Below are 1,123,761 nucleotides of genomic sequence, written 5' to 3' on the forward strand. Positions count from 1 at the left end.
CGTCCAGAGCAGGAGGTGCAGGCGACTCCAGAGCCGGGCACCGATTGCCTCATCTGCATGGAGCCTGTGGAGGATAGAAAGACCTTTGAAACCATGGTGTGCCCAACGTGTAAAAGAGCCTGGTTCCACAGGGACTGCATCCAGGTCGGATCCCTCCCCTCAGTCCTGGGGCACAGCAGGTGCTCAGCAGCACCAGGGCCTGGCTCACACTGCATGTGTTTGCCCTGCAGGGACAGGCCATGCGCGCTGGTGCTTTATTCTTCCAGTGCCCCCTCTGCAGAGACAGCGGGGAATTCGCTGTTGAAATGTTCTTCATGGGGATCAGAGTCCCCTTCAGGTTGGTGTCCTTCTGCCTGGCTCACAAGACAGGAGGCTGCAAATGCTGTGTTGTGCCAGGCCGTGCCCCAGCAGTCCTGGCCCTGCCCTGTCCCATGACTCTGGGCTTCAGCTTCACACACAACTTGGAAAAGCGCTGGAGGAAAAGCAGGGACACCCTGGACCTCCATGAGGAGAGGGCAGCAGAAACTCATCAGGTTTTCCTTTCTGCATCAGACAGCCAACATGGGAGGACAACGATGCCTTTGCTTATCTAGGAGAGAGGCACAGCATGTGCAATGCCAGGGAATGCCTTTACCCTGGAGGCAGGGAGGAGGCAGAGCATGAGGGGTAAGTTGGGAAGCTGCACCCGGGGCTCTGCAGGGAAACCATATCTCGGCAAGGGCTCAAAGAGGCAAGAACTTGCAAGAGCTTAGCCAGACAACCACATGCTGGGACACTTTGTCCTCAGTGCCATAAGCCTCTTTGCCTCCCCAGGCCCTGGCAATTGCTCCTGTGCTCCTCCTGTGCTGCTGAGGGCACCCACAGGCGCTGCTCTGGCCTGAGAAAAAAGACATACATATGGGAGTGTGACAGCTGTGCTGGTCTTGGAACGTGTATGAGTCAAAGCCCCCGGTGTCCCTGGGCTGGGGGCAGTGCCCAGGCTGGCCTTGGCAGAGCCCATGTGCTCCTGAAGGCATAGGGGTACTGCTCTGGCCTGGCCTGCCTTGGGCCTGGGGGGCCTTTGACATTCCTGCTTGCCCTTACAGCCTCCAGGGATGAGCCAGAGCTCAGTGGCCCCAGCCTGGCCAGACAGTCAGGACAGGAATCTGCTCATGGCTCCTCAGAATCCCAGGACATCAGGCCCAGCTCCGGCACGCCGGTGCCATCGGGGCTGGCTTCCCCGTCTCCATCTCCAGAGACCAGCAGCCAAAACAGCCAGCAACAGCCAGCATCACAGCAGTCACTGCCATCTTCCTTGCTGGACACCAGCAGCCCCAGCAGATCAAGGCCAACATACAGCAGCTCCCCGGACCCTGAGGACAGGCTCCATTCCAGACGTGCTGGGCCTGACCACAGGCGAAACAGCTCTGGCCCGCAAGGTCAGGACCCAAATCAGCCCGTCCGATCGAGGAGTCGCTGTGACAGGAGCAGCAGGACAACATCAAGGGCTGAGAGGCCGCGGCAAAGGGCGACACCTCCACAGACATCCTCCAGACACAGCCACTCCCAGCAGCAAGTGGGAGCTCAGAGTCCACGTGTCCGGTCCAGGAGTCGGCGTGACAGCAGCAGCAGCAGGACACGGCTGAGGGGTGAGAGACCCAGGCAAAAGGTGACTCTTCCACAGACATCCCCCAGACACAGCCACTGCCGGCAGCAGGGTCGGGCCCAGAGTCCACGTGTCCGGTCCAGGCGTGACAGCAGCAGCAGCAGGATAGGAGCGAGAGCTGAGAGATCCGGGCTAAGGGAGATGGCTCCACGGACATCTCCCAGACGCCGCCGCTCCCGGAAGCAGGGTCGGGCCCAGAGTCAACGTGTCCGGTCCAGTTGTCGGCGTGACAGCAGCAGCAGGACAGGGCCGAGGGCTGAGAGGCCCAGGCAAAGGGAGGCATTGTCAGGGATGTCCCCCAGACACCGCCGCTCCCGCCTGCAGCGCCGGGCCTCAGATCCACCTGTGCAGTCCAGGAGTGGCCAGGACAGCAGCAGGAGGACAGCAGCGCGTGCTGAGAGTCCAAGGCGCAGGGGGACACCGTCGGGGACGTCCCGCAGGAGCAGCCGCTCCCGCCATCGACATCGGGCCTCAAGTGGCACCTCCTACAGCAGCACGTAGCGCCATCTTTTCTTTCTAGTCCATGGGTTCGCTGCCGGAAGTGAAGGTGAGAACGGTCAGCACAGGGCCCCTGAGATTTGCAGGTCTGTGAGAAAACCCTGTTAGCTCTTGACATTTCTACCGGCAGGAAAGAGGTCTGTGCTAAATACCTTGATTTCTGTGTAACCCTGTATTCAGTGACAAGTCCCTTAACGATGTGGCTAATGGAAAAGGACTCTTGCTCCTGCCTTTAGACTCCAGCCTCAGATGTTTCCCCACTGCTTAGCCTTGAAAGTGAACCACTCCTTAATGGGCTTGGATCCGGTTAGGGAGACGTTCAGAGCAAGGAGGCTCTTGCAGAAGCTGTCTTTGGAAAGGACATGTGCTGGGTTGCAAGATTTGAGCAATCTCCTTTCAGGAAGACCAAAAGAAAGAAGAAAGAAGAGAGTGAGACACTGTCTCAAGTGTCTGAAGAAAACAATTCCAATGTTGCTGCTGATTTGAAAGACTTGATTAGACTTTCAAAGAACAAAGCAGAAAAGAGTGTGGAAATACCCTGGGACAAAGAGGACACACAGGACTCTGGCCCAGATGACCATTTGGGACCTTTGCCTGAGAAGGACGCAGCTCAGGAGTGGAGGGCTTTCAAGTTTTCCTTCTCTGGAGTCACAGACGAGTTGGGCATCAAAGAAGGTAAGAGCAGAACCCTTTGAACAGTGCCATTGCTAAGGAACAGCTTCTGGCAGGCACTGTAGGGCAATAGAGTGTAATGAAGGTCAGGATCCAGGGGATTTTCAGCAGCAGAAGTCAGGAATTAGGCAGCAGCATTTTGAGCTTCATTTCAGCTTGCCAAGGCTGAGGCAGATTCATGAGAGGTACCTGATGCTTGTGTTTCAGGAATTCAGGAAGGCATGCTTTGAGAAGGCATTGGGTACTTTGCAGAGTGGTAGAAAAGCTTGTTGTCATGCCCTGAATTCCTCAAAGAGGGAAAATGGTAACATACCAGTCATATTAAGTTTCCTAGAACCTGACAAGATTTTAAAGGAAATGTGTGTTAATGTAGAGGGAGGAGCACAATCCTGGAGCTGACTTCAAGGACCATGAGCATTCTGTTTGTTACTGAATTCTATTCTTGGACCTTTAGAAAAGGGAAAGTGAAGGACACATCATCATTGGGGTGTCCCAATCCTAGATAAAATGAGGCTTTATGAAATGAAGATGTAACAACATTAAATCGAGTCCCACTCGTGCAGGAGAGAAAGAAATGTTGTGAACTTACCCAAAATCCTAAAAAACACAATGCAACAGCACAAAGCAAGAAGCCCTCCACACTTGTACTGAATTCAGAAGGTATTCAGTGTCTTCTGAATGCAATGATAAATGTTGAAAAATACATAAGGGATGCCGAGAACTAAGTGGAAAATCCTGAAGCACAGATACAGCTCACAAACTCTGGCAGGAGACGATTCTGTCCTTCTGAAATCTGTCTTTTCCAGTGTATTTCTCTTGAAAGGAGGAATCTTTCCTGCCCAGCAGAGGAATAATCTGGTTTTGGCTTTTTTTCTCTATTGCTGCTGTTATCGCAGAGCCTTACGTACTTGGAACAACAAAACCGGTACAAGTCACGTGGCAAGAGGATCGACGTGTCCAAGACAGCAGTTCTGAGGGTGAAGAGGAGCCCCAGATGTCAGAAATTGAAAAGGACTGAGAAATGCAAGTTCCATTGCTCTTTGTTGTCTCCTTGGCGGTAGTAGCTGAATGCTGTGGCAATATTAACAGCAGCCCTCAGCAAGTGGGAAACTGACATTGCACGCCCCTGAAAGCCATCTTGGAAAACCATTTGTGCTGCACAGAGTCAAAACGCCCAGCAGCCTGTTTGCTGTGAAGTTGAATGTGGAAAAGGAGAAGTAGAGCACAAGAAATTTTCCGGGTCATTTGGGTTTGACCAACTCCAAACGGAGTTTGGCCAAAAGCCAAAGACACAGTCAGTTTTCACTTTCAAAGTGGCTTTTGTAAAATCAAAAGCTCTATTTGGGTACTAGGGAATAAAGTTTTTCAATGTATACAATGTCTCTGAAGCACTACAGTTTCAAGTCATGCGCATGGAATTTCAAAGTACAATTTAGGATGCTAAAATCCCTTTGTACTTGTCTGGGTTTCTTTCTTTACCACACACAGAAAGTGCTAGAGTTTGCTTCTTCTCCGACGATCATGAACGCCTTAGAGGTAGGACAGAATTTCTTCACCCCCTTTTGGATTTCTTTCCCTTCTGAACCTTTCCTGGACTAGTTATGAATGTTTTCAAGCAAAATTTGCCACCCTTACTTGTGGCCAAAATAGTGGTAGAATCCCATGAGCAAGTCCTGGTAAAATAGAGGTCAAGCAGATTTCTGGCTTACTTTTCTTTCAGATATTTGGCTAATAGGAATCTGGACTTTTAGAGCTTATCAAAAACTTAGTCACTTGACAGGTTACCTAGACAGTTTGGATCCTTTCAGGTACGTGTAGCATCTTGAACTTTTTCCTGCCTTTCTTTCGGGTGTTACCATCCGGAATGTTGAGTTTGGCTTGTATGTGCCTGTGGTTCTTGGTCCTCAAGAATCTGGGGCTTTCTCTTCTGAATCCAGTGAATTTGTTATTTAGAAACAAAGCAAACAACAACAAAAGGGAAAACACACAGTCCCCAAAACCTGCACAGGCCTCCAGAACAATTGCTTGTTATATTTTGTAGAATATATAGTCTTAAGACAGGCTCAAAGGCTGTGCCTTTCTTGAGACTGATTAGGTAACTCTGATGCAAGGTACTGCTGTGTTCATGCAGTTACCGGCCTGCAATCTCCCCGCCTGTCTGATTTACAGGGTGTGTTGAAACGGAGAGCTCAGTCCTCAGCAGGCCTCAGTGCTGGGGGAGGATGCAGTGTCCTAGTGCTGAGTGGTGGCCCTTGTCAGCCAGGACTTCAGCAAGCCTTTGTCCCTGCCTCCCTTGTGGCACTCCTGAGGCAGCTCAGGGACAGTGGGGTAGAGAAGTGCGCAGTGGAGCTGCAAACTCAGGTAGCTGTGAGCTCAGGGGGCCGTGCTGGGGCCAGCCTTGTTTGCCTTATTCCCCAGTGACCTGGCAGAAGGTACGGAGCGCTCCCTCAGCACGTTTGCTGATGGGACAGAATCGGGAGCAGGGGCTGATGCTCCACAAGGCTGTGCTGCCCTTCCGTGAGAGCTGGACAGGCTCGAGAGTTGAGCAGAGAGGGACCTCATGAAGTTGCACCAGGGAAAGCCTCTAGAAGAGCTTGAGGCTTTGTAATTACCAGGCAACAGAAATGTTTCAGCATAGTGGAGTGTATAACGTCATCTTGTGATGTCCAGTCAGGGAAAGCACCGCCTCTCCTTATGGTACAGGACCCGTTCTTCGTGTGTATGCAAAGGAAGTCTTTGCGACAAACAGTGAATTTAGGAAATTCCCCTACTATTATGTTGGATTTTCATGATTTTCTGGAATGCCAGGTGAAGTGTAAGGATTCCAAAAGGAAAGTGAAAACAAACCAATAAATCTTCTTTTAGAAATCAGAAATGTTTCCTGTTTGTTGCTTGAAGAAGTTGCCAAACAACAAAACTTTTGAAATCCTTTCAAAGATCTAGCAGGAAAAAGCATTGGCCTAAAGCGTTAGCCGGTGTTTCTGAGGAGGAACACGGTTCTAGAGTCAATTCAAGGTTTGCACCAGGGTTTGGGGGTTTTTGCCTGTATGCTTTGAATGTGAGCTGCTTCTCTGCAGGACTTTTAATAATTAGATCGTGTACTGAAGACAACGTGTTACTGTGTCCTGGAGTCCAGTACTGAAGAGGGTTGAGACAGAGCAGGCAGCTCTGTGTCTGTGTGTAACTCGCAGGAGCTGCACCGGAGCAGTGCCCAGGGCCTAGAGAAGCCAACAGGTTCCTGGCGCTGAGGACAAAGTGCCCATGGCTCGGGATTGTCCGGCCAAGCTCTTCTGGCTCCTTCTACTTGGAGCCCTTGCCAGGGTCCCTGCAGAGCCCTGGATGCAGCTTCCCAACTCTACCCTCTGCCTCCTCCCTCCCTCCTGGGTGTCAGGATCCGCTGGAGCGAGTGGGGGGTCGTGATGGTTCATTAACTGATCTCAGAGTGCAAAAACAACACGGAGGGGATTTCACTATTGGTCAAAACAAATTCACCTTTTATTGAATGACCACAGCAAATGCAATATAGGGATTAGAAAAGAGATAAAAGATAAAGAGAGAGAGAGGGACAGAGAAAGGAGGTATAACAACCAAAAGTAGAGACAAAAGCCTGGTGGTGCAGTCAATGGGAAATTTGCCTTTTCCGGTCAGGGATTTATTATAGTCCTTTGCCTAGGGGGAGAAACAGGTCTTGAAATTGCCGAGGAGAAACAGATACAATAAAGCCTAAGTCTATTGAAATCGTTGAGGGAGAACGGGTACTGAGAACGGGTGCAGACAGTCCATGTTCTCAGCAGTGAGCGAGAGCCGTTGTTTTCTTGGTCCAGCAACCACACCTGGGCAAGCATCTTGCTTTGACCAGGCCAGCCCCTCCCGCCACATTTAGGATAATAGGGGTGTCAGTCTCAGTCCTTGGGAGGGGGCTTCAATCTCCCTTTGTCACAGTGATAGTGAAACAGATGAAAGGTTTTCCAGGGGGGCCACCAAAGTTACCCCTGAAAGTTCATGTGGCCGACAGGTGGGGAAATTCATGGGCCATTGCTGCCAAGCAGGCGCAAGCATAGGGGGCGAGTCGCTCCTTGGCAGGCCCTGCTGGAAGCAGGAAACCATGGCTGCAGTGCAGACCCAGCTGCAAACAATCCCTTGGCAAGCATCAACCTCGGCCAGGCCAGACCTCCAGTCAGGGTCTTCAGCAGTCCCGGTCTCCGTTCTGGCGACGGTCGTGAGGCAAAATGAGGGAAACTTTGGAGCGTCTCTTTCACTGGCTAAAGGCATTCCCTGGCATTGCACCGGCTCTGCCTCCCTCCTAGATCACTGAAGGCATTGCCTTCCACCCAAGGTGGCTCTCCCATGGAGACAGGAAAGTGCATGAACTCCTGCTGCCCCAGCATCAGGCAGGTGCAGGGTGTCCCTGCTTGCCAGCCCTTGCCCTGTTTCCCCAGGATGCCGCTGATTGTTCTAGAAGTCACGGACCTGGATTTCCAGGAGCATGTTTGCAGAGACATGAATGAGAAAAATCGACAAGAATTGTTTGTGCTTCTCTTCTTGATTTTTTAAAAATATTTTTGCTAGTAGGAAAGCATGGACCAAACTGGGAGAGTTCCTTTCCTGGGGGAAAAGCATGCTCCTTCATTTGACTTCCGAGTCGAGGACTGTTGCAAGCTCTCCTGTCAGATGTGCACTGAAAATTCTCATGGAGTTTTCTCTGTTTCCACTGAGCCAGTATAAACACTGACGCTTCTCAAGAAGTTAATGCTAACTTTTCCATTTATAAGCAATGTCAAAGTTGTTAATTGATGGATGACAGGATAAGTGAGCTATGGAGGCAGCTGTGGTAGTCTCCAGGTTTATCTCCTGTTCCCAGTGGTGATCAGCAGCAGCATCAAGTCATGTTCATCTTGATCTTCTCCAGACAGGTGCAGGAAAAAGTTGGATCACCTAGAAGAGGGTTTGAATCTCTGCAGTGCAGGAGACTCTGCACCGGATCTCTGGGCAACCGACTGCCAGGGGCAGGAGCAGACATTTCCCATGGCCAGGACCAGAGCCCTGCAGTGGCAGTGCCTGAACAGCAGCTTCCTGCCTACAGTCCCACCCTCGATGGCTGCCCCAGGGCCTGGCATTTGACCCTGCACTTGCTGCAGGAGTCCCTGCCCTGGTTCCCTGCTGACCAAAGGCTCGGAGCCATCTCAGAGCCTCGGTTCCCAAGGGGGCTGCCACAAGTGGTTGCCAGGGACCTGAGGCCATGGCTGCTCCAATTGTGGGTGCACGATGCTGATGTCAGAGTGGCCATTGTGACCCGTGCCAGCATGGCTCCAAAAGGGAAGGCTGCGCTCAGGCTGTGTGTCAGTGCGACCTGACAACGGCAGGAGAAGGTAGGGCATGGACGTGGCTGCCCAGGAACCACAGGGGCCCCACTGAAGGAGTGTAGGAGAATTCCCCCTAATGACAGAGTGGCAAACTAGCCTTTGTCCCCCAAAAAAGGAAAGAAGCCCAGAAGTTTCTCCCAACAATCAGGTGAAAAGCCACCTTATAGGACCCCAGAGACTTCACTAAAACCTTGGGGTCACCTAATTGGATAGAAGCTAAAAAGTCCCGCCTGGGCCATAAGGTAGAAAATGAGAGAACAAAAGAACCACGAGGCTTTTGTGAATGTGTTTTCCAGAAGGAACAGACCTCTGTACCTGGCTCGGATTTTCTGTTTATTATTTTGCCTTTTATTAAACCTTTTTGTTTCAAACACTGCAGCAGAAGCCATCCTGCTCATTCTTCGCCTCCAAAGGTAATAGCTAAGCTATCCTTGGGTGTATTAGGTTCCCTTTTAAAGGCTCATAAAACCCTGGCCCGACAAAACAGAACCTAATACATGGCGCCCGGACAGAATTTCTTATATTGAGGAAGATGGTCTAGGGATTTTTTGATTACCTCAATCAAAATAGGACATTTTTCCTTGGTATTTGCGTTTTTGGGGAAGCAGGCCTGCACCTGAGTTTTTTGTTGTGTTAAAAGAGAAAAGTCAGAAGAAGAGATTTGAGATTGAGAGGGAATCTCAAATCAAAGCCTCATACCGGTGAAGAAGAGGCTATAATCCAGACGGGACTGGAGCACACAGCACGCACCTTCAGAGGACTCTGCGTATCAGCCAAGCTGACACTTTGTTGCGGCCCAGGACCCAGGGAAAAGTTCATACCAAGAAGGACAGCTGGAAAACTCGGCGAGTTTCACCATCGGGAATCGGCTGTCAATAGCTGAGCAGGAATTTTTTTCGTATTTTAATTATAAGTTAGAAATCCAAGATATTCTGTTTGACAAAAACCAGCTTAAAAAACTTGTAAAATGTGTCTTAACAGAGTTCCCAAACTCAGATATGTCTCAGAAACTCGATCCAGACTTCTGGGATTCAGTTGGACTGAAATTATGTAACATGGAACAGAATAAGAAGTCCAACTTAAAGCTGCGTCCAATATTCAGGACGGTGTTAAAATTTGTAACAATGGAAAGTGAAAAGCAAGCAAAGAATGCACAAAATCAAGCAAAGATCAGGGACAGGGAAGAATGCAGGCAGCAAGACAGAGAAGACAGGAGAAAGCGAAGTTCTGAGGGGACCCAAAAGCCTTCCTTTATCCCAGGCGAGAAACCCCAGTGGAGGGGCTGGGAGGTAGCCAGGCCAGCTACCCCCCCCACCCACCCCGCCTTCCCCATCCTGAGACAGAGGGGAGAAGGCGAGCCCTGGCCAGGTTTGTCTGCAAAACCCGTCTTCCAGAAACCCTACCATAGCAAAGTCCTCTATATCTCCTCTCAAAACCTTGCTTCGGCGTTCAAAATCGGTGAATTTTGACAGTAAAATCGAAAAAAGCCGAGCTGATTGTATCCATTCCGAGAACAATGGAGCACATGGTAGACGCCATGATGACCCCGGCCCAGCTCCGCCCTTCGTGGGCGTGGCTCACCATCCTCCTCGGGCTCCCAGCAGTCCCTGGGTGGCTCCTCCCTGAGCTCCTGCCCATCAGAGCAGGGACACGCCCCTTTTGTGGGCGGAGGCTGGTCAGTTTCTCTGCCCCTGCTCCCCGCCCACAGCCCGGGAGGGCACGCCCCCTCCCTGCCGAGCGTGGGAACTGGATGTGATGCCCCGGAAGTGACCCTGTCCAAAATGGCGGCGCCCAGCTCCGAGGGCTTGCCGGAACAAAAAACAAATTATTCCTATGCTCCACAATGTAATTTCAAACAATCTAAGGAAGAGTTTAACACACAAGGAGTCACAGATACCTGGCAGAGGATAAGAAAGGATGCAGTTCAGGAGGGAGAGTGGGAAATTGCATTGAAATTGAAGGTTTTTCCTGTGAGGTATACAGCAGGTCCAGCCCCGAGAGGGACCTGGCAGCAAATCAATTTTGCTGAGTTAAAAGAAATTTGCAAAGCCTCTCGTTTGTGTGGTAGAGATTCTGCCTATTTCAGAAATCTTTTACAGGCTACCTTCACAGCAAATATATTCACCCCACATGATTTAAAACAGCTGTGCACATCTTTGCTGTCCCCAACAGAATTTTCTCTGTGGGAACTAGCATAGAAACGTTTGTTAAACGACCTTTTAAGAGGTTATGCAGGAACTCCAGCCACTGCAAATTTGACTATAGATCAGCTCTCAGGTGAAGGAGCTAATACAGATCCTCAAGCACAAGCCCGAACTCTCAGTAAACAAGTATTACAGGATATCAAAGAAGCAGCAAAAACAGCTTTGTTACAGGTTCCTGATGGCAACAAACCAGAATTAGATTTCACCGTTTGAAAATGGCATTAGAAAAGCAGATTCCAATAGACCGAGCCAGACAAGAGTTATTAAAACGGCTTGCAATTTCTAATGCAAACCCAACGTGCAAAAAGGCATTATGTACATTACCACAGGATCCTGAGCCCACCCTGACACAGCTCGTGGATGCTTGCAACCGCCTTGGTACCCCTGAGCATGCAGCAGCCATGCAGGCAGAGGTACTGGCCAGTGCCATCACAACAGCTCAGGGAAACACCCTAAAGCAGCAGGAAAAGGCAGTAGAAATGCAAACACAAACCCTAGCAGAAGCTTTAATAGCATTCAAAGGTGCAATTGAAAACCAACAAATTCCAAGGGACACGTGCCATTCGTGTGGTCAGAGAGGTCATTTTAAAGGGGATGTCCTGGGGCCCGCAGAAGGCCACTGCCCAGAAACAGTGGATGCAGAGGTTTCTGTCACGTGCTAACAGCTGTCACCCAGCACAGGGCTGTCCGTGCCATCTGCCGGGAAACGTGCAGCCCGGCACGGGGCAGTGGCTGCCATGACACAGGAACCCTGCACCAGAGGCAGAGAGCACCACAGGCCACCAAGGTCAGAGCTGCAGCACATCTGTGCAGGACTGCCGACCACAATGTCCCCAGGTACCAGACTGGAGCTGTCCACAGCCCAGCCAGTGGTGCTAACCAATGCCATTGCTCACACAGTGCCCACAGGACAGCCGGGGCCTGAACCACAACCACGTCAGTTCCTCATAATGGGAGTGAACAGATCCCATGCAGAAGGTTTTTATGTCATTCCAACTGTGCTATCCGTCACCTGTTCACAGGAAATTACAGTGTTGGCTTTGTGTCCAGACCCTCCATGTTTTTTACCCAAAGGACTAACCACAGCACAAGCTTTTCTCCTACCAGAGTCACAGAACAGCACAGCTGTCATGGCCTGGACCAGGCACATCAGCCACGGGCGGCCTCAGCTCACCTGTGTGCTGCAGCCCCTCGGGCAGCCATCACCCTCACTGGCCTGACAGATCCCGGAGCAGACGGCATCTGGCACCGGAATGGCCACAGGACTGGGCCACGGTGCCTGCGCTGCATCAGCTGGCAGCTATTGGTGGTCACTGTGAGAGCTTTCGAAGCTCGCACTCAGGCACATTTGAGGGGCCTGAGGTCGTGTTGCCACCACAAGACCATTCATTGTAGGAGCTGATATTGTTCTTTGGGGACGGGACATTTTATCACAATGGCATCTGAGGTTAGAAAGTGGATTTTAACAAAAGCTGTTGATGAACATAACACTTTAAAACTGACATGGACATCTAATACACCCATCTGGGTCAGCCAGTGGCCCTTACCTGTTGCCATGATATTTTAGTGAAAAAGCCTCTGCTAGGATTTTTCCTGTCCTGAGGAGCTGAGAGCCTCAGGAAACAAATGTAAACAATAACTATCTGCTGCTGTGGAATGCCACAGGTGCATCTTCCATTGGTCCATGTGGATTGTTTTCAATCAGTGACCAATCACAGCCACCTGTGCCAAGGCTGTGAGCAGTCACAAGATTTTTGTTATTCATTCCTATTCTATTCTTGTCTTTGTAACCTTCTAATCTTCTTCTCTCTGTTCTTTTAGTATAGTTGTAATGTAGTATTTTAGTATAATATATAACATAATAAATCAGCCTTCTGATGAAAATGGAGTCAAGCCTCGTGTCCTCACACAAGGAGTTCTTACCGAAACAAGACTTACCCGAAGAGAAACTTGCTGCTTTAGAGCAGTTAGTACAGGAACAATTAAACAAAGGTCACTTAACTCCAACTACTAGTCCCTGGAACACTCCAGTTTTTGTAATCAAATAGCCAAACAGTGGGAAATGGAGGTTGTTGCAGGATCTCAGAAAAATTAACGAAGTAATTCAAGAAATGGGTTCTTTACAACCAGGTTTACCTTCTCCTGTTATGATTCCAAAAGATTGGAAGTTAACTGTTATTGATTTAAAAGACTGTTTTTTCAGTATTCCTTTGCATCCAGATGATGCACCAATATTTGCATTTTCCATCCCATCCATAAATCAGCAAGCACCTTTGAAAAGATATCATTGGCTCGTTCTTCCACAAGGCATGCATAACTCGCCAAGTATATGTCAGTGGTATGTTGCAAAAATACTTTTCTCAGTTCGTGCACAATATCCAAATTCTCTCATATTACATTACATGGATGATATTTTAGTAGCAGCAAAGGACCAAGCATCAATGCAGGAGACAACAGATCAGGTCATCTCAGCAGTGGAGAAAGCAGGACTCACTGTAGCAAAAGAAAAAATACAGACACTTCCTCCCTGGAAATATTTGGGATACAGGATCACAGAACAAACGGTAACTCCGCAGCCACTCCAGCTAAGGACAAATCCAAAGACATTGAATGAAGTGCAGCAACTTGTAGGGACTCTGAATTGGCTTCGTCCACTACTAGGCCTTTCAAATCAGGACTTGGCTCCTCTGGCAGATTTGTTAAGAGGAGACACAGCCTTAAACTCACCACAAGAATTCAACAAAGAAGCTCAAAATGCTTTAGATAAAGTGATGAGAGCCATCCAGTCACGTCAGGCTCATCGGTATAATCCCAACCCGTCTTTTTTGTTTGCAGTTTTAGGGGAGAGTCCACAGCTTCATGGTTTGATATTCCAGTGGGATCTAGAGAAGAAGGATCATCTGATAATCTTAGAGTGGGTTTTCCTATCACGTCAATTGGGTAAAACTATAACAACTTGCCCTGAAATTATTTCACAATTGCTTATCAAGGCTAGATCTCTTGGTTTGAAAAGACAGGAGTCTGTGAAGGAAGGCAAAAGCCTCCTGTGAAATGGAAAAAGTAAACCCCCTCCTTCCGAATTATCACAATTTCAGAATTAAAAGGGTTCTCAGGCAAAGATATGGGAATGGGAATAACAGTTTTTTACTAGGAAGAAAAAAACTAAATAACAATGTAATTTAGCACAAGCAAAAAACCACTGGCAGAGTGAGAAAAACCTGACACCCTGAGAAGTCAGGGTGTTGATAGTAGTCCAGCCAGATGGTGGCTGCTCCTCCTGGAGCGGCGATCTGCAGAAGGGTGTAGATCCTTTCTGAAGATGCGGCGAAGGAGCAGCTGGGCCTTGGTTCCTGATTCCTCTGGGAAATCCAGTGAAGAAGGCTGTCTGTGGTCTCAGAAATGCTTGTTTTATGGTGGCAGGGATGCTTGGCTCCTCCCTCTGGGCGGAGCATCTCCCAATGGGATGATGTAACTAATCTTACCAGCCACAGTGAGTAATTCAATAGCCCATTAGCCGAGATTATCTTCCTGGCAGTGTCATTGTTCTTGAAAGAGATAAGAAAAACTGCCTAACCCCCAACAGATGGCAAAAATAGAATACATGCTTATTTTACAAGCCAGGACAATCTCGAATGCTTTCCCTTGCAGGAAAAGATTTTGCAGAAATCTTTCTGCCTGTCACAACCATCTACTTAGAATGGTTAATTCAAAATTCAGAAGTTATGCAATTTGCTTTGGAAAATTTTGCAGGAAAAATTTCAGTCAATTGTCCCAAACATGAGCTATTAAGTTAATCTTTAAAATTAATTCATAAGCCTTTAAGAAGTAATGCACCCCTCGAGGCAATCACATTTTTTACAGACGGTTCTGGGAAGTCTAAAAGATCTGTGATTGTTTGGCAAAATTCAGAGACAAAAAAATGGGAATCAGATATTGAGGAAGTAGATGGTTCTGCACAGATTACTGAGTTAGCAGCAGTTGTACGGGTTTTTTCAAAATTCACATTTCCTTTTAATTTAGTAACAGATTCAATTTACGTTGCAGGTGTGGTGGAAAGAGCAGAAGGATCTCTGCTGAAAGAAGTTGCTAATGATCAGTTATATGGTTTGCTCAAACAGTTAATCCTGCTTCTTTCCATTCGACAAGAACCTTACTTTGTAATGCACATTCCCTCACATTCTTCTCTTCCAGGTTTCTTAGCAGAGGGAAATGCCATGGCTGATTTGTTAGCCATGCCAATCCAGCACACACTTCCTAATGTTACTGAACAAGCCAGAATGAGCCATGCTTTCTATCACCAAAATGCACCTGCTTTAGTAAGAATGTTTAACATCTCTCAGAATCAAGCAAAAGCAATTGTTCAATCATGTCCAGATTGCCAGAAATTAGCTATACCAGCAATAGCAACAGGAGTTAACCCTCGAGGCTGCAGATATGGCAAACGGACATCACTCAATATCAGTCATTTGCAAGGTTCAAACATATACATGTATCAATAGGTACCTTCTCAGGAGCAATTTTTGCTTCTGCACATCAAAGAGAAAAAAGTAAAGATGTGATTAAGCATTTCTTACAAGCATTTGCATCCCTAGGTATTCCTCAAGAAGTCAAAACTGACAACAGACCAGCCTACATTTCTAATAAATTGCAGGAGTTTTTCAAAACTTGGCGTATCAAACATACCACAGGTATTCCACATTCTTCCACGGCCAGTCTATTGTAGAAGGAGCACAAAGGTCATTGAAAATGATACTGGAAAGACAGAAGGGGGGGACAGAAGTGCTTTCCACAACAGAGAGGCTGAATAAAGCTGTATATGCTTTTAACTTCTTAAATAATTCTTTTATGGAGCAGGTACCATCAATTTTCAGACATTTCAGCAATACCAGTCAGGCAAAGCTCAAGGAAAGACCACCAGTCTTCATCAAGGATCCAGAAACAGGACAGATTTTGGGACCCCATCCTCTTGTAACTTGGGGCCGGGGGTTTGCATGCATTTCTACAAACACAGGTCTTCGATGGATCCCTGCAAAGAATGTCAAGCCACAGGTGCAGCCGATCCGAGAGCAGCAGACAGCACCAGAAGAAGAATGCACAAACAACTGAGCCACGGATAGAAGCAAAGACTGTTTTTTAAGTTTGCATTAGTTAAAATTGTTTACAAGAAAGTTTTGCACTGAAAAGGTTCTGTAGTTATTGTTGAGATTAAAAAGTTGTTAAACCTACCTCTATGTAAAAGTTATATATAGCCAGAAACTTGAAGCCTACCCGGAGAAACACTTCACCAAAGTTAAGATAGAAGATTGGCAACAAAATTTAAAAAGTATTGGCATTCTAATCTATACTCCTTTCTCCTCTTTCCCTCTACATGTATAGTAAAGAGTGAGTTGAAGGAGTGTAGGAGAATGCCACCTAATGACAGAGTGGCAAACTAGCCTTTGTCCCCCAAAAAAGGAAAGAAACCCAGAAGTTTCTCCCAACAATCAGGTGAAAAGCCACCTTATAGGACCCCAGAGACTTCACTAAAACCTTGGGGTCACCTAATTGGATAGAAGCCAAAAAGTCCCGCCTGGGCCATAAGGTAGAAAAGGAGAGAACAAAAGAACCACGAGGCTTTTGTGAATGTGTTTTCTAGAAGGAACAGACCTCTGTACCTGGCTCGGATTTTCTGTTTATTATTTTGCCTTTTATCAAACCTTTTTGTTTCAAACACTGCAGCAGAAGCCATCCTGCTCATTCTTCACTTCCAAAGGTAATAGCTAAGCTATCCTTGGGTGTATTAGGTTCCCTTTTAATAGCTCATAAAACCCTGGCCCGACAAAACAGAACCTAATACCCCACACCTCGGGGCTCTGGGCCTGTGCTACAGGCTCACCTGCCCCTCCCTACCGAGAATCAGTGGAGGAATATCCAGAGGAGACTGGGTTGTTCCTCGACGTGACAGACCATAAGATAAGGCAGACAGGAGCAGGGCTCACGCAGGGCTGAGCAGGGAGTAGTGCCCTCGTGGCTCTGGGCCTGTTCTGCCAGTTCCCCCACACTCTGCTTTCTCCAGCAGAGAGAGAGAGGACAAACACCTGGAGGAGTCTGTTGAATTCCTGGCTGACAAGTGCCATGTCTGACATGAAGCAGGAGGGCCCTGGTGCCAGGGAGCCAGGTGATGGCAAAGCAGGCCTGGCACAGCCTGGCCCAGGGGCTCTTGTGGCAGGCAGTGTGGGGCCCAGAGCAGAGGCAGGGGGAGGCAGGAGCTGCTCAGCCATGCCGGGGCTGGGAGCCTCCCTCCTCCCCATGTGGGGCCCAGCTGGGCCAGGGGGCAGCTCCTGGGAGAGCCGTGCCCGCAATGGCCCCTGCTCTGCAAGGCCTCCAGCCCTGCCCCTCAGGCAGGCAGGCAGGCAGGCAGGCAGGGACAGAGCAGCCCTCGGGGCCGATGCTGCTGCAGGCTAAGAGCCCCGCAGAGGTGCTCATGCCCGCTGCCACTGGCTCTGTCCCCTGCAGCATGCATGCTGTGTCGCCTTGTGGAGGCTGAGCCCTGTGCTTCCCCAGGCCCTGGCAACTGCTCCTGTGCCGCTCCGGCCCTGCCCAGGGCACCCACGGGTGCTGCTCTGGCCTCACAGCTGCCAGAACCAGCTGGGGCTGTGTCAGCTTTGCTGCTCTGGGCACAGCTCTGGGGCAAAGCACCCGCCTGTCCCTGGGTTGGGGGCAGTGCCCAGGCTGGCCTTGGCAGAGCCCATCCGCCCCTGGAGGGCTGGGGGCACCGCTCTGCTCTGGCCCGGCCCGGGCCTGGGCCACTCTTGACATTCCTGCTTGCCCTTACAGCCACCAGGCCTGAGCCCGAGCTCAATGGCCCCAGCCTGGCCAGTCAGAACTGGAGCCTCCCTGATGTCCCCAGGCCTCGAGAGCCTCAGCCCCAGCTCCAAAACACTGCCTAACAGGGACTGTCAACACGTTCTCTTGTTAGACCATTGAAAGGATTTTGAAAGTCCCATTGCTTGGCAACTCCTTCAAGGAACAAACATGACCCGCTTCCAATCAGTAAAAGGTTTATTGGTTTGCTTGCACTTTCTATTTGGTATCCTTATGCTTCCTTCGGCGTTCCAGAATATAATGAAAATCTAACAAAGTCTTCGGAGAAGTTTCCTATTCCACTATTAAGAGAAGTCTCTAAATTCTCTCTATCTCTTAAATACATTCCTTACAGATAGTTAAGGTGCTGCTCCTGTAAAATACAGAGATGCCGTGCTTTACATTACTGGACAATACAACAGGGCGTTATACACAGCGGTAGACTACAAAGCTTTTGTTTCCTGGTCAATAAAAAGTTTCAAGCTCTTCTTGAGGTCCCAAATTAATTTGGCATGCACATTCATACCTGCATTCCCTCCCCATGCTCAGCTTTCGCCTAGAGCTACCAGGGAACAGACATTCCATACTCACCTCTAGCAATAATCTAAGTCTGTCTTCCTAACCCTCTTTCTCTTCACTGAGCTCTAGTAATCTACAAAATAACTTTGGCTCCTGTGCACAAAACAAACAACCAATTAATAGGGTTAAACACTTCTGATTGTGCTGCTGCTTCTAACAATCATGAACAGGGCAGTAAGAAAGTCAGAAATCAATTCTCCTCATCCTTCCTGTTCTCCTGCCCCCCACCACACGTTGGCTCCAACAGAAATGTTCCCTGCTGCAGCCTGGTGTACTAAGAACAATGAAAGGCAGCAGCAGTTCTCCTCAACATGCTGCAATCTAAATTGCAGAGAAATAGCAGCCGTTCCCTTAGAAGCTCAGCACCAGGACCCTGCATCTTCCCCAGCATTGAGGCCTGCTGAGGACTGAGCTCTCCGTTTCAACACACCCTGTAAATCAGACAGGCGGGGAGATTGCAGGCCAGTAACTGCATGAACACAGCAGTACCTTGCATCAGAGTTACCTAATCAGTCTCAAGAAAGGCACAGCCTTTGAGCCTGTCTTAAGACTATATATTCTACAAAATATAACAAGCAATTGTTCTGGAGGCCTGTGCAGGTTTTGGGGACTGTGTGTTTTCCCTTTTGTTGTTGTTTGCTTTGTTTCTAAACACCAAATTCACTGGATTCAGAAGAGAAAGCCCCAGATTCATGAGGACAAAGAACCACAGGCACATACAAGCCAAACTCAACATTCCTGATGGTAACACCCGAAAGAAAGGCAGGAAAAAGTTCAAGATGCTACACATACCTGAAGGGATCCAAACTGTCTAGGTAACCTGTCAAGTGACTAAGTTTTTGATAAGCTCTAAAAGTCCAGGTTCCTATTAGCCAAATATCTGAAAGAAAAGTAAGCCAGAAATCTGCTTGACCTCTATTTTACCAGGACGTGCTCATGGGATTCCACCACTATTTTGGCCACAAGTAAGGGTGGCAAATTTTGCTAGAAAACATTCATAACTAGTCCAGGAAAGGTTCAGAAGGGAAAGAAATCCAAAAGGGGATGAAGAAATTCCGTCCTACCTCTTAGGCGTTCATCATCGTCGGAGAAGCAAACTCTAGCACTTTCTGTGTGTGGTAAAGAAAGAAACCTAGACAAGTACAAAGGGATTTTAGCATCCTAAATTGTACTATCAAATTCCATGCGCATGACTTGAAACTGTAGTGCTTCAGAGAAATTGTATACATTGAAAAACTTTATTCCCTAGTACCCAAATAGAGCTTTTGATTTTACAAAAGCCACTTTGAAAGAGAAAACTGACTGTGTCTTTGGCTTTTGGCCAAACTCCATTTGGAGTTGGTCAAACCCAAATGACCCGGAAAATTTCTTGTGCTCTACTTCTCTTTTTCCACATTCAACTTCACAGCAAACGGCCTGCTGGGCGTTTTGACTCTGTGCAGCACAAATGGTTTTCCAAGATGGCTTTCAGGGGCGTGCAATGTCAGTTTCCCACTTGCTGAGTGCTGCTGTTAATATTGCCACAGCATCCAGCTACTACCGCCAAGGAGACAACAAAGAGCAATGGAACTTGCATTTCTCAGTCCTTTTCAATTTCTGACATCTGGGGCTCCTCTTCACCCTCAGAACTGCAGTCTTGGACACGTCGATCCTCTTGCCACGTGACTTGTACCGGTTTTGTTGTTCCAAGTACGTAAGGCTCTGCGATAACAGCAGCAATAGAGAAAAAAAGCCAAAACCAGATTATTCCTCTGCTGGGCAGGAAAGATTCCTCCTTTCAAGAGAAATACACTGGAAAAGACAGATTTCAGAAGGACAGAATCGTCTCCTGCCAGATTTTCTGAGCTGTATCTGTGCTTCAGGATTTTCCACTTAGTTCTAGGCATCCCTTATGTATTTTTCAACATTTATCATTGCATTCAGAAGACACTGAATACCTTCTGAATTCAGTACAAGTGTGGAGGGCTTCTTGCTTTGTGCTGTTGCATTGTGTTTTTTAGGATTTTGGGTAAGTTCACAACATTTCTTTCTCTCCTGCACGACTGGGAATTGATTTAATGTTGTTTCATCTTCATTTCATATGGCCTCATTTTATCTAAGATTAGGACACCCCAATATTCATGTGCCATTCAGTTTCCTTTTTCTAAAGGTCCAAGAATAGAATTCAGTAACAAACAGAATGCTCATGGACCTTGGGTTCAGTTCCAGGATTTTGTTTTTCCCTCTACATTAACACACATTTCCTTTAAAATCTTGTCAGGTTCTATGAAACTTGATATGACTGGTATGTTACCTTTTTCCCTCTTTGAGGAATTCAGGGCATGACAACAAGCTTTTCCACCATTTTGCAAAGTACCCAATGCCTTCTCAAAGCATGCCTTCCCGAATTCCTGAAACACAAGCATCAGGTACCTCTCATGAATCTGCCTCAGCCTCGGCAAGCTGAAATGAAGATCAAAATGCTGCTGCCTAATTCCTGACTTCTGCTGCTGAAAATCCCCTGGATCCTGACCTTCTTTACACCCTACTGCTCTGCAGTGCCTGCCAGAAGCTCTTCCTTAGCAATGGCACTGTTCGAAGGGTTCTGCTCTTACCTTCTTTGATGCCCAACTGCTCTGTGTCTCCAAAGAAGGAAAACTTGAAAGCACTCCACTCCTGAGCTGCGTCCTTCTCAGTCAAAGGTCCCAAATGGTCATCTGGGCCAGAGTCCTGTGCGTCCTCTTTGTCCCAGGGTATTTCCACACTCTTTACTGCTTTGTTCTTTGAAGGTCCAATCAAGTCTTTCAAATCAGCAGCAACATTGGAATTGTTTTCTTCAGACACTTGAGACAGTGTCTCACTCTCTTCTTTCTTCTTCCTTTTGGCTTTCCTGAAGGGAGATTGCTCAAGGATAGCAACACAGCACACGTCCTTTCCAAAGACAGCTTCCTCAGGAGCCACCTTGCTCTGAACGTCTCCCTAACCGGACCCAAGCCCATTAAGGAGTGGTTCACTTTCAAGGCTAAGCAGTGGGGAAACATCTGAGGCTGGAGTCTAAAGGCAGGAGCAAGAGTCCTTTTCCATTAGCCACATCCTTAAGGGACTTGTCACTGAATACAGGGTTACACAGAAATCAAGGTATTTAGCACAGACCTCTTTCCTGCCGGTAGAAATGTCAAGAGCTAACAGGGTTTTCTCACAGACCTGCAAATCTCAGGGGCCCTGTGCTGACCGTTCTCACCTTCACTTCCGGCAGCGAACCCATGGACTAGAAAGAAAAGATGGCGCTACGTGCTGCTGTTGGAGGTGCCACTTGAGGCCCGACGTCGCTGGCGGGAGCGGCTGCTCCTGCGGGACGTCCCCGACGGTGTCCCCCTGCGCCTTGGACTCTCAGCATGCGCTGCTGTCCTCCTGCTGCTGTCCTGGCCACTCCTGGACTGCACAGGTGGATCCGAGGCGCGGCGCTGCAGGCGGGACCGGCTGCGTCTGGGGGACGTCCCTGACCATGTCTCCCCCGGCCTGGGCCCCTCAGCCCTCAGCCCTGTCCTGCTGCTGCTGCTGTCACGCCGACTCCTGGACCGGACACGTTGACTCTGGGCCCAACCCTGCTGCCGGGAGCGGCGGTGTCTGGGAGATGTCCTTGGAGGTGTCTCCCTTTGCCTGGGTCTCTCAGCCCTCACTCCTGTCCTGCTGCTGCTGTCACGCCTGGACCGGACAGGTGGACTCTGGGCCCAACTCTGCTGCCGGGAGCGGCTGTGCCTGGGGGATGTCTGTGGAGGTGTCTCCCTTTGCCTGGGCCCCTCAGCCCTCGGCCCTGTCCTGCTGCTGCTGCTGTCACGCCGACTCCTGGACCGGACACGTGGACTCTGGGCCCGACCTTGCTGCCGGGAGCGGCTGTGTCTGGGGGATGTCTGTGGAGGTGTCTCCCTTTGCCTGGGTCTCTTAGCCCTCGGCCCTCTCCTGCTGCTCCTGTCACAGCGACTCCTCGATCGGACGGGCTGATTTGGGTCCTGACCTTGCGGGCCAGAGCTGTTTCGCCTGCGGTCAGGCCCAGCACGTCTGGAATGGAGCCTGTCCTCAGGGTCCGGGGAGCTGCTGTATGTTGGCCTTGATCTGCTGGGGCTGCTGGTGTCCAGCGAGGAAGATGGCAGTGACTGCTGTGATGCTGGCTGTTGCTGGCTGTTTTGGCTGCTGGTCTCTGGAGATGGAGACGGAGGAGCCAGCCCCGATGGCACCGGCGTGCCGGAGCTGGGCCTGATGTCCTGGGATTCTGAGGAGCCATGAGCAGATTCCTGTCCTGACTGTCTGGCCAGGCTGGGGCCACTGAGCTCTGGCTCATCCCTGGAGGCTGTAAGGGCAAGCAGGAATGTCAAAGGCCCCCCAGGCCCAAGGCAGGCCAGGCCAGAGCAGTACCCCCATGCCTTCAGGAGCACACGGGCTCTGCCAAGGCCAGCCTGGGCACTGCCCCCAGCCCAGGGACACCGGGGGCTTTGACTCATACACGTTCCGAGACCAGCACAGCTGTCACAGTCCCATCTGTATATCTTGTTTCTCAGGCCAGAGCAGCGCCTGTGGGTGCCCTCAGCAGCACAGGAGGAGCACAGGAGCAGTTGCCAGGGCCTGGGGAGGCAAAGAGACTTATGGCACTGAGGACAAAGTGTCCCAGCACGTGGTTGTCTGGCCAAGCTCTTGCAAGTTCTTGCCTCTTTCAGCCCTTGCTGAGATATGGTTTCCCTTTCAGAGCCCCAGGTGCAGCTCCCCAACTTACCCCTCTTGTTCTGCCTCCTCCCTGCCTCCAGGGTAAAGGCATTCCCTGGCATTGCACATGCTGTGCCTCTCTCCGAGATCAGCAAAGGCATCGTTGTCCTCCCATGTTGGCTCTCTGATGCAGAAAGGAAAACCTGATGAGTTTCTGCTGCCCTCCCCTCATGGAGCTCCAGGGTGTCCCTGCTTTTCCTCCAGCGCTTTTCCAAGTTGTGCGTGAAGCTGAAGCCCAGAGTCATGGGACAGGGCAGGGCCAGGACTGCTGAGGCAGGGCCTGGAACAGCACAGCACGTGCACCCTCCTGTCTTTTGTGCCAGGCAGAAGGACACCAACCTGAAGGGGACTCTGATCCCCAAGATGAGCATTTCGGCAACGAAACCCACATCATCTCTGCACAGGGGGCAGTGGAGGCACGCAAAACCAGCGCGCATGGCCTGTCCCTGCAGGGCAAACACATGCAGTGTGAGCCAGGCCCGGGTGCTGCTGAGCACCTGCTGTGCCCCAGGACTGAGGGGAGGGATCCGACCTGGATGCAGTCCCTGTGGAACCAGGCTCTTTTACACGTTGGGCACACCATGGTTTCAAAGGTCTTTCTATCCTCCACAGGCTCCATGCAGATGGAGCAATCGGTGCCCGGCTCTGGAGTCGCCTGCACCTCCTGCTCTGGACGGTGCTCGGGGCGGTAGGAGCTGGGGGAAAAATAGATGAGCACAGTGAGAATTGCTGGATCCCTGGCCAGTGGTGGCCAGAAGCGGAGAGGAGGTACCTGTATGGAGGAATGTACTGATTGACACAGCCGCCCTCCTTGGCACAGGGCAGGTGGAACCATCTCTCGCAGTCCTCCTTGCAGCACGTGATGGTTGCCCCGCTCTGGCCACAGACGCAGCAGCGCTGGAAAGAGCCAAGCAGCCCCATCAGCAGCAGCCTCGGGGCCTCCCCTGGCAGCCCCGCGGCTCCGGGCAGGGCGCAGGATGCGGCCACTGCTGGGTCCCAGCCCACAGAGCCGCCTGGGGGAGGAGGGAGGAGGCTCCTGTGCCAGAGCCTCTGTGCCAGAGCTGCTGGGAGCCAGACTTTGTCCCAGAGCTGGCTGTTGGGCCAGCCTTCCTTTGGTGCAGCCTGGGCTAAGCTCTGGCAAACCTCGCCTGGCACAAATCTCCCTGCTCTTGTCAGGCTCTCACCTTCTGTGCCGCCCGCCACACTGCAATTTGGATATCTCGAGGCAGAAAGCCCATGAGTCCAACACGATGCTCCTCTTGGCGAAAAAGCAGAGTGGCGAAAAACTGCAGCAAAAGGGAGGAGCTGATGAGGAGAGAGTGGCAGGAACTGCCCATTGCAATGGCGGAGGGAGCACCCGCAGCCACGCACCAGGCAAAAGACGTGGGCACAGAGCCCGCCCTTCTCCACTTTGTCACCGCAGGTGTCCGGGTCAGCCTCCACACGGCGACACAGCATGCATGCTGCAGGGGACAGAGCCAGTGGCAGCGGGCATGAGCACCTCTGCAGCAGCATCGGCCCCGAGGGCTGCTCTGTCCCTGCCTGCCTGCCTGCCTGCCTGAGGGGCAGGGCTGGAGGCCGTGCAGAGCAGGGGCCATTGCGGGCACGGCTCTCCCAGGAGCTGCCCCCTGGCCCAGCTGGGCCCCACACGGGGAGGAGGGAGGCTCCCAGCCCCGGCATGGCTGAGCAGCTCCTGCCTCCCCCTGCCTCTGCTCTGGGCCCCACACTGCCTGCCACAAGAGCCCCTGGGCCAGGCTGTGCCAGGCCTGCTTTGCCCTCACCTGGCTGCCTGGCACCAGGGCCCTCCTGCTTCCTGTTGCCCATGGCAGCTGTCAGCTGTGAGTTGCTGACAAGGAATACCATGGTCTGCTCCAGGTGTTGTTCCTCTCTCTCTGCTGGAGAAAGCAGAGTGTGGGGGAGTTGACAGAACAGGCCCAGAGCCACGAGGGCACTACTCCCTGCTCAGCCCTGCGTGAGCCCTGCTCCTGTCCGCCTTCTCCTCCCGTCGGTCGCGTCCAGGAACAACCCAGTCTCCTCTGGATGTTCCTCCGCTGATTCTGGGAAAGGAGAGGCAGGTGAGCCTGCAGCACAGGCTCAGAGCCTCGAGGTGTGGGGCCCCTGTGGTTCCTGGGCAGCCACGTCCATGCCCTACCTTCTCCTGCCGTTGTCAGGTCGCACTGACACACAGCCTGAGTGCAGCCTTCCCTTTTGGGGCCGTGCTCACACAGGTCATAATGGCCACTCTGACATCAGCATCGTGCACCCATAATTGGGGCAGCCATGGCCTCAGGTCCCTGGCAACCACTTGTGGCAGCCCCCTTGGGAACCGAGGCTCTGAGATGGCTCCGAGCCTTTGGTCAGCAGGGAACCAGGGCAGGGACTCCTGCAGCAAGTGCAGGGTCAAATGCCAGGCCCTGGGGCAGCCATCGAGGGTGGGACTGTAGGCAGGAAGCTGCTGTTCAGGCACTGCCACTGCAGGACTCTGGCCCTGGCCATGGAAAATCTCTGCTCCTGCCCCTGGCAGTCGGTTGCCCAGAGAGCTGGTGCAGAGTCTCCTGCACTGCAGAGATTCAAACCCTCCTCTAGGTGATCCAACTTTTTCCTGCACCTGTCTGGAGAAGACTAAGATGAACATGATTTGATGCTGCTGCGGATCACCACTGGGAACAGGAGATATACCTGGAGACCACCACAGCTGCCTCCACACCTCACTTATCCTGTCATCCATCAATTAACAACTTTGACATTGCTTATAAATGGAAAAGTTAGCGTTAACCTCTTTAGAAGCGTCATCGTTTATACTGGCTCAGTGGAAACACAGAAAACTCCATGAGAATTTTCAGTGTACATCTGACAGGAGAGCTTGCAACAGTCCTCGACTCAGAAGTCAAATGCAGGAGGATGCTTTTCCCCCAGGAAAGGAACTCTCCCAGTTTGGTCCATGCTTTCCTCCTAGGAAAAATAGTTTTTAAAAATCAAGAAGAGAAGCACAAACAATTCTTGTCGATTTTTCTCATTCATGTCTCTGCAAACATGCTCCTGGAAATCCAGGTCCGTGACTTCTAGAACAATCAGCGGCATCCTGGGGAAACAGGGCAAGGGCTGGCAAGCAGGGACACCCTGCACCTGCCTGATGCTGGGGCAGCAGGAGTTCATGCACTTTCCTGTCTCCATGGGAGAGCCACCTTGGGTGGAAGGCGATGCCTTCACTGATCTAGGAGGGAGGCAGAGCCGGTGCAATGCCAGGGAATGCCTTTAGCCAGTGAAAGAGACGCTCCAAAGTTTCCCTCATTTTGCCTCACGACCGTCGCCAGAACAGAGACCGGGACCACTGAAGACCCTGACTGGAGGTCTGGCCTGGCTGAGGTGGATGCTTGCCAAGGGATTGTTTGCAGCTGGGTCTGCACTGCAGCCACGGTTTACTGCTTCCAGCAGGGCCTGCCAAGGAGCGACTCGCCCCCTATGCTTGCGCCTGCTTGGCAGCAATGGCCCATGAATTTCCCCACCTGTCGGCCAAATGAACTTTCAGGGGTAACTTTGGTGGTCCCCCATGGAAAACCTTTCATCTGTTTCACTATCACTGTGACAAAGGGAGATTGAAGCCCCCTCCCAAGGACTGAGACTGACACCCCTATAATCCTACATGTGGCGGGGGGGCTGGCCTGGTCAAAGCAAATGCTTGCCCAGGTGTGGTTGCTGGACCAAGAAAACAACGGCTCTCGCTCACTGTTGAGAACATGGACTGTCTGCACCCGTTCTCAGTACCTGTTCTCCCTCAACTATTTCCATAAACTTAGTCTTTATGGTATCTGTTTCTCCTCGGCAATTTCAAGACCTGTTTCTCCCCCTTGGCAAAGGACTATAATAGATCCCTGAGTTAACCAGGACTTTGAGATCCTTCCTGACTGGACAAGGAGAATTTCCCATTGACTGCACCACCAGGCTTTTGTCTCTACATTTGGTAGTTGTACACCCTTTCTCTCTCTCTCTCTTTATTTTTTATCTCTATTCTAATCCCTATATTGCATTTGCTGTGGTCATTCAATAAAAGGTGAATTTGTTTTGACCAATACTGAAATCCCCTCCGTGTTCTTTTTGCACTCTGAGATCAGTTAATGAACCATCACGACCCCCCACTCGCTCCAGCGGATCCTGACACCCAGGAGGGAGGGAGGAGGCAGAGGAAGAGGCTTGACTTGGGAAGCTGCACCCGGGGCTCTGCAGGGAACCCGGCAAGGGCTCCAAGCAGAAAGAACCAGAAGAGCTTGGCCGGACAATCCCGTGCCGTGGACTTTGTGTCCTCCGTGCCAGGAACCCGTCGGCTTCTCCAAGCCCTGGGCACTGCTCTGGTGCAGCTCCTGCGAGTTACACACAGACACAGAGCTACCTGCTCTGTCTCAACCCTCTTCAGCACTGGACAGCAGGACACAGTAACATGTTGTCTTCAGTACACGATCTAATTATTAAAAGTCCTGCAGAGAAGCAGCTCATATTCAAAGCATACTGGCAAAAAACCCCAAACCCTGGTGCAAACCTTGAATTGACTCTAGAACCGTGTTCCTCCTCAGAAATACCGGCTAACGCTTTAGGCCAATGCTTTTTCCTGCTAGATCTTTGAAAGGATTTCAAAAGTTTTGTTGTTTGGCAACTTCTTCAAGCAACAAACAGGAAACATTTCTGATCTCTAAAAGAAGATTTATTGGTTTGTTTTCACTTTCCTTTTGGAATGCTTACACTTCACCTGGCATTCCAGAAAATCATGAAAATCCAACACAATAGTAGGGGAAGTTCCTGAATTCACTGTTTGTCGCAAAGCCTTCCTTTGCATACACACGAGGAACTGGTCCTGTACCATAAGGAGACGCAGTGTTTTCCCTGACTGGACATCACAAGATGACGTTATACACTCCACTGTGCTGAAACACTTCTGTTGCCAGGTAATTACAAAGCCTCAAGCTCTTCTAGAGGCTTTCCCTGGTGCAACTTCATGAGGTCCCTCTCTGCTCAACTCTCGAGCCTGTCCAGCTCTCACGCAAGAGCAGCACAGCCTTGTGGAGCATCAGCCCCTGCTCCCGGTTCTGTCCAATCAGCAAACGTGCTGAGGGAGCGCTCCGTCCCTTCTGCCAGGTCACTGGGGAATAAGGCAAACAAGGCTGGCCCCAGCACGGCCCCCTGAGCTCACAGCTACCTGAGTTTGCAGCTCCACTGTGCACTTCTCTACCCCACTGTCCCTGAGCTACCTCAGGAGCGCCACAAGGGAGGCAGGGACAAAGGCTTGCTGAAGTCCCGGCTGACAAGGGCCACCGCTCTGCCCTCACAAACCCAGCCAGTCACTGCAGCAGCAGAGGCGGCTATCAGATTGGTCAAGCATGGTTTCCATTTCCTGTTATCCCACAGGCTTAGAGATGACATCCAAGAGGAGCTGTTCTCGTCACCTTTCTGAAAATGGAGCTGAGGCTGATGGGCCTGCAGTTTCCTGGCTGCGTCTTGGTGTCCTTTTGGAAGACTGCAGTGATGTTGGCTTTCCTCCACTGCTCGTGCCTGTCTCTGGGGGTATCACCTTCCCTGATCTGCTGGCAGAGCGCCCTGCGCCAGAGGCAGGAGCAGAGATTTCCCTTGGCCCCAAAAGGGAAGGCCGCGCTCAGGCCGTGTGTCAGTGCGACCTGACAACGGCAGGAGAAGGTAGGGCAGGGACGTGGCTGCCCAGGGACCACAGGGGCCCCGCATCTCGGGGCTCTGGGCCTGTGCTGCAGGCTCACCTGCCTCTCCTTTCCCAGAATCAGCGGAGGAATATTCAGAGGAGACTGCGGTGTTCCTCGACGTGACCGATGGGAGGATAAGGCAGACAGGAGCAGGGCTCACACAGGGCTGAGCAGGGAGTAGTGCCCTCGTGGCTCTGGGCCTGTTCTGCCAACTCCTCACACACTCTGCTTTCTCCCACAGACAGAGAGAGGACAAACACCTGGAGGAGACTGTTGTATTCCTGGCTGAAAAGTGCCATGTCTGACATGAAGCAGGAGGGCCCTGGTGCCAGGGAGCCAGGTGAGGGCAAAGCAGGCCTGGCACAGCCTTGCCCAGTGGCTCTTGTGGCAGGCAGTGTGGGGCCCAGAGCAGAGGCAGGGGGAGGCAGGAGCTGCTCAGCCATGCCGGGGCTGGGAGCCTCCCTCCTCCCCGTGTGAGGCCCAGCTGGGCCAGGGGGCAGCTCCTGGGACAGCCGTGCCCACAATGGCCCCTGCTCTGCAAGGCCTCCAGCCCTGCCCCTCAGGCAGGCAGGCAGGCAGGCAGGGACAGAGCAGCCCTCGGGGCCGATGCTGCTGCAGGCTAAGAGCCCCGCAGAGGTGCTCATGCCCGCTGCCACTGGCTCTGTCCCCTGCAGCATGCATGCTGTGTCGCCTTGTGGAGGCTGAGCCCTGTGCTTCCCCAGGCCCTGGCAACTGCTCCTGTGCCGCTCCGGCCCTGCCCAGGGCACCCACGGGTGCTGCTCTGGCCTCACAGCTGCCAGAACCAGCTGGGGCTGTGTCAGCTTTGCTGCTCTGGGCACAGCTCTGGGGCAAAGCACCCGCCTGTCCCTGGGTTGGGGGCAGTGCCCAGGCTGGCCTTGGCAGAGCCCATCCGCCCCTGGAGGGCTGGGGGCACCGCTCTGCTCTGGCCCGGCCCGGGCCTGGGCCACTCTTGACATTCCTGCTTGCCCTTACAGCCACCAGGCCTGAGCCCGAGCTCAATGGCCCCAGCCTGGCCAGTCAGAACTGGAGCCTCCCTGATGTCCCCAGGCCTCGAGAGCCTCAGCCCCAGCTCCAAAACACTGCCTAACAGGGACTGTCAACACGTTCTCTTGTTAGACCATTGAAAGGATTTTGAAAGTCCCATTGCTTGGCAACTCCTTCAAGGAACAAACATGACCCGCTTCCAATCAGTAAAAGGTTTATTGGTTTGCTTGCACTTTCTATTTGGTATCCTTATGCTTCCTTCGGCGTTCCAGAATATAATGAAAATCTAACAAAGTCTTCGGAGAAGTTTCCTATTCCACTATTAAGAGAAGTCTCTAAATTCTCTCTATCTCTTAAATACATTCCTTACAGATAGTTAAGGTGCTGCTCCTGTAAAATACAGAGATGCCGTGCTTTACATTACTGGACAATACAACAGGGCGTTATACACAGCGGTAGACTACAAAGCTTTTGTTTCCTGGTCAATAAAAAGTTTCAAGCTCTTCTTGAGGTCCCAAATTAATTTGGCATGCACATTCATACCTGCATTCCCTCCCCATGCTCAGCTTTCGCCTAGAGCTACCAGGGAACAGACGTTCCATACTCACCTCTAGCAATAATCTAAGTCTGTCTTCCTAACCCTCTTTCTCTTCACTGAGCTCTAGTAATCTACAAAATAACTTTGGCTCCTGTGCACAAAACAAACAACCAATTAATAGGGTTAAACACTTCTGATTGTGCTGCTGCTTCTAACAATCATGAACAGGGCAGTAAGAAAGTCAGAAATCAATTCTCCTCATCCTTCCTGTTCTCCTGCCCCCCACCACACGTTGGCTCCAACAGAAATGCTCCCTGCTGCAGCCTGGTGTACTAAGAACAATGAAAGGCAGCAGCAGTTCTCCTCAACATGCTGCAATCTAAATTGCAGAGAAATAGCAGCCGTTCCCTTAGAAGCTCAGCACCAGGACCCTGCATCCTCCCCAGCACTGAGGCCTGCTGAGGACTGAGCTCTCCGTTTCAACACACCCTGTAAATCAGACAGGCGGGGAGATTGCAGGCCGGTAACTGCATGAACACAGCAGTACCTTGCATCAGAGTTACCTAATCAGTCTCAAGAAAGGCACAGCCTTTGAGCCTGTCTTAAGACTATATATTCTACAAAATATAACAAGCAATTGTTCTGGAGGCCTGTGCAGGTTTTGGGGACTGTGTGTTTTCCCTTTTGTTGTTGTTTGCTTTGTTTCTAAACACCAAATTCACTGGATTCAGAAGAGAAAGCCCCAGATTCATGAGGACAAAGAACCACAGGCACATACAAGCCAAACTCAACATTCCTGATGGTAACACCCGAAAGAAAGGCAGGAAAAAGTTCAAGATGCTACACATACCTGAAGGGATCCAAACTGTCTAGGTAACCTGTCAAGTGACTAAGTTTTTGATAAGCTCTAAAAGTCCAGGTTCCTATTAGCCAAATATCTGAAAGAAAAGTAAGCCAGAAATCTGCTTGACCTCTATTTTACCAGGACGTGCTCATGGGATTCCACCACTATTTTGGCCACAAGTAAGGGTGGCAAATTTTGCTAGAAAACATTCATAACTAGTCCAGGAAAGGTTCAGAAGGGAAAGAAATCCAAAAGGGGATGAAGAAATTCCGTCCTACCTCTTAGGCGTTCATCATCGTCGGAGAAGCAAACTCTAGCACTTTCTGTGTGTGGTAAAGAAAGAAACCTAGACAAGTACAAAGGGATTTTAGCATCCTAAATTGTACTATCAAATTCCATGCGCATGACTTGAAACTGTAGTGCTTCAGAGAAATTGTATACATTGAAAAACTTTATTCCCTAGTACCCAAATAGAGCTTTTGATTTTACAAAAGCCACTTTGAAAGAGAAAACTGACTGTGTCTTTGGCTTTTGGCCAAACTCCATTTGGAGTTGGTCAAACCCAAATGACCCGGAAAATTTCTTGTGCTCTACTTCTCTTTTTCCACATTCAACTTCACAGCAAACGGCCTGCTGGGCGTTTTGACTCTGTGCAGCACAAATGGTTTTCCAAGATGGCTTTCAGGGGCGTGCAATGTCAGTTTCCCACTTGCTGAGTGCTGCTGTTAATATTGCCACAGCATCCAGCTACTACCGCCAAGGAGACAACAAAGAGCAATGGAACTTGCATTTCTCAGTCCTTTTCAATTTCTGACATCTGGGGCTCCTCTTCACCCTCAGAACTGCTGTCTTGGACACGTCGATCCTCTTGCCACGTGACTTGTACCGGTTTTGTTGTTCCAAGTACGTAAGGCTCTGCGATAACAGCAGCAATAGAGAAAAAAAGCCAAAACCAGATTATTCCTCTGCTGGGCAGGAAAGATTCCTCCTTTCAAGAGAAATACACTGGAAAAGACAGATTTCAGAAGGACAGAATCGTCTCCTGCCAGATTTTCTGAGCTGTATCTGTGCTTCAGGATTTTCCACTTAGTTCTAGGCATCCCTTATGTATTTTTCAACATTTATCATTGCATTCAGAAGACACTGAATACCTTCTGAATTCAGTACAAGTGTGGAGGGCTTCTTGCTTTGTGCTGTTGCATTGTGTTTTTTAGGATTTTGGGTAAGTTCACAACATTTCTTTCTCTCCTGCACGACTGGGAATTGATTTAATGTTGTTTCATCTTCATTTCATATGGCCTCATTTTATCTAAGATTAGGACACCCCAATATTCATGTGCCATTCAGTTTCCTTTTTCTAAAGGTCCAAGAATAGAATTCAGTAACAAACAGAATGCTCATGGACCTTGGGTTCAGTTCCAGGATTTTGTTTTTCCCTCTACATTAACACACATTTCCTTTAAAATCTTGTCAGGTTCTATGAAACTTGATATGACTGGTATGTTACCTTTTTCCCTCTTTGAGGAATTCAGGGCATGACAACAAGCTTTTCCACCATTTTGCAAAGTACCCAATGCCTTCTCAAAGCATGCCTTCCCGAATTCCTGAAACACAAGCATCAGGTACCTCTCATGAATCTGCCTCAGCCTTGGCAAGCTGAAATGAAGATCAAAATGCTGCTGCCTAATTCCTGACTTCTGCTGCTGAAAATCCCCTGGATCCTGACCTTCTTTACACCCTACTGCTCTGCAGTGCCTGCCAGAAGCTCTTCCTTAGCAATGGCACTGTTCGAAGGGTTCTGCTCTTACCTTCTTTGATGCCCAACTGCTCTGTGTCTCCAAAGAAGGAAAACTTGAAAGCACTCCACTCCTGAGCTGCGTCCTTCTCAGTCAAAGGTCCCAAATGGTCATCTGGGCCAGAGTCCTGTGCGTCCTCTTTGTCCCAGGGTATTTCCACACTCTTTACTGCTTTGTTCTTTGAAGGTCCAATCAAGTCTTTCAAATCAGCAGCAACATTGGAATTGTTTTCTTCAGACACTTGAGACAGTGTCTCACTCTCTTCTTTCTTCTTCCTTTTGGCTTTCCTGAAGGGAGATTGCTCAAGGATAGCAACACAGCACACGTCCTTTCCAAAGACAGCTTCCTCAGGAGCCACCTTGCTCTGAACGTCTCCCTAACCGGACCCAAGCCCATTAAGGAGTGGTTCACTTTCAAGGCTAAGCAGTGGGGAAACATCTGAGGCTGGAGTCTAAAGGCAGGAGCAAGAGTCCTTTTCCATTAGCCACATCCTTAAGGGACTTGTCACTGAATACAGGGTTACACAGAAATCAAGGTATTTAGCACAGACCTCTTTCCTGCCGGTAGAAATGTCAAGAGCTAACAGGGTTTTCTCACAGACCTGCAAATCTCAGGGGCCCTGTGCTGACCGTTCTCACCTTCACTTCCGGCAGCGAACCCATGGACTAGAAAGAAAAGATGGCGCTACGTGCTGCTGTTGGAGGTGCCACTTGAGGCCCGACGTCGCTGGCGGGAGCGGCTGCTCCTGCGGGACGTCCCCGACGGTGTCCCCCTGCGCCTTGGACTCTCAGCATGCGCTGCTGTCCTCCTGCTGCTGTCCTGGCCACTCCTGGACTGCACAGGTGGATCCGAGGCGCGGCGCTGCAGGCGGGACCGGCTGCGTCTGGGGGACGTCCCTGACCATGTCTCCCCCGGCCTGGGCCCCTCAGCCCTCAGCCCTGTCCTGCTGCTGCTGCTGTCACGCCGACTCCTGGACCGGACACGTTGACTCTGGGCCCAACCCTGCTGCCGGGAGCGGCGGTGTCTGGGAGATGTCCTTGGAGGTGTCTCCCTTTGCCTGGGTCTCTCAGCCCTCACTCCTGTCCTGCTGCTGCTGTCACGCCTGGACCGGACAGGTGGACTCTGGGCCCAACTCTGCTGCCGGGAGCGGCTGTGCCTGGGGGATGTCTGTGGAGGTGTCTCCCTTTGCCTGGGCCCCTCAGCCCTCGGCCCTGTCCTGCTGCTGCTGCTGTCACGCCGACTCCTGGACCGGACACGTGGACTCTGGGCCCGACCTTGCTGCCGGGAGCGGCTGTGTCTGGGGGATGTCTGTGGAGGTGTCTCCCTTTGCCTGGGTCTCTTAGCCCTCGGCCCTCTCCTGCTGCTCCTGTCACAGCGACTCCTCGATCGGACGGGCTGATTTGGGTCCTGACCTTGCGGGCCAGAGCTGTTTCGCCTGCGGTCAGGCCCAGCACGTCTGGAATGGAGCCTGTCCTCAGGGTCCGGGGAGCTGCTGTATGTTGGCCTTGATCTGCTGGGGCTGCTGGTGTCCAGCGAGGAAGATGGCAGTGACTGCTGTGATGCTGGCTGTTGCTGGCTGTTTTGGCTGCTGGTCTCTGGAGATGGAGACGGGGAAGCCAGCCCCGATGGCACCGGCGTGCCGGAGCTGGGCCTGATGTCCTGGGATTCTGAGGAGCCATGAGCAGATTCCTGTCCTGACTGTCTGGCCAGGCTGGGGCCACTGAGCTCTGGCTCATCCCTGGAGGCTGTAAGGGCAAGCAGGAATGTCAAAGGCCCCCCAGGCCCAAGGCAGGCCAGGCCAGAGCAGTACCCCCATGCCTTCAGGAGCACACGGGCTCTGCCAAGGCCAGCCTGGGCACTGCCCCCAGCCCAGGGACACCGGGGGCTTTGACTCATACACGTTCCGAGACCAGCACAGCTGTCACAGTCCCATCTGTATATCTTGTTTCTCAGGCCAGAGCAGCGCCTGTGGGTGCCCTCAGCAGCACAGGAGGAGCACAGGAGCAGTTGCCAGGGCCTGGGGAGGCAAAGAGACTTATGGCACTGAGGACAAAGTGTCCCAGCACGTGGTTGTCTGGCCAAGCTCTTGCAAGTTCTTGCCTCTTTCAGCCCTTGCTGAGATATGGTTTCCCTTTCAGAGCCCCAGGTGCAGCTCCCCAACTTACCCCTCTTGTTCTGCCTCCTCCCTGCCTCCAGGGTAAAGGCATTCCCTGGCATTGCACATGCTGTGCCTCTCTCCGAGATCAGCAAAGGCATCGTTGTCCTCCCATGTTGGCTCTCTGATGCAGAAAGGAAAACCTGATGAGTTTCTGCTGCCCTCCCCTCATGGAGCTCCAGGGTGTCCCTGCTTTTCCTCCAGCGCTTTTCCAAGTTGTGCGTGAAGCTGAAGCCCAGAGTCATGGGACAGGGCAGGGCCAGGACTGCTGAGGCAGGGCCTGGAACAGCACAGCACGTGCACCCTCCTGTCTTTTGTGCCAGGCAGAAGGACACCAACCTGAAGGGGACTCTGATCCCCAAGATGAGCATTTCGGCAACGAAACCCACATCATCTCTGCACAGGGGGCAGTGGAGGCACGCAAAACCAGCGCGCATGGCCTGTCCCTGCAGGGCAAACACATGCAGTGTGAGCCAGGCCCGGGTGCTGCTGAGCACCTGCTGTGCCCCAGGACTGAGGGGAGGGATCCGACCTGGATGCAGTCCCTGTGGAACCAGGCTCTTTTGCACGTTGGGCACACCATGGTTTCAAAGGTCTTTCTATCCTCCACAGGCTCCATGCAGATGGGGCAATCGGTGCCCGGCTCTGGAGTCGCCTGCACCTCCTGCTCTGGACAGTGCTCGGGGCAGTAGGAGCTGGGGGAAAATAGATGAGCACAGTGAGAATTGCTGGATCCCTGGCCAGTGGTGGCCAGAAGCGGAGAGGAGGTACCTGTATGGAGGAATGTACTGATTGACACAGCCGACCTCCTTGGCACAGGGCAGGTGGAACCATCTCTCGCAGTCCTCCTGGCAGCACATGATGGTTGCCCCGCTCTGGCCACAGACGCAGCAGCGCTGGAAAGAGCCAAGCAGCCCCATCAGCAGCAGCCTCGGGGCCTCCCCTGGCAGCCCCGCGGCTCCGGGCAGGGCGCAGGATGCGGCCACTGCTGGGTCCCAGCCCACAGAGCCGCCTGGGGGAGGAGGGAGGAGGCTCCTGTGCCAGAGCCTCTGTGCCAGAGCTGCTGGGAGCCAGACTTTGTCCCAGAGCTGGCTGTTGGGCCAGCCTTCCTTTGGTGCAGCCTGGGCTAAGCTCTGGCAAACCTCGCCTGGCACAAATCTCCCTGCTCTTGTCAGGCTCTCACCTTCTGTGCCGCCCGCCACACTGCAATTTGGATATCTCGAGGCAGAAAGCCCATGAGTCCAACACGATGCTCCACTTGGCGAAAAAGCAGAGTGGCGAAAAACTGCAGCAAAAGGGAGGAGCTGATGAGGAGAGAGTGGCAGGAACTGCCCATTGCAATGGCGGAGGGAGCACCCGCAGCCACGCACCAGGCAAAAGACGTGGGCACAGAGCCCGCCCTTCTCCACTTTGTCACCGCAGGTGTCCGGGTCAGCCTCCACACGGCGACACAGCATGCATGCTGCAGGGGACAGAGCCAGTGGCAGCGGACATGAGCACCTCTGCAGCAGCATCGGCCCCGAGGGCTGCTCTGTCCCTGCCTGCCTGCCTGCCTGCCTGCCTGAGGGGCAGGGCTGGAGGCCTTGCAGAGCAGGGGCCATTGCGGGCACGGCTCTCCCAGGAGCTGCCCCCTGGCCCAGCTGGGCCCCACACGGGGAGGAGGGAGGCTCCCAGCCCCGGCATGGCTGAGCAGCTCCTGCCTCCCCCTGCCTCTGCTCTGGGCCCCACACTGCCTGCCACAAGAGCCCCTGGGCCAGGCTGTGCCAGGCCTGCTTTGCCCTCACCTGGCTGCCTGGCACCAGGGCCCTCCTGCTTCCTGTTGCCCATGGCAGCTGTCAGCTGTGAGTTGCTGACAAGGAATACCATGGTCTGCTCCAGGTGTTGTTCCTCTCTCTCTGCTGGAGAAAGCAGAGTGTGGGGGAGTTGACAGAACAGGCCCAGAGCCACGAGGGCACTACTCCCTGCTCAGCCCTGCGTGAGCCCTGCTCCTGTCCGCCTTCTCCTCCCGTCGGTCGCGTCCAGGAACAACCCAGTCTCCTCTGGATGTTCCTCCGCTGATTCTGGGAAAGGAGAGGCAGGTGAGCCTGCAGCACAGGCTCAGAGCCTCGAGGTGTGGGGCCCCTGTGGTTCCTGGGCAGCCACGTCCATGCCCTACCTTCTCCTGCCGTTGTCAGGTCGCACTGACACACAGCCTGAGTGCAGCCTTCCCTTTTGGGGCCGTGCTCACACAGGTCATAATGGCCACTCTGACATCAGCATCGTGCACCCATAATTGGGGCAGCCATGGCCTCAGGTCCCTGGCAACCACTTGTGGCGGCCCCCTTGGGAACCGAGGCTCTGAGATGGCTCCGAGCCTTTGGTCAGCAGGGAACCAGGGCAGGGACTCCTGCAGCAAGTGCAGGGTCAAATGCCAGGCCCTGGGGCAGCCATCGAGGGTGGGACTGTAGGCAGGAAGCTGCTGTTCAGGCACTGCCACTGCAGGACTCTGGCCCTGGCCATGGAAAATCTCCGCTCCTGCCCCTGGCAGTCGGTTGCCCAGAGAGCTGGTGCAGAGTCTCCTGCACTGCAGAGATTCAAACCCTCCTCTAGGTGATCCAACTTTTTCCTGCACCTGTCTGGAGAAGACTAAGATGAACATGATTTGATGCTGCTGCGGATCACCACTGGGAACAGGAGATATACCTGGAGACCACCACAGCTGCCTCCACACCTCACTTATCCTGTCATCCATCAATTAACAACTTTGACATTGCTTATAAATGGAAAAGTTAGCGTTAACCTCTTTAGAAGCGTCATCGTTTATACTGGCTCAGTGGAAACACAGAAAACTCCATGAGAATTTTCAGTGTACATCTGACAGGAGAGCTTGCAACAGTCCTCGACTCAGAAGTCAAATGCAGGAGGATGCTTTTCCCCCAGGAAAGGAACTCTCCCAGTTTGGTCCATGCTTTCCTCCTAGGAAAAATAGTTTTTAAAAATCAAGAAGAGAAGCACAAACAATTCTTGTCGATTTTTCTCATTCATGTCTCTGCAAACATGCTCCTGGAAATCCAGGTCCGTGACTTCTAGAACAATCAGCGGCATCCTGAGGAAACAGGGCAAGGGCTGGCAAGCAGGGACACCCTGCACCTGCCTGATGCTGGGGCAGCAGAAGTTCATGCACTTTCCTGTCTCCATGGGAGAGCCACCTTGGGCGGAAGGCGATGCCTTCACTGATCTAGGAGGGAGGCAGAGCCGGTGCAATGCCAGGGAATGCCTTTAGCCAGTGAAAGAGACGCTCCAAAGTTTCCCTCATTTTGCCTCACGACCGTCGCCAGAACAGAGACCGGGACCACTGAAGACCCTGACTGGAGGTCTGGCCTGGCTGAGGTGGATGCTTGCCAAGGGATTGTTTGCAGCTGGGTCTGCACTGCAGCCACGGTTTACTGCTTCCAGCAGGGCCTGCCAAGGAGCGACTCGCCCCCTATGCTTGCGCCTGCTTGGCAGCAATGGCCCATGAATTTCCCCACCTGTCGGCCAAATGAACTTTCAGGGGTTATTTGATGGTCCCCCATGGAAAACCTTTCATCTGTTTCACTATCACTGCGACAAAGGGAGATTGAAGCCCCCTCCCAAGGACTGAGACTGACACCCCTATAATCCTACATGTGGCGGGGGGGCTGGCCTGGTCAAAGCAAATGCTTGCCCAGGTGTGGTTGCTGGACCAAGAAAACAACGGCTCTCGCTCACTGTTGAGAACATGGACTGTCTGCACCCGTTCTCAGTACCTGTTCTCCCTCAACTATTTCCATAAACTTAGTCTTTATGGTATCTGTTTCCCCTCAGCAATTTCAAGACCTGTTTCTCCCCCTTGGCAAAGGACTATAATAGATCCCTGAGTTAACCAGGACTTTGAGGTCCTCCCTGACCAGACAAGGCAAATTTCCCATTGACTGCACCACCAGGGTTTTGTCTCTACATTTGGTAGCTATACACCCATTCTCTCTCTCTCTCTTTATTTTTTATCTCTATTCTAATCCCTATATTGCATTTGCTGTGGTCATTCAATAAAAGGTGAATTTGTTTTGACCAATACTGAAATCCCCTCCGTGTTCTTTTTGCACTCTGAGATCAGTTAATGAACCATCACGACCCCCCACTCGCTCCAGCGGATCCTGACACCCAGGAGGGAGGGAGGAGGCAGAGGAAGAGGCTTGACTTGGGAAGCTGCACCCGGGGCTCTGCAGGGAACCCGGCAAGGGCTCCAAGCAGAAAGAACCAGAAGAGCTTGGCCGGACAATCCCGTGCCGTGGACTTTGTGTCCTCCGTGCCAGGAACCCGTCGGCTTCTCCAAGCCCTGGGCACTGCTCTGGTGCAGCTCCTGCGAGTTACACACAGACACAGAGCTACCTGCTCTGTCTCAACCCTCTTCAGCACTGGACAGCAGGACACAGTAACATGTTGTCTTCAGTACACGATCTAATTATTAAAAGTCCTGCAGAGAAGCAGCTCATATTCAAAGCATACTGGCAAAAAACCCCAAACCCTGGTGCAAACCTTGAATTGACTCTAGAACCGTGTTCCTCCTCAGAAATACCGGCTAACGCTTTAGGCCAATGCTTTTTCCTGCTAGATCTTTGAAAGGATTTCAAAAGTTTTGTTGTTTGGCAACTTCTTCAAGCAACAAACAGGAAACATTTCTGATCTCTAAAAGAAGATTTATTGGTTTGTTTTCACTTTCCTTTTGGAATGCTTACACTTCACCTGGCATTCCAGAAAATCATGAAAATCCAACACAATAGTAGGGGAAGTTCCTGAATTCACTGTTTGTCGCAAAGCCTTCCTTTGCATACACACGAGGAACTGGTCCTGTACCATAAGGAGACGCAGTGTTTTCCCTGACTGGACATCACAAGATGACGTTATACACTCCACTGTGCTGAAACACTTCTGTTGCCAGGTAATTACAAAGCCTCAAGCTCTTCTAGAGGCTTTCCCTGGTGCAACTTCATGAGCTCCCTCTCTGCTCAACTCTCGAGCCTGTCCAGCTCTCACGCAAGAGCAGCACAGCCTTGTGGAGCATCAGCCCCTGCTCCCGGTTCTGTCCAATCAGCAAACGTGCTGAGGGAGCGCTCCGTCCCTTCTGCCAGGTCACTGGGGAATAAGGCAAACAAGGCTGGCCCCAGCACGGCCCCCTGAGCTCACAGCTACCTGAGTTTGCAGCTCCACTGTGCACTTCTCTACCCCACTGTCCCTGAGCTACCTCAGGAGCGCCACAAGGGAGGCAGGGACAAAGGCTTGCTGAAGTCCCGGCTGACAAGGGCCACCGCTCTGCCCTCACAAACCCAGCCAGTCACTGCAGCAGCAGAGGCGGCTATCAGATTGGTCAAGCATGGTTTCCATTTCCTGTTATCCCACAGGCTTAGAGATGACATCCAAGAGGAGCTGTTCTCGTCACCTTTCTGAAAATGGAGCTGAGGCTGATGGGCCTGCAGTTTCCTGGCTGCGTCTTGGTGTCCTTTTGGAAGACTGCAGTGATGTCGGCTTTCCTCCACTGCTCGTGCCTGTCTCTGGGGGTATCACCTTCCCTGATCTGCTGGCAGAGCGCCCTGCGCCAGAGGCAGGAGCAGAGATTTCCCTTGGCCCCAAAAGGGAAGGCCGCGCTCAGGCCGTGTGTCAGTGCGACCTGACAACGGCAGGAGAAGGTAGGGCAGGGACGTGGCTGCCCAGGGACCACAGGGGCCCCGCATCTCGGGGCTCTGGGCCTGTGCTGCAGGCTCACCTGCCTCTCCTTTCCCAGAATCAGCGGAGGAATATTCAGAGGAGACTGCGGTGTTCCTCGACGTGACCGATGGGAGGATAAGGCAGACAGGAGCAGGGCTCACACAGGGCTGAGCAGGGAGTAGTGCCCTCGTGGCTCTGGGCCTGTTCTGCCAACTCCTCACACACTCTGCTTTCTCCCACAGACAGAGAGAGGACAAACACCTGGAGGAGACTGTTGTATTCCTGGCTGAAAAGTGCCATGTCTGACATGAAGCAGGAGGGCCCTGGTGCCAGGGAGCCAGGTGAGGGCAAAGCAGGCCTGGCACAGCCTTGCCCAGTGGCTCTTGTGGCAGGCAGTGTGGGGCCCAGAGCAGAGGCAGGGGGAGGCAGGAGCTGCTCAGCCATGCCGGGGCTGGGAGCCTCCCTCCTCCCCGTGTGAGGCCCAGCTGGGCCAGGGGGCAGCTCCTGGGACAGCCGTGCCCGCAATGGCCCCTGCTCTGCAAGGCCTCCAGCCCTGCCCCTCAGGCAGGCAGGCAGGCAGGCAGGGACAGAGCAGCCCTCGGGGCCGATGCTGCTGCAGGCTAAGATTCCCGCAGAGGTGCTCATGCCCGCTGCCACTGGCTCTGTCCCCTGCAGCATGCATGCTGTGTCGCCTTGTGGAGGCTGAGCCCTGTGCTTCCCCAGGCCCTGGCAACTGCTCCTGTGCCGCTCCGGCCCTGCCCAGGGCACCCACGGGTGCTGCTCTGGCCTCACAGCTGCCAGAACCAGCTGGGGCTGTGTCAGCTTTGCTGCTCTGGGCACAGCTCTGGGGCAAAGCACCCGCCTGTCCCTGGGTTGGGGGCAGTGCCCAGGCTGGCCTTGGCAGAGCCCATCCGCCCCTGGAGGGCTGGGGGCACCGCTCTGCTCTGGCCCGGCCCGGGCCTGGGCCACTCTTGACATTCCTGCTTGCCCTTACAGCCACCAGGCCTGAGCCCGAGCTCAATGGCCCCAGCCTGGCCAGTCAGAACTGGAGCCTCCCTGATGTCCCCAGGCCTCGAGAGCCTCAGCCCCAGCTCCAAAACACTGCCTAACAGGGACTGTCAACACGTTCTCTTGTTAGACCATTGAAAGGATTTTGAAAGTCCCATTGCTTGGCAACTCCTTCAAGGAACAAACATGACCCGCTTCCAATCAGTAAAAGGTTTATTGGTTTGCTTGCACTTTCTATTTGGTATCCTTATGCTTCCTTCGGCGTTCCAGAATATAATGAAAATCTAACAAAGTCTTCGGAGAAGTTTCCTATTCCACTATTAAGAGAAGTCTCTAAATTCTCTCTATCTCTTAAATACATTCCTTACAGATAGTTAAGGTGCTGCTCCTGTAAAATACAGAGATGCCGTGCTTTACATTACTGGACAATACAACAGGGCGTTATACACAGCGGTAGACTACAAAGCTTTTGTTTCCTGGTCAATAAAAAGTTTCAAGCTCTTCTTGAGGTCCCAAATTAATTTGGCATGCACATTCATACCTGCATTCCCTCCCCATGCTCAGCTTTCGCCTAGAGCTACCAGGGAACAGACGTTCCATACTCACCTCTAGCAATAATCTAAGTCTGTCTTCCTAACCCTCTTTCTCTTCACTGAGCTCTAGTAATCTACAAAATAACTTTGGCTCCTGTGCACAAAACAAACAACCAATTAATAGGGTTAAACACTTCTGATTGTGCTGCTGCTTCTAACAATCATGAACAGGGCAGTAAGAAAGTCAGAAATCAATTCTCCTCATCCTTCCTGTTCTCCTGCCCCCCACCACACGTTGGCTCCAACAGAAATGCTCCCTGCTGCAGCCTGGTGTACTAAGAACAATGAAAGGCAGCAGCAGTTCTCCTCAACATGCTGCAATCTAAATTGCAGAGAAATAGCAGCCGTTCCCTTAGAAGCTCAGCACCAGGACCCTGCATCCTCCCCAGCACTGAGGCCTGCTGAGGACTGAGCTCTCCGTTTCAACACACCCTGTAAATCAGACAGGCGGGGAGATTGCAGGCCGGTAACTGCATGAACACAGCAGTACCTTGCCTCAGAGTTACCTAATCAGTCTCAAGAAAGGCACAGCCTTTGAGCCTGTCTTAAGACTATATATTCTACAAAATATAACAAGCAATTGTTCTGGAGGCCTGTGCAGGTTTTGGGGACTGTGTGTTTTCCCTTTTGTTGTTGTTTGCTTTGTTTCTAAACACCAAATTCACTGGATTCAGAAGAGAAAGCCCCAGATTCATGAGGACAAAGAACCACAGGCACATACAAGCCAAACTCAACATTCCTGATGGTAACACCCGAAAGAAAGGCAGGAAAAAGTTCAAGATGCTACACATACCTGAAGGGATCCAAACTGTCTAGGTAACCTGTCAAGTGACTAAGTTTTTGATAAGCTCTAAAAGTCCAGGTTCCTATTAGCCAAATATCTGAAAGAAAAGTAAGCCAGAAATCTGCTTGACCTCTATTTTACCAGGACGTGCTCATGGGATTCCACCACTATTTTGGCCACAAGTAAGGGTGGCAAATTTTGCTAGAAAACATTCATAACTAGTCCAGGAAAGGTTCAGAAGGGAAAGAAATCCAAAAGGGGATGAAGAAATTCCGTCCTACCTCTTAGGCGTTCATCATCGTCGGAGAAGCAAACTCTAGCACTTTCTGTGTGTGGTAAAGAAAGAAACCTAGACAAGTACAAAGGGATTTTAGCATCCTAAATTGTACTATCAAATTCCATGCGCATGACTTGAAACTGTAGTGCTTCAGAGAAATTGTATACATTGAAAAACTTTATTCCCTAGTACCCAAATAGAGCTTTTGATTTTACAAAAGCCACTTTGAAAGAGAAAACTGACTGTGTCTTTGGCTTTTGGCCAAACTCCATTTGGAGTTGGTCAAACCCAAATGACCCGGAAAATTTCTTGTGCTCTACTTCTCTTTTTCCACATTCAACTTCACAGCAAACGGCCTGCTGGGCGTTTTGACTCTGTGCAGCACAAATGGTTTTCCAAGATGGCTTTCAGGGGCGTGCAATGTCAGTTTCCCACTTGCTGAGTGCTGCTGTTAATATTGCCACAGCATCCAGCTACTACCGCCAAGGAGACAACAAAGAGCAATGGAACTTGCATTTCTCAGTCCTTTTCAATTTCTGACATCTGGGGCTCCTCTTCACCCTCAGAACTGCAGTCTTGGACACGTCGATCCTCTTGCCACGTGACTTGTACCGGTTTTGTTGTTCCAAGTACGTAAGGCTCTGCGATAACAGCAGCAATAGAGAAAAAAAGCCAAAACCAGATTATTCCTCTGCTGGGCAGGAAAGATTCCTCCTTTCAAGAGAAATACACTGGAAAAGACAGATTTCAGAAGGACAGAATCGTCTCCTGCCAGATTTTCTGAGCTGTATCTGTGCTTCAGGATTTTCCACTTAGTTCTAGGCATCCCTTATGTATTTTTCAACATTTATCATTGCATTCAGAAGACACTGAATACCTTCTGAATTCAGTACAAGTGTGGAGGGCTTCTTGCTTTGTGCTGTTGCATTGTGTTTTTTAGGATTTTGGGTAAGTTCACAACATTTCTTTCTCTCCTGCACGACTGGGAATTGATTTAATGTTGTTTCATCTTCATTTCATATGGCCTCATTTTATCTAAGATTAGGACACCCCAATATTCATGTGCCATTCAGTTTCCTTTTTCTAAAGGTCCAAGAATAGAATTCAGTAACAAACAGAATGCTCGTGGACCTTGGGTTCAGTTCCAGGATTTTGTTTTTCCCTCTACATTAACACACATTTCCTTTAAAATCTTGTCAGGTTCTATGAAACTTGATATGACTGGTATGTTACCTTTTTCCCTCTTTGAGGAATTCAGGGCATGACAACAAGCTTTTCCACCATTTTGCAAAGTACCCAGTGCCTTCTCGAAGCATGCCTTCCCGAATTCCTGAAACACAAGCATCAGGTACCTCTCATGAATCTGCCTCAGCCTTGGCAAGCTGAAATGAAGATCAAAATGCTGCTGCCTAATTCCTGACTTCTGCTGCTGAAAATCCCCTGGATCCTGACCTTCATTACACTCTATTGCCCTACAGTGCCTGCCAGAAGCTCTTCCTTAGCAATGGCACTGTTCGAAGGGTTCTGCTCTTACCTTCTTTGATGCCCAACTGCTCTGTGTCTCCAAAGAAGGAAAACTTGAAAGCACTCCACTCCTGAGCTGCGTCCTTCTCAGTCAAAGGTCCCAAATGGTCATCTGGGCCAGAGTCCTGTGCGTCCTCTTTGTCCCAGGGTATTTCCACACTCTTTACTGCTTTGTTCTTTGAAGGTCCAATCAAGTCTTTCAAATCAGCAGCAACATTGGAATTGTTTTCTTCAGACACTTGAGACAGTGTCTCACTCTCTTCTTTCTTCTTCCTTTTGGCTTTCCTGAAGGGAGATTGCTCAAGGATAGCAACACAGCACACGTCCTTTCCAAAGACAGCTTCCTCAGGAGCCACCTTGCTCTGAACGTCTCCCTAACCGGACCCAAGCCCATTAAGGAGTGGTTCACTTTCAAGGCTAAGCAGTGGGGAAACATCTGAGGCTGGAGTCTAAAGGCAGGAGCAAGAGTCCTTTTCCATTAGCCACATCCTTAAGGGACTTGTCACTGAATACAGGGTTACACAGAAATCAAGGTATTTAGCACAGACCTCTTTCCTGCCGGTAGAAATGTCAAGAGCTAACAGGGTTTTCTCACAGACCTGCAAATCTCAGGGGCCCTGTGCTGACCGTTCTCACCTTCACTTCCGGCAGCGAACCCATGGACTAGAAAGAAAAGATGGCGCTACGTGCTGCTGTTGGAGGTGCCACTTGAGGCCCGACGTCGCTGGCGGGAGCGGCTGCTCCTGCGGGACGTCCCCGACGGTGTCCCCCTGCGCCTTGGACTCTCAGCATGCGCTGCTGTCCTCCTGCTGCTGTCCTGGCCACTCCTGGACTGCACAGGTGGATCCGAGGCGCGGCGCTGCAGGCGGGACCGGCTGCGTCTGGGGGACGTCCCTGACCATGTCTCCCCCGGCCTGGGCCCCTCAGCCCTCAGCCCTGTCCTGCTGCTGCTGCTGTCACGCCGACTCCTGGACCGGACACGTTGACTCTGGGCCCAACCCTGCTGCCGGGAGCGGCGGTGTCTGGGAGATGTCCTTGGAGGTGTCTCCCTTTGCCTGGGTCTCTCAGCCCTCACTCCTGTCCTGCTGCTGCTGTCACGCCTGGACCGGACAGGTGGACTCTGGGCCCAACTCTGCTGCCGGGAGCGGCTGTGCCTGGGGGATGTCTGTGGAGGTGTCTCCCTTTGCCTGGGCCCCTCAGCCCTCGGCCCTGTCCTGCTGCTGCTGCTGTCACGCCGACTCCTGGACCGGACACGTGGACTCTGGGCCCGACCTTGCTGCCGGGAGCGGCTGTGTCTGGGGGATGTCTGTGGAGGTGTCTCCCTTTGCCTGGGTCTCTTAGCCCTCGGCCCTCTCCTGCTGCTCCTGTCACAGCGACTCCTCGATCGGACGGGCTGATTTGGGTCCTGACCTTGCGGGCCAGAGCTGTTTCGCCTGCGGTCAGGCCCAGCACGTCTGGAATGGAGCCTGTCCTCAGGGTCCGGGGAGCTGCTGTATGTTGGCCTTGATCTGCTGGGGCTGCTGGTGTCCAGCGAGGAAGATGGCAGTGACTGCTGTGATGCTGGCTGTTGCTGGCTGTTTTGGCTGCTGGTCTCTGGAGATGGAGACGGAGGAGCCAGCCCCGATGGCACCGGCGTGCCGGAGCTGGGCCTGATGTCCTGGGATTCTGAGGAGCCATGAGCAGATTCCTGTCCTGACTGTCTGGCCAGGCTGGGGCCACTGAGCTCTGGCTCATCCCTGGAGGCTGTAAGGGCAAGCAGGAATGTCAAAGGCCCCCCAGGCCCAAGGCAGGCCAGGCCAGAGCAGTACCCCCATGCCTTCAGGAGCACACGGGCTCTGCCAAGGCCAGCCTGGGCACTGCCCCCAGCCCAGGGACACCGGGGGCTTTGACTCATACACGTTCCGAGACCAGCACAGCTGTCACAGTCCCATCTGTATATCTTGTTTCTCAGGCCAGAGCAGCGCCTGTGGGTGCCCTCAGCAGCACAGGAGGAGCACAGGAGCAGTTGCCAGGGCCTGGGGAGGCAAAGAGACTTATGGCACTGAGGACAAAGTGTCCCAGCACGTGGTTGTCTGGCCAAGCTCTTGCAAGTTCTTGCCTCTTTCAGCCCTTGCTGAGATATGGTTTCCCTTTCAGAGCCCCAGGTGCAGCTCCCCAACTTACCCCTCTTGTTCTGCCTCCTCCCTGCCTCCAGGGTAAAGGCATTCCCTGGCATTGCACATGCTGTGCCTCTCTCCGAGATCAGCAAAGGCATCGTTGTCCTCCCATGTTGGCTCTCTGATGCAGAAAGGAAAACCTGATGAGTTTCTGCTGCCCTCCCCTCATGGAGCTCCAGGGTGTCCCTGCTTTTCCTCCAGCGCTTTTCCAAGTTGTGCGTGAAGCTGAAGCCCAGAGTCATGGGACAGGGCAGGGCCAGGACTGCTGAGGCAGGGCCTGGAACAGCACAGCACGTGCACCCTCCTGTCTTTTGTGCCAGGCAGAAGGACACCAACCTGAAGGGGACTCTGATCCCCAAGATGAGCATTTCGGCAACGAAACCCACATCATCTCTGCACAGGGGGCAGTGGAGGCACGCAAAACCAGCGCGCATGGCCTGTCCCTGCAGGGCAAACACATGCAGTGTGAGCCAGGCCCGGGTGCTGCTGAGCACCTGCTGTGCCCCAGGACTGAGGGGAGGGATCCGACCTGGATGCAGTCCCTGTGGAACCAGGCTCTTTTGCACGTTGGGCACACCATGGTTTCAAAGGTCTTTCTATCCTCCACAGGCTCCATGCAGATGGGGCAATCGGTGCCCGGCTCTGGAGTCGCCTGCACCTCCTGCTCTGGACAGTGCTCGGGGCAGTAGGAGCTGGGGGAAAATAGATGAGCACAGTGAGAATTGCTGGATCCCTGGCCAGTGGTGGCCAGAAGCGGAGAGGAGGTACCTGTATGGAGGAATGTACTGATTGACACAGCCGACCTCCTTGGCACAGGGCAGGTGGAACCATCTCTCGCAGTCCTCCTGGCAGCACATGATGGTTGCCCCGCTCTGGCCACAGACGCAGCAGCGCTGGAAAGAGCCAAGCAGCCCCATCAGCAGCAGCCTCGGGGCCTCCCCTGGCAGCCCCGCGGCTCCGGGCAGGGCGCAGGATGCGGCCACTGCTGGGTCCCAGCCCACAGAGCCGCCTGGGGGAGGAGGGAGGAGGCTCCTGTGCCAGAGCCTCTGTGCCAGAGCTGCTGGGAGCCAGACTTTGTCCCAGAGCTGGCTGTTGGGCCAGCCTTCCTTTGGTGCAGCCTGGGCTAAGCTCTGGCAAACCTCGCCTGGCACAAATCTCCCTGCTCTTGTCAGGCTCTCACCTTCTGTGCCGCCCGCCACACTGCAATTTGGATATCTCGAGGCAGAAAGCCCATGAGTCCAACACGATGCTCCACTTGGCGAAAAAGCAGAGTGGCGAAAAACTGCAGCAAAAGGGAGGAGCTGATGAGGAGAGAGTGGCAGGAACTGCCCATTGCAATGGCGGAGGGAGCACCCGCAGCCACGCACCAGGCAAAAGACGTGGGCACAGAGCCCGCCCTTCTCCACTTTGTCACCGCAGGTGTCCGGGTCAGCCTCCACACGGCGACACAGCATGCATGCTGCAGGGGACAGAGCCAGTGGCAGCGGACATGAGCACCTCTGCAGCAGCATCGGCCCCGAGGGCTGCTCTGTCCCTGCCTGCCTGCCTGCCTGCCTGCCTGAGGGGCAGGGCTGGAGGCCTTGCAGAGCAGGGGCCATTGCGGGCACGGCTCTCCCAGGAGCTGCCCCCTGGCCCAGCTGGGCCCCACACGGGGAGGAGGGAGGCTCCCAGCCCCGGCATGGCTGAGCAGCTCCTGCCTCCCCCTGCCTCTGCTCTGGGCCCCACACTGCCTGCCACAAGAGCCCCTGGGCCAGGCTGTGCCAGGCCTGCTTTGCCCTCACCTGGCTGCCTGGCACCAGGGCCCTCCTGCTTCCTGTTGCCCATGGCAGCTGTCAGCTGTGAGTTGCTGACAAGGAATACCATGGTCTGCTCCAGGTGTTGTTCCTCTCTCTCTGCTGGAGAAAGCAGAGTGTGGGGGAGTTGACAGAACAGGCCCAGAGCCACGAGGGCACTACTCCCTGCTCAGCCCTGCGTGAGCCCTGCTCCTGTCCGCCTTCTCCTCCCGTCGGTCGCGTCCAGGAACAACCCAGTCTCCTCTGGATGTTCCTCCGCTGATTCTGGGAAAGGAGAGGCAGGTGAGCCTGCAGCACAGGCTCAGAGCCTCGAGGTGTGGGGCCCCTGTGGTTCCTGGGCAGCCACGTCCATGCCCTACCTTCTCCTGCCGTTGTCAGGTCGCACTGACACACAGCCTGAGTGCAGCCTTCCCTTTTGGGGCCGTGCTCACACAGGTCATAATGGCCACTCTGACATCAGCATCGTGCACCCATAATTGGGGCAGCCATGGCCTCAGGTCCCTGGCAACCACTTGTGGCGGCCCCCTTGGGAACCGAGGCTCTGAGATGGCTCCGAGCCTTTGGTCAGCAGGGAACCAGGGCAGGGACTCCTGCAGCAAGTGCAGGGTCAAATGCCAGGCCCTGGGGCAGCCATCGAGGGTGGGACTGTAGGCAGGAAGCTGCTGTTCAGGCACTGCCACTGCAGGACTCTGGCCCTGGCCATGGAAAATCTCTGCTCCTGCCCCTGGCAGTCGGTTGCCCAGAGAGCTGGTGCAGAGTCTCCTGCACTGCAGAGATTCAAACCCTCCTCTAGGTGATCCAACTTTTTCCTGCACCTGTCTGGAGAAGACTAAGATGAACATGATTTGATGCTGCTGCGGATCACCACTGGGAACAGGAGATATACCTGGAGACCACCACAGCTGCCTCCACACCTCACTTATCCTGTCATCCATCAATTAACAACTTTGACATTGCTTATAAATGGAAAAGTTAGCGTTAACCTCTTTAGAAGCGTCATCGTTTATACTGGCTCAGTGGAAACACAGAAAACTCCATGAGAATTTTCAGTGTACATCTGACAGGAGAGCTTGCAACAGTCCTCGACTCAGAAGTCAAATGCAGGAGGATGCTTTTCCCCCAGGAAAGGAACTCTCCCAGTTTGGTCCATGCTTTCCTCCTAGGAAAAATAGTTTTTAAAAATCAAGAAGAGAAGCACAAACAATTCTTGTCGATTTTTCTCATTCATGTCTCTGCAAACATGCTCCTGGAAATCCAGGTCCGTGACTTCTAGAACAATCAGCGGCATCCTGGGGAAACAGGGCAAGGGCTGGCAAGCAGGGACACCCTGCACCTGCCTGATGCTGGGGCAGCAGAAGTTCATGCACTTTCCTGTCTCCATGGGAGAGCCACCTTGGGCGGAAGGCGATGCCTTCACTGATCTAGGAGGGAGGCAGAGCCGGTGCAATGCCAGGGAATGCCTTTAGCCAGTGAAAGAGACGCTCCAAAGTTTCCCTCATTTTGCCTCACGACCGTCGCCAGAACAGAGACCGGGACCACTGAAGACCCTGACTGGAGGTCTGGCCTGGCTGAGGTGGATGCTTGCCAAGGGATTGTTTGCAGCTGGGTCTGCACTGCAGCCACGGTTTACTGCTTCCAGCAGGGCCTGCCAAGGAGCGACTCGCCCCCTATGCTTGCGCCTGCTTGGCAGCAATGGCCCATGAATTTCCCCACCTGTCGGCCAAATGAACTTTCAGGGGTTATTTGATGGTCCCCCATGGAAAACCTTTCATCTGTTTCACTATCACTGCGACAAAGGGAGATTGAAGCCCCCTCCCAAGGACTGAGACTGACACCCCTATAATCCTACATGTGGCGGGGGGGCTGGCCTGGTCAAAGCAAATGCTTGCCCAGGTGTGGTTGCTGGACCAAGAAAACAACGGCTCTCGCTCACTGTTGAGAACATGGACTGTCTGCACCCGTTCTCAGTACCTGTTCTCCCTCAACTATTTCCATAAACTTAGTCTTTATGGTATCTGTTTCCCCTCAGCAATTTCAAGACCTGTTTCTCCCCCTTGGCAAAGGACTATAATAGATCCCTGAGTTAACCAGGACTTTGAGGTCCTCCCTGACCAGACAAGGCAAATTTCCCATTGACTGCACCACCAGGGTTTTGTCTCTACATTTGGTAGCTATACACCCATTCTCTCTCTCTCTCTTTATTTTTTATCTCTATTCTAATCCCTATATTGCATTTGCTGTGGTCATTCAATAAAAGGTGAATTTGTTTTGACCAATACTGAAATCCCCTCCGTGTTCTTTTTGCACTCTGAGATCAGTTAATGAACCATCACGACCCCCCACTCGCTCCAGCGGATCCTGACACCCAGGAGGGAGGGAGGAGGCAGAGGAAGAGGCTTGACTTGGGAAGCTGCACCCGGGGCTCTGCAGGGAACCCGGCAAGGGCTCCAAGCAGAAAGAACCAGAAGAGCTTGGCCGGACAATCCCGTGCCGTGGACTTTGTGTCCTCCGTGCCAGGAACCCGTCGGCTTCTCCAAGCCCTGGGCACTGCTCTGGTGCAGCTCCTGCGAGTTACACACAGACACAGAGCTACCTGCTCTGTCTCAACCCTCTTCAGCACTGGACAGCAGGACACAGTAACATGTTGTCTTCAGTACACGATCTAATTATTAAAAGTCCTGCAGAGAAGCAGCTCATATTCAAAGCATACTGGCAAAAAACCCCAAACCCTGGTGCAAACCTTGAATTGACTCTAGAACCGTGTTCCTCCTCAGAAATACCGGCTAACGCTTTAGGCCAATGCTTTTTCCTGCTAGATCTTTGAAAGGATTTCAAAAGTTTTGTTGTTTGGCAACTTCTTCAAGCAACAAACAGGAAACATTTCTGATCTCTAAAAGAAGATTTATTGGTTTGTTTTCACTTTCCTTTTGGAATCCTTACACTTCACCTGGCATTCCAGAAAATCATGAAAATCCAACACAATAGTAGGGGAAGTTCCTGAATTCACTGTTTGTCACAAAGACTTCCTTTGCATACACACGAGGAACTGGTCCTGTACCATAAGGAGACGCAGTGTTTTCCCTGACTGGACATCACAAGATGACGTTATACACTCCACTGTGCTGAAACACTTCTGTTGCCAGGTAATTACAAAGCCTCAAGCTCTTCTAGAGGCTTTCCCTGGTGCAACTTCATGAGCTCCCTCTCTGCTCAACTCTCGAGCCTGTCCAGCTCTCACGCAAGAGCAGCACAGCCTTGTGGAGCATCAGCCCCTGCTCCCGGTTCTGTCCAATCAGCAAACGTGCTGAGGGAGCGCTCCGTCCCTTCTGCCAGGTCACTGGGGAATAAGGCAAACAAGGCTGGCCCCAGCACGGCCCCCTGAGCTCACAGCTACCTGAGTTTGCAGCTCCACTGTGCACTTCTCTACCCCACTGTCCCTGAGCTACCTCAGGAGCGCCACAAGGGAGGCAGGGACAAAGGCTTGCTGAAGTCCCGGCTGACAAGGGCCACCGCTCTGCCCTCACAAACCCAGCCAGTCACTGCAGCAGCAGAGGCGGCTATCAGATTGGTCAAGCATGGTTTCCATTTCCTGTTATCCCACAGGCTTAGAGATGACATCCAAGAGGAGCTGTTCTCGTCACCTTTCTGAAAATGGAGCTGAGGCTGATGGGCCTGCAGTTTCCTGGCTGCGTCTTGGTGTCCTTTTGGAAGACTGCAGTGATGTCGGCTTTCCTCCACTGCTCGTGCCTGTCTCTGGGGGTATCACCTTCCCTGATCTGCTGGCAGAGCGCCCTGCGCCAGAGGCAGGAGCAGAGATTTCCCTTGGCCCCAAAAGGGAAGGCCGCGCTCAGGCCGTGTGTCAGTGCGACCTGACAACGGCAGGAGAAGGTAGGGCAGGGACGTGGCTGCCCAGGGACCACAGGGGCCCCGCATCTCGGGGCTCTGGGCCTGTGCTGCAGGCTCACCTGCCTCTCCTTTCCCAGAATCAGCGGAGGAATATTCAGAGGAGACTGCGGTGTTCCTCGACGTGACCGATGGGAGGATAAGGCAGACAGGAGCAGGGCTCACACAGGGCTGAGCAGGGAGTAGTGCCCTCGTGGCTCTGGGCCTGTTCTGCCAACTCCTCACACACTCTGCTTTCTCCCACAGACAGAGAGAGGACAAACACCTGGAGGAGACTGTTGTATTCCTGGCTGAAAAGTGCCATGTCTGACATGAAGCAGGAGGGCCCTGGTGCCAGGGAGCCAGGTGAGGGCAAAGCAGGCCTGGCACAGCCTTGCCCAGTGGCTCTTGTGGCAGGCAGTGTGGGGCCCAGAGCAGAGGCAGGGGGAGGCAGGAGCTGCTCAGCCATGCCGGGGCTGGGAGCCTCCCTCCTCCCCGTGTGAGGCCCAGCTGGGCCAGGGGGCAGCTCCTGGGACAGCCGTGCCCGCAATGGCCCCTGCTCTGCAAGGCCTCCAGCCCTGCCCCTCAGGCAGGCAGGCAGGCAGGCAGGGACAGAGCAGCCCTCGGGGCCGATGCTGCTGCAGGCTAAGATTCCCGCAGAGGTGCTCATGCCCGCTGCCACTGGCTCTGTCCCCTGCAGCATGCATGCTGTGTCGCCTTGTGGAGGCTGAGCCCTGTGCTTCCCCAGGCCCTGGCAACTGCTCCTGTGCCGCTCCGGCCCTGCCCAGGGCACCCACGGGTGCTGCTCTGGCCTCACAGCTGCCAGAACCAGCTGGGGCTGTGTCAGCTTTGCTGCTCTGGGCACAGCTCTGGGGCAAAGCACCCGCCTGTCCCTGGGTTGGGGGCAGTGCCCAGGCTGGCCTTGGCAGAGCCCATCCGCCCCTGGAGGGCTGGGGGCACCGCTCTGCTCTGGCCCGGCCCGGGCCTGGGCCACTCTTGACATTCCTGCTTGCCCTTACAGCCACCAGGCCTGAGCCCGAGCTCAATGGCCCCAGCCTGGCCAGTCAGAACTGGAGCCTCCCTGATGTCCCCAGGCCTCGAGAGCCTCAGCCCCAGCTCCAAAACACTGCCTAACAGGGACTGTCAACACGTTCTCTTGTTAGACCATTGAAAGGATTTTGAAAGTCCCATTGCTTGGCAACTCCTTCAAGGAACAAACATGACCCGCTTCCAATCAGTAAAAGGTTTATTGGTTTGCTTGCACTTTCTATTTGGTATCCTTATGCTTCCTTCGGCGTTCCAGAATATAATGAAAATCTAACAAAGTCTTCGGAGAAGTTTCCTATTCCACTATTAAGAGAAGTCTCTAAATTCTCTCTATCTCTTAAATACATTCCTTACAGATAGTTAAGGTGCTGCTCCTGTAAAATACAGAGATGCCGTGCTTTACATTACTGGACAATACAACAGGGCGTTATACACAGCGGTAGACTACAAAGCTTTTGTTTCCTGGTCAATAAAAAGTTTCAAGCTCTTCTTGAGGTCCCAAATTAATTTGGCATGCACATTCATACCTGCATTCCCTCCCCATGCTCAGCTTTCGCCTAGAGCTACCAGGGAACAGACGTTCCATACTCACCTCTAGCAATAATCTAAGTCTGTCTTCCTAACCCTCTTTCTCTTCACTGAGCTCTAGTAATCTACAAAATAACTTTGGCTCCTGTGCACAAAACAAACAACCAATTAATAGGGTTAAACACTTCTGATTGTGCTGCTGCTTCTAACAATCATGAACAGGGCAGTAAGAAAGTCAGAAATCAATTCTCCTCATCCTTCCTGTTCTCCTGCCCCCCACCACACGTTGGCTCCAACAGAAATGCTCCCTGCTGCAGCCTGGTGTACTAAGAACAATGAAAGGCAGCAGCAGTTCTCCTCAACATGCTGCAATCTAAATTGCAGAGAAATAGCAGCCGTTCCCTTAGAAGCTCAGCACCAGGACCCTGCATCCTCCCCAGCACTGAGGCCTGCTGAGGACTGAGCTCTCCGTTTCAACACACCCTGTAAATCAGACAGGCGGGGAGATTGCAGGCCGGTAACTGCATGAACACAGCAGTACCTTGCCTCAGAGTTACCTAATCAGTCTCAAGAAAGGCACAGCCTTTGAGCCTGTCTTAAGACTATATATTCTACAAAATATAACAAGCAATTGTTCTGGAGGCCTGTGCAGGTTTTGGGGACTGTGTGTTTTCCCTTTTGTTGTTGTTTGCTTTGTTTCTAAACACCAAATTCACTGGATTCAGAAGAGAAAGCCCCAGATTCATGAGGACAAAGAACCACAGGCACATACAAGCCAAACTCAACATTCCTGATGGTAACACCCGAAAGAAAGGCAGGAAAAAGTTCAAGATGCTACACATACCTGAAGGGATCCAAACTGTCTAGGTAACCTGTCAAGTGACTAAGTTTTTGATAAGCTCTAAAAGTCCAGGTTCCTATTAGCCAAATATCTGAAAGAAAAGTAAGCCAGAAATCTGCTTGACCTCTATTTTACCAGGACGTGCTCATGGGATTCCACCACTATTTTGGCCACAAGTAAGGGTGGCAAATTTTGCTAGAAAACATTCATAACTAGTCCAGGAAAGGTTCAGAAGGGAAAGAAATCCAAAAGGGGATGAAGAAATTCCGTCCTACCTCTTAGGCGTTCATCATCGTCGGAGAAGCAAACTCTAGCACTTTCTGTGTGTGGTAAAGAAAGAAACCTAGACAAGTACAAAGGGATTTTAGCATCCTAAATTGTACTATCAAATTCCATGCGCATGACTTGAAACTGTAGTGCTTCAGAGAAATTGTATACATTGAAAAACTTTATTCCCTAGTACCCAAATAGAGCTTTTGATTTTACAAAAGCCACTTTGAAAGAGAAAACTGACTGTGTCTTTGGCTTTTGGCCAAACTCCATTTGGAGTTGGTCAAACCCAAATGACCCGGAAAATTTCTTGTGCTCTACTTCTCTTTTTCCACATTCAACTTCACAGCAAACGGCCTGCTGGGCGTTTTGACTCTGTGCAGCACAAATGGTTTTCCAAGATGGCTTTCAGGGGCGTGCAATGTCAGTTTCCCACTTGCTGAGTGCTGCTGTTAATATTGCCACAGCATCCAGCTACTACCGCCAAGGAGACAACAAAGAGCAATGGAACTTGCATTTCTCAGTCCTTTTCAATTTCTGACATCTGGGGCTCCTCTTCACCCTCAGAACTGCAGTCTTGGACACGTCGATCCTCTTGCCACGTGACTTGTACCGGTTTTGTTGTTCCAAGTACGTAAGGCTCTGCGATAACAGCAGCAATAGAGAAAAAAAGCCAAAACCAGATTATTCCTCTGCTGGGCAGGAAAGATTCCTCCTTTCAAGAGAAATACACTGGAAAAGACAGATTTCAGAAGGACAGAATCGTCTCCTGCCAGATTTTCTGAGCTGTATCTGTGCTTCAGGATTTTCCACTTAGTTCTAGGCATCCCTTATGTATTTTTCAACATTTATCATTGCATTCAGAAGACACTGAATACCTTCTGAATTCAGTACAAGTGTGGAGGGCTTCTTGCTTTGTGCTGTTGCATTGTGTTTTTTAGGATTTTGGGTAAGTTCACAACATTTCTTTCTCTCCTGCACGACTGGGAATTGATTTAATGTTGTTTCATCTTCATTTCATATGGCCTCATTTTATCTAAGATTAGGACACCCCAATATTCATGTGCCATTCAGTTTCCTTTTTCTAAAGGTCCAAGAATAGAATTCAGTAACAAACAGAATGCTCGTGGACCTTGGGTTCAGTTCCAGGATTTTGTTTTTCCCTCTACATTAACACACATTTCCTTTAAAATCTTGTCAGGTTCTATGAAACTTGATATGACTGGTATGTTACCTTTTTCCCTCTTTGAGGAATTCAGGGCATGACAACAAGCTTTTCCACCATTTTGCAAAGTACCCAGTGCCTTCTCGAAGCATGCCTTCCCGAATTCCTGAAACACAAGCATCAGGTACCTCTCATGAATCTGCCTCAGCCTTGGCAAGCTGAAATGAAGATCAAAATGCTGCTGCCTAATTCCTGACTTCTGCTGCTGAAAATCCCCTGGATCCTGACCTTCATTACACTCTATTGCCCTACAGTGCCTGCCAGAAGCTCTTCCTTAGCAATGGCACTGTTCGAAGGGTTCTGCTCTTACCTTCTTTGATGCCCAACTGCTCTGTGTCTCCAAAGAAGGAAAACTTGAAAGCACTCCACTCCTGAGCTGCGTCCTTCTCAGTCAAAGGTCCCAAATGGTCATCTGGGCCAGAGTCCTGTGCGTCCTCTTTGTCCCAGGGTATTTCCACACTCTTTACTGCTTTGTTCTTTGAAGGTCCAATCAAGTCTTTCAAATCAGCAGCAACATTGGAATTGTTTTCTTCAGACACTTGAGACAGTGTCTCACTCTCTTCTTTCTTCTTCCTTTTGGCTTTCCTGAAGGGAGATTGCTCAAGGATAGCAACACAGCACACGTCCTTTCCAAAGACAGCTTCCTCAGGAGCCACCTTGCTCTGAACGTCTCCCTAACCGGACCCAAGCCCATTAAGGAGTGGTTCACTTTCAAGGCTAAGCAGTGGGGAAACATCTGAGGCTGGAGTCTAAAGGCAGGAGCAAGAGTCCTTTTCCATTAGCCACATCCTTAAGGGACTTGTCACTGAATACAGGGTTACACAGAAATCAAGGTATTTAGCACAGACCTCTTTCCTGCCGGTAGAAATGTCAAGAGCTAACAGGGTTTTCTCACAGACCTGCAAATCTCAGGGGCCCTGTGCTGACCGTTCTCACCTTCACTTCCGGCAGCGAACCCATGGACTAGAAAGAAAAGATGGCGCTACGTGCTGCTGTTGGAGGTGCCACTTGAGGCCCGACGTCGCTGGCGGGAGCGGCTGCTCCTGCGGGACGTCCCCGACGGTGTCCCCCTGCGCCTTGGACTCTCAGCATGCGCTGCTGTCCTCCTGCTGCTGTCCTGGCCACTCCTGGACTGCACAGGTGGATCCGAGGCGCGGCGCTGCAGGCGGGACCGGCTGCGTCTGGGGGACGTCCCTGACCATGTCTCCCCCGGCCTGGGCCCCTCAGCCCTCAGCCCTGTCCTGCTGCTGCTGCTGTCACGCCGACTCCTGGACCGGACACGTTGACTCTGGGCCCAACCCTGCTGCCGGGAGCGGCGGTGTCTGGGAGATGTCCTTGGAGGTGTCTCCCTTTGCCTGGGTCTCTCAGCCCTCACTCCTGTCCTGCTGCTGCTGTCACGCCTGGACCGGACAGGTGGACTCTGGGCCCAACTCTGCTGCCGGGAGCGGCTGTGCCTGGGGGATGTCTGTGGAGGTGTCTCCCTTTGCCTGGGCCCCTCAGCCCTCGGCCCTGTCCTGCTGCTGCTGCTGTCACGCCGACTCCTGGACCGGACACGTGGACTCTGGGCCCGACCTTGCTGCCGGGAGCGGCTGTGTCTGGGGGATGTCTGTGGAGGTGTCTCCCTTTGCCTGGGTCTCTTAGCCCTCGGCCCTCTCCTGCTGCTCCTGTCACAGCGACTCCTCGATCGGACGGGCTGATTTGGGTCCTGACCTTGCGGGCCAGAGCTGTTTCGCCTGCGGTCAGGCCCAGCACGTCTGGAATGGAGCCTGTCCTCAGGGTCCGGGGAGCTGCTGTATGTTGGCCTTGATCTGCTGGGGCTGCTGGTGTCCAGCGAGGAAGATGGCAGTGACTGCTGTGATGCTGGCTGTTGCTGGCTGTTTTGGCTGCTGGTCTCTGGAGATGGAGACGGAGGAGCCAGCCCCGATGGCACCGGCGTGCCGGAGCTGGGCCTGATGTCCTGGGATTCTGAGGAGCCATGAGCAGATTCCTGTCCTGACTGTCTGGCCAGGCTGGGGCCACTGAGCTCTGGCTCATCCCTGGAGGCTGTAAGGGCAAGCAGGAATGTCAAAGGCCCCCCAGGCCCAAGGCAGGCCAGGCCAGAGCAGTACCCCCATGCCTTCAGGAGCACACGGGCTCTGCCAAGGCCAGCCTGGGCACTGCCCCCAGCCCAGGGACACCGGGGGCTTTGACTCATACACGTTCCGAGACCAGCACAGCTGTCACAGTCCCATCTGTATATCTTGTTTCTCAGGCCAGAGCAGCGCCTGTGGGTGCCCTCAGCAGCACAGGAGGAGCACAGGAGCAGTTGCCAGGGCCTGGGGAGGCAAAGAGACTTATGGCACTGAGGACAAAGTGTCCCAGCACGTGGTTGTCTGGCCAAGCTCTTGCAAGTTCTTGCCTCTTTCAGCCCTTGCTGAGATATGGTTTCCCTTTCAGAGCCCCAGGTGCAGCTCCCCAACTTACCCCTCTTGTTCTGCCTCCTCCCTGCCTCCAGGGTAAAGGCATTCCCTGGCATTGCACATGCTGTGCCTCTCTCCGAGATCAGCAAAGGCATCGTTGTCCTCCCATGTTGGCTCTCTGATGCAGAAAGGAAAACCTGATGAGTTTCTGCTGCCCTCCCCTCATGGAGCTCCAGGGTGTCCCTGCTTTTCCTCCAGCGCTTTTCCAAGTTGTGCGTGAAGCTGAAGCCCAGAGTCATGGGACAGGGCAGGGCCAGGACTGCTGAGGCAGGGCCTGGAACAGCACAGCACGTGCACCCTCCTGTCTTTTGTGCCAGGCAGAAGGACACCAACCTGAAGGGGACTCTGATCCCCAAGATGAGCATTTCGGCAACGAAACCCACATCATCTCTGCACAGGGGGCAGTGGAGGCACGCAAAACCAGCGCGCATGGCCTGTCCCTGCAGGGCAAACACATGCAGTGTGAGCCAGGCCCGGGTGCTGCTGAGCACCTGCTGTGCCCCAGGACTGAGGGGAGGGATCCGACCTGGATGCAGTCCCTGTGGAACCAGGCTCTTTTGCACGTTGGGCACACCATGGTTTCAAAGGTCTTTCTATCCTCCACAGGCTCCATGCAGATGGGGCAATCGGTGCCCGGCTCTGGAGTCGCCTGCACCTCCTGCTCTGGACAGTGCTCGGGGCAGTAGGAGCTGGGGGAAAATAGATGAGCACAGTGAGAATTGCTGGATCCCTGGCCAGTGGTGGCCAGAAGCGGAGAGGAGGTACCTGTATGGAGGAATGTACTGATTGACACAGCCGACCTCCTTGGCACAGGGCAGGTGGAACCATCTCTCGCAGTCCTCCTGGCAGCACATGATGGTTGCCCCGCTCTGGCCACAGACGCAGCAGCGCTGGAAAGAGCCAAGCAGCCCCATCAGCAGCAGCCTCGGGGCCTCCCCTGGCAGCCCTGCGGCTCCGGGCAGGGCGCAGGATGCGGCCACTGCTGGGTCCCAGCCCACAGAGCCGCCTGGGGGAGGAGGGAGGAGGCTCCTGTGCCAGAGCCTCTGTGCCAGAGCTGCTGGGAGCCAGACTTTGTCCCAGAGCTGGCTGTTGGGCCAGCCTTCCTTTGGTGCAGCCTGGGCTAAGCTCTGGCAAACCTCGCCTGGCACAAATCTCCCTGCTCTTGTCAGGCTCTCACCTTCTGTGCCGCCCGCCACACTGCAATTTGGATATCTCGAGGCAGAAAGCCCATGAGTCCAACACGATGCTCCACTTGGCGAAAAAGCAGAGTGGCGAAAAACTGCAGCAAAAGGGAGGAGCTGATGAGGAGAGAGTGGCAGGAACTGCCCATTGCAATGGCGGAGGGAGCACCCGCAGCCACGCACCAGGCAAAAGACGTGGGCACAGAGCCCGCCCTTCTCCACTTTGTCACCGCAGGTGTCCGGGTCAGCCTCCACACGGCGACACAGCATGCATGCTGCAGGGGACAGAGCCAGTGGCAGCGGGCATGAGCACCTCTGCAGCAGCATCGGCCCCGAGGGCTGCTCTGTCCCTGCCTGCCTGCCTGCCTGCCTGAGGGGCAGGGCTGGAGGCCTTGCAGAGCAGGGGCCATTGCGGGCACGGCTCTCCCAGGAGCTGCCCCCTGGCCCAGCTGGGCCCCACACGGGGAGGAGGGAGGCTCCCAGCCCCGGCATGGCTGAGCAGCTCCTGCCTCCCCCTGCCTCTGCTCTGGGCCCCACACTGCCTGCCACAAGAGCCCCTGGGCCAGGCTGTGCCAGGCCTGCTTTGCCCTCACCTGGCTGCCTGGCACCAGGGCCCTCCTGCTTCCTGTTGCCCATGGCAGCTGTCAGCTGTGAGTTGCTGACAAGGAATACCATGGTCTGCTCCAGGTGTTGTTCCTCTCTCTCTGCTGGAGAAAGCAGAGTGTGGGGGAGTTGACAGAACAGGCCCAGAGCCACGAGGGCACTACTCCCTGCTCAGCCCTGCGTGAGCCCTGCTCCTGTCCGCCTTCTCCTCCCGTCGGTCGCGTCCAGGAACAACCCAGTCTCCTCTGGATGTTCCTCCGCTGATTCTGGGAAAGGAGAGGCAGGTGAGCCTGCAGCACAGGCTCAGAGCCTCGAGGTGTGGGGCCCCTGTGGTTCCTGGGCAGCCACGTCCATGCCCTACCTTCTCCTGCCGTTGTCAGGTCGCACTGACACACAGCCTGAGTGCAGCCTTCCCTTTTGGGGCCGTGCTCACACAGGTCATAATGGCCACTCTGACATCAGCATCGTGCACCCATAATTGGGGCAGCCATGGCCTCAGGTCCCTGGCAACCACTTGTGGCGGCCCCCTTGGGAACCGAGGCTCTGAGATGGCTCCGAGCCTTTGGTCAGCAGGGAACCAGGGCAGGGACTCCTGCAGCAAGTGCAGGGTCAAATGCCAGGCCCTGGGGCAGCCATCGAGGGTGGGACTGTAGGCAGGAAGCTGCTGTTCAGGCACTGCCACTGCAGGACTCTGGCCCTGGCCATGGAAAATCTCTGCTCCTGCCCCTGGCAGTCGGTTGCCCAGAGAGCTGGTGCAGAGTCTCCTGCACTGCAGAGATTCAAACCCTCCTCTAGGTGATCCAACTTTTTCCTGCACCTGTCTGGAGAAGACTAAGATGAACATGATTTGATGCTGCTGCGGATCACCACTGGGAACAGGAGATATACCTGGAGACCACCACAGCTGCCTCCACACCTCACTTATCCTGTCATCCATCAATTAACAACTTTGACATTGCTTATAAATGGAAAAGTTAGCGTTAACCTCTTTAGAAGCGTCATCGTTTATACTGGCTCAGTGGAAACACAGAAAACTCCATGAGAATTTTCAGTGTACATCTGACAGGAGAGCTTGCAACAGTCCTCGACTCAGAAGTCAAATGCAGGAGGATGCTTTTCCCCCAGGAAAGGAACTCTCCCAGTTTGGTCCATGCTTTCCTCCTAGGAAAAATAGTTTTTAAAAATCAAGAAGAGAAGCACAAACAATTCTTGTCGATTTTTCTCATTCATGTCTCTGCAAACATGCTCCTGGAAATCCAGGTCCGTGACTTCTAGAACAATCAGCGGCATCCTGAGGAAACAGGGCAAGGGCTGGCAAGCAGGGACACCCTGCACCTGCCTGATGCTGGGGCAGCAGAAGTTCATGCACTTTCCTGTCTCCATGGGAGAGCCACCTTGGGCGGAAGGCGATGCCTTCACTGATCTAGGAGGGAGGCAGAGCCGGTGCAATGCCAGGGAATGCCTTTAGCCAGTGAAAGAGACGCTCCAAAGTTTCCCTCATTTTGCCTCACGACCGTCGCCAGAACAGAGACCGGGACCACTGAAGACCCTGACTGGAGGTCTGGCCTGGCTGAGGTGGATGCTTGCCAAGGGATTGTTTGCAGCTGGGTCTGCACTGCAGCCACGGTTTACTGCTTCCAGCAGGGCCTGCCAAGGAGCGACTCGCCCCCTATGCTTGCGCCTGCTTGGCAGCAATGGCCCATGAATTTCCCCACCTGTCGGCCAAATGAACTTTCAGGGGTTATTTGATGGTCCCCCATGGAAAACCTTTCATCTGTTTCACTATCACTGCGACAAAGGGAGATTGAAGCCCCCTCCCAAGGACTGAGACTGACACCCCTATAATCCTACATGTGGCGGGGGGGCTGGCCTGGTCAAAGCAAATGCTTGCCCAGGTGTGGTTGCTGGACCAAGAAAACAACGGCTCTCGCTCACTGTTGAGAACATGGACTGTCTGCACCCGTTCTCAGTACCTGTTCTCCCTCAACTATTTCCATAAACTTAGTCTTTATGGTATCTGTTTCCCCTCAGCAATTTCAAGACCTGTTTCTCCCCCTTGGCAAAGGACTATAATAGATCCCTGAGTTAACCAGGACTTTGAGGTCCTCCCTGACCAGACAAGGCAAATTTCCCATTGACTGCACCACCAGGGTTTTGTCTCTACATTTGGTAGCTATACACCCATTCTCTCTCTCTCTCTTTATTTTTTATCTCTATTCTAATCCCTATATTGCATTTGCTGTGGTCATTCAATAAAAGGTGAATTTGTTTTGACCAATACTGAAATCCCCTCCGTGTTCTTTTTGCACTCTGAGATCAGTTAATGAACCATAAGGAGCCCCCACTCGCTCCAGCGGATCCTGACACCCAGGAGGGAGGGAGGAGGCAGAGGAAGAGGCTTGACTTGGGAAGCTGCACCCGGGGCTCTGCAGGGAACCCGGCAAGGGCTCCAAGCAGAAAGAACCAGAAGAGCTTGGCCGGACAATCCCGTGCCGTGGACTTTGTGTCCTCCGTGCCAGGAACCCGTCGGCTTCTCCAAGCCCTGGGCACTGCTCTGGTGCAGCTCCTGCGAGTTACACACAGACACAGAGCTACCTGCTCTGTCTCAACCCTCTTCAGCACTGGACAGCAGGACACAGTAACATGTTGTCTTCAGTACACGATCTAATTATTAAAAGTCCTGCAGAGAAGCAGCTCATATTCAAAGCATACTGGCAAAAAACCCCAAACCCTGGTGCAAACCTTGAATTGACTCTAGAACCGTGTTCCTCCTCAGAAATACCGGCTAACGCTTTAGGCCAATGCTTTTTCCTGCTAGATCTTTGAAAGGATTTCAAAAGTTTTGTTGTTTGGCAACTTCTTCAAGCAACAAACAGGAAACATTTCTGATCTCTAAAAGAAGATTTATTGGTTTGTTTTCACTTTCCTTTTGGAATGCTTACACTTCACCTGGCATTCCAGAAAATCATGAAAATCCAACACAATAGTAGGGGAAGTTCCTGAATTCACTGTTTGTCGCAAAGCCTTCCTTTGCATACACACGAGGAACTGGTCCTGTACCATAAGGAGACGCAGTGTTTTCCCTGACTGGACATCACAAGATGACGTTATACACTCCACTGTGCTGAAACACTTCTGTTGCCAGGTAATTACAAAGCCTCAAGCTCTTCTAGAGGCTTTCCCTGGTGCAACTTCATGAGCTCCCTCTCTGCTCAACTCTCGAGCCTGTCCAGCTCTCACGCAAGAGCAGCACAGCCTTGTGGAGCATCAGCCCCTGCTCCCGGTTCTGTCCAATCAGCAAACGTGCTGAGGGAGCGCTCCGTCCCTTCTGCCAGGTCACTGGGGAATAAGGCAAACAAGGCTGGCCCCAGCACGGCCCCCTGAGCTCACAGCTACCTGAGTTTGCAGCTCCACTGTGCACTTCTCTACCCCACTGTCCCTGAGCTACCTCAGGAGCGCCACAAGGGAGGCAGGGACAAAGGCTTGCTGAAGTCCCGGCTGACAAGGGCCACCGCTCTGCCCTCACAAACCCAGCCAGTCACTGCAGCAGCAGAGGCGGCTATCAGATTGGTCAAGCATGGTTTCCATTTCCTGTTATCCCACAGGCTTAGAGATGACATCCAAGAGGAGCTGTTCTCGTCACCTTTCTGAAAATGGAGCTGAGGCTGATGGGCCTGCAGTTTCCTGGCTGCGTCTTGGTGTCCTTTTGGAAGACTGCAGTGATGTCGGCTTTCCTCCACTGCTCGTGCCTGTCTCTGGGGGTATCACCTTCCCTGATCTGCTGGCAGAGCGCCCTGCGCCAGAGGCAGGAGCAGAGATTTCCCTTGGCCCCAAAAGGGAAGGCCGCGCTCAGGCCGTGTGTCAGTGCGACCTGACAACGGCAGGAGAAGGTAGGGCAGGGACGTGGCTGCCCAGGGACCACAGGGGCCCCGCATCTCGGGGCTCTGGGCCTGTGCTGCAGGCTCACCTGCCTCTCCTTTCCCAGAATCAGCGGAGGAATATTCAGAGGAGACTGCGGTGTTCCTCGACGTGACCGATGGGAGGATAAGGCAGACAGGAGCAGGGCTCACACAGGGCTGAGCAGGGAGTAGTGCCCTCGTGGCTCTGGGCCTGTTCTGCCAACTCCTCACACACTCTGCTTTCTCCCACAGACAGAGAGAGGACAAACACCTGGAGGAGACTGTTGTATTCCTGGCTGAAAAGTGCCATGTCTGACATGAAGCAGGAGGGCCCTGGTGCCAGGGAGCCAGGTGAGGGCAAAGCAGGCCTGGCACAGCCTTGCCCAGTGGCTCTTGTGGCAGGCAGTGTGGGGCCCAGAGCAGAGGCAGGGGGAGGCAGGAGCTGCTCAGCCATGCCGGGGCTGGGAGCCTCCCTCCTCCCCGTGTGAGGCCCAGCTGGGCCAGGGGGCAGCTCCTGGGACAGCCGTGCCCGCAATGGCCCCTGCTCTGCAAGGCCTCCAGCCCTGCCCCTCAGGCAGGCAGGCAGGCAGGCAGGCAGGGACAGAGCAGCCCTCGGGGCCGATGCTGCTGCAGGCTAAGAGCCCCGCAGAGGTGCTCATGCCCGCTGCCACTGGCTCTGTCCCCTGCAGCATGCATGCTGTGTCGCCTTGTGGAGGCTGAGCCCTGTGCTTCCCCAGGCCCTGGCAACTGCTCCTGTGCCGCTCCGGCCCTGCCCAGGGCACCCACGGGTGCTGCTCTGGCCTCACAGCTGCCAGAACCAGCTGGGGCTGTGTCAGCTTTGCTGCTCTGGGCACAGCTCTGGGGCAAAGCACCCGCCTGTCCCTGGGTTGGGGGCAGTGCCCAGGCTGGCCTTGGCAGAGCCCATCCGCCCCTGGAGGGCTGGGGGCACCGCTCTGCTCTGGCCCGGCCCGGGCCTGGGCCACTCTTGACATTCCTGCTTGCCCTTACAGCCACCAGGCCTGAGCCCGAGCTCAATGGCCCCAGCCTGGCCAGTCAGAACTGGAGCCTCCCTGATGTCCCCAGGCCTCGAGAGCCTCAGCCCCAGCTCCAAAACACTGCCTAACAGGGACTGTCAACACGTTCTCTTGTTAGACCATTGAAAGGATTTTGAAAGTCCCATTGCTTGGCAACTCCTTCAAGGAACAAACATGACCCGCTTCCAATCAGTAAAAGGTTTATTGGTTTGCTTGCACTTTCTATTTGGTATCCTTATGCTTCCTTCGGCGTTCCAGAATATAATGAAAATCTAACAAAGTCTTCGGAGAAGTTTCCTATTCCACTATTAAGAGAAGTCTCTAAATTCTCTCTATCTCTTAAATACATTCCTTACAGATAGTTAAGGTGCTGCTCCTGTAAAATACAGAGATGCCGTGCTTTACATTACTGGACAATACAACAGGGCGTTATACACAGCGGTAGACTACAAAGCTTTTGTTTCCTGGTCAATAAAAAGTTTCAAGCTCTTCTTGAGGTCCCAAATTAATTTGGCATGCACATTCATACCTGCATTCCCTCCCCATGCTCAGCTTTCGCCTAGAGCTACCAGGGAACAGACGTTCCATACTCACCTCTAGCAATAATCTAAGTCTCTCTTCCTAACCCTCTTTCTCTTCACTGAGCTCTAGTAATCTACAAAATAACTTTGGCTCCTGTGCACAAAACAAACAACCAATTAATAGGGTTAAACACTTCTGATTGTGCTGCTGCTTCTAACAATCATGAACAGGGCAGTAAGAAAGTCAGAAATCAATTCTCCTCATCCTTCCTGTTCTCCTGCCCCCCACCACACGTTGGCTCCAACAGAAATGCTCCCTGCTGCAGCCTGGTGTACTAAGAACAATGAAAGGCAGCAGCAGTTCTCCTCAACATGCTGCAATCTAAATTGCAGAGAAATAGCAGCCGTTCCCTTAGAAGCTCAGCACCAGGACCCTGCATCCTCCCCAGCACTGAGGCCTGCTGAGGACTGAGCTCTCCGTTTCAACACACCCTGTAAATCAGACAGGCGGGGAGATTGCAGGCCGGTAACTGCATGAACACAGCAGTACCTTGCCTCAGAGTTACCTAATCAGTCTCAAGAAAGGCACAGCCTTTGAGCCTGTCTTAAGACTATATATTCTACAAAATATAACAAGCAATTGTTCTGGAGGCCTGTGCAGGTTTTGGGGACTGTGTGTTTTCCCTTTTGTTGTTGTTTGCTTTGTTTCTAAACACCAAATTCACTGGATTCAGAAGAGAAAGCCCCAGATTCATGAGGACAAAGAACCACAGGCACATACAAGCCAAACTCAACATTCCTGATGGTAACACCCGAAAGAAAGGCAGGAAAAAGTTCAAGATGCTACACATACCTGAAGGGATCCAAACTGTCTAGGTAACCTGTCAAGTGACTAAGTTTTTGATAAGCTCTAAAAGTCCAGGTTCCTATTAGCCAAATATCTGAAAGAAAAGTAAGCCAGAAATCTGCTTGACCTCTATTTTACCAGGACGTGCTCATGGGATTCCACCACTATTTTGGCCACAAGTAAGGGTGGCAAATTTTGCTAGAAAACATTCATAACTAGTCCAGGAAAGGTTCAGAAGGGAAAGAAATCCAAAAGGGGATGAAGAAATTCCGTCCTACCTCTTAGGCGTTCATCATCGTCGGAGAAGCAAACTCTAGCACTTTCTGTGTGTGGTAAAGAAAGAAACCTAGACAAGTACAAAGGGATTTTAGCATCCTAAATTGTACTATCAAATTCCATGCGCATGACTTGAAATTGTAGTGCTTCAGAGAAATTGTATACATTGAAAAACTTTATTCCCTAGTACCCAAATAGAGCTTTTGATTTTACAAAAGCCACTTTGAAAGAGAAAACTGACTGTGTCTTTGGCTTTTGGCCAAACTCCATTTGGAGTTGGTCAAACCCAAATGACCCGGAAAATTTCTTGTGCTCTACTTCTCTTTTTCCACATTCAACTTCACAGCAAACGGCCTGCTGGGCGTTTTGACTCTGTGCAGCACAAATGGTTTTCCAAGATGGCTTTCAGGGGCGTGCAATGTCAGTTTCCCACTTGCTGAGTGCTGCTGTTAATATTGCCACAGCATCCAGCTACTACCGCCAAGGAGACAACAAAGAGCAATGGAACTTGCATTTCTCAGTCCTTTTCAATTTCTGACATCTGGGGCTCCTCTTCACCCTCAGAACTGCAGTCTTGGACACGTCGATCCTCTTGCCACGTGACTTGTACCGGTTTTGTTGTTCCAAGTACGTAAGGCTCTGCGATAACAGCAGCAATAGAGAAAAAAAGCCAAAACCAGATTATTCCTCTGCTGGGCAGGAAAGATTCCTCCTTTCAAGAGAAATACACTGGAAAAGACAGATTTCAGAAGGACAGAATCGTCTCCTGCCAGATTTTCTGAGCTGTATCTGTGCTTCAGGATTTTCCACTTAGTTCTAGGCATCCCTTATGTATTTTTCAACATTTATCATTGCATTCAGAAGACACTGAATACCTTCTGAATTCAGTACAAGTGTGGAGGGCTTCTTGCTTTGTGCTGTTGCATTGTGTTTTTTAGGATTTTGGGTAAGTTCACAACATTTCTTTCTCTCCTGCACGACTGGGAATTGATTTAATGTTGTTTCATCTTCATTTCATATGGCCTCATTTTATCTAAGATTAGGACACCCCAATATTCATGTGCCATTCAGTTTCCTTTTTCTAAAGGTCCAAGAATAGAATTCAGTAACAAACAGAATGCTCATGGACCTTGGGTTCAGTTCCAGGATTTTGTTTTTCCCTCTACATTAACACACATTTCCTTTAAAATCTTGTCAGGTTCTATGAAACTTGATATGACTGGTATGTTACCTTTTTCCCTCTTTGAGGAATTCAGGGCATGACAACAAGCTTTTCCACCATTTTGCAAAGTACCCAATGCCTTCTCAAAGCATGCCTTCCCGAATTCCTGAAACACAAGCATCAGGTACCTCTCATGAATCTGCCTCAGCCTTGGCAAGCTGAAATGAAGATCAAAATGCTGCTGCCTAATTCCTGACTTCTGCTGCTGAAAATCCCCTGGATCCTGACCTTCTTTACACCCTACTGCTCTGCAGTGCCTGCCAGAAGCTCTTCCTTAGCAATGGCACTGTTCGAAGGGTTCTGCTCTTACCTTCTTTGATGCCCAACTGCTCTGTGTCTCCAAAGAAGGAAAACTTGAAAGCACTCCACTCCTGAGCTGCGTCCTTCTCAGTCAAAGGTCCCAAATGGTCATCTGGGCCAGAGTCCTGTGCGTCCTCTTTGTCCCAGGGTATTTCCACACTCTTTACTGCTTTGTTCTTTGAAGGTCCAATCAAGTCTTTCAAATCAGCAGCAACATTGGAATTGTTTTCTTCAGACACTTGAGACAGTGTCTCACTCTCTTCTTTCTTCTTCCTTTTGGCTTTCCTGAAGGGAGATTGCTCAAGGATAGCAACACAGCACACGTCCTTTCCAAAGACAGCTTCCTCAGGAGCCACCTTGCTCTGAACGTCTCCCTAACCGGACCCAAGCCCATTAAGGAGTGGTTCACTTTCAAGGCTAAGCAGTGGGGAAACATCTGAGGCTGGAGTCTAAAGGCAGGAGCAAGAGTCCTTTTCCATTAGCCACATCCTTAAGGGACTTGTCACTGAATACAGGGTTACACAGAAATCAAGGTATTTAGCACAGACCTCTTTCCTGCCGGTAGAAATGTCAAGAGCTAACAGGGTTTTCTCACAGACCTGCAAATCTCAGGGGCCCTGTGCTGACCGTTCTCACCTTCACTTCCGGCAGCGAACCCATGGACTAGAAAGAAAAGATGGCGCTACGTGCTGCTGTTGGAGGTGCCACTTGAGGCCCGACGTCGCTGGCGGGAGCGGCTGCTCCTGCGGGACGTCCCCGACGGTGTCCCCCTGCGCCTTGGACTCTCAGCATGCGCTGCTGTCCTCCTGCTGCTGTCCTGGCCACTCCTGGACTGCACAGGTGGATCCGAGGCGCGGCGCTGCAGGCGGGACCGGCTGCGTCTGGGGGACGTCCCTGACCATGTCTCCCCCGGCCTGGGCCCCTCAGCCCTCAGCCCTGTCCTGCTGCTGCTGCTGTCACGCCGACTCCTGGACCGGACACGTTGACTCTGGGCCCAACCCTGCTGCCGGGAGCGGCGGTGTCTGGGAGATGTCCTTGGAGGTGTCTCCCTTTGCCTGGGTCTCTCAGCCCTCACTCCTGTCCTGCTGCTGCTGTCACGCCTGGACCGGACAGGTGGACTCTGGGCCCAACTCTGCTGCCGGGAGCGGCTGTGCCTGGGGGATGTCTGTGGAGGTGTCTCCCTTTGCCTGGGCCCCTCAGCCCTCGGCCCTGTCCTGCTGCTGCTGCTGTCACGCCGACTCCTGGACCGGACACGTGGACTCTGGGCCCGACCTTGCTGCCGGGAGCGGCTGTGTCTGGGGGATGTCTGTGGAGGTGTCTCCCTTTGCCTGGGTCTCTTAGCCCTCGGCCCTCTCCTGCTGCTCCTGTCACAGCGACTCCTCGATCGGACGGGCTGATTTGGGTCCTGACCTTGCGGGCCAGAGCTGTTTCGCCTGCGGTCAGGCCCAGCACGTCTGGAATGGAGCCTGTCCTCAGGGTCCGGGGAGCTGCTGTATGTTGGCCTTGATCTGCTGGGGCTGCTGGTGTCCAGCGAGGAAGATGGCAGTGACTGCTGTGATGCTGGCTGTTGCTGGCTGTTTTGGCTGCTGGTCTCTGGAGATGGAGACGGAGGAGCCAGCCCCGATGGCACCGGCGTGCCGGAGCTGGGCCTGATGTCCTGGGATTCTGAGGAGCCATGAGCAGATTCCTGTCCTGACTGTCTGGCCAGGCTGGGGCCACTGAGCTCTGGCTCATCCCTGGAGGCTGTAAGGGCAAGCAGGAATGTCAAAGGCCCCCCAGGCCCAAGGCAGGCCAGGCCAGAGCAGTACCCCCATGCCTTCAGGAGCACACGGGCTCTGCCAAGGCCAGCCTGGGCACTGCCCCCAGCCCAGGGACACCGGGGGCTTTGACTCATACACGTTCCGAGACCAGCACAGCTGTCACAGTCCCATCTGTATATCTTGTTTCTCAGGCCAGAGCAGCGCCTGTGGGTGCCCTCAGCAGCACAGGAGGAGCACAGGAGCAGTTGCCAGGGCCTGGGGAGGCAAAGAGACTTATGGCACTGAGGACAAAGTGTCCCAGCACGTGGTTGTCTGGCCAAGCTCTTGCAAGTTCTTGCCTCTTTCAGCCCTTGCTGAGATATGGTTTCCCTTTCAGAGCCCCAGGTGCAGCTCCCCAACTTACCCCTCTTGTTCTGCCTCCTCCCTGCCTCCAGGGTAAAGGCATTCCCTGGCATTGCACATGCTGTGCCTCTCTCCGAGATCAGCAAAGGCATCGTTGTCCTCCCATGTTGGCTCTCTGAGGCAGAAAGGAAAACCTGATGAGTTTCTGCTGCCCTCCCCTCATGGAGCTCCAGGGTGTCCCTGCTTTTCCTCCAGCGCTTTTCCAAGTTGTGCGTGAAGCTGAAGCCCAGAGTCATGGGACAGGGCAGGGCCAGGACTGCTGAGGCAGGGCCTGGAACAGCACAGCACGTGCACCCTCCTGTCTTTTGTGCCAGGCAGAAGGACACCAACCTGAAGGGGACTCTGATCCCCAAGATGAGCATTTCGGCAACGAAACCCACATCATCTCTGCACAGGGGGCAGTGGAGGCACGCAAAACCAGCGCGCATGGCCTGTCCCTGCAGGGCAAACACATGCAGTGTGAGCCAGGCCCGGGTGCTGCTGAGCACCTGCTGTGCCCCAGGACTGAGGGGAGGGATCCGACCTGGATGCAGTCCCTGTGGAACCAGGCTCTTTTGCACGTTGGGCACACCATGGTTTCAAAGGTCTTTCTATCCTCCACAGGCTCCATGCAGATGGGGCAATCGGTGCCCGGCTCTGGAGTCGCCTGCACCTCCTGCTCTGGACAGTGCTCGGGGCAGTAGGAGCTGGGGGAAAATAGATGAGCACAGTGAGAATTGCTGGATCCCTGGCCAGTGGTGGCCAGAAGCGGAGAGGAGGTACCTGTATGGAGGAATGTACTGATTGACACAGCCGACCTCCTTGGCACAGGGCAGGTGGAACCATCTCTCGCAGTCCTCCTGGCAGCACATGATGGTTGCCCCGCTCTGGCCACAGACGCAGCAGCGCTGGAAAGAGCCAAGCAGCCCCATCAGCAGCAGCCTCGGGGCCTCCCCTGGCAGCCCCGCGGCTCCGGGCAGGGCGCAGGATGCGGCCACTGCTGGGTCCCAGCCCACAGAGCCGCCTGGGGGAGGAGGGAGGAGGCTCCTGTGCCAGAGCCTCTGTGCCAGAGCTGCTGGGAGCCAGACTTTGTCCCAGAGCTGGCTGTTGGGCCAGCCTTCCTTTGGTGCAGCCTGGGCTAAGCTCTGGCAAACCTCGCCTGGCACAAATCTCCCTGCTCTTGTCAGGCTCTCACCTTCTGTGCCGCCCGCCACACTGCAATTTGGATATCTCGAGGCAGAAAGCCCATGAGTCCAACACGATGCTCCACTTGGCGAAAAAGCAGAGTGGCGAAAAACTGCAGCAAAAGGGAGGAGCTGATGAGGAGAGAGTGGCAGGAACTGCCCATTGCAATGGCGGAGGGAGCACCCGCAGCCACGCACCAGGCAAAAGACGTGGGCACAGAGCCCGCCCTTCTCCACTTTGTCACCGCAGGTGTCCGGGTCAGCCTCCACACGGCGACACAGCATGCATGCTGCAGGGGACAGAGCCAGTGGCAGCGGACATGAGCACCTCTGCAGCAGCATCGGCCCCGAGGGCTGCTCTGTCCCTGCCTGCCTGCCTGCCTGCCTGCCTGAGGGGCAGGGCTGGAGGCCTTGCAGAGCAGGGGCCATTGCGGGCACGGCTCTCCCAGGAGCTGCCCCCTGGCCCAGCTGGGCCCCACACGGGGAGGAGGGAGGCTCCCAGCCCCGGCATGGCTGAGCAGCTCCTGCCTCCCCCTGCCTCTGCTCTGGGCCCCACACTGCCTGCCACAAGAGCCCCTGGGCCAGGCTGTGCCAGGCCTGCTTTGCCCTCACCTGGCTGCCTGGCACCAGGGCCCTCCTGCTTCCTGTTGCCCATGGCAGCTGTCAGCTGTGAGTTGCTGACAAGGAATACCATGGTCTGCTCCAGGTGTTGTTCCTCTCTCTCTGCTGGAGAAAGCAGAGTGTGGGGGAGTTGACAGAACAGGCCCAGAGCCACGAGGGCACTACTCCCTGCTCAGCCCTGCGTGAGCCCTGCTCCTGTCCGCCTTCTCCTCCCGTCGGTCGCGTCCAGGAACAACCCAGTCTCCTCTGGATGTTCCTCCGCTGATTCTGGGAAAGGAGAGGCAGGTGAGCCTGCAGCACAGGCTCAGAGCCTCGAGGTGTGGGGCCCCTGTGGTTCCTGGGCAGCCACGTCCATGCCCTACCTTCTCCTGCCGTTGTCAGGTCGCACTGACACACAGCCTGAGTGCAGCCTTCCCTTTTGGGGCCGTGCTCACACAGGTCATAATGGCCACTCTGACATCAGCATCGTGCACCCATAATTGGGGCAGCCATGGCCTCAGGTCCCTGGCAACCACTTGTGGCGGCCCCCTTGGGAACCGAGGCTCTGAGATGGCTCCGAGCCTTTGGTCAGCAGGGAACCAGGGCAGGGACTCCTGCAGCAAGTGCAGGGTCAAATGCCAGGCCCTGGGGCAGCCATCGAGGGTGGGACTGTAGGCAGGAAGCTGCTGTTCAGGCACTGCCACTGCAGGACTCTGGCCCTGGCCATGGAAAATCTCTGCTCCTGCCCCTGGCAGTCGGTTGCCCAGAGAGCTGGTGCAGAGTCTCCTGCACTGCAGAGATTCAAACCCTCCTCTAGGTGATCCAACTTTTTCCTGCACCTGTCTGGAGAAGACTAAGATGAACATGATTTGATGCTGCTGCGGATCACCACTGGGAACAGGAGATATACCTGGAGACCACCACAGCTGCCTCCACACCTCACTTATCCTGTCATCCATCAATTAACAACTTTGACATTGCTTATAAATGGAAAAGTTAGCGTTAACCTCTTTAGAAGCGTCATCGTTTATACTGGCTCAGTGGAAACACAGAAAACTCCATGAGAATTTTCAGTGTACATCTGACAGGAGAGCTTGCAACAGTCCTCGACTCAGAAGTCAAATGCAGGAGGATGCTTTTCCCCCAGGAAAGGAACTCTCCCAGTTTGGTCCATGCTTTCCTCCTAGGAAAAATAGTTTTTAAAAATCAAGAAGAGAAGCACAAACAATTCTTGTCGATTTTTCTCATTCATGTCTCTGCAAACATGCTCCTGGAAATCCAGGTCCGTGACTTCTAGAACAATCAGCGGCATCCTGGGGAAACAGGGCAAGGGCTGGCAAGCAGGGACACCCTGCACCTGCCTGATGCTGGGGCAGCAGGAGTTCATGCACTTTCCTGTCTCCATGGGAGAGCCACCTTGGGTGGAAGGCGATGCCTTCACTGATCTAGGAGGGAGGCAGAGCCGGTGCAATGCCAGGGAATGCCTTTAGCCAGTGAAAGAGACGCTCCAAAGTTTCCCTCATTTTGCCTCACGACCGTCGCCAGAACAGAGACCGGGACCACTGAAGACCCTGACTGGAGGTCTGGCCTGGCTGAGGTGGATGCTTGCCAAGGGATTGTTTGCAGCTGGGTCTGCACTGCAGCCACGGTTTACTGCTTCCAGCAGGGCCTGCCAAGGAGCGACTCGCCCCTTATGCTTGCGCCTGCTTGGCAGCAATGGCCCATGAATTTCCCCACCTGTCGGCCAAATGAACTTTCAGGGGTAACTTTGGTGGTCCCCCATGGAAAACCTTTCATCTGTTTCACTATCACTGTGACAAAGGGAGATTGAAGCCCCCTCCCAAGGACTGAGACTGACACCCCTATAATCCTACATGTGGCGGGGGGGCTGGCCTGGTCAAAGCAAATGCTTGCCCAGGTGTGGTTGCTGGACCAAGAAAACAACGGCTCTCGCTCACTGTTGAGAACATGGACTGTCTGCACCCGTTCTCAGTACCTGTTCTCCCTCAACTATTTCCATAAACTTAGTCTTTATGGTATCTGTTTCTCCTCGGCAATTTCAAGACCTGTTTCTCCCCCTTGGCAAAGGACTATAATAGATCCCTGAGTTAACCAGGACTTTGAGATCCTTCCTGACTGGACAAGGAGAATTTCCCATTGACTGCACCACCAGGCTTTTGTCTCTACATTTGGTAGTTGTACACCCTTTCTCTCTCTCTCTCTCTTTATTTTTTATCTCTATTCTAATCCCTATATTGCATTTGCTGTGGTCATTCAATAAAAGGTGAATTTGTTTTGACCAATAGTGAAATCCCCTCCGTGTTGTTTTTGCACTCTGAGATCAGTTAATGAACCATAAGGAGCCCCCACTCGCTCCAGCGGATCCTGACACCCAGGAGGGAGGGAGGAGGCAGAGGAAGAAGCTTGACTTGGGAAGCTGCACCCGGGGCTCTGCAGGGAACCCGGCAAGAGCTCCAAGCAGAAAGAACCAGAAGAGCTTGGCCGGACAATCCCGTGCCGTGGACTTTGTGTCCTCCGTGCCAGGAACCCGTTGGCTTCTCCAAGCCCTGGGCACTGCTCTGGTGCAGCTCCTGCGAGTTACACACAGACACAGAGCTACCTGCTCTGTCTCAACCCTCTTCAGCACTGGACAGCAGGACACAGTAACATGTTGTCTTCAGTACACGATCTAATTATTAAAAGTCCTGCAGAGAAGCAGCTCACATTCAAAGCATACTGGCAAAAAACCCCAAACCCTGGTGCAAACCTTGAATTGACTCTAGAACCGTGTTCCTCCTCAGAAACACCGGCTAACGCTTTAGGCCAATGCTTTTTCCTGCTAGATCTTTGAAAGGATTTCAAAAGTTTTGTTGTTTGGCAACTTCTTCAAGCAACAAACAGGAAACATTTCTGATCTCTAAAAGAAGATTTATTGGTTTGTTTTCACTTTCCTTTTGGAATCCTTACACTTCACCTGGCATTCCAGAAAATCATGAAAATCCAACACAATAGTAGGGGAAGTTCCTGAATTCACTGTTTGTCACAAAGACTTCCTTTGCATACACACGAGGTGTTGCTTTGACTTGGACCCCTGGTGCGAGGACACGAGGCTTGACTCCATGTTGATCAGAAGGCTGTTTTATTATGATATATATTATACTAAATACTACATTACAGCTATACTAAAAGAACAGAGAGAAGAAGATCAGAAGGCTACAAAGACAAGAATAGAACAGGAATGAATAACAAAAATCCTGTGACTGCTCACAGCCTTGGCACAGGTGGCTGTGATTGGTCACTGATTGAAAACAATCCACATGGACCAATGGAAGATTCACCTGTGGCACTCCACAGCGGCAGACATTTATTGTTTACATTTCTTTCCTGGGGCCCTCAGCTCCTCAGGACAGGAAAAATCCTAGCAGAGGCTTTTTCACTAAAAATCCTGGCAACAACGAGGAACTGGTCCTGTACCAGAAGGAGAGGTGGTGGTTTCCCTAACTGGACATCACAAGATGACGTTATACACTCCACTGTGCTGAAACACTTCTGTTGCCTGGTAATTACAAAGCCTCAAGCTCTTCTAGAGGCTTTCCCTGGTGCAACTTCATGAGCTCCCTCTCTGCTCAACTCTCGAGCCTGTCCAGCTCTCACGCAAGAGCAGCACAGCCTTGTGGAGCATCAGCCCCTGCTCCCGGTTCTGTCCCATCAGCAAAAGTGCTGTGGGAGCGCTCAATCCCTTCTGCCAGGTCACTGGGGAATAAGGCAAACAAGGCTGGCCCCAGCACGGCCCCCTGAGCTCACAGCTACCTGAGTTTGCAGCTCCACTGTGCACTTCTCTACCCCACTGTCCCTGAGCTACCTCAGGAGCGCCACAAGGGAGGCAGGGACAAAGGCTTGCTGAAGTCCCGGCTGACAAGGGCCACCGCTCTGCCCTCACAAACCCAGCCAGTCACTGCAGCAGCAGAGGCGGCTATCAGATTGGTCAAGCATGGTTTCCATTTCCTGTTATCCCACAGGCTTAGAGATGACATCCAAGAGGAGCTGTTCTCGTCACCTTTCTGAAAATGGAGCTGAGGCTGATGGGCCTGCAGTTTCCTGGCTGCGTCTTGGTGTCCTTTTGGAAGACTGCAGTGATGTCGGCTTTCCTCCACTGCTCGTGCCTGTCTCTGGGGGTATCACCTTCCCTGATCTGCTGGCAGAGCGCCCTGCGCCAGAGGCAGGAGCAGAGATTTCCCTTGGCCCCAAAAGGGAAGGCCGCGCTCAGGCCGTGTGTCAGTGCGACCTGACAACGGCAGGAGAAGGTAGGGCAGGGACGTGGCTGCCCAGGGACCACAGGGGCCCCGCATCTCGGGGCTCTGGGCCTGTGCTGCAGGCTCACCTGCCTCTCCTTTCCCAGAATCAGCGGAGGAATATTCAGAGGAGACTGCGGTGTTCCTCGACGTGACCGATGGGAGGATAAGGCAGACAGGAGCAGGGCTCACACAGGGCTGAGCAGGGAGTAGTGCCCTCGTGGCTCTGGGCCTGTTCTGCCAACTCCTCACACACTCTGCTTTCTCCCACAGACAGAGAGAGGACAAACACCTGGAGGAGACTGTTGTATTCCTGGCTGAAAAGTGCCATGTCTGACATGAAGCAGGAGGGCCCTGGTGCCAGGGAGCCAGGTGAGGGCAAAGCAGGCCTGGCACAGCCTTGCCCAGTGGCTCTTGTGGCAGGCAGTGTGGGGCCCAGAGCAGAGGCAGGGGGAGGCAGGAGCTGCTCAGCCATGCTGGGGCTGGGAGCCTCCCTCCTCCCCGTGTGAGGCCCAGCTGGGCCAGGGGGCAGCTCCTGGGACAGCCGTGCCCGCAATGGCCCCTGCTCTGCAAGGCCTCCAGCCCTGCCCCTCAGGCAGGCAGGCAGGCAGGCAGGCAGGGACAGAGCAGCCCTCGGGGCCGATGCTGCTGCAGGCTAAGAGCCCCGCAGAGGTGCTCATGCCCGCTGCCACTGGCTCTGTCCCCTGCAGCATGCATGCTGTGTCGCCTTGTGGAGGCTGAGCCCTGTGCTTCCCCAGGCCCTGGCAACTGCTCCTGTGCCGCTCCGGCCCTGCCCAGGGCACCCACGGGTGCTGCTCTGGCCTCACAGCTGCCAGAACCAGCTGGGGCTGTGTCAGCTTTGCTGCTCTGGGCACAGCTCTGGGGCAAAGCACCCGCCTGTCCCTGGGTTGGGGGCAGTGCCCAGGCTGGCCTTGGCAGAGCCCATCCGCCCCTGGAGGGCTGGGGGCACCGCTCTGCTCTGGCCCGGCCCGGGCCTGGGCCACTCTTGACATTCCTGCTTGCCCTTACAGCCACCAGGCCTGAACCTGAACTCAATGGCCCCAGCCTGGCCAGTCAGAACTGGAGCCTCCCTGATGTCCCCAGGCCTCGAGAGCCTCAGCCCCAGCTCCAAAACACTGCCTAACAGGGACTGTCAACACGTTCTCTTGTTAGACCATTGAAAGGATTTTGAAAGTCCCATTGCTTGGCAACTCCTTCAAGGAACAAACATGACCCGCTTCCAATCAGTAAAAGGTTTATTGGTTTGCTTGCACTTTCTATTTGGTATCCTTATGCTTCCTTCGGCGTTCCAGAATATAATGAAAATCTAACAAAGTCTTCGGAGAAGTTTCCTATTCCACTATTAAGAGAAGTCTCTAAATTCTCTCTATCTCTTAAATACATTCCTTACAGATAGTTAAGGTGCTGCTCCTGTAAAATACAGAGATGCCGTGCTTTACATTACTGGACAATACAACAGGGCGTTATACACAGCGGTAGACTACAAAGCTTTTGTTTCCTGGTCAATAAAAAGTTTCAAGCTCTTCTTGAGGTCCCAAATTAATTTGGCATGCACATTCATACCTGCATTCCCTCCCCATGCTCAGCTTTCGCCTAGAGCTACCAGGGAACAGACGTTCCATACTCACCTCTAGCAATAATCTAAGTCTCTCTTCCTAACCCTCTTTCTCTTCACTGAGCTCTAGTAATCTACAAAATAACTTTGGCTCCTGTGCACAAAACAAACAACCAATTAATAGGGTTAAACACTTCTGATTGTGCTGCTGCTTCTAACAATCATGAACAGGGCAGTAAGAAAGTCAGAAATCAATTCTCCTCATCCTTCCTGTTCTCCTGCCCCCCACCACACGTTGGCTCCAACAGAAATGCTCCCTGCTGCAGCCTGGTGTACTAAGAACAATGAAAGGCAGCAGCAGTTCTCCTCAACATGCTGCAATCTAAATTGCAGAGAAATAGCAGCCGTTCCCTTAGAAGCTCAGCACCAGGACCCTGCATCCTCCCCAGCACTGAGGCCTGCTGAGGACTGAGCTCTCCGTTTCAACACACCCTGTAAATCAGACAGGCGGGGAGATTGCAGGCCGGTAACTGCATGAACACAGCAGTACCTTGCCTCAGAGTTACCTAATCAGTCTCAAGAAAGGCACAGCCTTTGAGCCTGTCTTAAGACTATATATTCTACAAAATATAACAAGCAATTGTTCTGGAGGCCTGTGCAGGTTTTGGGGACTGTGTGTTTTCCCTTTTGTTGTTGTTTGCTTTGTTTCTAAACACCAAATTCACTGGATTCAGAAGAGAAAGCCCCAGATTCATGAGGACAAAGAACCACAGGCACATACAAGCCAAACTCAACATTCCTGATGGTAACACCCGAAAGAAAGGCAGGAAAAAGTTCAAGATGCTACACATACCTGAAGGGATCCAAACTGTCTAGGTAACCTGTCAAGTGACTAAGTTTTTGATAAGCTCTAAAAGTCCAGGTTCCTATTAGCCAAATATCTGAAAGAAAAGTAAGCCAGAAATCTGCTTGACCTCTATTTTACCAGGACGTGCTCATGGGATTCCACCACTATTTTGGCCACAAGTAAGGGTGGCAAATTTTGCTAGAAAACATTCATAACTAGTCCAGGAAAGGTTCAGAAGGGAAAGAAATCCAAAAGGGGATGAAGAAATTCCGTCCTACCTCTTAGGCGTTCATCATCGTCGGAGAAGCAAACTCTAGCACTTTCTGTGTGTGGTAAAGAAAGAAACCTAGACAAGTACAAAGGGATTTTAGCATCCTAAATTGTACTATCAAATTCCATGCGCATGACTTGAAACTGTAGTGCTTCAGAGAAATTGTATACATTGAAAAACTTTATTCCCTAGTACCCAAATAGAGCTTTTGATTTTACAAAAGCCACTTTGAAAGAGAAAACTGACTGTGTCTTTGGCTTTTGGCCAAACTCCATTTGGAGTTGGTCAAACCCAAATGACCCGGAAAATTTCTTGTGCTCTACTTCTCTTTTTCCACATTCAACTTCACAGCAAACGGCCTGCTGGGCGTTTTGACTCTGTGCAGCACAAATGGTTTTCCAAGATGGCTTTCAGGGGCGTGCAATGTCAGTTTCCCACTTGCTGAGTGCTGCTGTTAATATTGACACAGCATCCAGCTACTACCGCCAAGGAGACAACAAAGAGCAATGGAACTTGCATTTCTCAGTCCTTTTCAATTTCTGACATCTGGGGCTCCTCTTCACCCTCAGAACTGCAGTCTTGGACACGTCGATCCTCTTGCCACGTGACTTGTACCGGTTTTGTTGTTCCAAGTACGTAAGGCTCTGCGATAACAGCAGCAATAGAGAAAAAAAGCCAAAACCAGATTATTCCTCTGCTGGGCAGGAAAGATTCCTCCTTTCAAGAGAAATACACTGGAAAAGACAGATTTCAGAAGGACAGAATCGTCTCCTGCCAGATTTTCTGAGCTGTATCTGTGCTTCAGGATTTTCCACTTAGTTCTAGGCATCCCTTATGTATTTTTCAACATTTATCATTGCATTCAGAAGACACTGAATACCTTCTGAATTCAGTACAAGTGTGGAGGGCTTCTTGCTTTGTGCTGTTGCATTGTGTTTTTTAGGATTTTGGGTAAGTTCACAACATTTCTTTCTCTCCTGCACGACTGGGAATTGATTTAATGTTGTTTCATCTTCATTTCATATGGCCTCATTTTATCTAAGATTAGGACACCCCAATATTCATGTGCCATTCAGTTTCCTTTTTCTAAAGGTCCAAGAATAGAATTCAGTAACAAACAGAATGCTCGTGGACCTTGGGTTCAGTTCCAGGATTTTGTTTTTCCCTCTACATTAACACACATTTCCTTTAAAATCTTGTCAGGTTCTATGAAACTTGATATGACTGGTATGTTACCTTTTTCCCTCTTTGAGGAATTCAGGGCATGACAACAAGCTTTTCCACCATTTTGCAAAGTACCCAGTGCCTTCTCGAAGCATGCCTTCCCGAATTCCTGAAACACAAGCATCAGGTACCTCTCATGAATCTGCCTCAGCCTTGGCAAGCTGAAATGAAGATCAAAATGCTGCTGCCTAATTCCTGACTTCTGCTGCTGAAAATCCCCTGGATCCTGACCTTCATTACACTCTATTGCCCTACAGTGCCTGCCAGAAGCTCTTCCTTAGCAATGGCACTGTTCGAAGGGTTCTGCTCTTACCTTCTTTGATGCCCAACTGCTCTGTGTCTCCAAAGAAGGAAAACTTGAAAGCACTCCACTCCTGAGCTGCGTCCTTCTCAGTCAAAGGTCCCAAATGGTCATCTGGGCCAGAGTCCTGTGCGTCCTCTTTGTCCCAGGGTATTTCCACACTCTTTACTGCTTTGTTCTTTGAAGGTCCAATCAAGTCTTTCAAATCAGCAGCAACATTGGAATTGTTTTCTTCAGACACTTGAGACAGTGTCTCACTCTCTTCTTTCTTCTTCCTTTTGGCTTTCCTGAAGGGAGATTGCTCAAGGATAGCAACACAGCACACGTCCTTTCCAAAGACAGCTTCCTCAGGAGCCACCTTGCTCTGAACGTCTCCCTAACCGGACCCAAGCCCATTAAGGAGTGGTTCACTTTCAAGGCTAAGCAGTGGGGAAACATCTGAGGCTGGAGTCTAAAGGCAGGAGCAAGAGTCCTTTTCCATTAGCCACATCCTTAAGGGACTTGTCACTGAATACAGGGTTACACAGAAATCAAGGTATTTAGCACAGACCTCTTTCCTGCCGGTAGAAATGTCAAGAGCTAACAGGGTTTTCTCACAGACCTGCAAATCTCAGGGGCCCTGTGCTGACCGTTCTCACCTTCACTTCCGGCAGCGAACCCATGGACTAGAAAGAAAAGATGGCGCTACGTGCTGCTGTTGGAGGTGCCACTTGAGGCCCGACGTCGCTGGCGGGAGCGGCTGCTCCTGCGGGACGTCCCCGACGGTGTCCCCCTGCGCCTTGGACTCTCAGCATGCGCTGCTGTCCTCCTGCTGCTGTCCTGGCCACTCCTGGACTGCACAGGTGGATCCGAGGCGCGGCGCTGCAGGCGGGACCGGCTGCGTCTGGGGGACGTCCCTGACCATGTCTCCCCCGGCCTGGGCCCCTCAGCCCTCAGCCCTGTCCTGCTGCTGCTGCTGTCACGCCGACTCCTGGACCGGACACGTTGACTCTGGGCCCAACCCTGCTGCCGGGAGCGGCGGTGTCTGGGAGATGTCCTTGGAGGTGTCTCCCTTTGCCTGGGTCTCTCAGCCCTCACTCCTGTCCTGCTGCTGCTGTCACGCCTGGACCGGACAGGTGGACTCTGGGCCCAACTCTGCTGCCGGGAGCGGCTGTGCCTGGGGGATGTCTGTGGAGGTGTCTCCCTTTGCCTGGGCCCCTCAGCCCTCGGCCCTGTCCTGCTGCTGCTGCTGTCACGCCGACTCCTGGACCGGACACGTGGACTCTGGGCCCGACCTTGCTGCCGGGAGCGGCTGTGTCTGGGGGATGTCTGTGGAGGTGTCTCCCTTTGCCTGGGTCTCTTAGCCCTCGGCCCTCTCCTGCTGCTCCTGTCACAGCGACTCCTCGATCGGACGGGCTGATTTGGGTCCTGACCTTGCGGGCCAGAGCTGTTTCGCCTGCGGTCAGGCCCAGCACGTCTGGAATGGAGCCTGTCCTCAGGGTCCGGGGAGCTGCTGTATGTTGGCCTTGATCTGCTGGGGCTGCTGGTGTCCAGCGAGGAAGATGGCAGTGACTGCTGTGATGCTGGCTGTTGCTGGCTGTTTTGGCTGCTGGTCTCTGGAGATGGAGACGGAGGAGCCAGCCCCGATGGCACCGGCGTGCCGGAGCTGGGCCTGATGTCCTGGGATTCTGAGGAGCCATGAGCAGATTCCTGTCCTGACTGTCTGGCCAGGCTGGGGCCACTGAGCTCTGGCTCATCCCTGGAGGCTGTAAGGGCAAGCAGGAATGTCAAAGGCCCCCCAGGCCCAAGGCAGGCCAGGCCAGAGCAGTACCCCCATGCCTTCAGGAGCACACGGGCTCTGCCAAGGCCAGCCTGGGCACTGCCCCCAGCCCAGGGACACCGGGGGCTTTGACTCATACACGTTCCGAGACCAGCACAGCTGTCACAGTCCCATCTGTATATCTTGTTTCTCAGGCCAGAGCAGCGCCTGTGGGTGCCCTCAGCAGCACAGGAGGAGCACAGGAGCAGTTGCCAGGGCCTGGGGAGGCAAAGAGACTTATGGCACTGAGGACAAAGTGTCCCAGCACGTGGTTGTCTGGCCAAGCTCTTGCAAGTTCTTGCCTCTTTCAGCCCTTGCTGAGATATGGTTTCCCTTTCAGAGCCCCAGGTGCAGCTCCCCAACTTACCCCTCTTGTTCTGCCTCCTCCCTGCCTCCAGGGTAAAGGCATTCCCTGGCATTGCACATGCTGTGCCTCTCTCCGAGATCAGCAAAGGCATCGTTGTCCTCCCATGTTGGCTCTCTGATGCAGAAAGGAAAACCTGATGAGTTTCTGCTGCCCTCCCCTCATGGAGCTCCAGGGTGTCCCTGCTTTTCCTCCAGCGCTTTTCCAAGTTGTGCGTGAAGCTGAAGCCCAGAGTCATGGGACAGGGCAGGGCCAGGACTGCTGAGGCAGGGCCTGGAACAGCACAGCACGTGCACCCTCCTGTCTTTTGTGCCAGGCAGAAGGACACCAACCTGAAGGGGACTCTGATCCCCAAGATGAGCATTTCGGCAACGAAACCCACATCATCTCTGCACAGGGGGCAGTGGAGGCACGCAAAACCAGCGCGCATGGCCTGTCCCTGCAGGGCAAACACATGCAGTGTGAGCCAGGCCCGGGTGCTGCTGAGCACCTGCTGTGCCCCAGGACTGAGGGGAGGGATCCGACCTGGATGCAGTCCCTGTGGAACCAGGCTCTTTTGCACGTTGGGCACACCATGGTTTCAAAGGTCTTTCTATCCTCCACAGGCTCCATGCAGATGGGGCAATCGGTGCCCGGCTCTGGAGTCGCCTGCACCTCCTGCTCTGGACAGTGCTCGGGGCAGTAGGAGCTGGGGGAAAATAGATGAGCACAGTGAGAATTGCTGGATCCCTGGCCAGTGGTGGCCAGAAGCGGAGAGGAGGTACCTGTATGGAGGAATGTACTGATTGACACAGCCGACCTCCTTGGCACAGGGCAGGTGGAACCATCTCTCGCAGTCCTCCTGGCAGCACATGATGGTTGCCCCGCTCTGGCCACAGACGCAGCAGCGCTGGAAAGAGCCAAGCAGCCCCATCAGCAGCAGCCTCGGGGCCTCCCCTGGCAGCCCCGCGGCTCCGGGCAGGGCGCAGGATGCGGCCACTGCTGGGTCCCAGCCCACAGAGCCGCCTGGGGGAGGAGGGAGGAGGCTCCTGTGCCAGAGCCTCTGTGCCAGAGCTGCTGGGAGCCAGACTTTGTCCCAGAGCTGGCTGTTGGGCCAGCCTTCCTTTGGTGCAGCCTGGGCTAAGCTCTGGCAAACCTCGCCTGGCACAAATCTCCCTGCTCTTGTCAGGCTCTCACCTTCTGTGCCGCCCGCCACACTGCAATTTGGATATCTCGAGGCAGAAAGCCCATGAGTCCAACACGATGCTCCACTTGGCGAAAAAGCAGAGTGGCGAAAAACTGCAGCAAAAGGGAGGAGCTGATGAGGAGAGAGTGGCAGGAACTGCCCATTGCAATGGCGGAGGGAGCACCCGCAGCCACGCACCAGGCAAAAGACGTGGGCACAGAGCCCGCCCTTCTCCACTTTGTCACCGCAGGTGTCCGGGTCAGCCTCCACACAGCGACACAGCATGCATGCTGCAGGGGACAGAGCCAGTGGCAGCGGACATGAGCACCTCTGCAGCAGCATCGGCCCCGAGGGCTGCTCTGTCCCTGCCTGCCTGCCTGCCTGCCTGCCTGAGGGGCAGGGCTGGAGGCCTTGCAGAGCAGGGGCCATTGCGGGCACGGCTCTCCCAGGAGCTGCCCCCTGGCCCAGCTGGGCCCCACACGGGGAGGAGGGAGGCTCCCAGCCCCGGCATGGCTGAGCAGCTCCTGCCTCCCCCTGCCTCTGCTCTGGGCCCCACACTGCCTGCCACAAGAGCCCCTGGGCCAGGCTGTGCCAGGCCTGCTTTGCCCTCACCTGGCTGCCTGGCACCAGGGCCCTCCTGCTTCCTGTTGCCCATGGCAGCTGTCAGCTGTGAGTTGCTGACAAGGAATACCATGGTCTGCTCCAGGTGTTGTTCCTCTCTCTCTGCTGGAGAAAGCAGAGTGTGGGGGAGTTGACAGAACAGGCCCAGAGCCACGAGGGCACTACTCCCTGCTCAGCCCTGCGTGAGCCCTGCTCCTGTCCGCCTTCTCCTCCCGTCGGTCGCGTCCAGGAACAACCCAGTCTCCTCTGGATGTTCCTCCGCTGATTCTGGGAAAGGAGAGGCAGGTGAGCCTGCAGCACAGGCTCAGAGCCTCGAGGTGTGGGGCCCCTGTGGTTCCTGGGCAGCCACGTCCATGCCCTACCTTCTCCTGCCGTTGTCAGGTCGCACTGACACACAGCCTGAGTGCAGCCTTCCCTTTTGGGGCCGTGCTCACACAGGTCATAATGGCCACTCTGACATCAGCATCGTGCACCCATAATTGGGGCAGCCATGGCCTCAGGTCCCTGGCAACCACTTGTGGCGGCCCCCTTGGGAACCGAGGCTCTGAGATGGCTCCGAGCCTTTGGTCAGCAGGGAACCAGGGCAGGGACTCCTGCAGCAAGTGCAGGGTCAAATGCCAGGCCCTGGGGCAGCCATCGAGGGTGGGACTGTAGGCAGGAAGCTGCTGTTCAGGCACTGCCACTGCAGGACTCTGGCCCTGGCCATGGAAAATCTCTGCTCCTGCCCCTGGCAGTCGGTTGCCCAGAGAGCTGGTGCAGAGTCTCCTGCACTGCAGAGATTCAAACCCTCCTCTAGGTGATCCAACTTTTTCCTGCACCTGTCTGGAGAAGACTAAGATGAACATGATTTGATGCTGCTGCGGATCACCACTGGGAACAGGAGATATACCTGGAGACCACCACAGCTGCCTCCACACCTCACTTATCCTGTCATCCATCAATTAACAACTTTGACATTGCTTATAAATGGAAAAGTTAGCGTTAACCTCTTTAGAAGCGTCATCGTTTATACTGGCTCAGTGGAAACACAGAAAACTCCATGAGAATTTTCAGTGTACATCTGACAGGAGAGCTTGCAACAGTCCTCGACTCAGAAGTCAAATGCAGGAGGATGCTTTTCCCCCAGGAAAGGAACTCTCCCAGTTTGGTCCATGCTTTCCTCCTAGGAAAAATAGTTTTTAAAAATCAAGAAGAGAAGCACAAACAATTCTTGTCGATTTTTCTCATTCATGTCTCTGCAAACATGCTCCTGGAAATCCAGGTCCGTGACTTCTAGAACAATCAGCGGCATCCTGGGGAAACAGGGCAAGGGCTGGCAAGCAGGGACACCCTGCACCTGCCTGATGCTGGGGCAGCAGGAGTTCATGCACTTTCCTGTCTCCATGGGAGAGCCACCTTGGGTGGAAGGCGATGCCTTCACTGATCTAGGAGGGAGGCAGAGCCGGTGCAATGCCAGGGAATGCCTTTAGCCAGTGAAAGAGACGCTCCAAAGTTTCCCTCATTTTGCCTCACGACCGTCGCCAGAACAGAGACCGGGACCACTGAAGACCCTGACTGGAGGTCTGGCCTGGCTGAGGTGGATGCTTGCCAAGGGATTGTTTGCAGCTGGGTCTGCACTGCAGCCACGGTTTACTGCTTCCAGCAGGGCCTGCCAAGGAGCGACTCGCCCCTTATGCTTGCGCCTGCTTGGCAGCAATGGCCCATGAATTTCCCCACCTGTCGGCCAAATGAACTTTCAGGGGTAACTTTGGTGGTCCCCCATGGAAAACCTTTCATCTGTTTCACTATCACTGTGACAAAGGGAGATTGAAGCCCCCTCCCAAGGACTGAGACTGACACCCCTATAATCCTACATGTGGCGGGGGGGCTGGCCTGGTCAAAGCAAATGCTTGCCCAGGTGTGGTTGCTGGACCAAGAAAACAACGGCTCTCGCTCACTGTTGAGAACATGGACTGTCTGCACCCGTTCTCAGTACCTGTTCTCCCTCAACTATTTCCATAAACTTAGTCTTTATGGTATCTGTTTCTCCTCGGCAATTTCAAGACCTGTTTCTCCCCCTTGGCAAAGGACTATAATAGATCCCTGAGTTAACCAGGACTTTGAGATCCTTCCTGACTGGACAAGGAGAATTTCCCATTGACTGCACCACCAGGCTTTTGTCTCTACATTTGGTAGTTGTACACCCTTTCTCTCTCTCTCTCTCTTTATTTTTTATCTCTATTCTAATCCCTATATTGCATTTGCTGTGGTCATTCAATAAAAGGTGAATTTGTTTTGACCAATAGTGAAATCCCCTCCGTGTTGTTTTTGCACTCTGAGATCAGTTAATGAACCATAAGGAGCCCCCACTCGCTCCAGCGGATCCTGACACCCAGGAGGGAGGGAGGAGGCAGAGGAAGAAGCTTGACTTGGGAAGCTGCACCCGGGGCTCTGCAGGGAACCCGGCAAGAGCTCCAAGCAGAAAGAACCAGAAGAGCTTGGCCGGACAATCCCGTGCCGTGGACTTTGTGTCCTCCGTGCCAGGAACCCGTTGGCTTCTCCAAGCCCTGGGCACTGCTCTGGTGCAGCTCCTGCGAGTTACACACAGACACAGAGCTACCTGCTCTGTCTCAACCCTCTTCAGCACTGGACAGCAGGACACAGTAACATGTTGTCTTCAGTACACGATCTAATTATTAAAAGTCCTGCAGAGAAGCAGCTCACATTCAAAGCATACTGGCAAAAAACCCCAAACCCTGGTGCAAACCTTGAATTGACTCTAGAACCGTGTTCCTCCTCAGAAACACCGGCTAACGCTTTAGGCCAATGCTTTTTCCTGCTAGATCTTTGAAAGGATTTCAAAAGTTTTGTTGTTTGGCAACTTCTTCAAGCAACAAACAGGAAACATTTCTGATCTCTAAAAGAAGATTTATTGGTTTGTTTTCACTTTCCTTTTGGAATCCTTACACTTCACCTGGCATTCCAGAAAATCATGAAAATCCAACACAATAGTAGGGGAAGTTCCTGAATTCACTGTTTGTCACAAAGACTTCCTTTGCATACACACGAGGTGTTGCTTTGACTTGGACCCCTGGTGCGAGGACACGAGGCTTGACTCCATGTTGATCAGAAGGCTGTTTTATTATGATATATATTATACTAAATACTACATTACAGCTATACTAAAAGAACAGAGAGAAGAAGATCAGAAGGCTACAAAGACAAGAATAGAACAGGAATGAATAACAAAAATCCTGTGACTGCTCACAGCCTTGGCACAGGTGGCTGTGATTGGTCACTGATTGAAAACAATCCACATGGACCAATGGAAGATTCACCTGTGGCACTCCACAGCAGCAGACAGTTATTGTTTACATTTCTTTCCTGGGGCCCTCAGCTCCTCAGGACAGGAAAAATCCTAGCAGAGGCTTTTTCACTAAAAATCCTGGCAACAACGAGGAACTGGTCCTGTACCAGAAGGAGAGGTGGTGGTTTCCCTAACTGGACATCACAAGATGACGTTATACACTCCACTGTGCTGAAACACTTCTGTTGCCTGGTAATTACAAAGCCTCAAGCTCTTCTAGAGGCTTTCCCTGGTGCAACTTCATGAGCTCCCTCTCTGCTCAACTCTCGAGCCTGTCCAGCTCTCACGCAAGAGCAGCACAGCCTTGTGGAGCATCAGCCCCTGCTCCCGGTTCTGTCCCATCAGCAAACGTGCTGTGGGAGCTCTCCGTCCCTTCTGCCAGGTCACTGGGGAATAAGGCAAACAAGGCTGGCCCCAGCACGGCCCCCTGAGCTCACAGCTACCTGAGTTTGCAGCTCCACTGTGCACTTCTCTACCCCACTGTCCCTGAGCTACCTCAGGAGCGCCACAAGGGAGGCAGGGACAAAGGCTTGCTGAAGTCCCGGCTGACAAGGGCCACCGCTCTGCCCTCACAAACCCAGCCAGTCACTGCAGCAGCAGAGGCGGCTATCAGATTGGTCAAGCATGGTTTCCATTTCCTGTTATCCCACAGGCTTAGAGATGACATCCAAGAGGAGCTGTTCTCGTCACCTTTCTGAAAATGGAGCTGAGGCTGATGGGCCTGCAGTTTCCTGGCTGCGTCTTGGTGTCCTTTTGGAAGACTGCAGTGATGTCGGCTTTCCTCCACTGCTCGTGCCTGTCTCTGGGGGTATCACCTTCCCTGATCTGCTGGCAGAGCGCCCTGCGCCAGAGGCAGGAGCAGAGATTTCCCTTGGCCCCAAAAGGGAAGGCCGCGCTCAGGCCGTGTGTCAGTGCGACCTGACAACGGCAGGAGAAGGTAGGGCAGGGACGTGGCTGCCCAGGGACCACAGGGGCCCCGCATCTCGGGGCTCTGGGCCTGTGCTGCAGGCTCACCTGCCTCTCCTTTCCCAGAATCAGCGGAGGAATATTCAGAGGAGACTGCGGTGTTCCTCGACGTGACCGATGGGAGGATAAGGCAGACAGGAGCAGGGCTCACACAGGGCTGAGCAGGGAGTAGTGCCCTCGTGGCTCTGGGCCTGTTCTGCCAACTCCTCACACACTCTGCTTTCTCCCACAGACAGAGAGAGGACAAACACCTGGAGGAGACTGTTGTATTCCTGGCTGAAAAGTGCCATGTCTGACATGAAGCAGGAGGGCCCTGGTGCCAGGGAGCCAGGTGAGGGCAAAGCAGGCCTGGCACAGCCTTGCCCAGTGGCTCTTGTGGCAGGCAGTGTGGGGCCCAGAGCAGAGGCAGGGGGAGGCAGGAGCTGCTCAGCCATGCTGGGGCTGGGAGCCTCCCTCCTCCCCGTGTGAGGCCCAGCTGGGCCAGGGGGCAGCTCCTGGGACAGCCGTGCCCGCAATGGCCCCTGCTCTGCAAGGCCTCCAGCCCTGCCCCTCAGGCAGGCAGGCAGGCAGGCAGGCAGGGACAGAGCAGCCCTCGGGGCCGATGCTGCTGCAGGCTAAGAGCCCCGCAGAGGTGCTCATGCCCGCTGCCACTGGCTCTGTCCCCTGCAGCATGCATGCTGTGTCGCCTTGTGGAGGCTGAGCCCTGTGCTTCCCCAGGCCCTGGCAACTGCTCCTGTGCCGCTCCGGCCCTGCCCAGGGCACCCACGGGTGCTGCTCTGGCCTCACAGCTGCCAGAACCAGCTGGGGCTGTGTCAGCTTTGCTGCTCTGGGCACAGCTCTGGGGCAAAGCACCCGCCTGTCCCTGGGTTGGGGGCAGTGCCCAGGCTGGCCTTGGCAGAGCCCATCCGCCCCTGGAGGGCTGGGGGCACCGCTCTGCTCTGGCCCGGCCCGGGCCTGGGCCACTCTTGACATTCCTGCTTGCCCTTACAGCCACCAGGCCTGAACCTGAACTCAATGGCCCCAGCCTGGCCAGTCAGAACTGGAGCCTCCCTGATGTCCCCAGGCCTCGAGAGCCTCAGCCCCAGCTCCAAAACACTGCCTAACAGGGACTGTCAACACGTTCTCTTGTTAGACCATTGAAAGGATTTTGAAAGTCCCATTGCTTGGCAACTCCTTCAAGGAACAAACATGACCCGCTTCCAATCAGTAAAAGGTTTATTGGTTTGCTTGCACTTTCTATTTGGTATCCTTATGCTTCCTTCGGCGTTCCAGAATATAATGAAAATCTAACAAAGTCTTCGGAGAAGTTTCCTATTCCACTATTAAGAGAAGTCTCTAAATTCTCTCTATCTCTTAAATACATTCCTTACAGATAGTTAAGGTGCTGCTCCTGTAAAATACAGAGATGCCGTGCTTTACATTACTGGACAATACAACAGGGCGTTATACACAGCGGTAGACTACAAAGCTTTTGTTTCCTGGTCAATAAAAAGTTTCAAGCTCTTCTTGAGGTCCCAAATTAATTTGGCATGCACATTCATACCTGCATTCCCTCCCCATGCTCAGCTTTCGCCTAGAGCTACCAGGGAACAGACGTTCCATACTCACCTCTAGCAATAATCTAAGTCTCTCTTCCTAACCCTCTTTCTCTTCACTGAGCTCTAGTAATCTACAAAATAACTTTGGCTCCTGTGCACAAAACAAACAACCAATTAATAGGGTTAAACACTTCTGATTGTGCTGCTGCTTCTAACAATCATGAACAGGGCAGTAAGAAAGTCAGAAATCAATTCTCCTCATCCTTCCTGTTCTCCTGCCCCCCACCACACGTTGGCTCCAACAGAAATGCTCCCTGCTGCAGCCTGGTGTACTAAGAACAATGAAAGGCAGCAGCAGTTCTCCTCAACATGCTGCAATCTAAATTGCAGAGAAATAGCAGCCGTTCCCTTAGAAGCTCAGCACCAGGACCCTGCATCCTCCCCAGCACTGAGGCCTGCTGAGGACTGAGCTCTCCGTTTCAACACACCCTGTAAATCAGACAGGCGGGGAGATTGCAGGCCGGTAACTGCATGAACACAGCAGTACCTTGCCTCAGAGTTACCTAATCAGTCTCAAGAAAGGCACAGCCTTTGAGCCTGTCTTAAGACTATATATTCTACAAAATATAACAAGCAATTGTTCTGGAGGCCTGTGCAGGTTTTGGGGACTGTGTGTTTTCCCTTTTGTTGTTGTTTGCTTTGTTTCTAAACACCAAATTCACTGGATTCAGAAGAGAAAGCCCCAGATTCATGAGGACAAAGAACCACAGGCACATACAAGCCAAACTCAACATTCCTGATGGTAACACCCGAAAGAAAGGCAGGAAAAAGTTCAAGATGCTACACATACCTGAAGGGATCCAAACTGTCTAGGTAACCTGTCAAGTGACTAAGTTTTTGATAAGCTCTAAAAGTCCAGGTTCCTATTAGCCAAATATCTGAAAGAAAAGTAAGCCAGAAATCTGCTTGACCTCTATTTTACCAGGACGTGCTCATGGGATTCCACCACTATTTTGGCCACAAGTAAGGGTGGCAAATTTTGCTAGAAAACATTCATAACTAGTCCAGGAAAGGTTCAGAAGGGAAAGAAATCCAAAAGGGGATGAAGAAATTCCGTCCTACCTCTTAGGCGTTCATCATCGTCGGAGAAGCAAACTCTAGCACTTTCTGTGTGTGGTAAAGAAAGAAACCTAGACAAGTACAAAGGGATTTTAGCATCCTAAATTGTACTATCAAATTCCATGCGCATGACTTGAAACTGTAGTGCTTCAGAGAAATTGTATACATTGAAAAACTTTATTCCCTAGTACCCAAATAGAGCTTTTGATTTTACAAAAGCCACTTTGAAAGAGAAAACTGACTGTGTCTTTGGCTTTTGGCCAAACTCCATTTGGAGTTGGTCAAACCCAAATGACCCGGAAAATTTCTTGTGCTCTACTTCTCTTTTTCCACATTCAACTTCACAGCAAACGGCCTGCTGGGCGTTTTGACTCTGTGCAGCACAAATGGTTTTCCAAGATGGCTTTCAGGGGCGTGCAATGTCAGTTTCCCACTTGCTGAGTGCTGCTGTTAATATTGCCACAGCATCCAGCTACTACCGCCAAGGAGACAACAAAGAGCAATGGAACTTGCATTTCTCAGTCCTTTTCAATTTCTGACATCTGGGGCTCCTCTTCACCCTCAGAACTGCAGTCTTGGACACGTCGATCCTCTTGCCACGTGACTTGTACCGGTTTTGTTGTTCCAAGTACGTAAGGCTCTGCGATAACAGCAGCAATAGAGAAAAAAAGCCAAAACCAGATTATTCCTCTGCTGGGCAGGAAAGATTCCTCCTTTCAAGAGAAATACACTGGAAAAGACAGATTTCAGAAGGACAGAATCGTCTCCTGCCAGATTTTCTGAGCTGTATCTGTGCTTCAGGATTTTCCACTTAGTTCTAGGCATCCCTTATGTATTTTTCAACATTTATCATTGCATTCAGAAGACACTGAATACCTTCTGAATTCAGTACAAGTGTGGAGGGCTTCTTGCTTTGTGCTGTTGCATTGTGTTTTTTAGGATTTTGGGTAAGTTCACAACATTTCTTTCTCTCCTGCACGACTGGGAATTGATTTAATGTTGTTTCATCTTCATTTCATATGGCCTCATTTTATCTAAGATTAGGACACCCCAATATTCATGTGCCATTCAGTTTCCTTTTTCTAAAGGTCCAAGAATAGAATTCAGTAACAAACAGAATGCTCATGGACCTTGGGTTCAGTTCCAGGATTTTGTTTTTCCCTCTACATTAACACACATTTCCTTTAAAATCTTGTCAGGTTCTATGAAACTTGATATGACTGGTATGTTACCTTTTTCCCTCTTTGAGGAATTCAGGGCATGACAACAAGCTTTTCCACCATTTTGCAAAGTACCCAATGCCTTCTCAAAGCATGCCTTCCCGAATTCCTGAAACACAAGCATCAGGTACCTCTCATGAATCTGCCTCAGCCTCGGCAAGCTGAAATGAAGATCAAAATGCTGCTGCCTAATTCCTGACTTCTGCTGCTGAAAATCCCCTGGATCCTGACCTTCTTTACACCCTACTGCTCTGCAGTGCCTGCCAGAAGCTCTTCCTTAGCAATGGCACTGTTCGAAGGGTTCTGCTCTTACCTTCTTTGATGCCCAACTGCTCTGTGTCTCCAAAGAAGGAAAACTTGAAAGCACTCCACTCCTGAGCTGCGTCCTTCTCAGTCAAAGGTCCCAAATGGTCATCTGGGCCAGAGTCCTGTGCGTCCTCTTTGTCCCAGGGTATTTCCACACTCTTTACTGCTTTGTTCTTTGAAGGTCCAATCAAGTCTTTCAAATCAGCAGCAACATTGGAATTGTTTTCTTCAGACACTTGAGACAGTGTCTCACTCTCTTCTTTCTTCTTCCTTTTGGCTTTCCTGAAGGGAGATTGCTCAAGGATAGCAACACAGCACACGTCCTTTCCAAAGACAGCTTCCTCAGGAGCCACCTTGCTCTGAACGTCTCCCTAACCGGACCCAAGCCCATTAAGGAGTGGTTCACTTTCAAGGCTAAGCAGTGGGGAAACATCTGAGGCTGGAGTCTAAAGGCAGGAGCAAGAGTCCTTTTCCATTAGCCACATCCTTAAGGGACTTGTCACTGAATACAGGGTTACACAGAAATCAAGGTATTTAGCACAGACCTCTTTCCTGCCGGTAGAAATGTCAAGAGCTAACAGGGTTTTCTCACAGACCTGCAAATCTCAGGGGCCCTGTGCTGACCGTTCTCACCTTCACTTCCGGCAGCGAACCCATGGACTAGAAAGAAAAGATGGCGCTACGTGCTGCTGTTGGAGGTGCCACTTGAGGCCCGACGTCGCTGGCGGGAGCGGCTGCTCCTGCGGGACGTCCCCGACGGTGTCCCCCTGCGCCTTGGACTCTCAGCATGCGCTGCTGTCCTCCTGCTGCTGTCCTGGCCACTCCTGGACTGCACAGGTGGATCCGAGGCGCGGCGCTGCAGGCGGGACCGGCTGCGTCTGGGGGACGTCCCTGACCATGTCTCCCCCGGCCTGGGCCCCTCAGCCCTCAGCCCTGTCCTGCTGCTGCTGCTGTCACGCCGACTCCTGGACCGGACACGTTGACTCTGGGCCCAACCCTGCTGCCGGGAGCGGCGGTGTCTGGGAGATGTCCTTGGAGGTGTCTCCCTTTGCCTGGGTCTCTCAGCCCTCACTCCTGTCCTGCTGCTGCTGTCACGCCTGGACCGGACAGGTGGACTCTGGGCCCAACTCTGCTGCCGGGAGCGGCTGTGCCTGGGGGATGTCTGTGGAGGTGTCTCCCTTTGCCTGGGCCCCTCAGCCCTCGGCCCTGTCCTGCTGCTGCTGCTGTCACGCCGACTCCTGGACCGGACACGTGGACTCTGGGCCCGACCTTGCTGCCGGGAGCGGCTGTGTCTGGGGGATGTCTGTGGAGGTGTCTCCCTTTGCCTGGGTCTCTTAGCCCTCGGCCCTCTCCTGCTGCTCCTGTCACAGCGACTCCTCGATCGGACGGGCTGATTTGGGTCCTGACCTTGCGGGCCAGAGCTGTTTCGCCTGCGGTCAGGCCCAGCACGTCTGGAATGGAGCCTGTCCTCAGGGTCCGGGGAGCTGCTGTATGTTGGCCTTGATCTGCTGGGGCTGCTGGTGTCCAGCGAGGAAGATGGCAGTGACTGCTGTGATGCTGGCTGTTGCTGGCTGTTTTGGCTGCTGGTCTCTGGAGATGGAGACGGAGGAGCCAGCCCCGATGGCACCGGCGTGCCGGAGCTGGGCCTGATGTCCTGGGATTCTGAGGAGCCATGAGCAGATTCCTGTCCTGACTGTCTGGCCAGGCTGGGGCCACTGAGCTCTGGCTCATCCCTGGAGGCTGTAAGGGCAAGCAGGAATGTCAAAGGCCCCCCAGGCCCAAGGCAGGCCAGGCCAGAGCAGTACCCCCATGCCTTCAGGAGCACACGGGCTCTGCCAAGGCCAGCCTGGGCACTGCCCCCAGCCCAGGGACACCGGGGGCTTTGACTCATACACGTTCCGAGACCAGCACAGCTGTCACAGTCCCATCTGTATATCTTGTTTCTCAGGCCAGAGCAGCGCCTGTGGGTGCCCTCAGCAGCACAGGAGGAGCACAGGAGCAGTTGCCAGGGCCTGGGGAGGCAAAGAGACTTATGGCACTGAGGACAAAGTGTCCCAGCACGTGGTTGTCTGGCCAAGCTCTTGCAAGTTCTTGCCTCTTTCAGCCCTTGCTGAGATATGGTTTCCCTTTCAGAGCCCCAGGTGCAGCTCCCCAACTTACCCCTCTTGTTCTGCCTCCTCCCTGCCTCCAGGGTAAAGGCATTCCCTGGCATTGCACATGCTGTGCCTCTCTCCGAGATCAGCAAAGGCATCGTTGTCCTCCCATGTTGGCTCTCTGAGGCAGAAAGGAAAACCTGATGAGTTTCTGCTGCCCTCCCCTCATGGAGCTCCAGGGTGTCCCTGCTTTTCCTCCAGCGCTTTTCCAAGTTGTGCGTGAAGCTGAAGCCCAGAGTCATGGGACAGGGCAGGGCCAGGACTGCTGAGGCAAGGCCTGGAACAGCACAGCACGTGCAGCCTCCTGTCTTGTGAGCCAGGCAGAAGGACACCAACCTGAAGGGGACTCTGATCCCCAAGATGAGCATTTCGGCAACGAAACCCACATCATCTCTGCACAGGGGGCAGTGGAGGCACGCAAAACCAGCGCGCATGGCCTGTCCCTGCAGGGCAAACACATGCAGTGTGAGCCAGGCCCGGGTGCTGCTGAGCACCTGCTGTGCCCCAGGACTGAGGGGAGGGATCCGACCTGGATGCAGTCCCTGTGGAACCAGGCTCTTTTGCACGTTGGGCACACCATGGTTTCAAAGGTCTTTCTATCCTCCACAGGCTCCATGCAGATGGGGCAATCGGTGCCCGGCTCTGGAGTCGCCTGCACCTCCTGCTCTGGACAGTGCTCGGGGCAGTAGGAGCTGGGGGAAAATAGATGAGCACAGTGAGAATTGCTGGATCCCTGGCCAGTGGTGGCCAGAAGCGGAGAGGAGGTACCTGTATGGAGGAATGTACTGATTGACACAGCCGACCTCCTTGGCACAGGGCAGGTGGAACCATCTCTCACAGTCCTCCTGGCAGCACATGATGGTTGCCCCGCTCTGGCCACAGACGCAGCAGCGCTGGAAAGAGCCAAGCAGCCCCATCAGCAGCAGCCTCGGGGCCTCCCCTGGCAGCCCCGCGGCTCCGGGCAGGGCGCAGGATGCGGCCACTGCTGGGTCCCAGCCCACAGAGCCGCCTGGGGGAGGAGGGAGGAGGCTCCTGTGCCAGAGCCTCTGTGCCAGAGCTGCTGGGAGCCAGACTTTGTCCCCGATCCAGCTGTTGGGCCAGCCTTCCTTTGGTGCAGCCTGGGCTAAGCTCTGGCAAACCTCGCCTGGCACAAATCTCCCTGCTCTTGTCAGGCTCTCACCTTCTGTGCCGCCCGCCACACTGCAATTTGGATATCTCGAGGCAGAAAGCCCATGAGTCCAACACGATGCTCCACTTGGCGAAAAAGCAGAGTGGCGAAAAACTGCAGCAAAAGGGAGGAGCTGATGAGGAGAGAGTGGCAGGAACTGCCCATTGCAATGGCGGAGGGAGCACCCGCAGCCACGCACCAGGCAAAAGACGTGGGCACAGAGCCCGCCCTTCTCCACTTTGTCACCGCAGGTGTCCGGGTCAGCCTCCACACGGCGACACAGCATGCATGCTGCAGGGGACAGAGCCAGTGGCAGCGGGCATGAGCACCTCTGCAGCAGCATCGGCCCCGAGGGCTGCTCTGTCCCTGCCTGCCTGCCTGCCTGCCTGAGGGGCAGGGCTGGAGGCCTTGCAGAGCAGGGGCCATTGCGGGCACGGCTGTCCCAGGAGCTGCCCCCTGGCCCAGCTGGGCCTCACACGGGGAGGAGGGAGGCTCCCAGCCCCGGCATGGCTGAGCAGCTCCTGCCTCCCCCTGCCTCTGCTCTGGGCCCCACACTGCCTGCCACAAGAGCCCCTGGGCCAGGCTGTGCCAGGCCTGCTTTGCCCTCACCTGGCTGCCTGGCACCAGGGCCCTCCTGCTTCCTGTTGCCCATGGCAGCTGTCAGCTGTGAGTTGCTGACAAGGAATACCATGGTCTGCTCCAGGTGTTGTTCCTCTCTCTCTGCTGGAGAAAGCAGAGTGTGGGGGAGTTGACAGAACAGGCCCAGAGCCACGAGGGCACTACTCCCTGCTCAGCCCTGCGTGAGCCCTGCTCCTGTCCGCCTTCTCCTCCCGTCGGTCGCGTCCAGGAACAACCCAGTCTCCTCTGGATGTTCCTCCGCTGATTCTGGGAAAGGAGAGGCAGGTGAGCCTGCAGCACAGGCTCAGAGCCTCGAGGTGTGGGGCCCCTGTGGTTCCTGGGCAGCCACGTCCATGCCCTACCTTCTCCTGCCGTTGTCAGGTCGCACTGACACACAGCCTGAGTGCAGCCTTCCCTTTTGGGGCCATGCTCACACAGGTCATAATGGCCACTCTGACATCAGCATCGTGCACCCATAATTGGGGCAGCCATGGCCTCAGGTCCCTGGCAACCACTTGTGGCGGCCCCCTTGGGAACCGAGGCTCTGAGATGGCTCCGAGCCTTTGGTCAGCAGGGAACCAGGGCAGGGACTCCTGCAGCAAGTGCAGGGTCAAATGCCAGGCCCTGGGGCAGCCATCGAGGGTGGGACTGTAGGCAGGAAGCTGCTGTTCAGGCACTGCCACTGCAGGACTCTGGCCCTGGCCATGGAAAATCTCTGCTCCTGCCCCTGGCAGTCGGTTGCCCAGAGAGCTGGTGCAGAGTCTCCTGCACTGCAGAGATTCAAACCCTCCTCTAGGTGATCCAACTTTTTCCTGCACCTGTCTGGAGAAGACTAAGATGAACATGATTTGATGCTGCTGCGGATCACCACTGGGAACAGGAGATATACCTGGAGACCACCACAGCTGCCTCCACACCTCACTTATCCTGTCATCCATCAATTAACAACTTTGACATTGCTTATAAATGGAAAAGTTAGCGTTAACCTCTTTAGAAGCGTCATCGTTTATACTGGCTCAGTGGAAACACAGAAAACTCCATGAGAATTTTCAGTGTACATCTGACAGGAGAGCTTGCAACAGTCCTCGACTCAGAAGTCAAATGCAGGAGGATGCTTTTCCCCCAGGAAAGGAACTCTCCCAGTTTGGTCCATGCTTTCCTCCTAGGAAAAATAGTTTTTAAAAATCAAGAAGAGAAGCACAAACAATTCTTGTCGATTTTTCTCATTCATGTCTCTGCAAACATGCTCCTGGAAATCCAGGTCCGTGACTTCTAGAACAATCAGCGGCATCCTGGGGAAACAGGGCAAGGGCTGGCAAGCAGGGACACCCTGCACCTGCCTGATGCTGGGGCAGCAGGAGTTCATGCACTTTCCTGTCTCCATGGGAGAGCCACCTTGGGTGGAAGGCGATGCCTTCACTGATCTAGGAGGGAGGCAGAGCCGGTGCAATGCCAGGGAATGCCTTTAGCCAGTGAAAGAGACGCTCCAAAGTTTCCCTCATTTTGCCTCACGACCGTCGCCAGAACAGAGACCGGGACCACTGAAGACCCTGACTGGAGGTCTGGCCTGGCTGAGGTGGATGCTTGCCAAGGGATTGTTTGCAGCTGGGTCTGCACTGCAGCCACGGTTTACTGCTTCCAGCAGGGCCTGCCAAGGAGCGACTCGCCCCCTATGCTTGCGCCTGCTTGGCAGCAATGGCCCATGAATTTCCCCACCTGTCGGCCAAATGAACTTTCAGGGGTAACTTTGGTGGTCCCCCATGGAAAACCTTTCATCTGTTTCACTATCACTGTGACAAAGGGAGATTGAAGCCCCCTCCCAAGGACTGAGACTGACACCCCTATAATCCTACATGTGGCGGGGGGGCTGGCCTGGTCAAAGCAAATGCTTGCCCAGGTGTGGTTGCTGGACCAAGAAAACAACGGCTCTCGCTCACTGTTGAGAACATGGACTGTCTGCACCCGTTCTCAGTACCTGTTCTCCCTCAACTATTTCCATAAACTTAGTCTTTATGGTATCTGTTTCTCCTCGGCAATTTCAAGACCTGTTTCTCCCCCTTGGCAAAGGACTATAATAGATCCCTGAGTTAACCAGGACTTTGAGATCCTTCCTGACTGGACAAGGAGAATTTCCCATTGACTGCACCACCAGGCTTTTGTCTCTACATTTGGTAGTTGTACACCCTTTCTCTCTCTCTCTCTCTTTATTTTTTATCTCTATTCTAATCCCTATATTGCATTTGCTGTGGTCATTCAATAAAAGGTGAATTTGTTTTGACCAATAGTGAAATCCCCTCCGTGTTGTTTTTGCACTCTGAGATCAGTTAATGAACCATAAGGAGCCCCCACTCGCTCCAGCGGATCCTGACACCCAGGAGGGAGGGAGGAGGCAGAGGAAGAAGCTTGACTTGGGAAGCTGCACCCGGGGCTCTGCAGGGAACCCGGCAAGAGCTCCAAGCAGAAAGAACCAGAAGAGCTTGGCCGGACAATCCCGTGCCGTGGACTTTGTGTCCTCCGTGCCAGGAACCCGTTGGCTTCTCCAAGCCCTGGGCACTGCTCTGGTGCAGCTCCTGCGAGTTACACACAGACACAGAGCTACCTGCTCTGTCTCAACCCTCTTCAGCACTGGACAGCAGGACACAGTAACATGTTGTCTTCAGTACACGATCTAATTATTAAAAGTCCTGCAGAGAAGCAGCTCACATTCAAAGCATACTGGCAAAAAACCCCAAACCCTGGTGCAAACCTTGAATTGACTCTAGAACCGTGTTCCTCCTCAGAAACACCGGCTAACGCTTTAGGCCAATGCTTTTTCCTGCTAGATCTTTGAAAGGATTTCAAAAGTTTTGTTGTTTGGCAACTTCTTCAAGCAACAAACAGGAAACATTTCTGATCTCTAAAAGAAGATTTATTGGTTTGTTTTCACTTTCCTTTTGGAATCCTTACACTTCACCTGGCATTCCAGAAAATCATGAAAATCCAACACAATAGTAGGGGAAGTTCCTGAATTCACTGTTTGTCACAAAGACTTCCTTTGCATACACACGAGGTGTTGCTTTGACTTGGACCCCTGGTGCGAGGACACGAGGCTTGACTCCATGTTGATCAGAAGGCTGTTTTATTATGATATATATTATACTAAATACTACATTACAGCTATACTAAAAGAACAGAGAGAAGAAGATCAGAAGGCTACAAAGACAAGAATAGAACAGGAATGAATAACAAAAATCCTGTGACTGCTCACAGCCTTGGCACAGGTGGCTGTGATTGGTCACTGATTGAAAACAATCCACATGGACCAATGGAAGATTCACCTGTGGCACTCCACAGCAGCAGACAGTTATTGTTTACATTTCTTTCCTGGGGCCCTCAGCTCCTCAGGACAGGAAAAATCCTAGCAGAGGCTTTTTCACTAAAAATCCTGGCAACAACGAGGAACTGGTCCTGTACCAGAAGGAGAGGTGGTGGTTTCCCTAACTGGACATCACAAGATGACGTTATACACTCCACTGTGCTGAAACACTTCTGTTGCCTGGTAATTACAAAGCCTCAAGCTCTTCTAGAGGCTTTCCCTGGTGCAACTTCATGAGCTCCCTCTCTGCTCAACTCTCGAGCCTGTCCAGCTCTCACGCAAGAGCAGCACAGCCTTGTGGAGCATCAGCCCCTGCTCCCGGTTCTGTCCCATCAGCAAACGTGCTGTGGGAGCTCTCCGTCCCTTCTGCCAGGTCACTGGGGAATAAGGCAAACAAGGCTGGCCCCAGCACGGCCCCCTGAGCTCACAGCTACCTGAGTTTGCAGCTCCACTGTGCACTTCTCTACCCCACTGTCCCTGAGCTACCTCAGGAGCGCCACAAGGGAGGCAGGGACAAAGGCTTGCTGAAGTCCCGGCTGACAAGGGCCACCGCTCTGCCCTCACAAACCCAGCCAGTCACTGCAGCAGCAGAGGCGGCTATCAGATTGGTCAAGCATGGTTTCCATTTCCTGTTATCCCACAGGCTTAGAGATGACATCCAAGAGGAGCTGTTCTCGTCACCTTTCTGAAAATGGAGCTGAGGCTGATGGGCCTGCAGTTTCCTGGCTGCGTCTTGGTGTCCTTTTGGAAGACTGCAGTGATGTCGGCTTTCCTCCACTGCTCGTGCCTGTCTCTGGGGGTATCACCTTCCCTGATCTGCTGGCAGAGCGCCCTGCGCCAGAGGCAGGAGCAGAGATTTCCCTTGGCCCCAAAAGGGAAGGCCGCGCTCAGGCCGTGTGTCAGTGCGACCTGACAACGGCAGGAGAAGGTAGGGCAGGGACGTGGCTGCCCAGGGACCACAGGGGCCCCGCATCTCGGGGCTCTGGGCCTGTGCTGCAGGCTCACCTGCCTCTCCTTTCCCAGAATCAGCGGAGGAATATTCAGAGGAGACTGCGGTGTTCCTCGACGTGACCGATGGGAGGATAAGGCAGACAGGAGCAGGGCTCACACAGGGCTGAGCAGGGAGTAGTGCCCTCGTGGCTCTGGGCCTGTTCTGCCAACTCCTCACACACTCTGCTTTCTCCCACAGACAGAGAGAGGACAAACACCTGGAGGAGACTGTTGTATTCCTGGCTGAAAAGTGCCATGTCTGACATGAAGCAGGAGGGCCCTGGTGCCAGGGAGCCAGGTGAGGGCAAAGCAGGCCTGGCACAGCCTTGCCCAGTGGCTCTTGTGGCAGGCAGTGTGGGGCCCAGAGCAGAGGCAGGGGGAGGCAGGAGCTGCTCAGCCATGCTGGGGCTGGGAGCCTCCCTCCTCCCCGTGTGAGGCCCAGCTGGGCCAGGGGGCAGCTCCTGGGACAGCCGTGCCCGCAATGGCCCCTGCTCTGCAAGGCCTCCAGCCCTGCCCCTCAGGCAGGCAGGCAGGCAGGCAGGCAGGGACAGAGCAGCCCTCGGGGCCGATGCTGCTGCAGGCTAAGAGCCCCGCAGAGGTGCTCATGCCCGCTGCCACTGGCTCTGTCCCCTGCAGCATGCATGCTGTGTCGCCTTGTGGAGGCTGAGCCCTGTGCTTCCCCAGGCCCTGGCAACTGCTCCTGTGCCGCTCCGGCCCTGCCCAGGGCACCCACGGGTGCTGCTCTGGCCTCACAGCTGCCAGAACCAGCTGGGGCTGTGTCAGCTTTGCTGCTCTGGGCACAGCTCTGGGGCAAAGCACCCGCCTGTCCCTGGGTTGGGGGCAGTGCCCAGGCTGGCCTTGGCAGAGCCCATCCGCCCCTGGAGGGCTGGGGGCACCGCTCTGCTCTGGCCCGGCCCGGGCCTGGGCCACTCTTGACATTCCTGCTTGCCCTTACAGCCACCAGGCCTGAACCTGAACTCAATGGCCCCAGCCTGGCCAGTCAGAACTGGAGCCTCCCTGATGTCCCCAGGCCTCGAGAGCCTCAGCCCCAGCTCCAAAACACTGCCTAACAGGGACTGTCAACACGTTCTCTTGTTAGACCATTGAAAGGATTTTGAAAGTCCCATTGCTTGGCAACTCCTTCAAGGAACAAACATGACCCGCTTCCAATCAGTAAAAGGTTTATTGGTTTGCTTGCACTTTCTATTTGGTATCCTTATGCTTCCTTCGGCGTTCCAGAATATAATGAAAATCTAACAAAGTCTTCGGAGAAGTTTCCTATTCCACTATTAAGAGAAGTCTCTAAATTCTCTCTATCTCTTAAATACATTCCTTACAGATAGTTAAGGTGCTGCTCCTGTAAAATACAGAGATGCCGTGCTTTACATTACTGGACAATACAACAGGGCGTTATACACAGCGGTAGACTACAAAGCTTTTGTTTCCTGGTCAATAAAAAGTTTCAAGCTCTTCTTGAGGTCCCAAATTAATTTGGCATGCACATTCATACCTGCATTCCCTCCCCATGCTCAGCTTTCGCCTAGAGCTACCAGGGAACAGACGTTCCATACTCACCTCTAGCAATAATCTAAGTCTGTCTTCCTAACCCTCTTTCTCTTCACTGAGCTCTAGTAATCTACAAAATAACTTTGGCTCCTGTGCACAAAACAAACAACCAATTAATAGGGTTAAACACTTCTGATTGTGCTGCTGCTTCTAACAATCATGAACAGGGCAGTAAGAAAGTCAGAAATCAATTCTCCTCATCCTTCCTGTTCTCCTGCCCCCCACCACACGTTGGCTCCAACAGAAATGCTCCCTGCTGCAGCCTGGTGTACTAAGAACAATGAAAGGCAGCAGCAGTTCTCCTCAACATGCTGCAATCTAAATTGCAGAGAAATAGCAGCCGTTCCCTTAGAAGCTCAGCACCAGGACCCTGCATCCTCCCCAGCACTGAGGCCTGCTGAGGACTGAGCTCTCCGTTTCAACACACCCTGTAAATCAGACAGGCGGGGAGATTGCAGGCCGGTAACTGCATGAACACAGCAGTACCTTGCCTCAGAGTTACCTAATCAGTCTCAAGAAAGGCACAGCCTTTGAGCCTGTCTTAAGACTATATATTCTACAAAATATAACAAGCAATTGTTCTGGAGGCCTGTGCAGGTTTTGGGGACTGTGTGTTTTCCCTTTTGTTGTTGTTTGCTTTGTTTCTAAACACCAAATTCACTGGATTCAGAAGAGAAAGCCCCAGATTCATGAGGACAAAGAACCACAGGCACATACAAGCCAAACTCAACATTCCTGATGGTAACACCCGAAAGAAAGGCAGGAAAAAGTTCAAGATGCTACACATACCTGAAGGGATCCAAACTGTCTAGGTAACCTGTCAAGTGACTAAGTTTTTGATAAGCTCTAAAAGTCCAGGTTCCTATTAGCCAAATATCTGAAAGAAAAGTAAGCCAGAAATCTGCTTGACCTCTATTTTACCAGGACGTGCTCATGGGATTCCACCACTATTTTGGCCACAAGTAAGGGTGGCAAATTTTGCTAGAAAACATTCATAACTAGTCCAGGAAAGGTTCAGAAGGGAAAGAAATCCAAAAGGGGATGAAGAAATTCCGTCCTACCTCTTAGGCGTTCATCATCGTCGGAGAAGCAAACTCTAGCACTTTCTGTGTGTGGTAAAGAAAGAAACCTAGACAAGTACAAAGGGATTTTAGCATCCTAAATTGTACTATCAAATTCCATGCGCATGACTTGAAACTGTAGTGCTTCAGAGAAATTGTATACATTGAAAAACTTTATTCCCTAGTACCCAAATAGAGCTTTTGATTTTACAAAAGCCACTTTGAAAGAGAAAACTGACTGTGTCTTTGGCTTTTGGCCAAACTCCATTTGGAGTTGGTCAAACCCAAATGACCCGGAAAATTTCTTGTGCTCTACTTCTCTTTTTCCACATTCAACTTCACAGCAAACGGCCTGCTGGGCGTTTTGACTCTGTGCAGCACAAATGGTTTTCCAAGATGGCTTTCAGGGGCGTGCAATGTCAGTTTCCCACTTGCTGAGTGCTGCTGTTAATATTGACACAGCATCCAGCTACTACCGCCAAGGAGACAACAAAGAGCAATGGAACTTGCATTTCTCAGTCCTTTTCAATTTCTGACATCTGGGGCTCCTCTTCACCCTCAGAACTGCAGTCTTGGACACGTCGATCCTCTTGCCACGTGACTTGTACCGGTTTTGTTGTTCCAAGTACGTAAGGCTCTGCGATAACAGCAGCAATAGAGAAAAAAAGCCAAAACCAGATTATTCCTCTGCTGGGCAGGAAAGATTCCTCCTTTCAAGAGAAATACACTGGAAAAGACAGATTTCAGAAGGACAGAATCGTCTCCTGCCAGATTTTCTGAGCTGTATCTGTGCTTCAGGATTTTCCACTTAGTTCTAGGCATCCCTTATGTATTTTTCAACATTTATCATTGCATTCAGAAGACACTGAATACCTTCTGAATTCAGTACAAGTGTGGAGGGCTTCTTGCTTTGTGCTGTTGCATTGTGTTTTTTAGGATTTTGGGTAAGTTCACAACATTTCTTTCTCTCCTGCACGACTGGGAATTGATTTAATGTTGTTTCATCTTCATTTCATATGGCCTCATTTTATCTAAGATTAGGACACCCCAATATTCATGTGCCATTCAGTTTCCTTTTTCTAAAGGTCCAAGAATAGAATTCAGTAACAAACAGAATGCTCGTGGACCTTGGGTTCAGTTCCAGGATTTTGTTTTTCCCTCTACATTAACACACATTTCCTTTAAAATCTTGTCAGGTTCTATGAAACTTGATATGACTGGTATGTTACCTTTTTCCCTCTTTGAGGAATTCAGGGCATGACAACAAGCTTTTCCACCATTTTGCAAAGTACCCAATGCCTTCTCAAAGCATGCCTTCCCGAATTCCTGAAACACAAGCATCAGGTACCTCTCATGAATCTGCCTCAGCCTTGGCAAGCTGAAATGAAGATCAAAATGCTGCTGCCTAATTCCTGACTTCTGCTGCTGAAAATCCCCTGGATCCTGACCTTCTTTACACCCTACTGCTCTGCAGTGCCTGCCAGAAGCTCTTCCTTAGCAATGGCACTGTTCGAAGGGTTCTGCTCTTACCTTCTTTGATGCCCAACTGCTCTGTGTCTCCAAAGAAGGAAAACTTGAAAGCACTCCACTCCTGAGCTGCGTCCTTCTCAGTCAAAGGTCCCAAATGGTCATCTGGGCCAGAGTCCTGTGCGTCCTCTTTGTCCCAGGGTATTTCCACACTCTTTACTGCTTTGTTCTTTGAAGGTCCAATCAAGTCTTTCAAATCAGCAGCAACATTGGAATTGTTTTCTTCAGACACTTGAGACAGTGTCTCACTCTCTTCTTTCTTCTTCCTTTTGGCTTTCCTGAAGGGAGATTGCTCAAGGATAGCAACACAGCACACGTCCTTTCCAAAGACAGCTTCCTCAGGAGCCACCTTGCTCTGAACGTCTCCCTAACCGGACCCAAGCCCATTAAGGAGTGGTTCACTTTCAAGGCTAAGCAGTGGGGAAACATCTGAGGCTGGAGTCTAAAGGCAGGAGCAAGAGTCCTTTTCCATTAGCCACATCCTTAAGGGACTTGTCACTGAATACAGGGTTACACAGAAATCAAGGTATTTAGCACAGACCTCTTTCCTGCCGGTAGAAATGTCAAGAGCTAACAGGGTTTTCTCACAGACCTGCAAATCTCAGGGGCCCTGTGCTGACCGTTCTCACCTTCACTTCCGGCAGCGAACCCATGGACTAGAAAGAAAAGATGGCGCTACGTGCTGCTGTTGGAGGTGCCACTTGAGGCCTGACGTCGCTGGCGGGAGCGGCTGCTCCTGCGGGACGTCCCCGACGGTGTCCCCCTGCGCCTTGGACTCTCAGCATGCGCTGCTGTCCTCCTGCTGCTGTCCTGGCCACTCCTGGACTGCACAGGTGGATCCGAGGCGCGGCGCTGCAGGCGGGACCGGCTGCGTCTGGGGGACGTCCCTGACCATGTCTCCCCCGGCCTGGGCCCCTCAGCCCTCAGCCCTGTCCTGCTGCTGCTGCTGTCACGCCGACTCCTGGACCGGACACGTTGACTCTGGGCCCAACCCTGCTGCCGGGAGCGGCGGTGTCTGGGAGATGTCCTTGGAGGTGTCTCCCTTTGCCTGGGTCTCTCAGCCCTCACTCCTGTCCTGCTGCTGCTGTCACGCCTGGACCGGACAGGTGGACTCTGGGCCCAACTCTGCTGCTGGGAGCGGCTGTGCCTGGGGGATGTCTGTGGAGGTGTCTCCCTTTGCCTGGGCCCCTCAGCCCTCGGCCCTGTCCTGCTGCTGCTGCTGTCACGCCGACTCCTGGACCGGACACGTGGACTCTGGGCCCGACCTTGCTGCCGGGAGCGGCTGTGTCTGGGGGATGTCTGTGGAGGTGTCTCCCTTTGCCTGGGTCTCTTAGCCCTCGGCCCTCTCCTGCTGCTCCTGTCACAGCGACTCCTCGATCGGACGGGCTGATTTGGGTCCTGACCTTGCAGGCCAGAGCTGTTTCGCCTGCGGTCAGGCCCAGCACGTCTGGAATGGAGCCTGTCCTCAGGGTCCGGGGAGCTGCTGTATGTTGGCCTTGATCTGCTGGGGCTGCTGGTGTCCAGCGAGGAAGATGGCAGTGACTGCTGTGATGCTGGCTGTTGCTGGCTGTTTTGGCTGCTGGTCTCTGGAGATGGAGACGGAGGAGCCAGCCCCGATGGCACCGGCGTGCCGGAGCTGGGCCTGATGTCCTGGGATTCTGAGGAGCCATGAGCAGATTCCTGTCCTGACTGTCTGGCCAGGCTGGGGCCACTGAGCTCTGGCTCATCCCTGGAGGCTGTAAGGGCAAGCAGGAATGTCAAAGGCCCCCCAGGCCCAAGGCAGGCCAGGCCAGAGCAGTACCCCCATGCCTTCAGGAGCACACGGGCTCTGCCAAGGCCAGCCTGGGCACTGCCCCCAGCCCAGGGACACCGGGGGCTTTGACTCATACACGTTCCGAGACCAGCACAGCTGTCACAGTCCCATCTGTATATCTTGTTTCTCAGGCCAGAGCAGTGCCTGTGGGTGCCCTCAGCAGCACAGGAGGAGCACAGGAGCAGTTGCCAGGGCCTGGGGAGGCAAAGAGACTTATGGCACTGAGGACAAAGTGTCCCAGCACGTGGTTGTCTGGCCAAGCTCTTGCAAGTTCTTGCCTCTTTCAGCCCTTGCTGAGATATGGTTTCCCTTTCAGAGCCCCAGGTGCAGCTCCCCAACTTACCCCTCTTGTTCTGCCTCCTCCCTGCCTCCAGGGTAAAGGCATTCCCTGGCATTGCACATGCTGTGCCTCTCTCCGAGATCAGCAAAGGCATCGTTGTCCTCCCATGTTGGCTCTCTGAGGCAGAAAGGAAAACCTGATGAGTTTCTGCTGCCCTCCCCTCATGGAGCTCCAGGGTGTCCCTGCTTTTCCTCCAGCGCTTTTCCAAGTTGTGCGTGAAGCTGAAGCCCAGAGTCATGGGACAGGGCAGGGCCAGGACTGCTGAGGCAGGGCCTGGAACAGCACAGCACGTGCACCCTCCTGTCTTTTGTGCCAGGCAGAAGGACACCAACCTGAAGGGGACTCTGATCCCCAAGATGAGCATTTCGGCAACGAAACCCACATCATCTCTGCACAGGGGGCAGTGGAGGCACGCAAAACCAGCGCGCATGGCCTGTCCCTGCAGGGCAAACACATGCAGTGTGAGCCAGGCCCGGGTGCTGCTGAGCACCTGCTGTGCCCCAGGACTGAGGGGAGGGATCCGACCTGGATGCAGTCCCTGTGGAACCAGGCTCTTTTGCACGTTGGGCACACCATGGTTTCAAAGGTCTTTCTATCCTCCACAGGCTCCATGCAGATGGGGCAATCGGTGCCCGGCTCTGGAGTTGCCTGCACCTCCTGCTCTGGATGGTGCTCGGGGCAGTAGGAGCTGGGGGAAAATAGATGAGCACAGTGAGAATTGCTGGATCCCTGGCCAGTGGTGGCCAGAAGCGGAGAGGAGGTACCTGTATGGAGGAATGTACTGATTGACACAGCCGACCTCCTTGGCACAGGGCAGGTGGAACCATCTCTCGCAGTCCTCCTGGCAGCACGTGATGGTTGCCCCGCTCTGGCCACAGACGCAGCAGCGCTGGAAAGAGCCAAGCAGCCCCATCAGCAGCAGCCTCGGGGCCTCCCCTGGCAGCCCCGCGGCTCCGGGCAGGGCGCAGGATGCGGCCACTGCTGGGTCCCAGCCCACAGAGCCGCCTGGGGGAGGAGGGAGGAGGCTCCTGTGCCAGAGCCTCTGTGCCAGAGCTGCTGGGAGCCAGACTTTGTCCCAGAGCTGGCTGTTGGGCCAGCCTTCCTTTGGTGCAGCCTGGGCTAAGCTCTGGCAAACCTCGCCTGGCACAAATCTCCCTGCTCTTGTCAGGCTCTCACCTTCTGTGCCGCCCGCCACACTGCAATTTGGATATCTCGAGGCAGAAAGCCCATGAGTCCAACACGATGCTCCACTTGGCGAAAAAGCAGAGTGGCGAAAAACTGCAGCAAAAGGGAGGAGCTGATGAGGAGAGAGTGGCAGGAACTGCCCATTGCAATGGCGGAGGGAGCACCCGCAGCCACGCACCAGGCAAAAGACGTGGGCACAGAGCCCGCCCTTCTCCACTTTGTCACCGCAGGTGTCCGGGTCAGCCTCCACACGGCGACACAGCATGCATGCTGCAGGGGACAGAGCCAGTGGCAGCGGGCATGAGCACCTCTGCAGCAGCATCGGCCCCGAGGGCTGCTCTGTCCCTGCCTGCCTGCCTGCCTGCCTGCCTGAGGGGCAGGGCTGGAGGCCTTGCAGAGCAGGGGCCATTGCGGGCACGGCTCTCCCAGGAGCTGCCCCCTGGCCCAGCTGGGCCCCACACGGGGAGGAGGGAGGCTCCCAGCCCCGGCATGGCTGAGCAGCTCCTGCCTCCCCCTGCCTCTGCTCTGGGCCCCACACTGCCTGCCACAAGAGCCCCTGGGCCAGGCTGTGCCAGGCCTGCTTTGCCCTCACCTGGCTCCCTGGCACCAGGGCCCTCCTGCTTTCTGTCAGACATGGCACGTGTCAGCTCTGAGGACATGGCAGCTGTCAGCTGTGAGTTGCTGTCCAGCAATGCCACGGTCTGCTCCAGTTGTTTGTTCTCCCTCTAGCTGTGGGCAAAAGAAGAGTGTGTGGGAGTGGGCAGAACAGGCCCAGAGCCACAAGGGCACTACTCCCTGCTCAGCCCTGTGTGAGCCCTGCTCCTGTCCGCCTTCTCCTCCCGTCGGTTGCTTCCAGGAACAACCCAGTCTCCTCTGGATATTCCTCCGCTGATTCTGGGAAAGGAGAGGCAGGTGAGCCTGCAGCACAGGCCCAGAGTCTCGAGGTGTGGGGCCCCTGTGGTCCCTGGGCAGCCACGTCCATGCCCTACCTTCTCCTGCCGTTGTCAGGTCGCACTGACACACGGCCTGAGCGCGGCCTTCCCTTTTGGGGCCGTGCTCGCACGGGTCACAATGGCCACTCTGACATCAGCATCGTGCACCCACAATTGGGGCAGCCATGGCCTCAGGTCCCTGGCAACCACTTGAGGCAGCCCCCTTGGGAACCGAGGCTCTGAGATGGCTCCGAGCCTTTGATCAGCGGGGAACCAGGGCAGGGACTGCTGCAGCAAGTGCAGGGTCAAATGCCAGGCCCTGGGGCAGCCATCGAGGGTGGGACTGTAGGCAGGAAGCTGCTGTTCAGGCACTGCCACTGCAGGACTCTGGCCCTGGCCATGGAAAATCTCTGCTCCTGCCCCTGGCAGTCGGTTGCCCAGAGATCCGGTGCAGAGTCTCCTGCACTGCAGAGATTCAAACCCTCCTCTAGGCGATCCAACTTTTTCCTGCACCTGTCTGGAGAAGACTAAGATGAACATGACTTGATGCCAGTGCTGATCACCACTGGGAACAGGAGCTAAACCTGGAGACCACCACAGCTGCCTCCACACCTCACTTATCCTGTCATCCATCAATTAACAACTTTGACATTGCTTATAAATGGAAAAGTTAGCATTAACCTCTTTAGAAGCGTCATCCTTTATACTGGCTCAGTGGAAACACAGAAAACTCCATGAGAATTTTCAGTGTCCATCTGACAGGAGAGCTTGCAACAGTCCTCGACTCAGAAGTCAAATGCAGGAGGATGCTTTTCCCCCAGGAAAGGAACTCTCCCAGTTTGGTCCATGCTTTCCTCCTAGCAAAAATAATTTTTAAAAATCAAGAAGAGAAGCACAAACAATTCTTGTCGATTTTTCTCATTCATGTCTCTGCAAACATGCTCCTGGAAATCCAGGTCCGTGACTTCTAGAACAATCAGCGGCATCCTGGGGAAACAGGGCAAGGGCTGACAAGCAGGGACACCCTGCACCTGCCTGATGCTGGGGCAGCAGGAGTTCATGCACTTTCCTGTCTCCATGGGAGAGCCACCTTGGGTGGAAGGCGATGCCTTCACTGATCTAGGAGGGAGGCAGAGCCGGTGCAATGCCAGGGAATGCCTTTAGCCAGTGAAAGAGACGCTCCAAAGTTTCCCTCATTTTGCCTCACGACTGTTGCCAGAACAGAGACCGGGACCACTGAAGACCCTGACTGGAGGTCTGGCCTGGCTGATGTGGATGCTTGCCAAGGGATTGTTTGCAGCTGGGTCTGCACTGCAGCCATGGTTTACTGCTTCCAGCAGGGCCTGCCAAGGAGCGACTTGCCCCCTATGCTTGCGCCTGCTTGGCAGCAATGGCCCATGAATTTCCCCACCTGTCGGCCAAAGGAACTTTCAGGGGTAACTTTGGTGGTCCCCCATGGAAAACCTTTCATCTGTTTCACTATCACTGCGACAAAGGGAGATTGAAGCCCCCTCCCAAGGACTGAGACTGACACCCCTATAATCCTACATGTGGCGGGGGGGCTGGCCTGGTCAAAGCAAATGCTTGCCCAGGTGTGGTTGCTGGACCAAGAAAACAACGGCTCTCGCTCACTGCTGAGAACATGGACTGTCTGCACCCGTTCTCAGTACCCGTTCTCCCTCAACTATTTCCATAAACTTAGTCTTTATGGTATCTGTTTCTCCTCGGCAATTTCAAGACCTGTTTCTCCCCCTTGGCAAAGGACTATAATAGATCCCTGAGTTAACCAGGACTTTGAGATCCCCCCTGACCAGACAAGGCAAATTTCCCATTGACTGCACCACCAGGCTTTTGTCTCTACATTTGGTAGTTATACAGCCTTTCTCTCTCTCTCTCTATTTTTTATCTCTATTCTAATCCCTATATTGCATTTGCTGTGGTCATTCAATAAAAGGTGAATTTGTTTTGACCAATACTGAAATCCCCTCCGTGTTGTTTTTGCACTCTGAGATCAGTTAATGAACCATCACGACCCCCCACTCGCTCCAGCAGATCCTGACACCCAGGAGGGAGGGAGGAGGCAGAGGAAGAGGCTTGACTTGGGAAGCTGCACCCGGGGCTCTGCAGGGAACCCAGCAAGGGCTCCAAGCAGAAAGAACCAGAAGAGCTTGGCCGGACAATCCCGTGCCGTGGACTTTGTGTCCTCCGTGCCAGGAACCCGTTGGCTTCTCCAAGCCCTGGGCACTGCTCTGGTGCAGCTCCTGCAAGTTACACACAGACACAGAGCTACCTGCTCTGTCTCAACCCTCTTCAGCACTGGACAGCAGGACACAGTAACACGTTGTCTTCAGCACATGATCTAATTATTAAAAGTCCTGCAGAGAAGCAGCTCACATTCAAAGCATGCAGGCAAAAAACCCCAAACCCTGATGCAAACTTTGAATTGACTCTAGAACCGTGTTCCTCCTCAGAAACAACGGCTAACGCTTTAGGCCAATGCTTTTTCCTGCTAGATCTTTGAAAGGATTTCAAAAGTTTTGTTGTTTGGCAACTTCTTCAAGCAACAAACAGGAAACATTTCTGATCTCTAAAAGAAGATTTATTGGCTTGTTTTCACTTTCCTTTTGGAATCCTTACGCTTCACCTGGCATTCCAGAAAATCATGAAAATCCAACATAATAGTAGGGGAAGTTCCTGAATTCACTGTTTGTCGCAAAGCCTTCCTTTGCATACACACGAGGAACTGGTCCTGTACCAGAAGGAGAGGCAGTGGTTTCCCTGACTGGACATCACAAGATGACGTTATACACTCCACTGTGCTGAAACACTTCTGTTGCCTGGTAATTACAAAGCCTCAAGCTCTTCTAGAGGCTTTCCCTGGTGCAACTTCATGAGCTCCCTCTCTGCTCAACTCTCGAGCCTGTCCAGCTCTCACGCAAGAGCAGCACAGCCTTGTGGAGCATCAGCCCCTGCTCCCGGTTCTGTCCCACCAGCAAACGGGCTGTGGGAGCGCTCCGTCCCTTCTGCCAGGTCACTGGGGAATAAGGCCAACAAGGCTGGCCCCAGCACGGCCCCCTGAGCTCACAGCTACCTGAGTTTGCAGCTCCACTGTGCACTTCTCTACCCCACTGTCCCTGAGCTGCCTCAGGAGCGACACAAGGGAGGCAGGGACAAAGGCTTGCTGAAGTCCCGGCTGACAAGGGCCACCGCTCTGCCCTCACAAACCCAGCCAGTCACTGCAGCAGCAGAGGTGGCTACCAGATTGGTCAAGCATGGTTTCCATTTCCTGTTATCCCACAGGCTTAGAGATGACATCCAAGAGGAGCTGTTCTCGTCACCTTTCTGAAAATGGAGCTGAGGCTGATGGGCCTGCAGTTTCCTGGCTGCGTCTTGGTGTCCTTTTGGAAGACTGCAGTGATGACGGCTTTCCTCCACTGCTCACGCCTCTCTCTGGGGGTATCACCTTCCCTGATCTGCTGACAGAGTGCCCTGCGCCAGAGGCAGGAGCAGAGATTTCCCTTGGCCCCAAAAGGGAAGGCTGGGCTCAGGCCGTGTGTCAGTCCAAACTGAAATCAGCAGGAGAAGGTAGGGCAGGGACGTGGCTGCCCAGGGACCACAGGGGCCCCACATCTCGGGGCTCTGGGCCTGTGCTGCAGGCTCACCTGCCTCTCCTTTCCCAGAATCAGTGGAGGAACATCCAGAGGAGACTGGGTTGTTCCTTGACGTGATCGACGGGAGGAGAAGGCAGGCAGGAGAAGGGCTAACGCAGGGCTGAGCAGGGCTGAGCAGGGAATAGTGCCCTCGTGGCTCAGGGCCTGTTCTGCCAACTCCCACACACTTTTCTTGTGCCCACAGTGAGACTGAGATAAAACAAATGGAGCAGACCATGGCATTCCTGGACAGCAGCTCACAACTGACAGCTGCCATGGGCTCAGAGCTGACAGCTGCCATGGGCAACAGGAAGCAGGAGGGCCCTGGTGCCAGGGAGCCAGGTGAGGGCAAAGCAGGCCTGGCACAGCCTGGCCCAGGGGCTCTTGTGGCAGGCAGAGTGGGGCCCAGAGCAGAGGCAGGGGGAGGCAGGAGCTGCTCAGCCATGCCGGGGCTGGGAGCCTCCCTCCTCCCCGTGTGAGGCCCAGCTGGGCCATGGGGCAGCTCCTGGGACATCCGTGCCCGCAATGGCCCCTGCTCTGCAAGGCCTCCAGCCCTGCCCCTCAGGCAGGCAGGCAGGCAGGCAGGGGCAGAGCAGCCCTCGGGGCCGATGCTGCTTCAGGCTAAGAGCCCCGCAGAGGTGCTCATGCCCGCTGCCACTGGCTCTGTCCCCTGCAGCATGCATGCTGTGTCACCGTGTGGAGGCTGAGCCCTGTGCTTCCCCAGGCCCTGGCAACTGCTCCTGTGCCACTCCGGCCCTGCCCAGGGCACCCATGGGCGCTGCTCGGGCCTCACAGCTGCCAGAACCAGCTGGGGCTGTGACAGCTCTGCTGCTCTGGGGCAAAGCACCCGCCTGTCCCTGGGCTGGGGGCAGTGCCCAGGCTGGCCTTGGCAGAGCCCATCCGCCCCTGGAGGGCTGGGGGCACCGCTCTGCTCTGGCCCGGCCCGGGCCTGGGCCACTCTTGACATTCCTGCTTGCCCTTACAGCCACCAGGCCTGAGCCCGAGCTCAATGGCCCCAGCCTGGCCAGTCACAACTGGAGCCTCCCTGATGTCCCCAGGCCTCGAGAGCCTCAGCCCCAGCTCCAAAACACTGCCTAGCAGGGACTGTTAGAGGTTTTCCCTGTTAGGTCTTTGAAAGGATTTTGAAAGTAACCTTGTTTGGCAGCTCCATGAAGGAAGAAAAAAGAAAAGCTTCTGAGCTTTGAGTGGAACTTTATTGTTTTGCTTTTACTTTTCTTCTGGCATCCTTGTGCTTCTTTCTGCATTCCTGAAAACAGTGAATATCCAACACAGTATTAGGGAAAGTTTCTAAATTCTCTCTATCTCTTAAATACATTCTTTACAGATAGTTAAGGTGCTGCTCCTGTAACATACAGAGATGCAGTGCTTTACATTACTGGACAATACAACAGGTTGTTATACAAAAGAGTATACAAAAAACCATTTGTTACATGGTATTTGCAAAGATGCAAATTCTTCTTGAGGTCCCAAATTAATTTGGCATGCACATTCATACCTGCATTCCCTCCCCATGCTCAGCTTTCGCCTAGAGCTACCAGGGAACAGATGTTCCATACTCACCTCAAGCAATAATCTGCGTCTGTCTTCCCAACCCTCTTTCTCTTCACTGAGCTCCAGTGATCTACAAAATAATCTTGGGCCCTCTGCACAAAACAAACAACCAATTAATAGGGTTAAACACTTCTGACTGTGCTGCTGCTTCTAACAATCATGAACAGGGCAGTAAGAAAGTCAGAAATCAATTCTCCGCATCCTTCTTGTTCTCCTGCCCCCCACCACACCTTGGCTCCATCAGAAACGCTCCCTGCTGCAGCCTGGTGTACTAAGAACAATGAAAGGCAGCAGCAGTTCTCCTCAACATGCTGCAATCTAAATTGCAGGAAAATGGCAGCCGTTCCCTTAGAAGCTCAGCACCAGGACCCTGCATCCTCCCCAGCATTGAGGCCTGCTGAGGACTGAGCTCTCCGTTTTAAAACACCCTGTAAATCAGACAGGTTGTAAGATTGCCATTCACTAAGATATGTGTGCAAGGATCCAAAATGTCTAGGTAACCTGTCAAGTGACTAATTGTTTTTCACACACTCTATAAGTCCAGATTCCTATTAGCCAAATATCTGAAAGAAAAGAAAGCCAGAAATCTGCTTGACATTTATTTTACCAGGACTTGCTCATGGGATTCCACCACTATTTTGGCCACAAGTAAGGGTGGCAAATTTTGCTAGAAAATATTCATAACTAGTCCCGGAAAGGTTCAGAAGGGAAAGAAGTACAAAAGGGGGTGAAGAAATTCTGTCCTACCTCTTAGGCGTTCATCATCGTTGGAGAAGAAGAAAACTCCAGCCCTTTCTGTGCGTGGTAAAGAAAGAAACCTAGACAAGTACAAAGGGATTTTAGCATCCTAAATTGTACTATCAAATTCCATGCGCATGACTTGAAACTGTAGTGCTTCAGAGAAATTGTATACATTGAAAAACTTTATTCCCTAGTACCCAAATAGAGCTTTTGATTTTACAAAAGCCACTTTGAAAGAGAAAACTGACTGTGTCTTTGGCTTTTGGCCAAACTCCATTTGGAGTTGGTCAAACCCAAATGACCCGGAAAATTTCTTGTGCTCTACTTCTCTTTTCCACATTCAACCTGACAGCAAACGGGCTGCTGGGAGTTTTGACTCTGTGCAGCACAAATGGTTTTCCAAGATGGCTTTCAGGGGCGTGCAATGTCAGTTTCCCACTTGCTGAGTGCTGCTGTTAATATTGACACAGCATCCAGCTACTACCGCCAAGGAGACAACAAAGAGCAATGGAACTTGCATTTCTCGGTCCTTTTCAATTTCTGACATCTCGGGCTCATCATCACCCTCAGAACTGCTGTCTTGGAAACGTGGATCCTCTTGCCACGTGACTTTTACCGGTTTTGTTGTTCCAAGTACGTAAGGCTCTGCGATAACAGCAGCAATAGAGAAAAAAAGCCAAAACCAGATTATTTCTATACTTGCCAGGAAAAATTAATAATTGAAGTGAAATACTTACTGTTGAAAAGACAGATTTTGGAAGGACAGAATGTTTCCTCCTAGATTTTCTGAGCTGTATCTCTGCTCCAGTATTTTCCACTTTTTTCTAGGGATCTCTTACACATTCTGCCATTACCTTTTTTGATGCCCAACTCCTCTGTGTCTCCAAAGAAGGAAAACTTGAAAGCACTCCACTCCTGAGCTGTGTCCTTCTCAGGCAAGGGTCCCAAATGGTCATCTGGGCCAGAGTCCTGTGCGTCCTCTTTGTCCCAGGGTATTTCCACAGTCTTTTCTGGTTTGCTCATTGAATGTCCAAACAAGTCTTTCAAATCAGCAGCAATATCATAATAGATTTCTTCAGACACTTGAGGCAGTGTCTCACTCTCTTCTTTCTTCTTCCTTGTGGCTTTCCTGAAAGGAGATTGCTCAAGGATAGCAACACAGCACACATCCTTTCCAAAGACAGCTTCCCCAAGAGCCACCTTGCTCTGAACGTCTCCCTAACCGGATCCAAGCCCATTAAGGAGTGGTTCACTTTCAAGGCTAAGCAGTGGGGAAACATCTGAGGTTGGAGTCTAAAGGCAGGAACAAGAGTCCTTTTCCATTAGCCACATCCTTAAGGGACTTGTCACTGAATAGATGGTTACACAGAAATCAAGGTATTTAGCACAGATTTCTTAATCTGATCAATCTTTACACAGATTTCTTAAGCTTTTCTCACAGTCCTGCAAATCTTCAAGTCCCTGAATTGACCTTTCTGACCTTCAGTGAGAACAGAAAATGGAATCCCGAAAACAGATGGACTAGAAAAAAGATGACAGTACATGTTGGTTTTGGTGGTCAGAATTCCTATTATATCTTGATTTTAGCTACCGGTGAGAGAACTAAATTATAATCAGGTCAATCTACATAGTTTCAAACTCCGTTGTTGCTATAACCATTTTTCAATGGGAAGAAACACAATTTTAGTTAGCAAGCTGTAATACTACCTCTCCTTTTCTGTAGCACTTGGTTTCCTTTCAAAAACTGCATGGTCCTCTCTTGTTGGATCATAACGGAGGGCATTAATATCTCTATAAAAGAGAAAGGCAAAGAAACACCAGTGTACAATCTAAACGCCAATATGAAAGCTACCTTAAAATTTTACATTCAGAGCAAGATTCACATTAGTTCCGTTACCAAACAACACCTAAATCGATCCAAAATGTAACTGGCTGTTAGAAAGCACCCTCTAGTCAGTGTCTGGGTCAGGAAACATAACGAGAAGTGGATTTAATCAAATTGTGATCTTTCTGATAAAACATAGCCGTCACTTGTGTGTTATGCTGTGAATTTATACCTTCACCTGATAATCTCTTGAGGAGCTACATAAATACAGCTATCCATACAGATGTGGATAGATTTCTTCTAGTACCAAACACTGCATAAATTCAAATAGTCTAAAGGAGCAAAAAACCAAAAACAACACACAAGAACCCTTTATGCCCATCTTCCAAAATTCAAAGATTTCAGGGTCTTTCAGCCTCCCTTCCTAAGCCTCCTTTACTGACAGCGGATGATTCATACTTGAATTTCTTCACACTTGTGACTGTTTTATTTGGCTTGGGCTGCTCCAAATTGATATTCAGGAGGCTTCCCAGTATTTGCAGATTTTTCTTTTTCTCCGCAGCAAGCTCCATTTCTTCACCTGCCTTCAGGCTGCTTGCCTCTGCTAAGAGAAAAATAAATACATTCGATTTACTCTGCTAAGCCTGTAATGTGGGATGCATAACATTTACGACAGTATTAGAAGAGCTCACATCTATGAACACATCACTTCCTTTTATCTTGAAGCTACTTGAAGGTTTTCTGCCTTGCACTGTAGAAAACCCTTCATTAGAAATGTCACAGGCATCTTTTTCATGGCAAAGTCAGAGCACTTATTTAACCCATTCCCTGATTATATCACACAACTGTGCAACCCCCCTGCCACTGACAGATGCTCTACACAAGATCCCAGTAAACAAGAAAGGCTGTTGGAAGGCTCTATGGCCACCAGTAACCAGGAAATGTGATCAGCTTTACCTTCTTCCTCACTATCACTCTCAAGGAATCGAGCATCCATGCGGAACCTTTCATCAGTGCCAAAGCGAGATTGCAGCTGCAGGAGCTGAACAAATGAAACAGATGCTATTAAGCACTGGAGAAGAAAATAATAATTCAGTAACTTTTTTTTTTTTACTATAACAATGGCAACATACTCTTTATGTTTAGCTTTTGATGCCTTTTCCAGCAATTTCTTTGTATATGAAGATGACAGTATCAGAGAAACTCCTCCCACTCCCCACCACACATTATGCCCTTCCTTTAAGGGAATTCTGTTGTAAGTTTATAAAAATCATATTCAGCAAAAATGAAAAGACACGGGTTATATTCTTCTGAAGCAGTGCTATGGAGATCTAGAGGAAAAACTAAATTACAGTAATGGCTTCACTCACTTTTTCACCAGCTTTGCCTTCAAACTGGGGCTTAATTTTGAATCGCTCATCATCCGTATCCTCTTGCTCATCCTCACTGCTCTCAAACAGTCTGCTCGAAGATTTGGCAGCTGACTTATCCTTTGTTACACAAACAGAGAAGAGAAAAGTAGCTGTTCACATAAGTTTGAGGATGTAAATCAGTACCAACTTTGTTCATGTGCTCTCCAGTTTAGCTGATAAAGCAGATTTCTTGCACAACCAGTTCCCTTCCTGACCCATGTGCTTCAAATCTTACCTTGTCCACACACCTTGTACAATTCTGCTTTACAGTTACGACTATTCAGTTTTCCCACAGGCAAAATACCCATGCAAAAGAAAACTCAGGCATTACAATATGAGATAGTTCGGTATAAAAATTCAACTTTCTGATTATGTCATACTGATTTTTTCCCAGTAACACTTACTTCTCCATGCCCATTTCTCAAACTTGCATCCTTTTCCAACATCTCATCCACTTCAGCTTCGTCTTCCACATCGGAATCAAATATGATGTGTTTGTGCTGTCCTGCTGGCTGCCTGTCCTAGAGAAGAGTCAAATGTCAAGCCAAAGACCCGCTGCACTCAGACACAACTATCTGAAAGATGTTTTCATGACACAAAAAGAGGAACCTGCTACTCCTCTTGAAACTCTACAGAAATTCCAGGGAGGAGGTATGCAGCATTTTGTATACTCTCAAAAGAAAACTGGCAATGTCATTAGAAATTCCAAATTATGATTTTATAACATTTTACTCCATATGTATTAATTACCCTCTTCCTTGTATTGTGTACTATTCAACCAGAAGTTGTAATTACCAGATTTGAAAGGGCTCCTTGAATAAGTTTCTTCTGTAATTCCCTCTCTCTCTGTCTCTCTTCCAGAGCTGCCAGCCTCCTCTGGTTGTCCTGGAGCTGTTTCTCTATTGTACTGGGCTCCTTTGAGGCAGCAGCTTGAAGACAAGGCTCCTTATCTTCTAGAAGTCCTGTGTTCCCATTCCCACCTTTATTACCTTCACATTCTGGGGTTTTTTTGCTCGTATTCCTCTTTAAAGTTTTGGAAAGCAGTTTTGGACTCTTCAGCTGCTGTTTAACGTGCTCCTGGGCCCCTGCAGCATCACTGTCCATGCCACTGCTCCCATCACCATGATCAGTACTAGCAGCAGCAGGTCTGTGCTCCGAATTTTGGTCTTGTAGAGAACTCACACCTTTGTTCTTCCCTTGCAAATGAGGCCTGGAACCAGGCTGAAGTCTCTGACCTGCTGAGGAGGCAGCAGCTGACAGTTCTTCATGCTGCTCAAAAGGCACTTTGTGTCTCTTTTTGTTGCTGACTTCAAGTGAAGACAAAGGATGGTTCTTTGGCTGATTTTTAGATGACTCCTCCCCAAAATAAGATGTACAAGCTTCAACTCCCAAACTTTCTACAGACTTCTTCTTTAAGCCAGTGCTGTCCTTACTTAACTCTTTTACACAAAGGGACCCTATTCCTCTGAAGGGCTGATATTTCAAATGTGAATTATTCTGTCCCTTGGAGCTTTCCTTAACAGTGTCCTCCTCCCCTGCTAAAATATCAGCCAGCACATCTCCAGGACAGATGGGGTTTTTTTTAACTGCAGGGTAAAATTTAGAAGGTTTTGGTTTATTTACAGTATTATCCTTGGGATTATCTTCAACGCTGGACTGACAAGGACTCTGTTCACTGCCTGACCACTCTGCAGGTGTCCCAGTGTTTTCTGTAGCCAATGCCTTTAAGTCATCCAAGGTAAGGTCTAAGCGGTAACAGTTTTGCATCATAGACTCATAATCAGAGCTGATTTCAGACTCCCCTTTCTCAGACTCTGAACAAGAGCTGCCACTATCACATGTCTCTGTTGTACTGCTGGCTGCTGTATTCTGCAAGGCAGCCATTCTGGATTTCTTGATTTTCTCTTTTCTTTCAATGCATTCTTCTTTTAAACTGCGAGGTTTCAGTGAGGAGCCATTTACCAAACCACTTTGTTTTTTAGCTAATATTTCTTTATTTTCCACCCTCCCCTGTTTAGAATCTTCTGGAGTTTTACTTTCAGCAATGATTTCATCTGTATCTGCTGAATCATAACCATTATCACATTCCACAGTCTCTTTCTCTTTGTTACTTCCTTTGATAGCTTTCTTCATGGCATCCAAATTGCTTAAGGACCAGTGGCTACTGTATTTTAACTCAAAATTATCCCCAACAATTTCCAAGTGCTCACTTTCAGTCTCAGCATTTTCAGCTTTCTGTCTTTCTGCCTCTTTCTTTACCATTGCCCTGATCTCCTCTTCAGAATCAATGTCACTATCAGAAACACTGGTATTATTTTTGGCTGTAACTCCATTAGCATTTTTAGATATTTTCCCATCCAGTCTCTTTGCAAGAGGCAATTCCGACTCCTCACCAGGTTTGGGTTTTGCTCTGTGGCCGAGCTGGGGTGAGTCTGTGTGTTTGGGACGTGGTGGGCACTCAGAGGACAGAGCTGCTCCATTCAGGGCCTCTCTGCCCAGCCGCCTTCGTTTCTCCGGTGGTTTCCTCGTGCCAGGGAATTCCCCTGGCCGCTTCCTGGGCACGCTGTCATCTCCCCCTTCCAGGCTCCAGGTGAGCTGGGATACAGGAGCTGCATGGGCCAGCTCTGGCTCCAGCTTCCTCAGGTTGTGGCAATACTTTGAGGGGTCGTACTTCACCAGGTTAGTCTGAGTTAAGGATCTGAAAGCCCCCAGTTCTTTCAGCAGACTCAGGGCTTTATGAACAGGCTGAATCCTGCAGGAAAGGATTCTTTGCCATCCTTTCTCATCCTGTGACCACAAGCCTTTAAGCAACTGAGTGCAGTGTAAAACAACTGCTCGAGTCACACAAACTTACTGCAGGATTTACTTGGGGGATTCAGTAAATTAAGCTTGACAGAGGAGTAAAAATTAGGACTGTCAAGCAACTGTTTTTCTATATGACAAAAGAAGGAAGGGAATTGTGTTCAAGGCCAAACTATCAGAAAAGGATATTTTATTTTTTTGTTGATTCCTGAGGTGCAGGATAGGCAAGACTCTGCCAAATTTTCCAACAACCCATTTCTGAAAGACAAGAAAAATAATCAGTGTTAAAAAAAAAAAAAGAGAGTAGAAGTAACTCTGGAATAAGATGAATTTTTATTAGTGAATAACAAAAACACTAAAAAAGACCACATGTGATTAATTCTTTTTTCTTTATTCTCTCTAGTGAGCCCTACCATGCAACTTGGCCAGCCTCCTTCTCAAAAACAAAACAAACCAAAGTCAACCAAAAAAATAAATTTCTACAACCTACAAATAAAAGAGTCATAATGAAGAACCACATTTCTTTACAAGTCCTATTTTTAGCACAGGTTTTCTGGTTTATGAATTAACAGTGGTACCTACAAAGACAGGATCACTATTATTTTGCTCTTTTCCCCCTTCTCACAAAAAAAATTTAAAAATCCCTCCAAAACCATTCTGTGCTCAGCAAACAGTTTTGATAAGTTTGTAGTAAATATAAATTTTGTTGCCTAAGTTTGCACGTCAGGTGACTTTATTCTTTCTTTTGTAATTATGGGCAGACCCTGATCCTGTGCTGAAGCCCAACCCAGCCACCAAAAGTTATGTGGTGCATAGAAATAAGTCCCTTTACAAGCTTTTAAGGGTGACACAACCAAATTCCCAGTACAAATGAGGAACAGGGCATTTCCTCATTTCACATGGCAAGAGTGGACAGTATGATCATGATTATTTCATTGCAGAGAATGACAGGAGCCCTGTCCATGTCTACACAAGGCATTTCCTCAGAGTACTTTCCACAGCTTGGACTGTCACTCTTAATAATGTAGTTTCTTTACATAAAGCATAAATTTTGCATGAATTTAGATGCAATGAGCTTGCTTTTTGTTGTTGTTTTATTTCTCTTATATGTAGGCATGATGTTTTATGAAAAATCCTTTGCTAGGCTTTTTGTCCTATTCTAGCTGAAGAGCTTCAGGAAAGAAATGTAAACAAAAACTGTCTGCTGCTGTGGAATGCAACAGGTGCAGCTGTGATTGGTGCATGTTGGTTGTTTCTAATTAATGGCCCATCACAGTCAGCTGGCTCACACTCTCTGAGAGTCAGGAGCTTTTGTTTTTTGTTATTCATTCCTCTCCTGTTCTTTCTAGCCTTCAGACAAATCTTTTCTCTCTATTCTTCTAGTGTATTTTAATATAACATTTTGATATAATATATATCATAATAGAATAAAACATTTATACATCTACCCCACCATACCTTATGATCTGGCACCTCTGTACCTGGTACTGCTCTCATGTGGAAGTCCACAACCCCCTTTTTTTTCAGTGATTCCAACAGAGACATTTGGTCATTTCTCTGTGGTTTTTCTTTCTGCAGCTTTGCTTCCTCCCTCTCCGTGGCCAGCCTGTACCAGAGAGTACATGAGACATGGAGAAAGGTGCAGAATTGGAGCTGGCAGTGATCCCCTCCCACGGAACAGCAGCCACTCACTGCTCAGGGAATTAGCACCCACCACCTCCCAGGGAATAATGATGCAAAATGTGTTAGAGCATCAAAGCTAAACCAGCAGCCCAGAGAGTCTATCAAAACTGAAACAATAGGAGTGTACAGGATGAAAGTACAGCCATAATATTGTCAGATAAGCAGAAAAACAGGCAGTTTTAGCAACAACATACATTTGAAAAGATGGATTTCTACCTGTGCAAAAAGCTTTCTTTGGCCAACTCAATTTTCAGTGTCCCCCCTTTCCATTTTGTTTTATTTAAAACTGACATGCCTGCAAAACAAAGATGGGAAATGAATATTTTCTACATTAAAAAAAAAAAAAAAAACAACTTCACTAGGCTGCCTTGTATGACAGCCTGAGGGTGCCTCAGCATGACCTTACACCTGACTGCTCACTTGGGTTAGGGCTGTATCTGAAAGGGCCAATACCCAAACCTTAAACCAGCAGGTTTACACCCAAAACTGAAGTTCTCCCTTCGAAACTGCCTAATGGCAGCATTCCCCAGACCCAGGGGCACGTTGCAAAAGCAGCTTTACATCAGCTCTCCTCCTGGGTGTCCTCTCACAGAAATCAATTTCAGCATTTTATAGATCTGATGAAAGCACAAGAAGCACAAAAGGCTTAGAACAAACAAACCAACAGGGTTCCCAGAGCAGCTGTGGCTGCCCCATCCCTGGAAGTGTCCCAGGCCAGGATGGACAGGGCTTGGAGCCCCTGTCATGGCAGGGGTGCAGTGAGATGATCATTAAGGTCCCTTCCAAGGCAGACCATCCTCTGAGTCTCTGAAACTCACAAATCACCTACTTCAGTCACAAGGAATCTTTTCAACCTGCTCACAGCAATTTCTGAAAACTTCAGCAAAGCAGCTTCCACAAAACTGCAGCTTAAAGAAAATAAGATCAACCTGACAAGAAAATGAAAGAGGCTCTACCATGACCACAGCTGGATGTGACAACATGAGATGAGCTATCAGCAATGCAACTTGGCTCAAAAACATAACTAAGCAAAAAAAACCACAAAAAAAACCCACCACCAAAAAAGTACTTACACTTTTTCAGATCTGCATCAGAAATGTTGACACTGATGTAAGCAAATGTTTTCATAGGATTCCCTGGTCAATGACAAACGTTAAGTTAATTTTATATTGTTTCAGCATTTCCTTTAAAACTGAAGTGTCTCTAAAGCAAAAATTCCATTTCACACTCCAAAGAGAAAAGTAAATAACTTTTAAAACATGAAAGAAAACCATTACCCTGATCATCTTTCCTGGTAATAATCTCTGTGTCCAATACGCTCCCAAACTTGCCAAATCTTTCTTCCAGCTCAGCTTTGGAAACCGTATGGCCAAGCCCTCCAACATAGAGACGTTTGGAAACCTGTTCCTCCTGCATGCTGCCAAGCCAAGGTGTCACACCAGGACACACACTCTGCTCCCCTGCAAGGAGACAAAACAGCTCAGTGACACTCACGGAAAGCAACGTGATCGCAATAACGAATCACGGACAAATCAGCGCATTAAAAACCCACGAAGCACCTCATGAGCAGAGCGCTCCTTTGAGCTGCAGCGGGCAACACGCTCCGCTCCAGAGCGGCGACAGCAAACCTCGCGCTGCTACACGAAACCAGAGTTCAGGGCTTTTTTAAAACTCTGAACCATGTACGCGCAAAAGGCTCTTTACAACATAACCCAAGGGTTCTCTGTGGCGGGAGCACGGAGGACAGGACAGGAGATGCCGAGGGACCCGCCGCCCCCGGCCCGGCCTCACCGCCGCCATGTGCGAGCCCCGCAGAGCCCCGGCCTTACCTTCCCCCCGCAACTCTTCCCAGCCCTCGCTCGAAAAAAGAGTTCCGCCTCCTGCTGCCGCTGCATCCTGATCGGCTGCTCGCCTCTGCTGGGTTCCTGTTTCCGGCCGGTCAGGTGTGGCGGGAACACGGGGGCTGGGTCCTGTGACGGCGGACGCTTTGAAAGTGACTAACGAGGAAGAGAAGCGGGGGTGTTTTCCGAACCCGTGAGCAAAAATCAACGCGAACAAGGGAACAGCCGACAAAGCGAGGCTTTTTTGCTTTCATTTATGATAAGGAGCTAGGGAGCTACCCCCCAGCAGCTCTATTGTTCGACAAGGAGGGGAAGGAAGGCGCGGCCGGCGCCACCCGCTCGGGCGGCAGCTGTGGTAGCGCCCAGGCGCGCGGGTTGGCGCGCGGTTCGAAAAGTGCGGGGCGCGCGCGCCGGGTCCGAGCGCTCCCTTCCCCTCAGCGCCCTGAGGCTCCGTCCGCTGGCCGCCCTGCCCCGAGCGCCGGTTCTGTCCGCTCGCCGCCCTGCTCTGAGCGCCGGCTGCGTCCGGTCGCCGCCCTGCCCCAGGTGTCCGTAGTGCCGGGGCTCCCCGGGCTCCCGACTGCGCTGCTCGGACCCCCGTTCCGCCCCTGCGGCACCTGTGTCACCTGCGAGCCTGGGCGCGGCTCAGCCCCGGCTCCTCGGACGAGTGGCGGTTTCAGCGGCGCCCTGCCAAGGGCTGAAGGCGCGCAGGGAAGCGGCGGACGCGGAACGGTTCGGTTCGCACAAACGCTGCAAGGCGCTTCCCAGCTCCTCCTGGGGCAGCATAGAGTCAAATACTCGGAGCTGTAAACAGGCAGGTACGTAGAAATGGGGAATATGTGCTGTTATGCAAAATATTTATAAATATACACACGTATGATATATCAGAGGAGAGCTGTTTGTAAGAGTTTTGCTTTACTTGGTTCAAGACTAGGCATTTTGTTCTAGATATAAAATATTTGAATTAGCCTTTGAGTCTTCTGCCGCCTGGTGAAGTCTTTGAGTTTAAGTAGCTGTAAGTAATTTATGTCTCCTGTTACTGCTATTAAAATAGGGATCAGCTGACCTGGGGTAACGTTCCGGCTGTGGTAATGTTTTTCTTTTACACGTTATACTCTTTATTGTGACCATGACTTTACTTTCTTCACTATATCCAGTCCAAAAAAAATCTGGTGAGGACTGGGTGATTATTTAATTGCACATAGTTCCTTTAGCCACTAAGCAAGTTTTTAATGCAAAGTGTGCTTTTCATGTTGTTTTCTTATGTGTGTTATAAAGGCACTGCTTCCTAGGAAATAAACTAATAAAATCCAATTTCCCCCTCGTCCCCTTTGAGTGAATGATGTTAGTGTGGAACTTGCACACCACATAGAGTAGGGGTGGGCTAAAATATTTTAAACACCCCTCATTTTAAACCACCCTACATAGAGTAAGGGTGATTTAAAAACACACAAAATAAATGTTGGGTTTTTCCTGGTCAAAAGTATTAGCACATTAGTTTTGACCTGCATATATCTTTCACATTCTTCTGTATGTGTTGTAGCTAGGCTGAATGTCAGATTATTATTTTTCCTGAAAACTGAGGTTTATTTTTTAAATTATTGGTGAAACATGTTTGCAATTCGTGTCTCTGTTGCTGTTTACTCTGAAGGCAGATTGTGTTAGGAGCAGCTGTGCCTCGTCTGCCCAGGTGAGTCGTTAGGTCAATTGGTCAATTGTATCTGATTGCAGTTGGTTTTTACCTGTGGAGCAGCTTGTTGTTCTATTACAGCAAATGTAAAACAGCTCAGTGCACTCCTGGATCAGTTAATGACTAATTTAAAAGGTTCTTAAAGCCTTTGACTCCATTAGATCCCTGATTTAACTTCTGTGTCTGGAGATTGGTAGTGCTCTGTATCTTGAAACAATTGCCTAATGTTATATTTGTGTTTTAAAAAAAGTGATTTCTTCTTTGCTCCTGAGAAAAATCCTTATTTTGTTTTATGCAGTGGTTCTGAGAAATGGACGAGGGCGTTTTTCAAGCTTATGAAGATGAAATCCAGGCACTGGAAGAAGAAATTAGGCTGTTGACAGAAGAGTATGAGGATATGCGACAAGAATCCGCCTTCTTTTCTGATGAGGAGATACTGAAGTCAATGTATGCCTTTTTTTCATTTGTTAGGTTAATAGAATTTCTTTGTCAAAATTGTTTGGGATAACCTTTTGCCTCTATGTTAGGACTTTCCTTATGTTAGTAAATGTGAAACTCCATGGATAAAATGAGTCATTTATATGAGTAAAGGCATCTGAGCTCCCTTTCCTTGCATGTTTTTGCACATTTCTCAAAATGGACTCTTGCACCTCCAGACTTGGAATAAAAGTTGTGTCTACCTGGCAGTGAATGGACAAAGTTTATGTAAGTTAGAATAGTTTACTGTTTTCAGCAATGTGATCCAACTGAATCTTAACTCCCTGGAAACTGATTTGCGTCTGAAAACCATCAGATCCCATTACTAATGCCTTTTATTTAATGATATTGCTGTACTGATGTGTTATGTCTGGGTATTTTGCCCTCTTGATTTTATTTTTTTTTTCTATTCTAGAAAATTGTTCCAAAGAGAAGCTCAGGAAAAAACCAAGGGACATGAATCTCCATCAGACCTGAAAGCTCAGCTTGAAAGTCTAGAAGCAGATCTCTCATTTTTAACGGAATTTACTGGGTTTCATTTCACAAGTCATTCCAAGAAAACAGTGGAAAAAAGTAAGCAGTTTTGTGCTCTTCACTGAGCATACTGGTTGCAGTTCATCTGCAAATCTCTGTTCTAATTCACTGTTGGCAGAAAGACAGTTACTTTGAAATACAATAAGATTTAGTTCATTGACAAAATGGTTTCTGAGTAAATATTGTACTTTTCTTCATGGGAAAGCAACAGACTGCTATTGTGCTTTGCATAGGGGAAAAGTGGAGTTAGTTGTTGGTGTTTTTTAGCATGTTAAACTTCTTTATATGAGGAATGGTAACAGTTGGTACTTGAAATATGACTAAGGGAAGAAATGCAGTAGTTATTGAATAGAAGTGTAATTGATTATTTTTTTAACTTGATTTTATAACAGCTCAAAACAGGACAGTGCAGAAGCACAGATTATCAGGGAGGTGTCACTCCCTGCCTTTTCAACTGGAATTCCAGCTTCTTGAAATGCAGGTAAGGGTCAATGTATTCTTTAAATAAAAAACAACTACCAAACAAACTTCAAATGGACAAATGTCACTGCTGATTTTTCCAGCTGAAACCTTCAACTGTTTCATCTAAGTTTCAGTGTGTTCCTTTGGCTTTTTAACATCTGGACCCAACTTAGGAATTCCGTGTGCATCTGAGCAAGATAGTTGCTAGTAGATAGGTCAGGTTTAGTCTTTAGTCATGAAGTGGTTACCATAGAATTATTTACGTTGGAAAAGACCTTCAAGATCAAGTCCAGCCATTAACCCAGTACTGCCAGGTCTTTATCACCTTTCCTTCCCAAAAAGTGCTCTCTGCAGGATGCTCTTGCAGACTGACACTGAGGTAAAGCCCTGGGAACACTTGGTGTCCTTCAGCTCTGCCAAGTGCCCACTAGGCCCTGACCCAGCACAGGTTTCATCCCACACAGCACATTCTGGAGTCACATATCTTATTCTGGAAATTGGAAGATGCCAAATGTTACCCTCTGGAAGAAACTGAGGAAAAGCTGAAACACTACAAACTTGAGCAGCTCTCTGTGTTGGTTTGGGTTTGTTTTTTTTTTCTTTGGTTATATTTGTGTGTGCTTGGTTAATGTGAGTAGTCATTGCAGCACTGCCACAAGTTGCACCAATGACTGCAGATTTTCTGGAATGCAGCTCTTTCATAAGACTCTATTCTTAGCACAGAATTAAAGATGCCAAGCAAATGAAAACAGTTTTTACCCCAATTTGTAATAGCATTTTTTCTAACACTGTTGTACTTTGTAATGGTATTTCTAACATCACAAAGACTTGATTTTTCAACTCAGCTTAAAAAGTTAAGTTTTTTTTTAATTTAATGAGATGGGACTGAGAGTGAGCAGTAAAGATGTCCTTCCTATTCTTTAGAAAAGCCATATTATGGATTTGGGAATTGAATATTTAGGTAGCCACACGTGGATTTTATCCTTTGGAACTGCCAGAGTTCAGCTGAAAGAGCAACATCTGAAATCCATTTGTGACTTAAAACTTGTGGTCTTCATGATGCCTCTTTACATTTGCATGTGTAAAACTGCACTTAGAATGTTTTTCAGCTGCATCTCCTGCAGCATGATGACATCTTTTGGTGTCAGTGGGGCTCAGAGGGGTTACTGGGTGTTCAATTTACTGCCGATGGTTTTGGTGCCTAAAGCCATTGCACCACTGAGCGGCAGCATTTGGCTGCCTAACATCTAAAATTTGGGCTGCTTTGAATGCTGATGAGATAGGGAATACCAGGTATATATATATACTTAAAACCCCTCAGTTCAGCTGTAAAAGTATAATTTTGAGCTGATTTTTGCATGAATTTTTTTTTTTTTGTTTGCTAGAAGTACATTGTATTCAAAGTAACCTGTCCTGACATTAGCATGGACAAGGTTTTGCAGTTATTATAACCAGTTTCACCTGTCCTGAGGAGTAAAAGCTGGTTTTGGGAAGTGCCCAGCAGGTAACAGATCTGTTGGTATGCAGCAGAAGATGAGGAATGTTTTTTTCACACTGTTAAATGTAGCTATTTACTCTAGTAGTGAAGTCACAATAGAGTTAACTCAGTATTAGGAGAGGACATGAGCTTGAAAATCAGCCAAAACAAGTCTAAGCCTTTTGGGAAAACAATCATTTAAAAAGAGTTTCTTTCTTGCACAGAGATTTCCTTTTAAATCTTTTTATTTGGCCCCACAATGGCATTTTAGCATGTTAGTAACCCCCCACATTGGCAAACCAGTCCCTTCAGAAGGTGGCATGTTAGCTTGTGACTGCTGGCAGCTTCTCCACAGCTCCATCCCCCTGCTGAACCTTGTGCTCTAAGCCCAAAATGATTTTTCCTGATGTTATTTAGTACATCCACTAATCTCTGTAGTGCCTTGCTGTGCTTTTCCCATCTTTAGTGATGGCAGGGTCAGCAGGGCTTCTGTCCAAGCAGTACAGGGACTGCTGAGATGTGTGTGTAGTCCTCTCCTGCCATTCCCATTTGCTTGTAGTGACTTGGTATAAGAAGTTTAAAGTGAGGCATTTCCTGTGGTCTTCAAACCATGATTTTAAGCTTTTTCATTCACTATTACTTTAGTGTGCTCAAGAATGCATAGAAAAGAGAATTAACATATTTTGTGGCTTCATTTCTACTCTGACCACCTTTTCTCATTTTTAACAGCTTATTAATTAACTTTGAATAATTTAATTATCCCACACATATTTCTGAGTAACAGCGATTGTAAAAAAGGACAATATTTTGAGACAAATGATAGGGTTTAAAATTCAAAAAAACAGCCCAAAACTAACAGATAAAACCTTATATGTGCATTTTCTGGTATATGTGGCAGCTCAAGGTTGTGTTGGATTATGAGAAGAATCCTAAAGAAGTGGGATTGATGTGAAAAGAAGTAATGAACCTTCCTTTATATATATTTTTTTTTTGTATGCTGACAAACTCAGGTGTTAATCCAAAAGCATTGTGTGGATAATGGTGCTACTCTTGAAGTGAAAGAAACTGTTCACACACACAAACTAAATAACTATTAAAAAAGTAGTTTTTAAAATACTATTTTAAGGTTTATAGTGGTTAGCATTAATACCTACTTTTTTCTATATTTTTTCTTTATTTTTATATGCAAATAGACACATTTTTTTCCTCACCAGAGCAATTTCTAAAATATTTCATTGTTACTTCTCCAATCTAGAACAATGAGAAAGTGTCTGCTGTTGTTAGTGATCTCAGCATTATCATGGAATCCAGAGAAGATTCAAATGTGAGCAAGTTTGTGTCACGGTAAGATGGAATTTTTTGCTCAAGGCAGGTTATTGTATGGAATATAGGATACTAAATGCAGTACTGAGTTTTCATGTAAATTGCTGGCAGCCTGTGTCTTTATGGGATGTGTCCTTAGCCCAACCTAAACACTTCCCATCCCTTAGCTGTATCCTGGAGAGAAGATGAAAGGCATGTGATTTTTAAGATCTAGAAGGACCATTACAAATTCATGTTAAACAGGGCCAGGTTTTGGATTATAGTGTGTTTTAGCTGTTTGAAGAGAAAAGAAACATGAAAATCTGAGCTATTTCATTTTAATTAATATAATTGTTCTTCAGATGTGTATGTGTGCTGCAGTGTGGGTGATGCCTAAAGTGCACATCCAGAACCCCTCTCCAGTATTTGCCTCTTTCTGATTCTCAGCTCTCAATTCTATTTTTCTTATTGGCAACAGGATTTATTTCACTGATATCTTAAAAAAATACAATTTAAAAACATGGAGTAGTGAATTTCTTAAGCAGTGGCTTAAGAAAATTAACATACTAAAACTTAAATGTATGAATTAATGTTGTTTTTAATTATTGTCTGAAGTATGCCAACTTCTTGTGGTAACATGATGAGTAAATGATCAAATTATTTGCAGTATTCTACTGAATTCTGTTAGCAAGCTGTTCTGAGAACAAATCCATTATTTGAGTCATTGATTTAATTTTTTTGTTTTCTATTATTTTTAGGTGGGGGAGGGAGGGAAAGGGCCAACATGTGGGTGAAGAGAGGGGGCTATTGAGTTACCTCAGGCTTCAGTATTCTACTGAAAACTATTTTACTTAAAGGTTTTGGGATTTCCATATAAATCCACTAAAGCTTGTGGTGAAACTGGGAAGAACAGCTGACTGCTCTCAAGAAGTGGGATTTACAAGAGGAAATTGCCCTGTTTTAGTCATGAGTATTTTATGACAGCAGTGTGACTATTAAGTTCCAATACACTTCTGCTGTCATAAAATACTCAACGTGTTGAAGTAGTGGCAGACTTTATTTCATCCTGGCTGGAGCACTGCTCTCTTGTCCTTTTTCACCTTGTGCCAGTACTCACAAATAAGCACAAGTTTTCCTGAATGACAGAAGATGTCAACAAAGCAGGCAGTGTTTTCTCCTGAGCCTCCCTTTGCAGGTGCCACCTGTTGGCCTGGTGTCTGTAGAAACCCTTGCAGCCACATGGCCAATAGGATCAATGGGATCAATAGGCTGAAAAATACTTTTGGCAGTGGGGAACAACCCAAACTTTTTCCCCCATAACACCTTCAAATTTCACTTTTCCTGTGTGCTTTGTCCTGGCCACAGTGTGTGCAGCCAGTGTGAGGCAGTGAGTCCATGGCTGATGCTGGCAGTGCCTGTTTGAGAGCACGCCCTGTTCCATTGAGTCTGTGATCTCCCTTCAGGGCCTGTTTTCTCAATCCCCTTGTTGGGCTACTCCTCGTTTCTTTTTCCAAGTTGCAATCCCCTCATGTCCACTTTCAGACTTTTCCCAACTTGCCCTTTGTTCTTTAATCTGCTCCTAAAATTCCTACCTCTTCCCTTCTTTTCCCTCCATTCCTGACCAGCTGAATCTGGTTTCCTGCTGTTTTGTTCATTTTCAGCCTCCCTACCAGTTTGTTTTCTTCTCTTGCTTCCTTGGTCCAGTCTTGCCAAATCCATTGTCTAGTTCTATTCTGTTTTGTCTCCTGGCTGGGATTTTTTTTCCTCCCCAGTTTTCTAATTTTTTTTTGGCTATGTTTTTTTTTTCATAATACATGTCAGAAAATGGTCTTTAAGAACAGCAGAGTTAAAACCTGGCATTCAGTTCCTGCTTTGGAAGAAAATAGGGGAATGCTGGAACAACTGAACAATATATTTTTTAATGAAGCAAAATTCAGCAGTCTGCAGGTACTGCTGTAATATATAAATGGTACATCTCTATATAAGAATTGTACATTTATTACAAGTGGACATATTTTTATATAAATTTTTAATTATTTTGTGACAATAACAGATGAATGCAAATGGAATCACAATATTTTGTCTTTTTTTGGATTTCATGTGTGTCCCCTTTGGACCACTTATCACTTATGTTATACTTTACTGGTGTTGAGAACCACAACAGCTAAAAAAACTCTTGTCAGTCCTTTTTCCTTGTTTAGATTTGATACCCCATTAATTGTTGGCAGAGTTCACCTTTGCATGGGTTACTTAGGCAGAAGAGATTTTAAGCAATATGAAAATTGCTCTTACTTTTTATTAACTAGTTGGAATCTATAAGTCAGAGTGCAGGATTTAGGAAATATGCATTATATTAAATGCTGCATGGACAAAGTCCCTTGGAAATGAAGGGCAGCAGGAATTCTCCCCCCAGCTTTGAGTCATGCTTTGGTTTTCTATGCTGATGTAGGAAGTCTTGCATTCTGCAGTGAGTTAAAATAGATTTTCTCCCTTAAAATACATAAAGGAGCACATTAAAGGAGGCTTAGTTACTCTTACAACAGTTAAATTTCCTAAATTCCCAACAACACTTCTGTGTTTTGTTGCTATTTTGTGCAAGTGAAAGGGTGTTTGGATGAAAAGCCCATGATTTTAACGTGACAGTTACTCTGCCTGAATAGCCTTTTAGCTGGTTTTGGATGACTTCTCTGTAACATGGATGCTGGCATTGGAGACAGGTGTTTTCTGCTCCAAGTGGGTTTTTGTAATGCTAAATTCTTTCAAAATAAAAAAAAATACGTGAATTTTATCATCCGCTCACTACCTTGTTATTTTATACCATGTTTCCTTAGTATTTTATCATTTGCTGTAGTTGACTTCAGCAGGAGGAACTAGGCTGATTTGCACTAATTAGGAATTAGTGTTTATGTATAGATTTGATGCTGTGAGAGTTCATGAACTGGTGCTCTTATGCTGTCTCTTAAATTTTGCCAATATGGATTTACTTACAGCTGTTTTTGCCAACATGTTCCCCCTTTCTAAACACTGAGTTCAGTTTTCTATCTTGTATTTAGCTAGTGCCATGTGAGAAAAGTACATCCTCAGATATATTGATTGACTAACTCCTACATTTGAAACTGCTTCTTTGAGCTTCTACCCAAAACTTTTTCTTTCTGTTGATGATCTAGCCTTGAAATTTTTTCTGCTGCATCACCTAAAAACGGTTTTGAGGTAAAAAAAGAAATAAACTAAAAACCACGCTAAAACCAGGTCACAGTGTTTGTGATAGTATCTTAAATAGCATAAACTTGGATATTTGTAAAAATTGCCAAGTTCTTCAAAAAGAATTTCAAGTGTGTAGTTTGGTAGCAAATCTTTGTGTTGTCCGGTTCCACAAGTGGAGATTGAAAAAGCCCAGTGCAGTTTGTGTGGAATCTGTTCTCCAGGCATGGATGTGGGCAGTTGTTACCAAGGGTCCACAGTTCCTATTGAATGGGTAGACTTTGACATGTACAATTCAGATTTGTGGTTAAAAGCAGCTCCCAGACCAGGGCTAATGAGCTATTGTAAATCAATGTCTGTGTCCTTCCAGGGACTCACTTTTCCCAGTGCTGCCAGCATTTTTTTCATCTTGGGCTGATTTTGTTGGCAGCTGTGACTACTGTGGTAACTTCCTTTAATGATGCTGTTCTTTCCAGGCTGGGATAAAACTTGTTTGGCTTTTCTTTCACATTTTCAATATCTGATGAGTTACCTTAATGTATTTTTTCCAGTTTCTTTGTGTAACTGGTTAAGGTTTGCTGTTCTGTATATTAAATAAAGCAGGATTGAAAGCACAGTTCTCCCTGGGAATGCTGAACTGACTTGGTAATCCACTGTTGCAGCCATTCTGTGAATGCCTCAAGTTCTACTCTCAGCTGTTCTGAAAATCCAAAAAGAATAGCTAATCTCAGAATGGATGTTAGAAGTAAAACTTACATCAGAATTTAAATACTCTAACTTCCTGAAATATTCTCAAACATCAGTCAGGTTTTGTAAACTTGTAAAATCCTATATTGGTAGCCAAAATAAATATTTGTACTTCCAAAACAGTGCTTGCCAGGTGTGTGTTGATGATGGCTAATAGTCTGTGACTTCATATCAACAATGACAAAGCCTTTCACCCTTATGTTTAAATAATCTTGTTACTTCAGATATTCTGACGTGGTTTTTGTGGAGTTCTGCATCCTTTCATTCTGGCTGCATTTGTTCAGTGAAAACTGCACACCCTTTATGAGTTTTTTTTTTCTCTCTTTTCCCCATGTGTGATTTGCTGCCTAAGTTTGTCACCTTATATTGTCTCTTTTCCTTTCTTCATCCTGATTCTCACTAGAAATTCAAAAAAATAAACATTTATATCTATCTTTCCCTCCCACTCCCCCCCAGCATAAGAAGGAACATGGTTGGAGCAGGTCCAGAGGAGAGTGAGGAAGATGTTCAGAGGGCTGAAGCACCTCTGCTCTGGAGACAAGATCACTTAAAGATTTAAGTGTCTGACAAAAGTTTGGTTGAGATGTCATCAGGCCTCCTTTCCTAGTGAAGCTGCAAGGTTAATCTTGAGAAGCTGAATGTCATGTGGGCAGAGGCAGGTAACATGAAATGCAGAGTTAGTTGGCTAAGACAAAGATTTTTGGGAATATTTGAAGGTTAGTGATGCAGTTTGGGAAATCTTACCATTTTGCAGGTTTGGGTTTTACTATGCAACATCTTAGAATGTATTTAGAAAACAAGTTGAACAAGAATAAAATCAAACTAATATTTTGCAGGTGACTATTTTGTTCCCGCATTTTACGTATAAGACAAACACTGGAAACACTGGTTTAGGAATGTATTCTTCAACCTCTTTTTCAATCATTACACTACAGCTATTTTTTTCAGCTTTGTAATTCTTATTTTGGGTGATTTCTACTTCATATTTTAACAATACTAATGAATTTTTTTTAAGTGTGAATTTTAGGCCATCTAATTGATACATCTGATTATGACTAGGTTAAACAATATGTTTTTGTTTTATAGCACTGAAGAACATGCAGATCTTCTAACATTTTTCAGAAGCTTTTCAACCTATGCTGAGTGGCATGAACATCGTAGACACACCTTCCACCATTTCAAGGTAGTGTCTATCAAGCCTTTATTTATTAGTACAATATTTATTGTTTTAAGAAGTCTAGTATGACAGAGCATTGGAAGTGAAACTGGCTGTCTTTAGCATAATACAGGATCTTACTTTTGTATGTGCTGGTGAAGAGAATATGAGCTAAAATTTGTGCTGTATTTGAGGGGCAATTGAGCAGCAATTGCTGTGTTCCTCATGAGTGGAGGAAAATAAGACTGTGCCTTTCTGTGAAGGAGTAAGACAGTTTGCTTTGGTATTATATTTTATTTTGATTTAAAAAAAGAAAAAGAAGAAATTAAAAGAAAATAACACTTGTAGTCTTTGGCATATAAATGTTGGTTTTGAAGGATTAGATCTGTTTCTCTTGAAGATGTGTCAGCATGTGTTTGGATGACAGCACTTTCAGTTCTGGAGTGTTTTACTTGTGTGGGAAATAAACTGTTGCTCCCTCCTAACTGGAAATGTAGTATTTGAGCTTAGTTTTAAATTACCAGTATTTGGCTTGTTTGTTTTGGCTTTGTGCTGGTTTTAAGATAAGCAACTAATTCCTTAGAGTAAAAATACTACAGTCTTACAGACACAAAACATCTTGCATGATGCTTTATGTTTGAGAAGGATGTTTAGCTGCTTAATTGTTTGTGGTTTCTTGGCTGAGTTTTACATGCATCAAGAATTTACTGTCATTAAACTTGACACCATCTTTACTTTTCAGATGTAGTATCAAGTGGGAACTGCATCATTTCCTATTTTTTCAGTCTTTTAGGCCTTTGAGTTCTGTGCCAAATTAATCAATTTCTATTATCCAGTCAACCAGAACGGAAAAAAGAGTTCTATTTTCTGATAGCACTAAAAAAAATTCCAGTCCTTAGCTGAGCAATGAACTGGCATTGCCTAATCCTGCTGGCTTTTGTCTAAGGGCTCTTCTCTAATTCCTCCACAGAAAAGGTAGAGCACCAAAAGCTTTAGGGCTCTGCAATTGTTTTTTGCAGGTTCCCTTGATGCTTTCTGATCCTTAGCTCAGTAGTGGCTGTAGTTTCTGGGACAGTGACTTGGTGAACTGCTGTAAATATTTCTCATTTTAAAAGATAATAAAAATGAAAAAAATAAGAGAGTTTTGGAGACAATTTTCAACTTGCTGTTATATAAGCAGTTTTTAAAAGTATTTGTTCAGATGTTGACCATAAACAATGAAATTATCTGCTAATTGCTAAAAGATGTGTAAAGATAATTCATTACAAGTTTCTCAGTATTACAGATGTTCTTTCTAAAGGTAGTTTTATTTCCATGGTTAAAGATAAAGTTGAAAGACAAACCAGTTTGGCAGAGTATTTACCAAATAAGACTGACTGTGTGCATACAGTTATTTTTCTTAGCATTGCTAATGATTTAATTTCAAAACAGAAGACTTTCTCTGTAAAGAGAATATAAAAGAATTAATAAAAGGACCAAAGATCAAATCTGACCATTCAAATAACTAGATTGCTAAGGAGAATGTATATTTGTAATTTAATGTTTTAGTAATTTGTGGAAAAGCAATTAGACATATCTTGTTAATATATGCATGAAACCAACTCAAGAGTCTATCCTGTTAATATTCACACTTGCACAAAACTAAAAATGAGTCTGTAATATTTGTATTTCTTTTCCCCCCCACTTGCTCTCTAGACTCCCCTGTTTTGGAGAGAAAACTGTTGGGGGGATGTCTTGGGTTTATAGCTTTTCTATTAGCATGGGGTTTTTTAAAAATAAAATTGCCAAGGCTTCTATGTAAAAATAGTTTCTGATACTTTCCCCGGAGTGTAGTGTAAAAACACCAAAGGTAATTTATTTTTTCTTTCCTGTTTTGGTACTTGAGAAGAAAGGGATAATGTAGAAGTGGATGAGTACGTCAAGTAATATTGGGTGTTTTGAGATTAATGGCAATTCAAGGTCAATTCAACTTAGGTTTTGAAAGAGCAAGTGGAGTGTTCACAAACTATTCTGTATGGCAGGTCTTGCTATTGTCACAATAAATATGTCTGGAAAATGAATTTACATCTGCAGATAACCTTCTAATCTTAGTCTGCTGTGAGGCTGAACGACTGAAACATCTTGACAAGGCTGGAAGAGCAGGTTGTTGAAGCTGATACTGATAAACAAGAAAAAAATTCAAGTTTTATTGGAAATGCAGAACATAAATCAGTGATAGGAAAAAATAAAATGGTTTACATTCAGCTTGATATTAGTACTGGTCACAGAAATAGGAGGTGGAAATCCTCCCTACTGAAGCTTTTCTCACTTCATGTTTTGATTAACTTGATGTGAATGGGAAAAATGAAGTAAAACACATCAGAGAACTTGGTGCCTGCATGAGATATTCAGAAGGTACTACTTGTCTACTTTGGTTTGCTCACAAAGTGTTAATAGCATTAATTAGTGTTACTGATGATAATTAGCACATTTCAAAAACATATACAACATTTTAATGTAAAATAAATTGTGTGGTAGTAGGTAGGTCTTAGAATGTTTACATGTGTGTGTATACTACAAAAATATGCATTTATTTGTATATACAGGTTTTTGGTGATATTTACTGGTATTTTTTTATTTATGGTGATTTACTGAAAAGAGTTTTAGTAGCAATAATTTGTGATGAGAATAAGATCAGAGGCTGCTGCTTATGCAACATTATTACACTTACAGCTGTGTTTTTTCCATCTTAGGCATTTATCACAAGAGATGTAAGAGAATTGATGGGTTTAATTTTTTCCAAATAGAAATTTGGCTTGAGATTGGAATGTTTTTTTTACATGCTTTGAAGTTGTTTTTTATGTTTTGCTAAAAAGCTGGGAACATCAAAGTTTTGTGATTTATGTGGAAAAATGAAAACCAAGTATTGCTGCCGGACTTGGTTTTGTTCTCAGTTAAGACAATGGAATTTCCTTCTTGGTACACTAAATAAAATTAAAATGGAAAATATTGGGGGTTGCTCTTTTTCTTGGGTAACGGGTTCAGAGCAAAAAATATATGTTCAGAATTAAGTGGGCATCAATTCCCCGTAACACAAGCACTAACAAATCAAGGCTTAGCTAAATAAGATAAATAAAACTAATACAAAATATCTTGTAAAATCAATATTTTAGATGTAGTGATACATCATCATGCATTTGATGCTTAACTATTTCTACTAATTAGGAATCCATACTAGCTTCAAAATTAGTACAAAGTGGATGTGATAATAGTAACTAGCACACCTTTGGCATTCATTTGTCTGGAGGCTTTACACCTGTGGTAGTTATTGGAAGGGAGAAACTGAATGTCAGAAATGGACAGTTGTGGAATTAAAAACATTGTGCCCTTTATCGGTGATGGCCAGTTTTAGATTGTGTCAAGGCCTGCACCTGTCAATTTGTGTTTTTAATACCCTGCCTAGGTTCAAGTCGTTGAGTGAAATGGTTGAAGTTACCTCTGATTTCAGATTAATGATGGAATCAACTTTTCTTTGTAACTTCCAAGTCTGATTTAATTTTTCCCTAATAATCAGAAGTAGTGCTACAGAAGGGTAATTCTCTTTCTTTGACATCTAGAGGAAATCATACTTATTTACAGGTAAACACATGAATTCAGCTTTGCTTTCAACTGTATTGTCACGTTTCCTGTCAGGACAAGCTGTGGAACCAAGGTTTGGTCTACATCATTAGTTAGTAACAAAGGTATTTGAGTCTGTTATGCTGTATGTAGACCATTGTTTTAAAATAGGAAGCTGGTGTTGCAAAAACAGCTCTTGTGAGAACAGCTCAGCAAAACATATATATTTCACTTAAAAATATATTGTGTAAAAATAAAACACGTTATTTTCAAAGCAGAATAGTAGAAGGAAATCTAAAACATCTTTGCAATGTTCCAGTTGCTATGTTGCTCGCTGTACTAAACCTAGGTAGGAGTTATTCTCATTTACCAGAAATCAAGTTTATAAGGAAATGTTAATGGCTTTAAGCTGTGAGGAGTTCTGTCTCTAAAAATAACTTTCTCTCATCTGCATCTTCATCCAATACACTTTGAAAGGTCAAATATTTCACTCCAGATTAAAAGAGTGGGATTAGAATTCAGAAGTATTTTTCCTCTTTGGTTTGCTCAAAGAAAATCTTGCGTTTATCTGAAAGTAAAATGTGGTGGTTGTTCTGAGCGCTGGTAAAGAATGAGAATAAGCAGTTTTGTGTGGTTTTATCTAAAGAGTATGTGGTGAAATAAAAGTTGAGATAATTTGTATGTATGTATATATATTTTTACACTTTCGTTAACAGAAGAGATTGTGAAAGCATGAGGGACACCATAGCTACTAAAGTGACTGGTTTGAAATGGTTATTTCAGAGGAGAATGGTGCAACATAGCAAAAGGTCCTGGGTGTGCAGGGAAAAGAGCATTAGTAAGGGAGAGGATATGAACTTGTAAACAGAGGGAGAAGTGATCCTTGTTGGCGTGCCAAGGTGTGGCATGTGGGGTGGCACGTGCTAGTAGTAGGTTCCTACGGGCAGCATCCTCAGGCAGGAGAAGGCATTGACGTGCTTGGCCAGGACAATGGGGTTGCCCTCCATCCTGATCTCGTCCATCCGCGTGCGGATGTAGCGCGTGTTGTTGGACTTGCAGAACGTGTCATCTGTGATGGTGGTGATGTTGTTGTACTGCAAACCAAAACATTGTCATAAATAAATGCATACCTGCATTGTTGATAAAAGATTAGAGCTTCTTTTTGCCACTTCCTATCCCTGATGTACAGAAACCAATAATAAATCCTTTCATGGGAACTAGCAGCTTCTGAGCTTCTGGATGGTCGTGGCCATACACATTGGTATGGTAAATTGTTTTATGCAGAGGTGCAGTGGAAAACTGTAGTGGGAACTGTTTTAAACTAGAATGAGTTTGATTGAAGTATGTAACTCCTGGGGTGTTTCCTAAGAGAATGCTAAGGGAATCCTTTGGGAATACCTGAAGGTGAAGAATGCGCAGACTCTCCGGTAAGTTCAGGGGGACAGATTCCAGTGCGTTGTGTCCTAAGTAGAGGTAGGCCAAATTTGTGAGCTTCTGTTAAACAGAAAGAGAGGTTACTGATGCTGGTATTACTTGAGGTTAAGTAACTCATGCATGTTACAAGACATCAGTTAATTTTTTTTCTGATCACGTAGCCTGTAAACTGATGTATCAAAAGCCATTATTTTGCTGTGAATGTTGAATTCTATTATATCAAGAAATGCATAGAACAGACCTTCTATGTTTGGGAAATTTCAGTGTCAGCATGTTGGTTATCAAAGTTGAGACCACTATAAAGTACTATACATATATTGTTTACTAGTATTTATGTAGTCTTTAGAACTCTAATTGAGCCATTGATTTCTGAATGTTTTTTCTTTACATGTTAGAGAGAAAGCAGGTGAGATATTTCATAGAAAATTCTTTTCTACATGGAGGACATGAGAGAGTGAGTGCACAAATGACTAATATTCCAGAGTGCCTTAAAAGCAAAGCAAAAGCTGGAAAGCTGCTTCATCATAGTTTGTTTCTTAGATTACAAAAAATACAGAAAAATAATTTGGTGGCATAGTCTGAATGTCTAAATAGTCTGGTTACTAGTTTTGGTTACTTTGTTTACCTAGATTATTGGGTTTTTCCTTACCTTGAAAGCATTTGCTTTGATTCCTCTGCTCTTGATTCTGTTTTGGTTTGCATTAAATGTTGTCAGTTTGGGAGGTAGAACAGGAAGTTTTACAAGTCGATTTTCAGCAAGAGAAAGTTCTTCCAACAGCAGAAGCTTTGAAAAGGCTCCATCTTCTATTTCTTCTATTCTATTTCCACTAAAATCAATTCTTCTCAAGGTAGCTTTATACAAAAGAAGTTAAAATGTAAGTATTGACTTTATAATTACATGGCATGTGAAATGTTTGTGGCTGTATATGCTAAATGTTATACTGTTGGCTGCAGCATCTAAATTGTGATCTACAAATGCAAATACTATTAAAACTGACATTTTGATTTTTTCCTGGTCTTAAATTGAAAAAATTAAAAAGGGAAATACTCTGGGTCCTTCTATTTGTCTTAGAGATAACATGATTTCAGCTATTCATAGAATTTCTCATGCCATGGCGTGAGATAGCTGGCAGAGCTTTCCCTGGAGCATTTGAGGGAAAAATAATGCCTGCTCATTTAAGACTGTCTGGGATGCAGAGCTGAATTTTATTTTTAGTAATCTGCTCTTTGCCTGATTGTTTGGGAGTATTAAGATGTTTTCAGGGTCCAAAATGCACATCCATTGTGCCTTTCCATTTTGTATTCTATAACAGAAATTGAGGTGTCACTTACTAATGTCGGCGAAGTCGGAGGCTGCAATCCTTTTGATCTTGTTGAAGCGAGCGTAGAGATAAGCGGTTTCCTTGGGCAGGGGGGGCACGGCCTCGATGTCGATCTCCTCGCAGTACACGGAGCCGCTCAGGCACACGCACAGCAAACATGTGGGCAGGTCTGCCAGCAGGGCACAGCACACAGTTACAGCTTACTCAAAAAAGAGTTTTCTCTAGTGTCTTTTGAGATTTCCCATCATTAGGTTTTCAAAAAATTCTGTTTGCATCAAGTTCTGAGATTTAAAGTTCTCAACTGTTTTGGGGTTTTTGTTCTTTTTATTGTGCGTGATTTCCGTGTGTGTAATCTCTGTTCTTACCTGAGCATGTGAAATGCCATTAATCAGCCTGAATTCAGTTTATTTAGTTGGAGAAGAGTATGGTGAATGTAACAACTGCAAGTTTGTGACCATGTTAAATATCATATTTGGAACCAAACCCCAAGGGGAGACACCTGTCAGTGCATGTGTTTAGTACTGTGAGTGCATTGGAGCATTTCTGGCAGGTCACACAATATCCTGTGTTATTCCTAGCTACTACTCTGTCTAAACCTTTTCATAAAAACTCCAGCAATTATGTTTATGTATCATACATGATTTAGGTTGGAAGGGACATTAAAGATCATCTCATTCCTACCCTCTGCCACAGACCAGGGGACCTTCCACTAGACCAGGTTGCTCAGAGCCCTGTGCACACAGTCTCTATCAGTTTTATACTGAGATTTTTCACAGCTGTTGTTTTAAGTAGAGAGATAAACTTTTTGTAATGTAGTTTGAGACCTTTGAGGCTTGTCCTGGTCCTCATGGACAGTAGTAAAGTATCAGTAACTTCGGCTTTGCTCTAATCTTTTCTGTCAGCAATATTCAAATACATATAATGAATGTGACTTTGAATCCTGTTTCATCACCACTGCTGTGTCTTGTGCTGTGTTTTCTATATTTTGGGAGTTCTGGTTGGCTTCCACCCTGGAGTGAATGCAGTGCAGACAGCGGGGTCATTCCATAGGGTACTTGTCACCACACAGCAAAACAGGACCTTCTACAACCAGTGAGGTGTTACAAAAGCAGCTGGTCAGTACTGGGAAGCCAGGACATAACAGTAATTCTTTTTCTTACAGCAGCACTGCAGAGACTAGAATGATTTTGAGGTTTAGCTTTGTGAATATCATCTTTTTTAGGCTGCAGAGTTCTGCCCTATTTGGTGGTTTAGGGATTTTTTTTACTTAGTGGCTTGTTTTCATGTTTGTGTAGGAAATGGAAAATGTCAAACAACGTTGTCACTGTTAAAAAGGCAATAGTTTTTATGCTTGTCTGTCTAGAAGCTCTGATGTTCTTGGAGACTTGCTCAGCTTTTGATGGGGGCTTGTTGACAGGTGCTGTTTGGCAATAATTTACCTTGCATTAGCACTTCGGTAGACACTGACAGCCCACTGGTCTTGCTGAATCATCAGTTGTTTTTGGAAGTTTATATCACAGACACACAAAATAAGTGTCTCTTTTTCTCACTGCTCTGTTTGGCAGAAAAACTTTGTCCTTTTCATGTGCAGGGAGCACTCGGGCTTGTTAGGAGAAATCTGGACAATGTACCCATGGCCTGTAGGAAGCTTTGGCAAGTGAAGAATGTTCCTGATGTATTTTAAATATTGACCTCCCTGATCATCAGATGTTAACTTTGAGAATAACCAATTGTTCAAATAAATCTGTTGAAATCATTTCAGCACATAATATTTCATCATCACTTGGTTAAACTGTGGAACTTACTAGGGGATGTATTTTGAGGTTTTTTTTGTTGTCTTGTCTAACTTATTTAACTTGGGTGCATCTCAATGGCACATATGACTAGGCAAGTCTGTGGAGATGCTTACAAACTGTGCTTTGTGTATTCAGAATTTACCTGAGGATCATTTAAATTTTTCAGCCTGCTTCATCAGAAGTTAGATTTTCCACAGGAGATATGAAAGATATTCATAAACAAAAAGATTAATTCTGTAGCCTTTGTTATCCTTTGCACTTTAGATTTGTATGTTAAAATATATTCTTTTGGAAATCTTAGACATCACACAATATTCATATCAGTTAACTTACTTGTGTCCTTTGTTGGTGGGACATCGAGTTGGCTGTCATCGCTTTGCAGTATTAGGGAAGTGTCAAGAGAAACGTTTGTTCCATCCTTTGTGAGAGAACAATTGTTGTTTTAAAACACAAACCGCAGACAAAAAGCCACAGAGCATTACAAGGATTTGAAATAACATCCTTTAAAGTGAGCTTCCTACAATATACCTATTTATGGCACTTAATTTTTAAAATACTTTTACTGGTTGGCTGAGTAATGTGATGTATTGTTACTTTTACGCATGAGTTATTCATTTTAAAAGGCAAAAAGGGACGGTGCTGCCAGTGCTCTTTAGAAAATTCAAGTTCTTCAGGAAAGGACAGTAGACACAAAATAGAAAATATAGTCTATATGGTGGAAAGGAATAAGTGGCAGGTATTTCAAACAGTAGAGTTTTGAAGATCAAGATCAAGTCCAGCCCTAACACCTCAACTGGACCCTGGCACCCAGTGCCACATCCAGTCTTTTTTAAACACACCCAGGGATGGTGACTCCACCCCTCCCTGGGCAGCCATTCCAGAACTTTATCACCCTTTCTGTAAAAAACTTTTTCCTAATATCCAACCTGTATTTCCCTTAGCTCAGCTTAAGACTGTGTCCTCTGGTTCTGTCAGTGCTGCCTGGAGAAAGAGACCAACTCCACTGGACCACAGCCACCTTGCAGAAGCTGTGGAGTGATAAGGTCACCCCTGAGTCTCCTTTTCTCCAGGGTAAACACCCCCAGCTCCCTCAGTTGTTCCTCACAGGGTTTGTGCTCCCAGCCCCTCACCAGCCTCTTTGCCCCCTCTGGATGTGCTCGAGCGACTCAATGTCCTTCCCAAACTGATGGTCCCGAACTGGACACAGCACTCGAGGTGCGGCCTCGCCAGTGCCCAGTACAGGGACAGAATGACCTCCCTGCTCCTGCTGGCCACGCTCTTCCTGACACAGGCCAGGAGCCATTGGCCTCCTTGGCCACCAGGGCTCACTGCTGGCTCATGTTCAGCTGGCTGTGACCAGTGTCCCCAGGTCCCTTTCTGCCTGGGCACTGTCCAGCCACACTACCCAGCCTAGAACACTGCAGGGACTTATTGTGGCCTCTTGTGATGCAGGAAGCAGCAGTCAGGTTTTCATTGGGTACTGGAGGAATTTTAGAGAATTACCTATTATTACTGTATTTACAGTATAGATACAGTGGCTTCTACTGTGATTTGCATGCAGTAATGTTAAGGGGATTTCAGTTTGACTGTGGTAGTTGGTTTTGGCTTGCATCATTTGCCTGTTGTTTATTTTTTTTTAATGGGCAATATTTGTAGGACAGAACAAGCCGATATGTTTTTTGGTGTGTGTGGCTGTTGGAAACACATGCAGGAAAAAACACTGTGAGATGTGGAAGATGTTTTGCTTTAAACATGCTTAAGGATCAGACCCTGGCAGGAATGCTCTGTGGAAGAGTTACTTGCACGCTGGGAGTGCTGACAAACGAACCCCTTTTAGTTTTCTTAATCCCCCCACTCTCCTCTCCTTCAGGCACACAAGTGGTTCATCTGCAAGTGCAATGTGCAGCTAAGAGCTTTCAGGCTCCTTCTGATATTGTGTTTTATTTGGTATTTAGTTGCTTGTGTGTACTTTACTGTGGGAAATTTTTTATACTGCAAAACAAACCCCTCAGGCTGGACTTAAAGCCTGAGAAACAAATATCTTGGCCAGCCTCTGTCATTTTGACCCCTTTTTAGCCTGTGAATCATCCGTCCCTTGGCTCTTCCCTGTGTCTGCCTCTCCAGGCTCTGGCTCTGGTTTGGGCTAGCTTGGTTTGTCCTAGTGAAGTTTTTGGGTTCTCTGTTGGAAAGTTTAAGGTTCTCAGTAGGATTCTGGCAGCAGTTTGGCCAGAATGCTGGGTGGAGGGAAGCTGGGGCTGTCAGCTTACCAGCTACACTCCAGCAAACACCAAATCTCCCAGCAGCTTTCTGCAGGAGTTAGCTCACAAAGATGACTTGATTAGGTACATGAAGACGTGGACCTTGAGTATCTGTGCCAGTAGAGACTTCTGAGTGCATAGACTGCTCATGGAACAAGTGGACTTGTATGGCTGCAGCTGGTTTGGCTCCTGAGGGACATTTAATAATATTTGCTGGCACAGCTTATCTGTCCCAGGTGAAGATTTCTAGCACAGTCTCCTACTTGAGGCATCAAAGTAGTCTTTTGTGGGACTTCTTAGCATAATGCAATGTACTGCTAGTCTCTGCCAGTGTAATGTCATTACAATTAAAACTGGTAATTTGCAGAATACCATTCAATTCCTAAAATTAAAAAATATTTGCTGATCAGCCATAAAAATTCCTCACAATAGATTATCGGTGAAGATTGTTTGAATTATAACCACAAGTTCATTACTTATTACTTGCCTATGTAAGGAATGCACTGAAGGATTATTGGCCTACTCACATACTTAAATTCCACCTGCCTCTTCCACTTTACTGCACAGACACATTAGCACTTTACATCTAAATACTCCAACCATCTTCAAATTTCTGCCAAATAATTTATTCATCTTACAACACAAAGGTCTGGTAGTTTATATTCAGTGAAATGAGTTAGTCCAGATGTGAGACAGCATCTATTTGAGTGGTTCTGTTCTCTTGTCGAAATTAAGATTTTGTGTTTTAAATTGCTCAAATTTTAATCAAGACTGGTGTGGCTGTGGTTTCAAATAATCATAGTAATTAATTTCTTCTGATGTTTTCAGTAAAAGCCTTTTTTCTAATGGTGTGTTCAAGCATACAGTAAGGAGTTAAATTTGTATGCAAGGCAGATTTCTGACTGGGCATGCTTGAGGAAACATTTGGCATGCATTTCAGTTCCAGTTAACACTTGGAATATTTGGGGAGTAAAATCGGTGTAATAAATGAAGATCTGTTTGTGCACCCCATGATGTAAACTGGGAACACTGGCACTTGTGTCAACGTAGTTGTTGCACATAAGGAACTCATTTATTATTTTGCAATGAAAACATGTCAATAGAGACCTGGCCTGATGGAAATAATGACTGACTACATTCCTTAGAATTATCCTAAGCAGAACTGTTGGCCTTCAGAAGACCTCCAGCTTATAGCACTGCCAGGAGGACTTTGATTTGTCTGTGGCACATCTCTTGGCACCACTTCCATGTAGGTATACTCCTTGTTCCTTTACTGAAGCAGCAACTTATTGATCAGTGTCATCTGATGCTGGTTAAAGTTAACAGGTTTAGTATTTTTTAAAGACTTCCTTCTGAGTGGATAGTCACCAATTAGTTAAGAGTCATTTATATAGTCCTTTTTTCATGGGTTTATGAAAACATGTTACTTCATCACTGTGGCCGATGTCAGATTCAAAAATACCTTAGACATTTATTTGCCATAAATATGTAGCTGGTTGTTTTAATCAACAGTGGAGAGCTGTAATTTAAGTAGATGTGGGAAATATTAAAAAGGTATACAAAAGGTATTTTTCTGTATTTGGACTGCAATTTTTTACTTACTATCTTTTGCTGTTTTATTTTTCTTGCTTATCAGGCTAAGTTATTGTAACAAGTACAGTTAATATTAATGAAAACCTCCTTGAGCTTTTAATACTGAGCTCTTACCACTTGGTTTGGATCTGTGGTATTTTCCTTGGCAACTATTATTGGGACAATTGCTGGTGTTTTTTCTCCCTGATCAGTGTTGTATCTCCTTCTCTCTTGGTGTGTACTGGTTATGTTTGAAATTGCTGCTGCTTTTTCTCCCTGATCAGTGTTGTATCTCCTTCTCTCTTGGTGTGTACTGGTTAGGTTTGAAAGGGGGTGTGACATTTGTAACTGTCCCCAGCAGCTGAGGTTGTGGCACTTCACTTAATTCTCCCCTGGCTTTGTATTGAAATTCAGAGGTGGGAATGTGGAGCACCCAACAAAAACATTCTGTCGGGAGATGCTGGTGAGTGCCCTGAGATGTAGGGGATATTCTCTTTATCAAGACCCTCAAAATGTTAATGTGTAAGTGACTCCTCCAGCACTGGGCATCCTATAGAAGTTTTGGACTGCTGAACTGTTGAGGTGTAAAAAAACCAAACCACCCACCCCTGAAAAACTGAGGCAAGAAACTTGATAGTTTGGCAGGTCAAAAGAGGAACTGTGGTTTATACTGGCAGATTATGTTCCATAAAAAGGGGGTTCCAATTTTTACTTCGGTAGTTAAAAAAAGAAAAAATCACCTTCCTTGCTCTTAAACAAAATCACTCAGTTAATACAACATTGTTAAAACTGTTGAGCTAGTAATTAGTTTCCTGTTCTTCAAACTCTTATGATTGCAGGCACACAAGAACAGCAGAGTGAAAATGATGCTTTAGCCTTATTTGTGCAAGCCTGCCTTCTGTGGTTTACTCAGACTGTAGCAAGGATTTTTTTTTTTTTTGGGTTTTTTTTTTTTTTTTTTTTTTTTTTTTTTTTTTTTTTTTTTTTTTTTTTTTTTGTGGTTTTCGTTTGAGTGGCTTTCCCTATGCCTGAACTCATTTATGTTTCCCTGTCTATTTTAGGACTTCTCCATAAAACTCACATGCATGCACATAACACCTTTCTCATATAATGCTTATTTTAGTTAAAAGTATTAAAAAGAAAATATAAATAAAATACCTTTCTTATATCCTCGGATTGCATTTCATAATCGTGTTGGATCTGGCTTTCCATGGGAGCATCTGTAGCATAGTCATAGAACTGGAGTGATTCTTGCTGTAGAGATGGTGCTGGATTTACCAAAGGTACAAACACAAACAAAAAAAAAGTAGCCTGCAAAGTCTCCATTGTTGCCCAGAACGATGTATATGGCTTTCAGTGAGCTGGTGAAAATCTGCTCGTGCCTGGACTCTGGAGAACACTTTCTTTGGGACTGGAAATGAAAATGCAATCCGTCAAAACAATATTTAAAGCCTAGAGTACTTGTTGGCAGTGGTTTCTCACACATAAGGAACATGGAACAACTTTTAACTCTTGGTATCCTTTAATTAGACTCTAACTTTATAAAACCTGTTCTTAACATTACTAGAAACTGGGAAATAATAAACATTTTATAACAAATAAGGAAAATATTCTCTTAGTTGCACTTGTTTGTTTCCCAGTTTATTTTTGTTAAAAGTGAGATGATTTTGTTAATATTAAATATTTGGCATGCATGTAGATTAACTAATTGAAATATGTGAGGTTCAAATGCATTTTTCTTTATTGTCAGAATAAGGGTTTTTAAACCTAAATGCTCTATATCAAAACCCTGTCATTGTCTTTTATTTTACATGTCAGACTAAACAAGAGAAGATAACTTAATACCCTCTGAATATTATACAGGTTGGGCACTTTTCAGACAAGAAAGGGAAAGAGGCTGCAAACATTATCTTTGAAAAATTACAAACATGCATGCAATATTTTAGAAAATAAATCATTGCACAGCATTTTTCTCCTCTTAACTGTATTTTTATTTAAGCTCTAAGTTAATCTACTTTTAGAAAAAAAGTCCACCTACCTTTTTAGCAGATTCCAAGCTCTTCAATGAAAAACCAGATATCCTTATCTATACTTATCCCTTTGTCAATGTACTTTAGATTCAAGTTGTGCATTACATCCAAATTCTTGAACTGAATTCTCTCTCAAAGTTTGACAGTCTGGAAAGTGCTTTCCATGGGGTAAAAACGCTTTGGCAGCATTCTCTCCCAGGGTGAGAGGTAATATCCTGGAGCAGGGGGTTGTACTTTGCATAACATTTGCAAAAGTCTGTGTAGCTCATCCTACTTTTGGTGTTCCTTGTTAAAATGGCAGCTTTCTGCTTTGTGGTGATTTGCTCTTTATATTTGCTGAGGCTTTTTCTGTAAATGAAATATTAATTGTGCAAACTGGAGGTCTCTAATAAGGCATGTGTTATCCATTTTGTGAAATGCTTCAGCCTAGAGACAAAGCAGCTGCTTTCTGAGACAGAGGTAGAGCCAAAACACACGTCTGTTGTATTAGTCACATTTTGTGAATAGTAAAATGTTTTATTACAAGTTGTATATGTTTAGAGAAGTTTTACCTATCTATGAAATGGAAACTTTTCAGTCTGAGTTCTGGAAAAACATTCTTTGGAATTTCTTTGTGTTGAGATTTTTAGACAATCAGGGTCTAAATCCTTCATTAACTGACTTATTAGACAGTTTATTGAAAAATTATTTTCATAAAAAAATACTTGCTTTGAATAAAGTTCTGCTTCAGTTTTACAGATAACTCAGTGAACACTGTCCAGGTGTAGAATTTCCATCTGAACTATGAGCAGCAGCTTTCTGGATTTGTAATGCATTTCTTCCTCCCCCATCCTTTTCCTCATTATGAATTTTGGCAGTCAGCACAAATGGAAGACAGATGACCAACTTTGAAAGTTTATAGAGTAGCTTTCTCAAGTCTTTAAAAAGTATGTAGCAATAAAATCTAGTGGGAATATATCCAGATTTACATTTCTCTTTTATTGTCATACCTTTTTTCTTTTTTTTTTTTTCCTAGAATAATACTGGTGATAAACTGTGGACCTTTTGGTTAAGTTTTCTTTTAAATGCTGCCTTGTTTAGCAGCCAAATATATGTAGAAAACTGCAGTGTGACTACAGCCAGTTGCTGTCTAAAATCTTTTTGAGTTTATAATACCACCAGTTTCTGAACTCATTGGATTTTATACAAATGTTTGTAGCTTAGTTCATATGCAAGTTTAACAATGTGATAGTTTGGAAGCTTGCTCTAGGATAATGCTGTGATGATCAAATGGAGATGTGAAGGGAAGAGGCTCAGTAAGAATGGAAATTGGGCCCTGAATCCCATTGGATGCTCCTCTGCTGGAACCATGACACCAGGAGTTTGGAAGTGGTTAAATTGCAGTGTCAGTACCATCTTAGCATCCTCCTGCCTGTCTGGGAAGTAATGACACAGCTCTGCTTTGTACTTACCCTTTCCAGCTGCCACCCAGCTGCCAAACATCCACATTAGGATTCCCTCTGTCTCTGGAAAATCCAAATGTTTCCAGTGCTTAAATGTAATCAAAGGATAACTATTCTAAGGAGAAAAAAAACTACTAAGTATTGAAGCTGAAAGCAAGATATAAAATATTAAATATATTTGTTATAGTTTTGTGATAATTTATTTTGTAAGTACGGAAATCCTAGATTTCACAGCTACACAGAATATCTTAGGAATATCTTTATCTTTTCCTTACATATAACAATTTTAAGAAATGAGGGAAAACCTCTAGATAAATGAGGCCTTGAAAATGTAGGAAGTCTTCATTCAAGGAAACGTGTTTATTTTGATCTGCAAGAGAAGAGGCTCTGAATTTTTAGACAACTTCAGGAACAGCTTCTGCACAAAACATGAAGAGTCTTTGTTCATCTGGGTCACAAGATTTCAGTTGTGTGCTTATCACAGGGAGGTTGTCGTGTGTGTACTCTCTGCAATGGAGGCACCTCTCAGAAGCTCATGACTGCTTCCTTACAAATGCATTCAAAGAGGGACACGTTAAGTAGTTCATTTGGCATGATGCCATCAAGGAGTAGCTCACAGTGCCAAATAAAGTTGTAACCTTGTCCCATAGTTTGTCAGTATTGTCATGAAAGAAGAAAATATATCAGCAGATAATGTCAGATAAAACCAATTGTTATCTGAACGTGTACCAGATGCTCAGATCAGCACAAGGATGGGGGTGGTACGGGTGTCTGCAAACAAGGAAGAGGAGTATTGCTTCCTTCAACTGCTTTTTTCCTGCTCAGAGTGAACAGAAATAACCAAAATATCCAAATCACGTGAGACGAAATATGTGGTTCATATGCATTGGCAGTAGGGGAGCTCACAGGAAACACCCTGGCAAGCAGGGAATGCTTTCTAGGCACTGTTATTGCTTGGAAATTGGATGTATAAGTGTCTTTTGCTTGGACTCTGGTTACAGGGATCAATGTACTTGGAAGGTGGTTTCTTTTCTGGAAACATAAGCCTGCAAGTTGAGTGTTGTTAACTCATTGAGCTCCAGTTTTTGAAGAGGGTCTTGATAACGTGTCTGTGGTGTGTTTTTTTATTTCCCTATGACGTCTCATTTGCACTGACTGATTTCCCCACAAAATACTTTCAGCTGTACTGACTGTTAATAATTTTAAAAGGTTATTTTTCCTAATTTTGTTGACATAGAATTGTGACTTGAATTGGAACAGTAGTCATTTCCCTGACATTTTGTAAGGACATAAAGTGTAGCTGAAGGTGTAAATGAACCACAAGACTTCTTGTAGTGGATAGAACCCAAACCAGATTAATGGGATTGGATTCTGGTCTCTGGATTCTGCTGTCAGGAAAACTTAGTTTTAGGTGAAAAGTGTTGCATACAGATTAGGTGTAAAATTTGTTCCCCAAGGTTTTCTTCTGTTGCTAGACAACAAAGAATCAGAGAGAAAAAGTGAAAAGCTGGATGGGTGTGGATGGCAGAAGTAGGAAAAACATAGCAGAGCAAGACAGAAATGAGGGTAACTATCCTGACTATACATGTTGCTGGCTAAATCTTCAGAATCTGGGAAAGAATCTAGTATTTAGTTTATAAATGTGTCGATAGAGACGGGTAGATTTGCTCTGTGCAAGACAATTTGGAAATGACTTCTCCAAGGTTCCTGTAGGAATTACATGGGGGCAGGGCTGGCACTGCCTCTATAAGAACTTGTAGTTTTGCAGTGGGAGACAGAGCACTGGAAAAAGAAAAATGGGGAGGAAAAACACAGGGCCTTACCTCTGGGGTGCAGGGGTTAATGAGGCTGTAAGGCAGTGCTAGGGAGAGTCCCATAAAGTTGCTATCAAGATATTCCTTATGAAATAGACCAAAGCTGAGATTCTTTTTAATCACTCAAGTTTCTTCTGTGTGTAGACAGAGGAAGTGTATTTTAGCTGCTTAAAGACCTTGGCTTTCATCTTGTATCACAGTCTCTAAAGGATGATATTGGCAATTTCTGCCATTTCTGAGTTTTACTGTTTATAAGTGTTCTTGAAAAAAAGTACTGTGGGTTATTGCTCAGCTGACCTGTGCTTAAGGTGGGTGCTGGGAACCCCTTACACAGAATGCTCCAAGTCAGTGTCTTCTCTTGGCCAGACATCTGTGTAGGAAAGAATGAGATGAGGACCAATTAGGAAAGCTCTTAAAGATTCTTGGGTATTTATAGACCTGGGCACAATGCTGGATTTTCTTTTGTGTGTGATATTTCTGCTTCATGTGGAAGGTAACATGTTGGAGGTTCCTCGGCATAACTTGTGTAGAGTGTGATTTAAACACTTCACAATGTTGACCAGCTTCTCTGGATTGGAGTAATTATAATAGAAAAAAATTTATGGAGGAAAAGACACTTATTGCACCAACCTGATAACATGTACATAATAATCTGCAAGCAGTGAGAGATTGGCTGTTAAAGAGGGCAAAAACATTAAGTGATGTTAGAACTGAACTCGATGGTTCTATTTTTATTTTCTCCTTTTGTAACCTAAAATAAATAACTTTCTGGAATGGTTCTCTACACCAGTTTTATCTTCTAAAACACAAGTCTTTTCTTTTGATATTTATGTGGGCTTAATTCTACTTTCTAAAACTACTTTTAACTCTTTGCTGCTCCATAAATGTATGATATGAAACTTCTCAGACTCTTTCATTCCCTTTTGCTTTTTAAGATCCTGATAGAGGATGTAAAAATAGCTTTTAAGCCAGTTTAATGCCAGTAATGATGATGGAGTTGCATTTATTCTGGGAACTAAAAGTATCCCAGAGGGAGGAGGAAGCAATCTCCTGGTTTCTTCACTGGTTTAAAAACTGAAGGTGGTGCTGTAGAAGAGTAGTTGTGTAAAGCAAAGTCAATTCCAACTCAGCATCCTTGAGGGATGGAGGAGAGTTCAGAGATAATATTATATGTAAAATAAATGTCATGTCCTAGAGAGAAAATGTAGAACATTCTTCAAGATTCAGAATCAATAAAGAAGTACCTGAAATGAAATAGTTATGCATAAACACCTCCAGATTTTTATGAAAAGTTGCAACTATTTCCAAGGCTCAGTGAATTAAATCAGTTTAGGTCACTGTTAGGGCCACCAGCTGCAAAATGAAGAGAGCTGAAAAACGACCTAGTGATTGTATGAACATCCTTCCATATGTTTCTGATTTATAATCAGAATTGTTTAAGGCTGAAGACATTACCTTTATTTCTTGCATTTCTGGAAAATAAAAACTTCTATCAGTTACTGTATTATAAATAAATAAAGCACATTGCAAAAATCGTGCATAATATTAAACAGAAATCAAACTATGGTTAACAAATACAAATGATAACCAGAGTAACAGTGCTGTCTATTTACCCAGACCTCTCTGTTGGACACATGTTCTCCTGAGCTTTTCTATGTGACATCAGTTACATCCTGAAACAAAAGCCAACCTACTGTAATTTATTACAATTTCTTAGAATTCCTTCCAGAATTGGCATTACTTCCTTATGGCAAGATCATCATTTGTTGAGAGCTGTTACTATGTCCACAGGGACATTTGAGTCAGGGCTCCAAGAATCATTGGCCTTATCCATATTTTACTTCAGTGTTCCAGGCATCTGTTCCTTATGTTATTCATAGCATCTGCTTTACTGTGTTCATGGCTCATCTTCACATTCATCTGTTTTCCTTGCATTGTACTTGTATAATAGGGAAAGGTTGGTTTGGGTTTTTTTTTTTCTCTCTGTCAATAATGAATTAATGCAATGAATTACAAGGTTGTGTTTCTGTTTATTTTCCTTTTAAATTAATTAGGTAGCTAGAAATATAAATTTTGGGCAAAACAGTTAAAACATTAAAAATGTTTGTATTTGTGGAATTCCATAAGATGCAATAGTGTATACACAAATTGGATTATAGCTGAATAGTTCATACTCTTGCAGCAGTACTGGAAAATTATAGTGAAATCTCTTCAATTGTACTTTTTTGTTAAAAATATAGTATATTCCCCTTTCCTGGTTTTCAGATAGAAAATGCCTGTGCTTATAGCTCACAATGATCAAGTTGGGCAACAAAGAAGGAAATGGTTTGTATTGTAAAAGTGGAATGTGAATATGTTAAACTAAGTCAGGAAACGTGAACTGTAAAATGTCTGTTTTCTATAAAGGAGCTTTTGTCCTCATCCACGTAACCTTTATTATCAGAGTACTGAAGCAAAGCGTAAAAAATATTTATCAGGAAAAAGCAAAACCTATTTCTACTTTTTTGGGGCTAAAGAAAGAAATATAAAGAGTTGGATTAAACTACTTTTATTTCCTTTTCTTTTGATTTTTATAATAACTTCTGGTGATTGGCACTCTACCTGAATTGCTCATGGAGATGCAGAGTTAAAACTCAGAACAAGCTTTTTTTCTGTATTGTCTGACTGTGCTGTAAACAAACTCATTAGGCTATTTCCTTGTTAGGTTTTGCTGTTACTGATGAAATAAATAGCATGTTTAGTTCTTAGTTTACGAACCTATTTTCTGCTTTAAAAACACTGTATAGTTTGTAAGTAAGTACCAGAGCAAACATGAAGCAAGTATGTTTTACACTGTCTCAAGGCAGTGGTGGTGAAGAGCAGAACCAGCACGTTACCATGGTTCAGGATAGTGACAACATAGAACTGGTGTGGAATTAATAAAGATTAGTGTACAATGTCCTGTGTCCAGCAATGCCCATGATCAGATGCTTTGGGAAGACAGAGACTAGAACAATGATGTATGATCCTTGTCTCTATCCTGTCTTCAAGTGTTCTTCCATTCTCCTATGGAGCTATTTTCAGCTCAGCACTTTTGTCCCTACTGTGTTTCATTTAGCAACCTTTAATGGATCTCTTCCAAGGAACACAATTACTGTGTCTTTTCTTAACACCATGTCTAAAGTTGCTGCTGCATCCACTGTGTCCTCGGGTACATGGGACATACAAGCTTCATTTGATGGCTCCTTCCCTTGTACTGGAGCAGATCCCCAGACCCTTGCTGTCAATGCAACTCATAATTTTGTGGGTATCTTCTGTATCCCACTCAGACATCTCTTTGCTGAGCCCTAGTTCATTCCATGTTGTTGATGTAGAAGCCAATCCTTACCTTGGGTGACCTTGCTCTAATCCTTTTCCAATCATGCCCTGTGTAATTACACCTGAGGCTTTGGAAATCAATACTGCATTTAATGTCTGGGTGAGCCACAGATTTATGGCAGTGTCTTGTTTTCCATTTGTCTGTAGTTACTCTCTACATTTGAGTTTCCTTTTTGTGACTCCTGGGTGCTGAGCCAGTTTTCACTGGACACTTATTGCTACTAAAGCACTTCTGAGTCTTGCTCCCTGAGTGATGTTGGTGAGGTCATCCTTCATTAGTTTTAATGTGGAACTAAGATCATCATTTCCATGGACATCACTTCTCATTTAACTGTGATGAGCTCCACTGGCTGCTTTAGCATCCTGAGGACTTTTGCAGCCTTTCTCCAGCAACATTTAGCACTTATTGTTGGCATCTCACTTCTCAGCCTGGTTTATCTATCTCTTGCTAGCATTTTAAATGGAATAAATTCCAGCACAGGCCCTCTGCAAAATTCCCATCAGTGGGTTCCCCCCACAGCAAGAACTGACCATTTATTCTTAGGCTGTTTCTCATACTTTATTTTATTTTTGTTTGTGATGTTGCCTTTTAATCTGTGGCAATTTAATTTCCTTAAAAACCTTTACAAATTTTTGTAGGCTGTTTGGACCAGGATCTCCCTTTTCCGTATCCTTCATGATTCCCAGAGAACTCCAAGATATTTGGAAGGCAAAAACATCATGACTTTTACAGACAGTATCCCCTGTGTTACCAGAGCAAATTTCACCCAGCTAGATATCCATTAATCCAGTACTTTATTATAATTCTCATTCCTCTAAGGCTACCAAGTCTTTAGTTCTCTGTCCACTGTAAAAGCCTTTCTGGAGTAAGTGTCCTCTGTGCTACAGATTATATGATAATATTAATTGAAAGAAAAGTGAGTTATAATAGTTCTGCTTGTAATACAAATTTCATGTTCCGCCTAAATGAGTCAAGTGTAATAAGGCAGCTCTGAAGTTTTCAATAATTTCCAGTTTGACTTTGAGAAGTGTATATAACATCAATGTTTTGACTTCTACTTTAAAGCTAAGCTTTGTTTCATAGATGTCTTTAAAAAGCAGAAAGTTTGTGATAAAAGATGTAATATTCATACTATAGCAGGATAGTGTTCTTTTATTTTTAAAGCTGAGCAAGCCTTTCAAAAAAGCCTCTTATTTTAGATTTGCATTTTGTGCACCATTCACTTAAAATCTGAAATAGTTGAAAGGTTAATATACTACATGTATTAATAAAGCAATAAAGTTATAGATATATCTAAATTATTGTATATAGTGTACATAAATGATATTGAGTACTTAAGGAATGAATACATGCATGTGTTCTTTTATCAGAAACCCAGAGGTGTTTGAGTGTGAGAAATGTTAATAATTTTATTTTTTTTTTAAAGCAGACATTCTGTAGCATGTGTGAATTTGTGTAGCACTGTGAATTTGTGAGGTGACCATAAAATAGCTTGCTATGAATACTGAATCTGGTTAGAATGCAGATAAGAAAAACAGGAAGGAGAGAGGAGCAGATTTCTTGAGTTAGTTGGCTGAAAATCCGCACATTAATAACAATAGAATAAATTTTGTACACAAATTCTTACAACCAGTTGTCCTTAAAAGGACTAAAAGTCCTTAAAGTCTAAATATATATATTCTTGAAGTTTTATATTCATAGCTTTACAATAAATCTTTCTCTCAAAAAGAAATAATTAAGTATTTTAATTTTCTTAATATTTCAGTTGATACATCAGAAACCATAAATATGAATATGGGCCTAAAAAAATAACCAAAATTCTAAGATAAAAAATGAAACCTGCCTAGCTTCTTAAATCCTAATAGAAATCTGATTACATTGTACTTTAAGCATTGGACAACTGAAAAGACTACATAAAATTATGCAAAGTTGGTAGTATGGTATATGGATCTATCACTTCATTTTGCTGTTGAAAACAGAGATTTTTTTTCCCTCACAGATAGTAAAGCTCTATCAAGGAAAAAGTGCTGAAAAATAAAGTGATTTAAAAAGACAATAAAGTGCTCTATAGTGTTATCTTCTCCTGTAGTTATCTGGATCTGTTTCTAGGCATAAGCTATAAAAAAAATTTGCATAGCTCAGAGTTTTCTTCAGGTTACTTAAAGCAATGTTGATTGTACTTTGAAGCAGAATACAGCTAATTTGTATTAGCTGTGCAGAGGGATAAATTAGTAGTTAAATTAATAGTTTAAAAAGCCTGCAATGCTTTTCTTTGTACCTGTCCTACTTGATGAATAATTCTAAATTCAAAGATTACATTATATTTCTATGCGTGTTCTACAATAACATGGGCTGAAGCAAAGGAAAAATATAAATGCTAATGGTTCAGTTGTGTTAATGTACATGCTGCTCCCTAGATCCCAGCAGCTTGGTGAAAGATTGTTTATTGCCTGTGTTAGTAATAAGCTGAAATCTCCTTTGAAAGACCTTGATAGTTAAAGGACATCCAGTGAATATTATAATACAGCTTGTCAGGACACTTGAAACATAATATGGAAAGGTTTGAAGCTCTGTGTTTGTGATGTCCTCGTTCAGTTAGAGATTAGAAGAAGAAATATCTGTATTTCTGGAGGAACCTTGTGGAGATATTTTGCAATCTCAATCTCTTGTCCTTTTCTCTAGTGCATCTCTCCTACTGCTGTCAGCAGTAGGATGTAGAGCTGGATGCATTTTTTGCCTTAATCACTTGTTCCTATTGAATTGTGGCACTGATTTAAATTTTAATCATTTTGCAATTAGATCACTTTAGAACAGAATTTCAAGTCTTTTTTTTTTTTCTTTGGCTGCTCGCTCAAAGGTGAGCCCATCATCAACCCAGGTTATGTGTCAGACCTTTATCTAATGCTCAGATGAGTGGTTTTTGTTCCTAATGCTGTTTTTTACAACACCAATAATAGGACATTTACCTACTTTAAACTCCTATCTCCACTTTATAAATGCATCTTGAATATCCCAAACTGCCCAGTTGCTCTAGGACAGATATGAATGACCCAGACTAATGAGAGGTTTCCACATATACTTATTAACAATTATTACTTCAGTGATAGTAAGGATGAAAATAGCTGTCTTCTGTTTCATGACCTTCTTCGGTTTCTTGATTGAGCGTTTCATGATTGTCTTCTGCTTCCTGGAATTCCTCTGGTGTTAGAAAGCGCCGGAACACCGGTGTTCTGAGCTGGCTTGGCCTGCTGACAGTGACATTTTGCTCTCCATAATAAATGGTTCTGATGAGAGGGAAGCAGAAGAAGGCGTAGGTGCTGATGGGGCTTGTGAGCTTGTTCTGGTCCACGCGTATGTAGGTTAACTGCTTGATGTTCAGTGGGTCCAGAGTTGGACACATCACAGTAACATTGATGTCTGGAAGAGAGTGAAAAATATGAATTAAAATGCAGAAAGCGGTTATGTTTTAGACCTATTGCAAAAGTGAAACTTACATTTTGAAATCTAAAATAGAAAATGTTTTTGTGGCGTGCAGTAATATAACCCTTCTCTTTGTTTTAAATCGGTTTTGTAACTGACAATGGTACCAGTTTGGGGGCTTGAAAAATATCAGGTTGTGAGGTAAGCTATTTGTAATTACTGTTTTATGAGAACAAAATATTTTCATGATTCCTTTTCTCTGTATGTTTTTATCAGTTGCTAAATAAGAAGGAATTTTCAAAAAAAAATTTAGCTGTTACATGAAAAACTGGTATTAACTTTTACAAAGCACTGTGGTTAAAGGAAAGCTTCAAAAATTAAATCCTCTCTAATTTCAAATTCATCTGAAATGACTGAGGATTTGTTTATGTTGTATTCCAAAGAATATAAGATGATATTCTCCCCGCACTCCTCCCATGACCAATGCCAAAATCCACTAAGTTTATTGCTTTTTACAAAGTTTAACTATCCACCTACTTTCAATTTCATTGTCTTCAATGTACAAATGCTGCAGACTTCTTGGAATGTAGAATACTTGTTTCAATTTGTTATGTCCAAGATTAAGTTCTAAAAGGTTGGGTAGATTAAAGGTGTTGGGTGAAATGTCCTGCAGGTTATTGTGGGACATTCTTAGAGCAATGATATGGGGAAGTCTGTGGAAATAGTTTTCTGGAATATGAGAAATGGAGTTATTTTCAAGAGAAAGATGCCGAAGTGATGGTGGCAGGTCAGGAGGCATTGTCTGTAATTTGTTGTTGCATAAGTTGAGCTGCATTAAATTTTTCATGTTTGAGAAGGGTTTTTCTTTGAATACTGAGTCGTCAAGTAAGTTATTGCAAAGGTCAAGCGTGGTCATGTTGGGCAATCCTTCCAGTGCATTTGCAGGTAACCGGGAAATTTTGTTAAAACCAAGGAGGAGTCTCTCTAGAGAGCTGGGCAGAGGGAATGGAAATTCTTCTAATTCATTATGTTGTAAATGAAGTTGCACTAAGTGTGAAAGTTTGGCAAAAACACCGTGGTCAATCATATGGAATTTAATGTTGTTGTAGCTGAGGTTAATTTCCCTTATGAAGGTAACATTAGTGAATGGTCCTGCAGGCACAGCTTCAATGTTGTTGTTTTGCAGATAAAGTTGTTGGACATGGCTGGGGATGTTTGGGATTGTCTTGAGTTTCCGGTGATCGCAGTACATGGATAAGGGAAAAGCTGGTGGACAAAAGCATTCTTTGGCACACTCAACTGGAAAAGGAAAACGAGGAACTTCTGCTTGGGCGTTTGGGTTAAAGTAATATGGAAGTTGAGGATCTGGCTCCCCACCATATTCATCCTCAAAATCATAGTCTTCATATTGAGAAAAGACCAAAGCAATGCAGAGTATGTGGAGGATCAGTAAGTTGCTCAGAATCCCCATGTTTAAATTGATATGTTGTGACCTGTTGATGAGAAGAAACATTAACTTTTAGATAGTTATAAAGTAAATAGCACAGAAGTTTTAAGTAGCAGCAATATCTAATGAAGTAAGTAGATCAATCCCTTTTTTTGGCAACATTGTCTGTGACATTACTAGGAAACCCAAGTTCTGATCTGTACCTTCCACCTAAAAACTTAAACAAATCTCTTCTTGAAGTAAACAGAGGTTTTGTGGTCTGACTTCAGGCAAGGAACAGTTTTCCATCTGTGCTGTGCTTGGTACTGAAGGATACCATAACAGGATTGTTTAAAAAAAAAACCAACAACAATGAAATAGATTACTTGGAAATATTGTGCATTATGTAAAATAGAAATTTACGTGGCTTTGCAAATTGTATGTTCTGTGTCATTTTGTGGTGTTTTTCTATTTTCCACAAAACATGACTGACTTAGTACTGTGTTCATATAATGTGATTTTTCTGTTCCCATCATTTATTTAAAGCCAGTGCAATTCAACCATCATGCACATGGTATAAAATCTTTAGTGGGTAAGTTTTCTTTGTAGTCTTCTTCTGCTTCTGTAATCATGTGTTCTTTATAGATGTCAACTAATTTACCTTCCAAATGCCCTTCTGAGGTGAAATCCTGATGTTGTGAAAGGCAATCATTTTGCAGGTCAAATTTCTGATGCTCAAAGTCAGTCTAACCTTTTAGAGTACTTTATGCAGTCAAAGGAACCATGTTATTTGGCAGAATGAGAGTTGTGAATCAACAGTCAAGCTGTTCAATTTAAGCAATAGTGAGTCAAAATGTTACATTGCAGGTCAAACCACAGAAGTCATGGAAAAATTTTAAGAGACTTTGCTCAGTATACCCTGAAGCAGAGAGAGAAAAGCAATCATTCTCTTATTTTTTATGTATGTTTCATACCCAAGGGACTCTTTTGTCAATATTTGTTTACTGGACACTGTAACAAAGGAGATGAGACAAGTAGTCATTTCTGGTGATTCCTAGTGGTGATTACCTAATGGGTGATGTAGTCTATGAACTGAACAGCAAAGAGAGAATTCTAAGAAGAAAAGCAGTAACAAACTATTGGAATTTGCTGCATCCTTGCAGTAGTGCTGTGTGCCACAGCCTGTGTGTGCCAGGGGCTGGATGTCACCGTGGGGCATTGCCTAACCTGCATATCTGACTTTGCATTTGAATGCATTTCATAACTGATGAAAACCTTAAAACCAGGTTTGACTGGAGTCAGGAACTCCTCTCCAGGTAGGTCCTTTGCAAAGCCAGGGGCTCCATATCCCTGCAGCATTGTGGGATGTCCGAGCTAATTAAGCAATTAGCAGAGACACAGAGCAGCCTTACACCACAGTGCTGCATAATTGCACTGTGCTGGGTTGAGAAGGAATTCTGTGCTTCAGGAGGAATTCACTGGGTTTCACATTTCAGGCAGTGTATATCAGAATATCTCCTAATCAGTCCAGTTGGTGTCTATCTAAAATCTGTTTCTAACTCCCATGACTGCCTTCTGGTTTTGTGGAACAGATCCCAGTCTGTCCCACTTGCCTATTTCATGCTCTTTGTTCCCTTTTGATGCCTCCCTCTTCAGTTGCAGTCCAGAACTTGAGCTTCACCTTCTGGTTCGGTTCTCTCAGCACTTCTACTCCATGTCACAAAACTTCCAATTAATATTTTTTGTTCTTGGTGCCACAATTGTCCTTAGAAACCAGGGGGGGCAACTCAGGTAAGTCTTCTCACTTTGAGGAATAAGGCCATTCTAGGATTGATCTACTTGTCACATGGATAATGTGAGGAGAGGTCTCATCATGTCAGTTGAAATGATACATAAGAAGTAATATGTACCAAAGTCTCCCATTTCTCCAGGTTTAATGGAAAGGGAGGAGCTGGTTTTGGGGAGACATTTCGATACTTTGGCTGTAGCTGGGTATCTTACTAGCAGAATAGGAACTGTCCTGCCAGGCTTGCAGGTTGTGTCTCAGAGCACTGAGACACTGACACCTCCTCATGAAAAAATTCTAAGAATTTAACTAGCTTTAAAACACTCACGTCAGGTGAAACTTGACAGCAGGAAATACAGGTCAGATGCACACAAGGTGATAAAACACAAAATTACAAAGTTGAAAAACCAATAGAAAATCTTAGAAGCTTGATTCTTTACCATCTGTAATCAAGTCAGAGCTCAGTAATTGTATTTGCAAGCAGATTACTTGCTGAAAGCTAAATATTATATAACATGCATTAATCACTCTTCACTGAAAAATAACACAATCAGTTCATTTTATTCCTGCTTACCAAGAAAACTTACTTTTTGGACTGCTGAGAAGTTCAGGTTGTAGAGGGCAGCAAGTTCTGTGCTGGTGAAATCATCTAAGACATAGCCTAAACCAGCTGGAGGAACAAAAGGTTTGTCTAAGCCATATTTTGTGGTAAGGAGCCTTGTGGGAAGGCAACACAAAATAACAGCCTTGTGGCCCCTCTTCTGATTTGCCAGTAAAATTTAAAAAACTGCTTTGTGCCACATCATCACTTGCCGTAGATGCTGTGTCATAAGGCTGTTAAGCAATTTCTCCTTTTGTTCAAATCCCTTCAATATAATTGGCAGGATTATTTCAGTTACCAACTCCCATTAAAAAAAAAAAAAAGAGAATAAGTCTTCAAAAATGATTACAGAGGTTATTAGTTCATTGTGCGGGTTCAGCTGCAGTGATTCACTTCTGTAAAGAGTTTGTCCTCTGAGGATGAAGTTAAGAAAGAGTAAAAAAATTAACCTTACCAAAATCAAGGGGAAGCATGTGCTGTAAATAAGCTTTTATAAACATCTTCCTTATTTTCCTCCCGCAATGTCTATGTCCTGTCTCCTTCCTGCAAAAGATTTGTTCTATACAGTGCTGTCGGTGTGGTGGTGTTAAAAACTTGAGCATTCACAGTAACTTTGGACAGTAACTTTCCAACATCTTTTTTGCTAAGTTGCATAGAAAGAGCATAAATCTTGTGCAAAGGGTAATTATGACATGAAACATAAACCATTTTACTCAATAAAAATATTTCTCTTAGATTTTAAGAGGAATTAAAGAAAGAAGGTACAGTTATCTGCTTTTGCTGCTATATGATACTTAAATACCTGTGATATATGCAAAAAATTGAGAAAATTGAATTTTTTTGTGAAGTGGTTTAAGTGTATGATTTATCCAAAGCATTTAATTATGCTTTTGGCTTTGTAAAATAATTACTTTTTCTCAAAATCTGTTCACAAGGAAGAATCTTGTTCTTAAAAATTCTTCTTAAAAAGTACCTTAGAAGTATCATAATTTCTTTTAAAATGTAGTAGTAAGTTTATGGTTTTGGTGTTTGAGCTTCATGAGGCTGATTATTTGCTCAGCCTTTTCAAGTTTCTTCTCAAATATTGAGGACAAGAATTAGTTTAAGAAGATAATTCATATGTAATTCTAACATTCAGAGTACAAAAAAAAGCACCAGAAGTCATTACCAAAGTGATATTGTAGGAGTTGGCAATACTAGAAATAAACTAAAGCAATCATGTATTTGTGTAGGGAATGCAGAATATAAGGGAGAGGTTGAAAGAGAGAAATTAAAACTCCATAGTCCTTGATTAATGGTGCCACAAATAGTTGAATAGCTACATTGTACCACTGAATCAAAAGCAGTAATTATTTTTTTCTTAAGTCATTAATAGAATACATACACAGTGAGAGATGAAAAAAGCCCCACCAAGTTTTTTATGACCAGTTAGTAAAATATTATGGCTGCTACAAAGTTTTAGTGTTTTTTAAGCACAAGACAAAGAACATGGCACATATTTTTGGAAGCTTTGCTCTAGTAACAGTTTTAAGTAAAACATACATAAAACTATTTTATCCAAAGATAAAAATCGGAGTTCCAATTCCATACCTGATATTTTTGTATTGTTTTCTACTACTGATTGTGTTCCAAAGTCTCTTAAGCTCTTAGAAGATGTAAAATCTCATGGTGAATTTTAAAATCCATGATGGCAGGACAGAAGAGTCTGTCCTTTGAAAAATTGTGGTAAAGCTCTTGATTTGAAGCATATTGAGCTTCAGAGGCTGGTGGCTTTAGCCATGGAATATATTAAGACTCAGTTCCTGTTTTGTTGCAAGAGCAAAGTTTGGAGACAAACAAGTCTATACTTTGTGATCTTGGTCAAATTGTGTGGTTTCATCTTCATTTTCATTTGTGGTGTGGCAGGAATTTCCTTACAAGGCAGATAATGAGGGGATTAAATTTAGCATCCTTTATGTAAGACTTCTTGTTTCAAAGGCTGTAAAAATTTATTGAATTTTCAGCATATTTTGTTTTTTAGTTTTAAGAATGCTTTGGAATGAATTATTTTTAATGTTGATTTGTAATTTTTTTTTGTCATTTTATTTATGCAGTTTTGATGTGAAGTGACATGTATGGCGAGCTAGAAATCTGAGCTGGCTTCAAGCTGATTTATTTTCTTTAGCTAAACTTGCATGGATCCTTTTCATCAATTAAAATCTTTGGAATTTCACCATCTCCATTAACTGTATTCCACTTATTAGACTTGTCAGCTTTTCCAGTTTTGTTTCTGAGCTGAAGACACAAGAAAGGCTGTTCTATTATTTTATTAATTTAGGGGGTTTTAGCTAGTTGAGTATGGTCTGCTGAACACATTTAAAATTTCCAAATTTTAGTCAAAATGTTCTTGGGATAAAGTAGAAAAGATCACCAGTGGCCTTGAGGTGGATGGCCCTGATAATAAGAACGTATAAATTATTTTCAATTATTGGGCTTTTTCCATATATTCACTGTCTGACTGTAAAAGACTCTGAGGTTTCTTTGTGTTTGGTGGGTTTTCCTTGCTAAGTTCTTTTTTCCTTTCTCTCCAAAATGTACAATGGTCCTTATGAACTATAAAGGAAAAAAAAGTGCATTTTGTTTATAGAGGATTTAGGGAACTCAAATGAAGCCTGGCTGGGGAAGTTAGACCTGAGGACTGTGTTGCAAACATAATCTTAATAGAATTGCAAAAGTCCGGCCCTGCTATCAGATGTCTGAAAAGGCCCCAAGCTCAAAATTTAAAAATCCTCAGCTGACAACTTTGAAGGAATTCTGTGGTTTAGATAAGAATTGGTGATGTTTGTTCCTGTGAGTGAGGGCACAGTGAAAAAGGGAGTGCATAGTCAGATGTAACAAGGAACTGTGAAGGCTGTAATTTGGTTCCTTGTAAAGCCTGTGGGTAGGAAACAGCTGCAGCCAGTGTCACTGGGGCTGGGCTGCACTTCAAAGTCACACTGGAGGCACAGAAGCTCTTGGCATCCCAATTTTCAGGCCTTAAGTGGCAGGCCAGCACTGTCAGCAGCCACCTGCAGCCTCTGGGAATTCCATAGATCATCTGCCGAGGTCCTTCTTACCTGTGCTTGCCTTCGGCACAGCTGACTGAACACTGGGGCAGTAGTGGCTGCTGGATTTGTTTATTCTGTGCCAGAACTCCTCTGAAAAGTCACTGACTGCAGTGTAGAGCTCAGCAAATTGAGATGCTGAAGGTTTTGCTCTTGCAGAGCCTCCAGCCCAGCCCAAGCCCTCACTGCCTTTGGTGGTGTTATGCTCTTCATGGAATGAAAAGTAATTCCAGGAGAGTGTCCCTGTGGACACGTGTGTTATTAAAGGTTATGGAAAAGGGGCCATCAAATCATATCAACAGAGCTGAGACAAGGCCTAATCTGTTTAAAAAATCAAAGGAGGGAAAGCCCTGTGTGCGGCTTTCTGTTGCCTCTGACCTGAACCTTGTTGTGTGGTCCCTATTTATTTCCCATTTAGTAGGTGGTATTATGAGATCAAAACTCTGGCAATCCACATCTTGTGCAGCCTGTTTTCAGTGTTTTGCTTTGTTTTGCTAAGAGCTCCTGGGAAGAACATGTTGAGCAACTGAAAACAGTTGAGTTTATTGACCTTGTAGCATGGGAATTAATTACAATCTCATAGGAAATTATTGAGTAACTTCTACTAAAGAAGAGTGATACACTGAATTTTTGGGGCTGAATTCACTAGAAGCATCATTGCATCTAGAAGTAACACATTAGGAAGCTCTGCTCTCATTAGATGATTGGTTACACTTGTGCATGTGCAAGGAACAGTTGGTACTGCAAAAGCAAATTATCAAGTTTCCTGGCATATTCAAATTTATATGTGAGGTTTTTTGTATGGCAATATCAATTTATGGTAGTGGATAATTGACTTTGAAGGACTAACAGAAGAAGAGGGATGTAACATTTTTTTCAAATATATTGCTGGGTTAGAAATCTAAGAAGGATTTAATAGTATATTGGGAGAGGTTAAGGTTTTTTTAAAGAGATGGATTTTACTTTGGACAGTAGAGGTATATAAATAGGGTTGTAGTGTACTCATCATGTTGTGTTTCTACTAACACAGTAACAAGTAGTCATAAACAATTTACACTGGAATAATAAAACAAGTTGAAAATGGATGTAAGCAATATTATCTGTAGCAAATAGTGTCTGATTACTTTAAAATACCCTGAACTGTATGAAATTATAAATCTCTGCAGAGGAGAGTCACTGTTGTCAGCTGACACTTGTGTTTTTAGTAATTTAGTAGCTTGTTTAATAAATATGCTTTGTGTTATGCTCTGTATTTTTATACAGCCTGCTTTGGTTGTTCCAAGATGACTTTGGGCTGTGTTTTCCTCCCATGTGGAGTTCTGGGAATAGTTGTCTGGTTTTGCAACCACTGTTTACTGGTGCAGGTATATTCATTTTCTTGAGGCAGTAGTAAGCAGTCGGACCTCAAACTTTAACAGATTCTTTCGTTTGCCTGTTTTGTGTCTGATATAAAATTATATAAATTATCCCAGTATATGACAGGTGTCTTGCACTCACTAATAAACATTGTAAATAAAAGAACACAGTGTTCTGGAAGGGAGGAAGGTGAGGAAGGTAATGGAGCTGAGTCTCTATTCCAAAGCAGGCACTTATTTATTTTGAGCAGAACTGCTGACTTAGAGCCCTAAACTGGTAGATGCTTAAAAGAGATCATGTGAATTCTACCATAATAATTTATATTAATACCTTATTCATTAGCTTGCTTCATTCATTTATAGCTAAGGACTTCCTGCAATTTTGGTTAAAGAGTTAGAAAATGTGCTTGCAACTTCAGATTGTTCTCAGGTTTGTATCCACTGTGAAAACCATATGTTTATAAGCTTTTTTAGGCACTTCCAGGCAAGGATAAAGGGTAGTTGTCTAAGTTATTTGCCAAAGCATTCCTGAATGATCATGAGTAGGAAAATGTTTTGCATTAGCAGAAATTTTCCCCTTGTACGTGATGGAAAGTGCTTCCTATTTACTCTTCGGAGTGTGTTTAAGAGTGATGGTCTTTGATTTTACAATGACTACAGAATGTGTTTGTTTTCTTAAATACCTGTTGCTCTAGAAAAATTCAAACAAATACAACTATCCAGCCTGGTAGTGCAGGGGATTCTGCCAGGCAGCTGCTCAGCTCTCTCCTATAGTCTGGAAACTGAACATCAGCCTTAAAATGGTTCTTAATTTTTATTACCCCTTCTTTCTTAAAGAGAATAAATCCTCCCCTTTTAGCACAAACCTTGGCGTGCTGTTATGAGATTGCCTATATGGCCTGCAGTGCAGTTCTTATGCAGCCAGAATCTGTGACTTGGAAGCTTTCACAGAAACACCAGGTGTTATTACACATCATTCTGTACCCTGGCATAGTCTCATAAGGAAAAATATAATCTTCTACCCTTGATTTCCTTTGGTTACTCTCCATTTTGATCTCCATTTTGTTTGGACTTTCTTTAATATTAATGGTCCTTTGGAAGTGATGCTTGTGCTTGACATATAAAATAAATATGTCTTTTGATTTATGGGAGTTAATGAAATCAAAAGGGCTTCTCTGTGGTTTGAATAATTTGTGAGTCACAGCTCCTCCTTGTCAGAGCTCTGGAGGGGTCTTATTTTGATCCAATCACTCTGGCTGGAAGTTGTTTCTTCTATTACCTGTTGTGGGATCCTTAAAAGGCCATATTGTGAAAACTTGAGCAAGGCTCACACTTAAACCAGCACTCAGAGAATCACAGAATGATGAAAGCTCATCCAGTTCCAGCCCCTGCCATGGGCAGGGACCACCCACTACCCCAGGTTGATTCAAGCCAAGCCTTGTTCAACCTGGCCTTGGGTACTGCCAGGGATGGGGCAGCCACAGCTGCTCTTTCCATTTAATTAAGGAGGAAAAATTGATCTGGGCATTGCAGACCTTCCATAGTAATCTGGCAAGTGTGTCCTTGTTCTGTCTTGCTTCCAACACCTTCTCTTGCCTTGTCCTATTGCTTTTTGAAGAGTGGAGTAAATGCCTAAAGCTGTTTGTAGCCGAAATATGAACATTCATAGTGTTTTTGTTCTAAAAAAATCAATTATTAAAAAAAATATATTAACTGGGTCTTAATAAGGGAATGGCAAGAAATCAGTGCTTTGAGTGATTAAACTTTAACAGAACTGAGCAAATAGTAGTAGCTCCCTTTAAAAATGTCAGTTTTAATGCAAGGCAGCTGTCCAGATCTCCCTTCACATCTTTGCCAAACACTTGGCTTAATGCTGAAACTTCTAAATAAGTCTGTGTGTTGTGAAAGCAGCCCCAGAATGGGGACTGGGGTAGTTGTTTCAAACTGCTAATGACTGAACTAGATGCTGGGTTTAGCCATGGTGAGATGTTTGAGATCTTTAGAAAGACATAGCAGTGCCTTTACGAAGCAGTTGCACATCTGACAGATGTGTTTTCCATGCTCACATTTTCTCCTCTTCTCAGGTTCCTGTGCATTCTGATTTTGGGAGGGAACTATTCAAGTGGGAAGCATACATTACCCTTTCTGTCCTAGGCACAAGGCACTTGAAGCAGTATGAATCCATAAAACACAGTGTTGCTAAAGCAAAGCATTCCTGAAACAGGAGTAATGAAATATTGCCTTACACATGTGTGCTCCAATGGAACGCGCTCAAGGAAAACAGCACCAAGAGTTGTAGTTAGTTTATGGTAAGAAACATTTTATATTTTTAAAATACTCACTTTGTTTCTGACTTTATCATAAATAATGATAAAGGGCTTTTATAAAGGGTGACTACTTTTTTTCTTCCATCTATTAGAGGGAAACAATAAGAAGGATATTGAAGATTGGGTTTAGATCAGACTTAGTTTCTGCTTTTCTGAAATAAAAGATTGTGGGTTTATAAATGATAATTATTAACTGTGGTCCTGATAGGGAAAACAAGAGATATCTTGGCATGTTGGTTAAGTGCTTTTGGGGTCTGGGAGTGATGATGGTGGTGCGAGGTTTGAAGTGTTTTCTTCCGTGTGGCAGATTTTATCTTCATATCAAATATCTCAAATTTACAGGCCACTGCACAGGAGCATAGTTTGTCAGAAAGATCATTGACTGCCCAGGTGATTGCATGGAAAATAGCTGCTAAAAGCACCCTGATTCTTTCATCTCAAAATTCATCCTATTACATGATGATCCTGATGGTTCCTATTAAAGGACAGCAGTATGCAGTCAGGGACTATGGGGGTAAAATATTCTACTTTTGTACTGACATTTAATTTTGCTGTTTTTCTGAAAGTTATCTGGCTTTCTTTTTCTATATTAGTATTTTTTTTAATGGAGTTAAGTCAAAAGTCTTTTTCCTTGTAAATCTAATATCTGAGGAAACATAAGACACCAGTAATATTAATTTACAGGAGGGTAACATCTAAATAGAAACTGAATGCATTAGCTTAAACTATAAGTGAAAAATATGCATTCCAAAAAGCCAAGTAAGCTTTCCTGGAGTTATTAATTTCTAGGTATTAATCACTAAATTTTTCTTAAGCAAGTAATAATTAAGCTGCATCACAGTATTGCTGTTGGAGAAATGAGTATAGACAGTTGCTTTTATATTCTTGCAGAATACTAGATTATTCTGTCACTTTCTGAATCTGGACATCTTCTCATGAGGGTAATACAAAAGTGGTTTCTTCATGCTAAAAATTAGGCCCTTTTTACAGACTTGTGACTCCCTCATTCAGTCTGTTCCTTGTTTTGCACTGGAGAATACAAAGAAAATAAGATAGAGCTGACAGAAGGATAATAATGGTGACTGGATGTTCTTGGTGGCCTAAATAAGATATAAATTTTGATAAAATACTGTCTTCTGGGATGACAGGCCAGGTTATTTTTTTCCACAAAGGAGTTAAAGTGTTTCTGGAAGAAAAATATTTTCATTGGTCTTTATGTTTAAACAGCTTTTGGAAATAACACCAGCTGAAGAATTAAGAGGCAAGTCCATGCTTGTATCTGTGACTTGCTCCCTCTCTGTCCCTCTGGAAATTTTCCATCCTCTGGCAGCCTGACAGATTGAGATTTTTTCCATTCTTAACAGAGACTGAACACTGTAATAGTTCCTGCAAATGTAATTGTGAGGAGAAACTGTTGATTTCAGAGTTTCTGCCTGATTCTGATGGAAAGCTTTGTGCAGGTGATGGGTAGCACACATGGAATGAACCAGGCGTGTGAATCACTTCTCCAGGGGCTCTCTGTATGTGTGGTTAGTCTGGTGCATCCAGGCTTGTTAAATTCCCTGCTGCTGCACAGGGAGTTTGGGGCAAGGCTTGGCTGCCTGTGGAAATGTGTGAGGTTCTCATCAAAACTGAGTCCCCAGTGCTGCTGTGCCAGAAGTCTCACCATTGTCACATTTCCCCTGGACAGGGATTTGGGGCAGGAAAGTGTTCATGCATAGGAAAACCTGGCTGTGTGGGCTTCCCACTGCAACCACAGCAGCACAGTGGTTAAATCCAGAGCCTGGCTGTTCACTTGGGCAGGAATGCTCATATTTTATATGAAAAACTGCAGCAAGGCAGCATGTTCCATTGCGCCAATCTTTTACTGGCTCACATGGGCTTTGAGAAACATCCCAACTTTCTTCAAAATATTGATTAGTTTTGGAAGTCTCTTAAATATCATGCAAGTCTGGTTTTGTTTATTTCATACATAACCTTGTCTTCTGTCTCATGTGACTCACTGAGTATGGAGGGTAAATCTTGCACTTATCTTAGCAGATAATTTAGACCGTGGTATGTGATACGTGGCATTTGGAATTCAAGTCAGATTTTCATTTACTCCAGAACTTTTCCATATGTTTCCTATTAGCAGCTTTGTTCTCAAATCTCTAGTCTCCCCAGAAAGGAGGGAAAAAGTCCCAACACAAGCTCAAGAAACAATGTTAAATTCTAAACATAAAGAATGAGAAAAAAAAAAGAGCCTTCAGAACACAATTTCATTGTTTTTAGTTTAGTACTGCTTTTATTGTCATGCTGCAGTTAAATTCTGATCAAAATGAAAAGAAAATATTAGTGTTTATTTTGTCTGTTGCAGTGTACCAGTGTATCCAGTGTACCAATGTATCCAGTGTTTTCTGGATAAATAGTACAATATTTTAACTGGCAATTGAATGAATATGGAATGAGTATCTTCAAGAGATAACAGCAATTTCTTTTTAGGATATGGGTAAATGCTTTTTGAGATTACATTAAATTATTCTAAAATTGCTTGACAGCGAAGTCATATCAGATTTTCTATGCACAACCTGGTTTAGGGAACTGAGATATTTTGCTGCTTTAGCAAACAGATATAAAGGGTTAAAAATTGCACTTCTTAGTTTGTTTTTCAACTGCTCTGCTCTGAGTCATTTCACTCACTTTTGGGAAATGCAGGTGCAGGAATTCCTAATGGGACACTCATGAAACTTCCATTATGTTTAAAATAGCCAAACTTTCCCTTCTTGATTTTTTAAAAGAAAATAACCTTTTATCTTTGTCACTTATTTCATTTAGTATCTTTTAATCCTTATTACCAATTATAACCAATTTTCACACAGGATACAGAGAAATATTTATGTGCTTGTTATTAACTTGTGGAAGATAGCAGCTGGGCAGGGGAAAGTGCTCCAGAGAGGTCTTTCAGCTGGGAAGGGACAGTTCCAAATCCTGCCTAGGAGCAGATGGAAGGCAGGAGAGGACAGAGCTGTGAGTGACCCCTTGGCACACGGCTGCCTCGGGCCTTTGGCAGCAGAGAGGTGCTGTGCTGTGAGGTGGAGAGCAGCTGCAGGGACCTGAGCCTTGCACGACTCACATCCTTAGGAATCCAGACTTCTGGAGCTTCTTAGCTCTTGGAATAATAACTTAGTGACAGCAGCACTGGGAATGAAGAGCTGTCCTCATCCCTTTAAGGCAGCCCAGGATACTGTGAGCCATCCTTCCACATTGCTGGCTCGTGTCCAGTTTGTGAACCGGGACCCACAGATCCTTTCCTGCAAAGCTGCTTTCCAGGTCAGCCATCAGCCACCAGTGCATGGGGTTATCCCTCACTAGGGAAAACATTTTGGGCTTCCCTAAGATGAACTGCATGAGCTCCTGCTGGCCATTTCTCCAGCATCATAACCCCAGAGAGTCACATGTCAGTCACCAGTGACCTTGTGAGGGTGATCTGCCCTGTCATCCAGATGGATAATGAAGCTGGGAGCAGAGCTGGAGCCAGCACTGACCCTGGGGTGCCCTGGCACTTCCTGACCTCCAGCTGGAATTCACCACGTGGCCTCTCTGCACTCACTGCCTCCCACCCATTTTCAGCCCACTTCGCTGCCTGCTCATCCAGCCCAAACTTCACTATGCTTTAGGAATTTGCAATTCTTTGTTCTTAAGATCAGGCAGTGATATTCAAAAGCTGTGCTCCTTCTCTGTCCATCTGTCCTCTTTTCCTTCTAGCCAGCTTGTCTAATACACTGAATTCCTGCAGGTTTCATCCTGGGCAGAGCAGGAAGACACTATTAATACTAGAAAAAGGAAATAAAATAAACACTTCTTCATCTTCTTTAACTCAGTCTAACAGCAGGAGAAAGCACCTAGATCATGCGAATGAAAATGTGTTTTATTAAAGGTATGTTTTGATTTGCATTGTGTATATTTGCCACAGCTGATGGTGGAAGTTGAAATAATCATTTAGTAGTATCTTTTATTCTTTAAACTTTTTCTATCTTATTAATTTTGCTTCTCTTTGTCTACTAATGCTGCAACATTCTTTGTATTGCTGTGTTTGAAGTGCTGCATTAAGTGGATTGATATTGGGAAAAGGGGTGGGGAGCAGACTTGGAAAAATGAGACTATTTCATCCCTTGGTAATTTAATGGTGTAGAGTAGGGTTTAGCAGCACTCCAGTAGTACTGTGGTACTCAAACAGGCCCCTCTGCTTAATCAGTGTTTGTGACGTTTACTGAGCTCTTCCAGTAAAGCTCTGGCAAGTCTTTGTGATTTATTCTTTAGAATGACTTTTCCTTCTATTTGTAGAAACAGGCTGCCACCCTCTGGTGAAATTTAACTGTTGTGTAGGGACCTGGCAGATTTTCAGAAGAGAGAAGCCTTTTAAAGTTTGAAAATCTTATATGGAATCAATATTATTTTTTTTATTAGACAAATGTAGGTACTTGTACAAGGAATAAGTAATGAGAACACTCTTCAAAGGATTTATATCAAGTTTCTCTTACTCCCTCTTTCCTTTCCCTGTAACATTTTTAAAGAATGTAAAGGTGGAGTTGACCTCTTGACAGATTTTCTTCCTATCTGTAAATACTGAAATGCCTTGTTCTGTGGGAAGATCACTGAACACCAGTGCGTTATCATCAGTTAATTACTGTTCTCTTAATTACATTACTGTCCATGTTGAGAAAAAATTGCTGAAACTGCATAAGATGCATTTTATATCATAATGTTTGTGTGCCACTGACACACCCACCTGAGTCTATGTTAAAGCATGCCAAAGATGTAAGGTGTGGGAATTATTAATTATTATTACCACAAATGCCAGCTCAAGAATCGTATCTGAAAATAGTGGCAGGTCATTGAGCTTAGTTTTTTTTTTTCTCTTAAGTGACAGACATCCTATCAATTTGAAGTGATCTAGGAAGTTACTGCTTTTCTCTAAATATAAAATCTACAGGAAATGGTTAAAATGAACAATTTGATGCTTCCCTGCTGTAATGAAAATTTGTGAGTGTAGTTTAAGTCACAGATGAAGTTTTTTTAAACTTCTAAGGTGGCTGAATTTGCCTTAAGGATGGTGCAAAACTAAGCATTTGATAAGATTGTTTGGAGATTATTTATTAAGAGTGAGAATAGAGGTAGTTTCTTTTGTGAATGTTCTATGCATCCATGGGTGCTGACTGGAAAAAGATTTTCTCAGTCTGGATGCACAGCTACAGGAAAGAGTGTGAAGGCAAGAGAGTTTTTAAGGCTCTGGAAGAATAAGATCAAGACTATATGGTTTTATACCTCTTAGGACTTTACTATATTTTTACAAAGCTTTCTCATTATAGCAGGACTTCAATAGCAGACTTAAATTTGGTAAAACTCTTACACAGGTACCTGTATAGAATTCATAGGCTTAGAGAGCACAATGATGCAGTTCCTGTTGTCCATTGCATTAACCCAAATTAGATAAAGAATTATTTGCATTCTCTGTCTTTCCTTGTAAATCTTACCAGTGAATTGTGTAGAATAATGTACTACACAACATTGTGAGTTTGTTCTTTCAGTTAAGCTACAGAATTGGAATCAGCTTTTCTGCTGGTGTTGGCATTGCTGAAATGATGTAACTGGTATAACAGGATATAAAACAGTGATTCATAGAAATGTAATGATTTTTCTGTTATCTATTGTATTGTTAACATTGCATTGGGTTATGAGTTGTTTATGATACTCTAAGGCAGAGGAGTCTGTCCTTAAGGGAATGTTGGTATTTGCTAGGAAATGCACTCCTTAGAAACATCTCCAGAAGCCAGGAATAGGAAGATGCTTGGTCATCAGCAGATTTCAGGTTTTGTGTTGTTTAGTCTTTTGTTTTTATTCTGCTTTGAAGTGTGTTACAGAATTTCCATTTGCAAATATTGTTCTTCAGTAAAGGCCTCCCCTGGTCTGCTCTGCCTTCTCTCTTCACATAGTTTTGTGTTTCAGCAGCAGAGTGATACTAACAAAATATTAACTACCAGGAGACCAAGCAGATTAAAAGAATTCAGATATTAGACTTGATGCTGATTGCATCGTGTACTTAGGAGGGTGGTAGGAGAGATGAGATATTGGGAATTGAGTTCTTTGTAGTATTTTCTTCTATGAGTCTGTGCCATTTCCCAAAGTCTTGGATTTTGAACTTTGTGCAAACCAGCAGTGATAAATGACCTGTAAGCTCTGTAGATTAGGAAAAAGGAGCACTAGAGGAAGTGTCTAGAGAAGAGTCACAAAGGTGCTTGGTTATAATCTCAGAACATGTTGATGTGAGCAACTATGTAATAAAGTATACACATGTAGGTATTCTGTACGTTTATTTAATTTATTTTGAATCCCAATAGCAAATATACACTAAATAGATATCTAAAATATCCATTTTATACAGTACTGTCAGTATTGAGAGTTCTGTGTGCCACCCTGCACAGGAAGGCAGGGCAGGCGAGTTCCAGCTGCTTGTTTTTGGCAATTGTAAGGTACTTCCATTAAGGAGGGATCCTTAACCCGTGTGATGTCACAATATAAAGAGGAAAAGAATAAAGTGAAAAACATGATTACAGTTATTGTAGATAAAAGAAAAATGTTTGTGCTGGCCTAAAGGGAGTTTAATAGTCATTCCTATTAAGCTTGAAGCATATGATAAATCTTGAATCCTACTTTTAATGTTCAGACTGCATCCAATTGTATCAATAGCAAAACACTGAAGGACATTTTCTTCTTAAGGTTGAAAGGAAAGATTACAAACAACTTTTAAAGACTTTTTGTCTGTTCTTGATACTAAACTTGTCTTTATCTCACTTAAAAGATTGTAAGAATATATTCTAGCTTAGAGAAAACTACCTGACAATATCATAGCTTTTTATTGCATCTTTGCTCGTTATCAAAAACGGCACAAGGAATTGCCCTTGAAGTCTGGTAATTTTTGGTTTTGCAACTTTTCTTATAATACTTTCTGGGAGAGAGCCTAGGTCTCTTTTTCCTAACTGTGGAAAAAGTCACTTCCATATGATTTTTAGGATTTATTTGAAAGAAAGAATATGTCCAAACAATGTGATTTAAGGAAGGCATTTAACATCTATAGTAGGAAACATCAAATGCAGTTTCCAGTTCCACTTCTAAGAGTCCTTCTGTAAGCTATAAAGACTTTTGTTTAAATTATTCAAATGTAGGTTGAACATTGTCAAATACTACAATGGATCCTACTTAACGTATTGTTTCTAATTAATTACCTCCAAAATAGCAAATACTTTGTAAACGGTTAAATAGCGTTAAATCAGCATTTTTCTGCAAATTTCAAGTATTGTAAAACTGATTTGGACAAGTTGCTTTTTGAAACAACCAACTTGGGTCTCACTTGAGGAAGTTGCCAAGTTGAACACTGTTCCTGGCTAAAATACAGCGGAAGGTTGAAGGCTGGACCTCCCAGTACTTGACAGGGTTGTTGAAGAGGCTGATGCCACTGTACAGGGCTTTCTTCTTCCTTCGTCCTGTGGGGCAGAAATCGTTCACTCCCAGCTTGGCAATGTGGTTGGAATGAAGGAAGACCACCTGCAGCAACAGGAGCAGAAAAATACAGGAGTTGAATGAAAATGGGGAAATATTCCTTAGCATGTAGGTGACTGAGGTTTGCTAAAACATCCGTTCCATGCAGACTTTGAGAGTTACAACACTTGTATTAAATCTTTAACAAAAAAGTCTTCCTTCTGCCCCAGTCTCTCCCACACAGAAAAGTCGTATGGCATTTTGTCAGTGTGTTTTTAGAATAATTGGACTCTATTCTAAGTGAACTTGGTTCTAAAATGTAATTTTATATTCTCTTGTAGTAAAAATTATAATGATGCGGTATTATAATCTCATTTCTGGAAACATTTTTTGAGTGTAGGAGTTTCTTGTCCTTTTTTTCCTTTCCTAGGAAGTGTTCCTGCAGTTTGATTTTCTTTATTTCTTTAATAAGCTTTTATGATTTCAGGCTCTCCTAGTAGGAGAGTCATGGCAAAACATATGTGTCAGTTAATTATGCTTTTTGGTTGTGATCTAATCAGTGTGACAGTGGGAAAGTCAAACAACTCAGAACTCCCAGAGCTGCCTGCTACGTTCAGTGTATGACCTGCAGGTATTTCAGTTCGGGTAATCCAGGAGGAACCTTCTTCAGCTTGTTTTTTTCCAGGTGGATTTCACGTATACTTGGGATGTTGGCAAAACTTCCATTTTCCACTTCTTTGATTTTATTATTGCCAAGGCCCAGCCTAAAAATAGTACAAGAAACATTTAATTAAAGACTTATTGAGATTCACAACAGCATTGAAGAGCTTTTTTTTTTTTTTTAATCTAAGATTGAAATACACAGGGGGACAAACTGGGAGAAGATGATGAAATCTTACATTTGACAGGAAAAAAATCACCATTGACCTAACATAATTTAAACTCCACCTAAAGATATCCTCACAGCTGTTTTCAGTTATCTGATGTAAGCAATTGTTCTGCTTTGCCTGCAGTTTTTGTAATTATAGTGGCAAGTGTTTAAATTATAAACATCAAGCTGCTTGTGAGATTAATCATGTCATTTTACCAAGTAGTACAGCTGCAAAGTGTAGTCACTGTAATAAGTTCTAATGAATAGCAAGTCTTGTCTAGAAAGGTGTTTTTCATGTATAGCTTATTTTTTAAATAGAAAGGTTTTTTACTAAGCAGGACTACCTTGTTTCCTGTTTCCAGCTTTTCCTTATATTTTTTTGCTCTAAGGCTTCAGCCTGCTTTGCTCAGAAGGGGATTCAGAAGCTGGAGCCTCAGGTCATTCAGAATTGCTCTTTCTGCCCATCCTGCCAGCCCGTTTTCTCTATTCTTTCCTGACTGCTTCAGAAACTGAATTTGGTATCCAAAGGCAGTTCCGTAATTTCTGTTACCAAATCCTGTCCTGCTCAGCCATATTTTCAGAGCTCTTAACTGAGCTTTTTACAGAGAGAATTTCCTTCTCTCCTATTTCAGTGATACATTCTTCAGAAACACAGATTTTTTTTTTAAACCTCATTGCATTTGAAAGCTGTTTCTTTCACCATCTGCTGTATTTACAAGAATAATTTTTTAAGAATTAGAGGAACTTAGGATAGTTATATTTTGTTCTTATGCTACTTTTCTGTTGCAGACTGTTGGCAAAACATGTAATAGCAAGACTAATGTGGGGGTTTAGGGGTGTGGTTTGGTTTTAAAGCTGGGTCTCAGAGCAATTCTCAATAAAACACCTATAATTTTTTTTTTCCTCTCATTAACAAGAGAAGTATCAAATATGCGATCTTGTTGGGCATGACATTTTAACAAGTAAAGGGATTCAGCCTGGGAATTTTACCTTTGTAGGTCTTTGTAACGGTTAAAATCCTCAACTTCAATTCCTGTGATCTTGTTGTCATCTAAGTGAAGCTCCAGGAGACTGGAGGGCAAATCTGATGAAAAAAAAACACACAGTGTGAAAAAACCAAGTCAACTTATTTTTTGTTGGAACATTTATTATGTTCCAAAAAGCTTCTTTCCTTTGTGCTTAGAATTGGGTTAGAAGAATCCAGTTGAAGAATCTTGGGGAGGTTGTGTGCATCAAAGAAATCGGTATTACATATAATGGAGTATATGTACTTCAATTGCATTACATATATATATATATAAAAAATGTGTATGTGTAATATATATGAATATATGTAATATCTATTATATATATTACATATATATAATATATATGTAATATCTATATATAAATTTATATATAGTGTAATTATATTACATGTAAGTATGTTAATTAAGAAAATCACCAATATAATTTCATTTAAAATAATAACTTTAAAAATTAAGCTGCTGAAAGACATATGCTAATTAAGAGATATAAGACTTCCACAATTTGGTACTTTTTCTGGCTTTCTTTATAACAACTGTCATGGTTACTTTGTCAAAGATCTTGATCCTGTGTTCTGTGCATTTACCTCAGAATCTGTAGTCAAAGCCTGTGGAACCAGGGACAGTTTTTTGAAGATCTGTAATTTTTTTCTACATGATGTAGCAGTTATGCTGCCACAGCTGCTAGGATGTGACTGGAAGGAAAGGTTTTGAAGTACTCTAAGCAGAATTGTGGTATTTGATAGCTCTTTCCCATGCTAGAATATTTGCTCTTGCATCTCCAAAAATTCCAAATCCAGACTGGTGAATGGACCAGGAGGTGGCGAATCTTTCCACAGCATCCTCTTAGGGCAAGGGAAGCTCATCCCAGCCTGGAGCTGTGTGCTGGTGCTGGCTCAGTTCCCAACCTCTGTGTGGATGCTCCGCACGGAGCGGCTCCCACTGCCCTCTGGGGCTGGCAGAGCGCTGCTCCGGCTCTGCAGGGATGTGGCTGCTTCCCAGCCTGCCTTTATTCCACTCACAGGCAAGTTTGTTTGTTTGGGCTCTGTTCCAGTTGGTGTTCCAGCTCGCAGTTCCGGGTGCCTGACTGACAATATCCAGAGAGAAGGCCACCCACCTGTCCCCTGCACATTTTTAGTACCTTTTATAAGCTTTGTCTTTTAAAGCTTTGTGCCACTGCAGCATTTGCAGAGAGAAGCATCTACAAATTCAGTTTGATTTGTGGTGAAGGAGTTCACCATGAAATCCTTTTGGTTTGGTTTGTTTATGTATCTGACACCACGTTTTGGACCTCATGCTGTGTGTCTTTATAGGAGATTTCTCTATAACAAAGACAAAATTGGAATCATTTTACGTTGGGATTTTTTTTTGTGCTAAGTGGCAGGAGCTGATACTAGATTTTTTTATGTTGGGATTTTTTTTTTTTTTTTTGTGCTAAGTGGCAGGAGCTGATACTAGATTGTTTTGGGTTGGTTTTTTGGTTTTTTTTGTTTGGTTGGGGTTTTTTTGTTACACAGACAGAGGCTTTCTGATTCTAAAGTTACCTAAACAGTTGGAGTGAGTTGGTTTTCATTATTGTTGAGAGGTTTTTTTGGTGTTCTCTTCTTCTCTTCTGTATATGTACACATAGATATATGTCCATACAGAAAAAGATTAATAAGAAACTAGTTCTTTATCTGACTGATCAGAAATAAATACAGGGGCCAACATTGTTTCCCTGTGAGTTAGAGCATAGAACACAGTGTTTTGCTTTGTTTCCTTCCTTTTTCTCTTAGCTGGTAGTTTTGAGTGGTTGGAAATCATGAGCGTTTGGTTCAATATCACGCTGACCTACAGAAAAAGGTGGAGTACTGAACTCTTTTATTCTACATTTGTGTGTGTGGAGGTCAGTGATTTGTCAAATTAGTGTTTTAATTTACTTTTACTCCCAAATTACAAGGTTGGGGATTTTTAACATGAAAAAGTGATTTGATTTTGTATTGCGTTCTGGTGAATTTAATTAAATATTAAAATTAAGTTTTATTTAGCAAAACTATATTGAACATTGTATTTGAGGTGCAGTGTGATGTGAAATATTAAAAATGAAATTTAGACATTTTGGAGTTACATTTTAAATCCCTAAAGGAAGTGGGAATTTTGCATCCCTTATATCCCTGACCAAATATTGGGAGTTTATCCTTTCTCTGTAAGGATTTTTGAGAGGCTGACATGTGAAAGATGTGAAGTGACATCAAATTAGGAATTTCTTTGTATTGTTGTTCCTGATACAAGTGTCTGGACATTCTGTGAGAGGAGTGGATGTGCTGACAGAGAAGGTGGGAGAGGGTGTGCACTGTTTGTGCTGTTTGTGCATGAACTCTTCTGGGATGGGCAATTGGATATAAAGTTCAAAAAGAAAAGGTAAGAGGTGGTCTGGTACTAATGAGAATAAAAAACAATTTATGAATTTAATAATCTTTCAGATGTTAAAGCATTTTGTTAAGGAGTATGCTGGTATAAGTAAATTAGAAAAGGGAAAGCAGACCTACCTTTAGGAATTGAAGTTAACTTGGCCTCTGCGATTCGTATGTGGTAGATATTTACCCCTTCGAAAGCCCCTGGCTCTATTCCATCATTGTTAAGAGGATTTGCACTCATTTCTGCCCGAGGGGGAAAAAAGAAAAGCATTAATGGCATAGGAATTTTGTGTAGGTTAAACTAAGTTATGAAGAGCTGATTTAAATTTATTTATGAATTCTTATATTCCAAGCACTCACTAATGTTTAGCTTTGATTGCCTGTTCTGAGGGGTGTCACAACCCTCAGGGAATTAAGGCTGTGTTCCTTGGCTTGCAGGATTATCCAAAACTTGACCTTTGCAGCAACTTCACATAGACACTAAATTGTGGAGGGTATTCCCACAGCATGGATATCTCTTTAAGAGGAAACTGCCTTGGGAAAATGTTTGAATGGAAATGATGTATAATATGTTCCATCTTTGGTAAAGAAATTTTCTGTTCTACTTAATCAGGCTTACCTAAAACATGTAGAGACTTCATTCCTTTAAATACATCCTTGGGGATTTTCTTAACCTTATTAGCATGAATTCTGAGCTCTGTCAGAGTTCTGGGTAGATTTGTTGGAATCTCTGTCAGTTGATTGTGGGACAAATACAGTCGTCGTAGCCTCTTAGTTGGTTGAAAGGCTTTGGGATGGATCTTGTATATTTTATTGTTGTTCAAAGCCAGGGCCTATGAGAGATGGAAAGAGCAATTAGAAAGCTTTCTTTATCCAGGACTGCTATGACTATGAAGTCATGGATTTGATATGTAATTCAGCAATTAAGTATTTAAAATATTTTATTTTTCCATCTTGCCAAACTTAAGCACTTTGTAGGTGCTTTGGGCATTTCAGTTGATGATGGAAAACAAAGAAGAACCTGAAAGCTGGAGCATTAACCAGAAGGCAGAGCTAACAAGGTGCCAATGGATCATGAGAATTGGCAAAACAATATGTTTGTATTCAGATATTTTATGGATTGTATGGGGGTTGTATACTTCATTGCTATTGTTCTTTAATGCAGACAAATTCTCAAAACTCAGAATCTCATCTTTTATTTTAACATAATGCTGCAAAATAAAAGTGAAGCTTTTAATCAGAGTTTCTTAGATGTTAGTATCTGTATGTGACACATTAATTTGTTTTATGTGGTATTTCCAGCTCCTGTGAACTTCAGTTTCTCTCTTCTGTACAGTACATGAGTCTTTTGGGGGCAGCTTCTTCCTCATTGCTATGTGTTATCAGAGAGCTTGTAATGAGTTACTACAGACAGCTAAATACACACTATCTGAAATGATTTTGCATGTCAAATCACATCTCTGCATTTCCATACTTAAGCCATTCATTTCTGTTCCTTTTTTATTTCTTGGAGTCATCTCTTCTTAGGAATTGTGCGGGGGAAAAAAGTAGAACAAGCAAGAATTATTTTTTCCCAGAAAAAAATTAGGTTAGCTCAAGGAAATAAACAGGAAATGCTCCTTCCTAATCCAAGTTGCCATCTGTGCCTTTGCTAAGCAGACTCCAGGGCTGAGCCAAGTTGTACAAAGTAAACTTTGCTCTCAGTGAAAATGTTGTTCAGCCTTGCCACAAATGAACCGAGGAGAAAAAGCAAAGCAGCTGAGTGTGCTCAGCTATCACATAATTAAGTGGTGACTCTGGTTTTTAATGTGATTGCTGATGGATTCCAGTGGCTTTCTCAGTCGTTGGAGATAAGAGACTCTTAGATCTTTTACACAGAATGTAAACCACAATTTGTGCAGTTACCTTTGGCTTGCTGCTAAGACCATTCTGCACAGAGACAAGAGAATAGGAAATGCTTCATTGCCAACTCTGAATTTATATAGTTCCTGTTTTTTCTGTCCTGTCCTAGGCCATAATAATTAACAAGCTCATTCATAAACACATAGATCTGGTAAATTTTCAGATCTTACTAAGAAGCCAAAAATGACTGAAAGGATTTGTTTTATAGAATCGTGAATTATTTTGGGTTGGCAGGGACCTTAAATACCATCCAGTGCCACCCCCTGCCATGGGCAGGGACACCTGCCACTATCCCAGGCTGCTCCAAGCCCCACCCAGCCTGGCCTTGGACACTTGCAGGGATCCAGGGGCAGGCACAGCTGCTCTGGGCACCCTGTGCCAGGGCCTCACCTCCCTCACAGGGGTGAATTTCTTCCTAATGTGTTACGAATGGTTGTTATGTTAGTTTGTGTGTCTCGTGTCTTTCTGATGGAGAATAGAATGTAGTTAATTTGCTATCAGTTATGGAACAGATTTGTGTTTTATAGAGAATTTTTAAATGCTCCGTATTTGTTAGTGGAACTAGATCTGCATTCTGGATCTACAGTGACATCCAATAGAAACAAATATTCTAAAGCAGAATTAATCTACTTCCCAGCCCTCTGGGACTCTCATTTCCTTTCATCATAAAAGGGATTATTGCATACTGTAAACATCTAGATTTATCAGTTGCCAGTGATATTTGTTTCAAAGCCTGTCACTACGTGCATAATTGAGCATGGTAACAAATTAGGAGTAAAGCCCCTGACTTTTCCAGTAATTCAGTGTTTCTCTGTTTTCTGTTCAGGGCAGCTGGATTTGTAGCATTGGTTTCAGTGCTGTATGTGTTAGCTGTATGTTCTGTTCTTTCAAAAATACCCTCAGAAAAGGTGATTGAAGTTTGTGAGGTTAAATTCTTTCTGCTATTTTCCATCTAAGCAGATAAAAAGGAGGCCTTGCAGCCTTTAAAATGTAGAGAATGTTTCTGTGCACACTAAGAACTGAAAAATCTTTTTTTTGTTAGATCTATATGGTACATTTTCTGGGTATTGTAGAAAGTAGTTCTTACAGCTTAAAGGTATTTGCTTCTTACTATGTGGAAGCACTCAAACATGCAGGCATTAGACTATTTTTATCTATATTATTGGAGAAGGACATACTATTTTTATTTTTAAAGTATCTAAATATTTCAGATTGCTAACTAACTGGGAAACTTGGGAAATAGCAAGCTTACATAAAGTGATGTGAGTCCTTGGAGATCATTTTCCTTGACCTCTTTGATTTTGTTGTTTTGAAGATCAATCATACGAGTATCTGGCGGGATGTTGCGAGGAATTGATGTCAAACCTACATAAGTATGTGACATAAACAGAAACATTATGTGCTGTATATAAGTCTAAAGAAATTAACTGCCAAACATCAAAACACAGTAAGATTGTTAATGAATATGGTGTGGAAGAAAATATGAACAGCCATACAGCAAAGGATAGAAGGGAATTTTTGATAGTGGGAAAAACTAATGGTGTAAGAATGTATCACAACATGTGCATAGTTTTGGGAGGAATTGGTTCTGCACCGACCATGAAAGCTTAATGGGGACTGCTCACTGTGGACTCTTGGCATCTGTGGCATTAACACAAATCAGTACCAATACCAGAAGTCATTAACATAACTCATTACAAGTACCATAGATCATTAACAGAAATCAGTACCAGAAGTCATTAACGTAAATCAGTACCAGTAGCATTATTCTCCCAACCCAGTTTGCTGTTCAGTCACAAACCCACTGCAGTTCAGGCCATCTGAGATCCTGAATCAGCAGAAAAGACTCAACAGGGACAGTAACTTTCTTTTGAACGGAAATGCTGATGCATTAAATGCTAAATGCTGTCCAATTTATTAACAATTATACTATAATTAATAGTTTGCAGTTATCTAAAGCTGAAGTCTATTAATGTGGGATTTTTCTATGTGTGAACTCCTGTAAAGTGGTTTGAAATCTGTAGACCAAATACATTAACCACAATTTGCTGCTGTCAGCAAAAGTTTTTGACTCCTTAATAATAACAACACATTTTTAAAACCCCAGCAATTTATGTATGGACAATGTTTCTAATACACAAGGAGTCCAGGATGAAGTTCAGGAAGGTGGCAGAGCTGTGATGAAAGCAAATGTCATTATGACTGTGCTAGTGGTGGGAGAACAGTCCTTTGGTTGCCTTGAATGATAGGAAAACTTCAGTGAGCACTAATTGAAAGTGGCACAATTAATAATGAATTCACTTTTAGGGACTGGGATGTACCTGCAGCACTGACAGGAGCACATTTGCCTTTGGCTAAACGGTTACCAGGGGTGCTCACTTTGCTGGAAACTAAGCTGAGGGAATACTTTGCATCTCATTTATGTGCCTGCATAATAATATAAAAGAAAAATCCTACAAAGGAGAATCCAGTGGAGAACAAACACATAAATTCATTCTTACCTAGGTCAGAGCAATGGACAACTCTCATATAGCACTGGCATCCAAAGGGGCATGTTGGGAACAGATCAAAAGGAATTAGTGGTAGAATGGGTTCAGTGGTTGGAAATAGAGAATTGTCATCATCATCATCGTCGTCGTCTTCCATATCCTGGAGCATCATATTCTTCAGTGTAAAATATGAAGGACCAGTGAGAGATTTGGCAGAGCACAAAGCCAAGAAGAGAAGGAGTGTGTATTCTTTCATGTCTTCTTAGTCAGGATAACCAACCTTGGAAAGTGAACAAACAAACAAAAAAATAAACACCAGAATCAGTGAATAAGGAACAGCAAATGAAGCTATTGAACTGTTTACTTCACTCAGTGCCGCACCATCTAGTCCTGAAAAAGAGCCTGTTGTGAATATTGAGGTTTAATTAGTATATGAAGGATATAAAAATAATCTTTTAAATATAAATTAATACTATAAAATTACACATAGTATTAACTTAAATTCCTTAGGCATTAATGTAATATGAAAGCATTTTAATTTAGTTTACAAGCAATATCATTTGCTTCATGTTTTGAAGTGGAATTTTTGTAGTAAACTTTACCAGAACTTGGAATATTATTTATTTTATTTGTTCTCAATGAAAAAATACTTTTAGTGGGATACATTGGCATATGTGCATTGCTTATAAAATTGGGAAGTACTTGATTAGCAGTGCATAAAATGCACTCAGCGGGATACTTCCTAAACACTCGGTATTAAACTCCCTAAACAGTTTAATTAAACTCTTCCTAGTCTAATCTGAAGTTTTCAGTCCTGAGCCTTTCCCACGTTCCAGTCATTTGTTTGTTATTGCCATTGATAGAAGTTCACCTCTGCCTGCAAACACATCTCACAGAGCTGTAGAATCCCAGAACATTTTAGTTTGGAAGAGACCTTAAAGATCATCTCATTCCACCCCTGCCATGGCAGGGACACCTGCCACCATCCCAGGCTGCTCCAAGCCCCATCCAGCCTGGCCTTGGACACTGCCAGGAATCCAGGGGCACTCACAGCTTCTCTGGGCACCCTGTGCCAGGGCCTGCCCACCCTCACTCTTTTCTTCCCAATAGCCTAAACCTATTCCCTGCCAGTGTGAAGCCATTCCCTTTGTCTTGTCACTCCAGGCTCTTGTAAAAAGTCTCTGTCTGTCTTTCTTGTTGGCTCCTTCAGGCACTGGAAGGTCACAAATCGGTCACCCCAAAACTTCTCTTTCCCAGGCTGAACAAACCCAATTCTCTCTTGACTTCTGTTTGAGGGGGATCTTTTCTCTGAGAAGGACTTGCCTGTTAGAAATCCATGTCAGTGGAAATCAGTGACTTAATTTACATCCAAAAGAAAAGGTATCTGATAGTTTTGTGTGTGAATTTTTCAACATAGATTGGGGCTTTTCTGTTTGTTGGTTTTTTGTTCCTTGCTCCTAGGTGCAGAGGAGAGTGGAGATAGTAAGAATTGCCACAGATGCAACAAACTCTGAGAAAATGTTGTAGATTCATCCCTCAGCTTGATGGTGTTTCCCTTCAAAAGCCAATTCCAGAAGTCATTTGGAAATGAAAAATGTACTCCATAAACCAAGAGGGGCTGCAGGAAATTTTATTGTGCATGTCCTGTTTATAAAAATGTTTCTATTTAGACTATTATAGGCCTCTTTAAGGAAATACTAAAAGGGTGTCAATTCTTGTTTGATCATCTAATTAAGTCCTTGCTGATCTGTTTGGAGATGAAAAATGCCTTTATGTAGGCATTTTGTCATTGGTCCTCCACTGCAGGAAAAGGAGTGTTCTGCTGTGTACCAAGGTTTGACTTGGCTTATCCAAAATGAGATTTTTTTTATACCACTTTTTTCTCTGCAGAGTCATTTTGATGTAGTCATTTTGATGTTTATTTTAGGGGGTTCATAACAGCAAATATCTTGCATACCTTGCTGCTCCTGTGTCTGTTTCGGGGAGTTTAAAAAGAAGAAAGCTAACAGTGTTCAGATAACATAAAAAGAATGCAGTGACTTCTTTCCCCCAAATACATGCCTGAAATCAGAATCACAAAGTACTTTGTATCTTGTAGTTAAACAACATACAGCTAAATTTACTATTTCCCATAATATTTCAGTTGCATGCCCATTCAGGTAGGCCATGTACCTTTACTGATGGTAAAAGATTCTTTCTCTTGAAAGAATCTTTACATGTATTTTTCCCATATATTTTCCGTTGTGTTCATAATAATGTTCTCTTGCAATGCTCCTAGAAAGAATCTTGTGGATGTTCTTGCAATCCCTTACAATTTCTGTCCTTGAAAGACTCTTTGAATATAAACAGTGCTGGGAAGAATGTGTGGAACCTCTGTTTGTTTTTTTTGACAGAATTGTTGTCATCTCTGCCTGTGCACCTTTGGAATATTTGGCCTTTTCAGCCTTGTATTTCAGCTTCAGGAAGAAGCTAAAATCTTCACTTCTTTAGTCGTACCATCAGTTAGGAGATGAGGAGTTGGAAGCCTTTCAGACTTCCAAGTTCTCCCTGTTCTTGGACCAGTGGTTTAATGGCTGGGCTGCCACACACGAGCTCTCAGGCTCTCTGTTCTTGCCTGGCAGTTTAGGTCCTAAGTGCCAAAATGCCCTGTGGTCTATCAGTGATGAGACACCATTTCCATACACAGGATATCAAGTGTGATGATGTCTTGGGACATGGACTTTCCAAGTCCCTGCTGACTTCAATTTGTGAAGTGAATGTGAGAGGCACTGGCTGTGTAGTTTTACTGGATCTAAAACATAAACTTGCATGCATGTTCCTAAAATGTTCTTTTGGATCTGGTGTGAGGAAGTTCTCTTATGAAACAACCTAAAAATCTGCTCCCACACTTGCATCTGTAGCAAATGGATTACATATTTCCTTTCAAATAGCCAAAAATTAGGATTTCAAAGCATTAAAAGATTGAGGCTGCAATTGGAGTAGTGGCCAATTTGAGCTCTTGAAAAACATGTGTTGCTCACAAAGTCCTAGAAAAGTAGTGTTAAAATGTGTCACTGGGGACATATATTGGTTCTATGAGTTAAATCTCCTGAAAACTAGTCCCTTTATGTACGGAAACCTGAGTTGTGATATTTTTCATTTTAAAGAAAAAAGTCCTTGCTTCATCTTTGCATCTTGCCCTTAAGAAATCATTATTGGCTTAGTAGTTAGGAATGATCATCAAGCTTGACTCCAGGTTTGCATAGGCCAAAGATATGCCAAGGAATGGATCCTAAAAACTGAATTTTATGAAGGTGAGGGGATAGTTATTTCCTGCCTGAGGTTTTGAGCTTCCCAGTAAATAGATGCTGATATGACTCTGTAAAAATGCTCTGACTCTGCAGTGGTTCTCAAAGAACTTATTCCAACTTTCTACATGCTTAAACTTCAAGAATAAGATAATTAAAAGAAAGCCTAAAATCTGAGATCCTAGTGATTTTTCTGAAAATATTGTCATGAAGATTTTATTAAATACCCTTTCAGAAGGTATAGGTACAGCTGTGTAATGGTCCCCCGCTGCTACTTGAGCCTGGCTGTGCTCCCAGGTGCTCTCTGCCAGCTCTCTGGTACCAGCTCTGTCTTTCAGGCTGTTCACTGAGCTGGCTGAACTCACTACACCAGCACAGAACTAATGTGAACAACAAAAGACCCCATCATATTTTTTTTCAAGTGAAGAAACTGAGTCAGTTTGGAGTACCAGAACCAGCACAAAAGTATGGGTGGAACAGCCTGGTTGAGAGGGCTGGAACATTAAATGGAGAGAGACAGAAGGAGGAGCAATGGGGGAGCCGTTCCTGACATATTCAAGCTGTTAGGCTTAAGTGTTCTGTTAAATAATCCCCTGAGCAGCTGGTTGTCACTTGGACAAAGCCTGGCTTTGTCCATTCTTGTTTTAAGAGACCAGAACATTGAGAATGAGTTTGACAAAGATTGTGGTGGATTCAAGCTCCATTGTACCTTCTCTGTGTCAATCCTTCTTATCCTTGAGCACAAAAAGCTTTTGAGCACCTTCTCCCTGGAACGTGTGCCACGCCAAGGTGAAGTGACTGAATATGGAGAATGCACTTCACATGGAGAGATGCTCTAAGGTGCTTTCCTGAGGTGTGTAACTGTCCAAAGATCACTGCACTGGTTGTTTGGGAGACACTTATCCTCACTAACGTGGTCATCTATACCCAAACTCATATTGCCAAACTACACATGGATCACAGGCACCTTTTATGCTATTAGTTATAAATCATTAAATACAGGTGATGTCACAGTATAATTTAAGATTATTAAAACCATTAATATTTTATGTGGAAAATTCCCATACTTCTGTGATGTGACAAGTCTAAACATGAGTTATGAGAAGAAAATGCCTTTCAGTGAGAACAGAAGTTGAGTTGTTAGCGTGGGAAGAGTACGTAAAGAGACCCAAAAACAAATAACTCTGAATTGCATGGCAGCTGCAAACCAGTCCAGCAACGTGGACTTTGCTGTCTTATCAGTTATGATACTGAAGGAGTTAATACATGAAGTTTTAAAAAGACTCTAAATTATATTTAGAAATCACTCCTGTAACTGTTGTACAAATTTCCCATGGCATTATTTCTGAAAAGGAAATGTTTAAATGACCCAGTGGTGGTCTTTGCAGAGGCAAAGAAAAGTCCCTGTGTTCATTAATAACACAAACCATTGCTCTGTGCACAGATTTTGTCCAAAGAAAGGCAAGACCATAACTGTTTTGAAATCCATATTTAAAAATAGTTCTGGTTCTATTAGTCATTGTCCCAGTCCAGAAATAAAAGGAGTTTAACTCTTTATCTACTCCATTGATTTACTTAAATTACTGAAGAAAAACTGGAGGAAGGGTTTTTGTTAGTAAGATTACTGTAGAAATGTCTGTTGACAGAAATAGTCCAATATTGAAGTTGAGCAGTAATAATTAAGAGGATGTTTACAAAATAAGTTGTGTTTACAGAGTATTTGCTTTTTATGGAGAGCTGCTTGACTCTTGTTATTGAGTGATCTATGAGGATTTTTAGGTTGTAGTTCATCTACAGTTCATTCTTTCCTGGGTTGTTTTTAATTACTTTGCTTAAATGTACTTGAAAACCCCCACCAACCTGAATACCAAATTACAGAAAGTTAACACTGAGTTGTTACTGTAAGAGCTGCTATTGTTGTAGAGGAGATTTTCATAGATGGTTATAACTGAGAAAAAGTGTTATGGTCAACTGTAACATTTGTAATCTGACAAGTCTTTGATAGTTAAATAATTCACAATTGCTCTATTTGTTTTTCAGCTCACATGTAGTAAATACAGAAGTATTTCAGCTGCAAGTAAATTTTCAAATGTTCCATTTAAAAAGTGATATTTCTAATTCTAAATTATCTGATATTACTAATCTGCACACAGTGACAGATAACCTTAACTCTTTCTGCTGTTTATATAGAATAGGTATTCAAACTGGACATACCTTGCAGGTTTGGAAGTTCTTCCAGAAGCACTGGGATAATCCACCTAAGGTCCTTATGTCCAGTTATTTCATATTACCAAAAAATAGGGAAAAAGGAAGTTAGAGTGAGTTCTGTGAAATGAAAAGCATATATAAAGAAAAAGTCCACTTGCAAGCTTCTTGATCCTTCTGGCACCGTGGGTGATACCAGAGTAAAGTGCTGCTTCAGATTAGCCCATCTTAGTACTGAAGAATGATATTAAGGCGACTTGTTACCACTCATATGTTTTTCATCACTGCCTGTATTAGAGCCAAAACTTCTGGCTTAACTCTAGACGTCTAGTGGAAGACTTTATAAAACCTGTAGTTTAATAATAGTTGACATCAGGCCATTGGAAGTACAGTGAGGTCCATTTCAGGTCATTCCTGCTGTGGAATCCCACTTATTTATGATTTCACTAGCCATTATTCTTTTAAAAGTGTGACTTGAATAGAACTATAAAACTTCAGCCAGTGGCAGTGTAAACCAGTAGCCTGCAGTGACCTGCAGGCTGCCAAACCTTTCTAAAGTTAGAAAATTAGGACTTTATTGTGCAGCTATGTATAAATTTTAGCTCTGCTTTCATGAGGCAGCAATCTGGCTGGGGACAGTGGTTCAAGAATGTAAACTGTAGATCAGATTTTTATCAATATAACTAATTTCTGTGTCTTGTGTGTGGGAAATAAAACATATCTATTAATGAAAATAGAAACAATATTTGCAGTATTCTGTGATTTGAGAGTTTAAAATCAAGTCTTTGAGAATGTGCCCTGTTACAAAGTTAGTACTGACAGGCACATCACAATATTTAGAAACTGGATTATTCTTTGTTTACCTTTCATAGGCCTTTGTTTATGTAAACTTGAAAAATGTTTAATTAATGGAGTTTACCTAAAGCAAGTTTCATAGTCAGGGAAGCACTTTGTGTCTTTGAATTTCCAGTACATTATACCCAGTTCTATGCACATTTGACTTCATCTGTTTCTTTAATTAGCTGCTTTCTGTGTTAAAAGTCTGGTCTTGCTTTGGAAAAAAAAAAAGCCTGGAAATTTTACTTGGGATATTTTTTTTTTTTATACATGTAATGTGCTGTTTGCAAAATGCCTGTATGTTGCATAATAGCTATTTTGTCTACTTTAGTTTCTTAAGGGAAAAAAAGATTCTATGCCAAAACTTAAAACTTTAGGGCTGTGATATCAACCAAGACAAGACTTGTGTTACCTGCAGCATTGCTTTTGATGTGTTCCAGTTCCAGTAGCACAGATGGATCATGATAAAGAGTCTCCCTATCACTTTTCCCAAGGAGTAAAATTACAGTTTCAAAAGCAATCATGTTCCCACAGAAAAATCTGAAGGGTGATCTTAAGCTTTTTTGAAATCTCAAATTGCATATATCTGCATTCTCTTGCCTGCTTGTAGAAACCAAAGCTTCCTAAGCAAACACTCCCCTGTGTTTTGGATAGCTTGGTTTGGATGGGTTTACTTGAGGAAATTAGTATTAAATTGCTGTTTTAAAAAACCCTCCAACATTTTCTTGGCTGTTCAATAGAAGGGAGCAGGGCCTGAGGGTTGTGATATAAATGTACTGGTTTCTTTTTTCACTTCATTCAGTAGCAAAGTGTTGAATCAGCAGTTTCAGCTCACCCTGGTTTTGCAGCAAACTATTTTTGAGGTTTAGTAACATCTCAATTTTGGATGGATACTCTGGGGTTTTATTATTATTTTCTCTTTTTAGTTGCTTCTGGTGGTAGGAACACATTCCTCTGTGTATAAAGTTTGTCATAGCAAATTACATAATGAAGGTGCTACACAAAGTGGTAGTATCTGGAAAAAAAATATAACAATCTTACCTTTAACTGGATTATCCATCAATTTTGTCCTGTATATAGTATTAGTAGGGCAGAAGTAAATATAGCTCATATGCTGTTCTTGTAATGCAACTGTTTAATATCTCAAGACATGGATCCACTATTTTGGTGTGAATATAATTGCAATCTAGGATAAAATGCCCAGAAATCACCTCAGGTCTCTTGACTACTCAGTTCTCAACTTCAGATGTTACTCTTGACAGCAGTACTTAAAACTTAACCAGTGCTTCTCAATCTAATTTATTAGCCTGTTCATTTAAACATTTAAACATTTGCAGCGCATTTTCGATGTCTCAAGTTTTTAATGCATGTTATTGAGGTTTTAATGAAGAGAGATACTTAAAATAGTAGTCTGAAGGTATTTTCTTTGCAAGCAAATGTTGGTGTGTTTTCCAAACAAAGATTAAATAACTAATAAATTATATCAGGTCAGACTGTTTGCTCAGAACTTTTCAGTGATTTCTGTTTCCACCAATGAGACAATTGGTTGAAAGTTAGAATTCTGTCTTGCCTTAAAATACTTATGTAACATTTATGAGTAATGGAGATTGATTTTTGAGCAAAGAATAGAAGTATATCCAACACATATGTGGTTCAGAATACTGTCTCACTATGGTGAACTATGCAGATGAAAAAGAATTTGGATGGTGTTTTCTATTTGAAATTATCTCATCAGTGATACAAACTGCTACCTTTCATTTCTTTTTGAAAATGACTGTATTTTGCATCACTTGATATGTCTGAGAGAGCAAACATATGCTGCCATATGTGTTTAATGCTACCATTGCAATCTCTGTTTTAAGCCTTGTCTTGTATACGTTTGTTATTCTAGAGCAAACTAAGTACTTTTTCATTTACTAGCACTGTTTATAAATGTGGTTTACATAATGTGAAGAATCTAACATCAACTGCACAAAGCTGCCTTGGAGCCTGCCCATCACATTTTAATAACATGACATATTCATTTCGTGCTCGCAACCGGTCCATGTGCGGTGTGGTCACATATTTTGGTTTTAGCTAAATTTTGGCTCCTCTCAGGCTGGACTACACCATTTACCCAGCTGCGTATACAAAATCTGCCCTTCAGCTTCTTGTAGTTCAGTTTGATTCTTCAGTATCTATACATAAATATATTAATTTTTTTTTTAATCATCACACATGAATCAACTTTTAGTAGTTAATAGTTTTTTGTATGTTTTTGGCAGCTGACTTAAAAACTGCATCAAAATACAGTTTCCTTTGCAGTAAAAGTCCTCAGTCCCTAATGTTTGTTAGCAACACAGCAATATTGCAGGGTGGGTCATAACTTGCAATATTGAGAGCCTGTGTACAAAAAGAGCCATAAAGTCAAGTGTAAATGTCTGTACATCCATGGGGATTCTAGGCTCATCATGGCTTTTAGGGATGCAAGGATGTGCTGACCTGGAATGACTGGAGAGGAAAAACATCAGCTGAAGGGTTTTTCACCCTTGCAGACAGTTTCTGTTGCCTCTGGAACATCACTTAACTTTGTTCTGTCTCAGGCTACAGATTAATACAAATTCCTCAGTGTGGGAATGCCAATTTCAGAAGCTTCCACCTTGCTTATTCCCACCTTGATGCTCTTCTTGGTCCTGTGGAAAGGTTTGTGCACCAAACTGGGTTAGGAAGCTGCATTGCCTGGTCACTGAAGGTCTTGAAATTAGTTTGGGTGTCAGTACATGTCAATTGTTGGTCGTGCTTGTGATGCTGCTCACAGGTTTGGATAATGTGACATGGCATTTTTATGCAATATGGGTATTTATCTGCCTTAGAGACATTGAAAACACTAACATTCTTTCACGGAAAATCAAACAGTAGTTAAAATCAAAAACTCTGCAACCAGTGCCAAACTACTGAATCACTCCAACAATAAGTTCTAAAGGAAAATTTTCTGTTCCAGAGTACAAGCTGGACTGAGAACAACATTTCCTCCTAGGGTATCAAGCATTTACTCTGCTAAAGTTCAACAATGCCTTAAAAAACCCCAAATCTTGATCACCTGCAAATGCTGAATTTCCCCCATTTTCCCTTAGGTTTTACCAATGAGGAGGGACAATATGGAATGTAAATGATTTCATGTTCTTAGACAGCCTTTGGGTAGATTCCTATTGTTCAGAACAGAAAGACAACGTTTAAAGTGAGGACTGTCATCAAGTTCCAGTGAGTTGTTAGTTTTAAGAAAAAAGAAATGTGGCCATCTAGTCCAGAAAAAAATATTTAAAGCATGTTAGAGTGAAAAGAGAATATAATTTAATTTTGAATTAATTTTTCCAAACTTTACTTATCAACAAAATTAATTTATATTAATTAAAAATTCAAAGGCCCAAAAGAAGATGACTTCAACTCAGTTTGTGATTGACTGCTAGAAGTGGAAACAGTGAATATCACATTCCTGAGACAGTAATTAACTACAATTTTCACTTCTTTGTCTAATGAAGAACCCGGATCTGTAATGTTTGCATGTACTTTGAGCACATCTGTTTTGTAGATGGAAAGAGTAACAAGGTCTCTAGGAAGGTCTCCAAACTCAATTTGTTTGCAAGTTTTGAAGCACACAATTTTTCACTTTGGAATAGTAGAAATGAAATAATTTATTTCATTACTAATCATTGGTATCATTACTAATAACAAGGAAGGTATACTCTGATTCAAGTAGTGAGTTCCCCGTCATATTAATTAACTCAGCCTGTGTTCAGATGAGTGTTTTTGTCCGTGGGAATTTTCTGGGAGGGCTTCATTTGTTTCTCATCAACACAAAAGCAGTAAATCTGTCAGGCAGGGCTAGATCTAGTTCTAAATACTCCCAAGAAACTGAAAGCCTTCTGAAAAAGTCTGATTTACTTTTAGCTAACGACTACTGCTACAGTTTTAGTATTACTTTTTCATAATTATGCTAATTTTAAATTGTAGGTAATATGTAATCTATATTATGTTCCAGTGGGCATTTTTTAAAAGGCAATTAAATTTGCTTTAATCATTTCTATACCATAAAGTGTTTTGTTGATTTTTAGCATTCATTTTTTTCCCCTTTCAGCTGTAGGGGAAAATCACAAATAAGTCCTATCACTATTTTTTTTTTAACTGAAAAATGAAAAAAATAGGAAGATAAAGACTCCTAAATGAAGTCAAAAGATCATGTAGAAACTAGCAGAGAAGGGTTGTCAGACCAATGTCCTAATACACTATTTCCAAAGGTATTTGTTTGCAAATACAGGAGTGTGTTAGTTAAGAAGCTTGGTTCCCTGGGTGGTTTGCACTGCTTTTTGTCAGAGACAGAAATCCACTGGATGACAGAAGCTCCTTTTACCACTCAGTGGAAATATTTATGTAAATTGAAAGAAAACATATGTCATAATTGCATATTAACTTGTGGTATGGAAAAAGAGGTCTTTTTTGTAGAGCAATTTGTAAAGTAGACTATATTATTTTCTTCTTGAACACTTGTGTTCTACAAAGAATGATTTCTATTTGGTTTTACCACAGCAGAACAAAGGAGCCTTGACTTTAGAAAGTAAATTACTAACGAATAACTTTTATTTTGTTCAATAAGCAATTTCATAGAATGGTTTGGGCTTAAAAGGATCATCCAGTTCCAACCCCCTGCCATGGGTATTTCTCAGCATTTAATTCATACTGTGACTATACTTTTGCTTCATGGTTATTAGAATTTCTATTTTTTCCAATTCATGCATAAGATATACATCTCCTCACATAAAACCAGAGGATGTTCTTTGCTCAGGTTGGAAAGAAATTCAGCTAAAATGGGAATTAATCACTCTTTCTGTCATTTAAGGTTTTACTCAAAATAGCCTTCAAAATAAATACAGAATACAGGCAATGCAGATTAATTTGAACCTGTATGTTGTCAAGAAAGAGAGTAATTCTTTTGATGTTTCCAATGCTAAAAGTAGACCAACACTAAAGAAACCTATGGGTGGCAAGTTCAAAACAGAAGGAAATACTTCATGAAACATTTATAGTTCAGCTGAAATGTGCAAGAAAGTGAAGTAGATTTTAATGTTTCATATAGACCCAAAAAGTAATTGGTCTAATTGAAAGAGGAAAACTCTTGCTTCCTGAGTTCTTTGTAATGAGAGCCAAAGTGAGCTGGAAAAAAGGAGAGTTTTCCCTGGAAGACTTGTAGTGAATAACCTGAGTAAGTCCAGAGCCATCCTGCATTATAAGGAAGCCATAGATGTTTATATGGAACTGTCAGTGAAAAGGGGATGAGAACCACAAAATGTTCCCAAGGGCTGCCATTCCCTGTCAGTTTTTAAGGAACAGAATTTGTGAGGCCAGAGGATGAGAAGTATGCAAAGCCAAATTTCAGGGGTTTGGAGAAATTGCTGTGACAAAAATAAGTATGTTTTAATCCTTTTTCCTAATTTTAATCCTTTAAAAATACCATTACATAACTCACTTAGAAGATTCTTGTCTTTGTTGATAGTGTTGTTGAAGATCTAATATTTCCACAGCTGTGTTCAGTATTGCTCCTTTGAGAAAAATATCTGTCTTGTGGAAAAAATAAGTCAGCTTTTATGCATTACTATCATATGAAAAATTCTCACAGAGAAACATAGATTTGTTTCAGTAATATTGCATGGAAAACCTACAGATTTCTGTGTATGTGTTCATAATACTGCACACTTGAAATGAAAGATCTTTTCACTGAATTAACAGAATTGCTTCAAAGTACTTTGTAAGAAACAATGCTGGTCTGAATAACTCACTTTATCAAAGTTACATTAATATAAATAACAGTCTTAAATAGAAGTAATAAATCAGAAGTTTGCATTCAATAACTGTGTGGAAATCTGCATCCTGCACAAAGAACTAAAAACCAAACAAATGGAAATTCTACCAAACTGCAGTAATTGTTTACTCAGTGGCTGTAGGAAGTTCCTTACATAACAGACTATTAGAGAAGAAATTACAAGGTAAATGGTTTTTAAGATGAACCTTTTAAATAATCCAACTCTGAATGCTTTAATTTGCTTTAATCCTTAAATCCTTGGGGAAAAAAAGACTATTTATTGAATGGAGCCAGGATGGCTCAAGCAGACTGGAAGATTATTGCTGGGGGGATTCTCTCAACTCTTGAGTGTTTTGTTCACTTGTAGAGACTACAGGCAATGTTTGTGTGGCTGCAAAGCCACAGGAATGGACATGGAGCCCTGGGCAGGGACATCACTGGCCTTTATGGGAGAGTGAATAGCACAGTCTCTGTACCTCCCAAACACCAGGTGATTTTTTTAAGTCCAGCCTAAGTTTGTTGGACCTTATCATAAATAATCAGGCATGTCCCCCAACTGCCTTGCTCCTAATAGCCAGAATAGTTTTGTATGCTAAAAGAAAACAGCTATCAGAACTAGGAAACAGAATGTTAACGTTTTTCTACCAAAAATTTGTGCTTTTACTGAAAGAAATCGATGAACTTTAAAGCTCTTTCAAGTCAGAGCTTTATAAACAGTTACATCACTGCAAGAAAATAAACAGTTTATCATTTGTGTCATGTGGTAATACCACCGTTAACTGGTGGAAACTCTCCTGAGAAAACATTTTCTCATTTAAGTACTATGTTTATATTCCAATTTATACAATTTTCAGACAAGTCTACAGACAGAAAAATAGTAAAATTACGAGTAAATACTACCAAAATAATTTTACACAATATCCCTGATAACTTTCTGCATGAAGCAGTTTGCAGAGAATAAGTCTGCCAAATGTAGGTTTGCAGACCAATACAATTTCTGGTGTTCCGGAAGGTTCCTCAGGAAGCCTCAAAATCTCTCCTCAGTTGGAAGTGTAACCCCAAGGACTTCAACCAACCAGCGTCAAAACAACAAAGACCTTGAGGTACCAACATCTGATACAACTTCTACACCACCTCTCCTCCCTGAAGTAACAGATCAGGTTTTGGAAGACCAAACTTCAGGTCAAGTCAGTGCTCTAAGGGGTCAGAACCACACCATGTCCACCTTGTAGAACATCCCAACCACAGAGGTGAAGCCAACCATTTGGAAAGAGTGAATGTTTTTAAAGAGATTTCCTTTAAAGCTGGTTTTGGCTGCAGGAAGCATTTAAAGGCTTAGTGAACTGTGTAACCAACCCTCATCTGGAAGAGGCCCTGCATAACAGACTCACTGTCTTCTTGTAAAGTGAAAAAGGTACAAACATCCATGTAAAAAGATTTATAATAATATGTTGGACTCGCTCAGGAGACACACATTTCTGTTTCCTAATGAACAAAAGAGATCCCTGCTTTTATTTCATCTTTAGTAACATGACCCCTCTCTTACAGTTAGCTACCCAAACTCTATTTCAAGGCTTTAATTTTACTTCTCTTGGCACACTGAAGACCATTTTAAATGGGGAAAAAACAGCAGACATGTGAAATAAGAGCTCTGATTTAAAGATGTCAACAACTGCTGTTCAGTCTCAAGGCCCCAAAGTATTGTGGAAAAATGTTGGAAAGCTTTTTCCATCTAAAAGTAGTGAAGACGTCACTTAAAACCTCTAAAATGTATTAAACAGATCTCCTTTTCCACATTAAGAAACAATCATATGATCAAAATGAATCTAGCTTTTTATTTTCCCAATAAATTAACATCCCACTCCTAAGTTTTGTACCAATTCAGGTACCAAGAAGCTATGTTCAAATGCCTGCAAGTATAATTTGAACAATTTTGTTACATCTGCTATAATGAAATTCAATGGAAATATAGTGTTTAATGTTCCCAATAACCAGGTTACGAACTCTCATTACAGATGCAATGTTCCTTGCTAACAGACACCCTGTTCTACATTAAAATTCCATCAGGAGAGACCCATAAAGACACAGCACTGTTCTTTTATTTTCAATTTAAGAAGTGAAGAGAGAACATCAAGCAGAGCTCTTCGTAAAAATCTTCCAGTCTACATAATGCAAGAGTTACTGGGTCTCTAAATTACCTTTAAGAACACATTCTGCACCATTGTGTGTCTCTGAAAGAATGTACATACTTGAGTACAGCATAGGACATTTTGACCACCCTAGAAACCAATTAACAGTAAATTATCATCCCTTTTATGATACTGAAATACTCTAGTTAGTAAAGCAAAAGTAAACCAATAGATTCATTATCTCTATGGTGTGAATTTTTTCACACAGTAAATGTGCTCCTCTAAAATGGATAATGTTTGATCAGTCTTAAAAGGATCCCAGAATATTCGGAGTTGGAAGGGATCCATGGGGATCATTGATCCAATCCCTGGACCTGCACAGACACCCCAACAATCCCACCCTGTGCCTGGGAGTGTTTTCCAAACATTTCTGGAGCTCTGGCAGCCTTGGGGCAGTGACCTTTCCCTGGGGAGCCTGGGCAGTGCCCAGCACCCACCTTCCTGATACCAGCCTAAACATTCCCTGACACAGCTCCAGCCACTCCCTTTTCTGCAATGGCAGAAAAAAGCCAAGCTACCTCAGGGTGAATCTCAAAGCTAAATGAAACATCTGTCCCAAAACCACAGCTTTACTTTGCTTCAAGGAAAATGGAAGCGAAGGAAGCCCAGAAACAGCAATGTCTTTTCTCTGTAGAAATGCCACTGTCAAAGCTGGGGAACTGGCCTAGCTGGGCTCTGATCTGGGCCAGGACAGTTCTGTGTGTGCATTTCCCATGGAGCCCAGCCTCATCCTTCCTCATCCTGCCTAACTGCTGCTGGACAGAATCCTCCACATTTCCAGAAGTATTCACTGACTTTATCAGCCTGTGAACAGTTCATAAAGTTTCCCAACACACGATCTGGTCATTGCTCTGGAGTTCCTTGGAGCAGCACACGACTGCCTCTGCTCTGCAGTCACGTCTGGTAAATATTCCCACAGTGGGGTGTCACAGGATAATACAGGATAATAATGAGAATAATAATAATATAGGATACAAAGAGGAATTTCATTTGAACAGAGAGACAGATGGGCTGGAGGCTGAGGGCAGCTTCACCCCTTGCCACGGCCCAGTAGCTGAACACTGCTGAATGAGCCCACAAAGCTCACATGATCCATCCCATTTCAGGCCTTCACTAAAACCAGCAGCAGAGTTTGAGCTGTATTTCCTACAGGTCTGTCCTTCATTGATGCTTCTCTGTGGGAATCCAGAGGGCTACACCCAAAATCAACTGTCCTGATGATTAAAACCAGCAATTTTCACTTATTTGTATTTGGGAGTTCTATGGTAATAAGGTTTATCTGGGGCATTGACTTCAAAGCTCTATATTCAGAAACTGCAATTGTTTCAGCTTGGGAAATGTTGTGCATTACAATTAATTTGAAGACCATATTAACGTCAAGAAAAAGGAACAATGTCTCTTCCCCAGACTGCAGCTTCCTTCGTAAACATTTCTTTTTTCTTTTTTTTCTACAAGAGCATAAATTATGCAAAACTGTTCTGGCTATTATGAGCAAGGCAGTTGGAGGAAATGTCTGATTATTTATGATAAGGTCCAACAAACTTAGGCTGAACTCAAAATGTAAGCATGGTGGATATTTCAGATATTTCAGAATTGAAATTCAGAAATTACATCAACCACTCTTTGTAGTGTTACTGTAAGAGTGAATTCACTGAGTGAAATTCACTTTGTCACAGGTAAATAGAAAGCAAGTGGTCACACAGCAACTCCTTTTCGAGGCAAAGTTGAGTGATTTATAGCTTTGTCGTGGAGGGATCTCTATTCAATTGAAATGGAAAGAGGAGAAGGATAGGTAATGTGAACTCAACATTTTTGGGGTCTCAGAGACTCAAATAGCCTCAACATATGGGCATTAATAATGAAAATTTCATTTTGGGATGTATTTGATGCCTTTATTTTTCTGAGGGTTTTGTGTAGTTTTTATTGAGTTTTTTCCCTAAGCTCTTTTACCTTGCTTAGAGAAAATATTGCCTCTAATTGTTCCTTCAAATTCAGAAAGCTACCCAAGCTTCCATGGAAGCAACATTATTTTTTTGGAGACTTCCACAGTTTTTATCATACCAGAAGTGCCTGTCCCTGGCTCAGGCAAATCCTCCAAGTTCCATCAGCGTTTACTCAGGAAAAACAACATCTTCTATACCTTTTTGTATTAATTTGGTTATAACCACAGAATGTCTTCTGCACCATTTCAATTTATAATGAGATTTAGCAAGTCTTGTCAAAATTATGATGTGGATATTTGAGCCAACAATGCAGGTCAGAAATTGGAAATCTAACAGAGATTCTAAACCCCCCAAAATCCTCTTATACCACAAAGCATTGTGGTTTTGGAATTGCTGTGGCTATTGAATCCTAACCTCTCCTATTCTGGTCTCTTATTTACTGTAAAATATCTTTCCCTCTTGTAGTTTCAACATTCACACCTTCTATTCAGATCTGTTTACCTTGCATTTGTCTCTGGCTGGGTTACTGAACATGTCATATTCAGGGTTTTGCTGTACTGTAAGCAGTTTCCTCTCTGAAATGTTTTTAAAATTCTGATGGGACATCTCTGCAGTCTTAGAAAGTTGCAGCAGGTTCACTCTTGAATGTATCTGTGAATAGAAGTCAGCTGCATCTGTGTGTGGAGAACAGGAGAATTGAGAATGCTGCTGTGCATGTCTCAGATCCCATTGTCTGGCAGAAATGTTACAGGATTGGCTTAACAGGATCTCCCTCATAGCAATTCTCATCAGGGTCTTGCCTTGAAGGCTCTCCCAGTATTTTAATTTTTATGTATTTATGTTTATATATACACACACAATAATTCATAAGACTTCTGAGTCTGATAACACCTAGCAAAACTATTATTCCACTCTCAATCCAATGGCCTTTTTCAAAGTATTTTAATTTCCAATGTAAGCCTCCAAAAATTAATTATTTGCACAAATATATTTAGAGAATAAACTAACTACAGTGGTTTTATGTTGAGCTATCCTTGTATATTTTTATCATGCTGATGGCCAAAGATTCCAAACTTGTTCCCATGTTTTCCTTGATCAAGAATTCTCAGGTCACTGTGTCCTAGAGTCACAAGCTGTACAATTGTGACAATCCCATTTACTTTGTTTATAAAATTCTTTCAAGCTCACTGTTTAGAAGTGATGAGAGTTTTATAGTAAAGCCCATTCCATTCCAATATAATTGGTAATTTTGAAGAGTGGATTTGAGCTGCTTCCATCTGACATACAGAAATGTTGTGCATTTAATTGCCGTGTATTTCTGAAGTGAGCAAGCACTCCCCGTTTGCTGTGTCCTTCATCCCTTGGCTTCTTTCTCCTGCTTGGTCTCCTGCCTCTGCTGCTCTTGGGCTCCATCTCGAGAACGTTTTTCCTTCATTCTCTGTCTCACTACTGGGGCTTTACTTGGAGTTGTAACTTCACTTTAGGTCATGTTCCACTGCTGAGGGCGTCTCATAGGAACAACTTCCACAGTGTGATATCAGAAAAGCTTGATACTCATTAGACTAAACCCCCAAAGGAATCATCTTGGTCAAATCACTTGCACAAAGTTCACTTTTATGGTATCTTAATAATGAAAAAGCACACCTTGGAGAAAAAAAATATGTTAATGGTCACAAGAAATCTTGATTAATCTGTGTTTTAGTGGTGTTATCCCATGCATATCCAGTGGAGAATTTATTTTGGGTCTTAGGAGTCTGAATGTTTGAGAAGAGAAGAATTCTACTTGAATGAAAATACTTGCAGCAATATGTGGTGCTTTGCTTAAATTTATTATAAGACTACATATCCTGTAGAGTATAAAAATCTAATAAACTTTGGTTTATTAGATTATGGCACAAATGAATGGAACCTATTACTGTGACTTTAAAAATAATTTTAAAAAATTAAAATATGCTTTGTTTTAAAAAAAAGCATCCAGATTGCTCATTCCTCTAGGACATCAGAATCTGTTTGAATACAGGAAGTTTTAGGGTCATCTAAAACAAATAATTTAACTTTTTTTCTTAAAATTTCACTTGGAAGAGAACTTAACACTGCAAAATGTTTGGTAGAAAATCCAGTCCTGTGTGTGTTTTAAGAAATTTGATTCCTGCATTGTGGTTAGATAAAAGGTAGGAGAATAGAGACAGTGGTGAAGGTAATCTGGCCCCTAAGGAGTTACAGCTGTGCTAATTATCAAGCATTAAGAACAAGCCTGCTCTTAATAGGCCACAGCTGGATCCAGTTAAGAGGGGTATTATAAAAGAGCAGGTTGGCTGGTGGAGAGGAGATGATGGAGTTTGTTGCCTGTGCTGAGAAGAAGGAGTCAGTGCTGTGAGGAGCTGCCCCCGAGAAACCACCGAGAAGGTATGGAACCTTTCCAATAGGATAACAACACTGCATTGCTAGAATGGTCATAGCTCAAGGATTTTTATCTTTTATGTACAATTTTTACAGTTGATGGTACCACTTAAAATGTTTTAAATTCAGTTAAATAAGATAGGACCAAGCTGAGGATTTAGTTATATTCATAAATCCTAAAATCTGATCTTACAGAGGGTGTGCCTGGGGGCACAGTTTGACCTGTGGTGTTTAAGTAGAATAGTGTTACTGGAAATGAAAATAGATGTCATAACCTTAAGCTTCAAATTTTTACATTTAATGGTTTTATAATGAAACAATATGAAGAAACACACTGGTACCTTACTTCAGTACATAATATACAGTATCATATTTATGGTAGTAGGAAATGTTTAAATCAGAAATAAGAAGACCAGTGAGTAGAGAGAATAAATAAAACTGCATTTCTAGAGATGGGGGTTGCAATGCAGATTTGGGGCATTTATTTGGTCTTCTGTGGTTTAAGCACAACACTGCAATAGGATCTTATGCATGGAAATGAATGTGGGGAGAGCTTCCTTGTGTTGATGTAGTTGTTTTCAAGGTGAACATGTTCCAGGTGGGAATCCTCATGGTCCTCCTCACTGTGGTCATGCTCATCCTCGTGGTGGCTCTGAGTCCTGCAGATGCGTTCTGGGGGCACTGTCCTGTGACACAGGGGAGGAATCATGTTCTGATCATGTTCTAATCATTCCAGATAACTCTTAACTTCATCACTTATTTTAGAGTTGCTGTCTATTTAGATATTTGAAAATGTTAACTTCATGAGTACATTAAATTTTCTCAATTACATATTTACTGAGGACTTTCAAAAGCCATTTTTTGGAACATTCTCTCCTTGCATTGTTTTCTCGTTTATATCATATACTGAGTTTTCCTGAGGAAAGTATTGCCATGTGTTGCTGAATGAAAACTTTGTCTGACACATGGGAATTCTCTCTTAGTTATTCCTTTTTTTTAACAAACAGCACAGAGAGCCTGGATTGAGCACGTGGCCCCACAGCTGGGGTTGATGGAACCTGCTCACCAGGTGACTCCAGCTGCTGACTCCTCCCATTATTTTATTATCACTTTGGGTTCTGCTCCAGGAGCAGAAAAGCTGGTGATGAGCAACTTAACTTCAGTAACTCCCTTCTATCATATCAAGAAATACTGCAGAAGAAAACTCAGGATTCAGCTCCTCCTTCAGATTTTTTTTTAACAAATATTTACTTTAAAATAACGAATTCCTAAAGCAAAGCATGTCTTATTTATTTTAATGTCATTAATGTAACAAAGAGCTTGGAAATTACCTTATTTTGTTATTGTTCAGTCTTAGAAAACGTAGTTTTCTCATTTCATCAATCCCAAAGGGTACAGCCTTCAATTCATTGTGGTCCAAAAAGAGCTCCCTCAGGGAGTGGTAAGCTCCAAAAAATGACACTGGGTCAATGCCATCATCAGTGAGCTTGTTAAAGGACAGGTAGAGATACTCCAGCCCGGGCTTCATGTGGCCAAACACATAGCCTGGAATTCTCTCAATCTGATTTCCTATGAGTACCAGATGGAGTAAAGATTTTGGCAGGTAGGAGGGAACATGATACAACTTATTATAAGAGAGATCGATTGACTCCAAGTTCCTGCATTAAAGAACAAAAGAAAAAAAGGCTGAAACCCCTCTGAGCTCCTGCCCTGGCAGTGCTGTGCTCTGTGCAAGGCTCTGCTTCACAACATTACCAGGGAATGACATTTCCAAGGGAAATTTGTTTCTGTCAGTGGGGCAGAATGCGTTTTATGGAACATGGTCATGCATAATTACTCTGGGAATAGAAATAATTAAGTCACGAGTTACCAATCAAGCACAGTGATTTTGTTGATGGGAAGACATCTCCAGTAATGAGGATGGGGGGGCTGGGGGACAGAACAGGGGAATCCCAAGGGACTAATTTGGGATTGCTGCAATAATGAGTTACACTGAAGAACTGGAATAACATTGGGATTTCAGTCATTATCCCATTAACAGGGAGTTCTAAGCTTTGTTCTGAAGCCCATTTGAAATGGAATTGTGTGAATGAATCAGTCCCATGTGCTTCACTTCCAGGCATGAGAGATGCTGTCAGTAGTACCAGCATGGTTGTTTTCAGCTTAAGGAATTTACAAGTTCAGGAATCAAGGGATAGGGCTGCAGCTGCCAGTGATGGCCAGGTACCCTGCTCAGCTTGGCAAATTATTTAACAGGAAAATCAAAAAGCGCCATCATCTTTTACTACTTACATTCTCATTGCTCACTCTGCTTATATTCTGCTCTGAGACAATGCAGCTGCACAATCTTGCCTTCATCTTATTGACTTTTATAATTTTTAATCCAATGGGAAATAAGGCTAGGATAGTATTAAATTAATTTTAAATTACCTGTAAGATAATTATGTATCAATACTAAATTACTATATAATTGTATATAGTATAATTTATAATTAATGTTCATTTTTGTATGGATGGTCAGAAAAAAATATTGACTTTTATGTTAATATGGTACAGATTTGAGGTAAAAGATCTTCCTATTTGACAGCTGACCGAGTATCTTCTAGATTATACAATTAGGCAAAGGAAATTTAGAAAAATTAGCAAAGGAAAACAAATCAAAGCATAATTAAAACTATAAGTTAAAATAATGAAGTGCAAATATTTATTTATTTGACTCACTAAAAAGAGAGAAAAATGAAGTAAATGTATTTTAAATGTCTGTACTTACTCTTGGTTTATCCAAGCCAAAGGTGCTATCCTGTGCTCTTCTAATTTGTTATGCTTTAGCCCAATGATGTTGATGTTTCTGGTGTGGTTAAAGCAAATTTCTGACACTTCTTCAATTTGATTATGTTCAAGATATAACTCCTGTAAGTGCATTTGGGAAGAAAATTTGTAAGATCAGAATAGGCTGGGTTTTCCCATTGCAAATTCCAAGTGCATCAGTTACCTGTCCCCTGTATTCCCTGGTCTGTTTGTTAATTCTCAATCTGAACCAGGGTCAGTTTGTAGCTGGAGTGGGACCTTCAGAAACACAATTTTTCAAAGCAATTATTTTGTTTTCTCATTTGTGAGAATACACATTGCTTTGAAAGAGCAAACAGAAGGAACTGCATCTCTTTGGGTGTTTATGGGGGGTTGTTGTTGTTAGTATTTATTTTGGTTGGTTTGAGTTTTTTTACCTCAAGAGTGGCAGGAAGACCTTGTGGTATAATTCTAAATTTATTTCGTCCCAGTCGCAAATAAGAAAGACTTTTCAAAGGATAAAAGGCCAAGGGACTGACATTTGCTTCACTAAGTTTATTTCCTTCTAATTCCAGAGTGACCAAGTTCTTTAAATCTAAGGAGAAAAAAAAAATTAATTTCAGTCAATTAATGCCATCTTATATCTTGTTAAAATACATATTCATAATTTACCAGTCTTAAACATTACCCAGAAGATCACTTCATAGCAATGAAAATTAAAAATGAACTGATGTTATTATCTCATAATCATGGAATTGATCATAAGTTTGTAGAGCTTTAGAGATTGACCACAGCTTTATTTATATTTTCCTCTCCCAGTCCAAATGGAAAGGGCAGCAGCTGATCCAGTTTAGATGGAACCCTTTTAGCAGGAGAGAAAGCAAAAAAGTCCATCCAATTCTGCCATGGATGGTACCCTTTCTTTTTTCTTTCTCTTTTTTTCTATCAACCTGTGTTTAAGCTGGCTTCAAATGATCGTGGTTGACTCCAATTATATTCTCCTTTATTTTTTATGGACATCAAATTCTGTTCCCTTCCACGCAATTTAAAAACAACTGCAATGGTTCCAGCACACATAAAGCCATCAGGTTAAAGGTGGGGATAGTAGGTGTCTTCAGCATGCTTCAAATTCACCTCCACTTAGTGACTTTAAATATAAACTGCTTAGGGAGAGGAGCAGTTGCATAAGGGAAATAGTATTTTAAAATACTTTCTCATGCATGTCTTTCAGGCTATGTTGACTTTTAAAGACATGGCACTTTAAAACTAGCAGTTATTTTTCTATGTCAAACCAGGTTCAACATTCAGCTTTTCAAATTTAATTTTGACTTTTCATATGATTGATATTTATTTTTTAAAATACCTTTTAAGCCGTCTTCATCAATGGCATGAAGTTGGTTGTCATTTATTTTTATTTCTTCTAAAGTTGATGGCAATTCAGAGGGAATAACTACCAGCATATTTCCATCCAAATACAAACGTTTCAGCTTTTTCAGGATCTTATCACATGGATGAAGAGCATTTATATTATTAAGGTGCAAAATATGCAGTTAAATATTAAGATTTTCTTAAACACATACTCTGTAAGGTTTTTCAGCAACAGTGCAGTAGTATCCAGTGTTTTGAATTAACAACTTTTTTCCTTTCAGTTTAATTATTGGGTTACTTTCTGCTAAATATTAACAAAAGTGCCAGTTAATGTTGCATGTAACTTAAAGAGCTTCCCCACATCCCTGCTGCAATTCCCCAGGATCATTGTTTGCGTTCCTGCTGCTCTCTGTGAATTGTGGAAGTATTGCCTCACTACACTGGGCAGCATTTAGTACTTCAAAGTACATACATTTAGAAATTACGTGCTCATCCTCTTGATCTGTGAGCAAACTGATGATTTTCTGTCAGTCAGCAAATTTACTCAGGCAGAATGACAGCAGCTTTCAGTACATGAGGGTTATTATGCTTAAGCCAAATTAAAAAATTGATATGAAAAGTTGTGATATCTTAATTTTAATTCTTGATTGTGGTGAGAGATTTCTCAAAGTAGCTATTTAATTATTCTATGCTTACTTATACAAGGTGCAGAGTGGTTTAGATCCATAAACTGAAAAGCAAAAAACATTATTTTAAGTAGCAATTACTGAGAGCATAGCAGAGGGGTTAGGCTTTCTTACTTTGAACGCTTTGGGACCTATGCCAGGAGAGGTAATGTTATTTTTACTCAGATCAATCCATTCCAAATTAGGGATCCCATTGAAAGCTTCATCTGAGATAGTAGTGATGCTATTTCCTGGGACAGAAGGCAAGAGAAAAGTTTGACTTATGAAATACAGTCTGCACCTGAGGTGTGTAATATTGCATCTAGAAAATATATCACAAAAATAGCATTATGGACAGTAATTTTGTGTAGAAGTATTCATCTTAGTATTTAAACACTGGCATGAAAATCTGATGTTTTTCATTTCTTGTTTTAAAAGCTTAGCTGTAAAATTAGTTCTAAAATTTTTCTATATTAAGGAATGACGAAGCATTAACAGTGCTGTTGGCTGCATTTGAAGGTGGATGATGTTACAAAAGTCATGCAAAGTAGACCCATTAATTACCTGTTAGGTCTAAACTCGTTAGGTCTGGATCTGAGATGGGAGGTATTTGTGTAAGTTTGGCATTAATGCAGCTTACTGTGGTGTCCGAGGTGGAACATCCAGATGGCAAAGGAGGAGCTTCTATGGGTGGAACAGGGATTGGGAAATTAGATGGAATTCTGAAAGGACCATCATCTTCATCACTCTCATACTGCACATCTCCTGCAGTTCCTGTTCTGGGGACAGGCAGCTTCTCTCTGCGACGCCCTTTGTGCCTCTGGCGATTCTTTCTGCCTTTCCTTTTTCTTTTCTTCTCCCCTTTTTTGCGACCCTCCTTGTCTCTAACCTCTATCACTTCTGTGGGAAGCAGCTCCTCCTTTTCCATTGGAGTTCCTGCTGATGGCAGAACACTGGTGGTGTCGAGGTCCTTGGGGTCTGGGGAGTCACCAGACAACTCACTGACATCATCCAGTGAAATTATGCTGGAGTCCAGTGAGGAGGCTACCGAGGGAAAAAACAACAAAACACAGAAGAGTCGGATGAAACTAAAATATTAGTAAGCACTGTTTCCCACATACAGTAGAAAATTATGACTATAGATTATTCCTCTTAGGATACGATTCAAAGAATAAAAATGTGTTGTTAAATTGCTGCTTGAGAAAAGAGACACTTGACTGAGAAATTATGGAGGCAACCACACAGAACAGTTTGTACACAGCTGCAATTCCTGAGAACTCTAGGCAAAAAAGTGGAAAAATTAATATAGCTTTCATTATCTTCCTTTTTGACTGACTATTAATTATGGGGTTTGTGTTGATGGAGGTGTCTAAAGAGGAAAAATAATGTGTCTAGGAGTGGGAGCTAATTTGGAAAAAATTCACAAAGGTCAAGGCTTGTTCTCCTCCAAAAGGGATTGTCAGGGGAGGAGTTGGCTGCAGGTGGGGATCTCACCAGGGAAATGCATTAACTCCATTACCAAAATGCAGTCTTTACTTCCATAATAGGACAATTCTAATAAAAGGAGTTCAAATGTCTCAGTCAACATGACTTTTGCAGTTTTACAATGAATTCCTCTGTCTCATCTCAGAGTGTCACATGCATATACACATGAGGATAAATATTTCTTACAGTAGGAGGAGATTGAGTTCAGTACTTTGCAGATATAAAATATTGGGAGTGTGGGAAGGAAAGGAAGGAAATCACATCCTATGTTTATCTCCTCCATTCCTTTTCTTACTAAAGGTACCAGTTTTATTTAAATTATTGTGAAATACCAAGATTGAAGTTCTGGGGCTTCTCTTGTGAATTGACTGTCTTCACTTGATTTACATCAAATTGCTGCATGTTTCTGCACTCCTAACAAAGATTTACCACTCTGTATGTCTAATACATCAATAATGGCCAGTAGTTGTTGATTGATCCTTTGTAAATGGAAGTGGGATAGAAAATATAAATAGATGTTATTTCTTCATACATTTACAAAGTTCTGTAAAGGTTGGGGGGAAGTAAAAAAAGAAATACAATTATCTTTACTATTACATACTTAGTATCATCTTTTCTTTAAATGTTGCATCAAACTCATCTAACAGAGTACTCAGAGAAACCAAGGTCAACTTGAGTAGAAACTCTGAAGAGCTGCTTTTATCATGGAATTCAGGATAATGTGTACCTTGTAACTCTCGGGATCATTAAATGCAGTGTTTATGTAAGGTTTTAAGAATCTGTGGTGTCCCATACCAGTCTCAGAACACACTGGGCAGCACTCTCCTGCAGGAATGATGGTCTGGGGACATTTCAGAGGGTGGCACATGGCTGTGTCACAGATCACCTCTCCCTGGGAGCACAGACAGGTGACGCAGGGCTGGGGAGACCACACGGCTTTGTCGAACATGATCATCCCATTAGCTGTGCACTGCCCCTTCTTCCCTAGGAACAGAAAATGGGAAATGCGAGTTAAGCAGCTTAAAGTAAACCAGCAGTGCTCATTTAAAACTTTGGAAAGAAGCACTACTATTTTGTGCTCATTTTGAAAATATGTAAAATACACCCTATTCAAAGGATCTTATCATTATTCCTTACTTTTCATAGCTGTATTTTCTTCAGCTTATTAGTAATCTCCACTTATGGAAAATATGAATATTTGTTTCCAGACCTCCTTCTATTCCTCTCTTGTGCACTACAGATCTTTTCTAATATCTTGCACATTAAGTGAGAAAATTTTATTAAGGCCCTGCAGAACTGGGAGGGTAACAATAGTACCAGTTGAAATTTTCATAAAGGAATGTAATTTTGTACCTTCTAGTCAGATATTCTGTGGGCAAGTGATCTGGAGAGCACAGAGACTTGGGAAGGAAACCAATCCCAGTCTGTCTTTCCTTCCAGTGGTGGAGTTCACCTCAGCAGAATCTTCCCTGGGCAGTTCTCACCCAGACCCCAAGATAAACATTGCACTTTAGCACGTTGCTTTTTCATTTTTGGTGTTTTGAGAGAAGGAAAACCAGGGCTGGTTTTCTTCATCCCATGCAAATATTCCTGGTTTTGTGTGCACCTCTAAATCTTGTTGAGAAGCTGAATTCCCTCACACCTTCCTTTTCCTCTTTCTAATCGATCTAAGAATGCATTGCTGAAGTGTTATTTTGAGAGGACAACCCATTTCCAAATTAACTTTGCGCTTCCCTGCATATAAAGAAAAATAAATTTCCTGTTTTCCTATTCAGTTTGACTTCCTCCTTCAGATGAAAATTAATACATTGGAAAAATCTTTTCTCACCTGAATCTGCATGCCAGGAGACTTTCACTTGTGGTGCACAAATTGTCTTTGAAGGGGTTCTTCGCAGGATTTCTTTTCCCACACTCTGCCCTGCTCCATGCCTGGGTGTTTAGTTCTAATAAGAGTGTTCAGGATAACCTCTAAATAACTTTGTAAGATTATTGTAAATATTTTGTTTGAAATGTCTCTGGGATTAATATTTGTCTCAAAATGTGGCATTTTGCAGAGTCTTTCAAAATAGTCCTACTTCATAACAAAGGTTCTTCCTTTGTCCTTCTACTCAAAGACCAATAGATATCAATCTGTTTCCTACAATAAAAATTGTCAGAATGATCCAGTTTGGATGATCCTCCATATTCCATATATTTTTTTTAATGCTTTAATTTAAACTGCTCTTAGGACAGAAAAGGCAAGAAATTGAAGTTTTGAGTAGTTGCATCTTGTTTATTCAAAGGGCTGGGACATCACTGCCTCATTTCAGCTGCATAAAGTTGTGCTCTAAGCAACTCCAACCATGTCAACTGGAGGAGGAGAGGAATTAGCCCAGGCCAAGTGTTAGTTGGCTTTAAGTCCCTTGTCATTCCACCCAGGTATCTGCAATCCAGCTGTTTGCTGGATCCTGACTTTGGGGTTTATGTGCTTGCCAGTACACCACAATACTTCTTTTAAATAACCTCCAAAAGAAACACAAGAAGAATCCTGCACTTTCTCATGTTAAACAATAAAACAATAACTGTTCCAGAAGAGCATAATCTGGCCTGAGAAGGAAATTCTTCTGTGCTTCCTAAAATTCTTTCCTTTGTTTTAGCTACCAGAGTGTATCAGAAGTCAGTGCAGATCTTGTCTGAATAAGCGTAAAGATCTGAGCTATCAGGCTTGGCCTCTGCAGGCTTCTTTAACAAATGATCCTTTTTTTTTCCTGTGTACATTAGAGTTGCACAAAAGGCAGGAGCAGTGTGTGCTCAAAGACAAAGGTTTTACCCTTTGGGTGCATTGCAGAGCTGCTGTCTGGCGCTGTTGGGATTCCCAGAACCCCTGTGAGACACAAAAAGGCTGTGCTGAGACACTCCTCACATTGCCTGACCACTGAGTCACTTCAGCTTGGTGCTGTGAGCAGGGAGAAGTGGGGGGTGAGAGGGATCAGAGATGGTGCAGCAGTGAGCATCCTACTCTGCTCTACCTAATGGACAACTGCAAATTACCTCATGTTGTGGCCAGCTGTTTGATTTAATTTAAAGGTTCACATGGTTCTAATCCAGAGGAATTAGATATGTCTGTTATTGTTAAACCTCCATTTAGCTGATAATTTTCATCCTGCATATATCTGTAAATTTGGGTGGGTTTGGTTTTTTTTTTTTTAATCTACTAAGAGCAAAACAAGTAGCTAAGAGAATGGAAATTAATGTTTGGATTGTATTTTCTTCTCTTCTGAAGCATGATTAATAATAGTGTTCTATTATTTAATAGGCTCTGTTTTTTCCAAATCTGACATTAACTTGAAAAAATTTTGAACTTTAAAAGCTAGACTAAAAAATACCTTGTGGTTCCAGTCTTTGGCAGATGAGCATAGGACTTTTAACCTTCGGAAATATGGTGTAAATTCAGCATGGAGTTCCAAATAAAATGAGTTCAGTGGTTTTAGCTCAGCTTTTGGATGCAAGAAAGAAACAAGCGGGGCGGGGAGGGGGAAGAGCTGTGCATTATTTCAGCATGACTGATGATCCTGACAGAAACTCTGGAATATCTTACATGAAGTGTATGCTACTTACATGGTATTTTCCTCTCTTTAATTTTAAAAATATTTTTAAATTAGATGTTTGACATTAGTAATATGTATAATATTGTAATACACACTGAAAATGCCAAAGTCCAGAGCTTTGCTAGTGTTCCTGTTCAAACCCCTTACTTTCAAATATTTGGTTTGAAATGGTTCAGCCTTTCTGAAGTAAGAACTCACAACAAACAGTAATTGTGGAGAAAATGTGGATGATATATGGCCATTTGAGACCTCTTAACCCAGTGGTCATGTCTGTTGTGTGACACACTGAAAGGCTTCAATTCTTGCTTATAAAAATATATATTGTTATTATTATATATAGAATATGGGAATCAGGGCATTTTCTTTTGATTTTTTTTCCCATAAAATTCATTAAACTGCATATGTGTGATCACATTAGTGTGTGATCTCTTGATGGAGGAATGGAAATATCTGTATCCATAAAATACATATTACTACAGAGGTGAAAATCTCTGGATCACCAAAAAGGCAGGTTTTATATAAATCATACTACTGAATTTCTATTAAATAAATCTGGGTTGTCAATATAGATGGAGCATAAGAGTGGTCTTGTGTTGAATGAGTAGGATTTTTTTCTCTTTTAACTCAGTTTTCTATCATAAGGGTTTCGTTTATAGTGTAACTTCCATATTGCAGCCACTATCAAGTGTTATTAAGTTATTTACAAAATCAATAATTACTCCCGAAGGTTTGCATATACAATTTGATTTTCAAAAATGCAACCTGTAAAGTAAAAATAAAAATGAATCTATTTTAATTAACACTGTTGTTACTGGTGTTGAGGCCTCGGTGAAATGTTAATTGACTTAGGAGATATATTGTGCAATCAATTCTTCAAAATGGCCTTCAAACTTGGAACACAAGTTTGAATCACGTTGGAAGTTATGAAAATACCCCAACAAATTTATTGTTGGTTAAGATCAAAAAATAATGCAGAAACCTTGCAGGAAATATTGCTGTTACCTGGCAAAGCAGTGTTTGATAAAAAGCCTCATAATGCCAACCACAAAATCACCGCAGAAGGCAGCAGGAAGGTATGGAAGTAGAGCTAAAATGAGTTTATCTGTCTGGAATGAGCAGTGAGCCCCCAGGGAGCAGAGGGGCTGTGTTCTCACCTGGCAAGACGCTGTAGGAGCTCTCGTGTTGCCCCAGCCCCACCAGGGAGTCAAAGACGCCCACAACGCTGCCATCGATGGTGATGAGCGGGATCCCGGCTGCCCTGGGGCTCCTGTGCCCTGCCCAGGGGCTCCTCCCCAGCCCCCTCCTCCTCTGCCTCCTGCCAGTGCCGCCTTCAGCTGGGCACAAATCCCTGCACAGCCAGAGCAGCAGGAAAGAACACAGCAGTGATGCTGCCTGCATTGTCTATGGGTCCCACAGAGTGCCCTGGAATGGGAAAAAAGAGGGAAATCAGGGACCTGGAAAGCTTTTAGGACCATGTCAGTCACAAGCAGCACTTTTCAAGGCAGGTGAACTAAGAAATTGTAAGTCAATATAACCAAGGTTTCCCTTGGAAAGAAACTGCCCAGAGAGCTCCAGTGACAAATTTGATTCTCAACAGTCACCATCAAACAGGTGCTGGTTTGTGTTTGGGGTTGCACTTGAAGAGGTGATTCAGATTTGCAGTGCCAAAGGCATTGGCTGTTCAGTAATTGTTGCTGCTCCCAGCAAGGAACTTCTTGAGAGTTCTGTAAAGTGTGTCTTCCTTTTTTTATTTCTTCCAGAGTGTTGTTACTTCTGAGTGTGGGAATGGAAAAGTAACAGAAAAATGCCCAGTTCATTTGTGATGTGCTGCCCCGAATGCTTTCGGGTCGGCATTTCTGTGCAAGGTGTTTTTTCACTGTAAATGAAGAGATGAGATGTTCCTTTTCCATCTATCTCTGGCCATCCTCTTCTCTAACAGGATCTGCTTGGTTCTGCAGAGGAGACCTTCAGGAAGTTTGTGCTATTTGTGACATCCCACAACTGCTTTTCCAGTGGAAGTTTTTATGAAGTGATGAAGTGTAGGCTCTGCTATGGTCAGTCTAGAATGGGTTGTGTTCTGTATTTACTTACTAAAAAATTCAAAATAATTGCACCTTTTTATGCTCGTGACAGAAAATTTACATTTACTGTCACCAATAGATGGCATTCCAAAGCAGAGCAGTCAGGATTCAGGAGCACACACAAGGAAGGATATCCAGCAGTGGATTGCTGTACCACTGTGGAAATAAGAGTCTGTACATCCAGGGTTATTAATGATCTGTCAGAGCTGTGTTGCATAATTCTTTCAAAAAGAAAATGCTGCTGTCCCATGGCCTATTTTAACTGAGACAGCAAAGACAGGAGATATTTGTGTTCTTGGGAGAGTGAAAATTAGTGAAGGACTTGGAGCTCTTGGGCTTTGTGGCCAAGACAAGGCTTAGAGCATGGCCATGGTTTTTCTCTGAGGAAGTTCTGAGGGGATTAAAAAATGCTTTTTCTTAATGTTCATCAGTCTGGCTTTGCATGTCATCTTTCACTTTGGAGTTAATCTTATTATAATTATATTGTGTAAATATTGGACAGTATTATTTCAGGAACTTGAACTGTGGTTTTGCCAGAATTAGATTTTGTTTAAAAGCTAGTTCATCTTGGTATTTTCTGATTTATAGAACAGGTCAGATTTTTAGTACAAGTTGTCTAACTGTTCTTTAATACAAGGCATGTGTTTGATTCCATGTTTTCCATGCTTTCCACATCATAATTCTAATATATATTTTTTAATTTGCATGTTTTAAAATGGGAAGTGGCCAGTAAATAAGATTAAGAGTATGCATTTTACTTCTTTTTAATATTGTCGTTTCTGTGTTCAATTATTTTAAAATTAAAGTGTTATTGCAAATTTAGAAATTAATTTGTAGGACTTGAAGTTAATATTTTTATTTCTGTATGAAGGGAATTTGAGATGCAAGTATCTCACAGAAATCCTCACGGCATCTCCTGGAATGGCAGGTTTTGAAATGACTCCAAACTTTAGTTTGCTGCTTTTTGCCCCTCAGAAGTCACTTATTCCAAAATGCTGTATAGACTCTCTGGCTTTTTATTTACAGCAATTGCTGTTAGTTAACATCTCTGATAGATGCAGAAGCTTGCCCTCTGCACTGAAAATGCCTGATCTTGTTGAGAAAGTGCTCATTTCTGAGTGCCTCGGGAGAAATGAGCCAAAGCCTTTGGTGTCTGCCTTGCGTGGTAATGAGTGGCTGTAAAATGACACAGGAAACTTCTGTTCCACAGGCTGGGCTGAAACACTCTGAGAGCCCTCGGGGAAAACTGATGTACAAAGGAAAGCCTTGGCCATGTGTGTTCCTTCCTTCAAGTTTCTGACATCTTAATTATGGTTCCATTTTTCTGGGATACTCCATAATAACACCAGAGCTGTGCAGTTACAATGCTGCTACATTGCACTTGGGCTTTTTTAACATTTAACCATTTCTTCCTGTGACCAGAGGCACATAATGGCATGACTGAAATGACTTTTCCATTCTCCATTTCTTTTTAAAAGGCAGGAATAATACAGAGTGAATTATATTACATTAACTGTACAGATGTTAATGTACATTAAAAATGTTTGCTAAGAACTAAAAAAGTAAAATTCTATAGAAAAGCAAATTATTATAAAGTGAAACTTGGTTTCATAAAATACTTTATAAATGCACATTTTTAAAAATCAGAAACAAAACAACAGAAAACACACCACACACTCCCAAAAAAAGTCTTTATAAATTAATCTTGTTCACATATGTGCATTTATATGCTAATTTTTTACACCAATTTAACTCTTCGGCACTGAAAGCTTAATATTGCTACTTTCAACCAAATTATGTTCTTTGCATGCAAAACACTGGGCTACTGAGTTCCTTTCCTCGGCTGAGTTAGTAAGTGCTGCCTAACATTTTAAGGCCCAAATTGTGAAAGGCCTTGGGTGCTTTGGGCCTTTCCTGCCCATGTCTGGGATCCTCAAATTATCTCTCAGGATATATTTTGTATAGGGCCAGCCAGCTTTTAATTTGGGGAAAATTCAGCCTGTTCGATTTATGACTTTTATAATAAAACATTGCATAGTAAAATAAAATTACAGATTGTCAGTGTAATGAAATCATTAACCGTTTGTGTTCCAGATAGTCTCAACGTGGCTGCATTGCTGTACCTTTTTCATTTTACCCATAAATATTTAGGTCAGGGACAGTATGTGAAAGCATCTTTATTACCTTTACTTTTACTTTGTAACACATTCAGTAATTTGTATCTTTATCTTCAGTACCTGTCAGTTTCCTATTATGTTAACAGAAATAGTTAATTTTTAAAGGAGAGACCCTTTAGAAATACTAGAATATCAGAATTTATTAAATAATCTATCTTCATCCATTAAGTCACAATTGAAACACATTTCTAAGATGTCAGTGTCATTTCTCATGACACACAGGGGTTAAAGTGCTTTACCAAGATTTTTCACTCACTCTTTTTTAAATGCATTGCACAGAAAGCAGTTACATTTATCCATAGCAGCCAGACCAGTTGCACTTAATGTTAGTTTAAGTTGGATTTGCATGGCAAACATTCAGACAGAACAAAAAGCAGCTCAACGGGTATTGCACACTATCTAAAAAGGCATTTCATTCTGTTCAGTATTGCTAAATATAGCCCACGTTATTTCATTTCAAATATTACATATTTGCAAAGTTAACATGAAGTTTAAGCCATTCAACACCATGCTTTAAGCAGTAATTTAAAATGTAAAACATTTTACCTTGTAATCTAACCTAACAGCAGATTCTGCTTGCTGCCATTTAGTCTCCCGTTGCAAATGAAACAAAATCTCAGTGATATCTTTAAAACAAACAGAGAAACTGTAGGGATTGTTGAAACATGTGAGATGATTCCTTAGTTAAGCCTGGAATAGCTTCTTCCCCTGGGGAGCCGGGGCTGAGCTCTGTGTGCAGAGCCTCAGCTCGTGCTGGTGCTCGGGCAAATGAGCAGCAGCACAATGCCTCTGGTCCCCAGGCTGACAGGGCACAGCTGGAAATCCTTTTCCAGTACTTACACTCACATAAGGAACAAGGAAATGGAGTGTTTGCAAAAGGAACAAAAAATGTGTATTTTAGTTGGTGCTGGTTTCTCTATTTAGAAGTTTAGTTTCCAGGTAGCATGACTTTAATGTAGATTTATGTAAAATAATAAGATCTAATACACTTTGGCAGATGTAGCCTTAACATAAAAACATTTATTAAATTTAGAACTTTTTTTTTCAGTTCATGTTTCCCTAATCCCCTCCTGCATTTAAAGCCTGTCGTCTATCAGCAGCAAGCCTTTTTGTGCAAGTTTTAGCATGGAAAGTTTTTCTTTTGTCCATTTAGAGCAATGATTTCACTGCAAGTTGTAGCTTATGCATGGAAAATAAAACTACCAAAGCACTTTCCCTTCATTTTTTTCTCTTTGTAAGGCTAATTACATCCTGAAACATGATCCTGAAGCTCAGTTCTGCAGAAGCTGCAGGGAAGTTGGTGATCCAGAGAGGAGAAGGGAGGGAATTAAGGGTACATTACCACAAGTCCTGTGCGTGCCAGCAGAGCCTTTTCCTGCATCCCCAGGTTGCTCCAAGTGTCCAGGGGGTGTGGGATGGGTCTGCTGAGCTTCAAAATGACAAATTCACCTGGGGCACCAAGTTTTCTGAGTTCTGCTGACATTAAAAATCTGGAGTTTCCTTGAACTCACAGTCTGAGGAATATTTAGACAGATAGTCGTGGAATGGTGTAACCATTAAGTTAACCATAATTGTTAACTGGTGTGTGGTGGAAAGATACTGGGAGAGCACATTGTCTCTTAAAATAGGCATCCAGTTCCTACTGTGCTCTGCTTTGCAAAGGCAAAAGAAGAAATATTAAACTTTGTCAATTTATCTGGAGCTGTTTGAAAGGAAAGAGGACAGCCACATAAAAAATGGAGTGAAAATCTGGATGGAAGGAACCTAAAAGTTTATCCCATTCTTCTGTTCTCCCAGGCTGCTCCAAACCCCACTGTCCAGCCTGGCCTTGGACACTTCCAGGGGTCCAGGGGCAGCCACAGCATCTCTGGGCACCCTGTGCCAGGGCCTGCCCACCCTTACAGGGAAGAATTTCTTCCCAATCTCATCTAACCCTGCCCTCCTCCAGCTTAAGGCCTTTCCCCCGTGTCCTGTCACTCCAGGTCCTTGTCCCAAGCCCCTCTCCAGCTCTCTGGGAGCCCCTTTAGGCACTGGAAGGGGCTCTGAGGTGTTCCCAAAGCCTTCTCTTCTCCATGCTGAACAGCCCCAAGTCTCTCAACCTGTCTTCATTAGTGAGATGTAGGTTCAGACACACCTTAAGAGATCCTTCAGTCAGTTTAGGGGATTAGAACTTTCACTGTATGTCTGAGAGGCCCTTGCTTGTATTCTCAACTTTTATTAAGGAAGGAGTAAAAACAGCCTGAGGGATCTGCAAAAACACACAAAATGCCTCTTCATGAAAATGGCATTGCACCTTCCTGCAACAAGCAGTAACACTGGGAAATTGTAGGGGTTGTTAAAGAGTGACCTGTGGCTGCCTGGTATCAAGAACGTTTAGGATTTTTAATTGGAAAAAAATGTGTATGAGAATGGGCATCATCTTCTGCCTTTCAATAAGATTTAAATCTGTGTAAGATTAGTAGTTATATTTGCTTTAATATTGTTATTTACATTAAAACTTTCCACATAAACTTGCCTGTCATAGTAACTAAAGAAAAAATGCTGTATATTCTACTAAAAGTTCAGACTAGGATGGCAAATTTTTTCATACATGTGTGAGTGCAAACACTGCTGTGTCCTCAGGGATCTGATATTGACTGGTTTTATGGGAATGGCTCATCCAAGAGTGCAGAGAAAGCTGCCAATCTCTGCTTCATCTGCAAGTCATGTTATGCCTGTCCATCCCATGGCCAGCCATTGGAATGAGTTGTGCAATGGGAATGTTTTGGTCTCTTGAGATGCCTCAATGTAGAATTGTGTCCTTTGAGGAGAGAAGAGGCAGACTAAACAGCAGTGAATAATAATTAGAATAACTTTTTATGATTTTATATCTTAGGGCAAACTGCCACTGTTGGTTTGTGTCTTGAGCAAGAGCCATAGGATGTGAGAAATGGCTGTGGAAGGCTGGAGCCTCTGGCATGGATTCTTCCCTTTTCCTCTCACAACATGAACTATTAGTCAGTGTACAATAATACTGTTGTTGTTTTCCTTTTTTATCAATTTTTCTTCTTTCTTTAGGTGGCAACAGAGGAAGGAAAAACATTCACTACTGTGCCCCTGTTCTAAACCTCAGAGGAGGTCAAATTAATGTATAAGTTAACAGAATCTGTGATGCTGAGAAGAGCTTATAGATTTTCATCTTCTGTTTGAAAGGCCACTTAAATACATGGAGAATGGTGAAACAGGAGGAATAGCTTCTGTTTCCCAAAAGCCTTCAGGGTGCCTGCAGTATAATATGTGTGTCATCAAAGAAAGCCAGCAGCTGAAGGAATAGAAGGAGGATACCTTGAAAATAAAAATCATTAGGCCAACTTAAGTATAGAAAGTATGAAGAGTCCAGAGTACTCTGTATGTATGAAGAGTACAGAGAAAGAAGAGTTGAAATGACTGCTTATAGTCACAGCATACAGAGACCATGAAACTCAGTTCTCTATCATACCTTTCAGAAATGGAATCTTTTATCTGCAGAATGGCCAGACCAAGTGGGATGGGAGCAGGAATAGCCTTCACTGAGGCAGTGGGTGACAGGTGTGGCCTGGCTGGGCAGAGCAGAGGAAATCAAGATTCACTTCAGCCAGCCCTGACCATTTCAGTGTTTCTGTGTTCTCCTCCCCACCTTTCGTGTGCCTGCACTCAGGGGCTCGGGCAGTGAGCTCCAGCCAGCTGCTGGGAGCAGGGCAGGTGGCCAGAGCAGGGCTTTGTCCTGCTGGTCTGGAAGGCAGCAAGGACAGAGGCAGCTCCTCTTGCATGCCCAGGTGTCATGATTTGCTTTACCTTCTATTCCTTTATTCCCTTTCATCCTCACAAGTTCTTTTCTCAGCCATTTTAAAATATTCAGCCAAGGTTTACAGCTTCCCTACTGACTCCATTTTGCAGACTTATACCTTTATTTAATAATTGCAATCTGGTTGTCCTATTCTCATTTTTCTTGAGCATCAATGGAAAACTGGTACTCCCCATCCTTCCTTTTTAGCTCTGCAATATTCTGCCTTTGCATGTTACAGCCTGCTATGGGGCACTGCAGAGCAGTGGCCACCTGATATACAGGATTTTCCTTTTCTCATCTCTGTCCTGAAGCCCTTTGTGATATCTCCCTCGTGGTGCCACAGGTGAGCAGTAGCCATATGCAGACCTCTGATAATTTTACATGCTTGCAAAATATCCATTTCCTTGGGGGGAACCCCAGACCTTGGTACCTGTTACCATGTCTCACCTGGCACCAAGAGTACATTCTGTAGATTTAAATGTTCCACAGTCATCCTTAATTTTAACAGCTTTCTCTCACATTATATCATGAGTAGATATTTTACTTATGCCTCCTGGCTTTCTGTGTTATTTACAGAAGGGCTGTGTTGAAGTTGGATATGTTATTTAATTAAAACATCGATCAAAATATCATTTCCATGAGTCCAAAAAACACATCCATCTTCAGGAATGTGAGGTTATTTCTGCTTTGTTCAAGAATTGGAATAAAAAGAGACAACTGAAAATTACAGCAGCAGTTTTTTAACCTTCCAGTGAAATATAAGAACGGAATGACATTTTTAAATTGCTTTACTCTTAGTTGTCATGCTGAATCCATGCAGCTGCTGACTGGTTTTGATCAGAGACAAAGACCGAATTCTAAACTTTGCAGTTACTTATGTGGTTTACTTTTTTTAACATCAAACACACAAGTTTATAGTTGGAAAAAAGTAGCAATGGGGAAAAAATTTATAACTGTTAAAGTCAGCACAAAACATCAGATGGGGAATTTGGGATTGGCAGTACAGTGCATTTCTGAAACCTGTACCAGTTACTGCAGTCCTTCTGTAATCAGTGGTCACAAATATCCTTATGGAAAGAAATATAGGAAAATATGAAATACTGCTGGTAAACCTTGAGATATTAAACACAGGTTTTCCTCACATATTTAAAAATATTAACAATACATTGCAAAAAGCATGGGGTACGTTGTTAGGTGGGAATAAACCTAAAATTGCAATGGGAGATGTGTGTGGCTGGGATCAATTTACATTTTAAAAGGCTTAATTTTCAAGTGTAACTGCATCCTAATTCCAGTTCTTTACTGCAGTGAACAGAATATTAATATTCATTAGTACAACTTTCTGAGGACACTAATTATTGCCACAACTCGTTGTCTCTTGGCTAGGTTTCTTTTCAATCCCACAGCATCAGTTTTAATTTGTGGTATGTTTTTCTCACATTATATCTGAAATGCCAGTGACCAGACAGATGAAGTAATTTGTAAAGCCTTTCTTCAGAGCTACCTGAAATTTAAGCTTTTACAGATTGCCTCTATGTGCATCAGTGAAGAAATGTAGTGGAATCTTTATTACAGCATTACCTGGAGCTGTTCCCTGTGCTGCTCCAAAGCAAGGTGCCCACCTACCTTGAATAAATATAGCTTTAAACTCCTGGCCATTGTAAGGAAACATGGAAGATTTTCCCTGTCCTCCTGCCTTTCTGCCAAATAATATCACTTCTTTTTTGGGGTTCAAATGGTGTCACTTCCCTGTGTTCTATTTCAGCTATTTGCTGACTCATGTTTTTCCAAAATACTCAACTCAGCACATCTGTGTGTCTGAAAGAGCTCAGCCTGGGCCTTGGTTCCCTCCTGTGCCAGTGGTGAGCATTGTTACTCATCAATAGAACTTGGAGATTTCCAACTTTTTTCTGAAATAATTGTGTTTTGCAGCAGTTGTTCAGTTTCCAGCATGAGCCATAAGCCTCCTGTAGGTTTTCATTGATGTCATTGCTTCTCATACCCAATTCCATTTCTTCAAAAGGCAGCTACATCCTACCAGAGCAAAGGGACAGTGTTCCTCTTAAATAAAGATTGGACTGTAGTGAACAGATAGAAAATTCTGTTTTAAATTACTATATCTGGAAATGTCATTTATATATAGGAAATACTGAAAAAGATTAAATATAGAAAATTCTGCATTTAAAATAGATTAATTACAGAAAATAAGAGTATGTAATTGTTCTAGTGGTCTTTCTCTATTTGTTTGCCCTTCTCATCTGGTTTCCATTTTCTTGCTCATGCTTGGTTGTACTTTCCATTTCCATGTAAAACACTATGTACTTCCCTAAAAAGTGAATGCATCTTTTTTTTAAGCTTCTCCTGTGTGCTATGTCCATCTTAGACTGTATCGGAACTGGCATGTGAAAATTGAGCTTGATCTTACAGGTAGAAGTGGTTTTTGAAATGTCAACAGGGAGATGGGTTTGGGTTCCTGTGACTTGCTGCTGATATCCCTGTTGTTTGGGGCCTCAGATGTTTTCCCCTTGGTTTTAAATTTAAGCAGGAATTAGTAACAGGATGCCTGTCCACTGAGAGACTGTCTCAGGAAGGAGATGTAAACTGAGGACACAAATATTTTGAAGCATTTTAGTCAAAGGATTTGTTGGCAGCTGGGACAAGAAGACACTTTGAGGACAATAACAAAAAGTTTGCTTGTGGTTTCCTTTTAGATTTAAAAATTAGTTGTCTTGGCCTGTTGATTCATGTTTTTCCCATTACAAACAGTAGCATCAAATGGTTTGTTTGGGTGAATTAGTGGACAATGACAAAAATTATTTGTGCAGCCGTTCTGCAGCTACCAGTGAGAGTCTGAAGGGGCAGAATGGCAGGATAAATATGTGTGTGTGTGTGTGTACAGATATCTAATTTATTTAATTTAACTATTAATACTGTACTGATATTTCTCATTACCACCTTTCTTGTGATTTATAATTCCAGAGTGCACAAAATTCAGAATTGACTGTGAGTTGAAAACACCCATTAAGTGATTAATTATGTTTGCTTTATGATCTGATGGGCATTTGTGGCCAAACTTTGGCAACTTCAAACAAACAGGAGTTGTGTATCTACTGACACTCCAGCACAGTTCCCCCTGTGTCATCTTCCAGGAGGGAAATGTTAAAAACAAACAAAAAAGACCTCTGAGCAGGTTGTGTTTTTCTGAATGGCTCTGTGTATGGTTTATAAACATGTCTTGTTGAAGGAGAACATTGGCGTGGTTTGGTTTTTTCCCAGGATCAGACAGACTTTGCCAATCATTTTTATTATGGTTTCTCTGTTCTTCACATTAAATGCTGTGTGTTCCCTTTCCTTTGAGAACTGGAGGAATCATCAGATGGCTGGAGAACAAATAGAGTTATTTCTGAAACCCTGAGTTTTGTTTTCATAACACAGGATGAGAAGTTTGGGGCTGAGGACAGAGATGGGTTCCCTCTTAATTCCTGTTGTACAACACATCCATGTGCTAGACAATCCCAGCTTCCCTCTTGGACTATCCCTGTGCAAATGCTTGCACAGGCCTTGATATCAATGATCCCTGTGGGTCCCTTCCAGCTCTGGATATTGTATTTTTCTGTGATTTATTTGCTACTTTTTCTGTATTTCATGGCCTTTACTTCTGTTACACAACGTGAATTGTCCAAGGTGGAATAAACTGATTTTGTTTCAGCAAGTTGGGACATTTTATAAGGTCCATTCACAGCGAGTACTTGGGGAACTGAATGTTATGGTGGTTTTGTCTCATGGGAATTAGCAGGAAAGATCCTGTGAGTTAATAAGGATTGAACAGTTAGGCAATAATTCTGAATTCGTAGGGGTATGCTAGAGATCAGAAAAGTGATTTTGGAGGTCTAGGAGCTGTACAACTACAATTGGAATTATTTTAAGAGGTTTTAGGAGGCACAAATATGTGCATAGTCTAGACAGTGCTACTCCTGCACTGGCAGGGGCAGCTGCAAGAAATGCCAGTGCAGGAGCTGAGTCCAAAACAGGGAGGGGGGGAAAATAGGAAAAGCCAAAGGTGAAGAATATGCTGGAGGCCTCAGATGTTAGAGCTCAGTGTGCTTGGGAAGAGTCAGCCAGAGGTCTTTCTACAGAGGAAAAATGAATATTGGAGTAATCCAGAACTCCATTTTAAATGTTATGGTGCTTGCCTTTCTTCTCAAGTTTTCCATGGGATTGTCTGGATAACCCTTACAGTTTGTGCTGTGGGACTCAGCCTGGGTTTGGGAATGGAGACTGAGTGTTACAGCCTTGTTTTTTATATGAGCTGAGGGTAACTCCATGTTTAAATTAAATGGAAATCTTCCTTCTGTCTGTTGCTTTAATTTCCTTTTTCTTGAACTATTTTTACTCGAGAGGGTTGAGGGCTCCTTCCTCAGATCTATCTGTGTGAAAGGCTGGGAAAGGTTGGTGCTCCAGGATCCAGGCTGCAGCAGGCATTATTCCACAGCTTTTGGGACAAATCTCCTGCTTTGTACACAAGGAAAACTTTAAACATTCACCACGTTTGCACACTGGAATGTTTGGGTCACTTTACTTCCTTTGAGCTTTAAAAACACAAGAGAACTGAACGGATTGCTTGGGAAATTGAAGAACAAAAAAGAGAAAGTTTTAATATTAACTACTTTCCTTTCAACTGGGCTTCTACCAGAACAAAACATATTGTTACCAACAGTTTTGAAATGTTTCTGCAAGGCCAGCAACTGAAATTCAAATTATGAAATGCCTGAAGTTTGCATTGAGAGTGAATGAAATGCGCTGGCAGCTGCACTGGTATTGTCAGTGAGTGCTCTTTGTGTTGTTCAGTACCTAAGCAATGAAACAAATATTTATCCACATGCATCACACAGCATTCCTGGGCAGTGCAGCTTTGGCCTTTATAAACCAAATAAGGTGGAGCATAAGGAGATGTTTTTGCCTGGCAGCTGCCTGTGATTTCTCCTCCTGGATACACTAAAGAATTCTCCCTGCTGCCCTAAATTCTTTTTTACTCACCAGTACACAGATATTTGAGTCAAAATCCAATTTGTTGTGAGATTTGGTCAAAAGTGTAACAAAGTTTGCACCCATATAGTGCTACAGGTTTTCGGTGTTCCTTATTTTTGTTTCTGTTTTGGTTTTTTTGGGGAGGTTTTGCAGTTTTCTTGTGGAAGTCGTTGAGCAGATCAAAGTTGACCAATTATGCAAGCCTGTTATTTACCAGTGGATTGACAACTTTACTCTCTCACACATACAATAATTATAAATTGGTGAATCTCTTCTTGCAGATGTTTGTGTCTTCTCGAGAATATTTCCTGTGTCCCTCTTGTTTGTGGTAAGGATGTGTTTGGAAATCTGAAATGTCGTGTTGTTGACAGCCAGATCTGAAGGACTGTATTTGGGTATGACATGAAAAGAATTCAGTGGGCTCCAAGCTTTCAAGGGCTTTTCAGCTGGACCCATTCCTGCTCTTGTTGATAGCAACAGGCACTTCAGCACTGCATGTTAATATTTATTTTCACATAAGCAGCTGATAATTGTAAATAACCAGACAAATGAAAGCTACTGGGTGGCAAATTTCTGTGGAGTCTGTCCAAAATGTAATGCTTTGTACAACCATTAAAAGAGGATGGAGATCTTGTGGGAAAGATTTCAGTGTATCTGCAGCATATGTTTTATAGAAAATATAGGTCTATTAATGCAGGTGTTAAACCTTTTTGTAAAGCTCAGGAAGAATAATAGAAATGCTGCAGAGGTATTTGTGAAAGGAGGATGCACATGGACATAGCTGTGTATGTTAAAGGAAAAATATGATTTTCTGGTGGGTGATTATTGTGCACGTTCAGGAGGAGCTGTGCTGTGGACTCTGCTGTTCCTCACTGATATCAAATCCAGGTGGAGCTAAAGCTGGATCACAGCTTTATTGAGTGCCAGTCCCACAGGAGGGTTTGGGGCTGATTGGTGCCAGCCCAGGTTCCTCCTGTGTGACTGCTGTGCAGGGAAGGGCAGGGCACAGCTGCTCCTCAGACACCAGGACAGCACGGGCAGAGTTTGGCCAAACCCACTCTGCTCTGGGACAGTTTGCTCTAAGTGACAGATTGACCTCTCAATCAATTTAGAGAAATGGAAATGGTATTTTGGATGTTCCAGGTGGGTCTGTGGACGTATTTCTCTTTACCAGGTAAGATAAATTTGCCCATATAGAAGCAAATAACTCTTCAGACCTTCAAGAAAGATTAAAAAAACACAGCAGTAAATGATGAACATAAGATAAGTACCTTGTCTAAAAACTTTCTTTAATCACACTTCTTAAAAAGTAAATGTCTAACCTTGAGCTAATTTAGATGAGCTAGATGTTCTTCATTGTGTCCTATGGTTTATTTCTTAAATTAATCTGCCTACTTGGGAAAAAACTAACACAGTGTTAGAGCCAAGTAATTAACTAAATTCAGATGCTTTTATTTAGATGATGTTTAAATTGTGCTGTCTGGATGAGCTTGATAATGTAAACTACAAAAGCGAGTTGGGCCACATTTGATAATCAACTTTTGTGTGGTATTTCAAATCCAAGTTGCTTTATGCAATTCTGGATCTTTTTATTGAAACATCAAAAAGGCTTAGAGAGAATCATGCAGCAACTTTTTTTGCAGAAAAAAATAAAGATCTATGAGGTATCTTGCTTCTGTTGTAATGGAAGAAAGCACAAACTTGGCTTAATTTCTCTCCTAAAAATGCCTTTTCTGCAGTCTACTTCCTTCAGATTATTGAAAATTTGGCTCACAATTCTTTCTTCACAAATTGTTGATGCTTCATGCTGCTCTGCAATATGACATCTTTTTTCCTTCCATAATTTTTCATCTCTGTATTGTCCTTGGCTGTTCATTATCTCTTGCTAAATTAGATATCTCTGCTGACTTCCACACAGTGCCGTTCGTAAAGTTTATCCTCAAGAAATATTTAATTATACCTCACTGCAGAGGGAGGGCAGGGGACTCAAAATACAACAGAAGGAAAACTAATATGTCAGTAATGCTGTGGGGGAAGAACAGAGCTGCTGAGCTCTGCTGGTTTTCTGGGTATTTCCCCCAAAATAAATGCCATGGGGCAGTGTCAGTGCTCTCCCACCACACCCCAAGGAGTTCCTGTGCCCTGGGCTTGGAGCTGGCCCAGGGGATGGCTCCACTGCCAGCTCAGTGTTAAGACAGTGTATTTTAAAATTGGAATAAAATTCCAAAAAAGCCCAGGAATTTTAAGCTAGAAAAATAATAGAGCTTAAAAGATTCATAAACTAGTAGACAATTTTAAAGAGAAATTCTGGAGAGAAGATGTGTCTCCTGCCCAGCAAGAAAAAAGTGAAGAGAAAGCATCTGTGCTTTTCAGCCTGTGTTCCCTGTTTCAGCCTCTGTGTTCCCTGTTTATTATCTACCCCTTCCTGTTCTTCCTGGGGTTTCGTGTTCATTTAATTCTATTTCTCCTTACAAAAATAAACCTCCAGTATGTATTTTAATTTATTCCCAGTCTGCTGTAATTTAGTTGCAGATAAACACATGGTTGCCATATGACAAAGTGATATTGAAAGGAAATGAGACACAGAATTTTGTGTACTCAGGCCCTGGTTATGCTGCGTTGGCTCTTCTGTAGACCTACAGCCTAGTTCCAATTAGGAAAAATACAAAAATTATGGAAAATTATTGGTCACATTGTGAGCATAGTGACAAACTGAATCATGTAAACTCTTGGGGAGTCAAGCACGAAAAATAATAATGTTATGGAAATATGGAAGGAGGAAAATAAGTGGCAATGGAAATAGAACTGGGGCCAAAAAAGAGAAGCTGTAATCAAGGGAAGAGAAAAGGAAAGAACAAAGCAGAGGGATTTCACTGGCAATGGGCACAGGCCCCTGGATTTGGGGCTGGTGGTCAGTGGTTTCAGGTACATGTGCAGGGCACTGGCTGATCTGTGAGAGGCAGCTGCAAGATTGGATCTTGGCAAAGGGATCAGTGACTCAGGTCACAGGTCTGGGCTGCTAAAAAGGGCAGGTCTGAAACCAGGTGGGTGCAGAGCACTTCTTATCCAAGGAACCAACCAGCTGTGCCTGAGCTGCAGGAGGGAACCAGGCACGTCCTGAGCTTGGGAGAGATTCTGGTAAATGTTTGTAAAGATTTGCCCTGTTCAGGGTGACATTCCAACTGTTATTTATAGAATCCCAGGATGGCTCGGGTTGGAAGGGACCTTTAAAGATCCTCTCATCCCACTGCCCCAGGCTGCTCCAAGCCCTGTCCAGCCTGGCCTTGGACACTTCCAGGGACCCAGAGACAGCCACAGCTGCTCTGGGCACCCTGTGCCAGGACTTCCCCACCCTCACAGGGAACAATTCCTGCCCAATATCCCATCTATCCCTGCCCTCTGGCAGTGGGAAGCCTTTCCCTGCTCTCCTGTCACTACTTGCCATTGTCAGACTTTCCTATAGGCCCTCAAATCTGCTCCTAAAATTCTCCTTTCCTCTTCTCGTAAGTGAGACTTGCATGCTGGTTGTGTCCCTTGTGATTTTAGTTTTAAAGGCAGAGGACTGAGCCTGGCTGAGCAGGGGGGGGTGGGCTGGGACTGCCACGGGGACAAAGCCACTTTATCATTTTGGACAAAACCACTTTGACCTTGTGCTCTTCTCGTCCTTGGTTCCGCCGGCGCCGGAGGTTTGGGTGATTGGCATCACAGGGATCACCAGCAGGACTGGTTTGCTTGAGCAGCTTTCCCTCAAGATGGGAAGATGGGAGCTGCATTTATTCTGAGACTTAATTACGAGTGGTGAAGCTTCATAAATCCATTCTGAAAATACAGTGTTTCTGTGGGGTGTAATTTAGTTGAAGGGTTCTTGGTTACAGTTCCTTTAGTTGCACAAAGTGAGAAACTTCCACTTTCTAAATGTGCCTTTGTTGCTTTAGTGAAATTCATTTTAAAAATCACTGGTGTTATGGCCATGTTGGGATTTGAGGTCTTGATGCTCCCAGCCGTGTGTGATTTCAGTGGGTGATAACGTGGCCTTAGCTCAGCAAACCATACAGAGAAATCACCCAAATCAGAACCTCCTGGGCAGGTTTTGAAATTGCTTCTCTCTATAGAGGAGCTTGTGGTACCATAACTCTTTATACACATCCTTCTTCCAGAACAGCAAGTTCAGAATTAGCAGTAAAAGGGAGCTGTTGTTCCAGCTGGGAGCAGTCGTGTGTTTTCTTGCTAAGTGGGACAGAATCAAATTTATCAGCTTTTATGTGGCATCTCTTTTGCCAATTTTGCTTTGTATTTGTAGCTACAGCTTTTAAGCTGAACACATTCATAACGTTTTCCTTAGCAGAGATTTCGTGTGCAGAAAATTGCAGTGCAGCTGCAGAATAATAGAAATAGCTGCTACAAGTGTATGCCCTGGGATGGCTCCGTGTGTGTGTAAAATCTGTCATGGGAGCAGAGCAAAGCTGTGCATTCCATCACCACGGCCCCTTTGTGGTTTGAGACTAATCCTGTTTGAGACAAAAGTTCCCATAAGATTCCCTGCTTGGACTCCTGAAGGAGCTGGAAAAGCAATTTCCGTCTAGGAGTAATAATAGCTTGGACTTTTGGTTTTGATCATAAGCTGACATTTAAAAGTCATCTGAGGAAAGATATTTCTTGATGAAAGTCAGGTTTTGCTTGATGCAGTTGAGGCTGATCCTTCCCATCTGCTATCACGTCCTTGATGGGATCTCTTTCCCTGGCCTCGGGTCTGGTTTACGAGATCCCTCAGGAGCTCCTGACTTTCCCAAGAGACCTTTCAGTGGCTCAGCTCGTTCTGTTACTCCGGTTTTATTGCTCAGCTTTTCTTCTCCTCAAGGGAAATTTGGAAAGTTGCTCAGCAGAGAAGATGAGGTGGTAATGTGGTACCCACAGAGTGTTTGGAATTGGGGATCTGCCCATGCTCGCCCTGTGCCTGGCTGTTCAGTCACCTGCCAGATCCCCACAATTTTAACTGTGGCATTCAGGATTTTCTGTGTGGAATTTGAGGCAGATTGCGTGACTGCATTTCCCAGAGTTCATTCCTGGAACTGTCAGTGTTTAAGGATGCTGCTTGATCCTGGGTGTGGTAGCAGGGTGTTGGTGGAAGGTGGGAATGGCAGCTGGGATCCTCGCACGGATCTGGGCTGGGGCTGCCTCAAACCACTGCCAGGGCTTGGGTTATAGCAAACAGGGATGTAGGTATTTGTGGTTTGGCTTTTTGTGTGTTTTGTGGATAGCTAAAATATGACCTTTCCCACTGAAAAGCTGGATTTTATCCCAAATCCTGTGAATTTCACACAGGATTGGATTCTCACAGCGTTCAGGTTGGTTGCCAGAACGCCAGCACTGAGGGAAGGCACAGCATGGCCCTCGCTGTGTGCAGAACTCACTGGAGCTCCCTCTCCCAAGTACAGGGAAGCTTTTCCACAGAAAATCATACACTGGGCTTTCCTTGAGTTGGCTCTGGCTTCCATAGAACATAAATACCACCTCCCACCCAAGCTTGGGGGGAACGTGTCAGTCACAGCAGCTGCACAGGAACTCCTCAGACAGTCCTGGGAGCATTTCATTTTGTTTTGGCAATTGTAACTCTTATCTGGTTCCTCTGATCTGTTTTGTCTGGTGATTCCCAGTGTCTGGGTGTGGGTGGATGAAGTGTGGCTCGGTGTTCAGCTATGGGATACTCGGGGTCCCTTGTAAAGGAGGGATGCACAGTCTGAGTTCCAGGTAGAAGCTAACCCTGCATTCCCAGTATCTACACCTGGAACTAAAGGATCCCTGGATCCTCCCAGGCCTCTGACACCAGGCAAGGAGAGGCTCATGATGGAAGTCAGGCATGGGTTATTGAGAAGGAAAGCCTGGAAAATTTGTTTTGTTATCAGAGGGGCATAATTCCACGGGGATTAAAGCTGGAAGAGAATCCATGCTCTGCTGGATGGGTGACCTTTGATCAGCCACGCTTCTACCACTGCAACTGCCCTGCTCAGCGTCCTCCCTTCTGTGTCTGTGTTCCCAGGACACATCATGTTGTTATCCTCACAGTAAATACAGTACTGGACACTGGGTAGAAATTAAAATGAGCAAATTCCATGTGCTGTATGTCATTTGGCATCCTGCACAGCCCCCCTTCAGTTTGTCAGAAATTTCTAAAACAGAGCAAGGTCACATCTGGTAGCAATTTTGCTCTGCCAGATGAGGCGTAATCCCAAAAAACCAAACTCATTTTCTCCAGTGCTGCTCGAAGCCGAGCTCTCCTGCTCCTTTTCCATAAGACCTGCTGCTTCAACTGGGAGCTGTGCAATGATTCAGGCTGGGAGACTTTTCACACTTTATGAACTGCAAGGTTTGGAACACAGCTTTGTGTCCAGCACACGAGGCAGGACAAGCAGCACTGCCCTGGACTCTGTGGCTCCGTTCTGTTTCCTTTTCCAGCAGCAGGTCCCTGTAGGTTGCTGTTCCTTGGTGCTGGGTGTCTGTGCATGCCCTCATTCTCTGGGTAACCTGGCACCTGCAGCATCCACAAGAGCTAGGAGTGCTTTTAAAAGAGCTCTAAAGTTCTGAGGCTTTCACGAGACACGTCCAACACATCAGATGGACTAACAAAGTAATGGAGCAACCACCAACCTTTGCACATTGTAGTAACTGAAAATAATTCTCAGAAACATGGAATTTTAATAGGAGCCAGTATTTTTATGTTTGATCTTGTTGCTGTTGTCCCATATGTTGCTAACATTGGTTATTTTGGTATTTCATTTGCTTAATTCCTCTTTCAAAGTCTTGTGTGGAGCTTGGTGTCCATCTCAAACCAGTGTACCAGTCACCTGTCATCACTCACAGAGGCAGGGGGGTGACATGATGATGTATTTATTATAAGATGTTATTAAATCCAATTAACAAACTTAGTTAAAATAAAAATTTTCTTTCAAGGTTTCCTGGGTTTTATGTAAAGATCTCTTAAAAATGAAACCAACAGGTCAGAATTTCAGAGAGAGTATTGTTACTCTTAACTTAGTGCAATCCACCACGGCTGGGTAGGAACCACCTTATCTGCTGTGATTTTTGTGAACCAATTGTACTTTTTTGTTCACAGGCCAAGTATCCTGACATCGTGACCCTTCCAGAAGGATTGCTGGGAGATTTTATAATTCTGAGGAACCCCAAAGTTTCTGGGTAAGCCAATAAATGCATTTCTGTATTTACACAAGTGAGGGATTGCACAGGCAGGGCAGCAGCCTTGTGCTGCAGCTCTGGGCTCCTTCTGTGGAGGAGGTGCAGGGATCCCAGTCCCATCCCAGCAAAGCCCAGTTCCTTGCCATTAAAGAACAGAAAGAAAAGGGAATTTACTGTGCAATGGCAGCAAAGCAGCTGTGGCTCTACTCTTCCATTGTTTTAGAAGGAAATTAGTAGGATGAAGGAATTATTATCTACCAGGCACATGGGATTTGTTTGGCCTCCCCATGAGAGCTGTTCCAGTACATTTGGGATTTTCAGCAGGGGAAAAAAAAATCCTTACAGTTAAATGTAAGATGGTGCAAATATCACTGTCAGGAATTCTGTAAGGGCCACGAAAAGCAACTATTTTGTGACAGGATCAGACCATTCCCTTCTCCTGTCACACCTTGCTTTAACATGGTTTCATTTACATGGAAATAAGGCACAGCTCCCTTCATTATGTTTGTGTGTAGAACTGCAAACAAACCCTAAGAGATGATGCTGCTTCATTCAGCCAAACTTGCCCTTTAAAACTAAATGCATTAACTTGGGGGTGCAGGAATGAATTGTTCTGAAACTATCCCAGATAGGGTAGAACTTGCTTTATTTTACAGTTTCTCCCCTGGTGCCAGTTGCCAATCCCATTACCCTCATTCCCTCTCACCCACAGTCTGAAACACAGGAATATAAAAGTCATTTCAGTGGCTTGGTAGAAAACAGACTGGCATAGAAATTTGTTTGCAAAATCCCAGAACAAGCTGTGCACAAATTCCCAAAGGATTTGTAAAAATGAAGTGGCAAAAGGCTGACAAACCACATTGGAAGGTAACTCTTCAGAGTCATGATGGGTTGAACAGCACTGAGAAAGGGACCTTTCTCCTCACAGTGACTCACTGTGCAGAGCAGCTTTGGATTAGGAAAGCCTTACCTCCAGTAAGGGAGCTGAGGGTTGGAGGGAACAAAGGGAGCTGTAGAACAGCAGCTCTGCTGTGGGTGGTGTTCTGGACCCAGCCCCTGCCTCACCATTCCCTTGGGATGGTGCAGTGATCCCATCCCAGTGTGAAAGCTGGGAATCATGACTGGCCTTGCACAACCAGCAGTGTTCCTGAAGAAGTAACGATGTTGTTCGGCTTTATTTTTTTTTAATTAAAAGCAAAGAACTGCAGGAATGTAGGCCTCGGACCAGCCATTAGTGTAAAAAGGCCATGAATAGCAGGGTAGCCCTTGCTCCAAACCCAGCACATCACCATTTCTGCAAACACTCCTGAAACAAGTTTCCTGTTCTCAGCACCTGATCCCGAGCGTAGATATGACCTGAGGGGTAGAGCCAGGGGACACTCAGTGCTCTCTCTCCTTTGCTTTCCTCTCACTTTTACTGCACTGTGCAAACCTGGATGGAGCCAGAACCTTTCCTTGTCATTGCATTGATGTCTTCCTGCTTCCTGAATCCAGAGATGGTTCGTTGCATTATGTGAAGTGAATGTTGTTGCAGACCACGAGGTTGAACCTCATGACTGCTGCACTTTTGGCTTTGAAGGAACCTCAAAGCCAGCACCTGGTTAAGCTGAACTGCCTTTCCTGTGCACTTGATACAGGTTTGAACTGATGATTGTCTGGAAGATCCATCTTGATGAAGAAGGGACCACTACACCTGTCCTGGACCTGCTGCCCAAAGTGCCAGAGCAAGGTAATCTCAGTCACTGCAGGGACTGTTCCTGAACTGCAGGCCCCAGTTTTGGCCATGGAATTCCAGCTCCCAAAGCCCAACCACACAAACCCACCCCAATTCAGCAGCAGCTGCACTTCACCTCCTGTGCAATCTCCAGGGGCTCCCAAACCCTGCCTGCCTGCAGGCATCCTGCTTTATTTTACCCAGCTGCTGTCAGCCCTGCTGAAGCTCTTGGAACATAACCTGCACTGCTGTTTCTCCTGCAGTCCTGGAGCAGAGGATGAGGAGTGTGGAGAGCATCCCTGGCAGCTTCCGGAGCGCGCTGCGGCTCTTGGGCATCGAGGCAGCCATCGAGAACCTGATCAAAGTGCTGGGCTCAGAAAAATGAATGCCAGCATTACTTACACCAGGTAGCAATTTCAAAAGTAGTTTTAATTAAGATATTGTGTTACACAGTCTGTAATTTTATTGAATATAAACATTAAGTTATTTTCCATTTAGAAACCATACTCATAAAACATGCTATCTGTACAATTATGGCACGTTATATATAAATTGTCATGACATGAAAATAAATACAGCCATTTAAATACAAAAATGCCAAATAAAATAGTTACATGTACAGAGTGATTTCATTATAAATTTATCTTTCTGAATCATTAATGTACCAGAGTGGTTTATCTTCTTAACATTTTCTAGATACCTGGAAATTGTTAAAAGATCATGCACTGTCAAAATCAAGTCCATAAAAATCCAATTCATTTCACAGCTCTGTAAAAGTACAGTGATTTTAAAATGACAAAAGAACAGTAAGAGACTCTAGAACAAAGAGTTAAACAGCTTTCTCATTAAATTAGGGTAGAAGAAGACAATTTGAAGATTTCAAAGACATACAATGCTAAAAAAGCCAAAGGTAACTGTATGAAGTAACTTTGTTCCACAATGTGTGTTGAGACAGCGTTAAGCTAACCCAGGGAGGCCCATGACACCCCTGGGAACAGGAGAGCCAGTCCCCTCCTGCCCACTGCAGCACTTCCTTTGCATTTCTGACTTCCAGGAGGAAATCCTGGCAACACATGAGCAAAGTATCACCGTTCACACATTCATCCCTGAAGAAATAAAACAGATCAGACAAATGTCTTGCCTCTCCCTTCACTTCCATCAGATGTGCCATAAGCCCACTGGGGAATTCTCAGTGTTTCCAGGAGTTCCTGCTCTGCACTAGCACAGCACCCCAAGCAAACTGATGTGACTGAATGTCAGGTACTGCTCAGGTGGGGAGTAACAGTTCTGGGACCAGGAGCCCAAACCCACCAGCTCTGGGCTCTCCTGGGGCAGGAGGAGCCCTTCTTTCCAAGGCCAGAGCTGCTGCAGCCCCTGGCAGCACAACCACCCACTCCATGCAGCAGTGGGAAAGAGGTGAAGTCTGAACGAAAGCAACATCCCATAAAGGTAATAATCCACTATTTCATCACTGAAATTGTCTCCCACCGTTCTGGTAGGTTAGGAAAAACTGACAGACCAGAGCCTGGTTTCTGCCAGACTCTGAGCAACACCAGAGATTGGGTTTTGATGAATGGCAGCTCTATCTTGTTAGATGAGGCAGGCTCATTTCAAGCTTGGAATCCAGTACACAGGCAAAATTCCTTCCTACTTGTCCACTGACATGGAACTGGTTGAGCCAGTTTTGTGTAACCTTCAATTAATCTTTAGCCTCCTCCTCCTTGCCTTAAAATTAAACTGTTTGCTCAGCACAGACACTGCTGTTTGCATATGAAATGTGTGTAAAGTTACAGCATAAAAACCTGGAACCTTCCCAACTGTGCAGGGTCCTTCCTTCCTCCTCTTTCTAATAGCTGGAGGGTTTCTGGATTTATAAGGAGCTCTCCTTCTCCAGGTTTTCTTTGGGAAGAAGGGGTTATTCCTGCTGTCAGCTGTCACCTCATTGCACTGTTGTAGTCTCACAGCTCAGGCCTGCCCCAGAAGGGCTCCTGGCACTGGGTGCCATCACTGCCAGTTCAGGTCTCTGGCACAGGGACAGTGGTGGCTCTGTGCTTCACATTTCTTCCTTCAGTTGTGCCAAGATACAGGGGGTCCTAGTTTTGAATTTCAGGTAAAGTGGAACAATTTAAAGGTTACACTGAGGTCCCAATATAAACCTGTCCCTACACCCTGAACACCATTGCTGGTAGGCACAGGCTGTATCCAGGTAAGAGCTGTTCACTGGGGCTGAAGGAGTAGCTCTGCACCATTCAGGGGCTGTAAGCCTTGAGGGGAACAGAGCTGCAGATTTTATCATTCACCCTCAGGTTTGGACATGCCCTTCAGGTCCAGCTCAGGATCTTCCCCAAGGATGGCTTTGCTGCAGCACCTCCCCAGCCTTCAGCTTCAGCACTGGCACAAGCTCACCCTGGCACAAGCCTGACCCACTGCAGCTGCAGGGAAGAAAATGGGGTTCTGTCACCTCTTTCCTGTGTCATTTACAGCAAAAGAGCCTGAAAGCAGCTGCTCATGCTATGCAGTGTGTGGGGCATCAGTGTAATAGTGCCAATGTTTGACACATCCTGAAAGACCTGAAATGACCTGTAAAACTCAGAGCATATTCTTCTTATAGCTCCATTTAAATCAGGCAAGAGCAAGCTGTGGTTTCACCTCCAATAGCAGCATATAGTGTACAGAGACAATAAAAACCAGCATGGCAGGTGAGTTAAGCCCAACTATCATGTAAAACTCAAGGTTGCTTACCTTAACCCTTTGCACTTTGTTTCAGAAGCTTTAGGCAGATACAAGGTGATCACACAACTTCTGGAGGCAGCCTGGTGTTCCTAGTCCATGCATTAGTACTTAAATGTTCTGCAGTGCCAGGGCAGTCCCACAGAGCAGCCACTGCATGGTTGAATTTCCAGTGGATTAATGCTAAAGTGTTGTACAGGATTTGCCAGAGCATTCCCTCCCTTAGTAGGGATGAGGGAGACTCAAAGCACAGGGTCCAAGGTAAATCTCTTGTTAGTAATTAGGCTTTCTATGTTAGTGCAATACTTCAGGAAACCTTTAATTCTGTGCTCTTTCAATTCTAAGGATTTTCAAATTAATTTGATCTGTCCTCTAGTTCCAAGGTATGGCACATTACCTGTTCTGTCACATTAAATACATTCATTAAGGTTATCTAGCAAACATGTGGCTTAGTGCTATCCCAGGTCTCTGAGAAGGCATTACCCATTAGAAATCATTTCATAAAGCAAAAACATTCACAGCTGAAAAATGCACTGAACACAATAGAAAAGAAAAAAAAATCACCATAACTGTATTCCAATAATCTTTCACTTTCTCGTGTGTTTGAATAAAAATAACCTTAAGGGAATGGTTACACTTTATGGAGAACTAATGTGCAGTCTTCATTCTCCTTGAAGAGGTTGGACATAACTGGGTCCTCTTTGGCCTGTACATTTTTCAGGTAATAGTTGACTATTTCACCATCGAGTTTGTACTGGTGGGGGATGCTTTCATAGGGCTTCAGGTCCAGGTCCAGCACAGAAACAGAGAAGGTGAATCTGGACTTGGATGTCAGTACCACAGGTCTTTGCTCAGAGCTGGAAAATAAAACCACATTGCACATCTGAGTCGCTGAAACCAGTAGTTGTAATTTATGTGTCCCTTTGCAGAAGTGATTCTAATGTTTATCTTAGAACTTTTGTGGGAGCTAAAGAAAATAAACTGCAGCTAATGTAGCACTTGGGAAACTATAGCTCCAGCTTTACCAGTCCTGATGGGACCTTGCTGGCACCTCTTCTTTTCATTTTCCTTTCAGCTTCCACACAAGGAAAGCTGAAAGGCAAACATTACTCTCATTTGCTCTATTTAGTAAATCTAAGCTGTTTCTAGGTGGTGCATACAAAGCAACAGCCTTATTAACAGCAAAAGCAGAAAAGGGACTGCAACTCCTACTTAGGCTCAAGGTAATAAAACTTTTAGTACACTGTCCAAGCATGCTAAGGGATGGAGGAATTCTGAAGTCAGCCATTGCACAAGTCATGTCCATCACTAACACTTCACTGGAGAACTGCAGGACAAATGCAGAAAACAGCATTCTCTAAAAATAAAAGGGCTCTGGTGAAGCAAAGCCCCCTGCAGAAGAACAGATTAGCACTGCTGACACAAACCAAAAGGGATAATATTGTGGCAAAGCCTCCTGCCTGACAGCCAAAGCTGTCACCTCTTGATTATTGCCTTGGTTTTATTCTAACTGGGCCATTAAAGGCAACTCAGCTTGAAAAGTTTCTCCTATGAGAACACCAAGGCAGAAAAACTGTGCCTAGTTAAAACCATCCAGAGCTACTATGAACAGTCAATTCTAAGTTGAAAAAGGGAATAAATATAAAACTTTTATCCTTTTGATCAACTTAAAACTCGTTAGAAAGAGGCATTGGTCATAAATGTCTTAAACCACAACTATACTAAAATGCTCACAGCCAAATATTTGGACACACCACCCCCCAACACACATCCCACACTTTTTCAAAGTGATTTAATTGCCTGAACAGTACAAACATCCCAATTTCTAAACAAGTGGAGCCATTCCAAAGCAGGTACAGGCAGCTCTTACCATTCATCTTGCAGGCAGGGGGAAAGGGCAATCATGATGGAACAGTCCTTAGCAGTCATTGCTATTCTGTACTGCTGCACCTGTACAACAGAAAATTACACACATTTTCTCTTAGATTGGTGTTTACCTGAGTAAAGCATCCTGTTCCTTACAAAAAGCAGCACTGCACTCCCTGTATTGGTATGCTGGCACTTTAAGAGCTGGAAGTTCTCTCTGGAACAGAAGGTTGGCAGGAGCAGGTGCTTTTGCAGCATCCTGTCTAAGTCACGTTCATTTCCTACAGATCATATTCCTAAAGGCCAAACAGCACCAGTTCCTGCAAATGCTTCCTCAGTGTAGAAAGCAAATAAACAGTTGTATTTTTCTCTCAGGAACTGGTGCTGCAAGCTTGTTTTTAACTGCTTCTGCTATAAGGATGCACCCTGACACAATGAAGCACTTTAACTGCACAGACCCTGACAAACCAGCAGTGCTGCCTCCATCCTTTACCCAGCCCCTCCAGTGAGACAGAGCTTAATTAACACTGACAAACCTCAAGGAGCTGAGCAGTACCTTTGTTAATGCAAACGCCACTGTCCCATCATCTTCCAGGGAAAGGTCCAGCAGCTTCTCATAAAACACTTCATTGTAAGGTCCATCTATCTGTAATGTACTTCTAAATAAATGTTAAAAGAAGATTTACAGACAGCCAGAATGATCTGCTGGTTTTCAGTGTGATCTTTCCTCAGCAGCCCAGACACTCAGATTAGAACAGCCCAACAATAACACTGATAAACATATCCCAGTATTAACCCACTGCCAACCACCATCACTACAGTCCCTCTTATTCTCAAATCACTCGAGACTGGCTGCTGCTTAGGATCTGGGTTGTGTGGGGGTTTATAGACATGAATCATTCTTAATCCACTGCCATCTCTGTATCACTGCAAAATTATGGGGTTTTGCAAAAATATGGGTAAGTTTCAAAATTTGTAGCAGTCTGCAGGAGCTCCAGAAGCCTTGCTGAAAATACATATATAAGAAATATATAATAATATCTTGATATCTGCTTTTATATGTATATTATTTTGTACATAAAAAGTATCAACTGGGGGCAAAGGCATATCTGACAGGGCCCTGCTCCAGCACCATGTGCTAATGGGGGGGTGTCCTGGGCTCCTTCTTCCCCCTTTGAACAGCTGAGCCCCTGCTGAGAAAACTCCCAGGGGAGTTTGTCCCACACAAACCCCCACAGATCAAAGAACACATTTTGCAGTGCTCTGCACAAGCAGCAGCAGCTCCTGAGTGAAGCCAGAGTGCCCTCGTGTGAGCACATGAGAGGAACAGCACCCAGTGGAGGCTGCTTGGAGCAATTATAATTACACCAATAAGCCTTATTTGAGGGAAAAAGCCACAGCAGCTTGCATTCATCATTGCAGAACATCATTACCCCTGCAGACATTCCCAGCTCTGCAGGTACTGGGGACTGGAGAAACCACCCCTTTCACTGTACCCTTCTGCAAATACACAACCCCCAGTTCTAAGAGACTGTTCTCCTCTCTTAGCCTGTAGTGAAAATTCCACAGTCACTACTTTAAAATTCAGGCCAAAGTGACCAACATCAGCTGGAAGTTCAGTTGGAGATCAGAACGTGCAGTGCCATGGAGGAAGGCTGTACCACAGCACAGTGTGTGCACAGAGCCACTCCTGCCTGCAGTCCTGGCTGCTCAGGATGGGAAAGAAGAGCCACCAAATCTTACCTCTCTTCAGGAAATTCCTCCAAGTACTGTTCAACTCTACTGTACAGAGGATAGAGTCCTTCAATATCCAGCATGTCAAGCATCTGAGCCTGAAGGGTTTTATAAAGGAGACAACCCCTCGGTAAACCAGAGCTTTCCAACTTATGTTTACCTAGAAGAAAATGCATTTTAAAATAAGGCAGACACAAGTCTTAGTTTCAATTTGCCATTACATGTGCTTGTTCAAAAGTCCAAATACTTTTAGTCCAGTCACAGGTAGGGGGAAACCTCAAAACACTTCAGTTTCCAAACAAAAGTGCAAGGTACTGACCTGCACAGTTAGACAGCTCATCCTGGACTGCAGAATAAAACACCTGGTATTCAATTCTACAAACTACCTAAACACACCCACATCCACTGCAATCTACTCATTTTGAGTCCACAGGAGAAATTTCTCATCTGAGTTTGAAGCCACCACAAATTCACTTTGAACAGTATCAGCTGCTGACAGTAATTTAGCATTTCAGCTCTGGAGTCTTTTTTATACAGTATCAAGAATTGTATTTGCTATAATTTCTCAAGGACAACTCTTTCTTCTTTCTCCAGCACTATAACAAACCATGGCAGTGAAAAAGGTCTTCCTCAAAAGCAGAGTAAGAAATGTGCTGTTTGTGTAATTAGGGTAACTGGCAGCATCTTGAATAATTAGAGCTTTACAGAACTTATGCACTGAGGAATTAACATAATTTACAATTTTCCTACTCTCACTTCCCATTCCTCTTCCCTCTGGTATTCAGACCTCTCTTCACCAGAAGAGCAGCTGAAGAAAAGGACATGAGCTGTGCCCTGGTGAGGGTTGACAGGAGGAGCAGAGAAAGGCAAAATACAGGTGTAATAAACCAAAAGCAGCCCAACTTCATCACAAACAACATAAAAAATCCCCACTCATTTGGAATATCTATGATTGCTCTCAGCTCAAACTGCTATTTTCTTCCATTTTTCCTGTACCACCTCCTGAATTTATTTTTATTTATTTATTAGATACAGTGCTGTAAGTGCTCACTACAATGTCACGTTATATTAACAACAATTATCTGGCAGCTACGCAGCTCAGAACTCATTTTTTAACTGCCACCAGAATTCCCCTGTTTCCATTCTCATATCAGTATTTATAACCAAGAGACAAAGATCTGAATTGTTACCTCAGGCAAGGCTGTGAGAAACCTGCTCTGGTGGGAAGTGTTCCTGCCCATGGCAGGGGGCTGGACTGCGTGGCCTGTGAAGTTCCTTCCAACCCACACCACTCTGGGATTCCACAAACAGTAAATTAGGGACAGTTTTTACAAAATTATCCCTTACCATTTCTCACGAGCTCCTTGTTAAAAGCACTTGCTTCACAGTAGCTTCTCCCTTGTGAAATGGGAACTGTCTTCATGTGGCCTGCCCTGCAGGAGTCGGTGCTGCTCAGCAGCGCCATGGTGATCACGTGGATCAGCTCCTTAACAATTGTCCTTGTGCAGTGGGGGCCGCTCACCAGCCCGTTGGAGGGGAAAAAGAAAGGCTTCAAGTGACGAGCAAGGTCATTCCAGTCAGAGACACAGTCCTGGTCATCCTTGCAGCCATAAATTAGTTCCCCGTTCTGCAACAAGGAGAAAAAGAAGTTTTTAGGCACATCAGAAGTCAAGTTATTCATACTGAACTATTCAGAGCATCAGGTCTAATATTTTAAGCATAGAAAAGTGTTATTACCTTAACAATACAGACACCCAACATTCCCAATCTCTTAAAGATTTGTCCTCTTAAGTCTAATCAGAACCTGCAGGTAACAACCTCTGAATGAAAACCAAAACCACTGTTTAAATCAAGTTACTTTCCCAACTTAATGGCCTGTAAGGAATCAGAACAATACAGGTGCATGATACTTGGCACATTTTCCTATCACTTCTTTCTGAATAATGGCAGGAGTGAAAAAGCACTGTTTGAAACACCCTTTTTTACCAGCCCAGACTGGCAAAGGGAAGGCTGTGAAAGGGGACAGAAAAGGTGTGACAGCTACTTACTAGCACAAAAAGAGGGCTGCTCATAGAAGTTTAAGTAATTGAAATAGTTGACTGAATATTGGAAATAAATTGAAATAATCTTGTTTCCTAGAATTCATCTGAAAATCTCCACAAATCATCAGTTACTGCTTCATATTTTTCCTACATGAGTGTCATGGAATGCCACTTTTTCCTTCCTCAGTGAGGCCTGCCATGCCCTGGGCCTGCATCAATGCTCTAACAGGAATCTGAAACAAAGTACTTGCAGCAATATGCCAAGTTCTCCATTTTCTTCTTCCTGAAGTGACACAAAGTTTTAAAACTTTGGTCATCTTAAGAGTCCTTTTCTGTTAATTGCTCCTCAGTGATTCCTTCCCACTAATTCATTCCCCAGGGAATGGTCACAGCCCCAAGGCTGCCAGAGCTTCAGGAGCATTTGGAAAATGCTCTCAGCCACAGGGTGGGAGTGCTGGGGTGCCAGTGCAGGGCCAGGAGTTGGACTTTGACAATCCCCATGGGTCCTTCTAACTCAGGATATCCTGAGTCTGGGTAATTATTACTTCTCTGTCCTCATCTGAAATCTAAGAACTTCCCCATTTCCTTCTCTTGATAGGGTCCGACAGTGATGGTCTGGTTAGGTAGGTTTGAAAGAACTTGACTGTTGAGATGCTCAAGTCAAATTGTTTAAAATCCAAGCCAAAAATAGCAAGCAAAGATTTAACTTTACCTTAAATATTTTCAAGTTGTTCTGTGCCTCCTGTAATAAGCTCTTCAAAGCAAAGTGCATTCTTTGTTTATTTCTAGGGGAAAAAAAGCCAAGAATGTTTCATCACAGCCTTTGGATGTTCACACCTGGCATGAGCACATGCACTGAGCACATAACTCACACTGAGGTCATGGCAAAGGCAAAGTGAACTTCAGATCTGAGTACACTAAACAGCTCTTGGGTGCAATGCTATGCTGCAAAAGGCAGCTCTGATTGCTGAGATAGGTGTAAAGGGGGAAATAGCAGATTATATAAGCACTGTAAAGGTCCAGACAAGCTAGCATTGATCTTCCATAATACCTCAGTGAAAGGCAGAGTAATCCAAGCAAGAAATCTGTAATGCAGATTTCTTTTTGTGAGGACAGGGGTAAAAAAACCACAGAATGCTTACCCTGAGAAGAGATCCAATGGGCAATATTTACTTGGTCGCTTCCATTTTCCATTGGCTACCTGTGGGAAACCCAGAGCACTGCTGTTACCCTCCCTACCTGGAACAGCTGCTCCCCCATTTTAACAGCCAGGTCTGTGGCACTGACATCCTGCCTTCAGAGGTCAGGATATTTAAACCACTTTGAACACAAAATTCATGACCACTGTGGGTGTTTCGCAGTCATTTTTAACTCAAGCCACTCAAACTGCGTTCACAAGGGAGAAAGGTCCCATTAAATCCCAGGGAGTCACAGTCACACCATTCCAGAGTCACAGCAGGCAGGAGTCCATGAACTCCGTGCCTGTTACGTGCTGTTTGTTCTCAGTCACAGAATGCACTTGGTGAGCTGATCTGGGAAGGAAGTTCCACATCAGAGCTGACCCAATCACAGCGTTCATAGTCCCCAAAGGCTGATATTGTATTTGTTTGCTTCCAGCTTCCCACAGAACTTGTTCCATCTCTCACTAAACAAATTCACACCCAGCAACTCAGCTGTGTATCCTCCTACCAGCTTTAGTCATATCAGAGATTTGAGCAAGTTTCAACAGGAAAGCAAGCCTGGAACAGCAAACAGAGCACAGTACAGCCAAAGGAAAGCAGGGTGACTTAATTATTACCTTTAGATGCTGATGCATACAGTAACGACACACCTTGTGCTTTATCTCCTGTGAAACATGGCTGGAAAAAGGAATGAAGCCACACTTTGGCTAAAACAAACAAACAAAATAAGATCGTAAATACAAATGTCTCTCTCTATAGAAATATAAAGGCATACATGATACAAATCTTTACAGTTAAAGGAAAACTTTAAAAAATTATAAAAAATTCCAGCATTTAAAAGCTGAATTACTCCCTATTATTTTAAAAAAATAACGACACACCAAACTGCTGTGGCCTACAGGAAATCCCATAACACCTGGGAAATTCCCAAGTTTCAAAAGATGGGGAATTGGAAGAGAGAGGGAGCTGTTTCCTCCTACGGGTCACAGTGAAAGCAGTGAGCTCTGCCTTCCCCCACTGCGGCACCCCTTGGAAACTGCAGGGACCAGAGTGTAGTTCAGGAGCACAAACAAGCCCTGTGCCCTGCGGCTGTGTCCCCGCACACCTTGATCTCGATGCAGAGGATGGGCCGGTGCTCGGCGAAGCGGAAGGGCTGCAGCCGCGTCAGGTTGGGAAGGCACATCGCGTAACCGCTCAGCGTGTCCATGTCCTTGTCACAGCGACACTCTGCGACAGCAGGGGACAAACAACACCGACAGGGAGATTAGCTCTGGGCTGTTTGCTCGCTCTGGAGCGGCCTCGTTCACCAGGTGGGGCGTGGGAACAAGCGTGGAAGGACAGGACATGCAGTTTGTCAGCTTCAGCCAATTATGCATTTGCACAAAGTTGCCCTCCCCATTATCAACGCCTGGTTTCAGTTTCCTCAAAACTGTCCCAAGAGCTGCTGCTAATGGCCAGCTCCCAGCTCATCCCAAGAAAGGTGAGGCCTCAAACAGCAAGGAATTGGATTGGCCAACAACAGGTAAAGTGACTCATTCATGTTCTTATTCAAAGATGTGATCTCCCCTTTGCTTACTATGCACAACCTACCATCCCCCAGCTGAGTCAAAAGGATCTGAAAACTGGCAGGAATATCGTAAACTTAAAAGGCATTCTGCATAAAAATCCTGTGAATAACCTCTCTCCACGTGCATCCTTTGGGACACAGAAAGCTCTGTGAGACTGTAGTTCAAAGTTAAGAAGAGCACACACCCCCAGATTTTCAAGTACCTGTTACTAAACAGACACGCAGAACACACGCTCCTGTTACAGATTCCACTGTAAGAAAAATGCCCACTCTGAAAAATATATTGCAATAGAAAAAATAAATCTGAGAATCCAAAGCCTCAGGCACCAGCCTGTCATGCCATGCTGCTTCACCAGGATGAGCAAGAAGCCTTCTGTCTCCAACAAAATGTTGACATTTGTTTTCTTTTTCTAAATTTAAGCAAAGTACATCCTTCACACCTTCACAGCTGAAAGCCACTTGCCAAATCAGAAAGGCACAGAAATCTGAAGTATTAGAGAAGCTCTTTTGTATGTTACACAGGCTTATGTGAAGAATAACATTGAAAAAAAAAATCCTTGAGGTTTAAAAAAAAATTCCTGCTAAAAATGGACAGTGAGATTTACTGTTGTGAAGCACCTGAACACTTCCCCACAACCACTCTGCAATCCCCAGCAGCTGTGGGGAAAGAAAAGTAAAACTAAATGCTAGAATTCAATTCCACCAGAGTATCATTGGGTTTTTTAACTTTTATTAGACACTATTAACTTTCCTCACTGGCTCCTGGCACTGTGGACTTGTGCTCACTATATGTAAATTGTGTGCTCACTATATGTAAATTAATTCCTTTTTTTTTTTCCTGGATGAAAGGCATCAAAGCACTTGGCTACAGTACTTTGATTTAACACTGTGTTTATCTTCAAGGAGTTTTGCTAAAGCAGGAGTTTCTGGCCATTCTCAGGAACTTTTGGGGGCCAATCTCTTTGCCTATTTTAGAGCTGTCACATACTACTTTTAATTCCAGAACAGAATCCATTTTTTCCACAACAAATTTTCAACTTATCATTGTCTAAATATTAAAAAAAGTTTCTTTATATTCTGTAGTGTGATGCTTTTTTTTACTTTAGAAGAAAGGGAAATGCTTTACAGCTTGAGGAAGCCCCTTTCTAATCCCACCCCTGGCACTTACCTGGCCTCTCTGGCTGGATTTTCAAACAGAGCTGTCTTACAAAGTCTAAAGGCAGTTGAATAATTTCCTATTGGGGAACAAAAAAAGAAAACATTTTAATGCAAAAACTAATACCCAGTTTGGGAGTCTTGAAATGGAACAGCAAAGTTCAGTGGGTTACACAAAGTACACTGAAGTGTGCAGTCAGCAGCTTCTCCCTCTGATTCACTGTCTGTGAACACCTACAATCACATGCAGCACCTGCTCCTCTATAAAAACCAGGGACTAATTTAAATAAATGCACAACAAAGAGCATTTTCAGTGCCAGTTTAATGTGTGTGAAGGAACCTGCATCACTTTGTCCTTTCCACAAATGAAAAAGTCCCATGTCTCACATCCCACCCTTCCAAGCAGAACTGTGTAACTCAAGTTCCAGGTGAAGCTGTATCTTTTTCACTTATCTGATGTCCAGTGAACAAGATCTGGCTGCCCTGAAGAACAGAGCAAGGGAAAAAGGTGACCTCTGACTGCACAGAAACCTCAACAATTTATACAAACCAGGTTTCTCCCCTTGTTTTGCAGTTAAAAATCTCTCACACACACCCCCCTTTTGCCTTAGGCAGAGCAAAGAAATGACCACACTTTTCATCAGTAGCTTGAAATAGCCAAGCCCCTGAGTACAATCCAATCACCTCATCAGCACAGAGCAGGCTCCCTGTTTGCATCCAAATGCTTCCTGTGTGCAAACCCTGTTAGTTCCTTTCACTGGCACTCAGTGTTCCCCCAAACACTTCAGTGTTTACAATGCCTAAGCCATTTATTTTAAAAACAAATCATTTACCCCATGGTGAACGTAGTTCTCCCCAAAGAACTGCTTCATCACATGTTTTCCAAAGTCTACGATGTTTTGCAGATGGTGTAGTATTTCCTCTGGAGTCTGGAAGACAGAAACGTAGTAACTGAACTCCAAAATAATGAAAACAACACTCCAGAACACACACACATCCTGGTCAGTGATTTAACAAATAACTTAATTGCTGAGCTTGGCAGGTCAGTGCACACTGAAGTGAAACAGACACATCAAACGTGCTGAATTTGTTTCCCTGCTGCTGCCTCAGGGCTGGGACACAGAAAAATGGTCAGAAAAGATGATTCTTCTTCGGTTTTAGGAGACAAAGGAGAGAGAAAGTGACAAAGGTGGAACAAGGGGAGACTGCTCAAGACCTACTCTGACCATTATCCTTAGAACAGCTCAGAGAACTCCAGCAGCCCAAAGAGGTGCCCCACAGCTGCAGAGCAGAAGAGCCTTGGGGTGTTACAAAATACATCATGGAGATTGGGAAGAGAACAGCTGCAAAGACTGAGCCATATTCCAAACCTTGGCAAGAACAGGTACAGAACTTGCCATCTGTCCCAAATCCTGCCCCAGCCAGTGAAAAATCTTACTCTAATGTGATATTCTGTAATTTCATGAAGAAAGGTTTTCTCTGAGACAAGAAGCCAAAAGCTAGAAAGGAAGCTCCATGAGTACTGGAAGCAGGACAGGGACAACTGCACAGACAGACCTGGACAGACTCCCACTGGTTGAGGAGGGAGCAAAGGAGCTGTACAGCAACATTATCCCATTCCCAGCACTGCAGCACACTCTGCTTCTCTGCAAGGTGTTTTGTTGTCACAATAGAGAACCTCAAAGCTACTCTGTCCTTTTTTTAACACACACACACAAAACCCTCTTAAAACCTCACAATAAGATTAAGTGCAGGAAAAGAAAGTGCAACACTTGGGAACATGTTTAGCAAATCAAAGAGGAAAAACAAGAGCAGGAGAAAAAATATATAAACAGCTGAGTAAGAGGAAATAAAATACTAGAGGGCAACACCCAGACACTGACATAGCCTAGAGAAAGGAGAAAAGACCACATCCAGCACTAATCACAAATGACAAAAACCCCTTCTTTAACTTGCACAAATCCTGAATGGTGACAAGGAACATTACATCATCTCACCAGGAACAGAAATCTCAGCTAATTCCCATCTACAGATGGCTCTGACCTGGTTTGCTGACGTACACAGCTGCTGTTTGTGTATATTCAAACACAGGTTTGTGTTTGGTTGGGGTTAACACACACACACAGACTCTCAGACTGAGAAATAAGCATTTCATTAAAATTTACTGCTGGCACTTTTACTGCATGGAAAGACTCACCAGTTAAAAAGATCAATACAACCATAAAATTATAAATCAAGCTTAAAATGTATTTTAAGAGCAAGTACATTTGATATATCTAAATGAAACAAAAAACAACTAACAGGCTACTTGAGCATCACCTTTTAACATCAAAAACCACTAAGATGAAAAGTTTTTGAAGGACCCATCATTACTGCCAGCTCACTCACCAAAACTCAAATAGGCTTTATATAACTTTTTTTTTAATTCTTTCATGAAGACCATATACTAAAATAGCAATATGCAATTAAAAGCACTCCATGAGGCTGTCATCTGACTTTCTAATCAAGCAATGCAGGCCCTGCAGTTACATTATGGAGTATTTTTCAATCATAATAATAAGGCTACAATGCACAATAATACCCTCAACTACTGGGTTATCTAATCCCAAATTCATAACTAAACAGATAATTAAATGTACAAAGCAGCATCCAGACTTCTTTACCTTTCCCAAAAGAGTTAAGCAGAAGACACTGAGACCTATTTGCTCACATCTGAATTTCAGTGTGTGTTTTACTAGAAAATATTTTGCTTGAACTGCTTCCTTCAGCATTGTTTTCCTTGGATGACCTGTGATGTCATGCACAGACACAGAACACCTCAGAACCTAACTCATTTTGCTTAAGTCAGGAATACAGAATATTCCTAAAAAAATAAAACAAAACATTTTCCCTGTCATTCTTGCTATGCACAAGTTCATCCCAAAACTGATTCTCCAGGCTTTGTTTACTGATCTGATAATAAAATATTTATTCTGTTCTGCTCCAAGAAAAAATGGTCCTTTAAAAAAATCAATCACCAGAATAAGTAAATATATTCAAATTACAAACCCTTCTATTTAGAGGGAAGTGTGTATCACAAAGCCCACACACTGCCAATGCAAGGCAAATGCAGAACTGGAGCAGGCTCTCCTCAAAATGCAGCACTGGAATGTGAATGCCCAGCCTCAGTGCTGTGGTGGGTAACTGAAAAGTCACTTCCTGCCTTCCTTTGTGACTCTCTCATACTTTGTCAATTTGTTAAAAACAATTACTGTGCCACAATCTTTTTGAACTTAAAATTTAAAAATTGAAAAACTAGAAAGGAAAAGGGACAGGCATTCAATGTTGTGTTTTATTAAATAAACTGCAACAGACTGGCTTTTTACGTCAAGCTGTGGTCTAGTCCTCTCCTGCTGTACTAAACATTGAGATAAGCACTGTTTCCTTTCTTGTGGTGCTCTGGACTCATCACTGCTCTTGTTAACACTAAACATTATTATCTTGGGCTACTACCAAAGCACAAGATACATTTCTGAAATCCTGCCAATAAAAGCAGCTTAAAAATCTACTTGAATCATACTTTGGTTTTACCAGACCTTTTTTTCAAGTTAAATAGTAGCAGAAAGATCATCAAATAATCATACATATGCTGTGTTCACTAATTTTCCCTTCCTCTGCTTTAGCAACTTGTCCCTTGTACATTTCACATTCATCTTCCTGATTTAAAGGAATAAAATGTCCTTTCTAGATGTTTACTTTACATTCATCCTTGTTTTTTTTTTCCTAAAACTGGGCACACACACCAGTTCTCAGTGGAGCCCCAATGCTTTTTGTGTTCCCCTCATCAGAACAATGTGTCACTGTGCCTCACAAAGCCGTGGTTCAGGGGCTGCTGTAACTCAAGCCATTCCCTCTATCTCTCAGGTAACACACCCTAAAGACTCCTCTCAAGGCTGAGGAAATGAAAGAATTTGAACCTTGTGCTCTCTTTTCCTATTTTTCTTCCTTGGAACACTATGTTTATGCTCCACCTTTGGTTTTTGATCATTTTTTATCCCTGTTAAAAGAAATCTCAAGTAACTCACTTCAGCTTCTTCTCAAGCAGGAAAACCTTATTGTACCATGGAAGAAACTGGGAGATTGTGTCCTGCACGTTCTTTTTGTAACAGCTAGGACACTCAATCACTCACTGACAAAGGGTATTTGTGAACATTTCATGTGTTTGTTCAAGTCCCATGGCTTTTTAGCTACTGAACAGGTGGTCAACAGCAGACCTTGACCATGACCCCAGCTCTGTGCAGCTCCTGTTCTGTCTCACCTGGCTGTACAGCCAGGAAAGCTCCTCTCTTGCTCAGCATCCCTGTGCCCCCACAGGTGATATGGCACACTGCCACTGTGCCACAGCTGAGAGCTCTGCCCTCTGACACACAGCAGCCCCACACACAGCTCCTGGGATCAGCACTCACATCACCCCCGTTACACAAGACAACCTCAGGTTTCCTCCTGTTGCCAAACCCCCTGAAACACGAGCACATTTCAAAACAGCCAGTTGTTCTTACTCCTGCCAGCCACAGCTCTTTCACAGGTTTCTTGTTTCTCCTCACACTGGCTATTAGTTTACCCAAGGGCATTCAGCAACAGGACAGGTTTAAATCTTACCTTATTCTGGTTGGGGGGGGACTTCAGAAACCGTAGCACCACACAGCGCTGGGGGAAAATAGGAAAGAATAGGGATTCATTAGCATTTATAAACACCACAATTGTCTGATTCCCCAATGCACCTCTCTGAGAAATTAAGGGGGAAAAAAACCAAACAGAAAAGCACATTTTAGATGGTTATTTCACTCAAATTGAAATCAAATACACCAGCTGAAATCAAAGACAGCAATGTCTGCTGCCAGCTCTGCCATCAGTTTAACGAGGCAGCCACTCTGCATTTCCAGTCACCAAGCACACCAGGGAAATGCTCCCTTAGCTTACAGCACTGCTCTGAAAATCTGGGAAAGCTCACATGGAACCACAAACACCCCCACCCTGGCATTTGTGCACCAGAACTCCCCAAAAGAGACACAAGGCCCATCTCACTTACAGTATCAGCAGAGCATTACAAATTATTAAGGAGACACTTAACAGTTACCAGCTGAACTTAACACTAAACTAAACCCTGCTGCTTGTAAACTTCTGTGGAGTAAGTACATAACACAGGAACAAATACAGCAGGTTTTCAAATATTTTACCCTAAAATCATAGGAAAACTCACTAATTTTTGTAATTTTTACAATTTTTATCAGCTTTGTAACAATTTTCAAAGCTCGAAGCTTTACATATTAAAATCAAAGTCTGACATGGTGTTAAGGAACCTGCAGCCTTAAAAGGCAACACACAGCCCTGCCTCTGGTCTGCCTCAATATCTGATACTAGAGATACTTACTTCCACTGATGTAAGTACAGGTACAATGGGCTACCAACAACTGGGCACCACAGAAGGCAGAGACAAGCAGCTCTTTTCCAGAGTTATCTCTTAGCCAGTCTGTCCCCTTTTGGGCCTTCCCAAGACACACCAAAAAGGATTACATCCATTTAAAGCACTACCACACAAGCACATTCAGATTTGCTAACAAAGACAAGGCAGACAAAATGTCCCAGTTGCACTTTGGTTTTACGGAATCCAAGCTTTTTCCCTTCCAAATTATTTGCCATTAAAAAACTTCACATAGCATGACAGCACCAGATTTATTCCATGTTTCAGAGCTGAAAGCTCTTTCTGCACACGCTGAGGGAGAGAGCTGCAGATATCTTTAATTGCTAACATGGAGAGAAAGAGGAAACAAGAAAAACTAATGAGAATGTGCCATCCAAAACAAAAACAAAACTAGGTTCAGGTCCAGACATTACCACTGAAAGCCAGACAAGGCCCCTTCCACTCCTATAAAGTCTCACACCACCATAAATCTCAATGTTCACCCACATCTGGAAAACACTCCCACATAAAAGGACACTTTGCTGTGAATTTGATTTGACCTGCAAGAGCAAAGGAGATACCAGCAGAGTGGTAATTACAGTCACCTGGATTTGCCAAGAGGCTTGGTGGCATTTCCTCCCTCTCTCATTAAGCCCTACACATGGGTAACAGAGCCCAGGCCTGAGGAGCCTGTGCAGTGTGTTATTCTTACAGTGCTTCAACCATTTGGGTCTCCTGCTTTAATTATTCATTAGTAAGTGGATCAGTGATGGAGTGATCTGATTATCAGTTCTAATCCATTGAGAAACATGATTCTGTAATCTTTCAAAGCTGGTGTAGATATTTATCTTTTAATCAGTTCCCAGCCAAGATTCCAACCAGTGCTCTGGAAAACTTGATTTGCTCTCACAGGACTCAGGATAGTATTTGTTCATCAGCAAGTAATTTCTGATTTGGCAAAATGACCAAAATTATATATGGCAAAAGAAGAACATGTTGCTGGCCTAAAGATGTCAAAAGGAAACACAGCACTGTTCAAACAGAGCTTCACAGATGCATTTAAACCAAACTACATTCTAGTAAGACTATTAGATTATTAGAGGAAACAAAATCATCACCAAACAAACAAAAAACCCACCCCAAAAAACAAACCTCAAAAAAACCCTCAAAACACTTCTTTCCTATTTTGAGGCAAGTTTCCAGCTAGAGACATCCCTTTGTGCATTTCAATACCAGTTCCACAGCACCAGGGTTAATCCATCAGATGTCACAGAAGCCAACTGCTTCAGAAGTATCACCACCAAAAATATTGGCCCACATTTTTCATGTTATTGCATTTCTGATTCACTTGGCCGATTCTTTACTTGGAAATATTGTGGGTGGTTGTTGCCATGAGGTTTTTTGTCAGTTATCTTAAAATGCCCTCAGTTTTTTATATTTACAGATTGAACACCAAATATGTGCCATACTTATCTGCACGCACGAGAATGGCCCAAATTCCAAAGGGAATGGATCTCTGAAGAGGCTGTCACTACTCCTCAGCACTTTGAGAATCAGCTCAGCTAGATCCTAATGCTCCCTACACTTCCTTCTCCACAACCAGTGGAAGGGCTCACAGAGACACCCAGCACCACTTCCATCAAGGCTCTGGCACCATCAGAGTGTTTAGTTAGCTGGATAACAGTTCCAGAGAGATAAAAAGATGAAAAAGGCAGGCTGCAAACAGAAGGGGAGAAAAAAAAACAGTGCAGGGATGTAGGAAAATGTAACACATAAACATTAAAAGGCTTCATATCTTTTGATGTAAGATAAGTTAGAAAAATAATTAATTCAAAGGAAGAATTCTCTACTTTTTTTTTAATCCCTGCATATGTTCAGTCTCCATTTAGTGACAAAAGACTAAAAATAACAACCCATCAGAACATCACACATTACTGCTCTTACTCTCAAATAAGGAATTTAAGGACAGCTCTCACATGAGAGCAGAGCAGCTTGATGGCAGATAACAATGTTCTTAGTGGCTCCAGGCCCATACTAGGACTACAACAACAACCATTTCCAATTGTTATGGAAAACTGAAAACAAACACTAGCAACAAGGATACCAAAACTGAAAACACACCCACCAGCGCTGGGCCGGAGATGATGGAACCAGAGGTGGTCGGGGCAGCTCGATCCCAAGCGTTTGGAGCCCGCAGTTTACAGCCCCACCAAGAAAGGCAAACACTTCTTTAGCACCCCATCACCAAACAATTGTTAGGGTTAGAGCACCACGAAGTTAAGGACTGCCAATAAGGAGAGAAGGAGCTGTGAAAATACTCAGAATCGGTGGCATCACAGACCAGCAGGATGTGTACACACAGCTCTTGTGTCCTGGGAAAAAACAGTGTCCTGTTCCCAAAAGCTTACCTGTAAGAATTTTTATTTCCAGAGCAGTTACTGCAGCTATTATATTAATCTTACTCAATCAAATCCAAAAAATAAAGTAATCTTTGGTAGCTCAGCCAAAATATGGCTGGAATCAGTCCAGGTACTTTGGATTAGGCAGTAGAATTATGAAACCAGGATAAAAGCCTACATTTGTTTCTTTACAGCTTGGTGTTTGATAATGACCTTATTCTGTGACCTCACTGTCATAAAATGCAGGCCTCCTGAACTGGAGAGTTTTTAAAAGTTAAACACAACTGGGGCAAATCTATAATCTTGATATTCCCCTTCAGGGAACAACCTCTTTTGCATCATGGAGATTTTTTTCAGGTCTCTTGCTACATTAGTAATAAAAATCTAGATAAGAGTTGGTTGCAGTGAAAGAAATAGGAAAAATTAAAATCAGCTCAACTGCTGGTCAAATTGCTTAGATATACAGAAAGCTGTGTGTTTTCCCTCTGCTTTTACCACCTCTGCTCACTCACGTTTAAAATAAGTTTCTGTACAAAAATACAAAGAATTAGCCTGTCCAAACACAAAGCCTGGGAAACATCAGCCTCTCCTTTTCCAAATAAGCAGGTTCACGTCATTTGTTATTACTCTATTATTATTCTAAGCAGCACACATTAACTGCTTTTGTCTGGAGGCAAAGCACCGCTCTGACATCTTCCACAACTGGAAAAGATTCTCATCTCCTTGGGCTCACATATGCAAGACCGACTGGTAAAGAACAAGACTGAGAAGCAACTTCTCAAGTCCCAAAAGGAACTCCACCCCCCTTCCCACACCCATCATCTCCCTCACTCCACAACACCTCATAAATTCTGGTATCTAAAAACTCACCAGTATTTTTGCAGGCACTATTTGCAATTTTACATGACAAAGCTACTTATCTGTTGCTTAAAAAGGCACTCAATACAGAAACAGAGTAACTAAGCCCATCTTTCTTTTAAAGTTCTGTATGTTAAAGTCACAAGTTTCCAATTATAAACACGAGGTGAAACACTCTCAAAGACTGGTAACAAATCTTCTCTATAATTCTTCTCTGCTATTTTTTGCAACTAATTTCACACACCACCAGCAGCCACTGCCAAAGGAGATGAAGATACAAAGTCAAATACTTTTGGAGAAAATAGCGTCTGTAAAGGTTCTGAATTTCTTTGTAACTGGTAACTTAATTCCCTGTTTTGCTGACCCTGAAGAGCTACCAAGAACTTATCAAACTCCAAGGATGCCAGACCTGCCACTGTGATTATTCAGTGCTACCTAATCATTGTGGGTTTACAACAACCTACAGCAATGGCACCTACAGAAAGTACATTCTCATTTTCAGTCCAAGGGAGGGAGGCAAACTGAACACAGTGATATGCAAATACTGATTATTTATAATTTGCAGTTATACTGCAAATACTAAACCACAGTTCCAAGGTACTCAACACGAACTATGGAATTGTTTAGCTGATATTAAGCTATTCCTGCAGTAGCACACTGCAGCTGCATGTAGTATTTGCCAACTGAAAAAATTATTCTGACTTTTTTATTCCAAATCTACATCCCACAACTCCTTCAATTCCAATTCTAGTTTTAGGGGTTTGAACAGAAAACAATGGTTTTCTAGTCAGAAAATGCAATTTCTGGGAAGGAGAGAAATGGACAAAGAAGTGTTATCTTCACATCTCAGAAAAGACAGTGACAGGGAGAGTTTGTCATTCTGAGAAATGGTGGAACTCAGTGCAAACATGCCCACCATACTGCCCAGGCACTTCAGCCAAAGCTTACCTTCATGGTACTCAACACAAGACATTTTTAAAGGTTTCCTCATCCAGGGTCAGTGTGCTGTGCAATGTGAAGGGCTATGAGAGATGGAAACAAACTGAGTACTAGAAAATTTTGCAGCTTTTGAATGAATACACTGGTAATTTCATACACAATTGTTTTCCAACTCAGTTTTGTTCTACATAAGGTGGATAAGATCACACAAAACAAAGTGAGGAAAGCTACATTTCCTGCCAGTATGGAGGAAGTTTAGCAATTGCTCACACATAATGCAAAGAAGCATTCAGAAATAGGAACAATACTCTTTTATTTAGCACAGGAGTCCTTGAAGAACAATGGTTTTATTTCTTAACATGAATAAAGGATTTCTGGCATGGCATGTGGCTTTATACCATTCAATATGGCAAACCCTTATTTGAAAGCAAACCCCCCATGACACTTGTTTTATTTAGCACAGAGCTCAGAGCTTGCATCAGCCTTCAGGTGCTCATTACAATTTTTTTTTCTGCTTGGTTATGATCTTGATTCCCGTGAGAGTCAAGCACTACCTCAGGTTTCACTTTATAGCTAAGCTTCTATAACCTTGCAATGCACAGATGGTACCAATTCCGAGAGAATTTAATGATTGCACTGTGCAAGAGTGAGAAGGAAATGTCGGCCCTTCAGCCAAAGCAGCTAATCAGAGCACCTGAAATGATATCAAGTGATACACCCACTGGTATGAGGTGGAAACACATACCAGAGAGAGAAGAGGATGAATAAACCCATTGATGCCTGGCCCTCAGTGTGCATTAGCACTGCCTGGCTAGCACAGCACACGGCCCTGACGTCCTTGCTGTGAAACAAGGAAAAATGGTCCTTAACATTTAAAAGCATTTCAAATACCTCATCCATCTGTCAAACAGGTGAGTTGTACCAATCAGAACATAAAAACACATCCTAAGCTTCCTCCCTTCAACAGCTTAAAGCCCCCTCTATCAGCAACACACACTTCCCAGCATGAAGCTGCCAAGTCATCTGATGTTATGCTGGGGAAACCAGGCGTTCCAGGAAATTATTAATGGGGGCAGGAAATACAGAGTCAAAACAGTAAGAGGGATTAGAATGAAGTTAAATAATTAAATGGAGAGTTAGAACAAGTGAGTAATTCTCAGCATCCAGAACAAGCCAACCAGAAGGCACCTAAGCAAGCCTTGTGCTCATGTAGAACCCAGTGAGTCTGCTCCTTCCCAGTAAAAGCAGGTCAGGGAGGACACTTCAAGGAGGCCAGAACACCTCCTTGACACTTTATTCCATGTCACACACAAATCCACTGAGACAAAAGGAACAGCCACTGAAAAGCTGGGAGGGAGGAAGAACCAAAAGAGTGACTAAAGTAGGCTCTTAGACTGAGCACTCCTACACAGCTTTGGGTCACCCAAAGCAAGCAACCCATGGCCGCTGTCAGCTGAGGGCAGATACAGAAAAGGCACAGAAACTCCATCACTGCATTACAAGCACTTGTAACAGACACAAAAGAAATATTTTTGAGATAACAACTTGATCTCAAATGCAAAAGGAACTCGTTGAAGTTTGAGCCGGCACTGAACCAAACCAGAAAAAAAAAGGATAATTTTTAATCAAGGCTAATGACCTCCTCAGCTTGACTGCAAAACTGGGATTTGTTTTACATTTTCACTGGATATAGCCTTCAGCATTCCCAAAAGTTCCACAAAAAAAAAATACCCAAAGTAGAGTCTGAATTTCTAAAGAAGGTCACCAAAAGACAAGTGTGGTCCAACACTCATTATGAGCAAAAGATAGCTTCTCTGAAATAAGTATTCTGCAGGGAGGAGAGAGCTGCTGCTGCTGCTGCTGCTGCAGTTAAATGATCACTGTCATATGGGATTGATGTTACACCACAGAGCTTCTGTCTCCCATCTCCATCCACACACATGCTGTGTTTCCCCATCTGCATCTACAAAACTTAAGGCACTCGTATAAGAAAAGTTTTAATTGCTGCCTTTTGCTCTCTCTCCTCTCTACATTCAGCCCTGCTACCCAGTGCCACCTTCTCTTTCACTTCATGGAAGACTCTAAACCACTTTGCATTCAGAGCATCCTTTCAGTGGAGAAACTTGAAGAAAACAAGAAAATTTTAAATTTAACTACTGGTACAATATTGAATTGAAATCCTGATATGGAATTAAAATTCCTTGATGTTGACTCAACCTAACAACTTGGGGGAAGTGTGTGTCAATAAAAAGCTTCACAGCTAATTCACAGAACTGGAAGTACTTTCAACTTTTAATTCTTTGTTTATAGTATTATAGTAAAACCTTTGTAGATTGTACTGAAGTAGAGTTGGGTCAATTAGTTATGGTACCAGTCACATTGTACCTGTTTAGCCAAAGAACTAAAAACAAGCAAATACAAAACTGTCTTTTTCTTCATCCACTGACCATAGATGTGTATCTAAATATCAATTAGCCAAGGTCAATGCAAGGATCCTACAGTTTAATACAGGTGTCACAAAGGTTCCCAAATTCCATCTCAAACTGGTGACTGCCCTCTGTTCATAAAAACTTCATTGCTGTTCCCAGCAAGACAGGCATCTCTTCCTTTCTTTTCACTGACGACACGCCCTGATTACATTCTTGGCTTTTTCAGCTGGTTTTCATAGCTGCTTCAGTCAATTTGGGCAGAAGCTCCTCCACTTGTTTGCAATAAGTAAATAAAATGCTAAAAAATGAAAAGCAATGACAAGTAAGAAAGAAGGACTATTACCTTTAGCCATCAAGCTGTCCTCCTGTCCTTTTGTCTAAGTAGGCAAAAGGTGTGCAGGTGTGGGGGTTTTGTTAAACTCTGTTTTGTTAGACACTGCTGAGATATGCACACACCAAAAAAAAAAAAAAAACAATGCTGGAGAATCCAGGTCAAAGAAATGCCCTATGAAATTAAAAAGAAAACACTAAAGAGAAGAGGCAGAAACTCTACACAATCAGATGCAGAACTCCTCCCTACATTACATGATTGCCAAATCCATCAGAAGGAGGAATTTGGAATGTAAATATCAGAATCTCATCAAGGAGACAAAAATGTTTAAGTTCAAGTCTTACCATAACTATGCCTTTCCAATTAGTCAAATTAAAATTCAATAAATACAAGTTGCATTTTGCTTTTTCTGGTAATATCTTTTGTGAAAGAACCAAGAGACCAGAATGTGGCCATATTTAATCAGAGCAACAATCAGAGGAGGCCATTAAATACTATTGTATTTATAACCACAGGAACAGCAACATTTCCTTAATTGAAGCTTCTTTAATACAACCTATTCTATATTTCCACAAAATCAAGACATTTATAGATATTAATGAAAATTTAAAAAAATACTAACACAACTGAACAGAAAACAGAACACAACTGAAGAAAAAATTTTCTTTATAGTCAGGGATCTGGAATTTTTCAGGAACAACTCAGAAGTTTCGGGGGCATCAGTGCTTACACAGACTTCAGTAGCACAAAACAGATTCAGGCAACTCCACACAGAAAACAACAGAAGAAACAGGCCACACAAGTTCTGTGACTTGTACAAAATGACATCATCAGAAAAAGCACCTTAAGAAGATTCTCTCAACAAGACAGCAACTGATGATCAGCATCATCCCTTTCTGCCAAACAAGACCAGAGGAAAGCTGCAGATAATTAAGTCATTCCAACCAGAAGCTTTCTACTCTTTCAGCAACACCCTTCTGTCTAAACATACAACCCTGTCCTCTCTTCAAGTAAGTTTATTGCAACAGAACTGAACTTGTCATTATTCTTATAAACAAAACAACAAACAGCCACAGGAAAACTCTTTCATAATGCAAAGGCACTATGAGGAACAATTATCTACCCTGATTTGACACAAATCCCTTTCTCATAGACATATTTCAAAGCCCCAAACCAAATCCCTCTCCCCTCTATGCAGAAAGTGACTTCCTGCAGATGCTTTGCAGCCATCATAATGCAGGGGCCAGCAGAAGCAGCTACAGACACAGTGAAAGCAGAGATTGCTGCTGAAGCACCAGACCCCCTTCTCTCCCTGCATCTCTGCTCACTACAGTCCCTTGTGCAGCCACCACAAGGATTGGGAAAGATGCTTCTAAAGCAGCACTGGACATCCTCCATCTTTACCACAGGTCCTGAAGGGAAAAGAAATATCACAGAGAAGAGACATATTATTTGTTTACTACAGGCACCAGTTTTGAGAATCTTCTGCAAGCTTCATTACCTGGCTTGACTCCCTCATCCAGGCTCCTCAGCTGCTTCCCTTACCTTCCCCATCTCCCCTCCTTTCCCTTTTCCTACTTGTAAGCTCACAGATGCTCTGGAGATGCTTTATGCATTTCCTAATTAAGTCCTTACCAAAACCCAAAGATATCTGCTGGGGCTGCAAACATTCCAAGACACGAAGTAGATGAACACTAACAATCCAGGCATCTGAAGCCATAAACCACAACCTTTTGCAACAACACAACAAGGTTGTTCTAGACCATCTCACTGAATAAAATCCAAGCTGGGGGGAAAAGCCTCCTATTTTCCACTTCCTCATACTCACCCTGAAATACAAGTTTAATGCTCAAATGCATTTCAAAATTGGGCTTTTGGTTACCACAATATCCCAACACACAAGAAGTAAAACCGAGGCCAGGGGTAATGTACATACTTCATGTCATAAAGCAGCTACTGCAGAGTAGCAGCACATGTTTCAACAGCACAAGGAAATCCAAGTTATTATTCCTAGAGCTGCTTACACTACTTTCTACAAACATCTACTGAAGCCTTTTGAAATGAGGTGTTAAGTGTCCCATAAGAGCAAACAACTGACTGACTAAAGTGCAAAACTCCAAAGGAGGATTTCCAGCTCACTTCTGATGTGTGCTGCAGAAAGACACAACAGCTAACCAGGAGATAACTGCTCTGCAGCAGTGCCTCCGAGCCCTCTCCACCCTCAGGCGTAGGGACAAGGAGGGAAAGCACTTGCTTAGCTCTCTTTCTAAATCTGAAGCCAAATTTGAAGCAGAAGGAGCAACTCTCCATTAAAAACTCTGTGAAAACGAAACCTCCTTTCTAAACTACCTGGATGGCTGTGATGGTGCTTGGTTGGGGGTTTGTGGAGCCGTATCTGTATCTGTCCTGCAGCCCAGATGTCTCACCAACACCTCAGAGTTACCAGCTGTATTTCACACTAGAATCATAAGGTAGCAAAGTTGTCTGATCATTCTAGCACTTCAGCAGACTGCAAGACTACACAAAGGCCTTTCGACCACAATTCAGTTTCAGTTTGAATTAATTCATTCTCAGCTTCAATAAAAACCAAAAGGAAAAGCTTGACCACCAGAGGCATTTGTACCACAGTTCTGTACATCTTCTGGAACTTCAGATTCTCCAGAACTGAAACTTTAAAAATTAATGAAAGCAGAAGCTTAGAGTGCTCATCAAGCAAGCAAGCACAGAGTTCCAGTGATAACAAATGGGAACTGGAAATGCTCGGTAGGCATTCCATCTTTATTCACCAGATCACTGTCTAAATGCTGCCAAACTAATTAAAGTAACTCTGTGAAACGACCACTGTAGGAACAGATGTGTTGAGTAGCCATGCCGTGCCTCAGGATCCTTACCCTGCACTGGAGGGACAGAGATGCACTTGCAGTGATTTCAGCACACAGTGAGACTCCTGTCACTGCTGCATCCTGCAGGATTAATAACCAGCAAGAGGAAAAAGCTCAGCAAGCACTGACAGCACTTTCATGGAACCAACAGAGCAGGTTCCATAGGATGCCAGCATCCCCCTGGCAGACCCAGCTTTGTCAGGACGCACTGGAAAAGCGGCTGCGTGCCGCCTGCGTCCAGGCCTTATCAGCTCCCTGCCAGCAGAGCTGTTTGTGGGGCATGTGACTTTTCCATGACCAACTTTTTAATTTGGTACTGGACTGGACTAACAATGCGTTACATTCATGTCTTAAAGGGCAACCTACAGGGAATGGAGCAGCCCCAGGAATCGAGCAGAGCCTTAAACAGGGGAGAGCACCCTGTGAGGACATGGCCTCGTGGCCCTCTCTGTCCATCCCCAAGCAGCTTCAGCCCCCACAGGCAGGACGGGAGTGCCCAGCCAGGCTGCCCACCCCAGCCCACACACCCTGCACGGGACACATGACCTTGCCCAGGGCTGTTATCAGCGCTCCAAGGAGCGGTGCAGAGAGCAGGAGTTCAAACACAACACCCCAGACCTCGTCTCGGGGCAGGCAAAGCAGCTCATGCCCTCCTCTCCAAAAGGACGGGGATTCACTTTTTTATTGAAGTTCAAAAAACAAAGCTTCTCAGATTTTCCAAAAGCAAGGAAGAGAGGCTTAGACACAGAGAGGTAGGGAGCAGCTTTCTCTCCACATTTCAGAACACCACTACACATCAGAACATGGAAACCACAAGCACTGTTCCAATCTGGCCTCTCACTTGTGTCTGAGCATCCATTCACGTCTCTCCCACCACCACCAAATCCCTATCCCTCCCTCTTGCACTGATACACAAAAAACATGAACTGGGAAGCTACAGAATGAAGTGAGGACAGTCAAAATGCCTCAGCTGTGCTGCTGATCCCTCCACACAAACCTGAGAATAACTCAACCCCAGATCACAAGAAGGATGATTAATGGTGCAAGCACATCCTGTTCCTAAGAGACACAAAGTTACAATTAACATCTAAATAGTATTTATAGGCTTCAAGTTCACCAGACTTTGTCATCAGTAGACACAAAGATCCAAAATGTAAGCTTTACTGTTTCAAAGTTGTCTACAAAGGAAAAATTGTATCTATTTCACTTTCACTCTAACTTTACAAAGTTTTAGTGTCTTGTTAAAAAGAGAACTGGCAGGCTCAGCAGCTATTCTGAATCACTGGCTGACTTCCTCACTTTCCACATCTTTAAAGACAATCACAATTACATCACTAATAATCCATTATTTATCCTGATTCCCGTCATCCAGTGACTGAGAAGTTTCTACATCCAGTGACTGCCTTTTTCAAAGTTAAATGTGACAGGAAACAAAATTATACATGTTCTTCCACCAAAAACTGCTTTTAAATGGTATTTGATATAAATCAAAAAGAGGGAAAAATGCCAGAGCCACAGAAGTGCTCCTCCTAAAGTTTGGAGAGCACCACAAGATTTCTAGCATTTTCTCAGGCTTGGTATTTGTTAATATTTGACATCTAATTCATAGCTATAACACAGAAAAGAGACATTAAAATAATCTGGTCTTTTCAGTCATTCGTTTAGACATAATTTTTAAAAATTATTCTCAAGATTCAAATCTTATTATAGATTTTTTTTTTCTACAAAAATCCTACATTTCAACATTCTGGCTTTGCTGAGTTTTGATCTATGAATCATCAAGAACATTCTGTGGCAAATCCGTACCAGCTTTTAAACTAAAATACAAATATATCTTTAAAGCACAAACACGGCCACAGGCACTTTTTAGAAAAGGAATAAACTTCTTCAATGAATACATATCCCAATACATTAAGTAAATAATGCACATGCAAGGGGGGCATGAATACACTGTCAGCATAAACTGACACAGAGTCTGCTTGATTGGATTCAGCTTTGTTTATCCATTACTGCTTCAAGTGCTGAATCTATTTTACTGGTATTTTTTAATAAAATACACCTCCGTCCCCCATGCCCCCCTCCCACCCAAAAAAAACCCAGACAAACAAAAAGCGGGGAAAACCCCAACAAAACAAAAAACCAGCCCAACAGGTACATGGGGGAGTGGGGATGAGGTGAGCGGCGGGGTCACCCCCCAGCAGCTCCCTGGCAAAGCCAAAATCCTCAATGGGAGCCGGGAGCCCGGCCCAGCGCTGCAGCGAGCGCTCAAACTCCTCACCGAGCCCCAGTCGGTGACAAAGGGAAAAACACGCCTTCACCAGCTCGCTTTCTCCTGTCACATCACGCACGCCCGGGAATGAAGATGGAAAAGGCGAATTTTTAGCACTTTTCCCCACAGCTCCCATCTCCAGGCGGCAGCTGCCCGGCCGGCGGCTGCTCTCCCTCCCATCCGTGACGGAGGACCCGGGGAAACGCCCGCTCATCTTCCCCACGAGACGGGCCCGATCTCCCCGGGACAGAAAACTCCTCCGGGAAAGAAAGCAGCGAGGGCGGGCGCCGGGGCCGAGCGGCCGCTCCCGCCGGGCCGCCCCCCTCACGCGGGCCCGGCTTGCGGCTCCCCCGTACCTGGCAGTGCGAGACGACGAGGCTCTGGTTGCCTTCCCCGTGGTACTTCCATTCATTCTCATCCATCTTCTCCACTTCCATGCCCGGCCCGGGCCGCGCGGAGGGCAGGAGCAGCCGCCAGCCCCGCCGCCTCACGCCGCCACCATCGCGGCTGCGCCGCCCGCCCTCAGCCGCGGGAAGTCCCGCCCGCCGCGGGCGCCATCTTGGAGCCGGGCAGCGCCGCCGCTGCCGCCATGGCGGGGCCGGGCAGCGCCGCCGGGGCAGCGGGAGCCCTCAGGCGCCGCCCGGGCAGAACCGGCGGCGGAAAAGCGTGTTCTACCTCCGGGAACGGCCGGTCAGAGGAGGGGATGGTCCCGCTCTGCTCTGCAGTGCTCTCACCTTCAGTCCTGTGTGTAGTTCTGGGCACCACACTGTAGAAAAAGGGACTAAGCTGTTAGAGAGCATCCAGAGGAGGCCGTAGGGATGCAGAAAGCCCGGGAGGGAAAGGCTTGTGAGGGGCAGCTGAGGGCACTTGGTTTGTTCAGCCTGGAGAGAAGGAGATTGGGACAGACCTCATCTTTATCGGGAACCCACCCAGAGTGGGGTCGGGCCCTGAACAGGCTCCCCTGGCTCACAGAGCTCACGGAGAGTTTGGACAATGCTCTCAGGGACACGGTGGGACTTGGGCTGTCCCAAAGCTGGACTCCGATCCCGATGGGTCCCTCCTAGCTCCGTGTGTTCCGCGGTGTGGGGTGCCCCTATAACCTGCTCCCTGTGTGGAAGGTGAGCTCGCAGTGGAGGACCTGCACACAGTCCAACACCCAAAACAGGGCAGGTTTTGACCCCTGTGGGATTGCGTTTCACAGAATCACAGAATCACAGAATCAATTCGGCTGGAAAAGGCCTCCAAGATCATCAACTTGCCACGAGTCACCACCTTCAAACCCGGCCCCAAGTGCTACATCCAGTCTTTCCTCAAACACCTCCAGTCGCTCCCAGTGACTCCACCATCCCCCTGGGCAGGCCCTTCCAATGTCTTTGCAGCTACAGTTTCCAGTTCCGCTGGTTTGAGTTTTACAGATGTTTTCTCTTGCAGTCAAGTGTCTGTTTAATTAGCCTTGTGTTCCAATATACCAAGTCGTTCAAATAGCCAGTGTCAGAATCAGAAAGATGAACATCTGTGTAACTTTCTTTAAAAATTAAACAGTAAGCTGTTTTCCCAAGTATGAATATACACATACATGGTTTACAATAAATAGAAAACAGTCTAAAGATCCAAACTCCCTATCACAAACACAGCATCAAATTCTAGAACCCTTAATCCAGTAATTTTTATGACTATGAGTTTTGACCAGAAGCAGTGAAACTTACCCTTCAATGACCATTTTAAAACAATCCCTAAGGGCTCTCTGAAATTCCCCCTTTTCTTTCCTGCTTCCTCACAAGGCTCTTCATGACAGGGGCCAGGCTGGCACAAAGGAGGTAATTAACACTCAGAAGCTTTCCTCTGTATAATGAACATTTGTATAATTTGGATAGTACCCAAACCTGACTCTCTATTGCAGCTTTTCAAAAGAAAGTCAAAGCAAAGTAAATGGTGCCTTTTTTTACAGAGAGAGAAGATGCAACTAGAAGGCTGAAAATAAAACTTGCATAAATCTGCAATGAGTCACTGATCTTTTTTTTAAATATGTGTGGTGTAACTTAAACACATAATCTAATTTCACTAAACATAAAAAATCGGTTAAACAAAATATGTGCTAAAATACTAACTGATAATCATGTTTCCTTTTATAGCATACTCTACATGCCTCCATGAAAAAGGAGTTTTTGCTCCTTTGACCATTTGATAAAGATGAAAATAATGATAGTGATTTCTTTAAAGTAGGTTTCTATCATCTGTGTTTGCAAAGTTTCTCTATGTGTGTTACTAGAAATGCATATCTAAAATACAAGAATTAACCATACTATTCTGACTTTTAAGAGTGTTATAAAGAAGTTTCACTCAGGACTGTAAGACTGTGGTATTTATGATACTATCATTAAAAAATAACTGTACTTCAGGAAAACAGTATTTGAACACTCTTTAGGCTTACACTGAGAAATATATAGGGAAATAATCCCAATGTATTGTCTTGCAATGGCAAAACAAATAGGTCTCATTTTTAAAAGGAACTCTAGCACAGCACATTCTTTCATAGTTCTGAAAAATGCACACCTACAGAGTTAAAAATAAAGTGGAGGTTTGAGTGCACGGGTAAACAGCACTGAGGACACCAAGTTTTAACATATTCTTTCTCTCCAGCAAGGCACTTCCCTCAGCTCCTTTTCCTGCAGCATGCCCAGGTGCAGAACTACCACTTGGGCAATTTGAGGCAGTGCTCTGAAAATAGGCTGGTGAAACTTAAACCTGGAGGGACAAAAGCCTATTTAACATATGTTATTTCTCCCTGCATTATCAGGTCTTATTACTCATTCCAGGTATTATCTACAACGTGCTTGGACTGAACTATCAGAAGCCTTGGTGCCATTAAATGCCATTCAGGTACTGCCTAACTGGAATTCCCCTGTCAGGTGGTGTAAGTACAGCTGGTGTGGACATACCTGCATGGGTTTTAATGAGGTGCCTTGAGGTCTGCGAGCACAGAGCTCAGTGACCTGCAAAATCCACCCAGGGGTCTCAGCAGATGGCCAGGTAACCTGTGGTTTTTCAGTGTGTAAATAAATGAGTTTAAAAGTGCAGCAGGAATGCATAATGTACCTTCAGTTCTCCAGCCCCCACTTCATCCCCTCAGCAGATCTTTTTTTGGTGTTTGAAGGAGTCAGAAGAGCACCACAGGCCTGAAATCTCTTTTCCTCAGAGAGCTGTAACTGCATTGTGCTTTATGGCACAATCCCCTTTTCTTGGGATACTTTGGTATTGGGAAGCCATCAACACTGGACTCTCTCATTTGCCATCTTTTGCAATTTGTAAGTTCATCAGGGAATGAAAATGAAATTGTAAGAACAGTCCACAGTCCACATATTCACTTTGAGGAGGAAAAAAAGTATCAGGCAAATAGTTAATGTTGACATTCTTTGCTATAAAAAGTTCATTAAATCCAAATCTGAGGGGAAAAAAATATCATTACCTGAGACTCATGATAAAATTGAGTGCCAATAATACAAAGGTCTTGTAAGCTCATGAGAAGCATTTCTGTACAATAGGTACATCTTAGTTCTCCTGGTTCCTAAAATGAAAGAGGCTTCTGTATAAAGGAAAGGATATTTTGTTCTTTATGAAAAGAGTAATCGTGACACAAAAGATCCTATCCTGTGACCTAGAAACATCTGCCTGGAGAAATCAGTTGTAAAAATCACAAATTCAAGGCAATGAGTCCAAAAATATTAAATGGACTTGATAATACAACAGTGAAATTGTGTTACAAAATACCATTACTATTTGTTTTAAACTACTACACCATTTTCAGTTTCAAAAGATAGAATTCTGTTTAAATAGGAATGAGTTTTATACTTTTATTATACTCAGACCAGCAGAAATAGAATATACTTATGTAACTCAGATCATTCAAATGTTCAAGCTTTGTCTTTTTTCTCATATCAGGCTGCACCATGCCACTGTTATTTCTTGAATCCCTGTTTTTTCTACATAATTTCACACACATACTGGAAGTGCAGGAAATTTCATGCTCCAACTGTCATTTCACCATCTCACACTGACTAAGAATCACTGACCCTACAAAGAAAAAAAGATTACAATAGGACTGGAGTGTGTCATTTGGTTGTTTTTTGGGTTTTTTTTAGAAAGCATATGTGGTGCTTTAAACCACAGTAAAATATTGTAGAAATAAAGGAAGTCATGGCTTCAGGAATAAGGCTGTAGGTAACAGGAAAGGTGACTTTATGTGAATAAAGATAAAGCCACGTCTATGTTGTTAGCAGATAAGAGCTTGCACAAACTTACCACAGATATGGATAAACAGACATTATAACTACCAAGAACTTTAATTGCTACATACAGTCTGAGAGAGTTACAGATTTATAGACACAGCTTAAAGAAGAACCCTGTACTGTATATCTAACTCCAAAGAATTTCCAGGACAGACAATATTTTTTACATGTAGACAAGACAATTAAAAAACACTTCCTGTACGTTTATTGAAAAGAAAAACAACTATTTATCAATGGGACATGATCCAAAACACAAACAAATGAAAAACAGTGTTGTGATTTTTTTTTTGACTGGTGAGAGAAAATATATGGAAAAGATGTACTGTAGGAGGTCATTAAAGCAAAAAACTATGGTGAAATCCTAGTAGCTTTGACAGGGTATTAAGGCAGAAAGGAACAAGACCAACCCCATCTAAGCACCTCCTTAAAGTCTTTTTACAGCCTCTCATCTGCAGGCAAGGAAGGAAAGATGAAGGGATAAAGAGCTTTTTAGGTGTTGCCTTGTATTAATGGACATACCAGCAACTGAAAAGCAAAACACTCTTTCCATAAAGATGTGAATGCAGAGCAGTTCTGTAGCCACAGGACCTGTGGTGCTTTCAGGCCAGGCCAACACTCCTCAGTGCAGGTATTCCCTGTTGATGCTGCACTGTTTGCTCACCATCAAACGCCTCTCCCAACTGCTCCTGTGAAAACACTTTATTGTGTCCTATCACAAATATTCCCCAGCCTTGTGCCCAGCCCTTGGACCTGTTAATGGTTAAAGGACAGCATTCAACTTCTTTCTGAAGCTGTGTGAGCCTCTTTAAACAGGGAAGAGGATGTGTAGATTAACCTGGTTTTCAGCTAAATCGCCATCGTTTGGCAACACTTCTGTAGGAAACCTTGAAACCTTCCCCATGAGAACTTTCAGTTCACTGAGTACAAGGTCTCCTGAAGATAAATTACTAATTTATGTGTAAATTGGTGACATGTTAACATTTCAGTTTATACCCAGAAACGCCAATCTATAATAGATAGAAAACACCAAACAGCAATATATATACAGTGGTACAGACACATTGGGCATCAGTTTCTTTTGTACTTACTGAGAAATTCAGATTTATGTTCCTTGGCGCAGCTATCAAGTACTTTTAGAGATCCTTCAATCCATATGTACTACATTGTTTTTATTTTGTTATTTTTATTAGCACTGTATTGTTAATGATTTTGGAGTGATCTCATTATGCAAGTGGCATCATAAAATTCAGTGTTCCCCCCAACCAGCTCCCTTGAAGAACCCAATTTACTGGAATTGTCATGATTGATACCAATAAGCAGAACTGATAAACAGCCAAGAGACACCTTCTAAAATTCTAAGCCTCACATTATCTGTCATCTCCAGTACATAAACACAGATGTGATGCAGTTCCCAAGCAGAGGCACCAATATTAACATTGTGGAATCTCAAAAGAGTGATCTGTTCTCCACTCCAAATCTGGCCATGCATTCCTGTGTCTCTCTCACATCACCCTTGACACATGGACACCCATGAGTCACCTCATTCGATTATTCATCAACTGAATGGTTGAGTTTTCTCTGGTGGGATTTTTCCCAAAAACTTCTTTCGTTGACTCAGCAAAGCAGCGTGACACACGGCACGGCCACTCAAGTGCTCCAGCCGTCACTGGAGGAGGAGTGGGGACACATCCCACATCCCACATCCCAGGGTTTGCCGCTCTGCCGCCAGCTCCCTCTCCGAGCACAGCAGGCTGGTTATGAAACTGCACTTTGAGCAGCTGCAGAACCTCCTGGCACGGCAAACACACGGGGCCCTTCCAAGGAAAGGAGACAACGCAGAAGGAGCAGATAGCTCTGGGTGTGCTCTGACAAAGCAGCAGAGCTAGAGAAATGTTTTGGGAGAGAGAATTATGGCTCATTCAGCATGCAGGAGCTGTTGCTGGCTGGGGTTTGGGTTGGTTTTTTTTCCTTTCTCCCCCAGAAAAACACATGAATTTGAGTTCTCCCATGGCCTCACTGCTCCATCTACCCAGGTTATAAAAGAGAATTGAAGGGAACTGCACAATCAGAGGATCGGTGATAACACATTCCACTGAACTTTATTGATTTAAAGCAGCTATTTCAAAGGTGACAATCTACAATTCCCTTGATTAAGGTGGAACGAAGTCAATACTTAACAAGTGATTATGAGATCTGACTGATCATCTGCCAAAACCAAGAGCAATATCCTTTGCAATTAAAATCTTTATGATGATGTCTCACTTGAATACTCATTACTCATATTTATGCTTTTGTTTCATGTCAGTGGGAATATATATATATAAATGCACACACAGAGATCTCTCAGGTCAAGCTTTAATTCCTTTTTAGCAAGGAATTAAATTTAAGATAATCGAGTGAGCATAAATTCTGGATCAAATTCTATACTTACTAAAACAGAATCAGGCCCAAAAGCAGTAAAGCTCCTTCTCACCCAAAGCCTGGCACCTTGGAAAGTACAAATCCATCTGGCATGAATTTATAGATTAAAAAGTTATACCTTGATGATCCACTTGATAGCTGGTTCTGAACCTGCCTAAGAACCTGTGACACTGTGTTACAGTGAGAAAAAAAAAAGGCAGGGGGAGGCATTTCCATTTCCAAATCATCCCTGGAGACAGGCATTTAATTGCAATTGCAGGTTTCCAGGGGTTTACAGCCTTGCAAAACAGATAAAATAGGAAACAGCCTCATCTGCTGGTTTAAGGAGACACTATCAGGTGCATTACTTTATTTTTCCTCTCCATGTACATCTCCCTGATGTCATAGAATAAAATCTATAGGATTGAAATTTGGGGTTTTTTGTTTGTTTTTCAGTAGCAAAGCTATTTGCACACATCCTCATATGATTGCAAATCCCAGGTCATTCAGTGAAAGAAGCAGCTCTGAATCTCCTTTCTGGCCCCTGGTTGCTAATACAAACAGACACATCTAAAGAGATTGCTCAAAAGCTTCCCATGATTTAAGTTTCATGTAATTTTACTGAAGCTCCACAGTGTTCCTAAATCAGCTATTCCATGGCACTATTTGTTTCAAACAGAAGTGTTTGATGGACATTTTTGCTGTTGAGTTTTTTCTTGTTTGTTTAAAAAGTTAATTTTAAAAAACCATCTTAAATGAAATTATTGAAAAATATGCCAACTTCTCTTACTAAACTTTTTATTAAAAAGCTTAAGCAATGAAGAAATTAGTGGGAAACAATATGGAATAGCAGTCACCCTGAGCTTAAGGATGGGGTTTTTTTGCTGTCTTTTTAGTCTCAATGCATCAGAAGAGGCTAAAAGTCAATGGAAAATAATAAAAGGAAAAACTTAAAATAGGAGGTGAGGATTACAGATGTAAAGCTGCAGTCAAAAAGTAGAAGAAATTAAGACAAAAGCAAATAATACAAGTTAAAGTGCAGAATATCAGAGGTCCTAAGCCTGAACTGGTTGGGGGGGTTTTTTTGAGCAAATACCATTTCAGAGTTTAGTCCTAGAACATAACTTATCACTATGTGAAAATCATACCATAACTATTCTTTATCATAACTTGATTCTTTATCAAGGACACAGCACTAAACCAAAATTGCATAAATTGCTTTGGAGGAGATTAGATTCACATAGACTCAAAGGGACAAAATGCCATTTCAGAGTAACCCATGTTATCTGCCAAAATCTGCCTCACCAGAAATTGCTCACAGAAATTACTGAAAAAAGGAGCCTAACCTGTTCTCTGTACAGTTATACATATATTAACCTTCCTGGACAACTCAGTGCCCCTGAGAGGTGGAAAAAATATTTATAAGAAGATCCTTGTACAAGGATCACTCTATGATCATTCAGAGTAAGGGACAAACATACAGATTTTATCCTTTTAGCCTTCCCCCAAATGCATTTTCTTCCACTCTGTGAACATTTCCCAAGGGCCCTTCTGAATTTTGAGAAAAGCCTGAATTTCCCTTTTATTTCCCATCACGTCCATCTCACTCCCCTCACCTGCCCACAGGCATCATTTCACCACTCTGGGCTCTTCCCACAGTGGGTATTTTGCAGGATGTTTTGGTGGAATGCCCAATAATCCTGCTCATGCATTATCTCTTTACTGAGACAAGACAGCATCGGAACACTGGGACAGAGCAGAGACCTCACTGGAAAAAAAGAAAAAAACCCACACATTAAGAGCTTGATCTATCAGGAATTTCCCTTTACTAGCAGTAGATTTGGGAAGTGAGGCTTTATTTCATAACCAGAGATGCTGCACTTTATTTCTATAAATAAGAGCTACAATTTCCTTCCTGCTGGAGCATTCTTGCTGTACTGTGTCCTACCAGGACAGTTGTAGCTTAGAGGTTTTTGGTTATCCCTGTACACAGATAAGCTGTACAAGATCTTGATGATATTCCCAAAATCTTCAAAATAGGCACATGTTAGGAATAAAGTGGAATGGTAGCAAACTTTCACAAGCATCACACTGTCCTTTTGAATCATAGTGCATGATTAAAGGGAATTGTTCTTTATTGCTACCGAAGTTTCAGGCCCACTCCTTCACATTACTGCCAACTTGAAATACCCATTTGATTCCACATGTATTTTAGTTTTTAGTTCTTGCAGAAGTAAACTAGAATATTTGGCTCTAACAAATATTTACCTTTAGCAAAAGTAGCCACTCCTGACACCAATTTACTAAATCAATAATTCCAAATAAGATGTCTAAAGTAAAGGAAGTGTTACTGGTAAGTAATTTTAATTAAAACAAATGCACAGGAACCCTTTTATATGAATGGGGAGTTTAGATAATGCATGAGAGAAAGAACACTGACCTACTGCTTTATTTGGATTTATATGGAGATGGCCACAAAGGCACCAAGTGGACATAAAAATATAAAAAATAGTCTATTTTCCAAAAAGTTTAAACAAAGATTCAAATAGCAGGTCCATAAATAAACCACAAGATTGAAAAAAAATTCTAAGACTCTTAATCATTAAAAAGGTCAGCCTTGTCATTTTATAAAGGGGGCAACTACCTTTAGATTTGGCATACAAGCTTGTCTGTTCCTCTGTTTTTCCCCAGCACAGTGAAAGGTTTGTTAGAATGCAGGACTACAGCCTGTGAATGGTAACCTGCCTTTCACAGTGTCTCTTGGGTGACAAGTGTCACCCTCTGAAAGAGGGAAAACACTCAACAACAACTGGGAAATGTTGGTGGAATGAGGTGAGAGCCATCACTGACGTGGCACACACAGGAAAGAAGAATATTGGAAAAAACTGGAGAACAGTTTGGCTGCATCCACATGAATCCCACTGTGAAAACAGTTCTTGCAAATTTAGGGGGAACAGAAGGAAGAAAAAACACTCAGTGATTTTCAAACAAAAATAAACAAATGCCAATTAAAGACATCAGCATGCACTCGGGCAAAAGGGTTAGAAATTGCAAATGAGGCATGAAAGAGGAGACAACAGTATAAATGAAGAATGCCTGCTGGTGTCACAGTTTAACAATATATTTCAGGGCTACTATTTCACTGGCAGCTTTAAACAAGAATAAAACTAGCTGTAAATAGGTATAAAGATGAGATGCTGAAAATGGAACTCCTGCTTTGATTTGTCTTATTATGTGCCTGAAGCAGTGGAAATAATTCACCACAGCCACATGTGAAATATTTAGTTTACAAGCAGTTACCCACATTTGGAGATAGGTTACAAAAAGAACAATAAACCAGCACTGTCTTCCCCAAAAAAATCCCATCTTTAGAAATATTGAAGTAACCACCAAAAGAAAAACCAGCTAAAATTGGAAGCATTCTAAAACTGATTAGCAGAGGGTATATATAATAAAAAAATGCAAGTAGTATTTAAGATCCTGTCTGATATGCTGAATATGCTACAGGTGAGTTTCTCCAAAAGCATGATTGTTTGCCCCCACATAGATAACACAGCTGACACCAGATTTCAATATTCCCAACCACATTCCCTGTGCAGCCATAGTGGAACAGATAATTCTCTTTGCAAAAGGAGCTCCCAGGCCATTTAAAATACTGGTGCCAGGTAGAACAGAGCACAAAAGGCTCATTGCAATATAGTGTTACACTGGCCATTCTGGTGCAAAACCAGGAGCTGTAATAAGGCTGGAAAGAAATGGAAACACTGCATTCACCTTCTCTTTTTATCCAGTGCTGGTTACTGGACCAATTCATTGTCAAGGTGTGGTGTCTGCCTATAAACAAACATTAATTTCTCTTCATTTCATGTTGATCCAAATGTTTAACAATTTAATGAGGAAAGATGATGTGAAAGATTCTGAAAGGGAAGCAGGGAAGGGGAAAGGACAACAAGCCCTGGTATGTGCTTTTCTGGTGATTTCTAGTCACAAACTGAGACAGCCTGCTCTGGATCACAGCTAAAATGAAGCCCTTTGGAGATGTTCAATGTGCAGTGGTTTAGAAATTTAGAAAAAGAATCAGTATTAAAGGTTTGTGGAAAGAAAAGGAAATATTTTAGAAGTCACAAACACAGCTTCCCTGAATACACCATCAAGCCACATGGTGCACACGTACGGTTGTGACACAACACAGATAAATTATTTTCCTTTCTGCTGAGGTGACTCACAGAACAGCTCAGGTTTCAGCTACAATAAAATCTTCATTTGATCCTTCAGCAATTGGAAGCAGCTCCGTGAATCTAACGCAGGGCTCAATTAAACAGTGCAAGTGCCTCAAGTGCTCATCCAGCCCTGAGCCAAAAGGCTTTTAATGCTAAACACAGGAGGAATTCCACTGACTCCTACAGAAGCAACAACTTAAAAAGCATAGCACTGAGTCATTGAAACAGGCCTGTCAGAGACATTAGATAAACATCAGGGAAAAGACTAATGACAAAATCAAGTGCTGCATAAATATCACAGTTCATGACTCTGAATTAATTTTGTTCAGCAAAACCTCCATCCATCAAAATACCTAATTCCACATCAAATGTTCAGCACTTCTACTAAATTCAAGGACATATTTAATTACTCTTAACTGATGACTTAGCATGCACAAGTCAATTCAAAAATTAGTTCACAAGCCACATCAAAATATCTAATGGTTTCAGTATCAGCCTATCACAATGTGAGGCAAAAAGAACAAAACAACCCTCTCCCAGAACATTTATGCATCTTTTTCCTATGCACAGGAAAAATTCATTTCCAAAACATTTGCATCATCCCTTAACATGCAGTCAGGAGAGATGTGACCTCTGGTATATACAGATAAAACCCAGCACACTTCCCAGAAGAGAGGATTTGTATGAGTAATACATTATTTTGAGCCCTAAATAAAACATTATCTCATCATACACATTATCAGAGTTCTGTTCCCATTTATTCTTAATAATCCAAACTCACAGAGTGAGATAAGACAAGTCCAAGGGGTCAGCTTTTGTAGTAATCCATTCCAAGAATATATAAAAGCCAAAGCACTGTAGTAGCTTATGCTCTTTTCCATCACTCCTACATGTGTCTTTATGCAAATTTAACCCTCAGGCTGCACATTTGCAACAGAAACATTCACAGAAGGCTGTTTTGATGCTAATGATGCTGCATAAATAATATGTAGGGGACTAGTGCAAAGTGTTGGCTGCATATTCGCATCAAAGATAGGTACAGTTATTAAAGTAGAATTTCACCTAAAAATGCAGAACACTAGGAATTCTCATTAGCATTTTAATCACCTATATGCAGCATGCAAAATACAAAGTTTAGGTCTTGTAGGCTATGTAATTTCTAAGTATTTGTAAATAACAGGCAAGTTCCTTTCCCTCCTCAGAGTCCCAGTGGAGGAAAGCAAGTTCCCAGGTGGCACTTGGTGTAAAATGAAGTTCAGTCGTTTGAGGATACAATTTTGCTTCTATGCAGCATCCTCTTCTGAGTGCCAGAAGTGCTGCAGCAATCAGGGCCCACACAGATCATGAAGTATTTTCTTTTTCCTCAGTTTCTTGTGGGTTTGTTCATTTTATCACTAATTTAGCAGAAAATCCCGGTAGCTACACAAGTAAGATCAGTCATCTGAGGCCAAAGTCACTAATTGATCATTGTAATGATCAATTTAAGCCCAGTTTGCATGACTGGGCTCTTGCCTCATCCCAAACATCATCCTGCAGGCACAAGAGCTCTACAGTAAAAACTGCTTTATCAAGTTCACCGTACTCACTACTACTCAACTACAAATAAAACTGATAAGAATTTATCCTCTAAAAAGTTCATATTGAAATGTGCTGCATCATAGCATCTACAAAGACTGAAATTACTTTTATATATGCATTTTTCTTTTAAAAATAGGTTTTGTTTCAGAGATGAACTGTCAGACTTGGCACATCTCCAGGATTACAAACATATTTCTCCACGATGGGTATTTATTTAGCACTAGAGGTTTGCATGAAACATTATCAAACATTTTGATGATTTAATATTTCTCCTTCCTTCTCTGTTTTGAAGTTATTTTATCAAGAGAGACTTGCAGCTTTGTCTTTCAGTGACTTAAGACTGATTTGCTGTTTAGTTTAGCTGAACAGACATTTATTGTCTTTTACATCTTTGGACTTTTAAGAAGTATTGTGAAAAATAACTCATTCTACATAACCTCTAACGAGGCTATACAAATATTACCATCAATAATCCAGAGCCCAGTAGTTTAAAGCAATGACAATACCAAAGTTTTCCCAAATCACAATTTAATTTGCCCTCTCATTGCCTCCTGACACTTTCTAGACACTGATTGTCCTGCTGATTGCAAAGAAGGAGCAATTGAATCTTCAAGCAGGTGAAAGATCCTTCCATGCAATTCCATCTCAAAATACATTGCCCACCAAAGTTACCCAAATTACAAGCTAAAATCAGCAGTTTACTTCTTAATGAAAATTTTACATAGCCTTCTAACAGAAAGCAAAATATCACTTGTTTTTACTGGAATAAATCCACTCCCCAGCAAGAAAACCATGAAAATAAATAAATCTATTACTCCTATAGCTTATATATTACTGAGAGTGACTCTGGAACCATGAGAAAAATAATTTATAAAAAGTATCAACCTTAGTAGTCACCCACAAATCTTTCCACTCTGCCATGGCAATGTGGATCAGCCTGGACAATCACACACAGCCAAAGTGATGGCTGAGTGCTGCTACATGAGGCAGAAGTTAAAATTAAATCCAAATTCTGAGACATAATTAAAGAAAACCAAGGTGAAACAGAAAAAATTGACATATGAAAATTATTGTGAAGTTAAAAACATATCTGAAGGAAGCTAAAAACATGAGGGGAAAATCCATGGTTCAAAGAGCTAAGAAAAGCAGTTATGCAAAATAAAGACCTTTTAAGATAAACCAGCACTTAAATGAATTCTAGTTCTGAAAAGAGGAAGATGGTAAAATTACTGAAGTGATCAGCAAAAAGCTGGGAGTGGTCAGTAAACATTGCCTAGCTGTATTTGGTAATGTGGATAACTCTGTACTGCACGAGGATAATGAAATAACAGAAATATACTTATGACTAGACAATATAAAAATAATAAGTTTTAGGGTTCCATAAGAAAAAACATAACCACAAAGTCTAGAAACTGCCCAAGAGAACTGCCTTAGGATATCAGTGGGACCCCAATGTCTATTTCCAGTGTATGTGGGAACAGATAGAAAATTGCTCTAGAGTAAGTGTCCCAATGTAAAAAAATTAACAACTAATAATTGCAGGAGAGTTACAAGACCTTTAATCATGGATTAAAAGTAAAAAGGAGGTTAATTTATCAGGTATTAATTCACTTCATCATAAGTGTAGAATTCAAAGGAGAACAATTTCATTAATGCAAATCAACCCAGCTGTACAGAAAGCTACTAAACAAACCTGGGATTTGTCCCTTGTGTGAGCAATCACAAACTCATTATTTAGTTTTTTTTACCAGGCACTTCACCTGAAACGTGGCATTCTAGACAAAATAAAGAAGAACACATTACAGGAATTAAAATGAGTTAAGTAAAGAGCATTGCTGTCAGTGGAGGGAAGCTCACAGCACTCGTGGTGGGAGCAGAGTGATCCAGATCAGTTGGTTCACTGCACTCATTCCCTGGGAACACATTCTCAGGCACATGTTAAAAATGGAACAACTGTTGGGAGAAAGCATGGATGTAAATCCCAGTTAAGAGAAAATCCTTTATGCTCAAACTTTAAAAGCTTGATCTTTTTAATCCTTTAAATATGAAAAACAGGCTTAATTTGATGGCAGTTTAAAGTGCTACACGCTGAAAAATCCTTTCATCGTGAGGATAAGGAAGCAAGGACCAGTGGTTAGAAACTAAACCTAAACATCCAAAATTCCATATTTTAATTTACCTAGCTCTAAAGGTAATAGAGCCTGAAACAAGTACAGACAATCCCCTTATCTCCTGAAGTTCTCATAGCAAAACCATTCAACCCTGTGCTCTTAGGTGCAGCTATCGAGTCAGGGGGTGATACACATAACTGCAGTACAGAAATGGTCAGGCTGCATAAACCAGCAGGACTTTCTGTCTCAAGTGGATTTTACCACTCAGACAATGTTACGTAATTAATTTGGCAGCAAGGCAACATTTTGGAGAAACAGGCAAAGGCACAGTTCCCCCCCACCATTTCAGCTTTAGTTATCCAACAGTTAACCCCTCCTCATCCAAAGGAGCATGGAAATGCTCCATGTATTTTTACTGCTTCAAGGAGGCCAGCATGCACTAATCCCTCCTGCAGAATCCAAACCAGTCTGTTCTAAGTCATGACCAATGAGACATGGTCAGTCTTATGTGACAAGTACATGATTTTAAAGATCTTAAGATTTTGGCCTTGTTTGTTGCAACAGCAGAACACAAAACTGATCACTTTTCAGGGAAAACACAAAGTTGATTTTCTTTCCCTCCTCCAAATAACTGCCTCCCTGGCTTACTACCAAGCAGTCTATTCCCTCAGAACAGCTTTTGTGCTGTCAGTACATCTTTGACGTTTTTTAAAGCAATGGAATGCAGTTCTAGATGGCACAGATATCACAGGGTATTTACTTGCAGCTCATGTGTTTTCTTTGCTTCAGTGGGTTTTGTTTAACTCCCACGTGTCCCCCACCTGTTTGTCTGCAGAGTGACTTCAACTCTATGCCAGTAGCTGAAATACAAGAAACCTAACTTGCATTAAAGTGCCCATTCAATGACAGACATCAAACCTACAGAGAGCACAGGACACTGGAGATGTGGAATTTCGTAACACCTGAAACATCCCATTGCTTAGGGAAGGATTAATAAAAGTAGCAGAATGCATCATGGCTGGATTAACCCAGGCTCTTCTCTGCTTTTCCATGGACACCAGGCAAGCACAGAACACTGAAGAACCTGCTGTATCCTCCTTCACCTCAAACCACATCCAGCAGCTGGAAATCAAATCCTGACTCCCAAGTCATCTTCAATTCCACTTCAAGTGTTTCCTGCTATGGAAAACCTCCTGTTAAGCTAAAGACTTCATACCTATCTTTTCCAGTGGGCTGTCAACATAATGTGCAGCAAGGCCAATTACCTTTCAAATGAATTTTAATCAAAGAAGGCACCTCACCCTTAGCAGATTTAAGTTATTCTGTTCAATTACTGACAAATGTGTCAAATACACCCCTTAGAGGTCCCAAGGAAATAGGATTACCCACACTGAATATTCATCAGAGAGGAAAAGGAAAGTGTTACTGCCTCAAGAGAACAAAACAACGTCATGAAAACCGATTTCCAATCTTATCTAATAAAAAGGCAATTTGCCACCAGACCTTTAACACTCATTCGTTAAAGCAACCCAGAAACTTATTTATTGGAGTGATAGACTAGAAACATGCAATCAATTTTTACAGAGTTTTAATTACTAAGAAAATGGCACTATACATTTCCCCCAGATTAAACAAATACCACTAGACAAGCCTGCCTCCAAGATAATAAGCAAACAGCAAAGAAGCCAGCCACAGCTTTTTCTAAGGCAAACAAAGAAAAAAGCTCTTTGTGAGCTGGAGTTCTGCCCTTTCCAGTTTGCCCAGACTTGCCCCTTCCCTCGCTCTGTGTTCTACCCTGGTATTGACATAGCCCAAGGAGGGGTTTTTTGCTGACATACTCACACCAGACAAAGCTCCCTTTCATCAAGTGTTCAGTCGTGCCCCAACACCAGGCTACAGAAATCAGCAATGCCAGGCAGCCTTCTAAGGCTGAGTTAGAAACCACTGCTTCTCAGAACAGGAATCACAATACCTGTAAATTAAATCCTTTACTGGGCTACCAGCACTAAGAGTTAGCCACATAAACCAGCAACACAAAACTCTGTTATTACATCAAATCGACTATATTTGTACCCTCATTAAAACTTGTACCCAACTAGTATTAGAGACCCTGACAAAAATAAGGAACTCAAAGCCAGAAACAGCAGGATTTACCTTCCAGAAAAGCCAAGGTAGTTACAGCATTGATGATAATTTTCACTTGAGCTTCCTACATGGTGCAAGTTGCAGTTTTAAACCCAAACTCCATTTCCTTATAAACCCAAGCTTTTTTTTTTTCTGCAATAGATAAAATATTAGAAGAGTACTTTTGCTTCTGTTCAGTACCAAAAAACCCACCCAGCTCTCCGTAGATTATTCAGCTGAAGACAGGTAGCCCAAAGCTGAGTGTTTTGTTGTGATCTGAAATAAAGATGGACGTTCACTGCTACACCTCTTCAACTACAAAGCTTTCTGCAATTATTAGAAATAGACAGAATAAGCTTTAAGAGCAACGCTAAAAGCCTGGGGGAGGGAAAAAAACCACCCCAAACAAACAAAAGCACACCACCAAAACAAGTTAGAAGCATTTTAAGCAAGTCTTTATTTTTCTACTCTCATAACTAGAAATAAGACAACCAATTCCCCGCTTCTTTTTGCTAAAATATTGGGGTGTGATGGAACCCAGCCCTCAAATAAAGGTATGCTTTGTAAAAGGAAAAATAAAGAGTTATTTCTGTGATTTGTGCCTTACAGTCTAACTTGAATGACCCTGAGAGAAGTCTGTGCAGACAAATCACTGGAAGGATTTATGTGCAGTTTTTTATCTGTTTCCCACCCCCCTTTGTGTTATTGCTCTGCAAATTGCAGATTTTTTTTAGCAAGTACTTATTTTGACTAAAACCCATCATAAAGAGTGCTACAATATTGCTTTTTATTACAAATACGCAAAACTTTTTTGAAAATATAAATGTGTAAAACAATCCACCATCTGTACAGTGCATTTACAGGACACAACCCAGACAGGAACAGGCACTGTAAAGAACTGGTTTATACATTTAGCCCTTGGCCACAAAGAACTTGGCAGTACTACCACGACTTTAATGACTATAGGGTGAAAAAAATAATTAAAAACAAAAAAAGCTCAGTTACATCTGACTTTACCATGAGGCTGGGATACATACAACATCGTACAGGGAAGAGTTGTTTTTAACTAGAAACCGTCATCATGTTGTAACTCTTGGAAGGGCTGGATCTGCCAATCCTCCACTCCTCCTTGCAGCTGGTCCTGCTCTCCAGCTGTTTGGCCGCCTTTCCCCCAGGCTGGGGGCTTTCGTACAGCACACAGATAGACCCATCCTCACCTATGCGATAGGACACTTCGAAGGGGTCGACCCACAGCGTTAATTCGCTGGGTAAGAGCTGGAAGAGCCTCTCGTGGCTCAGTCCGATCATCCCCGCCGCCTTTCCTATCAAGGGGTCCATCTTATGGTTGATCCTGATGCAGCGGTAGCCGGAGCCCTTGGAGGGCACCAGGGGGAACCAGTGGTGCCTGTAGTGCTCTGCGGGAGGGAACAAAGAGGAGCTTCTGCGCGGGGCTGCGCTCCGCCGGACCCCGCGGGGCGCGGGAGGGATGCAGGGGAGGGACGGACGGACGGACGGAGGGGACGGACGGAGGGGCTGCCCCCGGCACTCACCGCGCATCGCCTCCTGCAGGCACTCGCGGAAGCACCGCAGCTGCTCCTCGCCGACCCCGCCGGCGGCCCGCAGGAGGCGGGTCACGAACGCGGCCGCCGTGGAGATCTCGGTCCTCATGTCCGCCCCGAGCCCGCTGCCAGCGCCGCCCGGCCCGGCCCGGCCCGGGGGCGGCTCCGCGCAACAGCCGCACGGGCGGGCGGGACGGGGCGGGTTTGTTGTGGCGGCCGTGGGGCGGGTCCGGCGCGGACAGCCCGGCAGACGGACGGCCCGACAGACGGGCAGCGCTCGGCGGCTGCGGCCGGCGCGGCCCCGGCGCTCGTTCGCCCAACGGCATTAACGGGCGGCGCGCGCGGCCCGGGCGGCGGCGGCTCCGCTCCGCGCTCCGTCACCGGCCCCGCTCAGCCCTCCGCGCTCCGCCACCGGCCCCGCTCAGCGCTCCGCGCTCCGTCACTGGCCCTGCTCCGCTCCGCGCTCCGCCACCGGCCCTGCTCCGCTCAGCGCTCCGTGCTCCGCCACCGGCCCCGCTCAGCGCTCCGCGCTCCGTCACTGGCCCTGCTCCGCTCCGCGCTCCGCCACCGGCCCTGCTCCGCTCAGCGCTCCGCGCTCCGCCACCGGCCCCGCTCAGCCCTCCGCGCTCCGCCACCGGCCCCGCTCAGCGCTCCGCGCTCCGTCACTGGCCCTGCTCCGCTCCGCGCTCCGCCACCGGCCCTGCTCCGCTCAGCGCTCCGTGCTCCGCCACCGGCCCCGCTCAGCGCTCCGCGCTCCGTCACTGGCCCTGCTCCGCTCCGCGCTCCGCCACCGGCCCTGCTCCGCTCAGCGCTCCGTGCTCCGCCACCGGCCCCGCTCAGCCCTCCGCGCTCCGCCACCGGCCCTGCTCCGCCACCGGCCCCGGCCCCGCTCAGCGCTCCGCGCTCCGGCGCCGGCCCTGCTCCGCTCCGCGCTCCCCTGTTCCCTCTCCTTTCTCAGGACGCAATGCAAGCACAGACTAAATCCCACCTCAGAGCACAGCTCTGTGCCGCTCTGTGCCTCGACGTGCGGGGCTTCCTCCCCCCCTACCAGCAAATGACAAAACTCTTGATATTTACCCCCAAAACCCAGACCACTCCTCTCCTAACCAGCTCTCTCTCTGTTTTGTTAGAACAAGTTTTCACCGAAGTCCCATTTACATTTCAGTACCCCAAACTTTAGGAAATAAGGTAAAAAAAAAAAATCTCTGCTGGTACCTGGACTGATTCAGTCATCCACTTCAGTTTTGAGAATCAAAACACAAAACACATTCACATCCACCTTCATTAAAATAATGGACAAAGAAACAACGCTTGTATTGGAATTACAGAACTCTTGCTAACATTTTGAATAAACATGCCATTAGCAGCACCAGGAACTGTCCAAGTTCACACATAAGTTATTAAACTGAATGCTTAATTATGCTAAAGAGCTCCCCCCTTCCATAATGTGTGCACCCAAATGAATAAATGCACAAATTCCCTGTTATCCCAGTGATTTTACTCTTAAGTCAGTAAAACAAGATACTGCTAAAGCCAGGACAGACATTAAGGGCCCTGGTTTTAACTTGCTTGTGAGAAACTAAAGTAATGGCAAGAGCAGAAAGCAAATGAATCAAGCAAATGAAAAGTAGCTAAAAGTCCTGCAAGAGTCAAATGGTAATGCTAAAACTGCCCACATGGATTGAGGTCTGACTCCTGGATTCATTAGTCCTTAGTGGAATATTCAAATGCAACAAGAAACTCTGGCTATAAAAAGTCAAAAGAAGCCACAGTTGTCAAGCAGTGCTAAAGTCACGCTTTGATTTCTTGTGTACTCCTCAGGGAGTTTCACATTTAAGACTCAATGTAAGCAAGGCACAGAAAAATGAGAAATCAGCAGATACATAACTGTGTTACTTTCATTCCCCTGCCCAAAAATGGTTCCATGAGCAGCTGTATTTAAAGCAAATTCTACATCTCTGACTTACTTTGTTGTTATTCTAATCCTCTGCAAGTCATTGTCTCTTTAGCAGGAACACCTGGAGTAGAGGACAACAAAGTCAGTATCTTGGTTTATCTTGTTAAAAATAAATTCTGTGCATGTGTTCTTCCATTCTATTTTTCCTCAACTTCAGCTAGAGGAAGAGGAGAAAATAAAACTGAAGTTATACCACTCAAACAATACACTATTATTTTAAAGCAGCAATAATAAAAAATAGTAATACTACCACAATCCTATTAATTTATTAAACAACAACAAAAATCCCAAACAAAAAACAACAACAAAAAAAACCACAAACAAAACCCACCCATAATTAAGAACAAGTAATGTCTAAATCCAGTTCCTTTTAGATTTCTTAAATGAAGCTCTTCATACATGTCTCTACAAACAGAGCACTAGAAATTGCCAGATGTTTTAAACCAAACAAGAAATTTTGGTTTTACTCAATCTCCTTAAAGCATCTCTCTCTAAACATAAAGAGATAAACCATTCTTAAAAGCAAGAAGAAACTTTTCTTTATGGCAAGACTACAAAGACAAACATTATGTTACCACTCCCACTAGAGAGAGAAAATCAATAATTCCAAGCATAAATAAAGGTACCTTCAGTGCTTAGAGCATCAAACCCATCCACAATTTCCCCAGTCCAGCACATAACTGATAAAACAACTTCTTGAAGAAACAAAAATAAAACCTTTAAGCAGCACCACAAAACTGAAGTGTTACAAGTGCAGTTTCCATGTGAGTGCCCTTTTGTGTGCACCTGAGTGAGCAGTGCAGCTGCTCCCAGCTGATTCCCACTGGGATCAGCAGCTGCCCCTTCAGCAGAAACCTTCAGGGCTTTCTTTGGGCCCACGGCTCCTCACAGGCTGCTCAGGCACTGCAGGGATAAAGAGAATTACCCTTTTAGTGATAATCTCATTTCACTGCATGTAATGGGCAATAGCGAAATGAACAAGAGAAATCAGAATTCTCGAACGGAATTGGCAATATGTCACACTGACACAGTGGTTTTCACTTCAAAGACCATCGAGGGATTTGTAAACTGGTTTGTAGAAATGGAAATGTTTTGTAACCCTGTTTTTAAAATGTGCTGCAAGGCTATGGTCTAGCCTCCTCTTTAAAGGTTTATCAACATAAACCCACACCCACCTGAGTTACGCAGAGCTGGAAACTCTGCTGTTCAGTCCATGTAAAAACGGGCCAAACACGATTACCAAGGAGTGCAAGGGGGGGTTTAGCACGGGCCCTCTGCCGACACCGCTCGGCCCTGACGCTTCCACAGGCCCCGGCTCACCCAGGGCAGCGCCGCGGCCGCGCAGGACGGGTCAGAGCCGCCCCGCAGCTGCGGTGTGACGCCATCGCGCCCGGGAGGAAGCCAGGAGTGACATCAGCCGACAGACCTCACCGTGACGTCACCGCTCAGTCTGACGTCACCGCTCGAAAGCCTGACGTCAGCGCCTCCCCTCACGCCGCTGAGGGGACGATCCTTCCCGCCTCCCCGCCTCCCTCCCAATCAGCGAGGCGCTTGCGTGCCGGCTGCCCGCGGCCAATCACGAGGGCGCTTACAGCCGGCTCTGAAGCCGCCGCCACTCCATTGGCTGTGCGGGAAGCGCTGCCCGGCGGTGATTGGCGGGCGGCGCGGCGCGCGCCGGGGGCGTGGCCGCGGCAGCCCCGCGGCGTGTGGGCCCGCGGGTCGCGGTGCCGCCATGGCGGCGCTGCCCGGGCCGCGCAAGCGGAGCGGCCCCGCGCTCTGCGGGGACAGCGGCCCCGCGGCCGCCCCGCCCGCGCTCCGCAACGTCCTTCCCCCGCACAAGCGCCCCAAGAGCGCCGTGACCGGGATCGTGGACTTCGGGGACAGCGATGACTTCACGGCGGACGACCTGGAGCAGATCGACATCCTGGCCTCGCAGGCGCTGTCGCAGGACCCGCCCGCGGGACGCGCGTGGGGAGCCGCGGAGCTGCCCCGGGGCCCGCGGCAAGGTCGGTGTCCCGGCGGCTGCGGAAGGTTTGGTGTCCCTTTAGGAAGCGCAGAACGGCCTGGGTTGGCAGGGAGCTCCAAGCGCATCCAGTGCCACCGCTGCCATGGCGGGGTCACTCCCACTGTCCCAGGGGCTCCCAGCCCCGTCCAGCCTGGCCTTGGGCACTGCCAGGGATCCAGGGCAGCCACAGCCGCTCTGGGCACCCTGTGCCAGGGCCTCACCTCCCTCACAGGGAGTAATTTCTAATACTTAGCCTAAATCTCCGTCACCGTGAAGCCCCTCCACCTCGTCCTGTCTCTTGTAAACAGACTTGCTCCATCTCTCTTGCAAGTTCCCTTAAGGGAATTGCTGCTGCCTGCTCCCCTGGCCACCCGCACCCCCCGGTGTCAGAGGGATGGTCGGGATTCGGAGGAATAACGAGAATAACAATCCCAGCAGGAACACTGCACTGATCTCACAGCACCAGGAGCCTGTGCCGGGGGTGTGTGCATATTAAATGTGCCAAATAAAAAACCCGAGTTTCCCAAACTTTCAGCATGCTGTAGGTATCATAGTCTAGTAGCATGTTGGCTTTCAGATTCTTTTCCCCTCTTAATTCTCACTAATAAATGCCTTGTGTTAACACCTGACTTTCAAGCTTACTTTGAAAGAAATGAAGCCTGGGCTTTCTTCATAATGAACCTTAGAGAGCCGGAATAATCTAAGTATGTTTTAGCAACCCTGACATCTGTCACCTCTCCAGGAGATTAAGTTTTCAGTGAACACTTCTTTGTGCATTAACTGAAGTTATCTCAGAAGAAATGCTTGCTTTTGCTGTGGTTCACCTTGCTGGTTTAAGATATGAGATTATCTTTAAGGTCCCTTTCAGCCCAAACCATTCTGTGATTAGAAATTTGAAGGGACAGGGGTTCTTCTGTTATAAGAATTGATGCACAAGCACTAGCACTGTTCCTGGGGTGGCTGGATGAGGCACTTTACCTGTTTGTAATGACAGCAAAATACTAAGATAATCAGATGTGTGCAATGACAAATAACAAAGCCTTGGTGTTGAGTCACCAGTGATGCACATTCATCATCTGTGCTTCAGATTTTGCTTTTCCCTGCAGCAGGAAGCAGAGCAGAAGATGGCCTGATGAGAGATGCATTCCAGTTTGAAGTGCTGCAGACACAGCATGAAGAAGTCAAACAGAAGGTTGGCAATATCCTCCCTTCTCCTCTAAATATCACATTTTTTTTAGGAATAACTGAAATGTGGGGTAAATCCAGTCCCAGGCATTTAATTCTAATCAAGGAGATCTAATCTTTGTAATCCAGGGGTGTGTTAAAATCATTGTACTAGAAACAAGTCTAGTAATAGTAAAGAGAGCAGTATTTTATTTCTTGATCATTTCAGATTAGCAAATGCTAATTTTTCAGTTTTATTTGTTCCCTAACAAATAATTTCTCTGCCCTGTCAGCCAGAGTTGTTTTGTTCAACTGGAAAGGTTTGAGAAAGTGACATGACTTTGGAGTGACTTTTTGTTACTTTACCTTCGGGTGGTCATTTAGGGAAAGATACTCTGTTTCCCTCTCTCCATTCTCTGTATCTTTCCCAGCTCTGTGATATCCACCTTTATCAGGGACTCTCCTACCTGTATACCATATTAAATCCTAATTTCATAGTTGTAGAGAAGTGTCTTTCTGATCTTTTCTTCTTGTTTTTCTGAGTAACTTCTTTATTGTCTCCCCAAAGTTTTGTCTCTGAGTGGTACTGGCTGCTCAGGAAGTTTGAGAGACTCAATGTCATGAAGATTCTGAGGGTGGTACCTTGTGTTAGAGTGCTTGTTGGCTGTGCTGATGGATGTAGTACTGTAATGAACAAATTATCACTCCTATCATCCAAACAATGAATGAATTATTGATGTGTGTGAGTAGAACACTTAAAAAAAAAAAAAACAAAACCAAAACATAATTGCAGAGAAGGGGAAAGAGAAGGATGATCCTATCATTTTTAATTATGTTCAAGAAAACAGTAGCTGAGCCTGATTTAATCAGAGAAAGATTAGAAGCAGTGTGTAGAATTTCCATGCTGGGTCACCAAGAGTGTTTTTCTCCCTAGAAATTACAAATACACCTAATTTTCAAGCACATACTGATGCAAATGCATACTTTTGTCTATATCCATCCTATAATGTAACTCCTCTGTTTGCAGCTGAAAGAAATGCAGGATGAAATTCTCACTAAAAATGGAGAAATTAAAATTCTGCGTGACTCAATGCAGCAGATGGAGCATGCTATGGAAGAACAGAAAAAATCATACCTGCTACTGGAACAGCAAAAATCTCAGATTTTGAGTGAAAAAGAAAAAGAGTTCTCCAAAAAGGTTTGTTAATGTCAGTTACCTGCAGATCACATGCAGATGCTGATTTATGACTTAATGTCACAGACCATTTTGACAAATGTTCTTCAAAGGAAGAAAATTTGTGTGAAATTTGTGTGAAATTTCCACAATGCTTGCTTTTATTTCCTTACCTAGAAGAAAATATTTGAAAGAACTTTTTGAGGGTTTTCCCCTGCCAAAATAAAGGAGTAAAATTGAGGTGGTAGAGGTTTTCATTTACTTATTGCTTTTTTGAAGCCATCCCGAGAACCTTGCACTTGGAATGTATGTTAGAGTGGGAAAAAGTGACAGCAGATGCTTGGTGGCTCTGATCAGATTGCTGTTCTTGTTGCAGTCATCTCTGTGCTCCCTGAAGAGGACAGTGGCTGCTTTTGCCCAGTTGGCTCTGCAGCCTCACTGGAGCCATGCTCTGCGTGGCACTTGCTCTGTCTTAGCCACTCACAAAAGCTTCTTGCCTGAACTCCTGGCACTTGGCTCTCAGGGTTAACTGACTGACGTTCCTAAAAATGGAGATCTTGTTGATTTGGAGTCTCTGGTAACTCAGTTGCTCTGCAGTTGCAGCACTTCTGAGCTGGTAACAGTAAAACTGCCCTGCACTCCTCTTTCAGCTACAGTCGCTGCACTCGGAGCTGCAGTTCAAGGATGCAGAAATGAATGAATTGAGAACACGACTTCAGAACTGTGAAAGAAACAAACACCTTTCTCAGGCAGTTCCAGCAACGAGGTAGGGGGGTTGGAAAAGGAATTTGTGTTCATTTTTGCAATACATGTGCGTAAACTATTTTTTTCTTTCTTCATGTGACTCTTAGCTCTGTTGTTGTTTAAAAAAATACAACAAAAAAATTTGATGACATCTATGGAATTTGCTCAAAAAAGAGCCTAGTACCTATGACAGAAATTCAAAGAGTTCATAGTGAAGTATCTCTAAAACATCAAACAGTTACAAGAAAATATATTGTTGTTTAATAAAATAATTACAAAATAAATACTGATTTGTCTCTCTATCTTAGCCCTAAAAAGAATCTTGTGGTTCAAGGGAAATCAGAAGGATGTTCTCCACAGCCAGAAAGAAGATCTTTTCCTACAAAGGAATCCTTCAATGCTGAAATGTCCACTAGGCCATCGTGTTCTTCAGGAAATTTGATGTCCCTGGCTACTTCAATCAAAGAAGGTAAACTCATGTACAGCTTGCAACATTTTTAGCTACATGTGAACTTTGTACATTAGTGAAGATATTTCATGACTGAACAGTTGCAGTCAGTTTACAGTTATTTATTTTGGTTTTGGTTAGGTTTTTTCCACTTTATACCAACTGGAGTTAAATAGCCATGACTGAAATTTGCATGAAGATCATTTTAATTGATACCTTAGTACCAGATGCCAAGGTGTCAATGATGAAGTGGCCAGTGGCTGCAATAAAAAACTTTATTGTGTGATGAACTAAAACACCCAAATTGTTGATCTCTCTTTTCTCATTGCATAAAGAATAGGAAATAATTTGCCTGTTTCTTGGTCTGCTAGTCAGGTAATGCATCTTTTGTATTCTTGTTCTAGTTTTGGGGATTGGATTTTAAAGGGTATATATTTAGCCATATTTAAAGAAGGAACTGAAACAATGTACTCATTTCCTCTTTTATATGTAGGGCAGTAATTTTCACAAATTTCTGTCTTGAAATTCATTGATTAAACCTTAGGAAATTAATGTCTGCATATATTTGAAGATTGCTATAATATGAAACAAAAGTAGTGGGGTTTTTTTATAGCAATGGGAAATAATAAATGGAAGAAATGTGAATATCATCAACTAATCCTTACTTGAAGAGTCATGAAAAATCTGAGATGTTCCTGTCAGTTACAATGTTCATTCTAAAAATATGGGCAGTAGGAACTCCAGCAAAAAGAAAAAATTGCAGTAGCCTGAAAGCATTAGTACTCCTCTTGTTTGTTATGGTAACAGCAGTTAATATGACTATTTGTTTGAAAAAATACATTTGTTTACTTTTTTTCTGAACTCTGCAAGGCTTTTGGCCTTGGTTTGCTTGGTAATTGTGACATATAGAGATGATTGAAATATTATCTAACACTGTGGCTATGTGTAGAGGAGGGGTGCAGATCTGTGTTCTCCCAATCCCTGTTTGTTTCAGACAGGAAGATAACCCATCCTGAAGTTTCATCCCTGAAGCAGCACAAAGCAACAGGAAAAAATGGTTCCTACAACCCTGTCCCCAAACGAAAAACACAAGGTAATATCATTCTGGTAATGCAGAAATAAAGCCAGGGGAAATGTACCTTAAAAAAACCAAAAAACAACACTAAAAAGCATTTTGAACAGTCAGCTCCAAGAATTCTTTAGGGTACTGTCTTAGTTACAGTTGGCAGTGGAATTGCATCACATAATTTCAATGGCTGGAGTGGAAAATGGAGGGCAAGTCACCAGAACAGCTGGGATATGTGATCACCTGGCTCAAGCTATTTTGCTAATAGGGGATCATAATTAAAATACCTCTAAATATAACTTGGTTTATATTTTTATATATAAAATTTATTTTTCTGAAAATCATCCTCCTGTTAAGAAAGAAGATTGATCATGACAAAACCAAACTAAATTTGAGGTTGCGAGCACTCTCACAATAAGACTTATCTTCTGAAATACTGATTTTTTTTTGTTGATGATGGCAAAACTTCTCCAAAGAAAATTCTGTATCCTCCCAGGTTCTATCTTGCTGAATGCACTGATGAAGCAGCCCACAGTCCCTGGGTCACTTCTAGGTTTCTGCCACCTTCTCAGTAGCGACCCTGAGCCTCTCCCTGGAGCTGTGTTGCCACCCAACTCTTTGGATATGTAAGTTTTATTTGCTTTGTTAAATTGTATCTGCCATGTTCAGCACAGTGCCATTCTCTGTACTAAGAAACACTTGGTCATGCAGGACAGCTCATGCCCTGTGGTAAATCATGCTCTGCTTAGGCCATTTAGTGCAAAATTTGGAACATCATTCTGTATCTTTGACTATCATAGATACTAAACATTGGAACATCACTAAAACATAATTAGGTTAATTATCAGTTAGGGGAAGGCACAGAACTAAACTTAAAAAAAGCTGTAAGCAGCTTGTATTGCAATGAGGGAAGCACAGAAACATGATAATGAGTTAAGGGGGAAGAAAATGCTGAAGATGTGATCAAAAAGTTGGTTTTATATCTTCAAAATGTAAACTGTGTTCAAATTGTAATGTACAGTTGGTGTGCAACTTTCCAAGATATATTTGTATTTCCTGGTAAAGCATTTTAAATATGAAGATTGGATATGAAGTATAATGGTTTTTTACCTTACAGAATTAGACTGTAGCTTCTGAAATACCTTTGCTTTTCAGATAGGTTATTTTATTAGTAATGAAACCTAGAGTGCTTTGAAATGGCTCTTCTATGCAGCCATCAAGGACTATGTCTTTCCCCCTTTATTTCCTATATTGGAAACAGACATCTCTTAGTACTCTGGCCTTTCTATTATTCAATTCATAATATGGATAACTCGGATTTCAAGTCTGTTCTCTGCCTTTCCTTGTGAAACATTTCCCTTTTTCTTTTATTTGGACAGGAAGCCCACACAACTCCCCAGCAGCAGGACAACTCAAGAAGGAGTCACTCCTCTCGTATCCCTGCAAGAAGCTCAAAAATTGGCAATAACAGGACTGAACTTGATTGCTCTGGATGAAGGATTACCTGAGGGAAGCCCAGCAGAAGGCCATGGGGGGCTCCTGCCCCTCACACAGAGCAGGATCCAAGGTGCTGTGCACCTCCTGCCCTTGGTGGAGCACCACGTTGGTGCCTTCTGCCGAGCGCAGCAACTCGGGGACGCGCCAGGGAACGGAGCTTGTGGGACCCACCCAACTGCTGCTTCCAGAGCCAGCACAAACTCGGGCTCAGGCAAGGAGGACTTCAGGCTGTCCCTTGAAGAAACTACTCTCGTGTCACTGGGGATCCTTTATTATCTGGTGTTCTACAGCTGGGATGTTGTCCAGACATTGCTGTCTGCTGAAATGGGAAACAGTTCTGCTGCTGCAGATGAACACGTTTCCAAGATGGACAAAAAGGTGTTGTGTGACAATCAGTGTGACAATAAAGAAGAGAGCAGGACACAAGGAGGGCTGCCTCCACAGGATCCTCCCAATACTGATGGAGCTCAACATTCTTTGTTTAAAAAGCTGCTTCAGATTTTAACTTTTTCTGCTGCAAGGGGTTCCCAGACTGACAATATCCTGAGCCAAAGCCTTAAGGTTTTGGTAAAATTAGCTGAAAATTCAACTATGGACTTGTTAATAAAGTAAGTCAATAATAGCTTTAAAATTATTTCAGAGTCTGCTGTTTAGCAGTTTTCATTCTGTTAAAACTCATCTGGGCAGCTTCCACTAGAAGTTGTACTATGTATGAGAGGAATCACATCTCAGATCATGTTTGAGAAGCAGCTGAGGATCTTTCTACTGCCTTTACTGTTAACGAGTATAATAATCATCCCTGATCAGTAACGTGATGATGTTCAAATGAAGCAGATCCCGTTGCCTCATTGAAAGTGAAGAAGCTTTGTAACATTAATTTTTGGGGGTTTTATGATTGCTGGGAGGTGCATAAGGAAGGAAAGCACAGGATCTCATCTGGCAGGTAAAACTGCCAGTGTGAACTGTAGAGTAACAATGTTTTCCAGCATACTTTGTATTTATGACAGATAATTTGAGATCGGGTATGTTCTGAATAGCTTAAAAGGCACAAATTATGATACTGTCTACAAAAAATACATTTTTAACTTGTAACTGCACTTGCCTTTTCTAACCCGGTTTTGTTTTGAAGTTTCCAGCACTTGCTGAGTAGCCAGGTGCTGCAGCGCTGTCTGCGGCCCGACACACCCGTGCCTGCCGTGCTTCTGACTGTCAGACTCCTGTGTGCTCTTGCTCAGCACCACCTGCTGGTTGCTCAGCTCTGTTCTCATTCAGGTAAAGACTGCAGGAGACAGAGAACTGTTACCATCACTAACAGTAATGGAAACAGGCCTTGCTCTGAGGTGCTGAGACCCCAGAAAGCAAAAAGTCTGCTCTGTTACCTGAAAACTTGTTTTCTTCTTATGATTTGGAGAGTATTTGTCCTGTGGTATCTGTCTACAAGCAGTGCTTTTGATAGCCATTTTAAAATCACTTTCTAGATTGTGTATTTAAGGTTGATTAGGAAAAAGGGGCTTTGGAGGAGTTTTGAAGTTAAATTTATCTGCGCTCATGGCACTGCTCAGAGATTCCAGTACTCTGCATGACAAATTATCTCTGTTCAGTTCCTTATGAATAAACCAGGAGAGGATTACCACAAAGGCAAATATAAAGTTTAGAGATACCAATTTCCTCAGCACTGCTGAAGATGTGGGAAGTAAAACAAGAAGCTGAGCCTGTACCATGAGCCCTAGGATAGAACTCAAAATGTTTTCTCACCTGATGGAATTAATTTTTGTCATGAACAAGTGGCTGATTGGAAAAAAGAACAAAGTTCTCTCTGTTTCAGACACCTGCCTTCTCCTTGCACTCTACATGTACATAACATCAAGGCCAGATAAATCAGCATCTGAAATGCTTTGGCTTCAGCTGGAGCAAGAGGTAACCACGGCTGAGTGTCCATGTGCTCTTTCCTCCTCCTTCCAGTTGGGGGAGTGGGAGGAGCAGAATAGTGCACAAATTGTCCCAAAACAAGTTCTTTCTCTAGCTGAAATACAAAACTGCAAGTATGGGCTTGCAGTAAGGGATTACATTGATTTTTGAAAGGACCTGCTTGAAACTGAATCAGTAACTATCCTTGAAGAGACCATTGGTCATAATAGCTTTTCAAGTCACTGAAAAAACCAAGGGAGATCCTAGGATGGCTGCACTGTTCAGCACTAAGCTTTATTTTGTTTTTAGAGCATTAGAAGAGTAAAAAGAAGCAAGACTTGCATTTCATTTAAGAGGCACCCGGTAGTGATTTAGGATTTATATTCCTGGCATTCAATGGAAATGCTACCTTGCTGTTTAAGTCGTGGTTATATACAGAAAGAATAGCCTTTAAACCTAATTTGTGTTGCTTGTACAGACAGAAGTGACAACTGACTTGTTTGAGGTTCTATTTGCTCTACTTCCCTCATTTTAAAGAATTTTGAACCCTTTCCATTACACTTTTAATATAACAGTGCAGGTGGGGGTAAACACATTATTTGTATGCAGTGAATTAAAGGCCACTGACCTTGTCAGCCTCACTCATCAGAAAGTTGTGAAGATTTCTGTGCAAGGCAAATTCTGTCTATAAAGTGTTAGAGGGGAAAAAAAAACTTGTACAACTTTGAGGGTAAAAGACATCAGGTGTTAGGAGAAAAAAATACCCCAAGACTATGTGAAACTAGCAATGAATTATCATAACTTGGCTCTCACTCTAACACAGCCTGTGTTTGTAACAGACAGTGAGGCTCCTGACACGCTGCATGTGGTGCTCCAGGCCAGCAGTTTTATTTCCTGGCACAGACTGTCAGTGCTACCTCGAGGTATGTTCACCACACTCCCCCAGTTTAACCTGCTGACAAGTTCCAAGTACTCAATGCTGAAATTGCTTTTTGCCCCTTTTATTTTTTCTACTGTAGAGAAAGAAAAGTGTTCTGTACTTTGATGACACCTTCTAGGAAGCTTGCTTTGGCTTGCTAGAAAAGATCCTGAAATTTGAAAGTTTGAAGAGATGAAGCATATTGAAATAAGCTTTCTGCTCCTATATGTTTGCTTTGTGTATTGAGGCACTGTTTTTCCTCTTGCAGGTGGTTAAGGCACTAATTGTGATGTTGCACAGACAGTGGATGAAGATTAGATCTGAGAGCAGCTTGTGTGCACACAGGGAACGAGTTATTCAGTTTTTACGGGATGCTGTTTTACTCTTGCACAGCCTGTCTCAGAAAGATAAACTGTTCCATGAACACTGTTTGGAAGTTCTCCATCAATACGACCAAGCCATGCCAGGAATAAGAGCCATTCTCAAAAAGACTCAAAAACTGAGTGCCTCTGAAGGTAAAAATTAGTCAAATGTTAGCTTTTCTCCATGTTGCAGAAATAAAAATTTCACTTCTGTCACTTTTCTCTTTTGACAAGTACCACAGCTGGTTGTTGCTCAGACTTCTGGAAGCAGTTTAGAGTGGATATTAGGAATAAATTCTTCCCTGTGAGGGTGGGGAGGCCCTGGCACAGGGTGCCCAGAGGAGCTGTGGCTGTCCCTGGATCCCTGGAAGTGTCCAAAGCCAGGCTGGGTGGTGCTTGGAGCAATCTGGGATAGCAGAATGTGTCCCTAAAAAAAGGCATTAAAGAAAAGAAGGGGAGAAGTTTGCGTGATAAAACACAAATCTAAAGCCCTTTTTGCATGGAACCTTCAAAAACTTTATTTGCTGTAGTCTTCTACCATCAGTATGTTCAGCTACAATTATACTGTATAATTATAATTATAATTTTTTTCCTGAAGCAGGAAAAAAAAATCTCTGAAAGATTATTATTTTTTATTGCAGAGCTGATTTTGGATGAATTGTATCCTCCTGAGCCAGAAGAGCAAGGAACAGACTCCAGCTAGCCAACAATAAAGATCTCTGTCCTTCCTCATCTGAATCATCACTGCCAATGTAAATGTGAACTTTGAATCATCCTTTTAAGTGATAATCTTGGGTTGCACTCAAACACGGCACAACTAGGACACATTTCTCTGTTGTAATTATTTCACTGCTATCTAAATGTAGCTGAAAGCAAAGGAATTTTGATGAGAGTGATACTGCTGTGCAAACTCATGACTGCTTATGACTGGTTCTGGTTATGAATTCCATCCTGTATGAAACCACTGTGAATGGAAAGGAAATTTCTCTCTATTCTCCATTTTACTGTGGCTACAGCTGAATTGATGGTGCTGAATGTGCTGAGGTGTTTGGCATCACTGCATTCATATGAAAGCCTTTTGAACACACTTGTGTCTTTTGTAGCTGTACCACTTCCTTGTGTGACTTCCAGAATTACCATATTGTTAATATTAGTAAACAGTTTATGGTGATTTTAAAAATCCTTCTAGAAATAACTTAATTGGCAGTTCACTACAGGGCTTCGAATTTCTTGCTGAGGATTGGTCATCTGAGCTCAATTTCATCAATCTCCTGAAAGAGTAATTACTGAGATGCCAAAACAAACAATACTAGAACTTACATTTTACAATTCCCCTTAAAAGAGTAAGATGGTACTGTTGAGGATTGCATCCTAGGCAATAGAAGGATTTTTAAGTGTGTGCAGAATGACTGGGATTTTTGGTCATGATGAAGATGAAGGAGCCTCTCATTGCTTGGATTCAGCACCAAAGGTTGGAGGAAGAGCTGCTGCCCCACTCTTTGAAGTGTGCATGGTCCTCACTCACTGTCACACTGGGCTGCAGAGGTCATCAGCTGAGGGGAGTTATTAAAATGAGCCCTCAGGTGTGTGTGTGTTTAGATGGGAGATCTCTTTTCCATTTTCAACAGACACTTGGTTAAGAACAAGCCTGAATCCAGGAACCAGGAGGACAAGAGACTTAATGAGAGTGGGAAGGAAGCCTTTGGAAAATTCTGTTCTCTGGTCATGCCCAAAATGCTGTGACCTTTCCTGCAAAGAGCCCACTCCAGTGGGCTCAGCAAGCTCCTGGCCTGGCTCTTGCTTTGGAAGAGAACTTTCCTAGAAATGCCTATGCAGGAAGAATTGGGAAAATAATCCAGCACCTCCAGAGGGCCAAAGCTGTTTCTTCCCCCCAGCCTGGGCTCAGCCTCCTCCTCTCTGAGCAGCAGCTGCACCAGGCAGGGCCAGGTCAATCCTGTGAAACACAAGCTGCCAACTGCTCCTCTCAGTAACAGGTTTCAAGTCCCTTGTAGCATCTGGAAAACTGCCATGTTCCTGCTGAAATGCACCAAGGAAGGATGCACAGGCACAGAGCAGCAAAGCCTTCCAAGTCTGTGTGTGCTTGCATGGCCACAACCCTGTAACTGTCACCAGGTCCTGGACAGGACAAGCTGTAGATATCAGTGTGACAAAAAACATTTGACTTGTCTGTGTAAAATAAATAAATAACCAAATAAACAAAACAACCCCCCCCCCCCAAAAAAAAAAAAAAGAGAGAGAGAAAAACAACCACCAAACAACGTTTCCTGGTCTTCAGGATTCCAAGATTAGAGAGAAGACCTGGAAAGTGCATGTATAAGCCCTTTCCCTCCTCAAAACCAAAATAAACATTAAGATGATTCCTTAAGAACAACCCAATGAGCAGGAGCTGTGGTAAAGCAGTATCTGGCCATGAGCCTGCTGTGAGAGGCAAGCTTAGAGCTGTCCTAACAAACATATGACAGTCACAGTACCTCAGATATCCCAAAATGCAGTGATCATCAGTTTTCAACCACTCACCACTTAATTTCTCTAAACAATTTAAGTTTCTAGAGATAAGAGACATTTAACCCATCTGGGTGAACAAACCAAATGAACTGTTAAGAATTTGGACAAAAAACAGTTCCCTAAGGAATGCCAAAATGCTGGAGCAATCCAGTTATAAAAAGTTGTTTAAAAAAATTCCTGGCTTCCTCTGAAGGGTGTGTGTATGGCAACTTGGAAAAAGGGAGAAGTGGATTATTGCTAAACTTTATATAAACAGAAGAGTTATCTCTGGAAAAAACTGGTAGGAAGACTCCTAACTGTTCCCTCCTGGCTCTGCATCCCTTCCCATCCACTCCTTCTAACAAAACAACTCCCAAACCATGTACATTTACATTCTCAGTTTCTCCCAACTCTGGACTTTAAAGTAGTACAACCCAGGCTCCATACACCAAACAGACCCAATCCCCTACACTTTGACTGGCAGGAATGACAGTAACATCATGTTATTGTGAAATTAAACCACAGCTTTTAAGACTGAAGGCATTGTCTGTTCACATTCCTAAGGAAAAATGAGGCTGTACTCCCCTAAAGAGAAAAGGCAGAAAATAAATATATTTGCAGAACCACCATAATTATTTAAGACACTTACAGTGATCAGCCTTGTCAGGAATATTTTAAGATTGTGCCGACCTTCAGCAATTCTTCCCTTTTTACTTTTTCCTGGAATTTTTCTCAGGATTAAAAAGAACCAATTGTGTATGCAACAGCTCATCATCCCTGATCATCAGTTCTTCACTTCCTGAAGAATTCCCACCACAGCAGCTTTTCATTTCCACACCATGTTACAGATAAGCTGTGCCTCTGTATTAACTGAGAAAAGCAATTTACTCTGGCATCAAGCACAGGCACAAGACTGAACAATGAAGTACTGAGCAAAGGAAAGCCACCAGGCATGTCCTACACACAATTATCACATTCCTCAGCAGCAGCCACCCATCTGCTTCCTTGCCCCTGGGGATGGCAACCAGGGTTTCCCCTTGGCTGAAAGCTGAGCTCACCAGAGCTGCTTTTTCCTGCTCAATGAAACCTTGCTCAATTCTACACCTTGCAGATCATTGCCTTGGTGAGGGTGGAAGGGGCCTCTGCAGCTCATCCAGCCCCCAGCTGAAACAAGAGAAGCCAAACAACTGTTTTGTGTCATGTCAGGCCTCAAAACCCCATCTTTTTAAACCAAAAATACAAAATACCTCATCTTGTAGCACACAACATCCCTGACCTCAGTTGGGTTTATTCATATTAATCCCACGAGTCAGTTACTGCTTAAAAGCCTGTGCTAAACAATTAGAACAAAGTCATCCTAACCACTGAATGTTTTTGTTACAGTATGCAATATCATTTATGGGTATAATGGCCAAATGGTTACAGTTAGAGCAAAATGCAGCACAGACTGTGTTATCTGCTGTGAATGTAACAGCAAATACAAACTTCCAGTGTAAATTGTTAAAAAATGTACATTGTTGATTGTAATTGCTTTAGCAGACTGATAAGAAAAGGTGATCTGTGATCTCTGCAAAGACCTACAAACCCACTGTGGCTGAAGTTTAGCAAAGTGCTTCCAAGAGCAAGGGCCAACACCTTCACACCTGAAGTGTGACTGCCAGCACTGCTGAGCCTGGACTAATTTGAAAACTTAGTCCTAAAGCTTGTTAGTGCAATAGTTGCTTCAAGGCTAATCTGCTTTTGAAAATATCCAGAGGAAATGGCCACTTTTATTTTCACACATGGTCAGAATGTAATAACCAGTGCCTGTAGAGTGTCCTAACAGAGGTAACACAAATCTCTGTGTTTTAATCTATGCATTAATCATGTTGTAGGCTGGTGTTTTGCGAATGAATGATTTGTTTTGCTAAAGAACCTCATAGCACAGCTGAGCTGCAACCCCTGTCCAACAGTCTGAGAATGACATCCTTCCTGATTCCAGGGGCAAGGGACCACCAGAGAGTGAACCAAAAATGCCATTGCAGGAACAAGAAGTGTTAGAATGAAAGGCTGCAGTAGCTGGTTTGAGTGCAGTAAGAGAAATGGGATATCAGAGGTTATTTTATAATGGCTAGCTGGCCCTGAGGTAGGGGCTGCCTTTGCAGAGGACACAACTCCATCAGTGCAGAAGCCTGAGCCCTTGAAAGGATAAAGTAACATTTTCTGCAGCTTTCTCTCACCTTTCAGGTTTGACTCATGCACTTTTCCCCCTCCTATATGGCTCACTGAAAAGCTGTAAATCTGACCAGGTTCCTGTGGTACAGGCTGCAAAAACAACTAGATATGGTCAAATAATAACTAGAGAAAAAAAAACAGGCCCCAATCTACTGGCTAAAGCAAATCTGGTGAGTTATTGCAAGTGCTGAGATATGATACCGAGTTTCCATACTTGGAAAAAATAAAACAGGCAAGAATTGCTTGTTTGGCAATAATTGAAGTTTTTCCCCTCCTGTGTGTCCAGCTCTTCCCACACAACCCCGCCATGAGTTTTAAATGCATGCCAAGTTTAGTACTGGAAAAATTCACACTACCATAGACAACTGCTGACTAAACATTATGAAAACATAACCAGCCATATTCCTCACCTAACCCTGGGCTCCCAACTTCTCAGTTCAGCCATTTGCCCTCCTATACAACCCTTAGCTGCAAAAATAAAGGGTGAAGGTACCTTTGAAACCCCATGTGTTCCTTAAGGGAATCTGCAGGTTTTAATCAAAACTCAGGTTCTGCTCCTCAGCCCTGTGTGCACAGAGAGAGGCACACAGCTTTCCTCTGAGCACTTCTCAAACTCAGCCACAGGTGCACCTGCTAAAATTCATGGGAAAAGAGAAATAGATAAACTAAAAAGCAGTGCCAACAAAATCTTCACAAATAACTGGTGTCATTTCTATCATAAACATTAATTATATGTTTTCTAGATTTAGGCTTTTAGGAGCATGCATTTTGTCTGCTTCCCCCAGTCAAGTAAGACAAAATGTGAAATAGAACTGGAAGTGAAATTATTTATATTGCACTTCCAACACATTATCAGCCTGCAGCTGAGACTCCAACAAAATCAAAGAGTAACACTACAAAACTACCCAATTATTATGGGGTTTTGATTGGGTGTTAGTGGTTTTTTTTAATTTCTGTGTTTCTCCATTTGTTTTTCTTTTCAATGCTACATTAGAATGTAGCTGGCAATTCAAGGCAATAATGCTGATACACTAAACAATTCACTGCTGTGTGCTGTCATATGAAGAATACTCTTAACCTGCTCAAAGAAAACATTTTCAAGTGAAAGACTAATAAGTCAGGGGTGTGAATACAACCTAAAACATTTTTATCAAAACTATAAAATACACAAACACTTTAGCAAAAACATTTTCAGACAGAGCAGAAAGCATCACTTACCTCATGCTGAATTGGTCAATTTGATGAATGAGGCACAATACTTAACACACAAGTTTAAACAGGTTGAGAAGGTATTTTTAATGGAATTACAGACTTCCTTAGAATCAATCCTTTGGAGCTGCTTGGCAGCAGTCTGTCAGAGGATCATTTACCAGCATACACTGTCCCTGCTTTATGCTGTGATCTGTAATTTTGGCTAGGCTTCAGTCTCCACCACCAGAAGTGATATTCATGACGCAAGGTGACCCAAAGGACGCTCAGTAACACGAGCTGTCAAACACATGAAGGAAAATGGAGCTTTGCAGACACACCCCTAAATAATACTCAAAATGAGGCTAAGAAAACCAAGTTGACAGAATGTACTTCAAACACTGAATTTATTACAAAGGTGCATAGAGTTTATGCCATTTGGTTTGAATACTTATGTTTAACCTACAAACAACATACAAAGCGAGGTTACAGTATGTAACAAAAGCAACAATGATTATCTAGTAAATTCAATATTCTACTGTCTTTAATTTCACAAAACATTTCTGAAACAAAGGCACTTACAGAATTAAAAAAAAAAAAGATATATCAACATTTAAAGTCTTAGCTCCTTTCCTCCTCCCTACAGCACTGTGGAGAACAAGTGTGACATGAAGGCAACAGCTACTGGGACTGACACACCAGCAGTGCTTCAACTAAAAACTTCTGGATCATCTCCATCTTTTCTGTAACCATCCCATTCTCTTCAGTATTTGAAAACAAACTTCAACAAGGCTGCAGGGCAAGAACCAAATAAAATTTGGTCCTACACCTCATTGTTAATGATGATTAATGCACTAACAGTAAGAAATTAATCATAATCTGAATTATTTTGAACTGGACCATTTTCTCTTCTTTCAGTAAGTTTTGTAACTGAATTAGTAACGGTATTGCTAAGGCAGTTCCTTGTACATGAATGACTGATCTCTTCACTTGTACATAGCCATCATTTGCACATGTCCACTGATGAAAGGTGTCAATTTTCAGCTCCTTAACCCTACCCCTCATCTCCCACCACCCCACACTGAGCAGTGGCAATTCAGGGCCATCTGTTTGGTCTGTACAACTTCCCCCAAAAACCTTGTATTTGGGAATGTCTCTTACTGCTGCCTCCTTACTTTCCTCCCATCTCCTCGGGGGTGATGACTGAGCCATCCTGCCATGAAACTGCAGATTTCCCTCTCACAACCCAAACATGACACTGTGACTGCCACGAGCTGCTCCCTTTGTCACACCAGGTGGGGGACAGGAAGAGCAGGGCACAGTGACCACCTGAGGAAGCCCCACACTGGATACCTGTGCTCTCCCTGGCCTGGCAGCACACAGACTAACAAAGGTGCTGGGACAGTCTCTGTCCTCCTTCTCCATCAATAAGCACCACGGGTAGGATCTGTAACACAGGATTTATTTCTGCTCAGTGCCCTCCTACAGAAACATTCCAGATTTCTAAGGCAATACTTCCTCCTCCATACAGGAAACACCATCCTTTTTTGGTTGGTCCATGTAACATCTGACAGTGTAATGAAGTTTTGCCCAATTCCTCAGCTGACACAGCAGGAAAGAGGAACACAGACACAGGATACACAGATAAATGCTCTGTAAGTGCCTCTTGGCACCATTTAATGCTATTGACTTCAACACTCAGAGAGGTGTAACAGAGGGGCACAGGTTGTCATGAACCCCAGTGTAAAAACTTTAAACAAGTTTCTTCTGAAATGCCCTGAAAACTTTCTTTAAAAAAAAATCTGAATAATGCAGAAATAGACTCAAAAAATCGGAAAGGGGAACAAGGCTGCCTTTGACAACAGCAACTTCCACCCACTCTGTGAGGTAAAACAATGCCACCAAACAATAATACACCCAAATGTAGAATGACAGGACAAATGGCTCAATGGCCTTTCTAAAAAAGTAAAATCAGTGTAAAAGATATGTTAAAATTATTTCAGTGATTATGTCACAGTGATACATGCAAATAACTACATAGTTCTGTGAGGATTAACAACAAATTGCATTTCAACATTGGAAAAGACAGAATTGTTGAGGACAGTGAAAAAACCCCCACCTTATTTGTTTGAGCAATGAAAGACTGATAAAGCCTAAAGCCTAAGCAGTGTTAACAGTCACGAGGATGTCTCAAGATGTTTCATGACTCAAAGCATTACCTTCTTAAAAATACATTACCTGCCTGTGACCAAATCCTTCCTTTCCCTGACTTCTCATTCTCTGCTCAGCTTTATGGGAATACAAAAGACAAAAGGGAGGCTAATGCTCACTGTGGCCCCTCACCCAGCACACTGCTACTCCAATGCAGGATTTATTAAGGTCTGTAATTCTTAGGTTCCTGCCACCTACAGGTCCCACTAGAGACAGTGGAAAAAACCTGAGCAATTGAAAATCCCAATCTTCTGGTGACATTCCATCCCTCCTGTAAAGGAATTCCTTCTCTGGGATGAGGCAGGACTGAATGCTGCCAAGGTACCTCTGTTAACGTGTGATTAAGGGGCTGATTTTAATTCCAAACTCATCAACAACACATGACTGAAGTAAGCTTATCCAATACTACCAGAACAAGAAATACTCATCCAACAATTTTTATGGAGAATTTTCAGGGTTTCAGCATTTGATCTATTTGGTCCTTTAAGTGGCAGAGAGTCTGTTGATTTTTAGCTATAACACCCAATGGAGGCACAGTTTATAAACCTTAAAATTGGGACAGAAAACAAGGAAATAACCAACTCATGCTATTTAGAACTAGTTCAAAGGCAATTAAACATGGTTTACTACCTCTTACCAAAGGTAAAGGTGTTGCAAAAAAAGGAAAATTCCCTTTTGAATGATAAATGAAATGTATTAAATGGTAGCTTACCTAACAATAGTAGCTTCAAAACAGGCAGAACTTACATAACATGTATCAGGTAGTTTCTTAGAGTTAAGATTTTACATTTGAATACTGTGCAAAAGATTGCTACAGCTTTGGGTATCTGACGATGCTCATATTAGACCATTCCTCTCAAAATTATTGCACAGCAAATGGTATTGTGGTTCTGTATTTCTGAAATACTCATTCTTCTCATTACTCTCATTGTATCTAGAGCAAAATCTCTTTTTGTATTTGCTTGAGGTATAAATTAACTTCTGCAAGAAAAATACTCCTTCCTTGGAGCATTAAAAAGAAGAAGATAATGAACTGATTTTCACTCTACTTTAACAAAAGATTGTTGTCTTCCAGAAAAATATAGTACAGGTGAATGGTGTAAACAGAACAAATTATATTTTTAAAAGTTTTGTATGCAGAAGCACAGTAGAAGCTTTTCAATAGGTGGGCTTCTGAGGATCCATGTAAGCAGGGTTGTAAGGGGGCTGGGTGGGGTAAGGGGCTCCAGCACCAGCTGCAAAAGCAAAACAAAAGAAAAAAAAGATTTGTAAAATGTACATTCTGAACTCCACACATAAAACAGCAATTTCTGTTTTGAGCACACAGTTAAGAGGTTCAACTTAGCCAGTATCTTAATTGGATTTGAAAACAGCTTGTCATAAAACATCTGCATTTCAGAAGCAAGAGCACAAAAACTTTTGTTCTTGTTGGCTTTGGGGCTTTTTTGATTCTGAGTGTAGATGAGCAGCCTTTAGGGGAGAATCTAGTCTAAAAAAAAAGGAACAGATCTAGCTCAAAAAAAGAGCCAGTGGAAGTAAGGGGTGCACATACAAGAGGATATACATGACAGTGTGCTGAGAAAAAAAAAAGAAAGGTCTAGAGAAATCATATTAGGATTCCTTCAGGGAAAATGCTTTCCTGTGAAGTGTCAAAAAATTAATTAAGGAAGTAAAATAAATGAGAAAAAATATCCCACCACTACTGAGCACATAAAAGTGTTTGACTTATATACCAGATGTGCATCCCTTGGAATGTATCCTCATTTTCTACTGCTCTGAGAAAAGCTGCTCTCAAGGGGCACCTCCATTTTCAGCTCTGTCAAACAGCACAAGTTTGTTCAAGTAGCACCTGATCAGATCCCTGGAAAGTGCAAGTGTGGTTATCTTCTGCTGATCTTGTAAAGTGAGTGGGGTTGGCTCCTGTGTGGCAGAGCAGGTATTCTCCCCTGGCACGTGACCTCATTAACAGCCTGCTCCTTGCTTAACAGGCAGGAGAAATGAAGGAAAGAACTCTCACTGTGAGGCATTTTCAGCTGCCAACATGGAAAGTGCTTTGGTATGTTCCCAGAAAAAAAAAAACAAAAAAAAACCAAAAAACCCAAAACAACTGTTTTAAAATTAACAAACCAGCAACAGCCTGAGAAACCAGAGGCAGGAGAAGTGAAATGACGAATTTCTTGGCTCCCTCATATGAAAAAGATGAAACCAAAACACTTTGGCATAATCCTGTAAAACCCACAGCTTCTTTGACATTTATAACAGAAAAATAGAGTCAACAGTCCTGTCAAGTCAGTGTTTTCACATGTGGGGCTGGTTTGCACATTATTAATGTACAATTTCTAACTGTTTATAAATCTTTCACACCATGAAAAGCCATCTTATATCCCAGTTGTCCTGGAAGTACTTTCTAAGGGCATTATCTACTAGTCAGGACTACACTTTGTTACTTAAAAGGATGACAAGAGAGGTTTGTAAGAGAACTTTAAGATCCTACAGGTAACAGCCTAGTTTTGGCCCCTCTGAGCAGTCTGGAGCCAATTGTTCAGAGAACAGCTATTACCAGCAGAAGTGGAAATTAGTCATTTCAACAATAAGGCTGCATGAAAACAATGCTGTGAAAGAAGGAAAGCTGAAGAAAAAAGATTCTGATAATTCTAACTGCAAGTTGTTAACAGACTTTTTCCAATCCCTTTGTCATGGGCAGGGACACTTTCCATGAGACCAGGCTGTTCAAGACTCCATCCAAAATGGCCTTGAACACTTCTAGAGATGTGTCCATAGCTTCCCTGGTCAATCTGTGCCAGGGCCTCACAAACCCCACGGTACACAATTTTTTCCTAATAACTAATCGAATAACTAGATTTTATATATGTATGTATATAGACTGATAGATACTTATAAATATATATAATTATATATTATTACCTATAAATATATATATTATATATTTATTATTATTATATGTATATATTTGCTGTCCTTTAGTTTGAATCTTGCTGTCCTTTAGTTTGAATCTATTCCCTAAACCTAAACTTGCTGTCCTTTAGTTTGAATCTATTCCCTAAACCTAAACTTGCTGTCCTTTAGTTTGAATCTTGCTGTCCTTTAGTTTGAATCTATTCCCTAAACCTAAACTTGCTGTCCTTTAGTTTGAATCTTGCTGTCCTTTAGTTTGAATCTATTCCCTAAACCTAAACTTGCTGTCCTTTAGTTTGAATCTATTCCCCCTTGTCCTGTCACTACATGCTCTTATAGAATAGAGCTCGCAGATATTAGATTAGAAAGGGAATGTGGAAACATCCAACTCATGTATATGTATATATGTATGTATGTATGTTAATTGACTTTGATTTTAATATTAAATGTCAGCTGAATTAGTAAAACGTTCTACTGGATCTGCTGACAGTCCCACACATTGCCAAACTTTGCCACACAGCTCCAGCTCACACCTCCTCTGGCAGTGCTTGACACAGAAACAGTGAGAGGGAAATTTCCACCAGGGTGAGTAACAGCATCCAGCACAACCTGAGTTTTACAAAACTTGTTTCCACTTGTATTAACACAGCCAACAGACAACAATAACTGTAAATAACATAAGATTTTCTCCAGAGCAGGTGTCTCTTAGCTGCTCAGGAGATGAAGAAGCACTTGGTGCTGCCTTACCTGCCATGGTCTCATGGTAAGCTGGGGGTCCTGCTGGCTGCGTGGGGTACGGGGGAGGGTACTGGGCAGGGTAGGGAGCCACTGGCATCCCCGGCTGGGGCTGCACAGCCACGGGCTGGTAGCCTTGGTATGGAGCTGCTGGGTAGCTGGGTGGCATTGCTGGCTGCTGGGGATAGGCAGAGTGAACCACCGTCGTGGTGGCAGTGGTCACCACAGCTACAGCAAGGAAAAGGAACATGGTTAGTGCTGCTGGTACGTAAAGAAAACCCCCACCAATTCCCAGACTCCCCACGTGGTGGGGTGGAAGAGAACTTCTAAATGCTCAGAAAATACTCCAAAACATCTCTCTCCAACTTCACATTCTGAAGCTGCTTAAATGCTTGTTTTTAATATTTAGGTACTGCAACTTCTGAGCAGAGTATTTTCACCTCTTACAGGAATACAATTTTGCAGGAGGGATAAAAAAAAAATCCTCTTCAAAGATGTGAAAAAGAAAATAAATCAAGAGCTACTTACGGCGTGGTCTTCGACATGCTTTGTACAGACAGCAACAGGAACAGGTGAGGCACAGAATAATAGTAACGACAATCACTGCAAAAACAGTAACTCCAATGGCAATGAGGGTTCCAAAACTGCAAGACAGAGACCACCACAACTGGTAAGAGTCACTCCTTAACCAAACCTGCAGCAAACACATTGCTCCACCTCCAATCTCTCAGTACTTATTGGACTAAGAAACAACTGTGCAAGGCAGTGCTGCAGGAGGTCAGGTCTGCTAAGGCAGGGGAAGCTGAACCACCCCTTACAAGGGGTCTTTGGACCCTCTCATTTCAGTCTGACTGTGACTGTTGTTGTTGTAGTGTGAACACACAGGCTCAGAGCAAGCCCACAATGAAGCACCCCACCTTTCAGGGTGACAGCAAGTTCTTCCCACATTCCCTAAGACCTCCCAGTCCCAAACTCAAGACAATCTCAGCCCTGAACAGGTTCCTTGGCCTCTGTAAACAGGTATTTTAGAACCAACGTTACAGGAAGAACTGAAATCTTGACTTTTTTGCAACAGTAAGTATGCCAGGCTACATTATGGGATACAGAAACACTGCCTAAAACTCCCAAATTTGTTATGGGAAGACCAGACATTACAACAGCTTTGACTTCTGTGATGAGCATCAAATGATGGAGGCAGACAAAACCAGTTACTTCTCAAAGCTTTACAAGTTCTATTTACCACAGGGGAGAAAAGATATCACAGCAAAAACAGTGACAATTCCCTTTAAAATGCTAAATGAAATGATCTGTTTACTACTGTCTGAAATCAATAAAGCCCATCTTCCATGGAAGCCAAAGTCTCCAGCATTCTTATTTCTTAGAAAACACACCATGCATCAGTTTGGGGAACAATTGCAGGAAGTCAGTTTTAAAGAACAATTAGCCCAAAAGTAAAGACTAGAGAGGCCATTTTCACATCCATCCTGTTTTTGTTTGTTGGTAGATTTTGGCTACAGAGTTCTTTGGGTTTTTTTCCCCTGCTCAGTTTCCTGTTAACAGCTTTAACCAAAAAAAACCATCACCACAGCATCCAGCAATTTTCACTTGGCTACCACAACTGCATTTGAGTATCAGTGACCCTGGAAGGTTAAATCACTGACAAAAAGAAGAGCAAGATGCTTTACCCTAGCCCAAATTTAAAAGACCTCACCTCAGTGTCTTCTAGAGCAACTTAACCCTTAGTAAGCTGAGCACTGACAAATAAAAAAGGCTCAATTTAAAATGCATTTTTTCCCCTTAAGAAAGGTTGCATTAATTTTATTCTGTTTCTGCAAAAGCTAGAAGAAAAAGCTTAAGTCAAATCTCTTTCAAAACAATGATTTTGTGAAATTGAAACTGTATCTGACTTAAGCACTGATTTTGTGAAGCACTAAATACAGTGCTATGTACACTATGGATACAACCACGAAGTACTGAATGGGATACAGGAAGCAGGAAATGCTGCAGCCTCCTGAAGTCACAGGAACCATGTCAGAAACACTGCCAGGAAAATAAATGGATTACTGCAACATAACCACAGGATGCAAAGGTGAAAATAATGTGTTGAGGAACACACGCATGTTTTGCCCCATTTATTTGCACAGAACATTTCTGAGATGCTGACCTAAACACCCAGCTTTTAAGTGCCCTCTCATCCTCATGAGCATTATCTTCACCTCAGCACAGAAAGTTTACAGTCAGCTCATCACCATCCAAAAAATCCCATTTCTTTCAAGCCTGGTGTAAAAAGCAAAATACAAATGTGATTTCAAGAGAAGAAAAGAGAGAGAACTGCACTCAATGGATTCATACACTGAATTATGATCCTGATTCCAATGTTCTCAATGAACAGCAACAACTCCTGTGACAAACCACAGACACCTCCAGAAACTGCAGGACAAGAAATGTCAGCTGCAATTTCTGATACTTGTGGAGCAGCCAAGAGCTTTTTCTTTTCTCTTGTTTCCACTTCTGGACCAACCCTGAAAGAGCTCTCTTACTAGGGAAGCTGCCATTTCTTCCATTATACACAGCTAATCTCTAGCAACAGCAGCAGAAACAAAGTAAAGAAATTTTCTAGGTTCTTCCTTGGGTTTCTTCTCCCGTAAAGGAAAAACACCTTTTTTGTGGTGAACTATGCTAAGGAAAGAAATTCTTGTGTCAAGGAAAGAGATTAGGACTGACAAAGACAACTAAAATTCTTCACTTGTACAATGAACTTCTCAGAACTTTAGCAAAGGCTTGGCAGAATCAAAGATACCAGAAAAATTGAGATAAAGTGAAGAAATATTTACTCATCGCAAATTATCGAGCACAGCAGGAAACTGGTACAGCCCCCTTATCTTTCACAACTAAATTAGTTTCTGATACAAGGAGAGGAAACAGCACAAGGTCATCTGCAGCCAAGCTGAGGGCCATCTACAGATAAAAACACTGACCATGGGCTCCATTTGTTTGTTTTTAATAAAGTTTTCTGCTCAATGAAGCAGATATCTCCTATTTGCTACCTCTAATAAGGAACACAACAAAAGCAAAGCTAAAAATCCAACACACAATGTCCTCATCTTCACCAAGTTTTCAGAGACACCCTGTGCACTTGGATCACTCATGTCCTTGGCAAAATGACACAACCATGACACAAGGACATTCTGCACCCAAATTCAGAAGAGTTAAATGGAGACACATGTTCGAGGTGCAGGTGTGTCAGGTGTACACATTGGAGTTCTGTGTTTGTGTGTGCAAACACTGACCCACTCCTACCCACTGAAACACTGTCTGATTGCTGCAGACCAAAGTTATTTGACAGCCCTGCAAGTAATGTAAATATAATATTAAAAAATAGTAGTTAGCTTTATTTCCAGTAGGTCTTTGTGAATAAAATTGAAGTTTATTATTTTGGGCTTAAAGTAATCCACATCAGCTCTTCTCACAGTTCTTTAAGGAGTGCAACAACTGATTACTGGAAGGCATTTTTATCACCTCCTTCACAGCAGATAATTTTCCTGCCAGTGCTTGGGCTCATGCAGGCTAATGCCTTAGAACAGCACAAAGTAGGGAGACATTTACAGAAAAAACAGTAAGTGCTGTGAACTTGTAATTCATGTCATCAACACTTTCTTTCAACACTGGAGTTTTTCAAAAATAATTTTTTTCTTAAGTATTTTTATTGACAGCCAAAACTAGCAATACTCTTTCGGAATTTCTGCATGGTCAGTCACTACCTTACTGTAATAATGTCTTTTTTACTGCCCAAGGAGTACTGGTCTCAGCACTTTCCTGAGCATTTAAGTGATATCCCACTACTGAAAAAGGTGCAGGAGGGCTGCCACTAACAGATGATGGTCAAGTGAAGTCAGAATGGTGCTCAACATATATTACTCAGTGAACCTTCTAACCTTCAGGAGACAAGATATGCCAGTAGGTATAAAGATTCTCTTGCAGTGTGCTAACACCCTTTCTTACACAAAAATTGCTTCATTTGATTGCTTTCACCTGATGTATCAGCCTAAAGGGCTCTAAAATATTTGGGAAAAAAAATATTCACATTAAATGATAATTTAATTACTGTTAGCATTGTAAATAAATGAAAAAGAACAAATGTGTGGGATTGTTGTTTACAGATTCTTCCCCTGAATGGTTAACCATGAGAAAACAAAAGCCAACCAAAACCAAAAGCACACCTGACCCCTGCATTCTGCAAACAAACGTCAGAGTGGAGAAATCAGGGTGGCCACAGCAGCAGCTCAGTGCTCTGCTGGCGTCAGTCTCAATTCAGTTTCCAGACTCCCACATTATATATACCATAGTCTAAATAAAGCACAGTTATAAACAGCTTGAGCTCATTCACTGACATTTCCTGCTTCTTCCTCTTCACAGAAAAACAAACTTTTGCCAATGATTTCATAAAAAATAAAATCAAAGTTAACAGCAGTTTTACTGCAGCGATGACAAACCGCAATTTTTCATAAAATATATAGAAAAGAAAATATGGAGAGATTTATTCCATTTAGTAAAAATGGAGAGATAACATCCTGCCCTTTTCTGCCACCACCTCTCTCCTGCCTTGCCCTACCTCCACTTCTACCCTATCCTCTCACCTTTGGAAGGCACTGTGTAATGAGAATGTCTCTCAGACTCACCCTTAAAGCTGTGTAATTATTCAAAGTGTCTATCAGTTCACATAAAGGGAGTTACTTGCCTATTCTACCCCATTCAGGACTAAATGAGACATATTAAAATGTGAGAACCAAGACCAGGATCTAAGTAACACTTTGTAGAAGTTAATTCTCAAGGCAGCTGTTCATGTTGGAGATCGTGATCTTGAACAGTCAAATGAAAAAAAAAAAGTAGAGTTTATTTAAAGCATTTTCAAATATCAAAGCTTTGATTCCAGCAATGTATTTTTAACTCTTAATAGTTTGAATCACTTAAGTCAGTGACATTTTGTAAGCTGATACAAAAGAAGTTTTTACGTATCTTCATGTGAGATGGGCACACTAAAAATTTTGTCTTAAAACAGAAAAAAAATATCCAAATTAACAATGAGACCACCTAATTATGAAAAAAATAGTTTAAGCAGCCTTTTTATTGTGCAAGTTTTAACCTATTCCAAGATTTCTTCCATACTTTGAGAAACACATTGGCAAGGCTCTCTTCAAAAGCACTGCTGCTTTTAAAAACAAACATTTACAAATAGTGAGTTTTGACTGTAACACGGGGTGGTCTGGAAAGACTTCAAAAGATAATTTAGGCCATTCCTAAAAGTAAAATAAAAAAATTGAGTATATGCATGTCATTCCTTACTGCTCCAGAAAAGGATCCAGTTCCCAGAAATGTGATGGAATGGTAAATATCCACGTCTGCCCTGACTCAGGTGTAAGGCATGTCCAAACAAGTCCCCAGAGGGAGATGCTTAACTAAATTTTAGTCACAGCTATACAGTGCCACATACTGCCTGTGAAGTTTAGCAGGAAAATAATGCCTTTTTTTTTTTTTTAAGAGCAATATGCATTCCCAAGAGCCTTTCACAGGGATTAGGTTCTACAACTTTACCAGCAACACACTTCCTCAGTTTAATGTCTTAGCATAAAAATTCAAAAAACTTTCCTAAAGATTAAATGAAAATAATTTACTATTACTCAGAAAGCAAACTCACAGGAAAACATTAGCCTGATTTTACCACTTGCAAGAGGGAGCAGCCTAATTTAGCACAGCCAGGAGCTTCAGCACAGACAGACAATGAGAAAGAATATACACCCTGGTCCAGGTGCCACCACAGTAATTGCTGGTGCAGCCTTGGCCACCTCCCCAGAAGAGGATCCCGACATGATCAGGAAGTTTCCAAGTGATTCTTGTGGTAGGCAACAGGCAGCCTAAGACTCAGACTGAGCAGCATGGTTTCAATTTTACAAAATCTTGGCTGTTTCATCAGACTGACAGGTTTGAGAAACTGCAAAGTCATTTTAGGAGCTCTGCAATGCAGTGAAGTGTGGATTGGAATTGTGGTGTCTGGTGTTTCAGACAAATGTTGACTCAATTAGCACTTCAGAGTGTCTTTCCTGGGGTTCTGCCCCCATGTAGTGAAAAGGGTTTCCCTTTATGTTGACTAACCCCTCAGAGCAACACCAGCTCAAGCCATCATTAACTGCAAACTACTCCAGCAGGGACACAGACTGAATGAAAACCCCTAAAACTCAGCACTACCTTCCATCATTCTTCCTGGGTACTCCCAAAAGGAGAGTTTGCAACCCAGCAAAGCAACCCCTTTGTTTACCTGCAGTATAAACAGGGCTGAGCTGCATCCCCCAGAGCCCACAGCTGAGCACAGCCCAGGGACCCAGCTCTGGCTCTGGCGTGAGAAACAAGCTAAAAAAACAATAATGCCACAGGAAGGAAGAAACTCTGCAACTGCCAGAGTGCTATAGAAAAAGAGAAGGCAAGAGTCTTAGGGGAAGAAGTTGGCTAAATATGTGCTGAATGGAGCCTTTACCTGTCTGTGCAAATAGGAATCTGATGTGGATTACTTTAAGCCCAAAATAATAAACTTCAATTTTGTACACAAAGACCCACTGGAAATAAAGCTAACTACTATTTTTTAATATTATATTTACATTACTTTTTTTAATTCTCCATTTTTTAAAATAACATGTTTAGCACAACGTCTTCTTAAGCAGCCTTTATGAGAAAGTGGCAGGGAGGGAACTTCCTGGAGTTTGTGGTCTTATTCAGACATCTGACACCCTGATCCAACAGGTTATTATGGAATATGTATATAAGCATCTCTTCTTGGTCCTTAAAGAGTGCACTTGTACTAAATATGTCTATATATATATATACAAACCCCTTTGTAATACATACTAAAAATACAATTTTCCAATGAAGTTTGCCAGGAAATCTATTATTGTACACTTCATAGAAAACATAGTTAACTGCTGTAAGCAACTAATACATTAAAATATGCACATGACAAGGGGAAAAGTCAAGGCTGCATTCAGAGGGACTGAAGTCTTTCATCAGCAGTGCAAGAATTAACACTGAAGCTTCATACTGGCCCCCAGATAATTTTCAGTGCACTGGACCCTCAGCATACAAACTGTCCTTAAACATAATTAAAGGCATTTGCTTCTGCAGGTGGTAAATAAATTTTAAACATCCCTTTAGTGGCAAAAAGAGAATGTAGAATTACAGATATTTAAGGCAAACAACATGAGTCAGTTCCCTTCCTCCCACCCACTTCAAGGACACAGGATGTTACCCCCACACCCAAATTCAAATCTGGCAATGGCAAGGATTTTTCCTACATGGTTAACTGAATTAACAGAACAAGTTTAACTGAAAAAAAAAACCCAAACAAAACAAAAAACAACTAAGTGCTACACAAAAAATTTCCCCACAAAACCTGCAATATTATCAATTTGCTACTGCCAATACTATACTAATTCTAGAAGCACATTTAAACAACAGATTAGAAACTAACTTGGCCAAAGGGTTAAAGTTGTTTTTTTTTTTCCTGGCAAATTGAAACCTGGCGTATGACTTGCAAAACACACTGGAACTGCAGTAAAAGGAAGTTTGGACTAGGTTACACCCACCTGCTTTGCCTGCCTCATAACCCAGCTTTTATAGGAAACACACCTTTTTCTTCACCCACATGACTCATGTATCATCACATATATAAAATTTCCAAATACTGTGTTTGGGCAGAAGCAAAGTTTGAATTACATTAATTAATTATTCATACTACTATGAACAGACATCCTCCCCCACATTCCCCTTCTCTCCTTCTCTTCTGGAATATTAGTCACCCAGCACAAGGATCATCAAGGAAAATCCAACACTGTACAAACAAGAACACACCACTGCAGCAGAGGTCACATCTGGCCAACCACCACTTCTTTTAAATAGCACTGATTATTAACAAGATCTTCACCAAAAGAGTCACAAAAGTGACTTTGATGACTAGTGCCTTTCACACCCTAAAAAAAAAAATAAGAAAGAAGGAGGTTTTTAAGTTTACCCCTCAGTGGAATAGAGAGCCAGAGATCATGCTAATAAAACAGACATGTATCACATCAAAAATGAATGGTATGAAGTGTTTTGAATACAAAGATTTTGACAAAAGGTCAATCTCCACACAACTGAACATTTCCTGAAATTAAACCAATTTGTTAATTTCACAGAAGACACCACAGCTGCAGTTTTAAAAGGCTGGGCAATTTGAGGGTTTTCTCCTCCTCCCATAATACATCTACAAACACAATCTGTGGCAAATATATCCAGCTACACCTCAGGCCATGGCTTTTTTATGGCAGTAGATGAAAAAGCAGAGTTGATGCTCAAAATGTTCCAATTTTTACAGATCCTAATAAATAACCATAATGGCCTTTTAAACATGTTTTTAAAGGATTCTCTGTTTCTTGGGCTATAGGATCCTTCTCTGAGGGCTACCCTACCTGCAACCTCTTCCACAAGCTCTCTCCAGAGTCAGCTGGTATGTTAAAAATTTACTGTTTTCAGAGTTGCACAGAGGCACAGGAAAACCCACAGCCAGAGGGAACACTCTACCCTGGCAGGTAGCTATGTTCAATAAAGCACACAGCCACAGGAAAATGAACTGCTGAACAAAACCCAAGTGATCAATCTTGCTGTGTCGTTGTGTGCTCAGGTTGGTTGTTGCTGTCACACAGCCCTCTGTGGTCAGCAGGGCACACTAACCCAGCCATGCACATCTGCCTCTTGCACCCAGGCAGCATTTTTCAACCTCTCCTTCCTGCCTGGTTTCTGAGGAAACGAAACCTCAGTGCCTACAGCAGCAGAGACACAAGTGAACTCTCTGCCACCTTCAAGCAGCTTCTTCACCAAGAACACAGCGAGCACAAAACCAAATGAAATGTAAGTTACCACTGCTAATTGTGCAAGCTGATGTTTACTCTTCAGGGTAGTAAAAAGCATAAAACATTTCTTGAAGTAGCTTCAAATCCAAGTCTCAGTTGTTTCCAGGCAAGGAGCTTACATTCCTTGGTGAGATTAGCTTGTGCTCGAACATGAGCCTCACAGAACAGGCTATATGCAGTTTAACTCATTTATTACAGAAAATATCAAGGACCAGCACTGGAAAAGAAATCCTCTGCTCATTAAACAGAGACTGCTTACATTTCTACCAGCTTTTTTTTTTCCAATTTTCATGGAGTCTTCCCTCCAGAAACATTCCACACCCACCTGGACACATTCCTGTGTAACATGCTCCAGGTGACACTGCCTTGGAGGGGGGTTGGACTAGATGATCTCCAGAGGTTCCTTCCAACCCTAGCAATTCTGTGATTCTGTAATTACCTTCATTATTTACTTTCTTATCACTGGCAACCTATTACAGATCCTGGAGTATCCAAATATACCAGAAAGTGTAAACTGAAGTCCCCAGCAGTAATAGCAGGGGAGAAGAAACAGGGCATAGTTCAATATAATTTTTGATCTTGTCTGTGGAGAAAACATGGGCTTGAAAATATCTAAACCAGACAAAGAAAATCAGGATAATCATATCTTTCACTGTTAAAAATATGCTGGTTTTGCCAGGTTAGCCTGTAGCAGCCTATTGTAGATGCCACATTTCAACCAGGCATGGATTTTCTCTGTATCACAAAAGGACAAGGAAGCCACAAGACAATACATGGCTCAAACCCCAAATGAGCACATCCCCATCCAAAAAGGCTGGTCTGTCTTCTGCTGGCCAAAGCTTCCCAGGAAGATGGACATTCTGTCTGCCCCTTCTCATAAGGAGGAGCAGCCTTGCCTCAGGCATTACTGTACCTGCTACACAATCTGCTGTAACCTACAGGCAAAAATTAATTCAGAAACAGCCAAATTAACTGTGTACACAGACAATGTGAAGCTTTGTTTCCAATTAGAAAGCCCAGTATCAGCTGCCCAACTACATTATTTTGTCCTGTAACTCTTGATACAGATGTTCTGAATTGCTCCACCTCCTTAAACACTCAAATACTTCACAATTAGTTGAATTGTGGATATGAGTCATCTAATTTCCTTTTCCAGTAAGGGTCACTATTGGAAAATTGGCATACCAAGGCTAAGTAATCACATTACCAATGAAAATAATAACAAGTTCTGTCCTGGTGAATCAGTGCTCTGCTTTTTGCACAGTTTCTTAAAATAAGAATACTACATACAGCAAATGAAAAGGGGAAACCAACTAAATTAACCTCACTACTCACAATCCATCTTTGAAACCAGAGTAAAGCAGGGGAAAACTCAGTAATTCAATCAAATTGGGGGGGGAGAAATCCTGAAACACCTTCCAGTAGTAAACTGTGCCACAACACATTCACTGGCAGCAGAAATTGGAGAAATCACTTATGGTCAAGGAAAAATGGTGACAAATTTATCAAGTTCAGCAGTATGAAACTTAGAAGTGCATTATTAACACACTCCAATTGAGTGCAATTTATTGTCTTTAAAATGTCCAAAGATTACAGAGTATGGACCACTTGCAATGTGAAATACACTTAACAGGTTGCCCAAAATGCACACCTGCATCAACAGCCCCTGATACTGAAACACATTAGTATCAAAGGATGATACTAAAAAGAAACCTGCTGAAAACTGGTGCTTTGCTTGCACTTCTGCAGAAAACCTTGGAATAAACGCAGCAAAAGAGCAAAAGTATAAGCAAACTAGAAATTGCTCAGCCAGGCGAGACAACAAAGAACAAACATTCCACCAGTAGCCCTTCCCTAACCCTGGCCTTAGAATTATGGTGTAATTGTGGCAGGATTTCCAAGCAGGGAGAAGAAACACCCAGACCACAGAGTCCAGTGGCAAGTCCACAGGTAGTCTGTAACTTGCCCTCAGAATGGGGAAGTTCTCTTAAAAAGACAGAATTTGTGAGCAGTGTGCCAGGGTGGTAACTCTATCTAGAAATCAGCCTGATGCAAAAATGGAGAAGTAAACACTTTCTGACCCATAATGCCAGGAAATCATCACCTTCTTCTCAAAGGCAGTGTCAAAGGTAGTATGTGCAACTCCTAAGAAAGAACAGGGCACTAAAGGAAGTTGCCCTTTTTGCTTCCTGTCATGTTACAAAATGTTCAAAGAGAATGATCATCTTATTGGAGATACAAAGAAATATTCTGACATCAGCCCTTCTCTCTACACAGTGAAGAATTAACCTAACACAGTCATCAAGAAACAAGGCAAAACCTGCCTTTTAAAAGAAACTGGCACAGAGAGAGAGGGTGGAGTATACCTTGCAGGCAAGGAAGCAGGACAATTCTTCCAGAAGGAATTCAGCTTACTACTTGGTTAAAAAAGCATAGAAACCTCAACACACACAACACAAAACTCCAGGCACTGTCTGTAACTAAACAAAAACCTACTTGGTGTCCCACTGGCTGCAGTCACAGACAGTGCCACTCACTGCAATTCCCAGTATTGAAACACCCTAAATGGGACAGCTCAGTCGTAAGTCATTCTGGAAAGATCTGAGATGTGGTTTTTCTCCAGAGTCCCATCCAGGTGGCTTTTCAAGGACAGTATTCCTGTGAGTAATTAACACCTTTCTAATAAAATGCCTAACAAGAAGGTAAGTTTGATGCCAAGTCTAGGCCTTTGCACAACACTAATTTTTCAAAGCTGCAATGTAATTGAAAGGGAAAAGAGAAGAAAAGAAAAGATCTTCTCAAGCTGAGACATCCACAGTTCTCTTTTTAAACATTCCATAGCTGAAAACAAAGATAATTAAAACAATTTAACTGCTCCTTCCTAAACGCTTTTTTCTGTCACTTACAAAGAGCAAGCCCTGACTTCAAGATAAGGCTCGTGCCTGCTGTACTGGAACCACACATCTGAAGACTGAGAAGGGGCATCCCTCCTCCAAAACATTGGTTACATTAAATCCTCCTCCTGGAAGAGACACCGCCAAAGAGACCACGGCTCCAAGACATCCAAGCACCCTTTCCACACCACCACGGCAGTGCCTCTGGCCTTTAGCGCGGCTCCTTCCAGCCGGCAGGTGAGGATGCGCCGGGACTTACAGAGCTCAGCGCGGCCGCGACCCCCGCCCGCCGCTCCCGGGGCGACGCGGCTCGCACGGCCCCGCTCGCAGCCGGCACTGAACCCGCTCCGCCGGAGGGCCCGGGAAGGCCGGGCGGGTTCCCCCCGCAGCTGTCGGGGTCCCCCCGGGGCTGTCGGGTCCCCTCCCGCAGCCCCGCTTACCCCATGCTCGCCGCCGCCGCCGCTCGCCCGCCGCCCGGCCCCGCGCACGTCACGGCGCCCGCACCGCCCCTTAAAGGGGAGCCCCGGCGCTGCCGAGCGCCCGAACCCGGCACAGACATCCCTCAGCCACACACAGCACAGGAAGGACAGGGAAGGGCTGGAGAGAGCCCAGGGCTGTTGGTAAGATGTGCACGATGTTGATAAGAGGGCTGCAGCAGCTCCCCTAAGGAGACAGGCTGGGAGAGCTGGGGCTGCTCAGCCTGGAGAAGAGAAGCCTGTGTGAACACTCCCCAGCACTTCCCAGTGTCCAAAGGAGCTACAGGGAACCGGAGAGGGGCTCTTTGTCAGGAACGGGAGTGACAGAATCACAGAATTTCTAGGTTGGAAGGGACCTTTAAGATCACTTAGTCCAACCAACAGGACAGGGAGTAAATGGGTATAAACTGAGAGTAAATTTAGGTTGGCTTTTAGGAAGAAAGGTTTTACTATGAGGGTGGTGATGCACTAGAACAGGTTTCCAATGGAAGCTGTCCCAGTCCTGGCTGTGTTCAAGGCCAGGCTGGATGAGCCTTCAGTAAGTGGGACCTGTGTCCCTGGCCAGGGCAGAGAAAGGCTGGGAATAGATCATCCTTAATGTGCATTCCAACCCTGTAACATTCTGTGATTAATCCCTGTCCTCTGTTCATCATCTTCTGCACTGTGAAAAACTGACACTTTTTTACAGCAGGACTCCTGTCATCACCAATATAGGCTTAAAGGAATTCTTTCCAAGACTGAAAGAGATGGAGAAAATTGATAGAAACTAACTGCAAAAGATGCTAGAACACCAAGGACCTACTTCAAACAAAAGCAGATTTTCTTCCAGAGCCACTATGGATTTTCTAAGAGCACAAAGCACAGAGAAATGGCCATAAACTGAAACAGAGGATGTTCCACCTCATCGTGAGGAAGAACTTCTTTATGTTAAGAATGGCAGAGCACTGGAAGAGGCTCCCCACAGAGTGAGTGGGGTCTCCCCTCTGGAGACATTCAAGTCACACCTGTGTCAGCTGCTCCAGGTGACCCTGCCTTGGCAGGAGGGTTGGGCTGGATCCCCAGAGGTCCCTTCCAACCCCAACTGTTCTGTGACTCTGTGCTAATGCTTCAAACTCCTGTTCAGCAGGGAGGATGCAGATTATTATACAGAGAGACCGTTCAGGTCTACATAGCAACACACAGCTTCTTCCTCATGTCTCTCCTTCTTCCAACACACACAGATCTTGAGTGTTCCAAACTCTTAACACACAAATTAGTATTTCTATTTTTGTATTCTAGCAGCACAGAATCATGGAATTGTTAGGCTGGAAAAGATCTTTAAGATCACAGAGTTCAACTGTTAACCCAGCACTGCCATGTCCTGATTACACAATGAAGAACCTCTATACAAATCCCATTTTAAAAGCTTGCATGGCTTACCTGGGGCCAGAAAAGTCTAAATCAGGATCCTGAAAAATGTCCGAGTCAGAGATCCTGTAACAAGAGAATTAAACTCAAAAAAAATGGAATTTATTACTTATTAAAGTTACCTAACCAAGTTTCAAGTGCTTAAGCAAGGTAATGTACACTAAAAGGAGAGATTCTTTTGGTTGCCTGTGGTGCTAGAAATATGGACTTGACAATAGCCTGACAGCACTGTTCCAAGGCAGTTTCGCAAAATCCAAAAACAAATAGACCATAGATACAGAGCAGCTGTGGATAAATGCACTTACTGCATTAGCCCTAAGTAAATAAAGTTAGTCAGTGATTAACAACAAAAATCAACAAATACAGCTTTTTACTAAGCTCACCTTCACCATTAACCAAGTTTAGTTTCACCCAGGTATGCTCTGACAGGCATCCCTGCTTTGGGGAGGAGACGAGCAAGTACAGCAATTTGTCCACCAAGTGGGGCCATATTCTCATCCTCCACACAGAAAAAAACAAACACCAATTTTATTAGGGTTTCTGTTACCTTCAGTCAAACTGAACCAAAGGCAGAACAGAAGTGTGACACTTCAATGTCACTCCCTCCTCCACCTGGCTAAGGATCTCTGACAGTCTTTGCTCCACACTACCACTGCACATCATCGTGGCCTCCAAGGAGCAGATCTGCACTTTGAACAAGTCCTCTTATGCCTGGGTAAAGGGGAGTGATGCTCACTTTCCCTGCAGGGAGGTGGCTGCTCTTCTGTGCTTCACAGAGACAACATCGAGCTCAGGCCAGTGCTTCACCCCAGACATCCTCCAGTGGTTAAGCCCTGCCTGAGCCAGGTGCAAGACAAGCAAGTGGCTCAAGTTTGCACTCAACCAGCCTCATTTATTCTCCACAGCAAGCCTGGCAATTTTTTTTCCACATTTTCCACTCTGTGACTACAGTAATAACTCCACAATAGGTGGTTTTAGAGCGTGTCCTCTCTGCTCCTTTGGGATGCCTTCCCCTTGGTAACATTCTCCATCTGGAGCAGGTACCAGTGGTACCTATCTGGTGTCCTTGAGCATCCTAAAATGTGAAGTTAAGCTTTCAATAACAAGGACTTTCCACATGACATAGCAATACTGACAGTGACAACCATTTTAACAAGCATCAATGCATATTGTATCAGGCCTTGAAGCCCACCCACAAAGGTAAAAAAAACCATATCCCAACCAGTTGGTGGATGCAAGTTTCCTCATTTTCTCGGCGATCTTCTTTACAGTTTCCAGAGGGTCTTCAGCATCAGGAGACCTTCAGAAAAATTAAACAGAGTGTAAGTATTGGAAAATTATTAAGACAACACAAATCAGTTCATGCATTAATTTATCCAACTCATTGTTCCCTTTCTACAAGTAACAAGCATTAATGCTGACCCCTGATAGAGATCTAGAAGAGAAAGGTCTTTTAGGAAGATTTAACCATTAAACAGTGTGGTTTTGTCATTTGATGACAGAATTGTAATGTGTTGTACACACTCAGTTTGCCTTATTAAGCTGATTGCACTGGAATTTTTGTTCATCAAATTTTAGGAATACATTAAAGCAACAGTATCAATCCAGACAAGATCCACAGCAGAAATCAGGACAGGATTGTGCAAGCTGCACCTCATCAAAATAACCAGTATATGCCTGACAATCCTCACCCAGAACTGAGAAGAGTTACAGACCAATAGTTAGTCAGTAAAGAAATAATCATACAAAGTCTTTTTCTCATCCTGATAAGATCACCTAAGTTAACATTTAAAAATGCTGAAAGTACTTGGTACTTTTGGTATACCGAAATACTTTGTGAAATTACACAGGAAGGCAACCAACAAAAGGTCTTACAAACCAAGTATTTCCTTCTTACACAGAGAGTAGCTCATCTTCATTAAGCACCTCTAGCCAAATGTTCACACAGACATAAGCACTAAACTGCATGAAAATATGAGATGCTGGTATTACTTTCTTCACTATATCTGATAGTAGCTACCAAATTACTGTAAAGACTCAAAAGAGCAACATGAGTTGCCAAAAAGTTTAAAAATACCAAAAGGCCCTAAAATCAGTTAGAATAAAATGTTGAATTTTCCTAGAGATTTGCCTTGATGGAAAAGATGCAACACCACTGCATTCACTGTAGGTCTGGATTTCCCTGCGACTTGGTTGTTTGTACCTGTTGCTTTGCTTACTTCACAGAAAATCCTAATCCTGATAATCCACTGCAGAAAACAGAGATGTCATAGAACAGATTCTTAGAACTAAAATCAGTCCAGCAGCATTCCCACTGCAAGCATCACCTGGTGCAGCCCTAGTGGTAATCAATGGGGATGTTCAGGGACCAGGATGGCTCCCTTAGGGAACATCCCACACTTTCCAGAACTGCATTGGGCTGACACATTCCTTATGATACTGGCTGTTTTCTCTGTCCTTGCCCTCCCAAGCCTGAGTAACTGCACCATAAGAATAGCATATTAAAAGCTTTTAACTGCCACCAAAAAAAAACCTTCTCAAAGGTTAAGCAAAATCATTTCCCAAGAAGGGTATCACTTCATTTTTCAGTGACAAATCCTGCAGTCAGCTCGTTTCTATTCATCATTCTCCTTCCTATCACATGAATAAGACATACCCTGGTATCTTGCTCCTAAACCACACTCCATCCAAAAAAGCTCAAATTCCTTCAGGTGTAGTTGTTCAGAGAAAGAAAAAAAAAAAAAAAAGTGGCAAAGACAGTATTTAAACTGACTTTAACATCTGAAAATTCAGTCTTCACTCTCTGGCATCACGAAATACCTGAATACTGTTGCCTGGAATAAATCACAAAACTTTTCCAAACAGTGTTAAAATGATAATATGAATGCAAGTCTTTAATTGACAGCCTTAATGGTGCACAATACAGCGATATGCACACACAATACAGTATTTTTACATTTTTTTCTAAGGTTGATTAGAATACCTATCAAGTATTGTCCAGTAAGAAGAGCAGTTGGTTAAGTCATTTCCCCCTGGGTTCTGCCCCATTGGAGCCCTCCCCAATCTTTTTTAGCCTACACTTTACTGTGTCTACAATACAAGCTGCAAAACGAAGTGTCCTTGCTAGACTAAAGGCAAGACTAAACAGAATTTCAAGAATGTAGTAGTAAGGGTTTGGTAAACTATGAAGGAGGACAGGAAAAGTACTAGAAGTGAGAACTTTGTATTAACAGCCTACAACGTTACAAATACATGAAAAATATATAAAAGCTAAAAATATTTAGGCATCAGAGACAACAATAAAAAGAAAAACAAAAATCTTTTAAGGGCTTAAATATGGAGGTTCATTAAATAGAAACAAAGAGGAACTTCTGTACCCATAGCACAGTACTTTTTACAGCTCTACATGTGCTTACACGTGGTCAATCAAATTTTTCTTCTGCAGACACCTAACACCACCCGACTCCTCCCTTCCTCCTCTATCCCTAACAAGGAAATGACAGGTAGCTAAACCAATACCGAAATACTTTGTGAAATTACACAGGAAGGCAACCAACAAAATTCCTCCCTTCATCTCACAATTGTACTACTGCAGCACAATAAAATAACAAGGAAAACCAAAAGCCCAGGCCAGTTCTCAGGTGGCTGAGCTGAGCCAACAAGGGCCCCAGCAGCACACGAAAGAAGAATTTGGTGCCTCTGCTTTGTTCCTCTCTTCCTCCATCAGCTGTGGCATCCATGAGACCCTTTCTCAAGTGACTGAATTCTCCAGCCCATCAACTGATGGCACTTTTTTCCCCCCAGCCAGATGGTTTAATTATTTGAATCACCTGAGAACCGCTACACCCAACCCAACACAATCCAGTTACTGAGGGGCTCCTCCTATCCTCCAGGGCATCAGCATGATGATTTCACACCATCAGTACCACACAAAACCTTTAAAGACTGACCAAGTCCCATCTCAAGAGCAGAGCTGCCAAACTCTTCCCACCCAGTCCCCAGTCACTGCAATAAGTACTAACTTCTCCCCCTATTTATTCAAGAGCAACTTGCATACTGTTACAGCTATAGCACCTTTGTGGTGAGTCACCTTAAAGACTCCTTTTTCTGGAGTACCTTGAAGTACTTACAGATAAAACTCTGACCATGTCAGCCACACTCATTTCAGCTCAGCCCCCCAACAGAACAAACTGTGATCCTGGATTACTCTGACCAAGTCAAATGTCTTTGTGCATATCACAAGCAACTTTTCTGCACAGGTTTGTGCAGAACTGGATCTCCCTGACCAAGTGATACCACTAATATAAAATATAAAGAGTGCTTCTCCTTCTCTGAGACCTCACCAGCTAAGTTCTGTGATCACATCCACTTTTTCTAACGACGAAGTTGGGGAAGACCACATGGTACATCCTCTAAGCACAATAACAAATTAGCAACAGATAGGGCTTGTAAAAAAAAACACCAATTATCAATAATAGCATTTGATGTATGAACTCAATCATCAAACAAGCTTACGTAAGTATGCTGTTCATGTGATATCATCACTGAACACCTCAGTGTTTCTATTGTCTTCCAGTAAAAGTGCAGAATTTACTGAGTCGGGGTGAAAAGGTGAAGGTTTTTGATTGGATGCTTCAAGAATAACCCGCAGCCACTTTAGTACATCATTACCTTACCTTAGTTACCAGCAGCCCCTATCATCACGTCCCTGCTGGCCGACACCACGGCTCAACACAAACTCACCGAACTTCAGCAGGACTTTTCCCTCAGCAGGACTTTTCCCAAATTCCGCGCCAAAACAACTGTGGGCACCTCCCGCCGCGACCGCGTGCCCCCAAAACCACGGCTCCAACGTGTCCCTAAAACCAGGGTTCTACAGCCCCCAAAACCACGGCTCCAACATGTCCCTAAAACCACGGCTCCACAGGCCCCAACACCACGGCTCCAACGTGTCCCTAAAACCAGGGTTCTATAGCCCCCAAAACCACGGTTCCACGTGTCCCCAAAACCACGCGCTCCTCAGTCCCCGCCCCGGCACGGGCGGCAGAGCTGAGGGGGCTGAGCTCGCAGCCTGGGGCTCCTGACGCGGGGGGCTTCGGCCGGGCCTCGCCGGGGGATGTGATCACCGCCTCCGAAAGCGACGCGGAGCCCCCCAACCCCCCCGAGCACCGGGGCCCCGCCGCTCCCCGCTCCCGCACCTTCCCGCGCTCACCGGCCGCCGACAGCAGGAGGACGAGGAGGAGGCAGAGGCCGAGCACGCCCCGACACAGCGGCGGGAGAGCGGCCGCGCCCCGGGGTGCGCAGGCAGGGGGCGGCCCGCGGGAAGCGGCCGAGGCTCCGGGCGGGACGGGGCGGGGCGGCCCCGGCTCGGGAGGGCCCTGAGGCGGTCCCCGGGCCCCGATCTCAGTTCCCCATTCCCCACTAGCCGATCCCTGTGCCCCGTTCCCCAACGCGGCTGCGGCAGTGCCAACTGAAGGCTTCTTTCTCCCTGAGGGGACGCCTCACCGCAGTATCACGGAGTCATTTAGCTTGGAAAGGAACTCTGAAGAGCATCGAGTGCAACCTGTGACTGATCACCACCATGTCAATCACACTGTCAAAAATAGGTTAGAAACTGTTGTAAAATAGTTGATAATTGTTAAGCACGTACTGTTAAAAAGTTTGGTTATCATATTGTTACAGGGTAGTTATAAGAAATACGGTACTCAGCGTACCGTATTACACCTAAGTAAAGTGCACTCACCCCCAAGCAAAGCCAGCCACCCTGGACAGAACTGTAAGGGACAATCAAGCGCCTTAACCATAATGCAAATGAAGGATCCCAACAGAAACCAATCCAAAGGAACAAAAAAATGTATAAAAAGGGAGCATCCAAGCCAGTGGGATCGTATGCCGCTCCACCTGGAACATCAGGAACATCTCTGCCCAAGAAAGGAAGAAGATCCAGCGCTGGCTCTGCAGCATCCTCACTTCTCAGGAACGCTCCTGCTGGACCTGCAGGCTCTCCAAGCTCTAGGCCTTATAATAAAAGGTGGGATCACTTGAGCTCCAGGAGCGTGTCCCCGTTTATAACAAGACCATGGCACCAAGTGCCACATCCAAGCTTGCCAAGGTGCTTGTTCCCTGAATGAATCACTTCTGTCAGCATCTAGTTAATGGAGTTATGTCATGCCCTAGCCTTGGAAGGCCAAGCAAAATACAGAAAGGCTGGTGACAAAATCCCAAGCACCAGAGTTTGGCTTGGAAGGTGGTTGGTAAAAGAGGATCTGGGAACACTAAAGGCAGGAGCTGAAAGAAACAGTCACTCCCAGCAGTGTCACACACCTAATATTTTAGGACTTCTGGGAAGTTCAGGTTTCTATCCTGGTCCTGAACTGCATTTCAGACCTGAATTCTTCAAGGCTGGATTTCACATTCTTTTTCCCTATTCTGGTTGTACCTGACCCATTGTCTGGTTGTTGTCCAGGCAGGTTCCTTAGTGGACTCTGATGCTGAGGAAATGTTCTGGCTGCCTGGGCACTCCACCTGAGCCCATAGCCTGGTCTGCCTTCCCCTAGGGACTGCTCCTGCCTCTGGATCAAAACCTGTGCTGCAGCACTGTTGCTAAAGAACACCAGGATTGATGAAGCAGCCCCCTTCTCAGTAAGTTTCTGAGGGTAAATGGCCTCTGCTCTATGCTTCCCTCTGGTTGCCTTTTTTCCTTCACAAGACATCCTCACAGGCCTTCCAGAAGGTGTCTCAAGGAAAGGGTTCAGTCTCCCCTACCCTGCCTGCTTCCCAGCACATTGCAGAATCTCTCACTCACAGGAGAGGAAGCTCAGGTGTGTTAGATGACTTGGGAGCACTGGCAGAGGTAAATGGTCAGCAATCCAGAGGCTGGTGCAGGCCTCTTCCACACAGAATCCCGTGTTTATTAAAGGTAAATTCTTCAGTCTGTTTAGATCCAGTTGAAGAGCCAGGACAGTTTCTTGACCATATCTTAGGTAACAGGTGTTGTGTATGCCAAAGTCTTGGGTAGGTTCAGACTCGTGGCTAGGAGGAAGATCTGCCAAGTTCAAGAAGTGGTTTATAGGAAAAGGCTATTTCTTGAGCTCCACCAATGCTATAACCAAATACCTGTGTGAATTGTGGATTGTTTTCCGTACCTGACTTGAAGGCTGTATGTGAGTTCAAGAACTGTATCAAGTACATTGTTGTCATATTTGCACACAAGTAAATATTGACAGAAGTGGAGAAATTCTGTTGCTTTCCAGAAGTGAATTGGTCAGTGAGTCTACATCACCACTGTGCCCCACTGTCTGGTGTTAAGATGGAAAAAATGACTGAACTGTGTGGTGTTGTGATTTCCCCATACCTTAGGAGAGTGAAAGACTGCAAAGTTATTGTTTCTCGGGCAGAAACCTTTACATTTCAATGAGTCTCCTGTAAGAGGCCTGGGTTTAATAGCAAGGAGAAGCTGCACAAGATCAAACTTCAAGACACAGAGCATTTTGTCCCCAGTGGCTCAGTGTAATGGTCCTGTGGCCAGATACTTTTGTCAGGCCTGAGAGAGCCTCCCAGTGCACTTTATTGTGCTGGTAAGTGGGGTCAGGGCCAGAACTGGGGCACGGTGCATGGCAGGTCTGCAGCAGCATCTGGGCTGCCTGTGGGGATTCTGGGCCCAACGCTGCAGGCTGGAGCAGTCCTGGATCCACACAGGCCCAGGGGTGCTGGAGCCTCTGACATTTTCTGGATCTGGGGAGACACAAGAGGACCCTGATGGTAGCTGGCTGGTGGTGCTGGGGCTGCTGGAGTTGGGTGCCAGCGAGCTCTGTGGGTGGTGAGGCCCTGGCACAAGTTACCCGGAGAAGCCATGACTGCTCCATCCCTGCAAGTGTTCAAGGCCAGACTGGAAGTGGTTTGGAGCACCTGGTCTAGTGGGAGCTGTCCCTGCCCATAGCAGGGAGGTGGAATTAGATTATTTTTCAGGTTCCTTACAACCCAAATCATTTTGTGAATCTATCTTGAAAGTGTTAGAAGCTCCAGTCCATGCTCCCTGGGCCCTTGTGGATCCAAGACTGCTGCCATTTGCAGAGCCGGACCCAGAATCCCCACAGCCAGCCTGAATGCCACCACAGGACCTGTTGTGGACCGTCCCCCAGTCCTGGCCCTGATCCCGCTCCACAGGCACAATAAAGCGCACTGAGAGGCCCCACGCTCATGTGTCAGCTTCCTCCTCCTCCTCTCTGTCCAAGGGCAGCGTGCAGGGTCTGGCCCAGAGGGTCGCTGTCTCCCCGGGTGTCAGCAGCACCTGCCCTGGCCTCCTCCGCGTCCACGGCCGAGAGTTTCGCGTCTCGGTGTCCCCGACCTTCCTCGGGTTCCTCCAGGGAAGTCCACACAAGCAGCGGGGGGTCTCTGCCCCCGGTCCTTGCCCGGAGCAGCGCACCGCGGCCCGGCCCTGCCCGAGCGCGCAGAGAGTCCCTGCCGTCTCCCGGCAACGCGTCCCGCCCGCCCGCCATGGCCCTCGCGGGTCGCCGTAGCGGCGGCGGCGGCGGCGCGGCCGGGCCGGCGGTGAGTGCGGCGGCCGCGGGCCCGGTCCCGGTGCCGGCGGCGCGGGGCCCCCCGGGGCCGCGGGGGCGCTCGGGGCACGGCCGGCTCGGGGAGCGTCGTCCGGCTGTGCGAGAGGCGCCCGATCGAGGGGTGGCTGCCGCGCCTCACGGGCTGTAGGCAGGTGTGGGGGGTTCTGGGCTTTGGGGTGCTCGTGGGCATGGAGAGTCCTTCCGGGTCTGGGGTGTCTGTGGCTGCAGGGAGCGCCGCCCGGCCCGGGGGCTGGCTCGGGCTTGTGGGGCGCCGCTGGGTGAGTCCGGCTTTGGGGCAGGCTCCTGTGTGGGCACGGCAGTGCTGCCCGGTGGCTGTGGGCTGGGGGTGCCGGCAGGTTGGGGTGCCGCGGGTCCCTCGCCTGGGCTGAGGGCAGGGCAGTTCTGTGATCCGTGTCGGGCTGTGCTGTTTCCCCTTGCCTGCTGCGAGGCTCGGGGCTTGGCCGGCAGCTGCCACACAAAGTTGTGTTGGCCGGCCTGCCTTCTCGGCCTCCTCGCCTGCCTCCAGCCGCCTCCACTTCAGCTCTGGCTGCTCCTGTCTTGTGTGTCCTGCCCTGCTGCTGCAAGCTGCTGGCTTTTGCCGAGAGAAGGGAGTTCAGCCCGGGGCCAGGCTCTGAGCAGGGCGCCTTGGCTTCTGTGAATCGCACAGGGGCAGATGTGTGTCGCGCTGCCCTTTCTCAGACCTGTTGAAAGCAACATCTGCTCCAGCCGAGCAAACACCCTGGCACTGCAGCGGTGCCAGCCCTGCATCTCACATGGTGCCAGTGTGGCAGTGCTGTGTGCTCTGCCTTGGGCATTCAGGCTGTTTCAGCAGCGCTGGTTACCAGAGTGGCTGGCTGTAGGAGAGCCATGGGCACTCCTGACTGCCCTCGGGTGTTTTAAACTTCTTCTGACAGAGGTGAAATCATGTCATGTGTCGAGTACTTTTAGGATAGTACACACTGTGCTGTCTGCTCTGCTTTGGTAGTAAACGATGAGTTTCTCGTGATTGTTTTATCTCTTGTTTTGAGTTCCTGACGCATCATTCAGGGCCTTTGATCCAGGCTGGTTTTTGCTTTGTTCCCGCTGTTTTGCTCAGCAGTGCTGCAGGAGGGAGGCCAGGCAGTGTTGCTCCATTGCTGAGTGCTGGGGTGGTCCTGAGGAAAGGGGTTTTAGGAAATCCTTTCCCATGTATAGCTGAAGCTCATGTGATTTTGTGTCGCTGTGGCACTTGCGTCACTTGGCACTCCTTTTCTGGAGTCACTAACTTTTCTTGGGTTCACCTTAGTTTCTGCTCTGCATGAGATTGCCAACAAGCATTTAATTCCTGCAGCCTTTGCTCCTGTTGCATCTTCCTGGTGCTCTGTGTGTCATAAAGTGCTTTGACAGATGGATGTCCAGGGAGAGTCTTCGAGTGAGGGTTGGCTATTGGGGCAGCTGGAAGCAGGAGAGGGGTATAGCCTAACATTTGGAAGCTGGAAGGAACCAGCCACTTGAATGTATTCTTTTTGTCCTGGCACGTCAGCTCTGATAGCATTCTAGTGATACCAGGAAGGTTCCTGAATGTGTAGTCTCGTGGTGGATTTTCACTTGTAAACACTATTGTGTATTACCTGTGTCTGCTTTTGTCCCTGTGACTCTGACAGCTGGGTCTTTCGCTTTGTAGTCAGTGATATTCTATTGTAGTCCAGTCCATCTGCATTTGTCTCATTCCTTTTTCCTCTCTCTTTGCTTTGGGTGGTGGAATAATCTAAACACCTGCTAAACAGAAGACTAACCAGGCACAAGTTGCTGTCCTAAAGAATACAGGGCAGGAGAGAAGGGCAGAAGTGTTTGTCAGGACGTGAGCAGCAGTGCGGCGCGGTTCCCAGTCTCAGCAGAGTCTGGCAGTGGTGGTGGCCCTGTGCTGGCCCAGTGCTTCTGGCCCAGGCTTGCTGTGAAGGTTTCTGGCTCGGTTGTGCCTGTGCCTTTGTTTGGAGTGGGGTTTGTGTGGCTGTCTGGGGTGTGGCTTAATGGTTTGTCTGCTTTGGGAAGGTTTTGGACAACAGTGGGACTGAGAGCAGGGTCTGCAGTTAGTTGGTTTGGGGCTCTTGTGTAATGTCATTAGGACATACAAGGACTGTGGCTATTTTTTGGCTTATCCCTGTTGTTTAATTCAGGTAAACCAACCTCCAAGAAAGGGAGAAGTCTAAAGGCAGCATCCTCCCCAGAAGGTTTTGTTCTAGGCATCTGCCCATCTTATGTCTGCTCTGGAAGTGGTGCCTGTGAAGAATGACGTCGAGAGGTGCTGGGACTGCTTTCTCAAGGAAGAATTACAGGCTGAGCACTGAGCCAGAGAAGTCCAAGGTCACAGGTAGGGTCCTGTACATGCCTTGTGAAAACAGGAGCACTGTGGATCCAGGGAGCATCCCTTGCCTTGCTTGAGATCAGCTGCCTTCCAATTGCAGTCACCTTGGCAGTGTGAGTTGTAGGGGGGCTGAAACTGAGTAAATCCTCAAAGTGAGATGAGATTTTGGATGGGACATTCCTGCAGTACTAATGACTCCAGAAACTCAGGTCACAGAGCCTTTTCTTCAGCACACAGCCCTGTTTCATAAGGCTGGAGAATGTTTTGTTGCCTGCCTGCCATCTGATTTGAGACTCATCTGATTTAGGGAGTTCCCCTTCCAGGATGAACAGCTTGTCAAATTCTCAAATGAATCCTTTTCTGGGAAATTCTGCTACCTGCCAGGCAGTCTGATTTTTTTCTTGGCATCACCAATCCAGCACAAGTGTGCTTATGAGACCACAAATCTGGCATTTGAGGGCACTGTTGCACTCAGAAGCAAGGAATGCTGCATCAGTGTGACACTAAGGGTTGTTTAGTGAAGGTGAGGCACACATCATTAAAGAGGGTTCTGGGTTACATGAGGTGAGCTGCTCCTGCAGCCTTTCCATCTCAGCATCTTTTATGTGGTTAAAAGACATCCTGAATATGAATAGGACATCAGGAATTGCAGTAGTGTTAAGATTTTTTTTTAAATGAAATTGGATTCCTACTTTCAGCTTTTGGAGTTACTTTAGCACAGCAGGAAGTAGCACAGCAGGATTCCTGAAGATGCACTTCCACCTGTGTGTAGAGATTTGTAGGCTCCCAGTTGCTATGGCAGAGCAGCTCAAATTGGAAAGAGTTTTTTTTTGGGGGATGCACCCAATAATGCTGGACTCTGGTTCTGCTAGTGAGGACAGTAAGGTGATGAATGACTGCTGAAGCTGCATTTTCCATTGTGTTGATCAGCAAACATGAACATAATTTATCCATAGTTATGAGCTTCTTGCTTGTGTATGAAATTCATGTTTGAGTTTACCCCAGACTCTCTGAGCTTATTTCCTTTCTGTTTCTCCCAAGGGATTGTGAACAGCAGGCTGCTGAATGATTATCTGCATCGAGTCTTTACCAGTGCTGATGGGAACCAGCCTGCAGCTGCTTACAGGTATCAGACTTCTCACTGCCCAGGTGGCAAGCGATGCCACCTCCAGATAAACAGCACTGTGTGAAAGGAAAGATCTTTTAGTGCCACACAGTGATCTTTGTTGAAAACACAGCAGCTCCATGTTACAGAAACAACTCTGAGGTCTTTTAGCAGCTTTTTCAAACTGCAGGGCTTGTGAGGAAGGACTCTTTTTTTGCATGAAAAATCCCATATACCAGCACACTAGGCAACATTTTTGAAATAAGTAGGCATTCACCTGATTGTTCCTGTTCCCCCTTTGCTTGTAAGGAAGTGCAAAATGAACATGTGTCAGGTGCAGGAATTAAAAATAGTGTCCTGTAACATAAAGGCAATACTGTTACTGATCCATGCAATACCATACATTTTCCAGGCTGTGGAACTGCTGGTACTTTTATTAGGAGTCACCAAAGGAAGAGAAACACAAAATTCCTCTTTAGTGACTGCTTTTTTCCTATTTATTTTCAGTTCTCCTTCACCTTTTAATTCCAGAAACTTGTAGTGTTGGATGAAAAGAATTCCTCTTGCATCTCTTTTGCCAGAGGCAAGTCAGACAGGTTGAGGGCAGGTAGGAGTGTGGCAGAGTGAGGCAGGGCTGTGGCTCCTGCTGGTTGGCAGTGCTGCAGCATGGCTGGGGTCACATTCCACGGGCTATACTTAGGACTGCCAGCTCCAACGTGAGCTCAGAGCTGCTATAAATAGTTCTTGGCCCTCTGGCTCTTGGTGAGCTGGGGTGATGGTGCGGGGGAGGCAAAGTGGGTCATGTTACTTTACCACAAGCTCTGCTGCCAGAAAGCCTTGGAACACTCCATCCGCCTGAGCTTTTTGGGTTTCAATATTTCTGATTCCTTTGTCTGGTGATTAATGACTTGAATGCACAGAACTGATAGTTTCTTGGACTGGTCTCTCTTTTTTCCTGCCTTCCACCCTTTTTCCCTGGTTGTGGCTACTTGGTAGAAAGCCCAATAGCAATCAAAGAGGTCTTGGAAATAGCATTTGCCATATGAGAACAACTTTTATGGTATGACATCTTGCCTTCAGAGGCCTGAATTCTTTATAGAGGAGCTCACTGCAGACATCTCTCTGCCTGTCTCATGCTCTTCCACTCTACTTCCACAATTCCTCCTTCATGCCAGTGCTGATTAAGCAGCTTAGCTGAAGCCTCCCTTCTCATGCCAACCAAAGCTGATTCTTTGATTTCACTTCTGTGCATCTTCACATCCATCAGGCTTTCACAGTGCCTCTCACCATTAGGGTGAGAGGGAAATCCCTAGTCCTGGAGAAGTGAGAAGTTGTTTCCCAGATGGCTTTGGAAGTGGGAAGCAAGGATAGGAACAACTAGTGGTTCTCACAATAAAAGGAGGCTCTTGTGCAAGGATCAGCTAAGTAAACTATCCTTGAAAGGAGAGAACCAAGGAAGGGGCAATAAGTTCTCTAGAATAGTGGCCCAAAGGGGATGCATGAGAGAATTTTCAGTAGGAAAACAAAATGGTTTTAGCTGTTTTCACAGAGAGAGGATACTGGACTAGCCTGACCTTTGTCTGAACTGCTACAGCTGCTGCTGTGGTCCTCTCTCTTCTTTTGTATTACAAAATACTTTGGGGAAAAAACGAATCCTGACTTAGGCCATGTTTGTATGATGCTGACTGCAGCAAAGTCGTGTCCATAGTTATTGGTAGTACAGCTGGTTTCTTGCTGCCTTGTACCATGTTTTCTTACTGCCACAAAGCACTCCTGAGCAGACTGAAGACTATAAGATTCTTTCTTAACTACTTGGCTTGTTTGTGCTGTGTTTGGTCCTTCCTTCATTCATTGTCCCAACACAATGGGCAACAAATTCCTTAGATTCATGACATGAAAAAGATCAACAGAACTTCATGTCTCACGTCTCTCTCTTGAAATATTGAAGACAAAGTTTTTTGTAAGAGGTCCTGTGTGTTTATTCCCTAGGAAGCACCTGACGTTCCAGAACCTGCAGGAGCACCTTGAGCGATTGCTGGCAGAGGAGAATGGCTCTGAAGAGAGCAGAGGTAGGAGATACTGCCTGTCCAATTTGTGCTTCTTGCTTGTGCTGCTTAATTGGGAAGGACAAGCTGTATCATGAAAGGCATTTCCCTGAGTGAGTGCTGTTGTGCCTCCCTGTGCTATAATTTATTGTGCTTTTAAATCCTGCCTGTGAGGGGCTCAGCAGCCAGCCTTGCAGCAGGTTTGTTTGCAGATGAAGGCAGATTTCCGGGCTAAAATGTCTGGAAAAGCAGTTTTGGGGGTATTTTACTGATAATGATATGCAGAGCCATTGCTTTGACCAGGAGTGTGCAGTGCTATTATCAGTAAGAGATGCAGAAGCTTGTTGACAATTACTACATGCTGGTTTCCACTGCAGGTATTCACTTTGGGCCTGGGGCTGTACCCTGTGTTCTTTTCTCTGAATTAATCAGGATGTGGCAAGATACAACCTTGCTCCCCTCCTAGAAAGCCGAATTTTTCTTGCTGGCTGCAATCGAAGTGTGACATGTTAGCTAAACATTTGGCACAGAATTTAGCCTTTGAATTTTGTCAAAGTAAAATTTTCAGACGATGTGGAAAACTTAATGTGGCCTGAGTCGCTGTGAAGACTTTATTTTAAATCTCTCTTCTTTTCTGAATTTCTCAGGGTCTAACATAGGCAACACTATCACAATCTTCCTCCCTTGTAGCAGAATCCAGGTGCTGTTGCAGTCTGGCTAGAGGTACCCAGAGGGTGAACTGTTAAATCCTGCACAGCTCTCCCCAACAGGTTTTCTGCAACTCTTGTTTCAGATCAGGTGGCAGAGGGCCGGCTCGGTCCCTCCACTGTGGTTTTGGACCACACGAGCGGCTTTGAGGGGCTCCTGCTGGTCGATGATGACTTACTTGGGGTGAGTGTGTTGCTGGACACAGCAGAACATGGTTTTGTGGGACTAAAAGCACTTGGGGCTTCTTGGTTTGTTCTTTGTAGTGGATCCCTGTCAGTGGCTTTGTAGCGTGTGTAAATGGAGTTTGCCCTGAAAGCTGCAGGATCCTGGAGGAAATGAGCTCTCCTGGGAAAAAGTCTAGCAGTGTCTGAGTGTCAGCAAGGTCTGAGTGGGGCTGTGAGGAAGTGAAAGGACTATCCTGGCCCTGGGGCTCACTTGACTAAGCAGCCAGCTTTCCTGTCCCTCCCTCCAGCAGGCTGCCTCTTCCTTCCTTCTGGTCTTCTTAAAAGGCTAGAAAGAGGCTGAAGCTGAGGTTTTCCTTTCTCCTTTGTTTCCACTAATTAGCTGCTTGCTCCTTAGCTGAGTTCCCCTGATGTTCAGTCAGCTGAAAAAAATCCACTGGAATTTAACTCTTTCCTACTTCTGTAATTTCTGCACTCCTTTCACCCCTTCACTGAGCAAGCACATCCCCTGCTCTTGAGCTGCTTCCCTCCTTAATCTATGCCTGCTTTTTAGCCTCTAACAAATCAGACTGCCCTGGTCTCCCCTTTCCCTTTAACTACCTGCTGTAGATTACTTTGGCTGTACCTAGAATTGACCCACAGAGTGGATTGGACTGGCTTGTCTGTGAATTCCTTGTTCCTACTTTCATTTCCTCTTCATGGTCTGTCCCAAGATAGCAAGAGTCAGGATTTAACATGGCTCAATTTCTAGGCAGCATGTTACCTGCCAATCCTAGCTTTTGGTCTGAACACCTTGGATCTGTAGTTTTGTTCTAACTTGTCCAGCATTCATTTATCTTTCCCATATCATAACCACTTTTGTATACACTTCTGTGCCAATTCACTGGGAACCTGTCTGTCAACATGTTGTCCTTGTACTGCTGCCATGCTGGGTGCTTCACTGGGGTTTATCAAGTGCAGATGAGCTGTGGGAAGGACCTGAATGATTCCCGGGGGCCAGTTGGCTCCAAGTATAGCTGCTGGGGTGGGGAAGATGTCCCTTCTTGTCCCTATACTGTCCTTGTGAATAGCACTCCATCTTGGTTTGGTTTTGAGCGCTAGGACAGAGGGAGTGGGAAGGACTGAACAAGCCTCTCTTTTTGCCTGACATTAAAATATCTTTTGTTTGTTGGTCCAGGTGATTGGCCACAGTAACTTTGGGTCCATCAGGGCCACAACATGTGTATATAAAGGTAAGGAGATAAACCAGTGCTGCTTTGAGAAAAGACCCTGGGAGGGGTATATGGGGTGTTAGACAGCTGGATAGCTCAGGAAATCTTGAATATGTTCCAGATCTTGAGCACCCTCTTCCCCAGTTCATTCACTGAACTTTTCCAGGGAATGAGAAGGATGGGGGATTGTGTGATGCCAGAGTGAAGGGGTAGGAGGGGAATCCTGGGGATGTCCTGAGCCTCCTTTGTGTGCCACATCTATTTCTGTGGGAGCAGTGTCAGGTTCAGCTTCTCTAACAACAAGCCAGGGGACAAGAATTCACTGTGTGGCACCTCTTTCTCTTTTTCTTTCAGGGAAATGGATTTATGAGGTGCTCATCTCCTCCCAGGGACTCATGCAGATTGGCTGGTGCACTCTCAACTGCAGATTTAATCAGGAGGTAGTATAGCTATGCTGGGGGATGCTCCTCCACTGCTTTTTTGGTCGGTGTAGAGCATTGCATTGCTGCTGGCATTCACACCAGAAATGCCATACACACACATAAAATGCCAGACCTGCTATTTTAAGAGTCTTTACGAGACTCTCTGGTCTGTGTCCACAGAATGGTGCTCAGTGAGAAAGGCTGTGCTGGGTGTGTTGATGTGCTCTTGCTGCACGTAGAACTTCTACATATTGACTTTCAGCTGGTATCTTCCCCAGAAAGTGTGTGTGTCTGCTGTGCTGGCAGCCTGTCCCTTGGGATGGGCCTCAGCACCTGGTGCTACAGGGCTTTTTTTGCCCAGGGGAGGGTGAGATGTTGTTTCGTCTGGGTGGGATGTTTGGTGCTGGAAAGGGATGTCAGCTGCAGAATTTCACTAACTTGTCACTCTGCAGTATGTGAGAGGGGAAGTGATGGACATCCCAGGGGGCTGCTTTGATAGAAATGAGAAGTGTTGCATGCCAGTACTCCTCTTCTGACCCAAAAATTAGCAGGGAGTGGTGCATTTCTCTGAACCAAAGATCACAGGCCACTGGATTCATTCCTAGAGTGAGGATTTTTCCCAGTCAGAGCATGTGTGCTGTCAGCTGCTCTCCCTGTCTACTGGTCTGCCCCTTAAAGGTTCTCTTGCAATGAGAGGAATCCTCTATGCCTGGCCTGGTCTGAGTGTCCTCTTTCATGCTTTGGTGCAGGAGGGCGTTGGGGACACGCCAGATTCGTATGCCTATGATGGAAACAGGGTGCGCAAGTGGAACGTGACCACTACAAACTATGGCAAAGTGAGTAGCTGTCCCCCAGGAGTGGGATGGAGAGGAAGGAGCAGAAAGCAGGTGACTCCTGCTCACTGAATTCTACTGGGCCTTGTGAAGTGCCCTCAAGCCTTTCTCCCTGCTTCAGTCTGTGTGCCAGCACTTGTCTGTGCTTTAGGGGTGCTGGACATGCTGTCTCAGTGCTTTGTTTAGCAGCCCCAGCAGAATGATTCCCAGCCTAGTGCTGCTGTTGATCCCTGGAAGGCTCTGCTTCCCTGTAGTACATCAGAGCATGGTGCACTCTTGGGATAAATGTACATTCCTAGTGCCAGAGGGGAAAAAAGATCCCAATCGGGCTTTAGAAGTGCCTGAAAATGATGTGAGCTGCTGGGAGAAGGAACTCTCTCTTCTTAACCCTGAATCACAAGGGATTGGTTGGGTTGCAGTCTTTCTTGTGATGTGAGAAAACCCTGGAAATATATGTTTAACCTCTTGTCTTCCTTTCCTGCAGTCCTGGGCAGCAGGAGACATCGTCAGCTGTCTGATAGACCTTGATGAAGGCACCATTGCTTTCTGCTTGTAAGCATCTTTGCCCCATTCCCTGCTCTGTTTATGTCTGTATGTGTATAACAGAAAGGTTACCTCACTGCTCAGCAGATTGCTGAGCCCCATTTCTGCTTTCTCCCCTTTATGTTCCTTGGTAGTTCTGGCCTTTGGTTTTCTGTCTTGTGTTCAGAAACCATCTGAATGGGTTGTTGGGTCTCAGTTCAGTTCAGTTGAAAACATTTGGCAGGAAGATGTTCAAGCTACAAAATCTTTGTGAAGTTTGCCAGGATTTTAGAGGGAAAGGCATCTCTTGTGGTACTTAATGCCACACTTGGCTTTAATTAATTTCTTTTGTAGTCACTGTAGACCTTGCCTGTCCTAAATTCACAAGGAGCTGTGAAAAGGTTGATAAATCTCCAGTTTCCAGCTCCCATGCACAATGAGAATTGTTCTCTAGCCCTGGCCTGCAACAAGTCAGTTGCAATTAAGAACTGTTAGATGATTGGTATCATCTTTTATGAAGGAGTAGATTGAAAGCATTATCCTTGATTGCCACCAACACCAAATAGATGAGCCCAAAAAATAATATGCTTTAAAATGTCCTGCTGCTTTAGTTATCTCACAGATTTGGGTTGCCCTTGAAGCTGAGTGGGCTGTGCATGTTGTGTAGATCCCAGTGCCTTCCCAGGCTCATATGAAAATGGGAGTGACCCTGTGCTTCCCGTGGCTGTCACTCAGCAGAGCTGTGACATTTGCATGTGTGCCAGGTTAAGAATGACAGGAGGCATGACTGACTGGCATGTCCATGTTGGCAAGGTGATATCTGTATTGCCCAGCCTCCTGCTGTGACTAAAACCTTGTGGGTTTTCCTTCTTTCAGGAATGGCATATCTCTGGGAACTGCCTTTGATAACATCACAAGGGGTGCTGGAATGGCTTATTTCCCTGCCATCAGCCTCTCCTTCAAAGAGTCTGTTGCTTTTAACTTCGGAAGCCGTCCACTCCGATATCCTTTAGGTGTGGGGAGAGGAGGTCTGAAGGGGGAAGAGCCTATCCTGACACCATCTTTGGAGGCTGTAGAATATACACACCTGACTGCAGTTCACTTTCTGCTGTCAGCACTTGTGTGCAGAGCTGAGTCAGGGACAGAAGAGCCAAATACCTCCTCAGCTGAAGCAGAACGCCAGGACACAAACAAAAGTTTCTGAAATGAGAGTTGTTTTCAGCTCTGCTGCTACAACTGGGGGCTGCCTGCTCCCAGACACTCAGATCCTGCAAAATTCTCACTCGGCAGTTTTGGAAACCCTAATGCTGATGTGCTGCTGAGCCTTTTGGTCACCCATCTCTTTTACCTCCCAGCCATATGGGACTTCTGACATAGTATTAGTGTTGCCTGTTGATGTGTGAATGCTGAAGCCTGGAGCTCCTGTCAGAGCAGTCCTGGCTGTGCCTGTTGATGGCTGTAGTGGGAGCTCCAGTAGGTCTTTTTGATGAAAAAAGTATTTCACACCAAGCAGAAGTGAAAGACTTTCTGCTTGCAGTATGGAGGAAGTGGAGATAAGAGCTTGTGGCTTATCATCTCTGTAGAAGGCACTATGGTTTGAACTGGAGCTGGGTACCAAGTAAAGCAGTCAGAGTCTTTTCTTCAGACAAAAGAAGCCCCAAAAGGATCAAATTGCATTTTCCCTTAACACTTCCCTACTTATCCAGTGGAAGGTTACCGGCCCTTGCAAGATCCTCCTGTGGCAGACCTGGTGAAGGCTCGGAAGCTGCTGGGCTACTTGAAGAATGTGATCCATATTGGAATAGATGTGACGGTAGGCTGGCATCACAGGGTGGATTGAGGGGCACCATGCTGGGAAATGTGGTTCTGCTCTGCCTGGCACATGCTGCCAGCTCAGATGTTTCCATACACCCGAGAGTCTAAATGCTTGCATGGGGCATGTGTGTGTCCCTAGAGCTCTCTGGCTTGCAAAATGGCCTTCCTGGTAGTTCCAGGACTTAATTTAAGTCATACTGGGCTTTGTTGTTCTCAATCCTGTGAAGTTTCCTTGCCAGTATTCAAAAAGTGATATTTGTCAGGCTCACAACTGCATTTGATTTTGCATCCTTGAAATTAGTTTGTTCATATCCTAAGCTTTTTACTGGTGTCCTGTTCAGAAATGTGATGAAATTCTATCAGGTCTGCCTTGAGGATTGTTTTGGCTGTGGCACTGTTTGCTGGAAACACTGTTTTCCACTAGGATGAGGGATGATCTGTTTATGCCCAAAGCATAGGGAATGCCATATGCTATGGTCTTGAATGAAGGCCTGCTTTGCTAGTTCTCCTCCTCTGTAGGTGTTCCCATTTACAAATTATCAGGTAAACTAGAGCCTTTTTTTAGAAGAACATTGACAAAGTGCCTGCATGTGGTTGATAGTGACATTTGGGCTGCACTACAGCTTTCCAAAGGAATAGGCCTGGCTTCTTTGGCATTCTGAATTCCCATGATCAAGGTTTTTGGTACAGTCAGGCATGGGACAGCAGCAGTGGCTGCTCCAGGCATGTGGTTCATTCAGTTGCTGGTCTACAGGTGGATTGGGCTGGATCCAAGCCATGTGTCTTTCTGGGTTTGTCATTGCAGGAGGGGAAGCTGGTGGAGAAAGACACATCCATGTGGCAGCTTCAGGGAGAACCCACAGTGCTGATTACATTAGCTCACATCTTCAATTATTTCTCCCCTCTTATGGTGAGTTTTGCCTGCCCATTGCCAGGTTCTGTAGTTCTTGTTACTGCTCTTGCAAGGCAAAATAATGTCCAGCTTTTAACTGGGAAGTGACTGTGCCGTGGTGGAGCGTTGACCTGCCTCTCTGCCTGCAGTGCAAGGTGTACCTGGTGGAAGATGTGCTCATGACCTTCCTGCTGAGCATCCTTGAGCGAGGAGGGGCAGTGGAGGCCCATCCCCTTATTCAGCAGCTGCTGGATCTCATGTGGCTTCTTATGGAGGTGAGTTGCTAGGGTGCAGGTTCCTCCCTGGGGATCCCGGGGAGACTCTGGGAGGTGCTGAGGACAGGAGCCTTCCTTACAAAATGCTGGCAGTGTTCAGTGTCTTTCTCTTCTTTTTTCTTTGTGGTAGACCACCCTCTCAATTAGCTCATCTGGCTGCTGCTGCACACCCAGGCACTGAGGGTTGAATGCAGACACTGGCAATGAGTTAACCAGGCATTTCTAAGCTTCTCCTACTGCTAAAGGAACTGATGATGGTGAATAACTTCCTGTTTCTGGAAACATCAAGTTTATCAATAAGAATAGTCTTCTGATTGTTTTTAATGTGTATTTGACTGTGGAGGTCTTAAGTGCTGCCATGTGCTGAAGAGATTGCTCAGAGTGTGCAAGACTAGGGTACAAGTGTGCAGTGCACTCTCACCATCTCCAGCACTGCTGGGGAAGAGCCTCCTCCAACCTCCCTTCCTATCCATGCTGGATGAGCTTACTCCTCGCTGGGACACATGTTTGAGGCAGCTGGGAAGCTGCTGCTGCTGCTGGAGTGCTTGGGTGGTTACACAGAGCCAGTCACTGCCAGAGATCTGCTTGGAGACAGCACGTCTGCCCTTTGGGGTAACAGTTAACAGATGTGGGCATTGGCCCAGGCAGCTGCCATGAGAAGTTTAATAGAAAAATGTCATGACTCCTTCAGGCCCACCATCTCAGCAGTGAAACTGGACCCTCTGGTGGGGCTTCTGTGTTGTGGAAGATTTGGCTCTCATCCTGCTGTTGGCTATGAGTTGAATTCAAACAGACAGCTCTTCTCTCATTACATTTACCCAAGACTGACTTCTTTCTCTTCTGGTTAGTTCTACCAACACTGTGTCTTGGGTAGAGTCAGGGAATAAGAAGACTGGTGACTGCCCAACAAATAGGGCCTGGGACTTTGGCTTTTTATAGGTGACTTTTGGGTTGGACTTCCTGCAGAAGCTTGTTTCCCTGTACCAAAGCAGTGTCACTAACTTCTGCTTGGACTCTCTCCTGTTCAGTCAGAGGGACACTGTGGGTTCAGAGCACCTGCTTTTTCAGTTCAGAAGTGAATGCTTCCTTCCAAGATCTCAGTCTGGGAGCTATTGCTGTTCCTGACTCCTTGCTGTTGTTCTTAAATGTGTTTCTTATTTTCTCAGGAGTATGAAGTGCATGAGTGCCTCAAGCAGCTACTGATGTCCCTGCTGCGGGCTTACAGGTTCTCCCCCATCATCCCAGACCTGGGATTACAAGTGAGTTTGCATTTCTGAAACCCCAGGAATCTGTGACTAGACAGCTTCTGTTATGTCCCCATGTCCAAAGGTACATGATGTTTTGGATCCTGTAGTTGTTTGAGCCAAAGATGGCAGTTTTGTCTCACTGTAGCCATTGGAGAGTTGTATATTCTGCAGATGGAGTCACTTTTGCTTCTCCTGTTTTCCTAGATCCACTACCTCCGGCTCACCATTGCAGTCTTGAAGCATGAGAAATCTAGGAAATACCTACTCAGCAATGTTCTGTATCCTTTGTGTCTGCTCCTGTCTCAGTTTTCCCTTCCCTCAAAAATGCAGCCAAGGACACTTCAAGGACCTGTAGGTCCAGAGAGGCAGACACCACCCTGTCTTGAGAAGTCATTACTCAGGTCTCCTCTGCCTGACACCATTTCCTATGAATGCTTTGAGGGGAGGGAGTATGTTGTATAGTTCACATCCTAGTAACACACAGGAGCTCATTTCTACCTGACTGACCTCCAATATCCCTAGAGCAAAACCACTTTCAGAGCAGTCCATCTGTGTGGTAGCATTTGGGTAGCTGCTGTGATAGCTGTGTGGGGCTTCTCCAGAGGCCTCTGGATCTTGCAGTGGTAGTTTGGAAAGGAGTCTGTCACTACAGCTCTGGGGACATGCCCTGTCCCTTCTCCCAGTGTAGCTTCTGTGCTTGCTTTAACTCCAGCCCAGCTTCGACGTGCTCCGTTCCGTTGTGTTCTTCTACATCAAGAGCCCTCTGCGAGTGGAGGAGGCAGGTTTGCAGGAGCTCATTCCCACCACGTGGTGGCCAAACCGCTTCACCAAGGAGGTGAGTACAGGCACTTCCACCCAGGAGGCTGAGGAAATGTTGTTGCCTGCCATTTGCATCTTCTTCTGGCTGAGGAAGTTGGATGGTCTCTGGTGGGTCCTACAGTTTGGGAGCTGGAGCTCTTCCATTCCCCTGTCATCTTTTTTGTCCCCTTAGAGAGTATGTTTGAGGTGTGATGCTCAGACAGCAGAGGGGGGACAGTTTTCTGTGGCAACGGATTTGGAAGGGAACTTCACAGTATTTAAGGAATTGACTGGGGTGTCCTCAAAAGATCTCCTGCCATTACTCATTACAGGGCTGGAGGAGACCTGTTTAGGTGTCCTGCCAGCTGCAGTCACACACTGGCACATTGTTTCAGGGAGTTTCTGCTCTCCATTTTGCATTGTTCAAGGGAATTTCTGGCAAGACATTTTCCCTGTTCAGTGCTCTCCTACTAATCAGTGTCTGTCCCCCCACCAGGGTAAGGAGAGTAAGGAGGTGAAGGAGGAGAGTGCTGAGGAGAGATTGAGGCGTCGGGCGTATGAAAGAGGCTGCCAGCGGCTCAAGAAACGCATTGAAGGTTTGTGAGGAAGGAGGGAAGTTGCCAAGTTTCCACACCTTTTGTGTAGCCAGGGGATTTCTAAATCCTATTCATTATGTGAAGTACAGCTGTGTTCCTGCCAGGAACAGGCTGTGGTGCAGAGGTGGGGGCCAGCCATGCTCTGTTCTGATGGCATGTTAGGAGTGCTGGGACCCCACTGCACATACCTGCAGCCCCCCATGATGGGACAGGAGCAAACCTATGCATTGTTATTTAGCTATGGATTAATTTTTTGCTAGGTAGTGGAGGAAAAAATTCTCAGTGGTGGGATTATCTTTCTGCTGTCACTGGTTCTTCCTGGGCCCCCTGTGCTGAGGAGGAAGCCTTTCTCCCCAGGACAGGGTACTGCAGTTGGGGTTAAGAGGGGTAGTTGCTCTCCAGTGCTGGTTTTCTGATGGCAGATGTGTGTCCCCCTTTTAGTGGTGGAAGGTCTCCAGGTTCAGATTCTGAAGTTGCTGCTGAACAACAAGGACAGAGGAGGGGTAAGCACTCTGTGGGTCTTTTGTGTTATGAACCATATGTTCATGTGGTGTGCTTTGTAAATCCTAGATTTACCACCTGTTTTTTCTTCTGCCAGGGGGAAGCCTCCAGATACATCTTCCTAAACAAATTCCGCAAGTTTCTTCAGGAAAACGCCAGCAACAGAGGGGTGAGTCAGAGGGCCAGCCTTCCTGCAAGTCTGAGGGCTTTCTGCACCTCCAGGCTGGGAACTCTGCCCTTCTGGCCATGCTGCTTCCAGTAGTTGATCCACTGAGGTCTAGATATGACAGGGAATGAGGAGGGGGAGATCTGAGGCTAGCAACCAGGCAAGTTAGTCCTGTGCAGTGATTTATAGGAAAGTGGTCCTTGAGAAGTCTTAGGTGGGAGATGAATATCCTCCTATAGCCCCTCAGGGGGTGTGGGTGTGGAGTGCTCTGCCACAGTGGGGCTGCTGGCTTTGGCATCTTCCTCACTGCCTGGGTGAGGATTGTTCCTCTGGCCCTGGGTCAGGCTGTTGGCCTGAGGCTTTGGGAGGCAGACATCCACTGTGTAGGAAATCCTTTCTTCACCTGCATCTCTGTGTTCATCCTCATCTTTCATGATGGAGTGTGTGTTATCCCTCATGCTTTGTCAGACCAGTGACAGAGGTGTCCCAGGACTTCCTGGAGGTGGAAACTGCTGCCTACCATCAGGTCTGGGCTCTGTGCCAGACCTGTAGGCTAGAAATGCTAGCAAGGCTGAGAACACAAAAGTTTCTGCCTGCTCCATGTAGCCCTTTGGCCAGAGATGCACTTTCACACCTGCCCTGATGCTGGACTCTCATTCTTGCCCTAGAACTTGGCTGTGTTGTGCCCACCAGAGTACATGGTGTGCTTCCTGCACCGGCTCATCGCTGCCCTGCGCTACTTCTGGGATGGCCACAAAGCCAAGACCCCAGCTTCCCTGAGCAGTGAAGGTGAGGCCTGGGGGAGAGGCTGTGCAGGCTTTTCTGTGGTTAGGACAAGGTTTGCCTCTTGGCAGTACTTTCAGGATGTTGGAAATGTTGTGTCTCTAATGAGTGCTTGAGCCTTATCTCACCTTGGGAAGTTCCTGTGCAGATCTATTGCAGTCAACATCCAGATCTGAGACTTGCAAAAGGACACTTTACTGTTTGCTGTTCCCCTATCTGCTCTGGAGCAGGGTCCACTATTGACTGTGGGTCTGTGGAAGGGCAGCTCAGTGATCCATTAGTCAGAGTTTTGGGGAATATATTCTCCTGATTTTGGAGTTCCCAAACTGTGGAAGTAAGGGGAAAATAAATCAGTGCTGGTTGCTTTCCCACTCTTAGACCCCACTGGTATTCCCTCTTTTTACTTCAGGCTGACCTTTTCTCTAGACTCAGTAAGTGCCTTACTATCCCTGTGGGACTAAGTGGCAGAGCTGGAGTGGCCAGGTGGAGAGCTGCCAAGTTATCTGATGATCCAGTTTACCCCTGGGACTGTGACTGGAGGGAGGAAGTGCTGGCAGTCTCGTTGATGGCCATTGTTTGCTCCTCTTTCTGCATGGATCTAATACTTGCTCCACTGTGGAAATCACCTCTGCCTTAATGGCCTGTGCTTTTATTACAACAAAAGTTGCCCCTATGTGTTAGTCCTAAATGTGGGTCCTGGGTTCTGCTCTAGGAGCCCTTACATGACTTTGTACGTCCTGTGCATGAGACTTGTGGAAAAAAAACCAAATCTCCTCCTTTGTTTTAGAGGCCTATGTCCCTCCTCAACTCTTCTATAATGGGAAGGTGGATTATTTTGACCTTCAGCGACTTGGAGGTCTTTTGTCTCATCTTAAGAAGACTCTGAAAGGTAAGTGCTCTCATTGCCAATACCTGAATCCAGGTCTTGGATGGAATTCATGCAAGACATGCCAGGGAGGGAGCTGTGGGTAATGAATTTTGATTAAATTCAGGGAGAGCAAACTTGAGTTTTAATGAGATTCAAATTAATTTGAAGAAGACACCACACCTCTTAGGTGGAGTGTCCTTTAAGTTAACAGTTTACTGTTTGTATCCCTGAATTGGGCATGTGGCAGTTGGAGGAAGGGAATAGTCTGGGAATATCCTCTGGTGTGGTGCTCTTGCTGCACCACAGCCAAGGGCTGGGAGCTGTCAAAGCACTGACCATCAGCTGGGCTCTGCTGGGCGTGAAGGATGCCCAGGATTTACTTGGTGCATTACTCTGGGCAGGGAGGAGCAGCCCTGTGTATGTTCTGCAGCTGTGTGTTTGTGTGCAGCACTGTCCTCTGGCACTAGGCTTCCAAAGCCTGCCTTGTGCAAGGGTTAGAAACCCTTTGGCATTCCCTTGGACTTGGTTTGTCTCACCTTTGAGCCAAAGGTGCTAGCCTTTGGCTCAGATGTCCCTTCTCCTTCCCTGGTGTGTTTGCAAGATGAGGACCATTTTCTCTGTCTCGTGTTGATCCTTGGCTATTCAAGATTAGGTTACTCAGCTTGAGAACCACGTTATCTCCTCTGGTTTCTTACCAAGGTATCCCGGCCATTTGTAAAGAAAGAGCTGTGGATAAAGAACACATTCTTCAGGCTTTGTACAGTGTAGCCATCAGCACAGGCTTCCTGTGGGTGTGAGTCTCAGTCCTGGTGACTTAGGGACACATCATGGGACAGCATTGGAGAGCTGGATGCTTGAATGGATGCAGATGGTCTCAGGCAGAGAGCTGCCATTCCTGCACTAGTCCAGTTTGGCCCTGGTGGTTGTCTCCTGGTTGCTCAGTTATCCTATTTGTAGGTGGTAGGAACAGGAGCAGCAATGGATCCTGGGAGGGCAGCACCTGCTGCTCTCTGTTCTTTTTGTAAGGGCAGATCTGTTCCTTGTAAGGCAGCTTGGGACAGGTGAGCTTGTTCTGATAGAGCATCCAACTTTTCTGGCTGCTTCTCTACTGCTCAGAAGCAGGAAAGAGGATGAGTCTTCCTCATGGTAAGTGAGGAGTGACTCCTGAATTCATCACTGCTTTGGTGTGCTCTGTGCAGATGACCTGGCTGCTAAAGCCAACATCCTGATCGACCCTGCAGAGCTGCAGGCAGTGACTATGGATGATCTGGATGAAGATGAGGAATCAGCAACATCAGCAGCACAGGTGAGTTGGGTTATTCACCTACAGGGTCCCTGATGCTGGGGCAGCAAGCTGGGCCTCTGGTTAGAAAGGCTTTGCTTTACAGCAAGGCAGGGTTGGATCAGGACTGTAACCAGTCCGTGAGCAACCAGATAAACAGCTGCACTTGGATGAGAGTCACTGGAGATCAGTGAGGTCCTGGCTGCACCAAGTTTGAGCAGCAAAATTTTCTATACCCTGCTCTCTCACTACCCACTGATCTGAATGTGCTGCCTCCCCTCCATGGCAGCTCTTGGTGCTTGCATTTGGGAAGGTGCAAGGCAGCTGTAGACAGAGCAGCTTCTTGCTGTGCAGGTCTGCTGTTTGTGCCTGGCATGTGCCCTTGGAGGAAGGACTTACCCATTTGCTACCCTGCCTGCTCATCCTCCAGTGGCCACTGTGCATCTATACCAACATCCTTGCAGGGTCCAGGGAGGAACAGCAGGCAGCCCAACACAGCTGGAACTGTTTCTCCCTTCGTTTCCTTCCAGTCCCAGCGCCCCTCTGCCGCCCTGGCCATTGGTGGAGCTCTTGCCAGGCCTGCCTGGCTCAGCTCCCCCACCCTGGGCCGGGCCAACCGGTTCCTGAGCACGGCCGCCGTCAGCCTGATGAACCCGCGGCGGCCCCTTGGAGCCCTGGAGAAGATCAAAGTGCTGACGCTGCGCGCGGAGCAGCGCACCCGGGAGGACAGTGAGTACTGCTGCCGTGCTGCCATGGCACAGCTGGGCCCTGGCAGAATGGCATCCTCCAGCTGCCCAGAGGAATGCAATCTGTACTGCCAGCATTGCTCCTTCCTGTTTCCACGTGTGCTGACACCCAAAAGACCCCTTTGTCATCCTGAACATGACACTGGTGATGTTTCCACCCTCTGTGTCTAAGGAGATGCTGCCTTGGTACCTCCCAATTCAGTGAGACTTTGCACGATGGCAGTTCAGAGGCAGCTGTAGCCACGCTTGCTCTGAAGACAGGCCAGCCAGAGGATGATGTGTGCAGCAGCAGCACTGTTGCTGTTTGGGTGGACCAGGCAGGCCTTTGAAGCACATACAGGACTTGAGGAAGTGGAATTTGCATGACTTGGGTCAGTCTGAATAGATGTGACAGGTCAGCCTGATGGAGGCAGCAAGATGAGAATGGTGTGGTAGTGTGGTATCTAGTGAATCCCATGGGCTGGGAAGAAGCTCCATGTTACAGAGGCACAGCAGGGCTTTGGCTTCAGACAGGAGCAGACAGAAGCTGAGGTGCCAAAATGCCTTGCTAAGAACTTCTTTCTTGTCTTGGGAATGCATTGCAGTTGAAGGCACCCATGGAAACGATGGTCTCTTACTGGGCAGACCCCCAGAAGAGCCAGACCAGCCCATCACTGAGAACTCCCTCCTCGAAGTCCTGGATGGGATAGTGATGATGTACAACCTCAGTGTCCACCAGCAGCTTGGGAAGGTAAGTGGTACATGCTGTGCAGGATTCCATTTCCCCAATGTCCATGTTTCTACACCAACTCTGTTTTCTGCTTATTTAGTGACTGTGTGTGCCCTGTCCTTCTGCCAACCTCCACTGGGGTTCTGGTTGCATGTTTGTATGTTTAGGGGGAAAAAACCCCTTATTTACTGCTGCAATCTGCTGTTTTTCAGATGGTTGGTGTGTCAGATGATGTGAATGAATATGCCATGGCACTGAAAGACACAGAGGAAAAAATCAGCCGCTGCCCAAAGAGGGTAAGTGTCTCTGGATTCCCAGCTCTTACCAGATCCCCAGCTTCCTTCTCTGGCAGAGCCTCACTATCTGGCAGGGTGAAGTCCTGCTGCCCAGCTGTACCAGCATCTGCATCAGGCCTTTTGGGCTTCAGCTGAGACTGATAAGTGCTTTTTATAGCACTGATTCCCACTCCCTCCACAGGAAGGCTGCTGACCCCTTTCCCCCTGCCAGTACTCCCCAGCTAGCCCCAAGGTGGTATATGCTTTTGCATTGTTTGTTCAGCACTGAAAAAGAATGCTATAAATGGCAGTGACATCTGCCCTCACATCTCTGCACTCTTTTCAGAGGAGAGACATCCATGAGGAACTGCTGAAGAGCCAAAAGGTCTTCTCTGAGAAGCTCAACCACCTGAGCCGGCGCCTCGCTTGGATAAATGTCACCATTTATTCAAAGGTGGGCAGGAGCATAACATGAGCAGCTGAAAGGAGACCAGTGAGCCTCTGCATCTCTGCTGCTTGGCTCACATGTTACAGGTGTCATTTTCCTGGTGTTGAAGCAATGTCAATGATCTCTGGGGCTGCTTTTTCCCTTGTTGTGTATCAGAGCCTCCTTTCTAGGCTTAGCCCCTCTCCTGTTCCCCAGTGTCCCATAGTGATCAGCCCAGTCTGATCTGAGCTGTGCGTGGTGCTGTAGCCTTTCCCTTAGGGCACTGCAGACAAAAGGGTGCAGATCAAAGGGAGATTCAGCTCTCAAGACATGTCAGAGGATAGAGGCTACTGTGAATCATTTCCCTGAGCTATGCTGTGTCAGAGGGGGATCTCACTACTGCAGCTCTTCCTGGAATCTGTGGGATCCAAGTCAAGGGGGTTCTTGTTCAGGTGTTCACCCCTTTTTCACTTGGTTCCCATGGAGAGAGTGTATTCCACATTTACTAATGCAGTGGCTATTTGCACAGGTTGTCCCTTTTCCCCCAAGTTCACCATTTTCCAGGATAAAAGCTCTGGTCTGCTTTCCCACGAGCAGTTCTGCTGATTTTTTCCTGACTTCCATTGCCTTGCCCTATCTCTCTTTGTGGCTTTTGTGTGTCCCCGGATGTAAACAGGGAGGGGAAGAAGAGTTCTTATGAACACATCTGGCAGAAGTGCAGTGGCTGATCCTGACTCATGAGCTCTTTGCTCATCTCTTCCTTCCCTCCCAAGCAGGATTGCAAGGCAAAAGCTCTCCAGCTGCATTAGCATGGCTTATGCTTGCCAGAAAATAATAATAATCCTTTCTTCCTGGACTGCTGTGGAAAGGCTGAGGGGTGTCACCAGGGTGCACTGCAGGTATCATTGTGCTGGCCCATGCAGAAACACTATTAATGTCTCTAGATGATCCTTTGTCATACTAAACCAGGACTGCAGTGTCACCTTTCCTGATGAATCAGCAGCATCTGGGGCTGAAGGTTACAGCCTTCCCTGTGTGTGGCTTGTGCTGCTGTCCTGGCCTTCATGGCCCACAGGGAGAGCAGGAATGTGCCCCAGGGGCCCAGTGAGCTTGCAGAATGTGGCTGCACTGTGCCTGTGCCTTCAGGGCTCCATCTCACAGTCATCTCAAGTCCCTGCTCTTTCCCAGTGGAGACATCCATCCAGCAGCTCCTGTTTCTCTGGGAATTGTGTGTGCTGGAGGATCTTATCTGTGTGATCACAGCTGCTGCTGTTGGAGAGAAGGAGCCTGGTTCTGTCTAGGGGCAAAGTCCTGCTCTGTGCTGGGGTGTCAGAGCATGGCAGAGGCTGCTCCTTCCTTGAGGGGATTAGCTACTGGTTGATTCTGGGGAATTCAAAGTTAGACAAAAGGGAGTGCTACTGCTTAAAGACACTCGTAGTTTTATAGCACATAATTCTGCCTTCAAAATGTCTCTGTAGGAATTACAGCTTACTTTATTACAGCTTGTTTTATTACAACACTGTATTTATCTCACTGGCTAATTACGTCTTTGTATCCTCTTGGTGTAGACTTTCTTCTAGCTTGGCAATACCTGAAATGACATTTGAGGTTATCAAGTCTTAAAGCCAAATGCAGCTTTTTCAAATTTAATGTTGTTCTGCACAGTGGCTTTTTATCTTGAAAGTAACACTGTGGCTGAGATGTGGGTCAGTGTTGAGAAGAAGATGTGTGTTAGTCAGTTTAGTTGATGTGTACTAGATCAGCCTAATTTACAGAATACACCCATGAAAATCTCCCAAAGATGGTAATAACATACTTTAGAAAAGCCATTAAGCAAATGAAATGCCTTATCTGCACCTCTGATTTTAATTATTTTTTAAATTAGAAGTGTAACCCATCTCCATCTATTTTTATGCAAGTAGCTATTGCTTATGCTATTTCTTGGCATTGCAGGATATGAAATAATATTTCCTCTTTTTATGGCTTTGGTGGCGCCCATTTTTATAGTTTGAAGTTATGTAGATGACCTTAAATTTCCTGTTTTTAATTTAGGACCCTCTGATTTTTGTTTAGAGAGGCAAGAGGCTGATGTTCCTCAGCACAGTAAATCTGGTTGAATGGCTGGCACAGAACCTGAAGGGCTGTGGCTGCCTATTGCAAAGATCTGAGTTGGTGTGAGCTTTTCAGCCTGTTCCCATTTAATCCCTACAATAGACCAGCTTTCTTTCCAGTGGATTTCTGGAAAGTGCTAGTGCCTGCTTTCCTTCAGCAGTGTCCTTGGAGTCCAAACTCACATGTTTGTTTGCCAGGCCTGTGTGGTTGCACATGCCCTGGTAAGGAGTAGTGCTTGGAGGGTCGCAAGGCTAGGTGAGACAAAGCCATCACATTGGTGAGAGTGATGCTCTGTGCTGGAGGTTTGGTGTAGAGATCTCTGATTGTTTCTTCCAGCTGCCACTTCTGTGGCTTTATGGAAAGACCAAATAGTCCATCTCTGAACTTAGAGCAGTAAGAAGTCTGAGCAAGATAGATCTCCAATATGCGGATGTTTCTGAAGTCTGAGTGTGATGCTGGTGGTTGTTTCTCCCAAGAGAAGCTGTCAGCTGACTGGGAATTGTGTTCTTTTGGGCAGGAGAAGATGCAGGATATCTACTGGCTGCTGCGCGTGTGCATCCGCACCATCGAGCACGGCGACAGGACGGGCTCGCTTTTCGCTTTCATGCCAGAATTCTACCTCAGCGTGGCTATGAACAGCTACAGTGCACTCAAAAACTACTTCAGCCCTGTCAACAGCATGGAGGAACTTCCAGGTGAGGGGATGGGGACAGCTTCCTGATTCTGGCCTGATAAGATCTAAAGCAAGCTATGTCCTTGTGGTGAAGTGGTAGTTGGGCATATTCCTCTCTGTGTCTGTTCCTGGTTGTGATGTGCTGCACCAGTGTGTTGTCTGAGCTGTGGGGCAGGTGGTGAGCTGTGGTCACTGTGCTCAGGTAGGGAGCCCATGCCTTGTCTGAAGCTGTCACAGGGCTGGCTGTGGTGAAAATCACTGGCAACTATGGATAGTGTTTCAAAGGAGGTATCAGGAATGGGCTGGGGTGCTGTAAGGTGTGATTGCCTCAGTAATTTCTACTACAGCCTTCTGTTTTCTGGGTGGGAGAGGATGTTCCATGAGTGCAGAAATTGGGACTGCTTTTGAATTCCCCTGGGATTTGAAGATGTTCCTATGGAGATGACCACCCACTTGATGCCAAGAGTCTGTGTTTAGCTGCATTCCATCTGGGCACACTCTGTGCTTTCCTGGCTAAATGACCTCTCTGAGCTCTTAGCAAATAGTTCTGTGCTTTCCAGAGCCCGTGAAGGTAAGAAAAGCTTCTGTTCCCACCAACAGGACATAGCTGGAGTGCTCTTGTTTGGGCAAGAGCAGACTTGAGTAGTAGCAATTTCTACTGTGCATGCAGGCTGAACATGGCTTTTCTGCATAGACCTAGGGTGCTCTTTGTGTTGCTCAGCCTCTTCTGCACCAGACATTTCTCCCTTGCCATCCAACTCCATTGCATGGTTTTATCTTTCCCTGAATAGCCATTTCAGTCTCTGCTCTTCTGGAAGTGAATGTCTTCCCAAGTCTCTGTTTTGACAACTGGACACACAACTAAGCTGCAGTTAGCTGTAGCAGCAACTCATTCCATGGCCTGTGCCATGTCCACGGGAGCACTGGGACCACAGGGATGCTCCTCAGGCTGTTGCTGTGACCCTGCTCCCTCCTTCTCTTGCAGGCTATGAAGAGACCCTTATGCGCCTTGCTGCCATCCTGGCCAAGCATTTTGCTGACTCAAGGATTGTGGGCACAGGTGAGGCTGCATTCCTGTGCTTTTGGGGTCATAATGTCACAGGTCTGGCCAGTGCCACTGCCAGTGGCTGACCAGGCTTCTGCTGGGATCTGTCTGCTGAATCTGTTCAGTGCTTATGCCTCCACATTCAAAATGAGGCTGGGTACTGTCCTTACCCTGCTTATTGCAGGGTAGATACATGGCCTAGGACACCCTTTTGAGAGCAGGACTCATGTCCCAGCTGCCTGCGTATCCAGACTGGGCTTACTGCTTAGCTGCTTGAGCCTAAGCATGCTCTCCATGCCAGCAGGGGCAACGTGCCTCTACATGAGGGCCATTGCCTCCCAGCCAGTGGCATTCAGGTGCTCCCTGGTGTGCTGTGTGTCCTTGGGTGCCTGGCCTAGTCCCTTGTCATTCCTCCCCAGACATCCGGGACTCGCTGATGCAGGCGTTGGCCAGCTACGTCTGCTACCCCCACTCGCTGCGTGCTGTAGAGAGGATCCCAGAAGAGCAGTAAGTGCTGCCCTGCCTGTTCCTGGGGAGCTGGGGCAGGGCTGGGGTGGTGGCAGGGCTGGGTGAGCGAACAGGAGGGCTGCCAAGCACCTCTGGGGGTCTATGAGTTGCCAGCAGGGGGGTGGAGTTGATTTGGGAGCCTTCTCTCACCCTTTTACCAGTGGCTTTGCTCTGCCCCAGCTTCATGGGTCCTACTGTGTGTCCTGTTCAATCTCCTGTCCCCAAACCCTGTGGGCTGACCTGTGTCCCTGTCTGGCAGGCGGATCTGCATGATGAAGAACCTCCTGGCTCCCTATGAGCAGCGACCCTGGGCACAGACCAACTGGATCCTTGTCAGGCTGTGGCGGGTGAGCATCCTGCATCCCTGCCCCTCCCAGCCCCTGGGGCTGCTGGGACACTGAACGTTTCACTGTCCAGTAGCAGCAAAACTGTTTTTCAGCCTCTAAGATCTCTCCTAACCTCTTTTGCCAGGGCTGTGGCTTTGGGTACAGATACACACGGCTCCCACACCTGCTGAAAACCAAGCCTGAGGATGCCAGCCTCCCCAGCCTGCAGAGTGAGTGGGGCAGGGATTGGCACTCAGGGCTGTGATGGGTGCTGAGGGAGGACCAGCCTTTTCCTTAGCAGCTTTCCCTGTGGGCCAGGCCAGCTCTTGGGATAGCTGCCAAAGTAGGGTGTTCCTGGCCAAATATCCAGGCCTGGTTTTTACAGCCTGGCCATCCCCAGCCTCTCTACTGGTAATTTGGGCATGCCAAATGATGAGTTACATCCATCATAAGTAGGGGTTCTGCCCTCCAAAGGAGAGGAGAGAGGCCCAGGACTGCATCCTTACCTGAGTTTTAGCCTGAGAGAAAGCTCTGCCATGTGCACAGTGAGCAGCTGCTGTGGGGAAGACCTGTCAGTTGTGCCAAGCAGCAGGTGCCCTGTGAGAGGGAGTGGGTGCCCAAGGAGACAGGGCACTGTGGAAGTTTGCAGTCAGGGAGTGTTTTATCCTGGCATCTCTCAAAGCCTGGCAGAGCTGGTCCTGCCTTGGGCACTGCAGTTTGCTCCTCAGCACTGTCACTGAGCTGAGGGGTTTCTCAGCTCTTTCGTGGCTGAGAAAGATGTGGGGAGAAGTTGCCTTTCTTGAGCTGAAGAACGTGTCCCCAGCTTTATCTTCATGGGTTCTGAGTTTGTGTGGATACATTCCTGATGCCCCTCTGCTGTGGAAAAGGCTTTGTGCCACACTTTGTTCCTGGAGAGCTGCTCAGGAATGGGGGACAGAAGGACAGGTGGCACATGGAGGTGGATGCTGAGCCCTGTCCAGGGAGCTGCCTGTCTGTTCTAACAGCACTCTTGTTCTCTTTTCTTTCTTCTGCCCATGGTGCCCAGGGGATCTCTCTGTTGCTAGTTTCCAGAGTAAGTTTGTTGTGTGACCTTCTCTTGTCTGGTGAAGTAGCTTTAGAGAGCTCCCTGCTTCCCCTCTTCTGCCTAGAGAGACCCTTCTTTGTAGGCAGAGAGCTTCACAAGTGATTGTTTCCCTCAGTTCCATCCCTGGGAGCAGCCAGGGGGTCTGTGCCATGTGTCAGTCTCTGAGGCTGCATCATGGACCTGCTCTTGCACCAGTTTTACCAGGGTTACTTCTGGGGTCAGAGCCCTGCTGGAGGGGTTCCTCTCATCCTTAGGTGAGATGGAGAAGCCCTGGCACACATGCAGGAGGGATGTCATGGCTGTCCCCTCACTCTCCTACTGCACCAAGGCACTGAGTGGCTGTCACCAGTCCTGTGGGGTGGTGACTGAGCTCAGCCCATCCTGGGGAGCTCTGGGGCAGCAGCAGAACTGCTCAGCTGCCGAGGCCTTGCTCCACACATCTGTGGCTCCATGCAGTCTGAGCCTGAGCCCAGAGTGGTCCTGCTGGCTACTGGGGACTTACTCTTGGGAGGGCTATTTTAAGGCTCAACCAAATCAATAATGAATGCTGGTTTAATTGAAGAGGGACAGGGGACTCGGAGGTGTCCTTGAGATGCTGCCCAGGGAAGGGAGGACAAGATGACCCTCCCTCCCCTTCACACCCATCAGTCTTCACCTTGTTGCAATTTGAGCACTGGCAGATTTAATGGGACAAACTGCTGAGCTAAGGAAATCCCTGTTTGTCTGGGTCTGCTGCTGCAGGCCAGTCTGAAGAGAGTATGGGCAAATACCTCTTCTCTGGTGCTCCAGCCTTGTCCTGCTTTTGGGATGCTTCCTTGGAAGACTGCACAGGTGGGGGAGGTTTGCCCAGGCTGCCTCACAACGTCCATGGAACACCCAGAGCACAGACTGCCTGGTCTCCTCCACTGCCTCTTGCCTGTGCTCACTGAGGGCGGGCAGTGGATGCTGTCTGGCTTAGCCCAAGGGGGCAGAGGCTCAGAAAGGCCATCTGTGTCCCTGCTTGTTCCTGGAGTTATTGCTCAGCTCTGCTGACACTGAACAGCTCTCATGCAAGCAGAGCTCTGCCTCAGTTTGGCTCCTGAGAGCAGATGGGGCTGTTCAGAGCTGGGGTACTTGTGCTCAGTGGTGCTGCAGGGACTGGTTTTGCTTTCACCATGACTTGTAGGCAAGGCCAGGTGCTGTCCTGGCACGCACAGCGGGAGCAGCAGCGGTGGCTCCCTGCTGGGCCCAGCCTGGCCTGGAAAAGCAAGAGCTGCAGGGTGGCTTCAGGTTGTATCACAGGGCTGCTCTGCCCCAGGCCTTCTGCCCACACACCCCTCAGGTGGAGGGAAGGTGGGTGGGACCATGAGATCATCGAGCTGAGATGTTGTGCAATATGGGCCAAGAGTTCACTCATGTCCCCTCCCCAAGTCCAGCAAATGCCTAAGCTGAAGAGGACTTTCAGGAGGAGATCCCACCTTAATCTGATAACACCAAAAGCATCAGCTGGTAGTAGTTGAACTGTCCAAGCCATTCTGATGGTGGTTGGTCACCCTTAGAAATAAATCCATGGCTTATGATTCCTGATGGGAGTCATAGAATGGTTTGGATTGGAAGGACCCTTAAAGCTCATTCTTGTTCCAAGAATGAGCAGGGACACTCTCCACTACACCAGGTTGCTCCAAGCCCTGTCCAACCTTCTCTAAACATTTCCAGGGATGAGGTGTCATAACTTCTTGGGGCAACTTGTGCCAGGGCCTCACCCTCACACAGTAAAGAATGTTTTCCTGATATCTAATCTATACCTGCTTTCTCTCAGTTTGAAGCCATTTCCCCTACCTAACCTCACCTTCTGTCTTCCACTGCTGCTGCCCTGCCTTTCTCTGCTTTACAACATTTTATTCTTCAGAAGCACTTGTGTACCAGGGTAAATTCATTTCTTGGTCCTTTTCAGTGGGGAAAAATGCATGGCCTCTCTTTCTTACTCAGGAAGGGGTTTTGCTTTTCTGTGAGCCCTGTGGGGTGTTCACCCTTGCCATGTTTTTAGCAGCCCCAGAGGTTTTGGTGCCGTGCAGGTGGGAACCTTCCCTGATGTGCTGGTCATGCATCAGCTGGTTTACCAGGGCTTTGCTTTGGAGGCACACACAGATCCCAGGAGCTCTGGGCCATCCTGATGCCTCACACTCAGCCTCATGGATATCTCATCCCCCAGGTGCTGCCTGCTTTCCTTTGCCTGGCCCTGCAGCCTCCCCTTTGCTCCTCTCTAAATGCATCTCTGAACAAGTGCACTGACATGGGCTCACAGATACATCTGGAGCCTTTCCAAATCTCACATTGGTGTTGGGTGGAGCTGCTTTGCTTCTGAATCTGGTCCATTTGGGGCTTTCCCCTTCTGTGCTTAAGCTCTACTGTAAATGCTACTGTGTCCAGGGACCCCCTTGGGCTGCTAACCAAGAGGTCTCACAATTAGCCCTGTTAGAAATCCTGCTGGGTCATTAGCAAACTATAAAAGTACATAATTACCTTCCTGTGATGAAAGTACGTGACTGCTTCTTCACCATTATCTAGTAGGAGCACTTATTGAAGGCTTCCACTTCGCCTGCTTTATTAATTTTTAACTGTCTATAATAATGGGCTTCTGCTACTGTTAGACTTTCTGCCATTACTACTTCTATTAAATAATTCTGCTATATTTTTTTTTCCTATAGTTGAAAAAACTTTGCATTACCATGGTCAGTCAAGGATGTTTTTTATATCTTCTCCATCTATTACCCCTTTTCTCCTTGCCTACCATCTCCTATGTTTGATTATGTTCACTTTACCTCCTATGTTTTAACTTATGTCTGTGCTTCATCGTGCTCTCAGTGACCCCTTTTAACCCAGGTGATTGCTAGAGCACTGGGGTTTCTGGCTCCCTTATAATCTTCTTAAAGAACTCTGTGTTTTAATTCACCATTTCCCCTACCTTGGTTTTCTTTTCCTCTGTTCTGTTTATGTTTTTGCAGGGAAGTTTCTGTTGTGGAAACATCAGATTTATCTACAACCCCTTGGTGCCACGCTCTGTTGCCCACATTAAATGTATTGAGGTCAAAATTTCTGGCCTTGAAAAACTGCTAATTTCTGTTCCAATGACTGATGTTTATCTGTCATAACAAAGGCTAAGCCATGATTTAGTGGGTTTTGTATTAGGGAGGTACAAACTTTGAAGCATTGACGACTTACTAGTGCCAGGATCAAGATAGCTTCCCCATCTCTGGGTATCCACAGGCTCCCTGTGAAATGACACCCCTGCCTGCAGTGGCACATAAGGGAAGTGGCATTGCCCAGGAGGGCAGTGCTAACTCAGGTGGGTGGGAATGTCCCAGCAAAAGTGAACATATTGCAAATGAAGATGGACACAGCACCAGGACTGGGTTTTGGATACCAGTAACAATTACCTCATCTGGGAAATTGTGCAAGGAATGAAGCTGTTTGTGCTGTATTCCAGGGTGTGTTCCTTACGTTGCTTTCAAAGAGTAGCAGTGATCTTAGCATCTTTAGATTCAGAATCCCCTTGGGATCAACAAAAGCCAAGGAAATAATTGTTTCCTGGTGTTAGGTTTTAAACCTTCAATAAACCTATTTACCTGTGGAGAGGTTTGACAAAAGGCACCAGTTTTCAATGCTCTTATAGTCTGACACAGTCTGCCAACACCAGAGAAAGCATTTAAGAACCCAGAATTGCAGAATCACACCACTCATTGAAAAAAGACTGTGAGGAAATACTCATTGACTAAAAATCAGGATAAAGCAAGTTATTACAAGCATAGGAGCATCCTTCAAAAAACCAAAGCTGCCCTTCTAATGAGGTAGACTTTGTCTGGACAGTTCATCCTGGGATTTGTCCTGACTTGCAATGTTAGTACGAGGGGCTTTGGCAGCAGACCAGCAGGACAACACGCAGAGTTCTTCCACGAGGAGTGGTGATCTCTGTCTAGAACTGCTTTGGTACTTGAAGGCTGGAAAGGGACTAATATGTCAGCAGTTTTAACAAAGAGCAGTTTTTACATGCTGAAGGGAGGCTGGGGAAAAGAAAGCAGTAAGAACTTAACCCTGTAAGAAGACCTTTCAATTCTGAATGACTGGGAGAGAAAACATGGATAGAATTCAGCATCACCCAATGTAGGGTGATGGAGTAAGAGTGTGCTGTGCCCCTTCACCCATCACTGGCAGAGAAGACAAGGTATGCCCCAGCATTGACTCCTGGGCTTGTCTTGTGCCTCAGGACCAGTTCCTGAGGGTTATCCTTCAACTGGCAATCTATTGTAATCTTTTAGAGAAGAGCAGCTTGAATATGGTCAAAGGATAAATTACCCAACAGGAATTATGAGGAAAGCAAAGCAGAACAAAACCAAAACCACATTATGCCTTTGTGCAAATCTGCCACGTGCTTGTGGTTTGGATGCTGCATGTGCTTCTGATTCCACCTCTCCAAAGAAAACCTGGGAGAGGTGTTGGGCTTCAGGGAGGTGTGGCAAAGGGGACAAAGATGGGACAGTTTCAGTGGGAGAGACTGCACTGGCTAGGGCTGATCCTGTTTAAAAGACTGTCATGAAGATCTGGAATCACAGCCAGCTGGAGGAAGTGCTGGAGAGGAACATCTTGCTGTCTCTACCACCAGAAGGAAGGGGTTACAGAGAATAAATATTAACAAATAAAGCGAGTAGGAGCCAAGCTCCAATCCGAATTCCTCCTGCTACACACAACTGAGCTGTGGAATGTTGCTCTGGGACATATTTAATGCTAAAGGCTTACACAGTTTCAGAGGACTCTGGGCAAGAAATCCCCAGAGGGCCAATAAATATGTGAAAAGGATGTCTGACTTGGCCAGTCCCTGAGCCACGTGTAGCCAAAGGCTGGGAAAGTACATGTGGGTGGGAGTAGGACATCAAAGACAGTTGTTGTGATGAAATCCCTCCCAAAAATGAGCTTTTAGGCAGGATCAAAGCTGGGCCACTGGCCTGCTTGAGGTGATTATGCACTGTGAGATTCAGTGAGTGTCCTCCAAAATAACAGAAGTTCATTGCACTTGCCAGTGGGTATTCACAGAATAATTTGTCCTGTTTCCACTTCAGATGGCAGTCTCCTGTCATCCCTTCCTGGCTTTGCTAATCCCAGCTAGCAATCTGCTTGTAGTTATGCCTTGCTTCTTGATCCTTCTGGGTGTGATGGAAGTTGTCCTGTGTTTGCTTTGCCACACTGGCCCTTCGAATAGGCTGCAACCCCAGAGAGCTTTTGCAGTCACAGCACAGCTTGTTCTTCTGGGCATGGCAGTTCTGGTGCTGCCAGGGTTTCCACCTGCTGTTTCTAATAGCTTCTAGTGGAGGAAGATGTAGTTAGATAGGGGTTTTTCCCTATTATCAACTGTTATCCCTATAGTTGGTAAGTCTGCTGGTTTCTCTTTCCAAGCCCTGAGTTTTGTTTCCAATACCCTTCCCTTGTACTGAATGTTCTGTGAGCCTCTTGCTGACAGTGGGTCCTTCTGCTGGTGAGAAGCATCTGTCCCATTTGTGCCCTCTTCTTTTCCCTGCCCATCCATGGGGGCTGGTGTCCCTCACAGCTCTGACTGTGCTTCCCAGCTGCTGGGCTTGACCTCATCTGTGGTCTCAATAGTGAGGAAGTCCAGAAATGAGGTGCCACAAAACCAAGAGGATGTGTCTGTGCTTGGGCTGATCCTGGCTGGGGAGTGTGGGCAGCTCTGCCTGACCCTGCTAAGGGCAGAACCAGCCTCAGCTGCATACAGAAGCCTCTCAGGAGTGGGATTTACTGGATGCCTTCCTCCCCAGTCACAGGCAGACAGGCACAGCCATGTGAGGCCAGGGTGGCTGTGCTGGCTCCAGGCAGGTGCTGCCACACTGGTATCAGGAGGAATTAATGCTGAGCTGACCGTGTGCCTCTGCAGAGCTGAGCAAGAGGGATGCTGAGCTGCAGGGCAGTGCTCCTGTGCATGTGGGCAGCAGCCAGCACAGAGGGCTCTTCCCTGGCTAATTCAGGCTGGCATTGGAAAGAGGTGCTGGGAGGCCCAACAGGCACGATCACTGCTCAGAACAGTCCTTGTGCCAGCTCCCAGTGTCCTGCCATCTCTGCTTACTGTAAGGCACAAGCCAACAAGTCCCAAGCCCAGGACTGCTCTCTCAGCCTGCCCTTGCCCCTCACTCGTGGCTGCCCTGGGAGCAGGCCACTGAAGCTGTCTCTGCCTGTTTCAGAGCCGTGTCCCTCCACCCTGCTGCAGCGGCACATGGCAGAGCTGCTCCGCAGCGACCGCGACCTGGCCCCCAGCTTCCTCAACAGCGTCCTGAACCAGCTCAACTGGGCCTTCTCCGAGTTCATTGGCATGATCCAGGAGGTGGGTGTGCACCAGGGCTGTGGGGTGCAGCACTCCATGGCTGCTGTGTCCTGCACACAGAGGGAGTCAAGGCACAGCTCACTGGGCTGGGGGTCGCAGCCCTCCTTTTGGGAAGGGGCTGCTTTCTAAGCCGTCTCCATTGCTTGGCAGATCCAGCAGGCAGCAGAGCGCCTGGAGAGGAACTTTGTGGACAGCCGCCAGCTGAAGGTGTGTGCCACCTGCTTTGACCTGTCTGTGAGCCTGCTCAGGGTGCTGGAAATGACTGTCACACTGGCACCAGAGATCTTCCTCGACTGGAACCGCCCGTCGTCCGAGCTGCTGCTTCGGAGGCTCGCCCAGGTACCATCTCGTGTGAAGAGGCAGCATCTGGAGGGGCATGGGGAGCCCTCTGCCCTCTCTGTGCATGTGTGGTGAACCAGGGGCTCCTGTTGCAAGTGCTGTAGTACTTGGAGCTGGTGCTGAATGGGTGGTGCTCCCTAAAATCTACATATCAACTGCTCCCCTCCTTTGCAACTGCTCTGGTCACAGCTGATTTCTGCCTCTACTGGGAGGGAGGGTGACAGCTGCTTAAATCTTCTTATGAGGGGCCACTAAATGCTGAATTCTCCTGTGACAAGTAGTGCCATGAAATCTGGAGAGAAGGTGTGATATTTCTGGGTGAGGAGCTGTGGAGAGTGTGGCTGGTTTCACAGGGCACGCACTCCAGTGTTTGGGCAGGCATCTTGGTCCTTTATCCCTCAGTCCTAGAATTTGGTACTAAATGTCTCCACTTTCTTGCCACAGTGACTGGGACAGCCCCATTCCAACTCACAACACCCTTTAGGTCCAGTAAATTTGTTTCTTTTCTAAAGCATGAGCAATCCTGAAAGCCCTGAGGACAGACTGCCCTTGTATGCTGGATTGGTGGAGAGCAGTCAGATGCACCTTAGCAGTACCACAAAGGTTCATACTTTGGGCTCAGGGCTCTGAGCAGATGAAACAGAGTGAGAGGTAGCAGGGTCTGGTACCATAATCATGAGGGAAGTGCTTAGCTGAGTGAGGAGGAAAGTGAGGGGCCCTTAGCAGGTGGCTTAGGCAAGCTGGGGAGTGTGCAGCAGAGAGTGGGGTGCTGCAGCTTCCTCCTTGCTACCTGCTGCTGTTATGAAGCCATGCCCCACCACTGACCAGGCCCACAGAGGGGTGCAGTGTGCTGCTGTTGTGCACTGGGGCAGCAGGAAGAGGGATTTTGCATTTGAGAGATGGGGCTGAGCTTGCAGCAGTTGTATCAAGCCTGGAGCAGTCCCTACTTGTCCCACTGGGGGTTTGGGTGAGAGCTAATGGTGGCTAATTAAGTGTGGTCACAGCAGATTCCATCTCTGCAGATTGCTCTCTGCACTCACCCTGTGCTTCAGAGCTGGTGGGTCCATCCTGGTGCCAGCTCCAGGCAGGGCAGGACCTGCACTGGACTTCACCCTGCTGACACTGCTTTGGCCCATGGCTGCCAGCTCACCCTTCACAGGTTCTGGCTGTCCTGGGGACTGGAGCTTCTGTTTGCCAGGAGCTTTTCTCTGCAGAAGTAGCTTGGCTTCTGCAGGTGGGAATTCAGATTTAGGTGGGAGGTGCTGACGTTCAGGTATCTTGACCACAGACTGACTCTTCCCTGGGAGGTTTTGGTTTGGTACAGCCGCTGTGATGTGGTACCACTCCTCCCATTGCCAGGGCCAAGCTAGGTGTGTGCTGTGAGCCCCCTTCTGTGCATCCACCAGCTCTCAGGCACTGAGTCCAAACTCTAAGGACATGCTGCCCCAAGCTCTTTGGGTGCTGCTCACAGGAAGGCCCATCCAGAAAATGCAAACCCTCTCTGCTTTTCCCTACACAGCTCTTGAACCAGGTGCTGAACCGTGTGACAGCTGAAAGGAACTTGTTTGACAGAGTGGTCAACCTCCGTCTGCCAGGTCAGTGTCCCCGTCCTCTCCGAGGGAACCCTGCTGGCAGTGTGCCCTTGGGAAGGGAGGGTGCCTGGCACTGAGGGCTAGTGCAGGGCTGGGTGGGGTCAGACCTCAGACCTGCCCTGCTCTGCCTGTCACACGGTGGCAGAAGCTCTTACCTTTCCCTTTTGCTTCCACAGGGCTGGAGAGCGTGGACCATTACCCCATCCTTGTGGCTGTGACAGGGATCCTGGTCCGGCTGCTGGTGGACACTGATGTTCAGGGGTGAGTGGCTTTTGCCTTCCAGAGCACAGGGTCTCTGTGTGTGGCACTGCTCTGGGTGCTGCAGTGGGGCATGGGAGGTGTTGCAGGAGCAACATGGGGTGTGGAGACTAAAATGAGGTGAAGCTGATGAATGTAGAGCAGGCAGAAACCAAGGAGCCACGTTCCCTGTAGCAGCTGCATCCCAGTGCTACTGCTGGGTGCAAAGCCCCTTCCTGTGGTGGTGGAAAACCTTTGTGAGAGGTGGGTGTGATGGAGAACCCTTGTGAGAGGTGGCTGTGAGATGCTGTACTGACAGCATGTGTGCACCTTCCTCCTTGGGATGGGGCCTGGCACTGTGTGACAGGACAGCTGCTGCTGGAAGATGTGGGTGCTGCATGTGACAGAGCTGTGCTGGTGTGGTGACACATCAAAGTGCTGCAGCACACAGTGATGGCTGGGAGGCAGCTCACTGGAGCTCCTTCACCCTGGAGCCCTCTAAGCAAGGCATCAGAATGTGTGCTGAGCTCTCTGGATGCCCAGATGTGTGCCACAAAAGTGAGACAGGTCTTTTCCAGGCACTTGGGTGATGCTGATGTTAAGATGAAACAAATCTTGTCTTTACAGCAGCCAGTTATTCAGAGAGGCAGCACTAGGGGGGTGTTGTGGCTGGACCAAGCCATAGCTGACCTGATCATTTATGTGTCTGTCTGCTTGTACTGAGTCCTGCAAATAGGCTTGTTCAGACACTCTGCAGCCCTGCCTTTGCTGTCTCCCAGTGTCATTTGCAGGTGTCTTGCCTGGTCACTGTTTGCTGTAGGCTGCTGTAGGAGATGGGGCTCTTCTGTCTGTGCTGCACATCCTGCTTGTTTTCATGTTTGGAGAGCACAATAGTGTCTGGCTTTGCAGAGAGCAGAGTCCCATCTGGCCAAGTGGCTCAGCCCTGCAGCCAGTCTTTCAGCTTCTTCTCTCAAGGACTCAAAGATGTACACAAATATATCTAATTATAACCTGCCTCCCGTGGCTGCTGCACCAGTCTTACAGCCCCAAGTGTGACAGTGCCAGGACCTGGGCACAAGGTCATTGATCAGTGGCCTTTCTGGACTGTGAGCAGAGGTGGATTTTGCTTGCCCTCAGAACCTTGCTCTGTGGAAAGGGCAAACATCATGAATTTGCTGCCACAACTAGACACTTCTTCCTGAAGGGAAGGGGGAGTTGATAAAACAGTTCCCTGCATGCCAGGATGAGAAGTCCTTCCCTGCTTGTCTCTCCACTGAACATGTCCCAGGTCAGGTCACTTGTCAGGTCAAAATGGGGAAGGGGAAGGGTTGTCCCTCAGTTTATCAAACTCCAGAGAGCACTGGGAAATGGTAGTGGGATATCAGTCACATCCTTCCTAGCCTGCAGGAGTCCTGGAGAGACAGAAAGCATCCAGACTCTATTCTTTCCCTGAAAAGCCTGTTGTGCTTTGGGTTTGTGAATTCCAGCAGCCAGTGTCATCACCAAGTGGCACTGTCCCCTGTGTGCCAACAGCATCCTTCATGCCTTGGGCTGCCCCATCACAAACCAGAGACACTGTGCTCGAGGGAACTGGCAAGTCTCTGATGTTCAAGGGCTTTGTAGTCACTTCCCTGAGCACTGGAAAGGAGAAATAAATGCAAAATAGTGGAATGATGTGTGAAAAGCATCGTGTCCTTAAGGTGGACCTGACTGATTGGGAAAGCAGAAGGTGGAACAGGAGGAAGCCCAGGGAAAAATATCCATAAAGCAAAATTCTTCTATGTGATTTTGCAAAGCCATGCACTAAACCTGAGGTTTGGTACGTCAGTGATCTATAAAAGGCAAGCAAAAGTTGCAGGGGAGCCACTGAGGTCAATCAAGACAAAAGAACCAAGGCAGGCAGTGTGGAGACCCTCTACTGCTGCCTGAGCAGAGGGGAAGGCAGAAATCAAAGGCAGAGTGTCATGGGGAAGGGAGCACTGAGCCCCCATGCTCTTGGCAGCACTCTGAATTGAGGACTGGGTGTTGCTCCCCACTTACAGGGCTGTTCTGCTCTGTGCAGCCACACTGGGAAATGGCAGCAGGGATGGGATGGAGAAAACAAAAAACTGATGCTTTTCTGCTGCCTTTGTATTCCTCGAGGGCTCAGCCCTGGTTTCATCCTCTGTCCCAGGCACCATCACCACGGGGTGCTGCAACCTGAGAGGTGCAGCTGGGGTAACAATCACCCAAACCCCAAGGAGATGGTCCATGATGGCTGGCCCAGGGCACAGCAAGGGGAAGTATCTGTATCCAGGTGCCTGAGTAAGAGGAATGGAACAGGAGAATTCAAACCTTCCCCTTTACCCTCTCATGGGTAATGATTGCATGGCTGAAGTGATTTAAAGGGTCCTGCACGTAACCAGGCTCTCCAGAGTAGACCCATTTCATGAACTCATCTGTTGACAGCTTTCCTTTTTCCTTTCTCTCTGTCAGTGCAGCAAGCAGGATAATAGGGCAGGCTTTTGTCCTTTCCCAGAAGCACTCTGCCTGGGCAGTGCTGAAAGCTGGTAGAAATCTCTTCCAGGTCCCGTTTGGTAACTCACATATTGAGAGAAATCATTAACAAAGAGATTTTCCAACCCACGTTTGCATGTAGGAATGTCCCTGTGGGAATTACCAGGGACAGGGTGACCCTGCCTGGTTCCCTGTGAGGAGGCTGTGCCCCAGAGAACGAGGGCAGGCACAGGACCTTGGGGGACTTCCTTGGCTTGGCTGTGTATTTTCTGGTTGCCTCTAACCCAGTAAGCAGACACTGTGCCAGGCACTTGGTTGGAAGGTGCTGCAAACATCTGGGACACAGGGAATGGGCTCATCTGGTACCAAAGGAACAAAGCCCCGTTTGTGGGATGAGAACATTGCAGTGGGGAAGTTAAGTAAGAGCTGCCAACTCATCCAGTTGTGTTCTCAGCTGCAATCAGATGCCTCAGCTGCTCCTTTCCCAGCACAGGACGCTCATCCAGGCATTGAGTCCTCTTGCTGTGGACTCCTGGCATCAGGCAGAGCCATTAAGCACCAGGAAAGGGAGCACTGCCTGGGCTGGGCTGTGAGGAGATAGCTGATCCATCATTCACCCTGGTCCCTGGATGGAGCAGGCTGTGCTTTTGGGAGAGCAGAGCTTCATTTCCTTGCTGGGTCAGGCAGGATGGGCTGGTGAGTGCCTCCTCCCAGCCCTCAGCACTGGGGAGTGTCAGGGGCTGGCAGGGCCAAGGGAGGGATGTCCTTTTGCTCCCTCTGCAGCCTTAATGACTGAGCAGGGTGGAAAGGAAATCTGCCAGGCTGAGCCAGGAGCTGGGCTGAATCCACACCACAGACCCTGGCTGTATCATCCCTCCGTTTGTCTGCTTGCTAAATAATTGAGCAGATTCTCTATTAAGCCTCTTTCAGAGTGAGCTAATGGAGCAGTGTTGGCCAGAGCTGGTGTCAGGATGCTGGCGAGAGCGAGTGGCAGGGGAAGGGGTGAGGCCCAGAGGTGAGGCTGTGGTCCCCTGTGTGTGAGGGCATGCTGTAATTAGGACTGGCTTTGTGGGAAGTGAGTGGCCATCCCAGAGTGGAAATGAGCTGTGGTTGTGTCAGGGCAGGGCCACTGCTCTGCTCCTCATGCTTCCCCCATGCTCCCTCCATCCCCTCAGAGGCAGGGAGGTGATGCTGCCAGGATGAGGAGAGGGCTGGGACAATGCAAGGAGCCAGGGAACCAGTCTGTACAGGACAAGTGCTAAAGAGCCTTCAAGGTGCATCTCCCAGGGACTTCTGCATGAAGGATGGAGAAGACAGAAGGAAAAGCACTGTGCTCACCTGGATCATGGTGGTACTGGCTGTCAGAGCACAGGACAGGGATCCTGGACCACAAACAAGCATGCTGAGCCAGTGGGATGCTGAGCAGGAGCCAGTGGGACCTGCCAGAAGCAGCACGGGGCTGGTGTGGTGTCGGGATATTTCTGTCTGGGTCTCTGCACTCTTCTCCTTTGCAAACTAGGGGTGAGTGCAGAGAGATGGGCTGAGAGGAGACAAAGGAGTTCCTGGGGCAGAAGCAACACACTGGTGAGCAGAAAGGAAGGAGGCACAAGACTGGGTGGGAGAGGAAGGCTGAAAAAGACTGCTCAGTTGCTAAATTGTTTGGGGATCACCTCTACTGGAAAGCTCAGAAGATCCCAGCCTGCAGCTTCCCAAACACCCTGGCCACCCACCTGTGTGCTCAAGTGCTGCTGGGGCCCTTGGGGCTTGCCTGGACCCATGGACATGGCAGTTTTCTGCTTAGTTCCCATGAGACTTTGCAATTACTCATCCCTTAAACACTAATGCTCCCTCGACTGTGTTGGTGAGCAAGTTGTGGTGGAAGGAGGGACAGGAGTAGACATTTCATGGACCATACAATCTAAAGGAGTCCTTTGTACCTTGCCCTAAAAGGTAAAGCTAAAAAACTCAGAAAATGGGTGGTACTGCAGTTTTGCAGTGTGTAACATAGGGGTGAGCATGAGCCAGAGCATGGAGGAATTATTAGCTCTGGCCTAGGTTTCATGGTTAAAAAAGGAGTGTGGTCAGTGCTTTTACAAGCTGCCAACTCCAAGTGCTACATCCTGAGTGATGGCACTGCTAGAGCTGGGCTCTCCCAGCCCCTTGGGGCTGTCAGGCACATGCCAGGAGGCAGGAGCAGGCCTTGTGTTGGCCAGCACCAGGCTTTGCTGATTTGAGCTCTCTGGAAAGCTGTGAGCATCATAAGGGAAGGATCCAGGCCCTGCCGTGTCCATCCTTGGTGGCAGGAGGACAGGATGGGGCTGGCATTCAGTGCACCCCATTGTCCTGGCTGAGGTGTGAGGTGCCAGAGGAGACAGGAGTCAGTGTTGGACACTGGTCCCCAAAGCTACTCCTTATCCCAAAGGTATTCCTTATCCCAAAGCTAGTCCTTGTCCCCACAGATACTGGCACCAGTCCCTGTGTGCCAGGGCCAGTCAGCTTTGTGCTGACCCATTACTTTGCCCGGCAGAGTCAAGGAGCAGGAGGGAGGTTTGGCAGGGAGTCAGGGGTGTAATGGTGGAGATGGCTGCCAGGAGAGGACAGTGTATTCCTTGGGGAACATCCATTAGGTTTCCCAGCTCCTGCCCATCAGAGAGGCTTTGCTCCTGGCTGTTTTTCCTTGCTGAGATGTTCTGCCTTTCAGGCTGCTTAATGAACTGCTTCAGCAGTTCAAACCACCTCCCAGTGCTCATTGGATCAGCAGTGTGGTGGTGTGGGATCCTTTCTGAGCATCAGGAATGTGTGGAAAGCAGCAGCAGGACTTTCCTGGGTAGAGGCAGAGGGATCCCTTGAGAGCAGCATGGATACAAATCTCAGAGCAAGGCCCTTGAGAGCAAGCCTCAGCTTTCCTGCAGGGATGGGAGAATTACAGCCAGCCTAGGAGAGCTCTCCTGTGCTTTCTCAGGCTGATGTGTCCCTGGAAAGGCCCCTGGGAGCTTTTCTTATGCTCCCTGAGCTTTCCCCAGTCTTCAGTCATTATCCTCAGCTGAGGATGCAGGTTTGCAGGAACACTAATGCCTGGGAAGCTGGTGTTGGCAGTGGGGAAGGGGAAGATTCCTGGGGAGACAGACAGAAATGGTGATAAAGGGTGGGTAACACCCATTCCAGTGCTGGGGCCCAGAGCAGCACTTCATCTTTCCTTCTGGAGCAAGGTGTGCTTAGACGTGGCACATGCTCTGGCACGGGCTTGGCACTGTCTCAGCAGGTGCAGCCACGCTCGGGTCAGTACCCTTGTGTGGCTGGTGCAGTCAGCTGGGTCTCCTCTTCCCCAGACATTCCCAGGTGAAATTCAAACCTTCCTTCCCATGGGATCCCTGCCTGGGTGCAAAGCCAGGGTGATGGCAGCAGCTCAGCTCACCCTCAAGGTGCCGCTCACCTCTGTGTCCGACACCGAGGCACCTCGTTAGCCCCTGGCAGCCCCCGGCGTGGCTGGCACGGCGTGTGGCCCCGTCAGGACACTGTGCTAACGCGAGGTGACAGGGCCAGCAGGGGCACAGCCAGCGGGGGCTGTCGCTGTGCATCCGTCACCTCCGCCCGCCGCGGGGCACGGCCCCACGGAGCTGCACAAAGTCACTGTCAGCAGCAGCACTGGGAGGCCAGGCTGCCTCAGGGAGCTGCTCTCCCAAGCACTCACCCCTCCTTGCATGGGGAGGAGGTATTGACAATTTATTTGGGCACAAAGTTGAGTTTTTGCTGGGAAAAAAGCTGCTTGTTTCCTAGCCAGAGAAGCTGAAAGGATGTGTTGCTAGTGTGGTCCTGATGCCACAGGGTTCTTCCCCTCCTGCCAGTCACAGGGATGCCAGCAGCTCTTGGGACCAGGGCGCTCAGCTGTGGGAGGGGGCTGCAGGTCTCTGAAGGGTTCTGGTCCCCATGATGTGTGAGCTGTGCTCCTGCCCACAGCTGGTAGCCCCAGCCTCCCCTGTGCTGCGTGTGATGGCCACATGCTCCTGCTCCAGCTGTGGATGGGATACTGGTGACTGGCAGATGGGTAGGATACCCTTATCCCTCTGTGGGATCAGACTGGCATTCTGGGGTGGGGGCAGAACCACTCCCTGTTTCAGGAAGAGGGAAGGATGGGTGCCAGGGAAGGCAGCACAGGTGAAATGAGGGGGGGGCTCCATCTGCAGGGAACACCAGGGCTTTGCCAGAGGCAGCGCCAGTCCCATCCCTAGTGGTATCTTCACCCTGCATCTAAACCTTGCTTATTCCTTTTGGGGTCTGGATGTGCCCTTGTGTCAGTCAGTGCTGCTCCTTCCCCAGCTCCCAGGCATCATTTAGGGGACCTGCCTTCCCAAGGACAAACCGCTGGATGCTTCTGTCTCACCAGCATCACATTTAACCCCCTTGCCAAGGCCACCTGAAGGCCACTTGATGGGAACAGAGGCTGCCAGTCCAGTGCAGATTGCCTGGCTCCATGTGCCAGGCCTGCAGGAATTCAGGGCTCCCTCAAACCTCAGCCTCCCACCGCTGTGCCCGTGAGCTGCACACTGCTGCAAGGGCAAGGACACACTCAGCCCAGCGTGAGCTTAAAAAAATAGGCATTTTTATTCCAATGGAACTAGAGAATTACGACCCAGGAGAGGGGAGGATTACTCACATTTATCGATAGGCTGATTAGGTTACTGCCTAAATAGCTGTGCTTGAGCAGTGCGCGTCCGCCTCAAGGAGAAGCAGCGAAGGAGCGCGTGGTGCATCGGAGACCTCAGTGTCCTTGTGGCACGGCGAGCTCTGAGCAATGCGGGCAGGGGCGCTGTGACTCGTCACCTCGTCCTGCCTTGACGAGTTACAGCTTCTCGGGAAGCAAAAGCTTGTGAGGTTTGCTTGGCTGCGTGGCTGGTTAGGCGCTGAGCTCCATTCCTCCAAATTTGGGGAGGGGTGTGGGGGTGTGTACTCCCCGTTTGTGACAGGGTCACAGTCCCCTGCTCCCAGCCATGGCATGCTGATGGCAACCGGCCTGTGCTGGGAGAGGGCGGTGGCATTGCCATTCCTCAGGACCTTGACATGAGCCAGGACAGTGTCCCACTTGTCACAGTTAATCCTTGGCCTGGAGGGTCTGTGGCAGTGGTGTCAGATTTGGCATCTCATGCCTGGGGACGTGCCAGACCCCCAGGCCTGGTGTCACATTAGGGAGGGTGGGTGCCTGAATGAGGGGGTGTTTCTCCAGCATGCTGGGTTCATCAGCGTTACCCGTGTGCTAACAAGGCCATTGCCAGCAGATTATGCAAGGTGCTCTTGCTGGGCACCAACGTGCCCGTGGCCCAAAACCCACGAGGAGCCCGTGGCTGAAGCAGCTGTGAGTGATGTCAATCATTCCCATGGGTCGTGGTCAAGCCAGTATCGGGATGCCCAATAATCCTGATCCAGCAGCGATGGAGGAGACCAGCTCTTGGGAGGTCTCGGCTCCGCTCCCAGCTTTGTCCCACTAAGACACAATGGGGGTATCAGAAAAGACAGAGCTGATGGACTCCGAGTCCGACTTGAGCTGCAGGACCTTGGGGTGCTTGGGGTCGGGGAAGTCCTCGCCAAGGGCCAGGCGGATCTTGCCGTTCTGTGTCTCCCTGATGGGCTCGAGGAAGACGACGTGTTTGTTGGCGCTGGCCTTGCGGTTTGGCCCGTCGGTGGCAGGGGGAGTGGTGCTGAGGATGGAGGACTGGGCGCTGCACTCCTGCGGGGGGCTCAGCGGGGCCGGCTTCTTGCAGCAGCCCAGGCAGCGGCACGGCGTGAGGTACAAGTAGATGATCACCAGCACCAGGCTCACAATGCAGCCCAGCAGGGTCGTGAGGCCGGTGCTGAAGGTCTCCCCAGGTGCCTTGGGGTAGAGGACGGTCACGTTGAACTCGCACATCCTGCTGTAGTTGTAGGGGCTGTTCATGGCCAAGCCTACGTAGACCCCCGAGAGCCAGGGCTTGGCTGCGGCGATCCTCAGGCTGCCGTTGCGATAGAGCTCCAGGGAGCGGTTGCTGTTCCCTGGGTGTTTGATGGGCTCGTGGTGAGGGGTGATCCACATGTAGGTGGTGGCAGCGTGCGGCAGGCTGGTGTTACTGGTGTTGCAGGTGAGCAGGACGGGCTGGCCCACCACCACCTCCAAGTGCGAGAGGTGCACGTCTTCGGTGCTCGCCGAGCAGTTCTCAAACATGTCTCTGTGTTTGAGGAACTTGATCAGGGACCGGGGCGCGTTGTCAGACACCTTGCAGGTGTGCTCCTCAAAGAAATCTTTCACGGAGCTGAAACCTCGCTGATTCCAGCGCTGAAGCATCAGGTAGAGCGGGCAGCTGCACCTGATGGGGTTGTTGTGCAGGTACAAGCCATTGCCGATGTTTTCAGGCAGAGCTGCCAGCACCTCCACGGGGATGCTGCTCAGGCTGTTGGAGGAGAGGTCCAGCGTGCGGAGCTTGTGGATTCCCAGCCCCTGCACAGCATGGAAGGGGAAGGTGGTCAGGTTATTCCAGCTCAGGTAGACTTTCCGCAGATCACTCAGCTTGGCAAAGGCGTTTTCGTCCACCCGCTTGATGTGGTTGTCGTAGAGCAGCAGCTCCTCCAGGCTGACCAGCGCCTCGAAGTAGTGCCTCTCCACAGCTTGCAGGTGGTTGGAGGACATGTCCAGGTGCCGCAGGAAGGAGGCATTGTGGAAAGCCCGCGGGGAAAGGTCCCGAATCTGGTTGTGGCTGATGTGAAGGGCCTCGAGGTGCGGGAGGGCGGCCAGCCAGTGGTCGTGGAGCTGGGCGAGGGCATTGTGGCTGAGGTCCAGCGTGGTGGTGGTGGGCGGCAGTGCCCGGGGCACCCGCTGCAGCATCCGCCGGCTGCAGCTCAGCAGGTCGGAGGTGCAGATGCAGGCGTCGGGGCAGCGCTGGGGCTGCGGGGAGGCTCGGGGGGCGCACGGCAGGAGCAGCAGCAGGAGCAGCTTTGCCACCCGCGGCCAGACCGTGTCCACGGTCGCCGGCGAGGACATTGTGGCAGGCAGGAGCCTCTGTACAGCCAGGCTCGGTGAGACGCGAGAAAAAATCTGCCGCCGTCTCTCGTCTCTCCCCCAGTGCTGGCTTGGATCTACCAAGCATCCACAGGCACCCCTTTGCACCCCGCGAAAGAGGATCCCGGTTCCAGCCGTGGGGCTTGAGAAGACCTCAAGGGCGGCATCGCCGTGCCCGGCTCTGCCGCGGCTCACCCGAGGCTGCCTCGTACCTGCGCTGCCGGGGGCTGCCGGGGGCCGGGTGGGCGCCGGCGATCGGCATCAGCGGGCTGGGGCGCTGGGGCGCTGCGGGGCTGTGTGTCGGGCTGGGCTGGCGCCTCGCTGCCTCCTGGAGCTGCTCATCCCCGGAGCGCGAAGTTTCTCCGGGCTCAGCGCCGCCGGGGCACATCCGCACGCTGCGAGCTCCGCGGAGCCTCGTCCGGCTCCTTGCCGGGCGGCATCTCCGGGAGCCGGGCGCGCTCCGGGAGCGCGGTCCCGCTCTGCCCCTATTTACGGGCGGGCGGTGCGCGGCCGGGGGGCCGGGCGGGATCCCATTGGCCCCGGCGCGGGGAGTGGTGGCCCTGGCCCGGTCCCTGTCCCCGTCCCTGGCCGTGGCCCTCCCTGCGGGCGGGCAGAGCGATGCGCAGCCAGCACCGACCCTGCGTGGTGGTCGCTCGTCCCCAGGGGAGCTGAGGATCACCTCGGCCGTGCCGGTGTGCAGCCGCCGGGGAGCCGCGACCGGCTGTAATCCATAGCGCGGCTGCTCCGCCGCTGCCCAGCCTCTGGCGGAATGCTGGAATAAACCCGCCACCTCTGGGAGCCCCTCGTGTCACATCCTGCACCCAGGCTGGCAGTGGGGATGGCGGTCACCCCCCGGTGCTGCTTCTCTCCCAAACGCGGTCCTTCCTGCTGCCCTAATCCTCATCACCCCACGAGCTGGGGACTCCCCAGCACCCCCGGCCCTGGGGGGAGCAGCGGGGCTGAGCCCGGTGGGGTCCCCACGGCAGAGGGGGTGCCGCGGGCTGCGACGGAGAAGGAGTGGCCATAGGGTGAAGGACACGCAGGAATGTCATTATCCAGAGCTCAGGCGGTTTAGTGGGAAGAGGAGAGCTGGGGAATTGTTTTCCATTAGGGCAGCAAAAAGCTAATTTGGCGGCTGCGGCTGCTGCGAGTCAAGGGCCTGTTAACCCCCTGCGCCCTGGCTCAGCCTGTGCTGACTGGCTGCTCCCTTGCCCCTCCTGCCGCTGGGACAGCTCTGCTTGCCCCTGGGCTGGCCACGGAGCCAGCTCTGCTCCTTGCCAGGGACTGTTACCAGGCACTGGTGCCCGAGGGAGGCACTCATTAAGGCGACCTTCATCCGTCCTGGCTGTGCCCACTGAAGCCAGGGAGGGCCACGACTCCTCCCTCCTGCCTTTGGGGAAGACCCGCTTGCCCTGAGCACACCCTGAGCTGTCCTGTTGGTGCAGGAGGGCAGCTCCTGGCGTGAGGCTCTGCAGAGCATCTCCCCTGAGGTGCCGTGACCAAGGGCAGCACTGGATGCTTCAGCTGCCCTGCAGCAACCCCAGGCTCAGGGGCTGCAGCCTCAGCAAGTGCTGAAGCAGCACATCGATCCCCGGAGCCTCTGAGTCGGGGTGGCAGAGGAGGAGGAGGAGGGTGGCTGCTGCTCTTTGGCTGCATTTGAGCATGTTCCCCTGGACGGGGGGGACACCGGCTGGGGATGTGGTGTGGGGGCTCAGGGTGGGTTGTCTGAGGCCTGTGTTCCTCGGCAGGACTGGGGGCACACCGGCTGGGGATGTGGTGTGGGGGCTCAGGGTGGGTTGTCTGAGCTCTGTGTTCCTTGGCAGGACCGAGCGCGCGACCGCGGTGCTGCTGGCAGATCCCTGCTTCCAGCTGCGCTCCATCCAGTACCTGCTGGGCCACGCCGAGCCCTCGGCCCTGGCAGCAGCCGCCCCGGCCTCGGACAAGCGCCACTTCTCCCTGCACACCTGTAAGTGTTGGCACTGCACTGGGAGCTGGGCTCTGCTCACCACCCACCCACAGCTGCGGAGGGAGGAATGGGGCTGCTGCTGTCTGTGAACCCTGCAACATCCCAGCCCTTTTAGTCCTGGGGACAGGTATCTATGTCCTCCTCCACCACACCATGAGCAGCACTTTGGATGGGGATGTATCCAGTGCCAGCCAGTAGTTCTGCCCTTCTCAGTGCCCAGTGCTCCCTGTCCTGGCTGGTCCCCAAGGGCAGCTGTAGCCCTTGTGCATCACTCAGCAGCCTCAGGACAGCCTGAGGGTCCCATTCACCCCACACACACCCTGTTTGCTCCCCAGACACAGAGTACATCAGTACTGAGGAGCTGGCAAAGGTGGAAAAGATGCTGAACCATCTGAGTGAGGAGTCTAAGCAGGCAGCTGCAGCCACACTGGTGAGTCCTCCCCCTGCCCCGGCCCTGTCCCAGCCCTCGACAGCAGGCCTGGCACACAGGACTTTGGATGGCACTGCTAACTCCTGGTAACCCCCACAGCCCACCAGCGAGGAAGACCTGTGCCCCATCTGCTACGCACACCCCATCTCGGCCATCTTCAGGCCCTGCTCCCACAAGTCATGCAAGTGAGTAGCTCCCATATCTGACCCCACCTGGATGACTGCCAGCCCCTGGCCCTGCCCTGTGCTGTGTGGGTGGGGGCTGATGCTCTTTCCTCCTCTGTCCCAGAGCCTGCATCAACCAGCACCTGATGAACAACAAGGACTGCTTCTTCTGTAAGGCCACCATCACAGGGGTGGACGACTTCACCAAGCCAGCCAGCTCGTAGAGCCCAGCCCCACAGCACAGGCTCCCCCAGCGGAGCGGGGCAGCCCCCCCGCCTCACACTGCCTTGTCCCCAAACGCTTGCCCTGCTCGGGGCTGTGGGACCCTCAGCCAGAGGGTCAGGACCCAGCACGGGGCAGCAGCGTGAGGCGGGAGGGCTGCAGGGTGGGGAAGGCAGGTGCCCAGCAGCCTCTCTGCCCCACGGGCCGTTCTCAGGGAGGGGAGCCCAAGGCCTTGGCTCTGCTGCAGTGCTGGGAACACACAGCAGCCTCGGGGCCAGGGCAGGGGGGCTGAGCTGGGCATTTGGGCTGTTAACTTGCCCCTGGCTGGGGGCTGACTCATGAAAAGCAGCATTAAATTATTCTTCCTTATGTGGTGCCCTGAAAGATGGGAAAGGGAAGGCCCCGGTGTTGGGGCTGCACTCAGGTGATGCTTAACAGTAAATGGAAATATAAATATTTAATCCAAGGAGAGCTGGGAGCGCGGGGCCTGCTGGGGGCTGCTACATGATGATGCGTGGCTCTGGCACAGACTCGGCGATGGATTTGTGTGGCAGCACATTGGCCCCGTTGAGGTAGAGCTCGTCGTTGACGATGACATCCTCGCCCAGCACAGTCACGTTCTCCATGCGCACCTGCCCCAGAGAGGCCCTGTCACATCCCTGGGCTCGGGGCTCCTGCTCCTGCCTGCAGGGACCACATCCCTGCAGCCACAGCCCGAGGAGGTGGGAGGGCAAGAGCTGAGTCCCCATGCCCTGCAGGGACACCCGTGTCCTCACCCACTGCCCCACGGAGCAGCTCCAGCCCACGATGCAGGACTCCAGCCAGGAGTGGGAGCGGATGCGGGCCCCTTCCAGCACAGTGCAGCGTTTGATGCGCACCCCGTCCTCCACCACCACGCCGGCCCCGATCGTCACGTTGGGGCCGATGACACAGTTTGCCCCAATCTTGGCACTGGGGTCCTGGAAGGAAGAGGGCCCATGCCAGGGTTGGGAGGGCAAACAGCTCTTGGCACAGCCCATGCCACTTGGCCAGCCAGGGAAGAGGAGGGCACAGCTGGAGGATGGCAGCAAGGACAGTGGTGGGACAATGCAGAGAGCTTGTGACGTGCCCAGGGCTGGTGTGCTGGGGGCTGGCACTTACCACCAGCACATTCCCTACGACACCGGGCCCCGAGTGCAGCTTCTCGGGGTGCTGAGCCCGCAGCGCCTGCAGGTACATGCACATGCCCGTAAGGAAATCCTTTGGCTGCCCAATGTCCATCCAGAAGCCTGTGGGGACAAAGCCACAGTGACAGCACCCAGTGTGAGGGTGGCAGTGCAGGCAAGACCCCTGATGCTGCCTGCACTGTGCACAGGGCCTCACCCTGTAGCTCCATGGCGTAGAGCTGCCCATCCTGTGCCATGGCTGGGAAGATCTCCTTCTCGATGGAGGTGGGGCGCAGCTGCGAGGACGGGGCACAGGGCTGAGCAGGGGGCACGGCCCCTCAGCCTGGCCCAGCCAGGCACCCCGCCTCATACCTGGATGCGTTGCAAGATGCCAGGGTTAAATATGTAGAGCCCAGCGTTGATCTTGTTGGACACAAAGACGCGCGGCTTCTCCACGAAGCGGCAGATGCGGCCGGTGTCGGCGTCGCACACCACCACGCCGTACTTGGCCGGCTCCTCCACGCGGGTCACCACCAGGGAGCCCTCGCCGCCGTGCTGCCGGTGGAAGCGGGCCAGCGCCGCGAAGGGGAACTCGCAGATCACGTCGCTGTTGAGGACAAAGAAGGGCTCCCCGTCCTCGGCCAGCAGGTCCCGCGCCAGCGCCAGCGGCCCCGCTGCGCGGCCGTGAGTGACGCCGCAGGGACGTGGTGAGCCCGGGTCCTGCTGGGCTCTGTCCATCCCAGCATCCCGGCCAAGTCCCCAGTCCCTCTGGATCCTCTCCCGGCCCGCTGTCCCTGGTCCTGCCATGTCCATCCTGGCATACCCCTCCTGATTGCCCTGCTCCTGTCGGCCCTACCCACCCACAGTCACGGTGTCCCACTCCCGGTGTCCCCCCGCCCTACCCATCCATAGCCACCCTAATGCCCACGGTGCCCTCTCCCAGCGTCTCTAGCCGTATCCATGCCGGTGTCCCCCCCTAGCACCCACCCTGCTGTCCCTGGACTTCCATCCCGCCTGCGCCCGCCCTCCAGCCCCAAGCTCCTGCCCGAATCCTACCTGTGCCCAGCGGCTCCTTCTCGTGGGACATGGAGATGCGGATGCCGAGCTGCGGGGATAGGGGTGAGCGGCGGGACAGGCCGGGTAACGGGGGGAGGCGGGAGGAGACGGAAGGGCCCTTACCCGTTGTTCCTGCTCCCGCATAGCGGCCTCCAGCGCTTCCGACATGTAGCTCACGGCCAGCACCACATGGCTGACGCCCGCCTGCGGGAGCGCGGGTCAGCCGGCGGCGCGGCGCTCCCCGCGCCCCCCGCGCCCCGCGCCCCCACCTGCCGAAGAGCTTCAAGCTGGTGGAGCAGCACCGCCTTGTTGCAGAACTCCACCAGCGGCTTCGGCCGGCTCAGGGTCAGCGGCCGCAGCCGCGTCCCGAAGCCGCCGACCAGGATCAGCGCCCGCATCCCCCGCGTCCCGCGTCTCACGCCAGCGCCCGCACCGACACGTCAGCGCCAGGCGCGCCGGGCGCGTCAGCGCCGCGCGGCACCGCCCGCCCGCCGGGCCCTGCCTTCCTCCGCCGGGCCCTGCCTCCCTCGGCCTCCGCCGGGCCCTGCCTCCGCCCCCGTAACACCGCCCACCCGGGTCTTACCGCCCGCCCCCGTAACGCCGCCCGCCTGGGTCCTACGGCCCGCCCCCGTAACGCCGCCTCCCCGCCCGGCTCCTACCGTCCGCCCCCACACACCGCCCGCCCCCACACACTCCCCCGCGCAGCCGGGGCTTCAGGCCCGCCCGGGTTCAATGGCCGTAGGGCCGGGTCGTTGCTGCAGCCACCGCAGCCCGCCCGGGGCGCCCTCGGGCCGCAGCAGCGCGGGGAGAGCCCGCTGGGAGGAGAGCAGCGGCCACGGCCGCAGCGGGCGGGACGTTCACCCAAACCCCCCAACCCCGGCCCCAAGAGACGGCGGGAGAGGCAGGCACGGCACGCCGCGGACAAAAACAGATCCTTTAATGGTTTTTGGTTCTCTGTGAAGCACAAACAGGGTGGTTATTCATGTAAAAACAAACGGGGCCAAGGCTATGTACAAGCTGTGGAGTCCCACCGCGGTGGTCCGAAGGGAGGGGGGCGGCTCCCACTGAGCACGGGCAGCGTGGCCCAGCGAGGCGGGGAAAGGCAGGAATGAGCGCGGGGGACAGCAAGGGGCTCTCCCGGTGGAGCGGCCTGACTCACCCGAGCACAGCCCGCGGGGACAAGGACATGCAGAGGTGGGCGGCGATGGGCCACGCTAGGGCAGGGCCAGGGAATAATGCGGCTGTTGTGGGTACCTACACCCCTGCACTCACCCAGCCTCGCTGCCTCCTGCAAACCCGCTCCCTGAAAATCCTGCAGGTCCTGGCAAGGTAGGGACCCGCAGGAGCAATGAAGTAACCTAGTGCAGGGCAGCATGCCACGGCTAAAGGTCCTTCTCTGGAGGACGGAGGGGGAGCATGGCTTGGGCAGGCTTTGAGGAGCTGGGAGACTGGCAGAGAAATTTGGCAGCTCTCTTGCCCCCTTCCACACCAGTGCCACAGAGCTGTGCCTGAGATGTGGCAGCCGTGCTTTCCGAGCGGCCTCTGCGCACATGGAGTTGGCACACATGCGACATGCGAGTATTCCCCAAACAAGCATCCCTGAAGTAATTAAAAAAACCCCAACCCTGGCCTTGTAGGTACACAGGGTAATGGTAATGCCATGGAACAAGTCAGTGAGAGCAGGAGGGAGCAGCCAGGGCCCCAGCACAGAAACAGGAGCTGAGGTGGAGCAGGGTTCGGTCTGGTACCACCAGGCCACAGTATCAAATATTAATTCCTCATCAAAGGAGGCTGGGAACATTTATTTTGGGAGACACTGACTGCGTGAAGCAAAGCTGAACAGTCAGGCAGTGGTACTGAACAGTCAAGACAGTGGCTCTCACTGCTCAGCTAGGTCACCCCTCACCTGGCGTCTAGAGACCCTCAGGGAGGAGATGGGGATCAGCCCTAAGCCTCAGCCTCCCCTTCCACCACCTCCAGACCTGTTGGAATAGCAGGGCCTGGGGGCAGAGGGTCCCCGGGGGAAGAGGGCACCTTTGTGCTGGAGGGACATACTCTGTACTTTACAGGAGGGGAAGGGTTGAAATGGTCCGAAATGCCCCACTGCACAGCTGGGGTCATGTTAACTGCTACAGATACTATTGCTAGCCCACGAGCTGAGCACTTTCAAGTCAGTGGTCCAGGGCAGAGTGGCTCCTGCGGAGCCCTGTGCCTGCCCATGCCATGCCATGCCATCAGGGAGGGAGCAGACCCTAGGCTGAAGCACAGCTCCACCTGTGTGGCATTCCCTCTGGGCCACAGCTCTGCCAGGGATTGCATTTGGTCATTTCATTTCCGTGTTTGGGGTAGCTACTCACAGTGCCCAAACAGCAGAAAAAGGCAGCATCAAAAGCAAAGCCCCATTGGCAACACCCAGGGCAGAGCCAGCAACACCAAACACAGGGACTGGCACCTGACTTCTCACTGGTGGCCTCACAGATGCTGCCAACCGTCAGGCAAGCGCCCTTTCCAAACAACTCAGGAGAAATTCAAAGGGGAAGCTCCTGAGGCAGGAGGCTCCTCATAGCAGAGCTCCAGCCTCGTCAAGAGCCCTGGGCTCTCCTGCTTTCTCTTCCCTGTGTCCAGGTCCTCCCTCCAGAACGCACATATGATCAGCGAAGAACCGGGACACCTGACACCCAGCAGGCATCTACAGAGCCTCCTGCAGAAGGCAGAGCAAGTGCGGTCAGAACCATCCGGTCGGCACGAGAGTTCTTCCATCCTGCCTCACCTCAGCTCTTCTATCCAAGTACATTTAAAAACAACAGAGCGATACAGTTGTTTAAAACCAAATTTGTCTGTGGTAGTGGGTGGTCTTGTCTGCTCCTGCCACCAGGACAAGAATAAGAGGCCACAGCCCAGAGCTACTGGTTTTCCTCGCGCATCTGTTCCATGATGTTGATGAGGCTTTCCAGCCCGAACACGTAGCCCATGTCGGGCCCGTCGTGCACGGTGGGGTCGTCGCGGAAGCCCTTGAACGTGCTGTGTGCGAAGTCAATCATGCGCACGTCCACCTTGGGCTGGCCCGAGGAGCCGGGCTCCGAGCCGCCGCCGTCCTGGAGGCCCTCGGGCACGGAGCCCTTGAGGCGCGCCTCGGGCCGGCGCTCCAGCAAGGCCCCCGCACGGCTCTCCTTGCCGTCGTAGATGATGAGCAGGGAGCTGGAGTAGAAGCGGTAGGAGGCCTGTCTCTCCAGAACCGCCTTCAGGCTGCGCAGTTTGGCCAGGACGGGCTCAAAGAGGTCCTTGCGCAGCTCGATGCCGTTGTGGAGGTACTGGTAGAGGGCGTTGCGGAAGCCTTCGATGGAAAGGCCGCGCCCATAGTATTTATTCCTGCATAAGTAATGCCCTGTGTCCAGCTGATAGACCTGGAACACCAAAGGAAATGCACATCAAGTAGGAGCAACGGGCTAAGGCCACGCAGAGAGCCCTGAGCTGTCCTGCACTGACAGGGCAGAGGGAACTCATCCCCATTATGACTGAGTGGGAGCAGGACACAGCTCTGCCCGTTCCCTGCATCCCAGAGCAGCTCACGGGTGCTGCCCAGGGGCATACTCAGGATGCCTGAGCACTAGTTCTCTTCCAGGATGCCCAAAAGGGGCTCACGAGTCCTAGTCCCCTAAAAAGGCATGACACAACTGACCCCAGGAGTTAAAAAGCCAAGTCTTACAGCAACTCAGACAATTCTCTGGCAGCAGGAGCTGCTGACACCTACTGCCATTACATGGCAAGTGATTAATGAGGAGCCCTCATTGCTTCAGAGTCTGTGGGCAGAGATTTGGGTTTACAAGATCTGGTTCCTTCAGGAGGTGGGGAAAGGAGCGATTATTGCACAACAGCAAACCCTTGTGCACAGGTCCAGGCACAGCAGAGCAACTTCTTAACAATCAGTGCAGTATAGAAGGAAATGTCAGACACTTCCATCTCCAGGCATTGTGATTCTGGCTGAACACTAAGCCACAAAACTAATTGTATTAGAAAATTCCCTAACTGTGAATAAGGGAGCTCTGGACAAAGGAGGCCATCTCAGGGAAGGCAGGTTCATTTGTTTTAGGCTTAGAAATGAAGACAAAAATAGCACAAATGCTGCTGTACCTACCTGCAGTGGGAGGCTCAAATTCAGTGCTTAGCAGGAACACTAACTGGGAGGCTTAATGCAGCTGTGAAAAGGAAGGTAGAGCATCTGCAGCCTGGGGGATCCCTACCTGCATCCCACACACACGCACTCCCAAGGTGGCAGAAGTGCTCTGCTCACACTTCTTCATCTGCCGAGCAGCCTTCTCCTCAGAGGCATCATCTCCGTGCTGCCTGGTCCCCATCTTCAGATCAAGCACGCAGGGAAGCTTGAAGTGATGCACCACGTTCTCCAGCAACAGGAACTCTGGGATATGTGTCAAGGAGAGCTCACCCACCACAGACACCCGAGGGCCACCACAGATATAGGGATGGACAACAAACACATAGGAATCAAAGAACACACAAGACAAACAGCTTGGTGAGTTGAAGAAAAGGACAAAACCCAAACACTGAACGCAGACTTTGACAGCTGGTAAGAAGGAAACAGCCTAGAAAGTGGAACAGCCAACGGCAGGAAGGTCACATGCAGTTGTACTGGAAATTCAGAGGGGAAATTGAAAAGCAAAACACTGGTGTCAGGAAGGACATGGTATGCCAGTAGGAACTGCTGATCCATTAAGAGAGAGCTTCAAGTCTAATCAAATTAGCCATTTGACCATATGGATAAACAATACAAAGCCCATGGACTGAAAACTCAAGGGTCAAGTAATGGCAGGGTTGGCCTGTCCAGAACAGCAGCACTGCCCAACACACAGAGGGGAGCTGGGGAGGTGACAAAGACAGGAAATACAACAGTAACAGGAGCCCTGTGTCAGCAGTGGGCACACAATGCCCCTGCACTGGGGCACAGCACTGACAACACACCCCAGGCACTCTGTACTGCAACTTGCTCCAAAAGGGAAAAAAAAAACCCAAAAGTTTGCCCTAAGGAGTCCCACAGGGCACAAATCAACATGTAAAATCTGAAATGGCAACCAGAGCACAGCTGGATTAAATGTGCAAGAGAGGAACTGTGTTTGGTTTAGAAACAGGAACTTCATAAAAATAAGGAAGTGTGCTTAAAAAGGAGAGGGCAGCCAAAGAGAATGACTTCTCTGTGAGTGATGCAAGCTATTTAAAAATAAAATCTGGAGTCTCCAAGCTCACACTTGAGAATCGGAGAAGGAAGCCCAGGCAGTTAAAATTATGAACACTGCTATTAAAAGTAAGTTTGTTTCTATGTGAGGAAAGCAGAATCCAGGTGAAACAAAATAACCCTGCAAGCTGACAAGTTCAAAGCAGGAGGAGTCATTTGTGAAGGCACAGAAAACAAACCCATCTTCAACCATATGAAGAAGTCAGTCAGACTGCCTGGAGATGGACCGAGACCTTTAGGGCCCCTTCCAACCCAAACCATTCTATCATCCATTAGTGTCACAGTATGGGAGGCAGGAAGGAACAGCTAAAAGGAACACGTAACTCAAGTGTGGCTGAGGACAGAAATGCCAAGGGAAATGCAGGCCTGGCTGCCCCAGGCACAAAGGGTAAGGCAGGGCAGCAGCAGCCTGACCCACCCAGCTGTGCCTCCCAAAGGATACTGTACAGCTTCCGGTCCTTGGACTCGGACCGCATGCGGCTCAGCTGCTGCTTGTGGCAGCGCAGGCTCCAGGGGTTATAGCTGATCTTCTCAGAGCTCAGGCCGCTGTTCCCATCCAACATCTGAAATGGAACATCTGAGTGGATGTGCAAGTCCACCCTGGGACTCTTCATTTCCTGGATGCTGCTGGTGTAAAGACAGAACAAACCTGCCTGTTAGAATGCGTCAGTTCTTCACACTCTTTACGACTGTCACATCCCGCCCTGGCACACAACCATCTCCTATTCCTTCTCCTGCTGCACACAATGCAAATCTTCTAACAGCAAATCCTCACCAATACCCTGGGCTGCGGACACAGGCTCCAGGATCTGGTCTATTTAATATCTCTGCTAATAGAGCAAACAGGAACACTTGCTCCTCTGGAAGCTGGGGTAAGGAGGTAGAGGACCCATATTCAAAATACCCTGGGAAGAAACCCCTGGGTTAATAACCAGGTGGACTGAAGAGTGTTCAAATCTGCTCTGTATGCTTTGGTTGCACATCTGATACACTGCCAACACTTACCCTGTATCAGAAGCATTTCATATGGATGAATTGGTCCTGAACCCAGGAAAACTCCTGGCACAGTCTGCAGTGTCAAAATCTGCTGGGCTAGCAAGTGCACAACAGCCTGGCCACCTTAAGGAGTTGCAGAACATCCTCAACCAAAGGAGTAAGGAAGAAAGATCTCCAATATTTGTGCTGTCACTGGTCCTCCAAGTTTTACCTTTCAGTGCTGTCACTGGCCAGGCCAGGCTTCTCCTCCTTGTGCTCGGTGCCGCTGCTTGACCTGTGAAGGCTCCGGCGCGAGTGCTTGCGCCGCGGCTGGTCCCTCTCTGGCAGATCATCCTGCCCCACAGCCTCGTTCTCCACATAGGGATAGGCCACCAGGTTAATGTAGCCATCACTGTCTCCCTCAAAACAGACAGACACCACACCTGCCAGGGAGAAGTTACAGTCAGTTCTCCTGGAAGAGGGAATACACAACTATTATCAACAAAATGTTCTGCAGGAGAGAGGAAAATGTAGCTCACAGAGAAGCAAAGCAAGCCCAGAGCAATGAAAGAGGGAGAAGAGCTCTGCCACTGCAGGAAATAAGGACAAAAGTACAGCTGGTAGGCTGAGGGTGTGATTTATTTCCTTCCTTCAGTCTTGCAGCAAATGTCAAACTGGAGAGAGTCAAGTACAGTCTACCAAGACGCTGAGGGGAGCAAAGCAGGTAAAGTAATATCTGATTTGTTTGGATAAGTACCTACGTCCTGCAGAAGCATTCCTGCTGTTCAGAGGGACATCACCAGCCAAGCAGGACTGTGCTTTCTCTGCTAAAGGAGCTTTCCAGCATCAGAGCAATGAAGTACAGAGCCCTACGGCTGAGGTGACAACTGTCACTCTTATCACAACTCAGCCAGTCTCACAAAAAAGGAATCTGCAAGGGCCCAGGCCTTTCTAGCAATAAAAACAAGGGGCCCTGGAAGCAAAACCACCTCTGCCAAGTGCAGGCAAGCAGGACCATGTATCCTTGCCAGTTTCACCGTCTGAAGGCTCCTGGAAAGCACCATAGTGCAAGGGAAGTCATAGATCTTCCACAGCACAGACTCAGAATATATCTGTCCAGCCACAGAGCAGGACTGCTGACACTTCCAGTTAGGGCTGACATCTTAATTTCTGGGACTACTGCTCCAGCCCTGAAAATGAGGCCATCAGCCCATCTCCTGATGTGCAATGACAAAATGTTTCATTAGCTTGTCACTAGTATTGACTAGCTGCCAGGAGTTTCAAATGACAGATGCACTCAATCAAATTTATGATGTACTGAATCAAATATATCAATTTATTTCCTCACAAACATGAGGAAACCTTGCCCTCCCCAGATGATGCAGGCCATCCTGTTCCCGTCCTTCTTTTCTCCTTATCTGCACAGGACAATGTGAACAAGGTTCAGGTGGCTGAAACACGACTCCAGAATGTCAGTACATAAGTGCTACTCCAAGTGCTGCCTGGATGTGCTCAAGATACCTCTGTGAAGTCTTACAGTAACACCCAAGTGCTCAGACAGAAAATATCATACCATACCATGTTCCTCTCCCCCAGATCAGAAGGAAAGATTTCTAGGACTATGAGGAAACTGCACAGGGAGGGACATGCACAGCCCATGCCATCAGGGTACCAGGAAGTACCTGACCTCAAGAAGACAAGAGTCCACCTGGACTATCAGCTTCATCGGTTTTAAACACACCTCCCCAAGAAAAACTCACATCATATGGACTCTAGGAACTACACAGGCTTCAGTGGGATTTCTGATGGGACACTAGAGCACTGTGTGTCCCCAGCATGGCCAGAGGGTTAAGAGAGAATCCATCTGTTGCACACTGCACCCCTCACTCACGACAACCTGTGTGCAGCCACGGGGAGGGAAGCTGACACTGCTTTGAGACAGTCAGGCTGCAGCCAGAGGCAAAGGCAAGACCCTGAACAGATGGTGGTCCCAGCTGTCTATAAAGCACCACCTTCCCAGTGCCACATGGAGACAAAGCAGCAGAGGGAACAGGAACACTGAGCCCCCCAGAAGTCTACCTGACCACATCGCCATCCTGAACACAAACACACAAGGCTGGAAGCCTATCGAGCTTCCCAAAGACACAGCTGAGCTGCCAACCTCCTACAATGACACAGGCACTGGAAAATTCCACTCCTTCAAAGCAGCTGGGGACAAGGTTGCATCTCAGCACTGGGAAAGCCATACTTCCTGCTTCAGCAGCTTGCTGCTATAGGTCCATAAAAGAGATGGGATGAGGAAGCAATAAATTACAGAACTGGAATGTGCAAATGCTCATTCTGTGATCTGGCTTCATTAGCTCAAGGTCAAGGCTGTAATTGACAATAACTTGGTAATAAAACTGCTTCAGTTACACATCCATAACCTTAAACTTTGGACTACAACTGTCACACTGCATATTCTCCATCTAAAAAAGGAGCACATTCAACACAGTGTGCCTACCAAAAAAAAACCTTCCTCCTTTCCAAGTGTCGCTATCAAATTGCCAGCCCGCAAAGGGGAGTTTAATAAAAGCAATATGACCCCAAAAGACAGCAAGACAGCAGCAGCTGCAGGAAAATGGAAGGACAGGTTCTTAAGGGCTGCCTCACCTTTGTACTCAGGTGTGAACTCCTTCATTTCTGGGGGCAGGGACTCGTAGAAGCGCTGCTCCCGGGTGATGAGGGGCTTGCAGACAGTGTGGTCGTCGTAGCGCATCATGCTGCTGTGCCCGCCCACCTGGTGGATGAAAGGCTCCAGCAGGACCCCCCGGTCTCCAGATCGAGTGGCATTCTTGCCATACTTGCCCACTTCCATGGTTTGACAAACACACATTGCGTTGGGCACCCGTTGCACTCTTGGAGCATGGGGAGAGCCACATGGGCTGGGAGGGGTAGCTCAGCAGCAGTCAGGCAGCCACAGGGGGGAAATCCTGGTAATTTGCTTCCTTGCAATGATCTGAAAAGGCAAAAGATTCCTGTTAAAGGACCACTTACACTCAACTCCTTGTTCATTTGGAGAAGTTTATGGTATTTATTTATATCCATATCCTCTCGTTTTTTGTTTACATGCTTGTTCCAGCATGCTCCTCACTACCTCTTTAATCCTGCAGGTAAACACACACTAATTCAGAGGCAGTCCCATCCACAGCTCCTCCAATAGGATTGACAGCATACAGGCAAAGGAGGAAATACAGCTATTTTAAGCCTCCCATCTTTATAAAATATTACTTCCTTCCCTGTTCATTTTATTAGTAAGGCAATGGAGCAGACTGTGAGCCCACACCCACCTATCAGTATTGGTGACTGACACAGGCAGTACAAACATTTCCAGAATCTGAAATCCCCTCCTCATGCCTCTGCATTTTTAACATCTAAGTAATTCCTGTTCACCTGCTACTGTCACACTGTTTCCTCTTTTAGTGCTCACTTCTCTTCAGGCACTGACATGAAAGACGCAGAGTAAGAGTGACAGTCATTCTGTCACTGTGTGTGTGCTGGAACTGAATGGATTCTGCTCAGATTCCCTCCTTTATCACTCTCAGCCTTTCAGGACAATTTTCTAATGCTTTCAGAGCACCTATATGCACAACAAGGCCCTAATCTCTAGAGGTAAGCAAGATATACCACTAAATCCAAATGAGATTACAAGTGCTTTAGAGAAGCAGATGGTCTTTTAGTGTTTGCAGAATACCTGGTACAGCCACAGGATGATAGAAAAGTAAAGCTGCCCAAATTCTCTCCAGATGATTTGCCCTTTTTCCAGCTTAGATCACAGCTGCCCCTGAGGCTGCTGGGGAAAATGTCACAGGATTTCCTCACAACGATGAGTTATCCAAATGTTGGTACAAGAACCAGGTGGCGACTAGAGTTTCCGAATGCATTGAATTTCCAGTTTCTTCACACAGGAACAGCCAAGGGCAGTAATTTAAGAACTGAGGGATCCTGGAGGCCTGAACAAGGGACACGGCTCAGGCTGTTCCTCATCCGGCCACGGGATGTCTCTGCAGCTACACAGCAGCGCCAGGCTGGGGGAATTTTGGATGAACACCAGCTCATCTCCCCCGCTCCAGTTCAGCCATGTCAGAGATGGAGCTCCAGAGATTCAAAAGGAGGGATGACACTTCATAAAGTGTTTAACCCAATCTAACCCAAATTCCTCACAGCAGGACAAAGCTGCTCTCTCCTTGTTTGCTCGCTCCTGCTTGCTCCCTCACAAGGTTTTTGGGATAGTATGAGTGTACGTACATTTGAGTTGAATCATCTCGCTGATCCCGTGGAAAACATTTCCTTTTGTGGTTACATGACCACACTGCCACATTCAGTGCAAGGGGAATAATTTGAATATTTAGCTGGCTTTTAAGGCAGGGGCCAGGAAATAGGAGGGAAAAAAACCCACAACACAGATAGTGCCTCTCTGTAGTAACTCATGTCTAAGTCTGTTGAACTCATGTCAAAGTCTCCCAAAGTCATTCAGAGCCTAAGCTGAATCACAAACAAACACATGCTGGAGATTTCTCTTCTCCCTCTTATTTGTTTTATCAACAAGAAGAAATTTCAGCAGCAGACACTCATAGATGTTTTAGCTGGGTTTAACACAGTTAATATCCAAGAACAAGCGAGGTACCACCATTTGCAAGAGGTCAGCACTTCACAGATTCCAGACAAATGTTTCACAGACTAAAGTCTCCCCTTCCTGATGTAGCTCTGTCTTGGATTCAACTTCTTCTATTTTGCCAATGACTAAAGCAGAGCTTTCAGCTATTCCAAACAATATAGAGGACAAACTTAACTTCACACCTTCCTGTAGTTTAAACTTCACAGGACAAGAGAAATCCAAGATCTATCTGTGTGACAGTTTTTGTTACACTCAGGAGACATGCACATGATGCTCAGGACTGCAGTCATCCACGGGCTGCTGGGAAATGGCTGTGGCCACCAAGTGTCCTGGGCTCACAGCCAAGTACCCCAGCACCCCCAAGAAACCCCAACGTGACAAATTGTGGGTGTGCAGGCTGCCTGGGAGGAAGTGAAAGCCTTAAAACCAAAACATTCTGAGGCTGTGACACAAGAGCAGGAGCTGGGCAGCAGGTGGGGAGAGTCCAAAGCCAGACACAACTGCTCTACACAGGCATCCACACACTCTAGAGAAACAGTGATACAGGCACTATTTTCCCATGTTCAAGTGAATGTCAGAAAAAAATTTTGTGGCAAGCAGCATTTTGGAGGCAGTATTTGTAAAGAGGAAGATTTCCACAGGGCTTGAAAAGGGACACTTTATAGCTCAGATACAGCTTAGTGTTTTTCATCAAACTAACTCAAAGTAGAGGGTTACTACTAAACAAGGACACTATCCACAAACAAAGACAGAAGAATCCCAGCAGTTTCAAACAAATATAAAGCAGAAAACTATTTAAAGTCCTAAATATTACTCATCCTTTGTCTGTTAAACAAAGGCATGAGTTCAACTATTTTAGCTGGCTTATAAAATTTAAAGTCCTTCCAATCAAACTGCAAAACACAGTGCACAGCCTAAGAAAAAGCTTGAGGGAGACCAGTTCATTTAAGCAGATCCTTTGGTATCTTCCACCACCACCACTGCAGCTCCAGCAGCAGTGAAACACCCAGGCCAGTTTAGCACCCCCTTCCAACAGAAGGATCTCTCCTTAAAAAGACAAAGTCCCCCCTGAGTTGGACTCAGGAAAGGTGGGGGGTGGGCTTTAGGAGCACAGTTATCTGTGACTACAGACATGCCACCCCCCATCTTTCATTATCCTCCCCCATAACAGACTCATGCACTGGAACAGAATTTGCTCTACAATATTTACGTCTAGACATCTCTTTGTCAGTGTATCTGCTCCAAGTCTGATCTGCATACCTCACTGCTCAAACACTTCCTGGCAATAAGATGTGTTTTCTTGTAGTAACACATTTCCAAACAAAATCCAGTAAGACATCCAAGACAACACTGCTCTTCCTAACCCACTAAGTGGGGTAAACCCTGTCCTCAAAACCAAACATCACCCTCCAGCAGGGAACTTATCCCTTCATAAAAACAGTGCTGTGCTCTTGAAGACCCAGCCAGAGACCTCTTAAACATTACTGAACCCTGACTGAAGACTACAGGTGTCTTACCAGACCAGCATCAGACCCAAGGAGATGCTCCTGCCAGTTCACAGCGCCAGAGAACAAGAACAGCAACATCTCCTCTGAGGGTGTAACTTAAAGGAGACAGAAAAATGAGCCTTGGAGGTCACCACATGACAAGAGGTGAGGGCAGGGAGCTGCAGTGCCATGGATGTGAGAATGACTGCTGAGCACCCCACGATGCTGGTGTCCCTGCTCTCTATAAACCATCTTGTACAGGAACACTGGCAATGCTTCACGACTCACTGGTAAAGCTACTTCCCTAAATATAAAGGAGAAGAAATGCTTTAAATTGTGATGAATCACAGAGCAAGAACACTGACTGCCCTCAGCAGCTCGCAGATCTGTTTCCAGCACTGCAGCCCCAGGCCCTGCTGTAACCAGGGCTAAGGCAGATGGCCACTGACGACTCTGGAGACAGGCCACAGGCCAGGGATAAATACAGACCCCAACGTCACCATGACACAAGCTGGACTTTCCCTGAACAGCCCCAGAGCTCTCAGGAGGAAAGCACAAGAATAGAAAATACCAGTATAGCAAACAAGAGAACTACAGCATTTGGTCAATTGGTTCCTGGTGAGCAAAGACTCATTAGCAAAGACTCATTAGCAAAGAAAAGCAGAAGCATCTGTGCTGAAAAGCAGGGTTGTTTCTACTCGTGCTGGATTGGATGAGGTATGAGAAGAAAATCCAGTCTAAGGAAGTTAAAAAAAAAAAAAGTGTTTCCCACTGTGCCATGAGATCAACTTCCCAGCACAAAAGCTGACTCCCCCACAAGTCTGAAACATGTCTGTCTAGTCAGCAGTAAATGGAGATGAGCCCTGGGACCTGGGCAGAGAACACAACTCTCCAGGAACCTGCAGCAACATTTAGGAGGTAACCAGAAACATTTGGCCTTGGTGACATCCAGGAAGCTACAGATTTTCCTAGCTTACTTAAGCACATAGCTTTGAATCCTGAGCCTTCTCATGCATCTTGTCCAACACTTGAACTACTACCAAATACTCCTTTTTGGACAGGCTGCTCTCACTGTGACAAGTGTGGCTCGTCAGACTGAGGCCAGGAAGTAGAATACAATCGATATACATGCATCCAAAGTGGAACAGAAGTCTTAGGAAAAGCTGCTCAAGAATGCCAGCTGAGAAGGAGAATGGCAGCAGTGAGGCTTGGGGAGGAAGTGCAGTGAACAAGGGCCTGGAGAGGACAATAGCCACTACCACACATGCTCCACCCCATGCCATGAGCTGAGCTTCCTTCACCAATCCTCTTTCTTCCTCACCAACAGGGCACATGTGCACCAACTGCTAAGTGTTCACAAGGAAAGAGCCTGATCTTCTTAAGACAGAGCTTGTCTGAACCAAGAGAAAGGGAAATAAAATTAAGCTTATAGTATAAATCCTTAGAGATTACATGTTTCTGGCTCCTGAAGATCTGAAGGAAGACTCTGCTGGTTTTAGGTGGGAGAGTTAACTTTCTTCCTTACAACTTGCATGGGGCTGTGGTTTGGATTTGTGCTGAAAACAATGTTGATAATAGAGATGCTTTTGTTATTGGTGAGTAGGGCTAACTTCATGAATCAAGAATTTTTCTGCTTCTGACACTGCTCCACCAGCAAGGAAGCTGGGGGTGCACAAGAAGCTGGGAGGCAACACCTCAACTGGCCCCAGGGATATCCCAGACCACATGGTGTCAAGTGTAGCATAGAGAGCTGGGGAAAGTAAAAGGAAAGGGGGATGTTCAGAGTGATGGTTGTCTTTTCCAAGTCACTGCTGCTGTGATGGAGCCCTGCTTTCTTGGGGACAGCTGAACACTTGCCTGCCCATTGGAGGTGGGGAATAAGTTCCTTGTTTTAGCTCCCTTGTGCATGCAGTTTTTGCTTTACCTGTTAAACTGCCTTTATCCCAACCCAAGAGTTTTCTCACTTTTACCCTTCCAATTCTCTCCCTCGTCCCAGGAGGGAGTGAGTGAGTGGCTGTGTGGGGCTGAGTTGCTAGCTGAGGTTAAACCACGACAGACTACTTGTGCCATACTTCTATCACACTGATCACTATTCAGCACTCCTGCCAGCAGCCTGCGAGACCAAGAATTTTCTCCTCTTCTTTTCCTAAGAAAGGAGCGGAAGCCAAGCCTTTTCAGCTCTTTCTGAAGAAAGAGAGGCTGAGCCATGTATTTTAACTCTGGCTGGACTGCTGAAACCACTCGCTAAAACAAGTGCTTAGATCTGGGCTTAAACAAGGCTTTTTCTTCTTAGAGGCCAGATTAGCAAGAATTGCAATGGCCCTTCTGCTGTCACCTACACACAAAGCATGGCAAGCTTTCCGGGAGGGATGAGGTACTGGGAGTCCCTGTTAGGGATTCAGACCCAAGACACAGACAATACCCCTTTTCTCACACTGGCACGCTACAGTGGGAGCCTCTCTCTCTGTTTTTATCTTTTTTTTTTTTAGCCAACTCTTAGCACACAGCCGTTAACAGGGAAGGTCTGTCACATTCAGCAACATATGGAGCAGGTACTCTGCAACATTTTGTGAACACCTGTCATGCAGCTGTCTGTAGACAGGGGTAACCCAAGCTGGGGCTCAAATGGCCTCTTCCACCTTGTATTCCTGTCTGGCCTGATGGTGGACAAGCTGGCACTACTGTGATAAGATCATGCTGGGGAGCAGCAGAGGACTGTACGTAACAGGGATGATATGATTTAATTCCCCTGCTGCTCTTTTCTCGAGGCTCCCCCTTTGGGAGAGAAATGCACCACACTGGAGGAGGGCACAGGCTGTCTGGGCACCTGCCAGTCCCTGTCACTGCTATCAGTGTCACTGCAAAGGCTGCAAGAAGGGCCAGCCCTGGTCTGGTCATCACCACTCTTTCCTCTCCAGTAGGAGCTGGGGGATGAGCAAGAGGGAGCTGAGCTGCTGAATCCTCCTGCTGCACCTTGCCACAAACACACCCTGCCTTGGTAGAAAAGGGCACCTTCCTTCTCTGTTCCAAAGCACTGGCTGCAGTCCAAGCCTGAGTGTTTCCACAGCAGCAAGACCTGACAGAATATGTACAACAAAAGGTTGCTTTATCAGTACCAGCCCAGAAGACTTTTTTCCAAGCCTGTGCCTACAAGAGCAGGGTCATCCAATATCGGCTTTGCATTTTATAGGAGAAATGAGATTATGACACATGAAGGGCTTAGGGAAGATCAATGCTTGTGAGGCCTCATTGCTCAGCTTTCTGTGAGCTAATTTCTGGCTTCACATTATTAACAAAGAGGAAGAAGTCTCCACAGGTTACTTTTAAATTATTCCAATGCAAAAGCTGGCTGTTCAGCACAGCTTTCCAATCGAATGGTCAGAGACAGTCAGAAAGGAACAGACTTTCAACAGCCAAAAGCCACAATGAATCAACCTAACCCACCAAGAAAAGACATTTTTTTAAAAATTTACATTAGTGCAGGGGCTCAGAAACTCATCAACAGGCAGAAAATTGTTCCTGCACTGCCAGCACGGCAGGGAGAAGGGAAAAAGATTGATGCCGTTCCCATTGAAGAAGCCTGGTTCAAAGACTAACTCAGAATTTGTAACTCAACTTATGGACTGAATAGGCAGAGGGAACAATTTTACCTCCTGTCTCAAAAAAAATCTTATGTTTAAAATTTTAATCTGAAATAAAGTATACCTACTTTTTATGCACAGACCTTGGCCTCTTCCCTGACAGTGAGGCTTAAATAAGGCAGCTACAACCCTAAGAAAGTCCTGCACAGTCATCCAAGTAACCACCCACATGCCTCCCCAGCAGGAAGATGATGGAATGACTGTGCTGAGTTCAGCATGAGGAAGAGTCCATTCAGAAACTGCACTTTCATGTCAGCTGTGGGTACCAAATTCCACAATCTCAACAGCATCAGCAGGCAGGATGGATGAGCAGGTAAATGCAGCACAGCTGCTGACAGCAAGAGGATGAGTCAGAGCTGGGCATGGCTGTGCTGAACCAGGGGACAAATGCATTGCACAGGAGCACTGCTGGCAGGAGGACAGAGATGTGAGATTTCGTAGGAGCATGGACACAGCTCAGCCAGATGGGTGGCACAGGAAGGGCTGCTCAGCACTGGGGAGCTGCCCCACAAAACCAAGGAGAATCCACTGCAGTCAGGCAAGCAGGTCTCAGGTTTGTGTTACAACAGGGGTCAAGAGAACAACTGGCACTGCCTAAGTTCCCTCACTTCATCTTCTCTGGTCTTAAAATGCCCCAGAAGACCTTGAAGGCATCACACCAGAGCCAAGGAAAACAATTCAGCCTAATCTCCTGCAGAGTAACTGCTGGCCTCTGAGCTGAAAGGTGCTGTCACCACCCACAAGTGCAAACTCCTCTGGAGCCTGAGCTCCCACTCCCACCTCCACACAGACTGGACAAGGAGAAATGGCTGTGCACCTCAGCCTTGTGTCCCTCAGACTCCTAGCTAGTACAGACACCTGGAAAGCAGGTGGAAAGATGGGACAAGATCCTTCTAGCTTCTGTAGAGAGGAAACAAGATGAAACTTCAGCAAAAGCACCAAAATCCCAGAAAAAGGAAGTACTAGTGCAGCAATGACAGCAGTTTTTTCAGGCTTCAGAAGGTGGTTGACAGGAACTGAAAGGAACAATCAGTGTGCTGCACCTTTCACTTGTCACCCAGAGCAAGCAAAGCAGAGGTGCCAAAGTGAGGATTCTGCAACAGGAAAAACAGTCAACTCCCCAACTCAACAGCAAGGGCACACACAGTTTCAGACCATACATAAGCAATGAAAAAAGAGAAAAAAGGTGTGTTTTCTGGCTCTTTGCCTTCCACAATCTTATTAAAAAATAATGGATGATAACAGAAAACACAAAAGAGATTTTATAGTTTGGGTTTTTTGCTATTTGAAGATAAAAGTCAAGAAAAAAATTTTAATCTCTTTCTCTTCTGCTTTCAGAATGTGTAAAACCAGTAAATTAAGGAATAAACCCAGGTGAACACCTAGGACTCCAGATCTCTGCCTGGGAAATGACAGTGGAAACACATACATCAAAAGTTTGGCCTGCACAAGAAAAAAATGCACATTGATACTTCATTCATCCACCATGTTCTCTTTAGGCTGGTAAAACAGGGAAGTTTTGGGGTTGAAAAAAGCTTGCTTGTCTTGCTTGCTCTATAAAACGATCCTCCACAATGGAACCAATGCCACCCAAATGCCTGGCTTTAAAAAAGCACCCAATATTATGCTGAGATTCCTTCTGGCACTGATTGGGCCAAATCATTGTCTAACTCCTCCTTCTGTTATTTCTTCAGACCAGGTTGCACAGGCAATCCTTTGACATCTGGAACAGCATTAACAACACCCTCCCACTCAACCCTGCTGCACTGGTACAACTGTTTGCAGCCTCACCATGAATGAAACTAGGGAACTGATCACAGTTAAAAATAAACCAGCACTTTGTTTTGTTTTTTTTAAGGATTACTTTTCAACCAGGTCAGATCCCCAATCTATTGTGCAGCTGTACAAACAGTTGTATCAGCACAAGGTGCCTGAATTGCTGATGGTTATCCTGGTGCCTGAAGCCAGTGTTTGCATTCCCAGCTCACCTCGTTGCATGGCTGCTGTAGAACAGGATCACTGACCAAACAACACGTGGGGGACTTGACTGCCACTGCTTGCAACCATGGAGGGCCTCTCCAGTGAGAGTGACAAAATGAGGTCACACTGATGTCTATCCTACAGCTAAGGCATGGCTACTGAGCTCCCTCAAGCTGTTGCTTGTCCAAAATTATATGTCATTTTTGCAGCCTGCACGCTGAAATAAACATAAAAACATTACTAACCAAGTCACTAATGAGAATGAACAGCTTTGGGCCAAGTTCTGAAGCAAAACTCTCCCAGAAATTGCATAACCACTAACTGTCTTGGTGATCTTCCATTCAAAAAACAAGCCTACGTGATGTGCAGATTCCCACTAATTTGAAGACTGTGACATTCAAAGAGTGAACAGGGAGCCTATCTTCAGTTTTGGCAACTCTTCAAATTGCAGCTGAATTTTTATTTGAACATGGAAATACAAACAGAAATACTGACAATCAGAATAAGCACTAAGCAATGATGCCATGCTAGCACACTTTAGAAACAACTACAAGAGAAACAGACTGAAGGTATTCCCAAATTACCAGCTCAAACACTGTTTGAAACAAAAGCAACTGAAAATACCTCCTTTTTTAATGGCTGCCTGAGAACCCATTGGGAAATACTTGGTTCTCTGTTTTCAGCTGGTGACAGGTACCTGCATCAGACACACACCATTGTGAGAGATCTTCTCATTGAAAACAAGGCACAGAAGACTGAATAACCATAAAGATCTGACTTGTAGCATAGGGCAGGAGGCACATTAATGAAATAGCTTCAGAAAATCAGCTTTCTACAGTTTCTGTTGTGTCTGCTCTAGAAGGCAAAAAAATGTGTCTCTAAGCTGCTCAGCAGCCCTTTTTTGTGGGTGTCACCACTTCAATCTATGAAGACACAAAACTGAAAAAACTGCTAACTGGCAAACCTTACCCTTTGTTCCTTAGCATGCATCTCAGGCTATAGTTCCATGACAGCTTAAGTAAATCTAAGTCAGCATTCTTCAAACCCATCCTCTCCCCTGAGTCAGCACTGGCACTCACTGATCCTGCTCAGAAACCAGCCTGGCAAACAAGTTAACCCGGAAAAAAAGAGAAGTTGTTTTCGCCAGTGTGGCTTCCTGAACTGGTTTACTGCCAGTGCCCAAGGAAAGTAAAAGGGACAATCACTGAGCAGGGCAAGGGCAGGCACAAGAGGAGCAGAGGCAGCTCCACTCAGCTCCAGCTGCCCTGCAAACACACGCTCAGAGAACAGTCTTGCCCCCTGACTTTAAAGAGACGTGAGCTGTCACTTGCAGCAGAAGCATCATTTGACTTTTTCACCTCTGCTGACATCTTCTTTACACCAGCATCAGCACCCCTGCAGACAGCTACATTAAGTACCCAATCTGGTAGGAAAACAAAGCAGCAATATATAAAACAAAACAAAAAGCCTTCAGTTTTCAGTTGGATCAGGTCCCTAATACATCTGGCCAACAATCCCCCAGCATCAAAACATGGGAGAAAGTGGGAACCAAGGCACAGCAAAACTCCATCTCCAAGCAACTGTGAAGCTGCTCTCTTACTCAACATAGATAAAATATCACAACATAACTACCTAATAGTTATACAAAACCACTTTGGTTCAAAATATTTAAACAGTACATTAAAAAATCTGCAATCTAATTCATGTTTTCATCTTCCACAACACACTATTAATATTTAAAATGCCCTATTTCCTCAAAAATAAATCTTTAACTTATTTGATACCAGCCTTATTTTCAGAGCAAAAGAGCTGCTAAAATATATAGAGGAGAGTGAGGAACAGCCTGTTGTGATTAAATAGGGCATGACAAACAGCAGCAGCATGCACAAGCAGTACTGGGGAGCAAAGCCAGGGGGAACAGTGAAAACAACATTATACAAACAACACCGATTCATGAACAACAAAGAATTCTTAGAAACTGCTGCCTGGGTTACATCCAAGGTTCTCTTTACCTTGGTTAAACTATTAAGAAAGTCACTTCAGAAAGCTGACCACTTCTGCACAACGAAGCTTTTTAGGAAGGAAGACTTGATCCATCTGAAGGGCTCTGTGTAGGAAACCACTGCAGCAGTTCCTGTGAAGCAATGGAGTTGCAACAACACTGAAGGTGACACGAAGCTGGAACGAGTCATTTGTCCCCTGTCCCACCATGAAAGGGCTCTTGTGCCAACACAGGTCCAAAAAGCTGTGTCTGTGTATGTACCCTCAACTGCAGGGGAGCAGACATGTCACTCCTGGCTGTGCACAGCAATTCCTCAGTGACAGGGACATCTTGGGGTCTCCTCAGAATTTCAGTAAGGTGTGTTTCATGGCTTTAGCCTCACACCCATTTCCTCAGGATTAACATCTGCTGGAGCAAGCTCTCACCACTGCTTTTAACACCTAATCTGGACATTGCATTCCTCAAACTAGGCATTCCTGGAAGGCCCAGCTTTGCTTCAGAGATGCAGGAAATTCAGTTTTTACTTGCCATCTTGCTGCCATGTGGAGGAAAGCACACTTACAGAACAGTCTGGGCCACTGACATGCAGAATTCACTCCTCCGAAGTTCAGAGATTAAGTTGTGGCTGCTGCTTGAACAAGTAGCAAGTTTCCATTGCATTTACACAATCTTGCAAAAAAAGTAGGTCTTTAAAAGAAAACACTAAGTTAATGAGCAACTGCTACATCTCTGTCCCAACACATCACTAAAATATCATAAATCAAAACTGAGAAGTTAATAAATTTTTGGCTGCTGACAGGCACTAACACTGGAAGTACTGCACATTAAACATCAAATACACATATTACAGGGAAACATTTTAAACGTTAAGGAAATTTAGTAAAGCTGTCATTTAGGACTGCATTTAGACTTCTGAATTTCTCACAACTCTCCAACACAAGCAAATACAGGTGCAACAAACTAAGGCAAAGGTAAAACTGTGGTGAACCTCCAAAGCACTAAGCAGAAGCACATGGCTGTCCCCTTTAGATCAAAGTGTCTCATGGGGAACAGACCACTATCTCTACAAAGTGAGACTTCATAACCCTGTCACACAAGATTATCAACCCATATACACACAGCTGTCTTTTGGCAGGTAGTCAAACCTGAGGCAGTAGTAGTTTTACAGGGGTCAAGACTTGCAGGATTCATCTAGATCTATTTTCTGCTGCTGTGAGATGAAATATGAAAATGGGAGAGGAATTCATCACAGAGGCAACAGAGCTTTGCACAGGGAATGTTTCCTACCCAGCAAAAGGTGACCTTCCAATGCCTCTGATTCTCCTCTCCTTTAAGAGGATTATGAATCCTACCCTTGGGAGACTTCTGCTCAGCTACCAGCCCACTGCTATTACACATTAACACTAGGCTGGTAGAAAAGAGGGCACAAGACAGAGAGATATCAGAAAAATTTATAAGATGACTGCTCAAAGAGCAGAGTTCTAATGGAATCTCTAATGCAAGGAGGGAAAGCCACAGCCAGTGGTGTTTGGAGGGGACTCTTCTTTGTGCTGTCACACACCCAGCTGCAGATCTGCTTAGTGCCTCCCTGCTCAAATCCCAATTCAGCTTATCTGCACATGCAGGCTGCTGACTACCCTGGAAGCAGACATTTCATCAAGGAAAGACTGAAAAGCAGAGATCACTGTATGCTAAAAAATGAGGGCAAGTGTGAATGCAGTTCACAGCTCCTCCGCTCATGTACCGAAGCAGAGCCTCAGCAGGCACCAAGCCCAGGTGGGCTGACAGGAAGTGAGAGCAGCAATGTCCTGCAAGAACATGCTGGCACCTCAGAGGGAAAGCCAAGGAGCAGAATGCAGCACAGTCAGTTACATAAATCCTTCTTTTTCACAGACATCAGACACCAAGAATTTGAGGACAACTTTCCCCCTGTTCTTCTGAGTTTTTTTCACTTTTCAACAAGGCACCATTTGGACACTTCTGAATGGAGTCTACAAAGCAAATCCTGAGTCTTCTTTCCTAGACAACATGGCAAGGAATTATTCCTCTTGCCACTTAAGAGTGCACAGATGCAAAGCAATCCATGTTGCCATAGAGGCAACCATATACATTTTTTATGAATAAGGTAATTAAAGTTACAATGCATTATAAATTCCTCAATGAGAAAAAAAATGTGGGGCTAGACAGGAAGAGAAACCTCAACAGGAAGGAACACACTTCCAGCATCTCTGTGAATGGAGATTTAGGATGAGATTAGACACACATACAAGCTAAATCTAATGGCCACAGTTCCCATTTGGGACAAATGGCAAAGTGTTCTCAGAAGGAAAAAAAAACGTCCTGGCTAACACAACAGAAGATCTCAGCTGCATCTGTAAGGACACTCCCTGGTTTTGGCTGTTTCAAACTACAATGCAATAGCAAAGTGCAGCCAAGAGTTAAAGAGTTTTAACCAGTAACTACACAGAGAAGCTACAGGGTTAACCACAGACACACAAAAGCCACAAGGAGCTGAACCCATGAAGAATAACTACAAAAGCCATAAACGCAGAGGAGCTAAAATTACATTCCTTAGGCAGTTCTGATAAAATAAGGATGATCTACAGCTTTCCAAGAGACCACTAACTGAAAGACAAACGTAAGCAGCTTGTGGTGGTGAACTCGCATTTTTAATACTGTTCTCAAGTTTTAAATTATGATGCTTTTAAAACAGAAAAAACAGCCTTGATTAGAAAGTCAGTTGCTGCAGATAATTGATCCCCACAGAAAAATACACAACTAGGACAAAAAATGAACTCCTAATTGCTATTTTTGATCCTGCAGTGGCAAAAAACCTCAAGACCAGCATTATGTAAGACCATTAACCTCTTTGCTCATAACTGGCACCTTAATTTAGCACACTACCACACTAGAAAGCTTAAACTGAATTCTTAATTCCAACCCATAGCACTGGCTGCAGCAACGCATTAACAGCAGTACTGGAAAGGAAAAAAATAAATCCCAAAGCAAACACCACACACTGAATTTTGCAATTACAGTTCCTTGAGCATAAATATATATACCTTAGCCTGACCAGATCTAATGACACAGTATTCTTTTCAGACTGGCAATCCTTAAAAGATTATCAGATGCTCCGCAGTATGTTAGGAACACTGAAGAGAATTCCAAGTACATATTAGATAAAGAAAACCTCCAGATCACCTTTTATAGCAGCAAGTTTATCAAATCCAAAGAAGCTGTAACCCGTTGAAAACAAAATTACTTTGTTTTGACTGATTGTTTTTCTTCTTCTCAAACTAACCTCGCAGCATTCCAAACACATCCTCCTTAGGTATGACTGAAATCCCCAAAACTACCATGCATTGTATTTAACTATAGTTCAGTGGCAATCACAAATACACATGATGACTGAATGAAAAACAAAACAAGGTAATCTTGAAGAACATTCATGTGAACCTCCCCACTTCTTCCCAAGAAAACAGATTAATCTTCTACACTGATAATGAGCCAGACTGATGAATTTCAACCAGACAGCCTCTTAAATACTGCCTTCCATCCACTCTTATCACGTTGTGGCAAAGGATGACATTCAGGAGGAAAAAAAAAGACTGATTAAGAGCCTACTTTCAGAAGCTAACGTCCTGTGTGGAAAGAGCTCTATGAATCACTCGTTCATCTGCCTCTGACTCCATTTACTCTTCAGAATTCCCTGATGTGCCTGAATTCATACTCCACCCATCCAGTCTGTAATGTCCCAACTTGCATACAAGAATACTGTGGGAGAGTGTCAAAACACCCAGTAAACTTAAGCTAAATGGCCCCTGGTGCTCTTCCTCACCCACAAATCCGATTATTTTATCACAGAAGACAATGAGGTGCGTCAGGCACAACTTAGAGGCAGTAAATCCATACTAACTGTTCCCAGTCACATTCCTGCACATGTCTCACACAGGAAAGGTGTACCAAAAGGACTTGAGCCATGACTGTCCCCAGGACTCAAGTGAGACTGACCATCCTGGATTATCCTTTGGGCCTAGTTTGACAATAAGTGATCAGAGATTTGTCAGCACCTCTGTGACTTTTCCAAGCTGACCAAGACTGGCACCACAGCACCACGGGTCCCATGGGCTCCCATGGCTCCAGTTCTCTCTGTCTCATTTGCTTCTGACTGCTGGTTCCTCTTCCAGCCTTGTCTCTAGACACAAGAGCCAGGAGACCTTGAAACTGAAGACTCACTCAGGCATAAAAACCACCAAATACCTCAAGGAAGTCTGTGCATCACTCATCCAGCCCCCTTATTCAGCAGAGCCTTTGTTTACCCTTTCATTGCCAGTGTAGAGGTAGACCTTACATCAAAATTATCAGGAATGTTGCAAAAAAGACTTCCTGTGAGAAAGTAGCTGCTTCCCCCATTCAAAGACAGAAATGCAGACTAACATGGCCAAGTTTGTTCTGTCTGTATTCCAGGCTGTCAAAGAAATCCCAGGTCACTTTGCAGACATAAAACAAACTTGCTGGAGTTGCATGACCCCATTTCTAAAACATTTGGCAAAACAACCTCCTTCTCACTGTTGGCCAGGCTGCATTTAGCAAATGGAAGTTAGGTCTGTAAAGAACAAACCTAGACTCCCCTGAAAATCCCAAAGAAAGCTGCATAGAGAAGCTTCTTTCCAGCTTTAATTAAAAATAAAAATCTGGATGACAGAATAAGGAACTAAGATTTTCACACACTTAGATGCCAGCTGTCCAGATTGCTCTTGGTATAGAAATGGGGATGTTTTATGATGACTCCATTCTCTCACGGCTTTAACACACACACCATTTCAGTGTATCAGATGAGAGGGAACTGCAGGAGACAACTCTCAGCTGTTGCACTGCTCCCCAAGAGAAAGGAGAGCCAAGGCAGGGAAGGCTGGCAGGCCAGGGTCCCTGCTGCAGGCTCCTGGCACAGAGCTGGCTCTCCTTGTGCCACGCTCCCGCTGCCAGGGCGGCGGCAGTGCCTGCTGTGCCTGAAAGGCAGCACGGAAGTGTCACAAAACCTAACAAAAGTACTTTTTATCAAACTCCACAACTCACAAGTCTCCCCTGCCCCCTTCTGGGAACAACATGGATTTGAAAAACTTCACTATCTTCTTCCAATGATAAAATTGTTTACTTGGGCAAACAACAAAAAAAAAAAAAAAAACCAAAAAAACAGAAAGAGCTTTTGCCTCGAGCATGAGTCCCTTCAGCAAAGACATGGATGGTATTAAATGCATCTTCTGAAGCAGCAGAGGCAGACTCTAACTGGATTTTCCTCACCCGTACACTGAAGCCACTGTCAGGAACTCTTGCCTGCCAGAAAATGGCCGGACAACTCACTACAGCTCAACTCTTAGGACTGAGCTGATTCACTCCCCAGGTCATGATGCAGATGCGCAATGCAGCCTCCCTGTCCTCTCTACCCCAATAACTCAGCTATTTACTTCCCCAAAATAAAAAAAAAAATAAAATAAGAAAGCACAGAAAAAATAGCAACTGCAGCAAAACTTGCATGATACACATTAACTGCTCAAAAACCTTCTCCACAAGTTATAGAAACCACATTCTATTAAGCTGCTGACTGTGACCTGACTCAAGCAAAAATCCCTTTGCAGTGACTTATTTATGTTGAGACTTTAAATGCTAAAGACAAACAGACCTCATTAGGGCCAGAGGCAAAAAGTTCTCCCACCTGTCTGTTCCTACCACTGCTAACAAGAAAAACATCACTCTGCTGTTTATATGTGCAGTTTTCCATTTCACAGTGCTTAAGAGAAAAGTGGCTCTTTCCTCTTTACCTTCAGAGTACAGTCCTGCAATACTCTGCTACTCAGAAAACTTACACAGATATTCAAACACTTCTGCTTTGTCTTTACTTTGCATGTAGACTACAGAGGAAAGCTAAGCCAAGACCCCACATCCCATTCCCACCTGGGACAAGGAGAAGGGAATTTTCAAAGCATAGCTACTGGTAAGCAGCCATTTAAGCCTGTGAAGGGAAATGTTTCTCATCTTGAAGAGACTGACCTCACAGTCAAGATCCAGACGCTCCATCCAAAGAGCACATTGTGAACAACAACACGTCCTGTGCAAAGGGAGGGGAGAGCAAAGCCAGCTGGTAAGGAGCAGAAGCTGGCTCCAGTACTCAGGAAGCAGCGTAAATGTTTTGTTTCCTTAGGAATTAGGACAACATATAGATTAAAACCCATCAAGTCTAAGAGCTATGCATCAAAACCAAACACAGACTTGCCACGAAGAACCATCACAAGCCAGCTAATCTCACCCTTAGGGCCTCTGGAAACCAGTGCTTGATTTGGTTCCCTTCAAGCTCAATGTAAAGCAGCTTTACAATTCCTGTCATACACTGTGGGCTGTGACTCCACTCTGATCCATCTCCTCCTCAGATCTATACATTGCCCTTTTTCTGAGCTGCCTGAGAATTAATTATGTGGAAATGAACAGTGTTAGATAAGGGCATTCCAAGCAACTAGCCCTCTTAGAAGAGCTGGGGACTGCAGGATCTCTGCCTTCAGAAAATCTGTGGCAATGCCCATTCAGTACAATTCCTGTTGTTAGAGAACGAGTTTAAGACCCAAACAAGCAAACACTGGTACTACACTCATCTTCTCACTTATGTGGCAAGAAACAAACATCTGCTCAGCCATGGCTTGGGCTCCACCTCTGCCTCTTGTCACCACCAGATCAGCATCCTGACTGAGGACACTCTGCCAAAATTGTAGGGGATGTACAAACAACAGCCCTGAACAAAAAGATTAACACTCTGACTTTTAATATGTAGTCTGCATAAGCTCCACCTACCCCTCCACGGAATGCAAGGCACTAACAGCTTCACAGCCTCATGTGAGCTGGAATTTCAGTACCCAAGAGGACTTTAATCTCACATATGCAGACAGAGATACAGCAGGGCATTTTGGCAGTTACAACAGCATTTGAGATGACTGGAGGGGCACACACATCAGAATTTTCTCTAACTGTGAAGATAAAGCTAAACAAACATTTTGCCTCAGCTACACTCGTCTTTTTCTATGCAGGGAAGCAGAAAACACTTACATTTGGCAGGTCCTTAATGGCATCCTGCAGTTTTATCAGACAGCACAACTTCTGTCTGAACACTGCTAACACACTCAAAGCCAGGGGAAATGCAGCAATTCTTACATCTCTCTGCTGATGCTTAACAGGTCAGCAAAGCACCCAGTTGATTTGGTTAACAGATTCTTTAGATATCTTTTAGATAACCATAATCTACCTGAGATTACCCAAATGAAAAGGAAAGTACCAGGAATAGGCCACTGGTTTTGGTCATTTCGCTGAGTATTTCCATGATCTTGGTAGAACCATTCAATTGTACTTCAGCCAGCAGAAAACCAGCTCCTCAGAAAGGAACAACTTACTTGACTATCTTGCTACTTTTAAACCATATTTTAAAGCCAGAAGTCTGGCAAGCATTTCACTTTTCATGATCCCCTTGCACTTCATTTCAACTTAGTCTTGCCTGCTAATTAAAATTCTCAAAATCTAAAGAATCTGTGTCCCAGTACATGAACAACTGAATTGGTTTTGTTAATACAGACTCAAATTAGGGCATCTCTTTTGAATGAATGTGGTGCTGCTTGGACAAAAATCCAAATCCTTGAGCAACTTTTCTGTTTATATGGCAGAAACAGAAAGACAATCTAGGAGCACATCAGTCCAACTGAAAGACTTAAGGGAATAAAAGCAAGATTATCCAAACAAGCTCACTTCACCCTGGTAAACAAATTCTTGTGCCAAAAGCACAAGGAGAAGTTGTTATCTAGTGGTTTGTTCTGCTACTGTAATTCTGAGACATCGATACTAAACAAAATTTGGGGCTTTCTTAAACATCTAAAAAAGCTCAGAGAAATGCAAGGCAGTCAGTTATACAGTACTCCAGGTTATACCAATGCTCAGACAACACTTAATTTACTGAATGAGAAAATGAACTGCCCTGTAATTTGCCCTGTAATTTCAAGTAGACACCCATGCTACAATAATAATTTGTATAGCTAGGTAAAATTTTCTATGCCCAACTGAGATGCCCTCCTCTCTCACTACAATCCCTTCTAAATTCACACTGCCAATGAAAAAATTAATTCAGCTGGAAAAGGGATATTTTGGGCCCCCACTTTTTAAATCTGATTTTTTTCCTTGAAAAAAGTGCTATTCACAATGGCAAATAAAGCATTCCTCACTCTTTACCTTCTCAACACCTCCAGCAAAACAAGCTTTACCTTAGAAGTGTCATTTTATCACTATCAGTGCATCCACATTAAGGGATTCCACTGGCAGAGCTTCTCTAGGTAAGGATGAACATGCTGATTAATGCAGCTGTCCCAAGCATTTGTGGCAGAATCAACGTTATAAGCACGTCCATAGGCAATTAAAGCCACATAATCACGTTGCAAATCCATGCCCCCTACTTGATACCAGTTTATAATTTCCCTAAGCAGGTGACCCTTGAGGGTCACAGGCAAGAAAACATGAGTTATAATTTCTCAGCTGAACACTTTGCTGTGATTTTTTTCTCCATGAGTAATACCAAAGGAAGGTACATTCTCATATACAGTATATTCTCTTGTACTGTCAACCCACTAAAAAAAAACCCAAACAAACTAAAAACACTGAAAAGGAAAGAAAAAACTGAGCTCTGCATTAGGGGAAAAAAAATCTCAATACAAGTGCTACAAGAAAGTAAAAAATGCCATGGAAAATTCAAGGACAAAGGGCAACATTTCATTTTTGAGGTTTAGAGTGGGAAATAATGAGGTCTGTCATGGCAAATATACTTTAGACAAAGACAGGGCACTACACCTGGTACTTGATTTAAGTATAATATATGACACATCTGATGGGACTGAAAGCTAAGGTAGTCATTTAATTTGAAAGCAGATATAACTCTAAACACAATTTCATACAAGGATACTCGGATCCCTTCAGCATGGTAGAACACACATGACACAACCCAAGTTCATGGAGGGGATTTTGATCTGGGCCTGTTGTTATCCTGTAACTCTCCTGAGGATCAGCATAATCTGCAAGGCTTTCAATCACTCGTACGGAAAATCTTAAAGCTGCTAAAATACCTTGGAGTTGTTTTGTGGCTTGCAGCATGTTCTGGAAGGTAAAGGACAAAGAATTAACAGGAGGCCCAGCCAGCTGAGTGGAAATGAAAGGGAATCTGAACCTGAAGTTGTCCTCTCAGGAGACACATGCATCAGTCAGACAATCACAACTGCAAGCTTGGCAAGGTGATACATTTTTTGAAGGACAAAACCTGGCATTAAAAATGTCTGCAAGATTATTTTACCAAATCAGGAGCCAGTACAATCATCCTTTGGTACATTCTAGCAAACCTCCCACTTCTAAGGTATCCAATGCAACTTGACCTTGCAGAAGGAAATATCCAAGAAGGGAGCTCAGAACACAGTTCACTCCACTGTATTTCTCAAGCACCTTCCAAAGGGACCTTTAATATTGCAAATCTTCATTATTACTCTCCTATACACTAACCTGGGCCACAGGCCCCTTGAAATGCTTTGCCACACCAACCAGCTCTGTTTGAGGGCTTGAGACAAGAAACTTCTCCTTTTCATTTGAAGTGAAGAATCAGACAAACAAAGCCTATATTTAACTTCCTGTTCACTGAAGCAGTCGTAAACAAGTCCCTGTAAACACTCTACAGGTCACAAATGCCCAACATCTTATCTAAATGTTAAGCTGCTGAAGTGGATCTCAAAGCTCCTTCCAACAGGCTTTCTAGTGTGCCACTTACAACTGGGGCCACTGGTTATGTAAGAGATGTAAAGCCAAAGCAAAAAGAAAGCATGTTAAACCTGATATGCCAAATTGTTTTGCAGATGATTAGATGCAGCACCTGCATATACATAAACAAATCTTCTGTCCCATACACTAAAAAAGCACAGCACACTCATCTGGAAGTCACACAAATTGGGCAAGTTTGTTTTTAACAGCAAAACCTCTCTCAAGTGACCTAACAGCTACCTTGGTTTTTCACACCAAGTTGTTCTAAAGACAAGGCCATGCTGCAGGCTGGTTTGGGTTGGGTTTTTTCCTACAAAATAACAGTCTGCTAAATCACATGTGTTCTCACAGCCACAATACATCATAGGCTGTATATAGCTAGGGAAAGATAATTTCCCTTTCATTTTCTCTTCCAGATCAATACAGTGTGATAACATGTGCCAAAAGCACATCATCTCAGGCTGAAAAACACAAAATAACAAGCATAATGGGTGGAAAATAACACAGAGCTCTCTTCCTTGAGTATCATAAAAAACCTGCAAATGACAGGAAACCTGAAACAAAGTGCTTTGCACTCATACAAGTCAACCTGGCAAGCTCACTACCATGGGACACTGATCTTAAAGGTTTTCAGTTTTCTTCTGGCTGTCATGTCACAATGGGATGTACTCCAAAAAACAAAGTCTCAAACACTTAACCATCTAACCTGTGATCTTTAACTGCCAGGTTTTAGGAAGGTATTTTAACTGCAGTGAATAAAAACCTTGGGTCACTTTTGGCTGGTGAATGATACACAACCATTAACTATTTTAACTAAGAATATTTGAGTCAAGCTGCATTCACAAATCAGAACTAATTTTTAAGACAACTGTTTTTTGTCATTAGGTGAACCAAATTGTCAACAGGTTTAGTTTTCTAAGCTGCTGAAATTCATTGGAAGTGTCAGTGTTAAGCATGCTACAAAACTAACACACAGACCACAGGAATGGAAATTTCTGTGATCGTACTTAACTAAAGCTAAGAATAATTAGGGAGAAAAACAGAAACCCCCAAGTGTTGTTATCACACACACAAAAAAAAAAAAAAACAAAACAAAAAAAAACCAGCATGCAGAGCACCTGAAGAAAAGTGAAAACTATTCAACTCTGCGTGATGCACAACAGTGATATCTATTCAGTCTGACTAAAATAGTCAGAGGCTTTTCCTCAGTTCCATAAAAATAAAAGATGCATAAAGCATGCTTGATAATGCTTATTGGTTCACATTTAGCTTACTGTCAAATTTTAAAAAGTGTATTCAGGTCAACACTTGTGGTAAGAACTGTGAAGTATTAAGACCTCAATTACATAAAGAAGATTTATGCCCAAGTAAAGGAAATGCCACTTGCACAAAATAAGAAAACACTCTTACGATATCTGCTTCTAATGGAAAATAAAGTAAACCTCTCCATTATTTGCAAAAGTAAAGGGATCCATAAACATTTTATACAGTGTAACACTTAATCTAAGTAAAATCCACATCTTTGAGACAAACATGATGTGGGTTTTATTACAGGAAGCGTGGGAGTGTTTAAGAAACTATCTAAAAAAATCCTGCATATGTATTGTTTCAACACAAATTATGCTTCAGACTGCTTCAACAATTCTTTTGGGACAGACTCAAAAGACTGAAGTTAAAAGTTCTTTTTATTTCCGTATTTGTGGTAGGAGAATTCAACAGGTCTATTCCTCAGACGTGTCACACAGCTTTACACAAAGACCACAGCTTGGAAAAGTGCAATAAACTTCTCAGCAGTGTTTCTTCCAAAGCTCCAGGACTTCACCATGTTTTTAACCAACAAACAATGCAAGAACAGCACATCTCATCTCCTGCAAGAGCTCCAGTTACTCGATGGTTTGATTCATGGCAGTTTCATGGCAGTTACTCGATGGTTTGATTCAGACACTGAGTAAGACATGGGACTATGTAGCCCCCAGGCTTCTCTCCCAAATCCTTCCTGCTTTAAATAACTCACTGACATCTGCACTCAGTGGTGCACTGATTTTGGTGCTCAAAGCTGCTTATCACCTATAGTTAGCAGTAATGAGATCATGACTGCTCCCCACACGTGCTTAAGCTGCTCAGACAGTACTGTCAAAGGACACTGAACAAACAGCCAGCCCTATCTTCTTGTGCCCTTTTTAAGATTTCTAAACTCACTTTTGGAAGTGCTTGACAATACTTTGATACCAGCAATGGAATAACATTAATTAGAATTGAAGATCACATAATATTTTGCATTAACATACTCTGGAAGTTTAAAAAATTGGGGAAAATGCAGCTCAAAATAGAACTATGGTGGAGGGGAAAAAAAGAGAAATGTCAGAACAGAATATATAAGCTATACAGTAGTTTAGCTTTAGATCAGCACTTAAGTCAGCACTGACAGACACAGGAGCATGCCTGAAGAGAAGGCACCACGTGTCTCCTCTCCCTACCCCAGGAAGGTACTTGTGGAACTCAACCTTCTGCATTTCAAACTAGGACCATCACCCACCAGGTCAGGGGCTTCCCCACCAGGAAACTGAACTGTGTGACAACCACTACTTAAGCACACCATGTCTAAAGAAAACAAGGTCATGTGAGTCTGTTTATACCACAGATATACTGAGTCATGTCTTTATTGATAAAGAGCTGGGGAAAAAAAATATTATTGACTTTCTTGCAAATTCAGGACAGCACGTAAGTAACGTCTTTGAAACTGAAAGACTATCAGATCAGCCTTATCAACTTTCAGCAAACTAACCTCAGGACAGAAAGAAAAGAGCACACAATGATAAGAATTCTGAAATCATCATAAGGTGATTCAGCTGCAAATCAGGCACCTGAATGGCCAGAATTACTAGAGCATGAGTGAGCATCCAATTCTTGCAATTTTAATTCTTATTACAAAGAACTGACATCAATTTGGTGAATGAACAGGACTGAATTTTTCACTCTGTGCTACTGCACTTACCTGGGTGTTCCTGCAGTTCCTTCAAAAATAAGAGCAAAACTCCCACAAACTGTATCTACGTATCCTTACTTGAAGGGTAAAATTCCAAAGGGAGATGTAAAAAGCAAGCAGTTTCTTTCTCTTTGCATCTCTAAGATGGCTGCATATGTATTCTGAACAAAACAGAAAAAAGTTACCTTGGAGATGTCACCCAAGCTCCTTTGGCTGAGCAGTCACTGGAATATGGAGCCAACTTCTCACAATCAAGAGGGAGCAGGACCCCAGAAGCAAGTCAGCCTGTGAAATGATGTATGGAAACGAGTTAGCAAGTCCTAAATTAGCTTTTATTTAGATCTTTACTTGCTTGTCAATTCAGAATGTTTGAGAGCATGTCTCCCCTAGAGAATGGGACTGGAATTCACAAGTTCCTTTCAGGAAGCAAATGCTTTCACTCATTCCTGTGGGCTCTGACAGATGCTCTTTACCAAAGGCACCAGTTGGGCTGAGGAGATACACTGTCCCCAGTTGCCTTAGCCACCCTTAGGTGAAAATTCCCAACCAGGATGGAGCAGAGCAGGATCTCTGATGACCGTTCCTCACCAGGCAGGGATGGGCACTAGGGAAGAAAGGCTGAAGCAGAGTGTATTAAACCCCAGCAGCTGAACAGGCCTGGTTGTAGCCCCCAACACAGGGAAGGTAGCTTTTGGCAAAGCAGCAGGACAGCTGGTGAAGAAGATAACCTTTCTAACTACAAAAGATAAATCAGAGACAGCTTATCTACTGCAGCTCCCAAGCACGTGTAGTGACGTCCTGCCACGACAGACACATCCACATCATAACCTCTTTCACTGCTTTTATCAGATTTGGATGATGGATCGCCTACTAATACAATTATGGCAGCTATGTCCACGTGATTTTTAACAAAACAACTGCACCCATTTTAACTACTGTGGACACATTATACAGCTAGAGAGACACCCTGTAATAGCAAAGCTTATTCCTCTACTCCCAAAGAAGGGGTTCAAATATTAATGACACCACATGCTGATGGGGTGATGCAAAATAAATGCAAACTTAAGAAGCTTGTCTTTTACACACAGTTAATGCCACTCAAAATGCATACAGAGGAGCCTGTGGAAATAAATAAAGGCAAAGGACTTGCACCTCAGTACCATCTGCAGAGTGGCTCACACCAGCATGGACTACACAGGAAGCACAGGCAGCCCAACACACTGATTAAGAGGATTGCATCTATTAGGAAGCACATCTACCCGAAGAGCACACTGGGAACACCAAAAATAACAGCTGCTGCCACATCAGAACAGCACAACGCTGCGCACAGGCGATGCCTGCAAAACAGAAACCGAGCAGCCACGCACACACACTTCCTCTTCCTCCCCCCACCTCCCTACGACAGCAGCAACAAACCTGATATTAAACACTGGCCAGCATCCTGCTCTGCATTCCTGTCACATCAGGAATAGAAATGAGGGAGACTGCTAGCTGCTCCTCCATATAGCTGAAGGGCTCCTTCAGTTTACAGCACGTAACACAAATGCTTGACATGACTCTTGCAGAGGGTTCTGTCGCATTTTCTTTTGCTCCTTTTCTCGAGCTCACTAGGGACCCTCTGTACTTACTAACTTGTTTTTGATACATCCCCTCTCAAAGACTGAGAGGTCAGAAATAAAACCAGTTGTTCCTAGGCATGTCACAGTATACAAACAAATAAGCAGAGAGCCACACACAAACTCTGCAAGTCAAGTTCAATGCTAAACCCTGCCCAGCACCAATGAGACACAGGCAAATGCAAGAGCAAACAAATCAGGCTGCAGCTTTTTGTCAATACTAAGTTCTGAGACTACAAATACAGCATTAACACTCCATTGAAATGCTCACATCTCCAACACGTTATGAGCTAATCCCTGATGGACAGACTGGGGGAATCTACTGACAGTGAGTGAAAGTGCCTGGGTTACACTGCAATAATCAAGGCCTCTGTCAGATTTTCCATGGCTTCAGTATCTGCATTTCAACCACAGATGGAAGAAACACACCTCCTGTAGAGCATGGGGTCTGGATATCCACTTCAAACTTAGCACCTTCATTTCTTATCTTAATGAAAGGCACAGTGAGTGCCATCCTGCACCCAGCACGCCAGCCAGAATCCACCAGACCCACAAAAACCTTGAGGCACGGAGAAACTAACTAAACACTGAAACCTGAAAAGTGATCAAACATTTTTACAAACATTTGGTGAACCACTGGACCAAAGAGACTGTGCCCTGTAAGCAGATGGCCAACAAACAGCCCCGAGCTTGTACAGGGCTCCTCATCTCCCACCAGCCAAGCTCAACAAGGTCACATTTCAGAGTTTGATCACTTTACCCAAAAGGAATCAGCTCTGCATTTGTGGGAGAAAAGGAAAGAAACAAACCAGGCAGCTCAGATGGGATGAGCAGAGCGCACGACTGCAGGATTAAGAAGAAATCATAACACTTGTTTAAAAGGCCAATTAGCTGATTAAGGGCACAGGTACAACTCCAGCCTGGCCACTTTTCTGACCTCTGAGTGCTTGCTACTCTAACCTTGACTTTTCACTACGTGCAATGCAAGACAGAATAACTTCCAAGTCAGTTGACCTGCACAATCTGCCAAGAGAGGGGATCTCAAAGCACATCTAGCTTTTCCTTCTATAATATTTTTATAAGAAGGACATGTCCAGTGCTGTCTACCTGATGATGAGGCACACGATGATTCACAGAAGTAGAAGAGAAGCATGGGCACTACTGTTTCATTTAATTTTTGAATATATGTAAAAATATGGTTTAAACTTATATGCAAGAAAATAGATCATGTAAAAATACATTGTTGCATTTGTACCTCCTGTGGGTTGCAGTCTGTACTTACATGAGCTCAAGTACCTGTGAAACCACACATGGAACTGGTGATCAGAAGCAGATCTTAAAAACTGTCCCCTTTCTCATCTCAACAGATAATTGTGTTCATTTGCTCTTCTTCTATGCAAGAAACATGCAAAACTGCCACAAAGTGCCTAATGAAAAACCAGAGGGTCCAGGAGAGGGTCCCACTAGCATATCCTACTCTTTCCATCAAAGATTCTTATGCTAATAAGCTTGCATACATCAGCTTCCCCCTCCAGGAGCTAAGGATCACCTCCCCTGTTCTCTCAAGTCCTTACTAGACAGGAAGCAAAGGCAAGGCTGTGAAAAAGGACAGTTCACATCAGCCTAACAGCACAGGTTGTTCACCCATGCACCTGGAAATGGTTGTGCTGAAAAAGCTGAGAGGGTATGAAAGACCCTCTAAGAAAGGAAAAGAAAAATTAGCATTAGGACAATTCAATACATGGACACAACAAGGATTTGATGCAGTTGAAAAAGCAATCCAATGTTATCTTGGTTTTTAGAACTCACAACTAAATCTTTTCACAACCTACGACTTTCCTTCCAGCTCCAAAACAAAGAACTTACCTTAGGTCAGAGCTAAACTAACCCAGAAAAATACTTCACAATCAAAATAATAAGAAATTGTTACACGGGACTAGGAGAGACCTATTTAGGATTACAGTGACAACATGCAATAACTGGTACACTTAATTCTAAAACACTTTGAAGCTCACAACAGAATTTCTATATAAAGGAAGCCAGACTCTTAATTCAGTGATAAGCAACAAGAATACCATTATTTTTCTCCATCAAAAGCCTGACCACTCACACAAGTGTTAGCATATCAGCTGCATTTGACAGTTCACTATAATGGGACTTTCACAACACATTACTTCATATTATTTTGTGAGACAAGCTACTAACTATGTTTACATGATAGCCCTAACAATCACAGAAACATTACACTAAGGATGAAAAACCCAAGCCCCCACCATTCCTGCACCAATCAGTGTTTCCTTAGCAAAGGCCAATTATTGGAATCCAGCTTTGGAAGCTCTGAACACCAAGTCAAGCCAGGTGAACCTGAAGGGAGGAAAAGCAGATGGAGCAAAAAAAGAGCAAGACATGTTGAAATGACAAAAGCAGCACATACTAAAGGATATGGACCCAGTACCACCTCCCCTAACTCAACCCGCCCTGGAAAGCCCCGGGGAAGGCTGGTCCGGCTCGAGGTCTGCAGACCCACGAGCACTGCCCCGGGGACTGCCAGGCTCTCCGGGTGTCCCCAGCGGGGCAGGCAGCGCTCCCGGGGCCACCCACCCACCCCTCCCTGCCGGGGGGCAGCGCGGACGGGCCCCGGGCCCCAGCAGCCTCCTCACCATGTTGGTTTCATGTTACCGCCGCGGCTCCCGAGCTCCTTCCTGCGCGCAGCTCCTGCGGAAGGGAAGGAAGGGCACAAAGGGAGGGGACGCTGGCTGTGCCCGCTGGGCACGGCCCTGCCCGGCCCCGCGCTGCCCAGCCCGGGAGCCCCGCCCCGGCCGTGCCCCGGGCCGGCCCGCGGGGAGCGCGCCCGGTGTCACACGGGGACGTGCCGCCTCCCCCCAGCCCCGCCTCACGGGGCCGCGCACGGACCCCGCCACTCCAGGCCCATCCCGGTGCTCGCTGCCCCCTCACCCCGGCGGCTCACGGCGCCGTGCCCGTGTATCCCCTCTCCCCTCACGGGGCCGCACCCGGGTCTCCCCTCACGGCAGCGCGCTCGGCTCAGCCCCCCGCCCGGCAGCCTGGCCAGTCCCCGCCCGCCCGGCTCACCGGGGCCGGCGCTGCCTGCCCGGCCGGGACACGGAACGCGGAGCCCCAGCGCCGCCGCTCCCCGCCGCCCGAATCAACAACAAGATGGCGGCGCCCGGGCGGGCGGGGCCGGCGCTGGCCGTCATAGCAACCGCGCCGTCCAAGGCCCGCCCCGTGGCCCGGCGCGCCAGTCCGCACCCGAGTCCCGCCCCGCGGGGGCCCTTCGGGGCGCTGATAGGTCAAACTCGGTGTCGCTCAAGCGCAGCGCCGCCCCGCCCTTTCCCGAGTGCGGACGGCAGCGCACGTTAGGCACACGTGACGCCCGCCAGAGCCCCGCCCCCTCGCGGGCAGCGCCTCCTCATTGGCTGCCCGCGGGGAAGGGGGGGCGCTCGGCCAATGGGCGCGGCCCGCGCGTGCTGGGCGCGCCCCGCCGGGCCGCGGCTCCGCGCTGCGAACCGCGCTCCGAGCCCGCTCCGAACCGCGCTCCGCTCCGCGCTCCGAGCCCGCTGCCGCCGCTCTACTCCCCGCGCTCCCCGGCACAAACTCACACCCCGCAGTCCCACACTCAGAGCTCCCCGCCCCGAGCCCCCGGGGCCGCTCCGCATCCCGCTCCGTCTCGCCAACGGGACGCGCTCACGCACCACTCCGGTGCCACAAAGGGTTAAATTCCCGGACGGTCACGGTTCCTGTGGGTTCGGGGCAAAAGGGACCCTCAGGCTAAGTCACACAGGCGACCCTTCTCACTGTGAAATTTCACGGCTGGCCCCTGCTCCCCTTCCCTCCCCTTAGTCACCTACTCCCCAAATTAGTCTCTTCCCTCTTATCCCGGCAGCCCTTCATTTCCCCGGGAGCTGCCGGGGAGGCGTCCCGTGGCGCGCTCCTTTGAACTTCAAATAACCGGTTTCCCACCTCCCGCTGACTGACGCCTTCAAAGCCTCCCGCCGCTCCCAGCCCCTCCTGCGGCGTCCCGCTCACCTGCACCCACGCTAATTCACTTTTCCTCCCAATTATCAACCCATCCCGTCTGCCGACCAGCTGCTCATCCCACCCGTTTGCCCCTGCAAGCAGAGCTTGAGGGGGACGCGGAACTCGGGGCAAAAGTTGGTCAAAATTACCCGTGGCTGAGTTTTCTAGCCCCAGATAACCTCCCTGTGCAGGGCTGCCCCGGCTGGGTCACATCCAGAGGCTACAGAGATGCTTCTGTGACGGAAGCAGACTTGGCCGAAGCTCTGGTAACCTTTTTTGCAGTGCCAAGCCCGCTGCCAGTGCTTGTCCCGGGTCACGCCGCTCACACGGCTGACGAGACAGTGCTAATGACCCCACAGCAGGACAGCCACTGCCCGGCAGCGGGACTGCCTACGGCAATCCCAGCCGTGTGTGCAATCTCGGACAGCGTTTATTAGGTCTGCGCTGGCTGAGGCGGCTCAGGGTGTGACTGCACCCCGAGTGCAGCAGGTTTGGCCACAAAGGATGGGTCTCCTCCTCGGGGGCCGCAGCAGCTGCCTGCCAGTGTCCCCTGCTCTGCCCGGCACAGCCCACACGGGGCTGCGGGTCACCAGGAGCCCCCCGGCAAGTCAAGCCCTTCAGATCCAGCGCCGAGCCCCGGCCACGCTGCTGAAGAGACAGTCCCTGCCGGCGCCTGGGATGGAGGCAGCACTCAGTCACTGGTCCCCATCTCGCCCGTCCCCAGACCCCTCTGCCCTGGAGGACACAACCTGAGGCTGCTGGGGCTGTGGGACAGGGCACTCACGTGGGTCCTGAGCATGGCCGTGGAACTGCCCCTGTGCGGAGGAGACAGGGGGGGCTGCTGAGGGCCACAGGGCTCCTCTGCCTCCCTGGCAGGGCACGACCCTCGCTGCCACACACTTACTGGGCTGCTGGCATGTGGGTGCCCCTGCTCCTCCTTTCCCCTGCTGTTCTCCACCACATCCCAGGAGCTGCAGAAGGAAGAGGGGAAGGGAGGGAATGCTGCCAGTCATGAGCTGCCAGCCTCAACCCCACGAGATGCTGCTGGGAGCGACTTGCCAGCCAGGTTTCACCCTGCCAGCTGCACCCTGTTAAGCCCATCATCCACCTACCTGATTGTGCCCTGGCACAGGAGGGAACTGTGACAGGGCTGTGCTCCCCCAAGCACCACCACCTTTCACCAGTGCCTGAGCAGCGAGCAGGTCTGCCGCCCCATCCACTTGTTTCCCCGTGTGCTGGCATGCATCACTCTCGTGCTTGGAGGATGCTGTGCTGGGGGAGCTGCCAGGGCCACCCACGGGGCTGACCCTGGGTCTTTTCCCTTGCATGGTCACCACAGTCCCAGTGTCACCAAGCACTGTGGCCCCAGCCTTGCCAATGAACGTGGATCCAGCTGTGCATCACCTCGGGGCAGTTATGCCACTGCAGGTGACTTGTCCTGCCATGAACTTGTGTGTCTCCTCCTTGCTGTGCAGACACTTGGCACAGGCTGGTCTAGCATCTGCCCAGGCTCTCTCCTCTGTTACCTGTCACCATCACTGATCTTCCAGGGGTTGTGCAGCCTGCTCAGCTCTTCCCTGGGAGCTTTCCTTGACAAATGGGGCTCACCCCTGCCAAACAGGGGCTCCCCTGGTGAGCTGCAGTGGCCTCAGCCCTGGTGCCAGGACCCAGCCTTGCAGTAGGCATTGGCACCAGCACTGTGCCATGCCACCCTGTCCACTGCAGAGTTTGTGCCCCAGCCTGGCCACCGACATCACGGTATGCTGGCCAAATTGCTCTCTCTGCTTCCACAGCCCCCATCAGGGCTGCACCCTGCCCTGGGCAGAGACAGCTCCCTGGCACAGCAAGCCGTGGTCAAATGCAGAGAACATTAAACATACCCCGTGTGCTGTGTCTCCCTGGCTACCTGCAAGGACAACACAACTGCCAGTATGACCACCCTGGTCATACAGCACTCACCTCTTGGCCAGGAACTGCTTGCCAGGGGCCCGGTTGCTGCGGGAGGAGCAGAAGGCAGCCGTGAACCCTTAGCCTTGCTCACCGAGCCGTGCCGAGAGGCGGGCTGGGCTCACCTGCACAGCAGGCTCCGGGCCAGGCAGCCCAGGGTGGCCAGCAGCAGGACACCAGAGATGGTCAGCACGGCCACAAACCAGGCTGGCGGGTGCCACACTGCCTCTGTCTGCGTGACAACCAGCGGCTCCTTCTGCAGCGTCTGTGGGACAGGGGGGTGAGGGGCCACGGGAGGTTCAAGGACCCTGGAGCACCTCCCGGCCAGCGGGCTCTGCTCACCGTGTGCTGGGTGCTGGTGCTGGGGGGCACCGGGGTGCTCCGGGGGGTGACGTGCACCACCAGTGCCACCACGCTGCTGCGGCGGCGGCCACCAGAGCCGCCTGCCACCTCCACCAGCAGGACAAAGGGCTGGGGCTCGGCTCGGTCACTGGGCAGGTAGACGAGGGTGCTCCCTTCCAGCCGAAAGCGCCCATCTTCATTGCCTGGACGAGAGGGTCTGCTCAGTGTCACAGCACGGCGAGGGCCGCTTTGTGCCGTGCCTCGGCCGCTCCTCACCTCCAACAATGCTGTAAGTCAGCCCGGCGCTGTCGGGGCCGCCGTGGCACGCCAGGCGGGTGACGGGCTGGCGGCTGCCCGGGGGCCCAGCCGTGACCCGCAGCTCCTGCACCTCGGGGATGCACACCGGCAGCTGGTCCGGCACAGCCTGCCAGGAGCGGGGGGAGGCGGTAGGGCAGGCACCCCCAGACCCCGCACCCACCCCAGCCCACCCGGGGCTGCCCTCGCACCTGCAGGCGCACAGACACGTCGCACAGACGGCTCTGCCTCTTCCCGGGGTCCAGGTCATTGTGGCTGTCCGTCAGCCGCACCAGCAGCCTGTAGCTCTTGTGCTGCTGCGAGTCCAGCGGTCCCACCACGCGGATCTCGCCTGCGGGGAGGCGGGAGCTGCGGGAACCGGTGGGTGCCGTGGGGCGTGGCGGGGGCCGGGGAAGGGCCGGGCGCTCACCAGTGCGCCTGTCGATGGAGAAGGGCTGTGCGGGGCCGGGCCCCCCCTCCAGGCTGTACTCGAGGCTGTCCGGGGGGTAGTCACGGTCAGTGCCAGCCACACGCCCCACCACGCTGCCAAAAGCTGCCGTCTCTGGCACGGTGAAGGTGGCACTGCTGGGGCACGCCGGTCTGAATTCGTTGACAGGTGTCACCGTCACAAGCACAGGCACACGGGCTGTGTGGCACAAAGCTGCTCAGCCATGCTGGCACCACCCCACGGCCTCTGCTGAGCTGGGTGACATGGGGACAGAGGCACCACCCCTGGGGTGGGCATCTCTGGGGCAGCAGGGAAGGAATGTTTCCTCTGTGATCTGCTGGTTTGGGCATTGGGAAAGGTCTTTTCCCACCCTAGGGACATGGACACTCACTGCTCTGTAGGGGCTGTCCTCCCACTGTCACCACAATGGTGGCCGTGAACTGGAAGCCCAGAGCAGCCATGGCCTCCGAGTCATAGTCCAGGGTGGAGTTGACCTGCCAAGCCAGGAGGGGAGGGTCAGGCAGAGCTGAGGTGCCCTGCAAAGCTCAGATGCTCTGCAAAGCCTGAGTATCCCACAAAGCCAGGGTGTCCCACAAAGCTGCGATGCCAGGGGAGAAGGAGGGACAAGTGAGGAGAATGAGCAGGCCTTGGGGAGCAGGGAGCCGTGACCCAGAACCTGACATGGCAGCACATGTTACAGGGTCCACTGGGCTCCGGTCTGGGCTTGCTGCCCACCTGGGCACTGCCCTGCTCACCTTCAGCTGCGGCCCCTCCATGCAGAGGTGGGAGCGGGAGGAGGGAGGCCCCTCGAGAGCATAGTGCAGACACCCGTCACTGCTGGTGGGGGTGCACCTCAGCGTCACCAAGGTGCTGCCGGGCGACTCGGTTTCGGCCACCTGGGACCTGTGGCGGGGCAGCCAGCAGCTCAGCCTCTCTCCCCAGTCCTGGGACATGTGAGAGAGCAGAATTCCATGCACCCCACTCCCCCCGGAACCATACACGAAGATGGCTGGGTGACATCTTGGCGCCTGGCGGTCTGTCCCCTGCACAGTGACATTGACCGTGGCGGTGGCGTGGTCGTCGGGGTGCAGCGCGTTGTAAGCCCGGATGAGGAGGTGGGCATGGATCTTCTCCAGCCGGCGGGTGCTGCGGATCTCACCTGTCACTGCAGGAGGAGCCGTGGCCTCGCACGGGGCACAGGGACAGGCACAGGGCGTCCCTGGGGATCCCCACTGCCCTGCTCACCCTCATCAATGGTGAAGAGCGTGGGAGTCACAGAAGCAAGGATGGCATAGCGGACATTGTCCCCTCTGGCATGGACCTGAGTGACCACTTCCAAGGGGCCAATGGCTTCTGTCACTGTCACAGCCCGGTGTGGCTCACTGCAGGCGAGGCGGGCATTGTGGCACAGCCTGGCGCCACCAGCACCCCCCTCCTGGCCCAACCCCACTCACGGGAAGGTGACGCGGGGACGGCGTGATGGCAGCACCTCCACCCTTACAGCCCTGCTGCAGTTGTGCCCGTGACGATCCATCACCTCAATCTCCAGCTGGAACGTCTGTGGGCCAGAACAAGGGCAGCTCTGGGACAGCCCTCAGTGGCACCAACAGTGGGGATGGGGACGGGGATGGGAATAGTGATGGGATGGGGACAGAAACAGGAACAGAAACAAAGGAGAGGGGCCAAGAGATGAGAATGGGGCTTGGAGTAGGAACAGAGATGGGAAGAGGTGTGGAGATGGAGATGAGTATGAGCTGGAGACTAGAATGGGCAGGAATATAGACAGGGATGAGGATATGGACACAACTTGAGATGCAGAAGGGGATGGGGACAGGGATAGAGCACTTGTGGGTCCACGGGGCCTAATGGGCAGAGCAGGATGTGGAGAGCTGAGGCCAGGGAGAGGCTAAGCCCCAGTGGACTGAGAGGTGGCTGTGACCAGCCTGGGGCTGCTGGTGCCCACCTGGGTGTCCTTGCTGGGATCAAAACCATTGTCAGGTGCCAGCACCAGGCCCCAGCGGGTAAGCGTGAGTGGTGTGTTGTGGTTTCGGAGCCTGAACTGCAGAAAGGAGGGTGATGGGAACCCCTGTCCCACTGCTCCATACCTGGGGTTCTGCTGTCTCCAAGGCTGCTCCCTTCTGTGGGGGTGTGGCCCCCCAGGGAGCTGCCACTCACCGTCAGCCCGCCAAGTGGCTGTGGCAGCACCGCGTACAGGGGTGTCCGAGGTGCCACATCTGCCAGCACCTGCACCACACCACCTTCTGGAGCACAGCACAGCTGTGGGGGCTTGGTGCTGGCTGGCACGCACAGCCCCCACTGCCCTGTGCCCCCTGTTCCTACCTGCGCTGGCAAAGGAGGTGTCACAGTGCAGCACATGCCCTGCTGTCACCCGGACAAAGAGCCGCTCTTCCACCTCGTCCTCACCAGGACAAGCAGCCCGCAGGATCAGTGTGTACTGGTTCACCCGGCGGGCATCGAGCTCTGCACCAGCACGCAGTGTCACCTGCCACGGGGACACAGTCACTCAGCAGGGCGCCTGCCAGCTCCTGCCCCACTCCCTGTTCCCCAGCCACACCTCTGCCCGGAACGTGGTGGCATCCGTGGGGTCAGAGCTGATGGCGATGGAGTTGAATGGGTGGTCGGGCTCGATGCTGGCCAGGGTGACATTGGGACTGCTGCTTGAGTTGCTGCAGGACACGGTCACCTCAGCGATGCGAGTGCCTGGAACTGTGTCCTCACTCAGGGCCACCACGCGTGGCAGGTCAGGCAGGGCTGGTGGAAGACCCCAGGGGCCACTGATGGCTCATCCAGCTGTGCTTAGGGAGCTCTGCTCCTGCACCTAGGCACCAATGCAGGCACAGGTTCCCCTGCCAGACACAGCTGGGTCCAAAGCACCCCACTCTTACCTGTCGCTCTGACGAATGTCCCTGCAAAGAGGAGAGAGTGTCACCACAGCCTGCCAGGTGTGTCCTGGCAATGCCCTGGGGAGGCCCCAGAATTCCCTCTGTGAGATGCCCTGACGAAACCCCAGAGGTGTCTGGATATGCCACAGTGATGCCAAAAGAAGCCCCAGCAAGATCCTGACAATGCTGAGGACACTCGGACAATGCCCAGAGCAACCTCGTGTGCCCCTCCCTGCCTCAACCCAGCCAGAGAGCTGCCAATCCCTCTGCCCACCCTGGGGTCAGCCCCAGGACTGTGGGAGCAACCGAGGAGAGCCTCATCCCTGTTGCCTTCCTCTCAGTCATCCACCCACGATCTGGCAAAGGGTGCCCCAAACGCTGTGACCTTGAAGCACCTACCCGGGGCATAGAGGCTGAGGAGGAGGAAGGTGAGGTGTCCGTGCATGCCCATGGCTCGCTGGCTGTTTGGGACAAGCTGCAGCCGGTTGCCAGGGCCGCTGGGCACCACCCCGGCCCGGCGTCACGCCGTCCATCCCCACCCGTGGCGGCCGTCCCGGCCAGGGGAGGGGCAGGGCACGGCCCCCGTGCCCCCCGCTCCGCACGCTGCTGCTCCAAGCCCCTCGCCACCCGCAGCTCCGTGGGGTTTGGCTGCCACCCCTCGCTGCTTCACCACGCGGCACGCTCGGGAACCGAGAAAATTAGCTGGGAGCTAATTTTTGGCCGTGTTCTCGTTCATTTGCAAACCAGTGCCGCTTCTCCCGGGATCCCCATTAAGCGCTATTAGTTCCCAATTAACGGGCACCGCGGCCCGGGTCACTCTTCCCTTCCCTCCTGCAGCTCCCAGCCCGGCTCTGGCAGCCCGGTGGCGGGGGCGCCGACGGGGGATGCCTCCGCCGGGGCTCTGCACCGGGGCTGCCCTCCTTCCCGGCGGGGCACACCGAGCTGCGGGACCCCCGGTGCCGGAGGTGCTGCCGGCCGGGACGCGGATCCCGCCCGGCCCGGCGGTGCCCGGGTGGTGCCCGGCGCGGGGCCCCGGGGCGGCGGGGAGGGGTCCGTGGGCGGGGCGGGGCCCCGGGGCGGCGGTGCCGGTGCGGCCCGGGCTCACGTTACGGCGGCCCCATTGGCCGGGGCGGGGCGGGGCGGGGCCGCCGGGCAGCGCCGGGAGGCGGCGGGCACGGCCGGGCGCTCCGTCCGCTGTCGCTGCTGCCGCCGCTCCGCCACCGGCACCGGCGGCTGTGCGAGCGGGGCCGGGAGCGGCGCCGGGGGAGCAGGACCGGGCATGCACAGCGCCCGCCCAGACGAGCTCGGCGCCGAGCGGGTGAGTGCCGCCGCGGGCACCGGGAGGGAGCGGGACGGGACGGGACGGGACGGGACCACCGCTCCCCGGCGCCCCGGGACTGCGGGGCTGCCGTGACGTCCGGGCGCTGCCGGTGACATCAAGCCCGTGACATGAACGCGAGACCAAAGGCGGCACGGGGGACGTGTGCGCCCGGTGGGACCCTGGCGGTGTGGGGGCACGGTGTCCAGCGGCCACGGTGTCCAGCTGTCAAGCTGCCAGCGGCACCGTCCCCCCGCAGCTGCCACCCTGCCACCCACCCGGGCTGCCCCGAGGGACGGCGGTGACAGGGTGGCCCTTCGGCTCTCCTGGGCCTGCCACATGCTTACCCAGCACCTCACAACCGGCTGCCCCAGTGTTCCCGGCCAGCGGCAGGACTGGGCGGCTCGGAGTGGTGGCACATTGCCACTAGGGCTGGATGAGAGGGTCCCAGGCAGCGGGGAGGGGGACAGGGATTTGGACGGGGACGTGGAGAGGGACAAGGACAGTCCTGCCAGCAGCTGTGTCAGGGTCAGCCAGAGAGGACAGAATTATCGGTCCTGGAAGCAATCCCTCCTGCACACTCAGCTTCCCGCGACTCCAGCGCGGAAAGGAAAGCGGACGTAACACCCTGCTTTTGGGTTCAGACAATAGGAATTCAAGAGCGAGGAGCGGCCCGGCTGCGGGAGCCAGCAGTCCCTTCCAGCGCCCGCCCGGCCGTGCTCCGTTCGGCCCCGGCTGCCTCGGTCCCCTGCATTTCCCGGCCTTTGGGGGGTCCCGGGCCTTGGGCGCGGGGCTGGCTGCACCCTGACGTCACCCGGGGTGTCCCCAGCTGGAGGGCACAGGGTGGGTGGGTGGCCCTGCCGACGCGCGGGGGCACAACCCCACCCCAGCACCCGCGGGTGCCCTGGGGCTGCCGCTGGCCCCGTGCCACCGAGTGGGACTCTGCCGGAGGGCTGTCCCGGCCGCCTCCCTGCCGCGAACGGGGCACTCGAGGGGCTGTCGGGGGCGCAGCGGAGCGCCCGCTGCTACGTGCCGTGGCCCTCTGTCATTTCCCGCAGGCACGGCCGGGGCTGGGTGCCTGCTTGCTCACCCGACAAGCCGCTGCACGCCGGCCGGCTCCGCGCAGGAGCCGCAGGAAAGCGGGGCCCGGGGCTGGAGGCAAGCCGGGACCTGCGGCCCGCTCTCCGCACCCTGCTGCACGCCCATTGCGCCAGCGAAGCCCCCACCAGCCGGGGCGGGGGGGAGCGCGGGGTGCCGGGGAGGGTGGGATGGGCACCGCGGGGCTGCCGGGGGGCAGCGGCGACAACCGTGCTGACGATGTGCCCTTTCCCTGCAGTGGTGCCGGCGGGACGCGGGCCCGACGCTGCGGGCGCACATGCACGGCACGCGGCAGACAGCGCAGCAGCCCGGCAGGGCGGCGGGGCCGGCTCCCCGTGCCCCGCGCCCCGCCTCGGCGGCGGACTCGGCCTGCAGCCTGGACCCCGGTGGCGAGGAGGAGGAGGGGGGGAGCCCGGCCGCCCGCTCCCCCCCGGCCAGCGAGCGCAGCCTGGAGTTCGACTCGGGGTACTCGGAGGCGTCGGGCGGCACGTGGAGGGAAGAGGAGGCGCCCGTGCGGCGCCGGCACCTGCTGCCCTGCCAACGGGCACACCGGCTCTCGGCCGGCCCCGCCGCCCCGCCGCCCGCCCCCGCCCGCCGTGTCCGCCCCAAATCCACCTCGGACGCCTGCCTGGAGCAGTGGCGGGCCCTGGAGCCCGCCGACACGCAGGACTGGACCGTAGCGCTGCTGTCGCAGAGCCGGAACCGGCAGCCGCTGGTGCTGGGCGACAACTGCTTCGCTGACCTGGTGGAGAACTGGATGGACCTGCCCGAGGTGGGCGCCGAGCCGCGTCGCCGGGCCGCCGCCGAGCCCTCCCGCCGGCTGGCCAAGCCCCCCGCCTTCCTGCTCAGCCTCTCGGGCAACGTGCGCCGCAAGCTGGCCAGCATGGCCCGGCCCCGGGGCGCCGAGGGCGCCCGGCCCGCCGGCCGCGATGCCACCAAGCGTTTCTCCTGCCCGCTGGGGCTGGGGGGACAGCCCAAGGGCGCCTGCTTCCACCAGTCCCACAGCAACATCGCCCAGCTGGCCACGGACTTCCACCGCTTCACGGCCCTGATGAACAGCCGCAGCCGCCAGCCCATCATCTGCAACGACGTTATCGGCTACATTTAGCCCCGCTGCTGCGGCCCGCACCCCCACCCTGTAAATAAACCCCCGTTTTATACGGTCTGGGCGCCGCAGCGTTTATCAAAGGGAGTGCCTGTGCCCGGCTCCAGGCAGGGGCAAGCAGGGGGTTTTTGCAAGGAGGGCCATTGCAGCCTGCAGCTTTTATTGCATTGGGCAGGAGGTGCTGGCCCCTTGCTCAAGGTAGGGAGCACAAGAGAGGGGGACGGGTATCTTCAGCCTCAGCATCCTCGCCCTCGCAGATATACAGCAGCTCCAGGTCCTGCTGCTGCGGCATCCTGGCATCCTCCAAGCTCTCGGATAACCTGTAGCAGGGAAAGGGGGTGCTGGGGGCACTGTCTTGTCCTGCAAGGCCGGCTGAGTGCTCTGGGGGAGCCTCGGGCCCCTCAGGGGTGTCCGGCCAGGCTGGTGGGATGCAGGGGCCGCAGCAAGGGGCCGGGCAGGGGTCCCGCCACGGGAAGTGCTGCCGGCAGGATGTTTATCCAGCAGCTGGCTGGGAGCTGCACTGCAGCTGGAGTAGCTCAGAATTGAGGCAGTGGGGGCTGGAAGCCCCCCCCTCCGGGGCAGGATTGGGCCCTGGAGCCATGGACCTACCTCTGTGCCTGCTGCCGGGCCCGTGTCTCTGCATCTGCCTTGCTGTCATAGAGCACGCTGTCGCCACACAGGAGCATGGTCGCGGTCCAGCCGTGTGTCCTCTACAAGAGGTGGCTGTCAGGATCTGGCCCTGCATCCCCCAGGGTGACCTGAGTGAGTACTGACAGCTCTGGGCTCACCTGCAGCCACTCCAGCACCTCCTGCACCGTCATGGCCTGCCCATCTGCGCCGACTGCCCGCAGCTCCAGCCGGTCCCAGCAGCTCCACTCCCGCCCGCCGTACTGCCAGGGGGGAGCAGCCAGCACTGGCACCCCAGATCCTGGCTGGCCAGACCCCTGGGGCAGGGACTGGTGCAGCACAAGGGCTGGGGGACAGCAGGGCAGGCAAAGGGGCAGGGTGATGGGGGCACCATGGTGTTGCAGGGGCGGTGGGGGACACAACTATCCCCCCAGCACTGCTGGGGTCCACTTAAGGGTCAGTGTCAGTGTGGGGCCGGCACTGCCCCTAGCCCCGGGCCAGGACAGGCGCACAAAAGGCCATTGAAGCGTTGCCCAGCCCCACACAATCATCTCTTCTCATGCCTGTGGCCCCACGACCCCTGCTCCGGCCCAAGGAGGCCAATGTGGTGCCAAGCCCGGGGCCAAGCGCCGTCTGGCAGGGCTGCACAGCCATCTGCCCTCGCTGCAGGCAGCACTGCCCGCCTGGCCCCTGCCCGCTCGGGAGGGTGTTCACACCTGGTCACTCTCCCTCCTGCTTTCTGCTGCCTTCTCACCTCCGCCTTCTGCTGCCTGCACTTATCCCACTGGTGGAGAGAAGGGCTTAACCCCATCCTCGCCGGGCAGCAACAGCTCGGCACAAAGGGAAAGGCATGGCCTGGCCCTCTGCCACCAAAGTACATCGCTCTGGCCCTGGGAAGCATATTCCTCTGGACAAGGCTGGCCCCCAGCGTGGGCTCCCCAGGTCCCCATGGGGACATAGGTCACACCAAGCAGGCCTTGGGGACATGTGTTCCCACCATAGCCAAGCAGCTGGGTGTGAAATGTCACACCGGGAGTCCTCGCCCTGGGACATGGAGGTGTTGGGTGCTGCTGCAGAGACCTGAGGGCATGGTCAGACCCAGCAGCATCCTCCATCCAGGGATGACGCCAACCCAGGGACTCTACGGCCAGGATGGCACAGGGCTGGGCATGGCGTTTGAGGGGGCCGTGGGGCAGCCGTCAGCCCGAAGTGGTGCTGGAGCCGGCGCAAGGCAGTGGAGTCGCCTCCCTCCCCCTCTTCCTGCCCCCGGCCCTGGGCCCCCCGGGCCAATCTGGTTCCAATCGGCGCTTCCTGCCGTGCCGGAAGGGCTGCCTCGCACGCCATAAACCCCCAGACAAAGGGGCCTCTATAGCCTAGACGGTCCCAATCTGGGCCTGCCCCCACCCCCGCCCTCCCTCCCTGGCTCCCCACCGCCGGGACCCCCGGCCCCGCTCCCCCGGGCGGCCCTTCCCGGCCCGGTGCCAGCTGCTCTCTGGCTGCCGCAGCTGGTTTCCATAAGCCAGATGAGCGCGGCTGCAGCGGCCTCCCGCCCCGGCTGTGGGGCTCAGCGTGGGGCCTGCCGTGGGGCGGCGGGGCTGCCTCAGCCCCATGGGCACCCCAGAGCATCACAGCTCGGGGGCAGCCAGGTGAAGGAGCTGGTTGCTCACTGCCTGGCAGCATTCCCAACCCACGGCAGCACCCAGATCCATTTCTAGAGTGCCATGGCCAGGGCTGCCCTCGCTGCTTGGCCAGCTGGTTCCCCCCGACATTGTCCCACAGCAGATGCCGCTGGCCCCTGGGTGTCCCCCGCCTGCCCTTTCCCAGGGAAGAGGGTCCTACCCAGTAGGTGGGGGCTGGCGGGGGCTGCACTCGGAGCAGCAGGCAGGTAGACAGGCTGATGTTGCTGTTGCGGTAGCAGCTGAGGTCCTGGCAGCCCCACACCAGCTTGTAGACCTCCAGGCAGGCCAGCCCGGCCACGGCCGCTGTGGTGGTGATGATGGCGGGCACGATCTGCCCAGCAATTCGCTTGCTCTGAGGACAGGAGGGTGTCACCAGCTGCCCCACACGGGACAGGGACTCCTGACCCCACAGGCTGCCCCTCTCACCGTCAGCCAGCTGGCAGGGGAGATGCCATAGTTCTCTGCACGCAGGTTGGACGCTGCTGTGATAAAGTCTATGTGGACATCGTTGTCCTGTGGGGAAGAGTGGGGGGATATCTGCATCCCGTGGGGACATCAACCCCCCCAGGCTGAGCAGGGCCACCTGCCTGGCTCCGCTACCTTCTCAAAGTGGATGGGCACCATCAAGGGTGCTTGTGTGTCCTCATTCCCCACCAGCTCCTTTCTCCACTGCACCAGGTCCTGGGTAAGCTCTGTCAGCTGCCTGTGATCTGGGGGCACAAGGATGCCTGGCATGATACTCCTGCACTGTGGCACTGGCTGGGGTGTCTCCACCTTTGTCTGGGTCATCTTGGCTGCTGAAGCAGGGACAAGAAGCCACAGCCCCACCACCACCAGGCTGGACCCAGGAACATACCTGGGAACCTCACCTGTGGGAACCTGTGCCTCTGTGGATTCCTCTGTGAGGGCGATCTGGAGCCCTTCCTGGGGTGCAAAGGGTGGCAGGACCACATCACGGAGGATGGCCTGGATGGCCGCCCGGTCCCTGCATGGTGGCACCCTGTGCACTTGGGCAAAGAGGTGGGCAGCAGCCAGGACATAATCCAGGTGGGTGTCCTGCAAGGTAGAACAGGGGGGCTATGGGGTGCCTTGCGGGGGTGGTCCCACATAGCCAAGAGCTGCCAGCACTGCCCTGAGCTGGTAGAACTGCCCCTGCAGTGCCCTCCCTGACTGGGGGACAGGGACTGACCCAGCCCAGGGCCTGGCAGCCCTGCACAGGCTGTGGCAGACGTAGCACAACTACAGTTTAGTATTCCCAGTATGCCCAGCACAGGCTTGGCTCTCCCTCTGCCCATACCGTTCCCACGTGAGACCCCACAGCTCTCCCTCCCTGCACTCACATTGTCAGGGTTGAATGTCAGTGGATGGGGACAGCTCCTGTCCCCTGCCCAGAAGGGGACACCCGGGCTGGTTTCCTGGCACAGGGAGAGAAGAGTCAGGCCCAGGAGCGTGTGCCCCTGGCTGCAGTGAGGCGGCAGTGGGGGGACGGGCGTGCAGGGGGTGCCAGCCCCGTGGTGCTGGGCTCACATGCTCCGGGGGGTAGGTGTGCAGCAGCTGGGCGATGGCATCGTGGTAGCAGCTCTGCCAGCGCCGGCGTGCCCAGCGCACACAGTCCCGCCAGTCCCGCGGCCGCTCCCGCAGCCTCTCCCACACCTGCTCCACGACCTTCCCTGGCGGCTGCTGCTCCAGGAAAGCTGGGTCCCTGCAAAGGCAGGCAACTGCTGATGCTGGCCCAAGAGCAATCCTGTGAGACACCTGAGTCTGGCACCCTCTCCCCATTCCCAGCAGTGCCCTGGCAGAGCTGGAAGCTCCTCTCCCAGTGTCACTACCCCCAAAGCCCACTCACTCCATGAACTGGTTGACTTGTTCTGCAGGTAGCTGGAAAAGCCCCTCAAACTCATCACGGGCCCACTGTGGAAGAGAAACGAGTGTTGAGCACTGGAACCTCCCCTTTGTGCCCCCAAGCCCAGGGGGAGGGGGAGGCTCTGGCAGGGCCAGCAGCAGCACTCAGGCTGCCAGCAGGAAGCAGCTGGGGCCATATCCTGCTCATGGCTCACCACTGGAGGGGACAAGGGGAAGGAAGACAAAGGTCCCGGTGCCTCCTCGCTGGGCGCTGTGGCAGCTCAGCCTACCTGCAGCGTGTGCTGGATGGTGCGGGGGAAGTGCCGCAGGGTACACGTGGGGAAGGTGCCATCCCTGGGGGCGCTGGCTGGCCGCAGAGGCTCGGTCAGGGACGGTACCATGGCCAGCACATTCCCCCGTGTCCCCTCCGTGCCCGAGTCCAGCAGTGGCGTGCGACAGCGCAGACAGCGTCTCTCCAAATAGGTGCCTGCAGGGAGCCAGGAGTGCTGGGGACCCAGGGAGCAGGCCCAGGGGCTTGGGCCCCATGCCCTTCCTGACACTCACGGGCCTCTATCGTATCCAGGGCGCTGGCAACGCCATCCAGGTGCTGGAAGAAGTTATCATTGTAGAGCATCTCGGTAGCAGGTCCCACCTGGTTCTGGTGAGCTGTCACTCTGACATCAGGGTTCATGCGCTGCACGGCCGCTGCAGCCACCACTGACTTTGGCTCCTGCCAGGGCAGAGAAGGGGTGGACAGCCTTAGAGAGCCCCTGGGCCAGCCAGGATGCCCTTTGTGGGGAGCTCAGCCCCTGCCTCGTGCTGCCTCACTGATATATCTGCTGAGCGATAGAGAAGCTGCCGATGGAGGTTGGAGAGGGCAACAGTGTCCATGTCAGTGACGATGAGCTCCCCATCCGGCCCCGCTGCCAGCCCCATCATGGCAAAGTTCTTCAGCAGCTCGCAGCCGATGGCACCAGCTCCCACCTGTTAGGACAGAGATGCTGCAGCTCCCCACGTGCCAGCTGGATGCTCCACAGCCTCCCAGTGCCATGGCCCTCCCCACTCACCACCAGGTACTTCTGGTGGCCCAGCCTCTCCTGGAAATTGGCCCCGAAGACGGCAATCTGGCCATCGTAGCGAGAGCCTCTCTGCCGGGACAAGGAGCTGTGTGAGCACAGCAGCCACGGCACCGCGGGCAGCCGGGACACGGGGTCTCACCGGGGCACAGTCCGTCTCTGTCAGCTGCGCAGCCCCCGCCAGCGCCAGGCACTCCAGGGCGTCGAAGTACAGCCACTGCTCCAGGGGCAGGAACTTCCCGGTGATGGCCTGGGGCGAGCAGCCCGTGGGCAGGCGGCCAGCGGGGCGCTCCCCCCAGCCCGCCCCAGCCCTGCTGCCGGACCCGGCGTCCCCAGGCGGGCAGCAAGTGCCCCCTCGTGGCCACCAAACGCCACCGGACGGCCACGGCCGGCGGGACCCGGCCCCGCTCACCTTCAGCACCTCCTGGGCCGCCAGCGCCCCGAGCACGGCGGCCACGGGGCACAGGTCGCCGGCGCTGGCGCTGGCGAAGGCGCGCACCGTGTCCTCGTCCAGGGGACCCTGCCGTGCTGCCAGGCCCCGCGCCAGCTCCAGCACCCGCTCGGCATCCGCCTGCGGGCAGAGGGGAGAGGGCAGCGCCCGGCACGGGGTGCGGGTGGGCAGGAGCAGGACACACGGACTTACGGGCGCCCTGGGCCGCGGCAGGCGGCCCTGCTCCCTGCGGAAAGCGTGGAGGGCCTGGAAGGCGGCGTGCAGGCTGCGGCTGCGTGGCAGATCCTCGGGACTTGCCACCTGGATTTGGGGCTCCTCCAGCGCCTGGCGCAGGGGCTTCTGCCAGCACAGCACCAGGGATTGGTGAGCGCTTTCCTGGGGCCCGGCATGGCACAGCAGCACCCCAGCCCGGGGGCAGCACCCTGGGGCCCAGAAGGACTTACGTGGGAACACTCCTGGGGCTGCTGCACCTGTGAAACCAGACCCCCGCAGCGGTACGGCGAGAAGGAGCTGGTGTCACTGATCTCCAGCCTGAAGGCATCTGGGGACAAGAGGAGCACACATGTCACACCACGGTCACTGCCAAGGACCCGGTGAGTTCCTCAATCAGCCAGGATCCCCCTGGAGGTCTCACCGAGCACATGCACAGGGACGGGCTCCTGGCCGTTCAGCTCTGTCATCCCCTGCACGCCAGAAAATGTCACCAGGTCACCGTCGCAGAAGAGGTGGCCATGGCTGTTCTCCGTCCCCATGTATGTCACCACTCCTGGGTTGCCCTGAGGAGGGGAAGGCTACATAAGAGTGGGGCACTGGACTAGGGTGGCATACAGCCAGTGGAGGAGGCAGCAACATTTTGGGGGACCTGCAGGGGCTGCCCTCCCTCCTACCTGGGAGATGTGCTCCACAGGAGCAGACACTGGATCCCCTTCTGCTGGGTCATGAACGACAAAGCGCTCCCCGAAGTCACAGAACAGCTGCCTGGAGAGGACAGACGGGGTTTTGGCAGAGGAAGTGCCCCACCAAGCTGCCCCAGCACTGCCACGTCCTGCCCAGGCCGAGCAGCCCTGCCAGTGGGCTACTGGGGACATGGGCTGCAGCGCAGGGCTGGGGGCTCTGGGGACAAGGTGACCCACAGCCAGTGCAGGACCCCATGAGACCCCTTACCCTGCCAGCCCCTTGGCGTCAGCCACGATGAAGCAGATGCCCCGGGCATGGCAGAAGTCCCCGAGGCGGAGCTGCTCCTCCAGCGGGGACTCAGTCAGCACCACCACCTGTGCCAGGTCTGTCAGCGAGCGCTGCCACCACGGGGGGCCCCCCGGTGCTGGCATGCAGGCTCACCTGGAAGGGGGCAAGGAAGGCCTCCGACAGCTCCCCGGTGTGAGCCTCGACCACCACATGGGGGTTCAGCTCAGCCAGGGCCCGCTGGGATGCCTTGGCACGGTTCTGGCCTAGATCGCTCTCTTCCAGGAGGAACTGCAGAATGGACACATGGCGGGGCACCCTATGGGCCTGGGGTGCAGCTCACCACTGTGGGGTGCGCCACAGGCCCTGTCTGCACTGGTGAGGGGGCTCTGTCACCTTACCTGTGACAATGAAGGGCACCCTGTGCCTCACCAGCCTCCCCAGCCTGTGCCGGTTATTGGAAGCCCCTCACCCCAAACCCATCCCTGCAAACAGGGATTCTCCCAGCTGCACCTGCACCTATTACTGTGACATCTAGCCACATCCGTGCCTGTTCCTGGGACTCCCACCTGAGTCCGCCCCTGTACCAAGACCCTTGCATGTACCTGTATATGTCATGGGGCCTTCCCATCCATACCTGTACCTGTTACTGGGATTGCGGTCTGTACCCAATATGGGGATTCCCATCCACACTCGTACCTGGTACTGGGACCCCCACATGAGTCTGTACCTATTACCAGGACCTTTATCAATGCCTACACACATTATGGGGCCCCTCATCCATACCTGTACTCTGGGGCCTGTGCCCATACCCACACTCATTATTGTTGGGACACCCGCCTGTACCTCTGTCTGTTACTGGGACCCCTGACCGTACCTATTGTTGGGATCCCCACCCACACCTGCACCCACTACCGGCATTCTCACTGTTATGAGATCCCCACCCGTACCTGTTACAGCGAACTTCACCCGTACCTTTCCCGGGAGCCCCGCCCGGCCCCGCCGGTACCTGGTGGGTGCGGTCGGCGGTGCAGGCGGCACCGCAGTCGTGCAGGACGACGCGCCCGGTCCCCGCCAGCACCAGCGCCGTCGCCACCTGCGCTCCGGTCCCGCGCAGCCCCGACACCAGCACCGCCGACCCGGGCAGCCGCCGCGCGCCGCCGCCCAGCACATACCTGCGGGTACCGGCGGCGGCCGTCAGCGGGGGCCGGCACCGCTGCACCGCGCCCTGCCGCGACCCTGCGGCGCTCCGGCCCCCGGTGCCGCTCCCCGGTGCCGGCCCCGGTGCCGTTCCCGCACTCACAGCTGCCGCGAGTACCGCGGCTCCTCCTCGCTTCCCGCCATGATGGCCCCGCCCCCCGACCGGCCACACCCCGGCCCCGCCCCAGGGAGGAGCCAACCTGTAAGGCCCCGCCCCGACCGCGCAGGATGGCGGCGGGGACGGGCAGGCCCCGCCCCCAAACCGGCGCTCCGAGGCCCCGCCCCTGAGACCCCGCCCCACAGCGCAGGCGGCGCGGAGGCCCCGCCCCCGGGCCGCGGGCAGAGGCGCCGCCCCGCGGCAGGCTCGCCCGGCAGCCGCGGCCATGGCGGCGGTGGCGGCGGGCTGGCTGCCGCCGTGGCGGGCGCTGGCCGCGCTGGGCCGGGAGCTGGCGGCCGAGTGGGCGGCACAGGACGTGCGGGCCGCGCTGTGCCAGCTGCTGCTGCTCTGGCTGGGCATCAGCCTGCTGGGCGTCCGCCTGGCCTGGCGCGCCTACGGCGGGGCGGTGGCCGCGCTCTGCTACCGGACCGGCCCCGCCGGCCGCCGCTCCCCGGGCACCGCTCCCGGGGCCTCGCCCTCCCGGCCCCGCGCGCACTCCCTGTCCCCCGCGGGCCCGGCGGGACGCAACGGCGCCGCCGAGCGGCACTGCCCGCCCCGGTGAGTCCCGACCGCTACCGGGCCCAAAAACGCTGATTCCCCCGCGGGCCTGCCCGGCTTCCCTCCCCCGCGCCCGGCCGGCGCTCCCGGAGCGCTGCCCGGTGAGCGACCCCCGCCCAGTGCCGCCCGGTGAGCGTCCCCCCGCCGCACCCCTGCACCGGTACAGCCCGGACAGCAGGGTCCGGACCGGCGCCTCTGGGACACGGGCCCCGTTAGCCCCCGAGCTGCGGGTTCTGACAAGTGCCGCCCAGGCTGTGCCCCCCGGGCTGTGCCCCCGACTTCTGAGCCCCCCACCCCGCCCAACTGCACCCCAGCCCAGGGTGCCCCAGTGAGGGCCCCCAGCCGCACACGGACACGGTGTCCTGCTCACACTGCCTGTCTCTTGCAGGGATGGCCCCACGGCAGAGCCCATGAAGACACACCGGGAGTGAGCAGCACCAGGACTGCCGGCTGGGTACTGCCAACACCATTAAAGTGCTGTGCCCACCTGCTGCTCCTTGTTTTGGCATTGCCACCATAACCAGAGAGGAGGCCAGGGAAATGGAACAGGGTGTTTATTGGAGCCGGGGCACTGTGCCCACAGCATGCGCTGGCCTCACTTGGCCATGTAGTACTGGGTGGGCACGAAGGGCATCTTGGTGATGACGGCAGGGTGCTGCTTCTTGCGCACCTCGACGGTGAGCTTGGTGCCAGCCCGGCTGTGCGGTGCCTCCACGTAGCCCATGGCGATATTCTTGCCCAGGCAGGGCGAGGGACATCCACTGGTCACTGTGCCTGGGACGTGAGGATATGGGGAGGTGAACGGGGCCTGGCCAGCCCCTGTCAGTGCCATGGCCACAGCTCAGGGTCGTGCCCGTGCCAGCCCCACTGCCCCCACCTACCCACAGGCCTGCCTTCAGGGCCCAGGATGGCCATGTGGGGCCGGATGGCGGGTCCCACCGACGTCAGCCCCACACGCCTGCGCCTCGGCTTCTCTTTCAGTTGTGCCATGATGACAGCAGCACCAGGGAAGTCCATGGCCATACGCCGGCGCCTCCCTGCAGGGCAGAGATGGGTGAGGGTTGGTGATGCCTGACTGGTCCCCTTGTACCCACTGGAGACACCTTGCTGCTCTGCCTGCCCCAAGGAGGAGGTGGACCTACCCAGAGTCCACATCAGCCCGGCCTCGGCAGGGGTGACAGTCTCATCGATGTCATTGCCGTAGAGGCAGAGCCCGGCCTCCAGGCGCAGGCTGTCCCTGGCTGCCAGCCCTGCTAGCCACACATCAGGGACACCCAGGAGCTGCTCGGCCAGCTCCACCGCCCGTGCCGCGGGCACCGAGATCTGCGGCGGGACACGGGCAGGGTCAGTGGGGCACGGCCTTCCCCTGCCTGGTACCGCACTGGGGACACTGGCACAGCTCCCTGGGTACCTCCACGCCGTCCTCGCCGGTGTAACCGCAGCGCGTGACCCGGCAGCCCGGCACACCGAACACGGTCGTGGTGATGCTGTTCATGAAGGAGAGCTTGGCCAGGTCATCTGACAGCCCTTCCTGCAGAACCCGTGCCATGGAGGGACCTGGGGAGGCAGGTGGCTGGAAGGCAGCAGTGCCCGGGGAAGCGGGGGGAGGTGGGGAGGGCGGTGACATCCACCGGGAGAGAACCCGGGAGAGGGTAGGCCCATGTGGGGGCCCCAATACCTTGCAGAGCCAGCAGGGCATTGTCTGACACCTCCAGGTGTATGTCACTGCCGGTGGCCTGCAGCTGCGCCGCTCTGTCCTGCCAGGGTGACAGGGGGCTGCTAGCACGGGGGCCAGGCCAGTGCCAGCCCCACACGTGGCCATGGCCACCTCACCCTGCGCAACACCGGTGTCACCAAAAGGCAGAGAGACTCCTTCCCACGCGTGTCCCCCCCTCCCGCGGGGCTCAGGCAGCCCCATACCCTCAGGATGGCCAAGTCCTTGTCAGCACAGGCGGCGTTGGACACCACGTAGAGGTGATCTTCTGACGTGTTTGTGACGATGAGGTCGTCCGTGATGCCGCCCTTCTCGTTGGTGAGCAGCGTCAGGGTGCCCTGCGGGACACGGCCCGCGGCAGCATTGGCAGGCTGCCCGGACCGTCCCAGGGCATCCCGGGCACCTCCGGCCCCGCTGGATGCCTGCTGCCTGCCCAGTGCCCCCTACCTGTCCTGGCTTCAGCTCGGCGATGTCCCCCACCACCAGGCTCTCCATGAACCTGACGCGGTCCCGGCCGTACACCAGGGTCTGCAAGGGGCCGGCGAGGCTGTGAGGTGCTGCGGCCGCCCCCCTGCTCCAGCCCCCGCATCCCGACCCCGCTACCTGCATCATGTGGGAGACGTCGAAGAGGGAGCAGTGGCGGCGGGTGTGCAGGTGTGACTGCAGGTGGCCCTGCCCGTAGTGCAGCGGAAGGGTCCAGCCGGCGAACGGCACCATCCGCCCGCCGCGGGCCCGATGCAGGGCATCCAGCGGCGTCTGCTTCAGCCGCTCGTCCCCGGCCCCGCTGCCCCCGGCCCCTCTCCGCGGCGCCGAGCCCGGGGGCCGGCGGGACAGCGCGGCGCGGCAGCCCGCCCGCAGCATCTTCCTCTTCCTCCTCCCTCCCGGCACGGCTCGGACCGGCCCCGGGGCGCCTGGGACATGGAGTCCGCCCGGCCCTGGCCCCGGCCCCCGCCCCCGGCCCGGCCCGCCCTCGGCACCGCCTCCCCGGGGCTGCCGGCACGGCCACCCCCATCCCCCAGAGACAGGCGGGCACAGGCAGGGCCAACGTAGCAGCTTTTAGTGGTGACCCCTCCGGCACCCCCGCACCCCTCGGTCCCCCCGCACCCCCTCGCAGTGTCCGGGCTCTGCCCACGGGACGTGCCCAGGAGAGGCTCCCAGGGGTCTCTGGAGTGGCAGCGCTGCCCCTCGCTGCTGGGCAGTGCAGAGGGAGTCAGGGAAGGGGCACAGGGAGGGCTTGGGACCCCGCGGGGTCAGTGGCCGAGGCGGGAATGCAGGAGTCTGCGCAGGCCCCGGGAGCATGGAAGGGACACTTCTCCCCGGCTGGCACCAGCACCAGCAGGCTCAGGTGTAGGAAAGCAGGTTGACATCGTAGCAGCCATCCACCTGGGGAAGAGAGCGACTGTCACTGTCTGCACAGCACTGCTGGGCTGCTCCAGCCCCTCTGGGAGGGCTCCTGAGCCATGTGGCAAGGCCAGGGTCCCTGTCAGCAGGGTGGTGGGACTCACGTCGAAGCGCCCGATGCGGGCAGCTGCCTGGCGAGCCCGGATCACCTCTGTCAGCACCCACATTTGCTGGACCTCCGTCGACACCTTCTCCGGATCAGGGAGCTCCTGGAAAGAAGTGGGCACAATTCTGTGGAGCAGGGATGGCCCGGATGGGCTGGATGACCCTGGGTTTGGGCAGTGGTGTGGATGGATGGCTTTGCCTCCCAGGGAGTCAGGCACGTGATGGTGCCCACATTCCCGACCTGGACCTGCCGGTAGTTTCCCAACATGAGGTGGGCAGGGCCTCTCTCCAGGAAAACAAACTACTGAGGACGTGGGTGACCCTGATCCCTGGGTGCTGCGGTGCCAACAAAGCCCACCTCTGCTGGCAGGTGGCCAGGATGAGGACAGAAAGGTGATTGCTGGCTAATCATTAAAACCCTAATCACGCAGTCCAGAGTTTCCCAACAGCCTCACTTAGTGACGTGCCTGGGCTTGGGTGCAGAATCCTGGGCACACATGCTGGTTCACCCCAGGGACCTTTAGCCAGGTGGGATGTGTGGACTCATCAGCAGCTCTCCTGGCTGGGGCACAACTCTCACGGGGACACAGCTCTGTTGCACTGGGCTGAGGGGTGCCTCGTGGTGATGTTGGGAAAAGCCAGTCTCAGAGCAACCTCTGGCATCTGCCTGGATACTCCTTGCCAAGGGGAATGTGATCCAAGCAATCAGCAAGGGACGGGAGTGCCCTCCCCAAACTGTCACACAGCTGGGCAAAGATTGGGAACAGCAGCCTCACTGCTGGTGCAGTGTGAGCACCGTAGCGTGGAAGCCCAGCAGCAGAACTGCCCCGGCAGGTGTGGGCTGTGCCACCCTCCTGCAGGCAGGACCTCCTGTTGATTCAGCAGGTTCTCATGGGCGAGCCAGCTCCCACCCTGGCCCTGCTCTGCCTGGACTTTGCCCACCAAAGGCCACCATCTGCCAGGCAGATGTGGTGGCAATCTGTAAACATGTGCTGTGGCAGTGATGCCCCTCTGCCCACATGCTGTCCTGGCTGGGCAATGTGTTCCCCAGAGCACACCCTCTGCAAAGCACTGGGAACCAGCCCTGTCCCCACATGTCTCACCCACCCTGAGCGAGGCCGTGCACCCACTGCTCCCGCAGTGATGTCCCTGTCCCTGTTCCCACACATCCCACCTGCCACTGAACCATGCTGTGCACCCACTGCTCCCGTGGGGATGTTCTTGTTCCTGTCCCATCCCACTGCATCCCGCCTGTCGGCTGAGTGGCACTGTGCACCCGCTTCTCCTTGGTGATGTTCCTGTCCCCAGACTAGAGGCCAAATAGACTTAAATGTCACCTCAGATAGCACATCCCCGTGGAGATATTTTTCTTCTTAGCACTGCAAACTACTTCCAGCACAAGGCGGGTTATTTCAGGGCTCCACAGCTATTCCTGGTGAAAGCCTGGAGCCAACAAGGCAGGCATGGCCCTGGCGGCCTCCTGATGGATGCTCATGGCTGGCACCCCACAGAGGTCCCTCCTTCCCCCAGCACCTCAGCAGGGATTACTCACCCCATGCAGGCTGGCTGGCTGCTCCGGAGGGGTCAGCTGGGAGAGCCAGGAGGGAAAATCCTTCTGAGGACTCTGAAACAGATCCAGAGGGTCACACAGCGTGTTCCCAACCTTATCTCTATCCTTTACACCAGGCAGTGTGCTGGGGCTTAGAGCCTATCCCTAGTGATCCTGCTATGGAAGTGTCACTTTACTATCCTTAAAGATAATTTTGTAGGGAATTCTGTGTTTTGAGTGGCTGTTGGAGCAGTCCCTTCCCCAGCACCACTGGAGCACAACTGCCCCAGCAAAGGCCAAGGACTTGGAGCCACATCCAGAGCTGTGTGCTCCCCAGAGCTGTAGGGGGAAATGCCAGGTATAGGGCTGGGGACAGTGGCTTGTCCTGGCCCCCTGCCCATGCCTGGCAGTGGGGTAGCTCCGGCACCTGCTCACCTTCTGTCCAGGGGGGAAAATCTGCAGGTCCTCAATGGTGAAGTGGAGCCAGACTGGGGAGGGCTGTCGCAGGATGAACCGCATTGCTGTCACCTGGTCCACATCACACAGCATCTGCAGGGCAGGGGCCAGGCAGTGTAACCACAGGGGCTGGCACTGACTGGGGGCAGCTTTTGGGGTATCCTCCCAAAACCCCCAACCCAGCCCAGATGGAAGAAGCCCAAGGAAGCATCGTCCCCTGAGGGCTGGCTGGGCTGAGCGGGGCACAGGGACTCTCGCAGCCATGGGGGTCAGTGGGACACGGGCACCAGACCCCTGGAGCGGGAGCCACCCTGGGCTGTGGGCAAAGAGGGGTGAGCCCCGCGGGGGTGATGCCACGGTCCCATCCAGACCTGGTGCTGACCTGGTGCCGGTGGAGGCAGAAGTAGTCCTGGGAGCCCTCCTCGGTGTGCGGGCACGGCATCAGGCACAGGTCCCGCAGGCAGGTCACCCAGCGCCGGGACCCGCCGGGGCCGGGCCGCTGCACCCGCACGCTCAGGAACGCCGTGTAGAAGTTCCTGAACACGATCTCCTGCACCTGCGGGACCGCCGACCTCAGCCCCACAACAGCATCCCTCCACAGCTGCACCGGCACTCCCCGGTACCGACACCGGCATCACCCCCCGGTACTGGGACGGGCACCGGCAACCCCCCTCCCACAGCGGGATCGGCACGGCCCCGTACCCGCACCAGCAGAGCCCCATACCGGGACCTGCACGGGCACCCCCGACCCTACTGGGACGGGCGCGGCATCCCCAGCATCCCGCCCAGCACCGGTAAGGGAGGTACCCCAGCACCGGCATCCACCCGTTACCGGCATCCCCTCCGCCCCGGGACCTCCCCTCACATCTTCCCCATACCGCCCACGGCATCCCTTCCGCCCTGGGACCGCCCCCGGCTTCTCCCCACACCGGCACCGGCATCCCCACCCACCCCGCCCCGCTGCCGCCCCCGGCATCCCCGGTCCTGCCCCGGGACCGACACCACACCCGGCCCTGCACCGTGCCTGGCAGGGGCCCTGTCTTCCTCCGGGACCACCCGGTACCCCCCCGCCGGTACCGCCCCGGCATCCCCCCGTGACTCCACGGGACCACCCCGGTCCCCCCCTCCGGTACCGCGGCGGAGCGGCCGCACTCACGTCGGCGGCGGCGCCGCGGGGGAAGCGGAGGTCGATGACGGCGACGCCGGGCCGTGCGGGCTCGGCGCCCCCGGCCAGCTGGAGCGGGGCGGCGGGGCGGGGGGCGCAGGGCAGCGGGGAGCGGCCCGGCCCGGCGGGCGGACCCGGCCCCGCCGCTCCCGACATGGCGGCGCCGCGCGGCCGCCGCTCCGGGGCGGGGCCGGGCCGGGCCGGGCGGCACCGCCCGCGGGCACCGGCAGGGGGCGCCCCCGCCGCGGCGGGAACGGGAACGGGAATGGGAACGGGAATGGGAACGGGGGCGGGCCGGGGCCGCGCTGGCTCCGGGCATCCCCCGCACCGGGGCCACCCCGCCGCCTCCCAGACCGGCACCGCCACCCCCGGGCGGGTTTGCTGTTTTCGCGGCCCCGAGACCGGAGCTGGGGGTTGAGCACCGCCCCCGCCCCCCCTTCCCGGGGCCACGCCGGTGCCCGGGCAGCGCACGGTGAAGCGGCGGGTCCGCCCCGGTGTGCGGGGTCAGCCCTCCTCCCGGGGCGCACACGGGCAAATCCCGGCTGGGGATGCCGGGGCTCGGAGCAGAGGGGATGGGGACGGTACCGGCACCGTGGCGGGTCCCCCGGGGCCGGCCCGAGGGGGCTGAGCCCGTACAAACTGCTGGCAGCCGCACACCGGTTTTTAAGTCTTTTTTTTTTTAATAAAACAATCGGAGTCTGTATCAAAAATTTAGTAAAAAATTAGATTTGAGAGTTCACCGATTTTTCTTTTAACTATTAACTATTCCTGGCGCTCTTTTTTCTTTTCCTTTTCTTTTTATTTTTTTTTTTTTTTTTACTTTTTTATATTTTCCAACAGTGTCCAGGCTGGAGTGCCAGCGTGAGGCCAGCGAGGCCATTCCTGCAGAGTCCCAAGGAGCAGCCGGGACAGAGAACACACCCCACTCTCGTCAAAACACCCCACGGGGAGGGGGTTTTGCTTCCAATCGACCCCCCCAGCCCTGGTGGTGCTCGCTGGGAAGCAGAGAAATTCGTCGTGGCACAGGGCTCAGCTCATCCTTCCGTGAGCATTCCCTGGCACAGCGATGCACCCCCTGCTCAGCCACGGGCACCCCAGGCCAGGCTGACCCAACTCATGACTATTTTATGATGCGTGAGAAAGATAGGATTTCTTTGATTAAAAATAAAATAAAAACGATAGAAGAATCAAACCCCAAACCAAGAAGCTGATCCACCCCAAGAGGAGGAGGAGGAGGCTGGCTGGCCCCGCTGACCAGCCCGTGGAGCTCGCCTGCAGCACAGCACTGCCCTCCCCCTCGCCAAAAACTACACATCCCAGTTTAGGTAAACAGCAGATTAAATGTAAAAACTTAAACCATCGACTTCAGAAAGTCCCTTGAATTTAATTATTTTTAGGCTACCTTTCATGTTACGTCCTGTAGCTAGACACACGTGAATAGAAAAAACAGTACAGTTAGTGTTAAAGGCAAACAGCGGAGACCCAGAGTGCCACCCCAGTGCTGCCTGCTCCTCCCGACCCGGCCCGACCCGTCCCGACCCCCCTCCCTGCCCACCGCCCCGGCCCCGGCCGAAGCACAGCCGCCGGGAAGGCGTCTTTGAGCCGAGAATTTTTTTTTTTTTCTATGAATAAAATAAAACCAAAGCTTGTTAGGCAAAAATAAAACAAGTGTCCCCCCGAGTCCCGCGAGCGCGGCGGTGCGGCGGGCGCAGCCGGGGAGAGCCTGCTGGGGAGCGGGCTGGGCTTTCGTGTTCCCGGCTGGTGAGGGGGCTGCCGGCCCACAGACAGCACCGGTGTGGAGCTGGAGGCCCCTTCTCCCCCGAGAGCCTCCCGTTTGTTAAGGGGGCACGTAGGGCGGTGGGGACCTGTACGGGGTCATGTTCTTCGGGCGGGAGCCTTTCCCCTCCATGGGCGCGGTGAAGGGGGGGGGAGGCTGGTAGGGCGGCGCGTTGGGGTCCTCGTCCCGCAGCGGAGTGTACTCCCCGATGGTGTCCTGGTTGAGCGGCGTGGTCTCCGGCATGCTCTGGTTGGGGTACTCTGGAGGGGGCAGTGGGGCTTTCTCCTCCTGGAGGATGAGGGGCATGCTGGAGGACGGTGGGGGCTTGGAGTCGTCCAGCTCGTCGGCGAAGATGATGGGCACGCCTTTCTTGATGAAGGTGGCCTGGTCTTCGATGGTCAGCTTGCCTTTCCTCTTCTTGCGGTAGCAGATCATGGCGATGATGCCAGCCACGAGGAGGATGGCGGCCACCACCACGGCAGGGATGACCGTGTGCAGGTACACGTCGTCCTCGCTGCTCTTCTCGGGGTCTTTGCCTGCTGCCACCGTTGGCGTGGCCTCTGAGATCACCCTGCCATCCTTGGTCACGGGGACAAACTGGATGTGCCTGCAGCTGCCGGAACCAACCACAGACACGTTCAAAGGCTTGAACTCAGGCTGCAGGACACTGGAGAAAGCTGGGCTCGGCCTGCCGGAGTCATCTGCAATTTTTTTGCTCAAAGTCCGGATCTGCTCCCGAGGGCAAGGCTCCAGGGGCAGTGTGTTGTTGGTCCACTCCACTACAATGGAGCCTTTGGCGATGTCCTGCACCGTGATTGTGCTGCTGTTCCTGTCACCGAATGCCAGAGCCAGCTTCTTCACCAGCATGATCTTCTTATGGATGTCATTCACCACTGCATTGTGGTCCCCTTCCAGCCTGGCCTTGAACTTCACCGGAGACTTGTCCCCATGCGGGCGTTTGTGGACATGGATTTCAAAAGCATCCACGGCAAAAAGCCCGCCCTTGTCGGTGGCATACATGAAGTACTCGTGCTTCCCAATGTGGTTGTGGTCTGGCATGCCATACATGAGCTGGCTGGTGCTGTTGAACTGCACCCATGAATTCTCCTCGATCATCTGCTGCTCCTTCAGCTTCAAGGTGAGCTGCAGCTTGTCAGTGGTGGTGTCCTCCTTGTCGTAGAAGGTATCTGATGGTATCTTAACCTCGAAGTACGTGCCCTCCCAGGCATCAACCCTGTCGATGTGGTTTGTCAGCTTGGGCGGCTCGTTGGGCTCCCAGGGCCGGGGCAGCCCGCTGGCCGTGGTGCGCACGCGGGACGGCGGAGAGGCCGTCGTCAGCTTGGAGATGGGCGACCTGGTGGTGCTGGGAGGCTTTGTTGGACGGGGCGTTTTGGGCCTTCGAGTGGGCCTTCGTGTTATTGCCGTGGAGGAATCTGTCGTGGACGGTGTGGCTGGCTTCAGGGTGGAGACTCTCGGTTTCTTGGTGGTAGTTGAGGGCGGTGTGATCACTGCTGTGGGCTCTACGTACCCAGGCATCGTGGGGCGGATCGGCACGGAGGCCGTGCCCGTGCCTTCTGCTACCCTGGTTGGCTGGATTGGCCCCAGCGTGGGCGTCTGGACAATGGGGCCTCTGGTTCTGATGGTGACTGTCGGCTTCCTCGGCAGTGGAATGGGCTCCCGGACAGGGGGTGCCGTAGTCTCTGTGGGAGGCGCGATGGCGGGCGACGTTGGCGTGGGGACAATCCTGGTGGGTGGCTCTTGTGCGGCAGTGGTGGGCGGCCCGATGGCAGTCAAAGGCGTAGGGGTGGCGTTGATCTGCCGCCGCATCCGCTTTGGGAGGTGAGGCTTCTTGTTAGCAATGTGCCAGCCAACAACCGGGTAGCCAAGGCGGGCAGACATGGTTCCTTCCTTAGCTGGAGCCTCCACCTTGCTGATGTTGGGGACGCTGTTTTGGCTCAGGGAACATCCCAGTTTCCACGAGAGTAAGGCCCCGTTTTCCACCACCTTCTTTGCATTTCCTGGTCCAGCCATGAAGGCCGACATGTCAAAGAGTCTGTTATTTACAACAGGAACCAACTTCATGTTGTGAAGTTCCACCTCTGAAAAGCTTCTCATTCTGTTTAAGAGTTCAATCCTCTGCTTTGGTGTCATTTTTGTTAAGTCGGCATCCAAAATGACAGTCAGGATAGTGACTGGCTCTTCCGAGCCGCACACAAAGGGCGCTGTGTCACTCATGTCTTGGACGGCCACTCGCACCGACTGAGGCTCGCTGTGGTCCTCTTGGTGGACCTCAACAGAGAAGACGTTTGTGGTCTGTGGGACATAGCTCCCATTCGGGAAGGGCTGCAGAGTGGTCACTGAGATGTAGTGGACACCCTTGTCCGTGTCCAGGGGCAGTCCTTCCAGGGAGCTGCTCTCTGCGTTCCAGTGCAACCAAGAAGGCAAGGAGTCCTTCCCAGCTTCGGAGATCTACCAAACAAATAAACAAACAGAAAAAGGCTTTTAGAAGTACAGCATGATGACAGGTTCTATCTGCAGTAACGCCTCATTTCAAGGATTAAAGAAAAAAATCTGAAGTGTAACAACTGGGGAAGGAACATCCTGGCCAGAGCACAGCAGCCGTTGCCTCCTCCTCCACATGTTGGCAAGGATGAGCTCTGCAGGGTGCACCGGACCCAAAGGGCTTAAGGAGCCACAAGAGGCCATAAAGACCCACGGGGCCCCCTTGCCTGCAAGTGCTCCAACACTTGCTGGTCAACTGCCAAGCACAAGTGGTTCATTTCTCTGAGGGCAGACGGGGAGTTTACGTCATGGGGACAGTGACAAAGCTGAGGGTGAAGTTATGCTGTACAGCAGAGCTAATCTAACAACTGCCCTCTTCCCACTCCTTCCTCTCCCAGCTTGGCCATCTTGCTCCTTTTCTCAACCCCATCACATCCTGCCCACATCAAGCTCAGCAGAACATGTATTTTCTCCACTTATTTTCAGTCTGTCCCACTCTCCCCAGAGCCAGGATGACCCAGAGGGGCCGGCAGCTGGCCAGCTATGGTTCTGAGTCCCTGGCCTGGCTGGAGCACACCAGCTCCCAACAAGCAGCAGGAAACCCTGAGAGCTACCTGATGTGGTTGTGCTCTGCCAGAGGAACAGCAGCCAAGGATAAAGGAAAGGAGCAGACCCAATGTAACGGCCAGTGTGGGCAGGCAGGGATGTGGCACACAGCTGAGGAATTGCTGGACATGACACAGGACAGCATGCCAGCCTGGCTTCAGCCCCAGGCTAGCTAAAAATGAAGGACTTCACTTTCACATAATAACTTGCTGCTGCAAGGGAAGGCTTTGTCTCAGAACACAGGCACCTCAGGACTCCAACATACTCTTCACTACCCCTTTCAGCCCGTGGGACTCTGTCTCCTGCCCTGGCTTGTAGCTGAGGGTGGGTGCAACCCCCAAGCCCCCCCAGTTCCAGCAGCTGACATCCTTCTGCTCGGCAGCCGCTCGCGGATCACGCGCGCAGCGGAGCTGCTCCTGGAAGGGGTGAGGCTGCCAGCTCGGTGGGCTGTGACATTTCCCGGGGCTGTAGGTACTCCAGAGTGAGTAACCTGAGCTTCACCACCTCCCAGGCCCGGAGGCGTTTGGCAAGTGAGCTGGCTGGGCTTTCCAGAAATCCAGGAGGCATCTCCCCCTGACACGCAGAGCAAACAGGATGCTTTGGGGTTCATGGAAACACATTTAGCAGCCTGGTCCATGGTCTGGGCTCACTGCAGTCCAGCACAGAGCCAGGCTCTAGCTCTCTTCCTGAAAGGGTGCTTTGGTTCTCTGCAGTTCTGTAAAGCTTATACATATTTCATAATTTACCCAAATGCAAAGCTGGAAGAGGAGCTTTGCAAGGAAAGCTGCCTGGCAGGAGCATTCCTGCATCCAGCAGCAGGTGCAGAGCTGGGGCTGGACTGCCACGCTGCAGGTCCTGCTGGGAAAGCCCCTGGATGCACAAGGAAGGATGGTGATGCTGCAGGGCTGGGCACACTGTGAGTCCTGGGTGCCACTCCCAATGCCCTGGCTGCAGCCCCCTGGGGCTCACCCCCACACTGTGGGTTTCAACACACTGAAGGGTCTGGATGCACAGCTCTGCCAGCATAACGCAGGACCCAAAAGTCTTTTGGCAAGAGCAGCACAAAAAAGCTTTTGTGCAAGAGCTGCAGAGGGTTTCAGCCAGCCTGGACAAGCTGGAGAGTACATCATGAGCCACACGCTGGGTACAGCTTATAGAGCAGAGTTATAGAGCAGAGTTTAAAGCTCTCAGCACAGCTGTAGTTAACTCCTCACCAGCAATATCCCAGAGCACAGAATTCAGATTCCTGCTTAAAACAGCTGGAGGAAGCTGTCCCAAGGGCCCTGTACCTCAATATAGGCCACCATGCACCAACATGTGAGCATCCTTCCCCTGGCCTTGCTGTGTACCCACGTTTCTGGCAGAGGACAGGGGGTTTGGCAGGGCTGTGGCTGCATTCACTCCTCCTCCACTGCAGGAACAGGAGCTGCTTTTAGCCCAGACATCCCAAAGGAAAGGCAGCCCTTCACCTGAGCTGGGCACAGGGAGCCAAGCCTCGCTCCTGCAGGAACAAAGGAACGAATTGTCCTTCCTTGGCATTTCTTCTGCCAAAAGAGAACAAAGGCAGGGTCTGCTCCTGCCCAGCCAGAAGCACTGACCTGCCCCCATCTTCCTTTAAAAAAGTGTCATTTCATCACACCCTCTAAAAACTGAGATGCCAGGACAATGCTCAGTGCAATAAAGCATTTACAGTAGCAGGAGCTGGTTCCACTCTTTATCCTCTTGTGCCAAAATTAGCCACTAACCTGCCCACTGTGGAGGAGGGCTGGGCTGGGCACACACAAGGAACAGAAACACAGGGAGCCAGGACAAAGCCACAGCATTATTGAGGCTTACACAATCAAGAAGAATAAAAACTTTAATAGCGACTGGTTAAATTCACTCTGAGTGTGTAATTTTAGGCTACATTTGGAACAAATCTTCCCCTTCTGTGCACTCTGCAAAAGCCCTTAATTACAGGATCACACACTCCACACAGCTTTCCTGAGAATTGGAGTTTTCTGCTGCTGCCTCCTCCCTGGGCACTGCCATGACTTGAGGAGAAGACCTATAAGCAGCAGTATTTTACCCAGTCTCATGTCACAAGGTGATTCTTCCTTCAGTCTTCCTACTTCTGACAGCCAAACTCACTTCAGAAAGGTGGCTGACCCACACCCAGAAATGATGGTGAGGGAGGCACAGGCCAGTCTGAATATTCCTGCTTGGAAAACCATTTCTAACCTACAGTTTACATGTGGGGCCCATGCTAGAAAAGGAAACTGCAGCCAGACAGATCCACACCAAAAACTAGGCTCTCCTGAAAAACAAAAACAGGCCAAGCAATCACTGACTGGGATGACTTGTTCTAGCAGGGATGTGACACTTGCAAAACATTTATAAACCCACTTAAACTTGATTTAAAAAGAGCTGAGCTAGTTCAGCTGTATTCAGCCTGTGAGGAGATGTGGACTGTTTCTAAAGGCTCTGCAAGAGATGATTAAGAAAATCAAATTTATGTGGATTACTCCTATGAAACCTGTGCTTCCCCGGGGAAATCTCTGAGAAGGCAACAAGTCACAAGCATTTGATGTCTCTGCACTGCTTTAAACACAACAACTGACCTGATAGCACAAATCATCCATGTTCATGGGACAAAGGGAGAGCCCAGAAAGATTAGAGCAGATAAATAAAGTTGTTAGCATGATGGATAAAAATACTTGCTCCTAAACAAATGCTGACCAGTGGAGCCCTTGGCATGGGTCTGTCCTGTCCACGTCACTGCTGTTTGCAGTGGTGCAAGCTGCAAGAGAGAGACCTGGACTCTGATCTAGCAATGTTTCCTTCAAATATTGCTTCAAAGGGTATTTGTTAAGGCTACACATAGTTAATGATTAGGGATCTGTGGTTTTCATGTTAAAAGTTTTCCACTTTTCTATGTATGCAATATCAGCCTTAAGCCCTGCCATTTCCCTCAAGGGGTCTGGTTTCATAATAACTCTTCCATTGCCCAAGTTTGGCTTTTTTCTTTTTTTTTTTTTTTTTAAAGGCTGTCTTTGTTTTCCCATTATTTGAGATAACTGTAAATGCTTATTGGCTAAAGATTACACAAGCCTGGCAGTGTATTGAAGGCCATTAAAAAATAAGCCATGATTGTGATTTAAAATACATACAGTGAGTGGTCTGGTGGTTTTGAAGACTTTGTTCACAAAATCCTTTCAGATAGACATGGCCTGTTATTTTTAGGCCAGCCAAGAGCAGTCAGCTCATGAAAGAAGATAGCTCAGTTTGACTTGTTTTTTTAAACTTGGATCTTAAAGCCCTGTAGCCAACAAGACAAAGATAAGCAAAGGAGCAGTGAGCAAAACTGCTGCCTCAGGGGAATTCAGGCAAAAACTGCATTCTTGCTTACAAGAGTGCCCTTTAATCCTCCAGGTATTTAGTCCTCCTCTTTCTGATGAATCCCCTGAAAATGAGGCAGTGAGCCCTTTGCCAGGAGACAGGTACCATAGGATCCTGCCACAGGTCTCCACTATGGCACACCACTAGGAAATCTTCCCAGTCCTGGATGTACCCAGTGGGATCTCCCCTGTCTGTGCTGATCTTCACACGGGCAGCAGCAGCTGGGAGTCGGCTCCTTTCAAATCAGCCCTAAAAACCCCCTGATGACTGCTTTTGGGCAGAGTCAGCATGGACAGTCCTGCAGCTCTGCCAGCTCTCCCACTGCCCCCTTCCCCTCCCTGCGTCCAGCAGCTGCTGAGAGACAGACCCCGTGCCAGGGCTTTATCTGGGGTGCAATTACTGATGGCAGTAGCCAGCCTCCTTCAGCATCACCCCAGCACACATGGCCAGCGATGAGGAATATCCCAGCTGGGCCCTCCAGAAGGTGAGCTGAGCTGAGCTGAGCCCAGCTGAGCTGAGCTGTGCCCAACTGACTGACCCAGCCAGTGTCACTCCAAGTCTGCAGGCTCAGGCTCCTGCAAGCAATTAACCAGCAGGCAGGGGGAGAAAATGGAAATTCAAATGCAATTCAAATGCAAATTTAACTGCAGAGAAAGAGTCAAGCCTAAGCTGTTTGCCTAAACCCAAGCTTCATCTTAAACCCCTTGCTAATGCTGCAGCATGGGCAGTGTTGGCAGCAGAAGCAAGAGGCAGCCTTAGTCCCGAATGAGATCCATGGGTGGGCAGATTCCCACTGAATTGTCCCACACAAGCTGGGGGAGGGACACTGGCTTCAGATCCACCCAGTGTGCTGGAGCTGTGGGCACTGCAGTGAGCACAGCCTGAGTCAGGAGCAGTGATGGGCACGGGGCCTGCAGGCTCCAGCTCCGAGGACAGAGTCCTTGTTTTGGGAGACAGGCCCTGCCTGTGGATCCACCAGGTGCATCCTCACCTGGCACAAAGGCTGCACCGTGCCTGCAGACCGAGCTGTCCAGGAACCACAGCCCCAGGCAGGTCCCAGAGGCTGCTGCACTGGGTCATGGATGTGATGGTGCAAGAGAGGAGCTGGACAGACCTCAGCCCTCAGCTGCCAGAGCCTGCCAGAGTTCAAGTGTTTGGACAATGCTTCCAGACACATGGCAATTTTCCCTGTTGGGCCAGGGCTTGACTTGATGGTCCTTGTGGGTCCCTTCCAACTCCGAATATCCTATGATCCTATGAAGCTGTGGGCCTTTGGCCCCAAGGAACGGCCCCACCAGGGAGGTTGGCCTGTGTGCATCCAGGAGAGGTCGTGTGAAGGGGATTCCAACATTACTTGCCACCTCCTTTTCTCAAACACAACAGAACTGCAAACTAGGACATCAGACAGGCCATGCCTAGAAACACAAGGCCCAGAAAACAGTGGTGCAAGGAGGATGGGCACCTCTCAGAGCCTCCTGCTCACTGGGCACTGCTGCTGCAGTGCTGTGCTATGGGAAAGCTCAGGCTGGAGACAGGACAGGAAAGTTGTGCTTGGCAAAGCAAGCAGGAAGGACTTGCAACACAGATCCTTCCCTGTGGAAGGGACTGTGATACCTGCCAGGGTTTTTGGGTATCCTCAGCAGACACTGCTCCTCTGGGCTGCTCTGCACCTTGCACAAAAGGCCCAAGAACTCATGGACAAAACAAGCTGCTCCAGGACATCTCATGCAGATGCCTGTGCCCCTGAAGTCTAAAAACAGCCCAGAGACTCGACTGGCTTTCAGAAGTACGTCAGCCTTGGTGACCCGAGCCTTCATTACCAGCAGGAGCTCACCTTCTCTGCTCAGAGACCAAAAGCTACACAAGAACAGCCAGTAATTGGTGCTTCCTTTGTGCACAGGTAGGTCAGGGTGGTTGAGCTAACCCCACATTCTGGCTGGTCCCAGCCAAAGCCCTGCAAAGCCCTTCCTGTATGTCTCCATGCACTGAAGCTGTTGCTTTAGAAAAACAAATCAAACCCAGCCCAGAAAGCTGAGCTAAGGAGGAATAAGGCTTGCAAAGACCATCACTGGTCCTGGCCTTCATCTTCAAAGTTCAGCCTCTGAAGGACCAGGTAGGAAAGCTACTCAAAGTAGCTGCTCTGCTTTTACGTGCTCATGACAACCTGAATGAGAAGTTGATGTGCCTCCTGCTAATCTGCATTTCCCAGCCATTCAAGGAGCGAGTGAAGCCTCACGCACAGAAAGGAGCCCCCCTCCCCTGTGGATGTGGGTGTAGGGCTGTGCTGTGGGCTCAGCCTGCCTTCCACACGAGCTGGGCTTTGCCTGACCAGCTTCTTCACCACCAGTAAAACAGCTCTGCAAAGGTGCAGGCTGAGTGGCTACACCCAGCCCCTGCCACCCTCGCATACTCCTGCCATGACGGCTTCTTTTCCAGCTGCGCCTCTGTGCTGCCTATAAGGACACCATTCAGCGTCCCACTCTGCCTGGGCAAGGGAACACAACAGCTGTTTCACTGGGAGGTCACTACAAAACATTGAGTGTCCCAAGAAATCCTCCTTTCATCGGGCCGTGCAAGCAGCTTGGAAGGATTTGTTTAGCCTTATTGTTGGAGCGGGAAGGCGCAGCCCGCCCGCGCCAGGGCTGGGGTCAGCACGGGCTGCCCACACCCCGCTTTGTCCCTTGTCCGGGGGGCGAGCACGGGGCAGGAAAAGCCTCAAACAGCTTTAAAAAAAAGTTTGGTCGGGCTCTTCTTTCAGCGTGACTTTTTATAAGCGAAAGGCCAAAGGGAAGCAAAAATACCACAAAGCAGGGATGCCAAGTGCTGGGGGTTTAGTGCTGCCACCGCACAGCTAACCAGCCCTGGCAATTTATTCCTCCCATCAGCAGATTGCTGGAAAGCTGGCTTTCAAGAGCATGGCAAGGAAAGGCAGACCAGATCTTGCAGCCTCAGGTCTGCTCCTTCGCAGGATTCTCGTTATTGTCACATTCCTCTGTCTCCCTGGATGCTCAAAGCAACAACCTGTAACAGCAGGACAAAACAAGGAACTTCCCATTCCCAGCCCGTCTGAAAAGCCGGTTTATAATTAGATGGAGTCACATTTTCCACTCCTCCAAATTCAGAGTTTGTTACTAAGCGTGCACTGAAAATGCCAAATTCTCTGACTCGGTCTCACTGCAGGAAAAAGATAAGCCCCCTCGGCCTCCCTGCAGGAATCTTATCAGCTCATCTTATCACTCAGATTGCAGCGTGGCAACCAGGCAAAACCCTGCCCAAGTCTTCCTCTGCCTGGACCTGCTCCAGGCACTGCCATTTATCCCCGTGTGCTCTCCTGTAAATAGCGGCTGTTGCTGCACCTCCCAGTCAGTCCGAGAAAACCAGGGACCCCAGGGAGGAGGTGAAGCTCAAATGCCTTGACACAGAGAGCCTTTTAAGATACCCAGCTTGATGGCACAGCCCCTCGGGAGTGCTCTTTGCTTCTCTTCTTCCTTTGAGAAATGCCACTTTAATAAATTTCACGTTCAGTTAAAATGCTTTGAAATAAAGATCATTGCAAGAAGAAAAAAAAAAAAAAGTCAGTATTTTGTGGTTTTCTTCCCTGAAAGCAAGTGTGTCCTGGCACTGCAGGCTGGCTCTCAACATCCAGCCCGTGGCTTTGGGGTTGGAGCAGGACTGAGGTGAGCAGCACAGCCCTGACAGTAGATACCCGTGTCAGGACCCCTGCAACCCAGTCTCTGTGGATCCTGTTTATAAATCAAGGTCCCTGACATCTGATGAGAGCAAAGCTGTTCAATAAAAGCTGCTTCAGCAGATGGCAAACAGTACAACCATTGGAAACTCAGCCTCCTGCTTGGAAAGTTTAGTGGTGGACTTGGCAGTGCTGGGTTAATGGTTGGGCTGGATAATCTAAAAGGTATTTTCCAACCTAAACAACTCTGTGATTCTATGAAAGCAAGACTCCCTTTTTCCCTGATGGATATCCAGTCTCTGATAACCTCCAAACCCGCTCCATAGCTGCACTGTGTAATTCATCTGAGTGAATTCTGTTCCAACCACTTTCCCACCAGCTATGTTTGCTTACAGAGACAGCTTCTCAGGGCCTCTGCTATGTGTTTTACCTGTCTTCCCAACAAAGCCCCACGGAAACCGTGCACTCAAACCTAAAAATAATGAGGGGCTAAGACACAGCTGGAATGCTCACCTGAGCTCCTTAGCATTGGCTACAAACCCATGGAGATCTGCTCTGTGGGATCCATCCCACACTGAACACTACCAGCACTGAAGGCATGACCTTCCAGGAAGACACAGCAAATCTCCTGCTCTGGCAGGGATGTGCCTTGGGAAGCAGTACACACCAGGAGTTTCTCTCCTTCCAGCATGCTTTATAGAGCCATCTTTAAATAAAAGTTATTTAATAGTGTATCTATGTATTGTGAGTACATATATTTAGAATATCAGGATGTGCAAGGGCTCAGTTCCTTGTGGGTGTTGTATCCTTGTGGGGATAGCACACCTTGGCTGGTGGGATGAGTGCAGGGTCATGGCTGGCTACAGCCACCACACCAAATCATGCACCTCACCTTTTGTCCTCTTCTGGGACTCAACAACTGGAAGCAGCAAAAACTACAGACCTGGATATTTCAGCTGATAGGAAGATGTCCAAACCAAAGCAAAGCAGACATGGAAAAGCAAACGATTGTAGGATATATCAAACAAGGTTATTTATAGAAGAGAAAAGGAAGTTTGATGCTTTTATAAAAGGTTCTGGTAAAATTTCATCTGGAATGTTTTGTAACACTGTGGTCATGCAAACATAAGAAAAATAAACTCAAGCTGGAGGAGGTGCAGAAGACAGCTGCAAAGCTTAGGGGAAGGAAAGAAAACTTATTTTATGAGAAAGACTAAAGAGGTTGGCTTGTTTAACCTAATAAAATCAAGATGGGGAATATGCCTGTCACCTATAAATACATAAGGGAAGTAAATATTATGAAGGTAGAATTGATTTAGGCTAAAGGGCAGCACATATAAATATTTCTAGCCATCTCTAAATTTAGGCTAGAAGCTGCATTTTTAATCAGAGCAGCCAAATTTTGGAGCAGCTTCAAATGGAAGTGGCAGGAACAGGAAATCCAACTGGTCTTTGACCGGAGCATGATTTGTTCTCTGACAGGACACAGCTGAGAGGTAACAGGTCAGACTGCACACAGCCCTCAGGGGAAATGGGGTTAAGGGGATGATGACTGGTGAAGGTACCAGCACTAATGCCCATGTTTACTCTGTCCTAGCCAGCATCTGCCAGGAGCCAGTGGGAGCCAGTGGCAACCCACCCACACATTGTCTGTATGGCAAGGGAGCTGTATGATATAGGGAAATTGGGTGTTTTAACCAAAACCTTGAAAAATACCAATGTTTTGGTGTCACATGTGACAGAAAGGGCTGCAAGATGCCTTTTAGGAAGCCACAGCAAGGAATTTTAATTCCCAGCCACCTCCAGACAGCAGGAGAGCAGTCTTACAGCCAGAAGCCCTGCTGTAGTGAGGAAGCCAGAGGACAGCATCTGGACTGACCTGCTGCCAAATCCAACAGCTGGAATACCTGCAAGCTCCAGCTGCTTTCCAGAGGACATGATACTGCCTGACCAAGGCACTTGCTTGGGAACACAAGGCACAGGGAAGGGTGTTACCACGGCCCCAACGCCTTGCAGGCAGCTGGCTCTGAGCAACGTGGAAACAGACTGAAATTAAGACACGTGGTATTTTCTACTTCTTTTCTCTGCAGCTTGAGCACATTCAAATAAACCTGCTTGTGTCCTTAGCCATAGAACTCTCACCTGTTGTTCAGCAGCTTTGGGGGTGGCAGGGGAAGGCTGGGGACTGCTCCCAGGAGCACATACCTGACTGTGCAGGAGTGCGCGCCTGCGGGGCACTCCTCCGCCACGCTGCACATGCCTGGCGTTGTTTCCATCCCACAACCCAGCTTGCAGATAAAAGTATTTTGTCTACAGCTGGCTGGAATCTGCTAACAAGCAGGGAGAGGATCTGAGAAGGAGCTTCAAGGCGATCCCCACCACAATCCTAGAAATAATCAGTGGGAATCATCAAGAAATTAAGCAATCACACTTTCTCCAGGCTCCAGTGGGAGTCTGGGGAGAGGAACTGTCAGCAATTTTTTTAAATAAAAAAATTGTAGACAATTTCTTGGAAATTTAAGAGGAAAAAATATTGGTAACCATATCTCACTGTAAACTTTGCTCCATCTCAGAATGCACAGAAGTCCTTATTCTTTCTTAGCAGGGTTTAAGTACACCAGAGACTAAGATTCACAAGTATTATGCTTTTACTGCTCCAGCTGAGAAATGCCAGGCAGCCTGAGAAAAAGACCAGAGCAATCTGCCCTGAAACTTACCATTACAACAAAAATGCATCCTAGCACCCAAAGTTGCCTACGCAGTTCTCACTAGCCAGGAATCAAATCCCCACAGCAAAGGTCAGCTGTGCTCAGCAGCCAACATGCATTCTCTGCAAGGAGAGCCCTTCCAGAGACACCAGCCAAGTGAGAGCCTGCTGCACTTTTTAAATCAATTTCAAGGTGAACAGATGCAACATGCACTCGGGTAAACCCAGGGAGAAGCATGAAAATCATTCCCAGAGTTTGCTGAACTACACACAGCCAGCAGCTGCTGGGTCCTGCTGCAGCCCAGGCCCTGCAGGCATGCTGGTGTTGGTCAACACACCTCACACCTACATGGCAGAGGCATAATTTGAAGCCATCAGGTGGGGTGGAAATAATTCATCAGTATTTTCCTGCAGCTATTTGAGCTATCACAGATGACTTTTGTGCCAGGAAAAGATGACAGAGGAAGCTGTGGTGTTATATAAACACTGACACTTACTCTTGTCATCAAAGCAGCTATTAGACAACACCAGAACAAGCCACTTGGATGCAAAATCCCAAGCCAAAGTTATCATTGCTGTAACGTGAGACCTGGGGCTCACCACAGGCTCTGGCAGCCTGGTGCTGTACAGGTGCCCTGTGCTCTGAGCACAGGCTGTGGTGAGGTGGGCAGAGACCTTGGCCAGGATGAGCCCAGAGTCACTGACAGCAGCCTGGCCCCTTCCCCAGCTCCTCTGGCCAGGGGCTCACTCGCTGCCCTCCTCCCCCTGTCTGACCCTCTGTCCTTAACAGCTGCATTCTTCAGATTCTCTGCCCACCCTGGCACACTGTGGTCTGGCACCCTTGCTGGAGCCAGCAGGATCACATATCAGGATTGGGATAACTGTGGGACTGTACACAGAGCTAAACCAAGCCTGCCTTCAAGGAGAAACTGAGATGTCAAACCTGCTCCTGACTTGCTCTCCATCTCCCTCTGATCTTCTGAGACACACTAGAAGCTTGTCTTTTTCTAATGCTTTATAATGCTCTTTGAAAAGAAATCCTGAGACTGGAAGGCAGTTCTGTTTTTTAAGAAGAGAATTTTCTGAATTCCATGTGATCCAAGAGAACCCTTCCAGGAAAGGACTAACAATGAGCACACCTGTGTTTGGCCACATCCCTACCTTCCTCTGGGCTATTCTACCCCTCTCCTGCACTCAGGACTGATTCCAAAACCCATTTTTCAGGTCCTTGCATTGCCTTGTATGAGTTTAAGTCAAATAAGGGGAAAGGCTACCATCTTTCCCAAGGAGACTTGGGGCCAAGGTCAGGAGAGACAGTGTCACAGGCAGCCCAAAGCCCTGCTGGCAGGACAGGGTCTGTGTGTCTGGCAGTGTTTTGTTACCACAGTGAAGCAAACTCCCCGAGCCTGAGCAGCAGTCCCAGGGAATCTGTGGTTCCCCAGATCCCACGGCAGGATCTCCTCATGAATGTGCCCATCATACCAGGGGCAGAGCATCTCACAGCTTAAATACAGCCAACAAACTCTCTTAGTCATCCCTGAGAAGTCTCTGTTACAGAAGAGAGAAACTTTGCAATGAGATGAGACTAATTTTTTATAAAAATCCATCTCCTGTAGTCCTACAAAACCGTAAGGCTGCTTTCCAGCCACCCTCGTGACCCAGCCCACTGTGGGGTGACTCGCTCAATCCTGCATGAATATAACTAAAAACAATCCATGGGGAATGGTGTTTCTCACCTGGACAACTTCTCCATTGGAAGCAATTAAATCCGTGGGGATGGAGACCCTGAAGTAGCGTCCCACCACGGCAGAGCTGTCGGGAATGCCCACCACAGCCGGCACAGCCTCCCGCAGCTCCGAGAGCACCGAGTGCATGGAGGCCTCCAGCTGGTTCTCCCAGTCCCGAACCACCTCTGCCGGCTCGCTGGGCCAGTGGCAGTGAGCAGAGGCTGCCAGCAGCAGCACAGGGAGCCAAGTCCTCCCCAGGACAGGGGCTTGCAGTAGGCATCCAACAGTCATTCTTCCCAGCAGCCTTGGTAACGGCGCTCCAGCTGGAAAGGGATTGCAGGCAATCTGCAGGCACCACAGCACAGGCAGGGGATCCACCAGTCCTTCACAGCAGCCTCATCCTAGGAGTCCTGGGAACCTGGTTAGACACAGGAAATCCAATCAGCACATTCATTCAGACACCCAAGCCAGCCAGTCAACTCACAGTGACCTTGCAACGGGCAGAGAGCTACTGGCCATGTTACTCTCTGTGCCCAGCTTTTGATTTAACTGCAAGTTACCACAACCATTAGAGAGAAAACAGCTTCTCAGCTCCTCTTCTGACATACAGCACCTCCCAAGAAACAAGATCCTCCTGCTTTTCCATGTACACAGCCATGTTTCTGCTGCTCTGGAGACACAGCATCCTGAGATAGTCACAGGTAGGGAGACAGGGGACATACAACCAAAGCTGAGACTGAGCACAACACCAACAATTGACCTTTCAAGGCGAGCTGAAGCCAGGCTGGAGTATCAGTGGATTTAAATGCCAGTTACCCAGTAGGAAAGATACCAAGAAACACTTGGAAGTCCAAAGCTGCCATCCTAATGTCTTTGACACATGACAGATGCTTCTGCTCCTCTGACCAACAAGCATGGTTTTCAAGCCAGGTCTCCTCTCAGGTCCAGCTTTTTGTATTAGTGTGCTCAGAGTTGATCTGGGGGCCCACAACGTGCAGCCCCAAATCAGACTGGAGTGAGCTATGCACACACAGTGGTTTATGATGCCACCCAGCTTTCTCCTGCTTGCACAGCTCACCTGTGCCCACACTCTGCCAAAACACATCTCCAGCTCTCCCTCACTTTGTTGTTTTGTTCTTTCACTTCATTCTCATCATTACCACCTCCCTGCTTCCCTGGATCTCCTTTCTCTTTGTTCCTTTGGCCATCATTTCCTTGCTTCCCCAGCTACTTCTCCCTCCAGACTGCATTCAGCCACGGCAGTCACACATCTGTGCCACCATGTTCCTCTTCACAGACTGCTTGCAGGAGACCAGTGGATTGCTGGAATAGGACAGACATTTGGGACCCCAGGGAAGTCGTACTGCCCACTCTGGTATGGCAGTCTGCAGCCAGCACAGCCCCTGGTAACTAATCTGCACTAATGACTGGAATGGTGGGTTACACAGGATGGCAGGACAGACACACAAACCAAGCAGACGTTGTTCAATGCCAGGAGCACACAAGACTGGGTTCCCTAATGCCTTGAACCAACTCCTTTTTCCCAGGCTGAGAGAGAAGTGGCTCCAAATTCCCAGAGCAAACCAGCACAGCTTCTAACCACTGGCTCCCAGTCTGGTTTATTTTAGCCTGTTCTGTCTGCACCATGTGATGCACATCAGGCTGTCCCAAGAGACCCTGGAGCCAGTCTGTGTGGGAAGGGAAATCCCACTGCTTCTTGCCCTTGCAGAGCTCCCGGAGCAGCAGGAAGGGCTCAGCTGCCTGCTGTGCTGTGGCCAGGCAGGGTGCATTGCCCACCAGAGGCCTGCAGAAGCAGGCAGAGGTCTGCCCAAGCCCAAGGCTACCACAGCAGGCTCTAGGAATAACAGCAAAGATAAGGTTTGGTGGCTCACCCTAAAGCCTGAGCTCTAGGGAAGCTGAGGCAGCGTGTAAGGACCTGCGCAGCTGCACTCCTTGATGGCCCTTTCTCAATAAACCCCACACAGAGAAGGGCTGGTACCTCCCACCCCAAGGTAACAGGCCCAGGGCACAGCACAGAGGGCTGTGGGTAGTAGGAATTAGGAGCTGAATGCAATAACCTCTGGCTACAGGATCCACGAGGCAGATACCTGATCTGCCCGCTGCTCTGTGGAGAACCTGCCTCAAGTGAAAGGCAGAAGAGACAGCAGAGGCAGGATAACATTGCTGGAACAAGACAGATGGGAGGATGGCTGCTAAGAAGGTCAGCGCTGCAAAAAAGCCCACTCCCTGCTGCTCTTGTGCTTCCAACTGTCTGAGCTGACTGGGAGGGGAATATACCAGATGAAACAACACAGAAGGCAAAGCCAGGCTCTTCCCAAAGGCAAAGGAACACAGACCCACAGACTGCTGAATTAGAAGGGGCCCATCATGATGATCAATTCTAAGTCCTGGAGCTGCACAAGACAGCCCAAGAATCCCACCATGTGCTGAAGAGCTTTGCTCACATGCATCTTGAGCTCTGTCAGCCTTGGGGCTGTGACCCCACCACCCTCTGGGTGAAAAACCACCAGCACAGGATGGTCTTCACCCAGAGAGAGGTGCCTGAGCTGCTTCTGCACAGTTTATCCTCAGGAAGTGGCTGCTGGGTAAGGACAAGTCACAATCCCTGTAGGGCCCATCTCCCCTACCAGCTCCCTGTGTGGTCAGAGGAGGATCTATCTAACACTCTGCAATTGATTTCAGATGAGCAGAGTTATCTCAGCAGGTAAATGAGTATCACAGTAGATGTCTGGTGGAGAATATCCAACAGGCCACGTGAATGAGCTCCAGAGATGATGCAGACACCTGCAAGAGGTCCTGAGGAAGTCACTGCCCATCACAGTGGGAAATCAGGGGACTCTGTCCCTGCCCTGTGCCTTACAAAGCTGAAAGAACTACCTTCACACTCCATGGAGCCTGGAGCATGGCAACTGCAGTGATGACACCTTGTCCATGAGCAACTTCTCCTGAAACCTGCTCCTTGGAAAGTCCTGATGCATATGGCAAGCACAGGCAGGATCAGAGACCTGTAGCTAGGGGAGGAATGAGGCCGAGATGCTGTCAAGGAAAGGTGGCTGCCTCTCACTGCTGCACTGAGAACCCACACCTGAGCAGAGGACAGACACCCCAGACAGCCAGACACACAGTGCACAACTGCACGAGGCTGTAAGAACACCTGGAGAGGCACTCCAGGCCAGTCCCTGCCCTGTCACACTGCAGTGCAGCTCGTGCATGAGCGTGGTACAGCCCTGTGTTGCTCAGCCAAATGACGTGATCCAGCCTGGGGCGTTTTTGTTGGATGGAGAGGAGCATTTGGGCAGAAAGGAGCTGGTTCTTGATATCTGTGGTGAGCAGGAGAGGAAGATGAAGTCATCACCTATTTCAGAAATACTTATCAAAGCAGTCAACAAACACTGCCCCATATGTGCCCCTCAGCCCAGCAACTGGCCATTATGTGCTCATGTGACACTTGCAGGTTGCAAATTCAGAGTTTCATTTTAAGGAAAATACAGAAGAACAGGCTCAGCATATAGGAGGGGAACACACAGGAGGTATAGGAGGAATTCAGTAGCTGATAACAAAGAACAAACAGAAGAGCTGAGAACAAACTTGCGCCACCAAAAAAAAAACCTCTTAACACAGCTCCACCTCACCACACAATGGACAGAAGCTGAAACACTGCCAGCCTCTCACAGTGTGTGAAGGAGGAAAAGCAGGGTGGTTCCAGCTATCAGCAGAGCTGTACAAGGCATTGTCCTGCAGTGCTGCAGTCCACATGGACTATCAATGCGAGGTGGAATACTTTTTGGGATAGGAGATCCCCTGCCTAAAGCCAGCAGTGCTGCTCTGCAAGCCTACTGGCCACCAGCACTGTGGATGCAGCTGCAGAAGAGTGAATGTTACCTGCAGCAAGGCTGGAACAAATGCCTGGTGCCTCTGGTTTGAGAGCACACACCACCTCTCATGGCACTACCATGGGCACAACTCTGACTCAACTGAGAAACCATCCCAGCTGCATTTGGAAAAAGTCCATGTTCTGGGTCATTCTCCATGACTGGTGAGTGGCACAGAACTGGAGCCCTCCAGGAGCAAAAACCTCAACACTTCACACAGTTTCCCACAAATTCAAACCAGGGCCAAAACCTAAACACAGATGGAATTCTGCAGGCGGTTTTCTGCTGATCTCTGGGAAGCATCAAGCCACAGAGCTGACTGACTTAGGCAGCACTTCCCAGTTATGAGGAAGGCTAGACCACCCCAGCTTCTCTACATGGCACTGTGCTCCTCCTTCCAGCAGGATCTGCACTGCCCAGTCTCGCAGAACAAACACAAAGGTTCAGGTTAGTCCTGAATTTCAGGATGTTTCGTTCTGTCTGATCTTCTCAAAGAACTGACTTTCTCTTTATTCTCGTGCTTCTCTGAGAGCTCTTTTGGTCTCAAGTTCAAGCCTTCAGAGTGTTGGATGAAACATCAAAGTCAGTATCAACATCTGCTTCAGTCCTAGTGCTTGCTGCATGTGCCAAGGTTGATTCCTGATCTCCAGTGCCAAACCCCTCGCAGAGCCACGGAACTGGGCCTGCTTGGTGAAGTTATGATGCTGCATTTGATATGATGCTGACTTGTCAAGGCAGTGCTGGAATTTGCTCCTTCTCCATGCAGCTATGAGACCCACTGACACGGTAAGGACACGCTGTACCTTTGGTATCCAGGAATGCTGAACAGTGCACGCAGAAGATGGGATTGAAACAAAAGACTGAGAGCAGGACAAAGTAGCTACTCCCAGCCATGTATTTTCCCAGAGACCTTTCCTTCTGCCCATCACAGAGCCAGGTGTGGAGCCAGGGGAAGCATCCCAGCCAGAGGAGGGTGGCTGTCCTAGAAATGACTCTTCCTCTGTGGCCGATTACGACAGCACTTCAGCAAGAACCAGTGAAAGTGAAGTCTCTGTCCAGCTGCATCTAATCCAATTGCTCAAGCACACAATCACATCACTGGGCTGCGGTAATTAATCACCACCAGCATATTAATGCCACTGAGCCGAGCGTGCAGAAAGCTCAAGTAACTGCCCTACAGTCTTGACTCTGGTTAAGAAGATATTTAGGAGTTAGGAGGAATCCCACTTACCTGATTGCTTATTTACCAATATCCTCATTAAAGAAAGCATTAATCAAGTGGCCTTCCTCCAAAGAAGCAAACTCAGCTAAAAAGACTTGGTGCAACTTTGCAGAGCAGAGCTATTGTCTCTGCAGAGATCTCCCGTGCGTGTTCCCACAGGAGGATCTCTGGGCAAGTCCCGTCAGCTATGGCGCGCCTGCGAGTCAAGGCAGAGGCAGCAGGAGTGATGAAATCCAGCGTCCCCGGGCAGGCACACACAGATGGCACTCTGCCGGCCGTGCTGCCCGCTCCCAACACGGCAGCAGGCACCACTGCCAGCCTGGCGGCGCGGCCGGTGCTGAAGGAGCCCAGGATGGGGGCAGGAGGGACAAACAGCCACGGGCAGCCCATCACCAAGTCATGAACTAACAGCCTCCTCAAGCCCAAGAGCGTGCCAGCCTGCAAGCATGACGTGTAGAACGTACAAAGAACACCCTGGAGCGTGAAATTTAGGAAAGGGTCAGAATTTCTGTGCCTGCTCTGCTCTGGACGTACCCCAAAACAAAGGCAGCAGCCCTTCCAAAAGATGATGTTAAAGGCTATGGGAAGTGCAGCAAACGCCTCTGGGGGTTATTTCCAACCTCAATGGCTTCTGCCATGCACATTCACAGAAGAGCCAAGCTCCAGACGCTGCTGCACACGGGATGAGTTACTGACAGGGATGTACAGCAGAACACACACACAGACACACTGGTGACACACAGACCCAGGGCATGAGGGAACAGGCCAGGAAGGGAACAGAACATGCACCACCAGATGTAGCTCCCACTCCACACCGCTCAGTGACAGCATCCTGTCCTGCACAACACTAACCAGGCACCTCTAGGGATGGTGGCCTTACATGGAGGACAAGCTCTTGCAATTTCTGGCTCAATGCTGCACTCACAGCTGCCTGCTCAAAGCCACGTGTGCACCAAAACCAAAGCAGCAGCAGCTCATGATCAGAGATCAGACCCTGAGAGACCTGCCTGAGTGGGAAGCCCCAGATCAGGGCTCCTGAGGCCCTGGGGCCCCTTCCACCCTCTCCCCTCACAGCCATCAATAGCTGGTCACCCCAGACACCATCAGCCCATGAGGTACCAACCAAGCTGTACTCAATTCTTCACCCTAAAACTTCATTTCAACATGGTGTGCCCACTGTGTATTGTCACCACATCAAATGTAGTGAAGGTGCCCAGAAGTGACACCCAGCCCAAAGAACATAGGCACAAAAAGCAGTGCTTTTTTTCATCCTCCTCATCTTGTATTTCTGTGCTGCTCGTCTCCAGCACATCTGGTGTCAGTAACAGGAAACCCTGACGCCGAAAAACAATCTAGGGGAAAAAAAACCAAACTCAAACCCGAAACAGCAGTGCTAAAAATGTGTGCTGGGCAGGGAAATAAGCAGCACCCTCCTGCTGATGGTGAACTCGCCTGCACGCTGTCACCAACTTGCTGCTTTCAAGTTCCAGAGGCCACAGGCATTTTCGTGACACTTGTGCAGGAAGTGGTCACCGCCATCAACACCTTGCAGCAGTTTTTATTCTGCTAGAGCAAGCACCGAGATATTTAACTTTCCTGTCACTGAAAGGAAGCTTTCTGCTACCTTCATTACCACTCTGTGAGAGTGACAAAAGATGCAAAGAGCCTAGTTTTCCTTTTTGCCTCATCTGTTTGTCCAGAAGCTGGGTTACTACACTGCCCGCCCCAACTGGGGACTCCATTCCCAAAAAAACTTCTTCTCCTGGAAGAGGTAAGCACTGAGGATATGCACCAGTAAGCACTTCAGCAAGTGCTGTGCAGGGGAGGAAGCAGCCTGGCAGTCCCAAAAACCCCCAGCCAGGGCACTCCTGCTGAGGTACGTGCAAGGGGCACGGCAGAGCAGCAGCACAAGCACAAAGGACACCAGATGCCTTTTGGCAGCTGGAGTATGTTTTTTCTTCCCTGCAGAGCACATTTCCTCTGCAAGATGCTGTGGCAAGACTTGTTCTGGAGGCAGCACCTTCCCCAGCCTCCAGCAGGAGGGATGAGTGTGGTACCCATGGGTGCCTCTCGACTACGCACCTCCACACTGACCTGACAGACTTGCTGGAAAACCACCTGCATGTCCCCCTGCTCATCCACCCTGCTGGACTGTCCCCTTGCAGGCTCTGTGTGCTACCAGCAGTGACCAGCAGCTGCAGATTTTGGCTAGGCAACACTCCTGACTCTTTGATGAAAGTTTCAGCAACCACAATCAATCCCTTCCTCCACTTTGTTATTCCCAGACAGCCAACTCAGATTGTATCTTCAAGTGCATTCAGTTGAAAGGAAACTCAGATATTATCTTCCCAAGTATTTAGAAGGCCTCAGAAATATTTTTTCCCCTGTAATTACAAACACTGCAGCCAAGTAGAACTGCCATTTGCTTGCTGCTAGCAGCCAGGAAAAATTAGGATATAAACATCCACCAACAAGCCAAAGCAGAGGGACAGCTTCAACAATGCCACCCCACACCTCTTGCATCCTGTGAGCCAGGCCCATCTCAAGGGAAAGCTGGCAGAGAAAAGTGATGAGAATCAAAGGTATAAATGAGCTATCTGGAGGAAGCTCAAAGAGAACAAAGTGGGATGCACTGGGGCACAAGGGAGATGGGAAACAAGAGCCCACGCTCAACTCTAATAAAAGGCCCAGAAGCCAAACTAACTCAAACAAAATGGGTTTTCTTAAGGATCCAGTAGGGTCATGAACAGGAATCCTTAAACTTCACGTGGGTTTTAAAAAAAAAAAAAAAAAAGGGTGGGGCAGACAATTTTATAGAAGGCAGAGTTACCAAGGCAGTGTTCCTGGCTCCAGCATCACTTGATCCCGGGACGGCATTCAGGGAAATGATGACTCGCATTCCTCTCCAGGCATCTTCTCCTGGCTCTTATTGGAAAGGGCATATAGGCTAAATATACAGCTGCAGCAGGGCAGAGCAAGGGTCTGTTTGCCACAGGGCATGCACTGTAATGTGGCTTTGGCTTCACTTGTGTTTCCAGCACACAGCCAGCCACAGCAAGTCCCTACAAACTCTGCTTCTAACTGCTGGTTTTGTCTGAAAACAGAGCAACAGTGTAAAAAACCTAATATTTAATTCTGTGTTTAAGGGAATGTAAGCTAAGGGTAGTGCTAAAATCCACAGGAAATTAAACTAGAAAAGTTTGTGGAAAAAAAAAAGATGGGACTAAGATTTCCTTCCATACAAATGCCATAAAAATGCATATTTTGAAGATAAACACAACAGATGTGTGTATATATATATCTATATATACATGCACACACACACGCACAAATGTTTTATAAGTTCCCAAGGTTTAATAAAAACCAGAAAGCACCAAGGCACCAAGATAAAACAGGGAGTTTTGACTCCAACTTTCTCTTAAATAAGGAAAGTTTTGTATCATGCTGAACTTGTCACTCATTCTGCAATGAAGACCTTGGCAACACAGAAAAGCATTTTAGCAGAAGCAGTCCCATCCTGCAGGAGAGCTGGGACAGAGGACACCAGGCTGGCAGCTGGGGCACCTGGAGACAAGGCAAGAAAGCACATGGACACAAGAGGTAAAACAAAAGATGTAATTTTTTAAATGTGAGGACTACGAGGTATCAGAGCCTGACCTTGTGTTCCTGAGCAGGCAGGTTGTTCCCCAGCCAGTGCCAAAGGACATGTGCAGGAGCAGCTGCTGTGACAGTCACCACTGTGTGTCCTGGCCCCCGCTATCACTCACCATCCACCAGCTGTTCTGAGTCTAATTCACACCCGTTAATGACCTTTGATAGAAGTCACCGAGCTGGAAAGTGGGTTTCTATCAAAGAGGAGGTTTCTGCTGCTTCAGAAGCAGGTTTAAACCAAGCCACCATCACCGACAGGTGACAGCAGCCTTTCCTCTGCCCTTGCTCCAAAGGGACAAAATCATCCACAAAGCTCCAGCAGCACTTGAAATCTCAGCCTGGAAAAACACTCCCTCCCTTAAGCTGCTCAGATGTACCATGCAGGAGATATTCTTTACAGCTGTAGTCATGAGCACCAAAACCAATGAGGCTAAAAAGATTTACATCTCTTGCTTGATTTCTTAATTGAATTAAAGGCCGAACAAAACCCCTTATGAGGCTTCAGAGAATCCACATGGAAAAGAAACAACGAATATCCTAATTGGAGAGGAAGCTTTCACTGGACATTCTGTCTTAACAACTACTAAAGAGTCCTTACAAAAAGAGAAAGACCCTGAGGGATAAACTCCTAGGCTGAGCAAGGCACGAAATCCAGAGTTTTGGAGTACAATATACTTTGGATGGGTCACACAGAGGAGGGAGGTGAGCTTCAGTGTCTTTTCAGCCAAAATTCTTCCACCTACCAGTTGTCTATTTTTTATTTATTTAATTTATATAAATAAGGCACAAAACCCCTTCTGCCAAATTAGCAAGCAGAAGCTACCAGAGGAGTGAAAGACACACTGACAAGAGAGGGCAGTTCTGTAAATCACCTTCCTAGGAAACTTGATCAAACTTTGAAATCCTGTTCTGAAGGAAACCCTTCTGAGGCTGCACGTCTGGTCTTACACTCCAGTCAGAAGGCTCATGGCAGAGCCCTCCCCTGTGCTTTGACACATTCTTTTCATCCCTAGCACAGCTCTTGGGCCCCCCAGGACACGCTGGCACTGCGGCCACCAGGCAAGACTGGCTTTGTTAATGGCACTGAGCAGGAGCACCCGGGCGTGGGCAGCTTGGGCAGGGGATCCTCCAGTGCCAGGAACACACAGCCTGAGGGCTGCAGGCACCAAACCCACATCTGAAAAGAAGGAAGGGTCAGTGGAGGTTTCAGAGTCACCTCAAAATGCTGTTTGGCTGGAGTGCTTTGTGGAGACACGGCCACATTCCAAGGGTTTATAATCACCTTCTGGGTATTCCACAAAATTCCTCAGATAATGAAATATTTCTAGCAGGTCCTTGAAAGTGCTCAAGCACTATAATTTCCTACAGGTTGGTGTCACAGTGCCAGGACTGAGGCACTAAGCAGAGGAATGGAGGCAAACTTTGGATATCTCCCCTACCTGCTGCTGCTACCAAGGGGAGGGAAAGACAGCTGACATTAAGCGGAGACAGGAACCAAGGAAAGCAACACCAACAAAAAGCCATTTTCAGCACTTCAGCTGTGTACGCAGCAGTATTTATGTTCTTCGTGGCAGTGTAACTAAGGGCAGGCACATTCTGTTTAGAAACATCCCACCATTCCATCAGCTTCACCACCCCACCCTGCAACTCCAAGCCAAGGCATTAAGATTCAGCTTCATGGAGTTTCTCAGCCCTGATTTATTACTCAGCTAGCAAGACTGCCACAGCTCTTCATTTAAATATATCTACCCCCAGTGACTAATGCAGAGCAGCCAGGGCATCAGCTGTGGACCTCCAACTTTTAATGTTTCTCATGAAAACTGTTCTAAATGCTTCTTGGCAGAAGGATATAGAAATGTTCCAACTTTAACCATCAACCATAAAATGGGAAAGCTGCGAAATGAAGCAACATTGCTCCCAAGTCACAGAGGCAGAGAAAGCTTCTGGAGGAAGAATTAACTCCCTGAAGATCAGCAGCTTCCAACACACTGGGCAACACACTCCCTTAAACAGGCAGAAATTCAGGAGTCACTAAAAGCCATCAATGAATAACCCCTTCCTGCAGGTGCACATTTTTGTAGATGCCTTCTTTTCCTGGAGCCCAGGACTGAAGGGCTGGACTCCTTCAGTGACACTCTGCTCCTCACAGTCACCTCTGGCCCAAGCTGGCCACCCTTTCCTTCAAAGGGCAAGTCCAAAAGCAAGAGATCTTGCAAGCATACCAAGGCAGCAGGACAGTGCATGGATTTACAGGTCCATCTCCTTCCCAGATACTCTGGTGCAGGAAGACTGATTAAAATTACAAAGCAAAGATGAGCACCTTAAAAGACCAGACACTAACAGAGCCTGCATTGCATTCCTGCTGCATTAATGTCACTAAATTATATTTGAATGAAATTATGTTGTTTAACTGCACTGTGTAATTATAAAATAACCCTCATCTGGTTTTGACCATGGCCTCAATGGCTTCAGCCAGGAGCAGGGAAAACTGGAGCTGCTCATCACAGGTCCACTGGCACAGGGATAGCTCCAGCTTTTCTCCCCACCCTGCTCTGGAATTGAGAAATCAAGAGACAAGTTCAATTATTTCAAGGCGAGACCAGACTTATTTACTGCAGTATCAGTGAGATTTAGGCTTTTTTAAAAACACTGACATTCTGCCCCATCCACCCAGATCACAGGACACATTCAGCCATAGCTCAAGCTCATTCCTTAAACCAGGGATCATGCATTCAGGATCTGGGCAAGAAGGGCCAGAGAAACAACCCTGACAGCACAAAGCCAGGTTAACTAAATACTGGGCAGGGTAACCTGCTTCTCTCTCACAAAGCAATTTCAAGGGCTGCTCCGAGCAATACCAAAATAAACATCCTGCCATTCCCCGATCCCAAATTCCACAGACAAAAAAGTCCAAAGGACTTAAAAATAGGATCAAACTGTCCTGCTCAGACACCAGACAAGTTATTCAAAACTGGGACCCAAGGACAAACAGGGTAAAGAGCATTCACAGGAAAAGGGGAGGCAGAAGACTGCAAGGACAAGGCAAGGTAAACTTCTGTTTTCCTTCTGTAAGCAGCCACAGAGCCTGTGCAGTGTAACACATTTGCAATAGTTAACTAGCTGGCATGGTATCTGGAATCAGACCTCAAAAAAAGGCCCTGAGGTTTAGCCACAGCAGAAAAAAATCCAGTATTTTTTCCCTCCCCCATCTTGTACAGGTCAGAGATGTTGAAAGCAACATCTCAGTGTCTATGAGGAAAAAACCCCTAAATTACAGTGTATTTCAAATAGTGTGAGCACAGGCTGCATCCCTCTATTTTGGCTTGCAATGCAATTTTTACACAGGAGACCAAAGCTGCAGGCCCAGCTCACTGACACAGTGTCCCACAGCTTCCTAGGTGACAATGTGGATGGCTGTGAGGGGACAGCAGCACAGACTCACAGCCACACACTGACATGCAAGGTGGCAGCAGCTGCGGCAACTGAAGTGGGCAGATCAAAATATGAATTTAAGTTATAAAGAGAAAAAATGGAGTAAGATGGGGCAGAGCCTGTGCTGACTTCTTTCCCAGTGCAAAGAAACACTGTGGAGCATGGGATGACTCCTTCTGCAAGAATCCCAAGAATGGGGGCAAATTCATCAGAGCTCCAATGTATGCCCCAGGAAAACAGAGTCGGATGCCATTCTGAGGCAACAAGGAAAATTAAACCACACTCAGCTGGGTTTTCTAATAGTTTGATCCCCTCTGAGCCAAGCATCACCTTTCTTGTCTGGACACCCAAAGACCACTCTCCCCTTCACTCTTAGCCAAGTTAGATGTACTCTGTGTAACTCTTTTGTAACAGCAGTGCCTCTACGCCCCTTTTTGCACTACTTGGAGCTCTGCTCCCACAGAGCCACCCTTTCTGCCTCGGGGCACCCAGAACAGAGCAGAGCCCAGCCCCAGGCACAGTCTGTGCTGATGACCTCGGGAGGGAAATGACAGCAGCCCCAGTTCCCAGCCAACAGCCACCCACATCAGCCCTAAGTGTTCCCGAAGCTGTGTGACAGCAGACAAACGCATTTGTCCTCAATCACTTCTGAATCCACCCCCAAGTCACTCTCACTTTGATTTCGGCTCAGCACTCGCCTGACCTTCATCGCTAATGCGATGTCCAAACCCAGTAATCAGTGCAAGAGGGCATCCTGTTACTCAGCCCCCACTGGACTATCCTTGCTGCTCTCCCAGTCACATTCCTATGGCTGCACCTATATCCCAGTAAAGCCTGAAACACTTCCCAGAAAAACCCGAGGGCTCACTGCTATCAAACGGCACAGGAGAACATAAACAGTTTAGCAAGAGCATATGGGCTCTATGGAGAGAGATGCACAAGAACAGCAGGAAAAAAGGCAGTCCTGGAGTTGCAGGGAGGCTGTGGAGCTCTGAAGGTGTGCTCAGCCTGCCTTTGCTTCGCAGAGCTGCTGCAGATGTGGGGAGACAATTAAACTGCTTATGACAGTACATCCCATTCAGGTTCCAGAGAGCAATTCCAATCCCCAGGTGGCAAGCACAGCAATTAGGTACCCAACAGCACGCACCAGAGCTCTGCTTTGCTTCTAACTCCAGTGGTTATACAGCATTTCCTTGGCTCACTGTCTTTAACAGACTGTTGGTTCAGAGATGAGATCAGGTCAGTCCTGCAGGACCTTCCTGCACCTTGTAGAGCATTCGGAGGATGCAGAATGCTCCACATGTAGGCAGAGAACTTAAAAGTAATTCAGCTGAGCCAGCTACAAAGGCTGGTCACAGCCCCTATTCCCTCACCTGGAGAGGCTGGGCTTAGAGCTCAAAAATAACCTAATTACACCACAGCCAGGATCTCTACAACAGCCCACATTTGAAGAGCAGCTCTGGATTGGCCTCTTCTGAACTTCATAATGGGTTGTAGGGGGGAAATATGGTTTTAGCAGCTCAGTCCATCCCTTACAAAGCAGAGACTAAGCCAAAAATAACCTGGCTTACTAGTTACAGTCACCAAGCACTCACTTAGCAGCTCTTTGATCAGGGACCACACTGTCCACACCGCGGCATCACCAGAGTCAACTGTTCAGAGCAAACAAATCCAGGTTACAGATCTGAGACACCTTCCACACACAGTCAAAAAACACTTTCAAAGGTAATGATGATGCCTCCTACTGCAGGCAGCAGCCAGACTGCCTCTCACTTATTCCTCAAGACCTTATGTCAGCCAGGAGCTTTGCTCACTGCTGTAGACTGAGCCTAAATCCCCCTCTCCCAACAGAATATGATGCTGCTCTAGGTAATAAAGGCAACGTCTAAAACCTCAAGGCTGCAAACAATGAGTTCAAAAGTCAGAAATACCTGAGAATTAAGGTTGTCCGTGAGCTGGTCCCAGCAAGTACCACAATTTACTGCTTTTCTCCACCTCTATTCCAGCTTCTGCCTTTGAGACAGGTGAGCCCATCACCCACCCATGCTGTCAGCAAGCAGCCCAGGAGAGACTGGCTCCTGCTCCCAGCACTGGGACAGAGGCAGAGGCTGCACCTCCCTCCCACTCTCACTCAGTCCCTCTGGCCCCGGGCTGGAGGAGGTCCTGGATGGACAGGATCCATGAAAACCAGTCTACAAAGCACTGGTGAACTGGGAGCCTTGCAGGCGCCTGTAACCCGATAAGATCCATAAGATAGAGGGCATTTTGCTGGGAGGGGACATGGCACCCGTACTGCAACCAGAGCCTGGGGCTGCCAACCTTCCACGCAGCCCTTGTGCCACCCAAGCACCTCTCAATGCAAGCAGTTACGGGCTGTTTGGTTTTTAAATACCGACAAAATAAAACTTTTTAAAAAATCTTTTAACTCTTGGAAATGGCTGAACTGCTTCTGCTGAAAAGCTGAAACAAGGCCTGAGGCAGGGACACAGCATGGAAATTCGGCATGGGAAATTCGGCATGGGAAATTCCAGTGGAGCAGTTAAGTTAGAGTCAAGACTCCAAACAGTGTCTGTGGCAGGCAGTGTGACCAGTGTCACCCAGACACCGCTGCTCCACGGAGCTGCCCTGCGGAGGCAAAACTGCCCCAGCAGCCACCCCACACCCGGAGCCTGGATCCGCTCCAAATGGGAGCCCATTTGGGAAAATCCTGCACAAGGGAGCTGTGGCCAAACGGCTGCAGGTGGGAGGCAGCCCCAGGGAAGGAGCATCCAGGGCAGGGCAGGGCCCACGGGACAAGGTGATGCCGGCAGGATGCAGTCAGGCAGCACCGGGAATGCGACCGGAATTGTTCCTTCAGCTGCTGCTAAGCTGCTCTAAAACCTGAAGGCAGCACCTCCCTACACAAGCCTCCTCCCTTAGCCAAGGTGGTGCCCCGGGAGCAGAATTTGAAAAGAGCATTTTGCTGCTGGAAGAAGGGATGTTTCTGAGATCTTTATTCCCTGCCTGCTCCCTTATTCTCATGTGCTTATTCCTTGGAAAAGCTATTTCTTTCTTCCACTGCTCTTTCACAAAACCAAGCAACAATCTGGAGAAAAACTGATAAGGCGGCTTGGGGCAGATGTGCCTTCATTTTTCTTTAAGATAACTATCAACATCAGCAACGCCCCTACAAAGGCAAATCACTGCAGACAACAGCAAGATCCACACCAGGCGAAGTAGCCAGGGAAAATACCTGCAAGCCATTGAAGGAGAGGTCTAATCACAGCACCTGCAAGCCTGTGGCTTATCCCGGGCTTTGCACCAGTGCACAGAAACGGAGTGCATCCGAAGCACTGGGACAACACATGAATTCTGACACAAGCACAGCAGCCAGAATGAAAGCTTGGAGGGAAAAGCATCCATAATGTCGTTTGTGATGGCAGGTTTGCTCTGCTTGTAACATACACTGCCAACACTCTGGGAAAGCTGCTTAGAGATCAACAGATAAAGGCTTTTCGCCATTTAGCCTGTTATTTCATGCAAATCGGGTTGCCCTGCTACAAAGGGGCATTTCCATATGAAGTGAAAGGTGCTCAAAGAATCAGGAGCAGCCACATCAAACCATGGCTCAGTCCCTCTGAGGACCAGAGGATCCTGCTCCCCTTTTCACAGGTCCAGATCTGCAATCCAGAGTGTCAGTCTTCTCACTCAAAAATGCAAGTGATCTCAAAGACCACCTCCTTAATATAGGGTTTTGTCCACTGAAATGACTCCAGACTCCTCCGAGATATGAAGTCATGTTTTGAAAAGCAACAGTGCAGAAAATTCAATTAACTAATCGAGTCTGTCTTCTGCTTGGGCACCACGGAAGCAAAACTTCCCAAATCCCGTCCCTGAGATGTGGCACGTTATTGATGAGGTCTGCTGCTGCAACCCTTCCAGTGTGATTTACAGGGTCTGCCTCCATCCCTCCCCTTCATCTGGTTTCTGGAGCAGGGAGTCCTGCACCAAGCATGGCATGCTCCACAGAGCTAGGAAATCTACCCTGCTCTTCACTTGAACCTTGGTAGAGGCTGGAGGGAGTTGGAGAGGACAGGAGTAAACCAAGCTGGAGGCAAACAGTAGCTCTTTAGAGGAATAAACCTCTCGTCAGCCTGTCGTGATTGATAAGTACATCTGCCAGTCCCCACCTGCTGTTCACATTCCTGGCATTTCTTTCTGCAGCATTTTTTCCCCCAACTGCTGCAGAGGAGATTTAAAGGAAGGGAAACAGGCCCCAGCTTAAACAAAATGAAGAGTTATCAGGCCAGTTTTCTTGCATCACATTGGGCAATCTGCTGAAGGGGTTTATTGCTGGAGCCCTCGCAGGTTCAGAAACTTCTAATGGGTGTTACGTGCTCACCTTTGCTCTTTCCTGCTATCATACCTCTATTAAATTCCTGGCAGATAAAGCAGGGGGCTCCAAAAAGGTCTCTGCAGCCTCCAACCACACAGCCAACGTAATTTTCTGCACTGGTCAAACACTCCCTAGAACACAAGGGAGATAAGGGTGAAAACACACCAACTTCTCCAAAACACAGAGGGCTCTGCTGCCTTCCCTGCAGCTGATGAGCACAGGCAGCAGGGACAGCAGGCAGGACAGCTGTTGGGAGCAGCAGCAGATACTGCTGGGAGGGCAGGAGCAGAGCTTTTAGCTCTGGTTTTCAGTCCTGCATGTGGGCTAGGAGTTTCTCCTTTTCATCACTAGTTTTAACACGGTGAGAAGGTGATGGAAAATAAACCGGTACAATTATAGCAGAGGGTGGAACATGAGCCTGCTTGTTGTCAGAGTAGGAAAAAGCAGCTCTGAGGAGCTCTTAAGAGATTCAGTGTCTAAGCTCCCAACCTCTCTGTCAAACTAGATCAAAATTAGCTATTAGGATCAAGTTTATTAGAGCACATACCCATACTGAAATCCTATCGGGCTGGTTGCTGCAGGGAGCCAAGGCAAAGCTGCATTTCTGGAGCTCGGGTGCCCCAGCACCCATCTAAAGCGATTTCCTTTCACCGAAAGCTCAACTTGGACACAACTGCAAACAAATCTATGAGGTTTTACTTATCTGCAGTCTTTGGGGAAGGAGGGAGGAGGCAGCAGGAAACAATCACAGCTTTCCCCACGCTTGGAAGAGGAGCAAAATGTGAACAAAGTTTTTATTTCAGCCCAGGGTGGATATTTCCATGGCAGCACCACTCCTTAGGGCAGAGAGCACAGCAGAGTCTTTATAAATCAGGGAGAGTGCAATACAAAACCTGACCTTGGACGCTCCTGGGAACAGCACAGTCCCAGGGGCTCAGAAAGGACACCCCAAACCCTGCGAGCACCAGCCACTCCTCTGCAGGCCGTTTTTGGGTGTATTTCCCAAAGCTGCCACCCTCACTCGCGTGAAGGAACCCGAAGTTAGTGGTGGTGAGAAGGGGAGGGCAAGCCAGGGGTGAGCAGTGTTTGATTAGCCAGCTAATGCGTGCAGCTGTCCTCCGGTTTTACGGCCTTGGAGGAAATTTAAACAGGAACTTTCTATAAATTAACTGCCCATAAAATGAGCATGTTTTCTCAGCGCACCAGAAGGTCAGGAAAGGTCTGCTCAGCCCCCCATTCCCAGGACACGGCCAGCAGCCTCCACAGTTGCTGTTTCTCCTCCTGAAGCACAGGAACGTGAATTCCGCCCGTGCAGCAGGGAGCTGGCAAAGGCACGCTCGCAGAGCAATCAGAGTCATTCTCCATTCACAGCAAACTAATAATTTATCTTTCCCCTAAAATCTCCAATGCAATCCAGATGTCTAAGTAGTCTTTATCCCAAAAAACAAACTATACCATGGCCTCCAAGTCCTCGCAAGGCTGTTTGCTCTGTGGGAGCAACGCACACATCGATTTCAACTCCTGCCAGGTCTCGAGGCTGCAAGCCATAACGTGGTTACAGACACTCTACCCCAACCCTTCTGGCTTCCTCCTCATCGACAGGATTATTCAAAAGCTGCCCTTAGGGATATTCTGTTGAAGAAATGCACCTGACATGTTCCCAGTTTTGAGGAAATCAGGAGGATGGGAAAAGCCAAGGTGAAGCCAGTGCAGCAAACAAGGGAAATAAAAGAAATAACGCAATTTGCTCAAGGGTGCATGAGGAGGACAAGTGTGGGTGGTCACCCTGAGCCACAGGAGGAGAGGCCCTGTCACCGAGGACCCTGGGAAGGGCTGTTTCAGCAGGGCACAGGCTGGATCATCCCAGGAAAGGAAGAATGAGGCATTTGGCAGAAGGGCTGAATTCCTCTGGCAACAAAGGTTAAGCACACAGCTGCACCTGTCCTGAGGAAAGGGACCCATGCCAGGTGGGGAAGGAGGTCACAGCCCCCCCAGCATCCTGCTCTGGGACTGCTGGGAAAGAGCAGCAAGTTTCCCATGGTGGGGGCTCAGCACAGAGCCCTTCTGTCACACTGGCTCTCCCAATCTGCTGGCAGCAGCCACGGGCTGCAGCACGCCAGGGAAAAGCTGTCCAAAACACCTATGGAAACGTTTGGAAGAGCTGAAAATAGAGTTTGGAAAACAAATGCTGACCGGCCACACAACTCTTCCAGGAACATATTAAGTGTTAGAGTAGTTGCATTCCAGTCCCTGGGTACATTTTCTATAAATAAATATTTTAAACCACTTTGTTTCAAAATTTATTATATTATTCAAATGCTGTGCAATGCTTCACATTTTAGATCTGCAGGCTGCCAGGCAAAATTGCTGCTGATTTTTAAAACTCTGTTGTGCTGCCTAGGATATCACTTTTAGGTTTTTTTCAGGTACTTTTCTACAAACACATTTATTCTGCATTATAACATCAGGTCTCTACCAATACACCAAATCCTGTTTTAATCGTGGATTAAAACATCTTTTTTCACAAACCAACAACAATAGGTTTATTTGCAAATCTATCTTCCCCCCCCCCCGCAATTTTTACAGTCCAATAAGCAAAAGAAAATACACCAGTAACTCTGTATGCAAAGTAACTCTCCCAAGAACTAGGTATTTTTGTCATTGACAAAGCCACAGTGCGTTGCACTGGCAGCAGTCTCTGGGAGCTCCATTTGAGCAGTGAGCAGGGCTGCCAGGACACAAATGCTGCACGTAACAAGCCAGCTACACTGCAGACATGCCAGAGCTCCCGAAGGCCCTGCTGCTCTACACACAGCAAAGAAGAATGCTCAGGGAAAATGGATCACCCTGTGTGCTAACCTGTCTGCACACAGACTCAATCCCTGCCCCTCAACCCAAACACACTGCATCCACAGGGATACTGAACCCTCCTGCAGAAGGGAAAACCCAGGCACAGCAGTTGTGCTTCTGGGAGGTGCAAAGCACAGCACACAGCAGAGAATGGCAGATGCTGCTCCCCAGCACCCATCCCATCATGGACACAGGTCCCTGAGCACCAACACCAACTAAACACAGCTTAACCTTCAGAGCACAGACTTCCACTGGCGCTGTACAGTACACAAATATTAATATTGACAAATAAATTCAGGCCTGCTTAATCCAAAACACACAGCGCTGTCGCCAAGCTTGTGTTTTGTTTGGAGAACAGACCAGACACTCCGAGCCTGGCTGCCTTACCTATTTCTGAAAGCCAGACTTAACAGAACAGATAACAACCAAGCTGAAAGCCCAAGCCTCACCACAAACCCCTCCTGCTCATCAAGCTCTTGAAACTGAGAGGGGGAAAACAGCCCCAGGGTACTGCAGTTATCTCCATCAGTGCAGCGGGGAGCTGGGGAGAACACATGCCTGCCAGGCCAGGTACCTGGGGCAGGTAAGTGCCTGCCAGTGCTCCTCACCACTATCAGCTAAATCGGCTTAGAGGAGCTCTGTGACTGCTCAGCAGAACAGGGCTACATGACCCCTCTATCTCCTTTTCCATCCTTACAGCTTAGGCTGTAAATTCTTCAGGGACAGCTATGGAGCACTGCTGGCCATGGCTAGCTGGGACCTCTGCAGGGATCTGTGGCAGCAGTGCAAACAGCCCCTGGGTAAGGATGATGGGTAAGCCTAAAAACTGTGAAAAATGTTAATTTCCTGCACTGGTATGCAGACTGCACCTAAGAAACTGCTTAATTGGACACGGGGAGAGGAATCGAGGCTGAAGTACACTGATTTGCATTAGGGATTTTTGTCTTTGGTGTAGGGTAGCCAACAGTTAATTGTAGGGGAGCTTTGGGGTGTGGAGACTTGTGAGGCCACCGAGGTGACATCGAGTCAGATAAGGCTGAGAGATGAAACTTCTTATGTAGCACAAACACCAGGTTGGGTATGGATGCAGCAGAGTTTAAAGTGGTGAGCAGAAAGTACTACAGGGCTGTTACTTGGGAATCTGGAGGGACATGGGCAAGGAAGAGACGGGTTCTGAAATAGCAAAAAATGGAGAGCAAGGTGTAAGATAGAGAACAAAGGAGGGTCCACCTTCTTGTTGTAGGAGCAGGGGCACCTACAGACAGCCATGACCCCAAAGAACAGACTGAACCCCCAGGGTGCCAGGGAATGCCCCAGACAACCTGTTGGACTCTCCATCTGGTCTGTGGCCAAAAGACTTGCTGTGGGAGGGCAAAGAGGGGTGCACTTGCACACTGACACAGAGTGCCATGGGAGGGAAGGGTGACAGATCTGCCACTCAGAAGAGGTGCCATTTGCCAGATTTAGCAGTAATAATTATGAGCTTTAGAATACTAAGTGTGTAAATGCTCTAACTGGAAATTAGTGCTGTTTATTAGTGAATCTCATAATAAACACTGCAGCCTCTCTGGTCAGCTGCCTGCACCCCAAAGGGGCTCAGCAGGATGCCCCAGCCCAGAGCTGGGGGCTGGCTGCTGGCCTGGCTCCTCAGTGGAGAGGCTAAGCCTGCGTGGGCAGAGAATCCAGGCTGCTTGTGTTACACATCTGCACAACACTGACCCACCACTGGACAGCGTGCACACCACCACCATGGAGTGAACAACCACTGGCCACACTTTCAATTGCTTCTAATAATAAACTGGGATAAAGAGCTCAGAAGTTGGAAGTGCCTGTGCAAAGCACACCTGCAATTAAAGGGGCACTCCTCAACCACACCAGGTCAGCAGGAGCAGAGAGCTGGCCATGCAGGGACAGGGATGGGGCTCTCCATGCATCCTCCCACTCTTTGAGCAGGACTGACCTAAATCCTTCCCTTTTCAGACTCCAGTGGCAGGAGGAAAACGAGCCGGTCTCATTAATTTCACCTCCTGCTGCCTGGTGAACTTGTCTGCAGAAAAAAAAAATAAAATATTCAAAGCTATGCTGGCGACCTGGCAACAAACCTTCTGTGGAGCAGGAGGCACAAATGACCTGCTGTAGCACTGCTCACCTCATGGCCAAGCTCTGCTCTGGCCCCAGAACTCCTCAAGTTATTCAGCTTGGACTTTTTACAGATGCAGTCAGGACACCCAGCAATGGAACTGTTCCTCTGCAGGGCAGTTGATGCAATAGAAGGGCACGAGGTCCGTGGACAGCTGGTGGCTCAGAAAAGCCTTCTCTGGTATGCAGGAGACCCCGAGACTGGCACAGTGCACAACACAGGAGGCTCCTCCCTGCAGCTTCCTCGGAGCCTCACTGGAGCCAAGTACACCGGGGCACCCTATTTTCCTGTGATTTCCAGAGTTCAAGTTGATTTTTTAATCTGACAGTAACAGCAGAAGACTATTAAAAAAACCCCACAGTGGCCTGAGCAGCTCCGGAGTCTAAAATAAACATGCCAAGCCCTATTTGTGATGGAGTAAAAATAGCTTGTTTCTCATACCTTCCCAGGACCTCTGCTTCGTACACAAAAGCTTCACAGGTTAACTACAAAAATATCAGATGGGCAAGGAATGGCTTGATTTGAGCTTTGCACTGTTTGAGGAGTTCAGAAAACCACCCTGGCCCCGCAGTGAAGGGATGAACCCTCAAAGCTCATCTCCTGCCCAGGGCTAAAGGCCAGGCACTGCCAATTCCCTTTAATAGAAACCACTGTCCTTCTGGGGAAAAAAAATCCAAACAAAAAATCCACAAACGTCACTGGAATTACATCTTGTGCTCTTTCTTGGCTGGATACTTTTTAAATGACACTTATTCCAAAGAGCAGTAACTGTAAAATCTAGTGCAGGGCTGTGCTGCAGCGGGACGGGCTCCCTGGGAAGCAGAGCGAGCACAATCAGTGTCTGCATCAAAAGGAGGAGACAGACTCTGGCTGGTCTGTCTCATCCTAAGAAACACCACTTCATAGCGAGTTCTGCTAAATTAACTTTTTTCCAGGGTCTAAATGTATCTCACCTGGCACTGTGATGCTCCTGAAGAGAACAGAAAAACAAGACCTGGGAGGGAAGCTCAGCAGGAAAGCTGAGTTTAATCATTACATCATTTCCAGTGACAGCTCCGCCGGACCCACAAGTGAGCACCAACCTATTTATGACTCGGGCTTAAAAAAAGGGCCAGAATTTGCAATGCATCTGAAGCTTGCTGGTATTTATACAGGCACTAAAAGGCACCCATGGAAAAGGCCAGGCGTGCACGTCCCCAGCCCCGAGGGCCAGGCTTGCAGGAGCCACCAGCTGCAGGAGCCTTCTGAGAAACACATCTCCCTACAAGGCAGTGCTGGCAGTGGCACATGCAGCTGTCCATCTGCCTCAGCCAGGAGCACACACCAGCCTCCAACCCAGCCCAGACAACACAAGGCACTGGTTCTGGGGGACCCCCAGGGACACCTCCACCAGCCACACCCACCACCGACCACCCTGCTCTTGCTCCAGGGTCACTGCTAAAATTTCATCTCCAGAAACCTGGGCTCAAATTGAGGAGGCATAAATTAAGCAGCAGTCTGGGGCTTTGGGTGAGATGCAGAGGCATCTCCAAAGAGCTCTTAGCACAGCCCCACTCATCTTAAGCGAGATGGACAAGAATAACGAAATTTCTAGCTAAATACTAATTTAGTTTAGCAGGTCACATTGAAAAGCTCAACAGTTGTACTTTAGATTATGTTCTCAACCATGCCCACATCATATTGAAGGCCAGCATCTACTGAGACCTGATCACAGGTCCCTGAAGTTTCCACCTCTTGATGAAAGTCACTGCTGCACCTTGTCTTGAGTCGAAGGCTTCAAGAGATGGAAAAGACATAGTCTTCCCTCAGTTACTTATTTCCATTGTTAAGCACTCTAGCAAGTAAACAAGGAAAACCACACACCTTTCCCAGGTTTTACATTGTCTGGCTGCTTCCTCCTCTTGTTAGACACAGACTTCCATTATTTATGGTCAAAATTCTTTCAGAGAACAAGGAGAGCGACCTGCAGCTTTCCAGCCCTCCTGTACCACCTGCCTACTCACTGTCACTGAATGGTCACCTCACCAGATGCTTCAAGGTAAAAATCACAGCTTATCTCATATGAATACTTGGTGCTAGCTGTTACATAAACACTGCTGCTTTTAGAGAAGTCCTCTCAAGTCCCTTGCTCTCCTCACTTGTATTTGCTTCCCATTCTTTCAGCTTATTCTGAAAGGGCAGGACTCCTGGAAAAAATGTTCTTCATACCTGGTAGGCAGTGGTATGAGAGCCCAGCCACCAAACATCTGAAACACCAATAACCTCACCCACGTGTGCAGCCCAGGATGTCAGCTCATGCTTCCACCCTCCAATGCACTGCATCACGCTTCCTTCCTACCCTGCTGAACTTTTCCTTGTATTCAGATCTCAAGGGATCATGCAACATGGGCCTGCAAGCTGTAATGCATCCTCCCATGTTGGCAAAGACTTGGGAAATCTGCAGAGAAAGGAATGGATGAGCTTTCTCCCTGCCTCTTCCTCACAGGGCAGATGTGGTCCAGCCTGCTTGGAGACCCACAGCAGCATCACAGGCAGCCACACCATCATTTTCATGATTGTAACTGCCCTAGGAAGCATTTCCACCTCTCCCATCCCAGTCCTCTCTCCCCTTTGTGCCGGTACAAGAGTTACAGTGCACAGAGAAGTGGATGTGGGAAATGACACACATTAAAGGAATGCAACAAGAGACAAACAAGAGGCCAGTTCCCATCTGGCTCCGTTTCTAGGCTGGATGTGGCGTCTGCAGGACCACTTCTCTTTTCCTTTTCACAAGGGAAAGGCAGGACTTCTGCCAGCAGCACCTGCTCAAACCAACTGAGAAGCTGAGCACACCAAGTCTGGACCCTGCAGCAAACTCTGCTGGGCAAGAGCACTGCACAAAGGCACCAAGGAAAACCCAGACAATTCCAAAGATGAAGAGAAATTAAACAGGGTTCAGCTGGACATCTCTCATTCATTTCCCACTATTGTCCTAACCAGCATCTGAGCAGCACACACTGAGAGCTACGGTCACCTCCCACAGCCAGCTGCATCCTGGTACAGGCACAGCAATTCCCTTGGAGCACAAGGCTCCCACTGGATCCATTCCACATTAACAGTCTGCTCGAGCACTCCTGGGCAAACTGCAGCAAGCAGGCGAGTGACCTGACGCAGGTTTCTTTTCAGCCACTAAGCCACTTTAAAAGACATCTAAAAATACATGAAATGCTTTTCTCATGTGGCTTTTCTAAGCGAGGGACTGCTCTAAAGCCTGCAACCACAAATGGAAACAGACACCGCTGCAAGACCTCTTTTCCTGCACCAACAGCCTCTACAGTGGCAACCTGTTGAGTCCAAGAGACCAGCTGAAGATAAAAACCTGGAGCATCATGCTTGGCAGTATCAGCTCCTGAGGTAGCCCCATTCTCCCAAAGGGCTGTGCTTCCCTGCAGGAGCACCACACAGATGGGGAGCTGCAATGTTTTGCTGTGCTTCTGCTCCAGAAGGATCTTTAGCTACACCCAGAAGAGTTCAAATTTATACTCCTCCCCACCAAGCCTGAAATAAAAAAGAACTTCTCAGCTTTGCTGACACAGGTAATTCCTCTCCACTGAGGAGAGGAGGTAAATAGGACAACTGTTTGCCTTTGAAAGTGCTTTGCAAATCAGCTCAGATGGCTGCTGCCACAAAGCCCAAGCAGGAGGACACTGGCCACTTCAGATGATCCTCAAGCTCCTTAAGAGTAGATTTACATTACCAAATCTCCCATCAAGATTCTTCCTCCACTCCCAGACTGGAGCAGAAGAGCTCTTTTGAGATGCAGACCCGTGTGCTCACAAGCTTCTGTACATGCCAGTGCCTGCCTTGAACCAGAGCAGACACTGACACTGGGGAGTGAAAGGTGTCTGCTCCTGGATGGGCTCAGGCTGCAGGGCTGAGCCATCTGCTGAAGCTGAGGGTGGCTCTTCCTTGCTCCAAAGCAGACACCTCCCCGTGTGCCCAGGCAGCTCCAAGCTTCAGCTGACCTTTTCCAGTTGGCACAGCCTACGACTGCTGGTCCCAAACAGGGCTCAGAGTCAGCTGTGCAGAATTCACTAATAATCATCGTCTTAGTCACTGCTTAAAGAAGAATCTCACCCCTAAACACTTGCCTAGGGAGTCAGCCCAGCCAGCCTTAATTCCCATATATGACCAGAAACGAGGACTTCAGCATGTGGAGCAATCCTTCCTGGGCTCCCAGCTGGAGTGACCAAGCCCAACACTACACAGTCCAGAAGGCACTCCCAGGGCAGAGCTGTGCAGCCAGCCCTGCTCTCCATGCTCTCCCTCATGCTGGTGGCAGACTGCTGTTCCAGCAGGATGTGAACTGACCCACTCATCACACAACACAGGTACGTGTGGCCGAGGTGTGCCTTCAGAGCTGCCCCTCTGTGCAGCATCTCGACTTCATCTTAACTTCAGAAAAAATCAAACCCTAAATCTCACTGCCTCCTCTGTTCTCTGCCTTTTTTTGTGGCTCAGGGGAGAAGCTGCCTCAGAGGATTTCCTGAAGCATCATATCAAGGCAAAGGTTTTGAACCAGCATGTGAACAGACTGTAAGAAATCCATAAAAAGTGCGAAGAGGCTTACCTGGAGTCAGCAGGATTAAGTTCCCTATACAAAGTTCTGCACCTCCAGGGGAGGCTTTAGGAGCCTGCCATTGAGGGAAGAGAAAAAGGCTGGAGGCTGCTGAGCTGGGTCACGCTGGAGCAAAGCACACAGCACCAGGATGCAGCGCAGAGGTCTGCAGGAAACAGCTTCTTCCTGTGACGGCAGGACAGTGCCACCACCCCTGTCCCCTGGGACACCCAGGGCCAGGCACAGCCCACTGCCAGCCCAGGCTGAGCTCACACAGGCTCTGCAGCACCGAGGAGGTGTGTGAGGGATGCTCCAGCAGGGAAAGCAGGAGGAGGAGGAGGCCAGCACTTGGACCACTCCCCCCTGACCCAATGACTAAAAGATTGGAGGAGCTTTGGTGGAGCAGCAAGAACCAAGAGGAGGGTCAGCATTCCAGTTTTCAGGAATGATGGGTGTGCAGTGCAGTGGTGCTAGTGCTGGTTTGAGGGGAGGGTGGTGACTGAAGCACACCACAGGCTGGACAGTGCTTCCAGAGTGCAGGGGCTCGTCCACCTCCGACTGAGCCTTTAATAAGAAAACCCTCTCAGGCCCAAATTAGCCGTGGCCATCATGGAGTAATTCCCTCTGCCACATTCAGCACACAGAATCACACACAACTTTTATCCTGGTTTATCACCATCACTGCACAGGGGAGCAGCACTGCCTTCTCAAAGCTTTAATCCCTCAATATACAATTTCACATCATTGCCAGTAGCAAGTGAAGCCCTTTTTCCTGTTAGCTTTGACTACAAAGTTTTCATGAGGCTGTAAAGCCCTATTCCTACAATTTTCTTACAGTTTAGTGCCAAGGGTTCATGGGCTTTGCATATGGTACTGTTACAACATGTTGCTTTAGTTTTCTCTGGACATTTCTGAAGATTTGTATTTATCTCAGCAATTGTCATTCTCAGATCAAACTTCTTACCTCCCTAGAGGCTGACCCCTGCTATTCAAACAAAATCTTGCTCTAAGATGTGGTAACTCTTTCTTGAAAGAACAACCAGCACAAGGCACACAGACAAACACAAAGCACTGGCTCTACAAACACCACTGGAAGCACAAAATTCCCCAGGTACAGGACACAAAGTTTCATGTTTTGGCCACACAGCTCACCCTGGAGAAGTGAACTGATACCATGGAAACACCTACAGCACCATGGCACAGACCTTTGCACTAGATTACATGACAGCCTCAGTCCAGTCATTCAGTATTACTGCCATCAACACAAACCTTAATGCCCAGCCTCAAAAACACCTGGTCTGACCTGGACATTATTAAAATAAGGCTGAGTGCCCCATTCCTGATGCTCTATCCCACTGAGGATGGGCAGATCTGCACTGTGATCATGCTGCAGAACTTGCAGGACCTCATACACACCCCATACAACAGCTAACCTGTGTACAGACACCACACTGCAGCAGCTTTCAATGAACTGAAACTGAGAATTAATGAAACAAATCAATTATATGAGTTGTTTGTGCTCATTAAGTTCAGCTGATGCCAGTACCTCTGCAATTACACTTTCCCACATGTCTTAAAGCTTTTGCTATGGTAGGAGAAAGGAAAGATGCCAAGGAATTTCAGGAGAAGACAGGCAAAGGAGGTTTTGAATTTTAGGAAAAATACTAGAAGAAGATTCTCCCTTGGAAGTGGCATAGTCCCACCCCTGTCTCCAGCCAGCCTTTACCTGTATCTGAAGAGGCAGAAATCTCATATTTAGAGAAAAAAGACACACAGCTACACTGATTCTGTGTAGCTTCCTGGTAGGATCCTATGAAGTGGAATTCAGAGACAGTTTTAGAATAACCACCTTTTATCCCCTTAATGGAGGCCCCCAGGCACTATCATAAAAATTCCACTAGAAATATTTCCTTTGGGGTGGGGAAACACCATGCATGGTCTGTCATGCAGGAGTCGGCTCCTACGGCACAGAGAGCTCACACTCCACAGAGGTCAAGACCTAAGCAGAAAGCCTAAAGGACACGAACAGGGAGTCACTGCAGCCTCAAATATGCCTCTCATTCCCCACCTAGAAGCCCACACCTTTGTAAAGCCTTCCTGCAGGAATCCCAAGTGCCACAACATGAAGGTCACACCTCATGTTTCAGCAATACCCAGAGAAGATCTGATGAAACTTCTTGCTGTAGAGGGAACTCCCAGCCGGAGAGCAATACTGAAGAGCTGCTTTAGAAAAAAGTTCACACTGGAAAAACTCACAACTATTTCCACCCTGATTAAAGTGGAATCTGTACAGTATCCTGGACTGCTGAATAACCAAGCACTACAGACAGGGATCTTAGTCCCTCTCTGCTGAAATTGAAAGTCCCAAAGAAGCCACGCACACAAGGAAATGCTGGAAGCCCTGGAAAGAGATGTGCTTCCCAAAGAGCCTGGGAGAATCCATTTGGGGACAACAGGGAAGAGGCAATTAGGGCCAGCCTAGCAAAGACCAGCAGCACACAGCCCCCACACTGCAATCTGAGGTTGTGACAGTGGCACAGGGCTTTCACATCACCTGTCATGATTCAACACTTCAGTGGAGAAACGCTGGTTCAAACTATCACTCAAGCTCATCCAAAAATCAATCCCCAGCCCTTGGGACTGATATAAAATGATCAGTATCTGCTACTGGAAACTCTCATCAAAATTACTGAATGCTAATCCCCACCCTTAAGGAACATACTTCACAGAAGATTAAGCTTTCTGAAGTCGAAATGCACAGTCGAGTTCAAAAAAAGAGAAGTCTGTGTGAATTCAGCACACACATCCAGCACTCCTGCGACCTGTAACTCCTGAGACTGAACTGAAACCTCTCTGTAACCACTTCTCCACCCCAGCAGGGAGGGCAGGAATGCTGCCTGTCAGGTCCCTAACGAGCAGTGTCTATCAAGGACTGCAGGAAGGGGCTTCTGAGCCAGTTTGCTGGAATGCTCAGAGAAACCAGCACACAAAGTATTTCAGAATCTGCCCATGGAAACCCTCTATGAATCGAGCCCTTCTCAGAAAGCACAGCAGGAAAGACACACCATACCCTTGCTTGGGGTTTCAGTGACGGCAAAAGCACTGTGGTGAGACCACAAGGTGAGCAAAGAGGAGAGAAGAGAACTGAGGAGCGGAAACCTTCACTCAGATACAATTTTACAGGTCAGGTGAGGTTGCACGCCTGGTTTTCTAAAGAAAAACCCCAAACAAAGCTGAACACAGTGGGGCTGGGACAAATTTTATTGCTGTTTCCAAGCCTCACCCTCTTTCATGTCAAAGTCAGACAGTACTTTGAATCCCACCAAGAATCACTCCCCAGGCCCAGAGGATACCTGCAGGACAGTGCAACAGGGGGGACAACTCAACCCTGAAAAAGTAAATATCTGTTATGGCCAAGAGCACCTTTACAAAGGGAGAGCTCGCTCTGCTGATCCAGTGGCTTCCTGCCTCCAAGGATGGTCCAACACCCTTCCCTAGCAAAGCCTTGCATAATGAATAAAGGGTCAAGCTGAAAAACCACCAACTTCACGCCAAATCAGCAGAATCCAGCATTAGCTCAGCACCACAGCTGGCCCCTGGGAGGAGGCAAGAGGGCACAGCTGAAAGCAGAGAAAGAGAAAGACCCTTTTAGAGCATCAAACCGCGAGGGTGGCTGAGGTGGCCACTTGCTCTGACCTAACCCACCACAGGGACCATGCCCTCCTCCTCCTCCAGGCTGGGCCTCCCCTTTTCCCTCTGCAGTGCTGAGCTGTTGACAAACTCCTCCTGGTTGGGGATTCACAAGCTCCTTCCATGGAAAATCCAGGTTACTAAACTGCAGAAAGTTAACCCAGGGACAAAACAGGTCAGCTGAGCAAAATGACTGCAGGCAGCACAATGGCATGTCTGGGGTCTGACCTCTCAGCTCCAGAAGCAGTGAGGCTTACCCAGCTCAGCCTTCCCACACAGCCCTCTGCTACCTCACCCCGGGACAAGCACGGTGCCACTGCCACTGGCATGGCCTGACAGGGGCACAGCCAGGGCCACACAGCTGAACTCCATTTGTGCTGAGGTTTGGAGGCACTGTGAGCCCTCCACAGACAGGGGAGGGCACAGTAAGGAGATGAGGGAGCACTTGGTAGCCCTGCAGCCCCCTCTGGCTCCTGGGTCCCACCACATTGTCCAGGGACAGGACCCCAGATGTGGAAGAACCCTGCAAGGCTGCATGCACTGCCTCCATGGGCAGATTCCAGGGAATCTCCTTGGGTGCCTCAAGGCTCTGAAAAACCGGCACTGAGGTGACCTTGAGCAGGACATGGCATTCAGGAAAACAGGAGGCCCCTGCTGCCTACCCAACTCCAGTCAAAGCCATGCCACTCACCTTGGCCCGTCTCCTCCTCCTCACTCACCCAGAACAGCTCACAAACCAGGCACAAGAGCCAGGGAGCTTCCTGCTGCTCGCCAAGTGACCAGCTCAGGCACTGCACAGGGACAGAGCCTGGCTAGGGGACTTGGATCATCTCCTTCAGACACTGCTGCATCAGCAGATCCGTTCAGATGCCCGTGAAAAATCCACTGACAAAAATACTGGTAATATCAAATATATACAACCATCTTTCTTGCTGGCAAGCTAAAATTTTACCCCAGAAAAGCTGAACCAGAGACAGTTTCAGTCAACAGATAAGCACAGAGAGATGCACAGACAGAAGGCAGCACCAGACTAGGATGTGCACCCATCTAGAGTGCTCACATAGGTCAATACACTAACTTTTCATCCAGCAGCACCTTAGTAGTTTGCTCAAATTCAATCTCACAGAACAAACCCTAAAAGCACAGGCTCTTCGGGTTGATATTTTTATTTTTCACAGCTTAAACACGGTCACAGTCCTTTGCAAATTGAGTTTAAGGTACAGAGCTCTCCAGACTGCACAAACATTCTAAGAACAAACATTTTCAGCATACCAAGAGCTCAGATACACTAGGTCAATCCAACTGTGTTTATTTGTATTTCACCCAAATCACCGCCAAAGTACTCGGAGCTCAAGGAGCAACAGCCTCCCACTGATTCAGCAAGAGACCAGAAGTAATTGGTAGACAGTCTGCAAGCACCACAAAGAATGCCAGAGGCATTTATTTACATGACCCCTGTTTGCCTAAGAAGAATTCGGCGTTTGCATTTTCCTCACTCAAATTAATCATCACTAGACTTAACTCCTCAGTACTATTCCTCAGCTGACAGGAGTACAGGCACAAACCCAAAACCATCCCCACAAAACTTTTCAGATAGCTGCTACTCACAGAACGAGGCAGAGCTTTACTCCCATCAGCTGGAGTTCCTCCCCAGGCTGGCACAGCACCCTTGGAGATATCTCTCCAGGCCAATTTTTCTCATTATCTCTCAAAGGAACACAGAAAAGGCAAGGAGACACCATTCCTACTGATGAGCAGCACCACTCCAGCCAGGACAGAGCCACCACACCTTCTCTGCTGGGCTGACAACACACTGCACCTCACCCTGTGCTGCAGAAATTAAAGCATGGAAACTTCCCCAGGGTCCAGCTGCTGCAACCACACAGCTCTGTGTCCCCTCAGTGCCCAGCAGGACCACTGTCCCTAGAGCAGAGCCCCAGAGCAGCCCTCAGGCCCGTCACACAAGCCAGGATGCAGCAGGGATGCTCCAGAGCCCGGCAGGGCAGAATTCCTCCGGAGCAGCCGCCCGTGCAGGACAAGTCACAGAGCTGGGCCAGCTCTGACCTGGAGCCTCAGGCTGGAGCTGGCCAAGGGTCCCACTCCACCTCCACACATCCTCCTTGGCTCCCGAGCTCAGCACTGGGACACGAGGAGAACAGAGTGGGTAAGCACCAGGGTTTCTAAAAGCAGACAAAATCCCACACATACAAAACTTACTGGTGCACAGTGAGAGCAGAACACCTTCACTGCTATCAGCCCCATAATTCCTACTGATTCCCCAGGTCTGATGCCAACAATTAAGCACAATTTACTCCTCTATTTACACAATCCTTAAGGAAATGGGTATGTCTAAGCCAGCAGGTGCTGTCAGCAACATCTCCCAGTTACTGGAGCATTTGTGCCAGCTCCCAAAGAAGTGAGCCTGAACTCCTGCAGCAGGGAGTTGGTGCGACCTGGAATCAGCCAGGCTTTGCTGATTACTCCTCTGAGTAAACAGTGGTGTTCCCAGCACTTCAGCCTGCTCTCAAGCTCCTTCTGTTGGCATACTACCCTATATTTAGGAGAGAAGAGTGCAATGACAAGCATTGGGAAGAATGAATAAGTGGTTTAGGATGCTTGGGTATAGCAGCAGAGGCTGTGTGAAGAAACCTAAGAATTAGAAACTCCTAAAGAGAGGAAAGGAATCTGTAAAGCTAAAGGTGGGACGAGACAGCATTCCATTTGGAAAGTTAAATAGCAAGTTTTGTTAAGAACAGTACTCACAAGGCAAGAGGCATTAGTAGTCAACCACGTAACAGAAATGGGTGGTAGAAAGAAGCTCCTTGCCTGGAAGGGCTAAGAGAAAATAGGCAAATTCTTGGTTTTTTTAACACAAAAAGAAGATTTAAATCTCATTTTGTACAAGTGAACACCAGTGGTGTTTCCCCAAGCCTAGGAGCCCAAAGTTCCAGGACCAAGGGAGATATACCTCAAGGAGTGACAGCAATCCCTACAGCCAGGTCCCACATCCCCCTGCCCACACCTTCCCCCGTGAGCAGCAGGACCTCGTTACACTCCGAAAACACACATTTGCCAACTTCAAACCTGTGTCAAAACTCAGTAAATCCAGGCCTGCTGCCTTGATGGGCACGGGAAACTTGTGCGAGCCACTTTGCAGCCTGTTGCTTCCAAGAAACCGGGGAGGCCACAAGTGATCTGTGGCATTCACACCTTTTTGGGCGGCAGAACCACTAACCTGCCTCTAGCCACCTGCACCGGGGACTGGAGACAAAGTCTGGCTGTGGGTCTGTCCGTCCTGGAACGGGCTCTGCTGCTGGTCACGCTCGCAGTGCCCGGAGCCAAGGTCAGCCCCGGGAAGCGCCGGGGCCCACCGAGCCGCACCGGGCAGCCCGGCCCGGGACAGCCGCCCGTCCCCGAGGCACACACAGCTCCACAGCCGCCCGGACACCCACCCGTGCTGCCACGGCGCCGGGCCGGTCCCGCTGAGCGGGGAGCGCCCGGGACGCCCACACGGGCCGTGCCACCGACAGCACCCGGGCCGCTGCCGCCCGAGCCCCGAGACTCACCCGGCAGAGCCCGGGCCGACCCAGCCGCGGCAGCCCCGGGCCCGCTCCGCCTCCCGCCGGCCCCGCCGGGCACTCCCGGGCGCGGCGCCCACCCAGGGCCGAGGGCGGCGGCGGGAAAGCGGCGCGGGGAGCGCGGCCCGCCGGGAAGGCGGCACGGCGCCGGTCCCGCAGGCCGCGGAGGGCGCGCCGAGCCGAGGCGGCGCCGCGCCGGGAAAGCCACCCCGCCGCCCGCTCTCCGCCAGGCCCGGGCCCGCCGCGCCTCTGCCCAGGCCGCGCCGCCGCCGCCAGCCCCGTTCGCCGCCGCCAAGGGCAGGGCGGCCCGGCAGGTGCCGGCGCGGCCCCGCTCCGGCCGGTCGCGGTGCCTCCGTCCCCGCTCTCACCGTGCACGCCGGGCCCGGCCCCGCTCCCGCCGGCTCCGCGGCCCCGACGCACCGAGCGGGCGGCGCGGCGCGAGCGCGACCCCGCGCGGGCACGTAGCCGGGGGCGGGGCTGGCGCGCGCGCGCGGCGCCTGGCAACCGGCGGCACGAGCGCCCCGCGGCCAATCGGCGCCCGGCTACGGCGCTGGCCGCGCCCCCCTCGGCCCCGCCCCGCCAAGATGCCCCGTGCGGCCACGCCCCGCCCCAGAGCCCCGCCCGCTCCCGTGGGGCCCGCCGCACAGCCCCGCCCCCCGCCCCGCCCCCCGGGCCCCACCCCGCCGCCAGGCCCCGCCTCACTGGCGCAGGACCCGGCCCCGCTGCTCCCGGCCCGCCCCCCGTGCGCGGGCCCCGCCCACGGCCCTCGCGTGCCCGCCGCGGGGTGACCCCGGGCCCGCCTGGCCCCGCCCCGCCGCACCAGGCCCCGCCCCGCGCCCCGCCCCCCGCGCGCCCGCCCCGGGGTGACCCCGGGCCCGCCTGGCCCCGCCCCCGGCCCCGCCCCCGGCCCCGCCCCGCCCCACGCGTGCCCGCGCGCGGTGACCCCGGGCCCGCCTGGCCCCGCGCCCGGCCGCAAACATTGGCCCGGGACCGTCCCGGAGCTCCAGCGGCCCGGGGACGCGGGGCCGCCGCCATGCAGCCCGTGCTGGGGCTCCTGCTCGCCCTGGCCGCGGCTCTGGGCTCAGGTAGGGCCCCAGGCTGGGTCGCCGTGGGGCTGGAGGGCGCGGGGCAGTGCGGGGCCCAAGGCAGGGCCAGCGGCCGGACGGAGCCTGCAGGCCATGCCCTGTCCCACGGCGGACGGGGGGCGCCGGAAGCAGCGGCAGGGCAGGGACCCTCCTGCTCCAGGGTATATGGATCAGGACATAGGACAGAGATCCCATGCTCCATAGGACAGATTTCCCCTCCTCCATGGGACACGGATCCCATGCTCTGCAGGACAGGGATATCCTCCTCCATGGAGCAGGGATCCAACACTCCACAGGGCCCCGGTGCTTGTGCTGTGCCCCCACGGGCACACTGAGCTCCTGCCACCCTCCCCAGGCCACCGCTCACCGCTCAATGACTTCCAGCGCCTGCGAGCCACCGAGCTGCTGGCAGCGCCTGTGGAGCCACCGCCGCCGCTGCCGGAGCAGGGCACTGCGGAGCAGTGTGCCCAGCGCTGTGCCACCAGCCTGGCTTGCCGGTGAGCAGCACACGGTGCCACCGCGGGGCAGGTGGGAGGGCACGGGCCACAGCGCTGGGTCACTGCACTTGGACGCTGGGTGCTCACGTGTGTGACCCAGGTGCCGCGGGGCCTGGCTTCACACGGTGCCGTGCCAGACTCCCGCTGTGCCTCCCAGGGCTTTCCACCATGACCAGCAGAGCCAGTTGTGCCAGCTGCTGCCCTGGACCCAGCACTCACCCCGCACCCAGCTGCAGAAAAACATCCGCTATGACCTGTACCAGAAGAAAGGTGGGCTGGTGCCATGGGTGGGCATGGGGACACCACAGACTGGGCACAGGCCACCCGGCACAGGACTCCTCATTGCCCATGTGCCCTGGCCCGGCCCTGGGGCTCTGAAGAGGTGCCCGGCTCTGCTCAGACTACATGCGGGACTGCATCGTGGGCGATGGCTCTGGCTACCGCGGCACAAGGGCCACGACAGAGAAGGGGCTGCGCTGCCAGCATTGGCAAGCCACCACACCGCATGATCACAGGTGCCCCCGTGTCCCTGGCTGTCCCGTGGCACCTACCCTGGGCAGCATGGGGCAATGGGGAATGGGGTGGGAGCAGCGTGGGACAGCACAGGAGCAATGGGGACAGCTTGGGGGCGATGGCGCTGACAGGGGTAGCGCATCATCCTTGCTGTGACCGCTCCAAGGAAAAGGAATTCCTGTCATCCCTCCTACCCACTCTGCTGCCAGCAGGTTTCTGCCATCCCTTCGCAATGGGCTGGAGGAGAATTACTGCCGAAACCCTGACCGGGACAAGCGGGGCCCGTGGTGTTACACCGTCGATCCCAATGTCCGGCACCAGAGCTGCGGCATAAAGAAGTGTGAGGATGGTGGGTGCCACATCCCAGGATCACCCTCTGCTCTTATGTTTCTCCCACACTGAGCCCTGCAGTTGTTGGCAGCTGTCTGCATGACGTGCAATGGGGAGGATTACCGTGGCGCCGTGGACCACACGGAATCAGGGGCGGAGTGCCAGCGCTGGGACCTGCAGCACCCACACAAGCACCCCTACCACCCCAACAAGTACTAGCCCCCAGCCCCCGCAGTGCACTGTCCTCCTTGAGTGCCAGGTGCCACCTCAGCTGCTGCTCCGTCTCTGGCCCAGGTACCCTGACAAGGGGCTGGATGACAACTACTGCCGCAACCCCGACAGCTCCGAGCGGCCCTGGTGCTACACCACCGACCCCGAGCGGGAGCGCGAGTACTGCCGCATCCGCGTCTGCAGTAAGGCCCCACCAGCACCACGCACAGCCGGGCCTGAGGGCCCTGGAGCCACCCCTGGCCCTGCTTACTCTGCCCCCCTCTCTGGCCACACAAGCAGAAAAACGCCCACGGCCTGTCAATGTCACCAGCGGCTGCTTCAGGGGCAGGGGCGAAGGCTACCGCGGCCGAGTGAATGTTACCGTGTCGGGGATCCCCTGCCAGCGCTGGGACTCCCAGGTGCCCCACAAGCACCACTTCCTGCCCGAGAAGTACCCGTGCAAGTAAGGGGACGGCTGTGCGCCCCAGGAGGTGCTGGGCAGCACCCGTGAGTGTGGGATTGAAGGGGTCAATCACGCGGGCCCTCCTCCAGGGACCTGCAGGAGAACTACTGCCGCAACCCCGATGGATCAGAGGCACCGTGGTGCTTCACCTCCCGCCCCACCGTCCGCATCGCCTTCTGCTTCCACATCCGCCGCTGCCCTGATGAGCAGGATGCCCAAGGTGAGCCACCCCAGGCACCTGTCCCTGGGTGCCCACCCTGGTGCCCCTGTGAGGGGTGCCAGTGCTCCCTGCCTGTCTCCAGAGTGCTACCATGGCCACGGCAAGCACTACCACGGGCACGTCAGCAAGACCCGCAAGGGAATCACCTGCCAGCCCTGGGCTGCCCAGACACCCCACGTGCCCCAGTGAGTGTGTGGGTACACGGATGGGGATGGAGATGGCATTGGGGTGGGGATGGAGATGAGCATGGGGATGGGGGCAGTGATGGTGATTGCCTCCTGGCAGGATCTCACCTGCCACCCACCCCGAGGCACACCTGGAGGAGAACTACTGCCGCAACCCTGATGACGACAGCCATGGCCCCTGGTGCTACACCATGGACCCCCGTACCCCCTTTGACTATTGTGCCATCAAGCCCTGTTGTGAGCCCCTTCCCACATCCCTGCGGAGCTAGAAGGGACCCTGGCCACACACAGGGTAGTTTCGGTCCCCTCAGGGTGGCTGGATCCTGTGCCAGTGCCACCCTGTTTTCTCTCTGCAGCTGGCAGCACAGTGCCCTCCATCATGGAGAATACAGGTGGGGGCCCGTGGGTCCTGGGTGGGCACCCTGGGGTGGGTGCTGGTGGTGCAGTCCCAGCTGATGCCCACGCTGCCCACAGACGCAGTGACATTTGAGCAGTGTGGCCAGCGGGAGGAGAGGCTGCAGCAGAAGGGGCGCATCGTTGGTGGCCAGCCTGGCAACTCGCCCTGGACTGTCAGCATCCGCAACCGGTGAGGGGGTGTTCCCCTGCACTGCCATGTACTCAGTGACCCCAGAGCTCACCCCCTGTCCCCACAGGGCTGGCGTGCACTTCTGCGGGGGATCCCTGGTGAAGGAGCAGTGGGTGATCAGCACACGCCAGTGCTTCTTCTCCTGGTAAGGCTGGGGCGGGGGCGTGGGGTGGTGGGACCCCCCTGTGCCCTCATGTCCCTGTTCTGCAGCGAGGCCGACCTGACGGGCTATGAGGTGCAGCTGGGGACACTCTTCAAGGACCCTGGCCCTGGGGATCCTGACCAACAGACAATCCCCATCGTGCGCATCGTCTGCGGCCCCTCCGAGTCCCAGCTGGTGATGCTGAAGCTGGCAAGGTGAGTGGCTGTGCCTTGGCCTCTGCCATGCTCCACTGCTGGCCAGGCTGGCACGTGTCCCACTGCCCCTCTTGCCACAGGCCAGCTGTTCTGAGCAGGCGTGTGGCCCTGATCTGCCTGCCCCCCGAGCACTATGTTGTGCCTGCGGGCACTGTCTGCGAGATCGCCGGCTGGGGGGAAACCAGAGGTACCTGCCACGGGCATCCCCTGCTGGGGGATTCCTTGTTCAATACAGCCCCTGCCAAAGCCATTCCATCCCCTCTGCCCACAGCATCTCCATGTCCATGGCATCTCCCTGCCCACAGCATCCCTTGCTTGAAGTATCCCCCGCCTGCAGCAACCCCCAGATCCCTGGCATACCCCTGCTGACAGCATCTCCCTTCCATGGTGTTTTCCTGCCCATTCCATCGCCCTGACTAGAGCATCCCTTGCCCCTGGTATGACCCTGTCCATGGCATCCCTCTTCCACAACATCTCCCTTCCACATCCCCCTGCAATGACATCTACTGCCATGACCTCCTCCTGTCCATGCCATCCCCTGCCCGTGCCGTTGCCCTGCATCCCTGCACACACGATGCTGCACGCCATGCCCGCTGCCCCGCGCTCTGTGCCCGCAGGCACGGCAGACGGCAGCGTGCTGAACGTGGCACGGCTGCCAGTGCTGGCCCACGGCGAGTGCGACAGGGCGCTGCGCGGGCGCCTGAAGGAGAGCGAGCTGTGCACTGCCCCGCTGCGCGCCGGCGTGGGTGCCTGCGAGGTGAGCTGGGCTGGGGACACCCACCCTCGGGTGGCGGCAGGTGCTGGCACCAGGGTGACACTCTCTTTGTGCCACAGGGCGATTACGGCGGACCACTGGCTTGCCTCACCGCTGACTGCTGGGTGCTGGAGGGGGTGATCACCCCCTCGCGTGTCTGTGCCCGCACTGACCTGCCCGCCCTCTTCATCCGTGTTTCCCTCTATGTAGACTGGATCTACAAGGTGATGAAGATGGGTTGAGCTGGCATTCCCAGCCTGGCACAGCTGCCACTGCACAATAAAGGCACAGCCTTGGCCACAGGGGTTGGCACTGCACAGGGTCTCACATTTATTTAACACCAAACCCCAACCCACATCCCTGCCCCTGGCTACACTCACTCTATCTGCCTCTGGTCCTGGTGTGGTCCCCAGGGCCAGCAGTCACTCTGGGGTTGGCATAGCCCAGGACCACTGTGGGCACTAGGGGCTGTGCTGGCCTGTCCCATCCTTCCTGGGCTACCCCAGGTGCTGGAGGAACCAGTGGGCACAGTTCTTGAAGACATCAGCCTCCGTCTCCACACCAGCCAGTGCATGGCCACCCTCTGGGTACCACAGCAGCCTGTGGGGAGGGACAGGATGAAAAGATGCTCATCCAGCACCCCAGAGCTCCCTCCTGGCTCCCACCTGCACGCCACTCACCGTGCTGGCACACCCCTGGCCCGCAGCACCCGGTACAGCTCCAGTGCTTGTGTGGGGCTGACGCGCCGGTCCCGGGCACCCACGCACAGCAACACCGGTGTCTGCACCTGCAGCACTGCCCTCGGTGGGTGTCTGACACCCCACACCTGGCACCCCACACCCAGCACCCCACACCCATGCTGACCCTGCTTACCTGGGCTGCCTGGGCGATGGGAGAGCGCAGCAGCATGGTGGCCACCTCCTCAGCACACGGCACCTGCTCGAAGGAGTAGGGCAGCCCCAGGGAGGTGTAGCGCCTGCAGCAGAGACACTGGTAGGTATCACAGGGACATGGCATGGCATGGCACAGGATGGGGGTGGCACTCACCAGTCGGGGATGTCAGAGGTGCCCAGCAGCGCGGGCAGGTTGGAGACAGGGCTGCGCAGGGCACAGGCTTGGTAACGCTCAGGCTCACGGGCGAGGAGGTGGAGGGCGATGAAGGCTCCGTGGGAGCCAGCCAGCAGGGCCAGGCGGTGCGGGTCCAGGGGCTCTCTGTGCAGCGCCTGCTCCACTGCCAGCTGCACCCGTGGGGCACCCACCATTGGCACCCAAACAGCAGCATCCTCCCAGCAGCATCCCCCCAGAACCCTCAGCCCAGCACCCCTCACCTGGGTGTCTGCCACATCCTGCTCACCCACACGGGAAAGCAGGGAGGTGATGCTGGCCTGGCCAAAGCCCAGGGAGCCACGGTAGTTCACTGAGGAGACAGGGCCGTGGGTGCCATGTCTCACTGGGACACAGGGCCACATGACCCTGAGCTCCCCAGCACTCACCCAGGAGCACGGCGAAGCCCAGCCGGCACAGCGCAGCCATGCTCGGACGCCAGCGGGCATCGAAGACAGCGTGGGGGCCACCTGGGGCCAGCATGGGCATCACCTGGGGTGCCACCAGCACTACCAGGGTGTCCCCACTGTCCCCGCACTCACCATGGGGGCACACAACGAGGGGGTGCGGTGGTGTGCCATCTGAGGGGCTCAGCAGCAGGGCCTCAAAAGCCTGGGTACCTGTGCCAGGGAAGGGGTCCCACTCAGCAGCCACCACCCTGGGCACACAGCACCCTGCCCCCCCGCCACTCCCGAGGGTTCCTGGCACCCAGGCAGCACCAAGGTGCAGCAGGGGCTCCCAGGGGCTCACCCTGTGCAGCAGGGCCCTGCCCACTGCAGGGTGGCTGGAACGTCAGGGTCTTCCAGGTGACACCAGGCACGGTTGGGGTGTCCTCCACTGGCACCCAGACAAGGGGCAACTCCTGGCCTGCCGGCGGCAGCACGGCCACCACCTGGGCACAGGCAATGGATGACACTGGGGCTGTGCCGTGACAAAGCTGTGACATACTGGATCTGGCTGTGCCACACCACACCATGGCGTGTGTGCCACACCATGCTGTGCCTGGCTGCACATTGCTGTGCCATATCCCACTGTGCCACACGGTGCCAGGGCACTGCTCACCAGGCTGGGGGGGTGGTGGGGGGCTGAGCAGGTGGCCACCAGCAGGTCCCACTGGAGAGTGAGCAGCTCCCAGCACCCTTCAGATGACCCTGGGGACAGAACACGTGTTGGTGATCACAGCTGCTCACTAGAGCACCATGGGTGGCCGTACCATGTACCTGCTGTGAGGTTGGTGACGGTGCACGCCTCCGTATCCACGAGCAGCAGGTCCTGTGGGGGTGCAGAGCACAGGCAGCGGTGTCACCATGGGCTGTGTGGGTCACGTCCCTGCCCTGCCATCCCTGGACTCACCGTGCGGCTCCGCTGAGGGGTGCCCAGCACGGCTCGCCGGCTGTCAGCTGCCCAGCACCACAGGGGCAGCGCCTCTGCGTAGAGCCCAGCAAAGGCTGCAAGGGGGGCAGAGCACTGGGCTGGTGAGCCAGGGTCATGGGCACCTGGCACGGGGTGGCACCAGCCCCCATCAGAACCCAGCTCTGCCCACCATGCCTTGCTCACCCGCTGTGGGCTCCTGAACCACGTCGAGCACTGTCACCGTCTGCCTTGTCTGCCAGGTGAGCTGGAGAGAGCTAGTGCTCAGGGATGGACCCATGCCAGGGGAAACTGAGGCAGGGAGGCTGGGGGACACCCCCAGCCCGGCCAGGCACTGCGAGAGGCTGTCACACCTGTGCACTGTGCTGGCAGCACAAGGCAGCACAGCCGTGCCTGGTGCCCCTGAGGCCCAACTCACCATGCGCAGGCGCAGACACTGCCGGTGGGGCCCCCCCACAGCCCCCTCCAGGTAGAGCAGGCGCTGGCCATCAGGGCTCAGCCGCGGGGAGCAGACAGAACCATCCTCTGCTGACAGCAGCTCTGTGGGCAGCAAGGGGTCAGCATCCCAGGGACGCCCAGGCACCCCCAGGGCCCCAGCACTCACCGCAGCACCCGCTGGCCAGGTCCAAGTGGAAAATCCCTGACCTGGGAGGAAAGAGTGGGTCAGGTTGAACCCCCACTGTGCTGACACTGCATGGACATCCTGGCATGGTGCTGGTTGCTGGCTGGGACCCACCTCCTGTTGGAGCAGGCGTTCAGTCCCAGGCGGAAGGGCGTGTGCCACCAGCCCACGAACACCACACCACGGTCATCCGGGGACCACAGGGCCTGTGTGACAGTCAGGCTCATCCCACGGCCCCAGGCTGGGTCCCCTGGGGCACTGCCTGCACCCATCCTGACCTGGCCAGGGGAGAGGTGCTCTGGGACCCCCTCCAGCACTGACAGGCTGAGGCCCTCCAGGTCCAGGACGCAGAGGACTGGCACGCTTTGTGAGCTCAGGGCTTCTCCCCAGTCCTCGTGGTACACAAACTGCTTGCCCTGTGGCACAGACCCATCAGCCCATGGCCAGTGCCCCCAGGCACACAGCTCTGTCCATGACACACTCATGGGATGTGTGGCACACTCATGGGGTGCACAGCATGTTCAGGGGGTGGCTGGTATGCCCAAGGGGCATGTGCCATGTTCACAGTGCACATGGCATGCTTGGGGGTGCACTGAACACACTCATGGGGCACCTACCTCCTCATCCTCATCCTCTGCTGCTGGCCAGGCTGCTCCTGGCACATCCCAGGGGCAGGGGGGCTGTCCTTTGGGCCGGCTCTTCTCAGCCACATAGAGCAGCCGTGTCTCCGAGCGTGACCAGGCCAGGCAGGCAAAGGGCCCTGGCACGGCAAGAGGGTGCCAAAGCCCAGCCCGGTACAGGCACAGCTGGGCACCAGGCAGCCACCAGGGCTGTTGGCCATGCCAGCCTCACCCCTGCTGTTTGCGGGGACCACGGGAAAGGGCCCTACCCTCCGTGTAGACGTCCCCGTGCTTCCCCAGCGCCGTGACATCCCTCGCTGTCCCACACCTGAGGGGACGGATGTCAGCACCGGCACACCGTGTAGACGGTGCCCACCGCCCTGCACTGGCACCCCGGCCAGCGCCAGCCGCGTTACCTCCAGCAGCTCGTGGCCCTGCGGCGGGCAGCGCTGGAGCGCGGCGCGGCGCCGGCCCGAGGGCGAGTCCCGGCTGAGGGGCCTGAGGGCGGCAGGGACGCGGCTGCGGCGGGCCGTGCGCTGCACAAGGGCGGCGGCCGCGGCACGGACACAGCGCCCCACCCCGCAGCCCGCCCGTGCCCTACTGGCTGTGGATCTCGGCGCTGAGCGCGGTGCGGCTGACGGCGAGGCCCTCGCGGCCGGCTGTGCGCCGCAGGCTGTAGTGGCGGCCGAAGCGCAGGAGCCGCCGGCGGGCCGGGTCGGGGCGGCTGCACTCTGAGGGACGGCAGCGTCAGCGCCCGCTCACAGCGGGCCCAAGGCGCGGGGGTGCCGAGCCCGCACTCACCGGTGTAGAGCAGGAAGGTCTGGCCCCCAGCCGCGGCCCTGAGGGCGGCACGGGTGACGGCAGGGAAGCGGCTCAGCTCCCGGTAGCAGGCAGCGGGGCCGCGGGCCGCCTGGATGAGGGAGGGGACACGCTGGACGGGGGTAAGCTCACGGCCTGCCCGTGCCCACCGCCCGAAGCGGGGCTGTGCCCACCCACACAGCTCCCCTGAGCCCCTTGCCCACCTCCACACCCTTCTCGGTCCCGGTGGCCATGGGGCTGTTCTCTGCCGGCGCCTGCCGCCCGCGCTGGGACGGCTGCCAAGGCACGCAGCAGAGCCCGGCGGCAGCGACCGGCCGGGGCCAGCCCGGCAGCCGCTCCCCGTGCCCCGCATGGCCAGGCAGCCTCACCCTGCCCATGGCCCAACGCATCCCCGGCGGCACAACCGCAAGGTCCAGTGGCCACCAGCTCCCGGAGCTGCAGGAGTGGAAATGACAGCACTACCACTAGAGACACTGGGTGCTGAACTACATCGTTTATTGGGGGTCAGCAGCAGGGCTCAGCACCCTTAGCACTGCAGGTGCTTGAGCAGCCACAGCGCCATGTTCATGAAGCCGTCAGCTTCGGCTTCGACACCAGCCAGCGCGTGGTTGTTCCCTGGGTACCAGAGCAGCCTGGAGGGGAAACAGGGATTAGTGCTATGTCTGCACCCCACAGCTCAAGCCCTCAGCACCCCACTCACCGTGTGGGCACACCCCGAGCCTTGAGGGCACGGTAATACTCCAGACCCTGCTTGGGGGGCACACGCCGGTCATCCTCCCCCAGCATCAGCAGCACGGGTGCACGGACCTGCAGGAGCAGCACAGCCTCAGCACTGGCACTGCTGTTGGGGACAGGGACAAGGATGGGGACAGTGACATACCCGGTCAACATAGCGTATGGGTGACTTGTGCAGCATCTCTGTCCACTGGGCTGGGTCTGGCAGGGCATCAGGTCTGTACGGCAGCCCTGTCTCTGTCAGGCACCTGCAGGCAAGAGAATTGGGGGCACGTGTGTGGCTGGGATGGCAAGGAGCCTGGGAAGCTGGGGCAGCAGTACTCACCAGTCCGGGATGTCGGTGGTGGTCACCATGGAGGCGATGTTCACCACGGGGTTGCGGACCACACAGGCGTGGTAGGTGTCAGGGAACTGCCCGATGAGGTGGCACGCCAGGAAGCCCCCATGCGAGCCACCAACCAGAGCCACCCGGCTAGCATCCAGCGTCTCCTCCTGCAGCACCCGCTCCACGCAGAGCTGCCGCCACGGGGAACACCCACTGAGCAGGCAGCCCCATTTCCCTTCTCAGGGCACCTAAAGGAGCACAGGGTGCCCCAGGACCATGTGCCAGGCCTTACCTGCACATCGTGTACGTCCTGTGTGCCCACGTTGCCTGGCAGGGAGGCCACGCTGTCCTGGCCGAAGCCCAGCGAGCCGCGGTAATTCACTGCGTGGGGAGCAGTGTCAGAGCCTTTCCTCCTTCATGCCCCCACCCCTCTGGTGCTGTGTCACCAGAGCCCTGGTGTCACTCACCCAGCAGCACGGCAAAGCCCACACGGCACAGCGCCGCCGGGTACAGCATCCACCCGGCCGTGAAGACAGAGTGAGGACCACCTGCAAATGGCAAAAGCAAAAGGGGGTGACTCTGCCTGGCTGGGATATAGTGGGGTGGGGGCCAGCTCTTACCATGGGGCATCACAACCAAGGGGGGCTTCTGGCCAGCGGGACCCTCGCTTGGGCGCATCAGGATGGCATCGAAGTCCAGGCCCCCTGTGGAGGCAGGGAGGGGGTGTCAGGGAGCAGTGAGGGTGGTGGAGCACAGCCTGACCCCACCCTGGGCACTCACCGTACTGGGGATGCTCCTGCTCTGGTGGGGGCTGCAGGGTGCGGATGCCCCAGCTGATGCCAGGCACGGGGGGGGAATCTTGCAGGCAGATCCACTGTGTCTGTGCCTCACGGCCGGCGGCGGGCAGCACTGCCACTTTCTGTGCAGGGACAGGGGTCAGTGCCCATGCCAAGGGGCTGGTGGGCACTGGGGAGAGGGGTCAGTGCCCATGCCAAGGGGCTGGTGGGCACTGGGGACATGACTTTACCAACATGGGGGGGCAGCTAGGGGTGGAAAACCTGGCCACCAAGAGGTCCCGGTTGATGGTGAGGACAGACCAGCTTCCCTGGGGAGAATCTGGGGAGGAGGGGGTCAGACCTGCAGGTGTGACCCTCTCCCCACTCCTGGCACCAGCACGGCCCCGTTGGCCTCACTCACCAGCTGTCAGCGAAGTTGTGGTGCCTGTTGCTGTGTCCACCACGAACACATCCTAGGGGCATGAGGGCAGAGTTCAGTGGAGCCCTGACCCGGGCAGGCTCCCCTGTGTCCCCCACCACCCCTCACCTGCTGGCTGCGCTGGGCCGTGTCCAGCAGGATCCTGCGGCTGTCGGCAGCCCAGCACATCCCTGGCAGTGCGCCACAGTAGATTCCCGGGAAGGCACCTGTGATCAGAGTGGTGGTACTCAGCATCCCCCTGAGTCTCCCCCAACACCCCCAGAGCTGTACTCACCCCATGCTTGCCGTGGCACAGCCTCCAGCACCGTGCTGGTGTGTTTGGTGTACCAGTCGTACTGCAGGAGACATGGCATAGGGCAAGTTTTGCAGGGTCTCAGCCTGCCTGCCCCCACTGCAGCCCAAGGAGGGGACACCACTGCCCTCCCCAGCCCCACCCTATCGTGGGCACCCTGGCACCTCCCTGGTGCCTGCCAGTGTCCCCCTGGTGCTGCTCACCATGCGGAGCTGGCTGCACTGCTGGTGGGGGCCCAGGACATTGTTCTGCAGGTAGACGATGCGGCAGCCATCGGGGCTGAGTCGCGGTGACCACACGGCCTTGGTGTCCTCAGAGAGCAGCTCTGCATGAGGGGACAGTGAGGGGACAGTGAGGGGATGATGAGGGGATGGTGAGGGGCCGGTGAGGGGTGGCAGGGAGCCAGGGCACCAGCAGGATCGGGGCATGCACTGCTTACCGCATCTCCCGCCCGTCAGGTCCACGTAGAAGAGCGCTGACCTGCCAGCACAGAGGGGTGTCACAGTGGGGTTGGGGGGCCAGGCTGTGGGGCTGGTGCCCTGCAGGGTCCTACCGGCAGGGCTGGGCTGTGGGGTGCCCTGCGGGGCCTCACCGGCGGTTCGTGCAGTGCCGCAGCCCCAGGCGGAAGGGGTCGTGCCACCAGCCCACAAACACCACGCCGGTGTCCTCAGGTGACCAGAAAGCCTGTGGGGAGAGGGGAGACAAGCAGCTCGAAATGCTGCTGGCTCCTGAACCTCCCGTCTCTGGTTCCCTGCAGCTCCCCATGCTGACCTGGCCGGGAGAGAGGTGCTCTGGGATGCCCTCCAGCACCGAGATGCTGTTGCCCTCGATGTCCAGGACGCAGAGGACGGGCACACTGCGGGTGCTCAGCGTCTCACCCCAGTCCTCGTGGTACACAAACTGCTCGCCCTGTGGCACAGTCTGGTCAGCCCCACAGCCACCCAGCCAGCCCCCAGCTGACCCAGGGTGGGGAGACCCTACCTTGATGGGTGCATCCTCCTTCTTGGGGTGCCCCGTGTCCTCATCAGAGGTGCCCAGCTCGGGGGCTTTGCTCTGGAAGAAGGACTCAGCCTTGGGACGCTTCTTCTCCGCCACATAGAGCAGGTGGGTCTCCGAGTGAGACCAGGCAAGGCACCCAAACTGGTCTGTGGGGGCAGGTCAGCACTGGCTACCCAGTCCCCTGAAAACCCACATTCCCTGGCAGCCCCCAGCCCCTCACCATCATCATAGACGCTGCCATGCTTGTCCAGCGCTGTCAGGTCGATGCTCTTCACCTTCCGGTTCTGATCCCAGACCTGGGGGCAGAGATGCCAGGGCGGTCCCAAGACACGGTGTGGTTCCAGCCCCAAACCCCAGTGAATACATCCATTTTCCCTCAGAACCCTCCTCACCTCCAGGAACTGCTTCTCCTTCTCCTTTCCAGACACCTTGCGCAGGACAGCCTTCAGCATCCCACTGGGGGACTCCCGGCTCAGCAGCCTGAGGGTGAGCACCCATCAGCCCCGCAGTTATCGCTTCCCCGAGGACCACGTGTGGGGGCGGGATGGCACTTACTCGTCCTTGATCTCAGAGCAGGTGCCGGCAGGCCCTGAGTAGACAATGGAGGCTCCATCGTGGAAGATGAGGTACTGACGGCAGAACTTGATGTTCTCAGCCCTTGCCAGGTCCCGCTGCGACCACTCTGCGGGGAGCAGGGTGAGGACAGCAGTGGCATCCCCACCAGCCAGGCAAGGACTCCCCGGGTCCCTCCTTCCCCCCAGCCCTCCCCGTGCCCGTACCGGTGTAGAGGCTGCAGTACTTGCCCCCGTACTGGGTGGTGAGGTCGGGGCCGAGGCAGGCGGTGCTGAGCCCCGGGTGCTGGCTCAGCTCTCGGTACAGCTCCGACAGCTCCTCCGCACGTGGCTGTGCCTGCGGGACACGCCGCGGTGGCTGCAGGGGTGGGGGGCACGGTCCGGGGAGTAATGGGGCACAGGGCACTTACTGGGGCTCCGGCATAGACGGGGGGATTTTGGGGGTACATGGGGGCAGGAGAGCAGTGCCGGACTGGGGCAGTACCGGGAGTGCAGAGCCAGGACTCTACTGGGGCACCGGGAGGGCACTGGGGAGCAGACACTGGGTACCGGGAGGGCACTGGGGAGCAGACACGGTACACAGCCGGCACCGGGAGGGCACTGGGCAGTTGCTGGGGCACCCGTGGTGCCGGATACTCAGTGCGGGTCCTGGGCGCCTGGGAGGGTCCCGCAGCAGTCGGGGTCCGGGGGGTGTAGGAGGTACCGGGGCAGCTCCCGGGCAGCTCCCGGGCCGGAGCGCAGCGGAGCAGCGGGGTCGGGGTGCGGGCGGGCGGGGCCCCGGGGCAGGGCGGGGGGGCACCGAAGGGCGGGGGGGTCCCGGGGCTCTGACGTCACTCCCCCCATCCCCTCACCGGCGGCTCCATGTCCTCGCGGCGGGGGGCGCGGCCAGGCGCGGCACTTCCGGGATGGGGCGGGGCCGTGGCCTGCGGCACCTCCCATTGGCTGCGGCGCTCGGGCCACCTCCCGCTCCGAGGCGCCCCCCGGTGGGCGCGGGCGGCGCGGCAGCCGCGGGCAGCGGGGTCCCCTCACACCGCGCCGCCCGCGGGGCCTCCGAGGCCGCAGCCGGGGGACGGACCGCGGCCCCGCAGCCTCCGGATCGCCCCGGCGTGGTTTACCCACCGGGTGGCTGCGGAACAGGGGCTCTATGCGCAGGACAGGGGGATCGGACTCCTGAGAGGCACAGGGATCCCCAGCCCAGCAGCCTGGCTGGGGGGTATCGGGCTATCGAGGGCCCTTGGGACTGAGCAGCTTGGTCAGGGGCTGAGATTGAGTCACTGGTGCCCACAGCAGCTCTGCCAACGGGGATTGGGCCCTTGGGAGCCCACGGGACCCAGCAGCCTGGCCAGGCAGGTGAGATCGGGTCCTTGATGCCCACAGGGATCGCAGCAGCCCGGCTGTGAGTGGCAGAGCTCAACAGTGCTTGGTGACCACTGGACCCATTCCGGCCACCCCCACCACGGCGGGGGTCCCGATCCCCCGCCCCCCACACTGCAGGCAGGCAAGAATCAGGGCCAGTCCGTGGTTTGTGTCAAGTCCTTTTTATTCTGTTCCCACAGAAACACCTGGTGAGGGGGCAGCTTCTGGGAGGGAGTCACGACACAGCGGCGGGGGTGGTACGGCACGGTACGGCACGGTACGGGGTCACTACGGGTGGCACAGAGCACAGCAGACACGCACACCGTCACAATGTTCAGAGGGAGCGCACCCGGCATCGCACTTACCGCTGGAAACGGCGCCCAGCCGCGCTCGGCCCGCGGTGTCGGCACCCCCGGTCCCCGCCCTGCCCAGCAGATTGCCGCAGCTCGGGCGGGGCCCGGCCCGGCGGGGGCTGCGCGGCCCCGCTCCCGGCAGGCACGAAGGCAAGGCGGCGGATGTGCTGGGGCGGCGAGGTTGGCCCGGCGGGGGTCTCGGTCCCGCGTGCGATTTACACACTGTACAAGTATTTACAGCGCGAGGAGCGGCGGGGCCGGCGGGCTCGCCTCCCTGGGGCTGCCCCGGCATCCCCGACCCACAACCGCCAGCCTGCCCCCAGCCTTGGGCACCGGCAGAGCTCCCGGCGAGGGATCTGCCACAGAGCGCGGGCTTCCCGCGGCAGCCGGGTCCTCGGTCACAAGTGCATAAATCTGCTAAGAGCTTTCAGTACAGCGATGGACTGATGGAGAAGAAAAAAAAAGAAAAGTCCAGGCAAAGAACAGCAAGCACTGAAAGGCGGGTGGAACCGTGCAGAGAAGTAGCAAGCCATGCTCTACGACGGGACAGACGGTCACGGGCGCTAGGGCTGCCCTTTGGCAAAGTGGCCCTCCGTGGGTCGAACATGCCACGAATTCATACGCACGGGTGGTCGGTACTGAATAGTTCTCGGGTCGCTCGGCGGCACGCTTTGCGATGGAACCCTTAGGCGCGACATTGAACTGATTAGCTATTCACAGGTCTTGTTCTGGAGTCGTGTTATTTCGTTGCATAGAACATCAGGCGGGTGAGCGGGCGGCTGCCCCCCGCCACGGGGGTGTCGGCGGGGCGCTGCCAGCGAGGGGAGGCGGCGGGGCGCGGGCGAGCCCCCTCCTCGGGCTGCCTCCCCCCCTGGGAATCCCCTCCTGGCAGGGCGAGTGGGCTTCGGCCGCCGGCCGCTGCGCCGGCCGTCCCCGCAAAATGGCTTGAGAAGGACTTGGATTGCACAGTAAAAGGAAGGATACTGCCGGAGGCAAAGCTCTCCTGATCTTGTTCCACGGGATTTGTGCTCTTTTGTAGCCTCCTGCACTCTATTGCTTCTACAGACGACAGCCCGTGTGCTAACTCATCGCACAAAGCAAAGAGGGAAGAGGATTTGGTATAAACTTTAGAAAAAATAAAACCCCGAAACCAAAAGAAAATGAACCCAAAGAAACCGAGGAAAAAAGGACCCCCCCTGACGACGCCCCGTGCCCCCCCCCCACCCCCCGGTGCGGATGAGGTATACACAGAAATCAAAGTGGGATGATTAAGGCTGTTCTCGAAAGAAAAGGGGTGCCCGGCGGCAGGCGCGCTGGCTGCGTGGCGAGGGCGAGCGCGGCCCTTTCAATGCTTCCAATGGCTTCGGGACACGCGCCCAGCCGGCCGCGCCGCCTGTCAGAGTCCTATGGCCTCGTATTTCGGTAGTGAAACAGTGTTAGGTCCTAGCTGACGCGCTCCGGGCTCCCCGCGGGGCCGGGCGCGGCCGCGGTGCGGGGGGCGCGGGGACGGCCCCGGCGGGGCGGGTGGGGTCGGGAAGGAGGAGCGGCGCCCACGGCGCCCAGCCCTCGGCTCGCGGGGGGGAAAAACCTATGAAGAGGCCAGAGCTGGGGTTCAGAGGGAGCAACTCTGCGTATAATCTTGAGAAAGGGCCGCAGCCGACCTACGGGGCCTGAGCCCACGGTCCGGACCAGGCCCATCCCCTCGGGGCAGCTGCCGGGGCTCGCCGAGTGCCGCGCCGGAGCTGCTCGCCAGGCGTGGGGGCACCCGCCCCGGGGCGTCCGCCGGGCCCCTGCTCGGCCGTCGTTTGGTCCAGCATCCAGGGATCGCCCTGTTTTCAAAAGCTTGCGAGAGACAGAGAAGGAGAGCGAGAGAAAGAAACACAGAGAGAGAGAGAAAGCAAGAGGGAGAGGCGTTAGTCCGAGCAGCCCGTCCCCGCGGAAGGGTCCCCGCCGAGCGGCAGCGATGGCCCGAGCGAAAAGACCCCAGAGAGCCAAGAGGCACTGCCGGCGGAGCAGCTGCCGCCGCCTCCGCCCGCCCCCGCGCTGGACGGACTCCCGGAGCAGAGCCCGGACCGCCCAAAGCTTCCCTGGAAACCCAGGGTCTGCACCAGCGCTGCCGAGGCTGTGGAACAAGGCCAAGCCTCCACGCCATGGCTTGGGGCCGGCACCTGGGGATGAAGGTGGCAATGAGTGGCCCAACACGAAGGGGATGGGTCCATGCTATGTCTTTCCCAGCCTGGAGGCTGGGAGCATGGCAAAGCAGGGCTCAGCAGATGCTCGGGGGACAGTGGTGCTGCTGGAACCTCAGAGCTGGCACGGCGGAGGGGACTTGTGTGCCCTGTACACTCACCGTTATACTCAGAGTCTGGCGCCGCGTGCTGAATTCATTGGCTTCTTCATAGGTTTTTCCACTGCAACGACTCAAATCTCCACTCACTTCCCAAACTCCTGCAGTGGAAGGGAGGAGGAGGAGGGCATCAGGCACGGCCAGGGCAGGGAGAGCCCACAGCACAGTGCCCGAAGCTGGCTGCACTCACCTTGTGCCGTTCTCTCACCAGAACGAAGTGAACTTCTTGCCGAAAGCTGACACCGCTGTGGGGAAGCCAGGACAGTGTCAGTATGGCGTAGTGACCCTGGTCCCCCACCTCCCTGGGCCCCAAACTGTGGGAGCACTGCACCCCACTGGCTGCACCCAGCTATCCCCAAGGTGCCTGACTCCGTCTCAGTGCAGAAGGCACCACCGCCCTGTCCCCATCCCGGGAGCAGCCCTCACCTTCAGTCAGTTTGCCTGCTTGTTCCGCTGCCCCCCCTGGCAGGATTTTGGAGAAGACACTCTCTCCTTCCCCGCCGGGCTGCCCTGTGGCCATGCCCGCGGGACCACGTGGCCCAGCCGCCCTTGGACCGGCCTTGCTGTCTGCTGGGGGACAAAAGAAGCCACTGTTAGCAGGGGACAGGCCCAGCTGGGAGAGCTCAGCCAAGCTTTGGGGTGCCAGGCAGCTGGCATGAGGTGGGGCAGATGGCACAGTGCACTGGGGCTCACTGACCTGCTGCTCCCAGGGGCTGTGCTGATGGCGCTCTCCCCGGCTGCTGTGGCACTTTTGCTGCAGGTTTGGACGTGTCTGTCGGCTCCACTTTTGTCTGGAAAGAGGAAAACAGCTCTCAGGGCTCACCCTCCCAATAGACCATCTGCCAGGGGTGGGCCAGGCCAGGAGGTGACACCAAAACCCCCAAACACTGCTCCACAACCCCAGAAGAGGCAGCAAGGGATGCAGGACATAGTGATGTCCCCTCCTGGGTCCCCTCGAGGGGATGGCAGCTTCCACAGCACCTATGGGTGTCTGTATTGGGTGTGCAAGTGGGATATACTTTACTCCATGCCTCCCATTCCCAACACTTCCCCTGCCAGCCCCTGGCCACAGCCAGCGGTGCTGATCCCAGGCAGAGCTGTGGGGTCAGGATGCAGCCTGGCCAGCCAAGCCCGTACTTACCGCCGGTGCTGGGTGTCCGCCCGGCTGTGCATGGAGTGTGGCTGGTGCCTTCCCTGCTGCCTGGGCCGGCCCTGGCTGCTGCTGCGGTGGCCGGGATGAGGGGGGTCCCTGTGTCCTGCCCCTGGTCTCGGGCTGCGCCGAGCTTGCTGGCTGGGCAGCCTGGCGTGCTGCCGGCTGCTGCCGCGCTGCCGGCTGCCCTGCCTGCTGCTGCCTGGCCGCCGGCTGCTGTGGGTGTGTGAGGGGCTCCTGCTTCGGCGCTGGCGTGGCCGGCCCATGTGGCTGGGAAGGTTTCTGTGCCTTGGGGGTCTCAGCGCCATGGTGGTGAGCAGCGGGGCGGGATGACGGGGCGTAATCAACGGAGCTGGGGCCGTAAGGCGCACGGGACTCGGGCTGCTGCGCCTTCTTGGGGCCGGCTGAAGGCCCATGGCCACGGGGCTCATGGCGGCCAGATTCTCGTGGGTGCTGCTTTGATGAGCGGCGTGGGGGCTCGTCGCTGGCGTGCCGGGAGGAGCCAGCGTGGCGATCGTACTCCCTGTGGTGCCGGTGCTCGCGGTGCTGGGGGTAGTCGTCGTGCTGCCACGGGTCCTCATCGGGGGGCTCGTCATAATCATGGTAGGTGTGCTTAACTGGGGGTCTCTTCTGTGAGGAAGAGTGGCCACCGTAGTGCCTGACCCTCTCTGCCCGCGCCTCCCTGGGCTTATCAAACCAGTCTGTCTCCTCCTGACCCAAATGATAGGCTTCGGAAACCAAAAACAAACCACAGTCAATCTCTCGCTCGAGGCTGCGCGGGCGGAAGCCATGCAATGAAGTGGGAGGGACAAGCAGCGGGCACGCGCGCAGGGGACAGCACGTGCCGGTGGGGACGGGACGCGGCGCAGCAGGGCACCGTGCGGGACCGGCTAACACCGAACACCCAGGGCAGGGGGAGGAAGGCACGTGTCAAGCAAACTGAGGCGGTGAGAGTGTCTCTGCGTACGAGCGGACGGGCATGCCCCGGGGAAGTGCCATGCTCTGGGGTGGTCACCACGGGGAGCTGTTACCTTCGCTGTCCGAGACAACGCAATGGGCATCATCCATGCCGTAGCCCTCCTCGTGCTTGTACGAGTGACTCCTTGGCACGTCTTTAATGTGCTTTTGCACATCAGGCAACGAGTGGCTGGAGCAGAACTGGGAGCAGGGGTCCCCCGCTGACTGGGGGCCCGGCCCTCCTGCAGTGCGTGACCCCCCCATTGACTTCCCCATGGGGCTGACAGGGCTCTCCTCCTCCGAGGGCTGCGAGCGCATGGGCGCCCGCCCACGGCTCTGGCTCATGCTGAGGGATGAGGGCTTGGAGCTGACTTTCTGGGAGCGCTCCATGCTCTCCCGCTCATAGGACTTGCTCCGGCCGCCCATCTCCCGGCTGGAGGACTTTTCCACCCCATAGCCAGAGGAGCGAGTTCTGCTGCTGGAAGAGTAGACCCGCTCCTCCTCATCCACCAGATCCCGGCTGGAGACACCGTAGTATTTTTGCTGCTCATAGACGTTCTTCTTCAGGCCATAGGTGATCTCATCCTGCATCTTCTTGGCCCTGGAGGCCACATTGCTGCTGCCAATTGAGGTGGTTGTTGAGTAGGAGGCCAGGTCTGACTCTACGTCTTTGGCTTCTTCAATGGGGGAGAACTTGGAGATCTTCTGCTCCATGCCCTGCTTCCTGTGCTTGCTGCGCTTGGAGGAGATGACAGCAGGTGCCAAGTTCTTGGATGAATGCTTCGGTAGTGGCGTGCCAGAGCTGTGCTTGTCCATCCGTGAGGAGTGCCGGTACTCACTGTCCCCATAGTAGTAGCTCGAGCTGGTGGAGCTCCCTGACACCCTGCCATTGCTTTCTGTGCCCCGGTAGTAGCTGTTCTTCCCACGATGGTCGGAGCCGTGGTGATCATAGATGTCCTCCTCAGACTCCTCCTCAGCTTTGGTGTAGCAGCAGGGACGGCTGGAGCCCTCGGTGTCCCCTAGATCACTCTTCTCTCTGCTGTGGCGGCTATCGGTGCTCGTGCCCACTGGCTCTGCTTTCTGCCCATCCACTGCTGGACTCTCCTTGGTGAGCTCGCTGATGTCCTCGATCATCACATAGTTACGGGGGATGTTCTGCTCCAGACTGGTGTAGAGGGACTCGGAAGAGTAGCTGGCTGAGGGGCCCGGTGCCGTGCTGGTTCTCTCAGCTGGCCGGGTCTCAGGTGCCTTGTACTGCTCATAGCCACCGCTCGCCGGTGCCGTGCTGAAGGTGACGTCAGGCACGGCAGAGGAGCTGGTGGCCGCACCGATGACCTCGTAGTTGGTGGGGATCTTCTGTTCTAGGTCAGCCAGAGAAGTCTGCCGCGGCTTCTGGTGCCCGCCAGCTACATCTGCTGGGCTCTGGTAGAGGGTGGGCTGTGCTGCCGGCACGGTGGCTGCCCCAGCGAAGGCGCTCGGGGCTTGGTAGGGGTTTTGGGGCTGGAAGCCTGGCTGGGCTGGGGTGCCCAGCTCTGGGTATGCGGTGCCGGGGGCTGAGAAGCCACCAGGCGAAGTGAAGGTGGGCAGTGGAGCTGCCGGCAAGCCATCCTGTGAGGTGCTGGCTGTGGGGTACTGGGGGTGCTGGAGGCGCGGTGGTGGGAAGGCGGTGGGGCCCTGCGGGGCAGGGTACGGGTAGGCGCCATAGGAGGCGGCGGCGGCGGCAGCGGCGGCGGTGTAGTCGGGGTACTGCCCGGCAGGGCGCAGGCCGGCGCTGTCGTAGGCGGCGAGGCGCAGGCTGTGCAGCTCGCTGTCTGACAGGTAGTCGCGGCGATCCCCGGGGTAGCGCAGGTAGGGGTGGTCCCGCCCACCAACCCGATCCTTCAGCAGCGACTCCTTGCGCTGGGTGATGCCCAGCTCCAGGTACTTCAGCTTTGCATCGATCTCCTTCTCCTCCTCGTCCAGCTCCGCCTGCTTCTTCCGCAGCTTGGTGGCCTCATGTTCCACCAGCCTCAGGTCGCGGTCCAGCTCCTTCAGTAGGCTGGCCTTAGTGACAGGCGCGGTGGCCTTGGGAGCCAGGCTGCTCAGGTAGAGCTGGGAGGCAGCTGGGCTGGCCAGGGGGACGTGGGGCTCCTCAGGTGGTGGGCTGGGCAGTGTCCGCTTCACCTTGCGTGCCAGCGAGCTTGACTGCAGCCCCCCCACCTGCAAAGCCAAGGGACATCTGGTCAGGGGGGCAGGTGGGTGTCCCCCCCACGTCCCACCCCAAGCATTGCAGTGGTCCTCCCGTGCCCTAGGGGCTGGGGTGAGGCATCCCGCTGTGCACGTGTTCCCCCATGCACCGAGAAAGCGGCGTTTATGTAAAAGCGCAATAAATAGGATGGAAGTAACAGGCAGGGCGCTTTCCGTGAGTAATTACCAGGGGTGGCAGCCGGCCAAGCGCTGAGCTGGCCACGTGCATACCCTCCACTGCAAAAAATGCTTTCTGTCCGTGGGCACTTGGCAGAGGGACTCGGGGAACTGCCAGTGGGTGCTGCTGCCCCACGTATTGCCCCAGGACTTCTTGGCTGGGCACTTGACTGCCCAAGGCAACCTTGGTGTGTGGGGGCAAAGGTGTGAGCAAGAGCCATCACAACCTTAAGAGGAGCCGTGCATGGTGGTAGCTCCTCAAGAGAGAAGGGGTGCCCATCTGGAGCAGGGGACAGCCCCGATGCTGCCAACCTGCAGCATCTCCTGCCTGCTGACAGGCTCATGCAGCCAATGGACCTGCAGGGCCTCCCTCCAGCTGCTGGTATTGGCATGCACGGCTGTGCCTGCTGGCTGCCATCAGCTGCCGCGGGCCCGGCCTTTTGAAATATTAATTGCCACAGTGCTAATGAAACCGCAGTGTCCCCAGGTGCCTCCCAGGGCTGTTCCCTGAGGGTGAGGTTGTTCCCTGTGGTGACGTACCTGTGAGCTGGGGAGCAGCGGGTGTTGGTAGAGGGAGAACCTGTCCTTGCCGGCCTCCTCAGACGTGGGGCTGATGGGTTTGGGGTCGGACAGGGAGCGCTGCATGGTCTTGATGGGGCGCGGCAGCGTCTGCTGGCGCTGGGCTAAGTCGGTGGTGAAGTGCTTCTGTGGGGGGACGTGGGCCTTGTTCAGCCGCTCACTGGTGGCAAAGGAGGACTCCAGGAGGCGATGGGGGGACAAGGGTGAGACAGGTGAGTAGAGGACCTGGGGAGAGCGGGGTGGCTGGCGGGTCACCAGCTGGGAGAGAGATTCGGCTGGCAGATGGGATTGGTAACCAATTTCCAGGGGATCTGGCTTCTTCTTTTCAAACTTGCCCAGGGTCTGCTGCCGGACAGTGTGGGGGTCCAGGGGGCCTGTGCTCACTATTTGGAGGTTGGTGGAGTAGGGTGGGATGGTGGTGGGCACCGTCAGCTGGGGGACCACGACGCCAGGTTGGGGAGCTGGCTCTGGCTCTGTCTGGCAGGCCAGGCTCTCACCCCGCTGCGTCTTCTCTGGGGCTGAGATGTACTTCACGATCTCCACTCGGGGGTCATGGGTGGTGATGTGAATGGAGGGGGAGACGCGGAGGAGCTGGTCAGGTTCTGTCTGCACTGAGCAGTCGCTGATGGTCTGGATACCCACGCTGGCTGTGCGGGTTGCCCCATCCGTCTTGCCCTCGGTGCTGGCCTCGGTGTGCCGCGAGGCCCTGGAGCGCCGGCGGCGCACGGGCTGCTCCCACTCCCCGCTGTCCTCCTCGTCCGTCTGCACGCTGCAGTCAGCGCTGCGCCGCGTCCGCCGCCGCCGCGACAGCATGAACCGCTCCTCGCCGTCCTCCTCATCTGTCTGCACGCTGCTGTCAGCCATCTTCCGCGCTGCAAAGGTCTCCTTCTCGTAGGCATCCCTCAGCCGTGGCATCGAGTTCCTCTTCTTGATGCCCCGGCCAGGCTCCCAGGAATCCTCGACTTGAAGTGACATGTCTGAGGCTGAGCTGCTGAGCGGCCGCTGTGGCATGGGGTAGCGGGGACCGGCAGGCCCCTCTGGGGGTGTCTGGCCCGGTGGGGGCCATGCCTGCCCATTGTGCGGCAGCACCCGCGGCGCCTCAGCGGGGCCCTCGGGCGGGCGGGCAGCGGGCTCCGCGGGAGTGGGGAAGATGGTCTTCTGCCGCTTCTGCTCCTCCAGCTGCTGCTGCAGCTGGTGCTGGAGCTGGTGGATGTGCTCGAGCTGGAGGCGTTGCTGGGCGAGCTGCTCCCGTTGCAGCGCCAGCTGCGCGTGCCGCTCCTCCTGCTGCTGCTGCAGCACCTGCTGCTTGATGCACTGCAGCTCCTGCAGCTCCCGCTGCACCAGCAGCTGCTCCTTCTCCCGGTGCCGCTGCAGCTCGGCGCGCTCCCGCTCCAGCTCCTCCTGCAGCCGCAGCTGCCGCAGCTTCTCCAGCTCCACACGCTCCCGCTCCAGCTGCAGCACGTGCTCCTGCTGCTTGCGCTGACGCTCCTCTTCCCGCTCCCTCTCCTCCCGCTGAGCTCCATCCAGTGGTGGCTTGGGCACTGTGGCCACTGGCCCGCTCTCCTTGGGGGCTGCTGGTGCTGCTGGTGCCTCTGCACGGGGGGCAGCTGTTGGTGGCTCTGCTCTCTGCAAGCCACTGGCAGGTGTGGCGGGAGCAGCAGGTGCTTTGGCAGCAGGAGCAGCTCCCACCGCTGCCGGTGCTGTGCTGGCGACGGGCTTCCCCAGGTAGACAGGTGTCTCCATCATCGAGGCTGCTGGGGCAGGCCGGCTTGGGGCTGGGAAGCGGTAGAGGCCCTGTGCTGCAAGCGGGACTCGGGGGGTGACAACCGGCAGCCTGGCCAAGCTGGCCAGTGGGACTGCTGCCACACCACCTGGGCCGTAGGGTCTGTACAGCCCACGCAGCATGGGCCGCAGCACGGAGGCCGGCTGGGTGGTGATGGGCAGTGTGGAGGCAATGGGGGTGTTGATGGTGGAGTAGATCATGCCGTCGGCGGCCCGCACGGTTGCGGTGGAAGGAAGCATTTGCCGGATGGCGCCCAGGCGGACACCAGGAACGTTGTACTGTGCCATGTTGCTGAAGCCCTGCCGTCCCTCAGGGAAGGTGGGGTTGTACATCCCACTGGGTTTGGGGGGTACAGGGCCCTGCTGCTGAGCTGCCAGGCCCCCTGTGGCCCCCTGCCCGGTGCTGGGGCCATAAGGTAGCACATCAGGGCCGTTGGCATGCCGGCCCCCGTACTGGTCCATGGAGTTGAGGGCAGCACACATGCGGCTGATCTCACGTGCCGTGGTGGCACTGTAGTGGGCCAGGCTGGACTCCTGGAAGCTGGCCAGGTCCCCCCGGTGTGAGAAACTGTAGTCAGAGTAGATGTTGGAGGCCGAGCTGTACCTCCGCATGGGGAAGGGGTGGCTCAGCAGCTCTCCTGGTTGGCGGAGGTCGGAAAAAGAGCCGTACTGTGGCCCCTGGCCGAGGTAACCCCCCTCGGCAAAGCCCACGCTGTAGGAGTGCTTCATGGTGCTGAGGTCCACAGCGGCATCACCTGCTGGGGCAGGGAAGGGCTGATCCCCCTTTGTGTGGTAGTAGCTCATCCCGATTTCAGAGAGGTTTGTGTCTGACATGGAGGAGTAGAGTCGTCCAAAGGCGCTGGCTGGGTAAAATTTCTGCTCCTCGTAGAGTGCAGGTGCCGGGGCCGGCTGCTCCCGGTAAGGGAAGGTCTCTGGCAGCTCTGGCTCTCTGCTGCCATACATTGGTCCACCAGCTTTCCGACCAGGCATCACTGCTGCCTCCCCAGTTTTCTTCTCTGGCATCTTGGAGGTGGGGTTGAAAGCACCCGTACAGCTGCCACCAAAGGGGAACTTGTAGACCATGTCACAGCAGGCTACCTGGCTCTCCGGCTTCACACCTGTGAGGTCCAGAACGTTGGCTGGCCCCTCCTCCTTCAGCACTTTGGTCACCGGGCCAGTTGCTGCCTCCTCCATCTGCACCATCATCACCTGGGATTTCTTGCCACCCAGGGCAAGGAGAGGACTCTGGCTCTTCAGCTCTACTGGCACTGCCCGGTACACCTCCGATCCTGGCTCTGGTGGGAAGGACTGTGGGAGGCCACTGGCATTCTGTGCCCCAGCGGTCTGTGTGAGGAGTACGTCCTTCTTCACCATCTGGCCTGGCATGCCGTACCTTGCGAATTTGGTCTGGGGGGCAGCGGTGGGCTCGGGCTTGCCACTGGCCACCCCGCTGGCTCTGACAGTGGCTGTCTGGACACCCTGCTCCACCTGCTTCACCTGTGCCAAGCATACTGGGCTTCCGGTCCCCTGCCCGAAATCCACACGGCTCTGGAAAGGGTCTCCATAGACCATGGGTTGCTTGGACTGCGAGAGAATCATGGGAGAGGCGATGGCCAGGCTGGCAGTGGTGGCTGCTGCTGCGATGATGGCGTGGGGCTGCTCCTGGGCATTGAGGTTGATGATCAAGGGCTGGATGGCCGTGGACTGCCGGTTGGGGATGTGGTCCAGGGTCAGGCAGTACTTCCTGGCCTCGGTGGCCAAGGACGTCAGATCCATGCCTTGGTCTGTTATGATGATGGGGGCAGACTTCAATGCAGTCCGTAAGTCCACAGCATTGCTGCTTGGCACCTTGGGCCCTGGTTCCACCCGGGACGTGCCGGGGATGGAGGAGATGCGGCAGAGGGAGATGTTTTCTGCAGGGAGTGCTCCCCAGCTGTACAGTCCTGTGATGCCATCAGCAGCTGAAGTCACAGCAGGTGCTTTCTGGGCGTGGTCCTTCAGTGGCTGTGCCCTGATGTAGGCACCGGTCGGCTGCTCTGGCTCCGGTGTCTGCGTGTAACCATGTGCCAGCAGCTGCCGGCTTGGCCTGGTGGGGGATGAAGTGGGAGACGTCAAAGCACCAGAGCTGACTGGCTTGGTTTGGCTGGCTGCATCGGCCGCCAGTGTGATCACCATGAAGGGGGAGTCCTGTGAGGAGGCCTGCCGAGTCAGGCGTGGCGAGCCCGCCCGGTGCGGCGTCTGCGTCCCCTGTGCCACCATGGGGGAAGAGGTGTCCGGGCCAGCAGCAGCAGAAGGACCATCATAGGAGAGGACTGGGCTCTGTGTCTGTGTGGAAAACTCTGCTGTGGCCTTTGTGGTGCGGGTGGGACTCTGTGTGGGTGAGGTGGGTGAGAGCGGAGGGCTGGAACTCTTGAAGAAGGTGTATGTCTTGGGCAGTGTGGGCTTGCTGTCACTCACGGCTGGGATCTTCTCCCTGGCTGTCTGCACGCTAATCTCCACCGTCCTGGTTCTGGTGGTATCCTCGGTCTGTGAGCCATAGCTGACAGTGCTCTTTGATGGAGTGTAGCTTCTCCCGGCTATGGATGGGGCCTCCGGACTTGGTGAGCTGTAGCTCTGCAGCGCGCTCCCAGGGCTGCCTGCTGCTGTTGTCACCGTGCTGGTGCCTTTGCTGTAAGAATAAGGAGTGGTAGTAGCCTTGGATACTGGGCTGGGTGCTGCCGGGGCACTCTGGAGCTTGCCTAGGTCTTGTCCCTCTTTTGCAAAATGCTGAGTGACCCGGACATCAGGAATAGTCTTGCCAGTGCTGCTATCGGAGCTGGCGAAGGAGACGGGAGCAGAGAGCTGTGTGGGGCTTGTGCCAGGGGTGAGTGGGCCACCGTTCTGCTTCAGCAGGTCAGCGTAGGCACTCTCTGCATTGAGGAAGCGCTTCTCCTGGTACGCCTCCTCCTGCCCCTTCACCTTCTCACCCTGCTTGAGGGCCAGGTCAAAGGAAGAGGACTGGTGCATCCTGGAGATGCTCTGTGAGGTCTGCAGGATCTCCTCGTACACCGCTCCTGCCTTCGGCAGGGCACTGGAATAGTCGGGCTGGGAGGGGCGCGTGAGGCCGCCGTCGTACTGGTATTCCTCGCCATACTGGTAGTCAAAGCCGTTCTGGCCCTCAGTACTGCGGTAGCCAAGCTGCTGGTAGGTGCTGCTGTAGGAAGAGACAGGCTGGGCCTGCTGGACCTGCTGCTTCTGCATCATCTCTGCCTTCCGCATCATCTCCTCATAGGCTTCCTCGGCGCTTTTCAGGGGCTTGCTGATGGGCTGGCTGGCAGCACTCTCCACCTTCTCTGTTGGGGAGTACAGTGACATGAAAGTGGGCAGGTTGTATTCGCTGCCAGACTTGTACAGCTTGGAGGTCACAGCATCAAAGCTCTCTGCTTCTGAGTCAATGGAAGGCGAGTACTCGGAGCAGGAGGAGCGGTGCAGCTCCTCCATCTCTGCCGCCTGTCTCAGCTCCTCTGTGGGGGAGGCGTCCTCGATGGGGGAGAGATTGCTGGGGGGGGTTTTGGAGCGCTCCCTCCTCCGCTGGGCCCTCAGCTCCTCCTTGTCACGCTTGGTCTTGCGCGCTGTGCTCCGGATGCGCTGCTGCTCCACCTCCCGCATCTTCTCCTGCTCCCGCAGGAGCTCCTCTTCCTCCCGCATCTCCTCCTCCTCAGATGAATCCTCAATGGTGGGCAGCAAGGGGCCATGTGAGCGATGCCGAGCCTTCCTCTGCTGCTTCACCTCCTCCAGCCGCTGCCGGCGGCTGGGGCTGCTGTCGCTATCCTCCTCCAGCGAGGAGATGGAGGTGGGTGAGGTGCCCGAGGTGTAGCTGGGCGTTGTGGCTGGCAGGGTGGAGGAGTACTCGCCCCGTGAGCGCTCCTCAGGGGAGCCTGTCAGGCTCTCCATCTCCAGCTCGGGCTCCCGGTCCACACTGGCATCTGGCTCCTGGCCAATCTCCATCTCCCGGCCGTAGCCAGTTGTGCTGTTCAGCTCGATGGTCTTGAATCGCCGCAGCCCACCCTGGGCCGTGCTCAAGTCATCACCCTCCACTGCCTCCACCTCTTTGCTCTCCTCTGTGTACATGCTGCTGGCACCATGTGGCAGGCGCCGCTTGGCCAACGCTGGCTCTTTGCCCTTCTCTGCTTCAGTCTTCTGCCCAGCTTTGGGGATGCTGTACTTGGTGCGCCCATAGCCTTCCTCCTCCTCCTCGAGGTTGTCCTCCTCAGCACTCATCTCCAGGATCTGTCTCCGCATGAACTCCTCATCTGTCACCTCTGCCTCCTGGCCCTTGCTCCGGGGGGGCACTGGGGAGAAGCCCCCCTCGCTGCTGTCCTCCACATAGTCATGCCGCAGCTTGCTGCCAAACTCATCTGAGGACTCTGCACTCTCCCGACGCTCCCGCTGGTTCTCCCACTCCTCATCCTCCTCCAGGATGTCCTCCAGCTCCTCGTCTGAGTCAAAGGCTTCAGGGGTGATGGAGAGGTACCGTGGCCGCTGCTGTTGCCGCTGGTCCTCCTGTGGCTCTGTGCGGCTCTTGCTGCGCTCAGGGGACTGTGTCGGTGCTCCCCGGCCTTCCAGGAGAGGCCGCATGCTGCTCTCCAACTTGGTGAGCTCAGAGGGGCTGGGGGGGCTCTGCCCAGCCAGCCCGGTGCTGCTCAGCTTCTCCTCTTCCTGCTGCACCAGGCCGGTGATCTCGCTCTGCGAGCTGGAGATGCCGTCGGAGGAGTAGCCGGTGTCGCTGAGGCTCTGGGGGCTGCGGGACAGGTCTGGGGGGTAAGGCTTGCTGCCGTCCTGCAGGCAAGGGAGAGCAGTGTCAGATCCAGGCAGCTCCAGAGCTGCTGCTCCTACCTCCCCCAAACCGTCTCCCAAGGAGCACACAGCAAGTCTGGGCACCACTGGGAGCCAGCCCAGAGCAAAGGCTGGGGGCCACCCTGTGTCCCCCAGTTCAGTGGCACATCAGTAACTTGTCTGTGCTAGTAAGGGCAGGTTAGAGGGTGCTCTGCAAGCAGGGGATGGTACAGCAAATGGCCCCGGGCATAAATACACTGGGGGACTAATAAACACATCTGAAAAACTGGGCCTCCAGCCCCCAAGGCACCCTTCAGAAGCAGGGCCGGCCGCAGGATCCTTGCTAGATGCCAACAGAAATAAACAGCCCCCTTTAACTGGCTTGACAATTAGGCAGTGTGAGGGACAAGTCTCTGAGCCATGGGGACTGTGCCATCATACCCAGCCCTGGTGCTACTGGCAGGACCTGCCACCCTGCCAGCACAGAGGCACCACAGACCACTTGATTTTGGGGACCCAAGGAGCCTCTTCCCTGGGGACTGCACAGCAATGAGGGAGGCAGCCATTCCCTCCCAGCTAGTGGGGACCTTCTGCCATGTCCCCTCCTCACAGGGGGCTCTGCTGGCTGCTGCTGGGATGGTTGCTTGTGGGTAAACACCATCCCAAGGCAGCCAAATGTTTCCCCAAATTGTTATGAATTTTAGAAAAGGGGGGATAAAGAGCATGAAGAACACCCACTGCTGCAACATGGAATGCTGGAAAATGAGTTTTCCATTTGACAACAAATCCCAACTACCCTTACATTATTTTAAAAGAAAGGCAGAGGCCAGACATGACCTGAACTATCGCATTTTGCCTGAATTGATGTAACCCTAATAAAAAGAAGGCAAATACCAGCATGCTGCCATGGAGCCTGTGAAGGTCCTTCCCCATTTGTGGGCACAGCGACTGACAGAGGCACAGCTCACTACCCTGCCAGCCTGGGGCAGGCTGTGCTGCCCAGGGATGCTCGGAGCTGGATGCACCCTCAGAGCTCACCTCCTGCTCCTTTGCCCGCGGCGCCTCGGGGAGTGCCTGGCTCTCCTTTCTCTCCACCTCTGCTTTGGGGGTCACGCTCTTCCCCTTTGCAGCGACGCTCTCAGGAGCTCTGGAAGGCTCCGGGGCAGCTTTGGGCAGGGGCTTTTCCTCTGCCGGCACCGGGGGCTTCTTTTCTGCTGGCGGTGGCGGCTTCTTCTCCGCCGGGGCGGGGCTCGGGGCCCTGCTCTGCTCGGCAGCCCGGAGGCTCCTGGCGGGCGAGGGCTGCTGCTCGGGGGGCGCCGGCTCGGCGGGCACGGGTGCCGGCGTGGGCGCTCGCTGCGGCTGGTGCCGCGGGGAGCCGCTGGACGGCGGCTTTGGGGTGGGCAGTGGCATTGGGGCAGGGTCGCCGAGGCTCCCCTCGAGCAGCCGCTGAGTTTGGCAGTTCAAGCACAGCCATTCGTTCTTCTGCAAAAGAATGGAAGGAAAAGTTCTTTTGAAATTCTGGGATCTCGCGGAGGAGCTCTGCTGGTGGGACACCCAGCCATGGTGCAGAGGATTCAGCCCAACCAAACCAAACAACCGGTTGCAGCATCACAGCCATACCCTGCAAACCAGCCACATCCAGCTGCAACCCATCCCTTCCCTTGTCCAGAACCCAGAGATGTCCAGCCTGAGGTACCATGGCTGCAGCACAGGGACTGCACACTCTCCCCCACAATCCCTCAGCATCACCAGCTCTTCATTCTTCAGCCTTGTGGTATTTCAGTTTTAAGCGGAATTAAACAATCAAAGGCAGATTACTACCGTAGCTTAACACTTCTCAGCTCCATACAGCTCTTTTCTCACTCTGATTTGTTTTCTTTGATACAATAAAAGTTTAATAGCATAACCATAACACTTACATCTCTTTTTTCTAGGTTAACAAAAATACTGGGTACACAAGTATGCCAGAATTTCCCAGAGATATTACCCAAAATACATGCTGTGCAGGAAAAGAACAAGACAATCTTGTCTAGTGAAATTCTCAGCAAGAGCTGTCGTTTTATGGCCTGGAAAAAGCAGAGGCAAGCGGGGCTGTGAGTGGCAGAGAGCCCACAGGGCTAAGGCAGGGGCTCTGCATTAAGAGATCAGAAGCACTTTCCTCCCCTGGGTTGCCCAAGGACTATTTTTACCCACCCAGGAATGTCCAGGAATAGGGGCCTGATATTTCCTTCACTTTAGATGTTTCAGCATCTTAAATCTCTTCAGTTTTGCTGCTAACAGCACAATATGCTCCAGGTTCTTTTCCCAGACTTCTCCTTTGCTGATCCATGGCTCCCAAAGATCAGGGTGGCCAGCCTCAAGGGGTGGCTGGCCCTGAGGAGCTGTCATGTCTGAGAGGTGGTCTTGGTCTTCAGTTGGACCAGCCTAGGGCCAGGGCTGTGTGCCCTGGGATCCCAGAGGCCATGGTCTGCCTGGAGAAGATTGGGTTCATCAAAATGACATGGAGGAAATAGCCTCAGGTTGCACTAGGGGATGTTTAGATTGAATATTAGGGAAATTTTCTTCACTGAAAGGGTTGTCAAGCACTGGAACAGGCCGCCCAGGGAAGCAGTGGAGTCACCATCCCTGAAGGGATTTAAAAGATGTGTAGATGTGGTGCTTAGGGACAGAGTTTAGTGGTGGCCTTGGCAGTGCTGGAATAACAGTTGGACTCCATGATCTCAAGGGTCTTTTCCAACCTGACCAGTTCCATGATTCTAATCTATGACTCCAAATCCCACACCTATGGGACAGCAGAACTGTGACAGCCTTGTCATCTGCATCCCAGGAGTCTCCAGGTTGTGATGAGATGCTGGAGATGCCTTGCAGCTGGTGGTGGCCAGGAGCAGCGGGGCTTTCCCACGGACACATCTTCACTTCTGCAGCAACCCAGGCCAGGAGCAGCCATCCAGCCCCACGCTCTCCAGGGAGCAGAGGGGCAGGAGCGCTGCTCCTGCAGGAAAGGGCCAGGTGTAAAACATCCTCCCACACCCAGCACCCTGCAGCAGCCCCTGCTCTTCACACAAACATCTTAAGAATACATTAGGGCTTTGGAGGGCCATTACAAAAAATTCCTTTCAGCACAGTAATATTTAATTACTGCTTAATCAAAGAGAAAGTCTAATTAAGGGGCAAATGCAGCCTATTGTATCTTAATGATTGCATTTGTCTTCTTTTATTTCAGAACTCATTCCCGTGCCTCTGAATCAGATCTGCTTGCCCCACTCTGCTGTGTAATTATTCCAGACCACAGAAGAAATGTGATTGTGTGACACAAATTGAAACCATGCCTCATGGAGATACGTGACCTTTCATTTTTCATTCAGGAATCCTATTTTCCTTTGCCAGAGCTCCCTCCCCAGTGCAGGCAGTGAGGGCAGGGCATGATGCACAGTGGGATGGGTTGGATGTGCCAGGGCAAAGCTCAGCTTAGTTCCTGCCCATACCTGTCTGCCACACCACCACACCAGCTCCCAGCATGGTCCTGAAGGAGCTCGAGGAGATCAGCTTGCCCTGAACTACCCAGCCTGTGTCACTCAGATCCTTTACACCCTCCCTGAATGGGGCACTGCACATCCTCAACCTGTCAGACTTTGGTGACTGGGGAGCTCTGCATATGTGATGGGCTCAACTGCTTTTGCCCTTCCAGAGACAATTCAAGCCCAGACAGACCATGGAAGGCCAACACTGGCCACCGGTGCTGCAGATGCTGAGTGCCAATCAGGTCCCATTCAAGGAGCCCATGGAGAGGCAGGTGTCACTGCTGGTGTGATCTCATCAGCACGAGGCTTAGGGCTCCTCCACAACCAGACAAGCAAAGTACTAATCTATTCCATGGGATGCCCATCCCTGGAAGTGTTCATGATCAGGCTGGATGGGGCTTTGAGCAACCTGGTCTAGTGGAAGGTGACCCTGCCCATGGCAGAGGGGTTGGAATGAGATGAAGGTCCCTTCCAATGCAAATCATTCTATGATTCTATGATCTGATGTCTCTGCAGGTTGGTCTCCTCCCTGAGGTTCCTCCCAGCTGTGGCTCTGCAGCCATTCCTCTTGGCAGCTGCCCCAGTTTGAGCAGCTCACCCTGCCATCCTGCTCTCGTAGATGTGACAGCTCGACTCTTCATGGGACTGCACTGGAAGTGGATAAGGGAACAATCTCTGTTAAAAATAGCTCTGCCAAAAAGATTGTGGAGCTCCACTCTGAAATGCTCCTCGTCTTTCAAAGCAGGCAGGGAGGCCTGGGTACAGTGGGAAGGCAGGAACTAAGGAAGGGCAAGCAGAGAGGGTCCTTGGGCTTTGCCAGCTGTGAGAGGTGCCTGCCAAGCCCCAGAGACACTCAAGTTGAGAGACTGGCATATGCTGAGTTTGCATTTTCTCTTACTGGCTTTTCCTTCAGCACCTCTGGGGACTTACATGCTGAAGAGACCCTGCTGCCAGTCCTGCACCCTGTGCTTCAATCCAATCCCCTGTGGAAAATCACTGTGAGGTTATGGCAGAAAAGCAGCGAAGGGATAACTGAATTTTCCTGAGGTGTGGGACAGCCCCATCCCTGTCACAGTCAGTGCCACGTGGAGCTGTGTGTGAGCACAGCCCGTGCTGCAGCAGCCAGCGCAGCATTTGCCATCGCAGCTCACACTGGCTGCAGTGAATGCTCCAGCAGCAGCAGCTGTGAGCTGCCCTGCTCCCACATGCACATGAGGGACACAGAAATCCTGCCCACGGCAGCTGTGGGAAGGTGGAGGCAAGCAAAGCTGCCTGTGCCAGTGGGAATGCCTCCGGTAAGCCATTCTGAGCTCTGGGTTCCATCTTTAAGAGACCTCTGCAGCCCCATCAGCCCCAGCACTGACACCTGTCATGTGTCTGAGGGTAAATCCCAGGGGGATTTAGGATGTGAGGAGGCTGAAGCTGAGGCAGCTCCCAGCCTTGTGCCTCTGCCGGTGACAAATGACCCGTCCCTCTCCCGCAGCGTTATCAGCTCGGTGTTTGGCTATCCCACAGCACCTCTGCTCCCTCTCAGAGGGACTGGCTCTGAAGCAGCTTCCTCCTCCATGTAACCCGGCCTCAAGCATTTCCCAGAGAACACGGCCAAGGGGATTAAGCTGCCCCTGAGAAAAATGCAAACACTGGAGGAGCGGCTGCTTTGCTAACAGCTTGTAAATCCCCATTGAGATTAACCAGATCCCACGAAGATAATAATAATTAGGCTGTATTTAGTGCTTTACATGTCCAAACCCTTGGATGCCCAGGAAGCCAGGGTGCACCTCGCTGGGGTGGAAAATGGGTAAGGAGCTTATGGCAAAGACATGGCAGCTTCTGTCAGAGTCCCCACACTTAAAGATGCTGGAAACCTTGGCCCTGATCAGGATGGAGATTGGGCTTTGCTTGGCACTGAGGCTTGCTGCCTTAGAACTGTGGTGGTGGGCACAGGGGGGTTTAACCACGTGGAGCAGTTATGGGGAGCTGGGGCTGATGAAGGCTGTGGCACGCAGGGTAGATGGGCAGCACTGCTGGGCTGCAGAGTGGGCTCCAGGCACAGGAAAGCATCAATAATTAAGGATGAAACCAAAGTGCCTGAGATGCCATCTGAAATGAAGAGGCGCTGGCACGGCAGGGCACACTGGAACACAGCCAGCCAGAGGCAGGGGGGTGAGGCTGCTGGGGCTGCCCAGCCCAGCTGGTTATCAGCTTACAGCCTTTGAGGGCCACTGCCCTGATTCCTCAGGCTCCCTGCTCTCTCTGCCTCCAAAGAACTGGGATTTGAAGTAGAGTCACAGGAAAAGTGGGTTTGTGGAGAGACCATCAGCACTGCTGGGGTCACAAGGGACAGGACAGAGCCCTGGGGGCAGGGCACCAGGGACTGAGGGAAGGCAGCTTCCTTTAAGACATTGTGTCTAAGTGGGAAGGACCATGCCAGGCTTCACCTGTGCACCATGCCAGTGCCATCAGGGGCTTGGCCACAATTCCCGCCAGCTCTGCTGAAGGGGCAGCGAGTCCTGTGTCCATGGCTGCCCCTGTTCCCTCCGTGGGGCGAGGCAGGGTGGGGCTGGGGGCCAGCAGTGAGGGCTGCAGGCATGGGGGTGTCCCTGGCCTCCCCAGAGCTCCAGAGATGGCTGGCAGGTGGCCACAGCCATGCTGGCCAACCTCCACCAGGCCTTACCCTGCAATTGTTTCAATTTGCTAATGGGCGACAACAAAACTGTAATTAACAAAAATAGAAGTCTTCCTGCATAATTCTGGTCAACGTTACCACTTGGCAAGTTAATTAAATGCTGAATTCCCCCAGCGCCGCTGGGTTTTTTTAATGATGGAGCCAGAGAACTTCAGCATCACAGTTAAACGTGAATCCTCTGTTCAGTGACTTGCATGTCTGAGAGGCTTGGTGGCAGCCAGTGGTGCCAGAAGCTTCCCAGCTTCCCCAGTTAGCTGCTGGTTACCAATCCCACCATTCCCATCAGCCCCCAGGCCCTTTGGCTCAACCTCTCCATTGCCTGCAAGATGCTCAGCCATGGTCTTTATCCCCACACAAACTGCTCCCCACAACCTGACCCCTGGGACTCTGCCCAGGTACTTATGCTCTTCAGCATTATTTTACACAATCAAAACAGCATCTATTAAAATACTGGGACAAAAACCTGTACAAAGTAAGATAAGCAGCATGAGGTACAAGTATCTCGCAAGCCAGATCTCATCTCCCAGCATTAAAAGCAGTGAATCTCACCAGAATATTTCATTTATTTGCTGACAAGTACTGTGCAGGGCTCATCACTGTGACAGATGGATGCCTGGAAAATATGGAAAACACTTCTGGTATCTGAATCAAGATCCAAATTAACAAGAACCTCATAAAATCACTTCCCAAGCCCTCTTCTCAGCCCCACCAGCAGGAAAGCTCCCTTTAGGAGGGCTCCTGACAAGCAGACACCTTTCACACACCCTCCCACAGCAGAAATGGGGGCATCTCACCGTGTGATCCCAGTTCCCTAACACTCTGCATCCTTGTGCTAAGAACACTGCAGCTCTGACCATGCTCTGCATGGTTTTTAGCACAGTGTTGAAGGCAAGGGACTAAGCCATGCTTGATCACTGGCTGCCAGGGTTGTTTCAGACCCACCTCAGCAATGCCAGGGGTCTGCCTGGCAGGTTCCTCACCTTCCAGGTGCTCCTGTGCCCTTCCCTCTCTCAGCTCTCTTGGCCAGCCTCTCAAGGCAACCCTGGTGCTCACTCATTTCAGATGCCAATGCCCCAACACTGGCTGATGCTCACTCCCCTGGGATTCTGCCCATTCTCCCAGCTGAACTCTCCAGAGCCCCCCCAGATCCCCTCCCCACACCTCTGCCAAGCACCTTGGACTGAGCTGCCACAGTTTTGGGACACACTGGGGGGAAGGGGGTGTGCTGACCAGTGCCAAAGGCTCTTCTCTGGGATTCTTGATTACAGAGGGCAGGATGTACAACAAAATCTGAACAAAATGGGGATGTTCACAAAGGGTGCTTTGAACTACCATGTGCCACCAGCAGACAACCACAGGCCTGGTTTTACCTCCACCCCAGCCCTTATCTCTCCTAGAAGGCTGAGGCAGTGATGGGATTTGAAATGAGGGCAAGGAAACAAAACGTGTGCTGTGATGATGGAAGCACCAGAGATCAGGAGGAGAGATGGAGTGCACAGAGGAGGTGCTTGTGAGATTTGCATCTGTGGTGGGAACACACCAGAGGGAATTCAGGTGCCCCAGTACCAGGAAGGGACTGAGACCAAGGGAAACTGGGGGCAGCATGCAGAAAGGTGCATGCCTGGGGAGAGCGTGGGGTTGTGTGTCCCACACCATCACTCCAGGACAGACAGGGCAGAAAGTGAGGGGTACTTCATTACCTTGATTGTGTCTTTTTTTGCTCTAAAACTACCTCAAAAACCTACTCAAGTTAGATGCAGAACTGTGCATGTGTGTTTGCTAATGCACACGTGCTAATGCAATGCTGCTTCTGAAGCTTAGCACGTGTGTAGATACACAAATAAACTAAAAAGGAGCACTAAATGAACTCCCAAACAGTGGTCAGCAGAGCAGGTCATGTCTCTGGAGCCCAGTGCCCACACACTGCTGCCTGCCAGGCTGGGGGAGCAAGTGGAGCTTCTCAGGCATCCTTTCCCCTGCCTGGCTCCCTCACCCATGGGCTCTAACACCACTCCCAGCCTAAGGCCACGGCTCCCAACTCCATCTGCAGGGAAAGAAAGGCAGAGAGGGGACTGCACACACCTCAGGCAGCTGAGTCTCCACACTAATTGACTTCATTACCATCAACTGGGCAAGTTTTAGTGCAACCCCGGGCTTGCAGATCAGCTCCCCTGAAAGCCACCACAGTTATTTCAATCCCTTGCTATTTATAGCGTTTGACTAAGCCACCCAGTGATGTGTTTTCCAGCAACAGACTATTCTTATCTGTTCCTGTGGCCTGTCTCAGGCTGATGGAGCTGATGGTCCCTCCCCAGCTCTATTTTAAATGTGTGAGATGTATTGATGGCCTTCACACTGCAATAATGTGATTAAAAGCAGCACAGGGTAATGAGCTCTGCCTCACAGGGCTTGTTTTCTGCTTCCATCTGCTCCACTTCATCCCTCCTCTGTGCTGGGACCTCTCTCAGGTGGAAAATAGACACAGAAAGAGAGGATGGAAGAAGCTACACACACTGGCTGAGCACTGGAGCTGCTGTCAGCATGTTAGGAGGGAAGGACATGGGCAGAGGCATCTCCGAGCCCTGTGACAGCTGCAGGGAAGATGGTGTGTATTGCACCAGTGCTCCCTCCCCAGATCTACCAGAGGGAAGCTGGAGCAGGAGCCAGGTGTCAGCTCCACAGCCCATCCCCTTTACTGGAGCCATGGAAAGGGGAAGGCAAGTAGAGAAGGGCAGCCAGATAACTAACAACCAGGTGCCAAAGTGGCCATCACAGTCCTGTTGCTTGTCTCTCCCTTCCCTTGCACGTCTCATCCCAGGGATTATGCTCCCTGCTCCTGGCTGCAGAAGGGATGAACCAGCCCTCCACAGCAGAGCCTGAGGGTCAGCAAACAGCTCCCATGGGGCCTCCCACCCCGCGGCTCGATAGCCACATAGCCAGAGGAGGATTATTCCAGCTGAAAGTCTCTGACTGATGAGTAATAGCAGCGCTACCCTCCGCTCGCCTTCGAGGAACAGCTGTGCTCTTGCCAAGTCCAGCTTATTGCACTGCAGCAGCCGACGGCCGGGCCGGGAGCGCCGCCCCGCCAAGGGAAAGCACACAGGCCTCTGTGACCACAGAGCTGCAGCGGGGCTGTCACCCTGTGACCACAGAGCTGCAGCGGGGCTGTCACCCTGTGACCACAGAGCTGCAGGGGGGCTGTCACCCTGTGACCACAGAGCTGCAGGTGGGGCTGTCACCCTGTGACCATAGAGCTGCAGGCGGGCTGTCACCCTGTGACCACAGAGCTGCAGGGGGGCTGTCACCCTGTGACCATAGAGCTGCAGGTGGGGCTGTCACCCTGTGACCACAGAGCTGCAGGGGGGCTGTCACCCTGTGACCACAGAGCTGCAGGGGGGCTGTCACCACCATGACCATAGAGCTGCAGGGGGGCTGTCACCCTGTGACCACAGAGCTGCAGGGGGGCTGTCACCCTGTGATCACAGAGCTGCAGGGGGGCTGTCACCACCATGACCATAGAGCTGCAGGGGGGCTGTCACCCCGTGACCAGCCCAGATCACCTGCAGCTCCTTGCCCAGCTGCAAACCCCACTGGCTATGACCTTGGGTCAGGGCATCCCATCCTGGGCAGTACCTCCTGTGGCAGAAGTGAAGATGGAATAATAGAATTATGGGATTTAGGTTGGAAAAGAGCTCTAAGATTGAGTCGAACTATTAGCCCAGCACTGCCAAGACCACCACTGACCCACGTCCCAAGTGCCACATCTGCATGTCTTTTAAATCCTTCCAAAGGTGGTGATTCTACCACTTCCTTGGGAAGCCTGTTTCAGTGCTTGACAAACTTTCTGCAAAGACATTTTTCCTAATATCTAATCTAAACCTCCCCTGGGACAACTTGAAGCTGTTTCCATTATCCTAGCATTTGTTATTTGGGAAAAGAGACCAACCCCCTCCTGGCTACAACGTCCTTTCAGGTGATTGTAGAGAGTTGAAATTTCCCCCTGAGCCTCCTTTTCTCCAGGCTGAGCCCCCCCAGCTCCCTCAGCTGCTTCTCAAAGGACTTGTGCTCCAGACCCTTCCCTGCACCGCTGCCTGCCGCAGTAAATGGATGGACTTTTTGGAGTGCTGACCTGTGGACAGGTATCCTGCTCTGCTGTCCCCTGGGCTGTTCCAGGGCTCCCAGCAAGGATCCTTCCCAAATCTGGCTCGAGAGAAGCTGAGGAAAATGCCACCAACTTTTCCATGTTGTCAGAAACTATGGTGTTAATCAAGTTCAGATTACTTTTTGATATTGTTATTTCACTGTTGGACCCCAAAAATTTTATTCCACAGAACTGGGAAGGCAGCTCACCTTGACTGATCAAATGCCAAGGGGCCAGTTGGACAACCTGTTTGGGACATCTGGCTGGGACCCCAGAATAAATCCCTGGCCCTGGCATCTGGCTGAAGCCCCCCCAGCCAGCAGCTCCCACCCTGGAAGCTTCTCATCACCTGCATCCCTGTGCAGCCATAGCCACGAGCCAGGTCCCCCCCTGCTCATCCCTGCCCATCTTCCATCCCCTCCAAAATTAGGGCAGCTGCTGTGGCAGGAAGCACCTTCTGTATTTTTGGAGCTTGGAAAAAAAAATCCTTTTTGAACGGCAAGAATGTTTCTAAGTCAAAGGATTGAAACTATTTTGCAATCAAGGAAGTGTATTTCCAAACGAGCTGAAGGCGAGAGCCTGGGTGCTGTGTGGGCTGTGTGAAGGGGCTGCTAAAAAAGGGTACACAGCTGTCCAAAATTTGGAAACCGGTGCTTTTGCAGAATATATATAGACATCCCTCCCCACTCAACATATTTCCTTCCAGTTCATTAGATTAAAAAAAAAAATTAAAAGAAATCAGTAAGATATTGAGGAGAGCACTTTGATGCTTTTGGCTTGTCTAAAAGCCACGGGACCAATTCCCAGGGCTGTGGGTGAGCATCCATTGCCCTGGGAATGGTCTGCTGAGCAGCAGGGTCACTGCCATGCTCCTGCACTAGCACAGCCATCCAGAAAGAAACCAGCTGCCTTTGGGAACGGGAAGCAGAGGCGCCAGCTCCCAGCAGGGCAGTGGTGGTGGAGATAAACATGGGTGGGTTTCCCTGGAGAAGCTGAGGAGACACAGAGGCCAACCCCCAACCTCCTCCAATGGGCCATTCTCTCTGTTGCTGTCAGCCACTCCCATCTGCACCTGGTCACCCCCAGAACTTTGGTCCAAATTTCACATTTCATCCTTGATTTCCCACCCTTGAGTTGCCACCACTGGGTAGCAGCTTTGACACTCATTTATCTCTGATATGTTATTTCCAGTCTGGATGTGCTCATGTTTTTTTTTCTTGGCCATTGGCTATCACCGCACATCCTCTGCTACCTTGACCATTACCTGATGTTTCCTGCAATGAGCAGGTGGAGATAAAACTGCCCCTGGCCTAGGATGGGCTCAAGATGGAGCATCTTTCCAGAGAAGTGGGACAAAAGTCATGTCCAGGTTGGACAGCTGGAGGTGCAATGATGGGAGGTGACACGTGAGCATGTGCTGAGTACTTAAGAAAAAGGAAAATAGGAGGAACAAGGAGCAAATCTGATGCTGAAAGCAGTTTTCATTTTCCTTTTCACTGAGCCTTACTATTCCTCTCTGTTTCATCTCAGAGAAAGAACTAAATTAACTACCAGCTCAGTTCCGAGAGACTGGATCCAAATGGATGAAGTATTAAGAAGATTTTCTGTTCACAATAAAATCCAGGCAACAGTATTAAAGCAGCAGAGGGTTTGGTCTGCTTTCACAGATTAGCTATGGCTGTCCCAAGGACACCAAGCTCTAATTTTCCCATTTTGCTCCAATGTGAGGTTTATAGAGCTGTCTGGATCATTTACAGTCATTGCAGAGCACACTGGGATGACCATCATCTGACCATGTAGAAGAGAGGAATGCAGCTCTTGTTCTCCACCATGTCCAAGCTCCTGTGCCTTCTCAGCCACACACAGACCAGTTGTTCCCAGCACACCCTCCCTGAGGACTGCTGGGCTCCTGCTCTGCCTCTGCCAGGGATGCTCCCACTGAGAAGTTGCATTCTCAGCAAGCTCCAGTGCCATCCAGCACAGCTCCCCCTCCAGCAGCCAAACCCACCAGCACTGAGCCAGGAGCCTACTCTCCCCAAGTGATAACAAAGTAATATATTGTTCATTTTTGCCTGAATCGATCTGGGCATGCATTGTAATTTACTCTGTGATCGGGTACTCCTCAACGAGATTTATCAGCCTGCCAAGCAGCCTTATCTCTAACAGTGCCCATTATCAGGATGTATTTCTCAGCCAAGGTTAGCAGCAGCAGGAGCATCTCTGAACACCAGCTGCATGACAATAATCCCACAATAACGCCCAGGAGATGTGAGGCAGCTCCAGCAGAGCCCATATCCAGTCACCATGGACCCCACTCCCATGGTGCAGGTGCAGGGTGCTCCTCCTGGCTATTTCACACGTTTGACACAGGAACTGGGACTCCACAGAAGCCATTTGAACCCACATGCAGAAGATTTCATGTCTGCAGCAAAAAGAATGCCTGCTAAGGGAAACCTGGCCAACTCTGCAGAAAACAAATACACTACTCTGTGTGTTTTTCCAACAGAATGGAAGAAAATCCAAGAAAAGCTAAGTTTATCAGAGGAGTCTTATTTAACCAAAACCTTCTTTTTTCATAGGCACTAGTGTTGACTAAAATATCCAGCCATACAACTAGCAATTTGCTGCATCTGATAAAAGCAGATTCAAGCTGTCTGATTGCTCTGTTTTAAATTGCAGAGAGCCCCAAGTGTCTATCAGACACTCATTTCCAAACCAGAAGAAAATCAGCATCTCGCGAAGCTTTGGCTTCCTTCCCCTAGGAGCTGCTTCCTCTGTCCCCTCACCCCAGCAGCAAACTGGGTTTGAACCTCTTTCATGATGACAAGAGATCATTTCAAAGTAGGCTGGAGAGCATCAGTGGTATGGCTTGGAAGCTGAGGACATCACAAGCCAATATCCTGCAGTACCTGCACATAAAGCTTTCCAAGCTTTAAAAGTAGTTATATTTTTAATATTATCCCAAGAGACAACCCTGTGTTGGCAGAGACCAAAACCCCCACATGGAGGTGACTGAGGGTAGTCAGGGCTGCACTGCTAAGAGCCACCAAACGCCTTTTCCCATGGTCCTTCCATGGGGAGCAGATGCACCACTGGAGGAGACAGCTGCATCCCTGAATTTTGCCCTGAAATGCATGTGTGCCTAGAGGACTGGGTGCTTTGGTTTCTGTGGGCAGTGCTGCTTGACCCCATTGAACAACTGCTGCTTCAAAAAAGCCCATGCACCTCGCTCCAGGCTTCAGGGCTGTGAGTCCTAATTCCATCAGCAGAAATATTTTAATTAAATGAACTACCTTTATGGAATAAATCAAGTGATAAGCTTGAAAAATTAACTCCCATAATCTTTCATGCTGCCGTGCAGGTCAATAAACTATTACACTAAAAGGCTGGGAAACGTTCTAGAAACATGAGTTGTTACAATGGAGATGGATGAGCCATTTTACTTCCCAAATTATACACAGCAGCATCCTTCCACACTCATGCCTTGCACACCCTCTCCATGCCCTCACCTGTTGCCCATGGCAGAGTTGGAGTGGCAGGGCCAGCATCTCCCACCTGCTTGGGGCACAGCTCCCAACCATCCTCCCCAGGAACATCCCTTCCTCACCATCTGGCCTCATCTTGAGTGTTTCCTGACTCCTTCCAGCCCAATTTTGGGCACTTTGATGGAGTCAGGAATCATGAGCTGCCTACAGAGGGATAATGTGTCTTGGTGGGGCCAATTCAGTTTTCATCATCTTCAGAACTTATTTTAAACTTAAGAGTCTTTTGAAAACCACCTAATTTTAATTTGAATCTCTGTTAGGAATAGCTGTTAGCCCCCAGCTGGCATGTGGAGATTTGATGGTGACCCTGACCTGGATGGATGCTCCCATCAGCAGTGCCCAGTCTCTCTGGAGCCAGGAGGTGGGAACTGCCTACAGCTGCTGGGGTGGAAGAGCTGTCATTTTCCATCTCGAGAGTAAATGCAGCAAGAATGAAGCTGAGAAGCCAAAATGAAATGAAATGGTGAAGTTCACATAAAATGGTTGCTTAAAAACATTTAGAAAATCATATGAATCACATATTTACTCAATTTAATATGATCTGTGAAGGCATTTCTTTCCCCAGCTGCCCTTTCTGCAGACAGACAGATGCCTGTGGGACTTTGTGGCTCCTGAAGCCACAAGAGGAACCACCTCACCTAAACCCTTTAAGTAATTGAAGAAGCTCCACTTTAAGAGTAGTTCGGGGCCACTGCAGAAACCTGCTCCTCTAAAGGTTGGCACCACTCCCCTGACTTCCAGCCTAAAGAAAAACCCAGATTTGTTAAAAATACTTCTGCCTTGCTCCTCTTCTCCTCATGTCCTATTTGCTCTCGGCAAACAGATGACTGTTGGTCATACTTAACAGCTCTGAATAAACCAGGGAATTATGTAAAGAGGGGAATTTCACAGCTCCTTGGCAGAGCCATGCGGGTGTTTGTTCCCAGCAGCAGTGGGATCAGCTCCCTCACCGGGCTGGTGCTCAGCCAAGCACATCTGAGGATCCAGCCCCACAGCCTGGACCCTGCCGGCTGGGACAGAGCCCACACCTGCAGAGCCACGGGCAACCCACACCACCAACCTGTTCTTGTATCCATAGCCATCCTTTGTGGGGTTATTCCCAAACCAAATACCTGTAGGGTTGCTTTTTGTTTTCTTTGAGAATATTTTGTCTCTGTGTCAACCAAACCCCTCTGAAATCAATGCTTACTGCTTCCACAGGCTCGGGAACCAGGTGCTCTTTGAGCTCCAAACAATTAAAATATCCTAACCAAAAGAAAGCCCTAAAACAGCCCTTCATGTCAGAGCTCAGAGCCTGCTACTTATCTCCCAGTCATGACACAAATAATGGCTGAAGGCTGCTAGCTGTGGCATGGGACAATACAAAGCATTCAGTGATCCCATCTCAAAATCCCAAAACAGATCTCTGAAATTAAGAAATCCCTCTTATTGCTCCCAAAGGTGTCTCCAATTCCCCCAAACCCTCCCTTTGAGTTCCAGTGTTTTACTGTACTCACTCTTCCAGTATCCCTTGGCAATGGGAGGTCTCTGGGCTAAGTGTGCAAAATATTTTCTCTCCACATCCCCACCTCACCTTTCTTCTGGATTTTGTGCTGTGAGAAACACAAAAGCAGACAAAGGATTGTGCTCTGTCTGTTAGGACACGGAGTGACTCCCTGTGCTGGGTATTCACATTTTTGGTGCAAAGAGGCCCCCAGAAAATCTACCTTTGAGGCTTTTCATCATCGCAGGGAAAAGGGTGGTGGAGGTGGTGCTGTATCTATTTCCTTCCAGTAACTCCTTCACAAGGAAATCACTGGAGAGGGATGAGAGCAGCATGAAGGACTTGGACCGTTCTCCAGAGACTTTAGGTCTCCTAATGTAGGGTTTATTTCACTTAAACTGCGTAAAATTTGGGCATCCAGTGTCAGCAAGTCACCATCTGCCCCAGGTGGGAGATGAGCATCTCCAGGATGAGAAGCCAAATCCCTTGCAAGGCATCATCACCCTGAGTGGGTACCACTCTTCCCATCAACTTGGAGAAACAAACCTGAAAGTGGGGAGGGGGGCAGATAAAGCTCCCTTCCACTCCCAGAGGCCACAGCACGGCCAGCAGAGGGTCCCTGTGCCAGCAGGCTGGGCAGAGCAGAGGCTCCCTGAGCACAGCACCGCTCACCCGCAGCACGCTGCCTTATTTTAGCAGGCAGAGCAGATGGCAGTGGGAAGATGAGGAGGCAAAGCAGCAGTGAAGAGAACACTTTGGAAATAAAGCTCTGCTGAGGGGGTCTGGTGCATTTTGATGGTTGTAGCCAGACTGAGCTTTGAGGCAGCTCAAGGCTTCGCTGGTGGGGGACCTATAGCCATGGAGAGGAGAGACAGGGAAAAGCCTCCCTGGTTCCCAAATACTGCTTGGCACAGACAGGGACAGCTGGCGCTGGCTCAGCACGGCCTCAGTGAGGCAGAAACTGCATTGAAATAATCCTCAGCAAAGGAGGCAGAGCCCTTGCAGAGGCTTCCAGCCCTGGCGAGAGGGTGCTTGGGCTCCACTGGCTCCTGCCCACGGGGCTGGGGGAAGCTGGGACTGCTCCCTTCCCCTGTATCACCATGGATTTTTGCGGGGCTGAGCCTGAACAGCTCTCAGGGCTGGATTTTCCCTGCCTTAAACACGGAGGATGCTCTGCAGAGCACCCTGGGCTTTGCACCTCTCTGAGTCTCTGCAGAGCTGGGGGCCATGGCAGCAGCACCCAGGGACCAGTCCAGCACTGAGCCTGGACTGCAGGCTGTGCTGGGCGAGATGGTTTGCTCACAGCTGCCCTGTGCCACCTGCCAGCACAGCCCCCCTGCCCCAGAGGCTGAACCCCACAGCACAGCAGCTGGGCTGCCCAGAGACACCATCCATGGGACAAGAGCCGTGACATCCCAGCCTCCTCCTGTCCCCTTCACCTGGCACACCCACTGTGACAGCTGCAGTAACCACAGCTGTGTGCCCCAGATCCCTGTGCCTCCATCCAACACACAAAATGTAACTACAGCAGCTGCACCTTTCAAATTGTTTCTCTTCCAAACACCCCAGAAAGTTGTTTAAGTTGCAAAGTATTACCTGGGGCTTTCTCATCAGATCTTAATTAGCTGAAACGATTTGCTTTGTTGGGGAATTGCTTCCAGGAGCTCCTAAAGAGCTTTAAAATCAGCTCTAGGAACAGCCTCAGAAGGGAAATGCATTTCAGCCAGGTAGCAAGTCCAGCAGTGGGCTACACCTCTGCCCACCCCCATCCCAGCAAATTCTATTCTGCCACACAAAGAACTGAAGCAATTTTTAAGACAAAGTTTGATATTTCCTTCTGCTGGTGCAGGAGGCTCTCCTGGCTGAGCTTCTCAAGCTGCTGTTTTCAGGCTGGGGGCACATGTAATTCCTGGATTCCTGGCATTGTCCTCGCTGGGAATTCCAGCTCCCTGCTGCTCTCAGTGCACCTGTGCTTGGCTATAAGAACTATAAACCAACCACCATTCAGTTTGCAAACAACAATTTAACAACCAGTGTTAAATCCAAGGAGGATGTTTTTCTTCAAAGAGAAGGTGCCAGCATTCCTGTTAATGGGCTGCTTACTTATAACAGCTCATTTTGTGTACTGCCTAGAAGATCTCACTTCTCTAGGTGCCATTTGAAGCAACATATTTAGAAACTCTTGGCAGAGTACAAAGTAATAAATAATTTTGGATGTCCTTTTGCTAGAGGGCAGGCACATGAATTCCTACTCAGTTTCCTGAGGGTGTGGCTACACTCCCACTTTAAACTATGTCCCATTTCTTATACATTTTCTTATGCCTGGCCTGGATTGCCTTCAAAATTTGGAGAATTTTACATTAATATTGTTTGGGTGGCAGAGCAGCCACTTGCAGGGACCCTGTGTCATCACCCCCAGTGCTGGAGGTGATCAGTCCCAAACAGACGCTGGCATTCCCTCTGGGAGATCAGAGAATCCTAGAACAATTTGAGTTGGAAGGGACATTCAAGATCATCTACTTCCATCCCCCTGCCATGGACAGGGACACCTTCCACTAGACCTGGCTATTCCAAGCCCCATCCAGACTGTCTTGAACACTTCCAGGGATAGGGAATGTCCAGGACAGCTTCTCTGGGCAACCTGTGCCAGGGCCTCACCATCCTCACAGCAGAGAGAAATTCAGTTTGCACTGGAGCAATCAACATCCTTAGGAAGCAGGCAAGCCCCTGGAGACACTGGAGCCCTTGCTGGCCCAGCCTCTGGCACTCTCCTTAGCTTTGGCAGTTTCTCGAGGGACATTCCCTAAAAATTCCCCATTTTCTCAGGGAATTATCACACATTTGATGGAGCATTTTATCCCCAGTGGCTTCTATATATTGCCTATGCTTTCTAAATATTGCAAGGTGAACACACAAGGGAAGGAAAAGCAGAAGGCCAAGCTCTGGAAATGCCTTTCCACCGGAGCAGGAAAGGGATAAAAATCGAAGGAAAGGAGTGCAATCACTGCTGGATCAAGCATAAGCATCTCTGTTAATGCCCTGGCTTCCAATTACAATCACTTACGTTAATAATGGCACCTCCTGGCTAATCCCTCCTACACTCCCAGTCGTTGGAAAGGAGATAGTTTACAGCCTTGTGTGAAGAAAGAGACTAGGGAAGCACTGGGGCTTTTAAGGAATCCTGTCTCACCACCAAGGAAGCTGCAGCATGGCTTCTGTCTGCCCAGTGGAGCAGCTGCTCTTAGGAACAAAATAACAGGGACACATAGGAAAACGAAGCAGTTTTAGATGAAATGACAGGGGCAGGGATGATGATCTGTGCTGAATGGGTTGACAGAGGGCCAGGAAATGAACAGGGAGTAGAAAATGGAAAGACATGTCATCCCTTCTTCTGCTCTGTGGAGAAAATGCAGCTGGAGGAAGCCAGGGCTCACAAGGTCCTGTGGCAAGGTTTTTAAGTGGGTAAGATGCAGATGAACTCCCTGGAGGGGGTCAAAGTGCCTGTAAAGGTTTGGTACCCAACTCCTCCTCATGTCAGGATGTGGGTCCCCAGAAGCCACGCAAGAATTTCCCCTGGGAGAATAGAAAATTAGTATAAATAAACTTATTTCTAGCATCTGGGACTTTGCCACCCAGCACGTGCCCTGGGGTGCCACATGGGGACCCACCTTCAGTGAGTGTCTCACACCTCCAGAAGACAAACTGTCCCTGTGAAACATTTTCCTCTCAACTTCCATGGCAAATGTCAACCAAAAAGGCATTCAGTCATGTGTTTCCACTCAGTCCCTGACCCCTGTGACAGAAAAATCATTGGAAAGATGGCTGTGAGGTGGCCACAGGCCACACTAACAGCTCCACCACCGAGACTGAGAACCACTACACATTACTGGGTAATGTAAGAATGAAACGTTGCTCAAAATATCCATTCAGAGACCTTCTCAGGCTCAGAGCCTCGGCATGCTTCAAAGAATGAGCTTGCTTTCATTTTCTATTTCACTTTGGTGTTTATTTTTGCTTCAGGCTGGTGCCATGCACCTTCCCCAGCTCATCAGCCCAGTAACCAGGCCAGGGGGAGGAGGAAGGAGCAGCTCCTTAGTGCACCTCCCTGCTCCATTCAGCTTTCTGCCTTTTCACATGCTGTGAGGTTTTGTGCTTTGAAATAAGAGGCTGAAGCACCCTGCTCACAGTGCTTCTCCTCAGTGCTGCCCAGCAGAGAATGGCTGCATGCAGGGAGGGCTGCACTGGAGCCCAGCTGAGCCCTGGGCACTGCAGCACTGCAGCACCCCGATTCCCCTGGCAGCATTAATTATGCAAAGCCTCCCTCTCCACCACAGAGCCAGGCTTTGTTTCACAGGAGAACACACTGCAAAGCAGGGAAACTTGAGGAGAGGGATGATGGTGAGGGCCCAGGTCCCATCCCACATCTCCTGGCAGTGCCACCTGACAGGACAAGCTTGTGTCCCTCCAGCAAAGCCCCACCAGCCACCTGATCACCCCTGCCCATGGCAGGGGGACTGGAACCAGATGGGCTTTAAGATCCCTTCCCACCCAAACCTTCAGTGCTCCTGTGATTTAATGGAGGAAGAGCAGGAACACCCAGCTGGCCACCTCCTGAGCAGTAATTTTTAAGCTCACCAACAATGCCATTTCTTTCCATAGAAGTAAATGTCATTTCTTCCCCTGCCCAGCAGTGTTTTCTCAAACAGCCAGTGCACTCCCTGGGAGATGGGATCTTAGTCCTTACCTTGCATGGCTCACCCCAGCACACGTGTACTTGGGGAACCAGGGCATCCCAGCACACAGCAAGGCTGAATCCTGAGCTACATGGTGTGTGGAACTGCTAAACCAGGGTGAACCCCTGCACTGGCTGAGTTGTAGATACCACAAGGTGTCTTTCAGGTCCTGCTGATCCTTACAGAAGGACACAGCCTTCAATAGCACACACTCTGATAAAGGCCTGGACTTTTGTCAGCAGCACAGCACCAGTGTCCTTCCAGTGCCCACGCTGCCCATGTGGGCGTGTCCTGCCCATGGACTTTACCAGCACAGTTTGGATGTGGCAGGAAAGGAACCAACAGAAGAGCCTGGCCTGAGCTAGCAAACCCCATCCCCAACAATCACATCCCATCATCAGCATTCCCACTGGATTCTTTCCCAGCATGGCCACATGCTTCACCACTGGCAGCCCCTCTCCTTGCTCTCATTTTGTTCCAGGGACCTTTAAGATCCTAAAGTCTGCAGGATACAACTGCAAAATGCCACTGGGCTCAACAGGAAAAACAATGGTGCTTTGGTAAGTGGATCAACACCAGCACACTCAGTCTGAGATGCTCCCATCTCAGCTGGAAAATTGAGCATCTCCACTGCAACCCAGCCCTAAAGCTGTCTCCTCCTCAGCCCACTCAGAAATCCACTGTTACAAAGCCAATTAAACGCTCGATTAAGTGTCCCAACATGTTCCCAAATAAAGCACTAACATGGCATGTTATTAAAAAAATAGAAAGAAGAAAGACCCAGGTTGTATAATGGTCTGTGAGCCCATCAGGATAAGCTGTGACTGCTCACAGGGGTGGAAATAGGAGCTGAACAGCCAAATCCTCTCACCATCTCCCACTAAAAGAGCTGTTTCTCTGTCTGCCCATCACAGCTTTAGACCAAGACTCTGTTTTAGGTGGTCCCACCATCCTCATCATCTGCTGCTGGTACCTGCTCAGGGACCAGCAGCCCCCACAGTGCTCCCTCAGAGCATGCTGCTCCAAAGGATCCCTCCAATCCAACTCCCCCACACCTTTTGCCTTTGTAAGAGCAGTGTCTACCTCCACCAGCAGCTCCTGCTGTGGGTAAGGGAGAGCTCTAGGACACAGAAGCCCCCACACTCCATGAAGCAGCCTGGACTCAGGGGCCAGTGGAGCCATCTCCTAAAGCTGACCATCACAAACATGATCCAAGTGTGATCCAAACCCCTCTGATCCAAGAACTTTGTCTCCCAGGGTAGAGATGGCAATAACCTCCTGATGCTGGGTACTGCACTGGGGACTGATTCTGAGCTTGTTCAGACACTCATTGCTCAATGCAAGGCACAGCAGGAGCAGGAATGAGTGTCCAGGCTGTCCCCATTCCCCTGAGAGCTCCGTGCCTCCTCTGTACCATTGCCCTCCTCTTCCCCTGCCTCCCTCCATCACCTCCTGCTCTTTGCTGCACCTGGCACAGCGTTAGGAGGTGACACAGGAACCCCCTCACTGTTCCCCATGCCAGCTGTGCCTGAGTGAGGTGCCCACTGAGGTGTGAGGGGACTCATCTGGGGAGCCAGGGGGACATCTCTGGGCTGGTGCTGCAGTGGACAGCAGTGATTCTGCCCAAAGCAGCAGAGAGGCACCAGGCTCCTCGAGGCACAGAGCTGCAGGGCTGCCCCCCCAGAATGGCTGCTGGCTCTGACTTGAACAGCAAAGGCAGAAAACCCTGTGCTAGAACCAGGTGACCTGAATTTTGTGAATGAACTGGATTTTTTTGCTCTCCAGTACATATATATATATGAAACCCTTTCTGATATCTATAAAACACTATGTCAGCTTTAGCCTGTCCTGCTTCCTCTCTGTGCTTCCACTTTGCCTATTTCTGCTGCCTTCAGCCTTTCATGTGCACAACAGTAGCTCTTTTCAAAGCTCCTCAAGGTCAAGAAAATCCCTAACAGGGTGAATTAGGGCAGTTATTGATCTTCTCTCAGCCTTTCCCGGAGCTGTTCCAAACTGTGAAACCTCAGTCGGGTGATGGAAAGTTACTCAGGCCCTTCCCATGTGGGTGAATTTTAATATTCATGGCACCCAACTGGAGAGAATATCCAATGCCCTTGCAGTGATGGCCCTGCACGTCTGTGTCCATGTCCCTGCTGCAAGGTCACTGTCCCTGTCTGTCTGCTCGAGGATGGCTTGAGTGACTTTCTGAAGGATGAGTCTGTGGAAGTTTCATGGACAGAATACCATCACCCCTGAGCAGCAGATCTGCAATACCTACCAAAAGAAGCATCTGCTGGGAAAAGCTGTCAAAGCTTAGCTGGGGAGAACTGCCATGAAGATCTAGTCATGTTATATGGGCAAAAAGCATTTCCCCAAATTTTTCCTTGTCACTTTCTAGGAAACCATAATCAATATCACCAGGATGAAATTTCACCACCAATTAAAGCAGAACCCACAGAGAGGTGGTGGCTCCGAGAACTCTTACAGATATTGAGAAGGACATCTGCAGTTGAGACTCAGGTGTCACATCTGCCCTGCTGCCACCTCACCTCCAGCACCACGGCCTGGCCCAGGAGCAATACTGACCTCCCTAAAGCCAAAGGCTGCCTGTTGTAAGCCCAAATCTTTTGACTGCCCGAGCCACAGTGAGCACTCAGGCTTTGATCCTGACATATCCTCTGACTTCCCAGCAAGACAGCTCTGGAGACACCTTGGCATGCTGGCCCTAGCAGCTTGCTAGCCCAGGAGCACAGCAATACAACAGGCAGCAGCTCCAAGTCCTAGGGCACAGCAAATGTGCTCTGGAAAACCAGCCTGGCATCGGGCAAGCATCGTTCACTTCAAATATATCTTCATTTAAAAGGCAGAAATCCCCTGCTTTGCTCAGCCACCGTCGCTCCTCTCAAAATATTGTTCAGTTTTATGAACCATTGAAAACAATCTGCAGTGTGGGCAGGGTTGCCTCAGAAGTATCAATCAGCAGGGTCCACATACAGCTGACATTTGTCCCTTAATAATATAATTGCAGCTAAAACAAGACAGGAACCTGGAGCTCTGGGCTTTTTTACTGATTAAAGAAAGGAACAGCAGTTCTTTAGATAATTTTAAAGTGGCCAGAAGCTGAGAGCAGGCACAGCAAGGCAAACCCCAGTGTGTGGAGCAGCCCCAGAACCTCCAAAAACACAACCAGCAGAAGAGCCAGCAGCAGACACAGAGCCAACATCGAATGGGGTTCTGCAGGAAATCCAGCAGTGAGGTCCAGCACAGAAACATGGATTGCCCGAGTGGACCACCCACAGATGCTCCTCATCACCCATCAGTGGGGACCCCACTCTTAATTCAGCTTGTCTGCAAGGCTACAGTGACCCCAGCCCCACTCCAGCCCCTGTGTCTGCAGGAGGAGCTGCTGGGGAGCCCAGCGCTGCCCAGCCCAGCAGCAGGAACCAGCTTAATTACAGCAGGTTCAGCAGCACAGAAAACTCCTGAGTCACAGCGAGCTGTTAATTACCAGCCTTTAACAGGATTTGAGGGCTCAGGCCAGCGAAACCACCTTCCTCTCGTGCAGAGCTACTATGCAGAGCTCTCAGTTTGACTTAAGTTTATGTGACTGACCCAAATATTCATACCCTCAGGGCTGGGGTATTGTTTAAAATCATGATTTCTGCACAAAAGTCTAGGAGAAACCCAGCAATTGCTGCATCCCTGCATCTCTGGCTACCTCTTTCTCCTGCAGAAAACTCCAGGGTCCAACCCCCTGCTCACCTTTCAAGAGTGGCACTTTGCTCTTCCTCTTGTCCCTGGAAAGGGGACTGGGCCATCCTAGCTCCAGGGTCATCTGAGCTCTAGGGACACTGCCAAGCTGTCATTGCAGGACACTCGACTTAGGGAAAACAGCCTCAAAAGGGTGACTGACAACAGCTGCTCCCTGCTCCATCAGGAGCTGCAGAACATGTCCCTGCTGCCCTTTGAGCCTGGTAGGAACAGCAGGGCAATAACAGCATCTGGATTCCTATGGAAAAGTGATGCCTAAAGACTTTAAGCCTGCTTGTCACCCACCCTCCCTGTCACCCTACGGAAAGCATTCCTGATCATCCCATGAAGGACATCGAGATGGAGAGCTGCTGGATCCCCGGCACAGACACCTGCGCTCCAGAGGGCAGGAGGTTGCTCTTAAGGCACATACATCCTGCTTTTCTGCCTTGGAAGGAGGGGGGAACGGCCCCAGACGCCAGACCGGAGCTGGAATTTCCCCCCAGGACAGTGCTGAGCTGGAGGCTCTCTTAACCCCGCTAATCCTCTTTGCTTAGGAGCTAATTACATTCCCAGCGAGAGCAGGACCCTTGGGAAGGGGGCAGGGAGGCACAGTCCGGAGTTGAACACAGGCTGCTGGCTGTCGGTCCCCGGCAGTGAGGGCAGTGAGGCAGGAGCCCGCCGCTCCTCCCCGCTCCCTTTTTAAGCTCTTCTCCGAAACGGATGTGCCGACACTGAAATAATTTTGGCACAAAACCTTTCCTCGGCTCTCCTTCTCTAACCCATCCTCCGGCTGCCGGCAGTGACGCCCTGTTCTGCACCAAGGCTGATCTCACGGAGCTTTTTCCCTCTCCCGAAGTCCGTTTTGCCAGGCATTCCTCCCCGCAGCCGGGCGCAGGAGCTGCCGCGGCTGCTGCCGCAAGTAGGGCAGATCAGCCCATCCTCAGCATCAGCAGCTCCAACCCGAGCAGGGCAGCAGCCCACCCCGGCGAGCTGTTCTGCTCAGGGAACAATTTTATGCAGCAGGAGCTCTTGGATTGTGATGAAAAGAGAGGTCTGGGGCTTTCCAGGCAGTATTCGATACAGTGATCACAAGCTCCTTGCAAGAAATCCATCTGAACGGGCTGGTTTGTACCTGGCTGCAGGTGCAAGGGGAGCAGCAGAAGGGGAACATGTCCCTTGAAGGGCTCAAGCAAACGCTGCTCCTGCATCCTGTGATACCACATCCAGGATAATCACAGAATCCCAGATTTGAAGGGACCTTAAAGCTCATTCCACCCCCCTGTCATGAGCAGGGACACCATCCACTGGACCAGGTTACTCAAAGCCCTGTCCTAGCCTCGAGCACTTCCAGGGATGGGAAGTCCACAGCTTCCCTGGGAAACCTGTTCCTGTGTCTCACCAACATATGATAGGCATATACTATATTATATATGCATATAATGCATGTAATAAGGAGCCCAAGAGCATCAACTGGTGAGATCAGACAGGGCAATGCAGCAGCACCACCTAAGACAACAGAAGTGTTATAAAAGGGCTATTTTTACAATGCATGGGGAAATCAAAGGGAAAAAAAAGCAGTTTTAGCACTTGGATGGGATACAGTGAGTACCACAAATCAGTAAGAGGACCCTCCTGAGGGTCAGGTGCCCATTGGAGGTCACAGCCTGGCACCTGGGAATCAGCAGTGTTCTGCAGTGAAACTTGTCACTGCTCCTGTTTCAGCCTGGTTAATTAGGCAAAGGGGCATCCTGCCATGTTTATTTAGTAACACAACATGCATAGTTCATTTGTTCCTTAATACAAAACCCCTGGAGTCAATTGGGGTCAACTGGGGTTACTGGGAGAACATCATGCCAGCACAAGGGCAATCACACTGCAAGCCAGCTCTTGCCAGATCACTTGTTCCCTCAGCAGACTCTGCCATAAACAGGAGAGATTTCCTACATCCCCACCAAAATGACCCAGCACTTGGTCTTCCTGCAACAGAAACCTCTTCCCTTCCTGCATGGCATTGGGCTGAGGCTGTAGGGAATTTGGGAGAGTCCCAAGTGTCATCTCTGGCTTGAGAACATCTCATAGTACTGCTCCCAGGATGCAGCTCCTGGAGGAGGTGTGAGGAGGTGGGAGGAGGCTCCAGGCACCTGTACTCCTGGTATTTCACGTAAACAACTTATTTAAAGCTGGGTAATATGTATTATGGCAAGCATGCAGAGGAAGTGGAAGTCAGGCACGCTTTTGGGATTCCTCTGCCGGTCACCCACAGCTTCCAGAGCCATGGGCCACCACAGTCCACACACTTCTCCTGGGATGTACTGCCAAAATGCCACCCTTGTCCCTAAACTCTTCACATGCCCTAGGCTTCCAGTTCTGACCATTGTCCCTAAACTCTTCACATGCCCTAGGCTTCCAGTTCTGACCATTGTCCCTAAACTCTTCACATGCCCTAGGCTTCCAGTTCTCACCAGCACCTTCTGGTCATTCCCACCAAGACCCAAAGGCAGAGGAAAGCCAGCCTTGCAGGCAGATCTTCTGGAAACTCTGGGCTCAGAGGCACAACCCAGCTTCTCATGAGCGGGATACTCTCGGAGCATCCTTCACCTGTGTAAGCATCAGTCTGCAGTGGAGCAAGGACAATGAGAGAAGCACAAGTTACCCTTTTCTTTGGTGGCTCAGCACCTATGCAGTTCAGCCAGTGAGTTCACAGAAAACCATCACTTTTAGTATTTTCTTCTCTTTTGGTAGGTTTGAGTGCACTTGGCTGAGCAGAGTGCTGGGGAGGAGGCAGCTCCTTGGATACCTCCCCAGGCAGCTGCAGAGGGTGGGAGGGGACGGCAGGGACACAGAGCCTCCGACTCCATCTTTAGATCAGGAGTGGGATGGGAATGAAAATACCATGGGTATAATAACACATCTTTTCAGGGAAATCAGGAGTTATAGGGGGTTGCAAATAGGGGCAACAGCCTTCCCCGCTTTCTGGAAGTGACAATACAATTTTTCTTGCAGGAAACACATTGTTTTAGCACTGTTTTATCCTTCTTCCAGAAAACCAGGCCACTGTGGGCCATGCCCTCTCCCTCCCTGTGGCTGATGCTTTTTGGGCCCAGGGTGAAGCCTTGCCCAGGCTCCAGGGGTGCATACAGAGCCTGCTGCCAATCTCACCCACAGTTCATGCTCCTCTGCACTTACCAGACTTGGGATCAAATCCCTCATTAGTTTTCACACAACTTCCAAGGGCAGCTTACAGCCAAGGTCCTAATTCATCAAGCAATTAATGGATCAAGCCTCACTACTTCAAAGACTGAGTTCTGGTATTTGCATGAACCTCAGGGCTTGGGACAAGCCCATGTGAGCTGCAGGCAAAAAGAGATCAGACCACAGAGCAATTTTCCCAGAAGATCAAGCAAACCTAAAGCCCAACCACATTAACAGACCTTGGAATGCTTTCCTTTCCTCAGAAAGTTTTTGTTAAAAACATCTACAGCACAAGTGTTGCACTTCTTCCTCAACTCTTATAAAAATAAATCTCATAAACCAACTCAACCATGCAGAGCTGGACAAAGGCTCAGTGTAAGAGGAAACAAAACCCATGACAGCACAAGGCCTGGGTAAGACCTTGCTGTGGGTCTTCTCTCTGTATGAAGGCTCCTAGCTGTTGCAGGGATGAGCTGCAGCAGGAAGCACTAAGAGGAGCATACATGCCAGGGTGGGTTTGCCCAAGGGTGTCCAAAGGCATTTGCTCAAGAGCTCTGGGAACCTGGGCAGAGTCCAGCCTTCAAAATCTGAAATTTAATCCCAGGTGTCAGCTAGTGACCCTGGAGACAAGGCTGAGGAGAGCTCACCTTTCCCTGGTACATGCAGAGATCACCATGTTACTGGCTACAACCCAAACCCAAATTAATTCTCTAATTAATTAATTAGCAGCCGGGTGCCAGCGAGCATTGAAGCCTTTTCACCAAGCCATGAGCTTTCTGAAGTCTGAGAACACATTGCTGCCCAGGGGCATGCCAACATGGGGTTCAGCCCTACCCAAAGAACAAACACTTGGACAGCTTTCCTCACTCAAGCCCCCGGGGCAGGGTGGAGGCAGTGGGGGAGCAACAGCAGGAGCAGAGCACTGGCACTGAAAACAGCTCTGTGTACACTGAGATGGCCACTTGGGGGTTTGCACCTCCACAGACATGCTGGGAAGGCATCTCCTCCACTGCCAACGTGACCACGAGCAGAGCAGCAGCAGCAGCAGCTTCAGGAAGAACAGAAAATTACTGGGTGTAATTGAAACTGCAGGGAGGAGCTAGGGACATAAAATGTAATTATCTGCCATGGAATGGATCCAAGATTAGCAATCCTACTTCTGGTCATTTCAAGTTCCCATTAACTTCTCCATGTGCTGATGTTACCAATTCTGTGGCTTAACTGTCTGTGAGATGCAGCACTTCCAGGAGCAAGCCCTGGGCCTCCACTGGTCAGGGTCTCAAATCACTTGTCCAGGAGGGGGTGAAGGGCCTGGAAGATGTCCCTCCCTAGTGTCCAAGGTGGAAGGGGTAGGGGGATGCTCCAGCTGAACCAGTTGCACCATTCTCCTCTCTAGGCACCAGTGGCTAGAATTGGCTGAGCTGCTTCTTGGGGCTTGGGAAGATGATCTATGTGGGCATCACAATTCAGACATTCTCAACTATAACAGGTAAGATTGGGTGGATTTCAGACCATCTCAGCTTCCGTTCTCCTCTCCTTGCACTCCATCTCAGCAGGCTGCAGAATTCACCATCCAATTCACACCATACAACACTGGGCATGCCCACATCCACCCTATTCACAGCCCATTCCATTGTCCTGCACCCAGGCTCCTCTTGCTGAGCCCCTGACACTTTCTTCCCCTGTATCATCTTCCTTGCATCCTCACCATTTGAGAATGCAGGAGCTGCAGAACATCCCGCACTGGCCTCATCTCCAGTCTGGCCAAGGCCTCCATCCACAGCCTCCAACAGGAGGAGGACGCTAGTTGGTGACTGGCACTTGCATGACCTCACCCTTGGACACCTTTGGGGAGCAGTGGGCACTGCTGGGGGTGCCCTTAACAACAGCCATGCCTTGTTTTGTTCCTTGCATGAAATCAGTGTACACACATGAAATCCATGTCTTTGCCAAGAGGTGAAGGACCATGGACTCCAGCCCTGCAGCTTGCCCCAGCAGGAAACTGGCTTCAGCAGTTTCTTAAAGGCTTTTTTATAGACCTTTGAAAGCAAGCACCCCATCTTTTCTCCATGTTAAGCAAGGAGAGAGCACACACCCTTGGATCAGAAGACACCCTCCCTGCCAGCCCCCTTACCTCCACGAGGTGAGGCGTGGGGTTGAAGCCGCACATGTTGCAGACCTGCTGCCGGCAGGTGGTGCAGGTGTTGTAGTTGGGGGGCTCACTGGAGCCCACGTTGATCTCCGCCTTGCAGAGGGGGCACAAGACCCTTGCTTTCGGCACTTCCTTTGGCTTGACACCCTGCTCCGGCTTGCCCGGCTTCGCCGCCGCCGCCGCACCAGCCCGGCCCTGCGCCCCCGGGGCTTTGGGCCCAGCCTCTTTGCTGGCGTCGCTGAAGACAATTTTTGGAGGCACTTTGCCAGGAGACGGCTGGCTCGGAGCAGGGGCCTCTGGCTGGACAGACATGAGCGTGCTGGCCTGGGTCAGGAGGGATGCCCCGAAGCCGAAGAGCTTCCCTGTGAGCCCCTCCTGGGGCTGCTCTGGTGCTCCAGCCCCCGGGGCCGGGGCAGCAGGCTTTGCCCCTGCATCTCCTGGCGTCTTTCTCTGCTCAGAGGGGGAAGGCTTGGCTTGCTGATGCTGCGGGGAGGGCCTGGCCTGATGCTGCGGGGAGGACCTGGCCGCCTCCTGAGGTTTTGGCTGTCCTTGGCCGTGCGGTTCCCTCTGCGGCGTTGTGGGCTGAGGTTTGGGTTGCTCTTGTGGCAGGGGCCGGGGGGCTGGCGGGGTCTTATCTGCAGCCGGGGGTTGCGGGTGCTTGGCTGGGGACTGGGAGGGGGATGGTGAAGGGGAGTGCAGCTGCTGCTGGCTCTTGGAGCGAGGAGCGGTGGTCATGTCCATCCCCAGCGCCCGCTGCATCTGGCAGTTCAAGCACAGCCATTCCTTCACCTGCGAGACAAGGAGAGGACGTGGGCAGTGAGTGATGGGCAGGTACAGCTGCCTGCAGGTAGCCCCAGCACACCCTTACCTCTCCCCAAACACACCCCACATAGCCACAGAAACCAGTCATCAGCCCCTGAAAAACATTTTGGTACCATGTTCTTGGCTAGCAGTACCTTGCAGTCAGGGCAAGCAGCCCCCATCTGTCACAGGTACCCACGGCACAGCATGCCGGCGTGAACGCCAGCTTTAATTAGCCTTGGTCTGCTTCCAAGGCTTCTGCTGTGAACTGACTGCTTGCCATGAGGCTCTGCCTCTCCTGGGGGAAGAGGGGCCTTTCCGAGGGCTCACAGCTCCACCAACTCCCCAAAGCCCATTTTCTCCCTCCTGCTTGGTGACCAGAGGTACCAAAGAGAATAGCCAAGGCCAAATGAGGAAACACCACTGTGCCATGCTCAGCGCTTCCCTGGGGCTAGCAGAGATGGATTTTCTGGGATCAGTGCAGTGGTTGTGATACTCCATCTCAAAATTTGGCTCTGGAATGCTCTAAGGGAGTGCAAAGAGTGCTGCTCCTTGCACAATGCACCTGCACTTCCAGGAAGGGAAGTGCAGGCTGGGGAGCAAAGGGTTAATTTTCACTCTCACCATGATGAACTTTTGCATGCAAATGAAAAATAGAACAGTTCCCTGGCTAAGTGGTGATAAACGAAAGACTTTCCCCACGAGAGATGTTCCCTGTGACACACTAATGTCTAAATTAAGTTAATTAAAGAGGCTGTAGAGCCTTTCCGTATGAGGAATCACCAGGATGCTCAGCAGCTACACAAGTATTAATATACAGCACAGTCAGCAGGACAGCCAGGTCTGCTTCCAAAAGTCTTCTCCAAGACAAGCAACTAAGGTGGCAAAAAGGACCAGAACATTCCCAAAAACCACAGCAGCCCCCAGGACAAGCAGACGCAGAGCTTGGCAGGAGCAGCACCCAACCTGGCCCTTGTGCTCTCTGGGGGCTGTACATCCCACAGGCCTGCACCCCCTGCCAAGGTGTGGATTTTCCTGCCTTTCATTCTGGGAGCCATCTCTTCATTCCAGTGTTACAGATCACCTCTAAGGCTCAGCTTAATCCCTGCTGCAGAGACATTAATCACCTTGCCAATCCCGCAGCTCCAGGTCTGCTTGGCCTTTTGGTCCTGCAGTTGGAGGCATGGGTGATTCATAACCTGGCCCCAGGATTTTTCCCCCTACACTCCAACCACACAAACAGGCACATTTCAACCTTTCTATGCTTGCAGTAGCTGCCTGCAGAGATGTAGGGTGTCATTGTAGGTCTCATGATGGGATATGATGACAAGTCCTCGAGAGGTGAGGCAGATAAGCCCTAAACCCCTCCTGACAAGTCCCCTCCCCAGAGGGGTTCTCATAAAGGCCAGCCTTCAAATAATGAAGTTGTAAAAACAGAGGAATTCAGATCAGCTAGGAAAGATGGTTGAAATTCATGGGGGGTGGATGAAAGCTCCACCTGCCCACCGCAGCCCTTCCCCTCTCCACCCAGCACACGCCGGGTGCCAAGGCTTGGCATTGCCTCCAGCAAAACTCTCCCCATCACCTTACAAGCCTGGCTGCACATCAGCTCTGTGCTTTTCCCAGACTCCCCTGTACTTGCTGAGCTCCCACGCCACTCTCTACACCAGCCTCCGCTCGAGTCCTTCACTTGGAGCCGAGGGAAAACAGCCTCAATTTTCCCCAGCAATTTTGTGCTACATTGTCGCTTCTCCAAGCTGTTCCAAAGGAGCCACATTATATTTAGTTCCTGAAAATAGTACTTTAATTTTTATAATTTCTTAGGGTCTTGCTGTTTCTCTTCTGACATCAAGAATTTCTTGCGTTATTTTTGCTTTCACACCCCCTGGAATTTTTTCCCACAGTTCTATTTCAAGAGAGTGTCTACCAAAATCCCATCAGCTTTGCCCACCATCCCCATCAGCTCAAATTAAGGGAGAACCAATCCTTTCTATTCAGGTTCTTGTTCCCAGGATGCAAGAAATTCAAATGTTCCCTCTCCACATAATCTCCTTACCCGCACTTTAAGACCCTTACTGAGGTGGAAAGTGGGGAAAGAGGAGATCCACTCCCTCCCTGTGCCACACAGAATCCCCCACTCTGCCCTTGGCCAAGGCTCCTCAGGAAAAGCTGGGCAGTGGGAGGTGCCTGGGGCCACAGGAGCTGTGTATGGCTCAGGGACAAGCCCACCAGGACCTCCCTCAGCTCAGGGCTGAAGAACAAGGAGATCATTGTAACTTTCTCACTTTTCACAACGAACCTACCACCCAGATAGGAAAAAGCCAGGGGGTGTTTTAGATGGGATAGGAGCATCCAATTGCCCTCGGTGACTTGGTGAGGAACTGCTGAGGAACATCTGTCCTGGGGAGCAGGAGAAAGCTGCAGGAAATGCAGTAGGGCATGAGCTCCCAGAGCAAGCATTTGAAATGTAAATTGAGTTGGGATTATCACAAATTGCCTGGCCGGCCTCCACTGATGCAACTGATGACACACCGTGTGGGTTACACAGATCAAAGACAACTTAAAGGATGCTGCAGGGAAGATAGCAGAGAGGAAGGGCTGAGTTGTCTTGCCAAAGATCCTTCCCCCAAGGAGGAGAAAGGAGAAGGGAAAAGCCTGGATGATAAAGAAATAGTAGAAAAAAATCATTCTTTTCATACTCTTTTCCCCTGTTTCTCTCTACTGTTTTATGGGCATCTTCCCTCTGCATGATGAATCTGCAAGCTAGAAGAGAAGCATTTAGAGGATAATAATGCAAATAATGAAATAATCCCATTCCATCTATTTCTGTGTCCTGTTTGCCCAGTTCTCCACCAAATCAGAAGTTTCAGGGTTTGGATTAGTAAAGATTTACACCCAGACTCTTCCTAGAAAGGATGGAGGTCCATCACTGGGTGGAGATGGAAGAGATGCTAATGAGACAGATATGATGGACATGCTGTAATCACTGTCCTGGAACATTTGGGAACAAGAAGGATTACACTCGTTATGAGGATGAAGCGTTTCCATCCTATTAGCAATTGAGAAGAACATTCAACAACATCTACCAGCACCAGAAGATATTTAAATTTGGCAGAACTGAATAATTTTGCATCCAAGAGCTCTAAGAGAACTAAGAAAACTGCTGCGCGCTGATGTTCATTTTTAAGAGGAAATTTTAGGAGGCTGGAAGAGTCTTCTGCTTGAAGAAGGCAAAGGTATGGCCTGCAGGGGACAGGGAGACAGACATCTGTCCAAGGCAGAAAACCAGTGCAGAGAACTGAAGGACACACAAATACATCCATCAACATGGGTTTAGGAAAAATAGGTCACAGCAAAGCAAACCTGATTTTATTCTCTGCACATCTGATATTAGTAATGCACAGAAGCAATATCCTTGATGTCCAAAAGGTGTTTTGACCTAGTATTGTTTGACATGCTGACAAAAATAAAAAGCACTATAGAATATGAATAGTGAATATGCTAAATGGATTTCAGACTGGTTACCTGGCTGAGCTGGGGGCAACAAGAATTCACCACTGCCAAGGTGTCATCATCTCACTATGGGCAGCACCACTCACACACAGTGGGTTTTGGTAAAACCACAGAATCAGAATGGTTTTGGTTGGAAGGAACTTTAAAGATCATCTTGTTCCAGCCACCCATATCTTAAATATCGATGAAGATGAGTCTCTACTGCCTAGCAAACCTGTGCTTAATCCATGCAGGAAGCCTGGAGCTGGAAGCAGGAGTGAGGAGGTGGCTCAGCCTCCTCTTCCAGCACCAAGGGACTCCTTCCAGAGCCCTCCATGGTTCCACGCCGACATTTTAAGGAGATTAGTAAAACACAGGCCGGATCTCTAAGAGCAATTCTAGGCATGCAGAAAATGTCTGAAATGAGAGAATTGAAGAGGTTGATCTTTTTCGTTTATCAAAGAGAAGATTAAGAAGTGACTTGATTACGATATAGCAGCATATTCAGTGGAAACAATATCAGGTACTAAAAGGTTGTTAATTAGGCATAAAAAGGCATAAAAAGAACTAATGACTGGAAGTGGAAGCCAAATATATTAAGCATCACTTTTAACAGCAGATGTTTCTAACCATTAAAGCAAATTATACACATGCTGTTGGACTCAGCAGAAGACTCAGGGAGGTAAAGCTTGCAGGCCTTTCATCTATAGCCTATTTTATGCCTGTTCTGGTCTCACAAGCTTTGATAGCTTGAACCATCCCATCTGTGTGGACATTTGGATGTTTGTATCTGATACCTGACCTGTCCCAGCCTGCATGCTGTTCCCAACACACATATGACAACCAGCCCTACCTTTCCCACCACAGAGCCCTCCAACAGCCTAGAATATTCCTCAAAACCCCCTTCCAAATCTTATTATTCCCCAATGCATGGGTAGGTCAGCAAGTGGCAGTGCTTGCTGGGTCACAGCTGCCAGATGTGCCTCCCCCCTCAATGCTGTCCTGTGAGCACCGACCATTTGCAAATCCTGTTAGGAATGAAAACTTTCCAATCAGTGTTTTCTTTACAAAAATTGCAGCAGGAATATCCACAGCACGTGCTGCCTCTGCCCAGTGCAGATTTAAACATTGATAAGAATTATAAATTGAATACACATATACACACACACATATAAAATTACAGGCATGGTGGGCTAGATTGTGACCCCCTGCAGAGCAGGTACATAATAGGGGGGAAAAAGATCCATCCCTGTGCACTGTGGTTTCTAAATCATCCAGAAAAACATCAAGAAAAGCACACGTTTAAAAAGGATCTGAAATGATACAGACACAGCTTGAGTCTGTAAGGCTGCTGCAGCTATTCTAACACCACCTATTTTAGGAGGCTATGTGAAAATAGCCCATCCCCAGTATTTGTTACCAGGAGATGTGAGGGAGTGCTGGTTATGTGCAGGTTGTTTTGTTCCCCTCTGGTAAGACAATACAGCTCTAAAAGTATCTTGAGTATAAAGTTCAGCCTTTGCAGTGGGCAGAAGCTTTAAAATGAGCACTGTAAGCAGAAAAACATCGTAATTGAACATCCAAGATATTTTCACGCCAAAATTTAGGATTATAATTAAGAGTAATTCTGTCTTTGCTGAGGGTTGGTTATTTTGGACCATTTGGAGGTCACCCAGGATGTTATCCTACTACAGAAGAATAATAAAACCAAAAAGGAGAGATTACCATATTTATGACTTTGGAGATTTGAGATGGAATGGTTCCTCACCAGCTCTACCCATTTAGACCTCACTGCAGCCAAAGCCATCGACCTTGCTAGCTACACACCCCCGTGTCAGAGGAGGCCACTGGGCCCAGGCCATCTGACCTGCTTTAAACAATTATTTTAGACTGGGAAGAACAGGTCCCAAGTCATCTTGAGTCCAGCATGATCAATCCCACCCAAGGGTGACCATTTTGGACAGGACAGAGAAAAGGAGCTTTGTTCAGCAGAAGATATAACCAATACTCATCATTTGGCATGAGTCGAGATGCACAACGAGCTGAAAAAACAGAAACCAATTCATGGGAATTCAGAACAGAAAAGGAACGTGGGTTTTCTGTGACTTGCTGAAAACATGTGTATTTAATAATTCTACAAAACCGAAATCCTGGAAAAAAACCCAACTGTGTTTGGGAAGAATGTGACAGTGCTGCCTCTGGCAGCAGCTCTTCAAATCCAAGAGCCTCGAGTGGGCCCCTTCTCCAGATGAAGCCACCCTCCAGCAGATGCACCCCAAGGTCACAGCTCCCTCTGCCTTTTGCAGGCACCAGTATGAGTATAAAAATAACCCCAGCTGGAACTGGGTAATGAAGGTACTGTGCTAATCAGACTAATAGAGAGGCTCAACAGCAGGATCACTGACTGGATGGAGACAGGTTTCATTCATGGCTGCTACTGGCTTATCCTGGAGGAACACTGGCCTCTCCAAGAGCTGCCAGTGCCCTGCCTGAGAGTGTCCTTAAGTGTCTTCAGCTCGGCAGCCCTGCCTGCACATGAAGAACTGCTGTCTCACAAAATCAGCCATTCAGCGAAACGTCCCTTCCATCCATGCCTCCCGGGTCTGCTCCTGAGGAGCTCTCTGGGGGGCACGTCTCGTGTTTTACTTGTCACACTGAGCTCTGCCAAAGCCACATACATACTCTGCAATTAAACAATATCCTGATCCAAGGGAAGAGGCAGTGCTAGAAGGCAGCCCTTGGCTAGAGAACAGAGGGAACAGCAAGTTGTGGGAGCTGGGATACTGCTGGGAAGGCAGGAGGTGGGAATGGCTGCAGGAGAGCAGGGAAAGCTCAGCAAATCCTGGAGGAGCTGCTGATGCACAGAAAAAACTGAAGGTACCATGTGGATCAGGTTTTCTACACTATCCCAGACTGGCTGATGGAGTGCACGACAAATATATACCTTTTTTCTGAAGTTTTAGGCTTGTTTTATAGCAAAACTAAATTCTCTCTGGAAGTGTTTGAGGGAAAGGTTGGATGGGGCCCTGAGCAATCTTATCTCATGGAAGGTGTCCCTGCCCATGGCAGGGGGTTGGAGCAAGGTATCTTGAAGGGTCCCTGCCAGGCCAAACCATTTCATGATCCTGTTGCTGAGCTCTCCTACAGCAGCACGGGGACAGTTTGCCATGGAGCTCATGTGTGGAGGGCAGGAAAGGCAGCCCTGGTTGTTTGGATCAGTGCACAGCCTACATGCAAATGCAAAGAGGATACTGTAAAGCATCCCGTGGAGGCTGTGATGTGGGGCATCAGGCAGAGTCCGAGCTGAGGGGCACGGACAACACCAGGAGGCCTCGGGAGGACCATGAGCAGCCCAGGGTGCAGGAGCTGCTGTGTGCCCGGGGCCAGGCTGCATGTCAAGACATCACCAGAATTCATGCCTGCATCCAGGTGGAGAGGAGGCGGATGCAAACATGCAGGCAGCGTGGGCTGAGGCTTCCTGGTCCAAATCTGAAGCACAGTTTGAGGAGAATCCAGGGCTCCAGAGAAAATGTGCAATTAGGAGTGTTTCAGCACTTAATTGACAGGTGAATTGGTCAGAGGCACCGAGTCACTTGTCAAAAAAGCCACCTTATGCTCATCTTTATCTTCAAACATCTCAATATAAATAAAATCTAGTCCTTGGCACTCCTGCCCAGAAGGGGAAGCCACCGGAGCCATCAGTAATCATCCTGGTAATGCTTGCCAGAAAATAATCAACTTGCTCGCTTGCTGGCGAGTGAGAGGAACCAACCCCCAAACTCATCTCCTTCTCTGCAAATAACAGATGGGAAACTGCGTTTGTCCAGAGAATCGAGCTGCGAAATAAGACAGTGCCATTTCATCCTATGAGTCACTTCTCAAACAGTTTCCTTTCTCTGGTTAGCACTCCCTGAACCAACCCAAGGCTACTTGAGCACGTCTCCTCTCTCCACAGGGCATCAGGGGCACTGACCCCCACGAGGCTCTGCAGTTTCAAAGACGACCTCCAGCACCTGCACCTCGCTGCTCGTTCTATCTTTCCCTGCACCACACAACCACGGACACAGGGATGAAGCACACGACCAAAGGAAATAACTGCACGCCCAAGAGCTTTGCAACTAACCTCGATCCGCCGTCACAGGCAGGACGGTGTTCCCCGGCAGCATCCCCCATGGCTAGCTCCTCAGGAAGCGAGAGCATCCCCTCCTTCACTGTTGCCCTTGCTGGCAGAGGAGCAGATGGGCAGAGGAAACCTTTCCAGCACCAGACCCAGCGCTGCTCCTCTGCTCCCCCCGCAGCGCGGGTCCCCCGCCTAGCTAAGCAAACCGGCAGTGCGGCCGCCCGAGGCAAAGGGACAAGTCCTTCCAGTTCATTAGGGAAGGTTTCTTGTGCGATTTGCTGCCTCACTAGCTCCTGTTTAGACAGCCTTTGTTCCTGGTCCGCGGGAGCGCATGAAAGGTTTGGACGCCTGTCCAAGCCGGGAGGATGCTGCTCCCGGGCCGGGCAGGGAGCACGGCAGAGCTCAGCCCGGCTCCCTCCGCCCGAGCCCCGCACGCCGCGGTGCTCTAAGTGCAGCCCCGGGCCCCTCTCGCTCCGGAGTGCGGGGCTCCCACGGAGCCCTCTCGGCCAAGGAAAGCCTAATGGCTTGCTGTGCCTTTTTCTGCTGCTGCTCCCGTGCCCTGCCGCCCGCCGAAGGACGGACGTCCTGAGTAACAGGAGCCTCCGGTCCTGCTCTCACTCATTGTCTCCTGCAGAACTAAAATAGCAGCCTGGGAGGGAGCAGAGGAGCTCAAAACTTTCCATTCCCTGGTACTCCTGCCCAAAGAAGAGGAATACATGAGGCCACGGGGCTCCTCGGGGTGTCATGTGCAGCAGCGATGCAATTCACAGCTATAATGCTATAAAAGCACAGGCTGCTCCCGGTAAATAGACTTGTAACAGATCAATTTAAAAGCAGCCCAATTTCCTATTAGTAACACAGAATAAAATCATCCACTTGCTGCATGGCTCACATTTATTCAGCTCTGAGTGGTCCCTGTTGTAGCCTTGCTCATGAGCTTCCAGCTCCTTTGGGAACCCTCCTGGACAACTACAGCAATGGGAGATAATGGCTGTAGCTCAGGGACTAAACTAAACACTCTTGAATATTGAAAGGTGCTTTCACCCCCAAACTTTGAACTACCTTGGCAGCATCAACATCTGAGTATAGCACAGCAGTGATGAGGGCAGAGAGGAGCACGATCCTCTGACCCACGTGTCTAGGATGGAAGGTTTTAAACACTAAAAACATTCTGGTGCTGGCATAAACAGCCCAAAGTGTTTTCAGAGACAGGGTTGCAGACCTAATGTTGTGGCCTCACACTTTCTCCAGACTGAAGGAGCCAAGTTAAGTCTAATTTATCCTGGGCTGGTGTGTATTCACGAGTGAAGCCACTGGAATGAAAAACTTGTGTGAATGAACACATCATAGTGGATCAGTGCATCAAAGCAGAGTGTATCTTCTGCCTTTCTTTTTTCTTGTTGTTGTTATTCTGGATTAAATATGTAACAAATGCTCTTGCAGAATTTAGGGCCTGAAGATAGACAAGCCACTGCACAATCTTTTTACATACCTAAACAGACTTAATTGCTCAATTATTCCAGATAAACACGATAAGTTGCCTGTCATGAATAATTTATAATCCAGCTAGCCACACAATCTGTGAAACACAAATCTATGGCTGCAGCAAAAGAAATGCAAGCAGATGCCATGATCCCAAGACACCCTTCTGGGTACTAAACGCTGGTCAAAGGAGCAATAGGCTGCCCAGGGCAGCTTTGATCTTCCACAAAACCCTGTGGACAGCCCAGACCTTCATCTGGGTTACTGTGTTGCTGAGAGGATGCAATTATTGACAAATAAAATAGGCACAAAGTGTGGGTGTGCACCTTGGAGGAGACAGGCACAGCACACACCCCCTCCTGTTCGTGCTCTGGACACGGCTGGGTGTCCCATGCAGCCCTTCCTGGTTGTACTGGTTTTCCCAGGAATTGCATCAGAGGGGGGGATGAGCTGCAGTGAGGATGCAGTGCTGGAGGATGGAGGCTCACAGGGCCTGCCAAGGGACAACACTCAGGCTGCTGGGCAAGAGCTAAGGGAAGGAGCACTGCCAGGGGCAGGAAAGGTCCCATCCAGCCAGAACTTCCCATGCTTGGATAGGAGAGACCTGAGAAGGCAGCCTGGAAGGAGTCCAGGAGGAGGGCTAATCCCAAAGCCATGACAAAGCCATCCCAGGCAGCTCCCTTCCCAGGGCACAGGGGAAATGAACCAGAAAGAGGGGCAGGCACCTGGAGCTCCTGGCTCCAGCGACCCCAGACAAAGGCAAGGGGCTCCTGGCACTACCACAAACCTTGAGCCTCTTTGTAACTCTCTGAGAAGCAGAGGAGAGGCACTGGGTAGATTTCCTCCAGCCTGGGACAAGCTGGACAACTGGACCTTCCTATTCCTTCCCAGAAATAGCTTGTCCAGTCACCAGTGACCTATTTTAAATAAATTAGAATAGGCTTTTGGTGTTGGAACTCCTATCCCAGTTCTAATATACCTGGACATCCAAATACACCTGGCATAATGACATAAGTCATCATCTATTAAATAAAATTTACAGAAGAATCTGCAAACAGTTAGTTTGCACAGATACCTGTAAATCCACATCACTTTTAATTGGGTTTTTATAGCTATTATTTAGCCTTGAAGAAGGGGCTACTTCAATTTAGCCTTGAAGAAGCCAGTCTGCAAGAGCAATCGCCCTGTCATCAAAAAAATATCAAAGCTAGTTGCAAAGCAAGATTTAAATTGGTCATTCAAATCATGATTTGATGAGAGTTGGAGTTGTTCAGCCTAGAAAGAGAAGATTCTAGGGAGCCCTTAGAGCCCCTTCTAGTACCTGAAGAGGCTACAAGAGAGCTAGAGAAGGTCCTTTTACAAGGACATGGACTGACAGAAAAACAGGGAACAGTTTCACACAACAAGAGGGCAGGAATAGAGAGGATATTGGGAAGAAATTAATTACTGTGAGGGTGCTGAGGCACTGAAACAGGATGACCGGGGTGTGATGAGATGTGAACTTCCCATCCCTGGACATGTTCAAAGCCAGGCTGGATGGAGCTTGGAATTACCTGGTTTAGTGGAAGGTATCCCTGCCCACAGCAGGAACTGGAATGAGATGAGCTTTAGGGTCCCTTCCAACCCAAACCATTCTGGGATTCTAGTCTATGATATTTTGCTTGCTGAGCTGAAGTCATCATTGCCCTGGAGATCTAAACCAATACACCACAAAGATGAATAAACTCTTAATGAAAAAGCATCCTATTACTTGAAAGATTGTCTTTTCTGTCATAACCCAAGCCAAAATTTGAAGTGACCCCATTCTGGAGCTTTCTGCAGCCTTCCTGAATGGGGGCCCACAGGATTACCACAGAGTAACCTGCTTAGGACACCTCAGCACAACTGCAAACCCTGGGCAAGCTTACAACAAAAGCCAGTTTAGTTCAGCTCAATTAAAGGGTCAGTTCTTAATTGCAAGACTAGGAACTGTTATAAAAGAGAAAAGCATTGCAATAGAAATCACTCAGGTAAACCACAAAAAATATTGCAGAAGCAAACGCTCTTCTAGGGCATCTTGGCTTTCCTTTGAAAGATCTCCAACAAGCAGCACATAGGCAGTGCCAGCTGCAGTGCTCCATGTCCATCCAGACAGCAAGAAAACTACAGAGGAGCAAACTGCACAGTTCAAGCTGATTTCACCCTGCTTTGATTTGCTCCAATGCCAATCAAAAACACCTTCTGAAGAGAACCACTAAAACGTGTTGACTCGTGTGTAATCACCAGCCACAGGACTGACTTGATGACCTACAGAGCTCATTTTTTGCTCTCCCCACTTTCGGAGGTTCAGCTGGAGAGATCTTGCCTCTGATTTTCAAGTGTCATGCATCAAAATATCCACCTGAACAGTGGGAGCCACGCTGACTGCAAGCAATCAGCCCCAAACTGCCTCAAACCGGGCACAGAAGGCATGGAGTGGCCAGCAAGGGGGAAGCAGCAGGATCCACGCACCAGGAGGGAAAAACATTTGATATCCAAATAAACACCACCTTCCCATAAGCTTTTATCTGCCCACAGCCGTGTCTGTTGGCGTGGGCTGGCTCCTGGCACGCTGCAGAGAAAGGGAAGGAGGAGCAGGTCTGAAGCGCGGGGCGCAGCAGGCGTTGGGATGCGGCACAGCACGCGCTCCGTGGGGATGCTGCTCCTGGGGGCACAGTGACCTGCTCCCACAGGGCAAGGGTCTTGCCATGCCAAGGTATTTGCTTCCCAGCAGGATGCAGGCTGGATGGCACTGGACAAGTGCCTGCAGCTGGAAGACACAGGAAAAGGCATTGGATGGAGAAGAAGGGTGACTCGGGGTAAGAGCTTGAGCTGGCCAAAATCATTAGGAAGGGCACTGAAGCTTTCAGTTTTTACTGTAAGAGTGACATTGCCCAGTTTTGGCTTTCAGTTGGGTGCCATATTTTGGCTCTTGGTTGGAGATCCCTCAGTGCAGTGAAGCTCTTCAGAGCTCTCCAAATGACATGTCATTCAAAACCATCAGATCATGACACTTTTTTTGGGCAGAACTGCAAAAACTTTACACCCAGGGTCTGCATAAAGTGTTATTATTCCAATATCTCCCCCTGGTTCCAAAAGAGATTTAGCACCTGGAATTAGTTATATTTCAGAAGTCACTGTTTTTTTTTTTTCTTCCTAATTCAATAAAGCAGCAACAATTGTCTGCTGAGAGCAAGTAGTGGGATCCCAGAAGCAGCTTAAAGACAGATGGCAGCAGCAGCATGCCTGTTTGGGGAGAGTTCTCAAAGCACTCTCCAATTTGAAAGCCACAATCATATCAGCTGGAAAATTAATATGGCAGGTCACAACATAAGGTAGAGTGTGTAAAAATAAATTTCAGGGCATTAGCTGGCCTGGACCAGCATCTCCATACTGACTTGGTACTCCAAGAAAAACCAGGATTCATGTTCCAATCTGCCAAAGGTTCCCTGAGCAGGTTGCTGAGGAGAAGATGACAGCACCAAGTATGGGGTACAAGGGCTCACTTTAACTGGGCTTCACCTTTTGGGATGGATCCCAGAACTGTTGGTCTTGCACTAACATACCGTGCTCCAAATACTGAGAGTATTTGCTTTACTCAAAGCTTGAAAGGTTTTGCAGTACCTAGAGTATGTAGGCAAAACAGAGGCAGGCGAGTCCAAGGACAGGCCTCTCCTACAATAAGTATGCTCCTTATTTCAGAGGAATCCAGAAATACAGGTAATTCAACTCTTCCTCAGGTCCTCAGAGTAATTTTAACACAGACCACTAGTTTTTAGCCAAACCTCTCCACTAGACCTGGTATGTTATCTAGTGGGCATCATACTGAGAACAGAGGTTCTCAGGGGGAAAGGGCAGCAAGCAGTGCCTTCCAGATCAGGACAGGCATGGGATGTCTTGTGGGGAGCAAGGGCAACATGGTATGCCCGAGAGAACAGGAAGGTCTGAACAGAACCAGTGAGCAGCTCAGAGCCATGATAAAGCTGTTTTTGGTGGAACCTCATACTCAAGGAGTCACAACGACATGCCCTTTACAGCTTCTAGGGTATTCTGCAATTAGAGGGGAAAAAAACCCCAAAACCAAAATCCCAAGGGGAGCTCTCACTCCTAGGTCCAAGCCCAGCAGTGCCCAGTCCATCCCACCCAGCTGGCTGCTGCACTAGCAGGCAGCCCTATATGTTTGCGTCCTTAGCAGGTTTTTAACGGGGAACGCTTGCTGATCCTGCGATTCCTGCAAAGCTGAGCTACAAGCAGTGACAAGCTCATTTGCTCTTTGGGGACAGGGCTTCAAATAGCTGCTGGCTTGTGGCAATTAAAAGGGGCAGAGCACTGCCTCTGACTCCGGCAGCCCGCGCTGTGACTGATGCAAGCGCCGGCTGGAGCGCTCTGATAAGGACGCTGCATGATTCAGAATAATCTGGGCTTTGCTGAACAGATGAGCCCGAGTGTTTGTGCTTCTGCTTCCGTCTAATGGGAATACTGTGTTGTGCTCATCGGAAAGGGGACAGGGCTGCTGGAGGTAGGAGGGCACCAGAGCTTCCTCTCTGTAAGACTGGTGGGCACATCTCTCCTGCCCGCCGCTCAGGTCTCCTTCTTCCATGGAGGTCTCCAGCCTGAGGGTCTGGCCACTCTGCCCCCTCAGCTTGGACACAGCAAGGGGGTGGCAAAGGAACAGGGGAGGGAACAAAAAGTCAATGTAAAACCTACTCACCCTGAAGGTTTTTTGCAATGCTGCTGCACAAACAGCTGGGCTCGATTAAGATACAGGAGATGGGCATCAAAGTGGGCAGGGAGCAAGAGAGGAAGGGGAGGGACACACTTGTTGTTCAGTCTTCAAAAACAACTTCTAGCTGGTGTAGTGCTGCATTACATACATACTCCTTCTGACAAACCTTTAATCTCACCAGCTTCCTGCATAGTCTACTCCCATTCCATTAAGATCACATTTTGCTCCCTGGATTTCCAGAGCCCTTCTAACAATTTGGCTTTGATTTACTCAAAGCAGAAAGCCATGCCACCGGCACAGTCTATTTACAACATAAACTGACTCCAGAATGGAAATATCCTCCCTTCGGCTGTCCTTGATCAAAAGGTTTGTAGCTGAGATAAAACACCATTTAAATCAGAGTTTAAATAGTCAGTTTTCATAGTCCATCAGCACCATACCCCTCAGATCTGGGCTGTCCAGGAGCACAGCTGCATATCACGTCTCCAAAAAAAGCTGGGTATGGCAGGAGGGTGAGGTTTGGCAGCAAGGCTTGAATTAAGATGGTGAGAAGTACCTCTGCAGGCATGAACTGCTGTTTCACAAACACCTCACTGCATACACAGGACTGCTTTCAGAAACCTCTGAGGCTTTTCAGTCCACACACTATGTAAATCCCTTTTTAGCATCTAAATGTGAACATGGCCAAGAGACGGTCAGGCAGAAGCGAAGTGGTTCATTGTGGTGGGAGCCCACACAGCTCTAAAAATAGCACTGGTGATCAGCTAAATTCAGGTTACAAGAGACACTGACAAGATGCCACCACCTCTGTCTTTAAGGACCAGACAGACCTTGTATGTCACTGTCATTCAAGGTGGAAAGAGCCATGTCACAACATCTCCTCCTGTGCTGGGGTTGTCCCACTGGGCACCCCTTGCTGCACCAAAGATGCAGCCCCTGGGACAGCGCTGTAAGGGTGGGTGCTAAAGTGTCTGACACCCTCCATTACAACCACCCTGCTCTCTGCAGCTTGTAGAAAGACCGTAAATAGGAATGAATTCAGCTGGGATTAACTCAATCCCCATCAAAGCACTGAAAGCTCTTGAAGTTTCCTCCTAAGCGCTCCCCGAGGCAGCGCAGCAAACACACATCACAAACCAGAGCGCACGGGCGCGGCTCCCAGCCCTGCGCAGCTCCTGCTCCCGGGGCTGGCGTGGGCACCGAGTGGGGGCCGAGGGACACAAACACCGAGCCATTGCACACACTCGACCGGCAGGAAAACCTGGAGCAGCACCTGCGTGAGCCAAACATCCCCGGGCTGTAAGGGATCTCATCCCTCTGCCCGGGGATGTTCAGGGGCAGGGAGGGAAAGCAAGCAGCCGCCGCAGCAAAGCTCTCACAGACACAGGGAGCCGCTGACTCGGTACCCTGCTCCACTACGGAAAGCTTGACGGCCGCTTCCGATCCTGGCTTTTCTAATGTGAAGTGATCTGGGAGTTGAAAGCCAGCGGAAAGCCATGTCTCACCCAAGCAAACGGCTTGTTGTAATTTAACGTAGCGAGGGAAGGAGGGCGCGGGGCGGCTGAGCCCGCGCCGCTTGCTGCGCTGGGCGCTCAGCAGGAGCCGCCGAGCGGAAAGGAGGCCACTGCCGCCCCTCGGGAGGCCTCCTCTTCATTTACAGCTGTTTTAATTACCCCTCTGCACCGCAGCATCGCTCCGGCCTGCGGGAAGCCACGCTCGCCCGTGCCCTCCGAACAATTTCACCTGTCCCCGCAGCCGCGGCTCAGCCGAAGCAGCGCAGAGGGCCCAGCCTGAGCGACACCAGCCCCCTCCGTCACTGCACCCGCTGAGCCGAGATCTTCTCTGACATTTTCTGCGTTATTTGAATCATCCACAGAGCACAGCAAAAGGCGGCACACTGGGAGAAACAGCCAGAATTACTCATGAGCTTTTTTCTTTTCACGGGCTCTAACTTAAATTGTGATCTGTCAAACAGAGGAGTCGCACGTCATTGTGGATGGCTGGGAAAAGCTCCTGCTCGGGCTGCAGCAGGGGCCAAAAAGGCAAATCAGCCTTTTCTAGGTAGAAAGGCTCAGCAAGAGCAAGCGTGGTACTCTCCAGCTCCATATGAGTTGCCTCATTCAGTGTTAATCACCCCATTAAAAAAATAAAGTCCAGACACATCCTTCACTGCAATGCTGCAGATACAGGATGGAACACCTGGAGTAGGGATAAAGGGATTAAGAGGTGAAGGGCAACTGTGAGGAAGGGCTAAAACGTGGCAAATATTCATAGACATACAACCTGTTAGTTCAGGGTGATAAATCCCATGTTCCTATCATTATTTTCTCACCATAAAAAAATCCACAGAATATTCTGCGCAGCCTCAAAGAGCACATTTTTAGTGGCCAGCTGACAGGGTTCTCCTGAGGAGAGCTGTAGGGCAGAAAGCACTGGTCCCACCTGCCCGTGGGGCAGATGCTGACCTCAGACACTGATGGAGCAGCCCTGTGGCAGCAGATGAGGCCGAGCATCCCTGCCCAGGCGCTGCAGCCCAAATTGCTGTATCCTTAGAAGGTAGCAGGCATGCCAAGCCCCAGCTCCTGCAAACAGCATCACCCACTGTCCATGCAGGTCACTGCTGGCTGAAGCTCTGCTAAAAACAAAGGAAAAACTGGAATAAACCACACATCTCACTCCTATTGCACAGCAGGCTCCAATGGAAAATTTCTCCCAGATCTGCAACGTAATGCCAACGACAGATTTATTTTTACAGCTATATGGTGAAGGAGGATGATCTCAAAAGACAAATCATTCTAAAATGGGCAACTTGACTCAGCAACACAGGGGTCTGGCTGAAAATAGGGTACAACCTACCACGTACACACACAAAAAGCTGTCTAACACCACAGCAGAACAAAAACACTGCTAGCCCAAGGGTGTCCAGGGGTCTGATCTGATCACAGGAGGAAAAAACACACCTCCAAACTTGCTGAAAGGTGCACACAAGGAAGGACAACTACTGACAGAACCAGCACCACCTCCCCAGCTACCCAGAGACACCACAAGCATGACACCAGTGTGAAATGCCCCAAGGGATGCCAGACCAGAGAAACATTTATTTTTCAGACGCAACACCTATTCTTTAAAATGAGAGGGAACTATAACCTCTAAACAGAGCCTTGTGTTTATCCATGAGCATAATAATACAGGTGCAGGACATGCAGGAGATGCAGGACCACGCATGTGCCAATGGCTGAGGCTGGAGGTGCTTCATGGCCAGGAAAACAAACATGGCTGAGGTCCCAAGGGCAGGAGAAAACCTTGTTGGCTTTGCCTTGTTCAGCTAGAGAAGAGGTTGTGTAAATGTAATATCACTGTCACAGCTTATCCTCTGCCATCCCTCCCATTGCAAGAGCTAAATCCAACATGGAGTTGATGCACCCAGAGGAAACGTAGAAATTTAGGAAATGTCATGTCAGCAGGGGCCCATGGCTTCTCAATAAAGATCCAAAGAAGTGAAGAACACTTAGCTTGCTTGAAAAGGCAGGGAGATACAAGGGAGATCAAATTTCTCACAAAACTCATGTTTAATTATCTATCAGAAAGCAGATCCCTGTTTTCACCCAGTCCTTCAGTGCTCAGCCCTGGGGGAAAGCACTGATGCCAGCAGGGATTCTACCCACACTTGCACAGCATCAGAGACCTGTAAATGTTTGGATGTTGAATGAATGACAGGCAGGAGAGGAGGCAGATGAGAGCAAGAGATGGGGAATCACTGCCATTAATAACAGCCATTGGTTTAATGTAGAACTAATAAAGCCCCTGGCCTGCTAAACACAGCCCTTGCCTTGCAGGGTGTCTGAACCAGGGGTCACCAGTCAAGCCAAAGCCTCCTGCAGAGTAAATAAGTTAGATTGGGCCCCTAACTCAAAAATATGCTGGGTTTTACTGAAAATTGGACACCAACATTGTGCAATGTGTAAAATTGGGACAATGAACCAAATGAGAAATGGGGTCCTTTGAAAGCAGTATAAGAAGGGCTTCACAATTTCAGTATTTGAGGTTTTTTCAGTCATTTGCTAAATGACTGAGGCGATGCTGTGGGCAGGCACCACTCTTGACAGTACAGCCAGGCTGGAAAAGGCTTTGGACCAGAGACATTCCTCCAGTGCCAACAAGCCCCATTCCTCCCTCCAGAGATGCTCTGCATGGTGTCACCCTCAGCTTCCCCCCACTTCTTTTTTCCACTTTACTCAAATTTTCTTATACTACTGAGCAGAAAACCGCCTGCTGTGAGGTTATGACAGGATACACAATGCTCACATTGTTTCAGTCTCATCTCCTCAACTGATGGTCTATTTTCCATTAATACAATTTAAATATTTATTTAAAAACTTTAAATTATTTTTGTGGCTACCTCCTCTTGCTACAGATAACTCAAGATGTGCTGAGAATTTTCTTCTCCTGTCAAACAACCCTGACCACTGTTGGGAAACCAACCAGCAAGTTTTTAATTCTCCTTGAGACTTTTCACGTTTTGCTTGCTGAAGGTCCTTGATCAAAGATTTGTGATGAGCTTACATGGCACAGAGCATGCAGGGAAGAAATTTGCTCTCAAATATTTTAAATGTTTCATAATTCATTATATTCATGGCATAAAAAGTATAAAGAACCTCTCCAATCTCCCTAAGTGAAGGTAAAAATGTGAAGGGCAGAACTGAAGTTTAACAATTATAAGTCATAAATAAGGCCACAAATACAGCAAATAAAATCAAAAGAGTTCAGGGACAAAAGTAATTTTGTAAAGAACACACATGTATAAACATGTTCCTTTTACTCAGGGAGGTGCATCTGAATATTTATGAAACTGCCTCTAATAAACACTACTTCAAATTGAAAAAGGCACAATAGAAATGTAAGGCAGACAGGAAAGGTTTCCTATAATCCCAAGTGGTTCCAAGCAGACCTATCAGGCAGCCAGGCATTTTGAGTTTAATTTCAGCTCTAACTAAAGTACACGTTTTAATGCTGTGCTGCTGCTCTTGATTAAAATCAAACTCAAGTTCCTCATGTTTTTGGTTTAGCGCTTAGGATCGTGAGAAAACAAATTAAAAGAAACCCAACAAATTTTAAGAGAAGACTGAAGAAGAAATTAATTTATCAAATTAGCAATGTGCAGCAGCACTTCAAAACCCCAGAGAAGCAGAAAGGATGCCTGCAGGTTACTCCTTATGATACCAAACAGAGCAAATCCAATCAGATGAACATGCTGCTGGATCAGTCAGGCAAAAGCCACAGGAGCGGCAGAACAAAGTGAAAGATGTATAAAAAGAGGATTTTCTAAACCTATTGTACTGGTTTGAAACGGAGCTATTCCCCCTGGAGGAGATGACAGCATCACTGGTGTGGTCCTGCAGAACAAGCTGTCCAAAAACACCCTCAGAGACAACACAGAGGAAAAGTAGAAAAAAAGTTTTAATGAGAAATTAAAAATCATACTAGAATGTGAAAGCTGCAATGTTGCACTTAAAATAACACATCTCCATTCAAAAACCTATTTCCTGCACAGGGCTGTAAATAAACTGCTAGATTTTAGCACGTTATTTCAAAACTTGTTGTCTTTAATGGTGTCACCATTGCTCCCTGCTTGATAATTCCCTTTCCTTGCTTAAAATAACTGTCTATGGCAAGAGCACTGACCTTCAGGAAAAAGTGAATGAACAAGGAAAGCAGCCTGCCAGCACACGACCAAACTGAAAACTATGACAGCAGCTATTTCAGGGCACGGGATGAACAGAGGGAACAATATAATTATCTACATGTAAAATGTGAGTGACACCAGCAGCAGACAGGAACTTCTGTTTGCCCAGTCTTGTGAAACAAGAATGAACTGCTGCTCAAAGGAATAAAGAGATAGTGAAATAAAAACCCAAAAAGAGATTTTGTTTTTCTCAGCGAGTGATCAACTCAAGATGCCACAGAAGCTGATTGCTTCGTCAGCACAGAAATTCATGATTTGTTTTTAAGATAAAATGACCATCAAGCCAAACAAAAAGGAATAAAATAACAGCCAAATTCAAAGGGAATTATGTGCTTCTGAGGAGAAGGTATTACCAAAGTACAAAGTGAAGGCGGTGCAGTCAACCCTCCTCTGAAAAATCTGTTCTTGGAGTTGAAAGTGGCAAGACAGGGCTTGATGGACTGCAGCTCACACACTAAGTCTATTATTTTCTTTAAATATATATTACAGAAAGCTATTTTATGCTATGGATATATATACAAGTAAAAGACTAATGAAAACAAAGTGTTTATACAAGATTTATACCCCAGCTCTCAAAACAGTTTGAGAGATCATTATGCCAAACCAGCCCTGTGGCTCCCAACTCACCATGCCAGTGGTTTCTGGCAATTCCACAGATTGCACAGCAGAGGATGTACCAAGCAAAACACGATTTTGGTTTTCTTGGGTTTGATTTTCTTAGAAAATGTGGTATTTTTGATAATTTATTCCTGCTACAGAGCCCTGAAAGCAGAAAGAAGTCACAAATTCCTATCTACTGCAGCACAAAGTGGCAATATCGACTATACACATGAAAGTATATTCATAAGAAATGCAAATAGAGAATACAACACCTGGTGAGCAGTGCTGTGCAGCCACCCTGCAGCACCTGCTGGGTTGGAGGGACCAGACTGAGTGGATGTTTTCCCTGTGAGGGGAGGCAGTGGAGCAGCTGGGCCCAGCATGGCCACCCTTGGAAGGTTCCAGGAGCCTGTGGGGTAGAGCCTGGAGATCCCTCCCCTGCTTGCTGCTTTGAGCAGGGGTTGGAACAGGTAACCTCCAGAGATCCTTCCCAACCCAGCTACCACCATCAAGGTAGAGAGCACCCTTCCAGCTGCCTCCACTACCCCCCAGTAACAGCACCAGGGTGCTTCAGGCATCTCTGTGTGACTCTGGAATAGCAGCACAAGGAATCATGTTGAGGAAAATGAGTCACACTTCCAACAAGGCAGCAACCACTGCTGCTCCCCCAGCCAGCCCATCACACGGGCTGCCAACACGAGCTGCAAACACTTCTCTTGGACAACTGTTTTCATCCCCCAGCTCCCACAACGACCTACTTACAAGTCATAAGGTTGCTTGCTGCAGAAATGCATATTAAACTCAGGACAGACAAAGAAACCATCTTTTTCCATTTCAGGTCCAATTTTTTTGATTTGATGTTTAAAAATGCTCTGCAGTCAAACACATTTCTGAGGGCACAGAGACCTAGAGAAGCCAAGAGCAAAATGGCCTAGAGCTGCTAAGCAAAGTCTCTGTGCCCAGACATATTTTAATATTGGTATCTGCAAGAGAGACTCCGGGTAGAGCCCACTGTGGATAAGCTCTTGGGGCAAAGCAGAAGAGACAAGACCAGAAAAAGAGAAACTGTTGCATTTTTATTTTGTTATTTCCTTGTTAACGGATACTATTCAGAGTAACTGGACAACTTTCAAGGCAATGCTTGGACACCAAATTAATGCTTGGCAAATCTAATTAAACATGAAACTTATAAACGAAACAGAAAAGTGGGCCATGGCATTTCTTTGCAGGACCCTGAATTTGGACCTCAGGGGTCTTTATTAAAATCTGAGACCTTATTTGGACCTCTGCAGGGCTAAATACCTGTGAAGTAGTATCAGGAACCAGCTAATTATGCATCACTATGGCAGGGGTATCTCCTTCATGGGGCAAGACTATTTACAAGGGCATGTAGTGACAGGACGGGGGATGGCTTCAAATTCAAACAGAGTATGTTTAGACTGGATAAAAGGAAATAATTCTTTACTATCAGCATAGTGAGGCACTGGAAAAGGTTGCCCAGGGAAGCTGTGAATGCCACATCCCTGGAAGTGTTCAATCCAGGCTGGATGGAGCTTGGAGCAACCTGGTCTAGTGGAAGGTATCCCTGCTCATGGGAGGAGGCTGGAACTAGGTAATCTTCAAGGTCCCTTCCAACCCAAACCATTCCATAACTCTATGATTTCTTCCATCAGGATAAAGGACTGGAAGCCAGGAGTTCCTTAAACAATAATTTAGACACTGCTGTGTCCAGCATCAGGAGCAAGCATTGCATGCTTACCACAAAATGGCTACTGGCAGTAAATCCTGGGTATCCAAGGGGCTTCAGTGCCTAAATCCTGTCTTACCAAGCACTGGAGTGGCACAGTTGCTTTCCAAAGCGTGGCTTTAAGTTTCTGTTTTAAGATCAGAAACCTATGTGGTTTGGCTCTTCAGAGCTGAAAAAACCATCCAATCACTTCCCACCCAGTGTGGAGATCTGTGACCTGAGAGATTGGCACGGGGAGCCGCTCACCTCAGCCAGCCCCAGCACCACCTCCGGCACCGCTGCCGGCTCCGCCCCCAGAGCATCCATCCATTCGCACATCCCACGGCCGCTCCTCCCCAGCACTGCCGCGTGTTCTGCACGACTCCGGCGCTTCCCTCGCTGCCGGGAGCCCACCAGAACCTGCTGTGAGTCAGGGCTGAGACTCTCCACACCTCAGCGTGGAGTGCAGCCCCCCTGCTTCCCTCCCGGAGTCCTCTGAGTCCGGGACGATTCTGAGAATGGAGAATTCAGCTAAACGTTTTGGCATCTCAACAGAGCTGAGCCCTGGTAATCTACCAATCCCCTTCAAGTAATTTATCTCCCCCATCTCATCAAAGCTCACATTATCACAATTATTCCTTTATTACCAGCAGAACCCTTGCTCCTGGTCAACGCTTTGCAGCTGTCAAGAGCAAAGGTGCAACTTGTGTGCTTGGAGACAGCAAGAACCCAGCTGAAGCAGCCATGAGGGCTGCGTGAGGAAGAGGAGGCATTACCTGGGTGAGGTGCGGGTTGGGGTTGAAGCCACACTGGTTGCAGACCTTGCTGTGACACTGAGTGCAGGCATTGAAGTTAGGCTGGCCGGGGGAGGACGTGAGCTCTGTGGTCTTGCAGATGGGGCAGAGGGTGCTGCTGGGGAGGGGGGCGATCTGCGGGACGGAGTAGGGAGAGGTAGGGGTGCTGCCCCGCTCCGGTGACACCAAGGGAGACCTCCCCGAGCCCTGGCTCCTGGCGTCCACCTGCAGCGTCCTCCGCGGCCCCTCTGCCGCCGGTCCCGGCTGGCCCCGGCCCCGCATGTCCCGGGGGCTCTGGGAGCTGGCTGCAGTCTGTGCCAGGGAGGGCGCTGCTGCCCGCTGGCCCGCGGCCTGGTCCAGCTGCTCCGGTCTCCTCAGCGAGCTGAAACACCACCAAAACACACAGAATAAGCCCAGGTTTCAAACATTTGTATGCCAGTCAATGTAGGAAACTGCTGCAGCACCCTCTCCCCCTCAAAATCCCAGCTCAGCCAAGAAGGCGTAGCAGAACCCCACTGCAAACCAGGGAAATTGCTCAGATCAGCAGAAGGATACATGTTACCTTACGAAACAAGGCGCGATTTCAGCTTTCTCTTATATAACCCAGCGGCAGAGATGCAATTGAATTATTCGCTGTATTCTGAGTTGAACTTCAGTCAGAAAGTTGCACATAAAAACGTGCATGAGAAGTTTGAGAAGCTCAGCCTCCTGCCAGCCAGGGCTCCCAGCACTTCTCGGCACAAACTCACTGGAAGAGGCAGCTGTGACTCTGCTGTGCAGCCTGCAGGGATGTGGCCAACACGAGCTAAACCAGCTCCTCACAGCCTGCTTTCATGAGTGGCTGTGAAACCAGAAGCCTGCAAAGAGCCTATTTATTAAAGGCTAATAGAGGAGCCTTCAGCCAGAAGCCTAATGGAGGCAGGAGAACTACTTGTACTTCCTTACCTGGCAGGCAAAACCATGCAAGTCACAGGTGAAAGCAGCTAAGGGCTTCTTTCCCAGGGGCCACAGCAGTGGGAAATCAAGAGAGAGCACATTGGCCCCCCTTTAGTAATCAGCACTGAAGTGGCAAACACAGACAACAGGGATTTTGTGGGCTGGCTCTCCCCAGCTGAACCCTCTTTGGGGTGATGTGAGTCTTGGCTGGGCAAAAAAAGCCAGCTGGAATAACTCTCATTCCATAGAATCCCTGGTCACCAGGACAGGGCGGTGAAACCTCCCTGTGAAACCAGAGCTACAAGGAGCAACACTGAGGTTGGCATCGCACCCACTGCTGGTTCAGCAGCAGCCCCACAGCCTGTGTGGGATGCTCAGCACCCCACAATGCTGAGGGATGCTCCTGGCCGTCCCAAGGAGCTCTGGAGCAGCTCCAGCTGCAAGAGCTTTGAGCTGCAGTGCACAGCATGACAGCCTGCACACCCTCCTCCCACATGGTTTCAGGGCAGACGCCCTGTAATGTGCTGCTGATGGACCACAAGCACACGAGAATGAATTTGTGATGGAAGATACTTATCTAATTACCAAATAATTTGGTCCATGCGCTTATCAGTAATGCCCACAAATATTTCTCGAAAAAGCAGAAGCCCTAATGCCCTCACTACCTGTGATCTACAGCTGTTTAAGGAAAAGTATTACTCAGAACCTCAAATTTAATACATTGTTGATTTACCCAAGCAGGGTCTGACCTTATAAAGGTTTAAAAAGGGAACTTAAATGCATAAAACTAATGAAATTCAAAGTGCATGTTGCCACAGTAATAGGAAGTTGGACGAAAATAAATAGTAAAATAGCACTTTGGGAATACTTTCTGGCTGCAGGTTGAAACCCACTTCTCTGAAGAAAAAATCACAATAATAGTAAAGCAAAGCACTAAGGGAGGGAGTGATCTGTTCTAGACTGAAGAGAAAATTGCTCCTGGCCCTACAGTAGCACCTGCCATGAATGTTGTTGGCATGTGCTGCTCCTCCATTGTTAGTTCTGACACTCTTCAGTTCAGATTTGGAGTTTGACTCCTGACATTGAGGGATGCAGAGCTACTGCCTCATAAAACACATAAAACCATCTGTAGCTGGTGGAGATTGGAGAGCTCAGCCCCAGACACCAGAAGGAAGTACTGTCAGAAAGCAAATGTACCTTCTCACCTTAAATTTAGTATTTCTATAAAACCCTCAGCATTTATGTATTAGACACACCCTATCCTAATGGTGTATTAACTCTGAAATATGGTCAAATTACTAATTGTTGTTTGGATGAGCAGAATGGTTATTCTGCCCAGAGAAGCCGTGGCTACCCCATCCCTCCAAGTGTTCAAGGCCAGGTTGAGGCTTGGAGCAACCTGGTCCAGTGGAGTGTGTCCCTGCCCGTGGCAGGGGGTGGAATGAGATGGTCTGTAAGCTGCTTCCCATCCCAAACCATTCTGTGATTCTATTCCACTGCAAATTTCAAAATCAAGGGGTTTTCCCCATTTGATATGTGCCACCAAGTAAGAATTCGGACTCCATCAAGGAGCTGTCAGGTAACAGACAAGTTCACATTTCCTACCCAAACCAGTGTGGCTCTCTTGGAAATGCACAAGCCCATGAGGAACAATACACCAGGTGTGTTATTTTGCCCTGAGCCTCATTGCTGGCACATAAGACAGAGGAGGGTGGTTGGGTGCTCACGTCTGGCAGGTCAGTGCTGCTCCAGAGATGCTTTCCCAGACTGGGCTCGAGCTCCCTGCACTTTTCCAAGTGCTAAGTAATGCTGGGCACCACCTCCGTCCCATTCCCAGCAGCAGCTTCACTCCATGCACTTCTACCAACACTGCATTTATTTATTTTATAATTATCCAGGATGCCTCAACCCCCCTGTGACACAGGCTGTGCTGTCTCTCACTTGCACCAGTTGAACATACCCGTGAAATTTTAAGACCAGAAGAAATCATCTGGTCTGTCAAATACAGTAACTGAATCCAGGAGAGATGCCTCAGGAAAGAACATGAGAATAGTCATATGGAATCAAACACAGGCCCACGCTCACTGCATCTTCTGCAAGGATGATCCAATATTTGTATGATTTGTACCCATCTATGAATACTTTTTTTTTTTCCTGTTACAAAAGCCCAAACTGCAGCTCAGCCCTATTTTGGTTTTTTTCCAGGCTTTATCACTGATAGTTAACTAGCACTGGGCTGCTAACTGGTTCCAAAGAATTCCTTCCAATTCCACTGGAGTGTCTATTAACAATTAAATTGGAATGCCTTAATAAGGCAGGATTTCCCATTTGATGGGGGATGTATTGATTTTACACCGCCCTAATTGCTGAATTAGAAATATTGGGTAATACAGAGTCAAAGATCTCTGCAGGGTCCAAACTCAGCTGCACTCTCTGTTGCCAATGGAGTAATAATTTTGTACAACTAAAGAATATCAAGTGTTTGACTGACTGTATTAACAATGATAGTGTTAAAGTTTTCATTTATGATATCCTATGAATGCTTTTTATCACAAGAAGGGCAGGCAGGGAGCTCTACTCACCTGCCCACAGTCACTGGGAGGGTGGGCAGCTGGGAACATACTGTTTCCTTCCTTTTTTCATTGTTTTTAAATTGGAAAATTGTGTCTTTCTTCTTTCTTTCTAAAACTCCCTCCATTTTCCAGCACAAAGCTAAGTAAGCACCCACAAAAATTAACTCACAGCTCCGTGAAAGAGAGGAGGTAAAGCTGCAAGGTTGCTGCCACACAGCCCAGAGCTAAAAATCACCCTGAGACATTAATCCATATCCAGCTCTGCCTCTCCATCAGATACTTCTGATTAAAAGGCCCAGAAATTCCTTAGTTCCACTTGGGAACAGACATGGATATGAAACCAGCCTTTCTATTTAGGGCTGACACAACACCCTGGGAGGAGATGGATAAGTATTGAGAGGGAAGAGCTGCCCAAGATGATCAGAAGCATGAACAGCACAAGGAAAACCAAGGGTCAAAGCCATTCACCACAAAACCAAGCTCAGCAGTGTAAAATATCACAAGCACCTCAGATTTTTATGCCTGATTTTTTTTCCCTAATGTAAAAATAATGTTTTTCCATTAAAATTACAAAAATTGGGAAAGCTTTAAAAACAAAGTCCTACTTACAGCCAAAACAAATGTTAGACTGCTTGCTGGTTAATATTTAATTTCAGAAAAACATGATTTGTCCTAAACCAGACTTTTGATGCCACGGCAGCACCAGGGAAAAGATGTCAGCATCGTCAGTGGAGATAAAAGCAATGCAGTGACATAGCACTGGTTTACAATTCCCTGCCAGCAAACTGGTACAGCTTTCTCATTTGGGAATTCCCAGGTAAAGCCAGGGTCTGTAGGAGGGAATTGCTCTAATTTACCTCAAGTAGGTTCATCAGTGCCACTAAATTTTACAGGCAAGACCCAGGCTTGGAGCCAGCATCCCATGAGATGTCAACGGGCTCTTTTTCACCAGAGGTGTTAACTTGGGAGCAATAACCATCACAAGGTAAATGCCAGCACTGTTAATGTCTCTGCTATAAAATCAAGCAATAACAATATTACACAAAATCTATATGCACAGCTGGTAAATCAAGTCTTGTTGACTTGTGTGGGAAAGTTCAAGAGACAGCATTGGTTTTCTACTGATTTATTGGTTTTTGTCTAATTTCACATCCCTGCCTTGAGCACACTGGCCACATCCACCTGCTCAGCTGCCACAAAACTCTGGCAGTGGTTGCATCCACAGGAGCTTGGCATTTGTGGTCTGAGGAAATCCTTCAGGAGCTGCAGCCCTTCTGTGCAACTGAGAAACATGGACTGCATCCCTTCCTCTGCCTGGTGCTAAGGGAAATGGGTCCTTGCTTGCAGGGCAACTGAGCTAATTACTGCATTGTAGTAGATTAAAACCATGAAAATAAGTGGCAGTGTCATCATGATTTTACAAACTGCATGCCCTGCTCAGGCTTTTCAAGGAGGAGCTGAGTTTGTCCATGGAAGGGAGCTCCCATCTTCAAAACCAGATCAAAAATCAGAAAAATGAGGACAAGCAAGTCTGTTAGTAGAAAAAAAAAAAGAGGGAAAACTGGGTAGAAAAAGAGGGGAATTGATTGTTTATCTGCAGTAAAACCAAGGGGATGAGCAGCAAACAACTCAAAATATGAAGAGAGACATGTGAAGAGGCTCACACCTAAAAGAGGGAGGCTGGGCTGACCAACAAGAATTAGAGCTGCTCAGCTATGAGCAGAGATTTGACCTAGTTGGTTCGACTGAAACCTGATGTGAACATCCACATGACTGATTTTAAGAATCACTGAGTAGAACCTATTTAGAAAAAAATAAAAAGGTAGCTAAACAAGCTGGCAGTTGTACTCTAGGTCAAAATGGCACTGGGTTTGACTTGGAAAGATCATTCTGAATGGTTATGGGTCGGCAAAGGAACAGCACAGGATAATAGCAAATGTTAGCTGGTATACACTGCCTGTCAGCAAGTCTGACTAGAAAATAGGACAACCCTTTTAATAAATAAACAGAAAAAGAAGAGTCTGATGTGGAGGGCCTTTGGTTTCAGCTCTGTGCACTGAAAATCTCACACTAGTGATGCTCAGATATACCCTGAGCTAGGGTGTTTTATTGGGGGCACCTTGTAGCTCTAAAAAGTCCCACATCCGACACAGGGAATCCTGTATCAGGCTCTGCTTTGACAAAAAAGAAGCCCCCAAAATTAAGCACCTGCTTAAATCCAAGTGCCCCTAAATTAATTACACCGATGTCCATGCAGGAAGAGGATCACTCTGGAAATGAATGGTTTAAAAACAGCGAATGCCACACAGCTGAAATCAAAATAGAAAATATGAAATGGTGACTAGAAACTGCCAGGGAGTATTTATTAGATGGCAACACAAGCACTCTTGTGAAAGGCCACAGTGTTTAATGACTTGCTTTTGTGAGCAGTGGAAAAACCCTGTTCTCCTGCAGCTTTGTGCTCCAGGGTTGCCTTATCCCTGTCAAATAAGATGCAGCTTCTGTCAGGCATTTTCCCAGTGACTGAGGCATCCCTAAAACTCATCTCCTGATGCTGACAGTGTACTTGAGCTCCTGCTTCCACCCAATCTGGTAATAATTCGGGTCCTTAACCTCCACCCTCCTCTGGCCCTGGTTCTGCAGGAGACAACACACCTAGAGCTGCTGCTGGTTTTCCCTTTGTTTAAAATGCCATCCACGGAAAGGTAACAGGAACCAGGAGATTTCCACTTTACACAGCCACCACAAACCAGTTATTCTCTGCATCAGCACCATGTCTAGTTCAGCCCAGAATCAGCAAGAGGAGAACACATCAATGTCACTCTCGCTGCTGCTCTGTCAGCCACGGCTGTTGAGAGGCATCTGCCATCTTATTAGCTGAATCCTACATACCAGAAGAGGGGTTTATGACTGATTTAAGCTCTAAATAAGCATTTCCTTGCTTATTTTCATTCCTGCACAACTGCCTTTTTGTAAAGGTTTGTGAATCATTATCATTTGCAGTTGGACTAAATGATCATTGAAGGCCCTTCCAACTCGGAACACTTTATTTTCAACCCTATTTTATTATATTCTGTTGTTTACCATTCTAATTTTGATATGTGGCAAGCAAATACTTAATTTGAACCTTACTTAGCCCTGGTTGGGCTAAGAGTAATTTCCCTTAGAGCATTTTGCAATATAAAACCAGAGCAGTGGCTGTTCCTGCTCATAACAACATCCCCAGACCTCTCCAAAGAATCCCAAGGTCAGATGTCTATTAGACACCCTATACAGACCATAATGAACATCTGATAATAAATGCAAGGCAACTGATCCCTGTAGAGTCCAGAGCAGCCTCTATGAACCCCAAGACCTGAACTGGAGTCAGGGCAGGGTTTTGCATCTCTCACATGAGCTCTCACAAGCCAGGAGGTCACTGAGTGACCTGCAGACCACCACATGCTGCTCTGGGGAGCTGCTCTTTCAGCTGCTGATGCCTGAAATCTGTGGCCACCACTGTCAGGATCTTGGCCAAACCCTTCAGAGCCAAAGGCAAATGGGCCTGACAGAAGAGTCAGCAGGTAATGATCTCAGTCCTATATATATCAAAGAGATCACTTCTGATAGCTTTACAGGAGCAGGCACGATAAAGGTCCAAAGGTTTGAACAGGGTCTCCTTTTTAAATGATATAATTGTTGCTGAGAACATTAATGATCTTGAACTTCAAAGCATTAAAATATCTCAGGGGTAAGTGCAGTGTCCAATATTCATTCTACTTCAGCGCCAGGGGAAAATCTGTTTCCTCTGTGATAGCTGAAAACTACTTTTAAATCTTCCAGAGACAGTAGAAGCCACCTCTTGATCAAAATGCCATCAGCTGCACGGTGTGAGAGGAGCTGTGTGATGAGAACCAGGAAAGTGCAGGTGCAGAGCCAGGCTTCACCGTGCCTGGGATGAACACAGAGATCCCAGAAAGGCTGTGGGGTATCTAATCCCTCTCTGCCTCTCTCGGGCACTTAGGAGGAATCTGAAAGATCCAAGACAAGGAGGAACATCACCTCATCCAGTGAATGGGTGCACTTGGAAGGTCAGCTTTGGACCTTCAGTGCAGGTGAAGCCTTGGAGTCTTTGGGAAGACCTGGAGGGACAGGAGGCATCAGTCACCCCACACTGCTGAAGGGGAGGCTGCTCAGCAGGTCTGGGGTCATTAAGTGCCCCTCGTTTGGCATTAATTCAGGTGATGCTGAGGGTGGCCATGCTGCTGCCTGCAGAGCTCCTCTCCTCTTTACTGCAGGATTTGGAAGATCTGCAATGAATGATGAAGAGCTGTGCCACAGAGTTATGGCCCTGCGAGCAATACCAAAGAGCAGGTAGGGAAACAGCAGCTAAACCAGGGATAAATGTCCCCAGGAGCCACGAGAGGTGTGGGCTGCAGACTCCTCAGTCTGGTTTCCACTCAGCTACTCCATGTGTTGCCTCCATATCCTTCCCTGGTACAACTGATTGCTATGAGCAAGTCATTTATGTGTGCTAAAATTCCATAAAAGAGCCATGACAATCTTGAAAGTACTGTGGGCAGCAGAAAGGATGAGGATGCTGGGGAGAGTACCCCAGGCAAGCAGCAGCCACTCCCCTCAGCCTTCAATGCACTCACATCCTCAATGTGAGCTCTGGCAATTAAAGGGTAGAAGAGCTGATTGCTGCAGTCACGCTTAACTGAAGGCCTTTGTCCCAGGAAAGCCAACACCATGAATTACTGCTCTGTATTTACGAAATGCCAGCAAAGCTGAAAGATAAACCATGGCACGAAGCTAAGGAATTTTTATGGCACACGGCTGGTGAAGGCTTATCTTGTAAATCTATGATTATAACCCACGCCTGCCCTCCTTGAGAGCCTCTCTGATTTTAATTAGCAGCGACACAATTTTTTGTTTAGTTCGTCAGCTATTCCCTAAAGCAATGCAGGATGAAGCTACCTGCTCTGGACTTAATCCTGTGACAGGAACTCTGAGCAGCCAAACCTGACACACAAACTTTCAGTAACAGTGACTGCAAGAGACTTGGCTTCAATCTATCTGCAGGGCTGGGAAAAAACACAGAAATTCACGTGATTACTATAATTTTCAGATACAACCAGGAAAAAAAGAAGAGAAAAAGTGAGAAGGTTTGTTAGAAAGAAATTAAAAGCAGCAGGTGGAAGGGTGACAAAGGGAAGTTTCCATGGCACCTGTTAGCAAAACATGCACCGTCAAGAAAAGGTTTAAGACATGGCTATAACACAGCAATATCATTAAACAACCAAGCTACAGGAGTAAAAGGCAATACTTAGTATGAAAAATCATCTCAAGTGGGAACATTGTTAGGATAAAAATCTAGAAAGAAAGGGGAGAAAGAAAGAAGTAATAGAAGATGAAGAAATAAGGGGAATCCTTCTTATGGGTTAATAACTTATCAGGATTTAGGACACCAAGGATGGAGGCAGATGGTCAGGTTTTCACAAGCAGAGGTGCAGGATCTTGCCATGGGATAAATGAGATATTCATAAATGGCTTGGGAAGGAGGGGGGATAAAGAAAGGACAAGTTTGCTGAGCCATGCAAATTTATTCAGCATATTCAACACTGAAGCTGAATGCAAAGAGCTGTAGAAGGCTCTCCTGAACTGGAAGTCTTGAAACATCATGGCAGGTGAAGTCCAAGGTCAAGAAATGCAGAGTGAGGCACAGAAAACAACCATAGCCACATGTAGTGATGGCTTCTAAATCAGACACTGATGCTCTGCAAAGAGTTCTGCAAGCCATGTTGGACCATTCTCAGAAAACATCAATTTAATGCTCATCAACAAATATAGAACAATCCACCCCAAAAAATATACAATTAAGTTATTTTGGGAAAAACGCATTTTGGAAAGCAATTCAAAGAGAAGAGCAAAGGCAGCCTGTTCTCCTGACTTGCTTCTGGCTTCCTTCCCCACAGAGTGGCACCAAGCTCTGGTTCTGCAATTCTCCCTTTTGCATTCAGGCTTGCCTCTGTCCAGGAGCTGGACAGATTCCTGCAGGTGCTGGCTGGCTGCACAAAACTGATCCAAAACAAGCACCAACACTTTTTTGTCACAGTTGGGCAAAAAAAGGGGTCAATCCAGGGGTCTGGCTCCAACAGCTCAACATCCCCAGTCATGTCCACACCACACAAGGGTCCCCACACTTCTACCTTCCACAAGAAGCTGGTATTCAACCATTAAGAAACTGGGAAGATTGCAGGGCCTTTTTTTTGGATGAGTTCCACCCATGCTCCAAAATTAAAATCTGATGCAAAAAAATGTATCATTATCCATCTCCATGACAGCTTGAGTCAACCAAACTCAGCCCAGAATGAAGAACAACATTCATTCCAGGCTTAAAAAAAATAGGAAGATCCATCAGAAAGAGAAGTGCTGTTAAAAAAGAGGCAGTAATGACAGACCAGAAAGAAACTGGTTTGTATTTTTAGAAAAAGGAAAGAAAAACACAGTTAAAAAGCAATTTCCAGGAGAGGAAATCAGAGTGCCATACTGCAGAGAGACAGGCAGCTCCTGGTGACTATGCAGCAACCAAAAAATCCTGACTTTGCACCCTCATTTATCTGAGCCTGGGCAAATGAAACAAAGGACCTAATTTTTTGTGTGTGTCTGTGAAAAACCATAGCATTTTCATCCATCCTGCAGTTGGTGCCTTTGCACCTCTGTGCATTTTAGCTAGCTCATAGTAGTCCCTTTAACTCTTCCCCAGGCCACTTAGGTCCTTAATTCTATTTTTTTTTTGTTGCCTCAGGTTACCAGGAGAGTGGATTCCTGAGGTGTGGAAGAGCAATCAAGAGATTTGGGCAGGGACTGAGGAAGCAGCCATCAACTGATCCCCCATGAAGAGCTCCAAATACAGCACATGTGGAGGGGTACACGGAAAAACTGATGAGCCCACATTTCCCTGTGAGGAGGAGAACTCTGTGTCCAACACGGCCAGATGCCTTTAAACAACATCTTCACATCAGGTTATGTTTCTCAGAACACTTCTCAGCTGCAGAGGTTTCTTCCTCCCTGACATTCCCCACACCAGCTCACAGGGTCCAACAATGTTTGTTATTTAAGACTGTGGCTGCAAGTGCCTGGTGGGACACTGCCCGGGGGCTGGCACTGGATGGGCTCAGCATCAGTGCTTTTGTGTCTTAGATTTGCACTTTCTGGTTTTCAGAGATATGAAGTGGAATGGCAAACCAAACTCAGAATTATGTTTTCATGTGTAAAACTCATTATTCACAACAGGAAAGGTAAAGGAACAATACATTACCAATACTGTCAGAGACACCATCAACTTCAATATCTGAAGCTGTTTAGTTTAAATGTACTTTTGAAATAGAAGAGCCTGAAATTCCCCTGCCAAATTCTTTATAGGATCAAAGGAAAACAATTTTCCAGCTTCTGCAACTCTTTGAGGCTCCTTGTCCCTGCCTGCATTTCCCTGCTGCACGTACCTCAGCCCAGAACATTTGTCCCCAAAGAGATGGAGGCATCTGCATATTTGATGTATCTGTCCTTGCAGAACCCTCGAAGGCTTAGCTTGGCAGAAATGGCAGCAGGTAAAATTTAAGGCTGAGAAGTTTAGTTGGTAAGTGAAGCAAATTTTAGACACGTTGAGAAGCAGAAGGCACTTTATTCCTACCCAGAGCAGCTGGTTGCTTTTTGTTTGCATATTTCAAAGAAAAAGAAGGGTGTGATAATTTGCCAATTCAGAGTGTTTGGGTCTACATTGTCACTTAATAATAAATCAAAATTAAATAGGTAATTGTGGACATGGGTTGGATGAAACTGAGTTGTATGGCCAAGAGGAATCCTATCCTAATCCATTCACCAGTGCTTAACATCCATTAACAAGGTAGAGAGACTGGAAGATGAGGAAGATAGATAAAATAAAGCAGAAAAAGCATGCCTAAGGAGACACTTCTTCACAGTTTCCTCCCAGTGGGATGTTTCTGGATGCCTTATTTTTGCCAGGTTGAGGTAATCAGTGGCATGTAATGTAGTGATAGGGATCATCTTTTCCACTGCAACAGGAACTGATGTTCTGTCATAACTGCAGTGTGTACCCAGTCAAAACCTCATCTAATATAGTGGTAAATGGGTTCTGAAAATCACCACCATGACAACAGGTTCTATAATACACTATATAAACAAAAACAACCTCTTTTCCTGGTGTGCTCCCCAGCTACAGGATTCCCAAGCAAAACATCCACAACTTCGATACAGGTGGGAAAAGGAGAAGGCTTGGATATTTTTGCTCCTTGGGACTACAGATCTGTGCTGAATACAAAGGATGGTGAGTATTACAGGGATGAGAGCAACACCCACCATCACCTCCTCACGTAGGCCGGCGTCAGGAGCGCGTACAGAGAGCTGCCGCTGCCGCCCGGCCCCAGCACAATGTGCTCCAGCACTATCTGCTCCAGACATCTCACCAGTTCCTATCAGAGCTGCTGCAGCCCACGGATGTGCTTGAGCCTGACAGCAGCTCCCTCAGCCTCCCCAGAGCCACCCCAGCAGAGGGGAGAGGAGAAGGCTCAAAAGGGCAGCGTCCCAAAGGGCCGCCACCACCGCTTGCCCAGAGAGTTGAGAAATCCTGTGCTGAGCAGGGAAGAAGAAACCCAAATTATGGTGGCTTATTGTTGGTGGGCAGGAGACAACAAAGCAGAAAAATCTGCACATTTGAAGGACAACATGGAGTTCTTTGTGTCCTACTGCTGGTCCTACAAGGACTATATTAATGGGTCTCAAACCTGGAACCCCATGAGTCTCAGACTGGAAATCAAAAATGCAACAGAAGTTCATAAAATCACACAATGATTTGGGCTGCAAGGGACCTTAATGATCATTTCATTCCAACCCCCCTGCTGTGGGCAGGGACATCTGCCACTAGACCAGGTTGCTCCAAGCCCCATCCAGCCTGGCCCTGAACACTTCCAGGGACAGGGCAGCCACTCCTCTGGCAAGTTACTGCAGATGAACTGCTGAAGTAGCCTACAGCAAAATTAAAATGGGAAAAAATACTTTTACTCCTTCCTGTCAACTCGGAGGTCGTTGCTGAGCACGATGAGAACAGCTCAGGCTGTGACCACCTCGGGTGTTGAAGCCAAGCAGACCAAACCCAGCCCAGCAAGGCAGCAGGCGCCGGCACTGCGGAGCCCAGCTGCAGCACAGCCCTACCTGCACGGGCTCCAAACCAGCAGTTTACTCTGCCAGTTAACTGGGAGGTTAGTGTTTAAAATTAAAAAAAAGAGAGAGAGAGAAAAATCCCAACCAAACAACAATTTGTCTCCCTAAGAAGATTAATAGGTGCATTTAAAGAAATCAGGCTGTAGGCTTAATGAGAGAGAGGCAGCAAAATCCTAAATGTGAGACCTCCTACAGTTTTTCAGTCCAGCTGTACAATCAAATAATAGTTTATGTAACTAGGATTGAAACAAAATTAAAAGTAATTTCATGTTTCATCAAAAGAAAAAGTACAGTTCGGAGTCAACATGGAAAAAGATCTAGTTCAGCCCCACATTTTCCCCAGCCTTTCATAAGCTTTGTACTATCAGCTGATTTGGGTTTTTTCCACACGACAAAGGAAAATTATCAAGTCCCTTAAGAACTTATTATACATTTCCAATTTTCAACTATTCCTATTTTATAATGCATAAATTCACATATCTATAAGTGAAATGTTTTCTTTAGAAGATGAAAGAAAAAAAAAACCATGCTGTTTTTCCTAGGCTGCAATCTGTTTTTTGGTTAAATAATAAAAAAAATAAGTGTGGTTAGCAGCTACAACATGTCAATCTTTGCAAGTAATTCCCACGCACAACTTCATCCTTTTGCAGACATTAAATATGGCAGAATCTTTTCGTACTCCTCTTGTCTAGACTGATGAAGGAAGGGCACAAGCTACCAACAGACTCCTTCTTCTACTGGAAAGCCCAAGTTAGACCCATTTGGGTCTCAGGTGGGTTAAGAGCAACAAACCCCTGAGGATTCATTCAACAGCTGAAGAAGAGACATCTCACATTGACTTCATTCCCCCATACAACTTCTGAGGGTGGAGCAACCTGAGAAGCACCCTGAGATCACACCAGAAGAGGCTGCATACTCCAAGCATCTCCTAACAGAGCTAAAAATCCATAAATAAAGGCAAATTTGAAAATAAATCTTCCTATTCATGATGCTACAACCCTCAGGACTGGTCCTGCAAAGGGATGTCCACCAGAACCAGGCTCTGAGCCTCTCAGCAGCTGGAAAAGCTCATGAGCCCCAAGGTCAGGAAAGACTCAGGACAGGCTACAAAGCAATGTTCCACTGGTATGCAAGGAAACAAAGAGAAAAAAAGGTTCAGGACTGCTCTCAGCTATTGACATCTGGCCTCTGCAAGTGTCCCTGCCATTGAGGCCTCCAGCACCCTGGGCTGGATCGAGGAGGTCCTGCCACCCTTGGAGATCCCGGCTGAAATGCGGGATTTGGCCACATCTAAACCAAATGACATTTTGATTCATGGTGATTTTTCTTCCACGTCCTTCAGAGGAGCTGTCAAATCCTCATCTGAAAGCTATTCAGCGTGGGAAACTGCTTTGTCATGTCTGAGAGCCTGTGGTCCCTGTCAGGTCTTGGAACCGAGTGAAGAACAGTTAGTCACACATACATGCCCAAAAACCCTCAGAATTCTGCAACATTTCTTAAGCAGCATGGATGAGTTTTCTGTGCAGCATCTGCTTGTTCTAAGTTCAGTTATAGCTATCAAAAAAGAGGAACCCCTCCAAGAGGACAGGAAGTGCTCTTCTCATGAGGACCTACACATGATGAGAGAAGAGGTCCAGGTGGCTCTAAGGGCCCCCTGGAGCCTTTTCTTCTCCAGACCAAACAACCCCAGCTCTCCCAGTCTGCCTCCATAAGAACAGTGTCTCATTTAAGATCTCAGCCATTACCTCGTTAGTGGGGGTGTGATGGGGTGTCTAATGGTGTCTACCAGCAAGTAATGACCCAGAGGTTCCCCCAGCCCTGTGCTTCTACCTGCACAGCCCATTGCAGTCACTTGGTTCTTGGACAACCGTGCCCAGCCCAGGGAGCACTGGCAGTCTCCACATGGAGATGTTCATCTTCTTGCTCTAGGGAGAAGGTGTGAAGTCTCTTCCTTCCTGTGCTAAGGACAGGGACAGGAGAGAGGTCTGGGAACACACTGGGCAGGAGAGGGGTTTGTGTTGTAGCTCCTCTTAGAAGATCCCTAACGCACTCTACTGCATTAAATATACCAACATTTTTCTTCTATAGACAATGACCTAGAAACACAACTAAATCATTTTTGAAAAAAGAGAATGCATCAAACTCATTAATCACATCTTCAGGGGGGAATGAAGCCAGTAAGAACAGCTAATCTGCTGCTCATCACAGAAACTATAGTTTTGGACTGAGGGCAACTCTGTCTATTCAAAGGCAATGGTTTTACTTAAACCTTCTGTGATCATATATCCCATTATTCTGTCTGGTAAACTGCTTCTACACTTATTTATCCTCACTCTTAACATCCATTTCATTACCATTTGGCTAGCATGAGCCTCTGAACTGCAGAGGTGTGTCTTTGCTAGCCATCAGCCATTGTAACCATCTTTGCCACCCAGTGCCAGCAGCCAGGCTGGAGGGTGCATTCCCTCCCCATCTCCAGCCAAATCATGGCGCTTACACAGATAAAAATTAAAAACAAAATAAAAATTGCATTCAGAGGTGCGTTCCTTGACTTGTCTCTGGGGAGCTCAACAAGGGTAGGGAGCTGCTGTCTCCTGTCCTCCCAACCCACTGTTCCCAGCCTCTTAATGGGGCTGGGGTCACTCTTCAATATCAAACAGACACCAGAAAAGCTGCAGAGGCCAAGAATGAGTGAGACACCACCATCAGTGTAGTTAAATCATCTTTGGTATTAAACATGAGCAGAGCACCTCATGAACATCTCTTCCAGGCACGCCATAAAGCCCAGGCTAACATTAATAGAGTCCAGCGATGCTGATTGCTCTTCCAGGCTCCTAAACAGCACACTGGAGGTGCTGGGTGCTCCCAGAGAGGAGCCAGCTCACCACATTGACAGAAACTTCCCAGCATCAGTGACATGAGAAGCGGTACGACGCGCTCATCAATGACTGACAGGCTGCACAGCAGCACCTCGGGGTCATGCCGGAGCTTAGCACCTCCAAGCACAAAAAAAGACAAAAAAACTTGTTCATAGGAATAGTCGTGCTCATAGACTGATACAAAAATAACAGATCTGTCATTCAAACAGACATTTGAAAACACAGTGATGGCTCAACAGCGACGATCTCAAATTCAAGATGAATAACAGTTTACGATGTGTGGGACCGGGATGACCATCAGCACTTGCTGTCACTCACTAGCCAAAAAAAACCCCAAGGAACATCCTGGAGCAGCGGCACTCAACAGCAAAGTCCACGTGATAATGTCATTGTCACATTTAGTGAAAAACGGTAATGCCTTTGCCATGAAACCCTTTCACCCTGCTGAGCTACCTGCTCTTGGGAAGCACTCTGCACCCTGACTGCCTGTCCCATCCTTGCCAAGGGGCACCTCACACCCTAGGAAATTAGCCTGATATTGGAAAGGGATTGCTGGAAAAACACCCTGGGCCAGCCCCAGTGCCAGCCCCAGCCAGGGAGCGGTGAAGACGGCTGTGCAGAGAGGCTGTGTGGCAGGCAGGCTGTGGTGTTCTGCCAGTCCAGATGCACATCAAGTATTCCCCAAACTCATATAAACTGCAGGAATATGCCACAGCACTGACTAGCTGTTTGCACTGAATTGGAGACATGATGGGAAACATCAAATATGTGCTTGATTCACACAGCAGAGAAAAGAAACAGCTTTATTGCAGCATGCTGGAGAAGCAGAAGTGGAGAGGCAGAAGCCAGCTCAGCATGAGCAACAATGTGGAGGGACCCACGAGCCTCAATGGATGTGGCCACTTGAGCTGCAGCTCCATTCCTGAGCATCAGCAGAAGAATCAGGATGGCTTGGGTTGGAAGAGACCCTAAAGATCACCTAGTTCCTATCCCCTGCCAAGGGCAGAAACACCTTCCACTAGAAGGCTGACCATCAGCACTCAGCTTTCCAAAGGAAGCTGCCCTGCCATAGCTTCCAATTGTACCAGAAGGACTCCTCCAACTTTTCAACACAAGCTGAGGATATCACAACACAGCAAAGGATATTAATCCTTCCAAATTCTTCTATATCCTTTCTGAGCAGAAGTGGACACTGCAGGGACATCCCCAGGAGCCCCTCACCCAGTGAAAGTGAGGGGTAAAGATCCACGCCCACAGCGAACCATCCAGGCTGGATCCCGCAGAGAGAAACCCCAACCTGTGAGGCAGACTGCAAATCTGTGTATTTGTTTTGGAAATAAAGGCATTAATAATTGATGCCAAACACTGTGAATATTGATGAGCACGTTCCCAGAAGAGGTTTTGGAGTTACTTAAGCACCCAGAATTGTGCCGTCTGGATTCAGTGGCCCAATGGCTGCTGTCAGAGCAATCACAAGCACGCGAAGCACAGTGTCACAGCCAGCACCGCCTGCCATCATGAGAGAACATAAACTGAAGCCCAATGGGGTATTTAACACCACAAATATTTTGATTCAATCCATCATGTATACCATTTTCTACTCCTTTTGCTTTTTGTTTTGCTCGCACAAGTTTCATGATCTCAAAACACCGAGCGTCTGTTCTTCCCCTCCTCACTTAAACCCAGCCTCAGATTCCTCCTGACCCTCCAAATGTCTTGCAGCAAATAAACTAATGCTCAGTAAATGGAGAAGCATGGCAGGCTTCTCCAGACTGCCAGTCCATGGCTCAGCCAGGGAAAAACTATTTTAATATTGGAGGAAATTCCCAGCAATGCCTCTGATGGGGATGCCTCTGGCCCATCCTGTGCAGGGCTCAGAGCCTTTGGGGAGAGCAGAGCACAGAAATGAGGATGGAGCTGGTTCTCTGGGCCCTCCAGGTGAGCGTGAGCCCTCTCCACAGCCTGACTTCCCATCACACAGTCTGGTTTTATTTCTAGCACAGTCATATGAAAAAGGACATCGACTGCTCATTTCTGCAAGCTTGGGAAAAATGCCCATTTAAAAAGAAAGAGGCAAAGTTGCTTTTTTAAAAACAATTATCTTTATGTATAAACTTCTTATCTCTCATTGTGATGGTACTTTATGGCAAGCAAACAAGCACACTCAAGTGTGCTACTGAGAGGGTAAAAGGGAACATCCAAACTGCAATGGTTTGTCCAAAGTTTCTCTGATTTAAAGGGCTTTCTTTCAGTTCTGTTTCTCCTATACTCTTCCCTATCACCAGATTTTTTACTTCAAGCTCCATCACCTGCCAAACAGAGCAATGCTGAATGTACAGCAGGCTAAACAGGATCAGCACTTGCCTTGCCATTGTTCCAAGCTCTGAGGGAGCTCACAGCCCATGCCAAAGGTGCTACCACGCAGTACTGGAGATATTCCCTCCTGGTTGCTTCAGGACCTTCAGCTCACAGCCTATCTTGAGGCTTAAGAAATACTGGGGTACGACCCACAGCGTGGAAAACAAAGGTCCTGGCACCTCTGCCAGTGTGTCATGGAAGCAAGCTCCCTCCCAGCCTGCAGCCCACCTGGCTGCTCACAATGTGCATCTCCCAGCTCCAGAGAAACAGCGGTGCTGAAAGCACTGCTGCTCCCACAGACAGCCCCTGAATGTGTGGCTGGTCCTCAGTGCTCCCCAGGAGACTGCCCCTCTCCCCCTCTCCCATCCTTCAGCCTGAGCTCGTGCATCCAGGTGTCAAAAAGAGCTTTGTACAAGCTCCACAGCTGAGCAGCAGAGAGACCAAAAACCTGAATGAATCCAGCACAAATCAGGCACACACAATCAGACGCAGCAATAAAGTCTTTCTGCAGGTTACCAGGAAAACCAGCCATGTAAAGCTCTGTGCCCCAAGCTACAGTTCTGAATTTGGGATCATCCCTGCTCTGCCATCCAAGCCTTTTTCATCCATCCATCCATCCATCCATCCATCCATCCATCCATCCATCCATCCCATGAAACGAGCTTGTCCCTTCTGCTTAGGGGGTCTCTCTGCAGGATCAGAGTAGAACTTGCCAGGCACTGGAAAGCTTTCTGTCCAAATGCATCAGCAACCAATCTGGGCTCCTTTGATCCTACAGGTTAAGGATGCCCCAGCCATTCACCTCCTTTCAGGCTAGAGGCTCTGTTTGTCTGAGCAGACCAGCAGCAACCCCTCCCTCCCTCCTCAGCTTCAATCTCTCCTTGCTGGTGTCCCAGAGTCAGGCACAGCCTCCTCAGGTGAGATTCCAGCAGCTCCTTGCACAAGGTCTGCACTGAAAACACCCTGCCTGATGCAACCCTGCACCATGCTGCCCTTTCCAGAGCTGCATCCTGCTGGCAGAGCCAAACCACCCCAGAGCTGAGCACTGCTCCCAGCTTCCCTCCAACCTCTGGCTCCCCCGTGCCTCGGCAAAGCATGCAAGCAAAAAATCAAAGTTTATAAATAGTGGTAGACGTTGCAACTTAGTGAGAGGATGCTACTCCAATTTGTGGTTTCTGCTCTCTGAAGTATCTGCACAGTGGATGCAGGGCTCTTAGAAGCTGTTATTATGGATTTAAACACAAGACCCCAAAATCCAGGGCAGCCCCTATAAGGTATTCAGGCTATTTCTCTGTGTAACACAAAGCAAACTGTGGAAAATGACACAGAAAAGTCATACTACTATGGTTTTCACTGGCTTACATGTGGATTTCAGTTACTTAACTCAGAGGACAAAAAATAATTGCTCTGATATTGAGAGAAACTCCCTTTCTCTGACCACTTGAGGTTTCTGGAGCAGCACCTTTTGCACTGCACACTCACTGCTTGGCCAGCACAGCCTGTGCTCTGCTGAACCTTTCACAACATATGGTGTGTCTTATGCGCTCACAAAAGCGACTTTCTTCTCGAGGCCTGATTTCCCTTCATTGCCACTTTGCTACCTTGAATTAAAATCCCCCAGTGTCATCTCAGCCCCCCACACCCCTCCCACGCTTAAGTTTTAAACACTGGCACAGCTCAGCACCGTCCCCATCCCACTGCTGCTCCACAGCACAGCCCCACTTGGCCCACCTCTTTAATTGCTTTAATTAATTGCAAGGGAGGGCAGCTCCCCAGCAGCAGCTTCCCAGGAGGCGCAGGAGCATCAGCTCAATGTGCGAGGGCTGGAGCACGGCCGGGAAAAACAGCCTGGTGTTTGTGGCAGGAGAGGAGCATGCATGGCCAGTGCTGCAGATCCTGCTGCTCCAACCAGGACCCCAAAGCTCCTGGAACCCCCAGCACCACACAACAGCAAACACAGGCACTGGGCAGTAATGGAGGAGCAGGGCCAGAGTTGGACAGACAGCAGACCTGCACAGCCTCCTCGGCTCCTCTCACTACAGCAGCCTAAACAGCCCCACAGGTATTTAATTTTAAATTGTTCAAGCAGCTACGACAACTTTTCGCTGGCAGAATCCAAAGCAGAGGGGTCGTGACTCTCTAGCAAGGGAAACTGAGAAAAATGTAAAGGAAAATGAGCACAATTTCACTCAGAGTTCTTTTTTTCACACTCACTGTGTGAAAGCTCACGGGGATGTTACAGACAGAAGCCTGCCCACAGCTGTAGCATCCCCAAAGCCCAGTGGATGTTACAGTGTGCCTGTGAGCAGCCATTGCAGCCCAGCAGGACAGAGCCCACTGCCAGGCAAGACTGCAGCCTCCCGCTCAGGCTCCCACCTGGATTTTCCTGTCTGAAGCAACACAACTGGCAAGACCAGCAGCAGTCATCACTGCCCAGGCGAGGCAGAGAGCCCAGAACGCCACTGCCTTGGCCACACACCGAGGGTGAACCACCCACCGAGTCCTCCGCATCCCTCCGTGCAACTTTCTGCTCCTTGCCTTTATTTTTTTCAGCTAGGATGATGGTTTAGGACTGGCTTTTTTCTTTTAAGGAATATCTCTTATCCCGCACTCGCTTCCGAAGTATCTCCCTCCCAGCTGGCAGAAGGAGAACGGCTCGGTGCAGTTCCCTGCGAGGTTTTGCACCGATGACTCCTGGCAGGGCTGCATGTCCCTCCTGTTACATAACGACCTTTCCCGTTTGGTGCTGGCTCCACTTGGGGTGGCCACGTTTGGGAGTGGTCACATTTGGGGTGGCGACGTTTGGGGTGCTCACACGCCCCAGTGCTGTCAGCCGTGTGCTGCCAAACACCATCCCCCCATCCTGACCAGACCCACCAAACCTGAACCACTCTCCCTTCTCCTTATGCCTCCTCCCTTGCTGCTGGACCGGGCAGCACCCCGCTTTCTCCTGCCCCATAAACACAACACTCCTCCCCGGGCACTCCATCCCTCTCCCACAGCCAGCCCCAAATCGCACGTTTGCCCTCCCACGGGTGTCCCGGAGCTGCCAGCTCCGCTGGGGCTGTACCCTCCAGCAGCGACCTGCCTCGGGTGCCTCCATCACCTGCCTCAGCTGCCTTCTCCCGCTGCCCACACCCCACAGCCGCACCGCCTGTCCCCGGGGCTCGCAGTCCGTGCACGCTCCTGTCTCACCGCCTGCGTTCGCCTGCAGGTGCCCCACAGAGCAGCTCCGCACGGCACCTCCTGCCCCACAGACACCCCGGTACCCACGCACCAGCCCCATCACACCCCGGCACCGCTCCGCACCCGGCACCGCTCCCCCTCACCCGGCACCGCTCCCCCTCACCCGGCACGGCTCCCCCTCACCCGGCACGGCTGCAGCTCCTGCCCGCGTCCCCCCACCCCCGCCACCGCTGCTCCCCCGTGCCCACACCCCACCCAGCCGTGCCTCGCGCCCCGCCAGCCCCCGCAGCCCAACCCGCGGCCCCGACCCCGCGCTCTGACCTGGGCCCGGCGGCGGGCGGGAGCTGTCCGCCGCCGCCCGGTGCTGAAGGCGGCTTGGCGGCGGCGGCGGCGGCGGGCGGCGGCGGGGCCCCTGCGGCGGCGGCGGCGGCGGGCGGCAGCTGCCCGTCGTCGCCGCCGCCCTCCAGGCTGGCCTCGTTGCCCATGTCGGGCCGGGCGGGACCGGGACCGGGGCCGCTCCCTCAGCGCAGCGCCGCCCCCGCCGCCGCCATCAGCCCCGCGCCGCCATCGCCGCCCGCCCGCGCCGCCCCGCGCATGCGCTGCCCCCGCGCCCGCTCGCGCCGCGGGCACGCGCGCGTTCGCCCGACCAATCGCCGCCCGCCCCGCGGGGCCCCGCCGGCACGTGCCCCCCGGCCCCGCCCCGCCCCGCCCGCCGGCCAATCGGCGCCGCGCAGCGCCGGCGCGCGCGCCCGCCAGGCGGCGCCACTCGCGCTCCCGCGCTGGCCGTCAATGAGCGGCCCGTCTGCCGTGACGTCACGGCCCGGCGGCCAATGGGCGCGCGGTCCGGCATGAGGTTACACGCAACAGCCAATGAGCGCCCGCTCACCCATGAGGTCACGGGCTGCTGCGGGATGTCACACACCACTGACCAATGAGGTGTCTCCTCCTCGATGAAGTCATGTGCTCCTCCTGGAAGTCACAGCCGGACAACCAATGAGCGCCTGCCTCTTCCATGATGTCAGAGGCTGTCTCAGGACATCACACCATGTCGGCCAATAAGCATTCCTCTCCCCTGTGATGTCATGGGCCATCCAAGAACATCAGACCCTGCCAGCCAATGAGTGTCTTGTGCCATTGTGATGTCATGCACTGCCTTGTGATGTCACTCTCTGCCAGTCAGCGATTGTTGTGCTCCCTGTCAGGTCACAGGCAGCCCTGCAATGTCACATGCTGCTGTCCAATCAGCACCCTGCTACCTCATGACATCACGGCAGTCGCTCTCAGCCAGGCAATGAGCACACAGCTCCCTGTGAGGTCACAGGCTCGCTGATGAGGCGATGGAGCCTCAGCCAATCACAACCCTGTCCTTCCCATGGCCACCCAGAAACCAGCCAGTGACCACCACTGCTCTCCTATGACATCACAGGCTGAGCCAATGGGCTCGCACAGCGCCAGTCTCAGCCACCCAGCACCGCCCTTTCCACGAGGTCACAGAGCACTCGGCCAATGGCACGCTCTCTCAGTGTGAGGTCACAGAGCACTCGGCCAATGGCATGCTCTCAGTGTGAGGTCACACAGCACTCAGCCAATGGCGCACTCTCTCAGTGTGAGGTCACACAGCACTCAGCCAATGGCATGCACTCTTGGTGTGAGGTCACACAGCACTCAGCCAATGGCCACGCTCTTGGTGTGACATCACAGGCTGCCCATGAGGTCACAGAGCACTCAGCCAATGGCACGCTCTCTTAGTGTGAGGTCACAGAGCACTCAGCCAATGGCACGCTCTCTCAGTGTGAGGTCACACAGCACTCAGCCAATGGCACGCTCTCTCGGTGTGAGGTCACACAGCACTCAGCCAATGGCACGCTCTCTCGGTGTGAGGTCACACAGCACTCAGCCAATGGCACGCTCTCTCGGTGTGAGGTCACACAGCACTCAGCCAATGGCACGCTCTCTCGGTGTGAGGTCACACAGCACTCGGCCAATGGCCATGCTCTCTCGGTGTGAGGTCACACAGCACTCGGCCAATGGCCACGCTCTCTCGGTGTGAGGTCACACAGCACTCAGCCAATGGCACACTCTCTCGGTGTGAGGTCACACAGCACTCAGCCAATGGCACACTCTCTCGGTGTGAGGTCACACAGCACTCAGCCAATGGCACGCTCCCTCAGTGTGAGGTCACACAGCACTCGGCCAATGGCCACGCTCTCTCGGTGTGAGGTCACACAGCACTCAGCCAATGGCACGCTCCCTCAGTGTGAGGTCACACAGCACTCAGCCAATGGCACGCTCTCTTAGTGTGAGGTCACAGAGCACTCAGCCAATGGCACGCTCTCTCAGTGTGAGGTCACACAGCACTCGGCCAATGGCACGCTCTCTCGGTGTGAGGTCACACAGCACTCAGCCAATGGCACGCTCTCTCGGTGTGAGGTCACACAGCACTCGGCCAATGGCCACACTCTTGGTGTGACATCACAGGCTGCCCATGAGGTCACACAGCACTCAGCCAATGGCATGCTCTCCATGTGAGGTCACAGAGCACTCAGCCAATGGCACGCTCCCTCAGTGTGAGGTCACACAGCACTCAGCCAATGGCATGCTCTCCATGTGAGGTCACACAGCACTCAGCCAATGGCACGCTCTCTCGGTGTGAGGTCACACAGCACTCGGCCAATGGCACGCTCTCTCGGTGTGAGGTCACACAGCACTCGGCCAATGGCCACGCTCTCGGTGTGAGGTCACGGGCTGCCCGCGGTGTCAGGGAGCCCCCAGCCCCGCGCCGTTAACGAGGGCCGGTAATTAGCGGTGCGGAGGGTCGCGCTGTCGCCGCCGGTCCCGGCTGCACCCTGCGGCCGCTCGGCCCGGAGCCCCGGGGGGACCCCAGCGGGACCCAAAATGGTCCCTGGGCGCGCCAGGCCGGGCCCAGCCGAGCCCGGGCTGCTTTTCCTGGGCTGTGAGTCAACTCACACGCGCTAAATCCCAAAATAAACGTGGAACTGGGTCCAGCCTCCCCTCGCAGCGCACAGAAATAGCACCGGGCTCCAACCAGCCCCAGGAAGGAGGGACCTCAGCCCCATTCCTGCCCCAGGGAAGGGGCATTGCTTGCCCCCGAGGAGCCGTGTGGGGTGCAGGTGTGACACGGCAGCAAAAGAGCGTTGGAGGATATGAAAGGACTGAGTAAGAGAATAAAATAGCCTCAGTTGTGGGCAGGGCAACAGATGTGCAATAAACCAGAACAAAAACACATCGGAAACAGCCCAGCAGCAGCAAGAGTATGGAAGGTCAGAGTGCAGGAGTGGATGAAGGAGGCCAGGACTTAGCAGGACACACATAAAACGTTTGGTTGGTTTGGATTTTTCCCTGAGGTGATGTGTTCCCCAAACACAGGAGATTCAAAACATCCACCCTGAATGCAGCAGAGGTTGGAGCAGCTGCCAGCAACAGCACTGGTGCAGGAAGTGCCCAGACAAGATGCTCAAACCTGTTTAAACTTGTCCTGGTATCAAAACAGCCCCCAAAACCCTTCTCAACCCTCCACTGCAGGCAGGGGTGTTCTCCCATTATGGGCACACAACACACGTGCCCTCCAGCACGCCAGCATGGAAGCCCATGTTCCCCACCAGCCCCACACCCAAACCTTCACTGCTGCCTTCTTAAAAGGGTCCTGCTGAACTGGAGAGATCAGAGCAAGTCTCCCATTTACAGACACCTGACACCTACCTCGAAGGGACAAGGACAGCAGGCTCTCTGCAGACCCTCTCCCAGCCTTCTCCTCTGCAGAATTCACTTTGCTTGATTAAGTCCCCCCTTCTCTTAAGCTTTTTTTTTTCCCCAGCCCTCTGAACCCTCTCTCCCGGCTCCTCCAAACTCTCCCCCCATTCCACTTCATTCTGCAGCGAGCCTCGGGTGATGCAGGTGAGGCGCAGCTCATGCTCTGCAGGGCTGTGCCTTGTTCACTTCCCTGGGGTGGGCATCACCCCCCATGGCTTCACCCCAGCACTGCCCTTCCCTGCACAAGGGCTGGCCCCCCAAAGGAGCCTGAGGGGTTGAGCACATCCACCACTCGAGCTCAGACCTCCACCCTGAGGTGCAATAGGCTGCAAAATGCTCAGAAGCCAGTTGTGTTAACAAGTATGCACAGCAAGATATTTTATTCCCCAAAAAACATATTTTTAGCCAGTCCAGTAATACAGATTTGGCCTGAAGCAGCTGGAAATAGGAAAGGTCAGATTTGTACAGGAGAGTGCTTTATTAGGGGCCTCACCACATCTGTTCCTGCAGCTTGGACAGCCCTGCTTCAGGTGTGGATCTCCACGGCTCCAAGCTGAGGAACCCAGACAGGTCCAGCCCCACCAGCCTCCCCCTCCCCTGAAGGGAGCCATTCTTCAGCATTCTCCAGGCCATTCCAAACCCTCTAATCACAAGTCAGAACAGTTACAAAATAATAAAAATACTCTCTTATTAAAACATAGGAATTAATAAACAAGTTTCACACCAACACTTGCCAAGCAGAGGTCGCACCAGCACACCTATCTCTGCTTCCAAGTGGAGCAGGGGTCACCCCAAAACTTTCCTTCCAAGTCACTAGTTCCAGTGCCAAGCCTGCAAGACCACTCTGGACTTCATGACCCAGAACAGGGCAGGGCAACACAGCTCCCAGGTCCACCTGTGGATCTCCCCAGCCCAACAGGCTGTGCTTGAGGGAAGGCGTTTCATTTGATGATGATTATACAGACACTCGTCAGCCACACAGGCTGCTCTACACACACTTCTTCCTCCAGTAAACATTCTTGGAACTATTTACACCAGGCATGGAGCTGGTCCAGGTCCCTTCTCCCTGCTGCTCTCCAGACTGACATCCCAGACACCCTTCCTGCACCTCCTGCTTGTGGCTGCATCCAAATGCAGTTCCACCTGGTGCCAGAGAGCCCAAAGCAGCAGCAACTGCAGAACTCTGAGGAGGCCAGAAGGCAGGAATACCCTGTTAATTCTGCATGAAAAAACAGAGGAAGGAATGGTAAAATGAGGGTAACTCAGTCCAGGAGTCCAGGCATTAGCCAGAGGCTTGCTGCAAGGGCAGGATTCTCCACAGGAGCTGATCTCACCCACAGGGCAGCATCAGTGCTTTGTGAACAGTACCCAGACAGTGGTGCCAGCACACTGCCTCGTGCCAGGCTCTGGGCAAGTGTGCTCTGCCCTGCAGCCTCCTCTCCAAGCCTCTCCCAGGAAGTCAGGGGCTCTCACTGCAGGAAAGTGTCCATTCTGGCCTGGCTGCTGCTGGAGGAAAATGCAGGAGCTGCAGATGCTGGTCTGGAGACCTTCTTCTTGCTCCTAACTGGTAATGGACGGATTTCTGCCAGGTTTGTCTGGAGGTAGATCTGTCAAGGAAAGCACAGAGCAGTGCCCTGGGAACACAAGTGATCCAACACCTGCTGCAGTCCAGCCTGAACCACAGGCCTGGGACAGCCATATATCTGCATCCCTGCAGGACAGGATGGGCTTTGCTACCTTCTCACAGGAGCAGAGCTTGGGCATACACCTGTCCTACGTGTCAGGGAACACTTCCCAAAAAGGGGGCTTGAACTGGATATTAGGAAACATCTCTTCACTAAAGAGGTGGTCAAGCATTGCAGCAGGCTGCCTAGGGAAGTCCCTGCAAGCATTAAAAAACATGCAGACATGCTGGTTAGGGACATGGGTTAGTGGTGGGCTTGCAATGCTGTGTTAATGGTTGAACTCTGATCTTAGAGCTCCTTTCCAACATTAATGATTTCATTATTGTATGCTATCTCCTTGCACATAAACCAGCATTTTAACAGCATATCTATTTGAGTTGCAAGACCTCCTGAGGCAGGACACTGTGCAGGTGAAGGCAGAGCAGCCAGAGCCTGCAGCCTCCCATGGCAGAGCAATCCCAAGGCAGGAGCAGCTCCTCACCCGGGGTGAGCTCAGCCCAGCCACTCCTCACCACTGTGGAGCAGCAGCAGCTCAGGGAATGAGGGCTGCAGCTGCACGGGCTGGCAGCACACAGCCAGGAGGGGCTGTGCCACACTGCTGCTGTGTGATCTCAAGGGCACAGGCACACCCTGAAAACTGCACTGATTTCTGGCTGATGCACTCCTCTGAACCAGCCACAAGTGCTCCCAGCAAGTTCAGGACCTTGATGCCTTTGCTGAGCTCAGATTTGTTCTGAGACAAATCAGATCATTCCTTGAGGATCCCAAGTCTGGTTTTTTTTGTTGAGACCAAAGAGAAGGATCAGAAGTTAGGTGCCCAGAGCATCAGTACTGCCACATAAGCTGCAGGAAAGGATACTGGCTCTATGAACTTTGTCCTGCCTCCCATGCCATCGTAGCCCATCCTCACCTAGGAGAGAGAAACAAATGAGCTTGGAGCAGCACACAGAGCCTCGGCTACCTCTCCTCATGGTTATGGGGAAGTGGGAGTCATGCAGACCACAGCTCCTGGAGAGGGGTTAAAGGCACTTGGAAACACTCAGTACTTGTGCTAAGCCCTCACTTTTGGAAAAAGACAGACCCATGGGTATTAACAAAGTTTGGGAATATTGAGCACTTTTTTAGATAAGCTGATCAAGGCTTAGGATTTTGTCACTGGAATTGAAGAACACAAGGAGAATATCCTAAGCTCCAAGGAGGTGGAAGAATAGGACATTGAGAGCCACTTAGTCTGCTGCCAGGAAAGGAATGAGCATCTGTCATCCCTGGAGCTCTGCAGGACTGGGAAGTAGCCAGGTTGTGCGCCGAGATTTATTTTCCACACACTGTATGTGGCAAGGTAAAACCCTCATTCACTTCCTCCTTCAGGGTCAGTTCAGGACAGAGGTGGCAGTGCCAGCCTGGGCACTCACCAACTGGACAGTCATACTTACAGAGCCCATGTTCCTGTGGGAACCCAGGAAACCACCCGAAGATGGCTTCTTGGAGAGAAAAGAGTTCCTGATGAATGCTGGCAAGAGTCCTTTAAGAGCATCATCCTCCAGATCATCTGCCCCGTTCTGTCCCACAAAATAACAAGAAAAGCCCTTTAACCAGCACAATCTGCTAAATGGAATCCACATACAGGCAGCACTGATAACACAGACAGCTATTTAAGGTAATGGTTACTGCCATACCACGTCAGGTTGAAAACCAGCAGCTAACAACTCCCACTGGGGGTTATGTGGAACAGTGCCCAAGAGGCAGAACAGTGCCCTCAGCAAGGGCAAACAGCCACTTCAGCTGACCCCACAGGCCTTGTGGTCAGCTCCAGGTGGTGTTTGTGAAGCACATCTGGGGCAGAACCACCAGCAAGCAGGTGGGTCCCCACCCTCCCTTCTCCTTCTCTGCTCCAGGAGGCCTGAGGCAGCAACAGTGTTTCTAGGAGACCATCAAGGAAAACACTTTGAAGCTCAGAGTAGTTCTACAGATGGGCCAGTCCACAGCCACAAGGGAGAAAATAGATTCTTTATTCCAAGCTTATTAACAGCAGAATCAAAGAAGCGACACAGAAAAATCAAGATTAGTCCTTTTACCTCCACTGTTTCCTTCAGGATTTTCTTCGCCAGATTTACCACAGGAGGCCTGTAAGGAGCCCAAGGAGCAAATCAGCAGAGATTTATTGTTCAAATGGAGCTGGCAAGGACAGACAAGGCCAAGCAAATGACGACAAAGCTTGCAGCACGCCATCAGGCAGCTGGAGAGCTATCTGATCTCACACAGAAACTTCCAAAGCACTGAGACTTTGATCTCCTTTAGAAGCAGAAAGAGGAGGGAAAACTCACGGCTTTTTATCCAGCTTCTGCCTTTTTGCAGGGCCAAAGGGAGCTGTGCAGGGCTGGTGCTCAGGGGTGTCCACATTGAATGTGGCATCCAGATTGATCTCATCGCTGTGGGCCGGGCGGTGGAGCTTGGGATGCTGCAGTTCCATGGGAGCAGGGCTGCAGGGCCAAGAAAAGCCTCAGTCACTGAGCCCCTGCCTGCCCCCAGAGCTGCACCCCATGACAATGAGTGCTCAGACAGCAGTGGCACAGGAGCAGAGCCCCGTTCTGTTTACACATCAAAGAAAGGACAACCTGAACCCCAGAGTTTAAATTCAATGTCCCAAATTACTGCTCCCCCTCACATGCTGAGCGCTGTGACACCAGCTCCCAGAGGCCAGGAATCACACTGACACCCTGCTGCTCTACAGACACAAGCCAGCCTGCTCTACTGGGCTCATGGCACAGGCACCTCAAGAAAGGCTGCATAGAAGCAGATGTCATTTCTCAGGCCAGATTCCTCTGCCTAGCTGAGATCTTTGGTCACCATACACCAGTGCACACTCATCACACAGCCAACTCTAAAGCAACAAGAACAGCAGCTTTAGGGATGCTTCCCAGGCAAGGCACAGTGACAAAGACTTTTTTAAAACCCAGGCCATTCCTCCACCCTCTCCTGATCCAAACCCTCCGAGACTTTTTCCACATAAACCAAACATCATCCTGTCAGCCACAAGAAAAAGGATACAAGGAACAAAACCACCTTGCCTCTGCAACACCTGCCAGACTAGTACATGTCTGCTTTCTCAGTTAAACTGTCAGCTCTGGCTTTGTGTCTGAGGATGCAGCTCACTAACCTTTCCAAGACTAGCCGACTGAGTGTTTCCCTGGTTACAGATGGGACCTTCAGAGTATCCTGCAGGATGTCTATCTTTTTCTTCAAACTCTGGAGAGAAAAGGGAAAGCAGCCAGTGAGATGAAGAAAAATTTAGCAGTAGGTACTTTGCCCCTTTTCCATAAATCAACATCAGGTGGAGCTCAGAGGTAGGCTGGGAAATTTAGTCACTGAGCAAAAGCCAGCATAACTCCTGGCTTTGCAGCTGCAGACCAGCCTGCAGTAACTGGCAGCTGGCCATGAAGAAAGATATTCTCACCAAGATCTCCTTGTCTGCATTCTTCAGATCTTTCTGTGTGCTTTTTAACTCCTCCTTTGTCTTCTCCAACTCTGAAGTCGTTTTCTGCAGCTGCAGAACACAACAGAGCGTGGGTTACACTTCCCTGGGTAAGGGGGACTGCAGAGCCCTGTGAGGGCAGTGTGCTCTGCAGCACATGCCACTTCCCCGTCTAAGTGCTCAATTTTCCTGTGTCAGTCTGACCAATCTCTCCTGAACCAGTGCAATCCAATCCCTACCCAATTCCACAAGCTGCCTGCAGAGGGATGTCCAGGGCTGCTCGCCCAGCATTTCTGCCTCACGGCAACAGCTTTTCCCTGCTCTAACACTTGGTGGCTGCATTCTGAATTCCTGCAGGCCTTTGGACACACCAGAGCACAGGAATCACAAACCACAGGCCGGAGGATGGCTGTGCATCAGCAGTGCTGGCACATGGACAAGCCTGATTCAACAGGGAATCGTGCCAGCAGCAGGGGTCAGGAAGTGGATGTTACCACTTCAGACACCTCAGTGGCTCCAGGAGCCTGGGCCAGTTCATGGCTGTGGGTACACTCAGCTCTCTGGCAGCCAAGCCTGGAGCCCTGAGCACTGACTCGCATCCTCCTGACCCACACTGGCCATCACAGCTTGGCTCTGACTCAGCCAGGAGCAGCCCAGTTCCAGCAGCAGAACCTTGTGTAGGGGTTAACTTCTCTGGGGAGCACAGCACAGCAATCTGAAAACCTCCATTTGAGGGGACAGCAGCTATGGCTGAGTAACAGAAGTAGGCCAAATCCACCCACAGCTTCTCACTATGTTGGCTTAGACACAGGGATGCCCCAGGGAACACCTGTGCCTTGGGGAGTGAGGCTACACACATGCTTTCCACAGGGATGCACTGCCAGAACAGACAAAGACAGTCCTGCCTGACCTGAGCTAACAGACCCCAGCCATGCCTGGAGCAGGGGGAGCAGGGCAGCAGAGGCATGTCAGCACCCCCGAGCTCTGCACCAGCTCAGGACCAGCCCAGGCAGGTCTGTGCAGGGCCACCTGTGTGTCCTCACAGTGCTTTGGGAAGCTCTCCTGCCTGGGCACAGCATGATGTGGGAGCCCTGGCCCAGTTCAGTTGGCTGAAGGCATAAAGCTGGGTGTGACTGGATGTGCCAAGCCAGGACTAAGCCCTGCTCAACTAATACTGGCTCCAAACCCCTTTCCACTTCCTTAGGGGCCAGTGCTGCAGCAGGAGGAGCTGGCAGCTGAGCGCTCAGCAGTGTAGCCAGAGGAAGGAATTGCTACTTCCAGAACCCAGTGGGAGCAGTGGAACACCTGTGTGCTGCTGCCTTCCAGCACAGGCTCCCTGCCAAACTCTGGCTGGCTCTGCACAGGCTGCCCCAGCACTGTCCCCAGAGACTGCCCTCCTGACAACAGCTGTTTGCTCACCACATCACATCCTGACCCAGAAACCCCAGCCTGACCCTTCCACACACCTGTACCCATCAGTGTGGGAGGGGGCCACTGCAGAGGCCTTGGGCCCCAGTTATGGACAGGAATCTTACAGACCAGATGTCACCCTGGCAACTCACACCCTCCCTTTACCTTATTATTGACAGAAAACAGCTCCTTTTTCAGCTTCTCTGTCATCTCACCAGAGATCTTCCGAGCCTCCTTCAAATTCTCATATTCCCTACAAAGAGACCCAAAGAGTCACACTGTTTGTAAGGCAGCTGAGCCAGAACTTCTCAGAGAGAAGCCAAGACCCTCAAATTGAAGCTCTGAACCTGTAGAGCCACCAGAGAAAACCCAGGAGACACAATGCCCTTTAAGGAACAAAGATGAGTGAGTGTACTAACACCATCACACATTCCACTACACCATGGGAGAGAAAAAAACCTGCATGGGGTACCTTGCCTGATTCCACCAGCAAAATGGGAACCAGAGCCAGAGACATTTTAGTTGCCAATGAAAAAGACAGAAAACAGAGCACAGCCTCCATGCTGGCAGCAAACAGGGGACTTTGCTTTAAGCGACTTTTCAGAGACTTCACACTACTGGCCATGCACATTCATTCCCAATTACACCACAGGGACACTTGCCTCATTACAGCTTTGTACCAAAGCTGCAGTTATTCAGCTGCCATCAGAACGGACACAAAAAAAGCTGTGTTTTTCCCCCAGCAGGAGCAGATGGATATCCAGGTAGGGGAGGGCAGCAGTGGAGGCTTGCCTTGCCAGAGGCCACAGCTGCACAGTGCAGTGCTGCAGAGGGCACAACCCAGAGCTCTGCAGCCGCTTGCTTTCCCCCGGGCATGAGAGGAAAGCAGAGGGAATAATCATCATCACTTCATAGGTGCACTGACAACTCTGGAGACAGTTCCCATGGTGACACACATGTCACTGCAGTGACAAGAGGAACAGTTCAGTGTGACAGGCTCCAAACTAGGTCCCCAGGATGTGTCAGTCAAAGCCCAGTGGAAGCCCTAAGAGGCAGTGAAAGCCCCACAGAGCCCACATGCCTGTTGGTGCTTGGCAGAGGGCTCTCCCTGGGCATCCCCAGGACAACACCAGCCAGCTGTGCCAAGCCTGCAGCACCTACTTTTTGAGGGAAACACAGTAGATTGCAAGCTGCTCCACCGCTGCCTGCCCGACTCCCATGTCTCTGATCATCTCCTCCACTTCTGGGCGCTGGCTCTGAAGCAACAGCTCGATCCTGCACAAAAAACCCACAAACAAAAACATACCCTCAGCTCACGAATCACAAACAGACCTGGGAAAGAGACAAAAGCCCTGCTCCCCCCTCTAGGGGCTGGTGCAGCCTGAGCTTCTCCTGCAGGCATGCTGCGTGTCATGGGAGAAGAGAGACAGCTGCCTCACCTCAAGCAGGGCTTCTCACTGGGGAAAGCAGCATTACTTGGACCAGAGAAGGGGCAGCTGCACACACATACTGCACATGGAACTGATGCCCAGCTCTTGGTCCCTATAGCCCTGAGGCTGACTGTTCCTGGGCTGGCATTCTGCCCCAGCATCCTCTGATAACAGAAATGGCACTTAGCCATGCTCAGTGCACTAGAGATGAGGCCAGTACCCTGCCTTGCTGCTCTTTAATGAGAGCAGCTGTCTGCAAACATAGCAGGGGCAGGAGGCATGCAAGGGCAGCTAAAGCAGCCGTTTCAAACCTCACAGGTAAGATGATCCAGCACATGGAGTGGGTGCTGCAGCAGGCCCAGCAGGGCCCTGCTGCCCCCCCTAGAAGGGGCAGAGGTGTGCAGCCCAGGCTGCAGGGCCCAGGGAGCACCCAGATCTCACCGCTCCATGGTTCTCAGCTTGTTCCGCAGCCGCCGGGCCTCCTCCTTTGAACTCCTGTTATCCTCCTGCTGCTGCTCCAGGAATTTCATCTGCTTCTGCAGGGAAGCAAGCACACACACACCGCTAGTGAGGCTCCAGGGGCTGTTGGAGGAGCACTGCGGGCAGCCGGAAGCACACATTGGCTAAATGCTGCCACCACCTCAGCACCCCAGGATTATGGAGAGGTGATTCCCTCCCACTGCATCCCCAGCTCTGCTCCCCACGAGCACAGCAGGGTCTCAGTGCTAATCACAAGGCGAGGCTGGAGCTGAACCCGTGTCACAGCCCCTCTCTGCTGCCCAGTGCCCCGTACGCAGCGGTGACAATTTGTTTTTCAAAAGCAAAGGAGTCCACAGCAAGCAAGCCCTGCTACTGCCTTTCCCTCCGTGCACAGCTGATTGCTTCAGCCTCCCAACTCTCCTGCTATTAGCTGCTTAGAGCACAGATAGGAATGAGTGGGTCTCTTCTGGGAGACCTCAGCCAAACCAGACACCCACCCAGGCACTTCTCTCACCTGCTGCAAGTCTATTGCAGCCTATTGCCTCTCCAGCAGTGACACAGAACCTCAGCTGAGATGGAAAAGCACACATCTGCAGTGTGGCAGAGAATGGGGATAGCTGAATTAGCACCATTCTGATGCACCTGTGCTGTCTAGGTTTGTGTGTGCCTGGGCACCTTGCACAGCAGCTTTAAAAGGCTCTGGTTTCAGCATAGCACTGATTGCAGGGAAAGGCCTGGCAAAAGATCAGTGCCTTGTAAAGCTCCTTCCCACACAAGTTCAAGGACTATATCCACTTCCTGCCACAGAAACCAAACAGCTGTGAAACCACGGGGAAGTTGAGGAGGGACAGTGTTGCAGGCTCATGTGTCACTCTTGTTTATCTGGAGCTTGTCTTTGGCTTTTCCCTAACCAGAACTGTCAACACTTCAGATCCCCACAGCAGTGTTTTGTGCCTGGTCAGGGCAGAGGCCCCAGCTTCAGCCAGCCTGAAAGTGCAGCAAACTGGCAGTGCCAGCAGAAGACAGGCCCAGCTCTCAGCCTTAACCTGCGTCACAGCGAGTTAAGCCTGGATTTTCACTGCAGAAGTTTAGTGCTTTAATCTTTAATGATGCAGTTTAAGACAGTGCTTGGCATTCAGCTGGGAAACCCCACACGCCACAGAAAAGATACCTCCAGGTCCCTAATCCTTCTGCCCTGCCCAGCTTTCATTAAAGGGACTTAAGCATACAGAGAGGGTTTTGCAACAGGGAAGATAAGCACAGAGCCTCCTCCAGAGGTGTCAAGGCAGGAAAACTCAGCACTGAGATGCTGAGTTGAGCAGCAAGTATTGGCTCCCACTGTCACAGTTATTTCTGCTGGAGTAGGGGGCGTCAGAAGTATCCTGCCACTGACCTGAAACAGGATCACACCAGCATCTATGGCATGGCCAAGATCCAGGCAGCCTTTACATGCAAGCAGATTGGATAAAATCCCATGGCTGGGCAAAAGCAGTTGTGCTGGCTCACAGCGAGGCCTGCCTGGCATTAATTCCTTACTCTTTCTGTCCTTTCAGGTAGATCTCCTGGATGCTTCCTCCCAGAAGAGCCCAGCTGCAGCTGGCATACAAGATGTAGTTTAGGATACTGGGTTAGACAGCATGGGAAGTGCAGTATGCACTTATCCCACTTTCCAGCCTGCAGCTCACAACCTCACCTGCCTGCACCCCACCTTCAGGAGACAGGCACATCACCTTCACACAGCAGAGACTGCCCAGCCCAGCATCAAGGCAAAGCTGCTCCAAGACATCCCAACAAAGCTGCTCCTGCTCTTACCCTCTTCCTCTTGCTGTTTACGCATAGTACATGACTACACACTGAGTCACTGCACACTGAAGCACAACAGGAATATTTGATCCCTGGACTTCACAACATTACTAACCTAACTGAGGCAAAGCCCTGGCAACAGAACAGAGACGGGAGAGTTAGCTGGATCAAATCCCACTCAGCTGAAGCCTGCAACTCCCTCTCCATATTTTTCAGTTTGATTTCTCCCCCCGATCAAAGTAAGAAACTAATTTTCCTTGAATCCCACGTGGCCTAAACCCATTTCAGAAGAACATTCTACCTCAGGGAACCACTGTTTCAGCAACGGGGTGCTGGGGCTAGTTCCCACACTAGATTCCCGCTACTACCTTTATGACCAGCACTGCCACTTCATTAGAGGCTCAGTCACATTCTTCAGGCTGGGCTGGCATTTTTCCCTCGCCAGGGATACCTCTACCTTGAGCACCTGTATACAAACCACGGGCCTGTAGGCTTTTTATGCCTCTGAATCACCTCAGGCAGAGCACAAACAGGACCTCAAGTCCAGCAACAGCACTTGCTTCAATTAATCAAACCAAAATGAAAATCCAGGTACCAGACCCAAAATCCCACCAGCACAATCTCTTTATTAGCAGGATCTGCAGAGATCTTTAACAGAACTAACACTGACTGCATGATGGTTAGTCCTGCTGGGACAGGAAGGGTACCTTGAGAGAGGAGCACAGCATCTCTGTCTCTCCCAGCATCTTCTGGAGCGACTCTATCGTGGCATTGCGCACATCCAGAGTGTCCCTCAGCCCGTCCACAACAGCCTGGCATTCCCGCTTTTCTTTCTCTGGAAATGAAGAAAGAGAAAGGTCATGGCCTGGTAACCCAGAGTCCAGTTGCAGCAGAGCAGCAGGAGCACACAGACTGCTTGCAGGCTCAGCTCCAGGCTGCCAGGATTCAGCCATTCCTGGAGAGAGCCATTTCTCTAAGTGGCGTCTGCACCAGGGTCTGTACTGAGCAATTGCTTCTCTCAGTGCCAGCAGGCTTCAAGATTTCTTTACTAAAGATAAAAAATTCCCTTTAATAGCTTTCCAGCGCCAGCCCTGCTAGCATTAAGATGATGAATCTTAACTCTTGCGTTTTCTCAAAGCCAGGCTTGCACAAGGAAATAATTCCTCTCGAGTTACGCCAAGCTGTCATAGAGCTGGAGAAGAGAGCTTTGTATCCACCCTCTCCACATGGAATTTTATGTGTCAGGAACCCCTTTGGGGGCCATTGGGCAGCTGTATGCAGGGGTCTACCAAGCTGTTGCATGTACCCTCATTAACCACAGCACCTACAAAGGGCAGGTGCTGGGGGCACCGCAGGACACACGACAGCTTAAATAGATTCCCCAGGTGGCCACTTCTTGAAGGTCACAAAACCTTTACATCCTGCTCTCCCTCCCCCTGGCAAGCCAGGAGCAAAAAGCACATGCCCCTAACCACCAGAGAGAAGGTGGTGGAAACCACCACCAGATTTCAATTTGTTTCATGGAGACAAGGGAAGGACAGCTCAGAAAGCAACAACCACTATCAGGAGCTGCCAGACCAAGCAAGGAACAGCCAGCATCACTGAGAAGCTCAGAGCAGTTGGGTAATGAGGGAAAGCAGGAACCCCTCCACCTAAGCCTGCTGAGGGCAGGGTGAAACCTTCAGCTCAGCATCTTCAGTCTTTGCTATAATTGCCTGTGGCTCCAGCCTGGCAATAGTAGAGAGCCAAAAAGTGCCTTTCCAAAAAGCTTGTCCTCCTTGCAAGCCATCCAGTTTCAAATTCTGCCTCCACATCCTGTGGAAGCATGACCTGCAGTGAAGCTTCACTGTTCAATCAGGGAGTAAAAGAGCCATGTGGGACCGAGGAACAAGAGAGGAACATGTTCCAGCAGAAGCACACGGGCGGCTTCTGCATCGATCTGAATAACCCTTTCCCACCAGAGGCAGTGTCTGGAGATGCTCCCTTGCATTTGCAGGGACTCCACACCCACTGGAAGAGTTAGGGCTTCCCCCTCCTCCGTTCCCAGCTGCCCAGAGGCAGATGGCAGGAATCAAACCCCTCCATGCTGCAGGAATGAGTTTTCAGCTCATTCAGAGAGCCTCCCACAGAGCCTGCTCGGAGCTCGGCACCTCTCGAGCCATTTGCAGGCTGATCAGAGCCTGGCAGCTCCACAGCTCCTCTGCAGCACACAGAGCAGAGCACAGCTTCACATGGAGAACTTATACACAGGAACCAGCAGAGAGCAGAGTACCCACAGCAAAGGAGGCAGGAGGTGGGAAGGAGCTTCGCATTTCCAATATGAAAAGAGAATGGGACAGGGAATGTCAAATCCAACCTCTACTCACCAGAAGCCGAGAAGATTAGCAGGCCTTCAAGCAGTTTTTCTTGGATAATATCCTAGCAAGAATCCCAGCCACCTTCCCCAGAAGATCTGGCTCTCTACCAAGGCACTAAACTCAACCAAGCTGGCAGGAGAACAGGCCTCAGAATAGAGACGTGCAGACCATGCAATTCTACTCTCAGGCTAAGGACCGAATCCTCAATCTACTGGCTATTCATGTCTGTCTCGTGCATGCAGGGAACGCAGAGGAAAGACAACTCTTGGGGCGTGGGTGAGCCCCCAGCATTCTTTAAACATTTTTTTACCCTTCTGCTAGCATGTTTTAGGATTTCTGTCACTTAGACTGACATTTTCCTTTTGCTGCTCATGACTCATGTTCTGATGACAGGCTGCCTACAGACGATGCTTAAAACCCATCGACAAGTCTCCAGGGCTTTTGCTTTTCCTGCCTCCCTCAAACATCCTCTAAAATTAAAGATGGGAAGATGGAAGTGCGTGCACACTGAACTCCGTCTGCTCGTCGCGCGACACATGTGGCACTGCAACAGCCAAACAAATCCAAACCTTCCCACTGCTGCTTTTGGACACCACTTTCACCCTCTATCTGCTGGAGGGAATGAGCCTTTGCCACATGCAGCTGAGTTTCCCAGCAAGCAAACCAAGGCTTTTGCTTTCAAGCCTGCTCCAGATAGAGCGTTGCTGCAATTCTGTAAGCTTGTGATTAGGAAGGGGGCAAAAATATTGCAGCTACTTGTCCAAACTCACAGCGAATTCCTGAGCTGCAGCAGAGCTGGGCCAGGCTGTGGACTCAGGCTCTGTCATATAAGCTTTGCATCGCTGTAGGTGTTCTTGCCTCAGCAAAAGCTCCAAAGAGGTTGCTCTAGTGAAACAGTTTGCAGCCCGAACCATGCTCTCGGCTTCAGAGAGGAGTGGCCCCTGCACAGGGGCTCCTCAGACCTGGGCAAGCCACCTGGCACAGGTAGAGCCCAGGAGCTGCTGATCCCCTGCAGGCTACAGGAACTCACCTTTCAAGGAGAGCTGGGCCTTCACCTTGTCCAGTTCATTCTGAAACACAACACAGAGACCCCCATTAGGAAATGCCCTATAGAGATGCTTTCACCAGATCTTAAAAACACCCAAGAGGTTTGTCAGCAGGACCTTTGGAGCAGGCAGGTACTAAGGAGGGAATATGGAATCAACAAGCACGGAGTTACAAGCCTGGATTATCACAGGGAACAGAAAGAGCACCTCCAACTGGCATTCTTCAGGGGGAGAAGAGAGGATCGCAGCTTCAGCTTAGCCTTGTCAACCTTGTGTTTCTCACACTGTCAGTCATCCTGTTTTAGCTGAATAATTTTGGAAGGCTCTCAGGGAAACACAGGAAGTCAGGCAAGAACAATTTTTATAATGTTTTACCTAAACAAGGCAATAAGGGAGGGATGTTGCCAGACTAACTGGATTACTGAGAGTTCTTTAAACTGAAGTGAACTTTAATCAGATGGAGGTGGGAGACAGGAGAGCACAGCCAAACACCTGAAAAGGTAACCAAGCATGCACTCAAACATGCTGACAGACACTGAAGTCACTGCAGTTCAGGTTGCTGATATAAGCTAACAGCTCAATCGAACGGCTGGAAACAGATCACTGAGAAACCAATCCATAACACACCAGCTGAGAGTGCACAAAATCTCCTGGGTACCACAAGGGTCTGAGGAACATCAACATTTCTAACGCCTTCATCAAGGATCAGAAAGAGGCAGCAGATGCCCGGTAGTTTAAATTAGAGAAAATGAAGTGATATAATTTAACACTGGCAAATAGCCAAAGGAAATGTAGAGAGGTTAAAAAGAGAGGCTATTTATATCTCTATATCTAGATGTATATTTAAAAGAAAAACCAGAGAGAGAAATATATGCAGGAAAGAGTCAACAGAAGAGGACTTAAAAAGCTGTGTTAGAGAACTGCAGAGGAAAGCACATAACAAGTCAGGCAGGAACTGCAGTGGAATAAAACCACAATAAAATGCCAACACAGGCACACAAATCTGTGCAACCCGGAATGCTACATGCAAATCTGAGCCGAGAATAGCACCAGCAGTGACCAGAGCTAGGGCTCTGCTAGTGACAATAAAGGCAGGAAAGGGAATGTGGGATGTAAAGCTTGGTAAGCAGAAGGGACTAAATGCAAAGCCTAGCAGAGCTGACTGGGATTTGCCCCAAGGGGCACAACTGCTGGAGGGCTAACGTGGAATTAACTCTGCTGCAGGAACTATTCTGAAGCAGCTTCCTCAGAGTCCTATTCAGGAACGATTAGTGGGCTCACAAGATGTGCTAATTTTCATGATAGCAAAGAAACCCTGGGCTACTTCAGGCAGCTATGTAACATTACCTCATTCATCAACTTAATCTGAAATCCCTCATCCTCCACCACAGCTCCTAAAAGCCGCTCCCAATTTTCTCTCCTCTGAGAGAAGCTCTCCTCTTTCTGCCAGACTGAGTTACCACATTTTCCCAAGATCAAATGAATATATCCTGACCACAAACAGACAGCTGTCCTCCAAGGCTTCTACCTTCCCCAGCAGGTTTACAGGCAGGAATCCTCCCCCCACCTCCTCTTCACCAAGCTGAAATCTCATTTGGAAGAATTCTGCACTCCCCAGATCACAAGCAGCTCTTGACAGACTCACTGAGGTGTTACACTCCAAAACTCACCCTTTTCCTGCTCTGGGAACAGCCACATGGAGACTGTTCTGCTCACAAGGACCATCTTTAAATTCAGTATAGGCTAAACCCAGGTTCAGTAATGAAAGAAATGCTTGGACACTTAGCCTGTGGTCTGCAGCTACTCCAGGGATCCAGGTTCCCCCTGCTGTTTCTATTGAAGTTTTAGCCCGGGGGTGGAAAAGCAAAACAGCCCCAGCACTCCTTTGACTGTAAACATTTCTGAGTAACAGCAACAGTGAGAAACAGAAACAAAGACAATTACAGAAGATAATTTGGCTAATTCTGCAACAACAGGAAGGGGTTTCATGTCATGAGGGAGCTCTTCCAACCACTCCACTGGGTACCAAAGACTGATTCTCCAAAGAGAGTCCCAAGCTTGTCACCCCAAGATGACAAGCACACCACAGCTACACACTTTGCTTTCTCACATCTCTTTCATGGCAGGAGGCCAAATGCTCATTCCAAGACAGCTGTGGGCTGCACAGATACAGTTCCAGCTGATTACAGAGATGAACACCACTCTATGCCCAGGCTCTTGGAGGGCCAGGCAGCGGTTCATCACAAACCTTGGATTCTTTTTTCTTCCTCAGGTGAAGTTGCTTCTGGCTGAGGATGTCAGAAGTTCTTATCCCATCATCTGAAGAGCCCAGGCTTGGCCCACCATGAGTTCGTTTTGAACTGGTGCCTGGCCAGAATCAGACACTCCATCACAGACAGACCTCACATCTAGGTGGACCTTAGTCCCTCACCCATTGTGAACAAGGCATCTGTGCTCTTGAGGTACTCCATGTCCTCCAGAAATGAGGCAGCACGCCACATGAAACTGGTTGCAGCAGCAGCCTGTACAGTGCACACAGCAGTGAATACCCACACAGGCCAATGATGCTGATTTACCCAGAAAAGTATTCGGTTCCTTCCGTTGGTGACCTCAGAGTCCTCATTAAGCAGGCTGTACACTGAGGCTAGATGTTGCCGTGACACATACACACAAGATTTATAGGAGCAAGAGCAGTTACTATTAAGCTTGTTGTGCAGGAGCAGCTCCACAGTCCTGCCCTTGAGCAAGGGAGCAGTTCTGTACAGCCTGCCTGGAGCAGAAGGCTGGGGGAACCCATTTTAGATCCTGGGGTGGGGGTGAGAGAGAACAGGAAGGTTTTCTAGGGCAATTCTCTCCAGACAAGCCATTTCCAAACCACCCATCTCATTACACTAGTGGGAATGGATCTCAATCTGTACAAAAGGAAATGTGTATCTGCTGTGAGGGCCCCTGGCTCCCAGGGCCCAGAGAGGCTCCTGCACTCCTCTGCACACTTGGCTCTTCAGACTGGCTACTGGTGGTCTTGGAGAAAGACAGTGCTACTGACATTCTAGTCTGGCTGGTTTTATTTCAAAGACATACAAAGTACATATAGAATTGTCATGGCAACTGCTAATTATGGTAATTGCTGCACATGCTGCTTCTAAACACAAGAGGGTACAAGCATCCCGTTATACCAAGGTCAACCGGCCACCCTTTTTTGGAACAGATAATTCCAAGACACAAGGAGCCCTGTTTCACCCACACTACACAAAGGAGAGAACGTGGAACAGCCACTCTGTGTTTATCCCTACTCACACCCAACTCTCTGCACCCAAAGGTGGCACTTGGAGCACACCACCCAGTGTCCCAGCTCCAGACCCAGCCTCCACGTTGTTCACTGCTGCTGGTGTGGCTTCAGGCAGTTCCTTTCCAGCTCTCTCTTGGGGAATCATGACTATCATCACCCTGCCCCACACCCTTCAATCTGCACCACCAACCTTCCTGCACAGGAGGGAGGAGCAGGAGGCACTTCCTGCAATGGGCCCCTCTCTCCAGAGGGGTTAGCAGGGCTCACACACAGCCACACCACAGGTACCAGCAGCAATTCACTGCACCTGGGATTTCCCTTCTCCTGCCCTTGGGAACAGCCCTGTACCCTCATTCCCAAGGGAGGAACAGCAGTCTGATGTGATGGTGTTTCAGCAGATTTCCAGGTAAAGTGAGAAGCAGAAGGAAGAGCAGGAAGGAGAGGAGGCTCCTTGGGTCACCACATGGGATTTGATCAGAGGAAATGCCAAATCACCACAGAGATTGAAGTGCTTCAGGTCAGACACATAAGCACAGCAAGCTCCAGCTTGGGAAGCACCTGCTGGCAGAGGACCAGCAGGCCAGGCCACCCTTCCAGGAGGCTGGAGCGTCACATGAGGAAAGAACTGCCCCGTCAAGTTACCTGCAAGGTCTCAGCATCCGGTGCTGCTTGCTCGTCCAGGGTAACATCAAAAAACAGCTTACTGATGATGTGTCTTTTGCTGACCTAAACACAGGAGACAGAAGAGTTTGATGGGCACAAATATGGAAACAGCAGATACGGAAGACAGATGGAGGGGGAGAAGGTACTGTCTTGTGACAAGGCCATGAAAGGCAAATCAGATCACGTGTTTGACACCATTAGTGGTGATGCTCTGCTTTGGCTCAACAGCACAGCAGCAGACCCCCCACTCAGTTTCTGGGAGTGTGACTCCAGCCAAGCTCCTGAGCCGCAGCAGAAAGATTCAGACATTTCTGAATCGAGCGCAGTCTGTTCTCTGGCAGCTCAGCCCAAAGCAGCTGATGCTGAGCTAACATGATGCCAAATCCTAAGACAGAAGTACGTGCTGCTTTCTGCAGGCAGAAGGTGCTGTAATTGAATTTGATAGCTCTCCACACCTCCCCCATGCAGTTACAGCTTTGTGTTTTAAGTATTATATACAGTCATGACACCAGCTAATTGCATGGTTACTGCCACATAAGATGTTATTTCGCGATAACTCCATGGTAACCCAGAGATGTAAGAGGCAGAGAAGAACAGAGGGAATCAACAAGTCAGGCAAGGAACAAGGGCCAAGACCTTGAGAGGAGGAAAGAAGCACGAACACAGAATAAGCCCAAGCAGCAGCTGGCTAAAAATCTACATCTGAGAGCGAGGAAAACATCTCCTGCAGCCACCACGTGCCAAGACCTGCTGGAGGCATGAAGGCTGTGACACAAGGGACTTCAAAGGTCCCACTTAAACCAATGGAAACCCAAGGCTCAGCTTCCTATCTCAGAAGCTTTCTTCTCTCCCCAGCCATGGCTTTTCTCAAGGGAGGGTCGAGTACTGCTGAACCAGGGGGAGTTACAAGGCCCACGTGCAGCAGAACAGGCTGTTCACCTGGCAGCAGTGGGCTGGGCACACCAGAAACACCAGCCAGGTGCCCCACTAATCCTTGCAGACCCTCCTGTCACCATGTCAATACTTACCCAGCCTAAGTAAAAGCTGTGAAAACCCACAGCCCCTTTTGAAAGGAGCTGCAGTGCAGACAGCAGCAGGGCACCCCCAGCCCACTGCAGCCCCAAGGGCTGTGGAGGGGAGTTCCTCTCCTCTGGGGGGTCCCAAGTGACAGAAGGACCCTCTGCTTTTTACCATGGGCCTTGTTCTGGCATCACCCCAGGCCACAGCTCCCTGGTGCCACAGGGGATGGCTTTACCTGGTTCCTGCACTGCGGGCACGTCCGGCTCGGTGCGGTGTCAAACCACTGGAAGAGGCTGAGAGAGAAAAGGAAAACACACAGTAAATCCTTACAATCCTGGGGCACTGCTTCCAGGGGCCATCCCCCCGCTCCCCAGGGACAGCAGGATGTGACTCCTTGTCACACACTCAACAGAACTGCAAACCTTCAGTGCAGCGCTGGCTGGCAGGAGCTCCGCGCTCCACCCGCATCTCCAAGACAATTCCTGGCTGAATTTAGCATGTGGGCTTATCTCTAACAGGGCAGAGCTTTTGCAGAGCTCAGATCTCTCTGGGAGACAGGCACTGAGGAGCTACAGCTTCGCAGGAGCGGGTGGATGCACACAGGAGCTGCTCTGTCAGGAGGGGACAGCAGATGCCAGCACTGGGCATGGATCCCTGAGCCAGGGGTGCTGGGCTGCCCCTGCTCTGGGATTATGAACACAAACCTGCCGGGCTCCCCAGGACAGCCACTGATGCACCGTGCAACCGAGCCACCACGCCGTGCTGGAAAGGTTTATTTTGGGAGCAGGTTACCTCTGGAAGCTCTCCCTGCTCGGCTGGCTGCTGGCAGAGCCGGCCCGGGCAGCGCTGCTGAGTGAGCAGTGACAATCACACCCGTGGTCCTTTCCAAGCCCGACAGCCAGGAAAGCAAGTGCCCACCCTCTCCCCACGCAAAGTTTATTTCCTCAGAAGAACCGTTTCCTTTCAACACAGATATTCGCAACACGGTCCTAGAAAAGCACGGAATTACCAGGGCAGCTTCACCATACCGACTCCCTGTGACACTGAGCAGGAGAGCAGGCAGCCTGCAGGCAGCACAGAATCAGCTGGGTCGGAGAAGATCCGAGATGATCGAGCCCGGCCCATGACCGACCAGCTCCATGCCAAGTGCACTGCCACTCCTGCCTTAAAGGCCTCCAGGGACGGCGACTCCGCCACCCCCCGGGCCAGCCCGTGAGCAGCACAGCCCGGCCTGCTGCGGCAGCTCCGTGAGCTCCTCGGAGCCCTCGCTGGCAGCCCACGGCCCGGCCCGAGCTCCGCCCGCCCGCCGCTCACCAGGCCTGGTGGAAGGTGTGCCCGCAGGGCACGGCCGCCACGTCCCGCTCGTTGTCGAAGAAGTCGGAGCAGATGGTGCAGTGGGCGCGGATGGGCATGGCGGGGCCGGGCGCGGGGAGCGGCGGCTCCGCAGGGTGGGGGCCCGGGGCCGAGCGCCCGCGCGGCCCTGCGCCGTTCAAACGCCACCGCGCCCGCGCCGCTTCCGGCCCGCCCGGAAGTGACCTCAGGGGAGCCCGCGCGGGGCCAACGGTGGGGCCGGGCCGGGTGGGCGTGGCCTCCGGGGGCGGGGCCGGTGGGGGAGTGGGCGGGGCCGGTGGGGGAGTGGGCGGGGCTTGGCCCCGGGCCCGTGCCCCGGGATGGCACCGGGGATCCTTCCCGGGATGGCACCCGGGATGGCACCGGGGATCCTTCCCGGGATGGCACCGGGGATGGCACCCGGGATCCTTCCCGGGATGGCACCGGGGATGGCACCGGGGATGGCACCCGGGATCCTTCCCGGGATGGCACCGGGGATGGCACCGGGGATCCTTCCCGGGATGGCACCCGGCATCCTTCCAGGGCTCCTTCCTGGGATGGCACCGGGGATGGCACCGGGGATCCTTCCCGGGATGGGACCGGGGATCCTTCCAGGGCTCCTTCCCGGCATGGCACCCGCGCTCCTTCCCGGGCTCGTTCCCGGCGGCAGGCGCTGGCCGCGCTGCCCTCGCTGCCCGCCGCGCCTCGCCCGCTGCCCCGGCCGCACAGAGAGAGCGGGCAGGCGGCGCTGGTGCTGTCTCAGTTTGTCCTCAGCGGGGGCTTTATTTGCCGGAGATACAGCGGCGGGGCGCGGGGCGGCAGCCGCGGGCAGAGCCGGCCCGGCGGGCATGCAGCTGCGAGGGGGGAGGGAAGCGGGGCCGGGGAGGGGGCGCGGGGGGCAGGGGGTTCCTCCAGGCACAACGCGTGGGGGCCGTGCGGCTGCCCCGGGCGGGGGTCCCCGTGTGCCCCCCGGGGATGCCGGGACGCAGAGGGGGTCTCCGGGACGGCCCCGCTCCGTCCCGGGCGGCCCCGCCCGCGGTCCCGGGCCCCGCGCTGCCCCCAGCGCTGCGGGGCCAGGGGCTGCCCCGCGTCTCTGGGCATCCCCGGGGCAGGGGACGGCGGCGGGGGACAGACTGAGAGAGCTGCGAGGACACGGGGGAACGGGCGCCATGCAGGGCTCTGCCCCGCGGCCGGCTCTCCGGCGGGGCACGTAGAAAAGGGGGCGCAGGCGGGGCTGGGGGCCATGCCGGGGCTATCTACAGGGGGCGCGGGGCCGCTCAGCCGCTCTGCTCGCCGGGGGGCTCGGCGGCGGCCCCGGCCTCGTCACGCGTGGCGGCGGGCGGCGTGCCGGGGGCCGGGGGCTGCGCGGCGGCGGGCGGCGTGCCGGGGGCTGCGGGCTCCGGGGCGGTGGCGGAGGGGGCTGCGGGCTCCGTGCCCGGGGCCGGGGCCGGGGCCGTGTCGGTGGCGGGCTCTGCGGCCGCGGGCTCCGTGGCCGCGGCGGCGGGAGCCGGGGCGGCGGCCGTGGTCGCTGCCGGAGCCGGGGTAGCTGCTGGGGCCGGGGTCGCTGCCGGGGCTGGAGTTGCTGCGGGGGTCGGAGCCGCTGCCGGAGCCGGGGTAGCTGCCGGGGCCGGGGTCGCTGCCGGGGCCGGGGTCGCTGCCGGGGCTGCCGCCGTCTCCGTCTGCTCAGGCGCCCGCAGGCGTTTCATGAGCGTGGTCACTCGCACGGCTTTCTGCAGGGGAGAGACGGGGGGTGTGGGTCTGGCGGAGGGGCAGGGACTGGCAGCCCCCCCAGGCTCTTAGCCCCATGGTGGGGGACCGGGCTTGGCTGAGGGGACACGGAGGCACGGCACACCCACACCCACCTTCCACTTGGCCCGGGCGAAGTTCTTCTCGATCTGGGCACAGACGCCGTCCTTGATGTTCTTGTCAGAGGCAGCATTCCCAGAGATCCTGGAGAGGCAGTGAGGCGTGAGCAGCCCCCACCAGCCCCCCTGGCTCCCCATCTGCCCCTGCCGCTGCTCACCACTCGTGGGAGATGGCCTCCTCTGCTGTGATCCTCTGGTCCTGCTCCACCTCCATCAGGCGTGTCACCAGCTCCTTAGCTGGGGGCACAGGGGGAGAAGTCAGCGCTGGCAGGGGACAACACGGGGACCCCACGTACCCCCCCAGTGTGGGGCTCACCCGCTTGCGAGATGTCATCCCAGTACGGCGGGTCGAACTCGTAGTCCCCAGCCAGGATTTTGCGGAAGAGGTTCTTGTCGTGGTTCTCATAGTCATCCTCGTCCGCCTCCTCGTAGAAAGGGGGGTTTCCCGAGAGGCTGGGGAATGTGGTGGGGGGCTCAGTCCCGCCCCAGCCCCTGTAGCTACCCTGCAGCTCCCCTGTCCCTCCCCCCACACTCACAGGATGTACATGATGACGCCGATGGCCCAGCAGTCCACCGGCCGCCCGTACCGCTGCCGCCCCACCACCTCCGGAGCTGCCAGAGACACAAGAGCAACCATCCCCCGGGGCCCCCAGCCGCCCGGCCTCCTGCCCCTGGGGTGATGGGGAGTGGGAGGCACCCACTGGAAGCACCCAGGATCAGCCCCAGGGTGATGGGGAATGGGAGGTGCAGCAGGAGGCGGTAAGGGATGGATAAGGATAAGGATGGATAAGCAGCAGGGACGTGCTGGGACCCAGCACTGCCCACTGCACGCCCACCCGGCTGGCTCTCACCCACCCAGGTACTCAGGGGTGCCACAGGGCTCCTTAATGAGCCCGTTCTCCAGCTTGGCCAGGTGGAAGTCGCTGATGACGATCTTGGAGTTCTTCAGGCGGTTATAGTACACCAGGTTCTCCAGCTGCCGGTGCAGGGACTGTGAGTGCCAGGACGGGGGGCATGGCAGCACCCATGGGTGCTCCCACTTCCCTGCCACCCACCTTGAGGTTTCTGTGGACGATCTTGAGGGAGTGCAGGTAGGCAACAGCCTCCAGCACCTGCCGGATGACATTGCTGGTGTCCTTCTCCGAGTAGTAGCCCTGGTCCAGGATCCAGTCGAAGACCTCCCGGCCAGTGGCCCTGCAGACAGCAGCTCTGCTGGGACCCAACCCTCGTGGGGCCACCCCCTCCCCACTTCCAGATGTCCCAGACTTACAGCTCCAGGAAGATGAAATATTCCTTGCGGGTGATGTAGACATCCACCAGCTGTAGGATGTTGGGGTGCTTCACCCTACAGAGAGACAGGGGCAAGGGTGGGAGTTCCCAGTTTGCCCGGTAGCACAGGATCCCCTCCAGCCCCAGCACTCACATTTTGAGGATGATGATCTCGTTTTTGGCTGCCTTCCGCACTTTCCGCCCATCCCGCTTCAGAAACTTCTTGCAGGTGTACAACTTCCCCGTCGTCTTCTCCTTGGCCCGGAAGATTTCACAGAACTCCTCCCTGCAGGGTAGCCCCAGACATCACCCCGCTCCTGGGGACCACTGAGACTGGGGTGCTTGGGTGGTGCCTGGGCCCACCAGCATTCCCCCAGACCCCAGCAGTCAGGGGAGATGCCACAGAAGTAGAAGAAAGCTGTGGCTCAAAAACACTTTGGAGGGGAAGCAAAAAAACAGCAGTGAGAAGCAACTGATATGGAAGAAGCAAATTGATAGGGAAGGAAAAGAATTTGCTGGTTAAAAAAACCATCCTCAGAACAGGAGGGGTAAGACCCCCTGCGAAGCCACTCATGCCAAGGTGGAACAGCAGCACACCCGACATTACCATCAGCACAGCAGTGGGGGAGAAAGAAAGGGAGATGTGCCGGTAGCTGCAGTATTTCTGTTCTATTATTAATGGTGCTGGAGCCCATCGGCAAGGCTGCAGCTGCAGGGGAGCCCCCCGGGGCACTTGGCACTGCTCCAGCAGAGCCATTGGCTTTCCAATGCCCCCAACTGCGCTGAAATCCCCACGGCCACTGCCCTGGGTGGAGGGGAACAGTGACCTGCGGGCCTTGGGACAAACTGCCCAGGGGATGGAGCAAAGATCTGAGAGCACCAAGGTCCGCACTGCCACCGAGTGTGAGCCTGCCAGGTGTGACCTCTGTCCAAGCAGGTGTTTTGGAAGTTGATGGAAAAAATTCTGGTGCCTATTTTGCGGTCAGCCCTGTCTCAAGGGGTGCGAGGGCTTCAGTTTTTCAATGCATCCTAACAGGTTCCTCAGCACGGCAATAAAAGTTGGGGGAAGCAGCAGTCCTCCACTGCCCCGCAAGTGACATCTGCCTTTCCTTTGCTGTAGCTGAGCCCTCCTGATTCACAAAATGCTCCAGGGAGACAGGATTGTGTGGAATTGCTGCAATCCCTGCAAATCTTGAGGGGAGGAGGAAGGGATATGGGAAGCTGCCCAGCTGCAGCCAGCAGCAGTGGGAAAGCTCACTGCCCTTCTTGGAGCTAGCTGTGAATATCCCCCATGCAACCCACGAGCAAGAGGGACTAATTAGGGAAAAACCACCCCAAAATACACCCTGCAATCCCTGCCCAGCCGGGGACCAGCACCCCCAGAGCCCCCACAGGCAGCGTTGTGCCACTCCTCAGCACCCCAAGAGCCCCACACGGGTGGCTGGCGCTCCCCAGGGCATCCGTGGAGGGACCAACTCACGTTTTGATGACCTGGCCCAGGTCATATCTGTCGGTCACCTCAGACGGCTGGTTATAATCTTTCTTGTCTCCCAGCGTCACGCAGCCAAACGGCATCGCAGGGCCCGGTGCTGGCAGGGCAGGGAGAGGCAGTGAGTGCCCCGGCACCGCTGGCCCCTGGGGCCACAGCAGAGCCCCCCGAGCTGTGTTGATTAACGCGGAGCCCGAGCACAGCGGCTGCTCGCACTCTGCAGCTGCTGCAAGCTGCCATGTGCCCAGCCCCACCGATGTGCATCCATGCCCGTGGCATCCAGCCTCTCTGCCCGGGCTCAGGCTGCCAGCACAGCCACAGGCTTCCCCCTCTGGCCGCTGTGTGTGGATTATTAATGATTAATTAGCAGTCAGGGTTAGCACAGTGCCCGGAGCACCCGCTGGGGAGGCAAGCGGAGGTGAACGGATCCTTTCCTGTTTCCCAGCCCAGTCTTGCCCACGGTAACATTTCAGCAGATGGGGCCTCCCCAGGCAGAGCATTGTCACACGCTGTCACATGTGCAGTGGGTTACACCAGTCTCAGCTTGCCATCCCCAACCAGCCCTGACTGTGGCACCAGGCAGGTGGCACTGCAGCTCGGAGGTGCCAGCCCTCCTGCCACTGGCAGCGGTCAGGACACCAGCCTTGGCAGACACCAGCTTCTCCAGCCCTTTCGGAAGGATGCTTTACCCCTTGCTTCCCTGTTGGGAACTCTTCAAAACCAGATCCTTCTTGGATACTTCCCAGAAAAAAAAAAAATTGATCACAAAGTGATTTCTTCCCCTTTCCCACCGTGTTAGCGGGAGCAAGTTCCAGCTGACATTATTTTTTGACGGCTCAGAAGATGACAGAGCTGCCTGGGGCCCCCAGCCCTGAGCGGGACCTTGCGATGGGAAGCTGGCACGATGCTGGAGGCACCCCTGGCCAGGCTAAAGCTCCCCAAACCCCACGCTGTGCTGTGCGGGGCTGCCTGTGCCGCGCCGGCGGCGCCCGGCCCGGCGGCGAGGGCTGCGGGCAGGATGGCTGCGGGATGCGGGATGCGGGAGCCGGCATCGCGGGTACCCAAGCGCCGAGCCTGTTGCTATGGCAATGGGAGCTGAAGATGCAGAAAGCGGCACATCCTTCGGAGGGGGCAGGGACGGGCAGCACCCGGCAGCACCCGACCCACCCGCAGGTGCACAGCCCCAGCCCTGCCGTGCAGGCCCCGGGAGGAAGGCGTGCTGCCTGCAGCACCCAGGGCGTGCACTTAAGTGCTCCCTGGGGTGATCGACCCAAACCTGGGTGGGACGTGAGTGCGGTGAGCCAGGAAATGGGGGGATGCTCCTTCCTGCCTCCATCCTGTGGGGCTGACCTGCCTCTGCCCCTGCTGGAGCAATGCCCACAGGATGGAGCTCCCAGTTTGCAAGCACCCAGGCACTGTCCTGCCAGGAAACCTGCACTGAGTAAGAGCACCTGCCCCAGTCCTGCTCAGCGTGCACCAAGTCCCAAAAGAGAAGAAGAGCACCCATGGGACACCTCTGCCTGTGCCCTAGATTGGGTGAGGTTTTCCAGCCTACACCTGACTCATCCCAGCAGCTCTCCTGGCAAACATGCCCTGCCTGTGTCCTCATGCCACACGACACCCGCTCTGCCGTGCCACTGTACCTGGCCTAGGGGAATGAGGGCTGTCCTGGCAGCTGCTGGAGGGGCGGTGGGCGCAGTGCCACAGATCATCAGGGGCAGGGCTGGCTGGTGGATGGGCAGGCTGCCAGCACTGGCGGCACGGTGCCAGGATTAGCTGGGAAGGGGACCGGGGTGGGATGATATATCGGGATTTTATTGCTGTCTATGGGAGCTCTCAGCTAATCTGCGCTCATAAAATTAGTTCTCGTTGGTTTAGTGGCCACCCATCCTGTCAGGGCTGAGCACTGCCACCCTCCCCTGCCCCAGGCTGGCTTCCAGGGGCTCAGCGCACCTGGGATACCCTGCAAGGGAGGTTGGTACCCAGCCCGACACCGGGGTCAGCACCTGCACCCCACAGGTGAGAGCACCCTCCCGGGGCAGGGGCACCCAGGCAAGAGGTGGTCAAAGGGATGAGTGCTCCCTCCCCGGGGTGCCGGGGGGAAGGCTCCGCGCTGCGCTGGCACCCGCACGCAGCCAGCACCCCCCTCCAGGAGTCTAATTTGGGAGCAGAAGCAACAGCGGGTGTAAGACAATAGCGGGGAAGTGGGTGGCCGGGTGGGGATGGCACGGAGGGATGACGCAGCCGTGCAGCCCTCGCCAGCGGGGCCCCCCAACCCCCGAGCCCCAGCTCTGCCCCACGGCGTGAGCTGCCACCGGCTGGTATTGCATCTGCAGCCCCGCTTCCACCTGCAGCCGCCCTGGACATGTCCGTGGGGGGCTCCCCCTGCCGTGCCGCCCCCAGGTCCCAGGGTGTACCGGGGAGAGGCAGAAAACGCAGCCGGGCTAAGACGGACCGAAATGCTGCTAGTGCAGGCAGCGGGAGGCGGAGGGGCCGGCCGGCCCAGCGCTGCCCGCGGAGCCGCCGCGCTGGGGCTCAGACAGGGCTGGGGGAGTCCCGCCGCCCCCGGGCCGGGCGTGCGGAGGGACAGCCCGGGCCGCGCACCGCAGGGAGGGCTGCGTTTGGCCGGCTCGGAGCGCTGCGGCAGCGGGAAGGGAGCGGACTGCGGGAGAGAGAGGTGCGGGGTCCGGGAGGGGATGCTCGGCGGCGGGGGCACGGGGAGAGGCTCCCCGGCAGCATCCGCTCCCGCGGTGCCGGCCCGGTTCTCCGGGCTCCTCGCGGAGACGGGGGCGGCACCGGGGCAGCAGCGGCCCCGGGGGGGCGAGCGGGGAGGCGCGGGGGGAGCCGGGCTCCGGCAGCTCGCCGTGCCCACGGCGCCCGTCGGGGCTCGGGGTCGGCGGGACGCGGGGTGCCGGCGGGGGCGGCGCGGCGGCGGGCAGCCGTCGGGGCGCGCTCGCACCGGACAGGGACACGCGCGGCCCCGTCGGGACGGCCCGGGCCACCGGGGTCCGGAGGAGAGTTGGGGGCAGCCCCGGGCCAGACGGTGACAGATGCCAGCAACGCCCCCCCCCGCCGGGCCCGGCCCCCCGCGCCCCCGGTCCGGCGCGGCGCGGCGCTCACCTGCACGCCTCTCCGACCGCAACGGGGGGCCGCGGCCCGGGGCCGCCGCTCGGGGGGAGCGCGCCCCTCCCGCGCCGGGCCGGGGCCGAGCCGGGCCGAGCCGAGCCGATCCCCGCGGGTGCCAGCGATGCCAGCCGGTGCCAGCCCAGCCGTCGGTCCGTCGCGGCGCGGCCCCGCGCGCCCGGCGCGGCAACTTGGGGGGGCGGGACCGCGGGGCCACGCCCCCCTCGCGCCCCGCCCCGCCCCTGACGTCACCGCCAAACTTCGCGCCCCGCCCGTGGGGCCGGGTCACGCGTGGCGCGGGAGCGCGGGGGGCGAGGCCGGGCATTGCCACCGAGCGGGGACACCGCCACAGCCCGGGGGACCGCAGAGCCCTTGGGACCCCGCAGCGTACCCTCGGGGCGAGCCGGGATCCCCTGGGCTGTGCCATGGCGCATGGGATGGGATGGGATGGGATGGGATGGGATGGGATGGGATGGGATGGGATGGGATGGGATGGGATGGGATGGGATGGGGTGGGGTGGGATGGCATGGCATGGCATGGCATGGCATGGCATGGCATGGCATGGCATGGCATGGCAGCAGGATTTTAGCGAAGTTGAGCGTGGGCTCAGCACCACAGGTATCTGTCCCCTGAGGGCACTAAAAGGTGCCATGAGGACATGGGTAGACACATGTGCCTGCCAGGCAACTTCTCCTCCAGTCGCAGGGCCGAAGGCTCTCCTCAGTTCCCTATGACGGGGTTTGTCCTTGTCCCACAGCCTGGGCGCAAGGAACAAGAAAGGGACAAGAAATCGGCCACCCTGATTCTCTCACCTCTGCCCACAGCCCAGTGTGGGACCAGCCTGGGGTGGGCAGCCCAGTCCCCAGGGCACAGCCGGGCAGCAGTCCCTTCCCCAGCCCCCTCGCCCCCGCTCCTCACGCAGTGCAGCCACGTGTGGAGCCTCCCCGAGGGCTGCGTGCCACGCGCTGGCATTTGCTGCCCATATGGTGCTGCTCCCGAACCGCACCCCCACTTCCCGCCCCTGCGCCCACCAAACCCCAGCTCCCCAAACCTCCTGAGGTCCTCAGCCGCCACAGGGCGTGGCCATCCACTCCCAGGACCCACAGCCCTCTCCCAGCCGTGGGTCCCGAAGCAGCCCCTCCCCTCTGCTGGCTGGAGACCAGCAGCACTCCAAGGGAGAGGCAGCTGGGGTGCCCTGTGTGGCACCGAGCCCTGCCAGCCCCAGGCCCGCCACCACCCGTGCTGGGTGATTAAGGGTGTGTGAGAGCAGGGGGAATTTGCAGGGCACTGTAGTTTGAGCTTCTAATCAAGAGTTTAATCATACCGGCTGGCAGCAGCCACGGTCATTAATCTCTGCACCTCGCGGGGACCCGAGCGTAAGTCGTAATTACCCGGCAGGCACCCGTGTGCCTCGGGGCTGCCCGCTGGTGGCCTGCAGCACGAGGGACGTGGTGGCACTTCCCCATTGTCTCTTGACCCCGGCTCGTGCCTGTCACCTCCTGGCAGCAGTCCCCGTCGCTGTGCTCTGGTCCCCTCCCGCTCCTGACTCCGTTCAGATCTTGGTCCGCTCCGTGCCCCATTTTGGGGTGGTGAGCTCTGCTGACCCCAATGGCATTTGTCCTTACAGTGCCATGTCCCACTGCCCCATGCGCCCACCCCCTCCCACCACACCCCAGAGCTGAGTGTGGGTGGCATGGATGGTTTGGGAGGAGTGAGCCTGGGATGCCCAAGGTGGAGCTGCCAGGGCTGTACACCTCTGCCTCAGATGGGGGACGTGGGGTGGGGGACACCTGGACGCCTCAGCCGGGGGACATCTGGCCGTATGCCCCTGTCCCAGGAGGGTGCAGGGGATGCAGGGCAGCCCAGGCCGTGCTGGGGGTGCAGTGGGGTGCAGCGGGGGGCTCAGCGTGCTTGTTCTGGGGTGCGGGGGGATGCGTGCCCAGCCTGTCTGTGGCGGGGTGCAGCGGGGTGCAGTGGGGTGCAGTGGGGGGTGCTCGGCGTGTCCGTGACTCAAGCACCACGCGGCTCCGCATCCCTGCGTGCTTGCCATCGCCATGGCAACCGCCAGGCAATCAGCGATAATTGCGCACGTCGGCCCGGCAACGGGGCCAAATAAACCCCGTCCCTCCTTTCGGGGGGCCGGTGGGGAGCAAGCGGGGGGAGAAAAAGAGGCGGAGCAGCAGCTGATCGCCACCCCTGGCCCTTCATGGATGAGCGGCGGCGGGGGGCACGGTGGCAGGGCTGCCCTGCCCACAGGTGTCCCATGGCACCTGCGTGCCCGGGAAGCGCCAGGGGACGCGGCCAGAGAGCCTCTCAGCTCGGCCACTGTGTCCCTGCAGTGCCGCAGCTCCGCCAGCCCGTGCCGGTCGGTGGCCACGCTGTGTGTGAGGACAGGGCTGCCCCACACCCGGCTGGGCACCTCTGCCCGTGCTGCTTGTCCCTGGCCAGCCCGCTCCTGGTGCGGGCTGTCCCCGTGTCAATGGCAGTACAAAAAGCCTTGTGCCTCTCCACTGGCTTGGTCCCTGTCACATCCAGGGATGGCTCTTGTCCCTGGAGCCCTGATGGGGAAAGGGGCTTGTTTTCTGCATTACAATGATGGCATGGGGTCAGGGTTTGACTCCCCTTCCCACTGAAAGAGCTTTGGGGGTCCCCTGAGTCTCTGGCAGTACCTGCAGCCATAGGGACCAGCCATAGGGAGGCTGCTCAGGGCAAGAGCTCAGGGAGAGAACTGTCCCCAAGGGAGAGGACCAGGACCAGGACCAAGACTGGGACATGGCTGGCATGGTCCTGGGTGGGTGTGGCATGGGGTGAACCTCCCCAGCTGAAGGCAGCTGCTGTCTGAGGGACAGAGAAAGGAGAAAAATATGTGCCTTGTACCTTGGAATGTTTTGGGGTGTAGTAAAGCTTCCTGGAGGACAGCAGAGCTCCCCAGGTGCCAACAAAGCTCCTCCGGGGCTCAGCAGATATCCCTAGAGGACAGCAGAGCTCCCCAGGTGCCAGCAAAGCTCCTCTGGGGCTCAGCAGATATCCCCAGAGGACAGCAGAGATTCCCAGGGACCACCAAAGCTCCCCAAGGGCTGCCAAAGCTCCTCAGAGACCAGGAGAGGTTCTTAGGGGCTACCAAAGCTTCCCAGGGGTCCCTGAAGCTCCCCAGGTTCTGCCAAAGCTCTCTGGGGGCCAGCAGAGCTCCCCGAGGGCCAGCAGAGCCCCAGGGGGTGCAGGGGTGCCCCGGGCTGGGCAGGTGCCCCCAGTTCCAGGTTCCAGAGCCAGGCGGGGAGGGCAGAGGGGCCGGGGTGCGGGCAGCAGGGACTGGGGGTGCCAGGGTGCAGCCCCCCCGCCGCTCGCAGCCATCATTAGCAGAGCTTGCCGGTTTCTAAAAACGGCACGTCGGTGCCGCGGCGGCTGCTCTTCACGCCCGCTCCCGGCACCGGCAGCCGCTAAAAACAGCTCGGCGCTGCCTGCTGCCACCTCTCAGCGGGACGGCTGGCACCGGGACCACCGCCCCACCCAAACACTGATCTAGCACAGTTTTGCCCGTCCCCGGTCCAGCCGCCCCCCGTGGCACTCGCTGCCTGCCCTGTGCCACCAGGAGCCCCCCGCTGTCGGGGTCGCTGTGGCATCCCCGGCTGTCGCTGCAGGTCCCGGGGCTGTGCCCGGCCCTGCCTGTGCGCCCGCAGCCCCGCGTGCGGCCACTCATGTTTTATAGATGGCTCCGATTTTAATAATTAATCCCTGCTAACGACAGCACTTTCCCCAAATAAAACATTTAAAGTGCTGTGTGTGCACGGCGCGTTGCCGGGGTGGGACACCGGCTGCTCTGCCGCAGCGGATGGGCACGGCGGGCACGAGGTGGCTTGGCACGACCTGGCACAGCGTGGCACGGCCCGGCACGGCCTCACCTGCCCACAGCTCAGCCCGGTGCTGCACCAACCATGCCCAGCCACACAGCATCTCAGGGTGAGCCGCCCAGTGCCCACCTGTGGGTGCCCAGGTAGCACCTCTAAGGCACCCCCAGCTGCGGCAGGGGTGCCAGGTGCCATGCAAGGTGCCACCCTGAGAGGTCACCTGCCTGTCCCCGGCGCCGTGGCAGTGGGCACAGTGCCAGTACCAGTCCCTGCTAGGAGCATCAGGCAGCGTTGGACAGGGGTGGGCACATGCCAGCCCTTGGCATGGAAGTCTGGGCGCTCGCTCCTCACCTCCCGCAGCGTAATTAGGGCAGGATAAATGTGGATTAGCATGGAATCTGTCATCTCTGCAGGCACATTCCTGGGGGGAGGGGGCAGCCTAAAGCGGGGGCCGCCCACACGCACATCACCGTAACCACACCAGACTTGTCAGCTAACAGGCAGTTCACGGTGCCACCCCAGTGCCAGCACGGGCAGCCCTGCTCCCACTGGCTGCTCCCACAGCTGTCCCATGGCACCAGACAGCAGGCCTGGCACGCACCTGCCTCCCAAACACAGCCCTGGGCACCCACTCTGCTTCGTGCTGAGCACGGCAATGGCCAAGATGCCAGCCTGTCCATCCATCCATCTGTCCGTCCATCCATCCCTGCATTTACCCATCCATGCATCCACCCATCCCTCCATGCACTCATCCATCCACCCACCCCATCCACCCCTCCATCCACCCATCCATCACCCATCCATCCATCCCCCATCCATCCATGGATCCATCCATGGATCCATCCATCCATCCATCCATCCATCCATGGATCCACCCATCCATCCATCCATCCATCCATCCATCCATCCATCCATCCATCCATCCATCCATGCCTGCATCCCATGAGCTGCTGGTGCCCCAGTCAGCCCCCCTGGCTGCCCCCCAGGCACACAGCACCCCCGGTCCCAGTGCCCAGCACCTCTCATTTCTGGTCCAGCCCTAACAATCACACAGTGCCAGGCTCTTCCTGTTGCCACAGCAACTCAGCAGCGAGCCGAATGGTGCTGCTTGGCCTTCCATGTGCAAGGTCAGCACCTGCACTGGAGGCCATGGTCACCCAAAACCCAGGCCAGGAGAGAGCAGAGCAGTCGCACTGTGGGGAAACTGAGGCACGGTGCTGGCAGCCGCCCTGACTGTGGGACCCTGGGACCCAGCTGCACTAAAAATACCCTCGGGCACGTGGCGGTGGAGCCATGCAGGTGCGAGGTGTTGGTGGAGATGGACAGCTTGGCTGATGGGAGCTGACACGGCCCCGGGCTCCAGCACTGCTTAATGAGCAGCCGAGGAGGTTTTATTTAAAGCCAGTGTTGGCGGCAGGGCCCGTGTGGCTGGACATGGAGCAGGAGCAGCACTGCCCACAGCCACAGACCGTGTGTGTTTCAGCATCCCTTGCACATCCTGGGCTTGCCCTGAACGTCCCCTGCCCATCCATCCATCCATCCATCCATCCATCCATCCATCCATCCATCCATCCATCCCAGACCCTGCCCTTGTCCCCTGTCCCGAACTCTGGACCCATACCCAGCCAAGGGATGCCCATCACTGTGCCCCTCCTCTCTTCCAGTGTCTTGTTCTAGGTGATTTTTGCCCCAAAACTGGGGCAGAAGGGACCTCTTCATCAGGATGAGCTCCTTGCAAGCGTGACATCTGCCACCACTTCCACCAAAAGGAACAGAAAGCCAGCTCGTTGGGCAGCAAGCATCACAGACCATGCCAATCTCTTGGCATGCCCTGAGGCACGAGCTCCACCGAAGTACTGAAGCAATAAAGGTGTCATTAAGTGAAGCTGGTAATGACTCTTTGTCACCAGTAGCAGCCCCAAGCCCAGAGCAGTGTGCCCCACTGCACCCTGTGCAGGCAGGCAGGGTGAGGAGCAGTAGACGGGCTGGATGCCATCATGTCCTCACTGTGATCATGTCCTGTGCTCCCACGGGCACCTTAGTGGGACTACAGCTGTAGTCCCATGCCCTGGGCTCCATGACCCCCTGGCTGGGCACCCACAACCCCAAGAGCATCCTGATCTGATGCCTGGCCACCTGTCATCCCAGGAGCTTCATGATCCCATGGGCACTGCAACTCCATGTCCCAGGCATCCATCATGCCACAAATCCTGGGGGCAACATGGCCCATGTGCCAGGACTGCGGGGGCATCCTCACCCCATGCCCAGGAGCGTGGTACTCCTCACATGCCTCGTGCCTCACCCTGGGCACGGGCTGGATGTGGCTGGGAGAAGAACTTTTAGCAAAAACCTCCTAGACACCCCGAGGTCAGAGGGCCATGGTGGGACACGGTGCAGAGCAGGGCTCCAGTGTGGCAGGCAGTGGGGGATGGTTCCAGGGTGGCCACAGCAGCACCCTTGTGTGGATGCCCTCCTGTCACTGGCACAGCAACAGTGGGTGCCCCCTCCTCAGTGCCTCCCACGAGGTGGGTGCTCCAGGAGTGGGTGGGGAGACACCTCACCCATGCAGGGGCACGAGGGTGCTGCCAACCTGAAGAACAGTTCCCTCAAAGAAACAGCCTCAGCCAGGGAAAAAATATAATTAGGTTTTAATGAGTGATTTGAGCAGCCAAGAGGCTGGAAACTCCATGGGAGCCCTGGGAAGGCCAGGCCACACAACAGCACCCGCTGGGTATGGGGCCCCACTGCACCCATCCACTATGGGGCTGAGCCCCAGACCCCAGAGCTGTGGGGCTGAGCCTCACACCACGCAGCCAGCACAGGAATGAGCCCCCAACATCCTGTGGTGCAGAACCAATCCTGGGGAGCAGCCAGCAGGGTCTGGGTGTGAGCCATGGGAGAGCACTCCATGGCACCCAGCTGCCTCCCAGCACCCATCCCATAGGGAGGGTGCCCCACAGCACACTGGCTGCACACTGCATCCCTCCTCAGGGGAGTGTGCCTATGGTATATGGGGGTCTGGAGACCCCTGGTGCAGGGAATCCCATCAGCACACAGATGTGTCATCGTCCTCCTCCTCTTCCTTCTCTTCTTCTTCCTCCTCATTATGTTTATCCTCATCCTCGCTATCAGGCAGCTGCTCCGGGGCAGCAGGGGGAAAGGGAGGACCCCAGTCCAGGTTGGTGTAGGTGACAGTCAGGTTGACATAGTGCTCACCATCCAGTGTGGCCAGGACACGCTCCAGCTCCCCCAGCAGCCCCGTGAAGGACGGTCTGTCCTCGGGCGCCGGCGCCCAGCAGCTCAGCATCACCCTGTAGCTGCAGCGACAGCCGGTCAGTGCTGGCAGCCCCCAGCACAGCCCTGCCACCCTGCCCGCCCCCAGCTGCACTCACAGGGTGTCAGGGCAGTGAGAGGGCTGTGGCAGGCGTCTCCCCTGCAGCAGGTAGTGGGCCATGTCGTAGGGGTCCACCCCGGCGTACGGCGATGCCCCACGCGTCAGCAGCTCCCACATGAGCACCCCGAAGGACCACTGCCGAGAAGGGAGTGCCATGGGTGCACAGGTAGGATGGAGATGGGGGACGGGACAGGGAGGGGGGGCCTTCCTACCACATCAGACTTCGTGGTGAATTTTTGGGTCTGGAGGCTCTCCAGCGCCATCCACTTGACGGGCAGCTTGGCGTGGCGGTGCTGCTGGATGCTGTAGTACTCCTTGCCAAACACGTCCCGCGCCAGCCCAAAGTCAGCCACCTTCACTGTCAGCGTCTCGTCCAGCCTGCAGGACACCACATCGAGGTGGGGACTCCTGGGCACCCCCAGACCCAGGCGGTTACCCTGGGGTGGAGGTCTGGAGGGCACAGCCACACTTACATGCAGTTCCTGGCCGCCAGGTCCCGATGCACGAACTTCTTCTGGGCCAGGTACTCCATGCCCAGGGCCACCTGCAGCCCGAAGCCGATGAGCTCCTTCATTGTGGGGCTCTGTGAGATGGGAGTGGTGAGCATGGAGACCCTGGCACCCACCACCTCCCCGCCTTGGGGTACCCCCTACCCGCTCCTGGGTGCGGATGAACTGGCGCAGGTCCCCGTGGCGCATGTAGGGCAGCACGACGAGGGGCAGCCCGTGGCGGGGCAGGCACACCCCCAGCAGCGAGAGCACCTGGGGGTGGTGGAAGCTCTTCATGAGGATGCCCTCGCGCAGGAACTCCTCCACCTCCTCCAGGTCCGTGATGCCTGCAGAGAGCTGAGCTGCAGCCATTCTGCTGCTGTGGGATGCCATGGGAGCACACACGGGAGGGTGCACACACACACTCACGGTGCAGGGACTTGACAGCACAGTGGAGGTCCCCCAGCAGTGGGTCCGTGTAGGTGCCATGGTAGACGCTGCCAAAGTGCCCTGCAGGGACGGGTGGCACAAAGCTGGCACCGCACACATCGGGCAGGCGACGCCACAGCCAAATCGGGGTGCCAAAGAGTCACCTTTGCCGATGACCTGGTGGCGGTGGGTGACAAGCCGCTCCTCGGGGATGAGGATGTCCTTCACTTCCTCCAGCAGCTCGGGCCGCAGATCCTCCAGGCAGCAGGATGTGGCCCTGAGCAGGGGCACGGGGGATCCCCCTCCCGCTGCACCAGCACCGGCACTGCCATTGGCACCGGCGCCGGCGACGCGTGAGCGGGGCCCCGCGGGGCCGGGAGTGCCCGCCGTGTTCAGCACTGCCGGCACAGGCAGGGGCGGGGTGAGGGCTGGCAGCACCCAGCACCCCGCCACCCGCCAGCCACCCTCACTTACCCAGCACCTCTCTGTAGTCGACGCCGGGGCGCTGGGTAGTGACGGGGGGGTCGCTGCGGCCGGGCTGCGCCAGCAGCTCCAGGTTCTCCGTACCTGCAGGCGGCAGTGGGGTGGGTAGGGGGTGGCATGGCAGGGCTCTGGGGGCATCAGAGTACCCGACGGGCACGGCACTCACCCCGCCTCTTCTTCCAGCGCCAGCGGAACAGCACGGCAGCCAGGATGCAGCAGAGCAGGAAGGTGATGCCGGTGCCCAGGGCCAGGCTGGCGGCCAGGTCCAGCGATGTGGGGGGGGACAGAACCCAGCCCAGCGCCTCACAGGCTCCGTTCACACAGATCTGGAGGATCGGGAGCTCAGCAGGGACGGGGCGGGGGGGACTGGGGCGGGTGGTTGCCCAGCCGGGGGGTTCCTACCTCCACGGGGGCCCCGGCGGCGGGCAGGCGCAGCTCGCGGGGCAGGCGGCACGTCACCTCGTTCTTCAGGACACTGGGGTGGCAGTCCAGGCCCCCCACCGTCATGGAGATGTTCATGCAGGTGGCCACGGCATCCAGCCCCAGTTGCTGCCCAGACAGAGCACCGTGAGCTCGGGGGTCCTGGCAGCGGGACCCCCTGCTCTGGCTCACCCCAATGCCCCACGTACGTGCACCTCGATCTCATCGTCGCCGGGCTTGAGGCGGAGCCGCCTGCCCTCCTGCTCCAAGGGGTACACCTTGGGCCGGGAGAAGTAGCGCAGGCGGAAGAGCCAGCGGCCGTCGGCGCCGTCCAGCAGCACGCTCAGGTTCCCCAGCACCACCTCCACCTTGCTCTCCAGGGGGAAGGCCGGACTGTGGCACAGCAGCCGCTCGGGTGCCAGCGGGCTCTTACACTCCTGCGGGCAGGGGGATGCTGAGCACCGGCTCGGGGGGTTGCGGTGGGGTGGGCAGGGCGCTTACCCCGGTGCTTACCGTGGCTGGGGTAACCACACCGCCGGCTTCAAAGCGGATCTTGGCGCGGTACACGGAGTCCAGGTGGGTGCCGATAATGGTGAGCAGCGAGCCCCTACAGTGGGAAGGGATCAGGTTCCCCGGGGTGCACATGGTCCCCAGGGTGCCTGCAATTCCCAGCATCCAGCCAGGGCAGTGGGAGGACAGGGCTGTCCCCTCATCCGGGGGGAAGGGAGCCCACGCACTCACTCATAGCTGCAGCTGGGCACGATGGCCGATACGGCGGGGTCAGGGCGGTACTGGAAGGGCACGGGGGCCGGGAACTCCTCCCCGTCGATCCACAGGGATACCCAGGCTGCGCCCAGGCCACCAGCGGCGGGAGCCGTGCATTGGATTGTCCCGTTGTCCTGCCTGGAGACACGACAGCCGTGGCTGGGGGCACAGCGGGACTGCAGGGGCTGCCCGCGCCCGTCCCGTGCTGGGTACCGTGCTGTGCCCGGTGCAGGGCAGGGCTGTACCTGGGCTGCCCGGTCAGGGCACACTCGGAGCCATTGACCATCACCCGCCAGCTGCTCCCTGCCGAGAGGTGTTTGCCACGGAGCGAGAGGTGGGTGCCACCGCCCCGGGGGCCGAACGGGGGGTGCAGGGCACTGACGTGGGGCTCCTGAGCAGAGATGGGGTCAGTGGGACGGGAGAGTGAACCAAACCCCCCGAGCCCTCCAGGGGCACTGCCAGGGTGGAACCATACCACGAAGACGAAGCCGCCGAGGGTGGCGGAGCCGTGGACTCGGAAGCCAGAGGGTCTGGCGGGCTCCTCCACAGTGAGCACCACGGCGGCTGGGCCCCCCGCTGCTGCCGGCGCCCCCGGCTCCAGCTCACACACCAGCACATGCACAAACTCCTTGCGGCGCGGGGTGGGCAAGGGTCTGCGGGACAGTGACAGGGATCAGCCCCAGAGCCCCTCTGCTGCTGTTCCCTCCCAGCACCGCGGCACACCTGTAGCTGTCGCTCTCCCCCGGCAGCACGGTGCAGCCTCGCCGTCCCACTGCCACCCGGTAGGTACCGCGGGCGCTGTGGCTGGGGTCGGGGTCCGAGTGGGAGCGGAAGGTCATTCCACAGAGCGTCACCCGCGTCCGACCCCGCAGTGGGGCACTCCGGGGATGGAACTGTGGGAGAGGCACCTGTGTCACCCCAGGCCGCCACAGTCCAGTGACTGTCGCGGGTTCAGAAATACCCTAATACCCTTTTGCGAGGAACACATCAGCATCCCGGGGAGGGGGTGCCACCACATGCCACCCCATTTGCCATGTCCCTCCCCATCCGAGCACTGGGAGGCGTGAGGAGCAGGGGGCGGCAGCGCAGACCTACGTCGGTGAGGACGGGCGGGCAGCTGTCCTGCACCCAGCGGCCGGGGCACTCGTGGCGGCGCCTGCACCCATCCCCACACCAGCCACAGCCCATGAAGCGCTCGGCCCGCAGGCAGCGCTGGCACGTGGAGAAGTGGCGGCAGCCGGGGCCGGTGACGTTCAGGAGCCACACCTGGGGATGGAGAGTGGAGGTGAGGGGGACACAGGGAGCTCCATGCCCACCCTGTGCCCCTCAGACCCCCCACTCACCTTGGTGCCAGCAGTGAAGAACAGCGAGCGGCTTTGCGGCCCCATGGCACCTCGCACTGGCCCCGGCTCTCCCAGGGAGAAGTTGGACAAGGTCAGAAGGTAGGAGCTGGAGCGCTGGAGCACCATCTGCAGCAGGGCAGAGCAGGGGGCTGAGCATACCCCACAGCCTGCCAGGACTTGCCATCCCACCCGACCCCCCATCCCACCTGGAGGATGCGTCCTTCTGCTGTGCCCAGGTGGGCCACAGTGACATCTCCGATGGCGGTGACGAAGAGGGAGGTGAGGAGGACACCTGTCAGCTGCCCGTTGAACAGGTCCACTTTGTGGGGGCCGGCAGGGACGAGGGTGGGCTGATCCCAGCAGCTGGTGTTGACCACTGGTGCTGAGAGGTTCACCTGTAGCCAAACATGGCGTGGGTGACTTGGAGCTGACCCCGACTCCCACACCCTCACAGGTAGGCACCAGCTTGATCTGTGAGATATTTTGGGGCAGCACCAGATTGCTTAAGTTCCCCTCCAGGCTGGGAAAATTTTGGATAAAAAACCACATCGGCAGGCACTCCCTCAGTCCCCTATGTGGCGTCAGATCCTGCCCTCCCCTCCCACCCCATCTGGATATAGTTATTAGTGCTGGCACCATAGGATGCTCACTCCAATCCCAATCTTCCCTGACCCCTGGAGCTCAGAAAGGGGCTGGGGTGGAAGAGGGACACCAGGAGCCATGGGGTCCCCACTGGACACCCCCAATGCAGAGGGGCTCGGGTCCCCTCTGAGTTTCTCCTGCCACAGTGTGAGTCAGCAGCAGTGAGCTGTCTGCTCTGTGCAGGAAGAGGAGGGGATTTGGCTGCACCTTGCCCTGAGCCTGGCTGAGGACACCAAAACTCGTGTCATGTGCTGGGACGAGGGGGCCCTGCCAGGGTGCCCACCCATCTGCATCCTGGCCGTGCCGGGGCTTGTACCTGGGACACGGTGTTCCTGCCCCGCGGCCGTGGCAGACGAGGAACCCCGGTGACTAATTGCACTTCCGCCTGCGGTTTATTTGCCCAGAGAAGGCGGTGGCTGGGCCTGGGGGACAAGGCAGGAGCAGCCCGCACCTCACACATCCAGCCTGCGAAGCACTGCGGCCCTGTGGCTTTCCCTTCCCCCCCACATAAACAAGCTGGAGAGGGTGGCTGGGGTCCAGGGACGGTCACCACGAGGGCCAGAATCGAGGCTGCTGGGGAGGCCATACCAGGAGAAGAATTGGCCCAATGCATGACATGTGGCACTGTGCCCATGTGCTGGCACATGTACCAGTGAGCTGGGGGGCTCGACAGGATCCCCACCCTCACCCGGCCTCCTCGGTGCAGCCGGGGCTGCTGGAATGCAGCAGCCCCTGCAGTAGGTGGTGGGTGGCTGCTGGGCTGACTCACACCTGGTGATTCTGCTCTCCCCCTGCCCTGCCCTGCCCTACCCCACCATCCATCCCGCTATACCAGTGTTTCCCAGCTCCTGAACCCACTTTCCCACAGCCCAGCCAACCCCCAGGGTCCCCGGGCCGGATGCGGCGCAGGGTGGAGCACTCACATTGTGTGGGCAGTACTCCACCGGCTGGAAGAAACTGAGCCCCCGCAGCAGTGGCTGGTGCCCGGTGCCGCAGCATTTCTCCATGCCCTCCTCCATGGCCTGATTGAGGAGGTGGAGGGGGAAGGCGCAGACGGCCGAGTTCTCCTGCGGCACTCGGCTCTCCAGCCGGCTCTCGGCAAAGGCGCCGAAGAGCACCGTGTCGGTGTCGTTGATGCCGAGGTCGCGGGCCAGCCGTGCACCAGGGCGGGCAGCGTGGGCCGCCTGCAGCACGTTGTAGGCGATGTCCCTCTCAGCGTCCTCCTCGGCGCTGCGCCGGCGCCGGCGCTTGGACTCGAAGCGGCAGTCGAGGACGAGCTCGCGGTAGCGGCGGAGGTGACGCTCGTGGGTGCTGAGCCGCGCCAGGCGCGTGTGGTACACCGTCGATCCCGGCCGCTCCGGCTGCACTGTCAGGAAGTACACGTGGTCCCCGTCGGCAAAGGAGTGCACGTAGTGGATGGTGTAGCTGTCGCGGTGTTGTGGCAGCACCGTCAGCCACTGGAAGTCACTTGAAAAGCCGTCCAGGGTGCCCTTCAGGCGTCGGATGGAGACCGACTGTGGGCTGTACCGTGCTGCCACACTGCTGTTGATGGTGGAGCCCAGGTAGAAGACAGAGGCGTAGGAGGTGGCCACCACAGTGGCAGTGGTCCCCAGTGGGCTGACCACACAGTCAGGGCAGAAGGCAGGGCTGTTGCCCGTGGCCGAGTACAGGCAGTGTGTGGCTGTGATGGCCACCTTACCGTCCTGCACCTCCAGCTGGTGCTGATAGCAGAGCCCGTGCCGTGCCGTGCCACAGCTGTACAGCCACGGCTCCAGCGGGTCCAGCAGCAGCAGCACATTGTCTGTGTCCTCAGGGCCATCTGTGGTGGCTGGGCACAGGTGACAGATCTCACAGTTGGCACTGCCCACAGGGCCGGTGACAAGGACGGAGAGCAGGCGCAGCTCGGGGCTGAGCACAAGGATGCGGTTGCGGACGGCCACAAAGACGGCGGCTGCGCCGTCGGAGTCGGTGAAGACAGCAACATTCTGGATGGGGCTGCCAACATCGAGGCTGGGCAGGGTGTAGGGGATGGAGAAGTTCCTGGTGGAGCTGTAAGGGATGCGGGGACACTGCCAGGCACTGGCAGTGGCCAGGGCGAGCAGCAGCCAGAGGCACACACAGCACCACAGGCCCATGCTGTGCAGTGCCACTGGTGTGGGGTTATCGACGGTGCTCAGCACCCAGCAGGCTCAGAACGCATGGAGGATGGGCCACCATTGCATCTGCCAAGAGAGAAAAGGAAGGGGTTTACCCTTATTTTAGGTGAGGACCTGGGCACAGCTACAGCCTGGTGTCAGTTTGGGCTGCCAGGGTTCCCAAGGGCCAGATGACGATGGGTAGTGCTGAGGGAGGATCAGTCACACCAAACCTCTTCCGAAATACCATGAGTAGGAGGTGATGCCAAGCTGCCTGTGGCAGAGGGACAAATCCTGCCTTCTGCCACCTACAGACGCTGCCTGTCACCCTGGGGCATCTCTGCCCTGCAACGACCCATTCCGGGGACTGGGACAGGGACTCTCCCAGCCCCCGAGACAGCAGCGGGGACTGGGGATCCCTGCGGTACTAGGACAAGGCCCCCGCCAGCCTCCCGGGACTGGGACCCCGAACCACCCCCGGCCTCCACCGCCGGCCCCGCCGCAGCTCACCAACTCCGGGATTTCCACCGAGTCCGGCTGCCCCCGCCCCATCCGTCCGGTCCGGTCCGATCCGAGCGGTGCCGGGCGGCAGGGCGCTCACCTGGGCGCTGCCGTGCCGTGCGGTGCCGCGCCGTGCCGGGACAGGGCGGAGCGGGGCCGGGACGGAGCAGGCGAGGCGGGACGGGACGGGACAGGGCGGAACGGGGCGGGTCCTGCCCCCGCGCCGCCCGGGGCTCCCCGAGGGCCGGCAGCGGCACACGCAGCCCGGGGCGACGGCGGTGTGCGGGGGAACCAGGACATCGGGGTACCCGCGGGGTGGCTGGGCACTCCCGGGGAGACGGGCACGGCTGGGCACGGTGCCCAAGAGGCGCCCGGGTGTGACTCGGGCCGCTGATCGGAGCACGCTGCAGGGTCCGGTGGCCGTCGGGGGATCCCCATGGCTGGGAGGTGGCTGCCAGCGGCATCCCTGGGTACGAGTGGGGTCCTGCACGTCGGTACCCCTTGGCCCCCCGGCCGCAGCCCCGCTGCCACAGGGACAGCTGGCACCCCGACACATGGAATCGGGATTGCCGCTCCCCCACAGCTCCCGCGCTGGCACCGCGTTCGCTGCTCGCTTGCAGGCCAACAGGGCAGCCTTGAGGGGTGCGGCAGGCTCAGCACCGGAGTGCCTAGCTGGGAGGAAAGAGCAGGGCTGGGAGAGCCACAGCTTTGCCAGGGCAGCTGTGAGGATTTGTGTTGGGCCCATTCTGTGTCTCATGTCCCTTTCCTGCCTGGCTGCCTGCAGTGGCAGGAGATGCCAGCACCTCTGGGAGTGACTGCTGTTCGTAGGGATGTGGGAAGATTCTTTACATCCCGATCCACACAGGGATTTTCCCTCCAAGTGCCCTGCTGCCCTCAGACGCTGGGCCCGTGAACCCCAGCTTTGCGCAGGGACCTTTCCTCCAGGTGAGTGGGGCGCTGGGGACTTTGTCCCAGGAGAGGCTGAGCCAGCCGAAAGTGCCCTGTGCCCTGTGCCCGGGCAGCCCGGCCCCGGCTCCCGCCCCGCCTTGTGCAAGGCCCGGCAGTTCCGCTGGCTCCGGGCCTTGCCCAACAGCTCCTTCCCCCGGCTGCGCCTCTGCTCGGTTTCGACATGAGCTGGCCGTGGCCAGCTCAGCACGGGGATTTTGCCGCTCCCAGTCTCCAGCCAGCGCCGCCTCCTGCCAGCACAACCCGGCAGCCCCGCACCACTCCCAGGCAGCTTTCCCTGCTCCCAGCAGAGCCCCGGGCCTGGACTGCACCGCACCAAAACTTGGAACAAACTTCCCGGCTTGGTCATCCCCCCACTCCAGCGAACATACAGGAACGCGACAAGACTTAACTTAGGGTCCAGATAATGTTTATGAGCAAAGACAAGCGATTACACTCTGGCAGGAGCATAAATACAGGAGCAGATCCCTGTGCTAGCCCTGCCGGATCCTTCCCAGCTCCCTCTGTGCCGGGGTGTCACCCTGATGGCTCTGCCTCTCCTCCCACGCCTATTCCAGCACTCTTCAGACAGCCCCAAAACATGGAGTTGGGCCATTCACAGGTGCTCAGCCGCACACCAGTGCCTGGGGTGTCGGGGAGGTGCAGGAAGCTCAGCATAGCTGGCTCGAGGGGCTGGTTTGGGGGACAGGTGCTCCTGTGCCAAGGGGAAAACTCTCCATGGGCTGGGGAGCACCACGGCCCTGTACTGGGGTGGGTTTCCAAGGAAATGTGCTTGATCTGCCCCTTTAGGATCCACAACCCACAGCCAGAACCATGAGCCCACGAGCACCCTGGCAAACACCTCGGCTCTCTGGAGCTGCTCTGTGTCCCTGTGGTGAGGTGGGCAGGACCCTGCTGTCCCAGCTGGGGCAGGCTGACCCACCCTGCCTGCCAGCATCCCCAGGGACAGACATCCTCGTCACAGCCACAGTGGGAAGGGTCCAGGCTCATACAGATGCTCTGGGACTGCAGAGGCTCCCTGGCACTTGAAGGGTCCAGATCCCCCAAGGCAGGGAGAGGAGCAGTGTGTGCCCCAGGCCAGCCCTGTCCCTCACCTGGACGGTGTCACCCGCCATCTGTGGGCACAGCAACACAGGGCCCCCCTGAGTGCTGACACATCTCCCCTGGGGACCCCCATCCTTGGCACAGCCACAGGATGTCAGAGAAGGGAGGTGCCAGGCACAGGCAGCAGGACCCTGGGGCTCTGCTCCCCTCTAGTAACACGGGGCACCAGCAGTCCCACTCCAGGAGCCTCACAACAAAGGATGGAGCTGGGGACTGTGAAGGAAGAGCAGGCCCCCCAGCTGGGGCACTGCCTGCAGCTGAGAGAAAGTCCTGTCCATCCCCTTCCCTTTCCCTGTGCACCCCATCTCTACCAACCAGGCTGGACAGGCCCGCGGGTGGGGTTTCCCTGTGCTCTGGGGTCCCACCATGCCCTCTCCCCTGGACACACAGCCCGGGAATCCCTGGGAATGGGCTCCCCAGCACAGCGGGGGCTCTCCCAGCTGCCTCCATGCCCTGGGTGATGCCCCTCAGTATGTCTGGGGCGTGAGGATGAAGAGTCTGTCTTCCTCCTTGCGGATCCACTTCATGAGCTTGTTGACAGCATTGATGGCGCCGGCCTTGGTCCCCAGGGGACTGTAGCATACGTAGAGCTCAAAGGCATTGGTTACCTGGGAGAAGGACACAGGACATGTGCTGGGAATAGGACTGTGCCCCACTTGGGGCTGGCACTCCATCTTCCCCCCGTGGGCTACCAGCAATGGGCAGAGGGGCTCCAGTGCAGGGACACAAAGTGGCAGTGGGGTATCCCAAATGGGTGGCATCTGGTTTGCTCAGAAGTGAGAGAACCAAACCCTGGGGTCTGCCCCACAGTGGGTTTTCTCCACAGCACTGAGTTCATGACGGCACGGCACAGCCCTTGGTGCCAGAATTCACCAGCTCCCACTGCTACCCCAGCCTGTTTCTCCCTCACCCAGGGGCAGGCTCACCCCTAAGGGGACCATGCATAGGCTGGGGTCCTCCCTGGGAACACGGAGCTGGTGCTGTGCAGTATTACCACCCCCTTTCCCCACCACGCAGGACCAGAAAAGACAGGCTCACCAAACCCCACCAAAGCCTTACCCACGCCAGGAGGTTCTCGCGGGGGCCTGTGAAATAGATGTTCTTCAGGGGCCGTGAAGAGTTGTGGGCCCGACTGTGCAGGTACTGGTAAAGCCCCAAGAGCCTCTCCTTCTCCTCCTCCTGCACGTAGGGAGCCTCAATCTCGGGGCTGCAGGAACACAGCACCCCGTTAACCCGCTGGAGAAGGGGCTTGGCCCATGCCACGGCCTTGGCCCAGTGCTTCCCCGGGGCCTCACCTGGTGAAGAGCCCGGAGCTCTTGGACTTGTAGATGAAGTGGCGGAGGTCAGGGATGCCCACCTGGGCGACGCTGTAGAAGGGGGAGCGCAGGGCCTCGTGCAGAGCGTGCTGCACCCCCCGCCGCCGCAGGCGCTCCTGGAAGCGCCGCTTGCAGTCGGACACGGTGAAGAAGTCCTCGCGGTCAGTGGAGACCAGCAGCAGGCACAGGTCCATCTCCTGCTCCAGGTAGGAGATGTGGGCGTGGAAGAAACCGCTGGAGTTGAACTTAGGGAGGCAAATGGGAGTCCAGGCTTCACCCTCCCGGAAAGAGGAAGAAGAGCTGATGAGGTTGAAGAGCAGATGGAGGTCAATAGGGTGAAGGAACTGATCCTTCTTCCTCACGAGAGACACCAGCTGGTTCCCAGACAGTAGAATGGAGAAGACCAGGCTCTTGGCCTTGGCCTGCTGCAGGCTGCTGCTGACAGCGTCCCGGACGCTGGCGGCCAGGGGCAGGCAGCGCACGGCGCCCATCAGGAAGCTGGGGTCGTGGGCCATGAGGTCCAGCAGGTTGTCGGTGATGCGCTCGGAGCCAGCCAGGAGCCGGCGCAGGTCGTAGTTCTGCTTCTGCTGGAAGATGTGGTTGAGCTGGGTCCAGGTGAGCAGGCTCAGAATTTGGTAGTAGATGTAGAGCAGCTCGTGGGCAATCTCCTGCTCCGACTGCCGGGTGCGCGCCACTGCCACCAGCACCAGCGGGCTCCTCCGCACGAAGACCACCTTGTAGCCATCTGCTTGGGAGGGAGTCCCCGGGGGGCCGGGGGCAGACCTGTGAGCCAGGCTGCAGCCTCTTCCCCCAGCAACCCATCCATCCCTGGGGACAGATGACATGGCCCACGGTGGCAGGCACATGGATGGGCAAGCCGTGACCCCCCCATCCCATTCCCCCCCAGGGCGGTACCTGCGTGGATGGACCGGATGGCGTTTTTCTCGGCCTCCAGGAAGGACACCAGGGCCATCATGACGCCCATGGTGCTGGACAGGGCCTCCTCAGAGCCGTAGCGGGAGTACACGGGCTTGCCCGCCTCGCTCAGCACGAAGACGTGCTTCCGGTGCGAGCGCCAGGCGTCCATGGTCACGTCCTCCTCCTCCTTCCCCGACAGCACCGAGTCGCGGCGGGCGGTCTGCGGGGAAGGCTCCAGCTTCCCCTCCTTGCCCGCCCTCATCTCCTCGTCCAGGTCGAGGGCCATGCCCGTGAGCTGCGTGCTCAGCTCGCTGAAGTCCTTGCTGATCTGCTCCATGCTGCTCTGCTCGGCCGGCTCTCCCCGCCTCTCCTCCGGGCTCCGCGCCACGCCCGCCCCGTCCTCGGGACTGGTCAGGTCCTCGTAGGAGCGGGTGTGCACGAACATGGCTCCCTCCTGGCCTGCCCCTGGGAACAACGGGTGCAGCATCCGTCCCCGTGTCCCCATGCCGGGGGAAGGATGCAAAGGGAACCCGCCTGCTCTCCCCATCCCACAGCACCCTGACGTGCGGGTCCTGCTGGTGATGAGCGGGCCCATCTCCCTGCCCACAGGGCTGTGGAGGCCCCAGCCCGCATGAGGAACTGCTCCTTCCCCCCTTGCTTCCCTCCTCGGTGAGCTGTGCTCCGTACCTGGCTCCGTGCCCTGTGCCAGCCCTGGCGTGGGGCTCTCCGACCTCTCTGCGTGCTGCCCATCTCCTGGCGCCAGGGACCCATTGGGCACTTCCCAGCTTTTCTTCTTATGGACATCTGCAGCCATTCCTCGGGGCAGGACCTGCATGTGACCCACAGTGTCACCCCTGTGGCCCCTCACTTTCAGAGCAGGCCCTGAACTGCTCTGTTCTCTAGCGGGGCCAGGCCAGCACCCGTGGCCCAATCCCGCTGGCTCAGCAGGCAGCGCCGAGCCCTGGTGAGATGTCAGGAAAGCTGCTCTAATCCAGCAGGATTTCCTCTCTCACGCAGCCCCAGCTCTTTCCAGGCCCCTGGCCACGGCACCTTTCATCCGGGCTTGGCCCCGATTTCCCCTGTGAAAGCTGCTCAGCCTCCCTGTGCAGCGGGGGGGAAGGGACACGGCCCTGGCTGGGGCCTGTCCCTGCACCTGAGAGCCCAGAGGTCGGTGTTTGCAAAGGGAGGGGTTTATGGCCCTCCTTGGACTGCGTTGGGTGGGACGAGGCTGGCAACACTCCTCATGAGCTGGCACACATGGCATCACCCCAGCAGCCGGGTGCCCTCTCCAGCAGAGGCCATGCCTCCAGCCTGCTCCTTCCTCCCTTCACTGCGGGAAAACAAGCCCAAAAGTGAGCACAAGCAAGAGCAACAGGAGGCAGGCAGGCTGCCTAGGAGCCTGTGCCTCTGAACCCAGCTGCTAGGGAAGCCCATGGAGCCCGGGCTCTGCTCTGCACCCCCCAGACCCCCCCACAAAGTCCTGTCACAGCCCTGAAGGGTGTCACAGAGTGCATGAGGGCCCTGTCCTTACCTGGGGGAGTCCATGCAGCCCCCACCCCAAACCCGGGACAGCTCTGGAGTGTGCTGGGGAACTGCTCAAAGCTCTGTTGTCCCCTGGGGAACTAAACCTTTGCCCCACAAAACCCTGAGACAGCTCTGGAGAGTACTGGGGAACGGATAAGGGCTCCGTCCTCGCCTGGGGAGGCTGTGACAGCCCTGGAGAGTGCCGGGGCGCTCACTGGGATCCCGTCCGCACCTGGGGGAGCCGGACACCCCCACTAAAACCCTGTGACAGCCCTGCAGGGGGCCGGGGAGTGGGTCAGGGCCCCGTCCTCACCTTTCCTCCTCACCCTGCTGACCTTCCCGTGGGCGAGACTGACCCCAGGACGGCCCCGGCCCAGCACGGACCCGCCCCGACCCTTCCCCCTTGGGCGCCGGGCTGTCACCGCTCCCGCAGCCGCGACACGACCCAGGCCCGGGACCCCCCTTAATGACCCACCTCCGCGGCTCCTCCCGGGGCCGCCCCGCAGCCCCCTGGGCACAGCCTAGGCGGGTCGGAAAAGGGCTCGGAGCCGGCGGCGGGCGGTCACCTCCCGCCCTACCGCCGGTCCCGGCCCCGGCCGCGGCGACACCCCCGCCATCGCGGCGACCCGCCGCGGGGCATCATGGGAGTTGTAGGCGGCGCGCTCCAAGGGGGATCATAGGAGTTGTAGTCCGAGAGCCCCAAGGACACGCCTGAGAAGGGGCGGCAGGACCGGGCAGACAGAGACTACAATTCCCAGCATCCTCTGGGCGCCCAAAGGGGAGGAGGGAGCCGGAAGTTCCGGGTTCTCGCCGTGGCGGCCGTGGGGCCTGTGCGAGGCGGGAGCGGCGGAGCAGGAGGAGGAAGAGGAGGAGTAGGTGATGAGGGTCTCTCGGGAGATAAAGGGCATCGCCTGGCATAAAGGGGGTCTCGCTCTGTGGGGTGGGAGGGTCGAGGAGTGTCCCGAGGGGCTCCCGGGGTGGGCAGAGGCGGGCAGGCTGCGGAGTCCATGGCGGGGCTGTCTGTTGTGGGGTCACCGTGCCTCAGGAGCACAGTGGGGCCGGGGCCGGCCCGTGCGGGGCTCGGGCAGCGGGGCCGGGCGCTGCGGGCGCGGTGTCTTCACCAGAGCCTCACGCCCCAGTGGGATGGGGGTTGTGGGGCCGGGATGCTCGGGCCTGGATCGGATGCGATATCCCACACGGCAGGGCTGGGGCTGCCACCCTGACAGCAGCTGCGGTGTTTGGGGTGTCTCAGTGTTGTTGTGAGGCCCTGGTCAAGATTGGGGCCTTTTCTGCACCAGGTCACGTGTGGGTCCGTCTCGGAATGCTGGTGGTTGTAAAAGGGCTGGACCAAAGTGGGATGCAGAGGGATCTGATGGGAGCTGTGTGCTAGCAGATTTAATCCCCAGTGATGGGCTAAATGGGATGTTGGGCTGTGAGTAAAGGCTTAGGGGGAGGCAGGATGTGGTCTGGCTCTGGTGGAGGCCACGTAAGGCCGTGACCAGGAGCGACTGGAAGTGATGGCAGTGACCTCCCGTGCTCTGTTTTTAAAAACATCTGGCACCTCAAGGGGCTGGTGTTGCTGCTGCTGTGTGGTGTTACTTTTGGCAATGCTGCTGAAAGTGGAACCAGCTTTCCTGTCCTGGCAGGGTGTTGGTGGTGTGAGTCTTTCCCAACATTCACTTGGGAATGCACTTGTGAAGTCCTTTGAGACAAGCAAGGTCAGAATAGCAATGGGGTGGACTGTGTGTTAGGAATGCACCCAGTTGTCTCTAATACATGTTTTTGGAAGCATCATACAGATGAAAAGTATGCACATCCCCTTTTTTTAAAATTGAAATCCTCCAGCCTGGCACCTATAAGAGCTGAAATGGTTCCCTCTCCCTTCACTTCCACATGTCAGGGACATGCTTTTGATATTTTTTCTGAATTAGGGATCTGTAACTTTAACATTGGATATAATTGGCTTTCTTGGCTGCTTGCAGTTTCTGTAGCTTCGTGGAATAGTTTTCTCTTGCACCTCCTGCAGTACTTAGATTTCACAGAGGCCTTTTCCTTTCCTCAGCCTTACAAAAACTTTACTGAGCACAGAAAGTTGTTCCACTGCAAACTGCTTCCTCTGCTCTCGTGTGTAGTTCTGTGTTTGATTTCCTCATGCTCTATAAATACCGAGTCTTGGCAAAATCTGTTTGGAGAGAAGCTCTGAACATCAGAGTATTTTTCTGGAAATAGCACCCAGTCTGTCACCAATTACCCTTCTCTCCCCCATATTTGGAAAAAGGTGTGAATTGGGTGTAAATTGGTGAGGAGACCAGAATCCCAAATCCTCACAGCTTGAGGGCTGTGCTGGCGTTTCGCACTCGGCCCCTTGACAGATGTCTTTATTTAGCCCTCAAGAAGACCAGTTGCTTCGTGTGGCTCAGCTGCACAATCCCCATGATCAGAGCCATTATTTTCCCATCGCAGGATATAAATTGGAATAAGAGCTCCAAGAGTTTGCTGCCAGGCTTGGCACGTGCAGATCGGGAAGTGGAGTCAGGAGCCTCCCCAGGGCTGTCTGGGGAAGCACTGGGGTGGCAGGGAAGGTCCTGAGGAAGTCATTGGGTGCAATCACCAGGAGCATCCAGAGCTCCACCAGCCTCTCCTGGGAGGGCTGTGTGGCCACAGTCACTGGAGGGGCTAAAACCACAAAAGAGCTTCTCCTTGCTTAGTTGTGCCTTCCGTATCTTTGGTGGAGCTGCCACCAGGAGGTCGAGGCAGCTGGGATGGGAATAGGGAAAGATGATGAATGTTCAGGGTGATTGTAACTGCTCTCTGTTGTCCTCGTGAGCTGTTGGCCTGGGCTCTGCCAGTGACTGGACTGTTTCCATCTCCTCAAACACTTGGTTGTGACCAGAGTATGACAGAACTGATGGATGCCCAGTTCCCAGCGTGCAGGTGGCTTTTTGCCATGGTTGCTGTTGGCCTGGGGTGTCCTTGGCAAGCAGCCTCACTCACACTGACCTGTCACCCAGCATTTACCTGGGAGCTGAGCTGGCAGATACCTGCCCGTGGCAGAAGGGTGAATCCTCACATGTCTCACCATGATGTGCTTTTTTGGAGCAGTTGTAGCAGGGTGTACCTTCAGGAGGTCTTGGCGTCAGTGGAAGCCAGGCTAAGACCCTTCTGTCCCTGTCCTGCGGTTTGCTGTCACCTTGGTTTGTGGGGTTGTGTGGTAAAGCGTGTCACTGAAGTGACCTGGGTTAAATATAACTCTCTTCTGAGGGTCATCCATGGTGCAGATCCAGAAAAGCACAAGCTGGCACAACTTACACCCAGTGCTTTGCCAAAGGCGGAGGCGGGGAGCAGCCCAGGCTGAGCGGGGGCTGTCAGAGCCAGCGCTGCTCCCTGAGTTATTGAACCATGACCTCACGCTCCCGGAGGTTGCTGCATGGCTCAGCAGGTCTGTGCCGGGCCTGCTAGCTGTCCAGTGGTATTTTTTTCCTTGTCTGATAATTTGAATATTATGTCTAAACAGTTCCCAGCTGGCAAGGAATTTTATTTTTATTTTTTTAAACGTTGGTAATGTTGTTGACTGAAGGAGAACTGGAGTGGGGGAGGGAAATCCAGAAGGGAAGAGCAAGAAGCGTGAGGTCTACAGGCTGCAAAAGATCTTGGATGAAAGGACTGGCTGACAACAGGAACCATTTCCCTCTGCCTGCCCTCGCCATGAAGGGGGTGTGGTCTTGGTTCTCTTAGCAAGAGAACTTTTCCTCCCAGAAAGATGGAGGAAATCCTTGGGACCAGGGCAGTTATTTATCAAGAGCTATATAAAAAGTGAGCAGCCTTGTACTCTCAGGCTTGAGTGGCCAATGGAATGAATCTGTTTCTCTGGAAGTGACACTGGGGTGGATGGATCAGCTGTGGTTGCACAGCTTGCCTTCCTCAGCCTCTGCATGCTTGGTTTCTGCCAGAACCTGCTGTCCCTGGCTCCCACCTGAGCCTTCCCTGGTGGGCAGTGGACCCTGGCAGGAGCATGGACTCTCTTGGCACGGCAGCTGCCTCAGTTCCTTGGCACAGACAGCTGCCAGCAGCATCCGGAGCTGCTCCCTGGTGGAAGGTCTGTCATAACCTGCTCTGCTGACCTGCCTCTGCTGGGGCAGCGCTGACCTTTGGAAGGGAGAGCAAACAGCACTTTGTGTGCCTTTCTTTGACAGAGCTGCTCCAGGCAGGCCTGGCAGTGACTGTCTGTGCCGTCCTCTGTCCCCTGGACCACTGGAGGTGAATAATCCCGCTTTGGAGCAGCGTGTAAGCACCAGGTGTCCCAGCCTTGGTCTGGTGACACGGCAGCCCTCCTGCCCCACTGCAGCTGCATTGGCCATGGCAGGTTTGAGGCCATCAGGCTGCCATCTCCCTCAGTTTTCTCCATGCTCTGCTGCAGCCCTTTTTTTTCTTTTGGAAAGACGGAAGTACTTCCTATTTCAAGTTCTGGCTTTGGTTATCGCCAGGAAATCCTCACCTTCTCGGCTGGTGGGAGGAAGTGGATGAAATTTTAGATTTCTGTTGAGGCAAGTGTTACTTGCGTCACTCTGCTTGATGAGGGCAGCGTTGGAGAACAGTGCCTGTCATGATTTATTGGCAAAACCTCCTCCGTTATCTACATACTTCTGAGGGCAGAGTATCCACGGTACACCAAGAGTGGTGATCATTTCCTTGAGCAGCAAAGAGCTTTTGGCAAAAATAGTTTGGATTAAACATTAATTGCAAACTGTTGTTCGGCAGCGGTCCTTGTTGTTTATAGATGGCGGCGTTCTCACATTTTTAGCTGCACCCTGAATAGTGTCAGACAGCACAGTATGTTGGAAAGCTCTATGTTGATCAAAGCAGATATCAAATTGTTTGCCCACCATATTGACAGTTTGATTTCAGGAGTCATTTGGCACTTACAGATTTGAACGTGGAGAAGTGCAACACTTGAATTCATTCATGCCTGAATGTGGTCTTGTGTATCCGTGGATCCTGATCAGATGTTACACATACTCCTAACCAGCAGTATTTTTCTCATGTCATGTGTGTTCTTTGCCTTGTGGCTTATCATCATGTTGTTTATTCAACAGGTTGTGGTGTCTGGGTGTTGTTAGAGTGAATTTACCATTTCTGGAAGCCTACCAGACAAGATCAAAATGTGGGGAGACCATCGACAAGGCAACAGAATGGGGTCTTTTCGGTAAGCACTTCAATGTGTCGTTTATTTCAGGAACATTCTTAAATACAATAAGCCCTGGGAACTCACTGTTTACTGTTTTGGTAGAAGTTGTGAGGTCTCTATGGAGCTAGTTGTGATGGCCAAAGAACAGACAAGTTAATTGATGGTTTTTGCATTTCTGTGAAGTTTTTAATTTAGTTTTTAAGCAACAGCTGATTTTAATCTTTCTAGTCCTCCACACCACCTTTTCCAGTGATATTTAGTTTAGCTGTTGTGAGCTAATGTGATGTGCTATATGGCTTTTGGTATTGTGTGCTGTTAACACTTGTAAGAGAAGAAAATTAGTACAGAAATACTGGCACATTGATTGCACACACAGTTTTATTAAAACTTTGAGAATTTAATTGTTTCCATGAGGTTAATAAGTCCATATATCACAGAATCACAGAATGGTTTGATTGGAAGGGATCTTAAAGGCCATCTTGTTCCAAATCCCTGCTGTGGGCAGGGACACCTTCCCCTGTCCCAGGCTGCTCCAAGACTGTCCAGCCTGGCCTTGAACCCTTCCAGAGATGGGGCATCCACAACTTCACTGGGCAACCTGTGCCAAGGCCTCACCATGCTGACAGGGAAGAATTTACTCCTAGAATCTAATGTAATTCCACTCTCTTTCAGTTTAAACCAATTCCCCATTGTTCTACCACTACATGCACTTGCAAAAAGTCCACATCCCCATATACTCCTTCATGAGACATTTTTGAATGTCACTGCAACTGTTCTAAAGATTAATGTGCAGCTGATGTGCACAGCACAATATTTTTATTAGTTTGTGTCCCTCTGGTTGTTACTTGGGACCTGTGTTAGCAAGAGAGTGCTGGGTATAAAAATGAAGCCACCAAAATCTAGAATTTTCCTCTGTAGTGCATCATTCTTTCACCCTTTGCTCATGTGTGCACCTCAGTCACATGAAAATCGGCGTGATAAAGGTACTGCTCATGGCATGCCTTAGGTTTCTGCTGTAAGAATACTTCAAATAATTGTCTACTCTAATGTGTTGAGAAAGCTGATGAAAATCAGTATCCTCCACAGCATGTAATAACCGTGTTGATGAGGGAGGGATTGTGTCTTGTGATTATACCAATTGTGCTGTTCTAATGATTTTTAAGTGGATTTTATTGGCATCATTCTTTAATGTATTGGGTGGGGAATGCTGACCTTGATGCAAGTTTTAATTGCTATTCTACATGGTGGTGAAATGGACCGTGTACCTTAGGAAATCTGTATGCTTTGATTAATCTTGGTGAGTGATTCTGTAGTGAAACTCAGAGTGTAACATGACTTGCTGTAGTTGCTAAGGAAATGTCCACTGCTCTGGGTAGCATTTGGTGTTATTTTAAAATATGTGCTGATACTGTATCATTCTGTTTTTTAAAACATGTATTACAGCCTTGCTTAGGTGAAAAATCAGATAGTTCCAGAAAAAAAAAAAAGAAAAGAAAAAAAGGAGTCCTATTAGATTTTGAACAGCTGCCTTAAGAGGAAACTTCTTCCTGAGTGTTTTTATGGAGATATTGGGAGAGCTGATAGCTGTAGTCTTGTGAACTTGGTGTGAGACAGTCTGGAGGCACAAGCACAGGGATATCTTGGATGTTGATTGTTGGCATAGTCCTGTGAGGCACTCTCAGTGAACTGATGGCTTTCAGAATTTGCCAGTTTGGACTCCAGCACGAGAAAGCATAAATGAGTCTTTGTAGCATGTGGATAAAGCCTGTTTGGTAACCTCTGCTTTCATGTGCCTCAGGATGGTGTGTTAGTTTAGCTGTTTCCATACTGCCCAGAGAGCCTAAGCTCCTGGGCTCCTCACAGCCGTGTGCTGGTGATGCTAATGAACCAACACACCAGCTGCTGGCACCTCAGACAGCTGCAGAGCTGTGTGCAGTGCAGGACTATGTGGATTGCTACCATCATTAACCCATTAATGTTGCAGGTATTCTCTGTTGAGTGCTTCTGGAAATTGTGCTGAAATGGGAGCACCCCAGTTTACTTTCTCACATCTGTCGTATGCTGCCTCATCTTAAACTGCCAAACATCAATATCTTCTGCGGATCTTAGACTGTTACACAGCTCTATAAAAGTTTAGAGAAGAATGTGCTGCTGTGTAGATTTCAGACTCTTAAGCACGTTATGAATAATACTGTCTTTATTTCTACAGTGGGAGCCAAGAAGAAAGGTTTGCTCCCGGGTGGAACAGGGAATATCCTCCTTCCCTTGATAGTCTTGGTCAAGAAAGACACACTGGCAACTTCTCTGGCAGAAAATCACTTCCTTTTGATATCCAGGCACTCTCAGGCCTCCTCAATCCTCAGTTTGCCAACAGAGAGGAACCTCCCTTCAGCTATGGAGCTAGAGATGGACCACGTAGTGACTTCAGAGGTGGGGATGGGCACCACGATTTCAGGGGCAGGGATTTCCCACCATCTGACTTCCAGGGCAGAGATGAGTCTCAGATGGATTTCAGAGGTAGGGAGCCGCCTCCTTCTGAGTACAGGGGCAGGGATATGTACTCCGGAGACTTCCGGGAGAGAGAAGGACCCCCCATGGACTTCAGGGGTGGGGATGTTCCCTCAGGGGACTACAGGAACAGGGACACCTTCCGTATGAACTACAGGGACAGGGAAGCACATAACATGGATTACAGGGGCAGGGAGGAACCTCCACCAGACTTCAGGGGAAGGGGGTCTTACGATTTCGACTTCAGAGCTCGAGATGGGCCTCATTCAGACTTTAGGGCAAGAGACATGCCTGAGTTAGACTACAGGGGCAGAGAACATTCCTACTCGGACTTCAGAAATAGGGATGTACCTGATTTGGACTTCAGGGGCGTGGGCACCTCTGATCTGGACTTCAGAAACAGGAATGCACCATCATCAGACTTCAGAAATAGGCACAGATCCCGATCTGATCAGGATTTTAGGAGCAGAGATGTGGCTCCTCCCATGGACTTTTCAGATAGGGAAATGCCTCCTGTGGATCAAAGCCTTGTAGATTTTAGACACAACCAACATACTGCACCTTTAGCAGAAAGAGAGGGCTCTGGTTTAAGCACCAGCAAAAGAGATGAGTCTGCACTTAGTCTAGATAGAAGTCCCTTTGGTAGCCAAAAAGGAGAATTTCAACACTCGGAAGCACCAGCCAGAGAAGAGGAATCCCTGGGACTGGGTCTTCAAGATGACACTTCACACAATTTCCAAAACAGCCGCGGACCTCTTCCTACTCTTCAGGACCAAGAGGAGCAACCTCAGACCTTTGCTAACAAGCAGCAACAGCAGCAGCTTTCTGGGGGGGAGCAGCAAAGATCCGATTCTGATCTTGGGTTAAAGGGTGAAGGTGACCTGGATTTCCTTGGGAGGCAAGATACAGACTACCGCAACATGGAATATCGTGATGTGGATCACCGGCTGCCGGGGCAGCAGATGTTTGAGTATGAACATGGCAAGTCCTTTGCAGAAGGAAAACCCAGCAAAGAGTCTAGGCCCTATAAGAACCTTCAGGTAGGTGTTTTTGTCAATTGATGACTGTGTTAAATGTGTGTTGGCCTAAGAATGGAAGGAGTTGGGAAGGAGTCTTCATCCATATCCCGTCACTTCAGTTCTGTTCTAGTTCACTGTCCTTCTCTGAGATCATTCTCCGCTCCAGGTTATTTAGTGGGCACCCTTTCTATCTCAGAAACACTTCCCAAGAGAAGTGCAGTTTAGCAAGTGAGAGTTGCTAAATATGTAGAACCAGATTTGGTTCAGTAAGTCCCCAGGCTGAAAATGGCCAGACAGAGAGTGTTGGGGGAAGTGGTTACAGATAAACTTATTTTGTTGTTTTGCCCTGGATGTTGCTTATGAGCAGTGTCAGAGAGAAGCTCCTGCCTTGGCTGGGCCTGTGTACTACTATCTCCTATATACTTTGTTTTCCTTCAGAGTTATCTTGGAAATCTGAAGGTAGTGGTAACTACTGAGTTAATAACTTTTATTGAATTTGAATAACTACTACTGAATTTGAATCTCCCACTGCTGGAAAGAGATATGATCTGCCCATTTTATTTTCCTGGAGCTAGATTTTACTGTACAGCTCAGTGAGCATGTGAGGAACTCCTCTAGAGCTCCCTGAATCTCTAAAAGGGGTTAAAACTTTGAGTCAGGCTGCTTATGGGCCTTTGCCTTTGAATTTTCCCCTGCTTTATTTTGCTACTGCCTGTGTATCTTGTGGGCCAGCATCTCTCATCTGTAAAACCATCTTGATTGTATGAACTCAAGGACCAAGATTACCGGACCTGCCCCAAATATGTGAAGCCAAGCAAGCTCATTCGACTCGGAGGAGTGCCTGAAACTGCCACAAAGGATGATGTAAGTGGGATGTTTCTCATCCAGAAACTTCTGTTGAGGGTTTCTGAAGTACCACTTTTAAGTCTGTTTAATGCATATCAGATGGTCTGTCATTTCCCCAGGGGAAAATCCAGATTTAGAAGTCACTGCAATGTTACCTGTTATCAGATTATTCTGGGTTTTTGGGGGTTCTAGAAGTGATGAGTTTTCCTGTGGTTGCATGTGGGGTGTTGATAGCTAGAAGCCTTGACTCCAGACTCTGCAACATGCCTTACTTCATCACTGCTTTATATATACCAAATATTGTTGCTACTATTTTGGGCTCAGAAGACAAGTAGTGTCTAAGTGAACTTGTTTGTTCTTAGTTACTTGAAATTGCTTAAATGAGATCTTACAAATATGGAAAAGATATCTGCTGTTCCTTCTGGTTTTAGTAAAAAAAACCCCATAAAATGATGTAGGCTACAAGGTGAAAGTAGTTCCATTTCCTATTAATTGGGACTTCAGTTTTGGGGTTTTTTGTTTATTTGGTGAAAGTTCCAGGCATGAGAACCCCTACATGCAGCAGGTTTTGCTAGGGTTAGCTGTAATGATCATCTTTTGAGGCTTGATAAAGGAGAACTCACGGGAGGAACTTTGTCCTTCAGGGGATGATAAGGCTGAGAACAGTTGCCCTTGTACTTTGATTTTCTTAAAGGCAGTAGGACATCTTTGACCTTAAATAAGGATCTGAGTTGAACAGTCTGCCTGAAACCAGTGTAATAAACCTTTGAACAGTTGAATTGTGGTGTAAATGGCGCTCACTTCTTCAAACAAAACCCAAAAATACTTTGAAAACTCGGTAACAATTCTCAGGTACTGCTGGAAAGTGTGTCAGTTTGTAGCAGCCTTAACCTAGAAAGAATAGAACTCTCAGAGAGACAGAAATGTGCATTGGCAAGTACCTTGGGTGTGGAGGATTGATTTTGGAGATGAAGTGGATCTCATTTTTCCTGTAGATCCTCAACGCTTTCCGAGGGCCTGATGGGACACCTGTGAAGGACCTGCGACTGAAAGATTACAGCTCAGGTGAGAACGCTCTTCCAGTGCTTCCTAGTTTCAAGGTGACAACAGGGTATTTTTTACACCAATATCCTCTTAGGCAATTCAGTTAAAGTCTTACATGCCCTAATTGCAGGTCTTTTTTAACGAAAATGCCCTCTGAGTTTTGTAGTTTGTCCTCTTGGCCTCAAAATGGATGGGTATACTCACTGCTGCCTCGGAGGTAAAGCATGTGTCCAGCTGCCTCTGGAGAGCTGTAGGAGCAGCAGGAAGAGCACTAAGGCCATTCTAATAGCTATCAAGAGTAAAGCTGTGGGACAGCAGTTTTATTTTTCCATAGTTGTTTTTAAACTATTACTAAATCCTTTTGGAATGTTCTAAATCTTGTTTCTGAGGTGGTCTTACTGTGGAACAAATGCTGCACAAATAGTGTTCTCAGGAAACCTGTTCCATCATAACATTTCTCCTTCAGTAACCTGAAACTGATGCCCTGCTTAGGTACGAAGACAGGTTAAATAAAAAGACAAAGTAAGTTTTACAAGCAGATATCCAAATACTGGGTCTGGATTGTCTTCCTCATTCAAAGAATAAAGTTCTGCTGTACTTCTGATCAGTGTGTATAGGATTCTGAAGAAAGAAATATTTTACAAGGCTGCTTTGTGAAAAAGTTGTACTGGAACAAAGATGTGCGATGGTAGGAGGGTGAGTCCTGGGGATTGGTGTGGATAATACTAGTAGCATATACCTGGAAACTGGTATTTTATTTTAATTTTAAACCTAGGAGTGCAGAGGCTTCTACATTCATCAGTGCTTTTTCATATTTTCTGTATGGGTTGTACGTGAAGCAGCTGGAATTCTTGGTGTCAATACATTATGTAAAGGCTTCCAATGTGTTGAGAAACTGGGGCAGTGGGGTATTTGTGTATTTTTGTTTCTGGAAGCTGTCAAAGGAGATTTCACAACCTTCTTAGGACCCTTTGAACTAAAGAACATCCCTGTGTCACGTAATGTGGCCTAACAAGCAGGGCTTAAGGGGCACAGTTAGTCCTTCTTGCTTCCTTTCCTCTTTCCTAAGCATATTTCACTATTGCTGTCGTCACCCACACAGCACTAACTGCAACACAATAATTGCAACATGCTCCTTTCTTGCCTGTGCTGATGAGATTTGTCAGTTGTTTTGGTTTTTTTTTCCTTCTGAAACATGTCACTTCAGTAATAAATCAACTTGAACTGGAAATTTCCTTGTAAGTCTCTCCCCATGTACATTATTAGGACTTACTGCCCTCATTAGAGAGCTGCTGTTCCTTCCTTCCCCTTCCCTGTTTCAAAGGCTGCTCAGGATGAGACGCAGTGTCTGAAGTTCTGTGCAGAAGCTCCGGTATCTGCGGGTGGTCACATGTGATGCGAGGGCTGCAGTTTTCTGCTGTCTCTCCAAAAGCTGCATTCTGTTCCAGGCTGTCTCTTCAGCTGCAAAGTTGGCTTTTTAAAAAGTTTTTCTGGCAATTGTGGGGAGGCAAAGAATGAAGTTAAAATTAGCTCGTGTTTTATGAGCTGTGTAAAGCTGTTGTTTAACCGTGTCCAGTCAACATCAGTCATTTAAGCGGCGTAGCTTTGTTCCAGGTTACGTGGAGGCTCCGAAGTCTTTGTTTTGCATTGTGTCCTGAGGCTGCATTTAAACAGCTCTCTGATCCTTCTTGCACAAGATGGATGTGTCTAGGGCAATAAAAGCTTCCTGCATTGTGAATACTTCTTTTAGAAATTGGGTAACTAGAAGCTGTAGTAAAATTAATCCAGCTTTTTCACATTAGCTCCTCCTAGAGAAGTGTATAGAATTAAATTAATATTAACTTCTGAAAAGATAAACCTCTGAAACTAGAGGCCAGCCATGGGCTAAACAATGCTTTTGTGATGGGGTGTGTATGTAAATATCCATAAGAATTAACTTTGGATTACTGATGTCTCTGGGATACACCTGCACTGCTGTGTCGGCTCGGTGGGACAATGGCAGCCTGGCTCAGAGGAGCACGTGCTAAGCCAGTCTGAGTGGGTTGTATATTTTTGAGTGCTGTCCAGAAATGTTAAAAATAACATTAATCATGAGTATGCATGTTGAGTGTGTTTGAGAGAAGAATGCCTGCAGCTGTGGGGTAACAATAACAGCCGTAACAAATAACACGCAATTAACTCAAAATAAGTGAGGTTCGGATCAGTTTCTCAAAAAGATAACGCTTATCATAAAGCTTATCTCAGCAGCTTCAGTGTAATGATTCCACTGTATGATCTTTTACAAAACTCTTTTTGGTCTGGGGAAAAAGATATGGTTGATTTTTCTTGGAAAAAGCAGCTCAATTTCTTTATAAAGCCCCTTTTTTTTACATACCCTGTATGTGTGAAGGAAAGTCTATTTTCACTGAAGGCTGTGCTGAGAATGGAACTCTGTTCTTAATATACCTGGTGTGATTTTGGTATGCATTCAAGCTGTTGATTCTTTAGATTATTTTGTCTCTGAAGCCCACAAACTGAAATGATGGCTAGATTTTAAACAAGGCAGTGAGAGACCTTAAGAAGCGGCATAGTAATTCTATTTAAATCAAAGAGGCAGATATTTACAATGATAAAATGTCAAAGTCAGACTTTATAGTATTACCCTAAAAGACATTAACTTGTAATTTCCGTCAGTTAGATTTTTGAGCTGATGCCTGTATGTTCAGACTGTAAGTGCCAAATCCATTTTTGGGGGGAGGAGGGCTTCTTCCAATGTGATGTGCAAGCCTTGGCAGAAATAACTATATTAAATCTTTCAGCTTGCGTTCTCAAGTGTGTTTGGTCGTGTCTGTCCAATTAATCTTTGCAAGGAACAAACCCTGAGGTGACCACGGAGCCTTCTCAAAGACTGTCAGCTGCTTTGGTGTGCACTATGTCCTGGAGCCTTGTGTGGAGGCAGAGCATGGGTGTCGCACTGCTCCTGTAGATTCCTGTGGTGGTGACTTGTCAGCAGCTCTCTGGGAAGGGGTTGTGAACTCCTCTATCCCATCTGAAGGTGCTTGTCTCTGCTTGCTGGGCTCTGGGCTTTCATGTGGCTTTACACCATGGTGTCCCCTCCTTGGAGGTGTTAGTGCAGTGTGTGACAGCACTGGCTGCTCATGGGAATGGGGTCTCTCCTCCTCCTTTTACTGTCCATGCTCCTGCCTTGGTGCTGACTGCCAGGAACGTGAAGCTGATCCCTTTTGATCTTTAAGGAGTCTAGCATGAACACACCTTGCCCTGGTTTTGATTTTGATATTTTAAACTTACCTCCTGCCTGATTTTCATCAGGCTTTATTTCTAGTTCCCTGACTAATGTCAGACATAAACCTGAGATCTCATCTTGAGGGTCTGATACGCACAGAACTCTGGCTGAGTCACTCACGTGTGCCCTGGAGAAGGAAGCACATGGAGCCAGCCTTATCTTAAAGGGCTGCTTATCTTAAAGGACACTGCAGTGATCTCCAAAGTAATCAGTGAAAGCACAAGCCACACTGAGCCTTCTGTTCAAATCTTTCTCCTGGATGCAGCATGCAGTGGGACAAGCTTGGAACATGTGTTTTCCAACCAGGATTCGTGTTAGTGTTGGTACCAGCAGCTGTGAAAGCTGTTCTGGGAAAGTGAGCCTGAGAAATGGCTGGCAGCCCACAAGACTTTTCTAGTTCACTCCACAAGCCCATCTGGGGAACTGAGAAGAATTTTTGCTGGGCTGGGAGAGCCTGCTGGAGAATGGACTCTCTCACTGGGGTGGAGAGGAGCTCTGAAGTGGACCTGGAGGGACCAGGTGAGCTGGATTCTAGTCAGAAGGAGCAGTGAGATCTACCCCAGCCCCTTTATGTACTCTCTAAATTAGTGCAGCACTTCAGAAATTGGGAGATTTGGGGTTTTTAACCCTATTCTGACCCTTGCAAATACTTGTTTGTGAACCCTGGGTGTGTATGTGGGAACACAATACAGCACCCCTGAGGAGCAAAGCACCTGTGGAGCAGGAATGCCTGGAGCAGGTAGAAGCTCCCTGAACAGCAGTAATGCTTGGGGCCAGAGCAATGTCACAGGACACAGGTGACTCCTGCTAAAGGACAGGCTTCTTCCTGTGGTGAAGGAACACCCAGGAAATGTAGTGTCACCTGAAAACATCAGCTGCTTTATGGCAGCTGCCTGCTCCGTTTTGCAAAGCTTTTGTTTTAGCAAGTATTATTGCCACTAAATGTTCCTTATTGCTTGCTCGGCCACCTTCTTGCCCTGGCATTCATGTTCTGTTTCATTTCTCCAGACCAGCCCCTTATGTGGTGCTTGGAACTGCTTTCCTTATCCCTCCCTGTGTTAAACTTAAAATTGCCTCGGCCAAGTCCTACAAGAAACTGGATTATCTTGCTTGTTCTCTCTAAGCTCTGCCGCATTGGTGCCCTGTTAAATATTAATAAGTCCCTTAGATAAATCTTTAAAAGGTGCTGCTTTTTTTTCCCCTTCCAAGTTCAGTCTATCTTGTATATCACAACAGTGAATCATTGGTTTCAGGAATATATCAGGAAGCCTCTGGAATTCAGAATTGTATTTTTCAGTGTTATATTTTGCTAAAACTCATAATCTAAGACTCCAGAAGTTTCCAGCTCATAATGGAAAAATTGGTGCAGATTTTTTTTTTTTTTTAAATTGGTGCACCTCTCCTCAGTAGGAATAAGTTCTCCATTTTCCAGGGCTGGAGTGCATTCCAAGGCAGTGAGATCACCTTTCCCTTGAGGCAGACCTGGCTGTGCATTTGTCAGGCCCACACATAACAGGGTTGTAGCTTCCTTGCTGTGTTTAGGTAGGACAGCTCTTGGAGGCCAGAAATGCTGGCAAGATGCTGCTCCTGCCACAGGTGCCATTGTGCTGCAGCTCTCAGCCTTAAGCAGAGTGGGGAGGTGAGCTGCTCCTCTGCAGGGGGAGGGAGTGTTTCTGGAACTGTGCCAAACAGAAACCTTTTTGTTTCCTTTCTTGAGTGATGCAGTGCCCAGGGGGAAACCCTTCCGCAGGGTGGGTTTGTGGTGAGCTGGTGGCTTCCCCATATGGAGGGCTTGGCACCAACCCTCTGGACTTAGATGAGGACTAGGTGCCACAAGGACTTGGATTCTTGGGTTTGGTACAAAGCACACGCTGTGGGTTGCTCTAGCACATGCTGTGGTGCAGAGGGGCATCTGGCCTGTTGTGCTAATTATACAGAGGACAGCTTGGCTCACCATCAAGGCTGCTGCTGATGCAGCATAGGACAAATAATCTCCTGTTGCTGTGCTTAGTGCTTTGCACAGTGGTGGTTGTGTGGCCCAGTCTGCAGCATCAGCCATTCCTCAGGCATGCAGACCTCAGGCACTGAGGTGACCATCCCTGAGCTCATGAGATGCTGTAGCACACATGGGCTTTCCCTTTGAGGTGTGGTCAGATCCCCCAGTGATCAGCAGAGTTCTGCAGACTGCAGGGCTCACCTGCCAGGACTTGTGGAAATATCTTCAGCACTGATCTGCCTGAACCAATTGAGTCTATCTTGTAGCTAGACTAGCGTGCCAAGAACCAAAAAATACACTTAGCTGGAATTATTCCGTGGTCATCAATAGCAGTCCTTGCCAGTTTTCCCAGCTGTGTGGACAGTAGGCTTTTGGCTTGCCTTGCTTGGTTTCAGGGCACTAGTGCATTGTCTCTTGGAAGCAAAAGGTGTTCTTGCTCCTCTTTCCTTATCTGTGATGTGGTGGCTTGGGAAATAAGAAGTACAGATCTGGTCTAAGTCAGTGTTTGTGATGGTGATCAGCCTTGGTTCAGGGTTATAAGGCCTATTCTGAAAAAGCAACAAGCACATTCATCCATAAAACATGCTCACACCCTTTTTGACATGCAGAATCCATTTTTACAAAGGTGCTCATTCCTTTTGCATCTCTGGAGCAAAACTTCAAGCTTTGCACAGTGTACTGACATTACCTTGATTACTTTGTGCTGAGATGACAAGTCATATATCCTGGAGACCAGGTTCACATTAGCAGCACTTTAAAACCAAGTTCCTGGGTGGAATATCTTCCCAGGTATGCAGCTCACAGTCCTCTCTCATGGAGTCTAGTGAAAGCCCCAGCATTCCTCAGATTCCAGGTTTCTGTACAAACATAATGTGATACTTTGTCTTTAATAAAACTACAGTGTGTACAATCTTAGCATTGGGGTTTGTTCTGTCCTCTCCTTTGTGCTCTGTATAAACTATCCTCCTTGGGCCGAGAAGGGTTGGCAGCCACTGGGGCTCTGACTGTAGTAGTCCTGTAGTTGATGGATGGAGCTGCTGGTGTCCACCTTTGGAGTTGTCTCAGGCAGGTCCTTTCTTTGACTTGTTTTCCAGGATGGAGGAAGGAGAGTGGACTGTAGTGCTCTATCTTTCAGAATACAGCTCTGTTTCATTTCCTGTGGTTTCAGTGTTGTTCTCTGTCATGAATGAGTGTGTAAGAGTGTACTTCTTTACACAGAGGGATGGCTGGAAGTGACAGGCCTTTTCCCAGCAGCAGGTGTGGCTTGTAAATGCTCAGCCTTTGAAAGGGATTGGGAATATGGCTGGTTGCAGATTGTCCTGTTTATTCTAGTATAGCTCTTCAGCTTTAGTAGCTCTGAAGAACAATTTATCTGTGCAGTAAAGAGATCTGACAAATTTATGGATGCTCAGAATCCACCAGCTGCTATTGAGAGAGCTCATGATTTTGGCTTCTGTGGTAGCAGAGATAGATTGCCGCCGTCCCTGCCGTGCTGCGGGGGTGCCCTCCAGCTTTTCAGACTGGTTGGACAGATTTATTTCCTCTGCCTGCCTTGGAAGGCACTACTCTGGTGCCCATCCTCACTGCAAAGGCAGTGCCTGCTGAGTGAACACAGGTACAGCCACCCTGAGCATGTCCAGGAGCTCCTGTTTTCTTGGAAGCATGAAGTGTATGATGCCTCCTAATAGTAGCCCAATGCAATAACACAGAGATCCAGAGAAAGCCCTGTGTTCTCCAGTATTATTCACTCTGGTATGAGTGAATAATAACAGACCTACATCTGCATCTTTTCTTGGAGCAAACAGGCAAATCTTGTGCGTAGGGTCATGGGCACATTGCCAAAATCTCCCACTCTGGAGGTAGATCTTCCTTTCAATCACAGAATGGCAGATTCTCTGAGAACAGGGTGCACAATCCCTGTCTCCATTACCTGAGCTCCCCAAAGGTCAGTGTTGGGGGCACAGATTCCTTCAGGGATGCAGAGGTCCTTCATAGTCTCTCTATACTTCATGCTGTAGCTGTCCTTGGAGCAATAGAACTTTCTTCTCTAGCATGGGTGAAACTCTACAGAGCGTTTCCTCAGCTGCTCCCCTCTCTGCCAGCTGTCTCTGGAGGGAGCAAGCAGCAAGAATCTCCTGCTTCAGCTGCTGGCCATGGCTCTGCTTTAATGTGCCGTTTCTCTGAATCACAGAAGTCTCCAGAACTGCAAATGCTTTTCTTCTGTGGTAGATCTGTCTTATCCTAGGGGAAAAAACACAAGGCAAGTGTTGCAGTGATGGTGGGGAAGCTCTCTGCCTAGGAGACTGCATTGCATCCATCTGCCCTGAGGCTGCTTGGCCCTCCTGGCAGATGCAGGGACCTCCACCACGCTGGCAGGGAGCCCAGCTGCCCAGGTTAGTGTAGTGTCCTTTGGTGAGCTGTTACATGGAGTTACTTTAATGGGAGACCATCTTCTCCTTGTCCTGGGGGAGAAGGAACATCTTTGTGTTGCACCAGAGCAGCTGGGGGTTTGTCACAGTTGGTTCTGCAAAGGCTCCCCATGGACACGAGGTGACCTAATGCCCTAAGCTTGCTGGGGCCATGCAGGAGCATGGCTGACTGCACACTCATTCCTAGGATCAAGAAGCTGGATTGCCTCTTGGATTGGCTGCCTTTGTCATGTTGCCATCCTGCCTTCTTTCCAAAACTATCTTTGCTTTGGCACAGAGAGGGCTGCTGTCACTACAGGATCTTTTCACTTGGTCTTCTAAAACTCCAGAGATATTTTTTTTGTCTTCACACTGCTTACAGCCCCTATGAGAACAACATTATGGTTTTCCTTTATTTAGATCTTTGATATAACAAACTATGGTGAAGTAACACATTACTATGTGTCAGTTGTTCAGTAGAAACTGTGTCTGTATAGAGACAAGACTTATTTTAAATCTCAAGTCTTTGATCTCTATATCTGAAGCCAAAGAACAGTAATTTTAAGGCAGGCTTTCAGGATTTTTAGCCAAACTGTTGCATGCTAGCAGGGACCCTCCATGTGCTGTCAAAATTCACTTTGCTAAGACACGTCTGTTTCAGAGGCAGAATGTTCCTTATTCCAGTGCTCACAGAGCAGCTTCCTGCAGCTCTAAATGTGTCCCTACTCCTGAGTATTAAGCGTTTGTGCCATTTTCAGTGCAGGAGACAGCCGAGCATGCTTCGGGAGCATCCGTAAAGGATTGTATACATAGAAGCACTTAAGGGAAAGCAGAAGTCCTCTGCAATCTATGTGCACGCTCTCCTTGCATTCTGATTTCATCTGTCGTACACAGCCTGTGGTACTGCAGACTTGCACAGCTGAAAGGAAGTAGCTAAATAAGGTACAAGAGTTCTTTTACACAGTTGACCTGAAACATGGGGGGAGATGAGGACATGCATGTTTGGTGGCTGTGCTAGGGCCAAAATCTGGGGAAGTTCAAGTGTTCCTGTTGGAAAAATCATTTGGACAGTGTAGCTGTGCTGCAGCATGCTCAGAGGTTGTGTGGGGGAAATACCACACAAGGATTTCTTTCCTTTTTGACAGAGTTTATGTGGATCATATATACTTCTGCAAATCATTACTCCATTCTAATTTCTTGTACATCCTGAAACTGTAGTATTGTACTGATCAATAGGTGAAGAAGCCAGGATTTAGATGTTCATGTGAAACCTTGCATGTGAGGTTAGGCCTCTTTGAGTCAAAAACTTCACACTGTTCTTCAGCAGTGGTTTTGCTTTGCTGGTTTGATTGCTTTGGTTTTACATCTATGGCCTGAAGAATACCAGAGGGTGTCCAAGAGCTCTCACTCACAGGGGAGCACTGCTTACTTTGGGATGCCTATGGAACCAGTTCCTGCCATTAGGTGCCTGGCCCTGTTCCTCCATCAAAATCCCATGCCCTGCTTCTGGTAACAGCACCTAAATTGTTGGCATTCTGACAGGCAAACTCTGTGAAGGCTTCAGCAACAAAAATATCCAAGCTCAGCAGCTGCTACACAGAGCTGAACCAGCCCTATGGAGGAGGCAGGGAAGAGGCACAACAACAGTGGGTGGCAGGAGCCTTTGTAGTTGCTCCCCCTTGAGAACCAGCTTTGAGCCACTTGGTTTTGTTTCAAGTGTTGTCCTCTGGGTAATGTGATTGATGCAGATGGTGGAAAATTCAGCAGCCATTGCCTTTCGGAGGTGTGGTGCCTTTGTTCCACAGGCTTCCATTTCAGTTGCCTCCCTGGCCAGGATGGGAGGATGCTCTGGAGGAGCTGGGGGCAGGGGGCAGAGCAGGAGCAGCCGCCCAAGGCTGATGTTACTCCGTAGTTCTCACATCCTGAGTGTGCTTGTCAGATCCATGCAAAGCTCTGGATCTGGGGGAGGGGAAAAGTGTCAAGCCCCCACACATCTTCAGCAGTGGTTTTTAGCAAGTGGCTCCAGGCTGCTCTCTTCTTGCATCACTACTTTGGTGCTGTCTGTGCAAGGACAGCTTGTGGTGAATTCCAGAACGCTGCGTCCCTCTGCGAGCCAACCACAAGAGCTGAACGTCTGGCCTGGAGCTGCATTTTGGCAGGATATGGGGCCCATGGTTATTGTTTTTGTACATGTTATTGCTGCTCTGTTTGTGAGTTCGGTGGGGGAGGGCAGAGAGGGGAAAGTGCAGAAGGAGAAATGTGCTGGGCTTCCCCTTAACTGTCTCCATGCAATGCTTGGAATGATCCTTTGGCGTACGTTCCTCCAAGCGTCTGAGTTTTGTATCTCTGTATAACATTCAGCCTTGCACTCTCAGTTGTGTCATGCTGGATTAAATCCATGTCTAAACTACTCATTCCCTTCATGAGGACTGGGATGTAAACGTCCTCTTATTGCAGAGCAAACAGAATGAGAACTTCTGCAATCTTGCTTTGTGTTTCTCATGAGGTCTCCTACACATGGAAGTAAGACAGTGCTCTGATCTTGCCTTGCTGATTACAGCAAGCTTTCAAAAATCCTCTCTGAAGGGGAATCAGGAGCCTTATGGGCTGATAAATATCATTCGTGTAGCCCTTCTCTAAATAGAAGGGAAAGAAGTGACTCGAGAGTTCTGGATTTGAGTAAGGCTTTAAAAGGTACCACGTGAGGCTGCACTCTGTGCATGGAGAGGCAGAGGTGTCTGCCCGGAATGCAGAGCAGTCTCCCAGCAAGGGGCAGCACTGCTTCTGGAGAGCAGCTGCCTTCTGCAGGGAGGAGAACTCCTTCATTTTCAAAATGTGATCCGGTGTGCCTGTACTGCAGAGCAGAATGGATGCTGTGGAAACAGCTGAATCAATTTGGTTCTGTCAATTGTGCCAGCTGAAACCACACCTCTAGTTCCAGGTGCCCACTTGATGTACAAATGTCAAGTGCCTGTAGCTGCCTTCCACCACAGATGTTGTGCTGCTGGACTGCATCTTCCACTGAGCTGAACAGATTGATAAATGTCCATTTAGCATAATCATATTGACTAAAATAATATGGGAAAGGGGAGTAAATTCCTCTATGAGATGGAAGAGGTGCTAGGTTCAAATTGGAGCCTTGTTATTAGAGGCAAAGGTGCAAAGTCAGGATTGTGTTGTTAGAACAGCATGCAAAGAGCTCCCAGAATAAAGAAAAAAGATAAAAAAATCAGTAGGGCTTGATGATGAAATAATTTTATGTGGTCTGGTCTTTGATGTGGTAAAGTACAAAGATGGTAAAGTGAGAGAGAAGGAAAAACTAGAGAGTGCAGCAAATGTTCTTAGGCAGAGGCTTGAGGGAGATGGGGGCTGTTTCCCGGGATGCTGGAATGCCTTGCCTGAGAGAAGCATGCATGGAGTTACCTTTTCATAGAGGGCTGAAGCAGTAGGAACCAGATACACACCTGGATTGAAAATAGTGGAGTTGAGATGTGCATCGTTAGGAGGAGGGAACACAAACTCTTCACCAGCAGCTAGGTGCCTAAGGTGGCACAAATCACTTGCAGACCAGCCTTCCTCTGTCTCCAGACCAGCTAAAATAGTAGCAGGAGGAGGGAGCCAAGCCCTCTCATTGCTTATGCCTGTGTAGGATCATCTCTGCTCATGATCATCTGGAAGGTGCTGTTTTGGAGTGTGGTGGCCTTGACACGTGATGGGTGAGGCTGTGACTTCAGGTTGTTCCTCAGCACTCGAGATCTTGGGGATAGTTTCAACATCAGGGATGGATCTTGAGTTGGTCCTAGATTCTGTAGTGTTCACCCTGCACTTTACTTTGGGACATAATATTTCAGTGCAGGTAACTGGAGTACACAGTTAAATCAGTGGATCCCTTCTGCAGTGACAGAGATGACAGCTTTCCAAGGAGTGAGAAGAGTAAAGGCTCTGTAGTTTCTTGAATCTAAACTTAAAGCTCTCACACCCTCTTATGTGTGCAGTGATATCTACACCAAAATGAGAAAGTTGGAGCTCTCATTCCTGCTCAGCTGCACTTTTTCATAATGCAAGGGATTGGACTTCAAAAAGTAAGCAGGTGTTGAAAGAAAAATAGCAAAGGCAAAGGAATTGTGTTAGTTCTTTCTGAAATATTGCCCAATTAAAATGCTGGCTATTCGTGTAAAATACATCTGCAGCAAGGTACTTGGAAATGATTTATCAACACTTACTTTGGAGAGTGCTGCCTCCAAGGTAGCACAACATGTGAAACTGGCAATGGAAAGTCACTAAGACTTAGAAAAAACAAACAGCAAAGCAATTATTTCTTGCCCTAAGAAAGGGTGTGATTGTCACTGGGTTGTGTAAGGGAAAGTGGGAACACTACTATTAATGTTCGTGGTAAACTGCACAGTTAATCATCATCCAGCTAGTCCTTGGTTTCTTTCTTTTTCATTCTGAGGTAGAGGGGTGGTGGTTAGAGGGCTTGTCATTGGAGGGAAAGGGAAATTGATTATTTAATGTGGCTTTCTGTATGACAAGGCACTAACATGACTCCCGTCTGTATTTAAATGCTGTCCCCAGGTTACGACTATGGCTATGTCTGCGTGGAGTTTTCACTCTTGGAAGAGGCCATCGGATGCATGGAAGCCAACCAGGTTGCTTTACAATTCGGTCAATGCTGCTAGAAGATTTTAAATTTTTTTTTTGGTGGGGTGGTGGAAAGCCAATGAGGTTTTTGTGAAGGAAGATCTGTTCTTGTATAATACACAACACCGCGGTTTAAATGTTGCTGTTACCAGAATCTTGTATCAGGCTTAGAAATGCCAGTGGGAAAGAGCTGCTGGACACCAAGTGGTCTGCCCTCCTCCCTGGTGTGTGTCAGCACGCTGGCTGCAGGCAGAGGCTGCTGGCTGACAGACTCCTACTGCAGGTTTGGACCCTGCTGTTTTTGTGCTCACTGGGATGCAGTCGGAGGAGCCGTGCTGGCAGTGAACGCTTCCCCCGGCTGTTCGTGCACACACACATGCACATGTGACTGTAGGTGCATACCCTCGTGTGCAGCTCTGAGTCAGCTGTGACTTGAGTGCTCCACTTTGCCATATGCCTTATGTGTGGGAGAGATGCTTAATTGTGCATCTCCTCCATATCTGTCCTGTCCTTTGGCAACCCGGAGCTGCAGACACAAGGACTACCCTTAGGTGCAGTTGAGCCTGGTAAACCTGAACATTTCCAGCCCTTGAAAGGACAAAATGACTGAAATCCCCAGTAACTATTCAAGAGGGGCCTTTACTCTGACCTGGTATTTGAAGCTAGAGCTGTTTTCCCCCATACAAGAGCAAGATGCATAAAATTTGTTAGATAAAACATAGATTCCCATCTCATACTGCCCTCCTTGTGCCTTGGAACTGCAAATGATGGATCCCTCAACAGAGCCAACTTCTGATCCCCCTTCCTTCCCCATATCCCTTAAGTCTCTTTTTTTGCTGCTTTCTTCCTCCTAATTTGCCTGAGTAAGGATTCATATCAATTATCTTAAGCCTTTTTACCTGAATCCTGGGTCTTGCTGTCATGGGAGGAGAGTTATGAGTCAGATTCGGAGCTGTGCATCTGCAAAAATGTACTTACAGTTAATGAGTCTTCACAGCTGGGGTTTCAAAGGTCCCACTAAGCGCTCGCATTTGCCTCTATTTTCAGTTACAGAGGTATTGCAACTTACAAAAATGTTTTACAGAAATAATTCTGTTGCTGGGAAAGAGCCTGGCACATTCCCACCGAGGTGGTAGTGAGAAGCAGAGAGAGAGAAGGCTCCCAGAATTAATTATTACTTTTACCATCAGTGACAACTTTTATTTTCCCTTCCATGTTTCTACAATTCCCAATTTATTTTGTTGTCACTGGAGAATCTATAATTATAGATGGCACTGCTTTTAACTGAATGCCTCTCTATATTCTCTCCACCATTCTGCTCACATGAAATAAGGTCTTCCTATGCAACAGCAATTCCCAAGTATCTGGGAATTTGGGAGTCCCTCTTTTTCTGATTGTTGATACCTGCTCTGCCCCTTCTATATAGAATTGGGCAGGTGTTTTAACTTGGTCAGGTTTGGTCCATTGCTACAGCAGAGAGCCTGTAGGCACCAATCCTTAAACTGAACTGAGTGCCTGCAGGTGCCCAGTAAATCACTGCACACACGTGCATGGGAAGAAGCTCTGGCTGGTGTTCCACTGCTGCTTACACTGACCTCCCCAGCATCAGTACAGCAGCCATTCAGGCTGGGGAATGCTTTCCTGGCCTTCCCTTCCTTGCTAGTGACGGGAGTTGAGGTGCCAGCTTTAGACACCTGGGATGTGCTAAAAACAGACAAGGTATGAAAGTCTTCCAGTTTTCTTCCTGCTATACCTGGCTCTGTGTATGTGCAGACGAATGCTGAAAGATGGAGTGCTTGGAAGGGATCATCTCCCAAGCTTCCCTATGCCAATCTTCATCTTCATCATGTTTTAGTAGACCTACAGTCTACTAAAACATGATGAAGACCTACAGTTAGTAATTAGAGAAGTTGGAAATGTGGGGTTTGGGATGACCCATGCCACGTGCATTTGGTCAGGAGAGCTGTAATTTCTGGATTGCTCCACATAGGTTAACTTGACTAATCTGCTTTGATTTAACATGAAAAAGAGCCCTTGTAATTACCTAAATTAAAAAAAAAAAAACCAAAACAAACCTAGCAATATTTGTACCTGACATACTGCAAAGGAAATAGGTGACTTTGAAATTCTCAGTAGGAGACAAATAGAGATCTTCAGAACGGGAGTTATGAATTGTCCCTAGAGAACAGATATTCCACTTCAATGACTTCCAGGGTAGAGTTGCAAGATCATCTCCTTAGAGCGAGAGTCTGCATTTTTGCAAGCTGCAAAACCAAAAACCTGTGTTAGCTAAGACACAGATTCTTTGATAGTTCAGTTATTTTCAGAAGGTTATCAACTGCCCCTGTCAAATTCAGTCACTTGTGAGAGCATAAATAGCAAGTGACATGCTGGTCCCTCACTAGTCAACCTGCCTCTTTCTCAGGCATCTAGAGGCTGGGAATAAATAGCTTATGCAAAACCAACATTTTTGATGCTGTTTAATGCCTGTTGAACTGCCCCTGCCTGAAGAACAATTTGCTACATCCCTGTATTGTATCATTTTGATATTGTGAAATCCTTTTGTTTTACTCAACACACACCAGCACCCACTTATGATCATTGCCAGACTTGCAAACTACAGATTTACCAGGTTCAACTCCCTCCATTCAGTAAATCTTAGCATATGTACGTGACTGCTGAGATTTGAGGGGGCTTTTCTGTTACATGCATTGTGATAAGGAAACACCCATATTCTGTGTTGCCCTAATTTTGCAGGAGAGTTTCATTCCATGTGTATTGAGTGCCACAGCTAAAGTAATGACAACAGGCCCCTTATTAATTGTTTTGACTCGTTGATTGTTGCATTGGCAACTTATTCCAGTGCCCAGGTCCCACTTAATATGCATGGAAGGTTCTGGGTTGCAGTTATTCCCAGCGTGGAGGTGCTGGGCACAGGGCTGGATGAGTGAGGTGCCAGGTGCTGCCTCTCCCCCTGGCTTTGTGGGGGCTGTGCCCTGGCAGGGCAGATGAGCTGTTGATTTGTTGTGCAGAGCCCAGATCCAGCCCTCACAGCAGCCTCATGGCTGGTGATGCTCCCGGTGGCCTTTTGTTTTACGGTGGCTGTCACTTGAGTTGTGTGAGACCTTTTCTGTCTGCGATGAGCTGCTTTTCTGGTGGGGAGAAAGTTATTTGGAATGGAGAATGGGGGTTTCTGGCTGCTAAGTGACACGATTTCTCCTAAATAATTTTCCCTCCCTTGTTCTCATTTCTGAAAGGGTGTGGTGTGTCATTTGGCGTTTCTTTGGCGTAGCCCCTGGTGTAGTAGTGTTCCTGTCTGAGAGCACCAGGTTGGCTTCTTGGAAGCAGCTTTGGGAATACATCCTGTGGCTGTGCTTGTCCATAGGCATGGGATCTTATGGCATTCCTCCTTCATGTGTAGAAAAGAACAGGTGTAACAAGCATGTACTTGGTGTGAGAAAATCAGGTGGGAAACAAAGTACCCTTTGTGTAATGTTGTGTGTCATAAGGGCAGGAGGAGCAGAAAAGGAAGGAGCTTGTCTCTGCTGCTTGTACATTTTAATTCTCTGAGTGTTTTCACTGAAATGGAATTGGTTGTTATACATATGGAAGCAAGAGGGGTTTTTTTTGAGCTCAGGAGCAAATGGTTTGTCTCAACTGACTCTGTAGTATTGTCTCCAAATCTGCTCAGGCCTCAAACTTAGCAACACTGGCTGCATTAATATTTCCTAGCTTGTTGCTAGTAACTAACAACTTTGTAATCCCTTCCTCCTGTTTCTTAAGCAAGAGGGCAACAGGAGAGCTATAGCATGAACCTTTAAAAATGCATACACTGTACATTATTGTGCAGGTCTCCAGGCGTGTGCTGGAGTGGTTCTTCAAGACTTGTTCTTGAGCCTTCCTGCACTGAGGCTGGCACTTGTCAGAGCAGTGTCCCTGCAGTGCTGTCCTGGTTCAGCTTGCTGAGCACACCATTATCTCCACTCCCTGCTTCTTTTCTTACTGGAGAGACTAAGAGGGATTCTTACTGGATTTGGTGGGTGCTCACTTGAGCATGTCCCACCCCTGTGCAACTAGAAACATCAACTGTGTGTTTCTCCTGCTCTGAGCCTGTTTCCCTGTATCCATTCACTGCAGGGCCTTTCTGTATTCTGTGTGAACAGAGCTTCTGGTGCAGATCAGATTTCACAGGCTTTTCACTGTAGCTGTTGTGTTAAAATCCACAAGATGCTGTGATAAGCAGGAAAAGCTTAGGACTTTCTGTCCTGAAAACATTTGCAGTAACAAGCCACAACTCTGTATGGCTTCCCAATTAAATAAGGAAGGAGCATGTGCTTATTCTGAGAATGGAACTTCTCCTGTGACCTGTAACCTTGGGATATTTATTGAAGCCTGTGGTACAGGGAGTGTGTTGCAATTTGTAAAAGAAAATGTGTGTCCAAGCATCAAAACTAATTTTTCCTTTTGGTAGAATGTGCCTAATGGTGGAGTGTGGAATTTTTTTTCTAGAATCTGCCAGGTTCCCCCTGTAATGGAAGATGACACCTGCCTCAAATGCATTTTCACGGGCTGTCTGGTATCCATCATTTATTCACTTGACAATGTTACTCCGTCTCTTTAGCTTTAACCTGCTGTTGAGGGTGGTGATGGCATGTCCACAAATACACTGTGTGTTAGGCAAGGGTGCTGGAGATGGCTTTGCTTTTGATCTGCTCTCCTTGGATCCACAGGTGGCATTGTATTCCGCTTTTCTTGTTACATATTAGGTGTGTGGATTTTGCTCAGGTTGTGTCATTAGCACACCTCCTTTTCCCCTGCTCCCCTTGACTCCCGTGAAGCCTGTCCTGCTTTTGATTGTGGATTTCTAGAATCTGCCTTTGGAGTATTCCACTTTGAGTGAGGGAACAGCTTGTATACCTAGGCAGTTTCTTCTGTAAACATACTGATGGTTTGGGAAACATGCACATTGTGGAGGAATTTTTATGAGCCACCTGACCTATGGAAAGTTCTCTCCACAGGCTAGTGGATGAGTGGATTTCCAGGCAGCACAGCTGATTTGGTTTTTTTTGTATCTGATTCAGTGTGTGACCTTGTCAGGAGTTCATCCTTACATCACAGAGGCGTGACATGTTGAGTCAATAATTTTTTCATTCCCTCGTGTGTCTCACTAATCACCGCGTTGTACCGGCGTTTAACTGCAGTCGTCAGCTTTTGAGATCAGTATGGAAGCCTGCAGTGGGGAGCTCCTGGAGCTGGGCAGACACTTGACTGTGAATAAGCAGTTGGATCTGCCTGCAGTGACCTGTGACAGGGCTGGGCGTGTGGGTGTACATGTGTGTATCCTGCAATGAAGCTGTGATAAATGCACTGCCTGTTTGGAAGGACTGGCTTCATCTCTGCGTGCTGCAGAGACCTTCCATGGGCAGAGAAGGGAAGCTTTTGTTGTAAAATGTAACTGCCAAAAAGTGCTGAAAATATTTCTCTGGACCTTTTTCTCTTCTGTCTTCTGAACATCTTCTGTCATCTCAGCTCTCCAAGCCGTGTGAATCCTCTTAGTCCCTCTTCCTTTGGCACAGAAGGTTGTAAGAGATCTTCTGCCAGAGACTTCACACACTCTTCCTTTCAGCCAATAGTAACTTCCCATCAATGTGTTTTCTCCAGCCCTACCCAGATAAAAAAACTACAACCTCCTTCTTGGCAGCTCTGTCCTGCCTTGCCTCGAGAAGCAAACCATGCCACCCAATGTGTTTTAAAATAAGTTCACTTTTCACTAGAAGTGTTGTGAAGCTACATCTTCTTGCTCTACTTGTGTGATTCCCAGCTTGCCATGTTCCTCCACCTCCCTGCTCATATTCCAAAATCCTGTCCTCCTTTTTCCTTCAGCCTCACCTTACCCATGTAGTGGGGACTTGTGTGTGTTTGCTGCTGCTGAACTGCTGCTCTGCAATGGGATTGTCCCAGAGCACAGCTTCTGGGTGAGCTGGCTGGAGCATGCAGAACATGCTTAAGTGGGACTTCCTCAGTGTCTCTGATTGCTGCTGGGGATGTGTGGCCCAGCAGGGTTATGTCAGGACTCAAATATTGCTGTATATTACAGAATTATCTATTCTGTGTGCTGAGGTTGGTTGGCTTGGGCTGCTGTATAAATAGGTTGTTTCACATGAAGCATCACTCTCTACCCTTCTCTAAAATAAAACTGCTTTCCCTCCTGGCCCCTGCATTTCTGTTCTGGTGATGGGTTTGTTGGAAGTTTTTTCCCATTGACATTAACAGATCTGTGTGATGATGTAACTCTGAAATAACCATTTTTTCCCTATAGATTATAAACGCCTTGTTAATCAAGCTGTTCTCTGGTGGATTAAATGCTCTGTTTACAATGCCAGGAGCTGGAGGGAATGATTGTGATTTCCTGAAATTTGTTTAAATAACTTGATTTGTGAGTGATTGACAAGACGGGTGTCCAGTGCTCTCTGGTTGATAGGCTGTGTGATCTGATATATCAGTACTTGTGCTGTATCACTCACAGCTGCTGGGCAGGAAAAGGTTGGATATTGATATTCCCTGCTCTGGTGGCTCAAAGTGAGGAACCACCATGGGACAGCCAGACCTTTGGTCGTGTCCAGCACTGATGTTGTAAAAATGGGGATACTTGAAAGCTTCTGCTTGTGCATGCAAAGTGCAGTGTGTACCATGGGTAAGTCTGCCTCTGCCCCTTCCACAGGGCTGAAGTTGTGTTGTAGGGGACTCATTGACAGAGCATTCCCTAAGAAATAGCTTTGGTTTGGTCATTTTCAGTACGCAAAGCATTTTCCTGAGTGATGAGGCATCCTGAACACTCATCCTTTGAATTCGTTTCTAGGTGAGATCTTGCCTTGAGCTAGGAAAGATTTGAAGTAATCTTTGGATGCATGGGCAGGATACAGATGGCACCCTGTCTCTGTAGCTGTCAGGTCCTCTCCTCCTAATGTGTTAATGGAACAATTGTGTGCCAGTGGGGAAATCTTAGTCATAGGTTATGGTATGTGTGCTACGTATAGGTGCAGTTTCACCTTAAAACAGAGCCATGGTTTACTGCTGGCTGCTCCTTCTCACAGACTGTATGTTTTGTAATTGAGTTTGCATTCATCATTAGTTGATTTTCTGTGAAGATCTGTAGAGAGTTTAAATATATCCCAGTGTAACCATTTGGAAGGTGTGTGCCTCGTAGCCTCAGAGTGCTTCAAAGGAACACGGTAAATCAGGTGTAGGACAGACTGTGTGGGGCTGCAGTTGATAGATTGGGTATATGGTCAGAAGGGGATTTTGGATTAGGATGTAAAATCCCTTGATCAAGCTCCTATATGAAAGTAGTAGGACTCATGCCACTAATTTGCTTTGATGCTTTTGAAGTCATCCTCTAAGTAAGCTGGTGACTAACCAAACTGCAGCTGCACTCTCAGAAATTCCCTCTGTACTCTTAGAAGTGGACGGTGCTGATGATACCACTGAAGTGTCTTGAGGGAGATGAGCAGGCAGTGAGAGGGAAATGTCTGGACGGGTTCAGTCATGAATCAAGACATCTCAGTGAATGCACCACAACTTTCATTTGCAGAGTGAGACCATTTTCTGTCACGGTTTTGCCATAATGGTTTGCACAGGACCCGTCACTGAGAACAAGGTGACATAAATTGTTGGGCTGAGTCCAGTGAGTCCTCAGCCTCATTCCAGCAATGTTGAGGGGAACACTAGATTTGTTTTACAAGCATATGAGCCAGATTATAATGCTAGGACTCCATCTGGACTGTTTTGATAAGTGGGAGCACACCAAAATGTTGCAGTTTTCATTTGATGAGTCGTTGTTGTGAGCTTCAGCCTCAGAACTGTTCGTTCATGCTTTTGTGCTATCTTAGCAGCGATTGCTTTTCCAGTATTTGATGCACTGCTGGTGTTGGATTGCTGGAACAGGAAGGTAAAATGTTGACTCCAGAGCTGGAAAAAAATGTTGAACTGCACGCTTCCTGGGATTAAGGAAGAAGGCAGAACCACTGTTTCCTTCTCTTCAAAGAAATGGTCTACCCCTCTGTGGAAATCATGTATGCTTTTTGTGTATGTAGGGTTTTGATAGTGAGAGAGATCTGGAATTCCTTTCAGATTAGGATTTTAGTCTGTTTTCTTCCCAGCTGAGTTTGTATTGGACCTTTCCTAATTTAAATAACAGAAGTTTGGCTATCTGGAATTGGGGTTCATTCCAAAGGAGTACATTGCATTTTGCTGTTTTCTGCTTGGATTGTGAGAATCGTGCGAGTAAAATATTGCATTCAGATTCGAGTTTGAAGATGCAAGATCAAAGCTCTGGCAGTCAGCAACTTTTATTTGTGAATTTCTGTTTCCATTTGACTGTAACTGGGTTGTTAATGTTCTTGTCTAGAAATGAAATTATTACAGTGGAAAATGGGGGCGGCACGCCTAAATGGGCTATTGTGTCATTATCCATCAATCACAGGCAACAAGGAAACAGGTATTTAACTCAGGAGGACACAGAGTTATTATCCACCCCATTCCCCTGCAAGCCACAGGGCACCTTCTAGACTCTTATTAAAGCTTTAATACCTACAGAGAGCACAAGAAACACTGTGTGCTGCAGGATCAGAGATCAGGAGTTTCGCTGTCATTCTGCATCTGTGCAGGACCAGGAAACACAGGAGGGGGAAGAGCCATGAGAGGGCTGGCAGGCAAAATCCCTCTGCACTGCTGAGGAAAGGCACCAGCTTCCCCAGTCCTCTCACATATGGGGGAGAATTTCTTCTTCCATCATATCAGGGAATCTGTGAATGGGACAGCCACTGACAGGTCCTCAGTAGCACTGTGTGACCAACTTACTGAATCCTGGCTACAATTGCTCCCAGAAGAGGGTTGTGTGGGAAAATCTTGGAGCTGTTTTGTACTTCCGTAGGACGGAGGTGGAAAGTTCTTCCTGGCTTCTGCAGAACAAAAGCTATCAGATGTAAAGGAGCAGTCTGCCTGAAGGTTTATTTTGTGGTGCTGTTGCACTGTGTGTATGTGTTGACAGCTACCAGATGTTGCATCCAACAACATGCCTCCTGCATCTCCATCCTTCAGGCCACCTGTAAGTTCAGTTAGTTATGCCTCCCACAGGATGAACAAACAGCTTCTGAAGGACAGGGGTCTAAAATCAAGTCTATCATGTAAGGAATTACATTTTTAATGAGGGTCAAAGTTATAAAGCTGTAAACATAAGATTTAAGTATTTAAAACTCTGAAACTGTCTTTAGAACAAGAGAATGAAAGTAATTTTCTCCCGTTTTCATAGACAACAAGGGAAATCTTCATTTTTTGTGATGTACAGTCCATGTCTAACAAGGAAATTAGCAGTATTCAGATGGGCTTTATGAACCAGATTTGAGCCAGGATGGCATTTAAAGCCCAAGCAAACATTTGATGTACTTTTCCATCAAGGATCTCAGGAGCAGAGTTAACAGAGAAAGTAATTTTAAGTCTTAAGAATCCCAAGATGTATTTTCATACACTTAATACCAGGTTGAGAAGTCTCTCTAAGAAGCTTTCTCACGGTGCAAAGCTGTACATTAATGATATGATGACTAAGGTATTTTACTGTTTATAGCCCTAAGGTTTTGGAAGCCTGAGTGATTCTTCTCAGCCTGTGATATCACAGGAGGGGAGTGCTGAGGTGCTTTGGATTTTTTTCCCTGACAAGCTGTTGTTCTGGGCCTGGCTCATGTGGAAGTGGTGTGTCCACTGTCACTGCTGCCTTCTCTGTCCTTTCCATTAACTCAGCTCATCTCTTTTTATTCCTTCCAGTGTGTACTGGGTACATCACTAAATGTGAGAAGTGAATTCCAGAAAGTTTCACAGACACCTCCTGATAACAGGCAAATGATTGATCCACGTGGCTCTAAGAGGAGCAGCTGAAAGCATCACCTCTCTGGTGCTCCTGTGCTTGCTGCAGAGAGGTGAGCAGCACACAGGGAGCTGCAGGCAGTACCCTGTGCCTGGCTGCCCTCAGTCTGCACAGGCCACTCTCTGTCCTGAGCCACCAGGTATTAAATCCCCAGGAATTAAACCCCACAGGGGGCTCAAGTCATAACATCTGAGCCACCCACTACTGTGCAGCTTATCTGGCAGTTTAAAAAGGTGTCTGTGCATGCTGTTTCCCCTTCCCAATCCCTTAGGAATTCAGCCATGCTGAGGCACTTGTGGCACAACAGGGAACTGTGTTCTTTTCCTTCCATGGTGTCAAGGTTATCAGAGGAACTGCTGTCCTGCACACTCACCTCTCTGGCTCTGCTCTCCCAAAGAGCTGAGGTCACCCACCAGAGCCTGGATAGTCACCACTTCTGCACCCTGACAAGGCACTAAATTCCTTTCTTCAGCAGTTTTGGGAACTAACCAGGAAGGAACAATCTGAATTTACCTCTGGACTTTGTGCAGTGCAGCTGCCTGAATGATCCTCTTAAACCTGAGTGCCCTGAAAAAGGAAGAGGTGCTGGATCCCACAGGGAACTCTGACACCCACTAGTGTTACATTGCACCCAAGCCAGGCTGGCAGGGAAAAATCATTTCCCTCCAAAGGGCTTGGATAACTGTTTTCATGCTGTGTCAGGCTTCTTGGCAAATACTGAGCCAAGAGGTTAAAGCAGCTGTTTTCCAAATAATCTCCTAAGAAGAGCTCTCAGGAGGCAGCATCTGCTCAGACACAGAAATCTGTACAGGTGCCAGCCTGAAGGTGGGCCAGCTGCCTGGAGGTTCTGTCCAGGTGTGAGCATTAAGGATCTGGATGTAGCTTTTGGCCAGGCCACCTCAAGGTCACAGTGGTGTGCTGGAATCATCACTGGGATGACACAGGTAAGTGTTGCACTGCTGGTGGCAAATGGCAGGGCTCTTATCCTGTGGGAGGCAGTATCAGACACCCACTTTTGTCATTGACTGGGAATCTAGGAATATTGAGAAATGATGTTGCTAAGGATAAAACCCTCTTTTCTTCAGTGGTACTTCCTCTTCCCAGGGTTTTTGGGTCTTTTCCTTTCTGCAGAGAGACAGTCCTGCAGGGAGCTTGCCTGAGCACTGGCTGCAGAGAAGGCACTGCCAGGGAAGGCTCCAAGTGCCTGAGAATGGAGTTTGGAGCCTCTGGAGCAGCTGGTGTGTTCTCAGCAAACGTTTGCTGCTGCACAGAACATCCCCAGTTCTGGTCACTGTGCAGGTGTTGGAATTGGTGTGTAACCCCATAGGTACATGCTCCAGTGGAAGAACATGTTTTATTTGTGTGTGGGGTCTTCAAATGCTTAATTAAATTGTCTAGCAATAAATTTACCCCTTTAAGGCAGAGCTTTCCAGCCTAACGTTTTTCCACCATGAATTTTGCATTGGGATTGCTCTTTAGAGTTTTAATATTTGTGCTTGAAACCTATGATTAAGGTGCTGAGTGTTTCCTCATTGTTTCCCAGCTTCCTTATGGCCATTGCTAATTGTAAACTATCCCTGAGGGAGGTGCACAGGAAGGTCCTGGACTGGATTAGTGCATTGTGCTAATGTGCTTAAGCTTTATATTGTTTAACAGTGAGATGGGATGAGATGACCTTTGAGGAAAAAGGTGGGCATGTAAAAAAAAAATAGTGAGAAATATGTCCAGACAGTAGAGCAGCATTTTGGAGAGAAAAGGGAAGTCCCTGTTTTGGTAGAGAAGGGGCTCTGTGAAGCAGCTGTTGTTCAGACATTGTCCATGCAGTAGCCTGTGACAAGTAAAGGAATATTGATGAGGCAGAGCCATGTGGATCCTTCCCTAGAGCCATCTGTGAATAATGATACTCAGTATGCTAAATATTTAAATACTCTTAAGTTTTGATAGTTTAAGTATATTTTTCAAATAGAGGATTCAACCCGATTGATACTTTTTTGAGCATGAAAGTGAGTGTTTGACTTAGAATCATTTAGGCTGGAAAAAAACCTTTAAGATCAAGTCCATCTGTTAAAGAAACTCACATGCATGGCCTCCTACACTTACCCCGTTACATGGCCTTAACCATGCATGTGGAGAGGAAGCACAGGCAGTAACACCAGAGCACAGAACTTGTCCTTCTTTGAGCTGTTGTCCCCAGATCCTCACTGCTTGGACCCTAGAAATCTTCTTCTGACTCCTTCATACTGTAAAGGAAAGGCTTTCATTTTAAAATTTCCACTTTTTTCCCCAGTGATCCTATAAGCTGATCTGCAAAGGTGCCCTCATCAGAGGAGTGAGGGAAGCTGGGGGTTGGCATTAGCCAGGAAGAGATGCATTAGGGCCTTGAGTGGCATGTGAAAGTCCATTTGGCTTCACTGGATCAAAGAAAACTTTCAGACGTGTTGAAATCTACTTAAAGGGTGAAATGCAGAAGCTATTCATATCACCTGCTGCCCAAAGCTGGCCCTTGAGCATGTGAGGTGCTGGGCACATTGTGTGTTCTCCCCAGCTGTGGCACATCTCTGTTATCCTTCCTGGAGCTGTAATTGGGAGCTTGCCTGTGCCCACCGTCCTGGTGCTCTCAGAGCAGGGCTGAGAGTGCTGACAAGCAAAGCAAATGCTGTGTTTAAGAGATAAGCACTTTGAGAGTCCTAACTTGGAACTGAATTGGAGTTCAAAATGCAGGCATTAAAATGTAGAGAGCTGGCATAGTCTGAAAAGCAATTTCTGTGTGTGTTTGCGAAAAGGATATCGGTGGGGGGAGGTGAGCTGAAGAAAGATACTGGGACTTGCTTAAAAAGGGGATGGCTGGTATCCAGGGAATTTAGAAACCGTAGGAAGAAAACTGGAGGTGTCTCAGCAGGCTAGCTAGGGTGTCTGTGGAAATAAGAAACTTAAAGGATGCAGACTGGCACCTTCTGTTAAAGGACAAATGGCCTGGATAACCAGGCAGGAGGAGGCCTGAGGAGGGAGCAAGTAGATATGGAAGCTTGTGGGGCAGTATGGATGGTCCCAGTGCCAGTGGGTAATGGGTTTTGAATAAAAGGACTTCAAAAAAAGGTACCAGGAGCTGAGATAAAATAATCCTTATATAGCATCTTAATCTGTTACATTTAGCTACTGAATCTTTAGGACTCTGAGTTATCTTCCTAATGCCTAGTTCTGTGTTAGTGCCAGTTTTGTTTAACATGCCCATCAGTGGTGTGCCTGAAGCAGTGTTCTGTCAGCTCAGGATGGATGGTGACAGCTTTGGGCTCTCACTCTCAGGCCTCCCCTGACCTTGAAGACCAGAGCCCTGAGCATGCCAAGCTGGTTAGCCTTGGATCACTGTTGAAATAAATGTCTCACTGTTAAATGCTTCAAGGTGATGCCATGTGCTCTTCAGCTCTGTGGCATCTCTGATGCCCAAGAGCCAAATATCCTGCTCTTTGGGTGACCACTAACACAGTGTTTATGTTGTCAGTTGTCATCTCAGTGTTAGTCTTGATGGAAATCTGTAATAATAGTGCACAGCAAAGTTGTTTGGATCCATTTGGTGATGTAACAGTTCCTCAGGGACCCACCACTTTTTAAACCATCCTTTTCCCCTGTATATCTTGAATCTTCTGCCTTGGCTGTCAGCCACTGAGCAGTAGAGTGCTGGATGCACTGCTAGATCAGGCCAATAAAAAGCAATCCCTGAGCTGCTACTGGTTTGAGAGCTCGAGGAGGAGGCTGAGAGCCTTGGGGAAAATCCCACCTCATGAGGAATTTGCTTGTAGTTACTCTTGCTGTAGGAAATGCCAGATTGCTGCAGTACCCTGCAGCAGCCTGGATTGCTCTGTCTCTTCAGCTCCATGTCACGTTCCATTTTCTAACTGTTTAATTACAGATGGATTGTGGTTTGTGGGTTCACAGCTTTTCTCATCTGCTTTTTGTCAGAGGTAAGCAGATGTACTGCCTGTTGCTCTGTGCAGTTGAGTCCCTTGTACAGCAGCTGCTGATGAGTTCAGGGATAAAAACTTCAGCATATGGAAAACAGGAGATGAGAAGCCAGTTTCTGTGGCTGAGATGATCTTCTGAAATACATCCAGCTGGTCTCTTACCCTCCCAGGTGTTTGCCCTCTGCTTTGTCCCAGGAAGGTGCTGCCTCCTCAATTCCCTGAGCAGCTGGGGATAGTTAGGGAGACCTTTGGTGACTGATCTCACCTGCCTGTCTAATTTGAAGGTGCATCCTGTCAGGGAGAGAACCCTGTGCTCTCCCTGCCAGCTCCCACTCAGCCTCTGCATGGTGCATGCCAGTGGAATAGGATGCCATTACATAACTTGCATTGTGTGGTGGTTGGGGGTTGTTAAATCTGCATTTCTAATCCATACTCAAATAGGAGCAGAACCTGAAAGCATTCTGATTTGCAGTTCCAGTTAGATAACCTGGCTTGTGCTGTCAGCCCCTTGTCTCCTGTGCTGTGCCATCCAGTGCACTTGGAGGCCAGGGCTGGAATGTACCCTGGGGATGGCAAGAGCTTTTTATTCTAGGAAGTGCTGCTGGCACCAGGGGCATGCACTGCATTCCCAGACTGCCTCCTGGGGTAGTGTCTGAGCATTCCCAAGGCAATAAACACTTGTCGTTAATCATTTTAAATAATTTTTAAATGACGGATGTATACTGATTTTTGAATAACCATCCTAATTATAGTAAATATGCAGAAGAGGGCTGAATTAACATCATATAAACAAGGTTGGTGCTGGTATTTTAATGTGACTGCTTTACTATGCTGCCCATAAGCATTCTTTTGTCATAATCTTCGTATGCAGTTTTTTATCTGTTTACAAATGGTATTTGCAGTTAATTTTTATCGTGTTGAACCACATAACCAGTCTTCCAGCTTGGTTATTACTCATCGAGAAGGATACCTGAACCTTTCAGTCCATGGTACAGATATTTTCCATTTAATCAGACCACAAACAATATTAGGAAATAATTAGCTGACGTGGTGTTTGGTTTGTGCATGAGCCAGCTGCTAAAGGGGGTCAGAAGAATGGTTCACTTGTGGTGGAGGCACCTCCTGCACTGCCTTCTTGTAGCCAAGAAGAAAAGTTTGGCTTAGGAATCCTTGTGCATTTGGGTGCTTGGGAGCCTTGGTTCTGTTCTAGAACTGAAGTGCATCACCCCAGGTGTGTTGTTGTAAAGGTGAGACTGACAACTGCTGTTCCACTAAATTGGGCACTCATGGTCTTCCTCGTGGCCAGGGATGGTGGCATCCTGGATGGATGGCTGTTGCCATCCCTCTGGAAGAGCTGGAGCACGTTCTCCACAGCAGGCCATGGTGGTGTTGGTTGCTGCATCCACATCTCCGTGTGGTTTCACAGTCCCTGCTGTAGCTGCCAAAGCATGACCTGTGGGGTGAAATACTGGAATGCTGTCAGCTCGTTGTTTGGAGGCTCCAAAGGGAAATTTTACTGAAGGTTTCAGTGTTTGGATAGATTCAGTTAAAAGAGAAGCCTAGTTTGATTTAAGGGAGTGGCTGTGTTCTGAGAGCTCTCCTTCCACATTTCCAATTTTCTAGGTCACTCTTGGATGCTCTAATTTCTTTTTCAGAGAAACAGTTAGCAAAAGCTTTGACACTGATGATTTGTATTCTGTCATCTCAGTCTTGAGAGCAAAGAGAGACTTTTTTGGCAAGTTCTCCCCCTCCTCAACCCCCAGTCATCATCATTAAAAGGCTGTCAACAAGCATGAAAACCCCCAGCGTGCTAACTGTAAATGCTAATTGACAGACAAGCAGCTGAAGCGGTGCCTTGTGCAGTGGCTGACCTGCAGCAGGCTGTCTCCTGGCCCTGGCACTAGCTCCACAGCTTCCCTGGGAAGCAGGATCAGAGATGTACCTGCAGAGCCAGGCTGGGCTCTGCAGAGCAGTGCTGTTACAAACAGGGTAAACTAGAGGTGACCTAAACCCAGCTTCAAAAGTGGCCATGATGTGTCCCAGGGTGTGGTCTGGCTTTTTTCTCACAGATAGGCCTACCTTCCTGGGATTCTTTAATGCTGCTTTTGGGAACAAAAAGCTTGGAAACTGCTTCAGTGAAACTAGCTTTGTTGCTGAAGCCCTGTGCCCTGCTGACACAGTCTCCAAAGTGCTTTCAGAAGGATTGCATCACCTGTGGATATCATGGCTAAGGGATTTTCTCCTTTTTCTTTCCCTCTGTAAAAGCAACATGTTCCTGTGGGGTTTGTCCCTGCTCTGTGAAGAGCTTTGAGACGTGGCTGCACTGTGTGTGCTCTCTGCAAACAGGCTTTATGGTTTCCTGGCACAGCTCTCTAGGACCATCTCATGGCAGGGTTGCTCCATGGATCTGTCTGCTGGCAGGACTATTTACATACTTGGCCATAGGGCAGATTTTTTAGTAGCTGAACTGGCTGGGACTGAATTGTATCACTTAGATTAGAATTCAATGTTGCATCTCCAATGACCTCTAAGCAAAAATCCATGTATAACTGTGTTTGAAAGGTATCAAACACTAGCACAAGTCATTGCTCCCAGCAGTAAAGTCCTGATGCTCTGTTTTGATGAATTTGGCAATTCAGAAAACAGTAGAATCTGTTCATGCCCTTGGAAATCTGGGCATTTCCATGGCTGAGAGCTTGCTGTCCTGGTGCTGCAAAGCTGTGCTGCCTTTTAAACCCTTCACTGGTGAGTCAACTCTGTGTTTACTGCTAGTTATGAGGGGGAGGTTCCTGACTGGGAAGACCAGAGAGACATTTCTGTTTCACTCTGACTTAGAAAAAGCCAAGCTGCTCCAAAGTACAAGGTATTAAAAATACAGAGGAATTAACAGACATAATGAAGGTTGGTGGAAAAGTCCAGGATAAAATGCCTGAATGCAGAAGAGATGTGGTGCCAGACACAATATATGGCATACTTTAAACTTACCTTCCCCCTGCCCAGCACTGTTCCCTGAAATTTTCAGAAAATCTTTGTCATTTCACCAAGATTTGCTCAATTGAAATCTGCTCAATTGGACTGAAATTTAGAGTAGTATCCAAAAATTTTTGCACAAGAAGATCTAGATGAACAAGAGTAAGCAGAGACAGGCACTAGAGGAAATAAATGTTCTGAAAATATTTGTGATGGAATCTAGTAACAGAATGGCAGAATGAAGAATTCAAAGCCACTGAATCCTGACAATGTGTGTCCTAAGTGAGAGACTCATTTTGGAGAGTTAAATGATGATTGCAACCTTGAAAATTACTTTATCAAGAAGAAATCAGTAAGAGAGAGCTTGCTGAAAAAGTGAGCAGGCAATCAGCAGGGTGTTAGGGAAATCAGGGAGTAATTATGCAAGTGACACTTTCTGCAGCCTCCGAAAATGGAATTTGCGGAAGGGACCAGCACCACCAGCACAACATGCACTTAAATACCATTTTCCATGAAACCAAAAATAATCTTAAGGCTTTCTGGCAAGGTTTGTCCTCAATGGCTGGTAGCAGGATGAAGCTCTGTGATGGATTGCCCCTGCCAGAGGTAATGTGCTCTAATGGAGTTTTCTGTTTCCTGAGCTCCTAGGCAGGTCTGCAGCTGCCCGGTGAGAGGCTGCTGTTCCCTGGGCTCATGAGGATGTGCACCCTGCCTTCTCCTCCTGCCTCTGCTCAGTGTGTCCTGAGGCACCCATGGGCCTTTCTAGCCTGCTCCTGGCACTGCCCATCTCCTGAGTGTGTGCTGGGACGTGGTGGGTGTCCTGTTCGGGAGAGGGAGCATGTCTGTCTCAGGGCCCAACAGTTCCAGTAGGACAGCCTTAATTTCCACTTCCCTTTCTCACTTGTGTTTCCTCACGTGCCTTAAAGAGGGTGCAAAGCCTCTTGTAGACAGGTGAAGTCAGCAATGCTCCCTGCTGTGAATAGACCCTGAGCAGATTCTCTAAAGTTGCAGCAGAGTGCTCTGAGTGCACACAGCAGCCTTCAGCAAGGTCCAGGAATGGCTCGGCTTTCGGTCAGGCAAAGGCAGATCCATGTTGGAAAGCAGTGCTTGAGCAGCTGGGTGGCAGAAAGGAACCCCTCAAAGTGTTCAACATGGGCCTGGTAGGAGAGGATGGCTTCGGTTCATAAAAGGCAGGATGTGAAGAGGGGAGGTGGTGGAACCCTGCTGTGTTCTTTCGTAGGAGTTAAAGGATTGTTGTACTGCCACTCAGTGATTCCCTTCTATGAACTCTTCACTCCCACTTTGCATATTCCCTAGCATCTCCCTCACGTTCTGCAGAGCAGTTCATGCATGGGTGTATCATGACTTCTGAATAATAACTCTGGGAACTTGTTTTCTCAATCTCATGGTTTGTACTGGGGGTTTTTGCATGGTGAGGCTACTGGGTCAGAGTACTTGGGAAGCTTCTGACTCAGCAGAGGACCCCAAAACAGGCTGGGACCGTTTGCAGCTCCCTGACATGTCTGTGCTGTCAGGCAGCAGCTCTGCTGGGACTGGGAGACCTGGGGCTGGGTCTCCATTGATTCAGAGTCTCAAACTGTGTATTGGGGAATCCAGGCTGGTGGTCTGGCAGTGCCTCCAGTGACAGGAGATGTCTCATGGCTGTGTGCATCTGTGACTTGGCCTGCCTGCATCCTGCGTGCCCAGGCGTGGCCTGTTGTCCCTGGCAGACGGGAGCCACCAGGAACCATTGCTGCTCCAGGCAGGAGCCAGGGGACTTGTACCTACGACCCATTTTATCTGCATTTCAGCAGAGCTTGTGGCTGTGTTGGCACATCTCCAAAGCATCACTTGAGGATCTGGAAGCAGTGTATCTGTGGGCAGTGGAGCCCCTCAGGTGCTGCTGCTCAGGTGCTTGAGGCCAGCCTCAGCAAGGAAGGGCTGGCTGCAGGGCACTGGCTCTGCTGGCTGCAGGGCCAGTGGCAGATTTGTGGTGTATTTCTCTGAAGAAAAGCCATGGTTTCATGACTGGCATGAAGACTAACCCAAGTATGAAAATCCTCTCACCTGAGAGGATTTTTCCACGCATTTCCTCAAGTAGCTGCCTTGAGGCCAGCCTGGTGGTGGCTGGCGTGAGGGGAGTCTGTCCAGCTGCCCCTTGCCAGCACCTGGACTAAAGCAGGTTACAGCAGTTTCCCCCTCCAGTTCCTTGTCTCTGCTCTTCCTGGGAGGTGGCCAAGGCCTCTCCTGCCTGCTTCCTCTGGAGCTAGCTAACACAGCCTTGGAGCCCCATGCTAGAGCAGGGCACAGGCTGTTTCCCTCCCACTTCCATGGCAAAGCTCCAGCTAACTGAACTGGGAGATTTTCTCCCCCTTTCACCCTGTTTCACTTGCAAAACCTTTAGGAACCAGAGCTTTCACCCCTTTCTTTGCCTCTGAGTAAGCTGCGTGTGCTGGGCACGTTCGTCATTTACCCCCTTGTCTCAACAGGGAACTCTTACCATCGGTGGCAAAGAAGTGACCCTTGAATACACTCCATGCCCAGAGTTTTGGCGCTGCAAACGTGTAAGTATGTGCTCAGAGTTGTGTTCTGCTTCCCCTGCTGGCACTCCTGGCACTGGCAGCTCAGAGGAGTCTTAGTTATTTGCTTGGTGGCCAGAGTCCGTCAGAGTAATTAATACCTGCCCTGAAGCTCTTGCCCCTTCTAAACTGTTCTTCTGCCTACCTTGTTTTTGGTCTCACCTCTGTATGCATGTTGTTCTTGTACAGCTAGCCAGATTTTTTTATGCACAGAGCAGCCTTGTCCCTATGCAGTGGTTCCTTTTTAAAATGTGGGAGGAATAGCGTGTGGATCCTTTCTCCTTGAAAACCACAATGAGACAGTGATTTTGCCAACCAGAATGGAACAGGCTTTGCTCTGGTTCATGTGTGTAACCACCCCTCTGCCTCACACAGGAACCTGTGGTCTAGCTGTGGCTGTAGTCAGTGCAGCAGGGAAGGAAGCATGGAAATGGATCCAAGTCCAGGCAGCATGAGCCAAGTCTAGTACATGCTGGAACTGGTCCATTTTTGGGAAGACACAGTTGCCCAAGGGTCAGTTTGTTCCTGTGCCCTCCCCCAGGTTCTCCCAGTACAGGAACTTGTGGCTGCAGCAGGCTGGAGATGATTGCTGGAGAAAGGACAGGATTGTTGCCTGCATTCCCACTGACTACAGGCTGAGAGTTTGCAGCAGGACTTGAAAGGATTGATTCTAATTAGAGTCCCACCTTGTCCAGTGGATCACCCTGGGCTGCAGAGACCCTCATCCAGCTGACTGGGTGCACTCAGCTGCCAGCAGAGCTGTTCCTCTGTGCCTCATCTCTGCTTGCAGTGCTCTGGAGCTGCAGGCACAAGTTACAAGCAGTGGTTTCAAACAGCTCTCAGTGCACTGAGGTGGCTGCCCTGTTTGTCCCCACTGTTGCTGTGTGTAGCCATGGCCTGAAGGAGCTTTCTTGTGCCCCACAGCATCCACAAGGCTTCAGCCATAGGAAGACATTACTATGAAACAAAACCAATGCATTTGCAAAGAGCTTAAGGAGGAAGTCAGGAGTGCTGTGTTTGGAGAGAGCTGTGAAAATGGGGCCATTGGCTCTCCCCACAGTGGCTCTGGGTGGGATAACCATCCAAGCCTGTACAGTTCTACCACTTGGCTAGCAGACACCTCATTTTTAACTCTCCAAATTACATCAGTATCTACAGCTCAGCTCAGATAAGGACTACAGCACTGCCTGAGGGGTGAATTCAGGTTAGAGAATGCCAAGGTAACTTTGGACCCTTTGAATCAACATTGCATAGCAGGGAGCTTTTGATCCAGCATCACTTGAGAGGGGGAAGAGTTCCATCTCAAGGACTAGTGAATAAATGTGTGCTCCATAGCTGTGTGAAAGCCCTATTCCCAAGGCAAACCCAGCTGTGAGTCATATGAACATTTACCTGCAATTCCAGCAAAGGACCCTGCTGCTGTTCCCCATCTCTGTAACTTTTTCATGGCTGTTACTTTCTGAAAGCACGCTGCAGAGCCTGGAATTCTGGAGCAGGTTGTACCCACTGCCTCCAAAACACGACTTCCTCATGCTGTCCATCTTCCATTGCAGTGTAAGGTGTCTACTGTGGGCTACAGATCTTCCTGTTCCTATTGCAAGCTCCCAAGAGATGGTGAGTATATCTGGTCCCCTGAGCTTGGTCGGTTAAAAGTTTCATCTAACCTGACAAGTAAGTTTCTCTTCTGGTTTCCCATGGCATCCCTCTTGGGAATGGACTAGCTGAGCACTGTGTGGGAGGATTGTTAGTTTTGCTTCACTTAGACCCTTTTTGCCTGTCCACACTAAAGATGTTACAGGCAATGGGTTGCTGTCAGGTTCTCTGCTGCTGTGAGGCTTGGTGGAGAGGTGTCTTGCTGCCCAGAGCCTTTCCCTCCTACTGCCTGGTATTGTCCTTTCATCCAGGGAGTTATAGCTGTGTCCTCTGGGACTGTGAGCTGGTACTGCTCTCTGTAGGTGAGATGGCTTCCCCTTGACCCACCTTCCTTGGGACATGCAGCTGCAAGGTTTTAGTGTCACTCAGAGACTCTCAGATGAGGATCACAGAATCATGGAATCATTACGGTTGGAAAAGACCTCTGGAATCAAGTCCAACCATTAACCCATCATTGCCATGCCCACCACTAACCCATGTCTCTAAGCACCATGCCTACACATTTTTTGAACATTTCCAGAGATGGTAATTCTACCACTTCCCAGGGTAGCTTGTTTCCAATGCTTGACCACCCTTTTGGTCAAGAAATTTTCCCTGATATCTAATCTAAACCTCCCCCAGGGCAACTTGAAACAATTTCCATTTGTCCTATTACTTGTTCTTGGGAAAGGAGATTAGAGGTGAATCCAGGATTGGAATTGCTGAACTCACCTTGCTGGCTTTATAAAATGCATGAGAGGAGTTCTCCAGGAGCTTCTCCTCACCCCACCAGCACCTCTGATTTCTGGGGTGGGAGGGCACAAGAGCCAAAACACACTTCCTTGTGGAACTGGTTTCTTTGGGATGATGGCTGTGCCCACCTTCTCCATCCCTGGGTGCAGTACCAGGGGCCACAGTGCCACGAGTGAGTCCTCCACCCTCCTCTGGCACTGTCTGTGCATTCCTGCCACTGTGTGAGCCTTGACTCTGTATCCTTGAGCAGACTTCTGTGTATTGCCCTCCTGCCCCAGGCAGATGGGCAGTACACCCACTGCTCATGCACAGATCTCTGTTTACTGAAGCATTGTCCCAGTGGCTGTGTTTTCTGTGCTCTGTGGCTCCTCCATCAGTGTTGTGAAGGCAAAATTCACACAGCTGGCCCAGCGCAGCTGTGGGTTGTAATGAAACTGCCCAGGAGCAAATTAAACAGAGCCTTTAACCTGCTGTGAAGACAGATTGTGGTGAATGCTTCTTACTGGCCTGCTTTTCTTGGGAAAGGGTGCAGTAAGGTAGCCTCTCTATGAATGGGTGAAACAAAGCAACTCTCTAGGCATTTGCAGTGGTTACTGCAGCTTTGTATGAGTTCTGGCATGCTTTGTGGCTGATGGGTGTGAAGTGGACTTGAGTGTGCCTCTCTTACAGGGAGCAGAGCAGGCCCAGAGTCCAGAGGTGGTGCTGAGGGAGAGGACACGTCGGCTGAGCAAGAATTCAGTAAGAGTTGCCCTCCCCATCTCTAGGGTTGTGCTCCTGTCTCTGTGATTTGCACAGGCGATTTTCACAGCTGCAGGTGCAAAGTGGTTTCATGTGCAAATTTTACATGAGGTTCTGTAGCCAAAACTCTGCACACAAACTGCAGACAAATGAGTACAAGCCTGTCCAAGGTGAGCTGTGCTGGCAGCCAAGCAAGGCACTGTGCAGCTTTCCCAACTGTTGTGTGCAAAATCGTTGTGTGTTCTGCCATGCCGCCCACTGCCCAAACAGGATGAGAGCAGGGACTGACTCTCAGGGACATTAAAGAGGGAAGCTTCACTGTGCCATGTCTTGCACCTTCATTTGCTTCTCTTTGTGGGAAGAGGCTTCAGCAGCAGGTGCTGGGCTGCTGGTATCTGCCTTTGCATCCTCACAGATCTGGCTTCCTTTTCCAGCAATGTTGGAAGCTCAGGTAGAAATCTCTTTTGCAGTGGAGCCAGGCTATCCAGAGGCCTTGAAGCACAGAAACTTGTTGGGATTTATGTTCTCTGAATGGTATAGCTAGACTGGGGGGGCAGAGTGTTCCCACATTGTTTCTGCCTCAGCTGTGGGCAGTAGGCACCTGATAAAATCTGTGACTGTATTATGGATGTGTTTGACTCAGTGGTCTCAGGGGGGTCTGAATCCAGTGTTCCTCTGGCATATAAACAGGGTGATAGTTACTAGTTGATATTGCTTGGCTATGGATGATCAGGAATACATTATTGATAGTAAGGATATCACTGCCATATAGGTTATCCTGGATATGGAAGGAAAATGTCTAAATCCATCCCTGATTCTTGTTCGTTCAAGCAAGAGCCAATCCTAAAAGGAAGCCAAAAAGCCTCTTGTCTCTGACTAGAAAAGTCATCTAAAGCAGTCCAACACAAAACAAGGCAATGTAAGGATGGCAGTACCTTGTGTTGTGTAAGGATGAGCAAACCTTGTGTCTGCCAAGTGTTAAAACAGTGGATATGCAACAGGCAGTACAGGTTGGCCTTTTATAAGGAGCACTGCTGCAAGGGCCAGAAAGCAGGAAAAAAAAATACCTGCTGAAACATTCTTATGTGAAACCAATGCATTTCTCCTGTCTAATAGCAGAGACAAAGCTTGAAACACCTGAGCAAGAATTGTCAGGTCAACCAGGATCTCCAAAGCAGCCTCTCCAGCCCTCAGTTCCTGCTCCACAGCAGGAATGTCAGCCTCAGGAACAGGAGCCAAGGAAGAGAGATGAAGGGAGAGAGCATCGGCCCTCACAGGAGAAGAGAAGGGACATGGACCGGCACCAGGAGCTGCCCTCTCAGAGGGAGGCAGAGGAAGCCACGCCACCAGATGGTGGAGGAAGCAGAAGTGAGTGACACAAAGACCAGTTCTGGGTTCCTCTTGCTTGCTCTCCATGAGGTCGTCTGTAGAAAGGGCAGCATTTCACTAAAACCTCTGGAGGTTATTTCTATGTTGTGCAAATCTGTGGCATAGAGTAATGGAGGACTGTCCAGCTCCAAAGGTGCTGACAAATTGCCTTTAGGAAAATGAATTCAGGCTGAGCTGCCTTTAGGGTGGTGCAGTTGACTTAGCACAGCTTCAAAATTCCTTTGGGCCAGCAGTTACCCTGGGCTGAGCTCTGGGAAGGGGCTACTTTCTCCTCTGTTTTCTGGGAAGGAAAGGTTAGCAATTGGAGGCAATAACTGGAGCATCTTGCAAAGTGCAGAGAAAAAATGGCTTTGAGACTCAACTGCAAGGAGCCATGCTCTTGCTTTGAGTGGTTTAGTCACAGTAAACTTGGTTCTAAATTATCATTTTTTCACTACTTTTCCTTCCTGGCCACGTCCCTGGTTGTGCCTCAGCGCTTATGCTGAAGCGGATCACGCGGTTCACGCCGCCCGAGGTGATCGTGGGGCTGCTGGCCCCCTACGTGCGGCTCTCCACGTCCAGCGTGCGCATCATGAAGAACAAGGCTGGCCGCATGGGCCAGACCTATGGCTTCATCGAACTGGAATCTCATGCTGTGAGTAGCTTCCTGCTTTCACCTGTTCCCCCTGTTGGCACCTGATGTCTGTAGAAGCAGAGAAACCATAGAAATACAAGAAATCTCTGTACTTGTGAGGCTGCTGTGCTGGAGCGAGTCCTTTCTTCTGCTTGTCTCACCAGGTACAGGAATTAGCTGGTACAGCTATTCTCTAGCTTTAGGAATCAAAGATTGATTGTTGTCACAAGCTGTGACACTGATTGAGTTTCTCACCTCAGTACGTTTCTTTTTTAGACACTCTAAACTTGAACACTTCTTGCATAGGTATTTGGTTTGCAGAGAACTTGAATCCAATTGTTTTTATTTGTAGAAGGCAAGAATCTCAATTAACAGACCCTCCCATGTTGGAGGGTTCACATTTTCTGTGTCTGGGTGGCTCCCAGATTCCATAGCTGTTCTTTGATGTTGGTCCAGAGAGTGTTTACCAAAACACTTTGGGGCAGCAGCAGCCACAGTGCTGCACTGTCTGGCAGCCCTAGGAGAATGCTGTCCCCAGCTGGCTGCTGTAAGTGGTTATAGGACAAGCAGAGAACCTCACATGGCATTTATCCCTTTTTTCACATCCTAAATACCCTTCACTGACGCTTAGACTAATATTTACTGTTGTGTTTCTTGTCTTACTGAGCACAAAACATTCCTTTCTGGCAGACTGGATTTGTAAAATGTGCTATTTCCTTCTCATGGAAAGGGAGATTCTTTTTCCTTTTACAGGAGGCGCTGAGGCTGCTAAAGATACTGCAGAACCTGGATCCCCCCATCTGCATTGATGGGCGTACGTTGGAAGTGAATCTTGCTACAGGGAGGAGAAGGTACTGACAGATGAGGCAGTGGGGTTGTACTTTGTGCTGTACAGTGAGGCTAGAACTCTGTTGTCAGAGCAGGTGCTTAAAGTTTGGCATGGGAATTAGCACAGATGTTCCTACAACCAAAAATGTGTTGGAGAAGTGAAGGCATTGAAATTTGAAGGAGCTTTGGTGATTGAGCTGAATGGGATTAGTGATCATAATGCATTTTGTTGTCCAGCCATCAAATCCTGTTCTGCAGGAATTAGCGGGTTCAGCTTTTTAAAAACCATGTGGAGAGACTCATCTTTGTAGACACAGCAGAGTGGAGTCATATTTCTTGTGGAGACAGTGGTTTGCCAAGTCTGTCTCCTGGGATGGGCACAGTCCAACGTGTGGCCAGAAAAGATGGTCTGTCTGCCTTTATTGGTCCTGCTGGTCATTTTAAATATACTGAGGTTAGTGTAAAACCAAATTGCCATTAACTTGCAACCTTTATCTCAACAGGAATGACTATGGGGAGCACGGTGACAATTCCTACTATGGCCCAGTAAGTCTGCACAGCTTCCCTGCAGGTTGCTTAAAGGGAGGGAGCACTGGGGGTGATGGGCCCGGCTGTGTTAGGCTTTTTCTCTTTAGCTGGTGAAGTACTGCAGAACGTGTTTCAGCACATTTGAAGATGGGGTGATAATGCCCAAATGTGCCCACTGCTGCTCTGCCCCTCATGCTGTTTACCATTGCATTGAAGTGCAAGTCAGTGCTGCTGGAGGAAGTTCTGGGCTGGGTTTCTTGATTCCACACTTCACAGAGTGATTTCACTGATGAGTGATCTCAGTTCCCAGAGTGAATGTCTCTTTAGTGTTTGCTCCTAGACCACAGGACTCTTCCCATATCCTGGATGGGCTCAGTCCACCACAGGGATTGCTGTGAGCACCTCTCATGGAAGCTGCAGAGATCTCGTGCTCTGTGCCACTGTTCGTGTCAGACGCTGCTCTGGAGATGGAAAGCTATGTCTGCTTGTGCTCTGTTTAGGATGGCTAATTGAGCCCTTCTTCTGAACTTTGGGCCTGTTGGAGGGAGGAGAAGCAATATGATGTTTGTTAATGAGTCTCTGATCTGTTTGTGTTGTTCACTTACTCCAGGGCAGAAGGGGCATGAGAGACAGGAGGGGTGGCGAATCACAGAGACGCACCAGAGCACAGTGTAAGTTAAACTCTGCTTCACTCCTACTGTGGAGACTTTTCTTCCTTAAAAGGGCACTGACATGTAGAAATCAGCCCAAAAATATTTTTAAAGGCTAAGAGTAGGTTTGTTTGCTACACCCACTTGTGAGTTCCTTTGCCAACTTTGTTTAGTCACATTTTCCTATCTGATGATGTGTTTCTCTCTATTCTCACTATGCGAAACTACATGCAGATAAAGGAAACTTGCTGCCTTTTTTTCCTTGTTGTGGAAAACTGATGGGATAAAATCAGCCTAGCAGTTACTAGAGAAGACAGAAGAAAATACACTTGATGCAGCAGTGCCAGTAGCTGGAAGAGCACTTCTGATTGTTTTACTGACTTATATATAGCATTTCTGAGGTCTGTCAAAGGACACTTTGGAAATGAGAAGCATTCCTGACATTATGGGCCTACTACCCTTAAGGCCTTCGGCTTTTCCTGTAGAAATAGTTCACTTCCTTTTCTTCTCAGGAGCTTTCATGCACCGATGGGGTGGAAGGGATGTGGGGAGTGTCATCACTTTAAACAGAATTGAGAGAGAACAGCTTTTCCTTGTTCACAGGAGTGGGTGGATGTAGATACTCATTACCCCATTCTTAGGGAAATTACTGAATTTCATGACCAAGTGTTGTGGTCTTGTGATCTCAGCACAGCCTCTGTAAATTTGTTTTGATATGGAAGTTTTCCCAGAGTCCTAACCAGAATTGTGAAAACTTATCACCCCCTCTCTTGACAAGAGAAAAAAAGAATTTTTCCCTATTCTTGATCCTTTCGCCAGTGTAATGTTTATTTGTGCTTTTGTCTTTGTAAAAGGTAAGTTCTGCTTTTGGAAGCCTGTGGTGCTAACTCCTGTCTTTCTCTCAGCCCCATCAGATGTGTCCACATACATTTATGATCCTGACACTGGGAATTACTATGATCCCATAGCTGGGACATACTATGACCCCAGAACCCAGGTGAGTGAGTGGGAAGGAAGCTTTACATGCAATATGTTCTTACAAACTGCTCTTCTCTGGAGGGATTTTGCAGCCACATCCTGAAGACAAGCCAGTGTAGGGCAGAACAGAGGCAGCTTTGTGTTTTTCACTGTCTTCTGACCTGTGTGAAAGGGAGGCATGTTGCAAAATATCAACTTAATGAGAGGCTAGGAACCCATTAGCTGTGTGTTGAACCAGCTGTAGCCGCCTCTGGCCTCTGAAGCCCTGCCTTTGGAGAGTTTTTGGTCTGCTTTTCCTCAAGTAGACTTACAGGCAGAGCATCGTAGCTAAATTTTGCTGTAGACATGTGATATGTGACTGTCTGTAAGAAAGAATGGACAGCAGAGCTCTGTTTTCATCTGTGGTCTCTTTGCTTCTCAACCCTAGCCAGCAATAGCTGCAAGGATGCCAAAAAAGAGCCATCAGCAGGGATTTTCTGGAAATATAATCTTGTTTTCATGATCCTGGGGATGTCCATGTTGTGGGAGAGCAGGGCAGTGCTCTGGTGACCTGGCTGTGCTCAGCTGTGTTCTGCCCCAGCAAAGTTCTGAAGCCTTTGCCCTCTGCAGTCCCTTCTTACTGTGCTGGTCTCAGCAAGGACAGGAAGCCCAGTAAGAAGACTGCAGGGGTGGGCTAAGCCTGCTCCAAATGCCTCTTTCAGAGGGAAGTGACAATAGACCGGGAGCCCTCCCCACCCCCGACGGAGAGCAGAAGGCGGCGGCACGGCAGCCAAGAGTGGACAAGTGACAGGAAGGAGCCACACGGCAGGGACAGCAGGGACAAAAAGGACAAAGGGAAAAGTACTTCTGCTAAGGTAACTCCCTCCAGGCATCAGAATGACCTGACACCAGGAGGCTGAGGGAAGAGGTTAGAAAGCAGAGAGTAATTGGAGGATGCAAAAAGGAAGGGACAGTGAGAGAAGACAGTGGGGTCAGCAGCTGGAAAGGAACATGGTGGTTGTCCAGCCAGGGAGTAAGTTCCCAGATTTTTTCTCTCCTTACATTAAATCCAGGGCTTCTCATCCCTTCCTTATGGTGAAGGATTCAGACACATCCAGGTAACTGGGACATGTTCCACTCATGCTGCTGAAAGCACCCAACTGTTGTAATAGACAACAAAAAACTGGCAGAGACATTTAAACACACCAAGTCAGATGATGATGGATACTCATCTCTCCCCTAACTGCAGTTTCTGCCCCACCCAGTCCCAGAACAGTGCCCTTCACTACTGTTCCCAGCCAGCAAATGCCAGTGTGGGAGCTGCTGGCTGGGAGCAGCTGCCCAAAGTGATGTTTGTGCACAGCCCAGGGCTGTGATACTGACAGGGCCTGAGGAATGCCAGGAGAGTTGCTGGATGTGATTTAGCCACCAATGCAGAAACTTTGTGTTCTTCCTTGCCTCTTGGTCTGAATGTGCTCAGTGGCATGACCAGTACTGGCACCTAGGTTGTAACTCTCCCTGAGGCTGGTAACAAACCAGCCAAGGAGTCACCAGGTGTGACTTGCAGGGACACTGACCTGGAGAAGCATGGTCCTGTCTGAATGGAGGGTAAAAGTATCTCCAGTAGAAATCATTCTGTCATTTTCCCCATTTGCCTGTTTTCCATGGATGCTCAGGAGTGGCTTCCTGGCTGCCCTGTGCTCTCTCTGACACCTGTGTTACTGCTGGCCTAATGCCCACTCTTGGATTTTTCAGAATGAGCCTGGAGAGGAGAGATTCTTTACAGAAGATGTCTTCAAAAAGCCATTGCCTCCTTCTGTGAAGAAGGATGAGAGCTCAGGCCTGGTAAGGTGTTACACTTGTCTTCCCTGGTCAAGTATGAGTAACTCATGAGCCACTAAATTGGAGCCTGTCCAGGGCTCCAGCCCAGTTCTCTGTAAAATGTGTGAAAGTGAAGCTTCATCCCAGCCTACTGTCTGTGCTGCTGAGCACACAGCTGAGTATCACAGGCTCATCCTGTGCAGTGCTGGCTGCAGGCTCTGGTGCCCTCTGTCCAGGATAAAGAAGATCCTGGAAACCCCACCATGCTGGCTGAGCCTGGCCATATGTTGTGCCACAGTCACAGCAGAGAAAATGGGTGGTGTCTGGCAGTGGGGGTGGCTTTGAACCTGGTCTTCATGTCCTTTGTGCACACAAAGAGGTGCTCAAATGTGACCTGGCCCTGGCCCAGCTCCCTCACTGGTATGAGGCACTACTGGGACCACTGTCAGCATCACAGTGTAGCAGAGAATGAGAGTGGGGTGGGGTGGGACAGCATGGTGAGCTGCTGCAGCTGTCTCTGAAATCATGAGATTTCCAGGAGAAATCTCATGATCTGGATTCCCCAGAATGGGAATGTCTCCCACCAAAACCACCACCTCATTTCTGCCAACTACCTGGCTTCCTTGGAGGCCTGTTTGAATGAGTGCTTAGTTATTGTGTGCTCTGAGTCCATGCAATGGCAGTCTCAACACCTGACCTTGACTGTTTCAGACTGAGACTGGAGAGGAGAAGTTCTCTGCAGAAGATGTCTTTAAAAAGCCTTTACCTCCTTCTGTGAAAAAGGAAGAGAGTGCAGCCCCAGTAAGTATCTCCACAGGATTGTGTTTTGACCTGTGTGAGCCTGGATACAGTTCTGGGGTGGCTCAGCACAGCCTGGCTGCAGCTGTGAGTGCCAGAGGTGCCAGAGATGTTTCTCATGCCAGAGGAGGGAGTGCTGGGGATGGAAGGCAGTTTGTTTTTTAAGTCTGACCTTGTTTGCGGGCTTCTAGCATGGGGACATTTGTTACCTGCATTCAGGCAGGATCTCACTCAGCCAGTCCTAAGGCAGAAAACTGTTCCAGGCTGAGGAAGGCCAAATCTCACTGATCTCCATTTCTAGAGGAGGTGAGTGACAGCAGCTCTCTGCCAAACAGCCACTGCCTCGTTTGGCTTCTTGTGCTCTCAGGTGTGTGGCAAGTTGGAAAAGCCTGGCACCAAAGCATGGCCTGTCTAGAGAGCAGAAGGGCTTCCACCCTGTGGTGAGAAGGGAAAGAAGCCAGACAGTTCCTCTCTGTTCCCTGCCCTGTGCTGCTGGGAAGCAACTCTGCCTCTTGGACTGGAACAGAGACAGGAGTCACGGGGAGATGGGTTGGGAAACACAGCCCCGCTGGCCTGGCAGGCTTGATGCTACAAATTGTCACACTTTTCTCCACTTCCCTCAGCCCAAGGTGGTGAACCCTCTGATAGGACTGCTGGGAGAGTATGGAGGAGACAGTGACAATGAAGAGGAGGAGGAAGAGGAGGAGCAGTCCCAGGCGCAGTGGCTGCCGCCTGCCCCGCACCCACCGGCACCGCGCGAGGAGCAGCCGCGGAAGGCCAAGGCCAGTGATGACAAACTGACTGACTGGAACAAGCTGGCCTGCCTGCTGTGCAGGAGGCAGTTCCCCAACAAGGAAGTGCTCATCAAGCACCAGCAGCTTTCCAACCTGCACAAGGTATGGGGAAGCCGGGGGCTGCTGCTGGCTCAATGGCTTCGTCAGCTGCACGGAAAATGCAGTGGTTGGGTGGGAAGAGCTGTGCTGAAATTGACACAGTAGCAGGCAAAGTTCCCCCAAGCTCTGTTCAAAGCATTGTGTGAACTGCTTGTTCCTGCCATGGGAGTGCTATAACATCAAGGTGTGACTTTGTAAGCTGTAGTGAGATAGCTAAGGCTTGGGAGAGTGGGGTGCTGGCACACATGAGTGTGAGGGCGATAGGAACTTGGCACGTGCACCCCCATGTTCTGTGCTGCCTTTGAGCTCTTGCTTTTAGGAGAGCCAAGCTGCACATGGGTTAAAATAGGACTGGTTGCCTTCCTTACTGCAGGGAGGAAGAGCTCCAGGCCTCTGTGGGGGAGCAGGTAGTCTGGGCTGCAAGAGAGGCTGCTGTGCCTGGTATAGTGCAGATACAAGAGCATGCTGCTTTACCTGTGCTCCTTACGGGTGGAGCAGATGACCCTGACAGCTTGTGTTCTCTGCCTGACATTGCCTTCTGTCTTCCTCCTTCCAGCAAAACCTAGAGATTCATATGAAGATTAAACGATCTGAGCAGGAACTGGCGTATCTGGAGAAGAGAGAGCGTGAGGTGCGTCTGTGGTGGTGGGCACGCAGCTGCTGGTGCTTCTGCACTGGGCAGGCTGGTAGTCCCAGGAGGACCCTCCACTTATGTTCCAGGTGTCAGCAGGCATCCACTTAGGCACCAGGCATCACCCAAAAGTGAACTGTGGGCTCACTCTGCACAGGGACCTGTAGGTAGTTCTGTGACTTCTAAGAGCAGATCTCGCTCCTCACAGAAGGGTCTGAGTGTGGTTTTGTTGTCCTGCAAGCCAGTACAGAGATCTGGACTAAGTGGGACACAGATTTCCATCTAAAACTGAGGGGGTGTATGGGCTGCTGCTGCCTGGCCAGGGACAGGAGAGCTGTAGCTGTCCATTGTTTGGAAGGTCACAGAGCTGCTCCTGGTGCAGTAGCTGGAAGGCTGCAACAGCAGGTCTGGGTCAACCCAACAGATGGCATCTGAGCAGAGCAAGTGTGTTGTGGGATGTGAGCACTCAGTGTTTGTGAGTCCCCAGGACAGCCTTCCAGCCAGCTGAGGAGGAGATGAGACTGCAGAGCAGTCTCCTACAGTGTTGAATCCTTCATAGCTCCTGTACTTACTTTGCCCTTTCTCTTGTGAAGGGGAGGCATAAAGACAAAGGAAATGACTGGAGAGAGAAATTCCAGCAGATGGATTCACCAGAGAGGAAGCGACTCAGATATGACCGGGACTCAGAGAGGTAATGGCTGTTGTGGGTTACCTCTCTTTGGGGATGCTGATGCCAGGATGAGATGTGTGCTGCTGGCAGACCAAGGCTGGGAATTGTCTAGTGGGGTAGATCTGCAAATAAACAGCCAGACAGACTGAGACAGAGTTCCTCAAAGTGTGAGCCTATTGTGCTGCAGGACATCTTGTAGAGGTCAGAATGGGACTGGGGTGGAAACAAGGGTTTAGGGCAGAGCAGAGCAAAGCTGCCTGGTGCTCTAGGGGTGAGATGGGGGTCTGAGTGTGTCTGGCTGGACACAGAGAGCTAAATGCAGCCTGTTCCCATCCACCTCGTCCTTAAGGCACTTGCTGCCCTCCTGTCCTGGCACGTAGCCATTGAAAGAAAGAGCAAAGCTGTGTTTCATCTGTTCCCTGACTCAGAGGAACGCTGGGAGCTGTTTCCATCTCCCTGGGAGTAGGTGGAGGAAGAAAGTGCGTGCTGTGTGAAGTTCCCGGCAGGCCTGCCTGCTGTGAGCTCGCGTGTTCAGTGGGCTGAGAGCAGCCAGCCATGTGCTGAAGATGGAACTGGTTATGTGCCTGTCTCTTCTGGCACAGCACCTCAGAAGGAGACCTGTCCTCTGTGTCTTGCAGTTTAAACATCCACATCTTCTCTTCCCTCTGTTTTCCTGGAATAGCTGTAGATAAACTGAAACAGTTTGTGTGCAGTGTCACCAGCAGCCAGAAAGTAGAAATTGTCTGAAGGAAGAGTCTTTTGTGCTGAGAGGTTTTCAAAACTGTGGCTTTTGGTCAATGGTCTTGGATGAATAATGAGGTGGGAGAAAGAGTGTCCGAATCAACACTGCATCTGTTATGCTCCATGACCACAGCACTGGGAGAAAGAAAATATCTAAGAGAGCAGCAGGGATTAGACTTTGCTTTCATGCTATTGCTAAGACTTTAATTAAGAAACACAAGCACAGAAGGCTCCTGGCTTGCTTACACTGTAAATATTTTGGAGTCTGAGCTCATTTCCTGTGCCCTAGTGTATTTCCCCCTGAGGTGGGACAAGAAATTGTGCAGTAAGAGGTGTGTGAGCCCTGCACACAGAATCTGCTGTGGTGGTTTCCTTAGGCAGTGTGCTTCTGGCAAGAAACTTGGATATCCCTCATGAGAGACTGAAATGTCAATGAAGGTTCTATTAGCAGAAGTAAAAATCCCTGGTGTGTGTTTGAAGCATTGCAAGGCTGGACAATTGATTCTGGTTCTTTTGCAGTGACTATGACCCAAGGCTTGACAGTAACAACAAAGGGAACCGAATGGTGCAGTCTCCAGGGTGGAAGAAGAGCTTTGGCCACAACCAGCAGGGCACAGCATCACCAGTGGAGGTGAGTCTTCCCTGCCTTTCTGAGCACACCACTGTCCTGCAGCCCGTGATGTTTCCCAGGACAGCTGGAGGGAGTTCAAGTCAGGCTGCAAATCTCAGCACCTGCTTGATGGAATAATACGTGTGCACTGATGAACTTTGCAGGCTGGGAGGGGCTGCAAGTATGTTGGCTATAGAAAAAGGTTAGAATTTATATGGATCTGGAGGTGTTGAAAATAGAATAACAGTGAGCAGGAAGGGTGTGAGCATCTCATTAGTATTTGCTCAAAGCCAGGCTGGGGTTTGGACTGGTCACCAGCAATGTGAGCTGGGGAAAAAGGTGAACTTCCCCTGGGGAGGTGTGAGCATAGCCAAAGCCACAGGGCCCAAGAGGCTCTTTGTCTGCACTGCTTAGCACTTGTGAGGCTCTTACTGCCGTTGCAGACTCTGGACATGAGAATATAATACCAAGATACAGCACCTGACAAGGAGCAGAGGCCCATGGGCAAAGGATGTCAGGGACAGGCAGGGTCAGGTAGATCCTGCCTTCTGTGACAGGCTGGTCTCTCAGTGGACCTTCATTTACTGCAGAGGGTTTATCAGAGAAGCAGCCTGCAGCAGGGTCTGCTCTGCCTTGCCCAGGGCCACACGAGCAGCCCCGTGCTCTGGTGGCAGGTTGGTGGCTGGCCAGGTGCTGTGGTGTCCACAGCTCTCTGCTGAGGGACAGGCAGCTTGCAGCAGGGTTCACGGGGTGATGTTCAGCCTGCAGTCAAGTAGATCATTAAAGCAAATATTTGAGGCTTCGTGACGCATGTTTGCTTGAGCCCATATATGTGAGGCAAGAGTCCCTCTGCAGTGCAGACAGCAGGAACTGGCCCCAGCTGCTGCTCAGTGCTCGTGGTGAGGTCCCCGTGCCCATAAAACAGTTTCTGCCCAGAGCCAGCTCCAGCACTGCACTCTGGGAGGTCTGAGCTCCCGTCAGGGCTCCCCATCTGGGTGGGGAGTGATGGCAAAGCACAGCCCTCCTACAGTTCACAGAAAGGCCAGAAGAGATGTGCTTGCCTTTCACTTCCAAGTCATGCTGGACAAAGCCATGTGACCATGCCAGCCCCACACAACTCTGATCTCTTGGCCCAGCTGGTGAGGTCTCTGGTATTCAGGTAGGTTGGACTGGAAAGCCAGCGAAACTTCCAGCCTTGGGCCTGCTCTCCTGGGCTAACTCCAGGCAGGTATTGCTGAATAATGCAGGTGCTGGCTGCAGAAGCCAGTCCTTGAAAACTGGTTGAAATTCCAAGCGAGGCACCAGTGCCCAGGGGAGCTCTGTTAGAGAGAACAGCTGAGCTTGTGCCAATGCAGGCAAACTGCAAACAGCTCCCCAGGAGCCCAGCACTGGCCGGTGCTTTCCTTTGCTCGCGTTCAATCCTGGCTCGCCTGTGGCTGCTGGTGCTGCCTCCTGCCTGCCCACCCTTCCCTGCCCACTCCTCTGTCTGCTCCTCCACAGCTGATCCCTGGGGTGTGATTCCCCCTGGGCATTTGCTGCTGCCTTTGTTGCTCACAAAGGGTCTGTGCTTTTTCCCAAACAGCTTTTGGAGGAACACAGAGCGCTCGCTCTTCCTCCGCTCGTGGATCCACACGGGAGCAGTCAGCACTCCTGAAACAGCCCAGGGAGGCTTTTTATTTACGGGAGGAGAAATCACTAACACAAGCTGTGTCTGTTTGCAGGCAGAAAACAGGAGGAAGGGCCCTGGGCTGGGGGCCCCGGGGAAGCCCCCCAAGAGGCAGTCCAACGAGACGTACCGCGACGCCGTCCGGAGGGTCATGTTTGCCCGCTACAAGGAGCTTGAGTGAAAGGTGGAGGAACCCCAGATCTGTCTCTCTCCATCTCCGTCTCTTTCTCTCTGTGTCATGTTCTTTTCAAGGTTTGGTCTTCTTCTTTTTTCTTTTTTTGGTTGTTTTTTTGAATTGTTACAGGTTTTGCTGCTAGAATTTTTTTAATAAAACTGAAAATTTGTCAGTGCTTGTCTTGTGGCTGAAATGGTGTGTTTTAAAAGCCTGGTGCTTTGGAAGGTTCCCATTATGTTTTGCTCTCTGCTGAGGAGGTCACTGGGAGTTGCTGCTGTGTCAGTGGGACTGGAACAGGTTTGGTAGCTTGGAGACCCTACCAGTGGTGCCACTGTCCTGCAGCGTGTTCCCTGTCATCTCAGGGACAGTATGCCATCTACTCCTGGGTCAGAGTGGGACCTGGGAGCAGGAGGTGGCCCCAAGGCCTGGGAGGAATTCAGGAGCAGGAGTGATCTCTGTGGGATTCATCCTGGCAACTGATGAGGTCAGTGGGATTCAATTAATAGCAGGGGCTTAATGAGTGCTGGGTTTTGTCTGGGTGTCCCAGCCAGGGCAGAACATTCCACGTGGGGTGGGCTGGGCTGGATCTGTTGGCAGTGTTGCGTGGGGACCTGTTGTTATCTTAACTCAAAAGTTCCATGTCTTTTCAGTGATTTCTTATGGGCAGCTCCTTGCAGTACTGATTCCTTCTTCTTCAGCACAGCCAAGGAACCCCACCTCTCCTCTTGACCAGCTAACCCACTCCTTTATAGCATCATCCTTACTGGACACTGCTGTGGCCTTTTAGGGCAGGCCTGTTCTTAATCTTTGGTAATTAGTACAGCTGCAACTTCACAGGGGTGAGATAGTGCAGAGAGCAATCTGTATTTTCTTGCATTCTATCCCTCCCCAGGGACCCTGGTGGTGATACAGCCCTGCTGGCCCAGGGTGTCAGGGGAACAGAGGAAAAGCCCAGTAGGTGCTGCTGGCCTGTCATGGAGGTGTGGAGGCAGCTCCTGGGCAGGAGTTTGTAGCAGGGCTGGTTTGACCAGGGCACAGGACAGTTTGAGTGTGTGAGCAGAGCAGGGGGACAGGGCTGAGTGTGGCCTGCAGGGATAAGGACAATGCCAGTGGCTGTGGCTGGTGGGAGCAGATCTCGTGCCTGATGGGGAGCTGGTGCCCACCAGCACCTTGCTGTTCACCTGGCAGAGAGCAGGGCCTGCCACTGCTCTCAAATACTCCAGAGAAGGGAAAGCAGGAGAGGTGGAAGCTGATGACAGCAGGATTTGGAGGTGAAGAGCCACCTGCAAGAGCTGACAACTTCCAAAGGCAGCAGGAGAGCTGTCCGAGTTGTGTTTCCTTGTCTCTGGCACAGACAGTGCCAGAGGAGTGTGGTGGACTCATTTGCAGTGTCGTGGCCCCTGGTGCTGCACCCAGGGGTGGTGGAGCTGTGCATGGTGCTGGTGAGTACATGGGGGTGAGGGCCTTTGGTCTTCCTGGAGCCCCAGGCATGTGAGGGATGGGTGAGGAAGGTGAAGGGCTCCTGGGGATGAACTCCCACACAGGGAGAAATGGTGGTGGCACAACAAGCTGGTGCTGTCAAGTCTGGAAATTATGCATGCACCAAGGGGGCAGAAGTATGACTGTGATGGGGCATCATTTCAGGGAGGGAAGAGGGAACCTGGGTGCAGATTGGTAGCTGCAGCTCAGGCTGTCCTGCACCTGGGTGTGTCGGGCACCTGGGTGTGCCAAAAATGAGCACCCACAGAGCATCATTCCCAGGACACCCAGAGGGAGCCTTACAGCTGCCAAATGTGGTAACTCATTAGCTGATTTTATTAATTTGCTGAGTGAGTACATGCATCGTAGCGAAAGCATGTTAACGACTGATAATACGTGATTAATTAGAAGATAATAAAGCAGATAAATGTAAGAGCAGCTTCCCTTGGACAGATGGACCACACTAAATAATGTATGTTCCTTGGCTAAGTCGTGTGCTTGCTTGCTTCTAATCTGTGATGTGCGTGTCTGAAAGGAGAAGCAGCACAACACTTTCCTTGCAGGCCCATTGCCAGGGCTTAAGTCAGGAACAGAAGAGGAGCAGGAACAGACTGCTGTGAAAATGAGAAAAAAAGTAATTTAAAATATCTACTTGCAGGATGTATCCATCTCCAATCGAGAGAAATCCTCTTTCTGTCTGGTAGTGGATATACCTCCCATTATTCCTATTAATCATAGAAATACTTGGGGTGTTTGCTTCTACTATTTTGATGATCATAGTAAATGTTTGTGGGAAATCAGGAATATTGTTTGTGTTGTAAGAGGTCAGAGCAACACAGTGTTATTCCCACGAGTGTGGGGTTTCTGGGGATGTGCTGTGTGTGGCTTGGGAACACCTGAACTGTAGGAAGTATTCTAGTGCCAGCCCATGGAAAATCAAGGTATCCCCTGGATAGATACTGACTTAATTCCTGGAAATTCCCCTTCCCCAAGGTAACCCAGAGTGAGCTCCAGTGTATTCCCTTGGAGGTGTGTGTGTAAGGACTGTACCCACACCTCTCCCCAGGCACGGCACCCACCCGTGCAGTGCAGCTGCAGGGGGATATCCAGGTTAGGGGGCATGGAGCTCTGCTGGGGCTGGGTTGAGGTGACTGGAACGAGGGTATTCACAAACCAGAGCAGACAAATGGAGCGAGAAGCTGAAAGCATTACAAAGAAGCACCAAACCAGAAAACATCACCTTCTCTTGGGAAAACAGCAGCGTAGTTGGTGATGCAGAAAGCCCAACTATTTATCCTTGGTGCAGTGGTTTTGATGTCTTTAATATTTTTTAAAGGATGTGACCCAAAGCCATGGCTGAATTGCAGCTACCTTTCCATCTTATAACTCTCTTGCTTTTATTTCAGAGATTACTCACCACACAGCTTCTGCTGTGGCTGTGTTCAGCACATTGCCTTGTGTGCCATCCTGTGGTGATGGGTATGGCTCAAGTTACAATTTATTTTTATTTTTGGAAGGTCCTAATTAGAGAATTGGAACAACTCACAGGGTAAGTGCTGTGGGCAGTTGCTTGGTGTGCAGATGTTGCACACAGGAGGAGGACTGGGGTGACCCATGACCAGCACTAAGGTAGGGCTGAATGGAACTGTGTGTACAAAAAGCCCAGAGAGAAAGGCAGAACAAGGGGGTTAAAGGGATTATTTAATTTAAAAGGAACAGGCAACAGGAGCCTTGGACTGTGAGTGGAATCAAAGGGGAGGTTATATCCATCCTTTAGAGGGCTGGAGGCACTTCTGCCTGGACCCCTGCCCAAGGGAGTGTCTGTCCCTGAGCTCTATCAGTCACACAGGTTGGCATGCAGGAGGCTGCTTCAGACATCTGAGAGGTTCTGGAGCAAGAGCTTCTTTTTTCCACCCTTTTCCAATGTAAATCAAGTAGATAGTCTTAGATTTCCAATATTTATTCATATTAATACTGATACAGCAGTGACTCAGGCCCTTTTCAGTGAAACATGTTTATGTAAAGAGCTGGAGCTGTGCTTTGTAAATAGGGGGAAAAAAAAAAAAAAACAACCAAAAAAAACCCAACAGTGAGTTGGGCTGAGGGAAGTGTTTGTAAAAGGGAAGGAGAGAGAAGCCAAGGAATGCCCTTCCCTCTGCAGCAGTGACCTGCCTCAGGGGAGGGGGCTGCTGGGAGGGGACAAGGCTGGGGTCACCCCTCAGATACCAGATGAATGTGATGAACAGTTTTGCTCATTTCATGTGTTAAGACTTGAGAAACAGGAGTTCAGTGTTCAGAGGAGGTTGTTGCTCAAATCATGCCCTCGTTTTAATGTAGGTTTTCCATTTCCTTATTTATCCATATCCATACAAAGACCATTCTGTTCTTTGTTCCTGTACTGGGGACGTTAACGCTTTCACATGTCACCAAGTATAATCTTTGTGAAGCTGCACTTTAATGGACTTCCTTCTGGTAGCACAAAGCTTCAAAGGAAGATGAATGACACTACAGTCAGTCACAGAGTGCCCAGAATAGCTGGGATAAGCATGGACACAATTGTCCAAGCTTCGTGTGGATTTCTCTTGCCAGCACATTTTGAAAGGGTTGTGGTCTGGTCAAACTGCTGCTGGGGGGTGTGTGGGTCTGTGCAGGTGCTGCTCTGCCCTTTCTGCAGCCTGGGGGAGGCCGATGCTGTCCAGCTCTTCAAGTGCACCTCTTTCCCTGTGCAGTGCTGTGAGGAAGCTGGGAATGTGAGCATTGCCCCCGGGGACAGAGTCCCCCGTCCCACACAATGGAAGGATGGGCTGGTCCAGAGAAGGCAGAGGGCTGGATAACAGCTTGGAGCTCAGCCCTGGAGCTGCCCCAGCCATCACCCCATGGGCACTGCTGCTGCTGCAGCCCCCCAGTGAGCACCTCCCACCCCAGGGCATCCCTCTGCCCAGCTAGAGCAGGATTCCACACTGCCCACGCTGGGCTCCATCACCAGGGAAGGAGGGGGATCAGCCTGAGGAGCTGAGCACCCGTGCTGGGGTGCTTTGGACTCCTGTTAGGGAGGGGCAGCAGGGTCACCTGTAGCTCCCATCCAAGGTCCATCCATGACACACCTCGTGGTCAGGGGCTGCCCACCTCAGCCTGAACCTGGCCAGGAGAGAAGGCTGGAGCTGCAGCCCAGTTGAGAGAGTGCTCAGAGCTCCGAGCCAGCCTTAAATCCCCAGTCCAGTGGGCAGCAGGTGGGTGCACGGGGGCTCTCCTGGGGCCACTTGGTGTCCTCAGGGCCTCAGCAGAGTCTTGGCAACTCCCTTGGGTCCTTCTGCTGCTGGGGCATAGCAGAGGGGCCAAGCAGCTCACTTGCACTGACAGGAAAGTCCCTTTTCACCAAAGTTCTGCTGGGCTGTGCCTGATCCATTCATTTGGCTCTGGGGTGCACTCCTGAAATCCATCCCACAACTTCCCCCACTTTTGGATTGTGTCCTGGAGCAGCTCAGGAGAGGCCTGGCTTGGGCCAGGATCAAGCAGATTCCTTTCAGATGAAACCAAACCCAATATGCTCCAGGAATGCACCTCGTGCTCCCCAGCCACTGATGGGCGTTCAGGCTGCAGGAGCAGCCCAGAGCCTGTCTGGAGCTAAAAACCACCTTGTAAATCACAGAATCATTTAGACTGGACAAGACCTCTAGGATCACTGAGCCCAGCTGTTAACACTGCCAAGCCCATCACTAAACCATGTGCCCAAGTGCCACTTCTACATGATTTTTAAATCCCTCCAGGGATGGTGACTCCACCACTTCCCTGAAGAGCCTGTTGAAATGCTTGACAATCCTTTCAGTCAAGAAATTTTTCCTAATATCCCACCTAAACCTTCTCTGGCAAAACTTGAAGCCGTTTCCCCTTGTCCTGTCTTCTTGTCCTGATTAAACCACGACACATTTGTTGTCTGGGGGAAGGGCCTGAGCATCACCCCCCAGCTCCACCCTGCTGCCAGGGAGTTGTAGAGAGCAATAAGGACCCCTTGTACCCCCTTTCCTCCAGGCTGAACCCCCCAGCTGCCCCAATCCCTCCTCATCAGACTGAGCCCCCAGCTCCACTGCCCTTCTCTGGACATTCTCCTGCACCTCAATGTCCTTCTTGTAGTGAGGGGCCCAAAACTGAGCACAGGATTCAAGGGGAAATACATAGTTAATACATAGTTAATACATCAGGTCCTAGGATACCTGTGTCTGCTCCTGCTGCACTGTGCTTGTGCACTGGAGCCCAAATCCTCCCAGATTTGCCTTTCCACCACATTTCTCTCCGGAGCTGCCCATGGCCCGGAGTTTTCCCTCCTAGCCCTGACGCCCGTGTCCAGGAGCCTCTCCCACGCACCGAGCTGCTCTTTGCCTTCCCAATCCACAGCCGGTGCTTTCCTGTGCCCCTCATGAGCTGGGCCCCGAGCCGCAGGGATGGAATTTCCCGGGAAAGGACGAGCCCTGATTTCCCCGCGGCTCCGGCAGCCCCGCGCCGCTAGATGGCAACGGCGCCGAGCGCACGGAGCGGGCGGGACCGGGATGGACCGGGCTGCAGCGAGGGGCTGGACCGGGCTGGACCGGGCTGCAGCGAGGGGCTGGAGCGGGCTGGAGCGGGCTCCCCCCGCGGCTCCGCCCGCAGCTCCAGGTGCTCCGGCTGCGCTGGGAGAACGCGCCGGAGCTGCGGCAGCGCGGGACGGCGCCGGCCGGTGAGTACAGGGCCAGGGCTGGGCTGTGCGGGGTGCCCCCGGAGAGCTGCCCGGGACAGCGTTCCCGGGGAGCAGAGCCGGGACTCGTCAGTGCTGAGCCCGCCTGCTCTCACTGTCAGCTTCGTCCTGCTCCACAGCAGGGTAACTCACGAGTGGCTGGGCTTGTCCCAGCCCCTGCGGACAGAGCAGAGCTCAACCTGCCGCTCCGCATGGCTTGAAAAGTTCTACTGATCTTTATGGAATCATGGAATGGTTTGAGTTGGAAGGGACCCTAAAGATCACCCTATTCCAATCCCCTGATCTTCTCTGTTTGTGTTGTATCTTTTCACGCTCTAACTTGGGTCCCAGGAGGTTTTGTGCTTTTTTACTACACTGAAGCTCTTTCCAGAGCTGGTTTTTCTAGGATTTCTTGGCTTCAATGCTCTGCTTTGCTGCTGAGGTTTAACAGCCCCAAACCCCCACACTGGGCTAATTGTCACTAGCCCATACCGGGGGCTTTGCTGCTGCTCAGAGATAACTTTGTCAGATTTCTCCTTCCTCACCTGATAAAATCAGTCATTTGCCTCCAAAAGGGTTGTGTCCTTCTTGATCTAAGGAGAAGAAAAAACCAGCCTCCCCGATCAGTGAGGGAATTGCCCTCTGCTTGGGCTTTGTAAAATCTGTTGGGACAGGGAAATTGTGTTTCTTCAACCCCCTCTGCAACGCCTCAGCTCTCAGAAACTTGGGTCAAATGATACAGCAGGCAGAAAAGAAACAGAGCCTGAGAAATGCTGAGTGCTTTCCAAAGGAGTCCCTTAACTAATGATCCCTCTGCTTGGAAGCATCACAGACCTTGGGGATGGATGGCCAGGAGTCAGGAGCCTTGCACTGAGTTCCTGAGAGTGGTGGGTGGGTTTTGGTGTGAGGGGCTGATACTCAGAGTGAGGGAGAAAGGAGAAGGCTGAATGGTTGTTTATGTCCAGAAACAAATAACAAAACACTGAAAGAACTTAAATTAAGACAAAGAGGGTCTTAATTTCTGTCCTTGAAATAAGGCCACCCTTGGCATGAATCTCAGCTCCTGAGTGTGTGGCAGCCCTAGGAGGCAGCTGGACCATGGGATGCACTGCCCACTGGAAATCAGCTCCAGGGAGCCTAAAGGAGTTTATTGCCTCTAAAGAACCACTGCTTTGATCCAGCTGCTGAGCACTGTCGGGAAAACACTGCTAAACTGGAAAGCAGCGTTTTTCCTGCAGCCGTGTGCCCGGGGAAGGGGGAAGTGCTGCGGGGGTCTGTCCCGGAGCTGGGGCTGTCCCGCACACATGCCGGCCACGCGCCCCAGCAGGAGCCATGGGAGCGTTCTCTGGGCCAAGCGGAGCGTGTCCCGGCTTTCTGCCGGCCTCTGCTCGCCCAGCCTTCAAAGGGGGGCAGGCAGCCCTGCCGGGTCACTGGCTCCACACGATGGGCTGCTGGAACAGACAGATTGCTCCTGCTGAGTGAACGCTCTTGCAAACGGCAGAGACACAAACACCCGGTGATTAATGAGCCGGGGACGGGGAAGTCAATCCGAAAGCCAGGGCAGAGATATCAGCCCCATAAGAAATATGGGAAGAATTCACCCCTAATCTAATCTCACTGAATTCCACAAGCGTGTAAGACACGGATCATTTGCTGCAGTTCCTTAGGTTGAGAATTAAACAGGAAACCCCCAAGGATGTGAGATGTTCTCCCAAATACCATCATGCACAGAGGCTGGAGAGCAGCTGCCACAGCCTGAGCCATCTCATCTGGCAGGACAAGGTGATGCCCAGGCTGTGGTGCTGCCAGCAGCATCCAGCAGCACCCAGATGTGGGACAGGGAGGGGGAGCCAGGTCTGGGGTCCCTGGCAGCTCTTGCCCTTTGCCAAACCCAGCCGGGGCTGGCAGGGCTGGCAGAGGCTCCAGATGGGGGTCCTGCTGCCTGGCTCTCTGCCGTGCTCCTGTGACACCCTCTCAGGGGCTGTTTACAGCAAGCATGAAGATTTATTGTAAATTTTGGCTCCCAGACTCTTGGAGTTGCCTCTTCCTCCAAGTTTGCTCTCTCCCCACTCTGTCTGGGATGGCAGCGAGAGGTGGCTCAGAGAGCACAGGGCAATTAAATCCTTACAGGCACTCACTCACGTGGTTACAAAACCACAGTCACCTCCTGGCCTGGGGGACAGCCAGGAATGGCTTTTGGATGGGGATAGGGGGACACACCCAGCCCCACCTGCCCTTTTTGAGGAGCCCCCCATTTGGAGGATGCCACATCAGGGGATCGTGCTCCCCACTGCTTGGAGCAGGGAGCAAAGAGGGGAGTGGGACCAGGGAGAGGATGAAAACAGTGTTACCTGCCCTGGACTGGTCCTTGCAAGCCACCTGATGCCTCCCTGCTCACAGGAGCTGGCTGTACCTTCTCCAGCACATTTACCTGGGGAAGCTGAAGCACAGATGGTGAAAGGACTGTGTAAGAGACAGGGCTGGACTCACAGTACAGGGCACCTCATTCTCCCTCCCTAAAGACTAGATTATCCCAAAACCCAGCCATAAACACCCAGCATCTCCCTGCAGGTAGATGCCATGAATGACAGAGGTTCTGTGGTACCCAGAAGGGAGCACGCTGTACTCCTGGCAGAGATGAGCCTTTATTACTCCCCTGTGTAGTTGCTGTAGGATATTTGGGCTCTGCCACCTCCATGCTCCATGTACCCCCTGATCTCCCCTGGCTCCACTGTACCTGCAGGCATGCCACACGTGTGCTCCAGACCAGCCCAGCCCCTCTGCACTGTCAGCAGGACATGACATGGAGCACAGTTGTTGCCAGCATCAGCCCCCGTTGGCCTGGAGCCTGCCCAGGCTCTGGTTTCCCTGGAAGGACACCGTTCACAAGCACTCAGCTGTGTGGGGTTATTGTTCTGCTCTCGTGTGCTGGCCAGCTGCCATTTATTGTGTGCAGGAACTCCCCTGCTTCTCCCACCGCTGGGTCCAGGTTTATTTCCCCCTTCTCTAGGAGGAGAGCACTGATGTCAGCTAACTTGGCCTGAGCTCTTTGTAGTGTGAAAAGGCAAACAAGAGCTTTCGGTTTCAATCTGTCCCTCGCTTGTCCTCTGAGGGAGAGCTGGCCTTCCCACAGTGTGTGCTCCCACACGGGCAGGTGGTGACACTGTGACAGCTCTGCCACGTGTGCCAAAGCCACGTGCATGGAGCCAGGCTCAGAGCTGGGCTGCCCTGTGCTCTGGGAGGATGAGCTGCTCCTCGGGGCAAGATGGGACCCTTGGGGTCAGTCCCTGCCCTGCTGTGCTTCCCCTTTGGCCAGAGCAGGTCACTCAGTCCACGTGTGCCTCGGCCCCACACTAGGGTAATGACACCACGGTGGCCTTCTGTGGGGAACCACCACGGTGCAGATGAGTTCATGGGGCAGAGAGGCCTTCACGTGAGGCAGGGCTTGGGCAGGAGGACATGGCACAGGCTGCTGTCTGCTTCTGACCCTCTGGACACACAGGAGCTGGGCTGGGAGGGGGAACCCCCACTGGTGTCCATGTTCTGGGCTGGCTTCTCTGTGTCTGCAGGGCAGGGAATTGGCAAAAGCAGGGGAGCCGTGTGCTTTGGAGCATCCTGCTGCTGCTGCCCGGCTCCCCCAGAGCAGCTGTGACACCAGCCCAGCTCCTGACCCGTCCCGGCCCCTCCAGCTGCTCCTTCAGCTCCGCCGCAGCCGAACTGGCCTCTCCTGGGAAGGGAGACCGAGCTGGGGGAACGGCCCCGCGTCCATCCCGGCGTCCGTGCTGCCCGCTGAGCCTGGAAACACCGGCACAGGAGCCGCAGCCCGCTGCGGGCAGCTCCCCGGGCTGCTGCCGGGATGCGGGGGCTGGCAGGGCCCGGGAGCAGCAGAGCCCGTGCCGGGAATGCCGGGGCTGGCAGAGCTGGCAGAGCCCGTCCCGGTGCCGGGAATGCCGGGGATGGCAGGGCTGGCAGAGCCCGTGCCGGGAATACCGGGGCTGGCAGGGCTGGCAGAGCCCGTGCCGGGAATGCCGGGGCTGGCAGGGCTGGCAGAGCCCGTGCCGGGAATGCCGGGGATGGCAGGGCTGGCAGAGCCCGTCCCGGTGCCGGGAATGCCGGGGATGGCAGGGATGGCAGGGCTGGCAGAGCCCGTCCCGGTCCCAGCTCTGCTCCGCGGAGCTCCAAGGCCTGCGAGCCAGAGACCGTAGCCGGCAATCCAGGCTGGAATTCCCGAGGAGCCGGGCCAAGAGGCTCCGAGAGGCAGCAGATAACAGGCCAGGCACCTCCATCCTCATTAAAATACTTTCTCCAGGAGCCCCCACGCCTCCCAGCCTGTTCCCATTAGCGCAGCGCCGGGAGCGGCGCTCCCGCTGAGGAAAACAAACACTGCCGAGCCTTCGAGGGTCGGGGGAGGCGTGCGGCCCCGGCTGGGACAGGGTGGCCCCGGGACTGCCACCGGCAGCCCTGTCGCTGGCTGGCAGGGGTGAGGGGGCTCATGACCGGGTCACCGAGCAGCAGAGCAGGTGCTTCAGGGCCAGCTCCTGCCTGGAATGGGACATGTGGCCGAGCTAAAAGCACTTGGAGTGGTGCTGAGCATCCCTGTACCGTAGGTTTGGAGGTGGGAAGCAGTGATCCCAACGTGAATGAAGAAAGTCAGTGTTGCAGGTCCTGTGGGCTTGCTGCACCCACAGGAAGTCCTGGCATCTTCAGGGAGCAATCAGGGCTGTCCTGGGAGTGCTGGGACAGCTGCAGCCTGCCCAGGGAACAGGAATTCTTTCCCCAGGGCTGGCTCTCCCTGGAGATACCCCTGGGGATGGAGCTGTCCCTCCCAGCCCTTGGGTCTGAGCTGGAATTCTTTGCAGGGGTCCCACCAGGACCCAGCCAAACCCACCCCTCTTTTCCAGAGGCCACCAAGGGGCAGCAGCTGGTGACACTGGGTTCCAGCTGTGACCCAGGGCTGGTGAAACCCCAGGTGTCACCCACGGAGCCTTACAGCCAGTCCATGGCAAGGAGCACAGGCAAACCTGCCCCTTGCTGATCCCTGGCCTTGGTGCCCCTGCCAGCTTTGAGCACACGTGGGGTTCACCCAGGCTGGGCCTGGAAAATCTGCAGCCCAGAGAACAACTCCTGTGTGGGGCAGGGCTCCGAGCCTCCCCAGGGCTGGGCTGAGTGTCAGGCCAGGTGGCAGACGGGTGACAAGGGTGGCTTTCAGCACTGGGGGAGGAGTGGCTCCGAGGAATTCAGTGCTGCCTCTGGGACCCCCGAGGCTGTGAGGACCTGGCCTGGCAGCTCAGCAGGCAGCACACAGCCTCTTCTCTGCCTCACTTGGGATCTTCAACACAGCATCCAAGCATGGCGAGCCCCCTGCACTCCTGAAGTGCCTCTGCTGAGGAGAGGCTGCAGGAGCTGGGTCTGTTCAGTCTGGGGAAGAGAAGACAGAGAGGGAATCTCATTAATACATGTAAATATCTCAAAGGTGGGTGCCACAAGGATGGTGCCAGACTCTCTTCAGAGGTGCTCAGCAACAGGATGAGGACGAATGGCCATGAAGCAAAATACAAGAAGCTTCACGTCAGTATGAGAAAGAACTTTACACTGAGGGTAGTAGAGAACTGGAACAGCTCCCCAGGGGTGTTGTGGAGTTTCCCTCTCTGGAGACATTCCAAACCTACCTGGACTCATTCCTGTGTAACTTGGTCTGGGTGACCTTGCCTTGACAGAGGGGGGTGGACTGGATGACCTCCAGAGGTCCCTTCCACCCCCTATAATTCTGTTATTCTGTGAAAGAAATTTAAGCTTCTCAATTGCACTAGAAGGCAAATTGGGAATTTAGTATGCCGAGTCAGCCCAGAGTTGAGAACACCAAGTTAACCCACACTTGTCCCTCCTCCACCCTGTCCGTGGAGGAGCCCAATCCTCTATGAATTTGCCATTCCCACTGGTGTCCCAGTGTGGTTTGCCCACTCCAGGAGCCCTGGGGTGGGCAACAGGACTGTGGCACTGCTGTGTGCTGGAAGCTGCCTGTGCTCTGGCAGCATTTTAGGTGAGAGCAGACCTGCAAGGTGCAGTAAATGCTGTGACTCCATTCAGCTTCCTCTGTACACTGGACTTGCTGCCTCCCCGGGGCTGGATGCCTTGGGGTAAATTAGGAGGAGGATCAGTGGACATCCCATTCAAACAGCACATTCAGGAACATCCAAAATCCTGCAGGGGCTGGAAGCAGGGGCTGATCCAGCCCTTCACTGTGCCCTGAGACAAGGCCACTGCCAGGCCACCTTCCCAGCCAGATGCCAAGAGCCAGCCCAGGCCAGGCTTCACCTCTCAATGGCAAGGGAAAAGGAGGGGACTGAGCCAGCAGCCTCTCAAGAAAGGGATTAGCAGGATGTTAAGGGAAGCCAGCTCTTTATCCCTCCATAAACAGTTATTAATACCCTGGCCAGCCTCAGGCTTGGCAATTCCCCATTTGCTTTCGGAGGATGTGGTCCCAACTGGAGCGTGCCTGCAGCTCCTGTAACTGCAGGGGGACAAGCACGGTGCTGTGCTTTTGCTCTGGTGTCACCACAGGCAGCCAGGTCCCTCTGATAACACCCAGAGCCCAGCACTGTCCCTGCCCTGCTGCCATTGTCACCCAGTGCCCACGGGCAGGACCCCCTGGCTGGCAGGGTGACATCCCAGGGCTCTGCAGGGTGCCAGGAGCAGCTGAGTGCCTTCATCCCCACCCGTGGTGCTCGGCACACTCCAGCAGGGCTGTCTGGCAGGGAAGGGTGGTCTGGGCTGACTGCAGCCAGGGGACTTCAATCTCAGCAGGCAGCAGGGGGGTGTCCCGGCTGGAGGGGATCCTGCTGGCCCTGGAGCAGCCTCAGCCTTCTGCTGCTGCCCAGCAATCCCCTCCAAAAATCTCCCCCTTCCATCTCTGCAGACCTGTGTGGGCACGTGTGATTTGCTGGAGGTTTCCCTGGGACCCCGACACTCCTCAGGGCACACCGTGCTGTCCCCGCGCCACCCAGGCTGTGGCACTTGGCTTTGTGGTGCCAGCTTTGATGTCCCGGAGCAGGACCGTCACGTCCTGCTCCCACAAATCACTCAGCACCACAGGCTCCCTCCGGGAGGGCTCTGCCCCAGCCTGGCAGCCCAGGGGGAGGCGGGGAGGGCTCTGCCATGTGTCTGTGTCCTTCCACCGGGGAAAGCCGACAGCTGCCCGTCCCCGCAGCTGCCGCGGCATCCATCATCCCGGGATGGAGAGGCACCGGCAGAGCTCTGGCCGCGCAGGGAGGGCTCGGCTCCGCGCACAGGGAGGCTCAGGCGGTGATTCCCTCGGGGACAGGGACAGCTGCGGGCAGCGCTGCTCGCCAGGGCCGGGCCGGCAGCTCCGGCTGCGCTCGCTCCCCTCGCACGGCTCCGCATCCCCGGGCCGCGGAGCATGGCAGGAGCCCCGCTGATGTGTGTGTGCCCAGGCTGAGGCCCCTGCGCCTCCTGCCCTGGCTTTGCCCCTCAGGTTCCTTGCCAGGGTGTGATTCCTCTGTCCCAGCTCCCAAAAGTGGCAGAGTGGGAGTCACCCACACCAGGGCTGGGGCTGCCGGCGAGCGTGGGGATTCCCGGGACACCCCGGGCTCCGTGGGAACACCCGGGACACCCCGGGCTCCGTGGGGACACCCGGGACACCCCAGGCTGTGAAACCAGCGCAGCACAAGGCAGCGCGGCCATCCGAGCTCTGCCCTCTCAGGGATAATGGACAGCCTGATAACCCCGCTGCCAGGGCCCTTCCCCCTCTGAAATTCGGGCTGCTTTAAACTATTCCCGGCATTGACACAAAGGGGATGCCAGGAGGAAATTGGTGCTTTCGCGGATAAACGATTCCCGCCTGTCCCCGCGTCTCGAACAGAAGGGATTTGTCCTTTCCCTGGGCTGCTCACCCTCTGGCAAGGCTTTCCAGGGGATTTTGTGTGACAGCCCAGAACCTCAGACCTGCTGCACTTCTGTTCTGTGCAGAACTCAGTGCAGCCTTACAGTAATTAAAGGGAGCTTATCAAAATGAGGGAGTGACTTTCTACACAGCCAGATAGTGGTAGGTCAAGGGGGAAATGGTTTTCAACTAATAGTGGAGAAATTTAGATTAGATGTCGAGAAAAATTCTTTTCTGTGAAGGTGGTGAGGCCCTGGCACGGGCTGCCAGAGAAGTGGTGGGTGCTCCATCCCTGGGAGTGCTCACAGCCAGGCTGGATGGGCTCAGAGCAGCCCGGCCCAGCGGGTGACATCCCTGCTGTGATCACCTGAACAAGATGATCTTTAAGGTCCCTTCCAACCCAAGCCATTCTGTGATTCTGTCACTGCTGCAGATCTCCAGGGGAAGGGGAGGGTGAGGGCACAGGGAAGCCGCGGGGACCAGGGCTCCTGGTGGACTGCTGGACTCAGCCCAGCACTGTGGTGTCACCACCTGTGCCACCTACGCCTGGCACTCCTGCTGACTGCCAGCCCCCAAACAAGGCTGCCATCCCCCAAGTCCTCCCCTGTGGGTGCTGTGGTGCCTGGAGTATGAAATGCCAGCCCCCGCCTCCCCTTCTCTCACAGCCTGCCCTCATCAGCACTTCCCTCTCCAAGCTGGGATGGAAAGAGCTGCAGCTCTGGACAGTTGATTATTTAAAGCTGTCGGGAGTGTTTAATTTAACCCTGGATCCATCATTCCCAGCTTGTTTCCATCCACCAGGCACCCGAGCTCCCCCTCTCTGTGTAAACTCTGTGATCTCTTCCCCCGGCCGGTCCCGGTGTCCCTGCACTGACTGGCACAGCCAGGATGTCCTTGTGCCAGGGGCTGCGGGCACAGGGGGCTGTGCTAGGATCTTAGCCGGGTGTCAGGAGGTGGATGTGCCTCACCACTGCCTGGGCACGATGGGAGGGAGCCCCTGAATAGCCAGGAAAGGATGGGAAGTGTTTCTTACTGGAGGTGATCCTCTGGCAGTTTTTTTATTTCCTTATCTACTGCAAAGCCCTCTCTTTCCCATACCTGTGCCCAGCTCTGCCAGGGCTCTGGGATCCTCCTGGGCATGGCTGTGGGATCCTCCTGCTGCCATCAGCCCTGCTTTTGGCATTCCCAGGGCAGGAGGCAGAGCTGTGGTATAACAGAGCTGTACACGGGAGCGCATGCCTGCCCCAAAGTTCACCGTGTGTGAACGTGTCCCGAGGCAGGAGCAGTGCCCTGCCTGCCATCCGCAGAATCCCAGCCTGCCCTGGCATCCCCTGGGTCATGAAAGATTCCTCCAAGTCTGCCTTAGCCCAAAGTTAAGCCTAGCACAGACCCAGCTCCATTTATAGAACCCTTCAATTAGAGGACAGCATTTTCCCAAGTCCTGCAGCAACACAACACACTTTGGCAAAGGAAAAAAAATCCCTGTCAGATGCCAGCCCGGCCCTTGTGGTGACCCTTGGGACAGCAGGGCACGGCTGAGTGCCCGGGGTGGCTCTGGGAGAGCCCTGAGGTGCTGGGCACAGGAAGGGCTGAGGTGCAGCTTGTCACTGCTGCTGCTGGGGACGTGTTTGTGGCAGCAAGGGCAGCGCTGCTGTGAACCCCCACGTGGCTGATGGGTTCCTAACAGAGAACCCCACCTCTCCGCAGTCCACGAGCAGTTTGAACCTGGCTAAACCCATTGTGCTTATGGGGTGGCTTTTGTCCCCTCCCCAGGCAATGGTTGATGTGGGAAAGTGCCCAGGAAGGGCTGGCTGGGTGGAGAAAGCAGCCCCAAACTAAAGAGAGACAGAGCAGAGCACAGCCACCACCCTGAGGTCACACCCATGGCACAGGGGAAGGACCTGGAGCAGCAGCAGGCTGTGCTGACCAGAGTGAGATCCAGGCAGTAGTGAAGGCAGGGAAGGGACAAGAAAGGAGCTGCACCCCAGCCCAACCACAGCTTGCTGCTGGGAGGGAGAGAAAGCCCAAAACCTCCTCCCTAGGCAGAGCTGAGCACTCCTTCTTGTGCAAGGCAGTTGGAAAGACTTGGCCCCACCATCCCTCCCACATCCCATTGCTGGGATGGCAGGAATCCCCTGCTCCTTGTGCCAAGAGCCTCTGGCCAGGGATGAGCCAAAAGCTCATTTTGAATCTTTCAGTCGTGGAACTGCAAGAAGTTAATATGCAGCAAGAGGGGGAGTTAGTCAGAGCTGCCATGTAGGGACCAGGCTTTTTATTAAGTGGAGAAAAAGCATCTGAGTAGCCTGGATTGAGTGGTTAGAGCTGGCAGGGCAGCCCTGCTCCTGGCAGGGGCTGGGGGAGCTGCTGTGAGAGGCTGTGAGCCCCTGTACCCCTCCAAAGGGGGGGTGTAAAGAGCCCTTCCAACTCACAGCACCCTGGAGCCAGCGGGTGCTGGTGGCCTCAGAGAGCTCTGTGGTGACAAGGAATTTGCAGAGATCCCAGCCAGAGATGTGCCATGCACACACAGAGCCACAGAGTATATTGGGGAGATCACAGAAATGGCATTTATGCACGGTGCTCCAAAACATGAATTCCCCTTTCAGTGAAAGGGATGAGCTTTAACCCCAAGCTGGGAAAGATGAGCGTTAGGGATCCTTCACCAGGCTCTGCCAAGCACTGGAGCCTGAGCAGAGGATGCCCAGGCTCTGAGGGCAGTGCCCACAGCTGCAGCCTTGCCCCTTCTCTGCCTGCAGCGGTGTGGAGGCGGCGGCTCGGCGCTGGACCATGGTGCTGTGAGGGCCAGCAGAGCCTGCCCAGAGCCCCCTGCCAGCATGTGGGCTACCCCTGGCCACTGGCTGTCCCTGGCCACGCTCCTGCTCTGCCTCCAGCTGGGCAGCAGCAGGGCCTGGAAGCAGCAGGCCCCACGCCTTCGCCTCGCCTACAAAGGTAAGGGGTTCCTGGGGGCTGCACCTTGCCTGGGGGGGGCTGGGGAGGTCAGTCCTGGGCTGGGCAGGGACTGGGTACCCCTGGGGAATGTCCCCTGCCTCCAGCTCACAGGGACACTGAGCCCTGGGACAGTGTCACCAGCCTCTTCCTCTGCCTCCCACCACCACAGCCCTGCCCCAGCTCAGCCCTGCTGCTTCTCACCCTCCTCCTCTGTCAGTAGAGACTGATTCCCTGTGCAGGTCATCTCCCTGCTGCACTGCTCCTTCCTCCCTGCACCTGCCTCTCTTCAGGGGAGGCACAGTTTGCTCCTCTCAAGCCTGATGCAGAGGAGGGACTGCTTTGGTGACCTGAAGGTGCAGCAAGGGCAGACTAACAGCACAAAACACAGCCCAGGGAAGTGTGGACAGGGAATACCTAGAGGGGAATGGCCTGAGCAGCTAGGGCAGAACCCTGCCAGCTTGGCAGATTCTCACTCTGCCATGAACCTGCAGCCTGGATGTGGCCAGCTGAGCTGCTTTTAGCTTTTCCTGTGTGAAAAACAGCAAGTTTCTTCGGAGGATGGCAGCTCAGCACATCCCCAGAGCTGCCCTGGATGTGACCTTCAGGAGGGCTGGCCCAGCCCTCTGCACACCTGAAGAGGGTGGAGCAGCTTTCCAGCACTCCAGGCTCCAGGCCCTGCTCTTGGCCCCCTCCATCACCCTGGGGAGCTGCTCTCCAGGCAGGGACAACCAGCACAGTGAAAGATGGTTGTGTCTGGAGAGGGCTGCACCTCCCAGGGATGCAGGATGTCTGTGTGAGCAGATGGCCCAGCCCAGAAACAGCTCAGCTCTGCCTTTCCTGGGGCCAGGGCAGGCAGACGGGCTGCTGGGGCAGCTGGGCAGATCAGGGACCGCTGACTTCAAAGGCCCACAGTGTCCCGGGCCATGCCAAAAGCCCTCATGCCTTGGGCAGAGGCAGAAGAGGAAGCTCCCAGCATCGGGAGGGCTCAGGCACCGAGTGAACAATGGCAAAGGGATGTGACTCATGGACAGCACGGGGCAGGTTCAAGGACACAACGCCTTGAGAAGTTTAGGTTTAAAAACCCCTAGGAAAAACAAACAAATAAATAAAAGGAGGCCTTTGAGAGTCCATCCACGGGATCAGCCGTGGGGGCGGCGGGCAGAGCCTCACTGGGGCGGGGGCAGCAGAGTGAGCAGGGTCGGGAGAAGGAAATGACAGCAGCGGGGCCGGGAGAGCACAGGAAGGATGGGGCACAGGAACAGCGGCAGCGGCTCCCACCCTGCCGAGCAGCAGCAGGAGCAGGAGGAGGAGGAGGAGGTTTATAATAGCACACAGGGGCAGCCCGGGTCAGCCCGGGTCAGCCCCAGCGCTGAGCTCAGCCTCTCTCCTTCCCAGACTGTGCAGCAGGGGAGGCACAGCACCCCTGCAGCTCCTGCTGGGAATATCCCAGAAGCTGGCAAAGGGCTCCTCTGCCAGCCTTTGGTCCCAGCCAGGCAGGCTCAGAGGCCGCGGCCGCAGCGAGGGCTCCCTCGGGGCACGGGGCTGTCACTGCCCTGCCCGTCCCTCCTCGGCCAGCAGCAGCCAGGGGCCAGAGCCCCATTCAGCACCGAGCTTGCCCCGGGCTGCAGGGATCTGCTCCGGGGCTCCTGGTGAGGGGGAGGGAGAGGGCAGCCCTCGGCACAGCCGGGCTGTGACCCCAGGAAGCTCGGGGTCACCTGCACGGGGATGCTGCGGCTGAGGGGCAGGCGGAGGTGATGGATGGGACAAGGCCATCCACAGGGCCCTGGCAATAAGGACAAACACCGTGGCCTTGGGAGATAGTGAACACAAAGGAGAGGATGTTTCTCTGGGCTCACCCATAGGCTGGGCCATGGCACGGCTGCTGCAGAGCCCCCCTGGTTCCCTTTTTCCAGCGTCAGGTTTGGCTCTAATGACCCGAGGGTGAGAAGAGGCTGGGGTTTGTGCAGCAGCTTCCTGGGTCTGGATCCAGCACTCGATGTCCCCTTGGGGGGGAGCAGAGCCACGGGGTGAGGCTCAGACCCTCCTGGTCAGGAACCTGCAGGAGGGTGCAAGGGCAGGGCAGTGAGTCCTTCCAGGGTTCTCCCCTACCAGAGGCAGCAGAGAGGGCTCCTCCACCGCCCTGCCTGACCCTGTCCTCAGACAGGGCTGGTGCAGGTCAGACAGTGACCAGCAGGTGACATTCACTGGGACCAGCCTTGCACCCATTCCTCTGAATCACACTCATGAACTGGGTGAGCCCTTGCCCTCCCACCCCAGTTCCCCTCCCAGAGCCCTGCCTGACATTTCCCCCGGATCAGGCAGGTCCTGGGAGCGTTGGCAGACACAGGAGGGTGAACGATGCACCGCACCCTGTTGGAGATCCAGCAGGGACAATGGCCCGCAGGAAGGGACAGGAATTCACCTGTTAATCCCATTCAGCTGGTGGGAAATGGCTTGGAAGCCTTTTGCCCTGTATCTCTGGCACCCAGAGAGCCCTTGGGCAGGCGAGGGCAGGCAGGGAGCTGTGTGGTTTTTATGGCAGCAGGGGGAGAGCCAGGAGCTCCCAGGTGTGCCTTGGAGCTGCTGCTGGCAGAGGAGGATTTGTGTCCCCGCCGAAACGGGAGCTGCCGGAGCAGGGCAGAGGGAAGCTGGGAGCCAGCCTGGCTGCTGGATCGGGCAGGGACCCGCGGGCTGCCTGGCCCGGCAGGGACCGGCAGACGTCCGGGCGCCTCCAGCCCCAGGCTCTGGCCCCGCTTCCCCTCTGCCCTGGAAAAGGAGTGGAAGGAAGTGACACAAGCTCCCGGGTCAGCCGGGTCCCTTTGGATGGAGCCGTGCCTGTGCCCACGTCCACCCCACCTGCAGCTCCGCGCTCCCGTCCGGGCTGTGTGCACCAGCCAGCCCCGGCCCTGGGCACCTCCTGCCCTCTGCTCCTGGCACACCGCTTCACTCCACGGGGCTTTGGGCAGGATTTCTGCCCGCATCTTACAGGTTTCCCTGAGTTTCCAGCCACACTCCATCTCCATTCAGCCGCCATCCAGGGCAGCCCACTTCCACCTCCATCTCCATCTCCATCTCCATCTCCATCTCCATCTCCATCTCCATCTCCATCTCCATCTCCATCTCCATCTCCATCTCCACCTCCACCTCCATCTCCATCTCCATCTCCATCTCCACCTCCATCTCCATCTCCATCTCCATCTCCATCTCCATCTCCATCTCCATCTCCATCTCCATCTCCATCTCCACCTCCACCTCCATCTCCATCTCCACCTCCATCTCCATCTCCATCTCCATCTCCATCTCCATCTCCATCTCCATCTCCATCTCCATCTCCATCTCCATCTCCATCTCATCTCCATCTCCATCTCCCCTCCCATGGCCCCACTCTTGCCCGTTACCCTGCACTACACCAAAGCCAGGAGCAGCCTTGCCAGAGGAGCCAGCCCTCTATCCCCAGCCACGGCCTGTCACTTCTGGAGAGGGAAGAGATGTGTTCTGACTTGCGGAAGCTCCAGGGACTGCCCCAGAGCCGGTTTGCTGTGCCGTGATCCCAGGAGCAGGGCTGGGGGCTGCAGCTGCTGGGTTCTGTGTCTGTGCAGCCGCCACTCCTGCTGCACGGGGGGGCTCGCCCACAGACAGCCCCCAAACCTGGCACTGCACATCACGGGCCAGCACTGGCCCCAGGGATGTTGTTTCCGGAGTTTTAACCAAGACACAACAGCTCATTGTCCTCCCCACACACCCACATGGCCACAAGTGCCAGAAGGGCCGGCGAGGCGCGCGGCTGCTGCGGGGAGGAGCTGCAGCCAGAGCAGCAGAGCCTTTCCCACTGCCCTCTCTGCTCCCAGAGGAGTGCATTGAGCTTTCCCTGAGCCAGTCTAATGCTGGGTTTAGGCTACACCTCAGGGCACAGAGTGGGGAGTGTGGAGTGCTGGTTGGGGTGGCACTGGAGGCACAGACGGGGACTTCCCCACAAGGGTCAGTCCCAGGGCATCCATCCTCCTGCCTGAGCCTGGGCATGGGGTGGAGCCCAGCAGCCACTTCGCAGAACTAGGGGTGGCTGCAGAGGGTGCTCAGAGCAGGTTGTGCTGGCTCTCTTTCCATACAGCTTTTCCTTGGAGGGATGCTTTGCCCCAGCAAACAGCAAAAATCCTTTTTTATGTAAACTCCCTTGACCTGAAGCATGGGGAAGAAAACGTGCCAGGAGTCACAGCGAGTCACCTCTCTGCCCTATCCTCTGCCCACGGTTTCAGGGTGCCTGTGGGGCTCCAGGAGCTCCTCTGGAAGGCAGGCTGGAAGCTGAGCACCCCGAGCTGCTGGGGCTGAACCCCTGTCCTGCCCTGTCCTGCACACCAGCCCAGCCAGGGCAAGGTCAGCACAGTTCTGCTCTCTGTAGGAGTGACTTCTTCCCTCAGCTACACACGTGGAGGAGGCTCCATGACGAGCTCAGGGGCACCAAGGGGGATGGGTTTTGCCAAGGCAGCGGCAGGAATGTCGTGTACCCTTGGAGCAAGGATAGATATCCAGAGCTGTCCCAGAGAGGGAGGCATGGGGCCTCTGGCTGCAGGTTGTGTCATTCATGGGTGGGTTTCTCTTTCTCTCACCTTGTTTGTGCCCCTCAGACCTGCTGAAATCCAACAGCTCTCGCCTGCTGCTGGCCTCAGGGGATGGGATGGATTTCCAAGCCCTCTTGATGGATGAAGACAGGGCCTGGCTGATGGTGGGAGCAAAAAACCATATCTTCCTTGTCCACCTGGACCATCCCAGCAGAGAGCCTGAGAAGGTCAGTGCTGGGAGGATGGTGGCCCTGGCCAGGCTGGCCTCTTCCTCCCTGGGAACCACTCCTTGTCCCAGCGCCAGGGCGTGGAGGTGGATGTGCTCTGAACTGGGCTGTTCTAACCTCACCAGGGACACATTTCCACCAGGATGTCTCAATCAGTGGGGTCAGCCCATCCCTGGTGGAGCTGAGCCCTGCTGGGAAGGGCTGGCGCCGCAGGGACAGGGTGGCTTGGCCAGGAGATGTGACCTGGGTGGACTGCAGGCAGTGCCCGAGCCCTGCTGTCACACCTAGTCCCTGCTGCTGCCCCAGGAGCTCCAGCAGCCAGCCCACTAATGTCATCCCAAGACATCCTGCTGGCCGGCTGTGCGGCCAGGGCCCAACAAAAGAAAATCCCATTAAGGCACCGCAGCCTGGTGTTCCCACAGGCTGGGATCCAGGAGAGCCTGCCCCCCGCCTGGGTGGGCCACGGCACGCCCAGGCCCTGTCCCCAGGCCAGGCTCACGCTGAGTTGGTCTGGCAGGCTGCCCACGGGCCCTGGGGACTGTGGGGGTGTCAGCCCTGTGCCAGAGCAGCGCCGTGTCCTCGCTGTGCACCTGAGCTGGCAGCTCCTGCTGGCTCAGCCTGCTCCACTGGTGCCACGGCGGGCTGAGGGAGGCAGGGGCTGCATCCATGGGGTCTTTGTGTTTCAGATTTTCTGGCCAGCCCCCAGGGAGCAGGTCGAGCACTGCCAGCTGGCAGGGAAGAACGTGGAGGTAAGCAGGGCTGGCAGCCCCCACCCAGCTCACTGATACTGAACACGCCCATCACTGAAAGGGAGCCTGGGGGTCTGCCTGGAATGGCCTCGTGGAGCCAGCCGGAGCCGAGCCCAGCTGAGCAGCTGCCAGGACGGGGCCTGGCCAGGCTCCTCACCCCCTGCAGTCACCACGGCTCAGCCCTGACAAACATCTCCCCTGTGCAGACGGAGTGTGCCAACTTCATCCGCCTCCTGCAGCCCTTCAACCAGAGCCACGTGTTCGCCTGTGGCACCGGCTCCTACCAGCCCGTCTGTGCCTTCATCCAGCTGGGAGCCCGGGGCAAGGTGAGGGACACCCTGGACAGACACTTCCCTATGGCAGAAGGTGCCAAAGGAGCAGCGGGAGAGGGAGCCCCAAGGCTCGGGAGGGTGCCAGCCTGGTGCAGGCCCTGGCACTCACATGGAGAGAGCAGCTCTGGCTTGGGAGTGCCAGGGTGTCCCAATGGGCTTGGTACAGGTTCTGGCATTCCCTCGTGGAGCCCACTCATCACAGACACACCAACCTCCTTCCCACTCTTTCCCCCAAGTTCCAGCTTGTTCCCAGGCTCCCCCTGGGCTGACATCTCCCCTTGGCTCTGGCAGGGTGCCAGGGCTCCCCGCATGCAGTTGGTGGCACACTCCCTGGAATCGGGGCGAGGACGCTGCCCCTACAGCCCCCACGAGCCCTTCACGGGGCTCCTCATCGGTAAGAGGGAGAGAGGGGATGCCAGGAGGGGAGTGCTGGGAATAATCTGTGCCGGGAGGTGCTGCTTCCCACCCACACCCCCTGGCCCTGCAGGTGGGGAGCTGTACTCTGGCACCTCCAGTGACTTCATGGGCAGCAGCGCTGCCTTCTTCCGGACCTGGGTGCACGGGGCCGAGCAGAGCTACATCCGCACGGAGCAGAACCAGGACCACTGGCTGCACGGTAGGAGAGGGGACCTCTGGGGAACGGGGGCCTCCTTCCAGCTGGGGAGAGGCTGGGGCCAGCCCTGGGGCCAGAGCTCTGATCTGGGCCCTCTCTCCTTGCTGGGGGAAGGACTGATGGAGCCCCTGGGGGACCCATGCTCCAGTGCCTGTTGCACAGCCTGAGCTCTGGGAATGGTGCTCTGTGTCCCCTCAGCGCCTCACACTGCTCCCAAGGGCTTTCAGGGCAGTACCACAGGGTGGGATCAGGGCACAGGGCCACATTGTGCTGCTCCTTTCACCCTTAGAGCCCGTGTTTGTTGGTGCCTACGCCATCCCTGATACCTACAACCCCCATGATGACAAAGTCTACATCTTCTTCCGTGAGACGGCCATGGATGCTGGGCAGTGGGAGCAGAGGCACATCCACGCCAGGGTGGCCAGGGTCTGCAAGGTCAGTTGCCCAGGCCAACACCCTGTGGCCAGTTGTCCCACTGGGTGGGCTTTTACCTGTTCTGGACCAAGGAGCATCCCAAGCAAAGCAATGTGAGGGTGTCACTGCACACCTAGCACAGGCAGGAAGCTCGGGGCTGGGGGTGTCCCTCTATGGGAATGAGGAGGGCACAGCAGTGGAGGAGACTCAGAGAGGCTGGGCTGATCCTGCCTCTTGGTGCCTGGCAGAACGATGTTGGAGGGAAGCGCAGCCTCATCAACCGCTGGAGCACATTCCTGAAGGCCCGCCTGGTGTGCTCCATCCCCGGGCCTCAGGGCACCGAGACCCACTTCGACCAGCTGGGTGAGTGCCCAGCCCCGTAAGGCAGCTCCACCGCGGCTGCTCCCTCCAGCACGCCCCCGGGATGCCCTCCCGCATCCTGTGCCTCACTCCACCCCTCTCTTTGCAGAGGATGTGTTCCTCCTGCGCACGCGGGACCCCCAGAACCCCCTTGTCTTTGGGCTCTTCACGGTCTCCAGGTGAGCAGGACCTTCCTCAGCCCCTGTGTGGGACAGCCCAGCCCCCAGCAGTGGGAAGGGCCACCAGCATTCCCGCTTTCCCTGCTGCTGGCTCACACCGTCAAACCGCAGTCTTGGCACCGGCACAGCCGGGGATGCCCAGGCTGCACGGGCTGTGCCAAGCGATTCCTGCCACCCCTGGGTGTGTGCGTGACTCCAGGGCTGGCAGGGGACAGCATGGGCCCGGGGGGTGGGTGTGCACACGCCTGGTCCCCGTGGAGCAGCGGGGACACTGCGAGCCCTGTGCCCCCACAGCGGTGTGTTCAGCGGCTCTGCCGTCTGCATCTACTCCATGGCTGCCGTGAGGGCTGCCTTCAGCGGCCCCTTCGCACACAAGGAGGGATTCGACTACCGCTGGGCGGAATACAAGGGCCGCGTCCCCTACCCCCGGCCCGGCACGGTAAGGGAAGGAATGGGGAGCGGCTGGAGGGCAGTGGGACCTGCCCTGGCCCTAATGCCGTCCCTGTGTCACACAGTGCCCCAGTGAGACGTACGACCCCCTCCTGCAGTCCACCAAGGACTTCCCCGACGAGCTGATGAGCTTCATGCGCAGCCACCAGCTGATGTGGGAGCCCGTGTACCCGCAGGGCCGGCAGCCCGTGATGGTCCGGGTCAATGTGCCCTACCGGCTGCGGCGGCTGCTGGTGCACCGGCTGGACACCGAGAGCCGCCACTACGACCTGCTCTTCCTCGGCACAGGTGGGAGCTCAGCCTGGCAGCGCTGCCGCCCCGGGGCACTCCGGTGGCGCTCTGGTCCCCGGGCTCCAGCCCTGACAGCTGCTCCTTCGCAGATGACGGCAAAGTGCTGAAGGTGGCCCTGGCCGGCGGGGCCAGCCGCGGCCCCGAGGTGCTCAGCCTGGAGGAGATCAGCGTCACCAAGGTACAGCAGGGTGGCACCGCGGGGCTGAAGGGCTGGAGCGCACAGCCTGCCCTGCCGCGGCACCCTCCCCGCGGGCTCCGCTGGAGTCACTGCCCGCTCCCTGGGAGGCTCTCCCCTCACTGCTGGGGGCTCCCTCCCACCCCGGGCAGCAGAAAAACACCGAGGGTGCCAGCGGGACTGGAGCCAAGCCATCTTCCAGCTCCCCATCCAGTGCCTGAGGGGGCATGCGGGTTGCACTTTAGAGCCCACACTGAAATGGGAGGGCTGAGCTCAGGTTTGAAAGCAGGGCTGCTGGGCAGAGCTGGCCTGGGCTGCCCACGCCAGGGGGCCAGCCCAGGGCCCAGGCTCCTTGCAGGAGCCGGTGACCAGGGAGCTGGCATCCCGTAACCCCTGGGGACACAATCCTGCTCGGTAGGCTGGGGCACCCGGGAGGGACTGACGTGGCTGCAGCACCCTCTTGCTCCCTCTTCAGGTGCCTTCTCCCATCCTGGACATGAAGTTATCCCCAAAGCGGGTGAGTGTCCCTTCTGCTTCTCCCGAAAGCAGTGCGGGGGCAGGGATAGAGGCCAGCAGATCCCAGCCACTCTGCCGGGCCCCTTGGTTCCAGTTTAGGGAACGGGATCCTGCCAGGGCACTACGGGAACGGCAGGCTCTGTCTGTCCCCCAGTGTCCCCACCCCAGCACGGGCAGGGCTCTGTTCCCTGCCAGCCGTGGGTCTGACTGCCCCTGTCCCGCTTGCCCGAGCAGCAGGAGCTGTTTGTGAGCAGCACCCACGGGCTGCTCCAGCTCTCCCTGTACCGCTGCGAGCTCTACGGCAAATCCTGCACCGACTGCTGCCTGGCCAGGGATCCCTACTGCACCTGGGACGGCAAGACCTGCGCCCCACACCTGCTCACCGAGAAGAGGTGAGTGTGTGTCCGCGGCAGCCCTGCATCCCCTGCCAGGGGATGCTGTTCGGAGCAGGGAAGGGCAGGCGGCAGCCCTGGAGCTTTACCCATCAGCCGGACCCCTCCTATCACTCTGCCTGCCTGCCACCCCCTTTTCCTAGTCGCCCTTCTTGAGGCGTTGCCACCGAGGGATCCCACAGCCCTCCCTGCTCTCCCACAGGCGTGCCCGCTGCCAGGACGTGCTGAAAGCTGACCCGCTCAGCCAGTGCCAGGACACGGCAGAGGGTGAGCGGTGGCTCAGGCGGGGACAGCCAGCTGTGCCCGGGGAGTGCCATGCCCGGGAGGGACTGCGCTGGGAAACCAGCGCCACCACCGCGGTCTGGCTGCTCCGTGCTGCCCCCCGGTCACACAGCTCTCATCCCCTCCCCTGCACAGGGACAGCCGCGGTGGAGAAGGTGGTTTTTGGGGTGGAGAAGAACTCGACCTTCCTCGAGTGCCTGGCGCGCTCCCCGCAGATCACGGTCCGCTGGCTGGCGCGGCGCGGCGAGGAGACAGCCCCGAGCGAGGTGCGGGACAGGGCGGCGGGGACCAGGGGCAGGGGTGGCTTTTGTCCCCAAGGACTGACCCACGGGCTCTGTCTTTGCCCCAGGTCAGGAACAACGGACATTTCTTGGTGCTGGAGCAAGGGCTGCTGATCCGCCAGCTGTCGAGGGAGGACGTGGGCACCTACGAGTGCCAGGCGGTGGAGCGCTCCTTCTCCCGGCTCCTCACCCGCTACAGCCTCCGCCTCATCCGCCATGAGGCCACGGAGCTGCCACCGCACAGACGGAGCAAGGGGGCTGAGGCGGGAGGGAGCCACCAGAGCCCCCGGACTGACCTGCAGCCGGGCTCCAAGGGCTTCCCGCGGGCCCTGGGGGCACCGGGCACCAGCCTGGACGCCTACTGCAATGCCCTGCGGCTGCAGGAGCGGCAGCGGCAGCGAGCCTGGCACAAGTGGCAGCACCAGTCCCCGGACAGCAAGAACGGCCGGGTGCGGAGGCACCCGCAGCGCCCGTGAGGGGCAGAGGGAGCCAGGGCTGCCCACAGCTCCCTCCCCGGCTCTCGGGGCCCGGCTCGGCCCCAGCTCCGGGACGCTCTCGCCTCGCCGTGCAGAACCGCCGCGCTGTTTCTACCTCAGCCCCCGGCAGCGCCCCAGGGCACCGGGGCCAGGGCACCGCCGCCTCGCCCCGGCTCAAGGCTATTTACCTGCAGAATATTTATTTTCCGTGCTTTCCTCTGGCTTTGACTGATGATCAGCAGCAGCAATGATAAGCACAGAGGACAGGGAGGGGCAAGGGCCAGCTGTCCCAAGGGTTCCCGGACTCCAGCAGCAGCCAGCCCAAGCAGGGCCAGCCGTGTGATGCCTCCCTCTACTCTGGAGGCAGCAGGATGCTCACCTGGGTGGCTGCCGAGGTGGATGGAGCCCAGGTGCTGCTGGAAGCAGCAGGACACAGTTGCTGGCTGAGGCTGGGCTCCAGGTGTGCAGAGATGCTCATGCCCAGCTCCAACCCACTTCAAACAACACCACTTTCCTTTTTTCATTTTGACATTTATTTTACTGGGGAAAAAAAAAAGAGATGCAACAGGCAGTTATACCAACTTACAATTTATTATTTTTTTAAAAAATGACATGAAACACAAGTAAAAATAAATACATCATATAAACAACAAATTGTTCAAAGTCTCTGTTCTGGGAGATCAGGCGAGCACACCCCGTTGGACAGAGAGAAGAGGGAAGCACATGATCATGCGTGGGGCCAACCAACCGACCCGCCTGGCTAGCAATACTCTTTCCAACCACAACAAGACAGGCCACAAACTAAGGCGGTAGTAAAAAAAAAGAAAAGAAAACTTAAAAAAAAAAAGAAAAAGAAACCCAAACCAACAGAAAACCCCAGATGAGACTCAGTGATGGATTCCTTCAGGCTCCCATGGATGTGCCAGGCTCCAGCTCCGAGCCAGGCACCATGAAGCAGCCGAGGCTGGGAGGTGGCAGAGGTTGCCCTCCCTCACTTGCCCCATTGTCCCTTCACAGGGAGCGCTTGCTCCAAGGTGCAAGGAGCCTTCCCTCACTGTAATCTAGCTGGACTATGGTCCCTGTTCAACCTCTGCCCCCCCACCCCAGCCCTCCCCCACCCGTGGTCCTTCCAAGACTGGATCAATAAAATTTATTCCAGGGTGGCAAGAAATACCAGCTGTGAAGGTATTTGCTGCACTTGTCCGTGTTGGCCTGGATGCCACCCCCAAACCAGCAGCAATCCTCGCACCTTCAGCCTCTTGAGTTTGCTGCCCAGAGAGGCTGTGGCTGCCCCATCCCTGGAAGTGTCCAAGGCCAGGCGGGACAGGGCTTGGAGCAGCCTGGTCTAGTGGAAGGTGTCCCTGCCCATGGCAGGGGGCTGGAACAAGACAATCTTTAAGGTCCTGTCCAGCCCAAACCATTTTATGATTCACTGACATCATTAAGTCAAAATACACATAATTTCTAGTGAAGACCCCATGGAAATCCCACCCTTTGCTTGTCAGAACATTTGCTTTCTCCAAGTAGCTGCACCCAACCTCCCCACCCTCCCAGACACTCCAGGACAACGTGCAGCAGATCCTGCCCAACATGGGCCAGGCTGGGCTGTGTTGTGCCCACCCTGCAGCCCCCCAGGAAGCCCCAAGAGCCACATCAGCAGTGGGGGCAACAAGGGCCCCAGGGCCAGGGCACAGAGCAGCAGCAGCCGCCCTGTGCCCATGGCACTGTCCCACAGTGGCACCCAGCCTTCACCCGGCGGTGCCAGGAGAGCAAACCTGCCCCCAAAGGCAAGGGCCAAGGGCTGGGTGCCAGTGTAGAGGCCAGCTGACCACTCCCAAGGACCCCACAGACCTGCCCTGGCCTTGGGCTGTGCTCAGAAATCTTCTTTACTGTCCAAAACCCTCTGCAGAGAGTCCTGTGCTGCTGTCCTCAGTGTCACCCGCAGCCCCTCTGAGAACCAGCAGCTGCTTCCCATCAGGTCATTTGGAGACAGAAATTCAGCAGCAAAAGAAGAATTTAACCCGTGCAGGGAAAGCCCCTGTTCCAAGCTCAGGAAAACCAAGAGAGAACCCTCTGCAGCAGAGTCACATGCTGGAGAGGAGAAACCTCTGGGGAGAGCAGATGAGGGAGAAGAGCAGGCCCCACGGGAGGGAAGTTTTAGAGCTTAGAGAGCTCCTCCCACTGGGGATAACCCACACCCCGCTGTGGCTTCTGGGGGGCAGAGGAAATCCTTCCCATGGCACAGTGGGAGAGCAGGTGCCTTGGAGCAGCCCCAGCCCCTGCCAGCTCCCATGGGAGCCCTGTGGTCAGGGCATCCCTGTGAGCACCTCGGGCGAGGCTCTGCCAGGGCCCATCCCCTCCCCGAGGGGCCAGGGCTGGTGCCAGGGGCAGAGCTGGGGCTGCAGGTGGGCACAGGTGGGCACTTGCTGTGCAGCTGCCTGGGCTGCAGACGTTTGCCAGCAGTGGGTCATGCACAGGAGGGTGCCAAGGCGCCACGGTCACACAGCAAGTGGAACAGCCCTCACACCTCGCCCTGGGGCTGGGTTAACAGCCAGCCCGGGGCACATTCTGCACCCTGTGGCAGCACAGTAGCAGTCATCCTCAGCTCCCACAGCCACAGGGCTCAGGCTCTGCGGGAGGACCACTGGAGAACATCAGGTGGCAGCACAGGGATGTGCCAGGGCCTGCTCTGGAAGCCCTGGGCGCTCTCCTGGAGAGGCAAGGAGCAGAGAGGTGTGCACTCACCAGTACCACATCCAGACCACGGTGCTGACTGTCCCCAGCCACATCCTCACACCTTGTCCCAGCACAGGCCCCATTCAGAGATGACGAGGGAGGGTCCCTTGGAGGAGTCCCAGCACCCTGACCCCCACAGGAGGGGCTGGGGTGGCCGCAGGGCTCAGGGGGTCAGCTCATGTTCCCACCTCCCACACGCGCCCGCAGGTCTCAACACTTGCTACTCTCGACAAGGAAAGCCCTTGCCTAGGTCCATTCCCCAAATGCACAGGAAAACTGACAGCCTCACAGGGATGCAACGGACATCTGGGCAAGCTGGTCATACAATCAGTGTCACAGGGTAGTGCATGAGGTGGACACACAGAGCACAGGAGGGCATGACTCACAGATGCAGCACTGTCAAGTCTTTGGAGAAACTTGCATGAACACCATCAGTTAATTTGCTTTGTTACTTTTGTGGGGGGGTTTGATTTTTATTTCCATGGTGCATCCAAAGACAAGTTGTCCAGCAGTTTGCTCAGAACCCCTCGGTTTTCAACTCCTAGGATATGTTAAAGAAGAAAGCACTATTTTAATGTTTGTTTTTTTAAAAAAAAATAATTAAAATAATTTGCATAGCTAAACTGTTGATCTAAGGCTTCTCTGAATGGTGTGGTTATGTTTGACAGACAATGTCCATTAAACAGAGAAAGACACTAGGAAAGCCCCATAACATTTTTTATTGTGTTTCCGTAACACACGCGTGCACACACAACCCTCTCTCTAAGAAAGGGAGGTCCCCATCTTCCAGCATCCCTTTGGTGGAGGATGTCAGGACATCCTGCCCTTTCCTACACCTAGTTGGTCCCAGCAAGCACCAGTGACTGCAGCCTCCATGGCCTAGGGGTCCCCTGCGGGCTCCAGGGACATGCAACGCAGGCCAGCACAGCTCCTGCATGGACACCCAGAGGTGACACGCAGGTTCCTGGAGTTCAAGTGTCCATCCCAGGGCTGGCACACACACACATGCTCCAAGTCCAGCTGCACCTGGGTATTCCAGCCTCTCCCTAGGAGCCCTGGTCCTGAGAAGCAGCTGGGGTGCTCACTGGCAGGGCCAGGCTCTGCACTCCTGGGGCTGAGCAGGGAGGCTGCTCCCTGCCTGGGGAAAGGCACTTCCCCAGCAAGGGCTCTGTTTTCCCAGCTCCACACACCTCACAGCTCTCCTCCTTCTCACCGGGAATGAGCACAGGAGGCTTCCACATGTGCTCTTCCACCTGCCCCATGACAAGAGGATTCCATCCTCCCTCCAGCTGCTCAGCACCCAGAGCACCTCCTGCTCTGGCAGAATGTCCTGCTGGAACACATCCAACCAGTGCCACCCGAGTCAGCCACAGGCCACCTCCACAGTAGGCCCTGCTCCTAGGCTAGGCTTTGGTCAACCATCTGCTTCTTCCCCACACAGACAACCCAACAAGCAACCACTGCATGATGGAGGCCAGCTTTTTATTTTTTTTTTAATATGGAAATTCATTTAAAAGTAGAAAGAAAGACTCCCCCAGACAATAAATATTATGTCTTAATGAAATAAATTAATGTAGAGATTCTGTGCAGGGGAAAGTCTCTCCAGTCACAGATTCAACAGCAACTGGCACTGGTCCAGTGTCCCCTTCCAACCTTCTCCACTGCCTGGTGCTGTTCAGAAGCAGCAGCGAGCCCACCCACCCCTGGATCTGGTGGGCCACAGCAGGGTGAGACATGGCCTTCACACAGCCTGGCAGGATACAGGGAAGTCAGCAGGATTCCCCTCTGATGGCCACCAAGACATGTGGCATTGCTCCACTCATCTGGCCTAGCACAGAGGTGGCATCAGACTCACAGGGCCAACCTACCTTGGACGGGACCCTCCAGAAGGGCCTGGGGGAGCCCCCCACCAGAGCCCTGGCACAGGAGCCTGCCTGGAGCCCTCCACTCACACTAAACTCATGTGAATTTGAAGAGGGTGACAGATTGTGGGGTATTTTCTTTTTTTTTCTTTCGTTTTTTTCTTCTTTTCTTTCTTCTTTTATTTGACATCAATCCCCTCCCTCCCTGCCCCAACATACACAATGTAGATGCCTCCCCACTCCCTCCCCATTAAAAACACTTTGTCCCCAGCCTCTGGTGGCGTCACCCCCGGCCCACCCCTCTCGCAGTGAGAGAAGATCACAGATAAGGCAGTTCATGTGAGAGGGAGCTCGGCCCTGCCAGCAGTCAAGCCCACACCTCCAGGCCTGAGAAGGGCAGTGACTCACAACACCAAGGCTCCACGGCCAGACAAGACAGAGAACAGAGACAGACAGACAGACAGAGCATGGGGGGAGGCACTCCTACAGTTTGCATTGCTGCTTCCCTCCTCCCTGGCTCTTGCTCCCCCGGCTCTCAAAGGTCCACTCTATCCCTCTCCCATCTCCCAGCTCCTAATACAATTCTTATCCTTGACAGCTAAAAAACAACAAAATCAAACAAAAAGAACAAAACCACCCCCACGCCACACCCTTCGCATCCTTCTCCACCCACTGCCGTGGCCCAGAGGGAAAATCCTGACTCCCAAAAAGGTCCTGCAACTTTTGCCTCCTGGCGGAGCTGAGACCGAGCAGGAGCTGGGCCTTTTTATTTCCCTGTGATCTCTATGACATCGTCGTCTTTGTCCTCATCATTAGAGCTGCATCCCACCTCTGGGACCTCCTGGGGTTCAAACTGAGGCACCTGGGACCGAAGGAGACCCCCAGCTGGGTAGCCCGAGTGAGGGGACACGTAGCCAGGGTAGGCAGATGCCATGCTCCTGGGAAGGCTGCTAGGCAAGACGGGGGCTGGGAAAGGAGCGAACATCCTGGGCTCGGGCAGGAGTGACTGCGTGAAGGGAAGCGAGTAATTGGGCAGCACCCCTGCCAGAGAAGGGTTTAGCATGAATGAGGGGACGCTGGCGGTGGCTGAGGTAGCAGCAGAAGAGCTGGCGGTGCCGGCTGTCAGCAGAGGGTCAGTAGTCACAGGGAACACCAGATGAGGGTCTGGGAGTAAATTGGGCAGCTGGTAATAAGAGGAGCCAGTGCCCATGTACAAGGAGTTTCCTGGCTGGGAGGCAAATGGATGGGTTAGGTTGTGGTTTAAAGAGACAGGAGGCATGGTGAACCCACCAGAGACGGGGTACCCGTGTTCGTACGGCTGCACGGATGATGGCAACTGGCGCTTCTTCTGCTGCCTCCGGGATTGCTCCTCCGGAGCCGACGGCGACGTCGACTTGCGCTTGTTGCCCCGTAAGTCCAACACCGGGTGGGCATCGCCGTGCTGGCTGGTGGCTGGCAGGGCCGAGGCTGCAGAGGGAGCCATGCAGGGAACCCCGCCGCGCTGCTCGGCTCCTCGGGCGGCGGCGCCGGGCGCGTTGTCCGTGCGGGCGGCGTGGCCCTGCGGCGCGGCGCTGCTGGGAGAGCCGTGGCGGGACTCGCGCGCCGCCGCCGCCTCCGCGTACTGCTGCAGCTCGCTGATGATCTCGGGGCTGTCGGGGGAGATGGGCCGAGTGAGCTCCTCCGTGCTGGGGAGCTGCGGGGATGAGGCACTGTGTCTGCCATTGCTTGTGGACTCCAGGGAAGAGCTCTGGGAGCCTGCAAACAAGGAGATGGGGCAGGTGAGAAATACGAGCTCAGAGAAAACCTGCGGGCCAAGAGGCAACAGTGGAAAGGAAATGGAAATATCTTGGGAATGTGGGGGGTCAGATCTAAACACAGACATGATGGAATACACCAGGGAATGCTGCCCCAGACACTCCAACAGGAAAGCAGACGTGCAAGCCCCACACAGCACCCACAAGCCCCTACCTGAGGCAGCTGTCCGACGGTCTTCATTGCCCTTTGGCTTCCCAGTGGTCCGTATGGCAAAAATCCGACCGTCGCTGGTCCGGATATACGTCCCTGGAACAGAGGCAGGACAACTTCATTCAACAAGTTCATTACAGCCCCAGTCTCAGTTCAGAACCTGGATCTATGAGCCTGCAAGGTTCCTTGTGCAAGAATAGGACAGCACTGCTGCATAGGCCCGGTGCAGGGCTTTTACCCCTTCCTCACCCTCCCCTTTCACCCTTTCAGCTTTGCTAGGCTGGAGATCACCCCCTCCCAGTGTGCTGCCAGTGGGAAATGTGGAACTTCACAACTGAAACAGTTTGCTCTGGGAGAACCAGGAAGTGTGTGGCTGCCTCAGGACTTGCAGTGAGTGGTGTGAGAAGGAAGAACTGAGCCACAAAGTTCAACAGTTCCTCTCAGGGACAGGAGCAGCCTCAGCTGCACAGCCAGGCAGCATCAGCACACCCAGAGCATGGGCTGCAACAGAGTCACTGCAAACTCAAGACCTCCTTCCCTTTTTGTTTCTTTTTTTCTCAAGGGATTGATTCATGCCTTTACATCATTTTCTTTGCTAATTAGCACTGGCTAGGACCCTATCCACAAGTTTTAGCAGGACAGAATTACCTTTTGTCCCTCGGATGATGTGGATGCTCTCGCCAGCACTGATTCTAGCTTGTACATCAGTGGATGTATTTGTACCCGGAATCACAATATCTGGCAGTGGGGAAAGAAACAAAATGGTGCCCATTAAACTACACATCAGCCACAGCCAGGAGAGGGCAGGTGCACCACCAGCCCCATTTTTTGCAGTGCTGTTGTCTCTCCTGTGTGCTGTGTTATAAGCAAGCCCTGGGTTTATTTCTACACAGCACAAGAAGGCAGCAGAGGCTCCAAGGAATTTAAAGCCATGCTGTCCTGGCACAGCATCTCCAGAACCACCAGTGACAGTATTGCAGATCCTGTCAGGGAAAGTTCAGCCCCAACAATCCACTAGGTCCATGGCTCTTGAATAGCTGCAGCTTGAGTGGTTCCTCCAGGCACAGAGGAACCACTCAAATGCAGAGAGACAGTATCTTTGCTTCTGATCCCCATCTGCTCACAGCCCATATGGGCATCTACAACTCACCCTGATCCTCATTTCACCATGGGCATCCTCAATTTACCACGAGCATCCCAACCCAACGCACTTTGAACAGTAGCAACTCACCTGTGGTGGTAACAATCTTCTGCACAAAAACACCAGCTCGCTGTAGATAGTTAATGGGAAAGTTGACAGCAGGGTTGGAACTTGAGGTTGATCCTGCACCACCCATGGGGACATGCCGGGGCATCATTGGAATGGGGGTGGACTGAACTGGGCGGACACTTGCCACTGGTTTGTCCTCACCCTTGAGGGCTGGTCGCCTAGAGAGAGAGGAGGGAGGAGAGTGCAGCACCCGCCCCACAGTGATGAGCATCATCTGCACCTTATTTCATTCTACAGAACGGGGAGAAGGGAAGGGGCAGGTGCTCACCAGTTCCTCTGGCTAAAGGCAGGGATGCTGGTCAGACTCTGGTCACTGGCTGGGTAATACTGTGCGTAGGACGGCCGGGTGTAGGGGACGGATGCTCGCTTTTCCTCCTCATAGCTCTTCTTGGCTGCCTTCTTCTCTGCCTTGGTCAGCTTGTGCTCCTTCCGGTCGATCAGCAGTGACTCGTGCTGAAAAGGCTCCTGCAACCCCACAGCACCGCGGTTCTGGCACCCATGCACCACAAGAGGGAACCAGCACACCCCCAACGGCAGCGCCCGCTCCCTGCCCAGCCTGTCTCCTTCCCAGGCTGGCAGAGCTGGCCACGGCAAAGCACGTGTGGGGGGCACTGCTGTGGATGTGACCAAGGCTCATCTTGAAGGGTGACAGCCAGCTAATGCCATCACCTGCCCAGCCAAGGCCATCACTTACCACGAGCACACAGCAAAACCCAGGAGCTTTGGCCAGGCCAAGTACATAGCCTGCCACAATGTCACACAGCCCCCAGAGCCCCACAGCACCTGGCACAGGCCCACTCTGCAGCACCACCCAACCAGTGACACTCCTGACAGCACAGGCCAGTGCTGCCTGTCCCAGCTTTCATTTAAAGTCACCCCAGGAAAAGAGCTGGCAGCAAGCTGGGATATTCCACTGCCTCCTTCACACCCAGCACAAAGAAAGGGGTGCCTGACAACCTGCCCCCAAACCTGTACAGGACAGGTGTTTCTAGATGAGAGGAAGATACCACAGGGAAGTGCAGGGATCCTTGGGTCCTCTCTAGAGAATTTTCTGCCTATTCCCACCAACACCTAGGTGCATCCTTCTTGCCACCATGGCCCCATCACACTGCCAGACTCCTCCAGCCCCACTCCTGCCTGTGCAGGGCAGTGCCAGCAAAGAAATAGGCTTGTCTTACCTTGGTGATGAGGTGAGGATACTTGAGACAGGCTAATTGTAGAACAGACTCCTTCATCTTGCTCGGATTGAGGGAGAGCTGAGCAGGGTCAGATTCTTCTTCCACAAAATGCAGCAGGTTCTCCACCTCCCGTCGAGTGAAGTTCAGCACCGGGTTCAGATCATCCACCACCCGATCTGGAAAAGAGAGTGAATGGAGTGAGCAGACAAGGGAAGAGATCAGCACTGTTTGCCTGTTGCCCTTCCTACACTTCTGTCCTAATACAGCTTCCTCCTTGCAATCTACACAATCCTCAGAAACATTCTGTAAATGTCAGGGCAAGGAGAAAAATCATCATGTTCAGGGCTGAGCCTGTTGGACCAAGTCAGGCTGACAAGTGCCTGTGCTCCAGACTGCACAGCAAAGCTGTGCAGGTCACCAAGCTCCTGACAAACAGGAACAGAAAGCTAATTATGGATAATGTCCCATCTCATGTAACAAGGCTGCAAATATACACATTCTGGGACAGAACTGCACTCCCATCAGTATGTGCTCTCCCACAAATCCCACCAGAAAGGCTGAAATTAATAACTATGTACTCAAGTGGAAAGCTCAGAAAAGCAGCCACATTCCCTCACTCATAAGACCCTGAATGTTTTCCTTGAACATTCCCTCCTGCACACAGGTCAAATGGGAGCACACAGAGAAAACACCTCTATCCAGGACTCTCCTGGGAGCCAGGCCAGCTGCCAGGGGACTCCACCTCAAGTGCACAACAGCAAACTGAGCTGATCACGCTGGGCTGCCGCCTCTGGAGTTTTGAGCAAAGAAGGACACAGAGCTCTCTTTGGGTCACCACAACCCTCAGCTGCACATTCTATGAGAGCAGCTTGACAACTGGAACAAGCCAGCACAAAAGATACTTATGGTAAAAAGGCAGGTCAGAACCACGATGAATTAATTATTCTTGGCACCTAAGCAAGCACTAACAGTCAAAGGTGTCAATACATGTTTTAATTTAGCTATTTTCCCTCTCTTACTGCAGGAAAACAGAGATACAGAACTATTTAAGTAGTAACATCCAGTTAAAGATGAGTAATATCCAGGCAGAGGGGAAAACAGGATGAGCAACCCCCTGAGTCTCTGGTCTGTTGACGTAGCCAGAAGAGGAGCAGGGGAAGTAAATGGCACAACAATGGACTGGGACAACAACCTTGCTGCAGGATGCTGGCCTCCCATCATGAATTTCTTACAGGATCCTATGTCACTGCCAACTCAAACATCAAACACAGACCTGGGATGATGCCTGCCACCTCTTTGTCTGTTTTTCAACCTTCAAAAAAGAAGTTACAAAACCCACAGAAACAGGACTTACAGGAGCTAAGAGGAGTGAAATCTGAGAGTGGAACGTTGTGTTCATCCACACTTACCTGACATGCCCTGCTTGGAGATCTGGCGGTCATAGATCTTCTTCTCCAGGGTGTAATCAGAAACCAGCCTGTAGATGTGGCACGGCTTCTTCTGCCCGTAGCGGTACACCCGGCACACGGCCTGGGCATCGTGGCACGGGTTCCAGGAAGCATCAAACACCACCACTCTGTTTGCTCCAATGAGGTTGACTCCCAAACACCCAGCACTGGAAAATTAAGGCAAATTTCAAACTGCTGCCCTGGTCAATTTGCAAAACTTCTAGGCAGGGACAACCATCACAGCCAAGAGTCCACAAAGGGTCTCTGGAAAGTTTCGTCCAGTCAAACTTGAAACCCAAGTTTGGTTTCCAAGACTGTTAAGCTGTTGCAGAGGCCTAAGGCTGAAATCTTACATCCCCAGGGAATTCAGAAGCAGATGGCACTATCACACCATGGAGAGCACACTACAAGGGACGTTAAGAACTGAAAACCCACATGCATCCAGAAATTAGTACGAGTCCTCCCCCTGCCCTTCCTCTCCAGCCAACTCACCGTGTGGACAAAAGGAAGAGCCAAACAGAGGCATTGCTGGCATCATTGAACTGGTTAATCAGCCGTTCCCTTTCCGAGGCAGAGGTGCTGCCATCCAGTCCTGAGACAGGAATTAAAGATACATGTAAAAACAATGTATGTTTGGGGGATTTCTATCAGACCAAACCCACTGAGCTTTGAAACTAGTTCCAAACTAATTCAAGTCGTACTCCAGGATTCCAACTGGACCACTCTGTACCTGTAATATGCCCAAAAAGGTAGATGTAATGCAGCCAGCTAGGTTGGGACTTGATCAACTGTAAGATCAAGTAACCATTACTCAAGCTTGTCAAGGCTAGGCCTAGGAACACTGCAACACATCTAGCCCTTTAAAACTCTGCTTTAGGCAAGGTGGATAGCAAGCAGGAACAACAGGAACAAAGGCCTCATGTATGAAGGAAGCTCCAGGAATCAAGAGAAAGCAAAATTGTAAAGACTTTGGCAAACCCCCAGAAACTAGACCTGAGCACAGAGAGTGCTGGTGTTAAGGAGTGTCATGTCTGTTCCTGAGCAGCAGCTTGCTGCAAAAATCAGGAACACCATCTCCACCACTCTTCTCAGTCCTGGCCTGCAAAGTAGCCACACAAAGCAACAACCCATACCAGAAAAAGATTTAAAGCTGGGGAATAAGGGAGAGGAATTCACAGCCTTGAGCAAGTGAAAGCATTCCACAGTGATTCTGGTTTTGAAAGCAAGATCTAGCAAATAGCCAACAGGAAGCAAAAAGTATCTTTTGCAACTTATAAAAAGCAGTAGTGTGCAAGTGAGATGTCTAACATCTTCTAAGTAAGATGTCAAAAGATTTGGAAATTACTGCTTAGCTGCTATCCAACTGACATTGTCTTCCAAAACAACTAAAGTAAGAACAGTCTGAAAGAGGTTCATCAGAAGAATGCTTCAGCAGAGCATTTTCATACCCAAAGACAACTAAAAGAAGATGGTGGGCAACTTTCAGGAATTAGTCTTTCACATGATCACACGGTGTCACAACAAAAGAGAGGAGGACTGGATGCACTCACTGTAGTAGTTGATGTTTCGGACCCAGTTATGAACTCCTCCATCTGAGCCTGGAGGACTCGGCATCGGTCTCTTGGCCAAAAACTCTTCAATGACAGATAAGGTGGACAAGCTCTGGCTGCAAAACCAAGATCTCTGTTCAGGAAAAAGTCCCCCAGCAGCAGAAGTGGAGTATCAGAACCCTTCCCCAATGATGACAGTGCTGATAGTTGTCAAACCCTGTTTGTGCAGCACAACCCTCACTAGTAAATGTGACAGTGGCAAAACTATAAAAACCACAGATAAAAATCCACGTTATACAACAAGGAGAAAAAAGGGGAACTCCCACACCATTCACCCTCTGTAAAAACCTCCTAGTACTGGGGGGATCCAACTACTCCAGTATTTAATGACTGTAGGATCAGTTGGTGATACTCTGCTTACCTGAAGACCAAGATCTTGTCTCCAAGCTTCACACTTTCCTCAATTAGGTGGAAAAGTAACACCATCTTGGGTGAGTTCTCCAGGACTCCCGTCTGGTAATCACACAGGATGTCTTTGGCCTACCAAGAAACGGGAGACTATTACAGGTGGAGTTGCTCATTCCCTGTTTAGTTCAACAACCCTGTCTCAAGGTGAAAGAAATAAATCATGGCAACGAGGTTATTTACATCGAGTTGTTTGAGGTGACCATGGTACTCCCAACTACAGCTGCTACCTCCCATTCCAGAAGCTTCAAATGACAAACTTCTTTGACGAATGAGTGTCCTCTCAACCTCTCATGACTTTCATTTCAAGAGCTTTCCTCCATCCTTCTAGATTTACCAGCCTCTTATTTAGATCAAACTTGACCCTAACACCTTTATTTAGAATAACAAAATCCACAGCGTTTTTGGTCAGATGAGAACAATGACATAAGAGTGCTGTCTGCACTTCTACCTCCTGAGAGTCACAAACCCCTCCTAGCACCATGCAGATCTGCTTATCAAGATGCTCTGTGGTAAAGAGAACACAGGAGAAACCCACAACTCAAACAGAAGAGTCTTCTCTTTGTTCTGCTTCAGAAAACTGTCCAGTCTTTCAGACTCTCCAAATGAAGAGATTTCCAGCAGTGACACTCACCCACTCATAAGTTACGACCTGATTTGCTCTCTCCTGGAAAGGGTTGAAGCCAACACTCTGGAGGAACTTGCTATTAGTGGCTTCTCCAACTGGTGATGCCAAAGCATTACTTTCTGTTTTAACTTTAATTCCCTGAGGCTGGCAGCGGGAATTAGTGTTTGCTGTGCTAAGGTCATCCACATCCAAATCCTGCTCATTTGCCAGGTTCTCCTTTTGCAGAGCTTCATACAACACATCTGGATGGTTCCAGATCTGAAGGGATAAAGAAAGGAAGTGGTTAGACCTGCACCGGTCTGCTGCTTGCCAATGATTGTGACCTGAAAGCTCCCACAGCTATTCAAAGGAAAGAACTAATACTTCTTCTGGCTCTCGTATCTTTAAATGTATCCAATTCTTTCCTTGAAAACAAACCAGGAGGTCACTGTGCACCCCACACAGCAAAAAGACAGAGGGAGCTGCCTGTTTGCACTAAGCAAGTAAGGCTATGCAGTTTAAGGTATCAGCCCAGATTGTTTCAGCAGATGCCAGCAGGTTTCTTGCACAGTTTGAAAGAGACGTTTAACATCCCTGCATCCCAGTTCTGGAAGCAAAGATAACAATACTGTTGAACCACTGCAGAGCACTCTGGGGAGAGATTATGTCCCTGGCCAACCATACTTTCACCTCCTCTTTTGACTTATATTCCCCTTTCCCCAACAGATTAGAATCTTTCTTTGCATCCTCTGCCAAAATGTACCTTGCAGCAGACACAGAAAGCTTTGAGAGGGTTGAGCCCCAGCCAGCCACTGTTGCCTGCATCCCGGAAGCGGTTCATGAACTCCGTGTAAAGGTCGCGCTGGATCTTGGACAGGCGCACCAGGATGACGTGCTCCTCCTTAGAGGGGAGCTGAACCTTCAGCACGTTGTGGCCTCGCCTGTGGAGGAAATGGGAAGAGTGAGATAAATACAGGGGAAGGGAATTTCCCATTCTGATCTCCCTGTGGCTGCCTGTAGGGAAAGATTTTGACTTCTTGCCCACCCAGCTGCAGGGAGAAGGACCTCTAAATTGCATGCTTCTCTAATGCATGCCACTTCTAAGATACTCTCCCTGCAGCCAAATACCAATTGTAAACACAATTACAAAGATCTCAAACATTACAATCTTCTAGCACAGGTCACCTCTTATCAAGAGGGTGATAAAAGTCCTGTTTTCCATGGTAGCTGAAAACCAGAAATAAGATGTAAAGTCTATTTTCAGCTCTGCCAATGATTAAGACACTCCAGACCAGCATCCTAGAATCGTCATCTGAGAAAAAAATGCTGGTTTGTTTCCAGAATGGTGGAGTCACTGTCACTTTCACAAAACACTTTCAGATTCTAAGATAAGGATGTCACAAAGTGCACATGCAAATTGGCTATTAAGCCATCAAAATAAACCTGAGGTCACTCTAGGGCACTTAGAGGTGTAGTTCTCTGTTATCAGAGTCTGTGGTACCAAAACAAACCAACTGTAGAGTGTGGCCAGCAGAGCCAGGGCAGTGAACCTCTCCCTGTACTCAGCATTGGTGAGGCCCCACCTTCAATTCTGGGTTCTGTTTTGGGTCCCTCCTTACAAGACAGTGAGGTGCTTGGGTGTGTCCAGATTCATGCAACAGAGCTGGGGAAGGCTCTGGAGCAGAAGTCTGATGAGGAACAGCTGAGAGGGATCAGCCTGCAGTAAAGGAGGCTTTGGGGGGACCTCCCTCTCTCTCCACAACTACCTAAAAGTAGGTTATATGCAGGTAGGGAACAGTCTCTTCCCCCAGGTAACAGTGACAGGATAAGAGAAAATGGCCTCATATTGTGCTGGGGAGGTTTAGATCGGATATTAGAAAAAACTTCTTCATGGAAAGGGTGGTCAGACATTGAAATATGCTGTTCAGGGAAGTGGTGGAGTCACCAACCTTGGAGAGATTTAAAAAACTCGTAAGTGTGGCACCTGGGGACAAGCTTTAGTGGTGGCTGTGCTGGGTTGATGGTTGGACTTGATGATCTTACAGGTCTTTTCCAACCTAAACAATTCCATGATTTTATAGGGCATCAAGATTTACTTGCACTGCACAAACTCAGCAAACAAGCCGGGTAACTCGTGACGAAGGAGCTGTTTGCAGGCACTACAGCCCAGAGAACTGCCCGCGCACTCACCGCTGCACGAAGCCCTCCAGCAGGCTGTGCAGGACGTGGCTGCGGTAGCGCATCAGCCGCACGTCCTGGGGGGTGCTGTCAATGCACTGCCCGTTCAGGATGGGCCGCTCAAACATGTTGCTGAACTCCTGCCGCGAGCCCAGGAAGTCAGGCCGGACGAAGTCCACCATGCACCAGTACTCGATGAGGTTGTTCTGCAGGGGGTACCCAGTCAGCACCACGCGCCGGCGCGAGCGGATGTTCTTCAGCGCCTGGGAAGTGCTGGCATGGCAGTTCTTTATCCGGTGTCCTTCGTCACAGATAACCACGTCTGGGCCGGGGCGAGACAAAGCCTTCTCAATCCCTGAGGACAAGGGACACTGAGTGTTAGAGATGAATAAGACAAAGTTCTGGTTTTATAAGGCCAGCAGCTACACAATAGAGGGGTATTTCTGAAAGACAAAAAAGCAGTATCCATGGGTGCAGAGAGCAAGGCTGATGCAGAAGATAACATTTGACTAGACAGTAGTTCTGATTCAGCAAAATGTGGTAATGAGGAAGCATGACTGTCCCTTGATTTCTGTTCAGTGACCTGCATTGCGTCAAGTTGGGTGTCTTGCATCAAATCAGAATGGCAAATCTCACAATGACAAATCCCAGAGTTCAGTGTACTGAATTCCACCCTTACTTGGAGCTCTTTCAAGAAATTAAAGACTCCGACAATGCTCAACAACCTTCTGCCTCCAAAGACACAATCCCACCCAGCAAAGCTCTATGGTGTCAGTGATACTAAAAGCAAGTTACAGGTTGTTTTCCTGTGCTGCCACAGCTGCCAGCCAGCTGGACAGCAGGGTCACACTCTCCCCTCTTGAGGGCTGACTTCCCACCTTTCAGAAGCTCCTGCTGCCGGTCCTCCTCATCCAAGTCAATAATGACAGGGCCAGTTTGTTTCTTTGTTCTCTTCTTCCTGCCAGTGGCAAAGGACTTCTTCAGTGAGAGGAGACGGTACATCTCATATCCCATCAGCAGCACACCACCTTCTGTCACCCAGTCATTCACCACCTTTGCTCGTGCAGCTGTCGTCCTGCAAAACAACCAAACTAACTGTAAGCTTTATTCCAATTTCAGGTTGAATCACTGGACTGGAGTCTGCTGAGAAAAAATACCCCTTCAGTGGGTATTTTAAAGCATTTTTCTCACATCAAACCAGATGGAGGTTTACAATGAAATTTCTTTAGGAAACAAACAGATACAGAGGGGAAAAAAAAGCCTTTTATGTGTCATGGAACAGGACTAAGAATGACAAATCCTTACAGCAACTGAGGTGTAGAAATTTGTCATGCACAAAAGCATATAAAACTCAAGATTTTATAAAATTGTTGAGTTTGCCTCTGCAAAAACCATTTGCAGAACAAGCTGCCAGTGCACATGGTTGTAATCTTCAAGTTGTTTATCCCCTGTTGTCTCCTTCAATGATCCTGTCCCCCAGGCTTCCTTCCCTTCCAGCCTGCTCAGAACTGGTTCAGATCAAGACACTGTCTTTGCTCAGTCCACCACAGTACATTAGATCCTGGCCAACATTAAATACATGGCTGAAGCAGCGTGAGCAGATTCAAATATATCCCACCCAGAACACACTCAAGGAGTATAGACACAGCTAATGAACTGAGAATTCCCCAGGACCACTGCACTGCCCTGATCCATGCAAGGAAAACGACCCAGAAAGAAGCAGAGGTCCCTGAGCCAAGAGCTCAGAAAAGCTTTTACTGTCACCTACTTGTGTTCATCATTCAGGATGTGGACTTTGAAGGTGCGGGGCTGGACCTCTTTGGAGTTATAATCAGCAGGAAGGTTTTCAGGTGCTGGGAGCCACATGTTGAACTCTGCTAGCCAGTTTTGAAGCGTATTCACCTGAAAAAGTTAGCCATGGAAGGATTAAAAACCCAGTTGAGTAACTTGGGATTTTTAAGAGCAGAAATGAGATTAGGGAATGACACCCAGTGTGCCCAGATGGAAGCAGCAGCTCACAGCATGCAAATTCAGGAACACAGGGAATGACACAGGGGAAGAGCAGCAAGGATGTGACAGAGCTTGATGCGTGATGGGACACTAATCAACCTTCTCTATGCAAAGAAAGAAGCAGTGCAGGGAAGCCCCTCAGCCAGCCCTTCATGTGGCTACTTACAGGTACAATGGCAAGAACAGTCTTTGCCTCCGTGTGCCGAAAAAGTACATCCAAGAAAGAGATAACCTGTATGGTCTTGCCCAGGCCCATGCTATGTGCTAAAATACACCCAAACCCACTGCTGGTTTTAAATCTCTCCAAGGACTCGACCAAGTTGTCATAAAGGAATCGGATTCCACCAATCTAGGCAGAAAAGTAGAAAAAGTGTTAGAATGGTGGCAGACAAAAAAGCCCAAGATGGGTAAGTATTTACAGAGTGCATGAAGACCATGAAAATGTAAAGTGGATGTTTCAAGTTCATTAAATTACTCTAATCTAGGGAAGGCTCAGAAACTCAGTGTTTTTAGATGCTCATAGAATTTTTTGAGAATATATCAATAAATACAAATTAATTTGTAGCTAGAGGATCGGAAATGGAGTTGATTACTTTGTTTATAAATATAACTTTATTTTGTAAAAGTTCATCTAAATATACAAAGATCTGATAGTAACAACAGCTGAAGTTATACAGAGCCTTGGCCATCCTCTAGTTCAGTCTTATCATCTGATTGTCCACAACAGTCAACACCACAATCAGACTGGCCACAGGGCTCACCAAAGAAGGTCTGCTCAGATTCCCAGGCAGGCTTGCCCAAATTCATTGCATTTTCAAGGCTAACAAAGCCTACCTGATGAGGTTTTACTGCACGTGCAAGCTGGGGAGCCAGGAAAATGTCCTCCTCATTTGGTGGATGATTGATGTTGACAATTACTTGCCCCAGAGCATCTGACTGATTTAAGGCATCATTCACATGAGAGCCACTGCTCTCTTCACTGCCATCCTCCTCCCCCTCATTGCCAGAGTCACTGCTGTCCACAATTTGGAGGGCATCATCCTCTCCCGAGCTCAGCTCAATCACTTCTGCAAAGTAACCAAACCAGGAGAGAATAAGGACAAAGTTAACTTGACATCAGGGTTTATCATGAATGGAAAAACCTACCAGGAAATAAGGCTACCCCCAGCTTTTGCAATTCCACCCTGGCCTAATGATGTATCCTGCACAAGCAGGCATGATACAGGCACACACCACTCCCCTCAGCCCAGCATATGAAAGCTTCCCTGGCTTCCAAATGTTTCAGGGAACATTAATTTGGGCTGATCCGAAAAGAACATGAGATAGTTTCTAGGAGTGTTTTACATTCTCTTCCATATGTTTTCTTAATCCCAAGCCCAGACATGAATTTTATTGACTGATATAATGCCTGAGGATCACCAAGAAGTCCGGTTGAATCCATGGGACAAGGGACTCAAAAACCACTTCCAGCTGCAGATCTGAATACTTAGATGCTCCTTTTACATGCAGCAAATGGTGCTACATGTCCTGTAGGCATTCTTCAGCAATGCACTGGGCAAAATTAAGTGCATTTATAAAGCAGAAATAAACACAAGTTCACAAGAGAGCCTGACAGGCCATTTTATAAATGTCGTTTTAGGACTCACAGGCCAGAACTGCCCATATAATTGGAAACCAATAGGCCTACAAAACTCTGAAGTGATTCACCACTGGGGCATCTGATCAGATGAAAACAGACTCGTGGCTGAATAAACAGCATATTGTGAGAAGAGAAGGCTGAGGCACTTGGTCACTTACCATCTTTAATGCTATTTTTTCCTTTAGTATCATCTTCACTGCCACTGCTGGTACTGTCAAGGCAGATCACTTCCTCAGCCAGGACCTGAGGGGGGAGCTGGGTCGCCTCTGCTGTTCTGAAAACTATGTCCTCTACAAACATAAATTACAAACAATAAGTAATTCATAATAATGGAGAAGGAGACAAAACTGTTCAGAAACCAGACAGTATTTCCTTCCACTTTAGCTCCAATAACTTAGTCCTGGAATTTTCCATAACAGACTCTCACTGTCTACAATCCTGCTATGACTCAGCTTCCTGGGTCACAATCTCCTCCATTCTCAATATGCTGAAACAATAGCCCATTGCTGATGGCACTCTCTGTTTCATGCCCTGACTGGGGCACACTGACCATGCAACATGCTAAAGCCCTTTGTTTCTCTTTTTTTTGGTCTCAGTAAAAGCTGTGTTTCATCCAGCAGAGAAAGTACCAACTGCTGAAGGGATAATAACTGCTCTTTGTTAGGAGGGACACTGTAATAATGAAATCCCACATATCATAAACAACTTTTGCTGATCAAGAGCATTTGTTTGTATGTTTTTAGTGCTGCCATGTGGAGGAGAGGCTAATGGGGCCAAACAGCATCACTGCAATGACACAGCAAGCAATGACATTCTTCTGGGGCTGAACCTACTCTGCATAACCCAAAGTGTTTTAAACAGCTCTTATTCCTTCTCCCACACGTAAAAGTGTTTTTAACACTTGCACATAAGGGCGAATATATATTTCTTCAAGAGGCAAGGCCAACTCAAGAATTCCTCACCCTTGCCCAACATCCAGCTGCACTTCTCTGCCCTTTACACCTTTTGAAGCTGTGCTGTAAACTAAATTACCAAAATGATCCAGATTGGAAAACAACGAAAGGTGACATATTCACCCAAAGACATGGGTGCTTAACCATTTATACTGTCTGCAACTCATTACTTGCCAAAACATGCAAGGAAGGCCAAGGTTACATCACCAACATATGTGCATCCAGTCTATTGTCCCATTATCCCCAGTACCAGACACACATGTTACCAGACCATTCCCAGGACAAACAGGACCTGGCATTTCTGCCAGGCCTGTTGATTTAAGCTCCCATACCAGCTGGAAAGACAAGAGAGATCTGTTTCAGCATCCCCCTACACACACTTGATGAGCATCAAAATATCTTCAACAAACATTACCCAGCACCTTTCACCAAGCAGCCACTGTATCTTAACACAAAACAAGGGCAGAAGTGGAACTGCCTACGCTGAACCTACAATTGGTTTGGAACTGCTGTTCCAAGAGTGAAAATCCAAGTACAGCAGAGAATCACAGAATGCTTGGGGTTGGAAGGACCCTTCAAAGGTCATCTAGTTCAACCCCTCTACACTGAACAGGGATATCTTCAGCTACATCTGGCTGCTCAAAGCCTAATCCATCCTGACCTTGATGTTTCCAGGAGTGGGCCATTTACCACATCTCTGCATAACCTGAGCCAGTGTTTCAGCACCCTCATTGTAAAGCATTTCTTCCTTGTATCTAGCCTGACTCTACCTTTCTTCAGGTCAAAACCATTACCCTTTGTCCTATCATGGACAAGTATGGCACTAGCTTCTTCATTCAGCATCTATCCTTAAAACTCTCACTTTGTCTGGCCTCTCCCAGTGCTTACCAGGAAGAAACTCCAGGGGAACAGTTGGTATAGAGGCTGGATAATCCTTCCGCTGCTGCTCAAGCCGTTTCCTTCTCTCCAACTCTTCCTGCTGGGCTGCCTTTGTCACGGCTTCCAGTTGGTCCTCACGCAACAGCTTTCTGAACACAGGAGCAAACGTGATCTGCTTACACTCCATTTCTTCCAAAAACACGAACAGCTGCACAGCAGCTGCAAAGATGACTGACAAGCTCCAGGTATTCTGTCAGCCACATAGAGTAGGAACATCATCCCCAAAAGATATGGGCAAGTTCTACAGCTATTTCAACACTACAGATAACACTACTATCACTCAAGGAAAAGACAAAAGTTCAACAGAAGCGAAGTAATGAAAGGAGGAAAGAGGTAAGTGGGTAAGCACATACTTAGACTAGATTACCAGAGACCAGTTCTTCTGCTTGAAAGGTTGTTTTTTTTTTTTTTTTTTGATATGCGGTTTATAAACACATAATTCACTAAGTCATGCAAAGAAGATATATGGGAATAAAATGCATCAATTCCCCCACAAAAAGTCATCACCCTGATTCTCTTCTGACAGCATTTTGAGGAGCTAGGATCTCTAATGGTTTTAGCAATTGTTTCAAGGCATTCCCTCAAAGCACCTTCCCTTTATAGGTAATTTTATTTACTCCCAGAAGTTGCTTTTCCCCTGCTTCAGTGTCACATGCCCAGTCCTGGAAATGAAGGTATTTTGCCAGAGCAGAGGTGCAATACAAGCAGTGGTAAAACCTAGCTTCCTCAAACTAGCCTTTAAAATCATTCAACCCCACACTTCATGGACATCTCCTTCATCCTAATTAAGCCCCATTTTTCCAGGCCTATTCAATGCTTATTCCTTGAGCTTTAAGAAAATCAATCTGCACAAGCTTAAATAGGAACCAAAGACCACCAGCACAGGGCATGAGAGCCACTTGCTGACACAGGTATTCCTGCTCCATTAATTCTCCTCTGAGCTTATAAAATCTTCTTGAGCAATATTTCCTAGTGATTTACCACCTCACAACCTGTCCCAGAATATGTGGTGAATTACACAATCAAACAACTACTGCTTTATAAAATCCAGGTGAAACTGACTTCCAACATTTCAGTTGCTAGTCATAGCTTCAGCATTCCTGTCAACAAGTACCCAGGACAGTACAGGAAAGGACTGTATTTTAGGCTGTTTGTAATAGGATTCATCTCATATCTGAAACTGGTATTTACTTAATGGTGGTACTGTTTTTCAATTACATCTCTCAAAAGACAGAAGCAATTACACAATTTTTGCAATATATTCCATAACCAAATATTCACTCTTCTGAAATACCAAACAAGTCTGCACCCACATGCAGCACTCCAGTCTGAGATCACTCTACTCCCACTGGTGAAATCCTAAGGTTTTGGAAAAGAAAAACCATCTGGTTTGCCAGCAGTGGCACAAGGTAGCTCAGAAGCAAAGTGCAGAGATTCTGTTTTCACCACCATATGTGACCTGAGCTCTTTCTGTCCCGCTGCTGCTGCTTACCTTATGTTCCTCCGCATGTGAGACGGTTTCTGAGCCCTCTTCTTTTTGGTGTCCTCAGAGGCCAGGCTCTTGTGCTGGTTCTGCAAGAGTTGCTCTGCCCGCTCGCTCTGAGATGAGGTAGTTGAAGTCGAGCGCTGCCATTCTCCATCCTCCGCGTGCTCCGCATGGTCACCGCTGAACGCGGCTTCCTGGGGTTGGTCTGCAAGGGGAGAACATGACATGGGAACAGCTGTGCCAGCCTGGCAGCTGGCTCTTCCGTGAGCAACCAGCAGGGTTTGAGCTGAATGGGAACTGACAAGCCCTACTCTCACTCATTTGCAAGCATGTCACTCTGAGGGTCAAAACAGGGGTCCTTTCTGACAGTCAAAGGGAGTGCAAAAGTTTTACAGCGAAGGATGTGTCCCTAGTGAAAGCCAAGGCTAACACCTCTCAACACAGCCCAAAAATGTCCTGACAAGAAAACAAGGCAGATTATTTAGGTCCATGTGGAGCACTTGCTATCCCAAGAGTCTGTTTTTCTGTGAGGGCCTGATAAGTTCTGATTAAAACCAGGAACTTGAATCTCTTTTTCTTTGTTTCACATCATTCAAGTAGGGCAGAAATTTCCATCTATGATACCTGTGTAACCATCTCCCAAGTCAACAGAACACAGTATGCAAAAGGTTATCTGGTTCAAACACTGGGTCATGGCTCAGCAGGCAGCTCAGTGGTTTTAGCACCAGGCTTCACTCTCATGGTTTAAATGGTAATTTCCAACAAGCTTTTTGTCAAACAACATGTAAGTAGCAATATTCTTTCTACATTATAAATCACATGCATTCCTTTTTCTCTTCATTCTCCTATTTTCAGACTTCCATTTGTGCCTGATTCCACTCCTAAAGCACAATGTGAAATGACACATTGTTGTATGTGACACTTGGCTCTTCAACAGGCTGCCAGTGACCAAGCTAATGCTTCCAGAGCAAAGAAAGGAAATGTTTCTGTTCAAAAGCTTCCCTTGAAGCAAACTGTTTCTGACAAGCGTTGTAATAGCTTCTTTGAAGCATCTTGTCCCCTTGTGTCAGGCAAAGAGATACCCTCAACTTCATCTTATAATCAGCTTTCTTGCTTACATTGTGTATCTGAGCTAATGACTGAACTGAAATGACACTTAGACAGAACTTTGAAGGAAAGAAGACATCAGTGCAGAGGAATGTGGCAGATGAAGTAATACAGAACCAACAAGCATCACATTGTTACTCTGAGGGATCTGGAGACAGAGAGCATTCCTTCTCAAAATGCTGGGAGCTTAAATGAAGGATGCTTCAGTACAGCACATTGCACCTACAGCTGTCATGTTGATATGCCCATTAAATTAACCTTATCTCCCGCATCACATCTTAAAATTGAGATGACAAGAAGTAGATTCACACCTTGTTCAAAAGCACTAACTTTGCAAACTTCCTCTCCAGACATCCCACCAGACCCACCCCAGCATTTTGCTGCAAGTCTGTGTCAGAACAGATTTAGGACTTCAGAGCTCAGCCCACCATGGACCAGTATCAGCAGAGCAGCTCAAACTCTTCAGTGAATATCTGTCTCTGCAAGCCCTACACATACTGGAAAACCAGGTATCCACAGCTTATGGGACGGAACAGATCTCATGATGAATGCAAGGAGAGTTTTACATATGAAGATAAAGGCAAAGGGGTTCACTGCTACAAGCACAGCAGTTCTCCTACCACAGCCAAGGTCTTGGGAGCCCTGTCCTCCCACCATGTCTCTTTAGACTTACAAGCTCAGATATCAACCATCAGCTCACTTGCAGACAGAGAACTGTGCTGGGAATAAACCCAGTTTCTCAGGCTTCCCAGACAACAAGTCTGCTATTTGAGCTACAGACACATTTTAGTCACATTACCTGCAATTCTTCAGCACTGTTTCCTTCCCCCCACCCCTCTTGACTCCTGGTTATATAACTAGATCAAAAGATTGGATGAAATAGGGCAAAGGGAAGCAGGGAGGCTGCACACGTGATCACATGCTCCGGGATGAGTCATTAAACCGGAGACAAACACTGCCATGGTTACACTGCTGCCATCTCACCCCGGGCCCGGAGGACCTTGACAAGGCACCAGAGAGCACAAAGCCATGCTTGTCTGGAGAGGAAACACTTCCCTCCCCACACTCCAGCAACTGCCCACGTCACCTCCTCCAGCAGCCAACCTGCCACCTGCACTGTGCCAGCCAAGGGTGTCTTCAGGACAAGGTTGATAATAGCAAAACCTAAAGGCTCAGGAGCCCAAATTATGATGTCTCCTCTATGTTTAGAGATGTGTTCTGCAATCCCTATGTAGACTCATTCCATTTCTGCATTTTACCTTTTCTTTCCTCTTAATGATATGTAATAGGAGCTCTGGTAAAACCTACACACAGCTGGATCAGATAGGTTTTTTAAAATACAATTCTCATCTGACCAGAAGCCTGAAGCCCAAAATTTGAGGACAGATTTGGTCCCACACTGAGTACAAGCCCTCATCTGCCACAGCCACGTCTGCTCAGGCTGGTGTTTGTCCTGCCAATACAAGTTCTGAGGTGAGGAACACAATCTGTGCCTCAGCCCACATTCCTGAGACATATGCATCAAGAGATCTCTTCCACGCTAGCGACAGCTCCAAACATCTCACTGATTCAGCTGCAGTGGGATTCAGGGGACAGCCAGCTTCCCAAAGGCTGCTCCTATCCTTGCCACCACCATGAATAAAGCTTTACACGAAGTTTAACTAACACAATTATAAAATCACAAGTCTAACCTTGCAACAGCTCCCCCCACACCTGTGGCATGAGCTGGCAGTTACAAGCAGGAATTGTTTTGCTGCTGCTTTGTATTAAACTCCTTATTATGTGCACAGCCTAAACCTAACCCAGATGAAAAGCACAGCTCCCCGCTGCAGTCATGTGGCTGCTCTCCAATTTGGTGAGCTCCAAGCTGTGTAAATGGGACCCACACTGGGACAGAAACACATTAAGAAACAATAACTACACACACTAACACCTATTTTGTATAAGATCAGGTCTGATCTTGGGTTGGAGGGAGTGTGGGAACAGCCTCGTTGAACAGGTCCCATCAGGTAATCAATGGAATAATCCTGCCCCAATTTTGCCAAACCTACATATACAACAGAATGCAATTATGGTTTTGTAACAGGAGCTCAACACACTACTCTGACATGGTTATACAAGTAGTGTTTTACACAACACAAAAAATTCATCAGCCACGTTTGCATGTTGACAACTGTCTGATCATGCTGGAGCTGCTGTGCACTCTAGGAAGACCTGGGCACCTAGTCACATTGCCTGCTTGAGAAGAGCATTGCTACCAGCCTGGGGGTGACAACAGCAGGATGAGCCACAACAGAAAAAGAAGGCTTAAGTCTGCCCAGCAGAAGACAGCCAGGTGTGGCTGTTGGCAAGGGTGTAAATCCATGCCATGGCTACACGCTGTGGGCATCACGAATCACCAGTTCACACCAGCTTTGTTCTATGTTTTGCACTGCCCTGACCAGATCTACAAAGAGGATCTCCCAAAGTAGTATCAATGCAGCTATTCCTTCAGGTGGGTTATGGCTCTCTGTCTGAGACATCCCCAAACAGTTCCCAGGTTATGGACACCTGCACACACCCAGGCAGTCTGTCCTGCAAGGTCCCCTCAATGCCAAGAGGGGCACAACTATCCTTTCTCATGCACTTTAGAGGTGTGAAATGTGCCTGCACTTTCAAAACCCAACAGACCTGGTTACAGCACAGCTCTGGTTTGTGCTGCAGGCCAGAGGTTGCCAGTTTCCTTTGCTCAATAAGCAGCAGCAAGCACCACCCTCAGATGTACATACAAACAGGGGGAGGTGTTTGGTTTCTCGACCAACACTTGCATGTCACAGTGTTACAATTTAGAAGTCTCTGTAAGAGAGTCGTGACTGCTGTGTGTAACGCTGCTTCAGATGCTCCCTGAGTGGTGTGACTGCCAGAGCTGTCCCTAAGCACTGCACACAGCTGTGACTCATGATGTGTAACACAGCAGAAGATTTGTCCCGCAGTCAGGCACCTCCTATTGCAGCCAAGCTCACCTCATCACCTGCTCAAACTTCTGATACAACAGCACAGGATTCAGCCAGGAAAATATTCTCTAGATCATGGATTCAGCAGTGAATCGCTCTCGACACAGCCTGCTCTGCAAAATGGCTCAGGTTGCTGCAAAGTGTCATGAAGCAGCAGGTTGTTGTGAGGTGTGACATTCATGTAACTAACAGTGTCTTCTGACACCAAGGTAAGTGAAAAACAGTGTTATAGCCAATCTCCATGCTCCAAGGCAGACCCCAGTAAATCCAGGTCTGTGCATCCACAGTTTGGCTCTAGCAACAGTCAGCACTCCTAGGAGGACAGAAATTCCCATTCAGATCTGAGGGTCTCCTATCTGAGGCTGCTGCATAAGAAGATCCAAGAGACCTCTCAGTGGACAAACTAAATAAGCTGGTGACTTCCTTGCCTGCCCAGTCAGTAGCCAGTTTACAGGGCTAGCTAGAGGTAGGTACACCTCCTCCTGGGAGATCAGTTTAATTGCCAGGGTAACTCCAGTGACTCCAGGAAAGACACAGCACTGAAACCCAGACACCTGTTTATTTCTAAAATAATTTCACTACAGAAAATCAGGATACCAAATAGGACAATTTTGCTTTGAGCATTATTTCCTACTTTAAGGACAGGGATGTGCATGCATGGTACAGAAGATAGCTGCATGTAGAGCAGTGAGCAGTTAATTCTTACTTTGGGAGCCTTCTTTTGTCCTGCACAAAGAACAAAGAGCAGTTAAATATTATTACAGGCCTTCTGGGAACTTCTATGCAGTTTGTGGGCAAAAGCCTGTCAGAGACTAGCTAATACTAGCTAGTGCTACTACAACCAGTACTGAGCTGTCAAAACAGGAATGGGAGGAGCACTGAGGGATGGCACAAGAAAGTCTTAATTGCACAGCTCCAGCTGCAACTCAGTCCCTGACACACTGAACTACAACTGGAGTGCCAAAGGCTGGAGGAGCAACTCCGCAGAGCTAGCCCAGCTGCAAAGGCTCTGACAGCCTGGAAGATGCTCTCTGGGGTTATGTGATGTTTCCCCAGTGTGCTGGGAGCTGCAGTGGTGGGTAGGTAATGTCAGAGTGAAACTGTACCTGGCTTATGAAGAACAGCGGTTCTCTAACTGCAGCACAGCAATCAACTCGGAGGCTGGCAACAGCCAGAGTCCTCTGGCTCATCCTGAACTCAGCTGTGCAATATAAATGAAATATTTTCAAAATACTCTTTGTATGCAACTGGTGCAGCTGTTGCATGGATGCCTCGCAAGAAGGGAGAAGTGGTGTTTGCACAGAGCACCTCTCACAGAGGTGGCATTGTGTGAAAACACTTGAGCACCACAAGGCTGGGCTGCAGGCAGTAAATTCCTAGTGAAACCCCTCAAGTACAGTGTAGGTGAAAGTAAGGGAAAAGCTCAGACTCCCTTCCTCCAGGCTTTACCTGTTGCAACACCCAGGAGAGGCACAAAGACGGAGCACATCAACACCCGGTTGCCTCCACCCAAAGCACTGGGAAAGCCACCTTAGAGGGGGTCGGAGCAGGACGCAGCCCCTGCGGGAGCTCGGGGCTCTCCGCGGCAGCCGCTGTCAGGGCAGCTAATTAGCAACAAGACTTTGTTCTCCTCGGAAAATAATCGGGCTCAGTCTTCGACGGCAGGGCGCCCCTCCCAGCCACCAGCGCTTAACAAAGCCCTAATTATGTAAGTATTATATAACCCGGCACACCTGCCCCCCCGCGCCGGCCGCGCTGCCCCGGCACGGCGGACCCGCGCCCGGCCCTCTCCGGCCACCCGCAGCTGCCGCTGCTGCCGGCATGACAGCCGGGACCAGCCTTTTGTCCGCTTGTCCGCACAGGACCACGGCTGTGGGAGCTCCCAAGGCAGGCCCCGCGCCCTGCCAAGCGGGCAGCCAGGCCGTGAGCCGGGGCAGCGGCACCGGCAGCCCCAGCCCCGGCCGAGCGCAGCCCGCTGACCGCAGCAGTGACCGAGTGCCGGCGCTGCCCGCCCCAGCTCTGCTGCCGGCTGCGGTGCCTGCTGTCCTGCTGAGTCACAGCCCGTGCTGCCAGACACAAGGGCTCTTTCGGGCTGAGCCTGCTCCCAGGGGAAGCTTCCCTCACCTGTCAAAAAGCACGTACATCTTCACTCCCGTTGTTGATTTATCTAGGAGTTAACCACCCCAGGTCTGTCGTTCATACCTGTCACTGTAACCAGACACAGAGTCTGTCATGTTGGTATTACAAAGAGTGCTGCTTGAAGTCTGAGTAACATGTTTTTCATTTCTCTAAGTATCAGTAAAGTGACCACTCGCTGTGGGTTCAAGACACATATGTGAAATCTGCAGATTGCTGGTGAGGGATGGCAGGCTGCCTCTGTCCCCAGCGCAGGACCAGAGAGGATGGAGGGACGAGATGAACTCTAACGAAAAGCCACCAGCACTGTCTCTGTGGGCCAGAGCATGAGGAGGGAGCCAGACCACGAGCATGCACAAGTCAAACCCATCTCCAGTCTCCTCTGGCAAGAAGTAAGTCCAAATAAATGGAAAACTTTAGAAGATAAATTACAAGGCAACACTGCCCTTCTTTTTTCCTTCAGACATCTTTCAGCATATCAGTTGCTGATGAGGTTATGCTGCAGAATAAAACTCCTTTCCTGGCCTGAAGGAATCCTTCAGGAACAAAAGGCAGCAGAATTGAAGGGCAGGAGCAAGGAATATACCACCCAGAAACCAAAGGGAAAGGACGCGGCCAAGAATTGCCGAGAGGCAAACTGGAATATCAAACAGCCAACTTTGGTGACAGGCGATATATCTTCTAACCCTGGGATTATGCAAGCAGAACCAGGCCCCAAATACCCAAGAGATCTTGTTCTGGCTGGGCCTCAATGCTGCGGACGCTGAGACCCGGGTTACATAAACACCAAAGAGCACTTATATAACTGTTGTATGGCACAGGCTCGCAGCCACTGGCACCCCATTGCCACTGGAGTGTGGCAGGTACCTGCTCTGGTACCCAGAGCCTCCTCCCATCCCTGCACAAGCCCCTGAATGCAGCCCAGGTGAGGTGCTCGTCAGGTTGTCCTCCCTTTCGCAGGAACAGCAGGTTCCTCTGGAGCACTGGGCAATCCCGTATCCATTTCCAGCTCAAAAGAGGGTTGTGAAATTTCAAATCAAACATTTTCATGGTGCTTTGAGATGGCAACACCTGGAGAGATACAGAACGTTGCTACCTGCCGTCCCTCTTCTAGATATGCAATCAAAACTACTTTTCCTGATGGAAGTCCTCAAACCTAAACTGCTCCCTCCTGCCATGACCCCCTCTCTTGCACACTGTGGGCACCAGTGAAAACAGGGAAACAAGGACAGGAAAGGCACCCACTGAGGGAGCAAGGGAGGCAGGGATCGGTCACATTTGTCCTTTAGCCAGGGGTGTGCGAGAGCAATGAGTTACATAAAGCTACTGCTCTGGAGTCAGGAAGTGTTTCAGGCTGAGTGCTGGGAAGTTTTCAACAAGCTGTGCGCAGGAGGGAACTGAAACCTCCCCTTTCTGGTTATCCCAGTTAACTAGTAACCCAGAATAGAGTTCTGTCAGCCAGATTATGAAAATTACCATGGGGATCTAAACCACAAGTAACCGGATTTAACCTTATTTATTTTCACAACACTTCAAAGCTTTTTTAAAAAAGAGAAGTAGGATCTAGTTTATTGAGGTGGCTAAATATTGATTTAGGTAACAAATTTTCTCTTTCCAGCTTTAGAAAATAGATGCATACGGGGGCTTGACACGTTCCAAACACAGTGAATCCAGCTGGCTGCTACCATGACTCTTCTAGGGATAAATATCAGGGACTAAGAAAAGAGGACGAGTAGGGGAGCAAGCATTCTGCATTATGCAATGATTACATAAGCATTAATTTACACTAGATAGCTGGGAGTTGTAGCTTTATACCAGCATACCCCCAGAGCAATGAGAAATAATAAAGAAGGGATTATTGCTGCCACACACTTCCAAGGCCACCAAAATGGCAAACAAACAACAAGCACCAGCTGAACTTTAATCTCTGCCTCAAGCTCACACCATAGCTTTGCTCAGGACCTGCTAACAAGGACAGGGAGAAGACAGGTGATATTCACGCCTAATTTAAAAGAGCAGCATGGGAAATAATCCCAGCACAAGGCATTCTCCAGCATCTGAGTCCTCCTTTGTTGTTGCTCCTGATGGTAGTGGTATAAGGGAGGAGTGATTTCAAAATGATAAGTGTCATTTGTACCCTAGTCAGTGTCAAAAGAGTTCACGGGCATGATGAGCTCCTCACACTATCCTGTGAAACACCCTCCTGTTCATCCTGTAGAGGAAGAAACTAAACCAAAGCAATCAGATAGGCATCAGTGCTGAGAAACTCAAGTTGTTGGCTTCCTGTCCTATGCTCTAACCAACAATTCTGTTTCTTCTCCATAAATATAATTTCCTACTTGAAAAAAACAAAACATAGTTGTGGATTTTTTAGAACTGTAACAAAGCACAGAACTTCAGCTACATCCCCTTTTTCTGCCTCAGTCTCTAAAAAAATTGTAGAGGAATTTTTAAGGACTCTGTTTAATGAGGGAGGCATCACTTGGGAGAAAAATTCAAATTGTTGAGTTTGAGCCTGTGTGCTACCGCATTCCACTGGCACTTCTCCCATCAACTGCAGCCAGAAAAGTGACCGAGAGCACTGGAGAAAGTTAATAAGACCAGGATGAAAGACCATCGCTGAAAGAACAATCTGTTTCTAGTTTTCCTTTCCAAAATACTGGTGCTGCTAAAGGAGTTTGACAAAAGGCTGCAAAGTTGTTTGTGGCAATCAGACTCACACAAATTGAAGTCACAGTGCCACAAGGACACCCCCCCCCCCCCCCCACAAATACACAACACCCTAAAAACTAAGGACATTACAGCCTGGAAAAGAAACAGGCACATGTTCCTTCAAAAGGTTCTGCTAAAATGACAATTACCTCTATGGTCAAGAAAGAAATATATGTGTATATCATGAGGAAACAGGGATTTTTACATAAAAGACATTTTTCTTGCAGCATAACAGGGGGATAAGTAGTGTACTGCAACAAACCTTGATTTACTAGCTGGTGGGTATTACCATAAAATAATTAAAATCTGCTCTAACTTTCTAGCAACATTTTAAAAATAAAAAAGTATCACAGCATTGCATATACAGGTGCTTGCTACTTTGAAGACCCCAAAGAAGTGTTCAGGCATCTGGAGTGAGGAAAAGCTGGATAAATCAGAGAGGAAAAGAAACACTGCTCAACGATTGAAGCACAAAACCATGGAAGAACATGATGTGCAAGTTCTGCACGGACTCACTCAGTGACCTTGTGCAGTTTATCATCTCTCTTGGGACAGGCAGGTTGTGCAGAAGTGTGATGGAGACACTCTTGGATCCACCAGCCAGAAGGAACTTCAATAAGTTATCAATTAAAAAGGCTTCTTCAAAGAGAGACAATTTTCTACTGCTAGAGACTTTGGTAGAGGCTGTGACAAACCTTGCCCCAGACTTTACAACTTGACAAGTACAAAGAGGAGTTAATTTGCACTTTTGCTCTCTTACTTTTGTACAAATACCTTTCCAACAGAAATTTTTGAAAGGCCTCTAACCTTGTATTCTCCCTCCATCTATGACCTACAGTCTCATTTCCACAAGCATTTTTCCCTCCCTGTCTTCTCTTTTTATACCTATTATCTAGACTAAGTTACATAAGCCACTTGTATCATCACCCAGATTCCTCATTTATCCAAACTCATTTTCTATTGTAATTCCATTTTTTTCTCAGTTCACACTCTCCCAGAATTAGCTTCTTTGTCCTGCCACCACAACCACAGAAATAAGATGGATTTTTTTTTTTCTTTTCCTAGAACCCCCCTTCCCACTACTGGGTAACAAATATTGCATAGCTTATTTCTATAAAAACTCTTCATGACAACCACACTGCACTTCTGTAATAAGCCAGGAATCCAGAGCTGGAACTCCTGGGGACCATTTTTGATTAGTCTGTTAGGTTCATAGCATGACTTTGGAGGTATTTGCCACATGAACAAAGTGCAAGAAACCTGGCATCACAAAGTACCCCACCTCAAAGTAAAAAGTTAAATTACAAATTTAGAAAGTTCTTCAAATCTGAGCAAAGTTTTTTCTCCAACAGATAACATCCTCCCACCAGCAAACAAATTAAGTGGCAGCTATCCCCAAACTGTGAACTCCCATTAGGGTTTCATCAGCATCTTCCATTTGATAGGGGGGAAAACAGCCAAGTAGCTTTTAGTCTCTTAGGCACTAATTAGGGGATCTGGAGCAAGCACCAACAGCTCTGCCTGGTGCTCAGATTGTTGCCCGGTCAGCAAGTCACCAAATATTTCACTGACAACAGAAGCTCTTGAAACTCTTATCAAGTAGGATGTTGCAGGGAAAGTATACACAAAGTCGAAGGGGGTGGGGGAGAGGACAGTGGATATAAAACAATACTGCTATCTCTCTTGAGAACTGCCTTCTCTCTTGGAAAAAAGAATTTTCACAGCATTACAACAGCAGCAGAAACTATAACAGCCAGACCCAGAATGTCAAATCACCAAAGACTTCAGAATTATAGGCACAAAGGAAAAGTGAGCTTCCTTCTCATGTCCCCTCCATCAGGCCAACAGGCACTGCGAGGCTCTGAAATCTCAACCTCTTCCACCCCTGCCTGGTAAGAAGCACACTAAAACCTGAGACCTACAAAAGAGCCTTGGTTCCTGATGCCTTTTACTAGCCACTGAGCGGGGTGCTCCAGCCCAGGGGTGGGAAAATGAATGCCCTGTAACAGGAAAGCAAGAGGGAAAAGAAAGCAAGGGAGAAAAAGAAAGAAAAATCAACGCACAAAATCCCCCACCTGTGTCCTACCTGGAAACTGCTGAGACTCATCCAAGAGTAGCATGCTGCTCAGAGCACCGAGGCGAGCCCTTTGCCTGCACACTTGTTCAACGTGGCTGCACACTCTCAGCTCTTCTGCTATTCTTGTCTCAGGGTCTTCAGGACAAAAGTTTCCAGTCAGTCCTGACAACTCCTTATCTCTGCCCACAGCCCAGCGAGCACTAAATCCACTCTCACTGGCTGCTCAGTTCGCAGGCGGGAAAAGACTCCTGATAAAACAGTCCAGGGTACAGGCAGGGAAACCTGCACTTAAAGTTTCTGAAAATAACTTTGGTAAATAGCTCCTAGTGCTTGAATCCACCCAGCTGGTGTGACGAGAAGCAGTACGTATATATCCTCCCTGCACCCAGCCGAGACGGACCAGGGTCACCGTTATATAACTAGTTAAATATGCCTCGTGTTCAGCCTAAATAAAAATTGTCACTATCTCCTCCCCTGCTTGGAGAGTGAAACAACACAGCCCTGCCCGAGGTAGCTGCTGCTCCACTGGGGACTGCCTGGAGCTGTGCTGCCGGGACGCTTTGGCGGCTGTACTCGCTCCCTATCAGCGGCAGCAAGCTCAGTAACGCCTGGGAAAAGAGTTTTAGAAGAGAGGAGAGGAGCAGGGAGGCTGAGTGGGTGTGTACAGGGGAGGTCTCTCTCCTCTGGAGCAGCAGAGCTGCACGCTGTACGGATCAGATCCCATTCACTCAGCCTGTGATCCAGTTCAACTAGTGGCAGAGACCAAGACTGAGAATAAAATAAAAATCCTTACATAACCGTCCAGGCTCCGGTGGGGCCCCGCGCAAGGGGAATCCCAACAGACAACAGGACATTCAGAGCGGGGACACGCGGGACCAAAACTCTGCTTCCGAGTTTCAGTGGTGCGTGGGAAGGAGATGCAGAAAGGAGTACAGCCTCTCTGCCTTTGAAAACAATTGGGATTTTATGAGCTATTTGCATGATGCCTTCTAATTTGCAAGAAACCTGGACAACTGAGACTGAAACTTGAGCAATTTGATGGAGCTGGTAACCTGTTTGCACAATAACAGGTGAAAGAGCATCCTGTTTGCTTGCTTGTAGACCACTGAAAGTGTCTCAGTTTTCATGAAAGAACTTGTCAGAATTTGTGGAGTGAGAGATTACTTTAAGTCAGTCTTTGTCCCAGTTATTCACCTGCATCAGGACAGGCACGAGAGAGAGTAAATATATGCAGAATAAGTCTTTTAAAGCTGTAGTTGAACCCCTAAAGGCTATCCATCCTGCCTAACCTTCTTCAGTGTTGCAGAGACTTTCCACACCCAGTTCCCTTCACAGGCATATCTGATGCCAGTAATAAACAGCAAACCTGAGAGACACATAATGAAATTAGCTCTCTGGTAGTGAGCATTTGTCCATGTAACAAAGTCAGCTGCTTATTGAAACAACTGGTGAGGGAACTCTGGGAAAGCCAGGACACGCACAAGAAACGCAAAGCAGGCGGTGTCCGAACAGCCCTCGCACAGACCTGCAGGACTCCAGGACAACGAGCTGCACTCACAACAGCAAAAGCTGATCTAAAGCTGATCTAAAGGTCTGCAAGCACAGCCAGGGCAGAGCCCAGCTCCCCTTTGTGTGACTCCAGCCATTTTCATTTGACCTTCTGTTTGAGAGGGTAGCAGGGCACTGTGAATGCTTGCTGCCATCAAAACACCCTCAGCACTTCAGGGTACACCACAACTTTGAAACAAACCCGACATGCGTTTTCATAGTTAGAGCTATATAAGTGTCACAAAAAAACCTCCCAAAAAACTGTATTACAATTAAGACCCTCAGTAACAGAACAGCCTTTCACCTATGTCACAGATTCAAACAGCCTGGCTGGCACACAATGTTTATCAAGGGGGAAAAGAGGGACAAATATATTGAAGAAGTGCATAGCCAAGGATCTTGTAACAGGCCTTATAAGGACTTTGTACGGTTGGAATAAATAAGCAAACATGACCTCAGCATCTGACCTAACAGATTTATGAATCTGGAAAGCAAGATTTAAAAACAAGTACTGGGTAAATACAACTGGATATTTGCAAAGCATGCAGTGCTGGTTTTGGCTGGGAGAGAGTTAATTCTTTTCTTAGCAGCTAATATGGGGCTATGCTTTGGATCTATGTTGGAAATAGTGTTGATAATAGAGATGTTTTTGCTATTGGTGAGCACAGCTAACACAGTCAAGGCCTTTTCTACTTCTGACACTGTCCCACCCGTGAGGAAGCTGGGGGTGCACGAGGAGTGAGGAGGGGACACAGCTGGGCAGCTGACCCCAACTGGCCCCAGGGATATCCCAGACCATATGGTGTCATGCTCAGCATATAGAGCTGGGGAAAGGAGGAGGAGAGGGGGGATACCCAGAGTGATGGTGTTTGTCTTCCCAAGCCACTGTTACTGTGATGGAGCCCTGCTTTCTTGGGGATGGCTGAACACTCGCCTGCCATGGGAAGGAGTTGATGAATTCCTTCTTCTGCTTTACTGTTTAACTATCTTTATCTCAGCCCACGAGCTTTGTCACTTTTACCCTTCCAATTCCCTCCTCCATCCCACTAGGGGATAGTGAGTGGCTGTGTGGGGCTGAGCTGCCAGCTGGGTTAAACCACAACAAATCCATATTACAGCAGTGAAGCATGAGAAAAATGGAAGTTCAATACATTGGGGGAAACAGGAAACCTATACCTGTCCTTCTGCAACACAGCAATAAAAAGGGAATTTCCTTCTTCACCTTAGCATGCAAAATGGAGAAGCAATTTTTCTAGCTCTTCTACTCACAACAGCCTGCTGGTGAGGCCACCACTGTTAGCCAGGATAAATACATATTCACACAACCAAGAATTAGATCTGCCTGAAACAGTCAGTTTATAATATGATCTCCTCATGGAAGGTAATCTTGTTACAGATAAGTCCATTTACTGAACAGCTTTTCCATGAGGCCAGTCTTACCAGTAAGGAACAACGTTCTCCCTCCCCTATGGGGTCTGAAATCTTACCCAGCTGTCACACCTCACCTTCCTCCTCTCAAATCACAAGGTCTTTGCAATTGTACAAACTTCTTGTGCTATATGTCACAAGAGGCTTCTCAAAAAGCTTTTGTCACCTGAGAGATTCCCTTGCTAACAACTTAGGGGATTACGTGTAAAAAGCCCCACACAACACTATGAAGTTTGTATTTTCATAGAATATTAAGATAAAGGTCCTTCAGAAGATGTTTTTTATTTGGCTGACAGGTGTTTCCAGCAGCAAGGTCAGCATCCCTGAACACTGCAAATTCACAAGCAGTAAAACCCATACTTAAACCTGTCTATACCGACAAGAAACTTGACCATAAAGTGTTTCAGGACATTAATTCCTCCGTATAGCAAAGAACATTATCCAACTGAAGTCAGTTAAACTAAATAAATTTCAAACAAAATGTCCCAAAACATGCATTCCCTTCAAGGAGTAGCTCCTTTCCCAGTCCATGCATGTTGTCCACCTTGAACCTCTCAACCCCTGCTCCACAGGCTGAGCAGCTCCATGACCGGATCCAAGCCCAGCAAGGACAGCATCAGAAGCAGCACTGGATCTCCGATGTGCCACCCTGCTCCTGGTCCCTGCAAGCTGGGGTGCTTCCCTTCTCTCCAGGCTGTTCATCCTCATCACCACCCCATAAAGCAGAAGAGACCTTCCTTGCCCACCCTCAACTGCTCCAGGCTGGCTGCACAGTCCCTTCCCCACCCCACAGCTTTCTCCCAGCCATGCTCCACAGGCAGCAGCTCCCTCTGCACACCCCACTGACCTCCACTGTGCAGGGAAGCTGCCTACTAACCCAAATTGTTTGTAGGTTACTGAACATGAACCAGGCTTGACAGCCACATTTCACTCTTGATTAGCACCTGCTAGCAGCACATACACATCATTAAGGCCACTTTCCCTGTCCTAGTTTCCATGTTGTTTTAGCAACACGGAAAACACACAAGAATCCCAGGTTTGAGTTGGACACGGTATAAGGTGTTGTTTATCCACCCAGAACGGTTCAGACAGACTCACACTTGGACTCCACAACACTCTGTGTTGGCAACTGAGTATTGTTGGGCTTTGAGAATCATTTGCTTTTAAAACAAACACTGCACTGCAAATAAAAATTCTTTTTGATAAGATCTAAACCAACCATGGAAAACCAGAGGAGTTTTTCCATTGACTTTAGTGAGTTTCAGACTGAACCATAAGGCAAAAAATTTGATTTTTCTCATTTTATTTTATTCATATAAATCTTGGTGTATTTTTTTTTCCCAAACTCATCTAAATCATAAGTGGGGGGAGGTTGGGAAGTTGTACATAATGTAACAAAAATCTAATTGCACAAAATATAGGAAGTGACACAATGCAGTACCTCTTGCAAATGCTTTTCACACTGGCACTGTGGCAAAACACACCGCTTGAGATTCCAAGGCTTTCAAAGGTTGTTTAAATGTACCAAAGAAAATAAGCCATTACTAGACAAGATGTAATGATTTAAAATCGAAGAATGTATACCATAGATATTTATCATCATTCTAATCAAAATTAAATCCATTCAGTTACAATCCCAATTACATTCAAGAAACTGATTCCTCATTTCTGTAACTTGCTACATTTCTCTGCTGCTGTAGATGACACAACATATTTGTGCACCACTGAAGAGTTTTTTGGTACAATTTTAATTTCATTCCATTCATTTTCAACTATGTGCAAATTTGACATAAAGCACAAGCTAAGTACACAAAAGTACCACTTTTAAATTGCGTCTAACAGTTCAAGTATTTAAATATTTTACATAGATGAAGATTATCTGCGGATGTTTTAATTGCAAAATTTGTTTTGACAGAGATTTAAACTAGAAGTTTCTGTTCACCTAGCCCAAAAAGATTTTATCTTGTAGCTTTCTCCTGTCTCATTCCTATTTGCATATTTGCAAGTGAAAATAAAGTCCTCTGACTCCTACTTGGAATTTTTTTGAGGCTGAGTCAGTGAATTGCATATTGAAGAAAATGTGAACAAGACATTTTAAACATCTGCAGTACAGAATACTGTTAATAAAAAAAATACTTTGATCCAATCATTGAAGCAGACACTTCTAAAAGTTCAGTGTTGCAGTTCCTTTATAGCCTAAGCAAGAAGTTAAAAAGATAAAGGAAATAAATGTGATGTGATATTGTGTTTTGAAATCTGAAGAATACTTTTAATTTAATTAAAACAGTTTCTCAACTCCTTTCACATGTTTATTATTTAATATTACACTTGTATAATATATAGCTACATGCACATTCTTTTTAACCAGTCATTAAAAGCAGCACAATACCATATAAATTAGGGGGAAATGAAATTCAGGAGCCCTTGCATGGTTTTAAACTCAGATGAAAATCAAAGAAGTGTTTCACCCAGTACATTTGAACATAAAAGTGGTGCTGCCTAAAATGTCAACCAGAGGATTTTCACTTTGGCTTCTTCACACTCATCAGGTGAACTTGGCAAAGTGACTTTGCCACTCCTTACCTGTTCAAGAGGGAAAATACCACATTACAAATTTGCTAATTAGTTTCCATATGATTTCATCACTGTTACAGCAGTTGCAGCTCAGGGAATACAGTGCCCATAGCAATGGTGAGGTGTGGTACAAAGCTGACAATCAGAAATGTACACGGGGGAAAGGCACCCAACAGGACAGAGGAGCAAGTGGGACTGCCCTTTGTTAGAGATTCTCTGGCATTATGACAAAAAAATGCAAGTTTTTGACCAATAAAGCACAACCTCTATATGCTGCAAAGCTTATCAGAAAAGCAGGAAGACAAATTGGGGCAATTCTTTGTTCAGTTAATAACTGCTGACCCTGCTCCCCACACCTTCATACTAATCTCACATTTGTGGCAGCTTTAAGAGAAGAGATAAAATAGAGGCAAAAAACATTTGAGAAACTCCATATACATATATATAGAAAATGCAAAGCCATGGACGTGGGCTGCTCCTGAACTGCACAGAAAGATTTCTATTTTGTATTCCATCATACGCAATAGATCAAAGGGAAGGAGGGAGAGAAGAGGGGGGAAAGCGTAGCTGGTTATAACACCACATCATTCCACGAGATCTGCCAGTCCCTGCGCCCCATTGGCGGCTCCGAAGGAAGCAGAGCTCTGGCGTCATCACCTCCTTTTAAAGAAGTAAAGCTAGTCATTACTCCAGGTTATATAACACTCAGACTATGCCAGACTTTGTGCCACCCTCTCAAAAAGGAAGCCGCTGTCAGCGAGCCTGGGAGGCGGGCAGGGGAGTCACCGACGCCTTCCTTCGGAGCTTCCCCCTGCTCGGGATAAGCCGAGGAGACCGGGAAGAGTCCCCGCGTTCGGACAGAGCCAAAGGCTCAGCGACCGACCCGCGACATCGGCAGTCCGTAATCCCCCGCGCAGGGGGCTGGGGGACAGCACTCCTCAGGATCTCATCCTTCCTTCCCACAGCAGCCCCCAGGCCACACCTCACCCTGCTGAGAATAACCTAGTTCACGGGGTTAGCTGGAATGCCGGAATGAGGCAGCAAAGCCCCGGAGCTCAGGCACCCCTCCTCCCCATTCCCTTCAGTTTTACCGCAAACAGCCCACAGGCACCTCCACCGCCCGCCCAGCACCGAAACTGCCCCAAGGCAGCAGAACGCCCAGCCAGGCAACCTGCGGGGGGGGAGACAACAAAGCATCCAGCACTGGCTGCTCCAGCAAAGCACTCGAGAGGATTTTTCTTTAACATCACCATTTAGTGAGTCCAGTAAATCCAGTTCAAGGAAGTTGGGTGCCACGACGTGCTGGGGACAGGGACCCTCGCTGGCTGGGCAGGGCCAAGCCCCTCACATTGCACACACAAACGTCATTTTGCTCTGACACACACACTGTGCCCCCGGGAAACTGCCAGGATAAAAACAATAGGTAAAATCTGCAGCCTTCTGTAATGAAGCAAAATTCCCAGAGAAATCAGTGGGTTTTTGTCTAAATGAAAGGCAAACCTCCTCTTCGACTTCAATGTAACCCTTCAGCATTACTCAGTAACCAGGTCTGCTAAAACTCTCAATGCTGCCATCCCATCTCCATCTAGCTTTGATACTAACTGCATCTTTTGTATTTTATTCAGCCGGATTGTGGAAACATAGAAGCCAGCCAGCTCCTAATTTTTTGGGTCTTAGAAAACCAAAACGCATCTCGAACACAAGGTTTCTGGACACAGAGAATGTATGCTGAACAGACACAAAGCTCTTATCACTTTCAGGAACTGAGAGAACAACAAAGCCCCCCCAACTTCTTAGTTATAGTACATCACCTGAGAAATGCATCTGCTATCTGCAATTGGATCCACATTTAGGGAGTTACCGAAACCATCTGAGGCTGAGCCCCACACTCTGCATCTATATGATAAAGTACATTTAAACACTATGATTCATAAAGCTCATTTTCTATGAGCCTTCATTAGATCTAATGTAATGCAGTTTTCTACAACAATTTTCTTAAGTTTAAGCACGCGTCAATAGGCAGGATATCAGTTGACAGGTAAATTCTCTTACAGGCTGAGATTGCTTTTGTACCTCTTATGATACCCCACAAGCCATCCTCTTTGCAGGCAATTATTGGCTTGAAAGACAGTGTACATAAAGTTACTATAAGCATGAAAACCTGCCTGGCTTGTAAGGAATCTCAAAGTGCACAGTGGTACATCAAAGTTCTGATCCAACTCTTTACTAAGACCAGAGCCATTGCATAAGCAAGAAACCTAGACTTGGGCAGAGGCTTGTTTCCTCCAGGATATGCCCTTCCAGTTTCCTTGGAAATAGTACTGGTGGGCTCTAGAGGGAGCTGCATCCAGCCACAAGTAACCAAAACAAAAGAATCTATATAGAGCAGTCCATCAAGAAGGAAAAAGCGAGATTATGTCAATCACCACTCTTCCTTTTTCCCAAGAAATTCACCTTGTGCACTGCAGACATCCACTTGTAGATTAAAGTGCAGGATTGTAATTTATGGAGACTCACCACTCTGGTATACACAGAACACAGATGAGTTTACAGTTAAAGCCTCCCTCATGATTGTCTTCAGTGCTTTTCTAGGCTTAGAAAAGTCCTGATTTCTATTTCTTTCCATACCTTTTGCTCCAACTCATCCACTTTCAAACAACAAAAAGACCCCACTCTCCACTCCAAACTTCCTCTGATGGCTTGTGCCTTTCCTTAGCCCCAGCACCTGCCTGCAGCTGAACAAGGACAGGAGACCAAAGCACAAGTCACCAGTCTGAGGCAGGAAGCAGGCAGCAACCAAGGCCACTGTGCCACACACTGCAGCAGATGGAAGCAGGGTTCCTCAAAGAGCAGTTCTGTTCTCTGAGGCTGCCTTGACCTTGGGATGCCCATCTGCCCTTGGGGCCACCTGGAGACACAGCTGTGAAAGGCTGCTTTCTAAAAGGAGTGGAGAGATTAAAGCAGTAAGTACCTAATTGCTCCTCCTCTTCTTAAGGAATAAATTAAATTTTCTAGCAGATAGGAAGGACAACTTAAAACCAGTGTTTCCTAAAAGAAAATGCTGTGCAGTCTGGTCAAAAGCAGAAGTCAAAATGTTCCAGGATGTTGGAACAAATCTTTATTTACCAACACAAGCATGATCATGCATTTCAGTGAAAAAGTGCAGCGAAATTACTTTCTAACAGCAGTTTCTTTTTTCTTCTCCTTTTTATCTCCAGCAGGATGGGCCTTTCTAATTCTGGATATAAAATTACATATAATACCATTTAGGAAGATAGGAAAGTATCTCCATGCTCTTCCTCTGCCTCTCTCTCAGTTTCATACAGGTAAGTATAACATGACCTAATTTATAAGAATAACCAGAGTCAAAAAGCAAAAACTCGCATATTTGAGGAGGAGGAGCCTACAAAATGAACAGATTTATACCAAAGACTTTCCTCTCTTCCCCTGCAAGGACAGAAAGTTGCTCTGTTCCCAACCACACACATCCAGCTGGGGACTCCCACATACCCCAGTTTTGTTTTGTTCCAGCACTTTGTTGGGGAGAAGAAAAGATAGAATGCTTTGGGGTGGGAAGCACATGAATAACATCATCTCCAAAATGAGCAGCAGATCTCTGTACCTTCAGGATGCATTCATATATCATTGAAAGAAATATTAACCCACACTTCCACATGATTTTAAAAACAGATTTCCAAAATAATTTCAGCTTTAATAACTCCAGGTGCTAATGAACTTTCTAGTAAGTATGCTGTTAACTACTCATTTTTCCCATTAGATTAGACAAAGAATTTGCCCAGGCAGCTACAAATTGATTTCCCTTGCAATGTAATTGCACCCTATAATGATGACCCACAAAGAGCCACAGAGGAACACCATATTAAACAAAATCCATACCTGCTATAATTTCGTGCCAACATTTTTTCCCTCAACAGCCAAATGAAAATTGTAGGAAAAGCTGGTCAAGCAGGACCCCTTGAAATGAACTTTCCTCTAGTGAGGGCTCAAGGTAAGCAGAGATTTTTTCAAGCTTGGATCAGCAGTGGGTGCCATCTGAAGTCATCAAGAGCTCCTGCCTTGTTATCAAGGGGGGAAGTTCAGAACTGTGAGTTCCAAGTGGCAGCTCAAGTTCAAGCCAAAAGCAGTTACTGAAATACACTGTGGCTCGTGCTGCAGAAAGGAAAGGTGGCTCTGTTTGAGCTATCAAATCTCATAAGCAGGGTGAGCAGTTTTAAGAGGCTAGGGTGAGGAGAAGGCTCTCTCTTCCCAGTCACTCACCTCATGTGCCAATCTCTCAGATGTTCTGACATTTCCTGATGCCCTTACCCTACCAAGGAGCCACAGTGCAAAACATCACTGCACCCGTGTGTCCTCCTCTCCTGGACTTGCTATTCTGTACCACCAAGCAACTGTGCTTCTCATTCACTCCTCTTTAAGAGCCTTTATGTCCACAAAAACCCACACAAAACAGTCTTGGTTTGCTCCAGCATTTTGCCAGAGAGTAGGAGGAACAGTATGAGTCTGAGCTGGGAAGAGGGAGCTCCTCCAGTTCTCCAGTAGTCACAGAGATGCCACAGAGCTCACACATTCCCAGCCCTGGAACATGGGGAAAGAAGGGGGACAGGAAAGGAGGAAAAGTGCAGAACACAGGGCAGGAGACAAGGTGTTTGTCTTACCACAACAGTATCACCTCATATGTTATTATTTGGTGTTGCCTGGTATCTTTGTACAGTTAGAACTGCAGCACTACTGTAGTACTGGAAAATTGTTCATTAGTATACCCTAAAAGCACTGATTTTAGGGTATACTAGTGAACAATTGTCTGCTGTACCATGCACCCTATAATGCAAACACAACTAGGAGCCTTTGAGGACAGGGTCTGAATGCTTGTGCTCATTAAGACATCTTTGAGAGAGCTGAACAACCACTTCTACCCCAAACTGCACTTTAAGAAAGTGTTTAACCCATATACTCAGAGGTAAGAAAACAAGCAACTTGCCATCACTATTAATAGCAGAATTACAGCAGCACACATGAATAAGATATAATGAATTCCAGAGACATCAGTCAGAATAATCCAGAGACATTCCCAAAGTGGAAAAACAGAACAGTACAGTGGGATTCATTCAAACACTCAACAGCTTTCCTTGGGAAGGCTCTGAGGTATAAACGGTCCACGCATTTGAAATGATCTGTAAAATCCATACTGGAGATTTGTTTCCTCTTTGCTCAAATTAGCTTTTATTCCTATGGAGTCCTACACAGCCCTGAGCAACAACCAGGATCAGAGAAAAAGTGCAGGACTTGAAACAGCCCTTTATCTCTACAGTCATCAGTACATCACATTTCTAGTGAAAACGATTCAGGGAGTTAACAAAAAAAGTTTCTAGCAGTCACGCATTGCTATCACAAAATCAAACATGATAAAACAGGTGCTGCAACCCACAAGTGATGAGAAAACAGATCAAGTGGGCAGGGATGACAAGGCTGGAAAAGCACTGGCAGCCTCTGGCTAGGACTGAAGCATGCTGCTGGGATGGGTGTGCAGTCTGGCAGCCAGGGAAGGGGCTGTACGAGTCAGAATAGGTATGTTCTGGAAGGAGCATTCTGGAAAAAATAAAAGACTAAAGCTGGAAGATTTCCTACACATGATGCTCAGGTTCATTAACTGGCCACCACTGAAGAAATGGATAAATGATGTAAGCCGTGTGGTTATTAGCTTTCACTTACTGAGAAATACTCAGAAAATAAGCTTTTCAGGCTCTTTTGATTCCTTGAGGGCAGGGGGAAAAGGCTGAAGAGCAGTGTTCTTCAATACTGAAGACCTGAACCACACAAGTACAAACTAACTCTAGACCACCTGTAGGACAGCCTGTACTAAATGCAAACAAAACTGAACAGAAATGAGAAAAATGTGCCAAAAGTGAAGATAGCACTAAAGCTCCAGAATGTAAAAAGAACTTCTAGAAGACTATGAAACTGAAACTACACACAAAGATTAACTCCACATAGAACATGTATCAGAAAGACAAAAACAGGTTAAATATGCAAAACACAAGCCACTGCTAAGTCTGAGATGATATGATCAACCACCATCAAGTGTGGATAACATTACACTAACACTGGAAAGTTCTTAAGTGATTTGAGCCACCATCAATACATGGAAATCCTAAACAAAGTCACCAGCCTGCCATCAAACTGTAAAAATGTTATTTTTGTAATGGATATAATCACTATTATTTAAAACAAGTAATCAGTTTCCGTTTGGAGAAAATGTTTCTGCAGCCTGTCAGCCTTCCAAGGAAATAGCTTGGAAAGATTAATAATCATCTAAAGCCTGTAGTGCTAGAAATATGCATGAGCCCATCCTCAAGAGAAAGATCCCCCCAGGACCCCCAGTGGGATCAGAACAAGCACAATACCAGGAGGGGAGGAGAACAGCACAGCTGGGAATAGGGAGAACAAAGTTTCAACTGAAATTATTAAAATTAAGCTTTTTAAAAGCTTAATAATATAAACACTAGAGCACAGCATCCCCTCTTATGAATAAAACTGTCTGTTCCAAATATGATATTTATGAATGAGGTTAGTCTACAAAGGACTACAAAGGACAGGACTACAAACATCAGATGGGCAAAATAAAATGAACCTCTTAATTCTGAAGTTGGTTATATTTCATAGGCTAAAGAGCAGGAGATTGGTTTATATTAGATCTAAGGTGATACAGATGCCAAATGACATTTTGGAGGCAGTGTGTAGCTGTAAGGAGATATCAGGAAAAGCAGACTGGACACCTCCACAGAAGATAATAAGCACACATCTAAGCACCCAGAAAGCATTCTGATGTTGTGGCAGACAGAATTAAAGCTGAACAATCTGAAACCTCAGAGGCAATCTAGCTTTGCTCAGCTCATGGGAGTTTTCCTTTGCACCTAATGAACAGCCATAAAAATACTTCATGTTAGTTTTATGTAAATTCTTTTTACTGTTCCTCATTATTTTCTACATTTGTTAAATTTTGTTAAATTAGTCACTACAAAAGTATAAAACATAAACACATTTCTAGTGTTTTAACATGAAAATAAATAGCTGTCATTAGCAGTTCACAAAGTTCTGTATACCTACATTGATCTTGTTTGCTTTGGAAAGAATAATCCTGACAAACAACTGTGAGTATCCACCCACAATAATACAGATGTTGATGATAAAGCACATAAGTCTACAATAACAGACTAGTGGAATAGTGGGAATGTCCCACTTGGAGGTGACACACAGACACTCCCTTCTGTTAATGAAAGTTTGGGAACCATGTCACACTTCCTCCTGCTGCACTGGCTGCAGGGTCCTGCAAACAAAGTGACATTATCATCACCACTCTGAGACAGAGTAATCTGACCTTGTAGCTCTTCTCTGTGTTGAGATTGGGAATTCCCTTGTTTCTTACCTGAACTAACACTTCCATTGCTGCTACTTTCTCATTAGAAAAAGCCATCATGTGAATAAAAAAAATAGGAATGCATTTGTTTTTGTGTAAGCATTTTTATAAAAGCATTTAAAATCAAAACAATATGTTCAAATAGCACATGGCTAAAAGAATATAACAACAAAACAAACAACACTTGATGACAACAATTTATTTTGAAGCCAAAAAGTTCTGCAGTAACTAGAAGAAGAGAGAAGTATCTGTTTTTAACACATTCTATGCTAAGGAAAGGAAGACTACTCTCAGTTGGTTTAGGTAGGTGTATTCAAATACCTGCATACCCTTTGAAGTTATTAAAAATTGCAATTTTAAAGGAAGCAAATAGAGCATCCCCTTAGGCTCTGGCTACAGTTTTGTGATACAAAGAGTTTGATGGCAAATTCAGCATGGGGAATTCCCACCTGAGCTCTGCATTCCTGTCTATGTGCCCTGGAACATCAGCCCTTCTGGACCAACAAACCTTTCTAGGATCATGTGGAGACCCTGAACAGTTATCAAGTAACATTCAAATGTAACCTGCACAGCACAGGCCCACAAACAACTGTATTAGCCCTGACTGAACTGCTCCTCTCCTGAAGAAGAGAGTAGGGCAGGTGGAACTAGGTGAGGATAAAAGGTGACAACTTCCTTAGTACTTCCATTTTTCATCTTGTAAAACAAACAAAGGAGAACCCAACCTGTATGCTGGCAGAAAATTACATTTTCCAGCTGTTAAATATGATTACTGTGAATGAGCAATAATTGTCATTATTACATCCATCAAACTGTTTATGTATGGGACAAGCCGATGACGTAAATATATTTATTGTCACCACATTCTTTAAATACAAGTAATTGCAAATCGACTTATTTATTTTTTTATATAATTGCTTTCCCAAAATTTGAAGCTATTTTAAAAATTCCATCCTCCTTACAATTTATACTTGTGGCTTGTTTTCCTGATGGAAATATTTTTTGGCCAGGAGACCATATTTAACATACATTAAATACCTATTTAAACTAAACAGCCACATAAGGACTTCTCCCTACCAAGAGCTGGACAAATCCTAACCCTTACACAATCTCCCAAGGGGTGACAGCCAGTTTTCTATAACAATGTATTGATGCCTCAGGTTTTAGCGTTTATATTTTTCAGATTCTGTACTGCTTTAGTGTGTAGTTCTGAGCTTCATATTAAGGGATGGTAAGCTCTCTTCACATAGTATCTGGACAAAACAATTCCTCTCCTAGCATGGGACCAAGGACAACCACCCAAATTACAGGCCCAAGAGGATAAACAATGTGGACTGAAGAGAGAAAAACAAGAAGGATGGGACTTCATAACCTAAAGCTGTAATTGGACAATTAACTCCAATATGCAAATGGACCACAACTTACAAAAGTGAGAGACCTTGTGACTGGTCGTTCATTTTGTGACCATTTTGGGTTTATCTTGGGCCTGGCTCTTGGGCTGCCCAAGGTGGATCCATCGAGGCCTTCTAATAAATCCCTGCTTTATCCTTTAACTGTGTCTAGTCTCTGTTCTAGGTCAGCCTTCACAAGGCATCAATATATTCCCAACCCCGTTCACTCACCACTTTCATCAAGTAAGTCCTCCTCGTCATCCCCATCATTGTCCTCCTCCATCGCCTCCTCCTCATCTTCCTCCTCCTCCTCTTCCATATCCTCCTGCTCCAAGTCCGGGTCCAGGTCCGGATCACTCCCTGAGATTGACTCGTCTGACATGATTCCCAGTGGTGCTCCTTGTGCATTACCTGCTCATGTTCTACCTGGAAGGACACAAAGAGGAAGGTGAGCCCAGCAAATCCCAACCTTTGAGCCTCAAGGCTCAACATCACAGCAGCATTACTGCGCATAAAAAACCAAATCAGCCTTTTAAATAACAGACTTAGATATCAGAAAAAGCACAAAATCCTGTGGAGAAAACAGATGCCATAAGAAATGGATCATAGTGGTACAGGCTCAACACTGAAGAATCTCCATCTCTTCACTGGTGCCCTTGATATGCACACAGGAATCTTCCTGCTGGAAGATTCCTGCTATCAATGGCTGATTATTCAGAGATGCAAAAATTAATAAGTTACATGAACGATTTCAGAACACTACCACCCACCAAGGAAGCATACAGAAAAGGATCAGTGTCAGCATCCCCTCTGGATACCTGTTACCCTGATCCCTGCAAACACCATCACAGTAAGCAGATGTGGCTCAGAGACAGAAAGCCCCTCCTGCCTCAGCTGTACCCACTGCAAAGGTCACCTCATCACAGCCTGGCTGAAGTCTCTGATCCAGCCACACAACAAAAACACTGTTACCTTCATAGTCAGGGCAGAAAACAACAAGGATCCAGTTGTAAAGGTTGAACTCCCATTGTAAAACAGGGCAAGAAGAAAACTAATCACAAAGAAAGAATGGATCAGACAAAATTTGCATTTCCTTTCTTTCAAGGACAAGAACTGGGGCTGGCTGTGCGTAACTTCTGTTACATCACTCCAGTGCATTACAGCAGAAATTGTGGCAGAATACAACAATAAAGCCTCAAGAGAGGACCAAGGCAGCCACAAAGTCACCAGTTTATCTGTTCAGATCATGCACTTTCCCTTCTGGTCTGTGATGGGTACTCCTGGGCACTCCTCTTCCATACACACAGAATGATCCTGGAGGAGCTGTGTAAGATGGATGAAAAGAAACACAGCCAAGAAAGGAAAATAAAGAAGGCATCTTGATCTTAAGGAGCATAAGCAAAGGATGTATTCAAAGATCAAGCTGCAGAAGAATTACTACCCACGCACTCTCCAGAAATCTTTAAAGAAAGATGAAGGAAACATTTCCTCATCACTCACTTCCCACTGCCCCCTACTTATACCACATTGCCACTGTAAACTATAAAATGTTTGAGAACTAATCAGCCACTTATAAACAAAAAAGAAAAAACCTAACCCACAAACTTCTAAGCAGATAAGGCAGTTCCAAACACTTAAAATTTCATTTAATTTAACACTGAAATTTCATTTTCAGCTGTGTTTCAGCAGTTATCAGATTAACTCAGAAACCTGAAGGTTAAAGACAATACCCCTGTAGCAGGGCTGAAAATCTAACTGGTGAGTATGCTGAAGTCATCAGCTCCTGCTCTGCCCCTCAATAACATGGAAGAGTGTCAGAAAGAAAGGAAACACAGGGAAGAGAAGGCATTGCAGAGACTGGCTTTGGAACAGGAAGCCTTTCACCACTCAGTCCCAGGAGCACTTTACCACCAGGCAGAGACAACTGAAGTCCCTCCACTAGTACATGTGTCACACAGAATAAGTTGGCTTGGTCAAGCAGATGGCAGAAAAGGCCAAAACCTGAATTAGCTCAAGTGGAACTGTGCCAGTTTACACAAGCCAAAGATATTAATTCAGCTTCTGTGGTCTGCAGGTACAAGCTCAGTTGCAGTCAGGCTGCTGCAACACAATTACCTCCAGCAGCATCTCTTGTTTTCTGATGTCTGGTGACTTCAGTCAAGGGCTGCATACACAAAGCCATCTATTATCAGAAGATTTTCCTAACAAATGTTGTGCCAAAGTCTATGTGTATTTCAAAACAGTGGCTTATTTTTGATTTTACATAGAACCAACCAACCAAAGAAACACAAACACTGGCAGGAATGAGCTCTCCTCCACAAACAGCAAAAGCAGAAGTGCTGTAATGCCACTAAATGCTCTAGGTCAAAGAATGACACGATGCAGTTTCTCCCATCAGTATCCTCCTGTGTGTCATCCTCTCATGTCCCATCATTTGTCCCAGAACCTTAAAATATAAAAAACCCAAATCAAACCACAAAACATTCCCTGAAAATTGTTTTAAAGGCAAGGATATGGGTCCCTGTGTCTTAATAGGTAAAATCCAACCAAGTGAAGAGCAGCTCTCCCTCAGACTGGAGCACAAAAGGGCTCGAATCGAAGCTTTATTTTTGTTTAGCAGTAAGTACACGTTCTGTACAAGCCAACTCCTGACACCCCCCGGCAGCCCCGGCCATACGCAGGAGAGTCAAACAGAAGCTTTCGAAAAAACTTAACTAAATCTTGCAGAGCTGGGTGAAACAAAGGTGGGCAACTCCTCCGTGCCCTGTCGCGCTGCCGTTTGTCTCTGTCCCTCCCTCCCTCCCTCGGGCTGGGTCCCGGGGGCTCCCGCCCTGCCTGGTGCAGCAGGTACGCGGTGCACAGCCTGCCCTCGTTTCTCACACCGATCTGACCCACTTCGGAGCCTCCCACCAAGGGGAATTACACAACAGGGCCGGATTGTGGCTGCCGCTACTGTTTTATGGCTGAGTTATTCCAACCTGCCCCATCTCCTGCCTTTGCACACGCAGGCACTGAGCTGAGTGTTTAATCGCTGCAGGAAGGGCGCTTTGCGAAGATAAACTGATTACCTGCCCCGGGCCCTTCCCTGCCCCGCACGGGATCGGGAGCCTCACGGGGGTTACAGCTCCAAGAAATCCCAACCAAACCCTCTGCAGCACCCCTACAGCAGACATGAGCCTTCCAGCACAGTGCCTCAACAGTGGTGAGGCTGCTGAGAAACCGGGCTGGAATCTTAGGGGGAAACACTTGGAAAAATTCCTCTTGCTTACTCAGGGAGGAAAAAAGAGCTGTCATGTTTATCCTACCCAGAAGTTAAACCCTGCAATCAACTGCACATCAAATTAACATCCAAGACAGCCTCTCTCATGTATTATGTCCCGTCTTTCAACAAAGATAAAAATAGTTCTGAAGTTTTTTGGGCTTTGCTTTTTTAAGATAGAAGACTTCAGATAGTAATTAAATGCCACGTGCTGATGACTGCCTCCTCCTCAAGCCTGCACAGAAAGGAGACCCATTTCTAGGTGAGGAAACCTTGAGAATTTGGACACATTTCTGTTGTCCTCACGTTTTTCTTTCACTCTGCAAAGTTTTAAAATCACTTCTCACATATAAAGTTGAGAGAGAAATGTGAAAGCAACTTTTCCCCTTCTACACGATAGCTGCTCACAGCAGGGTTGTGTATGCCAGGAGCCAACCTGTTACATGAAACAGCAACCATCAGGGGATGTGGGGACTCAGGGCATTTCTGTACAGCACTTTCATCAGAGGATCCACTAGCACTGTAAATACCAAACCATTATTTAATTAACTGTTACAGATAACATTGAGTAAAAAGCAAGGATGCAGGACAAGGCAGAACAGAGTCCTTCCTCACTTAAGAAAAAGGAGCAGGGTTCCCCTCCACCTACAGAAAAGCCAAAGTGACTTTACAGAAGCTCTTTGCCCACTACAACACAAGTGGTTCAGGCACAGGACACACTCATTCCTGAGTACACAACCACCCCATACAAATCCCTTCAGAAAGGACAGGTTTAACACTAATGCTGCTCCAGTGCTGAAGAGTAAAGAGGATTCCATCACCTCTCCAACCTCCAGCCAAGCCCAATATCTGGGACTCATCAAGATTTGTCCCTTAAAGCCTGTTTTGTAACCAAGACTTCACACTGGCCATTGTGGTGCCAGGCCATAGAAACAGGATCAAGCACCCTGGCAAATCACAAGAGGATTTGCACAGACAGTTTAATAAAAACAGATATTTCTAAGCCTGTACTGCATAACGCTCTTCACTGTCTGTTACACAGTCATGTTTTATGGCAATAATAATTTCCTTTTATGTTTTTCTTTTTTGTTTGGCAGCAAAATAGTAGAATGGTTGGTTGGGGCCATAAGATTCCTCTTAATACAGTCAGCTTACACACAAACACTCCAAACAGGATGTGTATGAAGGTAACTGCTGGTTCTTCAGGGCAAATCTCATCTGTGTGTTAGACCACTACTAGCACCATTTTGGTACCTCATAGGTAGCCTTCAGTATCTAGCAGAACATTACTATAAAGCACACAACTGCATGAGTAAAGGAACTATGAGCTTAAGCTTCTCTATGACAAAAAGTCTTGTAACAGTTTGCAAGCAGTAACTTGCAATGTTATTGCAAAACAACAATTAATAGTTCTCTGTTCCACTTCAAAATCTAGTAAGAAATAAACCTGAGATCGGTGGTTTTGAACAAACACTAGAGTTTCTCTAATTTACGTTATGCAACATATTAAAACCTCTATTAAATTATCATGTAAAAAATGGTGTCAGGGGAATCACCTAAAAGGATAAGTATTTTTTCAAAAAGGAGCCAACAGTTTTACTATAGTAGTCCAACAGACCCCTATATGCTTTAACCAAAGCAAAAAGTGTTTACTGAAAAATCAAAAGGAACTTATTCCCCCCAAGTTGCATTTAAAGCCATCCTTAATTGATTACTTCGTGATTTAAATCCCTTCTTCCTTTGCAGCCTGAGACTGTTGAGGCTCCAGCTATGCAGTTTCTTTGCTGTGACTCACAGCTAACTGGTGGCCACACACTGCTGGCTGGGAAGGAAGAAAACAATTCTCCTCCTTCATTTTATCTTGTTTTAATCACAAACAAACTAAGTAGCATTGATCCCCTCTAACTGATGTGTTCTCCACAGGAATACTAAACTGAAGGAAGAAGAAGCAGCCTGTGAAATCATAGATTGGGGAGCATCTGCTTGTCCTGGAGCACCTTTCCAAGGAAGCCAAGTGTGCTTCTCCCCACTCCACATAAATATTGAACAATGGATCTAGTCTTCACCCACACTGCATGTGAGTATTAAGGAGCCCACTGTGATTTGTGGGGAACAGGAACTGAGAGCAAAAAAATAATACTGTTTTTAGAAACACATCCATATATCAGTTTTGAGAGAGTTGCAGGACCTGCTCTTTTATTCTCTCCGGGCTAACAATCTCCCTGCTAAAAGGCACCACAAAACTAAAACCAGCCTGAAACTGGTTGTTCCCTGACAACATCAACAACAAAAGCTGCTGCAAGAAAGGGTGGGAAAAATGAAAAAAAAAAAAACCAAAACAGCACAAGAAAAAACCCCATAAAATCAACCCATAAAGAAAGAAAAGAGAGAGCTAATCCTTCCCCTCTGCTGACACGACAGTGCTAGCACTGAGAATGTGACAATGAACATTACATAAGGCCTGGCTCCCACTGCGATCCGAACAAAAAGAGCCAGCGTGAGTCAATGGCAGCATCTGCAGCTCCTTACACAACCTGAGCATCCATCACCTGCTGTGGCAGCACCACAGGCTCCTTCTCTCCTGCCCCTCGGCAGGGATGTGGGAACACCCTACTGCCGGCCATGGCAACGTGTTGTGACTCAAAGGAAAACTGAACTCTCCATAAGATGCCAGCACTCCCTTCCCCACAGACTTGTGAGGTTCTTCACCTCTGGACACAGCCAGCAGAAATGGGCAAATGTTTTTGTGTTTGTATTTATGTTTGTATATATAGATAGGTATATAATTATTTGCATCATCACTGATGCATTGCTTCTAAGGGCAATTTTGTTTAATCATATTAAAGCAGAAATTGACTTCCTATAAGTTAACCCTCTCCTTTCAAATACTCCAAATGTCCTCACCAGTGAACCAGCATAGAAGAGCAATTTGTTTGTTACTGCATAAAAGTTCAAGCTACCTGAAGTAAGAAGCATGTGGTCACTTTTGCTTCCAGTAATTACTGACATCTGGAGTAACACCATCACAAAATAACAAAAAATTTCTCTTCTCAGAATCTCCATTGATGTTTTAGCTTTGGCAAATTCCATATAAATGGCAACTGCATATCCTGCTGAAGGAAACTCTCATTCCCTGATCGCTGTTTCTTTCAAAGCAAACAACATTTCAATATAAAAGCCACTTCTGAATATGTTTTTGCATGTTTTGCCCATGCTGCTACAGCTATAGAAAAAACAACCAAGACCCATGTAAGGAGTAAAAAACCCTAAGAAAATATTTCAAATGGTGGGGAAAACTCAATAATAGGGCATATTGTGTCAGGATTCCAAATTACATTCAATATGTATTATACAGCAGATTAATTTGGCAAAGTCTTGCCTACCTTGCATTAATGACAACCATTCTCAAATTCCAAAAGATAAGTTTGAAAAGTCAGCTCATGGGAGAGGTGTGCCAAGCCTTCTCTTTGCGAACACCCAAACTGTGTCAAGATGTGAGCCAATTCCCAAGCAGGAAAGATTGAGATAACTGGAAGGTCCCTCTGGAATTTAAGCTCTTGTCATGCATAGGTGCCAGAGAAGTTATGTAATAAATCAAGACTAAATTACATAAACAGAAGCAGTAGAACAGGAGTGAAAAGGCACAGAGTTATTCCCCTCACAAGGAAAGATCAGCCACTGTCACTCTTTGAAGACAAGCTGTGGCTTTGGTCATTGAGATATGTTAACATTATGGCTCACCTCCTTGAAGGGTATCCCTCAGAAACAGACTGGGATAGCTCATAAACAATGTTTTCATCTTCCAGGATGAGGAAAACTGCAAGTTTTCCAAATGTTAAAAGGTCTAATTTTATCCTATTTTCTCAGTACCACCCCATCCACACACTCTTCTCTCTTTGCCTCCCAGAGAAGCGCATTTCCTTACAGGGAATGATTCACTGCCTTCAGCTGTGTCCTGCTCAGGAAATGAGCTTTCCCAGCAGCAGCAGCCCAGGGCAGCCCACTGTCCCTGTGAGACAGACACCAGGCACATCACACTCTGGCATCACCAGACCACAAAGTCAACACAACTTAACTCTGCCTTGGGTCACAGGTCTGCATTTCAGCACAAAGAATCACACAGGTCTGGGAGCTTGGTTTTGATGCCTCATCCTTCTCCCTCTTCAAAACTGAACTTAAAATCTGAGGTTCTGGTTTATGTAGTTATAGAAAAAGGACTATTCCACAAAAGTTTATTCCTCTTTATTCCCTACCCCACCTCCAGCAGTGATATTTACACCAGGGATGAGGAAGTATTACTTATGCCATCTACAGTTTACCAAAGAAACTTGAACATGAGCAAAAACAAGAGGAAAACCAAAAAATCACCCTGAAGTAGGAGGAAATGGAAATAAACAGTTTTGAACTCATGTGATATGACAATTAGCATATGACAGACCCAATTTGCTGCCAAGCAATCAGATATTAAACTAATTTTTACTGGATTCCAACATAGATTAAAAATCAATTAAAGGATTAAAAACTGTCAGAAACTTCTTTCAGTCATTCCCTCCCTGCAACATTGCACAGTGGTGAAAAAACTTAATGTTTAACTGCCACTTTTTTGCTAGTTTTGAGAACAAAGTAACCAAAATTTCTTGATTTTTGCCTTTCCCACTAAACAGGTCAAAATAAAACACAGTGATCCTTATCTATCCTGCACAAAAACATCTGCCTTAATAACACTGACACTATAGGCAGCTCACATGGAAAGCAACTGGATGGAAGAGCCTCCTGTGGTTCTGTCCTTAGTAATGGAAGCACCACTTTGGTTGTGCTTTGCTGGCTGAAAACTTCCCAATGGTTTGGACAGGCCTGAAAGGGAAAATAATGCAGTTTACTGTCTCTCCCCACAGAGCACAAATATCCCAACACACTGCTGAGGGGATCGTTTGGATACACACAAAAATCACCCCAATGGAGATAATAAATATTATTTCACAAAAGAAACAGAGCTATGAGTCTCATGACATGCATATTGTATGTTTAGCTTATAAAACTGTGAGTATACGATTCTAAATACTGGAGTTTACTTCCAGAAGAGCTTTAAAAGCAGCACAATGCAAGCTGGGCTAAGGAGATACACAAATATTAGCAGGAAGATAATATATCCTGAGGGACACCATACCCTTTTGGTAAACATATCCAACTGTCCTGTCCCAGTTCATGCTAAACAGGATATTAGCTACCAACCAGCACAAGCATACACCCTGTTAAGCCAGGAAGGAGCAACTGAAGAGGGACATATTAACAAATTACTGTAAAACACCATATGACAAACACCAAACAATCATCCAGAGAAGTAGCTGCTGGCTACCAAACACAGCTCTTTTAGAGTAAAAATGTCACTACCTCCCAAGTGTATAAATTGACTTAACTTTTGTAAATGCTAGCAATGTCTTTTGCAGTACTTGTTCTTACCAAACACAAAATACTGTATATTCATACCCACACAGAATCCAAAATGTTGCATTTCCAAGATTCAGAAGCAGAATGACAAATCATTCGGCTGTGATGCAAAGCCCACAACCTTCTGTGTATTCTTTCTCTCCAAGTTAAAAGCAAGACTCAGTCAAGTGCTTTCCCCAAATGACCACTTCTTCTATCAAAGCTCATTTAGAGTTTGCAAATTCTGCCTGACTGGCAGCTGTGCCCAGTGAGCAAGAACAGAGGGAACAGCAGGAAAGCCAGGTCTTCTCATGTCCTCTTGACTTGTTACCATCCCAAGTGAAGGGATGTGTCATAAGAAGGCACCATCCCTATCTCAGATGCTGTTACCTCCCCAAATACAACAGGAATGGAATGTCTTGCCTCATCACTATTTACCTCCCCTCCTTTTCAATTACTAGTTAGATTATTGAATTATTAGTCTTGAACCATAGAACTGTTTGAGTTGGAAAAGAGCTCTAAGATCACAGAGCCCAACCACTAACCCAGCAGTGTCAAGTTCAGCACTAAGCTGTGTCTCCAGGTGCCACACTGACGCATCTTTTAAATCCCCCCAGGGCTGGTGACCTCAGCAGCCTGTTCTGATGCTTGACAACCCTTCCAATTAAGAAATCTTTCCTAATATCCAATCTAAACCTCCCTGGCACAACCCGAGACCATTTTCTCTTATCCTGTTGCTTGTTCCTTGAGAGAAGAAACCAACCTGGCTACAACCTCCTCTCAGGGAGCTGCACAGGCAATAAGGTCACTCCTGAGCCTGCTTTTCTCCAGGCTGAGCCCCCTCTGCTCCCTCGCTGCTCCTCATCTGCCTTGTGCTCCAGACCCTTCCCCAGCTCCGTTCCCTTGTCTGGAGAGGCTCCAGCATCTCAATGTTTTTCTTGTTGTGAGGAGCCCAAAACTCAGCCCAGGATTTGAGATGCCTCACCAGTGCCCAGCACAGGGGACAGTCACTGCCCTCGTCCTGCTGGTCACAGCAGTGCTGGTACAAGCCAGGTGCCACTGCCCTCCTTGGCCACCTGGGCTCATGTTCAGCCACTGCTGAGCAGTGCCCCAGGTCCCTCCCTGCCAGGCACCTTTCCAGACCCTCTGTCTGCAGGGGGTTGTTGTGGCCTTCCTGCCCTCCAGCAGGTCAATGCTCCTGCTCCTGGTGTCACCTGCAAACTTCCTGAGGGTGCCCCAGATCCCCTCATCCAAGTAACTGATAAAGATATTAAATTCTTGATTATTATTGATTTGGGCTGAAATAAGAAATTTTTGTAACTACAGCTCTTATCTTGATGGGAGATTTTGGGTACAGTTAACAGCATCCTTTAACAGATAAAACTAATTACATTGCACTTCCAAAGGAGATTTACTGGCAATGCAGTAAAATCTCAATCCACTTCATTCATTGTTGTCCCCTTGCTAGGAATGAAGGAGGCAGATGACAAAAGTTAAAGACTTTCTCATCACAATAAAGGCATAGACATTCACAAAGAAACAGAATATCTCATTCTGTTAAAATAAGCATTTCACTGACCAGAAGTATTGATTTAATTGAAATATAAGATCACCTCTCCTGCTTTTTGTGAGTGCTGTGGTAAGTACAGGAGGGAGGAAAAGGCACCTCTAAACAATTTTTTGTAAGGGAGGAAAAAAAATACATTTTTCTACAGAGTCTGTATGACTAAGCAGATCACCCACTTCTCCAGTGTTCTCTACTCATTATCTGGGTCTTACTTCTCTCAAGCAGTTGACTACTGTCACTATAAAATAAACAAATTCAGATCACAGATCTGAACTACTCACATTCATTGGATGTGAAGCTACAGTTGACAGAAACTTAAAAATGCTAGCTAGGGTGAATCTTATTATGCATTGTCCGGAATTAATAGTTTCCCCCCACCAAAAAAACCCAGCTTCCTGAGGAAAGTCTTCTCCAGAGATGAGGACCACATAGCAAAACTGAAGGAAAAATCAAGAAAAAAATAATCTTCTGGGGTAACAGCTTTCCCCCAAATATCTGATCTCAAATGCACTCCTTCAATTCCAAATCTTCTCTATTCATGCAACAATCACCCTGACACCCAGTTTTCAAGGCAACTATTGCTCCCTCTTTAGAGCCAGTGTTACACTTCATAGCTAAGCACAAAAAGGCACTGGTCTTGTAAGGTTTATTTCTTGGTCCTGTTCCCTGAATTCCTTGACACCTATAGACAAGGAACTTAAAATCCAACTGATGTCACCACTCCTACAACTTCTCAATTTAAGAAAATATTCTTTGTCCCTGCTATCTCTTCCACCCCAACATCCCCTATAAAAGCAGGCTGATTTTCCTGCCTTCCTGTGCCCGGAAGCTTGTGTTTGGTTGCTGAGGTGCATTCCATAGCCCAGGCACTTGTTTTGAGGAAGGAATATACAGTTTTGCACTAATTTGGGAAAGGAGAAGCCACTGCCAGCTGCCTGTTCACACAAGTGTTAAGTAGCAATGCTGCAAGAGTAATCAAACCTCTGGGAAGTTACATTACACTGGGAATGCTATTCTTTTGCTTCCATCAGAGAGTGATGCATATAATAAATGCAAAGATTGAATAAAAGAGCACACTAAACAGAAGCTGGTAACTAAACCTCGATGCTAAACCCACCAATTAGAGAGACAGACACGTGCCTTGACACTGACAGAGAGTTTTCAGATTTCACAGGCACCAGAAGGGTAATAAACATTTGGCCTTGATTAAATTACCCATTTTCCCTCTTGCTGACTGCAGCCTCCCAGGCCTCGGACACATTTTCTGCAGCAGCTGCTCTTTTCCCAACTCACACACTGCTCCCACACCGTGCCAGCACAACCCCTCTGTGGGGCTGGACAGCAACCTGATTCAGCTGAAAACCTACCTGGAAGCAAAATTCAGGTCCCAGATGTGATCTACCACAAAGCTGCACTAACTGTTTTGCAGGCACAAAGGGAAAAAAAAACAGTGTAAGGGTGAAAACATGCAGCCCCGAGTATGGGCTGAGCAAGCTGGAGTCACTGTCACCAAGGCCATGCTCTAAGCAGCCAGACACTGCTCCAGTGCAGGGGACAGACAGCATTTCTATTTGAGAAAGTGAGATGGTCCTTGTGATAAAGCTTTCTTGCTTTCAAAACTGCAGCCCAAAGGATGCTGCATGTAGCCAAGGCGAGATAATCTTCTCAACTGTCTCTTTCTTTGAATAGTCAAGGCATCACTATGTGGTTTGTGCAAACTGGTTCTGAACTTCATTTTGCTGGACTCCTTCAATTGATAAAACCAATGCAATTGCCACTGAAAGCACAGAAGTATCATAAGTATCTCATGCAGTCAGACACCCTTGCTGTGCACATCTCTCCCCACAGCAAATACTCTTCAAGTGCCCAAAGCTCAAAGGAAAATAGATCTCCTCATGTAAATCCTTAGCACGTAGCATCTTTAGTGAGAGTCTCTGTAAACAGGTCCTTCCAATTACACATGGGCACCAGAAAAGGCAGGATAAAGCTGTTTTAGGGAACAGATAAGATGTCCCAAGCTTGAGACACTGGTAACCCGCACTGACAGAAATTTCTCTGGGTCAGGACAGGTCCCCTCCTAAATGCACTCAGGGGGACTTGCTAAAGGAACACCTCTGTGGGGTGACAAAGGGAACTGATGCAATCTGTACCACGAGAACAAATGGGTAATTTCTTGAACCTCATGAGAGGAATTTACTTTGGCCACGATGAACCCCCTCTGAGATCAAGGGCTCATTTTTAGTACTTGAATAAGAGAATCACTTTCTTTAGCCTTTTGCCTTTCCACATTTTCTTGTTGTGTCTAAATATGTCTGGGATAAGTAGATATTCCTGGGCTGTCCTAGAACCTTTCCCAAAAGTGCAGCCAAGAGCCACTGTGGGGATCTGGCCATAAATACATACAGTTTACGTGGCCTCTCATGCACATTCCCTGTGCTTGCTTTGTGTTTCTTTCACTCAACACTTGAACTTCACCCAAACTGTTCAGGGAGACATAAACACCCTTGCTATGAGGCCCTCAAAGTTTTCTCTCATCCTTTCTTCTTACAGGAATGCAGTTGTCACTCCAGAGACAGTTGCTGTTGGTCTCAATTTTCTGACCCAGGCCACAAGTAAACTTTTTCACATTCTATAGCTTATACTAAATAATGTCACAGCCAAGCAGAGATAAAAGTGAGAAGTGACAGGTCTCCTCAGCAACCATTAAAAAGACACCTGTCTGATACAGGATACAGGAGAAGTTCCAGCACATCAAGACCAAATGAAATAAAAAACCTGAAATCCTTATCTCCCAAGTTCTACAATCTCCTCCAATCCCCAAAATCTTATACTCTTAGACTCCCTGACAATTAACTCTGTTCACCTTCAATCTTCTCTGCCATAAAGCAACTGCAAAGAGAAGGCAGCAGATCATTGTGGGGAGGGAGGGAAGGTAAAGAAATTGTTTACTTATAACCACTTCTGTCTCTCTTCACTGCCTTCCTTCTCTTTGTCAGCAAAATGGGTCAGACAAGATAACAGAAAGGAGAGCAAGAAATGCAGAGGAGACACACCCCCTCCAAGCTGCAAGGAAATTGAAAAATAAACAATGTCCCTCAACAGAAGGATTTACCTCTAAGTCTTCCTGCGCAGGCCAACCGAGGAGTGCAAAAAAAAAAAAAAAGAATACAAGATCTTGCCAAAATAATAAAATAAGTCTTACAGGAGAAAACATAACACTTGACTGGAAGATGCTCCAAGGTCAGAAGGACAACCTCTTTCAGTGATAAAAGAAGCCATTTCTTACTGTGCTGACCCTTCCCCAAACCCAGATGTCCTGAACAGACAGATTGCATCTGATGCTTGCTGGAACATCCCTTCTGCACAAGGGCTGGTGGTGTGGGCACACATTTCCTGCTGAAGATGAGGGGGTGCTGGGGAGGGCCAGCCAGGACAATCTGGCACGAGCAGAGCATCCAGCTCCTGCATTTCCCACGGCCCTTGCTCTGACACATGACTGGGCACGCACTGTCCTGTGATGGGGAAAGGATCAGCATCTCTGGAAAGGTGCCTACCAGGCACAAGCTGCTGTCACAGCCAGACCTGCTTCCATTGTGCTTCCAGAAAGGTTTAGGGAAACATCCCAAACCAAATGTCCACAGAGAATCCACAGACAACCAATAATCTCCCTAATGGCCAAGCCAGGAGAGGACCCATGGATTTTTCCTCTCCACGTCCTTCAGTGCTTTGGCAGACAGAACACAGCAGAAACCATTCCTCTGGTGGACAAGGGACACACTGATTTCACACTACCAGAGACACACCAGGCACAGCAGCCTTAGGCATCCACACCTCTGCCAGCAAGAGCACATGCAATTTCTCTACCCAATGAAAACACAATTTCTACAGAATGTAAAGACTACCTACTACTGGAGTAAACATTTTCAGAGCACATTATGAGATTTTTTTGAGGAAAAACACTGGGAAGATATTCCAACCTCTTCAGGAAATAAAACAGCCACCCCTCTCTTTCCACATACAGCCCCTTCCTCTCCACGTCACCAAAAATGACAGTGCTTCCCAAAAAAAGAGATCACAAATATTTGATTTCATTTAAGTACATGGTACACTGTCACTAACACCAGTTATTCCCTCAAGAGAAAATGTACATTTAATAGATTTAAAGGAGTGCTGTAAGAGAATAACTACCACCACCAGATCCTCTGGCAGACTCTGGCACGTGCAGGAAGAGTCTGAACCCTGGGTGAGATCTGTTTACCAAGTGCCAATGCTCCTGCACTTGCAGGGTGGCAGGTACACTCACACATTTACAGTGCATTTCCTCACCCACATTTTCCAAATTAAACTCCATCCTGACTTGATGACTTCTGGAGATGGAGACATCCTAATTTTCCTTAATACTTACAAACATCTTCCTAATGTCTTCAGTGGTTGATCACATTCACTGTTAACAATCTGTGCCTCTTTCCTAATTTGAAATAATCTTTTTAACTTCCAGGCACTGGCTGCTACTGTATCTTTTTCCAGTAAATTAAAGAGCCCTTTGGTACACAGCCCATTCTGCCCAAAGAAAATTGAGAAACTTTTAAATACCTTGTGATAAGCTAAACCGATTGAGCAGCTCAAGAAAAAGTTCTATAATGAGCAGTTTAATCCCTGAAATAACATTGAACACTACATCTTTCTTGTCTTTGAACATCTCTTTAAAAACACCAACATTAAACCTTGTCAAAATACTCTGCAACTGACTTCACCTCTCTGTCCTCATTCAGTATTTCCTGTTATTATGAATGTACGTTGGTATTTAAAAATTAATTAGCTTATTTTAAGCTCTGAGGACTTGCTGCCATATATCTGCTCTTCTCCTGCCATCCTTTCCAAGGTCACTGGTTTCTGGAAGCACAATTCTGTATTCTAAACCCACAGCCTCCAGTCTTTCCCATAACATGCATAACGTGCCTCAGCTCTATAAAAACATTTGGCCATATTAAACCCAGTTACCCAAACAATTCAGAGGACACTGTACAGCTGCTGCTCCTTCTTCATGCTTCACCACTCAGGCACAACCTTTACATAATCCACACATTTGAATAGCTCTAATTTCATGTTTTCTTCCAGGCCACTGACAAAAATACTACAAAGCTCTGGACCTACTATAAATCCCTGAAAAAATCCTCCATTCATATTCTATTTTCCACATCCACTGTTTTTAATCCAGTTGTTGACTCATAGATCATACATGAAACTGTATCTGTTGAACCAGATTCACTTTTCAACAACACCCTCACTGACTGAAGCAGTCATGGGAATACAATTACCACACAAATCCCATTTGTAAGTATGTGCTTGATACAAGAGATTTAATTAGAATTTTTTGATCTTTCAGAGCACTGCTACTCCCCAGCCACGTAACAGTCTCTTTTGCTTCACTAATTTTGAGTAAATCCCACCAGCAGCCCTCCTCAATCAATTCCTTTTGGAGCAACATTCCGTTTTCCATGTTGACTCAGCAGGCAGTCAGAGCACCTGTGCTCCACTATCCACTCCCAGGCCCTGACAGGTCCACGGATTTTGCTTGGTTTGGGGTTTGGTTGGATGTTGTTGCATCAGCAACAAACAGCTAGAGCAATTCACATAAGATCAATACATTTTAACAACCTATTTATTCTGGATTCAACAGCTCCAAATATAATAACCCACACTTCACTGATGCTGATGTTCTGGATAAGTCTTGAGAAACTGGAGAAAATCTTTGCTGAATTACTAGGTCTCTAAAATGTCACTTCCCTAGTTCTGTTGGGCAGGAAAAGTTCTCTTCACAAGAATTTTAGATAAAAAACTTTCACTGTGAAGAGAAGATAGTACAAGTCAAAATTATGTTACTTCCACCATGCTTCAATTCCTTCCCATCCTGTGGCTGCCCTACAAACTCCTTGTACCCGACCAGCCAGGTTCTGCATTTCTGTTGGTCAATTCTGCCCTTGTATATCTCCACTTCTTTGGTAATTAGATCAAGCTGGTTTGCCACAGAGAACACCAGAGTAAAGTTTTCTGCCAAATCACTACAAAACCCCTTTAATTGCTTTTGTAAGTTCAGTGCCTCTCTTATAAAGCATGTTGTTTTGCACTTGACCTGACCAAAGTCCTCCTGGTTCAGTGTAAGTTTCAATGTATTTGCAACCCAGGAAAGCACGAGGGCATGTTGAGCTTTTCCACCTTTGGTTTTCTCCTTATCTGCCATCCACAAGCATAGAAACAGTTACAGTGGCAGAAATTTTGCTAATATGCTTAATTCTTGGCTACTCCTACCAGTACCATTGTGTGTGCACGTGCAGAGAAGGAGGAGAGAGTAATTTAAGTCATACCAGCAAGAAGCTAGTTAATCTCATCAACTCTCCTCTGCTTCAAATAGGTACCCAAGAAGCAAATGGTAACTGCACTTTGCAGCTCAGAAATTCCTCTTAGGATCTAGGGCAGTAGTAGAGGGCACAGTTTGTATGGTCTGAATGCTGCACTCTTGTTTATACCACAACCTGCACTGATTGCATCTAACAGATTTCTTCAGCCTGGTTTTGAAAGGACTGGCTAAAGGCTAAAAATCTTCCCCTAAAGATTTCTGCATCTTTGAATGAGATCTTCAGTCATGAAGTTATTCAGCACTTTTCCCCAGCACAGGATCAATACTTCCTCCAGACAAGTGCCTACCACCTTTACATCTTTCCCGATGCTTGAATAACTGACTGTCACTAACACCAAACTTGGATTCTTCCCTTCTTTCTTTGTGCATTTCAACTCGCAGGCACACTCTCAGAACAGCAGCTTTGGGACAAGCTGACAGGCCACCCCACAGGGCTTCCAATCACTGCTCCTACTTGCAGGTTTTAGAGCACAATGAAAATGCTGCTATGAGGTCTAAGTGATGGATGTAACAATTCAAGTGAGTCACAGATACCTTTGAAATGCCACAAGATTTTGGGAGGTGTCAGACTGACCCCAACTCCAGCATTACCACTGAGTAAGAGCAACATTTCAATTACTGCAGCTGCTCTGAGATTGCAAGAGCACTGAATCAGCCGTGCTCACAGGACTGCACAGAAATTCTGCTACTCCACATCAGGCATAAATTGAGTCAATGGTGCACCTGACCTTTAAGAATTTCTGAAAGGTTATTTTCTATACCTTGAGATATTTTTCAAAGTAACAAATCTTATTGATATTCTTATGCAGTTTTACATGTGCATGAATGAAAGCAATATATACTTTTTCACCTTTTTATTCCCCCTCAAAACTTGTTTCAACTTCAGGTATACCAATTTTGTCAGCAAATGTGCAGTTGGCATTTGCTGGTTATCACATACAAAATACTGATCAATAACTCACTATTATTTAGAATGTCATGCCACCAGCAAGCTGGTTTTAAAACATGATGACTTAAAAAAAACCCAAACAACAAAACAATACCACCACATTCTCAGAAACTCAACCAGATTCCAAAGTTGCCTATTCAACAAATTTTACCATCTCATACCAGCAAGAAGCTAGTTCCTGTAATTCCACCTTCTTTCTTCTCCCAGTATATAATGACACTTGATTTCATCAGCTAATTCTGTCCCTTTCTCAAGCAACAAATAGTCACTTACTGTTTCATCATTCCCCTTCCTCTTTAAGATTGTTTATTAATAAGCATAAAGCCCTAAAAATTAAATGTGAGGTTTTTAAAATCAACAAGAAATAAAATTTTCATTCATTGTTTGAAATTACCTAAATATCAGATTCTACGCAATCTGTGCTGGCAAAAGTACTGAATAAACACTGATTTGGGTGGCAGGGCTCTCTATAAATTATTTTTGTACAGCTAAAATATTGCTTAAACACAACAAATACTTGTCTTGAGATGAGCATTCTCTGAAACTAGTTCAGCTGTAATTAACAATTAGGTAAATATAATGCAGAAATTATATTGTGTGAGCAGAAAACATGTCTCAAAACTATATGTGTACCAAGGATCCAGGAATAGTAAACAATACTTAATCTTTGCAGAACCTAAATTCTGGAATTAGGTTTAAAATAAGAGACTTTGTTAGCAGAGTATTATCCCACAGGGTACTGTCTCCCAAAAACTCCTAGGCACCAGATGGAAACAAGTCCAGAGAAATTACATTGTTGCATGGTAACTAACAGCATTCTTTAAAACTTTGTACCCAACTGTTTCATTCAAGTGACCCCAGGAACCACCATATTTGCCAGCACACTTCCTGCACTGTTACATTCTGGATTTGACCACGTGGGATTCAACCCCATCCCCATGGGAAAAGCTTGCCACTCCCATCCTAGCACAGCGACTGGATACATCTCAAAGAAGGGTTTCCAAGGACAAAATCCTGAAACAAAGTGAAGGCAAAGCAACAGGCAGAGCTGGGAACTCAGGATACCTGAGCTCCTTCTGAGCAGAAGACTCAAGAAAGGGAGCCAGGGAGCCAAGAGTGACACCAGTGACAACTGGAATATGTGGAGAAGGCTGGAACAGCTACTGCTCAGTGCTGCAGGGGGTGTGAGGTGACACGTGTGTGCACCCACACACGTCTGTGTGCACATGAATGAGGCTCTCTGCACAGCTGTGTGGCAGCAGCCGAGAGACACCAGTGGCACAAACACATCCCTGCACACTGGAAATGCAACACATGGTGACAGCACCGGGCTGTACCAGCAGCAGCACTGCCACCCTGGCCCAGGACACCACGGCTCCCTGGCACTTTTCAGAGCCACTGCAAACAGCACCCCCAGTACCTGCCAGGCACTGATCAACCTGGAGAGCCACCAAGGTGCTCAGAGGGACACAGCTGTGTGAGGAGAGGCTGTGGGAGACCCAGACTGGAGAAGAGAAGGCTTTGGGGAGCTGACAGCAGATCTGCTGGGCCCACAGGGGCTCTGTGCACAGGGGCACACAGCAGGACATCAGACACAAACTGCAGTGCTGCAGGTGGGACCTGACCTAGAGAAAAGGTCTTTCCTGCTGAGGACAGTCAAGCACCACAGCAAGGACACAGACACGGACAAACCTTAGTTTGTCATTCAAACTGAATGAACAAAGTCCTGGTCTGACCTTGGTGTACATCCCACTTTGAGCACCAGGTTGGACTTGACACCTCTTGAGGCCCTTTCCAGTCAGAATTATTCCACAAAGTCAACCTGGATCCCAGAGAACACCACAATGTCCTGTTACAGATTTACTATGCCAGGCTATACCTTTCACATCGTCACTAAAATGCCACCACCATCAAGAGGACACAGAACCCATGCTGCTTGGTTCACCTCCTCACAAGAGCACAGGTTCCCAGCCAGGATCTGCAATAGCCTTGAGTATCAAATCTGGAATTCCAAGAGATTTTAGAGGTGCAGAAGTTACCACTGAGTGCAGAACAAGTGGAACCTAGTGCCTAAACGTTCAGAGTTTTTTTGGGAGAAGGTGGTATTTACTCTGAGGCAGAAAACGTCACACATCTACAACAGCTCTTCCTTAAAGTACCAACTGTATACTTCTTGAAAATGTCACATTCAGCACCTACCCTCAGGGAACACCCCTACATTCTGATGCTGTAAAGGCACAGGGTAAGAAGCTGTGCTGTTCTCTCAGTATATTCAGGGTGTACAGCTCCACAGCTGGGAAAAGAAGCCTCACTTAGCAAACCACAACCATGGCAGCTCCCAGCAGGAGCACCTGCAGGGTCTGAGCAGACTGTTTTGGTTTTATTCTTCTGCTGGGTGCTGCTGCCCCTAGAGCAGAGCTACTTAAACAAAGGCTGTTTATTCTAAATTAATTGACTCTGCACTGAAGCACACAGAGACCACTCACAAGGCCCATTACTCTAAGTCAGGAAAGGGAGCTACCACCTTCAACCAGGCAGCAGAACATCTCAAAGCAACACAGAAGCTTCTGCAGTGATTTCCTATAGGCTGAGTGATTATTCACCAAGTAGGATGCTTGCATAACCATACAAAGGATACCCAATGTTAACAGTTACAAAGACAAGCAAATGTAACCATCTTATTAGCATTTTTAGAAAAAAAGGAAAAAAAAATAACCGTTACTTCCTTTTACTGTTTGGGTTTTTCCTGTTTAGTGTTTTAGGTTTGGGGTTTTTCTTTTTGGTTTTTTAAATCAAAATTCCCCCACCTGCACAGACTGGAGGGATGTAGTAAACTTTTCAAAGAACCAGTCGACTAAGAGACAGGATGGGATTTCAATGGAGTTTGCAAGCACCTCTCAAATGCGAGCACAGAAACGCACAAATCCCATTCCTCGGAGGGAGCAAGTCAAAAAGCTGGAGACAGGATCCGGACAGGAGAGGTAACAGGATCAGCAGCCCCGAGCCTTCCCCTTCCACAGCTCACAAACAAGCCTCACGCAGACAATAAATTACGACTTTGCATGTCCCTTTCCCAGTCCCACAGTCACGTTTACCAGTCCCACCGATCCCCGCTGCTCGGCCGGGCGTGACAAGCGCCGTGCCGGGCACCGCGGGGCACCGCAGGCCCTTCCGCCTGAGCACGGAGCCGCGGCACCTCGCGGGGGGCGTGCGCACCCGCGGCTGCCCCTCAGTCCCAACCCCGCTGGGGCCCCGAGGCTCGGCCGCGCCGGCCGCCCCGCTGCCGGTGCCGGGTGCCGCCTCAGCCCCGCAGCCCCGGGCCCAGCCCCGCAGCCCCCGGCTCCGCGCCCCGCACCGGGACCCGCCCCCCGGGCGGCCCGGCAGCGCCGCCCCTCCGCCCTCCCACCCCCGCACCGCTCCCGGCCCCTCGGCCCGCGGGAGCCGCTCCCCCGCCGCCCCCGCTCGGCGCCCACCCGCGCACACCCCCGGCGGGGCGGGCGGGCCTTCGCCGGCGTGCCCTGCCCGGCCCGCTCCCATTGTGGCGGCGGCCCCGCAGCGCTGCGCTCTCACCTGGGCGGCGGGCGGGGGCTGCGGCCCGGCGGCCCCGGGAGCTGCGGCGGCCCCGGGAGCTCCGGGAGCTGCGGCCGCGCCGCCGCCTCCTCCCGCCTCCGCCGCTCCTCGGGCTCCGCCGCCGCTCGGGGCCGCCCCCCGTCGCAGCGCCCGCCTCGTCCCCCGGGCAGCAACAGGCGCCTCCGCCGCGAAGGTTCCGCAGGGCGCAGAAAGGTTCCCCCCGGCCCCAGGGGTCCCGGGGCTGGAGCGGGATGGGGCGGGATTGGGGCGGGATTGGGGCGGGATGGGGGGTCCGGGCTGCTGCTGCCGCTGCCATGGGCTGTGAGGAGAGCGACTGCAAGGGGCAACCCCCCACCGCCCGCGGAAAGCTGCTAATTAGCACAGGGACCCGTGGTCATTAAGGCTAAGTAGCCTCAGGGGCAGGGACAAAAAGGGGCTTAGCTCGGGGCCTTGGTCAGGGTTAGAGCCCTCCACATGCACGGAAACCCACCACGCTCCGAGCCCCTGCTCCAGGCTCTTCGCAGGAGAAAACTCTCACTCTCCTACCCAGTGATACGGGACCCATTTACATTCACCACTGCTGTTCCCTGCTCTGCCACGAGCCTGGCTCTGCTGCCTCCACACCTGCTCACCCAAACCCTTCTCCAGCTCAACATTCCCACTTCCCCCAGCCTGCTAAACCCCAACCTTTCTGCATCCACCTCAGGGTTCTTTAAAATCCAAAGTCTCACATACCAGGGGTATCCAAAAGCAGAGGCAGCATTTCAGATATGAGTGCTGAGGAGAAGGTGAGCTCCTTGCCCATCTCCATGGGCTGGCTGTGGTCCCACAGACTGAGAGCCCAGTGTGCCCGTGGCCTCTGTCACTGCCAGGACACTGCTGACACCACCCCGAGCTGCTCAGCCTGCACAGCCTGAGTTCTGTGTTTTCATCTGCTATAGGGAAGAAAAAGCACAAGTCCAGCAGAGAAAGTGCCTGTCTGGTTCCTCCATGCTCGAATACCCAGAGTAAGAAAAATACAAGTGGGAGTCTGGTGTCTGGGCCTGGGTATGTACTGGCAACCTGAGCATCATCAGTGTAACTCAGCTGTGAGTACTTCAGGGGCCTCCTGGGTTTCAGGGAAGCCAGAGCTGATCCAAAATAAAAAGGCCACAGCACGACAGAGCTATCTCACAAACAGTGTGCCCCAGAGTACTTGGCAAAGGCACAAAGTAAAGGCACAGTAAACCTTGACCCTCCTCCCCATCGAGACACGTCCAAATCCTCTATGGGACCTTCTGCTGTTAAACCTGATATGAAAGTCCAGATTTTCCTTCCCTGCCTCAGCCTGTCACACAGGGAGACCTTCAGAGAGAGGGGTGGTGGCAGAGACCTCAGAAGCAACAGAACAAGTCCAAGTTAAAGCAGGCAGAATGCCCCCAGCAGAGCAGCAAGGAGTTCTTAGGGGCTTTTGGTGAGTTATGCTTCAGGCATTTGTCCTACAGCAACAAGGACAAGCACAGCCCAGCTAAGGGTGGCTGCTTCACAGGCCAGTCCTCTGAGCACTCCAGCAGCTAAGCACCTCCTCCTTATTTCTGAAAGAAAACAGAAAGCCTAGAAGGTTATTCTTGGTTTCTGTAGATGTACAGCAGCTCTCTTTCACAGCCAACAAATCTTCCCAGTGGGACAGCCGTGTTGTCTGGTGGCACCTTGGGCTGGCTGTGCACAGTCCCACTGCAGGGCTCATCTCTCCACACAGCTCCAGGTCCCCCACACTGCCCCAGCAGGCAGCTCGTGCTGCAGCCTCAGGACACCCGCTGACGCCACGACCAAAAACACTCAGTCCAAGCAGCAAGTGGGGGTTATGACTGCTGGTTTGCAGCACTGAGGCTGGAGTTGCACCGTCCAGAGAGAGCTGGGGTGGCAAATTCAGGTGTTGTTTCTCAAGGAAATACTCTCAAGTCCCACCACACACAACAGGTCTGGCTCCTTAAGCAGGTACCAACTGTCCTTTAACATCTCTGGTGGAGGATTAGCTTGTAGCAATGACTCCTCCCAGAATAAGCAAATAAAGAAATGGTCAGAAATCTTCCAGGTGGGATCAGTGGTTGCCCCATAACTTCAGTGGAGCAGCCACCTACACAACCCCCCAAGTGCTTTTGCAGCCTTTCACACATCAGCCATCAACAGAAGTGCTCTACAAACAACCAGCACTGCTCCTCAGGTCAGTGGCTGGTTGCTCACCAAACATGTGACCTCTGCCCTTCCCTCATGTCCTGTGCCTCAGCTGAATACGACAGGGCACCTGCAGCAGATTTTGCTCTGAGCTGGGCAGGCACCCAAGCATTGGGAAATTCCTGTAGCTGGGTGTTGGGAAGCACCAAAGCAAAGAGCAATGGAGCACTTCTCCTGCTTTGCCAGGCTCTATTTCAGTCTCAGAGCTGACACTTAGCTTTTTAAACCCAACCTGTGCACGGGCACAGTTGATTTTGACCTGCAGATCAGTATGTGGGGGTGGAATATGTGACTGTAAGCTACAGAACATTCCCCACCTAAGTCCCTGGCTTTCTATAATTCCCCAGTGCACTGGGTCTCCTTTGGAGATCCCTGCACATATCCAAGGAACAGCACAGCCACACTTCTAGGGATAAATAAAGCAGACTGATTGATGCCCTACAATTGGATCCCAAAAGAGCAAGGCCGACATTGTCTTAATACAGGAAAGGCCATCAGATTTCAAAGCAAGAGCTTCAACTTCTGACTCTTTAAATGCTCATATCATTTACAGTCTGAATGGGGTTCTTGGGCAGTATCAGTTACATGGATTGGGAGCTGTAGAGGACATAAGTACAATTCCTCTTCCTGAGTTTTTTTACAGCTTAATGGACAGGAAGCATTGTTGATGAGCCTCCAGCTTCTTACACTATGACCAGAATCTCCCCATCTTCCCTTTGTGCTTTTTTCTGTCCTAGAATCACTCTCAATTAACAGTACAAAAATAAAACCGATGTCATCCATCTCTCCTAAGCTGCACATGCATTATTCATCACCATGCCCTAATTGATTCTCTTATAACCATGAGCACTTCTGCACTTGGCTGTGTTCTTCTTGTCCAGCAGAGCACAATTTATGAAGTTTCATTCCACTTGGAAAAGGCACTTTCAAAGTGGTACCTTCCATGACTTTTCTGATCAGAGCATCAGGTTTGATCTCAATGCATGCTGACTTCAGTCCTGAGTTTTGTGCCCAGATAAAAGTGCCAATCAAGTAACTCTGGTTCACTGATGCTCAGTGTCCTGACTGGGAGGTCAGTACTGTTCTGGATACTCTGGGCCTTCTTCCCCACAACAGGAGCTATAAAAGAGGTAAAAGGGAAGATTTGAAAAGGACTTCACAGATTAAATGCTCTGAAACGTGTAACCTACAAAACATGTAGGGAGCTAAAATGCCCTCACAACAGCTTTCCATGGAAGTTAGAGAAGCATCTCCTGAGCTACTCAGCCAGAGGACAAGACTCTCTGAAGGCTCCCTCTAGAGCAAGAGAAAAATACATATTCCATTTACATAAGGGTAACTCTGCTTTGCCTTCAGCACCCTGACACTAGAATACCTCTGGATTCCTTCATCCTAAGATTTGACCAGGATTTCTGGGAACTGAAAGCCTGTGACAGAAAGCTTAGAAACAGCACATTTTATGAAGGTGCTGTCTAGACACTCAATGAGATGAGCAGGTCTGAATTTCACTCTATAGCCCAAGCAGATACAAGTCAGCATATGACACCCTATACAAAGCAATTTATAAATCAAACCTCACCCTTCGCACAAGTGTGTTTGGTTTGATGGGGCCATATATCACAGCAATTTCTTCTCTAGTGACAATTCCTCCTACTGGTGGAGGAAGATCCTTCTCTTAGATCCTTCTCTTTCAAATGTGGGGTCTAACCTGTTATGTCAAGTGCCACTGAAGAGACACAGACATCAGTGTGCCGTGGTGACACCACTCGTGCTCCCTGAAGACCTTCTGTGGCCAGGGCTGTCACACAGTGCTCTGCATCACACCACCATTCACCGTTAACCACATCTGAGTTGCCCCCTTGTCCTCCTGCCTTCACAAGTCTCTGATATTCCCCATTTCTCCATTTGGTGCTTGTTCCAGCTGCAATTCCCTGCTCCCTTTGCTTGCTGCTGCACTGTTCCATGGTGAAGGAAAGGGGGACACTCCAGCCAGTCCCTCACAGGGAGCCCATCCCAGCTACAGCACGGGAAACCCAACGGTGCTGCCAAGCTGCCTTCATCCTGAGAAAAGGGCTCAAGCAGTCATGTGGGAAAAGGGGAAAATCAGAAAGAGAAGGTCACTCAATTTCTAATATCGCCACGTATCCTTGAGCTTTGTGCTGAAGAACTTGGTCACGAGGGAGCCACAGCTCAGAGCAGCCTGCTCGGTTTGTGGTGCTCCAGCCTCACGGGCATTGATCACCGTCATGATGGCTGCATTCCACCCGCACTCCCACACAGCCTGCAGCCTCCTTCTTCCCCGCTAGAAGGGGCTGAGAGCCAGCCAGGCCGGGCAGGAGTGCGGGGAGCTTCGTCATGGGCCAGCTGGAGGCAAACCCCGCCACACGAACAACGTGAGCACTTCCCCTGCCTGCTCTGCACCAGCCCAGGCCAGAAGGGATTCCGTGTCTCCACAAAGCAAGATCGCTCTGCTTGGAAAGCTGGCACTTCTGTTTCTTAACCCTCTGGTGAGCTGCCCTGGGGAGGGTTTCAGTACCCAAACGCTGTAATGTCAGTGCATAACTCAGCACAGCACTGCTCACTTGACACACTCTTCAGCCTTCAATGCTCCATTTCCAAACACTGGGTGCAGGAAGGTGAAACAAGGCACCACTTCTTCCAGAAGCTGGAAGGGTTTATGGTTTAGGAAAGTAAAGAAAATAGCAAAGATGTGATGGTATAACAGGAGGAAGAAGATCCGGACAGGGTGTTTTGCTCATAGAAGAGGCAGTTTTATACTTAAAGAATGAAAAGTAACAAGTTTACAAACGAATACAAGGCAGCACCTTGTTAGAAAAGGTCACACAGCTGCTCCTGGCAATCCCCAGAGCAGGGTGCTGGCTAAAACCAGGCTCACCCTGCTTGATCACCCACTCCAACAGTGATGTCTGCGAGGCCAGCAGTGAACCCCCAGACACCCACAGTGCTCACACCTCCCAGAGAGGGGGACAAAGTTAAACCCACAGCTCCAGCACATGTAAATGCATCACTTAACTAGCTTGTGATGGCCCATTAGCAAATTCACAGCAGGCAGCTCTTGGCTGGTCCTCATTAGGGGCACAACCAGCTTCTACAACACTCCGAGGAGACAAGGCAACCTCCTGCCAAGAGAGGAGCTGGGTCACAGACCTGCGGGTGGCTGCTGCTCGCTTTGCCCATAGCCAGCTCTACTTCTCTGCCATTAACTGTGGGGCAGGGAAGATGGCACAATGCACAACCAACGTGAGCGGGTTTTTACTGTCAGTGCTCTGCCAATACCTCATTTTCAATGCTACAGTGAGCTTTTCCCCGAGGAATTAACTTTGATAATAATTCATACACGGAGGTTTTCCCCTGTGTGACGACACTGTCCCTGTTGGGCTGCAGATGCCAGGGCCATAGTGTCCCTAATGCCCTGACCAGCCTCACCTGGGACTTCCACCCACACATCCAGCCCTGCTCGTTAGCACAGGGGCTCAATTTAAACCCAATTCTGAGCATTTAGTCTATGCTTGCTTTGTTTTGCCGGGTCTGGGCTGCAGTCTATTTTCACCCCCTTAGCTTTCACTGTGCCTCATTGCCGTGAGCTCCTCTGGTGACCTGGATCCTTGGTGATGCTGCTTGCAGTTCCTCAGCCTGCCCAGCTTTTCTGACTCTGGTGTGGTGGTGCAAGCACTGACTGTGGAGACCCCTGCCCTGCTGCTCCTGGGATCCCTTTGGCTCCTGGTTTTGTGTCCCTTTAAAGAGCAGAAAGTGCTGTTGATGGAGAAGTGAGGCACTATTCAGCCTCTGCTCCTCTCCCCATGGTTAAACCTGCTGACCTCCACCCTCAGAGTGTGTGCTGATGAAGATCCTGGGGCTTTACCAGGGAGAGGGAGGAAGGCTATAGATTTCTTCAGACAGTGAGATTGTTTTGTTTTGTTTTGCTCATTTCACAACTGCATTTTAATTGATTAGCCTGAAGTTTATCCTTACACAAGGCTGGCACAAAAAGGAGGGTTTTTTTAGGAGATGAGAAGGATATGTGCAATTAAATGACTAATAATAAAAGACATTTTGGTTTTGAGTAGATATGCAACAGACATAAGGACTATGAATGGATTATCAAGGTTTGGGAAGAGAATTTAGTGGACTTTTCATATTAATGCTGGTAAGACCTACATTTGTTTCTTCAATCTGTGGACTCATGCAGGATTTATTATTAATCTGCAGCCATAAAACAAGCTAGAGAACTTTTCTCTGCTTTTTAATACAGTTTTTACTCCCTTGTTCCTCATATAGGAACTAATCTTTTGTTTACTACACAGTTGTAATACTGCAAATTCTTTAAGCAGCCTATATGTAGGGGTTGGCATTGATTTCACCTTTCATTTATTAGCAGTAACACTTCTTTTTAGTATCATCATCCTGAAACAATGTACCACGTGAGACTCCCTGGTCACACACATGATTGTCAAGGCACAGGGGGGTACCAGAGCTTCTCCTTTCCCTGCACTCCCTGATATCCAAGGCTGGATCCCTGCAGGCACTGCCCACTGTCCACCACACAGAGCCAGTTGTTCTAGAGGGGTGTAATCACACTAATGGCAAAAACTGGTGTGCTTGAAAGGCACAATTCATTATGCTGTTCCTCCCAGCACCTCTTGTGTTTGGGAGTTATTTCTGCTTCTTCACTCAGTGGGAATACACTGGTGTAATTCAGGGCTCTCTGCAGCCTGCTCACCTGCAGTGGGTGGTATCTGAGTTCTGAAATAGGCAAACACCATTGTAGTTTGTTTTTCCTCCACAAGAGGTGAATTCACTCATTTGAAAAGCAGCCCCTGCACAACAACTGTTTAAACTTTTAAATTTTCTCTTTCTTTGACTCTTCTGGCTTTACAGTTGTTTCTGAGGTTTAGGAGCCCAAGGAAGTTTCTGTTTCAAAAGCACATTTTCATTCCTGCAAGGCTCAATCTCTGGGGCATGACTTAACTAGATAATTTTGATGGTGGATGTATTTAAGTAGGGAACTTATGGAACTGTATGTATGAAGAAGGTAATTTGGGGCTGCCTGTATGAATAAAATGTCCTGATAGATAAAATGAGAAGCACCATTAACACGTGATTTCTTCACCTGCATGGCTGGAGCTATGGTCCTTGACCTTCCTTGCTCAAATACAAGATCTGCCAGCTAGGCCAATGCAGCAGGGAGGGGAGGACGATGCAATCAAGAGGCTGGACAATTATTTTTGGAAACTTACTGTTTACAGATCAAAATAGCAGTTAAGGTGACAACATACCTGTTGTAAGAGCCTTGGAAACTGTACTGGGCTCCCTTTCAGGTGCTACCAAAGGGTTATGAAAGAGCAAATAGTTCTTTTTATAGTGCAGGGACATGCGTTCAGCATGTGGGGAATCAAGACTCAGATCCTTCCCTTTCTCCAGCTTCTGGTAGAGGAAGCAGCCTCTGGGATTCCCCTCATGACCTTGTGTGGTGACCCAGCACAAGACCCATGGCCATGTCCAAATACACTCCTGATTTGCAGCTGCTTCCTTGCTCCTCACTACTCACCTTATGGCCCCGGTGAGGACAGGAGTGGGAACTAAACTGAGCCATCCAGTTTGTATTCCTGTCTGCACTCTGGTCTAGACCACATAAAGGATGGTTTTGAAACCGATTAATTTGCTGAAGTTAATTGGCATTAGGAAAGGTATCAGTAACAGCTTTATTTTATTCCCAAGCATTTAAATTAACTATACAAACAAAAAAGCAAATTAATCAGCAAAGTGTCCTCACTGCAGCCAAGCTGCACACACCCATGGAGAGGGGTTGTTACAGGCAGCTGAGCCTGCAAACCCTGCATAGCAACCAGAATTACATGAACTATTAGGGCAAAATTACAGGAAAACCACAAAAGAAGACACAGAAGAAGGCAGACAATGGCAGGACTGTAGATGCAGAGGGTCAGAAATCAGCCATGTGATACGAGTGAAGTTTACCCAGACATGTTTGTGTGTACCTGCCACCAACTTCCACAGCCCTGGTGTGCTGTGCCGTGGAGTCACAGACAGGATGTGGGCAGAGGGGCTGACAGCCCTGCTCGCTCCTTTGCACAGCCCCACAGTGCTCCACAAGAGTGAAGAGCAGTGGGCAGAGCAGGTTTTTCCACTGCTAGAGACTCCTGGAAGACCAGCAGCCAGAGGAGGTGTCTGGGCACAGCTGCTGGCAGATGAGCTGGAGGCAGGGCAGGGACTCTGGCTCTCGGGATGCCTCGCTGTTATCAGATCTCTGCCTCTCTCTGGGCTTTGCAGGAGAATTGCAGAGCTCTTCAGCTGTTTCAGGCTGGAGATAATTCCACAGCACACAAGCTTGTTTTTCTTAGTCATCTTTCATTTTCTTAGTCATTTTCAGCTAGTCCACACCCTGGATATAAAATTGCTTGTGTACAGTCTGGGTGCAGAGCCGAGCAGGAATGGATTGCTCCCAGCTGGTGTCTGCGTGGGAAGGAGACTGCTGAATTCCCAAGAGATGTTTGGGACACAAGTGCTCCCAGCACCAAGTGATTTGAGATGGGATGAGAGGCACGGGCAAGAACTGGCAGACCTGGATGCTGTGACTGTGGCTGAAGCACAGGGTGAAGACAGAGTCCTTCAGAAAAAAGCTGCTCAGGGATGTGGATGCTGCACCTGACACTTAGATGGGGAAGAGGGGAGCTACAGCCCTCCCTCCAGCAAATCCTCCTCAGCCAGTGCTGAATCCCTCCTGGGGATTGTCCCTAACTGAGCAAACCCCCCTGCCTCAGACAGTTTCCTTAGGAAGGAAGAGACAAGCTCTGGAATTTGATAGTGTCTGCAGGGTGACATATTCTCCTATGTGCACAGGATAAAGGGTACAACTCCACCAACTACAAGATCTGTGTGTTACTAAATTATTGGCAAAGGTTCAGCCAGAGAGGACCAAGAGAGAAAAGCTGCCTTAGGAATAGGAGCAAAAACTTTTCTTTGTAAGTGTGGGGTGCCTGCAACCACTCCAGCAAGACAAAAGGTTTTGTGAACCTGCCTGGAAGAAAGCTGCTTTCTTCCTCCTCCTTTCCCATTTTCCAAGGCCTTGGGAGAGTGATGCTGATCAAGTCCAGGCAAAGAAGGAACTAGTTCAGAAGAGCTGGAGCTGTGAGACCTCAGCACTCCCTTTTCTCTTTGTGAAAGGGAGAGATGGGAAGTTGATGGTTGAATCTGGAAATGCTGCTCTAAAGCAAACACTGAATATTCACCATCTGGATGGTGGGTAACCACAGCTCACTTGTAAAACTTCCCACAGCAGACAATGTTGCTCCCTGGAGCTCTCCCTTGGGGATTCATCTTCCAGGGGATCCTCTCCTCGCCCATGGCAGTTTTCTGTACCCCAGGAGTATGTAACAGTAAGCACTGGGAGGAGGCTGTGCCTCAAGGAGTTCCTCTGGCCTGGTGCACCTCTCTGCTACAAAACAGGCTGGGAACAATCCCAGCCAGCCTGCTGGGAGAGGCTGGGATGAAGAGAATTCAAAATGTCTATGGTGAAATCTGGCCTTTATTATCCTAGTCACTAACATCCCACATATTTCAAGGAGACCAGCATTTTACTCCCACGATCCAAAGACAAAGCAAAATAAATCTTGGTGCTCTCAGCCACAGTGCAAAATTCTGATTTATAGAAAATAGCATCCTAGCCTTGAAGAGTGGCTAAACACGCCTCCTTCTTCCTCCCTGGCTTAAAGCTTTGCATCCCTATTGCTAAAATCTCCCGTGAGCTCTGCTGTCCAAACAGGCTGTAAAAGCCATAAACACCTCTCATTGTGTCCTCCCATCTTTTTAACTTCTCTTCAGGCTAAAGCATTGTTTTTCTTGCAGACTACACCGAAGACTGCTGCCCAGGTACTACATTAAATGTAATTAAATTATGATAAGCAGGCAAATGTTACATTAAACACAAATATAGACTGTGAAATAAGGTAATACAGGGAAAATTCCAGTTGGTCCTATCCAATTGTACTAGTGATTTGGTGTGTCCAATAACTGAAAATCATCTTTTTTTCTCTGGAGAAGACTTGATGAAAAGAGAGGCAAGATAAAAAAAAAAATCTTGGGGAAAAACTTTTCTTAATTGGGGTATGCTAAAATGATTCCTCCAAAATGATCCTATTTCATAATTAGTAGCTCTTTTTTCGCAATTTAACAATCACATTGCAGCAGGTAGAGACAGACACGTTGCTGTAAATGCACAGTGCAATGTTGCGAATCAAGTGCACTCCCAGGCAGTGAATGGTATCCACTTCTCTGTAACTGCTGACTGTTGACATTCGTTTTTGATAGTTTGTTGTTCCTTTGCACCCCGAAGTGGTAATAATGTGTCTTTCTCAGAAACCTCTCACATCACAGGGAGGGGTGTGTGTGTTTCACACATGCCTGGGGTTCATATGAACGGAAATGCAGAGCTTTGCATCACCCATTTATTGTCACTTGCAGCCATCACTGCACGTCTGAGCTGCCCTTAAACCCCGCTCCAGAAGCAGAGAGGACATTCAGGTATTCTTCTGGTTATCACTTATCAATGCTGGTTTTAGAATAAGGATAAGGATACAGCACTTATCTATATCCCAAAAGGAACAGACTACCATATAAAATACCCTGCACTCCTAAAAATGCAACTAAATGTTCACAAACAAGGCTCCCTGGAGACCAAAGCCCATGAGTATGTCCCTGCAGTTGCTAATAGAGCGTGCTGTGCCCTGGGAGGCAGTGGGATTTTTCTCCTTTGTGGGTTGGCATCCAATTTGATTCCTAAAAATTCAGTGTTTTACCTTCCCTTCCTCCATATTGTCAGGTGTTTTTGATTTACTTGAGCAAAGAAAATTGATGAAGCTTCATTCTTGTGCTATTCCCTCTCCACTGACTGGGGATATGAAGCTCCTGGAAGGAAGAAAAGACACTGTCATTTACACGAGAGAACTAGTGGAAGAGGGAAGGGAAGAGCCTCAAGCTGGTGCTGCTGTCTAGCTGTGGGAGTTCAGCAGCAGAACCAGAACCTTGTTAAGTCACCACGGTGTCAGAGATCTGGATCTGCACCAGGAACAAAGTGCCCCAAGGCCCACCTGCATTCCAAGGTACCCAGGCTTGGAGGTGCTTGGTGTTTCAGGAAGCTGCCCTCAAATATCTCTGTCCCAGAGTGTTTCTGGGGCTGCAGAGGCTGTTCAGAATCAGGGCAGCACAGAGAGGGGTGTTGCCAGAAGAAGTCATTCCCTCTGGTTGAAAAGACATGACCTATTTCATGGCAGAGGAAAACTCGGGGCAAGGGTCCTGCGTGAATGCCAGCACAGACCCCTCAGCTTTACATTGCCTCATTTCAGCTGGGGATTTCCCCCATGGCAAACACTGTTGGATGCTTTATGCTGCTAAGGGAGCTTCAGAGCTTTTTCCTAAGCGTGGCTGAATGTCAGAGCCAAGTGTTCAGACTTTACAGTGCTCCAGGTGCCATGTTTGGGCAGTGCCTGCAGTGGGGCCACTCACATGTGGCTGCTGAGAGTCCATACCTGTGGAGCTCCCAGAGCCATAAGCACCACCATGGACAAGCCAAAATTAGGATTGCCAGGAGATGCTGCATATCATGAATGCCACACAGCTGTTATTAAGACCCTTGGTGGAATCCCTCTGTGATAAAACAACTCATGAACACAAAATTACCATCTGCACATGTGCCTGCCACCATTATAGCCCACTTTCACCAATTTGCTTATTGTTTCCATGTGCATCAAAAACTGAGACATAAATGCACTTGACCTAATTAACTTCTATAGAGAGACATCACGAAGAAAGCAGATATAAAATCTGCACTTAAGGCCTGATAAAAAGGAAAAAAAAACCCCAAAAAACAGGAAAAACGAGAAAAAAACCCAAACCAAACCCCACTCTCCCCTTAAAAAGGCTAGTAGTCTTAAAATGGTACTTTTCCCTGGTTCTGTTTAGTGTTTGTTTTTTAAAGCTGCTATTGTTACAAGCAATCCCTAAGATCCTTGTTGCTGGAAAACATAAGGAAGAATTTGTTTGTGTTCCCAGTGTGTGTCTTGCAGGCATTTCACAGTGTGCTGTGTATAGTCTTTTCTTGCTTCCTTCTGTATGAAGAGTTTCCTTTGCTGGTTGTTTCCTAGAGTAACAAAACAGATTTTAAAAAAGAGAAAACCCTCATTAAACCACAAAAACTAGCAAGGGATTTTGTGTAGTGCCTGAAATGAACTTTTAACATTCCCAATTAGAGAAATGAGTTTAGTCAGGAAATGATGTCTTGTTGCCATGATGTCACTCTCTGTGTACTATCTGCCCCCCACTTGTCTCATGTTCTCCCTTGTATATTCTCTGTGCATGGTTTATCTGTGTGCTTTCAGTCTCCAAAAGGCTCTTTCCTTTCATAGCTTCATACCCCTGGATAGCTCATATACCACAGGACACACCAACAACCCCATTTTTTCAGTAATTTAGGGAAAAGGAGAGGCATGAAAAGCTGCTTGAAGTTGCTGGGTGTGTGTGAGAAGCTGAGCACAAAGCTCTGAGCAGGACTGCAGTAGCAGAGTGGTCAGGATTTGGGGGCCATGCTGCTGCAAGCAAGAGGTGCATGGCAGTGCAGACTTCATGCAACACTGATCACTTTGTACTATTTAACTTTTTTGTTGACTTTCAGCCTGCAAACGCAGATGTGCTGTCACTCAGATGCTCAGCTAGGCAGAGTTACGTGCTCTTGGCATCACACTGAGTGTCTGAATGGAGCGTTTTGGCACCAGCCTGTTTGGAAGAGAGCTTTTTGCCTGCTCATGTTCTCATTAGTATCTGAGCTGATGAACGACATTCTTCTGCACTGCCATGTTCCTAGATATAGATCTGGCTTCTCTCTCAGTCTGGGTTAAACGCTCGGGGGGAGCTGGCTGGGGAGCCTGTGTGTGCACTGCTGAATCCATGCAAACACCACGAGAGCTGGGAGCAGCCTGCCTGCTGGCAAGTCCTGCACATGCTGTCAGTGTCCAGAAGAGTTAGTGCAGGTGGCCATGGTAAGGTCCTTGATACTTTCAAGAGTGAACTGCTTCTACTGATCTACAGTAGTAAAACAAGACAGTGGTGGCTCAGCCACTGCCATAGTGTAGGTCTCTCCCTGGCCCCTCCTCAGAAATAGCTTAGCTGGTTTTAGTTTGTGTTGCTGTTTTAGCTCCAGCCCTGAGAAAACCTGCCCAGAAGTGTTATCACTCTTCTCTCACTCTTTCCTCTCCCCACAAGCACCAACCCTTGAAATCCTTTTCCAGTAGGTGCCATCAGCCTGCTGTCACTGTTCCCCTCTGTCGTCGTGACAGAAGAAAGACTGTGAGAAATTTCTCCTTGAGCTTTGCTTGGCCTTTTCTGCTGGAAGGAAACCCCAAATGCTCTCTCCACACACAAGAGCGGGCATAATTCTCAGAAAAGGAGGCAACTGCATTCCCTGGATCAGCGCCCGCCTCTGCTGCCCTCCGTGTGCTTCCTCTTTGCTTCCCATTGATGAGCGAGCCTCCCCTGCCTTTCCCACCGTCACTCACAAATAGCAAAGGAGCACAGCAGAATTCCATTGAATGAACACATTTTGCCTGCCCCTTTACATTTGATGTCTCTCTCCAGTTGTTGGGTGGTTTTGCTCTGTGTGTGTGAGCACACAGATGGCTCCTCTAAGCACCTCGGCCCCGGATGATTGCTTGTTAATTTTTGCTTTGGGCTATTTTGAGCTTTTCCCTCTCCTCCCAAGAGGACGCTGGTGTGGTGCGATGATGCCGGTGTGCCACCTAGTGATTGAACTATTCCCTTGTCGCACATCATTTTTGGGAACGCTCAGTGCACGTATTCTGCCCCATTTCCCCATGCCCACCTGGATCGCAGGTAAGCTGTGGCAAAGCCTGCAGTGGCGATGCCTGCAGCTCTGCTCAGTCTGCCCAGGCAGAGGGGATCCCACGGAACTGCTTTTCCCTGCTTATTTCACTTTGTACCTTTTTTCCTCCCTTTGTACCTCTTTCTGCTGTGTTATCTGCAGTCTCTGTGATGTGGGCAAGAAATGGGAGATCATTGGAGGGGTGTTGGCTGCCAGCTTGCAGGTCACCCATGGCCATAATCTAATCCATCAGGAAATATTTTTGTACAACGTGAAAATTTAGCACTAGATACATGTCAATCAGATGCTCTGGGAGAGTCTAGACAGTGATTAAAGCCCTTTGGGCATAAGGGGTATCACTGCAGATATTTATCTGCTTCACACCTCATAAACCCACTTCTGAACTATTAGGGCAAATCCAGGCTGGGAGAGCAATAGATGTTCCTAGGAATGGAACTGAAGCCTTTTTGTCAGGGTTTTGTGCCTGCTGGCCGCTCCCCAGATCCCAGAGGCACACAGGAGCCTGGCAGGGTGGGAGGGGAAGGCGCCGGGCAGAGAAGTGCATCACAAGGCGCTGGCTCCTCTGCTGCCCGGGCAGACGAGCTCCGCTCCCAGGTGCAGCTCCCCAGACGTCTGACCTCTCCTGCAGTGCCCGGGGCATGGGCGTTGCAAAGAAACTCCCTCAGCTTACAGCAGCTGAGCAGGGCAGGTTCAGACCCTCCCCAAGGCTCAGGTCCCGGCACTGTACCCTCCCCTGGATGCTGCTGGGAAATCCAGCCGGGTGCTGGCTGCAGCTGCAGCTGCAGAGCGATGCAGAGGGCCGGGAGGGCACTGACCTCTGTTCCTGGGCTCACTACTCACCTGCTGTGAGTCACAGAGCTCAATGATGCTGCAGGCTGGTACTGCCGGGTCAGTAAGCACTGTCACAGCTGCCCTTCAGCAGGAGCTCAGTCACAGGGAGAAACACGGTGAGGAGCAGTCACCGCAGGAGGATGGGCAGTTAATGAAAGGTTAAGGTAGGAAGTCAACAAACTTATCCCTGTGGATCTGTGTGGGAGGTCAAGGTGAGCAATCAACACTCCTAAAAGCCTAAAGAATCCATCCTGTCCTCTAGTCGTAGGGCACTGTGGTGAGGCATCTCTGGATGTTGCGATTTTTGTGATAATGACCTTTTGCTCACTCTCAGAGTGAAGGTCTCTTCAGGCAGAAGGTGAAGCTGCAGCCTGGAGCCTGGGTCTGCCTTTGCCAGCAGTTGTGAGAGATGAAGCATTCCAGACAATTTTCCACTCCTAGCTGTACTCAAATGTCATAGGTTAAGAAGGAAGTGAGTTTTTTGGGAGGTGCATCAAGGCATCCTTTGGAAACACAATTTGTGTCTTCCTGGCTTCTCCCACAATGCTGTTCCTCCCCTGACCTCACAGCTAATTGTCCTTAAGTCTAGATGTTTATTAGGGCCCCATGAAATGGATGTATCCTCTCCTGGTAAACCACAGTGTTGTGAGGTGGTCTGGGATGTGACAGCAATGGGGAGAAGGGGTTGCTTTGTTCAGGGAGCCTCAAACTGTGATGCAGCCATAAGTCATTGTTACACTGTCAGCTGGCCATCCTGTGAAATATGTTGTTCTTCTGGCAGGGGAGCTGATGGAGCTGAACCTTCCCTTCCTTGGACACCACAGGCCTCTCTCTCAGCCACAAGATCCCACACCAAGAGGTGCCAGCTCACTGCTGGCCTCTCACTTTTATTGCTCTGCAATCCACAGCCACATTTTGCATTTGTTTTGTGGCTTTTTTCCCTTCAATTGCATCATGAAGGTGAAGTGTTGTTGTGAGGGTGGGGGCTAACTCACTGCATCCAGTGCTGCAGGATTCCCACTGCTGCACTCATTATCCTGGAGTTAATCAAGAGTGACAGTCAAATGTTCTAAGTGTGGTAGCAGAATCTCTACCTGTCAAACACTGCCTGGGGCAGGGATTTATGCAGTTGCAGTGCAAGAAAGTGGATTAATGTGGACACTGGGGCATCTTAGACAGGAATGGTGCTTATGAAGCTTTCCTTGAGAGGGAGGGCCCTCTTTACCCTTATTTACTCATTTTTTTATTCATATTTATTCTTCCATGAGAAAGGCTTCTGCCAGTACCTGGGCAATTACTAGAGCACAGCAGCATAAACTGGGATTTCATTGCTTTCATGCTGTCTTGTTCCTGACAGGTGAGCCAGCACGACTCCCACCTGCCCTATGGGAAACAAGAATGTTGGACTGAATCCTTCCCAAATATCTTTGAGGTGTGGAAATGCAGGAGCTGGAGGCCTGAGCATTTCAGGCAGTTTGTAGAGGAGGCTGTGGCAGAGCCAGGGGGTGGCTGCAAGCTGTGCCCTGTGCCAGCAACGTGCCAGGCTCTGGCAACGAGCAGCAGGCTCTGACTCTCCTCACCTGCTCAGCTGAGCTGGGAACTGAACACCAATTTCTCTGAGGAGTGACCCTTTCTCCAGTGCACCACAGATATGGCAGAAACTGGAAACCCTAATTTTGCTCTCAGCCCTTTGAACGTGGGAATGCTGACCTCTGCAGCTCCTCCTGAACGGCCCCACGGCTGCGTCGAGGCTCCCAGGAGCCGTGCAGGGGGGAAGATGCAGCTGTGGATGTGGTGATAATAATGCTGCAGGCAGGTCTGGTCCTTCTGATGCTCCAACCTGCCAGGAGGGCCTGGGTGAGCAGTGTGCTTTTCCTGGGTGAGGAGGGTGCTTTTCCTGGGTGAGCAGTGTGCTTTTCCTGGGTGAGCAGTGTGCTTTTCCTGGGTGAGCAGTGTGCTTTTCCTGGGTGAGGAGTGTGCTTTTCCTGGGTGAGGAGTGTGCTTTTCCTGAGTGTGTGCTTTTCCACATCTTCCCTCCCCTCAGCAATGGTAACTTCACTGGATCTCCTCCATGGGTACCTTTATACAGCAGGGCAAGGGACCGTGCAGGGATCACCACTGTAAAAGCACAGAGAGCAGGGATATTCCCACTGTGGAACAATCCCAGAGGAACAGAAGACTTTGCTGGTGGCAGGCACCCAGGGATGGGCTGCACAGCGCTGCAGGGTTTCCTCGCACAGCTCTCCCATCGCAGGCAGGGGTGTCACTCCGGCAGTGACAGACGGAAGGGCTGGGGAGTGGATGGGCTCTCCGGAGCTCACAACGAGCAGCTGCAGAAGGGTGGGAACGTGGGAAGAGGAGTTTTCCCGAGACCCTCAGGAGAGTCTGCTCTTCCTCCTTTGCTATGGTCCAGGCCAGAGGTGCAGGAGGGTGTTCAGTCCCGCCCCGCGGGGCTGAAGGGCGGATGGCGGCGTGCCCAGCAACACGCCGCTATCGGGGCGGACACGCAGGTATCGGAGCCGACAGCTGCTGCTCGGCGGCTCCTCCGTGTCACGCCGGGCCGCGGAGCCGAGAGCCTCGCCCCTGTCCCTGGTAGAGCAGCGACCGCTCCGCCCGGCCCACGGGCTGGGCAATGGCGGCGCCCGGCTGGAACTACAGCTCCCAGCAGCCCCTGCGGCGGCACCTCCCGGGAGCGCGCATGCGCCCCGCGCGAACTCCCTTTCCCGGCAGGCCGGCCGAGCGCGTGGCCCCCGCCCCTCTCCCTCGCGGCCGTGACGCGCTCGCCGTGACGCAGCGCGGTGACGCAAAAAAGTGTGCGCCCTCCACAGCGATCGCGGCCGCCGCGGGGTGCGCGGGGCCGGCAGCAGGGGCCGGGGGCGGCGGCGGCACCGCGGGGCAGCGCTCAGGTACCGGGGTCGGGGAGGGCGGGACGCGCCGCCGCCGCTTTCCCGGAGCCTCGCCGGGCCGGGCCGGTTGGCGGCCGCGGCCTCCGCGCCGGGCAGGGGCAGCGGCGCGGGGTGGGGGGGGGGGGGCGCCTCAGGGGCGCGGGCCGGGCGGCAGGTCCGCCCCCGCGCTAGGGGGCGCCCTCGGGGCGGGGGCCCGGCCCGCGCTGCGCCCCCGGCCCGGCGCGAGCCCCCCGCGGCACCGGGCCTGCGCCGCCCCGCCCGGCCCGGCCCGCCCCCCGCGCCGCCGCTTCCTCCTGCGCCCGGCCCGGCCCGGCCGCTCCGCCGCCGCGTCCCCGCGCTGCGCCCGCCGAGCGTTGGGGCCCGCCAGGCGGGCGGCGCGGGCCCCGCGGGAGCTGTCACCGGCCGCCCCCGCGAGGTGCGGCCCGCGTGTTTCCCCCTGCAGCCGCGCCGACGGGAATTGGTGTTGAAACGGAGCGGGGCTTTTTTTTTTTTTTATTTTTTTTTTATTTCTTGTTTTGTAGGCAGCAGAAGTTTGTTCCTGTTTTTTGGGCTTGTCCTGCCAGATCAGAACGTAGTTCTAGGTTTGTTTTGTAAAAGGAGAAATTTCAGGAAGCTGAATAACCTTGTGGTTTTTCCTGTCCTTAAAATGTCTTTATTAAAAAAAAAAAAACAAAAAAACCAGCAACCCAAAACCACAACAACCGAGATTTTAAGCAAATACTTAAAAGCAGCATTAGCGATATGTTCAGTATAGCAGCCAGTTTGGAGCTCTGTTAAATAAGAATTTGATCAGACATAGACTTCCCTCAGTGTAGGACACCAAACCATGTTTTTGTGCTCCAGACATTGTCAGGCTTTTCTTACTTGGTGGAATTTTATTTCCACAAGTGAACTTCAGTGTTGACAGTTTGTGGTACTTTAACTTCCACGTGGTTGTTTCAGGCTCAACAGGTTTGGACAAATAGCTGTCAGGTGCCTCATCTCTTAAAGGATATTTGTGATGTGAGGGAGAATTTTATTTTTTCTTAAAGTAAGGAATTCCTTGTGTTAAAGCATTAGTGTGAAAGAACCTACAAAAGTACTGCTCAGCTTTGCTGGGCTATTAACTGGATTCCAGCTCATCAGTGGTACATTATTACATTTGTCTTCCCTACATTTTGTCCTCAGCCATATTTGCAGTCAGGTTTGGGACCAGTGTCAGACTGGACAGTTTAAGCTGGCCCAAAGTGCAGTTATTAGAATTTGAGGTGCCCCTATGCATGTGGAATTACAAACCTTCATGTAATTTTTGTCCATTAATTCAATGTGCACATTAGTTTAAGTGTGCAATCTTCTATGAAGTTGATCAAAATTATGGTTTTTGGGACTTTTTTTTTTTGTTTTTTGCTTGAGGTATAGTTTTTCATTTTATTATGTAGCTCATTAACTTTGCATTTAAATTGCTAAGTTGCGTGTTTTGTATATTCATTTCCCAAATAACCAAACTGTTGGTTTTCAGATCTTGCAAGTGTATTTATATTCACTGCGAGGTTTCATGCTTTCAAGTGTTTATCTGTGGGAAGTTGGTGTGTTCAGAAGCTGCTGGTGCTTTCCCTGAGCACAGCATCAGTCAGGGAATGAGTGCAGTGGTGCTGCTGGTGGACACAAGGGTGGAGCCGAATTGCTCCAACAGTTCCAGGCACAATCAAGGTTTGTGGTTAGAGGTCACTGGAGTTTTATTTCCTCGCTGTTCAGAGGTGTCTCACTGAGGTGACTCAAGCACTAAAGTGTCAGAGGTTTCAAAAACACGAGAGTCCCTTGAGGAATCTGTGTCTCAGCACTCTCTGGGCCTCCCTTCAGTGTCACTTAGAGCTGAGCTCGGAGCAGTGCAGTGCCCATAAACCTTGGCTGAGGCACAGCAGCAGCAGCAGCTGGTGTTTGGTGTTAAAGCAATGCCATGTGCCCCAGGCACGGTGTGCTGAAACTGCCACAGCTGGGTTTGCAGTGGCACTGGCCACCCTGCTGGTTGAGACTGCAAATATTTGTCTTTCAAAGTCAAATCCTTTGAGTAAGTGCTTTATGTTTTGTTAGTATTGATTCTAAATATATTTTGGCAATAGCGCTGTTTGGGAAAAAAAATCCCATTGCTGAGCTTATTAGATGTTCAAACTGAAATCTGTAGTAGGCTGTGATTTGCAGAACTTATTAAGAGAAAAAAACTACATCCCCCTGCCCCCTTCCCCCCCTCCCCCAAATTTAAATCTGGTTGGTTTTGCTGGTTCTTGGAGAGCAATTTAAGATTGATTTTTTTCAGCAACTTGTGCAAGGGAGGTAGTGAAAGTCAGAGCTGTCTCCCAGGTTTCCTCTCCATCAGGCCAGTGTGTTGCTGGCAGTTACAGGTTAGTTCATATCATTTATGTTCTTGTCTTCTCTGAGGGGCTCTTCACTTTAATTTAAGGTGGAATTCTTGAAAAAAGTGAGCGCAGTAGGAGTTCCTGTGGTGCCATCTACAATAATTGTATTTATTTGAATAGATTGGAAGGGATAAGCCTGTGGAAGAGAGGAGGTGCCTTGGCAAGGCATCCATTGTCACTGCTGTGTCCCACTAGAAAGGGTGGCATTTCTGTGTCATAACTTCATTTTAGGCAAACAGCTCTCTGTCAGCACCAGTTATTTAGACCAATAATGAGCCTTGTGGAGGCAACACTCCGGATTTAGGGATAGCTGGGATTGTTCAGTTGATTTTGGTGTAGCCCAAGGTGTCCCAGAGGGCAGTGAGCAGTTCCTGTGATCTTCCTGGCTGGGACTTTGTTGACCTGTTGCAGGTATTGCTGGACCTTTTCTCTTTTCCAGCAGGGACAGCTAAGGGTTGTTAGAGGAAGTAAATTGTTTTCCAGATTGCAGGAGAGCTGCACAGGCCTTGTACAAGCCCTGAGGTCACAGGGCCCTTGTTGCTGTGTCCCTGGAGCACAGAATGAAGATGGGGATGTCTGAAGTGGTTGAATGTGGATTCCGTTACAGCACTTGTGTTCTGAGGCCCGGAGTGGATTTGTCTGAATGTTTTTCTGTGATATTTAAAAGCTCTGAAGAGCTGCTGGCAAGTGGTGTTCAGTTAATGAAAAAGGAAATGGAACTTAATGAGCTTGGAGTAGTTTTTATTTTTGAAGGTGTTTTGGGAGTGCGTGTGTGTGTACAATCTCATTATGGTTTTGCCTGCATCTAGGTACTGTTTCTTCCTAAGCAATTTATGCATTTGCATTGAATTTCCTGATGTAGTTCTGAAATGAATGAATGAATAATGAGTGCCCTAGATAAAATCATAATTACTTGTGATGTAGGAAACATCATCTTTCTTCATGCTTAGATAGTTTTTTTGTTAGCATATGCCCACTGCATATAGTATTTAACAAAATGGTGTTCTTGTAGTCACAGGTTTATCTTTTCATACTCTTTGATAACTTTTGTGCAGTTTAATCTTCAGCCAGTGTTCTAAACTTTCATGTTTCCCATTTAACTAACCAGTCACAGTACATTAAATTCAGAAGCACCTATAAGACAAGAGGTAGAACTGTAGGATTGTTCATCTATTCCCTAAGTGAGGAGAAGTTTTAAACCAATTGGAGGTGTCCAGCACACAGTTAATTGTGGGGATGTTTTTCAGAAACAACTTGGGCTTTAAATGCATGAATAATCTATGCTATGGCAGCTCTTAGAGTCTGTCATTTGACTGACTCCTGAACATGTATTTCAGGAGTTGATGTGTATGTCACTTTCTCAAACACTGCTGTATTTAACACTGGTTTGAGAACTTCTTTGTCTGGGTCAGTTATGACTGGGTATTTAATCTCTTGACAGATGGATATTGGCTGTGTTATGGCTAATGGAATGCTGAAAATCTTTGTGTGGTTTTGGATGTGAAGAAATCTGTTTTGCTTTGTGTACTCTCCCCTACCTCCAATACAAAGTTCGTTTATAAATTAGGTTTGGGTATTCCTTCCTCCAGAAATTACAATTTTCACACAACTCTTCACAGCAATCACAGTCTGTCAGGTTGGAAACTAGGGGCATGGCAGTATCTTGAGACAGATTTTGTTCTAGTTTAAGCTGTTAATATTTCTAGTAGGTTTTTATCAGATCGACAGAAACTGACACCTGGAAATTTAAAGGCTTAAACAGAACCTTCAGTGATAGTTCCCTTCATTAAATGATACTTCAACAAGTCACTCAGTGCTGTAGGAGTTTCTCACTTTTGAGGATGGGAAGATAAATCTTCTGTCAGCTGCTGTCATGCCAGTAAAGGCTGATAAATCTGAGGTAATTGAGCTCCAGTGCTCCCTCCTGTGATGATCCTTCCTCCTGGAGCCACTGGCTGTTCTTGGAGGCCCTGAACGAGGAGCAGTGCCCAGCTCTTTGCCACCACGGCTGTCCTGGGGCTGCTCCTCAGGGGCTGCCCCTGCTCCTCAGCACTGTGGGCCTGAGGAGATTGTGGCACCTCCACTGCTGCCTGCAGGGCATTAAACTGGGGTAACACACTGATCACAATCTTGCAGGGTATTAAACTGGGGTAACACACTGATCACAATCTTGCAGGGTATTAAACTGGGGTAACACACTGATCACAATCTTGCAGGGCATTAAACGGGGGTAACACACTGATCACAATCTTGCAGGGCATTAAACTGGGGTAACACACTCATCACAATCTTGCAGGGCATTAAACGGGGGTAACACACTGATCACAATCTTGCAGGGCATTAAACGGGGGTAACACACTGATCACAATCTTGCAGGGCATTAAACGGGGGTAACACACTGATCACAATCTTGCAGGGCATTAAACGGGGGTAACACACTGATCACAATCTTGCTGCCCTGGCTGGCTTGGTTCTTGGGTAAATCACCACAAAGGGTAGCTGAGGTCTGCTCCTGGAGCTGAGGTAGAGCTTTTAAAGGCTCAGGCAGTGAACACTGGCTGTGGTGAGCTGTGCATTCCAAACTGCCTGGTCAGGGCTGGGGAGCACCAGTCAGGACTTGTGTTCAGAGGTGCACATGTTCTTTAGTCTGCAGGCAAAGGACCAGAAAGAAACTTTCACATGTGAAAGCACTGTTCTGTCACTTTGTCTTCTCACTCCTTTTTGCTGAGTATTATTTGCCTCTTTCAAATGACTTGTAATATTTGATTTAGATTGTTTCAAAGAATACAGTAAAAGTGTTGGATTTCTTGCTCATTTTTATGCCTCTTTTTTTCCTGGTTGTTGCCTCTGCCTTAGGCTAAGCCATGACTTCAGGATCTGGGCATGTGGACTCCAAGGCTGAGCTCACTACTTTGCTTGAGCAATGGGAGAAAGAACATGGCAGTGGGCAAGACATGGTCCCTATTCTCACCAGGTAAGGTCTGTTTAGGAAATGGCTGAAGTTACATGACAGCAGCTTTACCTTGTTTTTTCTTCAGGTGTTCACATACCTGATAACCTGTAATTAATTTTCTTCATCTAGAAAATGAACTGTTGGTGTGGTATTTCAATAAAAACTTTTACTAAGAAATTTATATTACGAAGACATCTTACACTGTCTCTACAAATTTAATTCTCTGAAATAGTAAAAGTCAGGAGCATCATTAAATGTTTGAAATAATTTTGGTATCTTCACTTGAAACTTATAAAACATTCATTGAGATGGGAAGCAAGGTGTGAGGGGTTTGAGATTGCAGTGACATTGATCAGATTAAATGAAAGGATGAGAGTAGGATGAGTAGGAGGAGCTATATTGAGAAGGTATTATGAAGCTCTTAGGGCATATTTGAAGTGAAATTTTAAAACCTGATTGTTTTTTAAGCTGTGTGATGGTCAACTGGCGTTGTGTTGTGAGAAAAATGCCCTGGACGTGTAAATTATTTGGGGCTGTTTAGGTAACACCATTAATTATAAGACAGTATCTAGTACAAAAGAAAGATTTGAATGATCAGTTGCATTTGTGTTTTCCCAAGCCAGGCTTCATTTGGGTAGACTGGCATTACTCCTGCTTTAAGAGGAGATTTGCAGAAATTCCCCCAACTCCTCACAGCTCTGCTGGCAGATCCATAGCCTGCCTTATGTTTGCAGGACTCAACTGCTCTGCAGTTCAGGAGCAATCCACGTGTCTCTTCTGCCTTGTTGGGTCAGACAAGTCAGTGCACAGAGCTGGAGCTGGCACTGGGTGGAAGCAACAGGAATCTGGTGGAGGTTCTTTGCTCAGGTCTGTTCTGTGCCTCACCCACTGGGCACAACTTCTTTGCTGTTCTTACTGCATTTTAAAAATAGCAGCATAGGAGGAGGAGATGAGCAACAGAAAGCCAACCCTAAACACTTGAAAATTAGTGGGTCTCTTGAAAATCATGGGACAGGTTTTGGTATATCTCTGTGTATTGTCTGAAGGAAACGTGTGCTATTTCAAGGCTTTTTCTTGTAAGCATAACCAGAAATTTACTGTATTCTAAGAAATTTCAAGGTATTTGAACAAAACATGTATTTTTTGTGCTTATAGCAGTCTGGCACTTCTTGCTCCCTCTCAGCTTCTGGAGCTCCCTATATTATTTATGCTCAGACAAGTCTGATAACTTTGTTGATTCTCAAGGTTTCTGTGCAGTGGGCAGAGTGGTTATGAATGGTGAAGGCTTGGGTATTTTTGCTTTAGTGGAGATAGTACAGATTTATTTAAGGTAGCATGGGGATTTCACCAGAAGAAATTAGATTTACAGTGCTTCAGTTATCAATGAGAGCCATGTTTTTGTTTGTAGGAGTTTTAGCTATTTAGTTATTTAGAGTTTACTGGTAGAGATGCTCCTGAGGAGTCCTCACCAGCTGGAGCTTGCATTGGCCAATGTCCTGAGGCAGAGCAATGCCCTTGCATATTGGTTTGGTCTTAGGGCAGAGGGAGCTGTGGTCATACTTGTTGGTGAGTGATATTTCTCTACTTCCTTCCTCCTTGTGAGCTAAATGAAAGAAAACTTCCCTGTATGGATGGGGATCTGTTGAGTGTGATGCTGAGGCAGCACAGGTGAGAGTGCAGGAACAGGACAAGGACAGCAACAGTAACAGCACCAGTTACAGAGCACAGCTGAGTTGTCACTTCCAAAAAGCTGGATTTACAAACACTTGAGTGTTAGAAGCTATGAACTGAAGAAATTACTTGGAAAGCTTATCAGCAAACATGGTTTTCAAAACTATTATAAATTGAAATGGTTCTATAATAGTGTTACTTCACAGACGGGATGCAAGTCATGTTCAGCCAATCAGGCAAATTGTGAGACTCAGGTAATTTATTGTGTCCCAGGAGCCTCTTCGATCAAGGGAATAAATCAGCAGTTTAACACCTTAACTTCATCTCCACAAACCAACTGTATTGTGGTGTGGGATCCTAGAGCACCTTATGCTCTCTGCTGTAAAGGCTCGAGTTGGTCATTAATGCCAGGTGATGACACAAAGCAGGATTAGGATGGCTTTGTTGTTCCATCTAGATCACTGGGGGCCTTGCAAAGTTGACAAACTTTTCTGTGTACCCCTGTCCCTTCCTTCCCTGCTCCCAAGGTGAGCTCAGTTTGTGGCAAGTGGAAATGAGGCTCTGACTAACTTTCCAAACACAGTTGTAGAGAGAAAAATGAGAAGTAAATGGCTCAGTGTAAATCCTGCATCTTGTCTGCAGACTCAGATGTGGCTGCAGAACCAGTATATTGCCAAGTGAATGAAGGAAATCTTGAAACTTGAATAAAAGTTCTGTCATTTTGTGAATTGTGTTTTGTTACAGCCCTGTATACCAGGTGCCTATGTTAGAAGGTAGTAACAAGCTTTGGTAGTTATTTGACACTCAGTTACTTCAATTGAGAATTGACAGAGCTGTTGATCTAGATAGATTTATCTAAGTCAAGTCACAAACCACCTTTGTATGTGTTAGTTAACAGAAGGGTATTGTAAGCAAGCTTGATTTTTCTCCTTTTTTTGTTTTTGAAAATAAATTTCAAAGAGGCTGTGTGGTTTGGTTTTTTTGTGTGTGTGTTTTTTTTTTTTTTAATTTTGGTCAAACAGTTGTGAATAATTGTCTCAAAACCCTCCATAATTAGTGATTCACATTTGTCTTTCTTAGAGCCTGTGATAATGTTGTTGTCCCTGAAAGCACTGGGAGCTGGCTCCCTGTTTGGCTGCCTACCCAGACAGGATGCACTGGCCAGAGTGTTGTGCTCACTTTCCATGCTGCTTGTCTGTCCTTTCTGGCACATCACCAAAATGCTAATTATCACCTCAAAAGACCTGACAAGGCGAGAGTGCTGCTTCCCAGCTCCCCATTTGTCTGAGTTTTCTGTCAGCAGACATCCCTCAAGCTATTAGTTCTCATGGAAAAAAAATGAGGAGCTGGCAGTGGAGTATTTAAGTAACTTGCCTGTGCCAGAATTTCTTGAGAGCTCAAGCTGTGCCACCTATTATTAACAAGGGACACAATTTGCATCCTTTCACAATCAGGCTTATAAAAGTAAATATTGGAACCCCACAGGATCAACAGTTTGTTGAAAGATAATTGTCAGATCAAAGGCAAGCAAGAAAGTTCTCTGCTCATTCCCAATGAGCTAATTTGCTGTTCCTGGAGTCTGGCAGGAGTGTTCCTCTGTCACACTGGCAAGTCAGTATAGCTCACAGAGGCAGGACTAAGTGCATTTTTGCCTCTAGTCATGCCTGGGAACACTGGGTATTTTCTGGAAAGTAACAGGCACAGAGTAGAAGTCAGCGGTGTTCTGTAAGGGAAATACTCTGTGAAAGACAAATATTTTTCCAGGGATTACTGCAGCCTTCCAGCAGTTTTCCCTCCCCTGTGATAAACTCTGCCTAGATAACTACTGTGAGGTATTAAGACCTTGTTTTAAAATGCTGTGCTGCACATAGATGCTGCCTCCCACTCTGGACCTCTGTAGAGGGGAAGGAATAATGTTTTATACCAAGGAAATGAGATTTAATTTCCTAATTTTTTTCAGTTGAATTGAGTGCTCTTTATTTCACCTCAAATGCATATGTTTCTGCTGTAGCACTACGTGGAGAAGGACAGTGAATGACTGTGGAATTATTTATTGCTTGACCATGAGATAATTTTCCTCTTCTTGGTTTTGTGTAAATAAAAATAATAATTAATTCTCTTATTGCTCATTCTCAATTAGTTAGAGCATAGGATTTCTTACGTCTGCTGAAGCTGCTTCTCATTTTAGGGGAAGGCATAGCTCCAAAACAATTTTATTTTTCTGATACAGAGGAGCATTTAATGTATTTTGAAGATCTGTGAACAGGGAGCTGGCTGAGCTTCTCCTTGTCTTATCCGTGGTGGTAGTTGACACATGGTAAAAAGTTGATAACTGAGTAGAGGTTACACAGCACTTAATAAAAGTATTTATTATTTATTAAATATTTATATTTAATTCTACAACACAATTGAAATTTAATGTGCAGAATAACAAAAAACTGTGCAGACAGTTTGCACAGACTGAGCAGAGGGGGGGAATAAGTTACCTGTTCAGGACTTGCTCTGCTGCAAAAGAGAGACACTGTGGTGATAAGAAGTACTGCTCAAGCCCTTTATTTACTCTAGTTCTCTACACTAGAACATCACAAGGAGTCTAACATGAGTAAATAAAAGGTGTTGGCCCTTCAAAGTGTCAATGTCTCTGCATCTCTGGGTGTTGCTATGGGTTCAGTGCATTTTGGAGCTAAAAATGAGATGAGATAGTAGAGGCCAGTGTTTTCTCTCCCCACCTATTGTGGACAGCCGGAAATCCTCTGGTGGCACTGAGCACTGGGGGAAGCTGATGGGCTGGTTTGGGGTGCTGTGACTGTGAGGAGCTGTGCTCCAGCAATGTGGTTTCTGCTCACTGTGTTGTTCCTGCTGCAGAATGTCCGAGCTGATTGAGAAGGAGACTGAAGAGTACCGCAAGGGGGACCCAGACCCGTTTGATGACCGACACCCAGGTGAGGTGTCCTGAGCTCCTGTGGCAGCCCCAGCTGTGTCCCAGTGCTTACCTGGTAGCTCACATTCAAAAGTGAACAGCTTTTAGCCTGAATGTGCCAGCTGCTGATTGAGGTCTGACACTGCTTGTGCTCTGGGAAGTTGTGCTCTGTAGTGCTGACTCTGGAGCATCCCACAGTCAGTTTGAAGGTAGCAGTTCAGTGTTAATGTTGGTGTCTTGAGCTAGGAAGATGAGTGATTTCTGTTTGTCCCACAGGTCGGGCAGACCCAGAGTGCATGCTTGGTCACTTGCTGAGGATACTCTTCAAGAATGATGATTTCATGAATGCGGTAGGTTTGCTCTGAGAACTTTCTCTGCCAAATCTTCACACCACCTAATTGCTTTCATTTCCTCTGTGCTGGTTGACCCTGTTGCTTGTTTGATATTTATTTTAGTGGTGTCAGAATTCTCTTTTCTATAATACTGGTTTTTAAGATGGGTTTAAGAGCAACGCTTGCCACTGTTAGTGGCTCAGGTAAAGGGGAGCTCATGAGCTATTGGGATGTGTGTAGCAACAACTGAACTAGTTGTTTTCAAGGTTTATCAGTCTATTTAAAGAAAATAGTACTTCTCTAATACAAGTCCAAAAACATAATTTCTTTCTATAATGGGAATGAATACCACTAATTTCAGTGCCTTGTTTCTAAGTGCTTGGACCTACTGGGCTGCCTGCAGGAACAGAAGAGCATGTCAGCTCTAGAAGACTCAGGCAGAGAATCAGGAGGCAAGAGTCTGCCTTTCCACTTGCATTGCCAAACTCTAACATGACTTAATAGCTAGAATTTTGTTACCTTTGCATCCCTACAAGCACCTGTATCAGTACATGATGTTGGAGGGATTCTGACAGATTTCTTGCATGTCTCTCTCTGTCTTAAACTGCAAGTGATAAACAAATACATGTGCAATTTCTTATGCTAATTTTTTCATTATCTTTTAATGTTTGTACTGTTACAGTTTTTCAAGGCACTTGTCTTTACAAATCAGTTCAAGATAGATATTTAGTCAGTGAACAGCAGATCAGAGGTTCTCTGCTTCTCTGAGAAGTTGTTTCAGCTTCTGAGGCACTGAGGGAGCAGGCTAAAGGCTGGTCATGTTGAGATCCAGGGCTTAGACTGGCATTCCTTACTTTATTGTTTTCCTGCCCTGGGAGTCATAAGGCTTTCACTGCTCTGGGTTTGGTCAGGGTTGAATTTCAAACCAGTGCTGTTCCTGATCTTCTCCAGCTAGTGAATGCTTATGTGATGACAAGCAGAGAACCTCCACTGAACACTGCTGCCTGCAGACTTCTGCTGGACATCATGCCGGGACTGGAAACTGCTGTTGTCTTCCAGGAAAAGGTATCACCTGTACTAAAGCTTGGGTTTTAAGCTTTCTTTGTTTTGTACTCCAACAAGACTTCCCAAAGGAGAATCCAGTAAAAAGCCATATTGAAATCCTGTGTCTGAGAGCCAATCTGTTCAGTCTCACTAATGGTTTGGGGCTTTTTGCTCTTGGCTTCTTCAATTAATCAAATCTTGGGTATTTCATAGCTTTTTAAAGTGTGATGTGACTGAAACAGAGGAGCTGGAATTTAATGTAATGTTTTGGGAATTGTTGCTTTATAGGCCTGTGAATGGAGCAGGCTGTACAGAACATGGAGGACTTGCCCAGTAATCCCCAGCTCTGGCAGAGCGACAGCTTTCCTAGAGCTGAGTGATAAGCAAGTCATACTTTAACTAAGCAGTCTAAAATCCACAAGCTTTGTAGGCATTATCTGGAGCTGTGATGGACAGCTGAATCAGACTTCACATGTTGACAAATGAGTTGTTCTGAGGGAATGCACCCAGAGTGGAAAGTGAGGAGAAAGTGAACTTCACTCAAGCCAGTTTCTTCGTCTGTGAGAATTAATGTTTTTCTGAAGTTCTAAATTAATTTCTCTACTATTGGAAATATGCAGATGAATTCTAAAGCTTGATAAAAGAAAATAATGTGCTTCCTTTGTGAAAGATTTAATTTAATTTGAGCTCCTTGTGATCTGTCCAAGAGCTGAGGCTGGGAAGCCTTGATCAAAAAACAATTTAAAACCAAAACAGTAATTCCCCATTTGAGGAGAATATAGCTATCTCTTTCCAGAGACAAAAGCTCTCTGTAAACTGAAATGAAATTAAGTTTCGCACTGAGGGACTTTTTTCCTTTTGACTTGAGACTCTCTAGAGCTCTGTTCCTGCACTTAGGACTCCTGTACATAGGAGGCTTTGGGAAGAGGCTGCTGCTCTTGTGAAAAGAGGCCCTCTAGCGACCAAGTGATTTCACAGCTCATCAGTTAAAGTTTTTTTTTTTGGTTACATAAGAGCATTGAAATAATGCAGTTGTCTTTAAGTATATAACAGGCAACTCTAAAAATGTGTTAAGCTGAGAGTTCCTGTTAAAAGGTATCTCTTCATTATTACTTTTCACTGATCTTCTATTTTATTGCACCTGTAATTCAAATTCTGTGCAACATTTCTGTCATAATAATTGTTGTTGATGTTTCTGAATCCAGTGGAAATTTAGAAGAAGCAAATTGATCTTTCATTCTAAACCGTTGTCTTTCTAATTGTCTGTTTTAAATCTAGCCAAATTTAATTTTATTTGATATAAGTTCAACACAGCTTATTTGAAATTTGCTAAAATGCTGGAGATTTTTTTTTTAGTAAAACTGACCAGAACTTTGGGCTTGTTTGTTTGGACTAATTCATACCTGTAGTGTTTTGCTGCCTCCTAGGAAGTACCTTGACTGGCCGCTTTTTGCAGGTGTGCAAATCCAGATATCTGATGCCTGGGCATAGTTTCATGCAACTCAAAGATTTAGGGGTTTTTTTGTTCTTTTGTTTTGGTTTTTTTTTTTTGGTTGCAGCAGTTATTTTTATTCATTACGTGCTTGGTAGGAAATCCAGCCTGGTCATTACTGTAATAAGAGAGAATTCTTCCCAACAGATGCTTTCACTGGGACTGACAAGTTAAAGATGAAATGTAAATGTTAGAACTGGTTTCTTGTTTTCTCCCTTCTAGGAAGGCATAGTTGAAAATCTCTTTAAGTGGGCACGAGAGGCTGATCAGCCACTAAGGACATATGCAACAGGACTGTTGGGAGGAGCTATGGAAAACCAGGACATTGCTGCAAATTACAGGGATGAGAACTCCCAACTGGTAATGATCTCTCAGTCACTTTCCCTTTGTGGAGTACAGTTACCTCTTTATGATTTTTATTTATGGGGAGCTCACATTCATGAGTTAACATATGAGTCTTACAGTGGTTGTAGAACTATCTGTAAGGGTCATGGTTTCTATCCTTTCCTGCCTGAGTTGGAGCATGCAGCCTGATATTCTGTTAACAGCAGTTAAATGTCAATGGAAACCTAAGAAGTCAAATACTTTTTAATGAGGCTTGTATTCATACTTTCCTTAAAGAAGAACTTTCAGAAGCTCTACATCTGTAACTATTGCACATTGTGATTTGCCCACCAGACAGAGGTTTTAAAATGAAAGGTGAGTCAACATCGAGACAGCTATGGCTTCTCTTCTAAACATTAAAAGTAAAAGCATGACCTTTGGTTTTGTGGAACTGCAATTTGCCAAAGCTGCTGCTTCCAAAGGGAATGTTGCCTTTATTTCAGGCTGGGGAGAGATAGTGGAAGGATGCTGCAAACTGGTATGTGGTTCTGTTAGCACCACTATAGCTCATCTGCTCCTAATGTCTTCCCAGCTACTTCCTTCTCACATGGGAGACATGGTGCTGATATTTTAGAATGAGAGTTGCTGCAGCAAAATGGATTTGAGATCTCTCAGTCACTTTGAAGTTATTTCTCTGGGCAAATAGAGACAGCAAATTTCTGTTATCATCATATAACCTCTCCACAGCATACAGTGCTGTGGAGAGGTTATATGATGATAACAGAAAATATGGTTGAGGTGAGCTGCATGATCAAAGCAAGGAGTGTATCCTCATGAGTGCTGCTTTTCTGAAACAGGTGGCTCTGGTGCTTCGTCGGCTGCGAGAGTTGCAGGTCACTGAAATGACCACAAAACAGGAAAACAAGCGCCCCAGTCCTCGGAAAGTGCCCTCAGATCCTCTGCTGCCCCTCGATGAAGAGGCTGTGGATATGGATTATGGGGAGATGACAGTAGATGGAGAGCAAGAAGAAGTTTCTGGTGATATGGAGATCTCCTTTCATCTTGATTCGAGTCATAAGACCAGTAGCAGAGTAAACTCTGCTGCAAAGCTAGATGATGGGGGACTGAGAAGAAGCAAATCAGGGAAACAGCATGAAAGAGACGGCTTCCGGAAGGCCAAGCAAAAGCTGGGCTTCTCCACCTCGGAACCAGAGCGAATGTTTGTTGAACTGTCCAACAGCAGCTGGTCAGAAATGTCCCCGTGGGTGATTGGCACTAATTACACACTTTACCCCTTGACTCCTGCCATAGAGCAGAGGCTGATTCTTCAGTACCTGACTCCCCTGGGGGAGTACCAAGAGGTGAGCATATGAAGGTGGGAGGAAGCACTCTGTGCTCTAATTCTCTGTACAAAGCTGAGTGGAATTGTGGGGGGAAATTGGCAGAACTGCTATATCACGCTCTGATATTTCCTGTCACGATTAAAACTGGTGACTTTTCCTGAGTTGTTGATGACTTCTAAACTGATGAAGTCATTAGCTTGAGTATTACTTGGTAGGTAATACTCAAACCTAAACCTAGCAGATGTGTGGTCTGGTAGTTGGAGCATGGCCCTGGGGATATTGTCCCATGTTCCTACTAAATGTGGTGCTTGGAAGCTTTGTTTGAAGTGCAGACATTTCCTGTTTCCTATGGTGGATATAATAGAGTCCTGCAAGTAAAAGTCTGAGGAAATAATCAACTTGAAATTCTAAATGAAGTGGTTTGTGTAACCTCTGTAGTAGCTCTGAGGAGAAGTGGCAGGACCTATCTCATGCAGATGCTTTTGGTAACTGATAGTACTTAAATGGCCAAAATAATGTGGCTGTATCAGATTTACCAAAGAGTGTTTACTTTTTTTTTTTTGTGGTTTACCTTCATTAGTAACAGAACAAAGCAACACAGTTTTGCTTTGTGTTAGATGTTGTGTGTGCACATGTGTGCTTTGTTTCTCTGAGAGCCAGTGAAACCATTACCCCCTAACACCCTGCATGCAGACTGGATTGCTTCATATGCCAGCAATAATAGGCTATAAAAATAGGAATTACTAGCATAAAGGTGTTACAAAGAATGATGCAAAGGGTTTTGGTCTGTTGCCCTGCTCTCCTGTTTTTTCTGTTCAGTTGTTGGGTAGCTGTCTTTGCACAGATGGAAGGTGGAGCCTCTCTCCAGGGTGGTATCTGTGTGGACTTCCATAGCCCCACTTGGAGGAGAGTCTTAAGATTTCCGTGTGGCAGCTGCCATGCTGCAGTCAGCAGATGTATTACAAGAGGTCTGTTAACCTTTATTGCTTCCTATGGATGGAGCTGGTTACCTCTGACCTCTCATAACAGGTATCTGCTAATAGGGGGAAACTGGGGGTTTGAGAGAGTATAAACCAAAAGACACCTTGTAATTCCTGTGAAACATTCAGCTAGTGTCCCATTTTTATTTTCTCAGCTGCTACCCATCTTCATGCAACTGGGATCAAGGGAGCTGATGATGTACTACATTGATTTGAAGCGAACCAACGATGTGCTGCTCACTTTTGAAGCCCTTAAGGTAAATTACTTTCATTATATATAAAATATACCCTAAACATTGTAATAACATGGAATATGTGCTTGTTAGGTGTCAAAGGCAAGCGTTCATCTTCTTTAGGCTGATGTCTTGCAGCATTCCCTGGGATTGGAAGTGGCTTTCACTCAAGTTGAATGCATTGCAGTTTTGGTTTTTGAAGTGTCAAGTGCTTAAAATGAAAAAAAACAAGAAAGGAAGGAGGGAATATTCCTTTTAATTGTGCAGGGAGGACCATTAAGTTCACCTTTCATCTATCTATTTGAAGATGATAAAAATTCCTTTTTCTGTCAAATGATTCTGTTCCTGCTGCCCTTAGATGGCATTCCTGAGTTATTCCACTGCCTGCCATCTCAAAGGACACTTGTGAGGGGTAAGGAGCATAAACACCTTACTCCCAGAAGCCCCAGGATGACATCTCTGAATTCAGTGGTTTAAATACTAGTTTTGTGTGAGTAGTCTTTAAGGTTACCTCCCCAAGGTAAAAAGCCACACAAAATAACCTTATTCAAGACAAACCTGCAGTGCAGCAGCACAAGTTAAACTTTTCTGTGGATTCTTTCCCTCTTTCACAATAACTTCTCTGCCTCTGATCCTCCAGAGTCTTCCTCTCTGTATCTTGGCATTTGTCTGAGAATTTATTTTGAGGGAGCAGTGTTGCTATAGTAGCTATAGGTTATTTCAGTTGGGAGTAGTTGGGGTTTACAGTGGCTCTTACTGTTTCCTCTTAAGGTGTGGGTAATACAGAAAAGAAGTGTACAGTACACTTCAGTGCAGCTGCTGGCTTCCCTTTAATTACCTTTACACCTCATTTTGTAAAATTCCTTCGGTCAGCAATATTCATAATCAAAATATGAATGGAAATTTAAATAGTTAGTTGTGATAATAGAAAGTGAGTGAATTTGAAGACAATAGAAAGACCTTAAGGTGCCTGTGTGATAATTTCTGAGTTGCTCTGCTTTTCTTGCATTTCTTTTGCAAGATGTGTAAAAGAAAATGGTAGTGCCTCTTTTGGTTTTGTTATTGGGATAAATACTACATTCTGGATTAAAGGTAATGGGAGGATGAAGTGAGGTGCACAAAGCACAGAGCAGTTACTTTTTCTGCTGTCTGTTTTTCTATGGGATGGGGATGGAATTGATGACAGTTTCAAGAATCCTAGTCTGATCTGCTTTTATGATTCCTTAGCATCTGGCATCATTACTGCTGCACAACAAGTTTGCTACAGAGTTTGTTGCTCATGGAGGAGTGCAAAAGTTGCTGGAGATTCCTCGTCCTTCCATGGCAGCAACAGGAGTGTCCATGTGTTTGTATTACTTGTCGTACAATCAAGATGCTATGGAGAGGGTAAGAGTTGTTCTTGTACTATAGCTGCACTGATTCCCATAATTTCTCAGTGTTTCTACGTGGGTTCAAACAGTGAATAAACATCTTCTAAGCTTAAAAGCAAATTTAAATGGGTGATTGATTTGTGCAGAGGCATTAGGAGGTATATGAATAACAGTGTTTTGTTTCAAGGGTGTGGATTTTAATTCCTAGGGAATTAACTGAAGACCTTTGTCAGCATTGTCTTAATACTTTCATCACCCTTTTCATTCTATTCTTCCCTCTTTCCCTCAAAAAATCCCAAAAAAAACCTCCTTAATTCTCATTTGCCTTTCTTTTCCTGTCTGTTCCAATGGACTACTACAACTGAGACTGTTTTTCTCCATGCATGGTTCCAGATGTTCTGCCAGATGTTATCCCCAGTGTGTTCAGATACCAGGTGGAGCAGGTGTCTGTGGTACATTTTGGATTTCAGAGGAAGCCAGCTTCAGGGTACAGTCACTTGTCAAGCAGTCCAGCTTCAGACCTCAGGTGTGAAGCTGGTAGCACTGTGTTTGAGTATATCCAACACCAGCAGAGAAGAGATGGAAAACTCTGCTAACTTGGCACACAGCAGTTGGTTCCTCTTGTCACTGACCCTGACAGAGGATTCCTAGTTGTTCCTCAGTAGAATAAACAGGCAAATGCAAAAGTGCAGTTCTGAGCACATGGTCTGCACATCTTGGACGCACGGCCTGAGAACAGGAAAAAACCAGCTCAGTTGTCTGTTTGCAGGGAAAGTCAGGCTTTAGACTTGGATTTGACAATCCTTGCAATTCCCCTAGGCTTCAGTGTTGCCAGAGTTTGCTAGTACCTCAACATAGCATATGGAATTTGGTTTCACTGAGCAGAATTTGTGTTTCTTCAGTGGAAACTTGTCTGCCTCTAGTAAAGCATTATTTGGATATATGGAAGTGTTATGGAGAAGGACATTGGAATTATACTACACTAAGGCTGCTGTATTCATTGTGCTTTACTCTGAGAATGGACCAATTTCTAGTCCTACATTGTCAAATCATACTCTTTATTAATCTTTATTAGTCAGCAGCTTTTTTTACTGGTCTGGAAATGGGACTTTTTATTTCATGTCTCAGATGTCTGAAGTCAAGCTGAGAATAGCTGATACTTGTCCTTTGCTTCTCAAAGACTCTTCATTCTCCTTGGACCAAATCTCTTAAGCAGTCAGTTTGAAGTCCTCCTCAAGAATGTTCTTTTGCTTTCTAGGTGTGCATGCACCCCCATAATGTGCTTTCAGATGTAGTGAACTACACCTTGTGGCTGATGGAGTGCTCCCACGCCTCGGGCTGCTGCCATGCCACCATGTTCTTCTCCATTTGCTTCTCCTTCCGCGCTGTCCTGGAGCTCTTCGATAGGCACGACGGGCTGCGGCGTCTGGTTAACCTGGTAAGGGCTCTGGCTTTAAGTAGGGAGCAGGGGTTTAGTGGCAGGGTTTGCATCCTATAAATGCAACAAATGTGTAGAGTTTTGTTCATTTGATTGGGGTTCTTTCTCCTTAGTTCCCAAGAGATGGAGGGGTGGGTTGAGTTTTCTAAGCAACACTTGTATGCATCATTTAATCTTTATTATTTTTATTATTATGATTATTGTCTAGAGACTTTATACCCTTTGGGAGCTTTTTTGGCAGCTCCTGGGTTAAGCAATACTAATTCAAACAGTGCTGGCTTAGTGGTAGTCCACATGTTTCTTGCCACTCCACATAGATGTGCACCCTGTTGGATGTGGATAAATGCAGCTTTGTTCCATGAGAGGAATGGCTGTGTGTGTGCTGCAGGAGCTGTGGTACCTTCTGGGCACAAGTTCAGGACCCTGTTCCTGTAGAAAAGCTGCAGTGTCTGCAGGGTGTTGCTGTGCACTCCTGCAGCTTGGGCCCTGTCTGACTCAGGGACATTAGTGCCCCCGGGTGCAAGCACACCGTGTGGTGCCATATTGTGCCTAAGAGTACTTAGCACAACACTGCCTCCAGACCTGCACTGATGTGACTTCCTTAGCCTGGAGAAAGGGAGGCTCAGGGGTGACCTTGTCACTCTCTCCAACTACCTAGTCAGGTGGGGATGTCTCATCTCCCAAGCAGTGACTGACAGAATGAGAGCACCCAGTCTTAAGCTGTGCCAGTGGACATTTAGGTTGGATGTCAGAAAAAAAAATAATTGAAAGAGTGATTGGGCACTGGAATTGTCTGCCCAGGGAGGGGGTGGAGTCATTGTCCCTGGACATGTTTAAAAAAAATGGACGTGGCACTCAGTGCCATGGTTTAGTTGATGAGGAGGTGTGAGGTCATAGGTTGGGCTTGATGATCTCAAAGGTCTTTTCCAACCTAGTTCATTCTGTGATTTTGTGATTTCTGTTTTTATAGACAGTGAAGGAGAGGGCATGGTTCAATTTGGACTGTTTACCCACACAGAGACCCTTTTTCTGTTCAGACAGCCTTTGTCAGCTCTCAGTGTGCTTCTATGTCCTGTACAGCAAAGGCAGTGTTAGGGTTTGGTATGAGACCAGCTGAGAGTTATAGATGCTTTTTTTTTCCTGAAGAGCTGATTAAACTTTTTTCCCCATACCCAACTTCTCTCTGAAGATAAGCACTCTGGAGATCTTAAACCTGGAGGACCAAGGAGCCCTCCTGAGTGACGATGAGATCTTTGCCAGCCGCCAGACGGGGAAGCACACGTGCATGGCGCTGCGCCGCTACTTCGAGGCCCACCTTGCCATCAAACTGGAGCAGGTGAAGCAGTCGCTGCAGCGCACCGAGGGCGGCATCCTGGTCCACCCACAGCCCCCCTACAAGGTGAGGAGCACGTTGCACCCTTTTCACCAGGTTGTTGCATTTCTCAGCTGCAGACATGGGTAGATACCCTCTGAAGCCAGTGCAATAACTAGGCAGGCTGCAATTGTTTTATTTGTACTTTTTTTCTGACACTTGGAATGGCACTGTAATAGGGAAATACAGAGGAGCCCTTGAGGTTTATCTGAATTACATTTAATCAAGGCTTCTGCTCTTGTGCTGTGGTTCCATCTCTCAAAAACTCAAAGGCAAGTTGTTTTTGGTATTTGTATTTGATACAAATATCAAATATTTGTTCGTATTTTATATTTGTATTTTCTGTGCTGTGCATCTCTGAAAGGACAAAATTTGTATATGTATAGAGGTACTTAATGCTGAAAAATTCAGAAATAACTTTAATTTGATAAAGATAACTGAAATGTCTTTTGAACACCACTGTTTTTAGAAATGACTCCTGAGATCTAGATAGATAATAATCCATAGTCTTGGCCATTTTTTTTTTTCCTGATTTCTCCCTGCAGAGCTGGTTTTGTTGATTTTCATTTGGGTTTGTTTGTTTATTATAAAACTAGATTTTAGAGCTGCTGGTTTTGAGAAGGTACATTCACCTGTCGTTTCCGATTTAATTTAGGATGATTTTCTGGAGGAACTGAAGTAAGAAAATATAAGGGAGTTTTTGCTTCTGCAGTAATCACTTATTTTCAGTAACTAAAAAATGTATATAAAATGTTGATTTCTCATGTAATTAAAAATATTGAAATGCCAACTTGCTAGGATTTTTTTTAATTCGGTATGCTTTGTAGTCAAAACTTAGAATCTGTAATCGAATATTTTTAGCAAACTTTTTTAGTATTTTAGCATAAATGTATATTGAATGATGGTGTAGTAACTACTAGATTAGTAGCTTAAAAGCGGAGTAGAATTTTAATTTAATGTAACTTTTCTTCTTAAATTTGCCTTAGCTTTCTGAGATTGTAAAGAAACTTTAAAGATATTATCCTTAAGCTTATTATTGTGTATTATAGTGACAGTTGCTGTATTCTTTTATAACTGGAGAATAAACCAGAATGTAAGTACTTAATTTGCAAGACACAGAGTAGTCTAATCTTACAGTTTTCAGTTCAGTCCCAGCTGTGAGGGATTTGATGTGCAAGTTTGTAACCCTTGTGATCTAATGGTGTCCCTTGGACCCTGCAGGCCTGCTCCTATACTCATGAGCAGATTGTGGAGATGATGGAGTTCCTGATTGAGTATGGTCCAGCACAGCTTTACTGGGAGCCAGCAGAGGTTTTTCTCAAGCTGTCTTGTGTCCAGCTCATGCTTCAGCTCATTTCCATTGCCTGCAACTGGAAGACGTACTATGCAAGGTGAGCTCTTTGCTGTAGTGCTCCATTTGAGTGCAGCACTTGTGACTTTTGGGCAGGACATTGCATTTCCAGGTTTTCTACCCTGATAGTGTTTAAAACAGGCACGTGCTGCTTAGTGCTGTTAGGGCCTGTGCTGTGGCCATATAGTGCTTATCAAAGCTAACTCAAAGCAGGACTAAAATTTTAAGGTAGAGAGAGGAATATAAAAAAATTTCTGATGAGACAAAATCCCTCAGGCCTTTGATTAGTATGACACTGATTTCTCAGAAAAGCTTCATCACTGTTCTGTGCTTCTTTCTGTCTGTCTCAAAATTTGTTTACCTTTTTGTTAAGAGAAAGGTTAGAACATGAGCCAAGAAGAGGGTGAAATCAAGACATATCTTAATCCTGGAATGAGCTGGGCCAGGACTCCCTCTTTTATTTCTGCTGTCTACAGGAGCTCCTTGCCTAACTTTAATTGAAAGCCTTTGAAATCTGTTTTGCTTCTGCAGTTCCCTGCCTCCCTCCCACTCTCAGGTTGCACTCTCCTGCCTGGGTAGTTTGTGTTCTCCTGTTTCTTTCCTTCTGCAGCTGTTTCCTAATTGCTATCTGTGTTAACTCCTACCTTTCCACCCACGTTAAAAATCTCCCCTTTTTTGCATTTTCCTGCTCTCTCACCTCTTGCTGGATATCCCTTTTCACCTTCCACACACCTGCATTTTTGTTAAGCTGGAGCCCAAGTTAGTGTCTTTTTGACTATCAGAGTTGTCTGGTTTACTGCTGAACAGTTTCCCTTGAATTCAGAAAAACTTCCTTCCTAGTTAACTGGTGACAGAGAATTTTGGACACCAGTGTTTCCCAGCTAAGATGTAGAGTTAGATTAAATTTAGCAGCTTAATTTAGAACGGTTTCGTTAGTAAGTCCTAACATTCTTATTTTTATAAATACAGAATTACTGTGTTTTTAGGAGCTTGTGAACCATGTGGGATAAATGTTGGCAGTCTGCAGGCAGTGGTGTGCATGTGAGCACTGCCTTCTGTGGAGACCAGCCCATTTCATTCTAAAATCAAAAGGCACCATCAAATGCAGCAGATGTGACTGATTTACTTTGATTTCTTGGAGTAGAGTAAATGCAATACTATTTAATGTTATTGAAACAACTCTGTACGTGCAATTCTGAGAAGTTCTTCTGCTTGCTGTCTTCCAGGAATGACACAGTACGATATGCTTTGGATGTACTGGCCATCTTGACTGTAGTACCTAAAATCCAGTTGCAACTGGCAGAACCTGTGGATGTGTTAGATGAAGCTGGATCTACTGTTTCCACTGTGGGTAAGCAGAATATGGTCCTAATGACTTACACATTTATCAGTTGTCTCCTGCTACATGGGTTTTGGTTGGCAGTTCCCCACCTACAGTGAGACAAGGGTTAAAATAATTCATGTACTCAGAGTTACTGTCAAGGATGCAAATAAATGGGAGAGTGCACTGTGGTTAAAATTGTCATGATTAGCACTGTGGTTGGGTTACAAATTTAGAAGCAGGTCTTTTGTACTTGTTTTCAAGAGCTCATTAAATACTGGTGGAGGCAAATATATTTTTGTAATGGGACTATTGGGTTTCCTCAGTTTCTCAGAAATTTAGGTCTCCTGAGGATATGGCATTTGAGAGTAAGGGAGAGGAACAATTATTGCTGTGTGAGTTATGCTCCAACTGGTTACCTCCAGGTTCAGCATGTAAATGAGTGAGATGTGCCGGGATCAGATCCAAGGCTTCTGCTTAAACTGAAGCCTCACTTTTCTTTTTAAGAATTAAAAATGAAAGGCAGGCAGAATACTAGATATAGGCAAAACACAATTCCTTTTGCACAAAATGTCTCTAAACAAACACCAATTCTGTGAGGGTTTTGATATTCTGAAGCAGATGTGAAACTAACAGGAATTCTGTGGGGAACAAAAGTTGCCCTAAAGTTTTGCCTGATTCCTTTTGGAAGTTGTGATATGATTATTTTGTCCTCAGTGACTTGGTCCCTTCCTTCCTCTTAGTGTTTACTTTGTTGGTGTTTATACAAGAGAGTTGCTCTATGTGGTAGGAATCAGAGCATGTCTGTGCATCTTGCTCTGTCCAGATACTTTAGATTTTTTACTCCTGGGCTGTGCTTGATCACCACATCGAAGAGATTGTGTGACACTACCTACTGATGATGAGGTGGAGGACCAGCAGGGCAGGACAGTACTTTGCTAGGGAGGTAGAAGAATGTCTTAGACTAGTTAGCAAAACTTCGGGAATTTCTGGAATTAAGGGAAGTACCTATCTTCTTCAAATTTGTTGGAAGACTCCCTTACTTGTCTGATCACCTTGTGTAAGATATGTTTTGGAGTAATAAAGAAACTATTTCTTTCCCTTACTAGGTATTAGTATCATCCTTGGGGTTGCTGAGGGTGAGTTTTTCATCCATGATGCTGAGATTCAGAAATCAGCCCTTCAGATCATCATCAATTGTGTGTGTGGCCCAGATAACCGGATCTCCAGCATCGGGAAATTCATCTCTGGGACTCCTCGTCGAAAGCTTCCTCAGGCCCCCAAAAGCAGTGAGCACACGTTAGCCAAGATGTGGAATGTGGTGCAGTCCAACAACGGCATCAAGGTGCTGCTGTCGTTGCTGTCCGTGAAGATGCCGATCACCGACGCGGATCAGATCCGGGCCCTGGCCTGCAAAGCCCTGGTGGGGCTGTCGCGCAGCAGCACCGTGCGGCAGATCATCAGCAAGCTGCCCCTGTTCAGCAGCTGCCAGATCCAGCAGCTGATGAAGGAGCCGGTGCTGCAGGACAAGCGCAGCGAGCACGTGAAGTTCTGCAAGTACGCTGCCGAGCTCATCGAGCGCGTCTCGGGGAAGCCCCTGCTCATCGGCACCGACGTCTCGCTGGCGCGCCTGCAGAAGGCCGACGTGGTGGCCCAGTCGAGGATCACTTTTCCTGAGAAGGAGCTGCTGCTGCTGATTCGGAACCATCTCATCTCTAAGGGCCTCGGGGAAACGGCGTCTGTCCTTACGAAAGAGGCTGACCTGCCCATGACTGCGGCATCTCACTCTTCTGCCTTCACCCCTGTCGCAGCCGCTGCCTCTCCGGTGACTCTGCCTCGCACTCCCCGTATAGCTAACGGCATCTCGGCCCGTTTGAGCAGCCACACTGCTGTAGGTTCCACTGCCACCTCTGTCCATGCTCAGGCAAGACCGTCTGCGTCCCAAGGTCCACCTGCCCTTCCAGGCCCTTCTTACGCCAGCAACTCTCCTCTGATTGGCAGGATTAGCTTTGTCAGGGAGAGGCCGTCTCCCTGCAACGGCAGGAAAATCAGAGTGTTGCGACAAAAATCGGACCATGGCGCCTACAGCCAGAGCCCAGCTATCAAAAAGCAGCTGGACAGACACCTTCCTTCCCCACCCACGCTGGACAGTATAATCACAGAGTACCTTAGGGAGCAGCACGCCCGCTGCAAGAACCCTGTTGCCACCTGTCCCCCTTTCTCTCTCTTTACTCCCCATCAGTGTCCTGAGCCAAAACAGAGGCGCCAGGCGCCCACTAACTTTACCTCACGGCTGACCCGCAGGGCGGCCTTTCCGAAGTACGGAGGGGTGGATGGTGGCTGCTTTGATAGACACCTTATCTTTAGCAGGTAAGGAAGAAAACTGTGTTGTGATATCTCTCAGGATATACCCTGTGCCAAAAAGCCTTACCTGGATTCAGGCTGTGCAGTCCCACGCTGGAGTATCCTTGGAGACAAGAGAGTTTTCGTTCACAGTGACAGTGAGAGATCCTTGAAAGGCATTTTTAGTAGTTGTTCTGTTTGTCTTGTCCTTAGAGCTGACCCTTAATACACAAAGCACACTGTATTTTCAGTAGCAGCATTGACTAATGAAGCTGGTAGCTCTTTGTTCTCCTTTGAAAGGTGAGTATGCAGCACCAATTTTAGGAGAGTGTGACATAGCCTTGAGGATGGTTGGCTGACAGATGCAGAACAGTGAAATCTGTAGTTTGTTCTTGCAGCTGAATCATCAGCACTGCCAGTGACCTTTCCTGAGGTTAAACTGGAAGATGTTGTAAAATTTATGAAAATAAAGGTGACATGTTCATGAGAGCATCTTCACAGTGAAAGCAGTGTCACCGTGGGAAGTTATGATGCCGGGATGTTGTTTAGCTCATGTGACATCTTCTTGTGCTAAGTGTTTCAGAACTGTTAGGAATTTTTTTTTGCTAGCTCTCTGTATTTACCCAGGTGTTGACATTACAGGTTTTCCATCAATCCAGCTTTGAAGATGGAGTCCAAGTGCTTCAGCTTAATGATGTGCTTTAACAGAAGTACCACATAGTGGAAAACAAACCCTGAAGGATTTGCAAACACTGTTGTAATACTCAAGGACTAGTCTTCAAACTGACACTTGTCTTACTCTAGAAGAAAGTTATAACTTGTACCTGTGTAATCTTTAAGGGGTTGATTTAATATCACACAGCATTTCAGTTTTGCTTCTCTCCTTTGGGTTACCCATGTATTTTTGCCTTCTCTAGGTTCCGTCCAATTTCTGTGTTCAGGGAAGCAAATGAGGATGAGAGTGGCTTTACCTGTTGTGCATTTTCTGCAAGAGAACGATTCTTGATGCTGGGTACTTGCACGGGGCAGTTGAAACTCTATAACGTGTTCAGTGGACAGGAGGAGGCCAGTTACAACTGCCATAACTCTGCCATCACGCACCTTGAGCCATCCCGGGTAAGGAACCACAGACCTCTTCTGACCTTCAGCAGTGTCAGTGCCTAATTCCTGGGATGTTTTGGGCCCATCTGGATATGTACATCTGAAATGCACCTACTGGCTGGCCTGCAGTGCCTGTTGTTGGAGTACTTATAATAGTTGCATATTGTTGCTCTTATGAGTTCTACATTTAGGGTTTCTCCTTCCCAAGGTAATAAAAAGATACAGAGTGGCTGTGTGCCTTCTTAAGAAATTAATTATATATGTCTGCAAGTGGAAAAATGCTTAGACTGACTATTACACATTTATGTGTGAAATAAGATATCAGAGTTTATATATCTTTGCTGGAGAAAGAAACCTTTCAGAGGGTAATTCTGGGAAGGAAAGATTTATAAGCAGAATGGATTCCCCTCACAGGTCATCAAAATTCAGCCATGGATTATCCTGATTTTATCTGCTATTAACATCATAGATTGTTCCTATTCTTACCTATAAAGTTTGTCTACTTTAGGCTCTTTGTTATACACAGTATTAGATACTTGGATTTTGTCCCTATAGGAGTAGTATTAAGCACAAAAGTATCTGCTCTACAGTTTCTAAATTGATCTTATAAGTTAAAAGTGTACAGGTAAAGTGATAACCTCTGTTTTCCCTGGTGTTCTTTTCCTTTCCTCTATGCCAATCTGGAAATTCAGGATGGATCTTTATTGCTGACATCTGCTACATGGAGCCAGCCTCTGTCTGCATTGTGGGGAATGAAGTCTGTCTTTGATATGAAGTAGGTACACTCTGATTCAGTTGTGGGGTGTGCTGCAGTTGAAAGAACCATTTGATACAGGAATAAACTCTAAAACAGAATAGCGCAGATCTCAAAATGTCTCTTGTGAAAAATAAAATGTGATCCCTTTCGTATGTTGATAATTTCCATGTTTTATTTGGTACAGAGCAAATTCTAGCTAAATTCTACCTGAAGTCCTATTTCATGTGAGATACATCACTAAAGTCACTGTTACTCCTGAAGGCAAAGAAACATATTTGTGTTTTTATTCTTTGTATCCAGTTCAGAATTTGACTAGCATGGTGGTTTGCATTGTGAAATTCGACTCGACTGCAAACTCTTTAAAATCTATTGCAGTATTTACAATTGTTCCTTTCCATGAAAAAGTAGGTGGAAAACTCTTCATTTTAAAATGTTTGATTGTTGTCTACTTTAGTTGCAAACAACTGTTTTGGTGTAACCTGCATGAGAGGCTTTTCTTCAGAGGAAAGGTTAAGCTCCCTGAGGTGCCTGTTTCAATGTTCATGATCCACTGCTGACTTCTCCAAAGTGTTAAATTTGTGCCAGGCTCTGTTGATGGCAGGTCTGAATTTGCTACTGCAGCATGATGTGGTCAGTGGTAAAGGAGAGGGTTTTCTACATCTTTTCTCTGTTTAAACCTGTGCTGGAGCTGTTGGGGTTGTTTGGGTCATGTAGAATCTGCAATTCCTTGACTTCTTCACTGACTGTATCTGCAGGCATTCCTTCCCTGATGACCACTATGTGGAGTTCAGCAAGCACTCTCAGGACAGGGTCATTGGCACAAAGGGAGACATTGCACATGTAAGTACCAGGAAAGCTCATGGCTGTGAAGCTCTGGCAGAAATATAATTCTCCATAGGATGGCTGTTAATTGATGTGAGTGCTTTGATGTAACTGATGAGCTTCAGAGGAAAGCTTTGAAAGTGTCAGGTAACTTCTCCCTGTTCCTGAGGGTATAAACTTGACCATAAGAAGCAGTGTGTTGCCTCTGGGCAAGTATCCTGGGCAATTTTAGATTCTGCTTTGTTTTATTCATTTGAGAGAGGTCATGCAGGATTTATTTTCCTCTGAAGTTGCTTTCTTAGCCTTGCTCTTTAGTAATAATAATAAAGTTCCACTGTAAGAGTAGCTCAGCCAACAGCTGTGGGAAATGACCTATTAGAAATGTTCTCCTTTTGCCCCCCTCAAATTTGCAGCTTACTTTTGAGTAATTTAACTTTACCACTGTATCTTTAGAGAGTATTGTTGTAGTGCTTTGCATGAATTCCTGCAAGGTGGACAGACAAGGCTTCAGAGACCTTCTGCTGCTTTGCAGTGCTAATTTGCATTTGCTATAGGCCCTGTCTCTCTTAAAAGAGCATTTGCATAAAAAATTTCCATGAAATATAACTTATTCAAATTATTTATAATTTCACATTACTCTGATTTGTTTAAGTAAACTCTCCATCCCTGCCCAGTTTTTAGCTTGGATTTAGTTGGAAGTTTGTTTTTTGTGTTTATCTGGTAAATGGATTTGTTTTCCAGTTTAGAGAATATTTTCTGCTGTAAGTTTGAACAAGAGCTAGGCTCTGAGGGATGTTACAGATCAGATTTATCTGAGGATATGATCACAAACTCTTTGTACTAGTTTAAAGCCCTTTTTATATTCCAAAAGTTTCTTGTGCCAAAGCTCAAATTTGCCTTTCTGTGTAAATGCCAGGAATTTAAACTCATTTTCTATAGTTTCTGGCTTTTTTCCCCTCACTGTGTGCTTTGGAGTTTTAATGTTTGTAAATACCATCTGCTCTGAAAGCAGTTCCATTTCTGAAATAGTTTCTGGCTAAGTGGTACCTTGTGATTTCAGCTTCCCAGTCCACTCCTCATAGTGAGGTTATTTTATTTGGAACTCATCCTGATTGTACTGAAATATGTCAGTGAACCTGCAGTAAGCCAAGCACTGGCCAAAACTTGTGAAGCTTGGTTGCAGCTGTGAAAAACTATTAAAGGGCTGGTAGGAAAGGTGATTTATGGAATGCTGTCACTTGAAATGGAAAAATGAAATGGAGAATGGGGTTCTGTAAGCAATCTAGAAAGGGGAAAGGGAAGATTTTAGGCACAGGTATATTACAAATTGTGACTAATCTTTCTTTTTCTTTTTAATCTAAAAGATCTATGATATTCAGACTGGCAACAAGCTATTGACTCTGTTTAACCCAGATCTTGCCAACAACTACAAGAAGAACTGTGCCACCTTTAACCCCACTGATGACCTTGTCCTAAATGATGGTGTCCTCTGGGATGTCAGATCAGCACAAGCCATCCACAAGTTTGACAAATTCAACATGACTATCAGTGGTGTTTTCCATCCCAATGGGCTGGAGGTCATAGTCAACACTGAAATTGTATCCTTTGGGCCACTCTGGTAACTGGTACTGGCACCTCAAGAGCTGGTGTGGATGAACAAGTGGCTGTTTGCAGAGTTGTATTAATGGTCTTCTGTGCTACATGTTATGTGTGGTAACAGGAGTTTCTATCTGTGAATCAAGGAAGAGCAGGGACTGTTAGGCAGGTAATTTAAATCTAGATTCTGCCTCTGATGCAGTGGGAAGAAAATACTTAATACAGAGAGAGAGCAAGAGATTTTCTTCTTTGATAATACTCCATAGCACCTCAGCTCTCTTCCCATGTCTTAACAAGATCAGCCTTGAAGGTGCTGCAGTCACTTCTTGTGTCTGGGAATGGCATTTTGAGTAAGAGCTTTCTCGTTTTGAACACATGGAATGGAATTGTAGAGCCAGTGTCCACCTCTGCTTTAATCATATTTGCAAGACGGAGACAATGAGGTTTCTTGAATGCAGTTAGCCAGTTCTTTGTCACTCCATTGAAAAGGAAATAAAATTTTTCAGTTGTTTGTTGTTCCTTAGCCTGTGTTTTTTCAGTGGGACCTCCGAACTTTCCATTTGTTACACACAGTACCTGCCCTGGATCAGTGTCGTGTGGTCTTCAACTATACTGGCACAGTGATGTATGGAGGTAGGGCTTCTCCCCTTCCACAACTCTCCTGGGTCACCTCCTGTGAGATAAGTAGATGCTTGTTCAGTGAAATGGGAAGCTTCAGAGACTCTAACTCTAGGCCTTACTGGCATATGTGAACTGGATTTTTTCCAGGATGTTCATGTACATGTATTGCTGACAAAGAGAGTTTTCTGTAGCATCAGCAATACCACAACTAATTTGTGAGATTAAAAAGCAACCTATTCTATAATGACAGATCCAGTGATGCCTGAGAAAATAATTTTGTCCTCTGTATTAAGTTTTGATGATCTGTAATATCAATAAAGGCATCTCTGGAAGAGTAGATATTAAATGGGTCTTGCCAAGCTATTAAATATAAAGAAAATTCATGTCAGAGTCTCTTTTGATGTGAAGTTGATTAATGGTAGTGACTAATGGAAGGCAGATTTCTGGAATAATCTTTCCTTGGTTCAGCTATGTTGCAGGCAGATGATGAGGATGACCTTCTGGAGGAGAGAATGAGAAGTCCCTTTGGCTCTTCTTTCAGGACATTTAATGCAACTGATTATAAACCTATAGGTAAGAGTAAGAGAGGAGCCAATAGCTTTGTCTGGAGGTTTGAAGGTTTTTGAAAATTTGCTTAGTAACATTCACTTCTCTCTTTGCATGTGTGAGAAAACAAACTGCTACATCCTGTTCTGGAGGAAGCACAGGAGTTGGGTTTAACACTGACATAATTTTAAGTATCATGTCCCATTCATTGTGTGACTGCCTTACTTGCTCCTGTTCAGCACTTCTGGCTTTATTTCCTCTCTTCCTTCCAAGTAAGGCATAATCTGAGACAGTAGGTCACTTGGCCAGGATGGCATTGCTCTCATTTCACATGGGGCTCTTTTTTTAGCTCATGGAGCTAAGCTAATTGCTGCTGTGGACATGTACAAATGTGGCTTTTGCTGTTGAAGGGAGGCATAGGTCACAGCTCAATCCCTTTGTTGCCACCTATTCTGAAGGATGCTGTGTTGTTTATGGTGCTTAGGGGAACCAATAAATGTGTTAGCAAGGGAGGAGGCACCATGCAGAGCAGGTGCAGAGCTTACATGGCTGTTTTTTACAACAGTCTCCAACATTTCCATTCTTTATTACAGGTTGAATTACCTACCAACATTCATTTCACTAGTTTCAGCTGTTTTTTCTTGTCCCAAAACTGTATTATCTGGTTTTAGACACTTTTTCAGTGAGCATTAAGTAACCTGCAGTTAACTACTGAGTTTGTTCTGTGATGTTTTTCCAGCTACCATAGATGTGAAGCGGAATATCTTCGACTTGTGCACAGACAGCAAGGACTGCTATCTGGCTGTCATTGAGGTAAAGCTGCTAAAATGAACCCTGGTCTCTGTAGCTGTGGTTTGAATGCACTGCTTGTTGTTTCTGTTTTGGAGTTCCTGCTGTTGAATTCATGTCCTAAGCAGTGGTGGTGTTTTGATGGTGCTAAAGATGCTGTTTGTTTTTTTATTCTGCACCCCCTGCAGTTTTGTTTTTCTGCCTCTTATTCCTTAAATTTCCAAACACATTTGCTTCACTTCTTCAAACTCTTCCCACTTTAAAAAGTACAGAGATTTTCCTTCTCATGAGCATAAAGAAAAATGTGGTTTTTTTCTTATTTATAGCAATAATTTCCTATTGCAAATTGAAATGTGCACTGTATCAAAAAACTGGGAAATGCAGTCTTTTGGGGGCTTCCCACAGAGCTTTTCTGTGAATCACTCCTACTGTTCCTTTTACACTTGTCTTCCTTGCAAAATCCCAAAAGCTAAGGATTTGAAGCAAAAATTACTGAGGTAAACTTCTGGTTTGTTAAGGATGCAGTTCTTTGCTCCATAATGCATTGTCAGAACCCAATTTCTTGAAGCCTGATTATGCACATGTAGTGAATAATGTAAAGTCCTGTCAGCTTTATACTCTGTGAGCTACTGATCCCTGCAGACCACAAAAGCAAGTCAAGGATTTGTAGCAGGGCACATTCCATGTTTAACTACTGAAGTAGGAGATGACAAGGGTTGTGAGACCAAGAAAATTTTCTTTAATAGAAGTAATTGGAAATGTTACTTCAGGGAACATGGCAGGTCTTGAAACCAAAGAGACTCGTTTTTAGTGCTAATTGTAGTGCTGCTGGTAAATGGGAGGGAAGGATTTTGGAAATGTGATTGAGGTGAGATGCAGCACTGAATATGACAGCTGAGCTCAGTTCCTGGGGCTAACTTCCACGTGGGCATCTCCCCTGCAGAACCAGGGCAGCATGGATGCCATGAACATGGACACCGTGTGCAGGCTCTATGAAGTGGGCCGGCAGCGGCTGGCAGAAGATGAGGAGGATGAAGAAGAAGATCAGGTGAGAAACATAACAATGATCTGTGTTCTAGAGTAGCTGTTAGCCCTCTACATGTGTTCATTTATTACCCAGAAAGTACAGAGGCCTCATTTGGCCTCATCTAATAGGAAATAGTTCACTTTACTGTCAGTGTAAACTGAGACCGTCTGGTGCAGAACCTGTGTGAATGGTAACTTTGTGCACTGTGAACTAACACAATCTAAACTAATACACTGTAAACTAAATAGTGGTTTATTTATTAATTTCCTTAAGTATTCAGTCTTGATCAGAAGCTTTGCTTTCTGTTCTGTTTTTTTTTTTTTCTTTTAAGTATTTCAATCCCCAGTATAGACAGTAGTGCTTGAGGCTTTCCTTTTTTTTCAATTCCAATTCTCATATTTAGACATAATTTATCACTAATTTCTGAAAGAGACACAGCTTGTGACTAATGCAGTGAAACTGCACAGTACTTCTACACAGCAAAGGGTTTAAAGAATTTTGAAGAGGGCTCTAGGTTTGCACTGGGATGTGTTGGTTTTCCTTTTCTGATCAGCTGTTTCACCTCTGGCAACTTGACAGAAGAGCTCAGAACTGCAGTAAGTGCTCCTCAGGGTGCAGCTGGTAGAATACACAGTAGCACAGAATGCTTACTACAGTAAAGTGAGAATTAAAATTCAACAGAATCAGTTTGTAACTTTGTGGGTATCAGGTGTTTTGTGGGTTTTCTTGGACAGGCAAAAACCTTATGCTTCAGTTCCCTAAAGATGTAAAATGCATTAGTCTTTGCTCTTTGGTGTCTGCATTCTTGTAAATCATACATTTGTATGTCCTGTAAGAGAAAAGCTGACTTCACCTTTTTCCAAAGAATGCCAGAAGGTGATACTTTGGTGGGGTTTTTTCCCACTGTGTGGAAAGTTGGATTTGTGCTATCCTTTCTATCTCTGAATCTTCCTGTTGCTAGGTTAGAACTTGTACTTTCTAGTTCAGAAGACTGGAGAGCAGGTCTCAGAGTAACTTTCTTTGCAGTGAGTAGTTGTTGTTATTATGATTTTTTAATGTAATTCTGAAGATAAAGCAGTAGTTCTGGTTTGGGTGTGAAGTGTGCTTTCCTGGCCACTGAGTGTGCTACAAGGTTGCAGTTGAAGTCTTGGCATTCTTTTGAAATCATTGGTCACTGTTTCTATCCCTAGATTGAATAGATTAGAAGAATAGAATTTCTTGGGAAGCAATGAAGAGGGAGGAAAGATTATTGCTCCCTCCTTCCTTTCTACATCCTAGCCATCCAGTGCTTGCCCTGGGCAATATTTACTATTTCTATCTCCACTTCCACTGCTTTCATTCACTTTCACTATATTTTAGTATTCATATTTTCTTTATAAAATCTCCAAAAATGGTTTGTAGCAGAAATAGTTCTTCATTGTACAATGATTAACTAGCAGCTGTCAGGGCACTGCTTTGCAAAATGACTGCTAAGTGTTGACTTAAGGGAGATTTGTGTTTGTGCAAGGCAGTCAATGGTTCCAGGCTGTAACACCAGGTACCCAACAGAGATAAGGGATCTGCCATCCATCAGATGTGACTGGGGACACGTTCTGTCTTACAAATAGAGGTGGCCCCAGGCAGAATCTAAGTGTGCTAAAAGCTTTTCTGTGAAGCTGATGGAGTGTTCAAACAAAGCTGCTCCTGGATTGATTTGCAAGCTAAGAGTGATTAGTTGGTATTGCATAACTGCTGCTTTTTATGGTCTCTGTTTCTGGGGTCTGTAGTTGTTTCCTGACAGCACCTTGTAGGGATGGTTACAACCAAGTTGCTTTAGTAGAAGAGATTTGGTTTTAATATAAGCAACACTTAGGAACCCAAATTCAATTCAATGTATGTGTATAAACATAGCCAAACATAAACTGAGCCCCTTGCTCTTTGTCCCACAGCTCTTCTGTGCTTTTTCATTTGGTTTATTTTTGTCTTAGGTTTACAAAATACAGCTTTTGTCTCTGTAGAAACATCCAACATTGAACTAGAAAGAACAGAGGTTTTCCTGAATAAAGACAGAATCTCTTTGGTACACTTGTCTGGTGAGAGGTTCCCTGTTGGAAGGATTTTTGTTTGTGTGCATATCCTCACACATATGTAAGTGTTTAGTATTTGCCTAGTTAGTTTCTATGATTTAGCTTTTGAAAAATTTGGTATGACATTTCCAACTTGTTGGAACTTCTGACAGATACTCTAAAACCCTTTCTGGCTGAAAGAGGATGCTTTCTTCATCTTTCATGGAAGTGGTGGTGGGGGGAAATGCATATGAATCAACATGAATATGGTGTCTTTTTGGTCAAGGTTTGTGAAGTAGAAACTAACCTGTTTGATCCCTACCTCTTCACACCTTGACTTGATGTATATTTGGGTTTTTATATCTGACCTACATGGGTCCATGGTTACTTTTTTTTGCCTGCACAGAAGATACAAAGTGATGCGTACTCAGTACAGAAAATAGAAAATAATGAGTACTCAAATAGAAGGGGTGGCTGATAGGGAAGCTTTGTTCAGAAGTCATGTGATGCACAATGATATAGCTTTAAAATCTGTGCTAAGAGTTAAGAACTGTGGAGAAAAATATCTGCCTTTTTTTTTTTTTAATTTTGATGCCTCACGATTCCGGTTCTGACTAATGTCAGCTGATGGCTCCATGACAGCTTTTTCAAAAAGCAAAGACTGAGAGTCTGTAATATGAATCTAGCAGGGGTGTTTAGTCTACAGATATCTTTCATTTCCTTCTGTAATTTAAGAAACAAAACATCTATGTTATTCCTCCTATCTCAAACCATCCTTTTAAGATCAACTGATCTGCAACATAAATTGCCCTCAAATTAAGTGATGGGGCTGACTCAGTGGCTTGAGCATGGGACTGCTGCAGTGAATGTTTGTGGGTTTGGTTGAAATGCTTGAGGACAGCACCAGTGTGGCCTGGCTCCTCCCTGCTGCTGTAGCAGCCTGTCCAGTGGGATCCCTGGGAGGCTCCTTCCCTAGGTATGGCCAGAGTTGTCAAGCCTTGTTAAACAGAGCAAATGCTGGTGAGTGTTGATGCTCTGTGGTCTGCACTGAGGGAAAGAGAGGATATAACAAGCTTAACAAGAGTTTTTGCAAGCTCTTTGGTTGGGTGTTTTACTCCAAAAATACCAATGTTCCTGCCTTTAATTTCCATGAGTTTTGTTAATTATTTCACTTCTGTGTGAGTATCCAAATGTGTCCATTAATAACCAGCAGTCTTACTCATAAGTATTTGCAAAATTGTATTCAGCATACAGGGAAAAAAGGTAAATGTTTCCTATTTTTCAGTATGGCTGCAAGATCTTCCTCTTTTTCCTCCTGCATTTGCCACTGTTCTGATATACTCCTTCAGTTAGATTTAGTGAAAATAAGTTGGGTGTCTGAGCTACTGATACAGATCTTGGACCATCTTTTAGTTGTTAGCTTGCTTTATTCTTACTTCTCTTTCTTGCCTGATTAGTATCCCCTGTTTCCCTTGTTAATCTACTATCTTCTCTAGTGAGGCAGATGAGGAATTTCAGAGGAAATGGCACATGGCAGCTGCCATGGGCTAGAAAAGGAGACTTCAGAAATATTCTGTGCTCAGAAAAGCTGAAACCAAGGGAACACAGACTCAAAACTGTGAAACTGAAGTTGGGATGAGGTGATCTTCTGAGTGGGTTTTAGGATTTTCATTTTTACTTCCCTGTTTCAGCTTTTCTTTCCATGTTACTTGTTTAAGGCCTCTTTTTCTCTCTGTGGTACATGTGGGTGATGTTGCATCTGTAAGGCTCAAGTAGTGTCCTCAGTTATTGTCATGTTCAGAGAGATTTATGGCTTCAGTAGCACGTTGCTTCACCTAGCTGTCCCTGTCCTATAAAGTGTTCTACTTCTTTTGCCAGACCTGAAGAACTGTTAATTATCCTGCAGTGCTTCTGGGCTATCCAAATGGTTGATGGTAGGTGTGTAATTTGTCTTTTTGCATTGGTTTAGAGAATTCCAGGTGATGGGAAATAAGCTTTGTTGATAAGGCAATAAAGACTCCAAAGACAATCACTATTCTAACATATGGTTTAGCCAGGGTGAAGAATGTTTCCCTGAGCTTTCTATGTCTGTGTGATCCCAGTTTCTATTTTTATTTTAGGATTCTCCCACTGTGTGCCTGCAACAGTAATTGCAACAGCAATTCCACTGTACTTTATTGCTGTTGTTTGATATAGTTGGTTTGTTTTTTCATGTGAATGCTTACTTGCCTGGGGAAGACCCCACAAACCCTAATCCACATTGGCACAGATATCTGGGATTCGTCAGACCATGGTGGTGCTTTGCCACTCTAAGCTGACTAGAATGATTTTTGTCACCAGGGACTCTAAAGTAAGGGTTTGTTTTAGGAGCTGTTCCTATAATATTTGAAGCTACGGTTTGATTTCAGACCTTACTCAGGAATAAAATGTGAATGGGTGTTTCCAGACAAATGTCTTAAATGATAATAAATATGTGTCTGTTGCACACCTTCATAGAAATCTCTGAGCTTAGTTGCAGCTGGGAAGGTAAAGAGTGGTTTCTATCAAAGACCTTTTTATATAACAGACACATTTTTTGAGCAGGCATCCTCCAAAACTGATATTTAAAAGAACAGTGCCTGTACTTTTTACCACATTTTTAGATAGTAGCAAATAACTGTGACTACTTTAGACTGTTCTGTTGTTTCAGAATCTATTTTCAGTAGCTCTCAGGCAGTGCAAACAGAAGAAATTCTTGGAAAGAAATAAGTATTTGGAGTTTCCAGAAGGAAAGACTTAGTATTATGGAGTAAAACAGCTTCAGCAGAGATAAAAACATATTCTGCCTCTTCAATGACATAAATCAAAGATATCCTTCCTCTTGCCTAACACATCTTTCTGGAATTCCCACAGTAGCTGGGATCCAAGTAAATAAAAGCTGCTTCAGCTGTGATGAGAAATGCCAGTCAGAGGCTTGAGAAAATAAAGGAACAAATTCTTGTCCATAGAGAGGGAGTTCATTTACCTGCCAAATTCTTAAATTCCTTTACGCAGTATTGTTCTTTGTCATGGAATTAAAGGAATGAATTTATTTTTGTAAGTGAGTGTGTGAGATCAATGAGAGAAAGGAAAAGAAGCATATTGAGAAATTGTGCCCAGTTCTGTACTCGTTACATTACCTCTGAGCCCTGCAGCACAGACAATACCATAAGTCACCTTAGAACCCCTTTATCCCAAGCATTAAGGAAGTTACCAGCTGGGAAATGGTGGCTTGCACATGCCTCAGAGGGCAGTGACTGGAGCCAGGTTGATTATCATCAGCTGCAGACAGACTGAAATGGAAACATTTCATAGGCAAAACCTCAAAAGAGCCCCATCTGAACCTCCTGAGCCATGTGAGCCCCATTCCCTTGAAGCTTTTGTTTGTCTGTATCATGGATGGTTTGTCATTCATCACAGGTAAGTAGTCATTGTTAGACAAGCTAAATCTACTTACACAGACTAAGAGATTAACTGCTTTTTATTTCTTCACTCCATGTTTTGCCTCTGACATTCTGTACGCTGTGTGCTGTTTCCTGTTTTAAATCTGCATATACCTACACCTGCATAGCAGCCTATGGTAAGAGTCCTTGCTTGTTACATATGGTAACTTCTGCACCTTCCCAGGCTTCTACATTTTTAGCTCTGTGACTAATGGCTAAGAAGAAGTAGAAATTCTAACCCTGAAGTAGCCAAGAAGGTAAAAGTAGGTGCAGCCCTGTAGTGTGAAGGAGATGAATACTTGGAATTGATTTACTGGTAGATAACAAGAATTATGGGTTTGCTAGCTGAGGGGGAGGATGGACACTAGGTAATCTAGGAGATGAAAATCCTTACCTGCTTCACCAGGGAGTCTGCTGGCTACATTTAAGCTTTTTCCACTACACATTGTCCAGGAGTGTTAAGAAGTGGCTGGGGGAAAGGAACTGGATAGAAACTCTTAAGTGACTGAAATGCAGCATGGTCACTCTTGGGAATTGCACTGCAAAGGCTCAGGAAGTACCAACATGGTACTCAGCAAGGAGTACAGTTGTCAGAAGATATGACAAGATTGTCTGTGGAGAAAGCCTTTCCTTGTTCTAGTAATTTATCTTACTCCTCTGGGTGAAACATTCCTACACTTGTATTTGAACAATGGTCATATGTCCTTTTTTATGAAAGCAAAGCCCCTTCCCAAGCTTGGCAATGGGGAGTAATTAAAATAATACTGATAATCTGGAAGGGATCAGATGGCTGCAGTTACAAATTTGCTCTAGGAGAAACTTGGGGAAGGAGGGTAAAGTAAACCAGTAGGCTTTTCTTGCAAAAATTCTTTACAAATAAATTAACCAAAAGAATGGGACTATGGGAAATGTGAATTTCTTTAAAAAGAAAACAAACCTAGATGAAATAAACAACTGCTAGAAGCAGATATGACCAGCAGATGTGTCTAAAGGTCCCACTACCTTGTCTAAAGGTAGCCAGAAGTGAATTAAATATGAGCTGAAACATTTGAAGGGAAAAGTGGGAAAAGCTTTACTAACATTGATTAGTTGTTCTGCAGATAGCGAAAAGATAAGGTGAAAATAAGAATAGTTAGAGTAGTACCATCTAGCATGATTCAAACTGAGAGGTGCAATAAAGATTGTGTTTTCAGAGGGAGGAAGTGTTGCTGGAAAGCAGCTGGAGGTGAGAGGTGCTGATGGGAGGAGAGGAAGAAAAAGTCAATGAGGTGTGAGACAAACAAATGAAGCTTTTTGTAACTGCTGAAACCATGTAAAATAAGCAAAAAGTCAGTGACCTGTAGATCTCAAAACTGAATCAAAATTTCAGACCCAAATACCAACAATTGAAAAAGACCTGTGGGGTCTCCTGTGGCAACTAAAGGCCAGCCTGATATAAATTTGAGAGATTGTGTAATCTGCAGTAGAGAAGTTTCAAATTCTGGTCACGTGGTCATAAACGTTAGGATTCAAGAAATGTGAGAAAGCTCTATAAAAATGTCTTGAGAGTACTTAAAAGCAGGCTGGTGTATTTTTATACACTGCAGATCTGCAGTGCTGTAAGTCGTACTTCCTGGAAGCACTTTGTACATGTACGAATTTAATGCTAGAATACATTACAGAAACATGTTAAAATCAAAAAGTTGAAGTTCTGCTTAGCTAACACATGTTTTGCATCAGGTTCAATAAGTGAAATACTGGAGTTTTCCTGAGCCTTTGAATGACTTTTGAGAGGTGAACACCAGTATGTCAAGTATCAATAAGATTTACTACCAAAAAAGACAAATTTGTGAATTTTTTATGTGCAAGGTGATTGGTAAAGGGGAATGGTAAGAAAGCTGGTGATGATGAAAGCTTATGAAGTGCATGCCAACAAGTAACAAAGAACAATATGGCAGAAAACACATGGTGCTTGAACAAGTGCTAAGGGTATTTCCTAATCTCTGAAAGGGCTGTAAAAACTGGTAATATGAGGAATTAGGTCAAGCAGCTTTTTTTAATTCCAGTGCAGCCACCCCAGTATCTGCTGTTCCATTAGGGGATGTTGATTAGTTTTTTCCTTTGGGGTTTATAGATGATAAATTAATTGAACCAAATCTACTTGGCTTTCTGGAAGCAAACTGGTGGTAGAGTTAAGTTACCAGTAATTTGCTTTGAGATGATTTTGAGGTAGTTCTTTGCTGTGTAATGAACTTCTCTGATTCTGTAAGTTTATGTCCAGGTTTTCTTGTACTATTACAGCTCTGTAAATTTTTCCTCCACAAACCTGGATAAGGTTTGGAATAGCTGTCTTGTCTTTCCTTGCGATGTGGCACAAGGTTTTTTTCTCTGCTCTTACTCAGAGTGCTTGAGTCCCTGGGGAAGGTTGCCATTTTCTCTCTGTGTAGGGATCCCTTACATGAGACCTTGTGGTGTCTCGTGAGGATTCAGCCTGAGCCCTCGTGAGCAGCCTGGATATCACTTACATGTGCTGGTGTTGGACTGCACCTGGCACCCCCTCACCCCTTTCTCAGCTGTGTGTCTCAGGGCTGGCTTTGGGAGCAGAAGCTCTGGGTGCTTTGTGTGGGGAGCTGTCCCCGTGGAGCCATCTCCTCCAGAATGCTGCTCTGGCCCTGCAGAGCTGGTGCTTGGCTTGGCTCACAAACTGAGCCAGAATTTATTTGCCTGTAGCTTAGCAGAGGCTTCACAGTGTCCAAGTGATGTGTGGGTTCTTCAGAACATGGCAAGGTACAGGTTTCCTCCTCACTGATGAAGATGCTTCTCTTGAGCCCTGTGAGGTGTCACCCCTCAGCTCTGTGAGGATGTCACTGCGTGTGTCACACTCACATGCACGTGTGACTTCTTGGAGCATGAGTTACACATTATTTTCTGTTTTACCAACAAATTTTACCATAATTTTCATCTCATCTTACTGTTCTTAGGTGGTTTTTAAATGAATGTGGCCTGGTCCTAATCACCAACTTCAGATTAAGTAATTTAAATGGTAAAAGTGGAAATATTTCATTTTTTCTGTTTGTATTTTCACCAATTATTTTTTCTTCACTGGTTGATATAACCCTTCAAAGTTAATTTGCAGCTAAATATACAACCTTTCTGTGTAATTGGCTCTTACTCTTGTCAGCTAGAAGGATTATTAGCTCTACACAACTGTATTTCATTTCATCCTGTGTTTGAACAGTGACATTGGTATAAGAGCCTTGCCTTAAGCTTGAATTAGAATGTTGATGAAACAGTAATTCAGTTTCCAAGAAATACATTATGTATGAAACATAATCAAATTTAGTGGTTTTGACATTTTGAATCCTTGTGGACTAGATATTTAGGAAAAAAATACTTTCAGAAATTCCACATATGTAGAAACACAGAGGGGACCTAACTCATTTCAGAATCCTTCAAGTTTTACCTACATGGACTCTAAATGGATCTTGGAGACAAAGTACTTTTTTTTCCCCTAATATCTACAGGTGTGTCTCTATCTCTAGATACTGAGAAACTTGGTTTAATACTTCCAAGATTTTTGAATAAATTGGTATCTCTCTTCTGCTTCAGAGTTGTTTAGACATTGCAAAAAGAAAATAAACTCTCCTGCTTTTTCAGTTTTTAATCAGCTTTTAGATTCTGAATGGAGTAATAAAATTTAAGACATTGGTCTCTGTGCAGATACTGCATAGAACAAAAAGAAATACAAATTATTAAGTCAAAGCTTTTATACTCAATTCAGTATGTTTTATGGAAGATTATACCCAGTATGGCACTGCATAAAACTAAACTGCAAGTAAGATGTTTTCTCTCCCAGTGTGTATACAATTAAGTCTGTTTATCTGAGGACTCATTAACTCAAAGTAAAGTTGTAATTTCCTAAAATAAGCACAGGCTTTAAAAGAGGTTGGTTTTAATTTTATATTTAATATAAAGTCTTTCATAAAGGAAACTGTATGTAGCAAACCATTGCTTTTGTGCTGTAATCTGCATTTAAGAACGTGGCACTTCTGGTCAGCACTGAGGACTTGGCTGCCTTTTGCAAGTGAAGAAACAATACAATTTACTCAGGCCTTTTGACTTTCTTTATTTCTTTTGCCTGTGACAGATGTTGGATTTGTGTGGGTGTGGTGGTTTTTTATAGCACTGACTGAAGCAAAGGTAGGTTGGGGAGATGACAGTAAAGGACTTTCCTCTGTCCCTTTAGATGTGAAAATGCAGCATTCTAAGCAGTGGAGTGTGGTGAGCTTGAGGACCAAAGGAACCCTTGAAGTGGGTTGTTAGATACCCATCTTAACTGCTTCCTAATTTTGCAAAACGTTTCTCCTCCCGAAACAAAGGGACAGTTAGGACTGAATGAGCTGAGAACATTGTGTTAGAGAAACAGGTTGTGGCTGAGGAGATGTGCAGGTGGATTGAAGCTTTTCTTTCAGTCCTGGAATGCTCTGGAGCTTGGCCTGGGATGGCATTTGTCTGGGAAAAAGATGAAACAGCTCCTTCCCACTCAGTCTCATCCACTACACACAGATTTCTGGATTTTGTCTGTACAATGAGGAATTCAGTTGCTTTACTGAATGCAAATTCTGATGGTTTGGTAAAGATCTTGATCCACAGGTAAATACCAAAGATGAGGCTTCTGAGCTGCCTTAAACAGTTCTGTCATCTGAAGCTGAGTGATTCAAGGATTGGCTTAGGTTAAAAGTATCATTCCCTACATTTTATACCTCATCTTAATGGCAATGACAGACTGATGGTGCATGTGGTTTGATGTCAAGTGGAGCTTTTGGTCCTGCTGAAACTTAAAGCAGTTTGCACAAGACTAGCAACAAAGCCTTGGATTAACAGGTCTCACTGCATGTCCTTCTCAAGGCTGCATTGTGGTGACACGTGTTGGTGGCCAGTCCTGGAGAGGAGATGGGGCCAGTGGTGCCTGTTTGCACCAGCATTTTGCAGTTGAGATTTTGCAGGCCTGCAGGTGATCTGGCATGTGTGATACTCTGAAGCTTTGCAGAGAGTGCTTAGATGGGTGATGATGGGAGAGTGTTTATAATGTCTGATGGCTGGATATGGGGAGAAGTGAAAACTATAGGTTTTCTTTAGTTACTGTATTCCATTTTACATTTATCTTAATGTCTGCAATGGACTGTTTTTGCTGTCTTTATAGGAGGAAGAGGAGCAAGAAGAAGAAGATGATGATGAAGATGATGATGACACAGATGACCTTGATGAACTAGATACAGACCAGCTGCTGGAGGCTGAGCTGGAGGAGGATGAGAACAATGAGAATGCTGGAGAGGATGGAGAAAATGACTTTTCTCCCTCTGACGATGAGGAAATTGCCAACCTCCTGGAAGAGGGAGATGAGGGAGAAGATGAAGATTCTGATGCTGATGAGGAAGTTGAGCTGATTCTTGGAGATAGTAAGTGTGTGGCCACCTTGGTGCCCATGTCTACTGCTTAAAGTCCTGACAAAGAGGCAAAATCTAAATTTGCTCTGAAATGACTTAACTGACTTGTCCCTGGCTGGTGTGAGTGACAGGCCATCATCATGCTTGTTCACCTGGGGTTTCTCTTAGTAATCTGCTGGTGAAAACAGCTCTTATGTGAGAGAACAACTGTGCATTCTGGAAAAGGAGGTATCTGCTTTCTTCAGGTGCTCCCAGGAGTGTGTGTATGTGTGAGGACTCTGTGTGCAGAAGCTTTGTGTGACTGCTTGTCTGTCCTGCCCTTCAGGGGGACACAGGTTTAACTCTTGCCTCACCAGTCCTCTCTGCCTCTTGTGAGCCTGTAAGGACAGAGAAGCACTTTTGATCCTTGGTGCTGTTCTTTCTCTTTTGTCATTGCTTAAAGTGCAATGCCAACATGGCATTTCTGACTTTACTTCCTTTATTAGGCGATTCTGAAGCTAACATAACTTTTGGGATACAATTTAAGTTGTTCTCTTTTTCTGGCATTCTGCAAATACAGTTATTTGAAAAAAAGTGTGTGTGTGTGTGTATGGGTGCATAGAAAGCTCTGAACTTTTTATGTAGCAATGTTTGGAAAAATGCTTCACAAGAAAGAAGGTGAGAAGGATAGCATGAGGCTTGGGATTTGTGACATCACATTCTGTTCCCTCTTTTGCACCACAATTTTTCAGTATATGCAGCCACACCACTTAGTTATTTTTTAATTTTCAAGCTGAAAAATGGACATAATATAGTTACCTTCAGTTAAAAGGTAAGGATGAGTAAATAAAATGTGCAAGGTGTTTGAAGTCCTGCAGTGATAGATTGATTCCTATCTCAGCTCTCACATCAGTCTTCCCTGCCAGTGAGCTGGAGGATGAAGCATGCCAGGCCCCTCTGTGGCAGTGATGTGGCTGGCAGGCTCATCCCTGTCTTCTGTGGCAATGTAGCTCAGTCATTTTTAAGGACGTGGCCACATGAGGTTGCCAGAGTTACTCTGTGGGGTCACTGATGTTCTCCAGAAGGAAGTAGGTTTATACTGTAGGGCCATATAAGATATTTGCACAGCTCAGTCATTAATGGCATCTTGCAGTGCAACATTTTGGGGATCTTTGTGACAGAACCCCACTCATTTTTCCTCAGGGAATGCAGAGCCAAAAGCTGTTCAGAGAGCACCTGGGGTGCTGTACTTTGAGTTGTCCAAGGGGCAGCATGGTCAGGATGTACAGGCCATTTCACTAACTCTTCCTGGAACAAACCAGGGGCTACTTGACAGAAAATTCTGGCGTGCTCTGCAGAGCACTGTGTTATGAAGTGGCCACATCTGTACCTCATTTATGATAGAGCTGCTTGAGCAGACCTTGGATCTGTGTGGCTGTGGAGCTGCAGCCAGCCCATCCTGTGGCTGTTAGGTTGCTAAGCAGCAATTTTGGGAACTCAGAGCAGGAAGTGCAGCTCTGCCAGGCTGATGCATGTGTGGCCCTTGATGAGTTTGATGAGTGGGGTTCTGTGGCAGCTTTCCTGTGACTTCATCTGACTTCTTTCTGTTTCCCACCCAGCAAAGAGCAATTAAAATTTTCCTTTGCTTATGCTTGTTCCACAATTAAAAATTGGAATGCACTGCCAGTGTGGTGAGTACTGGCATGGGGTGCATTTAGAGTGTTCCCTGCTGCAGATTCTTGCTGTATTGTGGGTGAACCTCCATAACATACAGTGAGTGTTGCCAAAGCAAAATAATTCAGGGAAAAATTGAAATAGGAGAATGAGTGGCATTGGTTTCTTGTGCTTTAGAAGAGGTTCTAGTTGTTTTTTTAAAATAATCCATGGAGAACCTGTATTTGTCTTCCTGCCCCTTTGTTACCACTCTGGGGACATTAGATCTGTTTGTCAAAGCAGTCCATGCATTGTGCAGGTCTTTAAAGGGCTTGTTCCTGGGCCAGGTGGGTGTAATTTTTGAAATGTATACGAGACATTGGATGGAAGAAATATATAGAATTCTCACCAGCAAGCAGCATGACTGACTCTTGATTCTGACTCCTCTTTTCTTCCATAATCCAAAATGGCCACTTCCAGGCAGGTCTGTGCAGACTGTATTGCCAAGCAGTTAATTGCAGTCAGGTTTACTTCAGACACAGAGCTCAGAACTGGAAAGTTGTGTGGTGAACTGGGGATTAGTGAGGACATCCTTTCTCAAAGCTTTCCTCTGGGTTAAAAAAAAAACAAAACAAAACAACAAAAACCCCCTAAAACTCCAACGTTCCCAGCTTCTCTTCTCCAGAGTTTCTGGATTTTTATCTTGCTTGTGCTTCTTTCCCTCTTACTGTGGAAGTGTAGCTGCTGGACACTGGCTGGTGTGTTCTGACTCCCCAGGGTGGCTGTGGCTGTTCTGGGAGCACTGGTGACCCCTGAGCTTAGGCTCAGTCTGATGGATGGTGAGGTGGAGCATCCCTTGCTGATCACAGTGCAAAGGCAGCTGGCTGATCTTCAGGGAGGAGGGTTGGGGGAAAGGGTTTGTGCCCTCTCTGCTTGCCTGTGATTTTTTTTCCCTAAGGATAGCATCTGAGAAGGGGTTGAACCTCCCAGAAGGTCTTTCTTACCTTAACAGGCATTTTAGAAATCCACCATTTCTGAGATGGCTAAGTGGAAGTCTTGGTGTCTTTTTTTTTTTTTCTTTTTAACTATTTTTAACACCCAGTTATCTGCTGCATCCAATGAATTCGCATAAGAAAAAGAGCCAACATCACCTCTAAGGTAAGGCAGGAGCCCTCTTGCTGCCAGAGCTGCTACCACTTCCCTCTTGCACAGCTGAGGGAGGAGAGATCTTATGTTTTGAGATAAAAAGCAAGTGTGTGTATGTGTGTGTGATTGCTTCTGGTAAATCCCTTCATGTCTTCATTCTGTACCACAATGAAGAAAACCAGGAAAAGCACAATTTGCAGGTCACCTTTAAGAGGTGACCTGTAGTTAAATTCATGACAGAAACCTCTGAGTTACTAGAGGAAGGTTCTAGTTGGGAGTGTGTGGATTGCTTCCACCTTACTGAGGTCCAGCTCACTGCATAAGGAATTACCTTGTGCACATCATGCAGGGGCCAGGCTGGTGGAGCTGTCCAGCTGTGAGGAACGACTGCCACATCTGTCCAGCCCCTGGTGTGAAGAGCTGTTGCCCTTTTTTGTGCACAGGAAGTTGTGCAGGCAGCTCACTGGTGTCCTCCCTACCTTGTTGGGGAAAACCTGCCAGCTCATAGGAGCTGCACTTGGTAAAGCTGCTCTCCCTGAGCCTCTGTTGTGAGCAGGGAAGGAAAGCTCTGGTGCACATTTCCTGGCTGCATTTGAGCAGTTTGGAGTACTGGTGGTGCAGGGCAGGGGTGACACAACCCAGCATAACCCACGTGTGTCCTTTGCAGCCGACAGCTCCGATAACTCGGACCTGGAGGACGACATCATCCTGTCCCTGAACGAGTGAGGAGCGCCGGGGCCGGGCTGTGGGCAGCAGGAGATGCTCCCTTCCCAGCAGGAGACCAGAGACCAAATTGGAAACCCACTGAGCACCCCAGCCCTGTTTTCCTGGGACAGCCTGAGGATCTCCTGCGATCCGCTATGTTGGTTTGAGTCAGTTTGAGGCTCGGGGCTAAGTCTCAATAAAGAGACCTGGGGCTAGGCCTCATTTCTCTCTGCCTTTTTTTTTTTTTATTTTATTTTTCATTTTAGGCTGAGATGACTCTTCAAGGAAACTTCTGAAGATATTTCACAATATATTTTCTTTGTATAAAGTTCTTTCCTAAAGAACAGAAATAGTTTTATAAAAAAAAAAAAAAAAAGAAAAAAAAAGGCAAGTGTTCTAGTAAAGAGGGGAGACCTTTGTATTCCTGTAGTACCTTGTACCATGGGGTAGGTTTGGGGAGAAAAATTGTTTAAAATTAAAAGAAAATTTATGCAACTAAGTGAAATAAGAGGATCATGGTTTCTAATATCGTTGAGGAGTGAGAATATCTTTATTTTAAATATGATTTTATTTTTGAAAAAGAAGAACTCCAGGTGTTACACCTGCTAATGCACCAGTGTGTTCCAGATGCTTTTGTGCTCCAGGGAAGAGCCCCTGGGGTGTTTGCCAATGTCAGTTTGTGCTGTGGTACCAGCTATAGTAGGAGGCTGAGATCCTGGCTGGGCCTAGTCAGAGCCTGCTATTCCTGAAGACATGGGAATCTGGGGTTGAAGTTTGAGCCCTTTTTCTCCCCTCTGCCCTTTGTGGTTCAAGTTTTTTAATCTTTCTTTGTCTCTTTCTTTCTTTTTTTTTTTTTCCTCTTGCCCTCTGTGTGGAAACTGCAAATTGAAGGCCTTTTTCTTTAATGTAAAGTGTATTTATTAAAAAATTAAATACAAATCCTGTCTGTGTCTATGGCTGTGAATTGTAGCCATGCAAAAGCAGTGCTCCATGCGCCTGCAGGGCTTGGCTGAGAGCAGCCAGGTGTAGCTAGAACCTGTCTGCAGTAAGGAAACAAAAATGGATTTGTGAGTTCAGCATGGCCACAGCACTGTGGGTTCCAGTCTGATCCCTTGCCTGACAGCCTGCAATTCTCAGTGGCATGCTCAGCACACTGAGTGGGAGCTGGATGATGCCACTGCTGCTGGGCTGTTCTTGTGTGGGGAGGTGCTCTGGAGTGTCCACTCTGCAGCTCAGGCAGGGAATTCTGCATCTCCCAGGCTGTGCCAGGAGCTGGAGCAGCACCTGCTTCCTCCTGTGGTTTGGCATTGCCCAGGCTGCCCTGTGGCTGTCAGGGCACAGGGAAGATCAGGCTGGGGCATGACAAGAGGCGCTGCCCTCAGAACAGGAGGAGGAAATGGCAGTAGCGTGTGACCTCCTAGTGCAGCACCCAGCTGCACAGCCTGTGCTCAGGGCTGCCTGGGGACTGTGCCCACTGCCTGCCTGGCCAAGGCCTGGCCTGTGCTCTTTATTCCCATCCACTCACCCTTTAACCCTCTCTCTGTTTTGGCCACTTTCAGAATAGGGTTTGAGGCAGAACAGGGAACTGGAGACTTCTCACCCCTTGACACTACAACCACTTTGCCACCAAGAACTGGTAATTTCAGCTCAGGCTCAAAGTCTTGCTGCTTGAAAAGGAAGGATATCCTTTTTAACTGAAAGAAGGGATAGCTTATTTCCCTTCCAGCATTGCATCTACTTAATGCACTTACCCAGGGCTGTTTGTTAATTATTAAAAAGAAAGGTTCTGCTGCAACTTGTAATGGATAATTGTAGCCTACACAGTCGATAAAGATGGACAAGTGACTACTACAGCATTTAAGACCAGCAATTGGAGCAGCATTCTGATTAAATGAGGGGATTGAAAACTGGATCTGCCACCCAACAACTGTGGAAGTAGCCTCTGCCTTATGAGAAACCATCCCACCCAACTTCACCATAGAAAATGTGTGGCTCAGGAGGAGAAAAAAACCCAAAAGCATGTACTCAGCTACTACTGCCAGGGAGATGCAGTGCCAGATGTCCATATCGTGTTCTGGCATGAAAGCCCAGCTGTAATTGGCTGCATCTGTTGCTGGTTTGGGCCTGGCTCTGTCGGAGGCATTTGCCAGTTAGTTTTGTGAGACAGAACCAAAACACCTGGGATGGAGGATGGAGCTCCTGTGTGTGCATTTGACTTGAACCTGAGCTGCTGTAAGTACATGAGCCTCCCTCCCCTGCCACACCTGCCCTAACTGCACTGAGCAGAGCCAAAGGGAGTGGGTTTGGGCCTTACCCTGTGGGCCTGCAGGCCACCCCCCAAAACTGCTGAAGCAGCCCCTCAGCCCCTGTCCTGGCCTCTCTGAAGTTAAAACACACCTGGGGAAGCTGCCTGCACCCCATGCTACTGCCTGAGCTCTGGGGGTCTCACTGAAGAGTTCTGGGGAACAGGTGACTGCACCAGCCTGGGTGCAAAGTGGAGTTCACAACTGGGGACAAGCAGGGATTACTTTGTTTTTGTCAGGCCATAATTCTGCAGCTGCTTGGGATGGGGAGAATTCTCAGCATTTGGAAAATCACCGGCCACCCTGGCATCATGATTTCACCTATTTAAAAACATGTTGCTTGAAAGAATCCTATAATCTTCGGGAATACTCACAGCACGTGGCTGATGTGCCATAGAGTATTTCTTCTATGCAGCAGTTACAGACCCTGGCTTAGGGGGTGGGAGGAAATTTAAATGTCCTGCCAGCTGGCTAACACATACTCCTACCTCTGCACCAGAGGGGAGCAGGGATGATGCTGTTCCTCCCATGATGTGAGCAGACTGGCCCAGCACAGCCTGTGCCCTCCTGTCAGCGTGGTCCCCATGGCACTGGGACCCCGTTCCTGCCTGGCCTGTTTGGTGCACTGCAGCACCCTTGCATGGAGCACAGCCCGTGCGAGGGAGCAGCACATCCCTGCAGGGCTGGGCTTCAAAAACCTCCCCCAGGCCAGGGCTGGGAGAGCAGGGTACAAACCTCACCAAGGGCAGCTGAGGGTGATGGCTGAGGCTCCTCAGCACTGCTCAGAGCACGTCCAGGGCTCTCATCCCTGTTTCAGTAGGAAGGACAGCCAGCAACTGCTGTTCAAGAGGCCTTGTAAGACAGAGTGTTTGCTGAATGGGTGCTTAGAATAAAAGATGGGGTACCTCAGGCTAAGCACAAACACCCTCAGACCAGCCCATCCACCATCTCACACCCTGTTCCCCCTTTGAGCTCCAGATCACCCTGAGGAGCCAGACACCATTACCCTGCCATGATCACCCTAGTGCCCCATTCTACTGGGCTGAAAGGCACCATCCTCCCAAAAACAATCCCCAGCACTGCCTCACCCAGCACCTTCCAGCACCACCGAGGGGCCCAGGCCTCCCACCCCCCAAATCTCCCCAGAACTGCTGCCATCCCAGTGTAGGGCCCACGTCTTTGTGCTAAGATCCAGATGCTGAGTTCCTTTGCTGTAACTGGCAACCCCTTTTCAGGCCTGTTTCTCTTGGAATCAGCTTGGATGCATCTGTGAAGGGAGGGGATGGTGGACACAGGTCTAGGATGGGGCCTTTGGCCTTGGCACAGTCTGTTAAACCATGGTGTGGCTCCCTTGCCTGCTGGGGAGCAGGGAAGGCTCAGGTCATTGTGTCAGATGGATGCTGCTGCTCCTCTCCCAGGTGTTTTTTCCATAACTCTCCAACTTCCCCTTTACAACTGTTAATTTTAGTAGGAGGAAGATTGTTGGTCTCACATGCTTAAAACCATCAGCTACCTCTCTGGGAAGAGAAATCCCATCATTCAAATCTCACCCAACCTTTGTCTTCTAAACAACCCTACATTATTATTTACTTATTTCACAAGGAAAGCAGGAGATGGGGGATTTTGGGCTGTTCCTTGGCTTTGTCAGCAAACAACTGCAGCTTTTATAATGTACAGGGTTTTTCCATTCCCCTTCTAACATTCACACACCGTAGCACACACAAGGCACAGCACCACGAGCTGCACCTCCGTGCCACCATCAGCCAGGCGGGCACTGGTCCTGCCACCACCTCACCGCCTCCAGCTGCCCGGACACCCCCCAGGCAGGACACTCCCACAGAGGGCTCTAATCGCTCTCGGGCTGCCAGCAGGGGTGTTCCATAGCACTCGGTTTCAGATAACACCGAACCGTTACAATGGCTGACATCTGGCACCGTCTGCCTTAGGGCAGCACCGGGGACTCGGTCAGGAGGGCGCAGCCGCTGTCCCTGGAACCGAGTGAAACCGGGCCAGCCCCGTGCCACCGGGCCAGCCCCGTGCCACCGGGCCAGCCCGCCTGCTCGGCCAGGGCAGCTGCTCTCTGCTCCCACAGCACATTCCCCGATCCTGCTGCTCCCATGGAGCACTCAGCTCCCCTCTGATCCTTCAAGCGAAATGCAACCCCCCAGCCCAACAAACCAACCCACACTTGTTGATATTAATAACTCAGCATCAGCTGATGATGTCCCTGCAGGGTTAAAGTGAAAAATAACAGCATCATTAGACTGAGTTACGCTCCCTGCTTAGCAGGTCGTGACACCAATCATACCTGAGAGGAATTTTAGAAGGGTTTTTGGCAACCCTCAGCAAGTGAGCTGCTGGGTCACAGAGATTGGTGCGAGACAAATCTGCCTCTCCCACGAATTTGTTCACTTGCTTACTAAGAGAACAACAACAAAAAACCACCTGCAAATCTAAAGAAACTTTAAAACGTAGCATTTTTAATCCCACACAATTTTCTGTCAGTCTCCTAAAATCTACAGGCATCATTTTAAAAAATAAAAATATCCCCAAACAGAACAGTGTGGATTTTAACTCCAGCTTGGACTCGTTACCACATCCTTATGCTGCTGAGCACTCAGGGGGTCTGGCCTCCCAACCAACCACCTCAAAGCACAGACAGCAAAGGTGATGCATCCATCCCGTTTTAGAGCTCAGATTTTGATCTCCAGTGGTTCCTCTGTTACAGGTCACCTGTGGTAACAGAACACATTCTCAGCCAGACAGACATGTTTCTGTCTGGTTTTGAAAGCCTGCAAATTTAAACATTAGGAAAAAAAAAGCCATTTATCTTTCAATAAAGGATTCCAGGTAGTAGAACACGATTGATTGCAAATGGGCACCTCCAGCTCACCAAACACCTCCATGCCCCGAGCTTGTCCACATCTAATATGGGCCCATGGGGGTTCCCCCTTAAATAATTTTTTTCTTCTGCTTGTTTTGCCTTTTATAAAAGTTGGTAATGTCAAACCTTTTTTGCTTTATCAAAGAACTGCTATGACTGAGACATGTGCCAGGTGGTCTCAAACCTCACCAACCTGAATAGAGTGTCCACTCCTCAGTAGCAAACTTTTTGCCAAGTATCAACTAATTTTTTGGTGTGAATGAAAAACACTTTTATTCTTGATCAGGATTTGCTTCCTTGGTTGCTGGCTTCCTGGGAAGCTTCTATTCTCAAATAGAGACTCAACAGCAAAGCATCCAGACTCAAATTTACAAAATAAAAAGCAAACAGGACAAAAGAAAAACAGAGAACCAACCTTTCAGTCTCTGATACAGCACTAAGAACCTCCCTTCCCCTCCCACCTTGAAGGACACATATAAAGATGAAGGAGGTGCTCAAGGTTGGGATCTGAGAACTGAACTGGGCTGGGGCCTGGCTGCTCCTGCAGCACAGGGAACTCACCCTTCCTGCCTGGGCCACAAGAACTCGGATACCGCACAAGTTTAGAAATCCATCAGTGAACAAGGCTTTACTGACAACTTTTCATACAGTTAAAAAATAAAAATACAGAACAACAGCGGACAGTGTCACATATTAAAAACGAATAAAATGGGCTCTATTTAAAATTTTAATAGATATTATAGGTATTAAAATTAATTAGAAACTAAAAATCTTACCACTTTGGTCAAGGTGTTTTGAGCCTCAACCAAAATGATCAGCCTTAAAAACAACTGGGCTGTGTGACACACAAAGAAAACATGGAATTTGAAAAGACAGTGTGGGCTAGGCAGTGTCTTTGACTATAACTATCACCATATGTTCTTCTTCTAACTTCCCCAATGTCCTTAGTGCTGACTGGAGGTACTGCTGAGAGAACTCGCAAGGAGGGAACGCGTAAAGCATGCCTGTGCTGTCCCTGCCCTTTGCCCCTCCCACGGGCAGGCTGATAACCCCAGCAGCCTGCTTCTGTTTCAAGTAGGAGACCAGATTCCTGAGAAGCCGTCGCTGCAAGCCAGGCTCTACCACAGGGAAGGTCCCCTCGGCCCCTGCCCCTGCCGGGGCGGACTGGGTGGCCAGGAGCACGGCGTAGCCGTTGGGGCTGCCTTGTTTGATGCGCCGGGTGACTTCATCCAGCTTGGGCTGGTCCAGCCGAAGTCTCTGAGCGATTTTGAGCTGCGTCAGCTTCCCGCCGGATGAATGGTCTTTGAGGAGTCCGTTGATGACACCCAGGTCTCCCTCCAGGATGTGCATAGAGGTGGGGAAGCAGCTGTTTTTTAGCACAAGAAGCCCATTCCAAGCAAGCTGCAGTGTCTGAGCATATTCTGATAAATTCTTTAGCTTTTTGGTCTCGGATTTTGGCTCCTCGTGAGTTTTGGATTCCGATTCACCAGTTCGATGATTGCGTTCGCTGTCCCTTTTTTTGGGCTGGGGAGCGTCGGCCGGCTCGCGATGGGGTTTCTCCTCGGCCGCGTGACGATTGTTCTGGAGGGAGTTGCTCTGCTCCTTCTCGGCTCCGGGTTCTGTAGTGTGATTCTCCTTGCGAGCCCTGTCAGGGCTGCGGTCTAGAGCTGGCCCACTGGCCTTTGTCCTGCTTCTGTCCTCGTAAGGCGAGTGAGTAGTCCTCCCGCGGTCACTGGAAAGACTGCGGCGCCTCCGCCTCTCTTCCCACGGTTTGGGCACGCTGCGGTCGCCGTCGCTGCCCCAGCGCTCCCCGCTCCGGCTGCGCACGGACCGGCTGTAGCTCTCCAGGTTGTTCCTGCGCTCGGCGTTCTTGGCGGGGCTGGCCCACTCTGCCTCCACAAAGCTCCTGTCTCTGTCCGAGTACAGGAGGTGCGGAGGAGTCCTATCCCGCACCCTCAAGTCTTGCTCCAGGCTCCGGTGCCGGCTGTACCCGTCAGCCAGCAGCTCGTAGTGCACGGGGAGCGGCGCGGGCTGGTACTGCTGCGGGTATCTGGTCTCTTCTGCTTTGGCAAAATCCACTCGGAGCCTCCTCTCCGGTCCGCCCAAGGGAAAGCCCCTCATCTGCGCGCAGGCGGCCTGGGCAGCGTCCAGGCTCTCGTACTGGATGTAAGCGAAGCTGTCGCCCTTCACGTAGTCAATAGTCCTGATGCTGCCAAAGCGGTCGAACTCCCTGGCCAGGGCGGCCAGGGAGGTGCTGGGGCCAAGGCCCCCCACCCACAGCCGGGTGGTGGGGTTGGCTTTTCCGTAGCCGATTTTGATGGGGTTCCTGCCCACAACGCGGCCCGACATGGCCACCTTGGCCCGGTGAGCCATGTCCAAGTTCTGGAACTTGAGGAAGGCGTAGGCACCGCCCTGGCCGCGTGCGGGGCGCTTGATCACCACCTCCTCGATGATGCCGTACTTCTCGAAGGCGCGCCTCAGCTCCACCTCCGACACGTTGTGGTCCAGGTTGCCGATGAACAGGTTGCGGGTGGCTCTCTGGTCGTCCTCTGGCATCAGGTCTTCCTCGGCCACGATGGGGTAACTGTACGGGCGGCCGCGCTCGTCGTACAGCCCGTAGTAATCCAGGGCCCGCTCCCGCTCCCGGGAGAGCCCGATGGCGGCCGCTTCCAGCGCGAAGGCGGCGGCGGCGGCGTGGCGGGGCCGCGGCTCCCGCAGCAAGGGGCTGGTGACCGGCGACAGCGAGCGCTGCTTGTATTGGTAGGCGCTGTGCAGGGGCGGCAGGTACCCCAGCGGCTCCGGGGAGGGCGCGGGGGGCGGCGTGCGGCTGCGCCGGCCCCCGCGCAGGTACACGGGCTCCACCTTGAGCGGCCGGTCGTAGAGGAGCAGCTGCCGGGCCCGGGCGTGCCGGCGGGCGTCGCGGGCGTCCCCGGGGTGTCGGAAGTTCACGTAGGCGACGCGGCCGAGCTCGGGCGTGTGGGAGAGCTTGACACTGATGTCCCCGGCGCCCCCGCCCGCGAAGCGCTGGAAGAGGCGGAACAGCCCGTCCTCCAGCAGCTGGTCGGGCAGGGCCGCGCTCAGCCCGCTCACCAGCAGCGTCTTGTACTCGCAGGAGCCGGGCGGCTCCCCGGCCAGCCCGGCCGAGCCCCCGAGCGGCGCCAGCAGCAGCGAGGGCGCGGCGCCCGGCGGCGGCCCGGCCAGCAGCAGCGACGGGGCTACCACGGCGCCCGGCAGCGCCTTGGCCTTGGGCACGCCGAGCGCCCGGGACGAGGAGGAGGAGGAGGACGAGGGGGCGGCCTGGCTGCCGCCGCGGGCGCCCGAGGCCGAGCCGCTCCCCGCCGGGCGGTGGTTCGAGTCGCCGCCGCCGCCGGCGCGCTCATCGCCGCGGTGGCTGCGGGAGCTGGAGCCGCCTCCGCCGCCGCCGCTGCTGCTGGTGGTGGTGCCGCCGCCGCCTCCGCCGCCGCCGCCGGGCGTGGACTTGTCCCGGCTGCTGCGGGAGGCGCCCGAGCTGCGGTGCGGGCCGCGCCGGCTGCTGCTCTCGCGGTCGCGGTCGCGGGGCCGCTTGGCGGCGGCGGCCGCGCGTCCGCCCGCGGCCCCCGGCGGGCTCGAGTCGCGGTCGCTGCCGCGCTTCATCGCGCCGGGCCCGCGGCTCAGGAGGCGCCTCCGGCGGCCGCCGCCATCTTGGACAAAAGGGAGCGAAGGCGGCTCCGGCCGCCGCGCCGCGCGGGCCCTACGTCATCGCCCCGCGCGCGCCGCGCCGCAAGCCGGCGTCACGGGGCCGTGACGTCACACGGCGCTTCCCGCCGCCCGCGCGCGACGGCCGGGCGGCCAATCAGGGCGGGCGGCGAAGCCCCGCCCCCCCGGAGGGCTGAGGGGCGCGCGCGGGGCCGCCCCCAGCACGGAGCGGGTGCGGGAGCGGCGGGACCCGGCGGGCGCGGGGAGCGAGCCCCGCAATCACGGCACACGGCACGGCTCCGCCCGGTACACTCCGGCGAACTTTAATGAAAGTCCCGTACAAAGCGCGGGGCCGGCGTCGCCCCTCAGAGCCTCGAGGCCGCCCCTCACAGTCCCCTCACAGGCCCGGTGTCGCCCCGCGGAGGCCCAGGATCGCCCCGGCCCTCAGAGGTCCGTCCGGGCGCCGGCCGCCCTCGGCGCGTACTTGGGCATCAGTTCGTGGATCCTGCGGATGAAGTCGTACTTCTCGACGCAGCCCTTGCACACCTCGCCCCAGTCGTCCAGGATCCGCCGCAGCTCCTTGACGCGCAGCTTGCGCAGGTCGGCGGTGCTGAGGTCGATCTGCTTGTCTGTGGGGAGAGCAGAGCTGCGCTCAGACACGCCGGGTGGGCGAGGAAGCCAAAAGCCAAGGGGGAAAAGAGGGGCCAGGGGTGGAAGGAACGTCTAAGTTAGGGTTGGGCAGCAGATAAGGCTCTTAATGGTAACAATTATTAGAAGACAGAAAGCTTGGTTGCAGTTTAGATGCAGGAGTCCCACATTAGCCCTGAAAGCCCCTTTATTACATGAGCAGCAACACTTCTTTTTCATTGGATAAAAGAAATGTGATTTCAAGGGAAAGATAAGAAAGTGACAACAACAAAAAGCTTTTTAGGAAGCAACACGACCTTAGTAAGAGAAATGAAAAATATAAAGATCCACAATCCAAGGGGTGTCTCCAGGGGGTGTAAGGGCAGCTATAAGGGAAAGCAGGAGGAGGCATTTCTATGCCTGTTTCTGTATTGGTCTTTTCGGGAAGAGGAGTAATCTAGGAACATGAGTGTTCGAGGAAGGTGATGAGAAACAGAGAGTGGAATGCTCTGAGGAGGCACCAGGGGAGGTGAGAAAGCAGCATTTATCACCCTGCTGCTGGGAACAGGAGAGCAGCTGGGACTGCAGAGCTCAGCCACGGCCCTGAGCCCTGCCACAGTGACACCCCTGCCCGCTGCCAGCACAGGCTGTGGCACACGCCCTCCCAAACATGACATTCCAAACAGCAACGTGAGCACAGCAGTGCTGCTACACCTGGGAGTTAGTTATTCCAGGGTGACCAGAGTCCCTGCAGCAGCAGGAAGGGTTAGCAGTCTTACCTAAGCATCTCCACACAACTCTCTAGGATGTTCATGGAGAGCAACCCAGGTTGTGCAACCTAACTAGGCTACAGGACTCAGGACTGAGGAGTTTTAGGATGTTGCTTCACCCTCAGTCATCCACACCCCAGCCAATCATGGGCATTTCCTCTTGTACAGGCAACTCACCGTATTTTAGTTCACAGATCTGACTGTCTTTCTTCTTTAGCTTCTCACAGATCTTTTCCACAGGGATGTGGTGACTCATGGGCTTTGATACCTCGTTAATGATTTTGGTGGCTGCATCACTCGTGGCCCCAATGTAATAGCACTAGAGGAAAGAAAAGAGTGAAGTGGGGATGCATGGAAAAAAGCTTCTAAAAGCAGAGTTTTCTGTTCCTGTCCTCATGTGGTTTTGCAGCTCGATGTTTACAGTTACAGAACCTCCCCAAGGGACTGCCAGAGCTGGGCAGAAGGAGCCTGAGCCCAGAATACTGAGCAGGTGTTTTCCATTGCAATGATTTTACAGCTGCTGAGGCTGGTCTTGTTTCTTAACATTATAAAAATTGAACAGGATTAGGAATAACGTCTTCTTCATGCAAAGAGCCTCTCTGAAGTGTTCCCCTCTGCATGTCAGATGGTATCTCTCTAGTTCTCTGAGGAGAGTTCAGGCCTTTCCTTGGGCCTCTTCATTCACAAATTGCCTCTGGTTTTAGTTAGGGCAATTTGGTTTTCCTTTATTTAGTTTTCAGCTAAACAGGTGAAGAGTATAAATATTTTAACAGATTATATAGCACCCCAAATACCATTTAAGGGATGGGGAAGCCTTACAGCAAACAGAAGCTTTGTAATATCCTGTGCTTCAGTTACAGTGAGATGCCAGCCAGTCCAATCACTGCTGACAGGGTGGTGGGTTTTTTCCTTTTTTTTTTTAGGTAAAGAGATTGAACTCCTCAAGTCCTTTCATAAAAAATACAGGACCCAATGTGGCCACAGAGCCAGCAAAAACAGCCCCTGGGAAGCCACATCATACAAACTCAGTTTCCCCTCATTTGCAGGAGGGAAATATTACTGACTCCCCCTACTTACCAGGCGATTCTCTTTGCCCTTTGCTTCTTTGCAGGATTTCAAGAGCTCCTTTTCAATACTGGAAGGTGTGAATTCAACGTCATTGTCTTTTAGACTCTGGTAGAACCTTCCCAGGAATGTGACACACACTGGAAGGAAGGGAAGATGGATGGAGTTATCAGCCAGAGCAGCAGTCTCATGGCAGCTCTCAGGGGACACTTGCAGGGAAATGGAATTGGGGGTTTGGATAACAGAACCTTTCTGAACTTCACCCATGGTTCAGAAGGTCATTCAGAGCACATGTGAATCAACAGCATGCCCTGGTACTTTTGGTGGCTTTGTGACAACCTGAGGAATGAGATCCATGGGAGTGTCTAGGGGTCTCTGTACACTGTCCTGAGTGAGCACAGGATCGTGTGATGGACACAAAACCATGCTCGTGCAAAAATGTACATTTAAAGTTGTCTTGCTGCTTTGGGAAGCAACTTGTAAGGACATGGGTGTCAAACCCAGTGCTGATTGAAAACCAACTCTGTACATAATCCTCTGAGACTCCCCATGAGCTGACTTCAGTAACAGGGGGTCACTGATTACCAGGCTGCTTCAGCTGAAATTACTTCCAAGAGAAAAAGAAATGTGATCCCATGCTATGTCCCCAAGGCACCTTCTCCTTCTTTCATTTCCACAAGCTTCTGATGCAGTTTCAGATGGAAAGAGGGAAGACTCTTAGACATAACACAACTCCCACAAGTGCAGCTGCAGCTGAGAGGACAGATCCAAGCTCCTGCCTGTGGGAAGGGCTGCACAAGCCGGTCACTGCTCCTTCCCCTGCTCCTTCCCGTGGCAGCAGTCGCTCTGCACGTGCTCCAAAGTGCAGCAGCCCCGTGTGTGGCTGGGAAGGAGGGCACACAGCCTGTGGGATGACTGAGGGACACCCCGAGTGTCAGATTTTGGTCATCCTGCTGCTCACAACTCATCTGTGGATGTCAGCACCTCCTGGACCGAGCGCTCTTCAGTGCCCCCAGTTCCTGCTCAGCACCTGGAGATTCTCACACCTTCCCATGCAAGATGGGTGCCAGGAACCATTCTGCCTCTAAGGAACAGGTATGGGTTATGGCTTTTATGGGATTTGTTTACTCCAGCAGGAAGGGACTGGCACATATCATTGTCATTAGCAGCTTGTGCTCAACTCAGAACACAATGCATGGCACAGTAATTGGGCATGACAGGAAATGGAGTATGGCCATCACAGAACTGAGCAGAAATGTACTCTCATTATATTAAAACTAGAACTAATTATAAGATGGGCCATTTTGGAAAACACTTTTTGTATGCATACAGCACACCCTTATTTACCTCCCATCAGTCTATCCCCAGTCACAGACACACTGATGTCCACTGTAAGCTGTTGGGGAGTGAAAACTTTGGGAAGAAAAAACTTCCTGCAGGCAGTAACACTGATGGCCACTGTAGGACAGAAACATGTTTCCAGTCTAGTGCTGCGAGAGCAGCTGAAGTTTTGTTTTATGGGGTTCCCTCCCCTCACTCTGTCTTACTGTAGAAAAGGGATATTAGTATCCCAAACTCCCAAACAGCTACTAGAGCCCCCCCTCAAGTTCTTCTTGCTTCGCTTGGGGAATCTGTTCAGTTCACTGCACAGGAGCAGCTTAATTTGCTGTGCAGATCAACAGGTTCCACCCCCGAGGCGTTTGTGTTTCCGTGGTACACAAAGGGCCCGAACTGATCGGGATCAGCTGCTCACGGCTGCTGGCCGTGCGCACCGAGAGGACTCCGAGCACTCCGCAGCACTGCGATGACTAACGGGGAGTCCCGGCGAGTAACCTCACTCACGTTCTCCCGCTCCCTGCCCCGGGCACCCGGCAGGGACCGCCAGGCAGTGCCGAGCTGCGACAGCGCTGCTCTCCCGGCCTGGACGCGGTCCGGTCTCCCGGAGTCGTCGCTCCTCTTTCCCGTGGGGACTCCACACTACCTCGGCAACTTCCCGACAGAGTGCGGTACCCTCGGAAGGGAGATCCCGTCCCCGGCGCGGGCACGGCTGGAAGCCCCGCCCCGCCTGCCCCGCGGGCCGCCCGGCGCATCGCCCCGGCACCGGGCGGTCCCGAGCACCGCCCCGGCACCGGCCACCTGCGAGCGGCGCCCGGCCAGGCCCGTCCGCACTTAGCCAGACTTGGGAGACTTTTCCTGCCGCTGGAGGCAGCGCTTCCCCGGCCCGGCCCGGCCCGGCGGCCGGGCTGTCACTCGGGGCTGTCACAGCCCCAAGGCTGCTCCGCGTCCCGGCCCCACAACCTGGCGGACGGGCCAGACTGCGGGGGACGGCGGCGAGGAACGGCCTCCCCCCGCCGTGCCCGCGGGCCCGGCCCGGCCGCACTCACCCTCGCAGTCCCCGTCGCGCAGCGCTCGGCCACCGGCCGGCAGCAGGAGCAGGGCCAGCGCCGCGCAAAGCCCGTGTGCCGCCCGCATCCCGCCTCGCCCGGCAGCGCCCGCCGCACCGGCACCACCGGCACCGCCACCCCGCACCGGCTGCCCCCGCCGCCGCCCCATTGGCCCGCTCCCCGCCCGGCCGCCACGCTCTCCGCTCCCATTGGCCGCGCCGTCCCCTCCACGAGAGAGTTGGCGGCCGCTGATTGGGGAGAGGCGGCGGAGCGGCGGCGCGCGGCGCGGGTCCCCGCCCCCCCTGCGCTGCCATCTTTGTTAAGGGCAGAGCGCTCGCGAGCGCTCCCTGAGGGCGGCCCCAGGCGCCATCTTGGAAAGGGGCAGATCCTCGCACCTGCGGGCGGGCGGGGCCCGGGCTCCGCTCTCCCGGCGGAGCGGGGCCGGTGCGGCAGCGCAAGGTGGGCCTGAGGGGTCGCTCGGGGCCCCCGAGCGGCCTGGAGTCGGCGGGGCAGAGGGGCAGGCGGTTCGTGCGATGGGTGTCCCGTGAGGGGTGGGAGCAGCTCGGTGCCAGCACGGGCACAGCCCTCATGGGTGGCTCGGGGCGCACCCTGCGAGGTACCAGGACTGGATGCTTTGAGGAGGGACAGCTGAGAGGTCAAAATAGCAACCTGTGCACTTGTTTCTGGCTTCTTGTGTGGGTGTTTTTGCAGAACGATTTTTTTTTTTAATTCCAACTTAATATCCTAGCTGCTGGGCCTGTCACCTTTTGTTCTGGCACATAGGAGGATTCTTGGGGTTGTCTGGTGCTGGGGCTATGAGTTGGACTTTGGTGATCCTTGTGGGTCTTTTCCAACTCAGAATGTTTTTATTCTGTTCCAAAAGTCCTCATAGTTTGTGCTGTTAACTACCTTCAACAACCCCCAGCACTGTAAGTTTATAACTGAAATTCCCTTGGAGCTGGGAGAGGAGCACACCCGCTGCTAGCTCCTTGTGCAGCTTTGTGTGTAACTGTATCCAGTGAAGGAAGGAGAGGCAAAGTCACACAGCCCTGTGCTCCCACAAGGGAGCTCCGTGGGCTCTCCTGCACAGGCAGGCTCTTGCTGCAGCCTGGTGGGGCAGTGCCTAATCAGGATTTCCTTGCAGGTCATCAGGTGCAAGTGAGAAGCTGACGAGGTGAGACAGGCAGTGTGGGGAGGAGGAGCACCTGGTTCAGGAAAGGTCACTGCAGGGGAGCAGTAATTAGGGCACTAATTACCAGTGAGAGTACATCGTGTGTTTATTAGGAGACGTGGTTTTGCACATTTCTGGATCTTTTTATCTCTCCAAATGTGGTTATTAAGATCAATATAAATATTATTAAGTCAGTCCATAATGATTTACAGAATTGCTCAATATCAGTATACTTTAGGAAGATTATTGCCTTTTTTAAAATTATGCTCGTTGCCCACTAATGTCACTTAGCTGTGCAGAGAAGTGGTGGCTTGAAGTGCCCTTGTTTCTTATCAGGACAGTGGCCAAAAGAACTGTGAGATGCAGTGGCTTCGTAATTAGGTGTGAATAGAGCTTAAATTTGGAATTAGGAGACTTTAGGAAGGTCATAATAAGGACAGAGTTTACCTGCCAAAATAGTGCAGTTATGAAACATCTTCAAAGTAGGAACTTTATATATTTTTGTGGAACAGGAGACAAGTGATTAATAAAATCACTTGGTTTTGGATTGGGAAATGAGCCTCTCTGTTTCAATGTGGGATCCTCAAATGGGTCTGAGGAAGAACAAGGACTCCTTTGGTGTTTTGGGTTTTTTCCTTCTTTTTATTTACAGTTTGTTTCAGCAGCTAGAATGGATTCCTTGCATTTTACTTTGCGCTTCTTCCTGATCCATGGTGGGGTTTTGGGGGCTCTGTTTGTTCCACCACCCTCCAGGCCCCGTTTCTGTGAAGCATTAGGGGTTTGTCCTGGCTGAGAGCTGGTGATGGAGAGCTTGTGCTGGTCCTCACTGTTGTTTCTTCCCAGTATCCAGTCCAGCCCTGGGCTTTGTCAGTGTGAAGCTGTTCCCTCCTGTCTTTATCACTCCGGGGCCTTATCCAAAGTCCCTCTCCCGCTCTCTTGGAATGCCTTTAGGCACTGGGAGGTGCTCTAGGTCTGCATGGAACCCTCTCTGCTCTGGGCTAGCCAGCCAGTGGAGTGGGCAGGAGAGTGAATTTGGCTGAGTGGATCTGTGGGGATTGGGGTCGTTGGGAAGTGCAGGGAAGCAGAGGCTGTTCCTGGGGGCTGTGTGAGAACACAAAGCTCTTACAGCCACGGCGAGGGAGGAAGGGTCAGCCGGGGCTTGGGCTGTGAGGACAGAGAAGTGAGTTCTGTCAGGGGGACAGGAAACAGTTTGGGGAGAGGTGATGCAGTGCTGCTGTGAATGAATGCTGAACAGAAGATGCAGTGTGATAGTTCTACTATTCCAAATTTGGAGTTAATTTGTGTGGGATTGACAGTAAGGGCCATCAAAAGAGAGAAGTGGTGTTTGAACCTTCTCTTAAGACACCTGAGCTTGGAGCTGTGCCTTGTGAGCTGTGCTTGTGTCCATGGCTTGTTAAGAGTCATCCAGAGATGCAGGCACATTTATGCACAGGGTGTAGAAGGCTGAATCTTTCATCTGCCAGGTTAGAGTCATTTCTAGAGGTTTAATTTCTCCTCTTATCAGCTTTGTAATGAAATTCATACTGAGTCAGACAAGTCATATTTTGAAACTGTGCTGAAGTTTTCTTATTTAGATAAGAGGTATTTGGACATGGGATTTAGATTTCAATCTGACTAGTGGCAGCTTAAATAAAGTATTGGACTTGCACTGAAAAAAATTGTTCTGTTGGATTTAACAGAAACTAGAGTATTTTTAAAACTCTTGTTTAAATATTTTGTTGTGCCCAATAAAAACACAGTTTTTATTACCTGTGCTTGGTTAATAAATACTTTTTGTCCAAATAAAAAATAGTTACTTAACTAAGATTTAATAAGCTGGCTTAAAAACACTCTCAAAGGGTCTGATTGAACACAGGGTGAAGGGTTGGGAACTAAGTCCTAGCAGGAGTGGCTGAGGATAAGGTGTTCAGGCTGGAGGTCTTATCACTCTTTACAGCTGCCTGAAAAGGCTGACCCACACCTGGCTACAACCTTTCTCCCAGGGGACAAAGGACAAGAGGAGAGGAAATGGCCCCAAGTTGTGTCAGAGAAGGTTCAGGTTGGATATCAGGAAACATTTCTTCATTGAAAGGATGGTTAAGCCCTGGAACAGGTAGCCCAGGGAAATGGTGGAGTCACCATCCCTGGAAGTGTTCAAAAACCACGTGGATGTGGCACTTCACAATATGGTTTAGAGGGCAGAGTGGTATTTGGTTGAAGATCTTGGAGGTCTTTTCCAACCTGAATGACTCCATGGTTCTGTTCTATGACTGATACACACTTCAGTACTCTGTTACAGTTTCTCTTCTCAGTATTTGTATCTGGTGTGTGCCAAGGGTGCCTTGGCAGTCCTTGTACATCCTGGGGCCACCTGAAGACTCAGACTTGCTGCTAAATGTCTTTTGGTTTCAAAGTTTTTTTTGTCGGTTTGTCGAGACTTTAAATGAGTTATTTGGTCTCCTGTACAATGACCTGGTTTATTCGTGGTAATGGAAGAAAATTTGAGATTAGGAGCCTGTAGAAGTCACCATAGCTCTCAATTCCCAAATCCTGTGTTCCTACATGTCTTTCACAGCTATCCTGTTAAAGTGATCAGTATCTAAGTACAATTGCAATAAAAGAGTAGCAGTCTTTTAGACAGTGAGGCAGTGGTGGTTTAACCCCAGCTGATAAGGAAGTGGCCCCCAGCCACTCCACTGCTGGCCTAGGGGAGAGCTTTCTCTGAGAGTATTGCCCCAAAACTGTGCCTGGGGCTGTTGCAAGTGCCCATGTACCTGACTAGCCCAGGAGGGGGCTGTACCTGCTGCTTGCTTCAAGAAGTTGATATTAAATAACAAACATGGAAGCCGTTCCCTCACCACACACAAAGTCCTTTAGGTTGCCCCCATTTTTCTCATTCACACGAAGGTGGGAAGTGAGGGCTCTTCCTTGTGTCTTGTGAAGGTTTGGAGCAGCCTGAGGATAGCCCTGCCTCAAGGACAGCAATGACCATACAGCTGTACTGTTTTAATGTCAGGTATTAATCTTTAATTCCACATCACAGCAGTCGAGTGAATGGGTAAGGGAAAGGAACCCAAAACAAACGGCAGATATTTACATCTAAAATTCACACCACTTATTTGTTGGTTTTGGAAACATGCTATCACAATATATACAATGAAGTACCTTTAGGACACTTGTACAAATTAATTTTTTCCTTTTGAATTTGATTTCCATTATAGATAAGATAGCTGTTTTCATTTTATTTTAAACATGAATACACAAAAGAGAAGTGGTTAGAGGTTTTCGCCTTTTTTTTTAAATAAGCACAGAATGCCAGAGGTTAAAAACACATTTACAGGGCAGAATACCAGTCAGACATCACAATCTATACATTTTTTGCTCAATTTCCTGTACAAATACACAGCATTCAAATGGGGGTATTTACAAAGAAGCATGACCAGAGGAAATTTTAAATATCACATAATTTGTTTCCCAAAGGCTCTTGCTCTCTCCAGCCTCCCCAGTTTTGGCTGATACTCCTTAGAAGGGATATGCAATATCCCTTACCTAAAAAAGGGTAAGTAAGCTAAAAACCAAAGAGGAAAATACGAAAAAGGATCTGAGTCTTGCATACAGCAATAAAACCAACCCAACTATTGGGAAAAAAAACATAGGATTCAGAGAAATTGTTTTAATTGCCTTTCTTCTACCACTGTAGCTCCTTCTCAATTTTGTTTCAGATGGGGTCAGCAGGTACACTGATGATGGAGAGATTTATAGCAGAATTCCACCAATTTTCTCAGGAATGCACATGCTATTTTCTTATGCAAAGAAAACCCAATGAAAGCAAGTACACTGAGGTTTGAATTAGAGTTAGGTATAGAATGTCAAGGTCCTGTTCAAAACATCCTGTTGCTGTGGTTTATACAAGGAATCTTCAAATCCTGTTGGGCAAGTGCAACAACTGCTGTTGCTTCCACCTACTCCAGGACTGAGCTCGACGTTGGAGTTGTACTATGCTAAAAGACACCTCACCCTACAGAGAAATAGTAGTTCCAGGCAACATTAGTTCCAAGATTCACAAAATCTCAATAATAGTCTTTCTATCTTCTGCTCCCTTTAAGGCAAACACTGAAAAGGGAGACAGAATACTTGGTAGACATCAGAACAATAACAGAAATTTAACTCCAGAGAGGCTTAAATTTGGTAAACTCAGCAATTCATCCCACCCTTCTTTATGTGGACCTGCCATGTATTAGGTATTTGTACACATCACCTGATTGATCTTTGAACTCTTGCAAATACGTAGGAAAGCCAGACTCCCCAAATGGACTCACTGCTGTTGTACCAGGTCTCTAATCAGAGCAGGAGGATGCATTTTCTGTGACTGATTAGAGATCTGGTGGGCAGGTTTTCCAGCTGCCTGGGACTCAGTCCCATGGTAATTGCATTCTTGGTTATGCAAAGTTTTATTTGCAAGACCTGCTGGTTTTTCACATTAAGGAAGCTTGGTAAGTCACTACATTTACTACTTTTATTCTTGCTGCCAGGAAAAAAAAGAAACTGGGGCAAGGGAAATGGAATTAAAACTTAGTTCTTTTTAAGAACTTCACTGGAAGAGTCTCAGTGGGATTGGAGAATAGCATATGTGAAAACATTTCACCCTTTTCTAAGGAATTACCTTGACTTACCTTTACTGAAAACATCAGTTGTTTTCCTGCATTTGTTCTATACCAGAGATCCAGCTTGGTTTGTTAACAATGAAGACTATCCTAGCATTGGAAAACTCTCCTTCCTGCTAAAGATGAAACATCCACTATAGGCCAGATTTTATTTTCATTGTTTAAATTGTGAAGGATATAATGATTACAAGCAGCCTGTGTTAGTAACAAAATAGAGGAAGCAAGAGAGACTTTGTTCCAGCCAAATAGGCCATTTAAGAAACAAATCTATAACTTAGTAGTTTTGCATGGGCTAGAGCTTGAGAAAGAAAACAAACAAATCCTCTTAAAAGTCCCCTTCATACAACTGCTGAGTCCAGACTTCATACAGCCAGACCATCCTTAGCCAGTTCAGAAACCATGTACTCTGCCCAGTCACTGTATTTAGAGGTAGTGCTAAAGGTGACCTGTAAAAGATTTATAATAATCCTTTTTTGCTTCTTTATGATGTTTTTAGCAGGAGAAACAGAGCAGTTAGGCAGGAATTCAAGATGGAAGTTGGGTGCTGCTCCTGTTTCTGGCACTAATTTATGTGGTGGAGGTCTTACTTGAATGTGCTTCAATTTTTCAGCAGTAGGAAGGAGGGAGGGCTGTTTCCATCCTACGGAGTGTGCTTTGCAGTCTGCAGGTGAAAGGGTTATAAGGAAGGCTAAAATGTGTGTGGGTATGACAAGGGAAAGGAAGGTGGCGTGTTCATCCAAAACCATTAAATATTTGATACTATTTTGATTGAAAATTTCTTGATCAGTGTGAAAACAGGAATAAAAGGTTTCTTAGAACCAAGATATTTTCTTTGTAAAGAACAATATTACCCACAGATACTTTTTTCCTGAACTGTGCAAGTACTGATTAAAAGGCATGTTTTGGGTTCATAGACCTGAACTGTCTTCAGCTCTGCACAGTTCTGGTTTGTGTGGTGTGGCTTGGTTCCCCCACAATGTTCCTCAGCCCTTTCAAGGGCTTATTAATAAAAAATATGGGATGGGGAAAGGGTGTATTGCTGCCTGAGGACAAAAGGAAAAAGAAATCAACCTTCCAGAAGAGAGGAGCAGCAGCTCTTACTGCACATTCTAAAGAAGCAAAAGAGGAAACAAACACTTGTTCTTTACAGGTTGCCTTTAAGGTCCCTGACTCTGGGGTGTACACTTGATACCAGGCATTGCTCAAGTCTTGGTGTTTTCTGTCTGCTCTGAGATGGAGATTCTTTCTGCACACCAGCTGCAGTGAGTTGTTGGAGGGGACTGAGGATATGGAGTTAACAGGAATGAATCTCAGCTCCTGGGTGATGGAAGTTGGTGAGAATTATGATGTTCAGCCCTGAGGCAAGGATTGTTGGATATGATGTGTTTAAGCCACCTTTTCTTTACTGGCTGGGTCATCAACCAGCTTGTGGCATGAGAAACTCAATTTGGTTGGTTTTGTTTTAATCTGGAATAGAAATGCTGGTGTCAACAGCCTGCCCAAAGCTGGGCATGGGAAAGGCCTACAATGAGGTTGTAGCTCCAGTAGCCACCAACCTCCTCTCGTTCTGTAGCACAGATGAATAACATGATTCCCATGAGAAAGCAGGTTGGCTTAGCCAGTGAAAGCAAAATTTAAGAAATGAAACAGTACATAAAAAACAAAGGAGGCAGAGTTTGTTGGAAATGATATCTTGGAGATCAGTGCATCAGCACTGCTTTAGATTGCCTCAGCACCTATGAACCAATGCAGGGAGATCACTGCACAGATATGTACAATCCTGCTCTCAAAAGAGCCAATTTCTTCTTAGAATTGCCATCTTTCCACTGCCTGCAGCTCATGCACCTTCCAGCCTGACAGTTCATAGAATCCCTGATTTCAGCAATGAGCTTTCAATTCTGTACAGCAAAGAAATATGTCCCTAGTGCAACTGCTTCTACTCATGTGCGTCTCAGAACTGGGAGGGAAGCAGGTTCAAAATCAACTTGCCACATTCCCCCCGTTTTCCCCTCCACTTAAAATTGTATTTTTCATCTTCTGCAAGTCTCTATGGCTCATATGCCGTGTGATGTGGTTAAGAAACTGCAGAAGGAATAAACTGTCCACTGCACAGAAAGTTAAAAAACATAACGGAAAGGTGTAAAAAGAAATTAAAAAGGAAAGCAGCAACCTGCCATGCTGGCCCAACTGCTTCTGTGGGCTTCAGACATAACCTTGCGGCAGTAGAAAATCGGTTTGCTGTTCTCCGAGTCCCGCTCTCTCTGTCGTATCCAGACCTGGAATGCCAATGCCAGCTGCACGCCAGAGCTGTCCCTACTGCTCACTGATGCCGTGCTCCCATGCCACCCTGGCCTGCTCTTCCTTTCCACCACTCACTGGTTGGGACACTTTACGATGCAACGGGCGGTGTTTGTCGTCATCTTCAATCATCATCCCCTCCTCGTTCTCCATGTTTGGCAGCCGGGAGTGGTAAGGTTTGGGGGGCAAAGCAGGAGGGTCCATGGTGTCCTGAGGAATGACTCCAGTTGGAGCAGAGTGGCTTCGGCATGGCTGGGATTTGAGCGACTCCAGGACATCAGGCTCAGAGAGACTGTACCTGACAGGGAGGTAGGGTGTCTCCAGATCTTCGTCAGTGTTCCAGGCCTGGCTGGGCACAGAATCCATGGTGTCTGTGCGAGGAGGTGGTTCAGAAGAATGTCCAAAATTGCTCTCGCTCAAGGAAGAGACACCACTGCTGGCACTGCCCGATAAAGTGGAGTTACTGCCATCTAGACCAGACTGCGGACTGGTGGGTGATGCAGGGATAGGATGAAGAGGGGACTGTTTGGAGAGAAACAAAACCAGGTTAAAATTGACAAAGGAGGCAATCTTGTGTGTTGATCCCCATTTCAGGTTTTGACAGCGTTGTTAACAACGGCACAGTTCCATTTATGTTCAGAATGTCAAGGATTATTGGTTGACATGTATGGAAGTACTATTTGTGGGCAGACAAGTGCACTCAACAACACCAGAGCTGTTAGAGAAATAGTAGCTGAGGTGATGATCAGGGTGCTGAAATCACAGCATATGGTGCAAAAAAGGAAAAGGGAAGGACCTACAACCCGTGTGTTATTTCTATAGCGTTCAGCTGTGGAATAGGTTAAGAGCTTTCAGTGGGTTTTCTCATGTGCAAGTTACTAGCATGTTATAAATAGTGTTTCTGTGTTCACAGGCTGTTTGGTGGGAGCAGAGAAGGGGAGATCCCTTCCAGGAGCCCATTGTGCTCCTGCCATTACCTTGCGCAACGTTCGTGCGGGCAGGGCCGGAGGAGCATCACTGAGCTGGTGGTGGAAGGCATCGAAGTGCAGTGAGTAGTGTCCTGCAACGAGACAAGGGTCAGAAATGCAGCCTTGTGCTGTTTCATTGCAGCCACAGAGCTGGGTTTAGCTCTGTAATGCCAGCCTAGAGCTGCCTGTCTGATGGGTACTGCGGAGTGCATCTGTCACACACAGGCTGCTAAGGAGAAGTTAAGTGCAGAGAGATGTTTCACTGCTCCATTATCGAGAATCTCATGGCAAGGCAACAGGCTCTTAAACAATCAACATTTGAAGTTTCATTCTGTAAGCTTAAATTACTGCGAAAGTTGGTCATTGGAAGAAGCCACACCAAGTTTTGACACTTTCACACTTAATTCTTGTCCCAAAGTACACAAAAGTCCATATTGCTTAAGGACTGCAAGAATTTGAAGATTTGGAAAAAAAAATTGAAAACCTAGAAGACCAGGAAAGAAAGACAATGGGGTTTTGTTTCTGGTTGTTTTTACAGGGGTGGGGGGAAAAGGCTATAGTCAGCTTTTAGGTGGTGTGGATTTGTGTGTGTGACCTGCAGGATTTGCAGCAGGCCTGCTGGGCAGGTCCTTACCATGGGGCAGGCTTCGGGGAGGCACTGGTGGGGCCAGGGTGCCCCCGGCGTGGGCAGACAGGAACGGCAGCGCCTCCCGGCTTCCGCTGTCCAGGCTCCAGCTACTGGGTGCTGCTGGCACAGCTGAAGGATTGAAACACATGGAACTCGGGTAACAGGACAGGGAGCTGTGGGGCCAGCACTGGCTTTCCAGAGTGCTCTTCAGCAGCAGAGAGACAGAGTCCAGGGACTCAGTGAATGGCAGGATTGAAAGCACAGAAAGGCTACAGAGGGTTAAGTTTAGAGATGCTTTGTTAAGGATGGGAGAGTTAGGTGATTGCAGGGTTAGTCTGCTCAGCTCCCCTCCATCCCTGGGCTCATTTCTAATAAATCTGAAGAGCAGTAGGACTCTGGCAGGATTTTTGCAAATCAGTGTGGAGGTAAAAATGAAATCCCACCATAAGAATGGTGGCTGGATCTCAGGTGTGAGCTGTCCTGCTTTGTGGGGAGTGGGGACAAAGGAACATGGCAAAACCCTCTGGAAACACAGGATGGTCTGTGGCTGCACTGCAGGCTCAGTAAGGACTGAATAAAGGACATGAAGGAAATTATACCTCAATCTGTTTCAATCTGTTGCAAAAGAAATTACTTCAAAGTTCCAATTTACTAAGCTACAGAGTTGATCAAGAGCTTTGATGACAAAATATTTAAATACAACAGTTTGGCCTCCTTGTATTACAAGTCTCCTGAACAGATCAAGCTTTTGTGAATCAGGAAGTATAAAGAGAACAATGCTTGCTGCATTTAACAGACAGTGAATATTAACTTCATGGACTTGGTTTTTCATAAAAATAAAAGCTGCTTCTTGACATGAACATGAACCTTTTTCAAGATCTTGAGAATTCTGTCAACCTTCAACATTATTAAAATGCACCTTTCTTCCAAACAAGACTTGATTTATTCTGAGAAGAGACATACAATAGTTGTATGTTTATTTAAAAACAAATAGTCAACTGCAACTGCTTCAGATTAGCAAAGAAAGAAAAAAAGTAATTAATTGAGCTTGTCAAAGAAAACTGAGATAAAAATAGCTTTTTCCATCTTCAGTTTGCAAAATGGAAGCCTGGAGAAATAAACATGGAGTTTGACATCTGAAGAGGATTGCTCCTTAATTAAAATGCCTGCAGCCATTCTTGGTACATTTCTTTCTAAAATGACTTTGAAAGGTTTCTCTTTTTTTATTTTTTTTTGTCTCCCTAGTTCATGAGTTAGCATGAGCACGGGCTCCCCAAGGCCTAAAATTCCCTAAAGTAAAAAAGATCACAAAGTGACAGCTTCAAAAGACAGAACAAACCCCATAAAAATATAAAAGTAAATATTTTTTTTTAAAGAGAGACTCTGCCTGAGAACCTGTGAAAGGCATATGAAGAAGAATCTTGAGAGAGAACAGGTTCAAACCAGGGCCTACCTCTCTGTATAAGTAATGTGGCTCCAGATGGATTTTCCCTGTACACGTGCAGAGTGCTCTAATTTGCACTACTGCAATTGGTGTCAACAGGCTAAAACAGAGGGACAAGATGCAACAGCAGTGCCAGCCTTGCTCATCTCTCCTGCCATGTCCCATCATCAGATGAAAAGGAAGAAAACTTTTTTGATTTGCTTGGCCTGTAAAACTATTGCTGTGCTTGTTGTTTTGGGTTTTTTTAAAACACTGAGATGCAGAATGAGAATGTGAAGAACACATGGTAGCCCAGTGAAAAATCCATTTATGCTTTCTCAGTGTTCCCTCATTCATAGCCTTTTGAATATTTAGGAGTGCTGGAAGAAGGTGGGATGGTTTTGAAGAGTTTATGCTGCCCAGTAAAACCAGTGTTTTAGCCAAAATGCTTCAGGGAAGAACCAAAGCTGGGAGGTCCCAGTGCTGTGACTTAGCCCAAGTCTCTCTCTGTGACTGTTCAGTGGCCAAGTTTAATTAGTGAGGAGGCTGCATTTGAACCACTCTGCCCCGGGTGACTGATGTCACCACTGTCACTGGGAATTACCAAACAGAACTGACACGGCCAGGAGGGGTGGGGGAAGTCAGGCCCTGACTGCTCACAAAACCAGGGCAGATGGCATCCCAGCTATGTAGGATGCTGAGCTTCAGGCCTTCCAGCAGCACCTGGAATGCATTTTGCCACCAGCCAGGCACAAGAGCTGGGATTCCTGCCTCACCATCCCCACTGAACATCACCTGTGTCTTTGGTGGCTTCTTAGGGATTCTGTCTTTGGTCTCCTGGCACTGAATACCACACTCCTGCATAACAGCACCCACAGATACAAATTCAAGTATTTTTTCCTAGACAGACAAATATTTATCTGCCTTCTTTTTCAGATCTTTCTCCTGTTCAGTACAAAGATCTCACCATCTCTGTTATATGTTTTGTTCAAACTAACATGGATGGAGCTCTTAATCCCTGACTCCCCATCTGAACTCTCTTGTCATCACTCATTATTGTCATCAAGTCATCATTCTGCCATTTATTCAGAACTGGCGTTTGGTTTCAATCTAGGCCACTCGTGTTGAACTAGGGGATTCTGATTTATTAGAAATTCTAAAATAAAATCTGGATTTTTTTAAGGTACAGTTTAGTTCTGGCACAGCTACTGAAACAAAAAGAGATAAAAATCTGAGTGTGCGATGTAGGTCAGACTAGATAGTAGCAGTGGTCTTTCCTGGCCTTAAAAATCTTTAAAAGATACCATTTTTCCCAGCAGTACATGACTGTTGCTTGCTTAAGCAGCCTCCTTTTCTTAGATTTTGATTCAGGAATTTTGCCCTCTTCAGCTTTTTCAGAATGCTGGCTTTCAGATCATTTTTGAGCCCATCATTTTGTCCATGGCACCTCCTTCCCAAGCTGCTCCTTTTCTCGTACACCAAACAAATTCTTTCTCCTCTTTCAGTTTTTTTCCCCCTGCAGGGACTCTGCCTGTTTCTTCTTCAAAATAATGAGTTAAAAAAGCATATATTGCTATATGATAAATAAATATAAAACTACCTCAGAGAGAGATTATGAGGAATGTTTGTATTTTGAGCAATACGTGTGTATTAAAAAGCAGTATAACTCATGAGTAAAACATATAGTCCCAGTCTTGGGCTGTTCTTAGATAACTTCTCATTTGCTGCTTTGCAAGTTTGCTTGACAAAGGCTGCAGGAATTGTTTCAATAACAAAATGCTAAACTCAGAAAGCTTTCTGAAATAGGGAGGTCTGTGCCACCCCACCCTACTGTGAAGGCTCTGAAATGATGGTAGGTTGGCAGAAGGCCCAGTTAATTAAACTGTTAATTAGAAAAGTGTGAGAGAAATGCACTCCGCCAGGAAATGTAGAAGCCCATTTGTTACTTGCTGTAGCATGACCAGAGGAATAATATTTTAGCTAGCAAGCATGCATGCTGCAGAGGAAGAGGAGTACCTTTCTCAGCCACAGACAGGTTGGGATCACTGCAAGGTTTGCAGGGTCCAATCATTTGCTGGATCAAGGCGCGCTGGAAATTTGGAGGCTAAGAGAGAAGAAAGTTAGCAAAGAAGAGTTAAAAAAAATAAAAAAAGGTTACAGACCAGCTGAGGTAACATGGGAACTTTCTGTTCCTTTTTTTTTTAGCAAAGAAGTTTTTAAACTAAAGATTCCCTGGGAGCCTCAAGCTGTGCCTACCTTGGCAGGTAGTGCGGTGCAAGGTGAGTGGATCTCTGGGGTGTACGTGTGCTGAGGGCCCACAGTTCCTGCTCTCTGGAGGAGTGATTTCAGACTAGCTCTAGCCTGGCCTTGTGCCCATTAGCAGCTGGAATACAGTGTTTTCCCTCTGAAGCCTATCTTTGGTTTTGTTTGAACATTGATTTTGCATGCTTTGAGACAGCTCTCCAATGCAAGTGTGGTAAGTGGGCAGGATCAGGAGATTCCTTTCAAAAGCGCAGGCCAGGGTGAGATTTAAATGCCTACATGTAGGAACACTTCTCAATTTGTCCAGTGAAATTAGGGCACAGAATTTTTTAAAAACCATGTATCAGTATATTATTTCAGCCTCTCATGGTTTTTGATACCTCTGGAAATCATAAAGTTATTTAGAATAAACTTGGAGGTTAGACTGCAGGACGGATGGCCATGGTTCTAAACAAATAAAGAAAATGGTGTGACTATTTGCAGTGGACCAGGGCTCACAGGATGAAGTTGGGGAGTGAGTCCATTTTCACAGGACGTGTCTGCTCTTTTAACAGCCACTACAGTTTGTATCAATCAACTGCCACAGTGAGTGCCTCCAGGGGTGGACTAATAGGGAAAGTTCTGCTTCACCTCTGAAAATGATCCTAAGTTGCTGTGCTTTCCAAAAATAAAAAAGAAAGCTTTAAGGTGGTCAAAGCCAGCAAAAGTACAGCCTCAGTTTGAGGTGGTTGAAGTGACACAGAAGAGCTCAGAGGTGCTACCTGTCCGTTTTCCATGATGGCTGCGGGGTACATGGCGCTGCTCGGTCGGTCCCGGTGCGCTGGCAGCAGCATCATCATCTCCCGAGAGTGGCGGTACTTATCTGGTAGAGAGGGAGAGCCTGTAAACAAGTGAGAAAAATCACGTACACGGGACAAACAACAGCCATGTCTCTGCATGCCCAGGGATCTCAGTCCTCCTGTGCACTTGGCTCGGACGCACGAGCTCACAGGACTCAGGGAAACACGGTGCCGAGCCCACTAAGCAGCTGACTGTTGGTGGTGCATAGCACGAGGATGGAGGAAGAAGTGGCTTCTTGTATGCAATTAAGGACATACCACGTAGGGCGTGTGACATGTGTGTGTCCCTAGCTGTATGTTGCAAAGTGCTTCCTTTCAATCATAAAAAAGTGGGCACTGTGTGGAATCAGCTGTGGCTGTGCCTAATGCTCCCTTGCCCCATAAAGTATTGTAGAGTTACAGAAATGCCATAAAATTGTTAATTTTAGGACTGAATGTGAGAGAAAAGGATAAAAGCTTGAGATACACCATTCAGTTAAAGCAGAAATCTATAGGAAAATACTTTATTCCTTGGTTCTGGATAGGGGTAAGTGTTGCCATTTAATTGGTGCTATCTTGGTCAGCTTCCTCTTGTTAAAGCAAACCAACCCCAACAATAAATAGTATATTCTATAAATGTGAGAGGCACTTTGCTTACAATGCTGCTGTAATGATGATTACTATAGTGTTGCTGTACTGAGCCCTTTGATGACACCAGACATTTACCAATGCCTAGACTTTTATAGTAGGAATAATAAGTTTGATTTATCTATTAGTTATCTGTATAGTTGTCATTTAAGGTGTTGGGGTATTTCATGTAACAGCTTCCTGGCAGGTGGAATTACTTGGGACTCATGTCCTTCAAGGTGAGTGCCACATAACAATACACCTTCTGGTGTGCAACAGCTGACAGTGGATTTGCCTGAAGAATGATTCTCATTAGTGACTTCCTAAAGTCTGACACTACTGATACACGCAACCCTCGGGATGCACAATATCAGGCAGGATTGATGTTGTGAAGCTGCTGAAGTGAGCTGTAATTTGCACTGATTGTTGATTGCGTCACAAACACGCACTGAACAGATGGCAGCACACAGCGCATTACAGAGCCATGCCGGCTTTGGGGAATACATGCCCCCTCTGGCAAACTTCCACAACCACACACGTTACCTGGACAGCACTCCAACATATGAGCAAAGGCATTGGTGCTGGTTGATGCAGCTTTTACCCCAGCAAAAGCAAACATGCAGTTTTGGGGACTAATATTCAGCACACAGTGGAAGGAACAATGTGTCCAGCAGAATGCAGGATAAAATCCTACAATTGCAACATTTCCATGAAGGGGGCAGATGCCAGATTAATCTACACCCCCACTCTGACATGAACAGTAGCAGAGTATCTGCATTCTAGTCCCGAACCCATTTTCTCCCCAGACATAGAACAGAAACATAATTAGACGACATTCTTTGCTTTTATGTACAACATTAGCTTGGAGAACACGGTGTTAACGCTTTGTGCTGAGTCTTTTCCTCACAGGTCACAGGTAGTCCTGTTCTGCAGGACAAATGTTAAGATGCTGAACTTTTAGGTGTGCCCAGAACTACAGCACAGCACAACCTACACTGCAAACTTTCTCCTTTTTATTTATCTTGTCATCCTTGCTTTTTTATGTCAAAGATCAAACCACCTCTACTGCTGTCACTTTATATGGGATTACAGTGTCAAAAGACCTTGGACTGCAGGACCTGAAAAATCCCACATGTGCTGGCAGAGTGTAGTTTAAAAAACTGCTACCCTAAATTTGTCATTAACTATAGCTATAAAAATGGCAACAGATTATGCCAAGTGTCCAGTCTGCAAACAAAATTTAAGTATTGCTGCTTTGGACAGATAGAGAGCACAATAACCACAGTTTCTTTCAGGGACTGGCAAAACTTAAACAGCAAAGTCAAAAAAGGCTTCTAAAGCTTCCAGAGCAGACAGTGGCCATAATAAATGCTGCAGCATGTGTCAGGGCTTACTCCTTTTAGCATGTAGCTTGGTGCACTTGATGTGTGCAGCACTATAGGTACTTTCTAATGAGAAAGGAAAACCTGTGCTAAAGCCAGAGATAGTTTTGCTTTTTAAAATTATAAATATGTTAATCCACTTGTGACAAGTATTAATTTTAAGTAATAAACTGAATGTTAATGTAAAGTCAAAACTCATTGAATCTCTTCTCCTGATTCATAATTTTTATTATGGTTATGAAAAGTTTGCTCCTGCACCAAATTGGAATTTTTTTATTTAAAAAGGAAGTTTTAATGTAAGTACATGTATTCTTGCAAAGTGCTGAGTAAGACACCAGGACCCATTTTCTACACCTTAACAAGGGACAGTGTCCAGGAAGCAGTAGGGATGCCTTTAGAGGCCAGTCAAGTGTCATGTGGGAATTGCTTTTTGAGTGCTTTGGAGGAGTCCTAACTTATTTTAAATTAAATTACTGACAAACCCTAACTCACTCGCAGCTCTTTCCAGGCCATTTTGAGTTACAGTTTCTTGCTTTCTGAACCCTGGCTTGTGTAATCTTTTAACTGCAGTGAAGTTCAGCAGTGCCTCGTGAGCCACCTCAAATGAAGCCAAACTGAACTGAATTTCCTGCTGACCTTTTACACAACAGTGGTGCTTCCCTGACAGGGAAGAAACTACTCAAGGGTCAAGCCAGGTGAAAACTGAGAGGTACATACTTGTAATAATGAGTAACTGCTAATGTCTATTGTTAGCACAGAATTAGCAAATTCTTGCAGTATTCTGAGTTCAGTTCTATCTCAGCCTTCTGCTGTAACTTGTATAGATTACAATTAGTGTAAATGTTGATGCCTTAATCTGCAGTTCATTGATAACATCAAATCATTGATCAACTTTCATGATGACTATCCTTTAAAAATTCTTTATACATTAATAGCTTAGTTACTTTCTTTGGGCAAGCCAAATAATCACCTATTTTAAAGATTCATAAAAGGGTAATTTTTTTTGAAGGGGAGAACAATTTAAATTCCTCCTGGATTCTTAATACAAAAGGCCATGGCTTCCTTTGGTCACTGATGGAACTAATTTGTTATAAAGATACCCATCTCCTCAGGAAAGGACTCTGCAGTAAAACAGAGAAAGTGGTCTGAGTACCTGCATTATCATTTGAATAAATGAGAGAAGCATTTAAAAATCAAGCTAAACCCTAGAAATCCTATCCAACCATGCTCAGGTTAAAGCCACAGGTGACAAAGATGTTAAGCTGATAAATTTAGGTGGCCTTTATGAAATAAATTGTTGGCCCTTGTCCACTTCCCATCTGACAAGTGTTCAGCTGCAGCATCGTGACTCTCGGAGCTTTGTTGGCAGTCTCAGCAGAAAGGCCAGGGGTTGGATGGGTCATGGAGACTGAACTATCCTCTCACCTCTAGAGGTGGTCCCTCCAGGACAGAGATGAGGCACATGGGTGGGGGCAGCGTGGGGGAACTTGCACAGCTGCCGCCCATGCTGTATCTGCTCTGTGGGTAAATAGAGGGCTTCAGCCTCCAGTGGTGTCAATCCAGCACCTTTCACCAGCGCTAAATTAAAAAGAATATAAATAAATACCAAAAAAAAGAAAAAAAAAAGGATAGAGGTGCATTGGCAGAGCTGCATGTCACATCTGTGAAGTACCTTGCTCCAGCCAGTGATACTGGTCTCATTTTCACAAGCATCAAATTCACCCAGTTAAAAAACAAAATAAAAGGAAGAATCACCAAGGAGAACACAGCTGCATTACCACAGTGGAATTTAAGTGTAAGGGCTTTTTCTCATTAGGAAGAGCTCCGTTTCCAACAGCACTGTTGTAATAACCAGGACAGTGACTGGCACACTGGGAAACACAGATTGCACCTGAGACCTTCCTAGAAGTGAAATCCCATGAGTGGGTAATGTCTGAATGCTGTGCTCACCTAATTTAACAGTGAACAGAACAGCAGAGAAGAAATGTCATATCACAGGCTATATAAGTATTTTTCAAACTCATTACTTCTCTTCCTGTTTCCCATTTGAGATCTGACTGGGTCCCATCCCTGGGAGGTGCTGTTGGCTCACCCAGCAGCCCAGACCCTTTGGAGCATTCATCACGTTGGTTTCCAAGCAACAGTGAATAATACCGTAAAGAGGGAAGCTGGTGATGCTTTGCAGTCATCAGGCTCAGAAAGACTGTCACAGCCTGCCACAGCCTGTCACTGTGAGCCTGTCACTGGACTTCTAAAGTGGAAAACAGCGTGAAACAGTACAGCAGCAAAGTCTTCAGATCCCCCAAGATTCCCATGCCAGCTGAGGCACATCCGCTTAGGGACGTCTTCCTGACATGATACCCTCTCCTCAGTTCCATCTGCCCTCTCCTCTTATTCTGGTTTCACCTGGTTACTGTTTGTCATGATTTTCCTTCCAGCCCTTGGTAATTAGTGAAGCTGTTTGCCTTTATTTGAAGATGTTCACTTCTCACCTTTCTACTCCATCTGATCCCTCAATTAAATCACCTTGCTGCATCTGTGTCATAACAACAGCCAGTCAATTAGGATTTTACTGACAGATGGAGCAAAAAAGCCCCAAGACTGCTTGACAGAAAGGGCTCTTCTCCATATTCCCTCTCCATCAGGAGACACAGAATTCCCCTGTATGGAAAGAGAATTCCCCTGTATGGTAAGATTTAAATATCAGCCTTTATCTCTGACTGTATCCTGGACACCTTCTTCAGATGCCTGTGAAAAGAGGTGTAGAACCTGCAACTGAGAACCCAAAATGAGAGGAAAAAACCAAAAACCTTTAAGAGAAGTTAGGAAAGTCAGGAGATCACATGGAGTGGTTTTGCTTCAGCTGGGGAAGAAAATAATTAGCAATATCAAGACCAGCTACTGTAACACAAAGGCAATATGAGTACCCCCAGAGTCTGCTTTTATATTTTTTCCTTTCTTCAAGAATTTCTCAGCAGGGAAGCCCTTCTTTATCTCCATTATTTAAAATTTGTATCTTTCAACATTCATCCTGTACATCTACTTTTGTATACATATGTTTCTGCTAAACTGCCTCAAGTCCTTTTTTGTCATAATTTCTTTAAGCTTGTAAAATTATTTCTTTGCCTTTGTCTTCATGATCTCTCTTTTAAGTACTATAGCGAGGACTATTCTTGTTTTCCTCTAGACTGCCTGCCACAATTTTGTGGTGGAACAATGGAAATCATTATGAAATTCAACCGCCTGAAACCAGCACGTATTAGAGATACATTTGATATATGGATGAAAAAAAGCTTAAATGGGGAATTAAACCATTTGTAAAGAACAAGTATTGAAGAGGTATTTACACGTCCAAAAGAGAAAGAGTGTTACATGTCAATGTAGTGGTGTTTCACCTGTAAGTCAGCGAGGCTGCCAGGTTTAGGGAAGCCCTGCAGGTGCCCCCCAATCAGGGCCTGTCCATGCTTACCTCGAGCACTGGAAGGGGCAGAGTTGATCATCTGGGATGGTGCTGAGTGAGTGGAGCTCAGGCTGGAGGTGGAAGGACTAGCCTAGGATGAGGATAAAACAGAGACATTGGTGACTGAGCCTTGGTACCTGGGCTTAGGAAAACAAGATGCAGAAGGCAGAGAAACCATTGAGAGAGACCTGAGCACATCAGTGCCTTAGGGATTTACCTGCCTTGGATGAGCCAGGGAAGCCCCTGCCCAGGTTCAGTGCAGGCCGCTGCTAACCTGCACTCAGGACTGTGGGACTTGTTCCACCTCCCCAAACCAAGAGCAGCACTAACTGCACATGTTCAACAGGGCAGGTAAACAAAATGGGACAAAAATCTCACTTTCTGAAAGCAGCAGGGTGACCTTGGACTGCAGTACAAACAGGAGATTTCCTCATTAAGATAATCTAGTGAGTTGCTGTCATATTTCTTGAACAATGTTAGATTCTATCTATTCAGCTCTTTGAAAAAAATATCACAGACCGATCCAAGCATGTGCACAGGTAAAGTGTACTGCTCCTAAGCAAAACCCTCTGGAAGATGTTCTGTGCTGTTCCCAGCCACTGCTGCTGGCTGTGCTGGAGCTGTACCTGCATGTGGTACATATCCTCAGCAGTCTCCCCCACAGAGCTGTCTGTCAGGATAACCAGGTTTCCTGTTTCACTGGAGGTGTGTGACGACAGAGAGGACGAGGAGTGTCGGACTGAACCAAGCATGTTCAGTGGGCTGGAAAAAACCAGACAGAATAAGGGCATAATTATTTTTTAAACCTGTTTGTGAAGCCTGATTTTTTTCCCAAAATAGTAAGTACCTGCAGTTACCTGCTGCTTTAGGTCACCTCTAGATGTCAAAACCTTTGAAAAGGCCAAAAAAGCTCAAACAAGTCCATAAATGTGGGTAAATATGAAAGAGGTGACAAGAAGATTACAGGTAAAACAGAATAGTACATAGGATGTTGAATTTCAGAACCCTAACCCAGGGTAATGTCACATCATGACCTTGGGTGCATGTTTGTTTTGTTCATAACAGAACACACTGAAACCACTCACATTTTTAATGCTAAGATGAGTGGGAGCAGCTTAAAAATAACATTCCAAAGGAATCCAAGCACAAGACACACAGGTCAAAATCCAGTTTTCCTTATTGCATGCATTGGGCCTCAGCATTACAGTTGAAGGCGATTTTGGAGCTGACAGTGAGTTAATACAGCCCAGCTGGTGTGCAGGCTGTACCCTGATCTCCCTCAGGGAATGAACTTTTCTTTGTCACTCTGAACCACACACACAAATACATTGTACACTACAGCATTTCCCTAGCTTGTCCTAAAAACGCCTTTACAAAGGGAGGAGTTTTGAGGAAAAAAAATGTTATCACCCAGACACTGTTTATCAACTGCTAAGCCATGGGAGCAGCATAAGCTACTCAGTTTTGATAGCATAAAGAATGTCACCATCCTGGATTCGTGGACCAACTTTCCACAGCTTTTTATGCCAGCCTTTAAAACCAGCTAAAATACAGTGACCCAATAAGAAAAATAAACACAAGAGCAATTAGCATTTTCAAATAAGCAATGTTGGCTGGATATAAAAACCACTATTTTGTCCTTGTATGTTTATACTCTGTCATTATCTCAGATTTAATATATGGGCATTCAGTTTGAAAAAGCACCACAGGGTCATTTTTTGATGTACTGATCAAAACACCATGGCAGCCTTTCTTGTATGTGGCTTCTGATTTGATCAGAATTATAAAAATAATGATGTTAAAAATTTTGATCCTTCAAAATGGGTACATATTGAGTTGGGTTCCAAAACAAGCCATCCAATTTTCCTTTTATGGTAGATAAGGACCCAGTCATTTGCTGTTGGTGCAACAGAAGTAGGAGAGGTTGGGATCTCTGAAGTGAAATTGGGTCTGGAGGACTGAGTAGCAGGTTTGTGTTTCTGCCTCCACAGTAAGTAAAGTGATGGAGTCACACCTGGAGGTGCTCAGCATTTGCTGCAAGTTGGATTTCTCAACTTTCATATTCCAATTCTCCAACTTCAGTAATTATCACTGAATGAAGACAAAAGGCACTTCTGCCTGAGCTCGTGCTGCCCCTCCTGCAGTACTGCTGAGCACTCCCCAGAGCCTGGAACCCTGGTGGAACAGGTGCAGGGCCCTGGGTTTGAGGAAGAGGGGTTACCTGTGTCGATGCACCAGCTTGATGCTCTCGGGGCTCATGGGGCCGTGCGACACCAGCACGTTGCTGCGGGGGGTGCTGGAGCCAGAGCAGGCTGGGCTCAGCTTATCCAAACCAGGCAGCTCCTGCACAGCAAACACACTTCAGCTAAGTCACTCGTGGAAAACTGCACGTTTTCTTCATTCATGCTACTTCCAGTTAGGGGACTTTTGAAGAAGTCCCATAACTCTTTTGAAGAGAACATCCAACACCTCCTGGTAATCTTCCTCTGTCTTACATAATTTTCTGCTATGTGAAATAGCAACTGAAAATTAAGCTTTACAATTGCTCTGTGATACGACAAACAACACACAAATATTAACAATTCTTGCTGAAAGGCCAAGTTAACATATTTTCTTCAACTACCTTCTTGCACAAAAATCAAGAATTCCTTTGGTAATTTGGCAGTCCAGTACGCTCAATCAATGCTCTATCAGCCCAGCTCTTTTGTGAACCTTACTGCAACTGACAGTTTAATCATATAATTCAAAAATGGAAAAGTGACTGTTGCTTACATGGTACAGACTGGATCGCATCATCTGGAACTGATCTATCAGTTTCTTATGCAGGGGACGCATCTCGGGGTGCACAAATTTCTCATGGACTGCCAGACCCACTCCTAGGACATGTACCTGTGAAAAAGAAAATGCAACATCAGAAACCCAAATAAATTGTGTCTAAGAGAGAGAACAGAAACCTGTCCTGCAGTTCTGGCAATGTGCAAGGAATATGCCACTGTCCATTACAAGACTGCTGGTAATTAAGCAAGCCTTGGAGTCCTGGCACGTTCATACGACTCCAGCAAGTATTTAAGTGTGAGACAAGTACATTTGTGTCACGTTGCATTGCTTTTCTTAGGAGATAACTGCAAAAAAAAAAAAAAAGCAGCTAGATTTTCTCTGCAGAGTGAACAGCATTATGCCCTCACACAGATAATGCCCTGTGACAAAAACTCCTCCCAGTGCCAGGGCCTGAGCTGCCAGCAGAGACTTCTAAAAGGAGTTTCTGATAATTGAGATGAACAGCAGCAGTGTGGCACACGCAGTCACTCCTCCTGTTCCTCATTAGTTACTTCTAAAGGTCACTTTTTCAAAGGTCAAACATATAATATTAATGATTGAATGAGATTATATAAGGTCTCAGATGAAAGAAAATAGCAGTGATAGGAGGCTTAAGATGTATGTAATTCCCTACATGATCCAAAGTCTGTACAAACAATAACTAATTAATCTTCAAATATCTCCTGAGGATTGAAGGGAGATAAGCATTATTTTACAGATGGGGAATCTCAAATGCAATTCAGTGATTTGTTGAAGAACAAGCCTAGTAGCTCCATTCAGATTTGGGCACATTGTTTAATGGGGTATATCTTTCCAAACTTTCAGTTAACAGGGATGTGATTATCTGATTTCATTCCCATCAAAGCATCCCACAGCTTTATCTACCAAGATGTTTCAAGGAGACGCTATGGAAAAATAAAACTGCAGATAACATAAATAGGCATTAAGTTTTCATATGTGGCTCTGCCACTTTAATCTCAAGCCTGACCTGTCCTGCCTCCGATTGTCTTTGGAAATTGCTAGGAAGACATAGTTCAAAATGCCAAAAATGAATGGCAGACTTGAAATGCAGCAAGATGTCTGTTGGGTAATAAGTGTAGAAAACAAAATTAATGTACTTTCAGCTGACCTTCACCTCACATCCCGTAAGGTGAGTGACTTGTCATAACTGCCTTGCCCACTTCCCTCTTGTTTTTTGTTTGCATGCATTTAGATTTCCTGTACCAAAAATCTTTGCTTCTGATTGAATCAATTGGATCTGATGTTTATACTGACTGCTGATGAATCCAGACAACATAGCAATGTTCTTCTGCACCTGAAAAATAGTACCTGTTCCTGCATGAGTTCCTTGAGCTGGGTGATCTTCTCTGCGTCTCCGGGGTGCTTTGTGATATAATCCTTATCAAAAAAGGCCTGCAGGAAGAGGGAAAAAAAGTGCCTTTTGCTTATGGGAAGGTGTTTCACCATAACTTGAAGTCAAAGGATGAAAGGAAAAGGTCCAAAAATCTTAGGAAAACAAAAAAATATATTAAGGTAACAGCAGAGCTTAATTTTATTGTTTTTTAGCACTCTGGGATGCAGAGAAAATGGGCTTGGCAGCTGAAACGATTCTGTTGAATCATGACTCCGACCAAGTTTCCCCCTGTGTCAGTGATGAGCAATACCACTAAGCCTTGTGTCTTCCAGTTATTTGAATTTTATAGTTTCCTTCACATAACTGCCTAAAGCTAAAGGAATTTAGTGAGTAAATTGGCAACTAATGTAAAGCCTTAAGAGCATTCTCTCCATGGCTCCGTTGTGAAGACTCATCCCAAACACCTGAAGCACTGCTGCAATTTTTCAGTATTTTACCCTAAACCTACCTTTTGCAATGCTCAGTTTAAGTAACAGCTTGCCAGAGATTATGCTGGATAACGCTGGATATTGTATTTAACATCATTTTAGTTCTACAGCAAGTCTGAAATTAGCCCATCAGCAAAGATAATGGTTCAATAGCATGAATTAGTGGTTTTTCCTGATTCCAGACCTAATCAGTTACCACCAGTCCCACAGCCTCTATTGCAAAATGAATTTATAATGTAAGCAGTATTAAAAAAAGCTGCTTCACTGTTTTACCTGCCAAGTGAGGATTTCCAGATAAGCCAAGTGTCATCTGTGAGAAACCCTGTTGTTACCTGTACCTATTTCCATGTGAGATCCCAGCTCCACCCTGGAGCCTCCTTGCATGTGGCTATGCAAGCACTGATGCAGAAAAACCAAGTAGAGTTATGGGACTTCTTCAAAAGTCCCCTAACTGGAAGTAGCATGAATGAAGAAAACGTGCAGTTTTCCACGATATTAAGCCATTATCTTATTATGGCTTAATAAGATAAGAAATTCTCATGTGCATTATCCATCTTTAGATAATGCACATGAGAATTTCTTATCTTATTAAGCCATACTATCATCGAAACAGAAATGCAAATAAAACTGAGGAAGGGTGATACTCAATGGGAAGCAAAGCCTGGCTCACCTCCTGGTACCGCGCAATTCCCCCGTTAACGGCGGCATCAATCACTCCGTTCAGACACATGCTGAGAAGATTAATGTTGCCATGCATTTGTTTGTGCTGGTACTGGCTTATCAGTGTCCTCAGCTCCTGGTTTTTGTTCTCAACCACTTGAATAGCATTTTCCAAAGGACTTACTTCAACCTCAAAAGCAATAAAATATACTTTAATTCTGTGGACATTTCATTGAGATTTATTATCTTCCTTGTAATAAAATGGTACTCCAGGATTGTTCAGTGAGCTCCCTTCACTTTTACTGCTTTGTAGGAAATTTGCTACATTAACAAACTCCACTGTTGGCAGTGCTGGATTTCAGGTCACTCGGTTGCAATAATAGGTGTCTTTCTGTATACTGAAGACATGGCAGCAGTGCAATTATTCCATCCTTTTGGCACTGTCTCCATTATACTATTAGCTAATACAATTCCCCTGGTTACATTCAGCCATTATTTAGATGAAGTGGTAGAAAAAGGATGTATTTAACTCTCGGTAAACACCATTTTAAACTGCAAGATTTCAGCCCAACAAGTTTTAAGCTGCCTATTGCATGTCCTCAGTAACTCGTCATTTCAACCCCCAGTTACAGGAATTGTGAATGTTACCAGTTCTCTCCTCTCCACTTCAAACCAGCGAGAGATGCCAGGCAAGCTGTGAGTCAGGGTCAGAGTGGTGCGTTCAATCCACAAGCTCTGCAAGGAGCAATTGAGGCAGTGAGGAACAGTGAATCACAACCACATCCTCTGTACTCTTACTACAAGTGCGAAGGGGGCAAGGCTCAGAAAAGAATGCATTAACCTCCCGAGCATTCATTCTGTACAAGGTCTTCCTGAAAGTCACTTAAACAACAAACCAGGAATTCAGTAAGCTTGAAACAACACACTCAACATTTCTATTATTTTTTTTAACTTGCCCAATCACCAGTTGTGTCATGGGACCTGAAAATATTGTAGACCTATGTGTCAGTAATAAAAAAAAAATCCAGCCAAACAAACAGTGTCTGGGCACTCAAATAATTCACCTTTAAACTGGACAATGCTTTAAGCAGGTCAGAACTCAACAATATTCAATCAGACCATGGACTTAACCTGTTACTTCAGTTACTGTAGTATCTATGGCTATCAAATCAGGATTACCTAAAAGGGTCTAGCCACATCGAAAAAAAAGAAGACAGTATTCAGCTGGAAGAGATGAACACTTAAACATGGCTTATTTGCTACTTCTACCTTAAATTCGTTCTCCTTGTCCTTGGGGCCCTTGTGGAAGGGTCTGTCGTAGCGGAACTTGCGGATGTTGTTGACGCGGTAAAAGCTCTTGATGCGATCAGGGACACGGTCCATTTGCAGCACGTCTATGTTGTCTGGGATGGGAGTCACTGCATAGATCTGCAAATCTGGTAATTGTGCAGTCAAAGAAAGCTTTATCCGTGTGTTAGGAAAGACAAATAGGAAACAGCAACCCTCACAGGAGGCTCCATTTGCTGACAGTGACATTACGGTTCAAATCCCACACAGAATCCACGCCGTTCTCTCAGAAGCCAAATAGTGAGGGTTCCATGACTAAGCTCTGCAAAGTCCCTGCAGTCCCCTTAAATGTGATGTGGTTCAGTCCTTAAATGCACTGAGCATTGTACAGGTGACCAGCGAGAAGAATGAGATTCAAAGCCTTGGGTATAAAAAGGTTCAACAGCTTTAAACAAAGGGAAATTGCAAAAAAGTCAAATACTGATGTAAGAAAAATAAGCAAAATGGAAAAGAGTGCTTTGGAACTAGTATCTGTTCCCAACAAAATATTGGCCAAGAGAAGGTATCAGGAATACTCCTAAGGACACACACTATGTGTGATGCCAGTGCTATTGGTAAAGCATTAAAGCATGGATATGACCAAGCACAGCCCTTTCTCCTCTACATGGAACATGGCCTGCACTACTCCCCGAATAAAAAGTCACCACTCTCTCCAACATCACGTCCCATGACAAACCAGTTACTGTCTGCTGCAGCCAGGGTTTGGTTTTGTCTATATCCACCTCTGTGCTCTGCTCCAGGCAGAGTTTCCCTTTCCCAGAAGGATACACTGGGCATCACACTGCAGTATGGAGTCATCAGGGTGGTTTGGGTGCTGCATTGCGATGGCCTGGGGGAACTCGCTCAGCATCCTCTGCTGGAAGGCTTCCAGCCTCTCATAGTCATGGCCCCGACACACATATTCTTTGTTCTGCAAGAAGGACATAATTATAAGCATAAATTAGTGTCCTTAAAGGTAATTTAAATTCTACTGACTTCTGTCTCACTTTAAATGTTACTTCAGAACCAAAGGTAAATGACAGTGGCAATATGCTAATGTGAAAGTAGATGTATTTTATCCCTTCATTTTTCTTTACAATGTATTTCATGAAGAAGCAATGAATGAGGAGACTATTCCACTGATCTCTGAACAGCACAGTGCCTCTGATTCAGGCACAACCAGCATTCAGTCTTGTGGTCCCTTCTTTCCTGCTTTTCAGAAAACGCACTATTTTTAATTGGACTATATTGAAATGTATCAACTAAAACTTAAGTCACCAGCTTGGCTGTTCTACACTGGGAAAGCTGCTGTCAAATACAGTTTATACCAGATGGATAAAAGTCCTGAGGTTCTGATAGAACAGAGGGAGATATATGTTTATCATTTTATCAGTTCTCCTCAGAGAGAAGTTGCAACAAACTATTCACAAAAATCACTGTTTAATCACTGCTGTATTATCACAGCCATACAACCCAGCCCTGATGGTGATGAACAATACAAGCTCAGGAACTCCCCTGTCAATAGTAGAGTAATACAGAAAAGCTTTACCAAGAATTCTCAGTGGCCACTTAACAAATTCCCCTTCAGCCCTAAAAGCACTTTCCTCTTGATGAACAAAATTTCATTTCTGCTAATAATGGAAAGCTGCATTTAGATGACTCTTGAGGCATTAAACCACTGGTGCAGAGTTCTTGGATGCTTTTTGAGCTATCTCTTAACTCCAAACAGCACAATACAGGATTTCTAAATTCCTCAGTGTCAGGAAGATTGTATTCCAGTGTCTTAACCTTCACAAACCACAATTTTTATGAGTATTAATATCTCCTAGTGCAAGACCAATCAAAGCAGGCAAATTCTCTAATTTTGGTAGTTTAAACTCTCATACACATAATAACTAGAAGAACAGGGAGGGTTTTCACCTTCATGAAACAATTTAAAAATTTAATAAACAAAACCAGCCTTTTATTTCTTGCATTTAGAAGCTGCAGTACATTCAATAATGTGTTTTTAATTGCTCTGGAAAAGGGATGTGGCCAAGCAGTTCTTGATCTTGGTAGCAAAATCGAAGGGAAAGTAGCAAAATCAGATCATAAAACACAGCCAAGGAATTCAGTTATCTTTGGCTTTGCATTTCAACTTCATGGAAAGGATCTCCTGTTCTGGCTGTGACATGTGTCACTTTGTATGCATCAGTCACAGCAACCAATGCACTGGGAGAAGAATCACATGATGAATCCTGACAGTTCAGTCTGTAATGCTCAAACTTTGCAGCTATTAGTAAATTTGGAGTGAGCCCATGTTTGAAGGTGGATCTCCTCATGACACTTAGTGCTTTCTCTGTTTTAGCTTTTGATTGCAGCAATCTATAAAACTGTAAGCCTAGAAATAAAGTTATTGTGATTCCAAAAATAATGCCCTGAAAACACCTGAAAGCTAAATTTAATAAGACTTCAGACAGATGCCAGCACAAGATCTCAAAACATGGCTTGTCAGGCCTTACTTGAACTTCTGGTAGATGGAAGATATGGACAGTTTTAATTTAAATTTACTTATGTAGAAAGGCTAGAAATAGATGCAGAATTCATAGAAACATGAACAATGACTTTTTCTAGACAAAGGGTCTTCAAAAATCAAAGATCTAGAAAGAAGTGGTTATTTTCTGTCTTAAGCTATGCAGCAATAGAAAAATACATCAGAAAAGGGCTTGGAGTTATTTGATCACTTTAAATCACTCCCGTACCCATTTGAAGATTTTAAATCCATGTAAATCTTTTTCTCCTCTAGAATAGCTGCTTCCAATCTCTTTACAGTGTGATCCATGCTGATGTGACTGCTAATGGGCTTAGTCTGTGCTCCACAATGTGTGTGCTGTATGGATCATTAGGGAGAGAAAGGAGGAGGATGACTTTTAATGAGATTGCTACATTAGTAATCTGCTATCAGAAGTACTGCTACCAAATATAATTGCAGAATTAACAAGGATTATAATTATGTACGCTCGTGTTCGCTGGTAATTTCGCCAGCCAAGGATCCACATTGTTACAGCACTGTGCAGAGTCAGGGCTGAGCACAGGGAGCTCAAGCAGTGTCAAACACCTTGGCCATGCAGGATCCCAGGTAAAAGTGAGGATACACAAGATAAAAAGGTAAGCTGCAGTCACTGACAGCACTTCAGATGTAGGAATGTGTGCCCTGCTGACTGTGTTGTCACTCACTTGCTGAAATATTTGTTGTTAGATATAAAAACCAGGAATTGTCAGCTTTCTCTGGAGATCTTCATGGGGCAGCTCTGGGTTCACACTGCAGCACCCATCCTTTCTTTGGATTCCTTTGCAGGGGTCTCATACACACTGCTTCAGGCTGCTGCATTCGAAATTCTGTGAGGAGCAGCTGAGGGAGGAGGGGCTCAGACTGGAGAAGAGGAGGCTCAGGGGGATCCTTCTCACCCTCTACAAGTCCCTGACAGGACGTGGTAGCCAGGTGGGGTCAGGCTCCACTCCCAGGGGACAAGGGACAGGAGAAGAAACTGTCCCAAGCTGCACCAGGGGACGTTGAGGCTGGACATCAGGAAGAATTTCTTTGTGGAAAGGGTTGTCAGGCACTGGAAGGGGCTGCCCGGGGGGAGATGAAGTCACCATCCCTGGAGGTGTTAAGAAACAACTGGACATGGCACTTGGTGCCATGGTCTGGTTGACAAGGTGGTGATTGGTCAAAAGTTGGATTGATGATCTTGGAGGTCTTTTCCAGCCTGAATGATTCTGTGATTCTTTGATTCTGGCACTGTTCACCTTCGAATAACATAAAACCATCACCCTTTATGCACTGGTATCTCTTCTCCTTGACTAATTTCAACTTGCCTTTATTAACCCTGCCTGAGTTTCTATTGAAAGACTATAATTAAACTCCAGTGTTGAAATCTTTGTTAAAAAAACCAACAACTTCATAATCAGAGGGGAGTACAAGAGGGCAGCTCTCAAAATGGCTTGGCTTTGTATGACTTCATCCTGTGTACCTCGATTGGTGCCACCTCTTGTCAAACCATTCCTTCAAAGAGAACACAAACCACGCACCTCCAGTCCTTGAAAGCTTCCAGTTACCTTGTCCTGTCACATTTGATGGCATCTGCCATCAATTCACAGGCAGCTCTTGGAGCACTTGTCAGATGATATTCCTTCCTTGCTCTAAACTAGCAACAATACATTTTATAAACAAATGCCCATTTAAAGTCTGAATCCTCATTAGGAAAAGAAGAAAATTTCACTTTTTAAATGGATTGGTACACCAGCAGACAATGAGCTCCAAGTGAGGATGTGTCCAAAGAAGCTGTTTGGCTTTTGTTGAAGAGAGGAAATTTTCTCTTGAACAGAGCATTAGAGTCATCAGGCTGGGATTAGAATTCTGTCAAGTGAGACTTTTTTTAAAGTGTGATAATTTGAGATGATGAAAATTAGTTGTAATGACCCAACATTGCTGAAATACAGCATTTTGCTTAATATAGAGGCAATTTGTGCTGCATCTGCAGATCATCAAAAATTCACAGTGGCATGAGTCAAATTTGTGATCTCTGTTCCCAAGAACATTCCCAGTGGACCGTGTCCTTCAGTTCAGCCAGAAAACTGTTTTTATTTGTGCAGGCATAAAAAAAATATGCTGAATAGTAGACATCATATCTCCAAAACAAAAATACAAAGCCTTAACAGCTACTCTCAGCCTGGTCACTTGCATCCTGTATAAGTCTGGCTTACCCGCAGGAAAAATGGGAATTTTCGACCATAAAAACCAACTCTGAAAAACTCCGGTTCTAAGCGCTGCTGTTCCATGATATTGTCATAATAGGTGGCTTCCATTTTCTGTGGAAGAAAGAGATAGCTGCTATCAGACCCTTAAAGCTGCACTTACAACATTAACATCTCATTAAAAAATCACATAACTCTTTTACCCCCACGATTTTTTATGAAAAGACCAAAATTCTGTTAAAGATTAAAATTATTAATTAAACCAGCCTACATGGTGGAACAGACTAGAATGTCACCATATTCATTTTACATTTTGGAAGATGACATATTAATTTTTCCTGGTTTATCTTATTTTAAATTAAACAGGTCTTGCATGTAATTTTCTTTGCATTGCAGAATTAATGGCAAACTGAGATTAAGATCCAGGTTGCCTGGCTCACAGTGTCCTATTCTCTCCTACAGATCAAAATCCATACCACTGCCTGGAAAATTACACCTAATTGGGTTTGCCTTAATTGAGTTGAGGGACATGAAAAAGGATAAAACAAAATTAAATCTACAGCTCTGTGCACCAGAAGATTTAACATGGAAGAAAAAAGTGGTTGGAAAGAGGAAAATACTTTTTTCTAGTTCCAATAAACAGCTTTGTGGAATTGTGCCAACAAAGATGAAGAGTGGGATTTCCAGACCCTTTGGCAAACTGAACCTTGGTTGAAAGACTCACAGGAATTTCACTGTAGCAAAAGGTGACTCTTCAAGGAGAATTACCAGTTTGACACCACTGCTTCCACTGCAAGGAACCCTAACTTGCAATATTGCATCCTGTTTGTGGTTAGGTCCCACAAACATTAACTCCCATTCCAGGAAGGAGAAGGTCCCCAAGTCATCGCAGGAAGCATCCAGGAATGTGGTGGTGCTGTGAATGGCACAGAATGCACAGCCAGGCTGGTCATGTGCTCTCTTTGGGGCCACTTGGGAGAAAACAGGTTCTTCAGAAGTGCAGTTTATCAGACCTTGTTAGGCAGGTGTCTTCAGATGAAAATAAACTGGACTTTTTAGAAAGAGGATCTAAACCATTGCATATATCCATGCAGCATAAATCTCAAATTTGGATACAGGTATGCTACCCCGGGGGACAGGAGGAGATGAACTATTTTCACATTCAGAAAGTTTAAAAATAACAACAGGAACTTCAGCTTTTTCTGATTAAAGCATGATGCTGTAAATGTGCCCTGATTTCATCATGTATTTGGTTGTACCAGAGGATCAGATCCCTGTAAACTGGTAAGAACGCCATAAACATTTGTCTTCTTCATTCTCTCTCTCATTCATCTTATCTCACTGAGGCACAAGCTGTCCTTGATTCTTTTGGAATTAAAATGAAATATGTATTAAAAATAAGGATATGTTATGCAAAAAGATATGTAAATATGCCATTGCAATAGCAAGGCCAGCTCCTGTGTGTGTGTGTGTGTGCTGTCTTCATATACTCACAGGATTTTACTGCTACCAGACTCTGGAATTATTTCAGTGGACCTACAAAGTCATCAATATGAATCAATGGCAAGGAGTCTCAGTGACTGCATGGAGCTCTACAAGGAATGTGATTATATTTAAATTCAGAATGCTCTGCCAGGAGAGCAGAATGCTCTGGGGAATGAGGAGGAGTCTGCAAGGAGAGAGCAGCACTTACCCGGATCCAGCTGAGGCTCTGGTAGTCATAGAGGCTCTCGTACTGGATGGCCAGCTCTCGGCACAGCGGGATGCCGAACTCCCAGCTCTGCGGGGCCAAAGCAAATCACACTCACAGCAAACACAAGGCCACTGCCAGCTCAGCTGACAGCAATGTGCAAACTCGCTTCTGGGAACTCATTTGGTATGAAATGGCAGAGATTAGATGTGAAAATGCAATGCGGTGAAACCATTTCCATTAAATAGCAGATCAATTCCTTCTAAAAGACGGGAACAGAGGCATATGTTCCGTGGAAATTACACACACATACTGCTTGTTCTGACACTTCATCTATGAGACTGGGAACTTATCTGGAGAAAGATAATAAAACTAACAATTTTTCTTCATGCTAGACACCCCTTCAACCCACCCCCAACAGCTCCTTTGCTTCCTGCACTAGAACTCCCTGGAGTACAGAGCTAGGGCTTGGCTCCCCAGCAAAGTGCTGCCCTTCCCAGGCTGCTCCTTCCCACTGAAAGCACAAACTGTCAGGCAGTGGGAACACTCCAATACACACAACATCCTCAGAACTGACCTGCATTGCTGCAGTGAATCAATATCCATAATTCAGAAAGCCACACTCATTTCTTCAGCTGCCAGTCCCACACAATGGATCTCTCCTAGCACAGCATACTCATCATCCCAGAGGTCAGGAGGGACAGACACCCACTTTGGGCACACCCACACTGAGAGAAAGACTCTCCTGTTACCTCAAGTGGCTTTTTGGAGAGCTCATTTAACACTGAAATCTCCTCTTCCATTACCTTGTGCCTGCACACACTGGAAGCCTTTTAGGGGAGTGGCTGTTTCTTACCATGCTTATGGTAAAGGATTTAGAACACCAAGGTCTCAGTTGAACCTTTACTGGATAAAGTTTTATTATGCATTACTGGGCTAATTTGCCAGTTGTTTTACATGGGACCCTGCTGTAGTGAAAACAAAATTGATGTGTGAGTTAAGACTATCACCTTACATTTTAAGAATATTAATAGCAATATTGTAAATTATTGGAAAGAGTCATTAACAGCAATTATGTAAAATGTTAGCACTTAATATGGAAACAGTTTTTCTAGTTACATGTACCTTCACTTAAAAAAGTGAATCTCTACTGTTTCATTTAATTTATGAGGCAGTTTACAGTGTTTCCCTTTAAGCCCACATTTGTAGTGTCTGTTCTCTCCTTACTACCACTTCCTTGCTACAGCTCTTTAGCTTCATTTAATTACAAAAGCTTCAATTAAAACTTGCTAAATAAAATATTGTACCAGAATCAATTGGATATTCTGATAGTATTTGTAGTTTGGGAGAATGGGAGACTTCTGAAGAGATTTATTTAGATCAAAGCAATGACACAAGAGGAAAGGAACTGAAAGACCAGTTTCTTGACTACTCTGAACATTAGTGAGGTATTTGTGATTTCAAATTAACAGGATTTCTGCTGTGGTTTGTCAAAATCCATGACACACAAACTGATCCACTGAACTGAGATCAACCCTAGTCAGTTAAGTGTTTGTATTTGCAAACTCAAGCACCACTGCATTTTTTATGGTTGCAGCACATTCTTTACAGAGATACTATACAGATTTTCAGTCCTCAGCTGATCTATGCTCACTTCTAAAACCTCTAGCCAGGAATAAATGGCTTTTTTTCCCACAGACAGTGTGAGCAGTCTTACTTCCAAATGGGATGCTGTGACTAAAGCCTACCGAACTCTCTAATCTCTCTTTGGGACAGAAGCAGAAATCTCACCAGCTGTTTTCCCTCCAGGTGATCTGAGGGATGTAACCTTTTCATGCTCCTTTTCTGATGTCAATTAAATTAACAACATGCAACCACATCTGATTTCTCTATATACTACCTCTTCTCATGTACCTTGATAGCATTCCTGTCATCCTAACTCAGGCTCTCTCTTTGTTTCAGTTTCCACACCAAGAAATTCCACTGTGCTACCTGAGTACTCTGCAGATACAAGATGAGATAGAGAAGGGAAGAAAAACAACATACAGGTAACTTCCTAAAGAGAAAATGGTTTGAAGATATTTGAAAAGAAAAGGAATGAATGGATATCCAGGTCACTGGAGCTTCAGTTTTAAAATCTGTGATGCTGACAAGTAACATCTTTACAGTACAGATAATTAATATGTAATTCCATGTGACATGCAAGTGTCACTTCCCTCTTCAGATAACTTCCTGATGTCTCCACTGGTAATTTTCCTCATTAGTACTTTCTGTTTTGCTGACCTGTGGTGTGTTTGCATGTTGTGTATTACTTGAAAGCCACATTCATAGGGCATTTATTGCAGCTTTCTCCTACAGCACCAGCAACTCTCAGCTGACTGCACACAAAAGGGCACAGGTAGAGACAACCAACCCTTCTGAATGCCAGCCTTTATTTACTCACATCCCAATGTGCAGATTTCTTTTGGAAATGATTCCCATGAGAGTACACAAGAGAAGTGATTTCAAGTGTTGGGTATGGAGCACATGATCAAAAGCTAAGTGCTTTGGCAACTCTGCTTTGGGTCTCTGTGCACTTGGCTGCACTAGGGAGAACAGACCCTGCAGTGCCAAGGTGGGAGCTGCTCAGAATTGTCAGTTAAATCCAGCAGTGAACTGGACAGAAAAGGGCTGTGCAGCTTTTGAGCTATTGCTGTGCAGAAACACAATCAGTCAGGTTCAAACTGTTCCATTCAGGGATGTCTTCAGCTAGAGACCTTGTGAGTTTTAACAGTCAAAATTGTAACTGAGGGTTAAAAATATCTTCAGTTTAGTTATGTACTTGCACACCCTGCCAGCTGAGCCACAAAGCAATTCACAGCACAGCAGAAATCAGCAGGAAGGGGCACATGACCAGTGAAGGCTAAAAGGCTTTGGAACACCATGTTCCTTCCCAGCACTGGGCTGCTGCTGACGCTGCTGAGGGTGGGAGTTCTGCACCCACTGCAGCATCCCAGGCTGTGCCACTGGCATGTCACAAGACACCCTTGTGGGCAGTTTTCCTCCCATTCCTGTCCAGAGAAAATTTCCCTAAAAACAAATGCAGAATTTTTACAGCCTTTACACTCTGCCTTGACACCCTCACTTGGTGGAAGAGGCCAGGAGCAGCATGAGAAATGGAAATGCAGCTGAAGGACAATAACAAATCCTGCTCTGAAGAACCTGAGGAGGGACCATCTCAGGATAGTGAAGAAAGAAGCTGTCAGACACAAGTAGAGGGAAGCAGGTTTCTTCCATTCCCTGAGCTGCTCCCTGTCACACAACAAGAGTGCTGAAAAGGAGGATTTGGCTTCTCAGCATCTTTCACTTCCATAGTCTGAGTGACATACACACTGCTTAAGTGGATTATTTAATCATTCAGCTACCATTTGTAATAAAGCAGGATTAAAACACAAATCAAGTAACTCCAAAAACATCCAGTGGGGAGAAAACCTCAAGAGGTTAACACTCTATAATCTGTTAGGAGTTTTATAGCCTAATTACATCAGTCAATTTTTACTCTACTTCACTGTGTATATGGATTCCCTGTTGTTGTCAAAAATAAGGGCTCACTTGCTTTCCACAGTGCCTCTATCATCTCTGCTAGTCAGACAGTACAGTACTACAATATTTGCACAAGCCAGTTATTTGTTTTTAAGTGCAGTCTGAAAACCCCTGAAAATTTCTGAAATGAAAGAACCATATGCAGTGTTATCACAAAAGAGCAACTCTGGCAGACACACACACACACACAAAAATCTAAATAACTTCCTCATAAATGGGCCATTTCTTCCTTCACATAGCAATCTGACTTCCTTTTGCAGGTTCTTTAGAAAATGTTTCTGCCATGCAACTCCTATTACCAGGACTAGGAATGAATTATCTGGAATGGCAGCCCTGTAAGAACCAACTCACATTTGTATTTAATGCCACTGTCACTGCCAGTAGGGGCAAAATCAACCCTGAGGCACACATACAGATATTATCTCCCAAGAACATAAGCTGTAGGAATTTTCCTAGAGAAGGGAAAAATTTGAAAATACTCCAACAGATGATGTCACTTTTAAGGTTCACCTCTGAAATGTTCCCAAAACACCATGACACAAGGGACTAAAACATCTACTTCTGCAGTAATTGAAAAAAAATATAATTAACTGCACAAAACCCATACTCAATATATGAAATTGAAATGGATTGATTTTCTTCTTGTGCAGTGGATGGAATTGCACTTTAATTGAAAATCACTGTAAAATAAGTGACACTGAAAGAACTTAAATATTTTTCAATAAAGAGACCCCTATTTGCCTGCCATTTCCACGTGTAGGTTAAGCAGAAAGCAAGTTCTCAAGTGAGTAATAGCACAGCAGTTTGCACAGACAGTTACCAAATGCAATCCCACCCCTCAAAAGCTGAGGAACAAGCACTCTGCCACACAGCTGATCCAAGGCTTGGTTTAAAGCTTTTAACATATTCTGATGTTTGTTCTGTTGGCCTCCCTCATCCATTCAAAATCCCATATATAATGAGATACATTTCTCATCTCTTTTTTTGTCCAGAGAGCCAATTTGTCATGTTAGAAACCCTTTTGATACAAATTTACTTCCAGACTAGTGAACTGAGATGATGGCTTGCAAGCCCTAAGTCAGTCAGGAAAAGGGAAGGAAGCTGCTGGAAGAGAGAAGAAGTTGGCATACCTTCCCTTTGTTGAAGTAATGGATAATCTTACGGCACAGACCTTCCTTACGTTGCCACTCTGACTGAGATGGGTAATGCAGGAACTCTCTCAGAGGTCTGTCCTCCCACTGAAGCAACTCACAGTACAAAAGCAAAGTGAATGCAGCCTCTGTAGGAAAGGCAGTTATGGAACACTGAATCAATGACAGCAAATAAACACAGCCAATATTAAAGGTCACAGACCTGCTTCTGACACAGTCTGTGATTTCTGACTTATACTTTGCAAAAAAGAAGTCTCAACTCTTAGGGGACCATTAAATTATTCAATTACTTCAAATAGCAGCACATGATTTTTAGGTACAAAGCTGTCAAATTTCTTTTTACCAGCTACTTGATTTAAATGCACAGTCAGAAGTTCAGATCTGTAACTAGATTTAGGGCCTGCAGCTAACAGAAACTGCAGTAAACAGAGTTTGGACAACACAGCATTAGAGTCCACACACGTTCCAAGTGCTCCTCAGCACTGCAAGGCGAGGAAATGTGACAAGTGATAATATAATGGTGCTTTTGCTAATCTTCCCTTAAGTTTCATTCCACTGTTGTGATTTTTTTAAAATCTATCCTCTTCGAAGAAACACTTACAATTTTACATTAAAGTGAATGCAATAATCATGTGGTTGTGCAGGCATAAACAGACAGTATTTAACTTGAGGAAAGGAGCTGGGCCTCAGCTCCTTGCCTTCCCAACTGCCATAACTGATTCATGCAAATTCTTTCCAAAAGAATGAGCCAGATATTATACAACACTGGAAGAGTTAAAAAATGTCACGAGGAGTTAGAGCAGACTCTGTGCCATGTGTCTGTCACCTGTGTAGTTCTCAGCCTGCAGGTGCATGTCACAAAGCTTGTGGATATAGCGGATGTACATCTCCTCCTTGTTAATTTCAGATTTGTAGAAATTCTGTGAAAGAAAAACCAGAGTTGTTACTCTTGAGACTCTCCACTGAAGCACTCAGCAGCATCTGTGGATGTGAAAAGTTATTGAAAAGAGAACATGTTCTTAGTGGGAAAGAAAAGTAATAATTCTTTTCACGCTCACACTGATCTAACCCACTAATTTTATTCTGGCATGATTTTTTTTCAAAATGAAGGGAGTCAAAAGCTGAAAGAAGAGGTGAGAGAAGTTGTAGAACCTGTGTCACAGGATACACAGAACTCAGCTGGACACAGCCCTGAGGAGCCTGACCTATCTGGCCCTGCTTAAAGCAGCCAGTCAGACCAGAGGCCTCCAGAGGATCCTCACAATCCTCATCATTTTCTCCTGTCATCCCAGTGCTCGGATTCTGAAGCTACATTTGCCTGACACAGATTCCTATTCCAGCCTTTCCCATCCCAGGTTCAATGAGATTGCACAGGATCACAAAGAGGTAGAGGAAACATCTTTACCATTAGGTTAACAGTGCAGCCAATCTTCTTGTTTTCTGTTTCATCTCCTTTCATACAGTCCCTAGGAAAGCAGAGCAATGTTGAAACAAACACCTACAAAACCAGTTCTTTTAAATTAAATCTGAAGCTATCTTATCTTCCAGACTTTCCCTGGATAATCATATACTTAATTTTATAAAGTTCCTCTAATAAAAATTTCCATATTAGGGCTTAGATGATGTGAGAACTGAGTGTCCCCTTACAGGTTTGCATCTACAAACAAGCACCTGAAATGACTGTTCCTTCATTTCTTACAAGAATCTGAACAAAAATCAGATACAGTGGTTAAAAATAATCTGAATGCAAGATCTAGTATAAAAGTAAAAAACTCTTATTTATCCAGATGTAACCATTTAGTCCTAGTCAAAGGGTTGGCTTCCATAAATGCAGCTCTGCAGTGTGGTGTGGCACACAAGGACACAGCCTGAGGGATTTAGACTAGATTTCTAAATTTTGCAGAGGTAAGTTAAATCACAACATTTATCTTTGGTTTCTGGAATATTTTAGAAATTATTTCTATTCAAATGGTACAAGAGACTAATTTTTAAAGCAGTGACACAGCAAACCATCCTGAGAACTACTACAGCTACTGACTGGCAGCTGGACTCTAAGAAATGCCTGTGTATTTCCAAATTCCAGTGCTACATTACAGTTCCCTGTTCTGGGAATGACAAATCAGCTGCAGATTGAAAATCAATTAAAAACTGGTATGTGTTTCTCATTTAAGCATGGAAATATGTACCTGTGTGTCAAAGCTGCCTTGCTGGCAGCTGTTTATCATTAAAAAACAAAAACCAGAATCAAAAAACACACAACACCCCCCCACCCTGTGCCCCAAAAAGCCCCAAGCAGCTCCCCTGCATTCCCTTTAAATGTGTCTCCAGTACCTGCTTGTGCACAGTAGTTGTAGAGCAGTTGTTGCCAGGAAAAAACCAGGAGATTGGATCAAGGTGGTAGGGATAACAAAAAGAGCAAACTAAAAAGCACAGTAAAGGATTTGGGACTGCAGAACACCCAGCCTAGTCAGAGGGTTTCACCTCTAATGAGCAGCAGCAGAAGAAAAAAACATTTGAACTCCTGTCAGTAGGCTAAAGATAGAAATATCTGGGGCAGTTCTATATAGGTTCAAATTGTCTATTATTAAAAAACCCCTCTGAGTGTGTGTGTATATATAAATCTAATGTTAAAATATTTCCTTCTAACTAACTCAAAGCCCAGCTGCATTGACATAACAGTCCTGCAAACTTCAGTTTAAAACTAAATGAAGGCTGCCTAATTTATAGTGAAGTCTTGCTCATGAGCCACCAGCTGATGTGCCAGAGTTCCCAGATGGAAGTTCTCCAGCCCTGCAGGCCTGGATGAGGTATTCAGCACATCTTGGTTCAGTGAGGCTTTGGGGATCACTCTTGCATTTAACATCTATTTTGCTGAATTGGTGAAATCATTTCAGTGATAGAAGGAATTAATGTTTTAGCAACCTGAATCAACCTCAGTACAAAACTACCAGGAACGAGCACACAAGAATGAGACGAGGATCTGGGATGTTTGCTCAGAACCCAGCAGTGATGGTGCATGTATGCAGCTTGATAGTCAATAAAATGTTCCCTGTAGGAATTTGGTGCCATGTCTCAACAAACTCCTTGTGCTGAGGACATGTCCTTGCTGTGCCAGGTACCTGTAGTCCAGCAGGCGCTCCATGAGCCGAGTGACCGACGTGACAAAAGAGATTCCTGTCTCCCGCCAAGTTTCCTGCTCAATCTTCTCCAGCAAACTGTTTGGAGATGGAAAGACAGCAGGTGAGGCTTCCAGGGAAATGGTACAGGGCATGCAGACAGATACAGACAACTTGGTTTCTCCCTCACACAACAAATTCCAGAAGAATTAGCATCTTACCTGGGATAAGGCCCAAAGAGTTGGGTTCTACTCCAGGCAGCATGAAGTAAAGACAAGGAAATTACAGAACTGACAGCAGAAGGGAAAACATCTTCACACTGCCATTTAACAGATATGTAGAAGAGCAACACTCATGGCAATATTTGATTCCCACATTATTACTTGCAGCTTAAATACCACTAGCAGCAGTCAGAAACTGAAAAGGAGTCCAAACCTACTGCAAATATTTTTTCTTTGCGCATCCCTCCATAAATGTTCATCTCTAATCAGCAACCAACCAACCCTGAATCACATTGTATTAAACTGGAAATAAGAGCAATCTGCTCCTGCCTAGCATAGACAGTACAATGAGCACCCATGTCACACAGTTGTGAAGGAAGAGAGAAGGCTGAAACAAGAACAATGAACATTGTGTTTAAAAAGTGAAGAAAGCAAATTTACATGCCAGTTCCCCTGAAACTCGATTTCCAGTCACAGCATTTGCTACTTCTAGGAAAGAAATTCTGTTGGGTATCACTTTTCAGTACTGGGATGATTTGCAGCTGAGGGAGCCAACTCCCTTTACAGCAGCATAGTTGAGACAGTAAAATTCAGGGTCAACTGTTTTTTTTTCACACAGCATTTACTAATTTGTGGAATTTTTTCCTCAAACTGTTTCCTCATATTTTTCTCAGACAACTTGGTGGGAGATATAAACTGCAGGGACCTCCTTTGATCTTTGATGGGATCCCTGAGTGTGGGCAACTAGTTGCTGGAATTCCAGGCTGTGTTTCTTGGTAATGCATCCAATCACTATCACCTAAAAATGAGTAAAAAGCTACAGCCCTTGAATTTTTAACATTTCAGGTAAAGAATGTCTTCAAGTGGAGCAACGGCACACTATTCCTCCTGCCATGTGAATAAAAAAAAGAATAGATATTTCCTTTCCTTTATCCCTGAAATAGACTTACTTTATCTGTACGCATAAGATCCAAGGCTTCCCAAGGCTGAATATACACAAATCCAAACTGAATACATTTCCATACTTCCTGAGGATAAGCACATGGGATGGGCAGGCTTATCTGGCTTGAAATGAACGAATGTGCAATTGCAAGCTCAGAAATAGAATTATTGATTCCAGCAAAACAAAGGTTTATGCCTCAAACAGCCAGTGTCCTGTTGGGGGCCACGTAAAATTGGAATATATGGCTAAAATTCTGCTAATGATCTCTCTGGCTCACTAGAATATTAAAAAATTAGAATATTAACTGCTCTGGACTGTCAAGAGTTCGAAATAATTCCTTCTGAAATAAACTAGGAACACTCAAAATTAAATTTGGAGACAGATCAGTAATCAAAGGTAAAGTCAGACATAAAACCTTCAACTTTATCCTTCTGAGTATGAATTGTTGGTGTGAAAGGAAGTGTCACAAGGGACTCTGGAGGAAGCAACTGGCAACTGTTGAACCAACCAAAACATGGGTTTCAAAAATAGGATGAAAGGAAGGAAAATGCTGAGAAAAATCCCCTTTGCTCTAACAAGGCCTGACTGTGTAGATAGTACAGTGTCCCTCTAAACAGTCCTGAGACCAGGATCTCACTCACTGCCATGGAAAGAGAAGTGCCCTGGCTCCTCCAGCAAATGAATTCTTGATAGGAGGATGCCAACCTGTGCAGCCTTTTATTAGATGTCACAGAGAAAAGAAAGAAGAAGAATTCAGGTCTCTATATTACTTCCAGCACTACTTCACTGAGCCATGCCATGGCAGCCTGCCAGGAAGGCCTTTCCTGCCCTCCCCACAGATCTGTGGCTGCTCAGATCCAGTGGCCCTGCCCAACACGAGGAGCATGAACTGGCAAAGCTTACAGCAGGCTGAAGAGTTCCCTGTAGTTCTCATCACCTTTTCCTTCAGACACCAGGCTGTCCAGCTTATCGATCAACTCAGCCTCCACCTGCAGGAAGGAGAGCAAATCCATCACTCAGAGACTTCCAGTGAACCAGCACAGCAGGGAAACTGCATCCTGAGCTACAACAGAATATCCAGCACCACTGCTCTGCTGGTTCTGCTGCTGCAATTGATTTGCAATCACCCAGGCATCAGTATATTAGGAGATTATTTGTTCATTAAACACCACTTTTTAAACCTCCCTATGATTATATGACACTTTTGATTTTTCTTTCACTTAAATAAAGGGCCAGCAATATTATGTTTCTCTTAGAAAGATTTTGATTACATATTAATTCCCACCCTAAATATCAAGTGTGGTATCAGATATTCTCATAAAATTGATTCAAGCACAGAAATTGATGTATGTAACATTAAACAAAAACAACTTCATGAAGTCAGAAATCCTGCAGAAGACATTTCACTACTAGTGAAGAAAGAGGCTCCTCAAGGCTGAAACTATTTGCAAAAACATGGCTTACTTTTATTTAAAGACAAACATAGTTTGAGCTTCTCTATGTTTTTCAGCTGCCAAATTGTAAAGGAAGTAAAGAGGGTATAGAAAAACAAATCAGCCAGTAGCACACAAATGGACTTGGTGCTGAAATCTTTAAAGGGAGACCTGATTTCATCCCTGAATCAGACTGTATTGTTATCCAGTCTTGCTGAAAAAGTAACCTTGTAAAAACATGAACTACTGAAGAAAATTTAAAAAGGGCTTGAAAATGAATTTTCAGAGTTTTTTTATTTTCTGACAAACAAATGATATTCAAAAGGGGAAGAGAAGCTCAAAAATAAAATTAAAAAAAAAACAAAAACAAAAAACCACCCTCCCTTTGTTTGTGATCTACAGTGGCTACAGAAATCAGTAATGCCTTTGTCCAGCTATCCAGCACTGTACTGGAAAGCAAATACCTGCCTGGTTCCAGATAATGTTAATGAGGTTTATTACCTCTAAGGGTATTTAACTATTTATTTAATCACTAATACAGACGATTATTTCATCTTTAACCTTTGAAGGTTACAATATATGCTTCATAAAACAGTGTGGAAATTTGCTCCACAGGTAATTTAAGAAATATTCTTGGAGCTGTAGTTTAAAATGCATTAGTGAGTATAAAAATTAAATGAAGATTACTAAGAGTTCATCTTCATACAGAAAATATAAATAGGCCCAGAAACTGGAAAGTGACTGTAGATGCTTCATAGTGTAAATTCCAGAGAAAGACTGTTCTATTGGTGTGCTAAAACCAGTGGAAAGAGAACTATGGTCAAAATGCTATTGCAATAATAATAGTAAATAATAACAATTGTAGCAACCATGGGAGTTGAAGAAGAAGAAAAACTAGCTCCTGGTAATACTTTTCCACACAGCCTTTAATAGATCAGGTTGTGGGAAAGGTCTGCTGTTCCCCTGGAATGATAGATTAGATCTGGCATTTTAATGACTGTGCAAATAACTAATCATATGAATTATGATAATTTAATGGTGATTTACTCCTGCAGAGCACTTCTCTGCAGATCCTGGCTCCCAGTATTGCCCCAGCACAATGACAATGAAACACTGTCATCTGAGGATCCAGACCAAGCCCATCCTTCATTAGCAATGCTCTGCACTTCAGGGATCTGGTTTGCAGTGGAAAATCTAAGCAATTTTCTGACCATGACTGGGAAACAATGATGAAGATTTCTCTCCCTGATTTGCAATCAGAGCTCACAGCAGGTAGAAACTGCAGAGCTCTTGTTGGACTTAACCCTTCCCAGAGAGCTGCTGCAATTTCTGAAAATAAAAACAGCTACAAAGTCTGTTTCAAGGCATGCTATAATGATTTAATTATACAATAACACTTCCTAGCTGCAAACTGAAGACAGAGAAGCAGAGAGCACTGTTTTCACAAAGACTGGCTAACTCTTTACATCCCTGTTTTTGGTTCTCAGTCTGACCCATTTAATGGCTGACTAATAATCTAAGTGAAACCACTGGGAGCAGTGATAGCCCAGCACTTGCAAAATTCTTTTCCCCATCTGTGATGTGCTGTGCACATCCCTCCTCTTCCCCAGTTCATGGGAAATGCACTGGTTAAACAATCTTGGGAGCCTTGTGAATTAGGTTTTGAATTTTTTATTTTATGTATATTTACATGACATATTCATGGTCTGAAACAAATTTAAAAAACCCACAAACTCCTTGCTTCCAGCTGGACACAGCAGAGAGAGAAAGGAAAGCCTGGGAAGTGCCCTCACCTGTTTGAAGTTGCCATTCTTTCTCTGCTCCCAGTCCATCATGTCATGGAAGATTGGGATCATGATATTCCGGACTTCTGGTTGTGGAACAAGTGTAACACCCAGAAAGGGGCCAATCATTCCCGGAATGAAGTGAATCTTGTGCTCACCTATACCACACAAAACAATGGTAATTAAATAAAAGCCATTGCTATCTGTCACTGAGAAAATACTGAACTCTTGCAGTAATGACATTTGCACAGTAGTAAGCACGAGCATTACAAAAGCAAACATTCTTTTCCTGAAAAGGAACGAAAAATCAGTATGTGCTTTACACCATTTCTTGCAAAGTCTCTAAGAGCATTTTTAATTTCACTGTGAAAGCCTTCAGCAAAAAATGTCAATGCATTGCACTTTGCAAAGGAATTCAAACTGTCCAAAGTAACCCAACTAAAACATACTAACTGGGGGACAAGAGGCCAGGGGTACTTCCAGTTCATGAAGATTTTGAAAGGGCTGGTGAGAACAGTGGTACTTAATAGAGCATGTTTTGATTTCAAGGAACTACAGAGCTCTTGGTCCCCACTGCTGTCTTGGTTTCCTAACTGCCCTCGACTGGGACCAAGTGGATTTTCTCCAGGAGGGACCTGAGGCACTTTGCTGACAATCTCTCCTGGGCCACGTGCTGCACTGTTGCAGAGAGAAACTCAACAAAGCCTGATCTGGAACAGCATCCAGTGATACATGTCTGCATCTACACATCCAAAACTGGATTCTCTCTTCTCAGCTGAGTTTGTCCAGTTTGTTTTTCTGGGTATTGGATCTCTGTTGCCTTGGAGGGCCCTCTATTTTCCACACAGATCCTTTGAACTGTGACGAGTTCTGGCTGTTTCATTTTAGTTGTACACAGATCAGGCTTATTCAGTTTTCTTGCTTCCATAGTCTTCCTGACTGTTGTCTGAACCTTGTCCTGCTTGTCTTGGGTTTATATTTTTTTGCGTTTTGTTGTTTCTTTTAGCTGTAGAAAGCAGGATTGAGCAAACTAATGTAGAATCAAGTGCACTTAGGGAAAACACTGTGACAGTAATATGGTCCCTCTTCTCTTACTCCAGATTCTTACATATTTTCTCAGAGATTACAAAATCTCCTTTACTCATAGCATTTTACAGGTAGCTCCCCTTCAGCTGAATATCAGCATGGTACATTTGTCATCTTTATGTTTTTAATAGCAACTCCTACCTACATTCCTACACATAAAATGTTTGTATATGGCTGGGTGAATATTTTGCAGCCACATAATTAAGTTATCCAATCTGACTTGTGTCACTCCTTTGGTCTCTTAATGACTCACCCCTTCTCATATCCTTTTGTGATAGAGATCACAAATACAGAGATCTGTAATTGTGATCTCTATCAGCAAACATTTTGTTATTTTCCTCTAGAATACAGTGCAGAAGAGAGTTTTGGTAGATGTGCTTCTCTTCAGAGAAACAAAGGACTCTGTGATGCCACAAAACATTAAAAAAATATTAAAATCTGACAGAAACAGGGTTTTCCTTTGGCTTTGGTTGTCAGGTGAGAGAGAGAGGGGCTTACCCAGGTTCTGCCACATGCTGAAGAGCTCATAGGCCATCATCACTCTCATGTCACCATACCTGAGAGAGAACAGAGACACAGCTGCCCAGGGAACAAAAACTTGCAAGGCAGTGATGTGAAAAAATAATGAAACTGTTAAAAAATTCAATTCACATTTATGTCAATGTAAGAATATCAAACAACTTGACTAATAACTGATTGCTGTATTGGGAGATCTAGTTACTCATTTCCCAGGCATTTCCACTTCCCAGGTTTCATAACAAATCACAGAGACTTATGGTAGGAAAATAAGGCTCTTTTTTGAGGTGGCAACCCAACAAAACATGTCCTTACTTATCCAGAATCTTCTTCCTCTTAGGTGGGGTGGCATTTTCTAGTTGGAGACTCGGCTGGTTTATAAACAAAACTGCCAGGCTGAAATAAGAGTTCCACACCTGTGACAAGCAAAGAAATTTTATAACATTATACGCCAAAAGAAAGTTTTAAAGAAGTGGAGAAAGACAGACTCCTTTTTGTAATCAAGGGATAACTTCATCAATATGTCTCTTACTATGGAAATACAAATTAACTCTTAAGGGGGCAAATGGATTATTTAAACCCTGATAGGAACTGAAATGAAAACCCCCACAAAAGCAATGCCACTGGGTTTTCCTCTTTGCACCAGAGCTCAAAAATTAATAAACTTGGTGACATCAGCAAACTTTTAAATTGTTCTTCTGTAGGTTGAGCAGGTTTTATCTGCCAAGAATCCCCAGAGATAAAATTCTATCATGAATAGGACCCCCACAATTTAGTGTTTTCCCAGAGAGATGAGGTTTTTGCCAGCTTGGTGTGTGCCCTTGTCCCTAGGTGCATGTCTGGCAGCTCTTCCTTACTAACACTGAACTTGCTGCCCATCCCCAACTACATCAGACACAGGGACAACACTCCTAGGACTGTGTTCCAGGGTTTGTGTCATCAGCCAGAGAGACCTCTGGGAGAGGAAGTTCATGAATGCCCCAGCGTGAGGAAAAGCATTGCCTGAGTTTACATTGCATTATCCATCAGACAGATGCTCCACTGGCCCCATGCTTATGGAATTACTGGTTTCCTTTATGAGGGACTCAATTTTCCTGATTTGATCTCACACTGTATCTGTTCTACTTCCCATCAGTTCCACAGCAGATTCCATTCCTGTCCTTTATCAGTTAGGTCATCTTCCTGACAGACACTCTAATAAATGCTGCAAATATCATCAGCTAATGCAGAGGGCAGCTCCTGTTCCTTTGTTCCTGCTGGTTTGAAAAGATGTCAGAACATTTTCTGAATCAATTCTTACTTTAAAATCGAAGTCCGTTTCTGTGAAATTCTTATGCAGGGCAGAAGACAAGTATTGAACTGTTGTAACTATGATACTGCAGCCAAAAACAAAGAAAAGAAAACAAAAGAGAACATTTGAATCTGGAATACAGCATATTACAGTGGTTGATGATGCTGATTTTACTACGGGTACAGAGAAGTGCTTTCTTTGTGTAATCTCTGTGATATTTACACACAAGTCACCGTTCTTTGCTTTAATGAAAAATTTGTACTAATTAATATAAGATATAAGATTTCACTACTATTGTAATTTTTAGAATTTACACATAAGCATTTAAAATCCTGTCTATTTTGCATGGCTGGGCCATATGACCACCAGGGAATTGGAATAATATACTCCTTTTCCTCCTGTTCTAAGCAGAAAGGTTTTTTTCCCCAGAGGAGAGTAACTCAGAAAGTTTGATCTGTCCTTGTTCTTGTCTGTACAACAGTCCTTTATCTCACTCACATTAAACTCAAGATTTTGTGAGCATTTTGCTAATTTTTGATTCTGTGTTATTTTTTGTTGGTGGTTACAGACACCTTAGTGAAAGGCAATGAAGGCACATGACAGATTCAGGAATTAATAAATGGCATGTAGATAAGGCAACAGTAGTATCAAAAGAAGAGCACATCTCTGATTCACATGCAAGCAATACTCCAGCAGCACTGCTAAATGTAACTGTCAGCCTAAAGCTTTGTGGCAAAATGATGCCCAGGGGAACAGGTAACCTGCAGCATCTGAGGGAGCCAGTGTTTCAGGTGGATTTCTTTTTTCTTACAGAACTTCATTGAATCTTTACGCTTGAATTCCTGAAATCCACTTCTTTCACTTCTCATTAGCAGGGTGGACTTGCAGAGCATTTAGCTCAGCTGAGCAGGCAGCCTTTAGGAACATTTCCATGGTGTTTCCTCAGAGTGGGAATGCTCCAGCTGTCATTCAGTCAGTGGGAATTCCACAGCTAGTTTAGCTGAGGGAACTAGGGGATCATTCCAGCCACGCTGTGTTCAACACTGCTGCTGATCCAAAGAGCACAGTACTTAGCCCAGCAGAAGCAAGAAACTGAGATAAAATGGAGCATTAAAATGGCAGATGACAACTGAATTGAGAAGGAGCTCTGTGTAATGCTTTGGTGTCATGGCTGGGGTTTGCTCCCCCTTTCCCCGAATACCCGAGAGCCTTTCCTTGCTCAGCTACAGAGGGATGTTCATGGGAAAAACAGATGTACAAGGCAGGGATTCCCTGACAATGGAGGGAGAGGCTCACACACAGCCCTTGGTGTGGGGAGCTGGGCTCACCCTGTGTGCTGGAGCTGCAGGGTCACCCAGCCCCTCACCCTTGGGCAGCTCCTTCAGCTCTGCTTTTAACTCCTGGCTCTGGAAATACTGCTGAGTTTAACAAACCCACAAACACGTGTTTGCTCCAGTGTTACAACAGCAGCAGAATGAGGACAAGCCATCCAGAATTCCTGTCTTGATCCTCACATCTCAGTCTGAGGAAAAACACTGCCCCCAGGTTTAACTGCCACAGAATGGCAACATTTTGTACCTGCTCCTCTACTTACTTGCTGGTGAGCAACCTCATCACCATCCAGTCTCGAGGAAAGACACTCATCTTCATCAGGTTCCGGAACACACAGAAAATCTTCAGGAGGAACTCCTGTCACACAGGGAAAAATATGTAAAAATCAGCAGCACTTGCAGGTGAATGTCTTTTCTTGATTGCAAGAAAGACAATTAAGCTAAGTGTGCTCTGAGTTTTGTGTTGCAAGGCCATTCACCTGGGAACATGAAAGCAACATACATTGGAATATGGCTTTATTCCTTTTGTTTAATATACAACTTCCAGCTTCTTTAAAATCTTCACTTCTACAGGGAGATGAAAATCTTCCCAATGTGCATAATTGTATCTGACTTCTCATATTATCACCCAGAGTTCCAGTGTCAGTTTGCAGCTATTTTCAAATACACTGGACTCATAATCACTTTTTAATGCATTCATTTTATTAATTTCTGTCCAAATTTCTTTGGACTTGTGTCACAGTTTGAGCACTAACCACACCCCCAAGCCCAATAAAACTCCTACAGACTTTCTAAAATAGTAACAGAAAACCCCATTTCTGGCAACACACAGCAGCAAAGAGCTCTTAGCCACATTCAGCTGGATGTTTGCTCTCCAAAAAAAATCCCCAAACCTGAAGACATTTCTGATTTTTGACTACCTGCACCTCCATGTCTGTACAGAGCAACAGCAAAGATCAAATGTGACAAGTTGTTGGCCTTGCAGACTGTGATTTTGTTGTTTTGTTTTCCTTCCAGACAAAGGCAAAATAGAAGAGAAATTGGCAGAGCAGGGATTCTTCAAAACCATGCTGCCATTATGCCTTAATGGAGGATGTCTGATTAATATCTTGGTGTATCTGAGCTCACAGTAAAGCACTAGAAGCTCCTTGACTTTTGGCCTCATTTTGTCCCAAGTGGAACAGTGGTAAGTGAATAAAATGCCTTTCCATTCCAGAAGAAATATTGGAAAATATTATAACAGCCATATTTGGTGGGAAAATAGAGTAATATATAAAATCTTCAGCCTTTGTGGTACTCTTGGAACATATACTCAGATTATCAGATATGACAGTTCTTTTGGGCATAAAGATAAATTTTAGTTCAATGACCTTTCCACAAGTCTGACATAAGAACTATAGTTTGGATGACTTTAAAAATATCTATTAAAATTTATTATGAATTAATTTACCAAATCATTTTTCTGTGAGCAATTTCAAAGTTATCAGAAAGGCAGCAATGTCACATAGCTATCAACCTGAGATACACTGAACCCTGCAACCTAAAGATAAGAATTTTATCATCCCAAATTCATCTCCCTGATTTATTCAGCTTCTCTATATGCACACAAAATATTTAAAAGCTGAAAGTGTATCCAGAAAGGACTTCTCACTGTTTCTCCATTTCATTTGTTAAGGTAACAGAACATTGTTAAGGTAACATTACATTGTTCTTATTGTGCTTGAGTGCCATGCTAAACAAAATAATTTTATATAAAAGCTTGTATTTATTTGTAGGATTAGTCTGCCTTTTAAACAGGCTGTTGCTGGAGATCCTCCACTTCCCCACTGAAGCTGAGTTAAGAAGTTCTGCTGGTATGAGATGTGAGATGTGCCACTTCAAAATGTCAGAGTTCTGTGCCCCTCACCAAGCCCTGCTTTCATGGAGAGCTATAATTTAAGCTGATGCTCACAAAGAAGCATGCAGCAAGTGGAGTGGTAAGGTTACAGCTTTCCCAAAAAATATTTCATCTGCTAGAGACATTTGTAACCCCCAAAAGGCTTGAATTCTCTTCTGGCATAAAATCAATACCCTTTGTAAGAAAGCTCCAGTGCATACTGAACATGTAGCAAAATGCTATACAACAACTGACTTCACACTCACAGGATTAAGAAGCCTTGTTCCTCTGCCTGTGTTTTATATGTAACAATTACAATATCCTTTATGTCCAACAACATTTATCCTGGGACTTTGTTTGCTGTTATAAAGATAATTCAATGCCCTGTGGTCTTAAGTGTGTTTTTGCAACACTACATCAGTGATTGTAAAAGTGACAGGGAGGTCCCTGAACAGAGAGCCAGTGGATAGGAATGATTAACAGGGCAAGTGGTGCTGAAGGGATTCCTCTCTGCTCTCCCATTCTGAGGGAATCACCCTACAAACATCACATCCTTTTGTACCTTCAGTTCATCCTTGCTTTGGAAATTGTCCAGTAAGTGCTGGAAGTGAGTGTCTGACATCTGACGAAGCAATGATAAAAGGCAGGAGACATATTCTCCCTGTTGACCAAATGAGAAACTCTTTCATTCAGACAATCTGAAATTTCACAGATCAAAGCTTAACCCGGGGGAAGGTATAAAGGGAGGGGTCTGAAATGGCCCCAATGCCTATGAGGGGACAGGTGACATGCACAGACTGAAAGTACTGCAGGCTAACAGTTCCTGAGTTACTGTTAATACAGGCATACACCTCCAGGAGGCTCCTCCACAGATGCCAGTTTTAAAGATCTTTTAATCAAAGCTGTAGTCTAAACAATAATTATTTAAAATTATGAATACAGACATTAACAAATCCCCCTCCAAGCATGCAGGTTTTGACAATACCTTTTTCAGGTACACAGTGCCTGTCAGAGGTGTGACTGCAGCTCATGCCAATAAACCAGCAATTATTTGAACTAAGAGACTCTGACCAGTAAAGCAGTGACAGCTTGGGATCAGGCTGGGCTACAGAAGGTGTCTGGAAGCTTGTAAATGTATGGCTTATTAGTGTGCACCAAGTTCTGTGCTGTCAAAGCTCCAGTACTGACAGATCTGCAGTCAGATTTCCTGAGCACAGTCTGGGTAAGCCTACAGGAGCAACAATTACATTTCTGTAATTCTGCAGAGCAGATGCACCCTAACCAGTTACCACAGCATCCCAAAGTGTTTTCCAAAGAGGAGCTCCCCCATTTTACAAATCTGAAAGCAAAGCACAGAGAAGTTAAGCAATCTGTCCAAGAGAACAAGTAAAGTCGTGCCAAAAACATCAGGACTGGTCTGTGGACTGCCAGTCCCTTGCACAACACTATTTTCTTTTTTTTTTTTTTTGCAACAGAGAAACTAATTTGGAAAATGCACAAATCTAGGCCATATCTAATAAGAATTCATGTATCACTGTGCTGTGAAATGTAAATTGAGGAGTGAATACAAGGGACTGTGCCTTCCATTTTATTGTTTTTCTAAATGGCTCAATTATCTACCCAGAAGTTTTGACATGGGTTGTTGCAATAAGCTTTCCAGGGCTGAACTTCACTAGGAAGAAAGATGTGCTCTTCTGTGTTGGCTGGCATGTGGGAAACAGCAGCAAGTCAAATGGCAGCAGTAAAAGGAAACTGAGATATTACTGGACATTTGCAAGCCAGTCCCTTTTCCTTCTGTATCAAAGCATATCTCGTTAACTGAGCTAACAAGGCAAGATCCAACCTTCTCTCTTGTGTGAGAAGTGCACCTTGGTGCACATCTGCCCCCAGCAGCACTGCTGGGGTTTCAGCCATTTGCTAAAAAAACAAGTCTAAAAAAAGGATGTTCTGAACAGCAGCTTAACATCCTACATTGTGCAAAAGCTGCATTAGAGACTCCAACAAACAAAAATAGGCTAAAATAGGCTAGAATAGAAAAGGGCAGAAATCCAGAAAAGAAAAAGGCTGAACAGCAAAATTCTATTCTTTTTCTTCTCTTCCACTGCATGTCAAAGAAAAATTTCTTCCCTGTGGCTAAGGCTGGCAGCCTGGGTAAAGTGGTAGCTTCTCCCACCCAGCTCAACAGCTCATTTGACTTAGCATCTCTTAATTTCTTTTGAAAAAGTATGTTGTGTTTCATGTACATGAAATAATCAGTGACCCTGGACAGAAGCTCTCCAGGGTGTAAAGTAAAGGGATTCAACCACAGAGCACTGTCATATTCTCAGTTTTGGGCATCACAGCCTGATACTCATTATAGCCCTTGGAGATATCATCTTAGGGGTGAAGCCCCAGACAGTTCCCTAGTACCTCAAGTCTTGAGAAATAACTCTCAATCATAGCTGCAAAGTCAACCAAGAAAATAATCTGGAAATCCACTAAAGCTTCCTGAGCTCCACTGCTTCCTGCAGCCCTCACTAGTGCAGGGAGGAAGGAATGGGTTGGTGGCTTATTAAGGGAAGGACACAAAGCCCTGGGCATTCATGCAGCAGAGATGATGATGAGGTGCCAGTGGTGGTGAGGGACTGAACCAGAGGTTAGAGAAGCAGGAAATAGAAACTGATTGTTAGTTACTAACAGTGATTTCTGCTGTGCACTGCGGGCAGCGCTGCCCTCTTACCGCCTCCTGAGACTGCGATTTACTCATGATTGTGAGCAGAGTTTGTAACAGCACGTCCAGGAGGCTCTCCACCATCATCTCAACCTCCTCCACGACATCTCCCTCCTACAGCAAGTGGTGAGCAAACAGACAGTTAGGAACTGGAGAGATGGAACTGGTAAAGACAGCTCTGCTGAGTGAGCCATGCCAGGCTCCCTGGGACGGAGAGCTCTGTAACAGGCTCACAGAAGTACAATCCAAAGTCTCATTGGTACCAGATCCTGTTGTTCTGCCAGAGTGTGTGTGTGTTACCTGGACAGTCTCTGATGGAAACATTCAGGGTGACAGCCATAAAGGTTAGTCTATAATCAAAGGTGTAGAACACAACAGGAGCAGATTATGTTCAGGAACCTTTACTCCATGGCAGTATTATTTTAGCTTATTTCCATGATGCCTTTCATCTCATTCCTTTCACACAGAACCATGACTTGTAATTGGAAATACACATTGGTATGGATTATATTTAGCACCATGAGCTTCCTACTTTAGTCAGGTGGGGAAACTTCACCACCCCCTCTTTGTGAGCATTGCTTTACATGATCTAGTTACCATTTGAAATCAGAGTATTATGACCGTCAAAGCTGGGTGTTGAAACTCAGCAGCAATTTCCAGAAGTAAGTGGGAATTCATTGATTGGATAATTTTAGAGTATTCTTTTCATGTGAACCACAAAGTGCTAGTTACTGTCTCTTGCAGAACTACGAGTCCTTGAGCTGTGTAGAACTTTTAAACTCCACTGACATCCAAGTTCTGGGCTTGCATGAAGAAAATTAAACAGTGTCAAAGCTGGTGAGGGTGTATGTGATTCCCCCCTCGTAACAGCAAGCACACTGTGTAATCAGGATGCTCTGAGTCACACACAGAGCCAGGCCTTCATTTCAGATGTTCTCCTGCTGACAGCACAATATTGTTTTCAAAAGGTTCTTTGAAAAACCTGTATTAACCTATAAAAATGTCTCACTCTTCATTTTACTAAATCAGAAGTGCAAATAAAAAATTGAAATCACGTAGCAGATTTACCAAAGAACTGGTCTTGATTATAGAGAAGATACTACTGAGGATCCCAGAGCAGATAAGCAGCTCCTTCTGCTGTCGTAGGTGAAGGTGAATGTGGTGAAGGACCACAGGCAGCAGGATGCGCCGGGACTCTGAATGAAGGAAAATGGTTACAAATGTAAGGAAAGAAAATATTTACACAATTACAATGGATGGTTTCAACAAAATTCTGTGGTGTTATCATTCTCACCTTGTACTGAGTATAATAATTTAAGTGCACTAACTTGAGGTCCTCACTACAGGAAAGAGAAACCCACTGGAGCTTTCTATCTTCCACTTCACCTTCATAATTTCTTTCATTCAGACATTTGTGTATGAAATACACTCACAATCTTCAGCTATTTTCCACAGAGTTCTTAAAGATTTTTTAAAATTCTGTTTTAAAGTATATATAAGCAACAATATATTTAAGTAAAATTTTAAGAATTAAAGAGTTACTAAGTGTTGAGCTAAAGAAAAACTAAAGTTACAATGTAAAGATTAAAGATACTTTAAAGGAATGTGGTGGGTTTCTCACGTGAATATCCACCCTGCTTCCCAGGCATAAGTTGGCTGGAAAGGAGGTTTTCTTCCTGTCCATGGTAAGAGCAATTCAAAATGTAAAGTGAGATTTGGCAGTTTAAATAGCTAATTTTTTCATGTATGTTAATCAACCTTTAGTAACTACAATTTATCTATGTTGGATTTATAAACATTTCCTACCACAGTGAAACTTGTAAAGTATTTGTTTTGAAGAGAGTTACTGAACGTTCTGAGTCGGGACAAATAAGGATCATGGAATCCAATTCTGAAGTGAAAGCCCTTGGGAAAAGAGGGATCAAACCCACACTGTTGGCTTTATTACCACCCTGCTCCAACCAACCGAGCGAGTGAATCCATTTATTAATGCCGCTGCCAAGAGAAACAGTTACCAACATGAGTGGCATTCAGCAGGGAATCATTCCCAGCAGAGCCACTGGCAAGCCCCGGCGCACCTGAGAAGGAGAAGAGGCGGCTGTCGACGGTGCGCGCGATGGACTGCAGCTTCACCACGTCCATGGACTGGCCGATGTGCACCGTGCTGGGCATGCTGCCCAGCGTGCCCCGCACGAACTCCGCCACCTCCTGCACCGTGAACATCTGCAGCAGCTCGTCGAAGATGGCGGGGAACGAGTTCAGCAGGGCCGCCTGCGGGGACACGAGGCAGCTCAGCGCCTGCAGCTCCCGCCCTGCAGCCCGGCGCAGCGAGGTGGGAACAGCAACACTGAACAAAGGGTCTGCACAAAGCCACCACAGACTGTGCTATGCCTGCTGCTCGTGGTTCGTGGTACCTGGAGCTCAGAGTGAACGAGTCACATGTAGCACAGAAAAATCAAGTGCTGCTGCAATAGTGAATCTTAGGATAAGTAGAGTACATAGATATAGCTTCAAAAAGCTGTATTTTAGGAGACAGCTTATAAAACAGAAGAAAAATTGAGATATCAGACAAGATAGTCCATCTTTGTTGATTTACTTTTTCAGTTAATGCAACACTTGCTTCTGATTAGAGTTCTATACCAATTGTTTGTACTAAGCAACTACCTGAGACAGTTAAAACTCTTCAGAAAATATTCTGAAGTGAAGAACCTGCTGACAGACCCTTAACCAGCTCTGCCATGTGACATTCCAGGATTTCTGCAGCAGGGGTGGGGTGTGAGTCCATGTGAAAGAGGCATCACATCATGCGAGTGTGCATGTGATTCTTGCAGTAACGGATATTTCCAGTAAGCTGGAGCTAGCCTTGAAAGTTCTCCTTGAAGTGCAGAAATGGTTCAGCACAACAGCAACAAAAATCCCTTCATGTCTTATTTCCTATTCTTCAATTAATTTTTCCGCAAGAGTAGAAAATTCCATGCACCACCCTATGCTCAAGTTCTGCACACTTGGTGTCCTATCAAACAACTGCCACCACCTCTAATGTTTTAAAATTCTTCCCTTCCTCCACATCCTCCCCAAGCTTCACACCTGCTTCCTCATTGTAACTATTTTAATTCCTAGATGGTTGCTTTCCTGAGCCAGCCTCACCTCCACTCTTCCCTTCCTGCCATTCCCACCTCCCTTCCCTGAAGCTCTCCACACAAACCCCTCAGTGATTTCCTGCACAATTTACCAGACTTCACTGCACATCTCTGTTCAGCTTTGTCCTTCCAGAGTCTCACCACTGTCAGTATTTCCTTTTCCTCAGAGACTTTTTTTTTTGTTTTCTCATTGCATAAACATTTCTTTATCTCTTCCATACTGACATGACTCTCCTAATCCATATAATCCCAGCCTCCTTCTTTGCCAAGTCTTTTTTCCTTCAACAGTGAAATCTATTTAATAGTATTTGAGCAAAATCAAGTTATTTTTACAACTAACATGGTAGAGCTCATTAAATTATTCTGAATATAAATTTACCTCCTTCTTCCACTTGTTCTCTCTCAAAATCTTACTTTGTCACAATCAACTCAGATTACAGAAACCCCCACAAGGCCTCCTGAGTGTTGTCACCTATTTGTTCCTGCATACCTACAATGTACTGACAAATAAATATAAATTGTTTCACTAGCTGCTGGTACTCTTGGAAGGCAGTAACAGCCATAAATCCAGTCACTGTCTTTATCTTTGGGATAATACAAGTGAAATTACAATACTGGCCCAACAAATCCTATCAGGAGTTTTCCTAAACTTTCTGTTACTTTTAAAGCAGAAGGGTTTCTGTATAACCTCTACCAATCCAAGGGTAGGCATGGGATTTCTTCAGGAAGATTTGGAGCTGTCCTTAGGTGACATCATTTCAACAATTCCTTGAAGGGTCCCATTATTGCTCAACACCCTAAAATATGCTGGTACATTACTCATGTCAAACTAATTGCCTGGGAGGAAGGAAATCAGTTTTACTCTCATTGCTGGAAAAAACCAAGATACTGAGATCTGTCAAATATCCTCGAGAAGAGCACAAGTGTGAGGGAAATTATGTTTGCCAGGGCCTCGAGCGTTTCTGTGGGTATTTAGTTATTGTCCAGATTTCCAGAACTAATAAGCAAATAAGAAACACTTGGCTCCCCTGAACAAATTGACTTATAGAATCTTGTGTACATCCTCAGTACTGTCTTTTTGGTGTGTGGATGCCATAAACTGGTCCATGAATAACTGAAATATTCCTCATCTCCAGGTTTTAAAGTACTGGCCACTTAAACATCAAACTCTAGTTTATATGCAGGAAAAGAGTGTTTGGGGTAGGGAAAGGAGGTTGACTGGGAACATCCACAATGAAACACTTGAGCAGTCCTGGGGATCATTACTTACAGAATTAAATGTCGGCCTTGTTGTGCCCCCACATTTTTGTGGGGCACCTGTCCCGGCTCCGCTCGCCTGCCCTCCAGCCTGGGGGGCCTAGGGGCAATGGGATCAGGGGGCAACACAGTGGCAAGGGGGAAACAAAAAGTAAACTTTTCAAAGATTCAACAAGGACAGGCTTTACGAATTACAAAAGTCCAAAGTAAGAAATACCATAGTGAGAGAAAGGAGGAAAAAATTAAGAAGAGAAACAAAGAAAACAAAGGAAAATCCCCCATTCTCGAAGTGACTCTCCCTCTCTATTTGGGACCAACACAACTGGAAAATATTCAGCAGATACTGTTTCCATTCACCATCACTTTGTCTGCAAAATTCTGTGCACTGACTTCTCTTGTTCCTGGCTCATCTTATTATACCCACTAATGGGTGATTAAATAAAACATTAGAGCAGCTGTTCTCAAATCTTTCAGAGCAGCTCCTTAAGAAAGGGATCACTCCACTGGCAGCTTCCTGAACCAGCAGAGTCACTGCTTGGCTGCAATGTTCACAGCAGCTGCTTTTGCAAAATACAGCAGGTGTTCCAAACATCTGTAATTCTGCATTAGTGATTACAAACCACCTTCACGATAACCAGGGAGCTCTGGGTGCTCCATTCTGAGACATCAAACAGCATGTTTGACATTTAAAATTTAAATGCAGCAGTATGTAATGCAGTACAGAGGTGTTTCAAACTGAACCCAAAACTCAGCAGCATCCTTACTTACTTCGAGTATTGTCTTCAGCCCTCATGGAATCTTCATGAAGTCCCCTGGGCCATATTTAATGATGCATTAAATGAGTATGGGCATCACAACATGTTTGTGGTCAGGCTGCACATGATTCTGACTGTAATTTTAGCACATGCTGGAATTGTTTACCTGAGTGCAAATACATCAGTTGAACTTCTTACTGTGATGCTGCTGTGACCGTAAGTATTGATTTGAAGTACTATAATGAAGGATTTAGAAATTCTTGAGGCCAACTGTTGCATACAAGTAGAGATATGATAAAAGAAAGGCCTTATAAAAATCAGGCCTTGCTCTGCTAAATTACCAGCTGGCTTGTTATTTCTTTTAAGTGCAGCTAGCTAACTTCCCATGTGAAAAATCATAAGAATGAAAGCAGTTAACACAACAAGCTATTCTGGTAAGAAAACCATTTGCACCTGTTCTAAACAAGAAATCTGTCTCATAAGAATCAGTGAAGAAAATATGTAAACTAACCAAATATAGAGAGATTTGACAGACTTACACCCTAACCAATAAACTGAGTGTCAGTGTATTGCTGAGCAGTTAGGTTTAACACAGTGCCTTCTGATATTTCCTATAAATATGAACTATGTGAATAAAGGATGGGCTTTTCCTGCATGAAGAAACTGAGTCCCATCTGCTGTGTTGCAACAGCCAACCATAAGACATAGGAATGAGAGAGACTTGAAAACGCAGTTTACTTTTGTGAACAGCAAAAATTGCATTCTCATGTGAGAAGTCACTTCCTCCTAGAGTGCCCCAGTCCAGCTCACCGTGCACAGTTACTGTCTAGTGCCATTAACGGCTGTCTTGTTCTGCAGCATCACCAGCTTTTTAGGGGGGAAAACTCCACTGACCTGCATTTCACCCCCATGTGCCCACACCTCCTACCCCTGCAGGAACAGCTGCCTTGTGGTTTGCCAGTGGGAGTGTAGGAAATAGCAAACCTGTGTGAAGATGAGAGTCTCAGAGCTCCTGCTGTCCAAGCTGAGCACAAATCTGATGGACTGGAAAAGCTCCTGGATGCTGGAGCGGAACTGCTCCTCCTCCATTCCACAAGTAGCTCTGGAGTAAAGGATCCGAGATTGGACAATGAACTTGAAAAGATATTCCAAGGCCTTAAGGAGCAGGAGAGGAAGGAGATCAAGACAGAGAAAAAGAGAGAAAGAAAAATAAAGGAGCTTTAAAGAGAACCAGGAAAGACTCTACATGCATAATAACTAAATTCTTGAGCTTTAGAAAGGAGAATGAAAAACAGGCTTTATAAGTTACACAATTCAGTTGAGGAAGAGCTGCTCTTAGGCAAGTACCCATTCACAACCAATAATCTTTGTTACTTGCATGTCCCACTAACAGGAAAAGTATGCATTTACATCAAGGAGACAAATCTGAGTTACATCATTTGAGGAAAATTTTGGTCAAGGTATGAAACTTCTGGTTTTCTCATGAATTGCACAATGAAGTGTCTGAAGAAGCTGTTCTGTTTTCTTTCAAAATTTTGTAAATGGCGTTATTTACAACTGCATTGATCTGGCAGCAGTGACCATGAAGAAAACACATTGTTCTGAGCAGCTGTAAGAAGTCACTGTCCTGTCAACAGTTCTGAGACACCAGCCCAGCAAGGTGACTCTTCACACACCTCCTTGATACTGGCAATGCCAGAGTGTACCAAATATCAGGGACATCACTGCTTCTCTTAGTGCTCAACAGGATTCACCAGCAAAGCAGGATTGAGGGAAGACAATTCATGTTTTGATGACATCCTCAAAACCCAGCACAGGAAAACAACAGGCTGGAGATTCAGCAATCATAGGCTGTACAGAAACCTTACTAATATTTCAGTGTATTGCATGGAAAACACTCGTATCTCACTTCAATGCTGGGAAACTGGAAGTTAATTCAAATACAAGTTTTGCTCCCAAGAGATATTTTTTGCACCTGTAAGAGTCCCTCACTGAGCCACCACACAATATGCACAAATATGCAGTGCTATGTTGTAAGCTTTAGAATGCCACAGCTTTAGGGATATAAAACAGGAATGTGAAATTCCTCATAAAGCCATCATGGACCTCAAAATGCCATTGACTCTTACAGCCTCCCCCCCTGCCCCAGAAATTATGGCAAGGTTGGTAGTTAGCAGTTATTATTTATACTTCTGTACTAAACCATCTCCCAGTGAAGCTTCCTTACACCAGAGAACTTCATCAGGAAATACCAGCTGCGTTCCTGGCTCCTTTCCACACAAAGGCCTCTTGGTTCCCAGTCAGCTCTCCAAGGCTGACAGGCCTGTGCCAACACCAAGCCCAGCACATGCAGTGCCCGTAGGAGCTGCTTTGGGCCATCAGTGCACACAGCCATCATTCTCATCTGAAGGCTCACAACTTCAATGTGAGGATTGGGTTTTGCAGTGAATCAGAGCATTTGTGTGTGAACCTCCATAATTCCCCGTGGAAGGTGAGGTAGCAGGGCTCAGGGCACTGCACTTCCTTAGCACAGACAATGAGCCCACAGGTTGAACCAAAGAGTTCCCAGTGTCTGCACACGTGGCTGGGATGCTAAAAACACAAACCAAGTCTTGGTAGCACAAGTCAGCACCAGGAATAACTCTTGCTGCCAACAGCATCACAAATATGATGTGAATTTGTGACTAAAGACATACAAGTGCACTGAGATAACATCCCAGCCTTCAGTGATGTTTGGCATGATATAAAAGATCAGTGTCAAATTGAAGTAGGTCCCTTACAAACACAGTCTGTGTGCATGTTCATGTAACAAGTGAGCACCTCTGCCCTGTGACCAGCAGGGAAGACTCAGGGAAAACCTCCTGAGGGACAAAAGCCCTTGCTGTTGGTTCCCTAATGTAGGCAAAACCCACTTATAGTTCTGCTGGAAGATCACTGAAGCTGGAAGGGCATTTCCTTGACACAGTTCCTTAGTTCTTAATTTCCTCAGGGACAGCAAAACTGGCTGTGGAGCCATTCATGGACACTGGGTTACAGAAATTCCCTGGGAGCAAAGGATGGAGCTTTTGTGGAGCTTTGTATAGGGCACAATAAAGGAGCATGCTGCTGTGTTCTTGGTAGAAATGTCCTTTCAGTTATAGCTTTTCCAAATTGCACAGGACGTTTTGAGAATTAAGAGCAGTCTTGAGGGAGATAAGACATTTTAGAAGTTCTCTGCAACTCTCTTTGCTAATGCCAGGGTTGGAAATCAGAATCCTATGAGACATCTGCATGTCCATCATGAATGTACATGAGCAGCCAGGAGTTGTAAGAGTGCAGAGTATTTCAGCACCAGCTTTAGGGCACTGCACTGAACAGGTAATTCAGGGAAAAAGGGACACAGGGCTATCCTGTTTTCTCAGTCAAAGAACTTCTAATGCAAGGAGTGTGGTGAACACATCAAAGTCCACAGAAATCCCCAACAGTAGAATCTGGTAGTAGTAATGACACATTAGCAATGATAATGTCTTTGGTACAAACTTGCCCCAAATGCCTGAAATAAAATCTGGAAACAAAGAAGGAAATCAGTCACTTCATTGTAATGGGAGAAGATAAGACCTGAATTTGGGCCTGCAAGAGATACCTGCAAAGGCAACTGCCTGAATAAGATGTGACAGCAGCGTGGGTGGCAGAGGATGTGCTGTCAGCTCTGCACAAACTCTGCTGGTAATGTTAATTCCTGTGCTTGGAAAGGCTTGGGCTGTCAGGTCTGCAAACTGACCTCCCTCACAGAGGGAACAGCCACGTTCCAGGCCAGCACTTGAGAGCCTGAGTGAGCAAAGAGCTGCCTTGGAGGCCGAGACACAAGGTACCATATTCACAAAGTGACTGCCCTAACCCCAGCTGCTGAAAGGCATTCCAGCATTCCTGTCATTACTATTTCCAAACAGGACTGCTCTGAGGTTCAGCAAATGCAGATCACTTAGGGACAATATCCTACATCTCTATTTGCTGCACTGCATAACCACTAATGAGTGCTTTGAGAGGCAAGAAAACCTCCTCGAAGTCATTCCAGCTGGAGATCTTCTCATCTCATAACTTTTATAGCTTTTTTCTCAATTAAAAAAACGGAAGATAATGATAGAAAAAAAAATAAAAAAACATGAGAAAGTTGCTAATTCCTAGAAAAAGCATCTTTGCCCTATTTTTACCATTCCGTATGAATCTGTGGTTGAAAATTCCAAAGATGTTCCTAAGCGTGGCAATATCTACAAAGCCAAAGCAAGCACAGGTGTGATGCCCTTATCTGAATAGGATCCCAGCAGGGGATCTGGAAAGTGAGAGCATGACATTGGCAGTGTCCTTCACCTGGGAGATGTTACACCTATTTGAACTGACAAGTGACAAAATCCAACTGCTTCCAGTTCTCCAGGTGCCCAGACTCTGGTGTTAGGACACCAGCCCCTTGGAGGCAGAAGGTGCAGGTGGGCATTCACTGAAAAAAACCCCATCTTCCAGCAAATGCTGGCATCTTGTATTTATGCACTTGACACACTGACTTCCAGGCTTACTATTACATATGGTAAAAATGAATACTTTCTTTATTCTCTGATTTCTCTGTAATACCACCAAAACATTCCTGGTGTTTCTCACAGCTGTGCCTCCCTGGGACATCATGCTCCCATCTCAGAACCATAGGTCAGGTCCTGTGCTACTTCTGAGGGTTTCCATCCAGTTAAAGACTCTGTTGCTTAAAATACTCCAGAACTTTAACCCGTGGTACAATGAAGAACTGAAGAGCAAAACTTTGATCCACAGCACCCATGCCTGATACACTCAAAAGTACTGCTGCTTGGAGGGCCAGGTGTGGTCCACATCAATATTCATGCACTGGCCATGGATCTAAGTCCCACTTAAGTTCTCCACATGGTTGCAGAAGGGTTTTAGGGGACTTAATTCTTTCAATTTCTTCAGCACAAGAATGAATCTCCCCCTAAAACTAAAACTGTGGCTATATAAAAAAAAAATCTGGTTAAACAATTACAGGAAAGCAGTGCACACTAGCCTTGATTCCATTCCCAGCCTTGCCAGCCCTTGTGTGCCAGAGGAACAGAGCAGTGCCCATGGCCACCTACCCTCATTGCCTCCTGGATGTGGTCCTGGCGCACGAGCTCGGCCGAGCGGTCCATGTACCACTTGAGACAGCGGATCAGCTCCCTGGGGGGACAGGGAGCACAGCCTTCAGCACCACTCTGCCATCACACATCCTGCTTTGGGAGACTTCTCTAAACACTCTCATTTCTCCTTATTGCAGTGGTCAGCTACAGCTGTCCTCCATACTGAATTTACATGGTATTTACACTTAAGTTTCAAAATCAGAAAATTATTTCTTCTCTGTAATTGACTTGGACCATGAGGAACACTAAGAGCACATTAAAAAGATGTTATTAGAAATACAGCTTTGATAAAGGCATGGTTCTAAGACCAAAATGTACATTTATTTTAATAAGAAATCCCAGCTCTCATCTTAGTAAGAAGCTTTTAGAAACTGAGATCACAAAGAAAATACCTGCATCTATTTTACTAAGTACACGAGACCATCTGGACTGACTTACAAAGCTGTATTAAACCCATGTTTTATTTCAGACATCAGATTACCAAAAACCATTTGTTTTGTGTGAAAGAGGTGCTAATTAATACAAAGCAGAACACCTTTTTACCCTGTGAACACAACTATGCCTTCCAGTGCTGTATATTATCTATGGGTTTCTACCTGCCATTGATAGAGTATTTTTTATATTTAATTACAGAAAAATATGAATTGCTTAAAAGAATCAATAGAAATTATTAGCTGTTTTTATAGTTTACTGTGGCCAAAGACAGAATATACTCAGATGTACAAAAGCAATGGTCTAAAGGAAAAACCAACAACCTGAAGGGTTGCTTTCAAAAGGTCTGTCTCATTCTCTGATGCAAAATTCTTTTGGATACCAGAAAATAAGGCAGAATCAAAGTGACAGTGAAATTTAAATTTCTGATCTACTGAAATTAAATTGTAGCCAAATAGAACATCTTATGTGAATATCTGTGTACTTTGGAAGTTACAATTAGTTCTCTAAGCTTTCACACAAGTCATGTATCCCAACATCTTTAAGAGGAGGAATGCACATGCTCTTGGGAGCTCATTTGTATAGACTACAGACTGATAATGAGTTGTTGCTGAGTGTCTCTTCAGTAAAAAAAAAAAAAAGAAAATAAAGATTTGCCAGTCCAGAAGGGAAAGAGAAATGCCCAACCATGCTCAGCCACTGGTGACATTCGGCAGCTTTTCCCTACAGCTGTGCTGGAAAACTTCCAGGTGAGTAGCTCTACTTTTGGCGACACTGCTGCCAGGAAGGCTGGGATCCTGATGGTGCCACCATTCCCAAAGGTGGCTTGGTGATGCCACTTCTCAAAGGGAGGAACACAAGACCTACTTGTAAGCCAGAGCTCCTGCAAAGTGCTTCTGGATGTAGGTGTCCATGACGGGGCGGAAGTGGAAGTACTTGCTGTCACGGAGCAGGTTGATGATGAACACCTGGGGACAGGGAGAGGGGAACCCAGCTCAAGGAATTGCACACTGCTGCCAAGTGCCCACAAACAAGTGACCCACGGTAAGGAGCTGCTTTAAACAGTCACTCTGTGTTATCAGGTGTTCCTGGTTGCTTCTCCCACGTGGCAGTAAATCCTGCTGCCCCTGCACGTGCTGAGGTCAGCCTGCCCTCCTCACCCAAGATCATTGCAGAAAGCATGGCTGGGTCAGCTGAGTATTTCATATTTGACAGAAGCACAACACTAGTAACATGGTCATAAGAAACTCAAAACTCACTGAGCATGAGATAAATAAGAATCCAGCAGCTTACCAGAGACTGAAAGACCAACAGACCATACTTCTCTGTGTTGTCATCCAAAACTACAAACAACGTGTCCAGAATATCTTGTAGGAACTAAAATGACATGAACAAAGAATTTCAACTTAAATTGGATTCAAAAGGTTATTTGTCCCCTGCTTTAATTAGTTCATACATGTTAATATCACTGTGAAACACTTGGCAAGGATAAATCACTTCAGGTTCACCCATATGATGTGATAGACTTTAATTTGATTTTACAATGAAAAATTTTTCTCTTTATTCTACAAGGAATATTTTCAAACAAAAGTGATAGAAAACAAACAAAAAAAAAGTACTATATACCTGATTTTTAATTTTGACTGAATGTTCCTCTCACTTTAAGCTGACTGGAAGTGCTGCCTGACACCAGTGGCAAAAGAACTTGCTCTCATTCTCACATCACTGGAGTCTCAGGTACTGTTCAGCATCAAATCTGAGGCTGGGCAGTACATTAAGTTATGTTTAATATTGAAATTTTTGTTAAATAACAGAAAGTAAAGCTTTTCTAACAAGCGTTAATTGGGGCAAGTTACATGTTGCCAATTGCTTCTTTCACCCTTAACTCCACAGCTTGTTGAACACTGACAGTTCAGTGATTTTCTTTCTGAAAGCACAGTCTCCAAAAGGATGAGTGTGAAGGAGAGTGCTGGAGATCGTTAACTGCACATTCTCTCATGATTTTTTAATCTATTCTACTTAAATTTCTGATGTGGACAACAAGAAATAAATTATAACAATTTATGAAGTCTCTGAAATGATAAAATGTCTTTTTTTCTGAATTATTACATTCTGTTCTTCATATCCCAGTGCCAAATGACAGCTGATTTATGGGGAGAATCAATTACTTCTCCTCATGAAATAATTCAATCCATATCTTTCTTTTTCTTTCTCTATAAAAACCAGATACTTGTACTGCCCTACAAATGAAGTGTACAAAACATGACATTCTTGAAGAATTCCAATATAAATGGGATTTGTGCTGCCCTGTTACTGTTACCAAGTTATCACAAAGAGTAACATTCCAGCTATGGCAGCACTCAAATGAGTTACAGTGAAGTGGCTTTAATGATAAACTACTTATTACGTGATAGGATTTGTCTTCAGTTTCTTCTCCTTGGTTGTTTGTGTTAGAAATCAGCTTTTACTTCCAGATTTATAGAAATAAATCCTAGAGAAAGCTCCCAGCACATCTAAGATTATCAGAGGCATATCTGGAATGAACTTAGTTTTGCTGAGACCACAAGTATTCAAGTGCAGTTGGAAGTTCCTGGGCCCTAAGGAAGCTCAGGCCACACAAGTTTATCATGTAGAGCAACAGTGGCTACAAAACCTGGTGAAATGTTGAGCTGGCAGACAGAAGACTGGTGCATTGCTGGCTGGATGCACCAGAGAGCCCCTGCCAGGTCTGTGTCTGCAGCAGCAGCTGTGTGGGACTGCAGACTGGAACCACTGGTGCTGAGGACCCAGCACATGTGGCTGAGAGAATCTGACTGAGGATTAGCTCTGCTTTGATCCCACTGCACTGGTTCTCAAGGGTATCCTCCTGTCCAGTTTCATGTCACAACAAAATCCCAGTTCACACAGGGTGGAAGCTCACAGTGTGAATCAAAGAGCACAGTAAGAGGGAGCCTTCAGAAGTGGCCTGCAGGTCTGATCTCACTGCCTATCACAGATACATCCAAGGGCTGTCATTTCATGCAGTACCTTAACAATCTCCTCGCCACTGACATGTCTCAGTCTTCCCAGAATATCCATCACTCGATCTGGATAAGCTTTCCATTTGAGCAGGGCAAGCAGATCCACTGCAGAGAGAGGGAGGAAGGGCTAGAAGCACACACAGAGGGAAGAATGGCAACCCCAGACCCATCAGAGGTTCATCACTTGCACTTCACCTCTTGATACAGTCCACGCTTCTTGGGAAATGACACATATATATATATAATGCAAAACAAGCAGTACAATATGGAGTGAGTCAATACTGCTAATGGAGAAAGGAATGGAGGAATGGTAAAGGGCTTTGAAAAGAGTAAAGGCTGCATTCCTCCCCGTGTGACTTGACACTGCACTGTGGACAATCCACTCCTGTCTGCTTGTGCTTTAGGGACATTGCTGTAGACAAATCTTATTTATATAGCCCCTCTGTAAAAGCCAAGCAACACAAACTCTGGATTGTGTAGCAGTACTAACAGTGAATTTTTTTCTCTCTTTCCTAATTCCTGCTGCCTTGGGCAGTTCTGAGGCATCAGCAACTCACCATTCTGGGTCAGTTTGGTAGAAGAGAGCTGTGTGGAGACTGAGAAGGTCTCTTTGGTGCTGCGCTGGAAGATGAGGCTGGAGGGGATGTTGGGGCAGCCGTTGTAATCCTCCTTGCAGCAGGGCAGCCCCAGGTAGAGCGCGTGGTTGTTGAACGTGCTGTTCTCATCACACTGCAAGGACAGCACAAGGGTGGAGTTGCACCTTGTCCATCTCATTCCACATGCCCAGAGCCTGGCAGCAGTTCCCCAACAGTGCCTGTGCTGGGATTTTTGTGGGTGCACCTCAACACTTCAAAGGAAAAGCTGTGCTCGGGGCCCTGGACTCCCCAGAAGAGACCCAGCTCTAGAGTGATCCCCAACCACTGCCTCCTTAGAACTCACCAGATCTTCCAGATGTGAACTTAGTGCTGCTGCCAGAAAACTGCACTGAACAAATAAACCCAGGTGAATCAGCAGGAAGGAAAAACCCCAAAGCCCAAATCCCTTGCCGCAGGGCTGCCAAACTGTGGCACTGCAGCACGAGGCATTTGAATCCAGCACAATGTCATCTTGCAAAGGCACAGAGCAAAGCCTTAGGCTGGTAGAAGTGCTGAATGCTCATGAATACCAGCGTGTTTGAAGTCAAAATGGATGGGATTAATAGCAGATAAATCATTATCATCAGGATGGAAAAAGTAAGCTGCACCTAGAATAGAAGGCTCTAGGCAAACCATGTGATTTTGAATGTATAAAATTTTGAAACTACTATTAATCTGCTCCTCACAAACTTCTAGTAAGGGGGAGATGGGCAATGTAATGACTGTTACTCATTTAAGTAATGAAGTAGAGATGAGCAGTGAAAAGTCTGCAGAGAACTGGTACCTTATAAACATAAAGCTCATGGATATCATCTGACAAGGTCGTGCCATCATCTCTCATCAGTGGGGTGAATGCAAAACCAAAGAGCTTCTTTTCTCCCTTGTCTTTTGCTGCAGCAAGAGATAGAAAGAAGGAATTGTATTTGTGCATACCCCATCAATATATACAAGATTACTCACCAACTTCTCCACATGCCTAAAAGAAAACAAGCAGCTACATAACAAACAACTTTTCTAATCCCAATTCCTTTTTTCTAGTTCTATGTAAAGGACTGACAAGCTTCAAATCAAACACAGACATGCCAAATGTAGCAAAATCTCAACTGTTTATCCTGCAAAGAAAACATTCTACAGAAAAACACGACAAAAGAACAGCAGGGACAAACACCTCCAAAGCGCTTTGCCCTGCGCTGATCATTCCCCATGTTTTTAGCGCACTGTTTGATAAATTCAGTGTATTTATCAGTGCCCCTCAGTGTATTTCAGGCTGCCTCTCTCCTGGCCCGCAGCTCTGAGCGGCCGCGGCAGGAGGGGGCACTCACTGGAGCAGTGGCGGAACTCGAAGCGCAGGTGGGAGCCGCGGAAGCGGTCGATGGGGATGGGCAGCTTGACGACCTCGCCCCAGCGCGGGCTGTTGTTGTGGTACAGCACGAAGGAGTGGTACGCGCTGCGGCTCGGCTCGCCCGAGCCCAGGCTGATGCAGTCCTGCCACCAAAGGAAAGAGCCGGCGTTAAACACATCACACTGCCCGCGAGTCACTTCATCAGCCACTGATAACCTTTAGGTAATTCATGGCTTTCTGTAGACATAAGAGTCAGAAGCAGAAATTCAGACACAAAATGAAATGTGAAATTTTTTAGGAGATCTTGAAACTTTGTTTTGGGTCAAAGGGTGAACTAAGAGACCTGTGCTACTGGATGAATCGCAGTATCTTAAGTTATTATTTAAGCCAAGTTTTCCATCAAGTATGGACAAGATACAATAAACATCTAAGTCCAAATATATAAAATTGAATCAAAAAAATAGGACATTTATAGGACCATTACTTGTAATATTAGCTTTCTGGGAAAAGATCTTAACCAGATTTCTGCTACAGTATCTCAGTTCAGAAGTGGTAAGTGACCTTTCCAAGTTCTTTACAAATGTTCATCTTTCAAAACTGCAACTACCCAGCCTCACCAAGCATCCCAGAAACTTCTAATCAAGTTTCTTCCTCAGTGGTAAGCAAAGGATTTCTGTGTAATACTCATCACCGAAAAACATAATTTGATCTAAATTTCTGCCTTCAGATATAACAAACTCAGAGATCTTTCCCAATCCATGCCTTCACAAAAATACAGATGAAGAAAAACACAAACTGATATTGCTCAAAAATAAAAAAAAAATCCTAGAATACAGGTAAAGAAAATAGGATAAATATTGAAGTCCTGAAATAAGGACAGTAAAAGGTTCTTTGTGATGAAGACATGGAGCAGGAAGCCCATTTTTTTAATATATGAGCACTAACCCATGCTGTAGACCCAGCACTTACAAAGAGATGCAGGAGATAGAACATCTCTCAAAACCAAGCAGAAAAAAGACAGCTTGGAGATTCTTCACTTTTAGCATGTCCAAGGATAATGAAACCAGGAAGAAACAAGCTAAGCAGACCAAGAATAACACATGTAATATAAATTCTGATGTAAAACCCCCCCATGGAACAGTATGATGGCAAGAACTGCTACTGTTCATTTCCCCAAGACATCTGTAAATTCTAACCCAAGAAAATACCAGAAATGTTGATTTTTAAAAATCTGTAACCATCTGACTGCCCAGTCAAGAACATCCCATTAACCAGACCCAGTTAGTTCAACCTCTGGCAATAATCTGCTGGCTTTGAGAAAGTTAAGAATTTGTGAAGGAGCCCAAAAGGGAAGAAATGCTCTCTGGAATTCTGGGATTCAATCAAGGCCTGCCTACATTGACAGGGACCCAGTGCAAAGGCTGTGATCCAAACAGAGTGACTGAAGGATGAACTCAGACAACTCAGTCCTCTCAAGGAATCCTCAGCAACCACATGGGATGAGCCCCACATTTTTTTAATACAGCAGCAAGAATTAAGTGTTGCAGATAACAACAGGTTAGGAGAGAGCAGTGCCAGCATTGCAACCCAGAACACCTCTAATATCCCAGCTCTATTCTGTAGCAAGAGTAAATGGATGGGCTTCAACAGAGCAATTCCAAACCCTCATTGTGCACGAGGCTCTTAGAAGCAAACAAAACAGTATTTCTATTTTCTCTACAAGGTACAGTCAAAATTTAAATTTTAATGTGAGCTTTTTTTTTTGTCCCATCAAGAAGCCACCTGCTCTGGCTGACAAACTGCCAGTCTTTGAATGCAGTTTCATGCTATGGACTTCAAAGAAATCAATAGTCTCTCCTTCTGGTTGTTAACTTAGTTCCCATGCAGTTATACTACAATCTATAGTCTGAGGAGGGCAGACTGGTAAATCTTTAATTCTAAATTGTGATCTGAAAAATACAAACATCAGACTAATCTCCAGACACCTGGTGACCCTGACGCCCAAATATGCAGGGGAATTAGAGGGCAGAGGCAGAGAAGGGGAGCTAAACTAAAAAAAAAGATCAGGAAATCTCTGTTGTTAAAGGTGTGCCTTGCAATTCATAGGCTATTCCTGCTACTGGAATAGAAAGAAGAAAGAAGTGAGAAATGTGTCAAAGGATTTCTTTAAAAATTTTTCAGATTATATTGAAAGATACTAACAATTGAGTAAGACCATTTTGAGAAGGAAATACTCATTTTCATTTTGAAAATGAAACTGCGTTCTGGAGGTAATTTCACTCCTTTCAATAGGACTATTTCTGGATCAAGATACACTCAGCAGCAATGAGGAACTGAGAAAATTCTCATTAATGCTGTGCATGGTTGTGCTAAAGGCTTCACAAAGGCACAATTCAGATTTGGATTGTGCTGCTGGTTGGGACAAGTTTAAGGGTTTTACTCTAACATCAGATGAAAACTCTGGCCACTTCCCCCATCCTGTAACTCTGCACACAGTGTCTCTGCTGGCAGCTCTGCTCCACAAAGGCCATGGGGCAGGAATGGGGGAGGGGATTCCAGCCAGGAACAGCAACCAGGATTCCAGCCAGGAACAGCAGGGCTCCAGGGTCAATGAACTCTCAGTGTTCTGCCCACATTCACAGGCACCATGAAACACCAGGAACCAAACATCTCCCAGACACAAACCAAGCGTCTTTGCTGCTTTGACTGCAACCATACAGAGGAGCAATACCATAAAAACTGGGACAGAGTTTCTTTTAAATTTGTGGCCTAAATTTTAAAACCCCACAAAGATCCTTTATATGTAAAGTCTCTCCCTCATGGCAAATACTAGCATGGTTTGGGTTGGAAAGGAATTTAAAGCTCATCTTGTTCCAAACCCCTGCCATGGGCAGGGACACCTTCCACCAGACCAGGTTGCTCAGACTTCCATCCAACCTGGCCTTGAGCACTTCCAGGGATGGGGCAGCCACAGCCTCTCAGGACCATCTGTTCACCTGATTTTTTTCTGACTGGACTGACCATCCTTTCCAGTGTTTGTGCCACTCTCCCATGAGAAGCCTCAATGTGCTTTCCAATAGTAACAACAGGCAAAGACAATTAAAAACCAACTTCATCTCTGTGAATGACCATTCCAATCAAAATCACTGAAGTTGAGACTGAAAATGAGTAGAAATTATCTGGCTTTTGTATGTAATCATTAGGCACCATTATGTATCAGCATTTGAGGATACTGATATTGCAGTGAGAGACTTCTCTTTGTCCTTGGCAGACTGTAATCAACTGATGACTAAAACTTTGCCACTCAGTTTGAAAAGCTTAGGCAGAAAAGGAATCTGATCTTCCTGCAGCAGCTCTGGGCACAAACGAGTTCCTTACAAGAAATACACTTTACATTTAATGAAACCACAAGCAGTTGTAGTAATGAAAGTTCTCCTTTCACTTAAAACCAGAAGATTGTGGCAATGTATTCAGCACACACTTCTAGGTGTAGAGATTCTCCACAGTAATGGTTACAAAGCCCATTTTATTGCAGTGGAGGTAAAAGAAAAGGTAGGGGGAAGTTATTTCTGGTAGCTGTTCATGCTGAAATACTTCCTGTTTACTTCTCTATATTCACAACCTCTCAGCCACCCCCTTCTCTTCAATAACACTAAAAGAACAGAGGAGGTAAAACAGGAAACATAAACAATCCCCATTCCCAGCTGGAATGGAGCCAACCCAGGGTGAAATTTTATTCAAAGTTATTTTCCAGAACTACATTCAGTACTGTAACCCAACAACTCAGATTTAGAAGTCTCCCTTGGAATCACATTTCATCGTGTTTGAATGTGTATGACACACATGATTTAATTTTAGATATGCCTATACACTTTAATTCTGATTACAGTTACTCTAAATTTTTTTACTTTAGCCACTGACATCACATTTGGAAATCACACAGGCTTTTCAGTTTATGAGTATTTTCTCCAAGTCTTCTATCCCCATATAAGGGAAGTGCTCCAAATCCTTACAGATTTATAACTGACCATAATAGAGCTTACAAACTTCACAATTAAAAAAAAAAAAAAAGATAAAAAGAGAGAGAGCACACCAGTTTTATTTTAACTCTTCCCTTGCATCAGAGACTCTGGAAGCAGAGGATGTGTCCTGCAGGGAGCACCTGAGGCTGCCAAGGAAAGGAGCTCTTACCTTCAGGATTTCTCCATCAGCATAGAGCACGTACATGGTCACCTCGATGTTCTTCTGCACACTTTTGCCACCCCTCTCAAAGTCCCCCTTCTCCAGGGTCAGGTACAGGTCATTCCTGATGTCACCTGCAGGGACAGAGCAGAGCCACGGCCTGAAACTCCACAGGGGACAGCGGGGCCGGCCCAGCTCCATTCTCACACCGTTCTCTGGGTTCTGACAGACGATGGCTGATGCCCAAATCATTCCAAGCAGCAAGTTAATTGTTAATAAGGATGAACAGTTTCATATCAGTGCATAAAATCAGACCGTTGTTAGTAATGCCTTTAATAATGGGAACTCAGGATCAATACTGGTTTTAATTATGTGAGTGGGGAAGGGATAAAAACCTCTTACTGCTATCCTGTGCCTTGTGAGCTGAGCCTGACAAAACATCCTTAGCTTCACACTTCCTATTTCCAATATATTTTACAAAAAATAAGTATTTTTGTGACAACCAGAATAATATTATGTTCAGTTAGCCTTTCAAGCATTTTTTATATTTTCATAATTTCCATTTATTATAACAACAAAATAAAAGCAGCCTTTTTGGGAACCTGATCACAATTCAGTTCAGATGGATTAAGAAGGAATTATAAACATAATTTTTTGCTAGATTTCTGGCTGGCCTTTGGTATCCATATGCATGGCTATATGAAAGCAGGCAGTATGGACACTTGCCAGCTTCTCACTACGTCATTTTCAGGAGCTTTCAGACCAAATTACTATATTCAGAAATAGAAATGCTTGTGTCTCAGCATCTTGTTATCCTGAATTTCACAGACTCTAGCTCACTTGGTTTGGTTTTATTTTAGAATCTGATTTGGGAAACTGCTTTCAAAACTAATGTGCTCAATTCTAAGATCTACACCAGAAGGACAGCAGGTATTACCTATTTTCCTATTTTTCTGTAAGATTTGATTACTGTCACCATTTTATGATGTTTCACAATTAACATTTCTTTTTATCCACTTGCCAGAAAGGCAAACATACTAAAAGGGCAATATATAAAAATACCAAAATCAAAACCAACCAAACAAAAAAAAATTAAACCCTTTCAAGGCAAGCGTTTTGTTAATCAGCCCCAAGACACTAAATAACGAAGTACTGGAACAAAGCAGAGACTCCTTCAATGTCTGGCTTCTTCCACTTGGACAAACTGATGCAGTTAAATCTCTGTATTAATCAGAAGCACAATGAAATAAGGCAGCATTTGCTTTCAGGCACTGAGGGCCATCCTTTTATGCCCCTCAAAGCAGCGCTTCAAATTCTTCCTGAAGTCTAAAACCCCACAGAACTTGTTCCTTAATCTACTGTAGGGACAAACAATAGAAGCTCTCAGTCCTGCCCTTGCTTTCCCTTTTATTTCTGGAGATAAGCACCACTCTTTCAGCATGGAAACCCAGCTCAGTGGCTGCCAGTGCGTGCTGCCTGCTGGGAGCTCCCTGTGCATGGCAATCTGTGTGCAGAACGAGTCCTTCCTCCAGAGCCCCCCTGTGCTGCAGGGCCAGAGCTGGGAACACCTCCCAGGCAGAGGCTGAGCTGCCAGGGGCAGCAGCAGGGAAAAGGTGACAGCAAGAGCTTGGGCAAAGACCTGGGATAGTGGATCTGGTTTGGCTTATCAAAGCACAGCATCTAATGCAACAATCCACAGGCAACAACAGAGAAAATTATCTTGGGGATCAAAATCAAGCTGAGATACCTCTATGCTGATTATAGGGATAGCAAAGAAATACAAAATTCGACACAAAATATGGTTTAAGTTGGGCCTTTTGTTTTGAAAAGCCTCCTGCTTAACAGGCTCCATCCTTTTCTCTCAGTGCTTTGCTCTACTAGGAAAAAGTTTCAATTTGTATGCTGTAAATCTTAATAGAAATTAATTGTACTCACTATAATTGGCATTTTGGAGCTCCCTACTTATGACCTCTTTTCTGGAAGGCAGTCTGGCTACACAAAGTCCAATGTTAGCAAATCATTTTCCAGCCTAAATTAAAGGCAGCATTTGGTTATATATAGCATCTTATCTTCTATTAAGCTTAACAGGATGGATATTACTCCACTAATTAAAAAAAATGCCTTTGGGGTGGGGTGTAGAGGGATCTTAAAACCAGTGGATTTGCATAAAAATTAAGGGAAAAGATGGGAAAATGTATTATAGTGAAATATAACAGTGTATCTTCTCTTGTATAAGTAGTCTATTGGATCCTCAAAAAATAAAAAAGGTCACTACATACAGTAAAAATAGGAAGTAAATGTATCTAACAAAGACAAAAATCATTTAACCATCAGGTAGGGTGATTATTTGGGGGAAATCACCTTCCTACAAGGAGCAATCTCCTTTTGCTAACACATGAGTTGACCTGAGGCCACTCAAACCCTTTATTTTTCTCCATTTGCTTGTGGTTTTGAGGCATTTGAGCTCTGATACCTCAGTGGGTGGCACAGAACCCAGAACAAATGCCTGAGCACAGAGCAGGTCATTGCCATCTCTGCTCTGAGTGCAGGGCCACACAGAAAGATCAGCCCTGTGTGGGGCATGGGACACCTGGCACAGGACAGCACCACAGTGGCATCAAGGACCAGGAGGGGCCCGGGCAGCTCCAGCCCCACTGGCAGGGACGTGCCCAGGCAGGAACCTGGGCACACAGGGCTTGGCCAGATGAATTCCACTGGAAAGAGACAGAGAGACAAGCAATGAACTTGTTTCAGATGTCAGACCATTCGTGCCCTGTGCTTGTGACAGCAAATCCTGCATTTTGGGGGACAGCCAGGCTGGTACCTCAGCCTGGACCACAGAGGCCTCAGGCTTCCCAAGCAGCAGCACAGGGCAGGAAACTGGGTGAGCTGTGGCCTCCCACCTTCAGAAGAGGAATAAAAAGTGCTACAAGGCCAGTGGGCCATGGGTATTTATAGAGCCAAGCCTGCTGATGTCATTTTAAGCTGAGGTCCCCGTGCTGGATGGCTGTCAAGAATGAACTGAAAACCCCAGAGAGAGTTTTCAGCATGGGATTTCTTTCAAAAGCCATCTCTCTACAAACGTTAAAAACAAAAGTAAACTTCTTTTTAGCATAATCCATATACTTTTTATACACATAGTTACTGACATTAAGTATCAAAGGCCTTGAGAGACAGTATTTTCCATGATAATATAAAAAAAATATTTTCAGATATTTTTTGGGGTTCTTTCTTTATCAATTCCCTTCACCTTTATTGGGGTTTTGTTTGTCTGTTTTAACCTATTTACAAGGCCCAGTGTACAACATACAATTGTTTAAATTATAAATTACAGCTTGGGGGGCTCACTTGCATTGACCTGAAAGTATTTTAATGGTAATGGGGGCAAAAAAGTGGTGGGAAAGGCTACATGAGCCAAATATTGGTTTTGCATTTGCAGTATAAAGGAACACACTGGAAGACTTTGAAATAGTTATTTATCATTTTCAAGACTAAATAACTTGAAGCAGCCCAACAGCCACTACTTGTCCACTCTCCAGCAGAAGAAATGGGAGTTTATCCTGACAGGGTGTGTAGGTTTTCCACTGCAAGACTGACCAGTTACTTGTACTGCAAAATAGTAACAATTTACAGGAACTGTCTGCATTGAATTAAATACTTTTTATTCAGGGATCCTAAAGATTTTGGACCCTAAGGACAGGAATGGCCCCTATTTTATGCAGAAGAATACTATATCCAAAAAGGGTACATAATTCACAGAAGTTTCTGCAGGAGAAAGAGACACAAATTTCTGGTCACTCAATTCTAACAAGTTCTTTTTCTGAGGTTGTGACTTCGTGGACATGTAATATATCCCTGCAAGCTGGGGAAAAGTGGCAGCTCCCAGAAGCCTGTGTGTGTAGGTCTAGTATTAACTAAATAAAACAGCTATTTATCCAGAGAATATTGGATTTTTAAAGGTGAAACTTTGGTCTTTAACAATTTAGGCAGCCATGGGGAAAAAAAAATCAGAATATTACTGTTTAGGTCTATTTTTATGAAATTGCTGTGCTGTCCTATTCACTTAGAGCCCCACACTGTGATGCACTGTCTGCTGGACTCTCTAACACCCCTGGGTTTGGCATCTCTTCAAAAATAGTGGCACTTCACAGAAGAGTGAATGGGCAAGAAAGTTATTCAGAGTATCTTCCACAATGGCTTCTGAAGAAAACCCAAACCTGTGCTTTTATGTCCCGTCCATAAATGAAGAACCAGAGCCATCAGCATCACCCCACTGCCCTGAGCCCAGGTCCAGCAGCCCAAACTGAGGACTTGGGCCAGCAAGGAAAGGCTTTGAAGCAAAGCACAAAGTGTAGAGGATTTGTGTTCATGTGCAGTGTTATCTATCACGTGTTCTGGCTCTGTTTGTTTGAGCTCCCTGCAGCGGAACTGTTTGAGGCTGACTCTCACATTATCCTGCACATTCCCTCTCTGCATGGCTCTTCCCAGGAAGCTGCTGCTTTGGAGGGGGTCAGTGATGGGTCCCTGATCTCAAAGAGCAAAACTCCACCCTCACTGGAGGTGCAGCTACCTCCAGTGCAAGCACACAGCTGCCTGTGAAGGGCAGGGACTGCAGCACAGGAGCAGCTTTGCGCTCATCACATCCCGCCTCCAAACCAACAATTTGGCCAAGGGTCAGTGGCAAGGGTCTCCAGCACCCCTGTCCTGCTTTCTGCTGCCCCTCAGGACTTGTTCCTCCCACGGTGTGACTGTCCCTGGCTTCAGCAGTGCCACCCCCTGCCAGCCCCTCCATATTCCCAGTGCCCTCCTGGCACAGTCCCACACTCTGGGGACCACATTCCATCCACTGCAGCAGCTCCTTTCTCTGGCCCTTCACCAGCCAGCAGCAGGGTTTTTTTAAGGCCTATATTCTTGAAATAGTTACAGTGAGCAACTATTAACATAATTGTGAGCAGTATTACAGCAACAAGGGGAAACAAAGCTTTTATCTGCTGCCTCTATGGCAAATTAAATTAGTTTTTTTTTCTCTAAAAAGAACATTATGCAAGTTTAACTCCGTGTGCTTCTCCAGCTTTCACTGAGCAGAACACAATTGTTTCAAAGAAAAGGGACAAGCAATACTTATTAGGTTATTTGCTACCCATTGTCTGACTTCTATGTATAGAAAAGAATTTATACAATGCCCTTTTAAAATGCAATTTTCCCCTGGAATAGTTGTCTTTCAGTAGTAGGAAGTTGTTTTTTAAGGCTTTTTGTCTCCACAAATTTTCCATTTCCACAAGTTTATTTATGACAATAATACTTTTTATTCTCTCTACAGACACTTTTTGGTAATAATTATCACATAATTATGGCTTTTGGTCCTGTTAACACTCTTGCCATAAATATTCTGAGAATGGCTGATGGATTTTACCATGTCCTTTCCTCAATGCATTTTTGCCATGACTTTGTGCTCACTGACTGAACAGATGCTGAGATGCTTCTCACCTGTTTCTTACTGATTCACCTGTCACAGTTGCCCAAAACCCTGTGGTATGAAGAGAGACAAAGTCTCCACCTCCCTGTAACCAAGGTTTCCCTGTGATGTTATGATTCGTTGTCTTTATCAATCCCAACATTCCATGGAAGAAATGAAAATGGGAAAAAAGCAAGCAAAAAGCAGACATTACACAGAAAAGCAGAAACTTACACCCAACAATCTTCATCTCTGCATCAGAAACAAAGGGGAGAGAAAAAAGGGAAAGGAACAGGAGAGAAGCCAGGAAATTAAGACAAGGAGAGAGAAAAAAGAGAAAGAAACATCACTCACAAGTCGGAGATGAAGCATGCACTTTTCATCAGAGGATCAAAGGAAAAGACAGAATACTTATCAGCACATGGGCAAGGGGAGGGATGTCCTTGGGGGACTGACAAACACCAAGCCTGTGCAACAGATTTCTGCTCAGCAAGTCCTGCACAAAGCCCAGCTGCAATCCCCAAGGAGCAGCACAGGCCTCACTGCTCTCAGCTCTGGGAAAGGTAAAATTGGCACTATCAGATGCTTGGCCTTAAAACCAGGAGCAATTTAGAAAAGGAATTAAAAAAAAAAAAAAAACCACAACAAAAACCAACAAACCACAGAGGAGCAAAACCCCACCATAACTTCTTCAGGAGGCTCGTTTGACCAAATCCCCTCTGATTTTGCCAAAAAAGACAACTGAAGTCTTTATGATGCTCTTGTTGGATCACAACACAGTAGAAAACAAAGAACATATTATCTTTACAAAAGAAGGCAGGAAGGGTTGTTTTGTATAGTATTAAGCTTGTTCTGCATAACCATGCAAGATACAAATCCATAAACACCAGTTTCACTTTGTTTCTTAATGATGACCAGCTACCACTGATGTTTTTCCTATCTGAGGGACAGAAAAAGAGGGCTTGACACAGGGAGCTAATGCTGCAGTTTAGAAAACAAAAAGGGATAGGAAACAGTAATGAGACACAGGTACAAAATTTTAATAGTTAAGATGTGCACATGTGAGACGATTTCCTGTTAAAAAAGAAAATGAAAACATTCAAACCTATGACAAAAAAATTAAGTTGAAATACTAGAGCTATTTACTTTTTAAAAAACAGATTTCTGGTTCAGCAGAATGATCACTGCTTTTTTACCAGGTGAAAGAACCTTTATTAATTTATTTATAACAAACATTTGAAACCACACTGTCCTGAAAAACCTGTATCCACTTGCAAAATACAAGACATGAACTTTCTGTGCTGTTTTCTGGAGGAGGAAACCCTGTGTTTAATGACAAACAGTTCTGAAGCAAAGCAAGGAGAGCTAGTTTGACAAAGACTGTTACACCAGCAGACACAGCTGAGAACTGCTAATGTGCATGAGAGGCTTCTGTCTTTGGTTAGGGGTTTTTGGTCATATGTGTCCCTGGTGAATTATTTTTCAACTTTAGACAATATTCATAAAGCTAAGGAAGAATGTTTGAGCCTGGCTGCAGAAACAGAAGCACAAAGTCTGTTGATAGACATTCCTTGTCCATGCAGCAGGGCAGATCCACCTGAAAGGTGACACAGCCCAAATGTTCTGCTCTGGATGTCATGCAAACTCCAACCCCAACTGCATCTGTTGTGTTAAAAGCAAACAAGAGGCAAATATCTGCAAATATCTGCTCTCACTTGACTGCATCAAACATACTCTGAGTTCCAAAAAAATCCTGATTAGCAATTAGACTGAACACTGTTTGCTGCATCACCTGAGTTCCATTACACTTCCATCTCCTCATTTTCCAGAGATTTCACTATTCTGGGGAATACCCAAAAGAGTGAAAGCCTTTGTTTGGAGCCCCATTCATGATTATCCCTCTCTTCACAGCTCCCCTCTACTCTGGCAATGTCCTCATTTAGAACTACAGTGAAAGTTGATTCACACTTCCTCAGTTGCTTTGCTTTTCTCCCCTGGTGTTTACAGACATGTACAAGCTGCCTTTCCTCACAAATAGAGCATTATTCCCACAATGCCTAAAGCTTTGCATCTAAACTCTATACATGAAAACCTCTTGTGGCACACCTGGAATCAAGGAGTTCTTTGTCCAGACCCTCTAGAGAGGCAGGAAGCATTTAATAGCAGAATGGTGATCCTGTCACACATTTGCTTCTATCAATCAGCATTTTGAGCATATATTTGTGTGTGTGTGTAAGTGTATATATATAAATATATAGGAGTCCCATTCCAAACAGGTTATCATCTTAAAACCCCAGTATCTTCTCCAGAAAGAACTGTGGTTCTCACAAAGAGAATCTGGAAATTTGCATTAGCTGCAGTGAACAGAGAAGTTTAAAAGCTCAGGGCAGGAGCACTTTTTGTATGAGCACTGCTGACCTGTTTGCTCTAGCCCTGGCCCAAAGCCTTGCCCAAGGCAGCAAATACAGGGGACACTGTGCACATGCAGAGGGGGCCAGGGCCCAGAAAACAAAAAATTTACTCAGGGGAACACTGAGGAACACAAAGCTGTTCCTTCAGCTTCAGTGGCCTGAGCCACCAGAGGTACAGCTTTATCCATAGAAATGGAGGACCAAGCAGTTCTGCAGAAGAAGCAATTCCCTTGCACAGGTGTGTAAATGTGACACATCCAGCTGTGATCTCAATTACAGCAGATCACCTTGCAGCTGCTGTGTCTGTACATCAGCCTGCAATAATTAATCTTTTCCCTATTTGATTGCTCTGTGTTATGCCTGGAACTGCTATAAGGTCACTAAGAACTAAAACTTCTAATTGGCTTTATAGCCCACATCCTCTGCTGCTCTGTTACCACCATTTTCAAGCTCATTAGTAAATATACACATGTTGTTCTGAATCCTTTGACTGTTTAGTTTCTAGAAATGTTTCCCACCTACTCCCTCTTTTATTGTGGTTTCTGAAGAGCTTCCATAACGAGGCTACAACTACTTCTGCTACTGATGTCTCACTGCAGCCTTTTGAGTAATAAAATCTAATGCTTTTTCCATTATGCTTTCACCAAATCTCCCATGTCTGTAAAGTCATCCTTGGGCTTGCTCATCACAGCAATGAAGTAATAGTTCAAATGCTACTAATTAGCAAACCCATTTCTTACCACACTGCAAAAGTCGAGCCACTGTAACACCAGGTTTTATGTGGTTGCATGACTGCCCACATTCTGGGCTCTTCTCTTGGCTGTGCTGGGGCTGCCAAGCCAAGAAGCATCTCCAGCTGCCCCAGAGGTGAGGAGCAGAGGAAGCACAGCAGGGCTGCAGCCAAAACAGTGCACAGACCAACAGCTCTGTGAGGCCACAGGGAAAATCCAACCAGGTCTGCACCTTCTCTGCTTCTCTTTACAGAAGGATCACACAAACTTGAAAACATCAAGGTTGCAAAGTGGAAACTCATTTTTTCCAGGATTTGGATTGTTGGAAAGAAGTAGTTTCATGCATTTAAAAAGAAACATCTCTATGCTGAGTGCAAAAAAGGGATAATAATTGGCAGGGGTCATGGGGAATATCAGAGCAATCCTTCCAGATCCCCTTCTCTCCACGTGATTTTAACACCTTCTATCACTCTAATGTCTGTTCCTGACAATGTTTTAGCATTTGCCTCCCCAAATCTGGCATTTACTGATAAATAAGACAGCTCTGTTACAAATCCCACTCAAGTAAAGTGCCCATCCCCGCTGCACTTGATTGGGAGAGTATGAGAAAAGAATGACCAATATCTTGGCTTGGAGCTGCTCTGCTTACCTGGCATTATAACATCAGGAAATCCCAGCTTCCTGGTGACAGCCACGCCTCTGTTAAAGATCATGGGGTTTTCCCTTCGGATCTGCTCCATGTCACCACGAAGAAGCTGAAGAGATATTATAAGTCCTGGGAAAAAACCAAAGAGGTTCATTGTTTCGGACCTAAGAATTTGATTCTGTGTGTACAAAGCATGCAGGTAAACTAATGTTTTGCTCCAGTTAATTTAATACATAAACAAAGCTCTTTTCTCCCTTGGAGTAACTGAAAATTGAAATGGAGGAAACAAAACTGTTATAAGGGATCAGATAAGAAAGCAGAATTATATTAAAATGCAACTCCTAACAGTCAGAATACTTAATTTTGCAGACATGTCCCAGGTACAGAAAGTACTTCCATTATTTCTGTTCCTCACATGCAGCAGGTTACGACACCTCTGTCTGAGGAACCACCAACCACACAAAGATCTGGAACATCTTGGAAGTGCCTCTAATTCTGCTTTATACCATGAAAAAATGTAAATCTCAAAGTGTATCTTTTCCACTATTTTTTTTAACTGCTTCATAGAAGGCTGATGATTTAATGAAATTCCCAGCAGTTCCTCAACATGTTTCAGGAGTGCCAACTGGCCAAACTGAGTGCAGCAACCAGCTCTGTGCTTCAGTGGATCATCTGAACAGCTGGACTAGGAATAATTGCATACTTAATCTCAGTCCAGCTGTTTTCTCTACCTGCTTTTAATTTACAACACAGGAGAGTGTACTGGTAAAATGATGAAGCCCAGCATTACCATACAAAAAAATACCAGGATTGAGCTCAGCCATTCAAGCCCAGTCTCACCTGCTGAGCACACACTACCAGCTCCACATATCCATGAGAATTACCTGCACAGAGCAATTTTCCACATTCTTTATCTACTTCAGTGCCACTTGGTCAAGAGTTCTTTCACTGCCCAGAACAACACACACCAAACCAAACCCTACTTTGCACATTTTTGCACAGCAGAAGTCCTGCTCTTCCCTAAGCTCAGTATCTGGGCTTTGTGACCAATATTTAGTCACCATTTTCTCAGAGAAGTTACCAGGGAAACAAAACCAGGAGTATCATGTACCTCCCACCCACTTCCTGCCTTCTCCCCCTGAAATAATTTTCAAGCCTGTTGTTTGGCTTCAGTCAAATTTGGCAAATAGACAGATACCCAGATTACATGAAGACTGTATATGACTGTATATATATTCAGATTTCATGAATACTGGGAGTTGAAAAAATGAGGATAAAGCCTTAAAATGAAGGAAAAGAGGCCAACCAGCCAGCTGGACAGCCAGCATGTATGTACTGAAAAGCTGCCAAAACATGGACTTGCAACTGCCCAGCTGGGTAGGCAGGAGAGCACTGCAGGGAAAACACAGGCTCTGAAACCATGGAAAACATCCAAGCCCTTTGAATACCATGTATGAGGGTGTCTGTGTGTACAGAAGGTTTCACAGCACACAAGACACACATGTTCATTAGAAATCAGCCTTGACTATTTTTGCCACTGACAGGAAAACTTGTTCATTGTATATCCTTGTTTGCTATTAAAAAAACAAACCAATGAAAATAAATTGTAAAAACTCCAGTGTAAAAGGAGTGGAGCAAATTTGAAAGTTCAGACATGTTGCTCAAGTTTGCAAAGTTATAAAGAATTTTGGAAGATATTTTAATGATGACTAGTGGATAACTTTAACTGCAACAGGAGGAGCAGCAGGGAATGAAACCAGCTTTACACACAGTAAAATTCCATATCTGCAAAATGTTTTATTTGCTTATTGTTGTGCTTAATCTCTTCTATGGAAGTGTGCACTGCATATTCCACTAGCTCTCAATATGCAAACAAGCAAAATTAAGACAAATTCAGTACTTGGACACCAGCATGATTCAGGCATTTGGTAATGAATGCAGAACTGGCTGTAATGAAGCTGAACTGTACCCATCAGCTGCTTCACTGGGAATGGGAGAGCAGTGATATCTCTGAATTAGCAGCTACAGACATCATTACATGAGGTAAACAGATAAGACAGGTTTGACTTTCCCTCTTTATCTGTCATTAGCTACGAAAGGAAAACCTCACATCTGAGTGAATTTCTCAGCTGTTTCCTACAGGGGATGTTCAGCTGTGGCTCTGACCAACAAGCCCCAGGAGTTATTTACCATAGTTGGAGCTGGGGGCTGTGTATTTGGTGCTGGACTTGCGGATGATGTTTTCATGGATCTGGCACCATTCATTTTCATTGTTACACCTAAAAGAAAAGAACATTTATTCAAGTTAAATGCTTTCACTGAACCATCTTAGAACATGACAGTCAACTTTGCTGTAGGGATAATAGGAAAACTTGTAGGGTTTGGATGAATGAGAGAAATCCCACATAAATCTTATTTTTAAAAGTGGAAGGACACTAAATATTCCCTAATAATTATGTCCTTTCAATGGACACTTTGGAGCTGGTGATGACTCTTCTGTCATAAAAGCCATTGTTCCACTCTTCAGATTATGACAGAATGAAGAAAGCTCTGGACGTTCTGTCTGAATTGTCATGCAGAAAATGAGTGTTACACTTCTGTTCAGGGTCCAAAGCACAACATGCAGGAACTGAAGTGTCACTGAGACAGGAACCAAGGAAACCATGCCCACATTCTGAGGCCACAGGCTACTGTCCCACAGGATGGGAGAGACCTCAGACTGGGGAGAGAAGGCAGAGAACTGAAGTGGCCTTCTTTATCAAGCTTTTACATGAAAGATGAACCATAAAATCATCTCCCATGTGAAAAAAATGGCACCTCTACCACAAACAGTACTACTGGTTAAAAAAGAAAGGAAAAGCAGTATGTTGCTCAAGTCTAACTGCATTTTAAATACATCTGTGCATTATTTAAATCACAATGGCAAGATTCAATGATTCCCCACAAAGTCAGCAATTTTTAACTCAGCAGCAATAGTGAATCTCATTTCTCCTGAAAAGCAATTGGATTAAACAATTTAATTAAACTTCTGTCCTATTGACTCTTAAAGGTCAGGAAAAAAAAAAAAAGAAAAAAGCTAATACTCCAAGCTTTCAGCTTCTAGGAGTTTTGAGAAATAAACCACTTTGTAAAACTTCTCCAAGGATATTACCATTTTATCCCTTTTTTGCTTCCCCCCAAGAGTACAACATGTCAGCACAGCCAGGGTGAGACACACACCAGCTCCTGTGAAGACAGTGGGGATGTTTTGTTTGCTGCATTATGTAACTGAAGAACAGCATGGCAGAAGGAATTCAGATTGTCTACAAGTAGCAACTGGTAATTTCCTACAGCTTCAATATTGCAAAACCATGTGCTGCCAAGAATAATTAGGTAACCCCCAAAGCCTGTGATGGCACAATTACTGACACCCCCAAATGTTCTTAGAACAGCAAAAGGAACAGAGACAACTTGGAACAAATGAAACACACAGAACATTTCACTTGCTCTACTGCCCACCTCCTGTAAGTACTGTGTCCCTTCTGGGAGGAGACAGCAGTTCCCACACAGTCACACGAGGCAGATCACATGAAGTGACCTAGCAGAACTTCCCAGGATGGTAAATTGACTGTATTTGCAACCCCCAAGACTGTATTTGCAATTCCTCAAAACCAAAACACAACAGAGCTCAGGCATTAATGGACAGTACAAACGCCCTGTCAGTAATTGTGGTGTTATGTGCTAATTCAGCTCACTCATCAAGAAACAATAAAAATTATCTTCACATTGTCAACACATTAGAAGTCATTTATCCTACTCCAAATAATATTCTCCTAAATAAGAGAGAGAACCTATAGCACAAACTCTATACCATCCTCCCTCCTCACAGTTACAAAGATCTACCTTGTGGTGATGTTTTAGTTGCCTATGGAGTGCAAGTTAAAATAGGTTTCAGCCTCCAATGACTTATGCCTGCAAATTCGCCTGCAACCAAGTTATCCTGAAATCAACTGCAAAGGCAGCTTAAAGCCTTTTAAAAGTTTTGTACCAAGTGCCAATGGAAGCTGCACTTGGCATTTCCTGAGAGTCAGGAAGGAAGATCTTCTCCCAGCCTTGACAGGCTGGCCTGGAAACACTTGGAATGTGTCTTACTGTGCTCACATTTTACTTGTACAAATACCAAGTAGATAAAAGAATCTATTTGTCCTTTAAATAAGAATTCACTCCTGAGCCATCCTTCACCTTTGGGGCTGGCTGGTTGTGCAGCAAGTGCACGTTTGGAATGTTTTCCATCCCACAGCAGCCCCAGTGTCAGCAGCTGGGGACAGCAACGGGATGGGAGCTCTTGTCCAGCTGGGCAAACAGCAACGATGGAACAGCAAAAGGCAAAGGCATTCAGGCATGAATGGGTAAGCATTTCAAGATCTAGGGCTGGAGAAAGAGGAAAAAAAGAATGAAAGAAAATAGGACAGAAAAAAAAACCCAGAAAAAGTGAATATGGAAGAGAAATGCATGAACTTTTCAGGGGAATTGTGAGATGAACACAAAGAGTAACATTCAATGAGCAAAAAATTTTAATAAAGAAAAAAATTAATACAAAATATTAAGTCAAGTTACTTCAGAAAAAATTGAGAATTTAACTTCCTTCTCACTTTTAAATTATTTTACATATATATTAAAAAGAATAAGAAAAGTAAACCTCTATGCTTTTGCATAATGAGCTTATAACTACAGCTGTGGTACTCTATCCTCTTAGGGAGATTTTAACATGACAGTGGGATTAACAAAGAGAAAAATCTCAATTGTGAGAAAAAAATATTTTTCAGACATAAATCTTTAAGAATAATAAGGCAAGCTGAGAAAGACTGGTGAAGTAAATTGATTTTTTTTCCCCCTCCCATAAGCATTCTCTTGTGGATTCAGCAGAAGTCTCCATTTACAGACCATGTATTTGTTTCAGCCTTTGTTAGGTTTTCAGTCTTTCTAATTTTTTCCAGCTTCTCCCTGTGAAAAGGCTTTTCTAGCTGCCTCATTTGTGGTAGCTGTAAGCTTTAACCACACAGTGCATAAAAGGAATGCTTTTTACTGCTCCTTGAAAAGTACAAATACACCTCTCTCCTTACTTCATCTTTATGATGTTTAGGAGTTGGCCTGAGGCATTTTAACAGTAATCAAAATGAGAGCAGCAGGTAGGAAAATCAGTTCAGGGCTGTTAAAGCACTCATATTCAACTTTAAACTTCCAAAAGACAAAACCCTGTCATTTCAATTGTAGCCAACAAACAGGAAAAGGCAGGTTAGCTACAGGAATGTGCAAAGAGAAGATGCAAGAGACAAACCTGTGACAACTCTGTCATGAAAGACCAACAGCTGTTAAAGCTGCAAGGGGAATGAGCTGGTGCCCCTCAGATATTCCATGCTCCCCCCTGAATATTTGTGCTGGAGGTTTACACAGAACACTGCAAGCAGCAGCAACATCACAGAATGATGTACAAGCCTTAGAGCAGCCCAGCAGAGTGATAACAGTGATAAAGAATTACAAACATCTGATTGCAGAGCTGAATTCAGCCAGGGGCTCTCCCTGCCCACATGAGGAACAACTGGTGCAAGGCTGCTGAGGAATTTGGGCAGAAACTGTTGGTGCTCCGGGTGCTGGGAAGGGAGTCCAGGTTAACAGAAAACTGCAGATTAGCAGGAAGAAAAGGGAAGCTCTGCATCCTGTGATTTTTATTCCATCACTGTACCAAGACTTTGGGCTCCTCTAAAGGGCTGTGTGACTCCACTTGTCACTGACAAAGTCCAGTGTTTCAAGAAGTTTTTTCTGTTCTATTTTTCAGAAGCTAAAGAAGCATTAAATGGGCAACAAAACAGAAATCTAATAATCAGAATGTTCCATTTCTGTAAACATTCAAAATGTTACAGTTGCAATACATTAACACCATATCTACAAAGCCAATAGAACTGTACAGTCAAACCCCACTGCTCTGAGATAAGCTGAAACTGAATGTGACAAAGGCCAAGACTGGCCAGATTCTAGCGACAGAGAGAAGAAAGATGACCATTTTCTTCCCCATAATTTGACGTTTTTGCTAGAGTTTTCAAAACTTTTGGCAAAAGAATGAAAGAGCTGACTCTGAGAGACTTTTGTTTGGACTTAAGGGATTTCAAATGTATGAAGAGGCACCCAATAATCTTCAGTGAACAGTAAAAGACATTTTTTCATTTAGTTTCCCTTAAAGATGACATTTTCTGCTGCTGGATGCACTTCTCAAAGAATGACAAAGTTTTATAACCCACCAAATTATCTTATTACTCTCAGTAGTGGCCACAGACCACAAAGCAGTGTCAGCTGTGCCTCAGCCCATCTGCAAAGCAGACCTTGCCAGTATTTATCCTCACTGACAAGGGATTTAAATATCCTCTGCAGTCTCCAGACAGTTTGTCTGTGGCCTCTTTATTATAACTGTGAGACCACATTTCATAATAAGAATGTTAGTTCAAAGTTCAAAATCACAAATAACTGAAGACAGATTCCTGCTCAAAAAGTGTTGACTTGTTTTGAGAATTTTGTCACACACTGTTGACTTCAGTTATTTTCTACTTTTTTTGTTGGTTACCATGAGTGGTAAGGAATAGCAGATGAGGCATGACTTATTATTCCCTTCATCAGATGAAACGCAGCACATTTCTTTGGGTTTGAGCTCAGCAGATTTTAAATAATTCACATTAATAAAAGAGCAGCTTTGCAAGTCACATAGATTTGGACAATATTCAATAACTTCTGAAGCATTTCACACACCTGAAACATCTGTGGATAATATTCATTAGTTTTTATGAGCTGCTGGAATAATAAAGGAGGAGTTACTCACGTGTAAACTTTGAGCACAAAGTCCTTCTCCTCCTTGATCTCGGAGATGGACTGGAGCACGTCCATGATGCTGAGCACGGCGCAGCCGTAGGGGCGCCGGTAGTGCAGGTGGGGGGGGCCCTTCTTGGAGTCATTGAGCAACATGCGGCCTGCAGGGAGGGAAATCAAACATCAGGGATGGACACACAGCCACATCCGGCCTGCCGTGCTCACTGCAGCCAGGACTTTCAGCTCCAGGCTGCAGGTGACACTCCTGCCTGGCTCTGGAGGAGCTGGAGTTGGTTTTGCTGCAGCCCCACGTCTGGGCTGTGCTGGTGACAGCCCAGGCACAGCCCCAGGGCTGCCTCTGCAACATCCTCCTCTCCAGGAGCCGGGGGGCAGGTCTGGGAGGGGACACAGCCAGGACAGCTGACCCACACTGGCCAAGGGATGTCACAGGCCACGTGTCCTCTGCTCAGCAACACAAAGGAAAGGAGGAGTGGGGACACTGGTCGCTGTGAGGTTTGGCTTTCTACAGATTGAAGCCTGACTTCCTGGGAAGTGGCTGGACATTGATGGCTGATGGAAAGTAGGGAATGAATCTTTTGCTTTCCTTTGCTTCTGCTCATGGCCTTTGCTTTATCAGACTGCTTTTGTCTTCACCCATTAATTCTCTTCCATCTTATTTACTCGCCAGCCCCATCCTGCTGATGAGGGGAGTGACAGAGAGGCTTGGAGGGCACCTGGTGTCAACCCACCACAGCTTTTCACTCAAACTTTTCAAAGCCAGAGGTCCATTTGAACCTACACCTCACTCAGCCAAAACCAGCCAAGGGCAAAGTGAAAAGCGTCATGTCTGGCCAGCTTTGATTTGCAGCTCCATGACACATATTTGCATCCAGCTGGGCTGACTACAAATCATCTGTGGAGGAGCCAAGAATATGGCTGTACTCATCAGTGTGACCCACACAGAGATTCACTCTGCTCCCTCCTTAGAGTGCACTATTTGCACAAATTCTCATGTTATTCAACTGCTTTAAGGAAATGTATTATATATTGTATATAATACTTGTAATATTGGTTGTTAATCATGTTTGGATGCATCCTTCTTGGAGCACAGGAAGGAGAATTCTGAGGTACAAAGCTGCTCAGTGATTAACATCTTATTACTGAGGCAGTTTTTAAATAGAGCAAAAGATGCCAAGGCCAGAAAAATCACTGTGATAATCAAAGTGAACTTGTAACATTACACATAATAATTTGTCCAGCCCTTGCATCAAGGTTAATACAGCATCTTTCTGCAGGCTTCATTTATCACCTCAAGTGGTAACAGAGCAATTCTGATGTGCAGGCTCTTATGACACGGGAAGCCAGATAATGAAACCCTGACCTCTCTGACACATTTGTGGCTCTGAAGGCACACTGCCAGCACAACACACAAAGCTCTGTTTGGAGTTGCTGCTCTTCAGAAAAGGTGCCTGTGGCTGGCAATGGGTGTGAGCAGTGACTGGGCTGGCAACAGGCTTAAAAACCCTTTCCTTGCAAACACTGCCTGGCCATTCTTCAGTCACCAGAAACACACAAATGGCACTGCACTTCTCACTTTTTACAATAATACAGCTGAGGAATCTGTCTCTGCTGCTCCTACTATACACTGTTAACATTTCTGGCCTAATATTTCCAATAAATTATACTTAACACAGGTAAAATATGTACTTGCACCACAGACTCCTACAGCAGCAAACAAATCTTGCCATGTATTTGTCTAACAGCCTCGGATTTACTCGATGTGGATGGTCAGACATGCTGATGTGCTGCCCTGTAACCCAGCTATATCACCAGTATAAAGATCTCATTTGAAATTTTTTAACATTAAAAAACCTTTTTACTTTGTCCCTCTCCCGTAGATGTGGTGTTTAATCAAAAATTTGGTTTCAGACTCAGAAAAACAAAATCACTCTTGAACAGTCATCAGTAACTTTCTAACACTTAGCTCCATATGGTCTGAATGTCAATCAGTCTATGACTGAGTTTTCTAAATGTATAAGTCATTATAAATTCAGCTAATTAAAACATACATTTAAAAATACTCTAAGAGCTCTGTTTATTACATATATTTCAAGCACTAAATCATACTGTACCTATTCGGATTACATGGGCAACTATGTACAAATCCCTCTTCATGTCCTTGCTGCTGAGATCCTGAAAGATTAGAAAAAAGAGAGACATTCCAACATAAGTGCCTGCAACTATAAATGTGGATGAAAACTCTGAAAACCATGTTATAGAAAAGCAGGCCAGGAGTTTTAAAAATGAGCTTCAAGAAAAACCAAACAACAGGAAAAGAACCTACAGAAGAGCAAAAGGAAAGCTGAAATTAATGAAGACAAGTAAGTGTTATTGACTCTAAGGAAAATTTAAAAGAAAATACAACTAGGACAATTTTCAGTAAAGCATTACAGCAGCACTTTGCATTCACATATCAGAAGCCACTTTAATTGGAATTTCCTTGGTATGTTGTACTTTTCACTGATAACTTCATAAACAAACAGCAACTTCCAAGACATTCCTCCTACCTTTTTTTTTTAATTTTTATTTTTTAGTTACAGGAAAGGTCTAAGAAACATTTCTTCCTAAAAACCAGTTTTCCCCATGCCAGTCGCCTCCCAGACAAGACTTTAAACAGATACTGTGTACTGGGAGAATATTCATCCCTGTTTTAGACTGATGCAAAAAGGCTCCTTGTGTTCTACAGTGACAGCTGCTGTCTCTTTCTCTACTGAGTGTTGCCATCTCACTGTCAGGTACTACTTACACAAAAATTAACTGGAACAGTCTCCAGTTTAGATAAAATCTCATGGTTTTCTTTAAAAAGCTCCTCAACTACTTGGTATTATAACCACTGTAAAAGGAAATCATGCTATTTTTATATAAAGAGGGGAAGAAATTGAAACTGTGGACATCTAAGACTGTCATTCCTAATCTGAACCAATTTAGAATTAAAACTTGCATTTTGCTGAAAGCTAAAACATCAACCTTCACTTGCACAGGGAATTTCCTTCTCATGACTTGAGAACCCAAACCTCAAGCAGGGAGATTATGATGGCAATGCAACTCCAGACTACAGTGCCACACAGCACAACGAAAGCTGGCACAGTGACTCAGAACCAGGCAGAAAGGGAATTCATCCTAAGGAGAAGTTTCAATCCCTTCCCAATTGTGTTACACTGCTGAACTACAGCAGGCAAGTAATAAATTCATGGCTGTATCTCCTTGCTCTCCAACAGCAGCTCTGTATTTCCCAGGGCAGCACATGCAGGGAGCTGCAGAGCCACTGTTTGGGATGCTGCTAACCAGCAGATCTGTCTCTGCAGAGGCAGAAAATGAAGCTACATAAACCATCCTTAGCATTCCTCCTCAGGTTCGATTTTGCTGCTACACCAAGAAGGGAACACACTTTCTAGGCTTTCTCCATCACCCAACATACCAGGGTAACATATGGTAGCCTTTATCTTGCATGTCTTGGAGACATGAAGTTCCACACTAAAAGGAATTTGACATAGTTTTAATCTCAGAAATGCCTGACAAGACATTTCAGAAAGCAAAAAAAAAAAACTTGGAGGTAATACTTAATGCTCTAGAGAGCAATAGATTCCTGAAAATATCTGTGCTTTGACAGGGGGAATTTTATTATACCATCAGATTACCAGCTCTAATTAACAGTAATTTAAAGAACTATTTTTTCAAAGGGCAGCTGTCAAAACATCAGAAAACGGCAGGGCATGAACATATTGATGGGTTCACACTTTAGCTGCTTTTCCAATTTCACAAATAAAGTGTCACAGGCAAAAGACAAAAAATGTGGGTCCAGATGGCCTTGCATTTCAGTTTGTACAGCACAGGCTTTTTAAAAAAACTAGGCAAGAAATTCTTACTATGACATGGACCAAACAATCAAAAGCCCCAACCCTGTGAGGAAGTTTTCAGATGATTCCTCTGCAGAGAATCCATGTACAGCTGCTAGGACCAGGAGAGGATAAACCACATTTACTGGTTATTCTTAGGACTGCATCCACAGGGTGGATATTTGTGGGTATTTCCCACATCTTTCTGAGCTTCCCAAATGATACTGACTGATACACAACATAATTCCATTATAATTCTAACTGAATGGCTTTTTAGAAAATCACCCCTAAATTTTCCCATCTATATTGGGTATGGAAGAGAGTTACTCTGCAATGATGGTTAGTTCTTTACAATGCTGGTTTCTAGAAAGGTCTGCTCATGCATCAAAAAACCCAAACAGCATCATAACAACCCCCAAACCACTGGAATTAAGGATACCAGTCTGCCACTAATTAGTTCTTTAATCCAGCTGTCAACCTCATAGGCTACAGAGAATAAGGTGTTTAAGAAAAATAACAACCTTATACAGTGTAGTTACATTTTAATTCAGACCCAGGAATGTTTCTAACATGTGCACAGGCTGAGGTTTGCTTGAGTGAGCTTTGATCTCCAGAGCAAGCAGTTTCTCACCTTCACTATGATATGACAGCACAGGTAAAACCCAAGCCTGGGTAATTTTGATATCTTACACAAGGAGACAGCTGAACTCTTAGAAGTAACAGAGATAGCAGGAAAAGACAGGGATCCCTTGAATTATCTAAGATATGGGCTGCTTGCCTTGGGGGAAGATGAGAGTTTTAGAAAGATACTGCGGTGTGGTGAGGGAGGGCAAGGAAACAAATAAATAGATTTAAAGTCAAGATGAACACAATCTCGGGAGAAGACCTGAAAATCACAGAACTCTCTTATCTTAGAAGCATTTAATAATTAAGAAATTATTATAAGATAGGACCACTGCAGATAAAATGGTTATCCAAAAAAGCAAATACTTATTGCTCCTTTACTACACACTTTGGAAAGTTCTTTGAGTACACTGATGAAAAATACTGTTTTAGAAGTGTAAGATCTTTTGCACAGATAATTGTTCCAATTATAATTCTTGTTACATAGATTATACATTCATTATAGGTTTTTTTTTCTGTAGAATACACATTCTATAGCAGATGAGTGAGAGTCTAAGCACCTCCAGCAGGCAGTGATGGAGTCTGAGCACACTGGAGAGCTGAGACTGCAGCAGCTTTGGTATTTTTGCACAGTAATAGCAAAGGGAGCTCAGGAGGTATCTGATCAGGTCTGGGGCTGCACTGGCAAATTCCTGCAATCCCAGGGCTAGCTGCTCTTGGACTACACTGGCCCTACTCACAATATGCAGCAGCTGTCTCCTGGAACTGTGTAATGGTCCTGGCTGTAATTTATCATTATTTTTAAAGGCTGTAAAGGCTGGTTTGCAGATCACGAGAGCCAAACTGTTTCACACTGTTCACCACACAGAGAGAAACAGGACCATGACTCCAAGTTCTTGGCATGGGTGAGGGTGAGGAAGGTGGATGCTGAAAATCTTATCCAAACTGATGAACCTCAGAGGCCAGAAAGTGCCAAAGTTGATACAAAGCCTGTGCTGCCTTTTGGGAATTCCTTAGGGCATCTCCTAAAGCTGCACATCTGCCTTTCACCTGACTCAGCCTCAGTGCTGAACCTTAACCCCTGCCACCTTCTCTCAGCAGGGCCAGACTCTGGGTTTGAGTTACCATCTCTGGGTGACACTGTCACCTTGCTGATGTTCATTCTGCTGGCAGCACCTCACTGATGGTGCCAAAACCAGAACCGTTGCCGATGTCAGCATCCAGGTCAGTGCTACTTTTGGACTGCAGCCCTCAGATCCAGATGGAGACAGAACAGAGCATCCTTACACCTGGAGCTATTCTGTTCCCTAAGAGGAGGAATTCTGCTGCCTTCTTAAGGGAGAAAAGGGAACAGTGCTGGGGACCATGCCTGGTTCAGTGTCCAGCCCTGCCTGACCTCAGAGAGTGTCACTGCCTGAACCAAAGCTCTGCCATCTTTCTTCTTCACTGAAGGTAAAAATACTTCTGCTCCAGAGCTTTCAGTGCACTAACTAAAGGTGAGTCACGATGGAAGGTGTTTATCACACTTGGGATCTGAGATTCCTTTCAGTTATTCTGCGAGTTGTTAACTTTCAGTGCCTCTAGATTTTTATATTCTTTCTGAGAAGCAGCAGCAGATAAAATTATGGTCTGACACTTGATTCTGAGGGAATTTTAAATACAACTTAAGACCAGCACAGGAGTGATTTCTGACAAGGGCATGTAGGGACAGGACAAGTGAAAACACTTGTCTGATTTTCATTCAGAGAAAACTGCCTTGTTTTATGTTCAGGCCATCACAGCCTTTTCCTATGCTCTGTTATTGAAGAGCACAGCATATCCAATGAAAATATTCAAAATTTCACACTATCTGCAGGAACAAATGCAAGTACTTCAGCATATTCACTTAGACATAGAAGTAATTTAGAAGTACATTCACTTTCTAAGTTAACGTTTAGTCAAAACCATAACAAAACTTAGAAATTATTTCTCTTCTACTAATTATATTGGAGAGGAAGAACTGGGTTTCCTCGCCCTCAGGAAACCTCCAAGCCCACTCCTGTGAGGGGAGAAGAAAGGGAACAGACACGTACTGTGAAAAGTGCACACATTCGATCGATCTTCTCTGGATTCCTGGGGCCTCCATTCTTGTTTAACCTCACCATGAACCTCTCACTGAAAAACAAACAATGGTAAAAAACAATCAGCTTTTCCTGTACATACTTCAACAGAAAAATACAGGTAGATTTGGGTTTCATTAAAAAAACATGCAGTGGTTTTTATAATTCCAAAGTCTATAAAACAGTACCCCCTGGTCTATACAAAATGATATAGACTAGGACAGAGTTCTAATAGGAAGTAGTCTGCATGTGAAAACACTGTGTTGATGCATATTCATGATGCAATAACATTAAAATAATGTGAACATAAGAAGCACAGAACCTGTACACGTTACAACTCCTCCAGGCAAAGGCTAAGGCAAACTTGCTGAGAGGTGCACCGCTTTTGGTAAACCTGAGTTCATTAAAATCCACTCAAAAGTAGAAGTTACAAGAATACCAATTAAGCAATCTCCTTCAACATACAGCATTTCTAGAAGCAAGACACTAATTCAAATACATTAAGATTCAATTGATATAACTCTTAGCAATCAAATTAAGCAGCTCTTTGGTGAATAAAACCAGCACGTTTAGCCAGAGTGCAAAATGAACAATACTCACAATGCATGGTAAGACATGGACACTACTTCATGGATATTACTCCTTAACACAGAGAATTTATGTGTAAAAGTAAGTTTGATGAGCAATTTTTCCCTAGTGTGCAACAGCCCCCTAAGTATTGACCACAGTTTTCTTCCTAGATTTTCACAGAAACAAAGAGAGAACACATCATTTAACCTTCCAGTAATCACAGATCCTTTCAATCCTATCCAGTACAACTAAATCAACTCCAGCAACCTTCATTTGATACATTTGCCAGCATATTATCCACCCTTGGCCTGAAGAAAATGAAAGCACAGTGTTCACACTACCTCCTTTGGCAGCTTGCTCCAAGGGCCACTCATCCCTGCTGTTGAAGCACATGGATCATGGAAAATGCCTGATTTCAGTGCACAGCCACTGCTCTTTGTCACCCTTCTGCATTAAAGAGCCCTTTAGAGAAACTCATTTCTTGCAGGGCAGGGATAGCAGTGATAACCCCACATACAAATAAGCAATTTAACACTTAAAAAATCCAAGAAAAAGTGCTGGAACCATTTTGTAGAACTCACCCACCAAAATTTTTCAACAGCATTTCAAGAACAGTTCTAAAGCTGTAGGATTGTAACAGTCTGGTACTGAGACCACCTGCACCATAAATACACACACATCTGGGGGTTCCACACAGGCAAAGCCAAGCTCCTGCTCAGCCTGTGATTTATCAGACATCACCTCTTGGCCCTTCCACACAGCTTTATGCTGTGAGTTCATGTGACCTGTCCATTATAAACACTGATATATTTTCAGAATTATTATTTTTGTTGAAATGGTCCTTAATTCTCAAGCGTGACCCATACATCTCATTATACACCTTTGCAGGATAATTTATGTAAGTAAATGATGCTCAGCAATCCAGATCATCCCTCTCTGGCTGTTTCACTCTCCCTGTCACTCGCTGTTACTGCAATCTCCATGTATTCCACAACCCCATTCAGTTATAATTTTAATTAATTTGCTACCAATGCTTATAACCTCAGAGACTGCCGAAATGCCACAAAGAAATCCATAAGAAACAGATATTTGATGATTCTTTTGAGATGTCAGTAAGTTAAGAACGTTTTACCAAATCCTTTAATGACATGGTAAAGTCCATTCTTTCAGTAATTTTGTGATGTGTTAAGTGGAGAGCAGGACAATATTATACCTTCACAATATTACACTGACAGTCACATTACAACATTACATCTTCACAGCTACCTCTGTCTACTTAACACATAAATCAATGTTACATACTGTATTTTAAATTTCCAGTAAGATGTAGTCTTGAACTTTCAAAAGAGGGGTGTTTAAGTTGGGGTTTTTTATTATTATTATTTCAGCTCTAATGAGCATTTCATTTTCATACAGAAGCTGAATGCAATACTGTGTGCCACAAAATCCTGTGCAGACTGTCCCTTGGACAATGGCAGGGAAGGGGCTGCCAATTCTTTGAGCTGCGCTGCCTGCATGGATTTCATTCGTTAACAAAAGATTGCTTCATATGCTTTTAAAGCACCCAGAGAGGGATATTTTGGAGATTCACTTGATGGTCTCTTGCAAGGTTTTCCTCCATTAATAAGTGGAAATCTTTCAAAATTTGAAATTCATCTTTTCCTTGTCATTAGAGCCAAGGAGAAAATCTGGTTCCTGTCCCTCTATTCCAGCACTTTTCAAGAAATAAAGCAGCCACCACCCCTCTCACCTGCCTATTGATCACCTGTTCCCTTATTCCAGCACCACTGCAGTAACAACCTTTACACTCCTTCCCTTAATTTAGAGTCCTCTTGAGTTTGTGTGAATAAATAATTAAAGGGACTGTGCGTCAACTGCAGCATTTGAGAACTGTGGAACAGGAAGAGGCATTTGGCCAAAGGAGGTCCAAGGACAGGAGGCACAGAGTGACAAGGCAGCAGTGCCAAGAGGCCACCCCAAAGGACCAAGCCAGCCCCAGTTCTCCCTCTTTTCCTTGCACATCGCTTCTCCTAAACTTGCGGGTTTGTTTCTCACCTTCAGCATTCCTCTAATCTTTGATATTACTACTGATCAAGAACAGTTTGCTATTCTGCTATTCCGGATAACAGGATATTATTCTGCTGTTCTTTTATGATCCTACTAAGGTCTCAGTGGTGCTGATACTGTCAGGGTCGCTGGAATAGGATTGGAACCTTTTTTACACTGGTGACCCACATTATGAACTAGTTAGTCAGCTGCTTCCCATTTTACAACTGCAAATTTATTTCTATGTCAAAGCAAATCTGGAAGAATAACCCTATTTCCAATGACCTGAAAATCCACTGCCTTTATCTATCATTGCAGGTCTGTTTTTAGACAAAAATACACACATTTAGGGTCAAGAAACTTAATGGGAATTCAGTATCTTAATTTCTTCTTTTAAGAGCTACGTGCTTGGAAAAAGTTGAGTCTCCAGTGTGTCTTTTCCTCAAGTTTCTCTTCTGCACAAGGATGAGAGCATGCACAGAATCTAGGCAATAGTAAGTCCAGTTTAGTAAGACTGAAATATGAAATCTGAATAAACTCCATGTGGAAATTTATTAAAATCCCAGTAGGTATAACTGCCAAATGTGAAGGAAATGAAGCATGGGAGGTACTGAGATGCAATCTACTGCTTGATCCTACTGCTGACCAAAAAAAACCCAAAACCACAAACACCCACAACTAAAACCAACAACTCAATAAAAGTTTTCAGCTATTCTGAAAACACCAAAATCAGTTATTTTGCATAAAATTGGAGATAAATGCATCAAAACAGAGAAAAAAATTAACATTTTACCCTGCTGAGCTCAGACCCAAGAGGTGCCACATCAGAAGTAGTATCTTAAACAAAAGCTTATTTATCCCTCTTCCTCCTATATGCTATAAGTAAGCTCCAATTACTCTAATTGCAGCATCTCCTCCTGTGCTAATTCACATCCTAGTGAAACCACCTCTTGTGCAGCACTAAGCCAGGGTTTACAATCACTCTCATGATTAGCAATTGCTACAGCTACTCAAATACAAGAACCACTGCTCTGACAAGCAAAGTCAAACAGCTTCTTGTTCGTTCACTTGAAAAGGAGGAAAAATGAAAGGACTCTAGTGTCTCACTTCTTGGCTTCCCCAAAGTGACTGAAAAGCAGAACCATACTGAACTCTGCAGAAAGGAAGGAAGCCATCACTGGTTTGAGATGTTACATTTTCAGCATGAAAAATGGGGCAAACAGGGATAAAATTTACTGTTGGTGAGCAGGAGTGGTACTGCGCCCCCAGGGAGCTTTTTTTGCCGAGGTTTGTTTGGGACGTTCTTTGCACAATGTGTGAAGATGACAACAAAAGGAAAGGGCTGGCAAAGAGCTTGGGCTGGACTGGTGAGCCCCTTGTGTTCATTCATGGGCACATTTCATCACTGGGGTGCTTCAAGGCAAAAAGCCTGACTGAGCATCAATTTGGGAATGAAGATACAGCATTAAGAGATGCATAATGCAAAAGTTGTGGAGGTCTGCAGAGAGGCTGCAGACCAATTTTCTGTTTGGAGACTGGTGATAAAGAACACGGACTAAAAAAATTAATTCTTTAACAAAGTACAGGAGATTGGTTTTCCAAAGCAGGGACAGCAGCACATTAAGGCTTAAATCTCCTTAGGCAGAAACCTCATATTTATACCCTTCCCTTGCCTTAAAAAATGGTCCAGCAGCTATTTCTCCCAGAAACAAAACCTTCTTCACCCTCTCCATTCCAATGTGCCACTGAAAGAAAAAAGGTACAAATATACAAATGCTCCCCATTTTTTCTTATTTTCCTAAGTGCCACTTATTTCTAGAGAAAACTGGGGGAACACTGACAACCGCCATGATTATTAAAAATACCTCAGTCCTTTCTCAAAAACTGCATTTAATTGGGTTTTCAAAATTTAGCATGTGGCCATTCCCTTCTGAGAACACAGGTTATTTTAAAAGTACATATTGGTCCATGACACACATAGAAGTGCTCAGGGAAGGGATAACGTGGTAGTGGAAGAGATCATACAACAACTTGTATTTTAGACTTTGATCTTCTCTTGGTGTCTCCCTAGGTTTCTTTCTGACACTTTTAGTATCATGTAAAACCTTACCTGCATGGAAAATAGAAACTCAGGAAGAGAAATCTGAAAATGCTGCCACAGAAGCCAGAAGTTTGCAGGAATAAGCTACAAACACTTGTCTAGCCAGGAGAGTTCTTCTCCCTTCAGTCTTACTGGTTAAAAAATAGATGATAAGAATGACACTATTTCATTTCTCCTCTGCCCTCCTCCCTGAAAAATCTCTAGTCTTTTCTTTAAAAATTGTTAACATGCCTGACAATAATTCTAGACTAACAGTTGAGCTGGCAATATGAGTAGTATAAACATTGGAAAATGCTACTGTAAAAGCACTGTATTTTGTCCCAGGTAAACCTCAAGAACAAACTCCATACAGGCTATCCAGGAGAGAGTTTGGGATGAGCTGGTCACTCTATGGCAATTAAACCTTGCCAGTAACTCCCTTCAAAATATCCCAGTCTTGTTGCACACCACATTTCAGGAAGTTTACCTCAACAGTGCCATCAAACACTGCATTCTTCCTGCCCCTGTGTGTACAAGCTCTACAAGGACAATACGTTGACCAGATGAATGGAATTATGTTGGGAATTACTGGTATAGGATCAAAGCATTTTCTTAAAGCTGCAAAAAAAGGAGCTTGTTTCAAAACATGAATTAACTTGGGAGAGAAACACCATGAAAGAGACCCCTGGGGCTTGGTGGGAATGGGAAGGGGAGAGAAAACTGAACTACAGTCTCAAAACCTTACAGTTTGGACAAGCTAATATTTGCATGGATTAACTTGGGAAGCTGTTCCTGTATCAAAGAGGAAGTGCACTGACCCAGCAGAGCAGAAGTTTGAAAGCCCCAGGAGAGCAGCATTAGTGAGTCTTCCAGAAAGCAATTACTGCTCCCCACCATCCTATTTGGAGGCTGAGGGAAAATCAGGCTCTACTGTCCTGGCTTTCCATTTGTGCTGCACCCTGCAATACAGTTAATAACCACATATTTGCTTGCACAACTTCACACAAGAAAAAAATAGACATTTATTTTCATTCCATTGGCCAAATTGGAAATTGGAATTTGGAAATTTGTTCAAATGTCTCGAGTTTATCAACTGCAAGAACATTACCAGAGTCAGTGATTGAAACGGTCACATCAGGACAGCACTGCAGCCTGATGCTTTTGAGAACACCCTGTAGGAACTTCCTAAAAAGGAAACAAACCTCACTTCAGGCTTTCTGAACTTTATTTCAGGAGCATGGTCTCATGTTCATGAAGAAAGCATGCACCTATATCGACATTTTAGTAATTTCCCATTGTGAAAAAGAATTAGTTTTACTCTTGAAAGATTATTTAAGCAGTAGGACTATCCTCTGAAAAAGCTTTTCAAGTTTGTTTTCTGTTCATCATGATTATCTTGTAGAGTTGCTAATTTTTGCTCATCCTCTTGGGAAAAATCTAGGTCCTTACAGCTGCTGTAAGACTGACCTAATAACAAAATCTCCCAGAGCTCCACAGAATGAGCCTCCATTCTCAGTGTGAGTGTGACAGGAAACCAGAGCGTATGTACAGAATGGACCCATGTCTGTGAAGAACTCAATTCCCACTTCCAGTGTAAACCAACAGCATCTCCCAGATCGCAGCATGTTTGAGCAATCCATCACGGGCAGCGGTCACTGCCGAGCCCTGGAGACAGGAGCATCACCTCTGCTGCACCTTCAGTTTGCTCACTGTCTCAACAGTGACTCAGGGACTGTTTAACAATCTTCCTTTTCAGGCAAGTGCTCAGGGAGTGTGTTTGGTTTTTCCCTTTTCTTTTGCTGGGGGAGGCAGGAGAGTTCTTTCCCGAGCTGTCTTACCCAGCAGCTCTGCAATAACCCCGCTTTCACAAACAACTGAGGCACAGTACACTGCTTTGGTTTATGGGGTGTGTTTTATAAAGACATCTTAGAGAAAAGAACACCGAATCTGTGAGGGAAATCAATCTGGCCCTGAGAAAACAGCTCCAAGCAACACAGTTTGCTTCCTAGCAAATTCAGGCTTAATGCTCATGAATTATTAAATTACCACATTGGCGAGAAGCCCCAGGGGAGGATTACAGAGCTTACAGTAAGACTGTTACTGCAAACACTGGGTTTCCATGGAAACAGAAAATAGTGAAAATAACTACCTGTCATTTCTCTTGCCACATTCAAGGGAAAACCACCACAATGTTAAAGTGTTATTGAGACTTGCAGGGGAAAGGGAGCTAAGCACCAATTACATTCTCCTTGGCTTCTTGTGACTCTGCCACACTTGAACATTTGACACCATCATGAGGATTCTTCTCTTATTTCCATCATGAAAGGTACAAATTTTTGTTCCTGAAAGGAATTCTGTCAACTAGAAAAGGCTTCTATTAAAAAAAAGAAAAAAAAAAAAAAGAGACTTCAGTCATCTAATGCAATTCCCCAGTGAGGGTGATTTTAACTAATGGAAGGCAAGGCAGACTGACCCTGCCAGGTGGCAGGTGAGGGAAGCTTTGCAGGGAAGATTTCTAATTTTGGATTACAGGTATTTTGTAGAATAAGGATTTTATCAACCTCTCTACCCTGGGAGGAGCTAATGGTTCTGAGGTCTGATACAGCAGCTGTCACATTTGATTCCTGCTCTACAAGAGCTTTGCACATGACAATTTCTGTCAGGGACACAGCCCTGGCTTTCAAGGGGGAATTTCCCCACAGAAACAGCTGAAGCACAAGAAGAGGCTTCCATGCACTGAGCCTTCCTACAGATAGAAAACTACTTGGAAGTGCTTTCTCTGAGCTCACTTACACATTTAAACAACACAGATTTCCCGCTGCCCCTCACATGAGCAGAATTTCTTCCAGCTGTGTGTATTCATGACACATTGTCCATTCCTCCTGAGCAGGAAAAGGGAAGAAGTTTCAACGCTTGCAACTTATTGATTTCTTCCTGTTAAAAGCTAAAGAATCAAAATAACCCTGTAAAAAACTCTATATCCCTGCCTATTTGTACGTCATACTTGATCCCCAACCAAAAAAAAGCCCCGATTGTGAGGAAAGGAGGATGGTGGTGGTGAGAGGTACAAAATAAGTTGGATATTTGTAAAAGCTCCTGCTTTGGAATAGCTACATATTAATAATTCCATAGGAACCAGGAAAAATAGTAATTTTATAGAAAAGAATTAGCATATTCAATAACACCACTGACATCTCTTACAGCAACTTCCATATACAAATCCAGACAGTAGCAGTTTCTTTTGCATACACTATTAACAAGACAGAGAATAAACAGGAAAACTAAGCAAATGCAGATTCCAGAGAGATCCAGGGAATCCAGGAACACATCACTCCTCCTGTGTCCTTTTCTAAAAATCTACCCACCAAAAAACCTTATAAAATATTTCAGAGGTTTTGTCTTCAGTGATGACAAAACTTGTATTTTTCAGATGTTCTATATTCTACCAGAAAGGCTCCTTGTCCCAGATGTTCATGTGCAGCAGACTTCAGAGACACACAGGTTTTCCATGGTCGGTGCAGTGACCAGAACAAGGCCATTGCTGTGGGCAGCAATATTTCTTAAAGCTTGCTTAGCTTTTGAGGAAGTTCACCTTGAGCAGGATGAAAAACTCATGCTGCTCCCATTACTATTGCTGTGAATTACCTATTGCACAAAGCTCAGAAAAATACTTCCCTTGTAATACTAAAGCCACAAAAAACCTGAAGTACGGGAGAAGCTGATGGAGGATTAGCTATCCCAATAGATCAGATTGCTAAAAGACAGGTAAAAATATAAAGATGGGTTTTTTCATGACTAAGCAGAAGAAAAAACTCATTAGTTGGTAAGGTTAATCCCTAAGAAAATTTTCTGAATATTAAAGAAATAATTCTGAGTGATACAAAGTTATTTTTTCCCAGCAGCCAAATCATTATACTGACAGTGAATGAGATAACTTTTCTATTTTAAAATAGCTATGCTATTAAAAATATAACAAAAGGAAAATTTAGCACATAATGCACAATAAAAGTAAAATATAATTTTCTACTTCCTTACACAGCAACTGGCAATAAAGGAACATGATAATATTTTAAAGCAATTAACTGGGGATAAATGCCCACACACTGTCCCAGCACTCCCAGAGCCATTACTTGAGAGACAAACCATACAGAAAAAGGATCTTCAGGTCAGTCCCATATCCTGGGAGAAAATGCAGTCAGGCTGGTTTGACACAGTTCTTATTGCAGATCTTTCCACGTTCATTAACAACTTCTCTTTCAGCTATTCAACTTCAACCATATTTACCTACCCAGAGACCCTTCTTTCCTTTCTCTGACCTTATTAATGCCAGTATTACTCTTTTTTATTTCACCTGTCCCCCTCTCCACTCCCAGCTGCCAAACCTCCCTCTGCCCAAGCAGAGTCTGGTGTCCAGAACGTGCACAAGTTCTACAGCCCTGGCTTGGGCAGGTAGGGCTGCTCTGTACAGCTGTTCCTGCATTAAGGATGCTGATCCTGCACATCAGAGCTTGGAGAAGACTCAAACCCCTTCTCGGACAGGACTTGTGGGAAATTTGCCATAGCATTTGACATGTTGGCTCAATGTTTGAAATGAAAGCTCCTGAGAATGGTAATTGTCTGCAATTAGCAAGTGCTACAGGAAAATTATTCAAGATGACATGTGTAAGCACAATGTAATTTTAGCTACACTGTTCCTGCTAAAATTTTTTAGCAGCTGATATACATTCCTATTGACAGTTAAAAACAAAAAAAAATAAAAACCAAAGCACTAAATGATGATGAGAACCATGGAGCTAACGGCCAGCAACAAATACAAACAGAGATGAGGGATTCCTGTCAAATTTGTCAAGGTAACCTTCAGCAGCTTGGTACAGATTTTTATTCTGACTCTGAACTGGGAATACTGTGTCTCAGAAACTCCTACTACAGAAAGAGTGAAAATCAAATTCCCTACAGATTCATCATTTCTAAATCAAGCATTTCCAAGTGGTGCATTTCATTCTACTCTACCTAAACAGTGGCACAAACATTTTCTTTTTACAGCCTCCCCTGGCCACTCAAGTGCAATGGGACTTCTACAGGACCGGGTTATACAAATGAGTAGCAACTTGAGAAAACTTCTAACACTCACACACTGGTTAAACCAAGCCCAGTTTGGTCATGCCCCAGAAGTTTTCTTGTTTGCAAGGACGCATTTAAATTGGTAACAGTGTTCTCTAATATTTTTATCCCTTTAGTATCTTGAACTATTTACATATTTGTCTACTGATTTTTTCACAGAAAATAATTTGGTTGGAAAATGATCCAAGATCCAGAGACGAGTTACAAACAGGAAATAATTATCTCCATTACCTCTGCAGCTACCACCAAACCCCACTGCAGAGCAGTACTAACAGCCAAACACTGCCGCTGAACATTCGACTCAGCCTTGAAAAATAGGGGCAGATGATTTTATGTCAGATGACTTTTGAGCAGCTGAATCCAACTAGCCTGCTGTAGACCCAGGGTGTTCTTTCAGTCCATAATTATGTTTCCAAACCATGTTTCTCTCCCAAGAACTGCTTTGTCAATGGTGCTAAATCCTTAAGACAAGACTTGGGACAGACTGTACTGCTCACATTCTCCCCATCATCCACCCACAAACTGAGAACATTTCCACAAAAAACATCTTTCTGTATCACCTATTAGCAAGAGCTTTAAAGAGCAAGCTTATATTTTTTCTCATCTGGGATACTGCTTTTAAATTTTAACACTGAAATAGATGTTTCCCAACCAAATCCTTGCCTGTGTTGCAGTGTTTACAATCATGTCTCACCCCAAAGACATGGCAGATATTTAAAACAGACACCGGAGAGAACACCTGGTCTCTCACAAAGGATTTGAACATTTTCTCTATGAGAAATGCCCACATGGACTTCCTCAGTCACTCCCATCAGCACCAGCACAGGCACTCAGCACATCTCCCAAACCCCCAGTCACGACGAGGTCGTTGCTATAATGGGAATGGCAAAGGCTCAGTAAGGAGGAGGAGGCAGGTGGAGGAGTTACCAGCAGAAATATGCACAACACCATCTCCCATGCATAATTACTGCTTAGGCCCCCAGATCTTCAAATTCAATCACATCAGAGTTTCTCTTTTGTTCTATTCACTCTCCATAATTAAGGATATTTCTAGATGACAAGAAAATTTTAAATCCCAGTGGTGTGTAAAATAGGGTAACTGGTTGAAGATGCAGGCAGAATGAAAAACATTCCCATGTTTAAACATAAACTTAATAAAGAAAAAATAAGACAGAAATTTATTTATCCTTTTCCATACTCAAAAGGCTGAGTGAAGTGGGACTAGTCTGCCTAGAAAAGAGAAGGCTTCAGGGTAAGCTAATTGTCCCTTCCAGAACTTGAAGGGAGCCAACAGGAAAGATGGAGAGAGACTCTTTACCAGGGCTGGAGTGAGAGGACAAGGGGGAATGGCTTGGGAGGGTGGGTTTGGATGAGATATCAGAAATAAATTCTCCCCTGTGGGGGTGGGGAGGCCCTGGCACAGGCTGCCCAGAGAAACCCTGGATCCCTTGGAGTGTCCAAGACCAGGCTGGATGGGACTGGAGCAGCCTGGGAGAGTGGAAGGTGTCCCTGCCCATGGAAGGGGTTGAAATGAGATGACCTTTTAGGTCCCTTCCAACCCAAAACAATCCAGGATTCTATGACAGTTAGAATGGACTTAACATTCTTATTTTCAGAAAAAAATCCCACTATCATCCTTCTGAATGTGTCATTTTTCCAAGTTATGCATAATTCCATGCATTTTCTAGAAAAGCAGTTATTATATAGGTATCTAAACCTTACTCTTTTACTGAATTTAATTTATTTTCACTCATCAAAATCATGCTAAAAATGTCAAGAAATGTAAATATAACTCTTATTTGTTGCATCTTTCTAGCACAACTAAGCCTGCATCCCTTTGTCTACCAGTTTCCAGCTCCTTTAGAGCAGTTTCATCCAGCCTGTATCTCTTTATTCCATCGAGTTTAATACTCCTCTTCTGTTGAGGCAGGAGGTGCATTCCCATATAACAGAACAAAATTAGTTGGCTCTGATGTGATTTTTTCTTGACAAATCTATGTTGACTTTTACTTACCATCTTGTTAGCTTCTTAGTGCTAACAAGTAGTTTATCTGTTCCACAACTTTTCACATTTGTCATCGGATTGCAGCTGACCTTCTTAGGGAGATTGAGGCAAAACAGCCATTAAATACTTCAGCTATCTTGGAAACATCTGCTCATGGCTTAATGTCCCCTTTAATCTGTTCAGTTATTTCTTGATTTTGTAAAAAAAAAAGGGTTTTTGCTGGTAAAGCATTATATTCTTTTGGTTTTTTTGTCCCTGATGCCCTTTGGTAGTTGTATTTTTTCTGTAAGTTTCTGTCTCTTCCCATTCCTGTCTGTGCAATTTCATTTGTCCTTTTTTATACTGCCTTTCCAACTCCATTTCACCACAGAACATGGTACAGACTTTCTGTTGTCCCCATATATTTAATTTTTCTTTCATACTGAAACAATTTGCTTCTGTGCTCTTCAACAGTATCATTCAGAAACAGACAACTCTCACATGTCTCTTCTCCACATCAGTTTACCTATCTCTATTTGATCTTTACTGGCACCTTCCTTACTGAGTTCACCATCTTTACAGTAACATTTTCTTTGCTGCTACTCTCAACTCGATCACTCCATGATCATTCATCCCAAGGCATATCTCACAATCACTGGCTATAATCCAAATTGGATCAATTATCACATCATTCTCCAGTAACTTCCACTCAGCAAACAAACTGAGTTATTAAAAACGAGTCACAAAGTTGCTAGACTAGTGTCTTTTGTATACAAGAAAAAAGAAATCCCAAATACTTTAAATCACACAAATAAGTTTTAATCCCTTTTTTAATCTGAACCTTCAAGTTTTATTTATTTAGAAGTATTACTTTTTATATTTGTCAGACTAAAAGTGAAGTAACTTTTTCCTTATGTTTGCCTCTAGGTCTGACCTCTCTGCTGGCAGTGTTGTTATTCCTGCTGTCCATAGCTGCCCACTGCCATCCTTTGTCTGCTCCTCCTTTGCTGACAACCATTAAACACAGGAACATTTTTGTATTCATCTCAAATGGTATTTCAGCTGCTGCTCCAGCCTTCTGATTGCTAATCCACACCTGGTGCATGCTGTTGCTTGAGCCCTTGAAAAACACTGGAACTTGCAGCAATTCTTCACTTAACCTCCCTGGGAAATAACTCTTGGCACCAGCAGGTTCAGGGAGGTTTGTAATCCAGCACATGTCCAAGGCAGTAACACTGAAAGCCACTCAGCCTCCAGCACGAGCTGCTTGGGTAAGAAATTTATCAACCTCCAAACCATTTCAGAAGTCAATTTGTCCCTTTCATTTAGAGTGCAGTGTGCAGAAGCCTTGCTTGGGTTTTTTACCTTAATGTACTATTTCCCGAGAGGACAGAAAATGTTTTAAAGTAGATATAAAAACATCATTCTAAATTTGTAGCAATGTGTTTGTCTGTTTTCTGGTTTCTTCTCCAAAACAGAGCTCAGCCTCATTACACATTTCTTCCCCAGCACTCTTTGGGATGTACGAAAATGTAAAAATTATGCTGTTTTCACTACAGCAGACCACTGATGCTTAATACAAAGAGCTAAGTAATAACAACTGTTTGCACAAAAAAGCACTACTATATATATTTAAATTTGCCTGGACCACTCTTTGTGCTTTTTCTCATTATAACTATTATTTTCTTTTTCTTTAATCAGTGGCAAAACCCTTTCCTTAAGGCTCTCCACTCAGTGTTTACATACAAACCACAGCCCAAGACAATTCATCTCCTTTCAAAGCAATTTCTGCTGGCAGCAGCTTGTCTGCATGTCCCTTCCTCTTCTTGGCAGCCTCCCATCTAAATTATTTCATATTTTTCTGCTTTGCAGTAGGAACTGGTTTGGTGTATTTTTTCTGTTTGGTTTTCCATTTTCACCTTTCCTTCCTAATAGCTATTTTCTGGTCATTGTCTCAAGAGAGGAATCACAGGCACATCCCAAATGCCATCCACTGGAGTGCCCAAAGAGCTGCAGAGATGGGAAGGGTCTGGAGGAGAAGCTTTTATGAGGAGCAGCTGAGGGCCCCTGGCTTGTTCAGCCTGGAGGAGACTGAGGGGAGAGCTCACTGGGGCCTCCAGCATCCTCCTGAGGGCCAGGGGAGGGACCAACCTCTGCTCGCTGTGCCCGGGGACAGCAGGGAGGGGCTGGAGCTGTGTCAGGGGGGATTTAAGATGGATTATCAGGAATACCATCAAGTCATCAGAGCTTTCTAATATAGACCAATTTTCAGTGGGACAAATTTTCTGAAGAGATACAAAACTGTTTTCACTTTGAGTTTTCTTCCTAAGAGAGTAAGGAACATTCTGTGGCTCTTCCTTCACTTTGAAACAAATCTAAAACTAATTGCTGAAAACTAGGAGAGTTTTGACTATGTCAGCAAGTGACTGTCAGGAAATGCTTTTACCAAAACTCAGAACACTGCACAAATATGGTGTTCTTCAGATCAGACCAAGTTGCATTTGCTAAACTTTCAAGACACAAAATAAATGCTGCAATGCTCCTCTACATACCCTGATGTTTTCAAAACACATGCTTGTAAGAGAAAAAGCCAGCCCATGTCATGTTTGCTAAGACTAGTACCAATTAGCTCAATAAACTGAGAGCACAGACATGGGGATGAATCTTAAGGGTTTATGTTTAGAGCAATACAGTGAGGACAAAAAGCTATTTTGTGACAGGCCTGGAAGGCAAGGAAGGGAGGAAAGTTACAGAGGCACGCAGCAGTCCCTTCTCAAACCAGCCCCACAGCCTGGCCCTGTCATTATTTATGCTTCTTAACCAACAGGAGGAGGTCCCTAAGGAGGAAGCTATGAGACACCAAGACCTTCTTGGAGGCAAAGTCAGAAAACTAAAAAATACAACCATTCTGTGCCTTGAATGCTTCACTGAATTTCCTATGCAATGACCAGTACTTCTGATATTCCCAGGAAGGACTGCAGGGCCAGAAACTCATAATCTACCAGCTCTGTCCTTCCAGCTGGGCCACAAGAACACACCTCGTGTTTATCTCCAGTATATCTGCTCTGCTCACAACTCTTTCCCTAGGAAGCTTTTGAGCTCTTTGACAAATTCCCACCTGATCTGTTTGCCTTCCCGGACATCGTACAAAGAGAAGAAGACGTCTGTGTCCTCTCCAATGGTGTTGTAGGTGAAGCTCTTCAGGCTGAGGAAGAAGTGATGAGGCACTGGCATCCGACAGGCTTCCCCGTGCCGCTGACGGATCGTGTCCACCTGGCCAAACAGGGACAACCATTGGCACTTCCTCACAAAGAAAGGACACCTGAACAGACCAACCTGAGCATTTCAACAGAGATCCTGCTTTCCTCTCGCCCTCAAGTAAAAGTTTAATCTCAAATATATTCTGCCTCAGAGATAGGGGCTAGATTAAGCTTTCTGCCTCTATTTTTAACGCTTCTAATTTGAATAGATTGATGAAACTGTGATAACCAAGCAGATACAAAACAAATGGTTTATGCATTGGAAATCTGATTTTATCAAGTAAAGCAAGTCAATCCAATTTCTCAAATTTTGCTTTGATTCTGGTACTGAAAATGAATTATAAGACAGTACTGGAGTGGGTCCTGATGATTTCCATTTAAAGCAGATGGACTTAAAGCACTGTCAGTAACATTTGTTACATTATTTCTTTTGAGCAGCTGCAATTCACTTCTAGAGGAAATTTCTGCAGCCAGTAGGATGAGGGCAGTGACTGTCCCCCTGTACTGGGCACTGCTGTGGCCACACCTCAAATCCTGGGGTTTGGGCTCCTCACTCCAAGGAAGAACTGAGGTGATGGAGCCTCTCCAGGGAAGGGAACGGAGCTGGGGAAGGGTCTGGAGCACAAGGCAGATGAGGAGCAGCTGAGGGAGCAGAGGGGGCTCAGCCTGGAGAAAAGCAGGCTCAGGAGTGACCTTATTGCCTGTGCAGCTCCCTGAGAGGAGGTTGTAGCCAGGTGGGGGTGGGTCTATTCTCTCAAGGAAGAAATTGTGTCAGGGAGATTTAGATTGGATATTAGGGAAAAATTCTACACTGAAAGGGTTGTCAAGCACTGGAACAGGCTGCCCAGGGCACTGGTGGAGTCACCATCCTTGGAGGGATTTAAAAGATGTGTAGACGTGATGCTTAGGGACAGAGTTTAGTGGTGGCCTTGGCAGTGCTGGGGGAACATTTGGACTTAATCCTAAGGGCATTTTCCTCTCAAAAACAATCCATGACTTAGAACCAGGCTTAATAGCCCAGTGTGTCCTGCAAGTAGAAAAAAACAAGGGTTGATAACATGAGCAACCAGTCAAGCCAAATAGTAGAAAGGTTTACATTTTGGCTCAAAATATCAAGACCTATTTAGAGCAGTGAATGCTGGGGTGGCCAAAGAAAAAAAGAGGATAAGCAAATATAGGCTTTCAGCTTTTACAACCCCAGTTTTTACATCCCTTTGCCTCCACTCATGCTGATCTCAATAAACAGGTTGCATGAATATCTTAAGTTCCCTGTCCTCACCTCCTCTGAATGTATACACAGGTACAGCCTAACAAAAAAAAATCTTAAATTTCCAGACTTACAATTCAGATTTATACCGGTTTAAAAGGAATTTTGTTCTGGATTTTAAATTAAAGCCAAGGAAATCCTCATTCTTTAAAGACAGGTACCTGTGGAAGCACAGATGTCTGTAAAGATCAAAGCCAGATTCTATGACCAGGACTGGATTATACCAGTACAGAAAGGATGTGTGAAACAGGAGCCACTAAGCCACGTGTTAGCAGGTAGACAGAAGAGTCACAGGGGCAGAGTGAGGCTTTTGATCTCACTACACAATTGTATCTTTGAAGAACAACAGTTACAAGCTCAGGAAAAGAGACCTGAATGGAATTTGAAGAAGGACCTTAGTGACTCAAATACTTGGGAATCTTCTGAGGAAGTGCTCTGTGGGTAAGGACTTACCCAGTAATCTCCATCATACCTTTAGCTACATTACCAAGAGCTTAAAGACAAGAAAAAATTCAAATGTGGATGGTATTTACCTGTGATGTGCTCTGCTGGACACTGTGTCTACTTGACAAATGCTGTGGAGACACAAAATAGTAAAATTTAAACCTTTTTGAAAGTAAGAAATATTTACATTGTATTTATGTAGCATTAGCACAGTAATTATAAAATATGACTTTCACAATTATTAACAACTTTTCATGCCTTTTTTCACAGTGTATCACCACTCACAAGACTACTTGCTTTCCTAAAGGCTTTTCTCAGATAGGTAAAGAAACAGCTTAACTGTTTGCATTTACAGAGAGTATTTACCTTAGCTTTTAAAGTAAATGGCTGTCACAAGTTAGACAGAATTTCAAAAAGAAATGTTATTACAGTGCTGGAAAATTTAATTATTCTGTATAATCTCTGACTTCTCCTGCTTAATGGGAAGATACCTCACCACTAATTCTCATCTCCTGGTATGTTGTCTGTGGAAAGGTGCATTTGTTAAAACACACAGACATCTAGAAAGAAAGATGGATTTTACACATTGTTAAAACTTTTTGCTCTAATAAAAAATGAAATCCTGAAAATTAAAGACTCTTCTACAGTTTCAGCTGCCCAATACCTGTAAAGAAGAATCAGTATAAAGAACTACATATCTAAAAACTCAGAGGATGATGCTGTATTTAAAGCCTTTTATGCTAGAAGATGATGTTATAATCAAAATGGACTGCAAGACTCACTGAAGCCATTTAATCTCCAAAGGGAGATTTAAATACTAATCTAAATTGAAAAGGTTTCAGAGAGCTTTTAAAAAACCCATCATTAATGATTCTGCCATGCCTTTTCCTGCACATCATCTTAATATTAGCATTTTAAACCAAAATATTAACATTGACACTGCCACACATTATTAAATACTCTCTTCATTCTCCTCACCTCCCTCCTTCTATTATAAACCCAACATCTCATTCTGACCAAACATTTACACTCTATATCAGAATTAGCAGATCTGTTGACAAACATGAAGCTTCAAAGGAGGTGAAAGCAAAAGATTGTCCACAAAATGTATTTGGCAATACTCTTAAACCACAATGTTGTCTTTCACACAAAACACAAATGAGACTTTTTACCACAAAAGCAAAGATTCTCTTCATAATGAGAACACAAAAAGGGGGTGCTGGGGTACTGAAGGAGCTGGCAGAATGCTCACTGAGCCCCTTTCCAGCTGGCCAAGGATGCCCCCGTGTTTGACACTGCTGATGCCACCTCTCAAATCCTGTGTTCAGTTTTGGGCCCACACTAGTGGATCAGCTATTAGGGAAAATTTTGTCACCCAAAGTGTTGTCAAGCATTGGAACAGGCTGCCCAGGGCAGTGGTGGAGTCCCCACCCCTGGAGAGATTTTAAAGACCTGTAGCTGTGCCACTTGGGGACAGGGGTTGGTGGGACCATGGCAGTGCTGGGGGAATGGTTGAGCTCAATGATCTTAAAGGTCTCCTCCAACCTAAACAATTCTGTGATTTTAAGTGGCATATTTTGACATCTGTTTACATTCACAGTTAAAAATGTTCACTTTCACACTCTCAGTAGAAAACGAATGATTTCCAGGTCCATTGTTTGTGTAACTATTGGATCATCTTCTGAATGTTAAAAGCCTTCAAGTTGGCTGAGTTGCCTATTCATATTTTTGTCACCTGCAACCACTCAGAATCAGCTGGCACAGAAAAGACCAGTTATTTAAGCTATTCAAGGTGTCCCGACTTCTTTTGATTAAATTAATCTCTAAATCCAAGTAAGAAAATGAGACAGGCAACACAAATATGAGAGGTGGTCTGAAGAGATTCATCAGCAAACACTGCTGCTCACAGAGTGTACACGGAGGTAAATCTATGACAATAAGTAGTAAAAACCTCAGGTTTTACATTTTTCCACAACTAAAAGATTAGATTTGACCAACTCTCTGCTTTCATGCTTCAGGACCACATTATAACAATACAATCAGTGACTGAGTTAATTTATGTGCCCTTGCCTCTGGCCAGGCAAAGTGCCCAGAGGGTACATGCCATTTTTGGGTACTTGGATGGGAGTGTGACTGAAAATAACCAACATGGATTTATCAGGGGTACATTATGCTGAATCAAGTGATTCCCCTGAGGTGAAATAACCAAATAAGCAGATGAGGGAAGATTAGTGGCTGCTGTGTCTCCCCAACCCAGCGAGGCCCTCAGCACAGTCTCCCACAGCATTCCTGTACCCAAGCTATAAACTTACACCTTCATGGACAGACCCATCATTTGATTTTAAAAAATCCCACAAACAGTAGGATTTGGAGCCTCCAAAGGTAGTGGCTGATGGTGTGTATTTTTCAGGCATCTGTCCTGAGATCTATGTGGTCTTAAATTCCCAGATGATCCTAAACTGGGGACAGCAGGCTGGCAGGGTCCCACTAAAGCAAGTCAAACATAAGTCAGGGGAGCACTCAGGCAGCAGGGACATTTAACAATTTACTGTTTCTGTTACCAGGAATGGAGCCAGTAGACTGAGAATAACATTAATTCATTTTTCCTGGGCACTGAGTAAGCTACAGCTGAAATAGTGCATTCAGCAAAGGCCAGTGAAGCAGCACAGGTGTTTGAGGAGGATGCAGGGAATGCAGAACTTTGAGTGTGGAGAAGAGAAGGTTTGTAGGTGTGACACCTCCCTGCAACCATGAAGCTCCCAGCACGAAGAGGCAGCCAGGCTCTCCACAGAGCTGCACAGCACACTGGCCAAAATCCTGTGGTCCTCTACTACAACATGGGATATCCCAATGTTCCAACAAGGCAAAATGTAACTCCACCAGGGCAGCCATTACAGCATTAGAACATTCCTTCCTTTCCTTTGAAGATTTTCAACATCCAACTGGACAAAGCACTGAGCAGCCTGGTCTGAATACAGTATTGACCTTGCATTGAGAGCAGAAAATTTGCCTCTAGACCTCCCCGAGGCCCCTTCCAACCTGAAAAGCCTTCCAAAGTGATATAAAACCAGGACTGTTAAAAAATTATCCATCTTCATTCTAAAAAAAACCCAAACAATTTTACCTTTATTTTTCCCAAAAGACAGCTGTCTGCAAAGGTTGTGCAAACTTTAACAGATACAATGTTCAGTATATCTTTCCTCATCAAAGTGTTTTCTGATGCTTAAATTGATTCCTTGCTATTGTAACCTAGGCCTATTGATTCTTTTCTTATCTGTCATTAGGATGAAAAGATTAATTAATTCAGCTTGTGATGCCGTTATAACCTCAAATCTCCTCTACAAACCCACCTAAGCTTGTAGTGTCCCTATCTGTACTTCAGAGCCAACAACTGACTGCAGGAGTTAAAACCTTACATTTATGATTCTCCCTGGTATACCACATTTTTCACATAATTTCTTCAATTTCTCTCAACTGTTTTGAACTCTGATCCTTCCCTCCACTGAAAGAATCAGAAATACTATTTACCACTTTGTGGATTTTGCATATTTAGTAAGCAGACTCCTTATTTCAGCATCTAGCCCTTAATTAAACTTGAAGTATTAAAAAATGTAGGATGACCCCAAGAAATTCAGCTAATTCATCCCTCCTCCTATTTAATCAAATTATTGACAACCATTCTTTTTTTTTTTTGGCATGTGTTTTCTAACTAGCTCTGTGTTTACACTACAGTAATTTAATCTAGAACTAATGACCTTTCAAGAATTTAAATTAAAACAAACATTTAAAACCTTTACCAAAATCTAAATATGGCACTGGCTGCTTCTCCTCTATCCACTAGACTTATCTGTGTTCGGGAACTTTTAAAAATTGCTTATTCTGGACAAGTTCACACTCACTATTACTCATGTCTTTGCTGCAAGTAATTATTATTAATTTCTAGCATTTTTTACAGGGAGAGAAAAATTACCAGCTCCTCCTCCATCACCTATTCTTAAGGTGTGAAATTGGCTTGCCCTTTGCTGGTATTCTGGAACCTTATCTGTCTTCCCAATGATTATCACTAACCAATGATATGGCTTCTCCAAAGATCCCAACTGGAACGTACACAGCTCCAAATCCTCTGGAACTGAAAACTTCTTGAGAAAGTTACCACCTTACCAGAGTTCAGTGGGGCAAGAAGGATTCAGTGCCATGTTATTTTCTTGTATCAAGGGCCAGTTGGTTTTTCCCAGTATAAAAATTTTCTTTTAGCTTCCCAGTTAGTAGCAGGTTATTTATATAAAACTGTTTCTTGATACAATTGACACAGTTGCTTGTTATGTTTGAATTTGTGCATTGCCTTTCTAATTTTTCTATTTACCCGTTTGTGCTATTCTATTATACTTCTCTATAATTCTGTTTTTGTAAACTGGCTCTCAGTAATCTCAATTTCCCTTTCACTCTAATGCCTGGAGGAAATGAAGAATTCTGAATTTATCCAACTTGGCCTGTTATCATCTTGTGCTTTTGTTCTTAATTTACCGAAAGAACTATCAATTCTCCTTACCGCCATTTTCTCATCAAACCTCTTTCTCATGGCATTTTATCCACCAATATCAGTTTTCAGTGATGTTCTTCCTCATTCCTCCATAACAATGCTTGGTGAGTGAATCCCTTCATTCCCAAGTCAGTCTTAAACTGCTTTCTGTCTTCATATTCTCATCTGACTTTTTACTGGGCTTCAGAACCCAAGACACACAAACCTGTTCTCTGTCAATCTGCTTGGTTTTTACAAAGAACAACCAAGAAAATCAAAAGAGAAAATCAACAAAGATTTCATGATCTTCTGTCCAGTTTGTGCCCAGTTCTTTTCCTTATCTAGAAGAGTTTTGAGTAACTGAATTCTTATTTTCTTGACTATTCCACCTTACCAATCACATTTACCATTTAAATAAAGAATTAACAGTTCTGAGGCGATGGTAGCATTAATTTGGAACTATTTATTTAGGAGCTCTATTTTTTTTTAATTAGGAACTCCGGTGAACTCACGGCATTTCTCTCACACACCTGCAAGAAATGCATAAGCTGCAGCAGTTACACAGCCAAGAGCTGTGCCTTTCATGCACCTCCTGAACTTGTCCTGAAGACACATACCCACTTCAATAACCTTATAGAAAAGCTAAACAAAATTCATCACCAGCTTTGAACATTTCTGATCTGTAAAATGACTTCAGACATTTGTGTCTTGTAACCCTTCCACTAAAATGTGCCATCCAAGTGTTCCTGACATCCTGCAGGACTTTGTGTTCCTAAATGACAACTTCAATCCAGGGGCAACTCCAGCACTGAGCTCTGTGGCAGAATTCTGAGAACATATTTTCCCACCATTCAAAAGTAATATGTATTTTTAAAAAGTGTTCTGTCATATTGGTTAAAGTCACAAACATTGTCATAGGGAAAAGGCAATTTGCTTTCCTTCAGGAGCAAAGCAACAATTCCTGACAAGTGCTGTGCATCCTGCAGCCACTGGCATTTAGCTTCAGAATGAGTAACATGGAGCAGCAGGATGTGCAAGGCCTCAGAGCACGATAGTTCTGCCAAAGAGATGAATACAGCATCACCCAGCAGTCACAAACACACTTAGCAATGAAACATGAGAGCTAAAAGAGAGGCTCAAATGTAACAGCTTCCAATTTCTCAAGAAGAGCAGTGCTAAGTCTAATAAATGAGTGAAAAGTGCTTGAACCTCTGTTGTCAGAGAGAGAAAAGTCTGCTGTGCTACCTCACCCATTGCTCTGCTAATGAGTGTTTTCTGTGTTACATTTAACATCCTGCAATCCTGAAAATATAAGAAAGTAATTTGGCTCTCACAACTATTCCTGCAAGATTATTTTACAATGTAAAACCTCACTGCTCATTTGAGAATCCATAAAGTATTTTGTCTTAAGTAAGGAGAAATCTTCCCTGGGTTTTTGTTAAGTAATAAAAACAATCCCCAAACCACATTAGAAAAAACCCTAAAACAACCTAAGTCACCAACATACCTTTCCTTCATTTTTTACCAAATTTAAGTTAAAAAAAGTAACAGGTTTTCAGCTGCTTTGCTTCTTGAAATTGCCTCCTGACTGTGAAGAGATGTGATTAGACAGCACTGTCCTCTTGCATCTACAGACTCCAGCAGCAGTGGAGTGTGAAGTGAGTAATGGTGCTGTCCTGAGCCCTGCCCAGGACGGAGCAGCACAGACAGTCACAGGACCAAGGGGTGACATAATCAGGCTGTTCTGGCAATAAATATTGCCTATTTGCAGAACTCCAAGTATTCAGAATAAAAAAAATGTGCAGAATAAACCTCAGAGTAATAAACCAATCCTTAGTTAGCAACTAATCTCACACCCTGAGTCTTCACTGATGGAATTTGCTACCGAGTTATTTCCAGGCTGTGCTGAAGGAAAACTCTGCTGTACTGGCACTAAATTTTCCTCAGACCATGGCAAATTAGGAACAAACTTTAAAAATTAGCACTATAGACTGGTGTACTTTCATATTTCTTATGCAATAATTCTTACTTCTTTCCATGAAATCCACTGTTATACAGTGCAAATAATCCAAACCAGCAACAGCATCCAGCTTGTTCACAAAACATGCCCTTGGTTTAAGGGATAGTCACATCTTGCAACCAAACCCATCACCAAGCCATGGACCTCTCTGCCCCTAATCTTAAATAGCTGAAAATCAAAACTGTTTTAAAACAGGAAATTAAAAGCTTCCTAGAGGTGAGTGACACTCTAAAAACATTATGTAGAAAACAACTATTTTCTTTGGAAGATATTAAGTGAAAAAGTTGTACAAAATAATTTCTGAGGGTTTTTTTGTCTTTTTTTTTAGATTAAACAGCATCTGAGGAAGGGTTTTCATTCACTTTCCTGAATTATAGCTGTTGTTTCTCCCTCTACAGTTACATCATAATCCAAACCAAAATTATATGTATTAGTCCTACTAACAAAGAATCTAAACACAGTTAAGTAGTAAAATGCATCAGTGGCTTTACAGTTCACTAATGGCACAATTCACATTTCCAAAACAACTTCAACTTCATTATGTGCAAACAGGAAAAACTGTACAAGTGACTAATGACAGCATTTGGAACTCACTCCAGTGAAGGAACTGGACAACTTCACCTGAAAATCTGAATATTCTTCAAATGCACTTCATGCTTTCTAAGGAGCACTGACATACAGGAGCGACAGCCTTAATGTTCAAGGATTAGTTTTTATTAAATTAAGTTATGCACTGGTCTCCCTCCTCTCTCCCCTTCTTTTGTGAAGTCAAAAAGTCTTTGCAACAGGGCAAAGATGTTTATTATCTATGCAATCACAAATCCAGACTTTTCACTTAGGTATTCTTCATCTGCAAATCTGCTCAAAGAATCAAATAATGGCTCTCACAGATTTTCCAGACTCAGAGAACCTTCCAAGAGTTAACAGGAAGTTACTTTATAAATTGAAATAAAAATGCATCAAAGCATGTCACTGCTTAGGGTAGAAGAGATACTGTTGTGGTGGTCAGGGTGCAAATGAAGAAGACATTTAACTCACAACACCACTGGAAACAAGAAAACATATAAGAGTAAAGAATAAAAACATTTTCCCTTCTTTCCTTCCCATAGTGAAAACTCAGAGGAATCTCCCATAGAATTTCTTACCATTTTATAAAGGTCTGAAACACTGATCTGATCTGAATCCACAACCTCAAAGTCCTTCCGTGGAACTAAGTCAAGGCCCAGATGTCTGCAAGAGAAGGAAGGAGCAGTGTCAGTGAGGCACACCAATGGTCACCAGCAGCTCCTGCATGTGCCTCCTCCAGGGCAGGGACACAGAAATACTCAGCTATTCCAGTCTTACTGCAATTGTTAACTATTAAACAATTCTAAAGAAAATTTAATGCAAATATCAAAAAATCCCTTTAGAAACTTGTTACTTCATGTTCTCCAATTTCAGTGGAGCTCTGGCAATTATTGCAGGGGAAGCTTTTGGCCAATATGTTGGTGCAGTACTCAAAATAAGGTAATTTTGTAGATGGAAATGTTGCAGGCAAATAAAGTTCATACTCTGCTGCTGAAGTATTTGAGTAAGATCCTTCATTACATAATGAAAAAGTTCCATTAATAGTCCTGTTCAAATGTGCCAACAGATTCCGAGCCTTGGGAAGCTGCTTTGATATTCCTGGTGTTCACAGAACATCACCCCCATTTAAAAACAATTTTTTATTATTACTAATTTTTGTTAGTAATAAACAATAATTGCATCAACAATAATCTTAATTTGTATTTGTAACACACACAAAATATTTTTAATTATTCTGAACAGAATGAATATTTTGGCGCAAATCAAATATATAAACTGGTAAAAAAATACCAGTGCAAAGATGACAAGTTAAGGAATTCCGCTGTAGAAAAGGCACTTCAGGTCACAGCTTCACAGGAGTAGCAGACAGAATAAGATATTCTTTATCCAGACAAATAAATGCAAACTCTTAATGATTAATTAATAACTGCAGAACAACACAACCTTAAAGGTGACAAGCCCCAAGTTTTGCTCCATAGAGCTTCAGTTTCTGAGGCACAAAGAGTTCTGAGCATTACAATAAAAAGCTACACTAAACACACATTAGGAGTACATTTTTAAAAAACCCAACACATGAATTAACCATTTTACTGCTTTTGCCTTATGTAACTTTGATACTTCACTTCCAGACATTTTATATTGAAATTCTTAACAGTCTTAAAGAAAAAAAAAAAAAAAACAAACAAAAAACAAACCAAACAGAAGAGGTGCCCTTACGAATTACTGTGGCACTCCTGTCACAAACTATAAAAGGAAAGCAGAAGCCAATTTAATTTTGTAATCAGAGAGGGAAACATTCTGCACAGACTTGTTCCTGATGGCAAATGAAAAATTTTATTGAGAAAAACCTCTCTGGTACTGTGGAGTAATTGTGTGGAGCAATAACAGAAGGCTCCAGGCAATCCAGTGTCTCTTTCAGAGCAATTGCCTTAAAACAACAGCTGGGGAGAAGCAGCGGGCTGGAGGAAGCTCAGCTACCTTTGCTCACCACAGTGCTTTTAAACACTACACAGAAGTTTCCAAACTTCATAATTCTTTTTTTGTATCTTTGCCTAAGCAAAGAAGGTTTTCCTTATTTATATCCCTAAACCATCCCAGCTTCAAAATACAGCTGAGCCCTGGTCACTTGGCCTGGCAGCACTGCATGGTCGTTGAAACTCCCTACTGACCAATGGAATTTCCATGTTCTCAGTTCTTTGCTCAAATCAATTATATTTGCAATGGAAAAAAGGGAGCAGCTTTTCTTCTTCAATGCAGTTTCATGTCAAATACCAAATTCTAAATTCTAAAACTGCATTGTGAAAGTCATGGTTTTACAGTTTGTTTTGATTAAACCTATCAAACACAAGTTTATCTATGGCCCAGGACCAGTATCTGAAAATTGCAGCTGCAACGATGAAAATGACTGCATCTATTTAGCAAATGAAAAAGATTAAAATAAGGACACACTAGGTAATCCTTACCTGCAGCTGCCAGTTGAGCCTACTTATCACAGAAAGTAAAAAAATATATAAAAAAAATGTTAAAATCAGTCAGAGATCACTGCAAAGGGTTGGGGTTTTTTTTTTTCCAAATGTTAATGCTTATAAAATTCATTCACAGAAGCTTTCCTGAATGTAAGTATCTAAACAACCTCCAAAAAACCCTGCCATTCCCATGTGTGCACCCCTAAAGCACACTGATGAAGGATTTCCCCTCAGCACACAGATATGAACAGATCATTCCCTAGTAACATTATCAAAGCCATTGTGTGTGCACTGCAGTTCCAGGGCAGTCACAGAGCTCTATTAAAGTTCCCCAGGAAAACCTGGCCAAGCCAATCCCAAACTGACGAGGTTCACTTCACATCATTTCAGCTCTCTGGAGAGCTGGGCTGAAGCAGTGCCTGCACTCATTACTCAGAACATGACAAAAGTATTATCTTCTGCTTAATAATGTTCAACACAACTGCAGCAGCATTCCTGTGAAACTTATCTAATACCCTATTTTTAGTTAAATCCCTTAACACTGTGGATTTTCAGCCCAGAAGATTCTCATTCTCTAATACTATGTTAATCCTGCACAACACTTGCTCCCAGCAAATAAGGGTGTCTTGGCTGGAGCACAAACATGCAGCCATTTACTGGGCAGGTGGAAGTTCAGGTTTGTACACTCAATTTGTAGCAATTATAATTTTGCCTGTGAAGGACTGACAACATAATGCTTGAGATGGCAATGACAGGCAGTGGCCCACTTTCCCTCTCTATTATCAAACACTGGGGAATAAAGAGCCCCAGCTGCCAGGCAGTATTTCTCCAAAACAGAGCATGCATAAAAATTACATAATGTGCTGGTTTGTTTATTTGACAGTTCCTGTCTCACAATACTTTCTTTTACAAGCAAATTCTTGTGCTCTTTTATTCTGCCTTCACACTGAACTGCCCTTCAAAAGTATTTCCCAAGTATACCTCCAAAATATCCCCAAGCCTATCAATTACCTCTTGATTGCATCTGTTTGGGATACCTCCAGCTGGCATTTCTTCCTCATCTACATAAAAGCCTTCACAATTTTCCTTTCTTTGGGGGATAAAAATTTTAAAAATCCACCACCTAAAATCTCTAGATAATTTTCTCTCTAGTAATATGAAATCAAGCCAACTGACAACTGGCTTTTTAATAGTGAAAGGGATGAACACACAGCTCAAATTTACCTGGGGTTCTAGTAAAAAATCAACTTGGGTTTAATGGTCATTCTGAGGAATAGTCCTAGTTTCTAGTATCATCACTTATTTACAACACAAACACGACAGCATTTAGAATTTATAAAACCACAAGTCAGCACAACTCTTCCTAAAAGAACAACCTTGAAGAAATATGCCATTTGATGTAAAAAAAAAAAAACCAAAAAAACTTTCAAATGCAAACTCAGTCTTGAAGAACAAATTGGGAGAGCTCATCACATCTCTGGAGAGTGCAAGATCTCATCCCCTTTGCTCCAAAAACATCCACTTTGCCTCAACCTTTTCAGCTTTAATTTTGCAGCCACTACTTTTTATTTTATTCCTCCTCTTAGTATAGCAAAGCCTCACTTAATATAATTTGTATTTCTCTCACACAAAGATGGTGAAGGGAAGGAAAATTATGCTAGCAGTGATTCACATCAACTATATACAGACTTTAAAATAGACTTTGAAGCAAATACAATACAGAAGTCCACAGAAAATTAAATACATGAAAAAACCATGTTTGTCAAAATGAGACTCTGCTAATACAAACCAATAGTTTTCTTTAACAGAATTAAGTTATACAAAAAACTGCAGGGGCTGCAATCTACAAAGAAATTAGTAAAGTACTGATGTAATGCTACACAGAAAATTATTTCTTAAAATGAGGATGATGAGATGAAGGTAAATAATTTTAGTTAGGAACTGATAAAAGGGAATTGGAGCAAATACTTCTGAGCGTGGCAGTATCAGACTACAGAGAGGTTTTTCAGGTTTTCCTCAAAGACTGACTTTCAGCAAAGTTCCTTACACCTTTAATCCCAATCATTGCTCCAAGCATGTTCAGGAGAGGGAAAGATGCTGCACATTCAGACAGAAATGGCAGCTGCTCTTCCTGCAATTCTTAAAGGCATTTCTTCAAGGTTGTTTAGGTTGGTCACTCCTATTTTGATCTCCTTTGATGTAATGACAGCTACTGTAATAAAACTGCCTTTAAATCTACAAACAGGTATCATCTGTACTTTTAATTCTTATCTCCAGACGCATTTTACTAACTTTAAGGTAATTGTTACAACACTACCAAAAAGTCACTCTTATTCCTTTCATGTCAAGAAATTATGACAAGAGGATAAATCAGTCCAAGCCCCAAAATAATCTAGAAGTGCGAGCACTGAAATTTAGGACTTTTTGAAATTCAAGACTGTGCTGACTTGACCAGATCACACAATTCCTGCCCTCCACAGTTGTGGATGGCAGTAGTTGGTAGGTACTAACCAGCTGCTACAGGCTTTCCAATTTCAATTCTGAGGCAGGAGAAAAACCACGACCTTAAAAGTGTGTTTCATTTTCTTTGTATGACAGTGTAAAAGATTTATTGCTAATATTTTGCCCTTTGTTTTTCTTTTTAAACACTCATTTTTATCTTCTGGCTACCTGTGGATCTTTCTGTGAATTTATGGCAACTATTTGGAAAATTTCTTTTAATGCCATGATTTTAATAACATTTTATGGGAAAAAAGAATAACCTTTGACTATAAAGTAATATAAGCCTACAAACTCATCTTGTTTATGCCTTTTATCTGTCAAAAATATCAATCTATTGGTGGCTCCCCCTCCTTACTCTGTTTCTGACCCAAAACATAGAATATATATTCCACATTTATAGGGAAGGAAGTGTCTTCCCTGAGTGTGCAAGGAGACCTGGATGCTTTCTGGTAGTCTCCTGACAGATGCTGCATTAATCTGAAAGAATCAGTCCTGAAGATCAGGTGAGATGACCTCTGATTTTCAAGTTGAATTACTTTGAAGAAAGCTTCATCTGCCTTTCTGGCACACAAGGTATTGCACATACTGCTGCAATTAGCTTTTGGCACTGAAGCAGAAGCAGAGGATTCACATTTCAAATAGAAGCTCTGTCAGGCAGATTCCTTCATCTGTTTTTGATGCAAAAGTCTCCACAATGAAACAGCTCTTCATCAGCAAAAAAGCTGCATTCTGGTTTCCCATTCTAAGCAACAGTAAAAGTTGAAAGACTTATCCATTCATGCAGAAGCAAAAACCCAAACAAAAATTTCAAAATCAAGTATCTATTTTATTTGAAATATGATAGAAAATGAGATGAAGAACTGAAGATTCAACTTTATAATGTGACTTAAACGAGATGATAAATAGCAGACTTCAGCTTTATAACGTTTGTTTCAAGCTTTACAACTTTTTCCTTGTTATTCCCAGACCATTGGACACTTCCAATAGCATTTCAGACTTCCATAGATCAATATTATGGCCAATTGTATCACGGGGAAGCATTGCTAGAAAGCAGAAGTATTTCCAATATTCTGTATAAAACCCAGCAAGATAAGCAGGAAAGGAAACAGCAGATAAGATTTTGGCTGTGCAAAAATACAGGAGATGCTTAAAAGTGCAAGTCTAAAACCAGCAAGGTGCTCATCTGAAGGTACCAAATTCTCATGGGGAAACACAAACTTCTGTGGCAGCAATATCAGCCCTGCACATGTACAAACCTAAGCTACCCCGGGTAAGTGGAACAAGGAAAAAAGCAGGAATGAATGAATGAAAAAAAGGATGAGTCCAGGATCTTTCCTACAGGGGACAAAGAATGTGTAAGCAACAGAAAATGGAATGGCTATAGGAAGGGGCAATAAGTATTGTGTTAGAAAAATGATTAGCAACAATACAGGGGTTTAGCAGCAACTATTGTAAAATAATATTCCCACATTTAAATAGGCTGAACTACAGAGCAAAACTTCTTAGTATTTACAGTAAGCACAGAAAACTAAGCAAATAGGTCTGAAAACAGTCTAAATGAGCTCTTTCACAGAAAAAAAAAATAAACCTGCAGCTATTCATTCAAGGAGGGTATCTGTCCCTTGATTTCCACCAGCTCCTACCAGGACACAAGGGATGACTTCCACAGCCACTGCCAGGTGTATTTAAGGGAAAACTGTACCAGTTGAACAAAGTGAAAAATACCAGTAATTGGTGATAACAAGGAGTATGAGTTTCTTGTTTGCATCACTCCTTCCCAAATAATACAATTCATTGATGATCAAGGTCAGGATAAAAAGAGTCTCTCACTAAATAAGCAAACATGTTACATATTGGATGTGTGAGATTTCTGTTTCCTGAAAGCTGCTTGGCAATGGAATATCTCCTGTTACATTGCACTGTCTTGAGTAATTACAGCCCTGCTCAAACTGCAGGGAACTCAATCTTCTCAGACAACATTAATGCATATTAATAACAAATGCTTTTCATTTCTTTTATTTGCAAATCTCAAGTATGACAGAACAGCAATTAACACTATTATAATACTTGAGAAAGGACAGTACTATGTGAATATGTCTATGAAAGTCATTAGTATTTTTAGCAGATTAACACAGGAGGTCATAAGTTTTGTGATAAACCTCAGAGAGGGGGGGATAGAAGAAAGTGGCAGAACTCTTCCAGAAATTCTGGGGGAAAGAGTAATATTGCAGACACACCCCTGAAGCTCCACACATTTAGATTTAAATACTGCATGTATCTCTGATATCATGCATCTCTTTCTCTAGGGAGTTCAATACTTGTAGTAAGAAACAGAATTTTTTTTCCTAAACAAGCATCCTGAGTAGATTAATATAATTCTGAACATATTTATGGACTTCACTGCGGCTGCTCCATAACTGTCATGCATTAGATTTACCTTTAAAGTTCAAATTACATTCCTATTTAATGGCTTTACATCAGAAATGGTCTATAGGCACCTCATGGAACAATCTGTTCTCTTCACTGCTGTATTGCTCTCTGCTCTCCTCATCTTTTTTTTCCTCACAGCATTTTTGCAGCTTCCTTTTGCTAATTTGATCCAAAAACTCTGAGCAAAACCAGGCAGGCGTAATGCTCAAAAACAGTCTCTTGGTTGCTATTTACTCTACTGGGAATAAGAATGGGAAATGTCTGTAATTCTGCACTGCAGAAAGACTTGATGCAATCTATTGGTTTATGTCCTTCAGAGCTTTCTTTCAACAAGAGAGAAATGAAGTGCAGCAAAGGGGCTGCTAAGCCTTCATCAGGGTGCTCAGGTATGTCCCTCAGAGGGGGTTTTGAGTTAGGTGACCAAAGAATGGACTCAAACAAACATACCTTATTGAAAAACACCAGGATTTTCTCCTTAGCTGTCAATTTACAGGACTCCTCCCCACTCCCACATGCTCATTAGCACTAATCCCACTCCCAGTGGGAAACTCTGTTTGTCTGAGAGTGTCATGTGCATCCTGCACAACTTACCTGTCTCATCCACATCCCAGGACTGCATGTCTGGCCAAGGGCTGTTTTTTTTCTAATGGCAATTAACTATCATTTCTGTGTGAATGAATTGCTGCTGTCTTTGCCTTTAAAAGAGCCTCTCCACAAAATCACCATGGAGCTGACCAAGGAAAGTAAACCTCTGAGAAGCATCATGATACAAAAAGTCTAAATATTGCAGCCTCAGCTCCCATGTCCCTGGTGAACTGTGAGATTCTCTACTTTTTGCACCAACCATTATAATACTTCCTGAATGGCAGAAAAATTTATTTTAAGTACCTCTGAACACATCCTCCCAGGCCTAATATTCTCTAGGTTGATACCAAGTAAGTGAAATGACCTAAACCTTTTATAAGTGCTGGGAGCCCTTGGAAAAGCCTACTGGTAAACAGCTCATTTCACACCAAGAGCAAAACCCCCTGTAGAAGGCAATAAATTCAGGAAAAAAGTTATACTTGATTTTCAAATAATCCCAAGTTCTCCCTGAGCACAAATACCATTGGAAAGAAAACGCTGAGTAGGGTTTTTGGTTAATAACAGTTACTTGAGAAGAATGAGAAGAAACAGGACCAGTACTTACTCATTGCCCCAGTCCAGCCTCACTGTGAGGTGTCTCTTGACCTCTCGCACCTGATCCTGTGTCAGGTGCCCCGAGAGCAGCTGCCTGCGGAGGTCAATGAGCTCATTCATCACATGCCGCAGCTTGTAGAAAAGATCTACCTTATGTTTCTGCAAAGGCACAGTTTTGGCAGGAGGGGGGAGGAGGGGGAGAGAAAAAGAAAGAGGCAAGGAGGGGGAAAAAAGCAGAAGAAAGAAAGAGAAGGAGAGAGAATAAGTGTGGAAAGAGAAAGTGTGAGAAAGAGAGAGAGAGAAAGAGAGAGATTAATAAGTTACCCAATTTTCATTTAATTACCCTAGAGGAACATCAATCCAGTTTTTGTGAGCCTTAAAATATTTACATCAAAAAGTAGTGTTAACTGATACAATTCATAATAAATAACTTCTTATTCCTGTGGTTTAGGCTCAATCTGCTAAGAGGCCCATTTTCTGATGGAACCTAATGCTAAATAAGAGGATTCATTAGGCACAGCAGGAATCGCTTATTCCAATCATACAGTAAATGTAAAATTTTAGATTTAAAGTGATAGAGGTGAAAAAGTTTACTTCTGTCAGCAGCTAACTGAATGGTTCTGAGCAGGCAGCAACAATGAGTCACCACAACAAAAAAGTGTTTTAAAATTATTTGTGATATTCCAGCTTCTAAAGTTCAGCCAGGTATGAGGGGGCTGGGTGTGTGAAAATTCATTACCTGGCACTCTAAAAAAGGACTAAAGCAATTAATAATAAAATCCACCAGGAAAACCACTTTGAAAGCTAAAAATTTCCATAGATAATATAAACCCCCCCACATCATCACCATCAGTAAGGACAAATAAACAGAAAATACCCCCAAAAACTTCCACAACTAACACTGTAATCCTTTCCAAAAGAACTGGTATTAATCAGTTATGGAAAAAAACCCTCTTCACCAAAACCAAATCCATTCCAACCAGACAGAAGTGGAAATACTTTTTTTCCCCTGCAGGAAATCATCATTTGTGAATTCCCCAAAAAGGAAAGTTTGAGGCCAACAACCAAGGCCACCCATAAGAGAAGATAAAATAAGGACATTTGTCCATTTGTCTCTGTTCTGGGCTAGGACTGTGTGTCAAGGGGGCTCGTCTCCATCCAGTCAGTCTCCAATACTGCATAAAACAGCCAATGTGCCACAAAAGAGGAGCCCAAGAAGGAAAACAAGATCTCCTGATGCAGCTGGATGCTGTTATTTGAACAGCTGAGCTCCATTCCCAGTGCTTTGCAAGGGCTGAAGTGTTTGAATCTCACTTGGGAAACACCGAGTGGAAGGACTGACACGGAGCCTGGATCAGCTGGCCCTGCCTCCATCACGTCTCTGCTTGTTCATGAGTGGGTTATAACAGCCCTCTAAATACAGACACCTGCATCTACCAAGATTACTTCTGACAGAGGAACATCCACAAAGAGAAACATAAGTGTTTTCTGTTGCAACACATTATTAGAACAAGTGTTTTTCAGTTGTTTACCAAAAATAGCTGAGATGAGATGAAAAAAGAACTTCCACCTACTTGAGTTTGTTTTCCTATAAGACCACTAGATGTGCATGACTTAGGAAAACAGACATCAATGCAATCCATTATGATAAGCATTTTTAAAATTTCTCTGAACCTGATTACACATCTGTTTTGCTGAAGCAGGTTAAGCACAGATGGCATCATCAGTTGTTCCTATCAAACAATTTTGAGATGAAAAGATGCACAATCTTTCAACTCTGCATCAATACTGGTTCTGGTCCCACTTGAAATAAAGAAAAACAGACCTAACAGAAAGACATAAATTTCTGGGGCTGAAAAAATGTATGCAAGGAAGATAATTGTGCATAGCTGATAAGCTTAAAATGACTCAATTTTGTTTAGGTTTTATTACTAAATGTGGTCAAAAGTAAATCTTATATAAGCTGATAATGACAGTAGGTATGGGAAATATCCAATTTTATGGTGTGGAAATTGTCCATTTTTATATGCTATTTATGTGAACAATAAAAGGTTGTCACTTTTTAAAACACAAGATGAAAACAATTGAGTTGGTAGTATCAAAATAGCAATTTAGGTATATTTTAATAATAAAATAGTTGGGAATTAAATTATCATGAGAATCAGGTCCCAAACCATCATATTCAGACTTGCCAGGTAAACCGGCTAAGAGGGCCACTTTCTTACTCCTATGATGATGGTTCAAGGTTACCAAAGCAGTCAGGTTTAGAACACCATGCTGGGTAAATTACAGTAGGTTCTATGGTTATGTTTAAACAGTCATTTTATACAAGCCAAGGAGTATCAGAAATACTTACTTTAAATACAAATAAAGGAGAATTACAGAACATAAGTGTTTCACCTGCTTTAAACTGAATGCACAAGTACTGAGAGAGAGCTAAACATAGGGTGTCCTTACAGAGAATCCAAGGTCCAGGGCATGGAAGGGAAGAAGAGAAAGCCAACAGAGCCTGTGGCTGCGATCTCAGGGAAACTCTTATGAAGAACCACATATGCAAGATCCATGATAGTGAAGGAAAACACTCATGAGAGAGAAAGGAGAGCTAGAACAGAGTTGAAAGTGGCTTAATTCCAGGCTTGCAGGCAGAAGAGAGTTTGAAGCAGTCAAAAATAGTTTCTAACATGCCTCCTCTACAGGAGCCCAGGGACTAATGAGCTTCACATGGGAGAGAAGGAAGGAGATACACAAGTGTTAATGACTTCTCTTTCAAGATGAAAAAAAAAAAAAATCTTCAAAATTCAATACTAAGCTAAGTTACTTAGGATTCCTACCCCGTGTAAAAAACCTGTATAAGAGATGGCCCCAGACACCACATTTAAGAAATAACCCCCTCTGCCTCCCCCAAATTTTAAGTATGAAAATCCTTCCATTTTAGTTAGAGTAGCACCATAAATAGACCTCAAACTTCATCATCTTGTTAGTAGTTAAATAAAGGATGTGCAAGTTAGTCTGATGTGCAAGCATTCATTCTGTTTCACAGTTAATTTGCATACAATCTCTAACCTCTAATTTTTTCAGCTGGCTTTATCACAAGCTCCCAAGCAAAGAACACCTTATCAGTCCATCCAGAATGACCTGCTGTGTGTATTTATAAACATATTTGGCAAATCTGGAATATAAAAGTAAGTATTTCTGCAGAAATTTTATGGTAATAATTAAAATGAGTCACAAACAAAGAACCTGGATGGCTTTAATGAATTGGGACTCTCACAAGCAGCACAAGTCCTCTAACACATCTTGTTGCCTCATTTTACTATCCCCAGACACAAAAATACATGCTGTGTTTCTTTGATCTGTTATAACTAACAAGTCATGCTTATCAATGTTTGGATCATCTTCAGATGTGCAGCTATGCATCAAAAAGTGGAATTCTGGCAGTATTTTTTTCTTTTAAGGACTCCGCATTAACTCTGGAGGTCAAAAGCCAAAAGATGGGTTTGGTGTGGAACTTCCCCCACCTGGCCCCTCTCCCACAGGCCAGGGCAGGAGGAGGAAATGACAATATCTGTGGGCTGAAATAAAGACAGGGGGCTCACTCACCAACCACCATCCCAGCACAACAGAACTCCCTTGGGGAATTTATTTATTGCCATTCCAATGGAGTTGGGTGGGGAGATACGAAGACACAAAGAACCCTTGTTATCAAGCACTCCCTTCCCAAGCCCAACATTTTTTCCCTGTACTCCCAACTCCTCCATCCTTCACAGAATCACTTCCTCCCGACCAAGTCAGGAGAATGGAGGGGTCAGTCCATGGCAGCTCCTCCTGGTTCTCCCTCCCCCTCACAGTTTTCCCCTGTCCAGGGTGGGTTCTGCCTGCACCGATCCCAGTGTGGATCCCAGCTCCATTGCCTGTTCCCCCTGCTCAGCTGCAGTGTGTGGGGCTGCTTCTCCCCTTTCCCCCTCACCTCCCTGCCCCACAGCTGCTGTCCCAGAGCCCCCAGCGGGGCTGAGCCCTGTGCAGGCAGCTGCGATCGGCCTCTCCCCTCACACCACGGCCAGCCCCACACCCGGCACGGGGGCTGGGGATCCCACAGCCCAGCACAGGCCCTGCTTCCCTGGGCTCCCTCAGGGGGCTTGTGAAACACCACGGCTGCCTCTGTCATCTTCTCTAAATAAATACCACATCATACGAAAACACATAACAGATTGGTATATTACAGCAGATGACCTATTTATAGGCACTTTGTTACCATGACTTCATTTACCACCACTGTAAAGTCAGGATTTTGCCTCTCTCAAGAGCAGTCCCTTAAGACATCTCCTATAAAACTGCCTTAAGCTGTAATGAGGGAGAAGGGCACAAAAAATTATTTTCCTTATAAAAGCAAGTGAGTAGCTTTTCCCAGGTTCCTTGTTATGGATTTTGGTATCTACATTAGATATTAAAGCCTGCAAGCACCGTCAGCACATGAAAGGAAATACTAAAGCTAGAAGGAACACAACAATCCTGCCTTTCTTCTCAGTTTTGTCAGGATGATTTTAATTAAGCTAATTACTTTATATTAAAACTCTGTTGGAATTTGAAGATCTTGGCAATATTTATAGTTTAGTCTTACTCAAAATCTGTAATATTATTACCATGCAAACCATAAACTTCACCTATCAAGTCAGAGAGTATTTATCAAGTGCCTGATGATCAATAAAGGTCAAACTACAGGTCAATACAAAGTTGTCTCAAAAACAGGAAAGAGCTAAAAGTTTGTGGGGGAGATGTGGACAGTACACAGGTGTCCTGACTGGCACCCATAGAAAAAGCAATTTGAGAGCACAATTAATACTTGCACATATTCATCAGTTCTCCATATGTGCCTAGACAGCTGGTCCTCTTGGATTACAGAACTAAAATGGACTTTAAAAACTATTAAAAAATACAAACAACAAATAAGTGAAAACAACATCAAGCAAGAATAAAGTAAAACTTCTCACAATTAAATCTACAAACTCCATTTACTAAGGGTTGAGGTAGCATCCTGGGGTTTTCACAAGAGGCTGGGTGTGAGCTCATCCCTCTCTGACAGGACACCATTAAACACTGAGAGTCACTGGATCACAGAATTGTTAAGGTTGGAACAGGCCTCTACAATTGTCAAGTCCAATAAACAACATAAGTCTTCCAAATCAAGTAACAGACTGAGAAAGGCATCTCAGTTTAGGTTTATTTTCATTCTTCTATTCTGAAAGTCTCTATTAGTTCTCAATTTATTAATAAGGATGCATTATCATGAGTTGTACTTATTTTGTCTTATGAATATTCATAGCTTTCAGCTTCAAACAGAAATTATTTACTCCAATAAAAATCTATCTAAATTGATTCTCTACTGTATTCACTGAGGGCATTTCAATTTACAGTTTGTAATAAAGCCCAGTAAACCAGAGGGACAGAAAAAATAAGTTCTTCAGACTTTTGCCATTGAAAATGAATAAAATATCTTAAAATACTGACATGTGACAAGGGAAGAACTTAAGCAGTAAAAAGAATGATGTAACATCAATAAAAAAAGCAAAAGCAGAGAATAACCGGCAAAACAAAGCCTGTACAAGACAAACAGCGATGTTGCTACAAGCCTTTCCTTTATACTAGATCAAATAACCTGCCTGAATTACCATATATCATACTTCAATAGTAATTTTTTTCTAGATCTACTATGTCCTCATGCTTCTTCCAAATAGCTCAAAAGCTGAAAGATATATTGAATTTACATTAGTAACTTCACAAAAAGGTTCCTTGCACTCTTGGCAACAATCCAAGAAGAAACCAACAATTCTGGCTCTCCCTGAGCTGCAAAATAAAACTAAATTCTCAGAAGAATGCAGCCTGTGATATGAAGCCCTAAATCACAGAGAAGCTGATTGGATACAGGCACCTCACAGCAGCAGTGTATATGCAAACTTCTCTCCCCTCCTTATTCCCCCCATTTCTCCTAAATGTATTAGAAATTCCATTTGTGCAGCGCTTGTGCTGGCCTCCCTCTCTCCTGAGGAGCATTTAATATGCTTTACCAGAAACCTTGTGCAGCAAAGCAACAACTGGATTGCCTCCAAAATAATTTCAGAACTCCATTGGATTGGATTGCACATTTTAAAAAAATTAAATTAATTCAAATTCTTTACGATAAACCAAAACCAACAATGGTTTGTTCTGCTCCAAAGTCCAAATGGTGTATTTAAATCAAAGCTATCTGCCAACACATCCAAAAACCTGGTGATATCTTTTATCTGCTGCAAACCAGACAAACACCCTCCAGCCTTCCACAGCTTTAAACCCCTTGCAGAGGGGAGCTCAGGTAGCACTGCAGCAACAGAAGCACTTCAGGAACAGCAGGACACAGGAGGACAATTCTCACAATGTCAGCAAAGCTCTTTTGCCTTGAAAAAGCTGATCTCTTTCCTCAGATTTCCTATGAGGGAGACAGTGGGTAATATTTAAACCTGTTGTCACAATGCTCTCTATTTAACAAATCAACCCATCTCAGTTCAGAGCTCTCCACAGACTATTATGAACAAAAATGTTTTTACAAAGGGTTAGTCCCAATCTATTGCTCTTCTTCAAGAAGAAAAATGTTCTCCTATTTATTTGTATCACCTCACAGACCTTAAATGATTAACTCACACTAATGTGTAATTCAGAGCCTATTTTTATTTATAGTAACTCAGTATAGTACAAACAACTACTCCACTCTAAACATCAATTATGGCACATGTAAATAGCTCTGAGTACAAGTTATTACACTCCCTGGCAGTCAAGATGTGCATCTTGACTCTCATATCTCTTCCTTATTTACAGCTTCAGATGCCTGAGTTGTCTAATACAGCAACTTGGGACAAGTACAAGATGACAACATTTAACAGCTACAGAAACAAGTTAAAACAAATCTAAGACAATTCTGATGTCTGACATTTCCTACTATCACTATTCATATGCTGTTGCTACTCTTAAACATCATCATCAGGAAATGCACCTTGGCCAGCATGAGACAGATATTCTGGGGTTAATTTGTGTTGTTTTAGCTTTTTTGGTTAACAGAAAAAATAGAATGCAAAGAAGAGAGACTGGTGTTCTCCAAGAAAAAATATAAGGGGCTCTGTGGAATACTTACTGTGAGAAGAGGAAAAATTTGGTTGAAGAAATACCCCAAAGTTGCCCTCTGTCTAAAGCCCTGCCCTACCCTGGCTGCAGAAAACCCTGCCTAACAAGATTGTGGCACAGCCTGCAGCTTACCATTGCTTTGCTGAGATTGAATTGAGTTCCTCAAGCTTTAGGAGTGACAGCAACATTAACCTCATTTTCTAACATCAGCATAAACTTTTAACAAAGCCTATGGAAATGGAATTGAAGGGGATAAACTTAGAGGTTTAATTCTTCATTTCGGTAATACTGCAAAACAAGTGACATTAACACCCCTTTTCAATCCATATTACATTTATTGAATTCAGCTCCAAATCCTTTGGATATTAAATGTACTTGTTTTTATGTTGTAAGAACATCTTGTTCTAGACATTCTTAAATGTAAGAATGTACAATTTAGGATAAAATTCCATTCTGAGGAAAAAACATATGCATGCAAGGCTTTTGCTATTTAATTAAGGATGATTTCCCCCAGTCTTGAATGTCTCCATCATGACACAGATGTGTTAGGACACAACATGAAGGCAACACATTCTGCTTTATCATATTTCCTCAGAAGTATGACTAACAAGACTAGCTAAGTTAGCCTTCTGAAACACAACACACCAAGGAAAGACCCCAAGAACAAGAGGCGGCTTCTTTTTCCCACTGTGAACTTTTTTTAGGTTGTTGTCCTGCTTTTTGTCCTGCTCCCTCCTCCCCTCAGGATCCTGAGCCCTTCCACCTCAAGATCACTGCTGCTAAGGACACCTTTGACCTTCACATCCCCAAACTGTCCTCCTGTTTGTAAACACGAGGTCCCAGCAGTGAAGGAGCTTTAATAAGCACAACTAGAATTGGTACCAAATGTTCCCTGCTCACATCATCACCTTCCATTTTCCTCATACACTTGTGCCTCCTATTTACATTAAAACCACAGACATAATAGACCTTTCCTTTCCAAAACACATTTGCTGAATCATGTGGGATCTTCCAGAGGGAGAACTGATGGTCCTGAAATACAGCAAAGGTATTTCTTCTGCCATCACAAGTTCTGGTCCTACAAAGCTTGGAATATTGGTACATGTGGCTGGAAGAGGAGCACTCCCACCCTCCTGCTGGGATCTCAGCACAGCCTGCTGAGATCCAAAATGCCTGCTGACCCCACTTATCCTGATGGACTGGAAAAGGGGAAGCTGTGTGACCTTCACCTGACAAAGAGCTAAACCTGGAGGACTTGAGGAAGATGCTCCATTCAACACTGACTGATGCTATTCACCTGTAAGACAAGCAACAAGCAAAAACATTCTGCTCTAAGAGAAACTGCAACAGTATTGGATAAGTGTGGATGCCTCTACATTTTACGCTTTCAGAAGACTTCACTATCATTTAAATGCAAAAGAAATGAAGAAGAAAGCTTCCCACCCATAACTAAATGGTTACATTCTTTTGCAAATACAACATATTCCTCCACAAAAATCAGTATTTTAAGGTTGTTTCCTGCATGACAGAATTATATTACCTTTTACATCAGGTTTAAAGTAGAGTTAAATACTTTTGTTTACACTTTGAATAAACATGACATATTTATTGAAGTGGTTTTAATAAATAACATTCAAACTAATTGATAATAGTCATGCTAAGTTAGAACTTGCATGATAAATATCTTTGAAGAAATTCAAACTGATTACAGTGTATTACAAGTTCTGTCAGATAAATAGTTTCCCTTTAGCAGTGCCTTACTGTGCCAAATTTTCAAGCTGAAAAATACTTTTTCCCTTAAGCATTTCCAGTGCATTTAAATCAAACATCTGCTCTTCCAATGCTATTTACATTCTTAACAGGGAACTTCACATCCTGTGGGGTTCAGGGATACAACCTGATACTTTCACCCTTTTCCCAGCTCCTCTCACAAAGTGTCCCACAGGGCACAAAATTAATATTCTCCTTCACATATTGGAGGGCTCTAGAAGGAGTATTACTGCTTTGGACCTGACAAACAGCAATTTTTCAGAGAAAAAAAGCTCAAAGAAGTCCCAGAATCTGTAGGACTGGGTCAGTACGAGTCATCTTGAACATTTTTAACAATTCTTTGTCAGGGTCCCTGAAGGTCATACAACACAAGTTCATTATGTTAGAGAAGATTTTGCCAAAAGCCACTTTAAAGCAGCATTAGGGGTACTTAAAACACTAAGAAAGAAAACCACAAGCAAAACATACCCCATTATTCCCACAAAATACAGAACACAGACCATTATTTGCAAACTGGTTTGATTAGTGCATTTTGTAATTAATGATCCTGGGCATGGTGCCACCATTTGTCTTCCAACACTTCTGTGAATCCCTAAAGAAAATTGCTGACTGGATTTCAGTGGTTTTCCAGCTAAACTGTCTAATGGAAATTCAAACCAGTAAAGGCATTTCAACTATGCCTCTCATAGACAGGTTCCAGTAATTTGCAGTTCTCTAAAAGAGACAATTTCAGCTTCAGAGGAACAGTTCTAAGGAAAAAAGTCTTTGGGTTTGCAAAGTCTGAGATCATTGTCCAGCAGAAGAAAATCCTTCACAAGGGAATCAGTAGCACATTTACCCAGCAGTTTCAATGGAGATTGATCTATGTCTATGCTCCACACAGATGTTTAGTACAATTCTAATCCTTCCTGGAAGCCCTAATTTTGTCTCTATAAAAGAGATATATAAAATAATAACTTGGCAGAGTTCAAAAACAGTACAACTATTTTCTACGATTAAGACCAAGATGCACTGAAATTATGTACACCTTACTTGTAAGCTCAGGATTTTTTGGAAGGGAAAGTGATCACCCAAATTGTTTTCTAACTTAAAAAATCTACAATTTCAGAACAGTCGTTTCTGTTGTGCATTATGATGCAGTTTTTTCTGTTCAAACACCAGAAACAAAACAAAATTGTGAGAATATGAAAATCAAAATTCCCTTACACATGAGGACATTCTCATTACTGAAGTAATGATTCTTTATGGCTCTTTGAGCTATTTCAGTATATGCAAACTCCTGTTGATTTATCAACAGTTTTAACAGTAACGCTCAATGGTGGCTCAGACACATTTTGTGCCTCCCACCATTATAAAAAAAAAAGAGAGAGAAAATAAATGCAGGAGCCACAGCTCATTTCTGCAAAACATCTCTGAATGTTCCTAATTTGGAGCATGACAGGCGGAGAAATGAGGTGCAGAATAAAGGGATACACACACTTGAACCAGCAGCTGTCCTCTCCCTTGTTCAAGTCTGGATTTTAGTGTTTATACATAATGAACAAAAGGTTTCTAAAGAGGAATATCCACAGAATACCAACTGTGGCAATGACCAGCACCATTTTCCTACAGCCTCGATCTCAGAGGGGTTATGGACACAAAATGTGTGAGAGCAGGAATATTTGGGAAGCCAGGACAGACAGTTGTGAGCCTTGCAGGCCGTGGTGGCTGTGCTCAGGTGCAGAGATCCCCATGTTTTAGGGGTGGTGTCCCCACAGAACAAATAACAAATGGAATTACACAGTTTGATCTACCCAGATACTCTGTGAGAGGAGAGTTTGGGTTTCAGAACAGCCAGAAATGTTGTTAGGAAGAGCCAGATCCATCAAAGTAAGATTTATATAAACAAGTCATTTCTTCTGCAGCTCCGCACATGGCCTCAGGAAAAATACTGGGAAAATAATAACTGATTCAAATGCAAGCTAAGCTACTTCACCCTGTGAAAGAACATGTGAAGCTGAGGAGTTTAAACTCTGGCACTGAGCTGATAGCCATCCCATAATACAGCAGGAGTGAAAACAAATTACAATTTAGCAGTTAAACAACAAGCACAAAAAAAGAAAAGCAGAATGCAGCAAATAGGATATAAATTATAAATAAAGCCTGTTTTTAAATATTTGCTTTCACTCATTCTGTAATATATTCAAGTCTTTGGTAAATAAAAAATTAAAATAGTTCAAAAATGAGAGGAAGGATTACAAATAAAAAGTTAAGAGAAAACAGGTAAAACTCCCAGGATAAAGAATTAATTCCAAGCTGTTCAATTTAAAAATGTTTGTTTCATGTATGTGACAAAAGCAGTGCAAATATTTGTAAAGGGACCTGAGGCTGGCAGTTGTTAAAACTGTAGATTTTAAACAAATATCCCAATAACAACAGAATAAAAATCTGGTTTTTTCACTCTGGGCATCTCATTATTCTAGAAAACAGTATCAAAGCATTCCTGTCAGTGTAGAGTGCAGGTAATTCCCGAGCTTTTTTCCATCTGTTTTAAATAGGGTCACCTTCTGAGGTGGAAGTTGGGTGTTTTCACTGGGGCACAGGATGCTCCACAGACAGAAGCCAAATGCAAAGGAAGAAAAACATCACTGCCCAGGGAGAATGGTGAAAAGCTCCAGTAAATAAATGACAGCCAAGCAGTGTCAGCAGCATTGTTTGCTGCCTAGCACGTCTGGCAGAGCAGGGCCCTGCAGGACACAGCTGATTCCCACCTGCTAAACCTGCCTGAAAGGCAAAGGAACCGGTCCTGACTCAGCCTGACACCTTCACCAGGCAACTGAACCATTTCTGCTGATCTCCCACTCAAAGATATCCAAAATATCTGCTGTTCCCTACCGTGTTTGAAACGTAGGAAAACCCAAAAAAAAAGGTATTGAATGTCAATCTTTTCCACAGCTTCTATATAAATAGCCAAAAAGCATGTCCTCACCAAGGAGATAAGTCTTCAAAAACCACAAAGAACGTGTTTAAAGGGGTACAAGAATTAGCACTTAATCTCTGAAAGGCATCACTACTCAAAGACTCCTAAAAAACCATTAGTCTTTTACATGCAATGCTCTTGCCTGAAAGAATATAAAACCCATCAGTGCAGCACATCCCCTACCTCATAGCATATTTTTTTTTTGTATTTTAGTAATGCTGTTTTTCAACACAGCTGGTCCTGACTAAACAGATTTAAAGACTCATCCATTCCAAGACTATAAAGGATTATTGTGATTATCTAGTCTGACTTCCTGCAGGGCACATGCCATAGAAACCTGCTCACAGATTGCTGCAACGTACTTCCTCCAGGATAATGTGGCAACAAATCATCTAAAGTACAATCCAGTCTTGTTTTAAAGATATCAGTAATAAAGAAACAACTGCTTTCCTTGATTAATCTATTGCTAATCACCCTAATTATTAAGAAGTGCCTTCAATAGTATTCCAAATCTGTATGGCTCTGCTTTGTAAAAATACTGGGATTTGTCCTCCTTTTTTTTCTTTGAGAGAACTGACAGATTGTTGACAGATTACCACAATTATCAATCAGCTACCTGCAACCCTCCTCCACATACCCATTTATAAGTCACAATAGGCTGACTCCTCACTCAACTTCTGCAGTTTGTCTGAGCAAATGTGCAAAGTAATCTCTTCACTCTGTCAGGTTTCTGCTGGAACATTATTCTCACTTTTATTTATTTAATTATCTTTCTATTTTTATCTATTATACATCAAGAAAACATGGATAAACAGGTAATTCTTTCAAGCAATAATAAGAATATCCAGAAAACATGATAATTTTTAAAGGTTGGATTTCACTCTGACTTTTTAGTCTAGAAAAGACAAAATTACAAAAATAATTTAAATCTAAAACTTGCAGGAAAGAGAAATGGAATGAGCTCTTCTCCTTGTTCATGGCAAATACAATGAGGAATAATAAGAAGGAGAGAAGACTGAGCATAGGCTTCAGAAAAAAAACTGTAACTCATATGGCCCAAAAAGTACTGCATTTTTGAGAAACTGCAAAATACCCGCTGCTGCAGATACATTTTTTTAAACAGGCAACACAAGCACACTGAAAATGCCATAGGTGGGCATGAACGTGCTGTAAAGGACTCAGATGAGCTGGAGATCCACTCAGGGCTGCCCCTCCTAGGACTCGCTGCCACCATGGATCACCTTGGAACCTTTCTGGCTGCTCCCCATCTATTTTGAAGAGGACACTGCAGCATCAGTAGCAGCTGCCCAGCAATCACCTCATTAATTTATACAGAGAATTTTTTAATTTTTCTCCCCCTCTGCCCCTCCAGATGCCCCCTGTCTAGAAAGGCAAGACTTCTTATCCTCTTAGCTGTCAAAAGCAAGGAAGAGGCTGATGTTGGATTGCTTTGCCATAATAATGTTCCATCATGGTAAGTGTCACTGCACCTCAGGACACAAACACCATCTGTGGGGCCTTTCTATATTTGGATGTATTGGAGTCGGTGCTGTTTAAATGAGCCAAGTGTCTGACAGAAACCACACCATTTCTGAACTAATCGTTGTTTAACTTCCTATTTCTGCATCATCAGCAATTTCTATGTCACTGATTTTTCCTGATTGCTATTAATAAGACTAGTGAATAACAGACTAGAACACATCCCTGCAGGTCCTATTACAACCAGCAGCACTGAATAAAAATTCTCCATTTTCAACTGCTTTCTTATCAATTCATCTGTTTTTAAACCACTCAGTAAGTGCTAGATTTAATTCTACACTTAATTTCTTTAATCATTGTGCCAAGGGAGAGTTAGTTAATAGCATCAGATACTGGAAATTCCAGCTAGATAAACGGAAGATGTTTTTCCCTTGTGGGTGGTAAAAATCTAGAAATGACATTTTCCAAGAGATGTTGTGGGTTCCTCAAAAATATTCAAACCTCAACTACACAAGAACCTCAACAACCTGCTCTAATAGGGTCTGCTCTGGGGAGGAGGTTGGACTGGAGACCCCCAGAAGTTCCTTCCAATCTACCCAGTTCTGTGATTCTGTGCATGTAAAACTGAAGACACAGCAGTAAAACTCCCTGTGTGCCAAGTGAATATTCCTCATCTAATTCTATCAGATTTTTAAAGCTGGAAACTCTATGATGGAGAAAACAAGCACAGCAATAATCAAAGTTCCACAATAGAAGAGCCTGCAGTTCCAAAAATAGTAACTCGGCCATTAGATTATTACCAATAATATAAAAACTCTTTTTCTGGGTAACCACTCAGTTATGACATTGAAATTTAACGCTGTGGCAGCACAGCCCATTTAATCCACCAGAAATTCCTGTCTGAATTGCCTTCTGCTTCACAATATGGATGAAGTTGCACTGCAATCCTTCCCACGGCAGGAGCTATAAAATCACATTTCTTTCCTCTACACAGCCACGTATATGCAAGAAAATTAATTTTTTTTGTTAGACTGCGTTCAAACTGGTAAACAGGTTCAACATCATAGGGCAGAAGGGTAGAAGAAATCAGGAAAGGAAAGGTGATGGCTTAGATTATTCAACCCATTACAAGGTCCTGGCCAAGCCAACTTGAGGACCTCTAGTACAAGATGTTCCATAAGGCACAGCTCTCTCATTTCCTCTAATAAAATGGAGGAACTCCAGTAGAAAATGGTGCCATTCACTGCACAATAATGTTCTCAAAAAAGCAGCTGAGATAGTACCAGCATTTGCATTGGAAAGTGTAAATGTAAAATGACAAACATGGAGTACAAATGGTTCAGCCTATTGTCCATGTGTAAGAGAATTCTGGCTTTTCTTTTGCAAAGCCTGTCAACTACCCAGATATGCATTTCCCAGATTTACTGACAAAAAAATCCCCTTGGAAAATAGTAGTGGAATGTGTTAGAGGTGTTAAAAAATTATATCTTAAAACAGAGTATGGCTTTTCTAGGATAAATAAAACTGACAACTAGAAAAAAATTATTTTAGATTGCTTCACACAAGAGAATTCTTTTAAAAAAGGAAAGTACACAATGTCTGTGTTTCCTCTTTCTGCAACTATTTTAATACCAGCATTCTGTTCTTTATCTCACACAGCAATGCAGTGGCTTCAAGAGAAATATCAAATCATAATTATGTTCCTACCAGAACACTGAGCTGTTAACAGAATAACTGTTGAATGGAAGTTTGCATTTAGCTGTGTTTCTAATGTAGATTTACACGATGACAGCAGCAGTATCACAGTGAGAGCTGACAAGCCTGGCAATTATTGTCAGATCCAGACAGAACACTCACCAGCTACTTCAGAGTATGACACCAAAATCCAACAACAAGCCTAAGTGGCTCATTAAAATCATCCTCCTGACTCTAAACTTGTCAGTGATGCTGCTAGTTCCCCAAAAACAAACTGCCATTCTGTTTCTGTTCTGTGACACAAGCAGCAGACAAAAACTGGCAGAAAACTTATTGTTTGGTTTGTATCTTCTTAGCACTTGATTGGTCACAATATTTTTTTCCCCTTTTGAAAGGCAACTGGATATGCCCATTTCCCTATCACTTCTGCCTTTTCAAGAAATAACTGCAACATCTCTTCACATCACTCCTTATCAGCTAAACAAATTGTCCAGTCAATTTTTTAATTGCAGGAAAAATTAAGTTAACACTTTTTTAATTGTCCTCTTTTATAATAGTTAAAGTAACAACTAAACAACAACTGAGTTATTTAGGAAAGCAAGAAGTATCCAACAAAATTCAGGAAATAAAAGAAAACACAGTAAGGTTGCATCAAAATAAAGACTGGGATTGACTGGGAAGTGCCTGCCAGGGAAAGGGAGATGAGAAGTTAATGAGAAGCTCAGATTGGGATCCTGAAAAAAAAATGAGACCAAAAGGGCCAGATGGGGGGAAAGAGTCAGGTGGAAGAAATGGGGTAGCTGAGTTCACTGCATTAAAGTACAAATCAAAGTTTCCCAGTATTTAGGGTGGGGTTTCTGTCTGTTAAACATCTGAGGCCACTGAATCACTGACAGGAGTTCTGACAGACAAGGGGGCAGGTCCTCAGAGCACAGTCATGAGCCAGCCTGAACTGAGCCACCATCCTGCACAGGGCTTTGAGAGCTCCACAAAGGTGACAGGGTTTGATTCTTCTGAAAAAGTACACCTTATGTAATAGGCACCTCCCAATTCAAAGTGACAGGTTAGTTGCTTTTTTTAAAATTATATTTTGGAAATATAAAAACATACTACAGCTCTCTAAGGATCCAGCATGTTCCATAACTTCCAAGATCAAAAGCTTCCATCATCACATACATTTCAATGAAATTAAAATACTAATAATACCTACATACAATAAAGTTGTTTGGTTGTTACAAAAAACCCCAAATCCAGTGAGTAAAATCTTATTTTCCTCTTCCTTATCTTCCATTCTAACAACTATTCGATAATTAACACTTTTATTTGTAGTAATTTCATTAACTCTATCATGAAAACCTGCCACACACCTGTTTCTTTACAATGTCCTTTTCATTAGTGAACACACAAGAAAGATTAAAAAGAAACCTTTGCTGCTGCTCTTTCCCTGTTTACCCAGAAAATAAGATAATTTTCTTTTACTACTGTAAGCCACTATTCTATGCTACGTTTTAGAAGTTCATTAAATTTCATCTAAGTAGCTTTCCAAGCATGTCCTTTAATGAGAAAATAACAAGTCCATTTGACAGTAAAGGCACTTACCAGCACTAGGCACTCACTGGGCAGAATCTCACCTGCAGAGAAACTGCAGTGCAAGGTAACTTGGCACAAATTAAACTTGAGCTATTCGGGTCACAACAAAAATTCTGATACCAAAAATGTTACTACTTTACTCCTTAAAAGTGATAATTTCTGTGTAACTACCTTTAAAGTGGTAGCTTCCCTGTGCACTCTGTACAGCCCGCCAGGTCACATACAGGCCAGAAAGAATTTATTGATTATTACCTAAAGTTCTGAGACTACTGAAAAAAAAAAGCACAGAGAAAGGCAAAGATGGGTTCCCAATATAAAATTACTGCCTCAAAACTTTACTGGCCTACCCTAAAAAACTATTACAGGCTGTCAGTAATAGATGTGGATATGTACAACACAAGGATCACTTCCAGGACTTTAACACCAGTTTATGCACCTGCACACAGTAAAGTGAGCTTAAGCTAATTAATAAAAGAAAGCTGGAATAATTATTCTTAAATTAAAGAAATACTTTCAGTAATATCACAGTCAAAAATTGATAAGAGTTTTTGATAAGCATCAACTTTTTGATAAGTTCAGCCTCCCAGCCAGCTGCCAAGTGACCGAGGGCCATGAGGCTGCTCCCTGAGGGGTGGGTGGCAATGGCACAGGCAGGAGGGGACAGCAGGGGACAAAACGCCTCTCTCAGCAGCAGTGCTGCCTTACAGCAGTGTGGAGAGTCCAGAGAGGTGTTAAATAAGTGTTCCTCTGCTTGTGACAGGATGCAGGCTCAGCTCTGTTCCTGAATGCCTCTTGCACAGACTACAGAACAGGCATTCACAAACCCCCCATCAACTCAGGATGTATCAGAAAGAATAAACTGAAATCTGCTCCATCATCCACAATTTAATTTAGATCAAACAGCCAATGCTTGAACAGCAAAGAACATAAAAGACACCACTGTTTGCCCTGCTCTGTAAAGGGCTTTGAACTCAGACTTCTGTCACTTTGCTGAAACAAACACACACTTCAGATAACGAACTCAGGGCTCAGCACCTTCCAGATTTATGAGAAGCTCTTTCAGCTCAGCGAGATTGCAAAACTCACACCCAGCTCAGCAAAACACAGTGAAAAGAAAGAATTAATATAGTTCTATTGGTCCTAGGAAGCCCTATGCCAAGTCACAGGAGCACACAATCTCAACTGCTGTGGGTAAGACTTGGACCAAAGAGTAGGCCTTAAATACCATTTCCATAAGCAGCTAAATTTCTTTGAACCACAAGCTATTAGTTCTCCCTACAGCAGGGGAGGTTGCTGGTTTTCCTGGGTCTCTGCAGCTGCTGTGCAACACCCCAAGCCCCCTCAGCCACAGCCCTGGGGATGGATGCAGGGTTTGGCTGGGCAGTGCTCAGGCAGCTCCAGGCCTCGCTGTGCCCTTGGCAGCTGCAGGAGTTGGTGCTGCAGCAGCACAAACTACAGACCACATCCCCAGGAAGCCACTGATAAAAGAGCTACATGTATATTATCAGAAAATAATATAACCCTACACATGATTTATGTTTTCCATTATTCCAGTGACAGTTTTTTCTGTAATACATATTGGATCTCATCTAAACACTCTGGATCTTGACCTACTAGTGGCAGGGAGCACTGGCAGGAAAAAGAAATGAGTATTTGTTTTATAAACTGTTAGGGTGCCCTAAATACCTTTTGGAATTAATTCTTCATATCACCTCTGATGGATTTCTTTCCAAAGGCAGTATGATATTTTCAGGGATAATCATACAATCAGAGTATCTTTCTCACTAAACAGTACAGTAATGGCAGTGACAGCAACTAAAGACTTTGAAATCAAACTTGGCAATCAGTATTCTTTTGATATTTAATCATAATTTTATGACTGAACCCAAAGCTGTATCTATGACCAACCAGCAAGCATAAGGCTCTACTCTAAATGAAAAATGAAACAAAACCACCATGGAATTTACAGGAAGATGAACACAAAAAAATGCGAGAACCTGAGAGTTCCAGTACTGTCACAGAATCCTCTCCCAATTTTTTCATGTTTCTTTCTTTTCATTCCTTCTATTTTAAGCAATCACTATGTGTAAAACATAGCATGATTAATTTCTATTAAACAATAAAGCTTTATGAAACAGACAGAAGAATTTCTGAAAGGAGAATGCATTTCTCCAAAGGCCATGAATCACTATTAACTTAAAAATAAGATGTAACAACAACCATTTAAGAAATTATGTGAGCAGTTCCCAAAGATACAATTTATATTAATTTCCCCCTTCTTCATTCCAATAGTCACCAAAAATTGTTATGAGAAGTCTGCTCAAAGAGAAAGTCAAGGACTCAAGAAAATGTGGTTAAACAACAACTGAAATTAGCCTTGCTGTCTGTGCTTTACAGTAGTTTTTGATTGCATGACCACATCCAAAACCTCTCTTTATTCTGACTGACCCAGGAACAACCATCCTGAGTTTCATTATCATTTGTGGCTCAACATACAGTTCTTAGGGCTTAGTTCACTAAAAATTATTCAGATCTGACCATAAAGGTAGATATTTCCTATTCCTAATATTTCTATGTAACACTGAACATCCAAGTGCTTCAAACCTACAATATTTTTATGAAAACATATGCAAGACCAGAGATGTATTACCTTGGTTTTACAGAGAGATTGAAGTTCTTTTCAGAACCCTTAGGGACAAAGTAGACTGGACTGGGAACACTGGCATTTCTCTGATCTCGGATGTTTGCCTTTGTCACCCTGCTCATACTTCTAGAACAGTTTTAATTTACCAATTATCCCTACATTATATCCAATCATGTGGATGGAAGCTGAAATAAGAAAGAAGAAACAGGTCTTCAATAACCTTAAATATTTTCATTTCACCTTAATAAGTCATGTAAAATTAATTGTCCATCCATTTGCCAGGCTTACTACTGAGTTTTTAAATTGAGATGCATTTTTATCCCTGTTTGTTTATCAACCATTGCCTCCTCTCCAGCCAAATGCAACAATGCAGAGTAATCAGATTTGGCAGCCCAAGTGCTGGCTGTCCACTGCTGCAGCCACAATGTTTGCTCACTGTCACTCCAGTCACAAAGGATTTACTCCACTTGTGCTACACTGATCCATATAACACTGATTTTCCTACCCCTCCACCAGTGAAACTGTCTGCTATCTACTCCTCTTAGAAAACAATGTGTATATATGTATTTAAATTACAATAACTATTAATTGCTGCAACTGTTATATTCTAGTTGCCTTTTTCTCTCTCTGTGTTAAGGACAGAAAGTGGCATAAATCAGGATAAGACTGAAGGACACTTCTTGATACCACATGGACCACAGTGCCATCCAGGCTGCCAAAAGGACAGATGTTCTTTGCTTTTCTACTGAACAACAGTTTCTGTCTTCTATGAAATTAAATCCAAACTGTCTTTTTAGTTCCAGTAAATACCCACTAGGGATGATCAGCCTCTTCTTTTGTAAGCCTTAACCATGCAGAGCACCTTGCTCCCTCCAAAAAGCCAGACTCCCAGTCTCTCCTAGCCCTTGTCCCCCACTCTTAATTTTCTGTTCTTTAAAAATCAAACCCCTGTGTTTCCTCAGTCTATCTCTGGAACACTAAACTCCAACCACATGACCACTTGCCTGTATTTCAAATACAATTCTGTAACATCAGCAGACGTAGAACAGCCCAGGTGATTTTCTCCAGTGACAGACGAAGAAACTCTCGAACTTCTGTTCAATTTTTTGATTAAAACCTTCTTTCTTTTACTTAATGCAATTCAACATTCAGTGTGCTCACAGTGAAAAGAGACCATTTGAAATCATCTGCAGGTCAGCCACTGGTCTCCCCTGAGTAAATTCTGTTTCTTTGTTGGTTTTTCCCAGTTGGTCTTAAAGCAGCATTCAATAAAATCAAACTCCCATGTTTTAGTATCACACAAGATCTTTACACGTGAACTGTAGCACTGTTTGCAGCATGTACACGGCAATACTATACAAAGAGGCAAGAGTTCTTTGTTAACTATAAACCAAAATACTTGAAAAATTTAATCTAACAAACCCCCTCCAAATCCTCACACAATTTGCAATGAATGTCAGTATAAGTAATAAAACTACTGTTTTATTTACCAAAATAAAAGAGTATATTACAGCCTCCCATATCAATGACTAAATAACACTTCCCTACAAAGCAAGAGGTTATAAAATACCCTGCATGTCATTTGTCACAGTAGGACTTGCAAAGGACACCAGAAGGTGACTTATATTTAATTCTGTCTTTACTTTTAAAATCTATTAAAAATCTATCCATCTCCATGGTAACTCAAAACGTATACTCCTCCCACACAGTCTGATTGATAGTTCTTAGTTTTTGTTTTATAGTCAACCTTTTGTTTGCTTGAAAACACATAAAAACTGTTTAGTTGATCCTAATAATCTTAAAAGATACCATAAATCTGTATGTGGCACTTAATGAAAGGTATTGCATATGTGGCTCCTTGTTACACTGTTGTTTAAACCCAATAAACTGCCATAACATCCTGTGGTCTTCAAAGCAAAGTAAATTTCAAATCAATTATAATAGATTTTCAGCTTTTCATGGTATAAGACTTGCTTACAAACAAATTTTATTTTACCCTCCTAAAAACTTATACCTACTTTTAATTCCTTAGAGCTCAGAGTCTTTCACAAATCACTATGAGAGACTGACTACATAAAATTTCTTAAAATTAAGGAAAGAAAAAATAATAATTATGGGAACCTGTTATAACCTTAAAATATGAAGCACTTGAACTGAACTTCAGCAAGTTAGTACTAAGGGGAGAAGTGTTGAAAGGGATTGCATTTTATAGCAGGAACCTAATAAATATTATGTGTAATTTCTACATGAATACTGCTCTTCCAAGGAAGAAATGTAGAGAGAGGTCATGACATCCACCAAAGACCTCCAAGAAACCACAGCTAATAAAGTGATGTAAATTCAAGTCTCAATTTGACACAGCAAGAGAAGGGCTTCTACTCAACTTTCCAACACACCTAAGCAGCACAAAATTCTCTGATTTTACCTACAAAACCTTCTAATTGCCTAAGATAATGAGCAGATATAAAACACACTGTGAGACTTATACATTGAGGTCTTTATTTTGGTCCCCACAACTCCAGAAAGATGGGACAGACTGGAGCAGGTCTGGGGAGGGACACAAAGATGATCTGAGGGCTGGAGATCCTGGCCTGTGAGGAAAGACAAAACCAGCTGGGTCCTTTCTCCCTGGGAATCCCAGCTCAGTACTGCAGCACCAGCACAGCCTCCCTAAGAGGATGGAGGCTCTCTGTCCACAAGGAGACACAGGGAAAAGACAAACAGCAATGGGTGTAAATTGCACCAGGAGAGCTTTCATCCCAATGGAAGAAAGAAACTCCTTTCAATAAAAACACATTCACTGGATTTGGACAAGGTGCTACATAACCCCAGGCAGGATCCCTTTCTGACAAAAGGCTGGGCCAGATGATATTTCAAAGTCACTTCCAACCTGTGACATTCTGGTTTTTCTCCAGATTCCCCCTCCATGAGTAAAGATACTGAGTTATACAAATATCCACCTTCAGCATACAGTGCTGAAGTGTTCATTATTCTGCATTCTCCAAATCATTCTGCACACGCCCATCACAACCCAATCAAGAAAAATCTTCAACTATTTTCTAGTAATCAAATAACAAATCTGCTAAAAGTCTCAGATTCAGTTGCTAAGCAATGAGATGATTTCTCAGTGCACTGTTCCCTCTGAGGAACTGAAGAACTAGATGCTCCTGGAAGTGGAAATATTTACTCTTTGTTTCCCTCATATGCTGTGCAGCCCTTAATGAGACTATCAGCTGCCCCAAACTCCCATCTGAGTTCCTGGTCACTCCATGAAGATCCATCCTTCACTCCAAACATAGAAAGATATAAAAATATCCATACCACAGCTGAACACTATCATCCAGAGTCCTGTCTTCTAAAGTGATAACTGAGTCTCTCTGTTAATGTCAACTGAGGCCAGACCACCTCTTCAGATTCTTTTAAAATGACTCTCACAAACCTGAACAATCATCCTAAAAGAATTTCCCTTCAAGGTAACCTTGAAAATGACATGAAAATAAGAAAGAGGGCCATGTATACACCAATACTGTTTCTGTACATCTCTCTTGGTACAAATACCTCATCTTTCCAGGAATCTACTTGCACAGAATTCAAGAGTGTATTCAATATGCTCAGCCTTGACTTGAAGAAATTCTGTTCCTTGAAGGGAGACCTTCTGATACAGCACATCCATTTCAGGTCATGTCACATTTTCTTCTGCCTACAAACTTCAGAAAATGCCTCAGCGATTCCATGTTTTATCAGATGTGGAGCAAAGCACATTTCACTGAATAAAAATGTCTCCTAGAACACTCCCCATAAGAGTAAACTACCTCAGTGATTCAGTGAATGGCATTTTTCAAGATGAGTTTTAACTAGTGCTTCAATTTTAGGGACACCCAAACCACCCAAATCACATAGCTGCAATTGCACCAAGTCCTGCTACCCACTGTGTTCCTTAATAGGATCCCTCAGGAAATTTAAAAAGAGCCAATGGGAAATTGGTTTCACACTGAGCTGGCAAAAATTCCATCTATCCCCTACACCATGAGGTCTTACTCCTGAAAGTGGACAAGAAGTCACCCCACACATCCCCCACCCCCCTTGCATGAAAGTAGCAAATTAATGTTATTGATCTGACCAAACTCTAAATTAGGCAATTACATTTGGTCTCTCCACAGTCATCTGCTCTCTCAACAGAAATAGTCCTCACATCACATCGGAGACTCTGAGGAATTTTTTTTACAGTTAAAATAGCTACTGTGCACCAACAGTGAGTTTCAGTGATCTCCTTAGCTGACTTAAAAACTCACAGGAGTCTTGTTTGACCTAATTAACAAAAGCTTACAGAGAACTTGCAGATCCTTTATTTAGAAGTAGTATAAAAATAACAAATCTTATCAACACATACAGGGTAAGAGAGAAAGTTAACAACCTTACTGGCATCATTTTGCTGTCTCAACAGAAGTGAGTAGACTGGTGTGGGTAACTACCCAAGAGCTGCACACACCCATTTCACTGTAACAAATGCAATTTTGCATCTTTATCCACCTCTGTGCCTAAGCAAGTCTCCCCAAGGTTTTTTCTTGCTTTTCTGCTCTTTTCCTTGTCCCTTCGGAGCAGGCACAAGAACAGGCTCAGCTGCTTACAGTGCTACACTAATAATCTCACTTTTCCTTTCTCCTCCACTCCAAATTAAGTGCAGGACTGGGGGAGGGAATCACTGGCATGTTTTGCTTATTGCCTTTGCAATGCTGGGAAACAATAAGTAAAATCCTCTTCTAAATTTCTTAGGCTTTCACAGAAGAACATAGTTATGGTGTCCAAATGAATCTAAAGAACAACAGAGTATTGGAGCCAGGCAAAACACCACCACAAGATACTGGGTCTGAGCACCTACTGACAGCACTCAAACACATGAGTGTGTGCAAACACACACAAACACACACACATCTGGCCAGCTGTGGTTAGCAGTAACCCTACCCACATTACCAGCAATTCCAGTGGCTGCATAGTACAGATTTTAAACACTGAGATCCACACTCACAGTGAACTCCCTCCTAATGATTTTTACAACAGCAGTGAAAGTAGGAAAAAACAAACCAAGTAGGTCAAATAGAACAGTGGCTTTTTTTGCCAGAAAGTAGCTATAAATCTCATTGCTTCAGTGCTCATCTCTGAAGCCTGGATACAGCCTGGATACAGATCAGAAGGCAAAGAACTGCTTCCATTTTCCAGTGCCATGACATTGCCTTGTCTGCACACAGATTACCTATTGAAATAGGGGAAAATGTGCTCTTCAACAGAATCACAGAATGGTTTGGGTTGGAAGGGACCTTAAAGCTCACCCAGCTCCACCCCCTGCCATGGGAAGGGACACCTTCCTTTGTCCCAGGTTGCTCCAAGCCCCTGTCCAACCTGGCCTTGGACACTTCCAGGGATGGGGAAGCCACAGTTTCTCCAGGAACCCTGTGCCAGGGCCCCACCACCCTCACAGTACAATTCCTTTTTCCTTGTATCTAGTCTGAATCTGACCTCTTTTCATTTAAAACCATTACCCCTTGTCCTATTGCTATGGACCCTGCTAAAAAGTCTGTCCCCAGAACCATAAAAGTACTATCATCTTTACTCCTTCATTAAAAAATAAATATTTAAGTTCCATTCCCGATTACTCCATCTATTTAAAAATAGATTATTTTTAAGTAGGCATAGAATTTTTAACAAGGTTATAGTTTTTTGCTAAAAATCCTATCCAATATAAATAACAGATTCTGATATTTTCCATCCAAGTTTTATTTATATTGCTTTCCAATTGAAAAAAACCTCTGACATTTTCAAAAAAAACTTGCTGTTTTGTCAGTATTTAAAGAGTTATATGATCAGAATCCAACTACTTAGAGCATAATTTGTTTTCACAGTAAAGTAAACAACACATCATACATCTTTCTATTTCAAATTCATTTCAGGCACAGCCCTTTCTCTGTGAACTCATTACAGACAAATGTCTTTTTCTCCTCAGACTGAAACTTGGCTTTCACCTTGATAGCAAAAATTTAAAGAATATCACAGCCCTGTGCAATGCAATGATCTCAGGCTAACATTTCTAATATATATTTCTCAGAAATCTAAACTAAAATTGCTGCACAACTCCTGTAACTCAAACCCATTCAAGCTTCCCCACGCACAGCTTATTCCCAGCACTGGCACGGGCTCTCTGTGGTCAGAAGAAAATGAGGAAGATTCCCAATATTTTATACCAACTAATTTTCTGCAACTGTCTCAAAGCTGTGCTTTACTTCACCCTCTCATTTCTCGCTGTTCTCCTCCTCCCTCCAATTTTCTGTCAGCAGAACTTGCTTATCTTGGAACAACACAGCATCCCTCTCCAGGCAGTGTTTTAATCACTGCAGGCTTCCTGGGTATTACATCCCAGCTCCCATTGTTTCTCCGAGAGACAAACACAAACCTTACAATGCACCTCAACAATACTACCAAGGCAATTGCTGGGCATTTTTAATTGAAACAAACTTGGTCTTTCAAACCATAATCCAGGTAGGGAGTTCACCAAAAAGCATGAGATGGACATTTGAGCCTATTTGGAGATCTTCAGAGAGGCTATTCACATTGTTTGGCAGCCCCAGTGACCAGTGAAGGGCCCTTTGCAGGCACTGACCTACTGAGAGTGTCTGTGCCACAACCAGCACTTGAATTTCCCCTGCAGTAAGAAACATTTCTACAAAGCTGACTAGGCACAGCAGCATGACAAATAACATTAATTACATTTCTTAGATGATTCTTGCTACAGTTTGGGAATAATAAAAATTTCTGCTGCTGCTGATCCAACAACAAACAAGGACTTCCATTTAGTCTTTCAATATATTTTAAGGTATGTCCTTACACAGCTTCCAGCCTGAACACCAAGGATGAAATTCTAGTCCCAGCTCTGCCACAGGCACCTCAATGCATTTCTTCATGCTTCCAATGCACAGCCCACAGATGGGACAAATATCAATTACCCCCTTAACAATGGTGTAAATTTTTCTGCCAGAAAAGCTGTGCTACTGTATCAGTGGAGATAAGAAACCACTGAAGGTGCTCAAACATTGGCAGCTTGGCCCAGGGAGGCTGGGGAGTCTCCATCCAGGAGGAACTCAAAACCTGCCTGGTGCAGTCCTGTCAGCCTGGTCTTGCTGACCCTGCTTAACAAGGCAGCTGATGATCTCCAGAAGTCTCTTCCAATCTAAACAATTCTGTGGTTATTTCTATATTAGAATTTTTAATTTTTCCTAAGTTTTTGGGAAAAAAACCCCTACAACACAAAACAATGTGTTTTTTACTCAGAAGCTCTGCCAATTTCTTCATCATGGAGCAGATGCCTCCTTCCAAAGTTCTATGAGAACAGTAAATTCTTTCCCCTGTTATTTAAGAATACAATAATGTTTTGTGCAATGTTATAAGAAATATAATGAGCTACAATAGAAAGCAGTCCCAGAAAGAAAAGTCACTAAATGAAAGTTTATAGCTAGAGCTTTCTCTCTCCTTCCCCTCAAGGAACTGTTGTTAACAATAAAAAAGAAATACTTGAGTAGAAAGGAAGCTTAGCTCATTTGTAGGTAAAATGGTTCCCCTTTTTCCAATTTAATACCATTGCCAATATTACTGTTGTCATCTTCAGCTGACACTGGGGAGAGGGGAAGAAAAAAAATTTACAGGAAGAAAACAGAAAACATCCCTTTATTCCTATATGCAGAGAGGAATGTACATACAATGGAAAAAGGAGGAGTACTAGGTGTAAAGAGTGGTATAAAACATGACATATGCCACATTCCCTGCCCCTCCTCCATTAGATCAGGTGCTCCTTCCCAAGAGAATACCTCCAGGGACATCTGACCCACAGAAGAACTGGGACCAGTTATGATTTCATAAGAGTTGGATTGCTTTTTGAAGCACAGAACAGAGCTGCTTATGCTGGAGGTGCACTGGACTCACTCCACTGGATCATTCCTGGTTGGTTTCCTAGACATGTAACTGTTGTCACTGCAGGTTTAAATGAGGAAACAAAGCTCCTGCAGCTCTGTGTAGAGGTATTTCTCTAAAGGAAGGACAGGAAGGAAATGCAAGCTTAGATCACCTACGGTTCTTGATCCTAATCCTACAGTGAAGGCTTGCAATTACTAAGCTAAAAAAGAGAAGATAAAAGCCAGGAAAAAATACCTTCAAATACTCAAGTTTTTTATCTGCTGTGTCATGGGCTTTGGCTATTAAAATGTAAGAAGAGAAGAGGGATGAAAGCAGAAGTAGGAGACATTATGTGGCAGCAACTGAAAATTATATAAAAAAAGATGTGTATAAAGCTCAATACACTTATCCTAGTGTCTACTTCTAATTTATGGAGGAACAATTGTACAAAATCTCCCATAGTTTGAGTTCTCCTTTCAGACTCTAGATACTAAAACAACTACTTACAAACTGTGCTGAATAATTTTTGAAGTCTTTGATGGGACTTGCAAAAGTATTATATTATTTCTTACATACTTAAGATCACTTTAAAATTGTTGCCTTTTCTTATAACAATCAAATTTTCAGATCTGAAGGTAGAATTTCAGAACTGCAGAAAGTTCTAGTGTACTCCATGTGACTCTCACATGATCCATTATTCTGCAGTTAGGGAGCCCCCATTAAATACAAGGAATCCAACAATTCTGATATTGATTCTCATGGATTTTGAATGCACAAAGGCAGGCAACAATTCCCCAGGGTACTAGAGATGTTCAAGGAGAGGAGCAGTGCTCTTACCACATACAGCTGTTTCCAGAGCACAGCCCATTCCTGCAGCGTTGCTGTGACTTCAGTCACCACAGAATCTTCAAGAGGAACAACTGTTTCATATTGCCTGTAGAAAAAGGGAGGGGAAATTAGAAAATGTACCCTGGAAAAGGTAGAAAAAGAAATGTGACAGCGCAGTAATTTGTAGAATTCCAGGACTTGAATTTGTTCAACATAAGGAGAATATCTTAAGGAGATCATTTTGTCTGTTGTAAAACTGAAGCAACTCCAGAATCATAGCTGCTGTTCCTCCACTACATTCCACAAGATTAAGTTTATGTGAAGCATCTCCTGGTTACCTGTTCAAAAGACATCCTTTCATCCTGATCAAGGTCAATTAAAAGTTTTCATTATTATAGCGTGCTAAATTAACTTGCCTGTGAAGTGGGGTCCTTCACAATTTGGGTCCCTTTCTTAAGCCAGTCCACCCCTTTTTCTCCCTTCAGTAATGTTAGCCCATATCAAAACTACTCAAAATACATTCTGTCTACCAACATGTTCTATCCAGAAAGCTTTTTCAACATTGCAGATGAAATCTGAGGGATCTGTCCTCTAATCAAAAGAATAAAACTTGTTCCTTTGTGGTAAAGATTTTCCAAAACCATTAAAGGAGAACCACAAGAGTGGATTGGACTGAAAGGGACTTCAAAGCTCATCTCATTCCATGCCCTGGCATGGGCAGGGACACCTTCCACTGTCCCAGGTTGCTCCAAACCCCACCCAACCTGGCCTTGAACCCTTCCAGGGATGGGGCAGCCCTCACCACACTGGGCAAACTACGCCAAGGTTTCACCACCCACAGCCTAAAATGTCTTCCTTAAATGTAAGCACATCATACCCTGATTCCTCCAGACTCTGCCAAAAGCCCTGTCCCCACCATCTCACAAGCCCCTTTTAGCTGCTGAAAGGTCACAAGCAATTCTGCCCAGTGTTCTCTCCCCTCCAGGCTGGCCAACCCCACCTCCCCCAGCCTGTCCTCACAGCAGGGCTGCTCCAGCCCTGGGGACAGTCCCTGTAAGTCTCCAGGGGTGTTTGGGGAGGGCAGGGACAGTGAGCAGTGGCTGTGTCGTGTTCACTACCTGCCAGCTTCAACACATGCTCTGTTATTTCACAAGTGCTTAAAATGGCACTTGAAATATATTCTGGAATAAAGCATTTTCAAACAAAACCTGAAATAACCATGCCCCTCTGGTTCAGAACTGCATTATATTGTTGTGTCAATTGCTGCATGAGGATTTGATACTTTTAAACAGTATATCAGCTTTCCTAGTAAGTACCTGAACTGGTTGCCCTTCACAAACTCTAAACTAACATCAAGGACTAATTAACTACACATCACAGGGAACTGCTCCTTCCCCTAAGGGGAGTACACATTAGGAGTGGTTATTCTATGCAATATACAGCATTTTATTACACCCTAAAATTAGGAAGCATCACTATTACAGCAGCCCTTACTGAGGCCCTTTGGGAATAAATCTACAATTCAAGACTACCAGAAGTCACCTGTTTTTCTGCAGGTAGTTCACTAAGTGCCATTTAATACATTTTATCTTCCACATTTAATTTGTTGCCTCAGGTCACTGTCTGAAACACTGCAATTATAAATCTCCCCACAGCAGCCTTTATCTGGAATATGCAAGTAAAAGCAGCAGTGAAAACACAAGGTATTGATTCCAGGAGTCTCAGTCAATCTCACAGGAAATGTTGCAGGTTCCAGAGCCCCCAGTGAGTAACTTCCCTGACATGACATTTCCACCAGTGTTATTCCCATTAACTGAAATAGACCCACTGCCAGCAACACATGAACACAAAGAGAAGGGCAGAAGTTTTCAGCAGTGCTCTTCAGTCACTCTTTGGGTGAGCTGGGGAGGGCTGGATCCTTTGGAAAACATTCAAGGTAACACAGCTATGACTGAAAATCTGTAGGTAAATGAGATGGGCTGTCTACTGACTGGTGTCTCCATAACAAATAGGAAAATCCAGGATTTTGCCAGTGAGAACAAGCAGAAATGGAAGAATATAAGTAGAGTTCTTTAAATGCATGTGTTTCAGATGATACCTCTAAAGTTACAATTTTATGAGCCAAAGCAAACAAGAGTAACCATCAGTCATCAGACCTGATTCTTGCTATACTAAAAACAAACAAACCACCCTCCCCAACCCTGTAAAATTACATTTAACTTTCAAGCCCTTATACACAGAAAAAAGATACAATGAACAAAAACATCTCTGTAAGTTGCAATAATTATTTCTTTGTTTCCCTTCTAGATAAAAAGCACTGTAGCTTCTTAAAAAGAAGGAAAAATACTCACCCTCTGTTACTGACAATTGCCTTTTTCAAATGAATATAATTTGCAGGAAATATTCCCTGCAAGAGAAAAAAATTCTGTCCGTTAAAAAAGTACATTTGCAGTTTTCAGCGTTGGCAACCCAGGCCACAATAAATAACTTCCAATATATCTACTAAGAACCCTCCAAACAACAATTGTGCCAAAGCTGCCAGTCAAAACTCTACATTCAGATTAGTAACAAGTGGCTGTTTTAGTCTGTCTTAGACCAGGACACCACACTGGACCAAACCTCCACCTGGGAAGGTCAGAAGAGTGGCTCTTCTGCAGTTTGCAGCACAGCACCTGCAGCTCCCAGAGCAGGCTGATGCTGGTTAGGAGTAACACAGACAGGCTTAAAAAGACAAATTAAACAAAAACTAAAAGCTCACCATCAAATTTGCACTGAAACCCCAAGGGCAGAAGTATTCTATTACTTGCCTACCCTGGAGCTGTCAGTTTTTCTCCCTTTCCAAGGCAAAGCTGTTCAAACCCACTTGGGACACCTCCAGTTTTTTGTCTTTTACTGTTCCCACGAGGGCTGGACTCCGACCTTGCCTGTGCCAGTGTGCTCTTGTGTGTTGAGACATGGGGAAAAGAGGCAATTTAATCCAACCTCTTCCCAGTGTTCCACATTCTCTGTAGAGCACATGGCCCTGAATCCTAACAGTCTGTCAGTTGTAAGAACAGCAACCTGCACTTCAGTGGGAAATACAGAAGCAGCACTGGAAATCTTTGGATTAAAAACCAGCTGACAGCCTCTGACAAAAATGTCAGCAATCAAGTGTGGACTTTCACTTTTTAGAGCTTTAAAACAATACAATTTTGAAATAAAGATTTCCGGGGGGGGGGGCAGGTTGAAAGGAATATTAAGTACATAAGATTCCAAATGCTAAGGAAAATTCCTTCTTGTTCATTGGCAAGACTCAAATTATAGAAGGAAAAAAAGCTGAATCTAAGAGGAATGGCTTCATCAGGAAAACAGTCAATGTGCTTGCTTTCAGCCACATGAAAATCCAGGAAGAAAAGAAATGCTATTTCACTTCCTTGTTTGGTTCACTTCTAGTTAATGCTGCTTATTTCTGGTATCTAAGAAACCAGGGAAGGTTTGAAGGGCTCTCCTATCAAAACTGAATATACACACAAAGCAGAAGTACCAACACACACAACGACTGCAGACATTTCATTAAAAGAGTATTATAGTCATGACAGTGTAATACAGGTAATTTTATATTCCATAATACATAGGTATTAGGTAAACATGAGGAATCAGGTACTCTTCTCTCTTTAAATGCAAGCAATGTTTAAACCAACAGGTAATAAAGTGAAGCTCAAATAGAAGCACCTATTAGCATGTTTGGACACAAACACTTAAAGAAACTTAGATGTCCTCACAAAAACAATCTTATCAGAACAGTCAAAAAAGTTCTCCAAGAGCAAAAACAATGGAAAAAAAAAGACAACTAAATCAAATGGTTAAACTGCAAAAAAATCAGAAACCACCCCCAAAAACTTACAAAATCCTTTTTCAACAAACTTTTTTCAAAGTTGTCTTAGATTAATAATTCAACTTATTAAATGTGTTCTTTAAAATGCTGCATTTAAGCAATGCAATATCACCCACCCATGCTTTTCTTAGGGGAGTAGGGTGGAGAGGATCAAACTGGATGAGATTTATAAATGTTGAAAAAATTCCATGTTACATGTCAGGAAGGTTTCTGATCCTTTGAGTGATTAATGAGTATCACTCAATTTAAAAAGAAATCCAATCCTCCCACAGGAAAAAAGTTAGAGAAGGAAAATGAAAAGTTTACTGGAATGTAACAGTATAATAGATATAATCTGCCATTAGATTAACAAATGTATTCATGCTTACCTTGACACTGGGCTTCTTAATGGAAACACCTCTGTACCAACCTGAAACCAGATAAAACACATCATAATTATTTGTAGCACTGCTGTCTTTACACAGAAGCAAACTGACTACAACTATGCAGTTACTGAGATCATCTAAAAAGCCAGCTGTGCCTCACAGAGGTGAAATTTTTAAAAGATTTTTTTTGTTAGGGTGTTTTATAAAAATTACTTTTATTTTGCTCTGCAATAATGACAAACCCTTAACAACCAGCAATGCTCTTGTTTCTTCACACCAGGAATAAAAGCAGATTAGCTAGTTCCCACCCTAACAATCCTTAGTCAGTGTGGCAAAGATTCATTCAGCACTCAGGGAAGAGTCTGCACTGAACTCTTCTTCCAGGCTGGCACATGAGTCTTGTTGCAGTGTTTATCTTGACAAAATCTCCAGACTTCAGAAACCTGTAAAAGCCATTATCATACATTTCTAATGCGCTTTAAACAAATAGAAATTCTTTGCATGTGTCTGGTCTTACGTATGTCTGAGTAGAGAACAGGCTTTAGGATCTAATTTACAACCCCATTATTATGCTGGTGTTCTCCATCAGAAAACAGCTCCAGACAGGACAATAAATGAGGAGTAAAACACAAAGCTGCTAAAGTTTCAAGTTAAACACAAGAACTCAGTTCCTGCTGCTTCCCACAGGTGACAGAGGTGTCACTGCAGGACTCAGCTGGGAACAAAGGGGCTGAAGACCTCCCCCAGCTGAGGAGTGGCAAAGCAGCACACTGGAGCTGGGCTGGAGCAGCCCCAGGCCTGCAGGGGGACAGTGGGTGCCTTTTTGGGGAGGGGGCCTGGCTCTCCCCAGCCACCCCCAAAACCTGGCCAGGCCCAAGCCAAGCTCAGCCCCCAGGGGTCATTAGAGCTGCAGGCAGTGCCAGCCAGGCACAGCCCTCACCTGCCAACAGCCAACACTTCCCTTCAGCTAAATCCACTGCCATAAAAAGTCCTCTCATCTGCCCACTGACTTCCTACTCACTGGCTTTTTCCCTCCCTTATTTTAAATTGCACTGGCAGAACCTGCCAGTAATTTGCTATGGAGAATAGAGAAGAACAGAACAAAGTAACTGGGTATTTTGTCTCTCAGAAAAACAACTTCAGATTTGGCTGAATTATAATAACAGTCTCACTGAGAGGATCAGATGTGGGGAAGAAGAAGGCCTTGAATTTGCTTTAAAGACAGCTTGATAGTCTTCAATTTTTATTTTGTTTTAAAAAGTGAATCTAAATCTACACGAAATAAAATAACTGATGAATTCAAGACAATTTCAAACCTTCAAACCTCAAAAAATTAAAATTTTTTCATTACACAAATTTCTCATGAAGATAGGACATAACACAAAGATTTGTTTTCCTATGAAATAATTGTTTATATTTTAAAAAGAAACTATTGTTGTTTTGAATTCATTTTAGCTAATCAAACTTCAGGGCAATCATATCAATATAAACATAAATGCACAAACAACACATACAGATACTTAACATGGGTGATTTCTAGAACTCACACAACTGTGCCCACACCTGCTTTTAAGCAACAGATGCTGCATATTTTTAAGGTCACAGAAAAAATAAATGCATTTATCCTATGATTCACTGTTACTAATATTAACTACAGTCTGTACCTCAGAAATAACCAGACATTTAAGCTCTAAGACAAACAGAATGACAAACTTCTTGGTAAAGGGGGAAAAAGTGATTTTATCCAAGTTTGTGAACAGACCTGTAAAAAAACCAAACCCAGTAAAGGGGGTGACCATTAATAATCTGGATCTGCAGAGTAATAAACAAAAACCTAGCTAATTTCCAAAGCTTTTGTTCATTCCAAAACAAATTTTCAAAATTTGCAAGCTCTGTGTTTACAGAGTTGTGAAAAGCAGGCAAGGAAGGACTCTGAGCCATCACCCAGCTCATCCAAGCCATGTCTCCAAATCTCTCCTCACATTTAGTCTGGTTTAAAGAGCAGCCAATCATTTATTATCAGGGCTGAACAACACTGCACTCCTTGTCTGTGGAAAATGGTCCCTACATCTGCAAAGCCTGGATTCCAAGGTATTTCTGCACCAAAATCCAAGGAAACTCAATTTCTGCCACTCCACACAGACCATTTGAAAGCAGTGGTGTGGCACAGGCAACATTTTAGAAGAAATTTCTTTTAGAGATCAACACTGGCTAGTAAAACTGCAGGTAACTTGTGAAATTGTGGTATAGTACTTGGAAATCTGGCATATTTATGTCAAGTGGAGATGGCAAATCCTCACTGGACAACCTATTTCAGTGGCTCAGACAACATACTTTCCTTTTACAACATGAACTTTCTTTGATTCTATTTAAATATTGGATTTTTTTTTCTTTTGGACATCATGGAAAATATTTTGTTGACTTCCCTCTTGTAGTATTTTTCATATATTTGAGAAGTTGTTAAATTTCCTTTAATCTTATAAATTGTGCTCTCCAGATCTTACTTTTTCTTTTCTTTTTATCTTTTTTAATGTAGTATAATTTTTTAAGTCACTCCTCTCTATATTGAGTTTCTTCAGCTCTGTGCAAGCAAGAGACAGTCAAGGAGCTCAGCAGAAGCTGAAAGCCCCACATTGTAAAATGCACAGCTCATTCTGTATCACAAAGTAAAAGCTATGGGAAAAGGTATAATTCTTTTTTTTAAAGGCACATTTAGAAAATTGCATCTGCATTACATTATTCCCTAAAATGAACTAAACCTGCATTCTGGAATTAGTCTTAAACACATTAATGTTGGTGTAGTCATTTATCTTAAAGAGCATTTGTTTTGGAGGATTTAATGACAATAGTCCTCAAAGTGAGGCAGGTGCTTCAGCTAATTGTGACCCCAACAAGCAGCCCTGGTTAGACACAGCACTGACCAAGAGCTTTGGGTGTCACTGCACTGCAAACAATAACTGCTAATATTTCAGAATTATGGCCTGCATTTAGTGACACGTGGTCTTCAGAAGGTACTGACTTCACAGAAATGGTGAAGATGGGATTTAAAATCAAGGAGAAAAACAGCTATAAAGTGACAAGAATTTAGTGAATAAATTAATGTGAAACAATGATCATGCCTGCAGTGAGGTTGGGCAGGGACACAGCTGAGATGGCTGAGCTGAATCAGCCAAAAGGGAATTCCACACCACATACAGCATTTGGTACAAGAAAACCAAGAATTAGTCTATCAGAAATGCCACTGGAAAACTGCCTGTACCTGTGGAAATCCAGTGGGGGAACTTAAAGCCACATTAGAGAACTGTTGGACAAAGACTGAAAACCCCTCTTTCCAAAGGTGTGTCACACTCAGGAGTCTCAGCAGTAGTGCAGCCCTAGTTAAGTTGCAAAAGGAGCTCTGGGGCAGTCCTGCACATCTCAACCTCTTCATTTCAGTGACTGGAAGAGCTACCAATGATTTTTTGAACTTTACTTGAAAGCGTGTTGAATGAAACAGGATATTCTTTCTAAAAGCCATCTCATAACCTTTTTCAGATTTCCACTTAATCCACAAGAGGTCTGTCACATGGAAACAGCTCACCCCTGCAGAGGACTCCGTAACAAAAAAGCAGAAGGATCCTAATTGAAAGATATTGATCTACTTTTCAGAAAAATAAAGATCAAGTATCAGTGTTAAGTAAAGAATCATGAGCTGCAGACTCATGGGAAGGAAAAAATAAGTTCTGCATATAATTTCTTGACAAACAAAATTCTGAAAATAAATAACGTAAGTATTTATGGTAAATCCTAAAGCTAAAATTTGTTCTTATATAAAGTACTGCTAGTAGAATCTACTACAGGAACTTTGTCCTACAAAAAATAAATGTACTTGGCAGTAATGTGAGTAACCCTCACACCTGGAGCAAAGCTGTCTTTTGCATATAAAGCCAATAAACAATTGCTTTTACCTTGTTACCTGCATGTAAGCTGCTCTGTAGAGCTGAAGGCACCCAAAGTGACCCAGGGCAGGGTCAGGAGCAGCGCTCAGCAAAAGCTGCCCAAAGCCCTGAGCCCTCTGTCCCTGCTGGCACCAGCCAGGGAGCAGCCTGGGGCCAGCAGAGCCACAGCAGCACGCTGACAATGCTGCAGGGCTGCATCACCACCTGGCCAAAAGGCAAAGAGAGATGGGATGTGTTTTACTGTGCCAGAGGGTTGCCAAGAAGCCACTCCTGGGCTCTGAAAGACAACTTTCAATAACTGGGCAAGATCTGCCACAGCAGAGGTGTGAGGCTGAGAGGCTTCGCTTCCATGGGCACATCCCGCAAAATACAAAGAGGGAAAAAGGAATGAAAAGGGGGGAAACCAACAGGAAAATGGGTATCTCACTGGAGACATCTTCCTCAGGCCAAACATCGGTTACTGGGAAGGAGTCACTTTGGCCCAGGCAGCCACAGGTGAGCTCCTGACTCAGTGGGAGGAAACCTGCAGGGCTCCCACAGCACTGACAGCCTGGAGTGGGACTCCTCCCTCATCTGCATGGCACAGCTTAGAAGCATGGCAAAGGCATCACTTCTCAAGCACGTTGAATTCATCAAGAATTTTTTTTAAAACCCTAATTGCAAGTTATATCTGCTGCTTAAGTGCTCCAAATACCAGAAATATTGGTAGACTTATTTTGACCATGCCATCACTGCTGGAATAACTTGAAATATATTTTATGCCTGTTTTAAGAGCACAATTATTAATGTACACACATGAAAACCATGTAGATAAATACTTGTGTGGATAGCAGAATTTGCATGGGTAAGATAATACTCTTTTAACTGGTGCTTCAGGCATCAGCTGGTGTTTCCATTCTTTAGTGAATATACAAAATTCTCAAGGTAATAATTACAGTTACTGAAGTTATAGCATTTTTAATCTAAAGAAAATTGCCCTCTAGCAATAAAAACAAATGGAGAAAACAGACATTTTAAATTTAGTCTGAATGCCACTAGTTACTGACAGCCACTGCCTGTGGCAGGGCAATGGCCATGTGACTCAAAAGGCAGAGTGTTCTTCAGAATGCACAGTCCAAATGTGCATTTCAAACAAGGAGTGTGCTCATACTTTGCCACTTGACAAAAGAAAACTCCATCTTTCAGCATTTCCAGTGCTACACTAATGCCCCTCCAGCTCCTCCAGGCACAGCAGAGAACTCCACTTGGTGTTTCAGGTCTCCCTCAGTGCCAAGATCATAGTGGAAGGGCTCAGAGAGGGGGAAAGCTGTGAATGACAAGCACAGGTCCGGGTGGTGCCTTGATGAACATTTCTAACCTTCAAATAAGACCAGTGGAGGATCTGAATGTCCTTTGTGAAAGCAGTGACTACAAAACCTCCCTGGTAACACTCGTGCTTTACAGATGGTGTGTGTGTGATGGAAACACAGGTGGAGCCTTTGGTAGCTGCAGAGGAAAGGCAGGTACCAAGTCCATGAGTGTTATTTACTGGAATAGTGGGCAGTTCCTTTGTCAGACCCAGGAATGGTTAAAAACCAGTGATTTAGGTATTTGTGGTCTAGTATGAAGGCACACAGAGAAGCAAGCATACTCCTCTGGGGGAAATCCACAAGTTCCAATTTCAAGCATGTGAACAAGATCCAAACTAAAAAAGACAACTCTATTTCATTTAAAAAATGCATAGACAACCACAATATTTTTTAACATATTATCAGTTGGTAGTTATATTTATATGTATTAAGCTTAGTGATAAATACATATATGTGGGTGTGTGTGTATGCACCTACATTTGTTTCTTTACTCAGGAAATATCTTTAAAACGTAGCTGCAGTGGTACCCAAAATCTTGAAATAGGAAATTCCCTCCTCTTTCATTCAATTGCTCTAAAAGCAGGGACTGCTTCTTACACCAATCAATACAGAAGAGCACTTGCTCTTTTATAATACAAATACAGTTATTCAGTAAGTTATTATGATTAAAAATAAGCACATTCAGAAGTACAGCTACTCTTTGAATCTTTGTCAGCCTTGAATTCTCCAGCGAGTCTCTGAAATCATAGTTCACATCACTAAAAGTTTTTGTGTATGTGAATCTTTTCAACCCAGACAGAAAAATCCCTGCTGCAGACAATTATGCATAAACTATTCAAGAAGTGAAGCTGAAACAGCAATGGATCTCCTGTGACTCTCACAGCAGTGACCCTTATTTTGTGTGGGTTAACATTATTTTATCCAGTCTGCCTACACAAAAGAATGCCCAGCAAAGAACACAGAAGTAGAGGACCCTGTTAAACAACCACTTAGACAAGAATGCTTAAAAAGCAACTGCTTTTTTTTCCCCTTTTAAGAGCCTGCTTTGCACATTTAGTGTGCTTTTTTGCATAATTCACACATGCAAGAGCTGCAGCACAGACAATCTGAATATTCAGATGAGTTTCATAGTGTGGAGTTCCAGATGCTATTATCAAAATTAATCTATCTTTCTATACACAAAGTCCATGGTAAAGGCACCTCAATTAAAATGACAGGATGGAGGGCTTAAAACACAAAACCAAAAAAAAATTCTGAACAAACAATCTTCCATCCAGGAAAACCCTGTCTGAGGACCTCCTTTCTCAGCAATTTGAAGTCTGGAATGAATTCTTTTGAGGAATCATCCTCAAAACTACCAGCAAAGGAAATATTCAAAGTCTAGTTATTTTAACCCTGTAAAGACAAGTTGGATTATCCACTTCCTTTTCATAAAAAAACCTGATCCTTGGAGATTGTGCTTTTATTTCCCAGTTTTGAACATTTCCCAGAAATGGTTGGAAAATACCATGACTGCTTTCAGCAACATACAGTGTTTAATTCCCTTAGATTTATCCCATCCTAAGCAAAGGGATACTTTTTTTCCTGAGCTTGCACCATGTTCTAATTTACAAGACCTGGTAGAATAATTACAATCTGCCCTCAGTGTGCAAGCCCAGCTTAGCCCATCACAGCACTTGTGGTTTTTAAAAAAACACGGGATTGTTTACAGCAAGATTCTTTGTGGGTAATTTTCTCCACTGCACTGCAAAGCTCTCATTCAACAGAATTTTTACAAACATACATTACTAGAAAAATTAGCATAGAGAAGGTGACTTTTTTGTGACAAGTTAAGTCAGTGGGAAAACAAACACCTGAGTGCAAAAAAAAGCATCAAGAGCAAATGACAGTTCTAGGCGTGAGAGAGGCAAAGCAGAGCTGCTGACAAGCATGCAGAAGGTCTGGGGAGCAACATTAACACTGGAGATGAAAAATTACTTTAAACTGAACAAACAGAAACCACATCTACAACTTTGTGGAATGTTAATTTGGAATTCAAATTTGTGGATCTGGGTTTTGAATTTGTTCAACATTCAGGAATAAGGTTACATTATTCCACCTCAGACTACAGTGAAACGTGTACTCTAACTGTATCTTGTCAACCTACTTCTCACCAGACACGTTTTACAACACTTGCTTGAACATTAGAATAAGAATAATTCTCCTTTTACATACAACTTCAATCACATTGGGAATAAAGCAGAGCATTAGGACATTCAATTTATTCACACACAGACATCTCCAGCCACGTAAGAACTATAAAATGTACAATGGCATTTTGCTTTCACATCAAGATAAATGTAAAAAAAATCTCCCATATAAACCCATATTTTTTACATTTTTTCTGATATTGTTAATCTATTTAATAACTAGTATTTTCCACCTGTTCAGATGTTTCTAAGTAATTAAACTGATACACTTAATAGACATGCATAACTGTCACACTGAGAAAATATAGTAAAAAAAAGATACTGATTCTATACATGATGAAAATTCAGTGTAAGACCCAGTTACAATACAACAATCAGGTCAGGGTTCAAGATTTTCTGGACAGATGGTTAACTTCAAACACACTGACCCCCTATCAGACTGGATTAGTGCCAAGAGCACTCAGCCTTTCCTACGGAAAGTGGGTCAGAGTAGGTTTTATTCAAGTGCTTTGATTTGATGCATCATGATTTCCAAAGAACTTATTAAAATCTGCTAGATTAAGATATTGGTATATTCCTACATAGAAAATGGGGTTCCTTCTTGGACATCACACTTACCTTCACATTTCTCCAGGATCTGGACAGTTTCACCTAGTTCCAGGACCAAGCCTTGCGGAACAGTTCCTCGGAAGCTGCATATCACTAGAGGGTGGGGAAAGAGAGAGAGAGACATATGAGGCTTGGATCTTTGTGTGAATTTTCTTCTAAGCATAGCCCTTAGCTCACTCCCTGCATAAAAATAGCTCTTACATAGCTGCCCAGAAAACCTGTCAGCCAACTTTCCTGATCAGGTGTGTTTATTCTGGCCCTTATCGGAAATTAAGCTCAACAACACCATAAAAGCTGAGCTTTTAAAAAGATTTTTAAATTAAGCAAGGTTTGTAATCACTTTAATCAGCAACCTCTGATTTATATTGCATACAAAGATTTCCTTGTCTCACAATTGCTACTCTACTCCACAACCCATCAATGGAACAGGCTGCCCAAATTGCAGAGATTAAAACAGGAAATCAACTCCAGCAATTACTTTTCTCCAAATTGAAACTATTTCAAATATCATCTGTGCATCTAATGGACTGCAAAAATCCTATAATACCATAGATGATGCATATGAAGGAATCCATAAGAATCTGTACTTTTCATAAGCACTATCTAACATGATAACACACCTTACTTTTCCAGCTATCTTTAATTGTCATTGACCAGGGAAAATAAGAATCCATCTTAATGTTTCAGAAAATATTAACACAATAAATAAAAATACTAAATGAAACTCGATTTTTAAAATAAGTTTTCAAAATTCACAGTGTATAAAGATATATTCTTCAGCTATATTTATCAAAATACAACAGGGACATGGGCATGGGTAGTTCCCTCAAACATGAGATGTCAGAGCACAGGGTGAATTGCAGGTCAGGCCCTACCTCCCCCAGGCACAGATTTAAGGCAAGCACTCCAGCACCTTGCTCCAGGTAAACACACACCAGGAGAGCTCCCCTGTAGTCACCTCCACACCTCCAGCGTGACAAGTGGAATTCCACGAGCTGAAACAGTGACCCCCAGTGGGCACCACCCTTTTCTCCAATTCAAGAGAACACTCACTCCCCTTGGAATGCAAACACTCCAGCTGGGGTCAAGGTGTTCCCATGTGATGGAGGCACATTTCACAGAATATTCTGAGTTGGAAGGATCACACCAGGATCACGGAGTCCAACTCAAGTGAATGGCCTATGGAGGGATCAAAGCCACAGCCCTGGAATTGCCAGCACCGTGCTCCAAGCAGCTGAGTCCAGCTCCTCCCATGCCAAAGCCATGAGTCCCTTCTGAGTGCACATGAAGCAGACAGGCTGAAGCCCAGGGGAAGAACACCATGGAACCCAAGACTCCCAGCTGCACCGTGTACCATGAGGTAGGAGGTCTCTTGAACCTCGAATTTCTAAGAAATAATGGGAAATGCAGAGACAAAACTTCCACCAAAACAAAACTGCATTTTAACCCTTTGCACACACTTCATAATGGGCAAGGGAAAGAAAGAACAAACTACACCCACCAAACAAACACCCAGATGAGGACAATACAAGAAAGAGGGAAAAAAAGATCTAAAGGGAACCAAATGGCATCAAATGCTTGCACTTCCACAGTGAGACTCAATGCAGGATTTAATCCCAAGAGTTAAGAACTCAGAATTTCATCAACAAACCTAAACTGCTCTCTCAGCTCTCATGGCCCAGCACAAGTCACCGGCAGTTAAATGAGGCTTTAAATTCTTGTTTACATCAGAGGCAGGAGAAACACAACAACTGGCTCCAGACTGGGATAATGCAGACAGCATAATCCCACAAAAACTAAGCTCATCAGCATTCTGCATCCATTCTTCACCCATGAAGAAATCATAAATATGGATTTCAACCAAAGAAAAACTACTTAAAGCCTCTCCCAAAGTACAGGAACATTGACAACTGAAATGATGAACTAGCAGGAGGTAATCAAACCTCCAATGGCTTTTCCTTCTTTTTTTTTTCCTTTTCTTTTTTGCCTCGTCAGTATTTTACATAGGTGGATCCTTTAAATACAGAAAATGTTTTCTCTTTTCTAATTTGCAATTTTACCAAATTAAGAACATACAAATTGATTTGCAAAATACCGTAAAGTCCTGTATTAAAATGTGATTTTTTTTAGTTCAAACCAACAAAACCACTAAAAAATTCATGTATGCCTCAAAAAGGGGAATTCCAAACAACTTGAGTATAAAGCTGCCTTTGAAAACACCAGAAAACAAAACTGAGAAGTGTTAATACAATAATTAGATATTAACTTATGAGAGTAATTTCAGACACACTATTAATTTTAAGAATTAATACAGCCATGGTAATATTAAAAGCCAGTTTCCAGACCATTTTCATCCATTCTGAACATGCCCATGAACATGGATCTCATGACAGAGACACCAGCCATGGGACATGGGGGTGTTAGTGGTTGTAGACAACAGAAAAGATAAATCATGGAGGAAAAACAACTCGGCTGGTCTTACTCAGCCGAGCCCACAAGAAACAGTAACTCTGAAAAGTATTATGGGATGCTAACATTGCATCAGGTGCTCTGAATTAACAAACAGCAGCTGACTTCCCATGACAATTATTTGCTCTGTTAAAGCCACTGAATCAAGGATGCAGCTGGGAAAGAAATGACCAGTCCTTTGGCCATCAAATATCTGCCTGTTAGGTAACAACACAGGAATACAAGCTGAAGGAAAGGTACCAGGAAAGGACACTACCGGGGCTTTTTTCAGATTGCTGATAGAAACTTTTTTTTTAAATATAGTCAGGAATGGTGACTTTAATAAATTTAGTCTTACAGGAAGTAATTCTAATAGATGTGTTAGTTTACAGATACAAAGGATTCCACTGGTCACACAAAGAACATCTGATACAAGGGCTCTGCAATATGTAACCGGTTCTTCAGAATTCAGAGCACTCTGTCCATAACATAAACAAAGCTCTTTTCTTAGGTCTACTTCACTCAAAAAAAAAAAAAAGGCAAAAATGACAAAACAGAAATTAACTGATTCCATCAGCTCTAGATACAATCTTGGTGATCATACTCAATTAGAAAATTAATTCTCATACAAAAGTAACGCTCTCCCTTCATTCTCAATAGAACAGTATGGAACGTAATTCCTTTTGTAATCATCAACAAATTATGTTATTCTCCTCTGTTTGACAATTTTTATAATCAATCCATAGGATTGGTGAATAGCAATATAGGTATCATCAAAACAGCGAAAGCCAAATCTCAAGAGTAAATGATTTTCCAGCCACACTAAATCAAAGTCAGGAAAAATTAAAGAATCCAAGTAAACTGACCCAATAGACCAGTGTCTTGCTAAACTGTGTAACGAGAACAAAATTTAACATTTCTGAAATAAAAAGGATGGTAAAAACAATGCCTGATTATGACAGAATCACAGAAATTTAAGGTTCTTTTATAGTCTGATTTATTATTCCAACAGTTACTTCCAAAAAAGTTATGGCTGTTACTCATTTGTTAAGCTAAAAATGCATTATACAAGACAATCTTATTTATAGAATCCCTTTTAGGTACATAGTTCTTAGCAGCATTATTTGAAAAATATGATTGCAAATATAAATGAGAAATACAGAGTAATTGAACTATTCTGAAGAAAACAGTTTACAGAGAGGACTTTGCCAACTGATTTCTTTCCACAGAGAAATTCCTTACCCAACATGATCACCTACAAACTGTCCATCAGTCTGTAAGCTTCCATCATTTCTTACAAGATCCATGTCCTTGGTCACCAGAACACACAAGTAACACATCATCAAAACAGGCACAAAGCAAAGCTTTTACCCACCAGTTTACAATCTGACTGATCCCTCTCGGACTCAGGACACACTGCTGAAACATTTAACATCCATTTTCAGATATGAAGCCCCTTGCCATCATTCAGCTCTATAAAGAGGTCATAGTTCCCCTCACAAATTCATTTCAGCCAGCAGTTAAAGCCAACATTTGCTAAAGAGGAAAGCTCTGAAAAAGCACCACATGCCATGTGATCCTGGAATTATCTCCAAGACTGAAGTCCCTTATCTGTAGTACTTAAACTGAACCAGAGCAAAGGAAATCCTTCCCTCTTCACCTCTGGAATTTATCAGTAAGAATGGCACAAACCAGCTCACACAGGCAGTGACTCTCACGCTGTACCAGAACATAGGAAGGAATTGTGGGGTACAACATATAAGAACAGATGGCTTTGGAATAATGGTTTCAAAAGTTAAGGATCCAGGAGTGACAGATTTTTCCTTGCCCATGGATATGCCCTGACACAGTATAATATAAACAGCTGCACTGCAAGTCACCAGTGGAAGAGAAACTGCATCAAAAGAAAAGCAGGACCTGTTGCGCCAATGCATCTTTGCACTCCTCTGATTCCTCCTGTGCTCCACCTAAAGCAGCTCCTTGCTATGTGAACAAAGATCCAATTGATACAATTCAGGAGGTTTCACAAACTATCTTCTCAAACAGCCCCTGTCAATGGCTCTTGAAGAAAATGCACTTGGCTGTGATAAAGTGGGAAGGTGTTTGCACAGATAAATAATCAAAGTGATGTGAAATAACAGAGCCATTTTCCTTGGTGAGGACAGATTGAGCAGCAAGCTCTGAAGGGATCTCTGTTGGAACCTTTCCTGTTTCAAGTATTCTTAAATAATCCACAAAAACTCATAGTGTAGAGAAGCCACAAAGTTTATAAGGCCACTCAGGCTGTTCAGAGTAATAAGGAGCTATAGATGGACCCCAGCTCCACAAGCAGAACTGGAGATGAGCAGTGTTCAGTTCACCACTGTGGCACTCCATGAGGGATGAACAATCCTCACCTCACACAAAAAATCATCATCTCCTCCCTTGCTAGTGCCACACTGAGTGGAACTCTGAAATGTCAGAGGTCTTACCATAAAACTCAGTGCTCAGCCACTGTCAGAGACCACCCCACGTCACAGAATATTGTCTTGGGGAAAAAGGGAAGACACCATTACCTACAGTACTGCATAAAATTCCCAATGAACCCCATGTGCCAGTTTTTCCCTTTGCCAAAAGGACTGAACAGCATAAGAACAGGTAGAAAGTAATGAGAGAAAACATAGCAAGGACTGAATAAGGACTTAAATGTGATTGATTGTTAACCAAGATGGAACTTCTGTACCAGGAAGGCTGAAAGGGTGGAGAGGGGATAACTGACACAAGGTGCACAGGGAACTGTTGCTATTCACTTCTTCCAGTTCAAAAAGCAGAGCAGTGTCAAATGAAGCAGCAGAGTTCAGAACTTAATCAAAGTATTTTTCCATACAGTGCACAAACTGTGAAAGTCCTCATGAGATACTGTGGGTGACAGAAATGAAAGAATCACTCAAGCTCCAAAGCCAGCAGGACAAATCTATGGATGTGGGGCTCTGCAAGGCCTGTCCCAGGAAGCAGCGGAGCCTGGGAAGCTCCACCCCGGCTGCAGCCACGGCCGGGCCAGGACACTGGGACCATCCAGGAGTCACCGCCCGAGCTTCTGCTGCCCCGTGCCAGTGACTGCCCCGGCACCTCGGCTGAGCACCAGGACGGCAAAGAGCAGAGCACAGCTCACAGAGAAACGCTGAGAGAGACTTCAGCTGTGTCACTGTTACTTTCTGCTGCCAGCCACAGAGGTGGTTTCATTTTTGCTGTGATATAATTTTAAATGTATCTGGCTCTTATAATCCTTTCCAGTTCAGGTTCCTGCGTCCCAACCTGCCCACCCAGTCTCATCCGGGCTGCAGTGCTGCCACTGATCATTTCTTCTCTCAAATGGATGCCAATGCCCTGATAACCACAGTAATAGAAATGTGTCACATTTGTCACATCAACAATGGGAAGGCCCAGGACACCAGGGAAACGTCAGAGAACTACCCAGCCCAACACATGCAGCTGCTCATCCCTTAAAACAGCATTTTTAATTAGCCTTTACTCAAAGTTATGCAATGAACTGACAGAGCTATATGCCTTCTCATGTACTTTCTTATTTTTTTAACCTATTTCTACATATTTCACAAAGACTACAAAAATATTTTGATCTTGCATAATGTTCTGTTTACACGACATAATATCAATTCAGCTCATGAGTAATTTGTTTATTTTCATAAAGGAACAGAGTCCCTTCCCTCCTCACTGTCCAAGATGTAACAATGAAAATTAGAAGAACTGATTTAAGTGAGGGCTGAGAAACAAAATCAGCTCAAGAGCTTTCCATGTTTACATTGTTCCTTTTTCCTTCTCCAAATCTAAACTATGTGTCTCCCAAACACAGCCCGACCATTAAAAGCCTGATCATTAAATCAGGCTTTTAAAAATGTTATGTATTTCCCAGGTTTTCACATCCACAACAGAAATTATTGCTACTGGAATAGATCCAATATGCTAAACCACATTGTGATTTTTCTTTAGCATAAGATGTTGGTAATGTCATGATTTAATGGACTCCATGAGTTAATTTTGGGGGAAAAATTGAAATTTCATGAATTTTCAACACATCTCCATTTACAAAAGGTAGATCTTCTTGGACTTCATGACAGTTTTTTCCAGTTCTAAACTCATTGTTAATATTATTATCTGCCTTATTAAAATTCTGGTACCTTGCAATGTTTTTAGATGGCACTTGCAGAACAAGTGTTTCAGGTTAAAGTATGTAATTTAATTTTTATAAAAATTTACTGAGTGTACTACACTCAGCTTGCAGTTATTCCAATGATGCACTGACCATCCCTCAGTAGATCTTCAACTAAACCCATTTCAGGAGGAATGGCAGGGATAACACATGGGAGAGGCATGGCTGCAGTTGTATTGCTCCATACCCCAAATACCTCAACAAGGTAAAATCTCACCCAGCAGACACTGACTTGTGTTCTGTGCTACAAACGTCAAAGTTCTCCAGTTCTCTGATGGTAATTTATGCCTTATAACACATAAGCATGTTTTAAACTCACACCTCTATCACACCAGCTAAGAATTTGGAGTATGTGTTTACTTAGGGTAAACACAAACACTGAAATTTCACAGTCCTTATACAGCATTTTGTATTCAACTACTACTCATTGGCACCACTTAACACAGAACACAAGTCAGTCCCTGAGCTTAAGATAGACTTAGATTGATTAGTATTAAAGATTGAATTAAATGCTAGATTAATATTAAATGATCTAATATTTAATATTTAAGAAAATAATCTAATTACTCCAAACTGATAAACTAATCTTATGATAAGCATGTATATTTCCCTAAAATATTTTTTCCAATTAATCCAGCTATTCAAAGTGTCTAGTATGGCACAATATAGGCTAGGTTTGAGAGCTGAACAAGATAAACTTTATTTTCTTCCCTAGAACACCCAGATGACAATAAAGGCTCCACGTAACCCAAGGGTCACCAGGTGAGACCAAAGATGGCCCTAAATCCAACACCTTTTCCCTAACAGCAGCTAAGGCAAGGAGGGGAATGAAGGGGATTAGAACAGGGCACGGATGTGGCTTCCTCCAACTTGAGGCATATGTGGACTGGGCCTTCCTAAGAGAAGATTTCTGTTTGTATTTATTTTATGTATGTATTTAGTAGCATTTTCTACACATTGTCTTCTATGGAGCCACCCAAATGTTGTGGAACCACAGCAACTTTTAACAGCCCCATCAGCCCAGAACTCCACACACTCTTCCTTCACACAGAAATGGGGGTTCACTTGTTTGGCTCCTGTGTCACCAACACTCCCAGGAATTGTATTAAATGAGTGAGCCAAAAATATTTATTCTTCCACTCCATAGTATTTGTGTTTTGAGAATTTTCTAAGCTACCTTTGCTTAATAATGTACTTTCCAAGAAGTAGATTTTTTGCATTTAGGGATGGCAGAGGGAACAGTCTCCCGGCTAGGGCAGGATGACTGGGCAGGAAAACCAGCCCTGACACAAATTATCCCCCAGAGGACAAGAGAGAGGCGAGATTTAGCTTTACCTTTCTGTGAGGCAACTGTGTTGCACAACCACGCCCACGGCAGCACCGAATTAATACCTCCCAAACCTCGCTGCACCTTCCAGCCTGAGCCCCTCTCAGAACCACAAACCTCTTCTCAGCAAAAAGGAGTAGTTCTTGAAGACAGAAAATTGTGGGTTTAATCATTTAAAATAACAAGATACAGTTGATGATGAAAAAATCCTTTCACATTTTTAGACCAAAATTAAAGGCCAATATGATTAATTTTTTCCTTTGTGGAACTGCTTGATTAAGCCTGGCAGCTTCATAGATTGCACAGTAAGAGTCTGATAATATTTGACAAGGGAGCAGAACCATGAGGAAATGAAACGAAAAACATTTCCATTTTATTCTACAAATACCTACAATAATGTTTTGACCCTGACAATACACCTTCCAAGTATTTAAATTATTAATTGTGGGTGAGGATTTCAATTATTTGCCAGAAATGAATCTGAGACTTGCAGATTTATTTGCAAGTCCAGGCCTCATTCAGAAAGTACGTTCACAAAGAATACAGGGAACAGACCCCAGGTCCAGCACTTCTAAAACATTCCTCTGTTTAAGCAAGATGACAACATGAATAATTTAGATATGGAAGAGAGGATATATCCAATTACACCTTAAAAACCCAAATAAAACATGAAGTTTTTGCAGAAGGGGCATTCCTTGCAGAGTGTACTGGTACACATGACACAGAACAGGGCTCTAATCCGATTGGAATTGCCGGGCACTAATGTAATACACACACACAAAAAAGATTATCAAAAGCTGATTAAAAGCCATCCAAACATTACAATCGAAGAGTACAGATTAAACAAAAGACATGATTTAGAAGAGGGCTAAATTTTTTTGACCTTATTAATGGTCTAGATGAACTTTTATGCCAAATCTCGATGAGGAAGATACTTCAGAACTGAAAGCAAGGCGTTACACTTTGGGTTCTGTGTATTGCCAAAATTACAGTACAATTAAGTGAAGGTATTTCAGGCTGCTCGGGGAGCAGTGGCAGTTGCTAGGCAGCATCTGCTCCTGTCAGAGATGCTTCTTTCTTTGTGCAGTACAGAACCTCAGCCAGGAATACTGCCACCAATGGATTATTCCAAGGCAGCTTACTGCCATCACATGGCATCTGCAAAGTGCTCACCCGCTGCCTAGCAACACCGCCTCTTTCTACTGAGTCATACCAGCACCAGGACAATATTCCTGCAAAAAAAGAAACAGATGCCTGCGAAGAAAGGTGATCATTCAGTAGCACAGCAAAGGATTGCAAGCATCCTTCCCCTGCCCTCCGAGATAAAAATAGAGATTGGGCTCAAAAATCATGAGCTGTTTAAAATAGTTTCGCACATCCCGGTGGCAGGAGGTGGGAGAGAAGTAACGGACCAAAACCCACAGTGCTGTCCACTGCCTCAGCTGTGTAGAGGAGCTGGGCTTGAGCTCCCAGCTTTGCAAGGATCTAGCCTGTTACTTCATCCTCTTCCTGTCACTCTATTCCATCAGTTCATTCACCCATACATCATTCCCTCTATGCAGAAAGCAAATGCAGCAGGCTTTTTATCCCTTTTAAAGAGAGGCAAAGACTGTTTCAGTTTCTGAAACCTTCTCCCTCTTTCCAATACCCAGCTGGCAAAGAGAGCACTGAGCACACTCTGCCCAGAGAGGTGAGGAGCTGCTCTGCACTGCTGCATTCCACAGGCTGCAAACGTGAGCCTGTTGAACACTTAGCTGTTCAACACCAGGAAAGAAAGTAAGAAACCAATCCAGTTTTGACTCTCCTGGATGGTGGAGACTGCACCACCTCTCCAGGCACCCTGCTCCAGGGCTTTCCCACATGCACTGTGGGAATCACTGTCCCTGACTGGAATTTGCCCCACGGCTCCTCCTTTCACCCTGCAGCTCTGAGAAGTGCCTGGCCCTGTGTCCTCTGTGCCTCCCCAGACAGCAGCTATCCATGAGCCAATCCTTTCCCATGCTCCACTTCCCAGGCTGTACCACCCTGGATCTTACAGACCCTTTTCCCTCCCGCTGTGTTCCCACCTCCTCACCTCACACCTTGTACTGCAAGGTGCAGCCCCAGAGCAACTAAAGGAGGAAAAGAGCATTTCCCTCACCATGCTGGTGCCCAGGAACACAGCCAGGGACGTGGCTGCCTGCAGGAGAACACCACTGGCTCATGTTCACACATGCAAAACCTCAGGGATCACCCCACAGCACCTTGCAGCCTGTCCCATTCTGCACAGGCTACAGTGTGAGACTTTCAGATCTCCTGTCTATCTGTTAAATAAGTTCTTAACACATTAAAGCTACCTGGGCATTCATGGTCAGTTTGCACATTTTCAATGAGCAGCAGTAAGGGAAGGATAGGGCAGATTTATAAAACTATATTTACCAGCATACACTCCTGCCTTTTAGCTGAAAACTCTATCAACAGAGCCAGCCTATACTGGCTGCCACACAGGAACTCTGCTGAAGACATTTATGAAGCCTGTCAATCCACCCATAAGAACTTTGACTTTTTTGGTTTGCAACTAAAATACAAAAAAGAAAAAACATCACCAGCATTTGACTGACAATTGAAAATGCTTTCTTTTCATAACTTTTAACTCTTGTAATCTTGACTGAAGCAAACATGCATTATTTAATGCTGTCAACATCATCTGAGATGTTGGACAAATCCTCCTTTTCTCTTTTTGTGTCCTCCACACAGGTTTATTTTATTATTATTGCTATTTATTTTGTTATTATTTGTTTTTATTTAATAAACTATTTCCCCCCCTGTTAAAAGGAGAATATGGTATTCTGCCAGAAATACAGTCACTCCAGAAGTGAGGGAGAAAAAGCCAAAACCAAATGAAACAAACCCAACAAGATCAGTAGCTGCAATATGGGGCCTTGCTGTGATGAAGAAAGAGAGAAGCCTATTTTCTACCTCCTCAGCCCCAGAGTCCAAAGAGAAGCTGTTTCTGCAAGACCAGTGTTTGAACCACCATCGTCCTTGGCATAAACCCCTTGGAACACAGAGAGTACCAAACACTTTTCTGTGAAAAAGAAAAACAAGTGGCCCCCTCCCCTCAGATCCGTGCACTGGGAAGGGCTGAACTGGAGCAGCAGGCAGGGGGATGGAGGCATGGAGGCACAGAGATCACCGTGCACTGCCAGGGGAGATTCCCAGCAGGCAGGTTTCCAGTGGATGCTCTGCACACACAGCAGGGCCAAGCACAGCAGTGCCAGGACCTTTCCAGGTCTCAGGACAGCTCCTCCCACTCTAGCAAGTCCCTGCTGGAGGAATGGCCTCACAGCACCCCCTTTAAAGAGGAAAAAGCATGGAGAGGATCCCCCTCATCTCCCATCACGCCAGGCTCACAGGTAGTGTCCAGCTCCATTCTGTACAGCAACAGCAGATGTCAGGGCAAGACTTTTTCACAAAAATATTGATCCAGCTCTAACAAGTCCAGCAGAACTACACTGTTGTATCTTTGGTTTATCAAAATTCAGGTCACCAATTATTCAGACCGCGAGCATTTAGAGAGAGAAACAAAACACAAAGATGCACCAAAGTTCAAACCACAGTTTTCAGTAACCCCTTTTTGCAGTAATTTGAATATGTTTGGATTACCTGTCCCTCTCTGGCCGAGAATGTCTCACCTGAGCCTCCACTTTCTGTCCATGTAACACAGCCACACACACAAAGCAGTGCCTGGCTGAAGTGGGCAGCTTTCTGCAGACCCTTCCACAGGCATTTTTCTCCACAAAGGAAAAGGTGGGTGAAACAGAAACATCTCCTCCTATCCCCCCACATCCAGACTCAGTTACTGGAAACAGGCATTGCTCCCCACAGGGAGCATCCAGCACTGAGATGTTCTCCCATGAAAGGCTCTCTGCTCCCTTCACCACTTGTTTGGGCCCCCACCCAGCACCCATCCCAGCAAGGCAGAGGACCATGTGCATGTCACCCAAACAGCCATGGATTGCTTGCAGCTTCCTTCTATTTAACAGTTCTGGGTTTCTCTGACATGAATTCAAGGGTTCCTTTATCAGGTTCAGAAGACTAAAAGGGCAGGTACCCATAAACAACTTGCTCATAAACATTTTGAGAGGGAAGAAGGGCCCTGCTGCTCAAAAACACAACCACAAGAGGTTTCCAGAACAGTGAGGCACCTGCCAAAGCACTCTGTGCTACACTCTGGCACCTTGGGTAGCTCAGGGACTTACATTCAACAGAAAGAAAATAAAATAATTCACCACTCCATCAACTGCCTACTGCCAACACTAAAAGCATTTAGTGCCCAAGCTTCCTTGCACTGAAATAAAAATAAAGGTTTGTCTAGATGTTTCAGAGAACAGCAGCTTACCTCTGAAAGCACAAAGGCCTGCTTTTAATCACCAAGAGTTAGCTGGCACCACTTGTCATAAGCTTTTCTTAAGGCTTAATATCCAGAAAGACTCAAGAAAAGAAAAAGTAGTTAAAAGCTGAAAAGGGATGCAGGGAAGTCTTATCCTTGGAATAAGTAATCACCTCACAACTCACTGGAAAGCACTCAGTCTGCTCAAAGCCTCAGCTCCCTGCCTTCAAATATATTCCCTAAGTTTGGACTAAGGACTTATTGTTTGGACAAACACTAAAACATGTCTAAGAGGAAGGAATTATGGCCAAAAAAACTTTAGACATGCTTTCAGGATCTCAGAAAACCTCACAGACTTCATTTTGACATGGAAAAACTTGAACAGAGACTTGATTTTAACATCAGGCACTTGAGTGAGATATTTTGTATTTATTTGCCCTGAGGTTCAGTGAGCAGACAGATTTTTGAAGCAGAACAAAGTGAGAAACGTTGTGAGATAAAGGTTGATTCATAACTTAAAAACAATCAGTGGAAAGACCACTGTCAATCACAGTGGTCTTTCCATTGATGGTTTTTACACCATTGATTTCCATTGATTGTTTTTTTTGACCACACACCAACTGATTTTGGACCAAGATCCCATGGTATGCTTCCTTTGGCCTCTTGGTAAGTGCATAGCACAGCTGAGAGAAGAACACAACAAACTTAATAACCACACAAATTAAAAAAAAAATTCTCTGGAGAAGGAGGGAAAAGTTGCATCAGTCTCTTCAAGAGCTAAATAATTTTCCACAGACTTCCTGTTCTTTGGTGTTTTCACACCCACATCTGAAAAGTGCTCCTATTTCTCAAGAGAACAAATCTATGGAATACATATGGCCACCAATAACACCAGTTGTTGGTCCCATCAGGCAGTTACAGCTCTGCTCTATGAGAGCCATTTCCAAATAACTATTTAATGTGTTAATCATAAAAGCTTGTCTGTCCACATGCCACTGTGCATATGAACATAGAAAACTTCCTCATTCCCAATTATCCCCCTCTTGTGGGTTTTGAAATGCCAGCAAATACATGGTAGAGAATTTTATAATTACAAATTCTGGTAATAGTTCTTACACGTTTCCCTGATGTCTGCATTGGAGTCTGACTTGTTTTGCAGCAGAATTGCTGCCAAAAAGGCTTTGCAAGGGTAGTGGGGCTCAAGTCCAGCTGAGCTATGCCATTGACTGTGCCCTAAGGAAGTTCCTTTCAGAGGACCAATAAAAAGTCATCCTTCCTCTATTCCCACATAGAGCTGCAAACCACAACCTGCACCATCACCCCATGCTCACACACAAACTTTCTATCCCTGAAGTGGTTCAAAAGAGAAATTATTTTAAATTTCCTCACTAATTTCACTCTGAACTCTTAAACAATGACTTCAAACCCAAAGCACACAAGAAACACTTGATAGAACCTGATTAACCTTTTTTTTCAGCAAGTCAGAAGCTTTTAATCTGCATTACTATGCACAGAAATTCCAGTTTCAAGTTCTTCCCCACCCAGCCCTGCTTCCATTAAACTTGCAGGAAAAGTTGTCCAAGTTTGGCAACTCACATCATCAAACATGTCTTGTTACTGGGATGTATTGCTAGGTGAGGACAGAAAGCCTGAACACCAAAATATTTCCACCTTTAGAAAATCATTCTGAAACCAAAATCCCTTCTGTGCTGGGGATAAGATGGGGAGGAAGTGCTTTTGCTCCCACCCTACTGGCCAGAGGCTGAAGTCCTGCAGGTCTTAAATACAGCACAATTAGAAAGAAATGGAGAAAATTGCTCTAAAACCCATCAAATCATCCAAATTTAAACCCCACACTGCACTGCTATCACTTCTTACTCCAGGATCACCCCCACACTCCCATACAAACTATGCAATGAACTGTTAAACATTCACATCTCACTTCTTGCCTTTGTGAGCAACTTGCTTCTCAACTTCATTCCTCCAGTATTTAGAAAGTTTGGATAACTTCTACTACAAATGCATTTGTGGACAACTGGTATTTAGATAATCTCAAAGCAGTGATATCTTACAGGTTAATTCTCATCCAGTTCTGCAAATCAGCTCTTTATGAGAGCTGGTCTAACCACAATGTCTTTGGCTTAGTCTTTTCTAGGATAGACAAGCCAAAATATATTAATCTCTTGCCACAAAACAGGACATTTAATCTCCAAGTTCTATCAGCACCCACAGAATTCCAGATTTACCCTGGACTGGAGCTGAAGTTGCCCACCACATTTAATGACACTTAGTATCCCATCAGGTGCATCCTGGAGCTGCTCTTTTCCAGAGACATTTCAAGGTGTGATTCATTTCCCACCCAGTTAAATAACACATATACATTTCCTTTATGATCCCTGACTGATAAATCCCTTTGCTCATTCTTAAGGCCTACAGGTTAAAAAAAGGCCCTTAGGAGCAAAGTACTGAATGGAAATTACTCCAATCCCTGCTCATCCCATTTTCCTGAGCAAGTCCCCAGGCTGCAGCACCACTTCCCAAAGCCGTGGAGCACAGAAGGTTTCAAAGTGCATCCCTGCACGTAGCTGTGGTTCCAAGACAGATCCCTGAAGAATATCCTTAGTCACCTCCCTCCTGCTGCCAGACAATTACATCCCCTGGCACAGGGACACAGGAGAGAAAATGAAATACAACCTATGTCCCTAACACAGCACCTGATGCAAGGATTGATATTGTTTCCCATACAAACAACAGGCATTTCCCTAATTTGGGAGAGGGACTTTTCTCTACTTCTCTGAAACTTTTCATTTCTAAACGTGTATAAACCACTCCAGTGAGCGAGTGAAACCACAGTGCCACTCTCAGCCCCTTCAGCTGCTGCCTCTTGTGGGAGCAGCTAAGGCAGGCTCTCGTGCCAAAAGCCCTGAGGAAGGAAGGAAGACTCTCCTAAGTTCTGCAGCCCTGTTTTCTGAGTATAAATATGAACTGGAAGTGTGCAAGCCAAGGTTTAACGACAAGGGGGAAAAAAAGAAAATCAAGATACTGATGAAAAAGCTGCAGTACCAAACCGTAACTAGGGCATTGTGATGATCCATCCCTTCTTAGGAAGGGCAAGGGAAAGTTTCGTTGTAGGTATTTGTGCTTATGGATTTATTTTTCATTGTTACCAAGTAAGCAGTGAAAATAAAGGTTAAAAAAGCATTTTTAAATAAAACAACAGATTTTAACCCTAATTCTTTGGATAAACTAAGAACAGATTCTGTTGATGCAGGCAGGTTCTCCTTCTCCTCCGTGATTTAATACATACATATTTAATATGGTCAGCCATACAAAGTGGCTTCTTGATACAGCATCAATTACATTTTAAAAAACCCAACAAAAAACAAAAAAAAAAACTTTCCTGAGAGCCACCTAAATGTGCTCCTTGCACAAAAATAAAAAAGCAAACACTGACAGCCTAATGAAATAACCAGCTCTTACAGAGTAGCCAAATGTTGTTTACTAAAGAGCTCTATTTAACTTTTTATTTTAATATACTAATATTTAATACTTGCTTTTCAAGACTACAGTAACTAATCAGATCACTTTAATAAATACGTTTTTAGACACAGAGACTGCTTTAAAAATACTGAAACACTAGAGGGCTAGAGAGAGTTATCTTCAATAATCAGTTCAGAATTCTGATTGTGTTCATACCTGGCCATCTTAAGCACCTGTGGAAAAACTGTCTGCTTTGCTTCAGCAAGTCTCAAGTTTTAAAAGTAGAGTTAGGATTATAGGCACTGAATATAAGTCTTTCTAAATAGAGGGGAATTACTCACAACAGCTACCAGGTAGTTGCTATAGCAGCTGAGAAATGAAATCAAGGAAGATCTTCAAGGTTGTTAGGAGAGTGTTTAATTTATTTAGAAATATCCTCAGCAATCTTTTAATATCTTTGCTGCAGATTCACGCAGTAATTTGTATGAGAACTGGGCGATATGAAGTGTTTTACACCTGCAAGTGTGGGAAACTTCTTTTAATTGCAGATAGACACAGAGAACTCCAGAAATGGCCAAAAGGCATCAAGGTTCCCATCAGGAAATTTAACATATTCTCCTGCAGCCAGGAGCCCGTGGCTGCACAGGAATATCTGCTGAGGGGCTCCAGCAAGCACAGGAGAAATGCCTTTGCTGCTCCCTGGAAGCCAGTGCAGAACACAAAGCCCTTCCACAGCCAGGTGTTGAGAGGTGTCTTTGTGAAGGATCAGTTTCTGTGAATTATCACCTCCGAGCCAGCCACCCAGGCAAGGCAAGAGAGCACAACTTCCTTTAAACACGACAACAGCCTCAGGATGAACCACCTTAAGTGGTACTTTCCCCTTCCTCGGTACCCAAGAACAGCTGGGTCTGGGGCCTGGAAGCCCAGACGTTCCTTTCTGTTCCACCAGAAACCTCTCTGTGGTATTCCAGTTGCAGAAATAACTGATCCCACTCAGCTTCCACCAACAGGGACAGAAATTTTATTGCCTTAACCCAAAGGATTTCTTAAAACTTTGCATGGTTCAGCAGGAGCACAGAGAAAACACACAGTGGGTTTTTGGACAGAGACTGCTCTAACCAAACCCAAACTACTAAAGCCCAAAGGCATAAGCTCAGAACAGTGACTCATGCCAAGAAGATTATTTTTGCACATATTACTTCTGGAATCAGGATAATTTACACTGCTATTCCCCCTCCCCCCCCCCTTTTTTTTTTTGCCAGTGCTCCTCCCAGCAGCAAACCCTCAGGTCCACACTTTCTGCAGACTATTTGCTTCAAAACGCACAAAAATGACCTTCCAGCCAGCAATGACATCTACTTTTGAAAAACTGATATGCCACTCCCCACTTGTAGTAACTAAACTCCAGATATAAGCAGCATTTTTCACCTATTTTCCTTCTCTGGAGGATTATCAACAAATTTCAATTACAGGAAAAGTAATTAAAGCTATTCAAGAATAAAAAAAGCTTGCCTAGAGATTACAAAAACTTGCACAACTCAGCTGTTACCTCAGCCCTACCTACAGGTGTGCTGTCTGCAAAAGAAAAATCCCCATCCTTAGAGGAATATTCTCCAGCCCAGGGAACATCATTGAAATCACACTTGTTTTCATTCACTGCTCTCCCTTCCACTCTTCCAGACTTGTTTACAATCTGACTGGAGATTTCCCAGCTTTTCTTTTCAAATATCTGCATAAAAAAATTAGTTCACCTGTTTTCTGGAGCAAGGTAAAACAAGGATTTTCTTATTTGAGCACATGGGCCAAACACAAAAACAAACACTGAATATCAAACGCTGTGACGCGGCAAAGAACAACAACTACAGCAACAGAAGGAAAATAACAAGATTTGGAAGACAAATAATTATTTTCTGAAGCATCCGCTACAATTATAGCAGTCAGTTTCATCCTAGGGTAACAGAGGTGGCCTTTGCCCAGCAGAGGAGGTATGACAAAAAGTACAGCATCAAGTCATTAAAAAACCCCAGCAAAACAACAACTTGGCATTCCTGAATGCATCCAGCTGGGATCTATCAGGGCTTGTTAACTTCATATTCTCCCAGCGACCAGCAGACACAGCAACAGGATTGCAAGCAACGACTTCCAGGTGTTCTTTTCTGCCACTTGTTTATATTACCCTACGCTTACAGGTTCTCATCTGATGCTGCATTTTATTTTATTGTTTTTGAACAAAACTGATTTTCTTCATCCCTCTTTACCATGAAGACAAGTGGGATGTACTAACAAGTACATCTTGTACTTGCTACACAAGGTGAAAAATTAACAAGTATTTTTTTATATAATTAAATTAACAGAAAGCATTTTAACAAAAAGGCATTAAGCTTCTAATTGTTCACGAGTTAATTGCCAAAATCCCACTTTAACAGTTCCGGCTAACAGATCATGTAGCAAATTTGTTGATACTATTTTAAATATTTTGTAGAAATCAATCATCACTACACACTGTGGAACTTAAAAATCAATATGCACAGCTGATAACTATAAATTTAATGAGGCGTTTAAGTAACTACTCAGGGTAGCAGTAGTAGCTTTTATTATTATAATACAAATCAACAGTTTAAAAAAAATTAAATCGAAAGGAGCAAAAGCGAAGTAAAAGCCATTCTACATCTTCCACTTCATTAGATGTAACATTTCTGCTCTTATCAGGGATTTCCACGCTAAAATAACAAACCAAAGCCGCCAACGGTGATGCCTCAGATTAGAGCAACCACGAGGCCAGACGACTGTAAAATCTGATTTAGCAAAACAACGGCAAAGCAGCGCGGTCCGCAGGCCCGGAGGAGCCGGGCCCGCCGCAGCCCCCGGCCCGGCCGCCCCCTCGCCCCGCGGCCCGGCAGGTGCAGCACCGACGCCCCCTAAAGACACCGCGGCGCCGCCGGCCCCTTCCCAACTCCATCCACACACCGCCTCGCTCCGCAGATGGAAACGCGGGGAAAAGGGAACCGCGCGCTTAAGTAGATTAAGGGCTCAGCAACTCGTTTTCTGATTATTTGTGCGATCCCGACCCCAGCGCGGGCCCCCGAACCCCGCTGGTCTCTCGCGTCGCCGCGGCGGCGCCCGGGGAAATAACGCGAAGCGAGGCGCACGCAGAGCACATCCAGCGGTGCGGGCAGGGCAGGGGAGGCAGCGCCGGGCAGCCCCCGGAGCCCCGCGGGCAGCGCTGGCCCCATCCCGGCTCCACCTGAGGAGCAGCGCCGCGACCACCGCCGGCCCCGGGGGAGGGGAGCAGCCGCCCCCCCACACGCGCAGCCCAGCCCCGGGGTCCGGCGGGGAGCGGAGGGGGCGCGCGGGGCGGGGGAGGGATGCGGCAGCACCTACCCACGCCGTATTTCTCCTCCTCGGTGGGACTCCACATGCTGCTGGATGGCTCGGCCGCGGCCGCCGGTCCCCGGGCAGAGCGCGGCGGGCGGGCGGGCGCCGCTCATCGAGCGGGGGCGGCTTCTCCTCCCCCCTCGCTCAGCGGGGGCGCCGCGCCGGCAGCCCCCGCCCCACGCTCCGGCCGGGGTTGTGCTCAGGGGTCGCTTCGCCGCTGCCGGGGGGCGGGGGGAGGTCGCCCCCCGCCCGCCCGGGCGGAACCGGCCGCCGCGCCGCTCCCCTCCGCGGCCGCTCGCCGCCGGCCCGGCGCCTCTCCTCGCGCGGCCCCCGCGGGCTCCGGCCCTGCCGACGCGGCGGCCCCGCGGAGCTCGGCGGCCCCGGGCCCCCTCCTCGTCGTTCTCGTTCTCCTCCTCCTCCCGAGCCGCCGCTCCCGCCGCCGCCGCCGCCGCCTGAAGGACTCGGGGCTGCCGCGCCCCCCCTCACGCTCCCGGCGGACCTGGCGCGCACGCGCGGCTCGCGCCGCCCCCCCCCCTCCCCGTGCGGCCGCACGAGGCGCGCGCGGGCGCGAGGCGCGGGGAGGCGCGTGCCCTCTGAGGGCGGGACGGGAGCGGCCGGACCCGCACAGCCTCCTGTCCCCGTCCCCGTCCCGTCCCCGTCCCATCCCCATCCCAATCCCATCCCATCCCATCCCATCCCCGTCCCGTCCCCGCCGCACCTGCCGGCCCGCAGTGCAGCACCGGGGCCGGCCCGACCCCCGCCCGGCGGCCCGGGCTGCCCGCGACCCGGCCCCGAGCCCCCGGCAGCGCTAAGCGCAGGCACCGCCGGCGTTTAGATCGCAGTCCGGCTGATACTGTGTTTCCTTCTGATACTGTGTTTCCTTCTCCTGTCGGGATTATTAACCTCCAGGGCTTCCAAAGAGCTGGCGAAATTCGTACGGTTTCCACAATGAACACGTACCCAAAACGGGAAACGGTCTTTAGATTTCATCTCTAAGTTCAGCTTCCACTTCCTTCCATAAAAACTGAATTTGAATTCTTCACAGCAAAGGAAAAGCTGTGAAAGGAAAATAAGTTATACAAAAGTTTTGCTGCAACTGAAATTTTGCTCCCTGCAATATTCTGATGGATCAGTGCCCTTGCCCCGGTCAGAGCCTCTGCAAAAACATTTTATACGGTCTTTCCAGAAACCTCTGTAAACAACTTGCTTGATGTGAAGTTTTAGGATTGCGCTAAACTTTTTAACAATATAACTTCAGATGTAGCCAACACTTTTAATAGAATATCTGTTCTCTGATTATATAATAAAACAGAATGAAAGTCATCAACTTGCACTACAGAACTTGGGTTGCTGTGGAAACCTTCATTATTTATTTTTTTAACACGTGCAACTACTGTTTCCCCACCGAGCAGGGCCAGGTTTCTGTTTGGGTTTTGGTTTGGTTTTGGGATGTTGGGTTTTGTTTTCCTGTGTGGAAAGCAAACAGCAAGTGGCCAAGAACTGAGTGTGCTTGTACATTATTCATTTTAGAAAAAACAACTCATTCTATCCTACCTTAATTCATATTCACATTTAGGCATTTGTATTTACAATAGCTCCGTTCCTTCCCTTCCTGAGGCACTCCCACAGCATGCAGAAATAGCTTTTTGAAGGGACAAAGCATGACAAAGTCATTGAGTTGCATCTGTTGGAGATAGGCTGCTCCAGTGTTTGAGAAACTGGTTTTGGTTTTTTAACTCCTGTATATGTCAATCATAAATACCTTCCCATCTCTTCCGAGTACTTTGGGAACAGAAAACCTCTGCAGCAACAAGAATTGGTTAATTCTTCCAGGCTCTTTATTCCACAGTCTCAGCCCTTCAAGGATTCTTCTTGCTGTCAAGCTGACCAGTACTTGGTAAAAAACCTGATATTTTTCTTGCTTAATAAAAAATACAACATATTTTTTTCCCAAACTACAACCATTTCTGAGTTGACTCTTCCCTTAAAGTAAACCTAGAATGAAAGTGAACTTGGGGAAAGCAAGTGAGACCCTTCTGAGGTTAGATAAACTCTGAGAAGGACACCAAAACAGCTGGACAGAATAGGAACTGCCAGGACCTAAGAGCATACAGAAAGCACTTTATTTAAAGGCCATATGTGTGGTCATGGACACACAAACTACAGCGTTGGCAGGGGCACTCGCACTGGTGGCAGATTACCGGGATGTGAAACACAACACACATTATTGCATGGTCATTCCTGACTCTTTCCTGCACTGCTGCTGGTGAAGGGAGGGTCAGTAGATGGCCATGTGACCCACATGGCTCCAGGAAGAAAAACAGTCAATGTGCTGAGCTGTGGAGTCAGAAAGGCAAGTTTGGTTAAAGTTACCCAATATATTTACACCTGCTCCTCTGATCTCTGCATCCACCCCTTTAATGAGGCTCCTATCACCTCCACTGAAACACTGATTGCTTTAGTAAACACTCAGCTTAAGCGTAGCAAGGAACAAACACCTCATCCTCCCACGGAGGCAGAGCCACAAATCTCCCAGGCTCCAAGCTGGAATTCAGGATTACCACGTGCAAAGGAGGGACCAAAGCAAACAGCCACTGCTGCAGAACAACTGCTTCTGCTCTCTTCTCTCTCCTAACAGAGCTCACTCCTGCCAGCTTCAATATTCACGCTGCTGTGGAAAGCACAGGAAAAGCAGAGAAGTACTGTAGCAAGCAGAAACAAGAAATTCTCAGGGTTATATGCCCCTGGGTTTTCTTTCTTTTTCTTTTTTTTTTTTCCTGGAGCTGTTTTTGTTTTCCCTTATAAAGTTTGCACATTGAAAACACTACATAAAATTGGAATCCAAAGCCTACTTCTAGAAAGGTTTTGTTAAGAATTTTTTAAAATTTGCATCAGCAATCAAACTAAAATTTAAAATCTGATGTGTCAGAGCGCCTACAAAAAAAAGCTTCTGTTGGTGGGCATTGTGGACCCCAAAATTAATGATTTTCAGAGAAAAGGGGCCTTCCCTTGCAGAAGCCTTTGAGGTGCTGGTCTGTCACTAAACTCTTGTGTTGCACTGTACTGAAATAAAGGCAAATACAAGCTTCAAGACCTTATTTAAATGAACAAGTCAAGTCGGCAGAAAAGCTTTAATCTCTGAAAAACACTGTGTACAGTTACTTAATGTCCACTGTGCTTAGGAGTTGTCCTGTCAGAGGTATTGTGAGTTGCTTATGGTTCTGCTACTGCAAACACAGTCGTCCTTATCCAAACAGAGCAGGCAGCAATGTTTAACACAGTGTTAATTAAAATACATTAGAGAGTTCATCCCGTATTGTCCTGTCTTGCCATAATATAGATGTGATCTGAAAGACAGCTGGCTTGGGATTGGAGAGATTTGACACAGTTTCCTTCTCTTAAATAGATCAAGGGAACTGCACAATCCTTTCAAATGCTCTGCAAGGGACAATGGAAGGTCAGAGTGCAGAAAGCAGAGAGATTCTTACACCTCCCTGCAAGCAGCTTTCTCTCAGTACCCCACCTTAAGGTACCACAGAACATATCACCCTCCTGCCCTCTTTTTCAGGCAAGTGCAGCCCCACACTTTACCCTTTCTCCCCCTTCTCAGGGCTATAGTTGCTGGTAACTTCCATCGTTACTTCAAGCCTCTGTTTCAGTAAGATGGCCCAGGACCCTTGCCAAAAGAAAAGAAAAATAATAAAAAAATCAGAGATGAATTTCAACTCCCTGTAACAGACCAGGCAATTTATTTCATTACATTCCCTCCTTTTCTACACTTGAGGTTCTGAGTTTTTATTTTTGTTTCTTTTAAGTTCATATTCCTCCCCTGTTGTTGAGATGAACTAAGCCACTGAACAACTTTCCCATTAAATTATGAGTTCCTCACTTGCAGGGAGAAACAAAGAGATGCAAAGCAAATCCACTCTATCATCATTTGTGATGACCTCACAGGTCACCAAGTGTTTGAAGCACCAAGTGTTTCTACTTTATGTCTCAAAAGGGATTCTGGTGTCCCAAGAACTGACCTATTCTTCCTTTGGTGAAGTCATCTAAAACTTTTAAGCAGGAATTCTGAGGTTTTGGTGCACAAATCCAAATTCCTTTTTTTGTCCTATTGCACAGGGCCATCTCATGGATTTCTTATTTATGAGGAATTAAACCAGCAACTTAGGAATCTAAAGGCAGCAAATGGCAGATTTTCTCTCCAAGGCATCACAGTGTTTGTGCCCCACAGCTTCACACACCTTTAATTGGGATGATTTCTGATTAGTGCTCAGGACTGGGGAGGATGTTAAAGTCCATTATCATAGGACTCTTTCCAAATTTTTAATTCAGAAAGACTTCCTTATAAACAAATTGCTCACAGCTCTCAACATTTCTCAGAGTGGCAGGAAAGGAAGCAGAACTCCATCCAGCAGCAGCATTCCCAGCATGCTGCTGTCACTCCATCATTTATTCCCTACGGAGTGCCTGAAGCAGCAGCTCATGACCAACAGCAACCAGCACATATTCCACCTCACCATGGAAGATGCAGCAAGCAGAACTTTCTGGTAAACCTGGCAACATCTCAATTACTATAGTTCTGGTCTTCCATTCCAGAATTCTTCTTTCATGCAAAATGTAAGTCAGCATAAAATATTCCAGTACTTCCCCTATTTTTGGTGCTGTCTTCCTTAGAGCAAAGGGAATCTAAAGTCATGGGGGGCAGAAAAAGAGGCGTTTTCACATCCTTCCAGAACATTAGACATGTGGGATCAAGCCTCAACAAATAAAACTCCCCATAAAAATGTCTATTACAACCAATTTACACAACAGTTACAAATATAACATTAAAAGTTACTTTCACTCTATTTGTAACATTGCTGAAAAACAAATTATAAAACAGAAAGAAACAGGACTTGCAGAAGGACATATATAGATCAAAGTGGCTGTGCCAGTACCTAAGTTTGTATGTTGCTTGCATAGAAGGTATCTGGATTAAATCAGGAGAGTAATACTGATTTTTTTCCCATGCTTTTTTTCAGCACAAAAGTACAGAATGGACTGACTAATACCTTAATACCAATATGTCAAGTACAACTACCAAAAATCTACAGTGCAGGTGGTAATTATTTGTCAGATGAACCTTTATATAAAAAATATCACAGATCATGCTGAACAAATGTTTTCCTTGTACCAAAGAAACAGAGTATTTTGGCCTTCAAATATTAAAAAAAAAAAAATTTCTTGTACCATGAATAATTGAGAAATTTGAGGAAAATACTATTGCAGCTTCATTCTCACTTATCCTTAATGCTCTCACTACAGCAAATTACCTATTAAAAGGGTGAGAAATCATAGGATGTTAATTAGCGCTGTTTTGACAAATTTATACCTTTTCCTATTAATTTCTTTTAATGTTCAGGATATAAGAAACCCTATCACAAGTAATAATTAACTCCTATCTTATTTTGTGAAATGAGAGTTCAGAAGCATTTGTGAACTCTCCTTGTATGTTTTTTCTGTTCTTTTTTTTTCCATTTCATTTCTGACCTTATGCATTTCTTATAATTTATGTATTTATTGCCGTGGAAGAGATCTCTTTCATGTTAAGAAATTTATACTATTGAAAGAAAACATCAGAGAAGTGGTTTCATCACTCATGGCAAGGAGCATGTTGCTGTTCCAGAGGCTGATTAAGTGATTTGAGCTATCACACAATCAGCCCTCAGCCAAATCCCTGGCAGGGCGGGCAGGGTTTGGCTGGGGATTTCTAACTGCTCTCTCTGATGTTCCGGCTTTGTTTCAGGGACAGCAGAACCTTGCTTTATGTCCAACATTTAGCACATCGCAGGGAGCGAGGGCTGAGCACCCTGAGTGTGCGCTGCCATTTGCGGGCTGTGCGTGTGGAGGGTGGCGGAGGTGTCCAGCCCGGCCGGGCCGAGGGCAGGCCAGCAGCCCCGCGTCCTTCCCGCGCTGTCCCTTCCTGGGCTGTCCCTTCCCGTGCCGTCCCTTCCCGTGCCGTCCCTTCCCCGCTGTCCTTTCCCCGCTGTCCCCTCCCCGCTGTCCCTTTCCCGCTGTCCCTTTCCCGCTGTCCCTTTCCCGCTGTCCCTTCCCCGCTGTCCCTTCCCTACTGTCCCTTTCCGGGCAGTTCTTTCCCCGCTGTCCCTTTCCCCGCTGTCCCCTCCCCGCTGTCCCTCCCCGCTGTCCCTTCCCGCTGTCCCTTCCCGCTGTCCCTTCCCGCTGTCCCTTCCCCGCTGTCCCTCCCCGCTGTCCCTTCCCCGCTGTCCCTTCCCGCTGTCCCTCCCCGCTGTCCCCTCCCGGGCTGTCCCTTCCCGCTGTCCCTTCCCGCTGTCCCTTCCCGCTGTCCCCTCCCCGCTGTCCCTTCCCCGCTGTCCCTTCCCGCTGTCCCTCCCCGCTGTCCCCTCCCGGGCTGTCCCTTCCCGCTGTCCCTTCCCGCTGTCCCTTCCCGCTGTCCCTTCCCGCTGTCCCTCCCCGCTGTCCCTTCCCCGCTGTCCCTCCCCGCTGTCCCTTCCCCGCTGTCCCTTCCCCGCTGTCCCTTCCCGCTGTCCCTTCCCGCTGTCCCTTCCCCGCTGTCCCTTCCCCGCTGTCCCTTCCCGCTGTCCCTTCCCGCTGTCCCTTCCCGCTGTCCCCTCCCGGGCTGTCCCTTCCCGCTGTCCCCTCCCGGGCTGTCCCTTCCCAGCCCCGCCGCCTCCCGGCCGCTCGGCTCCCCCGGCGCTGCTCGCGGAGCTCGGGCCGGCCCCTCCGCTGCCGGCTGCCCGCCCGCTGTCCCTGGTGCTGGAGCCGCTGCCGGCCGGGCCCCGCCCGAGCTCGGAGCCTTCCCCAGCAGCCGAGATCTCCAGCCGAGATCTCCAGCCGAGATCTCCAGCCGAGCTCCCCGAGCGCTCCCGGCAGAGCGGAGGCGCCTCCTGCTCCCGCAGCTCGGCACCTTCCAGGGAGCGCCAGCCCCGGGCACCGGGAGCGGCCTCGGCTCCGCCGGTCCCTCTGCAGGGAGTGCCTTGTGATAAGGAAATAAAACCAGCACTGACACAAGCAATCGGTAAAATGGAATTTAGAGCTGCTGAGACGGATAACTTGAAGCCATGCTGGGCCTATATGGGTTCATCCCATTTTCCCTTATGGGAATGCTGGGGCACACTGCAGCTGTGGGCACAGCTCTGCAGGTCAGCTAATGATCACAGCAATACTCAGTCCCAGCAAGGTGCTCAATACCCCAGGAGCACTGTTTAACATTTCCTACTATTTTACTGTTCATACTAATCACATATTTATATTTGGAAAGTAAACATTCTATGTGTTTTTCTGTAAAAGCATTTTGATTACTTTTAGCTAGATTAATCCATCACTGTACATATGTACAGTCAAAACAAACAGTACATTTTTATAGTAAAATAAATAGTGTGTTTTTATAGTAGATAAATATTACAAATCTTTAAAAAATTAATTTTGTTAAGATGGGGACAATTGAACAGTCATTAGTTTGACAGAGAGCCAAATCAGGTTTCCAACTCCAGTTTCATGTGCCCAGAGTCACAAGTAGCTGACAGTTAAGTGTTCATATAAGCTTCATATTCCAAAATTAATTTGAAATATATCCTTGTGAAAGGCATTACTGTATTCCAATGTTGAACAGATATATTCTATATGTGTTCCCAGCATGCCAAAACCACTTGTCTTCTATAAAGCAGACTTGAAATTTTGTGTCATGCATGCCTCAATACAGCGACATCCAAAGACACCCACATGTGTCACTTAGGTTAACTGGGGGGGAAATGTGACAGGGATTTATTTTAAGAGCTTTGACCTACGTAATGAAACCAAACCTTCTTGAGCAGAATAAAAGAAAGCAGAATATTTTGTTACCTGACACAGCAGAACAATGAGTCAATTGTAGCAACTCTGCAGACTGGCATGTCCCTGAGTAAAAAGGATGAAGTTACTGTAAATCCATCCAAATACTCACATCCAGCTCTGGGAGTGAATCAGCACAAAGTGACCAGCAGCTGATTCATCTAAATAACAAAAGCCCAAACACCTCAGCTGTCCCCACACAGAAGTAATCAATAATCACACAAATTCACTCTCCTGCCATAATGTACTGCAGCACAACTGGCCAAGAGCTCTTAAACACACCCAAGTGGTGTTTTCTGCCGAGGAGCAGAGGAACGACACCCACACATGCCCATGGTGTTGAATATTCCCTTTTCCTTATCACTTCCTGACACTTCAGCAATCCAATGAGCACAGTTGTGAGAGCTGCTCACTGTGCAAAAGGACAGGGGTTCAGGTGCCCAGCGAGCAGCCCCAGTACAGCCCAGCAGTGACAATGCTGTCTGGCCTCTGCAGCCACACAAACTGCTCGTTCCTGTGAGGCACCTTCCTCAAAACCAGCAAGGAATGTCCTGGTGCCTTGAAGTGACTGGGTCAGGTGATTGAGTCAGTCAGCAGGAGCACAAGCCTAAATTAGACAGGTGGCATCCACATGGGGGAAAATTGCCATCTAAGATTGCTTTGTGTAAAGGTGAGGATGTGTCCTGATCTCCTGTAAAGCTGTGCAATCAAACTGTAATTCTTTATGTTCTGTTAGCATACTAAACAAATAGCAACACAAATCAACAAAGCTGCAGGAGCAGGAGTGCAGAGCTGTCCCCAAAAGCCCTCCCAGAAATATTCCCTCTGAGGGCAGGCCGCTGGGAGAGGGAAGTACACTGACATTATAAAACACTCAGTGACAGGCACAGGATCTCACACACATGGAAAAAACCAAGGAAAGCAGTTTAAAAAGATCCCTCAGAGACCAGCTATGACCCAGGTACTGTTTCAGCCACAAAAATGGAAGTTGGCAGACGTTTTTAAATCCATTAATTCCTTCAAAGTGAAGGGAAGGCCTGGAGAAGAGTCTGCAAAAGCTATTTTTTACAGACACACTTTTACCTACAGTGTGACACAGATTAAAGGATGGATTCAGTAAGAAATATATTTTTGATATATGATTCATTAATTATCCACCATCAGGTGGAAGACTACCAGGGTTTGGACTGACTATGACCACTGCAACTGTCCTACAGACAGTGAACAACCTTACATATTTATTTAGTAGTATTAAACCCAGCAACCAATATAGAAATAACATGTCTTGCAAGCAAAGTGTAAACATAGACTGCAAACAGACCTCTCAAATAATTGAACCTGCTCAGATTATGAAGATAAAATTCAGAGAATTTTTAATAATTCATTTTTTCTCCCTACTGGTAACAGAGAAGGGTCTCCAAGAGTTTACACTCAGCACACACTGCTACAAATGTGCCACTGTTTAGAATTAGAAGAGCACAGGTTCTGATGCAGCTTTTACCTTTTCCTATTAAAATGAAATCTTTTGGCCTCTGGTGCACCTCTCATTGTCCAGTGCAGTTCAAAATGCTGGGCTGGTCTCGGGGTGCTTGGCCAGGTCAGTTGAGCTGAGGCAGGACAGCTGCTCCCTGTCCCCTCCAGACTCACACAGAGTGAGGATTTCGAGCTGCTGCCTGGAGGAGCTGAGGATTTCCAGGATCCAGGTAATCTTTCATTAATACTAATTCCACTGCAACCTGCTAAAATTTGTTCTTCACTCACTGAAAGAAATTCACTGTTCCCTGTGAGTTTGTTTGGAACTCATATTAACTGCTGCAGTTTGCAAACTGCTCACCACAAATAATGAAAAAAAAATAAGTGCTTTTTATTAGATCAGCTCAGGTAATTTTGAGGGAAAAAATGGACACATTTTTGGGTGCAAAAGCTACTGAAGAAATAATGTCATTAAAATCACTACCAATGCACATAAACAGGCAAAGACTGCAATTTATTACACAAATATAACATTTTATAGTTGGAATTATGCAATGTAGCTTTTCCCTGAGGAGTATAAAAAATATAACTAATAAAAGGAAAAGTAAATAATATATAGCAAGATCATGTAAAGGATATGTTTTACTGTTGTGTGAGACTGCTGTCTGAAAAGCTAATAATTAACCTGCATGTCTAAGGCATCATTTAAAAGAACCTGATGAACATATCTAAGGAAAATGATAATGAAAAGTGATAAAAATAAATTACTGAAATAAAGCTCAGAAATACAGATTTACTTGTGTTATGAAGCAAAGAGAATAAAAATATGAGCAGCATGGACAGAACAGAATTTGTCTGAGATGAAATAATTTTGGAGAATGATGAGCAAACAAATTAGTTTGCTCAAAATTTTCAAGAGCATTCTAATACTGTATTTAATGAGAAAGCTTTTCAATTTTATTGCTTCTAGAAATTGTGTCAGGATAGGAATTAACTCTCTGGACAGCGAGGGGAAAAGAAATGTTCCTGTTGCTGGTAGCATTCACACTCTCATTAGTGTGAGAGCTGCCACATTTCTTTCCAAACCTTTTAGCCAGTTCTCATGAAGTGATACCAATGTGGTCCCACTGGGATCTTGATTTGTAACAAGAAGAGCTGACCAAACAACCTTGGAGCAAATGCAGGTAAGATGATTCAATTCAAATTAAACAGAATGGTAAACAAACATTCAGTCTCAGTCCTGACTTCAGAAGAATCTTTGAGTAACTATGGTTACTGCTTACTGAAAATAATTGGACTGAAAAACTTTGGAAATTCAACATGAAGGTTTAGAATATATTTAATTTGTAAATGGATTACTATTTCTAAAATGTGGGTACAAAACAAAGAGACTTCAGTAAAACTGGGAATAACCACTCCAAAGGAGGTTAATTGTGCAAATGGAGATCCTAAAAGGGTTTTTAAAAGGTATGAATTGGAGAGAGAAAAGTACAACTTCCAACTGTAAAATGTGAAGGGAGAAAGTCAGAAGTTCCAGAAATAAATCTGAACTATATCAAGGAAAGAATAATGAAATAAAAAGATTTTTCAGACCTGATATTTTTAAAGGCAAAAAATGGGAGAACATTAAGAGGAATAAGAGACAGAGCTCAAAAGTAATCTAGAAAATAAAATCTCCTTCTTTTACAGTTTTCTGTAGGGTGTGTAGCAGGTTCATATGCTGCATGACAAATTAACACAATTAGATATTTTATTCAGAGAATTTCCCCCTGTTTTTTTACTAAATACATTTATCACCATTTTCTTTTGAAGAGAATACTAATTACATCTCATGTAACCATGATAAAAGCAGACAAGAAGTAGTATAACCTGCCTTTTTGGTGCTGTAACCAGACAGAGATTAGGCCTAGGAGCCAAAACATGCACCCAGAATGAACATTAGGGAGCTGCCTTCTTCTTCCCAAGCACAGAACATGACTGATGCAAAAAATACCCTCCCATGAACACTTCTGGAGAAATTTAGCACAATTATTAGGAAATAATTCTGCAGCTAATGAACGATCTGATCACAGCCAAGAGCAGTTGCAAATTTTTCTTAATGTTACAAATATTATACTAGAAGAGATCCTACAAAAGGAGAGTGAACTACTAGAAATCTGTACACAGTGAGGTTGCTTTTGCTTGCAAAGATAAACAACAACTAAGAAGTCCCATTTTTCTGTTTTATTCTAAATACATGTTTATGGGAATTGCAGCCACTTGATTCAGAGGGCAATCAAGGCTATGTGATTCACTCGAGCAAGCTATAAAATAATGATGGATCCTACACAGGGAACTTTGCATTCTGAAGCTCTAAGGCATCTGATAAACTCCAGGAAATTATTTCCACCAATTCAGGCCTTTGCAATGCACAGATGTATGATTTCTCTAGGATTATTTGCTAAAATATTTTTTAAATTATATTTACAATCAATATGAATCATAGGAGGCTTTCCACTAAATTCCATCTAAATGTCTTAGGTAAAGTGCTTTTGGGACAGAAGTATTATAACACTGAAAAACATAATGGTAATTGTCATTGCTAAAATCCCCTTGATGTGTGTCCTGGGCATTCCTGATCCAATGCAGATTAGTACAACACCCTGGGGATTTCACTACTGTCAGCAGCAGCAGCTCAGGCCAGACAGCTGGGATGAGGCAGCCAGAGCCTGATCAGCCCCATAACTGAGCACCACAAAGCTCACACTGCTCCAGCCTCAGCAACAGCCACACAGAGCTCAGAGGGGTTCACATGAAAAGGAAACATTTCTCTCCAAGTGATTTGCATGAACCTAATCCCACCACAAAGTTTTGCATCCCTCTCATGTTGCAGCATACTGTGCCAACTTCTGATGTCCACCCTTCCCCATAAAGAAAACAGAAAAGTTTCAGGAAAAAAAGCCAAAAGAATATAATCTGAGAACTGGGGAACAAAAAAAACTCCCAATACAGACATTTAAAGAGATCAATCTCTTCAGCCCTGTCAAAGAAAAGAGTAAGGTCTGATATGATCATGTCTACAAGCATATACACAAGGAGTTTTCTGATTGCTCTTCAAATCCAGCAAAGGTACTCTAAGGCTCAAGGCTGATGACCTGTTCAGACTGGAATAGCTGCAGTTTGTTAACCATGGGAATAAGCCAGCACAACTTACCAGAAGATGTAAAAGATTGTTTATTGCTTCAGCCTTTCACTCTAGGTTGGCTGTCACTGGGAGAAACATCCATTAGCTCAGCATGAAGGGCAGTCTTGAGGTAATTCTTAGGTGAAATTCCCAGATCCATGCTTTTCAAGGGAGGTTACTATTACCACTTTCTATAGAACAAATTATTAAGTAGGTGATCCTAACAGAAATTTATTTTAATTATCAAAAATAAAAATATATTTATATGAATATAGTAGCACATACAGGTGTTATTTTTAAATTACATCACTAGAGGCTACATGTGAAGTTTTCCATCAATAAACATTATGTTATGAAACAGACATTTTGACATTTTGAAAAATTAAAACAATTTTTGCATCTTTTTCCATAAGAATTCAATTTGTGCCTAAGTCAAAGGAGAGAAGCCTTATCATTTATTGCCTGAAACAGCCTAACGATAGAAAAGATCTCCACAAAACAAGGCTGCTTTGGCATTTTCACAGCCAGGAAAAAATAATTTCACTGTTAGGATCCTGTCACTTCCCTTATTTTTGTGGTTCAAAACTTCCTTCAAGGCTTAATAAACCAAAAGATGGTTTATGTCATGTCAACAGACATGACAACTCTCACTGGGATATCCCCTGTTCTCAGTGGGCAGTACCATCTACATCTGGTATTAAAGACAGACCCACAGTTTTAGCTGTTCATTGAGAAATGCAGCTGCTCCAGTCTGCCCAGAGATTTGGAATGCTCAGTGAACCCCAGAAATGATGGCTTGGCGAACAGGGTGTCAGTAAGATGGTCAATACTCACCACTGGATTTCATAGGTATTGGCAGTTTTTAAAATACACAAATCAAATCATATCTACTTGATATTACTTATATTTGTTTTGTTGTCTGGCTGTCTACAAACTTGCTCTTTCCTCTCTGTCATCAGTCCCCAGTGTCCTCAAGCTTCTCTTTGCTTAGAGAAAAGGACTTCTAACACTATAATTTCTAACAACTTTTCTAACCACGTACAGCTCTTGAATCATACAAGCCTTGACTCAATTACCAAGTGGCTCTGACTCAGATGTTCAGAATTTTTCCAATAAGATCATGACTTTGTGCACTTTCAATACCAAAGTGACTTTGTGATGCTAAAAGCAGTCACGGTATTTTGCCATCTGCATACTGGTCCCAGTTGCCAAAGGGATAGTGACAAACAGACCAAGGGGGTCTCTGTGGAGCAGAAAACCTGGAAAATTATCTACTTTGAGCAGCCAGTTTTGTTTCTTCTCAATGTTGGCTTTCTGAAACACACCAGGTATATTTCTACTTGCTGTGCACAACATTTGCATTATGTCTTGCTTTTCTGATGATTCACTGGGTCAGCTCATGCAATTAATGTTCTCAGGGATTTTTTTCAGATTAGGCTGAACCTGCCACAGTTTTATCATGTCAGCAGTCTCTACCAATTACTTACAGTGCTAAACATTTGCTGTAGCAAAGGCCTTGATTAAAATGCTGAAGGAAAAGGCCTCATCTCAGGCATGTTCACTTTTGTGTGAGATTTTCAATACACCACTTCATGAACTCGGCTGCCTGTGGAAGAGAATTGCTCGTGCTTGTCACTGCCCTGGAGTGAGAAAAACTCAGAGGATTAAATCTGGGTAGATGAACCTTGCATTTTCTGACAGTAGTTCTATGGAGCAAGGTAGCCAAGGTTTGTAGGGAAGCAGCATCTTTGGGAAGTACCTGTGGTTCCAATGTACTCCATCCTTCCTCAGGGGCCCTTCCTGTTGAGTATGACTCTAATGATTCCTTGGAGCTGTAGCTAGAGAGAGACTTCAGTTTGGGCACACACTGCAAAATGAGACTGCAAACTGCTCGTGTGCCTCTCCTGTCCATGGTCCCTGCTCTGGGTCTTCAGATCAGGGGCTGACTGAGCCAAGGCAGAGGAGCACAGCTCTCACTCAGCCCAGCTGGAACCGCTGCCAAGAGCCTCAGTTCCTGGGCACAGCAGGAACAGAGATGGGGAACAGGGCAGACAGTAATGAGCTGAGCTTTTGGCCTCTAATCCTGCTCCTCAAATGGACTTCCCTAGACTGGGGCAAGCAGGAGCCTCTCAGACCACGGCCCCCCTTTTTGTTGAAGATTCACATCTCCATCAGCTCAGTGCTCCTGCAGGGAGAAGTGAGACAGGAGAACACCTGCACAACAAAGCCCTTGGTGCTGAGGACACAGACTCTGCCGTGTGTGTCACTTTGGTTAAGCTCTGGGGTGGACCAGGAACTGACATTCTCCAGCTTCTTAATGCACATCCACAGGTGTTCCTGGAGTCCATATTCCAGAGTAATTTTAACCAGAAGGAATTGAATCTGTGTGCTCTGAGACACCACTCAGTGATGTGAGGCTAGGTGCAGTAAATGGGAAGGACTGAGAGATTTACTTCAAAACTGCATTGAAGGTAGATGCACTCTGTGGTAAAAACTGCATTTCAAGCTTTATAATGAACATTGTCTCATGGCAGACCCTGAGATTAAAAAAGTAAATCAAATAAAAAGCTGAGAACACTGTTTTGGAATAAAATGTGAAGCAGCTCAAACTTCTTAATTTAGTGTAGAGAATTGGGCTTTGCTTTGAAGGCAACTTGACAGATATTAAACAACTGGCATGAACCTTCACACAGAAGGGTACTTTTACCACAGTGAAAGGTGGGCTAGAAAATCCTGCCTGTCTCAAAGAGTGAACACATTCCCCTGTGCTCTGGGCCAAAATCAAGACTCACTGAAGCAGGATGAGGTGTTTCTGTATCCTGCTTAGACTGCAAAGCCACAAGGTATGGCATAGATAGAAGGAGATTCAGCTGTCCTAGGAGCAGATCTAATAATAATTGAGTAGGGCATTTATCACAGAAAACAGAATGATAAAATAGTAATTTACAATTAGTTCCAAATCAGGTTAGAGATAAAAATATCAAGCTAATTGGCTTGCCAGGCAATACTGAGTGGGAGGATCCTACAGGATTTCTGGAGCCTTGGTTCCCAGTGACTCTGTTGCTTGACAGAGTAAAGCTGGTTTATGTGAAAAATGTCCTTCAAGAACCTCATAGAAAGGAAGAGATACAATGAAATTCCTCAAGGAAATAAATCACAGCTTTACTACTACCAGGACAATCACTCACACGGCTAAAAAGAAGTGCAGATTATTTAGGGATGAGTGTGTTGCCAGACTAGCCAATAACAGGAGAAATTGCAGCCTGGAGTTCCTATGAAAAGCCAGTTTTCAGGGGCTGTGGCTCACAGCTTTCAATTTCACCCTGCTGTGAAAACTGATGTTGAAAAAAATGATATCAAATTCTGAACTTGTATAATTGCATTTCAAATGACATACACAAGTACACAGTTGTGTACACTTGTTGACTAGCAAAATGATCTGATGCTTAACCTCAACAGCTTTAAAGAAGGCCATTTTTTGTACTTTAATCTCAAAATTTGTTTCATAGGCAATTTCTTGCTGTTCCAGTTCTAACTTTGCCATTGTTGGTGATCCCCATCAGCAAGACATGACCCCAACAGAGATTTTCAGAAGTCTTCACTTCAGAGCTATCTAGAGCCTTGTTACATATTACAAAGGGACTCCTCACCCTCTAGCTTTGAGAGAACCCAAGGAAATAAAATCCTGGAATTGACTGCATGGCTCCACACCAGCAGCTACAGCCAAGTTTTCCCAAATGCCTCACTACCCTGCAGGATCCCACCAGCAGAAATGAGCTCTGATGGTGCTTGCACAGCAAACAAGCTTTGCAGAAAACCTGGGACTCCAGAAACCTCATCAAATCAGGGAAGAGTGCTCAGAACTGAGGCATAACTGTGCTGCTACCTGAGGCTGCTATAACAGCTAATTTAATTAAATGGCAATAGCAGTGCATAAAGGAGATGCGAATCACATTTTAGGGATTATCTAAATGGGAACCTAAATAATTGTGGTTTATATTGAGATGGGAAGACAAAAATGTAAATTATACTAATTCAGGTACAATACTGAGTTAGGCCTGGTTGTACAAGTTTTAGAGATAAAAGACTTTGAAGGTGCAGCTTTAAGTAATGCCTAAATCTCTTTTAAAGTCTAGGGAATTATATGAATATGTAGCTGTTTAAATATTTTGTAATTAACTTCATAATTCAGATCAGATTATCTGAAATATTTAAGAAATGCACTCTAACAATACACTAAATATGCAGTATGCACTTCATGTCCCTGAAGTTGATGAAGGTACCATAAGGAACACATTTATTTGAGCCACAGGGATTGCTGCTGCCACCCAGGAGAAAGAGACACCAGTGTGGTGCTATAATCAGAGACAGTGTGATGGCAGAGGGCCATGGGGAAAGGACAGGATGCAAGATACAGAGAGTTCTTCTGAGGTGTCAAGAACTCTCACTATAGCTCAGGAAACAGGGTGGGAAGGGAGCATATAGAGCTATTATGATAGAAAGTTTAGCTGCAGAGAACTCAAGGGATAAAACCAGATGAGATTCCACTGAAAGCTCGTGACAGGAGTCCCCAGTGAGCCACAGCAATCCACCCCTGTGACTTGGGTTTCTGTATATGGGGAGAAGAAAAAAGAGAATCTATGGTTTCATTGATGGGTATGAACCATTAAATGTGCACAAACCCAGAGTACAGTGACACACACACAGGGGATGTTGGAACTTTCAGAAGAAACATAACAAGTTCTGAGAAAAGATTCAGCACCACGCCTAGAGAGCACTGTTAAAATTCCACATAGCCATGAAACAAGATTGCAACAAAGCAGTCTTATCCCATCACTGTCAATGTGGATAAGAAGCAGGACTTGCAGGATTTCCCTCCTTTGTTTTCTAAGAGCTGTGGTCAGAGGCATCACTGGATGGTGTGTGACCAACAGCTCCTTGGGAAAGCAGCCACCATGTCATTCAAATTCCAAATGTAAGATTAACATGCTGCTGCAACAGAAAGCAAGCTAAAACATGTCATTAGTGGCCTTTCACTGATGTAATTTAATCAACTTGCAGCTTCAGAAGGAATGAACATAATCCCATGGACATTGCCAGAAAGCCTGGGCTATGTACAGTGTTTGGAAACAAAAGGTCCATCATCTTTCCCTTTTTATGTGCTAATGCTTTGATTTCCAAGCTGAGGATTAAAACTCCCTAAATTTCCCCAGGTAACCACACTCTGCATGCTCCATGTTTATTTGCTAACACTGATAAAACTCACTGGTAGTTGTTTCTCTAATTTGGGAACTCTTCTCAGACTATAATCACTGCAGCACTTTGCAGTGGAATTGCTCTTGGGTGGCTGTGTGTCCAGCTCTGCTCAGCTGCTGAGCTCTGGCTGTGTGCAGAGCTGCAGAACTGCAGGAGCAGAGCACTGACAGCAATCATCTGCAGGCCCTGCAGGGCCAGCTGCACTGGCAAAGGCTGCAGAGAGAAGGAGCTGAGTGTCCGGTGGTGTGTGAGCTCCAGAGAGCTCAGAGCTCCCAGATCCCAGAGTCAGTGTCAGACTGGCTGGAGCACCCTCACTGCCCTGGGTCACAAACGGGGGCCACACGAACTTCAACAGCTCCCTTTGCACAGTGCTGAAGGAGATGCACACACAAGGAGTTTGATCCAAGAAGTTTCACAAAACTCTGTGTTTGAACATAGCCACAGCATGTAAACAAGGACCCAAGGTCTCCAACCCCGGAAAATTTCCAAGGTATAAGCATGTTGGTTCTTTCTGTTCCTTCCTCACCCCACTGATCTGCTGAGAGAGAGCAGAAGCACATCACAGCCAGCATCCTTTGGTGTGCATTGGCCTGTATTCCTGATGAATATGCTTTGAAAAGTTTCACTCTGTGCATACTGGCAATGAAAAACAACATTCAAAGATGAAAAAGGCAAAAAGAAAATGGAAAAAAAAAAATCTACGTATTGTCTTCCTTGGGGGGTGGATTACATGATCTCCAGAAATCCTTCCCAGCCCTAACAATTTATCCTTTAATGACTTAAGTTGTCATTCACATATCTTGATTCTTCTGCCTGAAAGATCATTTCCCTACAGAAATATGTAAAAATATAATTGCATTTCTAAACTAGGCTTCTTCAGCATACTCAATGCTTGTTTTCCCAATGTCTCAGCACTTTTCCTGCAATCCATATCCTTCACACAGCAGCAACACACACATTTTTGGTGTAAATCTGTTTAGCTCCATCCAAATAATTACTAGCAGAGGATCTGGCCTAATACATTCAGTAGATAAATTGTCTTCTACCGGACTACAGTGTCTTCAAAGCTACAATTTATCTGCACATTCTACAGAACAAGATAAGAGTCTCAGGAGACATTTTATCAAAGAATCCCATCCCCAGTCCCTCCACTCTACACAAAAAAAAAAAAGACATAAACATCCAAACTTCCCTTTTTGTACAGAATATTAAAAACTTAGTGAAGGCTTCATGTGGCACATGGAGGACAATGTTCTGCTTTGTTGCAGAACTGAAAGGATGGAAAGGGGACAGAAACGGAAGGTCAGAATTTTAGAATTGTTAGAAAAGTACATGATTTATTAGTTCAAAAGATTATGTATAAGAAATAGTTTCTGGAAATCACATATGGAAAATAATTAATCTACCCTGAGTAAACAAATAAACAGATGAAACTTCTGTCTTTCACCAGATATTCCTAATTTTTTCTCAAAGCAGTATTTCTTCTCCTGCCATTTTTATGTACTGTGAAAACAGTTTTGAATACAAACCAGTCTGTTCATTAAGGCAATTTAAATATAGATAAAAATCTTATCTCTGGCAGTATCTGCTAAGTACAGCCACCTGCCTGTACTGAAATCTTCCCTCATGCCTACCTACTATCATTCCCAGCAATGTGAAAGCTTCTCTTTCTTATCCAAAAATATGAGCATCAGCCTCCTGCAGTGCTGCCCCTGCCCCAGGAGCCAGGGTCCCTCCATCCTGGGAAGTGTCCCCCTTGGAATGTGCACCGGTGGGCTCCTGAGGCTGTAGGCATGGTCAGGAGCCACGGTGCAGGCAGATCAGCACTCACAGCAAAGTCCTGCCAGGCTACCTTGTCACGATGGATTGGCAAGTTAAAAACAGGATTATTCAACTAAAATGAGAATTTGCACTGACAGAAACATAACATGCACTTTCCTGTTAAGGAAAAATCTGGGACTTGGATCAGCATGAGAACAGAAGGAGAAGAGGCACAGCACAGCTCAACCAAGATGGTGCCAGCAGCACGTCCTCAGACACAAACATGACTGAGGGAGATGACGACAGCTTGGTAGCCAGAACTGTGAAAGAGATTGCACACAACCCTACCCGAGTCATCAGGAAAGGAAAGTTTCAGCGTTTCTAATCCTCTCCAACAGAAACCTTTACCTGCAAAATTCAGGTGGCAAAATGAAAATGGTAAAGAATTGCTGTGCAGTTTGGAGTGTCACACAGCTACAGCAGGTATGGGAGGAGAAATTCCTGCCACTCCTAAAAGAGTTACAAGAGCTTAAAAATTTATGAAAACGTGACGAAAGGGAGAAAATACTTCAACTTGTGCATTCCTTTCAGCATTGAGCTGCCTCCACAGTGCTGTCCTGGTTTCCTGCTCCATGGTGAAAGGCAGGGGCAGCAGGGTCCCACCTGCCAGGGCCCACTGGGTGCAGTCAGTCCCAGTTACCAGCCCTGGGTGTGAGGTCAGAGGCAGGTACAGCTCCTCTGCCTGCTGAAATAAATGCAGGGACTCCACTGCAAACAACTGCAAGAAGCACTGATATTTCTGCCAAACCAAACCAAGGTGCCTGCCCTAGAAATGATCTTGAAGACACAGATCCAGGTCTGCAGCTGTTTCCAGGATTTTTAACTGAGAAGAACAGAAGAACTTTATGGCACTAGCCAAAGGCTTACTCTGAAACTGCTTCAAGCACTTGGCACGCAGAGACATTTTCTAAACATATACTACTGGAGAGAAATGCTTCCATAGCACCATATGGATTGGTATGATATATATATATATATATATGTATTTTTTACTATTGTCTTGTAAACTACAATAATTTAGAGCATGCTTAATCAGCTTCAGTGACAGCTTCTGCATTGAAAGCAAGTGTTAAATTTGTCTTTAGCCAAAGATTGGGAATAATTTTATTTTTTTGTAAAATTCTGCCCAGGGCTTTTAAATGAAATCATAGAATGATGTTTAAGAATATTTTTGTTTGGTTAGATGAATTCAACATTCATCAATTAATTGCTTGTAGATTATACATTCCCCCCAGTGTAGACAAGAATCTTCAGATATAGTTATCCTTAAGGTTTCATCCTTTTTTGATACAGGCCATATGGTTATATTGGGTCTAAGCCTCATTCTTGGCATATAAGAATGAAAATGTTGCAGTTCCTAAAGAAAAAAAGGAAAGCAAAAATTTAAAAAAGAGAGAAGGACAGGGTCCTACGTATCTTTCAAAAGAATTACAGTTTCAGAGAAGAATTATCCACTCTAAATAACAAGCTCTTTCACTGCCAAACCTCTTTCATGTCCTAGCCTCCAGGAACAGCTTTTTTTTCAAAACAAACAAATCCAAAACTTCTCTGAGCAAAGCAAACAGCCAGAAACCCAGGAGGCTCTGCTTTGGTACCTCTTGCTAATCAGAAAGAGGGGAGAGGAACTGGGAGGAGACACAAAGCAAGAGACACTGCAGAGTCATGTGGCAGGCAGGCAGCTCCTCGTTTTTGTGTTTTGTCCTGTCACATTGGAATGCAGCACGAACATCATCTGCTACTAAGATCAATATTGCTGGTATATTTTCATCTCCCCCAAAGCAACATATTTCCCACGGTTTTTATTTCAAGTTTGACTGAATTACAGTGATCCTGTAAGTTATCATCTTTCTAATGGCACGAGCTGGCACTGGGGCTGCAGGAGCTGGGGCATATTATGGACTATTTCACTTTGTTAGCTGAGGAAATCCATTTAGACTTTTATGCTGAGCAGTGCAATCCTAACACAAGGAGACATTTAAACAGTACAAGAAAAACACCTCTGTTTTCACTTTCACAGACATTAAACAGGGTTTATTTCCTTCTAGGACTCACTAAGATTCTGCTATAAATGTGCTAAAGCAGAAAAATACTGTTCACTAAAACTGTTCTGACACTGACATGAGGAGATGCAGTTTTTAATCAGTTATAATTTTGCCAAACTTGACTCATTTAGTCTGATCATTCTGATGCTGAATATCACCTGCAGGGTAATTTGTTTTCTTCCTTTGCAGACAGATGGTTTAGCTGGTTGTAACAACAAAGACAGATAATGGAAAATTGTTTTGCTAATATACAAAATAAGTTTGGGCAACTTTTGAAAAGCAACCAATTCAATTTTCACCAAACTTTCAGTGCTGGGCAATGTCCATGCTGCTACTGAAATCCACACTCCAAGAACATTCACTTCCTCACTCCATCTTGTCCCAAAGCTCTCAGGCTTCTCTGTTTAAAAAAAAAGCCAGTGTCCACCTTGGCATCCATTTAGAGAGCAGTCTCCAGAGAACTGCAGAACACCAGACAAGCAAGCCTTCAGTGGGCTCCAAAAGAATAAATTAGAATGATCTCCTGTTTTAGAAGAATACTGAGACTCCAGAGCAAATAAAAAGGAATGCTCTCACAATCAAAATGGCTCAAAACTTGAGTAAGGAATCTTACCTACATTAATTTTTATGCATAGAAGCTTTGCATAAACCAGAAGTCTGGTCACTCAAGTTAATCCAGTAGTCTTTATGCATAAAATATTACCTTTATTGCACTTTTCTGCAGGGATATTTTAATTTCTTTTTGATACAATAAATGAATTTCCCATTGGAAAAAGTCTTCTTTGTTTACTCTGTATCTTAAGCAAAACTAAAGAAAATAATCCTGCAGGTATTCTTTACTCTTTCTTTATGTTATTATTGTGTTTTCTTCATAACAAAATTCAAATCTAATCAAGTTCCAGCTGGGAAAGAGCAGAAAGCATGAGCTCCTTTGGAGCCTTGGCAAAGGAAGGGAGGTCCCAGCCACCCACCCAGGGACGGGGCTGGAAGGTGCCACTGGAGTCGGGTGGAAGGTGCTCAGTGGGACATCACCAGAGGGACAGGGAAGTTTGCCCTGCCCAGGTGCTGGCTGTGCAGAGCCAGAGCCAGGGGCTGGAGAAGAACCCCTGCCCCAAGGCAGAGCGAGGGCAGATGGGGTGAGGGGTGGAGCTGCACTGAGACCCCTCAAGGAAGGCAGAACTGGCAATTAAACTTCAAACCAGGCCATTTTCCCAGGCCAGCAAGATCCTCAGACATGCTTACAAAAAGGGAAGAACTCCTACAAAACAGGCCTTTAGGTATTTGTATTTTAAACTCCTGGAGTCAGAATTTAAGGAAAGAACAATTGTGCGGAGAGAAGCCAAAGTTTTGTGAATATTCAAGAGGATCTTTTATGTCACATCACACCCACATAACGGCCATTAGAGATGGCAGAAGGGTTAAATACACCTCTCTGAAACAAAGGGGAAACGTCACTACTGGAGCCTCTTGCCTGGTGCTGGATCCATTTTATTCTGAAAATAGCATGTGCTAACTGGCAGGACTTGCCAGCACAGCTGAATTAGTCAGAAAAGCTGTCAGGGAGGTGGGAAATCTCCAAGACTCTTTGTGTGCTCCGGGGCTTGTTTCACCGTGGCACAATTACAAATACACAGCTGTAGGATCTGCTGTGCTGCTGGCTCTGAAACAATAGTTCAGGGTCTACTTTCTTTATGAATTTGGCAATTAATGCTGACAGGAGCTGCACACACACACACTGAGGAAAGCACAGACTCAGTTTTCTCCCAGGTAAAAAATTTCACACAGATGGCCTGTGCTTAAGGATAGAATAAGTTCCTCAAGCATGCAAGTTTCAGAGTTCCTATAGCTGGCTCTCCTTCATTGCTCAATAATAGTAACAAATTTGTTACTGCATTACAGACAATCTGTAGACTAATATATGGGCAAATGTAAACCTTTACAGAATAGCCACACAAAGGATGGGTAATTCCAACAGTAATTGCCCATTACCTTGCCTGAGGTCCTGTCAGTCCTCACAGAAGTGACCACATCAGGCCACTCAGTCATAGACAGAAATTCAAAGTTCAGAACTCAAGCCATGGTAAAAGGGATTCTGCAGATGAAAATAATGAGGTTTAAGCTAAGTTGGCCTTTGAAACCTTTAATCACATATGCATAGTCTCTTTGTACATAAATTACACTGCATATTCTTTCCATATCTTTTGCATAAAAAGTAAAAAGAGTTTGTGCATTGAGACTTGGTGGTTCCCAGATTTCTATTTAGCAAGGGGTTTGGGGGAATTCTTAAAAGAGAAAAAAGGAGAAAGCAGGAAATAACTGCAAAGACAAGAACATGTACATGGAAAAACCATGAGATCATTGAGCAACTTTAAGAAATTAGCTACTGATTAGTTACTAATCATGGCTGTTCTCACCACCTCTGTGAGAAGCCTGGTGGTGTAACATTACCAGCAGTAACCACTCACGTATCCTGTTCTTTGCATTTCTGGAATTAAATCTTTTCTGATTCACCCTGAGGATTTTGCTCTCTGGGAACAGAGCAGATGGGCTCTCGGAGATCCTGAAGTCATGGGAATAGTTCCTAAAGCTAATGAGACTTAAGAAATGCAAAGGTTCTCTGAAGGCAAAATGCATCTTGAATGACCAATGAACAATTCTGGAGGTTCCAGGTCTTCCTTTCTTCTCTTCCTTTGCCTTCCAGGAGAAACAGGTGAAATACCTGAGGCACTGCCATGGCCAGGCCGAGTAGTTCAAGCTTTACTGAACCCAACTAAGCCTCACTGCCTGACTGCAGGGAACAAAAGCAATGCTACAGAAGTTAAAGTTGCCATAAGACAACCCCAACCAGCCTTTCCCACTGGGCTTTGAGAGGGTTTAATACCCAACAAATCCATGCTGAGGGACTCCTGCTTTACCATGATCAATAGCTCAGTGCTTAGACTTCAGCCTGAGCAGTACCTGGGGCACCTGACCTCAATGCATCTGCTTCTTATGCACCCTTCAGGTTAGGCAGTGTCCTGTTAAATGAGCCTAAAATATTCTAATATCAGCTGTACACTTTGCCTCCATAACTGGTGGATTAATTTGTAGATATACTCACTTGAATTAATTTGTTGTTTCAGTCTAAGCTGAATCCGTTTAGTTACTGCATTTTTCATCTTTGAGCAACTTAATTTATGCTTATTCTGTTTTTAATAAAAACTATTAAAAGCATGGAAAAAATTACATTTCCTAGATTATATGGTAGGCGATGAACACATTGGCATAGACAACCTCAGATAAGAAAACTCTAAGGCACTTGGCTTTGCTTATGATGTAAAATATATTAATATCTAAAGAGAGCTATAACCTGAATGCCACAGTCTGTGCCTGTGAAAAACAGACAATGTAGAACCAGATGAGACATAATGGAATTATGAAAATGGAGAAGGGACCAGTATAAAAAATGCAAGATGGGTTTTTATTTTTTAAAAAAAGGCCAAACCCCTTAAAACTGTTCTGAAAAGGAAAATGCTGTGCATGAAGATGATCACTAGTGGTGTTCTACAGCTTCACATCTGGGACCGTGTTTATTTAGTATTTTAATTAATAGTGTTGGTTCAAAAAGTAGGGGAGCACTTGTGGGAGTTCCTGATGACTGAGAGAGGCATAGTCAGCATATGCTGAGGCTACATTATACACAGGAATTTTATTTGTGGAGAATCTTGTTTAAGAGAATAAATAAGGAGGACTAAAATTTATTAATACACAGCTATTTGTAATAAAAAAGGTTACTGTGGGCCTTAGCCTTACCTGTGGCCAGTGACAGAGGAAAAACCCTTCTCTTTATTAGGAAATCTGAAGCTGATCCCAAGTCCCCTGTGCACCATGGAAAGGACATGGGAGTGCCTGGCTGGGGAGAGAAAGGTAAGGAGGAGGCAGAGAAGTATCAACCACTGGGTAATTTACCTCCTCTAGAACTCTGGGAGTGGGGTTTTAGAAGGAATCATTTCCTCAGCAAGGCCAGTTTGAGAAACCACTATAATAAGATGAAGAATTGAAAGCCTGTCTTTTTTAAGGAGAGTAGAACAGCCAGCTTGTCTAACAAAAGGGTGAAGAAGAGAATTATTTTTTGTGTTAAACGCTTTAAAATGACAAATACTCAGACAAGTGAGGAGAAAAGGCTAAAACATCTGCATCCCAAATCAATGGCTGGAAACTGGCAGAAGTAAAATGAAAGCTGGAATAAGATTCTGCTACAGTCCTCCAAGAAAAGCTTCAGGGGCAACTTAGATTTCTGAGAGTTAGCCTAATCCACTTGCCAGAAGGGTTTATACTGATATTATTGCTCGTGATAGGAATGGCTTGGACTCTTGACCCAAGTGATGCCTCTTCCTTTTATTTCCTTGGAGCTCTAACAGAGAGTGGATTTCCTCAGGGCTGGCTCGGTATCACCTTGTTTTATCAGACAGAAGACAATGTGCTACTTCAAATCTGATGACACATGGCTGGAATTTCAATTATACACTGCCATTTTAGAGGGCTCCTAAACTCCTCTCAAAAGTCAAGCTGCAGTTTTTTTTTAAATGGATCTGAGAGAAGTTTGTCAGAAGTGGAATATTTAAAATGACTAGTCAGACTCTTTAATTTTAATCCTAAGATTAACTGAATACCAGTTAGTTGGTAAGCCCAGTGCAGAATTTCTGGTATTTTGGTTTCCCCTTAAGCAGTGTTTAGCAAGGTTACACTCAGCTCATTGGATTCACTACCACTTTTAGGCTAACACGGTCATGGTGTCTTCCTGATATAAGACACTGAGCTGATAAACATCAATTCACCTTACAGGTGAATATTTCAGGGCAAACCCTCTGGGGCTCTTCAGATAAGAGCTGTGTAAAATGTGATCTGTCATGAGATTAGTACAGCTTGATTTGGGGTGCAAAGCAGGAGTTATGTGCCACTTCCATTTTCCTTGGTGGGTCAAGTCACATTTCTGCATTTTGGTGTCAAGGATTTTACAAGGTTACAAGTCCTCAATAATTAATCAAACTAGTTAAAAGGTTGACTTTTCATGACAACTGTAATAACTGGTGTGAATCTTCTGAAAGAAAGGAATTTATGGAAGAGAATTGTGCTTGCTAAATTCTTGTCATCAGAGATGTCTGTGTTTGAAAACTGCTGAGAGTAAATAAACCTTTCTGCTGTACAATCCTCAGGAACATAAATGGGCAACAAAAACCTAAACAAAAGAAAGCCATTTTCCAGCAGCTTAGGAACTTCACTGGTGGTGTATATTCGCATTCATTCAGATAATAAAACAATTTCATGGGGAGGAAAAGCTGTCACATGATTATCAAAGTAATTCCAAGGATAAAAACATATTTTTGAGCTTGAAAATTTCAGATGGAGGCTTTGGAAAGAATAAAAAGTCTACTTGCCCAAAGTTCAGTGCCTCCTAAGCATGAAAACAATAAAATTGCCTGTGTTTTTAGTGAAACAGAGAACAAACACAAAAAAGCCAAAACCCAAACTCCATTCCAATCTCACATTATGAAAACATAATGAACAGGCAATTTTAGTCAGTTTTTCCATCAAGAAAACTAACCACAAAACCAGATTTTTCTTGAAACACAACTCCTATCTTTCGTCTTTTCCTTTTGTTCCACCCACAGCCTCTTGATTGATTTGAGCACACATCCACATCCTACAAATTCATAAAACAGGCAGTTTGAAGGGAAAACACTGATGTAACAAACCTTCTCAGAACAACAGAGTGAGTCCTGATAAACAAACATATGGAAAAGAAAAACTGTTTTGAACCTGCACCACATGAGATACTGGGGTCACTCAAGTGAGATGTGAATAAGATGATAATACTTTTATTAATATCAGAGCTTACAGAACTACCTGTGTCATGTCTCAGTATAAATTAGCTTTTCAGTAAAATATTGCATTTAAATGTGTTTTGAGACAATTGCAAAAACCCACACCTCACTGTGTGATATACAATGCAGCCATAATTTAATTCCTGCAGAAATAATTGCTTCTACTCTACCAGCAGGAGAGATGCTGATCAAAGTACTCCGTGGGCTGGACCCAGGTGAGGACAGCTCTGTGTGGGATAGGGAGGGCCATCACCCTGCTCCCACGTGGGATCACCCAGCTCACACCTGGGAAAGAGCTTTCTGCACGAATCACCCAAAAAGTCAGGCTCCCAAAGGCAGGTGTGACAACAGAGAATATGGAGGGTGGTGCAACACTTCAGCCAACCAACAGCAGAGACTGAAGAGTTTTCTCAAAAATCAAATCACCCCTGGTCTAACACACCCACTTGCAAAGACATTCCAGACCTGGGATTAACCTGTCTGGCTTAAGGATAAAGCTGCACTGCAGAGAGTGAAGGGCTGAGTGAGTGCTGGAACTGCAAAGGGCCAAGGGGTGCATGAACACTAATCAGCTTTACTGGGGGAAAAGTGGTTATGGATTTTATCCCTCCAAGAAAGCACCAAATATCACCAGCCCTGAACTGAAACTCAAACCTTGCATGGATGGTCTCTCCATCACTTTGTGAAGTTTTTCTCCCTCTTATTCTCTTCAGCTTCCTTGATTTTCTTTTTTTCCTAGCCACTGGAAAGTTTGTAATCTCATGGCAACAGCTCTTCCCTGGCAAAGCAGTGACAAAGGTTTGAAGTCCATGGAGCCCATAAGAGACAAAGAACCAAAATCTCTCCATGCCATTATGGGGCACTGACCACCACTGCTCCCCCTCTCAGCTTTGATCCTTCTTCATGCTCCTCCAAATGGTGCCTCTGTGTGTGTCCCACCAAGGTCAGGCACCTCAGAGGCCAAAGATCCCTGAGTTTATTAATCCCAAAGGGAGAGACCAATATGTACCAGGGCACTGGACAATTATTTTGAATTTCATGGAGTTCTCTCAGGAAGTGAGAGGTCAACACATAATTACAATCCCCTTGCCCTACTGCTGTCCTTTTGTAAGCAGTGGTGTCTCAGGAACGTAGGAAAGTGTCTGGTTTTTATATGCATTGACATTCTGAACATGCTATGCAGAAAGCCAGGGGATCAGTAAAAACTGTATTTTAGAATAAGTTATACGGTTTGCTTTTCCCAGCTTCCAAAAAGGAAACAGCAGTTTACAGGGGAAGCACTCTCTTGTGTTCACATTAACTTTCTGAAGCTGTACTATGCAATATTCTTGCATTAGAGCTCCAAGAATACTCAATGTCATCTTTTAAACATCCGTGGAGTTTGGGCAGATTTCTTGGGAGATTTAGGTTTGCTTTAGGAAAGAAACACAAGTACAAATTTACACATTGCAGAGTGCAAAACCACATCCAGCTATGCCACAAGAAGTGCCCAAAGAATCCAACTTACCAATTAAACAGTAGTTCTGGAGGAAGGAACAAAAGGTGTTTTCCTTCTCCCTGCTCCTAAGAAGCCCTTGAAGCCAATTCTGCCCTTGTGCAACATCACTTTCCTTAGAGCAGCCAGCCAGGCCCAGGTTCCAGCTAAATGAGCTCAGCCAGGGCAAAGGGAAGAGCTGTTGTTTCCAGTGGTCAGGAGCCAGGTGCCCTGTGAGTATTTCTGAGTTCCTTAATTGATGCAGCTCCTGTTTCTCCCTGAGCATGCACATGCCTTCTCCAACTCTCCTGCACACTGCTTACAGAAATATTTCACAATGCACACATAACTGAAGTTTGATCTACAGCAGCCTGTAACTGTTCTTTTAGCAGTGCCCTCAGAAACAGTCCTTAAACTCCCTGGAAATCCCCAGATCACAAACTGGTAATGCTCTGAGTGATGTCTGTCTCTAGAAACCACAGGCTGGAGACCTGGGGACTGAACTGGATTACAAATGATTCCCTTCTTCCTCACACAGCCCTTCCATTTACCCACTGAGTTTAACAGTGAATAGTTGCTTTGTTGCTGGACTAGCTTGCACAGAACTTTTAAACTGGCCATTATATTAATCTCTTAGTGTGCTCTGAACAGAAGGTTAAGTGTAAATAATATCTATAAATTTACTAACAAATAAGGGATTTTCTTACTTAAAACATTCTGTATAAACAGAATACACATAAACAAGATGGGTTCTTGTTCCATTTTTCTGATGTGTGTTCTTATGAAGCTCTTCCAGTGGTTTTCACTGCACTTTAAAAGCTGGGTTTGGTTCTACCACCATCTGAAGTCAGGGGAACCTGGACTTCCAATTCCCACAGTTTTTGTCTCAATTGCAGTTCCTGTTTTAAGTCATCCCACTGTGCTCCCTGGGATGACTCAGAGTTGAGACCCATCAGCTCTAGCTGCAAAACTGTAGGGTCAGCTCTACATTCATACACCAATTTTCCTCTTTTTTTGCCTTACAGTAGCACAGATAAAATGTATGGTACATAATACTTGGGATTTTTTTCTTGCCATATGGACTTCAGTTCATAACACAGAATTTGAACCATAAAATGTCTTTAAAAGTTTTCCCTCCCCAGTTTACAGGAATGGAAGTGTCTGCCCAAATGTAGAAGAAAAAACAGATGAATTTCAATCACACTTGAAGTTCTTTTCTCTTCTTATGCTACTTAACTGGAAGAGAGCTTATATTATTTTCCAGGAACTATTTTGGAGAAACTAAGTTTCATCCAGAACCTCTATTTTAAATTTGTGACATTGCAGTGCAACCAACATGAATAAAGGAAAATCTGAATGCCTCAAAACCTTATTTCCCTGACATAACTCAAAAGCACTTTTAAGACTTCATGAGAAAACTACACTGGAAGGGACCTCTTTAACCACAACCCCAATTTCTAATGGGGAAGGAAAGGATGAACACACACAACCAGCTGCTCTCAGGAGCTACAGAATTGTTAGCATTTAAGTTAAAATGTCACCTGTTGAAGTAAAAATGAAAAAAATAAAAAATTCCAGAGTCTGATTGTGAAAACTCCGGGTGGAGCAGCGCGGGCAGAGGCCTGGAGCTGTATCGGTGGGACAGGGGTGAGCTGAGGCTGTGCCTGGGGAGGGTTTCAGCCTCCAGCCCAGGCAAAGGGACAGGGCCCAGCTCAGCCCGAGCAGCAGCGGGCACGGCCCCGGGCTCATGGCCAGGCTGCTGAAGACCCGCGGCTGGGTGCAGCTCCAGCCATTTCCAGCATTTCCAGCGGGCTCTGTCCCTGCACAAAGGCGCGGGTCCCCTCAGAGCCGGCAGCGCCGGGCACAGGCCCCGCTCCGAGCGCGGCCTCCCCGTGCAGGCACGGGGGACTGGCAGGAAAGGGAACGCAGGTCAGGAAAGACAGAGGAGAAAGCAGCAAAGAAAGAGGAAAGAGACACCTGAATCACAAAATGGAAGGTTAGAAGCAGTTTTCTAATCCTGGGCTCCTCACCAAACTTCCCCATCACTTAATTCTTCTAATTTCATTTACCTCACTGGTGCACAATTTGCACGCTACAAACAACTTACTGTTCTTAAAGCATTCTGAAGCTACTAGAGGCTTATTAATAAAGATGAGACTGAGGTACACTGAAGGAGGAGAGAAAAGAGAAATTTAGAAGAATAATTAGAATAACATGGGAAGGATTTGCAGATGATTTGAGTTATGGTGCAGCAATAAGAGAAAAGCTGAATCAAAAGGAGTCAGAAAAATGTATCAGCAGAATCCTTCCAGCCCAAACTCTACAAGACTGACCACAGAGAGGTTTGCAGGTGACCTGCTGCTGACCTTTGAGTCTTTGTCATTCACGATAAAGGGTTATTTTCCTAATCCTAATTCATTTTCAAGCACAGCAGATTAACAAGAAGGGATCACTATCAAGCTGAATAATCTCCTAGCTCTAAATAATCACTGAAAGAGGAGCAGAAAAGGAACCATAATAATTTCCTTTAACGCTGTGGATGAGGAATGTGCAAAAAGCGAACACAGAAAGGTGCTAGCATGCTGTATTTTCATAACAATTGGGGGTTTTTTATCCTAAAATGAACCCAGTCAAATTAAAAAAGTAATCTTATTTATTTCACCCTACAGTGTTACCCACATACAGAATTATTCAAGATAAGGGGAAAATTATTGGTTGTCTATCTAGCAAGTTAAATCAGATTAAAATACTGTATGAATTTTAAACAGAACTGTTCCTACACACACTTATTTCAGGGGAATTTAATTTACTTAGAGAGAATTAAGCTAAAAGAACCAGACTTGCAGAGTTCTCAGTAGCACGGTGCCCAAATTCAGCTATGCTGTGTCTTATGGCTATTTTTCAAAATTTTCACCTTCCTTTGCTGAACATCAAACACAGGATACTCACATGCTCCTACAGCTCTTAACTCAGTTCCTGCCAGCTCTTATACACTTACAGCAAGAATTCAGCTCTCCAATTTTTTATGTGTACATATGTGTGCACACATACAAACACAGTTTCCTGAATTCAACTGAGAAAATTACAACACAATCTAAATCCTAAATTCTTAGAGAATTAAAATATAAACCATAGAACAGAATGGGAAACTTGGCAATTTTACCTTACATCAGAGCAAGATAAGAAGTAAGAGGTGTTAAGAGGAACAATATTGCCCACATTGCACAAAGAAACACCTCAAATGTGTGAAAACCAAAATATACTGGCCAATATCCAAATCAATGCACCTGTTGGCAACAGGCATCATATCTCTTAGTCTAACACCAGGAGCATGTGTGCTCAGATCTCATCAGGTGTGCCTCATTACTGCCTGCCTTTTTAAAAAAAATCTTGTTTTTAAGAAATAGTTCAAGTTCCAGAGAATTTAGAGGAATTATCTTTCTATTGCTCACAGCATAACTCTCATTAATCAGCACAAGCTTTCCTTCCTGTGAGCAGGAACACAATCTACCAGAGTGGAACACAAGTCCCTCTGATTCATTGGTTAGGCAAGGTGGGGAGAGAGGAATTGGCAGCCCCTCCTGCTCTTAGGTGATGCTGTAAGATCACTGCTCAGGGCTCCTGAGCACACAGATAAATCTTCCCCTGACACAGCAGGGAAAGAGTGAACCAGGCACAGAGGAGCCTCCCAACTTCACCTGTCAACAAGACAAACTCAGCAAACCTTGTTTGCTCCCTCAGATTTATGAGACATTATTTACAAGATGTGTGTGTTGTTACTGCCTGTCCTGGGATGTTTTATACTCATCTGGGCACTGAACACTGCCTGTTCTGTAGCACAGAACTCCAGCCCAGCAGCCAGCCAGGGGAGAAAAGCCATTCTAATCAGAGAAAACAACAGAGGCATGACAGACTCATGGATTTTAAGCTGTGGCACAAGAACTAACTTTAAAATATTACTTCCATGAGCAATTTTACCCTCAAATCAAATGAAACCAAAACAAAATGAAAAACACAATAAATAAAATCTCAAAAAATATTAATTTTGAGTTTGAATACAACTCTAACCAAAGCATGTGTGTGAATCAAGAGAAGAGACAGGAACTTCTTGAAGGTAGCAGGGAATTGTTCTCACCATCACTGACATGTACTTGGTGTTTCCCCAGAGCTCTGCTGCTGTGTCATCATCCTCCCATCTCCAGCACGTCCCTAATCCATTACCTGGGGAGTGTGGATCTCTCTCTCTCCATTACCTGGGGAGCATGGATCTCTCTCTCCTCCAGCATGTCCCTAATCCATTACCTGGGGAGCACAGATCTCTCTCTCTCCTCCAGCATGTCCCTAATCCATTACCTGGGGAGTGTGGATCTCTCTCTCTCCATTACCTGGGGAGCATGGATCTCTCTCTCCTCCAGCATGTCCTTATCCCTTACCTGAGGAGCACAGGTCTCTCTCCCTCACTGGCAATGCCAGCCTGCTGCTCCACGTGTCACCCATGGCCTCAGGATGTGCTGTGTTCCAGGTGAGAGCTCCCTGCCAGGACCTGCTCTGCACAACTTTCCAGAGGTATCCCTACAGTGTTGGCTGGATTTTTGTGCTACCAAGGTCAGTGCTCATCACTCAACAGCAACTTCTTTACTGTTCTTACTGCACACCAGGGAAATGCATCACCTACAGCTGAATTAGTCACAGTGGTACTTAGCCAAGAAACCATCTAGACACTCACTTTAGGACTAATTCAAGTCTCCCCCCTTTTTTTTTTTCTTTCCTTCTAATATCTGAAGATGGTACCTTGTCCTACTTCTGTGATCTCTTTCTTTTAAGACTGATTTATGGTAACAATTTTCTCCCATCTGTTTTTCCATGCAACTTGGGGGCCCTGCAGCAGAGCATAAACTCATTCTAAAAATAAGGTGGCCTCACAAAAACCTGAAGCCATTACAGAACAGCCCTGGTGAGCCATGAGCACATCACAGACAGCACAACAGGGACCCTGTGGCACACAGCAGCCCTAAACTATTCTAGGCACAGTTTTATCTTTAGCAAGCAGATAAAAGATGACTCTTGGTTTTTCAATCTCTAAAGAATTAGAAGAAATTCACCTTGGATTAGAGTAGGGACCATGTATGAAAAGAGACAGACAAGATTTCTCTATGGGAGTAATTTTTCTCATGAACTTGCTCTGATAGCTCCTGGTTACTCAAATTAATGATTTGTGACTGCTTTCAACATTTGCAGTATTAACTTACTGGATTAGAACCAAGGATTTATGGCTTCCTTTGGGGAAATCAGAAAAAAAACCATCATCCACCAGCATCTATGTGGAAGCCTTACAGGTTTTATATTTTGGTTTGGTTTGGGGGCATGTCCTATGCGTAAATCACAAAAAATTATCCAGACAAACTTTTAAATAACTTACCAAACATGCAGGTACTGATAATAAAGTGAACAGAAAACTGCTAATCTACAAGCTACTAACACCACTTACTTCTCAAGGGCAACTGGACTGCAAACTCCATGTATAGGTCTGTCTATGGATAAGGGGAGAGGATATTCTGAGTGGAATTGCATTCCCTACCACAGCTGTCACCCTGCCACAAGGGAGATGTAAATGCCAGTGTAGAAAGCTCCTGGATCATGGATGCCACAACTCCAGATGCCAAGGCTGGATGTGGAATTCAGACATATTTTGCACCAGGAATGAGTTTGAAGGGTTTTGTGAAAGTCTCAGGTAGGGCTGAGGAAGACAGAAGGAAGCTGTTTGCAACAGCTCTGCCTCATTGCCAAGCAAAGGACATCTCACTGATGATGCTGAATCTGCTTCTTGCACAAGCACTAAGTTCACATGGTTTAACTTCATTATAAAATTTATTTTTAATCCAGGAAATATGTTCCTGGACTTTAGCACTACACGGAACTGAGGAAACCCTTCTCAAGGCTCTGGATCTGTTAGCACAGCATGCATAGCCTGATTATTTTTAAGAACTCCAGAAATAAACACCTCTAAAAAATTCCCTGATCTCAGAAAGTTCATCAACATAGTGTTAAGTTCATGATTAAACATGGCAGAGGTTAAGAAAGCATCTGCCATGAAAGGAATGAAAAGCCTGGAAGAATGTAGTTTGGTTTAATGCACTGTGTATGGTTACCAGTTAATGATGAGTACAAACTTCAACTGTGTGTAGAAAAGCTGCAGTACAGAGTCTGAGAACAAATGACCTTGGAAAAGTTGTGTTGGCCAGTCTATTTTAACTCTGAGAAATGGTGATTTACCTTTTGTCATCTCCATGCAGAACTCTCAGTGAACTTCTGAGGGAAGGCAAACTGCTGCAAATATCACAGTTGTGTTCCCACTGTGTCTCTTCCCTCTTTTTTTTTCCTTAAACCTGGTTCTAAACATAGAATCAGAGTCGTTACATTGGAAAAGACCTTTAAGATAATTGAGTCCAACTGTAAACCTAACACTGCCAAGGCCTCACTAAACCATGTCTGACAATTCTGTCCTGCTCCCCCTGACACCAATTCCTGAGATGCTGTGACCCTCAGGCAAAGGAAGTCATTCCTGAACAAGGACTGGACACTGCATCCTGATCAGATCCACAGGGACAGAGGAAAGGATTAAGACAGTCTGTCTAGCTAAGCTTGCATACAGAACAGTGAAGACAGTGTTCAGTCCAGATTAGTCTCTACTGATATTTCCTCTAATTTAAAATAATAATTGAAAAAATACTCCTTAAAAAAAAAGGAAAGAAAAATAAAAGGCTGATAGTTGCAATAACTTTGTTAGTTTGCTTCCTTTGCTAAACCAGCTAAACCAGAAAACTTCTGTAACTTTCCTTCCTATCTAGAACACAGCCTTTGATTGCTCATGCAGAAAGCTGGCTTGTGATTATTGGAACACTCTGATATCTGGTAAGTCAAGTATTTTTACAAATAAAAATTCTATGCATTCCATGGGACACCTAGAGCACCACCCTGGCCCTCTGCCATCATTGTGAGCACAGAAAATCACACTATTAGATTGTAATTATTAGACATTGACATTGACCTGGCTCAAGATACATTTTTTTGTTATTTAGTGCCAGTTTAAATGTTAGGATGAAGGCAAGACTTGGATCAAATGAAAGGGAGAAATGATCTGAATCAGAGCATCACTCTGGGCAGGCACCACAGATAAGCAGCTCGGGTCTGTTATCACCTGAGATGATCCCATCTGCAAATCTGTAGGGCCATGGTCTCTGGATCCCTCAAGTTTCCCTCCTTCCTGCTTCTTTTAAAGTTTAATTAAAATTAATTCTTCTTATTAATTTTAAGTTACTTATTAATTCTTCTTATTAATTTTAAGTTACTCCTTGAAATGTTCCTTTTCAATCACCTGGGAAAGCCAACCCTTCTGGGTGTGCTCATCCCTTTTCAGCCTTTTGGCCTCTAGGAACAACAAAACACTTGAGTGCTGCCCTGAGAAGGGAAAAAGTGCAGGCAGGACCCAAGAGCCTGTAATGCAGCAACAGGCTCTGTGGGGGAACTGCAAAGAAAACATGGAGCCAGGGAGTGTTTCCCCTCCATCTCCAAGCAGGAAGTGACACTTGCAAAAGCAGTGAATGAATTCCCATTGCTGCTGGGCTCTGGGCTGCCAGCCACATCCTGCTCCCTGGAGAAGGAGGTGGCACTGCCCTGTTGCTCAGAGAAACAGGGGACCTGACCTTACCCTGCCTGCTCCACAGTGAACCTCAGCTGCTGCCTCTCTGCAGTTTATAAACTCTGCTCCTGCCTCCTGTGCTGACCTAAATACTGCAAAATGTTTGGTTTACAAACATATCAAGGGAAAATTGGTTTTGCCCTTGCCCTACATTTTCCCTTCTCTTCCCAGTTTAGTGTCTCTAACATATTTCACTTACACAAACTATGTGAACTTGCTTTTCACATAACATATTTTAGTAATTTACTGGAATTCATAGGCTTGTGAAGGGACTCCATCTTCACTGTTTAGGTGGCCAGCACTGAATCAATTTATTTATATTAAATAAACAATTAACAATAAAAAAATTAAAATGCTCATGTTTTGATTAAAGTTTGTAAGGCTATTTAAAACAAAATTCAGCCTGTTAAGGAAAACGTTCCTTGTTATAGCTTATAATGCATAAAATAGAGACTCACCTCTTCTGACATTCATTTTTTGTTCCATCAGACTATTCCCTCTGCACACCTGCTCTCTATCTCCATTTGTCTGATTAATTATCCTCACTTCTTCTCTACAGGCTTTGACAAGTTCCTCTTCCTTCTCCAGCCTCATCCTCGTTTTTCACCTTGTGTGGCTTAAATCTCCACCCTAAATATACTGGCTCGTCTCAAAATAAAACAACATAGAAACTACCAACAAACAGTTTGAAATAAACAGTAAATAGCAGAACATCTTGGCTATAAACCAATTTTTGAGAATTCATTAATTAAGCATTTTTCAGAGTAGGAGCTGGCTGAGGGTTTTAGGTTTCCATGTGATCAGTACTCCCATGGAGGAAAAAGCCAGAACCAAAGAGATCTTTAGGACAGCATTTCACAAATCATTTCCCTTAGATGACAAGGATTCTGAATTGATAATAAATTCTAATACGAATGCTGAGCAGCATTTTCTGTATTTGAAAATATCACATAGGTGCATCTCAGTTTATTTTTTCCAACATTAGAATTGCCTGGTAGTATCTGCTATAAATTAATTCTTCTCAGGATTCCACAGTTATTATTCCACTCTTGTCCTGCTTTCAGTTTGTTGAACCTTGCAAAAAAAAAAAAAAAAAGTGCTGTTAAACTAAAAGATACCTGTGCTTCATCACTCATGCAGCTTTTAATATGGAAAATTTTAAATTTTTATTAGTAAATAATTGAGAAGCAGATCTATCACCTTCACAAAGATGGGTCTGAGCATTTCTTGGGAAGGTGTAGTGGAGAGGACCAAGATAGTTGGGTGTTTCAAGTGCCTCTGTGATACCTGGTTCTGTGTTTGGTTTCCTTCTCTGCCCAAAATCCATGTAACCTTTCCAAGATTCTCCAAGGACAGTGAGTTCTTGAGTATCCTGAAATCAGAGCAGTCTCACTATTCTCCTTTCTCCGTGTTGTGAGACTGGTACAGGTTTGAGCATCACCATGGGTCAGTTGTGCTGTGTTGTGTTGCTCACCTGTGTGAGATCACACACACTGTCCCTGCTCTTGGGCAGAGGGGAACAGGGTGTGAGAAAAGGCCAAGTTGCACAGAAACATTTACAAAGCTTCACATTCCACCAGCCTGTTCTTCCACACAGATCTAAACCACTCTGCACATTTTAGATGCTCATTTCATTCTTTTGCCCTGAAGTTCTGGCTGTGATTCATTCTTTACATTTAACAAAGAGAATCAGCTCACATATGTAAGGTGAGTTGTGGGTGTCCTGACAGAAGGATTTGGCCTTATACGTCCCACCTCCAGATATTTCTATTCTCTTTTTCTTTTTTTCCCTCCAAGCATGTTGTTACTGTCCATGAGTCATTTCATTAATCCAGAGAGAAGGCCAGAAAACAAGTGAATAAACACCCTGCTTCACAACCTTCTGCTGCACTGTTTACTTCTCTGCTAATGAATGAACAGCTGAAAACCAGAATCCTCCTAACTGGGGACATTCAAAGGGACATTATCTCCCCTTTGTCAATGGCTGGTGCCTGGCCCAGCCAGTGACTGCACTGCAGGATCACAGGATCATCTCTGCATGTTCCTTATAACTCACACAGTGAGTGCAGTGACTGTAAATCATAGAGCAGTCACACAACAGTCTGGGTTGAGAAGGGACCTTAATCCCAGAAACAGTGGAAAGGAACATACCTGCAAGTCAAAAAGAAGAGCACAGGAATCTTTTACCTTTCCCATTAAAAAAATAAAAATTAAAAAATAGCGTGAGAAACACAAAGAGCTGTGATGCCACACACAGGGGCCTGCCTGCAGCAGCACAAGGTCAGATCTCATGTGAAGCAGGCTGGAACTCAGCCCACGCTCTGAGTCTGGGCTTGGCTCTGTGCACATGGCCAGGGCTCTCCATTTATCATGGATATGGCCGGCAGCCACCTGAAATGTCCTGCTCCCCCTCCAGAGCTGTCAGAGCCATCCTATCTCCAGTGATGTGAATAAAGACAGAAGATCAAGGACTAAATGAGAAACAAATTAGAGTAGTCTCAGTTTTGCCTTGCCAAATACAGGAATTCAAGGTCTGTGTGCCATCATGAAAGCCTGGCTTTGCCTGTCCCTTGCAGACCTGCAGCTGCAGGTACAGATGGGCTGCTGCTCAGTGCAGCTCACACTCCATCCCAGCTCATTTGGGAATCACAGAATCAATGAGCCTCCCTCAAAAGCACAGACAGAGCTAAACCTCAGGACCATAATTTCTAACACTGTAAGGTGTTTAGTAAGTCCCTTTCAACTTTAAAGGATAGGAATGTAACCTTCATAAAATAAATATCTGATGCCCAGAGATGGCACTCCAAGTAACATGCAGATTATTATTAATTATTTTCAAAATAAGGCATGAAGCTAAGCTTGTGCACTTTACATATGCTTTCCCCTTTGTTGCTAGATGTGCTTGAGATTTTGGAATTTAGTTTAACGTTTATATTTCTGCACTTTGATGCACAGTTGAACATACCCTGCTCTGATCCATTTTCAAAGAGAATCCATTAATTTTTATATCAAGGAGGGTGATGTTCAACCCCTCAGCTAAACACACAGTCCAACAGAACATGAAATTCAACATTTGATGACTTCTTTTCTGGCTCCCACTGCATATCAGGACAGCAGCTTGTACAGGACTCCTCATGTGAGTGGTATATTTCCATTTTCTGTGACAACTGGTCACATGAGAGGTTTTTGACCCAATTGTACACAGAGGAATCTGCCTAAAACATATCCCTGGTCTGTGATATTGCCACAGCACACTGAGTTGTGTCACCTGGACTTCTCAAGACTTACAAGGATGGACAGAGAGCCTCCAAACCTATCTGAGACAGGATGCTGGCATCCCTGTGGCTGGCAGCATTTGAGATCAAATCACTATTTCATCACACTCCTTGATGGCTTGTAACACACAAACCAACACAAAGCTGGCATTCAGCACATCAAACAGCCTTTCCCTAATGTAAGACTATTTCAACAGAACATAATTTTCTTATGATCCAGTTGTTGCAGAAAAAAAGCCAGAAGAAACCCCAAATATGACAGAGAAGTGCTCATGATCTGCCAGGCAGCTTCCCACAGCCCTGCAGTTTCCTGCAGAGCTGAGGTGCAGATACCGAGCAACATTTACAGACCCACAGCATCCCATCCTGCCAGGCCTCACCTGCATGTGCTGAACAACACAGGCAATTCCTGCCAGGGCTCTTCCCTCTGCTGCTCTGCTCCTCTTCCTTGGACAAGGCAATGCCCAGGGGCAGAGGGGAAAGAGAAAACTGAGAAATGGAACCACACAGCATTCACTGGCAGAGAGAACCTTACCTGTGTGATGCTGTGAGAAAGGGCAAAGGGGAACTTGACAACAACATTTTTGGAGGCTTTGTGCCAGAGTACCTACTTCTATGCACATAAATATATATTTGTGCTCTGAATTGAAAGCATTCGGGTCACAAAACTTGAAATACTTCTGTTTGTACATTACTTTAGGATATATAACTTCAAAGACCAAAGCAACACAAAAATCACTCTTGACATGGACATCATCATCATCCAAACAGAAAATTAACATGGCTTTTTTTTAATCATTTAGGCAGGATAGTATTTCTGATTAATAGAAATTTGAATTAAATTTCTCCTTTCATGTATGCAGCAGTTAATTCTAATCAAGCAAGCTCAAGGTCTTCCGTTGCCTGGATAGTTCTAATTAGATTCTTCCACATTATGACTTCATCATATGCATCCATACATGGCATACAAATATCAACTTTCTTTTCAACAAATATGAACTTCCCTTTCAATTTCTCACTGGAAATAATTTTCTGGTGGTGGGAACAATGTCTGCTCTAAAGGAAATCACAAAATGTCAGGAATCCTACAAAACAAGTATCAGGCTTAAAAGAAAGTGCTTTGAAATTAATTTACTTGGTACAGAACGTGACCACCATGAAGGTTCTGCACAAAAAAATAACATTTCTTGTGGGACTGTGGTTATGGAAATAAGGTTTGATGTGTGTGAGTGGCTGCAGATACTATAAAACAAATACTAATAAAGTGATGACTGACTGCTGGGCTCCTGTTGGCCAGGCACGTCACTGTCCAACGGGAGCTGACAGAAGCTGCAAGGAACAGCAGCACATGCCTTGTGACACAGGCTTCACCTTCTGAGCTAATCACTGCTGCTCCAGGATCCACAAGGAACAGCTTAAAAACTGACTTTGTGCAGGAATGACAAATCATTGGAGAAAACATCTGATAGCTCTCCCGAGTGCCAGCCAAGGTTTGAGCTGGATGCAGAGAATCTCTTATGAAAGAAGGAGGCAGACCGAGCTGAGTCACTTTAAATCAGGAAATGCAATTCCTTCCTACTCAGATTTAAAATATCCTACAGCATAAAACTTCTGTAGGATTTTTTTTTTATGTTTAGGGAAGAAGCCGAACTACTGCAGTCAGGTCTCTCTAAAGGAAGCACTCATGACTTCCAAGCAGTGTAAAATACATCAAACTATTGAAATCAAGGAGCAGAGGAAAACCAGAGGATTTTAAAGGACAATAACCAGACCACCTCACTTTACTCTTTTTAGTTGGGTGCATTTCTTTGTAGAGACCTTCTCTTTTCCTCAGAGGGTGATTTTTCCTGCAATTAGCCATTGCTTAGAACTTTCCTCCTTACCATTTTACAGACAATGAAGTTTTTTGCTTCCTGCCAGGTAATGGGATTCCTTGAAACTCTTCCAATCCTTTACACCACAAAGAGTTCAGAAATAAAAAAAAGTGGTGGTACAACAGCAACTGAGCCAAGAAAAGAGAAAAAAACCCTTGCATCATGGAATGGTAGCCTTGGGACAACTAATTAGAATTTTATTCACGACAAAATCAAACGTGCAGTGGTAAAGTGCAGACAGAAATGCAAAATTCCAAAAGCAAAAAAGAAAGGTAGCTTCACCTTTCAAGCTTTCTGCAAGCAGCTTACTCAGGCAACTTTAGGAGAGCAGAAGTTAATCTGCAAAGATTATTTATGCAGTTATTAGTTGCTCTAAAAAACCCCAAACCTCTATTTATTTGGTTCACTACCAGCATTTACTCAAAAGTTTCATTTATAAACATTAAGCTGATCCTTGCTTTAGACTAACTCAGAAAAAAAACCCTGGAGTCTGTACTGTAGATCTATCTTTAGGAAAACATAATTATTTCTGAATCCAGGAACTGCTCTGGGTTGGAGCAGCAGCTAATATCCTAACCAGAATCTCCTTGATCATTACTCAAGCAGTAGCATTTTTATTTTTAAAAAAACCTTAGTCCTCCTCCCCCACCAGTTTCCCCATTTCTCTTCTAACACATTCCATTCTAATTTTAGTCTTTTGATAAGGTTTTTTTCCAGATCAACCCACTCTTTTTCACATTTAAATAATTTTCAGTTTTTAAAAGAGCTCAGTTTTAGCAGGTGCTTCAGTAGCTAGGCAATAAGAAGTCTCTTGGGAACATCTTCCATGTTTCCCAAATGGATTAGCCTGGAAGTTTGGGGAGAACACATTAGACAAAATAACCATGCTGTTTAAGAGTTTCATTCCAGCTTTGAAATTCAGAGAAAGAAATGCAGTCCCCAAAAGAAGCATTTGTGCTCCCTGTTAACAAATGAAAAAACAGCTGCTACACTGGCACTGCTGGGAAGGACCTTGGAGGCAGGGAAATTCAACAGACACACTCAGAAGCCAGACATGGAAGCAAACAATGCAGCTCCTCCTTTTTGGCATTATTCAGCTTCAGTGTAGCCCCAGGACCAGGAATTCTCCATGGTTTGCAACCCTGGCCCCAGTGAGTGCATTTCCCTGGCTCACAGTGGGAAAGGGCCCAGCATGGTGCCAAAGCAGCAGAGACTTCCCCAGGGCTGCAGCCCCTCTCAGCTACAACACGTTTGTTATCAGCAGCTCTGGGAACTGCACTCAAGGCCAAGACAGCTTTAGAATACCTCCCCTGATAAAAGAGAGCCTGGCCCTGTCCATCATCTCCAGCTATTTGAAAAACACCTTTTTCCTCTTTTGGCTCCTGGAAACTCAAAGCACTGCAGTACATTTCAGCAACTGCTTCTTCTTGTGGTCCCAAATTGCAGGAGGAAACCCACTGACAGAGATGTCTGTGCCTTCATGCAGTTAGAGCAGACCTGTGAGACTTTGGCATCTGGCAGATTCATGAGGCAGGAAATTTAAAAATAAATTTAATGCTAGGCATCATTTACAGATCTACCAGAATAGATGTTCATCTACAGTCACAGGGTTATCTTCCACATTTCCCTAGAGTGCAGCAACATCCTCCTTCTCCAGTGCTAAAAAAGACTAATAAAGAGTTGAATCTATCTTGCTATGTCTGTACAGAGGTAGCACTTGCAGTAAAAAAGTAAGTTGGAGTAGAATACAACAGCAGACATTTCTTATCTTATTCTTCAAAATGACATATCATCCCCCATTTCTGCTCCCTTTGCTCCATTAAATTCCTCTAACCACACAAACTGGAAATACATAATCCTATTTTAAAGCTGGACTTAATTCTCAAAAAAGAATGTTCTTACCTGGTGCAAAGATTTCAGGGAAACATTTCCTCAGCAAATGTTATTACCGACATTTGCTCTAACCTCTATTTTCCACAGGTGAGATGCATTTCAGCACGGAGATGAGGACTTGCCTGTTAGCTTGCAAGAATTTTTAACAAGATTTTTTTGTTTTGAGTATGTGTTCTCTGCCTTTCAATTTTGCTTCATTGCCTTCATCCTTTTTAGGCTCTCTAAAAGAGAATTAACCATGTCCATTCCCAGCTTTGCCAGCTCCACTACCGAGAATAGTTGGGTGAAGAGGGGAAATATTGGAACCTAAAAAAAAGAAAATTCTGGTATTTCCACAATAAAACTCCCCAAAACATTTATTCTTAGAAAAAATGAGTTTTCCTGCATGTGAAGTCATTCCCTGCTTGCTTCCTTCTCTTTGTCCCTGAGGTTTGTTAGCTGAGCTGGCTCCATCCTTGGGCTAAGCAGGAGAACACATCAGAGCAGCTGAGCACACATTAACACCTCCTCCCCACCTGGACCACAGGTCTAAAACAGTACAAGTGCTCATGATTCCCTGCAAGTAATTAAAACCTTTGCCTCTCTCCTCCTCACTAAACCTTCCTCTTCTCAAAAGCACCTCTGTCTAAACATGGGCCAAATAAAGTGTGAATTGAAAAGAGGACAGGGAAATTAGATCAAACTGAGTATGTAGCATTCTCATTATCCCTCATGTCAGACAAGTCAGAAGCACTTATGTAATTGGGCCTCCAGACTCAAGGCAGTGAAGTGTTAAGACAGAAAAGCAATCCCAGGACTGCATGCTGGGTTTTGACAAATAGAAAACCACAGAATTAGGCCAAGAGCTTATCATTAATGTGAGTTTTTAATTGTAGCATGTCAAACCCAGGGTCACCATGTGCCACATGTGGTCAAAGAGGGAAGAAAAGTGTGTAGTGCAAAAGCTGGGAAAGCAAGGGAGGGAATTTCCTGGGTGGCTGGGTACACATTTGTGTGTGGATCAGAGCAAGAGCCCTGGTGAGAGCCCATGAACCACGTGTGTGAGGAGCACAGTGCAGAGAAACACAAGGGGAGGCAGCAGCCCATGAGCAATCGCTGTGAAAAGGGATGGGGGTGGGGAATTGTGCACAGTCCTTTTTTTAGCTTCTGCTGTAGAAAATAAATAGACCTTTTAATCTGTGTTCTCCTTGAAGCCTTCTCTATTGACCATTCATTTCTTCTGTCCCTTCCCAGCTCTTTACCTCCTCTATATGGCTGATGAATATGCAAATGCATAATCAGTTCTGTAATAGCCTATCCTTTCTAAAAACAGGCTATAAATTTGGATCCTGAGCAGCAGGTTCTAAAGAGCCTATTATATGACATGGCTGAGGGAAGAGGCCAAACACCACCACGAGCTCACCAGAGCTCTTTATAACGTGTGTGAATGCAGGGAGGAGGAGGGTTCTCCCCAGAGCCTTGCTGGCAGCCAGAGGGACAACACCTTCTGCAGAGCCATGCACCCAGAGCAGGGCTGGGACACTGCAGGGTGTGGGCAGCTGAGGGCAGGCTCAGATTTGGGGAGCTGAGGGCAGGCTAAGATTTGGGCAGCTGAGGGCAGGCTGGTTTTGGGACGCTGAGGGCAGGCTGGTTTGGAGGAGCTGAGGGCAGGCTGGTTTTGGGGAGCTGAGGGCAGGCTGGTTTGGGGGAGCTGAGGGCAGGCTGGTTTGGGGGAGCTGAGGGCAGGCTCAGATTTGGGGAGCAGAGGGCAGGCTGGTTTGGGGGAGCTGAGGGCAGGCTCAGATTTGGGGAGCAGAGGGCAGGCTCAGATTTGGGGGAGCTGAGGGCAGGCTCAGATTTGGGGAGCAGAGGGCAGGCTGGTTTGGGGGAGCTGAGGGCAGGCTCAGATTTGGGGAGCAGAGGGCAGGCTGGTTTGGGGGAGCTGAGGGCAGGCTGGTTTGGGGGAGCTGAGGGCAGGCTCAGATTTGGGGAGCTGAGGGCAGGATTGTTTTGGGGAGGTGATGGCAGGCTGGTTTGGGGGAGCTGAGGGCAGGCTGGTTTGGGGACGCTGAGGGCAGGCTGGTTTGGGGAGCTCTCAGAGCCAGCAGGGCAGGGGAGCGGTGGTGCGGCGGGGCCGGGCGGAGCAGAGTCCATCGGGTGCTCTGTACATCCCTACATCTCCATGGAGCACACAGACCCTGCTGGGAAATGCCTGCACCCAAACCTGGTCCCTGGCAGCCCCCCCAGCTCCAGGTGACACAGAGCCAGGTACAACACGAGCTGTCCTGCTCCACTGGGCTGCAGAAGGCAGCAGTGCCTGGAGCAGGGCAGCAGTTCAAAGCTCCAAACATTGCAGGGCAGCTGCTTCCCAGCTCCCAAGGAGTCTCCTCCTTCACTCTGTGCAATAAACACAAACCCTTCTGTCCAATACTTGCATACACTTCCATGTCTGCCATTTTGAGGCCCTCCTCTGGTTTGTGCAGGGCTTTACAGCATTCCTGGGTGCTGTTGCTGCAGGGTAGAAGGCAAGAACTGTTAGTCTGAGTTTAATGAGATGGGATTGTCCTGCTACACAGGGACAGAAAGCTGAAGCTGCTGTGCCAAGTGCCTCAGTTCCAGCTTCTGATCTGCAGTAAATACTGGGACCCCACAGGAAGGAATCAGGCCCAGGTGTGTTTTACAGGTTTTTTACAAAAAACCACCCAGGAACAGACACATCTTTGAGCTCCAGACTGAACTGACAAGCCAGGAGGTACCAGGTGGGAACTGAGAGCTCTTGCTCAAACCTTGGCCAAGGCAGAGGAAAAAATGTTGGTTTGCAACAGTTTCAGTGGCACTGCCATTGAGACAGACAGGACAGTGCACTACACACTGCTCGCCCTGGGAACATCCATCACCCCAACGGGGCACAGAGATGGAATGGCAGCAATCATGTACATACCTCCCTCAAAATAATTAGATAAAGGGACAGAAACTTGGACCTGGCTCTAATTCCAACTGTTGCATCCTGAACACATCACAACTCTTCATTTGCCGGTAGTGAATTATTTGCATAATTCATTGGAGTAATATGGCCAAACAAAAACATACAGGACATGCTATAATCACAGATACCTGAAATATGAATTAATTTTAAAACACAACTTGACAGAGATGGATATTTAATACCAAAACTTGTGATCTTATAAAATGTTCAAAGTTGAGCAGCCTTTAAATGTGGACATCATGGAACACTTTCCTTCTCCCCTTCCCTGTCACCTTCAACACAATGTATCTTGCAAAGCAATGCAAACTCTGCAACAACTCAACAAAAACAGGGATGACAGAAGGAAGGAATGTTAAAAACTGATTTTAATAAATCATGTTACAAAACCCTAGGACCAGTTCACAAAGGAGAATTGAGGTCTCACTCACCACTCTGAAGATGGGAACTGGGCTCCCCAGACAAGGTCCAAAGTCCAAAGCCTTGAGCTGAGCTTGGCTGTGTGTCACTCTGATCTGACAATTTAGATCCACTCTGGAGCCCAGTTTTCCTTTTTGTCTTTTTACACTCTTGCAAGCCTATTAACACACCAGTACTGTGTGCCTACCTCAAAGGCTACCACTGGAAGCACATCATATTCATCCCAGACTTTGATAACACTTTCACAAATATTTGCTTCACCTCAACTAAAAATAAAGCCAAACCCCAAAATACAGTGAGAGAAAATATTTTGATCACAAAATAAAACATACCAGCAAACCAAGGCCAGGTTCCCATGAAATGACAAGAATTAAAATAGGAAAAAACAATGGGTGGATGTACTTAAAAGTAATCTTCCTTCAGCAGCGAAAATCTTTGGATCCTGAAACACCACTAAATCACCACAAATAAAGTACCATCCTCCCCCCTCCTGACCCCAGGAAACAAACCAACCCCAGCACCCCACAATTTGCTGTGATCAGCACATTTTAAGCACAGGATCTGGAGATAATTACCAGAAGGGATGCTGGCAGATTCCAAGGTCCATTCAGAGAACATGCATTTGCCACTTCTCCCCCGAATTTCAGAAGTCTCTCTTCTAAAGCAATCCCTTGCATGTCCAGCTGCACACCCTGGAGGTTGTGGATCCAAGGGGAACAGCAATATTCTCTGCAGGATACTTTCAACTACTTAAATCCTGACTGAAACTCTTCACATAAAGTACCAGTTAAATTGAAAACATTACAAGAGAGGGGTCTGACAGTGGCAAAGATACAACATAGTGGCTACAGCTCAGAAAATTTACATGTTATCTAATGGGAATCCATGACAAACTCAAATCATCACATGAGGCTACACAGAAGACTTTATGGAAATGGAAATGTATGGATGCTTTTTCCTGTAACAAGAATATCTGTTTACAGTTTAGGTGATATTCTGTAACTGTAGGAGGTAAGTTGGGAAATATAGACTATTACCAATTCTACTAAACTACTAAAACACTCTTAGCAGAACACTTGGCACTTTCCTATTCCCCAGTTTGAAACAGCAGCAGAAGTTAATCTTGTAGATGGCTGTTAAAGCCTCAGTGCATTAATGTGCTGAGACTGCCTCCTGTTCTCTCTTCTTGTCCTACACAGCTAAAGCCAACCCAAAAACCTGTAACATTTCTGGCATTACTGTCCCTTCCCTTGCAATATGCAACAGAATCATGTCAGATCCATTAGTGTTCAAAAGTGATTCAAGTTATCAAAACATTATCACACTGCTCCCTCTTTGCAGATAGCATCTTGACAGTCTCATTGCCTTTGTGGTGCGGACTGAGGCGATCACATGATTTGAAATTGCTCTGTTTAACTTTTATCCCCCGCCCACAGGTCCCTCTTGGCCTCTGCCCTCACTGGTTGTTGCAGCCCGGGGCCGCAGAGGAGGCGCCCGCCTGCTTCTGCTTCTTGCGCCGCTTGTTCAGGAGCCGGTTGTTGGACGTTTTCAAGTCTTTGATTTTCACCTGGTCATAGTCCACCCTCATGGTAGCCAGAGCACTGGTCATCTCCTCCTGAAAGCAAGCAAGCAATGTAGTGAAGCCCCTGAGGCAGCGAGCCCACGGCCACCCCACCCTGCAGCCTGGAGAGGAGGGACACCAGGAGCCCTCTGTGAGCCCTGGCCAGCAAGGGCTGAGCCCTCTGTGCACTGCACCAGGAGCCAGCCACTTCACTGGGGGCTCCTTCCCGCAGGGGCTCAGGCAGCAGGAGCTGTTCCCACAGCATCTCACAGTGAGCACACAGGACCACGCTCTGCTGCCCTAAATTCCACGTGTCCCTGTGCCCAGCATTTCTCCCTGGCTGGCTCTGCGCCTCCACACAAAGATCTTTAAAAGTCTCTGCTTCAAATTCACACACCTCCTCAGTTTGAATTAATGCTTAAGTACAGGAACATTTTAAACTTTTTAATAAGGTTGTAAAGAAAAGTCTGTTTAAGTAAACAAATGTCTAAGCATTTGGTTCAGGAAGGGAAAAACAATTCAATATCATGGGTATGTTGGTAGCTTGAGGGAATACCTCTGGGACCTACACATAAGCACAAGCATAAGAAATTCTCAGAAACATGGAAAATAAGGCAGCTAAGTGAAAATATCTGCTTGATCTCTGATTCAGAAGGAAAATGTTGCCTAGGTCCTAAAAAGTTTTACAATTACACAGCTCAACAGCTGAGACTACACATGAGTGATTTAAATAAAATCAGTAATCAATAAAATGCACTGCAGGAATGTTGCAATTATCAAAATTCTAGAAATTTGAAGTGCAGAAAATTCAAAATTAATTGTAAAAGCATGCCAACCTGTTAAAGGCCAGCAGGAAAGAGTTAAGAGTTTCACTGTGCCCTACAGCTTCACTTTGCAGGAAGCATTCAGCAGTATTGGTACACACAGCAGGTAAGGCACCTGCTTAAATTAAGATAATTCTTTTTTCTCTCCTCTTCCACCCGCCAAATGTCATAACAAGACAAGACTGAGGTTATTCAGTGTTGTTCCACAATTCAAAAGTACTGCAGAAAACCAGAATGCAGCTCAGCCCTCCCACCTGTCCCCCTACGTTTTCATCACATTCTTCACTGCAATGAAGTTCAAACTGCCCCAGCACTGTCCTTCTCCTCCCTGGGTACATGCAGTGCCTCAGCAGGGGCATCATTCATCCTTTGATCATAAACACCACCTTTGCTGGTATCTGGTGCAGCTGTAAGGCTGCCAATCAAGCTCAAATAGCATTCCTTCTTTTTTTAAACAGTTCTCATATACACTACTGTTCTAACCAAGACTGTTTGTGCCACCCTTGTTTGACATGATTGTATTCAAAATAGCCACAGTATCCAAGCAGCACATTTCATCTCCTATCACACTTGACTGAAAGAAATCTGAATTTGGATTGACTCACTTTAACTTCATCCCAGTGGTCTTTATCCTCTTGCAGGACCCGTGCAGTGTGAAGAGGTGTAGGTGGCACTGACATTGATCTCTGAGAACAAAGAAAAATACCAAAAGAACTTCTGAAAAACAATATTTGGGAAGTGATTTCGTCTCTTCTCTGTGTATGAAGAGCATAAAATTTGATCTAATATCTTCCACTGGCCCTCATTATTCCTGCTTCCAATCACTCCACAAATGAACTCGTGTGGGAGAACAGGACTACATTCCCCATGCAACATTTAAAGAACAAAAAGAGAGAGAAATCAGTGCTGAGCTTCTTTCACTCTACTCCCTTCCAGTCTGAACAATTTATCCAACCAGTGTTGGATAAATTTTTATGTATGTTTTAGATTTTAACTGTCATTTCACTGTTCATTAGCCAATGTCTTCAAGTGGTTAATTTGACCTTTATCTCCTAGGATTTGTTGTAGGAGACATTTTCTTGCACGTATGCATTAACTGAGATCACTATGACACAATTGTTCTGAGCAAGACACAGCTCAGAAGACAGTGCATCCACATGAAACTGAGATCTCTGCTCACCTGCCATGAAAGATCAGGAGATACTTTACATTTGAACAAGGGACAATTTCTAAAGCATGAAGCACAGTTCCCTGGCTGAACTCAGCAAGAATCATGGCAATTCTTGCCAGCCCATAACCCAAACTACAATTTCACTTGGATATTCTATTTTCCTTATGCTTTCTACCCAAACTTGCTGTTTGCTGCTGTGGCATCCTACAGCTGCATGTCAGCAAAGTCTAAGGAGATCCTATAAAACAAACCCTACACTGGAACCAGTGCTTATGTTCCCCTGGGCTCAGAGCAGCAGTGCAGCAGTCACAGAAGTGAAGCAGAAATCCTGACTCCTGCATCCTGTGGACAAGCACCCCAGCTGGCCAGGGTACAGTTTTATCAAGCACAGCTGGGACAAGAGAAATGGAAAACAAGCAGACTGGTTTCAGTGGTGTCCCTGCTTCCCTGTGGAAGGTGCCTTCTGCTGTGAGCTGCTGCTTGTTAAAAAAAAAAATCTTATAGACAAGGAAATAAATGAGTCTGTGCTCCCTCCACCTGAACTGACAGTTTTGCCTACTTCACAGTAAAACACTTCTGTTATCCCTCTCAAAAAAAAAAAAGAAAAGGAGGGGAAAGAAAAAAAAAAAAGGAGACACAAGCACCCTCCTCCGCTGCTTGTGCAACTCCCCAGACATGTTTCCACTTTGGGATTTAGGAAAAGGGAGAACACAGA

The 1,123,761-nt window shown here is 47.5% G+C and overlaps 45 protein-coding genes and 21 long non-coding RNA genes across 135 annotated transcripts in view; 13 read left to right on the forward strand and 53 right to left on the reverse strand.

Moving 5' to 3' along the window:
• Positions 1-1,734, forward strand: part of LOC135308365 (PHD finger protein 7-like) — a 1,923-nt gene extending 189 nt beyond the window's left edge. The window contains exons 2-7 of the mRNA XM_064433305.1: positions 1-144; positions 231-337; positions 553-666; positions 814-932; positions 1,086-1,418; positions 1,664-1,734. The exon at positions 1-144 is cut by the window's left edge and continues 19 nt beyond it. Coding sequence (XP_064289375.1) covers positions 1-144; positions 231-337; positions 553-666; positions 814-932; positions 1,086-1,418; positions 1,664-1,734 — 888 coding nt within the window. The remainder of the gene's footprint in view (positions 145-230; positions 338-552; positions 667-813; positions 933-1,085; positions 1,419-1,663) is intronic.
• A 15,671-nt stretch (positions 1,735-17,405) lies between these two features.
• On the reverse strand, positions 17,406-21,120 carry LOC135307784 (uncharacterized). 2 transcript variants are annotated; one of them, XR_010368433.1, is made up of 4 exons: positions 20,399-21,120; positions 20,098-20,194; positions 19,379-19,505; positions 17,406-18,936 (listed from the first exon to the last, which is right to left on the reverse strand). It is a non-coding gene; the product is annotated as an uncharacterized LOC135307784 (long non-coding RNA). The 2 variants fall into 2 exon arrangements; XR_010368432.1 differs by having other exon boundaries at positions 17,406-19,505; positions 20,399-21,118.
• Positions 21,121-21,617: 497 nt separating this feature from the next.
• Positions 21,618-23,779, reverse strand: LOC135308366 (PHD finger protein 7-like). Its single transcript, XM_064433306.1, is given in 9 exon segments — positions 21,618-21,664; positions 21,760-22,131; positions 22,285-22,403; positions 22,552-22,665; positions 22,881-23,015; positions 23,017-23,046; positions 23,048-23,236; positions 23,314-23,438; positions 23,726-23,779. Coding segments are annotated over 9 exon segments (1,185 nt in total).
• A 161-nt stretch (positions 23,780-23,940) lies between these two features.
• Positions 23,941-24,710, reverse strand: LOC135307346 (uncharacterized). Its single transcript, XR_010368049.1, has 3 exons — positions 24,694-24,710; positions 24,323-24,598; positions 23,941-24,004 (listed from the first exon to the last, which is right to left on the reverse strand). It is a non-coding gene; the product is annotated as an uncharacterized LOC135307346 (long non-coding RNA).
• A 4,735-nt stretch (positions 24,711-29,445) lies between these two features.
• Positions 29,446-33,603, reverse strand: LOC135307785 (uncharacterized). Of its 2 annotated transcripts, XR_010368435.1 has the most exons (3): positions 32,439-33,156; positions 32,138-32,234; positions 29,446-31,545 (listed from the first exon to the last, which is right to left on the reverse strand). It is a non-coding gene; the product is annotated as an uncharacterized LOC135307785 (long non-coding RNA). The 2 variants fall into 2 exon arrangements; XR_010368434.1 differs by having other exon boundaries at positions 29,446-32,234; positions 32,439-33,603.
• Positions 33,604-33,657: 54 nt separating this feature from the next.
• On the reverse strand, positions 33,658-35,818 carry LOC135308367 (PHD finger protein 7-like). The gene is given in 9 exon segments (XM_064433308.1): positions 33,658-33,704; positions 33,839-34,171; positions 34,325-34,443; positions 34,592-34,705; positions 34,921-35,055; positions 35,057-35,086; positions 35,088-35,276; positions 35,353-35,477; positions 35,765-35,818. Coding segments are annotated over 9 exon segments (1,146 nt in total).
• Positions 35,819-35,979: 161 nt separating this feature from the next.
• Positions 35,980-36,753, reverse strand: LOC135307347 (uncharacterized). The gene is made up of 3 exons (XR_010368050.1): positions 36,737-36,753; positions 36,366-36,641; positions 35,980-36,043 (listed from the first exon to the last, which is right to left on the reverse strand). It is a non-coding gene; the product is annotated as an uncharacterized LOC135307347 (long non-coding RNA).
• A 4,734-nt stretch (positions 36,754-41,487) lies between these two features.
• On the reverse strand, positions 41,488-45,645 carry LOC135307786 (uncharacterized). 2 transcript variants are annotated; one of them, XR_010368436.1, is made up of 3 exons: positions 44,481-45,612; positions 44,180-44,276; positions 41,488-43,587 (listed from the first exon to the last, which is right to left on the reverse strand). It is a non-coding gene; the product is annotated as an uncharacterized LOC135307786 (long non-coding RNA). The 2 variants fall into 2 exon arrangements; XR_010368437.1 differs by lacking the exon at positions 44,180-44,276 and having other exon boundaries at positions 44,481-45,645.
• Positions 45,646-45,666: 21 nt separating this feature from the next.
• On the reverse strand, positions 45,667-47,860 carry LOC135308368 (PHD finger protein 7-like). Its single transcript, XM_064433309.1, is given in 9 exon segments — positions 45,667-45,696; positions 45,738-46,213; positions 46,367-46,485; positions 46,634-46,747; positions 46,963-47,097; positions 47,099-47,128; positions 47,130-47,318; positions 47,395-47,519; positions 47,807-47,860. Coding segments are annotated over 9 exon segments (1,272 nt in total).
• A 161-nt stretch (positions 47,861-48,021) lies between these two features.
• On the reverse strand, positions 48,022-48,795 carry LOC135307348 (uncharacterized). Its single transcript, XR_010368051.1, has 3 exons — positions 48,779-48,795; positions 48,408-48,683; positions 48,022-48,085 (listed from the first exon to the last, which is right to left on the reverse strand). It is a non-coding gene; the product is annotated as an uncharacterized LOC135307348 (long non-coding RNA).
• Positions 48,796-53,529: 4,734 nt separating this feature from the next.
• Positions 53,530-57,687, reverse strand: LOC135307787 (uncharacterized). Of its 2 annotated transcripts, XR_010368438.1 has the most exons (3): positions 56,523-57,654; positions 56,222-56,318; positions 53,530-55,629 (listed from the first exon to the last, which is right to left on the reverse strand). It is a non-coding gene; the product is annotated as an uncharacterized LOC135307787 (long non-coding RNA). The 2 variants fall into 2 exon arrangements; XR_010368439.1 differs by lacking the exon at positions 56,222-56,318 and having other exon boundaries at positions 56,523-57,687.
• Positions 57,688-57,708: 21 nt separating this feature from the next.
• LOC135308369 (PHD finger protein 7-like) lies at positions 57,709-59,902 on the reverse strand. Its single transcript, XM_064433310.1, is given in 9 exon segments — positions 57,709-57,738; positions 57,780-58,255; positions 58,409-58,527; positions 58,676-58,789; positions 59,005-59,139; positions 59,141-59,170; positions 59,172-59,360; positions 59,437-59,561; positions 59,849-59,902. Coding segments are annotated over 9 exon segments (1,272 nt in total).
• A 161-nt stretch (positions 59,903-60,063) lies between these two features.
• LOC135307349 (uncharacterized) lies at positions 60,064-60,833 on the reverse strand. The gene is made up of 3 exons (XR_010368053.1): positions 60,817-60,833; positions 60,446-60,721; positions 60,064-60,127 (listed from the first exon to the last, which is right to left on the reverse strand). It is a non-coding gene; the product is annotated as an uncharacterized LOC135307349 (long non-coding RNA).
• Positions 60,834-65,571: 4,738 nt separating this feature from the next.
• Positions 65,572-69,729, reverse strand: LOC135307788 (uncharacterized). 3 transcript variants are annotated; one of them, XR_010368442.1, is made up of 4 exons: positions 68,565-69,286; positions 68,264-68,360; positions 67,545-67,671; positions 65,572-67,102 (listed from the first exon to the last, which is right to left on the reverse strand). It is a non-coding gene; the product is annotated as an uncharacterized LOC135307788 (long non-coding RNA). The 3 variants fall into 3 exon arrangements; XR_010368441.1 differs by having other exon boundaries at positions 65,572-67,671; positions 68,565-69,284; XR_010368440.1 differs by having other exon boundaries at positions 65,572-68,360; positions 68,565-69,729.
• A 21-nt stretch (positions 69,730-69,750) lies between these two features.
• Positions 69,751-71,944, reverse strand: LOC135308370 (PHD finger protein 7-like). The gene is given in 9 exon segments (XM_064433311.1): positions 69,751-69,780; positions 69,822-70,297; positions 70,451-70,569; positions 70,718-70,831; positions 71,047-71,181; positions 71,183-71,212; positions 71,214-71,402; positions 71,479-71,603; positions 71,891-71,944. Coding segments are annotated over 9 exon segments (1,272 nt in total).
• Positions 71,945-72,105: 161 nt separating this feature from the next.
• LOC135307350 (uncharacterized) lies at positions 72,106-72,879 on the reverse strand. The gene is made up of 3 exons (XR_010368054.1): positions 72,863-72,879; positions 72,492-72,767; positions 72,106-72,169 (listed from the first exon to the last, which is right to left on the reverse strand). It is a non-coding gene; the product is annotated as an uncharacterized LOC135307350 (long non-coding RNA).
• Positions 72,880-78,009: 5,130 nt separating this feature from the next.
• On the reverse strand, positions 78,010-82,135 carry LOC135307789 (uncharacterized). 2 transcript variants are annotated; one of them, XR_010368443.1, is made up of 4 exons: positions 81,003-82,135; positions 80,702-80,798; positions 79,983-80,109; positions 78,010-79,540 (listed from the first exon to the last, which is right to left on the reverse strand). It is a non-coding gene; the product is annotated as an uncharacterized LOC135307789 (long non-coding RNA). The 2 variants fall into 2 exon arrangements; XR_010368444.1 differs by lacking the exon at positions 80,702-80,798 and having other exon boundaries at positions 81,003-82,134.
• An 86-nt stretch (positions 82,136-82,221) lies between these two features.
• LOC135308371 (PHD finger protein 7-like) lies at positions 82,222-84,602 on the reverse strand. The gene is given in 10 exon segments (XM_064433312.1): positions 82,222-82,268; positions 82,403-82,735; positions 82,889-83,007; positions 83,156-83,269; positions 83,485-83,628; positions 83,630-83,671; positions 83,673-83,840; positions 83,917-84,041; positions 84,329-84,430; positions 84,516-84,602. Coding segments are annotated over 10 exon segments (1,281 nt in total).
• Positions 84,603-90,447: 5,845 nt separating this feature from the next.
• Positions 90,448-94,161, reverse strand: LOC135307790 (uncharacterized). Of its 2 annotated transcripts, XR_010368446.1 has the most exons (4): positions 93,441-94,161; positions 93,140-93,236; positions 92,421-92,547; positions 90,448-91,978 (listed from the first exon to the last, which is right to left on the reverse strand). It is a non-coding gene; the product is annotated as an uncharacterized LOC135307790 (long non-coding RNA). The 2 variants fall into 2 exon arrangements; XR_010368445.1 differs by having other exon boundaries at positions 90,448-92,547; positions 93,441-94,160.
• A 340-nt stretch (positions 94,162-94,501) lies between these two features.
• On the reverse strand, positions 94,502-96,820 carry LOC135308373 (PHD finger protein 7-like). Its single transcript, XM_064433313.1, is given in 9 exon segments — positions 94,502-94,530; positions 94,703-95,173; positions 95,327-95,445; positions 95,594-95,707; positions 95,923-96,057; positions 96,059-96,088; positions 96,090-96,278; positions 96,355-96,479; positions 96,767-96,820. Coding segments are annotated over 9 exon segments (1,266 nt in total).
• Positions 96,821-96,981: 161 nt separating this feature from the next.
• LOC135307351 (uncharacterized) lies at positions 96,982-97,751 on the reverse strand. The gene is made up of 3 exons (XR_010368055.1): positions 97,735-97,751; positions 97,364-97,639; positions 96,982-97,045 (listed from the first exon to the last, which is right to left on the reverse strand). It is a non-coding gene; the product is annotated as an uncharacterized LOC135307351 (long non-coding RNA).
• A 5,130-nt stretch (positions 97,752-102,881) lies between these two features.
• LOC135307791 (uncharacterized) lies at positions 102,882-106,917 on the reverse strand. Its single transcript, XR_010368447.1, has 4 exons — positions 105,875-106,917; positions 105,574-105,670; positions 104,855-104,981; positions 102,882-104,412 (listed from the first exon to the last, which is right to left on the reverse strand). It is a non-coding gene; the product is annotated as an uncharacterized LOC135307791 (long non-coding RNA).
• A 2,470-nt stretch (positions 106,918-109,387) lies between these two features.
• On the reverse strand, positions 109,388-110,304 carry LOC135307352 (uncharacterized). Its single transcript, XR_010368056.1, has 3 exons — positions 110,199-110,304; positions 109,802-110,103; positions 109,388-109,479 (listed from the first exon to the last, which is right to left on the reverse strand). It is a non-coding gene; the product is annotated as an uncharacterized LOC135307352 (long non-coding RNA).
• Positions 110,305-114,983: 4,679 nt separating this feature from the next.
• Positions 114,984-125,680, reverse strand: NOL8 (nucleolar protein 8). 4 transcript variants are annotated; one of them, XM_064432256.1, is made up of 17 exons: positions 125,656-125,680; positions 125,104-125,286; positions 124,900-124,962; positions 124,043-124,121; positions 123,602-123,749; positions 122,333-122,401; positions 120,137-122,020; positions 119,746-119,862; positions 119,300-119,419; positions 118,887-118,971; positions 118,389-118,533; positions 117,812-117,895; positions 116,959-117,233; positions 116,623-116,749; positions 116,111-116,181; positions 115,373-115,455; positions 114,984-115,058 (listed from the first exon to the last, which is right to left on the reverse strand). In XM_064432256.1, the coding sequence occupies exons 2-17, from the start codon at positions 125,240-125,242 to the stop codon at positions 115,005-115,007; spliced, it is 3,543 nt and encodes a 1,180-aa protein (XP_064288326.1). In that variant the 5' UTR covers positions 125,243-125,286; positions 125,656-125,680; the 3' UTR covers positions 114,984-115,004. The 4 variants fall into 4 exon arrangements, with proteins under 4 accessions (XP_064288326.1, XP_064288325.1, XP_064288323.1 ...); XM_064432255.1 differs by lacking the exon at positions 125,656-125,680 and adding an exon at positions 125,618-125,650; XM_064432253.1 differs by lacking the exon at positions 125,656-125,680 and adding an exon at positions 125,386-125,611.
• Positions 125,681-126,331: 651 nt separating this feature from the next.
• On the forward strand, positions 126,332-238,730 carry CENPP (centromere protein P). Of its 2 annotated transcripts, none has more exons than XM_064432277.1 (9): positions 126,332-126,482; positions 127,653-127,801; positions 128,247-128,404; positions 128,758-128,846; positions 131,560-131,648; positions 136,641-136,737; positions 236,318-236,397; positions 238,035-238,126; positions 238,375-238,730. In XM_064432277.1, the coding sequence occupies exons 2-9, from the start codon at positions 127,665-127,667 to the stop codon at positions 238,494-238,496; spliced, it is 864 nt and encodes a 287-aa protein (XP_064288347.1). In that variant the 5' UTR covers positions 126,332-126,482; positions 127,653-127,664; the 3' UTR covers positions 238,497-238,730. The 2 variants fall into 2 exon arrangements, with proteins under 2 accessions (XP_064288347.1, XP_064288348.1); XM_064432278.1 differs by lacking the exon at positions 126,332-126,482 and adding an exon at positions 127,414-127,489.
• OGN (osteoglycin) lies at positions 138,870-151,081 on the reverse strand. Its single transcript, XM_064432276.1, has 7 exons — positions 150,728-151,081; positions 149,848-150,100; positions 145,193-145,277; positions 143,074-143,232; positions 142,391-142,593; positions 141,706-141,801; positions 138,870-141,401 (listed from the first exon to the last, which is right to left on the reverse strand). The coding sequence occupies exons 2-7, from the start codon at positions 150,013-150,015 to the stop codon at positions 141,231-141,233; spliced, it is 882 nt and encodes a 293-aa protein (XP_064288346.1). The 5' UTR covers positions 150,016-150,100; positions 150,728-151,081; the 3' UTR covers positions 138,870-141,230.
• OMD (osteomodulin) lies at positions 157,892-164,699 on the reverse strand. The gene is made up of 3 exons (XM_064432272.1): positions 164,553-164,699; positions 161,291-162,246; positions 157,892-160,750 (listed from the first exon to the last, which is right to left on the reverse strand). Exons 2-3 carry the CDS (start codon positions 162,222-162,224, stop codon positions 160,431-160,433), a joined length of 1,254 nt encoding a protein of 417 aa, XP_064288342.1. The 5' UTR covers positions 162,225-162,246; positions 164,553-164,699; the 3' UTR covers positions 157,892-160,430.
• Positions 176,683-193,360, reverse strand: ASPN (asporin). Its single transcript, XM_064432275.1, has 8 exons — positions 193,031-193,360; positions 187,542-187,809; positions 186,293-186,405; positions 183,758-183,971; positions 183,271-183,381; positions 180,708-180,801; positions 179,472-179,610; positions 176,683-178,912 (listed from the first exon to the last, which is right to left on the reverse strand). The coding sequence occupies exons 2-8, from the start codon at positions 187,783-187,785 to the stop codon at positions 178,715-178,717; spliced, it is 1,113 nt and encodes a 370-aa protein (XP_064288345.1). The 5' UTR covers positions 187,786-187,809; positions 193,031-193,360; the 3' UTR covers positions 176,683-178,714.
• Positions 206,495-221,165, reverse strand: ECM2 (extracellular matrix protein 2). Its single transcript, XM_064432264.1, has 10 exons — positions 220,920-221,165; positions 217,270-217,537; positions 213,324-213,512; positions 211,608-212,087; positions 211,179-211,294; positions 210,374-210,509; positions 209,448-209,605; positions 208,994-209,133; positions 207,555-207,881; positions 206,495-206,909 (listed from the first exon to the last, which is right to left on the reverse strand). The coding sequence occupies exons 2-10, from the start codon at positions 217,511-217,513 to the stop codon at positions 206,705-206,707; spliced, it is 1,995 nt and encodes a 664-aa protein (XP_064288334.1). The 5' UTR covers positions 217,514-217,537; positions 220,920-221,165; the 3' UTR covers positions 206,495-206,704.
• IPPK (inositol-pentakisphosphate 2-kinase) lies at positions 238,520-268,450 on the reverse strand. 3 transcript variants are annotated; one of them, XM_064432266.1, is made up of 13 exons: positions 268,290-268,450; positions 255,025-255,072; positions 251,220-251,315; positions 250,400-250,466; positions 248,770-248,891; positions 248,282-248,371; positions 247,626-247,684; positions 247,196-247,268; positions 245,789-246,068; positions 244,451-244,601; positions 243,264-243,366; positions 242,712-242,791; positions 238,520-241,698 (listed from the first exon to the last, which is right to left on the reverse strand). In XM_064432266.1, exons 1-13 carry the CDS (start codon positions 268,368-268,370, stop codon positions 241,473-241,475), a joined length of 1,476 nt encoding a protein of 491 aa, XP_064288336.1. In that variant the 5' UTR covers positions 268,371-268,450; the 3' UTR covers positions 238,520-241,472. The 3 variants fall into 3 exon arrangements, with proteins under 3 accessions (XP_064288336.1, XP_064288338.1, XP_064288337.1); XM_064432268.1 differs by lacking the exon at positions 268,290-268,450 and adding an exon at positions 267,943-268,054; XM_064432267.1 differs by lacking the exon at positions 268,290-268,450 and adding an exon at positions 260,032-260,052.
• Positions 268,451-270,596: 2,146 nt separating this feature from the next.
• On the reverse strand, positions 270,597-289,659 carry LOC135307809 (uncharacterized). Of its 2 annotated transcripts, none has more exons than XR_010368450.1 (4): positions 289,344-289,659; positions 288,955-289,071; positions 288,179-288,229; positions 270,597-272,004 (listed from the first exon to the last, which is right to left on the reverse strand). It is a non-coding gene; the product is annotated as an uncharacterized LOC135307809 (long non-coding RNA). The 2 variants fall into 2 exon arrangements; XR_010368451.1 differs by having other exon boundaries at positions 288,179-288,325.
• LOC135307808 (protein BTG1-like) lies at positions 285,086-286,522 on the reverse strand. Its single transcript, XM_064432291.1, has 2 exons — positions 286,203-286,522; positions 285,086-286,067 (listed from the first exon to the last, which is right to left on the reverse strand). The coding sequence occupies exons 1-2, from the start codon at positions 286,318-286,320 to the stop codon at positions 285,715-285,717; spliced, it is 471 nt and encodes a 156-aa protein (XP_064288361.1). The 5' UTR covers positions 286,321-286,522; the 3' UTR covers positions 285,086-285,714.
• A 197-nt stretch (positions 289,660-289,856) lies between the features above and the next one.
• ATRIP (ATR interacting protein) lies at positions 289,857-307,146 on the forward strand. 2 transcript variants are annotated; one of them, XM_064432262.1, is made up of 13 exons: positions 289,857-290,174; positions 291,280-291,365; positions 292,365-292,535; positions 293,162-293,277; positions 293,564-293,724; positions 294,698-294,796; positions 295,266-295,395; positions 296,149-296,874; positions 297,396-297,538; positions 298,092-298,183; positions 299,014-299,097; positions 299,362-299,608; positions 300,097-307,146. In XM_064432262.1, the coding sequence occupies exons 1-13, from the start codon at positions 289,901-289,903 to the stop codon at positions 300,156-300,158; spliced, it is 2,391 nt and encodes a 796-aa protein (XP_064288332.1). In that variant the 5' UTR covers positions 289,857-289,900; the 3' UTR covers positions 300,159-307,146. The 2 variants fall into 2 exon arrangements, with proteins under 2 accessions (XP_064288332.1, XP_064288333.1); XM_064432263.1 differs by having other exon boundaries at positions 291,283-291,365.
• Positions 305,753-333,373, reverse strand: SHISA5 (shisa family member 5). Of its 11 annotated transcripts, none has more exons than XM_064432287.1 (6): positions 333,282-333,373; positions 326,157-326,234; positions 324,947-325,000; positions 311,753-311,868; positions 311,237-311,452; positions 305,753-308,808 (listed from the first exon to the last, which is right to left on the reverse strand). In XM_064432287.1, exons 2-6 carry the CDS (start codon positions 326,180-326,182, stop codon positions 308,732-308,734), a joined length of 489 nt encoding a protein of 162 aa, XP_064288357.1. In that variant the 5' UTR covers positions 326,183-326,234; positions 333,282-333,373; the 3' UTR covers positions 305,753-308,731. The 11 variants fall into 11 exon arrangements, with proteins under 11 accessions (XP_064288357.1, XP_064288356.1, XP_064288360.1 ...); XM_064432286.1 differs by having other exon boundaries at positions 333,225-333,304; XM_064432290.1 differs by lacking the exon at positions 333,282-333,373 and adding an exon at positions 331,374-331,530.
• RNF123 (ring finger protein 123) lies at positions 333,349-381,291 on the forward strand. Of its 4 annotated transcripts, none has more exons than XM_064432258.1 (39): positions 333,349-333,484; positions 335,649-335,842; positions 336,878-336,962; positions 338,931-339,010; positions 339,780-339,877; positions 341,054-341,108; positions 341,442-341,527; positions 342,259-342,345; positions 342,827-342,894; positions 343,741-343,866; positions 344,563-344,677; positions 345,485-345,589; positions 345,721-345,846; positions 347,013-347,105; positions 347,298-347,371; positions 347,811-347,928; positions 348,388-348,487; positions 348,929-348,990; positions 349,086-349,157; positions 349,823-349,943; positions 350,725-350,826; positions 352,005-352,111; positions 352,618-352,816; positions 353,418-353,563; positions 353,755-353,838; positions 354,164-354,271; positions 356,874-357,051; positions 358,015-358,089; positions 358,494-358,581; positions 358,841-358,928; positions 359,053-359,137; positions 366,216-366,355; positions 366,506-366,694; positions 368,214-368,289; positions 368,463-368,547; positions 379,867-380,009; positions 380,345-380,439; positions 380,539-380,624; positions 380,728-381,291. In XM_064432258.1, exons 2-39 carry the CDS (start codon positions 335,761-335,763, stop codon positions 380,825-380,827), a joined length of 3,927 nt encoding a protein of 1,308 aa, XP_064288328.1. In that variant the 5' UTR covers positions 333,349-333,484; positions 335,649-335,760; the 3' UTR covers positions 380,828-381,291. The 4 variants fall into 4 exon arrangements, with proteins under 4 accessions (XP_064288328.1, XP_064288329.1, XP_064288331.1 ...); XM_064432259.1 differs by lacking the exon at positions 333,349-333,484 and adding an exon at positions 333,492-333,644; XM_064432261.1 differs by lacking the exon at positions 333,349-333,484 and adding an exon at positions 333,500-333,640.
• On the reverse strand, positions 375,613-379,813 carry AMIGO3 (adhesion molecule with Ig like domain 3). Its single transcript, XM_064432265.1, has one exon. The coding sequence runs from the start codon at positions 378,023-378,025 to the stop codon at positions 376,499-376,501; it is 1,527 nt and encodes a 508-aa protein (XP_064288335.1). The 5' UTR covers positions 378,026-379,813; the 3' UTR covers positions 375,613-376,498.
• GMPPB (GDP-mannose pyrophosphorylase B) lies at positions 381,265-383,564 on the reverse strand. Of its 2 annotated transcripts, XM_064432274.1 has the most exons (8): positions 383,296-383,557; positions 383,150-383,230; positions 383,027-383,075; positions 382,343-382,644; positions 382,188-382,266; positions 381,966-382,093; positions 381,602-381,784; positions 381,265-381,457 (listed from the first exon to the last, which is right to left on the reverse strand). In XM_064432274.1, the coding sequence occupies exons 1-8, from the start codon at positions 383,422-383,424 to the stop codon at positions 381,326-381,328; spliced, it is 1,083 nt and encodes a 360-aa protein (XP_064288344.1). In that variant the 5' UTR covers positions 383,425-383,557; the 3' UTR covers positions 381,265-381,325. The 2 variants fall into 2 exon arrangements, with proteins under 2 accessions (XP_064288344.1, XP_064288343.1); XM_064432273.1 differs by having other exon boundaries at positions 381,265-381,784; positions 383,296-383,564.
• Positions 383,565-383,941: 377 nt separating this feature from the next.
• IP6K1 (inositol hexakisphosphate kinase 1) lies at positions 383,942-420,641 on the reverse strand. 3 transcript variants are annotated; one of them, XM_064432270.1, is made up of 9 exons: positions 420,531-420,641; positions 420,101-420,155; positions 419,714-419,804; positions 416,010-416,109; positions 391,902-392,247; positions 389,482-389,692; positions 388,717-388,901; positions 387,268-387,443; positions 383,942-386,430 (listed from the first exon to the last, which is right to left on the reverse strand). In XM_064432270.1, the coding sequence occupies exons 5-9, from the start codon at positions 392,122-392,124 to the stop codon at positions 385,930-385,932; spliced, it is 1,296 nt and encodes a 431-aa protein (XP_064288340.1). In that variant the 5' UTR covers positions 392,125-392,247; positions 416,010-416,109; positions 419,714-419,804; positions 420,101-420,155; positions 420,531-420,641; the 3' UTR covers positions 383,942-385,929. The 3 variants fall into 3 exon arrangements, with proteins under 3 accessions (XP_064288340.1, XP_064288341.1, XP_064288339.1); XM_064432271.1 differs by lacking the exon at positions 419,714-419,804 and having other exon boundaries at positions 388,717-388,898; XM_064432269.1 differs by lacking the exon at positions 419,714-419,804.
• Positions 420,642-421,887: 1,246 nt separating this feature from the next.
• Positions 421,888-427,887, reverse strand: CDHR4 (cadherin related family member 4). 3 transcript variants are annotated; one of them, XM_064432294.1, is made up of 20 exons: positions 427,809-427,887; positions 427,413-427,433; positions 427,082-427,278; positions 426,847-427,009; positions 426,682-426,764; positions 426,470-426,565; positions 425,961-426,064; positions 425,752-425,888; positions 425,506-425,671; positions 425,262-425,409; positions 424,898-425,000; positions 424,489-424,704; positions 424,271-424,410; positions 424,041-424,188; positions 423,765-423,967; positions 423,548-423,687; positions 423,435-423,470; positions 422,380-422,446; positions 422,260-422,290; positions 421,888-422,148 (listed from the first exon to the last, which is right to left on the reverse strand). In XM_064432294.1, the coding sequence occupies exons 1-20, from the start codon at positions 427,858-427,860 to the stop codon at positions 422,093-422,095; spliced, it is 2,307 nt and encodes a 768-aa protein (XP_064288364.1). In that variant the 5' UTR covers positions 427,861-427,887; the 3' UTR covers positions 421,888-422,092. The 3 variants fall into 3 exon arrangements, with proteins under 3 accessions (XP_064288364.1, XP_064288363.1, XP_064288362.1); XM_064432293.1 differs by having other exon boundaries at positions 426,682-426,767; XM_064432292.1 differs by having other exon boundaries at positions 426,470-427,009.
• A 674-nt stretch (positions 427,888-428,561) lies between these two features.
• Positions 428,562-431,160, forward strand: INKA1 (inka box actin regulator 1). The gene is made up of 2 exons (XM_064432297.1): positions 428,562-428,727; positions 430,064-431,160. The coding sequence occupies exons 1-2, from the start codon at positions 428,689-428,691 to the stop codon at positions 430,931-430,933; spliced, it is 909 nt and encodes a 302-aa protein (XP_064288367.1). The 5' UTR covers positions 428,562-428,688; the 3' UTR covers positions 430,934-431,160.
• Positions 431,056-439,148, reverse strand: UBA7 (ubiquitin like modifier activating enzyme 7). Its single transcript, XM_064432295.1, has 24 exons — positions 439,091-439,148; positions 438,797-438,962; positions 437,944-438,078; positions 437,770-437,876; positions 437,493-437,583; positions 437,240-437,381; positions 437,049-437,146; positions 436,798-436,944; positions 436,567-436,725; positions 436,297-436,404; positions 436,146-436,226; positions 435,907-436,062; positions 435,643-435,808; positions 435,369-435,565; positions 435,083-435,147; positions 434,764-434,938; positions 434,577-434,651; positions 434,106-434,292; positions 433,837-433,946; positions 433,663-433,749; positions 433,397-433,588; positions 431,719-431,820; positions 431,540-431,640; positions 431,056-431,250 (listed from the first exon to the last, which is right to left on the reverse strand). The coding sequence occupies exons 1-24, from the start codon at positions 439,129-439,131 to the stop codon at positions 431,124-431,126; spliced, it is 3,015 nt and encodes a 1,004-aa protein (XP_064288365.1). The 5' UTR covers positions 439,132-439,148; the 3' UTR covers positions 431,056-431,123.
• Positions 439,149-439,317: 169 nt separating this feature from the next.
• On the forward strand, positions 439,318-440,194 carry TCTA (T cell leukemia translocation altered). The gene is made up of 2 exons (XM_064432299.1): positions 439,318-439,702; positions 440,091-440,194. Exons 1-2 carry the CDS (start codon positions 439,371-439,373, stop codon positions 440,131-440,133), a joined length of 375 nt encoding a protein of 124 aa, XP_064288369.1. The 5' UTR covers positions 439,318-439,370; the 3' UTR covers positions 440,134-440,194.
• Positions 440,195-440,239: 45 nt separating this feature from the next.
• On the reverse strand, positions 440,240-442,396 carry AMT (aminomethyltransferase). Its single transcript, XM_064432296.1, has 8 exons — positions 442,020-442,396; positions 441,864-441,944; positions 441,623-441,754; positions 441,381-441,459; positions 441,114-441,259; positions 440,845-441,025; positions 440,584-440,739; positions 440,240-440,476 (listed from the first exon to the last, which is right to left on the reverse strand). Exons 1-8 carry the CDS (start codon positions 442,275-442,277, stop codon positions 440,298-440,300), a joined length of 1,212 nt encoding a protein of 403 aa, XP_064288366.1. The 5' UTR covers positions 442,278-442,396; the 3' UTR covers positions 440,240-440,297.
• A 60-nt stretch (positions 442,397-442,456) lies between these two features.
• On the reverse strand, positions 442,457-446,275 carry NICN1 (nicolin 1, tubulin polyglutamylase complex subunit). Its single transcript, XM_064432298.1, has 6 exons — positions 446,084-446,275; positions 445,310-445,483; positions 444,907-445,020; positions 444,475-444,546; positions 442,922-443,026; positions 442,457-442,799 (listed from the first exon to the last, which is right to left on the reverse strand). Exons 1-6 carry the CDS (start codon positions 446,246-446,248, stop codon positions 442,758-442,760), a joined length of 672 nt encoding a protein of 223 aa, XP_064288368.1. The 5' UTR covers positions 446,249-446,275; the 3' UTR covers positions 442,457-442,757.
• Positions 446,276-447,456: 1,181 nt separating this feature from the next.
• Positions 447,457-496,403, reverse strand: DAG1 (dystroglycan 1). Of its 5 annotated transcripts, XM_064432302.1 has the most exons (4): positions 479,598-479,735; positions 479,081-479,181; positions 462,487-462,895; positions 447,457-450,338 (listed from the first exon to the last, which is right to left on the reverse strand). In XM_064432302.1, the coding sequence occupies exons 3-4, from the start codon at positions 462,766-462,768 to the stop codon at positions 447,930-447,932; spliced, it is 2,691 nt and encodes an 896-aa protein (XP_064288372.1). In that variant the 5' UTR covers positions 462,769-462,895; positions 479,081-479,181; positions 479,598-479,735; the 3' UTR covers positions 447,457-447,929. The 5 variants fall into 5 exon arrangements, with proteins under 5 accessions (XP_064288372.1, XP_064288371.1, XP_064288375.1 ...); XM_064432301.1 differs by lacking the exons at positions 479,081-479,181; positions 479,598-479,735 and adding an exon at positions 496,274-496,403; XM_064432305.1 differs by lacking the exons at positions 479,081-479,181; positions 479,598-479,735 and adding an exon at positions 488,650-488,771.
• Positions 496,404-496,818: 415 nt separating this feature from the next.
• Positions 496,819-501,422, forward strand: MST1 (macrophage stimulating 1). 4 transcript variants are annotated; one of them, XM_064432307.1, is made up of 18 exons: positions 496,819-496,990; positions 497,346-497,487; positions 497,645-497,757; positions 497,888-498,002; positions 498,210-498,349; positions 498,422-498,542; positions 498,625-498,743; positions 498,838-499,003; positions 499,093-499,223; positions 499,306-499,408; positions 499,509-499,645; positions 499,765-499,800; positions 499,883-499,994; positions 500,062-500,139; positions 500,205-500,351; positions 500,432-500,538; positions 500,969-501,108; positions 501,186-501,422. In XM_064432307.1, the coding sequence occupies exons 1-18, from the start codon at positions 496,939-496,941 to the stop codon at positions 501,345-501,347; spliced, it is 2,121 nt and encodes a 706-aa protein (XP_064288377.1). In that variant the 5' UTR covers positions 496,819-496,938; the 3' UTR covers positions 501,348-501,422. The 4 variants fall into 4 exon arrangements, with proteins under 4 accessions (XP_064288377.1, XP_064288380.1, XP_064288378.1 ...); XM_064432310.1 differs by having other exon boundaries at positions 498,841-499,003; XM_064432308.1 differs by having other exon boundaries at positions 498,213-498,349.
• A 40-nt stretch (positions 501,423-501,462) lies between these two features.
• LOC135307818 (acylamino-acid-releasing enzyme-like) lies at positions 501,463-506,031 on the reverse strand. Its single transcript, XM_064432306.1, is given in 22 exon segments — positions 501,463-501,705; positions 501,786-501,892; positions 501,979-502,081; positions 502,153-502,343; positions 502,434-502,522; positions 502,599-502,679; positions 502,752-502,829; positions 502,960-503,101; positions 503,272-503,360; positions 503,430-503,481; positions 503,563-503,657; positions 503,767-503,827; positions 503,999-504,120; positions 504,185-504,225; positions 504,317-504,618; positions 504,820-504,962; positions 505,092-505,129; positions 505,131-505,150; positions 505,239-505,320; positions 505,424-505,553; positions 505,624-505,732; positions 505,845-506,031. Coding segments are annotated over 22 exon segments (2,364 nt in total). The 5' UTR covers position 506,031; the 3' UTR covers positions 501,463-501,602.
• An 83-nt stretch (positions 506,032-506,114) lies between these two features.
• Positions 506,115-510,708, reverse strand: LOC135307821 (acylamino-acid-releasing enzyme-like). Its single transcript, XM_064432314.1, has 22 exons — positions 510,631-510,708; positions 509,987-510,116; positions 509,763-509,889; positions 509,600-509,687; positions 509,428-509,503; positions 509,190-509,353; positions 508,980-509,117; positions 508,801-508,892; positions 508,648-508,688; positions 508,412-508,533; positions 508,191-508,251; positions 508,025-508,122; positions 507,899-507,950; positions 507,729-507,817; positions 507,482-507,620; positions 507,322-507,405; positions 507,169-507,249; positions 506,994-507,082; positions 506,702-506,892; positions 506,522-506,624; positions 506,342-506,448; positions 506,115-506,273 (listed from the first exon to the last, which is right to left on the reverse strand). The coding sequence occupies exons 1-22, from the start codon at positions 510,640-510,642 to the stop codon at positions 506,168-506,170; spliced, it is 2,190 nt and encodes a 729-aa protein (XP_064288384.1). The 5' UTR covers positions 510,643-510,708; the 3' UTR covers positions 506,115-506,167.
• A 590-nt stretch (positions 510,709-511,298) lies between these two features.
• BSN (bassoon presynaptic cytomatrix protein) lies at positions 511,299-599,976 on the reverse strand. 2 transcript variants are annotated; one of them, XM_064432313.1, is made up of 12 exons: positions 599,705-599,976; positions 578,212-578,611; positions 554,710-555,516; positions 526,560-527,003; positions 518,886-525,524; positions 516,017-518,141; positions 514,977-515,713; positions 514,533-514,626; positions 514,262-514,402; positions 514,026-514,080; positions 513,839-513,936; positions 511,299-513,330 (listed from the first exon to the last, which is right to left on the reverse strand). In XM_064432313.1, the coding sequence occupies exons 1-10, from the start codon at positions 599,866-599,868 to the stop codon at positions 514,040-514,042; spliced, it is 11,592 nt and encodes a 3,863-aa protein (XP_064288383.1). In that variant the 5' UTR covers positions 599,869-599,976; the 3' UTR covers positions 511,299-513,330; positions 513,839-513,936; positions 514,026-514,039. The 2 variants fall into 2 exon arrangements, with proteins under 2 accessions (XP_064288383.1, XP_064288382.1); XM_064432312.1 differs by having other exon boundaries at positions 514,262-514,405.
• Positions 599,977-603,502: 3,526 nt separating this feature from the next.
• Positions 603,503-623,221, reverse strand: TRAIP (TRAF interacting protein). Its single transcript, XM_064432322.1, has 15 exons — positions 623,124-623,221; positions 622,045-622,102; positions 620,769-620,852; positions 616,822-616,861; positions 614,142-614,269; positions 611,593-611,687; positions 610,883-610,996; positions 609,887-609,974; positions 608,294-608,383; positions 607,997-608,085; positions 607,164-607,319; positions 606,915-606,963; positions 606,273-606,398; positions 605,699-605,749; positions 603,503-604,749 (listed from the first exon to the last, which is right to left on the reverse strand). Exons 1-15 carry the CDS (start codon positions 623,219-623,221, stop codon positions 604,624-604,626), a joined length of 1,392 nt encoding a protein of 463 aa, XP_064288392.1. The 3' UTR covers positions 603,503-604,623.
• On the reverse strand, positions 616,822-631,112 carry CAMKV (CaM kinase like vesicle associated). Of its 6 annotated transcripts, none has more exons than XM_064432316.1 (15): positions 630,882-631,112; positions 627,753-627,861; positions 626,427-626,558; positions 626,274-626,348; positions 626,059-626,197; positions 625,859-625,979; positions 625,540-625,615; positions 625,320-625,456; positions 625,162-625,240; positions 625,001-625,088; positions 622,514-624,868; positions 622,232-622,420; positions 622,045-622,102; positions 620,769-620,852; positions 616,822-616,861 (listed from the first exon to the last, which is right to left on the reverse strand). In XM_064432316.1, exons 2-11 carry the CDS (start codon positions 627,845-627,847, stop codon positions 624,416-624,418), a joined length of 1,395 nt encoding a protein of 464 aa, XP_064288386.1. In that variant the 5' UTR covers positions 627,848-627,861; positions 630,882-631,112; the 3' UTR covers positions 616,822-616,861; positions 620,769-620,852; positions 622,045-622,102; positions 622,232-622,420; positions 622,514-624,415. The 6 variants fall into 6 exon arrangements, with proteins under 6 accessions (XP_064288386.1, XP_064288391.1, XP_064288385.1 ...); XM_064432321.1 differs by lacking the exon at positions 616,822-616,861 and adding an exon at positions 619,885-620,576 and having other exon boundaries at positions 622,232-622,415; XM_064432315.1 differs by lacking the exon at positions 616,822-616,861 and adding an exon at positions 619,885-620,576.
• A 6,269-nt stretch (positions 631,113-637,381) lies between these two features.
• On the reverse strand, positions 637,382-645,510 carry MST1R (macrophage stimulating 1 receptor). The gene is made up of 21 exons (XM_064432323.1): positions 645,340-645,510; positions 643,618-644,916; positions 642,259-642,447; positions 642,053-642,178; positions 641,805-641,975; positions 641,433-641,602; positions 641,185-641,362; positions 640,955-641,100; positions 640,686-640,847; positions 640,458-640,551; positions 640,154-640,381; positions 639,927-640,073; positions 639,691-639,850; positions 639,516-639,608; positions 639,206-639,439; positions 639,042-639,122; positions 638,778-638,959; positions 638,598-638,707; positions 638,337-638,502; positions 638,123-638,259; positions 637,382-638,047 (listed from the first exon to the last, which is right to left on the reverse strand). The coding sequence occupies exons 2-21, from the start codon at positions 644,827-644,829 to the stop codon at positions 637,777-637,779; spliced, it is 4,257 nt and encodes a 1,418-aa protein (XP_064288393.1). The 5' UTR covers positions 644,830-644,916; positions 645,340-645,510; the 3' UTR covers positions 637,382-637,776.
• Positions 645,511-646,688: 1,178 nt separating this feature from the next.
• Positions 646,689-651,787, reverse strand: MON1A (MON1 homolog A, secretory trafficking associated). The gene is made up of 6 exons (XM_064432329.1): positions 651,634-651,787; positions 650,322-650,463; positions 649,632-650,099; positions 648,696-649,461; positions 648,460-648,607; positions 646,689-648,008 (listed from the first exon to the last, which is right to left on the reverse strand). The coding sequence occupies exons 2-6, from the start codon at positions 650,446-650,448 to the stop codon at positions 647,868-647,870; spliced, it is 1,650 nt and encodes a 549-aa protein (XP_064288399.1). The 5' UTR covers positions 650,449-650,463; positions 651,634-651,787; the 3' UTR covers positions 646,689-647,867.
• A 110-nt stretch (positions 651,788-651,897) lies between these two features.
• Positions 651,898-709,783, forward strand: RBM6 (RNA binding motif protein 6). 4 transcript variants are annotated; one of them, XM_064432325.1, is made up of 23 exons: positions 651,898-652,030; positions 656,252-656,361; positions 658,553-659,891; positions 660,645-660,734; positions 661,712-661,781; positions 674,023-674,096; positions 693,426-693,500; positions 695,069-695,129; positions 696,570-696,638; positions 697,755-698,006; positions 698,501-698,661; positions 699,394-699,491; positions 699,972-700,014; positions 700,607-700,667; positions 701,552-701,643; positions 702,326-702,478; positions 703,359-703,448; positions 704,136-704,225; positions 704,846-705,118; positions 705,672-705,746; positions 706,340-706,437; positions 707,677-707,788; positions 709,489-709,783. In XM_064432325.1, the coding sequence occupies exons 2-23, from the start codon at positions 656,318-656,320 to the stop codon at positions 709,612-709,614; spliced, it is 3,546 nt and encodes a 1,181-aa protein (XP_064288395.1). In that variant the 5' UTR covers positions 651,898-652,030; positions 656,252-656,317; the 3' UTR covers positions 709,615-709,783. The 4 variants fall into 4 exon arrangements, with proteins under 4 accessions (XP_064288395.1, XP_064288394.1, XP_064288397.1 ...); XM_064432324.1 differs by having other exon boundaries at positions 651,932-652,034; XM_064432327.1 differs by having other exon boundaries at positions 651,932-652,034; positions 697,758-698,006.
• Positions 709,784-715,530: 5,747 nt separating this feature from the next.
• On the forward strand, positions 715,531-737,484 carry LOC135307829 (semaphorin-3D-like). Its single transcript, XM_064432340.1, has 18 exons — positions 715,531-715,798; positions 726,449-726,641; positions 731,264-731,424; positions 732,111-732,173; positions 732,380-732,499; positions 732,797-732,899; positions 732,993-733,121; positions 733,408-733,553; positions 733,781-733,895; positions 734,002-734,071; positions 734,366-734,510; positions 734,587-734,809; positions 734,902-734,990; positions 735,463-735,504; positions 735,738-735,895; positions 736,098-736,162; positions 736,313-736,443; positions 736,527-737,484. Exons 1-18 carry the CDS (start codon positions 715,592-715,594, stop codon positions 736,932-736,934), a joined length of 2,568 nt encoding a protein of 855 aa, XP_064288410.1. The 5' UTR covers positions 715,531-715,591; the 3' UTR covers positions 736,935-737,484.
• A 22-nt stretch (positions 737,485-737,506) lies between these two features.
• Positions 737,507-811,773, reverse strand: RAD54L2 (RAD54 like 2). 6 transcript variants are annotated; one of them, XM_064432339.1, is made up of 24 exons: positions 811,323-811,462; positions 811,063-811,165; positions 784,853-785,047; positions 759,227-759,425; positions 757,684-757,823; positions 756,001-756,132; positions 755,038-755,270; positions 754,370-754,552; positions 753,962-754,095; positions 753,072-753,268; positions 752,206-752,548; positions 750,779-750,956; positions 750,043-750,294; positions 749,365-749,483; positions 748,944-749,059; positions 747,886-747,985; positions 747,355-747,560; positions 745,946-746,121; positions 745,036-745,232; positions 744,729-744,925; positions 744,146-744,235; positions 743,501-743,593; positions 742,823-743,287; positions 737,507-740,211 (listed from the first exon to the last, which is right to left on the reverse strand). In XM_064432339.1, the coding sequence occupies exons 3-24, from the start codon at positions 785,001-785,003 to the stop codon at positions 740,144-740,146; spliced, it is 3,969 nt and encodes a 1,322-aa protein (XP_064288409.1). In that variant the 5' UTR covers positions 785,004-785,047; positions 811,063-811,165; positions 811,323-811,462; the 3' UTR covers positions 737,507-740,143. The 6 variants fall into 6 exon arrangements, with proteins under 6 accessions (XP_064288409.1, XP_064288406.1, XP_064288403.1 ...); XM_064432336.1 differs by lacking the exons at positions 737,507-740,211; positions 811,323-811,462 and adding an exon at positions 811,644-811,773 and having other exon boundaries at positions 741,132-743,287; XM_064432333.1 differs by lacking the exon at positions 737,507-740,211 and having other exon boundaries at positions 741,132-743,287.
• Positions 774,508-780,182, reverse strand: LOC135307830 (uncharacterized). Its single transcript, XR_010368453.1, has 2 exons — positions 779,693-780,182; positions 774,508-775,804 (listed from the first exon to the last, which is right to left on the reverse strand). It is a non-coding gene; the product is annotated as an uncharacterized LOC135307830 (long non-coding RNA).
• A 3,964-nt stretch (positions 811,774-815,737) lies between the features above and the next one.
• LOC135307831 (uncharacterized) lies at positions 815,738-817,247 on the forward strand. The gene is made up of 3 exons (XR_010368454.1): positions 815,738-815,933; positions 816,525-816,584; positions 816,883-817,247. It is a non-coding gene; the product is annotated as an uncharacterized LOC135307831 (long non-coding RNA).
• Positions 817,248-823,554: 6,307 nt separating this feature from the next.
• On the forward strand, positions 823,555-871,179 carry DCAF1 (DDB1 and CUL4 associated factor 1). Of its 3 annotated transcripts, none has more exons than XM_064432330.1 (24): positions 823,555-823,691; positions 828,941-829,058; positions 833,574-833,650; positions 833,905-833,978; positions 834,912-835,025; positions 836,719-836,856; positions 837,678-838,181; positions 839,299-839,400; positions 840,604-840,762; positions 842,005-842,184; positions 843,374-843,583; positions 844,778-844,947; positions 846,134-846,258; positions 847,338-848,598; positions 849,489-849,687; positions 850,365-850,447; positions 851,185-851,269; positions 852,616-852,849; positions 853,387-853,480; positions 853,937-854,041; positions 854,754-854,827; positions 855,747-855,851; positions 866,519-866,774; positions 870,208-871,179. In XM_064432330.1, exons 2-24 carry the CDS (start codon positions 828,949-828,951, stop codon positions 870,264-870,266), a joined length of 4,518 nt encoding a protein of 1,505 aa, XP_064288400.1. In that variant the 5' UTR covers positions 823,555-823,691; positions 828,941-828,948; the 3' UTR covers positions 870,267-871,179. The 3 variants fall into 3 exon arrangements, with proteins under 3 accessions (XP_064288400.1, XP_064288401.1, XP_064288402.1); XM_064432331.1 differs by lacking the exon at positions 823,555-823,691 and adding an exon at positions 824,182-824,272; XM_064432332.1 differs by lacking the exon at positions 823,555-823,691 and adding an exon at positions 826,008-826,069.
• Positions 871,180-876,033: 4,854 nt separating this feature from the next.
• Positions 876,034-879,167, reverse strand: RBM15B (RNA binding motif protein 15B). The gene has a single exon (XM_064432351.1). It carries the CDS (start codon positions 879,063-879,065, stop codon positions 876,315-876,317), a length of 2,751 nt encoding a protein of 916 aa, XP_064288421.1. The 5' UTR covers positions 879,066-879,167; the 3' UTR covers positions 876,034-876,314.
• Positions 879,168-879,409: 242 nt separating this feature from the next.
• On the reverse strand, positions 879,410-884,118 carry MANF (mesencephalic astrocyte derived neurotrophic factor). Its single transcript, XM_064432352.1, has 4 exons — positions 883,954-884,118; positions 881,582-881,709; positions 880,682-880,823; positions 879,410-879,736 (listed from the first exon to the last, which is right to left on the reverse strand). Exons 1-4 carry the CDS (start codon positions 884,039-884,041, stop codon positions 879,552-879,554), a joined length of 543 nt encoding a protein of 180 aa, XP_064288422.1. The 5' UTR covers positions 884,042-884,118; the 3' UTR covers positions 879,410-879,551.
• Positions 884,119-884,369: 251 nt separating this feature from the next.
• On the forward strand, positions 884,370-937,881 carry LOC135307835 (uncharacterized). 3 transcript variants are annotated; one of them, XR_010368457.1, is made up of 5 exons: positions 884,370-884,412; positions 897,311-897,384; positions 918,689-918,774; positions 934,198-934,366; positions 934,956-937,881. It is a non-coding gene; the product is annotated as an uncharacterized LOC135307835 (long non-coding RNA). The 3 variants fall into 3 exon arrangements; XR_010368456.1 differs by lacking the exons at positions 884,370-884,412; positions 897,311-897,384 and adding an exon at positions 922,570-924,699 and having other exon boundaries at positions 918,438-918,774; XR_010368455.1 differs by lacking the exons at positions 884,370-884,412; positions 897,311-897,384 and having other exon boundaries at positions 918,438-918,774.
• Positions 888,124-1,072,865, reverse strand: DOCK3 (dedicator of cytokinesis 3). 9 transcript variants are annotated; one of them, XM_064432344.1, is made up of 55 exons: positions 1,072,427-1,072,865; positions 1,053,221-1,053,304; positions 1,045,130-1,045,170; positions 1,043,239-1,043,294; positions 1,040,897-1,040,993; positions 1,012,846-1,012,994; positions 1,004,838-1,004,922; positions 997,243-997,284; positions 995,301-995,455; positions 980,355-980,436; positions 975,895-975,955; positions 973,776-973,923; positions 969,119-969,207; positions 966,932-967,057; positions 957,695-957,819; positions 953,484-953,646; positions 952,946-953,052; positions 952,084-952,255; positions 951,534-951,631; positions 949,800-949,883; positions 949,374-949,474; positions 948,033-948,114; positions 943,903-944,073; positions 939,845-940,037; positions 938,835-938,962; positions 937,776-937,880; positions 935,619-935,717; positions 933,444-933,538; positions 931,859-931,934; positions 930,874-930,974; positions 930,541-930,599; positions 928,966-929,114; positions 926,643-926,728; positions 924,797-924,823; positions 924,579-924,674; positions 922,865-922,925; positions 922,286-922,379; positions 921,439-921,587; positions 916,730-916,816; positions 915,046-915,150; positions 911,089-911,230; positions 910,243-910,409; positions 909,622-909,708; positions 908,984-909,163; positions 907,801-907,884; positions 906,427-906,543; positions 905,876-905,997; positions 904,281-904,416; positions 903,664-903,745; positions 901,620-901,772; positions 898,129-898,247; positions 897,122-897,209; positions 893,689-893,811; positions 893,064-893,146; positions 888,124-892,608 (listed from the first exon to the last, which is right to left on the reverse strand). In XM_064432344.1, the coding sequence occupies exons 1-55, from the start codon at positions 1,072,461-1,072,463 to the stop codon at positions 892,102-892,104; spliced, it is 6,255 nt and encodes a 2,084-aa protein (XP_064288414.1). In that variant the 5' UTR covers positions 1,072,464-1,072,865; the 3' UTR covers positions 888,124-892,101. The 9 variants fall into 9 exon arrangements, with proteins under 9 accessions (XP_064288414.1, XP_064288412.1, XP_064288411.1 ...); XM_064432342.1 differs by having other exon boundaries at positions 898,129-898,229; positions 937,734-937,880; XM_064432341.1 differs by having other exon boundaries at positions 937,734-937,880.
• Positions 1,072,866-1,073,724: 859 nt separating this feature from the next.
• On the reverse strand, positions 1,073,725-1,117,907 carry LOC135307842 (uncharacterized). Its single transcript, XR_010368459.1, has 7 exons — positions 1,110,354-1,117,907; positions 1,109,525-1,110,140; positions 1,107,641-1,107,759; positions 1,080,287-1,080,340; positions 1,076,012-1,077,112; positions 1,074,982-1,075,091; positions 1,073,725-1,074,757 (listed from the first exon to the last, which is right to left on the reverse strand). It is a non-coding gene; the product is annotated as an uncharacterized LOC135307842 (long non-coding RNA).
• On the forward strand, positions 1,102,987-1,109,763 carry LOC135307844 (uncharacterized). The gene is made up of 3 exons (XR_010368462.1): positions 1,102,987-1,105,972; positions 1,108,216-1,108,279; positions 1,109,626-1,109,763. It is a non-coding gene; the product is annotated as an uncharacterized LOC135307844 (long non-coding RNA).
• A 1,513-nt stretch (positions 1,117,908-1,119,420) lies between the features above and the next one.
• The window catches only part of MAPKAPK3 (MAPK activated protein kinase 3), a 115,122-nt gene continuing 110,781 nt past the window's right edge, over positions 1,119,421-1,123,761 (reverse strand). For all 3 annotated transcript variants that reach the window (XM_064432356.1, XM_064432354.1, XM_064432355.1), the window contains exons 10-11: positions 1,122,481-1,122,561; positions 1,119,421-1,121,105 (exon numbers count right to left, since the gene is read on the reverse strand). In XM_064432356.1, the coding sequence (XP_064288426.1) occupies positions 1,120,947-1,121,105; positions 1,122,481-1,122,561 (240 nt within the window). In that variant the 3' untranslated portion in view covers positions 1,119,421-1,120,946. The remainder of the gene's footprint in view (positions 1,121,106-1,122,480; positions 1,122,562-1,123,761) is intronic.

Source organism: Passer domesticus, chromosome 9 (assembly GCF_036417665.1).
Source record: "Passer domesticus isolate bPasDom1 chromosome 9, bPasDom1.hap1, whole genome shotgun sequence".
In the NCBI taxonomy this organism is placed as follows: domain Eukaryota; kingdom Metazoa; phylum Chordata; class Aves; order Passeriformes; family Passeridae; genus Passer; species Passer domesticus.

What these genes read in the sequence shown, in the direction of transcription:
- LOC135307829 (XM_064432340.1), top strand. Translation starts at nt 715,592, where the DNA reads ATGGCAACGGCGCCGAGCGCACGGAGCGGGCGGGACCGGGATGGACCG. An exon ending in CCTACCCCCGGCCCGGCACG is followed by an intron (nt 734,511 to 734,586) that starts GTAAGGGAAGGA and finishes TGTGTCACACAG; the next exon opens with TGCCCCAGTGAGACGTACGA. An exon ending in CACCTGCTCACCGAGAAGAG is followed by an intron (nt 735,896 to 736,097) that starts GTGAGTGTGTGT and finishes GCTCTCCCACAG; the next exon opens with GCGTGCCCGCTGCCAGGACG.
- TRAIP (XM_064432322.1), bottom strand. Translation starts at nt 623,221, where the DNA reads ATGCCCATCCGCGCCCACTGCACCATCTGCTCCGACTTCTTCGACAAC. An exon ending in CACACCTTCCACCAGGCCTG is followed by an intron (nt 622,103 to 623,123) that starts GTGAGCGGCGGG and finishes TTTCTCTCTCAG; the next exon opens with CCTCTTCCAGTGGTTTGACA. An exon ending in CGGATGCTGAGACCTTGCAG is followed by an intron (nt 616,862 to 620,768) that starts GTAACTTGACGG and finishes GTTGTGTTTCAG; the next exon opens with AATGAACTGGACAAGGTGAA.
- CENPP (XM_064432277.1), top strand. Translation starts at nt 127,665, where the DNA reads ATGGACGAGGGCGTTTTTCAAGCTTATGAAGATGAAATCCAGGCACTG. An exon ending in CAAGAAAACAGTGGAAAAAA is followed by an intron (nt 128,405 to 128,757) that starts GTAAGCAGTTTT and finishes ATTTTATAACAG; the next exon opens with CTCAAAACAGGACAGTGCAG. An exon ending in ACACCTTCCACCATTTCAAG is followed by an intron (nt 136,738 to 236,317) that starts GTAGTGTCTATC and finishes TTTTGTTCACAG; the next exon opens with GCCAAGTATCCTGACATCGT.
- ATRIP (XM_064432262.1), top strand. Translation starts at nt 289,901, where the DNA reads ATGGCGGCGCTGCCCGGGCCGCGCAAGCGGAGCGGCCCCGCGCTCTGC. An exon ending in CAGGCAGTTCCAGCAACGAG is followed by an intron (nt 293,278 to 293,563) that starts GTAGGGGGGTTG and finishes TCTCTATCTTAG; the next exon opens with CCCTAAAAAGAATCTTGTGG. An exon ending in CCCCAAACGAAAAACACAAG is followed by an intron (nt 294,797 to 295,265) that starts GTAATATCATTC and finishes GTATCCTCCCAG; the next exon opens with GTTCTATCTTGCTGAATGCA.
- AMT (XM_064432296.1), bottom strand. Translation starts at nt 442,277, where the DNA reads ATGCTGCGGGCGGGCTGCCGCGCCGCGCTGTCCCGCCGGCCCCCGGGC. An exon ending in TGCCCTGCTGGCTCTGCAAG is followed by an intron (nt 441,260 to 441,380) that starts GTATTGGGGCCC and finishes CTGCCTCCCCAG; the next exon opens with GTCCCTCCATGGCACGGGTT. An exon ending in CCCTGAAGGCAGGCCTGTGG is followed by an intron (nt 440,477 to 440,583) that starts GTAGGTGGGGGC and finishes CTCACGTCCCAG; the next exon opens with GCACAGTGACCAGTGGATGT.
- INKA1 (XM_064432297.1), top strand. Translation starts at nt 428,689, where the DNA reads ATGCACAGCGCCCGCCCAGACGAGCTCGGCGCCGAGCGG. An exon ending in ACGAGCTCGGCGCCGAGCGG is followed by an intron (nt 428,728 to 430,063) that starts GTGAGTGCCGCC and finishes CTTTCCCTGCAG; the next exon opens with TGGTGCCGGCGGGACGCGGG.
- CDHR4 (XM_064432292.1), bottom strand. Translation starts at nt 427,860, where the DNA reads ATGGGCATGCACGGACACCTCACCTTCCTCCTCCTCAGCCTCTATGCC. An exon ending in GACTTACAGCATTGTTGGAG is followed by an intron (nt 423,968 to 424,040) that starts GTGAGGAGCGGC and finishes CCTCTCGTCCAG; the next exon opens with GCAATGAAGATGGGCGCTTT. An exon ending in CGGCCATGCTCAGGACCCAC is followed by an intron (nt 422,149 to 422,259) that starts GTGAGTGCCCTG and finishes CCTCCATCCCAG; the next exon opens with GCGCCGGCAGGGACTGTCTC.
- NICN1 (XM_064432298.1), bottom strand. Translation starts at nt 446,248, where the DNA reads ATGTCGGGAGCGGCGGGGCCGGGTCCGCCCGCCGGGCCGGGCCGCTCC. An exon ending in CCCGCGGCGCCGCCGCCGAC is followed by an intron (nt 445,484 to 446,083) that starts GTGAGTGCGGCC and finishes GCGGTCCCGCAG; the next exon opens with GTGCAGGAGATCGTGTTCAG. An exon ending in TTTTCCCCCCTGGACAGAAG is followed by an intron (nt 444,547 to 444,906) that starts GTGAGCAGGTGC and finishes GATCTGTTTCAG; the next exon opens with AGTCCTCAGAAGGATTTTCC.
- DAG1 (XM_064432301.1), bottom strand. Translation starts at nt 462,768, where the DNA reads ATGACTGTTGGATGCCTACTGCAAGCCCCTGTCCTGGGGAGGACTTGG. An exon ending in CCAATGGAGAAGTTGTCCAG is followed by an intron (nt 450,339 to 462,486) that starts GTGAGAAACACC and finishes TTTGTTTGGTAG; the next exon opens with ATCTCCGAAGCTGGGAAGGA.
- DCAF1 (XM_064432330.1), top strand. Translation starts at nt 828,949, where the DNA reads ATGACTTCAGGATCTGGGCATGTGGACTCCAAGGCTGAGCTCACTACT. An exon ending in CTGTTGTCTTCCAGGAAAAG is followed by an intron (nt 835,026 to 836,718) that starts GTATCACCTGTA and finishes TCTCCCTTCTAG; the next exon opens with GAAGGCATAGTTGAAAATCT. An exon ending in TCACTTTTGAAGCCCTTAAG is followed by an intron (nt 839,401 to 840,603) that starts GTAAATTACTTT and finishes ATGATTCCTTAG; the next exon opens with CATCTGGCATCATTACTGCT.
- LOC135307821 (XM_064432314.1), bottom strand. An exon ending in CGGCCCAGCGCAGCCAGCAG is followed by an intron (nt 507,951 to 508,024) that starts GTGAGGGGTGGT and finishes TCATGCCCCTAG; the next exon opens with GATGTGTTCGTGGTGGACAC. An exon ending in AGGACGTACACGATGTGCAG is followed by an intron (nt 506,893 to 506,993) that starts GTAAGGCCTGGC and finishes CCGTGGCGGCAG; the next exon opens with CTCTGCGTGGAGCGGGTGCT.
- RBM15B (XM_064432351.1), bottom strand. Translation starts at nt 879,065, where the DNA reads ATGAAGCGCGGCAGCGACCGCGACTCGAGCCCGCCGGGGGCCGCGGGC.
- GMPPB (XM_064432273.1), bottom strand. Translation starts at nt 383,424, where the DNA reads ATGCGGGCGCTGATCCTGGTCGGCGGCTTCGGGACGCGGCTGCGGCCG. An exon ending in GCATCTTGCAACGCATCCAG is followed by an intron (nt 382,267 to 382,342) that starts GTATGAGGCGGG and finishes CCGTCCTCGCAG; the next exon opens with CTGCGCCCCACCTCCATCGA. An exon ending in TCGTAGGGAATGTGCTGGTG is followed by an intron (nt 381,785 to 381,965) that starts GTAAGTGCCAGC and finishes TCTTCCTTCCAG; the next exon opens with GACCCCAGTGCCAAGATTGG.
- BSN (XM_064432312.1), bottom strand. Translation starts at nt 599,868, where the DNA reads ATGGGCAACGAGGCCAGCCTGGAGGGCGGCGGCGACGACGGGCAGCTG. An exon ending in GCGGACACCCAGCACCGGCG is followed by an intron (nt 514,627 to 514,976) that starts GTAAGTACGGGC and finishes TCCTCTTTCCAG; the next exon opens with ACAAAAGTGGAGCCGACAGA. An exon ending in ACAGCCCCTGGGAGCAGCAG is followed by an intron (nt 514,406 to 514,532) that starts GTCAGTGAGCCC and finishes TTTGTCCCCCAG; the next exon opens with CAGACAGCAAGGCCGGTCCA.
- ECM2 (XM_064432264.1), bottom strand. Translation starts at nt 217,513, where the DNA reads ATGCAGGCAGCATCACTGCTGTGTTCTTTCCTGCTGCTCTGGCTGTGC. An exon ending in TTGGCTTGGATAAACCAAGA is followed by an intron (nt 207,882 to 208,993) that starts GTAAGTACAGAC and finishes TCTTTAATGCAG; the next exon opens with GAACTTGGAGTCAATCGATC. An exon ending in CTGAACAATAACAAAATAAG is followed by an intron (nt 206,910 to 207,554) that starts GTAATTTCCAAG and finishes CCTGTGTCACAG; the next exon opens with GACAGTGCCCCCAGAACGCA.
- OGN (XM_064432276.1), bottom strand. Translation starts at nt 150,015, where the DNA reads ATGGAGACTTTGCAGGCTACTTTTTTTTTGTTTGTGTTTGTACCTTTG. An exon ending in AATCCGAGGATATAAGAAAG is followed by an intron (nt 145,278 to 149,847) that starts GTATTTTATTTA and finishes TCTCTCACAAAG; the next exon opens with GATGGAACAAACGTTTCTCT. An exon ending in TCAAAGCAAATGCTTTCAAG is followed by an intron (nt 141,802 to 142,390) that starts GTAAGGAAAAAC and finishes TCTGTTTAACAG; the next exon opens with AAGCTCACAAATTTGGCCTA.
- IP6K1 (XM_064432269.1), bottom strand. Translation starts at nt 392,124, where the DNA reads ATGTGTGTTTGTCAAACCATGGAAGTGGGCAAGTATGGCAAGAATGCC. An exon ending in GTTCACACCTGAGTACAAAG is followed by an intron (nt 389,693 to 391,901) that starts GTGAGGCAGCCC and finishes TCTCCCTGGCAG; the next exon opens with GTGTGGTGTCTGTCTGTTTT. An exon ending in CAAGGACCGGAAGCTGTACA is followed by an intron (nt 387,444 to 388,716) that starts GTATCCTTTGGG and finishes CACATATCCCAG; the next exon opens with AGTTCCTGTTGCTGGAGAAC.
- LOC135307808 (XM_064432291.1), bottom strand. Translation starts at nt 286,320, where the DNA reads ATGAGGACCGAGATCTCCACGGCGGCCGCGTTCGTGACCCGCCTCCTG. An exon ending in CCTGCAGGAGGCGATGCGCG is followed by an intron (nt 286,068 to 286,202) that starts GTGAGTGCCGGG and finishes TCCCTCCCGCAG; the next exon opens with AGCACTACAGGCACCACTGG.
- DOCK3 (XM_064432341.1), bottom strand. Translation starts at nt 1,072,463, where the DNA reads ATGTGGAGTCCCACCGAGGAGGAGAAATACGGCGTGG. An exon ending in GAGCGCCTGCTGGACTACAG is followed by an intron (nt 922,926 to 924,578) that starts GTACCTGGCACA and finishes CTGCTTTCCTAG; the next exon opens with GGACTGTATGAAAGGAGATG. An exon ending in AGAGCCTCAGCTGGATCCGG is followed by an intron (nt 915,151 to 916,729) that starts GTAAGTGCTGCT and finishes TTTCTTCCACAG; the next exon opens with AAAATGGAAGCCACCTATTA.
- AMIGO3 (XM_064432265.1), bottom strand. Translation starts at nt 378,025, where the DNA reads ATGTCCTCGCCGGCGACCGTGGACACGGTCTGGCCGCGGGTGGCAAAG.
- TCTA (XM_064432299.1), top strand. Translation starts at nt 439,371, where the DNA reads ATGGCGGCGGTGGCGGCGGGCTGGCTGCCGCCGTGGCGGGCGCTGGCC. An exon ending in GAGCGGCACTGCCCGCCCCG is followed by an intron (nt 439,703 to 440,090) that starts GTGAGTCCCGAC and finishes TGTCTCTTGCAG; the next exon opens with GGATGGCCCCACGGCAGAGC.
- MANF (XM_064432352.1), bottom strand. Translation starts at nt 884,041, where the DNA reads ATGCGGGCGGCACACGGGCTTTGCGCGGCGCTGGCCCTGCTCCTGCTG. An exon ending in GCGCGACGGGGACTGCGAGG is followed by an intron (nt 881,710 to 883,953) that starts GTGAGTGCGGCC and finishes CCTTCCTTCCAG; the next exon opens with TGTGTGTCACATTCCTGGGA. An exon ending in GATCTGTGAACTAAAATACG is followed by an intron (nt 879,737 to 880,681) that starts GTGAGTTGCCTG and finishes CTCTCCCCACAG; the next exon opens with ACAAGCAGATCGACCTCAGC.
- MST1R (XM_064432323.1), bottom strand. Translation starts at nt 644,829, where the DNA reads ATGGGCCTGTGGTGCTGTGTGTGCCTCTGGCTGCTGCTCGCCCTGGCC. An exon ending in ACGATGAGATCGAGGTGCAC is followed by an intron (nt 640,074 to 640,153) that starts GTACGTGGGGCA and finishes CTGTCTGGGCAG; the next exon opens with CAACTGGGGCTGGATGCCGT. An exon ending in GCGCTGGAAGAAGAGGCGGG is followed by an intron (nt 639,609 to 639,690) that starts GTGAGTGCCGTG and finishes TGCCGCCTGCAG; the next exon opens with GTACGGAGAACCTGGAGCTG.
- SHISA5 (XM_064432280.1), bottom strand. Translation starts at nt 328,508, where the DNA reads ATGAAGGGAGGAATTTTGTTGGTTGCCTTCCTGTGTAATTTCACAAAG. An exon ending in AAAAATTTGATTGACCACGT is followed by an intron (nt 326,235 to 328,350) that starts GTAAGCACATGT and finishes ATTTTTCTGAAG; the next exon opens with GTCTCCTGATGCTGAAGACC. An exon ending in TTACCATGAGACCATGGCAG is followed by an intron (nt 308,809 to 311,236) that starts GTAAGGCAGCAC and finishes TTGCTTTTGCAG; the next exon opens with CTGGTGCTGGAGCCCCTTAC.
- RNF123 (XM_064432258.1), top strand. Translation starts at nt 335,761, where the DNA reads ATGACGTCGAGAGGTGCTGGGACTGCTTTCTCAAGGAAGAATTACAGG. An exon ending in AGAGAAGTCCAAGGTCACAG is followed by an intron (nt 335,843 to 336,877) that starts GTAGGGTCCTGT and finishes GTTTCTCCCAAG; the next exon opens with GGATTGTGAACAGCAGGCTG. An exon ending in GTGGACACTGATGTTCAGGG is followed by an intron (nt 368,548 to 379,866) that starts GTGAGTGGCTTT and finishes GTTCCTTGGCAG; the next exon opens with GACCGAGCGCGCGACCGCGG.
- ASPN (XM_064432275.1), bottom strand. Translation starts at nt 187,785, where the DNA reads ATGAAAGAATACACACTCCTTCTCTTCTTGGCTTTGTGCTCTGCCAAA. An exon ending in AAGGACTCACATCACTTTAT is followed by an intron (nt 183,972 to 186,292) that starts GTAAGCTTGCTA and finishes CATCTCTCATAG; the next exon opens with GCCCTGGCTTTGAACAACAA. An exon ending in CCGAACTGAAATACCTGCAG is followed by an intron (nt 178,913 to 179,471) that starts GTCATACACTGA and finishes CTGTTGCTGCAG; the next exon opens with GTGGTCTTCCTTCATTCCAA.
- RBM6 (XM_064432325.1), top strand. Translation starts at nt 656,318, where the DNA reads ATGTGGGGAGACCATCGACAAGGCAACAGAATGGGGTCTTTTCG. An exon ending in AGTTTTGGCGCTGCAAACGT is followed by an intron (nt 693,501 to 695,068) that starts GTAAGTATGTGC and finishes CTTCCATTGCAG; the next exon opens with TGTAAGGTGTCTACTGTGGG. An exon ending in ACAATTCCTACTATGGCCCA is followed by an intron (nt 700,015 to 700,606) that starts GTAAGTCTGCAC and finishes CACTTACTCCAG; the next exon opens with GGCAGAAGGGGCATGAGAGA.
- RAD54L2 (XM_064432336.1), bottom strand. Translation starts at nt 785,003, where the DNA reads ATGTCAGACGAGTCAATCTCAGGGAGTGATCCGGACCTGGACCCGGAC. An exon ending in ATCCTGAATGATGAACACAA is followed by an intron (nt 753,269 to 753,961) that starts GTAGGTGACAGT and finishes GTTGTTTTGCAG; the next exon opens with GACGACAGCTGCACGAGCAA. An exon ending in CTGGAGGGCTTCGTGCAGCG is followed by an intron (nt 750,957 to 752,205) that starts GTGAGTGCGCGG and finishes TTTCCTCCACAG; the next exon opens with GCGAGGCCACAACGTGCTGA.
- NOL8 (XM_064432256.1), bottom strand. Translation starts at nt 125,242, where the DNA reads ATGCAGGAGGAACAGGTTTCCAAACGTCTCTATGTTGGAGGGCTTGGC. An exon ending in AAAGAAAGCTTTTTGCACAG is followed by an intron (nt 123,750 to 124,042) that starts GTAGAAATCCAT and finishes TCTCTGGTACAG; the next exon opens with GCTGGCCACGGAGAGGGAGG. An exon ending in GGAATCAACAAAAAAATAAA is followed by an intron (nt 122,021 to 122,332) that starts ATATCCTTTTCT and finishes ACTCAGACTAAC; the next exon opens with CTGGTGAAGTACGACCCCTC.
- IPPK (XM_064432266.1), bottom strand. Translation starts at nt 268,370, where the DNA reads ATGGAAGTGGAGAAGATGGATGAGAATGAATGGAAGTACCACGGGGAA. An exon ending in TCGTCGTCTCGCACTGCCAG is followed by an intron (nt 255,073 to 268,289) that starts GTACGGGGGAGC and finishes ATTTTCCCCCAG; the next exon opens with CGCTGTGTGGTGCTACGGTT. An exon ending in TGGCGTTTGCATTAACAAAG is followed by an intron (nt 242,792 to 243,263) that starts GTACTGCTCAGC and finishes TCTGTTGTACAG; the next exon opens with GTGCAGCAGTACAGAATAGC.
- CAMKV (XM_064432316.1), bottom strand. Translation starts at nt 627,847, where the DNA reads ATGCCGTTTGGCTGCGTGACGCTGGGAGACAAGAAAGATTATAACCAG. An exon ending in GGCGTCATCATGTACATCCT is followed by an intron (nt 625,457 to 625,539) that starts GTGAGTGTGGGG and finishes CACATTCCCCAG; the next exon opens with CCTCTCGGGAAACCCCCCTT. An exon ending in GAGGCCATCTCCCACGAGTG is followed by an intron (nt 625,089 to 625,161) that starts GTGAGCAGCGGC and finishes CTGCCTCTCCAG; the next exon opens with GATCTCTGGGAATGCTGCCT.
- OMD (XM_064432272.1), bottom strand. Translation starts at nt 162,224, where the DNA reads ATGGGGATTCTGAGCAACTTACTGATCCTCCACATACTCTGCATTGCT. An exon ending in TGAAGACAATGAAATTGAAA is followed by an intron (nt 160,751 to 161,290) that starts GTAGGTGGATAG and finishes ACTCTCTTCCAG; the next exon opens with ACATCAATGTTACTGTGATG.
- UBA7 (XM_064432295.1), bottom strand. Translation starts at nt 439,131, where the DNA reads ATGGCGGGAAGCGAGGAGGAGCCGCGGTACTCGCGGCAGCT. An exon ending in CCATCCAGCACACGCTGCAG is followed by an intron (nt 435,148 to 435,368) that starts GTAGGCTGAGCT and finishes TCTCTTCCACAG; the next exon opens with TGGGCCCGTGATGAGTTTGA. An exon ending in ACACCTACCCCCCGGAGCAT is followed by an intron (nt 434,652 to 434,763) that starts GTGAGCCCAGCA and finishes TCCCTGTGCCAG; the next exon opens with GAAACCAGCCCGGGTGTCCC.
- MST1 (XM_064432307.1), top strand. Translation starts at nt 496,939, where the DNA reads ATGCAGCCCGTGCTGGGGCTCCTGCTCGCCCTGGCCGCGGCTCTGGGC. An exon ending in GGCCGCGGCTCTGGGCTCAG is followed by an intron (nt 496,991 to 497,345) that starts GTAGGGCCCCAG and finishes CACCCTCCCCAG; the next exon opens with GCCACCGCTCACCGCTCAAT. An exon ending in ACTGTCAGCATCCGCAACCG is followed by an intron (nt 499,995 to 500,061) that starts GTGAGGGGGTGT and finishes CTGTCCCCACAG; the next exon opens with GGCTGGCGTGCACTTCTGCG.
- MON1A (XM_064432329.1), bottom strand. Translation starts at nt 650,448, where the DNA reads ATGGCTGCAGATGTCCATAAGAAGAAAAGCTGGGAAGTGCCCAATGGG. An exon ending in GGCACAGGGCACGGAGCCAG is followed by an intron (nt 650,100 to 650,321) that starts GTACGGAGCACA and finishes CGTTGTTCCCAG; the next exon opens with GGGCAGGCCAGGAGGGAGCC. An exon ending in GCGAGAACCTCCTGGCGTGG is followed by an intron (nt 648,009 to 648,459) that starts GTAAGGCTTTGG and finishes TCCTTCTCCCAG; the next exon opens with GTAACCAATGCCTTTGAGCT.